We start from the raw sequence: 1,136,868 nt of genomic DNA on the forward strand, positions 1-1,136,868 counted from the left end.
CTCAAGTTCAGAAAATTGCAATTCAAGTTCAGAAAATTACAATTCGAGTTCAGAATTTCCAATTAAAGTTCAGAAAATTCCAATTCAAGTTAAGAAATTCCAATTCAAATTCAGAAAATTACAATTCAAGTTCAGAATATTCATTTCTAGTTCGGAAAATTACAATTCAAGTACAGAAAATTACAATTCAAGTTCAGAAAATTTCATTTCCAGTTCAGAAAATAACAATTCAAGTTCGGGAATAAAAAAATAGGTCAATTAGTCTTTTCCTAGGACGTGCCTGAACAAAATGGTAGAGTTCGTTTGATATAAAGCGATTAGAGCGGCTTGTGTTGCATGATCACGTGCGACTCGTCCCGAACACGCCCCAGACTAATCGCATTTTTCGGAGAGTTGCGTCGAAGAACAACACAAATTAACTTTTTTCATAAACTTTCACTAATCTCACTTTTAATATACATACATGAAGTACGTACATATATTTTTGTACAAAAAAGCAGTGAAACTGAATTATTGATAAAAATGTAAGCATATTTTAAAAAATATTTGTAAAGTATTATCACACACTGTAATACTCACAGACAATGCCGCTAAATATTTTTTAGGCGCATTCAAGCGAGCACACAACCAGGTCTTAATGCCATTTTTCATTGCATTCTCGTTTGTGCTTTACACATCTACACCTACTTGATCCTATGCAGAAGTCTTTTGGTGCTGCTCGTAGCCTTTGTCGTTCTTTATGAAGATCCGCTCAACCATCATCAACATCGCACACATGTGCTCAACAAAACGCTTACGGTGTGCAAATATGCGTTGCGTCTTATTGTGGCGTACGCGTCGAGACACATCAAGTATATGAAAAATTAATTCATCTTTCTTGAGGATTCTGCCTAATTTACTTTTTTCTTATCTTCAGTTCTAATTTTTACTTCCTATTATACTACATTTTGTTGGTGAGCATGAGAATAGCACAAACTCGTACAAAGTTTTACTCAATGCGTTTGCGAAATTATTTTGTTTCCAATCTTTAATCGGCCTGTCAGCTCGCAGGAGTAGGGGTGTTATATTTTTGTAGTAGATCTTTTTAATGAAGTTCTTGTAATCGATTTGTCTTTTGTAATTCAACATACACTTTTGATGCTAAAGTCTGTCGAAGGCGTGTTGAAGAACAAACAAATGTGTATGAATTTATTTTGAAAAAAATTTACATGTGTTTTGTTCACATGTTCCTTAATTAATAGGATAAGACTTAAGGAAAAATATGCAGCTTTTTTTTTTAAACGCAGCAAAAACTCTTTTCATTTAGCGAAGAGCCTGATACGCATACAAAAGGTTACTGTACGGTATAGCTGTTTTAACAATGTATAGGGCTACAGCGTTTTCGAAACGATAGCCGGGATAGGACACTGGTAGTTCGTTGAACTAGCAATTGACCTCGACAGGGACAAATAGGCAATCAAAACCTACACGTTTTGCGGAACATCACTCTCATAGCTTTACTCATATAGTGAAGTGCACAAACTGTTAGTTAATGTGGACATCAATATACTTTTCGGATTGGTGGGCTGGTACAATACAGCATACCCCTATTAGGCACCTGCCTTAAGCATAACCATCTCCTGGGTAAATAATGAAACATTTTTGTAAGAGGGGCTCAAACACATATAAAACTAAGACAGACCGTCAGCCTGAGTTGCACAATGCCGGCAGATTTTCGAATGCAAACGCCATTCTTTTGTATTGGTAAATTCTTACAAGAAAAAGAACATAAAATTCACTTCAAATATGTTCACTGCTTAATTCATTGTGAATAGACAATAAAATTACAAATATAATGGGTCAGCTGATTTTTTATTGACTATCGCTGTCTCATTCTGTATCTCTTTCTATCACCCGCTGAAGATAGCCGGCTCTATGCGCCACCATATTAAACGCCCTGTCAAAACGCTGCCAAAGGGGTTAAACGTAGCCACATTGAACTTCCTGCCAGGCAGTTGACGGATAAGATATCACACTTATTTTATCCACAATGGCTTAATTAACAAGCGAAAACTGAGTGAATGTTTCTTTGTTGTCATTGTTGCACTCACACGACATGCAGGTAAACGCCGAATATTGTTCGGAAGGTCTAAAAAGTTGCCCTAGACCAGTGCTCTTCAAAACTAAAATTATCACTGTGTTAGTAAGAGTGTTGTTATCGTAGTCGTTGACCAACGAGCAACGAAGTAAGATGAATGCACGCATTCTTTGCTAACATGCTTTGATATACTATTTAATCGAAAAAACCTTAGAAATATTGTCTGGACATCAAAATAAGAATCTTAAGTTGCGAACGCATTCACATAATAAAACAATGCCATTGCAAATAAGATTCAATAATAAAAGTTTTTATGCCAGAGCAAAGAAAACTTAATCCAATACAAATTCAATATTGTTAAAAACAAAAAAAGTTTCTGGAAGACAAAGAGAAGAATTAAGAAACAAAAAGCTAGAAGCGTATTACATTGTCGCCGGTGTCGCTAAACATGAATTCTTATCGAAACATGTCTTACGATTTCCGTACATATATACATATGTATGTAGTAAGTAAAATTCCAACAGAATATTGAATATAAAAACTTATAGTAACAAATAAAGCAAATAAACATGGAGTAATATAAAAAAGCATGAAAAACAATAATCATAAGAAATATAGTAAAGTATTTGCAGACATAAAATAAATGAAATGAAAATATAGTCGATAATAATAAGAGACCTAAGAAAAAACTATGAATTGTGGGATGCAAAACTTCAAAACAATGCACAAATAAGAAGAAAATAAAAATAAGTAAATTAAAAAACTTATTGATTCCAACTAAGAAGACACCTTACGAACTAAAACGCCAAGAAAATACATGGAAGTACAGCACGAAATAAACAAACAAACAAACACACAATCAATGAAATGAAGACACAAAACTTCGAAAAACTTCAATGAAGTGAACAGTCGCATAAGAAAAAAAAACCACAAATATAAGGCAGAAGATGCGATACAAAAATTGAAAAAACTCAGCTAAGAAAAGCTTCCAAAGAAACATACGAAAAAAAGATTGAGAAGAAAAAAAAGACAAAAGAAATCTGACAACTTGTGTCAATAAATTATGAGAAACAAATCGCAGACCATACAAACACACTCAGCGCACGTCGATATGGCCAGTTTGCTTACAGCTTGGCTGACGGCTACCTCACACCCTCAGTACATATAATCCATATTCATCTCCATCCATCCATTTAAAGAGTACATATGTTTTTACACGATATATTTGTACTTTGTTGAGCCATTGTATGATTTGCCACCGATTATGTTAAACTCTTCTTCACACCAAACTTGCTTCAAGCCAAAAAATCACATTTCGGTCTGGTGATTCTTTACTTTTAACTGTCTGCTTGATGCGGTGCTTGTAAGCTGTCAGTTAAATTTGCAGACCTCTTACATATATTTTTTTTAGTTTTGGTAGATGAGGTGGTGTTTTTATTGAATATTTTTACACTTTTGTATAGATTATTTATTGGTACCTTAACTGGCATTCCGCCATTTTCTTTTAGGTTTTAATTTGTTCAATTAGCTGCGTTATTTAAAACTGGCCTTCAAAAAGTGTTATTAAGCTATTCAACTTTAGTAGTTTCTCATCTGAATGAATGATTATGCGCTTTTCAGCCTAGAAAAGGACATGCCGGGTTAAGCGCCAAATACACGACACGAACATTTCCGCGAACATTCCGCAATCTTGTTCGCAGCTTTGGCCATAAACCATACGAACTTTTGGCCGAACATTAGTTCTTTTTCAGACAGCGATGAATACGGACAACAATTGTGCTGCAGCAATATTGCTCGCTGTGGCAATTAAGCGTAAAAAAAAGAAGAAGATCGCAAAAAAAGAATTTGGTGCAAAGAATGGTTTAAAAAACGAGCAGTTCTTGGACAAAGTGAGCTTATTAAGGAACTGGAACTCAAGTCACAAAATGATTTTAAAAATTACGTTCGTATGAGCAAGGTAACATTTGACCAACTTTTACAAAAAATTTTACCACTCATAACGAAACGGGATACAATAATGGGAGACTACTTATTTTTTTTATAACTGTATCCTTTGTGGCATCAGGATCTACTTCTTTTAATTTTTCGATTAAAGTCGCATAATCATTATTCTTTTTAATTCTATTACAATAATCTTTGCTTTTTACTTGCCACAATGATGGCAAAGATTTATACATTTCAATAAATTCACTCAGAAATTTTTTATTGTTCATTTTACTTTTCCGCGCACGTCTGTTCCGTTCAGAAATTACTACGATTATGAGCTATTTCGCCATACACGCACGAACAGTTGGCGCAAATGTTCGCCAAAAATTAAAATATTTTGATTTTTGGCGAACATTTGCGCGAACTGGAAAACACCACCATACACGACAGAAAAGGTCGCAGAAACATGACATAACGGGAATGTTCTCGGAAATGTTCGTGTCGTGTATTTGGCGCTTTAGTGAAGTAAATTCAGGAGCGTCACGAAAATGCCTATGGTATGAAATTTTTAGATTCAATGTGGTCATTTTAAATATTTCCCGGCAAAGGAGTGTCAACAAAAACAACAACAACTGTGCTATGATGTCGCTATCGTGATTAAAATTTTTTTTAGTTATCGACTTGTTGTCAATATGGTCTTTAAAAAATGTATAGATCTGTCATCGAAAAATTATCGATTTGCTATCAAAAATATATCGCTTTTTAATGAAAAATTATAAATTTTTAGGTTTCCATTGTGGACACAACTCTTTGGGAAACAGGAAATCGATAATACTGACTCTTTTTCAGAGGTTCGGATCTCGAATCGATCAAAAGTTGATGATGAAAAAAATGGGAACTTCAAGAAATCAATACCAATGGAACCCTAACGTACTATTTTTCAGGCAGTAATCCATGCAATGGAAAGCTGCAGTGGAGAATGTCTACGGAGAGGTTTATCAACAAGGAGCATTCTCATTATGTCGGACAACCAGGCAGCCGTACGTGCCTTGCAGTCTTTCACAACTACTTCTAAGCTAGTCGATGCATGCATTTGAGTCCTAATTAATCTGGGAGCTTAAAGCAAAGTTTTGTTAGGATAGGTTCTAGGGCATACGGCATATGAAGGTAGAGAAGGGTTCTGTAGCAGCATTAAATGATCCACCATTCGAAACAATAAATAACTGGGGAAAAATGAAATGCTAAACAAACAGTTTCTGTTGAAGACCCAGAAACCTGGGCATCTCAACAGTCATCTGATTGATGAGGTTATACCGCCCAGGGGCTTAAGGAGTCATCTCCGTAAGCATTATGAGGAAATACGGTACCTGAGGACACAGTCGTATGAAGCAAAAAAGCACAAGCAGGTCCTCAATGATATCCACAAACAGGCGTCGGACCTCTACGCCGGGAATTGCCCAGCGAATCCGGTACTTAAAGAAAAATACCCAGAACTAGCAGATGAGGACCCCACCCTCCCTGGGTCACTCTAGCTCAACTTCGATCTGGGTACTGTTACCTATCCAGAATCAACCCCGACCTACAAAATGTATGTCCTTACAATGTATCCCCACATGACACCAACCATCTCTTCAATTTTAATATGGATCCAACGCCTCTAACACCCCTGTCATTATGGTCCACCCCAGTTTAAACAGCAAGTTTCCTTGGAATCGCGTTAGAGGACATTGATGACTATTTGTGATTGGTCGCACGTATTGGATGGGGCGAAGCACTGCTACAACAACAAAAACAACAAAAACATAAATAACTGGGAACCAAAGCAGTTTATAGAACACTGGATTTAATGCCTACTCCGAAGGCAGACCAAATTGTTTGTACATCCGGCAACAAGAGTATGAACCAAATTCATTAATTTTAGCAGAGAGGACGTACAAACCCTATACTGGGTACTATCTGGGGCACTGTGGTCTTTGACATTGAGACGAATATTAGCAACACTAAGGGATACTATCATCTCTAAGCCGAAGCTAAGCAGTGACTTGTATGCACATCATTAAATCAATCATTATGTCTACCCATATGTCCATACGAGCAGGGGAGAAGAGACGCACAAACACATGCATATATCTTATCTGAGATGCTCCCAAAAGTAGTATAAACGAAGTAATTATATAGCTGATAACTAACTAGTAAATTCTAGAAATAGAAGCGCCTAGAAGTATGCGAACGAGAAATCACAGGGTATGAAAAGCAGCAACAGTAGAGGCACGACAATCGGTTTGATTTAAGCACGCTATCTGTCGAGCAATAGAAGTGTTATTTTGAAAGTAGTCTAATAAAGACCATTTTGCATTATCGAATATAGGAGTTATTTATTCAACAGTTTAGTGATTCGAACGTTAGTAGAAGGTTGCAAATAAGCGGAATTGCAGTAAAATCGTTACAATATCATAAAAGTAAGTTAAATCGGTCCACATTCGCGTCGCTCTGGTTAGGCGGGGACTCTGATCTAGTTGGCGTGACTTTTAATCCCTTCGTGATATGGAGTAAAAAACCTGAAGAGGTACTTAAATACATTAAAAGCCTCCACATAGGCAATAGGGTGCAAAACTTTCCGCAAAAGATCAAAATAAAGGTCGCAAAGCATCCCAGCCTAATAATAAAAATAACAATAACTTCTCGTTACAATGGTGCAAGATTGAACACTACCATTCAACCATATATCACTGCACACACCATAAAGATCCTCCTATAAAACTTAGAACATCCTAAAATTGATGAAGTCGCAAATTATGACAGGATTCAATTTTAATGTACAATTTTATAGCCGTTTTGTCGTTGTTGTTATACACGCAAAAGTAATTATAAGAAACGGTTCTACTTTAAGTATGATGCGTTATTCTTGCCGTTGTCTTATATTATTAATGATGTTTTTTTACGATTTTTAGCGTGTCAAGTGAACATAACTCATTTTGTACATAAAACAGCAACAATAACGAATTGGACAGGAATTGCATGCAAAAACAAACCAACACAAAGAAGCATTAAACTATGTTGTGTGTGTGTGCCTAAAAACTTAAGGCAGATTTGTGGTTAATCAAGCACACTTAGTTGGATGTGTATAGAAGCGGACTGCAAACAGAGGAAACCGTATGCGCTGCGCATGCGCAGTGAATGGACTTAGGCAATACATTTTTGGCGTTGTCCGTTGATTCTTCAACTTTAGCACTTTTGCAGCTTATTATCATGCTGGCGTTGTAAAGGTTTCACAAATATTGACTTTTTCTTATTTTAACTTTTTTAATTTCCTGCCAGCCTACGCAATTTTGGCTGGTAGATGTTAGTTTGGCTTGACGTTATTGACGAAAAAAATTATTAAAGGATCATGGAGAGAACAAACGAAATAAATACATTTTATACCTACATGCACACTTATTTGTACCCACATCAAGCTGTTTTGAATGCGCAGCGGCAAATGTTTTTTATAATTTTTTGCCTTTCATGTCCATGAAAATAATAAAATTCTTGCAGTGCAGCAAACATATAAATTCTTCAAGTCAAGATTAACAATTTTGACACTAAATTTTTAGGTATTTTACAGTATGTATGGTATGACCGATAAGTATTGCATAGAGCTGCAATCTTAAAGACGGGTACTTTACCGAGTCATTCGTTATGTACCATAAAAACCCGAAACAATTTTCTGAATTAAACAAATTTTTGTAGTAAAATAATAGCATAGAAATTAAAACTTGGCAGAATTTGTGTTATATCATGCTAAGTCATATTATGTTTTGTGAAATTTTTTGTTATACCATTAAATATCGTACTATGATTGATTGTTATTTGTCAAGTATCAATTTATACCTCACTATGGGGCACCGAGTTTTGCTATGTTAATTTATGTCAAATATTATTATTAAGTTTAGTTATTTAAAGTTATGTTCAATTACGTTTATTTGATCTTAGATAAGCTTGTGTTATTATATCATGTTTTCATATGTAGTGTAACTAGTGTATAGTATCTTTATAATATGTTATGTTAGGTTATGCTATTTTATGTTATTCATGTTACCGTTTTTGTACATATTTGTTATACCATCCTTTGCTTTGTTATATATATATTGTTTTTTCACAATCGAGCTTAAGATAACGTTACAAAACTTAAACTGGCATAACATTACTTAACCTAGGTAACCCTAAAAGTTACTCAGCCGACAACTTTTGGTGTTTTTTGGAAATGTCTGCTTAAAGCCGCTATAGAAAAAGACTCTGATACTTAAAAAAAAAAAAAATTTTTTTTATTATTTTAGAGGTGTCCTATATTAGGATATTAGGAATATAAGGGATAAAAACATATTTTTATTTATTGGAATGGAAGTTTACAAAATACTTGGTATGTACTCCAATATTGCATTTTACACATCCTGTAGTGGTTTTTGATGGCAATATTCATATCGGGTTTGTTTTTCCTGTGGCTCTACAAGATGATCCATCTCGCCTTCTTTTGAGCAACTTGCATGGACTTCTTGGTAGCTTGATTATTTTCGATGGGTAGTCAGCAGCATGACAGCCACTGCACGCCTAAAGCTTAGTTGGTCAAAACTTCCGCCCCATTCGCGATGTATGATCCAAGCGTTTTGGAATGCATTTCCTTAACAGTAGCATTTTCCATAAATTTCTTATTTAGTAGGTGAAATAAGGGCCTCACTTTTGCAAACTTATCGTCGGGGTCTAAAATGTAATTATCACTTACATGACAATTGCAGAAAATGTGATCAAATCTGTCTAGGGATATGGCTTCTGATACTAGTGAGTTGCGAGTATCCCTTGAGTTTTCCCAGTATAACTTGCGTCTTGGTACTTGCAAGTATCCGCTGATAATCATTACTCCCAAGAAAGATTTGAACTCGGTTGTACTGATATTTCCGGAACTATTATTTTTTTGAGCGTACTTGGTCCTTTTGTTAACAAAAAGATCAATAACTTCATCATCAAAGAATTTTGAAAATATAGACAATGGGCTCTTCAGAGCGGTAGCGCATTCATGGCTTTCAAATTCTGTTTCGGTCAAAATCAAATCCTGCTTCAGCCACTTAAATGTCTTTTTATTTTTCACTTGCTTTCTGTTCAGGGTTGTTTTGTTTCTTTTTTGAAGGTCGTTTAACGGTATATTATCGTCCAACCCATTGGATGAGCTTTCAGTCCCGACTGCACTAAATTTTATTTCTGCTGGCGCTTGCAGTTGGGCAGATGGAAAACTATTTACGTCAAAAGCTCCCCAGGACCAGAATCTTCTTCAGTAATAATGCCGTTTGCATTAACTGGAGGAAACAAAATCACTTCATCGATGCCGCCAGTGCTTTCTGCACCATCTCGCAACAAACAAGAACCTCATGAAGCGAGAGACCTCTGCAAAAAAATAGTTCTTGTAGACACCTATCTTCCTAATGTCCTATATGTAGGACACTAACTTTTGCTCACTTTTACTCCTAACTAACTTTCAATGTATTTAACTATAATTTTACACATTTCAAATTTCTCTATAATTTTTTAATTAAAATAAAATTATTGTCACATTTTATCATATAAATTTTAACTCACTTTTGAAATCGTATGTTATAATTTTACATTTTTCAAAATTAGTAATTTTCTGAATAAAACAATGAGCACTTCTCTCACTGAGGGACTGTAAGCACTTACTAACGCTGTTGCGCAATTTCTACTGCATGCAAAAATACATTCCCGTTATTTCCTGGCCATGGGGTGCGTGAGTCGACATGAAATTGGTGTCCTACATATAGGAAATTAGGGTTATCTGGGTTAACATTCCAAATTTTGAACAGAAAAAAGCATAGCTTATACTTTCTTGGATTAATAAAGCTTAAAACTTAGCTTCAGTTAGATCAACTCGGCTAAACTTAACTAAAAGTTAATCTATTTCCTGCCACCAACTCCCGTTTATTTTGCTTAATCATAATCGCACCATCAGAGTAATTGCTCTTTTCTTTCTTTTCAACTCCTTATTTTTTTCTAATCGTGTTTCGCTGTGTCTTCTCTGCTCCCGTTATTTTTTCTTCTTCCTTCTTATCTTTCTACTCCTAATTAAACTTTTGTTCCCCTGATCCTGGCTGCCGTCATAGTGTGTTGGTAGCGAACTCCGCCTACCATACAGAAAGTCCTAAACTGAAGTCCCGTGCAAAGCACCATCAAAAAAATATTGTAGCGAATTTACTTGCAAACTCCTCTTATTTGCAATCTTCTGCCAAGTTCGAATCACTAAACTGTTGAATAAATAACTCCAATCTTGAATAATGGAAAAACGGCCTTTATTAAAGTACTTCAGAATAACACTCAAACTTTGCAACGAATAGCTTGCTTAATAACCAAGCTGATTGATAGCTCAAATGAAAGTCTACTATTGCCCGCCAGATTGCGTGCTTAATCAATAACTGCTTGATAGCTCAAATGAAACTGAATTCTAGCGCCTCTATATTTGCTGCCTTTTATACTCTCTGATTTCAACGTTCGCATCTTCTAGTCGCTTCCAGAATCTACTAGTTGCAATCAGCTCTCAAACTTCTCAGCTGTAACTACAATTGCACGATTTTATAGCTTCTCTCATTGCATACTTTCAGGAGTATCTCAGATATATACATGTGTTTGTGCATTGACTCTCCGCTGCTCGTATACGTACATGGTACATATATGTAGACGCAATTATTGTTTCGTTTATGTAGATACATAATGATTGAATTATTGATGTGAATTCACGTCACTGCTTAGCATCGGCCTAGAGATAGCAGCACCCCTTTGTTTTGCTTATATTCGCAACAATATAAAACAGTTTTTCTAATCAGGGTTGCCCCTCGGCTGTGGTTTGGAAAGCATTGCGAGCGTTTTTCTGCCATGGAAAGTTTCTTAGTGCACCGCCAATTCATAGACAAAATTAAAAAGGAGCTCGACGTAAATTGGAAAAGAAACTCAGCCTTGATCTGCTTGGAGATAATTCGCCACAGTTACCTTTTGTCCGGGTTTGGTTTATATTCACTCACTGTTTCTTTTTCGCGCTGCCTTTTAAAAGAATCAACGTAGTATTTCATCGCTTAATATCAATATACCAAACAACCCATTTCCCTTTGAACTGCATGCAAGAAAACCGAATTCTGTAAATACTCATTACTACAACTCACAGCTTCAGAAACTCCATTGTGTACGCGCAGCCGCCGCAAATGTCAGTTGGTTTAGGTCAAGCTGCCTGCCAGTTGGGCAGTCGTCGTCATCGACGTCGGCAAGCTTAAAAAGCAATTAAGTCGTTTATTATTGTGGCTGTTGTTACTTTTGATTTTTTTACCTTTTTTTGCGCCAACATGAATTCAAATACTCACAAGTTTTCATCATCACATAAGAAGCTCATCCTTCACTCTTTTTGCTATTCCAATTCTCATACCGCATTCTGTCTCTTTGAAATGAATTTTTCTAAGAAATCATGAAGCTCATTTTTACGCTGCTTTCGTTTTGTATTGATAAAATTTTAATGCATTTTTTTATTCTTAAATTTTTATAATTTATTTATTACATTTTGCTTAACATTTTTTTCTTTAGCCAGCGTCTTTTTATTTCGCAAATTTCCATACTCGCATATTCGAGTAAATTAAAACCGTTCACGTTTGTCCGCTTCGCATTGTTGTCTACTTTACGAGCATTTTGCAACAAGTTTTATGCCCGCCAAAGTCGATTTATGCCAAATTGGCAATTAATATTATTCTTCGTAAACTGCGTTGTTTTTTTTTTTTTGCATATTGCTTGTCTTAAATGGCTGCGTGCCTTGAGTGTATGATAGTTTATTGTGAATCATTTTTATAAGGAAATACCTCAGCTTGGTTTTTTCCCAAGTTATAGCTTATTTTTTTATAGATTTGTTTATTGTCTCCATTGATTTATTTTGGTATTGACATTCTACGATATATGTATGTATCTCTGGAGAAATCTTGGAGTTGCCTACAAAAATTGCGTTTACTCTAGGATGAGTCCGGTATGACTCGCAAAGGAAGCCAGTTTTGGTCTCTTTATATGATTTCGAGTAGTCTTTTTTGTTTGAGCACGTCATTTGGAGGTACGATTTGTACCTTTGATACGCTATAAATGATGAGTGATGATTATGATGATAGAAATACTCAGCGTTAATAAACGGTACCTCATAAGCAACAACCCATGAATGAATAAGTGATTTTGATATATAGTTATAACTCATTAACAATTTGAAGGTAGCAGCAAAATTTCTGCGTCATATTTATGCCGCTTGATTCGCTCTGAGCTATATTCCGTATGAGGCAGGGAAACTCAGTCATACGAGTAATAACTACATACGGATCAGTCTTTCAATCTTCGTACTCAAGGCCCTGGAGAAGATAGTAAACAACTTTCTGACTGCAGCTATTTATAGCAACCTCATATATAGCTATAAACATGTGTAGATCAAAGATAAATCTACGGATACCACGCTTCAAAACCTCACTTCTATTGTTCAGATATTCTTGGTTGAAAAGGCTTATTATCTTGAGAACCTCGACGCTGCTAACAACGCTCTAACGACTCCGATGGATCAACTTCATCTGATAAAACACGCTATGTGTGAGGGGTGAACTTCAGGGTTCTGTTCTTTCCCCGCTTCTCTTGTGGAATTGTAGCATATGCTGATGACCTCCCTATTGCTGACAGAGGCAAATTCCCTCAAAATTTGTGTTGCCTTATGCAGGTAATAGTAGGAGTTTCCTTATGGGACTCCCGATGCGGGCTCAGTGTCAATTCCGATCGAGTGGAGCTTGTCTTATACACTATACAGTAAAAAATACCAACCTCTTAACCTATAGTAACTAAATGATGTGCGCCTTAATCTGGCTGATAAGGACCAGCGTAATTCTTAACCAAAACTTGAATTCGAAGAATCTCCTCACTCAGTGTAAGAAGAAAGCGTATATTTCATCATTCACGTGTAAAAGAGTCATTGGCAAAAAATGGGTACTAACTCCCATTATATGCAGATGCGATTATTAGACCCATATTGCATTATGCTGTAGTCGTATAGTAGACAGTCCTAAGGAAAGAGTCAAACATAAATTTTGCTGGGAAAAGTGCACAGATAGTCGGAAGTGGTTCTCTAAGTACAACGTTAAGCGAGGCTTTTGATATTATTCTTGATACCCTTTCTTGAATCCAGCAGTAGATTGAGCAGCGGCAACGCCCGCCCTACGTTTTAGATTACTTGATTATTGTGGTATCTTCCAGGCAGAAGTATTAGCTATAATGGAAGCCGCGGCAGGCAAGCAGCTTTGCTCAGTCAATTCTGAGCTAACACTGAACTTTTACCTATTTCATCAAAATATGTAACAACAGAATTGTTTACAACCGACATGGGTCCCAGTACACAGGGTCATAGAAACTTTATTGCAGATGAACTTGTTAGGCAGGTCAAGACAAGGGAATTTCTTTCTGGGAAAAAACGATAACTTTTACCATCAGCCATATGCAAGGCAATGTTTAAGGAGTACATCTAACGTAAGGTCAACGATATATGGCTACGAACCGCAGGGTGTCGGACATATCACAAAAAAAAAACCAAACCAAAATGGAATCCTAAGAGATTGCGCCACTTTTTCACCTAAGTAGGGACTAAATTTTTTAACTTGGAGGAGTACTAACTGGGCACTGCCTTATTGGTCGGCATTCAGAAAGGCTAGAAGTTATCTATCGTCGATCCTGTATGAGTTGTAAAGATGACAAAAAGGAAGAAACGATGAATCACCTCATTCAATCAATGCCTTGTATAGCAGACAATTTTCTAGGTAAGACACGACAAGGAAGATTCTTCCTAATAATGAACGCTTAGATATGTTTATCCTTTGACAGATGCAAGCTAATGCTTAAAAAGTACATATATCATCAAGCTCACAATAGATGGCTACATACACCAGGATGTCAGACATCTAAGCAAACCTGGCGAAAACGGGATCTTGGAAGATCGCGTCACATTTTCTATCTAAGTAGGGATTAAATTTCCACAAATATAGGAGTAAAAATTGGGCATGGCCTTTTTGGTTGGCATGCATAAAGGCTTGGTGTTGCCTGCCGTGCTTGCTGTAAGAGTTATAAAAAAGGCTAAGAATCACCTCATGTGCAACTGCCTGGCATTAAGTGGACCCAGACAGTGCTGCCTGGGAGCTACCTTTCAAGATAATCTACGTAGGAGTATGCCATGAAAGACTTTATTAGGTTCCCCAAAGATCTCGAAGAGGAGAGGCCCGCGGAACTCAGTTAAACATAATCTATTTAACCGAGTTATGCAAAAATTTCTACGAATACAAAATCCTGTAGAACACATTGTTTCCGACTGTAAGTATACGTAAATATTCAGTGTTCGTAAATGGGCCAACAGATGTGTTTTATAGGCGTGATATGTGGAGATACAAGTAGAAGCAGTTTAAAGCAATAGTACACTGAATTTTTAAGGAGCTGCATAAAGGCAGTGTTATCCTTGTCCTGGTATTTTCTTAAGTTGCTTAAAACCGTGTTTAAAAAAAAGTAAGGACATAAGTCAAGCTGATCATGCTTAATAAAGTAGTTTGTCCTTTTCTGTCTTTAAAGTATATTTAGCCTAACGGTAAACGGATTCTTTCCAATAATAACAAAAAACATAATTTGCAGCCTGCTTTCAAGTAGCCCTACAACAAATTAACCCGCAATGTCAATATTGATTGAGTATACACTAAGGTTTCACCCCCTGTCAACAGTTTATCTTTCGAAAAATAAAATGTCACTTATGTTGTGTTAAAAGGTATTTAATTTTGATGTCATTAAAATAAGTGTTTTAAAATTCAATATTCGCTGAAGGAAAAACAAAAGATTAATCAGAAAATACAATAAAAAAAAAAAAAAAGAAAATAAAAGGCATCGAATATTAAATGGACACAAGGACAACACACAAACACACATACAAAGATTTAAAATTATAAAAAAAATAAAAAATAATAACGTGCTTTGGACGAACAACAAGGTTAGGGCGGGTCGACTATTCTTAAAAAATGTTTTGCTTTAAATAATGTTTATCGCTTTCATGCTTAGTTTTATCGCTAAAGTCACCCAGTATATCTTAATTGGTGCTAGAGCTCTGCATGTTTTGGCAATTTGAAATATGTGTGTCAGATTACACATTTGGAAACTTGCAAGCAGCTTTAAAATAGGATCCACACTAATCCTTCTGCACGTACAGAAATGAGAGAGTTTTAAAAATATCAACGATGTGCCACCGTGGTGTGATGGTAGCGCGCTCCGCCTACCACACCGAATGCCCTGGGTTCATATCCCGGGCAAAGCAACATCAAAATTTTAGAAATAAGTGTTTTCAATTAGAAGACAATTTTTCTAAGCGGGGTCGCCCCTCGGCAAGCACTCCGAGTGTATTTCTGCCATGAAAAGCTCTCAGTGAAAACTCATCTGCCTCGCAGATGCCGTTCGGAGTCGGCAGAAAACAAGTAGTTCCCATCCCGCCAATTTGTAGGAAAAACTAAAAAAGGAGCACGACGCAAATTGGAAGAGAAGCTCGGCCTAAAATCTCTTCGGACGTTATCGTGCCTTACATCTTTTTTGTATATGTGTGTTCATATTTGGGTCTTTCTGTGTATATTTGTGACGAATATGATAGTGGTGTTGTTGTTATTGCGTGCTTTTGTAACAGCACTTACACAAACACACATACTTTCCAACATACATATACATATACATAGTTACAAAGAAATTTACCCACCGGACAACTTCAAAAGTCACCTGTGGTGCCATCAAATGGACGGTGCTGTAGAGAACGACCACAGTTGTGGGCATAGCTACTTTGGCCACCAGCTTAGAGTGTGGTATCCACATACACACAAACATATACATATTTATCTTTAGTTAAAAATTAAAGAAGGTGGTGGTAGTATGTGTGTATTTTGATCTTCCCTCCTGCAGGTAGTGTTGTCCTAAGGATGATGAAAATGGTTTGCTTTTTACTCGTCGAATGGAAAAATGGTAAAAGCTAAATTGCTACGTTCAAGCAGAACATCAAAGGCGAAAAGCGCAAACAATAGGGGGGATGAAAGCCAAAAGTGGACTCAACAGCTGACCAATTTAACTGACTGCATGAAATCACAATGGTGGCGAAAAAATTATTTGGTAAATTATTACATTGTATGAATTTTTGATATCTGATATTTTTGTATGGAAAAGCTCTTTTATTCCTCCCAATGTTCCTTTGAACTCGAAGGTAGTTCTTCCATAAATTTAATTGTAAATTTGGAAAAAAAGAGCATATTTTAAGGGGTTTCAATTTTGTTAACACCTAAAACTATATCAACTGATTTCAGAGCTCAAAAGGACATAGAAATACATCAGTGAAGCACACGTAAAATAGGGCCCTGTCATATACTTTCCAAAGAACTTTCTTAGGCCAGAAAACATAGGGGATTCCAAAACGAATTACATTTGCCTCTTGGTATATGAAAAGTATATATTATGTTTTTTTTGCCTTTCACAGCTCGTTTTACGAATAAATTTAGCCCTTGTGTCGATTTCAAACCTTGCTCTCGATTTCGAAAGAAGCGTTCGCCAAAAATTTACGAAAATACTATTTTAGCCTAAAATTATGCAATATAAGCAACAATCTTCTTATATTTTCATACCAATTCTGTCGAGTCAAACAGCATAGCTGTTTTATAGCCGATAAAGCAGCTTGTTGCTTGTTCTCAGGCGCACCGGAGAGTTGACTTTTTAGAGCGCATGCAGAGAATTTTTACCATAATTATTGTGTATCAAATTGTCGGTCTGAGTTAGCATTTGGCTCATTTTTGACTCGGTTATAAAGGCTGCCCCCAGTGCTGTGTTTAATGTGGAAACTCAAAGTATTGCATAGCCATTCGTGAATTAGCGCATTCTTATTGTTTTGGAGCATGGCTGAAGGCAGCCCATACAGTTCTTGTAGTATGACTGAAGGAAGCCCATACAGTTCTTGTAGTTGTGCGGGTGCTTCGCTTTTGAAGGCAGCATTTCCATAGGGACCGCTAAGTTAGTTAAACGGTAAGGTTGGAGAAGCGGTTAGTTCAAAGGACCGAGACCTCAAACTCTCTTTCAGACTAACTGATCATTGCAATTTCTTTCAGGCAGACGTATCAGCTATCATGAAAACCGCCGCTGTGATAGGAAACCACACTATTGGAAAGAAAATATTTGTATTTAGCGAGAGCATAGAAACTTTCAAATCTTTAGCTCCTACTCATTCAATTCTCAACTAACACTCAAATTTCGTCGGTCTCTTAAGGATGTGGCCCAGCAAAACCGTGCACCCCTCACATGAGTTCAGGAACGCAGGCACACTGAGGGAAATTATATTGTAAAACGAACTTTCTAGGCAAAGCACGACCAAGCAGATCCTTCCAGACAGGTACATGCAAGGTAATGCCTGAAAATTCAACCCAACAATAAACGGCTAAAGCCTCAGGGTAACGGACTTCTAAAAAAACTTGGCCAAAATGAGATTTTAAGAGATCCCGTCATGTTTACAACCAAGTAGATATCACAGTTCCACACTTGTAGGAATACTATCTGTGCATTGCTCTATCGTCAATTCAGTAGGAGTTGTAAGGATGATAAAGAGTAGAAAATAATGAATCATCTCATGTGCAACTGCCCGGCGTTAAAATGTAACCTTAATCAGGGCCTCGAAATGGCTCGAAGAAGAGAGGAAATGGTATCTCTTTCTGTTATTAAAACGAGCCTCTAGACATTGGCCTATGTGTGCCTCTGCGGCAGCTGCATTTACCCAACCTATCCAACTTTTCTCGATTTATATGACTTACTTATATTCTGGAAATGAGCTAAATCGGACCAAATGTACGGGTATTTTAAAAACGTGAATCTGTGCGCCCTTAGCGGAATATTTTCTCTTTTGTTTTGTTACCACGTTCTGAAACTTTTTTCAAAATTTAAATCTGAATCTCTTTTTCAGTTTGTTCGTGTACTTCGGGTAACACCATTGACACTTCAACCAACCTATATGAGGTGAGTTCAAGGTAAGAGCTTCCGCTAAGGCATTGTTTCTAGGAGGATTTGCATAGTATATATGGTGTATTCCATCCCATTTCAACCAATTTTGAACCCGACCCCTTTAGAATTGGCTGAAAGTTTTTCTTCTTTTTCTAGCTTACGAAAGACGTTTTTCAGAATTTTTTCAAATTTTTTCATCCAACTCAAAAAAAGTTATGAATTTTAAAAAAAACACCGTTTTTGTTTTCAAAATGCTATAACTTTTTCAAAAATTGACCGTTTGGGATCTTTTTTTTTTTAAATTTGTTTTTAAATGTACTTTTCGGAAAGAATACAAACAATTTTTAAAGTTTTTTTTTAATTTTTCAATTTTTCGAGATTTTTCGAATTTCGCCATTTTTTTTTTCTCATAAAATACTTCAATCAACACTCCACTAATCCCAGAGTGGGTCGATTTTTTTTTATATTTTTTTTTTATAAATTTTATTTATTTTTAAAATTTTTTTTTTATCAATTTTATTTATATAACAAAAAAATGTAAGAAAACGATTTTTAAGTATTCTTTTCTTTATATACTATGATAATCTACGATTAAAATAACCAGGATTAATGACTGAAAGCGAAAGCGAGTCATTTTAATCGTAGATTACCATAATCTATAAAGAAAAGAATACTTAAAAATCATTTTCTTACACTTTTTGTTATACAAATAAAATTGATAAAAAAAAAATTTTATTTTTGAAAATTTTTTTCAATTAAAAAAAAAATATAAAAAAAAACCGGCCCACTCCGGGATTAGTGGGGCTGTTTGCAGAATTGATTGAAGTTTTTCATGAGCAAAAAAAAAAATAAAAAAATGGCGAAATTCGAAAAATCTCGAAAAACTGAAAAATTAAAAAAAAAACTTTAAAAATTTTTTTGTATTTTTTCCGAAAAGTACATTTAAAAACAAATGTAAAAAAAAAAAAGATCCCAAACGGTAAATTTTTGAAAAATTTATAACATTTTGAAAACAAAAACGGTGTTTTTTTTAAAATTCATAACTTTTTTTGAGTCGGATGAAAAAATTTAAAAAAATTCTGAAAAAACTCTTTCGTAAGCTAGGAAAAGAAGAAAAACTTTCAGCCAATTCTAAAGGGGTCCGGGTTCAAAATTGGTCGAAATGGGATGGAATACCCCCTATATAATCCAGAGCCTGCTAGTCCACTGCTGGGAAAATGTTCCTATAGACTGATTGATTTAATCTTTTCCGTCACTTGAGCCCGGGTCATTCGGTTTTTAAGCCCTATCTTGAAATAATGACAGTATCGAAATATGATAGGTATATTTTATTCGCCAACGCTGTGTGACCGTACAAGCCAGCATGTGCTGAACTTAGTGTCTGATTGGAAATGGTAAGGGATTTTCGTTGGAAGGTTGACCGACTAAATGGGTGAGTGACTTGCTTTCATGTACGTTTTTTTCTCTTCCAAAATATCGAGTGTTGTCGCTGTTTATATGCTAGGGTGGGGCTAAAAGCAAAATATTGTTAAAAATTTCACCTCTTTATTTTAATATTTAGAGCTTCCATACCGCAACTTCAGTGTTTCTATACCATTTGCATTCGAAATTGTTTGCAAAAAGTGTACCAGAACTGCTAACCTTAGTATCCAACTCAAAAGCTTTAAATATACTTTTAGAAAACTGAACGGTCTACATAAAAGGTTTATGCAGGATTTTATGCTACGCTGAAAGAAAAAGACTGGTAAAATCAACCGAAATACGGGTCTATTCAACAGAAATTTCGGTAAATTTTTATCCATCGCAATAAGATGTTGAATCAACTGCACGCAAATCCTTGATTCGTAATTGACCGTTTCAGTAGTCAAATTAACAAAAAAAGTTGTTGCGACAGCTTTGTACGAAAGTACCAATAGCTATCATCCGGTGGCAAAATCCTGAGCCAGATAAATAATTTTGCATGTAAATGCAACAACAACGATTTGAGCCAGATAAATCCAGATAGAAGTCTGGTTCAATTTGTGAGCCAGATAATTTGTTAATTACTTCTTTTTAGGTTGGCAACGCGGCCTTTAATATACCTATTTTTTCAAAAATATATGTCGCTGCTTAGTCTTTCGCTGTATAAGTTAAATGAAAAACAGCGGCGACATCTGCCTATCACATTTCACGTGTGCGAAAATTTCACGACATCTGCTTCTCAAGTCTCTCAATGATCCAGAGAATTCCCGTGAGAATTGAGCGTAAGCCGGAGCTGTAAAACTCACTGAAAGACGGCATATGTAGCGGCATTTGCAAGGCAGATGAGTTTTCACTGAGATCTTTTCATAGCTGAAATACACTCGGAGTGCTCGCTGAACAGTGCCGAGGGGCGACCCCGCTTAGGAAAATTTTCTTCTAATTAAAAATTTCAAAAATTTTTTTATGTTGCTTTGCCCGGGGTGTGAACCCAGTGTCTTCGGTGTGGTAGGCGGAGCATTCTACCATCCACGGCGGCCGCCATATACATACGTAAATATGTGCATACATATAGTACAAAGCATACATAAGTACAAAGTAGAGAGCGCAGTGAGCGTAAAATTCTCTTTGAAATTTGCTCATGTATTGACTGTTGATCGCCGTTGAAATGACCTGTAAGATCAGTTGTGTTAACAGAAAAATCAGTTAGATTGATTAGGAATCTGTCAATTTTACAAAATTTTGTTAACTTAGGAGCGACAATTTCTCTTCTGTTGAAATAACTAAACTAATTTGTTCGCTTGACAAAGAACTCGGTCGAATTAACCATAATTCAATCAATTTCACCGAATCTCCGTTAATCAAGAACAACAGAACCGATATGTTGATTTTACTAGCACCATTTCTTTCAGTGTAAGTTGACTCATTTAGTAGCTATTCGAGGTTAAAGTTCAACTTAAAATTGTATGTGATTTTCCTTAAGGTATGCATTTTTAGTTGCCCTGAACGATACTATCACTATCCAAAACGAAACATATATTTATTTTTGGCCCACCCTAGTATATTCCCAAAGTGACTGCATTCTTTCAAAAGGTGCTGCTCCTATCCTTCCCTTGTGTTTTTTTTTTGCAATTTTCATACCCGTTTTAACTGTTCTATACACATCTTGTTTATATTTGTGCAGTTTATGCATTAAGCACAAAATTTAATAAAGTATTTTCAACTTCATATATATTTTTGCATACATTTAGGGGTTGCGTATATGTGTTGCTTTACTCAATAAACTGCACTTTACAATTTATAAATTTCCGCTTTACCAATGCAATCCCCCACCGAATCTTTTTACGGTTGCAATTAATCAGTGTTTATGTATGTTTTATAGCTGCATATAACTCTCACTCCTACGTGGCGCCCTTATTCACTAACGCCTGATTGTATGCAAGGCGAAATGCAAAATAGCCTGCAATTGGACAAAGTTCGTGTGGTTTGAGTTTTGAAAAAGTATTGAATTATATGCGCAACGTTGTCCATTTCTAAGCGCTGTGTAAATATAAATAAATTATTGCTAACAGTTAATAGCCAAAGCAACTGTAGGTATAGATACATATACACACGAAAACGTACACATATGTACATATCTAGCTGAATTTGCAGGGTTACATAACTCCTGTAGTTTATTGTCTCTGCATTGCATTTACATTTTCGTATGCCATTTTAATGCAATTTTTCGTCGTATTTGCATTCTATCAGCCACTCATTCCGTTTTACTTGTATGAATTCTTGGTGTTTATTACAACAAATGCGTTAATTTATTTAGCATTTACAGGTTATAAATTTTATTTGATGTACTTACTCGAACTACTAAATAGCAGCTCCTGTCTGGCAGCCGTTTGTTGTCTGGTTATCAGATGAAGTGGTGGCAGTGTAATTTTGCTTAAGGGTTTGTTAACAACTCGGCTCTATAAAGGGCACTATTTGCACTCAATAAATGCCGCCCAAGTACTTTTTGCATTGCTATGAAGTACGCACGTGTACGTATGAACTCATTTGATAGCTTGAAATTGACTTCGAACTTTCATTACGAGTGGACCGGATAATTAGCTTTTGTTCAAAGGGGGCGTTAAATTAAATTTCCATATCGTAAATTAACCCTTACTTCGCGGAGACTTCGAAGATTATGTGTTTGATACTAACAAGCAGTAGTAAGGAAAGCATTCAAGAACAGAAGTGCAATCAATGAGTCCCTAGCGCGAAGGCGTTGAAATTGAATTTTGATTTTAGTGAGCTTTCTAGTACGAGATTTTTGTCAGTAATGTATGATTTGAACATTTAATGACTGGTTTTATTTTTTTTAATGTGAGGTTAGTACGCTAAAATTTCTCTAATACAAAACAAATGTGTGTTTCAGGGATTTAAAAGAGAAAATAATTTAAGTGCCTACAAAATATCTTAGTTTATAAAATCATCAGCGCCGAAGAGGATACCAGTGGTTTGGCATATAGTACTGGGAAGCATAGACGCTTAATGCCTGGAAGAAAGTTATTAATATAAATGGAAATTTGGCAAGAAGGACCCTTGGAAATCGCAACCCTCAAAAAGACACCGAGTAAGAAAATATGAAGTGCTCTTAGGTTGGGTTAGGTTGAACTGGCCGGTCCATGAGGACCCTACATAGACTGAATGAGCCCTATTAAGGCCAGGACCTATGTTATAAAATAGCTCCGGCTCTTGGCAAATACTATAAGCTTCCTACGACCTAAGCCACATGCTGCTTCTAGATTTCATAGCTGCATCACTCCAAAACGCCGGAGTATTAACCTTGCAAGCGCAGGGCACGAGCACAAAAGTGCGCGATCGTTTCCTTCTCCACTTCCCACATCTGCTGTCATGGAGCAAGGCTAGGCAGTGTCCAGTCAGAATACCCTTCATGAGTCTACATTCCTCCCTTTTTAATGATAGAAGCAACTTCTTCGACACTTTACAGCCCAGCGCTTGGACCCACGCCTTTTCCGCTTGGCCGATCATACGCAACCCGCGCCTTCTCTTAATCTCACCTAATCTAATTGGAAATACAACCGAAATCGGTTTTTATTGTAACTAAGCTATTTCAAATTTGATGTTGAAATGTTATTGGTAATAATTTCTGCCTTGAGAATATCTATAATTCCTTTCAATGTCCTTTTGAGTACATAAACCCATCATCAGTTAAGAGTAGAGGAATTCTCTTAGAAAGTCTTGAAACAAAAATTTAATTCAGCATTTTACACTTTTTAACTCAAGTACATCGAGTTTAAAACCTTAACATGTAAATTCATATGGTATGTACACTTTTGAGTAAAATGCAGCACAAAAACACACATACACATACATTCGTACGCCTTTGTATACTATTTCATCAGGAAAATCAAAACTTTTGCAAGCAATACTGCATTTCCTTTAACAAGCTTCCATTGCCGCTTGCCTGCTTTATTTCTTTTTTTGCATACGTAAAAGAAAACTACAAAAACAACAACCGCAGTTAAGAGCAAAACCAACAAGCCACACTAAAAGTAAATAAACACGAGGACTGCTGCTGCCGCTGTTGCGTCTAGAAGCGGCAGTTTATTCCATCAAGGCAGTGTACTTATACGGTCCTATTCATCCACCTTACACCTTGCAAAGTTTTTTCTCAAAGTAAAAGAGCACCCAATATGCCAGCACCTCAACTCGAGCGCACTTCTGCAGAATCCTTTCGCCTTTGGGTCACGTATGACACACGACACACACTCTGCATGCAGTCGCTGCTTGCTGTCCCACCGTCCTGCTGCCTACTGCTATATGATTTCTTTGTTAAGCTCACCATCCTCTTGGACACAGTTGCTGTTATGTTTGTACACTGTTGTTGTTTACTTTACTCTTCAAAGCTCCCCACCATTGTTGCGGCTGCCGCAACAAACACGTAAATTAATCTGACAAGTGATACTTTTGGCCTGAAGCGGGAAGCTTGCTATCTGCTGCCTACTGTTTTCGGACTGCTTACCCGCCTGTCTGGTTTGCTTTTCATTCCTTTAACTTTTCGGACAACTCACACGTCAGAATTGAGCGCGGAGCAATTATGTGATGGCTGGCCAACAAAAACCTTAACTTTCATCTGATTGCAACAGTAGCTATGTGTATGTATGTGACTGTCTATGTGCTACTAGAAAAAAAAGGAGTGGTGCCCAGTAGCAATAAAATGAAAGCGTCACAGACAACAGCTAAAGAGTCACTGGGTGACATTACGCCATTTTGATGGGTCTTAGTAGCATAGGTTTTGTTATGTCCATCACCTCTGTAAAGAATCACTACATGAGTTACATTGCAAAGAGCAAAATTTTTCACAATACAGCGTGTGTGTGTGTGTGTGTATGCTTAGGATGGCATACACCGCCATGCAAATTAGGATGGCACACACATTTGCAAAGGATGAGAAAAGGTAATTAAAAAGTAGAGTATGTGGAACGATGGAGTTTTCAAGGGTAGTTTTATATGGAGCAGAATTGGAAAGGAAGTTTTATTTAAATAAATTATTAATTAAACTGACAAGGGTTCAGTGTTAGTTAAGTAAATTTCGTTTGGGGTATAAATGAATGATCTCCTCTATTAAGAGTGTTTTCTGTGAGGGTAGGGAAACAAAAAACCCCCCAAAACATATGAGCTGATGAAAATACTAAAGCAGTTGGAAGCCCGATTTATCTGCTTCAAATATAGTTTACCTTCAACTAGTTTTAAATATAAGCAGCATTAGGATGTATAAGGGTGTGCAAGACTCCTTTTATGAAATATAATATTTAACTTTTCATTACTCATTCAGATGGACGATGGTTATCTTGGTCGAAATCAGACAACAAATCGAGGCAAATAATTAAAATTAGTGAAGGAAAGGAAAGGACAGGAAAGAAAGGGAACGGAAAAGAAAAGAAAGGCTAAGAAAAAAGGAAATGAAAAGAAAGGAAGGGAAAATAGAGAACAGAGAAAAGGGAAAGGAAAGGAGGGGAAACAATAGGATCGAAACCGAAATCTAAGCCATTACCAGTTTGCTATCGATGGGTTATCGGTTTGCTATTAATGTATTATTATGAATATATTAGCGAGTTACAGACTTATTCTTCAAGTGTTACCAATTTTGTATCAAAATTTTATAGATTTGTTGTCGAAAAATTATAGATTTCCTGAAAAAGGTATCAATTTGATACTAAAAGTAATCGTTTTTTAATCGAAGTCTTACTAATTTGTTGTCGACGTGTTATCGATATAATAAGCCAAAAGGAAACCAATACGAAGTCGATAACTTGACCATAACAATCCGATAACTCAAGTATAATAATTCAGTGCACATAATAAGGCGATTAAAAGACGACAGCTAGTCGGTATCGCTTGTTATAGACCAGAAGCCGACGAAACTTTTCTAAAACAGACCGTAAAAGGTCGTATATCTTTCAGGGTCTCATCGCCAAATACAGTGCGCTATTTGATCGCCAACGCGGTTCTTTTTCGATGATCTCAGATAGAGCGCAGATGTTATCTGACCTGGTAGGCTCTTGTGAAATTCCTGTAAGTCTGATGCGCAGCAGTACCGCCTTGTTCTTGCAAGAAACTGGACAGGTAAACATAATTGGTCGGACAATGCCACCTTGCCTTAATCCATGCAGCTGTTAGGGGTAAGTGAGACTAAAGAAGCCCAGAGGGTATGCCAACGAAAAACGTTGTCGCATTGTGTGCAGTTTGCACATTAGCAAAGAAAGTAATAAACCGAACATACATCCTCCACATGCTGATAACTTTTGCAGTGAAAACTTGTTATTAAAGATCATTATTGGAGCATTTTCAAAATATTTGGTTGAACTCCACTGCAGGAGTCCAGGCTGTAAGCCCAGCCTCAGTTACTATTTCCATTTTTGGACGCTTGGGTTTTTCTTAGCATTTTCTGCCTGCCTCACTACAACAGATCAATCTAGCTTTTTACAAATGTCATGGTGGGAAAGGAGCACACTTTTTCAAACTGTAGCTACAATTCAATATAGTTAAACATTGTACGTGCCGAAGGGGTAATAAAGTACCCCAATGGGGCTAAGAATATTTCCATGGTGAGGCATGCTTTCGTAAGAGATGACTTAACGCCACAGATCCGCAGGTTCGAGGGGTCGAAAACTCGTTTCCTTTGTACGCGGGTAAGTAGCAGAAAGCTTTAGCATCAAAGCTTATCAGATTCATATATGACAATGTAATGCTAACTGGCGAAACTATTGTAGATATTCGGGGAATATTTTTGTCCATATCCCTTCAGCTTCAAGAAATGTGGTCGCGGCTGCAACAATAACAATTCAATATATCGACTGCAAGTATGCTGGTGGCTTTTAAACTTCTTCAGTTAATTTCCGTTCCAAAAGGGAAGGAAGGGGACAATAACTGTCCACAAAGCAAAACAACGAATGGCATAAGTGATACACACGAATACATAGTTACACCATATACTTCAAACACCAACCATTTAACCCTCCTCGGTAAAACCAATTTACTTTTCGGCCACCGCGCGCTTGTGGCAGTCTAAAACTGTCCACGATTTTCAAGGCACTGTATGCCGTTATCCCTTTAGCTCAAATGCATAGTTATGAACCATGAACCAGTATGAGGCTTAACCGCATTAACTTTTACCATACCCACTAATATCCTTATTGCAAGCATAGTTTTAGGCGCTGCAGGTTGCATTGCAACACATTTGCCATATCGTCCTCCACTCGCTGCATGATCCAATAATATCCGATTATATTTGCTGCTGCAGAGCGCAAAGCCCAAATACTGATGATGATAGTGCTGCAACCTTATTATTGTTGTTGCTTTAAAATTGTGGTCATCGCCAAAAAATACCAACACAGTGCAGAGTGGCAGCCAAAAAGGAATCATCTCATGTGACGGCAGTTGACCGCTGGTGTTGTGACGGTCACAGCTGCAATGCTTGCCACTTGCTTGTGACGGGAAGAGTTGAGCAAATGAAGGAGATTTGCTGTAACTAACCATTTTTCGGTGGCATTCATCCTTTAGCGTTTACATACATAAAAATTGGTTGTGTGATGGTGTGCACTATTGCGTATGAGTAATTATTTGGGGTTTCTTCCTTATTCGTTTTAACTACTTTTTCATTTTGTTGTATGTATGTTTAGGCAAATTTTGTTGGGCTAAGCAATTACGCAACTTACTCTTACACTTACACTTGCATATATTTAAATATGTATATATATATATATATGTGTGTGCTTGTGCGTTTTGTATATATTCTTTTTAAGGCTGTCTTGTTAGTTAGGAAAATTTATATCACAGCCACTCAGCCTTGTCCGTTCTCAGCCATTGCCGGCTGCCAGCAAATTCAGTCGTGCGTTGCAGTGTAGTTTATTGGTTTTCATGTTTCATGGTCCCCGAAAAATGTCTCTAGCCACTTTTATCTCCAACAATTTGTCTAAACGTTAAGTAAGTGTGGCTTTTGCGTCATTTGCTTATATGAATTTACCCGAGAGATTCATTTTCTTTTCTCTACGGTTTGACGTCTCTTGATAATATGTAGTTGAGTAGAATTAGAAACTAACTGACCTTCGTGACAGTTTGGTTGTGGCATTTACGAAAATTAATTGCTTTAAAAGGGCGAAATTAAGGAAGGTTGAAGAATTTGCTTTAAGCGTATGTATGTGTGAAAGCTTTCACATAATTTATATGTACCTCCTAAGTTTGGAAGTTTTAAAGTATATGTCGAGAATATTATATAAACATTGCATTTTGTCTAAGACTCTGAACCCACCTAGTATTAGAGAAACTGATAAAATGTTTATGACGTGATGAACTTGAATGTTCGACAAGGTCATATTTCAAGGCGTACAAACTCAATACTTGAGGATGCTAAATCCACCTAACACATATCAACTTAAGGAGTATCACTTCATGGGTAGTACCTAAAATCTCATGGCCACTAATAGGATGCCGGCTGCCATTCAAGTTGGCTATCAGCCAACATAAATCCGAAAAAGTTAGACTACCCATTTATAAAAATCGCTTTCCTTGATTTCCTCGATTTAAATATCTGAAATATTATCAGGTGCGCCTAAAAGCATGCATTAATTTGCGCGATGTCTTCTACAAGAAGGATACGTCACAAGGTGATGCATACTTTCAGGAGGCTTGACCGCATGCTTTTCTCCATTTTCCTTTTCGTCTCTGCCCACGACTTCCGTTTGCGTCTATGTCTCCATTTTCGCCATATCTTCGTCATAATTAGTATTTAAATAATTACAATTAGCACCACCATCCTCATATTTATTACATTCATAGCTACCCTTCTAATTTCTTGCCCTTCTGCCGCCTCTTCTTACTATTTTTTTCTTCCTTTTACTTTTAACGTTCCTTTAGTTTAGTTTTCTAACCCCTCACATTTCTATTCAATTAAGTTAATCTTTAGTTTCCTTCGCTCCTTTTTCCTTCCTATAGTTGTCCGACATTATTGTCTGATTTGGTTTATGTTCACTCAATGAGGTTCCTTTAGTACACTTTCATGCCATTGAAACAAGTCGATTCCCACTATCTGCCAACAATGATTTAGTTAAATGAAAAGTGCCTTCATTAACTTAAATTTTGTAGAATATTTGCTCTATATCATATGTCATCACTGTTCCCTTGACATGATTACCATGCATACATTCCATTTACGAAGTTGATTTTGCATTCACAAAGTCCAAAAGCGTTGCATATTAAATTTATCTAAACTGTGTCTCATTTCTTGTTTCATATATAGAGTTGTATATATGTGTTACACTGATGCACGTACATATGTAAAATATAAATACGCTTTTAAATGTATCGAAAAATTCGCACATATATACAAACTCCATCGGCCAATTAATGCTAATAAAATTCTCATTTGCCCGTCGCATAGCCCCAATGAAATGTCACAACAAATTGCTTACCGTCTATGCAAATTGAGTTGGACTGATTTAATGGGTCAACTAAGTTAACTCGTTTGCTTGTGCTTAACCTAATTGTTGTTGCTGTATAAATTTCTCTCTGCAGGCTTTTATTAGAGTTTTAGGCCATTTTTTATATTGTGCTGATTTTTTCTAGATAGCTCAGCTTCAATTTCACTTTATGTGGCATAAATATTTAATTGTGAAAACTTGTGAGTGCTAAGTAGCGAGAATTGGATATAATGCAAATATTGCCAAAGCCTTAACTGTTGCGAGTTCTGCGAGTTCATATTTTAATTTCAATAATTTGGTTATGATTTTACTTAGAACGTTTTGCTAGAAAACGTCCCAGCGCAGCAATAGTTCATAATATGTTTCAGAAATGCGCTATATCAGTTCAAAATGTATGATTTTTGCTCACCTATAGTATTTTTTGAAAAAGGGTCGAAAAGCTCAAACCGTAAGCAACACAGATTGGAAAATAAAAAATTCTTCTTCCATCTTGCCAAAAGCTAAAAGTCCATTGATGAATTTCTGTCTTGGAGCCAAATATTTTGGTATAAATTTAGGCACTTATTTAAGGTGGAAAAGGAAAATGGCGGCTACATAAAAAAATGGATTGGCAATGCATAAAAACTCTAAAAAAGTCTGTAAAGAACTGGAAACTGTCGCCTTTTAAGCCACGATATATAAAAAAAAAAATGCAAGGTGCGATAGCCTTCGAAAAGATTTAAGGCCCAGCTTTTTCTCCAACCTGAGTCGTGCTCCTTTTATTTTTTCCTACTAATTGTTGGGACGTGACCTATATGTTTTATGCGGTCTACGAACGGCATCTGCAAGGCAGATGAATTTTCACAGAGAAACCCTTAATGGCAGGGATACACGCAAAGTATTTGCCAAACGATTTTCGAGGGACAACCCTGCTTAGAAACACTTATCTCTAATTGAAAATACTTGTTTCTAAATATTTGGATATTGGATTGGGTATTGAACACAGGATCCTTGGCGTGATAGGCGAAGCACGCTATCACCACACCACGGCACCCGAGCTGGTCTATAATTACAACTGCAAAATAAGATAATCAGATAAACCACGATACATTTTGGTAGATTTGCAGTGATGTTTTATACATATTTGTGAAGGCAGCCAACTCTAAGCTGTTGCGATTAGCTCGCTCTTTACTAGCACGCAACGGAATGACATGATTTTTATTACTTGGGGTTATGTCACTTCCAATGGTAATTTATAGGCTCCTTATGGAAGAAATTTTTCGAAATGGGTACTGTTGTTTTTATAACGTTAAAGACATTCCCTGAAGGTTGTGTGCAGTGTTTTCGATGTTGATGGCCATCTGCCGGATATAGCTCCTCTACGTTCCCATAAAAAGCATCATTATGGTACAAACGCAACCATTGCGGGAGCGATTTAATATAACCTCCTCTAGGTCATCCCGTCCCCACCACCTAGTTCCATGAGGAACTTGTGGCTGATATATATTTTAAGCCACTCAGACCGTTGCTGTTCCTAAGATGGTTATGTATGCTTACTTTTTATTCGGCAATTTTTTGTGATAAATCTTTATAAAAGAGCACAACAACACTTATGTAAATAAAACATTTTTACCAGCCATAACAAAGAAGTTGGAAACAATGTTCGGCCAAGAGCAATTTATCCTAGTTGGATGGAGAAATAATTCCATTAAATAGGATTGTTTCAAAATGGAAGTACGCTATATTGTTCAATGCTTTTGAATCAAAATTACTCCTTTTCCCACTAATTTTTTCTCTTAGCTTAGAGTAAATGCGGGTAATGTGGTATACCTATTTTATTTTCCTTTGTAAAATCAGTAATTTGCATGCAATTTCAATGAAATTTGGTTAATAGGATACTACAAGGATTACAAACAAAATAAGCAAGAAGCAATAGTTTTACAGTTGAAATGTTAAGAGATATTTTAAAATATATCTTTAAAGTCATAAATCAGCTCTTGGAAAAATTGGCGGTTAATATGGTATAGTATGCCACAATACCCGCACATCGTACCCTTAGATAATAAGAAATCAGTTTTACATTGAAAAGCAACAATTTATTTCAAAAACTGAAAAACTAAAAACGAAATGTTTTTAAACCTTAAAAAATCGTGTTAGTTTTTAGTTAAATTCAATTAATTAAGCCTGTCAGATAACTATTAAGGAACGCAAATAAAAATTTTAGTTCATTTCAAAAATTTAAAATTAAATAAGCTGGACTGTTTCAGAAAAGTATCATAGACTTATTTACATGAAACAAAAAGAAAAATAGCACTACGGTTGGGAATACATTTTTCATGGGCCCAAATTTGCTCGCACTGTAGGCAAGATATCCATGGCCAAATAATAGCATCATCTCCAAAAACTTTTCGGCAATAGTTGCATGAGGTTTCTTTTGTTGGTGGAATGTTTGGAAACTCTTCACTACCACTTGAGTCTGCAAACGATATAGCAGAATTGCTTTTTTATTGTATTTTTTAGCAGGTTGATTAACTGAGGCCTTCCGCTTTTTGTTAATCGTAGCAATGCTTTGTTGCAAACTATTTTTATAAGGTATGTGAAAGCACTACTGATATTCCGGTTTCGTCCACGTTCCAAATACGAGTTGGAGAGAAATTATGTTTTATGTATTCTTTTTCAAGTAGCTAGAAAAATGTTGCCACATTTTCCGGAGAAAACCCGCGCACATGGTCGGCGCTTGTACCAGTTGGCTTTCGAAAGCTTAAAATGTTTCGATGTCGGTTGCAAAAGCCTTTTAGCCAATCCTTACCAGCACACTCTTTCATGACAGACAATTTATTGTGAATATTGTTCTTTATCGCAATTTGATAGCCCAAAGATCTGAAATCTGCACGTGTTAGTCCCGAACACTTCGCTTCCATCTCTAACAAATATTTCACCAAGTCTACCTCAATTGCTGCAGTTGAAATTGCAGCCCGCCCCAGTTTATTTCCAATAATTCATCGATGGGTTTCTCACTTCTTGACATGCGCTGCAAAGTAGTATGAGGGACATTGAACGTTTTGGAAGCCAAAAGAATACCCATTTCTCCTTTCCTTACTTTTTGTATAGCTTTTTTCATATCCTCTGATCTCCGTTTTCGTATTTCACCTTTTTTCGACATGTTTGTGATCGGAAGGGTTATTTGGTATACTATACCACTTTACCCGCCTTTACCTATACCACAATAGCCGACATCGAGTTGTATCATATCATTTTTAAATAAATAATTAAACACAAATATATGCAATATATTGCATTAACAGTTCAATAATTCAATACTCACACACTACTTAACGATTAACGAATGTAGTTTAAAATTTTTAAAGTTTTTGTAAAAAATCGTTTTATCTGATCAAGAAAAAAAGTCAACCGCACAACCACGCACATTCATTACAACTAACTCACAACAATGCCTACAAAGCACGAGTACAATCATGCTTTGCTTTTATTCTGAGAACGCCGAGCTATTTCGATAGGTCCCGTTACATTCACACTTATAGTTTCCGAGAAAAGCTGGTGTACCACATTACCCGCCTATACCACAATACCCGCACTTACTCTATCATAATTGTAAGAAATTTATTTTTTTGTGTCACCATTGTGCGAATATTTGTGAACATATTTTTTATGATAAATTCAATCATTCATTACATCGTAGCCATTATTATTGTCTTCTCGTGTATTACTTGTATAGCTTCTAGCTTTTAAGCCATGTATGTGCATTCGACATGTGGCGTCACGCCTTTGGCTACAAATATCGTTTTAATTCTTTACCAAATCTTTGGTCTAAATAAATTTGCTGTTATTGTTGGCTTCTTGACGAAATGTCATATGTAAATTTATAAATGGCAAGTTACGCTTATTGATTAACACATCACGTAGCTGGTTTTGTCTGCATTGTTAGCACGAAACGTTTCAGAGTCACTCGTTTGCTTATTATTTCATTGTATCCATTAATGAGTTGTTGCATTACGCAGAATAACAACAATGAAAAGAGGCATAAGCTAAAATAAAATTAAAAGCATATGTATATTGAGAAAAGCAACAACAGGAGCTGTTGTCAATTAAGTACATGAGTGCCAAAACAAAATGAAGAGAAACATACAAAAATAACATCGAAGGAGAATCATCACAACGGGAATTTTATGTATAAAGATGAAACGAAAAAAACAAGTAAGGAAGGCTAAGTTCGGATGTAACCGAACATTACATACTCAGTTGAGAGCTGTGGAGACAAATTAAGGGGAAATCACCATGTTGTAAAAGGAACCTAGGGTAACCCTGGAATGTGTTTGAATGACAAGTGTATCAAATGGAAGGTATTAAAGAGTATTTTAAGACGAAGTGGGCCATAGTTCTATAGATGGACGCCATTTAGGGATATCGCCATAAAGGTGGACCAGGGGTGACTATAGAATTTGTTTGTACGATATGGGTATCAACTAAAATATGTTAATGATAATTTTAAAAGGGAGTGGGCCTAAGTTCTATAGGTGGACGCCTTTTCGAGATACCGCCATAAAGGTGGACCAGGGGTGACTCTAGAATTTATTTTGTACGATATGGGTATCAAATGAAAGGTATTAATGAGTATTTTAAAAGACCTTGGGCCTAAGTTCTATAAATGGACGCCTTTTCGAGATATCGCCATAAAGATGGACCAGGGGTGAGTCTAGAATTTGTTTGTACAATATGGGTATCAAATGAAAGGTGCTAATGAGTATTTTAAAAGGGTGTGGGCCTTAGTTCTATAGGTGGACGCCTTTTCGAGATATCGCCATAAAGGTGGACCAGGGGTGACTATAGAATTTGTTTGTACGATATGGGTATCAAATGAAAGGTGTTAATGAGTATCTTAAAAGGGCGTGGGTCTTAGTTCTATAGATGGACGCCTTTTCGAGATATCTCCATAAAGGTAGACCAGGGGTGACTCTAGAATTTGTTTGTACGATATGGGTATCAAATGACAGGTGTTAATGAGTATTTTAAAAGGGAGTGGGCCTTAGTTCTATAGGTGGATGCCTTTTCGAGATATCGCCATAAAGGTGGGCCAGGGGTGACTCCAGAATTTTTCTGTACGATATGGGAATCAAATGAAAGGTTTTAATGAGTATTTTAAAAGGGAGTGGGCCTTTGTTCTATGGGTGGACGCCTTTTCGAGATATCTCCATAAAGGTAGACCAGGGGTGACTCTAGAATTTGTTTGTACGATATGGGTATCAAATGAAAGGTGTTAATGAGTATTTTAAAAGGGAGTGGGCCTTAGTTCTACAGATGGACGCCTTTTCGAGATATCTCCATAAAGGTAGGCCAGGGGTGACTCTAGAATTTGTTTGTACGATATGGGTATCAAATGAAAGGTGCTAATGAGTATTTTAAAAGGGTGTGGGCCTTAGTTCTATAGGTGGACGCCTTTTCGAGATATCGCCATAAAGGTGGACCAGGGGTGACTCTAGAATTTGTTTGTACGATATGGGTATCAAATGAAAGGTGTTAATGAGTATCTTAAAAGGGCGTGGGTCTTAGTTCTATAGGTGGACGCCTTTTCGAGATATCTCCATAAAGGTAGGCCAGGGGTGACTCTAGAATTTGTTTGTACGATATGGGTATCAAACGAAAGGTGCTAATAAGTATTTTAAAAGGGTGTAGGCCTTAGTTCTATAGGTGGGCGCCTTTTCGAGATATCGCCATAAAGGTGGACCAGGGGTGACTCTAGAATTTGTTTGTACGATATGGGTATCAAATGAAAGGTGTTAATGAGTATTTTAAAAGGGCGTGGGCATTAGTTCTATAGGTGGACGCCTTTTCGAGATATCGACATAAAGGTGGACCAGGGGTAACTCTAGAATTTGTATATACGATTTGGGTATCAAATGAAAGGTGTTAATGAGTATTTTAAAAGGGAGTGGGCCTTAGTTCTATAGGTGGATACCTTTTCGAGATATCGCCATAAAGGTGGGCCAGGGGTTACTTTACAATTTTTTTGTACGATATGGGTATCAAATGAAAGGTGTTAATGAGTATTTTAAAAGGGCGTGGTCCTTAGTTCTATAGGTAGACACCTTTTCGAGATATCGACATAAAGGTGGACCAGGGGTGACTCTAGAATTTGTTTGTACGATATGGGTATCAAATGAAAGGTGTTAATGAGTATTTTAAAAAGGAATGGGCCTTAGTTCTATATGTGGACGCCTTTTCGAGATATCGCCATAAGCGTGGACAAGGGGTGACTCTAGAATGTCTTTGTATGATATGGGTATCAAATTAAGGTATTAATGAGGGTTTTAAAAGGGAGTGGCCCTTAGTTGTATATGTGAAGGCGTTTTCGATATGTCTACCAAAATGTGGACCAGGGTGATCCAGAACATCATCTGTCGCGTACCGCTTACTTATTTATATATGTAATGCCACGTACAGTATTCCTTCCAAGATTCCAAGGGCTTTTGATTTCGCCCTGCAAAACTTTTTCATTTTCTTCTACTTAATATGGTAGGTGTCACACCCATTTTACCAAGTTTTTTTCTAAAGTTATATTTTGCGTCAATAGACCAATACAATTACCACTTTTCATCCCTTTTTTCGTATTTGGTATATAATTATGGCATTTTTTTAATTTTTCGTAATTTTCGATATCGAAAAAGTGGGCGTGGTCATAGACGGCTTTCGGCCAGTTTTTACACCAATACAAAGTGAGTTCAGATAAGTACGTGAACTGAGTTTAGTAAAGATATATTGATTTTTGCTCAAGTTATCGTTTTAACGGCCGAGCGCAAGGACAGACGGTCGACTGTGTATAAAAACTGGGCGTGGCTTCAACCGATTTCGCCCTTTTTCACAGGAAAAAGTTATCGTCCTAGGGTCTAAGCCTCTACCAAATTTCACAAGGATTGGTAAATTTTTGTTCGACTTATGGCATTAAAAGCATCCTAGACAAATTAAATGAAAAAGGGCGGAGCCACGCCCATTTAGAAATTTTGTTTTATTTTTGTATTTTGTTGCACCATATCGTTAGTGGAATTGAATGTTGGCATAATTTACTTATATGCTGTAAAGATATTAACTTTTCTTTTAAAATTTGAATTAAAAAAAATTTTTTTTTAAGAAGTGGGCGTGGTCGTTCTCCGATTTTGCTAATTTTTATTGAGCAGACATATAGTAATAAGAGTAACGTTCCTGCCAAATTTCATCATGATACCTTCAACGACTGCCAAATTACAGCTTGCAAAACTACTAAATTACCTTCATTTAAAAGTGGGCGGTGCCACGCCCATTGTCCAAAATTTTACAAGTTTTCTATTCTGCGTCATAAGCTCAACTCACCTACCAAGTTTCATAGCTTAATCCGTATTTGGTAATGAATTATCGCACTTTTTCGATTTTTCGAAATTTTCGATATCGAAAAAGTGGGCGTGGTTAATGTCCGATATCGTTCATTTTAATAGCGATCTGAGATGAGTGCCCAGGAACCTACATACCAAATTTCATCAAGATACCTCAAAATTTACTCAAGTTATCGTGTTAACGGAAAGACGGACGGACGGACGTACGGACGGACGGACATTGCTCAATCGAATTTTTTTTCGATACTGATAATTTTGATATATGGAAGTCTATATCTATCTCGATTCCTTTATACCTGTACAACCAACCGTTATGCAATCAAAGTTAATATACTCTGTGAGCTCTGCTCAACTGAGTATAAAAATAGGTTAAGTCCGCAATCAGATATGCAGAAAAATATCAGCACATTCATGGCGAAGAAAACTAATTATGTAATCCAATATGGCGATTACACATGTCTCCAAAAATCCGCTTTCAAATCGGATGGGAGTCTTTTTTTTTCAAATATTTTTTGCATTCGTTCAAAGCTAACACTGTTTTCTGTCACATTGCGTAATTTACCGTTTCTTTGCCCTACCTTTCATGTTGACATCCGTTATTTATCAAGGGTCCCACTAAGAAGTATTAAGACTTGTTTAACTGCATTTGTATATGTACATACACACACATACGTTTTAGCACGTTCGCGAATATTTATTGCCTTCCTGATAACCCGATTTGATCTTGCAAAATGATTAATTGTTCTACGATCATAAGTTTTAAAGTGTTTCACGTACCTATTTTTTTCGAAATGAATCATGGCACTTAAATTTGCAATATAAAAGCTTTAAATCAACTCCAATACGAGAAAGGGTATTTCAATTATTTTTTAAACTTGTCTTTCGGTATGTTATGTGTTTACACTCTGTGTAAGGTTTTATATGAAAGCTGAAAGTTTAATTTGATCCTCTTTTGATGATGCCCCACAAGCTCCTCTTCGCGATCTGATGCGGGTTCACTGCTACCTCTAACTATTTCAAACTACTACACCACTTTGAAGTTGAAACGCTGATATATGTAAACTAAAGGCAATACGCACTCATAAGTTGCATAATTCATTAATACTTTTGTTTTCAGTTAAGCTGTTTAATATTTCTTATTTGTATGAAATTGTTTGAGTTTATTTGATATGTGTCGCATAGTGCGATATCACGTTATACGAGACATGATGTCATGTGAAATCAAATAATCTGTTCAAATTGATTTCTAGCTTGCTCTTTTGAAGTAGACCTTATCTGGTATGAATCACATGTGACGTGCTATTTAAACATATTTCAATTTCTACGCGCTGTGATGTCATGTGCATTCCCTTGACCTGTTCAATTTGATTTGATGTGTTTTGACATGAAGTAGTGTTTATTTGATGTCAATTGCATATGACGTGATATATAAACCTAATTCAATTTATATGTGTTGTGATAGATTGTAAACTCCCGTGGCCTATTAATATTTATGGATATGAAGTAGAGGTTATTTTATATGAGTCGCTGTTTGGATGTGATATCATGTGCATTCACATGACCTATTACAATTGATTTAATATTTTTCAATATGAAGTAGAGTTTATTTGTTATGAATCGCGTATCATGTGACACATAAACCTATTCAACTTTTTAGATGAGATGATGGCATGTGAATAACCTAAATTTATTTGATATTTTTTTATATGAAGTAGAGTGATGTAATTTCAGTTTATTTGAAGCGATCTGACTGATATTTTGTGAAAGGAAAGTGTATTGATTTGCAATAAATAAGATTTTGTGTAATGCGATATGTTATTATATGATATTTATGATGTGACATATTACAATTTTAAATGTAGTAAAAATTACTTAATTTGTGATTTGGTTGAAATTTTTTTGATGTCATATGTTATACGATCTGTGATCGAAATAAAGTTTTTAAATCGCAATAGCTCTGAAATGGTTCATCAGATCCAAAACTTGTTACCATTTTTTTGAATCTCTTGACAGTTTCATAATTATCGTTTGAGTGAAATTGATTTACGATGCTTGATCGTATAACACGATCTTGTTCGTTATAGTGTGATATTATATGAGCTTAAACTTGAAACTGAGTTGAGTGAAATTTTTTATTTAATATTCTTGGGAGATGAGCTGCCTTATATTTATTTAATGTGATCAGGTTATTTTATTACCGTTGGTTGAGATGATTTTTGGGCATTGATGTGATGTAGTGCGCTATGATGTGATGGATGTGATAAGAAAAGGCATTTTCTGTTACGATGTGACTAATCTGAAGTAATGGATTTAATATTGTGTGGAAGTAAATAACAGGGTTTAATTTTAATAAGATATGAAAACTCTCAAGCTTAATAGATTTAATTTAATTTTTATATGATGTGATCTGGCAAGATGAGATAATTGTGAAGTTATTAAGACTTTATAAAGTGTGAAAGTTAGAAAATTGTTAAATCCTTAAAAGCTTATGTGTGGTTCATATTTTTCAGGTTTTTGGTTTCAAAATATATACATATAACATATACATTTTTATTTTCTGTTGCTAATTTACTTTTATTAACTAAAGAGTAATCAAAGCAGATTATTTCGAAAAATATAACATCACATGAAAATAATATAACCAAATCACTTAAAATATTAATTAATTCACTCTCACCACACTAGCTCAAGTTAAACCACATAATGTCAACCCAAATCACTAAAAAAATCATGCTAACACAAATCCAAGTCAATAGCATACGCTTTTTTAACATAGAATGTTAAAAATTAACAGCTTGTACGCCCTATCGGACAACACACCCACACGTACAGTTGTTACCTTTGAACGCAGAAAGCTTGCGCTCGATCGTTAACTAGCATTTAACAGTCAACAGCTTTTGTAAGCTCTTGTAGAGGCTTAGTAGATGGATACATACTTTTAGGCTCACCTTCATAAGATCGTTAATTTTGTAGTGAAAAAAAATGTAAGCAGAGACTTTTGATGTTTAAAATTAGAAATTTTAGAACTGTAGATGGATTATTGAATGAAAGAGAGATTGCACTTATGAGCAAATGGATTTTTTGAATTAATGATAGTTACGTTAGAAGAATTGATTTTATCGGTCTAATGGCGTTTTCTATTCTCTACCCTGTTACTTTTTTCGGTTCTCTCAGAAGTATATGTGTTAGTTTCTCGAAGTATTTTCATCAGATAAAGAAAGAAAACACTATTACCTACAACCTAAGCCATTTTGCAAAACACCAAGTAACCCCATTCAAAAGTGAGTGTAACACCAGTGTAACACTTTTTCCAGAAAAGCAAACGCCTTAAGTCACTGAAGAAAAGGTGAATACTATTCGCCAAACACAAATGCTTCCCAATAACTCCAGAAGTTATGCGTTATTTTACAGTTGCCTCAAGTTATTTGATTCTCCCGAAATACTGTCAAGTGCAAAATTCAAAAATCATTCCCAAATGGCAAAACAACGGAAATGAATTGGCGATTGTGTGCACACAGCAATGAAAACGCACAAATGTATGTCTTTAAAACTAACTAACCATATGAGTGTCCATGACAGCTGTCAAGCAGCAAAGCATTACACAAATGCTCAAGAATGAACTCACTGGTGGCGCAGTAAATGCAGAGATCTTGTAAGCCGGTAAAACCTATGTAAATTTGTATGTATTACGATAGCAAGACCGTTTTCGGTTTGTACAAAATTTCAAGGAAATGACAGGAAACTGTGCAGTATTTGGACTAAGTATGTATAATCTTACGTATGTGAACGGCTATTGTATGCATATATGTATGTATGTAGCGTCGAGGGAAGGAGCTTTGTATGTAATAGGGATTTCTTCATACATATCCACATTTGATATATATGCCTGACTATGTGTACGTATGTGTACTAAAGTACATATTTTTAGATTACGGCTGCTTTGTTCGTCACCTAAGTAGGTATTGCAGACAATGTCACCATTTATAAATATAAACACATGCATATACATTAGGGCGGGTCGATTTGTGGGGAGGCAAAAAAATCGCCCATTGCTCTGTGAAAATCATATTCTAGGGATCAAAATAAGAAACTTTGCCGAAGGAAACATTTATGGTGAACCCCCAGGTGGTTCCAGGGGGTGTGCCACTGGCATCGGTGGGTCGGGCCTCCAAAGTTAGTGGGGTCGGTCATACATTTGGACTCGATTGGAGCACTCCAAATGGGTCAAAGTGGGATTTTTCAAAATTTGCCCCTACCCAAAAGTTCGACCCAAATTGCGGGGGGGGGGGGGGGGGGGGGGGACATCAGAATTCGTTTTAGAGGTATGGTTCCTTCGGCAAAGTTTCTTATTTTGATCCCTAGAATACGATTTTCACAGAGCAATGAGCGATTTTTAAATCGATCCGCCCTAATATACATACATACATATACATTTTATGTAAATATCCAACTACTTGTTTATAATAGCATCTGCATAAACAAACAAGCAGCGCTGAATTTGAAGCTAGCATTGTGTAAATGTCTTTAACGCCAAATATGTTGACAAGCTAAGCGCGTCTGACATGATTTCCTTGACAGTGTTGCCAAAGTTAGCGGTAAGTAGCTTTGGGCTTGCAAAAATCGAAAAACCAATACATATAAAGTAAGCTGTCGGATGTTGGCTGTCGGCTGTTGGTGTGACAATGCGTATATATAACTAAAAGGATATTTTGGATATTTACTCTATGAAAATTTGGCAGTGCAAATATGTTCGCACAAACATGCATTTTTCCCTTAGAGAAACGCACAAAAATATTCTCAACAAAATCATTGACACTCGCTGAGGCTTACATGGCGTATGAGTAATTTGAATGGCTGTCCTTTGCCTGTCGAATTGTCTTTGAAATGCAAAGATGTAACTCACTTATTTTAAGACGTCTACAATGACATATTTCGTACATAATAATCTTTATTATATTTCTATTAGTTTTAAGACACTGGCACATAGTTAAAACGAAAACGTATTCCCACTTCTTTTGTGAACAATTTTGAAGTAATGTGAATGAAAGATGGCTCTCCGGCTAAGAGAGATTTTTGAACGGAACCCGCCTATGGAAGCAGAGGAACAGTGCGGACCCCACTCTGTTGGAATGACCAGGTGGAAAACGATTTAAACTCCATTGGTATGACCAGTTGGCAGAGTGAAGAAGCGACTGGTGCGCCTTGTTGGACGGCTATAACCGTTTAAATGGTTAAGCGCAAATTAAGTAAGTACACTCAGAGAAAAACCGTTCTAAAACGAACGAAACGCGTTCAAAATTAAGAACATTCGTTGGCAAAAGTCTGTTAAGTACGTTTTTTCTTAACTCGTGACCGATGGGCTTGTTTTAAGAACAGTTTTTCCAAGCACACCGTTCGTATTTTATGACCAGTTTGGTATTGATGTGCGAAACTTCTTCTCATTTCAAACACTGCTTGGGCTTGATTTAAGATTTTTCGTTCTGACGCTTCGAGAACGATTTAACTAAAGCTAAAAAAATAGAATATAAAAAAATTGTTTTAAAAAACTTCAGAATTTGACGGTGATCGAACTCGCGCCACACGATCGCAACCGCAACATCCTAGCCGCTGGGCCACTACAAATGCTTGATAGCTTATGCCAAATATTGCATTTAACACTGTAGTGCACACGAATTGTACGGTTTCTTTATTCTTGAACTTAATTTAAAAACATTGTGCTTAATTTAAGAACATATTTCTCATTAATAGAACATTTGTTCATATTTTAAGACCAACTGTTCTCTTCTCAAGAGCATGGTTGTCAGTTCAAGAACAAGGTTATTGTTTTGAGAACAGGTCGTTCGTTTTTCAAGAACAAAAAAGTAAGAACATGAAAAACTTGAATTGATTCCGATGGTGCTGCATTTTGAACGGCGTTTTTCTATGAGTGTAAGTAATACAGCTTAAGGAACAACATCACAGGTCGCAAAGGGAGTCTTCTAAGAAATACATTTGCAAGATAATTGGTGCACTTTAAATTTGTGTATGGTTTTTTGTAATGAACAAAAGCGTAGCGGATATATCACAGAAACATCTATCTCGAAAACCAGAAAAGCAATTCTTACACCGGATTCAGATTCAACGTACCAAAGACATTTAGAAAAGTATTGGGCCATTTCTGGGTCTAAAATTTGTCTGTCGGTGTTATTTGAGAGTATTCTTTGAGAGTATTCTTTTTGCAAAGCCATAAAATGTTTCGCCCTTTTAGGAATCATTCAGTCTAAGTCTTTATTGACCGGTCATCTCATTCTAGCCGCCCCTATAAGTATGCAGCATTATTTAGTTTTCGTTTTTTTATAAGAATCAGCAAATTACACGCAAACATATTTACATTACCTGTAAAGATGGGTACCGGTCGTTATATGTAACATTTGTTTTTTATTATTTGATCTAAAAGAGAATTACATACAAACAAAGATTCAAGTGGCGCTAATAAAAGCGCCTCAAAAAAACTTTCTTAGAAATCATATCACGTAATTGCCAACAAGTCTTGAATTTACCGTATCTTACAAAAAAAAAAAAAAAATACTGTGCCCTGTTTCTTCATAACTCATACACATATATTTTATACACACACGCAAAGCTTTTCATCTTTTTACACATTTATGTGAATCAAATTTCATAAGCTTAGGAATGTCTAAAAGAAAATATGGCAGAATTTTATTTATGGTAACATATGTAAATTGAACATACAAAGTCAAATAGTTATGCCTGTTTCCAACACATACAAATGCTTGTATTTACATACGAAATTCTGCGTTAGTATGTAAGCTGTTTGAGTCTCTTTGTAGAGAGCATCTTTCACTGTGAGGCTTATTTTTCTTTCTTTCTCCTTATTTTATTTCTTTTTTTTCTCTTTTCTTTTATTCTTGCGGTCAATCGTGTTATTTATGTTTATTGCAAATTAAATTTATCTGCCAATGAATTATGTTGTTTTCCAATTGGTTTGGCATAACCGTGCATACCAACATGTCTCACTAGCAAGCTTACTCTACTAAAAATTATTCATCCCCATTTTCCAAAATTTTTTTAAATCATCCATTTCCATATTCCGCGCTGTACGCCTTTTCCCCTTTATGGAAATTTTCATTGCCTTTACAGAAAAAAAAAATAAAACATATGCATTTTTCTTTAGACCTTGACCACATTTTATATATCTACACATACATACGTATACATATACATCTATACATACTACGCTCTATTTATATTCGAAAACTCCTTTGTGTTGATCTTCTTGTCTTTCTGGCATTTAAATCATTATGCTTCGCCTACGCTTTGTGGTATTTTGTATGTTACTAAGTATTTATGTTTTTGTATGCTTTTGACGCCTGATTAATCATAAAAGGGACGAATTTTATGTGCTATTTAAATTTACGATAAACTGAACATTTTCTTTAAAGTGAATTATTTTATGGTACAAAACAATCCCATTTGAAATTTATGGCTTCATTTTTGGTTGCCCTATAAATGGGTTAACGAAAATTTAGTTCTTGTAATTTACATCTCACACATCATCCCTATTCCTTGCTCCTCATGCCGGTAAGCTTTTTATTACTTTGAGAAAAAAGGTGAGCATGGTGGGTATGTACATATGGGTCCCGTTATACAGTAAGTTGTTTTTGTTCAATGCAAAAATCATAAATATTTACATATATAAGGTGAACCGAAATTACGTTTAAATACTTCGCCCATATATTCCAGGGACCTGGACGAACAAAAGGATAGGTTAGGATGGGTGAGTTGGCCGGTCAATCAATCGACTGAATTATTTGTAAGAATAACTCCGTTCTCTTTGCAAATACAAGAAGTCTTGTATGCCGCCCCTAGAAGTAGAAGCCTTGACCTTTCGAGCGCAAGATACGAGCATAGAACGTGCTTAACTATTTCTTCCTGCAGCTCGCACTTCCTATATCTACTGTTAGTGACAAGACCTAACTCATGAGCATATGACGATAGAAGTCACTGTCTAGTTAGCATGTCCATCGTGAACATTAGGTCTCATCTCTTTACAGATATAACCAACTTTGTCAGTCTAACGTTCTTAATCATATGCAGCCCCTGTCTCCTTTTTGTTTTTCCCAAATGGATCAGGAGGTCTACCGTAAATTAATCGAGTGCTTAATAACTCGTCGTCTTTTTTATTTCCTATATGAGCGGGAACCCAGTACAGATGTATGCGTGATGAACTGTGAGAGGTTATAACTTTGATCGATCTGACTATCAATATATATATTGGCCCGACTTCAGCTTGAACACGCTTCCTCCAGAATTTTTGCTGTTTTCTTCAATACTACACTTTCAACAAACGTCAATGGCAACTGTTATTTAAGCATTTCTTTCTAAACCTTATGGGAAGCAGCCTAGCCTTGTTTTGTGAATGGTACTCCGATGACATAAGAAGATATCCCGTGGCAGTTCTGAACGTGGTTTCTTACTTTCCAGGACACTGCCCTGTGGCGGGATCAAATAGATTTTATTGCACTGAGTGATGATGAATGCGAGTCCATCCCCATGTAACTCCATCATTGAGGGTGATCGACTTCGCCGGTGCTGGAAACATGACCATATGCAGCACAAGGCTAAAGCATAACAACATACATCAAGCCAAATAAAATATATAAATTTAGTTTTGTTTATAAATAAGGCAATTTTAGTGACTTCTTATGACATACCATCTAAGTTTTCTAAGCTCCATGAATCGTATGAAAGTATGTATAGAAATTTCGTGTTTATAAATGGGTGCACGTACCTAGAAATAAAAAATTTTTAATTGTTTAATTTTAAGTATCTATTTATTTGTTTATCGTTAAAAAAAATTAATGCTTAATAATGACTTAACTTATTAAATATTATTACATAACTATTGGATTATTATTATTAGAGCTTATAGGGCTTACGGACATAGTTTAATCGTTTTGCTTCGAAACAGTCAAATCTATGAACCTCTACAAAGTGGATAACACATGCAACCATACTCACGCACATAGTTGCCTGCAGTTATGGTCGCTTGCGAACTTTTTGACATACGTATTTTCCAAATTGCGGTCACTTCATTAACATCTAAGAGTAGAAGTGTGAGTATGAACCTGAGGCAACACAAGGCGAAAGGAAAGGAATGTATGGTAAACGAATAACAAGGAAAAAAAGGGAATGAAAGGAAAGGTTAAGTTTGTAATAGGTATTACATTAACGAGGTATAGATGAGTTATCGATTTGTTATCGAAGCATTATTAATTTGTTTTGATTGTGACGAGTTAGAGGTCTAGTATCGAAAATAGAGCAATTTTTAGTCGAAAAGTTATCGATTATTTGTCAAAAAATTGTCGATATGTTATCGAAATATCATCGATTTTTTATATATAAGTTACAATGTGTTAGCTAAAATGTATCGCTTTTTTATCAAAAAGTAATCGATTTGTTTACGAAAAGTGGTCGAATTATTATCCAATAGTTATAGATTTATTTATTTATGAAAAAGCTATCGATTCGTTATCGAAAGTCTATAGATTTACTCTCGGATTTTATTCAATTTGTTATCGATTTACTAACGACGACTCGTTGTTTAGTTTTGATACACACACCAATAAAGATTCAATATAAAGTCGTTGACGATAACAAAATCTATCGATATTTTGACGAAAAAATTATGTTTACACATCGAACTTCAAGAGTATTTGGTGCTCGCGCCTTTGTTTTATTTTTCACATTTGATCCCAAAGTTTTGAAATATATTTATAAGCACGATTGCATTATAAACCGTTTTGCAAATTTTATTTTTTCGATTATAAGCTTGAGTAAAAATCAACATTTTCAAATATTTTCACGCACAAACGCATATTTTGCTAAAAGCTTCATTAACTCACACAAACTGCGGTCATATCAAATTACACAAACACTACCTACATCACGTCTATTTCAGACCTGATGATGTATTCGTGCGTCGGTAGAAAAAGTCAACTTCATCATTTGTCCTTACACACGTGTTGACAAAATGACTTTCTCATTTTATGTTCCATGTCATTTCAAGTGAGCTTGCCACATGTTGGACTAAGTCAAACCACAGAGACAACGCATAATTCATAGCTAAGAATTTATACGAAAATATGAGCTTACAGCTATGCATAACTGTGTGCAAGCATATATTAGTAATACTGACTTAGATCTGTAGAGCTGATGAACACATAATTATCCTTAGTGCTCATTCAACTAAAAAATATTTAAAAAAGGTGTTGCTCTCTGGGGCTTATATTTTTTATAATTAAGTGAAATTTTCAATATAAAATGCTATTCACTTTTGAATTGTATTAATTTTGTTATCGCTTTCTACGTATGCATTGAAGCAGCAAAATCAATTCAAACATTTCCATTGACGCTCATCGAAGCATACTCTTAGGCGCTTTGAAAGTTAAGGGAACAGCTTTTTGCAATAGTTATTTTCGTTTGAGTTTCAAAAAAATAAAAAAAAAAAATAAATGTAAGGCGCGATAACCTCCGAAGAGATCTAAGGCCGAGCTTCTCTTCCAATTTGCGTCGTGCTCCTCTTGATTTTTCCCTACAAATTGGCCGGACGGGACCTACATGTTTTATGCCGACTCCGAACGGCATCTGCAAAGCAGATGAGTTTTCACTGAGAGCTTTTCATGGCAGAAATACAATCGGAGCGCTTGCCAGACACTGCCGAGGGGCGACCCCGCTTAGAAAAAATTTCTTCTAATTGAAAAATCTTATTTCTAAAATTTTGATGTTGCTTTGCCGGGGAGTTGAACCCAGGGCATACGGTGTGATAGGCGGAGCACGCTACCATCACACCACGGTGGCCGCCGTTTGAGTTTAAGAGCGGATTTTGTGAGATAAAATATTTGCTTTTCATCCTTTTGTTTTGGTGAGCTCAGAGTCCCTTAGATTGTTTATAATCCAGCAATTCCGGTTTCAAAAGGAAGTTCTTTGTAAAATGTATAAAAGTAGTACTTTCTAAGAAAAGTAAAAGAGTTACCGTTTTTTATCTCCTTCAAACTACTACTTTCATGCATAGTCAGCATGGCACATTGCACAAACACATTGTAGCTTAACGGACCATTATATAGCTGATGGCGCATCGGTTTGGGTTCCGGCTTGGTTGCTACACTATTTCGACTATTGTTGCAAGTTTTCGCTTAATCTGTTTCTAGTCATCTTCAAACATAAATACAGATTTTATGAAGTTTTTCAGTTCAGTTTTAATTTCAGTGGCGTTTTGATTACTGCTTTCGTTTCCTTTCAAGTTCATTTTCAGTTACGGTATCAGCATCAACTTCGAACTCAGTTCTCAGGTTTGTTTCAGTTTCAAGTTCCATTTCATTGTGGTTCCTTTCCTATTATAGTTTCAGTTTCAGTTGCGATTTTATACCGTTGTCGCATCCGATTTCAATGTTGGTGCCGAACCCGGTTCCATAGGAGAAACTTTACGTTTCGCTTTCAGTTTAGTTTCGTTATTGGTTCGATTCAAGGTTGATTTTTAGGTTCAATAGCTTTCTATTCTTTGCTGTTAGATGCAACTTATGCGACTTCTCAAGCGGTTGGTGTATGTTTCAATTCCTCGATATCAGTTTCAGTTTCAGTTGCGATTTTATACCGTTGTCACATCTGATTTCAGTGCTGGTGCCGAACCCGGTTCCATAGGAGAAACTTTACGTTTCGCTTTCAGTTTAGTTTCGTTATTGGTTCGATTCAAGGTTGATTTTTAGGTTCAATAGCTTTCTATTCTTTGCTGTTAGATGCAACTTATGCGACTTCTCAAGCGGTTGGTGTATGTTTCAATTCCTCGATATCAGTTTCCGTTCAAGTTTTGAATCCGGTTTTCGTAGCAGCTATATTTGGTTTCGCTTTTAGTGCCGTTTCTATAGCAGTTCGGCCTTAATCTTCTTAGAAGTCTTGCGCCAACTTGTGGCCTTACATTTCTTTGTAGTTTTTTATCTCTAGTTTCTTCTCTGAAGTGGTAAAGCCTATCTATCGCTAACTAAGCCAGCTAATGAATTAATAATTCCCAACTTATTTTAATATCATCTAAGTTCTTGTTCAGCAGGTTTAATCGATGAATTTCCATAATATTTCGTTTTGCTTTCATTTCTTATCTCTTATCTTGTTACTAATTGTAACTACAGAGTTTCGGTAGATAAGAAATATTATTATTTTTTTTTTTTTTCTTAAAAGTAAACCACAATTAACAACCGAAGTGAAAATTTACTACGTAATAAATAGCCAGTTATGGACAGTGTTGACAACAAAACGCAAAACTTAGCGTTAGGCCCGGTTTTTCAGTACTAGTTCAACTCTGTTTGTCAGTTAAACTACGCTTAAACTTATTCTGCAGTTTTTCAGTCTAGTTTAACTAAAGTTTAAGCTGAGCTGAAACGGCCGATTTGGCAGGGTTAAACTCCAGTTAATCTATCAGTTATTTGCGTCCGTTCAAAATGGCGTCGACTATACCCAACAAGCATTTGGGCTTAAGTACCATTACAGCTCATGTTGATAACTACCCTTCAAAAAACGCGAGTACTCTATAAATAATGTAAAGAATACTCCTTTGGGAGTATAGGACTGCTCTAAATCTAATCTGTATTCATACCAAAAATGTGCTCCAATTAATATTGCGATGCCCTAGGAGAGGAGTAGGTGATCCCACTCTCGCTTTGTTTGTGAGTATTCCATAGAGTACATACGTGAGAGTACTTTCCAAAGTACTTTCACTGTAGTACTCCATGGAGCACCCACTGAGGATCATATGACAAAGTACTAAAGAGGAATTGTGTCGGAAAGAATTATCGAAGTGAACTTAATTTAAAATGAAAGTAAATGAAGAGGGGCAATACAACTTTTATATTTTATACTATGAATATTCTTATGTTATTTAGCATTTGCGTGAATAAAGAAACTAATATTTCTCTATACATACTATAGTATGTATACATAAAACCAGTGTGCTGTTGCATTTTATCAGAGTTGCCAAAGTCAAATTTTATTATTAGTTATTTGCATGCAATATTTTACTTTTGGCAACTCTGTTCGATCGTCATCGTGTCGTGATCACTGCCGTTAAAAAACGAGCAATGATTGGCTGATGGTGGTCCGCAAACGCTTTGCAAAGGAGTATTGTTAGAGTACTCCAACATGAAGAAAATGGAACACGTAATCCAACAATTTTTGCAGGGTAGGCATACCTCTAAAAGCTAAAGAGTTGTACACAGTTGTACACAGAAAGAGGGAATTTTTTATAAAGCAAAAAATGTTATTATTTAAGTTGTAAACATTTAATTAACAGCATATGGTTTACTTATTGGACTCAAATGTAAGATTCCATACTACAGTATCTTCACGAAAATAAAACGAAATATATATAGTTTATTTTTATTACGCTTCATTACTTCTATCAACCAGGTGTTTATTTCTCACAATGAACAGCTGCTGGTTTTGGTGGTACCACTTTGGAGATTTTTTTCAGCTCCAACCCAACTCAATATCCAATGTAGGATATCAACTGGAGAAATGTGTTGAATATTCATTTGAGAACTTTACATTTCCCAAAATCTCTCTTCAAAATGCTAGTGACGTTGGTGATCAACTTGAGAACTATAAATTTTACAAAATTTCTCAAACGCTGGATAGTGATTGGAGAATGAAGTTGGATATAAACTCGAAAACTATCTGGTTTAAGAATAATTAAATAATGAAGTTAGATATCACTTCCGGCACTAGATATATATTTCCCTGGAGAATCTTTTTCCCATGTTTGTTGGGTAAACGAAATCCAGCTGATGCCATATCTACAAATTATCTAGATAATAAAAAGACCAATGTTGCAGCCCAAAAGCGGCCTTAAACTGTGACTGAAAAACTGCTCAGAAGTTTGACTGGAGTTTAAATTTGATTAGAGTTTAAGCAAACTTAGTTTAAACTTAGCTTAACCAACTAGTGAAAAACCGGGCCTTAGTATATGGGTAAGTGAACATGTTTGGGCGTAGGGATGTACGCAATAGTTTATATTGCTCAAGCACCAAGCATGTCACCTAGCGTAGCGCTATTTCTCTAAATGCAGCAACTACAAAAGCAATGATAAAAGTCGGGCAACCCCCGTTTAACTCAAGTGAGCATGACTGGTAAAGACAGACGAGTTTTAAAATATTATTTTATTTTTCTTGCTTTATTTTTGCAATTCCATTGCTTTAAATTTGTTATCAAAACCAACGAGGAATTCGAAGAAATTGCGAAATTACAATTTATTTAATTTTTGTTATATTTTGTAGTGGGAAAAAAATTTGATAATATAATTCTTTTGATATATCTAGCTATAAATAAATATATTTTTAGGTGAAATACCAAATAATTCACATTCCTTTGAAAATAAATTTTTATCAACTGACAACATTCACCCACTCACCTGTACTTTGCACTCAACGCTTATAAGTACTTAGGTCGTTAAACCAATAAGAATGTGATATGGCGTATCAGAAGAAATATGAAGGCACCTAAAAATCGCGATTACTAGCTGAAATGCCTCACACGCTCTTCCTACGAAAATGTTATGAAATGTTTGTATAGTTGAGGAGAATTCTTCGCATTTCTTTAGATATCTGTTAGTCTATATAAATGTATGTCGGTGCAATGGGTACGATATCCTAATTGCAGTTAGCGCAAATAGCTATGCCATTAGAATTGTACAGAACTACATAATAACAACCAAATCTGTGCGATCTAGACATGGAAAAGGAATGCCAATCAATGAGTGGTGGTTAAGCCAACATTAACATCGGGAGCTAAGCTAACCCTTGCACTATTTGAATTGGTTGCCCTTTTCATCGCGATGAATAGAGACGAAAATACGGAAGTCATTATCATGCATACATAGTTTAATATGAATATTGGCAGGCAAGGTGTATATTTATATTTCTTAATGCAATTCGTCAACCAAAGGGATGATTAGGAAGCCTCGGGCAACATAGAAGCTGCTTATTGATCAGTGTAACTTTCAGTGCTTTTATTAGGAGTACAAACATCAGAGCTATCTATTATCCGGCGCATTGTTGCCGCAGAAGACCATTCTAAGAAATTTGTATTTTTTTTGAAAAGCTATTTTGTTTAGTTGTTACTTTTGATGAATACTTACACCGCTTACTCTTACTTTTATTTACTCTTGTACTTCTAAATCTATCCTTATACCTCTGTCTGTCTGCTTTATCTGTCCATTTCCCTCTTCCTTTACTCTCCCCTGCCTCCTCCACAATCCCTGTATTCACCGCATCGGTTCTGCCTCCGCCTTTTCATGTCCCTCTCTTCGTCACTGTCCCCGTCCCTTTTCAATCTACTTTTCGCTTCCCTCACCCCGCTAAATTAACCACTTCCTCTACCCTCTCCATCACTTATCATAAATATAACTTTTTTACAATAAATCGGTCCCTCTCCCACGCATTCCGAACAATGAACCACATCTTAAAAAATATTTTATCGAACCGGTCGTTCCTGGTTGATTTCCTATAGAACAGGCATATAAATATTGGCCTAGGCTACTTAAGTACGAAGTTGCAACCGAATCAAATCATAAATAATAGTTCTTTTTTTATAGAGTGACATTTGCGCCACTTCACGAACAAATATCCTTTAGAATAAAGATATAAGGCATGAACTTTCGAGCAAATCGCATCAAACGTTTTGCAGTAGTCTGGAATTATTAGGAAAATATGCGTGTGATCTACTCTGTGACGCACGTTAGTGCCCCGAAAATCCCAAACACACACATTTCAGATATCGTTTGCTGAAGCTATCCTAACAAAAACGCTTGAGTTCGTTCTCTCGCCACCCACTCCGTAAAATGTAAATTCGTTGCCGGCAACTGTCTGTGTGAAGAGCCATATTGGCTGTTGTGCTAAATGAGCATAAAGAAGAGGAGGTTGGAGCACAGTATGTTGTTCGTCTAGTTTCTCCCCGCATTAACAATTGCATGGCTAGAAGTTTAGGTAGAACTTGACGCTGTTGTAAAATTAAACCACCAGTTAAACATGTTTTTGTTAAAATAACTATTGCAAAATACCTCTATGTAAATCTTGGGCAGATATGTATCACTATAAGACTTGAATTAGGTATATCGGTGCAGTATATTGGCTGTTTTGCTTGAAGGGTGTAAGGGCTCTTAGTTTTATATATAATAAAAAGGAAAATATAAAGATTAACTGGTCGGCCCAACCGACAAAGCTCAACCCCACGATCAAAAACCAGGACCTATGTTATAAAATAACTCCGGCCTCTTGGCAAATACTAGAAGGTCCTTTTCAGGACCTATGCCTCTTACTACTTCTATATCTAACAGATGTATCACTCCTAATAGCTTGAGAGTTGGCCTTGCAAGCGCAGGGCACGTGCACAAAACGTGCTCGATCGTTTCCTCCTCCAACCCGCACTTTCAACATCTACCGTCACTAACCAAGCCTAATTTAAAAGCATGTGACGCCAGAAGGCAGTTTACAGTCAGAATACCCGTCATAAGTCTACAGTCCTCTCTTTTTAATGATAGAAGCAAATTGTTAGTCGAACGTTGCAAGACCAACACATAATCTACGACATTTTACAGCTCCGCACAAGGGCATTGCTTGGCATTCATTATGTATGTCTAGATCACGCTATTAGAGTTGCAATACATAAACAAGTCAAACCTAAGTATCGCGACTTAGACGTTACTACACCTTTAGTTCGTTGAATCACTACATTATTATACAAGATGCTTTATTTTACACAAATACACTGCTAGTACTTACTTAGCACACCATGCTTGATCTTAGACGCAGCCTTCTGCAACCGTAACCATCTATCCCATGCAAAACAATTTTGTTAAGCTCAAAATAATAACCGTTACTTCATGCTGCCAATTAATAAATTACTTGTCAATTCAATTTTGTAATCATTCACCTTGTGTTAGAAACTTTAGCTTAAAAGTGAATTTGAAAGTCACATCTAAACTAGTTTCCCGAACTTTTGCGCCCTTTCCACAGATGACTTGTCCACTTTTGTGTTAAACAAATTACCAACCGCTGCGACCTATTCATTCATTGACTAGCCATGCAAAAAAAAAAAACAAAAACAAATTCAATTTCATTTGATATATGCCAACTTTCATTAATTCAATAGTCCAATAGCTAACTTAACACTGACATTTGCCAACTTTGTAGAGAGGCGCTGTTTGAAATAGGTAGATTTCTCTCACTTCATCTGCCATATTTCACTCGTTCTTATGGAAACGTTTATGAATAAATAAGTCAATGAATGAGGAAAATGCTAACCTCGCAATGCCTTTTGTGGTTAGAAACTTTTACAAATAAACATAGAAATTGCAATATTCTACAAAACTCAAATCTTTATAGGAATTTGTTGGTATAGGTACACGAGTACCTTTCGCATATATCATGGGCACTCATACACATACATATGGACAAATATAAATGCTAGGGTGAAGCGAAATGATGTATTTTATGGGTGAACGTCTTTACCCATGGATGATGGCCCTCAGATTTTCACACGTAACCACATTTGCAAACATCTGATTCACTTTTCACGCATGCATGTTTGTTCATATGAGCGCAATCATACATTAAATCAGCTAATTGAAGTGAACAACACTAGAACAACGAAATTGACGCATAAGGGAATGAAAAGGAAAAGTTATTTTAAAGAAGATAAAACAGAAGAATTGGATTAAGAACAAGGGGGTAATTACGAAGATAATGATGGTGTCGATGCGATAGTTAACGTTTTAAAAAATTTATTTTCAAACTTCTCAGATTAACTTAAGGACTATTCTCGGGACTATTTTTTGTCACATCAATGTTAGTTCAGCATTATTTTGTGATCACTACGAAGTTCGGTGAACGCTTACTAGATCTATTTAGAACTATCACAGGATCGTTTTGTGACTACTTTGGGATATTACTGGCTCAATTAGAGGACTATTTTCTACATTTTTCGAAAGAGTTTCGGAATCATGTCAGAACTATTTCCGAATTATGTTTTATAAAGCATTTGATTACATTCGGTACAATTTCGGAATTGGTTTAGAAAATTTTGTTTGATTGCTTTCAGAACCTTTTGAGTGTTATTTCATGGATCAAGTTAGAACTATTTCAGGATAATTTCGCCATAGTGTTCAGCTGTAATATAAGAATATTTTAGCATCATTTTGTAACCGATTTCAGAATTACGGAACTACTTCGAATTTTTTACTAAATTGTTTCGACACTATTGCATAATTTTCTCCGGTACCTTTTTTTGATGCTTTTGGAATCATTTCCGAGCTCATCTCGATGGTTTTGCTTTTGTTTTTGTTTTTGCCGAGTCTTTGAGGATCATTTTGGGTTCATTTCGGGATAGTGCCGGACTATTTTAGCATCACTACGGGATTGTTTTTAGGATAAGTTCTGGACTACTTTGGTATCGGAACCGGATCACTTTAGGAATATTTCCGAGTTTTCATTGGAATGGCGAGATCATGACGGAAATATTTCATGACTATTTTTGTATTGTTTCAGTAATTTTCGGAATAATTTTGGATTTAATTATGTATGATTTTGAAGTTTGTTTAGCGAACGTTTTCGGAGTGTTTTTTAAACCATTGGCGATTGTTTTAAAGATCCATTAAGTAATGTTTTCGGATAACTTGTTGTAGTTTGCAATATTGAAATATTTCAGAGAAATTTCAAGCTTAATTTCGGAACAGATTCTATATTGTTTTTGAGATCTTTTTGACAGTTTTCGAAATAATTTTTTTTGGAATTTTTCCTGAATATTTTTTTAAATCATTTTGGGAATATTTATTGATCGGTTAGTTCTCCAGGCAAATTTCGGAATTGTGTTAGAAATAATTTCTAAGCTATGCCGGATAACTGACGGATCATTTTGGAATAGTTTTATTATTGCCGTTTGAAATTGGTGTCATTATTTACTGGAACATATCGGGATATTTTTCTAAATCAATACTGGATTTTTTAAGGATAATTACAGAACTTATAAGAAGGTATTGTTGCTGAATTATTTTGGAACTCATCTGAAGTTTTTTTCGGTACTGTTTCGAGATAGAAGCTGTTCGGGACTTTTACAAATCTATCAAAGTGATTGTGGAAGCAATTTGTGTTGGTTTCAGAATATTTTCAGGTAATTTTTTGCAATTGTGAAAATTGAATTGCGGAAAATGTGTAGCTCAATATGGGACTACTACAGCACAGTACCGGTACTTTTTTAGAACTAAGTTCTGAACTACTTCGTAATCATGGCGATGTCATTTTGTTATTATTTCGCAGTTTTCTTCGGGACTGTTTCACAATCATTTAAGAATTCTTCTCGGAACTGTTTTTGGTAATTTTCGGAATGCCTTTGGAATAATTTTGGCACAGTTTTCTGGATCGCGTAATGACTATTTCGAAAGGATTTCGGGATATCTTCATAAATCAAGCATTTGATAACCAAGCTAATTTCCCAAAATATTTCCATTAAACAAAAAAAAAAATGTTTTTCTTTATTTCGCTCATTCCTCATATTCACATTACATCTTGTAAATCTACCTAGAGCTATGTATACTTGTATATTGAGAAATGTTAGCATTAAAAAACAGTTGCATACTGCTGTTCGTATACCTTTGTTGAAAAATTCTAACTTTCTAAACTAGTGCGTATGTTCCACCTTGAGTTTGCTATCGTCTTTATTGGTTGCCTCATATGGTTGTTGTTTTTGTTGTGACTAGAGTGATTTTATTATTCCATTCAACAATGGTACAATGCATGCTTCAATTATCGTATTTCATGATTCGTTAATTTCACATTCTTTAAAAAAAAAATACAAGTAAGGACGGGACTATCTTCGGCTGTGCCGAAGACTTCATACCTTTCATGAATGGGGCTGAACAGTAATCTTATCCCATTCGTAGTCTCCAAATAATGCGCTGTATAAGATGAGAAATATGTAGTGAACAGATGACCTAAATGATTTTAAGATAAATATAAAAAAATGGCAAAAAACCCCCTTATCTGAACGATCGGCTGTATGGGATATATATTATATACAGATCCGATCGAAATGCTTTTTACAGGAAATCTTCCATGAGATATTAGAATATATATCACCAAGTTTCACGCTTTTATATTGGAAACTAAGGGAGAAATGGCCAAAAATCTTTCTATCTGAACGACCGGTTGTATGTGATAGGTATATACTATATACATATAGATCCGATCAAAGTTGGTTTTTTCATGAAATCATCTATGATATATTGGAATTAATATCACCAAGTTTAACGTTTTTATATTGGAAATTAAGGGAGAAATGGCTAAAAAATTTTCTATCTGAACGATCAGTTGTATGGGATATATATTATATATAGCTCCGATCGAAATGAATTTTCATGAAATCTTCTATGATATATTAAAATATATATCACCAAGTTTCACGTTTTTATATTGGAAATTAAGGGAGAAATTGCCAAAAATCTTTCTATCTGAACGATCGGTTGTATGGGATATAACTATATATAGCTACGATCAAAGTGATTTTTTCAGAAAATCTTCTATGATATATTGAAATATATATCACAGAATTTTACGTTTATACTTTCTAAATTAAGGGAGAAATGGCCAAAAATCTTTCTATCTGAACGGTCGGTTGTATGGGATATATATTATATATAGCTCCGATCGAAATGAATTTTCATGAAATCTTCTATGATATATTAAAATATATATCACCAAGTTTCACGCTTTTATATTGGAAACTAAGGGAGAAATGGCCAAAAATCTTTCTACCTGAACGACCGGTTGTATGTGATAGGTATATACTATATACATATAGATCCGATCAAAGTTGGTTTTTTCATGAAATCATCTATGATATATTGGAATTAATATCACCAAGTTTAACGTTTTTATATTGGAAATTAAGGGAGAAATGGCTAAAAAATTTTCTATCTGAACGATCAGTTGTATGGGATATATATTATATATAGCTCCGATCGAAATGAATTTTCATGAAATCTTCTATGATATATTAAAATATATATCACCAAGTTTCACGTTTTTATATTGGAAATTAAGGGAGAAATTGCCAAAAATCTTTCTATCTGAACGATCGGTTGTATGGGATATAACTACATATAGCTCCGATCAAAGTGATTTTTTCAGGATATCTTCTATGATATATTAGAATATATATCACCGAGTTTCACGTTTATACTTTCTAAATTGCGGCAGGAATGACCAAAATCGTCTTATCTGAACGATCGGTTGTATTTTGATATATATGTTATAGTGGTCCGATCCTACCGGATCCGACAAATGTCTAATATAATACAAAAATACATCCTTGTGCCAAATTTGATTGAAATATCTCAAAATTTGAGGGACTAGTTTGGGTTCAAACCGACAGACGGACGGACGGACAGACGGACATGGCTATATCAACTCAATTCGTCGCCCTGATCAATTCGGTATACTTAATGGTGAGTCTATCTTCCATATTTCTCAACGTTACAAACATCGGACCAAAGTTAATATACCATTTCATGTTCATGAAAGGTATAAAAATAACGCGGGTATAGTATGTATGGAACTTAAACACAAATCTATGTATATGGGGCATTCTATTGGAAATCGACCAGTGATGGAAGTCAATCATTGAAGATTGGAATGAATAAGGATCAAACCCCTTTTTAACACCCTCATATTAGCTTCATTTGTATCTTTGTATGTTTGTTACTTTTTTATACAAAATTATAAAAATAAAAAATATAAATGTTACGTATACGCACTGGTAGCTGTTTTTATATGTGATACGGATATGTTTGGACGTAATTCGTTGGTCTTATATAAAACAACGTGCTTATTTTCAATAGAAAATGAAACCACGCTAACAACATATAATATTTATTTCAATGCTTTTAAAATTTTCATAAATTTTCAAGTTTCCAGTTTATAGCAAACTCGGGAAGCAAAAGAAAAGCCTATACTGAATTACGAAAATATGAGCAGGAAGACTTTGGAGAATTTATGACTGCTGTGCGTTGTGCTCCAGTTAATGGTCTTAATATGGATGATTGTGGTCTTTTCAAAAATTGTTGACATTTTTATATACAAAACCCTATATTTTTTGTCAGTGTATCTTAGTTGATGATTTGGCATTAACTTGCCCCCTAACAACATAGTACATCGATTCGACGACATTAAAGTCAACAAGGATAAAATGAGAAAATTTTAGTTCTATGCCTATGTAAAGTAAAGTGCTTTATTGCTCTTGAGACATTTACATATACATACACGTTTATACATGCACACACAGATACATTCTCACACTGATATATTTACCTAAGGCTGTATTAAAATTTGCACAATATTTGATTGAGTTGTGTAGGCAATTTTTTTCCCTGATTTCCTGAATGTTGGCATAGAGACAATAACAAATCATACGACTCTACAACAAGGTCTCTCTATGTAACACATGAGCGCACATATACATATATACAAAGAGATTTACTTGAACGCACATGCACCAGTAAATACGAATACAATCAATACAATTGATTCAATAAAAGTGTATTGCTACAACTTGCATGTTTTGGGTGATTTGAATTCATTTTATTGTTGTTTGAAGTTAGATGAGCCGTTGAGAAAGCGGTTCACTTAAGAGCTTGAAGGATGTAGTAGATGACAAGTTGTGTTCAAAAATGCGTTGACATATCGGGGATCAAACACAGTGCTGTTGTAAGTGATACAGTGACGTTTTCTAAACACACTCGGTGGCAAATATTCGGAAGCACTGCTCTAAATATGGGGCTTTAACAAAACTTTCCTTATCAGTAAATTTATATGTACCGCTTGCTTTTTTCCGCTCTCTTTATACTTACAAAAGAAAATTTAAAAGTTCTTAAAGGGATGCCTATACTTACCTCCTATATACAAATAGAACAACATTCTCTTTCATAACATCAAGTTTCTAACTAAGATTTAATGGGAAACTTAACAAAATTCTCTGAAAATCTTGCGTTTGTTTGGTTTGAATACTATTTGGCTTGCAGATTCAGATAATCTATGCGAATCAATTTATCACATAAATACTCGTAATATTATTATACTATAGACTTATTATTGATAGTGATTTATTATCGTCGAGTTATCGTTTGTTATCAGCTTCCTATTGCTGAGTCAATGGCTTCTTATTAGTTTCTTATCTTGCCTAAGAACGGGGTACAGATATGTCATCGATTTTATGTCGAACTTTTAAAGCTATCTGTTTTGTATCAAACCGATGAGACGCCGATGACCTATTAGTAAAACTCCGATAAGAAAGCGATATCTTTTTGATATCAAATTTAATAACTTTTCGATAATATATCGATATCTTCTCAGAAAAATGTCTAAAATGATCCGATAACGACTTAAAATTTTTCAATTTACAGACGTTAACTTCTCGATTATGAACCGCTAACCTTTTGATAAATATTTTATAATAATAAGTCAATAAATTTTTGATATAAATTTGATAACATGTCGATAAAAAATCGATAACTCGGCGATAACCATCGTTATCAATAGCAAATTTATAACACTTCAATAACAAATCGATAATTCGTTTAATGTTTTTATACACTCAGAGAAAAACACCGTTCTAAAATCCAGCACCACCGGTCTGAAGTGAAGCTCTTCATGTTCTTACTTTTTGTTCTTGAAAAAAGAACGACTCGTTCTTAAAAAACAACCTTGTTCTTGAACTGACACCATTTTCTTGAAAAGAGAACGGCTGTTCTTATTATGAACAAATGTTCTATTAATGAGAACGAATGTTCTTAAGTTAAATACAATGTTCTTAAATCAAGTTCAAGCAAAAAGAAACGGTACAATTCGTGTGCACTACAATGTTAAGTACAACATTTGGCACGAGCTACCAAGCAGTTGTAGTGGCCCAGCCGCTATGATGTTGCGGTTGCGATCATGTGGCGCGAGTTCGATCACCCTTAAGACCCCATTACTGATACTTAGCATAGACTTGACTTGATTTGGCGTAAACTTGGCAACTTAGCCACGATTACACTCCACTTAGTGCATACAATCTGGCACCATAATCAATAAATGTCAATTTGTATGACAAAATGTCAAAATGAAATGGAAACAAACAAATGGCATCTCAAAATGTAAACGTCACTTAGAACTTACATAGAAAATCAAAATTCAACAGACTTCTAAGTCAAGTTAAGTGTTGCTAAGTTTTGAGTAATCAGTAACATGCAATGTTTATTTAACAGTACTGTAAGTGACAGTTCTCAAGCCAAGTCAAGTGTATGCTAAGTATCAGTAATGGGGCCTTTAAACTCTGAATATTTTAAAACAGTTCTTTTATGTTCTATTTTTTTAACTCTTATTTTTCGTTCAGTTCCATTTACATATGCACAGGTAATTCTCAAACTTGTTATGAAATGTTTTAAGTATAACTTTATGCAGATTACGTCTTCAAATAGGAATAATTTCTCAATAAGAGAAATTAAACTTTTGAATTTTAATAAAAAAATTTTTGTTACAATTTTTTATTTATGAAAAAAAAATTATTATTAATGAAAAATAAATGGGTACCTATCGAAAAAAATACTTTCCCCTCCCATAAAAGTTCTTGAATTGAGACCGAAAAATGTTAAATCGACTAGAAAAATTTCTCGAAGCGTGAGAACGAAAAATCTTAAATCAAGCCCAAGTAGTACTTCAAATGAGCACAGAAGTTTCACACATCAATACCAAACTGGTCATAAAATACAAACGGTGTGCTTGGAGAAACTGTTCTTAAAACAAGCCCATCGGTCACGAGTTAAGAAAAAAAACGTACTTAACAGACTTTTGTCAACGAATGTTCTTAATTTAGAACTTGTTTCGTTCTTTTTTATAACGATTTTTTCTCTTAGTGTACCAAAAAGCTGTATAGATACCAATTCGGCTTTTACCTTGAAAACGATACGTAAAATCATAACTGCATACTAGGAGAAATGCATAGCATACATACACGGCATAGCATACAGACTTCAGAATAGGCGACTTCCTATTATGCGACTTCTTTGACCTGTGTCTGATAAGAGTATGTTGTATCTATTGTCAAATGTTACGAGTAAAGCTATATGATTCGGCAAGAATAGCAATAAAATCTAAACGTTTCCTCTACCAAATCTCGCTAGTAGACACTTAAAAGCTGAAATATGAAAGCTAATTAGGTGCTATTCTTGTCGTCTATTAACTTTAATACCACAATTATGTGTACGTGTTACCGACCCTATGTGTACTTTCAGTAGTCGTACGCGTGAGAAGACCTTATAAAGCTGATTTTCGTTTATCAGGAACACCCTGTTTGAGGGACTTGACGTGTATAGTAGCATTGCTTTCAGTGTCCAGATGTGTTCGGCATAGAATCGAATTCAACAGAAGAACTTAACGTTTTTACAATCCTTTTATTAAATTTGTTTCTTTATTTCTTTTTATTGCTTTTTTAAGCTGAGTCGCCTTTTTTTGACCTTCATAAATGTTTTATAATTTCTTTCGCATTTAACTTACATTTATCTGCTTAAATATATAACATTGAAATAAACATATACATATTTACAACAATAAATTTTCCACAGAAGAAAAAAAACTTACTCATGTAATTTAGTGTAATCTATATAAATATTGTAAATGAATATGAATGTGTACATAATTTATTTAAATTTATTTATTCGTACTGATTGATCGCTTTATTGATAATGATATCTATATTAGCTAAAGTATGAGAGTGTGTGTGTATGTGGGGGCTTAAATAGCAAATGCAGAATACTTGTCGGTTATAGATACAATAAACTTAAATAAGTTTACTAAATAGTACATATCTACAAATATACAAACAATCTCACTTAAGTTTAAACGCTATGAAGCTGAGCTTCAGCAGCTGCCTCATTATTACAATATTGTCTAGTAAATTTTGTTACATATATATACATATGTGGATACTAATTTATGTACAATCATATACAATTTTACATTCATAGATGCATGTAGGCGCATATAGTGACTGACGATAAAAATGGGACAGCATGTGTTTTTTTTTTACAATTTTCATCATGCTACTATAATCTTTTTTTTTACTTTTTATTATTATTTTTATTTTCATTTTACTGTGATGGAAAAAGTCATGTAACTTTTCATAAAAGTATATATTTGCTTCTTTCCTTTTTCTTTATTATATATTTTTTTTAAGAATCCAATAACATATTTCGCTATGGTGCCAGAAAAAATTTCGATTTGAAACATTTTGTAATTTTTTAAAATTTTTTTTTTTTCAAAAATTAGTTTAAATTTTTTTTTTTTATGTAAATTTTGTGATTTTTAGCAGATTTCCCCAATTTAAAATGTTTTCATTCAGAAAAACATTTTATGATTTTATTAAACTATTTGATTAGGTAAAAAAAAACTTTTGATTTGAAAAATTTTAATTTTTTTTTTTTTGAATTAAATTAAAACAATTTTTTTGTGTAAATTTTTTGAATTGTTAGCTAATTTTTCTAAAATTTAGAAGTTTTGATTGAGAAAAGATTTTTATTATTTTACGAACTTACGGAAAAACAAAAATTTTTTTTTAAACTTTTTTCAAAATATAAAAAAAAAAAAAAAAAAACATTTCAAATGTTTTATAATATGTTTTATGCCGTAATTATAGTTTTTTTAAATTCACAAACTTTGATATGGAGAAATATTTTTTTTTCTAATTTTTGTCAATGAATAGAGTGTAAGGTTAATGACTTTTTTAAAAAAAGGTTAAACTTTAAAATTTGAAATACAATAATTTAAATTTAAAATAAATACATGAATTTTTAAAAATTGTATGTATTTTTTAGTCTTTTTTAAATTTTTGATCAAAATACAATGAAATTTTCGCATTTTGGAATTTATTAAAATCGTTTAGATTAAATCAACCCAGATTTCATTTTAGCTACAGAATAAACTATATTATTGTTAAAGCTTTCTGATATTATTATTATTTTTAATAAAAAATGCCCTTTACAGGATTCTGTCTCTAAAATTTGGATTTCGTCAAATTTAATTTACTTCATAATGATGTTTTTATATAATAAACTGTAATACATAAGAACTGTGATTTTTTTCGACTATTTATTATTTTAAAATTTTAATGAGCTCAAGGCCGGTTTTAAATAAAACAAATGAATATGTTTTTGTTTTATTATATTTTCACTCAATATTTCGAATTCAGTCTGAATTCACCATAAGGAGCTCTTCTTTTAATCACAGTTGAAGAAATCCTGATGATGAATTCAGACTGAATTCGAAATATTGAGTGAAAACAAATTAAAACAAAAACATATTCGTTTATTTTATTTAAAACCGGCCTTTGAGCTCATTAAAATTTTTACAGTTAATATTAATAGCCAAAAACATTCTACATCGACTGTTTATTTTTATTATTTTGAATGCATTGCTGCAAGATTAGATTTTCTTAATTTTTGTTTATCTAAAGATGTAAAAACTATAATTTATGATAAATTTGCTCATACAATTTTTAGATTTTAAGCTTTGCTAGATTTCATTTTGCTAAGAAAGAGTTTTTTTATTTTAGATTTAAAAAAAAAAAATTTAAAAAAAAGATATGTTTTTTCCTGTTAAGCATCGCAGAAACATATCTTAATAAAATTTTTTTTTTCGTAAATTTTTGTTTCAGTTCAAAAAAGTTTTTTTAAAAAAATTTCTTGAAAAGATTTAAAAAAAAAAGAAAAATATTCAAAGAATTAGCAAAGTATTTTTTTTTTTTTGTTAAGATAAAAAATTTATAAAAAAGGTAACGTATATTTAAATGGTTTTCTTTAATAACTTTTTTAATTTCTAAAATTTTCACGAAAAAAAAATTGTTAGCTTCAATTAACATGCAATGATTTTTGTTACAAAGTTAAGTGAATTTTTTTATTACTAAAAAACAAAATTGCGATTAAATTGGGAGGAAGTTCAGTATCCCATTTTCGTTGCAAGCTACTGCAAAAGCACATACATATTTCCTTTTTAACAAAGTCGTACATTTCTTTGCTCATATTAACGCTGCCGTTGAACGTTAACGCTTTTTTATTTATTTGCTGCTGCTGCTTTAACTGATATCGTTGTTGTTATTGCTGCTGCTTATAAACTAATTTTTAATTTTTTTTTTACAATTTCATTGCTGATATATTTGTTCCTTATTCCTTATTGGCGGCCATCGTGGTGTGATGATAGCGTGCTCCGCCTACCACACCGTATGCCCTGAGTTCACACCCCGGGCAAGCAACATCAAAATTTTAGAAATAAGGTTTTTCAATTTGAAGAAAATTTTTCTAAGATGGGTCGCCCCTCGGCAGTGTTTGGCAAGCGCTCCGAGTGTATTTCTGCCATGAAAAGCTCTCAGTGAAAACTCATCTGCTTTGCAGATGCCGTTCGGAGTCGGCATAAAACATGTAGGTCGCGTCGGGCCAATTTGTAGGGAAAATCAAGAGGAGCACGACGCAAAGTGGAAGAGAAGCTCGGCCTAAAATCTCTTCGGAGGTTGTCGCGTCTTACATTTATTTTATTTATTTATTCCTTATTGCTTTTGTTGTCGTCATTTTCTTTGTATTTTTGTTTGTTTTTTTTTTTTTGATTAGTTGATATTTTGCTATTTGTTGTTATTGTGCGCTACAGTCAGAGGCGAACAAACTCCAACTTGTGCTTAGATGTAATTACATACATATAAATTTTTACACATATTTCTATTGTATTTGTTGGCTTTTGAGCTACTATTGTCGGTGACTCATTCACGTCTAATCGCCATTTGTTGTTGCTTTCATGCATGCGGCATGCAACTAAAAGCACGCGCGCCATCAGCAGCAACTACCGCGTATTGTTGTGCGATCACGCTTAGTAATGTTGCCATATTGAGCCAATCCTAGATATTTGGTAATTCGTAAGGCGACCGCTGAGTTTCAATTGGTTTCTGATGTTTTTTTGGAATTTCTGCCACATTTTGTTGCACAACAATGTGGGTAACGTTTTTTGAGTTTTATTTTGTTGCTTTGCCGAAAATTGTATATGGCTTTAGCTATTTGATATTAATTTGCGTCTTGACTATACATCTTATGTGTGGTTTTGTACTTTAAGCTTTTATCTATCGCCATTTGAATGTGGCGTTCAAGGGCGTGCTACTATAGGAGTGTTGTTTATGGGAAATGATTTTCTAAATTCCCACGAATTTCGTAGCGTCTATCCTATACTGCAGATTTTTATTACCTATGCTATATTAAAGGGGTACAAAGACCCTCTTAAGTAGAGAATTTTTGTCAGGACTTTTAAATTTTGTAGATTATTTTTCAAGCAGCGTTAGGCAATTTTTAATGAGCTCGCCTTAGTTCTTATATAATTTTTTATACCAACGCTTCCCTTTATTATAATTTATTCTTTGCGCCCCTCTTATTCACCATTTCAAGCGCCTGCACTGTATGTACGTTTTATAACTTTTGCATATCACACTATAACTATACATAATTGACACCATGTGATGTGTTTACAGATTTGTTCCGCCGCTGATTTCGCTTCAATACTCCTGTCTCACCCAAAACGAACGCACGCACGCACGTTACACCTCTCTCCACAACTTCATCAGCGTGCCGCAACGCTTTCTTCCAGCAATTACGTTGGCAACACAACGGCCTGCAGCTTCCATTCACATTCTGTGCCATTCACAATACCGCCGCGTTCAATCATATGCTCTTTAACCACTTGTTCATGCAACGCTTGCTTCTTTTCGTGCTCTTCATGTGTTTGTGGTAATAATTGTTGCTGCTGATGCAGATTACTGACACTACCGCTCGCAGCTACAAGCAACATGCGACTGCGCGCATCAAGCGACGCCAGATGATGTTGCGATGATGTCAGGTGTTGATGTTGCTTTCCGACTTTGTATACTTGCGGCGCATGCTTTTTATGTTTTGATGGTAATGACGCTTCCGCAAATGTATGACGCAGCATGCGTCCCACATAGACCGCTGTCAATATAGCATATAACGCACCAAGTAGCGCGCCCGCTAGCACATCCGACCAATGATGCCAATAATCACGCACGCGACTTAATGCAATATAGCATGCCACCAGCAATAAAAGTAACTGTAAAATGTGACGTAATACGCGCGTTGTACCACGTCCACGCCATACCGCATGCAAGTAGAAGCAAAGCAGTAACATCGCATAAAATGAGAGCGATGAATGCGCGCTTGGAAAGGATACATGTAGTTCGCGCAATTGACGCGCGCTCAAATTCCGATTCGAACAATAGTAATGTTCAACATAAACGCCACCGCCTACCAGCTGTTGGTAGGCGCTTTCACAGGAGCTACCGTCTGCTAAGCGCGGTTGGCAAGCGGTGTAGAAATGCGGGCGTAAGCGCCCAACAACATTTTTCGCCAATTCGGTTGTTAGATATGTAGCGATGAAACCAAAACTGAAGGTAGCTAAATTGCGCGCTAAATTTATAATGTATTTTCGTAGGCGGAAACACTTGCAAATGCGCATGATTTCAACGACGCTTATGAAGAGCATTGGCAGCAGTAGCGTGTAGATGAGGAGCATGGGTATGGTGATGGTGCAATCGCGGTAGGGATAGCGCAATGAGAGATCGGCGCAAAAGAAGCCGCGTTGAAAGGCGCGCATGTTGGCGTAATGTGGATGTGTAGAGTTATGTTTGTGAATGATGATGCAGTGATCGTGACAGCTTATCGTGATACGCGCGTCTACTGCTAGACGCCTTCCTTGGTTATATGAGATGTTTAGTCTGGAAAATGTTTTCTTGTTTTGCTAATTTTTTTTTGTCCTTTGTTTAAAGTCTATATTCGCACACAATTTTTTGTTTATTTAATTGTCAAAATAAATCACGAATTATGCTTTGATATTCGTTTATTGTAAGCACTGATTTAACGCTATGATTATTTATTTCTTGGCAAATTGCAGTCTCGTGTTATCAGTATTATATTACTAAAAGATATTATAAATTCTCAATCAAGTTAAGTTTTAAAAACGTGAGTCCATGGTTTAACTATATTGTTGGCTCATCTCTACAGAAACAACATAACTTTACAGGTGCATTTACTAAAAGAATAACTTAAAGAGATGTGAAACTATTTTTTTATAAAAAATTACCACCACGGCAATAAATAATTGTCAGTGTGTTCGTTACATTTTGAGTTTGACATCTCCTTTTGACAATCCCTATACCAGTGAAATGAAAAAATTAAAATCAGCTGATGAGATGAGCCAACCATATAATTGAGCCATGTGTAGGTCTTTGAATTTAGAATACTAGGTAGCCCAAATGAAAGGAAATCAAATGCTTATTATATTTTTGTATTGGTACAATTAGTTAAAAAAAACTCTTTCTATTATATGTTTAGCAATAGCTGCTTAAAACTTAAATTTTGATTTCGAACTTTTGCCATTTTGTTTTAACGAAAAAAGAGAATATTTGAAAGCAATATTTTTTTGATTCGCTTTGTTTTGTTTGTTTTTCCGACAGGGAGATAACTGATGTATATTGCAACGATTTTACATCATCCCTTGTCAAATTTGGTTTGAAGACAAAGCAGTTTCGGCCTTGTGTCATCTTCAGTATCATTTTTCGTTCAGAGAGCACAGATGGAAATGTTTTCAGTCGAAGATATTTACACAAAATAGACCTAACAAGATTACACCATACAATCTCTAACACGTTTACAGAGGGCACTATTCTACCTGACAATGTAGACAAGCACTGGGAGCAAATTCGTCACTCTCTACGCACCAACGCTGTGCGCAACAAGGACATCCAGGGAAATGGAAGAAACAAGAAAATTCGCATTGCCTACGAAAAATAGGAACGCTGCTAACAGAAACATGCTGCGTACGAGATCATTGTAGTGACTCGAAGAAAGAAGACTTGCCCGAAGTTAGGCGTTTAAAAAGTGAGTCAAAACATCGTTGACTTATGTCCGATCCACAAGAGAGGAGATCACGACAATCGCACTTACTTCCACTCAATCAGCCTGCTTAATACCGCGTATAAGGTTTCATCTAGTGTATTCAAACGTAAAGTCAACAAACTGATTGGAACGTATCAATGCTGTTCCCGATCTGCTTAATCTACTACTAACCGAATTTTCACGTTTCAGTGATTTATGGTGATCACTCACTGCCCAAGTAGCTTTTGATAGCTCTAAGAGCAGTTGGGTTTTCAACCGAGCAACACCATTAGCTCTTGAAGGGTTGGGAGCTATTCGAAACAAAATGAGGCTTCAGAAAAAGTGATTTTCTATGGCGTGTTTTTGTTAGCCTTAAATGGAGAGCCAATTTTAGCAGATCTAAACCGCTATGGCAAAACCCATTAGATCTTGTTTATATTAAAAAGAAACGATTGATTCATATCTTCTTTTGTTTTTCCTTCAGTCTGCTCTCAACAGAGTTTAAATAATTTAAAAATTTGTTAAGCTAATTTCTTTAGTTGGGAGAGAGTTCTAAAATTTACATTCACTTGGACCACCCTGTATCTATTTTCTTGGTTTAGTGACTTTATTGCGTTGCACATTTTTTTAGTTATTTTTAATTTTTTATCCTGATTAAAATTTTAAGTTTTCTTCTTTTTCTCATTTTTATTTTATTTTATTTCTTTCAATACAAACACTTTTCCAAAATAACTGTATGTTTTCATTAAAATAGAAGTAAAATTAATATACTACAAATTTATTTTACTCATTATGCATCTTCACATAATATTTCCGCAATAATCTTTAATTAGTCCTTTTTAGATATCCTCCTTTGATACCTCAACACCAAACAAACACATAACAAAAGCGCACATTTCCTCCATACAAATTAATACCTATTGTTATTATTTTTTAAAAGCGCGCTTCGATTTTTGACCGCTCTGCTAATCGCACTATTTGCGTTTACTTGCTCGATTGTTAAATCACACGCTTTTTGTTGTATTTTTTGATTTATTTTTGTCTTATTCATTATTTATATTTTGCACGCCAAAAGATCATCATACGCGCGCGCTGATGCTCAGCAAGTGACTGCTGCCTGTCAAAGCATTTTACTGGCGATCTAGCCACTGACTAGAGCCACAACAGCTAGCAATCGTATGCGACTTCACACCATACGCTTTTGTGTTGGGCTGACTGCGCCTTTGACGTCTCCGCAACTGTCGGCACTTTACTAAGCGCAGCGCAGCGCTGCGCGAAACAGCTAACCACAATAAACATGCCGCAAAGTCTTCGCGCAGCACTCAAACAAAACGATGAAATTATTTGAAAAAAAAAACCGCTACTGTATTGGTATCAAAACAAACTGCAAAAATAAGAAAATATAAACAATATTACAATACAATTGAAACTATGTATTGATATCAAAACAAGCCAAACACTTTGAATATTGTTGTTGTGGTTTTTGCTTTGTAATGGCACACAATCACTCTCCACTTTTCTTTCACTTTTTTCCTTGACACTCAGCAAGAACTTTTGCATTAATGATATTAAATTTCAAATAGCTGACGCTGAATGTCGCTCTTCTTATCAAGACGCGTATGCGCGATCGCGCGCTCCTACTTCTGTCAACGCTTAATGTGACTGCCAACTGGTACACGCCGCGAATCATTGCGTCGACGCTTAAGTTGCTGAAGATCTTGACGTTGACTGTGACTCTTGCACGACTTTCAAATAAATGTGAACAAGAAACTTTATAGCAATATTGATGTACTTATGTTTGTTTATTTGTCACAATGTATTGGCGCGTAGATAACGTAGAATGTATACACACATATTTATTTAAGCGCTCTTAAACACATGTATGTTAGTATGTATGTGCGTATAAATTATGTATGGACGCGCGCACCTACATCGTCGTGAGAAATGCGTTGCGCTGTCAAGTGGGCGGGCCAACAAGCGCACCTTTTTACTGCGCTTTTCAAAATATTGAGAATAATTGAAGCTTACGTAAATAACGAGATAAGAGCTGGGCAGCAAGTTTGACAGCGGTGTTGAAAAATATATGACCGCTTTGATTTTTTATTAATAGAAACCATTTTTGCTTGGGCTGTTTGACTAATTTTTGGTTCGCACGAGAAAAAGTGTGATATTTATCTGTAGACTTTTTCACTTCACTTATCCATTACGCTTAACTCAGTCCCACCATTTTCTCACCCAAGCACGGTTTGAATTCCGACCTAAGTGAAAAGGTTGGCCACTCCGTTGTACAACCCACCACTTCCTTATCTGCCCCTGATGCGAAGAGGTTAGTCTTCTGTACTAATTCGCCTACTAAAAACCGCCCACATCCCGGTTTCACCGCGTAATGCAGATGCGCCATCTAGAGTTGATAATTTTTTTAGAAACATAACTTATTGTGTTACAAACACATGGATTGCATTTGAACCAATATGCATCACAGATCTACTTTACAATATCTGGACACCAAACATTTTTTTGATAGTACTTGTCTGGTACCAGGGGAAAGTTCATGAAAATAGCGCCTAAAGCGCTAACGGCCTTTCGGGTGGGCAGCACAGCAACCAATCAGCATTTTTGAATAATGACCTAAATCAAATAAGAAACTTGGCTTTAATATCAGGTAGAATGGGCGCCACCTAGCGATAACTTATATTTGGCTTCCAAGCGACTCACTCAACTTTAAGTCGAACTAATTCGGTAGAAAATTACATGTGCAAGAGTGAGATTGGCTATTTACGATTTTATTTCGTGTTTATAGTTCTTAAGAAGTTAGGGACGGTATTACAGGTGGAAATTGACATCTTCGAACTCCTAACTCTTGGTGCTGTGTCAATAGAGCTAAGTTTTTTTTTCTTTTTTGAAGCGCATGTCTTCAAATAAGTGAAAAAATTTATTTTGTTTAATGCATTCTTCACACGCGTCGCCTCCATTTGCCTATTCCGGTTGATACCGAAATCTTTTACGAGCATTTAACAATTTTTATTAAATACATCGTTATCAATTTTGTCAGAATTTTAATGTGAATTTTATGTACAACTTTTATGGTTTTTTTTTTATTAACACTTAAACTTTTAAGTGTCCGCGCACGCTTACAGGTGCATTTACAGTGTGAATGCATAAATTTCGTCGCGTAGCAGATGCGCAAGTAAGTAAGCGCGTTTGAGGAAGCAGTTTGAGTCTTAATTATAGAGATCAATCCGAGAATTTAAAGTGTGGGTTCGTTTTTAATCACAGCACAATGCGATTGTTTAAATTTCAAGTTTTTTATGCTAATGACATACTTAGATTATTAAACTAAAATAGGATGCTTTACAAGTACAGTATCTTCTTTGTAGAAGATATTGAGTACGAGTTTTCAGCAGTCACTGTATCATAAGGCATTAAGTGCCTGACGTACCTCAAAGAGATCTGAAGCACAAAACCCATAGAGGTTTGTAAAAATATTGTGAAATTCGAATGGACTTCAAAAAAAGGAAAAGCGTAGAACCGAAAATGGCACTACGCTTTCAAAACTCGCTCTTCAACAAATGCGTACATTTTTTTTTTCAGTCTGTCTGCAGACGGTGATACATTAAGCTGCGAGGAGAGAAAAAGAGAAGAAATTGGTGTTATGGCTGAATACTTCTTTCAAGTACTATAATATTACACCGATCCTGAATTGTTTTCAAAAAATGTGAGAGACTTGCTAGATTTGAATCCAGCTATTTCAGCTAATACTATACTGATTGTACTAGAGCAGGAATTAAATTATTAAGTTTCCAAATTTTTACTACTACTATTTTTACTATTTTTTGCTACTATTTTTATTTTTTTTTTTTGCTATTACTTCTAATAAACTTTTACTAATATTTCCAATTATATATCTATTATTTTTGCTTATATTTATTTGACTAAAATTTTTTAAAACTATTATTTTTTACTACTCCTTAAAATACTACTATTTTTTACTACTCCTTAAAATACTACTATTTTTGGTACTAATGCCACTATTTCAGACAGTTCAGCCAATTTTTTTTTTTAATATTTCCAGTTATATTTTTCTGAATACTAGTTTTTTCCTCTTTTTTCTAGTAATATTTATTATTTTTTCTAATACTTCCACTATTTCAGACAGGTCAACCCATTTTTTTTTTAATATTTCCAGTTATATCTTTTGCTACTATTTTTCTGACTACTATTTTTTAATACTACTATTATTGCCACTATTTTTATAGTAATATTTATAATTTTTTCAATAATCTACACCTGCTCTACTACACAATTTGCTACTATTTTTATACTCAGTTAAGCAGAGCTCACAGAGTATATTAAGTTTGATTGGATAACGGTTGGTTGTACATATATAAAGGAATCGAGATAGATATAGACTTCCATATATCAAAATAATCAGGATCGAAAAAAAATTTGATTGAGCCATGTCCGTCCGTCCGTCCATCCGTCCGTCCATTAACACGATAACTTGAGTAAATTTTGAGGTATCTTGATGAAATTTGGTATGTAGGTTCCTGAGCACTCATCTCAGATCGCTATTTAAAATGAAAGACATCGGACTATAACCACGCACACTTTTTCGATATCGAAAATTTCGAAAAACCGAAAAAGTGCGATAATTCATTACAAAAGACAGATAAAGCGACGAAACTTGCTAGATGAGTTGAACTTATGACGCAAAATAGAAAATTAGTAAAATTTTGGACAATGGGCGTGGCACCGCCCACTTTTAAAAGAAGGTAATTTAAAACTTTTGCAAGCTGTAATTTGGCAGTCGTTGAAGATATCATAAAGAAATTTGGCAGGAACGTTACTCCTATTACTATATGTACGCTTTATATTAAATTAGCAAAATCGGAGAAGGACCACGCCCACTTTAAAAAACAAATTTTTTAAAGTAAAATTTTAACAAAAAATTTAATATCTTTACAGTATATAAGTAAATTATGTCAACATTCAACTCCAGTAATGATGTGGTGCAACAAAATACAAAATAAAAGAAAATTTCAAAATGGGTGTGGCTCCGCCCTTTTTCATTTAATTTGTCTAGGATACGATTTTTAATAATCGGGGATTGCCCATATTGCTTTTTTTTTTTTTTTTTTTTTTTATTTAAATGTATGACAACATTTATTTGAAGCAATTTTTTAATTTTATAATTTATTTAATAATTTGGGAAAAATTTACACAACGTGACATCAGGACGGACAAGGCGACAGCTGTTTCGATTATACCTTGTAAATCTCTTCAAAGCCTTTTCTCCCGGGAGTGGGAGTCGAACTCGCACCCCTACGATAGTTGAAATGGTTGTAAACGCATTCAGCTACGTCATGCCTGTTGTGAAGTCTTTCCCAATTGCCTTCTTTTTGCATATTTTAATCTTTTACACATTGCATACTTCGTATGCAATTATGTGTTAAAGCTATGCTTGGTACGGCGGTTTTCAAAGAAACTTTGGTTTTGTTGCTGTTTTCGTTCTATTTATAGAACTACAACGAATTAACCAATTTTGTCTGTTTGTATGATTTTTAATAATCGGGGATTGCCCATATTGCTTTTTTTTTTTTTTTTTTTTTTTTAAATGTATGACAACATTTATTTGAAGCAATTTTTTAATTTTATAATTTATTTAATAATTTGGGAAAAATTTACACAACGTGACATCAGGACGGACAAGGCGACAGCTGTTTCGATTATACCTTGTAAATCTCTTCAAAGCCTTTTCTCCCGGGAGTGGGAGTCGAACTCGCACCCCTACGATAGTTGAAATGGTTGTAAACGCATTCAGCTACGTCATGCCTGTTGTGAAGTCTTTCCCAATTGCCTTCTTTTTGCATATTTTAATCTTTTACACATTGCATACTTCGTATGCAATTATGTGTTAAAGCTATGCTTGGTACGGCGGTTTTCAAAGAAACTTTGGTTTTGTTGCTGTTTTCGTTCTATTTATAGAACTACAAGGAATTAACCAATTTTGTCTGTTTGTATGATTTTTAATAATCGGGGATTGCCCATATTGCTTTTTTTTTTTTTTTTTTTTTTTTTTTTTTAAATGTATGACAACATTTATTTGAAGCAATTTTTTAATTTTATAATTTATTTAATAATTTGGGAAAAATCCCGGGAGAAAAGGCTTTGAAGAGATTTACAAGGTATAATCGAAACAGCTGTCGCCTTGTCCGTCCTGATGTCTAGGATACTTTTAACGCCATAAGTCGAACAAAAATTAACCAATCATTTTGAAATTTGGTAGGGGCATAGATTTTATGACGTTAACTGTTTTCTGTGAAAAGGGGAGGAATCGGTTGATGCTACGCCCAGTTTTTATACACAGTCGTCCGTCTGTCCTTCCGAATGGCCGTTAACACGATAACTTCAGCAAAAATCGACATATCTTTAATGAACTTAGTTCACGTGGTTACTTGAACTCACTTTATCTTGGTATGAAAAATGAACGAAATCCGACTATGACCACGCCCACTTTTTCGATATCGAAAATTACGAAAAATGAAAAAAATGCTATAATTCTATACCAAATACGAAAAAAGGGATGAAACATGGCAAGGTAATTAGATTGTTTTATTGACGCGAAATATAACTTTAGAAAAAACTTTATAAAATAGTTGTGACACCCACCATATTAAGTAGAAGAAAATGAAAAAGTTCTGCAGGGCGAAATAAAAAACCCTTAAAATCTTGGCAGGTATAACATATATAAATAAATTAGCGGTATCCAACAGATAATGTTCTAGGTCACCCTGGTACACATTTTGGTCGATATCTGGAAAACGCCTTCACATATACAACTACCACCACTCCCTTTTAAAACTCTCATTAATACTTTTAATTTGATACCCATATCGTACAAACTCATTCTAGAGTCACCCCTGGTCCACCTTTATGGCGATATCTCGAAGAGGCGTCCACCTATAGAATAAGCCCCACGCCCTTTTAAAATACTCATTAACACCTTTCATTTGATATCCATATCGTACAAACATATTCTAAAGTCACCCCTGGTCCACCTTTATGGCGATATCTCGAAAAGGCGAACACTTATAGAACGAAGGCCCACTCCCTTTTAAAAATACTCATTAACACCTTTCATTTGATACCCATATCACACAAACAAAGTCTAGAGTCACCCCTGGTCCACCTCTATTGCGATACCTCGAAAAGGCGTCCACCTATAGAACTAAGGCCCACTCCTTTTTAAAATACTCATTAACTCCTTTTGTTTGATACCCATATTGCACAAACGAATTCTAGAGTCACCCCTGGCCCACCTTTATGGCGATATCCCGAAACGGCGTCCACCTATGGAACTAAGGATTACTCCCTTTTAAAAAACTCATTAACACTTTTCTTTTGATACCCATATTGTACAAACAAATTCTAGGGTCACCCCTGGTCCGCCTTTATGGCGATATCTCGAAACGGCGTCCACCTATGGAACTAAGGATTACTCCCTTTTAAAATACTCATTAACACCTATCTTTTGATACACATATTGTACAAACAAATTCTAGGGTCACCCCTGGTCCGCCTTTATGGTGATATCACGAAAATGCGACCACCTATACATCAACCACCACTCCCTTTTAAAACCCTCATTAATACCTTTAATTTGATACCCATATCGTACAAACACATTCTAGAGTCACCCCTGGTCCACCTTTGTGGCGATATTTCGAAACGGCGTCCACCTATAGAACTAAGGCCCACTCCCTTTTAAAATACTCATTAACACCTTTCGTTTGATGCCCACATTGTACAAACAAATTCTAGGGTCACCCCTGGCCACCTTTATGGCGATATCTCGAAACGGCGTCCACCTATGGAACTAAGGATTATTCCCTTTTAAAATACTCATTAACACCTATCTTTTGATACACATATTGTACAAACAAATTCTAGGGTCACCCCTGGTCCGCCTTTATGGTGATATCACGAAAATGCGACCGCCTATACATCAACCACCACTCCCTTTTAAAACCCTCATTAATACCTTTAATTTGATACCCATATCGTACAAACACATTCTAGAGTCACCCCTGGTCCACCTTTGTGGCGATATTCCGAAACGGCGTCGACCTATAGAACTAAGGCCCACTCCCTTTTAAAATACTCATTAGCACCTTTCGTTTGATGCCCACATTGTACAAACAAATTCTAGGGTCACCCCTGGCCACCTTTATGGCGATATCTCGAAACGGCGTCCACCTATGGAACTAAGGATTACTCCCTTTTAAAATACTCATTAACATCTTTCATTTGATACCCATATCGTACAAACGCATTCTAGAGTCAACCCTGATCCACCTTTATGGCTATATCCCTAAATGGCGTCCACCTGTAGAACTATGGCCCACTCCCTCATAAAATACCTTTAATGCCTTTCATTTGATACGCATGTCATACAAACACATTCCAGGGTTTTCCTCGGTTCATTTTCCTACATGGTTATTTTCCCTTATGTTGTCACCATAGCTCCCAACTGAGTATGTAATGTTCGGTTACACCCGAACTTAACCTTCCTTACTTGTTGCTACTACTTTTCTGATTACTATTTTTCAATGCTTTTGTTTTTTACTAGATACTCCTATTTTTTACTACTACTATTTTTGGTACTACTTCCACTATTTCAGACAGGTCATCCCAATATTTTTTTTAATATTTCCAGTTATATTTCTACCATGGGTTCACGCCCGGGTAAAGCAACATCAAAATTTTAGAAATAACCTTTTTTAATTAGAAGAAAAATTGGAGGTTATCGCGCATTACATTTATATTTTTTTTTTTATTTATTTCTACCATTTTTTGCTACTATTTTTCTGACTACTATTTTCTAATACCACTATTTTTATACTGAGTTGAGCAGAGCTCACAGAGTATATTAACTTTGATTGGATAACGGTTGGTTGTACAGGTATAAAGTAATCGAGATAGATATAGACTTCCATATATCAAAATCATCAGTACCGAAAAAAAATTTGATTGAGCCATGTCCGTCCGTCCGTCTGTCCGTTAAAACGATAACTTAAGTAAATTTTGAGGTATCTTGATGAAATTTGGTATGTAGGTTCCTGCGCACTCATCTCAGATCGCTATTTAAAATGCATGATATCGGACTATAACCGGGCACACTTTTTCGATATCGAAAATTTCGAAAAACCGAAAAAGTGCGATAATTCATTACCAAAGACGGATAAAGCGACGAAACTTAGTGAGTTGATCTTATGACGCAGAATATAAAATTAGTAAAATTTTGCACAATGGGCGTGGCACCGCCCACTTTTAAAAGATGTAATTTAAAAGTTTCGCAAGCTGTAATTTGGCAGTCGTTGAAGATATCATTATGAAATTTGGCAGAAACGTTACTCCTATTACCTTATCTATGCTTAACAAAAATTAGCAAAATCGGAGAAATTTTTTTAAAGTAAAATTTTAACAAAATATGTAATATCTTTACAGTATATAAGTAAATTATGTCAACATTCGAATCCAGTAATGATATGGTGCAATAAAATACTAAAATAAAAGAAAATTTCAAAATTGGTGTGGCTCCGCCCTTTTTCATTTAATTTGTTTAGGATACTTTTAATGCCATAAGTCGAACAAAAATTTACCAATCTTTGTGAAATTTGGTAGGGGCTTGGATTCTAGGACGATAACCGTTTTCTGTAAAAAAGGGCGAAATCGGTTGAAGCCACGCCCAGTTTTTATACACAGTCGACCGTCTGTCCTTCCGCTCGGCCGTTAACACGATAACTTGAGCAAAAATCGATGTATCTTTACTAAACTCAGTTCACGTACTTATCTGAACTCACTTTGTATTGGTGTAAAAAATGGCCGAAATCCAACTATGACCACGCCCACTTTTTCGATATCGAAAATTACGAAAAATGAATAAAATGCCATAATTATATACCAAATACAAAAAAAGGGATGAAACATGGTATTTGTATTGGTCTGTTGACGCAAAATATAACTTTAGAAAAAAACTTGGTATAATGGGTGTGACACCTACCATATTAAGTAGAAGAAAAAGAAAAAGTTCGGCAGAGCGAAATCAAAAGCCCTTGGAATCTTGGCAGGAATACTGTTCGTGGTATTATATAAATAAATAAACTAGCGGTATCCAACAGATGATGTTCTGGGTCACCCTGGTCCACATTTTGGTCGATATCTGGAAAACGACTTCACATATACAACTACCGCCACTCCCTTTTAAAAGCCTCATTAATACCTTTAATTTGATACCCATATCGTACAAACACATTGTAGAGTCACCCCTGGTCCACCGTTATTGCGATATCTCGAAAGGGCGTCCACCTATAGAACTAAGGTCCACGCCCTTTTAAAATACTCATTGACACCTTTCATCTGATACCCATATCGTACAAAGAAATTCTAGAGTCACACTGGTCCACCTTTATGGCGATACCTCGAAAAGGCGTCCACCTATAGAACTAAGGCCCACTCCCTGTTAAAATACTCATTAACCCCTTTCGTTTGATACCCATATTGTACAAACGCATTCTTGAGTCACCAGCGATATCCCTAAATGGCGTCCACCCGCAGAACTGTGGCCTACTCCCCCTTAAAATGCTCTTTAATACCTTCCATTTGATACACATGTCATACAAACACATTCCAGGGTTACCCTAGGTTCATTTTCCTACATGGTGATTTTACCTTATTTTGTCTCCATAGCTCTCAGCTGAGTATGTAATGTTCGGTTACACCCGAACTTAGCCTTCCTTACCTGTTACTACTATTTTTAGTAATATTTATAATTTTTTCAATAATCTACACCTGCTCTACTACACATTTTACTACTATTTTTTTAAACTATATTTCTTAACCTTTTTAAAATGTCTGATACTTCCTATACCTACTACCATTGACCATAACACATTTACCTTACATTAAATTTGCAATTCAAAACAAAAAAAAAAGCGCTCATGGATTTACAGCAACCTGCTTACATCGACAAAAGCAATTATTTTCGAGCATATCAACGTTAAACCAAACTGATTATAAAAAAAAAAAATATTACATGTGTTTTAAATAATTACGTGACGATAAGCGAAATAAGAAAATAAATGAAAATGTGTGACGTTAAATGAAGTGAACGAACTGCGCAAATCTTAACAAAAAAAATCAATAAATAAAAAAACAATAGGAACAACAATTTAAACAAAAGCATTGCAAAACGTTACATTCAAATTTAGTTGATTTGAAAACTAAGAACAATTTCTTAACACAAAAATAATAACTTTACTGACGAATAATGAAAAAGTAATGCTGCAATAAGCATGCACAACTCACAAATTCACAATCAATTGACGTGCATTCTTATCTTTTTGGTGTAAGAGCACATGTTTACAAACCAAAGTACATATGTTTTTTGCTTTAAGAAAGCAAGAATTCTGTATTAGAATTGACCGCAGCACGAGCCATGACATATTTGTATCAACATATGTACGAATATTAGTACTTATTTATTGTGTATTTGTATGCATGAAAGTTAGGGTGGCCGACAGTAAACTAGAGTTGGAATTACAAAGCACGAAATATTTTTTTAAACACCTACTCTTGACCGCACTGCCACGTAAACTCAAAATCCCAATTACATTTCCCTCTTCTACACATCGTCCACCTCAATTTCTTATAAATGGAGCTTCTAAACCGGATATTGGATATTTGCTGCAAATTATTTCGGATATATAGCGATTTTTTTAAATTTTAAATTTTTCGTAATAGGAGGCGTGGCACTACCCACTTTTCCAAAGTTCTTTTCAAAATAATGTATTGAGTACAAACAGACTCGCATTTCTGGCAAAAGGAAATTTAAATCGCCCGAGGGCGTAGCTCCAGCCACTTTTCCAAATATGGTTATCAATAAAAAAAGTAGAAAGGTACAAGGCGCGAATATCCACTAGAAAATTTAGGCCGGTCTTATCTTCGAACTTGAGTTGTACTCTATTTCAATTTTGCTTACAAATTGGCGGGATGAGACTTAAATGCTCTGAGTGTTTGCAAACCATTACCGGCAACTCTTTGAAACCGCCGTACCCACTCAATATCCATATGAGGTAGAAGTGTAGTTTTCCGTGCTTGTGCTCATACCAATTCGCTATATGCATATCGAATGGGAAGGTCAAGCGCCTTTTACTTTGTTCATGACCTTGCGCTTTTCTTGGTATATCCAGGTGGTCGCTCGATTTTAATGTCATGCAGATCGACAATTTCACTTGACAGCGGATCTACTGGAATTTACCGAGATAAGACAAGGATCGTGTCGTCGGATAACGTTCAATAAGTACTATCTGCATGTTCGTATAGCGGTAAGCAGGCTCCTAATTTTATCACTTTAATGAGTCAGTTACGATCTTTGCCTCACTGGTGCTGCGTATATTATTATCGAGTTGCCTACCTTGGACAATAGCTGATGGATAGCTTCACCTAGGCCGCTAAATAGGGCTCTTCCTACTTTAGAAACTTTCTCTTTCACCGCCCTAAACGGCTCCTTAAAATTTAATTTTAAGTCAAATTATACTACCAAACATTTCAAGTAAGGCTTTGAATTTATTTGATAGTCTCCTTTAGTTAGAGCTAACCCACCCACAGTCCGCTTTGAGCTCATAAAACCGACTTCTGTCTTATTGCTGGCCATCTCCAGCCCTATATTCACCAGCAATTCCTTTATTCTTCTTACGGCATCATTGCATCTCTTGACCACTAATACGAAGAAAATATCATCTACGTAGCCGACAATTTGCGTACCTGCGGGAAGATCCACTTGTAGCACACCGTCATTCATTGAAATACAAAGCAGAGGTCCTAGAGCAGATCCCTGCCGGACGCTACCAGTGATATTGCGCTTTCTTCGTCCCTCATTCGTATCGAAGGGGAGTACTCTGTTTCTAAAGTATTTGCATCCAGTTCGCAATGTTAAAACATCCAAAATTGCACAGTGCTTCCGTTTATTTTGAGCTCAGGTTACGGTTTCACTCGCTGTATTGAAAAGGGTTTTTATTGCATATATCGTACATCTTGATTTTCGAAAAACAAACTGGCTACTTGACAAGCCCCCTGGACAATCGATCCTATTGAATCTAACATACAAAGTGGCCTGTATGAGGATTGCGGGTAGTGGAGCATACCAGGTTTCAGCAAATGTACATGACTTACTGTCCTCTAAATATTGCTCTGACACTTACTCTTACTCCGACTCTTACTTACTCTAACTCTTACTCCAGATCTAACTCGAACTTCAACTCTAACTTCAAATCTCACTTAACTCTAGCTCTTACTCTAATTCTAACTTTAACTCTGGCTCTAACTCTTACTTCAACTCTCATTCAAACTCTAACTCTTACTCCAATTCTAAATTCAACTCTAACTATACCTCTAGTTATAACTCGAACTCCAGCCCTAACTCTAACTCTAATCCTAACTCAAACCCTAACTATAGCTCTAACGCGAAATCTTATTCTAACTCTATTTCCATGTTGCTAAAAATTAAAAAAGTAATGAATTAAAATTTTTCCGAGACCCTCTTAAGGTAAGCTTAAAATTTTGGAGCTTTTTTTTTACTTTTTTGACTCAGTCTAATGTATATCAATAATTAGAAGGAAGCATATCTAAGGTTTCTGGTTTTCTTTGATATCAAATATGCTTATCTTATAGCTAGTAATATGATATTGCAACAAACGCACATACATACATACACCAACACAAGCCAAATGCAATTATTTATTATACCTTTCATGAACATGAAATGGTATATTAACTTTGGTCCGATGTTTGTAACGTTGAGAAATATAGAACGTAGAATCACCATTAAGTATACCGAATTGATCAGGGCGACGAACTGAGTTGATATAGCCATGTCCGTCTGTCCGTCCGTCCGTCTGTCTGTTTGAACGCAAACTAGTCCCTCAAATTTTGAGATATCTCAATGAAATTTGGCACAAGGATATATTTTTGTATTATATTAGACATTTGTAGGATCTGGTAGGATCGGACCACTATAACATATATCTCCCACACAACCGATCGTTCAGATAAGACGATTTTGGTCATTCCTGCCGCAATTTAGAAAGTATAAACGTGAAACTCGGTGAAATGTATCCTAATATATCATAGAAGATATCCTGAAAAAATCACTTTGATCGGAGCTATATATAGTATATATCCCATACAACCGATCGTTCAGATAGAAAGGTTTTTGGCAATTTCTCCCTTAACTTCCAATATAAAAACGTTAAACATTACGATATTTATGCTAATATATCATAGAAGATTTCCTGAAAAAATCACTTTGATCGGAGCTATATGTATATAGTATATACCTATCCCATACAACCGATCGTTCAGAGAGAAAGATTTTTGGCCATTTGTCCCTTAGTTTCCAATATAAAAGCGTGAAACTTGGTGATATATATTCTAATATATCATAGAAGATTTCCTGTAAAAATAATTTCGATCGGAGCTATATATAATATATATCCCATACAACCGATCGTTGAGATAAAGGGGTTTTTTGCCATTTTTATACTCAGTTGAGCAGAGCTCTCAGAGTATATTAACTTTGATTGAATAACGGTTGGTTGTACAGGTATAAAGGAATCGAGATAGATATAGACTTCCATATATCAAAATCATCAGTATCGAAAAAAAAATTCGATTGAGCCATGTCCGTCCGTCCGTCTGTCCGTTAACACGATAACTTGAGGAAATTTTGAGGTATCTTGATGAAATTTGGTATGTAGGTTCCTGGACACTCATCTCAGATCGCTATTTAAAATGAACGATATCGGACAATAAACACGCCCACTTTTTCGATATCGAAAATTTCGAAAAATAGAAAAAGTGCGATAATTCATTACCAAATACGGATTAAGCGATGAAACTTGGTAGGTGAGTTGAACTTATGACGCAGAATAGAAAACTAGTAAAATTTTGGACAACGGGCGTGGCACCGCCCACTTTTAAAAGAAGGTAATTTAGAAGTTTTGCAAGCTGTAATTTGGCAGTCGTTGAAGATATCATGATGAAATTTGGCAGGAACGTTACTCTTATTACTATATATCTGCTTAATGAAAATTTCCAAAATCGGAGAACGAACACGCCCACTTTTTAAAAAAAATTTTTTTTTAATTCAAATTTTAAAAGAAAAGTTAATATCTTTACAGCATATAAGTAAATTATGTCAACATTCAACTCCAGTAATGGTATGTTGCAACAAAATACAAAAATAAAAGAAAATTTCAGAATGGGCGTGGCTCCGCCCTTTTTCATTTAATTTGTCTAGGATAATTTTAATGCCATAAGTCGAACAAAAATTTACCAATCCTTGTGAAATTTGGTAGAGGCTTAGATTCTGGGACGATAACTGTTTTCTGTGAAAAAGGGCGAAATCGGTTGAAGCCGCGCCCGGTTTTTATACACAGTCGGATGTCTGTCCTTCCGCTCGGCCGTTAACACGATAACTTGAGCAAAAATCGATATATCTTTACTAAACTCAGTTCACGTACTTATCTGAACTCACTTTGTATTGGTGTAAAAAATGGCCGAAATCCGACTATGACCACGCCCACTTTTTCGATATCGAAAATTACGAAAAATTAAAAAAATGCCATAATTATATACCAAATACGAAAAAAGGGATGAAACATGATAACTGTATTAGTCTATTGACGCAAAATATATCTTTAGAAAAAAAACTTGGTAGAATGGGTGTGACACCTACCATATTAAGTAGAAGAAAATGAAAAAGTTTTGCAGGGCGAAATCAAAAGCCCTTGGAATCTTGGAAGGAATAGTGTTCGTGGTATTACATATATAAATAAATTAGCGGTACTCGACAGATGGTGTTTTGGATCACCCTGGTCCACATTTTGGTCGATATCTCGAAAACGCCTTCACATATTCAACTAAGGGCCACTCCCTTTTAAAACCCTCATTAATACCTTTAATTTGATACCCATATCGTACAAACACATTCTAGAGTCACCCCTGGTCCACATGTAGAACTAAGGCCCACTCCTTTTTAAAATACTCATTAACACCTTTCATTTGATACCCATATCGTGCAAACAAATTCTAGAGTCACCCCTGGTCCACCTTTATGGCGATATCTTGAAAAGGCGTCCACCTATAGAACTAAGACCCACGCCCTTTTAAAATACTCATTAACACCTTTCATTTGATACCCATATTGTACAAACGCATTCTAGAGTCACCCCTGGTCCACGTTTACGGGGATATCCCGAAAAGGCGTCCACCCATAGAACTAAGGCCCACTACCTTTTAAAATACTCATTAGAACCTTTCGTTTGATACCCATATTGTACAAACGCATTCTAGAGTCACCCCTGGTCCACCTTTATGCCGATATCTCGAAAAGGCGACCACATATAGAACTAAGGCCCACTCCTTTTTAAAATACTCATTAACACCTTTCATTTGATACCCATATCGTACAAACAAATTCTAGAGTCACCCCTGGTCCACCTTTATGGCGATATCTTGAAAAGGCGTCCACCTATAGAACTAAGGCCCACGCCCTTTTAAAATACTCATTAACACCTTTCATTTGATACCCATATCGTACAAACAAATTCTAGAGTCACCCCTGGTCCACCTTTATGGCGATATCTTGAAAAGGCGTCCACCTATAGAACTAAGGCCCATGCCCTTTTAAAATACTCATTAACACCTTTCATTTGATACCCATATCGTACAAACAATTTCTAGAGTCAGTCCTGGTCCACCTTTATGGTGATATCCCGAAATGGCGTCCATCTATAGAACTATGGTCCACTTGCATTTGATACACATGTCATACAAACACATTCCAGGGTTACCCTAGTTTCTTTTTACAACATGTTGATTTTCACTTACTTTGTCTCCACAGCTCTCAACTGAGTATGTAATGTTCGTTTACACCCGAACTTAGCCTTCCTTACTTGTTTATTTTATATTTATCTTAAAAATCGTTTAGGTATGTACACCTGTTCACTATATATTTCTTATCTTATACATCCGATTATTTGGAGATTATGAACGGGATAAGATTATTGTTCAGCCCCATTCCTGAAAGGTATGAAATCTTCGGCACAGCCGAAGACAGTCCCGTCCTTACTTGTTTTATCTTAATGTCGACATCGCAAAGGTCTCTTGAGGCATATGATCACTTGGGATCGCTTAATTTCAAGATCAATCTAATTTCGTAAAATTTATTCTACTAAATTCTCTATTCCAATAATATGCCATGGCTTGTATGTTCATTAGGAGGCGTTTTTTCGTTAAGCAGTTTTAGTATGGAACCACATACACCAGATAGAGGATGAATACAAAATGATAAGTACTATGTAATATTCATACAACATATGTATGAAACTGAATTATTTCGTTATATGTATGTATATTAAATGACAGTCTCGCATAGATCCCCTTTTCGGTTCTGTTCGATTTAACTTTCTGTCGCTGACGTTTAACTTTTATGGCGCTGATGTTTAATGGTGCACAAATCCAAATGGTGACATTGCGGTCACAGAAAATCTTATATTTGCTTATTTTTTGTTATTTCTTGATAGAGATCTATCGCCCTCAATGGCACGAGTAATGAGTGTCAACGAGAAGTAATATAACAAGTGCACATGTGTATACAAATGGGCCTCCTCACACCACAATAGCGCGCAATCGATCCGACCGCAACCTAGAAAATATGAAACTATGTATATAAGGGTTGGGGAATTTCAGGCTTATTTTACTATTGGAATAGTTTATTTTAACTTAGTGGACGTCACACGCTTACTGGTATAACTGGTATAACTGGTATATGGGGTGTGATAAGAATACTTTCTGAGCCCATCGCCTTCATCCCTTCACATGAATTGACACAGAAGTTAAATTTTTTTGGGGCGTACTATGCTTTGAAGTTACTATATCTGAAGCTCCACTTAGAAAGTTCAATCAATTTGCTTACGGCATAATCCAGTATTTATCAAACAGCACTGGAAAAGAGATTTTGTACAGTATAAGGCGTACTGCTTTGGCTGTAACTGAGCTGGTTTGTCGGGTCGTCTTTTTGAGGTTGGACAGGTCGCACTTCAGTTCCGAATTCAAAGTGTAGTTGGTGTCAGAATGCAACAGATGGGCGGCGGTATGATAGCGGGCATGCAACGGATGGAGTATTGGGACAGAAATGGCTGGGTATCAGTGGGCAACCAATAACTGAAGTTAGGCGACGGAGGTCGTAACAGCAGTGGGCCGAATGGAGCCTCGACTTTAATGGGCAGGTTACGAAAATTGATGGTTGGTCTTCGCCGTGGCGGCTTCTCTCAAGGGGTAAGTTCCCTGTAAAGAGACAAAAGCGGCTAATCCTATGAAGCTGGCTTTCTTGATGGACACCATCAAAATTACACTCTAAAGGGAAGCGCAGTTGTAGCAGCTGAACACTGTAAGCCAACCAATAAACGGAAGATGGACGTTCACCCTACAGGCAGACCGGTACCCTCCTGTGATCACGAGTCAATATACGGCCAGATCGTAAGCTATTAAGGAGATCTCGATGGCCATCTGGGGTATACTACTGCGAAGTAATTCAGGAGGAGCAGTTATAAGTTGGTCTGCAGGGATACGGTAGCACTAGGCGTGGTCCGCTATACTCTCAAAAAACTCATGAAACAATTCCCTTCCTGAAAAATGTAAGTCACAGTAGAAGATTATATTCATGAGCTCATTTTCGTTCATCTCGCCGCGTAAGGGTGGTATGAGCTATCACCCTCTCTCTCGCGTTATTGTTGCAGTTTTTCTTTAATCCTCTTAGAATTCAGTTTCCTTGTAGTCCGTTGCGTCTTCGCCCAATTCTAGAGTTGATTTACTGCTTGGCTTATGTTAGGTAGAGTGGTAGTTACTCTGGCAGAGTAGCTCACTTCGAAAATAATAAGGTCTCTTGAGATACCACATAAGATAACTGTAACGTGGGCTATAGTGTTTTAAAGAAAAGTTGTTTAGCAATGATGTAGTTTCGAACAAGACCGATCTTGATCCCCTGCAAGTCCTCAGGAGGCCTTGTGAGCAGAGACCGAAACACTTTTGTCTAGTTTTGGCCATGGTTCCACCTCGTCATCCTTTATATAGCTGCAGCAAGAGGGGGTTTTCAGTATCTTGGGGCGTAGCGCATGGGCTTCAATTGGGCAATGACCTCTAAAATCCCAAGCACTACTGACAGATAAGCCTTGGTGAATCCAATCATTTCAGCCGACTGCTTTGCTATTTACACGCCTCTATTAGCCACTTCTTTTCAAGAAGTAAAATCCAGTTTTCGTATTTGTATTATTTTGAACCGAATTGCTAGTTGTTCTAGAGAGTGCACAGTTATTTGCATATGCGTGTTTGCTGGGGCGCCAGCGAAGGTCTGATTTTCAATTAACTTGGGTAACTTTTATAATTGGTGTCGCTCAAAGGCAATGGTTTGAGCAAACTTCCATAAAATGTTGACTCCTGTCATAATAAAATCCCAGCAAACAACTTCTAGCCTCAAATAATAGAGGCCGTTCTGAGTCAGCGAAAACATGTAGTTCCGCCAATGTGAAAAGAAAAACTGAAAATCAACTACCCAAAGATTGTTAAGTAAGCTCTGCATAAATTTTCTCGGTGATACTTGTATTTCCCCAAATTATAATTATTATTAGCAATGTACACGTTGGTCATCCCTCAATATTTTGACTTAAATTTTTTCCAATGAATTTCGCCATTTTTTATGGAACTCCCCGGTATAATGTTTATTATAAGTTTCTTGTTCATAAAATCCTCGATTCGTAGCTTTAATTTAATTTAAGTGTTGTTCTCGCTTACATCAATTTAAGATTGTCACAAAATAAAAAACAAAAAAATAAAAACAAAAACAATTGAACAAAAATCCAAATTCATCAGCTTGTACAGCTTATCCACATAACGCATTAGTAGTTGTTGTTGTGCTCGTTTCTTTTTGGCTCATTATTTATGGTTAGTGGCTCTGTGAAGTATTGCATTTAGTGTTTGCCCGAGCTGCAATTGTGCATTACATACAAATATACATAATAGTGCCAGTCTATGGAAAAAGAAACATATCCATAAATTTATTTTTCTCGTATGTAGAAACTTACATATTTATATACAATTCATGTGTCCATTTCTACATTTATCCGCATCTCCAAAGTGTGAGTAGGTTTGTCAATATTGACCTTTTCACTTCAAAAACACTCAGCGGCGTCGCCGTTGGCTTTGAAACAATCACGCTTTGTACATTAAATTGACGATTGCAGTAGCGCAGGCGCATGCGCGCAGCATTGGTTAAAGTTAGCAATGGCGTCGACGTCAGCGTCTACGCCAGCGAGACTTGAGCGCATTTGAGTAGATTTCCATTTTTGTATGTCTAAAATGTATGAAAAAAGCCCATATGCATATGGAAAGGCTCTAGTACCTTTTTGTTCACTCACTCACATTCAAGCATACTTATTTCTTTTCCATATCCGTTAGTGCAGTGACATTTTGACTTTTCCATCTCATTTCAGATACGCGCTAAATTTGCTAATGCATTTATACATTGCTTAGCTGATATTGTGTGAATACCTGAGTTGCTGTTGTTATTGCGGCGCATGTTGTATTATCATAAGTTGTTGTAATAGTTTGCTTAAGTACTTAGCAAGAGTGTGTATATGTAACACTCACACGTACATGTATCATTGCATTAACCGCTTCTGAATCTACTTTGGCGTATGTGTGCGTGTTTGTCAATTGACAATCAATCAAATGAGTAAATAAAAATGAAAAAACACATTCACTCATAAGCAAGGAAATTAGTAGAAAAATAACAAAAAATATTGCTTTTATCTGTTTTGTTGACAATTCTCATTTTCAGGCTTTAGGAGTTAAGTAAAAGATGGTATTGCAGCTGAAAGGAATCGATTGATTGATTGCGAGAGGTGCTAAACACCGAATGCAATCAGCCCGAATTTGTATACGATTTTTTTTTTTTTTTTTTGAAATATCACGTTTTGCACTCACGTACCTAGAAGGTGGTTGAAGAAAATTGTAGCGCCTTCTCCAATTAGCAAAGGGCAGGTAACCAAATATTTCGTGCAATTAAAGCTTTTGCATATTTTTAGGCATTTTGATTGAGTCATTAAAAAAATGTTGAACAATATTCTAAATGCATGCAGCAGAAGGCAATTGTCAAAGACTGGACCAGGGCCTGTTGCCATTATCGTGCAAATAGCTTCGATATGTGAAATTTAAAAAAAGTGGGGACCCGACACCAGCTGTGGCATCCCTTATTTAATTCACCTCGGTTTTGATGTTACATTTCTCAACTGCACCAATGCCTGCCGACTACACAAATAATTTGCAGTCCATCTTTTTACACTAGAAGGAAAGGTGGGCCCTTTCAAGTCTTGTAGTAATATGTTGTGATTGGCAGTGGCAAAAGCTTTTGATGGGTCTAGCGCTACGAGTACTGTTCAAAGGAGGGGCTCTTGATTCAGTCCAATTTATCTGTGTGGTGATAGAGTTTAGCACGGTGGTGATGCTATGTACTTCTTCAATTATGTACTTTGACTGCCACGCCTTCTTCCTGACCAAGAACGCTTAGGTATGCCCCTTGCTACATACAAGCTAATGCTAAAAAAGACCACATCCACCGTCAAGCCGACGAAATATGGTTACAAACCCCAAGCTTTCGGCCATCGAAGGAAACCTGGCCAAAATTGGACCTTAAAAGATCCCGTCACGTGTAAAACGCAGCATTTTCTGGGTGCTCCTTTTCTAGATAATTTTAGCCAAGTTATGGAGAATGACATCAAGGACTTGGTACCCTTTATCAGGTGACCAAAAGGTTCCAAGAGGAAAGGTAATGGTGTATTTTCGTGGCATCACAACAGGTCTACTTTCACTGATCTAAGTGTGCTCTCGGGAAGCTACTTCACCCCAACCTAAGCTAAGACCACGTCTCTATTTTTATTGTTTTAAATACAAAAAATAGAAAAAATATATTTTGCGAATGCGAACCTCCTAAGCCAAAATGTAAGTAACTTCGGAAAAGAGATAAATAAATTTTTTGTTGTGGTTTTATTCCACAAAAAATTGGGCTGGTCTAGCGCTCAGAAAAAGAATTATTTCGCTCTCTAGTGTAATTATTCGCTTAATTTTTCAGCATATTTTTGATATGACTTATGTTCAAAACTCATTGAAATTTCGCTAAATTGAATTCCCGTTTTAGGATCATTATTATTATCATTAGCAACAACAAATTCGTTTTGTTGTCTTGATAAATGTAATTGAGCGTTGCTGTTGTAACAATAACTGTAATTTGAATTGCTTAAGGAATGTCTACAGCAACAATGGGACATACATTTTCTTTCTCTCTCGCTTAATATAACCGTCTCTACTTTTCTTGCCATAAAACACCCCCATCACTACTAAAGGGGGTAAAGAATTCTGACTGGACAGAAATTGTATTCAATTATCAAATGTAATTAAATAATTTTAACAACTGAAATGTCGGCTGCAACATTTCTGTCATTGTCGCTGCTGCTGCTGCTCTGAATTGCGCTGCTGCAGCAGTTCGCTTCAATTAACGAGCTGCCATGGCCCAGGGATATTAATAGCCGTGTTTTTTAACACGCGCGTATACGTTTCGTTTGCGCGTGTTAAAAAACGCCTATCTTCGCTTAGATAATGCTTAGGAGACCCATCTAGCGGCTGTGGTAAAACAACTAGCTACAGCAACAGGGTGTAGCGAAAAGCGGAGACGCAACGCTCTGATGGCCATAGGGTATAACATATAGCTGAATCAGTTGCGATGAATTGTGGACACACATATAATACATAGAATTAGTGTACAGGGTGAAACAAAGACACATATTTCAGTTACATCTGAGTATAATGCGTATTGAAATTTAGTAGGACAAAATTTATGCGCAGCAATTTCAGAGGTGTATTTATAGTTTGTCTCTTAGCAGTCAATATAAAGTTTAAGCGTAAACGGATATACGCGTGTTAAAAAACACGGCTAATGTTGCTCATCGCTATTGTTGTATTCATTGCTTGCCACTTATTGCTGCTGATAAGGTAAAGTTGATAGAAATGTGCGTGTTTGAACATTTCCCCATTGCCGATTCACATTAAAATGCCAATGGGATTAATGCGCCTGGTCGCGAAGGTGGCGGCATAACTAAATAATTGAGCAGCAATAGTTTGGTGAAGGACACAGCGTGTGGGGGTAGGAGGGGAAGTCTATTGTGTATTTTGATTATGTAAGTAATTTTCGTAAGCATTGACTTTGTAGCTCAATTAAATGCATTGCCTTTTTTTATTTACTTTACTTAGCTATCAACTAAGTGACGGCTAAAGTAGGTCGAAAAATTTTAGTTTATTGAATTTTCCAGCATTTTCAAGGCTACCTATAAACCTCTAGGCACTCGGTTTTATTTTTTTTGTTTACCTGTCAAGATAATTTCCTCGTCCAATTCATAAATAAGCTGCCGCTGCCATTGGCAATCGCTGACATTTGATATGAATGAGAAAAAAGTTTTAAAATAATCACCCTCCAATAGCGGCTTAATGCTAAATGATGATAATAAGTAAGTAGGCATTCAAGTGCACAATTTTTTGAAACGTCGACAATAAATTTATGCCACAGGCTAATGAGTTTGAATTAAGCGCATTTACAATGACGGGATGTATAATAGAGCCGTTGTAAGAGAATTTTTTTAGATAAATCTCTTTTTTTTGTTTTGATGTAAAAAATATGTATACAAAATTTTGAATTTCTTATGCTTATTTTTTGTTTTCATAAAACTATCAATAAACAATTTTTTAAATAAAAGAAAAAAAAATGTATTAAAAAATTTTTTATAACAAAAATGCTTAAAAATTCAAACTGTAATGTAGTTTTAAATACTAAATAAAAAAAATTGTCACATACTTTATTTTTTTATCATAAAAACATCAATGTATACAGAATCTTGATTGTTATTTTGCTTAATTTATGTTTTTATAAAATTATCAAAAAAAATTTTTTTTTCGTTAAAAGGTAAGTAAATAATTAAAAAAACTATTAACAAAATAATAATAAAAAATTGTAATAGCTTTAGTAAACGAATTTATTAGAGAATTTAGTATTGGAACTGTTTTTTAATTAACCCGCACGAATTTTTATAGTATTATGTAGTTTTTTAACATTTTAATTTTTTAATTTTTCTATAACGAAAATTTATGTTTTTCCTTATATTTCTTTTAGTTAGACATTATGTTTTTTATAATTTTTTAGTATTTTTGTTTTAATTATAATATTTTTATTAAAACTATCTAAAAAATCGTTATATATTACTAAATGTTTAAGAAAAGAATTTAATATTGAAACCATTTTTTCTTTAATCGACATTAACTATATCTTAGCTATTTTTTTTTTTTTGCAGATGTTTTAATAAGCTTTTATTAGTTTTGATATCTTTTTAGCATTTTTGTTCTATTTACGATTTTTTTTTTTTATTGAAATTTTTTTTTAAATTTTTCTATAATAAAAACTTGACTTAAATAAGAAACTGACGAACGTTAATTCTACTTAACATTTAATTTGAAAAAATTTTTTATATTCAAACTATAAGTAGAATTTATGTTTGTTATAATTTTTTCGCATTTTTAATGTATACAGTGAAATTCCCCATTACGGACAGTCCTTATAACCGGACAGCTCCAATATCCGAACAGATTTTGGGCAAACAGGTTTTTCATTCATTTTTTCATACAAATATCATCCTAATAAACGAACACTCTAATAACCGGACGCGGACAAAGTATTTCAAACCATTTTCATAAAAAAATTTCTCATAACCGGACAAAATTCAAAAATATCACAAGCAAGCTTGGTTGTTCATTATAAAAATGAAATAGGTGATTCCCCTTTTAACATGCTTGCACACATTCCAGCCGTGTGTTTCAAATAAAGGAAAGTTTTCCATTAAGTTGTTGTCAGTTGCATGCGAATGGTTGCGTTCAAAGTTCGTAATAATATGGCGCCGAAAAAGAAGGTACTTTCTATTAAAGAAGAAATGGAAGTTATTAATGTTTTCGAAAAAGATAAATTATCAGTACATGGAGTTGCAAAAAGGTAAAGTATAGTGAGCCCAAAAACATAGTGATAGTAGGTACACGTTTCTTTTGCTTTGAAAGGTTCAATATTGGCAAAACACAAGCTACTGAAATCAATAACAATAAAGAACAAATTCGTTATAAATGGGAATCTGGAGTTAATCTTCATCAAAAGCGAAGTTTTCTTAAAGAAGGTGGCTCTGAAATAGATAAGATGTGTTTTAATTGGCGCGCTAAGGCTAGAAGCCAAACATTCCGATTTCTGGTCCCATTTTGAAAGCAAGGCAATTGAAATTGCAGGCGAACTGGGCGCACCTAATTTTAATGCTTCAGATGAATGCTTATACAAGTGGCAAATAAGGAATAATGTTACTTTCAAATGCGTATCTGGTGAAGCTGCAGATGTAAACCAGGATGGTGTCGAATAGTTTAGGACAAAACTGCCATCTCTGTTGACCGGTTACAAGCCTCAAGACATTTACAACGCAGATGAAAGTCGCTTTTTCTTTCGTGCCTTACCTGACAAAACCCTCGCTCTTAAATGCGAAAGATGCGGTAAACTATAAAAGGAAAGACTCACAATTTTGTTCTGTGCTAACATGGCTTGAGATAAGGAGTGCAATGCACAATGTACTTAATCGATACCTGTATATGTATTTTGGCGGCCACCGTGGTGGTACATTTGGCGGCCACCGTGGTGTGATGGTAGCGTGCTCCGCCTATCACACCGTATGCCCTGGGTTCAACTCCCGGGCAAAGCAACATCAAAAATTTTAGAAATAAGGTTTTTCAATTAGAAGAAAATTTTTCTAAGCGGGGTCGCCCCTCGGCAGTGTTTGGCAAGCGCTCCGGGTGTATTTCTGCCATAAAAAGCTCTCAGTGAAAACTCATCTGCCTTGCAGATGCCGTTCGGAGTCGGCATAAAACATGTAGGTCCCGTCCGGCCAATTTGTAGGGAAAATCAAGAGGAGCACGACGCAAATTGGAAGAGAAGCTCGGCCTTAGATCTCTTCGGAGGTTATCGCGCCTTACATTTATTTATTTTTTTTTGTATATGTATTTATATGTAATACTAGAGTATGCAAATATTCGTTACTTCCAAAAATGTCTTAGATAAACTATGTACAATATAATTTATATGCGTGGTATATATTTTGTGACTTCATCCCTTATAAGCGGACATCTCCCATAGCCGGACAAAAACACTGCGACGGTGAGTGTCCGGTTATAAGGAATTTCACTATATAATTTTTTTAATACGTTTTTTTTTTTTTTTTTGTAATAATCTTTTTTGATATTTTCATTGTGATAAAAAACAACAACTCAACAATATTAGGTTCTACTTAAAATTTTGTTTTTAAAATTTTTATAAAAGCAAATTTTAAGTGGAAGTTGCGTTTTCTATAATCTTTAGCATTTTTATTCTGTTTATAATTTTGTAATAACATTTCTTTATTTTTATAAAACTAAAACCCGCTGAGCGGGTTGTGCGCTGGGCTTGGGACCCGCCACGTAAAACCATACTCCAATGAAATATAACAACAAGCCTCGGATAAATACACTCTCTATTGATGACGACCATGGCAAACGTTTGAAGGACAATGAATTGAGGGCATGCACCTGGAACGTCCGCTCCCTGAATGGGATTGGTGCAGATGCCCGGCTGGTTGATGTCCTCGTCAAAGCAAAATCTGACATCACCGCCATCCAAGAAATGCGTTGGACGAAGCAAGGAAGAAAGAAGATCAAAAATTGTAACATATATTGGAGTGGCCATGCGAATAAGCGCAGTTTCGGCGTCGGATTCGTGGTGGGAGAGAGACTTTGTCGCCAAGTGCTGGCGTTCACGCCTGTGGACGAGCGTCTCGCCGCTATTCGAATAAAAGCAAAATTTTTTAATATATCATTCATCTGCGCCCATGCGCCGACAGAGGAGAAAGACGATGAGGTGAAAGACACTTTTTATGAACAATTAGAACGCACATACGAGCGCTGCCCCCGTCATGATATAAAAGTCGTGCTTGGCGACTTTAACGCCAGGGTGGGCAAAGAAGGTGTTTTTGGCCCTACAGTCGGAAAGTTCAGCCTACACAATGAAACTTCTCCTAACGGGCTGAGGCTGATTGACTTTGCCGGTGCTCGAAACATGGTCATATCAAGCACGAGGTTCATGCATAAAAAGATACATCAAGCTACATGGCTGTCTCCTGATCGAAATACTCGCAATCAGATCGATCACGTTGTGATAGACGGACGGCATGCCTCCAGTGTTTTAGATGTGCGAACGATCCGAGGACCTAACATCGATTCGGACCATTATCTCGTTGCAGCCAAAATACGCACCCGCCTCAACGCGGCTAAAAACAAGGAACAAAAAACACAAGGAAAGCTAGACGTCGAAAAGCTTCAATCACAACAGACTGCCAATGATTTCGCAACTCGACTCTCACACCTGCTCTCTGAGGGCACAACTCATCCTGAAGGAATACAGGAGCAGTGGGAGCATATCTCCAAAGCACTTCATACTGCCGCCGAGGAAAAAATTGGTTACCGGCGGCCACGAAAAAACAACTGGTATGATGAAGAATGCCGCGTTGCAACCGAAAGAAAAGACGCTGCCTATAGGGCTACGTTAAAAGCAAGCGCGACTAGAGGAGTGTGTGAACGCTATCGTGAGTTGAAAAGGGAAGCGAGACGCCTTTTCAGGAAGAAAAAAGCAGAAGCAGAAAGGCGTGAGTGCGAGGAGCTTGAGCTGCTAGCCACCAGGAATAACGCCCGAAAATTCTACCAAAAAATACGGCGACAGACGGAAGGTTTTAAGACCGGGGCAAACTCCTGTAGGAATGAAAACGGCGACCTTGTAACTGATGTCCAGAGAGTGCTTAGATTATGGAGGGAACACTTCTCTGCTCTCCTAAATGGAGGCAGCAATTCACCGCGCAGAGATGAAGAACCCGATCCCGCAATCGATGATGATGGAATATATGTCCCCCCGCCCGATTATGACGAAGTTAGAATAGCAATAACCAGATTGAAAAACAACAAGGCCGTGGGCGCTGATGGATTGCCTGCGGAGCTATTCAAGTTCGGCGGCGAGGAGTTGGTAAGGCGCATGCAGCAGCTTCTTAGCAAAATATGGGCGGACGAAAACATGCCCGACGGTTGGAATCTAAGTGTTCTTTGCCCAGTCCACAAGAAGGGGGATACTGCAAAATGCACCAACTATCGTGGAATCAGCCTTCTTAGTATCGCATATAAGGTCCTTTCAAGTGTATTGTGCGAAAGATTGAAGCCCACCGTGAACCGGCTGATTGGACCTTATCAGTGCGGCTTCAGACCTGGTAAATCTACCATCGACCAGATTTTCACAATGCGCCAAATCTTGGAAAAAACCCGTGAAAAGAGAATCGACACACATCACCTCTTCGTCGACTTTAAAGCCGCCTTCGACAGCACGAAAAGGAGCTGCCTATATGCCGCTATGTCTGAATTTGGTTTCCCCGCAAAACTTATACGGCTGTGCAAAATGACGTTGAGCAACACCATCAGCTCAGTCAGAATTGGGAAGGACCTCTCCGAGCCGTTCGAAACTAAACGAGGTTTCAGACAGGGTGACCCCCTATCGTGCGATTTCTTTAATTTGATGCTGGAGAAAATTATACTAGCTGCAGAACTTAACCGCACTGGAACAATATACTATAAAAGCGTGCAATTACTGGCATATGCTGATGACATTGATATCATCGGCCTAAACACCCGCGCTGTTAGTTCTGCTTACTCCAAGCTGGAAAAAGAAGCGGTAAAGATGGGTTTGATGGTGAATGAGGACAAAACGAAGTACCTGCTGTCATCGAGCAAAGAGTCAGCGCATATGCGCCTTGGCAACCACGCTACTGTTGGCAGCCATAATTTCGAAATAGTAAAAGACTTCGTTTATTTGGGAACCAGCATCAACATTAGCAACAACATCAGCAATGAAATCCAGCGAAGAATCAATCTTGCCAATAAATGCTACTTTGGACTAGGTAGGCAATTGAAAAGTAAAGTCCTCTCTCGGCGAACGAAAATCATACTCTACAAGTCTCTCATCGTACCCGTCCTGCTATATGGGGCAGAAGCATGGACCATGACAACAGCAGATGAAGCGGCTTTGGGAGTGTTCGAGAGAAAAGTTCTTCGTAAGATTTATGGACCTCTACGCGTTGGCGATGGCGAGTACCGAAGAAGATTTAATGATGAGCTGTACGAGCTATACGCAGACATCAACATAGTCCAGCGAATTAAAACGCAGCGGCTGCGCTGGCTAGGCCATGTTATGCGAATGAAAGATGATGCTCCGGCCAAGAAAGTGTTTCTATCGGAACCCGCCTATGGAAGCAGAGGTAGAGGGCGGCCCCCACTCCGTTGGAAGGACCAGGTGGAAAACGATTTAAACTCCCTTGGTGTGACCAATTGGCGCCGGTTGGCGGAGCGAAGGAGCGACTGGCGCGCCTTGTTGGACGGCCATAACCGTTTAGACGGTTAAGCGCCAATTAAGTAAGTAAGTAAGTAAGTAAGTAAGTAAAACAAGAACTAGACGAAGGTATATTCTATATATATATATATTTTTTTTTTTAAATTTTAATAGCACACATTTTTAGAAGAATTTAAGCATGCTACAATTTTTTTAGCAATTATATTACATTTAGAAACGCAACAAACGTAAATTCTACTTAAAATTTTATTTTATAAAAATGTTAAAAATAAAACTTTAAGTAGAATTCACGTTTGTAAATTTTATAAAAATGCTAAAAATACAATTTACGTTTTTTAAGTTGAGGTTTTCATGATGACATAAAAAAAATATGTATAAATAGATCAAAAAGATATGTTAAAAACTATTAAAAATATTTTTTTCATGAATTTTTTTTTTCATGCAAGAAAAGATTTATAAAATTTTTAACTTGTCACGCAATGTCTCTATAATATTTTCCTCCGCTGTATTTGTGAGCTCGCAAAAAAAATTTGAACAAAAAGTGGGCCACACAAACTGCAGCAAATTACTTAAAGTTGTATAAAGATCATATACATATATGCAGATACGTGAAAAGTAATACACAAACATACATATATATATATGTATCTACTTATATCCAAAGTATGAATACAAGTTCTCCAATATCTTACTGAAAGCATCCAACGGCCAATGACCACTTTGTTGTGCGGCTTAAAAGCTAGCTTGCCGCCTACGCCAGATAAGCGCTTAAAAATATTTATAAACAAAAGTGCCAATGAACAAGTGCGCGAATGTTGTTTTTTTTTGGTCTCCAACGCTTATTGCTCTTCTTTTTTTCGCTATTACTTTTTCTACATTATTCGTGACGCTTGAATGACTGTGACAGCTCTCAATCGTTTTGCTAAAAGTTCTGATATGTCATATAATGAAAAGCTTTTGTCACAGAAACATCTCTATTGAATGATTGGTGTTTGGTGTTTGAATGACCCAGTAGGAAATAAAAAAGTGCTAATGCAAAAGCTGCATACAATTTTTGTGAGAAACTTTTATAATTCAAGAGATGTTGGTAGAATGCTGTTCTAAGTAGAATGAAAAGATTCGGCTAAACCTACGGGGTTCCTTAACCAATTATTCAGCGAACTGGAAAATCGATTCAACAATACAAGTCCGACTACTCACTCAAAAAAGCTATGGTTAAAAAATTTTTTTCTCTCCAACTATCGAGTCTGTGAGTTTAAGTCACCTTTTACGAGCGACAGGCCTACAGCGGGAATATTCTGAGGCCCTTAAACCGCTGGAGTATAAGTTCCGGTAATCAGGTTTCGTTTAGAGCAGAAAATCCAAATTTAGGTCCTTTGATGTTTTTGAATTTTTTGCATGTAGCGCTATTAATATTTATTCAAGAATACTTTTAGGACGTTCAATTTAGCCACGGGAACACGGTAAAATCCCACTGGAACGATTCAGACCAGTACTATAAGATATGCCAGCAGTCAACTCCTGGGTACACATACTAGGGTGCCTGTTATTGTCAAACTTTTTTCGCGAATCGCCCCTTTAATTTTTATTTAAGATTCAAAACGAATTATCAAACAAACATTTCGTATTATTAGTTCCTTAAACCATGCCACAAATGCGAGAATTTTTCACATAAAATTTTGTGGGCGTTTGCATTAGAAAAAACCTAGAGTACTAATACTCAACAATCAAAAGACGTATCATGAACCTAGTAAAAAATCATACGAAGGCAGATATTAAAAATTTTAATTCTCTCGATAGCTTGTGCAAAAACCAATCGCACATTTTAAATAAATAATAGTAAATAATAATAAAATAAATATTATGTAAATTTCTTTATAGTTTTAACAATTCAGTTTTCAGAGTAAATATCCAATATGTGTCGAATGGAAAAATTTGGTAGATATCGGTCACCCTAGTGCGTAAGTGCTATCAAATAAAAAGGTTAGCTGTAAAAAATCTTCCACAAAAAACCGGAATCAATAGAGTCGCTATGTATATCCGAAATTTATATAGATAAGATCAGGATTATAACGGGATATGGATAAGTGTTCATTGGAATTCAGATTTAAGTTTCATCAAACGTTTCAAAGAAAAGAGATGGTGCATTTTTTATACTTTTGACCCTTCTAGTGGCTTCGTGAAAGAGTACAAATCGTTCTCAATCAAACGTAAAAAGTTCAAATGAGGAATATTTCATGACCGTTGTCCTTGCTTTGAGAAAGCGGTTTTCAAGCACACATTCAAGGCTTGACATGTGAACATTTTGAGCTTATTCCAAGACCGTTTAAATTATGATTTGTTGTTGTTGTTATGTTAGCGATAAAGACAATCACCGAAGGCTTTGGGGAGTGTTATCGATGTTCAAGATACTTTGCCGGATATGGAACCGATACGTTCCAGTAACTAGCACAACAATTTGTTGTCATATCAACATTATACTTGTATTGAGAACGGTTTGTCTTCAAGTTAAGAAAGTTTTGTGTTGGTATTGGGAATGGCTACAATTGAAGATTTCTGGTTTGATTTGCGTTTACTTCAAGAACGTTTTTCGTTTGTATTGAGGGTTTGGCTTTAATTTAAAAACGTTTTGTGCTTGCATTGAGAAAGGTTTCCGTTCACTTCAACAATGTTTTGCGCTTATATTAAGAACGTTTTTGATTAAGAATGATTTTCGCTCTGTTCAGGAAGATTGGTATTGTATTATGTTGACTATATGGCATCGGTTTCTGTAGACTGCCTGTAGTTAAACGAACTAAATGATCTCGCATATTACTCTTTTATTACCAGTATGAATTATAAGATCAGCTTTCTTCACCAGCATTGCTTGCATATAAGCCTTTGGTATGCCTCATATAGGAACCCGCTAATTATAAGAATGTTACACATATCTCTCTTATCAGTCCAATGTAGATAAAGAAAGTAAAAATTTTATCAAAGTATGTGAAGATAAATGGTGTCATAGCAAGCGCTATATAAAAACCTCTACTTGATCTTTCTAAGGTGCAGAGACTGTTAGATTCTCGACACACTCTGAAGTTAGTTAAGTGATCTATTTGGGACTAGTTCGATTATAGTGCCTAAGTTTATTTGCAAACTAGTATGTTTCGCACATAGTTTGGTGCTTCACTGCAGGGGTGCTACAAACATTTTTATTGAAATACATATCTATGTATAAGTGACTATATGTAAATCATAAATGTATAAAGAGATATCGAAAGAAAATCTGCTTAATTTATGTCACTTGTTTTAATAATGAAGAAATCCGTTTGTTTATCCGTACGAATATACATATATATCAGTATAAGTGTTTAATTATGAAACGTTTTCATATATGCAACTTAGTAATAATGGGCATTGACCTCTTTTTTGTACACTTTTTTCTTTTTTTCAAATAAACAGAGTATTGCAATGTCATGCACAGGAAATCACAATTGATTGTACCGATAAATTGGAGCTGATTATGACTGTGGCCTTTAAACAAATAATTGGTATCTTTTGTATTGACTTAATTTTGTTGATTATTAAATAATGAATATGTTATTGTGTAAACGAAAGATAGTTAAGTAAAAGCATGCAATTATGATTCTTTCGAAACTTTTTTAATTTTTGAACAACACAAAGAGTTTAACTATTTGTCATTATTCATTCGCAAGTTTAACTTTTATATCATTGAATACTATTTGAAGTTGATAATTTTGCTTTTATATTTCTGTTATTGCAACACAAAATTTATTTTTAGAACAAAGGCTTTTAAAATAGATAGTGTATTAATATTAGTCACTTGTTTTGTTTACACTCGTTATAAATCAGTTGTCAATTAAAGAATTGACTTTGTTTGACGCTGACTCACATTAAATCCTCATGGTATCCCTATTCGAGCTGAGATTCATTCTGTTAATATTTCACTCATGATCAGCATGTGATGGACCAGCGAATGGCTGCTTACCATAATTGAAAAAAAAAAACTGTTACAAGCTGTTACCTGTACCGTTCTATGGCTGGATTTAGTCTCACAGTTTTACCCGTTCAAGGCAAGATTATAAGTAAAATTTGTAGTTGAAGTAAAAAAGGAACAGAGTTACGCTTCGCTGTTTTGTTTACTTAGAATTGTTGTTAAACAGCGAATAATAATATGGATACTACTGCCACTATCTATAATCATGATTATCGTTACTATCTCAGACATATCATACCTAGGAAATTATTTATCTAATCTATCAATTTCACAGGCAAAACTGTCTACCAATGGTACATCTATCATGTTTTCGAAGCTTCATATAACAAAATATAAGATGTTAAACTATCCTAAGCGATCATAGAATACGACTTTTAAGAGGCAGGTATGCCAGTCCAAAGAGGCGACTAATATATCCAAATGATTCAAGAAATTGTGTAGCGCACCCCTTTCAAATGGGAGCCAAGGCAATTCATAGCTTCTCCAACCCAATTGCCAACCTCACCTACCCGTGCGAATCCTGTTTCTTTAGCAGCCGAAGCTCTGGCGACCCCATTTTTTCATGGAGCTAGAGGGTCATTTCTGAGAAGATCTGCCTTATACCTTAATTGTTCTTGTTGAAGGAACATACCGGAACTATATCCGTCAAAGAACCATCAACATCGATAACAGTCACAACAGTACAACAACAACCAACTATATAGCATAAGGACACTGAACTTAAAATGACTTAATGCTAGGATTCCTCTACTCTGAGAAAATTAAGTTTTGTGTTTCAGTATTTATTGCATTAGCTGAAATCACTATCCAAAAGTTTCAATATCATGACCACTGTGCAAGGCAATGCTTATTTAATTTTAAATTTTATTATATTTTTTTCATGCACACGTTTTTTTCTTAAAATTTTTGCAAACAAACACTTGGCAAGTCATACAAGTAGTACTTCCGAAATACAATGCTTGTTTATTGTTGTTGCTTTGTTATTTGTTGTAAACGCTTGCACTGCTATTATTGAAATTCTCTTGAAATTTAAAGCTGTTATATGAAATTAAAACAGGTAAACGAAATAAACACAAACAATTGTTACCCAGCTGAGTGAATGTTCATTTATATGCAACGAATGACTAGTCTATAGGGGAATATAACTGTTCCATAGCTTAAGTAAATTTCTCTCAACTTAATATATGTATGCCAGTTCGAAAACGCCCTATCTCAAAACTTTATTCAAAAGATCAGAATTTGGATAATGAATGCGCTATCTTGGAATTTTTTACATAAAAACACTATGATACCTTAAATTGTATTGAATTTATGCTCAGACAGAGTGCGTCTTTGTAACAAATTTCGAAACATGGCGTAAATTTTTAGATATATTATTGAAATTTTGTTTGGCACTCTATATTTAAAATATGCGAAATTGGAATTTTTTATCGAAAAGTTATCGATTTGTGTTTAAAAATGTACACACTTATTATCGAAATCTGTTGGTCATTATCGAATAGTTATTGACATGTTATCAAAAGGTTATCGATTTGTTGTCAAGAGGTTATATAAAAGTTATCGATATCATATCGAAGTGTTATAAATTTGTTAAAAGCATTTTATTGATTTTTTAGCGATGCCTCATTGGTTTGTTATGCAAAAGTTTCTGATAAAGCTGTAATATAATATCGATGACACATCTGTAAACCGTCGATAAAAAAGCGGTAACTCGAAGATGTAATTGGACATCGATAATAGGCCAGTATTAGTTGTTACCGATTAGAAGCCGAAAAAGCTCTTCTTAAAAAGCCGAAAATATTTGCTTCTGAAAAATTAGCTATGTGTTGGTTTAACTCCAACATCTGCATGGGAATAGCTTAGTTATCTAGAGCTACACCTGTATGTTTATTGAACTTAAGTAACCTGAAAAGGTTGCGCCGCAGAAATATTGACTAGTCAACAAAGCAAAACGTAAAATCATAGGCATGGATTGTAGGCAAGGCCTCTGCAACCGTCCAAATAACAACAGCGGTAAATGGCTATCGTTTACATAGAAGTCCTGGCTGAGGCAATAATAGCATTCATCATCATCAGCACTAATTGGTGTTTAACCGCCTTAGCGGTTATGGCCGTTTCGTAACAAGTCACGCCAGCTGTCCTTATTTCGCGATAACTGACGCCACTTGATAGCACCAAAGAGGTCAAGTATTCCTCCACTTGCCTCTCCCATTTAAGTGGAGATCTCCCCCTTCCTCTGATTTCAAGCTGCGGTGTAGACTCAAATACTTTCTTGGCTGGAACGTCTTTGTCCCTTCGGATAACATGACTATCCAGCGAAGCCTTGGGGTTTTTATTTGCTACACTATCATTATCACCACCTTCGATACTAACCGTAGGCACCTCGGATAGCACCTAAAATATTACGGAGAACTTTTCTCTCCAACACTCCGAGAGCCATCTCATTTCCTCTTGACACCGTCCATGATTTCAAGCCATACATCTGAGCAGGTATGATGAGCGACTTGTAGAACGTGATTTTTGTTCATCGAGAGAGGCTTTACTTTTTAATTGCAAGACAAGGACATTGGGGCAATACTTTACTTTAGAACTATGTAAGTAGTGAAAATGGAGCATCGCGCAGACTAGTTTTTTTATTTAATAACTTTATGGTTTCATATGCTGGGTTAATTCACATTTTGAAAAAATCAAGGTATTGGATGTTGTATGTATTCAATCGTGAAGATCGCCAGCTACTATTACGTAAGCATCTTTTAGCGGGAGGCGGGATATCTCAGAACCGTGAAAGATCTGAAAGTCATATACCATAGGCATTTGTAAGAATACGTGCTCAATGTACATATGGACGTACCTGCATATGTATATATTTGTGTATATTCTACTATGCATGCTTTAAATTGCGATAACAATTTGAAAATTAATCAAAAAGTAAGCAAATTTTTGACAGAAATTTAGAAGAATGTGTTCTTTTGAGCAATATGTTAAATTAAAATATAAACGAGAAATAAGTACTTAAACAAATATTTATAAATAAAATAAAATTAATCGATGACCCAGAAAATTGATATGTGGGTTAAGGCTAAAGGGATTAAGGTTAGCACTAGTTATATTTATGGGCTGCTTAATTTTTCCATTTATTAGTCCTATTGTAGATGCTTTGATGTTTTCCGCATTTGATGTCGCAAAATCTTTTGAAAAGCATTTGTTGCAATAGTAAAACGTTACAAGATCAGTAGCGCAACTTTTTACGATAAATACATCAAACAATATTAGCTATAGGACATTTCATTCTTATTATGTGCGATTAATAACCTAATGCTATCTTTAAACGGTTTTATTTAGCTTGACTTGATAGAGAATGAGAAAAAAACTCCGATAGGTGGCGCATGGATCGAAATATTTAAAAAAATCGTATTTGCGGTCCGATTTGGTTCATAATTGGATCACATAATACACACGTGAATAGAAAGCGACCTATGAAAAAATCGCCACTAGGTGGCACAAGGATTGAGATATTCAAAAAAGTCGTATTTGTAGTCCGATTTGGCTCATATTTGGAACATATAATACATACATGAATAGAAAACGGCCTGTGAAAGAATCGCCGCCAGGTAGCGCAAGGATAGAGATATTAAAAATAGTCGTATTTGTGGTCCGATTTGGTCCATATTTGGAACACATATTACATACATGAATAGAAAGCGACATATGAAAAAAATCGCCGCCAGGTGGCGCAGGATTGAGATATTAAAAATAGTCGTATTTGTGGTCCGATTGCGCTCATATTTGGAACAATTATTACATACAGTCCTGTAGAGGTAACATCAAAATACTTTGGAGTTCGAGGAGGGACAAGCACACGTGGCGCAGAGTCGAGTAACGTCTTTGGAAGGATTATGTATTGAAGACTTAGATCGTAACAAATTGTCAGGAAAGAGTCCTTGTAATAATGAGACACTAAATGAACTTAATATAATGAGAAATAATAGGCAATTAAATAAGACTAAAAACTTGAAAATAAAATAATTAAAAAAAAAAAATGTTAAGTTAAACGGTTTTATTGAAAACAATATTTACATGAAATAATAATAATACTAAAAGCTAGAAAATAATTAGGTAGGTCCTAGGTGCTAGTCATCACACTCCTCATCAATCTAGGGCGTTGATCAGACAATGAAATAAAAGCGTTGGCCGCGTCATATTTCTATTGATAGTGATAAGTAAGACCAACTTAACCTTAACCAGGTTATGCTACGGCCCACATTTTTAGAAATTTCACGCACTCAACGCTTTTATTTAATTGTCTGATCAACGCCCTAGATTGATGAGGAGTGTGATGACTAGGACCTACCTAATTATTTTATTTTTATAATTATTGTTTTCAATAAAACCGTTTAACGTAAACATTTTTTTTATTATTTTATTTATCATGAAAACCTTTCGTGACGAAACATCGTTGTGAATATAGCATAAACCAGCTCATTTCTGGGTCTAAAATTTGTGTGTCTGCGTAATCATTGTCTCCCACATCACAGATCTAGCTGCCGAAATTTCATGAATCGTTGTTCCCTTGCATAAGCCATTAGAAAAAAATCTTTATTTGCATGAAATGTAAATAGATTGCTGTAAAAATATTATGGATGGATATTGATAGTTGCATAGAGTTTTAAGATAAGAGTTTAAAAATATTATAGAATAACTCTCAGCAATTTTTAACACACCTGGCCCTTTCTGTCCCTACTCTGGAGTTTTTGGCTATTGCCTCTGTACTGTGCTCCGCTCTAAAACCCCAAGAACTCCATACTAGAGCCTTGCAAATGCTACTACTTTTTAAGTTTACGGCTCTTCAGAGCTGCAGCAGTAGCAGGGCATACTTTTCGTTGCTACTGCCATTCTGTACTAGCAAACACCAACACTGGTTCCGACAAAAGATTAAGATTGAAACCAAAAAAGTACTCTTTTAAAATATCTCATCCTTTAAATGTTTCTCTGTCATGAGGCAAACTTTCCGCCATATATGCAAATGTTCACTTGAACGAAGGAACACTGCACAAGCGCAATATTTGCTCATGTCCAAATACTCGTAAGCATGCCGTGACTTCTGTCATTGGTTTGTGAATTTCGTACGTTCGTTAACAAACAGTAAGCAACTAAGAACAATAATTGCAAACAAAGTAGATACTACATTTATTTATTTTGCAGGTGAGCGCAAACAAACGAAAAACAGTTGACAAGTAAGTAAACATAAGCGGCCTTAATGCCCGAACTGTTGCAGATAGCACGATCGTAATGATCAGTTTAGCGTTGTAAAAGAATGAGTTAGCAGAAGTAAAACTCGTTTGTAACATTCTTTTGTTTCTTTAACAAAACAACACATTGATATTCATCAACACGAGCGAAAGAACTCTCTCTGGTGGTATGGATTTTGGTTAAATGGTGAAGAGTTCAAATAGCCAGCAGGAATGAGAGAAATTGTATACAAATGGAGCAGGTAAGTATGTGGTAGGAGTGGCAGTAAAAAGTGTTGCAGAACAGCTGACTGTGCTTTATTTGGCCACATTTAAATATGCTTTTTAGCGCTGTAAGTGGGTACAAAGACTAACCACAACAACAAAATAACTTGTTTTTATAACTTTTTTTTTAATGTTGTACTTGATTTTCTTTTGTTGTTGTTATTGAATTTATTTTTATTTCATTGGCTCGTCAACTGCAGCATAGTTTGCCTAAAAGCAAAACTAACAAAAATTACCTGAAATAATAACAACAATAAAGATACGTATACAGATATATAAGCGCGAATTAAAGTTTATGTTATATACCCCGCTGTAGATTTTTACAATCTGAAATTTTTGCCGATTTTAAAATCATAGAAATCCTTAGATGAGTTATCAGCACAAAAAAGCTACAAAATAAATGGTCATCTCCCAGTTTTTTCTCCTCCCGCTATATGACCCTTACACCAGCAGCCCAATGACACCCTTTATTTCAAATAATCCAACTTTTAAACTTCCATGTTGATGGATTTACAGTACCAACTAATACATACCGTAAGGTCTTGGGGATGACCTTCGATAGTTTTTCACTTACAAACGCAATCCTCAACCTCTGAGGGATTACTTTACAAATATGAATACATATTACCTATATCATCAACATCGAAAACAATAAATCATCTAACCACCAACTCATATTTCTCTCAATTTATCGGAAAAAGGAACAAACTATGGGCACCTTAAAGAACGTACGGAGAGTCTGATATCCTATCTTCAAATTCATCGATCATGCTAAGGCTCGCCTCATATCAGCAGAAAAAATTAAAATATTTCCGAACTACCCAGTTAAAAATGCAACAATAGCGACAATGATTTTATCCCTTAATCCGCGAGATCCATCAACATAAAATATCCCAACGGAAAGAGTCCATAAGCAAATACAGTCTCATTGCTGGTGTGGATATTCTGTGGTCACCCGTGAAGTCCCTGCCAAATGCACAAAAATATGGTGAACAACCATCGATCTCTTTTAGCCAATTGTCCCTGTCGGATCCAGCTCCCTTTAACGCTTTCTTTTGATAATTTGTTATGTGTCAAGGGTCAAGGACAGATAGCGACTCAGCAAATAGGCGCACAAAACAATGTTGCGCCCATTGCCGTTAAAACCACAGATGTTTTCCGAAGCCTTCGAAAAGGTCAAAGGCAATAAATTTGTTGGTCCCAAAGCAATGCACATAGTTGTTAAAAAACCTGGTCGATGAGGAATTATGCCACCTTAACCCTTTTTTACCCTTTGCACTTTTTTTAACATTCCTGAAAATGGAAAAAGACAAGAGTACTACCGCTGCTTAAACCTGATAACACAATTAATCGGTTGAAGCGATATCTCTTTCTTAGCTATAAGCCAATATCTACACTTCCACCCACTGAGCTTTCTTATTACCGAAATATTCCCTGCTCCACTAAGTTCTTTACTCGTATACATAGCCGCAACAAAACTTTGAAGTCATACATATCATGCCTGGCATACCCAGCACTCAGAACTTCCACGGTTCGTCTTTCTATGATATCTGAGCAGCAGTTTCACAGTAACACGGAAATGCTGAATATTAAAGAGGATATACGCTGAACACGTAGTTTCTCCTGAAACATTCCAGCCGACAAGATGTTTGGTGCAACTCTGCTAGGCAAATAAGCAGCAGTCTGCGAAATCACTATGACAATATCAATATATAAAGGAGAAGCATTAACGGGACAGTAAATTCTTCAAAACCTAGTCGGTAGACTCCCTGTTCGATTCACCCAGTGGGTTTCAACAACAAGAGCAAAATGTTAAACAATTGCAAGAGATGAAAGCGGACTTCCCGGACGTGGGTCAGTAGTGTCACATGCGACTTCTCTGTGTTAATCATAGCTAGCTTGTCCAAATTATGCTATCCAAATAATACACAGCCACTGGAATTTAGTTAAGCGCTGCAAACAAGTGAGCTTAACTTAACAACTGAGCTGACTCCTTTCAACATTTCGTGTATAAGGTCACAACAAACACAGTTTCTAACGTTAGAGAAATATTGTAATTTTACATTAGAATTCTAATGTAGTTCTCTAATGCATTTCGAATCGAAAACTAGGTTAGAATTCGAATGTGAAACGATTCGAATAACACTAGAAATGCGATGTTATGATTACTGTCAGAGTTATCGATTATTTACACGACATGATCACTCATCCTTAGTGTTATACCAACAAAATAAAAATAGTGAAAAGTTGTGCTGAGATATTTTATAAGCTGTGAAATAAGTTTTTTTTTATTTACATAAAAATAGTAAGTGAAAATGAATAAAAAAAAATTAAAAAGGAAAAGCGAGCAAATTATTGAAGTGCTATGGCATGAAGAAAACGCTTCCTCATCGGCACCTCAAACCAACGCTGAGCCCAATCCTGAGGGAATAACTGGAAGTGAAAACTTAGGGACAATACATTGTATTGAAAACTGTGAAACATACGATAGTGATACAGATGACAATGAATCAGAGGAGGAAGATATAGACTTGAGACAAGACTTGTCCGACTGGGCCGTCGACTTCAATATATCGAGTGCTGCGATTGACGCTTTATTGAAAATTTTGGGGAAACGCATTTCAGGACTTCCTTTATGCTCTAGGACCCTCAAGAATACGCCAAAAGAATCAAAAAGAGTACAAATGGGTTCGGGTGAATATATTCACTATGGAGTTAAAAAATCGTTAATGGATTTCTTGCACAAGAATGACTTTCGTGATATTCGCTTGGATTTAAACATTAACATTGACGGACCTCCTTTGGCCAAGAGTTCTAGTTTAAAAATATGGCCAATTTTAGTTAATATAAACGGGTCAGATGATGTTAGGGTTATTGGATCTTATTGCGGTGACAGCAAATCAGCGAGTGCGAACAACTTTCTAAGTAATTTTATTGATGAATTACATTGTTTAATGGAAAATAGATTACTCTTTAACTAAAAGCATTACACTGTGACTTGCCAAGCCTTTATTCTTGGTATTAAAAGTCATTCGGAGTATTCCTGTTGCCCTAAATGTACTCAAAAACGGGAGTCAAAAAATCATAAAATGGTGTTTATTAAAGAAAACTGTTCCCTCGAACTGATTCGGACTTCCGAGCGCGTTTAGATAAAGGGCATCGTGTTATTTCAGAGCCAACCGTGATTGAAAAACTTCCAATAGATATTGTGAAAAGCTTTGGTTTGGACTATATGCACATAGTCTGTCTTGGAGTTACTAAAACTTTATTGATGGCTTGGTTAAGGAAACGTAATATACGCTATTCACTATCAAATCAACAAATACAGTTAATAAACTCAAGATTGCGGTGCTTATATAGCCAAGTGCCAAACGAATTTTCTAGACGTCCACGATCCCTGAAAGAACTTGAACGATTCAAATCCACTGAATTGAGGACATTCTTACTTTACACAGGAATTTTTTTATTGAAAGATATTTTGGACCCATCTATATCTATATCTAGCCATTTCTCCTTTTTGCTCAAAGCACTAGAATACTATTAAATAAAGATCACTGTATTAAATACAATGAATGCGCTAGCCATATGTTGGGTAAATTTATAGAACTTCTACTCGAGTATTATGATAGTGATTTTCCAACCTTCAATTTGCATTGCTTAACCCATTTGTCAAGTGATACTTTGCATTTTGGACCTCTGGAAACTTTTAGTGCCTTTAAGTTCGAAAATTATTTATCAAAATTGAAACGAAAAATTCGGAAGCATAACAATGTCGCTGCACATGTGTATAATCGTATAGTGGAAGAAAGCATGTGTTCAAAAATAAAACAAGCCCAGTAATAGAGCTGAAAAAGGGGAGTTTTATAAATGGCTCACTCTCATATATAAAATCTTCATCATTTGACTTTTCGCGTAAGGAACCTGAAAATTTTTACATTGTTTGTGGGAAGTTTTATAAAATAGAGGCTATTAACCAAAACGCCATCCTTTTAGGGAAAGAAGTATTAAATTTAGACGATTTTTTGAGGCACCTATACGATCTGTAAGTCTAAATATAAAATCAACCAGTAATTTGCAGTTTTCAAACGCTATGGTTCAACATAACTTAAAAGAAGTTTCAGGAAAAGTAATAAAGTTTAATTTTTATGACAGCGACCTCCATTTTTTTGCAACTTTTCTTCATTAATTTACACATACATATGTATAAACGTTTAGCTGCAAATTCTTTAAATTAAAACTTACTGATTGAAAGAACGTATATTTTTCAAACAAACAGACGAAGACAGACAATGAATTTCAACAGATTTTTTGAAAGCGTCACAGATGACAGCCCCATAACAAAAAATGGTAAACATTTTTAAATCAATAAAGTATTCGAAGTAATAAACAATTTTGATATTTTTTTGTTTAACCAGATCTTGAAGAGTTCGGAAAAAAAATATTGGACCATATAAAAGCATCGGAGTAAAAAATACTCAAAGTTAAAACAGGACCTACAGTTGTTTAATATATCAGTAACTAATATGTCTTTATTTTACAGAAATGCATCATAATGAAAAATCTGTGAAGAGGACTATGACTCGCATCTTACAGGAGACGAAGTAGAGAACAAACCATAGCCAAAAGCGTCGGAGCGATCTTTTGTTGAAAACTCCTTGCGATGATTTGGAAAAGTTTCAAAACTTTGAAAAGGAAGTGCAGGACCATGGCAGCAAATAAGAAAACCTGGTAATATATTAATACTTAATGGCGTACATATATGAAAAATTTATTTTCAATAGTGCTTTGTAAAAATAAGCGTAATATTTGCATATAATGTAACTATGTTTTTATCTACATTATAAGTTTTCCAAAAATGTATATTTTCAGAAAGATAAATTATTCACCGTAATGGCTCACAATGCCGAAAAGTTCGTTAGAAATGCATGGCGGAAAATATTGACAGACGGTGTTGCTCAGCAGCTAAGTTGGAAAGGGACAAACGAAAAAAGGCCGTAAGAGCATTCAGTGTGACGTCCGCCTTAAAAAGTATAATACTACCAATTGTGAAATACCTTAAGCACTAATTATTTGTTTTTGTGTTTAGGTACATTTTCGTCCAAGTTCCCGCACTCGACAGATTCAGATTTCGAGCGAACTTCGATAGCATTCTTTCAGCACGCCAAGAGACGCTTCACCAAGAAAAAGTGTTATAAATAAAATAAAAAAGCAAACACACAGGAATAGGGCCAATTAAAAGTCTGAAATTATTGAAGTTTAAGTTTTAAGTAGGATTTTGAATTATTTTTATTTTATTTTTTATTGTGAAATGTGCAAATGTACCTTTAATCACTGTTTTGTATCTGTGCAACGAATATATTCAAGTTTTAAGTACGGTTTTAATTTATTGTAATAGAAAGTCTTTGAAATATGTTCAAAAAGTACCTTTAATCTGAAAACACTCAATTTACCTGTTTTATATGTCTGCAACGAATACATTTAATTTTTAAGTACGGTTTTAATTTATAATAATATATAGAAAAACCCTTTCAAATATTTTCATTCTTAACACATAAGCTTGTAACCAAAATTAGTATTTGATAAAATAAAACAATGAAAATTTCGCTGATTTTAAATAACTGAAACTAATTGCGCTTCACTTCAAAATTCTCATTAGAAACCCATTAGGAATGGACGTTAGAATTCGATTAGAAATCTAACCCTTTTCTCGATATCGAGAACGAAGTCCCTTTTTGTAGGAATGCTATAATTCGCGACAGTTTCGCAAATCGTCCTATAACTTTCTACCTTAGAGACATACATTAGAATTCGATTCGTCTTCTAATCGTTTTCTAACCTAAATGTTTGTTGGGGTGGACCACTTAACCAGCACTTCATGTCAGCACTTCATGCTGTACCGAATTTACTGAAATTCCGTTTATTCTAAACCTTCTGCTAACGTTCGAAGCACTAAACTGTTGAATAAATAACTCCAATATTGAATAATGTAAAAATGGCCTTTATTAAAGTACTTCACACACAAGTACTTGAACCAAACTGATTGTCGCGCCTCTACTGTTGCGGCCTTTTATACTCTGTAATTCCTCGTTTGCATACTTCTAGGCTCTTCCAGAATTTACTTAGTTACTGCTATATAATTATAACCACAGATGCAAGTGTATAGCTTCTCATATGCGCGTGTATTTGTGAGCGACACTTCTACTTTTGGGAGCATCTCATATAAGATATCTGCATGTGTTTGTCCGTCTCTTCTCCGCTGCGTGTACGTACATATGTGTAGACATAATTATTGATCTATTGATGTGCATACAAGTCACTGCTTAGCATCGATTAGAGATGACAGTACCCCTTAGTGTTGCTAATATTCGTATCAATAAGAAGCGCTCATTCTCAATCGCTGTCGATGAAAGGGACAAAGAAATCAATGTCGATATTTATATTAATACAGCTGGGTATAAACACACTCCAACATAACAACAATGGCAACACGAAAAAAATTCACCGACAATAACAATAACCATAATGAAGCACCGAGACCTGCTGCCTCGTACTATGGCAACCGGTGTTGGTTTTAAGTTAGCAGCGCTGATTTTGCATTCGTACTTACGTTCATTCCAAAAGATTAGTCAGTTTCGAAGCGTGGTCTGAGCTCGTTGTATAGTGCGGCATAATTAATAAATGATAATACCGGTAGCCTGTACAATGGTAGTTAATAAGCAAGTTCTTTGTATAGTGCAAGTATCTATGGACAGTTTGTGCATTGGCACAGTTGAATGCAGCTGCTGAGCACTGGCATTGGAGATTTTTTTTTGAATATTTTTTTATTCAATATTTTTCAAGTGCAATTGGTGGCATGAAGAAATGCGATATTATCCAACTGGTGAGCAGAAGATATTAGCGGAATTATTTTAATGTATACAAAGAGTCAGTGCTGTATGAAAAAATCAAACATAAGCTAAACAAGGTGACTAAAGCAGCTGGCACTCTTTGCCTTAGATAAAAAAAAAATCTGATAAAAAAGTACAAACTTATTTATCAATTTGCTGAAAGAAAACCATAACAAATTTGTGACAAACATAAAGTTAGCAGCTAGTATTTTGTAGAAGTGCTCGGAAATACATAAAGAAAAATCAGTTTGTATATTGAAATGGCTATTTTGACTTCACTGCCAATCTCAAAATATATCAAGCAACAAAATTATCGAAAAAGCACTGAAAAGAAAAAAGTCTACAAAGTCTACAAGAACTAAAAAACGAACAAAAACCTGCCAAACAAATTTCAAGCATATGCAAATACACGAAAATCAGTGAAACTACTAAAATAAAACTCTACACAAAAATCTCCAAAACTTTAAATCTGCTCAAGTGCATAAATACAGCTTAATAAGTTTTTCTGAGGTGTTTTAAAATATATAAAAGCTTCGTAATAGTATATACTAAAAAATATACTACGAAAAATCTACAAAACGTGTTGATACCAGCAAATTGCTGTATAAAAAACTACAATCAAATATTTTAATAAACCAACCAAACGAAAAAGTCTAGTCAATTTCAAACTATTTTCAAATTTAACAAAAACACTACACCAAAATGTCTGCTGTAGCAATATTACGCCAATTCATCGATATTCTCTTATTTGTGCTGCTTGCATCCGTCTTCTTCGGCCTGTTGCTGTGGGTGCCACCACAAAGGCGTGGTTTCTTTTGTGGTGATGAATCCATGATGTATCCTTACAATGAAATACAAACCATCAGCATACCCACATTGGCTGTCATAGTGTTCAGCGCATCAACTATTATCATATTTTTCGTCGAAATCTTTCGTCAAATGCCACAGCAACGTATTGGTAAGAAGCATGCGCATGCGCAACAAGATGACAATAATGCATCCTGTCATTGCGGACATCGTTGGCGTAATATAATTGTACAATATGGTAATTTTTTGGTGGGAATTATTATGACGCTCATCGCAACGGAAATACCAAAACGTACTATTGGTCGTCCACGTCCATTTTTTTTTAGTATTTGTAAGCCACGTTTACTCGATGGCACCACTTGTGAGCTAGAACGCAATCAAGGTATATACATACAAGAATACACATGCGATAATGATGTTAGCGCATATATGTTGAAAGATATGACAATGTCCTTTCCGAGTGCACATTCGGCGATAGCATTTTTTACAATGGTATATCTATCATTTTATTTGCAAGTTGCGCTTAGCACACGTGGCTCTAAACTATTGAAGCATATACTGCAATTTGGTTTGGTAATGATTGCATTATTTATTGCGATGTCACGCATTATGGATCATCGTCATCATTGGTCTGATGTATTGGGTGGTATTACAATTGGTACGCTATTTGCTTGGCTGGTGGCGCGATACATTGCCAAATTCTTTGATGACCGTAGCTCAACATCATCGGCATCATCTTTGTTGGCAGCGAAAATGTTGGCTCATTCAAGTGTAGCGTCTGCGTCTGCGCATTCAACGGCGCCTGGTTTGCCTGCATACACTTTTGGCAGTCTGCCTTATTTGCAACATCACGGACCGAATCATGCCGCTTACGGTCAGACATATCACAATTATGGATATGTGCCGTAATTGGGGAGGGTGGCCAGAGTGTAGTATGTAGTACCAAAAGAGAAGTAGGTGGAGCATTGAAGTAAATTGCATGAATGCGAACAACAGTGAAAAAGGTAAACTTCGTTTGAGCAGCTTATTTGCAGTGAAAGCCGTTGCAATTTCAATTTTTTTTTTTTCGTAATTGTTGTTTAGGTTTATTTTGTCTTAATTTATTGTTTAAATTTATGCTTGCTACGCACGCATGTGGTGTGTTTTTTGAAAGAAAAGAGAAACGTTTTAAGTTATTTTTAAGTTGAATGATTTTGTTGTTGTATTCAATAATGCAATTGAATGGAAAATGTGTTTAGTTATTTTAGGTATATTTGAAACTACATAAACACGTAAAATTAGTTGTAAGTATGTATAATTATAGGTTCGATCGAGAGAGTGTTGAGCAAAATCAAAAAAGAAAATTTTTTTTTCATTAAGATTGTGTGGAAGGCCACCCACCGTTTGAACGGTTAAGCGCCAATAAGTAAGTAAGATTGGTAAAGAGTTGCACAATTTCAAACTCGCAAAGAAAGCTTCACAAAAAATTTCAACCAAGCAATAAAACACAAACCAAATGTGCAGTTTGTGCTAGCACGCTATTTTTTTGCAGGTTTTGGAGACTTTTGTTCTTTTTCTGAAATATAAAACTATTTTTGCTATACCCGGCGTATGTTGCAATGCCCGAGATCGAATGAATGTTGCGTTATTTTTTCTGTTTTGTTTGTTGATAATTTAGTTTGTTGTTCTGTAAATTGAATTTGTACGCTTATTTGGCGAAATTTTCGTTTAAAACATTTTATTATAGTGTTGTTATTATTGTTCATTTTATTATTGTACACAATATTTTTGGTTTTTTCGTTCGGGGCAAAGATAAACAAATTTTTTGGCGTTCCAAGTCTAGAGCAAGCAACATATAGTTGGCTAAGGGAAAAGCACGGACCCTATAAATTTAATCCTGCAACAGTAAGCGATTGTCCTTGTGCTTTGTTGATTGTAATTGCAAAAGCAAGGCGTAGAGGAAACTGTAAGAGCTTAAAATTGAATGGCAAATCTGTACGAATCATTGGGACATGTGTAATGAGCACATCGTCACTTTCGCTTTTACCGCTGATGGTTGTTGCTTGGATTACATCCGGCATTAATTTCTTAACGCAAAATCTGGTTCCATTGCACAATTTTGGTGGGTCTAAATTCCGAAGAAGCATGATTAGTGAGCCAATTTTCAAAGTTAATATATGCGCAGGCATTCCAGGTGGTTCTAAAAAGTTTAAAAATTCAATTGGATAATTCACAATTTGATCTTCATCTGTAACTGTGTCGATCGATTTATATTTCGCCACTTCACCAGGAATTTGGTTTTGAATGCGATCATTGATTTTGTTAACATTATCATTTTTGGGAGCTAAGATTGCTCGTTCGCATAGCCAAAAAAGACTTAAATTTAAAATTCTTTATTCTGAAATATGAAAAACCTTCATCTTGATCGAAGGAACCTATAGCTGAATTTTTTGTGATGATTGAAGTGTGGGAAATACGTTTCCATAGGGACACGCACACAGAATTTGATTTTTATAGAATATGTAAATATACTGAAGCTATCAAATTTTTTTTTAACGGCGGCAGATTACTAAACGTCCAAAAGAAATAACAGCCAAACTCAACAATGCAGTCAAACTTTAGGTGTTAAAATAACCTAAGTTTGTAGGGCAGCCATAGTTCTGAAAAATCCCATTTGTAGGAAAGGTGCCACGCCCCTTTTTCCCTAATTCCTCATTTTACTGGAGGTGTAAGGACTTAGCATCGTATAGCTCCTTGCCAATTTTCATTATCCTACCATTACTACATCCAGAGATACGTGGTATGATATATTCCATTTGTATGGGAGTTGCCACGCCCCCTTTTTCTAGTTCCACATTTCCATGGTGGGGTTAGGGATTGACCTCATATAACTGCTTACTGAACTTCAATGTTCTGGTATATATAACTTCAGAGTTATGCAGTACCAAAGATTCCATTTGTATGGGAGGTGCCATGCCCCTTTTATATATCGAAATTATTTTTAGCCTAAAACCTTCGTGTTGATCGAGGGAGCCTATATCCAGAATTTGGTGATGATTGAAGTGTGGGAAATACGTTTCCATAGGTGACGCACACACAGAATTTGGTTTTTATATATATAGATCAAATTTAATAATTTTAAAACGCTCAAAATTCTCTCTTTGCAAAAATTTGCATAATTTAAAACTCTCCAAAGAACTCTACATAAGGAAAATATCTATGAAAGCGTAAAAAAATCCTAAGGATTTTGCAGTTTTTGCAAGTAAGCAAGTTATTTGAGTTTGGAGATTTTTTTGGAGACTTTTATATGTTTTCTGTTTTAAGGATGTTAGTATGTTTTCTAAAGTATTTAAGCACTAATTTTATGAAAAATGTCAAAATAGTCGGTAATCTAAACAGCTATGTATAAGCTTTAAGAGAATGGTCTTGTTATATTTGTTTCCGAAAAAGAAAAACAAAAAACAGTTAAAGACGGAATATTAACCCACTAATCCGACACAAATTGATCATTATATCGAGTAACAAAAAATCAAAAGTCTATAGAGCATTTGAATGTAAAGGACCTTTGTCGCACTGAGAACACTCTCAACTTCTTAAACCACTGAAATTATGCATTACATAAAACTCTACAAAAAACTCTCCACAGTTAAATTGTCAATTAAAGTTTTTAAAACTTACAAAAATAATTTTGCCTATAGAAAATAAAAAGTTTTGAAAGTTTGGAGACTTTTTTGGAGACTTAAAATTTTATATTTTTACATCAATAAAAACTATAAAATACATTTCATTCAATCATTATTACTGTTACTATAAGCATCTTTTGTACAAAATACAAATACATAAAGATCGAATTTTGAGTTAGCAATATCGAACATTTACAAACATACATGTAGATATTATCAAAAAAAAAAAAAATTCCTATCATTTCTGTTGCTTTTGCTGCTTTTATTATAAAATAGTTTAAACAATTATTAACTAGCTTAAAGATTTATATATTCAAGCATACATATATTTATATGTCTACATATTTGTTTTCATATTCCTATATAACGCATACCTAGATTAATAGGGCTAACTCAAAAATCTAAAATTTCGAAGTTATGAGTAGCTTCGGGCTCTCCAATTCAATACGTACCGAACTGTTTACTTGGTTTACTTATACTTTCTCTAATTAGAGAGGAAAGTCCTTGTAAAAACTAAAAACTGTTTTGGCTCATATGGACGAGGCAATCGGTTTTTCGCATTTTCTGAACATTGCGATTTTTAGAGTTTATCGGTGTTGTGATCTAGCTGTGCGATATGTAAGTCAATACATACACTCAATAGTTATGTAAGAAAAATCTATTCAATATATTGGAGTACGTAAAAAAAAATGTGGGATAGGCGCGTACAATTATGTTTGTTTAGTTCAAAGCAAACAACAACATTTTTCAGATCGCGGGTTCGAATCGAGCTCAAGGCCTAACAATAATTTTTTATCATTATTATTGTTATGATAAATTTTTTCTTAATTGAAAAAATTTTTAAATTAGAATAGAAGAAAGAAAAAATTTTAGACAACTGCCAAAGCTCGTTGTATAGATCCATTTCGGGAACTGCTAAATTCCTTCATCGGCAACGTTTAGGCGCCGCTGCTATAACCATTCAGCCATCACAGCGGTTTTTTGTTTGTCTTCATTAATCCTACTTCTATTCTGGTTCGTGCCAATTGATATTCACAACACTGCGACATCTGTTGCAGAATGGATGTGAAAATTGGACTTGTTTGATGGCAATGCTGCCATAGTGCCATATTTTATTGACACTTTTTCCCCGTGCTCTGGGATGTATTAACAATTTTTGTTGTTATATCGGCCTACTGATTTGTAAGATCGCGGGTTCGAATCGAGCTCAAGGCCTAACAATAATTTTTTATCATTATTATTGTTATGATAAATTTTTTCTTAATTGAAAAAATTTTTAAATTAGAATAGAAGAAAGAAAAAATTTTAGACAACTGCCAAAGCTCGTTGTATAGATCCATTTCGGGAACTGCTAAATTCCTTCATCGGCAACGTTTAGGCGCCGCTGCTATAACCATTCAGCCATCACAGCGGTTTTTTGTTTGTCTTCATTAATCCTACTTCTATTCTGGTTCGTGCCAATTGATATTCACAACACTGCGACATCTGTTGCAGAATGGATGTGAAAATTGGACTTGTTTGATGGCAATGCTGCCATAGTGTCATATTTTATTGACACTTTTTCCACGTGCTCAATTGACTTAAAATTTTATATTTTTACATCAATAAAAACTATAAAATACATTTCATTCAATCATTATTACTGTTACTATAAGCATCTTTTGTACAAAATATAAATACATAAAGATCGAATTTTGAGTTAGCAATGTCGAACATTTACAAACATAGATGTAGATATTATCAAAAAAAAAAAAAAGATTCCTAACATTTCTGTTGCTTTTGCTGCTTTTATTATAAAATAGTTTAAACAATTACTAACTAGCTTAAATATTTATATATTCAAGCATACATATATTTATATATCTACATATTTGTTTTCATATTCCTATATAACGCATACCTAGATTAATAGGGCTAACTCAAAAATCTAAAATTTCGAAGTTATGAGTAGCTTCGGGCTCTCCAATTCAATACGTACCGAACTGTTTACTTGGGTTACTTATACTTTCTCTAATTAGAGAGGAAAGTCCTTGTAAAAACTAAAAACTGTTTTGGCTCATATGGACGAGGCAATCGGTTTTTCGCATTTTCTGAACATTGCGGTTTTTAGAGTTGATCGGTGTTGTGATCTAGCTGTGCGATATGTGAGTCAATACATACACTCAATAGTTATGTAAGAAAAATCTATTCAATATATTGGAGTAGGTAAAAAAAAATGTGGGATAGGCGCGTTCTGCCTTCACGCTTTAATTACGTTTGTAGAATGCCGACTGTAACAGCTTTAATGAAAATAAAATAAAAAGAACAATTATGTTTGTTTAATTCAAAGCAAACAACAACATTTTTCTTTTATGTAGTGTTTAAGTTTTAATTGAAAATGGCTAAAGTTTCAACAAACTCAACAGGTGTTTCAAATATGGTAACGTACACTTCCCACAAATTGGTATAATTATTTAAAGTTAACGCAAAAAATGGCTTGTAATAACTATGCCATCGCAAAACTTTTACTTTACCTGTAATATGTGTATAAATACTTTCTAATTTTCAGTTGGCTTAAGTGTATTTATTTAGTCGTTGAAGCCTGTACATAGGTAGGTATATATGTACTTACAATATTTAGTTTTTTAAACAAATTTCAAATATTAGGAACCTCCTATTCAATACCTACCCTACAGAGAAAATTAAACGCAGTTATACAAAACTAATCGTTATTGTCGAATGCAGAGCGGGGAAGTTGGTTGCCACACGTCCGAGCTATAAACATATAAATTAGTCAATCATAGTCAGACACTACTTCAGAACCACCTACAACCGATATAGTGAAAAAGGGATTCAAAAGGACTTTATAAAGGGAGGCAAATGCCATTTCGTGGTACATTAAGATTAGAACTATTACCATCTCTTAATGTGATAGCTTTGCGCTAGTTCGAAACTAGTTTGATTCGCTGTAGCACGTTCTTATATTATTTACATAGCTGATTTCTTTATCCGTTTGTTCGTGTGCTTTCAGTAAATTGTTAAATCAATTTGCACCAAAGCGTAATTTGCATGCATAAACAATATCAATGATTAAGTTACTTATATTCTGTTACTTTTGTTAAATTTTTATAAATCATTTTCAACAATTGTGCAAATAAAAATAATTTTTAATTTTAAACCAGCTTATATAACCTTGACTTGTATGTTTGAATGTATGTTATTCTCCTTTTTTATAATAATAAAAAAAAATAATAATAATAAAAAAATGTACGTATGCATACCGGTATTCGTTGTTGTTGTTGTTGTTGTTGTAGCGATAAAGAAAATCGAGGGTTTTGGTACAGAGCATCTCGGAAACGACCTAATATGACCACATTGAAAATTCTAGGCATCCCGCCCCCACCCCTAGCACCATGAGGAACTTGAGGTCGAAAGAGAATATTTTATTTTCAACTTTCTAAGGAAGATACCGCATTACTACGAAGTGAATATTTTATTGTCATTTTGGAGGGCTAAAGAGACTGTATTACTCCGGAGAGAATAATTTATTGTCAACTTCAGCGGATAAGATAGCTCCATTGCGTATACGTTATTGTCAACTTTCCCAAAAGTAAGCTCCCTGGAATGCGAGGTAAAACTAGAGTCCCCACAATTCGACCAATACGGGAGAGTGCAATGCCAGGAGATGAGAGGTTGCGCAAGTGATACACCGCGAACATTACTTTTTTTCGAATATTATATCACTCATGGTTTATTAGTGAGCCATGGTATAATGGTCGCCTTTTATATGTATATGTATAACCATAACGCGAAAATATTCTAACCGCCAACCAGCAAGGGGACATTCAACCGAATTGAGCGGTGGGAAGTTTTTGAAACAAATTCTAAGATTGGACGTTTTTGAGAAATCGTGTAAAGATAGAGCGTTTCCGAGCTAGCAGCCGAGATAGGTCCATCAAAATATTTATACCATATAAATAATAAATAGTTTTATGTATGACTCACAGGTTTCAGTACTATTGAGAAAGATTCTCGAACTTATGTGTTGTTGAGAAACACAACTTGAGTTCTAGCAAGACTTAAGCCTAAGCGGTGAATTATGTATAAAGAAACCAGTCATTTTTTTTCGTGTGAACCGAAATTCCTATCATATAAGAGCATTCAATCACTGCATTGAGTGACAGTAAACCTGAATGTCTTTATGAAATTTTTGATATTATATAGTGGTGACTGTCAATGTGAATGACTCCGAAGCAAAGTGTCAAGGCGTCATACAAAATCTGGCCTTAAAATTGTATTGGGCAATTACAATCATATAACGAATAGTTCCGGTTTCTGTTAAATAAATTTTGTTCCGGAATTCATTGCTTCTAGCCTCTATAATATGGATTTATTTTGATGATAAGAGTTTTAGCGTGCAATTTTCCCATACTTCTAGTTTTATTGGAAGAACTTTATTTTCGTTACTTAAATAATGTACGTCGTATATGTTTTATTACTCGTATTAAACGTTTTTACTTTTGTCTTTTCATGTAATACAATTTTTAAATATAGCCACAGACAGCGTAAAGCTTCCTTTAATGAAGTGAAATACCAAATTTATAATCCAAACCTAAGCAGTTGGGCCGCTACTCTTACTGAAAAGAATACTGAATGCAAGTGGCAGAATATTAAATGAATATTGTTTTAGTATGACTTACCTAATTTCTTTTAATTGAAACTAATTCATAAGTGACTACTTAAATAATAACAATAAAGGCAAATCTATGTTGTTGGTAATTAAAGAATTTATTCTCAGAAATTTAAATGAAGCAGAAAATGGTTATATAAGCAATAAACGGGGACATACAGTATTAATAGTTTTACACTCATAGAAAAACGCCGTTCTAAAATCCAGCACCACCGGACTCAATTCAAGCTTTTCATGTTCTTACTTTTTTGTTTTTGTAAAACGAACGACCTGTTCTCAAAACAATAACCTTTTTCTTGAACTGACAACCATGTTCTAGAAAAGAGAACGGCTGGTCTTAAAATATGAACAAATGTTCTATTAATGAGAACGATGTTCTTAAATTAAGCACAATGTTTTTAAATTAAGTTCAAGAAAAAAGAAACGGTACAATTCGTGTGCACTACAGTGTTAAATACAACATTTGGCCTAAGCTATGAAGCAGTTGTAGTGGCCCAGCGGCTATGATGTTGCGGTTGCGATCGTGTGGCGCGAGTTCGATCATCGTCAAATTCTGAAGTTTTTTAAAACAATCTTTTTACATTCTATTTTTTTAGCTCTTATTTTCCGTTAAGTTCCATTAAGGTAATTCTCAAACTTGTTATGTTAGGTTAGGTTGCACCGGCCGGTCTATGAGGACCTCACATAGACTGATTGAGCCCGTAGTGTTACCAGAAGTTTGTTTTAACGACCAAACTGAAAAACCCTATCAAAAACCAGGACCTATGTTATAAAATAACTTCGTCCTCTGGCAAATACTAGAAGCTTCCTAGGACTTAAGCCACTTGCTGTTTCTAGATCTGACAGCTGGAGTCTATGACTGGCAAGTGCAGGGCATGAGCACAGAACGCGCTCGATCCTATCCTCCTCCAACCCGCACTTCCTACATCTGCCTAATTTTAAGGCATGTGACGCCAGAAGGCAGTATCCAGTCAGAATACCCGTCATGAGTCTACAGTCCTCTCTTTCTAATGATAGAAGCAACTTTGTTAGTCTAAGGTTGTAAGACCTATACATAATCTTCGGAACTTTACAGCCCCGCGTTTGAATCTACACCTTTTCCGCTTGGTCGATCATGTGCAGCCCTCGCCTTTGCTTAATCTCGCCCATTCTAATTGGGATGTCTACAAATCAAGCTTTAAGGGATGCTCCCTTTTTAGCTAGTTCGGCCACTTTTTCATTCCCATCTATTCCCATATGCCCTGGACCCAATATAGATGTATGTATGTTATGAAATGTTTTAAATATATATTCAGATTGCATTATGAAATAAGAAAAAATTCCCGATAAGAGAAATATATTGTTACGAATATTAGAAACACTAAGGGGTACTTCCATCTCTAAGCCGATGCTAAGCAGTGATTGTATACACATCCATAAATCAATCATTATGTATCTACATAAACGAATCAATCATTATGTCTACACATATGTACGTACACGGAGAAGCAACGTACAAACATATGCAGATATCTTATCTGAAATGCTCCCAAAAGTATGCAATTGTAATTGTGGAAGTGTCGCTCACAAATACACGCGCATATGAGAGCTACACACGTGCATCTGTAGTTATAATTATATACCAGTAACTAAGTGAATTCTGGAAGCGCCTAGAAGATGCAACGAGGAAATCACACAGTATAAAAGCAGCAACAGTAGAGGCGCGAATATCAGTTTGAGTTAAGTACGCTATCTGTCGGGCAATAGTAGTGTTATTGTACTTTAATAAAGGTCATTTTGCATTATTGAAAAGTGGAGTTTTTTATTCTACAGTTTAGTGATTCGAACCTTAGTAGAAGATTTGAAATAAGCGGAATTGCAGTAATTGGTTACAATATGAAAAAATGCATATTATGCGTTTTTTTCACTCCTTTTGGCGTTTAATAATAGTTTTTTTGCTATTAATTCTTATTAATAACAAAAAAATTATTTATTAATAAAAAATAAATAAATAAGGGGGTAATAATTAAAAAATTACCTTCCTCCCACCAATGGTCAAGCACAAACCGTTCTTGAATTGAGACCGAAAAATGTTAAATCGACCCCAAATCGTTCTCAAAGCGTGAGAACGAAATCTTAAATCAAGCCCAAGCAGTGCTTGAAATGAGCACAGAAGTTTGACACATTAATACCAAACTGGTCATAAAATACGAACGGTGTGCTTGGAAAAACTGTTCTTAAAACAAGCCCATCGGTCACGAGTTAAGAAAAAACGAACTTAACAGACTTTTGTCAACGAATGTTCTTAATTTTGAACTTGTTTCGTTCGTTTTAGAACGATTTTTTCTCTGAGTGTTGTTAATATTGAGCATCTTATATCTATCTATAAAGGCTCTGCCTACTCCTCCGGAGAATTCACTAAAAAATATTCGAAATTTAAGAATTCATGAGCTTAACACCGGCTTATAATAATTGAATTTCAATTATTATGTTTTCTATGAGAAACTGAAAAGAATGAAACATTTACTGGCATATTGCTATGGAACCATTTTGAAAACCGCCAACGTAATCATCATCAGGCAATTTTGTAATGTTGTCAAAGGTTTCACTGGGATTCGAACCGTGAATCACATGGTGGAACTGCAGTAGCCTTTAACCAAACGAACCAAATTTCTTTTCATGGTTTTTTTTATTTTTTGTTTGTTGGTTTTCCTCATTTTGGACAAAAAAAAAAACATTTGTTTCCCGCACGAGTAGCCACCTCCCAATATAATGTTAAGCAATTTAAATTTTTCATTTGGAATACGGCAGAAGGAGCATAATTATGTGGAAGATGATAATGAATAAAAATACTCAAACGGTCATTTTATGACTAATAATTGGCCAATGTAACTCTTCGTCTTAATTGGATAACTTTAACCCAAATAAGATTTTTTTTAAATTTTAATGGTTGTTTTAGGCGATTTCTTACTTACTTACAAACATACATAGATTCTTCGTAGTTTTAATGGGATGGGTTGTCCGCGGGATGAATTGTCCGGAAATAGCAGATGCAACTTTTATCAAATTCGGTCAATTCTTTTTTTTTCCAGTTTTCGGTAACTAAAATAAAAGCTTCCATTAAATTTGTAGCTTTAGCTGTGCAAACCAATTGGAAAACAATTTTTCAAAAAATTCGAGAAAATTTTTGAACTTGTAAATACCAAGTTCAAAAATTATAGCAGGGCATACGCAATGGAGTTTTTCTTTTTTCATTAACTATAATTTTAGAAAAAACTTTTAGGAATTTCGTAACTGAAACTGTGCAAAATTATCTCAAAAACAAAATTTAGATTGAGTACACATTGTTAATTAATGCAATCATATTTTTAAGTTTTCGAACTAGGCTCTAATAGTCGTAATAAACGAAATAAAAAAATAAAAACAATTCGAATATTCGTTGAAATTTAAAAAAATTTTCGCACTTTTTTTATTTCATTTTTTTTTTTATAGTTCAGCAAAGTATAGGGCACGTATCATTTATACGATCACGGATGAAAACTATTTATAAAAATTGTAATAAAACATTAATTTAAAAGTCCAAATGATCCCAAGAAAACAAATTCCATTCATCTGACTATCCATTTCAAAGCTATTTTGATTTGAAAAATTGATTTCGATCACGAATCGTATAACACAATACGAGCCCGGTTGTAGATCATGAAAATATGCGTATTAATTTTTGAAATTTTTTTAGGAGTGTGTTTTATATTTTTTTTTCATACGTAGGGTGCATAGCTTTTTTTTTTATATGTAAGAAATTTGTACAACCTTTGGACAAGAGACCTATAACTTGAATTGTCACTTGAATTGTCTAACCAAAATTGATTGGGTCACAAATCTGCACACTAAAAAAAATCAGAAAAATCAAATTAAAGAGTTTGAAATTTTCGTAAAATTTTAAATTGTTTAGAAACGTTTTTGATGTTAGTTTACATAGCACATTCTTCCTAAAATTATCGTAAGTAATAAAAGAAGAATTTGGCTGACGAAATTTGATAAAATTTGCCCACTGCTTTTTCGTGGTCGCGGCTATATGTAAAAACAAGCGTTAATGCTTTGGCTGCATATAATTATACACGCAAATAAATTGATCATAAACACTCACTTCCATATACATATTTAATTGTCACAGGTCAGTACCGCAACTTCGAGTTTAAGTACATTTTGATAACAAAACTGGATATACTCAATTAAAGAGAAATCAACATTTAAGTGCGTCATAAAATTAAATACAACAAAGCGCGCTGAGAACGTAAGCTATAAATAAAGAAAAGCACGTTATTCAATTGGAATCTCCAGCAATTTAGACCCACTTCCATTGTATTACTTGCCTGAATCTGAATTTAATTAGCATAATCTGCTTACCGCTTGTTTCTCATCATATATCTGGAATTTCGGGGAATTCATTTACCTATATCTTTTCTGTATGACATCAAAATGATTCATGTTTTTGGAAATTGATTGAAGAAATCACCTTCATGACTTTTGCTTATTTGTCTGCTAGGATCACCCATACTTCCCAAACACACACACAAATGTATGTTATTAGGGCGTTTGAGAAATTTATTTTAGCTTTTCTTTAAAAGCGCGTAAAAGTTTCGTTTTGCTCAACAAGTAATTAATTGCCCTGCAATTCGATAGGTCATCAGTGAATACGACGTCTTCCCCCCTCCCCTCACATACACTCTCTTGCTTTTTCCTCACGATAGATACCGCTTCACCCTGTGTGAAATGTAACCCTATGTGGTCATCGGGCTAAGATGAGCCATTTCTAAAACAAAGTAGGTGATAGGGCGTTCTTTAGCCAAAATATCATACAACGTTTTACAAAAGTTTATATATAAGTTTATAGATACAACTTTAATAAAATCTCGATGGGCTATCTGCAACCCATCTATAAGAAGTCGTTAAAAACTAAAAATGAGCCGATGACTCGGCGATGACAAGCCAATAACATACCGTTACCGATAGGAAGCCAATAATAAACCATGTTTTTTGTTGTTGTAAACACCCCCGAAGGTTTTGGGCAGATTTATCGATGATTATAATCCTTTGCTGGATAGAAATCTGGTACATTCAGGTAACAAGCACCATTAGTTCGATGAAGAACTTGGGGGTTACCACAGCTTCAGCTGTTAAGAAAACAGGACCCGCCACGGGCAGGTGGGGTTTATAATTGGGTTTGAGAAGCTAAAAAATTACTCTGGCATACCCTTGAAAGTTTAGCGATACACAACAATTTGAATCATTTGGGTATTAAAGTCGCCTTTTACGGCAGGCATACCTGCCGCGAGTATATTCTAAGCACCTCAATCCGCTAAGGGTAACAATGACTTATCGGTATCGGTTGTTACCGATCCGACGAAGTCCATCTCAAAAAGCGCGAAATTATTTGTTTCTCGTAAATTTATCAGCGAACTTGTTTTGTACATGGTACCCACGTTTTTTTTTTCTGAAACGCCCTAATGTAAAGTTTGAGTAAATATTTCAATACGTATGCACTTTTTAAGTATTTTCATGCAAAAAATTGTGTTCAGATGAATTGACGCTGATGCTGCAAGATTAACAAAATGAGGTTTGGGAAACTCGAAATTGTGAAATTCCATAAATTGCGTCTACGTGCTGATGAGGTCGAACAATGAATTTGCAAAAAAAAAACATTCTATACGAATGAAGAAATGTTTCCAACTAAAGTATGTATGTTCCACAAATAAGTCTTAAAATTATAATTAGTTGCAATTTTTTTATATTTAATTGTGCTTGAAAAAATTGCTCACATGCGCACAATTAAAATTTCATCAGATTATTTTCCCATAGTTCATCAAACGTCGGAATTTCAACAAAAACCACAGCATTCTTACGCTTATAACTTCTTCGCTGGTTATTAAATTTATTTAACACCAAACAATGCAAAGATCTTTTAGAGTTGCGTAAGACAACATAAAAATTGCTGTATGCAAATTAATTCATGAGACATCGCTGGCGCAATAAAAAGCTAAGATTGATGAGCACAATAAGTTTGTGAAAAAATATATAAATATACAAAATAAAATAAAATAAGTAAGGAAGGTTAAGTTCGGGTGTAACCGAACATTACATACTCAGTTGAGAGCTATGGTGGCAACATAAGGGAAAATAACCATGTAGGAAAATGAACCGAGGGTAACCCTGGAATGTGTTTGTATGACATGTGTATCAAATGAAAGGTATTAAAGAGTATTTTAAGAGGGAGTGGGCCATAGTTCTATAGGTGGACGCCATTTAGGGATATCGCCATAAAGGTGGATCAGGGTTGACTCTAGAATTTGTTTGTACAATATGGGTATCAAAAGAAAGGGGTTAATGAATATTTTAAAAGGGAGTGGGCCTTATTTCTATAGGTGGACTCCTTTTCGAGATATCGCCATAAAGGTGGACCAGCTGTAACTCTAGAATGCGTTTGTACAATATGGGTATCAAATGAAAGGGGTTAATGAATATTTTAAAAGGGAGTGGGCCTTAGTTCTATAGGTGGACGCCTTTTCGAGATATCGCCATAAAGGTGGACCAGCGGTGACTCTAGAATGCGCTTGTACAATATGGGTATCAAACGAAAGGTGTTAATTAGTATTTCAAAAGGGCGTGGGGTTTAGTTCTATAGGTGGACGCCTTTTCGAGATATCGCCATAAAGGTGGACCAGCTGTGACTCTAGAATGCGTTTGTACAATATGGGTATCAAATGAAAGGGGTTAATGAATATTTTAAAAGGGAGTGGGCCTTAGTTCTTTAGGTGGACGCCTTTTCGAGATATCGCCATAAAGGTGGACCAGCGGTGACTCTAGAATGCGTTTGTACAATATGGGTATCAAACGAAAGGTGTTAATTAGTATTTCAAAAGGGCGTGGGGTTTAGTTCTATAGGTGGACGCCTTTTCGAGATATCGCCATAAAGGTGGACCAGCTGTGACTCTAGAATGCGTTTGTACGATATGGGTATCAAATGAAAGAGGTTAATGAGTATTTTAAAAGGGAGTGATCCTTATTTCCATAGGTGGACGCTGTTTCGAGATACCGCCATAAAGGTGGACCAGGGGTGACCCTAGAATTTGTTTGTACGACATGGGTATCAAATGGAAAGGGTTAATAAACTTTTTCAAAGGGAGTGGGCCTTAGTTCTATAGGTGGACGTCTTTTCGAGATATCGCCATAAGGATGGACCAGGCGTGACTCTAGAATGCGTTTGTACAATATGGGTATCAAACGAAAGGTGTTAATGAGTATTTCAAAAGGGCGTGGGGCTTAGTTCTACAGGTGGACGCCTTTTCGAGATATCGCCATAAAGGTGGACTAGGGGTGACTCTAGAATGTGTTTGTACGATATGGGTATCAAATTAAAGGTATTAATGAAGGTTTTAAAAGGGAGTGGTGGTAGTTGTATATGTGGTCGCCTTTTCGAGATATCGCCATAAAGGTGGACTAGGGGTGACTCTAGAAGGCGTTTGTACAATATGGGTATCAAACGAAAGGTGTTAATGAGTATTTGAAAAGGGTGTGGGGCTTAGTTCTATAAGTCGACGCCTTTTCGAGATATCGCCATAAAGGTGGACCAGGGGTGACTAGAATGTGTTTGTACAATATGGGTATCAAATTAAAGGTATTAATGAGGGTTTTAAAAGGGAGTAGTTGTAGTTGTATAGATGGTCGCCTTTTCGAGATATCGGCATAAAGGTGGACCAGGGGTGAATCTAGAATGCGTTTGTACAATATGTGTATCAAACGAAAGGTGTTAATGAGTATTTTAAAAGGTCGTAGGGCTTAGTTCTATAGGTGGATGCTCTTTCGAGATATCGCCATAATGGTGGACCAGGGGTGACTTTAGAATGTGTTTGTACAATATGGCTATCAAACGAAAGGTGTTAATGAGTATTTTAAAAGGGCGTGGGGCTTAGTTCTATAGGTGGATGCCTTTTCGAGATATGTGTTTGTACGATATGGGTATCAAATTAAAGGTATTAATGAGGGTTTTAAAAGGGAGTCTTGGTAGTTGTATAGGTGGTCACCTTTTCGAGATATTTGGCATAAAGGTGGACCAGGGGTGACTCTAGAATTCGTTTGTACAATATGGGTATCAAACGAAAGGTGTTAATGAGTATTTTAAAAGGGAGTGGGCCTTAGTTCTATAGGTGGAAGCCTTTTCGAGATATCGCAATAAAGGTGGACCAGGGGTGACTCTAGAATGTGTTTGTACGACATGGGTATCAAATTAAGGCATTAATGAGGGTTTTAAAAGGGAGTGGTGGTAGTTGTATATGTGAAGGCGTTTTCCAGATATCGACCAAAATGTGGACCAGGGTGACCCAGAACGTTTTTAAATTACCTTCTTTCAAAAGTGGGCGGTGCCACGTCCATTGTCCAAAATTTTACTAATTTTCTATTCTGCCTCATAAGTTCAACTCACCTACCAAGTTTCATTGCTTTATTGGTCTTTGGTAATGAATTATCGCACTTTTTCAGTTTTTCGAAATTTTCGATATCGAAAAAGTGGGCGTGGTTATAGTCCGATATTGTTCATTTTAAATAGCGATCTGAGATGAGTGCTCAGGAACATACATACCAAATTTCATCAAGATACCTCAAAATTTACTCATGTTATCGTGTTAACGGACGGATGGACATGGTTCAATCAAATTTTTTTCCGATCCTGATGATTTTGATATATGGAAGTCTATATCTATCTCGATTCTTTTTATAAATGTACAACCAACCGTTATCCAATCAAAGTTAATATACTCTGTGAGCTCTGCTCAACTGAGTATAATAAAACTAAAAAATTCAAAATTAACATTTGTAATAGCACAATAGATACCTACATAGACATTTGTTTTCCTCCAACTTAACTTCAATTTTACGCGCATGCGCAGCTGTTGGCAAGAACTTAGCTTGCTTTAGTCGTAGTCTACCTTGTTTGTCCAGCACGTGCATATCTTTGGCGCTCAATCTTACAAACTTTCCAAACCACATTCCTCTGTTGGTTATTCTTATTTATGACCATGCGCATGTGTGTGTTTCCTTTTGTCATTCATATTTTACATATCCATTAAGTTGGAGTTTCTTTCAGTTCTTATATGGGAAATTGTATGTTACTATTGTTAGCACTGTAGATTAGGGTACATTTTAGGTAAATGGATTAGCATAATATTTAAATACTCATTTGCATTTGTCGCATATGAGAGAAGAAGGTAAAAAATTATGTAGATAATGACCCTATAGGTACAGATCCTCATATATTACTCCACAATCCATAAAAAGCAAGGCGCGAATAAGGGCCCTTTGAACCATGAAATAAAATAGACAAAAGATCATGCCTGGTGATTTTAACGCCAGTGTGGTTCAAAAAATAATCTTTGGATCTACAAACGTAAAATTTAGTCTATAAGAGCAACATTTTTCCAAAACATCCAACATCTGATTGACTTCGGAAAGACCAGAATTATGGTTACCTGTAGTAGGTTCCTGCGGATTATGAGGGCTTAGAATATATCCGCGTTAGGTATGCCTGTCGTACAAAGCGAATGAAATTCATATCCCGTTCCTACGTTGTGCGTTAGGTGTATTTGAAAACGCTTTACAATGAAACATAAGAAAAACAAGCCTCAGATAAGAACTTTTTTCATTAATGACAAGGATTAAAACTGGTTAGTTGCTTGGTGCAACGCAAACTCAATGCCGCTGAACCTCAATAAATGTAAATTCATATGCCTCTCTCGAAGATCTTTGCCAGCATCCTTTTACATAATTAATAATTTTTGTCTTGTATCAGTAAAGTATTTTGCTGACTTGGGAGTCACGATGGAAGCTTAACTTAGTTTCAACCTTCATATTATGGCTACTGTCAATAGGGCTAGAAGCGTTCTATCATTCCTTTCATATCCTTATGTAACTAAGCCCTTTTTACCACTTTAGTTAGACCGATACAAGAATACAGATCAATAGTCTGGAATCCGCGATATCAAGTTCATGCAGATAGGCTTGAGTAAATACAGAAGCAATTTTTACTTTTCTCTTTAAGGAATTTTCGTATAATCTTCCACCTTATACTAGACGGTTAAAGCTTATCGATCTTCTAACTCTCGCAAGTCCTAGAGAAATGCTAGGCGTATTATTCATGGCTAAACTACTGAATGGACTGATTTCTAGCACCTTTCTTTTGAACGAAGTAAACTTCAATGTCCCATCACGAGCGTCAAGGCATTACAACCCTCTTCTTTTGAGGAAGTGCAGAAGACATTTCGAACCTTTAGGTATTTGCGTCATGATTTTAACCCTCATTCGAACTCATTTGATATAACGGTTTCACTTTTTGCTATAAAGAAAACTGTCCTATCCTATCTTAACTTGTAAAAAAATAAAAAAATCTTTATACAAAATGTTCACTTATTTAACAATGTAGTATATGTATTATTTCCAACTGTTATGTATAATACTCAGCTGAGGACTTTTATTCAGTATCTGAGTAGTTTAGATCTCGACGCTTAACAAACCTTCGCCTATCGACAACTCGGCCAAAAACAAAATCCGTGCGTTATGCTAATGCGCCCCTCGTGTCGGTTGGGCGGGCTTTGGAGGGTATTTATCGGTTGGGTTTATTATTATTATAAAAAGTACGGCAAACGTTTAACGAAGTATGATTTTAAAGACTATTGTTGAGCGAAGGCGCTCCACAAGCCAATTTTCCTGCTGGGTCACTTCCAGTTAAATAGTTTTGATTTAATTTTAAGAGTATCACATACCAAAATACACTTTAGTTAACATGAACAAGTTAATGGCTGAGAATATTATTTACAGGGGAGTGTTTTTAACCGAATGTTGTTGTTTTAGTGACATTTAAACGTAATTTTTTATTATTTTAGTGGAAAAGGCAATTCAATTATTTTTGGATCGGTGAGTATTGCATATGATTGCCGTTGTAAAATTACTATGCGCTTTACAGCGTTTTTGTTATTTTTCGTTTTTGGAGCTTTTGTTGTTATGCATTGTTGGCGTTTTATTGTTTCTAGTTCTGATGTTGTAGCACATGTAGCAAGTATTGTTACAGCAGCTTCGATGCCAGGTATTTGTATTAAATTTTAGGTAAAACCAACAACAAAGTATTGCTTTTATTTGATTTTTATTGTATTTTTATAATTATAATAATTTTACTGTAGCTATACGTTTTTGTTGTTGATTTCGTTAGATTTTAGTGTGTCTAAATTTTAATTAGTTTTTGTTTTTATTCCACTTTGTCAACAAAACCTACAAAATTTGTTGCTAGAAATCTATTAAAATTCAATGCAATATTCATATGTAAATTTAGTTTTCAAAAAATGTCCAACATCTGAAATCAACACAGCATTCTTACAAATGTCGACAAGTTCGTTACTTCAGTCTTCGTGTTCGCTTCGACGCGTTTAGCACACTCAGCGCGTATTTAGCGAAATAAGCAAAGCATTGTAAACAAATGAGTTGAATTAATTGAACTAAACAACAACGAAAAGTAAATAAATTACGCGCGAAAAAAAACTGAGAAAACAAAACGACAAAACAAGCTAATCAGTCGCGCAGACATTTCGCATTCTATAAATCAACAACACGCGCTCGCCACTTTCACACCGAGTTCACCTACAAACATTCTACGTACACAGCCCACCTACAAGTGCGCCGCCCTCCCTTCCTCTTACGCTTGCCAAATACCACGCGCATCAACCATGGTTTGCAAAACGCCGAGTTCGCGACTTTTGCTTCGTCTCATAATTGATGTCGTGATTTTAATTGCGCTCTGTTGCGTAGCGTTAATTGCGCTCCCCAAATTGTTACCCACGACACACCGCGGCTTCTTTTGCTCCGACACGTCAATACGTTTCCCTTATACCGCTTCGCTGCTAAGTCGCGTACATATCACAATTGCTGTAATTGCTTTACCCACCGCTGTCATGCTGATCGTGGAATTGTTGTGGGCGGCGGTGCGCGCGACGCGCAAACCCACAAGTGGTGCACCAGTGGTTAAACACGCCAAAGTACAACAATTTGTTTTTGTAGGTATTAGCATACCAAACTTTGTGAGCGAATGTTATAAAATTGTTGGCATTTACTTCTTTGGTTTGATGCTTGTCTTAATAGCGACGCGCACCATGAAGAGCTATGTTGGGCGCTTGCGTCCCTACTTATTTGACGTGTGTCAACCGCAGCTTCTGGAAACACTCGGTGGCGGTTTGGCTTGTGATTATAATGCGGCGCATGCGCAAAATGTGACAGGTTATATAGAAGATTATGAATGCCACGAATTGGCGGCATCTACTGAATTGTTAACAATGGCGCGTCAATCGTTTCCCAGCGGTTTTGTTGCCACTGTCGCTTATGCTATGTGTTTTGTGATATTTTATTTGCAAGCGCGAGTGAGCGGTGGCTTTTTGAAAGCGTTGAGAATTTTGCTACAATTTAGCTGCTTTATTTTGGCTATCTTGGTGGCAATTGAGCGTTACTACACGTACAGTAATCATAGTTCTGACATACTTGCTGGCGCTGTTTTGGGTTTCTTGAATGCTGCATTTGTGACGCACTCAGTGGCTGATTTATTCAAAGGGATGCCCCCCAAGAGACGGAAGATGCGCGATGAAAGCACGCGCATTTATGGTCATTACGGAGTTAGTCGAGTCGCGCGATGTTATTGAAATAAAATAATAATATGTAGTCTTAAATTAAGTAATTCTAGTAAAATGTTAAAATATATCAAATTGGCTTTTTATTTTTTTTTACGTTACCCCAGCATTGGTTTTTGGTTGGTTGTTGTTGCGACTCCTCTTTGACTCCAAACAAAGCTTAAGCGCCGATTTGGCATCACAGCTCTTGAATTAACCAATGAACAATAGTAAAAGAAAACTGTGAATGTTCAAGAGCCTTGCGAATCCTGTTCACCTACATCCATCCCATTGAGCTTCTTATATTTGAGAAGCTCGCCAGGCCTTGTATGCTTGTGTTCTGGAAGGCTCCCGTTAGAATTTTCTTCTGTTTCGTCAGTGTGCTGGATAGTCACACAGTTACTGCTCTATCATTTCCTCTGCCCTTCGAAGACTTCAGCTGTGCGATGAGGTATCATGTACAGTTACCGGTGTGCATCGCAACAAATTTAAATATATATCTATTTTATTCACCTTTGTAACTGCTTAGGATCATATTTGGTTGCAAATGCTTCACCGACCCAGAAATGATTTTTGATGAATCCAAAGGGTGCCGGGAGCTCACTCGCTTCTGCGATATCAAAATGTGATACACTTCGTAATTACGCACCGCCCATCTCGTTTCCCTGCTTCTTAAATCATCGATCGTATATCTTTGGGGTCAGGCAGAGGCTATTTCCGTGACCACTTTTGGATCGTTTCTGAACTGTTTGGGTAATTTTTGGATCATTTACAGACTGCGTTGTAGAACTGTTGGGTTCATTCCTATAAATTTTTAATGATATATCGATATGTATTTTTTTCCATAACAAATCAAAAACTTTTCAATAACGTTTTCTTAACAAATCAATAACTTTTCGAAAACAAATCGAAACCGTCTCAATACAATTTTTATACATTATTAATAAGAAGTTGATAATTCGATACATTTTCGATAACAATTCGATAACTTTTTTACAACAATTCGATATTTTATCGATAACTTTTTGATAACTCGTCTGTACTGTTTTCGTTTCCCTTCTTTTTTTCGATTCCCTTTATTTTCTTTAAATGAAAGTTATGTTATCCGTTATCTGTAGGCAAACACAAATGTACATATGTATGTACGTAGTTGATATTTTTTATACTCAGCGTGCTTTGCACACAGAGTATATTAACTTTGATTGGATAACGGTTGGTTGTACAGCTATAAAGGAATCGATATAGATATAGACTTCCATATATCAAAATCATCAGGATCGAAAATTTGATTAAGCCATGTCCGTCCGTCCGTCCGTGCGTGCGTCTGTCCGTTAACCGGATAACTTGAGTAAATATTGATATATCTTCACCAAATTTGGTATACGAGCGTATATGGACACAGAATAGATTGGTGTTGAAAATGAGCGAAATGGGATCATAACCACGACCACTTTTTATATATATAACATTTTGGAAAACACAAAAAACCTGATTATTTAGTAAATAATACACCTAGAATGTTGAAATTTGACGAGTGGACGATATTGAGACTCTTCATAAAAACATGGAAACATTTTTTAAAATGGGAGTGGCACCGCCCACTTGTAAAATCAATTTTACAAATATTATGAATTATAAATCAAAAATCGTTAAACCTATCGTAACAAAATTCGGCAGAGTTGTTTCCTTTACTATAAGGTATTCTTTGAAGAAAAATTAACGAAATCGGTTAAAGACCACCCCACTTTTATATAAAAGATTTTTAAAAGGGTCGTAGACGAAAATAATAAGCTATATCTTAGCGAAAAAGAGCTTTGTATCAACAGAATTTTACTTTCTAAAGCGAATTATAACATTAAATTGGAAAACACTAAAATTTTTGAAAATGGGTGTGGCACCGCCCCTTTATGACTAAGCAATTTTCTATGTTACGGGAGCCATAACTCGAAGAAAAATTAACGGATCATAATAAAATTGGGTACACAAATTTTCCCTATAGCAGGAAATATTTCTAGGAAAAATGGACGAGATCGGTTAAAGATCACGGCAACTTAGATATAAAACAAGTTTAAAAGGGTCGTAGACTAGCATAATAAGCTATAACTTAGCAAAAAATAGTTTTGAATCAATGATATTTTACTTATGAAGTTTTAATGTAAGAGGAAATGGGGAGACATTTTTCTTTTAAACGGACGGTGCCACGTGTTATGTAGAAAAGTAATTTATTTGAAATGAAATGTGTAATTGAAGCTCACGCTGGGTATAAAATGTTCGGTTACAACCTAACTTAGCCACCTTTACTTGTTAGTAATAAGTTGTTCTCGTTTACTGACTATTCCTTTTTGTTGTGCATGCAAATCGGTTGTTCTCTGCGAGAAACTGAAACAGCAGTGCCGAACAGTTATTCAAAGAGTAGTCATTAAATATTGATTTTGATAAAAAAAACTTACTGTATGCTTATGTAGGACATTGCTAGTAAAGAACAAGTAAGAACGGGACTGTCTTCGGCTGTGCCGAAGATTTCATACCTTTCATGAATGGGGCTGAACAATAATCTTATCCCGTTCGTAATCTCCGAATAATCGGATGTATAAGATAAGAAATATATAGTGAACAGATCTGCATACCTTAACGATTTTTAAGATAAATTTAAAATAAAAAACAGGTAGGTACTTTGTGTGAGGATGCAAAGTTTCTGGTTTTTTGTGGTCTGGGTGTAAAAACTATGACTGCGAATCACGTATTTCAACAATATATGACGTAAACGTAACTATTTGATGAAATTTGATGAATTTTGAAGCTTCTAGCCGTAAAAAGGGGGCAAAAATTGAGTTCATATGGGGTATATAATATATATACCACCGATCTCTATGATTCTTTCAGACAACAATATATGCTATACACGTAAGCATTTGGTGAAACTTTGAAGCTTCGAGCTGTTAAAATGGGAAGAAATTGCGCAAAGTTTCTTATCTGAACAATCGGTTGTATGGGATATATACTATATATACCACCGGTATCTATGATTTTCTCAGATAACAATATATGCTATATACGTAAGCATTTAGTGAAATTTGAACATATCTAAACAATTTTTAAGATAAATATAAAATAAAAAATAGGTAGGTAATCTGTGTGAGGATGCAAAGCTTCACGTTTTTTGTGGTCTGCATGTAAAAACTATGACTGCGAATCACGTATTTCAAAAATATATGACGTAAACGTAACTATTTGATGAAATTTGATGAATTTTGAAGCTTCTAGCCGTAAAAAAGGGGCAAAAATGACAGTTTATATGAAGTATATAATATATATACTACCGATCTCTATGATTTTTTCAGACAACAATATATGCTATATACGTAAGCATATGGTGAAATTTGAAGCGTCTAGCTGTTAAAAAGGGGCAGAAATTGCGCAAAGTTTCTTAGCTGAACAATCGGTTGTATGAGATATATACTATATATACCATTGATCTCAATGATTTTTTCAGACAACAATATATGCTATACACGTAAGCATTTGGTGAAAGTTGAAGCTTCTAGCTGTTAAAATGGGGAAGAAATTGCGCAAAGTTTCTTATCTGAACAATCGGTTGTATGGGATATATACTATATATACCACCGGTATCTATGATTTTCTCAGATAACAATATATGCTATACACTTAAGCATTTAGTGAAATTTGAACATATCTAAACAATTTTTAAGATAAATATAAAATAAAAAATAGGTAGGTAATCTGTGTGAGGATGCAAAGCTGCAACTTTTTGCATATGCTGTATGCTATATATGTAAGCAATCGGTGAAATTTGAAGCTTATAGCTGTTAAAATGGGGTAGAAATTGCGAAAAGTTTCTTATCTGAACAATCGGTTGTATGAGATATATACTATATATACCACCGGTATCTATGATTTTCTCAGATAACAATATATGCTATACACTTAAGCATTTAGTGAAATTTGAACATATCTAAACAATTTTTAAGATAAATATAAAATAAAAAATAGGTAGGTAATCTGTGTGAGGATGCAAAGCTGCAACTTTTTGCATATGCTGTATGCTATATATGTAAGCAATCGGTGAAATTTGAAGCTTATAGCTGTTAAAAAGGGGCAGAAATTGCGCAAAGTTTCTTAGCTGAACAATCGGTTGTATGAGATATATACTATATATACCATTGATCTCAATGATTTTTTCAGACAACAATATATGCTATACACGTAAGCATTTAGTGAAATTTGAACATATCTAAACGATTTTTAAGATAAATATAAAATAAACAAGTAAGAACGGGACTGTCTTCGGCTGTGCCGAAGATTTCATACCTTTCATGAATGGGGCTGAACAATAATCTTATCCCGTTCGTAATCTCCGAATAATCGGATGTATAAGATAAGAAATATATAGTGAACAGATCTGCATACCTTAACGATTTTTAAGATAAATTTAAAATAAAAAACAGGTAGGTACTTTGTGTGAGGATGCAAAGTTTCTGGTTTTTTGTGGTCTGGGTGTAAAAACTATGACTGCGAATCACGTATTTCAACAATATATGACGTAAACGTAACTATTTGATGAAATTTGATGAATTTTGAAGCTTCTAGCCGTAAAAAGGGGGCAAAAATTGAGTTCATATGGGGTATATAATATATATACCACCGATCTCTATGATTCTTTCAGACAACAATATATGCTATACACGTAAGCATTTGGTGAAAATTTGAAGCTTCGAGCTGTTAAAATGGGAAGAAATTGCGCAAAGTTTCTTATCTGAACAATCGGTTGTATGGGATATATACTATATATACCACCGGTATCTATGATTTTCTCAGACAACAATATATGCTATACACTTAAGCATTTAGTGAAATTTGAACATATCTAAACAATTTTTAAGATAAATATAAAATAAAAAATAGGTAGGTAATCTGTGTGAGGATGCAAAGCTGCAACTTTTTGCATATGCTGTATGCTATATATGTAAGCAATCGGTGAAATTTGAAGCTTATAGCTGTTAAAATGGGGTAGAAATTGCGAAAAGTTTCTTATCTGAACAATCGGTTGTATGAGATATATACTATATATACAACCGATCTCTATGATTTTTTGAGACAACAATATATGCTATATATGTAAGCAATCGGTGAAATTTGAAGCTTATAGCTGTTAAAATGGGGTAGAAATTGCGAAAAGTTTCTTATCTGAACAATCGGTTGTATGAGATATATACTATATATACAACCGATCTCTATGATTTTTTGAGACAACAATATATGCTATATACGTAAGCAATCGGTGAAATTTGAAGCTTATAGCTGTTAAAATGGGGTAGAAATTGCGAAAAGTTTCTTATCTGAACAATCGGTTGTATGAGATATATACTATATATACAACCGATCTCTATGATTTTTTGAGACAACAATATATGCTATATACGTAAGTATTCGGTGAAATTTGAAGCTTCTAGCTGTTAAAATGGGGCTAAAATTTGCGAATATATATATATATATATATACTATATATATATACTATATATACCACCATATATATACTATATATACCACCGATCTTTATGATTTTTTCAGACAACAATAAATGCTATATACCTAAGCATTCGTTGAAATTTGAAGCCTCTAGCTCTTAAAATGGGGCAGTAATTACGAAAAGTTCCTTATCTGAAAAATCGGTTGTGGGGGATATATACTATATATACGACCGATCTCATAAATTTTTTCAGGCAACAATATGTGCAATATACGAAAGTATATGGTGAAGTTTGAAGCTTCAATCTGTTAAATTGGGTAAGATATTACAAAAACCCTCTTTTTCTGAAAAATCGGTTGTATGGAGGATATATGCTATAGTGGTCCGATCCGGTCGGTTCCGACAAATGTCTAATCGGACACCCAAATACACCCGCTCACCAAATTTTATCAAGATATTTCAAAAATTGAGGGACTAGTTTGCAAACAGACAGACGGACAGACGGACAGACGGACAGACGGACATGGCTAAATCAACTCAGCTCTTCAACCTGATTATTTCGGTATACTTAATGGTGGGTCTATCTATTTTCCTTTAAGGACTTACAATTTTCGGTTTCGTGACGAAATTAATATACCATTTCATTTTCATGAAAGGTATAAAAATGATCCAACAAATGTTGCGAGCATTTACAAATTAAGACGGGATCATTGTGACCGACGGTACTGTACATATATAAATGTATATATGTGTATGGCTTTGTGTTTGTAACTTGATAAGTTTTTTACTTATAAATAGCATCTACGAAAGATATGGTTCAATGCCAAAGTTTCACCAGACGCCCACTTGAGATAAATGTGTCAAGTGAGAATATTATATACCGATCGAAAGAAAACAAAAGCTATCTCAGTGCTTGAAGTGAGCGAGCTTTTATTGAATTAAAATTTGTCCAGGAGTGCATTTTCCGTATGTATGATCGTTTATAGTACTTCCAATAGGTATGTATGTCAAGCATTTGAAGCAAATGGCGAGCTTAAAATCCACAAGTTCTTGGTATATAAAATAAATAAACTGTATCATGACGGAACGATACAAGGTGGCAGCATGGTGACATACCTACAAACATAAATAAAAATTCAATGTATTTTGTTTTTGTAAATTCGATGGACAAATGTCAAAATCGTACTGCGCCAAAAGTTGATGTATCAAATCAAATAAAAAAAGGGTATGATCAGCTGTCCCATGCTGCCACCTTGTATCGTTCCGCCATGAACTGTATTAAGAAAAAGTGCCCAAAATTCAAAAGTCAAACTGTAGATTTAAATAAAAACAATTATGTGGCGACATGCTTTGTATGCATTTTTCCAGCAACAAAGAACAGCAGTTAAATTAAACTATCTATGGCAGAAGGGAAGCAATTGTGGAAGATGTGATGTAAAGAGGATAAAATTACAAAACCTAAATTGGTTAATGCACCCGCACTGACTTGGAGCTGACAAGTGTTCGCACGCTTTTTGCGATCGAGACTTCTTAGGTCTATCAAATAAAAATAGCTCCTCGTTTATAAGTGCTCTTAAGTACTTCACTTAATTTGACTCTAAAGTTGATCTCTTGATTAAAACAGCTTACACCCATCCCTCAATCATGCATTTTTGGCGGTTTCATTAATGCATTGTTGCAACAGCGCCAGTTAAATTAAGAGGAAGTAGATTCGACAGTTACAAGTTTGCATGGCATATATGTATCTGTGGGGTCGTATAAAAAAATGGTTTAAGTTGATAAGCGGAACAAAACCTATTTTGACTTATTCTTAGAAAGTATACATAAGCTAGAAGCATATTTTCATATACCACGGCATAAGCGCTAAAAATCAGAGGTCTTGAAAACGCGTATAATTAAATGGACCTCAAAGAGGTTTCAAGAAACACAGAAACTTCTAAGGTTAAGTCTGAGTCGACATAAGCTATTATGTTTTATAATGACATAAAGTGCAAGAATTGTAAAGCTAAGAGGGTGACAATTAAGAAAAGTTACTTTCAAGTTTTTTTTATGTCATACTACGTCGGAAGTATATACCAAAATGAATGTCATTATTTCCAGACGTCCCTCCAAATTAATTTTGTTTTTTTGTTGTGGTGCGTTACATAAAAATTATGTATTGTTTCCGAAAAACTATAAATGAGTGATGCAATGCTTTTCTCGGAGATCAACTAATATATGTATAGTTACCCACAGAGTTGTAGTTTTTGCAGCGCATCTAGTGAATTACAGCTACGAACATGAAAATAGCAGTGAGTATGTTTATACAATTTCATCAATTCAATCCTTCTTTATTTAGTTTTGATAATTTGTGAGAAAACTTCAATGAATATTGTAACTAAGATTATGCAAACCAACTACAAAAAGGTTTTCGAAAAAAAAATCGAAAATTGGACAAAATTTTATTTAGAGCATTTGCAATTTTTTCGATATAACAAAATCTGAAACACGAATATTTAACTATATTTTCAAACATTTGATTCAGAATTTTCTAAATTTCTTTCAGTATGCAGTTTTGTAGTCCAATCAATTTTGGTCTGACAAAGCTATAGGTCTCTCAAAATTCATATGGATTTTTTAAAAATTTTTCTCCCGAAGTGTGTTTTATATTTGCTTAAACACCCTTCCGAGAAAAGATTGCCAAAAATCTATGCGAATTTCCTATAGAGACCTAAGATCTATAACTTCTATTTTATTAGACAAAAATTGATTGGGCTACGAATCTGCATGCTCAAAAAAATTCAACTCCAAATAAAAAGTTTGAAGTTTTCGTAAGATTTTATAAAATTTTTCGAAAACATGTGTTACGACATAGCAACTTCAGCAATTTTGAAAGATAATGAAATATTTTAGTAGGCGATGTGAATTGAAAAATAATTGGTTGCTATTGAAAATATCATTTTGTTAATATTCATTACGTTTAACTCTGAATTAATTTTATATAATGAAATGGATTGCAATTAAATATTTAGATATATTAAACTCTAGCAGAGTACCCGACCTCGTTCGGGTATAAATAAAAGCACTACTATATAGACTAATATATTAGACTAATCCCAACCCCCATTTGTATGGGAGATGCCACGCCCCTTTTTCGCTATCCCCAATTTTTTCCGAGGGTGTAGGGATTAGTCTTATATACCTCCTCACCTAATTTCAGTCGTCTATCTTTAATACTTTCAGATATATTGACTAAGAAAAATTCCAGTCGTATGGAAGGTGCCACGCCTCCATGTCGAAAACTTTTTTTATATAGCCTACCATAGATTGACGCACTCAGGGTATGTCATGGCAAAATTTCGTTCGATTCCATTCTGCGGTTTAGGCTGCAAGTCCAAACATACATACAGACATACTTTCACAAATATGTAGTAGAAGATACTAATTAAAATAATTAACAAGCTCCTTTTAAAAGAAATACTAGTTTCTTTAACACATGTTTGAGGTTGCGTTGCATAGTTTATTACAAAGACTACGCTTACCGTTATGTTTACACTTTATTCATACATTCAATTTTATAAAAATTGCCAGTGCTTTTTTTGCGTGCTCTGCTGTAGGAACAACTTATGCGCTTTTTGTGTTGTTTACTATACAATTTTTTATTGGATTCAATTTACTGTTGCTATTATTACACGAAACTCGGCTCATTGCCTGTTTTCGGGTGGGTGGGTGGTTGGCTGATTGAATACGCTTAGCAACTGATGGCTATAGAACTAAGCTTGATATGTAAATGAGTAAATCTTATTGTAAATTGGCATCTCAACAGCTAAGGTGGCAAAGTTATTGATTAACTGATTGCTGTATATCGTCAAATAACATATTTAAAGGCGTATGTTAAATTTTCCGAATTTTGAGAATTTGCCTAAAGCGTGACATAACCAAATATCAGCTGATCAGACCAACCTTATGGAAATCTATGTATTTGATTCTTGGTGCTTTGGCATAGAAAGGATCAAATTCCAGCATCTCTTAGGCTGAGGCAGCAAGTACTGAACCCCGTAGCAAAAAATTTAGTATCTTATTGTTTAAGACAGGTGACATACATATAGCCAAAAACTGATTTCCGGCCAAATATGCATGGAGGCTCACCGGACATCTCAAAATATATAGGTTTTTATTTTTAATCAATTTTATGTTATTTATTATAATTTAATTTCTTTATCAGTTTCTTCAAAATAAATAATTACTATGCATAAAATAAATAATCGCTTTCACGCCACTTAATATTGCATTTTACTGATTAAGTACTACACAAAGTTTAAATAGCATACAATTTTCACTTTTCGAATTTTCATTTAATTGAAATAAACCAAAGCATTTACAATGTAAGTCTATCACATACACGCATGCGCAATTAAATTTTCTCGCTATAGATATGCTAAGACTAAATTAAGATATTAGACCGACTCAGACATTTTTCTTTCTTACAGTCTAACAGATGGGCATTTCGACCTTACGCTTTTTTGAAAGAGTGGTCAAAACCAAAAATTTTATGTTCAGAACCACCACTAAACTAGTCAAAGGGGCAATTAAGGCGCGTCAATCGCTTCTTTGCTAACTGGCTCCACTTGCTAACACCAAGGAAATTTAAATCCTTTTCCACCTCGTCCTACCAGCGGAGTTGGAATCGCTCTCTACCCCTGCTTCTGTAGACGGGTTCCGATAAGGATACTTTCTTAGCCGGAGCGTGGTCTTTCATCCGCTTGGTAAGATATTGTCAGTGTTCAAGCTTCTGTACCATAGGATGATAACATAAAGTTAAAAGTGTCAGTTGAAAGCATTGCGCAGGAACAGAAATAGAACGAGTGCCGCCTCTTACTTTGATAGTTTACCGTTAGTGTATCCCAACAATAAAAAAGTAGCCGCTTCCGTAAAAATTTCAGATTCAAATAAAGTGCACGGAACCGAAAAAACCCGGCTATTAAAAATAATCCGGTATGAAATGAGTACCTAGTTTCGAAAGAGAACCTGGCTCTAAAAAATTACCCGGCTTCGAAAAAGTACCCGGATCACAAATAGTATCCGTCAAAAAACTGTCCAGATTCGAAAAAGGATCAGGTATTAAAAAATTTCCCGGGCCCGTAGAAGCATTCTGCTGTAAAAATGTACCCAGAACCAAAAAAGTAGCCGGTTTTGAAAGGTATATGGATAGGAAAAGTATTCGATTTTAAAAAGGACCCGCGTCTGAGAACGTAACCGGTTATAAAAAACTATTCGGATCTAACACAGTACTCGTTTATAATTTTAGCTCTTTTTGAATGTTCGTATTATAGATAAGTATAAAACTGGCAAAAAACTTTAGTCACTTTCTCGGTATAACGCCTATGGTTACCGTTACTTTTTAAAACGGTCTAATATATATGTTATATATGTAATAAATGCTCATGCAGACATACTATTTAAATAAATAGTAGCTAATATTTTTTTTTATTATTGAAGAGAGTACACATTTTTACGCATGCAAACACCTTGTTGGCTGTTTTAGATCTGCCCGTTTTAAGCTTTTACTGATTTTGCTTTTCACGCTCAACGGCGTCGGATAAGTTTACCATTTTACATGGCTATTTGTTTTTATCAAATGGTTGCTATATGCAGCTGTTATTGTTATATTTTTTATAACTCCTATCTCATTTTTCTTAAGATACGCTCCAATACCCACAAGTACGTAGCACTTCATCAATTTAAATTTTATTGCTTAACAATTTGTTGGAAAAATTTTATTTGGTTAAACTTTTTTTGACTCATCCTGCAGTTTTTATTAATCTCCTTTTCCTGGTTTGTGCTTTGCAGTCCCCACTAAGCCACTACTTATAATTGTAGTTGTTTTAAATTAGCAAGCGTTGGGCCAAGATTGTTAGCTTGGTTTTTGTAATAAGTAAGGATTAATCGGCTGGAAGGTTTTCAAATTTTTTCCGATTTTCGAACTGCTCAACTCATTAATTTTTAGTTCATGCAAATTCAGAGTTATTATGTTGATGGCTATGACATCATCCATTATCAATCCATCAAAAATTTCACAAAGTTAAAAACATGGTATAAACAAGTAAGGAAGGTTAAGTTCGGGTGTAACCGAACATTACATACTCAGTTGAGAGCTATGGTGGCAACATAAGGGAAAATAACCATGTAGGAAAATGAACCGAGGGTAACCCTGGAATGTGTTTGTATGACATGTGTATCAAATGAAAGGTGTTAATGAGTATTTTAAGAGGGCGTGGGCCTTAGTTCTATATGTGGACGCCTTTTCGAGATATCGCCATAAAGGTGGACCAGGGGTGACTCTAGAATTTGTTTGTACTATAAGGGTATCAAATCAAAGGTGTTAATGAGTATTTTAAAAGGGAGTGATCCTTATTTCCATAGGTGGACGCCTTTTCGTGATATCGCCATAAAGGGGACCAGGGTAACTCTAGAATGCGTTTGTACTATATGGGTATCAAATGAAAGGTGTTAATGAGTATTTTAAGAGGGCGTGGGCCCTAGTTCTATATGTGGACGCATTTTCGAGATATCGCCATAAACGTGGACCAGGGGTGACTTTACAATTTGTTTGTACTATATGGGTATCAAATGAAAGGTGTTAATGAGTATTTTAAAAGGGAGTGGGCCTTAGTTCTATATGTGGACGCCTTTTCGAGATATCGCCTTAAAGGTGGACCAGGGGTGACTCTAGAATTTGTTTGTACTATATGGGTATCAAATGAAAGGTGTTAATGAGTATTTTAAAAGGGAGTGATCCTTATTTCCATAGGTGGACGCCTTTTCGTGATACGCCATAAAGGGGACCAGGGGTGACTCTAGAATGCGTTTGTACTATATGGGTATCAAATGAAAGGTATTAATGACTATTTTAAGAGGGCGTGGGCCCTAGTTCTATATGTGGACGCATTTTCGAGATATCGCCATAAAGGTGGACCAGGGGTGACTTTACAATTTGTTTGTACTATATGGGTATCAAATGAAAGGTGTTAATGAGTATTTTAAAAGGGAGTGGGCCTTAGTTCTATATGTGGACGCCTTTTCGAGATATCGCCTTAAAGGTGGACCAGGGGTGACTCTAGAATTTGTTTGTACGATATGGGTATTAAATGAAAGGTGTTAATGAGTATTTTAAAAGGGAGTGGGCCTTAGTTCTATATGTGGACGCCTTTTCGAGATATCGCCATAAAGGTGGACCAGGGGTGACTCTAGAATTTGTTTGTACTATATGGGTATCAAATGAAAGGTGTTAATGAGTATTTTAAAAGGGAGTGGGCCTTAGTTCTATATGTGGACGCCTTTTCGAGATATCGCCATAAAGGTGGACCAAGGGTGACTCTAGAATTTGTTTGTACGATACGGGTTTCAAATGAGAGGTGTTAATGAGTATTTTAAAAGGGAGTGGGCCTTAGTTCTATATGTGGACGCCTTTTCGAGATATCGCCATAAAGGTGACCCAGGGGTGACTCTAGAATTTGTTTGTACTATATGGGTATCAAATGAAAGGTGTTAATGAGTATTTTAAGATGGCGTGGGCCTTAGTTCTATATGTGGACGCCTTTTCGAGATATCGCCATAAAGGTGGACCATGGCTGACTCTAGAATTCGTTTGTACTATATGGGTATCAAATGAAAGGTGTTAATGAGTATTTTAAAAGAGCGTGGGCCTTAGTTCTACATGTGGACGCCTTTTCGAGATATCGCCATAAAGGTGGACCAGTGGTGACTCTAGAATTTGTTTGTACGATATGGGTATCAAATGAAAGGTGTTAATGAGTATTTTAAAAGGGAGTGGGCCTTAGTTCTATCTGTGGACGCCTTTTCGAGATATCGCCATAAAGGTGGACGAGGGGTGACTCTAGAATTTGTTTGTACTATATGGGTATCAAATGAAAGGTGTTAATGAGTATTTTAAAAAGGAGTGGGCCTTAGTTCTATGGGTGGACGCCTTTTCGGGATATCGCCATAAACGTGGACCAGGGGTGACTCTAGAATGCGTTTGTACAATATGGTTATCAAATGAAAGGTGTTAATGAGTATTTTAAAAGGGCGTGGGCCTTAGTTCTATAGGTGGACGCCTTTTCGAGATATCGTTATAAAAGTGGACCAGGGTTGACTCTAGTATGCGTTTGTACAATATGGGTATCAAACGAAAGGTGTTAATAAGTGTTTTAAAAGGGAGTGTGCCTTAGTTCTATGGGTGGACGCCTTTCGGGATATCGCTATAAACGTGGACCAGGGGTGACTCTAGAATGCGTTTGTACAATATGGGTATCAAATGAAAGGCGTTAATGAGTATTTTAAAAGGGGGTTGGGCCTTAGTTCTATAGGTGGACGCCTTTTCGAGATATCGCCATAAAGGTGGACCAGGGGTGACTCTAGAATTCGTTTGTACGATATGGGTTTCAAATGAGAGGTGTTAATGAGTATTTTAAAAGAGCGTGGGCCTTAGTTCTATAGGTGGACGCCTTTTCGAGATATCGCCATAAGGTGGACCAGGGGTGACTCTAGAATTTGTTTGTACGATATGGGTATCAAATGAAAGGGGTTAATGAGTATTTTAAAAGGGAGTGGGCCTTAGTTCCATAGGTGGATGCCTTTTCGAGATATCGCCATAAAGGTGGGCCAGGGGTGACTCTAGAATTTTTTTGTACGATATGGGTATCAAATGAAAGGTCTTAATGAGTATTTTAAAAAGGAGTGGGCCTTAGTTCTATATGTGGACGCCTTTTCGAGATATCGCCATAAACGTGGACCAGGGGTGACTCTAGAATGTGTTTGTACGATATGGGTATCAAATTAAAGGTATTAATGAGGGTTTAAAAGGGAGTGGCCCGTAGTTGTATATGTGAAGGCGATTTGCAGATATCAACCAAAATGTGGACCAGGGTGATCCAGAACTTCATCTGTTGGGTACCGCTAATTTATTTATATGTGTAATACCACAAAGAGTATTCCTTCCAAGATTCCAAGGGCTTTTGATTTCGCCCTGCAAAACTTTTTCATTTTCTTCTACTTAATATGGTAGGTGTCACACCCATTATACCAAGTTTTTTTCTAAAGTTATATTTTGCGTCAACAGACCAATACAAATACCATGTTTCATCCCTTTTTTTGTATTTGGTATATAATATGGCATTTTTTCATTTTTCGTAATTTTCGATATCGAAAAATTGGGCGTGGTCATAGTCGGATGTCGGCCACTTTTTACACCAATACAAAGTGAGTTCAGATAAGTACGTGAACTGAGTTTAGTAAAGATATATCGATTTTTGCTCAAGTTATCGTGTTAAAGGCCGAGCGGAAGGACAGACGGTCGACTGTGTATAAAAACCAGGCGCGGCTTCAACCGATTTCGCCCTTTTTCACTGAAAACAGTTATCGTCCTAGAATCTAAACCTCTACCAAATTTCACAAGGATTGGTAATTTTTTGTTCGACTTATGGCATTAAAAGTATCCTAGACAAATTAAATGAAAAAGGGCGGAGCCACGCCCATTTTGAAATTTTCTTTTATTTTTGTATTTTGTTGCACCATATAATTACTGGAGTTGAATGTTGGCATAATTTACTTATATACTGTAAAGATATTAACTTTTCTTTTAAAATTTGAATTTAAAAAAAAAGTTTTTAAAAAGTGGGCGTGGTCGTTCTCCGATTTTGCTAATTTCTAGTAAGCAGACATACAGTAATAACAGTAACGTTCCTGCCAAATTTCATCATGATATCTTCAACGACTGCCAAATAACAGCTCGCAAAACTTCTAAATTACCTTCTTTTAAAAGTGGGCGGTGCCACGCCCGTTGTCCAAAATTTTACCATTTTTCTATTCTGCGTCATAAGATCAACTAACTTACCAAGTTTCATCGCTTAATCCGTATTTGGTAATGAATTATCGCACTTTTTCCATTTTTCGAAATTTTCGAATTTTTTTTTCGATACTGATGATTTTGATAAATGGAAGTCTATATCTATCTCGATTCCTTTATACCTGTACAACCAACCGTTATCCAATCAAAGTTAATATACTCTGTGAGCTCTGCTCAACTGAGTATAAAAAGAAGGTAGTTCCACTCAAAATTTTTTGACGTATTTGGGGATTTTTGAAGTTTCGTAATGTTTGTTGTTTTGATAGAAGCGTTGCCATACCGTTACTGTTCAAGGCGAAATTGTGGTTTTTCGGCATGGAAATTTCCTTCAGGATGAAAACGCAATGATCATCTGAGACAATAATAATATGCTTTAGCACGATTTATGTGCTTCATATCTATTGAGAATCTAATAAAACATGCAACTTTATTGAAAAATTGTGGATAACGACTTATACTGTTTTCACACCGAAACTTAATGATCTCATTTCACCTGCTAATGAGATCGTAAATTTTTTGCTTTCACACAGAAGTAACTGCTCGATTAGTATGAAGGATGAGACAGACAATCATGGCGGAACGATACAAGGTGGGAGCATGGTGACATACCTACAAACAAAAAAAATTCCATGTACTTGTAAATTCGATGGACAAATGTCAAAATCGTACTGCGCCGGTAGTTGATGTATCAAATCAAATAAAAAAGTTATAATCAGCTGTTCGATGCAGCCACCTTGTATCGTTCCGCCATGCAGACAATGACATTTGCTTTGACAAATGACATTTTTAAGCACTGAACACACCAAAAACTAAGAAGCGGAAACGGAAGTGGAACGCTGCCGACAGAGTTGCATAGTGCTTTTGACTTCATTAGGCATTCGATTAGCTTCTAATGAAATAATAATAGATTCGAAATTTGTAGGGAAGATTGAGCTCAATAAGCGCCTTAATTTAGAAAATTGCCTTTATTATTCAATAAGCCGTCTGTGTGAAAATAGTATTATACCTTTATGGCAGCTTGACCTCTAGACAGAAAAAATACACGAAAAATCCTTTTGTTCAAGCATGGCCCTATTACCATGCCTCTACAGTGGATATTTCTCAAGGTGTACCTCCACCAAAAGTGTACCTCCAAAGTCTGCAGTGAGTGGTATGTGTTTAATTTTTTACGTTTGTGGGACGCCACATCCATGTCAATGCTAAAATGGCACAGAATGTGTACAGGCGGGGCTGACCCTAACGGACAAAAGAACTCTCATAACTAGTGGTAACCTGTAGAGCTACAGGGCATATTGACTTGTAACCAGTGGCGGATCTAGGGGGGGAGGCTATGGGGGCTAAAGCCCCCCTCCGTTCGAACTAAGTCATTACGTGCAAGGTTGAGGTATCATACGTGGACGTAACGGCATACTGAGGACACATAGTATGGTTTTAAATTTTTTATGCCAAAAATTGTCTAATGTGAATATTTTTACCGAATGCATCTCGCATTTTTAACAGAAATTGAATTAAACTCACTTTCTTATGGTTAGGAAACTCTGAAAGATGAAACAAGTGGCATAGAGGGCTCTACTCGTTAAAAACTTAACAGCATATTGTCAGCCCCGTCCTTACTTGTTATAATTCTATTTATATTTTTTAATAATAAAAATACGCAGTAAGCAGTAATTACTTTGTTCCGCCAAATATAAGAAAAAACTTAACGCCGGCACATATGGCTCGTCTTGTCATCGAAACGACATTTCATCACTTTCATCGCTTTCTTCATTTTCGAAGTTTTCTGCTGTTGCTGGCACTTGTTTTTTATTAAATATCTGATAAAAAAATTCTTTTGTGGCGTTGTATTCAAAATATTTCCTTACCTTTTCATTTCTACGTTGTGTAAGTGATGACACTTGATAATCGATTAATGTTTTATTATCAGCTGATTACCAAGCTGCCACATCATCATAACGAGAAAAATAAAATAAAATTCGAAGTCATTTGATACATACATTACAAATTTCACAATCCGAGTTGCCCAAATAGATTTGGAGCCAAAAAAGGGCAAACATTTCAAAGAGAGCAAAAAAGGGTAGGGAATAAATTTGAAAGTGAAAAAATTTCAAGCCCCCCCCAGTACCAAATCCTAGATCCGCCACTGCTTGTAGCCAATTTATCACCATTCAATTTTATAAAAATTGTGTTTAAGTATGCTAAACTCTTTAGAAATTTCCGTTTCGTTTTATAAGGACCTCCTTTGGGCAATCAATTGACAAAAGTGTATGTTTTGTCAACATTTACTGAGCAAACATACGGACACTTAAGAAGGCTATATTCCCTTGCTTTGTATACTTCGACCAATGTTTCCTTCACCAAAGCAATTTTCGGGAGCACGAAAAACTTACTAAAAACCTTCTTTTCTAGGCTAATATTTCGTATTAAAATATTTCCAACGTATTTTTTTTAAATTTAAAATAACTATGAAAGTAATTTAGTCGTATCCATCAAAATTAGAAAAATTCGTAACATTTTTCAATCTGGTAACTTGTTTTTGGTGAAACTGTCTTTGTCCCGCAAAAGTCAAGTGGCTAACGTCACACTAAATGGAACGACCTCCATTTTTTTATCATGGTTCAAAATTCCCGTTCAGGCAACAGCACACAAAATAAATATTAATTCAATTTTTTATATCATTGAATTATTTAATTTAATTGATTATCAGTGCTGTCGGTATGGACGTGATTCGAGCAGTTGTTTTTTTCTGTTGTAACACAATAACTAGGGCTGCGTTGTTTGGCAGGTTGAAAAGGTCGTTATTCCACCCGTCCAAATCATTGTTATTAATCATTTAAGTGATAAAAACATGCTTTTTAATTAGGAAGAGCGAGTCAGATTTATTAAAATTATTACAGTGGTGCTGCAGTCATACACTTGAACTACTAAACAGAAAGTGTTGGATTATTTTTAGCCTGCCCCCGTTCGTAAAATTTGATAAAAAAACTTACCAAACTTATTTGGTGTTTTTTATTATTTATTTTATTGTAAATCTGGACAAGTAATTTCCTAAAAAATTTTAACTATTTTCTTTTCTTGATCATAGGTATAGTCTTTTTGCAAATGGAGAAAATTTTATGAAAAGAAATTTACTGCGATAGCTCGTGTTTGTAAATATTAGCCGTGTTTTTTAAACGCATATACGTTTCGTTTGCGCGTGAAAAAAACGCCTATCCTCGCTCAGAAAATGCTTAGGAGACCCATCTAGCGGCAGTGGTTAAACAACTAGCAACTATCACAGGGTGTACCGAAAAGCGGAGACACAACCCTCTGTTGTATTTCTGTGTATAACATATAGCTGAATCAGTTGTGATAAATAGTGGACGCGGATAGAATATATAGAATTAGTGCAGAGGGTGAAACATGGACACATATTTCAGTTACATCTGAGTATAATGCGTATTGAAATTTAGTAGTACTAATTTTATGCGTAGCAATTTCAGAGGTGTATTTAAAGTTTGTCGCTTAGCAGTCCATATAAAGTTTAAGCGTAAACGTATATAGACGTGAAAAAAAAACAGCTATTTTGTGGAATATAAATCAAGTATTCTTGATTGAAGAGAAAATGTTGCTCAAATAAATGGAAAGTTGCATACAAAAATTAAAATGTTCCTCATTTTCGGTAAGCGGTTTTTTCTGAGTGCGTAGGTTGGCACTACCCTTTTTAGTATGATTTGTTTGGTTTAAGCTTTTCTAAATATATTCTATCTACTTTCTATACTCAATATCCTTTAGACCAGCAGCGGGAAGCAGGTAACTAACTGTGAGCAATATATTTATCCAACATAATTGTTTTCCTCATTTAAGGATATTTGTCTTAAAGGTCATAACTTATCCCACCGATATTCATGTCTCAAATGTATTTCATATGGGCTCGAGAATAACCCAAGCCACTACCAAAAATTGTTTATAGACCCATTAATTACTCCTCTCCACGGAAATCTTTAGTAAAAGGCGAAAGATTTATTCGACAACTGAAGAGAAGTTAAGGTAAAGTTGAAAAGAAAAAATGTATACTTTAAGTTAAACTAGTTTTAAAGTAGTTGAGAATTTCAAAGATATGAAGAAAGAATTTAAAACTCAGAAAAACAACGATATAGAGACACGCCAAGTCAAAACAATCAGTTTCTTTTGTTCGAGCAGTAGCAGCACAAGGAGGGATGAAGGCAAGTTGTGCGTTGATAATGTTTTGTTGTGCAAAAATCTACTTCTTGCGAAATACTTTTGGGATAGCAATTGTTTTGTCGTTCACTTTAAAATTTGCTTAGTTTTACACAGTTTCATGTGGCGATCACTTTTCTTGGTTGCTTAGGGTATTTCTGGCAAAATTCTTCCATGCTGGTATTTGAGAGTATTTTTTTATACTCAGTGTGTTTTGCACACAGAGTATATTATTTTTGATTGGATTGACGGTTGGTTGTAAAGGAATCGAGATAGATATAGACTTCCATATATCAAAATCATCAGTATCGAAAACAAATTTGATTGAGCCATGTCCGTCCGTCCGTCCGCCGGTTAACGCGATAACTTGAGTAAATATTGAGATATATTCACCAAATTTGGTACACGAGCATATTTGGACGCAGAATAGATTGGTATTGAAAATGAGCAAAATAGGATGATAACCACATCCACTTTATATATATATAACATTTTGGAAAACACAAAAACCCTGATTATTTAGTAAATAATGCACCTAGAATGTTGAAATTTAACATGTGGACTGGTATTGAGACTCTTGATGAAAAATTGAAAACAATTTTTAAAATGGGTGTGGCACCGCCCACTTGTGGTAAAATCAATTTTACAAATATTATTAATCATAAATCAAAAATCGTCAAACCTATCGTAACAAAATTCTGCAGAGAGGTTTCCTTTACTACAAGGAATGCTTTGATGAAAAATTAAAGAAATCAGTTAAGGACCACGCCCACTTTTATATACAAGATTTTTAAAAGGGTCGTGGAAGAATAAAATAAGCTATATCTTTGCAAACAAGAGCTTTATATCAATGGTATTTCATTTTCCAAGTGGATTTATAACAGTCAAGAGGAAAAACTTCAAATATTAATAAATGGGCATGGCACCGCCCCTTTTATGACTAAGCAATTTTCTATGTTTCGGGAGCCATAACTCGAACGGATCGTAATAAAATTGGGTACACAAATTTTCCCTAAATCAGGAAATATTTTTAGAAAAATTGGACAAGATCGGTTGAAGACCATGCCCACTTTTATATAAAAGATTTTTAAAAGGGTCGTAGACGAAAATAATAAGCTATATCTTAGCGAAAAAAGCTCTGTATCAATAGAATTTTACTTTCTAAATTGAATTATAACATTAAATTGGAAAACACTAAATTTTTTGAAAATGGTTGTGGCACCGCCTCTTTTTTGTCTAAGCATTTTCAATGTTTCGGGAGCCATAACTCTAAGAAAAATTTACATATCGTAACAAAATTGGGTACACATATTTTCCTTATAGCAGAAAATATTTCTAGTAAAAATGTACGGGATCGGTAAGGACCAAGGCAATTTGAAAAAGTCGTAGATTAGAATAATAAGCTATAACGTAGCAAAAAATAGTTTTAAATCAATGATATGTCACTCAGCAAGTTTTATTGTAAGAGGAAAAGGGGAGATATTTTTTTAAACGGCCGGTGCCATGTGTAATGTAGAAAAGTAATTTATCTGAAAAGAAATGCACAATTGAAGCTCACGCTGAGTATATAAGGTTCGGTTACACCCGAACTTAAACACCTTTAATTGTTTAAATATCACTTTTTCTTCAATTCTATTTGAGTTTTCCGGTAACTGAGGCTAGTAGAGAAGTACGAATATTGAAGTGATCTTTATTCAAGGAGCTGCTTTGTGAGTTGACCTTTGGGTACTAGTGGCAGCTCCCTTCTTTTTAGATTGTTAAATCTCCATCAGCAACAACAAAAAAAACTAATAATCAGTAGTATCATCACGGTTTCAAAATTTTATTTAATAAAACTACACTTATTCATTCAATTTAAGGTCGAGTTCATTGTTTTAATATAATTAACCAAAAAGCTTAAGCTGCCCACATTCCATACAATATTTGATATATGTATAAACACCCATGCGCTTCAAAAAATTTAACTCTTTGCCTACAATGGAGCAGCTGTGATGGGCATTTTCCATACACATAGAAATGTGACTATCATACAAATGCAAGTAGACTTGCTCTCCAGCTTACCCAACATAAAATTTTAATTAAATAAGGCTTACTTAAAGCTTATGCAGGTCTGAAGCCGCACGAAAAAAATTCAATCAGCCGGTTTTCACTTAAATCTTTTACACAACGGCTGTTACGCTATACATTCATTTTAATTTTTACACTTCACCCTACAAAAATATCCAAATGAAAGCCAGATTCATAAAGGGGGACATGTTACTATTGACTTTAAGCTACATGAAACTGCACCTCGATTTTCAGATGAGTAAGTTAATGTCTATAATTCCACTTCCCTTAAAAGTAGTAAGATTATACTTAATTCCAAAGGCAAAAATTACATATAAACGTTTCCGCTTTTTTTGCCTGATATAATTTTTATTCAGATACACTTCACTAATCTTTTTGATGAAACGGAGCTTTGCATTCATAGCACTTTTCGATACAAAAATTTGCTTCGTTATTGTTAAGCGAGTTAAGACTGGGTGGTGACTCCGTGCTGACAACGTAGCGGGCTGGATACAGAGCTATATCGAAGAAGTCGGCGCAGAATTGGTGTAAATATTATAGATCGGTGCAGAGGTTGTATATGCTGAGCCGAATCTGTGCCGGTTCTGCGGCGATGCAGCGTCGTTTCTGTGCTGATACTGCGTCGATTCTGCGTTTTCACTGCTTCGATTCTGCATTTACACTGCACAGAATCATGCCAAAACTGCACTGTAACTGCGTCGATTCTACGCCAACTGCGCCGATACTGTGCTGATACTGCGCCGAATCTGTACTAATAATGCGTCGATTTTGCAGATTCTGCGCGGATTAGTGCATCAACTCTGTGCCAATCTGCGGCCCACTCAATTTTCTCTATCGGTTTCATTCTGCCTTAAATCTATCCCCTTTTGCTTCTACTCTTCCTGCTATTGTTCTTATCTAAGTTTTACTGTAACTATTACTCTTAATTCTTTTTCTAAGCGGGGTCGCCCCTCGGCAGTATTTGGCAAGCACTCTGAGTGTATTTCTGCCATGAAAAGCTCTCAGTGAAAACTCATCTGCCTCACTGATGCCGTTCGGAGTCGGCATAATACAAGTAGGTCCCGTCCCGCCAATTTGTAGGAAAATTTAGAAAGGAGCACGGTTCAAATTGGAAGAGAAGCTCGGCCTAAAATCTCTTCGGAGGTTATCGCGCCTTACATTTGTAATTTTTTTTTTTTTACTCCTAATGTTATTTTGCTCTTGCTGGCAATCTCTTCTCACTCTCTCTCTTATTTTTGTTCACTTTACTTTTCCAAATTTCCTCCAATTCCTCTACAAAAAAAAAATAATGACCAAACGCTACCGAATGTAACTAACCTACAGGACATGCGTGCTAGTTCCTCCACTGAGATATTTTAAGTGAGCTGCCGCAAGTCATATCCCATAGACCAGGCATGCTTAACGAACGAAACGATATCATTTCGTTACGATAATCAACGCTAATAAACGGAACGAAGTCACTTCGTTTCGTTTATTAACGTTAAGATCGTCAAATTAACGTTAAGGCATGCTTAACGAACGAAACGATATCAATTAACGTTAATTTGACGATCTTAAGTCACTTCGTTTCGTTTATTAGCGTTGATTATCGTAACGAAATGATATCGTTTCGTTCGTTAAGCATGCCTGCCATAGACACGTCTCTCGTAACGGGTATATCTGAAAGTAGCCAAAAAGCTCATTTAGTTAAAGAAAAGATGGAGTAAAGTCAAAAACTGTCTGCTTCGTTAGACCGAAAAAAAATAATAAATTGACATTAAGCGTGAATTTCTTTATAATCATCATTGGCCTCAATTGGCACTTAAATGCATTAGTTATTTTTTACCTTAACTGATGTCAGTTGTCAGCAATTAAACAGGCTAAAGTGCTTCCCCATATAGCCTCTCTCTCCTATCTTAGCGGATGTCTCCCTTTACTCTGCTTCCATATATGAGTGTCTAGGCTTTGGGCTTTTATTTTTTGCATCAACTTCACATTTGCATAAAACCCATGTAACTCGTCATTAAAACTACTTGCATGGACGCCTTTAGCATCAAGGGCAGGGAATTAAATGTTGCGAAGAACTAATTTGCAAAGTCATAACATTTTCGGCCTCTGGCTTATTTACATATTGCTATGCCGGTAACACTTGCATTTTTTATTAAAGTCAGAGAGCTAACGTCGATATAGAGAGAAACTCCTAATGAAAGCGAGATGTATGTATGTAGTTTAAACTTACATATGTATGTATATTCGCATTTACGTAGCGATACGGATATGAGATCGTTAGGTTAACTGATTTACTGTTCTTATAAGTCTATCAAATTTTATATTGTTTAGTTTTAAAGTGATTACTCAACAAACGGTTTGTTTGAACAGAATCTCGGAAACATACAGTTTTATATAGCTTATAAATGGTATGATAGTATAATGTTAAAGAGCGCGACATCTATCGTTTCTGGTGATAGCTATGCTTTAACGAAAGAGTTGATTGCATTGTGATTGTCAAATTAAGTAATAACCAGTTTTATTTTGGGAAGCAAATTGTTTTGATTTATTTTTATTATGTAAACACATTTGCTCACGGTATGGGAGAGTCCTGAATGTAAGCGTAAGCGTAGGTTTTGTAGGTGGTATGCTATATGAGGAATATGTGTAGAATGTAAATGCAGGTATGGGGTATTCGTATACGGTATGGAGTGCTAGAGAATATGTAAGCCTAAGTGTACTGTTTGGTGTTGGAATACTGTATGAAGTACTACGGAGAGAATGTAAACATAAGTCATTTCACAACAATGTACATGGCGGAACGATACAAGGGGCAGCATGATGACATACCTACAAACATAAAGAGAAATTCCATGTACTTTGTTTTTGTAAATTCGATGGACCAATGTCAAAATCGTACTGCGTCGGAAGTTGATGTATCAAATCAAATAAAAAAAGTTTATAATCAGCTGTCCCATGCTGCCACCTTGTATCGCTCCGCCATGACAATGTAGGGCAATTTAGGACAATGTATATGGAGGAGTTGATATGAGTTAAATAAACCTATAAATAAATGTCTTTTAGAATACACACAATTATTATATATGCAAGTGCGCGAAGGGACTTATATACTTCAGGTTTGTTGTAAATAAACAATCACAATGTAAGGTTGGTTATGAAACAGATACCTATAAAAGTTCAATATAAACTCAATGACACATATGTTACCCATCGATGACAAGCCGATAAGAAACCAATAAGAAGACGTTGACAAGCTGATAACAAATATGCAACTCGACTATAATAACTCGATATCAATGATAAACCGATAATAAAAGAATAACTTGTCAGTATCGGTTGTAACGATAAGCAGCAAAGGAAACTCTTCTCAAAAAGTCATAAAATATTTGGGTTTGAAAATTTTGCCTATGTTGTGTCTTAACTTCAACCCTAGGCGAAATCTAGCTCAATAATGTATATTACTTTTCACCTTCTGTTACTGAAATTTTCAGCAAGTGTTTCTATTTTTCTAAGTCTTGCTGTAATATACTCAGTTTACTCTTGCACATGGTTCAATTATATGGTTGGCTCATCTCATCAGCTGATTATATTTATTTCATTGCATGGTCGATGAAACCAACACATTAGCAACATTTTCTTACACATAGAAAAACCGATAAGTTTTATGTTTCCATTCCATACCATTCGCACAAACACCAATACACAGCTTTTGACAATTTTAAGCCTTTCACCCCTGAGTTTTTTTCGAAATAAGACGGTGTTTTCATCATTACGACAGCTAATCCTGTAATATGGCTAAAATATAAGATGTTTGGCATACCTGAATCCTTACCTATATAATCCCAATAACATTTATAGGTGGGCCGAATAAGTCCCAATAATACCAAAAGGCTCAAAAATGTACACATCTAAAGGTATAAACAAATATTGGGATATTATTATCCCACACAAATGCATTATTGGGATTATATGTCCCAATGCAGTTATAAATATAAAAAACTTACCTTTTTCATTATAATTTCTTTCCAATTTTGAAGGAATACTGATGAAATTTCGCGACATATCTGTACAAAATATTGCGTAACGGGAAATTTGATGTCAATAATGACGGAATGCGGTTACTGATCATCAAAGAAGGCTACAAGGTTTTATTGGGCACATTTCAATGCGTAATGGGATAAAAATTAAAAGGTACACACATATTTGAAGTTTGCTGGGACGTATTGTCCCAGTAGGAGCCAAAGGGTTAACAGACATATTTTGTTATTGTACAGATGAGTCAACAATATAGTTGAACCATGCTCTTGCATTAGCTTTTCCTGCTCACCTTTAAGTTCATACCGTACGATTTTTACATACATATATTGACCGCTCAGAGAAAATTTCTCATTTATTTTTATAAAAGCTCTGTTAATAAGCAAAAGAGAAAATATTTTTGCACATAGGTATGTATATGTTTTTCTACATGTATATACAAATATTAACTGTTTCCTTGATAATGATAATAAAAAATGAAAAGTGTGTGAGTAAAAAAAAGCGTAGAAGTGTAGATTTTAACGATCGTTTGACAATCGCCAGAGTGGGTGGGGCAGAACTATAACAATGAGTTGTGTTGTCATGTGCGTACTAAGGCTATGACAGGTGTAGGTAAGGCGCCACGCGACAAACAACTGATGACACTGATGATTATTTTGTTTATTGGCGCAATTTTTTATTTCTTGATCTGTTGTTGAGGCATGGTGTTTTGAATAACACTTTTATTTCCATTACAGCCCATCATTAGATTATAGTTAGTTTAATGGCATTTTTATTTATTTATTTATAATTAATTTATTATAATTACACGATGCAGAGTTATAAACTATTTTTATTCAAACACTCATTTATTGATGTTCTAATTTAATAAAGATTTTATTGAGTACATTTACGTAGCTTTTATTTACTTTAGCTTATCTTTTGTTGGTTTTCATTAAATTAAATTACAATATTTCCTAAGGGTTTGCACTCTTTAACCTTGTCAGTGACGCTATCTATGAACGTATCAGATTCAAGACGTAAACCAGGATGTAATGGGTAATTAGCTGGACCGCCATATGCAAAGTCTACAGTTGAAGCTCAGTGCGAGATTTAATTAAAATGAAGTTTCTTCACACGAGTCATCATAACATCAGTCAAATATGTGCAAAAAATTGTATATCGGCCTAGTAGTCGCCATAGTTTATGACTCGTTTTATGATGATTCCATTACCTAATATGGCAGGTACTGTGTCGAAAAACTACCTGAGGTTTGTTGTGACGTAAGCCGCCAGACATAAAAAAAAATTCATAAAAAGAAATCTGGGTCGCTTAAAATTTTGGATAGGCGAAGAGACCAAGCTTAACGGAAACACTTCGTACGGAAAATTTCGCGCTCTTGATGAACATATAAGTTCATTGCATGTAGGGTTATATTCTTTTGTTGTTTACTTCACAAATTTCAAAGTTATAGCGATTTCCAAAAGGAGTTTACTTCTGGTCAACCCGATACTATTGAAACATACAGCTATATTTTACGGCTTATAAGGACCTTAAATGCATAGTTTTTTAACTTAGATTTTAATGCAATATTATAAGCGCCATAAGTCAGTTAGTTTTTTGCATATTTTGGATTGCACTATTAATAATTTTTCTATCAGATATCGTTATACGTCGCTGGCCTACAATCTCGTCAACTATAAGGTTAGATAAGGGGATCTTCCTTAAATAATTGTTATTAACTTTCTGATCAATTATTAGGTACGAAGCTCGCTGGAAACAAAACTCAATGCGGAGCCTATGCCTTCTCTCACTATTCGGTCTTTACAGCTTGTGTTTGTCAAACAATGGAATGTGTTCCCATTGCTCCACTATCTCATTTAGCGCCGGCTTCGCCATCTTAGGTTAGTTATTTATCTGTATTTATCGAAATTTTCATTTTATTTCTACTATCGCTTGTCAGTTAAATGCAATACATATGTAAGTCACCTGTTTTTTTTTGATTTTCGTGAATTTAGATTTTTGACATTTGTACTACAAAACATTCACAATTATCGATAATACTGGGATTTACCTAATCGCCGTTGCTGCCAGAGTTGTTAAGAGAATAAAGAGGAAAAAACGGCGGTTATCTGCAACTGCACAGCATTAAGTGGCATAAGGCAGCGCTTTCTGCCATCTCCCTTGCTGGATAGTACGCGCAGATAGTGAAGTATGACATCATTTCATAAAAATATTTTAAGAATGGCGTCTTTTTGTGGTACCATAACGAACCTTACTGGCATAAATGAGCCCTCGGGCAGCCACTTTAATAGTACTTAACCTACCTATCTGAAGGATTACTTACCGACCATTCATTCCATTGTACTCGATATCAGTCCTTTATTCATTCAAAGAGATATGAGAAAGAGGTGGCGGAAAGAAAGGTCTAGATAAAAAGCAAAGTGTTTTCCACGTTTTTAAGAATAGGTGAGGAGGCGAGGATTAATTAACCTTCCTATACTCGCGCCAATTATTGTAACATCTATACTCGCGCACGGTCTCACAGACCGATAGTACATACCCCCTACAATATATTTTTACATACCTTTTTTTTTTTTAATATTATAATTATTTAAAAATATAGGGAATAATGAACCAAATAGTGTGCATAGTACTTCATTTATTAACTATTTTATAGACTTTCAGTCTATCACAAATCAGTCTTCAAATTTGAGATATTTTTCTTAAGTAATAGGAAAACAAAAATAAAATCTGAACTTCTTCTTAAAAACAAAATAAACTTCTTAATAGTAATAAAAAACATATCAAAGTATATATTTATCTATGTTTGGCTTAGTTTTGAGCCTCACCATAAGAATCAGGGTATACTCGTGTCGGTCTCACGGACCGATTGGCTCCAAATGCTACAACACGTACGCTTCGCACGAACGCACCGAGTGCACTAAAACGAAGTAAAGAGCCTATTACTCATACTTAGCATAGACTTGACTTGACGTGAGAACTGTCACTTACAGTTCTTTTAAATTAACATTGCATGTTACTGATTACTCAAAACTTCTACTTGACGTTTACATTTTGAAATGCCATTTGTTTGTTTCCACTTCATTTTGACATTTTGTCATGCAAATTGATATGTGCTGATTGTTTTAAGCATCTTTACACTCATAAATTAATTTTAGTACTCAAAATTAACTTTGTTTAAAACCACCACTTTTTGTAGCAAATATTTCACAATAAAATGACAGCTGGAAAACAGTTGATTATGATGCCAGATTGTATGCGCTAAGTGAAGTATAATCGTGGCTAAGTTGCCAAGTTTACGCCAAGTCAAGTCAAGTCTATGCTAAGTATCAGTAATGGGCCCTTAAGCCACAAATCCGACAGCTAGCATAGAGCTCGGCTTCTCCAGATTTTCGTGCATAAAAATAATTACGAAAATGTGTTTCGTTGGTCTCAGAGACCAATGCGCGGGTATAGGAAGGTTAAGCACGCTTTGTGATTTTTGTCATATGACTAGACCATTTTATTATTAAGTTTGGTTCGATTATCGAAAGAGATAGAGATAAGGGTTGGACACAAAAATTAATATACCGAAATGAGTTGATTTAGCCATGTCCATCTATCATCATTTCTTACTAATTTTATGAGCCAAGGGCTTGAACTTTTACCATATGTTTAAATATATGGTAAGGTCAGTTGCATATTAGGCCGAAACATACATAAATCACTGAGTTCCTTGTCATAAATTGATAGAAAGTAACGAAAAGACCGATGAGTTGGCAAATGAGGTTACAATACTCACTGAATCGATGGTAGATGACCAAATCCGTTTGGCATAAATCGAAAGGGGACAAAAGTTGCATATCTGCACAGTTTCTAGGATCTTGTGTAAGTCGTACGACGTTAGCCCAACAAAGTTGCGCATACCTCTAAAGAGAGAATATATATTTTATGTGAAGTCTTTATTACCGGCCAGTTCAACCTAACCTAACTTTTGTATTGTGTCATGTAAAATAAATATTTTGCAAGCCTTATCATAGCTTCATCTTACAATATTATCTTATAAAGTAATCTAGGCATATTTGTAGAGTAGTGCACTAAAAGAAATAACCGACCAAATTTTTGATTTTCTTATAACACTTGGTTTAGGTAAATTTTTAAACTATGGAATATATTCTATATTTATTCATATCGAGAAATGTTTTTTAGAATATAAAAACAAAATGCTCCTGCTCGTCGAACAAAACCTATTTTGAATTTTACAGTGTGATCTTTGGCAAATGATCGACAATTCCGCAAGTTTTGCAAGCGCCCATGGTGGAACGATACATCAACTTCCGTCGCAGTACGATTTTGACATTTGTCCATCGAATTTACAAAAACAAAGTACATGGGATTTTTATTTATGTTTGTAGGTATGTCACCATGCTGCCACCTTTTATCGTTCCGCTATGCAAGCGACTGAGTCAGAAGTATTCAAAGGTCATTTAAACTAACCGGCGAAGCGTCATTTAGTCACCCACTAACTATTGAGAGCACATATGTACAATTAAGTAAATTATATATATATATGTACGTATATGTAATACTTATGCACAGTCGCTCTGAATCTCACAAAACGCCAAATCCCAGATCATTAAGATAATAAAAAAAGTAAAGGTGTCTAAGTTCGGGTGTAACCGAAGATTATATACTCAGCGTGAGCTTCGATTGTACATTTCATTTCAGATAAATTACTTTTCTACATAACACGTGGCACCACCGTTTAAAAGAAAAATGTTTCCCCATTTCTCCTTACAGTAAAACTTGATAAGTGAAATATATTAATTCAAAACTATTTTTTGCTAAGTTATAGCTTATTATTCTAGTCTACGACCCTTTTAAACTTGTTTTTTTTATCTAATTTGCCTTGTTCTTTAACTGATCCCGTCCATTTTTACTAGAAATATTTCCTGCTATAAGGAAAACATGTGACACAATTTCAATACGATATGTTAATTTTTCTTCGAGTTATGGCTCCCGAAACATAGAAAATTGCTTGGTAATAAAAGGGGCGGTGCCACGCCCATTTTTTTTAATTTGAAGTTTTTCCTATTTATTGTTATAAATCCACATGAAATACCATTGATATAAAGCTCTTTTTTGGAAAGATATAGCTTATTTTATTCGTCGACGACCCTTTTAAAAATCGTTTATATTAAAGTGGGCGTGGTCCTTAACCGATTTCGTAAATTTTTCTTCAAAGCATTCCTTATAGTAGAGGAAACCTCTGCCGAATTTTGTTACGATAGGTTTAACCATTTTTGATTTATGATTAATAATATTTGTAAAATTGATTTTATCACTAGTGGGCGGTGCCACGCCCATTTTAAAAATGGTTTTATAATTTTTATCAAGTCTCAATATCAGTCCACATGTCAAATTTCAACACTCTAAGTATATTATTTACTAAATAATCAAGTTTTTTGAGTTTTCCAAAATGTTATATATATAAAAAGTGGGCGTGGTTATCATCCGATTTAGCTCATTTTCAATACCAGATAAGCTCGTGTACCAAATTTCGAGAAGATGTTTCAATATTTACTCAAGTTTTCGTGTTAACGGGCAGACGGACCGACGGACCGACGGACATGGCTCAATCAAATTTTTTTTCGATACTGACGATTTTGATATATGAAAGTCTATATCTATCTCGATTCCTTTATACCTGTACAACCAACCGTTATCCAATCAAAGTTAATATACTCTGTGTGCAAAGCACGCTGAGTATAAAAACGCAGGCGGGTAGAAATATTGAACGTATACGGGTTAATCATGCGACAGTTAATATTTGTGATCGTAGTTAACATCATCACAACCCAGACGGTTTGAATGTGAATGAAAATTAAATTCAAAGAGCTAATGCAGTAGAATAGAGTCAGCAAAATATGGGTATGCATAATTGTGTGGCAATAAAGACTTTTGACTTATTTATTTAGTGGGGTAGCTGTGTTTGTATACGTTTTGTTATTGTATTTGGGGAGCGCTAGCGGCAAAAACAGTTAGTTGTAAACATAGTGAATTCAAAATAAATTACTTAATGGCAAGGCAAAAAGTGTTCAGTCACCAACGACCCTGCGACGCGCATTGCTGATTGCACAGAGATTACGCGATTTATTAAACATGAAAAAAGATACAATTAAATAAAGTTTTATAATTAATAAAAATAGTAAAATAAATAAACAAAATTTAAAGCTACAAAAAGTTACGTACAACTAATAATCAGCATATCAAATAAATTTAAACAGCTCAGGAAAAAATTAAATAAAACAGGATCCAGGAACAGTATAAAACCTAGAATTTATGTGAAACTAGCCTTCCAGACGCACACCTTTTCAACAGCCAGCTACATAGTCGTCACCACAAAAGCAATCTATACAAACATGAAAGATCATCAGTTCACATCAGAAGATCGTCGTTTATTACATCGCATCTTGCTTGATTTCATAATTGCAGTGGTGCTCTTTATACCCATCATTGTTTGTGAATTCGTCATCGAACCATATCAACGTGGTTTCTTCTGTAGTGATGAAACGATACGTTATCCTTTTCATGAAAATACCATGTCTATACTATGTGTCGCCTTATTAGTCATTATAATACCAATCGTTATAGTGATCACTGTTGAATATACGCGCTACTATCGTTGTAGTCGTATAAACAAAACATGCTTGCTTTTTGGACGTAAAGTACCAATTTGGCTTGCGGAATTTTTCAAGCATGCAAGCTACTTGATATTTGGTGGTCTACTCACCTACAATGCGACAGAGGTGGGCAAATATACTATAGGACGTTTGCGTCCACATTTCATAAGTGTATGCCAGCCACAGTTGGCGGACGGTAGTACGTGCGACGCACCTCAAAATATACATCGTTATGTGGAGGCCTACACATGTGTGGGCATTGGATATACGCCGAATGATTTGCGAGAAGCACGCATTTCTTTTCCCAGCGGTCATTCGTGTATGATATTTTATACAATGTTGTATCTTATAATATATCTACAGCATAAATTCACTTGGCGTGGTTCAAAGTTTTCGCGTTATTTTCTACAATTTGCATTGTTGATGTTGGCTTGGTTTACGGCGCTTTCGCGTATTATGGACAACTATCATCATTGGTCTGATGTGTTGTGTGGTTGTGTGCTCGGCATAGTCGGTGCGCTAATAACAACTACTTTCATTGTAAAAGATTTTTGCACACCATTTTTGGAGCGTGTGCATGTAAATCTACCACGTCAGGATACGAGCACCACTTTGGATGAGATGACAGCAACAATGCGAGCATATACGCAGTCAAACGGTGTTGGTGGAGATTCACCACTGAATGGCGAAAGTCTGAGTGGTGATAGTGCGGCGCCTAGTTTAAGCAATTATCAGTATTGTACAAAGGTGTCAGGTGTGTAGTGATAAAAATAGATCCTAAATAAAAAAATGTTTCGTGTAGTATTCAAGATGAGTCAATGCCAAATGTACATATGTAGCTATACTTAGAGGTTGGAGTGTGATGCGTACGCTCACACGTACATATGTATATGCTTGTAAGAGGCTGAAACATGGAAGCGGAGTATAATAGAACGACTGAATTTAGCGCAATATTTCTCCGAGGAGATTTAGGGCAGATTTTGTAAAATTTTTTGAAGTAGAGTTTTTAAAATCGATTATTCTACTAATCGACTTGTCGATTATTAATAGACTTGAAAATATTGAGAGTGTTCGTAAAGTGATGAAGATTGCTCCGGAAACTGTAGTTAAATGACTCAAGTGAGTGTGAAGAGCTTCCAAGTTAACTGACAACAGTTAAGAAAAATTGAGAAAAGTTTTAAATAATATCAGCTGTTTTTAGAATACTTAGAACAACTGTTTAAAAGAGTGGGAACAGTTTTAACAACGCCGAGAATAGCTTTTGAAACCCAAGGCATACCAGTAATAGACATTTGGAAAAGTCGAAAACTGCCAAGATTTTGGTTAAACTGATCAAAATAAAAACAACAACAACACCAAAAAGCGCCAGAGATATTGCCTTAAATGTAAATGTTTTTCAAAAAGCTGCTAAGAAAATTGTTTAGTTGAAACTTTCTATTTTAGAATTCTTTTTGAACTTCTTCAAGCTCCATTTCTCAATAAATTACGCCTATGTCAGCTTTCAGTTGGAAATGCTCAGTTTCCCGGTCGTGTTTTAGACAAATTTTCTGAGAAAGAGTGTTCTCATTTCGAATTTAGAGATACTGTGTTCCTCATTCTAAGATAAGTTTATCCGTCGATTTATTGATGGCAGAGAAAAAATAATTGTATACAACGGGCTTGGTTACTGGGACATGTTTGTGACTTTAACACCTTCATTAGCTAGCTTTTCGGGAGCTGAGTCTGTATGTATTGTCTTTTTATTGCTATTACCTTAATATATAATTGGGTACATCTGTATACTATTATTTTTTATTCCAAACTATTTGGAATATTTTCAGGCGCGTTCAACAGAACTTGATTTGTAACACTGGGTTATAAGCAGTGCCTAGTAACCATCGCCATGTGCAAATTTTGTAATTTTGCTTTAATATCAATTACCAACAAATTTTATCACGCAATGTGAGTTTGTTTTCCTTAATAAATTAATCAAAAAAATTATTATTATATACATATAAAATGCTTACAGCTGTTCTTTATAAAAAGAGTTTAAAACACCCACCGAATTTGCAAACTTTATAAATATTTTAAAACACAAAAGATGCTGTTTTTGTTGCCCTGTAAAAATAGCTGAATCACATTATTCTCCTTTTAAAATTTTATTAACCTCCGAATTTTTTTATTTAAATATTGAATGTGTAGTATTTTCATCGCCTTGATTTTGATATTTTATTAATATTCTTTTAAATGTTACTTGAGTAAACATTGTAGAGGCCAGCGAAAATATATTTGAGAAATAGCCAAATATATTTCAGAACAAACGAAAATATTAATAAAATATTTTTTTGAAATATGTTGCAGTTTTTCGCAAAATATAGATTTGCCCTTTTTCTTGGTCCATTTTCCCTATTCTCATTTACCTCCGCTCTTTTTTAAAATTCCTTTTCTCAAGTAAAGTTAGTTTAGTTGTGATGTCCTAGCATTTCTTGACATTAGAGATCTAATAAAGAAGTTATAAGAAAAACGGATTTCTCTCTTTTTACAGGGTGCCGAAAGCTCCGAATTTCGTGCGAGGTGAACACTTAATGTTAATTTATATTTATAGCGTTAATTTACTTATTAAGCAGAATTTTAATCAAATGATTAGAGTAAATAAATATATAGTACTTTAGTAATATATTTTAGTATTTATTGTAATTACTAGTTATACTCAGCGTGCTTTGCACACAGAGTATATTAACTTTGATTGGATAACGGTTGGTTGCAAAGGTATAAAAGAATCGAGATAGATATAGACTTCCATATATGAAAATCATCAGTATGGAAAGAAAATTTGGTTCAGCCATGTCCGTCCGTCCGCCTCTCCGTCTGTCCGTTAACACGATAACTTGAATAAATATTGAGATACCTTCACCAAATTTGGTATACGAGGTTATCTGGACCCATAATAGATTGGTATTGAAAATGGGCGAAATCGGATGATAACCATGCCCACTTTTTATATATATAACATTTTGGAAAACACAAAAAACCTGATTATTTAGTAAATAGTACACCTAGAATGTTGAAGTTTGACGTGTGTAATGATATTGACACTCTTGATATAAATTTGGAAAAAAATTTTAAAATGGGCGTGGCACCGCCCACTTGTGATAAAATCAATTTTACAAATATTATTAATCATAAATCAAAAATCGTTAGACCTATCGTAACAAAATTCGGCAGAAAGTTTGCCTTTACTATAAGGACTGCTTAAGAAAAATTTACGAAATTGGTTAAGGACCACGCCCACTTTTATATAAAAGATTTTTAAAAGGGTCGTGGACGAATGAAATAAGCTATATCTTTGCAAAAAAGTGCTGTATATCAATATTATTTCATTTCCCAAGTGGATTTATATCAATAAATAGGAACAACTTGAAATTTAAAAAAATGGGCGTGGCACCGCCCCTTTTATGACTAAGCAATTTTCTATGTTTCGGGAGCCATAACTCGAAGAAAAATTTACATATCGTAACAAAATTGGGTACACATATTTGCCTTATAGCAGGATTTCTAGGAAAAATGGACGGGATCGGTTACAGACCATGGCAACGTAGGTATAAAACAAGTTTAAGAGGGTCGTAGGCTAAAATAGTAAGCTATAACTTAGCAAAAAATAGTTTTGAATCAATGATATTTCACTTATAAAGTTTTATTGTAAGAGGAAATGGGAAGACATTTTTTTTTTAAACGGGCGGTGCCACGTGTTATTTAGAAAACTAAATCACGCTGAGTATATAATGTTCGGTTGCACCCGAACTTAGACACCTTTACTTGTTTTTATATGTAAATAAATGTCATTAAATAAAAAAAAATTATAGCTAAGCCTTTTTCAAGCAAACACGAAAACAGCAATAGCAGGTTTTTATAAAATTTTTTCAATAAAATTTCTCTTATTATATTTTCAATATTTAAAAAAAAACCTCATCATTTTTCTAACTGAAAAGAGTGGAGTGTAGAATCATGACGGGTGTTCTCACTGGACAATGCCTTCTGGCGTCGCATGCTTTTGAATTAGGCTTAGTCAGTGAACGCATATGTACGAAGTGCGGGATGGAGGAGGAAACAATCGAGTACGTTTTGTGCTCCTGCCCTGCGATTGCCAGGCTAGGACTCCAGCTATTAGGAGTGAGCCTGCTGTCCGATCTAGAAGTAACAAGTGGCATAGGTCCTAGAAAGCTTCTAGTATTTGCCAAGAGGACGGAGTTAGTTTATGACATAAGTCCTGGTTTTTGATAAGGGTTTTCAGTTTGGTCGTTAAATAAACTTTGGTAACACTACGGACTCATTCAGTCTATGTGAGGTCCTACAGCTTTTCATGACAGAAATACACTCGTAGTGTTTGCCAAACTGGAGTGAGCCTGCTTAGAAACACTTTTTTCTAATTGAAAAAACTTGTTTCAAAGCTTTGATGTTGCTTTGCCCGGGACTTGAAGCCAGTGCCTTCTCTGTGGTGGGTGGCGCACGCTACCACCACTTCATGGCGGTCGCTTCAAAGTTATTGTACTCTCAAAATTCTTACTGATGTTTGACAATTTTTATACTCAGTTGAGCAGAGCTCACAGAGTATATTAAGTTGGATTGGATAACGGTTGGTTGTACAGGTATAAAGGAATCGAGATAGATATAGACTTCCATATATCAAAATCATCAGGATCGAAAAAAAATTTGATTGAGCCATGTCCGTCCGTCTGTTAACACGATAACTTGAGTAAATTTTGAGGTATCTTGATGAAATTTGGTATTTAGGTTCCTGAGCACACATCTCAGATCGCTATTTAAAATGAACGATATCGGACTATAACCACGGCCACTTTTTCGATATCGAAAATTGCGAAAAATTAAAAAAAAATCATAATTCTATACCAAATACGAAAAAAGGGATGAAACATGGTAATTGGATTGGTTTATTGACGCGAAACATAACTTTAGAAAAAACTTTGTAAAATGGTTGTGACACCTACCATAGTAAGTAGAAGAAAATGGAAAAGTTCTGCAGGGCGAAATAGAAAACCCTTGAAATCTTGGCAGGAATACGGCTTGTGGTATTACATATATAAATAAATTAGCGGTACCCGACAGATGATGTTCTGGATGAGCCTAGTCCACATTTTGGTCGATGTCTCGAAAATGCCTTCACATATACAATAAGGGCCACTCCCTTTTAAAACCCTCATTAACGCCTTTAATTTAATACCCATATCGTACAAACAAATTCTAGAGTCAACCCTGATCCACCTGTATGGCGATATCCCTAAATAGCGTCCACCTATAGAACTATGGCCCACTCCCTCATAAAATACTTTTTAATGCCTTTCATTTGATACACATGTCATACAAACACATTCCAGGGTTTCCCTCGGTTCATTTTCCTACATAGTTATTTTCCCTTATGTTGCCACCATAGCTCTCAACTGAGTATGTAATGTTCGGTTACACCCGAACTTAACCGTCCTTACTTGTTCTACTTAAGGGTGTGTAATATTTCTTCATATGATGTGTGCGTGGCTTTATTTTTTATATGGAAGAAAAGCTGAAACACTCGTCGGAGCAAAAAATTTTGAAAAATCATTGCGTATCTCCAGAGATATATAACTTTTACTTGTTAATATTGTTTATACTACAAAGCTTTTTCTTAAATTATCGAAAATAAAAAAAAAGATAAAAATTTAATTGCCGAGATTCGTCGAAGGATGGGACATAACAGAAACCATAACTAACGGGGTTTGTTAAAAGAAGATTTCTCTCCTGCCTTTCGGCACTCTCATGTACAATTCTTAACTCTTGTGTTCTTACAGGGAAGCTGGTCAACTAGGCGACTGATAAGGTTGCAGGTGCGTTGGTGAAATAACAAACATAAACTGATAAGATTAAAAAATGTATATACTCGCATATTTCTCTAGCTGAATATCACGTTTAAAGTATTTTTCTAAATACCTTTGATTCATATCAGCTGATATTTCTTTATTAGTGCTTCTGCGCCATATCATGGCGATAGGGGACTTTATTCATCAGCTATTTTCTGATAGTGTTTTTCAGTTTGGTCGTTGAGCAAAGTTCTGCGGTCTTCACGGACCAGTCGGTTCAACCTAACCCTGCCTCGCTGATTATTAATTATTTGATTTATTTTAATTGTTTGATTAATTTTAGCTTATTTGTATTTAATTGATGGTTTTTAATTCAAAATAATAACTACGTTTTTCTAGCTATTTTTGATTATTATTTTTTTAATAGCCAATAATCAAGATAATTTTTAGGAATTTTTTCTTTTATTAATTATTATTTGTTAGGTTATATGAAAAAAAAGTGATTCATTAAATAATTTCATTATTGGAAATTTATCTGGTTTAAGTTTATTTATTCAAATAGGCAATAAACGTTTTTTGCCCTTTCAAAATGCTAATTGTCTTTTAAAGACTCTTAATTTTATAAAATTTTTTCAGCGTCTTTGCAGAGTCACCGCCCTCAGGCCGCATTAATCAGATAAGAAGGCAAATTTTAGTGAAATACGAGTCCGTAAATTTGTTAGACCTTAGTCATTTGTAAACAAATTACAAACATATGTATTTGTACTCGGATTCAACTGATCACTAAAGAATATGAAAACATAGATACTTATTATCGTTCTCTGGCAAACCGCCTAATCAAAGACCATTAAGATAATAATTCAGATGCATTAAATGCTCTGTACGAATGTGGGTTAATCATGCGACAGCCAAAATTTGTGATCGCAGTAACTTCGGAAGCAGAATGAGAATATACATTGTTAGCAAAGAGGCAATTGAGTTGATAGAGCAAGGCAAAGAGTCGCCAGAATACGAGTAAGCATAATTGCGCGGCAATGAAAGCTGTGACAAAATTTGCCTGGTTACTTTGTAGTGTTGTGTATATTTTTGTTATTATCTTTTTTGGAAATTTACAGCGTCATCAGAAGCAAACGTAGTAGTTATTCTGAAATAAATTACTTAGTATTAACGCCAGAGCGTTCAGTCATCAGTAACCACCCTGCTACGCGCATCGCTGAGGAACTGGTTCGCTAAAAAAAAAAAAAAAAAAAAATACGAACGAATTGTAGTGAAAAATTTTGTTTTTTAATCAGTAGCGGCGGTTTTAAAATTGGCTTAACACATAAAGAGCAAATAATAAAATACAAATAAAGAAGCTCAATTTTAAAATAGCACAAAGAAGAGTACGAGTTTATTAATAACCACATCCACTACAACTAAGAAAAAGATAGCAATCTACGATCAACAGTTCAAGAACTTTGCCCTTCCGCCGTAAGTAGTTGTCAACAATTAGCGCATTAGCTTGGGAGACACGCCAACACTCACTCTTTCGATATAACACATACCACTAAAAATAAATGCAAACCACAACCATGAAAGACCAACAGATCTCGTCAGAGGATCGTCGTTTAATACATCGCATCTTGCTTGATTTCATCATTTTAACGCTACTCTGCATGCCGCTTATTATTTGCGAATACATCATAGAACCCTTTCGTCGTGGTTTCTTCTGTAGTGATGAGACGATACGTTATCCTTTTCGTGACAATACCATTACATTAATTATGCTCGCATTATTCGTTACGCTTCTGCCAGCTATAATAGTAATTACTGTTGAATATACGCATTACTATCGTTGTGGTCGTACGAAGGACACGCTCTTGCTTTTTGGTAGAAATGTACCAGTATGGATTGTGGAATTTTTTAAACACGCAAGCTATTATCTTTTTGGTGCTCTACTCACATTTAATGCTACAGAGTTGGGCAAATTTACTATAGGACGTTTGCGTCCACATTTCATAAGTGTTTGTCAACCACAGTTGGCAGATGGTAGTACATGTGATGCGCCGCAAAATCTGTATCGCTACGTGGAGGACTATTCATGTGCCGGTGTTGGCTATACGCGCGATGATGTGCGTCAGGCGCGCCTTTCTTTTCCCAGCGGTCATTCTAGCTTGTCTTTCTATGCTATGATTTTCCTTATAATATATTTGCAATATAAATTCACCTGGCGTGGTTCAAGATTTTCACGTTATTTTTTGCAATTTTCGCTGCTTATGTTGGCTTGGTTTACAGCGCTATCGCGTGTCATCGACAATTGGCATCACTGGTCGGATGTGTTATGTGGTTCGCTTTTGGGTATTCTGGGTGCTGTGATTACAGCAATTTTCATTAATAAAGATTTTCGCACACCATTGTTACAGTGTTTGAATGCTAATTTACCGCATCAGAATAGCACAAATCTGAAAGACAGTATGGCAACTTTGCCTTCATTTACGCAAAGACATGAAGTTGCTTGAGAGTTGCCATGAATCAAATAACAATAGTTCCCTCATCTGGCAAGGTTCAATGTATTGGAAGCCGAGAATATTGCAATTACAAGAGTGATACTTTAAATTTAATGCTAAACGTTGCTCAATACAAAAATTTAATTAATTTTTCAAAAATAAAAAATAAAAAAATTGCTGAAAACAGTTGTAGAATTTACACAAAATGAAAAATATCTACATTGTCAGAAAACAAAATTTTTACTTGGTGATAATTGTTTACCGAGAGCCACAGTGGATAAGACAATTGTGATAACTTCAGCATCGACGTCAAAATTACAAATATAATGGATCATCTGATTTTTTATTGACTATCGCTGTCTCATTCTGTATATCTTTCTATCACCCGCCAAAGATAGCCGGCCCTATGCGCAGCTATATTGAACACCCTTTCAAAACGCTTAAAAGTAGCCATATTGAACATCCTGTCAGGTAGTTGACAGATAAGATATCACACTTGTTTTATCCACAATACCGAGAACAGTCACAAAAATAAGAAAAGCTTGTCAATAAATTTTTTTCATTTAAAGAATTTGTTGTAGATCTCTCTGCAGACCAATTTAGCAGCTCAAAGTAATTTTACAAATAATAAAATCGTGTTTAATATTAAAGAAAAGATTTTTGAGAATATTAAATAAGCGCACGAATTTTTGAAACTAAGATTCTGTGGCTAAAATATTTGTTAAATAAATATTTTAATACACTGAGAATAGTTTTAAAATGATTAGGAAAAGCTAAAAGAGTTGAAAATAGTTTATAACAGTTTTTAAGAGCTATATTGTTAAGCAAAGGAACGGTTTTGAAGAAATTGAAAAACATACCTAAAATAGTGAAAGGTGATTTCAAAATATTTAGAATAGAAAAAAAAAGAAGAAAGAAAGGTAAACATAAAGTAATGAGACAAGTTAAGAAAAATTGAGGATATGAACTGAATACGAAAATGGTGTCGACGCGTAAAAAATATAAAAAAAAAATTGTGAGAAAAAAAATTTACTTTATTAAAAATTTAAAAAAAAAATTCCAACAATTAAAAACATGAGCACAGTATACAAAGGCTATAAAAGGGTGAGACATATATATGTGAGAGATTTGACAAAAAAAAAAATTGAAAACTGCGAATTATTGAAACAGATTTCATGTTAATTAATTTGGAAGTCTGAATATTTATTTGTGTATAAATAAGCGAGTTTTAATTTGCTAGAGGAAACTGGTTCGATGTTGTGTACCTCTAATTTTAAGTTTAATTGCTTATATGCGAAAACACCTAAAAGTTAATTATCAACAGATATGCGCAAAAGTAAAGAAGTAAACTGAGTTAACTCATTATGAGGCAGAAATATTTTAGTATTTATATTTCACGAAAAAAAGTTTTAAATTGCCAAAAGTCATTGTAATTGATATAAGAAAATGTGTATTATTAATATAAGTATTTTTGATAAAAAGTATTTTTTGCGTTTTTAGCAATATTTAATTTCTATGAATATCTACAGCAGCGCACAAAAAAATAACAGTTAGAATTTTTATCAAATTTCCTTAATTAAATATTCACTTTTTTCGTTTTTTATGAAATATCTTTTATAAATTTTGCAATTGAAACTATTCAAGCTAATTGCAAACGCGTTTTTGAAGAAGTTCGAAAACTTAAGAAAAATGCGAAATTTTTATTTATAGATTTTTGAATATTCCTGCAGTATGCAGTTGTAGCTCAATAAATTCTAGTCTAGCAAAATTTCTTCCACATAAAAAAATACAAAACAAAGCCATTCGTCCTAAGTATTGACAATAAGATCTTTCGCAAAAAAATTTACAAAAATCTACGCAAGTTTTATGAGCCCTAAAACTTGTACTTTATTAGTTTAAAATCAATTGAGCTACACAAAAAAAGGTAGAAAATAAAAAGTTCAAAATTTTCGTAAAATTTTCTCGAATTTTGGTTTTTTCCCCTTTGGTTTGCATAGTTCTAGTTATACTATTTATAGAAGTTTTTTCTTAAAATATAGAAAAAATAATAATTACGAAACCCCTGACTGCTTTTCCCCATTTGCTGTAGTAAATATAAGTACAGAAAGTTTTGTAAGCACTTGAAAAAATTATTGATTAATTTAAGCATTTCTAAAAATTTTTGTACACATGTTCCTTAAAAGGTGATATGTTTATTAAGTTGATTTTATTCTTATAACAAAAAAATTAATTAATTATTATTTGACAAATTGTTTATTAAATAAATTTTGAAAAAAGTATATTTTCTAATTTTTCTAAATAAATAATAGTCGCCAAATTTGTATGGTTTAATTACATGGCCATTAATGGGTTAAGATATTGCACTGCTACTAACTAAAGTAGATCTCGCGATTCTTTTGTAAAGAATTTTGAAAATCTAGCTTAATTGTGAACTAATAATCCCTAATGGGTCAGTGCTACATACTCGTACATGAACTGTTGTTTCAATTTCAAGTGAACTAAAAATTGTTTCACGAGTTCCGCAATGAGACAAAAATAATATAGTCACTACTCTCAGTAGACATAAATATTGATAATTTATAACGTAAAAATAGCTATAAAAAAGATAATTAACATTCAAGCCTGGCCTATGTACGTACGTTAGGGTGTTTCAATTTCTGCCGAAAATTTGTTTTTCATACATGAATATTTTCACCTAGGACAAAGCACCTGAAAGTGTCTCACGCTAATGTAAATACGTAGGTGATCACTGTTCAGTAAGCAATCATTATTTGTTTTACATATTTGCTAAAAAGGTGTTGCTTTGTTGAGTCATTCTTTTTTGCAATTCAGACTATTGTTTTGCCCAGGTACAAATTCCAAGTACTTTGTTTTTGTAAATCGATGGACTAAAGGGCTTGGCAAAGTTGACATATTCATAACGCCATAGTCATAACTATATTTTTACTTATCCATATGGATTGGCATCAGTTATTGGCGCGTTAACCTAAAAATCGTAAAATTTTCATAAAAATGACGAAAACACAAAAAACTTTAAGGCCGCTGTACAGTGACATTTTTCACACATATGCGTTTAACACAAGCTTATGCATTCCAATAACATCGCCACAATCAACCAAGATGTTGCGTTTCTAAATATGAAGGAACTTCATAATTGGCAATTGAAGTTTATTACGCCTTGCCCATTCACATACAATATTTTGCGAAGCACTGTTGTAAACATTCTCCCTATACAACAAAAATACTTGCTAACATATTTTGTGTCGTATGTGTGTTATATTGCAGTGGGAAAATTAATTTCACTTGCAAAGTGTGCCAACACCTTTATCCAAAGCAAATGTCAAATTCTTCTTCTCATGATTTGCTTGGAATCAAATTTGTGAGTTGGCTACTTCTTAATCACCCCTATTACGGTTGTCAACGTATCGTATCGTCATCGACATCACGTCGTATCAACATCAATGTCACGTCAATGCATAATTGGTATTTACTAAGACAATTTATTGATGTCGACGTGATATTGATAAAACTACGATCCTTATATTTTTGACTGTTGTGTATTTACAATTTGTGTTGAGTTAATTTTTTGTTTAGTGAACAATTTGTGGATCTAAATAATACACACAAGGAATTTGTTTACGAACTTTAGATGATTTTGTAGATGAATGCATTTCTCTTTAGTACACCATTAGCAACTCCTCTACCTTCCAGAGCGTGGTGGACTAATGGAAAATTTAATCGATTTCGGGAAGGGTATCAGAATACCCAAATTGACCACGGTATTAATAATCCGAAAGCGGAAGTACAAAATCCTTGAAATTTCACAAAAACCTTTTAATGAACCACTTGAAAGCTTGCAACTGTTTTTTTTTTTTTTTGAAATATTTCCTAACGCAAGTCAAATTTTTATATTCCGCCTTCGGATTATTAAAATCGGGGTCAATACGTGTCTTTTGATACCTCTCCTGAGTTTTTTGGACGTGTTTTAGCAGCCGACCGCTGCCCTAGAACATTACCACAATTCTATTAAACTGACTGTTGCTGGTTATTTTGACTATTTTCTGAAATTGAATAAAAAATTAATAAACAAGGAGCATAAAAAGCATAAAAAAGTTAATTTTTTGAATTTTTAATAGTTAAATTCTTTACTGTCGCGCTTGTGTCACCAAAAAACTGTGTCGACAAATTTTGCGTCGCGTCACGTCAACACAACTTCAACATGTTTTAGCCAATACCAAAAAAGGTCCACCCGTCAATAGTTATCGACGTTGACAACGCCGATACCAATTCATGAGCGTCGACACTAATTTTCTCACTATTGACAACCGTAATAGGGGTAAAAATGAGTAGGCGCCAGTATCGCTCATCTACCGTTCTCCATAAAAATACGTGCAATCTACTCATAATGCATAAGCTTATGTTAAACTCATCTATATGAAAAACTGCTTATGTATCGGAGCTATTAGTTTCCATATTCCACAAATAACAAAAGGTAATAAATAAATATACCAACTCAAATATTTTTAAGTTATGGTTATGGCTATGACCAATTACATTGGATACAGTGGGTTTCCCCGGCAGTCACCTGTTCCTGATTCCGCCATGAGCCTACCCTTTCGAAACAAATTTCATCATTATTTTGTTAACCTTGTATATTTATTTGAGAATTGGGCTAAAATTCCGACTGTACTGCAATGTCGGAACAACCCATGACAGAGTTGGAGCAAGCCCCTAGACACTCCGTCTATTTCCAAAAATCAGTTTAACATTTCTTGTTCCCCGATGGAGAATCTATCAGATGTTAAGCTGATAAGAACAGATACTACACTTGATCTAAGCCAAAAGGCCGAGAAGCGATAACTACAAACAGCCAAAGTGTGAATAAATCAACGTAATTGTACATAAAGTAGTTGAGAATTGAAAGAAATAAAAGTATAACAAAGAATTTTTAACACAAAGAGCTGAACAGAAGAAATTTAGTGGTGTGCAAACGTATTTTATACGTTCCCTCAAATGAACGTAATAAATACGTTTCTGCAAGCAAGCGTATTGTAGACGTATTTTGAACGGCACATACAAATATATGCATTGCAAGAACAACCCTACCTGTGACATGTTTCTGTGTATATTATGATTGCCGTTGCCACTCAAGAAAATTTTTAGCGCAAAAGTTTTCATCAAACCGTACTTTTGTAAAATATTACAAATTTTTATATTTTCTAGTAAGCTTTAAAATTTTAAATTAATCAACCCCCAATAACTTTTTTAGGAGCGTCTACTTATAAAAAATTGTAACAGATCAATAAAAGATATTTCAAAATAATTGATAGGGAATCTTTATTAAAGCCCTTGAATCCAAATCGATAGTTTTTCGAATATAATTGTGCAATATGGTTGACCTGCTGATGGAAGATTTAACAAAAATGTGTAAGTTTTAATAAATCTCAACTCGCTCCGAGATATAGGCCAAAGTGCAGTTGGGGGTTACCCTGAAAGTTTTTCTTCGATATGGGTATCAAACGAAAGTTGTCACAATATTTCCAGATGCACATTTTATGTGAGAGTTTAAATAAGTTGTTCTTCAAAACCGTCAGGGTTTAGATTCCAAGAAGAACTACTTTGTAGCCATACCAGCTAATCAATTTAAGATTATTCTTTCAATGCAGCAACTTATTTTTGCATTTTTCGGTAACTCCACAACAATACTTGATTGTATCACCGAGCTATACCGACGCCTATAAATTATAGTACTTCGGAAAAAATTTAAAAGAGAAGAGGTAGTTTACGTAATGGAACACATATTAAATGGACATATGTATGTAGCTTCGAAATATTGTCATAGAAGTAAAAGTTCTAAAAAGATGTCGATTTTTTAAATGTACCACCAAATAGAATTTATAAGTGGCAACACTAAGGTATGCACATGTTGCTTGCTCTGAAACTTGAATTTCGGTGACGTCATAACTATCGCAGTTGTTAGACGCATTATTAATATGCAGTATTTGGTATTAATGTGGGTGTTTTTAGGTAGACTGTTACTCTGTAGGAATCCAGTTGATTTGTGATCTCTTAACTGAGGGGAAACATTATAATAAACGTGCAGTCCCTCAAATAGCTAAGTTTAACTTCTCTTCAATTATATCGTAATATTTCAAAACGCTATCATAAATAACGTTTGTTGTTTACGTAAGTCAAATAAGTGTTTTGATCCCCCCACACTTATTCATCAAGATATTATAAGAATATGTTAATAAAAAAATATGTCTCTCATTAGCGTATCTACTATTACTCAAGTTGCTTCAGGTTTTACTGAAAACCTTTTAATTTTAAGATGTGAGGGTATTTTTATTATTAGGCCTCGATGCACCGCGACCTCTAATAAGATCTCTTATACTTGACCTTTCAACCTAGTACTGTATGTGGGGGATTTAATGTACTTAAGAACAGGCGTTTCTTCCCCAAGTTCACAAAAGCGAAATAGTTGTGTATCGGACAATTTAAACTTATGGCGTTTTCTTTTCTGGAAAAAATGTTGCCCCATGTTACACTCTAAAATCTTAAATATTGAAGTAGATCATCTAGCGCTATGCAAAATGGCTCTTATTGCAGGTAATAAGCCTCCATTTCTTATTCAATGGAAATTAATTTGTGAGAGGAACTCAGCTACTCACGAGAAAGGTGATAAGGACCAATAGGTCAACATTATTTTCTCAGAAGAAATCACCATAAGAGACTTGATGATATCGCATACTACAGTGTCCGATACAACACTAAAAAATTAAGCAACGAGAAGCCTGTGACGGAGCTCTTATGTTGTGTTAAATGAAGCCCCTTACAAGGAATTATTAGAAGAGAGATAAGATGCATAAATAAGAAGAAGTAAGGTACCAACAAGAGTTTGTGTGGATGCGACAACGGACTACATTTCGCCCATACTGGACTTTGAATCTTAAGGCGAAGTTTTCGTCGCGCCGATATAATATGGTAAGCAACAACAACACAGGGCAACAACTTACCCTGCACAGATCGGTCTAGTATTCAGTGAGAGTTCGCAGGTACTCTCTGCTAAGATTGGAGTTTGGCTGAGAGTATAACCAAGTTGGTCTGTCTTTGCACTGGGCATTCACTCTAGTATTGTCTTAACTATGTATTTGTTTCCCAGTTACTCATGGTTTCCTTGGGTATGCTATGTGCCCATGTGAGTTCACAAATGCCGCTGTATCACCTATCAGACTACCTACTACCCGTTCTTATGTAAATGTCCTTGATTCCCGTGAAACAATCCTAACAAAACCTTTTTTGGCTCTCAGAACATTTGGGGCTCCAATGAATTCATCCACGAGCTTAAAAGTAGTTGTGCAAGTCTGCAAGGCTTTCAAGACCAGGAAATCTGAATTCGCGGATAAGCCTTTTCGTGGTCGGCATTTGCATACTTGCTAACAATACTAATGAGTTAATAGCAGGTCTTTCGATTATGTGCACTGATTTATTATTACAAATGTTGACAACATCGGCCTGAACAGTCGCGCCCTAAATTCTGCTTACATCAAAATGAAAACAGAAGCGGAAAGATGGCTTTGATTGTGAATGAGAATAGAATGAAGTAACTGCTGTCGTCAACCAAAGAGTCAGCTCATTTGCGTTTTGGCATAATTTTGAAATAGTAATAGTATTGGAAAAACGAAAACCATGCTCCACAAGTACCAGTCCTGCTATATATGTACATATACTGCAGAAGCATGGACGATGACAGCATCAGATGAAGCTGCTCTGGAAGTGTTCGAGAGAAAAGATTTGCGGATCTCTACGCATTGGCGGCGGCGAATACTGATAAAGGTTTAATGATAAGCTACACGAGCTTTACGCAGATATTAACATAGCCCAGCGAATTAACAGGCAGCGGCTACGATGGCTAGGACATGTTATGCGAATGAAAGATGATGCTAAAGGTTAGAAAGCATTTTTATCGGAACTTGTCTATGGAAGCAGAGGAACAGTGCGGGCAAAGAGCCATGTGGGTACCTGGTGTAGCACATATGTATATCCAAAATTTTACAATGAGAATAAAAACAAAAGAACTTATAAAACAAGGGACACCTTAATTTATTTAGTTATAATTGCAGATACAAAGTTAGCTCTACATATACCACTTGTACTAGCACATAATAAAATCTATTTGACGGGATTCAAGGGGTTGTGTAGCGCAATATATAGCTTCTCCAACCTAATTGTCAACCTCACCTTCCCGTTTCACTAACAGACGAGGCTCTGGCGACCCCAAGCTCCTCATGGAACTTGGGGGTGGGGAGGGAGGGATGGCCTGAAGGTTTAATGTGGCCATATAAATCGTTCCGAGATGGTCGGGCCAGCACCTTAATGGTGCTGTGTTACCGGAGCGTATCGGATCTGTATCCGACAAAGGACCATCACATCGATAACACTCCCCAAAGCCTTCGGGGAGTAACCTAATCGCTACAACAACAACAACAACAACAAAATCTATTTGACAGTTCAACATGCAATTATTCATTTTCAGTTGTCTTACTTCATTAACACGCTCTATTGTCGAAAAAAAAGGAAATAATGAAGTTGGTTGTATGCATTTCTAAAGACTCCTGTGGTTTGCACTATAACCCCGAATGTGTGATTATATTTGTATACACACATCATACATACCTACATACAAAATGTTATTATGCACATATCACTCCACATCACTTTATTTCGTTTACCAAGCGTCCAATCCAATTCAATTTCGTATTCAATTCAATTAGAAATTGATTTATTATTGCGGACAACCACCAGCAGTGTTGGTGGGTTTACGAGCAACAACAATACTATGCAATCGTTCAAGTACAATTGGTATATATACATGTGCAGATTAGGGTGGCCCTTAGTTTCCAAAGTGTTCCGATTCTGGATCTGACCCCCCTAGAAATATGCGAATAGCCTAAAAACTAGAATATGCAAAGTTTTAGGTCAATCGAAAAAGGGTTAGAGGTGGCGCAAAGAGCATGAAGTCCTGAAAAATGGCTAATCTTTACAATTTCTTAAATTTGGGCAACCCTACTTCATTTGTTATGGGTGAAACGTAATTTATCGTGTTATTAGTAAGTTCTAAAGATATTTGGATTTCAAATAAATCTAAAACAACAAAAATTGGTCAAATAATAATAAAGTTATAAAATAAATTATGCCTTAAACAAGGTGTCATTACTTCAAGAATATGTATATAATGAGTATACGTAAATGAGTTTGTTTCAAATTTATTTATTATAAATTTTTTTGAAAATACATTTTTAAAACATATACATATATCTTGTGAAACTTTAGCTGACACGTATATAATATGATATTATTTCCAAGGATCTAATTAATGATGATTTATTATGTGATACAAATTGTTTTTTGTAATCAGTTACAACTTGTAATAAATATTGTTTTTCTTGTTCTTCATTTGTAAGTATTCTAATATATTCTTCCATAAGCTTTACTCCCCGTTCTGCTGTGTAGTTAACTACCTTTATATTTATAATAGTATCCTTAGCTTTTTTATATGTTCCTGTATCCCTCCAGAATATCGGATCTACCTCCAGAAATTGAGATGATGTCCCAAACCGACCAAAAACATCAATTGTATTTCCAGTTACAAAATCACGTAGTTCTTTTTGTATAAATTTATTGATTTCACTGGGCCTTAACTACTCGTTAACTACTTTTATATTTATAACAGTATCCTTAGCTTTTTTATAGGTTCCTGTATCCCCCCAGCATAGTGGATCTAACTCCAGAAATTGAGATGATATCCCAAGCCGACCAAAAAAATCAATTGTATTTCCAGTTACAAAATCATGTAGTTCTTTTTCTATGAATTTATTGATTTCACTAGGCCTTAAGTGTAACCTCTTTAAATTTTCTGTTTTCTTGTCGCAGTTGTCTATGCTTTTGATTTTTCCACAATCTTTTTCTTCATGGTACAAGAGACCTCATCATCGAACAATGTCAGTGCGATACATTCTTCAGATGGTTACAAAACTTTTTTAATGCAATGTCAGATATTTTTTTATTAGCATTTCTGTATTTATAAATTTCTTTAATAAAAGATAAGTCTTGAAGATGTGCTCTATGAGGATTGGTACAGTAAAACCAAAGCTTAACATAGAATTGTATAATAAACGCGCATATACTTGCTATCGAATTCTCTTCATACTCCGTTAGTTTAAACTGTTCACAAAATAAATAGATTTTTAAACAATACAATCCTTTAGACATCCACCGAGTATGATGAGTGGGCTTTGGTGTACGAAACTTTATGCCATCACTTGCTCCTAGACATATAGACGTTAATTCCAATAATTCCTCATCCAGTCATCTCTTACTATTTTGTTTTTCCAATATTCCTTAGAGGGTTTTTTAAAATAGTATCTTTGCCATTGCTTAAAAGTAATTTCACTTCGTTATTTTGTAGCAAATCTCTAAAACTATTTTTGTCGATGTTTTTGCAATTTTCTTCAAATAACCGAAATAACTGAACGTCCTTACTAGTATTTACTGGAAAATAACTCTCAGCAGAACATCATAAATATGATGACGGCAAGGTAGATAAAAAAATTTTTTTTTGTGTATAAAAAAGTTTATTTGAGCGTTTTTTACCCGAGTACCACGATTCACTGATAAACACATTTGCACAGAATTAATTTACTTTTCATATTTGTTTGTCGAAAGCAATATATTTTGCCCTGTAACTCTGTTATTGATCGCCCATTTTTGAAGATTGTGGCCATTTTAGAAAAGTAAGAAAATACAGATCTTATTACGGTATGGAAAAGCAGTAAATTATCGTAGGGTTTAGAAATATGGAAGCCTGAAACACGAAATTGTAAAGCCCTTTGCGCCAACTCTAAATCTTTTTCGATTAGCCTAAAACTTTGTGTATATTCGTTTTTGAGTTATTCGCATATCTTGAAGGGGTGAGATCAAGAATCCAAGCACTTTTTTCCCTTCATAAAACGAAGGGCCACCCTAGTGCACATATGTAACTTTTATATTAGCAATTTCATACAATCAGCAGGTAAGAGTGTAAATTAGAAGAAACACCAGCTGGATGTTGAAAATATTACTTTGCGCATGCGTTTGTGCCAAGTAGAGCGCTTTGGTTTAAATCAATATTGTTGGTTGTCCCTATCTGAAGAGCAACGGGTGTCCACTAGTTGCACTAATTATTTATTAAGATGCTTTATGTGAGATGAGTTTAATGCGTATGTATAAATTATTTCTGCCTAATTTTGTTGTGGATTAACATTAGGAACGGGCATAGTAGAGGCCAATTGAGTTAACCACAATTGTACATTCATATGTAGAATGCCTAATTAAGGAGATAATTTCGAAATTTATTTTTCGGTATTTAGATTTTAGTTTAGGTTGAGTTTAACTGGCCTTCGAGTGATTATGTTCAAATGGCTGCCACCACAAAAACATTTTTGCCACATTGAAAACTCTAAATATTCGAGAGCGATATTTTGCACATTTACTGAGTATCGTGAGTATCGCTGCAATATTTCATACCTACAAACGAAGCACAAGTTTCTTATACAGGTAAATCAGGTAAATAAAAATTAGTTGAAGCAAATTTGGGTCCATTTAACAATGAGATCTGTCTCACTAGCCATTCGCAGCATTAGAAGGATTTATGAATTCATATTAGGGAGGTCCTTATAAATCAACTTATCTATGGAGACTGAAAAACTAAAACTGATTTTTTCTATTTCTAATTTCCAAAACCTATAATACTATATTTGGCTATATCACATTTTCCATGTGTCAAAAAAATGACAATGTTCATAGGCACATACAATGTCTAACGTTTGTAATTATTTGGTGACAGATGCCGCGATGCTATTCAAATAATATGACAAAAACGGAATAGAAGTGGAATTTAAAACAGTGAACAAACTACCGCTGTGATGACCGTATGGTGAGCACAACGGAGCCTTATGGCCGAGCCACAATGAACTTTTTCATAAATCAATGCAATCTTATGCATGAAGAGTAGATTGCATGTATCGAGTGACACTAGTGCCATCTGAAACACAAAAGTTGGCAATCTTTAATTTTTGATTCATGTAAGGCATAAGAAGAATACTTCCACATTTGCTTTGGTTATGGATGCTTTCACACTTTACAAGTGAAATTATTTTTCTTTGATATTTCCTTTTAACATTTTTCACAGTTAAAAAGTTCAATTTAACGAATGAATAGGACATAAAATATATATGCAATTTGTGTGCTATGACTTTAAAACTGTGCAGATTGCTTTGCTGTTGTTTCCCATATCAAATGTTTGTAAAAAAATATAATTCAGCAGCCTATGTATATCGGGCGTGCTAAGTTATTTTAAAACTTTAGAGAATTTTCGTAACAAAGTGTAAGAAAAAAAAACAACGAAAAACGGGGTGGGTAGGTGAGACAGCGAAAAACTCATTTACTTTATTTATAAGCACCATTCTAATATACAAATATATGTACGCAATAAATGAATTTAATTCAAGGTCATTTGAAAATATATGCACTGTTGTTTTCAGGTAAAAGTGTAATCCATTCACTCAGAGAAGTTTAGTTGTTTATTCTGCACTAGTTTCTTTATGCTTAGTCCTTAAGTATTCAATTCTCAACAATTTCATATGTCCTTCAGTAGAAATAAATAAAATTTTAGTGTTTGAAGTTAACACTTCTCGGCCTTTTGGCTTAGATGAAGTGTACTCCATGTTCGTGTCAGCTTAACATCTGACAGATTCTCCATCGGGGAACAGGAAATGTTAAACTGGTTTTTGGAAATAGACGGAGTGTTTTAAGGGCTTGCCCCACCTCTGTCATGGCTTGGTCTGGCATAACAATACAGTCGGAACTTTAGCCCAATTTTTGAAAATAAATAACGAATTTTTAAATTTATTTAGTTTAAAGTTCTAGTCAAACAGCTGTTGATGAGGGTATACCCTAGGGATTGCGATCTTGGAATCCCGGTCTGTTTAAAGTCTTAAAAATCCTGGGATAATAGTATTGTTACGAATATTAGCAAAACTGAGGAGTGCTGCCATCTCCAGGCCGATGCTAAGCAGTGACGTGAATTCACATCAATAATTCAATCATTATGTATCTCCATAAACGAATCAATAATTGCGTCTACACATATGTACACATTCCGACGAGCAACATTTACATACAAGGCAGCGAGAGATGAGATGTCACACCGATGAATTTACTTATACGCTTATGTGTGTGCGGGAGACTGGAGAACTACAAACACATGCATATATCTTATCTGAGTTGTCACAAGAGGGAGCAATAATTTGTGCACGTAGTTGTGGCTGGCGATTTTGTAGCCGAAGCAACTAGTAAGTTCTGGAAATCGAAGAGCCTAGAAGTATGCAGCGTAAACTATAAAAGCGGGGCAAGCGAGTAAGAAGTAATTCAGTTTGAGGTGAGCTATCAATCAGCTTGATTATTAAGCCAGCGAGTAGCAAAGTATAAGTGTTATTGTGAAGTACTTTAATAAAGGCCATTTTTCCATTATTCAATATTGGAGTTATTTATTCAACAGTTAGTGATTCGAACTTAGCAGAGGATTGCAAATAAGAGGATTTGCAGCAAATTCGTTACAGTATTTATAATCACGGAATTGTTGAAAATAGCATTTTGATATCCATTTGATAGGAAAGCAAGCAACACTGGGTATAAAAAAAACAGGGCAAGCTTTTCGTAATGGTTTATAACGATTGGGGGTAAAAGAAAAAAATAGCAAGATTTTCGCCAATGGTTTGGGTGGGCATATTTGGTGTCCCTTCTAGAACGTTTTTTTAAAGACAAGTTTACCTGAAATTACCAGATATTTGACTTTAACCTAGGGAATAGTAAATAATTTAAAATTTGTTCCACATATATTTCCCTTTTGAGAGCAAAATAAGCAACACTGGGGATAAAAATAAAGTGGCCAGATTTTCGTAATGGCTTCTAAAGATTTTCCAAATAGGTCTAGGCTTTTCAAATATACGCATTTAAGATAGCAAAAAACACATTCTTCTGTTTTATCACAAGCCGACAAAAATCCAAATAAATTTTGTAATCAGACACAAGACTACACTTTCTTAAATTGACGTAAATAACGCAAACCAATCTGAAAAAACCAATCGAATTCACAATACACGTTTAATGAAAAATGGATTTCAAATAAAATTTCCACAAAATTTCTGTTGCCCAGCGTAATTCTTATGCGTTTACAACACTGTTTGTATATTATTAGTATAGTATTATATTTACAAACGTAGATACATGTATGTTGCAATTTTTGTCAAAAACCATAAGGAAATCCAAACAGGCTGGGACAATCCCGTGGTTGAACTTTTAGACCGAAAATCCCGGGAAGCAAAAAATCCTGAAAATCGTCATCCCTAATATACAGCCATCCATCATCAACTTTTCGTTTTCCGAAATCTGTGTTGAATATGTGAAGGTCTGTGAAACAGCATAAATGGGACCAGAAGACTGAAATGCTCGGCCTCACGCTGACAAAACCGTTGGATACATCATAGAATTATGCTGGCCGACTTTTACTTACGAATTTCAAAGAAGCGCCTCTTTAAGGCTTCTAATATCTAATTGATATACACTTTTAAGGTCTTTAGAGGTACATATTTAACACATCAAAAATCCATAAATATTGATTAGTTCCTTCAATAATTTATAAATTTCTTTCATAGACACATAATTTTCGCTTATTAGTCGCAGCTATTTACATGAACCTTCTTAGAACTCACTTAAAAAATGCTGTGTCATTATAACATTTTCTAAATAATTTTTCAGTCTCATAAGCAGCAGCTTATAATCACATAGTGATAATTCGTCAGACTATAGCAAAAACTAAAATAGTTCACTTTATTAGTTTTTTTATAAAAATACGGAAAGATGTGTCATACATTGCGAAATGAGTCATATGGGTTGAGATTCCTTGTTTTGATTGCTTAAGCCTATTCAAATTAATGAGCTATAATAATCACTTCAATGGCATATCGCAGTTAGGTAGAAATGTTTGTTTGTGCATACTTGAAATATTTGTTATATGACGCTGATTTTAAAAGTTTTTTATGTCGAAAAATATTCATGTAGTATCATCTTTAAGAGTGATTCAAATATGATAGAGAATCACATGAAAATACTAAGCATTTAAATTTGTTTTAAAAATTTTGCTACTAAAATTGGCTTTGAAGTTAATTTCTTTCTTCGCAACTTTATTGCTTTTTATGAGTTTGTTGTCTGATTGTTAAAGAAAGGGTAGGCGAACGTAACCGTAACCATACAATCCAATGCGATTTTACTATTGGCCAGATCGTTTCACGAATTTTATGATAAATAAAATAAAATAAATTAAATATAAAGCACGATACCTTTCGAAGAGGTTTTAAGCCGAGTTTTTCTTCCAGGTTGCCAAAGCAATTTATAGCTGCTTTAACCCAAGGTTGACAACCTCATATACACGTGGCGAGTTCTGTTTCTTCAGCAAGCGAAACTCTGGTGACCACAAGTTCCTCGTGGAACTAGGCGGTGCAGGCGGTATGGGCTAGAAAGTTTAAGCTGGTCATGTTTAATGGTTCCCGAGATAATCGAGCGTGTACCTTAATGGTGCTTGTTACCGAAACATACCGAATCTATATCCGTCAAAAGACCATCAGCATCGATATCACTTCTCAAAACCTTTAGAGACTGACTTAATCGCTACAACAACAGTCAGTTGAGTGCACACTAGCGCAAAAATTGGTTCAGGACCCTGCGATGATTTTGCCAAATATGTTTGATTTGAAAAAGGCTCACTATTCTATAAAACTATATTTTTAGTGATACTGATGTATTGAATCACCAGTACCCCATCAACTAGCTTTTTGAGTACTTGGTTACGGTACCTAATCACATATGACTTTCCCGCTGTGTATTGTGGGTTTTTTTTTATCTGCTCTTATTAATTTTGCTAAAAAAAAAAAAGCTTTAAGTTGTGCATGTTTTCAATATATCTATGGTCATAAGCACTAATTGCCTAAGTCTCATGTAAAACGATAGGACGTAGGTGGCTTTTCCTGTGGTCACAGATATATTGGCAGTCTTTCCACTAAATTTTGAGACTGTTGACCTTTCAAATAAATATTTACCAGACGGTCATTAATTCTATCGTGATAGTAATAATATGAATCGGATGGTAGGAAGATGCATTTTCTATTTGCAATAGAAACAACAATAAACCTCAGAAAAAGGAAACTCTTGAGCCAAGTAGTGAAATGGCGTTTGCTCGCCGTTTTCTATATGGCTCTTGGATATCACTTTCTGAAATAAGGTGTTCCTCGCTCCTCTGAGCGCTTGGTGTCACTAACGGACTAGACAGACGTCAACACCCGACAAGAGGGTGTGTTAGCCGAGAAATTGCTTAACTGTTTCGATGCGCACCCGAAGTGGGCACTTAATCCAGACATTGCAACAACCGGCCAAATATAAATTGGATAAAACTCAAAACCCAAAAAACAAAATCTAGATGAAACTTTTATATTTTAAAAATCTTACCCAATCCGAAATATTTATAAGCATACCTGCAATTAAAAGAAAAAAATCATAATTAGATCAATAGTTTTATAAAAAATTTATGAGTAACAAGTAAGAGAGGCTAAAGGCATGCCAACTGAACTTTATATATAGCCAGCTGTGCGCTCTAATGTATTTTTTTCGATCTTGGTATTGGAAACTTAGCTAAATATTTACTAAGTTTTTATTCAAAAACAATGCTTATGACAAACTTTGCTAGTTTTGGTCGATTTGTGTGCGATTTCGAAGATGATCCAAAAAAGCGACGTGTTCACGCCACCTTTTCCCAAATTTTTAATGTGTGGTACTTTGTTACACCATACCACCATTGAGTGAAATAATAGTATAATCTAGTTTTATAAAAATTGTAAGTGGGCGTGGTCGTCAACCGATTTTATTATTTTCCCAAAGTACATATATTATAGCAGGGATAACCAACATGCCAAATTTCAACATTATATCATGACGTTCTACTTATTTACGGCTTGCGAAACTTTTAAATTTTCTTCTTTTCAATGTTAATGCCACGGCAATTTTCCAAAATTTTACCAAATTTCGATTTGTCGCAATACAGTAATTAAAGTGTCAAATTTCACCACTTTATCGGTCTTTGGTGAAGAAGTATGGCGTTTTATCTATTTTTCAAAATTTTCGATATCGAAAAAGTGGGCGTGGTTACCGTTCGATTTCGAATATTTTTAATACCGTACAAAATTTCGAACTTTTTGTTTAGAGTTTTCTGACTTTTTATTCAGTACGCATTTTTGTAGCCCAATCAGTTCGTGTCATAGAGTAAAAGTTATAAAATTTTCAAAATTCGCATTAGTTAAAAAAAAAATGTCTGAAGGATGCTTTATTTATTTTTTCCCCACAAGAATGTATCTATTTATATTGAAGATAATGTGAAACACCCTCCGTAAAAAAATTTTCAAAAATTGAAACGAACTTGTGCTCAGGGTAAATTTGATTGGACTACAAAACTGCATACTGGAAAAAATTCGGAAACTATAAATAGTAAGTTCGAAATGTTGTTTTCGTAAACGTTTATGAAAATATTGGTTTACATAGTTTGAGTTACAAAATTCATGTAGGTCTTTTCTTAAATTATCAAACATAATATTGACAAAATTTAATCGAAGTCCACACTGCTATTTGCGTGTTCGCAACTGTACATTTCATGCTACTATAAATACCCATAAAAATTAGATGGAGGCAATGAGTTTCATAGAAAAAAAAATCAATTCAATAACGCCTTCGATAACACTCTCTATATACAATTTGTTATTCGCCTATTTATCTTGATTCATCTAGAATAACCTGGGGCTAATTTAAATTCACCTCACGCTGCGATAAAATATATTTCACTGTATTTAACTTTCTCAAACAAATTTTGCACATCATCAATTCAATTAGCTGACGATGGAGATGATGTTGAAGGCAATGATGGTGACGATATTCCTGACGCACTTTGCTTTGCATAATAAACAACAACAACAATATTAGCGTCATTAGATTGAATGCAATATCATTTGCATTACTGACTATATTAAGTAAGTAAAATGTGATGTTTCGAACGCAACATGCGGCTAAAGTATCTAACTAAAGCAACAACACGGCAAGCGAAAAAAAGTGCATTCATCAACAAGAAATGATATGTAAAATGGAAAAGGTAGAAGAAAATGGTAAACAAAATTGGCAGTCAAGATTGAAATAAATGAAAGATGAAAAGTGCGAAAATAAGCAGAGGCAGCGATAACAACAAAACAGTGAAACCAACATCAATAGCGCTGCGTCGATAAGAAAAGTTGCAAAGTGCGAGTTGCAGGCTGCAGCTGCCAATTTCCAAAAACAAATTGACTTATGCACAGGACGATACTGCGCTTTGGATGGCGATGATGATAACTATAATGATCATAAGGTCGACCGTATAAAATAAGATTCATTGCTATTGAATTGACAGCAGCTTGAAGTAGATGAAGCACCAAAATAAAAAAAAATAAAAACAACAACCAAGAAAATGATAAAATCAGAAATCACGCCAAAAGACACGAAACAAATATGCAAGGTGCGCAAACAAAAAATATATAAAAAGTCGAAAAGCGAATAAGGCTAGCGAGTGAACAAGAGACCTTGGCTAGCTTTTTTAGGTGGGATTATTGGCGTGGAAAATGAGGCGACAAAAATGCACGCGAATCCAATTTGCAGCAAAGAGCTGTGCTTATTAGATTTCTTTTCTTTCACAACAGCTATAGGATTAACAAAGCAAGAATTATTTTGAAGAAGCTACAAAAAATTGTGTCCAAATTTATTTAAGAGTAAATAGCCAATCTAAAAAATAAAAATACAAATTCGTGATTAAGTGTTAGAGAGTGCATTTGACTTTGATATTGGCTTAAAAATTTGAATTTTTTCGAGGTAATAAACCAATTTGTAGGAAAACAAGTAAAGGTGTCTAAGTTCGGGTGTAACCGAACATTATATACTCAGCGTGAGCTTCAATTGTACATTTCATTTCAGATAAATTACATAACACGTGGCACGGCCCGTTAAAAAAAAAATGTCTCCCCATTTCCTCTTACAGTAAAACTTGGTAAGTGAAATATCATTGATTCAAAACTATTTTTTGCTAAGTTATAGCTTATTGTTCTACTCTACGACTCTTTTAAACTTGTTTTATATCTAAGTTTCCGTGGTCTTTAACCGATCCCGTCCATCTTTACTAGAAATATTTTCTGCTATAAGGAAAATATATGTACACAATTTCATTACGATCCGTACATTTTTCTTCGAGTTATGGCTCCCGAAACATAGAAAATTGCTTAGTCATAAAAGGGGCGGTGCCACACCTATTTTCAAAAATTTTAGTTTTTTCCAATTTAATGTTATAGTTCAATTAAGAAAGTAAAATTCTATTAATACAAAGCTCTTTTTCGCTAAGATATAGCTTATTATTTTCGTCTACGACCCTTTTAAAAATCTTTTATATAAAAGTGGGCGTGGTCTTTAGCCGATCTCGTCCATTTTTTCTAGAAATATTTCCTGCTATTGGGAATATTTGTGTACCCAATTTTATTACGACCCGTTAATTTTTCTTCGAGTTATGGCTCCCGAATCATAGAAAATTGCTTAGTCATAAAAGGGCGGTGCCACACCCACTTTTTTAAATTTAAAGTTTTTCCTATTTATTGTTATAAATCCACTTGGGAAATGAAATACCATTTATATAAAGCCCTTTTTATGCAAAGATATAGCTTATTTTATTCGTCCAGGACCCTTTTAAAAATCTTTTATATAAAAGTAAGCGTGGTCCTCAACCGATTTCGTTAATTCTTTTCAAACCATTCCTTATTGTAAAGGCAACCTCTCTGCTGAATTTTGTTACAATAGGTTTAACGGTTCTTGGTTTATGATTAATAATATTTGTAAAATTAATTTTATCACAAGTAAGCGGTGCCACGCCCATTTTTAAAAATGTTTCCAAATTTTTATGAAGAGTCTAAATATCAGTCCACATGTCAAGTTTTAAAATTATAGGTGTATTATTTACTAAAATATTAGGTTTTTGTGTTTTCCAAAATTTTATATATAAAAAAAGTGGGCGTGCTTATTATCCGATCGCGCTCATTTTCAATACCAAAATATTGGATTAGAATATTAGGAAGGTCAGCCAAAACAAACTGCCTCTGTGAAGGAATCAATATGCGTTGCTGTCAGAAAAATCCATGGAGAAGGATATTAATAGCCTCAAGAAAATGTTGAAAAAGTTTTGGAGTTTTAAAGTTCAGCCCTCTGCACTTTCATCGACATCCCAAGGGCTTGCAATAACACAACATATCAAAGCTATCGAATAATATCAGGGATATATTGATAAGATGATTGTTATTAGCACGGTCGCAAGAAAAAGTGCACGTTAAAACATGATGTGAATAGAGGATTCTGCCACATTCCCGCCCACAAGAAAGGTTTTCCAGAGCACAATTGCTAATAACAAAACGCCTTGGTGAGCTAAATAAGTTCGGTTAGTAGGATTTTCTTGACTAACTCAAAGCCCTTATGTTATTGTGAAGATTTACAGGGAATCCTCAATTTCCATACAGCCTGCCTCATTTGGTTCACAAGAACTGATTCGGGTAAAGAGGTCGGCATAGCAGCGGCCCGGGAAGCCGCTATGCCTAGCGATAGACTTAACAGTCGTTTACGGCATAGTCAACCATGGTCCGCTACTGTGACACATTGAAGGCTATGTCCTTCCCCTCATTACCGTTAACGTAAAAAGTATCTATGCACAGAAGGATTAATCGAAGGTTGCCACAGAGTGATGTTCCCTTCCCTCTTGTGTTTAATTTCTCCATATTGAAGCACCCTCCTCCAAACACTGCAGTCCTTTTGTTTCGTATGCTTATGACTGCACGACAAAAGCCAATGAGCGCAGACCCTTCAATAGATTAGGATTACGTGTAGCATAATTGAACATCATGTAGTGCTGAACAGCCAGTTCTGTTAAAATACAAGACTCTTGAGCATCCAAAAAGACAACTGATCGCTGTGGTCCCGCCTCCTTAAGAGTACATCTTCATAAGCACTATTAGGAGACTCGCTATTCAAAACCTCAGCTTTAAAAAGAGCATGAGAATTTCCTCTGCTTCATCCACACAAGGCCGGTAAAGTCTTGTGCCCAGTTATACCTCATTTACAGAGGTAAATATCCAATTCTTGCAAAAAAGAGTTCATTGAATAAAGAAGAAGAAGATGCAGGTGGTATATTTCATCAATTTATATTTCTAAGTAACCAGCAAAAAAAAAAACGTTCTTGTTCTAACGTATGTTTTCGTTTATCTAGTAATAATATGTCGTCGTTATACAATAGAATATCTAAAAAGAGGAAGTACATTCGTTTCAAGCTGAAGGTAAATCTAATAAAGCTGTTACGTAGTAGCAAACTAAGTTCATATTCAACACACCGATCTCGAGACGATGGGAAATCGGAAAGCACCTATTCCAACTCTAAGAGGAAAGCTGACCGAGTGACAGGTTATGAACCGACTTAAATCTTGGTGTTCCTAGAACATTTCGAAAAGCGACAGTCCTTAGGTGGATTTTTGATCCTTTTTTAGTTCGTTGTACTGCGGTTACTAAACCAGACTATGAAACCTTTCCTTAAGGCATTGTTGAGAAGCACCGAACCTTAATGCAGCTTCAGACACTGCAAGTAACTACTTTTTGTAGAAAGAGAGGTAAATATGGGGTATTCCATCCCATTTCGAACAATTTTGAACCCGACCCATTTAGAATTGGCTGAAAGTTTTTCTTCTTTTTCTAGCTTACGAAAGACGTTTTTCAGAATTTTTTAAAATTTTTTCATCCAACTCAAAAAAAGTTATGAATTTAAAAAAAAACTCCGTTTTTGTTTTCAAAATGCTATAACTTTTTCAAAAATTGACAGTTAGGGATCTTTTTTGTTTTAAAAAATTTGTTTTTAAATGTACTTTTCGGAAAAAATACAAAAAAAAGTTTAAAGTTTTTTTATTTTTCAGTTTTCAGTTTTTCGAGATTTTTCGAATTTCGCCATTTTTTTTTCTCATATAAAACTTCAATCAATTCTGCAATCATCCCCACTAATCCCGGAGTGAGCCGATATTTTTTGTTTTTTTTTTTTTTATTTAATTGAAAAAAGAAATCTTTAATTTTTTTGTATTTTTTCCGAAAAGTACATTTAAAAACAAATTAAAAAAAAAAAAAAGATCCCAAACGGTAAATTTTTGAAAAAGTTATAGCATTTTGAAAACAAAAACGGTGTCCAACTCAAAATAAGTTTTGAATTTAAAAAAAAAAAAACGGTGTTTTTCAAAATGCTATAACTTTTTCAAAAATTGTCCGTTTGGGATCTTTTTTTAAATTTGTTTTTAAATGTACTTTTAGGAAAAAATACAAAAAATTTTTAAAGATTTTTTTTTTTTCAATTAAATAAAAAAAAAAACAAAAAATATCGGCTCACTCCGGGATTAGTGGGGATGATTGCAGAATTGATTGAAGTTTTATATGAAAAAAAAAAAATGGCGAAATTCGAAAAATCTCGAAAAACTGAAAAATTACAAAAAAAAACTTTAAAATTTTTTTTTTGTATTTTTTCCGAAAAGTACATTTAAAAACAAATTTAAAAAAAAAGATCCCAAACGGTCAATTTTTGAAATAGTTATAGCATTTTGAAAACAAAAACGGTATTTTTTTTAAAAATTCATAACTTTTTTTGAGTTGGATGAAAAAATTTGAAAAAATTCTGAAAAACGTCTTTCGTAAGCTAGAAAAAGAAGAAAAACTTTCAGCCAATTCTAAAGGGGTCGGGTTCAAAATTGGTCGAAATGGGATGGAATACCCCATATTTAGAACACATGGATGCTAATAATATCTTAATGACAGCTTAGCCATCGCGCAGTTAAAAATTGCGTTTTAATCTCATTCCTATATCTTATAAGTATACCTAAGTCTTATCCTCTACCAGCCTGCATTCACAATCCAACACGCTAATGTATCAGCCCGCTTCGCTTTAAATTGTTGAAGTCTAACTAATGATGTTGCTAAATGGATATTTATTGCACTTGTTCTGTGCAATGATTGCAAGGTGGCAGTTAACGATGACGATGACAACAAAAGTCAGCAAAAAGCCATAAAGTGCAAAAATTGCACGCAACAACACCAACAACAACAAGGGTGGATGCTATGTAAAGTAAATCAAAAACGTTTTGTACATAAACTCAGCAAATGATGAAGAGGGTCAGCTGCTCCTGTTGCTACTGCCTCTCATGTGATGCTGCAGTAAAAAAAGTCACTTGGCGCCGGACAGTGCCAAAGATAATTGTGCTGAATAGTGGCAAAATAGCCTGCAAACACGAATTGTATGTAATTCCAGGAGCAATACAACGACAAGTGTAGCAATCAAGTAGCTGCATGCCATGCTATTCGAATCTAACTTCGAGAAAATTTCGCTTGTTCATTCATCTTTTGTCACGTGAAAAACGGAAGTCATGTTGAAGCTGCGTGTTGCATGTCAATGTGTAACATTGTAGGTATGTATGTAGTAACTTTTGGTTTAATCCAATGTGTGTGTATGTATATCTGCCTCCTAAGGTGGCATTTAAGGACTCACACCATGCAGGAAATTAGTGTTGGCTTAGTGGAAGTGACACAAAGACAGAGCGTACTGGTAATTGATAAAAATTTATAGCATGATAGAGAATTAAGTAAATCACCTTGCTAATAATTGAAATAGCCGGATATTACATGCAGGAAATTTTAGATTAAATTAAATACTGTGTGCTTTCGTGATCATTATTTTCCTAACCTTTTTTTTTGCAGGACAACGAGAAGATCCCCGATAATTTTGGATTTGTAAATGTTTTGCTTACAGCATAGGGAAATCCAGAATGCAAGCCTAAGAAAAAAAGGAAAGGAGTGTAGAGGAAAGCAAAATTTAAAAGCCAAACCGAAAAGAAATCGGACAGTGTGTTATCAATTTTTTATCGAAGTATCGACGGTTTGTTATCGAATAAAAGTTGTATGTATATGCATGTATAGTAAAGTTTATAGCTGAGTTACCAATTTTGTATCGACGAGTTATCAGTTTTTTATCGTTTTATTATCAAAAAGTGATCGAAAAAATATCGATATGATATTAAGAAGTTATAAATTTGTTATCGATAAGTGTGATGAATTGCTAACCCCATCCAGGGTGCTATACGGACCGTGACTATTAAACGATTCGCAGCCAGGGAATATCTTCGGCTGTATTCCAATGGCACCTTCCCGATACCGGACCGCTGGGGAAGTTAATATGCCTTACCACAGTAATATTAGAAAATTTAGCATACCTTAGCGGGTAGGTGGTCGTTCGACCAAGGAAAGGTAGTCAATAACTTATGCTAATAAGGAGTCGCAATCCAAGAGTCAAAGAGCTCCGTGATGAAAGGGCAGGCGAGATCAAACGGAGAAGTAGAATGGAGAAGGGTGCGGTACCTTGCAGTGGTCGACCGAACAGATCTGGAAAGTGGGGTCAGTTCAAGAGTCTTGCAGTGAGGCACCTCCGGTACTGCAACCGGTGTGAGGATATATAAGCATCGAGCGGCAGGAGGAAAATGCAATGTTTGGACCTAGTTCCAGACCCGCGAGGTAGGCCAGCCGCATAGACAAGGCAAGTGGGTCTAAAGCTGTAAGACGGAAAGACTACAATAGCTAGGTTGCAAATACCAAGAAAACAACAACCTCGAAAGCTGTAAGTGAGAGAGACTCCAGCTTTCTATGAGGGGCTGAAGGGTGATAACATTAAGACATCGGCTGCTGCCGCGACGATAAGAGTTCTGGCAAAGCAATCAGTGATTGTGGCGCTGGTGGGTCATTCCAATCCTTTCGGACAGATATCGTAGGGCGGAGATCTGTAGAAAGCGAGGGTATCACTTTGATTCCTAAAGTTATGAGGGAAAACCCACGTAAGTCTCTTCAAAACTTCGATTCGTTGGGGTGACAAAACGGCGAAAAGATGAAGGAAGTTGCTCCAAACCTCCAAAGAGAGAGTAGGAATACGCCTATTCAGGTGATGGATAGAGTGTATGGATACCATGTGTGATGAAGTCAAAGGGTACGCTGGGCCTTTTGCAAAGTCAGACTCTTAATATGCTGACACAGCATTGGAAGTTATGTAACGTATCTAGTCCTACGGAGGAGGGTCAACATAACATCTCCCAAAAAACAAGCAGAAGAAAGATGTGCATCCACGAAGCTTGGCAAAATGTCCTGGGTCACAGGAAAAATTTATCTGCGACTGAGGAGAGAAAGTCACAAGGATAGCAATCCTAACCCGCTAGAGGTGAGCAAGGTTGTAAATGACCGCGGAAACCTTATAAAAAGAGATGCAGGCGTCACGATGAAGGTATTAAATAGAGACAAAACCTGAATGAAGTTTTACAAAGAAACCCACAATACAGCATATACGCCAAGGGGAAAAGAAGTCCATTGGATAACAATCGTAACATACAAGAAGGCGGGCTACACTCGTGAGGATCTCAAAATCCTTTAAACAAAAAGCAACACGATTTGGGAGGCGTAACAAGAAAGCTGTTAGAGGGTGGGGGAGAAAAAAGCGCAATGCGAGTCTTAAGATTAACCTACAACACAATTGGTGTTGAGCGAACATCTCATAACCATTGAGGAGGGTTCGTATGCAACGATGCTGGTACAGAAGCCATGGCTCTAAAGTATTTGGATTTCGGGTAAGTATATGAAACATGGTTTCTCTTGTTAGTGATCAAATAATACCACCAATCAAATTTGCTTATATGCTACCCTAATGTATTGGCGGCCACCAAATTGAATTTGATTACTCTTAGCGGTACCATGCCCTTGCGACAAAAGATATCGATAGTACATCTCAAAGCTTTTTAGAAATCTTAGAATTCTGTATGATGCCAAGAAATAGTGCTGATTGACCGACTGCATTATGGGCTAGCTTCAGTATGAATAAAAAAAAAAAGACGTAGCTCTCTATTCGCTTCAGACTATGAACGACGAAGAGCGAAGATACAGAGATGGTAGCCGAAAGAGTTAAGAACATACAGAATCGGCGGTACCTCTCCTATAACAAGGCGGACGCTTAGAGGTATCTTATAACTGCGTTGCCTTATGGGATCACTCAATTGTCGCTGCATGGGTAGACTCATTCAGTGTATTGCAACTTCGTCGAATTTCAAGACTTTTTTTGGTTATTTTGCACAAGTGAAGAAGAAAAAAGTTTCCGCTTGAATTTCATTTTACAGTATCCTTTCCCAGGCACTTTCTACGTGATTTAATTAATAAATCGGAAAGCTTGCCAAAGCAACGTACTTTGCCATCACACTACAGCTTTACCTTAATTAATTGGACCCACTACCACCTGCAATTTTCTGGGCACTCGTGCATGCTTCACTTCACTTTCCTTTCACCACAACAGCCTGCTTGAGAGCAAAGGTGAAAGTTTGCTTAAATCAGGCCAAATTGATATGCGCTTCACTTTCTCCAGTTTTTCACACATCAATACGCACCTTGTTAGGGAAAACTGCTTCCCTTACTTTTTATTGTTTTATTTTAGTAAACTTTTTTTGTAATTTATTTTTTTACTTTTGTTAGCAATTAATTAACGCATCTAAGACGCAGCTGACATTTACTGCCATCATTTAGTAAATTGTGCACTAATTTATCACACATCTGACCCAAAGAATGAAGAATGAAGCAGCCCTAACGGCAGAAATATGCAAGCGCAGCACCACACTACATGGGGAGAGAGCAAAGAAAGAAAGAGGGATTGAAAATGAGGTACAAATAAGACCTAAGCTAACCGCAATTTGCCTGCCACTTCAGAAGGTGTAAAAGGTGCAAATTAATCATAATAACAAGAAAACCGAAAAAAGGACGTAACCAAAAGTAAAACCAAAGTAAACACAGACTAAAAAGTGTAAATGCGGGCGTTGTAAGGTGCTGGCGTTGGCCTCACTATGTACGAGATTGCTGGGTCGCGTGAGACCTGGAATACATATTTACTTACGCAAAAGAATATGATCCAATTAAGTTAAAGTAAACACAAAAACAAACAAACACAGGTAAAGCTGTGAGCGTAGCTTGAGAGATGGCTGAGCATGCAGCTGGCGCCATCAATAGCGACAAGTAGCTCCTTGAAGATAGCAAAATCTGAGATGTTGATAAGGGTGTCACCAGCAAAAGGTAGCAACAATTGGTGTAGAAAATATAAGCGAATAGCAAAGGGAATAATCTGAGAATGGAAATAATGAAAGAAAGAAAAACGCAAAAAATAAATAAAAACATAAACATAAGAAAACGGCGGCCACCGTGGTGTGATGGTAGCGTGCTCCGCCTACCACACCTTATGCGCTGGGTTCACACCCTGGGCAAAGCACCATCAAAATTTTAGAACTAAGGTTTTTCAATTAGAAGAAAATTTTTCTAAGCGGGGTCTCCCCTCGGCAGTGTTTGGCAAGCGCTCCGGGTGTATTTCTGCCATGAAAAGCTCTCAGTAAAAACTCATTTGCCTTGCAGATGCCGTTCGGAGTCGGCATAAAACATGTAGGTCCCGGTCGGGCCAATTTGTAGGGAAAATCAAGAGGAGCACGACGCAAATTGGAAGAGAAGCTCGGCCTTAGATCTCTTCGGAGGTTATCGCGCCTTACATTTATTTTATTTATATATGGTGAGGATAGTAGGCGGCGCGAAAACTGACAGCATCAGGTGTGGCAAGCTTATGGACTCTAAATTGTTGCAAGTTTGCGTTTGGGTCATAAGGTAGGCGCGGACGCAGGTGAAAAGGTTGTTGAGCAAATTAGGCCAAATATAAATAAATGTTGAAATTAATAAATACGAGTCTAGCGTACATTTTTTTGGCGAATAAGAGTTTGGATGCGCATTGAACTGCACATTTAATACTTTTGTGAAGCCAATAATAACCTATGCTTCCTTAGCTTAGTAGCCGAAGACCATGCAAAGGACAACAATAGAAAATTTATGCAAACTGAAGTTTGTGGAAGAGTATGTCTACGAAGGGGCTTGTCCTCTTGCCCTAAAGTCTAACACAATTATTTCTAAGCTAGTAGATGAAGGTAATGATCATGCGGGGGCAAACATGAGCTAAACTGGGTGCTATAGCAGCATTTTATGGTCCAGAGCCCTTCTGTGGACTCACAAGGGTACATCCTAGGAAAATCATAAGTAACTGGGGAAAAAAGCAGTTCAGACAACACTTTACTAAATGCCTAGGGCAAAGAGAGGCCAAATTTTTTATGCTCCCTACAACGAGAGTATCCAAACTCATTAGAGGACCTCCCACAAGGTACTATACGGCACATTGTATATAACCTAAATAAGCTTAATCTATCTGACACACAAATCTGTTGATTTTGTGAGCTGGGGAATTAAACGCCAGCTCACTTTCTCTGCGAGTGCGTTGCTCTCCCATCTAGATGACGGGACCTCTAATCCCTTCGTGATATGGAGTAAAAAGCCTGAAGTTGTGAAGCATAAAAGATCTAAATAAAGGTCGCAGTGGCTCGAGCCCCAGTGATAATATACATATGTGACCTGGAATCATGAAACGACCTTATTGTGCGAAAATACCGTTCTTCGCTTTTTGAGGGATTCTTATAGGAAATTTAAAGGTCTTTCCAATGGAATAACCCTAACAAATCGCATTTAAAGCAAATCGGACCACAAATACGATTTTTTGAAATATTTCGATCCATGCGCCACCTATCGGAGTTTTTTTCTTATTATTGCATTGTCATCGGGTTCTGAACTATACTCCAAGTGTGAAGCTTGTAGCTTTTCGGGAAGTTAATTAATCTTTAATTACAAAATACGTTCACAACGGCCAGCCGCTACACAGATTCAAGTTAAACAAAAACTTTAAACGCGTTTTTCTCGAAAACTTGTTTTCACACAATAAGGTCGTTTCATAATTCCAGGTCACATATATTAAAAAGGATAAATGTTTGTATGCAGCTTATGGACTCCAAAGTCACTGCGCTAATCTTATTAGCTTCATAGCAACCCGGAGAGTGTTCCTGTAAAGTTTTTCTGCGAAGTGGACTAGGGAACGATCTATTCGAACAAATTCTATTCACTGCTCGATTTGCCTGAAATGTATATAGGTAGCCCTTAGCCTAGATTAGTATTTACGACAACTTTCGTTGGAAAACGGACCGGAACCGACTGGTACTAAGACTGGGATTGGGACTGGGACTGGGACTGGGACTGGGACTGGGACTGGGACTGGGACTGGGACTGGGACTGGGACTGGGACTGGGACTGGGACTGGGACTGGGACTGGGACTGGGACTGGAACTGGGACTGGGTTTGGGCCTGGGACTGGGACTGGGACTGGGAGTGTGACTGGAACTGGGACTGGGAATAAGGGATGGAAAACGATAAGAAGAACTAGAAGGAAGGATAAGAAAAAGAGACTGAGATAGAGATAGAGGTAGACGAAGATACAGAGATAGGCATGACGGAGCGGGAAAGAAGTAGGAAAAAAGACGTAGATGGAGGAAGAGACGCAGAGGGAGAAGGAGGGAGGAGTGAATAAGAGGATAAGGATAAAGGGGAGAGAGGGGGAATGAAAATAAAAGGTAAAAACTTCTTAAAAGTTATGCAGATAAACCAAAGTTAGTGCAGAACAATGTCTGCCGGGTCTGCTAGTAATAATAATAATCAGATAAAAAATAAGTCCCTTTCAGTAAAACCCTTTTTCGTTTCTACCTAACTTGTAGCCAAATCAAATAATTTTCTCAGTCCTTCTCTTACAGCAAGAACATAACTTGATTAGCGTATTTTCAAATAATATCAAGCAAACACAACTTAAAATCTATAATACTCATACTACGCCAGATCCCATTAGCAAATTTTCAAAAACACACACACATGCATACCTTTACATTTAACCATTCAATGCCATTGCTAACTTCAGTTGCCACTTATGAATTTTTAAGTATGTAAATGAGAGAGTTAATGCTTCTACCAACCAAAGAACGATGGAGCAAAAATATATATTTTCACGCTTGTAAAATTGTTCCATGTAGTATGTATGTATGTGAGTATATTTATAAGTATTCATAACAAGCGCAAATCGCGAAAAGTCTGTAAGTGCAAAAAAGACAAAAAAAAGCATCTGAAATGCTGTAAATTTTAAGTGAATGAAAAATTTACATTTTGCCAATTTCCAGCTGTCTGAGTGGGTTGGTCAGGCTAATGGCGGCCGTATAGCGTCTGCTGGGAGTTCCGGCTTGAATAATAGAGGCTAATAACTCACACATATACTGAGTGTAAATACATACATGCATACTTAGATGACCGCCAAATAGATAGCTGCAGAGCATATGTGCTGATGAATACCAAACACATACACCCATAAAACTGTGCACACACACACACATCTTTGCACTGAAGGTTCGAAAAAGCAGCGTAATGGAACTACAATCAGAAGAAAAAAAAAACAAAACCAACAATAACAGCAAAATGTTTTCGTTTTGCTAACACCAAATGCAATTTCCTAATTTTTCGCATGGGACGCTCACAACAACACTGCACTCACCACCTTGCCTGTAACACATCCGTCCATACGTATCCTTTTGCTTTACTAGTATATACATATATCACATATACTAACTAATCAACCGCTTTCCTATCCGCACCAATGCTTCCACTACAGCATAGCCTGCAGCGCCCAAAACTAACGCTAGCTCCTGCTGCGACCGCGTACGTTGCAATTTGCCATATTGTTGCTTTGTTATTTAGCGTTTGAACGTCTCCTTGTTGCATGTTGCAATACTAACAACGACCAGCAAAACTGACCAAAAATCATTGCCAATGGCGTGTCGTTTATTTGCAGTAGCACTACTTGTCCATCGTCAAATTGAAAGCCAAGTTAGTCTTGCTCACAAGGGTGTATACTGAAGAAGGGATAAAGGCACTGCTTAGATTTCATTGCAAATCAAAAAGGCATCTTGAAGCAGAGTTTGCCTTCTAAAAATATTCAGAGGAAAAGTTAAGTCATCTCGATGTAGTTAAGAGCTGCATCTTCTTAAAAGGTAAAAATGGAAATTTTTAAGCTGAAAAAAGAGGCAGGAACGCCTAAAGTGATGTGCTGAAGATCTATGTGTGTGAAATCGGCAGGGCGAAAAGACCAGCACGGAAACATTTCGGTGGAGAAGTGGTTCAGCCACACAGAAGTGGTTTAGCCACACAGGGAAGTTAACGAAATTTCTACCCGTTGGAGATATAGCCCAGGGAATAATGAAGGCAAAATACGTAAAAAGGTTACGAAGCAGCGAAACATACCGCGAGGCACTTTTCGACGCACATTTCCAATCGGGAGACTAAAGGGTAGAGGCAGTAGCAGTACTCATACTTCTATCACATAGCGGGTAGTGCTAGGCTTGGTAGCTTATCTTAATAGCGTTAGCGTTAAAGATTTTTTATAAATTTAAATTAACAGCCCCTTATGGTTTATTCTATTCCATACTAGAAATCACGTGTAGATCGACCGTTTATTAAGACAACATTTGACAGGTGGATGCGACTGAGTCATCTATCTACTCTTGAAGAAGTTCGCGTTTTTTACCTAAGATAAAAAATACCAGTTAACTGTACCCAAAAGGTGACAGACCCATTAGGTAAGCATCATTTGTAATTAACACAGCATGAATATAACAAAGACAAGTCGACGCGGCATTTAACAATATCCCGGAAGGGGCGATAAAAAAGAGCCTCATCATCATTGGAGTGCTTCTAACCTTCGCAAGCCGGAGCACCTGCATGTGAAATTGAAGGAAACTTACTTCGTAATGGGGTATACAAACACTTTTTTTAACGCTTCTAATTAAAAAAAATCTGCCTACGCCTCTGTCAACTCATATCAACAAATACACGCAAAAAAGCAAAAGCCGCCTATTCACTGTTTGCACTCCAACTGATTGCACAGACAATTTGCAAAACAGCGAAATAAAATTCTTAACAAACTATTACAACAACATGCGCCAAAATTTCCCACAACGGAACCACAGTAACACGCTGGCTCTACTTCACATATTTTGGCATATATGTGTGAATATATGTGCAACTCGCACACATTTGCTAAGCCGTCAACGAATAACGAGTAACAACAAAACCTATAAACGAAACAGGATGGTAGCAAAAAGCACCGCCTTTTCAATATTAATGACCACCACTGGGCAATGAAAAAGTATACCAACAACTATCAGTTGCACAGTAAAATGCAACATTGCAAACGACAGCGGCAACGGCAATGGCAATGTGAATTTGAATTAGAATCAGAAATTGCAGAACAGGGCCATGGTCAGTATAGTTATTACAACAATTCACTGACTGACCGGCTGCGAACGGATACACATATTAGACGGTATGAGAAAAACGAAAGTTTGTGGTACCCCAATGAATAAGAAGTATTTTTAAAAGGTGGATAAGAAAAACAGTGCAGGAATCGAAGGTAGAAATTTTTAAATTTTCGTTTAATTATCTTAAAAAAAACGGTCCCCAAAGTAACAATGCAAAATATTTAAACAACAGACTCGAAGTGCTGAAGTTGTGAATAAAAATTGTAAAACGGGTTACTATAGTAATTATTCAATCATTATTCTTTTCCACTTGAAATTCACTCTTAGTATAGTTACATATAGCACAATGTACGAAGAAATTTTATTTTTTGATACGGTTAAATGCTCCAATACCAATTCAAATATATACACCTAAAAATATGACTCTGATTGTTGAAGAATTGTGGTGCGGGCGTGAAATGCTGTAATTTCTGAATTTATGTGCGGTAATAGCGGCTGCTTCCTACGCTTGGAGCGTAACTGTTTCGTATTCTCTCACTTTGTTCTTCCACAAAAACTAGCTTCCGCGTTGTTGTGCTAGCAGCTACCAAATTTGTAAACTTGCCAACTACTTTTATGGTAGGTCAGAAATTGTGTAAAAATGTAGTGATGCACAGTGTTTAAGACTCGATAATCAATGGAAAATTTCCTATGCGTTTACACTCTCTGGCTTATTCGGGATACCTTTCCGGAGACTAAGTTACAACAAATCTATATGAAATACTAATAACATGAAGTAAATCCGTGGTTTCTCAGATATATGATAAACCTTTTTGTTCTAGCATATTTAGAACTCCAAATTAAAGAAGTTCTTGGCAAAGCGTGTGTTGGGCAGACAGTCATGCCAGCTTTCGAATTTCATGCCATAGGAAAATCGGATAAATTGCTTAAAAGAAGTGTGCATCTTCAGTGACCAACCAAGACATTTTTATGGACATCCAATGTGACTAGTATTGTTATTTTATAAAATTGTACAGGACTTCTCCTTTTCCCTCTTAAAAGTTTTCTTTTCCTTGTTTTTGTTTTTTTTTTTGCAGTCGACTTTAATTTCGCTTTTATTTCTTCTATTTAGTTATTTTTTGGGTTTTTTTTCATTGTTTTTTGCCTGCGATATGGACACGAAAGGCTCCAAAATGGACACAGATAAGGTAGACTTATGAGAAAAGTTTAGAAATATACTGTTGGAACATGGAAGATATCTCCTTTGCAGCTACTAAGAAAAAGTTGAAGGTCTTAATGAGTTTTATCGATTTTGGTGGTTCTTGGCCGGGTACAGATTCGGTACGTTCCGGCGAATAGCACAATTCAAACTTCTAGGTCATCCATCCCTACTGCCATGAAAAACTTTGGGTCGCCAAAGCCTCGCCAGCTAAATAAGCGTGATTCGCGATGGATAGGTGAGGTTGCCACTTGGGTTGGAGAAGCTACAAGAGTCGCTGGAAACCCCTTGAAAGCTTACGCAACTCGACCTCTTGAATCCAAATGCCTAACTGAATGGTATTGCGGTCTTACGCTTTTCTGAAACTGGGAAGACTAAAATATTGAATGTAGCATTGGCTGTCATAGAGACTGCTGAGTGAAACAGAAAACGCTTACTCCAAGACATAGTTCTCTTTTAGCTATAGTTTCAGATTTCACTTAAAACAAAAAAAAAAAACAAGTAAGGAAGGCCAAGTTCGGGTGTAACCGAACATTACATACTCAGTTGAGAGCTATGGAGACAAAATAAGGAAAAACCATCACGTAGGAAATTGAACCTAGGGTAACCCTGGAATGTGGTTGTATGACATGTGTATCAAATGGAAGGTATTAAAGAGTATTTTAAGAGAGAGTTGGCATTAGGTCTATAGGTGGACGCCTTTTCGAGATATCGCCATTAGGGTGGGCCAGGGGTGACTCTAGAATGTGTTTGTACGATATGGGCATCAAATGAAAGGTGGTAATGAGTATTTTAAAAGGGAGTAATCCTTAGTTCTATAGGTGGACGCCTTTTCGAGATATCTCCATAAAGGTGGACCAAGGGTGAATCTAGAATGTTTGTACGATATGGGTATCAAACGAAAGGTGTTACTGAGCATTTTGAGAGGGAGTGGGCATTAGGTCTATAGGTGGACGCCTTTTCGAGATATCGCCATTAGGGTGGGCCAGGGGTGACTCTAGAATGTTTGTACGATATGGGTATCAAACGAAAGGTGTTACTGAGCATTTTAAGAGGGAGTGGGCATTAGGTCTATAGGTGGACGCCTTTTCGAGATATCGCCATTAGGGTGGGCCAGGGGTGACTCTAGAATGTTTGTACGATATGGGTATCAAACGAAAGGTGTTACTGAGCATTTTAAGAGGGAGTGGGCATTAGGTCTATAGGTGGACGCCTTTTCGAGATATCGCCATTAGGGTGGGCCAGGGGTGACTCTAGAATGTTTGTACGATATGGGTATCAAACGAAAGGTGTTACTGAGCATTTTAAGACGGAGTGGACATTAGGTCTATAGGTGGACGCCTTTTCGAGATATTGCCATTAGGGTGGGCCAGGGGTGACTCTAGAATGTTTGTACGATATGGGTATCAAACGAAAGGTGTTACTGAGCATTTTAAGAGGGAGTGGGCATTAGGTCTATAGGTGGACGCCTTTTCGAGATATCGCCATTAGGGTGGGCCAGGGGTGACTCTAGAATGTGTTTGTACGATATGGATATCAAATTAAAGGTATTAATGAGGGTTTTAAAAGCGAGTGGCCCCTAATTGTATATGTGAAGGCGTTCTCGCGATATCGACCAAAATGTGTATCAGGTGATCCAGAAAATCATCTGTCGGGTACTGCTAATTTATTTATATATGCAATACCACTAACAGTATTCCTGCCAAGATTCCAAGGGCTGTTGATTTCGCCTTGTAGAACTTTTTCATTTTCTTCTACTTAATATGGTAGGTGTCACACCCATTTTACAAAGTTTTTTCCAAAGTTATATTTTACGTTAATAAACCAATCCAGTTACCATGTTTCATCCCTTTTTTCGTATTTGGTATAGAATTATGGCATTTTTTTCATTTTTCGTAATTTTCGATATCGATAAAGTGGGCGTGGTTATGGTCGGATTTCGGCCATTTTTTATACCAAGATAAAGTGAGTTCAGATAAGTACGTGGGCTAAGTTTAGTAAAGATATATCGGTTTTTGCTCAAGTTATTGTGTTAACGGCCGAGCGGAAGGACAGATGGTGGACTGTGTATAAAAACTGGGCGTGACTTCCACAGATTTCGTCCAATTTCACAGCGAACAGTTACCGTCATATAATCTATGCCCCTACCAAATTTGAGAAGGATTGGTAAATTTTTGTTCGACTTATGACATTAAAAGTATTCTAGACAAACTAAATGAAAATGGGCGGAGCCACGCCCATTTTGAAATTTTCTTTCATTTTTGTATTTTGTTGCATCATATCATTACTGGAGTTGAATTTTGACTTAATTTACTTATATACAGTAAAGATATTAAATTTTTTGTTAAAATTTGAATTAAACAAATTTTTTTTTTTAAAAAGTGGGCGTGCTCTTCATCCAATTTTGCTAATTTTTATTTAGCACATATATAGTAATAGTAGTAACGTTCATGCCAAATTTCATCATGATATCTTCAACGACTGCCAAATTACAGCTTGCAAAACTTTTAAATTACCTTCTTGTAAAAGTGGGCGGTGCCACGCCCATTGTCCAAACTCTTACTAATTTTCTATTCTGCGTCATAACGTCAACCCATCTACCAAGTTTCATCGCTTTAGCCGCTTTTGGCAATGTATTATCGCATTTTTTCGGTTTTTCGAAATTTTCGATATCGAAAAAGTGGGCGTGGTTATAGTCCGATATCGTTCATTTTAAATAGCGATCTGAGATGAGTGCCCAGGAATCTACATACCAAATTTCGTCAAGATACCTCAAAATTTACTCAAGTTATCGTGTTAACGGACGGACGGACGGACATGGCTCAATCAAATTTGTTTTCGATACTGATGATTTTGATATATGGAAGTCTATATCTATCTCGATTCCTTTATACCTGTACAACCAACCGTTATCCAATCAAAGTTAATATACTCTGTGAGCTCTGCTCAACTGAGTATAAAAAAAACAAACAACATCTCGGTGACATCGATACCAGCAGCGTTATGTCCTTATTCTTTTAAAAGCCGCTATGTCACCAACACAAGGTAGGCACGGATTTCGCATAATCGATGGCTGGTTAAGGCAATACTTTGAACTGCCATTACCACGAAATTCGATGAAGTTATTGAATAATTTTTGCCTATTTTTCATCTATACTGTCCCCACGAAAGCTTTTGTGGGCTTTTTCATGCAAAATTGTCCCAATTTTGGAGCCATTGGGTAGTACATATATTCCTTTCCAATCATGTGTAGTGACGAAACCCCTTTGTTAGAGCTATATTATGAATCAAAAATTATTGATATGTAAAGCGCCTGAAACTATGCAGCATTTCCTAGTCTCTATGCTTTTTTCTTTACCGAAATTGCATACTTTTAGGCGTACGTTATATTTTTTTGAATAGAAACAGTTTTTTTTTTTTAATTTATATCTAATTAGATCCTAAGATAAAACACTGTATCCTGACCAGAAAATGTCTGTGACTCTTTGTATAACTTACAACGCAGATATCGCAGCCAAAAAGAAGAAGAACATATCAAGATATGAAACACTTCGCTTCAGCCGAAACTGGATATAGCAGTTGCTGCAACAGGAAAAGCTTACTGGCACTTATTGGTCATGGTTATATTTAAAGGGTGTTTTTTTTTGTTGTAATTTTGGAGGAATATTTTCTAGCAAAAGCGATAGCGCCAAAAAATAGGCAACAAATTGGCGAACTTGGCTCAAGTATGGTAGTGGCGAGTTCCTGTAGCTAAATTCTGTTGCAATTTGAAAACAAAAGCATAGTTAAAAGCAATAGTTGCCAGCTTAGCACATAGTGGAGTCATTTGCGCGTCAATACTGCTACGCGAACACCTAATGTATGGGCGTATGTGTGAGTATGTGCAAGTTTGTGTGTTTCAATTGCATTTCCTTTTTCGCGCGACGCTCAGTGATGTGCTGCTATACGCGTTGGAGTGTTAGGGATATATTCATTGTGAGCTATTTGTGTATATGGCGTGGAATCTAGTGATTGGTAACAATTCACGCTACTGGAAGTGCGTCATATTTTTGGCCATTCAGCTTAAGAGCAATGCGTCAAACTCGTTTCCAGCCCAATTTATTGGTTTTTTGCTCTTTGCTAGCGTTGCAGTTTTTCAAATGATTGGGTGTGTTTGCTTAAAGCGTGGGGTGTTCCTGCATTTTAGTATGCACGCCGGAAGTACATTTTACCAATTTCACTCTGATGCCAGCAACTCGGCAAAATTTTTGCCTAGAATATTGCAGCGGAGATTTGAAGTTGTTGTTTGAAGATTGTGGGTTTTGAAGTCGAAAGTAAAGTATCTTTAGACTGAAATATTTGTGGTTTTCCATTTCGCGAATATATAAGGCAGCGCAATGCAGTTTTTGGCTGTGAATTGAAAGCGTATTATCAGCGAGGCGGGCAGCATATTTATGGCTTTTGAGTCTCTTGATTAGGATGGCTTTAAAATTGACGCCGATTTTGCGGAGGAATACGCTTGTATTTTAGATAGTGTTAACACTTTAAAGTAGCTTATTCCTACTGTACACTTGGAAAAAATCGTTTTAAGGGACCTCTTCTAATGAGAGTTAAAAAACGTAGAAATTGTTTAACAATATAACCTGTCATTTAATTTGATATTATCCTGAAAGTATGAAATGATAAGTGTACCTGATAATCATGCCGATCACAGTAGTTTCTGTCTCAATAACATTTGGTGAATAAAATGCTTTTGTGGAAATTTCAGAAATCACCATCCTTCAGTCAGAGTTTCATGATATCTAAAAATGATTGATGTATGTAGCGCTTAATATTATGCAATATTTACTAATCTGTATGTTTGGATCCTACAAAACATTGCACATTTTAAGGCGTACACTTTATTTTCTAAGATTGCTTGAAAGAATCAGGGAACTGGTCATGCATAAAATTCCATTTCCAAAATCTGCAGGAATTCAAATTAAATACAGCTTTTTCTGTTCATGATTTGAAAATTAAGGACGAAGGACAAGACGAAGTATAAGACAAATGTTGAAAATATGTTTACCCAGAGATCGAACTGCTTTCGCAAAGGTTTAAAGTTAAAACAACATTTTTAATCAAAAAGTGTGCCAAAGGAATTGGTTCTTGTAACGCTTTAGTACGTTTCCGTAATATATAAGTTGCTTAAATTTAATGGTATTATATAATGTCTGCCTATAAGAATGCAATGAATATTAATGTCCCTTCATTTTGAGTTTTGGCACTTTATTCCCCTGATGTATGCTTTTAGGTGTTTTTGATATAATTTGACATATTTTCCAAATAGCGCTTTAAAATCATTAATTGCACCATTAGAGCAATTAAAATTTAATTACCAGGCGACTAGTTCCACTTAAGGAAGAAACCTTTTGAAATATATAAGTTCATCTTATTATATGCGCCTAAAGGTTTGAGATATTTAAAGCTCCTCATTTGGCATGATTTCAGGCGCAGTTGCCCTCCTGTGGGCAGCCTCAGACCTCATGAGGTGTATTGTATTAACTTACTTACTTACTACTGTTATTAACTATTTATTTTATTTTTACACCTAAATGTAGGTACTTGGCTACTTTATAGTCTAGAAGTTTAATGCTCAAAAAATATAATCTATGGTTTTTTTTCCAGCAAAATATTTTGGAAAAAGTCACACATACATGCAATTTTCAAACACATACGAATGTTCATATAAAGATATATTCGAAGTAGAATCTTATACGTTTTCATACAAACATATCCATATATGTACTGCATTCTCAAATAGTCAAGATTATACATTCCATTGTTTAAAACATAATAGCTCACATCATGCCATACCCCATTCACATCATTCCACATCACATCAATATGCTATCTCAATTTAACTCTCGCTCAATTTACTAACAGGTGATGTGCTCTATCCAATTTCAAATTCCATACCAACGACTTTGTACAAACATTCCAATTGGATTTTATTTGTGCCGTTGCACTCAATGGTGAATGTTTGGTCATAAGGGTTTTCCGCTTTACTGGTAGCTATGAAATAATGTTCTTGTGTTCAGCTGCCAGTCATTTCTAGCTTGCTTTTAGTTCCTTGATTTCTCATAACGCTATTAAGTCAAATGCATGTTGGTTGTGCATTGTACTTATCCTTTGCAAAAATTGAGGGTTTTTTTTCGTTTTGGTTTCTTTTATTTCTTACATGTTGTTTGGTCAATTGTCGTAGAGAGAGCAATTTTTTGTGGCTGCTTCATTGCATATTTGGAAATGCAAATAGTTGATTGCTGTATGTGTGTACGTATTCTTATCATTCTTTGACTATCATTTGATGTAGTATGGGGATTAATGGTCAGGTGTGCAGTCTGAAAAATCGCTTTTAATCATAATACTCTTGAGCGTATATCTGCAGACATTTATGAGATGATGCTTTCTTATTTTAATACTAAAAACCGTAATCTACAATCACATGTGTTAACATAGTATACATTTATTTATTTAAATCAGGTAATTTATAATAAAGTCACTTCACTCTAAACTACTGTAAACATATTGTTTGAGATATAGTTACATGAAATTATATCAGATCCAATTAAAAACTCAAAAAAATGGAACAATATATTTATCACACTGTGACGATGTTAGGGTATTTCTGCTTATTTGCAACCTTCTGCTAAAGTTCGTATCGCTAAATTGTTGAATAAATAACTCCAATATTCAATAATGCAAAATGGTCTTTATTAGACTACCTTGAAAGTACTTCACAAGAACACTTATACTTCGCAACCAATAGCGTGCTCAAATCAAAACAGATTCCTCGACTACTCAGCTTGCGCCCTTTTATACTCTCTGCTGCTTCATTCGCATATTTCTACTACAGTCTAGACGTTTCGCCTACGAGAACTGCTGTATATATCTCTTACTTAGCTGTATATATGTATATTTGTAGTTTATGCGTTTCTCATAACCATATGCATGTGTATGTGTAGCAACTTTCGGCTACAAGTGTGTGCGCGTAATATCTCTTCGTGCCTTATATATATGGTGGTAAATGATGATTGATGTACTTGTGTACACAGTGTGGCTCGCTTCAATGTTTTTGGTTTGGGAGTTTATTACTAGTGATGGTAATATTCGCCACAATACTAATTCATGTAAAAATGCATAAAAGCAAAGATAACATAGCGAAATCTTATAACTACACATCACTCGATATCAAAACACATCACGTCATATGAAACCAAATTAATTCTGTTAAATTTATATTATTTTATCTATTCATTTAATCCGCATACATATCCCTCATCGAAAAAATATATTAGATATCACATGACATCGCACAAAATTACTTACTTATTTCATGATATCATATCGCATCGAAACATATATTTGAAATGATATGACATCTCACGAAAGCACTTTACGTACTGTATATCACAGATAGTATATCGCATCATATTAGAATCGGCCTCATCCCAACATAACCAAATCAATCCATATGATATCAGCACAGCATACAATTTTTAAAATATACATATCATGTTGAAAATTATCAGTTATCAACTGATACTGCGCAGGCTACTATTTAAGTTTGTATGATATCCGAACACATCATAATACAAACGATGAATACCAGAAAAAAGTCGAGCTATTCACAACCCTGTCCGTTTAATTAATTTTATCATTAGAATTACAAAAGTACCAGGCGCTTATAAATTCGAATGTATTAAACATTTGCATGTTTCATAGAACGCGTCTCAGGTCACATTGGCCTCAACATCTTGGCAGTCATCCTTGAAGCATTCAATTGAGCTTAAAAACTATTGACCTTCGCTTCTGTTTTTACCTGTCAATCGCTTTGTCGTGATCCTCTAACCATTCCTCTACCATTCTTTCTCCTCTTTATCCCGCTTTATTCATCCACCTCTTTTAAAACCATAATGAATAATATTCATTCCTGTTGAAATATCAGGAGGTGGGTGAAGGACGTTGGAGCCGTGTGTAGAAGTCCACGAAAGTGGGGGAAAGCTTCTGACCGCCATTCACCTGGGAATGGCCTGAGCGATTATTTTGCATGCGGTGGGATCAAGCGGCTTGCTATATAGGCGTGCAAATAATATTTTTATCCTCGCTGAGCGGGATGTGCGCTGGGCTTGGGGCCGGACACGTCACGCCACATTCCAATGGAAAGCTACAACAAGCCTCGGAACCTACTGTCATCGAACAAAGAGTCAGCGCATATGTTCCTTGGCAACCACGCACCTGTTGGCTGCCATAACTTCGAAATAGTAAACGACTTTGTTTATTTGGGAACCAGCCTTAACACTAAAAACAACATCAGGTCTGAGATCTAGAGAATAATCACTTTTACAAATAAATGCCACCTTGGACTAGGTAAGCAATTGAAAACGAAAGTCCTCTCTCGTCAAACAAAAATAATGCTCTACAAGTCACTTATCGTGCCCGTCCTGCTATATGGTTCAGAAGCATGAATTATGATAACAACAGATGACGCGGTTTTGGGAGTGTTCGAGAAAACAAGTTCTTCGAAAAATTTATGGACCTCTACGTGTTGGCGATGGCGAGTACCGAAGAAGACTTAATGATGCGCTGTACGAACTTTACACAGACATCAACATAGTGCAACGAATTAAAACGAAGCGGCTACTCTGGCTAGGTCATGTTATGCTAAGAAAGTATTTTTATCGGATACTGTCTATGGAAGCAGAGGAAGAGGGCGGTCCCCACTTCGCTGGAAGGATCAGGTAGAAAATAATTTAAATTCATTTGGTGTTACCAATTGGCGCCAGTTTGCAGAGCAAAGACACGACTGGCACGCGTTGTTGGACAGCTATAACCGTTTAAACTCTTAAGCGCTAATTAAGTAAATAAGTAAGTTACAATATCACGTGATAACATATGACAGTGCAGTATATCATATCATCACATCGTCCTTAAATTACATCATATCACATCCAATCAAATTATTTTTGGCAAGATCGTATTAACACCTCCCAAAACTGTTCAAAGCAAAATGATGTTCTTTTTCACACCTATATTTTATAATAAATAAAATCATGTCTCCTCATAATAACATCACCTATTATTATTTTAGAATACAGCACATGACATTATATCATATCACACATAAAACACATTACCATACATAAAATGAAATAATTATAACCCCTTCTTTTTATGTCACTGCAAATAATATAAAAAGTTTCACAACTAATTTAAATAATAAAAACATATCATGCTGTTTCCACTTACGTCGTTCCCGCAAAGTGACATCACATCATTTGAGAGGACTGTATAGCATTTGTTTTAAATATTTATTAAAACCTTTGCAATTGAGTAATATTTTGTGCGACTTTGTATTTGCTTATAATCCCCAAAGTATGCATAAAATAAATACAAGCAGTTTCTGAGTTTTAAAAAATAATAACTTCAACATGAGACGAAATGTATATTAACAGTAATATGTTTTATTTCGAAATTTAGCTGGACTAACCACATTGGTCGACAAACAGGTGCACGTACAATACACACACAATATATGAGTACAAAATGTGTACTTAAAGGCAGAGACACATAAAATTTAACCCATTTAATTTAAAAATAAATGGCAAAAAAGCACTCATCATTATTTTTATATGTAAGTGCAGCAAAATCAGTATGTGCGATTCAATATGAACTCACGTAAATCTACATTTAACATAAATATATAATATTTGCATATATGTGTGTATGCGCGGAACGCTGGTGATGTGCAACCGAGCAGAAATTCAAAATGACATTTCAAAGGCAAACCAAAAATATTTCGTGCATGTTTTTAATGAGCGCAGTCAGCCGACCGCCATATTGTTGTAGTGGCAGTAGCAGCCGAGAAGAGGCAACAGGCAACACACAGTATGCGTCTAACAAATACAGAAAAAAATGCTAACAGAAAAAAAGAACGCTTTTAGCTTTTGTGGGGTTTGGTTAGGTCATTCGTTTGCATAACCGCAAAATAGCGCAGCCAACAAAATTTGCATGTGTGAACGATGCATATTTTCAGGCGCAGCAATGTGCGCGACATCTCATTAACAATTAGCGTGGCGTGACTTAGGGTAGAGCGCTCCGAGTAACGGCAATATACATATATAGCATAATAAATAAAAATAAAAGAAAAAGTTAAATGTTGACCAGAAAAAGCGGGTGTGTATGCATATAACCCAGCAAATATTCACATATGTGTGCGTGTATGTGCAGGTCGAAGCAAACCAACGATGCTGCATGCAGTTCTGATGTCAAAGGACATAAATTCAAATCGTTTAGTCGCTTTAAATGAAGTTGATGACCGGCTGCTAGTTATTACCGCATGTAATATGCTACACACATATATGTGTATGTGTCGCACATTTAAACACAAATGCAATTGTATGTATGTGTTTATATATGACCCGCAGTTGCAATATATTCGCCGAAGCATTAACAGCGCAATAATGATTAAGTGTGGCCATTTTAATAGGCAGTCAACGAAGCGCTGTATATTGCACTGCTACACAAAAATGCACGCAAACACATGTATGCGAACTCAACACATACGCATGCAGTTTTCCCAATTGAAAATAAATATTTTAGTCTATTTACAGGCGCAGCCAACATTGTATGCCGGTTTTCATTCAGAAATTGCTTAGTTTTATTTTTGATAACATTTTTTGTTGTCGTGCTCACTAATTTTAAAATACTTTTTTTTTAATCTACATAAATACTTTCCGAGAAAAATTTGAGTGAAATTGAATATTTTTTAATCAAACGGGTAAATGTATTTGATTAAATTTTACTAAATTATATTAAAAAATGCGCTATTGAGTGTGCCTTAGTGCCTAAATGGTAGTCTGCGCTTACAAATAAGAATGCTCTCAGAAAAAAATGTTTGTATAAAGAACTTTAAGAGCCTCCGAAGGGAAAGAAGGAAATGCGCCGTGAAGTATGCAACATTTTTGAATGTTCTATTTTATTTGTAAATAGTAATAACTAATCTCTTTATAGGGAAATAAGTTCAAAAGGAGCATGAATAAAATAAATGTTTTATATTTCCAGCCGCAAATTATTTGTGGTATTCTCCTGTCTCAGTAAATACTTTCGGCGATTATTTCGAGATATTAACTTGCTTATTTGAAAATTATTAGAATCGAAAAACTTTTGATTGAAACATGTTCGTTCGTTAGGGAGAACGTAAATACCCTAATTCAAAATAAAAAATTTGGTATCTTTACAAAAATTGGTATACTAGCTTATCTCGACCCAGAATGCATTGGTATTGAGAATGGGCGAAATCGAATTTCGTTATCAAACATTTAAAGAAAATATAAAAACTTGTGTGGCTTAAATCAAAGTAAAAATATCAGTCCTAACTTGATACGTGTATTGTTCTCGCCATTATATATACAAGGTGTATATATACACATTATGAAAATGAACAAAATCTATTGGCGGCATGGTTGCCTTAAAGGAAAAATATATATTTCGAAATTTAGAACAATAGCAAAATGCAATAATTCATTGCCAAATAACGGTAAAGTGGTGAAACGTGAAATTTGAGTTGAGTTTATGACATTGGGCGTGGCACCGCCTACGTTTTGAAGGAGAGAAATTAATCGAACAAGAGATGAAAATCTCGAAAGAAATATAAATTCCGCCGAAAAGTAGGCTATGTTTATGGCATAGGAAGTTTTTCTGGTACATTAAAGCGCTTTACTGCGAATATTTTGAAAAAGGTTTTCACGATAGCCTTCGACTTACCGTTTTTGATCTTAATAATTTAATGAACAAGGTATTGAACAGCGTAAACAACAGTGTACGAGCAGTGTAGTTATTAGGTTGAAACTACTGCGCCTAAAAGCATACTCCTCAATTCATAAAGTATACAAATAATCCATTACCTTTCCCGAGGGGAGTTCTATAACTATTTTACTAACATTTTTTTAATTTTTTCTTTAATCTTATCTTTTTTAAGCTCTTTGCAACAAAACGAATACTTAGTAAGGATTTAAGCTCTCAAGTGTTAAAAACCAACGCAGTTAAAAGGCACATGAAATGAAAATGAGAATAATCAACATTGACAGCAGAGTCATCAATTTTTATGGTTGACCAATGGGTCTGAGTAAGGTATGTATGCATACGAAGGCAGTAAAATGTATAGCCCAACAGCTTTTATAGAGAGATAGCAAAGATAGCTAAAATTGAGTATCGTTATCCAACTGTACATAAGCTACCAGGCCACAATGCGGTCATAAACAATTTTACATTTTGCTGCGCAGCGCTTTATAATGAATATGATGCGCTTGTGATATCAAGTTGAAGGTGGATATGATAACGAAGTGATATGATGACGCTACAGTATTAACGAAAGAAAACTTTGATATTAAGGAGTATTAATTTTTCCAGTTGATGATCGGCTACTAATATATAATGAGGTAACATTCAATGTCCCTCATACGTCGCATGTGCTATGTTTTAATCAAATTTTATATTGGAAGGTATGGAAAGATATTTAGAACTTACGATTTTACAACAAAAACGAGACTCTTGTGAATAGCCTTAATGAAATTACTACTGAATGTGCTCATATTTTTGGCTTTAACAACAAATTTCAGGAACTTTATTTTCAATGCATACTTTCAGGCGTTAAACAAAAATGTTTGTCAAAATATTCTGATATATTAAAAAAAAATTGGTAGTATTTAACGACTTTTGAATTTTTCATGCCTTGTTCTGGAAAAATGAAAATTTACCAAGAACAAAAATTTTATGTGTTTACAACAAAAGTTGGGACGGAACACTTTTTGGATATGACACATTTTATTTCTTACGCATATTTTGAGGTGTTAGAACAAAATTGTTGCCAAAATAGTTCAATGTAATGATTGGCAGGGAGGTTCATATACATATTTAGCAGGCGGGGCTCTGGCGACCCCATGTTTCTCATAGAACAAGGGGAGGGTGGAAGTGTGGCCTATGAGGTTCAATTTGATCATATTAAATCGTTCCGGAGATACTTAGTCGAATACCTCAATGTTGCTTGTTACCGGGACGTAACGGATCTCCACTCAGCAAAGGAACATCAACATCAATAACACTGCCAAAATCTTAGTGGATTGTTTTTATCGCCACAAAACAACAACAACAACAGTGGTTGAAAAAGAATCGAAAATATTTGACAACGTGTATTTCGAAAAAAAGATCAATATTGATACACAAGGTCTTTAAATTGAGCGCTTTTCTTTTCAGATACTGTTATTCAATTAAATTTCAATCCGCCTCAAAATGCTGCCTCAACATTTCTCACTGCTTCAAATATAGCGGTGAAAACTTTAAATCTACAACAAGAAAACTGGCATCGAAATCTCAAAAAAATTATAAAACTGGTGAAAGGAATATAACGCATAATCATCAGTTTTAACGATGATGTCCTTCACAGGGACATGAACCTTTCACATAGATGAAGCAAGCCGTTAAAAGCGATGCTAACGAACAATGCGAAACGATAAAAATTCAACGAAAAACAACAACAACAATGAAAAAGCAAAAATGCCTATAAAAACAATAACAATACATAGAATAATCCAATAACGTTTGTTGTTTTTGTAAAGCATATTAAAATTTGTTGCTAAGCCAACAGGAAAAGGCCAACAGACAATGATGAGACAATGAAGGTGGCTCATCTCTTGCACATTATGATGAAGCAACAACTGCCAAAACAGCCAAGTGTGGCAAATGTGTTTTAAAGCTGTTAGTATTGTTGAACAGTGTACTAAGTAATGTTGTTGTATAGTGCTTTTGTTGTTGGTTTGGCTTTATCGTCGTTGTCATTTGTGCGTATGAATGAATGAAGGAATGAATGAATGAGCGACTGAATGACAGCAATTATCGAAGTCAACGGAGCTGAAAACGTTGCAACCAGCAGACGGTAGCACTGCTCTATGGTAGAAACAACAACACAAACACAAAAAAAAACTAGATGGAGTGGAAGTATTGTATGAAGCTGTATGAGGCGGTAAGGGATGGAGGTAAAAGTGAGCCTAGCAGTGACATTAACGCACAGATATATAAACCAATAAACGTAAATTGATGTACACACACACAGACCTATATGGAATACACACACTGCCACATTGGCACACCAATAAGGCCTTTGAACAATGAAAATTCATGACTGCGTGAATGGACGATGGACGCTGCTTTGCGCGTTGAAAGCTTGTCATATTTCGTTCTTGGTGCGTTCGTTTGATTGTCTGCTGACACGAGTGTCCAACGGCATATTAGGGCTATAGGATATTAAACGCAGATGCGTATGCGGACACTTTCATGTACAAAAAATAGGAAAAAAAAAAGGAATAAAACAACTTCTAAAACCCAACTGCTAAACAGGAGGAAGCTTAACAGGCAAACATTGTTACAAGCGCAGCCGCCAAATTCTCACAGTACTGACTTGAACCTGCACGAAAAGTGCTTCCCAATAAAAAAAAAAAACTATGAATTAGAAAACTGGCACTATCGGATACTTGGTAGTTTAAGTGCCAAATGGCTCAGCAGAACTAAAAGAGCAATTGACGTTACCTCAATGAGTTCGCGTTAAGTGGGAAGCTGAAAATAAGTCGATTAAAGGTTTTACTTCGTACGTGGCCTTAAATGCTGCAGGCAACAGATTTGTGATTGGAAAAGTCGGTATTTTGTAAAAATAAGAAGGCAGCAAGAGGTAAAACAATAACAAGAATTCTCTAGGCAGTGCATGCGACTGAGTAAGGATGGATAGATAACCAGCAAGGGCCATTCAGAAATATTTAGTTAAGTTATTGTCTTGACTCTTTGTTCGCCAGTGACCACAAAGTGGAGAACAAAATGTTGCTGCATGGAGTTATGTGATCGGCAAACTAGTAAAGAGAGGAGTGCTACAATTTTCTGGTTGGCTCCATAAAGCTGCGGAAACAAAGCAACATTTTCTTCTGTTATCTTTATGTGAAAATAATGGGATGGATGGAAAAAAGGTTGGAAAAGTGGATAGTGGGAAGGAGGAGATAGGGAAGCGAAGTTCAGGGAAGCGATGAGTAGGGACGGAAAGAAGGAAAGAACGGGGAACGGTGCGGCGGGAAGGATGGGACGGGAAGGGAAATGAAGGGAAGGGAAGGATGGCATGATAATGCGAAGACAAGGGATTGGAAAGGAAGGAAAGCCAAGAAAAATGGAAGAGAGAAAAGAAGATGGGGAGGAAAAATATATCTTATTGGTTAAGAGAAAATAAAAGAAATGCGATATAAAAGGAAGGACAAAAATACACAGATAAACTTAAAAAGAAGAAAACTTGGAAAAGGATAATAAATTAAAGAAGAAAAATTTCCAAAGCATATAAGAAAACTTGAAAAAGTTAAAAATAGAAGAACCGATAATAATAAAAGTGGAGCAGCGAAGGGTAATGTAGATTGGCAAAAAGGTAAAAGAAAGAGAAGCGAGAACAGACAAAAATGGTAACAAATTTAAAAGGCGAAGGAAAAGATGGAACAGAGGAGCAAAAGGTAAGAGAAGCGGGGTAACGAAGAAGTACAAGGCAAATGTGTAGGGAAAGTAGGGGCGAAAGAAAAAAAGAAAAGTAATTTGGAAATTATGATGATGAAGTGGATAAAATTGGAACGAAAAAAGACAGAAAAGTGTAAAATAATAATGAAACGCAAAATCGGGAAATGAAAAAATGAAAAACGCTGAAGCAAGGAAACGAATTCCTTAAGCGCGTGGAATGAAAAGCCATAATATGAGAAAATTGGGAGCATAAAAAGGAGAAACAGGAACAAAGTTTAAAAAAGAGGAATAAAAGAAAAAGTAAACGGTAAGGTACATTTTTAGAAAAAATTAAATAAACAAAAAACATGGAAAACGTGTTAGGATAAGTAGAGGTAAAAATAGAAGAGAGTGGTACAAAAAAGAATAAATGAGAGAAGAACAGTAAATAATAAGAGAGGAAAAAGTTAAGCTTAAATCAGGAGGAAGCACAATAGGTAAAAGATAGTGGAAGAAGAATGGTAATAAAAATAAAACGTGAAGAACGAAAAGTAGACTGAGATTAAGCTAAAATGAAAGATAAGTTGAATCGAGAAAGATAACAGGGAATTGCTGACTTCTGATGGAGCTATAACCCTAACGGAACCTCAAACGCCTTTATACTGAAACACTCAACACATGACTGCCTCCGCAATTTCTTCAAACCCCTTACCATTTCTTTATATTTATTACAGTTTCTTTGCCAATTTCATTTTCATATGGCTATCTGCACATTTGATAGCCACTCCATATCAATCAAAATTCTATCACAGTCATATATCGATAACGATTCCGCACAGCAACAGTCAATATCCAATAAAATTTCGGCCAAAACGACGCAATAATTTTGCAGCCAAAAATTGTTATGAAAGATCAAAAAATCCTTCACCAAGCCAACTGCGTTGAGTAGTTGATGGGTATGTTAAAAGAGAATAAAGAAATACAAATAAAAATTATTGCCAAGTACTAAAAGCAACAAACAAAAATAAACACAATTCAGATAAAATGCAAAAATAAATTTCACAAAAATATTATTTGCAGAGGGGGCACAAAAATTCAAATGAAGATTGGCTCCAATAGCATCATCTAACCTCAATTAACAATCGAAACGCAAACAAGCAAAACAGTTAACGAAAATCCCCAAATGTATGCTTCAGTTTTATGTGATTTTGATATGCGGAAATGGTAATATATGAGAAGATGTTGATTGTGAAAGAGTAAAATGTAAAAAACCCTGAAAGTAAAGAGGTAGCGAAAAACTAAAACTGACGGTAGCGAGCGAAGCATACAATAAAATCTAAAATTATCATTACGAAATTCGTAATTTGCGATACCCTTCAGCAGAAAGACTAGCGTAATCTCCCGTTAAAAGAAGGCTTAAGGTACTTTTTTTTTGCACTAGGTAACTGGATGTTTAAAAACTAAAACTACTAAGTCAAGCTTAGTTATTATTTCCATGATCCTAGGAGCTTAATTATGAGCCTATTAGAAAGACCGATTCTACTCCTTCTGGTAATGTTGTGAGGCTAGGTAAGATTCGCATCAGATGGGTCGTCGCTGTTCAGTAAAATAAAAGCGGTGATATTAGCTTGCAATTACTTCGCGAGCATCATAAAGTTAAGAGCAAGACAGACATCAATCTCGGATATTTCCTTTGGAGGGTCGCATACGTCCCGAGGTATTTTCCCTTGTCCTAGCTAAGTATTTGAAAATTAAATGATTGAATGTTTTTACAGCTGTCCGTTGTCCAATACAGATAAGCATCATGTTCCATCAATACTGGAGCTTGAATTTTATGAGTTTGTTATTAATTTACATAATAATGAGTGCGGTTTGAACTATAGTCGCTGCGATTTTGTCTTAATAAATAGTTTGATTTCCAATTTTGACTGGCAACACCTTTTTAATGGGCGTAATCTCAAGGATTGTTTTGCGTTATTTAAAAACAATGTGTCAGAAATAGTAAATAATTATATCCCGCGTTTTCCCAAAAGAGTGTATAAGTTGCCTTGGTACACCAGGAATCTAAAGAGACTTAAAAACTTACGTAATAAATTTCATAAGCTCTTCAAAGAATCTGGTAGCCCACAGTAAAAGCAACTATATTTAAGGTATGCCAAAGAGTTTAATTGCCTTGACAAATTTTTATATAAGCAATATATTCATAATTTTAAATCGAACCCAAAATCGTTTCATTCGCTCCAAGCGCTCATCTTCGGCAGTTCCCGTGTCTGTGTCGTACCAAGGTAAGAATTCCACATCGCCTTTCGACAGAGTTAATTATTTTGCTGAATTTTTTAAGGTGAATTTCGTGAGTGATGAGCCACTGAATGACAACGGTGATATGTTCAATAATATACCGTCTTATCTCAACTTGTGCTCATTAGTTCTTGATATTGATGACGTTACTTTGGGTATTAAAGCTATCAAAAATTCAAAGCAATGCGATTATCAACAATTTTCATCTTTCTTTTTGAAGCAATGTGCGGTTTCTGTTGCGGAACCTATAATGTATTTATTTAATTTATCACTAAATTCTGGCATTTTTTTGGATGAATGGAAAATTTCGTACATTCAACCAATTCATAAGAGTGGCAATAAAAATGAAGTTTCAAATTATCGTCCAATCTCTAAATTTCCTCTTATATCTAAATTGTTTGAGAAAATTGTTATGGCTAAAATATCATTCATGGTTAATCCTTCTCTAAGTTCTTGTCAACATGGTTTTGTTTTAGGACGTTCCACAGTGTCCAATCTCACTGTATTTTCTAATTATTGCATTTCATCATTCACGGATGGCTGTCAAGTTGATTGTATTTATACTGATTTAGCCAAAGCTTTTGACAGAGTATCGCACTGCGTACTATGGGTAAGATAGAGAGATGGGGATTTAATTCCTCATTTCTACAATGTATAAGTTCATACTTATCCAATAGAGTCAATTTCGTCGTTATTGACCGTGTGGAGTCAGCACCTTATGTGGCTACATCGGGCGTACCTCAGGGAAGCATCCTAGGTCCACTCTTTTTCATTATGTTTTTCAATGACGTAAGTGCTTGTTTTAGACAATGTCGTCACCTCATGTATGCTGATGATTTAAAAATATTTTTGAAAATTAAAAAAAAGTCTGATGTTTCCATTCTTCAAACTGAACTCAATGATTTTAATGCTTCGTGCTGTAGAAATAAGTTCACGCTCAACGTCAATAAATGTTACAGTGTTACGTATTCTAAATTAGGAAATATAGTGACTTCGACTTATCTTGTTTCTGATACAGCTCTAGTTGGGGTAAGTAAAATAAGGGATTTGATTCATCATTCACATTTACTGAACATCTAAATTTCATAATTCCCAAAGCTTACGCCTTATTGGCATTTATTAAAAGAAACGGCTCCGAATTAAGGACCCATATACTAAGAAGCTGTTGTATAATGCGTTCGTTAGATCTAGGCTTGAATATGTTTCCATCATATGGAGTCCTCACTATGAGGTTCATAATATGAGGATTGAACGTGTTCAGAAAACTTTTATGAAGTACTGTTTATCTGATTTAAAATTCGACCAGCCCCTTCCTCTTTATTCTCCAAGGTGTAAGTTAATTAACTTTCATTCCCTGGAAAGTAGGAGGGTAATATCCACAATGATATTGTTAATGGCGTAATCGATTGTCCAATAATTCTTGAATCTTTGAACTTCCATGTTCCACAACGTAATTTGCGTCAACATTATATGTTTGCTCTTGAGAATTTTAAGTATAATTATGAGCTGAATGGACCAATCACACGCGCTCTAATTTTAATCAACTCAATTAATCATAAACATAGTATTGATTTTTCTTTATCGCGGCAATGCTTTAAAAATATGCTCTTTTCTGCCTTAAGTTAAGTGGTTCTTTATTATATATAAGTATATGAATTGTTATGTAATCTAGTCTGTAGGATTATCTGTATATCATAGACTAAATAAATAAATACATAAATTGTGCACAGGATTGCTAACTCAGCTGTGGCAGCCCGTGGCAATAAGTCATGACGCATGAACTTCCATTGAGCATATGGACTTTCGAATATCCAAATAGCTCTACAGAGCGCTCGCAGTAAGCAACTGGCCAGAAAAGCTGCGCTACTTGGCAAGAAGCGTTGTCAGAACAGTGCTTGCTTCAGACTCACCTTCTCGGAAGCATAGGGAAGTAGCCAGTGGAATCTTTAAGTCTCTTCTGGCAGCAATAATCAGTTTGTAAGAACTTGCTTGCGTTCGTAGATAAGCGTGGCAGTTGCTAGAGATATTCTAAGGCTATGGTACCCGCGATTTACCTCCGAGAAAATTTGAGCGAAGCTTCGCTTCCAATTTGCGTCGTGTTCCCTTTAATTTTTTTTACAAATTAGTGAGGTGGGATTTACTCCAAACGCCATATGCAAGGCCTATGAATTTTCACTAAGAATCTTTTATTAGCAAAAGTACATTCACAGCGCTTGCAAATCACTGCTGAAGGGCTACGCCGCTAAGAAAACTTTTTTCTAATTGAAAAAACTTGTTTTCTAAATTTTCGATATTGTTTAGCTGTGATCAATGCTAGTGGGTCTAGCAATCTCTGGTCATCCTCGAGTTCACGGTGGCAGAGCTAAACGCTTTGATAACCCGCTTGACCACCGGGGCCAATAATATTTCTCCTACAGAGTTTAAGAGGCAAATATCGTCTCATCTACCTCATCCTTTATGGCGGCGACGCCAATTAGAGGTGCAATAATTGGGCAGCCTAAATTTGTGAGTGACACCGAGCTTATCGTGGAGCACTCCTTTGCGTTTGGCGCCAGTTAAGATGTTGGACGCTGCATACTGCTGAATTCTATAGAAGGGAATTGACTTGACAATTATATCAAATATGCAATGTCACTCTATGGTAGCACAAGTTTACCAAAACGTACCTAGCGCAGCCTATATTAATGTTCGTAAAATTAAATTGCTCTAAAGGATAAACCTAACGTACTTCAGCTCAACATCCGCGATATACTGCTCCAATTGAAAAAGGTCAGAATTCAGGAGTATTCGATAATAAATCTACGGCTGATCTATATCTCAGAGTTAACAAATCGATAACTCAGCAATAACAATTCGTTAACTCTTCTATAGTAAATTGATGGCAAGCCTTAAATTGCTGTCTGATTCCGTTTATCACATCAAAAATTATTTTTCGCGATTTATCTTGCAAATAATCTTCCAATTTTAAGATGCATGACCAGCTTTTGGTTCTCCGTTGCAGTGTAGTGCTAACAGACTTAAGAAAGTAAGATAATTTATGTTTGCTTATAATCGCTGTGCTGAACTTATGACTTTTTTAATGAATTCCCATAAAGTTTTGCTAAATTAATATTTTTAATGTGGGTAAAATATTAAACAAAATTATGAGGCCATTTAATTCACCCCAGTAAGTTTTTCCCCCGATTTTATATATTTTTTTGTCTGATCCCTTCCGCTTTTCAACCGTCATACGATTTTTTCACTGTCATAGCGCTCTGTATCACCTTCCTCCCTACTTGATATTTCACTTGAAATTGTGTATTTAATTATTTTAAAATTTCTAACTTTGCGGTCATTTTGACGCGCAAAACCCCAAAATTAAAACCACTTTATTTTATGAAGTTTACTAATTTTGAAAATATTCCACTTTAAAACTGAAGTACTACAAACAAACACAAAGACGTACGAGTTCAAAAAAGTCAATGCAGCATATTTTTTAGGCATGCAACTAAATAACAAATTAATTTCATTGGAAACATACATACAAAGGATGCAACATATTGCTCCATTAGGTTAATTAATTAAGTGAAGGCCTGCACAAAAAATCTATACAAAAAGGACGAACTCGAACAAACAAACAGCGACTGCATTTAAAAAATAAAATTTTCAAAATAAGCACTAAAAAATGTAGTTTAAGGGAATACTGAGAATGGGCAGAAGGAATAACAAAAAATTGTGAAAAAAATTGCTTGTCATTTTGAAAACATGTTGAAGCTTGAAACCTTGGCATATTTGCACTCACGAGAGATTGAAAAATATTTAAATAAAATTGAGCGTAATGCAGTCTGTGCCGCTAGTGTTAGTGACGTAGCTATTTTGCTCACGTCAGCACTTCATTAAAGGATAAAATGCAAAAGTATACAAAACAAGTAAGGAAGGTTAAGTTCGGGTGTAATCGAACATTATATACTCAGTTGAGAGCTATGGTGACAACATAAGGGAAAATAACAATGTAGGAAAATGAACCGAGGGAAACCCTGGAATGTGTTTGTATGACATGTGTATCAAATGAAAGGCATTAAAGAGTATTTTATGAGGGAGTGGGCCATAGTTCTATAGGTGGACGCCATTTAGGGATATAGCCATAAAGGTGGATCAGGGTTGACTCTAGAATGCGTTTGAACGATATGGGTATCAAAAGAAAGGTGTTAATGAGTATTTTAAAAGGGAGTAATCCTTAGTTCCATAGGTGGACGCCGTTTCGAGATATCGCCATAAAGGTGGGACAGGGGTGACTCTAGAATTCTTTTGCGCAATATGGGTATCAAACGAAAGGAGTTAATGAGTATTTTAAAAGGGAGTGGGCCTTAATTCTATAGGTGGACGCCTTTTCGAGGTATCGCAATAAAGGTGGACCAGGGGTGACTCTAGACTTTGTTTGTCCGATATGGGTATCAAATGAAAGGTGTTAATGAGAAGTTTAAAAAGGGAGTGGGCCTTCGTTCTATAGGTGTTCGCCTTTTCGAGATATCGCCATAAAGGTGGACCAGGGGTGACTCTAGAATGTGTTTGTACGATATGGGTATCAAATTAAAGGTATTAATGAGGGTTTTAAAAGGGAGTGGTGGTTGTTGTATAGGTGGTCGCCTTTTCGAGATATCGCCATAAAGGTGGACCAGGGGTGACTCTAGAATGTGTTTGTACGATATGGGTATCAAATTAAAGGTATTAATGAGGGTTTTAAAAGGGAGTGGTGGTTGTTGTATAGGTGGTCGCCTTTTCGAGATATCGCCATAAAGGTGGACCAGGGGTGACCCTAGAATTCGTTTGTGCAATATGGGTATCAAACGAAAGGAGTTAATGAGTATTTTAAGAGGGAGTCGGCCTTTCTGGACCAGGGGTGACTCTAGACTTTGTTTGTACGATATGGGTATCAAATGAAAGGTGTTAATGAGTATTTTTAAAAGGGAGTGGGCCTTCGTTTTATAGGTGTTCGCCTTTTCGAAATATCGCCATAAAGGTGGACCAGGGGTGACTATAGAATGAGTTTGTACGATATGGGTATCAAATTAAAGGTATTAATGAGAGTTTTAAAAGGGAGTGGTGGTAGTTGTATATGTGAAGGCGTTTTCCAAATATCGACAAAAATGTGGACCAGGGTGACCCAGAACATCATCTGTTGGATACCGCAAATTTATTTATATATGTAGTACCTGCCAAGATTTTAAGGGTTTTTTATTTCGCCCTGCAGAACTTTTTCATTTTCTTCTACTTAATATGGTAGGTGTCACAACCATTTTATAAAGTTTTTTCTAAAGTTATATTTCGCGTCAATAAAACAATCCAATTACCATGTTTCATCCCTTTTTTCGTATTTGGTAAAAAATTATGGCATTTTTTTCATTTTTCGTAATTTTCGATATCGAAAAAGTGGGCGTGGTCATAGTCGGATTTCGTTCATTTTTCATACCAAGATAAAGTGAGTTCAAGTAAGCACGTGAACTAAGTTCATTAAAGATATGCCGATTTTTGCTCAAGTTATCGTGTTAAGAGCCATGCGGAAGGACAGGCGGACGACTGTGTATAAAAACTGGGCGTGGCTTCAACCGACTTCGCCCATTTTCACAGAAAACAGTTAACGTCATAAAATCTATGCCCCTACCAAATTTCAAAAGGATTGGTTAACCAACCGTTATCCAATCAAACTTAAAATACTCTGTGAGCTCTGCTCAACTGAGTATAAAAAGGGGGAGAACTCGGCATGGTGCAAATGAAAAAAATTCAGAAAGACAGCTAATAAGGATTTAGAAGCTTTGCTGAATTGCGCGTTTATTTAAAAATTTAGTTGATTGACAGCTCAAATCAAGGCAATATTTTTGACAATAAAGCTTAGTTGAGCTAATTTAATTTACACATTTTACATAAAAAAATTATTATTTATATTTAAACTGGTAACCAGTATTAGTAGTTAGTGGTTTCATATAATGGAAGAGATCTTCCTTAAAAGGTATTTTTTCCAACACAATTTGTTGAATAAGAATTTCTAAATTTTGTAAAAATTTTAGTTTCTACCATGGCGGAGCGATACAAGGTGGCAGCATGAGACACCTGATTATAAACTTTTGATTTGATTCATAAACTTCCGGCGTAGTACGATTTTGACATTTGTCCATCGAATTTACAAAAACAAAGTACATGGAATTTTTATTTATGTTTGCAGGCGTGTCACCATGCTGCCACCTAGTATCGTTCCGCCATGATTTCTACTTTTTCAATCAAGAATACTTGATTCACATGATAGGCCCATTTTGTGTATACGATCACTTATAGAAAACCATTTTCACTCAAACAATAAATACGAAACTGTCAAACCATTTTCTGAAATGATTATAACTTGGGGATCTAATATGTTACTAATCCGATTCATCATTTTAGAGCTATTTCAATATAAAAACTTGATCTCGATCACGGATCGTAAGGCACGAAAAGGACCCTGTTCACTCAGTGCACCATATCATCTATATTTGTTCGGTTGCTCTGCAGGCGTCCGAGGAGTATCAGCTGCAGATCGTTTTATTCTGGAATCTGGTATGGTCGTTCCCTTAGTTTGGTGTGTGTGGATGATACATTTCGACCTCATCAGTAGTGGCCGTCAAACTGGAACACATTACAAACAGAATCAGGTAAACGTGCTAAAAACGAGTCCTTAAGATTTCCTGAGAAAGCACCAGTTCCCATTACGCAATTAAGTAACCATATCTTTGAACAAGCTGCTCATCATAGCTGTCCTGATGTATTAGACAGAATAGTGGATGCCGTTAAGAGAAGTTGAAAGATTTAGGATGAGCGGTAAGAGTTTTACGCATGAATTTAGTACAACGAATGGACTACGTTGACTAGAAAATATTTCCACTGAGTTGGAAGTAGCAGGAGCAGGAGAAGAAAATAGGGCGTGACTTGGTACGCAACGGCCCAAATCGCTTAGGCCTTCAAACGTATTATTGATGAATTACGTTGAGCGCTGCCTCACTCAGGTTTTGCATTGCGAAGCATTTTCCGTCCTATAATTGTCGTGTCGAATACGGTCGAAACTAAGGTAATTTGGTGGCCACTCAAGGTCCATAACTAGGACTTCAGTCATGACAGTGCCCTTCATTGTTGTAGTTTGCTGTTGATTGCGAAGGTTGGCTTCCCAAATAATCCGGATCTTGCAGAACAGTTTAATCATAATGTTACTCACCGCTGGGGAGGAAGCCACTCTTATCTACGTAAAAGGCTGTCTTTTTTTGCGTTTCGGTTGTGATTCGTCTTACTGCCACAGATGTGCTTGGTTGCTTTGACTTTTTTGTTAACTAGAAGCTAGTGCGAAAATAGTAAATAATTAGTTAGCGTGTGTTAGCGTATGATTATAATTTTCTGCAGGGTCGTTATTGTGGTTGCTACTGCAACGTTGCATGACCTTACAACTGATTAACGACTGACTTGTTTTAGTCAACTCAAAGTCAGCTGCTTTCCGGCATTCTGTCAAATAGTCAACTCAAAGTAAGCTTTTTTACAAATTGAAGATTTCCTTCTGAGAGTCCCTTAAAAAAGAAATATCCGCCGAATTCATGCCTACTGCTGCAGAAGGCCAAGCCTATGTTAAAAGCTTTCCATTTCGGCCATCTTAAATAAAATTAAGAGAATGTAGGCATTTAAAAAATACTTCGTTGTCCTCGTTTGATGCTTAGTTCGGCATGAGTTTACATGTACCCACAGTCCATTTGACGTATACCCTTTCAAGTGAACAAATTTTTGTCACTTTACTGCGCAATGTTTTAATCTAAATCCCAGTGGACAATTTTGGGAGATTTTATCTTATTGTGTCTCAAGTGGACATCAACGCGCTCAACAAAATGAAAGACACTTGGCTAAATAATCATAATGTTTATACGAAGCAAATACAAAATTGTCAAAGTTTATGCGTCCATGCGATAAGAGAGAAAACTTATCAACAAATTATCAACATTTATGACCTAAACGGTTCAGCCAAAAACGGGCACAACAGCCTAAGCTGAGTTTGGTTAGGGAGATTAGTTAGATTTGCCAAATATACAAACGGCTTCCAGCACAAAACAATAATCTGCAAAAACCATAGTAGAAGGAAAAACCGCTAAGGTTTCACAGGAAAATTTAATACAAAATATTGAAGGGTTTAGTAAAAATACCAACAACAACATTAAATAATCCGTAGTGGATGGACACCAAAAACATAACCGCATATTTCGTTTAAATCCTATTTAGACGCTAAGCCTTCATTTAGAGTTTATTAATTTCGCTCTTTTATCCAAATACTCACAAACGCCCAGACGAACAGTACGTCAAATCGTTGAGAGAATATGACCAAAAAATAGCGCTTTTATCATACGCCACTACGGCATACCAATGGGAATACCAAGCGGTCGTCGCCATACACCGACAATGGATTTAGTTATGTGCCTTTGACATTTAATTTGTTGTTTTTTTCTTGTTCAGCTGTCGCGCCGTGCAATGCTGCCTCAATCGAAAGGAAAGCTAGCAAACATAACGAAACGCGCACATGAAATTTTTGCTAAAATTATGAAAGGATGAGAAAAAAAGGTTGAAACGCTGACATTTGCTTGGTTGGTTGGTAAGTTTGTTGATGTGAAACGGTATGGATTCATAATATGAAAATTTAATAATAATTTTTGCACAGCTTTTCTATGCTTACTCACAGAATTGGCTTCTAGTGTTAGTGGTGTGCTGTTCAAGGTATTTAAATAACCGGTTTTATTGTTTGTTATCGAAGTAGTAATAGTTTGTTACCGATGAGTCATCGATTTTTTATCGACGGGTAATCGGTTGTTAATGTGTTATCGACGAGGCATAAACGAGTTACCAATTATTTAAGGAAGTGATGTAAATATGCTATCGATAACAAGGCTATCGGTGAATGTATGAGCGGATGAAAAAGCAATAAATCTATATATGTGACCCGGTCTATGAAAAGGTGGCTTATGACTCAAAAAAGAAATTGCGAGAAACAGCTGTTAAAGATAAACAATGCATTTCTTCAGGACGTTTGTTCTCTTCTTCTTTTTTTGGGTCATAAGCCACCTTTTTATAGACCGGGTCACATATATGAAAATCAAATTCTGTGTGTGTTTGTGTTCCTTATGGAAATGTATTTGCCACACTTCGATCATCACCAAATTTTGCCTGTATGTTCCTTCGATTAAAACGAATGTTTCTCATTTTCAGGACTAAGAATTATACATATTTTTTTTTTTTTTCAATTTAACCTGCACCACTAGGTGGTGCGACAAATTTTGTATGTCAACAAAAGTTACGTCATGTACGTAATTAAGTGCAGAAGTTTTGTCTGGTCATAGCACTGAATTCACAAAAAGTTAAAGCGCCGGCACTGAGCGATTTAAAACTTTTTATTAAATTTAAGCATTCCATTGTAAAAATAGCAGCCTATATGAGATGATAGACCAAAATTGTGCTAAAAATATTTTAACTAAGTTATGAGATTTTGAGTATGAATTGTGTGTGACAAAATAAAATTTGAAAAATAAAGCAAAGAATGCTAAATTAGAGGAATGAGGGATCTAAGAAAAAATGAGAGAGGTAGAGGGGTGTAAAAAAAGAAGAGGGAGAGATAAGAAAATTATAAAGGGTAAGAATGAGAGAAATTGGGATATACATCTTGAAGAAGATCAATAAAATCATGTATATTGGGACGATTTTCCGTCATCCCTTGTCAAATTTGATTTTGAGGCAAACCGGTTTCGGCGTTGTGCCATCATCAGTGTCGATTTTTGTTCCAAAAGATTTAACTATGACATATACAAAAACCCAACGGCCACCGACATAATAATACACAATACCTCAAATCACCCCAACAGCATAAAAATGCAGCATTAAGGCACTTGGTGCATAGACTTGAAAGAACACCTCTTACACAAGAGGCATATAAGAACTTGAGGTCACATATAATATTGCTGCAAACAACGGATATAAAAAAGCACTAATAGATAAGCTCAGAAGGACAAATGGAGAACCAAAAAGAAATAATGAAAAGAAAATAATAACTGGGCTACTATGACATATACTGGAAAAGCAACATATAAATTGGCAAACTTCTTTAAAAAATACAACACTAACACAGCATTCAAAACAACGAACAATCTAGGGCGAAAACTAAGAATTAACACTAACTCAGAGGATCCGTTTAGCAGCTGCGGCGTATACAAGCTTACCTACGGATGCCAGTATAGTTACATAGGACAAACAGGACGGCAAATAAGAACGAGGTTCAGAAAACATATAAGAGATTACAACAAAAAGTACGGAATCCAAACATTATACCCGAGTCTAACTTCGTGAATCACTTGGTTCAGAATGAATGTTCCTCAGCACACATCAATAAAACAGTTAGGGTTTCTCACATACAAGCAAAATGCCGACGTCTCAACGTACTCGAAAACATGAAAATCTACAAACAGAAAACATTCGACGGTAGAATAATAAACGAACAGATAAAAACAATTTTAGACACAATATTCGAGCCTTTAAAACTTGTTTACAAGAAACAAAGTAATCACACAGGTACAACAGACAAACACGCAACCAGAAATAAACACAAAACAATTAACACAATAAAACAAAAAACCCACAAAGAAGGTCAAACGACAAAAATCACGGATTTTTACCTACCCCAGTCAGCCACACAAATCGATTAGTAAACCACCCTCGGTTCTGAATGAACACACAGCACAGAGAACTAAAATCGACACTGATGATGGCACAACGCCGAAACCGGTTTTTCTCAAACCCAAATTTGACAAGGGATGACGGAAAATCGTTCCAATATACATCATTTAACCACTCTGTCGGAAAATCAATGAAACAAAATAAGTCATCAATAAAATCTTATATACTGATTGCTTGACTTTGAGTAACGGGAAGGAATGCGTTAAAATACACCTTCTTATTTAGATTAGTATCTGCCCAACCCGAGCAACGCCGGGTACCCTGCTAGTTTATTTGTAAGAACCATTCCAACTTAAGGGCCATTCGTATACAAATAACGATAATCTAAATAACCGGGTTCTCGCTTATGTGCATCACACAAAAGTACTTATACCCTATCAAATCAGTGAGGATGAGTGAAAGTGAGCCAGTGACATTGTAGGATTTCCCCTTAGAGTTAAGAGCGACAATGCGATGACTACAATTTGTTTTCGCTTGCACGCATACATGTACATACATATGAATGTGTAAGTATGGTTATCAAGAGGCTTAGCTTTTCTTGCCTTTTTGCATATTCATACAAATACATGGCAAAAATATATCAATATGCATTAGGATATGTATTCGTGTACAAGTATATTTACATATGTGTGGTTATTGATTTTCATTGCTGCTGGATTTATTTTGAATATTTAATAAAAAGAACTTAAGCGGCTTCTTAGTCATGAGAATGATTGGAATGTATATGCACAAAGCAATCATGGATATTGTGAATGTAAAGCTGCAAGTAAAGAGGTGTGTGTGTCAGGCATGCAGATCTGCGGTTGTTCTGTGTAATAATTGTAGTTATAATCAACTCCTTCTACCTGCGTCAGTGCAATCAATTTGCGTTTATACTTGAACGCTTACGACTACATACGCACTTATGTATATAAACATGATTCACATTCAATGGAATATTAATATTTATGACTACAATCTTGCTTGCCTTTACGCAAATTAAAGCGCTTAGGGACTCTGCGTATTTTACTCCTTTAATCAATGCTATCATAATAAGATGTAAAATCCTCAAAAATATAGCTTAAAAAAGGTTTTTAATCGCCTTTTAGTAAAATGTTTTTATTATTTTTATATAATTACTTTATTTTTGCTTTTGTCAGCCTTCCAAATCACTTCAAATGTTCAAGCTCTTATGGCCAAATATTAAGCAAGAAATATTTTAAGGATTAAAAATTAATTAAAAGGAAGTTTTCGGTTGGCGTGGGAGGGTAAAGTGCTTATGTCGTTAATTTTGAAATGTCTAGTTCCCTTAGCTTTTTCTTTTTTTCAGTTTCTGTTGGCTTAACAGTTTATTTTGGCTTATGCAAATTAGCTTAGATATGAAATTTTGTAAACTTTTTATCACTAAAAAAAATTGTTGAGTTGCTGGACCGACAGAAAGAAATGGTGAAATCCCCCGAGTTACGATTCAATTTAACCGAGTTTTTAATTTTTATCCAACTCAAATAGCAAACAAATTTTATTCTAAAATGACCATTTCAACCGTCAAATTAACAAAAAAAAAAAAATAAAATTCGTCTCACGCAAGCCATAGCTCTGTTTACTTAACACTTGTTACTGACGCCCTCAGAATACCACTGAAAATTATTAAAATAAAATAGTTGAGGCAATATTAAAATAGCAGTTAAGACTGTTGTTGTGATAGAGATTTCTATGGCTATAAAAAAAGTAGTGAGTGTCGTGAGGGTATGTTTCTCTTTAAAATTAGTTTTTGTATTTGGATAATTTTGACAGTTTTCGCTGTTAAAATTACAAATTAAACTTGTTGTTATAACAAAAAATAAAATTCGTCTCACACAAGCCATAGCTCTGTTTACTTAACACTTGTTACTGACGCCCTCAGAATACCACTGAAAATTATTAAAATAAAATAGTTGAGGCAATATTAAAATAGCAGTTAAGACTGTTGTTGTGATAGAGATTTCTATGGCTATAAAAAAAGTAGTGAGTGTCGTGAGGGTATGTTTCTCTTTAAAATTAGTTTTTGTATTTGGATAATTTTGACAGTTTTCGCTGTTAAAATTACAAATTAAACTTGTTGTTATAACAAAAAAAAAAAAAATAGAAACACTTTTTCTCTTGTAAAAAACTCAGTTGAATTATAAATGCCTGTTAAATCAATGATAAAAAACACGATATGTTGATTTTACTAGTGTCATTTACTGCTTTAATATTAAATCACTTCCATATTTTCCTCTAAAACTCAGAACAAAAGTGGGAAGTCTTGCAGTCGGGTTTCAAGTAGCGGAGTAACAGTATTGCAACTTTGAACATAGTTCTGAAACAGATTTCCGTTCAATACGGTGAAAGAGAACTTTCGCTAGGTGGAACACGGATAAAGACATTTCAAAAACTTTTAAATTTTGCGGTTTAAAGTAGCTTCCCAAAAATCTAGAAGCGCGGATATTTGAACATAACATAGAACACAATGATAGTGCAATATATATGAAACAAAATGTTTTTCTAAAACAGGGAAATCTTACATTCGATTTTAAAGTACTTTTCTATTGAGCTACAAATTCGAAACCAAAGTCTTGGTTGAGTTAATCGAGCATATAGAGGAGACCAAACTTTTGCGAGGTAACAGGCCGATATAGTTATAAATTTCATACGAAATTTGAAATATTATGATCTATTTTAAAGTGGCTGTATAGTACTTGAGATTTGAGGTTTGAAAAATATTACAGTAGCCAAAGTGTTTGCAATACCTTTCACAAAAAAATTCCACCTGGGGGCGCGTGGATCAAATTAGTTGAAATAATCCTACGAAATGGGGTACGCATTTTATAAATATTTAAGGCACTTCCCATTGAGGTACACGCAAAAACAATTAACAGGTAGTTCGAAACACCAAGAAAAAAGATAATAAATTATCGCTAGGTGGCCCAAATTTTTTTTACGACAATTGGAATACTGAGATCCATTCTAAACTGGCTTTAAAATACATATAAGAGATTTGAAATTTTAAAAATATTTCAGAGGTCTAAGTGTGTGCAATAGCTATCACGAAGGAACTCCGCTAGAGGGCGCACTGATCGAGATACGGAGAATAAGGAATCTCTCAATCAATTTCTAGGAGACTTTTAATAGAGCAATAAACTCGTAAACTTACTTTCAGCTCAGAGCACCAGTAAAATGGAACAAATGTACAATAAATTTCCGCTAGGTTGCGAAAGGGTCGAGATAACTATATAACCTCGCAACTGATTTTTATGTGGCTTCATAGTAGGTGCTTGAGACTTGATATTTTAAACAATTTGCAGAGGCCAAAGTGTGTACAATACCTAGCACAAAAAGTTCCACATGAAGACTCAAATATTGAGGCAATCCGAAAATCGTACGGAACGGTGAGATTCTAGCGATCAGTTTTTGGGAGATTTCGCAATGAACAATAAATTTGAAACCCCACACACAGTTCGATGTACCGAGGGAATGGAAAAAAATAAGAACAAATTCTCGTTATGTGGCGCATCAATCGAAATAGCTATAGAATTTACGAAAGATGTGGATTTTTGAGATCGGGCTGCAAGTTACTTCCCTCAGAGCTAAAGATTCGAATTTTCAATGGTCTTTCAGAGGCTCAGGCCAGTGTAATTTGTACAGCAAAAGGTTGTGCTAGTCGAGATATTTAGAGAAATCGCCAGGAACTGAAGATTATTCTTATAAATTAGTATTAGACTTTACAAAGAACTTCCTTAATATAGAAGACAAGAGCAATCATTGACAAGCTTGCTCATAGAAAGCGGAAATGAGAGAAAAACTGCACCTGTCCCAGAATCGCGAAGCAAGCTAGCCATAATGACATGACCTGCAACTCAACGTTTGAGAAAACTCTGAAGGAAATCGAGAAGTTTCCCGAACTGTGGCATTAATAGATTGCAATAATCTCAATGCGGCGGCCGCCGTGGTGTGATGGTAGCATGCTCCGCCTACCACAGCGAATGGGTTCACACCCCGGGCAAAGCAACATCAAAATTTTAGAAATAAGGGCTGCACCTAAGCGTGGGGCAGTTGGTGGCGAGCAGTTTAATGTGAGTTATAAGGGAGTAATTTGATGTGATTGCAGGCGTATGAGTCGTCGCACAGTGGATGACATACCCGATTTAAACGCTTGGGGTTGCGGGTTCAAAGCCCACTGCAACCAAGCATTTTTTTAAATTTATTATTATTTTTATTATTATTTTAATGGAATGTATTTTATTTTTAATTTTATTTATGATGTATTTAAAACACGGGAAGATGCAAAGCATCGGTACACCTTTATTTATTTAATTTGGGGCGAGGATAGGGAACTCTGAGGTTTCGCTCTAATGAGCCACCTCATCTTCTATTTGAAGACCCCTCTAAAAATGTGATATGGAGGCGAGCACGGGGCTCCGAGGTATTGGCACCCCATTTTCTACTAGAAAAACCTCTATTTATTTAATTTGGGGCGAGCATAGGGAACTCTGAGGTTTCGCTCTAAGGAGCCACCTCATCTTCTATTTGAAGACCCCTTTCAAAATGTGATATGGAGGCGAGCACTGCGCTCTGAGGTATTGGCACCCCATCTTCTACTCGAAGAACCTCGATTTTAAATTAAAAACTAAAACTATGTCTTTTCATAAGCCGGATGAGAATTTCAGCGCTTATGAAACAAACGAAAGAAAAAAACTCATAGTTTCAGTCGCTTAAACACAATTAGAAGAAAAATTTTCTAAGCGGGGTCTCCCCTCTGCAGTGTTTGGCAAGCTCTCCGAGTATATTTCTACCATGAAAAACTCTCAGTGAAAACTCATTTGCGTTGCAGATGCCGTTCGGAGTCGGCATAAAACGAGTAAAATCTCTTCGGAGGTCATTGCGCCTTACATGTATTTATTTTATTAATCTCAATGCGCATATGTATATCGCAAGTCAAAGATCCGTAGAAAGCGAGCTGATAATATTACGATCAAAATTATGCATAATGAGTACTGGCCTTCCAAACAGCGGGATGTTACAACAGGCTGAAGTTGATGGGCTGCACCTAAAGCGTGACCTAAGAGTGACTGAAGAGAGTTGATGCAGTTTATCATAGACAAGAAGTCGTATGACTTTAGATGGTGGACATACCGCTGATGTCCACCAAACCAAAGGCCAAGGTTTGAATGCCATGTGAAGTGAAGCCGGAGGACGAGCAAATAAGCGAATGTGTGGAAGCGGGCAGAGAGCCCAATGGTTCCATTGTTAAAACTTCAAAATCAAAAAAAATTTTTATTATTATTTAATAAATGTATTTAAATGTATACCATTTTTTATATTATTTTCATTTTCATTTTGTTTATATTTCTTCATAAATCAATCACTAATTAAATCCTGCCTTTAATTTAAAACTATAATCTTATTTCCACTCGCTTTGAGTTTACTCCCTGAAGTTAATTGAGTTTACACAACTTTCAACCATTTAAAATTGTTAAGAGAGCATATCCAGCACATACATACATACATACATACAAACAAATATCCATAGCCTTTGTTCTCTTATTTTAGCTTTTATTACTTTTTCCCTAGCGACTTTTGCATGCACTTTGTGGTAGCGAGATTATTTTGTTGGCGTTTTTTTTTTCTCTGTATGATTTTCATCTCTTTACAATTGCATTGAAAAGTTCACCAGTTCGCGTTTATTTATTAAATTTATTTTAAAACTTTACTAGTTGCATAAAATAATAAAATACAACAAACCAACAACATAACATAAACTCGTACAAAGTGCACGCGCACTCAACGTCCATCCATCGACGGAGCAAAAGTCAAGTGTTTTTAGCGGCCATTCATTTCTCTGCTCGTTTTTTTTTTGTTTGCTTATTTGCTTTTATGTTGGCCGCCATTTTTATGCCACATTCACCGCAAAATTCACATCAGCATCAGCGTATGCGCCTAAAAGCAGGCTAGCAGCTTCATTGCTATGAGCTTGTTTGCTGATGTTTATATGTGTTTGTGTGTATGAATTTGATTCACTGTGTATCGAATTTCACATAATCGTATATATGTATAGAATTTTTTGTATGTTAAACTTGATTCCTTTATGGTCTTTTTGGACCTAGCCACTCAGCTTAATTTTTGTTTGCCTAAGTGTAATACAATAACAAATCTTTGTTAACTCGTATATATGTACATATGTTCATATATATATATATGTATGTTTATATAACTTTAATTGGACATCAATTCGCGGCATTTTTGGAGCAATTTGTGTATTGGAGTTCGGAAATAACAGTTCCCGGAGAATTTTATCATCCAGTTTCGTGTAGATATTCTATTTTGATTGAGTTACAAAGACAAAGATCACATTTATACTATTAAAAAGATGATATCCTAAATTTACTGAAGGTGTTTTTGCTCGCCCCACAAATCGCTCAGCATCGAGACAAGAGAAATTGCCCTTAGAGTGTTGGAAAGAAAAGTTCTCCGGAAGAGTTACGGTCTTTTCCTTGGTGCAGACGACGAGTATCCAATGAGGTTTAATCATAGGCTGTATGGGCTTTATGCAGACACTAGTGGACCCGGCGAATATTTTTCTGTCCTTAATTTGGTTTGGCTGCATGGCTTTAATAAGTTCTTACCTCTTACCATCTGCTAATTTTCTTTATCCTTTTATTCATTTCTCTTTCCGCATCTCTTTCTCTCTCTTCGTCTTTGCCAATGCTTCTTTTATCTTTAGCTCTCACTCCTTCTCTATTCCCAATTCATCTATGCCTATCTCTCTGTCTTCGTCCAACTCTATCTCTATCTCTTTCTCAGTCTCTTTCTCCTTCCCTCGTGTTCCTTTTATTCTTCTTTATCCTTTATTGCCAGTCCCAGTCCCAATCTCAGTTACAGAGGTTTTCATGTAATTTTGAATGCTGTTTCTTATAAACAAGAAATTTTGAAATTTCATCTATGCCTATCTCTCTATCTTCGTCCAACTCTATCTCTATCTCGTTCTCACTCTCTTTCTCCTTCTCTCGTATTCCTTTTACTCTTCATTCTCTCTCTTCCTTATTGCCAGTCCCAGTCCCAGTCTCAGTTCCAGTTCCAAATGGTTTCATCTATTTGTGAATTCTGTTTCTTATAAACAAAACAATGTTGCCTAAAAATACCCCAGTAACAGTTTTGGTGTATGAGAAATAGATAAGATCCGATTCTCTGCTCCTACTCAACATGCCCACTAAATTTCATGAGAACCGGTCGTTGCAAAATAGTTCAACCACAAACACTGAGACAGGAGGATTGTATATTTAAGATAAAGATAATGCAGCGAACAAAACACAAGGGCTGTGCTGGCTAGGTCATGTTATATGAATGGACAAAGACGCTAAAGCCAAGAAATCAGTTCAGTCGACACCGCAGTTTGGAAGCAGAGGATGGAGGAGATCTCCACTGAGTTAGGAGAGGCACTTGGAGATGGCCTCCTTTAAAGAGTACCATGGACGTAGAGTTATTGCGAAACAGGGATCACTAGCATGAATTTACGACGAAGATATTTTTACATTTGATATAAATCTCAAAATAATGCGAAAATATTTGTTTATTCACTGCTATTCCATTCAGAGTATAACAACGAAATCTTCGTCTGGTTTCTCTCAATAGAGCAGACATATAAAGACAGACTTAAAAATAAAACAAAAAATAGATAAAGTGTCTGAAAGTTGTTGCCCTTCCCGTACTCACAAGGCGAAAGGGAATACGGTCTGCAACATCTCCTTAAGCTATCGTTCTTTTCTACGAACACACATAGCAAGTCAAGATATTTACACGAGCAGACCATGAACAATGGTAAGTCGTCTTAATAAGTAATCGTTTTATAGTATGTACTTAGCTAAGGTCGAAAACTGAAAATAAATGCCAACGATTTGTCGCGTACCAACTATGGGATACGCCACACCTGAATGCAAGAGGACCATTTGTCATAGCTTGTATATGTTCATAGTGTCGCTTTATTGCAGCATACGTTTAGGCTCAAATTGCCTATTGTTATTGTGGAGGCTGTTTTATTGTAACGCTTCAATTAAAAAATTAAATAAACATGAATCCGCCGTGGATGTCTGCGGCCTCAAAGTCAGTGCGGGACTTAAAACAGCATATAAAATCATACAATTTTCTCCGGTCCACGTCAAGTGTGTATTTCATCGGGAGGTGGGTTGGGGACACGTTGCAGTACTACCTAAGTCGCACGGCCTTGAATTAGCTGGGGCTGAAAACCATATACGTATTCGGCGGTTTATTCTCCCCTATGTTAATTACCGATGTATATATGTCGATTTGTATTTTCTTTCTTAAAAAAATATCTAGAGCTAATTTTTTGGACAAATATTAATTGAATTGTATCAAGGCACCAGTGAAAAAGTGACGTCTCGTGTGATACCTATTTCGTGAATAATTCTACACACTTACTTCACTCCCTCAAATAAAAGCAAATTAATTAATCAAATCAAGAAAGCACTTCAAAAGCATATCACTAAATGTATCTTTATCCAACTAAACATATGAGCACGTATTTGTTAAAAATAAATACACAAATTATTTATAACATTAAATATACTTATTTACATTTACATAAATAAACATAAACGCATACATACATATGTATGTACATACAAATACTAGGTAAGCATACTTGGAAATAATTTTTGATATTGGGGGATTGGCAGCTTATTTTTGCATATTATCTAAATAAACATAAGTGGGTATGTATGTATGTTTTGTGTCACGTACATTCCTTGGCACTTTATCAGAGATTAACAAATGAATTATTTATGATAAGCATTACCACATCCACTGGCAGCAGTGAAAGCAGAAAAAGCGCTCTGGAATGCAAAAAAAGAAAAAAATTCGAAAACAATGCTAAAAGCAGCTAAGTTGGCACACAGGAATGCATGTAATAGTATTGTGGTAATATGTGTCGCCACCTTTGGGAGCAACGTCATGCATAAGGTATGTATGCAGAGTATTTGTCAAGCTTTTACAGGCATATGTACTTGTGTTTGTCAATTTATGCAGATAACATTTTTTGAAATTTTTTTTCTCGAAGCTACATACGTATATACATTCATCGCAAATAAAAAACCAAACTACTCAGTGCACATACCAGTAAAAAAAAAAAAAAACTGTCTGAACATCCAAAAAAGTTTAAACGTACATTCCTAGAATTTTGCTATTAAAATCTTTATCTTCGGAATTGAAAAGCAGAGAAATCAGAGTCAGTACTAGGGTCCCATATAAGCTGCAACAAGCAACAAAAAGTCATTAGAGTTTTGTGATTTCGATAAAATTCGTTCCTATAAATTAGTTTTTTTCAAATGTTCAATTTGGCGACAGGCCGCCAGCTTAAGCGTGTGGTATCTTGGGTCACTTCAGAAAGTGTACATCTTTTTTTTCGAAAGCCTCAAAGTAAGGGTGTGATGTTAACCGCGCTAAGCTCTATACCGTTTAAGAACCATTTCTCCCCGATACTATCGTCAAGTTTTCCGTCAGAAGGTCTGTGGCGCACCATGCTCTATGCTTTTCGTGGTCAAGTTACACTAAACTTTCAAAGTCGCACGGTATAGTATTAAACAGAGTTGGAACCCGCATACGTATACGCCGCACTATGATAAAATTACATGTAGAATGTAGAAATAGTTACAGTTTAACGCCAATATGCATTTGCGTCTGACACTCACATAAATATGGTATCAAAAATTTATTTAAAATGTATTTATATAGATATATTGATATTTTATATAGCATACATAAATCTCACATACTACCGGGTTTTTGCATGACAGGGTTTTCGTCATTTCTTCCCCATTTTAACTTCTAGAAGGTTTCGGAGGCCTACACATTTGGCATACGTTACTAAAAAATCTTCAAAATCGGTCAAACATATACTAGCTGACCCTTTGTTCTGACCCCACTTTTGTCTACAGGAAAAACTTTTAAGAAGTATTTACCTCTTACTCTCCCACCCACTCTATCCCGCATTTGCTTGTCCTTTTATTCACTTGTCCTTGCACCTTTCTCTTTCTCTGCGTCTCTTTCTCCTTCTTCGTCCTTGCTTTCCCTTATTTTCTCCCTAGCTTTCTCTCCTTCTCCCTCCCCCCTCCATCTAACCCTATCCTCAATCTTCCCAGTCTCTTTCACCTTCCCTTTTTTTCTTCACTCTAGTTCTTCTTACTTTTCCCCATCCTTTATTCCCAGTCCCAGTTTCATTAACAGCCCCAGCCCAAGTCCAAGTCCAATAAACTTAAAAAATGTCTTTAAAATACTTCATTAACCAGTTGAGAATTTATGCGCACACATTGGCTAATGAAACAAACGTAGCATACTTTTAGGTGCAGTTTTATAAAAATGCTACAGGATGGGTAAAATTTTTGCAACGTTACAACCTGCTTTGCAAAATTCAAAATCATCTTAGCATTGTGAATCTGTAATAAATTTTAAAAATTTTGAGTATTTGTATATGCCGGCGTATTCACACCAACAACCACAAAATTTGGCTTCAGAGAATCAAGTAGTTGTGCAGCCCAGCCCTTTTAAGAGGGTACCAGCGTAATTTGCAACTTTCAAAATTTTTCTTTAATAGGCAGGCGAGGCTTTGGCGATCCCAAAATCCTCACTAAGGGCGCGGAGGGTTGGATTTCCTAGAAGCTTTAAGGTAATTATATCAATCCCGAATAAAAATTGTTAAAATTCGACGAAACTTTCCTAATGGCCTCTAATCGCTACCCAGCCAAAATTTTTGGAAAATTTTAATCAAAAATATTTAAATATCATACCCCAAGATGATTAAAAACGTTCAAATTTAAAAGCATTTTCTTTTCGAAAATTAACGTATCGTGCGTCGGGAGAAAAATGTACCATAAATGTGATTATTCTTGAATAATCATTTATGATTCCTATTTCGAAACGCTTTTTATACATATTTGATATCATTGTAAAATTGAGCTTTAATAGTTTTAGAGTAATATTTGACGGCTTTTCACAGTCATTTTCTGATCATATTCGTGAACATATTTCAATCGTTTTGGTTGAGATTTTTGAATCATTTTTGAATGCGATTATGATGCATTTATTCTTCATATCTCATTCAAAATAGGCTACTACATAGTAATCTTACATCATCAGGGGAAGAGAGTATGCGGAAGTGAGCTATTTGAACCAGAGGTCACTCGCAAACAAACTTGACCGATACACACCCGTGACTAAAACATCCAATATCAGCAATTACCGTCTACATCTTAAAATATGGATACGATACGGGATGTTGAACCCGTATCCAGGTATGTCAAGATAGATTCACTTACCTGGGGTTCAAATAGCTCACAACCTATGTATTGTCCAATCATTATGTATTTTCTGGGAAGCTGAAGGGGAGAAATGGTTGGAGAAATCTTCGTTCACGAGCAGCATACCATTATTTTTGTCTTGAAGAATATCTTTTGCATAAATAATAAAATTTTTATATATTTTTTCTTATCTTCATGATTGAAAAAATATGTGTATGTGAAAAAAATAAATTTTTAATGAAAAGTAAAATTTCAACAGGTATAATATTCATTATTTAGTCAACAAATATATTCATAAAATATTCAGAAAGCTGAATGAAAAATGATTATACATTTTTGATCACCTAAAGTAAGCACATTTGATTCAAATATTTTTCCAAAATGTGATTGAAAAACTATATTCAGTTTTTGATCATCAAAGGTAAGCATATTTGATTATACTTTTTGCTGGTTTTTATGAAATATAAAATTTAGTCATTAAAGGATTTCAAAAATGATTCCAAAAAGTGATCGAAAAAAGCTTTTTAGTTTTTCATCATCAAAAGTATTCATATTTGGTTATTTCTTTTGTTCAATTGTACGATAACTCATTACTTAGTGAGAAAGAGTAATCAAATTGTATTGATATGTAGGGAAATTCAAAATTGAATCACCTAAATGCTGAGTGGGTACAAGAAGAAAAATATCAAGATATCGACATATCCAGCAAACTAAACAAACAAATGGAATTTAACTAAACAGCTGCAACAATAACAAAAAACGAACACTAAAAGTACAAGTAAGCCCAAAAACAGTGCAGAGTTATCATTTGGGGGTATGTCACAAGCTTACAGATGTGCCACGTCATGCATATTGTGAGCTGTCAACTATGTAACCGTTAGCAAAAAAAAAAATAGGCAAAAAATTTTGCGTTACGTATACGCCCCGCGTACACTGAAATGCCATGAATAAACGAGAAAGGCGCGGAATTGCAGTGAGAAAGTAAGCAAAAGATGTGGCTTAGAGCTACAGCAGATGGGCGTTGTGTCGCACCCAATGTTTCGAGCAACCACCACAACCATCTGCAGCCTATGAATAAATATGAAAAAACAATAAAAATAAACATTGCCTAAAGCAAATTACAGAAGTGTGCGTTTTTATTAAATATTTATTGCCGACATTTCTTCTTTGCGAATTATTGTTTTTTTACACATTTCCTTCTTTTTACTTTCACTTATGTAAGTATGTAATATGTACATCATACTGTTGGCGTAACTAAATTTTCGTTTTCTATGGCGTTGCTGGAGATGATGGAGTTTAAAGGTCGCCCGCTTAGAAATCATAAAATAGCGTCATCTGCAAATGATTTATATTCTTATGATATATTTGACAGAATTTATGCATATCTTGGTAACTGAAAAAAAGTCACCGGTGCGAATAAATGGTCATTCGTGCGTATATGCATTAGGGTGGGGCACAAAAAAAATTGCGTCTGAATGATATCGAAATTCTGAAGGCCGATTAGCAAAACTGCAGCTTTGACTTACTAAATTCCCAAAAAGGGCTTTGGTTTCACTTGAAATACATCAAAAATTTGAAAATTTACTTTTGATGTGAAAGAACCTAAATGCAATGAGCCTCGGTGCAGTTGTTAAAGCTATGTTCTTCGCTACAGGTGGAGCGTGCAGAATGGCATACACTGCAGCCATCGGTAGCAGATCAATTTGTTTTCGAAACACAACTCAATAACTCTTTGATAAGAAATCGATAGCTCGTCTATAGCAAATCGATACCTTTTCAGTAACAAATCGATATCTTTCCAATAACGAATAGACCACGTGCTGGTTACACATTGATAATACTTTGGTAACAAATCAATAACTTTTTGATAACATACCAATAGCTTTTCGATGAATATTGGCTAAATTTGCGATAATAAATCGAAAGTTTCTTGCTGAAAACCGATAACTTTCCGATTAAAAACCGATAACCTGACGTTAAAAACTCAATAACTCATCGATATGCTCTATTATCGGGAGTAAATTTATAGCACATCGATTTTAAATCGATGACTCTTCTATACTTCCTCGAAAACGCCTTTTAAACTAAATTGATAACTCGTTGATTAGAAATGGATAACACGCCCATAATTGGTCGATAACAAAGAAATGGTCAGCGATAACAAATATTTTATATCATATCAACATTACCACGTTCATTGTTCCCACACTACGCTACAGTGTAGAGACTGCATTTACGCTTATATTCTGTATTCCCTAGCACAGCATACCGACACCAATTCAGGGCTCCCGTAATGCGAAGTGTTGACAGTCTTCATGAGGGAGTACCACGAGTGTGAACTTATTGCAATTCCAAAATGTTTACCCTGACCCGGCCCATAGGGTCATATTCAACCCAAATAATAAACGTGCTAGTAGGAGAGGACATCCTTGCATAAAAAATAAAGAACGCTTTCCTTCTGCTTGCATACTTTTCTCTATTTTACACCATTTGAATGCCTCCACCCTGTCGAACTACTTAGTATTTATATTCTTTTGGTTAGTTATGGCATCTTGTCCATTGCACTGCTCTAATGGCGGGGTACTGATTTTAATTTCATTTGCAAAACGTGCATGAATTTCAATCATGTCCTTTGCTTGCAGCCTTAATTTATTGGGCGTTGAAGTGTGAGGCTAGAAATACTTACTGTCAGGGAATAGACAAATGCAAAGAAGACAGGGGGGTAACAAAGAATTAGCGGCAGTAATAGAGGGAAGATTTGAATGAGTTTGAGGTAAAATCAGAGTAATTTATGCACACTAATTGAAGCCAAATATTCAATATTAAGAAGAGCGTTTTTTGACAACTAACTAATTCAAGCCCTCAGTGGGTAACGGGGTTGGAATATTCCCGCGGCATGCATGCCTGTCTTAAGAGGCGCCTTGAATGCACACACCCGAGGGTTTGAGGTAACAAAAAAATTTGCTTAGGTAATTCTTGAATCTACTTACATATAATGATACGCGCCTAGGGCCTGCAGCCAAGAAGGAGTATTATCATATTTTCTATGGCATCAAATGGTTATAACTCCTTGCTGGGTAAATTGATAGAATTGCCTATATAGTCATTGCTTGGTGAAATAAGTCTGAAATAATATTGTTTACTAGGCTGTAAAACATATCACCTTTCAAGTCACGACGCAAAAATGAGATGCGATTCAAACTGCCACGGGAGATTTAATATCTCGACGTTCGTTTGAATGATAGTGGAAAAACAGTCGATCGCGAAGAAGCATACAGCCAAAATCTCAAGCAACTGTGGACAAAATGTGGATTGATCGTTCACTGGTACTATAACTTGGCCGTAAGACCTATCTTATTCTATGGTATTACGGTTTGGTGAGCGGAATTTAAGAGTAACTGCAAGGTGTTCACAATGACAGTGTTAATACTCTGGAAGTATAGCTTTCACTAATTTCAATAGACAATAGATAGAATAATTAATTTATAATTTTACGTCTACAATATTCATACTACACTGAATTCCACTGGAGCAAAAAGGTTATCAATTGAAATACCAAAGAAGCATGAATTTGAAAATATATCTTTTCTAAGCCCAGAATTTATGAACGTTTCAGCGTATGGCTAATGAAAATGTGGAAAGTGGTAAGTAGCGGTTACCCATTATGTCTCCTATTCTGCTTACGTTTACGGGTGCCAAGCCTCGTCTTTAAGTCATATACAAAGGCCATAAAAGGGAAGATGTTTGACGCAGATGAATGAGATATAAAAAATTTTGGATTTAAGGTCTCCTTTCTACCACATATCCAATACCAAAACTGCGCTTATTTTAACGGCCGCTCCAGTAAATATCAAAAGTTTTAATAGATGTTTAGTGCTTGCCCAGCGGATACCGGGCCGCAAGTGATCGGAAGTAGTGATGTGTTTGAACCGCATGCAAAAAAAAAAACAAATTGGCCTTTTCTTGGTGAATAGCGATCCCCACATAAGTGGACATACGGATCCATGCTTTCATTACCGTTCCCGAACTTTGAATTTCTAAAAAATTGATTATAATGGACTTGAGTAAATTTGACTGAAATAACAAAATTTCAATGATACTAACATAAAACAAGTAAGGAAGGTTAAGTTCGGGTGTAACCGAACATTACATACTCAGCTGAGAGCTTTGGAGATAAAATAAGGGAAAATCACAATGTAGGAAAATGAACCTAGGGTAAACCTGGAATGTGTTTGTATGACATTGGTATCAAATGGAAGGTATTGAAGAGTATTTTAAAAGGGAGTGGGCCATAGTTCAATACGTAGACGCCATTTCGGGATATCGCCATATAAGTGGACCAGGGTGACTCTAGAATGCGTTTGTATGATATGGGTATCAAATGAAAGGTGTTAATGATTATTTAAAAGGAAGTGGGCCTTAGTTCTATAGGTGGAAGCATTTTCAAGATATCGCAATAAGGGTGGATCAGAGGTGTTTTTACGATATGGGTATCAAATTATAGGTATTAATGAGGGTTTTAAAAGGGAGTGGCCCTTAGTGGAATATATGAAGGCGTTTTAGAGATATTGACAAAAATGTGGACCAGAGTGACCCAGAACATCATCCGTCGGGTATCGCTAATTTATTTATATAGGTAATACTACGAACAGTATTACGGCCAAGATTCGAAGGGCTTTTGATTTCGCCCTGCAGAACTTTTTTATTTTCTTCTACTTTATGTGGTAGGTGTAACATCCATTTTACAAAGTTTTTTTCTAAAGTTATATTTTTCGTCAATAAACCAATCCAATTACCATGTTTCATCCCTTTTTTCATATTTGGCATAGAATTATGGTATTTTTTTAATTTTTCGTAATTTTCAATATCGAAAAAGTGGGCGTGGTCATAGTCGGATTTCAGCCATTTTTTTTTACCAAGATAAAGCTAGTCCAGAGAAGTATGTGAACTAAGTTTAGTAAAGATATATCGGTTTTTGCTCAAGTTATCGTGTTAACGGCCAAGCGGAAGGACAGACGGTCGACTGTGTATAAAAACTGGGCGTGGCTTTAACCGATTTCTCCCATTTTCACAGAAAAAAGTTATCGTCATAGAATCTATGCCCCTATCAAATTTCCCAACGAGTGGGAAATTTTTGTTCGACTTATGTCATTAAAAGTATCCTAGACAAATTAAATAAAAAAGGGCGTAGGCACGCCCATTTTGAAATTTTCTTTTATTTTTGTATTTTGTTGCATCATATCATTACTGGAGTTAAATGTTGACATAATTTACTTATATTCTGTAAAGATATTACATTTTTTGTTAAAATTTGACTTTTAAAAATTTTTTTTTGAAAAGTGGGCGTGTTCGTAATCCTATTTCGCTTTGTTACACATATAGTAATAGGAGTTACGTTCCTGCCAAATTTCATCATGATATCTTCAACGATTGCCAAATTACTGCCAAAAAAATTTTAAATTACCTTCTTTTAAAAGTGGGCGGTGTCACGCCCATTATCCAAAATTTGACTAGCTTTCTATTCTGCGTCATAAGTTCAACGCACCTACCAAGTTTCCTCGCTTTATCCGTCTATGGTAATGAATTATCGCACTTTTTCGGGTTTTCGAAATATTCGATATCGAAATAGTGGGCGTGGTTATAGTCCGATTTCGTTCATTTTAAATAGCGATCTGATATGAGTGCCCAGGAACCTACATACCAAATTTCACCAAAATACCTCAAAATTTACTCAAGTTATCGTGTTAACGGACAGACGGACGGAAGGACATGGCTAAATGAATTTCTTTTTTCACCCAGATCATTTTGATATATAGAAGTCTTTATCTATTTCGATTAGTTTATGCCTTTACGGATTACCGTGCGAACAAAATTAATATACTCTGTGAGCTTTGCTCAGCTGAGTATAATTAACATGCATTAATGCACTGGAACTTCTGTCACTGAATACACACTTACAGGTTTCATTATCACAATGGAATAGTGCTCTGAGAAGCCGCTTCTTTGAAATTAGTCTGTCATTGATACCAAACGTCACGTAATATCTATGATAACTCCCTTTTTTCATTTAAAAATTGTGGTTAGCTTTATTATAATTCGCTATCTAATGCAATTATTTCGCTCATTTGAAAGCCTTTCTGTTCGTCTTCGTCGTATTCCTCACTACATCTTAGAGCCAAAGATTCCTAACACTTTCGCATGCCTTTTTTCTTCAGCTTCAATTGTCCAGTTGCAGCAAGTTTAATTAATTTCCATCTTTACATCCGTTTCGGCCAGGAAAAACATATTTATAACGAAATTGAAAATGTCTATTGCCGGAATTTACTATGCGAGCGGTGTGCGGGTGTCTCTTCATGCAATACTCGCAATTAGATATGTAAGTTCAAGCACACCAACAACATTCACTGGTTGACAATAACGTCGCATGCTTCCAATTTTCATGCTCGCGACTTTTTTGTTTCGCTTATTTGTTCTCTTTTCACTGTAAAACTATTAAGCTTTGATTATTTGCATGCAGTTTACAAATGAGGCAGTAATATGCAGAGAAGCGGCAAAAAAACAGCTCTAAGGAACAAAAAAAAAATTGATTTGAAAATCCTCTCGTAATTTTTATCCTTTCACATACTTTTGTCACGTTTTCGCCTAGCTTTACAACACAATTGCATGCCAGAGTGAATTCCTTTCTTTTCGTTTTTTTTATTTTTTTTTTTTGTGCCACAGGCCATACATTTCTTAAAGGATATTCACGCAGTCAGTTTTAATGGCATTGAATGTGAAGGCAAAAAAAAAAAAAATAAAAAAAAAAAACGTTGAATGAATGGCGAGGCGGAAACTTTGCTTTACTTTCCTTTCAATTACTACGTGAGAATTTTCTCATTAGCAAAATTTAATGAAATGTTTGTTTGTCACCAACAACAACAAGATTTAATGTCTCCTTGGCAATGCTGCATTGAGTTGGTTTGTGCATTTTCTTTTATTCTTTTAATATACGTGGCTTGTCTTCTTTATGTTTTCCATTTCAAAATGAATTAGCGCCAGATAAAAGAAAGTGAATAATTCTATTTTTTTTTGGATAGAGGGTATCAGGGGTTTCTTTAAAAGGTAGCCGGAAGGGAAATTCTAAATTAATTTAGTAGCGGTTCACCCGTTCTTCCATTTTGTGTGCAGCGTGTTGATTGCTTCTAATTAGATTTGAATGTTCATTAATTATAATGAATAAATAATTATTGAACAAAACCTTCAACGCTGTCAGAAATATCCTCTTCGCATGCTGGTGAAAATTTAACCGATAGCTGCACGCAATAGAGTTTACAGCTCTTTTTTCCTATTTATATGCGAAATGAAAATTAATGCATATATCGAAGCTACCACGCCTCTTTTTCGAAATAAGCGGAGCCCTGAAGGCAACTTCAAACGTATAATTGCGAGACAACCTCAGGTTTGAATGAACTAGCCGTTCAATAAAGACCTCATAGATTGAATTTCTACATATTGTTACCAAATGGAAAAACCCGAATAAGGTACAAGAACTTACGCTATCGAATAACTCCATTCCCTTGACAAATACTCGAAGTTTTTACAGCCCGACGCTTCTGTCCACGCCTTTTCAGCTTGATGGATCATAGGCAAGTCCTGAATTGGGATGTCTATCGTGGAGTCATCGAGTGCTGCACTCTCCTTCCAACTCATCGGCATTTTCGTTACCGAAGTTCAGGCATGGGACCATGTAGCCCTTTATTAGATGGCGCTATACTGCTATGGCCATGTCGGATTAGTTCCGTTTTGCTAATCATTGATAATCTACATACCACCTCCATTTTTTTGGTATGCGCACTTCTTTGTGTGGCTGCCCACCAAAGAAACAAGTCCATAGTAAAGTATAGGCTTCAAAATCACCAAAAATAACCAATAAGAGAGTTTGGTCGAGAGCCCCTACGTGCATCTTAACATTCATTTGCAGGCATACAGTTCTTTGAAAGCTTTCTTGTCTCTCTATTCCACGTGAAGCTTCCACGACAACTCATTACATAGCTTAATTCCTAGATATTTTGTACTGTATTTTTCTTGTAGGATTGATGAGATGGCCTTATTTGACATTGAGTGCAAAAACTATACAAATGTGAATAGCAGTACCTCTGAAAAGTGATTTATGGCCTTTTTATTCTCATCAGAAATGCTTTAAATATAACATGCAGCCACATATCTTAGTCTTGCTTTTTCAGCTTCGCTTGGTTTTGACTCAAAAATTTCCGACACTATACTGCAAATAGCTGACTAGCTTAAAAGTAGGCAGCTGCTTATAATGGGCAATAATTTTCCAAATTTGTAGGTTCTCTTTTCATTTCGGCGATAGAAAACGATTTCGTTATTAATACACAAATGAAAAATGCAACGAAAACAACACGGAAAGTAGAAATGAGGTAAGTATAAAAAAAAAAAACATAATGTAGCACGTTAAAGGTCATGAAGATGTGCAGACCTTAGTCATTGTATGCAACAGTAACAAGAAGGAATCGAGAAGTTTGAAATATCCTGCAAACAAAAACTATCATTTCGTAAAAAAACTGGCCCTGCTATTCGCCACGTCTTTTATGCGTTTTTAGGCAATTCGTAAAAAGTATTAAGTAGCAAAAATTTTCTTAGATGCAGCTAGAATCACAAGCATAAGATATAACCACAAGCACTCCACTACTCTAGCAGCTGACTACATTTTTACGAGGTGTTGGCATTAAAAAGCAAACGCCACCAACGTGCAACATTGCTGCAAGGCCAAGTAAAAAAACACTTGCTAGCCTGATTGGGAGTTTGTAGCAACAAAAAAATTAAAACTCATATTATGGTTGATATAATATATGAGCGTACATATGTATCTACATTATTGTTTTGCCCTACCAATGTTGCAACTAGCTCTGGTGGCAGGTGTTGCACTACAATTCATGACAAGAAACACGAAAAATCAACATAAAAAAAAGCTAAATATAATACAACACAAAGAAGCAAACGCAATCATCCCAACTTGCCACACGTGCCACAAACAATACACCATCATAAATACAAACACATACACGTATAAAGTAGAAAAGCAAATGCGCTGCAATCATAACCTTTGTTAGTACAAAAAAAAAAATGCAAAAAAGAAAATATTAATTCAGAACATTCAAATGTGGCAAGCGGCTGTTGCTGCCACACAGAACTCGGCGCCGCTTGCAGGATGCTTAGCCATTCTTATTTGCTTCATCCTTAGCGTAGACTTTTTGCCGCACATAATTTTTCTGCTGCGCCATTTTGACTCGTTGTTGTTGCTGCTGCAGTCTAAGCACCTTTTGTTGTTTAAATTATGCATGAGCCTGCTGCTGTTGCACCTCGTTTGCGTATAAGGGAGATACTAAATATAACTGTAAATTCTACCACACAACCCACATTTGTGCAGCAAAATTAAATTTTCTATTCATTATGAGCTACGAAGTGGCATTTGTAGCCATTTAGATATGCTACATATGGGGTATTCCATTCCATTTCGACCAATTTTGAACCCGACCCCTATAGAATTGGCTGAAAGTTCTTCTTCTTTTTCTAGCTTACGAAAGACGTTTTTCAGAATTTTTTCAAATTTTTTCATCCAACTCAAAAAAAGTTATAAATTTAAAAAAAAACATTGTTTTTGTTTTCAAAATGCTATATTCTTTTCAAAAATTGACCGTTTGGGATATTTTTTTTTTAAATTTGTTTTTAAATGTACTTTTCGGAAAAAGTACAAAAAATTTTTAAAGTTTTTTTTTTTTGTAATTTTTCAGTTTTTCGAGATTTTTCGAATTTCGCCATTTTTTTTCTCATAAAAAATTTCAATCAATTCTGCAATCATTCCCACTAATTTTTTGTATTTTTTCGAAAAGTACCTTTAAAAACAAACTTTTAAAAAAAAAAAGATCCCAAACGGTCAATTTTTGAAAAGGTTATAGCATTTTGAAAACAAAAACGGTCTCCAACTCAAAATAAGTTATGAATTAAAAAAAAAAACGGTGTTTTTTTCAAAATACTATAACTTTTTCAAAAATTTACCGTTTGGGATCTTTTTTTTTTAAATTTGTTTATTTTAAATGTACTTTTCCGAAAAATACAAAAAAATTTTTAAAGTTTTTTTTTTTTCAATTAAATAAAAAAATCGGCTCACTCCGGGATTGGTGGGGATGATTGCAGACTTGATTGAAGTTTTTTATAAGAAAAAAAAAAAATGGCGAAATTCGAAAAATCTCGAAAAACTAAAAAATTACAAAAAAAAAAACTTGAAAAATTTTTTTGTATTTTTTCCGAAAAGTACATTCAAAAAAAATATCCCAAACGGTAAATTTTTGAAAAAGTTATAGCATTTTGAAAACAAAAACGGTGTTTTTTTTTAAATTTATAACTTTTTTTGAGTTGGATGAAAAAATTTGAAAAAATTCTGAAAAACGTCTTTCGTAAGCTAGAAAAAGAAGAAAAACTTTCAGCCAATTCTAAAGGGGTGGGGTTCAAAATTGGTCGAAATGGGATGGAATACCCCATATATTTCCAAGATATTTGCTGCATTTCGCTGTTGCTACATACACAACCTCACATGCGCATGCATTGAAAGTTTATATAAGTAGGGATCGTACGTTGCATGGTTATACATCGAAATTTACTATTTTGGTATAGTTTTTATCTTATCTGAAGCTGACCCCCAATTTTCTACATGGCAATCACAAACCCAAATAAAATAAGCTGATTATTTTTTTGCGTATATAAACTTTAATATTGCATACTTTCAGGAGTACATAAAAGTTGTGTGTTTTCATTTCAGTTTTATTGATGGTTTTTTTCGGAAATCAGGAACCGCCTCTGCCAGGTCATGCCTTACATTGAAGTTGACTTAAATCTCCGTTACACAGTCTGGAGAACGATGGAATCTGGAGACATAAATTTTTCCTTTCTGAACTAAAACCAACAAAGTTTTTATTTGCTTGTAAAATGATTGAAGACCGATTTTCGACGGATAAAGGGACTCAGAATACACCCGCGCCTGTCGGAAGAGGCGACTTAAATACCCGAATCATTCAAGGGGTTGTGTAACGCAACTTTATCAATGGGATGCCAGCGCAACTTATAGATTCTTCAACCTCACCCACCCGTGGCGAGTGCTGTCTCTTAATCTACCGAGGCTCTGGCGAGTCTGAATTCCTCATGTAATTATCGGGTGGAGGACGGGATGGCTTAGAGGGTTCAATGCGGTCATATTAAACTATATCCGATATGGTCGGGTGCTTGTTACGTATCGTGAACGTATCGGATATATATCTGACAAATGACTATCAACATCGATCACACTCGCTTCAAACCTTCGGATAGTACCTTAGTACCTTTATCGCTGCAACAACAACAACAACCGTTTTTCGAAAATGCTTACACTTTTCATTAGATTCGTTAAGATATCAACAAGCTCTAGGGATTACAAGAATCTCTTCACTTCTGTGATATGAAGAAGCAAGGTAATTCTTCTTGGCCCATATATACATATATCTCTTCATAACTTTCTGCGACATTGCTTTTTCGTGTTATCGATGTGTCTGCAATTTTTATTCGACGCACTATTGCCAACAAATGCTACTTTGAAGAATTAAAGTCCTCTCTCAGCTAACGGCCTAAAATTATACTTCAAATTGTAGACAATATAGCCAACCTGGTGAAGTTTAAATAACGCTCCTTAAATCGGAAAGAAAGCCTTTCAAACACACAAAACTAAATTTTTAAAGAAAAATGATTGTCGTTTTGTTGCAAAACTAAGTGTCGTGGAGGAAGGGTGTAGTTAAAACGCGTCATTAGCACTTTTAGGTATTAGTATCTCGAAAACCAGAGCCAATTCAAAAATTCTGACGTCACACCGAAGGTTTGTTGAAAATTATAGACTTATTTTTGGTAAAAAATTTGACGGGCCGTATTATTAGCCAAATTTGGCAAAGCTGTCATTACACAGCAAACATAGTACATATTGTAGCATGCTTTTGGGCGGTTCAAATCAAAATATCAAAAATGTTTAAAATTGGATAAATGGCTTGTCATAAGTGGCTTTGTTCTTTGATCATTGCAAAAGACATAATTAGAGTACGAGCGTAAGGTGATGAAAAGACTTAGAAGGTTTCTAAGGAAGCTAGACTCGGTATTCTGCTTAAATTGCTTTAAATTGCAATCCTTGAAGCTTTCTTTATATAAGTAAAAATATTTCTGAAGAAGATATACAAATCTTGACGTAAATACAACACAAACTAACAGATGTTGCAACAGACTTTAACCAGCACACCTCAAACTTTTTAGAGCTGCCCTTAGATGTGACAATAAAAATAAGAATATAATACAGAAGTGCATGCAGCTGACGCAACAAAAATTTGAGAGTTTTAAAATATAATAAGTGAAGTGTTGAAGGAAAAAAAAAAACGGATATATAGAGAAAAAAATTTGAAGCGAAGGGCTTAAAATATGATGGGTGCATGCAGCAGTACGTAGAAATAAAAAAAAAAAACACAAAAATGCTGCGCCCTTTTTAATAACAACTTTTTTCTAAACTATTAAATATTATAAAGTTGACACGAGTTAGGGTAAGCGCAAATATTTTCTGCAAACAAATAATAAAAATCCAATTTTACATTTAATCACGCGCAGCGCACGTTGGGTTTTGCGTTAGGGGTTTTGTGTGCATGGATGAGAAAAGACTGTCTGAATGGATTTACCAGCTAAATGCTGCAGAAAGAACGCAAGCAGCTGAAAACGGAAGGAAGGTAGAACAAAAAGGAAGGAGAGCATAGCGTGACTATAGCCAGCTGTTGTCAGCGAAATTCTGTGTTAAAAAATATTATATGTTGTTGTTATTGTTGTCTGCTTAACACTCCTTGAATATTCTCAACTTGTCAAACACTCATGGTGCATGTAAAAAACTGCAGAAAATCTTACGGAAATTTTTAAATACGACAAAACTGTTTGCTATAAGAAAAAAATGAGCATGTTGTAAATAAAAAATAATAATAACAAATTCTATGCACCCTAAAACGCTAGAAAATGTGGTGACATGCAAAAGTGCAACGAACAAGGGCGTTTAGCACTGCTTTGTCAGCGATTTAGTGCATTTGAACCCTCTTGAAAGTAGCAATAATAATAACAACAATTTACGTTCTTTACGTTTAAGTACGTCTGCATACATCCCTCTTCTTTTTAATTCTTAGTGCAATATGCAAAAATATATAAAACGAGTAGTTATGTTTCCACATAATCATAATTTATGTATATTGAAACATATGCAAGCGAAACGATATAAATTATTGGTTATGAATATGACGGTGATTTTTCATAAACTAGACAGTCATAAGTTATTGGGAATTAACAGGGAATGTGAGTCAATTTCTACTTGGCCCTAAATACGCAATATGGCGTCCTTCTTCCTTTTCTTTCTTTGATATGTGCCCAAGAAAGAAACTTTTGGAACGGGGAATACTCTGTTATTCATACTCAGATGGCCCAGTCAGCATCAGCTTCAGTAGAAGAGACCGGCAGCGGGTTTGCTAGCCTTACTGTAGGCCAAGCAGTACACATTCTTCGCAATGTGCACGAATTGGCTTGGCTTATAGGTATGCAGCGGACGGATTGTTTCAGGGTGCATAGTGTTGAAGATTTCACCTACGGCGTGACGGCAGCAGCTGTCAAAATGATCACGGTGAGCAGTAGGAGTATGGGGACAGCAATAACTGGGCAAGTGGCAAGGAGGCTCTCAGTATGACAACTGTCGGTTCTCTTTCTATTCAATTGAAATTTTTTTCTAAGTAAGCAGAAAAAATTTTAAAGCTTTAGAAAAACAAAAAAACACCCAAAATATGCGCCTTAAATCAAGCTATTATAAAATAACTCTCTCTATGCTCTCGAACGCACTCTTCGAATATTTTAGTAAGGGCTGCTCTTGTTACAGTCCAACGGTTTGTTTACGATGGAAGGGCCACCGTATTGTACTGGCAGCATTCTTAACTACTACGCCGAAGGTCTTGGGTTAAAGTTCCGAGAAATGCCACTTCAAATTCATTACAAAAAATTTTTCTAAGCGAGGGGCGACTCGCAAGTCATTTTAAAAATAATCCGGGTGTTTTTCTTCCATGAACAGCTTCTCACCAAAAATTCATTTGCCTTGCAGATACCATTCAAGGTTGGCCTGTCCCGCAAATTATTGGGAAAATTAAGAAGCATCACGTTGCATACAAAGGACAAGTTCAGCCTAAATGCCTTCGGAGGTATATTGTGACTTGTTTTTAATTTTAAAATTTCTTTGAAGATTGTCGCGCCTTGTAGACATTTTATTTAAATCGATGTCAACTATAACTGCTTTACTCGCAAACTTCCATGATTTTGAGATATGTTCATAAAACCATTTTTGACGCTATATCAATAAAAAACTCGATTCACAATGCTTCTAACAAAGAAAATATGTCGCAGAGCTTTTTAAATCAGTAGGTGCTTCTACGATTAGAATGCTATTTCGCATATATCAATATGCTAGATCGGACAAGTCTCGTTTAAGTAAATTATTCTTAACTGTTCTAACATTTTTAGCTATCACAGTTTAGCCACGAATTTGGAGGTAGGATGCGGTAGAGAAGGCCAACAATTTTACAGACCCTGCTGCTTAGGCCGGATGATTTCTGACACGTGTAAACTTTAGTAAAATTGCATACTTTTAGGCCCTACTTCGCGAGTGCATAGAATTTTTTATACTCAGCTGGGCAGAACTCACAGAGTATTTTAATTTTGTTCGCATAAAGGCACCCGGTAACGGCATAAACTAATCAAGATAGATATAGACTTCTATATATTAAAATGATCTGGGCGAAAAAAAGAAATTCTTTAAGCCATGTCCGTCGGCCCGTCCGTCCGTCTGTCCCTAAACGCGATAACTTGAGTAAATTTTGAGGTATCTTAATGAAATTTAATATGTAAGTTCCTGGGCACTCATCTCAGATCTCTTTTTAAAATGAACGAAATCGAACTATAACCACGCCCACTTTTCCTATATCGAAAATTTTGAAAAACCGAAACAGCGCGACCTTATGACGCAGAATAGAAAATTAGTAAAAGTTTGGACAATGGGCGTGGCATCGCTCACTTTTAAAAAAAGATGACGAACACACCCACTTTAAAAAAAAATTTTTTTGAGTCAAATTTTAACAAAAAATTAAAATCTTTACAGTATATAAGTAAATTATGTCAACATTCAACTCCAGTAATGATATAGTGCAACAAAATAAAAAAATAAATGAAAATTTCAAAATGGGCGTGGCTCCGCTCTTTTTCATTTAATTTGTCTAGAATACTTTTAATGCCATAAGTCGAACAAAAATTTACCAATCGTTGGGAAATTTGGTAGCGTCATAGATTCTATGACAGTAACTGCTTTCTGTGAAAATGGGCGATATTGGTTCAAGCCACACCCAGTTTTTATACGCAGTCGGCCGTATGTCCTTCCGCTCGGCCCTTAACATGATAACTGGAGCAAAAATCGATATACCTCTATTAAACTTATTTCACGTATTTATCTGAACTCACTTTATCTTGGTATTAAAAATGGGCGAAATTCGACTATTAAACTTATTTCACGTATTTATCTGAACTCACTTTATCTTGGTATTAAAAATGGGCGAAATTCGACTATAACCACGGCCACTTTTTCGATATCGAAAAATTCGAAAGATGAAAAAAATGCCATAATTCTAGGCCAAATACGAAAAAAGGAATGAAACATAGGGATTGGATTGGTATTTTGGCGCAAAATATGACTTTAGAAAAAACTTTGTAAAATGGGTGTGACCCCCACCATATTAAGTAGAAGAAAACGAAAAAGTTCTGCAGGACGAAAACAAAAGCCCTTGGAATCATCGCAGGAATACTGTTCATTGTATTACATGTATAAATAAATTAGTGGTACCCGACAGATGAAAACACCTCCACATAAACAACTAAGTGTCACTTCCTTTTAATACCCTCATTAGTACCTTTAATTTGATACCCGTATCGTACAAACACATTATAGTGTCACCCCTGGTCCACCTTTATGGCGATATCTCGAAAAAGCTTCTACCTATAGAAATACGGCCCACTCCCTTTTAGAACACTCTTTAATACTTTACATTTTATACCCATGTAATACGAACACACTCCATGGTTACCCTAGGTCCATTTTCCTACATGGTGATTTTCCATTATTTTGTCTCCAAAGCTCTCAGCTGAGTATGTAATGTTCGGTTACACCCGAACTTAGCCTTCCTTACTTGATTAATGTATGAGAGTAACTAAGAATTTCAAACCAATCAGCAAGTTTCACAAACTTTTTTTGGCTTCTGCATGCAATTTTATTTGCATTTTAAAACCTATTTTGCTTTCACGAAAGCGCTCCTAACAACATTGCTTTAAATTTTTTACTCTTTATCGCTGTAGAAAATTAGTTCATTCAAAGTTCATTAGTTTCATGGTTTCATTTAAACTTTTTAAACGCAAAAATGTTCTTCAAACAATATTAAGCTAAATTTTGGTAAATTAAAATTGCAGCATTTAATAAATTGTTTTGCTTTTATATTAACTTTCAAGTGATTTGTTGTTGCGACTTTAATATGTGTAACAATTTGGTAAGAGAAATGAAAAAGCAAACGACAAACTGACATCATGTAAGTGTATTAAAATTATGTCCTGCAGATATTTTGAAGCATGTACATGCATACATACATACATACTAGTTTTTTCATAGTAAAAAGTTATATATGGAGACAGGATAGACATGAGTGCAACAAAAAAGATGAAGAGCTTTACCAAGCACACTCTTGCAATGCTAGATTTAGTATACGTTGGTCTAAGTATAAACCCAACCAAAATGTGGTAAGTTTTCGTAAGGAATAAGAGCTACAACGAAAGGGTTATTGTTCCGATAAACGATTAACTTTACACTATTTTTATTTACATTACGTTGTCGTTGTTATAGCGATAAAGATACTCCCCATAGGTTATGTGTAACAAAAACACCATTAAGAATCAAGCCCGACCATATCGATAACAGGTAAATATTACCATTTTGAAACTTTCAGGCCATCCCGTCCCCACACACCAGTTTTAAAAAGATACTTGGGGTCGCAACAGCCCCGAATGCTGAAGCAAGACGACTCGTCACGGGTAGGTCGGGTTGACAATTGGGTTGGCGGATCTAGTACTTGCGCTGACAATTCCTTGAAAGGGCTGCACTATACAGCGCTTAGCCTTCTAACCCGCTGGGAAGCGAGTTTCTTATAATAAACACAGATTTAAATTAAATAGCCGAACAGCCAAAAAATAAGCTTTATTCCCAGAGAGAGAGAGAGAGAGAGAGAGATAGAGGGAGTGAGGGAGAGTGGGAGAGCGAGAGAAGCTGAGACTTTTGTGGAAAATACTACCACTAAGTTCCTTATTCCAAGCACTTTGATCAAATATTATAAGCCTTAACTAAGGCGTTAATTTTTTTCGAGCATCAGAATGCTCGTTAAAGTTCTAACATGCCACTCCTTCTTTTGGTACTTTAATAAAATGTCATACTAAATTGTTCAACCAACGGCCACTTTTTGTGCTCCTGGATTTTGAATTTAACTTTTTGTTTTTTTGTTTGATGCAATTATACATACATGCCGACAGCTTATCTAAAGATAGTGTGGCGCGTCCACAAAACACAAACCACAAATGGCTTCTAGGCGCTCTTGAACTAAAATCAGTAAAGGTGAACACCGCTTGGTTAGTTATACAATTTTTATGCATAAATTTGCAAATTCACAATGCATGCGTGGCTGTGTATTTATGTAGGCATGTGTGTGTGTGTACGTGGGCATAAACTTAGCAAAATTTATAAAAGGCATGAATGTATTCATGAAGTATATGACAAAAGTCTCCAGCGACATTGTCGACGATGACAACGAATCGACATTGAATGTAAAAGTAAGCATATATGTATGTATGTATGCTTGAGTGTATGTATAAATGTTAAGAGATGAATTAAAGCGGTAATTTGTGGTAAGTAAGGTGTGAGACACCTGAGGGAATATGACTGGAATAAGTTGAATGAGTAGTACCATACAAATTTATACACACAAAAAAAAAAAAACAAAGTTGTGTAAAGCTTAAAGACATCGCGTTGATGAATATATTAATACTTATTCGGAATTGCCGAAAATTCTACAAAAAATCAGATCTGCGTCTAAAAGTATGAATTGTTTAGCTTAAAAAATATGAGAAATTATGGTGGTTGAAAAAATTTTAAAAAGTGAAGACAGGGAAATGAGCTCATACTTTTCGTAAGGTCTTCGGTACGCTTAATCTGAATATCGAATATTTTTTGTTATTTTTGTACTTATTTGCGATATAATCTTACATAAAGATACGAAAATCGCGTTTTTCCTGCCTTTAATATACCATTTTGCTACAAAAACTAATTTCTGTCGAAATTACACATACCGTTCTAAAAAACATTTCATCCACAAATGCCGCTCTATTTTTCCCAGTCATTCCAAGCAAAAATTTGATATAGAAGATTTTGTGCACTACGTTCTTGATAGCAGCAAATTAAAGCAATATATGTGGCATACTTTCGGGCAGACTTTCTTATATTGCCCTAGGAAATATGTAGCAGATGGGGTAGTTAATATATTTTTTTTTAAATTTAAATATTTAGTTTTTAGTTTAATATAACCCGCTGAGGGGCATCTATTAAGTGATTATCGTGCATGAAATTAGCCTTCAAATTTGTGAATAAATTTTTCGTGGAGAAAATATCGCAAACTGAATACAGTTCAAAGTATATTACGTCAAATTGCAAAGGGAGCCTTCAAAAAAACAAAAAAACTACATTGTCAAGGAAAATATTTGCTCTTTAAAATTGTATAGTAAATATACCAGTAAACAGGTGTTTAACACTTTCACGTACAAATATCTCGAAAACGAAAACCAATTTTAAAAACTTGACCCTGGATTCAGGTTAAATGTATCGAAGACCCATAGCAAAGTATAATCTTGTTCGTAGGTCTAAAACTTGTCGGCTTTTGTTATCTGCCTATTTCGGCAGATTGACTTATGTTGCATACTTTAAGGCGATTTTGACATTATTTGGTATTATATTTAGTTGAGGGATTTATAGTTGTTTGAAGGTGGTCTCTTAAAATCAAACATTTGAAAGATACGACAAATAAATTTAGTTCCTGTTGGTTGGTTAGTGAGTGTCACACAGGGGTTAATGTTCAGATTTCCTTATGAACGCATTTTTTGTATCTGTTACCTAAAATTGTAGAATGCTATAGTCAATGATTTCATAAACAACATTTTTATTTCGATTGGAGACGGTTAAGGAGCGGCCTTCGCATGGGGAATTGTCACACAAATAGGCACATATCTGGCGATGCTGGTATGGCAACAATACGAGACACCGTTCATCATAGATACGTCTTTGATCATCCTTTAGTCTTATTTCTCTCTTTAGCACAAAACACTGTGCTACAGCAATTTGAAGACGCAATAACAATAACTCAGAATGAAAGGCAGAGCTCTATGTATATGGTAATATCTCGAAACTGTTATTTGGTCACTTTTCATGCTATGATCATATCAAGTTAACAGTATTTTGACTCGCTGATTTAAGAAAAAGCAGAAAAAATGGCTTATTTTCATATGGGATAGAGATACCTGTTTAGGCTTAATAGCAAAAGAGCAATGTTCTACAAACAATTTGATTTAAAATATCGCTAAGAGAGCATCCTTACCCAGACAAAATCTTTGTAAAGAGAATGTGGAAACCCACAAAAATTAAAAAAGAAATAATCCGCCTTGAAGTATTTAACAATTGTTTGTGCTTTTAATACTCACGGGGCAAACCTAACAGAGTATTTTATTTATTTTAATTAGCATTTGACAAATTAGTTTAGCGTTTATTAAAACATTAGTTAACCTTTGGCGAAAAAAAGGTCAATACGCGAAGGATTAAGAAATACGTTGCACATTTTTAGGCGCAAGTTTCTCTTTTTAGTTTAGTCACAAATTTTATACTAGTAATTCGTCTGAGAGCATCTTTAGTGATATTTTCTCGGCGAATATTTCTTTTTAAAACATTATACTTTTTGGAGACCTCCGTAATATAATCTCAATGACCATGGAATGCGAAGGAGTTTTAAAGTTCACCGTAATAGATTTAGGTGTCTCGTCTGGAGTAAGATATATTTAGGCCCCACATAATTACTCCCACATATTGCACTGTTTTATTACTGAACATGTTATTTTATCCTTGCTTGTCATATAAAATTGTGTCCAGTGTATATACAAGTTTGACTCCTCCCACTAGGGCACACAAACATACACACAACTACACACCTCAAATACACCGCTGACTTAATTTACCCTTTACCTTAACGCAAATTTTTAGTGTCATTGCAATGTTGTTAAATCTCATGGCTGTTACTGCTGCTATTTCTAGTCAGCAACAAATGCTGTTGTTGTCATTTTCTATATTTGTATCTCAGTATATTTTACTGTCGTTTTTTGCATAGCTGCAATTGCATTGACATTCAATTCCCAATACGTCCAGCATAATGGGCGTCTACGGTTGCAAGAACTGACAGCACGCAGCATATAGGAAGGTTGCTGCCACCATATTGCCTCTTGTTGCGTGCTTGTTTAGGCCGTTGGGTATAAACATACATACATATATAAAATCATGTCAATGTAAATGTATGTGCATATGCATATGAGTTTGTGCGCTTATGTGGGCGTTTTTGATAATGTTTATTTAGATTTTGTTGCCAATTGCTGACATTGCAGCAATGATAAGTGGCAGTAAAAGCAGCTTGAGCAGCAATTGCAGTAAATGCATTGGCAGATTTGTTGCTGCTTTTTGTTGGTGTTTTATTCAAGTTGCATAAAAGGAAGAAAACACACAACATACACTGCAGAATTGTGCATGTAACACACGCACACACACAAACATATAACTGCATTTGCTATTCCATACACACGTAAGCACATTCAAATGTCCCATATGACAGCAACATGCCATATAAGCTTTGCCATTACACACACATCCCCTTGTTGCTGTATCGAACAATTTCTCTCCACTGTCAGTCCTTTTGTAAGTGCCTTACTATTTTTTGTTGGCTCTAAGCCACGTCACTTGTTTTCGACAATTTCTGGTAAATTTTTGGTCATTTTAATTTAAAATTGTCAGCTGGGTTTGCTATTTGGATAATATGCACAACACAATACAACATTAGCATGTATGTTCGTATGTATGTATGCATATGTCTTATGAAAATTTTGGCAGCCCAGCATGGCCTGCTTGGCACGACCAGCGTGTTGAGGCTTGGCCTCGCTTCATTTGGCTCAAAGCACTTCCACTTGTGAGCATGCAATGCAATGAATACACCTTGTCATTGCATTTCAACTTAGCATTTGCAATTGATAAGTATCTTGAATAAAATTGTCAATTATTTGCAGGACTTAGTTTTGTTATTGTAGGAATTACATATATTTTGAGCGTGACTGCTGTTAAGTGTTTCTTTGTTTAGCACAGATATAAAAGATGACCTTTTCTTGCCTTTGTAGTAGTAGTAGATGACCCTTCTTTTCCCCCAGTAAAATTCGCTGGACTGACTGCTCTATCGCTATGTTTAGCGGGGTTACATCGAGGAAAGCTTCTAGCTCTATTACTGGGTATGTACACGTGGCCTCCGTGTTGCATACCGACTCGAGTCGTTGAAGTTTTGTCAGCGCTTGCCTCATTGTCAATCGAATAGTTCTCAATGCCAGGGCTATCGTGCCATGGGTTATCATGCGTTTTACTCTCATGGTGTACATGCATCTCGGGAAATATGCGCTAAAGCCCCACGATTTGCCTGCTAGAGCATATCAACAAAGACTTCGTGGCCATGAATAAGTGTTGCTTCCATAGACGCTTGGAGCTAAAGGTGATGGAAGTACTTTACTTCCATTCCATAATCTAGTGCCAGGCCATCTATTGTTAAAGTTCTTAGGGTTGGTGGGACTCTGCTTCTAATGAAAGGGATAATGGCTGTCTTCGATGGGTTGATGTTAAGCCTCACACTGGCGCAATATCTCTTTGTTATGTCTAAGCGTAAGCAAGGTGTTGTAGAAGCTCAATGTCGAGGGGAAATTGAAGAAGGTCTCGATGGCACTGTATGCATCTAAAAGAGTACTGGAGGGTTCCTCGGGTTTATCGCCCTTTCTCTATAGTAGAGTATTTACAGCAATTGTAATGCCTATCTTATACAAGGCCTTGGTTGGCGGACAGCCACACAAAAAATTAAATATATAAAATTAGTAGGTCCCGCAAATTTGTAGGAAAAATTAAAAAGCACACGACGCAAATTGGAAGAGAAGCTCGGCCTAAAATCTCTTCGGAGGTTATCCCACCTTATATTTAGTTCTTTATTTATTTATGCAGGCAATACTTAGAATTACGGAAGCCACGGAAACAACTCCCAATGACTGCACTGTATGCCATTCTGCATAACATACCTGTAGATCTGGTGGAAAAGAAAATAGCGGTTACAACTGCAAAGAAACTCAGTGCCTCGGGGCAACTTGGGCGCAGACCATTTTGCCATAGTAGTACAGCGTCATCAATAACAGGACAAAACGGACTACCTTATTCCTTATCTGCGCTTCGAAGGGACTCCTAGAGCCACAATAGAGGTGAATGGTTGGTGCAAGGTTGCCCGAAAGGCAGACGAGGCGATACACGTCTACACCGATAGCTCGAAAGTACTGGAAGGTATAGAGTATGGGGTATACTGCGCTTATCCAGAAGTAAACCGATCTTATAACCTATCAGATCACTGTTTCATTTTTCAGGCGGAATTAGTAGCCGTAACCAAAGCAGTATTAACACTAGGATAAAATAGCTTAAACCCCAGTCGTGTCAACTTTTATATTAGCAGTCAAGTACACAGCATTTAAAAATGTATTGGAGTGTAAGAAGTTCCTGGAGAAAATTGGGATAGGCAGAAGCATACATTTATGTTGGGTCCCAGGTCACATGAGAATATATGGGAATGAAAATGCTAATGAAGAAGCTAAAAATTGTGTACTCCTCGAAGCTTGCTCTGTATACATCCCAATTTGATTGAGTGAGATTAAGATAAGGTGAGAGTTGCATATGATTGAAAAGCGTGGACCAAAGTGCGGGGCTGTTAAGTGTCGAAGATCATGTTTAAGTCTTAAAACCATGGACTAACAAAGTTACTTCTATCATGAAAACAAAAAAAAGGACTGTAGACACGTGACAGTTATTCTGACTAGCCATTGCCTTCTGGCGTCAGATGCCTTTAAGCTAGGCTTGGACAGTGATTGTAGATATGGAAAGTGCGGGTTGGAGGAGGACACGATGGATCACGTTTTATACTCATGCTATGCGCTTTTCAAGCTATGACTATAGCTATAGTTTTGACAAATTTTGAAGCAGCAAACAGCATAGGTCCTAGAAAGCTTTTAGTTTTGTCAAGAGCACAAAATATTTTATAACTTGAGTTTGGTTTTTGATTGGGTTTTTCAGTTTGGTCGTTAAACAAACATCTTGTTATACTATGGACTCATTCAGTCTATGTGAGGTCTTCACGGAACTGCCATTACAAATTCACAAGGGAACATAACCCTGGAAGCTCCATTTATTTCATTGATTAATGACATGGAATATAAAAAAACAGCACAGAGCAAAATACATTTGCTGTAAAGCTACTTTGTTATCTATATCTAGATAAGTTCCTACCTTTCCATTTACCAGCAAATTAAGAAAATCTATCTACGGTATTATTAATATAAATTAAAATTCATTAAATCCACCCAAAACACTTGAAAACACAAATAAAACAACAAAACCAAAGCTCATTTAAATCTCAAGAACATTGTAATTTTAAATCTTTATACACTTTAATTTGTGTCAAAAGTGTCTTAAGAATAAAATCGTGTTTCTTGTGAATGAAAACCAAATAACGACGCGAGTTTATATACAATTAAGAAAGGAGAATTGCAGCAGTAACACAAATACAAACATTAACCAACACAATGACAACAAAGGTATACGAAATGAAAAACTAATTTTCGTATATAACAAAAAGCTTTTATTGTTAAACTGTTTTTTGTGTTCTTTTTTATACTCAGTTGAGCAGAGCTCACAGAGTATATTAAGTTTGATTGGATAACGGTTGGTTGTACATATATAAAGGAATCGAGATAGATATAGACTTCCATATATCAAAATAATCAGGATCGAAAAAAAATTTGATTGAGCCATGTCCGTCCGTCCGTCCGTCCGTCCGTCCGTCCGTCCGTTAACACGATAACTTGAGTAAATTTTGAGGTATCTTGATGAAATTTGGTATGTAGGTTCCTGAGCACTCATCTCAGATCGCTATTTAAAATGAACGATATCGGACTATAACCACGCCCACTTTTTCGATATCGAAAATATCGAAAAACCGAAAAAGTGCGATAATTCATTACAAAAGACCGATAAAGCGACGAAACTTGGTAGATGAGTTGAACTTATGATGCAAAATAGAAAATTAGTAAAATTTTGGACAAACTAATTTAAAATTTTTGCAAGTTGTAATTTGGCAGTCTTTGAAGATATCATGATGAAATTTGGCAGGAACGTTACTTTTATTACTATATGTACGCTTAATAAAAATTAGCAAAATCGGAGAAGGACCACGCCCACTTTTAAAAAAAATGTTTTTTAAAAGTAAAATTTTAACAAAAAATTTAATATCTTTACAGTATATAAGTAAATTATGTCAAGAATCAACTCCAGTAATGATATGGTGCAACAAAATACAAAAATAAAAGAAAATTTAAAAATGGGCGTGGCTCCGCCCTTTTTCATTTAATTTGTCTAGGATACTTTTAACGCCATAAGTCGAACAAAAATTAACCAATCCTTTTGAAATTTGGTAGGGGCATAGATTTTATGGCGTTAACTGTTTTCTGTGAAAATGGGCGAAATCGGTTGATGCCACGCCCAGTTTTTATACACAGTCGTCCGTCTGTCCTTCCGCATGGCCGTTAACACGATAACTTGATCAAAAATCGATATATCTTTACTAAACTCAGTTCACGTACTTATCTGAACTCACTTTATCTTGGTATGAAAAATGAACGAAATCCGACTATGACCACGCCCACTTTTTCCATATCGAAAATTACGAAAAATGAAAAAAATGCCATAATTCTATACCAAATACGAAAAAAGGGATGCAATATGGTAAGGTAATTGGATTGTTTTATTGACGCGAAATATAACTTTAGAAAAAACTTTATAAAATGATTGTGACACCTGCCATATTAAGTAGAAGAAAATGAAAAAGTTCTGCAGGGCGAAATAAAAAACCCTTAAAATCTTGGCAGGTATTACATATATAAATAAATTAGCGGTATCCAACAGATGATGTTCTGGGTCACCCTGGTCCACATTTTGGTCGATATCTGGAAAACGCCTTCACATATAAAACTACCACCACTCCCTTTTAAAACTCTCATTAATACCTTTAATTTGATACCCATATCGTACAAACTCATTCTAGAGTCACCCCTGGTCCACCTTTATGGCGATATTTCGAAAAGGCGAACACCTATAGAACAAGGGCCCACTCCCTTTTAAAAATACTCATTAACACCTTTCATTTGATACCCATATCGTACAAACAAAGTCTAGAGTCACCCCTGGTCCAGAAAGGCCCACTCCCTCTTAAAATACTCATTAACTCCTTTCGTTTGATACCCATATTGCACAAACGAATTCTAGGGTCACCCCTGGTCCACCTTTATGGCGATATCTCGAAACGGCGTTCACCTATGGAACTAAGGATTACTCCCTTTTAAAATACTCATTAACACCTTTCATTTGATACCCATATCGTACAAACGCATTCTAGAGTCACACCTGGTCCATCTTTATGGCGATATCTCGAAAAGGCGTCCACCTATAGAACTAAGGCCCACTCCCTCTTAAAATACTCATTAACTCCTTTCGTTTGATACCAATATTGCACAAACGAATTCTAGAGTCACCCCTGGTCCACCTTTATGGCGATATCTCGAAAAGGCGAACACCTATAAAACGAAGGCCCACTCCCTTTTAAAAATACTCATTAACACCTTTCATTTGATACCCATATCGTACAAACAAAGTCTAGAGTCACCCCTGGTCCACCTTTATTGCGATACCTCGAAAATGCGTCCACCTATAGAACTAAGGCCCACTCCCTCTTAAAATACTCATTAACTCCTTTCGTTTGATACCCATATCGTACAAACGCATTCTAGAGTCACCCCTGGTCCATCTTTACGGCGATATCTCGAAAAGGCGTCCATCTATAGTACTTAGGTCTACTTACTTACTTACTTAATTGGCGCTTAACCGTCTAAACGGTTATGGCCGTCCAACAAGGCGCGCCAGTCGCTCCTTCGCTCCGCCAACCGGCGCCAATTGGTCACACCAAGGGAGTTTAAATCGTTTTCCACCTGGTCCTTCCAACGGAGTGGGGGCCGCCCTCTACCTCTGCTTCCATAGGCGGGTTCCGATAGAAACACTTTCCTGGCCGGAGCATCATCTTTCATTCGCATAACATGGCCTAGCCAGCGCAGCCGCTGCGTTTTAATTCGCTGGACTATGTTGATGTCTGCGTATAGCTCGTACAGCTCATCATTAAATCTTCTTCGGTACTCGCCATCGCCAACGCGTAGAGGTCCATAAATCTTTCGAAGAACTTTTCTCTCGAACACTCCCAAAGCCGCTTCATCTGCTGTTGTCATGGTCCATGCTTCTGCCCCATATAGCAGGACGGGTACGATAAGTGACTTGTAGAGTATGATTTTCGTTCGCCGAGAGAGGACTTTACTTTTCAATTGCCTACCTAGTCCAAAGTAGCATTTATTGGCAAGATTGATTCTTCGCTGGATTTCAGTGCTGATGTTGTTGCTAATGTTGATGCTGGTTCCCAAATAAACGAAGTCTTTTACTATTTCGAAATTATGGCTGCCAACAGTAGCGTGGTTGCCAAGGCGCATATGCGCTGACTCTTTGCTCGATGACAGCAGGTACTTCGTTTTGTCCTCATTCACCATCAAACCCATCTTTACCGCTTCTTTTTCCAGCTTGGAGTAAGCAGAACTAACAGCGCGGGTGTTTAGGCCGATGATATCATCGGCCTAAACTTAGGTCTACGCCCTTTTAAAATACTCATTAATACCTTTCATTTGATACCCATATCGTACAAACGCATTCTAGAGTCAACCCTGATCCACCTTTATGGCTATATCTCTAAATGGCGTCCACCTATAGAACTATGGCCCACTCCCTCATAAAATACTCTTTAATGCCTTTCATTTGATACACATGTCATACAAACACATTCCAGGGTCTCCCTCGGTTCATTTTCCTACATGGTTATTTTCCCTTATGTTGTCACCATAGCTCCTAACTGAGTATGTAATGTTCGGTTACACCCGAACTTAACCTTCCTTACTTGTTTTGTTTTGTATTTGTTGTATGTCTTTGCAATTGACAGCGCTAGCAGTTTGTGAGCTAACCGTAACAAATCGCATTTAAATTTACCCACCTGGTGGATAAAACGAAAATGCGTACGAGTAGGATTCGGCAGCGAAAAATAAAATGTATTGCTATACGATGCACTGTGGGATATTTTGAAGAAAAAAAAATTTATAAAATTTTAAATCAATTTTTTTACGCTTGTTCCCGACACAGCAGCCGCCGTGGTGTGGTAGTAGCGTGCTCTGCCTACTACACCGAAGGTCCTGGTGTCAAGTACCGGACAAGGCAACATCGAAAATTAACAAAAAATTTGTTCAATTAGAAACGAGTACTTCCGGGGGAGGGGGTCGGAAAACACCCCGAGTGTATTTCTGCCATGAAAAGCTTCTCAGTGAAAATCCATCTGCCTTGCAGATGCCGTTCAGAGTCGGCATAAACATGTAGGTCCCATCCCCGCAAATTTGTAGGAAAAATTTTAAGAAGCACGACGCAAAGTTGGGGAGAAGCTTGGCCTTAAATCTCTTCGGAGGCTAAACAAGCCAAGTATTTATTATTATTTTTTTTTTCGTTATTGGCGCAAAAGAACTTATTTTAGTAACAAGTTTTTTGGGAACTTTATTTTATTTACAAAAGAAGTTGCGAAATTATCAAGGACAATTTTCATCAAAGGACGCCATAAAATTCTTCTTTTTTATGTTTCCGATAATTTAGCAATAATTTTTACCTTTTTATCTGAGGCTTCGCAAAATTAGAACAAAATTTTTGGAAAAAATTGAAAACTTAACTAAAATTTCGAAATTTTTATTTTAGAGTTTCCAGAAATTTTATAAGTATGCAATTTTGTAGCTCGATAAGTTTTAGTTTGACAAAATGCAAATTAAAAGTCTGTCAACATTCGAATTGATTTTTCACAAATTTTTTTCTGAAGGGTGGTTTATCGGGCCTGTTCTGGATTTGTGTTCTGAATATCGATTCCGACCAGACTTGGTCGATTTGAAAAGTTTTGCCTCTGAGTAGTCGGAATCGAAAGTAATTAGCCTATTAAGCACAGATAATTACATTATTTTTCCCACAAATAAGTTTTGTTAAATTATTCATTTTATTTGGAAGATTTATAACAACTTTTTGATGGACTATTTGTTTATTTAGTATAACAAATCTTAATTTGAAAATTCCTATCAAAAATTTTCCAAGGTAAACAAAGCGATTTTGGTCGAAAGGAAACCGACGTGTTCTCAATTTCGATCGATCGATTTTTGCGTTTTTTATGCACAATTGCACGTCTTCTTGCCTCTGCATTTCCGAAAACCATTGGTGCTGTTAATTTGTTAAAATTTTTGCACAATTTTAATTTAACTAAAAACAAAATAAATAAAAACAGCTGTTTCGCTTGATTATCGACTCGAAATGAAAACGATTCGAAATCGACTTCGAATCGATTTGTTTCAATCGCAATTGAAAACACCAAAAAGAAATCGACTCGGAATCAGCCTCGTTTTACTTTTCAAAACGAGTTGGAATTCAGAACAGGCCTGTATATTTCCATCTATTCGAGGAGCGCATTACTTTATGTTTTATAAGAAAGATGAGATAAAAAGCCATTGGGGAAAAAAATCGTCAGAAATCAATGTGAATTTCGAGGACCTATTACGTGCGCTTTGTCTTCTTTCACCCACTTCCTCTAATAATCCCTTTACTGTATTTTTATAGCTCTCTATATCTTCCTCTCCCGCTTAATATCCCAGTTTTATAGTTCTCTCTATATCTTTTAATCTCCCACGCACTCACACCCTCGCTTCTATCTCTGTCTCTCTTCCTTCCCTACATATCTTATTTTTCTTTACTCTACGCCTCTCTGTACCCGAATCATCATGATAAAAAGGCTAATTTTTTTGTACAGTTGATAAGCAGACCCGCTAGAAGTAGTTCTGCCGAAACTTTGGTCTGCCTGCATGAATTTTGTATCTCTTACCCTCCCTTCCTCTCTGTCTCACCCTCCGTTTTATTCGCTTCTCCCTCTCCTTTTCTCACTCTTTTTGTCTCTTTCTGCCTCTGCGTCTTTTTCTATCCCTTTTCCTATCTCTCTATCCCTCGCTCCTTCTCACTCCTCTCCTTCCTCTATATCTATCTGTATATCTTAATCTAAATCCATCTTTTGCCATCCGTTTGCTCTAAAAAAGATTCTGGGAATCCGATTCCCAAAAGTGAAGTATACACGTAAGCGAATTAAGAAAAATCGCACCATAAAATAGATGCTTATGTACAAATCGGTCCTTTGTCCTTGTGTCCCAAGAATCTAAAAATCAAAGTGAGAAGCTATTAATGTACGTAATCGCACCCTAAATAAGATTTTACAGAATTGGTCGGTCTCTAAACCAGCTTTAGAATAAAACTCAACAGGAACACCTTAACACAAAATGTGCCTCGCTTTGAAGATGATGTTCAGGGGTCATAAGAAGACATCCCACGGCAGTTCTGAGTGCTGCATTTTGTCAGGCCTGCAGTCTTTACCGGTGTGTTTTTTAGACTAGACTACCAGACTGGCCATCGATTTATAAGCTGTTGGATGCGTTTCTTTATCTTTTCCCTAATGGCTCCCGGTAATCGACTTAACAACTTTTTTGTACTTTTGATACACCTTGTGTTACCTGGTAATATCACGGTCCAAACCCGCGGTCACTATGTTTTCGACGTGGAGGGACGTTCTCGGCGATGGTATTAGGCTACCGACTCGCAACTTTAAGACACATCCTCTCTGCTCTGCAACTGGTAAGCTTTCTATCACTCTTTCATTGCTGTTTTGTTTTCTGTGGCACTGCTAAGCACAAGCTCAACAAAATCACCTCTTCTTTTTTGCGTTTTATTTTTCACATTCAAAATTTTCCATTCACTGAGTTAATTTATTTGCTAAAACATTTGAACAAAATGTTTCACAGTGGAAAATTTATTTTCTTAAATTTTCTCCGCCTTCATACCACAGAGTCTGAAACTTAGGCTGTTAGGCTGTCAAGCATTTCTGTTCTTGGTATTTTGTGGCAATGCTTTTTGTTGTTGTTATGTAGCACGAGGTAGCAGCTAAAATGTTGCAAGGTGTTGTTGGCGGTTAACTTCACGCGTAAGCGTAAATTTTAATTTTAATTTTATTCGCGGCAATAATAAAATAAATTCATTCTTGCACGCGTCATAAAAACAGGGCGTTTGGTCATATGGCAGAAGTATGGTATGTATATACCTATGTATGTATGTATTATGTTAAGGTGTTGGAATAAGCGCGCATTTAGTTTACGTTTAAAGGTAGATTACAAGTATTTGTAGTGTTGTTAGTTAGAAAATAAATTGTGTTTACGAAAAATATATATTTCATGAAAACACGCTTTTGTTGTTGGGGTGGTAGTACCAGGCGCTTGACTTTTGACTGCTTAGATTAAACAGTTATATAGATACAATGTTTATGATACATAGACATATACATGTATGAGTGGCTTGTGAGTGTGTGAAGCTTGTGTTCATGCAGGGCTTGTGTTTCTCTTCCCCTGTTATTTTGATATCATTTCTTTTTTGTTGTTTCTCTTTACAATTAAAAGTACGAATTATTTATGTTTTCTCATTTGTTTAGCGTGAAGCTATTTATATTGTTATTATTATTGTTGCGTTTTTGTTATTACGCGACATGCAAATGTCACAATAGTAGTAAGCCATTTGTTAACATAATATTCACATGAAGTAGTGTAGAAGAATAAGGGTCGTTGAATCGGTTTTTTGATGGTTGAAGATATCTACTGATAAAACTTCCAATCCCACAATAAAAAAGGAAGAAAGGGAGGTCTACTTGAGTATTTGCTTTCCAACGTCGACATTTACTTCTTCTCCTTCTTGTAGCAATTTTCAGTCCATCGAACAGGTGCGATCGCTCAAAAGTTGTGATCGATATTTTCCGAGGAAAGTCCAAGCAAACTTGCAGTTTCAATAGAGTTGGACCAAAGAAACGTAGTTGTTAGATGTGTAGGTTCCACTTTTATTAACGGACAAACTGAAAAACCCTCTCAGAACTTAGAACCAATGTCATGAAATATATCCGTCCTACTGGAAAATACTAGAAGCGTTCTAGGACATATGCGCCACTTTCTGCTTCAAGATCTGATAGCCGTATTAATCCTGGGGTCTAAGCCTTGCAAACGCAAGAATAACTTTGTTAGTCTAGAGGTGTAACACCTAAAAATTATGGAGGTTGAATGTCTGTTTATGTTAATCTGCTTCAATCGATTGCGTTTCTGTGTACCGAATCTCGTCTTAGGGGCCTTTTCAATCGGCCGAGAGTCATTCTTCTAGATTTGTAATTGAATGCAATAAAGCACTGTATATCAGAGATATTACTGAAAATCACGCCACGAAAAATCCAAAAGTAGGACGAAAAAGCATCGGACAAGAAATTTGCGTAAAACAAGCACCTACCATTGTGCTTCTGTAATAAAAAGCTTGGCCACAGCATATCATGTTCTGATTTACTGTGCTTATGTCTCATTGATTCGATCGGTTTTTTTGACCCAGCGGCTCAGCTAAGAACAAAACACTATCTCAGTGTAGCATACGGGAATAGGGGTCGACTACCTACAAATGATTTGAGATTCAATTCTCAAGCCAAAACTTCGTAGCTCAAAATGCTGGAGCGAAAAAAGTTGATCAGATAATATATAAGCAAACATGTTGTAACATCAGACTAATGGGCCTCTTCGAAATTCTATAGACTTGTGCTTTCACTCGGGACACCATAATGAGCCACCGTGAACAGGTGTGAGTAAATTTTCCTTTTTAGTAAAGTTTCCAAACAACAGACGGTAGTTCCATGTTCATCGAACAGCTTATTGTAAATTTCCCCAGTCACAATGAATAATATGAGTCGACAGCTGCTTCTTCCCATCTAGATGACTTTAAAGTAGGAAGTTTACCATGGCCATAGTACAGGTTTACAAGTATGATATGTATGAGAAGGAAACAATTCCTTTCTATTTCTAACACACTGCCGTTTGACACTTCGGTCAGTGTCAAACTATTGTGGAACTCAGTGGAACCTGCGTGGAACATGCGTTTTACACTGAACGAAGTGACAAAATTACTGGGATTGCTGTCGTGAAAAGTGACGCAGGGAAACAAAAAAGGAGCGGAATATTAGATATGGGTTGGTGTGATGGTAAATTTTTTTGAACGAATTTAGTATGAAAATGTAGTCTACTACAGAAAATTATACATGTCTTGAATTGGGGTATCTGAGGACGCGTAGTTATTCCAGTATTAAGAATACAAACACGGATGCTAAGTTTTTCTACTCGTTCAAAAGTTCTCCGCGAAAAACAGTTTGAAACCGAGGTCGACTGCAATAACCCGTCCAAAAATGTGGAATGAGAAATGAAAAGAGGTGTTTTGTCCTGTTATCAATATTCCAAAGGCAAAAAAGTATTCGAATTACTGGAAGCGAGACAAAAACGCGTCTATTAATATCTCCCCCGACGGTTTTGGTTGTGTTTTAGCAATCATCCCCGGTAATAAACTATCATAATTTGTTAATTAAAATTGTCCAAAACATATGGATTTTAGAGGGAGATATAATTAAGTGCTCGTTTGAAAGTAAATAAGGATATTTGTTTGTAATTTAACGACAAAATTTTACGCAGTTTTCGTTAGTAGCTACTACACTTTACTTGGACCTAAGAAGTACAACAATGCCAAATAGCATCCACAAAAAAAAAACGAACAAAAGCAAGCATTTTATGAAGTGAGCGTGGCTGTGTACGTGCTGCTACATATCGTACTTGTAGACCTGTACTATGACCATGGCAAAATAGCACAGGGCCCTGTTGTGAATCCTTCAAATGGCCTTACTGATAGTTTTTCTGATTTGAAAAAAAAAAAAGAAATTTTTCAAAAATTCAAACTTGGGCATAGTTACCATAAAACATAATTTCGGTATATTCAAGGTTGTTTCAAAGTAAAAAAAATGTTTCAGAAAATTGTCAGTGGGGGTGTTTCAGTGTTCTCTGACCTCGATTATGTACACTGATTTTGATTACTCTCATATAACTTTGGGCAGTTTATACAACTTTTGATAGCTCAAAACACGCAGCATTAGAAAAATGTACCGCGTCTTAAAAAAGTGCTCTCTTAATCGTAGCCATTTGTTATATTTACGAAGTTTATGTAAAAAAATATAAAGCGCTACATTTGAGTGGTTGTTATATTTATTACTCCAACACTGATTAAAAAGCGCATTTATATTCTTTAGTCCACCATGTGCAATTGTCATTACAAGTAAATTTATTCTCCTACCAACGCCACGTAGTACATTTAACGTTCTGCCCCAGCACATTTCTGAAAGCATTTGTCATTTTCATTTAACCGCTGCGATGGCTAATTTTTCAGCTCCTGACGTTGCGTTGCTTGTTTTTTGTATTCTCAACTTAACATTATTTTTTTTAAGCCTAAACAGCCGTGTAAGCATTTATTCCAGTTACTTCTATTTGTTGCTGTTGTTTTTGTGTCATTATAATATTGTTGTTTCGTTGTTACTCAGCATGTTTTTTATGTTTTTATTTTAAATTGCACTTTTGCGTCCAATTAATTTTTTTTTGTGTTTCTCCCTTAACAAAAGGTGACTTTTTTTTAATTTCATTTACTGCACTAATACCTCTTTTCAATTGCATTTTCCTACTCGCTCTTTCCTTTGCCAACTCGAAATGTTTATATTCCCCCTGGTTGCCTGTTTTTTATACGTTCCGCTTACGCATTATGTTAGCTTGTACTCTGATTTGTCGTTTTTATTGTTGTTACTTAACTTGTTTACTTAGATTGCTGTTTATTTTTTTGTATCATCTCATTTATTGCATCTGCTGAGGTTGTTTTTCCTGTTTAGCCGTTACTGTTAAGTTTAGGTTTTTTAAATTTACCTATATACATATGTTTGTATGTACGTTTAAGTGTATCTAAAACTAAATTGTTTTTGAAACGTTTAGCAGCATCGGTCTCCGGGGTAACATTTCTGCCATCATTTCCTTGTAAGGGTTGATCTTTATGTCTATTTTTTCATTTCTGATAATGTTTCTTAGTTATTAGACGCATTCCTACTACTGAGTGGTATATGATATTACCTTGAATACTGTTTTGCGAAACATATGACAAGAATCGTATGCGGAAAAATGGTATAGCCCCATAGCGCTGGTAATAGAAATGAAAACTTATACATGCAATTTTATTGCAGACTGAGGAAAGTCGATTTCGCAGAAAAATTAATTAATTTTGTAGTCTTAAAAGTTTAACCAGGGTATAAGTACGTGATAACAAGAAGACTGTTCAAATTGGGATCTCTATAAAATGCAATGAAAAACCATGCACCACCCTGCAACAATTGTTGGATCCTGTGGTGCACTGGAGTACTTACCATTATACTCCACTGTAATGCATCAATGGAACAACTCATGTTTCTACACGAACATATTGTAAGCCGATCATTGCTCGTTTGTAACGATTGTAATTACTACACAATATTTATTGGACTGTGGGTACTCCATGGATTACTCTGATGTAATGCGGAGCTGGAGTATATGGTCCAGTCCTAGGACATATCAATGTTAATTGGACCATATTTTTGTATGAATTGTGGTTATTTTTGGAGCACTTGGTTGGTCTGTAGCGAGTACTCCATACATGCTTGCATGGAGTACTCGCGCTTTTTGCAGGGCAGCGAATCTATAAAAGAAAAAATGCGCCTAAAATCACTCATTTCTTAATACTAACAAAAAAAGCTGGCAGCATGAAGAATATGTTACTAAACTTAGCCTACTTTTAGGCGCACAAGTTGTCTATAGTATTTTGTATGTCAGTTTTTAATTTTAATGCTTGAGAAGCTGAATTAATTGTGATAATAAATTGCTTAGACACAACTTAACATTATGTTCCGTTCAATAGTTCAATTGCTTTTCATTCAAAGTGAACATGGTAAATTTTAAATTTGATTTTATAATAATTACGCAACATTTTCAATCTCTCTAAAATGGAAATCATCATCGAAAAACCATGCACCACCATAATCTATAAAAGAAAAATGAGCCTGAACCTCTCTTCTATTACGACTAATATAAAAAGGCAGCATGAAGAAAATTGAACTAAACTTGGCATAATTTTAGGCGCACAAGCTGTCTATAGTATTTTTTATGTCAGATTTTAATTTTAAAGCTTAAGAAACTGAAAAACAATTGAATTGTGATAATAAATTGCTTAGACATACCTTAACATTATATTCAGTTCAAAAGTTCAATTGTTTTCATTCAAAGTGATTATTGTAAATTTGAAATTTGATTTTATAATTGTGCAATACTTTCAAAGCAAATCAGGTAGAAATAAATTAGCAAACATATTTTACAGCAGATACCCGATTTCTGCTACGTGCTCGAAGTAGAAAGTACAAAAAATTTATAGCAAATTTACCAGGAATGAGGCAGACAGACAATGAACTGGTTGTTACTGATAATCGTTGGTGTATAAATAAATGGCTGAATAAAGAAAAAAAAGTTGGTAAGTTTATACATTTGTGTGTACTAATATGAAGCGTTCTAAACTTTTTTTCATGATTACGATTGAGTGAAATTCGCACTTTTTTATAGAGTTCAACAGTGAATGCGCCTTAAAGCGCACAACAATTTTCTATCAAAGTGCTTAGCGCCCTATGTATGAGAACTGCCAAAGGTAGCATTATTTAAAAACTTCTCACTTTTCGTTCAACCAAATCAAGTAAATTCAAAATGGATTGTAAAATTGCTTTAAATATAAAGTTGTTTACAGGCGGTCAGATTAAAGCAACGTCGTTTACAGCTACGTCTGCTGGCTGAAAGTGTGGCACGTCGCAAATTTACGAAGACAACACAACTGTCTACAATATTTTTTTTAACTTTTTTGTAGAAGAATGGGTTTACATTTGGCGGGCTACCCTTACTCTGATTGGCTACTGGCACGTATATTGCTGAGGCATTTGTAAGTATCGCTGTTTTTATTGTTGTTATATTTCTTAAGTTTTGCAAGCAAATTTCTAAGAAATATTATGTTTAACACGAAAATCTACTTGAAAATATTTAAATCTAAAGTCTGGCAGTTCAATTTAATACAAATAAAAAGAGGTAGTGGTAGTGAGACGGTAAAATAGGTGTGAAGGCGGGGAACAAGAGTATAAATGAAAGAGCGACGGATGAGAGCAGAAGAGCACAAAAAAAGGAAGGAGAGGGGAGCGAGGTGTGATAAGGATGGAATATAAAACGAAGAAACAAAGTATAAAATGCGAAAAGGAGAAACGGAAAAGAAATCCGAAAGCAAGAATAATTTAAAGGGAACGGAAAATAAAATGATGATGGGAAAGTCGGAAGTGAAAGGTATGAAAAAGAAAGTAGCAGTGGAAATGAGCTGAAGAAGGAAAAGAAGAAAGTAAAAAAATATAGAGACTGAGGACATCATTATTAATAACGATAAATTATTGGCTGTTGCGTAACAAATAAATCCAGTCATCCCTGTTTTCAGCTAACTTACGCCAATTGGGAGCACCAAGGGAGGTCAAGTCTTGCTTCACCTGTCTCCTCTAGCTCAGTAGAAATTTCCCTCCTCCTCTGCTTCACAATATGGGTGTCAATGGAAACACTTTATTGGCCGGAGTTACTACCTACCTAGAATGACTTAGCCAAAGAAGCCTTTGGAAGATTTTTCGATACATTATGTGCATAGCCTCGTGAAGCTCACATAATTTATCACTATACCCCCATCGATACTCTCCGTCGGCATTAAAGACAGAAAGATAAATCTCCCGGAGAACATTTCGTTCAAACAATCCAAAGAACACCTCAGCTTCTCTCAAGAAAGGTATGATGAGCGCACTTTAGAGCGTGCGAACGAGGATATTAGTCGGATTTTTCATATTAGGAATGGGAGAGTGGTATAAGATATGGACAATGTACAAAACAGCTAGGAGATGATGAATGAACGTAAATGAAAGGGAGAGTGGTACGTTGAAAAATACACAAAAATACTAATACACAAGAGCCTCAGTTAAGGCAGAGCAGAGCTTGCAGGGTCCGCTGGTTTCTTTTATATATAAACAAGAAGTTATGTTTGTGTTTTAGACTAAACAGCCCATGCCCTTCGAAACTACTTATTTACTTTTGCTCGAAATTCGAGCTACGCGATAGCTTCATGAAAACACTAATAATACTCTTTTACTTAATGCTTCAATATTCTTTTTCTAAAAAGTCCAACAGAGATACACATATTCGAAACAAGGTGTCTAAGTTCGGGTATAACCGAATATTATATACTCAGCGTGAGCTTAAATTGTACATTTCATTTCAGATAAATTACTTTTCTACATAACACGTGGCACCACCCGTTTAAAAAAAAAACGTCTCCCCATTTCCTCTTACAATAAAAATTGATAAGTGAAATATCATTGATTCAAAACTATTTTTTGCTAAGATATAGCTTATTGTTTTAGTCTACGACCCTTTTAAATTTGTTTTATATCTACGTTGCCATGGTCTGTAACTGATCCCGTCCGTTTTTATTATAAATATTTTCTGTTGCAAGGAAAATATGTGTACACAATTTTAATACGATATGTTAATTTTTCTGCGAGTTATGGCTCAAGAAACATAGACAATTGCTTAGTCATAAAAGTAGCGGTGCCACGCCCATTTTCAAAAATTTTTGTGTTTTCCAATTAATTGTTATAATTCAATTTAGATTGTATAATTCTATTGACACAAAGCTCTTTTTCGCTAAGATATAGCTTATTAATTCGTCCACGACCCTTTTAAAAATATTTATATAAAAGTGGGCGTGGTCCTTAACCGATCTCAAAGTATTCCTTATAGTAAAGGCAACCTCTCTGCCGAATTTTGTTATGATAGATTTAACGGTTTTTGATTTATGATTAGTAATATTTCTAAAATTGATTTTATAACAAGTGGGCGGGCCACGCCCATATTCAACTATTTTTCAAGTTTTTATCAAGGGTCTCGATATCAGTCCACATGTCAAATTTCAACGTTCTAGGTGTATTATTTACTAAATAATCAGGTTTTTGTGTTTTCTAAAATGTTATATATATAAAAAGTGGGCTTTGTTATCATCCGATCATTTTCGATGCCAATCTATTACGGGTACAGACAAGGTCGTGTACCAAATTTGGTGAAGATATCTCAATATTTACTCAAGTTATCGTGTTTTTTTCGATACTGATGATTTTGATATATGGAAATATATATCTATCACGATTTCTTTATACCTGTGCAACCAACCGTTATCCAATCAAATGTAATATAATCTGTCTGCAAAGCACGCTGAGTATAAAAAAGTGATAATCGGAATTGCTAGAAATCAGAACAGAAAAGAAGATGGTTATGTCAAGAGAGGAAGAGAGAGATATAGAGAATGAGAGGGAAGAGACGGAAACAAAAGAAAGGGAGAAAAGTAGGGAATAGGAGATATTCAAAAAAAAAAATGTATTATTGGCATTGTTAGAAATCGAAAAATAAACGGAGAAAGTCATGCTGGAAGAGATATAAGGCGACATAGAGAGATAGGGGAAGAGAGAGATAGAGAGGGAAAGAAAGAAAGGAAAAGAGAGAAGAAGGGGAGTATAAAACAAGAAAAAAAGTGGATACAGATTATTATATTCAAAAAATATTTGATATTCGAATTGTTAGAAATTGGAAAAGAAGCCGGGAGAGTCATTTGGGGAAAAAGAGAGACGAAGGGAGAAAAAGGGAGAGCTAGACGGGGTAGGAAAATGTCACGTATATGTAAAGAGAAAGAGGAAATTTGATTTAGGAAAATTTCTTTAAACTTATTGAGATAATTGAAAGTATCGGCTCATTTTTTGAATATGTTAGAGGCAACTTAGCGGTATGTGTACGCAAATATTCGCCAGATTTAAAACCTGCAGTTTTTCTTATATTTTTTTCTCAGTAATATTTTTGCGAACTAAAAAACTAAAAAATATTTTAACTCACCAAATTTTCAAAACAAGCGAAGTATCTGAATTGGAAACCCTTCATGTTAACGCAAAGAGGATATTAAAGTTGGCTTACCTGAAAGCAAGAATTAAAAAAAAGTAAATTTGAATAAAATTTAATAAAATCTATGTAGTAAAACTTTTTGTCGAAAATTCACTTGTAAATTTATTGCGAATAAAAATTTTATTCAGTAAGCTGTTTTTTTATCATAAAATCTCTTCAACTCACATTCACTCTAAGCTCAGATGTTATAAAAATTTTACTATAAAAAAAGAATAAAATACAACAAAGATTTCTATACAACAAACTTTCTAATGAATCCTAGCAAAAAGCAATTTGCTGGAAAATCGTCGAGCTGTTGCAAAAATGTCAGTTTGTTCTCTTTAAGCTAAATAATCACGTTTGCACATATGTACATATATGAATATACAATGTCTACATATATATATTGTATATATATCTTAGTATATCTACATGAAGTTGTGTGTATTATATAACCATATAAAATAAAATGTATGTGAATTTTGTGTTTATTGCAAACGCACAAAATTTAATTTTAAATTTTCTCGTGACATTCTAAGGACGAAAAATTAATAAAAGAAAATGTGCAGTTAGCTTGTCTATATATTTGTAAGAGCTAAAAGAAAGTAGACTAGAGAGCATTTTAAAGCTAAATGAGGAATACAAAGCAAATTAGACTCAATTTAATTTTCCAGCCCAGTTAATTTGTAGGGTTGACTGCGTTTGCTGCCAAATTGCGCTGTGCCTTGACATGCAGTGTTGCCTGCCAAATGTTTGCCACACTTTTTCTAACCACCACATTGACTTTTTACTTGCATTGCCTCATTTGGTTTAATGGTACATACTATTACTACTTGCTTTTCGTAGTCTATAACCGGCTATATGTACTACATTCGTAAAAACGCGGGTACTTCATTGTATAGCAACTCACTTGCAGCACAATTCTATCTTACCCTAGGATTCAGGCTTGATTTTATGAGGCACAGATTTTGACGTCTGTTTTCTTGCTGCACTCATGCGTAGAAATTGATTTAATCACAGCAATTAAGCTAAGAAAAGTATATTAAAATGTCCTACTTAATATCAGAATAATTTTCTCAGCACCTATTTTAAATACATATACAGCAGCGCATACGAAAATAGCAGGGGATATTTCAAGGGTCCATTCTAGGTTCACTGCTTTTTAGTGTATTTATAAAAGATATATTTTTAGCCTGTCGGCATGTAAGTATGCACGCATATGCTGATGACGTTCAGCTGTACCTATCTTATCGTTTTAATAATATTAATGCAATAACGGTAAAGCTGAATGAGGATTTACTAGCTATATCACGATGGTCTACACGAACTGGCCTTCAACTTAACTCAAATAAGTCGTATGTCTTACCAGTTTTCAAAAATAAAATAAATCTTATTAGTATTCCTAATATTAATTTAAACAACAACTCTCTTGAAATAGTTGAAAAAATCACCAACTTGGGCTTCGTTATTAACACAAATTTAAGTTGTGTAAACCACATAAGTTCAGCTGTAGGCAAAGTGTATGTTACTCTACGTAACCTGAGGCAGTCAGCACCATTTACTCCAATTCATATTCGAAAGAGGCTTGCCCGTCAAATTATTTTGCCTAATCTAACCTACTCTGAACTAGTATATAGCAAGCTTAACTCTCAGTCGGCCCATAAAGTTGATATTGCATTTAATGAAATTACGCCTTATGTATATGGAATACGTAGGTTTGACCACATATCTGCATGGAGAACATCGCTACTGGGATGTGACATCCCTGCTTATTTAAAAGCCAGAAACTGTATATTTCTATTTCGTTTAATGTATACGAAGACTTCAAATTATCTTTGTGAAAAACTTATCTTTCCACAATCAGAGCGCTGCCTTAACCTCATGTTGCCATATTTTAACCTTAAGAACTCTAGTAGAATGTTTTTCATCAATGCTGTTAGAATTTGGAATTCAATATCTGCTGGCATAAAAAGCAAATTGAATGGAAGTAATTTCAAGGATGTCTTATATAAATACCTTTTCACAAATTTAACCATTTAATAATGACTTTTTACTTATCTTTTGTTACGTGTTTTAATATACCTATTGATTGATTTAATTTAATTTATCGTTAATTTATCGTCAACTATTTTTTAACAATTTTCTGGATCTGAGTGTTATTTTTCTGTTGTGCAAAACGAGATGTAAATCTTACAGTACTAATATTTTAGAAATAAAATTGAATTGAATTGAATTGAAAAAAAAAATCCAAAAATTTTGAAATTCAGAAACACGTCCCAGTAGCCATCGTCTTGTGAAAGATTTATAATTTTTCTGCAATATCATAAAACTCAGAAAACTTTTATAAAAAATTCGAAATTTTTAAAACAATTTTTCGAATTTTTGAACCCTTTGAAGCCCCTTTAAAGGTTGATTCGCTTAGTTCAAGTAACGAAATTCCCAGATCTTGTTTAAGCTATCTTAAACAAAAAACGAAATTTGATAAAAATTTTTACTGCTTTTTTCAAGCTCTTTGCTGTCAATAATATATCAAAAACAGTAATATAAGTAATATCTAAAAACATTTTTAATACATTTTATAACCCAGTTTACAACGTTTACTGCTTTGCATTTTTAATTACTATGTGCGTCGTTTTTTTTTTTTTTTTTGTTGTTGCTGTAGCAATTTCCAACCAAATAATAATTAGTTATGTTTTTTAGGTTGTATATTCTGAGCTTTCAGTTATGGTTAGAAAATTTTAAATTTGTTAGTGAAAACCTAATTTAACGAGTTATTGCTCCTGGTTTCTGTGGCTTATGCGCTATGCTCTATGTTTTTTTTTTTTTTTTAATTTTTTGATATATATGCTTTAGTGGCTTTTTACTTAATGCTACAGGATGCAAATCGCATAGTTTGCAAATATTTTTGATAAGAAAAATAAAATAATAAACAGTCAAAAATAGTAGGCCAAACCATTAGTTAAGGAATAATCAAACTTTGAAGAGAGCTAATGCGATATGCATGGCTAAAATATTAGTTGACAAAGGCAATATACATATTATGTTTTACGGTCTGTGATCGAACACATTTTTAAAATCACAATAGCTCGGAAATAGTGAATCGGATTAATGACATATGTGAACTAACGACAAAAAGTACACGTTAGATCCAACATACAGGACAAACGAATTCGACTAAACGCAGTAGAGTTTTAAATAAAGATGTCCACCCCTGAGGATGCCAAGGAGTTTTGCGAAACGTCGGTTTTATAAGTGAAGTTTTATCTTGCACTATTTAAATATATAACCATACAAGCCTATAATAATTTTGAATTTAATAAAATCAAATTGGTCAGCAAAAATCGCTTACGCAGTACAGTTGATTTACGACTCACATAATCACATATCTTGCCACTAGAGAACGAGTTTACGAGTCACGGTTTTATATATTGTAGGATTATGTCTTGTTAGCGCTAGAAAAGTCGATAGAATAAGGCGCAAAATAATTGCAATACAAATACTAAAGAATTGATAAAAGTGATGAGATATTTGAATACACGTGAGTTACTTGGCTTATTTATTAGGGTCAGAGTTGTAATGAATATAACTGCTGAAGTATGTATTAATAAATGAATGAAACATAAAAAACGTTTTAAAATAAAAGGTGACGCGAATGCTAAAAATCAAAATAAAAGGCCAAAGAAGAAAATGGTGTGAGTAAAGGTGTGTATGTAAATTAGTGCTAATAAAAACTACGGTGTGTTGAAACAACGTTTGCAGTTTGCTGTAAAAAAAAAAAAAAAACAGTAAGGAAGGCTAAACTAGGGTGTAACCGAACATTACATACTCAGCTGAGAGCTTTGGAGACAACATAAGGCAAAATAACCATGTAGGAAAATGAACCTAGGGTAACCCTGGAATGTGTTTGTATGACATGGGCATCAAATGAAAGGCGTTAATGAGTATTTTAAAAGGGGGCGGGCCTTAGTTCTATAGGTGGACGCCTTTTCGAGATATCGCCATAAAGGTGTAGCAGGGGTGACTATAATGTGTTTGTACGATGTGGGTATCAAATTAAAGGCATTAATGAGGGTTTTAAAAGGGAGTGGTGGTAGTTGTATATGTGAAGGCGTTTTCGAGATATCGACCAAAATGTGGACCAGGGTGACCACTCATTTATTTATATATGTAATACCACAAACTGTATTCCTGCCATGATTCCAAGGGCTTTCAATTTCGCCCTGCAGACCTTTTTCATTTTCTTCTACTTAATATGGTAGGTGTCACACCCATTTTACAAAGTTTTTTCCAAAGTTATATTTTGCGTCAAAAAACCAATCCAATCACCACTTTTCATCCCTTTTTTCGTATTTAGTATAGAATTATGGCATTTTTTTCATTTTTCGAAATTTTCGAAAAGTAAAGATATATCGATTTTTGCTCAACTTATCGTATTAGCGGCCGAGCGGAAGGACGGACGGTTGACTGTGTATAAAAACTGGGCATAGCTTCAACCGATTTCGCCCATTTTCACAGAAAACAGTTTTCGTCATAGGACTTATGCCTATACCAAATTTCACAAGCATTGGTAAATTTTTGTTCGACTTATGGCATTAAAAGTGTTCTAGACGAATTAAAGGAAAAAGGGCGGTGCCACGTTTGAAATTTTCTTTTATTTTTGTATTTTGTTGCACCAAATCATTACTTGAGTTGAATGTTGACATACGTTACTTATATACTGTAAAGATATTCAATTTTTTGTTAAAATTTGACTTAAACATTTTTTTTAGAAGTGGGCGTGTTCTTCGTCCGATTTTGCTAATTTTTTTTTAGCGCACATATAGTAATAGGAGTATCATTGCTGCCAAATTTCATCACGATATCTTCAACGACTGCCAAATTACAGCTTGCAAAACTTTTAAATTACCTTCCTTTAAAAGTGGGCGGTGCCACGCCCACTGTTTAAGATTTTACTAATTTTCTATTCTGCGTCATAAGGTCAACCCATCTGCCAAGTTTCATCGCTTTAGCCGTCTTGGGTAATGAAGTAGCGCACTTTTTCGTTTTTTCGAAATTTTCGATATCGAAAAAGTGGGCGTGGTTATGGCCCGATTTCTTTCATTTTATACTACGATCTGAGATGAGTGCCCAGGAAGTTATATACCAAATTTCATTAAGATACCTCAAAATTTACTCAAGTTATCGTGTTTACGGACGGACGGACAGACGGACGGATATGGCTAAATGAATTTCTCTTTTCGCTCAGATCATTTTGATATGTAGAAGTATATATCTATCTCGATTAGTTTATGCCGTTACGGATTACCGTTATGCGAACAAAATTAATATACTCGGTGAGCTCTGCTCAGCTGAGTATAAAAAAACGCAGTTAAAGAAATACGAAAATGAGATTCGTACAAATTAGAATGCATGTAAGTATGCATATAAAAATATTCACAAAAAACAAATACGGTCCGGCTTTTGTAGCCTTTCATATATACGAAAGCACTCAGCGTCAATTTTTTAGATGCGATTCAAGTATGTGGGAATTTTTATGTGCGTTCATAGATATGTATGTTAATATTTTTTTTAATTTTATTTTATTTAAGAGTTAATGAATATGCATACATTCGCTCAATTTGATTTATTTATAATTTTTTTATTGCAGTGCATACAAATATTTACTTGGCCTAGTACTGCTAGGTAAGTATAAAAAAAAAAGGAGCTGCTTTTAGGCGCGTTATGGTCGATTTTGGGTTCGAAGGTTGTGTCGGTTTAATGCTTTACGCACTCAATCATGCTTGTTGCAATGCATAGTTTGCATAAGTAAAATGTGAAATAAAAAAATATACTTATATACAGTTGCGAACACAAAACTAGCAGTGGATATTTTTGGCAAATTTCATCAAATCAATTTTTTATTTTTATTTCCGATAAATTAAGAAAAATATTTTATGAACTTTATAATGCAAATCAATCCCAAAAATGTTTCGAAAATTTTCGAAAATTCGAGAAGAAATTTTTGTATTTTTAAAATATTTCTTTTTCAGCCCAATCTTTTTTATATGAACAAAGTTCAAGTTATACGTCTCTACAAACTCAGATTGATTTTTGACAATTTTTCCCATATAAAAAAAAAGACTGTGCGTCATTTCTTATGGAAGAAAATAAAAAAAAAAAAGAAAAGGAATAGCAATGCGAATTTTTTGGATATTTATTGCAAGTATTTTGTTGGAATAAAATTTATTGGGCTACCGGACATACTCAAAAAAATTCTGAAAATTCTAAATACATTTTTTTTTTTACAATTTTCGAATTATTTAAGTTCTTTCCATATAAAGTAATACAAATTTTCAAATTTTGCAAATTCTCAAATTTTCAAAATTTTTCGAAATAAAATATTCGAAATTTTCACGCAGACTTTTGGAATATTCGAAATTTTTGGAAACGTTTTTGGTAACGGTTGTGAACCGAAAAATTGCATTGACATTTTTTAAAATTTTTTTAAATACATTATGTTCGATACTGAAAAGATAAAATTTAATAATTAGTGTAACTGACGCTATGCAAACCAGTCTCAAAAACGTTTTCGAAAATTTTCGAAAACTTAAAAAGTCTGCATTAAAAACACGAACTTTTTATTTCGATTTAATAGAATTATTTTGAATATGCAGTTTTATAGCAAAGTGCAAATTATAAGTTTTTGCAAGTTCGCATTATTTTTCGACAATTTTTGTCTTTTGGATTTTCTTCTATCCTTGGTAAAGAAGGAAATTTGAAAGAAAGCACAAAAAAAAATTTCAGTACGAGTTTTTATAGATTTATAGCTTGTTGGATTATTTTTGATTGGGGTACAAGATTGCATATTTAAAAAAAATCCAAAATATTCTCAATCAAAAAATCGAGAATCTTCGAAACATCCATGCAAATTCGAGATTTTTATGCAGACTCTTCCAATATTCGAAATTTTTCGAAATAGTTTCTGGTATTGTTTGCATAGCGTTCAACTTATCGAAAAAATCTTAATTTAATTTGCAAAATTTTTTTAAAATTAGCGCTGAAATTTTCGTGTTCGCAGCTATATATGTGAAAAATTCAAAGCTTATTCTATTATGTTTATGTATATGTAGTATTATTTTGTGTACAAATAGCACTTTTCAATCCATTTTGTCATATTTCACATACAATTCGCTTTCACGTAATTCTGAATTTATTCCTCATTGCTTCCCTTTTCTCTAGCTTAAATCACTTTTTACGTACCAACACTCGATTTATTAACTTTTCTTTTTTTACCCAAAATATTACTCAATTTTTTTAACTCATTCTCTTTGCTACAACCTTATTTGCATTTCTACCTCAACTTCTTTGTTTACTTCCTTCCAAGTCATTTGCAACTTTTTACTTGCGCATCTGCTTGTCTCGGAAAGTGCTCCGAAAAAAACGTCGCATGCAAAGCAAAAAATATAGAAAAGAAAATGAAAATTGTCAACATTATCATACCACTGATGTATTAAGGGTCCAACTAAATCCCAGCTCATTCACAATGCATGCATTAAACCTCTAGTAGATTTCCCTGCATTTCATATCGCTTTCTTCGCCCCTGAATAGGGATGTCTTGCGCATTGTAAAGTGGCACTCATTGGCACTTTTTTTTTGTATACCTAAGTCCTTCCCAATTCCTTTTATCCCTAAAATAAATAATTTACCCTCTGTCGTTAACACTGCTTTCACGCTGTCGTAGGTTGCATGTATAGATATGTGTTTGTAAATCTATACAGATGTATGTGTGTGTAGTTTGAGAAAGTAGAGTTTGTGTGCATTTATTCTTTTTCTCGTTTTTTATTTTGGTTTGCTTAGTATATTGTTGGAGTGTTCTGGTGTGATTTTTTAATAGAGTTCTTCAAGTGGCACTTTCGTTTGTCTTTGCATAAAACTTGGCGCATTAAAAGTGGTAAGGAAATTAAACTTTAAGTGCAAAGTTGTTTTTTCTTTGTTTGCTTTTTTGTAAGGCGGTTCTTTTGGAATTCAATTTGATATTTGAATAATTTAAAGAGCATATTTTTTCAGAGCTTTAATTTGAGGTACAATTAAAGTTGATTGAGCGACTATACCATCGTATATAGTTCAAAGCCTTGATGCTGAGTCTGGGCGTGCTTATAAATGGACGTCGATCTAATTTATGTTTTATTTTACCACAAACAAACCCCTTTCGGTATAAAACTGAAAAAAAAAATTTGTATAAGACCACACTTATTCGGATATGTTTATTGAAAAATGTAAGATATCACTAAGTTTATAAAGAAATGAGGTCAAAGTTAAGGATAAGGTCCAGCTACACTTGCATAAGGCAGGAAGTGATAGAACGCCCACATACCTTGCACGAGTTATATATAGGTTTAGTGTAGGAAGAGGGCCTTGTCAAAAAGTGCCATATCTTTCGATAAATTTCCGTTAAAAATGTTTTACTGACAAATCGATAAATATTCGACCAATTTTCGATAACACATCGACACAGCGATAGGTTTTTGCTAACGAAGTTATAATGGTTTTATAATAAGTTGATAACATTTTGGCAGCAAGCCGAAAAATTTTCCTTAACAAATCAATAACTTTTTTGAAACAAATCTAGCGACTATATTGAATTAATTTCAGCTTGGATGTCTATATAAAAGTTAACGCGGCTGCAGTTGTGATATTTTGATAACAAAGCGAAAAATAACAAATCGATCACTTTTTCATACAGAATCGATTATTTTTTGATGTCAAACCGCATTTTTTCGATAAATAGTCGCATACATATGATAACTTTTTGATAACAATCTGACAATAGCAAATCTATAACCTATGGATAGCATATCAATTTTCGATCACACTCTGCTTATATATCGATAGTTTTTGATAACAAAGCGATTACTTTTTAATAACAAATTTATAATTATTCGATAAATAATCGATAGCATACTGATAACTTTTTGATACTAAATGGATACACTTTTGATAATAAATCGTTAGCCTTTTAATAACATATCGATAACTTGTTTATAGAAAATCGATTGCTCTTCAATAGTAAATCTATAAATTTTTATGATGACAAATTCATAATATCTTGATAACAAGGCATTTAACGATAAAAACCTATGATCCCTCTATATATCAGCCACCAGATCACATTATTGGTTCTGTAGTAATTTTTCAAGGTCTTGAACTTTTTTCCTCCTCTAAGGCGTCTTCTAGTTCTTTATCCCTTATGTTTTATTCTCAGCACTCGTACTCATCTGCATTTAATTTTGAACTTGTTCACAACTCTAATTTCACAGCTAGAGATGAAGTTAACTAATCTGTTAAAAGAAACATTAGCGAAAAAAATTTGGTAAATGATTTCGAGCACGCGATATCACGAGCAACCACATGAAAGCTAAAACGCAAAGACAAAATATAATATAAACGAAATTGATGACTTGGGCATGGTTAATGCAACATGTCGTGTTGCATGCGCGCGTGTGCTCTAATAACAAGGCAGGTATCGTAACGCCAATGGTGGCAATGCGGGTGCAAACAAAACGCCACACGTCAGATGCTAAAAAGGATAAAATACGGACAAGAAAAAAAAAAAAAAAAGATGAAGGGAGATAAAAAATAGAGGGAAGATGTAAGTGGTGTTTAAAACAAAAAAAAAAAGAACCGACAAAATAAAATATAACAAGGCTACATAAAACATGCCAATTTGATACAATTGGGTATATATTCAATACATAAGAGAATAGAGTTCAAACGATAGCGTAGCAAAACAGCATTTGCTAGTAATCAAGCCAAAATTGAGCTGCAATAAAGCAGAAGCGGTAAAGTCATTTCACCAAATGAATGTCTTCATTTTTACGATGCACACATACATAAACATATGCTCAGATATACAGACACCTCGGTTGATACTGTTAGTATATTCTATATATCCACAATATAATACAACAGGCAATCATCCTTTTTACTTGATATCTCCAGGGACGTTTTAGTATCATTGCCAATCCTACACATGCGACTCATTTGAGAGTTTGAGTGCTGGAAATCTTGTTTTAATTTTCGATCATTAAACCTGCATCATGCCCTTCTTCTCTTGTGTTGCCGTGCACGTGGTAAGCGACTTTACGCTCTCATCATCGTCAACACGTTTTGGCAGCAAGCAACAATCGGGTTATTCACTGGTAGCTGCAAATAATTTTTATAGACACACAAACACACATGCAGTGGCGTAACCTTGTTTCTCACGTAGGTTTAGAGGAGCAGCGAGCATTAGAGCGGATGTTCATAATATCTTACCGGTTATGGATCCCGTTTATATCGGTTCTGATACGTTTGATTCTTGCCTGCCTGTTTTGGCAAGAACTTGACATGACTTTCTTAAACGTTCAATCAGCTTATTAGTGGATAAAGAAGATGCTGGGTAGTTGTGTATTGGTCTTGAAAACCTCTTGAATAATGTCATAGTATACAGATTTGTGAAGAGCAATCTTTTGTTTTTAAAGCGAATTTTATTTTCATTCCGAACTATATTAAAACCCAGATGGAAAAAGGAAAGATCTGCTAAATACTTTCGGGACCGCTGCAAGCAGTGACTCTTTTTTCAACGGATATGCATGCTGGTTATTTGAGGAACTCGCGGATCTTATATTTTCCTCTTAATATAATCCATATTATCCAAATCTGCAATTGTTCTCAAAAGTCGAGCAACACAGGTTTAGACTGCCAAGTAACTTAAATGCTCTTTCTGGGGGTACTGTCAGACCATTTATATCAGCTCAGGTTGTTATGTCACATTTTTCGAGATCCCTTTATAGGGAATAATGCTCGATTGTGGAAAAGATCTACTATAAAACAAGATGTTTCATTTTCCTTTGTTGATTTTCTACCAGGGTAGATAATTGATGTATATTGGACCAACTTTCAGTGAAGCCTTGATCAGTTTAGCTTTGAGGCAGTCCGCCTTCAGTGTTATGCAAACATCAATGCCATTTTGCGCGTTTAGTTTCGTCAAAACATTTATAACTACAACGGATTTTCGGCAAAGGACCATCAACATTAATAATACTCCACAAAACCTTCGGAGAGAGTATTTATTGTTAACACAACAACAACATGAGTTCTTGGCAGAATGTGTACATTCAACTCTTTGAAGATGGCTATGCAATTGAAAAGAGAACTGGAGATGGGCTTAACCTGAAGCATCTAGGTGTAAATTAGTCTTATCAACCTCCTGCTTTAAGAATCTTTCAGGCGAAGGTTTACACAATAAGGAGTGCTGCTAGGCTACTTTCTGTAGGAATTTTGCCTCTCTAGCATCCAAGGAGTATCCTCATGCTTCTTTTTTTTTTGGTACCCAACACAGCAATATCGAATTGAACGATTTCGCAGATGATATGACCAGAGAGGTTTCCGAAATAGTTATAAATGGTGCAAATTGCTTCATACAACCGGCACTAGGTTATTTTTTGATGAAGGTGAAGGAATAAGCTCTTAGTGAAATGAGTTTTCTGTGAATACATTGCGGTGATTGTGGGGATTAAGGGTCCTTGTGGCCATGCTCGTATAGAAAAGGAACGAACTTAATTCTTAAGCTATGTTAATCTGCGGTACTTTCGTGCATCAGCACAGGTCACACCGCTATTTCATCTATTTTTGGACGATGCCTTGTACCTTCATCTGTAGAAGCTGTCGGGAAAACGACTTTGCGACTAAAATTTCTAGGTGCACGGGTTTTGACAGTCTGGCGTGGTAAGGGAAGAAAGATCTTTCGCTACTACCTAAGTTCATATGGGAAAGCAACCGGTTTCGGAAGACTATAAGTTGCCTAAAGGACTTTAGAAGCATTAGCTTTGAAAAAAGTGCAATATTATGCGTGACTCCCTAAATTTGTTGCACATTCATTTTCTTATTGATGTGATGTAAGAGAAAGTGATCGAGGCTGGAGGATGATTTAAAGTATTATTTTTTAAGATAGAATTACAAAACTGGAACACGATTGCAATTTGTATAAAAAGAATCATGATTGGCTGCTATTTTTAAAACGCGATACTGTCCCCCGACCTATCATAATTAGATATCATTCCAAACTTTTTGATTTCGTGTAATGTTTAAGATGAAAGGCAGATATTTGTTTCACCGTGGACGGGGACATGAACCCCCTCTTTGACTTTCATATCTACATATACAAGTTCATCGGAAAATTCATATTTTGTTAGTGTGCATGCCACAAGTTAATTCGACACCGATTTTTGCTGAAAGGGGGCATTTATGTTGCAAGTTGCCGTCATTGGCAATATATATATACACACATACATATATGCAAGTATATACCCATTGTCTATGTATATATGTGTGTTTGTACGATGTGACTTTCCAACGCTTATTGTATTGCCGCCAGAAATCACCGCGGCAATGAACTATTCACGTGTAAAAAGTGTATGCAGTAAATGGGAGAAAAAAACAACAAAAAAAAAACAGTGGCAATAACCACTCTTGCAACTAAAACAACACTACACAGCTACGACTGTATTGGTGTGGTTTTTGGTTTTTGGTTGTCATTTTGAGACTGTTGCTTGCGCCAATCGCTCGGAGTATTTCAACTGGTTAATTCAGCTAAAGGGGTAGAATCTGTCCTCACGCCTGTCTGGCTTTGTCGACCACTGCAGTCACTGTCATTGCTACTCGTTATAATTGCATTGTAATATGAATATAGTTGCTCGTTTACTTCCGCTCCTTAATTTCTTAATCCCTTTTTATGCATTCGTTTTTAAAGCATCATCAACACTGTGCTAGTTATTCACAAGATCAGCCAGCTTGTTTGCCTGAGTTTACGATTTAATTTCCAATCCCTTTTTACCACCATATATTTCAGTTGTGTGTTATTGTTGTTGGCACTCATGTAAGTCACCCCTTTTTTGGTGCTCTTATTGCAATCTGTGCATAGTGAAACCCTCTTTTCCTGTTGTTCCTTTTGCATTTAAGCTTCATACATTCAACATATTTGTTGCTTTGTTTTTATATGTCAGGTACTGTTTATTTATGTGTCTGCTTCAATTATGAAGAGAAAACTAGTTAAGGGACAGTGGGACATTTAAAAATGTTGACGAGTAAAATATCTCGCTAAATAATGGAAGAAATTGTTATGTGGTATCGGTGGTTATCGGGGACTCAAAGGACTTTTTTGTAGAGCATTTAAAGATTTGTGTAGCGTAAATTTATTAAAGGGATTGCCTTTGCAATCAAAGCATCTTTAACTCAATTGTCAGCCTCACCTTCCCGTGGCAAAGTCTGTTTATTTATTAGGCGAGGTTCTGCGACCGGAAGTTCCTCTCGGAAGGAGGGAGTTGGATAACCTAGACAGTTCAACGTGGTCATCTCAAATCTTTCCGTAGACCGTTGTGCTGGTACCTAAATGATGCTATTTTCCGGAACGTACCCGATCTGTATACAAAACATTCGGGGAGTCTCATTAGCGCTATAAGAAGAAGCAGCAAATATTGGTATGAAGTCGATAAACTATCGCCAGAGAATATTGGATCTTCTTCTTTTAGAAAGAAATTTAAAACAGTTATCGGAAGTGACGGTTATGTTTTGAGAGGCTATTGAACAGGCAATGAAACAGCGAAGCAAAAGAGCTTGTTCTATTCAAAGTATCTTCGACGATAACTTCAGCTTAGTTTTGAATCAGAAGTACATAGATATTTTTGTAAGTAACCAGGAAAGCTTGGTCCAAAATTGTTTCCTATCCATTATGCGTAGACACGTCAGTGCGATTGGATACTGAGTACATATTACTGGGAGAAAATCCTTCCTTGTATGTAGTGATCGCGTAAATTCCAATTGAAAACTTGAGCTTGCAGATATTGGACCCAGCGTTCCAGAAACATTTGACACACTAACTTTTGCTTCAACCAATGGTAGTAGCGTTCGGGAAGTTGATGGCTTATAATAAGTTAAGTTTCATATTTTTTTGGACCTGAAAACAATCCCACAAATGGCGAAAAGCGGAAGAAGTTGTTCTCTGTGACCACACCGCTCTAAACACTCCCAAGCTTTTCCTTCTTTTGATGTCAGAGCATCATCTGTATAAGCAAGCCTTTTTATATTGATGTTGTCCAGGTATCTTGGTGCTTTCTTCAAATATCTAAGTAAATTTAGCATCCGATTTTTAAGCTCCCCCAACGGCCGAGAATATTTGTATTACGGCTGATATTAGAGCAAAGATTTCCTAATCTGATTTATTTGATTGTAGTAGTAGTAGTAGTAGTAGTGATTTATTTATTTTCTTTCAACTAGTAATTACAAAAGTAAAGCAAAATAAATTAAAATTATAAATATATAAAAATAAAAAAAGATACTAGACAATAACAATACATGTTGTGTGTCTTAATATCACTTATAGCTAAACAACTCATTTAGGAAAATTCGTTGACAATAAGTTCTCTATATCTAAGGCAATTTCTTATATAAACAAAGAGTTACTTATAGTTATAGCCCCCAAGGATATTTACTACCTTTTTCAGATCTACAATTTTCTCACCAAAGAAATTTAACCGCATGTCTTTATATATAGGACATATCCCAATGAAATGATAGGTGTTTTCAGCTACACATAAATTGCACACAGAACAGTGTTCGGAAAAACCAATTTTAAAACATCGAGCTTTAAGATTTAGCAAGCCCTCCCTTGCTCGGAAATTCAGACTACGCAGAATAACCATCGTTAAAATAGGTAGAGTACACAGGGAGCAAGTCGGGGTAAAGATCATGTGACGACTGAAAAGAACTATCGGCATATTCTGCAAACTCTTTTTGAATCAATTTCTCTAGTAAAATTGGTACGCTCATATTAAGCGATGCAGAAGAAAAGTCAGACAGAGGCACCATGTCGACACTTTCGTAGACGTTTCACCACTTTATGACCCAGTACGACCGTCGTCTCACTGTCTCCTCTGCTACAACTCGGGGTAGTCTGTTTGCTGTTAAACCCAAACAGCGCAATATAAAGCATGTGAAGGCGTAAGGTGTGACTGAATAGCGACAATTAACCTGATTCAAGGTGTAACATATAGTTTGGTGTATTAGCTGGTAAAAAAATTCACTTTTTTAAAAAGAAGCGAAGAAGTTTCTCTACGCATTCAAACTTATCAACACCCCAGATTTGCACACCATAAAACATAATGGACCTACATGCTGCCTCGAAAATTTTCATCTTATTTGAGATACAACTGCGAGGGTTATTTATGTATTTTGACCAGGTAGCATTTATCGCTGTTTTAACCTCAGCTAGTTTTGCCTCGAGGTGCTTTGTAAAAGATAGTTTGTAATTCAAGAGAACTCACATCCTCAATAACATCGCTATCATAAGACCAACGAAAAGAAGGACACCTGCTACATTCCCTGAACACTAATATTTTAGATTTGGCCAGATAAACTCTCAAAACCCATTGCGTACGATACACGTAAAGTTCATTTATCATTCTCTGTAAGACAGGAGCAGAGTCTGCTAAAACAATGATATCGTCGGCGTACATAAGTACTTTTACTGTTGTGTCAGCAACCTTTACACCGCCGGTGAGACTACCACTTAAATCGTTGATGTATAATGAAAACAGAGTTGGACTCAACAAACAACCTCGCCGTACACCATGGTTAACAGTAAACGGATCTGAAAGCACTCCATACAACCATAGCTGACTGGCTGTCTTTTCATAAATGGAGCACAAACCCTATATAATGTGGCTGGAGAGGCCGCGCTGGGCTAACTGATAAAAAGGCATATTGCGTGTAAAAAAACTTGAAAAATCAAGAAAAAAATCGAATGCTTTCTTCATCGCACCAAAGTTTAACTGAACTATACTAGTTAAATTAAACAAATTGTCCATTGTGGAATAGCCTTTACGAAAACCTGCCTGGAGTTCAGAAATTATATTATTAGAATCAAGCATTGATGCGGCTCAAAAGCAGATTTATTTGATTGTGTCAACAGAATTTGATCGTCTTGAAACATTCTCAATCGATTTCCGACAGTATTTTATATCCTACCTGGGTTTTCACTATTGATCCCTAAAAGAATGTTATACAAGTTATCAGATAGTAGAAGGATACCGTCGAAGGCTGTAATAGTATTCAACTAGAGGAATATCCAGTGGATCGATAGTTGATGAGTTAGTCTCACACATGTTTTATTTGCATAAGATTTTTGGGTGCAATATCTTTAGATTCACCCAATCACGTTTCTTCTGGTAGAAGATTTTTATCTAGTGATTTTTATATCCATATATTTTCGAATGCAAAGTCAACATCGTGCCTCCAGACTCTTTACTAAGTGAAAACAGACGTACTTAAGAAAAAGGTATGATAAACAATTGAAGAAGTTGATGCTCAACGCCAATGAAATGCTTGCAAGTGATCACTTGTATTGCGTTTTGTCTCTCATGTGCTTTTTGATCGCTATTACAGTAGGAGCAAATATGTGCTTGGTAAGTATTGTGTTGCGGAGAGAATGTGAATACTTCTGATCAGCGGTAGGCACCATTACATGTACACGGCTACTGAGTTGAGAATATGTTAGTATACGCGAACGCGTAACGAGCACGAAAGCAAGGTCAGTGATTTACTAAGTTTGATTTCAATGCTTTTACAGTGAGCACTTGTTACACGCACTCTGTGTTAGTGTGTTTTAAGTGCGCATGCGATACTTACTTGCTGTACGATCATCGAAACCAAACGAAATAAGTTGTTGTTGATTTTATTTATTTATTTCAATGTAATCCTTACAGACTATGATACAAAGTAAAATTAGGAAACACATATTTGAAAAATAATGCAGGATACTTAGAAATCAGAGTTTAAAATATTTAACAGTTTCGCTTTTGGAGCACAAAAGTGTAGATTTACAACAGTACTGACAGAGTTAAACTCACGGAGAGCACGAGCGGTGGGAGCATTACTGGAATTGTCACAATAAAATGGATAAAAACTACGAAGACTCCTCCAAGGAATATTCAATCGAATCCTGACGAAGTACTCATTGAAATCTCGCTTATGTTGTTGTGTTGTAACGACAAGATTGCTCACCCGAAGGCTTTGGGGAGTGTTATCGATATGATAGTCCTTTGCCGGATACATATATGGTTCCATAGCGGTTGCAAAGTTCACGCCCACCCCTGATAACTTGTGATTATGCTACTGAAAGCGGCATTGCAAAGCATAAAATATCGATATTGAGTATCTGAAACAGAGATGCCCTAAAGAGCTTCATAGAGTATCGGCATTTTTTCCGACGTTCGACTGCTTACAATTCAAGCGACTGTGACAGCTTTCTGAGACTCAGCAGATCAAGCTTGTATTTCAAGCAGTAAATATCTCATGTGTAAACTTTACGCTCAAGCTTTTAAACCATTATTCTCTTTGCACATGGATAATACTACAAGAAATTGTGCGTTTTTATTCGAAGCAATGCTGGCTTCGTGCACCAAGAGACTAAAGTAACGATGTAATAGTGCACCTTAACAAAATTCGTATCCCTCGTCGGATGAGGTTCAATTTTACTACAATAACAAAAAAAAACATAAGAGAGGAAATCGAAATAATGATCTGATTTTTACATAATCGCAATTCATATCCCTCATCAGAAGAGGCTTAGTTTTACTACAGTAAAAACAACAAATAATTGAAGAGCAAATCGAATTCGACTTTATTTGTTTTTTAAAACAATCATTTAATTATTCTGAATATTTCCAAATTTATTTTCTTTCGTTATCACTTTGTTCCACAGTAGTCGCCAATATCATGGGTCAACTGACTCTTAATTAGTTTTAAATCGATTTCCCGACCATGCAAGACTCTATTCAACTGGCTTTGAATATATCTATGGAATACGCCCAACGTCACATACTAAGTTTGTGCACGGTAACTAAGCGAGTAAAATTACAATAACTATGCCAATAACAATGACACCCGCAAAAAGGATTAGCAAATACTAATCTAAATGGTGGCCAAGAAGATTCAGGGATTGGGAAAGCAAGCTTTTGCTAACTGTTGCTAGTGCTGCGCATATACAGCAGCGTGCACGAAAATAGCAGAGAAAATTTTGAAAAACTTTCCTTAATAAAGTGCTTCATTTCTAATTTTTGGTAATTGAAAAAAAAAAAAAATATATATATATATATATTAATTATATATTTGTAAATGAATATGCAAAGGAATCTAAAGAACCCTTTCAAAAAAATTTGCAAATTCGAGAATGTTTTACGAAAATTTTATTTAGTATTTTCTGAAATTGTAGCCTAATCAATTTTGGACAAAAAACTACAAGTTATAGGTGTTTGAAAACTATAATAAAAACGAAATTTTTTTTGGAAGGCTGCTTGAGATTTTCTTCCATATAAAACATTTAACTACGCGACCTTCGCATGAAAGAAAATATAAAGCACAATTCGAAAAAAAAAAAAAATCAAAAAAAAACTGCAAGTTTTCAGGGACTTCCTTTACTTGCACTTTTCTGTTTAAAACTGAATGGGCTACAAAATTGCATACCCAATAATACTCAGAATATTCTTAATGAAAAGCTCGGAATTTTCCTAAAGATTTATCGAAATTTCGAATTATTTCGAAAACGTTTTTAAAATTTGTTTGCATGGTTTTAGTAAAAAAATTAGTCGAAATTTGTACTAAAAGTATTAAATATAAAAAATAAAATAATTAAAAAAAAATGTTTAAGTTAAACGGTTTTATTGAAAACCATACTTACGTGATGTAGTAATAATACTAAAAGCTAGATAATCATTAGGTAGGTCCTAGGCACCAGTCATCACACTTTCCACCAATCTAGGACGTTGATAAGAAAATTAAATAAAAGCGTTGGACGCGTGAAATTCCTAAAAATGTGATTACGGTTCAGTTGGTCTTATATATGACTATCAATAGAAATATACGCGCCCAACGCTTTTATTTAATTGTCTGATCAACGCCCTAGATTGATGAAGAGTGTGATGACTAGTACCTAGGACCTACCTAATTATTTTCTAGCTTTTAGTATTATTACTACATCATGTAAGTATTGTTTTCAATAAAACCGTTTAACTTAAAATTTTTTTAAATTATTTTATTTTCAAGTTTTTAGTCTTTATTTAATTCCCTATTATTGCTCAATCTACTTAGTTCATTTAGAGACTCATTACTGCAAGGACTTTTCTGACAATTCCTCAATACATAATCCTTCCAAAGACTTTGCTCGACTCAGCGCCACGTATGCTTGTCCCTCCTCCAACTCCAAGATATTTTGATGTCATTTCTACCAGACTGTGTGTAATATTTGTTCCAAATATGAGCCAAATCGGACATCATAAGTCGCTTTCTATTCACGTATGTATTATGTGTTCCAAATATGGACCAAATCGGACCACAAATACGACTTTTTGGAATATATCGATCTTTGCGCCACCTAGCGGCGATTTTTTCATAAGTCGCTTTCTATTCACGTATGTATTATGTGTTCCAAATATGAGCCAAATCGGCACACAAATACGATTTTTATGAATATCTCGATCCTTGCACCACCTAGCGGCGATTTTTTTATAGGTTGCTTTCTTTTCTCGTATTTATTATGTGTTCCAAATATGAGCCAAATCGGACCACAAATACAATTTTTGTGAATATCTCTATCCTTGCACCACTTATCGGCGATTTTTTCCATAGGACGCTTTATAATCTTGTATGTATTATGTGTTCCAAATATGAGCCAAATCGGACCACAAATACGATTTTTGCGAATATCTCGATCCTTGCGCCACCTAGCGGCGACTTTTTCATAGGTCACTTTCTATTCTTGCATGTATTATGGGTTCAAAATATGAGCCAAATCGGACCACAAATACGATTTTTGTGAATAACTCGATCCCTGCGCCACCTAGCGGTGATTTTTTTCATAGGTCGCTTTCTATTCTCTTATTTATTATGTGTTCCAAATATGAGCCAAATCACCACAAATACGATTTTTGTGAATAACTCGATCCTTGCGCCACCTAGCGGCGATTTTTTTCATAGGTCGCTTTCTATTCTCTTATTTATTATGTGTTCCAAATATAAGCCAAATCGTACCACAAATACGATTTTTGTGAATATCTCGATCCTTGCGCCACCTAGCGGAATTTTTTTCTTATTATTTCATTGTCATCGGGTTCTGAACTATATTCCAAGTTTCAAGCTTGTAGCTTATCGGGAAGTTACTTAAGTTTCAATTACAAAATTCGTGCCAGCCATCTAACCAGCCAGTCTGTCAAGTCAACCTAAATAAAATCGTTTAAAAAAGGAGAATTTTGAGAAAAAAAAATTGGTACTGTTATTTTCGTATTCACTGCTGAATGTGCATGTGCCATAAAGGTAAACAGGATTTGATATAATATTTAACGGTAAAGCAAAAACACATTGTTTGTTTGTGTATGTTTTAGTGAAATATTCACACGCTTTGCATGCGCTTCGCTCTTAACAACTTAAAAATACTTTCGTTAAACAACAAAGTATATTATTTACGCACGTATATGTGTGTGTGTTTAGTTGTTGCTTACTTATCGCCAGACGTTCGTGAGACTTTACGATCGGCTCGCTTCTTGCCACATGTGCACCAAACACACTTCATCTCACGCGGTGAATTAGTGTTTTAAGTAAAAATAAGTATCCTTTTTTATATGTACATTCTCACACATACCCACATACATATGCACGTTTTATGTGTAGACATAAAGGGTGGCGCTAAGCTGAGTGGGAAAGAAATAATCTTCCTTATGCTGTTGTTCGAAAATAAAAAAAATGCTAATATAATTTTGGCTGTTAAGCTGGCGGTAGCGAATATATATAAGCAGGTGCTGTTTCCTAGGGGTGCCGAAAGTTATACTAAAATAATTCGATTTGGTAATTTTTATTATTTTTTTATGGTGGCGCAAGTGTTTGCCTTTGCGGGTGTTTTATCAAATTTTATGTTGCGATTTATTGGTACTTCTCGAGTTTTTTCTTCTTTTCTTGCTTTAATAAACAAACTTTGATATTTTTTGGTACGTTGCGGGTCTGCCTTCGCTTTTGCAATATAGATTTGATTAAAGCTCAATCGATGTTGAATATAAATGTCTGGCACGTAGTGGCGTTTCAGTTGTTTATGGACTTGGGTTTTTTGTTACTTTAGATTTAATTTATCAATTTTTCCAAAATCGGAAACTAACGTGCGATAAAAAGTAAACGAAGTTTTTCTATGCTTTTAAACGTAATGCAGAAGATTGATATTGGTTTCAGATATATTTTAGTGTGACCCCTGGACTCAGCGAATTTAATTGAAGAGTAAGCACCGCTGACATATCATTCATATCCAAGTGGCTTTCCGAGCAATAGCCCACCACTACATGAAGTCTTATAGAGAATTGTGCGATAGTACAAGCGTTTGTGTTTTTTGTATAGGGAGAAGCTCGGCCTTGGATCTCTTCGGAGGTTATCGTGCCTTACATTTACTTTTTTTATTTTTTATATTTTGTCTATCAGAACTGTCTTAAGTTAGGTTGGGTAGACGCTACCTCGGCAAGGAAAGCTCACCTGGACAATGGCGACGTAAGGAATAACGACTTAAATAATCGTTGCGTGCCAATGATATGCTTTCGATTACTACCTACAGCGACCCTGGGAAAGTATTTTAAAGATCACAGTGAATCGAGATAGAAATACTTTTGTTTAACTCTGGCTAAAGGAGGGCATTCAAGCTTGTAGTGGGGCGATGATTCTACCATCTTCATTCTGCAGAAAAAGAGGGTTTCCAGTAGTTTGAAACATAGGAAACATTTACGTAAGCGCTATGATAGGACCTGGTACCAAACCAAAACTGAATTGTAGAACCTACCGCTCTAACAGCAACCATATTGAAACTGCTAATAACTGTGCTATGGCCATAGCATTGAACACCATCCCATCCAACGCACTCTAAGTCGCTGCGACTTTCGTTTGGAGGACGCTTTAGTGATTGGTCACCTTAAAATTGCGGTTTACATCGAGGTCCTGACCAGGAAATCTCTCCAATCTTCTATCCGCTTTCGAGACACCAGTGATACCAATCACTGCTGTCCATAGCACCACCACGTTTTTGTACTACTCGCTGTATTAAGTGCGTCCCACCAGACCTCTACCTCATCGAGAGAGATCGGCTTAACCCTTTCCGAGATTTCCCAGGTCTAAACTATTGCCCCACTGCATCAGTGCGAGGCAATCGTTGCCTCCCTATCCCCTTTTTCAACCTCCACAGCCTCCTTTCCAAAACAGTACCTAAATATTTAAACCAAGCAGAACGTAGCAACGCCGTTCTCCAAATCCAGATTCTTCTGTAAGCGGAGCTATTTTCATTCATACTTAAATGAATCAATTCCATTTTCCAAAGTTGACTCACAGACCACATGACTTAGTTCACCTAGTCACTGAGTCAAGATAAATAAAAAAAACAGGGCGTGATTGACCTCCCAGGAGATTTAGAGCGAACTTCTCTTCCAATTCGGGTCAAGCTCCTTTAAAATTTGTCCCCTGGAACTTGCGTAGGCATCCTTAGAGACCACTGCTTTCTTGCTATACCGAAAACTTGTTTACTACCACAACCCTAAGAAGAGGAGGGAACACCCTATTGTGGAATGCCTCTGTATACTTTCTCTCTTTTCAGGCGCCAAACGAGTGTTGGAATCTTTAAAAGCTTATAGGAAATCGTAAGACACTCCGCTGCTCTTCACTCGTTGGCCCTCATTGACGTTTAATGTTTCGGGGTCGTATGAGCTCGACGGTAAGACAAAATATTGTTACACACCTTAATTAAGGAAAAGCTGTGTGGAAAAAAATACAGATATACGTATGTTGAGATATTTTGATATTTTACTAAAAATTCAAAAAAAAAAAAAAAAAAAAAAAAAAAACAGCCTGAAAGTATGCCGCAAAAAGTAATAGTAAAATTGAAACCCTGAAACAGCAGGCTTTACCCCACACAACTACCTTTTATCAGTTCCAACTAGTTAGTATGAGTAGCTGCTAGTTGCGTCAGAAAATAAAACAATTCTTTACACAACTTTTCACATATCCACACCTTAGCTCAGTCACTCAGTGCTCTATGCTTACCGAATGTAGCGCTATCGATAGCTGCATGTGCGGTTTATTCATCAAATTTATCTTTTATTTGGCTTTGCCTCTTCGATTACATTCAATTGTACTCCATTTTGCGCCAATTTTGTTCTTTCCCTATTTTTACTTTTTTATAGATTTACGTAGTTCTGGTAAATATTCATGGCAATATTTCATTTGTATCTTTTTTACCATCTACTCGCCCACCTCTTTGTCTACGCACCAGCGGTACTGCTTCTCGCTTTTAGTTAACAAATTCCACAAAGTGCTTTGCTTTTTATACCATATATATCAAATGTGCGCTGGGATTTTGGCTGAGTAACCCAAATTTTATTTCATTTGATTCATATTCGTTTTAATTTTGTTGTTGTTCTTTTGCGGCTTATGTTTTTTCGTAGCATGCTTTTAGGGTGTGCGTGCAGCAGCAAGCCTTGCTGGGAATATTTTGATTGAATTTTTTATTAAATGTTTTTTTTTGATAGTGTCAATGATGGCAAATCGCTGTTGCATGTCGAGAACATAAAAAGTTGCAAGAATGAAATAAAATCCTCGCCTATAAAACTGTTAATTAAGTTGATAGGCTGGGTGCGGTGTTTTATTTCCAGTGGACTACTCTCTATGGCATTGGAATTCGATTTCATTCGATTGAGAGGCAGTATGTATGTATGATTTTTTTTCTTGCTGTCTCTTAAGCCAATGGAAATAGTTGTGAGTAATGGCGCAATTTTCGCTGCGCATACATTTTGGCGCATATGCACGGCAAGGCGTTTGGGCGTTGTTAGTTCTTTTTTGTTATGCGCGTGCTTGGAACTTAAACCAACTCAAATCAATTAATTTTCTATATAAAAAAGGAAGTTTAAAGCAAAAATAAGCGCGGTACTATATTTTTTTAATATTTGTTTTGGCCGATGCTGCCTCAAATTTTATGGTGCCATCAACTTACTGGAAATATATATCAGTTAGGATTTCAAAGCCCAGAGCAAAAACAAAAAGTAATAAGTAAGCCACATTTTACATAACAACGATATTTGCTTCGCGCTGAGGAACGAAAAATGGCGAAACAGAATTTTTATAACAGAAAAGCTGTTATAGAAATTTCTATTTAACAAGTAAGAAAAGCTAAGTTTGGGTGTAACCGCATATTACATACTCAGCTGAGAGCTTTGGAGACAAAATTGTCTTTTTCATGGATACATACAAATGATAATACTAAAAAGTGGAGCAACTTACTTTTGCTATCTTTTTTTTTAAATACTAAGATTTGGTTAAATTTGAACGCACTTCTTTATTTACTGTATCTTCGACGACTGCCAAATTACAGCTTGAAAAACTTTTAAATTACCTTTTTTTTAAATGTGGGCGGTGCCACGCCCCATTGTTTTTACAAATTTTATTTTCTGCATCATAAGGTCAACCCACCTACCAAGTTTCATCGCTTTATCCGTCTTTGGTAATGAATTATCGCACTTTTTCGGTTTTTCGAAATTTTCGATATCGATTTAATATATCGAAGTCTATATCTATCTCGATTAGTTTATGCCGTTACGGGGTACCGTTATGCGAACAAAATTAATATACTCTGTGAGCTCTGCTCAGCTGAGTATAAAAATGGTGCGCCTGAAAGCATGCTACATATAGTAAATAACTTTTTGCACGGATAATGTACTACCGAAATGAATCGGTTGGATGCTTCGATAGTTCATAAAGGCTTTTGAAAGAAAGAGATTTAAGCGAGTCATAATATATGTATATAATATAGAAGTCTCATGTACAGCAACGGCATGGTGGTAGTGCGCTTTCGTTACCACCAAAGGTTTTGCAAAATGGGATCGCCTCTAATTTGAGATGGCAGAGACGTTTTGAAGTTGGAACTAAAGCTGTGGGCTTAATCAATTCATAGAAAAAAATAAAAGTTGTTGACCGCAATTTTGGATAAATTTTTCTAGAATTATTACGCGACAAACATTTGTTTCATTGTTATTTCAAAAAAGGCAGAGTTTATGGGAGCAAATTTATTCAAATAAGAAACAAACTCAACCAACAACAGGCTTCTCTGGCAGAATCTGTCGAGTTGAGGAAGAGTTAGTTTACCTCGCATGATTTTTCGACAGTCTGGGAGAGGTTATGAAAGTATATCTTTCGCCCTTACTTAAGTTCGTTGGATAAGGCAAGCGGTTCAATGGGGACTATTAGAATTGCAATGTGAGCCAAACATACATAACGTTTTATGCTCAACTCAACTCCCGACGAAGTATTTGGCGGTACTGCGGAGGGAAATGGTAGTTAAACGATAGGTGACTTAGTCAGTTAAAATACCAACCGGACTTTAAAACTTTCAATACTTCCTTTACTAAAATTAAAAAAAAGAGGCATTTTCATACAAAAATAAATTTTTGTTTTTGTTTCACTCTCCTTATGGTGTCAAAAAGTAATACAATCAGTGACAGCTCGGTGCGGCGGATACATGCTACAGACGTATTAAGTATATGTGAGGTTCTTAAGGACCGACCAGTTCAAATTTAACAGATGCCCCACATAACATATATTTCTAACAAATGCTTACTCCGATTTCATAAACTTCCGTTATACATTTCGATGAAAATAGGTCAAATAATTGAATTTCAAGGTTCTTGCTTAGCAAAAATTCATAAATTGTTGTAGGAATATACAATTGGAAAATATACGGTTCATGAAAGAAATAAATGCAGTCTTTTGCTCACTTCTTTCTTGGTTATTTTAGTTATATAAAACCAGATTAATTGATTCAACAAAATACAGTTTTGCCATCAAAATTCTTCAGCTAATGCACAAAAGTCATCAAATTCTTGGTTCAACTTCGGTTGTTGCTTATTACGATTAGAAATTTCAGCTACCACCTGCCCGAATTCCAGCAGTTTTCTTCTTTAAAGAAACGCACAGCTCGTACGCCTAAAAGTATGCTATAAAAGTGCCATGCACACATCTTCTTGCCTGTAAACATTCTTGAAAATCATCAAAAGTGACCCAAATTCTACACTCATTGCTAGCAGCTTGACGCAGCCTTGTGGATTTATAATTGCAACAAAGCATCACCCAACTTTGTTGTTGTACCCATACATTGATAATAGTTCTACAAGCATGTTGCACAGGTATGTATTGGGTAATTGAGGCCACATATTTTTCAAGTGCGTTTCATAAAATCGCTAATTTGAAAAGTCATAAATTAGGTCGCTGCATTGTTTGTTTGTTTTGTACATGGCAGGGTCTCTGCATCAGTAAAAATTCGTTTTATTTAAATTTTTTCTCTTTCATGGCTTAGGCTTTCATTTTCTATCTAGCACAATTTATAGCTTTAACTACTGCCAACCACATCTTTTTATTTAAAAAAATTTTTTTTCGTTTATCGCTCTGCTGAATTTGGTAATAAGTGAATACAAAAAATAGGACTAACAACAGAAAAAAACTAAATATAAGCCAAAAGACAGAAAATTGTAGTGTTGCATTCAAAACACCAACAGTTTGCACACACACAAACCACTGAATCCGGTATTTCAATTCTGACTTCCTGTACGTTCCCTTTTCATACTTTTATTTTTATTATTTTTTTTTTAATTACATATTTTATTTTATTTTGATGTTGTTGTGTTTGTTATTGTGCACCTCTCACAATATAAAATAGTCAAAGTCGTTGCAAGTGAACCATTGCAATAAAATTGAGTGCCACTAGGTGAACATACAACTACAATAAAAATTACGAAAAATTGCTGTACAAAAAAAAAATTTAGATTTGTGAAAGCTTATAACTGCAATTACAACAACAGCGACAAATCTGCCAATGCCATAACGAGCACAAACTGTAAATAATGGTAGAAATTGTAAAACCTGTTAACCAGAAATCACAAACATAAATCACACAAAGCAAGGCCGTGTTTACGTTGAATGTGTTCAGAGAGAGGTAGTGCACGGTGGAGCGAAAACGTAATGAAACTTGTGAAATTGAACTTAAACGCAGAACAGTTACCGAAATACTGGCTGAGCCTTAGGAAGAAATGCCGATGAATACTGGTATTGTAAGCATAGAAAGATGTAAAAATAGAGAAACAGATAGAAAGAGATATTGAGATATATATGAAGGAAGAGATAAAGCTGACGATAGAGGTGCAGATAAGGAGGAGGAGAGATAATGATTTGGAGATTGATGCAGAGATAAAGATTAAAAGCAGAAATATAGATTGATATTGAGATAGTGAGAGAAACAAGGATAGAGATAAACATAAGGATAGAGATGGATATAGAGATAGAGATAGAGAAAGAAAAAGCCATAGATAGAGATGGAAGTGGAGCTATAGAAAATATGACTATGGAGTTGGAGATGAGCATATTGATTGAGATAGATATTAAAATACATATATCGACAGAGATAGGGATATTATCTTATATATAAAAAATCTATGTGCGTGTATGTGTACTTGGGGTGTCTAAAGTACTCAATCGATCTTGGAAAAATCTCAGCATAGTTGAGCTGGTATACTGGTTGATATACAATTTTTTCGAAAAGTAGCACCCTCACGCAACACTACGGACTAAATCAGTCTATGTGAGGTGCTCATGCACCGGCCAGTTCAACCTACCTAGCACCCTCACGCTCCAGCTAAAATCAATTGAATTAGAAACAAGGATAGAGATAAGCATAAGGATAGAGATGGATACAGAGACATAAAAGAAAAAGCGATAGATAGAGATAAAGGTAGAGATGGAAATGGAAATGGAGCTATAGAAAGTATGGCTATGGAGTTGGAGATAAAGATATTGATTGAGATAGATATTAAAATACATATATCGACAGAGATAGGGATATTATCTTATATATAAAAATCTATGTGTGTGTATGTGTACTTGGGGTGTATAAAGTACTCATACGATCTTCACAAAATCTCAGCCTAGTTGAGCTGGTATACTGGTTGATATACACATTTTTCGAAAAGTCGCCACGCCTCGTCCCAGGTAAACTAAATTGAATTTTGCCAAAAATATAAGTCTGTTTGGATTAAAGGATTGATATTTTAATGTGTCAAAGAAATGCTCAGAGACTTAGCTTTTTAGCTAACTATTTCACTTTCAAAACCGTAGCTTCAAAAGTTTCAGAAGAGCTTTTAGAGCTGGTTGGTGGAATCTTAGTTTTCAAACACTTTATATATTGTAACGAATTTTGTGAAATTCCTCTTATTTGCAACCTTTTACTAACGTTCGAATCACTAAACTGTTGAATAAATAACTCCACTATTCAACAATACAAAATGGCCTTTATTCAAGTACTTCATAATACTGCTACTTCTCGACAGATAGGTGCTTAAATCAAACTCATTGGTAGTGCCTCAACTGTTGCCACTTTTGTACTCTGTGATTTCTCGTTCGCATACTTCTAGGTGCTTCCATTTCTAGAACTTACTTCTCGTTTACAAGCTATAATTTGTTCAGCTATATCTACAGATTCACGATTTTATAGCTTCTCACATGGCCGATGCGCGTGTATATGTGAGCTATACTTGCACAAATGATTGCATACTTTTTGGAGTATCGCAGATATATGCATCTGTTTGTGCGTTACTCTCCGCTGCTTGTATGGACATGTGGGTAGACATAATGATTGATTTGTTGATGTGCATACAAGTCACTGCTTAGCTTAGAGATGACAGTATCCCTTAGTGTTGCCAATATTCGTCACAATATATATTATATTAGCGATATGATGGATTGTGCTTGAATGTGATGTGATATAATCAGATACAAATTTTATATCATTGATTTATTGCTTAAGAACGGTACACTGTGATATTAGGTAATTTTCTGTGAGTAGTCTGATTCAACATCTTGCAACGAGACGGCATCTGATGTGATGTTTTTTATTTAAAAATCGTATGATATTTTTTGCGTGTTGTGCTGTGATATCGTTTGAAGTCATGCGATGTGATGTTATGATATTGAGCATTTCTTGATGCGATGTGTTGCGTTTAGTGCTTGTATTAATAAAATATTTTTACTCATTCGTTCATTTTCTTGTGAAAGGTAATTTGTCCGTGATGTAAGTTTTGCGGAATCTGATATAATGTAAACTAATCGTTGCGCGGTGACTTATATTCTATGATTGCAGGTCTTTATTTTTAGAGAAATGGCGTTTGAGAGGGCAGGATAAGAGAAATTTGGTAATATGAATATGGAACTTTATTAAAGAACTTTTCACAAACACTCTTCCACTCAAGTCACTGTGCAACAGCAATTCCGTTTAAATGTAAGCTGCACATTTTTTTAGAATCCATAAACTTGTATGAGATTTTATTTGCAGGTGTTTGCCTTTATATGTAAGCGAGAAATATATATTATGATATGCAATACAAAGGCACACTCGTATGTGCGCCAGTTAAATATACACTTGGTTGCATGCATTCAATGCTGAATGCATTCGTATGTGCAACGGTATGGAGGTGCGGAACTTCAGTTGTTTGTTATTTGGTGTTGAGAAAAAAAAAAGAAAAAGAAAGAAAGCAAAAAATGTTGCTCATACGCAGTGATGAGCAAAAAATATGCACGCATGGATTATTACAGTGCTGAAAGAGGTTGAGTTGTTGTAAAAAAAAAAACAAATATATAATAGATTGAAAAGGCACAAAAAATATATAAGTTAAATGAAAAAGATTGCAACTAAATGGAAATGTCAATAAACTGTGTAGGCAACACAAAAATCAAGCAGGTGTGAAGTGCAGCACATTAGTTGTGCGCTGTGAAATTGAGATATATATCCTTTTTATGTTTTGATTTACAAGTTTTGGCTGGCAAAAGTATGCATGTGTTGCTGTTGTTGCTGCAGCAGGTGAAATGCATTTGCAAATGATTTATGACTGCCGGCAGGAAAGTGAAAATAATTGCACAAAAGAGTGTTACCTACAAGCAAATTTGAAATATGGATCGTTTTCTGCGCTTTAGTTTTAGGATATGAAGCATTTTTCTTTTTACCCTTGCTTGGTTGCTGTGCTGCCCGGCCGAAGAGACCATACCTAACTAGCGCTCTATGCTTGATTTTGATGTACATTCTGCTCGAACTAATTGCATAATGTACACTCTGTAATTACTAAAATTATTTGGTTAAACCAATAAAACTTCTGATGTCCTCCATGAAGCATTTTGACATCGGCTCTAGGTCGGTCAGCAGAAAACTTCCTACAGTTCGGAACCTCAAGCTAACAAGGGATGGGCACTCGAAGAGGAAATGCGTGACTTTTTTTTTTACAACCGTCCGCATTATAGCTCCTGAACCTATAGTTCCTGGCCTGATGGTGGATCCCCAATATTGCTTTTCTAGACGTATTAAGTAGAGACTCAGTTTTGCCGGATTTTGTTTGTTCATCCGATTTCTTATTGCGGTCAATTTTATAGTGACCGGATTTGAATGAGCGTGATGGGCGCATGTTTATTGCCTCTCTTAACGCCCTCTTACAGTTTTCGACAGCCTAGATTCACCATAGGTATATGAGCGCTGTTTGGCTATCCCAGTGTAAACGTATCTCACGGTCGATTACCTGATTCTCTTAGAGCCAAAGGCTTGCCCTCTCTACACCTAGTATCTCTGATTGGAGGATACTGACTGAATATGGAAGAGAGATGGATATTGCGATATTTAAGACCCCACGCCAACACTGCAACCCATTTTTAACCCGTCGGCGTAGATTGAGGTTACGCACTCTTTGTAAATTTTGTTGGCTCACCTATCCGTTTTTAAGGGAAACCTCACCTTGGAATTATAGTCACAGTTCAATGTAGTTGATAGGTGATCTTCGGTTGCATCCACATGAGGGAGCATTCTTCGGATACCGCTGTGGTCATACAGCTTATCGTTCCAGCTTTTAGACTCCCAAAGTTTCATGGCTGAGCTGTTACCTCCCGTATGCCGCTCTCTTTACCTTGTTTAGTTTCTTAAGGTTTTATTATTTGTCCAGTGGTGGCCACTACACAAAAGCTTCGTATGCGAAGATGTCTCTTAGACCGCTGTGTACCGCACATCATAAGCTTTGGCCCTTGACTCTAGTTCCTGCAAACCTTCCTCTTACACGAGTAATATGCAATGTATGCCCTCTATACTCTTCTCCGAATTTGACTTTTCTTGGCTTGCTGTCTTCCCGATGCCAAGGCCTGTCTTTCTTGTGTTGATATTGAGGCCGTTTTCTGCCGCCCAGTTGTATAGGATTACTCTTAACGTCGAGCGCAAAGACCCTGAAACTGCGACTTATACATATGCCACTATCATTGCTACGTTTTTATCGAACACAAGTGGTATTTCATTCAGTGCTATAATCCAAAGTAGTGGGGAAAGAACCGAACCTGAAATATTCCGCTATCTACATTTCTGAACATTGTTACCGACCCCAAGAAAAATTCTGTCTGCAAGAATGCTTCTGTTTTCCAGCATTGCTGCGTAAATCTGCCAGCGTTGGGCAGGATGGCAACTTTTCTTTTCCTCCAACTTTGTGGAATATAGGTTAGAGTGATACTAGCTCTCTAGACCTTTTCTAGCCAGAGTAACCATTGATTACCTAGCTTTTGAGGCATCACTGGGACGAGGCCATTCAGGCCTGCCAAATTTGAATGGTGGCAAGATGTTCATTGCGAATCTTGTCTTTGCCCTGAATTTTATTCCTCATATCCAATAAAGACTCTGAAGGCAAAGAATTCACGCAGGGAGGTTCTTTTACTCGTGTGTGATCGCATACTGGAAAGTTCGTCCAAGCTTCGTCCTCTCCTCTTACTTTTAATAAACACATGACACTTATGCTATCCACATTCTTATTGTGCAAATATTGTAAGTTTAAACAACAAATATATTGCGCAATATTTAGCTTGATAAAGCTTAATCATAGAAAAAATGTTACTTCCCTGGCGTAAATTTACTTGACAGATGGCAAAAATATTTAAAATTAAAAAAATAATTTTCAGTTTTTCAGCTTTTCATCAAAAATAAAATTATCAAAGACCCAACTACACCGCATTTTGCGCAATGCAAGCATTTGAAGTCTTTTACTTACAAACTCAAACCGTTGTGAATTATTTGTACATTTTGGTGATATGCATTTTGCCATTTTTGTGGTTCGGCGATTGCAAAAAGACAATGTCGCTATTATTCAAAAAAATCATTTTACCAAATTTCAAAGAGTATGATATTCAAGTCGAGTTTCCAGGAAATCTGCAGATGTTGTTGATTACTTTGGGAATTCTTATCTACTATTGGCATCGCTGCTGGCGTCTACGCTTGCAAGAAGCGCGCTGCGATATGATAAAAGCAGAATCAACTTTTACCGAGACGCACGAACTGCATCAGCTGAAATTGAAATTATTGCAAGCAGTTGATAAAATTACAAGGGAGAAAATATTGGAACCAGCCGCAGCGTATGAAAGCAGTTTGGGAAAACAAGTCAAACGAACAATTTATACAATGAAGGAAGAGAGTTGAGAAGCGGGATGTGAAAGAAGATAAAGGAATATGAATGGAGAATTTAGTTTGAAATTCAGTACTTCCATAATTGAGAAGAATATATTTTAGTTTACTTAAAAACACAACAATTAATTGTATATAAGATGTCTGAAGGTACGTAATAAGATGAATCTTGTGGACTGGTTTAACGCTCACTGCGAGAGTGAGGCCACTAAAACCTTACCACCCACGGCCGCATTTGACATTATTTTGTCTACGGATGAGCGCTACGTGAATTCCATGACAACTGTTATGCTAATAGGCTAAGCATCCCACTTCGTTTTCTGTGAAGTATTTGCCTCATATATCTGGGGATCGTATTCCAACTGTCACTTCGACAAGTTCTGCTATATATGAAATTGTTAAGATAACCTTTCCAAGTGTCTCTTATACCCGCCCTCTTTGTTAAGTGAATTGCTGGAATTCGAAAAAGGTGTGTCATATATCATATATATTCTTGCAGTACAGCATGTTCAGCCTTTGACATTTTGTGGAGGTATTTACAAAAAGTAACTGCGTCCGGTTAAAAAGTTGATTGAGGGTTTAGTACAGAAAAAGACCTCTTCCACACTTTTCTGCAGTACTAATGCTCCACTGCTGCTTTCAACGGATCGCTTCTTGCCGCACTTGCATGGCAATAACATCTCTACAACGACCACTACAGCGTAAGTGGAGATCGTGCGGAATGCGAGCATTGGACCGAGTTGAGTGTGGCTCCGTGTGAACCGTATAACAGTACAGAATCTAGCTCCGGATGCATCGTGCATCGACCTCCTGTGTTTAACATAAATCTACTCAGATTCGTTAAAGAATGCGTAGCCCTTTCGAAGGCCACTCCAATGTGCTCCGAAAAGGTCAACCGTGCCAGCTGAAGACCGACATCAGCCATCAATATTTTAACTCTGCTTATGACCTGATTTAATTTAAACTGTGTCAGCTCGCGGCTTCGAGCTTTTAAGGTAGCTGCCACATCGTTTTCGAAGGCAAGAAGGAATGTTCTTTCTGGCATGTGCAGTCGAAGAACACTGAACTGCACGGTCTTTTATCTGCACCTTTTTTCGGTCGTGTCTGAATTATAATTTAGGTACCGGCCTCTTAGGTTATTCTTCAGAAATTCTCTCAGGTATTGAGATACCCTGAAATAGCGTGCTAATGCCGAAAGAATGTCTTCCCACCTATTTCGCTCGGTTTTATGTTGCACGGGGCTATTTTGCGCTCTTCGAGAAATGGTTCCACTTGCGGTTTTCTTCACTGAAGCACCCATACTCTGTGCGCGGTAGGCTGGAAAAGAGAATGTCCACAATGAGCCTCATGTTGTTATCGTCCATAATCTGGTTCTGTGGCCGGAATTTTTTCTTTTTATTTATTCTATTTCCTAAAGATTTCGATCCATTCCCTTGTAAAGCGCTTTATAATTTCAAAGTTGCTTAATGGCACAGCTTTCTTCGTTCTTTTTTTACCTAACTTCAAATGAAATAACTTGAAATTACTTTACTTGACTTGACTCTACTTAGCTAGAATAGACTCGACTTGACTTGGAATGACCTGACTTCACCTAACATGACCCGATTTGACTTGACTTGACTTGACTTGGCAGTTACTTGCCAAAAGAGGCATTGAGTGAATCGATTTCGCATGTTTTACGCTGAAAATAGCATAGGTCTCACGTAGGTCCACTTATTAAGCGATTACTTGGAAGCGTCAGCCTGAATATATAAAAATGGAAACTTCATTAAGATGAGAAGAGCTTTAGATTTCATAGATAGGGCAGAGTTGCGTTAACGTTTGTGGTCTGCATGATATATATATATATATATATATTAGTTTCGAGAGGTACCACAATTTTTCTGAGGGAAAGGAATTTGACCTTAGATTAACAAGAAGCGGTGTCTCGTACTGATCTGAGGGGAAGGAATAGTAAAACCTGCCTCTACGCTCTTCCCAAATGTGCATAAGGAGTGATTTGAGTGGGTAAGTAATATGTTCCATAAGGCAGAAGAAAGTAATTGGGTATTTGTTTCCACTGGGTTTTCTTAAATAGTTTGAAAGGCAACAGTAAGAAGGCCCGGACATTTTAGTAAAACGGCTAGGTAGAGCAGTGGGGAAAACACGTATTGAATTTTTGCTCAGAGAGGGAACTTTTGAAACCAATTCTGAGATAAAGCATTCTTTAGCCGTATTTCGAAAAGGGTATTTCTAGGACAAATTTTATAATAGGCCACTTTTCAAAAGTTGTCTTGGTTGGAATGATTTCAAAACGGTAGCCAAGATAGGATATATTATATATATATATATATAAATTTTGTTAGCTGACCTAATCATGTGAAAACGACTTCATAGCTTAAAAGGACATCAAACGGAAATGTGAAGCTTCTCAAGGCCAAAATAATGACGTATCAATTTTAAAAATCGAACGCCAAAAAACCAAGTTACAACGAAAAATCCTTTTCGGCTGTATTCCGAAGGATCAAAAAAAATTTAAAAAAAATTTCCGAAACCCTCTCAACAGAATCTTCAAATTTAGGGGCGGACATTAGCTACTTTTTGTTTTTGTGTGGGGACCAACCCAGTCTAAATTACACCATTGAAGGTCATATTTCGCGAAGGCAATTGAACTTGTAGGCAGAAGTAAAACAGTCCGCTTTGTATAAGCAGATGACCGCGAATCCTTAAGAAATATTTTGCATAAAATTCTTTCGGTTGACTTCAGTTGGCAATTGAAAGATAGCTCTAAGGAATAAAGACAATAGAAAATGTGGTACCTGACTACAAGGTAACTCATTATGAGAGTATCTGGAAATTGTGTCTAAGCTGCATTCTTCTGATGCCCGGTTTGTATTCTCCAGAGCAGAAAACATTTAAAGATGTAGTACCTCACTCTAATTGTTATTTTTTTTTTACCTCACTCTAAGGAAGGCTGGTTTTTGTGGGAAATCTTATCAAATTTTGTGGAGTATGTATGGACATCAGTGCAGTGTCTTATATTAAAGTGCAAAAAGCAATGTATTTGGGTAGCATTTTTAATTGGAAACACAAATACATAACAACAGAATACAACAACCAATGTATTACAGCTACATATAAATGCACAAGGGCTAAAATTAGGAACATACTTGACAAAGACAACCAATAGCTACACCCTCCATCTCTAAAATTCTACTATCTATGGCCACCTAGTATTTCCATATGCTTATTTATGTAGGTATGTTGGTATGTTCATATATAAACATGCATCGCAGCTGCAACGGCAACACATAGTTTGTGGCAAGCTCTATATTCAATGTTGTTGCATGATGCTGCTTTTTCGTTTTGTTTCTATTTTCATAAGCAATTTCCTCTGACACACAAATTTTGTGATAACAAAAGCAATTAGTAGAAAAACAAGTGCAATAACTATGAAAATAGCAACAACAATGAGCAACAGCAAATAGCATTGAGTATGTCAATAATAACAAAAACAAATGCATGCAACACTTGGTGGCATAAATACTTGAACTTGTTTTTAGAGTATGCCAGCAACATCTGTGTGTTATATATTTTATCTTATTGCAAATTGCAAAACTGAACTTAGCTAAGATAAGCATTTTTAATTTTAATATGAATTTAATTGTTGCATATGTTTGTTAAATGGAAACTCATATTATATTGAAAACAAAATGGAAAAGCACAGTAAAATTAAGTCAGCGTAAAAATAATAGAAAAATAATGGAAGGTTTCAATGTGAATAAACTTTTTTTGATTTATATAAGCTGGTCATGCTCTACAGGCCGCTCATCCCACGTGTAATGCTGTATGGCTCTGTATCATAGACGGACTCGAGAGAAGATGAGATGGATATTGAAGTGTTCAAAGAAAAGTAGTAAATGCCGACGGCAAGCATCGAAAGAAGTATAATGATGAGCTTTATTGAGGAAGGCAGCTGGATGAAGACTTCACCTCCCTTGGTGCTCAAAATCAGCGTAAGTTGTCGTGAAGCATTGATACCTGGCGTGACTTGTTACGAAATTGCCAAATTCGCTTTGGTAGTTAGGTGAATTAAAAAAGTGGCGTGCATAGAAAAAAAAAAACAAAAAAAAAAAAAAAAAATACAAGAATAAGCCAAGGCGAATTCAGTACCAGGTGTTGTTATCTCAACAGCTTATCGTTTCTTCTTGATCATTTTTCATACAGCGCCTTGTAATTTAATATGTAAGTTAATCGGAATCAATGAAAATATTCTTTTGTACTTGGCATTCTTGTGCACGGCGAATTGATTGAGTTCGCTTTGCCACCTGGATTTGCCTTGGGATAGACGTTAAACGATGATAATGTCAAAGAATACTTTTTCACGATGCATGACTCAACTATATGGTTGCATCATCTCATCACCTGATTTAATTTTTTTCAATTCACTGGAGTAGAGATTGTCAAAAGGAGATGGCAAACTAAAAATGAAACCAACTCATTGGCAACATTTTTCTACAACACACAAAAACTGCTAAATTTTATGTTTTCACTCCATTCCATTCGCCTAACACCAACACGCAGATTTTGACAATCTGAACAAAAACAATGTTGTTGCTATTAAGTTGAGCTATGGTCACGAAGAAGGCGAAAATTCTTTAAAATAAAATAACTAAAAAAATTGTTTAAGTTAAACGGTTTTATTGAAAACAATACTTACATGAAGTAATAATAATACTAAAAGCTAGAAAATAATTAGGTAGGTCCTAGGTACTAGTCATCACACTCCTTATCAATCTATGGCGTTGATCAGACAATTAAATAAAAGTATTGGGCGCGTAAAATTTCTAAAAATGTGAGGCGCAGCATAACCTGATTAAGGTTCAGTTGGTCTTACTTATGACTATCAATAGAAATTTGACGCGACCAACGCCTTTATTTAATTGTCTGATCAACGCCCTAGACTCACGGGGAGTGTGATGACTAGTACCTAGGACCTACCTAATTATTTTCTAGCTTTTAGTATTTTTATTACTTCATGTAAGTATTGTTTTCGCCTCCTAGCGGCGATTTTTTTCCATTTGTCTCTTTCTATTCTTGTATGTACTATGTGTTCCAAATATGAGCCAAATCGAATATCATAGGCCGCTTTTTATTCATGTATGTATTTTGTGTTCCAAATATGAGCCAATCGGACGACAAATACGATTTTTGTGAATATCTCGATCCTTGCGCCACCTAGTGGCGATGTTTTTTATAGGTCGCTTTCTATTCTTGTATGTATTGTGTGTTACAAATATGAGCCAAATCGGACCACAAATACGATTTTTGTGAATATATCGATCCTAGCGCCACCTAGCGGCAATTTTTATCTTGTTATTGCATTGTCATCGGGTTCTGAATTATATTAAAAGTTTCAAGCTTGCAGCTTATCGGGAAGTTACTTAAATTTCAGTTACAAAAGAAGTGCTGTCCAACCAGCCTGTCCAGTCAACCTAAATAAAACCGTTTAAAAATCGCATCGCCTTCTAATTCCATTCATTGGAGCTTTCTCAATACCGGGCAGATTAAGGAAGTAATGGTGGACTTATCGCAGTAATGGGCGTTATCGTCTTTCCCCTTGTATTTTATATTAGATCGCTGTGCACGCTTTTTGGGGCATTTGGTCGTACGATTGATTTAAATAACTTAGAATGAAGATGAGAAAAAGGAGCAGAGCTGCTAGCCCGGGAAGATAAAAATGCTACAAGGCATGCGTGGGACTAAGCGGGCTATAGTAGCGGAAAGTCAGCGAGCTCTATGAAGAGACAGAAGGCTAAATTGAGCGTAGAAGGTTAAAAGATCGAAGGCAGTTCGCTGAGTTTTGCTGCGGGAAACACTCGGTACTGCAACGGGTAGTGATCCGTTAAAGGAGACAATCCTGTTGTAAGGAAATGGGAAGGCCGTGAGGAAGGCTAGCGATGTTGACATGATATGTACATAAGTATTAATCTTTAAAGGCTGCAACTCAGAAAGGTTTTTTGGGATAGGAAACGTTAAGACTTTGACTTTTGACCAGAGTGTGAGTTACGCGGCGAAGCAGTCTCTGACTGTGGTGCTGATTGATCATAGCAAGCCCTTCGAACATATGGCTGCCCAAAGTTTCAGTTCTGTAAACATTTCTGTTTTACATGGAGCTGCCTATATGACCATAAATTCAAATGAAGAAAGGTAATAAAGTCAATTAAAAGTGTGACCATTTTAAATGGTCCCAAATCCAATTTATCTTATGGCAAGTGAAGTGGTCATAGCTTCGATGGACTTTATGCCCACTGACCTTATGCCACGCTATCAAAATATCTATTTCCAATTAAAGTTGACTATATGTGCGCCTGTCAGAATGGGATAGAAGGTAGAGAAAAGTCCGACGAGTGGGCAAAGCACCCGATGAATCGACGCTAGGCGCCACATTCCGCTTGTGAGAAAACAAAATCGGATAGGAGTTGTCTATTATCCATCAAGCAGAGAAGTGCGTGATGGAAAAATTTCCAAGATCCAGTTCAAATCGTACGATAAAATTTAGCCTTACCAAGTTGATCATATTTTAAGAGAGAAGGCTTCGGGCTCTTGGCTGAACACTGCTGCTTTCTGGCGGCACATGCATATATATCAGGCCACTCTAGTAGCAGCAGATGTAGGAAATGCAGCCTGCACGAAGAAAGGGCTGAGCAGTCTTTGTGTTCGTGTCCTGCGCTCGAGAGGTCAATTCTGCAGATACTAGAGATGACAAAGTGGCAAGATTTTCAAAACTTTAACTATTTACTAAGACGACGAAGTTATTTTCTAACATAAGTTTTGGCATCTAATTGGGGGGTTTTCTGTTTAGTCGTCAAACAAACTATGGTAATACAATGAACAATTTCCATCTATTTGAGGGCTTTGTTGACCGACCGGTGCAAGCTTAGCTAATCCAGTCACCAAAACAGTGGAAATTGGGAGGTGGTCATGGCAAAAAGTCGACGAAGAAATTAAGATCGACTATGAGATTTTATAATATTGGTCAAGATCTTTCAGCAATCTCAAAATTTTTTCAAAATGCCCTTACACTTGTTAACAAAATAAAAAAACGACCTGCGTTTTTGTTCAGATTTATCTGTGAGTGTGTACTTCGGGTGTCAGTTGCAAATTTGGACCCCTTTTAGTGGTACTCTTTCTAATTTTGATGTATATTGGAACGATTTTCCGTCATCCCTTGTCAAATTTGGTTTTGAGATAAACCGGATTCAGCATTGTGCCATTATCAGTGTCGATTTTCGTTCTCTTTCTAATTTTGGGAAAACTTGATGATTTTGGAGTCGACAATGGTTTCTGTAAGTTATTAGAATCTCTTAATTTTTTAGGTGTTCGAAATATAACATAACACATCTAATGTCTTAATATCGTATGTTATATGTGACCGGGTCTATGAAAAGGTGGCTTATGACTCAAAAAAGAAATTGCGAGAAGCAGCTGATAAAGATAAACAATGCATTTCTTCAGGACGGTTGTGCGCTTCTTCTTTTTTTTTGAGTCATAAGCCATCTTTTCATAGACCGGGTCACATATGAAGTCACTAATTAGTGAAATTACTTTAGGTGCAATTGTTGTTTAAATAATAAGTACTTTTTTATCAAATTATGTATATACTTCTCTTAATATTTTATACATAAAACACGAGTTTAACTTTTCTAGATATTTACTTTCATTGGGATAAATGAGGATAAAAGATCAGTTTTATGTTATATTTCTTTCTTAAATTCTCGTTTCCTTCCAATTTTCTTCGTTACTTTCCCTTCACTTTAATCTTTCACTTTCTTGAAATTAATCAATGTAATTAAAAATCCTTTGAAGGTTTTTGTAATGAATTAAATTTCATTTCATTTCAAAGTGAGAAGTACAGAAAGCGCAGAGCGACTAAGGAAGCGATAAGCTTACCCACATATGCAATAGATATGTATGTATATACTCGCTATTGATACGTATTTCAATATATGTGCCATTGTATGTATGCACTCGCTCACTCTTTAACTTAAGAAAGTGTAGAAGAATGATCATATACAATCTACACTTCAACTGAGTGAAGGCATTTAATCTCGTGGTGCCGTAGATATGTAACGTGTGTATTACGCGAACGTTCTTGTTCTCATACATACATACATACATGCATATTAGGCCAGGTCGATTTGTGGGGAAGCAAAAAAATCGCCCATTGCTCTGTGAAAATCATTTCTAGGAATCAAAATAAGAAACTTTGCCGAAGGAACCATACCTCTAAAACGAATTCTGATGTCCCCCCCCCCCCCCCTTTGGGTCGTAGGGTAAATTTTGAAAAATCCCACTTTAAAATGCCCATGTTTTTTCTTTTTGGAGTGTATTTTTCTCTTTAGAAATTTATTTAGTCAGAACATATGTGAATGAAAAAATGAATTTAACTCAGTAATAGAAAAGAAATTAAAAAAACTTATTAGAAATTAGCGTTTTTACAACCCTCTTTTAAAACCAAGGCATTACTGTGATGCATTTGCATGTCGTAAACATAGTTGTGTGGGTGTTTTATTCAATCGTTTTAAAAAATGAAGGTATCAGTGTGACACAATTGCAGATCGTAAAATTACTTGTGTTGTTTTTTTAAGCCACCACAAGACACAGCAGGTAGAATTGTAATTGCCCCTACCCAAAAGTTCGACTCAAAAGGGGGGACATCAGAATTCGTTTTAGGGGTATGGTTCCTTCGGCAAAGTTTCTTATTTTGATCCCTAGAATACGATTTTCACAGAGCAATCAGCGTTTTTTAAATCGACCCGCCCTAATGCATATTGATTACTCATACGCCATAGTGCTTCGTTAGCTCAATTGCCGCTGTTAGCCGCTACATTCACAACTGAAATGTGAAACTTTGAAACAAGTTTTTGTTCCAAAAGTTTTCTTAAGAAGCAGACTCAAATGTAAGTATGTAGATAAGGTATGCATAGTTTGGGCTCAGCGTTACATCGTTTGGCTACTACTTTTCTTTCACTCTTTTAGCAATTGTGCAGAATTACAATCAATTTTGTTACTTTTTTGCTTTCTGAAGAAACTTTCACTATTGTTACTTGTTTTCATCTAAATTGCGTTTTTCACACACGTCTGCGATGCTTTCGGCTACACGTTTTTCGTTTAACTTTTGTAAAGAAATTCCAAACTTGCTATTCCTTCAAGTGACTCTATTGATTTGCGTTCCGATACAATTTTATTTCAAAAGTTTTAGTATAGTCAAAAATATTGAATTTGTTTTAAAACTCTCAATCTCACTGATAATCCCCTACATACTTCATGTATCCAATTTCTATCCTGATTCACTGAAAAATCCGTTTTGGTCCATTCTTGAATGAAACCTCCATAGCGAAATGCTGTTTCTTCAGAAAAAATACGAGCAGATACTACAGGAGACCTCATAGAATTGTAGCAACAGCAACAGGTGGATGGAATTTAAAAAAAAAGGTAAGAAGACTGAGGCCAAAGGTAAACGATCAACTTCCTCGCGGTAGCAATAAAAATGTATGAGTATTTTAAGAGCCACTTTTTGGGCCAGAAGGTATGTATGGCAATCTTTATCTTTATCAGGTATTTTTGAAGATCCTCCGAATAGCTATACAGGAGCCATGGCACAAAATAGCATCAGTTCGTAAAGTACCAATGGTATTGTCTTATTCCAATCTGGGTATCACTTACGTGTTCTAGGTCTGATTACTCTTTCGCTCATCATTGATGAAGTCTATAACTAGTTAAAAAAAAAAAGTTTTTTTCATCCAGAAAAAAAGTGTTTGTAATCGGGGTCACACCTCGGTACTGATTTGGAAAACACTCCGAGCGTATTTATGCCATGAAAAGCTACTCAGTGAAAATTCATCCGCCTTGCAGATGCTGTTTGAAGTCGGCGAAAAACATGCAGGTCCCGTCTCGCCAGTTTTTAGGGAAAAATAAAAGGAGCATGATGTATATTGAAAGAAAAGCTTGGCCGTAATCTCCTCGCATGTAAATCGAGCCACGTATTTACTTATTTTTTATATCCAGTGAGCACAATATACAAAAAGAGAGCATGCTCAATCGTTTTCTCACACAACGCGTACTTTCCATGTATATCGGTCACTAGTTACGAGGGGTAAGTCAATAGCATGTAACTTCGGAAGGCAGTGCCAAGTTATTAGATCCACCACGAGTTTAGTGAGACCTCTTTTTAGTGATAAGAATAACTTTGCTAGTCTATTGTTAAAAGATTTTTGCATAACCTTTGACACTTATTGGGATCGTGTTGGAATATATGCCTTTTCTACTTAGTTCTTGGTGTGCAACTCTTGCCTCCTTTTCATTCCGCCAATGTGATTGGATGTATAATGTATCAGCTAGGAGGCTTGAACCTTTTTTTGTAGGCTAGTCCCCTTTTTCATTTTCGTCTTCTTCGTTAAGTCCGGGAACCATTGTACGTTTCTCCCTATTCTAATTCCTTAAATGTGTTCTGAATACTCGCATGCAGTTTTGCTGGTTTGCCGTGCGAGAGTTCGCCTCAATAGCTGCTTGGACATACAAGTTGAAGTGGCTATATGTAGCTCTGCATCAGTATTTCTTCTCCGTTTTTCGGAGTTTTATGTCAAATGAAGTTCACATCGAGTATGGTGTGAAGACACTCTGCTAAAATCTGTTGCAGCTCTTGAAGCCACAACCACTGTAACCTTCATAGGAACGCTGAACTTATACCTTATGAGACGCTGCCTAGATGACTAAGAATAAACATACAGCAAATGGGGGTTTCAGTATTCCCACCAACCTTGTCTTCACCCATTGTAAAACAGTTGATGTGTATTGTTGGTTTTAATAAGTGTATGTAGTTGGTGGCTCGGTTCACGGATGGATAATGAATGGCTAGCAAAGTCAAAGGGAGGTGGAAATATTCTGTGAAGGTTACCTCTGAGGTTAGCTTGCCTACGCATGGCTTTGTTTGCGGTAGTGCTCTTACAGATAAGCAATGTATAAGTTTACTTCCTCCGGTCGATTTTGCTTAGGTTAGAAACATCTAGGTCCTGAGGCATACCAAAAGCTTTGATTATTTTCACGTGGATCTGTTACACGGAATGCGTGCTTGGCATGTGCCAGTCAAAAGAGAATGGCGATACCGGACTTGAACTAAAAGTGGTATTTGATGAACTAATATTTTCATTACTTTGGGTTTAATAAACTCGTGAGAGAAAATTTTGTATATATGTATAACTTAAAAATTTTAGCACGATATTACATTACCCTAAAAAATCTTTGAGGAAGCTACAACATATACCGAAACGCGTAAGAGGATAAAGGAAAATTTAGTTTTACTTAACCACCTTCGACCAACTTTATGCATAATTCGATGTTTGTATAGAAAGTAAAAGTTAATCGCTCTCGGTTTTATATTGTCTTCCGAAGACTTGCTTAAGGGCGGCGTAGTTCTTATATGGTGTTATGTAAATATATCTTACGTCATTATCGTTGTATCGCAGCAAAGCTTTATGTTATTTAAGTGAATCCCTGCTAAAAAGGGGAAGCTGTCATTGAGCTTAATCCTACTTTAGGCCTTTCAATTTTATTGAAAGATTTCCCTATTGAATTTATAGCATTTACTGTTGATTTAGCGCATTGTTTGTTATATTGAAAAGTGGGTAACTTCCTACCTTTTTACAGGAATCCCTGTACACGTAACTGTAGTGTCTGCATATATATATATATATATATATATATATATATATATATATATATATACATATATTTACCATTGCACGCCAGTAAGTCTGCTTTGCTTTTACGCTATTCACGCATGTACAGCTTATCGCTCTAACGCGCCTTGAATAAATAATCAGCTTGCGTCATTGTGTGAAATTTTGAAGTATTGCATTGAAATTGGGATTTTTTGCGAAGGAAAATTCGCAGAAGGGGAGTAGTGTGGACAGAAAGGGTGTAGGTTTCCTTGATTTCTATACGCAAACTTGTACGTACGTTTGTATATATCTACACTAGGATGGGCCCAAATATTTTTTCTTTTGATAGGAGTGATTTGCCGACCCGGACAAAGAATATACGTTATCTTCTCCCAATACCGGGCACCATTTAGCGGCGGTTCTGTGTAGTGGTCGCCCCTTCCAATTGCTAAAGCGAGCGTTTGTACGGGCTCGTGAGCATATCGAAGATAGTTCCTTGATAAAGACTTAGCTACGAGTAATCCTAAATTTTGCAACCGCTTCGGGGACGAAAAGTCTCCTAAAGTCAAAAGGGAGCAAACAGCTGAACCCGATTAGCTTGTTTTTATAAGAAGGGGAATGGCTAACGCCCTAGCCCAAGAATTCGGGGCGAGGTAGCCGGAAAAACAAGAACAACACCTCTAAATCTGGGAAGCACTGCGAAGATGGAGTCCTAAGTACTAAAGGCAATATATTACAAAAGCTGCAATAGAGAAAGCATAAAAAGTATAGACACAAATTTTAGTAAGCTAAAGGAAGGTAACTCTGAGACTCCGGTTATCACCGAAAAGAAGATGGCCCAGCAACGCCAACGAACAGATATCTACCAAAACGTTGGAGATCCGTAGAAGGCGAGCTGATTTGTATCATGATCAAAATTATGCATTTGATTCATTTTGGGCGAATAGTCTTCAAAACGGCTGGTTTGTATCATGAGGTAAAACTGATGACCTGCACCAAAAACGCGACTTTAGAATGGCTGCTTCTGAAAGTGATGGCTAGGCCACTGATCATCACTTTACGAAATGCCGAGGTTTAGATTCCCGTGTGGTGAAGTCGGAGATACGCTAAATATGCTGAAGGCTCAACCCCGGTTATACAAACACGGGATTGAAAAGTGTTTTTTTTTTACGTCGACCCACGGACAGTGACCAGCACCACATCCTCAAAATTAATAAGGAAGCGGAGGATGTAATGCATGCACACCTGGGAAGAATGTCTTGCGGCACTGGCAGTATTGTATTTCACAAGAGTCCTCACCCACAGTCAGCCAGCCACGTAACAATGCCGTCCAACTTGGGGTCCACATTCACCAAATTGAAGTTACGATTCTCATTTTCTACCGACTCAAAGCTTAAAAATAGCATAATCTTATTTTGACAGCCTTTTCACTTTAAACACATAAAACATCTGCATTGTTTCTCACGATTTTTTTTTTCGCTCTCCTTTGTTTGTCATGCCTAAAATACGCAAATGATCAATGCAAATCGGCTTAAAATTGTCGCAAATCTTAAACACATTTCCAGCAGCTACGCAAGAAATCTACAGGAAAAGAAAAATGCATACCCTTCTCTCCTTTCAATAGATATGTATATGTGTACATACATGCTGCTAAGTAATTCTGACATTGTGAGCACTTCGAATTCCCTTTCTTGAGGAATAGCTCAATATTTTACTATGACTCGGCAAACTTTTTATACTCAGCTAGGCAGAGCTCACAGAGTATATTAATTTTGTTCACATAAGGGTACCCGGTAACGGCATAAACTAATCGAGATAGATATGAACTTCTATATATCAAAATGATCTGGGCGAAAAAAGAAATTATTTAGCCATGTTCGTCCGTGCGTCCGTCTGTCCGTAAACACGATAACTTGAGTAAATTTTGAGGTATCTTAATGAAATTTGGTAAGTAGGTTCTTGGGCACACATCTCAGATCGCTATTTAAAATGAACGATATCGGACTACAACCACGCCCACTTTTTCGATATCGAAAATTTCGAAAAACCGAAAAAGTGCGATAATTCATTGTATATGTATATGTGTACATACATGCTGCTAAGTAATTCTGACATTGTGAGCACTTCGAATTCCCTTTCTTGAGGAATAGCTCAATATTTTACTATGACTCGGCAAACTTTTTATACTCAGCTAGGCAGAGCTCACAGAGTATATTAATTTTGTTCACATAAGGGTACCCGGTAACGGCATAAACTAATCGAGATAGATATGAACTTCTATATATCGAAATGATCTGGGCGAAAAAAGAAATTATTTAGCCATGTTCGTCCGTGCGTCCGTCTGTCCGTAAACACGATAACTTGAGTAAATTTTAAGGTATCTTAATGAAATTTGGTAAGTAGGTTCTTGGGCACACATCTCAGATCGCTATTTAAAATGAACGATATCGGACTACAACCACGCCCACTTTTTCGATATCGAAAATTTCGAAAAACCGAAAAAGTGCGATAATTCATTCCCAAAGACGGATAAAGCGATGAAACTTGGTAGGTGGGTTGACCTTATGACGTAGAATAGAAAATTAGTAAAATTTTGGACAATGAGCGTGGCTACGCCCACTTATAAAAGAAGGTAATTTCAAAGTTTTGCAAGCTGTAATTTGGCAGCTGAGTATGTAATGTTCGGTTACACCCGAACTTATCCTGTGTGTATTTTTTATAAATTTTTTTTTTCGTATTTTGACAAGTGGGCACTCATTAAAATTTGATGATGCACTTTTGCATACTTTTAGGCATGGTTAGCAATATTAACAAGCGATGCTTATAAGACGTGACATGTGAGCGTGAGCAGATGACACAGCTGTTACGTAAGAAGGATGTTTTATTGGATATCGATGGTAAGGGTGTAAAACCTGAAAAATTACTCTGAGATTGAAATGTAATGGAATCGAAATGCATGCATTTTTCAGCCACGAAATCATACAAAGTGCTTTTCTTGCAATTTTAAACCGTTTTTCAGATCGCATTTTGTTATTCTACTACAAGACTTACGTTCCCATTGTAGCGTTGCGTATCACCGCTGCAGACTAGGATGCCAATGAAGGCAGTTGCTAAAATGACGCAAAAAAAAAAAAACGAAAATAGGGAGAAACAAATGTTTGTCTGCAAATTTTATGTAATAAGAAATTAAGTCTTTCTTCGACGGTTTTATTCCTTTGCAAAAATTGGTAAGAGGGAAACATGTATCAGAGATTTGCCATCAACAGTCTCCCTTTTGAAGTTTTCTTAAGAATTATTTAAATGCATCTTTCTTCGTTGTCATGTCACTTTTTCTGCGCTGTGCCGGCTTCAGCGCAATTCTTCCAAAAGATTCAATGAGGATGGTACCAAATATTGCAATGACAATAAAACGTTGTGGGAAACTGAACAAAGTACAGTTCAGGGCGGAACTGTAATCAGCTCTTAAAAAAGGCCTCATACCTTTAGTGGATGAAGCTGAACAATAATCTGATGAAGGTGGCGTTCTTCAACCGAAAACGGAGAGAGTGCGTCTTTTAGACAGTTCTGAAATCGGGCATTATTCAAATGTTTTCTAAAATAGGAAGTTTTTGAAACGGTAGCCGAGAAGTTGACATATTGGCATCACAACAAATTTCAAGTATGTAGCTGTTCAAATTGGGAAGCCATGAAAAAGTCCCAGCCGTATGATCAAATCCGATAGAATTTGTTCTACTTTCTCTATCTATCCATCTCCTCTGTCTAACCCTTTTCCACTCTTATTTCGTCTCCTTTTTGCATTTTCAAGTGAACCTTGAATGGCGCATTTAATTTCCCTATACCTTTTATTTTTTCGTAAATCTTCCCGCTTTTTCTCTTACTCTTTCCGTTCTTGTTCTTATCAAAATCTAACTCCCACTATTACTCTAAATCTTATGCCTATTGCTAATCTTCCCATTACCCGTATTGTTACTTTTGCTTCCACCTCCAACTTTTCTTTTGTTCTCTTTACTTTTTCGACTTCCCTCCGATTTCTCCCCAACTTCCTCTACGCTTTGTTTTTATTTCGTCTTTTTTCTGTTCTGCTTTCTTTCATGCACCCGTTTCCAATGTGAAGAGTATACTATTCCAACAATTTTCTCTACCCTCTACTTTAAAACTCATAGCCTGATTCTGAGGGCCATTAAATTTGTACTACTGACTTTATCTGTCTGGTTTTATTGCGTCTTGACAACTCACCAAAGTTTCCGCAGCTGATCAAACCAAAAGTAGGATAAAAGTGTTATTTGTGCTCAGTCGTTTCGCCTTCTCAAAACAGAAAGAGCTTTAGCTAAGTATTGCTAAAAATGTAAGGCCCAGGAGGATTGCCTCTTCGAAGACTAAACGCATGATATGCTTTAATGAAATAAGTAAGCAACACATGCTGCCAAAGTGAAGTTTGCCGAAGCAAAGTTTTAATACCACTGTAAGCACTGACGAAGCGCCTACAGAAATAGTCAAGGCAAATCCATACCAGGTGGTGGCAAGCGAATTCAACCAATTCGCAGTGCAGAAGAATGCCAAGTCAAAAGAAAAAGTTCATTGATTCCGATTAACTGAAATGTTGTAGTAAAAGGCGTTGTATGGAAAATAATCAAGAAGAAGCAATCAGCTGTTGGGATAACAACACCTGGTACTGAATTCGCCTTAGAGTCTTTGTTGAAGCTTGAATACAACTGTACGCATGGTGCCTATCAAAGCATTTCCTGTCTCAAAACTTTCTTTCTATAAAGGTATTATGCGTGGTACAGAAGCAATAATTCTAATTTAAAGGCTACTTTCAAACTGCATCATACATACTCAATAATACGAGTTTTTTGCAACTCTGGCGTCTTCATCTCAGCTGCAACATGAACACTATACATCTCCAACAAAAACACACCCTAACTTGTTTTATAGCTTACATAAATTTTTCCTACACAATCCTTTAGGCGTAGTGATTACACCTTTCAATTGTGTGAATAAAGCAAACGCTTCCACCATTTATTTATTATAAATTACTTCGTTATTACACAATACAAACAAGTTCCTTTTTAAAGCATATACAAAAACTCTGCCACAATTAAAAATGCACTCACATGCACTAAGAAGATGTAACAATTGCCTGGTGTATTTGTGAACTCAGCGCTTGAATGAGCGCTACATTGCTCTTTTATAGGAAGCAGATAATCCCAACACTTTTGTTCTAAGAGGCACATAAAATCCTTAGTGCCATGATTATTTGCTTCTGGGTTCCATGACCAGCAATCATTTGAAGTTACAGCACTATTTATGCAGCTATCTTTAGATACCGTATCACATGCAGCATATGCATCCAGCATTGGTTTTGGTTGCGCTGATATATCACATCTCTTTGGTAGCACCTTTTGTTTGACCAAATCAAAAAGATACGCACCATCTATTTCCACGCCCAACCATTTGGTAAAAATTTTGCTCCTTTCCTCTTGGCTGGCTGTTTTTGGGTTGTATTGCTGCGCTCGTGCTATGGCTATGTAGAAACACAGATATAGCATGTAAATGTAATACATTTGCGTTGTTCACACTTATATTTCTATTTCTGTTTTAATACGTGGCTAACTTTTTAATTTTGTTTATTAAAATAAGTTTAATGCTAATATTTTAGCGCCGCTGACTTTAAAAAATAATTATTTAAAATGCACAGTAAAAACAAATGAAAAAAAAAAAATTTCTTACAAATGTCAAATTTGTGGGGCATGTTCGTAAAGGTGAATATAAAAGTATTCTGGAAATTAATTTACAACTTTATTCTGTCTCGCGGTGTCTGTTAATATTATACAAAGTTCTAAATATTCTTACTACTATGAAAGATTCAATGAAAACTGAACTATAATAATTGTCATTCGTACCAAGACAGCATATGGAACTTGTCTATGTATATAAAATAGTATGTATGTATGTATGTATGTATGTATGTTTGTATGTTTGTATGTTTGTATGAGGCTTATGGACTTCGAAACTACTACGCCGATTTTATTCAAATTTTCAGGATAACTTAGTAGGAACCCGGAGAGTGTTTGTGAAAAGTTTTTTTTTTCCGGGAAGTGGACCAGGGTCCGATTTATTCTAAACTATCTTATATATGGCTCGATTTGCCTGAAATTTGGTATGTAGGTAGCGTTATATCTAGAATAAAATGTCGGATAATTTTTCTTCCGGGAAGTGGACCAGGATACATATTGGTGACTAGGGTCTCAAGATATAGGCCAAAACGTGGACCCGGGCACCCCTAAAATGTGTTTATACAATATGGTTATCAAATGAAAGCTGTTGATGAGTGCTTTAGTACAGGGTAGATTTCATACCTATCGGTGACTAGGGTCTCGAGATATAGACCAAAACAGCGTGATAACCAAGTACTCACAGTTCAAAGAACGTCTAGAAAACTATTACCATACCGAATAGGGGTTGAAGCTATACCACTACAGAGGTAACTTGGCCAGAAACAAATAACTTTTGGCTTTTTCGGCTACCTTTTAACGGTAGCAGCCAATACCGATATATTGCTGTGTTATTATCGGTTTATTATCGTTAGCAGTAAAGTAATCGGTTATAAATAAGCTGTTACCATGTTATTGGCTTCTTTTTTGGTTTCTTATCGACTTGTTATCAAACACTCTGCAGGGAAATCTCTAGTTCTGAACTAGGGCATTTTTTAGCGCATTCAGAACTATTACTAGTTTGCCCTTAGTCTCTTTTATATATTGCCAAATCAGTTCCGCCAATTCCGAACTATGAAAAATCTTGCTAATATTCTCGTTCCTAATCGGTGCGACCGCCGTGGTGGGATGGTAGCGTGCTCCGCCATTCATACCAAAGATCCTGGGTTCACATCCCGGGCAAAGCAACATCAAAATTTAAAAACAAGTTATTTCAATTAGAAGAAAATCTTTCTAAGCGGTGTTGCCCCTCTGCAGTGTTTAGCAAGTACTCCGAGTGTATTTCTGCCATGAAATGGTCTCAGTGAAAACTCATCTGCCTTGCAGATGCCGTTCGGAGTTGGCATAAACAAGTAGATCCCGCCCCGCCAATTTGTAGGAAAAATTAAAAGGAACGCGACGCAAATTGGAAGAGAAGCTAGGCCTTAAGTATATTTTTATAATCGGTGCTTAAGGTCTAGTTCTGAACCAGAAATTTGTATTATTAGTTACTAACTTCCCTACAGGGTAACTACAGATGTGTCATTGATTTTATTATAATATCGGTAACTGTCTCATTATAAACCGATGAGTCGTCGATAGTAAATTAATTAAACGACGATTACCAACCGGTGAACCAGTCCATAAGAAAGTCATAACATTATATCAAATCGATATATTTTTGACAACTATTTTCAATAACAAATCGTTAACTGGTAACGCTCCGATAACAAATCGATAATTCTTCGATAAGTAAGTCGATAACTTGTCGATATATATCGACAGCTTCATGATAAATAAGCGAAAACTTTAGGTTAGAAAATTGATAACATTGAACATCTTTCAAAAGTACTTGGTACTTGCACTTCTTTGTTTCTTTAGTGAGTTGGTGTGAAAAATACTTGCATGCAATAAAGGCAATTTGTTTATTTTATGCATTTTGCGTTTGTTTATATTGTTTTCACTCACAAAAACTACTGTATCACATTTATATTTCCTGCTTTAAATTTGGTTGCCAATTCCTCTTTCAGAAGTTTGTCAGAAGCCTTAAAGGATCAGTGGGGGATCTTTTTTGATAAAAAACACTTATTTAAAGAACCAATATTTCGCCGATAATTATTCGACAAATCGTTCAAATCAATTCTTGAACAGTCCGATATCAAACCGATTCGTAAAAAATCGATAAAAGATTTGCTGTAAAAACTTTTCGATAAAAAATTGATAAGTCATTGATATGGGTTCGGGTGGACATAAACTTATAGTTCACCATTAGAATTTTCAGATTTATCATACTTCGATAAAAACGCCCATAAACCGTAGAAAGCAAGCTGATAACTCGTGGAAACCACATTTCATCGAGAACCACCCTTTAACATTTCGACAAAAAGTCTACGTGCGGTTTCGTTTTCGGCGTCGATTTTTTTCTCGTCTTTCTTTACCCCTCCACTCTTTTTTTGTTCGCAAGGTTAATATAACTATAATTGGATAACGGCAGTACACGAAGCATAAAGGAATCGAGGTGGATATAAACCTTCTTGTATAAAAGTTATCAGGCTCGAAATGGATTTTGATTGAATCATATCACCTTACATGTTTGTGCATTAATACGGTAACTTCAGCAAACATTTACATATCTTTACGAAATTTGTTATAATAAATTATCTAAACTCGGAATAAATTGGTATTGAAAAATCAGTGACCGATAATGTGATGAAACTTGATGTGTGAGTTGACTTTATGACAGAAAATAGAAATTTGGTAAATCTTTGGAAAATATGCGCAGTATCGCCCACATTTACAAGAAGAAAATTCAAAATCAGTTTTGTAAAGCACATTACACCTTTTAATAAAGTTGTACGCATAACTTTTGATATTGAACAAAAGTCGTATATACTTAACGAGATTTGGTAAGAATATTGCTTCTGTTGTATACTATCTCAGCTCTCATATCATTTGATGTTTGTAATATTTCTGCTTTGTAATATCTCGCATCCCTAATAAATATAAATGAGAGCATACAGCTGGGTATTAAATTTTCGGTTTCTCCCGAACTTAGACTTTCTTTCTTCCTTTTTCTTAAATTTCAGTAATAATGTATTCATTTGACGTGTATATAAACAAAACATATTCATCCCAACAGAGGTGGTCAAGTTATCACCAAGAAGTTGCGTGTTCGACAAGCGAACAAAATTTTGAACATTTTCAGCGCATTTGTTTTATAACGATGCGATTCTCTTCATACAATTCCTACACAGGTATGTATTTGAATATAAATGTAACGAGCATGAGTTGAAACTAAAGTATTTTACTGCAATATCCTGTCAATTAATACGCAAGCATCCACCCAAATATACGGGAGCTCAAGATATTGCTATGCAATTATGGCAATCTACTATAAGAACTAGATACTTTTTCGTATAAAGATTCACACACATAGAAGTATGCAAATAATACACTAGATAGTGAAGCTTCTTAAGTTACAAGCAACAAGACGCTCTTTCTGACATTTTGTATCGTTTTGCTTTAACAATTGTGTGCAAGAAAGTCGCAATTTAATTGTATATGGTAAAAGCTACTATGTTTTGTTTATCAAGTATATCACCAACCGGGGATAAAACATGTAATCATGATAAATATCAGAAGTGTATATATATGTTTCAATGTATATTGGATGCAAAAGAGAGCAATGTAACAGCGCCAGCCGCCAGCTTATATGGTTTATTATGCATACCAAGCAGCTGCAGTAGCTAAGGTCCTCAATGCCAGTGTCAATGACGTTGTTATACTTTTACTAAACATTTTTCATATTTTGCATTTTTTGTAAGATTTCAAGCTTTTCTTGGTGGCACAAAGCAAATCTTTTCGCCAGACGCTATTTGCTTAAAATTATAGTGTTAGAAAAAGAAAGAGTACTTTTACCTACCAGCTTCACTTTAAAGGAAGCTTTGGTTTAACTAAGCCAGCATGACGTTACTAAATATGCATTACTTAAAAATTGCCAAGTTTTTTATAACTTAAAATAAAAATTTAAGAAGAATAAATTAATATAATAAGGAAAACCTAGTTGTATATTACATAAGATGCCCTTCTCACATCCTGAGTCATGTGAAATCTAATACGAATACGCTAGCCATTCACTTCACATTTTTTTTTTTTTTCAAAAGCTTGTGATGAGAATTGAAGAACTTCGGATTGTAGTTCGTCGTTATTGCATCGAAAGCATTTGAGAAACCACTTAAAATTGTAGGAAAAAAGACTTTAGAATTGCTTTTATTCACACTCAATATATTCTAAGTACTTGCATCTGCACTGAAAGAAATGGTGCTAGTAAAATCAACAAATCGGTTCTGTTGTTCTTGACTTAACGGAGATTCGGTGAAATTGATCGAATCACGGTTAATTCGACGGAGTTCTATGTCAAACGAACAAATTAGTTTAGTCATTTCAAAAGAAGAGAAATTGTCGCTCTTAAGTTAACAAAATTCTGTAAAATTGACAGATTCCTGGTCAATCTAATTGATTTTTCTGTTAACACAACTGATCTCACTGGCTCAACAATGATGAACAGTCAACAGGAGCAAATTTCACAGAGAATTTTACGCTCACTGCGCTACCTACTTTGTACTTATGACGATGGTGCCACTTGTTAAAAAAAAATACCAAAATAAGAAAACCATCAAATCGAAAAAACACACAAAATGGAAAAACAATAAAAAAATTGTTTTTCAGTTATCAATACAAAACGAAAAAACCCTTTTTTGAATTTACTGTGCAAAAACTTATGAGATACCGGGGCACCTATTTATCGGGTACAATTTTGCAATTTCACGCGAACGAGTCTAATAAGATAATAAAAAACATTCTTTGTTAATGTTGATGTTTCCGACAACATAAAAGTTTGAGTTGTTTTGGAATCGTTTCAACTTAAAGTGTTACGAAAATTAAACTTGCCGAATTACATATCAAGTTATTCCAGTGGTGAATTACCTTCCCGCGATTTGATTCTTTACTTTTCTATAACTTACAAGTTCTCTATTTAAAATGTTATGTCAAACATTTATACTACAAGTTTTGTTCGAAACAATCAAGTGTGGCAACTACATGCGAGAGAAGAAATTGAAAATGAGCTGAGCTGCAACCGAAAGAATTGAGAATCAGTTTTGTGACTATTATTTTCATTTCTATTTGCAAAGCGAAGTTCAAAACTATAAATTAAATAAATTCTAAAATATAAAATTTGGTGAAAGTGCGTTTAATAAAACAAAACAATAAAGTGAATAATGTTTAATGTGTGCCAGCATATTTGATGTAAGCCCAATTGACGTTCGGTTAGTAAGTGCCACCGTGGTGTGATGGTAGCATGCTCCGGCTGCCAAACCGTATGCCCTGGGTGTGCACCCCGGGCAAAGCAACATCAAAATTTTAGAAATAAGGTTTTTCAGTTAGAAGAAATTTTCTCAAAGCGGGGTCGCTCCTCAGCAGTGTTTGGCAATCGCTCCGAGTGTATTTCTGCCATGAAAAGCTATCAGCGAAAACTTATCTGCCTCGCAGATGCCGTTCGGAGTCGGCATAAAACATGTAGGTCCCGTCCGGCCAATTTGTAGGGAAAATCATAGGAGCACTACGCAAATTGGGAGAGAAGCTCGGCCTTAGATCTCTTCGGAGGTTATCGCGCCTTACATTTATTTATTTATATGGCAACATAGGTACTTTCGTACAAAGCTGCCGCAACAACTTTTTTTGTTCATTTGACTACTAAAACGGTCAATTACGAATCAAAGATTTGTACGCAGTTGATTCAACGTCTTGTTGCGATGGATAAAAATTAATAGAAATTTCGGTTGAATTGACCCGTATTTCGGTTGATTTTAGCACTCTTTTTCTGTCAGTGTATACATACTTACATATATGCATTTGCATGTATGTAAGTATAATTAAGTGTTTATGAGCAGCGTAAAACATTAAAAATAAAATACCACCAACCTAAAATGTTGAGGTAAGGAATATCTCTTCTAATTTTTGCATACAAATATGCACATAAGTACCCACCAGAAAATCGTGCAAGAAATGCACCATCCTAGGAAAAAGCTGCATATCTGTATAGTACGCAGAAGAAGGGAGGATATGATGAAGCATTGTTTAGTTTGTTATTAATTCCCATAATAGTAAAACACTATGGTCTCTCTGAGTGTATGAAGTTCCGCATGGATCGGCCACATCAACCCGTATTGGTAAGATAGAAAATCCACTAATATATTATGCTTCCGAAATTTCTTTTTTCAGATTACTTAGTCAATCGTATAGGCTTTTAAATGAGTCGTTTTCGATCCTTAGAAGTATTTCGAGTAAAATTTTAGGTAATCCAAGAGTCCATTTCTCTTTTGATTGTGACCCATTTTGGAACTATATGGGGCTATTTTCGTGATGACATTTGGGAACATTTTGATCTTAAATCAAATGTGTTTTGGGATTATTTACTATTCCCCAATCTTTTTAATGGAAGTTTCGAAACAATAATTCATTTTACGATATTTGTCGGAATTACCTTGCGATTATTTCTCAATTGTGTCGAAGATTTGTTTTGAGCCCGTTTGTAGAAACATGGAACAACAGAAGAAAACTCTACGATAGTGAAACATTGGGTACTATAATGGTAGGCTCGGTAGGGGGCTTTTCACTTTTCTTCAATAATGTTTTTTAAAACCATTTGATTTTATGTTTACATTCCGGAAATTTTTAATGAATTTGAGACGTATTCGCAATAATTTCTCTTATTAAATTATTGCAATTTTATTATGTTGGAAAAACTGTAAAGAATTAAACATACTGGCTGATATTATAGCCATTTCGAACCTGTCGTGTCTTTGCATTTTTTTATTTTATCCATTTCGTTGCAATTGTTTTACTTTTTCTTAAAAATAGCTACATATAATTCAAAGTAACTAATCCAGACTGTACCCAAAAAAGACTATAAGTGATAATTTATAACCCATTTAAGATAAACGATTTCAGTCGCAAACCACTATATTTAGGGATAAATCGCACGATTTTATGCAGGGTATATATATACACTATTACACGTACATATGTCTGCATGACAAGTGCCACTATAAAAAGTCAATGCCGTTGAGTGCTACTATTTGCCAAACCAACAACAAAAATAAAGCAAATGCATTTAAATGTGCAAAAGATTTAGCTAAATATGTAAATGATACAAACGGCCATTTGGAATGCGTTGAAAATGTAAAAAATGCCAAAGAATATACAAACAAAGAGTGAGAATTTTAAGCAGATATAGAATATGTATGTAAATGTTTGTTAAAAAGAAGAAGCATAGTAAAAATTCAAAGGATGAGCATACTTTTGTAAATGTGATACAAGCATATGTAAATGCAAATTTATACGCGCATGTGTGTGTGTGCGCGTAGCTTTCTAGCTGTTACTAAGTTCAAAAGAGAGGTGCCAATACAAAGCAAAACTAACAACAAAGTGCTAATGCTAAAGAGTTATCTATGAATGCGATATTTATGTATGTATGTGCAGGCAATCGCGTCTTTTTAAAGTGCATATGCTAAATAAATAAGATGTAGAGAACAAATAAAAGGGGAAAAATTAAAAAAAAATTGCATATAAATTCTAACAATTGAATGCGAGTAAAAGAAATAGTAGGATTTAGAACTTGGTGCCAATACTAATAAGAGCCCTTTATGTAGCAAGTATAAAGGTGCAGTTGATGGCGTTATATGCGCTCTCGTCTGCTGGTTGGTTTGAAAATACTAAATCGTAAAGGTAAGCTGATCTTAACTTTACGTTCAAGGAAGGTCTGATTTAGAACTTTTCACGCGGCGTAAAGTTACTGTATTTGCATAGAAAAACTGGGCTTGTTTTGAAATAAAATCTTAGGTAGGGCATTCTTCAACCGAATCCTTAGCTTAATTGTTCAAAAAAATAATGTTTAAGGAGGAGGAAGATTTTGATAAAGGCTGTTTTTGAAACATTTGCTGACTTAGGGCATATTTTAACTGCTAGTGCGGCTAGGATGCTATCAAAACACACTGTGATGAAAAGGTAGTAGAAACAGAGCGCCATAAAGATAAAAATAAGGCCTGATAACGAAGAAGCTCTTCAAAAATATCTTACTTTATCCTTTTATTCCAATTCTATAAAGAACTACAAAAAGAAAAACTATGTCCAGTTTCTGAGTCTATATTACTTGTTTTGTTTCTCTGTTGATTAAAATTTGACAGATTTGCCTCACTATCAGACCTCACTATCTATCCGTTGAAATAAAACAACAGAAAATTGGGTAAACTTCAGAATTTTACATTGTTACCTATGTATCATGACCGACCACCGAATCATACAAAAGAGCTGTCATAGCCAGTAAAACGGAGCTCGAGGTACATCGGATGTACGATATTGTGATCAAACCGATTATTTTCTATGGCATTCTGGCCTGGTGTAAAGATAATTAGATACTACTTCCAAGGTCGAATGGCTGAAGCAATGCAGCGATTGGCGACTGACATTTGGCGACATGTTAAATCTGTACCCGTTTGATATCGTGAGCAAATGCTCACAGCTCGGACGGCCATCGTGACGCGGAATAAAATCTTGCGAATGCAGGCACTACAGCATTCTGATTCTGGACAGGTTGGTGGGAAATATCTGGGGACACTTTCTCTTTTGAGTCAGAAAAACATCATTGTTGAGGTTTTGATGGAAAGCCTTTGTTCAATTGAAAGACATATTCTTCTTCATGGGATCGTCTTCCACTGAACCTTACAGCATTTTAAGAAAATTTGTTCAAGATTCATTTCAATTCTAGACACTTCCACTTGGTTCAAACCTAAGTATTTGTGATTCGTAAAGCTTTTAGCTACTATGACTTTTCATTGTCGGTATATAAAACAACAACTTCAGCCTTTCTCATATAAACGCACATACATATATTTTTCTAACAACGACTACTACCGCTGCTCATACTCAAGGCAGATCTTTTAATGCGCATTTGGCAATAAAAGTAATTTACAGCAACAAATACAAATGAAGTTGCATCGTTTTCGTTGTTGTACAAGTAACTATAAAAGTGAGCTTTACTAAAATTTTGCTACTTTCTGTTTATGTGATAAGTTATAACTGCTTCTATGTAGTAAGCTTGAAAGTATATGTAAATGTGTTTGTGTGCGTTATTTAATGTTTTCAAAGTAAATATGCGATAAAATATGATTATGTTGGGCAGTTAAGACTAGACAATGGGTATTTAATCTGTGCCGCACTAAACTATTGTTAAGAACAATATGTAATAGATTAATTAAGGTGGCTGAGTTTTAGATAGACTTCTTCTTTTGTGTAAGTACTGCAGTGAAATGCATGAAAACAACATGCCCTTATGTTAATAAGGAGGTCGAGAGAGGGAGCCCGGAGTGGCAAGTCAGGGATGCCAAAGTGCTTTAAGCGATGCGTCTGACTTCAGCGAAAGTAGTGGAGAGTTGCCGGGAGCTATGATGGATAGGCAGATGAAAAAAAACAAACGGAGTAGGATACGGAGCAGAGGAAGTAAGTGAGCGCTCTCGACCCGGATCTAAAAAGTGAGGCGGTTGAAGTAGGTAGAAGTCGGTTCAAGGGTTTTGCTACGAGAAACCCTCGGTTATGCACTCGTACGCGGAGGCACAAGTTTGAGGCGGCATAACTATGAGGTAACGCCTCTCTTCAAGAGGCAGAATGGACTTTGTTCAATTCGCGAGGCAGGCCAGCTAAGTAAACAAGACTTGTGGATATAGGGCTGTAGGTTAGATGAACCCTAAAAGCTGCAAGTTGTTGAGAAGAAATGAAAATATGTTATATGCCAGCAATGGATGTAGAAGGAGGAGATAAGCAAAATAGAGGTACGTAACACTAAGACCCCGGCTGCCCCCGAAAGGATGAGTAATGTGCCGAAGCGGACAGTTACAGACAGATGACTCAGAACCCAGATGTGCTGACACAAAATTGAAAGGTTGTTACTGTAATTCGGCTAAAAGAGGAGTGTAAGCACTGCGTCTTGCAAATAAACAAGCAGGCGGAGCTTGGCAAAGTATCCTTGGGTACAGGAAAAATTTATATACGACGCGAAAAAATAGGGTCCAAGATGAACAGTCCTAACACGCCGAAAGAGTGCGAAAAGACCCTTGAAAGCCTTAAAACAAGGAGATAGGAGGAGGATGAAAACGTTACGACGAATGTGTTATAAGAGAACAAACAGCAAAAAGATGCTGCGGGTTTTACAAAGGAATATCCAACACAGCACGTGCGACTCGAGGAGAAGGATAACAACAGCAACATGCAACAAGCGGCCAAAGTTGAAAAGAACCACGAAAACCTTACACCGCAAGAGAAAGGTTAGTGGAAGAGGTAGGGCACAAAGGACTGCTAGACATAGGTATGGATGCAAATACGCACCACAATATGTCTGGCGAGGGTGTTACAAATAATAGAGGCGAGTCTCCATTTTGTTACATAATGAAAAGCGATTTGAAATAGCTAACATTTAAAGTGTTCCTAAATATGTCAGTCCAATAGCTAGCAATGTTTTTGATAACATATTAAGTTACGAACGTGAAACACCAAGGTATGATTGGAGGGTCTTTGATACGTCTATTTTCTCAGACCATATGTATATGAGATTCAGCAACCTCGCTTATAGGGTAGAGAGGAAAACAACCTTAAGAAACCGCAGGTCAACGAACTGGGTCAAATTCCAGTAAAACTGAGTAACATAACTGGAGAACCCAAAGAGTATACCACTATATATGGACTGGATAACTCAGATAACTTCATATTAAAAACGCTTGCGACTGCGGTAAAATGAGCTTGTCTCATTAGAAGATTCAGAGAAAAAGCAAAGATTTTGTATGAATATTTTCATTTTTTTGTATAGCTTGTATCAACCTGAATAAGTTCAAGACGCTAAATGATGGGCAGTTGATCTACGACTCACACAATCAAAATCCTTGCCGATATAACACTGAGTTTGCGCTCGTTTGTAGTGTTGAGAAGGAAATTTTGAAACTTAATTCTTAAATTTATCAGAAACGTTAGCCAACTTTTTATTTTAAGAAGTTATCTTTTTAGAGCGCTTTATGAAAAATTTTTGCAAAAAAAAAATTGAAGCCCAATACGTTTGGTAGTGGCCGAGATTACCCGTTTCTAAAATTTGAGACTTTGATTGATAATATTTGAAAAGATATGTAAGTGCATTAGGGCGGGTCAAATTGTATGGGGAAAAACTTCAGGTGCACATCTATTTTCTGAATCTATGGGTCATACTGAGTAATATTGTCCATGGAACCATAGGTCTGAAATGAATTTCGAGCCTCCCTAACCAAGTGAGAAAATGTTGATATACTGTATAATATTGCCCATGGGCCATAGGTCTGAAATGAATTTCGAGCCTAAATTTTATATCAAAATTTTCCAACTTGATTAGGGAGGATCGAAATTCATTTCAGACCTATGGTCACATAGGAAATATTACTCAGTATGAGCCATAGATTCAGAAACTGGATGTGCCTTTTCAACAAAGGGCATATTTCGTGTTTAAGCAGACTGTATGAATGAGACATCAGTTCAGTAATAGATTTCTACCAAAACTAGTGCTGCTTTTGATTCATAGGTTTTAATTGAACTTGTATTTTAGTCAGTCTGAGTGCCATAAATAATTCGAAAGTATATGTCACGATATGTGTATGAGTATTGTGAATAAAAAATATAGTTTAGTGTCTAGAATCATTGCAAATTTCGAGTACTGTTGAATTATTAGATTACCTGGCTACTCGCGTGTGCCTGGCTTATTTGTAATCGAAAAATCGAATAAAAAAAGACTATACAAAATAAAGCCAGCTCCAAGTGAAGTAACTACGCATTTACATAGTAGATCTAATAAGTAAGACATATTATCCTTGCATACTACTACTTGTCAACTTTTGTATAGCCTTTGGTAAATCCTTGAAATATCTTAATGTTTGCCACATTTAGTAGTGGCCGAGATTACCCGTTTCTAAAATTTGAGACTTTGATAATATTTGAAAAGATATGTAAGTGCATTAGGGCGGGTCAAATTGTATGGGGAAAAAACTTCAGGTGCACATCTAGTTTCTGAATCTATGGGTCATACTGAGTAATATTGTCCATGGAACCATAGGTCTGAAATGAATTTCGAGCCTCCCTAACGAAGTGAGAAAATTTTGATATACTGTGTAATATTGCCCATGGGCCATAGGTCTGAAATGAATTTCGAGCCTCCCTAATCAAGTGAGAAAATTTTGATATACTGTATAATATTGCCCATGGGCCATAGGTCTGAAATGAATTTCGAGCCTCCCTAATCAAGTGAGAAAATTTTGATATACTGAGTAATATTGCCCATGGGACCATAGGTCTGAAATGAATTTCGAGCCTAAATTTTATATCAAAATTTTCCAACTTGATTAGGGAGGATCGAAATTCATTTCAGACCTATGGTCACATAGGAAATATTACTCAGTATGAGCCATAGATTCAGAAACTGGATGTGCCTTTTCAACAAAGGGCATATTTCGTGTTTAAGCAGACTGTATGAATGAGACATCAGTTCAGTAATAGATTTCTACCAAAACTAGTGCTGCTTTTGATTCATAGGTTTTAATTGAACTTGTATTTTAGTCAGTCTGAGTGCCATAAATAATTCGAAAGTATATGTCACGATATGTGTATGAGTATTGTGAATAAAAAATATAGTTTAGTGTCTAGAATCATTGCAAATTTCGAGTACTGTTGAATTATTAGATTACCTGGCTACTCGCGTGTGCCTGGCTTATTTGTAATCGAAAAATCGAATAAAAAAAGACTATACAAAATAAAGCCAGCTCCAAGTGAAGTAACTACGCATTTACATAGTAGATCTAATAAGTAAGACATATTATCCTTGCATACTACTACTTGTCAACTTTTGTATAGCCTTTGGTAAATCCTTGAAATATCTTAATGTTTGCCACATTTATCTCATTCGCTCCATTTACATTTGACAAAAAAGTGCGCTTACAAAAGCTCTGTGTTAGCTACATGCCACTTCACCTTTTATACTTCCGCCATTTTCACTTAACTATTTATTTTTTTTATGTATCTACTTTCTTATCGCTTTTCTTTATTTTTACTACTTCGCATAGATAAGATTTGCCTGCATTTGCTTTATAAAATGCTTGCGGTTGTATTTAATTCAACTTTTAGCGTAACTCTCGTACTCTTACCGCACGCAATTGCGCCTGCCTAAATGTATGCAATGTTAAAATGCACACTTATTCATTTTTTTTTTCTTGCTATTGTTGTTGCTGTTTTGTACCACAATATCAAATGCCATGAAGACATTAATGCTAACTACTCTTCGCTTTTTTGTCAGGCATTAAGACTTTCTTGTTTGCGCACTCATGCATAAGTGTTAGTGCGTTTTTGCGTATGTGTGTCGTTGCTCTTACATTATTTAAATAAATTGTAGCCTACTTCGTGGCGTTTGTAGCATTGAGAGAGCGTGGATGCAAAGTGCTTGCATACATTTAGTAAATAAGTAGATCTTTGTGTGTTTTGTCTGCAACTTTAAATCTTATTTGAATTATTGTCGCAAAATGCATGACACTTACTACAACAAAACGACAACAAAAACAAAAAAGTATGCAGAAGAAACAGTTATAATAAATAACGGCAAATAACAAAAGTAAGTTTTGTGCCCTTTAGAAGCTCTATATACATACTCAAATCGTTATATACTTGATAGGCGCTTGAGTGTGTTTTTTTATTATTATTTCAAATTACCTCACAGCAAGCAGGTGTAAAAAACGACACTGTTTTTGTATTTGTTTCTGCTATTACATTTGTTGCATTTTAATTCGTATCTTTTGCAGTGCTTTTTGTTTGCTTGTTTGACGTTTATAGTTTCCATTTGTTCCACTAAATGTATATTTGTCTCCCTCTTACTTACACTCTGTACGTTTTTGTAATGCATTATGTTTGCGTTTGTATTTTATATGCGCTCATGAGCTTTTGTTGCATATTTTATGGCGCTTGCACTTTGTAACGTGTCTTTATTTTATTTCGCTTTTTTTCTTCCCCTACATGGCCATTGCGCATTTAACTGCCGCATTGTAAGTTCAACTCGTAATTTACTATTTATTGTTTCCTTTCCGGTCAACATGCGTATGTATGAGGTATGCCAACACACATGCAAAGGCACAATACTAACGAATATTTATGTATGAATTCCGCTGCTATCATTGCAGTCATAACAGGTGTGCATAAAATGGCTGTAATTTCAAATTCAAACTAGTCTTGCAACGATCACCCCATCATGTGAGCAAAGGGTACTAGTCCGATAAAGCTTACAAAAGAGAATACCTTACCCACTAGGGGCCTCGCCCTTCCTACGATGTCATCAACTTATGTGGCGTTTCACGTTAGGTCTTCTTAATCGAAAACCGCCACATGTGGCAATGAAAGGAGACTTACAGAGCTTAATTTTAGTTCACCGAGGAAAGGCTTGTAATTTGTATAAATTTCACAGTCTAGAAGCATTTGTTTCCAGTCAATTTCTAGCATCAATTGCAATATAAACGCCATCTGACGAAATAAAAGTTAGGCTTGATAAGTTCCTTGCGCTGGATTTGATAACAATGTTTAAAATATACACGGTGAACATTGTTGCCCGGCCGTATTAAGATTTCAGCTCTCAATATTTACACCTAGGAACAATGAGCACGCCAGCGCTCTTAGTGCATTCGACTTCATTCTTAAAAACACCAGCTGCTGTGCGCCAATTTCAGTGCAATAACATTTTAAAAAAAATCGCTAAATTTGTGATAACGTATCGATAATAAATCGATATATTTTCGATAAAAGGGCGATAAATTTAGGCAACACACTCATGATGTTGTTATGGATAGAAAATTTATAACTCTTCGATATCAAATTGATAGCACGTTTTGTCTTGCCTTATTTTGGTGTCTGATTTCGCGCAAATAAACTCCACCATATAAATTATTTCCACATTAAACTACAGTGTAGTGACTACATTTACGATTACATTCTCTATTCCTCCATATCGTGAGCAAAAACTTTAAATTATTGGCGTTTGTATATGAGCAAAAAAGCTTCTTAAGGAAACATCACAGAAAATTTCTCTTAAGCCACAAAGAGCCAAAGCAAAATTAAACCATTAAAATTACACAGGCCGACAAAATTTAAGCAACATTCAGACCCTGAAATCAGGCTATATATTTCGAAAGGTTTACTGAATCCAAATCTGAGCTCAAAATTGCTCTATCAGCTGTGGTTTTCGAGATATCCTAACCCAAACGTGCAAAAAACACCGTTTTTGCCCATATTTGAGGTTATGTAGACTTGCAGATGTTTTTTTTCGCCAAAACCTAAGGACGGCGTCTTAAAATATGACTCTTCTTCTTTCAAACGGCTTTAAGTTTGCTCATATAAAATTTTTTTCGCTGAGATACCGCATATTGAAATTTTCATGTTTCTAAGTTTTCCTACACTTAAAAATCGATTGAGATAACCTAGACATGATAAAGTCGATTACTAATTTTCTTAAATTGAGTATTTTTTAAATTTGGCTCACACCATAAGTGTGATAACTCACCACACCCCTAACTATCTAACCCTCGGGTACCAAGTCACACACCGCCCTAACCCCTAGAAACCACCCCTATCATACCGCAAGCAGGCTAACCCACTTAACCCTGGGGACAGCGTTTAGTCGCATATTTTTCTTGAAATAAGTTTTATTTTTCTTGATGTCCACTTAATTCCTACTGCAACAACTCCCACGTATCTCCTAATCCCTAGAAACCATCCCTACCACATGAAACATGAACATTTCAAAATGCTTTATCTCATAAAAAAAAATGATATTTGAGCAAACGCAACACCATTTGAAAGAAGAAGACTTGTACTTAAAGAGAACGTCCTTTAATTTTGGTGAAAGAAAACATCTGCAAGGCTACATAACCTGAAATATGGGCAAAAACGGTGCTTTTTGCACTTTTAGGTTAACATATCGCGAAAACCAGAGCTGACAGAGCAATTTTGAGGCCAGATTTCGATTCATCGCATCAAAATCCTTCGAAAATATATAGTATACTGGGTCTGAGATGCTGTCGGCCTGTGTTATTAGTATCTGCTAAAGATAATGCAATTATTTCAAGCTTGAAGCAGCTCTTTACGAAACACCAAAAACAAATTGCTTTTTGGCCCAGTTTGGTGGTTTATTACTTCCGTGAATGAAAAAAAAAATATTTAAAAAATCGGAAAGCATTAACATAAAAGCTTCCCTTTAAACTCGCCCTCTATTTTTATTTATTGGATCATAGGTGGGTAAGCGTAAATTTTTTTGCAGCTATCGTTTAGTTATATTGAATCGACAACGGAAATGGAACAAAAACAAACAAAAAAAGAAAAAAAGCTAAAGCAGTTCACTCATTTCCATTGCACAGAAAATAATAGCTCAAGTATTTAACAGATATGTATGCAGATGTGTAGGTGTGTTAAAAAAAGTTTTTCCAACTAAGCCAGTAGTTAAAAACACAAAATTTTACAGCAAAACAACGCGTTTTTTCAAGAATTTTCGAAGCAAAAAATTGCTTACTAAAATGGAAAAAACTGCCGGGAAACAACCTAAAATTATTTGGCGCAACGTTGCGAAGCTCCAAACTATTTATGCCAGTGGTGACTCGAGAGCTTCAGAAAACTATTCGGCGTTCACCTACATGTCGTATGAGCTCAACGACAGAGTTTATTTGCACAAACATTTCATATGTAAACACATACTACTTCAAAAAAAGTAGCGCTTGTATTCAAAGCTTTGCCGGCATAGTGCAATACAGATTAAGCATATATGTATGTGTTTAGTAGTAAGCCAACTTCAAATGCATTGCTGCACTCTCTAGCAACTGCAAGTATTTTTCTTTTCGCTCTTTTTTTTTGCAATAATTCGTTATCGCTTTTAAAATGTTTTCTTTATTTTACGCCGATGCATTTTTTTTCTAACTTTTCGCTGTTTATCAATGTCACTTGGGGGAAAGGAAAGCCCAGCTGTGGGCTCAAGTCTATAAATTTTGCATATCTCTGTATATTTTTTACACTTCTTTGTTTGCTCACTAATACCAGTAGGCTTTTTTTCAACATACATATGAATATCTGAATATGTGCGTATTGTATTTTAAGGAGGAAATGCAATTGTAATCGGCCAATCGGTTTAGGTACAGCGCACGCAAATGTTGACCTAATTTTTTAAGTGCGCGAAAAAAATGAAATGGTGGTTGTTACGAAAAACAAAAAAATAGGAGTTGTTTTTTTGTTTGTGTGTTTGAGTATAACTTGGCGGGACGTTCAGGTGGGCACCATAATGCTAGCTTTCATATTCAGTACAGCTGTCAGCCAAGTTCTTACTCAATCGAAAAATGTGGCAGTGGCAAGTTAAGGTGCTTAAAATATTTACGCGGAATGCATTCTTTTAGCAAATGATGATCAAAATAGACTTTTCGAAAGATTTGTGGTATGCGGCAGAATAGCTATTACTAGCAGGTTGAGTAACACTCTCTTTGAAGTAATAGAAACACCAAAAAACCCTCAAAAAAAAAAAAAAAAAAAAACAATAAAAAAACCGCCGATCAAAAGAAAGTCTGTGTCTCCTAGTTCCTAGTTGCCTCCTCTTTGCCAAGTAACGAGTTCCAACAAAAAATGTGTTTCTCAGTAAACAGTATCTAAGAGATAGAAAGTTTGATGAGAAAATATATTTTTTTTCTGTTACTACACTTTTTTTTTTTTAATTATAATTATTCTCCCTCTTTCGTCTTTTTATACTTAGCTGAGCAGAGCAAAGAGAGCATATTAATTTTGTTCGCGTAACGGTAGTCCTAACGGCAAAAACTAATCGAGATAGATATAGACTTCTGTATATCAAAATGATCTGGGCAAAAAAGAAATTAATTTAGCCATGTCCGTCCATCAGTCCGTCCGTCCGTAAACACGATAACTTGAGTAAAATTTGAAGTATCTTGATGAAATTTGGTATGTAGGTTCCTGGGCGCATCATCCTACATGAACGAAATCAGACTACAACTACGCCCAATTTTCGATATCGAAAATTTCGAAAAACCGAAAAAGTGCGATAATTCATAACCAAAGACGGATAAGGCGATGAAACTTAGTAGGTGCATTGACCTCAAAAAATTTTTTTAAGTCAAATTTTAACAAAAAATTGAATATCTTTACAGTATATAAGTAAATTATGTCAACGTTCAACTCCAGTAATGATATGGTGCAAGAAAATACGAAAATAAAAGAAAATTTCAAAATGGGCGTGGCTCCACCCTTTTTCATTTAATTTGTCTAGAATACCTTTAATGCCATAAGTCGAACAAAAATTTACCAATCCTTGTGAAATTTGGTAGGGGCATAGATCCTATGACGATAACCGTTTTATGTGAAAATTGGCAAAATTAGTTAAAGCCGCGCCCAGTTTTTATACACAGTCGACCTTATGTCTTTCCGCTCGGCCGTTAATACGATAACTTGAGCAAAAATCGCCATATCTTTACTAAACTTAGTTTACGTACTTATTCGAACTCACCTTATCTTGGTATAAAAAATGGCCGAAATCCGACTATGACCACGCCCACTTTGTCGATATCGAAAATTAAGAAAAATGAAAAAAATGCCATAATTCTATACCAAATATGAAAAATGGATGAAACATGGTAATTGGATTGGTTTATTGACGCAAAACATAACTTTAGAAAAAACTTTGTGAAATGCGTGTAACATCTACCATATTAAGTAGAAGGAAATGAAAAATTTCTGCAGGGCGAAATCAAAAGCCCTTCGAATCTTGGCAGGAATGCTGTTCGTGGTATTAAATAAATAAAAATAAATGTAAGGCGCGATAACCTCCGAAGAGATCTAAAGCCGAGCTTCTCTTCCAATTTGCGTCATGCTCCTCTTGATTTTTCCCTACAAATTGGCCGGACGGGACCTACATGTTTTATGCCGACTCCGAACGGCATCTGCAAGGCAGATGAGTTTTCACTGAGAGCTTTTCATGGCAGAAATACAATCGGAGCGCTTGCCAGACACTGCCGAGGGGCGACCCCGCTTAGAAAAATTTTCTTCTAATTGAAAAATCTTATTTCTAAAATTTTGATGTTGCTTTGCCCGGGAGTTGAACCCAGGGCATACGGTGTGATAGGCGGAGCACGCTACCATCACACCACGGTGGCCGCGGTGGTATTATATATATAAATAAATAAGCGGTACCCGACTGATGATGTTCTGGGCCACCCTGGTCCACATTTTTGTCGATATCTCGAAAACGCCTTCACATATACAACTAAGGGTCACTTCCTTTTAAAACTCTCATTCATACCTTTAATTTGATACCCATATAGTACAAGCAAATTCTAGAGTCACCCCTGGTCCACCTTAATGGCCATATCCCGCAAACACGTCCACCTATAGAGCTAAGGCCCACGCCCTTTTAAAATACTCACTAACACCTTTCATTTGATACACATATCTTACAAACAAATTCCAGAGTCACCTTTATAGCGATATCACGAAAAGGCGTACGCCTATAGAACTAAGGCCCACGCCCTTTTAAAATACTCACTAACACCTTTCATTTGACACCAATATCGTACAAATAAGTTCTAGAGTCAGCACTGGTCCACCTTTATGGCGATATCCCTAAATGGCGTCCACCCATAGAACTATGGGTTACTCCCTCTTAAAATACTCTTTAATACCTTCCATTTGATACACATGTCATACAAACACATTCCAGGGTTACCCTAGGTTCATTTTCCTACATGGCGTTCTTCCCTTATTTTGTCTCCAAAGCTCTCAGCTGAGTATGTAATGTTCGGTTACACCCGAACTTAGCCTTCCTTACTTGTTTTTTATATTTTTAATTTTTTTTTGCTTTTTCCTTATTTTAGTTTTCTTAACTTTTTTTCTTTTTTATTATTTATTTTTCTGTTCTTAAGTATTTTTGCTTTCTTTTTTTATATTTTTTATGTTTGGTTTCGTTTTATTTATGACTTCGTTTCATTTAGGTTTTATTTTATTATATTTTTTATTTTTTTCCTTTTTTCTTATTTTCATTTTTTTAACTTATTTTGTTTGTTATAATTTATTTTTTCTGTTCTTAAATATTTTTGCTTTCTTTTTTATATATTTTTTATGTTTGTTTTTGTTTTATTTATGGCTTCGTTTCATTTAGGTTTTATTTTTTTTATATTTTTCCTTTTTCCTTATTTTCATTTTTTTAACTTATTTTGTTTCTTATAATTTACTTTTTCTGTTCTTAAATATTTTTGCTTTCTTTTTTATATATTTTTTATGTTTGTTTTTGTTTTATTTATGGCTTCGTTTCATTTAGGTTTTATTTTTTTTATTTTTTTCCTTTTTTCTTATTTTCATTTTTTTAACTTATTTTGTTTCTTATAATTTATTTTTTCTGTTCTTAAATATTTTTGCTTTCTTTTTTATATATTTTTTATGTTTGTTTTTGTTTTATTGATGGCTTCGTTTCATTTAGGTTTTATTTTTTTTATTTTTTTCCTTTTTCCTTATTTTCATTTTTTTAATTTATTTTGTTTCTTATAATTTATTTTTTCTGTTCTTAAATATTTTTGCTTTCTTTTTTATATATTTTTTATGTTTGTTTTTGTTTTATTTATGGCTTCGTTTCATTTAGGATTTATTTTTTTTATTTTTTTCCTTTTTTCTTATTTTCATTTTTTTAACTTATTTTGTTTGTTATAATTTATTTTTTCTGTTCTTAAATATTTTTGCTTCCTTTTTTATATATTTTTTATGTTTGTTTTTGTTTTATTTATGGCTTCGTTTCATTTAGGTTTTATTTTTTTTTTATATTTTTCCTTTTTCCTTATTTTCATTTTTTTAACTTATTTTGTTTCTTATAATTTATTTTTTCTGTTCTTAAATATTTTTGCTTTCTTTTTTATATATTTTTTATGTTTTATTTATGACTTCATTTCATTTAGTTTTTATTTTTTTTATATTTTTCTTTTTTCCTTATTTTCGTTTTCTTAACTTGTATGTTTTTTATAATTTATGCTTTCTGTTCTTGAATATGTTTTTCATTTTGTTTTTATTTATAGATATATATTAAAGATATATATTTTAATTGTTTTTCATTTTATTTTTCCTTTTTTTCCTATTTGATGTTTTTTTTTCATTTCGTTTTAATTTGGTATTTCTTTTAAATTTTTTCGTTTTATTTTTTTTTTTCTTATTTTATATTTTTTTATTTTCATTTTCCTTTTTATTTTTCTTATCATTTCCATTTTTTATTTTTATCTGTTTCCTTTTATATTTTTTTCTTAAATTTTCTTTTTACTTTTTCTCTTTTTTCCTTTGTGTTTCTAATATTCTCTTTTTCTGCCTTTTATCTAATTTATGCGTTCTCTTTCTCGTTGATCTCTATATTATTATTTTTTCCTTATCGCCTTACATCTACTATTTTTTTACCATTCTTATCTCATAATTTTGCCAACATTTTTTTTAGCTATTTTTGTATGTTTTTCGAATTTTTTGTGTCTTTCTTCTGTTTTCTGCTACTTTTTGTATTATATTTCTTTCACCTCCTCTCTCTTTTTCTTATAACCACTTCTCTTCTCCTTCGTTCCCAGTTTTCCTTCTTTTTATGCTATTCTATTTCATTATAAATTCTTTTCTCTCCAGTGCACAAGAAAAAGATAAGTGATGTAAGTTGTATCCTCAAATGATTGAGTGACCATGAATTTTTTTACACCAAAGCCAAGTCGCGGAAATCTGTGGAACTAAGAATATCTGTCTTCAGACCAGTGAAAAAAGTCATTCATAATCATCTGGACAAGAGCAAATCTAAAAAAAAAGCACTAAAATTGCGGCTTACTACTGAAAAAAAAGATCCAAATTTCGTCTAAAGCATATTTCCGTATCGGAAATGTTCACATTCGATTTATTACATTTAAGGTTTATTTTGTGAAAAAAAAAAATTTCTTAACATCTATTTCTACCAAGTTGCCACTCAAATCAATCAGCCTTGATACGCGCAGATGTTTTCGAAAATACGTTAATAAGGTACATTATTGAAAAAAAATTTTATATTTTTGATTTGTCAGGCAAACAAATATAATAAACCAGCGAATTTTTACAGAAGTATATATATGTTTTCAATTTGCTTGGTAAAAAAAACTCATTTAAAAAATGTTGAGATGCAGCTGCTTTTCCAAAAAAAAATTGCTTATAATAATACAAATTTTGTTCTGCCTGTCAGTCATTCTTTGTGTCAATCAAAGGAAAAACAGGCTATAATGCGCAAAGCTTGAATATAAGTTGTAGTGTATGAACATATTTGATTCAGCTGAGTTGATGTCGATCCAATGTCATTTTTTTGACGACTTACAATATAAAAGTGTATTATTAATACATATGTATGAATGTATGCAAGTAAGTGCCATACGTGTATATCTGCATTTCAAAGGGAGCGTGCATCCAATCACACCCACATATATACATCACATTATAATCATGCTTTCATTCTTTTTATTTCACTTATAAACTGCTCTTACATTTTTGTGTAATTTTTTTTTTTTTTTTTTTTTTTGCATTTGTGTCTTATTCATGTATTTAATACAATTTATTATAATGCAATCAATTCGCATGTCGAAGTGGGAATTTATGTTGGTTGTGTGCTCGTCGAGTGTTGAGTTCGTCTACAAAAAAGGTGCCCGTGTGTAACGTCACAAAAGGTAAATCAGCAAACACATAAAACGTATGATGTGAGAAAATGAAAAAATTTGACAAAGAATAAAGGGAAAGAAAGGATTTCATTGCATTGAAATTGAAAGTAAACTCCGTTGGGCCATTCAACCGTGCGCCAGGGCGTATACGTAAATTTTTGTTCGTGCTGTGCGCTTTCAAGCATTCATTTTGTTAGATGTGTGCGAGTAACTTAATTTGGCGGAATTATTTGTTGCTGTCAACCATACTGTTGTATGTTGTATTGATGCACATAATTATGCACAAATGGTTTTGTGCTTTTTGTTTTTTCTTTGTAATAAGAATACTTTTAGTAAGGAAGAGAATTGATTGAATCGTTCTTTTTTTTGTAAAATCTTTCCTAATTATTGTGCCTTGCTTTCTTATCGCGTCTGTTATCGGAATTAAATTTTACAATATTTTTATTATACGTTTCATGAACATGAAATGGTATATTAACTTTGGGCCGATGTTTGTAACGTTGAGAAATATAGAAGATAGACTCACCATTAAGTATACCGAATTGATCAGGGCGACGAACTGAGTTGATATAGCCATGTCCGTCCGTCTGTCCGTCTGTCTGTCTGTTTGAATGCAAACTAGTCCCTCAAATTTTGAGATATCTCAATGAAATTTGGCACAGGGATGTATTTTTGTATTATATTAGACATTTGTCGGATCCGGTAGGATTGGACCACTATAACATATATCACCCATACAACCGATCGTTCAGATAAAACGATTTTGGTCATTCCTGCCACAATTTAGAAAGTATAAACGTGAAACTCGGTGACATACATTCTAATATAGCATAGAAGATGTCCTGAAAAAATCACTTTGATCGGAGCTATATATAGTTATATCCGATACAACCGATCGTTCAGATAGAAAGATTTTTGGCCATTTCTCCTTTAATTTAGAAAGTATAAACGTGAAACTTGGTGATATATAATTTTAATATATCATAGAAGATTTTCTGAAAAAATCACTTTGATCGGAGCTATATATAGTATTTATCCCATACAACCGATCGTTCAGATAGAAAGATTTTTGGCAATTTCTCCCTTAATTTCCAATATAAAAACTTTCAACTTGGTGATATTTATTCTAATATATCATGGCAGATTTCATGAAAAAATCATTTCGATCGGAGCTATATATAATATATATCCCATACAACCGATCTTTCAGATAGAAAGATTTTTAGCCATTTCTCCCTTAATTTGCAATATTAAAACGTTAAACTTGGTGTTATTTATTCTAGTATATCATAGAAGATTTCCTGAAAAAATTACTATGATCGGAGCTATATGTATATAGCATATACCTATCCCATGCAACCGATCGTTCAGATAAAAAGATTTTTGGCCATTTCTTCCTTAGTTTCCAATATAAAAACGTGAAACTTGGCGATATATATTCTAATATATCATAGAATATTTCCTGTAAAAATAATTTCGATCGGAGATTTATATAATATATATCCCATACAACCGATCGTTCAGATAAGGGGGTTTTTTGCCATTCTTTAATTTATATTTATCTTAAAAATCTTTTAGGTATGTACATCTGTTCGCTATATATTTATTATCTTATAAATCCCAATATTTGGAGATTATGAACGGGATAAGTTTATTGTTCAGCCCCATTCATGAAAGGTATGAATTCTTCGGCACAGCCGAAGACAGTCCCGTCCTTACTTGTTTTTTATTGATTTTGTGTCTTTCTTTTTCCCTATTTTTTCTTTATCTTTACTCCGTCGACTTATCGTGCATTGCTTATAGTTTACTAGTGAGCATCATGGTTTTAATCTGTCCTCATGATGGCTTTGATCTTGGTATCGCTATAGAATACGTCTTTTGCTTTGGCTTTGTGTGAAGATCACACTTGAGTCATTGTACGCATTTCTACTACTTTTAAATACATAATTACAAAATCTCCAAAAAAACTGAGAACCGATTCCATCGATTGTCTACATTTTTCGATTTGTACTTCATTTGCACTTGTTTACAATATTTACATTTTTATCCGAATTTTGTATTAAGTCAATTGGGATTTTTTTTGTTATTTTACGCATTACCCGAAAATTGGCACAAAAAAAAATGTTTCCGATCTACATCCTAGTACTCTTCGGAGTGTTCCGTAGTCCAGTACTGATTCATAGCGCCAAACATTGTACGCATTGCGAGTGCGTACATGGCAAGCAAGCGCATTCACCTATTATGATAAATGTCGCGAAACGACAGGAAATCACAGTGAAAGGACCTTCGTGCTCTCCCCGCTCGGTGACGTATACTTGGAAAGCTATAAACCATGAAGGAGGTATGTGGATGATTTTCTCTCATGATTCAATCACTTGAATCATGATTTTTTCTTTAATAAAATTCTTTGGACAAGCAGAACACAAACTGTTTCTTATTCCACTTTTAAGGGCTATTATATGACTTGGGAACTACAACTGTACCACGTGTCACGTGGCATCCTTATAAAGTTGCTGTGAGACTACAAGATGAGCACAAAAACAATCGTCTTATAGTAACTAAGAGTGATGGTTCAACCACAGGACGGTGTGTGGTAAGTACTTCCAGCTATTGTCCCATAGTTAGTACTGTGCGAATAACTGTAAATAAAATTAATTATTTAATCAACCAATTGCGTGAGTAATGCTCCCTTCAATTATTAAAAAGTAGAATTCATCAACTAATAGATCAATTGAAAATTTAGTGCTTAACTAATTTTACTTACAGTCAATTTTAAATTATTTCTTGACTAAATGAAAATAAATGCAAGGCGTGATAATTTTCGAAGAGATTTTAGTCCTAGCTTTTCTTCCAATTTGCGTCGTACTCCCTTTAGTTTTTCCTAAAAATTGGCGGAACGGGACCTTCATGTTTTATGCGGGCTCTGAACGGCATTTGCATGCAAGGCAGATGAATTTTCACTGAGAGGGTTTTCAGAAATACACTCGGCGTGTTTGTCAAATCACTGCCAAGGGGCGGCCCTGCTTAGAAAGACGGTTTCATAATTGAAAAAACTTGAACCCGCGTTCTTCGGGCAGGTGGAGCATGCACGCTACTACCAAACCACAATTAGTTTGAACTATTTGAAAGATTTTCTTGCATTAAAGTATTTAATTTAATTTACGATAAATTTAAAATTATTTCTTCGTTTGTTTGAATTATGATCAAAGAATTGAAAGAAAATTTAAACAATCGCTTCATGATTAATCAAATTTAATTTGTTACTTTAACTGATAATAAACATGTTTAATTCCTAAGCTGATTCAGGCCTACTTAATATTGTTTTAAACTTTTTTTTAGTCTTTAGAATCTTATTGCATTTAAGTAAAAAAGATTGATATATGTAAAAAAATCACAAAAAGATAAAAAAGTTATTGGAGTTTTTGGATTTAATGGATGAATTTTGACTAATCGCTTGAACGAGAAAGTTGAATAAGCAATTATTCAGCTAATAAATTACATGATTAATCGAAATTGTGATTAAATAGTACAAAGTGTCACTTGAATAGATTTGAATATGCTTTTTTAAAAATTACTCAAGCTGCTCCCATAAACCCGTGTTAAGCATAGATATTGCAGTTATGTGTTTAACAATTTATTCAAAACGTGATTAATTAAGAAGTCGACTAACCAATTAATTTTTGTAACGATTAATAAAAAAAATTATATCTCATGTAAACTTTTCCTATATTGATTGGAAATTGAAACTAATCGATTATTTGAGATTATGATTGATTTAATGATTAATTAAAATGGTTAATAAATATTTTAAGTGGTGAATTAACTATTTTTGTGAATATGAAAAGATTTCTTGATTAAATTTAATATTCCCCTTCCTTATAGTGTTTGTTAATACTGAATAATGTAATGGATATTTTTGCTCCTAATATAAATCATAATATTAATTACAACAAAAATACAAAACAAATCGAATTGACCTTTTCATTTACAATCTTTTGTTTTTTAACTACTTTTCAGTGTCACATCGACTTTGTTTATTTACGCTTATACGCTCATATTGATGGTTCACGAATAATGCGCGTAGGTGTACGACAAAAGTTAACAATAAGCGGTACGGAAAGTTTTGATTACATGCTACCTTCGCAACAACAACAACTTACTTATCGCTGGGAATGTAAACCCGACAAACGGGACTTAAACTCGAAGTACTGCGAAGCTGGAAAAACATTTGCTACATGTAAGTAATGGCATAATGAAGTTACAACAACAGATGTGGAAAAGTGAAGAGTGTATTTGAAAACACACACACACAATTCTCTAAACAACCGGTAGTAGACAAGTTTGTTGTTGTAGTTGTGCTCTATGAGCATAAAAAAAGAAGTATAGGGAGAAATATGTATTTTATTTTCTCCCAGCATAAACGGTTTCAAACTAAACAAATGGTTTTGTTGAAAATGCTATTACAAAATACGCCTATGAGAATGTTGTTCCAAGACTGAAATTAGCAAAATGGGCTCATTGGATCAGCTGTTTTACTCGAAGGAAATTGGGAATTTTAATATTTTATATTTCGTTAGCTCCTCGAAATAAACATTTTTTAATTAAAGCTGCTATCAAAAAATAACTCTTTGTTATTTTCGGGTGGACATATGTCATTTCGAGACATGAGTTAGGAAAATCGGTTCAGTGTATAGGTTGTTTTGCACGAAGGCAGTTAGTAATTTTATGCATAGTAGATAAAAGATGAAGATAAGCCATTAAGAACATGCGATTTTATCATGTTCATCGACCTAAAGCAGCCAAAATACAGCTAATTTTCTGATATATTAATATTTGTAACAAATTTTCATTTATTTTATTTTTTACTATTAATGCATATAAAATTTTAGCTCCAACAATAACAGTTGATGGCAGCCAACTCGTGGTAAACGGTCAATATAAGTTTACATTGTATGTAAATTCACCACTAACGGGTATGGAATCCAGCGACAGCATTTATATACATTGTTCATGGGGTTCAAAAATACCGTTAATATTACTTTGCTTCGAAAATTGTTGGGAATTGCTATTCAATAGAGGCGTTGCCATACATATGGGTGTCGATTGTTTTACCGAATGTGGCACTAAACGGGAATTCGTATTTAAAATAAATAATGAAGTTAAAGAGAGAAATACAAATGGACATTTCCGATTTATGCCGCCAGATGTACCTGAATTCAATGTAACCTTCATACTAACAGCGGATGGCGTAGAAAGCGATAGTTATACTACTTTTGAACGCAATGATCCACCTGCAAATGGATTATGTAAAGTTGAACCGACAAGTGGCATACCTGGTGATACGCTTTTTAAAGCCTCATGTCAAGATTGGCAAGATAAGCAATTACCGTTGCGTTATACGCTAAAGGCAGAAAAGTTAGTTATCGATCAAACAAGTGATCCGAATTGGGAAGTATATGTGCCACAAGTGAGTGAATTAACATTTGTTATATGCGATCGTTTAAGAGCGTGTACGAAAACCAAAGTTTCTGTAACGCTTACGGAAGTGAAGATCCCAAAAGGATTGCAGGAGATTATAGAGTATATGAAAAAACCTGGAAATGATATAAAAAACTTGTTAATTGGTGGTGAATTGGGGCGTGCTGTTGTGAAAGCAATATTAATGATGAAAGATCAAGGCATAGAAGTCGATAAATATATAGTTGAACAATTTCATGATTTTGAAGCGAAGAATGCAGTCGATATACTGCAGTTGGGCACAATTATAAATCAGTTATTATCATCTTTAGGTAATATCACAAGCGTAGATACCGAAACATTTTTGGAGCTATTAGATAAAATGTGTGATGGTTTCAAAGAAACAAAAGAGAGTGGTGAAATAAAAGATATACAATTAGATGAACTACACGATTTGACTGAAGAAATTATTGAACTCGTATCCAAATTAACCACACACGCAGAAACATTCGGTGATACGCAATCAACTTTATGGGAGTTTGAAGCTGGTATGATACAAGTAGCTAACGAACGCGGTAAGGTGACGCCACGTATGGCACACTTGATTGAACATTACGGCAAATATGGCAAGTTAAATGATACAATCTTGACGCCAATCAATATACGCATGCATGCGCTTTGCAAAACGCTCGAGTTGTTACATTATGTTGGTTTTGCAAGTAGTTTTCGTATACATAAAGGTGATGCGACTTTCAAAATTGAAACTGACTTAGTAAAAATGACAACAATGGGCATAGATACGCAAAACACTATATGGTTGGTTTCTCCCGATCTAAAAACTACTGCTATATTAACAAAACAGATGTTGCAAAATATGCAAAATCAACTAGGTGGTGCAGATATGACAGCACAAGTGATTTCTTTTAAGGACAATCCATTCTGGTGGTTTCCCACTGAACACCCTATAACAACAGCGGTCTTTTATTTTAGCTCATTTAGTAAAGAAGAGCGATCTATTGAAGAAACACACATCAATGTACCAATTAGGTTGAATATGCTACAAAAGCGCACTGCCAAGCAACCACCGTTAATACAGGGCGCTGTTGACGACAGCATGGAAATGCCCATTTATAGAATACGCACTCCAGCAGGTGCTGCAGTTATTATCAATTTCATTACAGTTATGGTGGATATGGATGTTTTGGTGAAATGTCAAAATATGCCAAAATTGAGCGAGGTGCGCGATGGTGATATGCGCGTGATGCGCGAGAGCCTCACACAGGATGGCATACAATATTCAGATCATAATCATGCGCATAATGAGAATTGGTGTTATGTCGCCTTAATAGCTAGTGCAGATGCAAATGTACGGCAACTATCAAAATATACATTCACTGTTGAAATCTATGAATGTCTCACATGGAATACAAATTTAGATAATCCCACATGGCGCACAGATGGTTGCGAAAGCATACACGAAGGTGAGAATATCACATGCAACTGTTATCATATGTCAGTATTTGCCGGACGCTCATATTATAGCACAGCTGAAGAGGTGGTGCGTGATCGTAATGTTAAAGATCAGCTCGATGTTAATTGGTATTTAGTCGCTTTCTATATATTAATTGTATTTATTTTTATTTGGCTTCTACTGCGCGCTTATGATGATATGTGCAGTGCAGGCGCTGAAAAGTTGTTAACAGAAATGACTGAAAATGAAAAGCAGCGTCCACGTACGATTGCTCTACATATAACAACGGGCCCGCATTGGACTGCAGCGAGCTCGGCGAATGTTACAGTGACGGTGCCCGCAATGATATTTCAACGCTCTTACGCAATCGCACAAAATCCTGAAAAACCACTGTTAAAACCAAATACCACATGCGTGCTGGAATTACCAATACGCGCTAGCGATCTCTCAAATCCACCAAAAATCTTGATCAGTCGAAATGATAGCGGTCGTTATCCTTCATGGTATTGTGAATCGATAACGATTGTTAATTTGGAAAATGGCGAAAAGTGGCATTGTACAGTGCGCAAATGGATTGGCACTAAACCAGTTGAGGTGCAGCCAGATAAAGAGCATGCAGCGCCGACAAATCTTACAAATGCTGAAAAGAAGCAGCTGCGTAAAGAGAAATGGCAAAAAATTAAGGCACACTATCATGACTTTTTTGTATGCTGGTTTCTATTTCAGCCGCTTTACGGTCCACATCAGTATGGCGTGGTCGTGGTGGATCGCTTTGTGCGTAGCTGCATTTGGATTGCTAAATTTGCGGTTATTATTTTGTTAGTGTTTTTATGGTTAGGTGCTACTACACTGGATAATTATGAAGCTGAGCGTTACGTATATGAGTTTATAATAGACATCATTGACTGCAAATTCGTGTTATTTGTAATAGGCTGCTATTTTGCTACATTATTGGTTGAGCTGTTAATGCTTTTGATTGCTTTTCCCGAATGTATTTTTAAATGCAAAAAGTCGCCCAAAAATGACGCAAGATCACCGAAGCCGAAAAAACGCATATTCAAGAAGTTTATTTACAAGGACAAAAGAGCATCGAGTGCCACAGTGCCAGTTACGCAACCTAAAAATAAAGTGTCAGCTACTACAGAAGAAAATGAAATAGCAGCTCGCTCAGATCAAAATAGAGTATTAGGTCTCCCCAATGAAAATAGCGCGGCAGCTTCTCAGGAACAAAATGACGTGTCGGCTCCACGGGATGTTGATGAAGTATCAGATAGCACTTAATGTTGAGTTTGTATACCATTGCTTTTGCCATATACCATTAAAAAATTACCATATCTTCATATGTGATAGCTGCAATTCGGACTTTCCTTTTAGTTTGCTGATTAAGCTTTTACTGGAGCTCAGTGTATGATAAAACATAAACATAAACAACAAATAAATACGTTAGCCAAATAAAAGAAAGGACGTTGATTTATGACTCACACAGTTGGACCTTTTGCCGCTAGAACAAGTTCGTAGCAATACTGTGCTTAGTTTAAAAATATTTCAAATTAAATTCTTTAATATTTTGAAAATGGATGGGCTTATTTGTATTTTAAGTAGCTACACATATTTTTAGATCTTAATAAAAGAAATTTTTTAAAGAAACTGAAGGCGTTCGGTAGTGTCCGGTTGAGACTTCGTATTTTTTTGATGAAAGCTACAGTTTCTTTTCGGTAGGTACTCGGTACTCTCGATCTATTTTGGCAGCGTATACCGATGTTTTTTTACTTTTGCGATGTACTCGAAACCGTTGTGCTGCCCACGTCGTGCCAAATTACGTGAGCAAAAAATGGAGACACAAGAGAGATAAGTGTTTATTTTGAATCATAGCTCATTTACAGAAAAATTCGGGTCTGCTGTTTTTACGGTGCAGTCATCGGCGTAGGAGGCTATGGTGATTCCATGAAAACGGCATGGTGGAATCACCAGGTGAAGTAAATAAAAATAGATAGAAGATGTACACTATCTGAAACGGTAGGGATGTATTTTCAACGGTCAGAGGGTAAAATGGTTACCCGCTTTGGAAAAGTAGGAGTAGAAAAACAAATGCCCTGCTGCGAAAGCCATTACAGACTGTTTTTTTTTCAGCATATCAGTGCAACCTAATGCCAATACAAAAGGAATACATAGGACCAGTGCGAACTTATATTACTTTAGGGATAGAATAAAATTAAAAACTTAAACTGCGATGAGTAGTAAAATTCAATAATGCGTCTAAAGTAAACCGACCTCAACTTCAACTGCAGTCGAAGCTTTTATCGAAAAACCGGACATAAGTCCATTACATAGTTGAACTGTAGGAACTTTGCGCCCTTAAATGGGTTTCGGGTTTGATGAAAAGTTTTACAGTCACACTTGGAAGTGATCGTAATACTTTTAAATGTGTTTCGATCTCTAAAACTCCATTGTTCTTTCCATCTGCTCTGTTGATTTGACATTGAGAGTCGGAAGTAAAACATATGAACTTCTAATGTATCATACAAACTTGATCAGAAGATCTCCCATAAGATCGTGACATTTAATTCATGATGTATTACTAATGTTTCCAAGTTATTATTTACTAAAATATGTCAGAGGAAATAATAGGAGTGGGCCTAGAACCAGAAGGTGCTAATTCGAGCGAGCCGGATTCATATATTCTAAATTACAATCCATAACTGTAACATTCCTCTTATCTTAGTGGTCTAATTTTTAGGCCAAAACAACAATAGTGAGTCACAAATTTTTGTAATTGTATTTAGAAACCCATTGTTTTAGCGAAGTGTTTACATAAAAAAGGTGTAATACGACAGTTTTGGTGATCTTGCACATTTCTCGAAAGTCTTCAGTAGCGCTGCACAGGCGAAAATCCTTGTTGGATATGACGCGAATTCAAATAGTTTGTTTTAACAAAGACCTGTTTCAAATTTTTTGGAACAAATTAAACATACTTATATGATGGAAACATCAATAATATGAACGCAATAGTTAAGCACGACCTTACTTATGGAAGGCCACACCAAAGATACCCAAATATGAATCTCTGTAATTAAATCCGGTAAAGTTCCATCGATATTCACCTACTGGTTTAGATGAAAAAAAGTACTAAAACTACCATATTTTACCCCTGAAAAATGCAAAAAAAAAAAACAACACTTTTTCGGGGACAACATTGGTGAAAAATTTTCAGATAGCCGAATGACAGAACAAAGAAGAATTTAGAGCGAGACAATTGACGGCTTACTTCACCTGGTTATTCCACCATGGAAAACGGTGTGTAGATACATATATGTAGATAGAAATTTCAGATTTTAGTAAATAAAAAGGGTTAATCTTTATTCGCGAAAAGGAGGACTTTCTTTCATATAAAAAAATGACGTTGGAAAATTTGTAACGCTCTTTCTCTGCTATGAGGTGCATGGTGCTTTAGAGTGCAGCAAATAGCAAAATAAAACTACAAACGATTTGATATTTGTAGCGGAACGGTAAAGTTGGACGCCCGTTGCCTCCCATGGTAATATCGATTCGGCCACTCCTGGAAGGTTTAAATAACTACCTCAATGTCATTTCTGCGTGGTTTCAGAAATCCGGGGGTCAAATTGGGATGGTTCTAGTGACTGTTTTAAGAGTCCCCATGAGGACGGTATTCGGGTCTATTTCGGAATCACTTAGAGACCGTTGTGCGGTTCTGCCGGAGTCATTACGAGGTCAATTTGAAGACATTTCCTGGAGGTATTGGGGAATATTTTCGGGTTTATTCGTGATCATTTAGGGATCACTTCGGGTAATTCGGAATTGGTTTAAAGACTACTGCGGGATCGTTTTGAGGCTATTTTGAGATAATCTGGGAACTATTTTGTGGTTCTTCCGGGCTGATTTCGAGATCAAATTGTGGTCATTTAGTCATGATTTTGCGGACTTTTTTGGGGTCCTTCCGAGGCTATTGTTAATAAAAATTAGTTCGGAATAATTTCGAAATTGTTTTCGCGACGCTTTTAGAGTCAACCTATGGGGACTTTTTCATGGTGCTTCCTAGGTAATTTCGGGTTTAATTTTGTGATAACTTCTTGGTCTATTTGTAGTTCTTTTCGGAATGATGTTCTTTAAATTTTAAAGAGATCAAAAGTGATATAAATCGCATGATCATCTGTGACTAATGTCAGATGAATCTCGAAATAAACGCCGGTTTTGCAAGAAAGTACCCTTCAATATATGTACATACGTATGTATTTGTGCGCATTAAATTACAAAATCGGTAAAAACTACAAATTAAACTAATAACAAGCGGAAATTTCGTATATATGTACATATATGTAAGTACGTTTACTAATTAACTTTTTGAAATCCTTTGAGTTATTGTAAGTTATAGTAAATGCTTTTGATACGATTGGTGCTCTTGACTAAAACTCATTATTAATGATAGTTAACAAACGTAGAGAATAAGGCGTGTCATAGAAATAAGTGTGGGTTTTTAGAGCATGGTTGATGCTCGCATTTCAAGGACTTTCTAAGATATTTAAACAGATGGAATTAACACGAATTTATGTGCATCCTTATTTATGTTCAAACATATAATTACATGCATACGAGTACTTACATAAGTAAATAAATTGATCTAAACTATGCGCGAATTAATTGAGAACATGCATTTTGAGGCTCTACAAATATTACTTAGAAAAGGTAAGTGAGTGATTCAAATTGTCTTTTAATTTGTGCAGATATGTCTAACATAAGAGGAGACTAAAATACTAAATTGATTTCAAAGAAATGCCAGTGTTCGGCCTGAGTGCGTCTGGAACCGGCAGTGGGTAGGCGCACACGGGTCGATCTCGGGTTGATAGTGCTCTCGAAAGAAATAAATAAAAACACAAGAGGAATTCCTCGTTATAAAATAATACTTTAATTTAGAGTGATGGGAATATATACAGTGTTGATACAATATTACCTTGGCGCTTTAAGTGACGATGGTGATCCTTGCGATGTGTGCTGGTTGGCGGTCGATCGAAAAAGAGACCGGTTGTGCCGTTGAGGACAACCGCTAAGCCGCGAAAAGGTCCTCTGGTATTAAGGAGGGGAAAAAAGCCACACACACAACAGCCCCCACATATACGTGCATGGGTGCTGACAACCTGCACACACACATGCATGCGTATGAAACGCATGCATGTGCATGCATGCACACAAATGCGGCGTGGGTGTGGGTGGCTGGAAATCTTATTAAAACGTTAGGGAGGGGCGCCGTCAATCAAGTAAAAGTTAGGCCTTGGGCCTAAACATGCCGCCCCCCTTGCGGTACGCAACATCACAGTCCGCCAAGGATCACCGACCGTGAAGAAGAGAAGAAAAAAAATAAAAACTTATAGCTAATTATATCTAACTTAACATAAACGCTGTTTAGTCCGCCGGCTTGGCGGCACGCAAGATGGTTTGCGCAATGGGTGAGCTTGGTTGCTGATGCCTCTGTCATTCGGCACTTTTCCCGTTATGATTCAAGGCCTAAGCCAGGCTTGCCTAGAGCTAGGGATAGCGAAAAGGAGTAAGAAGATATACGTGTTCATATTTCTTGCCGTTAATTACAAATTCATTGGAAATTCTATGCTTGTGAATTTTGTAAGAAGAAAATTTAATAAAAAATAGCTTATTATAATGATACAAGATTTTAAACGCATACCTCCATTGTGAATTCATACAAGTGGCGAAGGTTTGATAGAAATGTTCACAATAGTAAACAGCTTCGAGCACCTGTTCAATCGTTGTCCGATTACCTAAATCATTAGCTCACCAGTGGTATATTGCTTTATTTACATATTTTAAAATGCCTGCGTAGCTGGTGGCTTGAATTTAATCTATAAACTTGATTTTAGAAATGAATATTAATATGTAGTCTGATTTTCGGTAGACAAATTTAAAAGAAAGCTGATTTGAAACAAATGTACAATTCATGGCACTTCAATTTAATAACGGCGAACACAAGAAAGAGAAACCTTTCTTCCATTCTCTGGCCCTTCGCGACAGCCGTTCTCCCTGTCAGCTATGATTTGACACGTAGGCATGGCAATGGAGTGGATCGACCGCCAACCAGCACACATCGCAAGGATCACCATCGTCACTTAAAGCGCCAAGGTAATATTGTATCAACACTGTATATATTCCCATCACTCTAAATTAAAGTATTATTTTATAACGAGGAATTCCTCTTGTGTTTTTATTTATTTCTTTCGAGAGCACTATCAACCCGAGATCGACCCGTGTGCGCCTACCCACTGCCGGTTCCAGACGCACTCAGGCCGAACATTGGTCCTTCGAAGGACCACAATGTTCGGCCTGAGTGCGTCTGGAACCGGCAGTGGGTAGGCGCACACGGGTCGATCTCGGGTTGATAGTGCTCTCGAAAGAAATAAATAAAAACACAAGAGGTAAATTTGTTTATGAAATAAATGTAGCAAATGATCACAATAAATAATAATTTTCCGACTAACATGCCGAAATCGGATATTTTTGCGGCAGTATTTTTGGTACATTGGAAAATTGTTGTTGTGATTAGACGTTTTGGTGCCTGTTTGTCGGTATTTCACACTCACGATTCAGGAAAAAGTGAGTGTCGTATAGGAATAAGCAATATACATAGGTATATACAAATGTACATGTAATTTTGTCTTGTTTACGAGTTTTAAAGTGTCATTTCCTTGAAATGCGCGTTATTTTGTTTTATAATAAATTATTAAGTGTTTGGGACAAATAAGGACTATAGCTTTTGTTTTCTTGGTAAAAAATCTACCAACTACTACTATTTACATTTTTTTTGTGTCTACCCACATTTTCCTCTTAAAAAGTCCGGGTACTGGTAGATATTTACTAGCAGCAGAGACAAAAAAGTTGTGCACATTCCTACACACCCGTGTATAGAATGTGAATTCCTCTGAATTGAAGCAAACGGGACTAATCGAAAGATTTCTTCCGTTGGTTCATTCTTTAACTTTTTACACATGATGGAGTGCAGTTGTTAAATTTCGTAGTGTTAAACAATCATGAGTTTATATTCATGAGTTTAAATATTTAGAGCCAAATTTTAGGCTCAAAATGAATTCAATGCATGTCGGAGTTATGTTAATATATTAAGTGATCCCGCAACTAAAGAGGGGATTTGATACCAAATTTTGTACAACTGGCTCAAGATGATCAGGACTCTGTCTGTTTATTGGCAGTAGAAGCATATGTTAGCATTGCACAGTTGCTGCCGCAAGAAGATGTCGAGCATTTTGCTTTGACAACATTGCCAATGTGCCGGCGATTCCCCTTGGCGCGTACGATATATGGTTGCAGAGAAATTTGTTGATTTACTAAAAGCTGTTGGTCCGGAGATAACACGTGTGGATTTGGTACCCGCTTTTCAGTATTTGCTGAAGGATGCCGAAGCCGAAGTAATGGCAGCGGTCGCAACAAAGGTAAAAGATTTGTTCGCCACTTTAGATGAATCTAACCAAATGCAAATTATTATGAGCTTAATATTACCATATGTGCGTGAGTTAGTATCTGATCCTTCCTCATGTAAAGTCAGCTTTGGCGTCAGGTATTATGGGATTGAGTCCTATGTTAGGCGCATACAGTACTGTCGAACATCTTTTACCACTATTTCTTCTTCAGCTGACGGATGAATGCCCTAAAGTTCGATTAAACATTATTTCAAGTCTTGACTGGGTTAACGACGTCATAGGGATTCAACAACTTTCACAGTCATTATTACCAGCCAATGTTGAACTAGCTGAAGATTCTAAGTGACGAGTGCGTTTAGCAATTATCGAATACATGCCCGCATTGGCAGGTCAATTAGGTCAAGAATTTTTTCATCAAAAGCTGCTCGGTTTATGTATGGGTTGGTTGAATGATCATGTGTATGCTATACGTGAAGCAGCTACTCTAAATGTGAAGAAGCTAGTTGAACAATTTGGTGCCCAATGGGCTGAGTAAGCAATTATTATTATGTGGTTTTGGTTATGTCACGCAATAAAAATTAGTTACACCGTATGACTTGTCTTTTCTGTTTAAATATGTTTGTGGCACAAACATTACCACTAAGTTGCTTTTACCAACAGTTCTTCTATTGGCTACAGATCCCGTTGCGAGTGTACATTTTAATGTTGCCAAGACTTTACAGAAAATTTCGCCGTTCCCGGAAGCTAGTGTCATCGACTCGCAAGTAAGACCCACTCTTGAGAGACTAAATTCAGATCCAGACGTTGATGTAAAACATTTCGCTTCAGAAGCTATTGCGGGTATAGCAGCAGCGTAATCACTTAAGAATCCAACATTTTCATTTCGACCTTTTTATCATTTTCTAATTTAGCGGAAGTAAAAAATGGCAAGGAATAAAGTTTAAAGCCGCACAAGAGCTAAGTGAACATTTCGAATTGATAAATACAAAACCCTTCATATCCAGCATTTTTAGAACTTGCACTCAACGTATTTATACGGGTACTGCAAGATGGTGAGCCTCAGTTCATTTAGGAAAATAGTTCTCAGCATGTACGAAAGCTTATTTTGGACATGATTCATAGATTACCTATAAGTGAAAGTTTACGCCATGTTAAGCCCATAATTTCAGTAATGCTAAAAATTTTAAGAAATGATAACGAGGAAAACGTTTTGGTTAGTTTAAGGATTATAATTGAATTGCTTAAACATTTTCGGCCGTCATGCAATCCAGAGGTACAGCATTTCCTTTTGTATGCAAAAGAATTTTTAATTTAACTTGGTGGAGAAATTAGAGAAAACTAAAAAGTAAAATGTTGTTGATTTCTGCACGTTTAGCTTCATCTGTGGCGCGTGGTTTACCAAAAGGCAGCTACACAGGTCTCCTGCAAGGCCGCATACCCAGCTGCTGCATTAGCTGCACGTAAACTTCATGTCTCGCCCACTCAACGCAGTGCTGAGATCTCTTCCCTATTGGAGGAACGCATCTCGGGCGTTGCACCTAAAGCGGATTTGGAGGAAACCGGCCGCGTGTTGAGCATTGGTGATGGTATTGCTCGCGTCATGGTTTAAACAATATTCAAGCCGATGAGATGGTGGAATTTTCTTCCGGCTTAAAGGGCAGGGCCTTGAATTTGGAACCCGATAACGTCGGTGTTATAGTGTTTGGTAATGATAGGTTGATCAAGCAAGGTGATATTGTCAAGCGTACCGGCGCTATTGTGGATGTGCCAGTAGGCGATGAAATTCTAGGACGTGTCGTCGATGCTTTGGGTAATGCCATTGATGGTAAGGGACCCATCAACACAAAGGACCGTTTCCGTGTTGGTATTAAGGCCCCTGGTATCATTCCACGTGTATCTGTGCGCGAAACTATGCAGACTGGTATCAAGGCCGTAGATTCCTGGGTGCCAATTGGGCGTGGTCAACGTGAATTGATCATCGGTGACAGACAGACTGGTAAAACGGCTTTGGCCATTGACACCATCATCAACCAGAAGCGCTTCAACGATGGCCAAGATGAAAGCAAGAAATTGTACTGTATCTACGTTGCTATTGGTCAGAAGCGATCAACTGTCGCTCGGATCGTAAAACGTTTAACCGATTCGGGTGCTATGGGATACTCCATCATTGTATCAGCCACTGCCTCTGATGCTGCACCTCTACAGTATTTGGCTCCCTACTCTGGCTGTGCCATGGGTGAATATTTCCCTGACAAGGGCAAGCACGCTTTAATCATCTATGATGATTTGTCAAAACAGGCGGTTGCCTACCGTCAAATGTCTCTGTTATTGCGTCGTCCACCAGGTCGTGAAGCCTACCCTGGTGATGTGTTTTACTTGCACTCACGTCTATTGGAGCGTGCTGCTAAGATGTCGCGCGCTATGGGTGGTGGTTCGTTGACCGCCCTGCCCGTCATTGAGACACAGGCTGGTGATGTGTCTGCCTACATTCCAACCAATGTCATTTCCATCACTGACGGTCAGATCTTCTTGGAGACCGAGTCGTTCGACAAGGGTATTCGTCCAGCCGTTAACGTTGGTTTGTCTGTATCGCGTGTCGGCTCAGCTGCCCGGACAAAAGCTATGAAACAAGTGGCTGGTTCCATGAAATTGGAATTGGCTCAATATCGTGAGGTAGCTGCTTTCGCTCAATTCGGCTCTGATTTGGATGCTGCTACTCAACAATTGTTGAATCGTGGTGTACGTTTGACTGAATTGTTAAAACAAGGTCAATATGTGCCCATGTCCATTGAAGGTCAGGTTGCTGTCATCTACTGCGGTTTACGCGGTCATTTGGACAAAATGGATCCCGCTAAGATCACCAAGTTCGAGAAAGGATTCTTGCAACACGTTAAGACCAACGAACAAGCACTGCTCGACCAAATTGCGAAAGATGGTCAAATCTCTGAAGCCTCTGACGCCAAACTTAAGGATATTGTCAGCAAATTCTTGTCGACTTTCCAGGGTTAAGTTAATTTTAAAGATACATGGCTAAGTTCTACACTATTCATGGCTAGAAACGCAAAAAAAAATTAATAAAGAGATCGCGTCACAACTTACAATAAATTATATACACTATTGACATAAAGATACAAGTAAACAAGAAAATGCAAAGGAAAAAATCGAAATAAAATAATTATAAAAACAGTAAAAACATACCATTCATCTTTCCTTTCTATATAAACATGCAACTCCTAGTATATAAATTTAATTAGACTCAGTTCATAAAGTGAATGCGTAGAATGTCGTTCGCCTGTAGGGCTCTATAAAGGGTGTAGCACGCTTCGAAAGCTTAGTGCTAAATATGTGCACATTTGATTCATTTAACGAGAGCGCCCAAAAAAAGTTGGTGTTTTATATGCTGCACAAATTCAGCGCAAGGCTGTGTATTAATGCTTGTTTCGATTTTCGACAACTATTGAACAAATATTGTACTAAAAATACTAAATTAGGTAATGCAGTGACTAAACGCGTTATTATGAAACGAAGAAATAATAAATTAAGGTGAGATTAAGTCAAAAAGCTTCCCCAGTGGGTGCTCTATGTACAATTTTATAAAGAAGAAATGCAGCAAAGCAAGACATAGTTTTTTTTTGTTGACTTGAATTTTTTTTGTAAATTAAAATTAAAGATAAACGTTAGTATCATTTCTTGAATTTTTCATTATACATAGTTCCTCGTAGTGAATCAAAAGTCTCACAACTCTCAATGGGTTAATAAACTTAAAAAGCGAGAGTCAGCCCAGGGTATGTAGTAGGATAAGGCCTCTTGACACGACACTACATATACTATTAAATTCATATGTCAGCCTTACTGCATGTCGGCTTGGAAATGAGGCAGATGAATTGCATACATATTTAAAATGGCATGGTATTTACAATATTCCCTTAATTCGATTCACCATTTAGGAGTGCTTGCGGTTTACGAAATGGATTTCGGCCCTAGCTACCATAAAATGATTTTAAGGGTGTTACTATTCTTGAGACGAAATCCCAAGTTCATACCCTTGCCTTTAGACTGCATGTGATATGATGGAGTATGATAAGGTTTGTGAGGTAATGTATACCTCCTATCATTCGCTTTCTGTGCAGTGCTAATGGAGGAATTATGTATAAATATGTAGGTGAATATATATGTATATGCATGTCGGGACCATGCATCTGTTGCACTTAGTTGTTGGGTTCTGTCGGCCTCGCGCCTTGGCCAAGTGCAGATGCATTATGAGGCAGATCAGGGGTCTGCGTTAGGATTGTTGGATGGCCTCGTTTCGGGTGAACGAGTGAAATTTGCGTTGACCATTTTTGAAATTTGTTTAAATTTAATGGGCCGAATGCCTTGGTTTTCTGTGGCAGATGGGTTCTTCTTCTGCGGTAGGCTTCTGGTGTCAACGCTCGGGGTGAGCGAGTGAATTGGGGTTTGATTTTGAAAATGAAAAATAATTGTTTGGTGGCAGATGGGGCGCTGGGGTTTTGGACATCACTTTTTCTCGACGGAACTCTTCCGTCTTTCTGTGAAGAGGGGGGGGGGGGGGGGGGGGGGTTGTGGATTTGCGATAGAAAGTTCGTTTTGGAACGGAGGGCGAGGAACGGTGGGATGGTTACGAGGAGCTCTTGGCCTTCTCGCAATCCATCTCCGCCGTTGGAAGAAGGATCAGTTTGACCAAAGGTCGTCTGACTTGACCCTTCTCTGTTATGAGGTCAACTACGCGAACTCGGTTATCTTCGCCGGGGTGTACGTTGACGACTCGACCTAACCTCCATTTGTTGGGAGATAAGTTGTCCTCTTTGAGGACAGCGAGGTCTCCCACTTGTATGTTTTGTTTGGGATGCTTCCACTTCACACGTTTTTGAAGTTCGGATAGATATTCCACCTTCCATCGTTTGCAGAAAGTGTGATGGAGGGCTTTGAGTTTCTGCCATCGATTGATCATCGAGGCAGAACTCTCACTGGCATCTGGTTCTGGTGGAGCCAGCAGGTGGCTGCCGGTTATGAAATGTCCTGGGGTTAGTGGTTCCAGATCCGTTGGGTCGTTTGACCCTGGACTAAGAGGGCGCGAATTGAGGCACGCCTCAATGCGGCACAAAAGTGTTTGGAACTCCTCCATAGTATACTTATGGGGAGACGCGACCTTTTTGAAGTGGCTTTTGAAGCTCTTCACTCCCGCCTCCCACAAGCCGCCCATATGTGGCGCGCCGGCGGGAATAAAATGCCAAGTTAATGATTGATGGCTATACCTCGAGACTGTTTTGTCTCGGCTTTCTGCCAGGAAGGCTTTGAATTCCGATCGTAGAGATCTGGAAGCTCCGACAAAGTTTGTACCATTGTCGGAGTAGATGTTCTTCGGACATCCTCTTCTCGCGATAAAACGCGAGAAGGCTGCGAGAAAGCATGGGGTGCTGAGGTCACTAGTGGCCTCTAAGTGAATGGCCTTAGTGGAGAAACAGACAAAAAGGCATACGTAGCCTTTTGACAGTCGAAATCCTCTACCGCGGTAGCTTTTGATGTCGAAAGGCCCCGCAAAGTCTACCCCGGTATTGGTGAACGCGCGGGTAAAAGTAGTCCGTTCGCAGGGAAGGGTACCCATAAGTTGGGACTGTGCCTGCTTTCGATGAATAATGCAGGTTTTGCAATTGTGGATGACGGCTCTGATCATGGTCTTGACATTCGGTATCCAGTATTGGGTTCGGATGAGACGGAGCATGAGCTGGTTCTCGCCATGAAGGGAGTCATGATGAGCCATCATAACTGTAAGGCGAGACAGTCTACAATTGTACGGCAAGATGATCGGATGACGCTCGTTGTATGACATGTCTTTTGACGCCCCTAGACGCCCCCCTGTTCTAATAATATCATCTTTGTCGATATATGGATTTAGGGACAGTATTTCACTCTTGCGATCGATAGGTTCCCTATTTTTTAATTTTAAATATTCTGTCCCGTAAAATTGTTTCTGGCAGACTCGTATTAATGCTTGAGTCGTTGCCTTAATCTCATCGGCTGAGATTATACACGACCTTTCGTGGAACATTGCTTTAGTTTTTGGGTGAGTTCGTTTATAAAATCTCCTAACATAGGAAAGAACCTTTAAAGCCCTGGGTAAATTTGAAAAACGGTCGAGAATATCTACATGATCTACCCTTGTCGTGGCATATGTTTGTGCCCTCTTCTCCTCAACGGACGTTTTGTATTCGGTCTCTTGTGCTGGCCAGTGGGAATTGTCTTCTTGCAGCCAAGAAGGTCCCTGCCACCACAACGAATTGTTGGTCAACTCTGATGCAAGTAGTCCTCTGCTTCCTAGATCCGCTGGATTAGATTCCGAGTCCACGTGAAGCCAGTCCTTGCTACCGACCATATCGATGATCTTAGTGATTCGGTGTGCGACGAAGGTTGACCAGGAACAGGGCGGCTTTCTTATCCAAGCGAGTACGATGGTTGAATCCGTCCAGAGGTGAACTTTTGCTGGCCCCAAATGAATGTTTCGGAATATTGATTCCATGATTTCTGCGAGCAGCACGGCGCCGCAAAGTTCTAAACGTGGTAGTGAGATGGTTTTCACTGGGGCTACTCGGGTTTTGGCTAGCAAGAGATTTGTGAAAATTGTATCGTCCCTTTTTACGCGCATGTATATAGCTGCTGCATATGCCTTTTCCGATGCATCGCAAAAACCATGTATTTCGATGTCGTCCTCGGGCGTAAAATTTACCCATCGCGGTATCCTAATGTTATCTATTTCGTTATAGTGTTGGGTGAAATTTTCCCACCGTTCTAAGGTAGTTGGGGAGACAGGTTCGTCCCACCCGGTGCCCTCTAACCAGATATGCTGCATTAGTATTTTTGCCACTATGACCACTGGTGCAAGCCAGCCTAAAGGGTCGAAAAGTTTGGCTATAGCGGATAGGATTACGCGTTTGGTGATGTTCTCGCCACTCTCTAAAGCTCCTGCGGTGAAGTAAAACATGTCTGAATGCGCGTTCCATCGTATTCCGAGTGCCTTCACCGAGCTAGCCTCTTCAAACGCTAGGAAGTCCTCGCTGAGCAGATCCGTTTTGGGGATGTCCTGAAGGATTTCCTCACAATTTGATGTCCACTTGCGCAATGGAAAGCCAGCTGAGTGTAATGCTTCGCGAATCTCGTTTCTTGCTTTGATGGTTGACGCTATTGTATGTCCTCCAGGTAAAACGTCGTCGACATACATACTTTCTCGTAATATACCCGATGCTATTGGGTGCGTATTTTCTACATCATCAGCCAATTGTAGAAGTGACCGTATCGCGAGGTAGGGGGCGCAGTTTACACCAAATGTGACAGTCTTTAGTTCGTAAAGACTGATGGGTTCGTTGGGGGATGTTCGATGGACAATTCTTTGAAATTTGGCGTGATTATCGGTCACCCAAATCTGCCTATACATCTTTTCTATGTCGCTATTAAAGACAAAGCGGTACAGTCTCCAACGTAGAATTAAAATAGGCAAGTCTGCTTGGAGTACTGGCCCTGGGTGGAGTATGTCGTTTAGACTAATGCCATTTGCTGTAGGACTTGACGCGTTGAAGACGACGCGCACCTTGGTGGTGGTACTTTCCGCCTTTACAACGGCGTGGTGGGGCAGGAAATAATTATCCGAATCGTCGGATGGTACATTATTTTTAATTTTTCTCATATGTCCAAGCGTTTCGTATTCGGATAACACCCGAACATACTCTTTCCCTAACTCTTGGTTTTTCAGTAATCGCCCCTCATTTCTGAAGAATTGTGAACATGCGCGCTTTAGAGACGGTCCTAATGCAATCTTCTCAGGGTAATCCTGCCTGAATGGTAGCGAGACTGTATATCTTCCACTTTCATCACGTTTTGTTGTGTCCTTAAATAATTGTTCACAATACCTTTCCTTCTCCAACCCAATTGTCAACCTCACCCATGGAACAAGGGGATGGCGGCGGAATGTCCTGAAAAGTTCAATATGGACACATTAAACCATTCCCGAGGTGATCGGATTTATGATTAATTAATAGCGATGTACATTATACAATTTTATTAAAAAAAAAATTATATCGCAATAAATTAAATAATGGCTTAGTGAATACTTACACGAGCTTAGCCCGCTCCGTCAGCTTGTCCTTTATATTAATAAAATGGTTAGTTGACATAGCTTGCGGCAGGTGCTCTAGCAGTGGTACAAACTTCTAGCAGCTCACTACTCAAGTGAACTTAAGTGAGAAAGCATCAACCTAGCAAGAAATTTCGACATAATCAATCGGTTTAAAGAATTGCCTGTGTATTACACTGTGCATTTTACAGGTTGCCTTCATTGCATCACCTCCATCATATATATTCGGTGGCGAGGGCAAACATATCCTTGTGTGCCATAAAATGTGCAGGCATTGGTAGCATAACTCTAAAACACTTTGCACTGTCGCCCATTAGAGGACATATACTACGCTGCCTAAAAAAGTCGCATAGACGAGACGAGTCAAATAAGTAAGCTTTTTTTAAGAACGAAAACAACGATCTGTTAACCGATGTTTAGAAATGGCTTCGAATATGTAGGAATCCCTATTTGCTCTCCTAAATTTGGGCATCCACGAAAGCCACACACAAAGCTGTTAAAAACGTCAAATTCCATTAAAAAATTCCAAAAATATTCAAATAAGAAACCATCGAAATTGCATATATGCAGAAGCCAAAATATAGCCCTCGAACTTTTAGGTGAACTTTTGAAATCCACCGGCCTTTAACTTAAGGTCATGCAACATCTAACACTAAAACTCTAAGCACTCGATGAAATATAACGCAGAGATGGTTTAAATTTAAGTAAAAAAAAATCGAAAAAACCAAACAAAAAAATTTGTCTTATATTCAACTACCTGAAAGATTATGCTTTTATCTGCTTGAAGTTTGCTAAGAAGTTTTGCTATAATCTGCATAAAACGAAATTATTTTCCGGAACGACAGCGATGGTTGAAAGTAAAAAGCAGTGAGCATTGATAATATAAGCGACTTTTTACCTTTATTTTGAGTTTGGTTCAGTCAAGCATTTGTAGCTGCACCGCCTACCAAGCGCTCCGGTGAATGTGAAGCAAAGAATTGTGGCACATTTTGATGAACTGCATGCTATTCGTAAGGTAGGCACATCTATGCCATTATACTAACCTAACCTGACCTTATCCAGCCCTTACAATAACTCTTCTAAGGATATTAATAGCCACAACAACAGCAAAACTACAGAAGCTTGTGAGAGTAGACGCCATTCAAATCAGCACACTCTGCCTTACCTTGTTAATACCATACGAGAATTACTTCCTTCAAGTCTTTGTAGCTGCCAACCTCTTTGTGAGGCTTTGCTGCATTTGTTGTTGGCTATTCATAAGTTAAGTCGCGTAATCGATTGAAATCGACGCCAACATAGGCAAACAATAAAAAGTTTGTGTGTTCGTGTCTGTCTGTGCTGTTTTCCAGTCTGCTTGCTTCTTGTCATTCATCACCCCTCAACAGCTATATCCGAGCACTATTCTTGTTCGTAGCATTTCAACCTTTTGTGCTGGCAATATTTGCTGTCGATTGTTGTGTTGAAATTGAGATTTATTGCACAAATTTAAATAATAATGCGCATTTTTCTCATGCTTTTTTCTGGCTATCTCGCAAGTTTGAATGGCATCTTCATAATCTGCTCAATCTCAACATTTTTTAATCGCGTCTAACTTTCTGCTACCGTCTGTGCATAATAAGCGCATGCGATAATCTTGCTTTTTAGTAAATTTTTATTAACCTTTATATGTTCTTAAGGTTAAGTGTGACCCACTGAAAGTCGATACCGAATTATAAAATTATTTTTAATATTATCTACTTATAAGCAAAAGAGACAACAGCAGCGAACAGAAAAATTACAGTGAGAATAAAAATGTCTTAGGAATGTAAAAATAGCTGTGTTTTTTTACATCCATAGACGTTTCCGCTTAAACTTTATATGGACTGCTTTAAATACACCTCTGAAATTGCTGCGCATAAAATTTGTACTATTAAATTTCAATACGCTTTATACTGAGATGTAACTGAAATATGTGTCTATGTATCACCTCTTAAAATGGTGCGTGCCCATTATTCATCGCAACTGGTTCAGCTATATGTTATACATTAATGCCACCAGAGGTTTGTGTTGCCGATTTTAGGTACACCCTGTTCTGTAGCTAGTTATTTAACCACTGCCGCTAGATGGGTCTCCTAAGCCTTATCTAAGCGAGGACAAGCGTTTTTTTACGCGCAAACGTAAACGTACACGACTAATATATTAAGCATCGAACACAGAAATAGCAGTTTTAAATTTTATCAAACATCATATATTTCAACATGGACACATCCAGCCAACGTGAGGTCTTCATTGACCGGCAGTCCAACTCGTTTTTTCTTTTTTCTTTTCAATATTTTAGGAAAAAATTCCTAAAAATTTTGTAACATAAACCATGCAAACAAATCTCACAAACTTTTTCGAAAAATATCAGAAAAATTGGGAAAATTTTACAAAAATTTCCATTTTCGATTTTCTGAATTTTTTTGAGTATGAAGTTTTGTACCCCAATCTAACAAAATGCAAGTGGAGGTCTCTTAAAATTCTAACTGCTTTTTGACAATTTTATTCCGAGGGGTCCTTAAGACTTTCCTCCATACAAAGTGTGACACATTTTCTTTTTTATATGGAAGAAGGTCTGGGTTTTTCAGAAAAAATTATCAAAAATTGATAACGATTTTGTGAGACATATTAATAACTTTGGCGGCCACCGTGGTGTGATGGTAGCGTGCTCCGCCTACCACACCGAATGCCCTGGGTTCACACCCCGGGCAAAGCAACATCAAAATTTTAGAAATAAGGATTTTCTATTAGAAGAAAATATTTCTAAGCGGGGTCGGCAGTGTTTGGCAGGCACTAAGAGTGTATTTCTGCCATGAAATACTCCCAGTGAGAACTCATCTGCCTCGCAGATGCCGTTCGGGGTCAGCATAAAACAAGTAGGTCCCGTCCCGCCAATTTGTAGGGAAAATTAAAAAGGACGACACAAATTGGAAGAGAAGCTCGGGCTTAAATCTCTTCGGAGGTTATGACGCCTTACATTTATTTATTTTATTTTATTAATAACTTGTACTTAGTTAAACTAAAATTGATTGATTTAATCGAATATTCGAAATTTTGTTTAATTTTTTTTTCGAAAACATTTTTGAGATTTCATAGTTAATTTACAAAATGCATGGAAGTTGTTTCTTAAATTACCGAAAAAATTAGAGACTTTAATTGACAAATTTCTAAACATTTGGAAGTTTTGTAAAAATTTGTTTGCAACTTTAAAATTTTTTCAAAAATGTTTTTTTCTCAAAGCATCGAAAATAAAATTAAATATATTTTATTTGACTAAATCATGCAAGCTTCGATTATTTGTTAAATTTTTTTCGAAATTGCCTTTGAGTTGCAAAATTCATGAACATTTTTTGTTTTTAAATGAAATAATGAAAATATTTTATAATTTTTTCGAAAACGTTCTTGAGATTTCATATCGTTGTTACAAAATTTATGGAAGTTTTTTCTCAAAATATCAAAAAAAAAACAGTCTCTAATTGACAGATTTCTAAAAATTTCGAAATTTTGCAAAAAAATGTTTGCAATTTTGAACTTTTTCAAAAACGTTTTTCCTTAAAATAGCGAATATAAAAAAAAATATATATTTTAATTGACCAAATCCTAAAAAGTTCGATTAATTGTTAATTTTTTTTAGCATTTTCGAAATTGGTTTTGAGGTTGCATATTTTAGTAACAAAAATTCATGGAAGTTTTGTTTTTGAATGAAATTTCAAAAAAAGATTTTAGTTGACAAAACTTTTACATAAATGTTCGAAATTTTGCTAGATTTTTCAAAAACATTTTTAACATTGTTCAATTACAAAATTCATGGAAGTTTTTCTTTAAACATCGAAAATAAAAAACGGAAGACTTTAATTGAAAAATTCTAAAAAAAAGAGCTTTCCCTTGCTATTTTTCTGTTGGCTGCTGTATGTAAGATTTCGACGATCAAATGTTAAAGGCTTTTTTAGGTCAATGACGACCCATTAAGATTTAAAGCGGTATTTTCCTCGTATGTGAATGGCCTATATTTTTGAACACTTGATCTAAGGTAACATATTTAAAAGATTTGTAAATGTATAGGTTTTTCCTCACGCCGTCTTTGGCTCACAATTGACGCAACACATGCGCAATTGTTTCTCAAATGGAAGTAAATGCTAGTTATTATAGTATTATTATAAAGCATTCTCTTTACTGCGATGAGTACGAAAAGCTTTACCCCGAAACATTTTGAATATCTCATAAAGGTTAACCAATGCCAAGAGTATTTATATTATTTCCTTACTTCACTTCATCCGTCTATATTGTAAATAAACGACAATAGTTGATTTGTTGAATGGCCAAGTTTATAGCGTCTCCAGGTGATTGGCTCACCTTTGCATTTATTAGCTTCTTGTTATAATTTCGCAGTATCTACTACAAATTGTGTATAAATTTGTGTTCTTTTCTGCAACTTTTGTCTTGCGAATAAGCTTTTTTCAAGTTGGCTACAACTTTTCTATTGACTATTTTTGCATAAAGGGTATATTCATTATTGAGGATTTATTCTATAGCTGCATAAATGCTTGACAATTGCTTATTAAAGACTTATTGAGTATCCTTTTTCATAAAATGATTCCTTTGATTTATCCAGCGCATAACAAGATCTAAGTGTAATTGCTTGCATTGATAATTGATATCCTGTACAATTTATTTCTTAAGTTACATACTCCTGAATGAATAATGTTGCATACTTTAAGGAATTCGATGTGGTTATACTAATAATAGTGTAATCCGACGACGGCCGTGATGTGATGGTAGCGTACTCCACCTAGCCGGGAAAAGCAACATCAAAACTTTAGAATATTTTTCTAAGCAGGGTCGCCCCTCGGCAGTGTTTGGTAAGACCTCCGGGTATATAATTCTTATATGAAAAGCTCCCAGTGAAGGCTTATCTGCTTTACATGTGCCATTCAGAGTCGGCATAACACAAGTGGGTTCCGGCCGAGTCATCGGCTTATTCTTGGTTCCTTATCGGCGTCATGTCGACAGGTTTGAGATCATCATCGATTTTATATTGAAGTTTTATCGGTAACTGCTTCATAACGAACACCCGAAACGTCGACTACAAATCGATTATACGCCGGTATACCCACCATATCCGGTAACTCTTCCGAAAGAACTGGATTGCTTTTCGACATCAAATCGATAACTTTTGGGTAGTAAATAGATAACTTTTCGATAGAAAATCTATAAGTTTTTCACGAAAAATCTATAACACGCCGCTAATAAATTGGTAAAAATCCGAAAACAAAACGATAACTAAAAAAAAAATTGATAGATCTTCATTATTATATTCATAATTTTCGATAGATAATCAATAAGTTTTGGATAGTTTAATCAAAGCTTTCCGACAACAAATCGTTAACACGCCTATAGCAATGAGAACACTATGCTACCAAATCAATAACGAATAAATATCTTATTGATAACGTTTCGATTTAAGGTATCACATCGGTAAGTGGTGGTTAATAATCGATAACTTTTTTTATCGATAGCAGTATTAAAAAAATACACTAAAAAATCGACACATCCGAAAAACCTTTTGAATTGCGCATAAAATCACGTATAGTATACGCCTTAGATCAAGCAGGAAGACCCTAACCCACGCACCAGTGAGAAGACATGAAAACAGGCACAGTGGCTAAGCAGGTTGTGGCAAAGAGGGTAAAAAATGAACTATGAGGCGCATGGACGGCGAAGCCCATAACAGGTATTGAGGAATGAAGCACCAGAAGTTTTGGCAAGGTAAATAACTTCTACCTCTATCGCAGACGAGGAACACCACCCTGAAAATCGGATAATTTGGTCCACGGACGGGCGGCAGCAATTATGTGGCTTTAGGCTATACCTTGTCAACAACACACCAAACAAGTAAGGAAGGTTAAGTTCGGGTGTAACCGAACATTACATACTCAGTTGAGAGCTATGGTGACAACATAAGGGAAAATAACTATGTAGGAAAATGAACCGAGGGAAACCCTGGAATGTGTTTGTATGACATGTGTATCAAATGAAAGGCATTAAAGAGTATTTTATGAGGGAGTGGGCCATAGTTCTATAAATGGATGCCATTTAGGGATATAGCCATAAAGGTGGATCAGGGTTGACTCTAGAATGCGTTTGTACGATATGGGTATCAAATGAAAGGTGTAAATGAGTATTTTAAAAGGGCGTGGGGCTTAGTTCTATAGGTGGACGCCTTTTCGAGATATCGCCATAAAGGTGGACCAGGGGTGACCCTAGAATTTGTTTGTACGATATGGGTATCAAATGAAAGGTGTTAATGAGTATTTTAAAAGGGAGTAATCCATAGTTCCATAGGTGGACGCCGTTTCGAGATATCGCCATAAAGGTGGACCAGAGGTGACCCTAGAATTTGTTTGTACAATATGGGTATCAAAAGAAAGGTGTTAATGAGTATTTTAAAAGGGAGTAATCCTTAGTTCCATAGGTGGACGCCGTTTCGAGATATCGCCATAAAGGTGAACCAGGGGTGACCCTAGAATTTGTTTGTACAATATGGGCATCAAACGAAAGGTGTTAATGAGTATTTTAAAAGGGAGTGGGACTTAGTTCTATAGGTGGACGCCGTTTCAAAATATCGCCATAAAGGTGGACCAGGGGTGACTCTAGAACGTGTTTGTACGATATGGGTATCAAATTAAAGGTATTAATGAGGGTTTTAAAAGGGAGTGGTGGTTGTTGTATAGGTGGTCGCATTTTCGAGATATCGCCACAAAGGTGGACCAGGGGTGACCCTAGAATTTTTTTGTACAACATGGGTATCAAATGAAAGGTTTTAGTGAGTATTTTTAAAAGGGAGTGGGCCTTCGTTCTATAGGTGTTCGCCTTTTCGTGATATCGCCATAAAGGTGGACCAGGGGTGACTTTAGAATATGTTTGTACGATATGGGTATCAAATGAAAGGTGTAAATGAGTATTTTAAAAGGGCGTGGGGCTTAGTTCTATAGGTGGACGCCTTTTTGAGATATCGCCATAAAGGTGGACCAGGGGTGACTCTAGAATGAGTTTGTACGATATGGGTATCAAATTAAAGGTATTAGTGAGAGTTTTAAAAGGGAGTGGTGGTAGTTGTATATGTGAAGGCGTTTTCCAGATATCGACCAAAATGTGACCCAGAACATCATCTGTTGGATACCGCTAATTTATTTATATATGTAATACCTGCCAAGATTTTAAGCGTTTTTTATTTCGCCCTGCAGAACTTTTTCATTTTCTTCTACCTAATATGGTAGGTGTCACAACCATTTTATAAAGTTTTTTCTAAAGTTATATTTCGCGTCAATAAAACAATCCAATTACCTTACCATGTTTCATCCCTTTTTTCGTATTTGGTATAGAATTATGGCATTTTTTTCATTTTTCGTAATTTTCGATATCGAAAAAGTGGGCGTGGTCATAGTCGGATTTCGTTCATTTTTCATACCAAGATAAAGTGAGTTCAAGTAAGCACGTGAACTAAGCTCATTAAAGATATGTCGATTTTTGCTCAAGTTATCGGGTTAACGGTCATGCGGAAAGACAGACGGACGACTGTGTATAAAAATTGGGCGTGGCATCAACCGATTTCGCCCATTTTCACAGAAAACAGTTAACGTCATAAAATCTATGCCCTACCAAATTTTAAAAGGATTGGTAAATTTTTGTTCGACTTATGGCGCTAAAAGTATCGTAGACAAATTAAATGAAAAAGGGCGGAGCCACGCCCATTTTGAAATTTTCTTTTATTTTTGTATTTTGTTGCACCATATCATTACCGGAGTTGAATGTTGACATAATTTACTTAGATACTGTAAAGATATTAACTTTTCTTTTAAAATTTGAATTAAAAAATTTTTTTTTTTTAAAAGTGGGCGTGGTCGTTCTTCGATTTTGCTAATTTTTATTAAGCAGACATACAGTAATAAGCGTAATGTTTCTGCCAAATTTCATCATGATATCTTCAACGACTGCCAAATTACAGCTTGCAAAACTTTTAAATTACCTTCTTTTAAAAGTGGGCGGTGCCACGCCCATTGTCCAAAATTTTACTAGTTTTCTATTCTGCGGCATAAGATAAACTCATCTACCAAGTTTCGTCGCTTTACCTGTATTTTGTAATGAATTATCGCACTTTTTCGGTTTTTCGAAATTTTCGATATCGAAAAAGTGGGCGTGGTTATAGTCCGATATCGTTCATTTTAAATGGCGATCTGAGATGAGTGCTCAGGAACCTACATACCAAATTTCATCAAGATACCTCAAAATTTACTGAAGTTATCGTGTTAACGGGCGGACGGACGGACGGACGGACGGACGGACGGACATGGCTCAATCAAATTTTTTTTCGATCCTGATTATTTTGATATATGGAAGTCTATATCTATCTCGATTCCTTTATATATGGACAACCAACCGTTATCCAATCAAACTTAATATACTCTGTGAGCTCTGCTCAACTGAGTATAAAAACAAACCGATAGCTCGGCGATAACAAACCACATCTGTAATATTAACTTTACTAAGTACTTTGTGTGGTATAGTGCAGTGACAATACTCACGATTACATTCTGGAATGCGCCATACAGTGAGTAAGGATGTTCAAAGATCAAAAATTGTGCCAATCACTAACACATTCGCAATCTTACTAAATGCAGTTGAACTCCTCTTAGTCATATAAACACAATTCCAATAACACCTTATACTAAAATATGTTGCATAAGCCAATGAGATTGCACAATAAGATTGTTTGGGTCTTTAAAGATAAATATTTGTACATAAAATTGGCAATATTGACCGACTAAATGCAAAATACTGACAAACACAATTACATACGAATTTAACAGACACACCTACTAAGCAACAACACTAAAAATTTGCATATCTAAAAGTTAAGTTGATGTGAGTAACACTTATACAACTAAGGCCAACTTGCAACTTGCAACAGCAGTAAACATTTATTTCCTGTTGTTAATTGCAATTTTCTTCTAAACATTTTCCTAAAAGCGTTTTACAGGATAAATAAACAAGGTACAAGTCATTTGGAACTTAGAACTTAGTGCAATGCAAACTTAAACACACGAAAGTGGATTTCTCTTCCCAAAAAGTGGCAGGCACCTTGCTTGTATGTATGTGTTTGTATGTGTGTATACCAATGTGTTTATGGGGTATTCCATCCCATTTCGACCAATTTTGAATCCGATCCCTTTAGAATTGGCTGAAAGTTTTTCTTGTTTTTCTAGCTTACGAAAGACGTTTTTCGGAAGTTTTTCAAATTTTTTCAACCAACTCAAAAAAAGTTATGAATTTTTAAAAAAACACCGTTTTTGTTTTCAAAATGCTATAACTCTTTCAAAAATTGACCGTTTGGGATCTATTTTTTTTTTTTTTTAATTTGTTTTTAAATGTACTTTTCGGAAAACATTCAAAAAAATGTTTAAAATTTTTTTTTTGTAATTTTTCAGTTTTTCGTGATTTTTCGAATTTCTCACTTTTTTTTTGTTTTTTTTTTTTCTCATAAAAAACTTCAATCAATTCTGCAATCATCCCCACTAATCCCGGAGTGGGCCGAGAATTTTTTTTTTTATTTAATTGAAAAAAAAAAACTTTAAAATTTTTTTTTTTGTATTTTTTTCGAAAAGTACATTTAAAAACATATTAAAAAAAAAAATGATCCCAAACGGTCAGTTTTTGAAAAAGTTATAGCATTTAGAAAAAAAAAAACACGGTTTTCCAACTCAAAATAAGTTTTAAATATTTTGAAAAAAACGGTGTTTTTTCCAAAATGCTATAACTTTTTCAAAAATTGACCGTTTGGGATCATTTTTTTTTTTTTTTTTAATATGGTTTTAAATGTACTTTTCGAAAAAAATCCAAAAAAATTTTAAAGTTTTTTTTTCAATTAAATAAAAAAAAAAAAATTCTCGGCCCACTCCGGGATTAGTGGGGATGATTGCAGAATTGATTGAAGTTTTTTATGAGAAAAAAAGGGCAAAATTCGAAAAATCTCGAAAAACTGAAAAATTACAAAAAAAAACTTTAAAAATGTTTTTGAATTTTTCCGAAAAGTATATTTAAATACAAATTTAAAAAAAAAAGACCCCAAACGATCAATTTTTGAAAAAATTGTAGCATTTTGAAAACAAAAACGGTGTTTTTTTTAAAAATTCATAACTTATTTTGAGTTGGATGAAAAAATTTGAAAAACTTCTGAAAAATATCTTTCGTAAGCTAGAAAAAGAAGAAAAACTTTCAGCCAATTCTAAAGGGGTCGGGTTCAAAATTGGTCGAAATGGGATGGAATACCCCTTATATAGCCTAAGTGTTTGTCTGCCACTGATTGAAAAATGACTTTTAGCTGATTGAGGCTATTTATAATAGTACCACTTATGTAAACTATGTAGAGTAGTTAGTTGGTACAAATAAGAGAGAATATTTGGCGCCTGAAGGTTAGAATATTTATTTGCACCTTTTGATAGATTAGTAGATATGACCTCTTGTATTTAAAATTAAAAGTGTCTTACTAGCATAACATAATTTTTGTTGTTGTTGTTGTAGCGATAAGGACACTCCGCGAAGGCCTTGGGGAGTGTTATCGATGTTGATGGTAATTTGCCAGATGCAGATCAGGACGTTCTGGTAGCAAGCACCATAAAGGTACTAGTCCGACCATCTCGGGAACGATTTGGTATGACCACATGAAACCCTCTAAGTCATGTCGCCCTCCCACCCCCTAGAGCCATCAGGAGTTCGGGGTCGCCAGAGCATCGGCAGTTAATGATACGGGGTTCGCCGCGGGTAGGTTAGGTTGGCAATTGGGTTGGAGAAGCTATATATTGCGCTGGCAACTCCTTGAGAGGGTTGCGCTACACAACCCCTTGAATCAATTTGGTATTTTAGTCGCCTCTTACGAGAGGCATACGTACTGCGGTACATTCTAAGCCCCCTAACACGCTTGGAGGAGCAAAACCGGCGTTTGATTAGGAACTACTTGCATAACTTTCTGATAATGATAACCTTTTTTTATACTCAGCTATGCTTGGAAAGCCTAGACCCAGTGTAATGGGAAACTCTTCCTGTGAAATAAAATTTCAATAGTGCACTATGTACGATAAAAAGAATCCTAGAAGGTTTTGAGAAATTTTGCCGATGTTGATAGTTGGTTTGCTCCCGAAGAGAGTACCATTAAAGCACAGTCATATGACCACATTCAACCTCCCAGGTCATCGAAAACTCTACATAGGTGTGGAACTTCGTATCGCAATTTCCGTGGAATTTGTCGAAGTTTTTGGAAAAAATTTTTCCAATTTCGGTTAAAAAAATGTATATAACGATAAAAGTGCCAAAATTTACAAACTAAAAAAATTTGCAGAAATTTCATAAAAATTGCTACTGCTATTTTTCTACTCGCTGCTGTGTATACATACAACTTACATAAACATGTAGTACAATACATACTTCATTTAATAGATTTAAAGATGTCGGCTTGAGGAACAAAAGGCAAAAAATCACTCTTTAATAGAAACAAAATAGTTGGAAAAAATTCTTTAAAGTAATTATCTAAACCATTGTGTCGCTCTAAATCTTTAGAGCCTAAAATCTACACATTTTGTACGTTTGTATTTATACATACTTATGTATTAATCTGTTTGTATATGTGCTCATTTCTATTTACAACTTAAAAATTTGTTGTATTTAAAGCGAGCATGTGAAGGGTATGTCTCGGGCGCTTTTTGTGTTTCGTTCTTGAAGCCTGTAATTTATTTCTTGTTTTGATTGAAATATTGCCTACACTGCATTTCTAGACTTTATAAATAGAAGCTTAAATGCTTACAAATACAAAGTACTTATTTAAATACGCTAATATGCGTATGTGTGTGTGATTTTATTCCAAATGGGTTGGTGTAAGGTTACCTTACTATAATATATGTATGCATAATATTAAAGGGCTCGGAAAATAGTTACAGCCTTTGAGGCATAAATATTATGTAAGAAGTATGAAATGTGTATGTTGCTGTTGTTGTGCTTGTTGTAGCGACAAAGACACTCCCCGAAAGTTTGGGATCAGATCAAGGTGGAAACATATTGAGTGGAGCCTTCGCAGTACGCGACACTATCTCTGTGACAAAGGCGCTCTCCGAACGTTGGCTCCCAACAGACTCCTTGAGAGCCTACCTGTATTTCTCAGATTACACAATTATAAGTAGGCGTTTATCATCGTAGTGTTTTATATAGTAATTTATGACATATTAGCATCAAATTCGTCTTTCAAGTGTACGACAGTTCTATGTTAGCTAACTGCGTCGATAATCTCCCAAATTTACTGTAAAGTCTACTTCAGTTAGGTGGTGGTTTCCAAATGGAGTTCAGATATGCATCTTTTACCTGTGCCGCATGATTGGGATATCTCACTTTGCTTTTGGGATTGCAGTGTTATATTCAAACTTAGTTCAAAATAATTTGAAATCTCTTTGTTATGAGCTTTAATTCGATATCAACTAATCGCATGTTTGCGGAACCCCATTCAGGTTTGTTTTTCGAATAATACCATGATATACAGTTAGGTCTATGACATGGTGCATTTCATCCTACGTTTATAGTGTAGTTCTTGGAAACCTTATCACCTATTAACTGGTTTTTTAGTACTTTACAGTTACTCAATACTAGGTTTTTTAATTTCTACTTAATACTCTCAGCAACCGCTACAAGAAGAACGGAAAATGGCAAACGCACATTTATAAACCTTAATATAAAATACATTTTCTCAAAGGCAATACTTCTAGGGTCCCTATATGTGGTCTGATGAGTTGCCTGCAGCCAGTCAGTCATTCATGTTTGATATCAGATACACTCTACTTTGCCACATGTCTACAGAACAAAATAAGTTTTGAGCCTAAAAATATGCAATAAGAACTATATACAATAAAAAAAAAAAACTTGTAGCCAACCTAACTGGTAATGAAACGTTTTTGATGTCTGGAGCATAGTCTACTAAAATTTATAGTTTAATAGGCGGCCGACGAGCTGTCACACAAGAATAAGACAAGCAAAAATGTATATATACGTGCAGGCATATAATAGACTAAAAGCAAGTCAAAGTTTAACTACTCTACGCCGCAACATATGCAATATAATATATATGTATTTATGCCTATAGTTAAGAAAAGCGTTTAGAAATGTTAAACTAAACAAGCTTTTGGCAAATGAAGGGAAGAGGAGTGAGAGCTAACTCTGCATGTTGCCAACATGGAAATTGCAAAATTGTTACAGATTATTAATGTGCGGAAGCAATACAGAAGTCTATACTTTACTTGCTCAAGTGCTCAAGTGCGTGGCAAGTGTGGCAAGTTCAAGTAACTTATGTAAAACTACATAGACATTGCGCTTTGTTTGCATGTGACACTTGATGCGTGCAACAAAACGTTGCAATATATTTTGTATAGGCTTGAAGGTGAAGGGCAATCTATTCCGCTGGCTAAAACAGTGACAGCGCCTAAATGTAGGCATCAACAAGACGACATAAGCAACAATTTAGATATATTTTTTAAATGCTTATAAGCATAGCTTATATTGTTTAAACATCGCTAAGGTGTGAGTGGCAGCGCAATTTGTAGTGCAGAAATATGAGAATATTTTATGTTAAAATGAAGAAGGGTAAATATCGGGTAAGGCGCTGATATGCTGCAGTAAAGGGATTGAATAATGGAACATTTATATTTGCGCAATATCATTCCAGCAGGAATGTATATTTTTTTTCTTTGTTTTTATTTTTATTTTTTTATTTTACTCTGTCATTCAAGCAACCGGAAATTGAGCAAAATAAAAGACCCTCAGAAAAATATTGCATACTTTTAGGGCGCACATGTCAAAGGTGATTTGGGGACAAGTGTATATTCTAAACCGTTGAAAGCAGGTTAAAACCGTTTTATCTTCAGCTAAATGGGTATCAACTAGGCAAATGATGGATGTTATACGATTAGGCATACTTTTATACATTAATGTAAACAAATATGCTGGGTTTTGTAAGATATGGTAAATATTTGAATGCTTTAATACACACATCCTTTTGATCTTTTTGGTTTTATTTTCTTTTTTTACGTTATTTGGAATCAGCGGGGGTTTCCTTGAAAGAACAATGTTTTTTTATCGCTTTTTATTTAGCACAACTTTAGGCATGTGAACAAACTAAATATTACTTGAGAGTTAACAGGAAAGGTTGATATTTGGTATAAAATTTCACATTTCTTTATTTAGTTTTTTTATACTGAAATTAAAAAAGGCCAAAATAGCAAACAACACCTCTTTGGAAAAAACTTTTAACTGAATTTTGACGTTAAAATTAATCGTAAGTAAAATTTTGACATAGTCTTCCGCATTCCTGGCCTATCCCATAACGTTGGGTCCAGTTTAACCATAATTAAGTTTTGTTTTTTTTAATATTTTGGTTTCGATAGCTATCAAAGTTTCTTTTCACATATTTTCTCGTTTATAATCAGACTATTAACACCTGCTATAAAAATGAAGCAAACTGTGTTCCGCGTATGAATTTCTATACATTTCGAACCGTGTGCTCCTTGACGGATTTTTTCCGATTTATAATACTTTATGAACCACCCCTCAAGCATACTGAAAATTTTAAGTACATAGACCAACGGAGAAATATGCCCCTTTGTGGAACTATTTTTTTGAAAAGGTGATCTTATTCTTGCTCTTTTGTAGCGATAAGGAGATTACGCGAAGATTTTGGGGACCAACATGAGGACCATAAACCCTTTGACTTATAAATATAAAATGAAAAGCATTTTGAAGCAACTAACCGCGTTATCGCAAAAATGAATTAATATGACCACGTTGACCCTTATAGGTCATCCAAACCCCTACTTGCGTTAAGAGCGCGCGAGGTATCGCCTGCTAAATAAACGGCGGGTAGGTGAGGTTGGCAATTGGATAGGAGAAGCTACAAATCGCGCTGGAGGTCCCTTGAATCTCTAGACTAAGTAATCAAAATGGCTACGCTAAGTTCTACTAAAGATAGGAAAGTTATTCAATACCTTTTCACGTAAGTCTTATTCTTCTTGGCAGAGAGAGGTAAATTGTATCCGTAAAGATGTAGAGCACATAAAACAAATAAATGCAAGGCGCGACAGTCTCAGAAAAGTTTTAATGCTGAGCTCTTCCAATTTGCGGCGTGCTCTTTTTAATTTTTTCTTAAAATTGGCGGGACCAAACCATGTTTCACACAAGGCAGATGAGTCTTAACTAAGAAGCTTGACATTGCTTTCTGGCGTCACATGCATGAAGTGCGAGCGGCAGGAAGAAAAGGTTGACCACATTGTGTGTTCTTGTCCTGCGCACACGAGGTCAAGGCTCCAGCTACTAGGGGCGGTTAAGTTGCCAGTTACCCAAACAGGAATTAAGCTTGGTCCCAGAAAACTTCTAGTATTTGCCAAGAGGACGGAGTTATTAACAACATAATTACTGGTATCTAATTAAGGGTTTTCCGTTTGGCCCTCAAGTAATTTATGGTAGAAAATGGTCACGGTATATCTAAGTGAGATCTTTAATTTTCCGTCAGTTCAACCTAAACTAACCTATTAGCATGTGTGCCCATACATAGCATATTATACTCCTCCACCAAAAAGGAGAAATTAAATTTCCGATCTTATATTTTATTATTTTCGAAAATTTTCGAAATTCCCCGAAATTCATGATCAATATTTTTTCACACTCATTCATATGTAGAATATCCCTATCACCATAATTTAGCCATTTGGAGTGAATTTATCAATAATTTTACTCACAACCAAGGCACTTCCTTGCTATAGAAGCACGGATGTATGTGTAGTAAATTTCTACATTCACGTGCACATAAATAATTGGCTACATGGTTTTAACCCTTTTTGCGGCGTATGTGCTTAACTGGCTTGGCAAAGTAGACAAGAAGCGAATTGCTGGCCATGCATATTCAAAATGTTTTATTAGTACATATCTACGTATATACATATGTAGTATGTTTGCGGCTATACGGATGAGCATATGGAAAGATTTTATATTTAAAAAAAAATGTTTCCACAGTATGATAGGCTTTGGCCAGTTAGCATCATAAATTCCATTTAACTGCGTAGCGCTTTATAATTTAGCTCACTTATGACTTTCCTGTATATACATATGTATGTACATTAACCTGTGTCGCTTTGTATGGACGAAAGTTAACCGATATCGCACCATCGATTTTTTGATAGGATTTTAGGAAAAACTTTTATTACGCATACCAAAAAAAAAAAAAATATTCGAGCCTGGGAAAAGAAATGCCGAAAGGGTAAATTTTTCGACCAAACCACTCCCCAAAAAATAAAAAATTGTTTTTTTATACTCAGTTGAGCAGAGCTCACAGAATATATTAACTTTGATTGGATAACGGTTGGTTGTACAGGTATAAAGGAATCGATATCAAAATCATCAGTATCGAAAAAAAATTTGATTAAGCCATGTCCGTCCGTCCGTCCGTCTGTCCGTTAACACAATAACTTGAGTAAATTTTGAGATATCTTGACGAAATTTGGTATGTAGATTCCTGGGCGCTCATCTCAGATCGCTATTTAAAATGAACGATATCGGACTATAACCACGCCTACTTTTTCGATATCGAAAATTTCGAAAAATCGTAAATTGCGATAATTCATTACCAACGAGGGATAGAGCGATGAAACTTGGTAGGTGCGTTGAACTTATGACGCAAAATAGAAAATAAGTAAAATTTTGGACAATGGGCGTGGCACCGCCCACTTTTAAAAGAAGGTAATTTAGAAGTTTTGCAAGCTGTAATTTGGCAGTCGTTCAAGATATCATGAAGAAATTTGGCAGGCACGTTACTCCTATTACTATACGTATGCTTTAAAAAAATTTGAAAAATCGGAGAACGACCGCGCCCACTTAAAAAAATTGTTTTTTTAATGCAATTTTTACAAAAAATTTAATATCTTTACAGTATACAAGTAAATTATGTCAACATTCAACACCAGTAATGATATGGTGCAACAAAATACAAAACTAAAAGAAAATTTCAAAATGTGCGTGGCTCCGCCCTTTTTCATTTAATTTATCTAGGATACTTTTAATGCCATAAGTCGAACAAAAGTTTACCAATCCTTGCGAAATTTGGTAGAGGCTTAGATTCTAGGACGATAACTGTTTTCTGTGAAAAAGGGCGAAATCGGTTGAAGCCGCGCCAAGTTTTTATACACAGTCGACCGTCTGTCCTTCCGCTCGGCCGTTAACACGATAACTTGAGCAAAAATCGATATATCTTTACTAAACTCAGTTCACGTACTTATCTGAACTCACTTTGTATTGGTGAAAAAAATGGCCGAAATCCGACTATGACCACGCCCACTTTTTCGATATCGAAAATTACGAAAAATGAAAAAAATGCCATAATTATATACCAAATACGAAAAAAGGGATGAAACATGGTAATTTTATTGGTCTATTAACGCAAAATATAACTTTAGAAAAAAACTTGGTAAAATGGGTGTGACACCTACCATATTAAGTGGAAGAAAATGAAAAAGTTTTGCAGGCGAAATCAAAAGCCCTTGGAATCTTGGAAGGAATACTGTTCGTGGTATTACATATATAAATAAATTAGCTGTACCCGACAGATGATGTTCTGGATCACCCTGGTCCACATTTTGGTCGATATCTCGAAAACGCCTTCACATATACAACTAAGGGCCACTCCCTTTTAAAACCCTCATTAATACCATTAATTTGATACCCATATCGTACAAACACATTCTAGAGTCACCCCTGGTCCCCGTTTATGGCGATATCTCGAAAAGGCGTCCACATATAGAACTAAGGCCTACACCTTTTTAAAATACTCATTAACACCTTTCATTTGATACCCATATCGTACAAAGAAATTCTAGATTCACCCCTGGTCCACCTTTATGGCGATATTTCGCAAAGGCGTACACCTGTAGAACTAAGGCCCACGTCCTTTTAAAATGCTCATTAACACCTTTCATTTGATACACATATCGTACAAACAAATTCTAGAGTCACCCCTGGTCCACCTTTATGGTGATATTTCGAAAAGGCGTCCACCTATAGAACTAAGGCCCAATCCCTTTTAAAACCCTCATTAATACCTTTAATTTGATACCCATATCGTACAAACACATTCAAGAGTCACCCCTGGTCCACGTTTATGGCGATATCTCGAAAAGGTGTCCACATATAGAACTGAGGCTAACACCTTTTTAAAATACTCATTAACACCTTTCATTTGATACCCATATCGTACAAACAAATTCTAGAGTCACTCCTGGTCCACCTTTATGGCGATATTTCGAAAAGGCGTCCACCTATAGAACTAAGGCCCACGCCCTTTTTAAATAATCAATAACACCTTTCATTTGATACCCATATCGTACAAACAAACTCTAGAGTCACCCCTGGTCCACGTTTATGGCGATATCTCGAAAAGGCGTCCACATATAGAACTAAAGCCCACACCTTTTTGAAATACTCATTAACACCTTTTATTTGGTACCCTTATAGTACAAACAAATTCTAGAGTCACCCCTGGTCCACCTTTATGGCGATATCTCGAAAAGGCGTCCACATATAGAACTAAGGCCCACGCCCTCTTCAAATACTCATTAATACCTTTCGTTTGACACCCATAGTGTACAAACGCATTCTAGAGTCACCCCTGGTCCCCTTTATGGCGATATCACGAAACGGCGTCCACCTATGGAAATAAGGATCACTCCCCCTTAAATACTCTTTAATACCTTTCATTTGATACACATGTCATACAAACACATTCCAGGGTTACCCTCGTTTCATTTTCCTACATGGTTATTTTCCCTTATGTTGCCACCATAGTTCTCAACTGAGTATGTAATGTTCGGTTAAACCCGAACTTAACCTTCCTTACTTGTTTCAAATACTGTTATCGCAAACGTTTTTACAACAGTTTTTTTGAAAAAAAAAATTTTTTTTTTGTGTTTTGGGAAGTGCTTTGATCGATAAATTGACCCTTTCGCCATTTTTTATGCAGGCTCGAAAATTATTTTTTTGGGTACGCGTAGTGGAACTTTTTTCCTGAGCCGAAATCCTATCGAAAAATCAATGGCGCGATATCGGTTAATAAATCGACCCAGTCCAATGTACATATACAAATGATGCATTGGTATAATTGTAAATGTGTTAAAACTTTTATTAGTCCTGCACTCACGCTCAGTTGTTCTCAAATTGCTCTTATTCGTATTTTTTTTTTTCTGAGCAATAAACTTACTTACATTCCTCCCAGACTGCACCAGTCAATTCACCGTTATGCATCTCCGCATTTAAAAACTCTCCCCAAATGCTGTAACTTTAAGCCTCTCGCCCCCTTTCTATAAATTTTCATTTCGACAGCGCCATATGTTAATAGTTATATGTAATTTATACCTAACGTGTAAAAAGTAGAAAATATTTTCATACAAAGTTTAAAATTAAAGAAATCGCAATTGATAAACCAAATGCAGTATGAGTACAATCACGGAACTCTAATGCTTTTTTGATCAAGGAAGTGCCATTTTGATGACACCGGTGCACTATTTTGGTTGGCAGTTTTCTTTGGCCTCTACTACGAATGAGGCGGAGGTATGGAAGTAATTTTTAAATGGAGTTCTATAGATTTGTAAATTATATTAGAGTAGCCACCGCAGGCATCAAATGCGTTAAAATTCCCAAACTAAACCGTCAACTTGAGGTTTACTAACAAATACTCCGGCACTCTAATCGCTGCCCCATTATCAGAATGACCTTCTCCAGTCCTAATTCTGTGATTTCATCTTATATCTGCTTTCAGTAATCTGCATTCTTTCGTTTTCATATTAAATTATCTGCATTCATATTGTGGCAAATATTATCAATCCCGGCACATCACTATGCGGTAGTAAATAAATGCCACACAAACCACAACAGCAATGTAAGCAGATGAGACAAAGCACACTTGTGCACAGCAGTTAAGAGCGTAGACGTAGTACACAGACACATGTACACAGCAACAAAGAGGGCAGACGACATTACTCAGCTCATATATACACATATACATACGGATAGAAGACAACAGTGAATATGAGATGAAGCCATATGAGATAAGTAAATAAACAATAAACCGAAAAGGCTATTCACGAAAGGCCTAGACCCTAGGAGATATAAGCGAGCGAGGCGACAGAAACTATACAAGAGGCGCTGTCTGGGAAAGAATCCTTCAGTTTGATTTGAATACGTTATAAGTGATGTACGAGAATAAATTGAGTTGTGAAATTCCAATGCCATAGTAGTGCTGTAAATAAAGAGCATGTTATAAACATAACAATTGAGATTATTTATTCCACAGTTCAGTAATTTGGATGATAACAGAATTTAACAGAATTACCGAGAATTTTTTAAGATTCGTTACAATATTCACAAAATCACTAGAACTGCATGTATGCTGGGTATAAAAACCGCTTACAGTTGTTCACCTAGCCTCAAACTTTTCCACAATTGCTCTCCCTTACATTTTTCATGTGCTACCCACATTCTACTTGTTCCATTCAACAATTTTTATTATTAAGATAATTTATTTCAATCGTAAATTATTGCAAAATACATTAAAAACTTTAATGTTTGAATATTTTTCAGTCTTTCATTTTGTATTTTTTCACGTCTGCTTTTTTTTGTATTTTTGTGCCGCTTAAATCTGTTGAATGGTATTTTCGCATTAAATTAAGTTATAAGCCCACATATGTATAATGGTGATTGTATGAATTGAGGGAGAAGGGTGCAACTATATGTAGGAGTGAACGCTTGCAGGCTTAACGGTAAATATTGGTACGCACTAAATAATGCGATGTTCTTAGAAAACTAAAAGTTGTCTTATGAATAATCTAACACGAATTTGGAAAGTATGAGAGCGATTATTGGATTTTGTTTATGAATATGAAGAATTGTTTATATCCAAAAAATGTTTCGTCCTGTATTGACCCGATTGTTTCCGAAATCAATATCATATATTTTAAACCTTCAACTTAACTGAAGTCGCAAAATACATATGATCTCTTACTTGAACTCAAATATAATGAGAGGCTTGCCGACCATTAGTGGTAGTGAAAAAAGAGAGAGGTCAACCTAAACAAACTCCCACTATGTAGGAATAAATTTACCAATCAGTCAGAAAAGTCAACGGAGACGGCTGTTCGCAGTCTCTCGAAAAAAAATTTTAAAGCCTTTGGAGTCTAAAAATATAGCCCTCTGGCTTTCGATAACACGGTACATAAATCCATCTAAGAAGTTATGATTGGCTGGGATATAAGCCCAAAAAGCATTCGCTGGGTGATGAGCCTTGAGATGTGAGGTGGTGAGCATTGAGCTGTGAGGCACATCCGACTCAATTCTGATCACAAGGGGATGCTCTCAAAGTGGCGGCAGTCTCTTCTGTCTTGTGGATCCTAGTTATATATGACCCACTTTCGTTACTGAAATCCAATGGATTTGACTTAGAAATCTGTATCACAGAGATGCATGAGGAAAACAATATCCAATCGCATGCAACAAGCTCTGCGCATCATTCAAAGATGGTGTGATACCAAAGGACTATCAATTTAAGTAAATATGTCCTAGTGTTCTAGTTACCAGAAGAAGAAAACTGTTCATTCCAGAACCCTCTTTAGATGGCGCCGTAATCAGATTTTCAATGGAAGTAAACTACTACAGGTAACACTAGATAGAACACTTACTTGAAATTATCACCTTAGTGAAGCAAGAAGTGCCTTCTCAAAGGGTTCAAAGGCGCAATTCATAGCTTCCGCAACCCAATTGCCAACCTCACCTACGCGAGGCTCTGCATCCAATCGTCCCCCTAGATGGGCGGGCTATTACCTTATTGGTTCTTTTTACCGGAACGTACCGCATCTATATCCGCAAAAGTAAAAATAACATCCATAACGCTCCCTAGAACCTTTGGAGGATGTCCTTATTGCTACAACAACAACAACAGCCTTCAAACAAAAAATAGAGGCCAATGAAGACAAAAGTCACACCTGCTTCCTTAATTTTACATTATTGGTTAATTATTTATATTTTTTATAACGAGAACAACGTAAATCAATTATAAAACTAAACCGCCAACAACAAAAGCATAGCTTTGGTGAAAGCTAACATACTAAGTTGTTACTGCCCAAAGCATAAACTAACAAAAAAAAAGGCAGTTGGGTAGCGCAACAAAAAAAGCATGGGTTTGACCGAATGTGTTTGTAACACTTCAACCATCGCTGGTTTGCGGGTTAGTATACCACTCCCGGGAGAAAAGACTATGAAGAATTTAACAAGGTATAATCGAAACTGCTATCGCCCTCGTTCTTTCTATTTTCCAATTACAAGGTATAATCGAAACAGCTGTCGCCTTGTCCTGATGTCACGTTTTTTTAATTTTTTTCCCAAATTATTAAATAAAATATTAAAAAAAAAATTAAAGTTTGCTCTAAAATATGTTCAAATTTAACCACCAAAACCATAATGAGAATTTTTCTTCCGGAACTTAATAATTTTTTATGTATTTTTTCGCATCTGTACAGTTTTTTGTAGAATTATAAAACTGCTATCGGATTTTCAGTTTTTTTTCGGCTGGAAAATTATTTGTTTACACAGAAACAAAACTTGCTTGACACTAAACATAATAATTTTTTTTATATTATTTTAACGCACACAATTTTACAATTTTTATAGCACTTTCTTTATATTTTATTTTTGGTCGCTAATGAGCGGTCGGCCATAAAAACTATTTTTTTTTTTTTTGATATTCAAAACAAAATTTGTTGCAGCATTTTTTATATATATACATATATGTATATATATATATATTTTTTTTTTGTTATAAAAATTATTATTTACGCACAGGTATTTATTTAACTGGAAAATAATTAATTATTATTTAAATTAAAACAAGCTAGGAAAACTCAAATTAAATTTCTGACAAAGAGGCATATTAAATGCGTTGTTTTGCGAAGTAATAGGGCTAGGATAAACAACAACACAAAAATAATAATAACACAAACAAATAACAAATGTATGTTTTTGCAGCGTTTTATTGCGATGCGCATACATTAAATAATAGCAACAACAATGCAAGCAAAAATGTTGACTACGCACAGATTTCGAGCGAGCTTCAATAAAACAGATACCAGAGAGTGCATTTAACGGCTAATCAAAAAAAAAAAAAAGCTATTCGGTTTATGACGAAAAACAACCTATAGGCAAGAAAAAGGGGGCTTTCTACATAGTGAAATATGTTTATTTTTAAATTTTCTCTATCTCGGACGGTTCTACGTCTCACTCATACATTTTTGGGAACATGCAGGGACCAATTTTATATTACTTCTACACTACTCGGAGATCATTTGGAGACTTTTTTGTAGATAAATTTGGCAATCTATTAGGAAGCATTTTTGGTTTACTTGCACCATTATTTCTAGGTAATTTCACGATTATATTGGAACTATTTTGAGATCATTATAGAATCATCTTGGGGCCATTTTGAAATATTTATGGGGATATTAAAGATACCGATATATCATTTTCGTACTATTTTCAAGTTTTCATAAATTTGTCGGCTTTTTATCGACGACAATTGGTCTCATAGAGATCCCGATTTGTTATAAAAAAGATTGAAATGGTATCGAAAATATATGGATTTTCAATCGAGAAAAATCAAAAAAATACTTGTTATCGGAAAATATAGATTTTTTTGTTAACAAGTTATGGAAAAGTTTTTTTTTACAAAAATTATTTTTTGGATAAGAGCTCTATATTTTTTTAAAAACAAATCGATATTTTGTCCATAAGTCAACCATAATTAATTTTATAACAAATCGATAAATTTTCGATGCTAATTCTAGTACTCTTCGATAGAAAACCGGTACTTCAACGATAACGCTTGCTACGCATAACAACTTCATAACCCTCGATAGCAAACTCTACTTTAACTCGCCGATAAATTTGAATTTTGTCAATGATTGTTTGTTTTAGTTCATTGATCAATCTCTTTATTTTGCTTGTAAAACGGTCGATCTCTTTAAGCAACTGAAAACTAGCACTACCTACATTGTAAAATTATTTAAAAAGTAGTCATTAAATAAATGTTTTAATTGAAAATATTGTGTTCTGGAACTGTTATTTGCGATCTCTTAAACACAAAAAAGCATAAGTGCACAGCTTAAATTAACAACTGTGACGAGAATTGCATTTAATTAATGAGATTTTAGTTTTGTTGTATTTGAACTCATATTTTGTCCCATCTTTTATTAATAACATTTCTCACATTTTTCCTATTTTGTAGTCATGGTTTTTTTTTTAGTTTTTATTTATTTAATTGTTGCTAAAATTACTGCTGAAGTAAGCATGCAAAAAATTTTTTTTTATTTTAAATTTGCGAAAATTACGAGCTGCGCTAGTTTTTCAAATTAAATCAGTAAAATGCAATCAGCGCAAAAGTCATAAATTTAATGTTACTAAGTTATATTAAATTAATATTATTAATATATTTTTTTTTCATTTTGTTTTATTGGAATTAAAATTTGTCATAGAAATTGATTTTTCATGTTAATTCGTAAATGCTCATTATTGTCGCACAAGTACAATTTTTTTTTTAATATTTTAAACTACCATAAATATTATTTTAAATAATTATTGTTTAACCTACATTTGTTCAAATCTTCCATTAACAATTTTTGCAACAAGTCGTACAGTTAGTACACATCAATGTAGTCGCCGCTGCAATGAAAGGCCTCAGTTTTGGACGGTTTCAATCGGCAAGCGGAACCGTGTCACACCAAAACCCGCCCGAAACTAAGACCTCGCAAGAGCTTTTTTAATTATTTTTTATTTAAGCTATTTAGTACGCTTATATTTCACTTCACTTTGTATGTAAATAAAAAAATGTTACTTATACACAACAGTACCCGTATTTTCAGGTGATACACATATTTTTGCGTGTAGTTGAATGCTTTTTAGTAAAACAACACGCTAATTTGTATTTAAAAACAAAGAAGTGTTCCAAACGAGATCGTTTTATTAACGCAAAAAATGTAAATAAAGAGTTATGTAAATCAAAAAAATATGTTATAGAAACAATAAAGTTTTGAGTACGTTTCGGAAGCGTTTTAAGAAAGAAAAAATAAACAGTTGTATTTGTATACTATATGTAAAGTAGAGTTTCTACAAATATTTTTTTAAATAGAATTTTACCTCTGCTGACACCATTTCTTATATAAGGTCTGTAGCTTACCTGAAAAAAAAAAGAAAAATTTTATTAAAAAAAAAAAAATGTAAAAAATATGAAAAAAACCTGAACAATAATCTTATCCCGTTCGTAATCTTCAATTAATCGGATGTATAAAATAAGAAATATATAGTGAAAAGATCTACATACCTAAACGATTTTTAAGATAAATATAAAATAAAAAATGGCAAAAAACACCCTTATCTGAACGATCGGTTGTATGGGATATATATTATATATAGCTCGGATCGAAATGATTTTTACAGGAAATCTTCTATGATATATTAGAATATTTCACCAAGATTCACGTTTTTATATTCGAAACTAAGGGAGAAATGGCCAAAAATCTTTCTATCTGAACGATCGGTTGTATGGGATATATACTATATATAGCTCCGATCAAAGTGATTTTTTCAGAAAATGTTCTATGATATATTAAAATATATATCACCAAGTTTCACGTTTATACTTTCTAAATTAAGGGAGAAATGGCCAAAAAATGTTCTATATGAACGATCGGTTGTATGGGATATATATATATATAGAAATAATTTTTTCATAAAATCTTCTATAATATATTAGAATAAATATCACCAAGTTCAACGTTTTTATATTGGAAATTATGGGAGAAATTGCCAAAAATCTTTCTATCTGAACGATCGGTTGTATGGGATATATACTATATATAGCTCCGATCAAAGTGATTTTTTCAGAAAATGTTCTATGATATATTAAAATATATATCACCAAGTTTCACTTTTATACTTTCTAAATTAAGGGAGAAATGGCCAAAAAATGTTCTATATGAACGATCGGTTGTATGGGATATATATATATATAGAAATAATTTTTTCATAAAATCTTCTATAATATATTAGAATAAATATCACCAAGTTCAATGTTTTTATATTGGAAATTAAGGGAGAAATTACCAAAAATCTTTCTATCTGACCGATCGGTTGTATGGGATATATACTATATATAGCTTCGATTAAAGTGATTTTTTCAGGATATCTTCTAAGATATATTAGAATAAATATCACCGAGTTTCACGTTTATACTTTCTAAATTGCGGCAGGAATAACGAAAATCGTGTTATCTGAACGATCGGTTGTATGGGAGATATATGTTATAGTGGGACCGATCCTACCGGATCCGACAAATGTCTAATATAATACAAAAATACATCCTTGTGCCAAATTTCATTGAGATATCTCAAAATTGAGGGACTAGTTTGCGTTCAAACAAACAGACGGACGGACAGGCGGACGGATAGACGGACTTGGCTATATCAACTCAGTTCGTCACCCTGATCAATTCGGTATACTTAATGGTGAGTCTATTTTCTATATTTCTCATCGTTACAAACATCGGACCAAAGTTAATATACCATTTCATGTTCATGAAAGGTATAAAAATATTTAAGGCGCGATAGTCTCCGAAGAGATTTAAGGCCGAGCTTCTTTCTCTCTTCTAATATGCGTCGTGCTCTTTTTAATTTATCCTAAAAATTGACGGGACGCGATCTACTTGTTTTATGCCGACTGCGAACGGCATCTGCAAGGCAGATGAATGTTCACAGAGAAACTTTTCATGGCGAAAATGCACTCGAAGTGCTTACCAAACACTGCCGAGTGGTGCCTCCGCTTAGAAAAATTTATTTCTAATTGAGAAAACTAGTTTTTAAAAAATGTTTGATATTGCTTTGCCCGAGGCGTAAACCCGGGATCTTCGGTGTGGTAGACGGAGTACGCTAACATTACACCACGACGGCAATTTTTAAACCCATACTTGACTACGGGGTCCTAGTTTGGTGAACAGACACACAAAAAAGTACGTGTAAAAATTACCCCGACAGCAGCACTGCATGCCATTCTGCACATCTCGTCTGCAGACCTTATAACTAAAAGTATAGCGCTAGCAACTGCAACAAGGTTTGAAGAGATATTGGGTCTACAATAGAACTGTAGGATTGCCGCCAGTGTGCGGAAATGGCAGATCAGTCTATACAGGTGTATACCGATGGTTCCAAATCTGCGGAAGGTGTCTGGGTCTACTTGTCACTAGGTCGATTCCAAAACGAGACTGCACTGCATCACTGCAGTGTCTTCTAAGCACTGCGTTGCCTATTCTAAGCTAATAGAAGGTAACAAAAAAGGCCAATGAGTGCCGAATGAGGTTAGAGGACTCGAATAATCGAAGGTAGAAGTCCCAATATCTATGGGAGAAATCAGAACAAGTGAATTGCATTTGATCCTTCAAACAGGAAAGGCGTGAACAGAGCCACGGGGCTGCAAAATGTCTAAAATCATCTGTAAGTCCTACTACGTTAGACTCACAAAGTTGCCCATTTGTCTAAAGATAGTAGACAGTAAACATAGATGATCGGCATATTAACTGGACACTGTCTTCTGGTATCAAATGGTTGAGCACATTCTGTGGTTTTTTCCCTGCGCTTGCGAGGTCAAAGCTCCAGTTACATGGGGCAGCAGAGTCGCCAGATCTCGATGCAGCAATTAAGCAAGGGCCTAGAAAACTTCTTTAGGCGAAGATATGCTATAACATATGTAAGTTCAAGCACCTAATTTCGTTTTGTGTTTCGTCATCAAATAAATTATGATAGGTCTAGGTAGGGAAAAATTCAGTCTTCATTTGCCGGCCAGCTCAACCTTAGCAACTATTTGAAGACATTATTGGACAGTTCTGTTTTACTTATGTCTTAAAAATTTTATATTTCATTTTTGCTTCCCGCTTTAAATCTCACTAGTCATGCGATAACAAATAAATAATTTTTCAAAGTTTTGCCTCAATTTACTTCCATCAAAGCGCACAACCCTCATCATCGTCTTAAATATGTAATTTGCAACCACGTGATCAATATGTCAACAACAAGAAATTTACTTAAAAAACAAAAAACAAAGGAAAACAAACAACTTTCCCAGCCAACTCGTTACTTAATGGTTTGCCAACTTGTTGGCCATTTTAATTATAAACTTGTAGCCGGAAATTGTACACAAATAACTCAGAATAAACCGCGTCGAGGGAGAAATTATGAATTGTGGTCGCCTGTGCTGATAGCATAGGTGGCGCAGACGAACTTGTCGTTTTCGATAAACAAGAAGGAAAGTTGGTGGTCATGACGGAAATCAAGGCTGACGTGTGAATAGAGAAAGAAACAAGTAAGGAAGGTTAAGTTCGGGTGTAACCGAACATTACATACTCAGTTGAGAGCTATGGAGACAAAATAAGGAAAATCACCATGTAGGAAAATGAACCTAGGGTAACCCTGGAATGTGGTTGTATGACATGTGTATCAAATGGAAGGTATTAAAGAGTATTTTAAGAGAGAGTAGGCCATAGTTCTATGGATGGACGCCATTTAGGGATATAGCCATAAAGGTGGACCAGGGGTGACCCTAGAATTTGTTTGTACAATATAGGTATCAAAAGAAAGGTGTTGAGTGTTTTAAAAGGGAGTGATGCTTAGTTCCACAGGTGGACGCCGTTTCGAGATATCGCCATAAAGGTGGACCAGGTGTGACCCTAGAATTTGTTTGTACGATATGGGTATAAAATTAAAGGTATTAATGAGGGTTTTAAAATAGAGTGGTGGTAGTTGTATAAATGGTCGCCTTTTGGAGATATAGCCATAAAGGTGGATCAGGTTGACTCTAGAGTGCGTTTGTACGATATGGGTATCAAATGAAAGGTGTTAATGAGTATTTTAAAAGGGAGTAATCCTTAGTTCCAAAGGTGGACGCCGTTTCGAGATATCGCCATAAAGGTGGACCAGGGGTGACCCTAGAATTTGTTTGTACGATATGGGTATCAAATTAAAGGTATTAAGGAGGGTTTTAAAAGGGAGTGGTGGTAGTTGTATAGGTGGTCGCCTTTTCGAGATATCGCCATAAAGGTGGACCAGGGGTGACTCTAGAATGCGTTTGTACGATATGGGTATCAAATGAAAGGTGTTAATGAGTATTTTAAAAGGGAGTAATCCTTAGTTCCACAGGTAGACGCCGTTTCGAGATATCGCCACAAAGGTGGACCAGGTGTAACCCTAGAATTTGTTTGTACAATATAGGTATCAAAAGAAAGGTGTTAATGAGTATTTTAAAAGGGAGTGATGCTTAGTTCCACAGGTGGACGCCGTTTCGAGATATCGACATAAAGGTGGACCAGGTGTGACCCTAGAATGCGTTTGTAAAATATGGGTATCAAACGAAAGATGCTAATGAGTATTTTAAAAGGGAGTAATCCTTAGTTCCATAGGTAGACGCCGTTTCGAGATATCGCCATAAAGGTGGACCAGGGGTGACCCTAGAATTTGTTTGTACAATATGGGTATCAAAAGAAAGGTGCTAATGAGTATTTGAAAAGGGAGTGATGCTTAGTTCCAGAGGTGGACACCGTTTCGAGATATCGCCATAAAGGTGGACCAGGTGTGACCCTAGAATTTGTTTGTACGATATGGGTATCAAATTAAAGGTATTAATGAGGGTTTTAAAAGGGAGAGGTGGTAGTTGTATAGGTGGTCGCCTTTTGGAGATATCGCCATAAAGGTGAACCAGGTGTGACTCTAGAATGCGTTTGTACGATATGGGTATCAAATGAAAGGTGTTAATGAGTATTTTAAAAGGGAGTTATCCTTAGTTCCATAGGTGGACGCAGTTTCGAGATATCGCCATAAAGGTGGACCAGGGGTGACCCTAGAATTTGTTTGTACAATATGGGTATCAAAAGAAAGGTGTTAATGAGTATTTTAAAAGGGAGTAATCCTTAGTTCCATAGGTGGACGCCGTTTCGAGATATCGCCACAAAGGTGAACCAGGGATGACCCTAGAATTTGTTTGTACAATATGGGCATCAAACGAATGGTGTTAATGAGTATTTTAAAAGGGAGTGGGCCTTAGTTCTATAGGTGGACGCCGTTTCGAAATATCGCCATAAAGGTGGACCATGGGTGACTCTAGAATGTGTTTGTACGATATGGGTATCAAATTAAAGGTATTAATGAGGGTTTTAAAAGGGAGTGGTGGTTGTTGCATAGGTGGTCGCCTTTTCGAGATATCGCCATAAAGGTGGACTAGGGTGACTCTAGAATGCGTTTGTACGATATGGGTATCAAATGAAAGGTGTTAAAGAGTATTTTATGAGGGAGTGGGCCATAGTTCTATAGGTGGACGCCATTTAGGGATATAGCCATAAAGGTGGATCAGGGTTGACTCTAGAATGCGTTTGTACGATATGGGTATCAAATGAAAGGTGTTAATGAGTATTTTAAAAGGGAGTAATCCTTAGTTCCATAGGTGGACGCCGTTTCGAGATACCGCCATAAAGGTGGACCAGGGGTGACCCTAGAATTTGTTTGTACAATATGGGTATCAAAAGAAAGGTGTTAATGGGTATTTTAAAAGGGAGTAATCCTTAGTTCCATAGGTGGACGCCGTTTGGAGATATCGCCATAAAGGTGGACCAGGGGTGACCCTAGAATTTGTTTGTACAATATGGGTATCAAAAGAAAGGTGTTAATGAGTATTTTAAAAGGGAGTGGGCCTTAGTTCTATAGGTGGACGCCGTTTCGAAATATCGCCATAAAGGTGGACCAGGGTGACTCTAGAATGTGTTTGTACGATATGGGTATCAAATTAAAGGTATTAATGAGAGTTTTAAAAGGGAGTTGTGGTAGTTGTATATGTGAAGGCGTTTTCCAGATCGCGACCAAAATGTGGACCAGGGTGACACAGAACATCATCTGTTGGATACCGCTAATTTATTTATATATGTAATACCTGCCAAGATTTTAAGGGTTTTTATTTCGCCCTGCGGAACTTTTTCATTTTCTTCTACTTAATATGGTAGGTGTCACAACCATTTTATAAAGTTTTTTCTAAAGTTATATTTCGTGTCAATAAACCAATCCAATTTTTTTTTTAAATTATCTTCTTTTAAAAGTGGGCGGTGCGATGCCCATTGTCCAAAATTTTACTAATTTTCTATTCTGCGTCATAAATTCAACTCATCTACCAAGTTTCGTCGCTTTATCTGTCTTTGGTAATGAATTATCGCACTTTTTCGGTTTTACGAAATTTTCGATATCGAAAAAGTGGGCGTGGTTATAGTCCGATATTGTTCATTTTAAATAGTGATCTGAGATGAGTGCTCAGGAACCTACATACCAAATTTCATCAAGTTACCTCAAAATTTACTCAAGTTATCGTGTTAACGGCCATGCGGAAGGACAGACGGACGACTGTGTATAAAAACTGGGCGTGGCATCAACCGATTTCGCCCGTTTTCGCAGAAAACAGTTAATATCATAAAATTTATACCCCTACCAAATTTCAAAAGGATTGGTTAATTTTTTTCGACTTATGGCGTTAAAAGTATCCTAGACAAATTGAATGAAAAAGGGCGGAGCCACGCCCATTTTGAAATTTTCTTTTATTTTTGTATTTTGTTGCACCATGTCATTACTGGAGTTGAATGTTGACATAATTTACTTATATACTGTAAAGATATTAAATTTTTTGTTAAAATTTTACTTTAAAAAAAATTTTTTTTTAAAAGTGGGCGTGGTCCTTCTCCGATTTTGCTAATTTTTATTAGGCGTACATATAGTAATAGCAGTAACGTCCCTGCCAAATTTCATCATGATATCTTCAACGACTGACAAATTACAGCTTGCAAAAATTATAAGTTACCTTCTTTTAAAAGTGGGCGGTGCCACGCCCATTGTCCAAAATTTTACTAATTTTCTATTCTGAGTCATAAGTTCAACTCATCTACCAAGTTTCGTCGCTTTATCTGTCTTTGGTAATGAATTATCGCACGTTTTCTATTTTACGAAATTTTCGATATCGAAAAAGTGGGCGTGGTTATAGTCCGATATCGTTCATTTTAAATAGCGATCTGAGATGAGTGCTCAGGAACCTACGTGCCAAATTTCATCAAGTTACCTCAAAATTTACTCAAGTTATCGTGTTAACGGGCGGACGGACGGACGGACGGACGGACATGGCTCAATCAAATTTTTTTTCGATCCTGATTATTTTGATATATGGAAGTCTATATCTATCTCGATTCCTTTATATATGTACAACCAACCGTTATCCAATCAAACTTAATATACTCTGTGAGCTCTGCTCAACTGAGTATAAAAAGGCAAATCGATGGGAGAGCGGAAGAAATTTTCAGCAGAAAAGTGAAGCTATTAGCAGAAAGGAAAGGGCTGCCTCAGCTTCTGCTGTAACTAACGTGCCTTCAATATTTCAACTGGCAACATTTTATTGAGTTGCCAACCAAAATAGTGTTCTTAAACAAAAACAAATAAAAAGCACTACAAACAAAAATACGTAAACTAATATAACGACAATATTCTTATAGAGCGACGAAAGCAAAGCGGCTGTCGGCTGACTTTGAGACCAAACACCTCACTTGCTTAGCTTACGAAGTATCGTCTTAATAGGGAAACGGAGCACGACGCAACGTTCGAAAAGATTGCACCAACAATCAGCAACTTCACGTCCTTTGTAGTTTACTTGCATGCAACCGTTATTTTGTTGTTTATTATACAAAAATTTCTCATATCCCCCTAAAACTCCAAACATAAAAAAAACATTCTGTGATTACAAAGTTGACAGCATAAAGCGGCGAATGACAGCCAAAGTCGTCACTTGCTGGCCTGGCTAGATGGCTATTGGTGCGTTAGTTGGCTTCTTGTATGAAAACTTTTAAACACAAGACAAGGTGTGTTAGACGTGCTGGTGTGCTGGTAGTGGAATGCATGTGTATGAATAGTTACAGTGCTGTGTTATAAAATGGCAGCTACAAATTTTGAAGACTTTGAACTAGCTAGTTCAAGTTTAAGAAAATAGTCCCGCAGCTGATTAAATCCCACAATGTTATGTAGAAGAAAATGAGGAAGGGTATACGCTTTTATTAGTTGTTTGATTTAGTGCAAGACGTTAGTCTAATAAATACTGAGAATCGGTAAGTTAGTAAATACATCAAATATACAAATATTAAAGAAGAACTGCGGGCAACCTTGAAAAATTTCATTTTCAAGACTTCCACAATTGCACATTTCATTTCGGATAAATTACTTTTCTACATACGAGTAACACGTGGCACCGCCCGTTTAAAAAAATCTATCCCCATTTCCTCTTACATAAGTGAATTATCATTGATTCAAAACTAATTAAAATAAAATAATAAAAATTTGTTAAGTTACAGCTTATTATTCTAGCTTGCGACACTTTTAAACTTTTTGTTATCTCTAAGTTGCCGTGGTCTTTAACCGATCACGTCCATTTTTTCCCGAAATATTTTCTACTCTAAGAAAATATGTGTACCCAATTTTATTACGATCCGTTAATTTTTCTTCTAGTTATGGCTCCCGAAACATAGCAAATTGTTTAGTTATAAAAGCGGCGGTGCCACACCCATTTTCAAAAATTTTATTTTCCAATTTAATGTTATAATTCAATTTAAAAAGGAAAATTCTATTGATACAAAACTCTTTTTCGCTAAGATATAGCTCAATATTTTCGCCCACGACCATTTTAAAAATCTTTTATATAAAAGTGGGCGTGGTCCTTAACCGATTTCGTTAATTTTTCTTCAAATAGTAAAGGCAACCTCTCCGCCTAATTTTGTTACGATAGGTTTACCGATTTTTGATTTATGATTAATAATATTTGTAAAATTGATTTTATCGCAAGTCGGCGGTGCCGCGCCCACTTTAAAAAATTTATTTAAACTTATAACAAGAGTTTCAATATCAGCAAGCACGTCAAATTTCAACATTCTAGGTGTATTATTCAATAAATAATCAGGTTTTTTGTGTTTTCCAAAATTTTATATACATAAAAAGTGGGCGTGGTTGTCATCCGATTTTGCTCATTTTCAATGCCAATCTATTCTGGGTACAGGTAAGCTCATGTACCAAATTTGGTGCAGATACCTCAATATTTACTCAAGTTATATTGTTGACGGGCAGACGGACGGACAGACAGACGGACAACAGGCGGTCATGGCTCAATCAAATTTTTTTCCGATAATGATGATTTTAATATATGGAAGTCTATATCTATCTCGATTCCTTTATACCTGTACAACCAACCTTTATCCAATCAAATTTAATATACTCTGTGTGCAAAGCACGCTGGGTATAAAAAGGAGTGAAAAGCTCGTCGACACACAAAAGGTATCAAGCATGAATTGATGTTTACGATACTCTGTCCACACCAACTTCCGCGAAGCCAATAACTGTTATAAAGTTATATCAAGAATCGTTTGCAAATATGGAATATCATTATATTCTATTTGCTCAGCACTGTAGATGCCTCCATTTGCTATGTGGTATATTGTGGCCAACCACCATTTACGTCATTTTCAAGTGCAAGTTGCTGACATGCAACAATCAAATATACGTCGATGACTACCCACTGCCCTCAGCTAAACTTCTCTCCTTTGCTGGTTTAGATCGTAAACTTTTTCTAGTGCTAATTTCCAGTGCTTAAAAGCGAATGAAGATGCAGAGAAACGACACAGGCTAAACATCGTAAAATTGTTGCGCTTGATGTTGTTAATAAGTCTGAAGTCATCAAGGAAATTAATTAAAAATTATTAATAAGGGATACGTATTACCGTCGTCTCACAGTGCAAAAGTCGGCAATCAAAATACATACAAAAAAACAAAAAAAAAAAAAAAAAAAACAAAATACGCGCAAAATAACAACAGCGCAATGAGGTCCTAGAAATAAAGTTGTAGTAGTTAAGTAATGCTGACTGTTGTGGACAGTCATAAAAGCTGCAAATACCGCTATAATAACCGACTTTCTACATACATATATACGAGTTGCAAGTACGAGTACTTGTTGAGAAATGTTAGTAAAGTTTTAACGGTTTCGCCCCCTCCTCTAACTGCGCTGTGGAATTATTAGCTTTTTTTTATGTTTTTTTATGCTTCGTTGGCAGTTTTTAGTTTTTGAACATTGTAGAACTATTTGCAAAGTTCTGATGGAATGCGCGGAAATGAAGAAAAATCAAAGTCATAAAGTGCTAAACGTAGCAATCATTTGGTTCGTGTAGTTGGGGTTCGGGCAAGTAGACGCTGAAGTATTGCAAAATAGGCAAACAAGGAACTACTAACTATGCTTCTATAATGACAGGAAGTGCAAAAGTTATAGAGGTAAAATTGCGTAGCGAAATGCTGTTGCTGAGATTTTACCCAGTTAACGATGTTAGTGAGTTTACTAAGAATTTCTTTAATTTTTGTCGTTTTAACAAGACCAGGCTCAAGTTACCACGAGCAAAAATGGCAGATGTTGCCCCAACTGAAAAATTATGAAAGTTATTAAAACCCCATCTTTAGCTTCTAATGAGTTCTCGACTAGATGAAGCCAAATTACTTTATAATTTTATTTGTTAGAGGTGTGTTATCGACGAGTTATATACCAGATATCGATTTCTATCGACGATTTATCGGAGTTTTATCGATTTGTTACCGAAAAATTATCTACGTATTATTTCGTTTAAAGGTAAAGTTTCGACTTTTTTTTCTATATTTTATCAAAAAGTTAACGATTTTTTATTCAAAAGTTGCTGTCGGAGCGCTAGCAATTTGTTGCCGGCGTGCTATCGATTATCAATTTTTTCTTGAAATTTTCCGAGATGTTATCAATAATTTTGCGATTAGTTGTAGAGAAGTTATTAATTTACTATCGAAAATTTTATCGATATGTTATCAAAAAATTATCGATTTAACAGTTTTATATCGGCAAGTTACAGATTTGTGCCCACAAAGTTATCGATATAATTACGGCTTACTATCGCAAAGTTGTCGATTATTTATTGAATATTAGTCATTAGTTATCAAAACTTTTTCGAAAAGTTATCGATATATGAAAACAAGGCGCGATATCCTCCAAAAAGAGACTTAAGGCCGAGCTTCTTCTCCAATTTTCGTCATGTTCCTCTAAATTTTGCCGAATCCGAACGGCATTTTAAAGGCATATGGGTTTTCACTGAGACGCCTTTATGTATCGATTCCTTTCCAAAAAGTTATCGATTTTTTGTCAAAAATTTTTGTGTCGGTATCGAAAGAAATCAATATATATTTGTAATCCGTCGATAAAAAACCGATAAGAAACCAAAAAGAAGCTGAAGAAACTCAACGATAGCAACTCGGTATTGCATACAAAATAATAACTGTGGATTTCGGTTGTTATCGGTTACAATCTGATGAAACTCATCTCACAGAGCCCAAATTTATTTGTTTCTGATAAGGTTGCCTCTATTTGGCGAGGCACCTTCAAGGTAAGCTATTCTTAGACCCGTGCCCCACAAGTCATTGAACAGATTGTCTTAGCACACAGAAGTAAATTACCTACATTAAAAGGAAGTTCTTAGTACCTTGATAAGCCTAAATACGCCAATTTTTGAGCTTTAAGCTACGTTAGTTTAAACTTGAAACGAGGTTATTTTATTCCTAGAGTGGGAATAAGCTTGTCCCTCTAAAATTTGAATATTACTAGAGATCTTTCTTCAGATAGTAAAAATTATCTCAATAAATAAGTCTTAAGAATATGTGAACTATTTAGAAAACTCTAACGTGCTACTTCAAAGACCCATATATAGCTCTTTTTGCTCACTTGGTTATTATGGACGCTTATGTGATCACCCTTATATGTATACTTTATACATATGTACGTTCATACTTATGCATACTTAACTTAATATGTTTGTATAAACTACAACCATTAAATTTTCAATTGCTTTTTTCTACTCTGGTAGCTCTCCTGCTGTTTTTGCTGTCAGTTTTAAATAACAGAAATATCAAAGGAAAATGCTAACAGTTGATACTGATTGCCAATGTCAACGTCGATATGTTAATGTCAATGTCCGTAAGTTGACTAGGGCAGCGGTAACGCTTCTCGTTATAAAATGAAAATGAAAAAGGCTGAAGTAAGTATTTTAAGAAAGTAAGTAATTTTCAAGTTTGTAAAATATGCCATCGTAAGTAAGACCTATTTCGGTATATGTTTCAGTCGTACCCAAAACCCACGTTATCAGGTTCATTGCTCTGTAAAAAATTTAAAAAAATAATCAAAAATTAATCCTTCTCTTTGCTTTGCAGAGCTTGCCCTGAGCTCCAGAGAGAAGTTTTCTTCATTTTCTAATCGTCTAAAACTTGTACACCCACTTAATATATAACAAGTAAGGAAGGCTAAGTTCGGGTGTAACCGAACATTACATACTCAGTTGAGGGCTGTGGAGACAAAGTAAGGGAAAATCACCATGTAGTAAAAAGAACCTAGGGTAAGCCTGGAATGTGTTTGTATGACATGTGTATCAAATGGAAGGTATTAAAGAGTATTTTAAGAGGAAGTGGGCCATAGTTCTATAGATGGACGCCATTTAGGGATATCGCCATAAAGGTGGACCAGGCCTGACTCTAGAATTTGTTTGTACGATATGGGTATCAAATTAAAGGTGTTAATGAGTATTTTAAAAGCGAGTAGGCCTTAGTTATATAGGTGGACGCCTTTTCGAGATATAGCCATAAAGGTGGGCCAGGGGTTACTCTAGAATTTGTTTTTACGATATCGGTATCAAATGAAAGGTGTTAATGAGTATTTTAAAAGGGAGTGGGCCTTAGTTCTATAGGTGGACGCCTTTTCAAAATATCGACCAAAATGTGGACCAAGGTGATCCAGAACATCATCTGTCGGGTACCGCTAATTTATTTATATATGTAATACCACTAACAATATTCCTTCCAAGATTCCAAGGGCTTTTGATTTCGCTCTGCAAAACTTTTTCATTTTCTTCTACTTAATATGGTAGGTGTTACACCCATTTTACAAAGTTTTTTTCTAAAGTTATATTTTGCGTCAATAGACCAATCAAATTACCATGTTTCATCCCTTTTTTCGTATTTGGTATATAATTATGGCATTTTTTTCATTTTTCGTAATTTTCGATATCGAAAAAGTGGGCGTGGTCATAGTCGGATTTCGGCCATTTTTTACACCAACACAAAGTGAGTTCAGATAAGTACGTGAACTGAGTTTAGTAAAGATATATCGATTTTTGCTCAAGTTATCGTGTTAACGGCCGAGCGGAAGGACAGACGGCCGACTGTGTATAAAAACTGGGCGTGGCTTCAGCCGATTTCGCCCTTTTTCACAGAAAACAGTTACCGTCCTAGAATCTAAGCCGCCACCAAATTTCACAAGGATTGGTAAATTTTTGTTCGACTTATGGCATTAAAAGTATTCTAGACAAATTAAATGAAAAAGGGCGGAGCCACGCCCATTTTGAAATTTTCTTTTATTTTTGTATTTTGTTGCACCATATCATTACTGGAGTTGAATGTTGACATAATTTACTTATATACTGTAAAGATATTAACTTTTCTTTTAAAATTTGAATTTAAAAAAAAATTTTTTAAAAAGTGGGTGTGGTCGTACTCCTGCCAAATTTCATCATGATATCTTCAACGACTGCCATATTACAGCTTGCAAAACTTCTAAATTACCTTCTTTTAAAAGTGGGCGGTGCCACGCCCATTGTCCAAAATTTTACTAGTTTTCTATTCTGCGTCATAAGTTCAACTCACCTACCAAGTTTCATTGCTTAATCGGTATTTGGTAATGAATTATCGCACTTTCTCGATTTTTCGAAATTTTCGATATCGAAAAAGTGGGCGTGGTTATTGTCCGATATCGTTCATTTTAAATAGCGATCTGAGATGAGTGCCCAGGAACCTACATACCAAATTTCATCAAGATACCTCAAAATTTACTCAAGTTATCGTGTTAACGGACAGACGGCCGGACGGACGGACATGGCTCAATCGAATTTTTTTTCGATACTAATGATGTTGATATATGGAAGTCTATATCTATCTCGATTCCTTTATACCTGTACAACCAACCGTTATCCAATCAAAGTTAATATACTCTGTGAGCTCTGCTCAACTGAGTATAAAAAAAACCCATAGAAATGCTTGGTGTATTGTTTATTGCGAAAAAAAACCAGAGGCATAGTTGACAGTCGTGTTTTGCTTAGTGCGATTATGTTCAACGTTCGCTCCAGGTCATCTAGACATTTTAAATCACTTTTCCTAGGCAAGTGTGGATCTTGCAGGAACCTTATCGCTGTTTTTATCTGGATTTCAAAACTCATTTTGATACTTCAGATTCGCTCTTTCTTATTGAAATTGTTGCCTTAAATAACGAAGGGTAATAATTTGGGCGGGTGGCTTCGAAATGCGTCGTTTCCAACCTCCACCGCAGTACAATCATAATTGTTGTCTGATAGTTTGACATCTTTTGTTCGAAATCATCAAACTATGAGAAAGGGATGAAAGCTATCATTTTGAACCTATCAACAAACTTTTACTAAAGTGCTGGACGTCCCAGCCATCCCCATCATAAAATAATGTGTTTTTTCTACTACGACAAAAGGATGATCGATTGAAAAGTATTCATGTTTAACCTGTCAACAAGAGTTATATCTATCTAGCCTGAACGTTTTAATCAATCTGTAGATGAAAATAAGATATTTTCGATATTGGTATCAAACTTAAGGTCCAAGTATTGTTGGTATTCGATCGTTTTAATATAGGAAAGGCTTGTGAGAGAAAAGTTTTCCTATATATCTTCTGGCTGGACAAGGTGGCATACCCGATAAGGTTAAAAAAAAAAAAAAATAAATGTAAGGCGCGATAACCTCCGAAGAGATCTAAGGCCGAGCTTCTCTTCCAATTTGCGTCGTGCTCCTCTTTATTTTTCCCTACAAATTGGCCGGACGGGACCTACATGTTTTATGCCGACTCCGAACGGCAACTGCAAGGCAGATGAGTTTTCACTGAGAGCTTTTCATAGCAGAAATACAATCGGAGCGCTTGCCAGACACTGCCGAGGGGCGACCCCGCTTAGAAAAATTTTCTTCTAATTGAAAAATCTTATTTCTAAAATTTTGATGTTGCTTTGCCCGGGAGTTGAACCCAGGGCATACGGTGTGATAGGCGGAGCACGCTACCATCACACCACGGTGGCCGCCATATAAGGTTAGCTTTCCATAAAAATACACCTCGAATGAATATAGCTTTATTTGATACTAACAAACGCTTTCTCGCTTCAAATTCATAACGTTCATCTCCTTCAACTTCAATCTATCTGCCTCTTATTTTTTATGTAGCTTTGCTCTTGCTGCTCTTCTCATTTTTACTCTCAGCGTTCTTTTTCGTTTTCTTTTTCTTCCTTTTCATTTCCCTAGAACTCTGTTCCATAAAACTCTGACTAGTTTTCTTTCGCAATATTTCGGTTGTTTCTTTTTTGTTCCCCTTTTTTATTTTTCATTTCCTCTCCTCCTCGATTTCTCTATATCTTCAACTATGCCCTCTTCCATTTTCCACTCTTCTGCTGCTCCAATGCCTTTTGCATTTTTCTTAGCTTCCCGGTCCTCTTTCTCTTCATATCGCTGTCGGCCATTTCTCGCTCGCTTTCCCAATTTTACCCATCACTTCATATATCTCTGGTCTTTCTCACCGACCCCTTTTATTACAGTATTAAATCGTTACATTAAAAAGTTGTTTGCAGGGCAGTCGTGCTGGTAATTGAAGGTCTTAGTAGCTCAGCGCACCGATTTTATAGTCAGCGAAAAACTGGGTCCTGAACAACACTCCGCAAAATCTGCGCCTAATATTTTGTTTAGAAACTAACACCAAAAACGCCAAAAATTTTATTTACTGAAAACATAGTTCAAATTTTCAAAGCATACACAAAATATAACTTTTCGCTGAAAATAAAATGCAGTTCAAACTTTAACACATTAGACGCCATTTTGTTTGTGAATTCGGCAACCTTTGCTTTAAAGTGCAGAAATTTTCTGCATTCTGACTATCCCTTTTATCGTTGTTGTTGTATTCTACGGTGCAGATTGCAACATTTGCAAGTGCGAAAAACGAACGCGGCAAAAGTTTAACGCAACGGAAGTGCAACTTTTTGGAAAGCTTTCGCTGCCTGCAGCCATATTTATATTTGATTTCTGCCTTGCTTTTATTGTTGTATGCCCCAAAAGCGTTATTGCCGCTTGACTAATTTCGTTGCACTGCCTGGTGCTTCGCTGTTTACAGTTTCAATGATTTTACGGTGTTCAAGCAAACTTTTCATACTCAATGCAGTCTTTATTCGGCGCAGTTAATGTTGCGTAGCTAAATTAGTTTACCTTTGATACAAAAACTTGCAGTTGGATATTTTATAATTTTCAGTTGTTGTTGTTTTGTTTAATGCTTATTCTAATTTTTCCAAACAGACTTTGAAGGACCTAATAACCCACCATATTCGTCTGCTTGCTAGAGCAAATCATCAGCAAAGGAGTTCACTGCAGCTGCTACAAACTTTATTATTTGTTATTTTCACGCTTTCAGTGGACACTCCCATCAAAAACAGTCTTACTTTAGTTTTACAAACAATGAGCCGAAGAAGAGAGGTTTTAGAAAAAATGGAAACCTAGTTCTGTTCTCAGTTATGCGAGACCGAGACACCGCGCAAGTAGATTTAAGTACCCATCCGAGGCTTTTTCCGTGAAAACAAATATGAGATATTGTTGCATGAGGAAAGATGAGGAGCGATGCAACTCAATGGATTAAACCGATCTATTTTGCATTTTTCCTTATTAAGTTCTTTCTATGACCAACATAATTACCGTGCTATGGTAAAATAGCGACTTTGTGCAATCTATTTCTCATTTGAAACAAGTAAGTAAGTGTCTAAGTTCGGTTGTAACCGAACATTATATACTCAGCGTGAGATTCAATTGTACATTTCATTTCAGATAAATTACTTTTCTACAGAACACGTGGCACCGCTCGTTTAAAAAAAACGTCTCCCCATTTCCTCTTACAATAAAACTTGATAAGTGAAATATCATTGATTCAAAACTATTTCTTGCTAAGTTATAGCTTATTATTCTAGTCTACGACCCTTTTAAACTTGTGTTATATCTAAGTTGCCGTGGTCTTTAACCTATCCCGTCCATTTCTACTAGAAATATTTTCTGCTATAAGGAAAATATGAGTACACAATTTCACTACGATATGTAAATTTTTCTTCGAGTTATGGCTCCCGAAACATAGAAAATTGCTTAGTCGTAAAAGGGGCGGTGCCACACCCATTTTCAAAAATTTAAGTATTTTCCAATTTAATGTTATAATTCAACTTAGAAAGTAAAATTTTATTGATACAAAGCTCTTTTTCACTAAGATATAGCTAATTATTTTCATCCACGACCCTTTTAAAAATCTTTTATATAAAAGTGGGCGTGGTGCTTCACCGGTTTCGTAAATTTTTCTTCAGCATTCCTTATAGTAAAGGCAACCTTTCTGCTGAATTTTGTTACGATAGGTATAACGATTTTTTATTTATGGTTAATAATATTTGTAAAATTGATTTTATCACAAGTGGGCGGTGCCACGCCCATTTCAAACATTTTTTTTTTTTATTTTTATCAAGTCTCAATATCAGTCCACACGTTAAATTTCAAAATTCTAGGTGTACTATTTACGAAATAATCAGGTTTTTTGTGTTTTCCAAAATGTTATATATATAAAAAGTGGGCGTGGTTATCATACGATAGCGTTCGTTTTCAATACCAATCTATCTATTCTGGGTCCAGATAAGCTCTTGTACCAAATTTGGTGAAGATATCTCAATATTTACTCAAGCTATCGTGCTAACGGACGGACGGACGGACGGACATGGCTCAATCAAATTTTTTTTTCGATACTGATAATTTTGATATATGGAAGTCTATATCTATCTCGATTCCTTTATACCTGTACAACCAACCGTTATCCAATCAAAATTAATATACTCTCTGTGCAAAGCACGCTGAGTATAAAAAGTGTGCCAGTACTAGCAACCTTTTGAGCGCTGCTTGACAGAGTGAACTATAACATACTTGGGATTTTTGTACAGAAGCCATCAACAGTCTACCATATTGCACAGAGCAAAAGTCACAAGAGTATAATATAGTTGACGTAAGTTTTCGATAATGGTTCCCAGAATGATGGTATGGTAAAATTTAATCTCGTTTCAGGATAGAACTGGATTCAGTTCAACTGCATAACAGCTCCCTTAGAGTTTATCGCACTAGTCTGTCGGGAGAAAGTAGAACATAACCTCCAAAGCTTCTATAGCGAAGTGCCCCTGCAGCAGCCGTAGATACGAGCACTCACTAGTTGTATTCAAGAATCTCTAAAGGTAGTCTGACGAAACTTGCATTTTCAATAGGGTTGTACCAGGAACATAAGGATGTTAGAGGCATTGATTCAACATTGATTTCGAAAAAATTGTTGGTGTCTTACGAGGACATATTAAAAGCGGGACATACAATATGTATGTCGAGGTTGATTCTGCATAAGTATTACAGTATCCAGACCGAAATTCAGTTTTAGTGACGCGCGCCTCCCTGGTGACCCTGATTTCCTCAACTGTGAGTTTAATTTATTTGTCTCTAACAACAAGGTTTATCGGGAAGTCTTTGGTATAGTGGTCCGACGCCTTTTTATGAATGTTTCTGTGTGCCTTGTCATGCTCCTCTTTTTCAAACGGCTGACGCCTCGTTTCACTGCGTAGGTATTCTGCTGCCATAAGAAGGCACCACGCGGCAGTTCTGAGCTCGATGTTTTGACAGGCCTGAAGTTTTCTCCAGTGCGTTATTCGGAAAAAATGTTGATCACATTACAAGCGGGACATACAATATGTATGTCGAGGTTGATTCTGCATAAGTAAGAGTTTAAGCTGTTATAGTATTCAGATCGAAATTGAGCTTTAGTGACGGGCGCTTCCCTGGAGAGGTTGCTTTCCTCAATTGCGAGTTTAGGTTATTTGTCTCTAAGAGCGGGGTCTACCGGGCAATCTCTGGCATAGTGGTTCGAAGCCTTTTTATGAATGTTTCTGTGTGTCTTGTCATGCTCCTCATTTTCAAACGGCTGACATCTCATCTCACTGTGTAGGTGATGGTATGCTGACATAAGAAAACATCGCGCGGCAGTTCTGAGCTCGATGTTTTGACAGGCCTGAATTTTTCTCCAGTCCGTTACTCGGGAAAATGTTGATCACTGAACGAACTTCACAGCGAGTATTTGTGGATGTAAGACAGTCGGTAGCGTATTGCCATCGATGTAGATATCCGGTATGCCGACATTTATGTATGTTGTATTAGTACCGTTCTTTCCTACCTCACCGAATGTGTAGGGCTCAAGTCGCGGAAAAATTCACTATCAGAAACTTTTAAAAAATGTTTTTCTACACAAGGTCGCGTTTTGATGGTGGTTTGGCAAATAGTCCGACTGTATTTCTGCCAAGAAAAGATTTTTGGCAAAATTGGCCTGAATTAAAAATGATAAAACGTTCGAACTCGGCTTAAAACATGTACGTCCAGTCCCCCCAATTTGTGGAAAAAATTGAAAAGGAGCACTACGTGAGTTGGAGTAGAATATCGCCCTAAAGTCACCTCAAAGTTAAATTGCGCTTAGTATTCATTCATTCATTTCGTGAGCATATTTTCCGAGGAAAAAATTTTCTGTGATTTTGGAGAAGGTTAATTAAAATTGACCACACTAAGTGGTTTCATATAGCAATGTTAACAGCAGAGAGTTTTTTCTTGAAAAATAGCTAAGTGGTGCACAGCAAGTGCAACCAACTGCGGTTGAACATCAAGTATTTATTTTCGCATACCACATACGACATACTCACAAACATAAACTTAATTATAAGTACGTTTACATTAACATATGCCTATAATAACGGAAAAATTATGTGTACTTACATATAGATATACATTTATATTTACGTATGCATGTATGAGTTTTAAACTTTCATAAAGCTTGAAATAATTATTTCCGACAAGCACTAATTAAACAAACAATTCAATATAACAAAAGGCAAATGCACGAGTGCTGCAACAACAACAAAAAAACAGGAATTTACATTATACCATTGCCGTCATCATCAGCAAAGTAAACGCTGCCACGCGGCTGTGCTCAATGCCAAACACCACCAATGTTAATCTGCAAATTTCACAAAAGCTCAACATATGAATCATCCCATACTCTAACATATTTGCTCACACTCTTCTGCTACTCTCTTCTTCATCATGTTAGCGAAGAAAAATATATAATAATTTGTGCATTTCTCAGCACAACTTCCAAAAAGTTGATCCCCGCATTTGGTGTAACGAGCGAACGATTGGTTACGTAGTCAAGCGGAAGTTGCGCGCGCTTTTTGCTCGTCCGCTCACACGCCCGTACGCCTGTATATATGCAAACAAATCGTCATGCATACGTTCGCGCAAATGCCTTACAAATATGTATTTGTGTGTGTGCCTGCTCACACACACGCTTGCAATAACAATGGCATTTGTATTAGCTTTCGCTTTAGCAGGTACTAGATGAGCGCACGTAGTGCTGAGTTGAGTACCGAAAATCCACTTGAAATCTAAAGTAATCTAATACCGTTGCGGTTGGAAATTTATTTGTAGGATATCACATACTTATGTATATATTTACACATCATACATTAGATTAAAATAAATAAATAAATGTAAGGCGCGATAACCTCCGAAGAGATCTAAGGCCGAGCTTCTCTTCCAATTTGCGTCGTGCTCCTTTTAATTTATCGTAAAAATTTGCGGGACGGGACCTACTTGTTTTATGCCGACTCCGCACGGCATCTACAAGGCTGATGAGTTTTCGCAGAGAGCTTTTCATGGCAGAAATACACTCGGAGTGCTTGCCAAACACTGCCGAGGGGCGACCCCATATAGAAAAATTTTCTTCTAATTGAAAAAATTTGTTTCTAAAGTTTTTGATGTTGCTTTTCCCGAGGCGTGAACCCAGGATCTTCGGTGTGGGAGGCGGAACACGCTACCATCACACCACGGCGCCGCCATACATTAGATTACAAGTGTATATTAAAAACTCTCTATGTGGCGGCCGCCGTGGTGTGCTTGTAGCGTGCTCCGCCTGTCACACCGAAGATCTTGCGTTCAACTCCTGGGCAAAGCAGTAACAAAAATTTTTAAACAAGTTGTTTTTTAATAGGAATAAAGTTTTTCTAAGCAAGGTCGCCTCTCGGCAGTGAATTGGCAAATACTTCGTGTGTATTTCTGCCATGAGAAGCAGCTCAGTGAAAACTCATCTGCCCTGCCGTTGCTGTACGAAGTCGACGTAAGACAGACAGGTCCCGTGTAGGAAAAGGCCTTATTTCTCTTTGGAGGCATTCGCGCGTTGTGTTTTTGTTTATAGAAAAAGGAATATTTATTGTGTTCGCGAATTGATTCTCAAACAAAAAGATTTTGAACCAAGACCAACAGAGATGTACATTGCATTTTCAGTGATATGAGTAAATGTCTGGGCTGTTGTTGTTGTTGTAGCTATAAGGACACACCCCGGAAGCCTTGGGGAGTGTTACCGATGTTGATGGTCCTTTTCCGGATGCAGATCCGGTACATTCTGATAACAAGAACAATAAATTTACTAGCCCAATCATCTCGGGAACGATTTGGTATGAGCACATGAAAATGTCTAGGCCATACCGCTCTCACACCCCCTAGAACCATCAGGAGTTCGGAGTCGCCAGAGCCTCGGCTGTTAATGAAACAGGATTCACCACGGGTAGGTGATGTTGACAATTGGGTTGGAGAAGCTATATATTGCGCTGGCAACCTCTTGAATCAATTTTAGTCGCCTCTTACGACAGGTATACCTACTGCGAGTATATTATAAGTCCCCTAACCCCCTGGGGGAATAAGTCTAAGCTCATTTAATATGGTTAATGAGTTACAAATATTCGTTACTTCTGCATTGGAAAGGCACACAGGCTTAGGTTTAGCTGATGAAGTCAAGGAAATATTTTGGGCTGCTTGTTATCATGATCTTTTTGGACTTCTAGTCATAGATGGTCAGATGAAATCCGGTACACGGATCAAAGAAGAATTCTTTAAAATAGTTGCCGTAACTGCGGAATATTGGACGATAGGTAATCATGTCACAATTCAGAGCCACTGAGAAAAAGTCAAACTTCCAGTCAAAGAACCAATAAGGATCTTTTGAATCGTATCTTGAAAAGCGTTTAATTTTTTGTTTGATTAACAAAAAAACAATATCTTCTAAAAGTTTTTAGCGTCTTCCTTGCAATGATCGTAACAAACTTTTCAAAAACGTCGTCTGAACTCTTGCTTTGACGTGGTGTAGCACTTGTAAAAAAGAAAAACACTCTTACAGACTACGCTAGTAGTGCTGCCAGAGTGATACTCCTTAGTCGGATAATTTTCTGGATTATTTCACTGCTTATCACACACTAACTTGTGAATGTTCTTTTGCAATCGTATGTTGTTATCATTAAAATATTTAGGTGTTGTCCAGCATGCCCTTTTCCTTAGCATAAATGCTTTCTTTCAAGTGTACTTACCCAACCTCAACTCACTAACTTCCTAGATACATATTATATTAAAACCGAGCCGGAGCCGTGCGCATCTTGCGCATCAAATATAAAAGTCTCATATCAAATGTCAACAGAAATAAGCTGTTCTGTAAATCAAACATCTATAAACTTACATGCGCTTGCCCTGACATCTGGCGAATTTTAGCAACTGCCGGTAATGCAGTGTTAGTTCTATTCAAATATTCACAATAGTGCCATGGTACAAATAGATTTCTTTGTGTGATCACAATCGTTTATTTTTATCAAATTATTTTAATAAAATATAGCTAAACAAAAGCACTACGACCAATAATGTCCAAAGCTCGCTAATAGCACGAATCCCCATCTTTACAACAAAAGCTTTATTTATAGATTTGGATTCCAAATAAGAGCGAAAAAGGGATCTGCACATATAAAGAGCAATTAGAAATCTTTATATATAAAAATCACGTGTCACATTGTTTGTCCGCGATGGACTCCTAAACTACTGAACCGATTTTGAACTTTTTTCGCACCCCGTGTGTAGTTTGATCTAACTTTAAATATGGGATAAGTTATATCTCAGTTTATAGTCGCAATATTATTTAATAGCTAATTTTTTTATATGTTTATACGTAATAATAAAATGTTACGTATACGCACCAGCACTCATATTTTCAGGTGGTGCGGATATACTTCCGTGTAATTGATTGGTGTTTAATTAAACAACGTGCTTATCAATAAAAAATATTATAGCGAATGATATCAAGTATAGCACATCACCAGGCCCGTTTAGAGGGGGGGGGGGGGGGGGGTTTACCCCAGGACCCCGGGTTGCTGAGGGGACCCGCGATTTAGAAGTACTAATTTAATTCAGAAGAGTCTTTAGTTGTTCCATGTGCAATTTTTAAGACGAATTTCAAAAGCAACGAATATCTGCATTTCGTTTTAATATTATAGTGAAGTGTGAAAAGAACATACATATATATGTTTGCTGGATAGGAGCTGCTTCGGCCGATAGATTAATAAAGAAAAAACCAAAAGTTTTCACTTTTTCCCTCTATGCATTTCGGCGCTTTCGCGTCATCATCAGGAAGGTTTACATTTATTTAAAAAAAAAAAACATAAACATGAAAACACAAAATGAAATGTAAGAATACAGTACAATCAATAGACATAAAGATTAACATTTAGAACTTTACTCACATTAATTTGATTAATTTTTTAATTACAAAAACATCACATATATATACATATAGTTATTTATATTATTATTTGTTTACATGTTTCATCACAGCTGTGTAAGCGCTATTTGTGTTGTCCATGTTTTCCTTAAAATTCATTACGTTTGTGAGTTGCTGTTGAAACCGGAGACTTTCCAGTGTCATCCGTCTTTTTCTCTTCTCTCAACATCAAAAATCCTAGCGTTCGCAAAATCAGCTGTGTGTTCGTTTTCGATCAGTTGTTGAGAAAGCGCTGTTGTTGTTTTGTTGTTTTTCACGTCCATTTGTTTTTGTTCGTATAGTCTCGGAGAGTAATATATTATAACGCTGGGTAACTAGGGTCTCGGGATATAGGCCAAAACGTGGACCCGGAATGTGTGGGTAATATGGATATCAAACAGCTGTTGCTGAGAGCTCTAAAGTAATTTTCATTGTGATATTCGAATTAGTCGCATCAACCTGGCAAAACCGATAAATATGCATGCGAAGCCGAAATAGAGACATGAATTAATAATACCCACATACCCATTTACATATAGGCCAAGTTTAGGGCAGAACAACGTCTGCCGGGTCTGCTAGTAATATAAAAGACGTTTGAATTGTGTAGGCTAACATAAATCGTCTTCTAACGTTCATTATTGCCGACGTCTTATTGATGAAAGAAACATTTTCAACTAAATCACATTTCATCGTCAACAATGCTTTTGATCCCATATTCGTCTACTTCAATTGTATTTCCACGTATGCATTTTTTTTATAACATTTTTATGCACCATTAAATGGTTTTAATATGAAAACTTCACACGAAGCGGTACTCCACAAATTTTAATTTATTGCTGGCAATTAAAAGTTGGCAATTTATAAATGATTACACCAACAATTATAACAACAACATTTAGTACAAAAAAGCAATAACAATATTGCTATTATTAATGAGTTTGTGGTGAGGCATGTTGTAGCTTTTGTATGTGTTATTGTTGTAGTTGTCGATAGGTATGTTCTTTTGGATTTCGAATTAGCCCGGAGTTATTCACATAAAATAATTCAAGTGCGAATTTTTTTCATATATGCTGGGCAGCCCAAAAGTCACTGATAATTCAATTCAATTCAATTCAATTCAATTTTATTTCTAAAATATTAGTACAGTAATATTTACATCTCTTTTTGCACAACAGAAAAGCAACACTCAGATCCAGAAATAAGTTAAAAACAGTTTACGATAAATTAACGATAAATTAAATTAAATCAATCAATAAGTATATTAAAACACCTAACAAAAAATAAATACACAGTACATTATGTAAATGGTTCAATTTGTGAAAAAGTATTTATATAGGACATCCGTGAAGTTCGTATTCGTTCAATTTGCTTTTTATTCTAGCAGGTATTGAATTCCAAGTTCTAACAGCATTGATGAAAAACATTCTAGTAGAGTTCTTAAGGTTAATATATTGCAACATGAGGTTAAGACAGCGCTCTGATTGTGGAAAGTTAAGTTTTTCATAAAGATAATTTGGAATCTTCGTATACATTAAACGAAATAGAAATATACAGTTTCTGGCTTTTAAATAGGCAGCGATGTCACATCCCCGTAGCGATGTTCTCCATGCAGGTATGTGGTCAAACCTACGTATTCCATATACATAAGGCGTAATTTCATTAAATGCAATATCAACTTTATGGGCCGACTGAGAGTCAAGCTTGCTATATACTAGTTCAGAGTAGGTTAGGCAAAATAATTTGACGGGCAAGCCTCTTTCGAATATGAATTTGAGTAAATGGTGCTGACTGCCTTAGGTTCTGTAGAGTAACATACACTTTGCCTACAACTGAACTTATGTGGTTTACACAACTTAAATTTGTGTTAAAAACGAAGCCCAAGTTGGTGATTTTTTCAACTATTTCAAGAGAGTTGTGGTTTAAATTAATATTAGGAATACTAATAAGATTTATTTTATTTTTGAAAACTGGTAAGACATACGACTTATTTGAGTTAAGTTGAAGGCCATTTCGTATAGACCATCGTGATATAGCTAGTAAATCCTCATTCAGCTTTACCACTATTGCATTAATATTATCAAAACGTCCAGATAGGTACAGCTGAACGTCATCAGCCTATGCATGCACACGTACATGCCGACAGGCTAAAAATATATCGTTTATAAATACACTAAAAAGCAGAGGACCTAGAATGGACCCTTGAGAAACGCCACAAGTTATGGTTTTGATCGTTGATGACACTTCGGCAATCTTGACTCTTTGACACCTATCCGTAATGGTCACAGACCCCTTCTGTACTTGTGAATAAAAAAATAATAATAATAAATAAAGAGGTTAAGAGTCCAAACGCTTTTTTATTTATTTTTAAAATGTTAGGAAATTTACGCCGGCGTTTTTCCTAAATGTACACATATATATATATATATATATATATATGAACTAGTGTACACCGCAGACTTTGTTCTGCCCGAAAATTGCCTTGCCTGCAATTAAAAATTTACGCCCTGTCCCTCTTCACTCTCTTTCCCTTTCTTTTCTACTCTATCTTCCTTCCTTATAGTTCTTGTCCATCCCATTACTAATCCCACACCTACTCCTACTTTCGCTAAAATTCGCATTCCCGTTCCTATTTCCAGTCTAGTCCCACTCCAACTAAAACTCCCACTCCCATTCCCATTCCCTCTTCCTCTTTCACTTCATTTTCCTCACATATGGTATTTCTGTACCAATTGTTCCAATTATTGAATGCCTTCTTCACCTTGCCGACCGATTTTTATATCTTTGTTTGTCTAAACGTTTACTAACCTATATGAAAGTGACGCAATTTTTAAAATCTTTTTCACTTTTATGAAAAGGATTCAGATAGATAATTGAGCTGCTCTCTTGCCACATAATATTCCTCCCTGCGATGTTATTACTCTACCTGTAAACAGAGGCATTTGTCATATTGTAGCTTCTGCACAAAAAAAAATTTTACTTCTTAATTCTTCCTCCTCTCCTTATTTGATTCCTGTCTTTCCGTCGTATCTTCTTCCTTTTAACTTCTCAATATTCCTTTCTTCATCTCTTTTCTTGAACACGCTTCCAGTCCTTCTCATCTTTCTTTCAAGTTTTTTCATTTTTATCTCCCTTTTCTACTCACACTTTCTTTTTTCTACCTAACCCTCTCTTCTCTTCAACCCTCTTTCAATTTCCCCTCCGATCTATAAATTAACTCTTTCGAAAGGCTGCTGGCAATACATTTCAAACAAATTGCAGCAAAAATTAGATTTTTGGATAAGGTCGATTACTGGTCCAGTTTCCGGAAAGAAGAGTTTTTCAAATATTATCTTTGTAAATGAAAAGCCCGTTACCGAATTTCTGACTGTATTGTGAATTTGAAGCACGCTCGAAGCTCCTTGAACAAACACACAAATTTTTCATCAAGATCTGTCCGGCCGTTTAGGAGGAGCTCAGTGACAAACCTCTGTACAAAAGTTCAAGTGACTCGCACCATGAATAGAATTTTTTTTCGAAAAGTTCGGCTACTGATTTCCTTCCCCAGTTTCTCAAATACTGAGATTGATAAAAAAACGCCCCGAACATACTCGGGTAACAGCGGGCTATTTCATGCAGCAATAAGAACGCACCGACTTACATCATTATTACTCGTCAAAGTATTGTATAATTTGTTCTTTTGGTTGTTGCTATTGCTGTCAACATTGTGGCATTGGCTGCTACTAATTAACAACGATTTCAAAACAATTCAACACAATGTCACATCTGAGTAATGACGTACATATGTATGTATGTTCATTTGTCGCACGATATGTCACGCCTTGCAAGAAACTTAACAAAATAGGGAGTGAAATTTGCAACAAATGAGATTTATGTGGAAGAAAGAAGATATTTGTGTGTGTATGCAAGTGATATTGAAACGGAAGAAGTGCAACTATGAAAAATACAAGCACTTTGAGGGATTGGCAAGGCCCCCTACGTCATGTCTGCCTGAGAGTGAAGAGATCACGCGCTCCAGTACACAGTTTTTTATAATCCGCTATTGTTTGGATCAAATATGTTGCTAAGAAATTGTTTGTCTTTATAGTTAGCGACCGCCTTTTAGCTTCTCACAACCTCGCCGTCGCTTTAAAATTCATTATATGAAATTTTAGCGTTGCATCCTTTCAAATCGTTCACCGCCAGTGAACATAAATGTAATGTCAAATCTAAAAACGAATTAATTATGCATTTATGCCATTGCAATATGTTGCATACAATATTGTGGCGACAACAATAACAACACTGCACATAAATACAAAATTGTGTATGTTGCATACAACATCAACTGTCAAATTCAACATGAACAATATACCGCACGCACCGCAACACACAGCAAGTGCAAAAGTACACACACACTTGATGAAATACAATACAACCCAGTCAGGAATATAATAGTCCATCTAAACTGAGAAGGCTCACTTTGGTTAAGGAATGGTAATTTATGATACAAAATTTGCTACTCGTGACACAGAAGAAAACGGGGTTAAGGTTAATAGAGTTGAGGGTTAGTTCACTAAGGAGGAAGAGGGGGAGGTAATGGACAAGGACAAGGTAAGATATGGAGAGAGGAAGAGTAAGAGGGATGGTGGAAAAAGAGGGAGAGAGTTAGGAACAGGGAAAAAAGGTGGCACAAAGGAAGAGGAAATTGAAAAGGGAAGGGAACAGGGAAAGGCAGAATGTGAATGAGTGGGCGGGGGAAAGGAGATAGTACGAGGACAGGGATAGGGAAGAGTGGGGGGGGGGGGATATGTAGAGGAGTAGAAAAAGTCGAGTATGAAGTAGAGGAAGATGGAGAGGGAGCAGGAAAATGAGAGTAAGAGGGAAAGAGCGAGAGAAAGAGATGGAAAGGTGGAGAGAGCGAAGGCCAAAAGGATGGGAATTAGAAGTAACTTTACAAATAGAAAACGTATTGGAATATAAGAAGAATAGCAATATAAATAAAAATCTAAATAGGGATATCAAAATAGGAATATAAATACATAAGTACGGAAGCAGGCCACAAGACTTATACAAATAGCAAAGAGAAGTTTCAGCCCAGCGTTTGCTAAGCTAACGCGAGGCGCACCTGGCCAAAAGCGGTGAACAAGTGGCTACCGGAACCTCAAAGTTATAACCGACAAATACCACGCAGAAAAAGATATCAGCCTCAAAATTGTCAAGGAGCTCCTTATGAAACCCAGGAAGATACCAATGTACTTGAGGTAGAGCAATTCCTCACAGCGCTCAACTTCACGGTGGTAGAGCTTAGCGCTTTGATAGCCGCCTGACTAACTGAGTAGGCGCTAAATCACCTAACAGTTACAGCGGCGGATAGCATTCCATCTGCAGCATCCTTTATAGCTGCGACCTTTTCTCGGATAAAAAAAACCGGGCTGATTGTGAAGCCTAAGTTTCCGGCTAACAATGATCTTTTCGCAGAATGCTTCACTCCCAACTCTCCCATATAGCCTGCCTCCATCCAAGAACAAGTTCGCCAGCCTTCCGTACGATACTAGTTCCCAACACCATTCATCCGTTGAGGAATTATAACTGATGAATATGGTATCAAGAGCGGAAGCCGGTGCACAGTAGTCTGCTTTGCGAGCGATGAAGTTAGAATTGGTCAGAATGCTGGATAGCTTTTTATTCACAATCTTTTATCCCGTATACCCATCGCCTATCACTGCACTGCTTTCAAGCTTTGGACAGAAGTGTTTAGTGCTCTCCGCCAGATAAGAACGCCATAGAAGAGAATCGATTTGACCTCTATATCGTACAGCCAATATAGAGCCCTTGGAAAGAGCCGTTCAGAGCTTACTGTCCTTCAATAGAAGTAAAAGGAAACCAAAGTTATCCTAGCTTGCTGCCAAGAATAATCTCAAAGTACTTGGCCCTGTCAGACAGCACAAGCGGTATTCCCCCAACATAGAGTGGTATAAATACGGCAATCTAGTAGCATCGCTTAAACAGAATGAGACCTATTTTGCTAGAGTTGACAACTAACTCGCATGATTTGTACCACCCATGTTACCCTGAAAACGTTCTTCAGTATATTCAAAAATTTACCGCTGATTAGAATTGCCCGTACATCGACATTAGCCATTATTTGGCTGCTCCTACCCTAAAAGTCGTGATGTATGCTGTTAGTTACCGCGAGCCGAAGCAGAAGAGCGAAAATACTCCCCTGTGGGGTGCCCTTTCTCACTTTTCTATGAAGAGGAACTCAGTAAATCTCGATTGTCTGCTGCCCGCCACAACAACCATGCGCGCTATCGGCACAAAATATCTTCACGAAATTTACTGGAAATGTGGCGCAGCAAAGCAGATGAGATATAACCATATTTTCGATCGCATTTGTATATTTCAGCTTAACTAACTTCCTGGCTGGGAACTCACGAATTAGTTCGAACAAGTACAGAGTAGCAAATGCACTTTGAATGCAGCTGTTTTTTGTTGTTGTTGTATGCATTTCTTACAATTGCTATGTTGACGCTGACGATGAATGACGATGAAGAATACGATGTTTTGTGGGACTACTCACATACGTACATATCTAGATTGTCTTGTTATATTAAAGAGCGTGTGTGTGTGTGTGCGGTTAAAGGTGAGCAACCTACTGGGAATAGGCCCATTTGACGCATATTAATTTTGAAATTTTACGCAATGTTACAACATACGCACAGTCTAACAAACATATGCATACATTCGCATATATTTACATGAAACACAAGAGTGATATAATTGTTGCGAACAAGCGTTTTCGGTATTTGAATGGTATTAAGGAGCTGATTTGTGTTAAGGTTCAGTTGAAAGTTTTAGAACATTGTAGCATTGCATGAAGCTTGAAACTGCTTAAACACTTATGTGTGCATGTGTGTATGTGTGCCCTGAGATACCCTGCAAAAAATGCGATTAGTCTATGATGCAAACGGGATGAGTCGCAAAGGAATATGCTACTATAGCCAGTTCTGATCTCTTTATATGAGTTGAAGTGATCCCTTTTGTTTGAGCATGTCCTGTGGAGAGACCAATTGTACTTGTTTGTGCCTGAATGGAACTGGTCCTCCTTATACTCCTACGTGTACTGTCGAATAGATACTTTTTGTACTGTTCGATACTTCCTCTTTGTACTCCTTTGGGTACTGTTCGACACGCCCTCTTTGTACCCCTGCGGGTAATTTCGGACAGATCCTCTTTGTTCTTACGGATTTTAAAATTTTTTAAACTCTACTACAATATTCTTGATTTTTTATACTCAGAGTGATTTGCACACAGAGTATACTAACTTTGATTGGGTAACGGTTGGTTGCACAGGTTTAAAGGAATCGAGATAGATATAGACTTATATATCAAAATCATCAGTATCGAAAAAAAATGTTATTGAGCCATGTCCGTCCGTGCGTCGGTTCGTCCATCTGTCCGTTAACACGATAACTTGAGTAAATATTGAGATATCTTCACCAAATTTGGTACACGAGCTTATATGGATCCAGAATAGATTGGTATTGAAAAGCAAAATCGGATGATAACCACGCCCACTTTTATATATATAACATTTTGGAAAACACAAAAAAACTGATTATTTAGTAAATAATACACCTAGAATGTTGAAATTTGATGTGTGGACTGATATTGAGACTCTTAATAAAAATTTGAAAAAATGTTTTAAAATGGGCGTGGCACCGCCCACTTGTGATAAAATAAATTTTACAAATATTATTAATCATAAACCATATTATTAATCATTAACCATAAACCTATCGTAACAAAATTCGGCAGGGAGGTTGCCTTTACTATAAGGAATGCTTTGAAGAAAATTTTACGAAATCGGTTAAGGACCACGCCCACTTTTATATAAAAGAACTTTAAAAGGGTCGTGGACGAATAAAACAAAGTATATTTTTACAAAAGAGAGCTTCATATCAATGGTATTTCATTTCCCAAGTGGATTTCTAACAATAAATAGGAAAAGCTTCAAATTTTAAAAAATGGGCGTGGCACCGCCCATTTTATGACTAAGCAATTTTCTATGTTTCGGGAGCCATAACTCGAAGAAAAATTAACGGATCGTAATCAAATTTGACACAAAAATTTCCCATATAGCAGGAAATACTTCTAAAAAAAATGGACGATATCGCTTAAAGACCACGCCCACTTTTATATAAAATATTTTTAAAAGGGTCGTAGACGAAAATGATAAGCTATATCTTAGCGAAAAAGAGCTTTGTATCAATAGAATTTTACTTTCTAAATTGAATTATAACATTAAATTGGAAAAAACTAAAATTTTTGAAAATGGGTGTGGCACCGCCCATTTTATGGCTAAGAAATTTTATATGTTTCGGGAGCCATAACTCGAAGAAAAATTAACGGATCGTAATGAAATTGTGTACACATATTTTCCTTATAGCAGAAAATATTTCTGGTAAAACTTGACGGGATCGGTTAAAGACCACGGCAACTTAGATATAAAACAAGTTTAAAAGGGTCGGAGACTAGAATAATAAGCTATAACTTAGCAAGAAATAGTTTTGAATCAATGATATTTCACTTATCAAGTTTTTTTGTAAGAGGAAATGGGGAGACATTTTTTTTTAACGGGCATGTTATGTAGAAAAGTGATTTATATGGAATGAAATGTACAATTGAAGCTCACGCTGAGTATATAATGTTCGGTTACACCCGAACTTAGACACCTTTACTTGTTTCATATTAGTGTTGTAGAATATTAAAAACAAAACAAATATTACGACAATGGAACATATGGTCCTAGTATTTTAGGTTCGGTAAAGAGCTCCGCATTTTTCTTAAATAATTCTATTCAATCAAATTTAATCTTTTTTTTATTAATTTCATTGCTGTTTGTTTTTCTCAATTGGCTACATAAATTTCAAACTGATTGATGCCAAATATACCCAAAAGAGACTAGAGGGGATCAATTATATCCCAATGTGGACAAAAGAGATCAATCGGCCACTCAATCTTGAGATAAGACTCGAAAAATTACTGCCCAATCTAGGAAACAAAGATTTTGTAAAACGATCGTGAACTCGTCCGCTCTTTCGAATTCACTGGGTGTGAGCTGGAAGTACTATAGCTCCAGCTGTCACTCAAATGTCCTCATATGTTAAAAAGGCATCGGAAATTGTTGTTTGTACTTTATTTTATAATTAACCTTGCACGCCATTAGCCCATTTACCTCGACCCCAACATTAAGTAAACAAGTATGACTCAACTGACATTTAGGACAAACTAATGAGATTGTTGTGAGAGATGAGCTGGACTATCTTGTTCAATGAATCAATAGCTGACTTAATGTGCCACAAGGGGAGACATTTTGCACGAATTGCAATTTGCAGTGTATGTGTGGCACTAGTGCGTGTGTATTGTGCGCACTAGTGTGCTGTTTGCACATATTCAAGCAGGCGATGTAAACAGAAATGAAATATGAGCTCAGGAAATGCTCTAGAGTTTCTAGATTTCAATAAGAGGGAGTTGATTCTTCGATGTTGAAAGATATATGCATCTTGTAAGATATCAGCATACAGGTCGGTACTTCGTTATATTTTCTTTACATAAGTGGCACAAAATCAAATATAGGGGGAAAAAGTCCGGTTGGAAGAGGAAATATATTGAGACCTAAGTTTTCCACGTCAAAAATTATATGCAAACCATACATGTAAATTTTAGAGATCTTTTCGAAAGAAACTCGTTTACAAATTCGAATATTTAAGGGGTCTCGTCTTCTTCGATTGTATTCCGGTATTGTTTTCGGAATTACTTAGCGACCGTTTGGGGGCTATTTTGGTACTATTTATTAATTATTATTGGGATTATTTCAGGACTAATTATTTATTATATCGGGCCTAGAAGGTTCAATCGCTCCCGAGATGGTCGTGTTAGTACCTTAATGGGCCCTGTTCCCGGAACGTACCGGATTTTTATGCGGAAACGTCCATTAAAATCGATAACGCTCCCCAAAAAATTTTGGGCTGCTATTATCGCTACAAAAACAAAAGCAACAATATATGGGTTACTTTAGTTTTATGATTTGGGTATTAATTCGGGACTATTTCACGATTATTCCGGCATTATTTATTTATTATATCGGGACCATTTTGCAACTATTTTCCTATTTTTTTTAAACCATTTTGGTAATTTTTAAGGTTATTTTTTTTTTTGATTATTTAAAGACCACATCCGCCCAATTTCGGGACTACTATGGAATTTTATGTGACCATGCGTTCTCTTGCCCTCAATTCGGAATAACCTCGTTAACAAATTCTGATACTTGCGGGGTTATATTTCGTCTACTACGGGAACATTTCGGTTTTGTTTTCGAGATTACTTGCAGACGTTTCGGAACTATATCGGTGCTACTAATAAATTCTATCTAGACCATTTCGTAACAATTTGGTATTATCTCTGGGTTATTTGGAGACCATTCCGAGCCTATTTCGTGACTACTTATGTATTTTTTAGGACCATCTTGGTACTAATGCTGGAATAATTCAAGCCATTTCCGAACCACATTGACCCATTGTCGGTACAATGTGGTAAATACCTTAGGGCTATTCGAGATAACTTCGCTATTATTTAAAAAAATTTCCCTTGGCTTTTTATGGTATTTTATCGATAACATTTGATACTCACGATTTATAGGTTTTTATAGACAATTTTATGAAGCTTTTGTGGTTTCGTCACCGACAAGGTTTTGGTCACCACGGGTTTGGCGATCGTTTGTTATCGCCGTATTATGGGCTTGCTATTGACAACAGCCCACATCTTGTATGTCATCGACCTGATGTCCATTTTTAAGCGACGAATTATCGGTATGTTATCAATAGCAATCGTTACCGATGAATTGTCTGTTTGTTTTTAGTTTCGTGTTAGCTTGTTATCGACGTTATTCCGACTCGTAATCCATTACAACTGATATTTACTTGCTATCGATGCGCTTTCGTTTTACTATCTCTCTGATAACGATCTCGTATCAACGACTTATCAATTTACTATCGACAAAAACTGTTTTCGATGAATTATCAGTTTGTTATTAGTTTTCAGCGATATCAATTTTTTTACTAAAGGGCCTTTAAAGCACTTAAGTTGGTCGCTTGAATATGTATGTGTATGTAGGTGTGTGTGTGTTGTTTATATTCACTTCGACCACTGTATTTGTTCAAATTGTTATTACAATTTTGTTTCTATGTGTATGTTTTAACTAATGCTCTAGGTCGCCTGTTTGCTTGTTTGTCGTTCTTGTTGTTGTTCTTGAGATTTGTCTTTGTTAGTAGATGATTAATAGCCAAAAGTTACAAATGCAACGCCCTATTGAATAGTACTTTACACGAATTTACACATCACAACCACACCAAACCACCTGCATTTGACTTTCTTACAACAAAATTTCAAAATGCATATCTAATCAATGACAAGAACACTATCTACAAGTGAAAGAAGGTGCAATAGCTTGGAAATTGTTGTGCTATATGTATGTATGTAGATGAACTTGTATTTGGTTTTCAAAGTTTAGAACGGTATTCATTAGCAACATTAACAACATTGAATACATAGTTGTTGTTGTCACTGAACTCGGTTGCATCAACAGTGAAATCACCAGTACTGACGTATGGCTCTATAGTGTTGCGATAAGTTCGAGGTAAGAACTTCAATCTCTTCAGCCTACAGCAATTTAGCGCGCTGAGTGCGTTTGTGCCACCACAGCCTGTCGCACCTACCCCACGATAGACATGCACATATTAAGTACGTCAGCACAAACCGCACAGAGTCTCATGGAATATGGGTGCTGGAAGAATATTTCGAAAGGACATAGCAGCCATGAGTGTCACTTCATTTATTTGTGTCCCCTAACTACTAAATACATATTTATTTTTTTAAGGTCATTTTAACATTTTTGGAGTAAATATTTAGTGAGAGTATTTTGGAGGTGGTAAGCAACACGCTTTTCTGTGGCACATTCTGGAAAAGCCAACTTTGGTTTTTCTTTGGGGTACTCTTTTGCACTTTGTATTATGCGAATGGCTTAATGTTTGATCAGCATCCAGCGGATGGGCAAGTTGGCTTCAATTGATCGAGGTCAAGCCAATTCACTACCATCTTTCCACTCGTTCATTTATTGACATTTCTGAACTATTACTAACTTAATTGGCGCTTATCCGTATAACGGGTATGGCCGAACAACAAGGCGTGCCAGTCCCTTCTTCTCTGCAAAATGGGGCGCCCTTTTCCACTGCTACCGTAGGCGGAGTTCGATAAGAATATATTTCTTGTACGGATCATCATCTTTCATTCACATAACATGGCCTAGGTAGCGTAGCCGCTGTTTTAATTTACGGGACTATGTTGATATATGCGTAAAGCTCGTATGGCTCATCATTAAATCTTCTTCGGCACTCTCGGTCGCCAACGCGTGGAGGTTCATAAATATTTTGAAGAACTTTTCTATCGTTACTCCTAAAGCCGCCTCATGCGATGTTGTCATGGTACATGCTTCTGCACTATATAGCAGGAGGGGTAAAATAAGTGACTTGCAGAGCATGATTTTCGTTTGCGGGAGACGACTTTACTTTTCAATTGCCTACATAGTCAAAAGTAGTTTTTATTGGCAAGAGCCATTCTTTGCTGTATTTCTAAGCTGACAATTTTTACAACATTTAAGAATTCGCATGATAGGCGGTCACCATTTTTAAAACCTCGTTCGTTTTCTAACGTTTCGGAGAGGTCCTTCCCAGTTTCGACTGTTAGTGTTGCTCAAAATCATATTGTAAAGCTGAATAAATATTGCAGGTAAACTAAATTTAGACATAGCGGTATAGAGGCAGCTCATTTTCATGCTGTCGAAGACGGCTTTAAAATCGACGAAACCGTGACGTGCGTCACTGCTTTTTTCACAGGTTTTCCTATAAACGTTTGTCGATGTAGTCATCAAGAAAGGACTTTTTCCTTATCCGAGGCTTGATTGATTTTTTTATTGGGGTCTGATCTTACATGGGGGTCTCAAACCCAGCGTAAAACTTGCTCCGCTGAGATGAGGCGTTTATAATATACCTTTATATAGCGAGCCGTTCGATTCAATACAGACGCTCGCTTGCAACCGCACCTTATGGTGATCAGAAGCAGCTGATGAAGTCTCCGAGCTAGCCTTTAAACCGATTATGACGGAGGGGCCTAGCTAAGTTGTCGCCTTCTCTCACATTTGTTCACCACTAAACAGATATTCAGTGGTTATCCAGAGGACACTTGGACTCAAGCGGAACGGCGGCCAGTAGCTTTCACCACATACGCGGATTTCTACATACGGCTTCACCCTCCAGACAGACGATAGAGTAAACAAAAACTGAAGCCAGTTAAGGAATCTTTTTATAGCTGAATATTTTTTGCCACCAATTTTCGATGTAGCTCCAGACTTGTATTTAATGAATTTACCTGCACACGTAGAAAATAATTTCTAAAATTGTGCACAATTTAATCGTCCGTACGTGCAAAAAGTCGCAGAAACGGCAAATTGGCGATAAAAATTGACGCTAAATACCAGCACAACGGTGGTGCGGCTCATTACACTAACGCCAAACGAGACCAAATGTGGGTGCCATAAACGCAGTCGCTTCGTGAACATGCGATATCTGCGAGGCCAAGAATACAAGAACTGCAAAGTTGATGCAACAACGATGCAAAATTATGCAAGATTTGTGCGCGGAGGAACTTGGTAAGCATTTTTTTTTAGTTCCACCTCTTTTTATGGCATTTAGTCGGTTTGCAATTTTTACGCCGACAATGCGTTGAGTTATTTGCAAGGCGTGTCGATCGCTGAACAGAGCAAAATTCACTGCTAACGCAAAATTACTTCTGACTTGAAATAAAAAAATTTTAAAAATTGTGTAACAGAAACTCAAACTAAATAAATAAATGCACACTGTGACAAGGCAAGCAACGAAAGATGACGCCAACCAACGTCTTGTCGCTGTTCCTTGCAGCCTACTTTGGAGTCGTTTTCCAATGATTTAGCTACATGCTGGCGTAACATAAATCATACAAACATGCAGAGGATGCAACATGGCGCAGCAGCTTGCAACATTGCCTTAAAGCAGTGGTGCACAACACTGGCAGTGCTTCAAATGCAAACGCAATTTCTTTTGTTGTAGTATGTGTATTAACCTGGGTCGATTTGTATGGACGAAAGTTAACCAATATCGGGCCAGCGATTTTTCGATAGAATTTGGGCTAAGGAAAAAAAGTTCAACTACGCATACCCAAAAAAAAAAAATTTTCGAGCCTGCGAATAAAAAATGATATTGTTGCGGAGCTGGCAACACTGTTCACCACCTTCATTTGTTTTCGTTTGTTTAATTGCAACAACGAAAAAAGCGACAATAGTACCGACGTGTTTTCCGCGAATAACTTTTAAACGAGATACAAAATATAGTTTCTGCTTTCGGATTCTGAATCTGGACGCAAATCCGCGTATTTTGATACTGCTATCGACATGTGCGACCCGAATTTTAAGTGCACGACTTAAGTTGAAATTTTACTAAAAAGTTTATATTTCATAAACTAAGAGTTTCTTAGAGCTGTGGATGATAATTTTGTGATTTTTAGGACCCCCTCTTCCCCTACAAATCAACAAAAGTTTGAAAATCGTGGCACCTTATTCAAAATATTCCCCAGCCCAAACCCTATCGAAAAATCGATGGCGCGATATCGGTTAATAAATCGACCCAGTCTAATGTGTATACATTGCGAATGTTTAAGCATATAATTCACCCATGTGATGTTTACTGCTTGAGACGCAAGCTAAAACTGATTGACTGATTGCATGTTTTACCAAATTTGTGCCGCTGGGCTCACACGGCATGTAGGTGAACGCCGAGTAGTTTTTCGAAGCTCTACAAAGGTCTAGAGTGCACCACTGCATTGAAGTAAAGAAATATATTTTTGCCAGTTTTGTTGCGACAGTTTTAATTTTGTTTGTGTATGCGTGCTCCCTACGCGTATGAATATGTGGCACGTTAATGTTAAATGAGAGGCTGCGCCAATTTGGACACGTTTGTCACACGGAGGTTGCATGCAACTAATCACTTACATGTTGCTGGTATTTTAATATATTTTTTGTATGTTCTTATTTTTAATGTTTTTATAACATCGTTAGCATTGGTTTGTTTGGTATTATTGTTGTTCATGCCTATTTGTGTGTTATTGTTTTTGTCGTTCTTTTTCCCGTTGTTTTTGTTGGTAATGATGGCAGCAAGTGCATGGAAAATAAATAATGCACATTTAAATGTCACATTTTGAGGCTGAACGCAGCGACATATTTTCAACATGACAGCTATAAATTTTGATTTGCGATTTAGGGTGTTAATGCGTTGCACAAAGAGCAGCGCCCAAAAAAAGCAGTGGAACTTTTTCAAATTTAGCCAATTAAGCTCTATGCTTTCGAAATTTCAAGAAAAAACATTTTTGAATATCATAATTGAAATTTGCAACAAATTCCAAATTGGTTTTTGAAAAAGCTCGATAACTCAAAAGAGTATTACGAGTATAATATCCTTTTTACTTAACTTAACATCACCAACCCTTATGGGGTTGCCACGAGGGACTAACTACCCAGGAGAGGGGAGCAATAGTGCGACAAGGGATTATCAAAGCATGCACATATTGCTGCTACCAAGCAATGCGCCAACACCCGTTAATATCAACCAACCTGGGAATATCAACCAAACAGGATCGATACCAGTAAAGTGCATATTATGGTACACTGGAAACAAGATAAGGAATATAAGGCTACAGGGCTGATTATAGTAGCATTCTACCACATGACATGTTCCCAGAATGGCTGTAAGCTCAGTTTATATATACTTCAGAGAAGCGTTTGTCTTGCATTTTAATGCAAGATCCTACAAGGACTTGTGTCAACCATAGCGTGGCCGCCCTGCTCGGAAAGGTAACCACGAGCAATGTGTTTTTCTTAAAGGAACTTTACAATGAGACGAAAGCAGCGCAGCGAAAAATTTAAGATTTTTTTGAGCTACAGCCGGGCGTTTACACAGAAAGTGCTTAAAACTCGCTTTAGATTAACGTTTTTGCAAATTGTACAGATATCATTATGCGGAATACCAATCATTTTCGCAGGCGTTCCAACAGCCCAATGACCGCTGTAGAGCGCTATAAGTTTGTGGATAAAAGCCCTTTGTCTAGTTAGTATAATACTTCTTTCATTGTAGTCTGGCCGTGTAACCCTTGATATTGCACAGCTCGTGCAGCTCCTTCAGTCTAGGTGAGCTTTATTGAAGTAAAAATTTTGAATTTTCACCTTGGCTGCGCCTAGGAATATGTCTACTTCGACGCAGATTACTTTTTCATTTTTCGGGAGTTCCTACTTGCCAGCTGATTACTCATAATTTCTTTTAATTTTGCTATGACCCGAAACCCAGAATGGCACCATGTAGGCATAGCGGTAGTCCGCTAAAGTAATACCGGCGCTCCACTGGAGTACCCATCTTGTTTAAAAAACCCGCTATCGTCGCTATCGCAAACTTGTATCGTGGATATGTAGCACCGTGGCCGCTGTAGAAAGCGGTAGTTAATGTGTCATTTCTTAATAATAGATAGATTGAGGAGAAGGCTTTACGCATCCTTGCTCCTCTTACCACAGCGTCTATCTAAATGGCAAGGTCAGTTTATGCTGAAGCAATGATACTTACCACATGGTCATTCAGCGAAGTCGTTACATCCGCAGACGCCGACGCCAACTCTATGTACTGATGCAGTGGAGAAGCATATCCTTGTATTTCCTTTGTCTAAAGTATTATTGGCTGCTGGTAGTAAACTGTTTAATTATCTATTGCCTGCTGCAAGTTTCCCAGGTGGCCTGTGTTTTCTGTGCTGGTTTATTGTTGTTTCTAATAATAGTTACGTAAACCGATATGCCCCCAAAGAGATTACGACCGAGCTTTCCTCCCAACTTGTGGCGTACTGCCATTTTTTTTTCCTGCAACCCGATGGAGTTACATGTTAAAGGCCGAATCCAAATTGCTTCTTCATTGGCAGGTAATTTTCTGAGATGCTTTTCATTGCCGAAATACACTCCAAAGGCTTGCCGAATTACAGGGGTGACCCATTCTAGGAAATAGTTCTCAAGTATTTTGATGACAGTGGTTTCGTCCATTAAGTCAAGGAACATTCTATAGCAGGTCGCTAATTTTTAAAGTTTTTGCAACGTTGTTTCTTAATTAGCTATACAAATTTATATATATTCGTTGTAATTTCTTTTAACGTAGGTTCGTTTGCAGTCGTTGATTCATCTCACTGCTCTCCGCCACAACCATTCCCACGAACAACGTTAAGGTCACAAATCATTACAACACTTCATTGTTGCTTTTTCTTGCTGTGCACTGGAAGTTGGCTGTATTAAGTCACACTTTTGCGTTGTTTTTTTTTTTCGAATCCAATTTTCCCGCCCACGTTTTCACGTGGATCTTCTACATCAGCAGCATAGCCAAAAGTCAATTTATGTACACACAAATACACACACAAATCGTACAACGAAAGACCGAAACGTAGGACTTGCACCACTTACACCAAGCGCAGCAGAACAATAAATTAATAAAACGTGAAATTTCTCATTTTAATATTTATGCGTTTAAGACGAGCCAGTAATGCTGGTGGTGAGGTAAGGACGTAGTAATTGTATTCACTGAATGGATAGCAAACGGAAAATTGAGATTTAAGAGAAAAATCTAGCAGTCTGTGTGAATCGCGCCAAACTTAGCAGTTGTGGCGTCCGTTAATTTATTTTAAAAGGCTAACTAAAGCCTATTCGAATAAGCAGCAAAAATAGAAGTAAGGATCTCCCTTACCCCCATATATGTACGAGAAGTGGAGCAACAGGGTTTGGTGAACCACTTGACTTTATGCTGCAAGCACACTTGTATCAAAAAATGACCACTGAATTGGTTTACTGCAAGATATCTCGTCAGCTTATATATTAGTTTGGAAAAGCCACTAAGCGCCTTTATTTTCAAACATTTGAGCTAGACAGTTATACAAAGTTTAACTAGGAATATTTCTATACTTAATCCATGCAACAAAGGATGCCCTTGTTTCTTTCTGTACTTGCAGAAGTAAATCACCATAGAAACTCTTTCTTGGCTGAAGCAAAAGAAAAATTATTTCAATAAAAAATTTTGTGTCGTCGATAATGACTTGGGGTCCAAAACCTTTCGCATACTACTCCAAGAACCGTCTTAACTGATTTGAACTCGGCAAAAACATTCTGCTTGAAAATTGTTTTATTAAAATTTGTGCTGGAACTTCGAAGCTCGTAACATTTCAATAAGAGACGTTTCGATGTATATGTAAGTTTAAATCTCTGTGTGCGTGCATTTCAACATTTGTCTCTTTTTTAAATGATGAATTCGTTGCTTTTTTGCTTTGGCACCCTTCATCGCCGCTGCTGCAGAGAAAATATTCAAATTTAGTTGGAAAATTATTTTCCAACAGCTGCAGTGGAAGCCAAAAGTAGCAGCTGGCCAGCGGACTTACGAAGTAATAGAGAGACGCTACAATAAAACTGCAGCAATTCTAAATTCGACTAGCAATCACGTGTGACGGTAAATAAGAGATGAAAATATTGTACAATTAGAAAGAAGCAGCTGGCTAAACATTTTGCTAAATGAAACTGGGGCCAAAAAAAAAAAAATTAAGGATTCGACAACTCAAAACAAAGATGCTTGAAACACAGCTTAGATATAAAAATAAAATTGAAGTGAAATATTTATTGTAACCGGAGTACGAACAGAACTGGTACGGGACTGAAAATTGATGCAAGGATTGCCGATAGAACTCGAAGCAAAGTTAGTACAGAAAGAAAGAACGAACACACAAAACCGAAATGAAACTAAAATCTAGAAGTGTAAAGCGAATCGAAACTGTCATATTAAGCAAATTCAGATTTGAAACTGAAACAGGAAACTAAACAGAAACGGGAAAATGGAACTGACGAAACTGAAACGGGAAACGAAACTGAAATCTGTGCTGAAACCATGACCAACAATAAACAGCCATGGTGCAGAACTGAAAAAAAACAACTAAAATTTAAATGAAAGACTCTGGAATTAGCAGCGAAACCGAAACCGGATTCATAATCAAACTGAAAGCGAAACTGAAATCGAAATTGAAATCGGAGCCGAAACTGAAACCACTGAAGCCGGACCAAAACTGAAAGTAAGACGAGATCTGAAACTGAGCCCGCAACTTCAACTGAAAATTTAAAGGAAAGCAAAATGGAAAAAAATAATGGAAAGGAAACGATATTGGAACCGCCACTGGAACCATAACCAAACTTGGTCCAGAACTGAAAATGAAAACCAAAATTTGAATGAAATTATACTGAAATCAGCAGCGAAACCGCAACCGGATACATAATCAAACGAAAGCGAAATTGAAATCGAAACGGAGCCAAAACTGAAACCACTGAAACCGGACCAAAATTAAAAGTAAGAAAAGTGCTGAAACTGAGCCCGAAACTAAAACTGAAACATAAAAGGAAAGCAAAACTGAAACCGAAAAAAACTCGAAACTGACACAGGATATAAAACTTGTTGAAAAACTATAACAGAAACTGCAAACGAAATCGAAACTGAAACCGTAGAAGTAAGCACATACATATACTGAAAACGAAACTGAAATTGAAATCGAAACTGCTACATTAAGCACTTATAAACTGAAACCATAACCGAGAACGAAACAAGAATCGTAACATTAACCTACACTTTGAAACCAAAAAGTTAACGGTACCGGAAGCGAAACTGCAATCAAAATTGAAAGTCAAATCGGCATCGAAACAAAGCAGAAAATTAAAATGCAAGAGAGGGGAAACTATAATCGAATAGAATCAGTAACCGAAATGGAAACAGGAACCACTGCCAAAACTCGAAACTCATTGGATGGTTCCAAATTAACTGAAAGAGGGGGTCTGTTGTTTTCTGTGTCGATCCAGAAATAAATATACTCTACAGGCTTCCAGATCACAGCAGTGTCTCTTAAACGAAAAGTATAGCTGCGACGGAAGCAGCAGACATTCTGGAGGAAAGGTGCTTAAGTTATTCATAGTCATTCGGCGATCAAGGCAATATTCTCACACAGAACTGCATCAAGAAATAACCTGCAATAAAAAGAAGCATTTGAGAGACTTCGTTTAGGTCGGACCATACATAAATACTGGGTTCACGATCAATTAGGGATAGAAGATAACGAAACGGCCTATGAGTTGGCAAAGGAGGATGAATGCTATTATATGATCTTTCAAGCAGAAAAGGCGTGAACAGAAGCGCGGGGCTGCACTTACGCAGTTGCTAATATTTCAAAAAAGAAAAGACTTGAAGCTCTTAATGGGCATACTAACTGCAGACTGCCTTCTGGCGTCACATGTTTATAAAGTTGCACACAAATTTTAAACAAACCCTCTAAATCGATTCTTCTTAGAATATGCTGTACTATAGCTGATCCCCACAGGAAATGTTAAAGTGTATAGGACATCTAATTGTGGTTCGAGTCTAGATTCAGTGAACAACTTGAACTTAGCTCAGCTTTGAGAAAGCTGGCGGACCTGGCCGAAGTTCTGCAAAACTTTCAAGGAATTAGGTCACTTAACCCTAGAAAGATAAAGTTAGTTTTTAACCTAGAAAATAACGTACGTCTGAGAGACGTGTTCAAGTTTAAGGACCCTAAAGACATAAACTTATATATTTTTTTTGTTTTTTTTTAATCCTTTACTTGATTATATTCACTTATTTTAAATGTTTTTTAAAGAAAAATATTGCTTTTTTAATATATTAAAAATTAAGTTTGACTTATCTTGGGCTTGTCCTTACAAAAATCAGTCATTTTCGAAGGACCTCAGTTTATAGCAAAACAATTAAAATAAAATAAATTTTTTTGTACTTCAATTGTATGACTTAACTCTTTTAAATTATACTTAGATAATATTAGCTAAAATTACCATTTTAGTCAAAAATTACATATAAAATTTGTAGTCTCCAAAAAGAAACGATACGTCTCTTATACGTATTTTTAAAAACAGTCGTTTATATTTCAGCAATCAAAAAAGTTACTACTGAAAAACACCCCCCACTGACAAGCTGGTAATGGTAGCTGAGAAAACTGGGAATAAGAATGTTCTCTCTTTACAATTGTGGGAGACTGAGAGCAAAAATAACAGACGTACGTTATCTCACTAGGGTTAAAAGAGAAGATGTATAACATTAACAGGGGACCGCACTCTTAACGACTTGAAGAAAGATGGAAAGTAGTTTGCTGAAAATGCAAAAGGGAGAGAAAGTCTAGGAGCTGGACAGGATTCAGAGATGCCGATAGAAACCTCAACTCCTCCTTCTTTCTGGACTATCATAGGTGAAAAGTATTATCTCCAAAGTGGGTAGACTTTTACATGCATATGATTGGGGCATGTATGCCTTACCAAATAAATATAGTTCAATTGTGAATTGATTGAAATTTTTGTATGTCTTACCAATACAAGAAAATTAGCATTTCGTGCGGACCATTATGGATGGCAAAATTATTTGTTCCAGCGAAGCGCGTGCAGCATAATCACCTAAAAACGTACACACACATACTCATTGACACAAACTTCCTAATGTGCAATTAACGACGTGTGCGTATGGGTGTGGCGATTTAATCTGCAAGGAAAAGTTCATTTTCCTGTTAAAGCGATTGCATGCCTGCACAATTAAACGCATAACAAGCGTTACTAATAACCTCAGAGACCAGCGATGACCAGCGATAGACGAGACAAAATTTAATGACCAACACATATACAAACACATGCACACACGCAAATTTAAGCTAACGAGAGGTGAGGGATTATTTGGAGCTGCTGATGTCCTTACAAACCTTTGACAAATCGAATGACCAACACTCAGAGCTAGTAAAATGTTGAAAATTAGTTTCGCACGTCGCACATTAAAAGGAAAATACACACATGCATACAGTGTTTACCAAATTGGTATGTATAGCGCATATACATATACATATATAGCTGTTTGTGGATGTATTCCTTATTAACATTTGAACAATGAAATGCACGATATTGATGCATCATTACATTAATATTATCCTTGGAATCGCATCAACATGGTGAGGTGATAATATAGTGATGAGTTATATAGCATTAACAACTACAATATGTAATACAAATTATCTGGTTTTCTATGCAACAACAATGAATGTGATTAACTTTGCGCTATGTGGCATATGAGCGCTTGAACTTCCATGGAAAGAAGGTGTTTAATATCGATATCGACAAAATAAATTTCCACTGAAGTGCTCTGTGTAAGAGTCAGCTTGTTTTCAAAAGCAAATTTTCACACTAATTTTATTTAAACAATATTATGAGGCAGATATGAACGGGAAAGTAGAAAAGGAGCAAATTTCGAACCTTATTATAAACCTTGTATTCAACTGCCGGGTTTATGGACTAACTCAGCTCAAGCTGTGGCTTATGCAAAGAATGATCAGTGCCACCAGTTATATCAGGAATAATTAGGTTTCACTATCCTCCTGAGGCAATAAGGCCCCGAATAGTTTTAAGCTGAGATACGCTCTTAATTGAGTATACTCAGCTTTAAGGTCCAAGTTATAATTTTATATTAAGCTTGGCCTGAAGTAACAGTTTTAATACCTCCAGGACTACGTCAATTTCAAATTTGTTGGAACAGAGCCGCCTCTTGGATGCATGAGGATACAAAAATGTTAAAAAATAATTACATTAAAAAAAGCTATTTGTATGATTGTTCGCTATGAAACAAACATTTAGATAGGCGCTCAGTGAGTGCATTCCACCACCTAATATACAAACAAGGCAAAGTATATGAAACAGTGAAAAACGCCAGCAGCCTTGTTTGGAGGTGGCGTCATATAATGACAAACTAACATCCCCACACCGAGTCGTAAATGCTCAGAAGTAAGCAGTAAAAAAAATGGGAAGAAACAGTTGCAAATGGCATGAGTTATGAAAGAAGGAGTAATTCCATGTACAAACCAATGAAATCCAAAGGTTTATCGATGGGAAATGGATCTTTGACAACTCACGTTTGTAAAATGTCGTTATAAATATTGAAGGTGGCAGAATAGAAAATAGCGGTTGGAAGCTTGTTTAATCTATAGTTCGCTTAGCTTACCTTAGATAGAGCAAAGAAATCTAAATCAGAGCATAGATATTTCGGTGTTGTAGGCGGAGCACGCTACAAACAGACCTTGGCTGCCGCCGTTATTAACACGAAACACTTCTTGTTTGCAATTAAACTTTTAAGATATTTACCTTCGTTGTTCAAAATAAAATAAGGTTATATAATTTTTAACATAACAAAAACTGTTTTAAAAAAATAATATTTTCCAAAAAATAAACAGCTTGAGTGTTTGTTCGATGCAAGCCAAACGTTCAGAAACGGGTTCAGCGAGAAAATTGAAACACATTACATACAAACGAGATGATTAAGATCAAAAGGTGGAAAAGACCAGTATACCGCGAGCATTTTGGCTGGCCCATTTGGTTTCGGCTTCACATACATATTTATGCAATAAAATCGATAAACGTCGCATAGACATATCATTGAAACAAAGTCAAAGGATTTAGAACAAAATTTATATCATTACAGGTTTAAATGTATATAAACATATCTTTGTGTACTTGGGAAGGTTCGAGGCTCCAAAATATTTCATGCCCATTTGTAAGCTGAGACAAAATTATGACTAAGTCCTCCAACAAAACTCAGCCGATTTCGTTTAAATCTCCAATATAGCTGCTAGACACCAATAATGCTTTCGTGCCAATTTTTTTCTTCAGGCAGTGCAACAGCAAAAGCGAATTTCCAAAATATCGTATCAAGAATGCGACAGGGTACATTTGTATTTTCTTGCCTGGGTTACAAGGTAGTAACGACACTTTTTTCCGGATAGTAGAGAACGATCTATGCAAAAATAAATAAATAAAATTATGATGGGACTTTTTTGCAGTACCTCCGATAATATTTTTAGAAAACCAATTGCTGGATATTTGAAAAGAGGAAACGGATGAAAGGAAAATACGCAAAGGAGATAGAGAAAAACAGAAGAGGGATAGAGTTAAATGAAGATGGAAAGATAGGGAGAGAGGAGAAGAGCGAAAGTACGGAGCTTAAGCGAAAAAAGAAGAGAGCAAGGGAGCGAAAAATACGTAGAAGAGAAGGAGACGTAGATAGCGGGAAAGGAAGGTGCGGGAAATAGACGAAGAGAATTGAAAAGGGAAAGAGAATTAGGCAGAGGGGAAAGGGAGAGAGTAACAGAGTTAAAGATAGGGGCGGCGCTACGAGAAAAAAACCTTTTAAAAGTGAGGAGGATGAAACGAATTTAAGACAGAACGACATCAGCCGCGGCTGCTAATACTCAATAAAGCGAATGTCACTTCGAATTTTCATACAATGTTGCAACTATGCTGGAGTTCATTAAGAGAGAAGAAGATCGACATACCGCAGCAGCAGCAATTCAAACAGTCAGTGTGGGAAATTAGCTTTTGAGCAACACATATTTTTGACCTCGAACAACATTCAAGTCTTTTATCACATACTTATATTGTTTCGGTTTTGTATTTTGTGCCATCTCAGTCATCATCTAGTTGGTCTATACCTGTTACTTTGCTTTCTCTTTACTTATCTTCCTCTTTTAACGACCTTCTGATTCGAATATTTTCTTTCGAATAGCCTTCTCGCTTGTTGGGAGAAATTCAAAATTGTGATCTTACTGATTTTAGAAAGCGTGATATTTTGCTACATTCCTCCACTTCGCCCATCGTTATCTTTTTCAACCAATGTTCTGCATATACATATTTAATTTTTTCTTGCTCTTTCTCTCTCTGCGCCTCATGCCTTAGTTAAGATTTTGACCGGCACAATTCGGTATAGCATCGTAGTTAAACCAAAATACCGCGGAACAACCGCTTGAGCTTATAGCAGACAAAGTGGCATAGTAAAAGGAAGCGAGTAAACATCAATAACGATGCCTCTATTGTTTAAAGGAAATCAGAAGCGGCTCTAATGCCATAAACATAATCAAGCATTGGTTCACCTCTGCATATATACACGCATACACACTTACATATATATAAACTTGTACACTAAAATTCGCCTACTCACACTTCCTGCTTTAGCATAATGCTTCAATTTCCGTTTACCCTCGAAGATTTAGTCAATTGGAAGCGTAGCAAACAGAAAACGGATTGTGAGTATAACAAAAGCAACAAAAATACATACATGCACATGCATTTAAGTCAATGTTGTCACAAAAGCATAAACGTACGCAAGCACACAAACAATATCCACCACCCACCCTTGATGCAGAATATGTGCTTATGTGTGTGGGTTCGCCCAGATATAAAGCCCAGCAATATGACAAAAGAAAAGTGAAATGAAATGGACGTAAAAGTCAACATGAATTTGTGTTATTTAAACAGCGCAATAGCAACACACAGACTAACAACATTAAGGAAACTCAAACATAAAACTATCTAAAATGTAAGCGAAAACTAACAATGACTAGCATCTAAATGTGTGTGTTAGACGGTAGTGGAAAAAAAGTTCACTGTACTATCCTCGCCCAATCCTTAGTCTTAGGTAGAGAGCTATATGGATGGGTGCAAGTTGTTGTTGTTATTTTAGCGATTCTGAATATCACACCTTCTTGGCTGCCCATTCGAAAACGCACTCCAGAATATTAAAACAACACCCTACCTGAGAATTTTGTTCAAATATCAAGTATTTGTGGTCATGAGCAATAATTGTCCTATCTTTTTACATAAGACTTAGGCGATTATAGCTTGTGACTACAGAATTATTGAGTTCTTCAACAGATAGCATATTTAAAAAAAACATGAGATTGCCTTTTTTAAATAGAACTCTGAAGTAAGTATATGGGGTATTCCATCCCATTTCGACCAATTTTGAACCAGACCCCTTTAGAATTGACTGAAAGTTTTTCTTCTTTTCTAGCTTACGAAAGACGTTTTTCAGAAGTTTTTCAAATTTTTTCATCCAACTCAAAAAAAGTTATGAATTTAAAAAAAAACACCGTTTTTTTCAACTTATTTAAAACTTATTTTGAGTTAGAAAACGGCTTTTTTCAAAATGCTATAACTTTTTCAAAAATTGACCGTTTGGGATAACTTTTTTTTTTTTTTAATATGTTGTTAAATGTGGCTTTCGGAAAAAATAAAAAAAATTTTAAAGTTTGCCTTTTCAATTAAATAAAAAAAAAAAAAAAATTCTCGGCCCACTCCGGAATTAGTGGGGATGATTGCAGAACTTTTTATGAGAAAAAAAGGGCGAAATTCGAAAAATCTCGAAAAACTGAAAAATTACAAAAAAAAAAAAACTTTAAAAATTTTTTTGAATTTATTCCGAAAAGTACATTTAAAAACAAATTTAAATTTTTGAAAAAGTTATAGCATTTTGAAAACAAAAACGGTGTTTTTTTAAAAATTCATCTTTTTTTGAGTCGGATGAAAAAATTTGAAAAACTTCTGAAAAACGTCTTTCGTAAGCTAGAAAAAGAAGAAAAACTTTCAGCCAATTCTAAAGGGGTCGGGTTCAAAATTGGTCGAAATGGGATGGAATATCCCATATACAGTGTAAAGATCAAAGTGTAAACTCTCGCTAGGAGTGAAACTTTTTCTTTTGCGATACACCCTTATTTGGTAATTTGTGACCAACCTCAGCATCCCTCTTTCTTTTGTCGTTTTGCTTCGACGAAATTTCGCTTGAAGATGCCATCAAACAAGTCATTCGTCTTGAGACTGCGAAGGGTGGTAGACAATGCTTGGTTGTGGCGTCGTGTTAGCTGCGGCACGTAATGAAATTGCATTCAATTAAGCATTACACATGCCAATGCACGTTGGACAAGACTACGTTAGCCATCTACCCAAACTCTGCAGTACACGAACAGCCTCATGCATTCATGTTTATATAGTAAATCAGCTTATAGCAGAGTTGTTGGGAGTGGAAATGGCTAGGTTGTAGAAATTTTTGAAGGCGAAATGCTTTTGAAGACGATTAAATATCGCATTGAAGAGTATACACAATAGTAATGATGAATGGTTATTGGAGTGGGTAATAAAGAAGGAAAAATGTTCGACAAAGAAAATTATATAGCAAGAAATTACGTTGCGAAATTACAAAGGAAGTCATTCATATGTGACCACGTATATCAAAACAATTTGGGACTTCTTCTAGCGACTCAAGTTTGTGAAAGTCTGAAATATGAACAGTTTTTGTCAGTCTCACCCCTTTAGACGGTTACCATAATCACCGCTATAACCCTGCTTCGAAACTGCGACTTCGGCTGAAATACTTTCTTGGCCCTAGCATCTTCGTCTAATCGCATAACATGACCTAGCCAGCGTAGTCTTTGGTTTATTACTCGCCGCAATGTCTTCACATCTGCGCAAAGCTTATACAGCTCATCATTATATCTCCTTCGATAGTCGCCGTAGCACAGTGGCATTTTTGCATGATTTAGACGCGAAAAATTAATAACTCACTGAAAAATTATTGTATTTGATTCAAACCAAGTGTATATGTTTGTATGCCTTACCCCCCTTCAGTGAGGATAGGCAAAGGGGTGAGGGTGGTTGGGGGTGGGGGTAGACCCCCCTCCAAAAAAATTTTATTTACCCCAAACAAAAACTTTCTTATAGCCTTATTTTGTTATTTTGTTCACAATTGAACATACCTATATTGAAATTTCTTATCTACTTCAAACCATGAAGCAAACTTTTCAAGAAAATTAATTTTGGTGTAATTCTCTTGAATCCATCTAATACAAAGTTTGATAAAAAAATTTGAAGTTTATGGCAGCATTCATCATAAAATCCCTTATCTATATTTACTCCCTCCCTAAAACAGTACACACGTGGTCTAAAACGGTTCGTTCGTTTTGCTTTTAGCCACGTTCTGCAACCCACACCTCATACAACTCCCTCTTTGTGATCGTCATTATATTAAAAGGGGGACCTACGGGGATGAAGACTCATTTGAGTTATATACAATAATATTGAATTATTGTAGAAATTCAAAAATTATTGTGGTACAGGGTGGTTCAAACTTTTGGCAGGCTTTTCTTTTCACGGTTTTATAAATTTTCAGCACAAAAATAATACACATTAAAAAACTCATAATTTCATAAAAAATACTCAACAAAAAACTTCTGAACACTTGCAAAATAATACAATTACGTGTAGGTTTTAAATAACCAAAAAATATTTTAGCTTTTTGTTTCACGACAAAGTTTTATTTAATTTTAAGCCACGCGTTATTCACTTCTGTAAATTGTACTACTTAGCGCGTCATCAACAACTCACAGTTTGACAGCAGATTATTCAATGAAGAAAAATAATTATAAGAAATGATAATTACCGTTGTATGCTGTGGGCATTTTAAAAACAAACTGCATTCAAATTTCAAAAAAGAAAAAAAAAAGATGACTTGAAAATTTTTACTTTTTCGCATCTAAACCAAGCAAAAATTCCACTGTGCGTAGGCACCACGGATAAGACCATAAATTTTCCGGAAAACTTTTCTCTCGAATACTTCAACAGCCATTTCATTTTCTCTCGACACCGTCCCTTATTCCGAACCATATATTAGGACAGATATGAAGAGCGACTTGATTAGATTACACTGTGATTTTTGTCATCGAGAAGGACTTGATCATTAGTAAACAAGTTTCACTATATCATAAGAGTCACACTCAATCCATAGTATATGCCACTGTCAGTAATTAAAGTGATATGAAGAGTTCGAGTATTATAGTTTGTCCAAGAGAGACCTCAACTAAGCAATGGAGCATTATGTTGCATATAGAACGCAAAACTTTCCAGAACTTAAGTAAATTGCAATAACAACGCTGCTACCCTTGAAAAGTAAACTAAAGCCTTCAATTTAAGATTTATGTAAATTCTTTCAGATTTATCACTATCATAAATCTAGTGAGGTCACTTCGTCAACTTTTAGCTCTCGCTGCGCCAAGAAGCATAGAGACCCTGAGTAGTAGAGCAAGTATATGTGACATAGTTAAATTTAAATTGATTGCTCGGTCACGTGTCAATCTTTTCGCTTGGTCATGATGATGATGATGCTGCCATAACAAATACATACGTAGATACCTTAAAGGTGGTTGCACGAGCCGCCTCCTCCAATAACACGTACTACTTGAGTATGACGTTTGGTACGTGGTAAAGAAAATAGGGCTAGCTTAGAATTTTGAAAATTTAAAAAGGAAACTTTCTTGAATGTTTTAAAATTTATATGAACGTTGTAAGAAAAGATTGTTGTTGTTGAATTGTGGTTTTGTGGATACGTACTATTTTCTTAAAGAAGTTTGAGGTGTAAATATCGTAAGAAAAGGATGATATACATGTTTTGGGATATAATATAGCAAAAACGCTTTTGTATTTTTAAGCAAGCTGAAATATCCTAAACAAAATTTTTAAGTTCCTGAACGGAAAAAGGTAGTCCGGTCAAGCCAGCATGCGATTTTCTCTCTTAATATAAAGCTTACTAAAGAAAGTATTAGAAGATTGAGCAGTATGTACGAATTGAAATGACGCAGGAGATGCTGATACAAATTGAGATGGCCTCTCTGCCTAAGCGATTTTCGAGCGTTTCGTGACAAGTCATACCAGCTATCCCTATTACGCGATAAACTACGCCAATTGGGACCAGCAAGGCAGGTTAATTCTACTTCCATTTTCTTCCCCAACTCTGTGGGGACCTCCTTTTCTTCTGCTTCCTCTTGCTTGAACGTCCGAGCCAGCGAAACCTTAGAGCTTCTATTCACTGCACTATCTGTGTTAAGCTCATCACAAATCTACTTCGACGCTTGCCGTCGGCATTACGGACAGAACCATAAATCTTCCGGAAAACTTTTATCTCAAATACTTAAAGAACCGTCCCATCTTCTCTCGACACCCTGCTTTATTTACAGTCATAGATCACGAAAGATGTGATGAGCGACTTGTAGAGCGTGATAAGGGGCACATAAAGATATGGATAAAAGGGAAGATTACTATGTTGCAGTTCAATAATAAGACGAATATGAATATGAGTAAGCAAATGTAAACATTTTACAGTTTCTAAGGATCTAGGTATCTTTTTCATGAAAAATGCCGGAAAATGCAAAGAAACTTTCAGCATCACATGTTTAAGTGTTTACCATTCCCTAAATTTTTAGAAGCTGATATTGAACTTTATATTTCGGTTGGCAAAATTTTGAGACTTCTAAGTATACTCATATCCAAGAAATTTTCAGACCAGTCAGCTGTAGATCCTTTCTTCTGCTTCAGAGAGAGTCAGCTCGTGTCCATGACAGACAATAACCTGAGGATATGGCAGAAGATACCTTATATGGAACAGTGTTCCCAGGCTCACTATAGAGCTGTCGCCTATGAAGGTTTCAGTTATTTAAACATTCCTTAATATATTTTATTACGTTTTTTAAAGAAATCGTAACCCTGGAAACTTTTACCTCAGTTTGTATCTAAGTGCGACAAGTACCATATTATTATTATTAATAGGTCTGGAAGCACTGCGACCTTTGTGCAGATCTATTGTACAAGACCTTTCGGCCTAATTTTATAACTGGAGGCTCTTGATATATCTAAGTACCTCTTCAGGCTTTTTACTCCATATCACATAGGGATTAAGAGTCCCACCACCTAGATGGGATAGACTCTGCCTAGCTAGAGCGACGCATTCGCAGATAATGTGAACCGGCATTTCATCATCCAGCTCACAGAAACGACAAATTTGGGTATCAGATAGATTTAGTTTACTTAGGTGATATCGTAGACCGCAATGTCCCGTGTAGTACCCAGTAAGAGTTCTTAGGTCCTCCCTGCTTAGGTTAATGTCTTTGGCTGATACTTTCGTTGCCGGAAGTATAAAGAGTTTGGCCTGCCTTTGCCCTGGGCATTCAATCCAGTGACAATTACCATATGTTTTAAGGCGACTTTTAAGAAAATCTCCTTTTCTATCCCCTGCCACCATTCTTCACTCCTGCCAACATTTGTTTTATCCTGCCTCTTTTCTCTTCGTTTATTACCTCCCTTTATCTTTCAACTTCCTTTCACCTATATTTACACTATCTACTGAGCATCTAACTCTGGTTACACTTCTCTTAGTCCCTCACTCTCACGGATTTACACGGGCACATATGTATTTTATAAAAAGACACCGAAAACGGTCCGTCCTGCATCTGGTTACCTCTAATTACATTTTGTATATGTCTCTAGAAAAATTTGGATATAAAACTTGGAAGCCCCATCGCTTACTAAAGCAAATTCTAGTGTTACTCAGTTCACAGTTTAGGTGATATCTATAAAACCCTAATTTTAGCAATTTTTTTAATCCAAAAAATATTTGCAGTATTTCGCTAATTATATATATTTTTTCTCTTAATAAAATATTTTCAGTTACACTGCATGTATATTAGACTGGGTCGCTTTATTAACCGATATCGCGTCATCGATTTTTCGAGAGGATTTGGGAAAAAAAGTTCCACTACACATACCCAAAAAAAAAAAAAATAGTAGTATTTTTTTTTTTCTGGGTATGCGTAGTGGAACTTTTTTTTTCTGAGCCCAAATCCTATCCAAAAATCGATGGCACGATATCGGTTAACTTTCGTCCATACAAATCGACACAGATTAATGTATACGCCAGTGCCACGGTCATTGTCACGTAGCATGACAAAATGCCAAAGTGCCTTCGAGCCAGTGCTGCCAATAAAGTTATCATACGTAAGAGAGCAACAAAAATTTAGTGCATATCTCCATTGGTACATAAATATGTGCTGAAACTTTACACACACAAATATCAAAGCGGATACATGTATGTGTGTATTTATGTTAGAACTCATTCAGTAGCACAATTTAAAATTGCACGCTCGCATCAAAATCACTCAACCTTTAAATTGGCAATGTAATGTCAACGCTGTAGTGTGTCCCCAATGAGCCTCGACGGCTCAAAATGCCAGCAGCACATCTCGTGGCCTCTCACACCCAAATCACTTACACTCACACCTATGTTGTACGCTTACTGAGCAATTGTTGTAGAAAAAAGTAGCAATAATATGTGATAGCAGAATTCACATTTTCGTCTGAGTTTGTGTGTGTGTGTGTGTGTGTGTGTGTGTGTGTGTGGATATAAACCCTGTAAAGAAGTTAGTCTAGTTTTGGACTAGAGATAGTGCCACAGGTTCGACTGTAAGCAAAAGTTGCATCCAATGTTATGGGAAAAATTCACCAACATAGTAAATATCTTTAAGGCCTTTTATCTCGGGAAGACGTTTCGAACCCGCGCTCTTGAGATGATCGATTTGTTAACAAACAGATTTTACCAAAGTCACATGTTGTTGCTGTACAACTTTTTCCTGTTATTGTTGTTATTTTTGTTGTAGCGATAAGGATGGTGCCCGAAGGCCTTGGGGAGTGTAATCGATGTTGATGGTCCTTTGCCGGATGCAGATCCGGTACGTTCCGGTACAAGCACCATAGAGGTACTAGCCCAACCATCACGGGAACTATTTGGTATAACGTTCTAGGCCCCACCCCCTAGATCCGTAAGGAGTACGGGGTCGCCAGAGCTTCGGCTGTTAATGAAACAGGATTCGCAACTAGTATGTGAGGTTGACAATTGGATTGGAGAAGCTATATATAGTCGCCTCTTACGACAGGCATACCTACCGCGGGTATATTCTAAGCCCACTAACTCGCTGGGGGACGACTTCTTCCTAAAAGCCTTCGGCCAAATTTTTAAATTAAAAATTTTCCGAAGTAATTAGTTAACCAGATTAAAACTGAAAAGTTTATATCTTGTTCCACGCTATAGAAAGCATAATGCCATAGAAGAGATTACTAACCAACTTGTCTACTTGAATACCGTGTAGACGTTATGCAAGTCAGTACTAACAATTTTCCCTACAAGGTGCTCTAAATATGTGTGTGAGTGAGTGTCCTTAGCCGTTTTGTTCGTTTGTGCACCATAATTGGAGTATGACTAACGGTTGTTGAGTATGTTAACTTACGCCATTCGCAATCAGACAATTGGTGTAAATGTTGTTCTACTTGCTTTTGTTGTTTTCGTAAGTCGTCCTATTCCTAATAACCTGGTCGTCCGTAATGTTGCCATGGCGCGTACGTGTAATATATTTTGTAGCCCCTTTTTTGTATTCCTTTGTATAAATGCACCGTTACAATTTCATTTGTTAACTCAACTGATAGCGATAGAAAATTTTATTTGCACTCACACATACAAATGCAGTTATATATTGACATAATACCCAAGAAGAAATTAAATATATATACACATATTCGCTACAAAGGAACTACAATTTTTGAATTTTCGAAAAATAAATTATTTGTCATCTTAATTGTAAAAAAGTAGCTAAAATATTGCTAATGCTCATTTTAGGATTTGTCATCTAGCGTTTTCGAGCGTAGGACTCGAAGCAGAGTTGATGCTGTTCGTTCGCGTCATATGTTTTTGCTTACCCACTTTCGAACCGTGTGCGTTTTGTTTATGTAAGTAATTTGTTTACATTGTAAATTGTTTGATAATTTGCCCTATTTAAATAATAACATTATACATTGAGTTAACATTAAATTGAAAAATACACGCAACCATGAACACTAACGCAACACTGGTTGTACAAAGACGGCCAGCGCTGTATGCAACAGCTTCTGATGACTTTAGTGTGTATTGTTGCTTCGTTTACTCATCATTCAGTATATTGAATCACACATTATGCATCCAATATTTTAATATTACCAGCCTACCACACAGACGTTGTACTGACCTATTTTTGAAAACTGACCTCTCGAATAGATTTTTCTTCAAATTCTTCCTATTCCTGTCTCTTCCTTTATGCCTTTATCTCCACTCTGTTCTAAATCTAAGTCACTTATGCTATCTATATACTAAATATTGTCTACCTCTTTCAAATAATTAAGTAGGCACCGCTAGTTCGGTTACATTCGCACTTCCACGCCCTCTACCTCTCCCATACCCATTTTAACGTATAAGATATATTATAAATACAAAAAAAAACATAAAATTCGCGCCCGAAGTTGTAAATGCAGTAAGTTTGCAAACAAACGAAGAATTACAGCAGATGGAGGTATTTGGACGAAAAATAGCCTGTATTGCTACTCTTTTCGTACATTTTTTCGAAGAAGGCTTTATTTTTTCTAATGCAAAAATGCACATTTTTTTGTGGCACATTTTGTATGGAAAATGCGAAAATAAATGCGGCTTTTTGAGCAAAATTCTCAATGCCGACTTGTTATTAAACTACTGAATGTGATATAACAGTTTATATTATAGGAGTTTTTAAGGAATGATTTTGATATTTTGAATATATGAGTACACAAAAACCATAAGGAATCATAGAATAAAATATGAAATTTTATTCAAAATCAGTTTAATTTTTTTTTTTTAAAGTTACGCAGATTTCCTACAGGTAATTTAGCACTCATTCCCGTTACTGTTTTGCGCTAGAACGTACGCACATTGGCGAATACTTCGCTTCACTGATTTGCAGCTTGGTGAACAAATTAACGTTTAACAAGTTCTTTGAACTCTAAATGTTACCCTGTTGTATATAGTTATCAAAAAATTTTAAATCTTACTTATATAAGACTTATGATGATTTAATAAGAATGTTCACCATTTAAAATAATATGCAAGGAGTATTCAGAACTAGTTTTTAAAGTGTACCTGATTTCAGTACATCATTAGAAACAGTTAGATCTCTATGACAACTTCGTTTTGAAAAGTTTAAAATGTGTGCTAATTATCTAGGCATTTTCAGAATGCTTATTGTGCTAGGCGATATTTTGGAAACAAAGCCATTGTACGGATTTAAACATTTTAATATTTTGTTTACTTGACACAAACTAGTGATAGATTTCAAAAAAAATTATGAATGTCGTTTTTATTTCAAAATTTTTCGCTAATCAAATCAGAACTTTACATATAGTATCGTAGGGAACATGTGATATAACTACCAAATGATATCACTATCATATGATATCACAATCATGTGACATCACAAGCACACATATATTCTCTCTCCAAATCCAGCTTACGTTCTAAAAAGAAACGACATCTTATATCTTGGGGATCAGGAATACTAACGCTAGATTATAGTTAATAAGAAGATTATATAACTAGAATATTCTCAAACCTCTGACGTTGGAGGATGACTCGGAAACACTGTAGACATATAGCGTGCTTTACTAATCGAAAAAATACAAAATACTATTGCGAACTTCAAGAAATTATCGATAATTCTGCGCGTTATATTATGGTTCGAATCACTGAAAGTTGTATAAATAAATTCAAATATTCTGTGTATAAAATCCTATTTAATTTCAACACTACTATGGTAGTGGTATTTCACAATGTATTCGTGTTAAGTTAGGTTAGGTCGAACTGGTTCGTCCATGAGGACCTCACATAGACTGAAAGAGTATGTCGTGTTACCAGAAGTTTGTTTTAACGACCAAACTGAAAAACGCTATCAAAAACCAGGTCCTATGTCATAAAATAACTCCGTCTTCTTGGCAAATACTAAGAGGTTTCTAGGACTTAAGCAACTGTATTCGCGTACTTCACTTAAAAAGATAAATTAAATAATTGAAATCAAACGGAATTACGTTTTCCTAGACTGCGCTGCTTATAGTGTCACGAGGCAACGCCAATATCTCCCAGGGTATAAGTTTTCCGCAAATAGCCTTCTCGGTTAATTGCTTATTTACTTTACACATATTTTTGCATCTCATATACACTGTTATTTTTTGAGTATGTGTATGTGGAATATACGTGATTTATGTCGCCTACTCTCTTTGTTGCTATTTATTTGTGTGTGTGTACTGTCGTCATTGCTCTTAGCTGCTGTATACATGTGTGAGGAGCTATTTATTATTTGTATTGGACCGCATGCGAAAAGGATTTGCGCTCCATTTAATGATTATTGTAGAAGCTGCGGCAACGAAGAAGAGCCCGAAACTGTTAGTCATCTACTCTGTGAATGTCCAGAGCTCGGCAGAAGAAGGCAAATTTTAATGGGCAAGATGTTTCTCGTCGATCTGACTGATATAGCTGAGGTCAATACACGACGCTTAGTTAGCTTCACAAACTCAACGAAGTGTTTCGATTACGAGGGTAGGAACAAATCCGTGTGGTTTCACAATGGGCCTATAAAGGCCGCTCCGATGTGACCGGCTGCTACTTGATCCTAACCTAACCTATTTATTATTTCATCTGCTGTTGTGGTTGGGAAGCATTAATTTACTATCGGAATAGTGATTTGTCGGAACTGCTAATATTCACCGCAATGTTGTTCTCCAAACGTACTCATGTGCATTCTCTAACGAAATTCTAGTGTGAGTTTAATTTGCACAAGTTCTCTTATCATTATCGACTTCGATTCGAGTATTCACTAATCAAGGTAGGGGTTAGTTATCTTGCGCAAATTAAAAAAACCTCTCTAACATTTTACACTGTACTTGCTGGGATAAAACATAAATAAATAAATAAATAAATGTAAGACGCGATAACCTCCGAAGAGATCTAAGGCCGAGCTTCTCTTCCAATTTGCGTCGTGATCCTCTTCATTTTCCCTACAAATTGGCCGGACGGGACCTACATGTTTTATGCCAACTCCGAACGGCATCTGCAGATGAGTTTTCACTGAGAGCTTTTCATGGCAGAGATACACCCGCAGCGCTTGACAAACACTGCCGAGGGGCGACCCCGCTTAGAAAAATTTTCTTCTAATTTAAAAACCTTATTTCTAAAATTTTGATGTTGCTTTGCCCGGGGTGCGAACCCAGGGCATACGGTGTGGTAGGCGGAGCACGCTACCATCACACCACGGTGGCCGCCCAGACATATATAAGGTCTTATATTAAACAGAAGTATCGTATTGTACTGCCTATCTGTAGGAGCTTTCCATAAAACGGAGCCAACATGTTTTCCGTAGCGTATGTGGAAACAATGTACGTAGTAGAGTTGACATGAGAGAAATCAGACGGCAAATCAGTTAATGGAAAGTAACGAAGGCAGGAAAACTATTCGGAGATGTTTACAGACAATGTGAAATAAGAAAAAGAAGCAAAGGTAAAGAAGATGAAACAGAAAAAGTGAAGAAAGAAAAAAAAGTTGGATAGCAATATGGATAATGAACCGAATAATAAATACGTTTCCGAAGTTTTTGCGGTTTTTATCGCCGAATAATACACATGTTACCGATTTCTTTCCGAACGGTTATAAGTGTGCTATCCATGACAAAGATTATGGCCGATAACAAAGGTTATCGAAGGGCTATAGATTTTTTATCAACGAAATGTAGGTTTGCTATCGAAAAGCTATCGATTTGTTATTTACTATAGAAAATTTATCTACAAGTCATCAATTTGTAATCAATTTTTTAATGGTTCGTCATCAATTTTTTATCGTTTTGCTATCGGGGCTCATCGATTTCTTTTTGAAAACTTGTCGGCTTGTTATCTTAAATTTATTGATTTGTTATTTGAGTGTTACAAATTTGTTATCGGCGTATTATCGATGACTCATCGGTTTGTTTGAGACAGATACCAATACAACTTTAACTGCTCGAGGCTATAAAAACCATAAAGACGCCAATGAGTTGGCGATAACAAGCCGATAGCACTTCGGTTAAAAATCGACTATAATTTCGTTTTCGATACTAACTCGTCGGTAACAACCAATACCGATAATGAGACTATGAAGGTCTTTTCAAATATCCCAAAATTATTTGTCTCTGGTAAATGCACCTTTGCTGTGGGTAACTTCACTACCTGGGCGAGGTCTATTCGATCACAAGTACATGGTACTGACGCCTTGTCTTTCACATACTTATACCTACATATTTCTGCATAAAATAGGTGTACAGTTTTTGCTAAATACCTGTCACTGGAATTTAAAAATTATCTATGAGCGAACTTGAAAATAGACTCAACAAGTACAGCACAAACAGACTAACGAAGTAACTAAGAACCTTTATTAATTTTCAGTAGACAAAGTACAAAGCTGAACAGAAGTTGCTATAAAAAGCAAACAAAGAATAAAACGACGATTATAAATTGAAAAACTGACTGCTGCAATGAATTAAATATTTGCGTATTTTCCTGTTTTAATGCTTTTCTACGATTTCACCGCATTTATTTATGTTTATTACTATTTTTGTATTAAGTACTTAGCTCTACCGCCAACATTGCAAATCCAAAAGTAAACTAATAATGTGCTATCTACAAACCCTACAGAAAAACAGGCGATGATAATGAGTGAGTGCGCATAGCTGTATTTAAACGGCTGGTAAAATGATAGAATAGGATCGCCACACGGAACAGAAATGTTTATACACAGAAGGTAACCGTGCAACCAAGCAACCGTCGCACTTGAAAGCATTTTAAGCTGAAGCAAAATATGCATTTATGCGGTTGAGTGCCATAGAAAATATAGCAACAAAATAAATAAAACGCAAGGAACTGGGTAGGAGACGAGATGTCGGCACTTATGACCGTACATACTTATAGCCCCCCTGAAAATATTGCCTTAAAACATGATATTAAATGATGATATCAAAAGTGTCGTAAGAGCTTTCTAAGCGGGGTTGCCCCTCGGCAGTGTTTGGCAAGCAATATAAAGTTAATACTGCACCTATAGTTTTGAAACAGTGCAAATCTTGGGGATTTCCGATTATTCTATGTCTTAGTTATCGTTCGAACCACTGAACTGTCGAATACAAAGTTTGGTATACGAAGAATCTTTACTTATTGCACGACTATGTCAGCAGAACTTCACAATGTAGGTATTCGCGTAGTTCACTTATGACGTGTTGAAATCAAACCGATTAACCATCACTTAAGCTGACCTACTTTAAAGCTCTCAGTTGCTTCATGAACCTATTTCTCCCAGAGTCTAGACCTTTCGTGGATAGCCTTCTCGATTAGTTGCCTATTTACGTCTCTCAAATGCTACGTCTCAAATTCGCCGTTGTCTTGTGTATATGTACGAGTAACGTAGTCTGCGCTCTTTGCTGTGCATTTGTATCAAATGTCGTCTACGCTCTTAGCTGCTGTGCTCATGTGTGCGTAGCTATTTATTGCCTCATCTGCTTAAGTTGCTGCTCTGCTGCATTTTTTTATTATGGGCATAGTGACGTGTCGAAACTGCTAATATTCGCAACATAACTTGACAATTTTTCTTTACATTTTCCAGTTAAGCAATCCTGTGCGAAATTATGCATTCAGTTGATGGTTCTATTCTCAAAAGCATTAAGTCGATTCTAATCTTACTCATTTTACATTCGTGCCTCCGTACCAGCTTCCTTGCATATTTGCAATTTCTAATAAATGTGTTGTTTTCAATATTTGTATGGCTGTAAACACTTAAACAAGTTGCTGTTGCAAGCATTTACTGCTTGTGGGTATTACTGTTTTAATTGCTGCAATATGCAGAGATTATTTGAAGTTGTTAGCGAGGCAACTTTTATTAAACTGTTATACAAAGCGTAAGCATACCATTATCGTTGGATGTGGATTGATCTTAGCAAAAAACTGACATTTGCCTTTCTTTTTTCAGCAAGAAAATATAACGATGTAGTTCCCTGAAAGACCAGAACAACTTCAGCCAAGCCCGTGCAATAAGTCGAGGCTTATCGCAGCGCTCCTATGCGTTGGACTGTTGTGGGGGCGATTCGATTCTTCTAGTATTTCTATTGTCCACCCAGATTTCTTCACCGTATTGGAGTAAAGAATCTGAGGGTGACACAAACAGCTTCCTTTTACATGGCTTGCCATTAATCTACTCAAAATTCACTATTGTGTTCGCACCGCTTTCGCTGGCTCTTCGGCAAGTGAGCTTACAATCTATCCTCACGTCCAAAAATTTCCTTGCAGTGTGTATTTCTTCTTGCCTCGCTTAATGACAGCACCGAGAGCGTTTCTCGCTCCTTTGAATGTTTTCGACTTTTCTAGAGCCTTAGGCCTGCCATATGTGTGAGTTGCTAGCTTTCGCATCCCGTGCCATATTTTCCGTAGCTACGTTATCCCTACCAGTATACCTGCTTTTTATCTCTCCAAAATCCAAAGACAGCGCATAGTTTTGAAACAATATCTTTCGTCGCACTGCACCTGTTGCTTATCCCTCGGGTATCCGCCAGAAACGACGCAAAGAACATGGCATGGTCAACTCTGAATCCGTCCTTAACGCTGATGTGGAATTTTCACCTGACCAGGATCATTAAGGTCTTCTATGATTCTCTATACAGGAGCGACCGACAGCAGGTTACCTGAAACTAATGTTTAATTGAGAATCGAGTATGCAAACCGCGTCCGTCGGTATGTTGCGGGCGTGCCAGTGCTGAGCATGTTCAGATCGAGCCTGGCTGCCATATCAAGGACTAACTTTTTAGGAGTTTTTGTCTGTGGCATTCCACATTCGACGGCACTTAAGTTGAAGTCTCCCGCCACAATCAGATTAACAGTTAGGTCGCTTAGGTCGTCTTCAATAAGTCCAAGCTTGTCCCTGAACTTTTGGGTAGGCTCATTCGGGAACAAATAGCGCTTTACTAATGTCGCATTATTCGTAGTTACTCAGACGTACCCTTGCCCTGCAGCGCGGTTTACAATATTGGCGTTAGCATCCGCCATGCTGATAATTTCTAGCTCTACATGGCTTGCTGATGATAATATATATGGCTTTATGGTCAAGGACCAACTGCTGTAGTAGCTCATCAGCAAGCCTGGAGTTTGGAATTTACTGAATTTTCTGGAGTATGCAGTTTTGTAACCGAAAAAAGTTCGAAATATTCATTAAATTATCTCACATTTTTGGAAACTTTTTTTTAGATTGGTTGACATAGTTGCAGTCTTAAAATCCAGGAGTTCTTGTTTCGATCAATCCAAATTGGCAGCACCAAAAACTTCACTCAAAACGATTTATTCTCTGTTTACAAAATGTAATTTGTATCCTGCTGTCATTGACATATTTCTTGTCATCAAAAAAATATTGTTAACTGTTCAATAGCAATCAGTACCATACAAAATCCACTCGATTTCATCAAGTTAATCATCCATCCATATAGAGCTTTGGCATGTGCACCGTCGACGGAAATGCGCAGGACTTCCGGCGCTATTAAGTTTCCATAGTATGTTACGTTTGTATGTGTAAGTAGGTATATTTATGGCATATGTATGGTGACTTTGATATGTAAGTACTAGTATGTGTGTGATAGTTATTGGATTTATACATGGAGGAAAATTATAACCAGCTCAATTTTAAATAACTTTTCCGGGAAATTTTTTAAAAATTTTATGTCAGAATTATTAAGAAACAAGACTTTAAAATGAAAGTTAAGACACCCTCTTAAGTTTAGGGACCAATTAATATTTTTTCATATTGCGTATTTTTATTCTAGATTTGGGGAGATTTATTCAGAAAATTGCATTTGCCTGGCAATTGCTTATTTTAAAATAATTTTCTGAAAAAAAAAAAAATGTTTATGCAAATCTCAGAACAAAAAAAAAAATAATCGGTCGTGCTGTTGTTACTTATTGCTGTCTAGTGGCAGCTTGCCCAGCTACTCTCACAAATCTGCAATAAATACAACAACATAAACATGCTTTACAGCAATAAGAGTGCGATACAAACGCTTACGTTGCTAATATTGTTTTAATTATGCGCTACGAAATGAAAATAAACATAGAAAAAACATTGGGATAATCCCTGAAAATTGCGGAAACAGCGCGTCAAGGCGAAAAATTAAATACAAAGCTGAGTTTATAAATGTTAAGATGTATTAAAGCGGGTTGAATTATTTTAACATATACGCGGAGAACGTTCTGACCAACTTTGCTTAAGCACCTATTTATCTAAATGTAATTTGAGATGAGTCAGTTCCAATGGGAGTCTGGTGTGTTGGTGATATACAAGTTTCACTCGAATAGTTTTGTCCATAGATTTGTTTAAAGGCCAAAAGTCTCAGAAATGAAATCAGTCTTAAAATTATAACGCAAAGAAAGAATTTTTGATCTCCACAAATCGATCTGCTCTAATACCGTATATATATATATGCCTGTATGCATTTAGCATGTGTATATATAAAAGTACACACATGAGAGTACTTATCTGCTTGCGTAAAATTAAAGTATGCATATGTATTGGTAAGTACGTTTGCTTGCGTGTTTTTTTTTATGTTTCTATGTCTCTATAAACATCATAAGAATGACCAATAAAAGCTCCGCAATGCAAAATTTGCAGTAACGATTAACTGACACAAAAGCAGCAATTTAGTTGTTGGTGGAAGGATTTTTTACTCATTTATTTTGTTCTCGTTTTTTTTTTCTTCCATCCCCTTTTTACACCTTCTCTGCTGTATTTGCAGTTGTTCATTACCAACTAAGCTGTGTTTATTATTTTCGTAGTAGATGTGGGAATTTTTTGGTTTGCTGGTCTGTATACATATAGGAGTACTAGCAGGCGTTGCTCGGGTTGGGCAGATACTAATCTAAATAAGTAATATAATATATATAAGTAATATAATTTATAATTTCCTTATCTCTCCCTCTTCTTTTTTACACCCACTACCTCTCCTTCTTTTTTCTTAGATCCCTCATTCTTCTAATTTACCATTCTTTGCTTTATAATTCAATATCTCATAACTTAATCAAAATAAGTATTTTAGCTGCACAATTTTCGCCTATCATCTCATATATACAGCTATTTTTACAATGAAATGCTTAAATTAATAAAAACTTTTAAATCACTCAATGCAATCGCTTTAACTTTTTGTGAATTCAATACTATGACCAAACAAAAGTTTTGTACTTAAGTACGTACGTGGCGTATGAGTAACTTTTGCTGACATACAAAATTTGTCGCACCACCCAGTGTCGCCCGTAAAATTGAAAAAAAAATTTTAATTTAAATTCTTAGTTCTGAAATATGAAACATTTTCGTCTTGATTGGAGGAACCTAAAACCAAAATTTGTGATGATTGAAGTGTGTGAAATACATTTCCTTAGGGAACGCACACACACACAGAATTTGATTTTTATACATAGGAGTATATGAGGATCATAGGAGTTTTATTGTTGGGATATATATCACAAAGCTGTAAGTTAGAATCGCCTAAGATTGAAAGATTTTGTCAAATTTTTAGCAATTTGCGTTCAGGCCGCTCAGTAAAGACTTCACATATACTGAGCAAATCCATTGTGTTACCAGAATTGGCTTCACGACCAAGCGGAAAACCCCCAATTAAGTAGCAGGACTTATGTTGTAGAATAACTCCATCCTCTTGGAAAAATCTCGACATTTTCTTGGACCAAGCTTAATTGCTGCTTCCAGATTCGGCAACTCTGTCTCCCCTAGTAGCTTCTGGCCATGCCTTCCCTACTTGCTGAATCATATGCAACATTTCTCTCCTTTTGATTTCTCCTAAGCGCTTTGGGACATCTATCGTCGATTCATCGAAAGCTGTTCCCTCCTTTGCCAGCTTATATGCGTTTTCGTTACTTTATTTTCTTGTATTACGTGTTGCCCAGCATATTGATTCCTTTATATTATATACTAGTTTAATATCAGACCTTATTTCACTACATCTTTTAGTTTTCACCTGAGGTACTTGTAAGTATTCATTATTACATTTAATTAAAAACTTTAAGCATTTCTATCGGGGGAAAAAACCGGTATAAATAATTTATTCAAGACGACGCTGCAAAACAATGGTGGTATAAAGACATAAATGGAAAAACAAACTAACGACAAAATGAACAAACTAAAATAGTAACAACGCAAACCATTTAACAACTAACAACAGCAATAATAAAAGTGAATTGTACGAATATAAATTAAAATAGTAAAAAAAAAAAACAAAACATACAGCAACAATAGCAATTAAATGCGACCTACAGAAAGCAAGTAAACTAAAGCTGTGCTGTGAAAACGCTGTAAGTCAGGGACCGATAAATTTAAAATTTGTTTCTTTGATGGTTTATTCTGCGCGTTGAAGTAGCTCTTAGAAGGAACCTTATAGCTAGCCTAATTTTTCTATGAAAAACCGCCCTATTGTACCTTAAATGTATTGATCAGGCCGAGCACTTGGACCCTTAGATTCTGGCTAACTCCTTTGAAAACCACCGAGCTAACTCCTTTGAAAAACACCGATTTGGGCTAAAATCTAAAGAATATTTCTCGGTCTTAAGAATATTTCACTAACTTTTTGACAATTACAAGCGCATGCAATGGTTCATAAAACAAACGAAAGAACAACATTCATAGTTTAAGTCACTTAAACAAAGCTAAAGAACGATTATTGTGGGGCGCTGATACCACCCTGCGAAGAAGGCAGTAATAGGTAATAGTAATGTGAGAGCAATAGAGTGTAAGTAGTGAGAAACAAAAGTATTGCGCCTTGAGGTATGCTAACAACCTGTCCGCCAACCCAGGTGGCAACTAGTAATTACAACCATAATGGGAAAGAGGAAATGGAAAAAAAAACTTAAAACTTCGCGAATATTTATAATAGTATAAAATAAGACATAAAATATAAGCAATAACAATAAACTATGTGAATGTTGAATTAGAAATTGAGTGAAAAATTTGGATGACGACTGGCGCAAAATATTCAACGATTTTAGTGCAAAACTACAAGCAGTAGAAAAGAGAATTTTCTTGCAAAATTTGCATTGAGCAAACAAAAGGTAAAGGAATAAGCAGAAAATAAATAAATAGCAAAAGAAGAAACACAGCATTTGCAATACTAAATGCATCAACACTCTACGACTGTGTGACTGTTTGGCCATTGACTGTCGTCGAACAAACCCACAAACTGCAGCACAAAAAAAAAAACCATATAAATATTTACATATTTATATTGACGACAAATATGACGGTAGTGACAGCAAAAGTATGCCAATTAATTGAATGACATTTTAAACTATTTGCAATATTTATGCAGCCAATTGGTCTTAAAACGTGCCACAAAATGTGGCAAGAGTAAGAATCAAAATTATTTATATACATAACAATATGTTCGGCGGTGTAGCTCAGGAATGCTGACAGGCGACAGGATTGTGGGATTTTATTGGTTTCAAGTTATTGTGGTTTTTCTACTCGTAAAGGGCGGGAATGAGGAGGCACTACGAAGGAGTTTTCGAAACAATTATGGAACTAATTTTTTAATTAAATCTAAATGGCATACGTTCAATGTCGTATTATTTATTGACTGTATTTTATGTACAGAAAAAACACACAAAAAAGTTTTTTCTTTAAGAACTAGCTGCCCAAGTCTGAGAGGCCATGACTACTGGCATTCGTTTTTGCACACAATCTTCGGTATGCCTTAGACCTTAATGTAAAATGTCCACATTCATTATGTTTCAGTTCTCTCCGGCCTTATTAGATACATTTTCGTAGGAGATTCGCAATTGTGTTGCAAAGAGAAAACACTTTTGAAACCAGACTCTGTGCAGTAATAACTCGGGCAGAGAAAATCTTCATACTTTAGGTTTTATAAGGATAATAGAAAGTACTGAGTAATCAGTGTAAGATATGGAATTGTACAAACATTTTGAACACAAGAAGTTAAGCCAGGGTACACTTGTCAAGCACGGCGAAGAAGTTGTTCTGTTCAGTCGACGGATGGTTTGGTTTTGGTTTTCGCTTTGACGTAGTCTTTGGGGTGTTATTTAAATGATATGTCTAAGTCGGAAGTAGATCTGATACAATCTGGTAACTGGTTCTCGAAAAAACTACTACTGTTTTCGGGATAATTTCGAAAATCATTCGGGGTTGATTTTCGGTTTGGGTAAGAATCATTTCGGCTTAGTTCGCAGCCTTCAGTATGTTTTCTAAAAAAATTTCGGGACTATTTTTGAGTTCGTTTCGGAGCTATTCTGAAAGTATAAACAAATCAATTTAGTATTGGTTATGGACAATTTCCGAACTGTTTCAATATTATTATGAAACTATCGATTAGAAAACATTGCATGACTGCATCTTATGAGTTGTACAGTTTTTATATGTATGCGCGCGGTACTGTCTAATGCCGCTTACATGTATCACGTATATGTACCGGGACCACTGGATGTTACCGCTTATCATGCATCTCCTCATTAGGCTCGCAAAGTATCGCGAGATGTGGAAAAGTTTTATAGCCCATTCATTTGCAGATTGCCAATCGCCCAGAGCACACACTAAAAACACCTCCATACTGACCTCGAAACCAAGCGCCTTCATCTGGTCAGCTAGATGGGGCTGGTATTTTTCTAGCTTCTGCTATCGAGCATTCTGGAACGGCCACGTCAATCAGGCTGATGCGCAGAATAACTCCGTCACTTATAAGAATATGAGGTCTTAGCCTGCCAGCAGTACCCTCTACTGTTCGGTTTACCCTCACGTTACCGTTTACCCGTTTACGGCACATCTCCGACCAGTCCTGACCAGTCTGTCTTGGACGTTGTTGTGTCGCCGTTGCTGAGCTAAGGAGCGCAATGTTTAAGTAAACAGCGCAGTGTCTCCAAGTCTCTTAGGCATGCTCGGTGTATAAAGTACCTGTGGTAGAAGCGGTTGAATATCCAGATCGGAAGAAGTAATTAGATACTAGGGTTATCATCGCCACTTCACGACTTACGATTGGTACAGTTTACTTAGCAAAGTCCCCTCGTAGTAGTACGTGACACACCGTCTCAGCGACGAGATGATGCGCTTGGCATACTTCGGCTCCACAACGTTGATACCCATTTGTTTACCACACTGGATTCAGAGTTCGGACTATGGTGAGGACCACGTCCAACGTAGCTTTATTTTGCTGTTAGTTAGTTGATACCGTCCGCAATTTTGTCCAGTATTTCGTAACGCTGTTTGAGCGTGGCACGTCGTACTTGCTGAACATGTAACTCGCCATATTCATGTGGCATGCTAGGTTCCTTTGCCTTATAGCTCAGCATCTTGTATGCAGGGGCTACGGTGAGCAGGTCCTTCAGGTCAAGCAGAGGTAGCAACTTTCCTCCACCTTTGTAGGGTGGCAGAAAGACCAACTCGGGAATAACACGCTTAGGCAGATTCATCCACAGCTTGGCTGTCTTCCTCCAAGGCGTGGCACTAAGAAAGTTGCTTTAGCGTCTACCTTCTGCCACTGTGCCAGCCCCAGGTGGTACGGAGATCACTGAAGTCTGTCTAATCTGAAAACCAATGGATGTTCCAAGTTGGTCGTAATATTGTCCTGGTATCCATGCACGAACAGGTTGACCCTGAGGTAGAAAGTTCGTAGCAGTTGCGTCGTTGCTCCTCCTTGCTATGTGGAGCGTTCCGCATTTGGCTGTATTGCCCAATGGCTTTCGCACCTTTTTCAGCGGCTCCCAGCAGAGTGTTCGTGATTAGTACCCTATTGGCAGCATATGCCAAGGGCGTTTCCCAGTTGGTGTTGAAGCCCTTTTTGAGCCACCGAGCGAATGACAGCCTCCAGAATCAGCTCGAACACAATAGGAGCTAAAAGCATTTTAAACCTTGCAGTGAATCAGCTACATCCTCAATCGTTTGTAAATTAAATCGATTATTTACTTATTTCAATCAATTTTAGTTTCATTTCGTAATCTGCAAAATAAACAAAAAGTTACCAGCAGCCCCATTTAGTAAATGTAAATTTGTTTAAAGCACTAAAATTTTATGACTCAACTTACAAAAGCAAAAATATCCTCATATAATCTACAGACTGCTTTGCTCATAAACACTTGCACCCCAATATTGACACTTAGTCATTGGGAATATGAACCCAACACCAACTGCATATAGCAAGAAACAGGGTGACATTGTCACAGCGCCGTCGAAGTGAATCAATGAATTGTCAAAATATAACAAATTCTTTTGTGCCCCACTTACTGCTTCTCTTTCTTATATTTATTTACTTATTTTTTTGCAGCTCACATAATATTTACTTATGTTCGTGTGAGTGTCTGTATTTTGCCTTCATCATCAATTAGGCATAGATTCCTAAGGAAATTCATCAATAAATCATATAAAGTCATCAAAAAAAGCCAAGGGAGAGCCCAATTGCACACATGTCTAAAATCTTATGTATATGAAGGTATCTATGGAATCGTGCTTTTGTAGGCAATATTTTTATAAACATCTAGGCATTACATTTATAAATAAATAAGGAAAGTAAAATAAAAATACCCGCAGCAATTTTCCGGTTTCAATGTAATATTTTGTGAAACTTCTTTGATCATCGAACAGACAGGCGGATATCGATGACGAAATGTTAGATAACACATACATATGCATATATATACTGTTATAGGTATGAAGGTGAGCAAGAAGAGCGCTGTACGATAGAACATGTTTAGAGCTGGGCGCGATTAGTGGGTGTGACGTGTGCACTTTTTTTGCAGGTAGTGTTGAGTTTTAGCAGCAATCAAAAACTCGACTGGTATAGCAAAAATGTCATTTGTTTTCCATGGTTGTATATGTGCGTAGGGTATGTTGATGTTTGTAGCCAACACAAAGCGTCTTATATAAGCATGTGAGAATGAATATGACTAAAATATTAGATGTGCTCGGGGTCGGCAGCATTTCGGAGAATACATCTTTGAAGAAAGAAATAATTAAAGTAGATTGAACTTTCCAATTTTGTGTTCCGCCAGTAGAAGGTAAGAGCTCATGGATTATATAATTAAACTTATAGCGTTTTCTTTTATGGCTAAAGTGCTACGCTTTTTGTACGCCGCGGAAGGGTTGTTGTTCTATTCTAAAAAACAGGCAACGCCTTTACGGGGTATTTCGTTTTTTGTGAAAATTGTTGCCTGCTCGCAGCGCAAAAGCGTTACACTTTTACCCTGTAAAAAATGTCGGTGTGGCAGTGCAACTCTGTGAAACTCTAAATTCGGCCTTAAGTTCCACATATACTCTGTTAATATAAGAGAATATGGTGAGTTGAAATGTACTTTGTATGCACTATTTATGGGGCAGGAGTAACTCTATTAACGCTTTACCCTTTACTTAGGCAACAATTTATTTCAGAAGAGAAAACGCTATTAGTTAACCAAAGAAAGATGTTTAACAAATTCAGTTTTTACATTTTAACAAAAAACGTCATGAATACCAAGTACCCGTAAAGTACGTATGACTAAACAATTAATGTATTTTAATTAAACAAAGCTGTCTTGGGGGTTGAAGTTAAACCACGAATGAGGTTACTTTACCAGATCAAATAATATCGTGCTTTCTGAAAAGAGCTTCGTCGATCTCTTATCAGAAAAAATGTATACCAACATTTTTTATTATCAGCTTATTATCGATAGCGAAGTATTATGGTTGAAATTTCGGTTTTTTATTGGCTTGTTGTCGGCGAGTCATCGCCTTCTTACTGGTTTGCTCTCGGCCTGCTATCGACGGCTTACAGATATGTATTTGATTTTATATTTAAATCGTTATACGTATCTGTTACATTAGACACCCATGAGTCGGCGATAACGAATCGATAAAACACCGATAACTAATTGATAATACTAAGATAATAAATCGATAACTTTTCTATATAAAATCGATAATTTTTTGACAGAGCATCATTAACTTTTTGATAAATAAATATAATTCGATAATATTCTGAAAAAAATCGATTTTTATAAAACATCGATAATTTTTTGATAAAAAATGTTAGCTTTTTGATAAAATACTGATAATTTTCGGTTAAAAATGTCCAACTTTTTGATAATAACCCGATAACTTTTGGATGGCATAGCGATAACCCTTTTGATAGCAAATCGATAATTATTTGTTAGCAAATTGCTAGTTTTACGATAGCAGTTCAATATTGCTTGATTAAAATAGATGTTTTTTTGATTAAGAGTTCAAATTTTTTTTGTGATATCAAATCGATAAATTTTCGATAGCAAACGGACATTTTTTGATAGTAAATTGATAACTTTTGGATATTATACCAAAAAATTGTTGAGAACAAATCGATACATTTTTGATAACAAATTGAGAATGTTCCGATAAGAGATCGATGAGATTTGGCTAAAAATCGATAACCGACATGCTATTTCAAAACATCGGTAACTCATTTATATCCCAGTTATAGATAGCAAATTTATAACACTTTCGATAACAAATCGATAAATCGTGTTCTATAAATCGATAAAACATCGTAATGGAATGGATGGCATATCTTTAACCAGTCGATAATAAACTAAAAACATTTCGTTAATAAATTGATAGCGCGCAGTCCGGTTTCGGTTCTGGCTACTTACAGTACTTGCACATTGCGCCACAGTGTAATTATAACACTTACGGCTTACATTCTGTATTTCTCCATAGAGTATACCAATCGCATACACTACGCCTTACACTAACCTCATATATTCCCCTATGCGTTATCATTCTGTATTCCCTCGTAACGTAAGCAAAGCTGTTTACACATCAAAAAATTCGTCGGCATAGTACTGAAATACTCACTTTGGAGCATATAAGCACAATGAGTGCTCGCTGGAAATGGAAGGACAGTTTACGGATTGGTCGCGATCGATCTCGAAATGGTCATATCATCTTTCAGAAAACTTCAAAATTTCGTTAAGTTTGGTTAGAGTAGAACAATCTAGCCTTATTCAGTGATTTTTGAGAGCTTTTTATGCCCACTTGATGGGAGGGTTTTGAGTTTGCCTATTGACTATAACATAATTTTTTCCATTTTGAAAGCGAAGCACTAAGGTTACATACAAAGGAATTACGAATATACTGGTATGGCCTCAACTTACGAAGGGCAGAAATGCCGTAAAGAGGTTCGCAGAGATTCCCAAACTCACTCAGCGTATATATCGCATGCAGTAATTCTACGGTCAAGTATTATTCACCATTCACTTCGTACAGACATACTACTACAAAATATATTGCGGCTTACCCGAAGTTTTGCTGGCTTCGTGCAGCAATCTAGATCTAAAGTAACATTGAAGCCACGTCTCGCATCTAAGCGAACATTATAACGATCGCCAAACCGATATTTCTAATTAGTTGTTCTGACTCTGTTATAATAATTTACAATCAATAAAGGACTGATCTCGAATTTTAATTAAATTGTTTAATATTTCTTCAAAAAAAATCAGCAATTTTTCTTGTTTTACAAAGTGAAATTTCACCCTAACAAATCACAAAGTACGAATCAAATGAATTGCGCACCAAATCAAATGCCATCGAAGGCCAAAAACGAACAAAAAGTTTATAATCGTGTTCAACCAAGTACAGAAAAATAAAAAAACTGCATTTTCATTGTCTATTCATAGCAAATAAATTTCAAATTGTCCAATGCCTTTGATTGCAACCAGAGCGAATAAGCAGCAGAAGAGGTAGAATAAGAACCAGGTCAGCTGTTTAATATGAAGGAAAACAATAAAAATTATCAGAAGACAAAGAGCAAGCACAGAAAAACAAAACAACATAGCTTACTTACACACACACATACATACAAAATAAATAATCTCATATAGGTATATATGTATGAACAACTTATGGCTAAAAGCATACAAAAAAGTGAACTGCAATAGCAACAATAAACAGATGAATGACCAAAAAATTAATATAACAAAATCAAGAAAGTAATATTGGTGCAGCAACAGCAGCATCCTTGCAACACGAATGTTGCACGATGATTTGTGGTTTGAGCGTTGTTGTTTTTGATGCAGCGATAGAGGAGGATGCGGGGTTACACTCCTTTTTGGTTGAAACGAGAAATTGAAAACCATTGTCGCAGCAATAAATTTATTGTTGTCTTAACAAAAGTTCATTATTTCAGTACAGTTCGGGATAATAAATACAACAACAGCAAAAACGGCAGATTGAACACAAGGAACAAGCATTTTACAACAAATGTATACACAGCAACAATAGCAACCGGGAGGAGCGCAACAAATTTGAAATAAAGCAACGCGAAACGTGTAAGTCAATATGTATACATTGCACAGTGGGACAATTGCCCCAGATGATCATTATCTTGCAACAAATCGTGCGACGCAACCGTATAGGAAGGTCAGACTTTCCCATATAACCCCCTATCGCTTTACAGTTAAACTTTGGGCTTTTACAGCCGCTTGCCTTTCGGTGGTGATGTTGAATTTCTGACTGTATAAGCACTGGGCAGCATCTCCTATACCACATCCTTAACAGCAACTTAAACTTGTGGAATTAGCCCTAGTGAGAAAGCCCATAGATCATGTAAAGAAGCCTGATCAACAACCGGGCCGCAGCCACCTTGCCTGCAATATCCTTGGTATGTATATTAGGCATGATATTCAATGCCAAGGTAGGCGTTGTTCAAAGCGCGCCGCTAAAACCAACCGGCGCTGAACCTTATACTAACACTAACGTTTTGGTAATACTCGCCATGTTAAATGTGCCTCATCAAACCATAGAGCAAGATCAGCTTGACTTCTAGTTAATTAAGCCAGTGTACTCTCCTTCGCGTGAGTTCCTATCTCTTATCGACGGCCCCTCTGTAGCTGTAAAATGCAACCGAGGCCTTCCTGTTCCTATACTCGACATTGGCCTCCCAACAAAGTTATCCTGTCAAATAATATCCCCAAATACTGAGAGTACCAACGATGTTTCTTCAATCGAGGGTGTGCGCAAAGCAGAGATTTTGATTTGCCATTCACTTAAATCAGCCCACCTAGCCACTTATTACTGATATACCTAAAATATCACGCAGCTTGTCCAGAAATTTACTCCTGATAATAAGTGTCAGGTCATACCCTCCTGCCTGTATAGATCAGTAAGCAGCTTTAATATTTTAAGAGAAACGATGAGAGAATGATTAGTCTGAACTCCACAGGTATTATGTGACGGCTCTTGTCGATCTTTGGAACAAAAGTAACGCTGAACTTGTTCCAAGAGGCGTCTACTGTGCGGCCAGTTTACTCCAATTAACCTGACCTAACTTTTCAAAAATGAAAAGGGGTTTCTCTCAAAAACTTAACGTTTTCATTCTGCCGTCCTGCCATTCTGCATCGCACGGTGTATTAAAACAATAACTGTGTGTGTATTTTGGGTGCCCTAAGAAGAAATATGGACTACAACATTGGAAAGCATATACATACATAGCTAGCAGGGGTTGAGCTGCCACTTTTGTCGTTGCTGGTGCTATAGCTCGTGCACTCAATAACGACAATTGAAAATCTTTTTAAGTAATTTTAGCACGTAATCTTCGCCATTATTGTTTAAGCGTAATTTTAGCAAATGTTCATCGGGCAATACAAAATGCAGCTGCAAGACATGAGTGTGCATTGGATGTATAGGAGTGAGTGGTAAGAGGGTGCTGGTGCAGTTTAATGACAGTTATAATGTTCGTAATGGTCGCGAGTGACAAAAGCCAAAAACTCTATGTAGGAAATTCAAAGGAGCTCAAAGGTATTTTAAGATGAGAAAGCTGAAAACTTAAGCAGCATACGTGATTTATTTTCATCGCAAAATTTCCCACTGACTTCAAATCTTTACCACTCGCTATAAATCGCAGCTGGCCACAGTCACCGAGTAAACTAGACAGGCGGCAGTCGATTACAATAAAAACACAATAGCTTGTAATATTCTTAATAGCATATGCACGAGAGTATTGTTCTAGAAAAAGTTCATTAAAATTGTTGTTTTTTTAAGAGGCGTATGTTTTTAATTCATTTCGAAGAGTTGATAAATATTTGTTTTGGCACTTGAGCTTATCGGTTATAAGTTGAAGTGTTTAAATGTAGCTTTATATTTGTGTGGTTGTGAGTGTGTTACTTATATTAGTATGTGTATTTTTTTTTTATTCATAAGAACGTGCTTACTCAGCTTCAAGCGATTTTCATTAATTTATCTGCCCTACTAGATCAAGTTCGTGGCCAGACTCTTAAAAATAAGTATTTGGCAATGAGATATGCTTGACGGACGTAAGATATATTTGGAAATCAATGTTCACCTCTTAATATGTTGGTGTGTCCCTATTTTATATGCTGCCATTGATTAATCGGAAGACAATAAAATCGCGTAAACTGTTTGAAATCACTTGCAACCTAAGTAAAAGCATAGCAAAGTTATTTTAAAATAAAGGTCCGAGCTTCCTGCAGGGTGAGAATAATGCTTACTGTTATTTTCTAACACATCAAGATCGTAGTATATGACCAAGTCGCTACTACTGTGGATTGTGTTGCCGAAAGTGAACTTGAGGCTTCAGTACTGCCCTCCCCAAACCCGGATGCTATAATCAGAGTTGTTGCAGTGGACTTTCTTTATAGCTACTTAACGCTCAAACAATCCTCCCTTATATTCAAGATGTCACGCGATTCCTTCCATACTATCTGGACTGCGGTCAGAGGTTTCCGGCCGTATTTTTACACAGCTTTCCATATACTCGCTCTTTTCCCTCTCCTTTTAATTCAAGGTCGATTTAACGTTTCTTCCATGGGCTCTTCAAGGATGTCGGTCCGAGCTTTTGCTCATGGGGATGGAGCTACGAAAGTGGCTCAGTTAGTCAGAGCCCATAGTGGCGATTTGCTGCCTAAACTATGCAGAGGCTCAAGCAAGTACATCCAAGTTAGATGTCAGAGGAAGATAAAGCCTTGCTAGTAAGAGCTTCATAAATTCTCCCCTCTAGCTAAGAGCGCGAAGTAGGGATAAGCAAAAAGCGCAAGGGCACCCACCTGGGCCAATGTGTCATTGCCTTAAAATGCAGCGTTCTCAAGAAAATTTCGCTTGTGATATAGACGTCTTGCTGCACACATTGAAATGCCTGTACCAAACCAGTCAAAACCTCTACTGAAGTGCTAAAAACTATTGAACTATTGAACAGTTTCGATATATCTGTGCGAAATCTACGAGGAGGATTTCAGAAACATCCCAGACCTGTATCCGTTATTCGTGCTGCCGGTTGGTGTGTCCCTATTTTATTTGCGGCCATTGATTAATCAGAAGACAATAAAATCGCGTAAACTGCATTTACAAATAGTATGTTCGCTACGATGAGCGTTTAGCTACGCTTTATAAAAAATTCATTTCACCGACGAGTATGCCATGGCCTGGGAAGTTTGAACGGCAAACCTTAAGCTACCCACCAAAATTTGTAGGGTGGATAAAGATATTGAGGTCAGCGCTCAGTCAGTGTGAGAATAGTGCTTACAGTCCTCGGTATCGAAGAATGTGGTGGAGTCACAAGATAACTCTTTTACTTCAACATTTTGCGGATTCAGTAGAACGGCGAACTGGTAGAAGAGGATCTGACAAAATATGCATTGGATGAACTGCACAAGATCTTGCATGAACCCACAGCATCCGCAAACATGGGAGGTGCGAATGGGGAATTTGGAAATGCCTTATGTGGAATGGGTGATATCCGAATCCACCTCAACCTATTTGTTTTTCAGTATTTGTAATCTCGCAAATACCACCTAGAATAAGCCAGAGCAGTCTCTTATATTTGCTGGGCGGTTTGGTTGCATTGCCATTTCCTGGAGTCTGGAATGGAGAAAATAACGAATGACATAACACTTTTATGTACCTACCAAACGCGAAGAGGTAGTAGAAAAAGATAACTTTGTCACTGACCTCTAATAGACAAGATTTAGGCTTCCGGAAGTTTCCATTGATTATTGCTGCTGACGATAACTCTCGTAATACAAGAAACCAACGAACGAGGTTATTGTCTTTTTCTTGAAACTGCTCAATTATCTCGTTAGCAAACCTGCTTGTCTCACCGCAAAGAGAAAAGAAGTTTTTGATCAATGTGCTGCGCTCGGCACTCTTATCGAATCTCCTTTTTGATTTCAAATTTCCTTACGAAAGAGATGAGTAGATTGGTTCACTTTCAAAGATTGGTTATGGTTACAATAAAGGTAACGATTACGGTTACGGTATGGTTAACCTTTAAGGTAACGGTTACGTAAACGGTAACATTTTAATTTTAAGGTTACGGTTGCTATTACGGTTACAGTAACGGTTACTGTTGTCGTTACATTTAAGGCTACATTAAATGTTACAGTTACGGTAATTGTTATGGTTACGGTTACTTAAAAGTTACAGTTACGGTAACAGTTTCGGTTACAGTTACGGTTGCGGTAGCGAACAAGGTTACGGTTATGGTAACTGTTACGGTTACGGCAACGACCAAGGTTATGTATATGGCAACTATTACATCTATGGTAGCGACCAAGGTTACGGTTATGGTAACTGTTACGGCGACGGCCAAGGTTATGTCTACGGTCATCGTTACGCTTACAGTTTTGCCTGGATCACTCCTTGCTATATCCTGTGTACCATATGATATACGCCACTATGCAGGCCTTTTACACTTTCGACCTCAAAAACTTCAGCTGCATCTTTTTACTAATATTTATGTAAATATGTGTATCATATCTATGTCATATTAAATCACTTCAAAACTTTTTGGCAATGAAATATAAAAATTTTTAGCTCATTTATTTTCTAATATCTTTACTGCTTGTTAGTTGGCTCATTTGTGGGTATATTACAGCTCATTTTGACAGTTTGACTTTACTGTAAACTAAGTTTGCCTTTTTTCTCCTTTTCCATCTTTTTCTTTAAGCTTAAATAGTTTTCTTATGCGAGTATTATAATCAGTCCAGCTACCGCATTTTTAATATGCCAAATGTGATTTTTCTTGGCAAAGTTGCCTTTACTTCTCGCACTGAACTCGTTCCCAAATTTCAAATTTTTTTTCCCCATCCTTACTTCACTATGCAATTCACTGCTCGCCAACGCGCTGCAACTTTATAATTTTGTTTTTTTAAGTTTTTTGTGGAATTAGGAAAACTTTTTGTTTTATCACGTCCACTGCCTAACGCTCTTAGTTATACTTCTCATTGCTAAGCCAAATAGTATTCATATATACAAATGGCTTAACTACGATTCTGTAATATGCGCCAATTCTCGGTGTAAATATGTACATATGTATGTAGGTAGTTCTCAGGATGAGTCAAATCACAAGCGACCACAGCAAATCAAGGAATGAGTTTGTGTACTATGCACCACTGCCCATACTGCGCCCCAGCTGATACTCAGAATACCGTTAGTGTTCATATAATGCTGCTCTATTGTATAGTCTTTAGGAAATTTGCTGCCAGTAGCAGTGATACAACATTCAGCATTCGGTATTCTATAGCGCTGACACGCCTGGCGACGTTTGTTGAAAGTTGATTTCATTTAGTTGGGTTGCGTCAAGCGAAAGCTGCACAGTGGGAAGTTTTCAATAATAATTTTATCAAAGTCAAATCAAGATGTAACTGGTTGAGAAGTTACATTACGGGAACACAGTATAATAAAAAAATGGTAGCCCGTTATTTAAACAACATATTTGACTATTTGCGACAAAATTATTGAAAAACAGCGCATTCCTTGACAATTCGAACAAGCCAAGAAACTCAACAGCCAATTGGTAATTTCCAAATTTTTGTTGTAAATGATTTTTTAAAAGTTATTTTCTTGAAATTATTTTCGAAAAAGATTTTGAAAACCTAAAAATTAAACAATAACTTAAAAATTACACTTCTTCAAGATTTTCTTAATCGAAGTTCGATAATAAAAACGAGGTTTTTATAAAATGTTTCAAAACACATACGGAAATTTTGAAAAATTTTAAAATTTTTTTGTAAATTTTTTTTTATCTATAGATAACGTATTTTTTCAAACACATTCAAAATTTTACTTAACTTATTTGCTAATTTGAACCAATTTTTTTTTTTAATATTTCGAAAAATGTTTTGAAAACTTATTAGAATAATTTTTAAAATTTACATTTTTATAATTCAATAATAAGTTTTGAAAAATTACCAAATTTTTTTGTTATAGGATTTTTAATAGCTAAGAATTGTTTTAAACACATGAAAACCATTTCATATATGTACATATTTGGCAATATAAGAAAAAATTACTTGTAAAAAATATTTTCGAAAAAATTTTTTTTAATTAAAAAAAATGTATTATTTCAAAATCACATTCCTTGAAGATTTTCGTTACTCAGCTACGATAATAAAAACAAAAATGTCAATTTTGAACATTTTTTTTTTAATTCTAGCGAGATATTTACCAGAAATATTTTGCTTAAGTTTCATGATTTCGATCGGAAAAATTAAAAATATCGAATAAATTTTTTTAGCTTTTTTTCCACAATTTGATAAAAGGGTATTGTAACGAATTTACTTCAAATCCTCTTATTTGCAATCTTCTGCTAAGTTCGAATCACTAAACTGTTGAATAAATAACTTCAATATTGAATAATGGAAAAATGGCCTTTATTAAAGTACTTCACAATAACAATTTTACTTTGCAACTAGCTTGCTTAATAACCAAACTGACTGATAGCTTAAATGAAACTGATTTCTCGCCTCCACTGTTGTCGCCCTTTTATACTGTCCGACCTTCTCGTTGCATATTTCTAGGCTTTTCTAATTCCAGAACTTACTAGTTAGTTATAAATTTCTCAGTTACAACTACAGATGTATAATTTTTATAGCTTCTCTCATGCCCCACTCGCTTGTATGTGTGAGCGACACTTCCACACTTACAATTGCATACCTTTAGGAGCACCTCAGATAAGATATCTGCATGTGTCTGTGCGTTGCCTCTCCGCTGCGTGTACGTGTATGTGTAGACACAATGATTGAATTATTGATATGAATTCACGTCACTACCCAGCATCGGCTTAGAGATGGCAGTACCCCTTAGTGTTGCTAATATTCGTAACAGTATCTTAAACTTTCCAAATATTTCAATATTTTTCAAATTTTATAATATATTCTAAGACCATTTGAAGAATTTCTGCTAGAAATATATCTGTGTTTGGAATATTTAGTTTTAGAACAAATTCATTCAAAATAACCCACTGTCTATTTGTACTTTCATATACAGCAGCGACCAGAAGAATTGACCTGTTTTGGTGATTTTCTGACAGGATGGATAAGTGATGTACATTGGAACGATTTTCGATCATCCCTTGTCAAATTTGGTTTTAAGACAAACCGGTTTCGACGTTGTGCCACCATCAGTGTCGATTTTCGTTCTGATCTGTTGTTGTCGTTTGTCCTGTATTTATTGTTCGTAGGTACATGAGCAGGTATTGTCAAAATTGACCAGAAAAATTGCACTGACAAATTTTCTTAACTAAATTCCTTCGTGTTTCTTTTTTTTTTAAGTTTGCATGAAGTTTGTAACTAAAACTATAAAACCCAATCTCAAAGCGCTTTCGAAAAAATTCCAATATACGAATGATATTTACGCAAATTTTGAACTCTTCAATTAGAGTTTTATGAACTTATTTGAGTTTGCAGTTTTGTAGCCCAATCAATTTCAGTCTAACAGCGTACAAGTTGTAGATCTCACAAAAAGCACATTGGTTTTTGACAATTTTTATCCGAAGAGTATTTTATATTTCAATCCATACAAAGTGTGAAAATCTGTTTTATAAGGAAAAAAATGGAAACACCCTGCGGAAAAATATAGTAAAAATCAATGAGAATTTGGAGATACCCACAACTTGTACTTTGTGGGACTAAAATTGATTGGCCTACAAGACTTTATACCAAAAACACTCAAAGAACTCAAACTCAAAAGCTCGAAATATTCGAAAATTTTTCTCGAATTTACGAATTTTCTCGAAAACGTTTGCGGGATCAATTAACATATTTTCTGTTACAAAATTCGAAAAAATAATGTAACTGCCATTTTTCTGCTCGCTGATGTATTTGTAAATGTGCGTGTGCAAGTATGTAATCAAAGTAGAAATGGTCGCGGGCATTATGCCGCACTGCTGCACTTTATGGTCATCACGTTTCGGCATTGATATTCTTAACTGGTACTATACCAAAGTTAAGTTCTGTGAATGAAGTTTTTTTCTAGCTTTTCTTTATAACGTTGCTGCAACAACTTTCAAAAATCGTCTACATCAACACAGGAGCTGATGTAGAATAGCGCGCCAAGCTGGCGTGTGCATTGCCATAGCATAGTTTCAGGCGCACATGCGACACACGATTACTTTGCCAACGTAACTTTGACATTTTTCTTTTGCCACAATAAAACCAGAGATATTTATCTGAAACTTGTGGTATGAGAAATCTTTTTGAAAGAAAAAAATTCCATAACTTTTAGCTCACAACTAAATATAAATCGTTTATTTTTGTTTTGTTGCTGCTTGCAAGTTGATATTGTACATTGTGGTTGTTGTTGTTTTGATTCGGTTTGCTAAGTTCATTTTGCTCTCAATTTAGCTACGTGAGCTTTGTATGTGCTGTATATATATAACTATTTTCTCATCCATATTTTGCTGTTTTTTCTAAGTACACATAACAATATATGTATGTATGAAGGTAGCTGTATTCATAAATTTTTATTTTTGCTTTGGTCTTTAATTTCTTTCTTCTCCTTCATCATAAAAAGCTTTTGGCATGACGTATCCTGCTAGTTTGTCTACTATTTCCAGTCTTGTCCGCAGCAAGTTTTAGCCTTTATCACTTTGTCTCCAGCTTCTTCAATTTTACTTTTATTTCAGCTCATATCTCAGCTGATTGTTTACTATTTATTTCCTTCCTTTTGTTTTCTTATGGCTCTCTTTCTTCCCCCACTCACTATCGTTAACTTTCGCAGTTTTGCTCTTATTATTTTCTACTTCAATTACTTCATCCGTTTATTTGCTTTATTTATTTACGTCTTTTACTCACTTTTGAAAATTGTATAACACATCGGCAAAAAATTTTCTTTTCTAACATAACCTTAGGCGTTTTGTGTTTTCATAATGTAAACTTTACTCACTCTGCCTGGCCCATTCAAGCCAACTTTGATGTTTATTTTTGAAATTACATTTTCAAGTTATACATACGTCTTTACAAAAACTCACTCTGAGATATACAAAGCATACGTATATGATTACTTTGACCGTAAAACCCTTTCCATAGCTGCATCGCTAAAGCATAGTATTAGGCGCATTGAATAGCTCGCGGTTATATGTGCAGAATTTATTGAAGTGAAAACGAAAATTGTTTAAGCAAACAATTACAAACACATCCCTGATATTTTAATAATTTGTTTTAGGTTTTTCTTTATTTGCTCAAACGGCTTAAAAGTTTAATTTTATAAAATAAACCCTTTTTAGTTGAAAGGAAATTCGCAACAAACAAAGTTTTTGAAAATATTTCAATAGGCAAGGCAGAGTATTTTCAAGTGATTTGCAATTTGTATTCACATACGCTCTATTTGGAAAGAATATTGTTTCCATGTGGCTAAGGAATCAACTAAAACTCCAAAAATATTATGTGCGCCTGAAAGTATGCTCACGTCATCACCAGATTTATGACTTGTCTTTTCTAGTTCTAGTCAATTTTACTAGTATCATCGTGTTCTTGCAAATAAGCACGACTTAATTGAAGAGAAAACGAACACACTAACCGCTCCTTGGCGGTGGTTTGATAAGCCATTAGAGTTTCTGCCTCAAACATTAACTCTGTAAAATTCATCTGCCTTAACAGATGCCGCTACAACTCACTGATGTGCCAATTTTTAGGAAAAATTAGAAAGCTTGGCACTTCAAATTGGAAGTAGAAGTCGGTCTGTCTATTTTCGGTGTTTTAGCGCGCCCAAAAAAGAGGGAAAAGATACAGCTAGTTAGAAGAAAGAAGCATGATCCCGATATACCCAAGAGCGGGAGAATTGATTGCGATGTATGATGGAAAATATCACATCATAGGCTTCATTGAAAGCTACACACGTGCATCTGTAGTTATAATTATATACCAGTAACTAAGTAAATTCTGGAAGCGCCTAGAAGATGCAACGAGGAAATCACACAGTATAAAAGCAGCAACAGTAGAGGCGCAAGTTTCAGTTTAATTTAAGCGTTACATCTGTCGAGTAGTAGCAGTGTTATTTTTGAAAGTACTTTAATAAAGGCGATTTTGCATTATTAAATATTGGAGTTATTTATTCAACAGTTTAGTGATTCGAACTTAGCAGAAGGTTGCAAATGATAGGATTTGTAGTAAGTTCGTAACAATTGGTGTCAGAAGAGGAATTGTTGAATAAATTCCGAGTGCAACAAGGACATGGCAAAGTTAAGTGAATTAAGGATCCAGCAATTGAAAAAGGAGTTGGAGAACCGTGGACTGAATACAACCGTCAATAAGATCGAACTTCAGGCACCGCTACGAGAGCTAATGGAGTCGCAAGGGACTTGATTTTTGCTGCAATATCTGCTCAAACATCGACAATGGCATCCCAACTGGAAGAACAAAAGACAAATATAACAACTCAACTGGAAGAACAAAACACAAATATAATATCTCAACTGGCAAAACAAAAGACATATATGATATCCCAAATGGAATCAAAGGAAACGTGTATATACGAAATGTCTTCGCAAATGTCATCTCAGCTGGAATCGCAGAAGAACCGAATAACAGCGAAGATTGAAGCACAAGTGGCACGAATATCCGAAATTTTGGCGCAAATTTCAGCACAGATATCATCGCAGATCTCTGCTCAACTGGAAGAGCTAGAAGAACATATTTCCTCGAAGTTGGAGGCGCAAGATGCAAAAATTTTACAGTTTGAAGAAAAAATCGAGGCCGAGGTGGATGCTTTGAGAAGACGTATCGAGCACTTGCAATTAAATCGCCCAGCAGTTTCAAGGAGTAACCCAAAGGTAATAACACCATCCTTAGACGGTTCTGTTCCTTTCCAGGTCTTTAAGCTACAATTTGAGAAGACCGCAACAGTGAACAACTGGAATGCTAAAGATAAAGTTGCTGCACTCTTCGTAGCATTCAAAGGACCAGCTGCCAAAATCTTACAGACTATTCCAGAGCACGAACGGAACAGTTATGACTCATTGATGGCTGCTGTAGAACGACGGTACGGAAGCGAACACAGGAAACAGATATATCAAATAGAATTGCAAAACCGTTACCAAAAAGCTAATGAGACTTTGCAAGAGTTTGCTTCGGATGTTGAAAGGTTGGCTCATTTGGCAAATGCGGACGCACCCGTAGCATACAACGAGAGGATAAAAATCCAGAGTTTTGTAAATGGCATACGGGACGTGGAAACCAAGCGAGCTACATACGCAAGCCCAAATCCAACATTCGCAGAAACGTTGTCACAAGCTCTGATTCAGGAAACAGCGTCGCTTCTGTGTAAGCCAGTTTTCAAAGCACGCCGTGTGGAAGTAGAAAGGCCAGAGTGGGTAGACGCAATATTGAAGGCACTGAAAGGATCGCAAAGGTGGAGTGAAAGAGTTATCAAATGCTTCAAATGCGAGAAGCCCGGTCACATTGCATGTCATTGCGATCTTGGTCTTAATAGTTCCAACAATGTGGGTGGCGGTAAACGTAAAGCTGGAGGAGATGAGCAAGAGCGTGTCAGATGTAAAGAACGAAAACTTGTCCCAGCTATTGAATGTCCTGTGATATCTGTGTCGCAAATTGGAAGAAAATCACACAGTCTTGCCGTCAAAGGAAAGCTGGATGGCAATGAGCGTGTACAGGAGAGTAAACCCGTTACCTGGAGCAAGGTTGCATACGGTCACTGGAGTATAACCAAGTCCAAGGAGAAGTGGTATGTGAGGTATTAATTGGAAAGGTCATGGTTCTACCCAAATTCATTGTGGCGGAGATTATTGATGAAGTCATATTGGGAGTGGACTTCTTAGTTAATCATGACATAAGGATCGATATGCGGAGAAAGATTATGCGCTCTAAGAACCAGGATACACCACTTAACTTTAGTTTGGAGACAGGGTTCAGCAGTGACCGGGTACTGGTGGAGAAGACTCGACAAAGACCACGAAAGTCAAAGGTAAAGGTTGATGGATCGAATGGGCCAAATAAAGCGAAATCAAAAGTACCTGCGAGAGAAACACTGGCATTGACAAACGCTAATGGGCGCACAAAAACGAAGGGACGAATTTCCCAGAAAGAATGAGAGGGTAGTTCCAAGCAAGGGCGCACTACTGCTGTGAAACGTGGGAACGATACTGATTATGCGAAGCCAATCCGTCAAGCGCAAGCTCTACGAAATAGTTAATTGGGCAAAGAACAGAAGGTGAGGGAACGGCCCAGGGTAATGAGTAGTAATATGAAGCACAGGTGGGACAAGAACTTTAATTCGGAAGGTTTCTTGGAGGGAGATTTGGTACTGCTATACAACCCTCACCAGCGGAAAGGTGTTCCTTCCAAATATCGGTGCAGTTGGGAAGGCCCGTACAGAGTTTTGAAGAGGAACAGTGATGTCATCTACCGCATACAAACAATTGGGAAACCACGAAATAGAAGGGTGGTTCATTTGGAGAGGCCAGCAGCGGTTAGATCGAGAGATTTGTCTGATCGGGACGATCAGACTTAGGTGGAGGGCAGTGTTACGAATATTAGCAATACTAAGGGGTACTATCATCTCTAAGCCGATGCTAAAAGTGACTTGTATGCACATCCATAAATCAATCATTATGTATCTACATAAACGAATCAATCATTATGTCTACACAAATGTACGTACACGCAGCGGAGAAGCAACGCACAAATACATGCAGATATCTTACCTGAGATGCTCCCAAAAGTATGCAATTGTAATTGTGGAAGTGTTGCTCACAAATACACGCGCATATATAAGCTACACACTTGCATCTGTAGTTATAATTATATACCAGTAACTAAGTAAATTCTGGAAGCGCCTAGAAGATGCAACGAGGAAATCACACAGTATAAAAGCAGCAACAGTAGAGGCGCAAGTTTCAGTTTAATTTAAGCGTTCCATTTGTCGAGTAGTAGGAGTGTTATTTTGGAAAGTATTTTAATAAAGGCCATTTTGCATTATTAAATATTGGAGTTATTTATTCAACAGTTTATTGATTCGAAATTAGCAGAAGGTTGCAAATAAGAGGACTTGCAGTAAATTCGTAACAATATTAATGTTCTACGTTATTAAAATTCGATCCATGCCGGCTGTAGCGCTTCCCGTTATAGTAAGATATTACCGAACTCAGAATAAATATATGCTGCATCGATTTTCAGGGCTTTACAGGAAATTATTGACGCTGACGAGGAGAACAATGCTTTTCTTTACTGTGCGCAGCTTACATTAATACAAAAACATTGCATATCATTAGGCGCACTGAATAAGTTGCAAAACCCACGTTCATAGTTTTCTTATTATGAATTTTCTTTCAGCACCTACTGAAGGATTTAAGATTTATACACTTTTCTACTTGTCATATTCTTACAAGGACAAACGTAAATTAATTTTTAATCTATTCATTTGCCGCCTTGGTAATTATCCTTAACTATCTCATTGTCAGAGGAAAATGAATTAAAAATAGCGCACAGCCGTTACAAGGCCTGAAATGGCAAATCAGGTGATTAGATAGAATGGCAAACGTAGAGGAAAGTGACTAATGCAATGAAACTCAACATAGGAGGGTTAGAAGAATAATTACAGACGCAGTATTCAGAAATATGCAAGCTCTTTGGATATAACAAATTTACAAACATATGAATGTATGTATGTATTAGGGTCGTCGCAAAAACATAATTTTCTACGAGTCTCACTCCTGCTCTTTGACAGCACGAGTAAACCGGACCGAATCAGGATCAGTAGGAGCATATCTCTTAAGCACTTCTTACCGCCACCGAGGAAAAAATTGGTGTCCGCAACTACGGATAACCAAATGATGCCAGGAAGAATGCGACGTAGCAACCGAAAAATAAGACACTACTCACAGGGCTAGATTTAAAGCGAGCGCAACAAGAATAGTGTTTGAACTCTACCACAAATATAAGTGTTTTTTGTACCGTTCACATAAAGGGAGCTCTCGCAAACTGCGCCAACTATCGCGGAATTTGCCTTCTTAGTATCGCTTATAAGGTCCTGTCAAGCGTATTGTGCGGATCGGCTGTTTGGAACTTATCAGAGCGGCCTCAGTTCTGGTAAATCTACCATCGCCCAAATTTTCACTATGCGCAAAATCTTGGAAAATCCCCAGCGAAAAACGAATTGACACACATCTCCTTTTCGTCGATTTTAATGTCGCGTTAGACAGCATGAAAAAGAGCTTCTTATAGCCGCTATGTCCGAATTTGGTTTCTCTTCCTTGCGGAGTTATACAAGGTTTTGGACATGGCAACCACCTTATCATCCGATTTCTTTAATTTGATGCTGGAAAAACAATACAAGCTGCAGAACTTAATCAGTCTGTAAACATTTTGTATTAGAGCGTGCAAGAAAGTATTTTTATCGGAACGCGTCACAGTGCAGAAGCGACTAGAGCGTCTTGTTGGACGGCGTAACCGTTAAAACTGTTGAGCGCCAATTGAGTAATTAAAATTAAGAACAAATTTTGTTTGTCGGCCTACCCTAGTTTTTATGCAAGTAAATCTTAGTGGTCATTAGTTCACCACTTGTGGTTCGTGTGAGTGTTGCAAAGTGAAGTTTCGTAAGAGTAAAAGGAAACCGCTTCAAACTCCAGTGTCATGCTATGCCATACCCGTAATCAGTTTATTGGATAATGCGCACTACTGCGCTGATATATTAGCTTCGATTGACGCCTACAAGATCACACTTTCGAATGGCCTTTGCTGTGCGTACTGCAAAGCTGCCAACTTAACGATATGGCCTGGTAATTACCCTCATTCTTAGCCAGAAAATTACAAAAAAGCTATACCACTTCATTCACACTCCTCTGAGGAATTAAACTTCAAACACTGCTCTCTCATATTTTCACCATTTACTCTTTCACTTTTCCAGTTAAGCGCTTCATGGTATGCTACACCAAAGCTAAATGAAACTGATGCCTCTAGCATTGTCATTTTATGTGTGTACGTACGTATATGTGTATTTGTAGGTGTTCTGGGTGTTGTAATAGCAGCAAGAAGTCAACTGAGCGTCTTTTTGTTTCATTCGTGAATGCTTTGCAGGCTCATTACACCGTGCAACAGAAAATCTTAGCATAGCTGTACTCAGTTTATAACCGCTTGGTCCGCCGTGCACAGATATTCATTCAGACTTTTCAATCAGAGCTGGCACGCTAATCTCTTTGAACCTGAGGAGTTTAATCTCCCGGCTATTTTTTCACAGCGAAATAGGTAATTTAGCTAGAGCTCATAGTATATTAGGTTGAGAAATCGTACATGAAACTTTTTCACACTTCCACATGTATGAATGTTATTCTTCGTGTAGGAGTGAGAAGCTTCTCCTAAGGAGTTTCATCATTGTTGGTGGTCCTTTAAAGTATTTTGATTCAGTACGTTGCGGAAATTGGCACCAACAGAGAAATAATTTGACCATCTCGGGAATTACTTGCTGTAACAGCGTTAAACCTTCTCATTCAACAATCCGTAAGGAGCATGAAGTCGGCTGAGCCCCGCTTGCTAAGTGAGAAGGATTCGCCATGGGGAGATGAGGTTGAAATTTGGTATGAAGATGCTATATTGGGCTAGTAACCCCTAAACAATTATTGCGCTACACAACCCCCTGAGTCACCATGTTTTCAAATCATAGTCCTTGGTTTATTTGGTTTAAAAAAATTAAAGAGTAGTGTCAGCCAAAACATACTTTGAACTTTTAGTCCCAACAAGAGAACTTTAACGTGGAAGGTTCTGGATCATAATCTTCCCTTATTTATGCATTACAGAAGCGCTGTTATTTGGATGGAACAGTTATCTTGAAAACATATGAAGTGCACACCTTCAATTACCTTTTATTTCTCAATCGAAAAGGCAAGGCATTGCAACTGGCGGAATTTCATATAAAAAGGCGTGAGTACCAATTATTCATGAAGGCTAATATGTAAACATACAGATGTATGTACTAATCTATATAAGTTAAATGGAGCTCGCCCCCTGGAGTTGAAGTTTAATCACAGCACAGGAAACAATTCCAAAGACAAATATTTTTGATTGTTTTGAGAAGACTTTCGTCGGTTATTTATCTGTAACAATTGACACCGAAAAGTAACTGTTTTATTATGGTCTAATTTTGACCAGCGTATTATTGTCGTCGAGTTATCGAGTTTGTTATCGCCTAGGTATCACCTACTTATTGGTTTTTTATCGGCTTGTTGAAGCCGAGTTCAATAACAAATAAACCGTTAGCTTTTTCATAACAAATCGACAACACTCCGATAACCAATCTAAAACAAATCGGCTACATTTTGGTAACGTATCGATACCTTTTATATAGTATATCGATAACGTTTCGATAACAAATCGATATACTTTCCATAAGAAATCGATAACTTTTTCATAACTAGGCAATACATTTTCAATAACAAATCGATAACACTGCGATAATAAATTGGTAACACCCTGGTGGCAAACCAATAACTCTTCGACAGGAAATCGGTAACTTTTTATTAACATATCGATAACTTCTTAAGCTATTTTTAATAAAAAATCGAAAAATTGTCGATGCCAAATCGATAATCTTACGATGACACATAGGTTACATTTCGATGACAAATCAATAGCTGTTCGATAATAAATAGATAAAATAACGATAAAAAATGGCAATACTCCGACAGAAAATGGATAACAGATAACTTTTCGATAGTAAATCGATAACTTTCGAATACCCGTGCTATAGCTCGTCGGTAAAAGGTCGATAGCTCATTGATCACACCTTATGCTTTCATACAGGAATCCGGCATATCATGAGCAAATATCATTACACATAAAAAATACATGTTAAAAATAGTTTCGCTATAAGTGCTGTACAGTGTATAAGCTTCCTACTAACTATATTTTAGTGCTGGCTCTGTCTGTACCAATTTTTGTATATGTGTATGTCTGCCTTTGTTCACTTCATTTGCAACTGTTGCCATCTATCTACCTACTAGTACTCGTTACTCCCAGAGGGCACTTAATTTTTCAAATGTGAGCTGCTCACCCACAACATGGTAGCAAATTTCTCACCTGTGCAGCATCAGTGTGCCAAAAGAAAAAGGAGAGATCACTGCGATAGCACTCGCGCTGCTACTGTTACTATTGCTCTTACTTTTGTTGTTGCTTTGTCACTTGTTACTTTTGCTGTTTTTGTCACTTCCGTAATGGCAACATCTTGTGTCATAGTTTTAATATCAATGTATGTTTGTGCTTGTGTGCGCACGTCTCGTTGTGTGTTTGTGTATGTGTACAACTTTTTGTGTGCTTCATGTAATTTGTCTCTCAAGTAATTAGTAAGATTTAAATTGGATTTTTCACTTGTGCCAAAACACCCAACCCAAACAATTTCACTGCTAACTGCCACTATATCTTTCTATAGCGCCTTTTCTTACTTAAACTTTTTCAGTATACGTCGTTTAATGTCATCTTAATTGCATGCGTGTATAGTTAAACAAACACAGGTATATATCACACACTTATAATTACTTATATCAAGGTAAATATCTTGGCTCAGACAACTTTCATCTCAGCTTCGTATTCCCAGCAATTATTTTCATTTTATTTGAAACATATTTTCAGGCGTTCATCCCACTCCCAATCTGCCTACTTTCGTCTGCATTGTTAAGTATGCACTAAGTGCTTGTCTAACTTGTGTCTAAGCGTTTCAATTAATTTTCATATACTCATATAACACGCAACGATATGTTGACTGCGTATGTATAAGTGTATGTATATATGTTACTATGTTTTACAATCATTGTCATTGTCGCCATTTATTTCCTATTTACGACCCATTTTTATGGGACGCTTTCTCTTTAGCGTTATGTCATGGTGCTTTTTGATTTTTTGCATTTTTTTCTGCAGCAGTTTAACTTTAATTACTACACGTTGGCATTGACTAACTGTTGCTGCTTTTAAATTGGCATCATTATCATTATTACTTTGGTGTAATAATTGCACGTCGCGCTTTTTTTGTAGCTTCATAGAATAGTCTCTGTAAAATTTTTATTAAAATTGTGAAAATTGTTTGTATGTACGTACTCGGGCGCTTAAGCTTTTTTAAACGGATTCGTGCGATAAAATTTAATGTATGAGATCATTTGATGTTTTCTATGATAATGGGTGATATGATGGTGATATGCACAAACCTGAAAAAAAAGAAAAAAAACTTATATTTAACCTATAGTTATTGGGTAATTCTAATACAAAACCTCTGTTCGAGCTTTCATTGAAACTCCCTCTTTTAAAAACAAATCATCAAGAAATAATGCTTTAATAAAAGATTCTCAGTTTAAATGGGAAATAATTAGGTCGCACACCGTCTTGTAGTGTAACATATGTGATCGTAAGTTTGGGCTGCATATAATATGCACTGAAAACGCCCAGAAAAAGTGCCCAAGCTGTTGCGGCCTCTATTTCGAAATTAATCCGAAAAACAATTTAAAAGACCCAGCAGTAGCGCTTTATTGGTCTCGAAAGCTATCCCTAAGCAATTTCGAAATTACTCCGACAACTATTCTGAAATAGTCCAGAAATTACCCAAAATTATCCCTTTAATAGTTCCAAGGTAATCATAGAATAATTCTGAATTAGTCCCCGAAGCAGCATTAAAATAACCTCAAAAATATTCCAAAATCCGGATATGATCTCGAAATAGTCGTTGAATTAAGAAAAGTAATTCAAAAAAGTCCTGAGAGAGTCTTGGATTGGTCTCTAGAAAGTCCTTAGAAAACCCCGAAAATAATGAAAAATATGAAAATTATACCGCAAAATTACTGTAGAGAATGATTGAAATTATTTCGGTAAATAATATTGATTTAATAGTGAACGAATCCATAAATGGTGCTCAAATTATTCAAAATGAAGTTGCAGTTAACGCCATCAAAAAAAAAAAAAAACTAAAAAAATAAATAAATAAAATAAAATTAGACTGAATCAGCAGCTCCACCATAGAACAGTACTTGTAGCGCTAGAATTATGAAAATATTTTGATACCGTAAACTACAGCTCGTTACTGCAAGACTTGAAAGGGTCCGCCCTTCCACCCATTCTAAAAAGGTGGAAAACCAATTATCTGTGCGGTCAGCAGGCATTTGTCTAGTTCCGGAACGTAACATCAAAACCCAGAAGAATTAAAAAGAGTGCCACAAGGTGCTGTTCTATCCCCACCTCTGTTGAACTTTTACGAATTTGAAGCTCACTTCCCTAACAGAAGTAGTTATCATTATACTTTACGTAGATGACTGCACGATAAGGGTAACAGATCCCGGTTTATCAATTGTTAAGTTATGCAATAAAATCGACGACTATCTCCAATATGGGTGCGGAACCTAAAAGAAAAACCCTAGAGGAAACTGCAGGCCTATAAAAACATAGCGCTAAGAACTGCCACAAGATGTCTTCTTATGTCACCAGAACAGAATATACACGGTGAGAGGAGAATACTACCTATAAAGAGAAATGAAGAGCTGTACAAAATGGTATTCACTCAGAGACTTGACATCCCAACGGACATCTGATTGAAGAGGCCCCAACTCCCAGAAACTTAAGAAGCCATCTGAGAAGGAGCATGAACAGTACATCAGAGACATTCACAAAAAGTCTTCAAAGACAAATGCCCCAAATTGAGAAGAGCAACCTGCCCAGAGAGACCCACGCCATTTTAGCTGAACTTCAAACTGGACATTGTAAACGATAACTCTTACTAATCTAGAACCAACGCCTACATACCTAGTGCATATCCTGCTGGCAACGTGGAAACGCATTACGCCAACGCCTCTAACACTCTTATCTTGTTGGTCTAATCTTTATGACTATTTGGGAATGCTCACACCTACTGGATGAAGGGAACCACTGCTACAACTACTACAGTAATGCAGAAAAAATCAGTTGGTCACTGAAGCTTTAAGGGACCAGTTTTAAAGGTAAAACCTTCTTACACCTCGCTAATAAGCCTGTCACTAAAAATTTTAATTTATTCTTGTATCATGATTATTCATAAAAAACAAAAAAAAAATTATTATCACGTGCAAATGCACTAAATCTAGCAGATTCTAGATGAGTAACAAACATTGTATGAAGTAATTTTGCGTCAAAAGAAATGTGGGTTATACAATCAAAAGATTGAAAACCCTTGAGCTTAAATTCACCAATACACAAGCAGATGGTAGAGTTAAAAGTGAATCAGTTCAAATATGTTGCATCATTGCATTGAGCTTCACAATAGAGTGATGTAGCAATTTGGAGAAACTGAATGAGATGTTAAAACGAAAAATAATGCACACATTACAAATCAAAATTTAACAGGGTTATTCAAAATTTTATTTCAAAATTTGGACGTGTGATCCTAGTGCCAAGAAAAACAAAATATATGAGAAGAGTTTTTTGAGTTTTATATTACTTTTTGGAGATATAGAGGCTCAAAGGGCTCAACCTAACGGCTCCTTGTCATTCATCACATGTCGGTCGTTTGCGAGCGTACTGTTCATCGTAGAAAGATCAGAAATTGCACATTGAAAACGTATTGATTTCCTTATAGTTTTCAAAGCTTAATATTTATGCGATGATGATAAAGAAATATCAAAAAAAGAATGTTTTGGTAAGAATATCAAAAATGAACAAAAATTTATTTAATTTTGGACATCGTTTTGTGAAGAGATTCAAAAAGTATGGAGGACCATACCTTTATAAAGTGTCATATCTGATCTTTTAATGATGAAAAATGTGCTCACAATAGACTAAAGCGTCAAGAGTCAGAACAGATCTCTCAAAAGAGGAAATGAAACTCAAACATTTTACTGGATTTTTTTGGTAATCTTGATTGCAGGAATACGTGGGCGAAGAATTGAAGTCCAATTCTGGATCACCCTGTATAAAGAAACTAAGCAAAAAATATTAGAATACGTCTACACAATGTACACAAAATTTGCTGGTGTTACCATAGAGATAAAACAAAGTCATCACGTAAGCGCATTTTATGGGGTCCAACTAAACATGCGGGCATGTGAGCACGTACAAAATACATATATACACACATACAAGTATGAAAACTTGTAATTTTATTTTCAAACCTTAAATATTCAAGAAGAAGTAGTCAAAGAAACATTTTGACAAAATGCTATAGCATTAAAAAATTAAAAAAAATGTTGACATTATGACGAACACCATTCCAGAAAAGGCGGATATAGTCTTGTTTAATACAAGGTATAAGGTCACGAATTGGTGTAGGCGTTTTGATTTTGCTGGAGAAACTTTGCACAAAATATCCACTAAGCATTTCATTAAGTTGTCGTTGACGGTCAGTCAAAGTAGTAGAAAAAGAGTGAAGACTGCCTCAACGGCATTTAATGCATGCAAACGAAAGCTTTGGTGTACGTGAGGTCTATCGCCCCCCCCTCTTTAATTGTATATTTACAGCGATTATATCGCTTATCCTGTACTGTGGAGTCCTTGTTTGGTGGGCAGCCGCAAAAAAAACAAAACGTGCGATATGTAGGCTATCAATGCTTAGCATAACGGGAGCACTGAGAAAAACCACAACGGCTGCACAAATTTCAATATTTTCAATTCGTAAACTCCTCTGTAATTTTAGACGGCTGTCCAGCGGGTTAGGGGGCTTAGAATATAACCGCGGTAGGTATGGCTGTCGTAAAAGGTGCATAAAATACCAAATTGATTCGAGGGGTTGTGTAGCGCAACCCATTCAAGGGATCTAGGGTGTGGGAGGGTGGTATGTCCTAGAAAGTTGCATGTGGTCATACCAAACCGTTCCCGAGATGTTCGGGCTAGTACCTTTATGGTGCTTGTTGCCGGAACGTATCGGATATGCCTCCGGAAAAGCACCATCAACATCGATAACACTCCCCAAGGCCTTCGGGGAGTTTCCTTATCGCTACAACAACAACACCAACGGCCGCACTGTATGCCATTCTGCACATTTCGCCTGTAGACTTGGTGGCGAAGAACACAGCGTTTACAACTGCAACGAGGCGCAGTGCTTTGAGCGCAAACCATACGCTCATAGAAGCATAGCGTCATTAATTACTGAACAACTTAATTCTACAAGTTGCAGAAAAATAGCTCAAAATTTAGCCGCATCAATTTTTACATCAACTGCAAAAAGCAAAGCAGGATTTTATGCTAAAATCTCCAAAATCACATCATCTAAAAGTGTGCTTTAGTGTGGGCCATCCCTGAAAAGAATAGCAAAAAGGAGAAATAAACATCTATATTGAGCCCCAAAGCACATGGGAACACATGGGAGTGAAAAAGCAGATGGCTTAAAAAAAAAAGAAATTTAGTAGGCGAATTCGCTAAAAACTGACGCTGCTATTTTCGTGCTTGCGGCTGTATAAACACATATCTGTATATAAAAAACAGGCAACTGGGTTTTGAATTTTGCAAAAGACAAAAAATGAAAAGCAAGAATTTCTCATAAAATACTTTTCTTGGCAAAGTTCAAAAAGTTATAACCAATACGAATGAAGTGGAAAAACGATTGCCTTTTGTGTTCCAATAAGCGCGTGTGTTTGTGTGTGTAACCATTACACCAACAATGTATCTTTCCCAAGCGGCATCATAAAATTGACAAGTGACACTTCATTGCAGTTAAGTCTATTTGTTCTGTGTGTGCGCGCTATTACAATCACTTGCTTCTTGTCGTATATAGGAATAACAAATTCACATTTTCCCTCAAGATTGCGAGTTTGCGATTGGACGCTGCCAACTGTCAAATGGACCAAGTGGAGCGTAATGAATTGTAACATGACTTGTAATACACGTTTAACAGCAAACAATTTGTGCAATTGCATACATTTGTGTACAAACATGTATAAACATGTATGAACATGCATGAGTTTGTAAGTAATTCGCAACAAATTGGATGCAACTAAGTAATCTGCGGCATATATTGGCTTCGCAAATAACTGAATGTAGCCGGAGGAGTTTTGTTTTGCGACATATGCCATATGACACAACTGACGCATTGTTTTCTTGTGCCAAATTTTATTTGTTGTTTATTTATTTATTTTTTTTTCGAAAAATGTTTTGCCAAATGTTTTGCCAATATTCCAAGATAATTGCTAACATATAGGTTAGTTAAGATGTGAAGCTAAATCTTTTGGATGCTATTAAATCTGGTTATGCAGCAAATAATAATAATAACCCTTAAGTAAGTTTGGGTAAGCTAAGGTGCGTGAGAGTGACCTGTGGTTATACCTGCAAGTATTCTCACTGCAGATTTGTTTAGCTTCGGACAGAAGCCAGTTGCTTTCTTTCCCAAACATGGCAATTTGGACCTTGGGACCTCGCATTCGTCCCGGTTGGTTCACAGAATGTCCGTTGCCTTTGTCACATATTCCTTGAATTTCCTCAGGAGATAACCCAGCGGTGGTCGTTCGGGGACCTGCACCTCGCCTATATCCATTTCGGAACCTTTTCTGAATTCTCATCAGCAATTTTTTTTTCTTCAATATTGCTAAGCCATGTAGCCCAGCAAAGGGGGACATATGGACGCACGCGAGGATCGACAACCAACGCCTCAAACCCCCTCTCATTATGGTCCACCCCTGTTGAAACAGCAAGATTCCTAGAACTCCCGTTAGAGGACATTGATGACAATTTGTGATTGGTCGTACCCATTGGATGGGGTGAATCACTGCTACAACAACAACAACAACAGAATCGATAGCTCCACACAATATCCGACTATATCACGTGAGATTCAAATGCCTTTAAGGCAGCCTGACTGTTTACAAAGATCGTTACAGTGATGTCTGGGACCGTTCTAACCTTGAGCAGTCTGGCTGCTCTCCTCACTGAATAGACCTATACCTGCAACCCAAGGCCTGAGTCAAGGAGTCAGCACGATTGATTTACCTGCAGATGTTTGAGTAATTCGAGCTCCAGCTCCCTTTTTAATTTTTTTTTGATACATGAACGTCAGTTCAAAGCAGCTTACTTAGCAACATTTTGCCAGTTTATGAGATATTTTCATACGTTGAAAATGTTAAAATATATTTAACTGAATTATGCAAAACTACATCAGCAGTCACAACGATAACAATTCCTTTTAGAATAACACTGAATGAAATTGATTATTCGAATATAATAAGGGCTTGCAAACGCGCCAAAGAACAAAAGCATTGCAGTAGCTTGGGAAGCAAGTAAAGCTGCTAAAACAACTGATTAATATAAAATTCAATGGCATATGCCAACGACATCGATTGTTTAATTTACATATATACATACACGTATATACGGTTTACGTTTAGCATGGGAGCACTCGTCCGTTAGCTTTTTCGGCAACTTCATTAATGACATTCTATAGCAGCGTTTACGTTTCACGTTAAGCGCGCCACAGTACATAGTCCGTCGCGTACTTGTACTTGAATAATGATTTTAGGCGTAAACTGTATTATATCTTTGTATTTGTGCTTATTGTAATTTGGCCAAAATGCGTTTGCATATGTGAGAACATATCTGTTTTTAACCTCAAAACATTTATGTTTGCATAGTAGAACAGTTCTACATATAAGTACAAAATATTTGTTGTGAGCCTTATGGTTTCAGCCTAGATATATGCAACATCCGGATAGTTAATAGACCACCCGCCGGCATAAACTGCATTTGTGTAGAGTCAGTTAGTCGGTGCCAATTAACATTCAATACAGTTATGCCGAAAACAAGTCTTGTTCAAAACAAAATAACACAATAGTAAAAGAAAGCAATTTTAGAAAGCTTTGAAAAATATACCCATTATGAGCGAGGTAGTTTTTGCCTACAACAATGTAAAACAATATATTAAGAGTTGGAATGACTCCAACTTAAAATAATTACTTAAATTCATTCATTAAACTGAAAAAACCTTAGGTAACCGAGTTTCAATCTCCTTTTCTTTACTTAGTGCTGCTGTTACTATTAAAAGTTTAATTATATTAATAAGACAGGCCAAAAAGTTTTGAAGAAGCACAGACCCAGAAATGTGTTTATATTTTTCTTCGCTTCGTTTAATCCAAATATTGAAGCAGGTTATTTATTCGGGTTCTTGTTATCGAGATACTCTGCGTACTTGAACGCTGCGAACAAAAGCAAAATATGTAGCACACTTTCAGGCAGACTTCCTTATATCGGATTTGGAGTTGTGTAGCAGAGAGAGAGAGAGAGAGAGAGAGAGAGAGAGAGAGAGATAGATAGAGAGAGAGAAAGAGAAAGATAAAGAGAGAGTACTCGATAAAATGCCTTTAAATTTGAATATTTTAATATAATTATATCTGAAGCTGAAACCGCCTACATGCAATTTTAAAGTGACAAATGTGCCTAAAAGTAGACTTCGAATTAGTGAAAATATTTTGTATGGAGAAAATATCGGAAACTTCAAAAAGTTTGAAGATCACTATCTCTAATAGCAGAGCTTGACAAGCTAAGTTTTCTAATGAAATAGTTGCACTTTAAATTTTTTTTAATAAAAAGAGATTTTTGTGACGAAAAAGATTTTTTTTTTTTTGAATTTTTAGGTACAATATCGTCGAAATTTGAACCAGTTCGCAAATTCTGAAATTGGATTTAGACTAAACAGGCCTTTGGGAAAGCATTGGCTGATTTCTGTGTCTAAAATTTAACGGCATTTGTAATTTAATGAAAATGTGCGAAGTTAGCACCGTGGGTAAGATCACTCAACTGTGAAGTAGAGCACCTGGAATAATTTTATTATAAACCTAAATCTTGAGTGACGAGTTCGTAGACTATTTTCTTCTCTAAAATGTGAATAAAAAGCATCTTTTGATTAAGAAAGCATGTTGCATTTAAAACTACCTTGAAAAGATATATATGCCTCTAAGTGTAGCATACTTTCTGGCGCATATTATATAACCATATACATACTTTCAGCAATCATCAGCTTATATTTGCAGTTTTAAAGGTAGCAGTAATATATTGTAGTAATTTACATTAAAAGTCGTATTAATATTATTAAAGCTCACTAAAAGTACATCAAAATAGTTGTTTCGGCTTAACTCAGGCAATTCTAGCTATGTTGGTAAAATGTCGCTACCAAGCAAAATGACATGTGGCGTAGTACACAACAAGGTGTAAAGAGAATTGCGGCCCTACATGAATAACAAATAAAATGACCGGGAATCAGTGATGCGCAGAAGCGAGCTCACTTAGCCATAGGAATGTTTAACATGAAGCCTTTTGCTTTTCAGGTTCAGATGCGGCGAAATTCAGTGTAAATAGATGAAAGCTTGAGCCATGTAAAGTGGGTTAGGATAACGAAAAACGCGATTTTAAATCTTTAGGGGAACAGCAGATCAGTGAATGATGAGTATATACTTCCACATAAGTACTTAAAAAATGAGTACAAAGTACAAGGTACAAGTACAACAGTGTAATAATGCTTAATACAAACTGATAATATATGTCTTCATGCGATATATAAAATAAAGTTTTAGTTGAAATAAACTTAATTGAAATCTAGTTACCTACCAAAACTGAAACAGTTAAAATACCCAGGTAAACTTTAAACGGGATTCACGAAACCCGAAATTTTTTTAACCCACATGTGATCAACACTAATGCCCCAAATGTTCTACTATACTCGTATAGCTTAACTACTTTTACAAACGCTTTCATATCGACACAAACATTAAATTTTAGCCTCTGCTATTCATATTGTTGTTTATGCGTAGATATATGCAAATGTGCATAGAAATGGGCAATATATATGTAATTTAGTACGTATTTTACTGCAGTTAATAATTTAGACACAAATGATCCAGGGTTATTATCATGTGACGCTGATGCGCTATTGTGATGCGGTAGCTGTTGTGCGGTGTTTGTAAACATATAAACATATATATATATATATTAGAGTGGGTCGATTTAAAAATCGCTCATTGCTCTGTGAAAATCGTATTCTAGGGATCAAAATAAGAAACTTTGCCGAAGGAACCATACCTCTAAAACGAATTTTGATGTCCCCCCATTTGGGTCGAACTTTTGGGTAGGGGCAATTTCAATTCTACCTGCTGTGTCTTCTGGTGGCTTAAAAAAAAAATAACACAAGCAATTTTACGATCTGCAATTGTCTCACAGTAATACCTTAATTTTTTAAAACGGTTGAACAAAAAAACCCACACAACTATGTTTAAGACATGCAAATGTATCACAGTGATGCCTTGGTTTTAAAAGGGGGTTGTAAAAACGCTAATTTCTAATAATTTTTTTAAATTTATTTTCTATTACTAAGTTAAATTCATTTTTTCATTTACATATGTTCTGACTAAATAAATTTCTAAAGAGAAAAATAAACTCCAAAAAGAAAAAACATAGGCATTTCAAAGTGGAATTTTTGAAAATTTGCCCCTACGACCCAAAGGGGGGGACATCAGAATTCGTTGTAGAGGTATGGTTCCTTCCGCAAAGTTTCTTATTTTGATCCCTAGAATATGATTTCCATAGAGCAATGGGCGATTTTTTTGCCTCCCCACAAATCGACCCGGCCTAATATATATATTAGAGTGGTTGATTTGTATGAACGAAAGTTAACCGATATCGCGCCATCGATTTTTCGATAGGATTTGGGCTCAGGATAAAAAGTTCCACTACGCATACCCAAGAAAATAATTTTCGAGCCTGCAAAATTGAATTTTAAAAATTCTTGTAAATCTCAATTTACCATCGTCTTTAGCACATGAATTCACTTGGGACTACGCCAATTGTAACGAAATAAAAAATACATAAAAAATGATTTGGAGCCTTGAAAATGAAAAATCGAAAAAGTCGATAAAATTTCGCAGGGTCGAAAATTATTTTTTTGGGTATGCGTAGTGGAACTTTTTTTCCTGAACCCAAATCCTATCGAAAACTCGATGGCGCTATATCGGTCAATCAATCGACCCACCATAATATACATATCTAGGCCAAACGCAATAGATAGCTTTGAACTGCATAGTTATTTTATAACTTTAAACGAGCAATTCCTGTGTATTTGTATATTTGTATGTGTGTAGAGCCGAACGATCTCGGGAACGGCTCAACCGATTTAAATGAAATTTGGCACAGAGATAACGTATCACCTTCTAAGATATTCTACCTAGGTGTTTCTACTCAGAATTTTCACAAGGTTGCCACCTATTCGAAATTAAAAAAAAAATTATATGAGATATGCCGATATGGGTATCAAACGGAAGGTATTTCACTCCGCATTACAATAGGGATATTTTTGAGTAGGGTTGCCATTTAGGGTTGCCAGCTATTCGAAATTAAAAAAAGTTGCATGAGATACGCCGATATGGGTATCAAACGAAAGGCATTTTACTCCGCATTACAATAAGGACATTTTTGATTGCCACCTACATTTAGGGTTGCCACCTATTCGAAATTAAAAAATATTGCATTAGATATGACGATATGGGTATCAAACGAAAGGTATTTCACTCCGCATTACAATAGGGACATTTTTGAGTAGGGATGCCATTTAGGGTTGGGGTAGTTAGACGAAATACTTACTCATATTCTATTAAAGCTTTAAAGGAGAACAATAAAGTTAAAAATCTTCGTAAAAAAATTTTACACATGATTCGACTGAATTGTCTTATTTTCAAACACGCTAATAAAATTGAAATGAAATATCAAGGCACCGTGGCAAATTCTAGCAAAATATATTTAAATGCATATTTTTGGCAAATATGAAATGAATAATTGCAATTTCTCACAGATTACTATTAGAAAGATTTCTCACCGTAGCAAAAAGATATCCCAACAAGGTAATTTTCTACCGTTGAACACTAGAGGCATATGTTCAATTTGAAAACGACATCTAACCATTTAACTACTTACCAACAGATGGCACTTAGGGAAGTAAGTTGATATTTAATTAAACTAACTGATAGTTGTCATTCGTGAAATTTACAAGTTTTTGGAATGTAATAAAATTGTGAAACTTTCATAGTGTATAACTAAAAAATGTTGGAAATTAATAATTCGGCGCATGAAGATACTCGACCTAAATATCTTAGTTCTCGATTTCACTAATTGTCATAACAATCCCTTATACTATAGGCTGGAATTACCCATTTCAAATTTTTTATTCCAGTTCATTTTACGATTAGTGTTTGATATGTTTTTGAAATCTATTATTAAGCAAATCAAATATTGGTAAGTAAAAATATATATTATATAAGTACATAAAAAAAAAGTAGAGTTTGATTAATTATGATATGTAAAACAAAGTATGTTATGCGGCATACTCGAAGATTGCCGAGCAAATCTCGGTCGCCCTGGTACTGTCATTAAATTAGCAAATTTCAGTTTAGGATTTCTGCGCATATTTTAGGTGATTACACAAATTCGGGCGTACTAAATTTTGTTAAGTTTAGGAAGTTATAAAGATAATCAATTTGGACTTAAACCGGAAGCAAACGAACACAAGCAGATCCTTAGTGAACTCCACAAACAGGCGTCGCACCTTTATGCCGGGAATTGCCCGGTGAATCCAGTACTCAAAGAAAAGTACCCAAAACTTGCGGAAGAGAAACGCGAGACACTCTAGCCCAATTTCGTTCTGGATACTGTAACAGGTTAAACTCTTACCTATTCAGAATCAACCCCGACATACAAAATGTATGCCCCGCTTGCAATGTGTCACCACATGGCACCAACCATCTCTTTAATTATAATGTGGAACCAACGCCACTAACTCCCCTTTCATTATGGTCCACCCCTGTTGAAACAGCAAGTTTCCTTGGACTCCCGTTAGAGGATATTGATGACAATTTGTGATCGGTCGCAACTATTAGGTGGGGCGAAGCACTTTTACAACAACAACTTAAACCTTAAAATGCTCCACCTTAGGGCTCAGTCTCCACAGTAACTTTGTGAAAAAGAAATACGTATCGGGGCATTGCGCTGCCACAACGTCCGAGAGATAATTCCCTTATGTGTTCGAAACTCTCAGGTTTCTTTTAAGAATAGATTAAGGCTTAAATAAGTCATAATTATGCGAGTGCGGAGTTTGTATTCTTACATCTTAACAAGAAACAATAACTAACTTTAAGGGCCATTTTCATCAGCTGAAGTTAAGTTAGATTTTACCTGAAGGATGGTAGTCTATCAGATAGCTTCATTTGATATTTTCGTTTTTACTAACATAGGGTGACCAACCCCCGGCTAACTCGTTAATTGTGATTAGCTGTTTGAACAAATCGCGAAAATTAGTTGTGAATATCTACAAAAAACTAGCCAAATAGCTACTTTTGTTTACATTTTTCCTTGGACTTAACTGGGGCACGAAACTTCAGTAACGTCACTAACTGAAGATGTTAAAAACGGCCCTTAGTTAAGTCCTCAAAGTCATCTATTACCTATTTAAATGTCATACAGCGTGGCCATGGAAACCACTGTAACTGACAAATTAAAAAATCATGCCGTTCTAGATGCTGATTTTTGAACATTGTTATTTTTTTTAAACTGTGAAAAAAAAATTAACTTAAAGCTTTCCTCTCAATCATCCCGATGTGATTTCATGCGTCGCAAATAAAGGTCATCGCTTCTTGGCTTCTAGTTAAATTTCATGCTTTGCAAATCGGGAAAGTTTTTAAGTACATCAGTTGAGAGGAGCTTAGCTTTTTTTTTTCAGCCGTTGCCATACAAAAGTAGTAAGATACTTCAAAGAAAATAAACAGATGTTATCTCGTAGCTAGCTACTTTTCTTGCTAGGCACTTTATTAGAGTGTGAAAACATAAACTCTTAATTTTGTTTTCGATTTTATTTTGTTAACTCAAACATTTTTTCGAAAAAAATTAGAAAATTCGAGAAAATGCTGAATTTTTTACTTTGAGTTCTGTTTTTGAATATGCACTTTTGTAGCCCAATCAATTTTTGTCTACACAGCAGAAGGTTTAGGTTTCGCACATTTCGTATTCGTTTTTGACAATTTTTTTTCCGAAGGTTGTTTCAAATTTTCTTTATTATATGATCTGAAACACCTTTCGGAAAAATATTTCGAAAATCAGTGCAAATCTTTGAGAGCTATTGATTTTGCTACAAAAGTGCTAACTTAAAAAAATAAAAATCAGAGGACTTCAAATAAAAAGTGCGAAATTTTCGTAAACTTTTCCCGAATTTTTGTGGTTTTCCGCAAGCATTTTTGTGATTAGTTTGCATAGTTTCAGTTACAAAATTCATGGAATTTTTTTCTAAAAAAAAAAAAAACAAGTAAGGAAGGCTAAGTTCGGTGTAACCGAACATTACATACTCAGTTGAGAGCTATGGAGACAAAAGGGACAAGGGAAAATCACCATGTAGGAAGATAAAACTCGGGTAACCCTGGAATGTGTTTATATGACATGTGTATCAATTGGAAGGTATTAAGGAGTATTTTAAGAGGGAGTGGGCCATAGTAGGTGGACGCCATTTAGGGATATCGCCATAATGGTGGACCAGGGCTGACTCTAGAATTTGTTTGTACGATATGGGTATCAAATGAAAGGTGTTAATGAGTATTTTAAAAGGACGTGGACCTTAGTACTATAGGTGGACGCCTTTTCGAGATATCGCCATAAAGGTGTGTGTACGATATGAGTGTCAAAATAAAGGTATTAATGAGGGTTTTAAAAGGGAGTGGTGGTAATTGCATATGTGAGGGCGTTTTCGAGATATCGACCAAATTGTGGAACAGGGTGACCCGTACCATCACCTGTCGGGTACGGCTAATTTATTTATATATGTAATACCACGAACAGTATTCCTTCCAAGATTCCAAGAGCTTTTGATTTCGCCCTGAAAACTTTTTCATTTTGTTCTACTTAATATGGTAGGTGTCACACCCATTTTACAAAGTTTGTTTCTAAAGTTATATTTTGCGTCAATAAACCAATCCTATTACCATGTTTCATTCCTTTTTTCATATTTGGTATAGAATTATGGCATTTTTTTCATTTTTCGTAATTTCGATATCGAAAAAGTGGGCGTGGTGATTTCGGCCATTTTCTATACCAATACAAAGTGAGTCAGGTAATTACGTGAACTGAGTTTAGTAAAGATATATCGATTTTTGCTCAAATTATCATATTAAAGGCCGAGCGGAAGGACAGACGGACGACTGTGTAAAAAAACTGGGCGTGGCTTCAACCGATTTCGCCCTTTTTCACAGAAAACAATTATCGTCCTGGAGTCTAAGCCCCTACCAAATTTCACAAGGATTGGTAAATTTTTGTTCGACTTATGGCATTAAAAGTGTCCTAGACAAATTAAATGAAAAAGGGCGGAGCCACGCTCATTTTGAAAATTTCTTTTATTTTTGTATTTTGTTGCACCATATAATTACTGGAGTTGAATGTTGACATAATTTACTTATATACTGTAAAGATTTAAAATTTTTTGTTAAAATTTGACTTTTTTTTAAGTGGGCGTGGTCGATTTTGCTAATTTTTATTATGTATATATTTAGTAATGGGAGTAACGTTCCTGCCAAATTTCATCATAATATCTTCAAGGACTGCCAAATTAAAGCTTGCAAAACTTCTAAATTACCTTCTTTTAAAAGGAGCGATGCCACGCCCATTGTCCAAAATTTTACTAGTATTCTATTTTGCGTGATAATTTCGACTCACCTACCAAGTTTCACCGCTTTATCCGTCTTTGGTAATGAATTATCGCACTTTTTCGATTTTTCGAAATTTTCGATATAGAAAAAGTGGGCGTGCTTATAGTCCGATACCGTTCATTTCAAATAGCGATCTGAGATGAGTGCCCAGGAACCTACATACCAAATTTTATCAAGATAGCTCAAAATTTACTCAAGTTATCGTGTTAACGGACGGACGGACGGACGGAAATTTTTTTTCGATACTGATGATTTTGATATATGGAAGTCTATATCTATCTCGATTCCTTTATACCTGTACAACCAAACGTTATCCAATCAAAGTCAACTGAGTATAATTACGAAAATTGATCGACCAAAGTGCTTTTTTATGTTCGCTGCCGTACCTTCCAGCATTAATTTGCATGTCGACAGTTTCATGGGGGTTTTGTTCGCCCTTGTTGTCTAATATAATTTCTCTCCCAACAGGAAACTCGCCTAATAAACAAGAACAGTCGAAACGCTCTCAGCAACTCCAAAGCTGATCACTGTTTCAGAAGTCTCATTAGTTAAACATTGCTTGAGTCAAAAACGTACCTGGTTAGTGAAAGTAAACGTCCAGTCCACTCATGTTGATTTCTTAATACGAAAGCAAGGCGAGTTTACGTCTTTCCACCAATATACATACATATATTCAACAATTCAATACCAACCAATTGTCATTTACAAATCATATAAGCAGTGATTAATTAACCATAATTCAGTATATTTTGTGCCCGGTTATACATTTGGATTGTTGACGACGCCTTTTGGTACATCGTAAATATCACATCACGCATACGACATTAAATACAACAAATATAAATTAATATATACAAACACAGATGAAAGTTATCAGTAGCACTTTAGCTGCAAATTATATTTAGGCATTACTTCAATTACAACAACAACATCAGCACTTACATACACTACGATTATTATGTACCGCTATTGTTATTAAGCACTCTGTGTGTGTATGCATATAGCTTTTAGTTGCCTTTACAGTTGCAGCATATGTGTCCCTCGGTTGTCAATCATGTCACACAATCTAAATGACTAAACAGCAGGGAAGTTGCCACATTCAACAAACCAACCAAAGAATCAAACAACATAGCACTAAGGCAACAAGCAATGCAATAGAATATATTAAATCATTGTTGCAAAATATTTAGGTTCCTTTTTGCTGTTGTTGCTTTTAAAATTGCTATTATTGTACTACATACATTCACCCATTTATATATAACGTATTGTAAATTATTGCGTATCAGCAACTGTATTTGGGTTGTTGTTATGCAAATTTGCATGCAGTTTTCCTCCTTATCCAACTTTCATTTCCCATCTGCAACATGACGTCTGTCGTTTACTACCTTCTTTTGAACAAATCGCGTTTGATTTGTATATCATCTGCAATCCTTTCAGCATTTACCCATTACCTTTACTCATAATTTATCATCTACACTTCAGTTGGCATTGCATTCAATGTTTGTTATGTGTTGTGCGGTTACTGTTGTTGTTTTTATTTTTATTGTTTTTGTTGCAACTAGCAGTATATTATCTTTATTGCACATTATCAATGTTGTTGTTGTAGTAATTTTGATTGCATTGAGCTGAACGTGTACCGGTAGCACTGGTGCTACCGGCTCTGTATATATCTTGGTGCTATTGTTGTTGCTTTTGCTTGTGCGCGTCAGCATTTATGACATATTGTCATGCATATTATAAATACAGAAAATTGCATTGACATGAGTCAATGTCACCACCATCTCAACCCAAACTGCTATTTTTATTCCCTGCAGTGTTGTGTTAAACTTTTAAAAACATACAAATTTACAACAACCATTTTCTGAGTGATATGTAACTAGTATGATAGGGAATAGGTTTTAGGAATGGTTTTATTTCACTGAGAGAGACTAAATTGGAAATTTCGGTTTTCTACTCCGTTTTCTAATTTTTATTCGGGTTTAATTTTAAGTTGCAAAAATGCTTTGAAATAAAACAAAAAATAAAACCAGTTAGGAATAAACTACATACAGGGTGTATGTGCCTACATGGTGATCAAAAGGAATAGAAACAAAAAGCCAACTCTGAGAGACCAATTGTACAGCGAACAACGGGACATTCATATGGCTGAGCAGCCAAAGGCATATGCCTTTGCACTGATATGAATGTTGGAGATTCGAGTTCAATGCTCAGCTCCCGAAAAGTTAATATCAATATCTAAAACCAAAAATTTTAATAGTTTTAAAAATAGAAACTTGTATGCACTTCTGTACTTAAAGGGAGAAAAGACAGGCAGAATAGAAAAAAACAATTCACGCGTTGAAATATGTAACATATTTTTATTTTTCATACTCGTATTTTGGTTTCTTCAAAGGCGATTTCACCACATCTTATTACTAAGAAATAAGGGGAGCGATGATTGGGCATATTTTAATCCTCCTCCCAAGGCAGTGACTCTCGAACCGCCACACCCAGCATAATTTTTGCACTCCTCCGCCTACATCTTAACACCTCTTATGGTAGTGTGCGATAAGCGCAGGAGGGATGTGTATAACGAAAGTCGGTACACCTATGGGACGCGGGTTTTCTAAGAAGTGCTGGTTCTGGCCATATACCGATGATTGAATGGCCGTTAGACACATATAAGATATGCGCTAAACTAACATACCAGCAACAATTGTATGAAACAAAAAGCTGACTAAAAAGAGTATACAAAATTATCGCATACTTTTAGCTGACATTTTCCTTATTTCTTTTCTGTGGTCCACCGTGTTGGTTGAACAAAAATTTTCTCTTATGAAATTATCTGGAAAATAATTTTGGAGAACGCTTCCTCTTCTAGCTAACGCATAAACGCAATTTTGTCTTAACTTTTTAAAAAACGCGCATAAAAAATAGGAATGGTAATTTTTATCAAATTTCGCCGGCTCAACTCTTCTACTTTATTTTCGATATTTTAGGAATTAACTTTTATGAATTTTGTAACTTAAACAACCAGAACTATCTCAAAAACGTTTTCAAACAAATTTTTAAAATAAAGAACAAAGTACAATTTAAAGGCCTCTTAAAGTCCAGATTGAATTTTAACAATTTTTCATATAATATTGTGGCGAATATTAGCATCACTATGCTGTTGGTAAATAATCATAACAGTAAAGACAGCAAGCAGCCAAACTTATGTACATGCACACACATAACCAGCAGCTCGAAATGAAGAGATATCTCACATACACGCATGTAGTCATCAGCTAAGTACAGAATTTGTACTCACACGTACACACGCATATATATAGCTAAATTACCAAGCAGGAGATACAACAGTTCTAGAAGGAGCTTAGGAGAAATATGCTGACAAGGCAGTGAAAGTATAGAAGCAGCGCAAGCTGAGGAATGACGAAACAGTTTGATTTAGACACGCTTTTGTGAAGTACGTGATATTGAAGTATAATTGTACTACTCCCAAAGTAGTCTAAATAAAGACCATTTGAATATTTGAGTTATTTATTCGACAGTTCAGCGATCAAACATTAGCAGTAGGTGCATTAATTATTAGAAATCCCCAGAATTTATTACAATTTTTTCGAACTCTCGAACTTTTTTGAAAAAGGTATTTGTTAGGCGAAATTTGATAAAACTTGCCACTGATTTTTGTGTTCGAATTTCGATTCGTTGAGTATTTCCATTAGAAACTTTATCTATATGGGTTTGGGTCACTCATTTTGAGTTGGAGCTAGTGCGCCCTAAAACTGCTATTGCACTGTGGTTCACTTTATGCAAATCTACCCCGCACTCCCAATTCGGTGACTAGTTCCGTTGGGAACTCACATTGTTGGGGATTTGAATCACTCCTTGGTTTCAATGTAGGTAAGCGATGCACTTATATGTGTGCATGCCATTTAGTGTAAGTGTATTTGAGTTTTATTAATGCCTTGGTGCAAATTAGACAATAAATAGTAAGCACATTTATTACAACAAATTATTACATATGCGTGCGTTGTTGTTTGCTGTTTGTTTTTTTTTTTTTTTTTTTTTGTATTGTAGACATTATAGACTAGTTTGCTGCATGCACCAACGAGTTCGCAACTCGAATTCGATATTTGTCACCTGCAGCAGGTGTCGCTTTCGCTAGAAGTATACAACGCATGAAAGCTCAATTCAGAGAGCGGTATATACACAAGAGTTTTGCTTACTTTTAAGGTATTTCGTGAAAGCTTAAGTTAAATCTTCCCTTTTTGATGCTTTTATATAAATTTTATTGCTATCGATCGATTTGTGCTACTTTAAGTATCTATCTATTTAAGAAAAAGTATAGCTCAGCCTAAAAAACTCATTATACGTTATGCGCCAAGAAATATGCTACTATTTTTTTTTTCCTTTTTTGTTTACCATACCATTTAACCTCTATTTGAACCAATAGTGCATATTGTAATTGACATTTGAACATTTGGTAAACGCATTACAGCTGACGTTGTACAAATAAACTTAGCACACATTTTAATTGAAAAATTATTATTTCAATATTTGCATTTAGTAAACATTTTTTCTTTTCTATATCAAGTAAGTATAAATCTACAAATGTGTGTTAGTATTCAAATAAGCAGAACCACCCTCAATCAATCAGTCAGTCAATTATACAGTCAGCCAGCCATCACAAATGTATTCCTTTTATGCCAGCATATTTACTTGTATGTTGTTGTTTGTATGTTTACTGGCAAATGTTGTATATGCCTCAAATGTTATTTAGATATTTTATTTGTTTATTACTTTGTGGCTATTTTGCTGTTGGCTTATTTATATTTACCTATTCAATCAGAGGAAATACGTTTTGCGACTTCTCGTATTTTATTTATTTAATTTACAAGGGTTAAGTGGTGGTTATTAATTTATGTGTGAATGTGTGTGTATGTGTTGAGGTATAAATGGTTATATGTGTTTATCCAATGATTATTTCATTGAGTTTAAGAGAATTACTTAATTCGATATTTTTAAGATTTTTGGTTTAATCTACATTTTTTCTTTTAAAATTTCAAGCATCTAATTTCAACAATATTAACTGCCCAGAATGCCTTGTAGTAATATAAATATGTTTTTTAGCTCATGGAATTAATTAATAATATCGTTTAACTACAGCAACAAAAAAAAAGAGCAGTCGCATTTTTTTTCAAATTCGTCAATTGTAACCTTTTTTTTGATAACGCGGGTCAACACAATAAAATCATTAAACTCTTCAGTAGTATGAAATGATGTTTTGGTTGTTCTGGTGTCGGTAAAAACTCCTTAACGGCATTGCTTTTATAAGAACAAAGAGATTCCCCACTTCTCTGCGATAATTTTTTCGGTGGCTCTGGTACTGGTCGTGTCAGATCGTGTGCGACTGGAGCATAAGAAGATTCAAGGTCAGGATATTCGGTAGCCTTTTTTTTCGTGGTTACCCCTACGTCTTTTACTCAGATTCACTATACAAAAGTAGCAGTCTTTAACGTGGTCTTTTGGTTCTCGCCAGATTCTTGGAAATTCAGAAAATCATGAAATTAACTTTAGGACAAAGAAAAAATTTTTATTTGTAGAGTCGTGTAATTTATGGCAAAAACTGCATGAATTCTGTAACTGAAACTGTGCAAACAAAACTCAAAACCGTTTTCGAAAAAATTCGAACATTCGAAAAAGCTTATGAAAATTTCAATCACTTTACTCAGATTTCCCAAAACATTGGTTTTCGACAAATTATCTTCTTCAAGGGTGTTTCAGATTTTCCTCCACACAAAGTGCAAACATTTTTTTTATATGGAAGAAAATCTCAGACACCCTTTAAAAAAAAGTCCTAAAACCAATGTGAGTTTTGAGAGACCTAAAATTGGTACATGGCGGTAGTCATGAAGTGGTAGTAGCGTGCTCCGCCTACCATAGCGTAGGTTCTGGTTTCAAGGACCGGGCAAAGAAACCACAAAAATTGTTTAAAAAAGTTGAAAAGTTGTTAAATTAGTTTTTAAGTTTTCCTAAGCTGGTTCACCCCTCAGCAGTACATCCAATTTATAGGTAAAATTATCCTGGGTCTTAAGCTCCACGTAGGTAGGTTGAGACGGCGTGCTTTGAAGTTTCCTGCACTTCCATTCGGAGACATATTTGTCCATTATGTGTGCCCTCAGTGAGTGCCGAGTGGGGGAAAATTTGTCGCAATAACATTACTTCCTAGTGGTTCTCAATCAACCATTTGCTTTCTTAGAAGAACCTAAGTAGGAGAAAAAGATACGTTTGTTCGTTTTCTGTTGCTGGGTCTTTCACTTTCATCATAGTGCCGGTCGACCCACATCGAACATAGCGGTAATGGTAGCCTTTGGTCTATAATTAAATTAAATTATTCTATACATTTCTACCGCGACTTGATATATCGAAAGTTTAAGAGCCCAATTAGTGCCTTCTTATTCAGTATATACATTTTTTCTTTTTGTTATTGATATAAGCAAAAAACCACAAATCTATACACGCCGCAGTTTCCTAAGGCATGTTTCTGAATTTTACGTTTTCATCAGCTAGCCTTTCGGATGTTGAGGCAGGTGCCTCTATCCACTCAACCATTTGAATGTGGGGATGCATGCTTAGTAATTTGTATAAAACTTTTTCCTGTGTTGCTGATATTCGTTTCATAATAACTTTGGTGCGTATATACTATATGTTTTGATTGCCAAACTGTGTCGAATATTTTTCGGCACGTTCAGCAGAACTTGTTCAGTCTCACACTCGTTTATAGTTTTGTCAGTAAGCCAGAGGTACATATGTCTTATATGACACTAGTTTTATTTAAGACTTCAAGAAGTGACCTCCCTTGATCCCTTTACGTTTTAGAGGGCCTTATTTTGAAAAGGCCTTCAATAACTAATCGCCTCTGCCACTCTTCAAACTGCTCCTGTAGATCACGTAATCACAGTCTCACAATCCTAGGTGGGCAACAAGCCAAACACGCATACCACAGATTTTCATATTTGTGGAATATAAGCATCCCCGAAACCCCAAAAAAATTTGCTACTGATTATTATGCCACTTTGGCCGTTATGCTTGTTGTTCTCGTTGCACAAATGCCCACTAGCGATGAAATTAGTGTCAAATTATACGACACGCGTGTAAATTTTCAGTGAACAACGCACAACACAATTGCCAGAGGCGCCTTCTTTCACTCTCAAGCCATTGCGTTGTAAAGCCATCGTCATTGTTCACATTTGAAATTATGAGCAAAATTTTGCATAAATAAAAAAATGTTCTTTTTTTTTAAGACAGATTATAAGTGTAGGTAATATATTCATGAAGAAACGCAGAAAAAATATTGCGATGGTGCTTTAGTTCCTTAGCAATGAAATGTAAAATGTGTACATTCATAGGGTTCGTTATGCTTCCTTGTATGTGGCGCATCTTTCATGCAGCGCTGTTCCGCTTTCGCGTTGATGAGCTGAAATGTATTATGTGAGCGCCAGTTGGCCTTGGGGTATCATAACTTTGTGTCATATAGCACATGCTGTTATGTATTCTATATAATATCTACCAATACATGCATCTTTTGTGTAAAAATTTGCATTTAGTTTTATTTGCATACATATGTATATACGTATGCTTTAATTCTACTTATCTATCCTGTAAATAAGTATACATTTTTGGGTGTTCCCTCTTAAACTACTTTTGTAGCCCTTTTTGTTACTATTTTGTCACGCAAGCTCAAAATTAAATTTTTTCGCAATATTCTAACGCTAAACATACATTTTACGCAAATTTGGTTTCTCGCCTTTTTCCTGGTGCGTAAAGCTCTAAGGTAATTCTGTGCAGCATAGATACTCATGTAATAGCTTGAATTGGCCGGTGCGTGAGGACCTCACATAGAACGATTGAGTCTTTAGTGATTCTAGAAGTTAGTTTATTGACCGAACTAGAAAACCCCATAAAAAACAGGACCCATGTTCCAAAATAGCTCCATACTCTTGGCAGATAATAGAAACTTTCTAGGATTTGTACCACTTGCTGTTTCTAGACCTGATACCTGTAACATGCCCTATACCTGGAGTTTTAGCCTGGAAACCGCATTGTTTGAGCAAAAAACGTGCTTGATCATTTCTTCTATCAACTCGCACTTCCTACATCTGATATCACTAACTAGGCCTTATTTAAAAGCATGTGCCATTAGAAGGCAATGTCTAGTCAGAAAAGCCGCCCTGAGCTTATAGGTCCTTTTTTAATAATAAGAGTCACTTTGTTTATTTAAGGTTAAGGGTCTACACATTCACTTTTTGGCCCATGCTTGGGTTCACGCCTTTCTCGATTGGTTCATCGTGTGCAACTCTCGACTTCTCCTTATCTCGCCAATCTAATTTTGACATCTATGGAGCAAGCTTCCGTCCAGTAATTGATGACGCTATATTTACTACTGTGGTGGTATGATCTGTACTCAAGCTGCCCGAGGCGCCGAGCCTCGTTACAGTTGTTTACACTATGTCCTCTGCCACACCAGGTGTAGAGATAAATCTGCAGAATGAGGTTATTTTCAGGGTACCTGTAATGCTAAGCATTATAACCTGCATATCCTTTCTAATATTTTAAGGTACGTTATTTTTGTGTGGCTGTCTACCAAATGAGGTCTCCGTAGTATAGAGTAGGCTTTACAATAGCTTTAAATACCTGTCAGCATTCTTTACTATATAAAGTGGCGTCGATGCCTTCTTCACTGTCTACTCCACGTCCCAAGTCAACGCAAGCCCTTGACTGTGGACATTAATATATTTTACCCATTTTTTACTTTAGCAATAAAGTTTAGCTCAGCTCATAAACCGACTTGAACTAAAAGTTTCGAACAGACAATACAACGCAACTCCGACAAGAAACACCAGAATCTGTAGTGAGAAGTGGTACTATGTTCCATAGGCGTCACAACCGTTTGCCAAAAATGCCATAAAAAAGAGCAAGAAGTTATGCTTTAGGGAACTGTTGGATAATGTCGACCTAGATCCTTGGGGATCAGCCTACAGAACGTTGACGCCCAAAGTTAAAGGACCGATATCGCAGCAACCTACGTGCCCGATGCTGATGAATATTATTGTTGAAACACTTTTCCCGGCGCAATATCTCTGGACTTATCCAAGCGAAAATCTAGAAAGTACGGAAATTCCGCAAATTACAGAGCAAGAGGTGCTGGACGCTGCAAAAAGAGTTGCTGATAACAAATCCCCAGGACCCGACTAAGTACCAAACATAGCCCTTAAAACCGCGATTACAACTAGGGCTACATTATTTACTGATCTTTTTAATACCTGTATGCAAGAAGGCATGTTCCCTCGCCCGTGGAAACGACAAAGACTTGTCCTATTGCTGAAACGTGGTAAACAGCCGGACCAACCATCCTCATATAGGCCACTTTGTATGCTGGATTCCCTAGGGAAGATATTCGAGCGTAAAATTCGTGAGCGCCTACAGCTGACTCTAGAAAGACCAGGTGGCTTATCGAATAGTAAATATGGATTTCGCAAATCAAGATCCACCGTAGATGCAATACGAACAGTTATCAATATAGCTAGAGAAGCTATTTCTGGAGGCCAAAATAAAAGGAAGTTCTGTGCACTGATTATGTTGGACATCAAGAATGCTTTTAACACTGCGAACTGGATGCAGATAATGGCAGCGCTGCAAAGCTTCGGCACTCCAGCTTACTTTCGCAGAATTATAGGTAGCTATCTTAAAGACAGAGTACTTCTTTTTGACACGGATCAAGGAGCAAAAGAGTACAAAATCACAGGAGGTGTCCCACAGGGATCTGTTCTCGGTCCAACGCTTTGGAATGTAATGTATGACGGGTCGATAAAGATTGATCTACCAGAAAACACGCAAATTGTGGGATATGCTGATGATATTACAGTGGTAGTAGTGGCCAAGAAACTGGACCTGCCTCAAGCATTATGTAATGACACCGTAGCAAGAATAAAGGAATGGCTGACCAATACGGGACTGGAGTTGGCTAGCCAAAAGACGGAAGTGGTATTAGTAAGCTCCAAACGGTCGGCGAACGAGTTAGTCTTAACTGTCGGGGATCACCAAATCACCTCAAAGGATTCCTTAAAATACTTAGAAGTGCACATTGACTCTAAGTTAACTTTCAAAGCACTTCAGAGCGGTGGGGGAGAAAATTACCAAAGTTAGTGGATCACTTATGCGAATAATGCCTAACATTGGTGGTCCGAGCGAAGCTACACGTCAGCTATTGTCCACAGTAACCAGCTCAATAATATTATACGCAGCACCAGTGTGGTATGGATCTAAACAGACCCATCAAAAATATATATTAGCAGCGTACCGACTTGCTTCTTTAAGAATAGCAAGTGCTTATCGGACGGTGTCCGACGACGCGATCCTGGTTCTAACCCGGAAAATCCCAGTGAACTTACTGGCAAGCGAAATGGCCGATCTGTATAACACTAATACCGAGCAACCATCTGAAGAAGACAAGAAATGAGCAAGGATACAAACAATAGCTAAGTGGCAGGAACGGTGGGAGGCCTCGAGTAAAGGGCGTTGGACTTTCAGACTAGTTTGGAACGTAGCTCAATGGAATGAGCGGAAGCACGGCGAACTGAACTACCATCTCACGCAGATAATGAGTGGACATGGCGGTTTCAAAAAGTATTTATGGAAGCTTAGGATAGAGGAAGATCTCATTGCCCAATGTGTAACACGGAGTTAGAAAATGCAGAACACGTCATGTTCCGCTGCCCCCGTTTCCACGAAGAAAGACTCACCTTGCATGGAGTCTTTGGGGAGGAACCTACCACGAGAAATTTAGTATCACATATGTGCAACAGTGCTGGACTGCAGTGAGCAAAATGGCATTTATAGTAATGACACGCCTGAAGGATGCTGAGAGGGAGCGCAGAGAAATGCGCATGCGAACAGTGGCGATTAAATGGGCACTCAGAGCAAATAGCGGGAACCTGGACGCAGGGAAAACAGTAGGCTCTTAAAAAATGAGAAATATGGAACGCCACCCTGAAGTAATGCGAAAGTGGTGCCCGGGTATGCGACGGTTCCAGAGCGGGGTTGTTTTTTAGTCTATGGACACACGGTTTTTCAGCCTCCCCGCAAAAAAAAAAAAAAAAAAAAAAAACGGTTTGCTAAACGAGTAGTAGCTCTTTAAGGAAGACCTCCCGTTTCTCTTAAATTAAAAATCACAAAAGATTTGCTCTCAAATTAAATTAAAATAAGTGCTCAACTTTAGAGAATAAAAACGCTTGTAGGTTGTCATTGAGCTGTTTAGTTGTATTTAACGCTCGATACTATATGCGTATCAATGTGTGCGTACTTATAGCCAAAATAGGAGTAGAGACAAAATACTACTAAAAAAAAACTGATAACTAATGCAACTCAAGAAATATGGGAACAGGAAACTAAGAGTTTCTTCTCAATATCTTCAAAAGTAAAGGTAACTAAAGCAACTGAACAAACGATAAAGGAAGCTAAAATATTTGAGCAACAATAGCATTATTGTTATAACAATTGTACTTTTGTCAACTCACTCTTTTTTTTGCCTTCGATTAATTTTGTTTGAGAGCATTTGACGCAACAGAACACAAGACGTTTCCAAAAGCTAAAGCTGAAGTCTTTCAGTTGCCAGCAAAAACGTCAATCTAATTGAAATTCTAGACAAAATCTTCCGCAAATTACCATCATTGACAAAAATCTCTAATCCCAAGCCATGCATGAGCTAAAGCAATAGCAACACAAACAACACAAAACATAACAAAGAAAAGATTGTGAGAAAGTCAAGACGTTGAGAGGTGGTTCCCACAGGTGCGCCTTGCGCTTAGTTGCGCAACAACAGCAACAAGAAAATGAAGAAGCTGCTTGCTGCACCTGTCGATTGCTAAGTGATTTGTGCAGTATTCGTAGTAGGAGCAAGTGCGCTTGTGGTTGGGCGGGTGCGAATGTGTTGGGTTATGTGTTTTGTGGTACATAAAACCGGATACGGAAGCCAGTAGAGCATCAGCAGCAGCAGCAGCAGCAATATAACGAAATCCTCGACGATTGACAGCAAAGAAATCAAGTAAAAAAGGAACAACATGATAAGCAATGAAGAGCGTAATAACGCAAAAAGGTAGCAAAATAGCAAGCACCAAAAACAACAAATCAATGTGGTTGGGTGTACTTTGAGAAATAAATTTTCATGCGGTTTTTGCTGTTGCTCATCATTTTGTGGTTTGCTACGCGATTTAAAATACGCCAATTGCGTACAAAAAGTATTTAACTTTACAAGAGGATTTGAGTTTTTGTGCAGGAAGAGTAGCTTGAGCTCCACATTATAAGTATTTGAAGGAAAGTTTTTAGTTTTTGATTTTAGTGGATTATGACTTTATTATTGACACTGAAATTGAGTTGTCTTTAAGTAGAGAATATTATCGTGGCCAGAAACAGAATAGTAGAGAACGGTGAAGATTCTGTGATTTGAATATCTAGTACTTTAATATACTCATAAAAATTTAGTTGCTTTTACAATTTAAGTTGTATACAACAGTTAATGAATAAGTACAAAAAAAAAACAAATAATAATAATAATCTATAAAAAATGTTTACATATAAATTGAATTGTTATAAGAAAACAAAATAGTATACCGAAAATTTTGTTTTGGAAATCCATTGTACTAAAAACAAATTTTTTTTTTTTTTGAAAATATTTTACGAAAAAAAATCAAACAAGATATTAGCAACAATAAGCTACAATAGTATTATTCTAACCACTAAGGAACTAGTACTTAGTACTCTATAGAGAATAAAGTATTACAGATGGTACTAAAGCACTTAAAAACCAATTAAAAATGTTCTCAATTTGTCGTCTATTCAAAGTACTAAAATGTAAGTACTACAAAAATCTGATGTGAAAAAATTGGTAAATATATGCATTAAAATTAAGGTACAAAAAAATCCCTTAAAGTATTCTTAGAGTACTACAATTTTTAAATAAATATGAAGTGCTTATTGTTGGAAAAAAATAAAATATATTTCATAGCAAAAATATTTTTTTTATATTTATACCTAAGGCTTAAACCAATGCTGATGGGTTGCGAATACGGCATTTCATTTAGCACTGTTTCGAAATACAATGTTTTCATCAATAATAAATGAATTTGTTCAAATTATAAGTTTATAAGCACGATGAGAAAATATTGTAGATGTATGAAAAGCTCTGTTAGTGGTTTCTGATAACCGTATTTCATTAAACTTTTTCTATATTTAATACTAATTGTGAAGCATTTGATGCAATTCAAAATAATAATTAGAAAACTATACTTCTAACTTAACTACAGAAGACTGGAAGAACTTGCAAAACGCTTTAAATTTTTCAAAATTATAAATTCTGATTAAAGTACTAAAACCTTCGTATAAAAATCGAGTGAGTACCATAAAAAAAAATTTATATCAGGTTAAGGACTTGTATTGATGTTTTTTGAAAATGTATTTGCATTAAATAACGACTTGAAATATAACTGAAAACTTAGTTTTAGTAATTTTTTTTTTTTTCAAATATATTTTAAAACCTTTCGCTGTACAGCTGTGCGGGAAATTAAATTACTTTGGTCATTTATTACTAAAGTTTAGTAGAAATAATGTAGAGATAATAAAGTAGAGATTAAAGCCATTACCTGGAGCAAGGTTGCATACGGTCACAGGCGAGTATAACAAAGTCCAGGGAGAAGTGATATGCGAAGTCTTAATTGGGAAGGTCATGGTTCTACACAAATTCATTGTGGCAGAAATTGTTGATGAAGCCATATTGGGAATGGACTTCTTGGTTGACCATGATATCAAGATCGATATGCAGAGAAGGGTGACGCGTTATGAGAACCAGGATGTACCGCTTAACTTCAGTTTGGAAAAAGGGTTGAGCAGTAAGCGAGTGCTGGTGGAGGAGATTCGACAGAGACCACGAAAGTCAAGGAAAGTAGATCGAACAAAGGTTGATGGAACAAATGGGCCAAACAAATCAAAACCGATGGTACCTGTGAGAGAAACACTGGCATTGAAAAGTACTAAAAAATGTTGGATTAATTAAAGCCTTCTAAAAAGCGCTATGATGGAAATGTATTATCACAGTTTTAAAAACTGCCCTCTATGAAAAAATGATTAAAGTACTGGATTTCATTGTACATACGTAATAAGACTAAAAAAAAAAAAACAAGTAAGGAAGGCTAAGTTTGGGTGTAACCGAACATTACATACTCAGTTGGGAGCTATGGAGACAAAATAAGGAAAATCACCATGTAGGAAAATGAACCTAGGGTAACCCTGGAATGTGGTTGTATGACATGTGTATCAAATGGAAGGTGTTACTGAGATTTTAAGAGGGAGTGGGCATTAGGTCTATAGGTTGACGCCTTTTCGAGATGTCGCCATTAGGGTGGGCCAGGGATGACTCTAGAATGTTTGTACGATATGAGTATCAAACGAAAGGTATTACTGAGCATTTTAAAAGGGAGTGGGCATTAGGTCTATAGGTGGACGCCTTTTCGAAATATCGCCATTAGGGTGGGCCAGGGGTGACTCTAGAATGTGTTTGTACGATATGGGTATCAAATGAAAGGTGGTAATGAGTACTTTAAAAGGGAGTAATCCTTAGTTCTATAGGTGGAAGCCTTTTCGAGATATCGCCATAAAGGTGGACCAAGGGTGACTCTAGAATGTTTTTACGATATGGGTATCAAACGAAAGGTGTTTCTGAGCATTTTAAGAGGGAGTGGGCATTAGGTCTATAGGTGGACGCCTTTTCGAGATATTGCCATTAGGGTGGGCCAGGGGTGATTCTAGAATGTGTTTGTACGATATGGGTATCAAACGAAAGGTGTTACTGAGCATTTTAAGAGGGAGTGGGCATTAGGTCTATAGGTGGACGCCTTTTCGAGATATCGCCATAAAGGTGGACCAAGGGTGACTCTAGAATGTTTGTACGATATGAGTATCAAACGAAAGGTGTTACTGAGCATTTTAAGAGGGAGTGGGCATTAGGTCTATAGGTGGACACCTTTTCGAGATATCGCCATTAGGATGGGCCAGGGGTGACTCTAGAATGTTTGTACGATATGGGTATCAAACGAAAGGTGTTACCGAGCATTTTAGGAGGGAGTGGGCATTAGGTCTATAGGTGGACGCCTTTTCGAGATATCGCCATTAGGGTATTAGGGTGGGCCAGGGGTGACTCTAGAATGTTTGTTCGATATGGGTAAATAACGAAAGGTGTTACTGAGCATTTTAAGAGGGAGAGGGCATTAGGTCTATAGGTGGACGCCTTTTCGAGATATCGCCATTAAGGTGGGCCAGGGGTGACTCTAGAATGTTTGTGCGATATGGGTAAATAACGAAAGGTGTTACTGAGCATTTTAAGAGGGAGTGGGCATTAGGTCTATAGGTGGACGCCTTTTCGAGATATCGCCATTAGGGTGGGCCAGGGGTGACTCTAGAATGTTTGTACGATATGGGTAAATAACGAAAGGTGTTACTGAGCATTTTAATAGGGAGTGGGCATTAGGTCTATAGGTGGACACCTTTTTGAGATATCGCCATTAGGGTGGGCCAGGGGTGACTCTAGAATGTTTGTGCGATATAGGTAAATAACGAAAGGTGTTACTGAGCATTTTAAGAGGGAGTGGGCATTAGGTCTATAGGTGGACGCCTTTTCGAGATATCGCCATTAGGGTGGGCCAGGGGTGACTCTAGAATGTGTTTGTACGATATGGATATCAAATTAAATGTATTAATGAGGATTTTAAAAGCGAGTGGCCCTTAGATGTATATGTGAAGGCGTTTTCGCGATATCGACCAAAATGTGGACCAGGTGATCCAGAAAATCATCTGTCGGGTACTGCTAATTTACTTATATATGCAATACCACTAACAGTATTCCTGCCAAGATTCCAAACGCTGTTGATTTCGCCTTGTAGAACTTTTTCATTTTCTTCTACTTAATATGGTAGGTGTCACACCCATTTTACAAAGTTTTTTCCAAAGTTATATTTTGCGTCAATAAACTAATCCAATTACCATGTTTCATCTCTTTTTTCGTATTTGATATAGAATTATGGCATTTTTTTCATTTTTCGTAATTTCCATATCGATAAAGTGGGCGTGGTTATGGTTGGATTTCGGCCATTTTTAATACCAAGATAAAGTGAGTTCAGATAAGTACGTGGACTAAGTTTAATAAAGATATATCGGTTTTTGCTCAAGTTATTGTGTTAACGGCCGAGCGGAAGGCCGGACGGTGGACTGTGTATAAAACCTGGGCGTGGCTTCTACCGATTTCGCCCATTTTCATAGAAAACAGTTACCGTCATAGAATCTATGCCCCTACCAAATTTAAGAAGGATTGGTAAATTTTTGTTCGACTTATGGCATTAAAAGTATTCTAGACAAACTAAATGAAAATGGGAGGAGCCACGCCCATTTTGAAATTTTCTTTTATTTTTGTATTTTGTTGCATCATATCATTACTGGAGTTGAATTTTGACCTAATTTACTTATATACAGTAAATTTATTAAATTTTTTGTTAAAATTTGAATTTAAAAAAAAATTTTTTTAAAAAGTGGGCGTGTTCTTCATCCAATTTTACTAATTTTTATTTAGCACATATACAGTAATAGTAGTAACGTTCCTGCCAAATTTTATCATGATATCTTCAACGACTGCCAAATTACAGCTTGCAAAACTTTTAAATTACCTTCTTGTAAAAGTGGGCGGTGCCACGCCCATTGTCCAAAATCTTACTAACTTTCTATTGCGTCTTAGCGTCAACCCATCTACCAATCTTCATCGCTTTATCCGCCTTTGGCAATTAATTATCGCATTTTTTCGGTTTTTCGAAATTTTCGATATCGAAAAAATGGGCGTGGTTATAGTCCGATATCGTTCATTTTAAATAGCGATCTGAGATGAGTGCCCAGGAATCTACATACCAAATTTCATCAAGATACCTCAAAATTTACTCAAGTTATCGTGTTAACGGACAGACGGACGGACGGACGGACATGGCTCAATCAAATTTTTTTTCGATACTGATGATTTTGATATATGGAAGTCTATATCTATCTCGATTCCTTTATACCTGTACAACCAACCGTTATCAAATCAAAGTTAATATACTCTGTGAGCTCTGCTCAACTGAGTATAAAAATGTACTATAAATAAATTTTAGCTTGAGTGCTAAAACATATACATATATATACAATTTCACTTAAAATACAAGCGTACTAAAAATGTCTTATCTTTTTTTATTACTTAAAGTTTATAAAGTAAAAACAGAAACGAAGACACTAGACCATTGTTAACCAATTGCAAATACCCAAATGTGTTACTAAAATTGATACTAATTTATCATTGACTGAAATTCTTCGATATCGTTTATACTTAAACTAATTTAGAAAAGTGATTTCTAGTACACATGTATTTTAAGTAAAATAGGATTCGTTTTTAGTATCAAAGTCAAAAATTTATTATTAGTACGACTTTTTTTATTATGTAGTAACAAAATTAATAATAATTTTTCATTGATTTATGTTGTTTTAGTGTCTTCGCTGTTATCTAACATTTCTAACACCAAGTTATCTTACACTATTCCACGTTATTGATGTTCCGAAGCAAACGCTGTTTTTTTTTAAATTTTTTATAATCAAATTTTCATGCTTAGCATTCCAAATGAGTTTTACAGAGCATTCAATGGACTACGTGCGGGGGTATGAAAGCAACCTGTCGCCTTTTGAAAATCGCAATTTTATTACAACGAAATTTCTGGTTTTGCCTTATTAAGCTGAGTGCGTGCGGAAGTTGCCACTGTCATTGCCAACGTGACAACAACAACAATAAAGAAAACAACAACAACATAAGGAGCTGTATTAGTGAACAACAACAAAAGTCTACAAATATTTCTATTGTCATTGTCGAATTGGCGGTTAGCGCTGCACAGAATAAAGCGAAAAATACGATATTGCAGCACACGACAATTTTGGTGTAAGCATTACTAAGTTGCAAGTAAAATTCTGTTTTCTTATTTACTTTACTTTAATACTTCTTATATTATCGCTACACATCTTCTGTATACCACACACTGTTGCCATGCGATTGTTGGGCGCTTGTTTTTGTCACTGCTTCGATTTCACCGCTTAGTACACCTCAAGGATTTCAATTTTCCTTTTCAATTTTCTCTCCCTCATAATATGGCGTTTTTCCTTTGTGGCATGGCTCATGGCGTTGCTTATGTTGCAATGTCAATTTTAAGCTGTATTTTTCAGTTGCATTTCAGGCTTTAGGTTTTTTTATATTTTATTTTGCTGCTATTGCTGCTTCTATGCTTTAGCACATCTCCCCCGCTCTCATTTTTTCCCTTAATTTAATCAACTGAAAGCGCATTTTCAGCTTTTCCTGCTTCCAATTTCTTTTACTTCAAAGTCTTTTTGTTCACATTTTTTCTCTATTATTCTGAAAAGGTCCTTTGCCTTATCGCTTCTTCTTTTATTTTTTTATCGCTTGCACACTTTCTCACATTTATAACACTTCTTGTGCTGCACAGTGGCGTATCTCAGTTGATGTTTTCTTCCAGCTGCAGCAATTCAATTTGGTTCAACACACTTTCCTCATTTTAAGGTATCCACAGTCTCGTGGATCATAGAATTGATGTTCACCCGGTATCAGTATCGCTTGTGTCTTATAGTCTTTTTCCCCTGTATCACTCCCCATACCAAGCAAGCTATGCGCCTTTCCGCTCTGTGTCACAGGCAGCGTATCAAATGCAGCACTTTCAGGTTGCATTTTTTCTCTTATAAACAATAATTACATTTCGTTTCGATTTGCCGTTATTTTTATGTCTTCTTTAGCTCATTTTCTCTGTGCTTTAAATGTTGGAAAGGAAAATCTAGCACAAAATGTTGTTAGGAGTTTGTAATATTAAATTTTCTACATTTGCACATACATATGGATTTTTATTATTTTTTTTGGGCAAACCTTATTAAATAACAAGTAAGGAAGGTTAAGTTCGGGTGTAACATTACATACTCAGTTGAGAGCTATGGTGAGAGCATAAGGGAAAATAACCATGTAGGAAAATGAACCGAGGGAAACCCTGGAATGTGTTTGTATGACATGCGTATCAAATGAAAGGCATTAAAGAGTATTTTATGAGGGAGTGGGCCATAGTTCTATAGGTGGACGCCATTTAGGGATATAGCCATAAAGGTGGATCAGGGTTGACTCTAGAATGCGTTTGTACGATATGGGTATCAAATGAAAGGTGTTAATGAGTATTTTAAAAGGGAGTAATCCTTAGTTCCATAGGTGGACGCCGTTTCGAGATATCATCATAAAGGTGGACCAGGGGTGACCCTAGAATTTGTTTGTACAATATGGGCATCAAACGAATGGTGTTAATGAGTATTTTAAAAGGGAGTGGGCCTTAGTTCTATAGGTGGATGCCGTTTCGAAATATCGCCATAAAGGTGGACCAGGGGTGACTCTAGAATGCGTTTGTACGATATGGGTATCAAATGAAAGGTGTTAATGAGTATTTTAAAAGGGAGTAATCCTTAGTTCCATAGGTGGACGCCGTTTCGAGATATCGCCACAAAGGTGGACCAGGGGCGACCCTAGAATTTGTTTGTACAATATGGGCATCAAACGAATGGTGTTAATGAGTATTTTAAAAGGGAGTGGGCCTTAGTTCTATAGGTGGATGCCGTTTCGAAATATCGCCATAAAGGTGGACCAGGGGTGACTCTAGAATGCGTTTGTACGATATGGGTATCAAATGAAAGGTGTTAATGAGTATTTTAAAAGGGAGTGGGCCTTAGTTCCATAGGTGGACGCCGTTTCGAGATATCGTCATAAAGGTGGACCAGGGGTGACCCTAGAATTTGTTTGCACAATATGGGCATCAAACGAATGGTGTTAATGAGTATTTTAAAAGGGAGTGGGCCTTAGTTCTATAGGTGGTCGCCTTTTCGAAATATCGCCATAAATGTGGACCAGGGGTGACTCTAGAATGCGTTTGTACGATATGGATATCAAATTAAAGGTATTAATGAGTATTTTAAAAGGGAGTAATCCTTAGTTCCATAGGTGGACGCCGTTTCGATATATCGCCATAAAGGTGAACCAGGGGTGACTATAATGCGTTTGTACGATATGGGTATCAAATGAAAGGTGTTAATGAGTATTTTAAAAGGGAGTAATCCTTAGTTCCATAGGTGGACGCCGTTTTGAGATATCGCCACAAAGGTGGACCAGGGGCGACCCTAGAATTTGTTTGTACAATATGGGCATCAAACGAATGGTGTTAATGAGTATTTTAAAAGGGAGTGGACCTTAGTTCTATAGGTGGATGCCGTTTCGAAATATCGCCATAAAGGTGGACCAGGGGTGACTCTAGAATGCGTTTGTACGATATGGGTATCAAATGAAAGGTGTTAATGAGTATTTTAAAAGGGAGTGGGCCTTAGTTCCATAGGTGGACGCCGTTTCGAGATATCGTCATAAAGGTGGACCAGGGGTGACCCTAGAATTTGTTTGTACAATATGGGCATCAAACGAATGGTGTTAATGAGTATTTTAAAAGGGAGTGGGCCTTAGTTCTATAGGTGGATGCCGTTTCGAAATATCGCCATAAAGGTGGACCAGGGGTGACTCTAGAATGCGTTTGTACGATATGAGTATCAAATGAAAGGTGTTAATGAGTATTTTAAAAGGGAGTAATACTTAGTTCCATAGGTGGACGCCGTTTCGAGATATCGCCACAAAGGTGGACCAGGGGCGACCCTAGAATTTGTTTGTACAATATGGGCATCAAACGAATGGTGTTAATGAGTATTTTAAAAGGGAGTGGGCCTTAGTTCTATAGGTGGATGCCGTTTCGAAATATCGCCATAAAGGTGGACCAGGGGTGACTCTAGAATGCGTTTGTACGATATGGGTATCAAATGAAAGGTGTTAATGAGTATTTTAAAAGGGAGTGGGCCTTAGTTCCATAGTTGGACGCCGTTTCGAGATATCGTCATAAAGGTGGACCAGGGGTGACCCTAGAATTTGTTTGCACAATATGGGCATCAAACGAAAGGTGATAATGAGTATTTTAAAAGGGAGTGGGCCTTAGTTCTATAAGTGGACGCCGTTTCGAAATATCGCCATAAAGGTGGACCAGGGGTGACTCTAGAATGTGTTTGTACGATATGGGTATCAAATGAAAGGTGTTAATGAGTATTTTAAAAGGGAGTAATCCTTAGTTCCATAGGTGGACGCCGTTTCGAGATATCGCCACAAAGGTGGACCAGGGGCGACCCTAGAATTTGTTTGCACAATATGGGCATCAAACGAAAGGAGTTAATGAGTATTTTAAAAGGGAGTGGGCCCTAGTTCTATAGGTGGACGCCTTTTCGAGGTATCGCAATAAAGGTGGACCAGGGGTGACTCTAGACTTTGTTTGCACGATATGGGTATCAAATGAAAGGTGTTAATGCGTATTTTTAAAAGGGAGTGGGCCTTAGTTCTATAGGTGGACGCCTTTTCGAGATATCGCCATAAAGGTGGACCAGGGGTGACTCTAGAATGAGTTTGTACGATATGGGTATCAAATTAAAGGTTATAATGAGAGTTTTAAAAGGGAGTGGTGGTAGTTGTATATGTGAAGGCGTTTTCCAGATATCGACCAAAATGTGGACCAGGGTGACCCAGAACATCATCTGCTGGATACCGCTAATTTTTTTATATATATAATACCTGCCAAGATTTTAAGTGTTTTTTATTTCGCCCAGCAGAACTTTTTCATTTTCTTCTACTTAATATGGTAGGTGTCACAACCATTTTCTAAAGTTTTTTCTAAAGTTATATTTCGCGTCAATAAAACAATCCAATTACCTTACCATGTTTCATCCCTTTTTTCGTATTTGGTATAGAATTATGGCATTTTTTTCATTTTTCGCAATTTTCGATATCGAAAAAGTGGGCGTGGTCATAGTCGGATTTCGTTCATTTTTCATACCAAGGTAAAGTGGGTTCAGATAAATACGTGAACTGAGTTTAGTAAAGATGTATCGATTTTTGCTCAAGTTATCGTGTTAACGGCCATGCGGAAGGACAGACGGAAGACTGTGTATAAAAACTGGGCGTGGCATCAACCGATTTCGCCCATTTTCACAGAAAACAGTTAGCGCCATAAAATCTATTCCCATACCAAATTTCAAAAGGATTGGTTAATTTTTGTTCGATTTATGGCATTAAAAGTATCCTAGACAAATTAAATGAAAAAGGGCGGAGCCACGCCCATTTTTAAATTTTCTTTTATTTTTGTATTTTGTTGCACCATATCATTACTGGAGTTGAATCTTGACATAATTTACTTATATACTGTAAAGATATTAAATTTTTTGTTAAAATTTTACTTTAAAAAAAAATTTTTTTTTAAAAGTGGGCGTGGTCCTTCTCCGATTTTGCTAATTTTTATTAAGCGTACATGCAGTAATAAGAGTAACGTTCCTGTCAAATTTCATCGTGATATCTTCAACGACTGCCAAATTACAGCTTGCAAAAATTTTAAATTACCTTCTTTAAAAAGTGGGCGGTGCCACGCCCATTGTCCAAAATTTTACTAATTTTATATTTTTCGTCATAAGTTCAACTCATCTACCAAGTTTCGTCGCTTTATCGGTCTTTTGTAATGAATTATCGCACTTTTTCGGTTTTTCGAAATTTTCGATATCGAAAAAGTGGGCGTGGTTATAGTCCGATATCGTTCATTTTAAATAGCGATCTGAGATGAGTGCTCAGGAACATACATACCAAATTTCATCAAGATACCTCAAAATTTACTCAAGTTATCGTGTTAACGGACGGACGGACGGACGGACGGACGGACGGACGGACATGGCTCAATCAAATTTTTTTTCGATCCTGATTATTTTGATATATGGAAGTCTATATCTATCTCGATTCTTTTATATATGTACAACCAACCGTTATCCAATCAAACTTAATATACTCTGTGAGCTCTGCTCAACTGAGTATGAAAAATTTTGTTTGAATTAAAAAAAAGTAGTACTACTATAACAGTACGAATTTTTTTTGAAGGAAAGAAAAGAAGGCATTAGGGTTAATGGGTTAGTAATTAACTGCAGGACTTTTTCCAATCGAAAACAAATTTCAGTTGATATAAATTCATAAAAAAGTGGATTCGTAATAAAACTTAGTACAAATCTTTTTAGAAAAACTTCCATCAAACTAACAAGTATAAAAAAGCTTACTTGAAATTATAAACAAAAAATTAATAGATAATTGGTGCGATATACCTACGAAGAGATTTAGGCCGAGCTTCTTTCCTAGTTTGCGTTGTGCCCCCTTTTAATGTTCCCTGAAAATAGGCGGGACGGAACCAACGTGTTTTATGCTGATCACGCACCACACCACGGCGGCCATGTTCATATTTGTTGTCTTGTAGATTGAGTTTTTAGGACACAATATCTCTACACCACAGCGGCCACTATGCTTATAACTATATTAGCTCCTAAAATCGTAGAAATGTTGAGTACTAATTTGGTCTAAAGCAGATGTCGGAGCGACTGTGAAATTATAAACAAAATTTTAAGTTTTATCGAGAGAAATAACTCAAAGCAGAGCAGTAGTTAACAAACTGCTAAGTGAGAATGGTCGCTGCAAGATTATGTGCAATAAATTCTTCTGCAATAAAGAATCAGTATGTACAGACGAACAACGGTCACACTTGCTCCTAAATTCGTCTGATACCCAACATTTTTTATTAAATGGTTTTGAAATATGTTGGGGATAAGCTTGAGATAATTTTAAGATAATTTTGTACCTATGACCATTCCATTGTGGTTATTTTAGGGCAATTTCCGGATTATTTCATTACTATTTCTGAATAAACTTCTGGATTATCTTTGGTATATGATTCGGGCTGTTTCAACACTATCTAAGTGTTAATTTTGGTACTATTTCGAGATATTTCTGGGTCATGAAGGGGCCTTATATGTATCATTTACATATTATATCCGCATGTTATCTGCGTTTTATGGGCTGTTTCGGGCTAGTATGGCACAAGCAAACAACCACCAAGTGATATTACCCGCTGTTCGACTGTGTGCTTTTACTACTGTATGTTATTGAATCAGCGTGCAGAGACAGATTGATACTCATGCATTTATTGGTTTTAGAATATATTCAGGATTATTCCGTCAACATTGTGTGACTATCTTGGTTTCTTCAGGGTTTTTTCCCCGGTTGTTTCAAGGCTATTTCGAGATATGTAGTTTTGTTTTTTTTTTTACTAATTTGAGTTAATTTCCAGATTGTTTTTGAGGTTGCATCTGCGCTCTTTCGGCGACATTTTGGAGATAATTAGCGGACCCATTCGTAAATTTTTTGGAGATCGTCAATGGTTTGCACTATCTACATTTTCTATGCTGTTTTGGAATAGTTTTTAGTGTAATATAGAATCCTTTATGGAGTCAATCTATACACAAGTGCATACTAAAGCGCAGTTTTAGCAACACTGGTTCATGTGACTAAAATAACTTCTTAAAAAAGCTTACTATTTATATTTTGTAATTTCGAACTACTCACCGCGATATTGGACAAAATTACAACGGATGAATTTATATTATTTGATTTAAAGTTGAGCTTACCTGAAAAACGAAAGAAATATACGATTAATAATAGCCAACACAGAATTTTAAGATGATATTAACTTAAGCTATTATAATTTCTGACCACAGAATTTTCAGTATTACGGATGGGTGACATCGAAGTCAAAGTAAATATTAATTTTAAATTAAATCGTGTCCTTTAGCGCTACTTATTTATAACGTCTGTCATCACAGTGTTAATATGTATTTGAAATGACTTTTTCATGCACCCTTTTATGCAACATTAAAAAAATGCAGTATACCACGACCGTGACGTTGTTGTCGACACAATTCATCACTTAATTGAGTTGGTAAACTGAAGTTGTACAACCTCTTACACCCCCTCTCCAAATCACACTATTTATTTTTATCTGTAGTACATATCAATTTATATACAACAAAAACTTCTTTGTTTAAGTATCAACGGCGTCAGTAATCCCATAATGAACAACAGTTATGATGCATGCATTGCATTTTAAATGTTCCACTGTCAATGCTGACAACGCAATGTGTCAGTTGAAATGTTGCTTAAACTTGCATCTTTCTCGACCCTAAATCTGTAAGCAAGTAAGAAGCCGCACATAAAGGATGAAGTAAACAATATGAACAAAAAAAAGAAAATGCAACGCAATGCTCATTCACTGGTCACGCTCAACTGCCAATTGTGTGCTACCATAACTTGCAACACGATGCATTGTGGCAGCACGTCTACCAGAGCAATCGGCAATCAGTCGTACTTCCTTGCATACAAACACTCATACACACAATGGCACGCAGAAGTGCAAATTTGCAAATTTATTTACATTTCTCTATGTACATCAGTTTGTATGTACGGTTGATTTCTTATTTACATTCACTCAAGAAATTTCGTTCTTCTTTGCATTTCGATTGTGTATATAGTAGCAGTGATGCACAACTTTGGCAGCAGTTTCTAAATAAACACAGCATAGTTGACTGAGTTGAGTCTGGGACAGAGCTGAATTTAAGAGCTTTGGAAAACTTTTTATATGTAATGTGTACCGGAGATCTGAGCTGCCTGGAGTGAAGGAGAAACATGTTTCACTGCACGATGCTCACACCTGACTTGTAAATGGAAGTCAGCAGCTCCTATAAACAACATTGTGCATATCAACTCACCGGGAGATTTTTTAAGCCAAGTAGCATTCCATTCAGACAAATTTTAGTAAAATTAATTTTTTCTTGGTACTTTCCAACTAAACAAACCCAAGGTCACTACTTCTCAGCTGATGTGAAACGGTTTTGTTAAACTTAAAAGTTGTCTCTGTTCTGGCATGCCGTTTCTATTTTTATACCCGATCTGATGTTATAGATGAGTATAACACAAGAAGCTCCATTTTTGTTTGAATAGAAGATTGAACAAGAAGCAAGATCCAATTAATTCCAAATCTTCTGGTATAAAAGTTGATACGCTGCTACACCAATCCGCTTCTAAATTACAAAAGCTCAGTGTGTCATCAACAAAAGAGGATTTGCTGAATTTCTCTCATTTTTCAAATTGCAATTTCTTTGATAAGCATCCTTTATTTAAGATTTCAGCTCTATAGTTTAATTATGGATAGCTTTCTTTCGATATCGAGACCTATTTAACAATATAACATCCTGTCATCTTATAAGGATAGGGCAATTTTTAACCGCTATGACTGTTTTTTTTTTTTTTCAGGAAATTGATGGTGAGAAATGAATCAAGTGTTATGAGACAGTCATCGTGTTGCACAACGCCATTCTTTCTGTTGTTTTCCTACGCAGAAAATGTGGTCTGAAGCACAAACATCAAAACATATGCAAAACTAAATATCAGATTATCACTGCTGTTAAAAAGTACATCACATCACTTATGTATAGATCACATGATCATTCCTGCAAATATATACGAATTGATATCACTAATTGTGTTGAAAAAAAGTCAAGATACTGAAAATGGGACTGCTAGTGGAAACAGGAGACTGAAAATAAAAATAAGCTGAAGATGGATGAAGAATATCAAAAATGGTAGTAAAGATAGAGATAATGGAGGAACGAAGACTGTAGGAAAAGAGTAGGAAGAAAGACTGAAGATGATTAAGGAGATTTCAGATGGAATAGAAGTGACATATAATGAGAAACGGAGACTAAATATACCTAGATATGGACAAAGTATTACCAAAATTAGAGTAAAGATAAGGAAAATAGTCTTAATATGGACAAATGAGATTGAAGATAGGACAAAAGAGACAGATGATGGAGAAGCAGAAGCTGAAGAAAAGGAAGATGGAGAAAATTATGCGAAAGTATGGAAGAAGAAGAAGAAAATTAGCGTATTACAAGGAGACTCTTCAGTCCGAATAAATAGTAGTAAAAAGAAGCAATATTGAAGAGTAGACTAAAAGTGTGAAAGAGTGAATACGCCAAAACTGGATTTGCTTTAAATCAAAATAAGCAGCGTTCGAAGGAAAAATATTTCCGTGATAACTAGTTCCCTTCAAAAAAAAAAAAAAAAAAATACTATCTGCCCAACCGTAAGGCAATTACTTTGATTCTCGCTTACTATTAATTTCACAAAGAAGAGAGGACATTTTAATGCATAAGAAAAATTATTTTGAGTTTCATAATTTTATTCAAGGTAAGTGGGAATTGAGAGCAAACGCTTACAGATGCATAAACCTTATTTGCATAATTATCTATCGCAGGCAGTCACTCTGCGAATTTTACATATTCAAGTAGCATTCAACCATAACCCATACTTTGCTCGTATATATTTTACAAGTAATTAGCATTAATTTCGCTAAGTGATAATCCCATGCTTATGCATAATAGTGAATTGGCGTTGTATGCCGGTGCAATGTTCAACTGGAGTGCCAACTTCGTAAGACCATTGGGCTTTGATGCCGACAAGTGCGCCAACATGCATTACAGTAGCTCGAATTACATTAAAATTTGGTATGGGCAATAAGTCGTACATCGATTGCTGCACTTTGTTAAAAGCAAATTATTGCTATTGCCCTTCAAACATGCAGTTGCTGCTGATATTTAACTGAAGTTAATAAAGTTATTTGCATTTTATATTAGGAAGTGCAGCCGAATACAGACATACCAACACAAACGTATAACTGCGTATTGTATGGATATGAAAACTAGTTGTGTTGGCATTTTCTGTGGGTGGCAAACTGATACTGGTTGGGCCAACACATCAAGCTCGCTTATGAAGTGACCAAACTATGTATGTATGCGTGTTGATATGACTGCGCTTTTTCTTTTTGGTAGCCACGTTTCTGCGTGAGTCAGTCGTTGAGTGAAAATTGCTTTTAATTCATTTATAATTTCTTAATAACAGGCAAATATATTTTATGCACTTTGAGAGAAAAGCGCAGCAGTTACACATTTAAATACATACTGTCCGTACATACAGTACTTACATATGTTAACATGCTTTGCAAATGAGATAAGTATATTTATGCTTAACAATGTAATTGTTGTAATTTTACTTGTATGGTAATTACTTATATATCCTACAAAATTAATTTGAAAGTTGCAATTGAATATGCGATCGAGTGATATTTCGACCGAGTAAATTGTATGGCAAAGGCAAAATATAATAACAATGATACGTACAAAAATATTCGGATGATCGATTTTGGCGAAGATTTGAAAATATTAAGGCATATTGCATGATATAAAGAATTTTTATGAAATTCCAATCACATGATTTCATTGTTCAATATCACATCACATTCTAAGTAGCTTTTGACTCGAAGTCAAGTGGCATCACCTTTGTAACCTTTGTTCACAACACCGTTTTTCGAAATTACGTACATTGCAGTTCTCTGTATAATATATGGAAGGGCGACATCACTAAAAAAGTATTTGCACGAAAAACAGAGGAAGTCTACCCTTTTAAATAAGCCATGTATGTGTGCAGTGAATGTGATTGAGATATGTTCTCTGCTTCTTCTGTACAATGTTATATTTTTTGGTTACTGGTTTTTTTTTCTGAACGAAGCTTACAATAAGTTTGGGCTTCCATCCGGAGCTTAGGGAGATGTGAAAAGCAACCCCAGTACAATTGTCAACCTCACCTATGCGGAGCGAATCTTGTTTCTAGCATGCGAAGCTTTGGCATCCCCTCACTTCTGATGGAACTAGGAGATGAGAAGGCTGATTCAGGATCAGGAGGTACATTGTGGTTGTATTAAAAAATTACCGAAATGGTCGATCTTGTACCATAATGATCCTTGTTACCGAAACGTACCGGTTGTTTATCCCACAAAGGACTAATAATATCGCTAACACTTCCCCTAACTTTTGGGGATCAGTAAACATCAGTAAACAAGCCTCGATATCCCAACATTTTTGCTTCTATGCTATTATCTTTCATATGTGATTTGAAATTTCACGTTAAGTTACTTTACATCATATTTTATTATAAAAAATAACATCACACGAAATATAATCGCATGACATCACATCACTACGCAACATACGAAATCACCTTCACATTATATCATATTGTTATGCATTCATGTATATGCAATCTTGCAAAATTCGCTTCACATAATATATTACTGTATATTATCACATCATATTCCATATCATCGCATGACATCACATCAGTACACATCACACGAAATCACATCATATCGGTGCATAACTTTAAAATATATTTTTACCACGTGACATTTGTCAGAACGAGTTGTGATCAATCTCACATCAGTATCTTATTATCTATTTAAGATCATATCGCGCAACATATAACCCCATCACACTAGATCAAATCATATTATATCAAAAAACCCCTTAAGGGCCATAATCGATAGAAAAACAACGACAACAACAACAATACACTTAACATGGCTACTCCATAACTTAAACGTAACGGAAATCACTTATTACATCACCACAGTATCAGGCACATAGCGTCAACTAAGTGACATCACATAGTATTATTTTATATCATCATTCTTTTTATGGTATCTTGATACCACGTGACATTTTTGATCAAACCGAGATCATACGTGAAATTTTTAAAATGGAGTTGCTATCGTATCACATCAGGTTGCTTAACATAATATCTTATAATATAAAACCACATATATCATCAAATCAAATCAAAACGCATCTCGTGTCATATCGAACCGCACTATAAGAGAGTGTCCCTAAGGTTACAGCACGGCAAGAGAAATCCCAACAAAGTTTTCCCGTAACATGAAAAGAATAGCATACAAATCATCAATGACATCAGCACTTTATCAGTCACATCGCATCAACAAAAATCAATTCATAACACATCATAATATTGAAAAATACATTTTAAATAAATTGCGACACTTAATTTGACACAAAACAGCGAAGCATTAATATACTAGGCTCAGCGTTGAAAATATGAAATGGCATAATTGGCTGTAGAGAATCACTATGTTAGTAAAGCATTCTAGCTAAAGTTTTATATCATTTATTTAATCTTACTTTTCAAAACTCATTACAATTTATTTATTTATTATTCATTCAGTCTAAAAAGTACAGGCTTTCTTACAGACTAGTTAAAAATAGAAAAGAGTTCAAGCTTAAACTTATATAAGCTATTATTAAAATTAAGAACACTGCTATATCGATTTGCTAGATGTATAGTCTTGGATATAGGCTCATTCATAGCATAGTTCGTTCTATGAGTTGCTTCGATAAATAGTCTATTATTCCGTAGATAACGCGGAGGAACATACGGAATGAATAAGTTGGATATGTCGGAACAGCTGATGTTAGAGTTTATAACATTATAGGCAAAGGTGAGTGAGAAACGAGCTCTTCTGTCACACAAAGCCTGCAGACCGAGCAATTTCCGCCTGCTAATGTAAGATGGGAGACCATCGGGCCAATGAAGCAAACGCAGTGCAATTTTTGTAAAAATTTTTTGAACTCTCAATTTTGTGCGAGTTAGCTTCATAAAATGGATTCCATATTATTGAGCAGTATTCCAGACGACTTCTTACCAATGAGGTATAAAGTGCCTTCAACGTCATAGGGTCCTTAAAATCTTTTGTTTTACGTGTAATAAGTCCAGCCATTGCAAAAGACTTCGTGACAATGAAATCAATGTGACTTGAAAAGGAAAGGTTAGGATCAAAAATCACACCCACATCTTTAATTTCATGACAGCGATTCAGAGGTCTGTCATTTAGTTTATAATTAAAATATGATGTGGTTGTCTTTTTAGAATATTTTGTTTGTGTTTAGGAGCAAGTTATTGTTTGAGCACCATTCGGCAAAAGAATTGAGATCGGATTGTAAGTTTAAGTGGTCGGAAGTATGAAGGACTCTTAGAAAAAGCTTGACGTCGTCTGCAAACATTAGGCATTTAGCGAACTTGAATTGCTGAGGGAGATCATTGACAAAAATTAGGAATAGTAAAGGACCGCAATGGGTACCCTGAGGGATTCCTGACTAGGCTTTGATAAGCAAGGATGATCTATAGGCTCCAATTGACAAATTTTAACAGGTTACCATTGATACCATACATAGCCAGCTTGTGTGTATAGAATGATCGACCTTGTCAAACGCTTTAGAGAAGTCCGTATAAATAATATCAAGTTGCTCTTGGCTCTCAAAAGCACCTACAATTTGATTGGTGACTAAAGCTAAATTAGTGGAAGTGGGCCTTCTAGGAAAGAATCCATGCTGGCACTCAACTATAGCATTACCGATGTATTCGAATAGTTTACCATTCAATATATGATCGAATACTTTTGCCAAAATACTCTGCTTAACAATCATATATCATTGCGGCTACCAGATTTATATACGGGATTTATGGAGCATAATTTCCATGAGTCTAAAAAACTTCCATTGCTCAGGCATTCTCGAAAGAGAAGCGCCATAGGCTCTGTAATGATGTTCGAACATATTTTAAAGAAAAACGGAGAAAAAAACTCAATATCTGATTTTGTGCTACTTGGCAGATTAGAGATCGACAGAAGAACATCCAGAGTGAAATACCGGAATTGGTGAAGAGGTAAACTTTGAATATACTTTCTGAAATAATTTGGCAAACAAATTTCATGTATCTTGCGTATTGCTGGAGACTTCGTCATCATACTCCATGGTCATGGGGAAGCCATTAGTCTGTCTCTTGGAATTTATAACCGACCAAAAACTAGACGGATTTGTTTTTAATTTCGATTCAAGTTTAATCATATATTGCTTGAACAAAAACTTATTAAGACAATCAAATTGCCTTTTCAGTGTAATGTAATTAAGTCGATAAGAGCTATTTCTATATCTTTTGAAGGCTTTATTTTTTCTATTTTTAATATTATTAAGTTTTGCATTATACCAGGGTGGTATCTTACTATAACTATTACGTTTGAAAGGTACGAAACTCGAAATGGCTGATAAAATTATTTCTTTGAAAATTCCGTAAGAAGACAGTGGCTCATTGGAGGAGTTCAAGAAAATCCAATCAGTGGCTAAGAAAAACTGATTTATAGCCACGAGGTCGGCCTTAAAATAGTTTTACTCCAACTTAGATTTAGCCTGTTTTTTATCAAAATTATAAAACTCGAAATTTAACACAATTCATGAAAATCCAAAACAAACAATACTAAAGTATGGCAATCACTTAAGCTTTAATAGCACTCTTTTAAGTTTTGCGATCACATACATATATGAACGTAAACACCGAAAATCAACACTTATAAACACAAAAGCCGACTATAATACGTTCTTGTGGGTGCTAACTTGACTTTTGGCTACAATTAGTTGAAGGGTGTGTCTGTCAAACAAACTGGTCACACCTGTTTTTCATGCTCACCCAAAATACATACACACATGAATACAAAAATTCCCATTGGGATCAAATCGATAGTAGGAAATCGTATAGCAAATGCCGTGCCAATTAAAATTGTAATTAAATCTAAATGCATTTTGACAAATCCTTTGAGAAAATTGCGTAATTATTTTAATTGTTTGATGTCAAAAGGTTAATTCTATGTTATAAATAGATAGCTAGATTACGAAGAAGAATGAGTTATGAGCAGGTAAGGTTTTGCATGTTTGTATGTTGATATGTAAGGAAAGTTATGACAATAGTTTTATTCTAATTGGTGACACATTGCGTATGAGTGATGTGTAGTTTATGAGGGATTTTATGGTTGTGTGGAGAGATTTTCATGCGAATACACAAATTAAAAGCTGTAATTATAATTAAAAGAGTAAAAACGTTTTGTGTGTAGGTGTGTTTTGCTCTTGTGTAAATTGTAATGTTTATGTGACTTTGGCTGCAATTCAGTTTTATATGAAATTTATTGAAAGAGTTTAGCTGTGATATCTCATGGAAGGAGCAAGAATCACGTTGCTCTCTTAGTAAGTAGCATTAAGTCAGCAGGAGCTTACTTACTAACTTAATTAGCGATTAACCATTTAAACGGTTATGGCTGTACAACAAGTCCAGTCCGTTCTTCGCTAGGCTAATTAGCGGCAATTGGCCGCACCAACGGCATTTTAGTTGCTTTCGACCAGGTCCTTCCAGCGGAGTGACGAGCGGTCCTCTTCCTCTGCTTCTTGTCTTTCATGATTTAGCCAGCATTAGCCGCTGTGTTTTAATTCGTTGAACTATGTTTGTATCTACATAAACTTTGTACAGCGCATTATTAAATCTTCTTCGGTATTCGCTATCGTTCACGCGTAGAAGTCCACACATTTTCCGAAGAAGTTTTCTCTCGCCACCTCATCTGATATTGTCCATGATTCTCCACCATATATCAGGACGGGTACGATAAGTCATGAGTGATTCTTCGCCGGGTTTCTTCAATAAAAATGTTGTCTGTGCTAATGTTGGCACGCGCTTTACTGGGCTCTCTGTGTGATATTAAGAAGGCTGATTCTGCGATAGTTGGTGTAGTTTGCATGATTCTGCTTCTTGTGGCAAAGAACACTTTTATTTCAATCTTCGGGCATGCACTCGTTCGACCTTAAGTTGCAAAGAAGTTGATGCATGCACCTCTGCTAACTCCTCGCCGCCTTATTTGAATAGATACGCAGGAAACCTATCAGCGCCCACAGTCTTGCTGTTCTTTGATATGGTGACTGATATTCTTACTTTGCCATAGTCGGGTGATGGGAACGTTTATTCCATCATCGTCGATTGCGGACCCGGGTATATAACCTTCCTTGGACGTTTCAACGCTCTCCTCATTTAGGAACAAGAAATAAGCGTTTCCTGCAGAATCTAGCACCTGGACATCAGTTACAAGGTCACTACTCTTATTTTTATAGGGTTTTACGCCGAGCTTAAAATCTTCTGATTTCTTGGTAAAGTTTGTGAGCTTTATACTGGGTGGCTTTTAATTCACGCTCTTCTCACTCATGAAACTCGCTTTTAATGTAGCTTTATAGGCAGTGTCCTCTCCTACAGTCACAAAGTGACATTTTTCATCGTACCAGTTGCTTTCCCTGATCCCCGGGTAAGGTGCTTGTATTGCTTAATTAAAGCTTAAAATTTTATTTAAATTATTTTCGGCGTAATAGTACTTTGCATTCAAAGAGTTTTGCTCCTACACTTCCTAGTGTTGACTTGTGCTCTCAGAGAGCAAGTGTGAGAGTCGTGTTTCGAAATCAATGGCAGTCTATAGTACAGTTGTACAGTAGCGTTACTCTGCTCTCAGAGTATAATAACATCTAAAACTGATGTACCTAATTCAAGCAAAACTATCACAAGCTTTCTTATCTTCTCGATATTAATGAAATTAATTAATTACACATCTGCGTTGCGGCCCAAAAAGTTAATAATAAAAGGTTTCCTCTGCTTAACAAAAACAAAATTCAATAAGACACAAATGTGCACTCATCTTTTTAGATTATACGGAAATAACTTAAATATCTCATCATTTCTATATCCTAAATACATATATATATATAGTGCGTCTTTCCACCTGCCCAACTTAATTTAGCTCTTGGGTATTTACATTTACGCTAAGTTATGTTCAACCTTTGGTAATATCTTTAACCACAAACAAATCTCATAACATCTTTTCAAGCATGCACTACATTTATGTGCTTATTTAGGTCGTTTTATTATCAGCTGCTGCTTAACCTCTCACTCATACAAATTTCTTTGCTCCTTTTTCACTAATTTATCATGTTTATTTTATTTGGCATATGTTACGCGCCCATTTGGTTAGATTGGGTTAATTCTGGTTAAATGCTTCTTGGTATATCCTTAGGTTTCTCCTTTTGATACCGCGTTCATACATACATGTCTCTATAGGTTTCTTTAATTTAAATTCATATATCATTTTGATCCTCAATTTTGCCTTTTCAGCTACAATTGATTGCGCCTAATTACACAAAGGCGAATGTTTTCTCAATCAATATTTGCTCTTGCAATGCTACATACATAGTTTTGGTCAATAATATAGATTATATAAAAAAATAATCAAAGTCTGGGCTCTAACTTCGTTTAAAAAATTACATTCTTACATTTAGCTCAAGAAGTATAACTACACATATAAGAAGAAAAAAAAAATAGCCCATAAATTTCTTAAATATTAAGGAACTAAATTTTTTTAGACTGCTACTAGCGAATGCAAATTCATTGCCATAGCGGCTGGAAGTGTGATTGTGTGAGTCGTAAATCGACTACCGTTATTTTATTCAGCTTGCACGCGAGTGGCGTATGGGATTAAGGCTATTAGTTAAAATGCTTGCCATTTAATTTTGCTTAATAAACAGACTTTTCCTATAGATTAGATTATCCTGAAATAAGGTCAAATTTGGGGAATTGTTGTGTTTTCTCCAACATTATACATTACAACTGCAGGCAATTTCTTACCTTACCTTGAAATATATCTTAAAGCTTAACATTAAATACTCGAAATTTACTTAAGGTGTTGTTTAGTCGCAACTCAATTAGCTCGTACAAGGTATATATATATATAGTACGTGTGATGTTTTCATGTATGAAATTAGAATATTTGGGCGCTTCCATGCTCATTAACAATTTAATTGCATTCCATTAATTTATCACATGCAGTAATATACATAAATTCTATGCTAAAAGAGCGTAGCTTACAATATATGAATGGATGTAAGTTTGTTAACGATAATAATATGTACGAGGAATTTAGCTGGAGGTGATATTAAAATGTAAATACGATATGAGTAAATAGCGCAGCGCTCGAGGCGTATAATTAATATGTATGTATGCAGGTATGTAAAAGCGACAGAGTGAATACCTGCGTTAGCTTGCGAGTGCTTCATGTGCATACACCGAAAGAAAAAGACTGGTAAAATCAACCGAAATACGGGTCAATTCAACCGAAATTTCTGTCAATTTTTATCCATCGCAACAAGATGTTGAATCAACTGCGCACAAGTCGTTGATTCGTAATTGACCGTTTTAGTAGTCAAATGAACTTAAAAAAGTTGTTGCGACAGCTTTGTACGAAAGTACATATATTGCCATATAAATAAATAAATGTAAGGCGCGATAACCTCCGAAGAGATATAAGGCCGAGCTTCTCTTCCAATTCGCGTAGTGCTCCTATGATTTTCCCTACAAATTGGCCGGACGGAACCTACATGTTTTATGCCGACTCCGAACGGCATCTGCGAGGCAGATAAGTTTTCACTGATAGCTTTTCATGGCAGAAATACACTCGGAGCGCTTGCAAAACACTGCTGAGGAGCGACCCCGCTTAGAGAAAATTTCTTCTAATTGAAAAACCTTATTTCTAAAATTTTGATGTTGCTTTTCCCGGGGTGCGCACCCAGGGCAAACGGTGTGGCAGGCGGAGCATGCTACCATCACACCACGGTGGCACTTACTAACCGAACGTCAGTTGGGCTTACATAAAATATGCTGGCACACATTAAACATTATACACTTTATTATTTTGTTTTATTAAAAGCACTTTCACTAAATTTTATATTTTATAATTTATTTAATTTATAGTTTTGAACTTCGCTTTGCAAATAGAAATACAAATAGTAGTCACAAAACTGATTCTGAATTCTTTCAGTTGCAGCTGAGCTCATTCTCAATTTCTTCTCTCGCATGTAGTTGCCACACTTGATTGTTTCTAACAAGACTTGTAGTATAAATGTTTGACGTAACATTTTAAAAAGAGAACTTGTAAGTTATAGAAAAGTAAAGAATCAAATCGCAGGAAGGTAGTTCACCACTGGAGTAACTTTACATGTAATTCGACAAGTTTAATTTTCGTAACACTTTCAGTTGAAACGATTCCAAAACAACTCAAACTTTTACTTTGTCGGAAACATCAACATTAAAAAAGGATTTTATTATCTTATTAGATTCATTCGCGTGAAAATTCATAAAAACTTGAACAAAATGTTACTAACTTTGGAAAAATCCTGTTTGTTCAAGCAAAACTTTTGCAACAAGAAGGCACAATTTTGCATTTCGCTTGGACGAGAAGTTACAAAATTGTACCGATAGATAGGTGTCCCGGTATCTCTTAATTTTTTTTACAGTAAATTCGAAAAAGGGTTTTTTCGTTTTGAATTGATAACTGAAAATCTGGTTTTTTGTTGCTTTCCCATTTTGTGTGTTTTTTCGATTTGGTGGTTTTCTTATTTTGGTATTTTTTTAAGCAAGTGGCACCATCGTCATAAGTACAAAGTAGAGAGCACAGTGAGTGTAAAATTCTCTTTGAAATTGCTCATGTATTGACTGCTGATCGATGTTGTAATTACCAGTGAGATCAGTTGTGTTAACAGAAAGATCATTAGATTGACCAGGAGTCTGTCAATTTTACAGAATTTTGTTAACATAAGAGCGACAATTTCTCTTCTGTTGAAATGTCTAAACTAATTTGTTCGTTTGACAAAGAACTCGGTCGAATTAACCGTAATTCGTTCAATTTCAATTGGGTTAAGTCAAGAAGAACAGAACCGATTTGTTGCTTTTACTAGCACTATTTCTTTCAGTGTACAGGATGTAAATACTTATGTAAAAATTTTATGGAAAAAATAAACTTCCATGCATTTGAAATTTTTTTAGGATTACTCAAATTAAATATTTTAGATCATTTCAAATTAAAAAAAATCTTTGCTTTAAATGATAAGGAATTTAAGGTACTCAAACATTTATAATTTTTCTTTTTATTTAAGCTGTTTTAGCTTGCTTTCCATTTAATACTTGCTCCAAGAAAATTTTGATCCATCACCAGTATTTGCCAAGTAATTGAAAACTTTCGCTACTATTAATTTAGTTTACTCATTATCCTAATTATGGCAAACGTCCATCAAAGCTATTCAAAAAATAAAAAAAACAAAAAAACGAACGACAAGAAGGGCATTTACTGAAGAAATATGTGCGCGTTAAACTATACATATATTGTTATTGTTGTTGCTGCTTTAAACTACAAACTGCTGGCACATGGAAAAATCTGTATCAGCTTCTTTTACATATTTTACTATGAACTACTTTAACTCGTGTTAGCCTCATTACCTCTACTCTTCTTGCTCATAGCCAGTGGTTGTCGCGGATACAACCTAATTATGCACAAATTTAATTAACACCAAAAGTTAAGATAATTGTTATTGCTGATTTTCAATTAAAAACTTATTTCATATATGACTTTATGCGTATTGCTTGCTCTTTTGAATGATTGATTTTAGGACCTTTTTAATTAAAAATATATTTTTTAAGCCAGCACTAATCATCTGAATGATTCGAAACATAGTTATAATTATTTATGTTTAGTTAATTTTTTTTTCTTTTTTTTTTTTTTTTTGTACTGAAAATAAACTCATTTTCAGTGTGAATTGTGAACAGCGAGAAAGCATTGCTAATAACGCACTGCTGAATATCTAATATAACTTATCGACGTTTTGTTGAACGCGCCTGAAAATATTCCACATAGTTTGAATTAAAGACTAATTGTGTATGAAAGAAATAGCAACAAAAAAGGCAATACATACTTGGAAACGAATTACAAAGCATGCGGCATGACATTCATTTGGCTGAGTGGGTAAAGGCATTAGCCGACACACCAGTATGATGTATAAATGTTGGATATTTCGAGCTCAAAAACTCAGCTACAGAAAAACTAGCTGATGAAGAAGCGAAACATGTTCTAGTAAGCACCGCCACGTGTAAACTTTGCAATTTGTTTTTAATATTGATAAGGCTCTTAAAAATGAAGTTTGCAAGGATTTTTATTATATTTCAATTTCAATTACATTGTCGTAGTCCACAATTTCTTCATAACCCAAAAATAGCTTCAATAATATTTCAGTAGGTATATACCGAAAGTAGTATTAGTGCCTAACTTCAACACATTACATTAAGTTTGGCTAAGGTGGTAATTTTTTGACGATCACAGGTATCTACATACACTACAGAACTGAATCCGTGAGAATTTTTATTGGGCTTAGGACATGAGTTTCGTGGAATGCTTTTGCGCCCTATATAAAATAAAGTAATGTAATGTTGACTTGCAATGTTTAGATACAAACCCGCGGAGGTCGAACAAATTTTGACACTACCAACAATGCACAAACTCTCTCTTCACAGGTCAGCCTTGATTCGTCCTTAAAACTCGAGTCCTTCAGCTTATTTACTAGAGCTTGTTAACTATATTTCTTAATATTTCTAGTGGAAAGGGTAATCCTTTAGTTTGTGAAGAAAGCTGTGCATTGAAGTGATAGAATCCATTTTTATACCTAGCGTGTACTTGTACACAAGGGTATTATAAGTTTGATTGGGGTTAACGGTTGAATTAAAGTTGAGATAACTTTACCAAATCTGGTGTGCTGGCGCCTAAAAGCATTCTGCTTTTTTTATACGTACCTATCAGTGCTAGGCCAAATAAATATTTGTATGCGCTGAAATAAAAAAAAAATAAAAAATAGAGGAAAAGTATGCATATTCATTAACTCTTAAATAAAATAAAATAAAGTAAAAAAATATTGACACATCTATGAACGCACTTTAAAATTCACACATACTTTTATCACATCTAAAAAATTAACGCTGAGTGCTTTCGTATATACGAAAGGCTACAAAAGCTGGACATCATTTGTTTTTTTGTGCATATTTTTATATACATACATACATTCTAATTTGTTTCCATTTCATTTTCGTGTTTCTTTAACTGGTTTTTTTTTTTTCTTTTTTTTTACAGCAAATTGTAAAAGTTTTTTAACACACCGTAGTTTTCGTTACATACATGCCTTTACTTACACCATTTTCATCTTTGACCTTTTACTTTTAGCATTCGCGTCACCGTTTATTTGGACACGTTTTTTATGTTTCGTTCATTTATTCATACATGCTTCAGCAGTTATATTCAATACAACCCTGATCCTCATAAATGACCCAAGTAACGCACGGGTACGCAAATATCTCATCTCTTTTATCAATTCTTTCTTGTATTGCAATAATTTTGCGCCTTATTCTACTGACTTTTCGAGTCCCGACAAGACATAATCCTGCACTTGATAAAAACGTAACAAGACACAATGCAGACAGCACAAAATGCAGCTATAAATACAGTCCGAAATGCAAAATCTTCACAACTATAAGTGTTGGAACAATTCAGATGCATTTACTTTGATTTCTACGTATTCTAAATCCTTTATGAAAAAAATTACATCATCCATTTTTGAAATATTGTAAAGTTGATTTTTAAAACTGGTTACACTACGTACAGCATAGCGATTGTAAACTCGTGCTGTAGCGGCAAGATATGTGAATGTGTGAGTCGTAACTCAACTGCCCTGCGTTTATTCGAATTTTTTTATCGTGTGTGTTGTTGATTGCATTTCACCTGTTTAAGTATTGTACCTACTAAAGAAAAAAATTTAAGAGAAAGGGCGGTTTGAAACAATGGTTAAATTTTTTCCAATGCAAATCATACATGTTCATTCAGATCAATTTTAAAAAACCTGGGCTCGTATTACATATAACAGCCAGTGACTGAAAACCTTTTTCACTCAAATAATTACCACGCAACTGTCAAACTGTTTCTAAAAATTACAAAAAATTATGAATCTCACGTATACTATTTGACGCTACTTCACATTTGTCATTAATCTGATTCACCATTTAGGAGCTATTGTGATTTTAAAAATGTGTTCGATCACAGATCGTAAAGGGTAATATGTGCATTGCCTTTGTTAGTTAATATTTTAGCCATGCAAATCACCTTAGCTATCTTCAAAATTTGATTAGTTCTTAACTAATGTGTTTGGCCTACCAGTTTTGATTGTTTTTTTTTTTTATCAAAAATATTTGCAAAACTAGGCCAACGGCAGTCTGTGGCATTGAGTAAAAAGTAACTAAAGCACATATATCAAAAAATTAAACAAAATTTACATAAACCATAGAGCATAAGCCACAGAAATCAGGAGCATAAACTCGTTAAATTAGGTTTTCACTAACGAATTTAAAATTTTCCAACCATAACTGAAAGCTCAAAATATACAACCCAAAAAAAACACAATTAACAACAGCGCCTATAATATTTGGTTGGAAATTGCTACAGCAACAACAACAAAAATGACGCACCAACTAATTAAAAAGTCAACATTTTTGTCAAAGTTCGCCTGTTAAACTCTTCTCTATTTCTAGGAATTTCGTTACTGGAACTATGCAAATCAACCTTAAAAGAGTTTTCAAAAAGTTCAAAAATTCGAAAAATTGTTTTAGAAATTCCGAATTTTTATATAAACTTGAATTTAATTATACTGGGTATCGATATCGAAAATTTCGAAAAATGCAAAAAAATACGATAGTCCGTTACCAAAGAGGGATAAAATAACCAAATTGTGAGTTGACTTTATGCCAAGAAACAGAAATTTGGAAACATTTTTTTTACAAGGGCGTGGCACCTCAAACATTTGGAAGAAGAAAATTTGCATGTATTTCAAGCCGTAATTTAAAATAAGTTGATGGTATCGTGTTGAAATTTGGCATTTCGAAAAATGGAAAACAAAGCGATAATGCATTACAAAGACCGATAAAATTACGAAATTTTATGTGATTTTATGATTTTACGCCGAGGAAAAGAATTTTGGTAAAATTTTGGGAAATGGGCGTGACACCGCACACGTTTGTAAGGAGAAAATTTGAAAGCTTGGCAAGCCTACACGGAAGCCATTGAAGATATAATGTTGAAATTTGGTAATTTTCGTAACTATTTTATATTATAGCCCAACTAATTCATAACACCCTTATTAAAAAACAAAAGCAAAGCACGCACAAATACACACTTCTGCAAATTAAGTAAATTATCTAAAAATATCTTCAGCTTAACACAAAAGCCTCTAGCAATGGTCAACACAATGATTAGCATACAGTAAAACTCATTTAAACCAACAGAGTTGCCTCAGTAATATTTTATAAATTGCAATTTAGGCAAAACAATTGTATTTCGACAACTGCATAAAACAAAAATAACTGCATCTAAGCATATATTAAATTATAAATTACATAAATTATAGTGCATTGCAAATTTATTAATGTAAAACTAGAATATCCTACAAACTAATACAACATGTGTTATCATATTGAATCAGCTGCATAAAGTAACGCTGGGTATGTCTCTGAAAAGTTAAAATTGTACTTTATTTACTTATACCATGTTCGCACTTAAGTAAGATAACATACGTTTACTAAGCAAAACAAATAAGTTTAAGCTAGGTTAGGTTATGTTAAGAGAGCGTTAAGCCGTTACCCGGCACGTTCCTCCAACGATGTTACTTCTTAGTGGTCCTCAATGAACTATTTGCTTTCTCTGATCAACCTAAGTAGGAGTGAGAGAACCACTTCTCTAACCTCTGCCGCATTGTCGGAAATCCATGCGACCAGAAATCTGAGTTTGCAGTCCTGGAAAATGGCAGATAAAGGGATGTATCGACTTCTCTTCCTCCTCCTCCTGACAGCTTCTGCAGAGGAAGCTTGTTGACATGCGCCGCCGTTGCAGCATTGGTGCAATAGCGCAATGACCTCTGGTAGGCGTAAGTAATCTCACTGCAGATTTGTTTAGCTTGAGAAGGAGGCTAGAACTTTTATATTCAAACACGGCTACAAAGCCCTTGAGACCTTGCAATCACCCCGGCTGCTCGACAGCAAGTCCGTTGGCTTAATGTCAAATTCCTCGGTTTTCTTTAGGAGATAATCCATTGTTCGTATGAAGTTGTCCGCCTCGCATTTATCCATTTCGTAACCTTTTCTGACCATCTTATCTGCAACTTTATTCCCTTCAATATCGCTGTACCCTGAACTCAGCGAAGGAAGACATTTAGGTACATTATGTACTCCAGCGTCAACACCTCTGTACGATATCCAAATTTATCAAGTTTGATTCTAATGCCCTTGTCTTTCGACAAAAATCGTTAAGTTGATGTTTGGCACTGTACTGTCATGGAGCAGTCTCTCTATGACATAGACCTCCACCTATATGCAGATGCTTTGTATAAATACCAACATCAAGTCCCTTTTTGCATTTTTGAGCCGTCTGTGTAGATTGTAATGTTTATTTCATTGTCTAAGCCTTCCTCTTAGTCCTACCTTTAAGAATATCTTATTTTCTGCACTTGGGAGTTGGAAACCGAAGTAAATTGGTCGGTGTCAAACGTTGGGGCATTTCTGACTCCGCATAATGCCCCCTTGTCATGTAATTTTACATCTTTCTGTGCCCCACGGCCAATCCCTGCTCGAACACTTGTAGAGGCATTAAGTAAAAAATTACGTTGGGCCCTTACTGAGGTGCGTTGCTCACTGCGCCAGAATATCCATGCATGCTAGGATTTAAATCTCCGCAACCCTACGTTGCTACTGTGCTGTATGTACCTGCCATAGATAATATAAGTGAAAGTTCCCAGTTTCTTTCGAAAACCCTTTTGCAGGTGTAGTAAGCTGTCAGAGCTTTTCAGGCTTTAAAGAAATTTACCATAGTGTCGCTTAGCTTAAATAAGTTAAAGAAGGAGACTTTTGTTTTTCTTGTGAACAGGACAAGCTCCGTTTTTGTAGGATTTACCTACAGCCAGATTGGCACTGCCCATCGCGAAATGCCGCAAAGTAACGAGCTCGCTAATCGTTAACAGCAATTTACCTGTGATCAGAATCACTAGGTCCTCAGCGTATGCGACTAGCCTCGATCCTTCTGTCCTAAAAATTTCTAAAATTTCCTTTTTTAACAATATCAAAATTAGTGGCGATAACACGCCGCCCTAAAATGTGTCTTTGGTAGTCATTTTACTAGCTGAACTAGCTCCTAAAGTAGCATAAAATCGATTCATGCAACACATATAGTTTTAGCACAAATGGGGTTTACACCGAGATTGCACAAGTTTTAGTGGCACACAATGTAAACATGCTATAAGTCACACAGAAACTCATACGCATAATAGAAAAGAGAAATATACTATGAGGGACAACAACAAACACCATTTTTATACTCAGTTGAGCAGATCTCACAGAGTATATTACCTTTGATTGGATAACAGTTGGTTGTACAGTAGGGCGAGTCGAGATAAAAATCGCTCATTGCTCTGTGAAAATCGTATTCTAGGGATCAAAATAAGAAACTTTGCCGAAGGAAACATACCTCTAAAACGAATTATTATGTCCCCCCTTTGGGTCGAACTTTTGGGTAGGGGAATTTCAGTTCTACCTGCTGTGTCTTGTGGTGGCTTAAAAAAAACAATACAAGCAATTTTACGATCTGCAATTGTGTCACAGTGATACCTTCATTTATTAAAACGGTTGAATAAAAAACCCACAAAACTATGTTTACGACATGCAAATGCATCACAGCGATGCCTTGGTTTTAAAAGGGTTGTAAAAACGCTAATTTCTAATAAATTTTTTTAATTTGTTTTCTATTACTAAGTTAAATTCATTTTTTCATTTACATATGTTCTGACTAAATAAATTTCTAAAGAGAAAAATAAACTCCAAAAAGAAAGAACATAGGCATTTCAAAGTGGGATTTTTCAAAATTTGCCCCTACGACCCAAAGGAGGGGGGGGGGGGGGGCATCAGAATTCGTTCGGTTCCTTTGGCAAAGTTTCTTATTTTGATCCCTAGAATATGATTTTCACAGAGCAATGGGCGATTTTTTTGCCTCCCCACAAATCGACCCGGCCTATTGAACAGGTATAAAGGAGTCGAGATAGATATAGACTTCCATATATCAAAATCATCAGGATCGAAAAAAAAATTGATTGAGCCATGTCCGTCCGTCCGTCCGTCCGTTAACACGATAATTTGAGTAAATTTTGAGGCATCTTGATGAAATTTGTTATGTAGGTTCCTGAACACTCATCTCAGGTCGCTATTTAAAATGAACGATATCGGACCATAACCACGCCCACTTTTTCGATATCGAAAATTTCGAAAAACAGAAAAAATGCAATAATTCATTACCAAAGACGGATAAAGCGATGGAGCTTGGTAGGTGAGTTGAACTTATGACGCAGAATAGAAAATTAGTAAAATTTTGGGCAATGGGCGTGGCATCGCCCACTTTTAAAAGAAGATAATTTAAAATTTTGCAAGCTGTAATTTGGCAGTCGTTGAAGATATCATGATGAAATTAGGTAGGAACGTTACTCCTATTACTGTATGTATGTTTAAAAAAAATTAGCAAAATCGGAGAACGACCACGCCCACTTAAAAAAAAATTTTTTTTAAGTAAAATGTTAACAAAAAATTTAGTATCTTTACAGTATATAAGTAAATTATGTCAAAATTCAACTCCAGTAATGATATGGTGCAACAAAATACAAAAATAAAATAAATCGGTTGGAGCCACGCCCAGTTTTTATACACAGTTGACCGTCTGTCCTTCCGCTCGGCCCTTAACACGATAACTTGAGCAAAAATCGATATATCTTTACTAAACTCAGTTCACGTACTTATCTGAACTCACTTTGAACTGGTATAAAAAATGGCCGAAATCCGATTATGACCACGCATACTTTTTCGATATCGAAAATTACGGAAAATGAAAAATATGCCATAATTCTATACCAAATACGAAAAAAGGGATGAAACATGGTAATTGGATTGGTTTATTGACGCAAAATATAATTTTAGAAAAAAACTTTGTAAAATGGATGTGACACCTACCATATTAAGTAGAAGAAAATGAAAAAGTTCTGCAGGGCGAAATAAAAAACCCTTGAAATCTTGGCAGGAATACTGTTCGTGGTATAATATATATAAATAAATTAGCGGTATTCAACAGATGATGTTCTGGTTCACCCTGGTCCACATTTTGGTCGTTATCTGGAAAACGCCTTCACATATACAACTACCACCACTCCTTTTTAAAACTCTCATTAATACCTTTAATTTGATACCCATATCGTGCAAACAAATTCTAGAGTCACCCCTGGTCCACCTTTATGGCGATATCTCGAAAAGGGGTCCACCTATAGAACTAAGCCCCACGCCCTTTTAAGATACTCATTAACACCTTTCGTTTGATACCCATATTGTACGAACGCATTCTGGAGTCAACCCTGATCCACCTTTATGACGATATCCCTAAATGGCGTCCATCTATAGAAATATGGCTCACTCCCTCATAAAATACTCTTTAATGACTTTCATTTGATACTCATGTCATAAAAAAATATTCCAGGGTTACCCTCGGTTCATTTTCCTACATGTTTATTTTGCCTTATGTTGTCACCACAGCTCTCAACTGAGTATGTAATGTTCAGTTACACCCGAACTTAACCTTCCTTACTTGTTTTAATTAACCTAAACACTGTAAATGCATACAAAATATTGTTTATCAAACGAGTAACTATCAATAAATTTATGTATTTACAACAACAAAAATCTCTGTAGACTTACACATAAAATATATGTAAGGCATACAAAAGAGGCATTATGTATATATGTATGTATTTGTTTAGATTTCTATGCATTTATGTATGTTATCGACAGGCAAGTAAACAAAACACAAAACTGGACACAATTATGCATACACATACGTACATACTAACTAAGCAAACAAACAAATAGACTGACCAATAAACGAATAAATAAATAGACATGTACATACATATTTGCACACTTACTAACAATAATGAACGCTGTAAGGAGGGGGATATGGAAAGCTATGGCTCATTTGCAGACTTATCTTGAAAATATATATTCAGTCCGTAGCCACATATAAATCGAGTTTATCTGCTATTATTTAATGCTAAATTCAACAAGTTAGCATTCGTAACAAGCTATTTTCCTGTTATGTACATATAAGCTAATATTTAATTAGTTTTATTGTAAATGTGACTAACAAAATGGACGATATTGCTTTATTTCGGAAAAGTTAAATTTTAAGAAAGAGTCTAAGTGAAGAAATTGAAGGAGAAATGTCAACTTTATGAAAAATAAGAACGTTGTTACATTAAAAACCAACCAATTACACCCAAACATATGGTTACTACCTAAAACGAATGGTACCGGTGCGCATAATTAATATTTTATTTAAATTTTTAATTTTTTTTTTTTTTTTTTCAAAATAATTATTTATTTTTATTTATTTACTCGTAGACCCGGCAGACGTTGTTATACCCTTAATTTGGTCTATCCGCATATATTTTAGTAAGCTTTTTCCGTCTAACTATGCCCTTCCCACCTCTTCACATTTCCTAATCCTTTTATTCACTCCACCCTCCGCCTTTTTCGCTTCATCTATCTATCTTCGTCTCATTCTATCTCTTTCCTCCTTCTCTCTTTTCTCCTCTCTCAAGTTCTTCTCATTCTTCCCCATCCCTTATTGCCAGTCCCAGAGGGTGGTATGTATTTTGTTCCAGTCCCAGCCCCACTCCGAGTCTCAGTCCCAGTCCTAGTCCTAATCCCAATCCCAGTCCGTCTCTGATTTTCTTCCTGGAAAAAAGGATCGTAAATACTAATATAGACAAATTTTTATACCAAATTTCAGGCAAATCGAAATGGACGTATGTAAATATGGATGTGGATATTATTAATGCATGTCTTTATTTCCGCTACGCATGCATATCTATCAGTTTTGCCAGGTTGATGCGGCTAAATCGAATATCACAATGAAAATTCCAAAACCTTCGGGGAGTAACTAATCGCTACAACAACAACAACAACAACAACAATGAAAATTACTTTAAAGCTCTCAGCATACAGCTATAATTTCATATCCATATTACACACACATTCTGGGGGTATCCGGGTCCACGTTTTGGCCTATATCTCGAGACCCTAGTCACCAATAGGTACGAAAACTACCCTGAACAAAAGTACTCATCGACAGCTTCAATTTGATACCCATAATGTAAAAACACTGTCTAGGCGTTAAGGGGACCACGTTTTGGCCTATATCTCGAGACCCTAGTCATCCAGGGGTATGAAAATTACCCTCAACTAAAGCACTCACCAACAGCTTTCATTTGTAATCCATATTCTATAAACACATTCTAGGGGTACCCAGGTCCACGTTTTGGCATATAACTCGAGACCCTAGTCATCAACAGCTTTCATTTGAAATCAATATTTTATAAACACATTCTAGGGGTACCTAGGTCCACGTTTTGGACTTTATCTCGAGATCTTAGTCATCAACAGCTTTCATTTGTAATCCATATTCTATAAACACATTCTAGGGGTACCCAGGGCCACGTTTTGGCCTATATCTCGAGATCTTAGTCATCAACAGCTTTCATTTGTAATCCATATTCTAGGGGTGCCCAGGGCCACGTTTTGGCCTATATCTCGAGACCCTAGTCGCCCAGGAGTATCGGACCTGTTCCTAAACTATTCTCAAGACTCGATGAAAAAGTTTGTATAATGGTTTAGCTATATTGATGTATAGTTTTTGATCCTATAATCCTCACACAAACGGGCATTCATTTTCATATATATAGAATTACTGCGGCTTGAAGCCTAATTCAAGATACAATTAGCACTATTCTATCTTATAGGTAAAGTTTTATAAAGTTCGTATAATTTTGTCTTAAAAACTAGGATTTCGTTGCAGTTTTTAATATGCAATGGGAGCTCGTTGTAGCCCTTTAGGCCTTTGTAAAAAATGTTTTGCTTATCCCTTTCTGTTCGAAACAATGGCAGTTAATATCACACCGTGAATATGAGCAGGTTTACGAAAATGCTTGAAAGAAAATGAAAAATTTAATAGGAAAGCAAATTAAGTAATTAAAGAAACGATGGTCTGTGAAGGACCTCCAACATGGAACAGCGGACGAGGAGTATTCTTATCGCTACAAGAATAAGAAGAAAGTCTTAAGCTAACTGAACAAAAGCCAAGATGCATTATGGGGTTCTAACGGTTTTATTGAAAATAATATTCCTGACAATTTGCTACAATCTACGCCCTCAATACATAATCCTTCTAAAGACCTCACTCCACTCAGCGCCACGTGTGCTCGATCGACCTTCCTCTAAAGTATTTTGATGTCACTCCAACCGTGCTGTATGTAATATTTGTTTCAAATATGAGCCAAATCGGACCACAAATACAATTTTTTTTTAATATTTCGATCCATGCGCCACCTACCGGAGTTTTTTTCTTATTATTGTATTGTCGTCGGGTTCTGAACTATATTCCAAGTTTCAGGCGTACAGCTTATCGGGAAGTTACTTAAGTTTTAATTACAAAATTCGTAAACAACCGCCGGCCGTCCGCTACACAGAGTGAAGCTAAAAAAAACCTTTCAAAACCCTTTGCAATCTGCACAAATGGCGTCATTATAAAAGCTAACGAGAGATAGTATGGAATTTTCTTCGAATTAGCCGTATAATTCTCATGAACATAATAGAACTAAAATTTTATAAATGTTTATGAAAATAAAACGTTAAGCGACCTCAGCAGATGCCTTTCAGAAACCGCTTATTTGTGTGAATAAAAAGAAAAAATAGCGGCACACCACAAATTGAAAATGAAGCTCGGCCTTAATATCGTCGTATTTATGTAGCGACAAGTTACTATTCTTTTGTTAAGTTGTTCATTTAAAAAAAAAAAAACTACTCAAAGGCAATCTCCTATGATCTTGAAAAAAAATTTCATTGATGTAGGCAAGGAACTCATGGTTATGATGACATTTGCGATTATTTGAATAATCAGTTGCAAACTATTTATCTTATTCACATCACTTCTGAAAGTTTGCAAAAAAGCAGGTCTTGTGATAAAGGATGGCAAGACGATGTACCTGATGTTATCCAAGAAAGAATTGTTCGAGAAAAAAATGGTACGGAAAATGTATGCTGTTGTAAGCGATGCCGACGGCTAATATCGAAGGAGGTATGATGTATGAGTTTTGGGCAGAAATTAAGATATTGCACCGAATAAAAGCCAAAAGGCTACGCTGGCTAGGTCATGTTGAGCAAATGGACTCTTCCTAAGTTAAAGGAGACAGGTGAAGAAAAACTTTCATTGGCGCTCAAAATCGGCGTCAGTTATTGAGAAACTGGGATAGCTGGCGTCACTTGGAATGGCCAAAATCACTTAGGCGGTTAAGCGTCAATTAATGGCGAAGTAAGGATGTCCTCCAAACGTTTGTTTTTTTTTGATTCAATCATGCCAAAACGAAATTTAATGAAACTGGGACAACCACATCTTTGGTTTTTGACATTATAACGGTGCAGGATTGAATTGCGGTTACATGAACTGTTAGCGATTTACGGTAACAAAACGTTTACTATTAAAAATTTGGCTATATCTATAAAAATAATTTTTTTGTTGATACTCACGAAACTAAGTTCTATCCTTAGATTCATCAGCAACAAAATCACGTGCAATCAAATGACATTTTATTGTCAATCTAGATACATACATTTCATTTAGATAAAAAAGTATGAAGGAAAATCCTTGTGAGATCAAAAAATTATTGAATGCCAAATTTTAAGCATCATTACGTGCTACCAAAGAACTTTGCGAATGTACACAAAATGGAAAACGTGAACAACAATGAACGGCTAACAAGAGCAAAGACAAGAAAAGTTGAATAATAGTTTCCAAGGATAGTAAAATATTGGCTATAAAACTTTTGAGTTTTATTTATTTGTAGTATGTTTGTATGTAACAAAATGTATGTAAACCAAAACTAATAACAATAATTGAAATTGTGTGGCTTTTTGATGTTTCGGACTTTGAAGCGAAGTTTGAATACAAAGTTCAACGATAATCAAACACTAGCTGTATATATGAACACAAGGTAAACACAAATGTAAAGGCGAAGGAGAACTGTGAGCGGAAAAAATTTGAAACGAAACAGTGAATAATAAAAAGAGTTTAGAAAAAGTTGTGTTGTCTCAGTTCAAAAGTGCTGTAAGCAAGATTTGCAACAGAGCAGAATAGTGAATTCATATTATAAGCTTAAAGTGAATATGTGCCATGTAAGGCTTAACCTCACGGTGTCAAACACACCGATCTTATTGTGTGATCAGCTATCCAACTTTCGTTCGCAGTTAGATGTTCCCAGCCAAGCACTTCAGTGCCAATCGTTGGTAACAAATTAGCTTGCAATCGGATGTACATCCATTTTATGAATAATAGCAACCAGTGAGTTGCAATACCCATTCGCCGCATTATGTTTTCATCCTTTCATAATCACAATTACAATTAAGGGATGTTATTATAACCTTTTCGTCACATCGAATGAAAATTTCCATACGCGTCTATGTTATAAAGTCTTAGCTTCTAATAACATTTATACTAGATCCGATGCGACCGACCAGCATAGCCTAATGCAGTTTCAGAAATTTAAAAAAAAAGAAAAGTGAGCACAAACTCTACTCTTTTAATTATCAATTGTCATCCAAAAACAATAGGCAACCGCTTTGCGATGTGACATACCGATATGACTACTCCGAAGACAATACTATTTTGTCAACTTCAGAGGAGGAAAAAGGGCATAGCTCCATTGAATATGCTTTTTTGTCACCTTCCTCAAGATTAAACTTCTCTCGCATTTGCGGCGAATGGTGCGGGTACCATCTACACACTAAAAAAAATCTGAACAGTGAACGCTGTTGACATGACAGAGATTTCAAAATGGTGAGTGCGTGTGAGTAATTTTATCTTTAAAATTGAAGCTTTGATGTTTATTGTTAGTTTTATAGAATATTGTTAGCTTGAAAAGTGAAAAAGACATCTTATGTAGTGTCTGTGAATTCTATACACCTCCACCGGATGCCCGCAACTAAGTCTCCTGAAGTAGCTTGTACAAACTAGACCGGGGTTAAAACAGGCTTATAACATGTAAATAATCTCCCTTATTTTAACCTGCTTCGACGTCATCAAAAATTGCGAAGACAGCGCTATAATGATCTCAAGGAAGACTGTTAAGAAAAAATTATCTCTGCTAGTGGATTGGATGCTGGGTGTAAAGTTGGGTAAAGCCTCTGAGAAGTGCGTAGAAGATCGGTATATTCAAGTTATCTGAAAACAAGCAAGGAAGGCTAAGTTCGGGTGTAGCCGAACATTACATACTCAGTTGAGAGCTGTGGAGACAAAGTAATGGAAAATCACCATGTTGTAAAAGGAACCTAGGGTAACCCTGGAATGTGTTTGTATGACCTGTGTATCAAATGAAAGGTGTTAATGAGTATTTTAAGAGGGCGTGGGCCTTAGTTCTATATGTGGACGCCTTTTCGAGATATCGCCATAAAGATGGGCCAGGGGTGACTCTAGAATTTGTTTGTACTCTAAGGGTATCAAATGAAAGGTGTTAATAAGTATTTTAAAAGGGAGTGGGGCTTAGTTCTATAGGTGGACGCCTTTTCGGAATATCGTTATAAAAGTGGACCAGGGTTGACTCTAGAATTCGTTTGTACAATATGGGTATCAAACGAAAGGTGTTAATAAGTATTTTAAAAGGGAGTGGACCTTAGTTCTATGGGTGGACACCTTTTCGGGATATCGCCATAAACGTGGACCAGGGGTGACTCTAGAATGCGTTTGTACAATATGGGTATCAAATGAAAGGTGTTAATGAGTATTTTAAAAAGGAGTGGGCCTTAGTTCTATATGTGGACACCTTTTCGAGATATCGCCATAAAGGTGGACCAGGGGTGACTATAGAATGTGTTTGTACGATATGGGTATCAAATTAAAGGTATTAATGAGAGTTTTAAAAGGGAGTGGCCCTTAGTTGCATATGTGAAGGCGTTTTCGAGATATCGACCAAAATGTGGACCAGGGTGATCCAGAACATAATCTGTCGGGTACCGCTAATTTATTTATATATGTAGTACCACGAACAGTATTCCTTCCAAGATTCCAAGGGCTTTTGATTTCGCCCTGCAAAACTTTTTCCTTTTCTTCTACTTAATATGGTAGGTGTCACACCACATTTCATTTCTACCAAATTTCACAAGGATTGGCAAATTTTTGTTCGACTTATGGCATTAAAAGTATCTTAGAGAAATTAAATGAAAAAGGGCGGAGCCACGCCCATTTTGAAATTTTCTTTTATTTTTGTATTTTGTTGCACCATATCATTACTGGAGTTGAATATTGACATAATTCACTTATATACTGTAAAGATATTAACTTTTCTTTTCAAATTTGAATTAAAAAAAATTTTTTTTTAAAAAGTAGGCGTGGTCGTTCTCCGATTTTGCTAATTTTTATTAAGCAGACATATAGTAATAAGAGTAACGTTCCTGCCAAATTTCATCATGATATCGTCAACGACTGCCAAATTACAGCTTGCAAAACTTTTAAATTACCTTCTTTTAAAAGTGGGCGGTGCCACGCCCATTGTCCAAAATTTTACTATTTTTATCCGTATTTGGTAATGAATTATCGCGCTTTTTCGATTTTTCGAAATTTTCGATATCGAAAAATTGGGCGTGGTTATTGTCCGATATCGTTCATTTTAAATAGCTACCTGAGATGAGTGCCCAGGAACCTACATACCAAATTTCATCAAGATACCTCAAAATTTACTCAAGTTATCGTGTTAACGGGCAGACGGACGGACGGACGGACGGACGGACATGGCTCAATCGAATTTTTTTTCGATACTGATGATTTTGATATATGGAAGTCTATATCTATCTCGATTTCTTTATACCTGTACAACCAACCGTTATCCAATCAAAGTTAATATACTCTGTGAGCTATGCTCAACTGAGTATAAATATAGAGCTGCATCACTCTGTCGGATGTCCGGAGCGATTTGGGATAGTTATTATCTGGGTCACACAGCATCCATATAAGCCGTCGCACTGATTTTAAAGAATCTTTTCTTCAACAAATAGGCTTAAAAACTGCTAGACAAACGCTTTGCCGAATATCCAGCCTTTTCAGCACAAAGTGAATAGTCGGAGCTCAGCTGAAACAATTTCGTTCACTAGTGCCTATTTATACATGCTGATTGACGCGATCGTGGCTTAGGCTATGCGCTTTAATAAATGAGCAAGCTCCTCTTACAGCAACCTCATACACAATGAAAAGGTGGTGTAATCGAGTGACTTAATGCTTATCCATTCATATTTTTGCCGAAAATGGAAATGCCGCGCTCTCGAATTCCTAGCAGTAAGCAAAAATGCAAAGCCATACAATTTTTAATTTTATGAGCTTACTTTATGATGCACATTTGACCCGAATTCATCTATATAGCTTTCGAACTACACTAAGCTTTCCCTCAACACCACATAAAAGGCAAAATTTAGTTCAAAACATTAAATTAAATAAAACTTGTTAATACTGATCGAAAAAGCTATTATTTTAAAACTTTTTTCTTGTTCTTCTTTTTCTACTTCTATCCTTTATTTGTGGCAAATGCAACAAACTAACTAACTTAGGAGTGACAATTTTTCACCTTTCCCACACACACACACACACATATATTCTCGCACGCACTCAATCTACTATCCATGTGCACTACTTTCACATAACTCTCTAGTATTCGATTGCTTTGTAAACAGGTAGATACTCGAAAAATTGTGCGCTTCTATCTCCCAAAAATTTGTCCAACTACGCACTTACATACTTAGCTACGTACTTATGCACATTCATGTCACATTATTCGAATTTAAATTAATTGAAAAACTTTTTTGTGGCAAACTTTTGCTCAAGTAAAACCACTAACACTAACATACATTTGATTATTAGATAGATGAGCGGGTGCATGAATGGAGCGTGGGTGAGAGTAGGTAGGTGAATTCTATTGTTGCATACTCTTCGTATGTGGAATTTCTTTTAGCGTCTGTGAGTATGTGCATTAGAAGTGTGTGCCAAAAAGCACAAATAAGAGTGAATGTGTGTGTGTGTGTGACGCTTCGAGTACATTTGTGAAGTAATGAAAACACATTAAAATTTGAATTTAAATTTGAATTTGCATTTGCAAATGAATTTCAATGCGCAAAACAGGCATTAGAATTATGCCGTCGCTGTCACAGAAGCAAAGGAGCAATGTCCTGTCATTTAGCTTTGAAGTTAGTTAGCGGTAAGAGCAAAAAAAGTATAAAAAATAAGAACGTAAATAAAAAGTGAAAATAAATATGCCATTGAAGTGCTTTTAACATTTAATGTGGAAACTTTTTCACAAAGGTACAAGCTTGAATTAATTTTTAACACACCTATACACATGGCATCATTTTTTTTTTTACTTTTTGCCATTTGTTTCCTTTCTTTTTTATACCCAGCACTTCGCCTGAATTTGTTTTGTAACGACCAGAACATACAACTTATATAAAAGCCCTCCTATGTATGTAAAAATTCGACTAAAACATGCCAGCTCGTTTGCTTATATGAGATCAAACATTTATGCAGTATATGTCGCCTTGCTTCGTTGCAAGTTAATCAACGACTAAAACCTTACCACTACGATTATTTGACTCCTACCAACAGAGCCACAGTTTAAATTTTGATGACTACTGGTTTGGAGGGCAAAGAAACCACAGTTTGTTACTAAGTTCCTTGACATAAATTATTGTTGGAGTCCCCGTATGCTAAGTTGACATATAAGACTGTGTTCCAATAGTACGCCAAACTAATAGACTTATAACTTTATTAATGATCACATTTCTGATGGCAAGATTAATCACAGATGCACTCATGTTCAGTGTCAGTCAGTGAAATGAATGCATGTTCCTATATCACACGAGTTTTAGTTTATATAGTTAAAAGTGAATCACTGCATTATACATAATTTGCACTTAAGGTTCGTTTATTAGGAACTCAACTGTATTATATTTAAATTATAGCCACTATTTCGCAAAAAAAAGTCAGTCAGAACAGTACGTGAGCGCCAGCAATTGTGGAAGTAGTTAAGCTGCACAAAAATGGCTTCAGGTCATGTCATTCTAAAGATAGGATATGCCACAAAAAAAGACAGTTTCACCTTTGATATCACCCGGTTTTTTGTATCGCCCGAGCTTGAAAGGAGGCCGAAGCATAAAATACAACTAACATATACTCTTGTCGACGTCATCACGCTTTCACCAGTGACCCATCCATAAACCTTTGCTCTCAAGTTTATAAAAAATTTCTACAGTATATAAGCAATATCTTTGTCAATGGCTGCCAACAAAAATGTTGGAATTCCCCTTTAATGTGACACTCTTTGAAAAATACTGTAGGTTTTGTAGGAACATCGCTCTAAGACCTACCTCATGCTCGCTGTTTGTGATGCTTAATTATTATATTAATCGGGAGATGAAAACGCTCAGTGCTAAGTTGCCACAAACCAGCCAGGTTATATCAGCGGGCACATAACAGGAAGACGTATGTACATAAGGTCCAATTTCGATCAAGATATTGTAAGAGGCGGTACTCCTCCTTAACCAAGCTTCCATATCTATTTGACTAAATTGACATTAATAAGTCTTTCTGATATTTGTGGACGTTTACATCTTTTAAAATGAAACCATTGAAAGGATGAAAGAGGTCTCATGTTTGGGAATAAATCTTTGTTTAAGATATTTTTTATAGTATGGTATAAAATGTAGAGGTTGAAGTGGTTTGCGGTTACCTTGTGGTGATAGGATACCCTGAACATTTAATATATAAATATTTATTCGATATTGCACGAAATTGATTAAAGCAATCCCAGGTTCGGTTGTTGCTCAGAGTATTTTCCAAAAATGCTACTTAAACTCACCGCCGGGTATATGATATCAGATTCTTCCAGAACTCAGTACATCATACTTTTTTCTGTATTAAATTTTTTTTTTTTCACTTTATTAGTGACCAAACAAACTGAAATTGATGCGAGTTTATGTTGAAGTTTATTCTTACTTGTGATGTTTTTCTTTTTTTTTCTCAAAGACATAAAACGAAAAGAGCAATAAAAAGTTAAAACGAGCTGACAAAAAAAAGTCTGCGTATACAAAGAAAACCTTAAAATTTACCTTCAATTGCTGGGTAAATGAGAGGATTTTTTTTAAGAAAATGTGAAAAGTTTCGTTGTAAAACTTTAGCCAAGTAACGAAATGCTAAATGAGTTTAAAGCAATAACTGTCGTTTAGAAAATTGCCTTCAAACTCACCTGTAACTACTTATGCATACATATGTATATAAGCTGTGTATAAGGGCGCGGACATACAGAATGTTGATTAGAATAAACTAGCTGATTCAAGATTTTATTGAGAAATTATGTCGACAAGTTTGCTTCCAAAGTCTTTTAGAAGATCAGTAAAAAATTTTAATATTGGGAGTATCTGCTTAATGCATTCTTATTTCGTTATTTTATTAAAATATCTAATCTTAATCCGAAAAACCATAAAAGTTGATGATTGTTTATCCAAATTAAGTGATAATTGGCTAGATTATTGTGGTACCTAACTAGAAATCGTTGCTCAAGGTATAGGGCAAAACAAAATAGTTTCCCTGATGCTGATGGTGATTGTGGTATTGACGAAATGGAGTTAGACCTAGGAAGAGAGAGTACGATGGCGAAGTTACAGACGAGTACAGTTACAGTTTTGCTCACGGTAACTACAGTTTGCGTTGTCTTTCCTATCTCTACGGTAAAGGCAATTGATATCGGTACGGTTAGGTTCAAGGTAAGCGTTAAGCCGACTGCTGCTTTTGCGATTAAGGTTGCGGTTACAGTTACAGTATAGTGAATACGTGGATTGCTATTTGTATTTTGAGCCTTGGCAATACTAATTGTTTGCCGGCGCCATCTGACATTTTCAATTGAAAGTTTCACGTTTTTAAGCATAACCTTCTTCAGAAAATTTTGACATTTGAGCACAACTTGTGTTGTTTACAGTAACTTAAAACTTGTATCTCAGCGAAAAAATGGAATTAACTCGTAACCATTTTCATGCGATGATTTTTTACGACTTTCGACGTAGATTATCAAGACAGGAGTGCTTTGAACAACTTACATCCACTTTTGGTGATGAAGCCCCATCCTTTGCCTCTACGAAACGCTGGTATAACGAATTCCATCGTGGCCGCCATTCACTCAGGGACGAAAGTCGTGAAGGTAGTCCAAAATCAGTTGTTGTGCAACAAAACATTGACGCTGTGCGCGAACTTATATTGCAAGATCGTCATACGACTTATCGTGGGATTGAGGCATCCCTGGGCATTAGTATTGTAATATAGCTTATAGCTGGTAACTAAGTAGTAAATTCTAGAAGAAGAAACGCCTAGAAGTATGCGAACCAGGAAACCGAAGAGTATAAAAGCAGCGCAAGCTGAGGCACGAGCAATCAGTTTGATTTAAGCACGCTATCAGTTGCGAAGTATAAGTGTTATTGTGAAGTATTTTTAAAGTAGTCTAATAAAGACCATTTTGCATTATTGGATATTGGAGTAATTTATTCAACAGTTTAGCGATACGAACGTAAGCAGAAAATTGCAAATAAGCGGAATTTCGCAAAATTCGTTACAGTATGACGAGCATCAGTAAGATATTGCATGAACGTTTAGCTGTGAAAAAATTTTTTTCGCTTTGGATCCCGCCTAATTTGACAAAAGCTCAATCCACAATACCTCAATCGTAGTGGAAAAAGTGCTACAAAAATTGGTTTAAACGTATGCAAAAGTGTATTGATTATCATGGAGAATACTTTGAAACACAATAAAGCCATTTTCGATAATAAATTACTGTCTTTTCATTATTAGGCTCAAAATATAAATAGCAACCCTCGTATTACATTTGCAGTAACGGCTACAGCAACGGCACAGAAACTATTACGTTTACAGTAACTGCTACAATTAAGGGTGCAGCTACGGCTTCAGTTTCGATTATAGTTATGGTAGCAGATATGGCTTAAGGTACGATTACAGCTACTTTTACATTCACGATTACAGTTCCGGTTACGGTTATGGTTACAGCTACGTTTACAAGTACGATCATAGTTAAAGTTATAGTTGCGATTACAAATACGGTTAGAGATAAGGTAACAGATAAGGTAACAACAGTTTCATTTACAGTCACGGCTAGATATATATGTAGTTACAGATACGGTTTGAGTTCCGTTGAAAGCTATAACTACTTTTCAAGTTACAGTTACTCTCGCTATCTCGGTTACAGTTTCCATTTGAGTTTCGGTTACAGTTTTGGTTAAAGTTACAGTTACAATTACAATTTAAGTAACATTTACAACTTGCGCAATAGTAATGTTAAAAGTGACGCCAAAAATTGCACCCAACAGTTACGCTGACTGTTGCAGTTACGAATATGGTTACGCTCACGCCGGCAGTTGCACTAAATAATTTTTCATCATTTGATTTACAGCTGATTTTTTCGGATCAACATAGCAGTGCACTCTACTTCGATTAGGGTCAACCTCTGTTAACGCCTTTATCGTTAGTCTCAGGCGCGCTTAGTGGTCGTTGCGGTACATTATTGCCGCATTTGTGGGTGCCACTTGTATAGGCGTTTCGCAGGAAATACTTGGTCAGGCGCATTTGGAAACTTTTTTTTTTTCAACAAACTTAATTTTTGCTTTTCTTACAACTTTTTATTTGTTGAATATTATTACCTTTCGTTTGCTATCAACTTTATAGCTCGTTGCTAAGTCTCATTGTTCGCGCTATCAACTACCCATAGACTTTTTTCTTGTACGAAAGTTTCATCAATAACCATTAGAACATCCAAGGTAATCGCAAACTTTTCAGCCTAACGTAAATAACCACATAAAAAAAAAATTTTATGGCGCTTTATCCTCAACGCTTATTGCTCTGTATCCTTCTTTCATTGCTAGCTTAGCCGCATTTTATTACTAATTTTTATGCGCATTTCAGCTTGTGCCACCTTGGTGACATGACAATTGTTGTGCTTTGAGTGAAGCAGGGAAGAAAAAGCTTTTTTCTCGTACAATTGCAAAATCCCGCCGTTCATTGAATTCAAAAGTTGTGAGGTATTCTTTTTTATTTTCCTCTCTTCTTTGTTGATTGATTTTTGTTGCAATTGTTGTCTCAGATTAGCTACAAAAGCTTAGAAGTTTCCGCAAGAATTTTCAATTATTGAAAATTCTTTAGATGCCTTTGTTGTTGTTTTAGAAAATTATTTATTTCATTCAAAAGCAATACAGTTTCTGTTAGCTTCGAACTTGAGTAGGATCCTTTGATTTAAGTTTTGTTTAATTTCTTATTTTGTGTGGTTTGATATAATATATTTCTTAAATTCAGCTTTATCGCGCGTTTTTCATCTTGTGATTTCGGTTTAACGTTTTTAACAAAAACAAAAATAATAATAACAATCTCAACAAACTTCCATTTAAAACAAAGATTGTAGAAAATCCGACACCAAGCTTAAAGTAAAACAAAAAATAAAAATTTTTGGCGCAATTAATCTTCGAGAAGATGTAGGCCGAGCCTCTTCTCCAACTCGCATCATGATTCTTTTTATTTTCCCTAAAAACTAGCGGAACGGAAACTACATGTCTTATGCCGTATCCGAACCACAGCTGCAAGAGACAATTTTCATGGCAAAAAAAGACTCGCGGTGTTCCACAAATAATTGCCAACCCGGCTTAGAAAACGTTTAAACTTTAAATTAAAATAGATTGGATTAAAAAGGCAAGGCTAGGTAAGGACAAGAGGGCCTGCCTCGAAATTTCCCACACTTCCACTCGAAGACATCTTTGTCCATTTTGAGTGCTCACAGTGGGTGCGGCACATTGGTCCAATCAGATTACTTCTTAGTGGTTCTTAACGAACCTTTTGATTTTTTTTGATGAACCAAAGAAGATGTGAAAGAACCAATTTCCCAACCCCTGCCAGGCTACCGAAAAACCGTGCCCCAAGAAATCTGAGTCGTCTTGTTTGTAGTCCTAGATATCGGCAAATAAAGTGGTGAACCGAATCCTGATTCTGACAGCTTTTACAGAGGAAGTTTGTTGGTATGGGCCACCGTCGAAGCATTAGCGCAATAGCGCATTGACCTGTGATGACACCCGTAAATACTCTTTCTGTAGATTTGTTCAGCTTAGGAAGAAGTTGCTTTCCTATACAGGCATATGGCCACATGGATTTTAAGACATCTCAGTCATCAAGGTTGTTCCACAGCAAGTTCGTTGCCCTTATCTCATATTTCTCGATTTTCCTCAGAAGATAACCCGGCGGTGGTCGTAAGGAACTGTTCAATAATTGTGTCCATTTCTGAACCTTTCTTAGACATCTCATCTTCAAAATTAATTCCCTTCAATATAACTTTGAACTAGGCTCCAGTAGAGGGGAAATGCCGGCAAGCCTTGATAACTCAGCATGATATTCAACTTTATAACTTGGATTGTAATGCTTTTAAGTCAGCCTGTCAGTCGACAAAGATTATTACTTTGATGTCTGCCAACTTACTATCCTTGAACAGACTGGCTGAGAGTCGGTACGATTGATTTACCTGTAGGTACGTTGAGTACATTCTAGCTGCAGTTCCCTTTTCCATTTTTAATCCGTGTCCGAATTCCTGTCAAAAGGCCATTTACAGATATATTATGCTACCAGATCCCTTTTTGATCTCACCTTAATTTTTTCAGCTAAATTTGGAGCCAAGATATTTTGCTTCAGATAAGATATTTTTCTTTGTGCTGTTTAGCCTCAGCGATAACACGGCCCTTGGGTGTGCCTCTGGTAGCCATTTTACGAACTGACCCAGCTCCTGCAGTTGCGTTGGTGACCACACTCCTGAGCATAGAATCGATTCATGCAACTGCAAAGTCTTGGGTTCAATTGGATTCTTGTTTTTCTTGTATTAACGATAAAAGCACACCCCCAAGGTTTTGGGGAGCACTATCGATGTTGTTGGACCTTTGCCGGATATAGATCGGGTACGTTCCGGTAACAAGCACCATTAAGGTACCAGCCCAACTATCTTGGGAACGATTAATATGGCCACATTAAACCATCTAGGCCATCCCGCCCTCCACCTCTTAGTTCCATGAGAAGCTCTACAGATGGCCTTCTTAATGTTGAGCAATTAAGCGAATTCAAGAGACTCGAAATAAAAAGTTGGATATTTTTCTAAAATTTTATAGAATTATAAAAATTTTTCAACAACACTTCTTAGACCGGTTTGTATAGTTCCAGTCACAAATTTCATGGAATTTTTTTTAATGAGAGAAAATAGAAAAAGAACAGCTTAATTGACGAAATTTAGATAAAAACTGCCCACTGCTCTTTTCACATTCGCTACTGTATCTTCACTCGGCACAACATTGTGTTAACTTTATGCTACAATAGCTCGCCCAAATTGCAGTTCTAGCCACATAGTTAGCTAGGTTAGATTTCACTAACCTTATGCAGACATCAAAAATGAGCATGGGTCATTTATGCCACCAACTGTGAAATGTGATGACCCATATATATGTGCTGGCTTGTCCAGTAAGCGAGAATAACTACACAACAGAAAAAAAAATAAATACATTTCGAAAAGGTCCGTAGTGAAACATAAATCATTGAAACTGACATTTCCACATTTTGCCATTTATTTGTTTGTTTTTGTAGGTGTAAGTATGAGTGTATGCAGCCTTCAATTTAGAAGCTATGCGTATGTATATAGATTTTCGAAACAATTTCCTTAACCCGAAATAACCCACGATTACCATATGGTAACGCGAAAGGTGTCGCTATATTTCCACGAATTAAATCTAAACTGCACAACAAATTTACAAATGAATAACGCTATTTTATACAGAATATCCGCGACTTTCCACAAAACCAAGCTTTGGGCAGTCTGGGTTCAAATAGTGAAGCTATCGGCCGTCAAATATAAGTGAGAAAAAGAAAAGTTGAAAATTCCCCTTTTTCAATATGGCACGTCTGTAAGTATGCGATTATTGTAATATTTTTTTAAGAACATTTAAATAAAACTACAAAAGTCGGTAACTAATGAAATAAGTTATTATATTTAAGTTAGTTTTTTGCTGGGATTATTTAATTTCTAGTTAATTTGTACATTTTATTTAACGCGTTACCATATGGTTACCGTGGGTCTGCTAGGGTACATGTTTTTTTTCGTATTTCATGGGATTTTCTATGCTAGGGTACAGTTTTCTACGCATTTCAATGGCTTCTCTGTGCCTTTTTGTAAATTTATCTGATATAATCTGCAGAATTTTTTAAATACTACAACTTTCAGAGGTTTATCGTTGCAACAAATACTTTATTACTTTTTAGATATACCTACCACTCTTTATATCGAGGCTGCTGTAGACGGAAACATATCTGGCGAAGATGATGCTGAAGATGATTATGCTGGAATCTCTAATAACGTATGCCCCGCTTAGCTAAAAGACGGCTGTGAAGTAGTAAATGCTAGTGGACTGCATTTTGCTTATCCGCTCTTTGCTTATCTCAATTCATGTGGATATAATGCTATGGGAACAGTTCGTGAAAATATAAAATCAGCAAGCTGTTCACTGGTGCATAAAAAAGGCTTCAAGTCAATGGAATGAGGTTACTTGCAATCAATTGAGATGAAAAGTAATGACATATGTTTGGTGAAATGGAAAGATAACAATGTTGTGTGCATGTTATCTACCAGCTTCGGTGAAAATCCGAATTCAATGGTAAATCGTTATTCGAAGGTAAGGGAGCCCTGTCCTTGTGCGATCACGGAATACATTCAAATATATGTGCGGAGTAGACGGATTCGATCAAATCTTGGCGCAATATCGCACCGCAAACAGGGAAAAAATGGTGGTCAAGCATTTTTACCTGGCTGTTAGATGCCTGTATTAAAAATGCTTGGCAGCTTTATCGGAAAGTGCAATCGACAATGTCTCAATTAGATGACCCGATGACTCTTCGTTTTAATCAGAGCGGATATATTGTAGTACCGTCGAATCGTAGCTGTTGTTCCTGTAAAAGATCCATAGTTAACGGACGAACAGCATGTATGAAATGCATCGTAGGACTTTGTTTTAAGTGTTTTGCAAGTTACCATACCAAACCATGATTTCAACCACCTATATTTTAGTTCAGAAAATGTCTTTCTATTATATTTTTATAAACTTATTCTTTCCTTATTTACGGTTTCATAAAAATGTTCAAAAACTTTTATTATTTGCGAAATAAAATTAAAAAAACCATGTCCGAAATAGTTTTTTCTTTCATCAAAAACCTGTACCCTAGACGACCCAGGACTACCATGTGGTAACGCTAGTTTTCTGGATCTTCCCGAAAAGCGTAACAGTGGATTAAAAAATGGACATCATTTTCGTGTTCAGGAGGTGAAAATCTATAAGACAGCTTCTTTTCAACTAAATACAAGACAAAAAAGTTATGGGAACTACACGGTTAAGCATCACTCCAAAACTACAGAGTCTGTGAAGAACTGGTTAACTGGTTATGAATTTAAAGATGCGCGTAAGGAAGCTCAAACTACAAACCGAAAAAAACTACGGAAATCGAAATCAGCAATAAGTGTTGTGTGTTTTACAAGGTTGAGTTTAAGGAAAAGGAGATGACTACGAAAGTTTGAAATATAAAAGCAAAATAGTCGGTTTACGTAAATACGGTATGGAATAGGAGTGCGCTATGTGCCAATAAATGGGGCTAGTTGACAGAAATGAATGTATGTATGAACGTATGCATTTTGCAAAAAAAAAAAACGATATGTTCGTATGTAAGTGTATGAAAGGGCACTCCCAACTGACCCAAATAAATCATTTAGCAATTGGATGTATGTATGTATGTACGTAACATTTAGCCACAACTTCTATACACACACAGAGCTAAATCGTTTTCGGCCAACATTATGTGTGTATGTAGCTTAGTACGAGCTTTTGTTTGCGTAACTCTCATATTTTTTGTTGCTGTAATGCTGTGTTATAGCTCAATTATCTAGAAAATAAACGCTAGAACGGCCTGAAAAAGTTATAAAGCAGAATAAAATCCGTAATATTTAGGATTTGCTCTTGATTCACTAAAAGCTGTGCTATTTTTATTCGCACAGTGGAACGAAATTTAAAAAAAAAATCAAAAATGTTGTAACTGAATTCACGCAATTTTATATGGCCATCGGAATACAATAGAAATTAGTCTGTGAATTTCGCAGAAAAAAAACAAATTCTTGGCGCGATTTACTTTCGAGGAGATTAAGGCCCGAGTTTCTCTTGCAATTTGGGCTGTGTTCTGTTTAAATTTTTACTAAAAATTTGCGCGACAAGGCTCAAATGTCTTATGCCGACGTTCGTTATGGAAGGCGGAAGACGCTACCCCACACCACGGAAGCCGCCCTGAATTTCTCTGAGATCTTAGAAATAATTTATTGCCTTTTCAATAAAGGAAATCAGTCAACAAGGATCAGCGCGTAAAAAAATCAAGGATTTTCTTTATAATTTTAGTATTTCATATCATGCGTGCTATGGACAAGGGCAGCTAAGTTGCGATTGTGGTTTTTTGTTGTGCTTGATTCTTAACTTAGCATGAACACGAAGCTCCATCCATTCTGTCTACGCACATCATGTGTACTTGTTTGGCTAGCTTCTGTTAGGAGTATTATTATTTTCGAAAGACAATTTAACGCAAATTTTTGACGAGCGGATATTTGCATCATCATCACTGTTTCTCATCAGCTAGACCTAAGATCCAATGTGTGCTTGTCAAAACTTCCAACTTCAAAAAATGATCTAGTTTTTTGCCATTGGCGATGACTATGTAGTTCATTGTTTTAGTTATACCTTCATATTTTCCAAATAATTTTCTACATCTGCTCAAGCGCTTGTCTTTATATCCAGAAGGTTTGGCTCAGCATTGTGTGATAATGAAGCACCAATCAGAAATGTAGATATCAGCACAAAGCTCACAACATCCTCCATTGCAACATCCTCCGTTGTATGTACTTTTCGTCCGCCCTACAAATGCACACATAGGCTGGGGATCCAAGTGAGACCTTAATAAGCCAGAGAACGAAAAGCCACCTAATATTCTTTGGAAATTGTGTTCGCACGGATATTCATGTTGAGGCAAGAAAAGTCGTAGTGCCTCTTGGTAGGCATCTGAAGACGACTGTAGACGAGTCAGTAACTACATTATTCCAGGTATTTGGCACGAGTACTTAAGCTCAAGGTAAGCGGTACGTAATCTTTGAAGCTACGGCTGCCGCGTCGTTTGCTAGTTCGTACCGTAGTATAGGAGAGGGAAAATTAAACTGACAAGGCAAAATCTAGATGAGTTTGAAATTCGATTTCGAAACTTTTAATGATGATACGTGTAACAAGAATAATTGCTTGGTTACAACCATGGAGATCAGATTTGTGCAATAAATATATATATATAAGTGTAATATATTTAGGAAGTATTATGACAAACATTGAGTTCTAAAAGTTTAATTTTCGAACTAAACGAAAGACTGTGCTTATTGTTCAATAGTTTACCTTCTAATTCTAAATTACTGACTTCAAACCACTGTGCACAACTTCTGCTCTCATTTGGTTACGCATACGCACCGTTGGCCTTATATTTGTTTACGCACCGCTAGCTCTGCCTAGCTGAAGAGCAAACGTACCTAGTATACACCTACATATCAGGAGGTGGACACTCATACATATGCAGAGTATGTCTTGTTTTTCTACGCTTATAACACTTTCATACAAATTATGCTTAAATTTGTGAACTGAGCCATGTAGGACATATAATTTATGTCCAACCAATGCAACCATAATGGCCAATATAATGACCAGGATATGGTTTGTGGTCGTCTAAGGCATAAAAAATGAAATAAAATTACTGAAATAATAGAAAAGTATATATGAAAATAAAACAATGAAAACCATTGAATGGCTGTTAGTGACTAGTATCTGATAGCTAGCAGTAGGTCAGAAGTGCGAAACTCATGTTATGGACAGTCCTATAGGCAGGCGGGGTGCATGTAGCGCTACTCGTTTTGACGGTAATGAAGTTAAATGTGCGTTGAAAATAGCGTTGAGGGATTAGCATTGGAAGGAATAAATGGAAAGGAAAAGGAATGTATGCAAAAAGTGAACTGGAATTAACCAATTTACATAGTCATGGGATTAGGCATTTATTCGAGCTTATGGTGTTAAAATAACAGCTGAGGTATAGCTAGATAAAGAATGTGTGTGGAGCAAGAATAGCTGGCAATGATTTAGCAAACTTGACGCCAATTGGATAAAACAAAAGATATGAAGTACAATGAAAAGATGCAAGCGAACATGATGGAGCATTGAAACAGAACAGGGTGAATAGGAATGATATGAAATGAAATCTAACAAAACGAGCTAAGTTCACTACTAAGCAATCACAAATTAGCGGTGTAGGTATAAAAGACGATGGTATTCAAGGAAACAGGGTTGGAAGAAATAGATAAAAGTTTAAATAAGAAGAAGTGAAAAATTTAAGACTGTACATTTTTGTGTGCCCCAACAAGAAAGGCCTGATAAATCTGAAGGAGACGTTGAAACAGAAATTTAAACAGGATCCTAAAGAGGAACATGAAGAGAAAACGCAATAGCACGGGAAAAGAGTGAAAAGAGGAGTAAAACTTAACAAACAGAAAGTTAGAACAAAAATATGAAGCATTTTTTTAGTATTTACCTAAAGAATAGGAAAACAATGCAATTGATGACGTTAAAAGAATAGAAAACGAACACTAAAAACAAAAAAATATAAGGCGATGAAACCGGAAGAGGAAACGTAATAGAAAGCAAGACGGAATCGGAATTAAAATAAAAAGTGAAACGGTAACAGGAACAGACACTTTTTCAGCAAACATTAGTCAGAACCCTTTTTTCAGAAAGACAAAATTCTGAAGCCAAAACTCAGAAGTCAAATTTCAGAAGTCAAAATTCAGAGAGTAATCAAAATACAGAAAAAAATTTAAATTTTTCTCCAAATTCAGAAACGTTTATTTATTTGGAAGGTATTATGTATAAAGAAAAAGTAGTACAGTCTAAAATTTTGAATTGTGTGCAATAGGAAGCATGTAATTAATTAAATCATTTTCGCGTTCATCTTTTTCAAATGAATTTACAATACTAAACAAACGCTGGTCGAAGCATTTATATTTTTCTTGCGTTTTCGATATGTCTCACCTCCAGCTGAAAATTGCTTAGTTTTGTTTCTGTTATTGCCTGTTCGTTTTTTTATTCTATTTACGAAATTAAATATGTTAGGGTGTGTTGCAAATGCATTTCGATTTGCGTTGTGCCACCCTTCGTAAGAATTATTTGTTCGGGCTTCACCCAATTTTGAAATATTATACATATTCCATAATTCGATGGGATATAACGACTTCTTCCGACGTTGCAGTGTTCCAGGAAGTGGCTATCCAATATAAGTTATCTCGAAATGATTAAATAAGTTTTGTATTTCGGAATTGTATTCCTTTTCTTCGTTATCCACATAAAATTCCAGTTCACATATAAATCCGAATGCATCTATCACCATTTCCTCTGGAACAAATGCAAGTGCTAATAAATATTTCAAGTTCATCGCGGAAATTGAACATTTTTTATAAATCGTTTGCAACCCTAATGATTGGATATGTCTCCAATGTTTCTGGAAAAGTGGATAAAAACATCCATGAACCAATGCTTCGGGAAACGAGTTCTTTACTGAATTATTTGCCGCCTTTCTAATAAAGTCTTCATTATGATATTATATGTTTCTTGTTTTTTGTTACATATTAGTACATATACCAAGGGAACTATTAAACTATTTAAACCTCCTGCAAATAATAGAATTTCAAAGAATCGAGAATTGTATTCAAATATATACATATAAATGAAACACTTGACATGCAATGTGTAAAATTGTTTTCCATCTATTGTTTTTATAAACTCATTTTCAAGAACGAGTTCTTTGAGATTATTAGGATTTTTCGGAATGAAATTTAAGGCACGTGTTCGCCTGACGGTGCGCATCATTTGATCGACTGAAGGGAGAATCTGTCTAACAGCTGTATTTGCATTTCATATAATATGTCCTACAACATCTCTCGAGGTACTACACTCTTCAGCATCCTTTCGTTTTAAGTCTTTTGACAATCGATAACAATCCACTTTTCTAGCGCCTGGTGCATGTAAATGTATGCCTGTTATCTTCATGTTGTCATTATTATCACCTGGTTCCACGTTGTTATATCGAATTAATCTGGCACCACAATTCGATTAACGTTTTTTACTAAAACATATTCACGAATTGAAAAAACTTCCAATTTTGTGAATTAGAATAAAGTTCTTACTTGCTACAGAAAAAATAATCTGTTTAATTATACGACCTATCGAATGTATATTCAAATCCATCTAAGAAAATATTAGGATGTTTGTTCTTATGACTTATAATGCTGTCCAATCTGATAATACGTGTTAACTAATTTTAAATCACATTGATGTGAATTCGAGCTCGTAGTAAAGAAATGTCGTAATGGTTCGATTATGAGAAAAATATGAAAAAATAATTGTTCTCGAAAACGGTAAAATAGAGTAGATGAGATTTATTAGAAGACGAATTAAGAAAAATCTATTTGCTTTGCCCTCGTCTTCTCCACACACAATAGCTTGCGTATCAAGGCCCATATATTTACAAAGTCGCCTGTTTTAGTAGTGACAACAGCCGCTTTTTTTTTTGCTAGAGGAAATAAAACGCTAGGTATATTAGCGAATTGCATAGAAAGCAACGAAACAAAGTAAGCTAGTTCAGTTGGCTAAGCGGTTTGGTTGAGTGTCAAAAACGTACTGTTCCAGAAGTAGAAATGTCAACGCAGCTGAAAAAAAAAACGTAACAATTAGCTGATAAACTTCCACCTTTAGGGCTCCGCTATGATGAAACTGTTTACCTAGTTGAAGCGTTTTTTCAAGCTCGTACAAGCTTTACATACGTACAATAATGAATGGAAAGCAATGGTAAACAAATTTTATGCACTGATAAAATTAAACACTGGGGGGAGTGCAGGCTAAAATCGAGTAAATGTTTACATACATTCTTACGTATGCATGCAAGAATGCATATCCATATGGGTATGAAAAATTACAAAAACACGAAAAAGTGATGACAAAAAAATAAAGTCAGTGATCATACATTAAAAATGGATTAGTACTTTATACTTAAAATATATCAAAAATGAAAAACCAAACATTTAAGTAATCAGAAGGCAGAAAGACATTTAAAACTTAAAATTTGGAAAATAGCCAGACGGCTGAAAAAAAATTCAGAAGTCAAAATTTAGACAGTAATCACACAGCAAAAAAAACATAAAATTTTTGCGCAAAATTTAATGTTTTTTTGCTGTCTGATTACTTTCTGAATTTTGACTTCTGCAATTTGACTTCTGAATTTTGACTTCTGAATTTTGACTTCTGAAATTTGACTTCTGAAATTTGACTCCTGAAAATTGACTTCTGCAATTTTGATTTCTGCATTTTTGTTTCTGAGTTGTGACTTCTGAATTTTTGCTGTCTGAAAAAAGAGTTCTGACTAATGTTTTCTGAAAAAATGTGTTTCTGAATTTTTGTTTTCTGAATTTATGGGGGAACCACGTGAGACATAATCGGTTTGAGAAATTAAGGTAAAGGTTGCAGTTGAAACAGAAGAAACTAAGGGCATAGCCTGAAAAGCAAACAAAAATAGAAGGAAATGGGGCTAAAATCAAGAGCCAATATACTATAGGAGGGGAGTAAACCGACATCTGGGAACAAGGGGACAGAGAGATTAAGAAAAAGAAGAAAAAGGGGAAAAGCTTAGAACGAACAATGATTGGAAAAGCAAGGGAACTAAGATCAAAACAGAAATAGAGAAAGAAACGGATTAAAATTGAAAGCAAACTGAGACTGAAGTAAAAATTGGAATCACAACAACAGAACAAAAAGGGAAATATTAGTCTTTACGAGGCAGAAGTGAGACAAGACAGCTAACAGAGGGGGAATGAAATTAAGAAATATGAAACGGAAAAAATAGAAATAAAACGAAACTAAAGCCAAACAAATTTATAGTGGATACATAAGCTGTAGCTGGAAAATAAACAACTGAAAAAGTTATGTAGAGCGAAAAATAAAACGCATCCAGAACCAAAAACGGAACGTGATCAGACAAAGAAAAAAAGTGACAGCTTTAGCATTAACGAACTTTTACCAGAAAATTTACAAGACAATGAACACTATTAGGAACCAAGCTGAAACAAATATAGAAAACAGGATCAGAAAATTTGCACTAGAAATACAAGAACAAAAAGAGAGGTGGAAACAGGAATTGTAACTAGGTGGCCGCCATGGGCAAAGCAACATCAAACATTTGTAAAGAAGCATAAAACAAGTGAGTCCCGTCCCGTCAATTTGTAGGAAAAATTAAAAAGGGGCGCGACGCCAAAACCCTGAGATCTCTTTGGAGCTTATCGCGCCATTTATTTTATTTTCAACCAAATAAAAGGCGGAAAAACTATGGGGAGTAAAGGAAAATAAACAGAAGTCTTAGCAAAACTAAAAACAGGAACAAATAGAAAAAGAAAACGGAACCAGAACTACTAGAACCGAAACGTGATGAGCTGTTTAGACCCTGCGGAAGGCACTCTTCGAATACCCTTCTAAAAAAAATTTCTCTGAATCGAACTACTTCAGAGAATTTCTAACTAAATTGAAAGGAACTAGGAAGGGCAGAAAGACAGAAATCCTAAAGCTATAGCTATATTCTACAGTATTTTGTTAAGCGTATTTTAAATTTTCTAAGAGAACATAATCAGCGTTTAGGCTAATCACATTTTTTAAATCACAAAATTTTGTTATACGCTTTAAGACGAAGCTATGGCAAACAAATAATTTGTAAAAGTGGCATAATCTTCTACTAACCAATGTACAAACAACTTAGTAAATGAGTAAAGAAAAAGTTCAAAATATGGGTAAACAAATAACAAAATATCGCCAATGGCATCTTCAGTGACCCGCAAATCCGTCATTTATCCTCACAAACAAATATACTTTTCCCTTGTCAAATTTTTTGCTTATTCTTCTACCCGCTTGGGTGTGTGTACCGTTAAAACAAGATTTATGCAAATCGGAAGCTAACATTAATCAAACTTTTTTCTAAGTTATACGTTAACTGAAGCGCTACATTCAAGCTTTACTCATTCTTGTATGCTGCTAGCAGCAGTTGAGTATGAATGTGTTTTTTCATACTTCAATTGGTTGTAAATTTAGACACTTGAATGCTAGCAGGTCCAGCTTCTAATGTGAAGCAGTAGAAAAAATATTTAATGAAATTGAAGTTGCTACGAATTTATGTTTTCCCTTAAGCCAAACCTCAGAGCAGACTTCCATCTCTTTCTTCTAAGTAATCTCAAGCCCAAAATCATAAATTAGCGCGTCACATACGTCAAAAAGTGAAATTTTCCAAGTTACCAAGCAGCTGAGTGTAGTTAACTAGGAAAAAACTGTATACGAAAGTCAAACGATGAACAAACGAAGTTATTTAAATTCGTGCTGAGTGTGTTGACATGATTCTTTCTGCTCTTAAGTTTTATTTATTTCGTTTGTCAAAAATGACAGCGCGTTCAAACAAAAGTGACACAGGATCGCGAAAAGGAAAAGCGTAACTCAAAGACCTTTATGGAGACATAATTAAGCTTTAACTGATGACGTATGTTGATATACGTATAGAGAATATCGTTTTAATTTCAACTTATCCAATACGCTTACTCATTCTTTGGCTAGTTGTTAGCTGTTCTACCATGCTGGCGAGCATTGTGGATAAAACAGGTATGATATCATATCCGTCAACTGCCTGACAGGATGTCAAGCGTTTTGGCAGCGTTTTGACAGGATGTTCAATATGGCGCCATATAGGCCGGGCTATCTTCAGCGGGTGTTAGAAAGGGATACAAAATGAGACCACGATAGTCAATTAAAAATCAGGTGATCGGTTCTATTTGTAAATTTTAAAGTCTATGCATAAGTTATCACACTTGTCTTATCCACAATGTTGGCGAGACCGGGTTCAAGTAGCGCTCTTCTTTGTTGCTTGCAAATGGCGCCTAGAGCTCTACTTGAGCGCTGAAAAAATAAGCTAGCAAGTTTATTAATTTCCTGTACATTGAGCAAGTTTTTCCTTGACTCATTTTGTTAGTTCAATAAACCTTTTGATGCCATTTATAGCGCATTTTGATACCTCTGTTTGACCCTTGTATTTTGCTTAGCTTTATAATCTTGTATTGCCGCCACACTAACGCTCCATGCGATAGGATGGGCCTTAAGGCTGCTGTATAAAGCCACATCGTTCGTTCTGGTATTTGGCCCCAGTTTTGCCATTATTACCCCACAGGAGTTATAGCCGATGTCCGTTTTCACTACTCTTGTTTAGATATTGTACTTCCAGTTTAGCTTGTTGCCTATTTGAACTCTAAGGTATTTGACACCAGTTGATATTGTGAGCTCTGTGTCAGTTGGTGAAGGCAGGCAAAACTCTTCTTTAAAACTTTGTAGAATTTTATATTAATAAACTAAATTTCAATTTTTAATTTCCATTCCCAAACACTTTCTTGAATTTCCTTTCTTAATCTACTTTCCAAAATGTTTGAGATGTAATCAAAAAAGGTTTGTTTGGAAATGGATTAGCAAAACTTTTGCCAATGCAATTAATATCAATAAAATTACAATTTATTACTCAATAAACACTTTTCACATAATCCTTTGTTTTCTTTATTTAAAAACCAAATGCAAACAAAATAAACGAAATGAGTAAAGAAAATTTTATACACCTACATCGTTATCTGCTACAAGCATTGATAAGCTAAGCGTAACCAACTTTAATAGAAAAGCTTAAGTAAACATAAATAGAAAACGTAATAACTATAGACATATATAAATCGGAATGTATTGTTATAGAGAAGACAAAAACAACACACCAGCTTTGCAAACATGTTTATCCAAAGAATACCAAGTCATTGAAGAAAATTTTAAGTAAACTATAAAAGGAACTTGTTTCAGTGATTATAGAACTTGATGGTGAAATAAAATAATTAAAAAAAAAACAATAATTGAATGAAGAAATAATAATACTAAAAGCTAGAAAATAATTAGGTAGGTCCTAGGTACTAGTCATCACAATCCTCATCATTATAGGGCATTGATCAGACAATTAAATAAAAGCGTTGGACGTGTGAAATTTCTAAAAATGTGACTAGGGTTCAGTTGGTCTTATATATGACTATCAATAGAAATTTAGGCGTCCAACGCTTTTATTTAATTGTCTGATCAACGCCCTAGATTGACGAGGAGTGTGATGACTAGTACCTAGGACCTACCTAATTATTTTCTAGCTTTTAGTATTATTATTATTTCCTGTAAGTATTGTTTTCAATAAAACCGTTTAACCTAAAATTTTTTTTTAATTATTTTATTTTCAAGTTTTTAGTCTATATTTAATTCCCTATTATTCCTAAATCTATTTAGTTCATTTAGAGACTCATTACTGCAAGGCCTTTCCTGACAATTTGTTACAATCTAATTCCTCAATACATAATCCTTCCAAAGACTTTACTCGACTCTCCGCAACGTATGCTTGGCCCTCCCCCTACTCCAAGATATTTTGATGTCATTTCTACCAGACTGTATGTAATATTTGTTTTGACATCATAGGTCGCTTTCAATTCATGTATGTATTATGTGTTCCATATATGGACCAAATCGGACCACAAATACGATTTTTGTGAATATCTCGATCCTTGCACCACCTATCGGCGAATTTTTTCTATAGGTCGCTTTCTATCCTTGTATGTATTATGTGTTCCAAATATGAGTCAAATCGGACCACAAATACGATTTTTGTGAATATCTCGATCCTTGCGCCACCTAGCTGTGACTTTTTTCACAGGTCGCTTTCTGTTCTTGTATGTATTATGTGTTCCAAATATGAGCCAAATCGGACCACAAAAAACGATTTTTGTAAGTATCTCGATCCTTGCGACACCTACCGGCGATTTTTTTCATAAGTCGCTTTCTGTTCTTGTATGTATTACGTGTTCCAAATATGAGCCAAATCGGGCCACAAATACGATTTTTGTGAATATCCCGATCTTTGCGCCACCTAGCGGCAATTTGTTCCTATTATTGCATTGTCATCGGGTTCTGAACTATATTCCAAGTTTCAAGCTTATAGCTTATCGGCAAGTTACTTAAATTTCAATTACAAAATTCGTGCCAGCCATCCAACCAACCAGCCTGTCAAGTCAACCTAGATAAAACCGTTTAATTAAAAATGAATGTAGTATGATGAAATGACTGCCAATTAAAAGCCGGTGCCTGAGTTGGAAGTAGTGATGGTACTTAGTTTATACTAAAGGAATTCTGAACTTCTCGATAATGGAATTTATACCTTTAAGGAGTCCGTTAGTGCTCTCTTTGTAAGAATTTTGTACTGTTTTTTGACCTTTTCTTAATGTTTGATAAAGGTATACTCCGAAATAAGTTGAGATATCTCAAGTTTGCCTCGGAAATTTTTCGAGAGGGGTTTAATGATTTATTCGGGGCCATTTCGAAACTATTTTATTTCAAAATAATAAAACGGACCATTTTGGAATTATTTCGGAAACCGTTTCTGATCAAGTTTGAAATTTTTTAGAGACCCTTTCGGGAATATTCAATGGCTCTAAACGAATTCAATATCTTATCAGATAGGTGCGATCGTGCTGGAAATATCTGGTCTATCTTGAGGTTGCGTAAAATTATTTAATTGTTAATATAATCGAGGCCAGAAGGGAAGGCTTTAGTTTCGTAAATAACTTTACTGCTTCCCACCCGATCATGAAAAGCTTTAGTGACTTTTTAAATTTAGAGGCAATCTTTATAATAATTCGGAAATCGATATTTTTTTCTTTTATTTTATCATTTTTTGTACCAAAGTTGCTTATGTCACATTTTAGCGCTGTCGTCTGGCTAGACGAACATATTTTTAAGCCTGCAAGACCTCGTAGCTTGTATTCATTTCAAAATTTATCAATAGAAATTCAAACTTATTCCTGATTAATCACAGTGTGCGACGAGTTTTCTTCAAATTTTAAATAAAAATTCAAATATTTGTGGATAACGTTCAAAGTGCCAAATTTCGTCTGGCCAGACGACAACGATAAGATGTGTTAAATTTATTCACCGCTAATCGGAGGGTTATTATTATCAACAACTGATTCGAATATGGAGAGCTGTAAGGAGTACTGCTAGAAACCTGTGGTTAGCTCCCTTATATATAAGCCTCTACTCAGCTAATAAAAAGCTGGGATGACATAATCTCGTGCGTGGTTATCCAAAAGTGGATAGCAAGCGGTCTCCTAAAATTATTGGGCTCACCAAGGCTCATATATCAGTAGTGTTTGGAGTTCCAACGGGTTACAGTGTAATGGGAGTCCATGCGGTGCGTCTCAACATACAGGAAACCCCCTTTTTTACAATAAAAGGCAAGCTTTTAAGCAATGGATGCAAATGTCGAGATTTGCAGAGTATCGTTGATATCAATGAGACGACTAACGATTTGGAGCAGGGAAGGCTTGCAACACAAAAATTAAGATACGGTGGCAAGAAATAGCATTTGCCTATGTAGATCAAGTCTGCGTAATTTTTACTATTACCCTAAATGTTGTCATAATCTGTTTTCCATTTTTTCTGTTACGATTTTCGTTTATTCCTATTTAATTTCAAAATCTTAGCCTTATTCTTACTTTTACTCTCACTCCCCCTCTTCTTTACGTTCGCTTCTCCTCTTATCCCTCCAACTTCCGCTCTTGTTCCTTCTACCTTTTTTTTTTGCTTTTGCAAGGTGTAGCTCTTACCGAACATTTATTTGCATACAAAACTAAGAATAAAATATAGAGCATTCCCCATTTCTCTACCGATATCTTCCGCTGTCCCACCCTGTCTTTGTTCCATTCTTTTTATCGCCCCTCTGCGTATTTTCAATACTCTTAATCGATCCACTCGCATTATCTACATATCACTTGTATAAGAGTTTCCCTTCTTTTCCTACCCTTCCTGGTTTTGCTTTTAATTTTGTCTTAATCTCACTATTACTCTCAATCTTACCTTGACCTTATCCCTATTAAATCTCACTTATTCGTACTTTTTTACTCTCACCCCTTATCTTCTTGTTGTTACTGCAGCCATAAGGATACTCACCGAAGGCATTGGGGAGTTTTACCGATGTTTATGGTCTTTTGCCGGATGCAGATCCGGTACATTCCGGTAACAAGCGCCATTAAGGTACTAGCCCGACTATCTCGGGAACGTTTTGGTGTGACCACATGAAACCTTCTAAGCCATCCCGCCTTCTAGATCGGCTGTTAAAGAAACAGGATTCGCCAAGGGTAGATGAGGTTGACAATTGGGTTGGAGAAGCTATATATTGCGCTGGCAACCCCTTGAAAGGTTTGCGCTGCAAAACCCCTTGAATCAATTTTGTATTTTAGTTGCCTTTTATGACAGGCATACCTGCCGCGGGTATATTCTAAGCCCCCTAATCCACTGGGATTCTTCTACTCGTTCACTTCTTCGTTTATCTTCTCTCTTATTACTCCAACTTCCGCGCTTTTTTCTCGGTACATTTTGGTTTTTTTCGTTCTATCTCTCAATTTATCTTTCCTTTCCTTTTAATTTATCTTTTCTCACGTGGATCTATATCGAATTCAAATGTTTTCTGCAAGGCGGCGGTTTTACTAGTATCAATAGTGTTTACTCTAACCTATCTTAAATGGAAGAGAGTTAGAACCGCATCCTTCATATTAACAAGGAGACAGAAAGAAGACGTAGTCACAGTGCCCCAAATTTTGGAAATGTAACATATAAATTGCACAGAGTCTTAAAGTTGCGAAGAGAAAGAGGAAAAGTTTGAGAAAAAATTTTTTATGTATTAAAGGAAAGAGAACTGTTCAGATTACGCTTTTCATTAGATATTTATGTGGTATTTGAATTGCATTTCAATCAGTTCACATTTTGTAACAGCTCTGAAAACATTCAATACTCTGGTATTAATAACTGAGTAAAAATTTCCTATAAAAAATTTAAAACTACCAAAACAAAATTTTGTTCAGGTGGCAGCCCTTTTTCATCATTTGATAAATCCTTTAACTAAAAACTAATACAGTTAATGTCAAAAAAGTCAAAGTGGAATTACCTTGTTTTGTTATGTCATATTCGGGAGCATTTCGCAAAGATTACAATTTAAAGGTATTTTCGACGAACTGCACCAACTAAACTTTAATTTAAGCATAGTTTTGGAAACTTCAAAATAAAACACTTTCACACAACATTTCTTATTTTATCACTTTATTAAACACTTTTTCACTTATTATTTTTCATGCATGCAAAACTGCCATCTACTTACAAACTACCTGCATAAGTGCTTTTTTACCGACCACCTGTTCAAGTACATTGAGCGAACGATTTTGCATCGGCTATCACGAATCGTCGGTACGAAGAAAAAGTATTTAAACAAAGTGTTTATCACAGCAGCATTGTATGATGATTAGGGCGGGTCGATTTAAAAATCGCTCATTGCTCTGTGAAAATCGTATTCTAGGGACCAAAATAAGAAACTTTGCCGAAGGAACCATAACTCTAACACGAATTCTGATGTCCCCCCCCCCCCCCCCCCCCAGGTAGGAGCAAATTTTGAAAACTCCCACTTTGACCCATTTAGAGTGCTCCAATCGAGTCCAAATGTATGACCGACCCCCACTAACTTTGAAGGCCCGACCCACCGATGCCAGTGGCACACCCCCTGGAACCCCATGGGGGTTCACCATACAAACATTTCAAAAAATCGCCGGTTTGCACTTTACATGAAAAAATCAGCTAAATGGCTATGTTTTTTCTTTATTTTTATTTATTTAGTTATAATAATATTTACTATTTATTTATAATAATATCTATTTTTTCTCTTAAGAAGTTTATTTAGTCAGAACATACGTAAATGAAAAAAATAATTTAAGTGAGTTATAGAAAAGAAACTAAAAAAAAATATCGTTTGAAGTCTTTTTTACTTTCAAGTCTGTGCAATTTCGCACGGCTCTCTAATGTCGTCGCCATAACAGCCTCTACATTTTCCGGTATAGCCCGTTTGGAAACGCTAGCTAGCAATTGAACATGTCGTTCCGTTCCTTGTATGTGTGATGGAATTTTTGGATCATTAAACGGTGGATCATCTTGATTTAAATATTCTTTCAATGTATCGTACGGAATGCTCCGCGTGAATGGTGGTCCAAATACGATATTTATATCATTAAAATTGATCATTTCCGTATAACTTGTGCAATTAAAGTTTATATCTGGTTTTTTATAAACTCTAAGTTCCATTGGCTCGTCAACATCGGTTCGATAGCGTAGAATTTTCTTGATGGCACAGTCGCGCTTTTCTTTGCTATCATCAAACAAAATTGATAACAATATATTTTTTGAATGCGCATAATATGAATTATCTTTAATTACTTGATTGACAATTTTGCGTAAGCGAGGTTCTAGAAATCTTGACCAACCAATGGGTGTTGTTTCTTCTCTTGATTTGCTCTTGATACTTATCAAGCAATTTATTGAATTTATTAAACACACTTTTTTCAGCATTATTTCCATACCAAGTTTTTCCCAAATTCCAATCAACTTATCTTGTACTTGAATAGTGAATGATTTAAGGGAAAACTTTTTTGTTCTGTTTTAGCACGTTCGCTTAAGTAAAAATAATATCCCATCATATCCAGATGGGTTGGTAAATTAAGATCAGTTAAATCAGTAGACACACCAAAAATAGTAACATCATGCTTGGGTATATGACTCATTGGGTTTTCGATAGTTGTTGATGTAGTTGCTTTATCTTGCGGTGTAGAGGATGGTGGATTCATTGTAAACTTTTTGATTTGGAATGGTCACTTCACTTATTATTTTTTAAATATTTTTTTATCTGAAATTAGCACTTCACACTTTGAGTTCTTCACAACGACTTAATGCATTCACAAAAACTGTTGCGTTATATATGGTCTACGAGACGAGGTAATAAGAATGAAATGGTAATTTCAATTCTACCTGCTGTGTCTTGTGGTGGCTTAAAAAAAACAACACAAGCAATTTTACGATCTACAATTGTGTCACAGTGATACCTTCATTTTTTAAAACGGTTGAATAAAAAACCCACACAACTATGTTTTCGACATGGAAATACATCACAGTGATGCATTGGTTTTAAAAGGATTGTAAAAACGCTAATTTCTAATAATTTTTTTTAATTTCTTTTCTATTACTAAGTTAAATTCATTTTTTCATTTACATATGTTCTGACTAAATAAATTTCTAAAGAGAAAAATAAGCTCCAAAAGAAAAAACATAGGCATTTCGCTGATTTTTTCATGTAAAGTGCAAAACCGGCGATTTTTTTAAATATTTGTATCGTGAACCCCCAGGGGGGGTTCCAGGGGGGGTGTGCCACTGGCATCGGTGGGTTGGGCCTCCAAAGTTAGTGGAGGTCGGTCATACATTTGGATTCGATTGGAGCACTCTAAATGGGTCAAAGTGGGATTTTTCAAAATTTACCCCTACATGGGGGGGGGGGGGGGTACATCAGAATTCGGTTTTATAGGTATGGTCAAAGTTTCTTATTTTGATCCCTAGAATATGATTTTCACAGAGCAATGGGCGATTTTTTTGCTTCCCCACAAATCGACCCGCTCCAATGATGTTTGATTTGTGCGTGTATGCACACGACTATCGGCGTGTATGTATGTCACTGCAATGAGTGCTGTATTTTTATGTATGTAGGAATGTTTGCTTGTTATTTGAAGGCAATTCAGGTATACATACCGCTGTGTTTACTTATATACATATGTAGTCAAGAAATATTGATAGGCTTTGAAACATTAAAGAAACAGAAAAAGAAATTTATGTTGCGGTTGGAATATATGTACCTTAATATTGAAACAATAGGGGGATATAATACAATGATTCAGCAAAGAGTTACATCCAAAAGTTTTCACAAAAATTGTACACGACAATATGTAAATTTTTCTTCATTGCTTTTAATACCCTATCGAGTGAGTTCCCTCCAGGAGACATAGCTTACTTTCGGTATCCCATGTTTAACTAAGTGTCTGTTCACCCCTTGTCCTATGATCAAATCAAATCAAATATCTTATTATCCTCCTCTTACCATTAGCGACGGCTTGGAAAAAAATGAGATTATGATCTATATCTCCAAATCATTCGAAAAATAGTAGCACTCACTTCGCTTGAAGTGAACTCTCTTGAAGTTGCTCTAAGTCTGGTTGGTTTCTTTGCTGCTCGTCGGCGATGCCTGGCCAAGTAGCGTTCTAGGCCATATCGTTGCACTTTCTCCTGAACCTTATTGGCTATCAAGTATATTAAATTACTATACGATGAGCCGGTTTTTGGTCTTACCATTTTGTTAATTCAACAAACCTGTTCTGTACCTGATATTTGCCAGGGCTAGACATTTGCATAGAAAATGGGTGACCGTTTCCTTACAATATTCTTGGTTGCAATTCCTGCACTTGTAGTGGAAGGGGATTCCCATTTTCTGTCCAAATGGCCAATTTTCTGTAATTGTGGCTTTCATCCCAGTTGTTTCACCGCGACTGCCTAAGTGATATCAAACGATGCACTGGCTTTTGTCAGATAATATAAGTAGTAAATCCAACGTCATGACCACTGTTTGGCTGCTTGAGGAGATGCAGACCTATCGACCGTTTACAGAATTCCATAATAGGCCTTCTCTATTCCTACTAGCTCTGCTTTAAAGATATTAGCAGAGTTTGGGAGACTGATTGAGTGTGCGAATTCACGATATACGGGGGAGACCCTGCACCAACTCCGCAATCTATTTTGGATACGTCAGTGAATAGTAGGCTGACACCTCAATTACATACCATATCGGCTGACCAATCCTTTCTCGAAGGTATACTCACCTTAACTTTCTTGACAAAGTTTAACTTAGGCGAAAGATAATCTATTGACGAATCTGCATAGGGAAGCCTTCTTAGGATACCGCTGTGGCCATACCGCTTCTCGTCCTGTATCTAGATACCCTGGGTCTAGACGCGTCTGTTGGATACGACCTTAGAGCTCTTGTTACCCCTACCCAGGCAGCCCGTTGTGCTTTGTTTAGGTATTTAATGTTGTATGGCCAACACATTGGCGCTCCGCACGATAGCTTGAGCCTTGTGATTTCTTTGTAAAGCCACAATGTAACGTTTGGTCTTGGGCCCTAGTTTCGGCTAACTATTGTCTTAGACGAGTAGTAGGCGTGTAATTTTCTTTCAATATTGAATATGAAGTTTAGCTTGTTGTCTATGTCGACTTCAATTTACTTAACCCTACTAGAGGGCCAGTGCTCTGTGCCACTTGGTCAAGGCTGACAAAGTTGAGGTATTTTGGTTCTTTTGTTGAAGTGTATCAGTTCAATCTTACTTGGATCAACATTAAGGCCGCTGGATGCCGCTCGATGCCGCCCAGGTATGAAGCCTCCTAAGTGCGCCTTGTAGGATACCACTTTACATTGTGCGTACAACTCCTTTGACTGCAATAAGAACATCGTCCACATATGCTACTGCCTTAACGCCATCCTTATAAAGCTGGGGTAGTATCACATACAATGCTACAACCCACAGTAGTGAGGAGAGAACACTATCCTACATTGATTGCGTCCAACCGCATATGTGGTTATATACTCCAGCTCTTTTGAGGGCTTTGACTATAGTGGTTTCTACATTATTGAGACAGCTAGGATGTAATGTTCGTAGTGAAGTGACCTGCTTTTTATATAAGCATACTAGCGTTTGGCCGTCTCTCCAGGATAACAGGATTATTGTTCGGCAGTTTTTGGCTTATTCGTGCGTTCGTTTGAAACCCTTGGGCAAACAGATTACACTTGTTTCATTCCAGCTTTGTCAAATATAGGTCATGGTGATACACACTCTATACACCCTTTCCAGATAGAGGAGCATTGGGTCGCCTGACTTTCAAAGCATCACCGGGATAACGCCATCTAAGCCAAAGGATGCTAATTGGGAAAAACTGTTGACTGCGAAATTTATTTCATTACTGTCGATTATCTTGAGTCTATGTATCTAAGTCTTCTACTGAGTTCTTATACTCCTATTTGCTTGCTGTCTGGTTGTCTGCTTGTCCAGCTGTTGTATTCGATGCTACTGTATTTGCAAAAGCACAACAATAACAAACACAACGGCAACACAATCAATGACTATGCAACAAACTGAAAATAACTCAAAGTTTGCTGCTCACAATGCTCTGTCAACCAGATGCCAAGCGCAAATAAAAAAGGAAAAAAAAAAAAAACGATATACAAAACCAAAGCAAATAAAGTTGTCTCAAATCCAACCAATTCCGAAGTAAAAAAAATGTTTGTAGCGATACCTGCAGAAATATTGCTGAAGCTAGAAAGGGTACACAGTTGTAGAGAGGAAATAAATGTTGAAGGAGTTACTAACAGAGAAAAAACAAAACTATAACAAAAATACAAGAGACCAACTCTTTTAATATGAATATGTGTATGCACACATTGCTATGGCGCGCACCTACGCTCCTTTTCGCTGTTGCATGCAACACACCGCCATGTGGCAGAAACATGTCAGATTGCTCAACTCAACTTAGCCAACGGCCTAAACTCATGACTCGTTTAGCTGATGGACACCGAGAGACAGTGTCATTTGTTATGGTGGTAATGATTCTCGGAGCAAAGTAACACCGCGTTGCCAGTTGGCTGATTGTAACAAGAAAGGTATGTCACTTGTTGGCGCTTGCTTTGTAACTAAATGACAAAGGAATCGCAAATTTTTTTGTTTTGTTTGTGGCTGCGTGTTAATTACTAAAGGATGCCAGAGGATGACAACAAACAAAAAAAACACGGTAGTCTGCAGAAACAAACTTTGTACTGAGTGAATGTCTGTGCAGAGACATTGGAGTTTGTGTTGGTTAGCCTGTGAGGTTCTGGCCAGTGTGCTTTAGGCCCTGCTTTCATGTTGCAATATATCATTTATTAAACGATTCAGCGTATGCATTTGCGTATGTAATAGTACTTTTTTTTTTTCTACTGCAGTTTTGTTTTTTATTGTTTACTCAGCTAACCGTCATCGACTTCACCTTCGCCTGCAAGGTGATGGCTTGGCATTGTCCTTGGCATCCTTTCAGCTAACAATTCTTTGTTGCAAAACATAATTCAACGCATTTTTTTAAACCAACAGTTAACGGGTAAACAAAGTTAATTATGCATAAGTGACGCGTTGCCATATGTCTCGTTAAATTTATTTCTCTTTATCCTACTATTGTTTTAAGGTATGCAACTTCCTTTATTTTTAGTGTACATATCACATTTCATTTTTTTTAAATTAGGAAGCAAACTTATGTTTCTGGCTTCATATAATGTATTCACATACGGACTTGTATATATTTATACAAAACCTTATAAACCTTTTGCCGGATGTAATGACGCATCATTCTGACTCTAAGCAGCTTCCTTTCTTCAGATATTCCAGTTTCGATATTCATCCATTAGCTACACAGGCAGATGAACACAGCTAAGTTAAGCTAGGTTGCACTGACCGTTCCTTGAGGATCTCACATAGACTGAATGAGTCTGTAGTATTATCAAAAGTTTGTTTAATAGCCAAACTGGAAAACCCCTTATCAAAAACCAGGACCTATATTATAAAATATTTCTGTCCTCTTTTCAAATACTAGAAGCTTTCTAGGACCTATGCTATTTGTTGCTTCCAGACTCTGTTGCTGCGAGGGTTATAAAAGCTGGTGTCTTCGCCTTGCGAGCGCAGGACACGAGCACAAAACGCAATTGACCTTTTCCATATCCAATTCGCACATTCTTCATCTGCTATTACTGACCAAGCCCAATTTACAACTATGTAATGTTAGATGGCAGTGTCCGTTCAAAATATCCATCATAAACTTACTTACTAAGTTACTTAACTGACCTTAACCATTTAAATGGTTATGGTCGTCGAGCAAGGCGTTAATTAGTAACATTATGAGAACTTAAATCGTTTTGCCAGGTCCTTCCAGCGGTGTGGAGCCGGCTTCTTTCACTGCTTCAGTAGACGGAATTCGGTATTAATATTTCGTAGCCGGAACATAATCTTCAATTCGCATAACATGGCATAGCAAGCGTAGCCGCTGTATTGATATCTGCATCATGAGCCTACAGTCCCCTCTCTTCAATGATAGGAGTAACTTTGTTAGTGTAAAGTTTGAAGACCTGCACATGATTATCGCCACTTTGCTACCCCGTGCTTGGTGAGACGCCTTTCCTGCTTAGTTGATAGTGTGAAGGTCTCGCCTTTTTTTGAACTCGCCCAATCAGACTGGAACATCTGCGGCACAAACCTCGATCGATGCGCCCTGTTTAGCTAGCTCATCCGCTTTTTCATTTTCATCTATTCTCGTATTCCCAGGAGCCAAATACAGCTGTATTATTCTGCCTATTCCGACATGTTTGTTTCTGCCTACTCCGACTCTAACACGCTTTTAGATGTTGTGCTAAGAGATATTATAGCCCTAATTGCTTCTTGTCTATCGATTAACGCTGCTGAAATTAAGCTATTTTCTTCCAGTGTTTCTACTGCTGTGCGACTACGGCTACTAGGTAGGTAGGTAGGTAGATATGTGAAATGGCTGCGACCCTGGTCGCCTAAGTAGCTATTTAAAGCCGTTTTGATGCCATGTAACTCGTCCAAAAACCTACGGAATGTTACGGTCAATGTATTACAACCAGCCAGAGTTGTTGATAAAATTAAGAATATTCGGGATTGCTATCGCAGATAACCTTCTGAGGTCTTCTAGAAACGGGGTTCCAAGGAACCTTAGCCGGGCTCTAGCTAGAGGCAGGCATTTACACATAAAGTGTTCTACTGTCTCCCTGGCATTTGGATGTTTGCAGCTTTTGCAGTATTCGTTATACGGTATGCCCATCTTTTCCGCATGCGTACCTACTTCCCAATGACCGGTGCAGACTGCTATCAGTTTGCGTGTGTTACGGCTACTACTTCCACTTGAAAAGCACTACACTTATCAGTGCAGTACCTACTCCTTTCATTACTATGGAGTTGATGTACACGTGTATCGCCTCGTCTGCCATTGCTTTCTAAAAAAATCCACCTGCATCGTGGCTTCAAGAGACCCATCGGAGCATAGTTAGTGAACAAGGTACTCTGTTAGACGAATATTTGATGATGCTGAACTACTATGACCGTAGGGTCAGCGCTCAAGCTGTCCCGAGGCACAGGTTCTCCTTGCAACTATTAGCGCTATGTTATGCGGAACCAGATATACAGGTGGCATTTTTTGAGGTTCGTTCTTTTTTGATTGGCTTTCCACTAAACAAGTACTCCTTAGTATGGGAAGAGCTTTAAAATCGCTGCAAATATCCCATGAGAGAGGGCGAAAGACTCCATATACAACCCAGCATTCTTTGTCAATACAAAAATTGCCGTCGAGGCCTTCTTTACTCTCTCAACCACGTTGTGTTTCCACGAAAACTTACTGCCTCAAATGGTTCCTGGATATTTGGTACAAGGTTTCTAATGCAGGGCCACAATCCCTAGATGGATAGATAATTAATTGAGGATCACACTGCGACCATTGGTCTATTGTGCAATTGTCACAATCTCTAGCCTAGACCTAGACCCTCTAGAAACTTTGTACCTCCTAGTTAGAAAAAATCTTTTCCGTATTATCCGTGTTCGCTCTCAACCCGACATTAGATGCCCAGATATGTAAACTTTGAAGCGCCCGATCCATCCAAGCGTTAGGACATCTGCAACGTCATTTACGAACGCCAAAAGTTTGACATCCCCTACTGCTCAAGCGAGTCGGTTGATGACCAGCGTCCAAACCCGTGTTAGCCGTGCCCTCCGGAGTGCATCTTTCCACCGATTTTGTCGATTCATGCAGGCAAAATTCCTGCAATTCAACATGCTTCCGATCCATCTGGTTAGGAATGGAAGTACTTCAATGCACTTAAAACTCTGCACGCCTATGACATCCGCACTTTGCGCTTTTTTTCTTCCATTAGCCTCTTGCTCTCTCTCGGTATTCTAAGACTGATAATACTTAAAAAAATTGTCTTTCTTGGTACGTTGAGGTGTATAATATTTGAAATATAGGGGCTTTGAAAATTAATAATTAGAGCTATACGATAATCGGTGAAAACTGACGCGTTTCCATGGAATGCTCTATTACGAAATTAGTATTTATAAGTATATAACCCTCATGATTCAATCACAAGAGGCTTGCTCGACAGACACATTTTTTGACAATTGCAGCCATTTTGCTAACAAATCGAATTGACATCCGTTAACTGTGTTGTTTCTTTACGATTTTTCGAAAAATATTAGTTTAACACCGGCTTATAATAAATGAATTTCAATTATTATGTTTTTTCTAAGAGAAACTGAAAAGAAAGAAACATTTACTGGCATGTTGCGATGGAACATTTCGAAAACCGCCAACGTAATCATCATCAGGCAATTTTGTAATGTTATCAAAGGTTTCACCGGGATTCGAACCGTGAATCACATGGTGAAACTGCAGTAGCCTTTAACCACTAGGCCATCCTGCTGGTATTTGTTTGCATGCTTAATTCAGGTTTTCTCATTTCTACACTAACAACACAATTGAGACATTTTGTCTCTATATTGATTTGTGTGCCATGTAGATTTGTTTTTGTAAAGTTCTTCTTCGTTGAGAATGAGAAGCTTTGTCAACTCGGGCTCAGTTATACATATTTACGTATGTTTGTTTAATGGTGTGGTCATTTTATACTTATATTTAAGAACTCATGAGCTTAACACCGGCTTATAATAATTGAATTTCAATTATTATGTTTTTTTCTGTTGTTAGTGTAGAAATGAGAAAACCTGAATTAAGCATGCAAACAAATACCAGCAGGATGGCCTAGTGGTTAAAGGCTACTGCAGTTTCACCATGTGATTCACGGTTCGAATCCCGGTGAAACCTTTGATAACATTACAAAATTGCCTGATGATGATTACGTTGGCGGTTTTCGAAATGTTCCATCGCAATATGCCAGTAAGTGTTTCTTTATTTTCAGTTTCTCTTAGAAAAAAACATAATAATTGAAATTCATTTATTATAAGCCGGTGTTAAGCTCATGAATTCTTAAATATCGTATAAACTGACCACACCATTAAACAAACATACGAAAAATATTAGTAGTAGAAATAGGAAGCAATCAGTTTATAAACACCCGATAAGTACTGAACTGCATAATTCCTTAGTACATTTATTTTAATTTTATGATGAATTTATTAACTTTGCCATGATCTATTAGTATGGCTGAACATAGGTTTTATGAAAAGTACGGACACCAAGAAATCGTGCACTCTCGTAAACCTATGAACATACGAAACCTAAACCACTTCAAAATTCATCGTTCAACGTCAAAAACTCGACTAGTAAATTGATTCAAGTAAAAATGATATTAGTAAATAATGAAGATGTCATAACGAAATGTACTCATTGAGCATGTTAACTTATTCATTCCGTATGTTCGGAACATTCGTCTCCATTGAAGAATTTGGGGAATCGATTTATATTTTGAATATTATGTATATTCGGACCTAGTGAGGTAGTATTAAACGAACGTGTTGCGAATATTCTAAATTAACGGTTTAGCCGGAACACTTCCATGAATACTTAACGTAAAGGAGCTTTCCGAAATTTCAGAATAAAAAGGTGAATACTTCCTGTGTAGCAGGACCACATAAAAGCTGAACTCTTCTGTCAAAGTCAAGACCGGAATTGAAAGTTCTAAGACAATAAGCCATTTTCTTTTATTTTTTTATGTCAGACCATGTCGGATGCCTTTTCAATATCGTCCTATCTCAAAATATTTTTCAAAAACTTCCCATTTCATGATTTGTCACAAAAACACCATATATTAGAATTAGATTGAAGAACGCCTCAGAATGCTCTAACTCCCTCTTATGTCAAAATGCATTGAACTTATGCTCATATAGGGAGTTTTTGAAACAAATTTTGATATAGCGTATTTTTGAATAAAATCCTAAACCAAAAAATTTATTCTCACTACTAATATACTACTAAAGGTATTATTCTACTACAATTTTCGCTAAAGGTGATTGAATTATTACCCGATTGATGCAATTGGTTTATTTTCTCTAATTCATTAAACCATTGGAAATAGTTCAACTAATTCCCATTAGATAATTGAAATTTTTATTCTAATGGTAAATCTAATTGCAATTAGTTGCCATTAGCAAAAAAAATTGGGTTACCTTTACAATTAGAAATCTAATTGACTTCTGCAAATGCAATTAGATTTCAATTAGATCGAATTAGATTCAATTATTTATATTTATTTACATCATTATTCGTTCACTTCAAAAATTGTTTGAAAAAAATTTATTTTTATCAAAATAATTGATTCTAATTCGAGCTAATTGAATATCTAATTGCATTAGCAGAAGTCAATTAGATTTCTAATTGTAAAGGTAAACCATTTTTTTTTTGCTAATGGCAACTAATTGCAATTAGATTTACCATTAGAATAAAAATTTCAATTATCTGATGGGAATTAGGTGAACTATTTCTAATTGTTTAATGAATTAGAGAATTTCGCAAATGAAGGTTAATTAGCAATCATTAGCACTATCTAATCATTATACTCAGTTGAGCAGAGCTCACAGAGTATATTAAGTTTGATTGGATAACGGTTGGTTGTACATATATAAAGGAATCGAGATAGATATAGACTTCCATATATCAAAATAATCAGGATCGAAAAAAAAATTGATTGAGCCATGTCCGTCCGTCCGTCCTTCCGTCCGTCCGTCCGTCCGTCTGTCCGTTAACACGATAACTTGAGTAAATTTTGAGGTATCTTGATGAAATTTGGCACGAAGGTTCCTGAGCACTCATCTCAGATCGTTATTTAAAATGAACGATATCGGACTATAACCACGCCCACTTTTTCGATATCGAAAATTTCGAAAAACCGAAAAAGTGCGATAATTCATTACAAAAGACCGATAAAGCGACGAAACTTGGTAGATGAGTTGAACTTATGACGCAAAATAGAAAATTAGTAAAATTTTGGACAATGGGCGTGGCACCGCCCACTTTTTAAAGAAGGTAATTTAAAAATTTTGCAAGCTGTAATTTGGCAGTCGTTGAAGATATCATGATGAAATTTGGCAGGAACGTTACTCTTATTACTGTATGTACGCTTAATAAAAATTAGCAAAATCGGAGAAGGACCACGCCCACTTTAAAAAAAAATTTTTTTTAAAGTAAAATTTTAACAAAAAATTTAATATCTTTACAGTATATAAGTAAATTATGTCAAGATTCAAATCCAGTAATGATATGGTGCAACAAAATACAAAAATAAAAGAAAATTTAAAAATGGGCGTGGCTCCTCCCTTTTTCATTTAATTTGTCTAGGTTACTTTTAATGCCATAAGTCGAACAAAAATTAACCAATCCTTTTGAAATTTGGTAGGGGCATAGATTTTATGGCGTTAACTGTTTTCTGTGAAAATGGGCAAATTCGGTTGATGCCACGCCCAGTTTTTATACACAGTCGTTCGTCTGTCCTTCCGCATGGCCGTTAACACGATAACTTGAGCAAAAATCGATATATCTTTACTAAACTCAGTTCACGTACTTATCTGAACCCACTTTATCTTGGTATGAAAAATGAGCGAAATCCGACTATGACCACGCCCACTTTTTCGATATCGAAAATTGCGAAAAATGAAAAAAAAATGCCATAATTCTATACCAAATACGAAAAAAGGGATGAAACATGGTAAGGTAATTGGATTGTTTTATTGACTCGAAATATAACTTTAGAAAAAACTTTATAAAATGGTTGTGACACCTACCATATTAAGTAGAAGAAAATGAAAAAGTTCTGCAGGGCGAAATAAAAAACCCTTAAAATCTTGGCAGGTATTACATATATAAATAAATTAGCGGTATCCAACAGCTGATGTTCTGGGTCACCCTGGTCCACATTTTGGTCGATATCTGGAAAACGCCTTCACATAAACAACTACCACCACTCCCTTTTAAAACTCTCATTAATACCTTTAATTTGATACCCATATCGTACAAACTCATTCTAGAGTCACCCCTTGTCCACCTTATTGGCGATATTTCGAAAAGGCGAACACCTATAAAACGAAGGCCCACTCCCTTTTAAAAATACTCATTAACACCTTTCATTTGATACCCATATCGTACAAATGCATTCTAGAGTCACACCTGGTCCATCTTTATGGCGATACCTCGAAAAGGGGTCCACCTATAGAACTAATCCCCACGCCCTTTTAAAATGCTCATTAACACCTTTCATTTGATACCCATATCATACAAACAATTTCTAAAGTCACCCCTGGTTCACCTTTATGGCGATATCTCGAAAAGGCGAACACCTATAAAACGAAGGCCCACTCCCTTTTAAAAATACTCATTAACACCTTTCATTTGATACCCATATCGTACAAACAGAGTCTAGAGTCACCCCTGGTCCACCTTTATTGCGATACCTCGAAAATGCGTCCACCATTAGAACTAAGGCCCACTCCCTCTTAAAATACTCATTAACTCCTTTCGTTTGATACCCATATTGCACAAACGAATTCTAGAGTCACCCCTGGTCCACCTTTATGGCGATATCTCGAAAATGCGTCCACCATTAGAACTAAGGCCCACTCCCTCTTAAAATACTCATTAACTCCTTTCATTTGATACCCATATCATACAAACAAATTCTAAAGTCACCCCTGGTCCACCTTTATGGCGATATCTCGAAAAGGCGAACACCTATAAAACGAAGGCCCACTCCCTTTTAAAAATACTCATTAACACCTTTCATTTGATGCCCATATTGTGCAAACAAATTCTAGGGTCACCCCTGGTCCACCTTTATGGCGATATCTCGAAACGGCGTCCACCTATGGAACTAAGGATTACTCCCTTTTAAAATGCTCATTAACACCTTTCATTTGATACCCATATCGTACAAACGCTTTCTAGAGTCACCTCTGGTCCATCTTTACGGCAATATCTCGAAAAGGCGTCCATCTATAGGACTTAGGTCCACGCCCTTTTAAAATACTCATTAATACCTTTCATTTGATACCCATATCGTACAAACGCATTATAGAGTCAACCCTGATCCACCTTTATGGCGATATCCCTAAATAGCGTCCATCTATAGAACTATGGTCCACTTCCATTTGATACAAATGTCATACAAACACATTCCAGGGTTTCCCTCGGTTCATTTTCCTACATGGTTATTTTCCCTTACTTTGTATCCACAGCTCTCAACTGAGTATGTAATGTTCGGTTACACCCGAACTTAACCTTCCTTACTTGTTACTTAATATCTATGATTGAATCGTGTATAACCCTTACGAAGGATTGAATTCTACAAATAAAATAATTTTATATGTAACTACATAATGAATAACTCTCGGAAATTCATCGATACATGCAACAAATATGAGTACATAAATCATCTTTATATCAGTAGGTGTAAATATAGTAAACGACTCTTACACATGTAAGTACATATGTATATGTTTTGTATGTTTATTGCGCATCTGTGCTTCAGTATTAATATTACACATCACTTTTTAATACGCTTACTTTAATCGAGCGCATAACAACTACAGCAATTAAAAGCAAACCATAACGAAAGTAAGTACAGCAAAAACAACAAGGACTCAAAAAAGCAAAAAAACAAAAATAAAAGCCACAGCAATCATACAAGCCGTGTGCAGAGAGGAGGCTGCAATTGGAGTGACTTTGGTTTGGCTTAAATGATTTGAGTGAATGAATGAAAGGGGTCAAGTGAGCAAACGGCACTGTACACAACGGAAGGATTGACGATAAAAAGCAATCGATTTATTTGCAATCACATTAAATGCAATACTGCCAATCCTGCTACTATTTCACTGGCGGCAAAGTCAACCAAGCAATACCGCAACATCACCAAAACAAAATGGCAGGCAACACCGAGTGAGGCAGGAATGAAATAGCACAAGCTTGTGAATGGAAGACAAGCAAGCAAAACGAGGTGAAGCCAACTAAAGCAAAGCAAAACAAAGTGTGGCAAGTGATAAGTGGCAAGTGGCAAGTGATGTTCAAGTGCCATGAGCATGGGGCATGCAATATTGGGTCATTTGCAAAAGCAAATGCAATAGCAGCAAAAAACAAGTAAGGAAGGCTAAGTTCGGGTGTAACCGAACATTACATACTCAGTTGAGAGCTATGGAGACAAAATAAGGAAAATCACCATGTAGGAAAATGAACCTAGGGTAACCTTGGAATGTGGTTGTATGACATGTGTATCAAATGGAAGGTATTAAAGAGTATTTTAAGAGAGAGTAGGCCATAGTTCTATGGATGGACGCCATTTAGGAATATCGCCATAAAGGTGGAACAGGGCTGACTCTAGAATTTGTTTGTACGATATGGGTATCAAATGAAAGGTGTTACTGAGCATTTTAAGAGGGAGTGGGCCTTAGGTCTATCAGTGGACGCCCTTTCGAGATATCGCCATTAAGGTGGACCAGGGGTGACTCTAGAATGTGTTTGTACGATATGGGTATCAAATGAAAGGTGGTAATGAGTATTTTAAAAGGGAATGGGCTTTAGTTCTATAGGTGAACGCCTTTTCGAGAAATCGCCATAAAGGTGGACCAGGGGTGACTCTAGAATATGTTTGTACGATATGGGTATCAAAGGAAAGCTGTTAATGAGTATTTTGAAAAGGAGTGATCCTTAGTCCATAGGTGGCCGCCGTTTCGAGATATCGCCATAAAGGTGGACCAGGGGTGTCTCTAGAATGTGTTTGTACGATATGGGAATCAAATGAAAGGTGTTACTGAGCATTTTAAGAGGGAGTGGGCATTAGGTCTATAGGTGGACGTCTTTTCGAGATATCGCCATTAGTGTGGGCCAGGGGTGACTCTAGAATGTTTGTACGATATGGGTATAAAACGAAAAGTGTTACTGAGCATTTTAAGAGGGAGTGGGCAATAGGTCTATAGGTGGACGCCGAAATGTCGCCATTAGGGTGGGCCAGGGGTGACTCTAGAATGTGTTTGTATGATATGGGTATCAAATGAAAGATGGTAATGAGTATCTTAAAAGGGAGTAATCCTTAGTTCTATAGGTGGACGCCTTTTCGATATATCGCCATAAAGGTGGACCAAGGGTGACTCTAGAATGTTTGTACGATATGGGTATCAAACGAAAGGTGTTACTGAGCATTTTAAGAGGGAGTGGGCATTAGGTCTATAGGTGGACGCCTTTTCGAGATATTGCCATTAGGGTGGGCCAGGGGTGACTCTAGAATGTTTGTACGATATGGGTATAAAACGAAAAGTGTTACTGAGCATTTTAAGAGGGAGTGGGCAATAGGTCTATAGGTGGACGCCGAAATGTCGCCATTAGGGTGGGCCAGGGGTGACTCTAGAATGTGTTTGTATGATATGGGTATCAAATGAAAGATGGTAATGAGTATCTTAAAAGGGAGTAATCCTTAGTTCTATAGGTGGACGCCTTTTCGATATATCGCCATAAAGGTGGACCAAGGGTGACTCTAGAATGTTTGTACGATATGGGTATCAAACGAAAGGTGTTACTGAGCATTTTAAGAGGGAGTGGGCATTAGGTCTATAGGTGGACGTCTTTTCGAGATATCGCCATTAGTGTGGGCCAGGGGTGACTCTATAATGTTTGTGCGATATGGGTATCAAACGAAAGGTGTTACTGAGCATTTTAAGAGGAAGTGGGCATTAGGTCTATAGGTGGACGCCTTTTCGAGATATCGCCATTAGGGTGGGCCAGGGGTGACTCTAGAATGTGTTTGTACGATATGGGTATCAAATGAAAGGTGGTAATGAGTATTTTAAAAGGGAGTAATCCTTAGTTCTATATGTGGACGCCTTTTCGAGATATCGCCATAAAGGTGGACCAAGGGTGACTCTAGAATGTTTGTACGATATGGGTATCAAACGAAAGGTGTTACTGAGCATTTTAAGAGGGAGTGGGCATTAGGTCTATAGGTGGACGCCTTTTCGAGATATCGCCATAAAGGTGGACCAAGGGTGACTCTAGAATGTTTGTACGATATGGGTATCAAACGAAAGGTGTGACTGAGCATTTTAAGAGGGAGTGGGCATTAGGTCTATAGGGGACGCCTTTTCGAGATATCGCCATTAGGGTGGGCCAGGGGGACTCTAGAATGTATGTACGATATGGGTATCAAACGAAATGTGTTACTGAGCATTTTAAGAGGGAGTGGGCGTTAGGTCTATAGGTGGCCTTTTCGAGACATCGCCAATAGGGTGGGCCAGGGGTGACTCTAGAATGTTTGTACGATATGGGTATCAAACGAAAGGTGTTACTGAGCATTTTAAGAGGGAGTGGACATTAGGTCTATAGGTGGACGCCTTTTCGAGATATCGCCATTAGGGTGGGCCAGAGGTGACTCTAGAATGTTTGTACGATATGGGTATCAAACGAAAGGTGTTACTGAGCATTTTAAGAGGGAGTGGGCATTAGGTCTATAGGTGGACGCCTTTTCGAGATATCGCCATTAGGGTGGGCCAGGGGTGACTCTAGAATGTGTTTGTACGATATGGATATCAAATTAAAGGTATTAATGAGGGTTTTAAAAGCGAGTGGCCCTTAGATGTATATGTGAAGGTGTTCTCGCGATATCGACCAAAATGTGGACCAGGTGATCCAGAAAATCATCTGTCGGGTACTGCTAATTTATTTATATATGCAATACCACTAACAGTATTCCTGCCAAGATTCCAAGGGCTGTTGATTTTGCCTTGTAGAACTTTTTCATTTTCTTCTACTTAATATGGTAGGTGTCACACCCATTTTACAAAATTTTTTCCAAAGTTATATTTTGCGTCAATAAACCAATCCAGTTACCATGTTTCATCCCTTTTTTCGTATTTGGTATAGAATTATGGCATTTTTTTAATTTTTCGTAATTTTCGATATCGATAAAGTGGGCGTGGTTATGGTCGGATTTCGGCTATTTTTTATACCGAGATAAAGTGAGTTCAGATAAGTAGGTGGGATAAGTTTAGTAAAGATATATCGGTTTTTGCTCAAGTTATTGTGTTAACAGCCGAGCGGAAGGACAGACGGTGGACTGTGTATAAAAACTGGGCGTGGCTTCCACCGATTTCGGCCATTTTCACAGAGAACAGTTACCGTCATAGAATCTAAAACCTACCAAATTTGAGAAGGATTGGTAAATTTTTGTTCGACTTATGGCATTAAAAGTATTCTAGACAAACTAAATGAAAATGAACGGAGCCACGCCCATTTTGAAATTTTCTTTTATTTTTGTATTTTGTTGCATCATATCATTACAGGAGTTGAATTTTGACTTAATTTACTTATATACAGTAAAGATATTAAATTTTTTGTTAAAATTTGAATTAAAAAAATTTTTTTTTTAAAAAGTGGGCGTGTTCTTCATCCAATTTTGCTAATTTTTATTTAGCACATATATAGTAATAGTAGCAGCGTTCCTGCCAAATTTCATCATGATACCTTCAACGACTGCCAAATTACAGCTTGCAAAACTTTTAAATTACCTTCTTGTAAAAGTGGGCGGTGCCACGCCCATTGTCCAAAATCTTACTAATTTTCTATTCTGCGTCATAACGTCAACCCATCTGCCAAGTTTCATCGCTTTAATTGCCTTTGGCAATGAATTATCGCATTTTTTCCGTTTTTCGAAATTTTCGATATCGAAAAAGTGGGCGTGGTTATAGTCCGATATCGTTCAGTTTAAATAGCGATCTGAGATGAGTGCCCAGGAATCTACATACCAAATTTCATCAAAGATAGCTCAAAATTTACTCAAGTTATCGTGTTAACGGACGGACGGACGGACGGACGGACGGACGGACGGACGGACGGACGGACATGGCTCAATCAAATTTTTTTTCGATCCTGATTATTTTGATATATGGAAGTCTATATCTATCTCGATTCCTTTATATATGTACAACCAACCGTTATCCAATCAAACTTAATATACTCTGTGAGCTCTGCTCAACTGAGTATAAAAAAAAACATAAACACGAAAATGGCTTCAACGTTGTATTAAACAGCAACGCTTTGCATGAATGATGGCATTAATAGTTGCATGCCACCAATACAAAAAAACAGTGTGTTTGTGTGTGTGATTTTTCAAAAGGAAATGAAAAGCGTCGAGTAAAGCTGTCTCAACAAATTATTGAAGCATTTTTCATTAATTCTGTTATTGCTTTGCGTTTTGCTTTACACATGCGCTGCTTTTTTTTGGTGTTAAGGGAGAGGCGCGCGCATATAAAAAAAAACTACAAATAAACATATTTAACTTGCTCATTTTATATTTATTTAATGATGATTATGTTCTTTTTGTTGGCTTTGATGTTGAATATTTAAACAGTCAAGGCCGTTAGCATCAATGTTGTAAACGCAGAGCAAAAACAAAGAATGCAAAGAAATAGTGCAGTGATGCACAACGTCAGCAGACCTTCGAATGCAAATGCAAGTTTTTTTTAGTAGTAGTATGTGTTTGTAGTACAAACTAAGTCTGAATCTCTGAGGTTGCATTCACACTATATACATATAGGTAAAGGGCGAATAGATTTCGAAAGCTCTCGAGTGCACCACTGAAATAGTAGCAATAAACGCAAATAAATTTTAACTCAAAAAAGTAAACAGCAGACAAATAACATTATATGGTTAAGGAAAATATACAAAAATAAAAATTAAAAAGTATTTTAAATGCACACATGCAACCGCTTGTGAATGCGAAATTTAATGCAACATTATAGGATGTGGTCGCCATTCATCATTGTATTTTATACCTTAAAATATAAAAATCACGTGTCACTATGTTTGTTCCCGATAGACTCCTAAACTACTAAACCGATTTTGAATTTGTTTTGCACCCCGTGTGTAGTTCGATTTACCTTGAAATATTGGATAGGTTATATTTCAGTTTAAAGTCGCAATATTATTTTATTGCAAATTTTTTTATTTGTTTATACGTAATAATAAAATTTTACGTATACGCACCGGCACTCGCATTTTCAGGTTGTGCGGATATGCTTTTGCGTAATTGGTTGGTGTTTAATTAAACAACGTGCTTATCAATATGAAATATTATAGCGAATGATATCAAGTATAGCACATCACCAGGCCCGCTGAGAAGGTGGGGGGGAGAGATTAGCCCCGGGCCCGGGGTTTCAGAGGGGGCCCGCGTTTTAGAGGTACTATGACATTTTTTTAAATTCAGGAGAGTCTTTAGTTGTTCCATGTGCAATTTTTAAGCCGACTTTCAAAAGCAACGAAAATCTGCAATTCGTTTTAATATTATAGTGAAGTGTGAAAAATAAAAATCTATATATATAAAAACAAAGACTAAAATGTGTGTTAGTTGGTCGCCGGTGTTTGAAGAGATGCGTTGGTCGTTATTGTTCAAACTTTCACACAAGTTGCGTAACCTCACGCGGTGGTTACTACATAGGCTTGGTTGCGATCGACACACAAGGTCTCGAGATATAGGCCGAAACGTGGAGCCGAGTACCCCTAGAATGTGTTTATAGAATATGGATATCAAATGAAAGCTGTTGATGAGTACTTTAGTACAGAGTAATATATTATACAGAGACGGACTGGGACTGGGATTAGGACTAGGACTGGGACTGAGACTTGGAGTGGGACTGGGACTGGGACTGGATTAAAATAAATACATACCGCACTCTGAGACAGGCAATAAGGGATGCAGAAGAATGAGAAGAAATTGAGAGAAGAGAAAAGAGAGAAGGAGATTGAGAAAGAGATAGAATGAGACGAAGATGGAGATAGATGAAGCGAAAAAGGCGGAAGGGGAGTGAATAAAAGGATTAAGAAAAAGTGGAGAGGAGGGAAGGGCAGGGTCAGACGGAAAAAGCTTATTAAAATGTATGCAGATAGGCCAAATTTAGGGCAGAACAACGTCTGCCTGGTCTTGTAGTATGTATATAAATATATACATTTAGTATGTTACATATAGTTCGTTAATTATGATGCTCGATGATGCATGTAAACTAGCGCGGATATATTAAAAACAATAAGAATCTTTGTAGCAAGTACACCGAAGCCAAAATGAAGCTACGTTGGTCAGGTTTGGACTGAAGAATTGGCCATAAAAATATGCAATCTTCTTCTGCGTACCAATTATAGAAATGATCTTGTTTTGGCTAGATTGCTGTATTGAATAACAATTAAAATTACAGTGAATTATTAGCTGAAGCTGTTAAAATTTCACAAATGCGCAGCATTTAAAATCCAGGAGAATGGCTTTAGTGCAAGGACGAGGAAAGAAAATTTTGAAGTTATATATTTCGATATCATCAACACAAAATGGTCTTTATTGGGACTACTTTGAGAATAGTACATACAATATTACGCAATTCACATAAGCGTGGTTTAATCAAACTGATTACTGATTCCTCAGCCTGCGCTGCTTTTATACTCTCGCTTTTCTCGTTCGCCCATTTCTCCTAAGGTCTAGTCATTTCGCGTAAATGTGTTCGAGAACAGTTGTATCTCATGCTTAGTTACTAAGCTATATACATGTATATTTGCAGTTTATGCTTTTCTTCTAGCCATATGCGTGTGTATATTTGAGTATAAAATTCTGCTCTTAATAGCTGATGACTACATATGTGTATGTGAGATATTCTTCGTCGCCTTCTATGTGTATATGTACATAAGTGTGGCTTGCTCTATTTTTGTGATTATTTACTAACGCTACCAGCTTTTCTAAGGGAAGTGAAGAAGTAGCTTTTTGGTTTCAATCATGGAAGATAGAAATTCTGTTGCGTCCTATCTCATAATTCTTTACTCTTTATTAAGATCTGATATATTTATACTCAGTTGAGCAGAGCTCACAGCGTATATTAAGTTTGATTGGATAACGGTTGGTTGTACATATATAAAGGAATCGAGATAGATATAGACTTCCATATATCAAAATAATCAGGATCGAAAAAAAATTTGATTGAGCCATGTCCGTCCGTCCGTCCGTCCGTTAACACGATAACTTGAGTAAATTTTGAGGTATCTTGATGAAATTTGGTATGTAGGTTCCTGAGCACTCATCTCAGATCGCCATTTAAAATGAACGATATCGGACTGTAACCACGCCCACTTTTTCGATATCGAAAATTTCGAAAAACCGAAAAAGTGCGATAATTCATTACAGAAGACAGCTAAAGCGACGAAACTTGGTAGATGAGTTGAACTTATGACACAAAATAGAAAATTAGTAAAATTTTGGACAATGGGCGTGGCACCACCCACTTTTAAAAGAAGGTAATTTAAAACTTTTGCAAGCTGTAATTTGGCAGTCGTTGAAGATATCATGATGAAATTTGGCAGGAACTTTACCCCTATTACTATATGTACGCTTAATAAAAATTAGCAAAATCGGAGAAGGACCACGCCCACTTAAAAAAAAAAAATTTTTTTTTAAGTAAAATTTTAACAAAAAATTTAATATCTTTACAGTATATAAGTAAATTATGTCAACATTCAACTCCAGTAATGATATGGTGCACAAAAATACAAAAATAAAAGAAAATTTCAAAATGGGCGTGGCTCCGCCCTTTTTCATTTAATTTGTCTAGGATACTTTTAATGCCATAAGTCGAACAAAAATTTACCAATCCTTGTGAAATTTGGTAGAGTTTTAGATTCTAGGACGATAACTGTTTTCTGTGAAAAAGGGCGAAATCGGTTGAAGCCACGCCCAGTTTTTGTACACAGTCGTCCGTCTGTCCTTCCGCATGGCCGTTAACACGATAACTTGAGCAAAAATCGACATATCTTTAATGAACTTAGTTCACGTGCTTACCTGAACTCACTTTATCTTGGTATGAAAAATGAACGAAATCCGACTATGACCACGCCCACTTTATAGATATCGAAAATTACGAAAAATTAAAAAATGCCATAATTCTATACCAAATACGAAAAAAGGGATGAAACATGGTAAGGTAATTGGATTATTTTATTGACGCGAAATATAACTTTAGAAAAAACTTTATAAAGTGGTTGTGACACCTACCATATTAAGTAGAAGAAAATGAAAAAGTTCTGCAGGGCGAAATAAAAAAACCTTAAAATCTTGACAGGTATTACATATATAAATAAATTAGCGGTATCTAACAGCTGATGTTCTGGGTCACCCTGGTCCACATTTTGGTCGATATCTGGAAAACGCCTTCACATAAACAACTACCACCACTCCCTTTTAAAACTCTCATTAATACCTTTAATTTGATATCCATATCGTACAAACTCATTCTAGAGTCACCCCTGGTCCACCTTTATGGCGATATCTCGAAAAGGCGTCCACCTATAGAACTAAGCCCCACGCCCTTTTAAAATACTCATTAACACCTTTCATTTGATACCCATATCGTACAAACATATTCTAAAGTCACCCCTGGTCCACCTTTATGGCGATATCTCGAAAAGGCGAACACCTATAGAACGAAGGCCCACTCCTTTTTAAAAATACTCATTATCACCTTTCATTTGATACCCATATCGTACAAACACATTCTAGAGTCACCCCTGGTCCACCTTTATTCCGATACCTCGAAAAGGCGTTCACCTATAGAACTAAGGCCCACTCCCTTTTAAAATACTCATTAACACCTTTCGTTTGATAGCCATATTTCACAAACGAATTCTAGAGTCACCCCTGGCCCACCTTTATGGCGATATCTCGAAACGGCGTCCACCTATGGAACTAAGGATTACTCCCTTTTAAAATACTCATTAACACCTTACTTTTGATACCCATATTGTACGAACAAATTCTAGGGTCGCCCCTGCTCCACCTTTATGGCGATATCTCGAAACGGCGTCCACCTATAGAACTAAGGATTACTCCCTTTTAAAATACTCATTAACACCTTTCATTTGATACCCAAAATTACAAACAAATTCTAGGGTCACCCCTGGTCCACCTTTATGGCGATATCTCGACAATGCGACCACCTATACAACAACCACCACTCCCTTTTAAAACCCTCATTAATACCTTTAATTTGATACCCATATCGTACAAACACATTCTAGAGTCACCCCTGGTCCACCTTTATGGCGATATCTCGAAAAGGCGGCCACCTATGGAACTAAGGATTACTCCCTTTTAAAATACTCATTAACACATTTCTTTTGATACCCATATCGTACAAACGCATTCTAGTGTCAACCCTGATCCACCTTTATGGCTATATCCCTAAATGGCGTACACCTATAGAACTATGGCCCACTCCCTCATAAAATACTCTTTAATGCCTTTCATTTGATACACATGTCATACAAACACATTCCAGGGTTTCCCTCGGTTCATTTTCCTACATGGTTATTTTCCCTTATGTTGTCACCATAGCTCTCAACTGAGTAGGTAATGTTCGGTTACACCCGAACTTAACCTTTCTTACTTGTTTATAGTAAAAAATATCTTTGTATCACTAATTATTGTTTGTGTTTAAAATAGTTGTATCGTTGAATTCTTTATTCATGTTTATCATTTAAATTATACCTTTTTCTTATAATGCGCCGCAAAAGCATTTTAAAAAAGGCTAATACGGAATGGAGGTAATGACATTTCCACTGCTCGTAAAATAAGCATTTAATGTCATTATCTATTTTCTAATTTAATTATTAATTTTAATAAGAAAATAAAGAAAACAAACAAACAAACAAACATAGTGATGCTAATATTAGCCACAATATTAACAGGAGTCGGCTGCCGTGGTGTGGTGGTAGCGTGCGCCGCCCACCATACCGAAGATCTTGGGTTCAAGTTCCGGGCAAAGTAACATCGACAATTTAGTTTAGTAGTAGTTTTTTTTAATTGGAAAAAAGTTTGTATAAGCGGGGTCGCCCCTCGGCAGTAATTTGACAAACATTCCGAGTATATTTCTGCCATGAAAAGCTTCTCAGTGATGGCCCCTTGCTTTGCAGATGCCGTTCGAAGTCGGCATAAAACGTGTAGGTCCCGCCACGACATAAAAAAACGTGCTTATCTAACCAAAAAAACCACCGCCAGCAGACAAATATTAATATGATTTGCGGGGCTGCAATACATGGTCAACTTCACAGGTAATAAAGCGAATTTTTACACACCTTCCGTAAATCCTCATATCTTATCGAATGGACTAGAAAGTACATTAAGGTGCCACGCATACATGCGGAAGTAATACAAAAAAAAAAAACAATAGATTTCTGTTAAAAAATAATTTACTTAAAAGTATGTTATAAGTAGCAGGAAGCTTTACCGTGCTCGTACGTAAAATAAATTTAAAACATTTTTATAGGGTTTCTATCTACTTCCAGTTTCCACCTTTTTCTTTGTCTCTCACCCTTTGCTCGTTTCGACAAAGAAAACGCATTAGGCTCTCTCTTCTGCTCTCCTACTCATTCTTTTTCGTCTTTACTTTATGCCTCGAAATAGGTGCGATTCCTAACAACCTCTCATCGATTTGCTCTAACGGAAACCCTTGGAAATTTCATTTTTTCAATATGGATGCTTGAAGACTTCGGCGCTAAATTTCTTAGTACTTAACACGAACTGTTGGTTCAGCATTTCGCTCACCTTCTTTATAGGCAGTATTCCGGACTCACTGTGTATATTCTGTTCCAAGGTAATAAGGAGAAATCTCGTGGAAATTCCAAGTGCAGCGTTTAATAGGTCTGTAGCTTTCTCCAATATCTGCCTTCATGCTCAATTTGCTTTGAAGGTAGCTATGAGCGTTTTTTTGTCTATGCTACAAGCGCTTCCAGTAACGGACATCTCTGAACTTATGGTGCAGTTGCAAGAGCACGCTTGCCAAAATGTAAGTCTTTATCAAACCTCACACCTAGAATTTTTTGCTTCTAAACAGTCCGTAGCCATCAACGCGAATATCTAACTGCCGACATTTGCCACATCATTGATACTATCAAGTTAAAGGCGAAAAACTGGAAAGGACACTGGTGGGTACAAGTCTTGCAGTAACATGACCAACCTGAATCTAAAGCTTTTGACAAGTCTAGCGCAACGAGAACTATCCTGTGGTATGGTTTTTGGCTTAGTTGGCAATTTATTTGCCTGATTATGGCATAAAACGCGGTGGTGGTACCATGTAAATTTTGCCCTGCTCCAACTTTGGACCAACCTTTTTGTCTTCACTCTCTTCCTTCCATCTTTAAATTCCTTTCCTGTTCCTCTCCTCATTTCCTCTTATACATATATTCTTTCATTTCCTTGCCCTCGACCCATTCACATTGTCTTTCATATACCTCCCTACTCCCTATCTTTTAACGCTCCATTTACCTAGATTTATACCCTCATCTCCAACCGCCTCTTTCTTTGCCTTTACATCTATGTCGATCACACTATACATAAGATCTTTTGGAAAAGGTCGATCCTTGATCAATTTTGGCACTCGCACAAAACAACATACGCAGAAAAACTCAAAAAATGCTTATTAAAAACTTAAAATTTTTTTAAAGATTCGTGTTCTGAAATCGGATTTTCGTAAATTTTGCGTAAGATCTTGAACTTTAGTTTATGTTACATGTTTGTACATGTATTTATGAAAAAAATTGCTAAAATGATTTTTCTTAAGTAAAACCAGTTGAAAACTACAGTCCTCGTGCCAATACAGTTTTCGCTGAGTGTACGTATGTAGTTATCTCAATTTTTTAAAAGCTCTGTATTACCTCATAACGCGCTTTTGATTTCTGAAGTAATTTCAAGCCAAATGAGAGCATGACTATGTGGGCTCAAAAAACCATCAAAACGAATAATAAGACATAAGAGGGAGGTTTAGAGCTTCAAGTTCAAAATGACATATAATTCATTAAAATCGAATATCAAGTAAAAAATTAAAAAAAAATTTATTTTTCTCCTTGAACTTTGAAGTAATTAAAAATTGTAGAAGTTTGGAATATCTTGCAAAATTTTGTACAACTGAATTCTTAAAGAATAATCTCTTTTAAAAATACATACAAAATCCACATTTTTACCATATACGAACGCATTTGAATAAAACTTCCTTCAAGAAAACTCACTTACTACTTTTTTTGCCATTAGATAGCCCATTTTGCATTTTACGATACACGAAATCTCCTAAATGACATATTTTATTACCCTCGATATGAATTTTGAGTGAAAATGGAGCGCACAACCAAACCGCAAAGCAAAGCTTTGAAGAAAAAAAGGCAAAGAGCACTAACTGCATAATTGTTGTGAGACTAGAAAGTTGGAGAATATAGAAGATATTGTAACGATTTTTACTTGCAAATCCTCTTATTTGCCCTCTTGCTAGGATCGTATCGCTAAACTGTTGAATAAATAACTCCAATATTGAATAACGGAAAAATGGCCTTTATTAAAATACTTCACAATAACACTCAAACTGTGCAACGAATAGCTTAATAACCAAACTGATATCTTAAAGGAAACTGACTTTCAAAATAATAGTGCTATTGCTCGCTAGATATCGTCTTACTCGTAACTGCTTGACAATTCAAATCAAACTGAATTACTTCTTACTCGCTGGCGCCGCTTTTATAGTTTACGCTGCATACTTCTAGGCTCTTCGATTTCCAGAACTTACTAGTTGTTTCGGCTACAAAATCGTCAGCCACAACTACGTGCACAAATTATTGCTCACTCTTGTCACAACTCAGATAAGATATATGCATGGGTTTGTGCATTGCCGCTCCGCTGCTCGTATACGTACATATGTGTAGACGCAATTATTTATTCGTTTATGTAGATACATTAAGATTGAATTATTGATGTGAATGTTTGTAGTTTACAGTCTCTCGCGCGCACATAGGCATATAAGTAAATGCATCTGTGTGTGACATCTCTCTGGGCTGCCTTATATATGTGTATACTTGATTTGATTATTAACGTAAATACTGCTTGGCATGGCCTTAGCATCGCCTTAGTGATGGGATAATTTAGTGATGCTAATATCCGTGACACTGCCCTCCACCTAAGTCTGATCGTCCCGATCAGACAAATCTCTCGATCTAAACGTTGCTAGCCTTTCCAAATGGACCACCTTCATTTTGGTTCGTGGTTTACCGATGGTTTGTATGCGGTACACTACATCGTTGATCCGTTTTACAACTTTGTATGGACCTTCCCAGTTACACTGCAATTTTGGGGACAAACCTTTTTTTCGTTGTGGGTTGTATAGCAGCACCAAATCTCCTTCCTGAAACCCTTCCGAATTAATTGCTTTATCGTACCTTGCTTTCATTTTGTCACTCATAATCTTTGCTCGTTGCCTTACCAGATCGTGTATCTCTCTCAGCTCTTCTTCTAAGACATCAGTGGATTTCTTGACATTCCTCTCCGCATCGGCATCTATCCCATACTTCAAATCAGCTGGCAGTCGAAGGTCATTGCCAAAAATTACCTTTGCGGGAGTTTGGCCCGTTGTGTCATGTACTGCCGATCGGTAGGCCATCAAGAATAATGATATGTGTGTATCCCAGTCCTTATGGTACTTGTCGACTACTTTCCTTAAATGCTCCTCCAATGTTCTATTGAAATGTTCCACCATACCATCGGACTGAGGATGCAATGCAGTTGTCCGTGTTTTTCGAATGCCCAACTTCTTGCACAGTTCTTGGAACACAGCTGATTCAAAATTCCTGCCTTGGTCAGAATGTAACTCCATTGGTACACCATACCTTGCAACCCATTCGTTTTTAACCACTTCTGCTACTGTTTCTGCTTCTTGGTTTGGGATTGGGTATACCTCTGGCCATTTACTGAAATAATCCATAACCACCAGTACGTATTTGTTTCCGCGGTTGCTAGTAGGAAATGGACCTGCGACATCCATGGCGATCCTTTCAAATGGTGCACCTGAAATATACTGCTTCATCTGGCCACGACTTCGGGTTTTGGGCCCTTTCGCTCTGTTGCATACCTCGCAATTGGCAATCCACTCGGTGACCGACTGACGGCAACCAACCCAATAGAATCTCTGCTTAATTTTCTCGAGTGTCTTCGTGATTCCAAGATGGCCTCCACTTGGACCATTGTGCAACTCGCTGAGCACGTCAGGAATCCTCTTTCTGGGAACAACTATAAGTTTCTTCTTGCATTGACCATCCTCACTCTCCCATACTCGATGCAAGCAACCGGATATCAATTCCAAACTGTTCCACTGTGCCCAATATGACTTCGCAATGGGACTCTCTGCTGACATATCCTCTCTGCTTGGTCTTTCGTTTCGTTCGAGCCCTTGCATAACATGTGACAGATCTGTATCTTCTAGCTGACACTTTCTTAGTTGTTCCTTGTCCCATTCATCCGTACACGTTATAGTCATTAGCCGGACATCTATAATGTCTTCTTTAGCCTCGGCCTTTGAACAGTGCTTGCATTCCAAACTACATGGCCTTCGTGACATTGCATCGGCATTTCCATGGGTACTACCTTTTCGATGCTCAATGGAAAAGTCATAGCTTTGAAGTCGCTCGATCCACCGTGCCAATTGTCCTTCCGGATTACGGAACTGCAGAAGCCATTTCAATGCTGCGTGATCTGTCCTGACATGGAATCGCTGGCCGTAGAGGTATTTGTGAAAATGTTTAATGCACTCTACCAATGCCAACAGCTCTCTCCGCGTAACACAGTAGTTCCTCTCTGGTTTTCGAATCGAACGGCTGTAATATGCAACTACCTTCTCCTGTCCATCGACCAGTTGTGATAAAACGCCTCCTATAGCATATCCACTTGCATCTGTATCTAGAATAAATGTTGCTCCTGGAATCGGATATGCTAACATTGGGGCAGTGCACAAACGCTCCTTCAATGTTTGGAAAGCCACTTCTTGCTCCTTCTTCCATTCAAAAGCTTTGTTTTTTCTTGTAAGCTCATGGAGGCTATGGGCTACGCTGGAAAAATTTGGTACAAATCGGCGGTAATATGTGCACAGCCCAAGAAAACTTCTCAATTCATGTAGGTTCTGTGGTCTTGGCCAATCCTGTACAGCCTCTATTTTTTCGTTCGCAGTGCAGATGCCCTCTGTCGTTACCTTGTGACCCAAATAATTGACTTCCTTTTTAAACAGCGCACACTTTTTGGGACTTAACTTCAGACCAGCGCCAGCTATTCTCTGGAAAACTTCCTCCAAGTTCTTAAGATGTTCATCAAAGTTCTTGCCCAATACGATGATGTCGTCCAGGTACACCAAGCATGTTTTCCAATGTAGTCCTTTCAGTACCTGGTCCATGAGTCTCTCAAAAGTAGCTGGTGCATCACAAAGTCCAAAAGGCATCACTGTAAATTGCCAAAGACCATCACCGACACTGAAGGCTGTTTTCTCTTTATCTTCCTCCTTCACCTCCACTTGCCAGTAGCCGCTTTTCAAGTCCAGCGTGGAAAACCATTTCGTACCAGATAGCGAGTCCAGAGTGTCGTCAATTCTTGGCAATGGGTAGCTATCCTTTTTCGTTACGTCATTCAACTTCCGGTAGTCCACGCAAAACCTCATTTTTCCATCCTTCTTTTTTACAAGTACTACCGGTGAGCTCCATGGACTAGCTGATGGTTCGATGACGCCGCTGTCGTTCATTTCTTGAATGATTTGACTCACAACTTCCCGCTTCGCCAGTGGAACACTACGTGGAGCTTGACGGATCGGTCTCGCATCTCCAGTGTCAATTTGATGTTTCACAACGTTGGTGCGGCCTGGTTTAGAATCATCCTGGTCAAATATGTTCGCGTACTTTAGGAGCAGTTGTTTTGCCTTACTCTGATATGCTTCCTCTAGCCCCTGCATCCATGCCGTGATGTCATTTGAAAGATCAGTATTACTAGCTGAAACGTGTTCCTGGAGCTGTTCACAGTTAATAACCACTTCAGCCTCTTGGCATCTTCCCAAAATAGCTCCTTTAGTCAGTTTGAGTGGTGACTTGAACTCATTGAGTACCCTTACCGGAATACGTCCATCTTGTTTTGTCATAGCCAGGGTTTTTCCTACAAGAATGTTCAGTGCTGATTTATTTGCTGCTTCGACAACCCACAATTTGTTTGTCCCACAATCTCCATCTACCTTTGCCCAGATGACTGCTTCTGATTTTGGTGGTATTTGCTGACTCTCTTCCACCAGCACTCGTTTACTGCTGTAGCCTCTCTCGTAGCCGAAATTAAGTGGCACATCCATGTTCTTATATCGCATCGTCTTGCTTTGCATATCGATCTTGATGCCTTGGTTGATTAAGAAGTCCACTCCAATTATGATTTCATCAACAATACCTGCCACTATAAAATTGTGAAGTACCGTGACGTTCCCAATTGCTACTTCACATTCTACTTCTCCAATTACCTGGGTTTCCTCTCCCGTGGCTGTACGTAATCTTGCTCCAAGCAATGGTCTTATCTTCTTGTTGACTAAATCCGCTCGAATGATGGAATGAGATGCACCCGTATCTACAGTCAGTAACCGTTCCTTTCCGTCCACATGTCCTCCAACAGTAAGATTGCTTGACCTTCTTCCAATTTGCGAGATAGAGATTATGGGGCATTCAATTGAGGGAGCCAGCTGTCGCCCCTTGCGGCTGACTCGCTTTAGTTTAACGATTGAGTGGATTTGGAGATTTGCTCGTCTCCTTCAGCTCTGCGTTTACGGCCACCCACATTGTTGGAACTATTGGAATTGCTACTGCAATGACGTGCAATGTGACCTGGGTTACCGCACTTGAAACATTTCATAACTCCGGCATTTTTCTGTTGTGATCCCTTCAGAGCTTCCAAAATTGTATCTACCCACTCCGGCCTTTCTACTTCCACACGATGAGCTTTGTATGCTGGTTTACTCAATAATGACGCCGTTTCCTGGGTCAATGCATGGGATACCGTTTCAGAAAATGTTTGCTTTGGGTTCGCGTATGTGGCTCGCTTCGTTTCGACGTCCCGTATGCCATTTATAAAGCTCTGAATCTTCACTCTTTCCGTGTATTCTACGGGTGCATCCGCATTTGCAAGATGAGCCAATCTTTCAATGTCCGAAGCAAACTCCTGCAAAGTCTCGTTAGCTTTTTGGTAGCGGTTTTGCAATTCTATTTGAAATATCTGTTTCCTGTGTTCGCTTCCGTATCGCCGTTCTACAGCAGCCATCAATGCGTCATAACTGTTCCGTTCGTACTCTGGAATAGTCTGTAAGATTTCCGCGGCAGGCCCTTTCAGTGCCACGAACAGAGCTGCAACTTTATCTTCAGCATTCCATTGGTTCACTGCTGCGGTCTTCTCAAACTGTAGCTTAAAGACCTGAAAAGGAACAGAACCGTCAAAGGATGGTGTCTTTACCTTTGGATTACTCGTTGAAACTGCTGGGCGATTTAGTTGCAACTGCTCGATACGTCCTCTCAAAGCATCCACCTCGGCCTCGATTTTATCCTGTCGACCACTGAAGCCTTCATGAAACTGGGTTAGTTTTTCTTCCATATGCGCTTCCAGTTTAGATGATATACGGACTTCCTGCTCTTCTAGTTGTGTGGAGATCTGAGATGATATCTGTTCTGAAATTTGTGAAATACGCGTTTCTTGTGCTTCAATTTTCGATGTTATTTCTGACGACATTTCTGCAATACGTGTCTTCTGTTCTTCCATCATGGATGTTATATCTGTCTTTTGCGATTCCAGTTGAGAAGCCACTGTCGATGTTTGAGCAGATATTGCAGCCAAAATCATGTTCAAGTCTGTGCTCGTAACTGTCTGCGATGTTTCGTTTTTCTCTTCAATTTTTGTTACTTCCTCGCCATCAAGATGAAAGTCATACTCTTCCACATCAATTCCTTCCGCTTCCATTGCCTCTCGTAGCCGTGCCTGAAGTTCAAGTTTAACGCCGCTTGTATTCAATCCACGGCTCTCCAACTCCTTCTTTAGTTGCTGGATCTTCAATTCACTGAACTTTGCCATGTCCTTGTTGTCCTCCGGAATTTATTCAACAATTCCTCTTCTGACACCAATTGTAACGATTTTTACTTGCAAATCCTCTTATTTGCCCTCTTGCTAGGATCGTATCGCTAAACTGTTGAATAAATAACTCCAATATTGAATAACGGAAAAATGGCCTTTATTAAAATACTTCACAATAACACTCAAACTGTGCAACGAATAGCTTAATAACCAAACTGATATCTTAAAGGAAACTGACTTTCAAAATAATAGTGCTATTGCTCGCTAGATATCGTCTTACTCGTAACTGCTTGACAATTCAAATCAAACTGAATTACTTCTTACTCGCTGGCGCCGCTTTTATAGTTTACGCTGCATACTTCTAGGCTCTTCGATTTCCAGAACTTACTAGTTGTTTCGGCTACAAAATCGTCAGCCACAACTACGTGCACAAATTATTGCTCACTCTTGTCACAACTCAGATAAGATATATGCATGGGTTTGTGCATTGCCGCTCCGCTGCTCGTATACGTACATATGTGTAGACGCAATTATTTATTCGTTTATGTAGATACATTAAGATTGAATTATTGATGTGAATGTTTGTAGTTTACAGTCTCTCGCGCGCACATAGGCATATAAGTAAATGCATCTGTGTGTGACATCTCTCTGGGCTGCCTTATATATGTGTATACTTGATTTGATTATTAACGTAAATACTGCTTGGCATGGCCTTAGCATCGCCTTAGTGATGGGATAATTTAGTGATGCTAATATCCGTGACAATATGAAGAGCTATAAAACGTTTGGTCAGACAAATAGTTTGAAAAAGTTATGAAAATAGGTTGTTAATATGCATGACCATATTCCAGCCCAGCAGACGCAACGGACCAGACAATACGAGTACAGGGCAATAATGAGTGAATGAATGGACAATATCAGATAGCACGTCGCGATTGCTGCTGATAACGGGACGAACAGGGAAAATGTATGTGGACGTTTATGCTGCCATTACTTGTATAGGAGCACATATGTGTATGTATGTGTTTTGTGTAAAAACTTTATAAGGAAATATTATTAAGTAATTTTGAATAATGGAAGTTAAACAGTTGGATGTAACATCAGACGAAAATTGCTTATGGCAGTTGTTAGGTAATTGAGATGAGCTTTGAGTATTTTGGCAGATATGTATGATGTATGTTGATGTGCCAATAATGTAGCAGTATGGAATTTTATTGCTATTATATTTCAAGATATTATATATTCGAATTCTTTTGTTGAACGAGATGCAAGTATTCTCATATACTTTAATTGTAGGGTCACTATGATTTACCGTTTGAACAAATACGAGAACGTCACTCTGGGTGAGGTCAACAGAAAGCAAGCCTAGGCTCTAGTGTCGAACCTAAACGTGAGCAGCTTACTAAGGAAACTGAAAATTATTGATTTCCTAGCAATCACAACAACCTTAGAAATAAACATACTCAAACTAACCACTGCAGGAGGCATTGAACTTCAAGCAGCATTGCTGAACTTTTAACCAATGCGGCGAAGATTGCAAGGGTTCTATACACCAGACGATTCATAATACCTACCTTTCTTTAATATTTTCCTATCTATCAAACAGCAATTTTTAAAAAGAGGGAGTCTCAAACTTTCGCCAAATCTTCGACCTTATCTTGGAAAGAAAACTAAACTGGCAAAAAACATGTCAGGTGCACGGCTAAAACTGCCATTCACGCTTCTAGCGCTGCCTAGGATAACATTTGAGGTCTATAGCGAAACATAATGCACTGGCTGTAGAGCGCGTTTACTACACCCCTCTTATTGATTGACATCATTGCTTTGTGGTCGGTCCCCGAAAGATGCAGCATAATCAGCAGGATTACAAGAATGCAGCTATCAGCCGCAATTCGTATATCATGCTACATCTTAAAGCTTAAAGGATTTGGAAGTTATGCTCATCCCCTGAAATGCAGGGTTGATACAGACTTCTTATAAATTAATGCATACAGATAGCACCGAAATTGGGGAAACCCAAAAGAGTTAAAAAAAATATGATCAATGGCAAACATTTTCACAGTTGTGTAATATTAATCTAGACGATTCGGAGAGAAACTGAAAATCGGGTAATGGGCAACAAAATTAAAGGATCGCAAGTGTTCAGAGGTGCAAAAAATCAGATCTTCGCCCATAAATTACGATTTCGGGCGTGTGAGAGGAAAATCTTGCATGCAGTCATTCGTATCCTCGGTATCTATTACAATAATGGCACAATTTCCCAGGTATATTTTGGTGTCGCACGGTGTAATAGAGCAAAATTCTGAATTTTATTTCTTTATCAGCTTACTTTTTCGGGTGCATCAATTTAAAATCGAGATCACCTGCACTCATGTTAGTGTTGAATACCCCGCTGCCGCTTTAAAATTTGTCTCTAAGTATTGCCTTTTTTGGTAATCCTTTTATACACAGTTTGGTACATATGTATGTATTATTTGTTTTTTAGTCTTAAATCGTGTGGAATATTTTTAAATTAATTCAACCGAACTTGATCGGTTACGTTTCTTAAATTATTGAAAATAAGAAAAACAAGTAAGGAATGCTAAGTTCAGGTGCGACCGAACATTACATATTCAGCTGAGAGCTTTGGAGACAAAATAAAGGAAAATCACCATTTAGCAAAATGAACCTAGGGTAACCCTGGAATATGTTTGTATGACATGTGTATCAAATGGAAGGTATTGAAGAGTATTTTAAGAGGGATAGTTCTATGGGTGGACACCAGGGATATCGCCATGAAGGTGGACTAGGGCTGACTCTAGAATTTGTTTGTACAATATGGGTATCAAATGAAAGAAGTTAATGAGTATTTTAAAAAGCCGTAGGCCTTAGTTGTATATGTGAAGGCGTTTAAGAGATATCGACCAAAATGTGGACCATGGTGACCCAGAACGTCATATCTCGGGTACCGCTAATTTATTTATATATGTAATACCAAGAACAGTATGCCTGTCATGATTCCAAGGGCTTTTGATTTCGCCCTGCAGAAATTTTTCATTTTCTTCTACTTAATATGGTAGGTGTCACACCCATTTTACCAAGTTTTTTTCTAAAGTTATATTTTGCGTCAATAAACCAATCCAATAACCATATCTCATCCCTTTTTTCGTATTTGGCATAGAATTATGGCATTTTTTCCTTTTCGTAATTTTCGATATCGAAAAATGGGAGTGGTCATATTCGGATTTCGCCCATTTTTAATACCAAGATAAAGTGAGTTCAGATAAGTACGTGGGCTAAGTTTAGTAAAGATATATCGATTTTTGCTCAAGTTATCGTGTTAACGGCCGAGCGGAAGGACAGACGGTCGGCTGTTTATAAAAACTGGGCGTGGCTTCAACCAATTTCGCCCATTTTCACAGAAAACAGGTTCTGTCAGAGAAGCTGTGCCCTTCATAAGGATGGGTAAATGTTTGTTCGACTTATGGCATTAAAAGTATTCTAGACAAATTAAATGAAAAAGGGCGGAGCCAAGCCCATTTAGAAATTTTCTTTTATTTTTGTATTTTGTTGCACCATATCATTATTGGAGTTGGATGTTGACATAATTTACTTATATACTGTAAAGATATTAAATTTTTTGTTAAAATTTTACTTTAAAAAAATTTTTTTTAAGTGGGCGTGGTCGTTCTCCGATTTTGCTAATTTTTATTTAGCACGCATATAGTAATAGGAGTAACGTGCCTACCAATTTTCATCATGATATCTTCAACGACTGCCAAATTACAGCTTGCAAAACTTTTAAATTAGCTTCTTTTAAAAGTGGGTGGTGCAACGTCCACTGTCCAAAATTTTATAAGTTTTCTATTCTGGGTCATATGGTCAACCCACCTACCAAGTTTCATCGCTCTGTCCATCTTTCGTAATGAATTATCGCACTTTTTCGGTTTTTCGAAATTTTCGATATCGAAAAAGTGGTTGTGGTTATAGTCCGATATCGTTTATGTTAAATAGCGATCTGAGATGAGTGCCCAGGAACCTACATACCAAATTTCGTCAAGATACCTCAAAATTTACTCAAGTTATCGTGTTAATGGACAGACGGACATGGCTCAATAAATTTTTTTTTCGATACTGATGATTTTGATGTATGGAAGTCTATATCTATATCGATTTCCTTATACCTGTACAATCAACCCTTTTTCAATCAAAGTTAATATACTCTGTGTGCAAAGGACGCTGAGTATAAAAAGCATTAAATTCGCAAAGTTTGCAGAAAATTGCCATTTTTATATTTGTCTACCTTGCTGTAGGTTTATAAAACTCTTAAAGTTGAAATTTTCGAAATGTTTTTTTTTTTAAAAGCTTCTTTTATTTTTAAGTATAAGGTGGTGAATATTTTTCTGCTGCAAAATATCAATTTAAAACTTCATTTGCTTTAACCAAATTGACGTCCAAACATATAAAACGAGCTTAAATCATATATACGTCTGCAAAACTGTATTTAAGTATAAGTATAAGCAGAGAAATGAATGTATGTACAGTGAAACTCCTCCTAACGGACATCTATGTTAGGTGGATACCTTATAGCGTTTTCTTTTAGTGTTACGCTTTTTGTACGCCGCGCAAGGGTTGTAAATATATTTTGTTCTGTTCTAAAAAGCAGTTAACGCCTTTACTGGGTATTTCGCTCTTTTGTGAAAATTGTTGCCTGCTCGCAACGCAAAAGCGTTACACTTTTACCCTGCATAACTCTGCTAAGCTAGCTGATCGTGACAATTTATTTTCGTAACTTTACGTATTTTTATGCGAAAAAATTGAAATGAAGGAAATATTTAATTGCTTATGAATTTTTATTATCATTGACAGCGCGTTTGTGAAAATCAACTAATACACGGGATAGCCATTTATGTTCTTAGTATGCACTATAAATGCTGAAATTTTTCTGGGGTAGGAGTAACTCTATTATGGCGTTACCATTTACTTAGGCAACAATCTATTTCAGAAAAGAAAACGCTATAAGTTTTCCGTACAGTTTTTCATGCGCTAAGTTTTATGTGCAATTTAAAAAAGAAATTTCTCTCCGTTGGGGGGATACTCTCCTGGCCGGACACGGACAGTTATTTGCTATAAAATAGGATGAAAACAGTCTACTGAGTGAACACGAAACTCTTATCGGCGGAGTGAGAGAATTAATATCAGTTTATACATTTGAAAAAAGTCTCACTGGCTGCGGTTATATGTATTTGCCAAACGCAACAAAATGTGGGCTCATCGTATAAAACCAAATTTCCGTAAAATAAATATGTACTCAAGCTTACGAAGTTTCATATTTAGTTTCGCTTTTATTTAATGAAATGTAAGGCTTAGGGATTGCCTGAATTTAAGTTAGGTTGAACACGTCCATCTTTATGGACTTCACGTAAACTGAGTGTGTTCATAGAGCTACCAGAAGGTTACTCGATTACCAAACTGAAAACCACCTCAAGAAACAACATTATGAAATAACGACTTCCATTTGGTGGTCAACTGGGACCCATCCCACAAACGGCTTCTTGAACTGAAAATTTGATTTGAGGTGCTTTTGACAACTTGCAGCCTTACGCTTGGTTTCGCAATTTTCTTACTTAGTTGAACACGTGCAACTTTTGGCTACTTTCTTAGTTCATCCGCCTTTTCGTTACGATCTATGTTATGACAGCAGAGGTAAAAGTGCAATCGAGCACGTTTTGTGCTCATGCCCTGCGCCCGCAAGGCTAAGAATACAGTTGTACACTCAGAGAAAAACGCCGTTCTAAAATCCAGCACCACCGGACTCATTTCAAGCTTTTCATGTTCTTACTTTTTTGTTCTTGAAAACCGAACGACCTGTTCTCAAAACAACAACCTTGTTCTTGAACTGACAACCATTTTCTTGAAAACAGAACGGCTGGTCTTAAAATATGAACATATGTTCTAGTAATGAGAACAATGTTCTTAAATTAAGAACAAAGTTCTTAAATTAAGTTCAAGAAAAAAGAAACGGTATAATTCGTGTGCACTAAAATGTTAAATACAACATTTGGCACAATCTATCAAGCAGTTGTAGTGGCTCAGCGGCTACGATGTTGCGGTTGTAATCGTGTGGCTCGAGTTCGATCAGCGCCAAACTTTGAAGTTTTTTAAAACAATTTTTTTATATTCTATTTTTTTAACTCTTATTTTTCGTTCAGTTCCACTCATATATGTACAGCTAATTCTCAAACTTGTTATGAAATGTTTTAAGTATATATTCAGATTGCATCAATAAAATGAACAATTTCTCAATAAGAGAAAGACATGAAAAAATGCATATTATGCGTTTTTTTCATCTTTTGGTCTTTAATAATAGCTTTTTTGTTATCAATATTTTTTATTAATTACAAAAAAATTATTATTAATAAAAATAAATAAATATGAGTACTAATTGGAAAAATCACCTTCCCTCTCCATCCCCCCACCCCCTCCAACAAAGATCAAGAACAAAGCGTTCTTGAATTGAGACCGAAAAATTTTAAATCGACCACAAATCGTTCTCGAAGCGCGAGAACGAAAATTCTTAAATCAAGCCCAAGTATTGCTTGAAATGAGCACTGAAGGTTCACACATCAATACCAAAGTGGTCATAAAATACGAACGGTGTGCTTGGAAAAACTGTTCTTAAAACAAGCCCATCGGTCACGAGTTAAGAAAAAACGTAGTTAGCAGACTTTTGTCAACGAATGTTCTTAATGTTGAACTTGTTTCGTTCGTTTTAGAACGATTTTTTCTCTGAGTGTAAGAAGTGTCGAATCTATCAGATGTAGAAGCAGCACGTGGCATACATAGGTGCTAGAAAGCTTCTAGTATTTGCCAAAAGAACAGATATTTTATAACTCTAGTCCAGATTTTTGACAGATTTTTTTCAGTTTGTTCGTTAAGCAAACATTTGTTAACACTATGAATCCATTCAGCTTATGTGAGGTTCTCACGGACCAGCCAGTTCAACCTAATATATGCCCCTGTGACCAGGGCCCTGTACGAATTTTTCCGAGAGCTTATTTGCACTCTAGCACACATCTAGTTGTTGTGCTATGCGAGATTATCGCTCACCGCCTCGTTGTCAATACAAAAGTTTGCGCGACTGCAGTAAGTGCAGTTTTTTTCAGTATCTCTGCCAGTTTGTACTAACTTGTTATCACCAGATTAACAAAATATGCCATTGATAATCCAAGAAGGGTGATACTGCAAAATGCACCAACTATCGTGGAATCAGCCTTCTTAATAATGCATATAAAGTCCTTTCAAGTGTATTGTGCGAAAGATTGTAGCCCACCATGAACCGGCTGATTGGACCTTATCAGTGCGGCTTCAGACCTGGTAAATCTACCATCGACCAGATTTTCACAATGCGCCAAATCTTGGGAAAAAACTCGTGAAAAGAGAATCGACACACATCACCTCTTCATCGACTTTAAAGCCGCCTTCGACAGCACGAAAAGTAGCTGCCTATATGCCGCTATGTCTGAATTTGGTTTCCCCGCAAAACATACACGGCTGTGCACAATGACGTTGAGCAACATCATCAGCTCAGTCAGAATTGGGATGGACCTCTCCGAGCCGTTAGAAACTAAATGAGGTTTCAGACAGGGTGACCCCTATCGTGCGATTTCTTTAATTTGATGCTGGAGAAAATTATACTAGCTGCAGAACTTAACCGGACTGAAACAATATACTATAAAAGCGTGCAATTACTGGCATATGCTGATGACATTGATATCGTCGGCCTAAACACCCGCGCTGTTAGTTCTGCTTACTCCAAACTGGAAAAAGAAGCGGTAAAGCTGGGTTTGATGGTGAATGAGGACAAAACGAAGTACCTGTTGTCATCGAGCAAAGAGTCAGCGCATATGCGCCTTGGCAACCACGCCAGTGTTGGCAGCCATAATTTCGAAATAGTAAAAGACTTCGTTTATTTGGGAACCAGCATCAACACTAGCATCAACATCAGCATCCAGAATCAATCTTGCCAATAAATGCTACTTTGGACTAGGTAGGCAATTGAAAAGTAAAGTCCTCTCTCGGCGAACGAAAATCATACTCCAAAAGTCACTTATCGTACCCGTCCTGCTATATGGGGCAGAGGCATGGACCATGACAACAGCAGATGAAGCGGCTTTGGGAGTGTTCGAGAGAAAAGTTCTTCGAAAGATTTATGGACCTCTACGCGTTGGCGATGGCAAGTACCAAAGAAAATTTAATGATGAGCTGTACGAGCTTTACGCAGACATCAACATAGTCCAGCGAATTAAAACGCAGCGGCTACGCTGGCTAGGCCATGTTATGCGAATGAAAGATTATGCTCCGGCCAAGAAAGTGTTTCTGTCGGAACCCGCCTATGGAAACAGAGGTAGAGGGCGGCCCCCACTCCGTTGGAAGGACCAGGTGGAAAACGATTTAAACTCCCTTGGTGTGACCAATTGGCGCCGGTTGGCGGAGCGAAGGAGCGACTGGCGCGCCTTGTTGGACGGCCATAACCGTTTAGACGGTTAAGCGCCAATTAAGTAAGTAAGTAAGTCCAAGGCTTCGCAACCGAAGCACGAGCTTATATAATTTTTAGAACAGAATAATATAAAGATGTTTCTTTAAAGAATCTGATTGCGAGTAAAAAACCTTTGAAGTAATTTCAAAAAAAATTTAACATAGCTGTCCAACCAAGCGAGGTTTCACTGTGTGTTAACTTAAAAATTGTCAACATAGCCATGACTTGGAAATACTTCTTCTATTATACTCAACGTACCAGCAAGGAATTCAATAGATTGCAATAAATGAATATTTTACAATTCAGCTGATTTAAGCAACTTTACGCCTAAACGAACACCCAGTGTATATAAAGCATATGTATTTTATAGCAATAGCAAAAAACAAAAACAAAAACAAAAAAATATATATATTTTCTTCCAAATATGTATGGATATGGATACAAGCAAAGCGTATCATAAATGAATGGAAGAGAGAATTTATTTTATTTTAAACCAGATAAAACGAAGTTGCACACATATGCACACACAAACACAAATGCACATGATACATACATACACATGAATCCATAAGTAAGTTTATGCTTATAAGTAAGTTTGTGCGTATGAATTTTGTTAGAAGAATGAAATATAGTTTGCCATGAAAATGCGTATAAATGTCATATTCTTATAAGTAAATATGAGGATAAATATAAGCGTTGATTGTTTTAACGCAAGCCTTCTATTGAAACTTGCATATAATTTTTATGTCTCCATATGAATCTAAGCTTTATCCACATTTTATGGCTTCATATAAGATTGGCGGCTGCCGTGGTGTGATGGTAGCGTGCTCCGCTTACCACACCGAATGTTCTGGGTTCACACCCCAGGCAAAGCAACATCAAAATTTTAGAAATAAGGCTTTTCAATTAGAAGAAAATTTTTCTAAGCGGGTCGCCCCTCGGCAGTGTTTGGCAAGCGCTCCGGGTGTATTTCTGCCATGAAAAGCTCTCAGTGAAAACTCATCTGCCTCGCAGATGCCGTTCGGAGTCGGCATAAAACATGTAGGTCCCGTCCGGCCAATTTGTAGGAAAAATTAAAAAGGAGCACGACTCAAATTGGAAGAGAAGCTCGGCCGAAAATCTCTTCGGAGATTATCGCGCCTTACATTTATTTATTTATTTTTTTAGAAGATTGGGATAAAGCGATCATGATCAAGTTGATGATTTTCGGAGCATAGGAAAATAAAACTTACTTCGTCTTGAAAATTTCTTAGCTTTTGCTATGGTAATTGAAAAAGAATACGTGTGCATAGGAGATCATAATGGGGAGGTCGTGCGAATTTCGAAAATAATACTTTCAATATTAATTTCTATATTTTAAACATTTGATTTCAAAAGGGGAAATTTGTTTATAAAATGTTTTCTTAAATGAATTTGAATTTTACTGCAAATAAATAAATTGACTGGTCACACGAAGAAACATAAAAAACGTCGTGAGTATCAAATACTCTTGCCATCACAGAGGTGATCGTCTAGAAAACTAATACTTTAAAGTTAATTAGTTCTCGCCCAGTGGTTGAAGTTAAACCACCACAGAGGTCACTTTAGCATAAACAAACCGTTTCTGGCTTTTTGAAAAGAGTTTCGACAACTTATTAACGGTTGCTGTAGTGTTAACAGCTTCGCTCCATTCAATGGGTGCAACCACTCAAAAATTGTTATCAAAGTCCCATAACGAGAGTCCAAGGACAATAGCAGTTTCAACAAGGGTGGATCATAGGGAACACTTAGATTCCACATTACAATTGAAAAGATGATTGGTGTCATGTGGGAACACTTCGCATGCAGGACATACCTTAACTATATTGCAGTTGATTCGGGACAAGTAAGAGTTTACCCTGTTAACGGGTGACTCGTGTCTCCCTTAGGAGTATGCTTTCATCTTCTGCAAGAGCAGGATAGTGCATATTGATAACGGACATCACCGAGCGCGTGCTGGCAAAGGCGTTTACCGAGTCTATGTGGATTTTGCCTAGGTCCTTCTTATGTTCGTCTGCATCAAACGGCTGTTTTGGAAGGTGCCCGATCTCATCATAATGCTTATGAAGATGTTACCTTAACCCTATTGGAGGCGGGCCAAATCAATCTGCAAAATTTACGTGTATGTGTTTTTAAAACCAGGTAACCAAACTGGTGACGCGTAGCCCAATAGAGGCCGCCCAATTGCTTTGTACGTGATAAGCAACATTGCTTTATCTTTTCCCCAAGTGCTGCCGGCTAGCGAATTGAGAATTTTGTTGCGGCTTTTTACACAATTTCGGTGGCATGTGCCTTGAAGGTGAGAGTATTATCGAACGTTACTTCTAAGATCTTTGGGTGACTGACACTCGGTAGCGTCACACCATCGACGAGAACGTCCCATGTTTGCATTACCTGTTACTTTCACGCGTAAACTGAGTGGCTGTGGGTTTGGTCGGTAAAAATGCCAGGTTGCGTGAGATGAAGAACATAGAAAGACTGGGGAGATAGCTGTTTTTATAAATTCCCTTTGCGATTACGTGTAGTCGTCAGCGTAGGAAATGTTAATTTCTCCTTCTGATGGGGATGGGATCTTTGATATATAGAAATTAAACAGATGCGGAGGAAGGACACCACACCGTTGTATTGCTTGTTTAATTCTCCTAGGCTATGAGTTGTCATTTTAGTATTAAACCGACGTTTTCCGTCTGTTCAGATATTTTGCGGTCCATCCTTTAAGACATGGGGGAAGGGGTGAAACTTCTATGTTTTGGAATAGCTTGCGTGTTGACTGTGTCAAAAGCTTTTGACAAGTCGAGTGTCACCATCACCAACTTATGATGGGGCTTTTCTTTATTCCGATATTACGAAGAATCACTCTTACCAATAAATGCTACTTTGGAGTAGGCAGACAATTGAAAAGTAAAGTCCTCTCTCGGCAAACGAAAATCATGCTCTACAAGTCTCTTATCGTACCCGTCCTGCTATATGGCGAGTCATCGGCTTATTGTGGTCTTTTTGTCAGCTTTCTATCGACTTGCTACATATATGTTTAAGTTTTGTCGAAATCTGTTTCATAACAAGTCGATGAGTCGCTGAGTTGGGAGAGGTCTCCCTTGGTGCTCCCAATTAGCGTCAGTTGTCGCGAAACAGGGATGACTAGCGTGACTTGTTACGAAACGGTCAAAATCGCTTAGGCAGTTAAACGCCAATAAATGACAATGATGAACTAAGAAAAGACGCATACAAATTATCAGAAAATATTCAAAATATAGCTCATAGTCAACAATTTTACTCACTTCAATAGCATTAAAAAAAATATTTTTTTGTTCTTAAAAAATTTCAATATGTTGAAAGGTTCGCCATAGTACAGATCTACAAGTAGGATATGTAGCAGCACGCACATACACAGCCACGCTCAGCTGATAAAATGCTTGTTCTTGTTGGTTTTTTTTTTTGTGGATGCTATTTGGCACTGTTGTACTTCTTACGTCCAAGAAAAGTGTAGTAGCTGCTAACAAAAACTGCGCAAAATTTTTATGGTAAAATTACAAAGAAATATCCTTACTTACTTTCCAACGAGCACTTAATTACATCTCTCTTTAAAATCCATATGTTTTGGACAATTTTAATTAACAGATTGTGATACTTTATTACCGGGGACGATTGCTAAAACACGACCAAAACCGTCGGGGGAGGTATTAATAGACGCGTTTTTTGCCTCGCTTCCAATAATTCGAATACCTTTTCGCCTTTTGACTATTGATAACAGGACAAAACACGTCTTTTCATTTCTCTTTCCACATTTTTGGACGGCTTATTGCAATCGACCTCGGTTTCAAACTGTTTTTCGCGGAGAACTTTTGAGTGGGTAAAAAAACCTAGCACCCGTGTTTGTATTCTTAATACTGGAATAACTACGCGTCCTTAGATACCCCAATTCAAGACTTTTGTATAATTTTCTGTACTACCCATTTAGGTGTACTACATTTTCATACTAAATTCGTTCAAAGAAATTTACCATCACAACAACCCATTTCTGATATTCCGCTCCTTTTTTTGTTTCCCTGCGTCACTTTCCACGACAGCAACACCGGTAATTTTGACACTTCGTTCAGTGTCAAACGCATGTTCCACGCAGGTTCCACTGAGTTCCACAATAGTTTGACACGGACCGAAGTGTCAAACGGCAGTGTGTTAGAAAGAGAAAGGAATTGTTTCCTTCTCATACATGTCATACTTGTAAACCTGTACTATGAGGTTCGCTGAAATAAAAAACAAAACGATCTACATTTATACGAAATGTGTTATAATTCTAAATAAAAATGTGAATTTTCTATTTGCCTTTTATTCCCAAGTGTACTATTGTCCTCATTGTTGTTGTAGCTATACGAGCTACTTAACGCTCATATCGTTTGTTTCCAAAGTTGAAATGTGGAATGCTGAATGATATGCAAATATATATATACTTAGATATATGTATATTCATGTATAAATTGTCAGGAATGAGGCATGTCGTTAGGTGCTAAAATGTTAAAGGCGGTAATAGCAGAAGGGTTAAGGATAAATCATTCAATTTACATATATGTATATGTGGGTAATTCATTAAGGCAAGAATTTGAATATACATACATGGGCCTGGGTAAAACGTTGGTGAGAAGGAACTCCGACACATTAAGATGGCTTGAAATCAAAAGGTATAATAAAGTCGTTAACAAAGCTATTGGGCTTTGGTAAATGCATCGGTAAATAAAATTATTGAAATATATTTTGGCATTTTTGTATTTTTTAGAATTGAAACAGTAAGCTAATGAATAGAAAGATGAAGTTTATCAAGCGCTTAATTCATTGGAAATAATTTTTACCAAACTGAGGCTGCAACCAAGCTTAGTAAATGCCTCCGCTTTCATATAGTAAGCAGCTTACTACAAGCCAAACGCCTGCGTGCACAATAGGTCTGAACATAAGATATGATTTTGTTAAATGACGTTGAACAATACCATCCGCTTAATCGGTGTTCCGAAACAACTCACCTGGCCATTCAAACCCAAATAAGGCTTCAAGAAAAGTGACTCCGATTCTTTTTATGGAACAGTAGTCCCACAATTTTACAATACCTAAAAAGCAAACGTCCAGTTGCTGGCGCATGATCATCATTTTTCCTTCATTTGACATAACAAAACACAGAAGAAGTACAGAAAAATGTTGTTCCTGCGATATAGCGAGACAAAAAAAAAAAATCTTGCAACTATCAAAGGAAGAATTGGCGCATTCCAGATTTGGTAGCACTAACATTGTTGGAAGATATAAAATCAATTCGTACCATGAAAGTCTTCGTCTATCTGGGAACAAGCATCAACAGCGAAAATGATGTTAGCCAAGAAATCAAAGGAAGAATAAAGCTTACAAACTCTATATTGAACTGAGTTTGCAATTGAAAAGTAATATTTTAATCTCGAGGAACAAAAATCATTATCTTTAAATCTATTATCGTGCCTTTCCTAAATATGGCACGGAATTATGAACGATGTCGGTGGAGCATTGAATGGCATTTGCAGTATTCAAAATAAGAGCTCTTCGTAAGTTTTTTGTTTTTCCGTGATGAATGTGGTGTATATTGAAAGAGTTTTAACATCACCTGCATAAGCTTGGGATTGAGGCTGAATTGCCTTATGTTTGACTTTAATTCTTGTCACACATTGGCTGGAAGGGACTTTATTCTATGCCAACACCGAATGACATCTGGAGGCAGACGAATTTTACCTCAGAAGCTTTTCAAGGCAGAAAAACCCATAGAGTGTTTGTCAAATCACTGCTGGGGGACGACCCTCCTAATAATTTCTTTTTCTATTTGAAAAAGCATTTTCTAAAGATATGGGCTACAAAATTTACTGAGTAAAACATCTGATAAATATTACAACCAGTTCGAGGTGTTTATTAAACCAAAAATATTTGAAATCCAGATTTTCCAATAAGTGACTTCCGACGGATCTTAAAGTCGTACTAGCTAGAGGTGGGCAATTAATGAGAAAATGCTTAACAGTCTCTCTTGCACTTAAGTCTTTGGTCAATATATATACTATGCATCTTTTCTGCATGCGTGCCTAGAGCTCTAGAACGGTGCAGGCTGCTATAACTTTACGGGTGTCGGCCCTAGATCTACCTTTTAGGCTTATTTTGCTCGTTTTATTGTAGTCTGCCGGTTTAGCCCTTGAAATTGCTGGTTATTCCCTCATATGCTTCCGCTGAGCCCCTAAGTGACAGCTCATCAACTATTTTAGTTCCTTTGGCCCGCCCATGTCAATAAATCCAGATAATGAATATTTTCAGATAATGCATGTCCATACTAGCTCTGAGCTAGTATATGGTGTGTAGCGTGAAGGCGCTTTCACAAAAGATGGATACTTCGCCAGTTATGTTCCGGACCTCGATTTTTTTTGCAGGGCTGCCAAATAGCGAGGACATCTGCTTGAAAAACATAACAGTATAGCGGTAATTTGAAAGGCCTCTAGCGAACAGATTCCAACACCCACACTTGATTAGTATGCCGTTATTATCTGGAACCGTTACCCTCTTCCAATCATTCTTATTTGGAATGATAGTGCTAATATCGCTAGCAAACTGTAATTTGCGGGGTAGTAATCTATTTCGTAGTTAAAAGTTCAAAACTGATGTAAATTGAGGATACTACTATGCCTTTTGTGAATATAATTTCTGCATACAGGATCGCTGAGTCTCAGTGCGCCATGTGCCGACGAGGCTGAAGTACTACTCTTTGGAAATTTTTTAAACGCCACCTCTCACATTGTTCATATACATATATATCCATATTTAATCTTTTAGAATTCATCACTTCTACTCACCTTTAGGACAATCAATTCCATGGTACATTTATCCGTGCTGTGACATTTATCTGCCATCCATACGCAACTAAGCCCAACAAATAAATTTTCGGCTTCGTTGCATTTGGTTTCCTGTTTTTAACGCTACTCTCTTTACACTTTAACAACTGATTTCACCGTTATCAATAATGTTGATGATGTATGCACTTTTTGTTGTTATTGATAATACTACCGATTGACAGTTAAACTTGGCTTGTCAGCACACACACACACACGTAAATATTTTGTTGTGAAAGTAAGCGCATTGACAGAAAGTTACATGCTGCTGGGGGCGCGCCAATGGCCGATGGCGATAATGCACGTCAAAAAGCTGCAACAACTACACTAGCAACATCAAAACAAACAACAATCATGCAAGCATATCAACCATTTAAGGATAGTGTTAGCGGCTTTCTGTTATATGTAACACAACTTCGTATACCGTTAGTTGCAGCACCACCACCTATTGGCAGCAACAATCAAACAAGTCGTATAGCTTAAAACTGTATTGTTGGGCTTCAAGTGGCAACTTGCATACACCACGTATGTATGTTTGTACTCATATTTGTGTGCGTGTGTGTATGTATGCGTATGCAACAACAAATAGTAGTTTAGCAGCTGCCTAACACATTTTGCCGACGGCAAGAATTGTGTTTGTGTTGTTACAGCCGCTGTTGATATGTTTTTTGTTGCTTTTATTTGTGTTAGGTGTTGCGTCCTCTCAAAATTTTGTTGGTCGAAAATTGTTCAACAACATAAATTGCTACTGTGTTTTATTGGTTGCTGTTGTGCACAACAACTAGTTCAGTGTTGCTGACATGCAATTGCTTTGAGCGATAAGCGTTTTTATTGTGTTAGTTTTTTTGTAGGTGCGACAGTTGATGGAGCATTGATACCATAATGTTGTTGTTGCTCATTATTTTTATTGCAAATATTATTTTGGCTTTTGATGCTGTAGTTGTTTCTTTTCGCTGCTCATTTTTAACGCGCTTATTTAAGCTTCAATTGTATGTTTGTGTGTATGCAGCTCTCCTGTTTTATATCAAATATTAAAAAAATGTTACGTATACGCGTTGGTACCCACCTTTACCTGTGGTACGGATATGTTTGCATGAAATTAATTAAAAAAAATAATAATAATAAATGTAAGGCGCGGTAACCTCCGAAGAGATCTAAAGCCGAGCTTCTCTTCCAATTTGGGTCGTGCTCCTCTTGATTTTCCCTACAAATTGGCCGGACGGGACCTTCATGTTTTATGCCGACTCCGAACGGCATCTGCAAGGCAGATGAGTTTTCAATGAGAGCTTTTCGTGGCAGAAATACACTCGGAGTGCTTGCCAAACACTGCCGAGGGCGCCCCCGCTTAAAAAAATTTTCTTCTAATTGAAAAATCTTATTTCTAAAATTTTGATGTTGCTTTGTCCGGGGTGTGAACCCAGGGCATACGGTGTGGTAGGCGGAGCACGCTACCATCACACCACGGTGGCCGCCAACATTAATGTAGTTTTGTAATTGATTGGTTTTTAAAAAAACTAAATAAATTAATTTAATTTAATAAAAAAACGTGCTTGTTATATTTCATTTACGAATTTACTTTTGATTGTTTGCTATTCACAATTTTTTGTTTCTTATTTCTACTATACTGAGCAATAGAAATTTTGTTCCGGCGTAGCTATGGAACTTTTCCTAAAATTGACAGGTAGGTAGGTGAGTAGGTATAATGGCTGCACCCAAGGATACTCAAGTAGCTAATGAAAAGCCGTCTTGATGCCATAAAACTCATTTGAGCCTACTGGGTGCCACATCGGATATGTATTCCAAGCAGTCTGAGTCGTTTATAAAATCAAAAATATTTGCAATACCTTTTTGCGATAATCTACCAAATTTTCCAAAAATGTACTTCCGAAGGTTCTTAAACGTGGTCTAGCTAGAGCCAGGTATTTACGCAGAAAATGCTCAACATCCTCTTTCGCAATTAAGCCTTTACATTTTCTGCAGTGGTCATTACGCGGAATATCAATCTTTTCTGAATGCGGTCTTAAAGCAGAGCACTATACACTATAAGTTTACGGGTGTCAGCCCGCGGTCTTTCTAGTAGACTCCACTTCCTACTTTATTTGTAGTCTGACCTTGTAGCTCTTTACTAGTTGCTTGTATACCTCTACTGACTTTGAGATGGTGTATGGTGCAGCTAGCGCTTTTATTGCTGATTGGATGTCAGAAAAGACAAATACTTTGCTATGTTTTAGAACTCTAGTGATTCGCACGCCGGCCAAATCTCGAGGGCTTCGGCTTGCTACACACAACAGATTGATGGCATTTTAGATTATTTGGAAATCTCTAAGAAAAGCGAAAATATTGCACCCCTCATAACTCCAAATGATATTGTTATCATCGCCCTCAAACTGCAGTTTGCGGGGATAATAATGAGAACCAGGTAGTAGCAACAAATTTAATGAGATTGTGCTCAGTTACTATTGCTGCGGTGTATGTTTTGTTTTGAACCGCGAAATGATGCTGTAAGATCAGCTAAATAATAGCACGATCCGAAAATTGTATACCCAAAAGTGAGCTTATACTTCTCTAAAGGCATACGGTATGCTTATTTGGAATCCGGTGTCAGAGTTTTATAATATAAATAAATTAAATTGGTTTTCGAGATATTTGTACCTGAGAGCGTCAAAAATGCATTTTCCGCTTTATTCGCATCGTCCTTAAGTAGCCAAAATTTCTTTTTATTGCAAAACAATATACTAAATTTTAAATTGTGATTAGGTTAGGTTAGGTTGGGGAAGCTCACTTGGACAACATGACGGTCCGTTGTGATACCACATATAATAAACTAAACTAACGGTGACGTAGATATAACTACTTAGAGAATCGTTGGGTAGCAACGATAAAGTTCCGAATGATCCCGATCTCAACCTTGGATAGCTCCTCGGGAGATCCAAGTGAGTCACGACCGAAATACTTTCGCCTAGTTCTGGCAAAAGCTGGGCAGTCAAGCATAAAGTGATTTGGTGATTCCACCTCATCATCCTCCATACAGCTGCAGCAGGATGGAGTTTCCAATATATTGAGACGTACCGCATGGATACCCATAGGACAGTGCCCTGTCAAAACCCCAATGACCATTGATAGGTGAGTAAATTGTGATTATTTACTTGAAAATGAAGTTCTCTTTTCGGTTATAGATATTGTATTAGGCTTGCGGTATATTTGCCATACAACATTTTTTCACTAATTTCAAATCTACTTTTAGGCACGTTGGTCACATAATAACAGCATGCTCAACTCTTAACTCAATTCAAGAAAATCTGCCTGAAAGTATGCTACTCGTATAGCTTTTGTTCGCAGCGATAACGGAAGCAGAATAGAATATCGTAAAAATGAATATATCGCAAAAAAAAATGCAGGAAAATTTAGACGGCGGCCACCGTGGTGTTATGGTAGCGTGCTCCGCCTACCATACCGTATGCTGCCTTGGATTCACACCCCAGGCAAAGAAATATCAAAATTTTAGAAATAAGGTTTTTCAATTAGAAGAAAATTTTTCTAAGAGGGGTCGGACATCGGCAGTGTTTGGCAAGCGCTCAAAGTGTATTTCTGTCATGAAAAGCTCTCAGTGAAAACTCATCTGCCTTGCAGATGCCGTTTGGAGTCGGCATAAAACACGTAGGTCCCGTCCGGCCAATTTGTAGGGAAAATCAAGAGGAGTATGACGAAAACTGGAAGAGAAGTTCGGCGTTAGATCTCTTCGGAGGTTATCGCGCCTTTTATATATATTTTTTTTTTTTTTTTTTTTATGTAAAAAGATTTTGTTTTTTGAAGGTGTATGCAAGTTTTTAATTAAAATTGGTTTTCGTGGCAGAATAACATATGGACGGTAGTCGAAAATCATGACTTCAGTCAAAATGAAAAAAATGATTGGGTATTCAGATAAAGCGGACCTAAGGCCTTGCTAAAAGTAAAAGCTCATTCCTAGATCTAAACTTTTTTCATATTTTTTCGGCCTGTGTGATATCTATACTATCATATTACAAACCAATTCCACTGCTATTGCTATTGAAAACAATTTCTACTTTCAAGTGTAAATTTCAGCCATTAATAAATCTGTTATAGTTGGAGAACTACTTCTTGTTTTATCAAGATTAAACATGGATGACAGGAAATCGTAAGGCACATGTAAAACTTGTTAACTATAAGGCAACGAAAAATTTGCATTTATGTTTAAGTGAATTATAAAAATTTTCATTTGTTTATACAAAATTTACTTTAACTTGAAAAAACTTTAATTTAATTTCAAACAAGTTTAATACAACTTAAAAACACTTTAATGTACGCCAACACAGCACGACTTACATATATCATGCCTTTTTCTTATTTTATTTCCTTAACAGAACATTTAACAAGAGTTTAACTTTGCTCTAAAATATGAATTAAATTTTTTTAATAACATTATTAAAGATTTATTTTTATTAACATTATTTGCGCCTGCCGCAGTGGTACCTTATTCCAATACAGCTACGGATTTATCGACAGTTATCGTTTGCAGGGAAACACAGCTGTTCTGTTCCACACACACACACACATGAGCACTGGAAACACATATAAACACATGCACGTGCACATATTTGTCTCTACGCAAAAAAACAATGCTTGAGTTCAACAACAACAAAATTTTTGATAATTTTCAGTTTCCAAACAATTTTATTTTTATTTTTCAAACATATTTTACTTTTTCACAACCGCCACGTTTACATTGAACGCACACTTACACACGCATACACACGAACGACAAAATATTGCATTTGCGCCTAAATGTAGGCAAGCGACCATATCGGCACACTGGATGGCTTGTTGTTTGGCTTGTAGCTTGATTGCTTTTGGTATGGTAGAGCGTAGAAGCGCAAAAATTGCCAGATGAAGAAGAATAAGAATACAAGCAACAGCAAAGTAGCAGCGGCAGCGAAAGCAGAGCTAGCAGACAGCAAAGCAGAAATAAATGTAGTAATAGCAGACACAAACTAAGCGACGTCTGATGGTAGCGCAACAGCATAAGCACAGACAAATATATGAAAGTAAGCAGCAAACAAATGTTGAATAAACTGACTATCTTTTAATGCACACATACATACACAAACACGCATTTGTATGTCAGCAAAAACACGATTGCCATTACGTTAAGCTTATCGGGTGAAAAGGATGCGCAGCATACGACGCAACGACGGTGGCGTACAATTCAAATAAAATGCGACCAGCATGAAAAACCAACGACAACATAATACATTTGAAGTAGCAATAACAACAACAACATGAATACTCTTACACATTGCGTGAGATAAAAGAACGAATGAGAACATTTTCGCTGGCTAAATGCAAACTCAGCAACAGAGTGTAAGTGTTTATCTGTGTATATGCGCGTGTATGTGTAATTTGATATTGTAATAGTAATATCACCGACGGCAATTCAGCTCATTGCTGCGCTTCGTGAATAATCTATTTGCTTCACAAGTACCTAACGGCTTTTACAACTCGGCAGTGCAAGCCGCAGCGGTAGCAGCACAGCAACGGCGCAGCATTTATGTGGCAGTTCTGCTTTTAGCCAACCTGGCATACGCAATTGAGCAGCAAATAACTGCTTGCTAGTCAGCACAGTGCATATGCGACTAAAGCTGTTAGTAGTCAGCATTCGGCTGGCAGCGCCGTTAGCTGCATTTCAGCAGTCGCTTGTTGCAGCTGTTGCCGCTGTTTGATGTTGCCATTTAGCGCATCGCTCGTTAGCCCAGTCGTCTCGTTTATTATGGCCGTTTCATTGCCATCGTTATTGTCGATATTTTTATAGTATGCTACGAGTGCACAAGTTTCGTTTAGGTAAACTTTGCTCGTTGTCATTTTTATTGCTCCCACTACTAAGCAGTGAGGTTAGTTGCAGCATTCTGTTGAAGTTTCGTCCCAAACAGATTTCTGTAAAGATGAATGTATATGCTAACAGCTTAATAAAAGAAACTAAAGGTAACAGGTATTAACTTCAGTCAAATTTGAATCGAAAACATTATTTTAATACAACAGTCAAACAAAAAGTATGCAAAACTCCATACGACGAAAAAATATTTGCTAAGGCATAATGTGATGACTGCAAACTTGAATGAACGAATAAGCTGGAAATAATTGAAAACTACTAATGCGGGAAATTATCTAAACTGAATACCACTCCGACATTTCCATTGCATTTCCGCTATGCCTACATATACAAAACTCCAGGACTGGTAGAGCCAGAGCGTATGTTGCATTTCACAGTAATAAAAAATCATCTTACATTTTAAGCAAAGACTACCTGGTCTCGTGTCTGCGGAGCTGAACGAATTTATAGCCCTAATAGGAATGCGATATTACTCTACACAATAACAGCAACAAATACGAACCAATGAAAGGGTTAGGCTCAGATGAAGTAAGATCATAAAGTAGCGCAAACTTTTCTTTAAAATTTGTTGCCCAAGGATTGAATTCGAAACTTAAACAACGAGCTGTTTGGATAAGATAAAAATAAGACGCTAGTTACAAGTTATGAAGACATATTTTAAATCCAGAAATGAGTCAATACTTTTCTGAAGCCCTTCGGTGCGATGGTTCTGAATACGGAGACATCTTTTTATACTCAGCGTGCTTTGCACACAGAGTATATTAACTTTGATTGGATAACGGTTGGATGTACAGGTATAAAGGAATCGAGATAGATATAGACTTCCATATATCAAAATCATCAGTATCGAAAAAAAATTTGATTAAGCCATGTCCGTCCTCCGTCCGTTAGCACGATAATTGAGTAAATATTGAGATATCTTCACCAAATTTGGTATACTAGCTTATCTGGACTCAGAATAGATTGGTGTTGAAAATGAGCGAAATCGGATGATAACCACGTCCACTTTTTATATGTATAACATTTTGGAAAACACAAAAAACCTGATAATTTAGTAAATAATACACCTAGATTGTTGAAATTTGACGTGTGGACTGACACGAAGACTCTTGATAAAAATTTGGATAAATTTTTCAAAATGGGCGTGGCACCACCCACTTATGATAAAATCAATTTTACAAATATTATTAATCATAAACCAAAAATAGGCAAACCTATCGTAACAAAATTCGGCAGAGAGGTTGCCTTTACTATAAGGAATGACTTGAAGAAAAATTAACGAAATCGGTTAAGTACCACGCCCACTTTTAAATAAAAGATTTTAAAAAGGGTCGTGGACGAATAAAATAAGCTATATCTTTGCAAAAAACAGCTTTATATTATTTATAACAATAAATAGGAAAAACTTCAAAATTAAAAAAATGGGCGTGGTACCGCCCCTTTTATGCCTAAGAAAATTGTAAATTTTTACGGAGCCATAACTCGAAGAAAAATTAACGGATCTTAATAAAATTGGGAACACAAATTTTCCCTATAGCAGGAAATATTTCTAGGAAAAATGGGCGCGATCGGTCAAAGACCACGCCCATTTTTATATAAAAGATTTTTGAAAGGGTCGTAGACAAAAATAATAAGCTATATCTTAGCAAAAAAGAGCTTGATGTCAATAGAATTTTACTTTCTTAATTGAATTATAACATTAAATTGGAAAACATTAAAATTTTTGAAAATGGGTGTTTCACCGACCCTTTTATGACTAAGCAATTTTCTATGTTTCGGGAGCCATAACTCGAAGAAAAATTAACATATCGTAATGAAATTTTGTACACATATTTTCCTTATACCAGAAAATATTTCTAGTAAAAATGGACGGGATCGGTTAAAGAGCACGGCAACTTAGGTATAAAACAAGTTCAAAGGGTCGTAGACTAGAATAATAAGCTTGAACTTAGCAAAAAATAGCTTTGAATCAATGATATTTCACTTATCAAGTTTAATTGTAAGAGGAAATGGAGAGGCATTTTTTTTAAACGGGCGGTGCCACGTGTTATGTAGAAAAGGAATTTATCTGAAATGAAATGTACAATTGAAGCTCACGCTGAGTATATAATGTTCGGTTACACCCGAACTGAGACACCTTTACTTGTTTTTATATTCCATATTTTGAGTCTTCAGATACTGCCTTTTAATGGGTGCTATTAGGCTTACGATATATTCTTCGTAAAAAAATGTTTGCAAACTTGACGTCTACTTTTAGGCACGGTCTTTAAAAATCTCCATGTAGACTGCTTTAGCAAACAATGCATTGCTAAAATAAATTATTATCGAACTGATAAAACTCGTCAAAAGAATTTATATCTACTTTTTCAACTGCCACACAACTCCGAACATAATAAAAAAGAAATCTGCCTGAAAGTGTGCTACAAAAATTGCGTCTATTTGCAGCAAACAGCACTACAAAAACGTATTTATCACAGCCAGGACAAATTATGCGTCGTTTGTAAAGGAACTGATTGCATTTTAGCGTGTATTTGTACCTTTAGGGAACTGTTTCACAAAAATCAGAAAGACATTAAAAAATCTGACTCAAAAACAAAAAAGGATTTTTACTCACCACTGTAAGAAAAGATCTGATTTCACCTTTCAACTGTTCTAAAAATCGAGCTTGAGTTCTGCAGTTCCTTGGACAGCTGCACTATTACATACACTATGCAATTCTAGAAGCTCAAAAATCGAGCTTGAGTTCTGCAGTTCCTTGGACAGCTGCATTATTACATACACTATGCAATTCTAGAAGCTCAAAAACCAAAAGTCTTCAACATTGCTTATTTCCCTAGTGAGCCGCTGAATTATCTTACATTGTAAAATTGGATATAACGAAAAAGTAACAAGAAACTTAGCACACCTCCCACTGATCCCGCACCCACAAGTGTGACTGGCAATGTTAGGTGCCTTATATTTTTAGGCGCATAGCCGGAAAAAACCTTTTTATTATTATAAGCTTACAAATTTCATGTAAGTTTTATGTAGACACCTAGTGGAGCTTAATAATAACTTAAGGGTTACACAAAGCTTTTCAGTGAGCTTAAAAGCTCTGTTGAGATAGGGGTTGACCGTTATTGCTCCTCTAAGCGTAAACATGCTAGGGGATGTATTTTTCAAGTATTTTGCATTTGAATTCCTGAGGGTTATTTTTTTTTTTGTATTTCACTGATACAGTTAGAAATTATAACAACAACAAAAATCAAGCTCCAAACGCATTAGAGTGTAATAAGCATATAGCAATAAGTTGGCGTCGCAAATCTTTTCGCTGAATATACAGCTTTATGTTTAGTTTCCCAAGGAAAACAGCAACATTTCTTTTCTACCTATTTAAAAAAAAATATAGATTTACAGTACAGATTAATCCGTTTATCTCACAAAAATTTTTTAAGCCTACTCAATACTCCACGTTTTCATTTTATGCAGCCGTGTGAAAGCTGCAAATTTATCTACTAGATAAATATTTGTTTAACGAAAGTGCCGTTACCCCTGATGTTAACAAACTTCAAAATGAACGAATGTTTTCCAGCCGCTATGACTGTAAACAGTTTAACAGACAATAAGAAGCTGTAAAGTAACGTTGATGTTATTTTTAGCATTACTGTTAATATGTCTTTTAACACAAAAATTTAGCTAAATATTATCTCAACAAGAAAAGATAAACTGAACGAAAGTTCGGAATGTTAATTTTTCGTCCACTCTCATGCACTCACGCGCTCAGCGCATTTAGCGCTCATGTTTATGTAAGCTCTCCCTACCCTACCCGTTTCTGCCTTGTAAGTTAATCCTTCTCCCGCTTACTAGCAGCCGCTTCTGTTTATCCCGTTTTTACTTCACATATATTTTGTGTTGGAATTTGCAAGAAGACGTTTTTCGTCGTTTACAGTAATGCAATGCGACCATTTACTTGCAGCATTTAATCAAGCTGTAGGGAATTTTTAGGTAGATACTATTGCAGGAGAGCAGATACCATTATAGGAGTTTATGGGTGCCTCTGTGTTGGCATCTGTCTAATGTAAGCTTAAATTGCTGCAATATTACAGCGAGGGTAATAGTTTTAGGAGCTTTTGTTATGCAGTTTTAGTGTTGGAAAGCTCAAAGAAATTTCAAATGGTACCCTAATATGTTGCTGCTAAAATATAGCTTGTAATATTCAGACATTAAAAAAGGTCTGGGAAACTCTGATGCAAGGGTACGACTTAAAATAAATTTTTAGTCAACATTTTTTCTTTTTTTTTAATCTCCATATCAAGGAAGTTTTAGTAAATGTTCCAATATTAATCAAATAAATTAAGATTTCATGAAAACTATACAAATATTTAGTTTCTTCTGGCACATACTCAAGCGCTGTTGAAAACCTAAAAACATTCCCGGCAATTTGGGTTTAATAACATAGAGCATATATGAGCCAAATTGTGTAAAAAAGGAATAGCAGAAATAAAAGTAATACTTTGGGGTAAATTACAAAGCTTGCAGTCGGGCTTTCAAATGGCTGAGTGGATAGAGGTTTCTGCCTCAACAATAGTATGATTGTAGGTGAACTCGAGTTCGAAACTCATCACCCGAAAAGCTAGCTAATGAATAAGTGAAATTCAAAAACATGCCCTGTTCCGTGTGCGAATATTATATTTTTCTCTGATGCCAAAAACGTATTTTCATTCTAAATTCTTTTCCTACTGCTATCGCAATTTCTACTCCCGGCACAATTTTTGTTCCCGTTTTTATTCCTTTTCCTATTGTTATTCCTATTTCTATTCTAATTCATTTTCCTATTCTTATTGCTATTCCTATTCTTATTCCTGTACCTATCCATATTCTAATTCCTATTTTTATTACTACTCCTACTCCTATTTCTGTTCCGGTTCCTAGAATAGGAATAGGATTATTCTTATTTCTATTCTTATTCTGATATTTTTTTCTATTCTTATTAATAATCCTATTCCTATTTCTATTCCTTTACTTACACCTTTTCTCATTGATATTCCATCTCCATTCTTTTTTTTTATTTTTATTGCTGTTTTTATTCCTATTCCTACTCCTATTCCTATTCCTACTCCTATTCCTATTAACATTCATATTCTCACGAACTCATTCGGTCTACGTGAGGTCCTCATGGACCGGCCAGTTCTACCTCCTATACCTTTTCCTTTTCCTATACGTACTCCTATTCCTGTTCCTAATCCTTTTCCTGTTCTGGTTACATTTCTCCCCCTATACTTTCCGCAATTGTTTTTTTTTTATTCATATTCCTCTTCTATTTCCTATTCTTGTTCCTACTCCTACCCTTATTCCTATTCCGATATAACATGTCGATTATTTTCTAAAGAAAATTTATAATATTTCGATAAATTTTCGTGAAAAAATGAAATTAATCGATAACAAATGTATAACACTTGGTAATTAAATCGATATCGTCTAGTCTCGTTGAAAACACGCTGATAGAAAAGCGATAATATATGGAAAACAAGCGATAACTCGTCCATAAAAGCAGTTATCGATAACAAGCCGTTAATACTTCCATAAAAAATCGCTATCACGCCGTGTGTTTTCGCTTCCGGTTACGTTTTCGATTTTTCTTGCTCTCCTTTCTTTTCCTGTCCTTGCACATATTACGCCTATACTTCCCTTACTTTTAGATTCCCGCATATCATCGCTAAAGATGCTTCCACAGCAATAAAAATGATTATGCATTCATATATTTTGCTTTTGTAAGATCCACATGGACCAGAAGGTCCATCAGAGCTTTAAGTAAAAAACCCGACATCCTGAATTCAGCATATTCTTCCACATTCTATTACAAACAAACGGCAGTAAGTTACATTTCTGTTCTCACACATTCACAGCATCACGTATAAATATTTTACGACGTCCTTCAGTCATTTATTTTTATTGCAATATTTGCTCACTCAACGTTTATGATGATCATTTAAAGCCATTTTTATGGCCAACGCCACTTATTGCTCGAATCTCACAAACGAATTTGCAAGTGTGTATAAATAAGTAAGTATGCAAGCATATTTGCTAGGTGTTCAGTGGTGTAGTTACAAATTTGCTTAGAGGGGATATATTATAAATAAGTTACATATTAAGGTAAAGAAAATGGTGAACTATATTTAGAGAAAGTAACTTGTGTGCCAATTTGCATACTGCGTGAGATACTACAGAATGTGTAAGCGTTGGTGCAACGTGTGGTATTGGTATGCTGCACAGAATGTAAGCGTAAATGTAGTCGCTACGCGTGGGAAAGCAAAAGAAAGGAAAGGATTGGAAAGGAAAAAAATATCAATTAGTTACTGACTTTACATCGATGAGTTATTCGTTGGTGTTGTAGGAAAAGTATCGATTTGTTATCAAAAATCGACATGTTACCAAATATTTGTCGACATTTTATCGATTCGTTATCAGAATGTTACCAATTTGTATTGTCGCAATGTTATCGATTTGGTATCAAAAAACGTATATGCGTTCGAACAGTACGCGATTTATTATCGAACAATTATCAATTATTTATCGAAAAATTATCGACGATTTATCGAAATGTTATCGATATTCTATTAAAAAGTTATTGATTTGTTATGGGATTGTGAACATTTTGTTATCGGCACGTAAGCGATTAATTTTAAAAGTTATTGATCTCTTACCGCAGTATAACCAATTGTTATCGTACTATCGATTTGCTCTAGACGACTCATCAGTTAGTTATGAAACAGATACCGATAAAACTTCAACATAAAATCGATTATACATCTGTATTCCGTAAGGAACAAGCCGATAAAACTTTTCTAGATGTCCACCTGTATGTTTATAAATCGACTTTACGAGTACTGAGTGTCACTCGCGCCCTTATTGTTTTCACTTTATGCTATTTAAAGTGATTCCACACCCATCCACTTCTGTCCCTTCCTTCATATAAACTTAAAATAAACTTTAAAAAAACATTAAACTATTTACATAGTTCATCCCAGCATCGATTATGCGACAAATAGCTTAGGCCCCCCTAATTGCGCCTACATTGATGTTCCACCTCTGTGATTGTATAATGAAAATAACATACGCAACATACTTTGGAGCACTTACATATGCTGGAACGCGCCTTAAATTATGCTAACCCCTCTCTGCTATTTACGCACACACATTCGTTTATACAAACAAATGTGCAATAAAAAGTGCTCATCTTCCTGCTGCTTCTTGTAAGCAAACATTTTGTCTTTGTTTTGACTTTCTGAAGTATTCTGCCAATTGCTACAACAACAATAGATATAGAGACGAGCAAGCTCCAAGCCAGTTCTGTTATCCTTTAGTATTTTTATACTCAGTTGAGCAGAGCTCACAGAGTATATTAACTTTGATTGGATAACGGTTGGTTGTACAGGTATAAAGGAATCGAAATAGATATAGACTTCCATATATCAAAATCATCAAGATCGAAAAAAATTTGATTGACCATATCCGTCCGTCCGGTAACACGATAACTTGAGTAAATTTTGTGGTATCTTGATGAAATTCGTATGTAGGTTCCTGAGCACCCATCTCAGATCGCTGTTTAAAAAGAACGATATTGGACTATAACCACGCCCACTTTTTCGATATCGAAAATTTCGAAAAACCGAAAAAGTGCGATAATTCATTACCAAAGACGCGTAAAGCGATGAAACTTGGTAGGTGAGTTCAACTTATGACGCAGAATAGAAAATTAGTAAAATTTTGGACAACAGGCGTGGCACCGCCCACTTTTAAAAGAAGGTAATTTAAAAGCTTTGCAAGCTCTAATTTGGCAGTCGTTGAAGATATCATGATGAAATTTTGCAGGAACTTTACTCCTATTACTATATGTATAAAAATAGAAATTAGCAAAATCGGGAGCAAACACGCCCACTTTTAAAAAAAATTTATTTAAAGTCAAATTTAAACAAAAAATCTAAAATCTTTACAGTATATAAGTAAATTATGTCAAGGTTCAGCTCCAGTAATGATACGGTGCAACAAAATACTAAAATAAAAGAAAATTTCAAAATGGGCGTGGCTCCGCCCTTTTTCATTTAATTTGTCTAGGACACTTTTAATGCCATAAGTCGAACAAACATTTACCAATGCTTGTGAAATTTGGTAGGGGCTTAGATTCTAGGACGATAACAGTTTTCTGTGAAGAAGGGCGAAATCGGTTGAAGCCATGCACAGTTTTTATAAACAGTCGGCCGGCTGTCCTTCCGGTCGGCCGTTAACACGATAACTTGAGCAAAAATCGATATATCTTTACTAAACTGAGTTCACGTACTTATCTGAACTCACTTTGCATTGGTATAAAAAATGGCCGAAATCCGACTTAGAACACGCCCTCTTTTTCGATATCGAAAATTACGAAAAATGAAAAAAATGCCATAATTCTATACCAAATACGAAAAAGGGATGAAACATGGTAATTGGATTGGTTTATTAACGTAAAATATAACTTTAGAAAAAAATTTGGTAAAATGGGTGTGACACCTACCATATTAAGTAGACGAAAATGAAAAAGTTCTGCAAGGCGAAATAAAAAAAACCTTTGAAATCTTGGCAGGAATACTGTTCGTGATATTACATATATAAATAAATTAGCGGTATCCAACAGATGATGTTCTGGGTCGGTCCACATTTTGGTCGATATTTGGAAAACGCCTTCACATATACAACTACCACCACCTTCCTTCTAAAACCCTCATTAATACCTTTAATTTGATACCCATATCGTACAAACACATTCTAGAGTCACACCTGGTCCACCTTTATGGCGATGTCTAGAAAAGGCGTCCACCTATAGAACTAAGCGCTACGCCCTTTTAAAATACTCCTTAACACCTTTCATTTGATACCCATATCGTACAAACATATTCTAGAGTCACCCCTGGTCCACCTTTATGGCGATATCTCGAAAAGGCGTCCACCTATAGAACTAAGGCCCACTATCTTTTAAAATACTCATTAAAACCTTTCATTTGATACCCATATCGTACAAACAAATTCTAGAGTCACCCCTGGTCCACCCTTTATGACGATATCTCGAAAAGGTGTCCACCTATAGAGTTAAGGCCCACGCCCTTCTAAAATACTCACTAACACCTTTCACTAGAACCCATATTGTACAAACGCATTCTAGAGTCACCCCTGGTCCACGTTTATGGCGATATCTCGAAAAGGCGACCACCTATAGAACGAGGGCCGACTCCCTTTTAAAAATACTCATTAACACCTTTCATTTGATACCCATATCGTACAAACAAAGTCTAGAGTCACCCCTGGTCCACCTTTATTGCGATACCTCGAAAAGGCATCCACTTATAGAACTAAGGCCCACTCCCTTTTAAAATACTCATTAACACCTTTCGTTTGGTACCCATATTGTACAAACGTACTCTAGAGTCACCCCTGGTCCACCTATATGGCGATATTTCGAAACGCCTTCCACCTATAGGACTAAGGCCCACTCCCTTTTAAAATATTCATTAGCACCTTTCGTTTGCTACCCATATTGTACAAACGCATACTAGAGTCACCCCTGGTCCACCTTTATGGCGATATCTCGAAAAGGCGACCACCTATACAGCTACCACCACTCCCTTTTAAAACCCTCATTAATACCTTTAATTAGATATCGATATCGTTACAAACAAATTCTAGGGTCACCCCTGGTCCACTTTTATGGCGATATCTCGAAACGGCATCCACCTATGGAACTAGGGATCACTACCTTTTAAAATACTCATTAACACCTTTCTTTTGATACCCATATTGTACAAACAAATTCTAGGGTCACCCCTGGTCCACCTTTATGAAGATATCTCGAAACGGCGTCCATCTATGGAACTAAGGATTACTCCCTTTTAAATACTCATTAGCTCCTTTCATTTGATACCCATATCGTACAAACAAATTCTAGAGTCAACCCTGATCCACCTTTATGGCAATATCCCTAAATGGCGTCCACCTAGAGAACTATGGCCCACTCCCTCATAAAATACTCTTCAATGCCTCTCATTTGATACACATGTCATACAAACACATTCCAGGGTTTCCCTCGGTTCATTTTCCTACATTGTTATTTTCCCTTATGTTGTCACCATAGCTCTCAACTGAGTATGTAATGTTCGGTTACACCCGACCTTAACCTTCCTTACTTGTTTTTTTATAAATTGCACCTCATTAAACTGCTGCCCCTTTTATAGTCTACCTCGTTATCACCATCGTTCATTTGCTCATGTGACCCATTCTAGCAAATTGTATCCTTTTCTACACCTTCTAAGTATTTGACATTTGTATAGTTAATATTTGTTAGTGTATTTAACAAAGTATATACCTACATAGGTATCATACATATGTGAACTGGTTATGTACATATATACAGTAGTGTGGCCCTGACTGACATCTCCAAATTATCCAACAGCTCATTTGTGAGCATCTGCTCGTTTTGGAATGTCCATAAATATGTTGAATGAAAGGTGTAAAATTACGATATGTCGGTATTTGCTTTTATTAGAATTTCTTTGCTTTTAGTTGTGTTGGTAAATATATAACTTTACATAGTTTTTTGTGTGAAGAACAAGTTTGATTTTTATTTATATAAAATTTCTTTTTCTTGTTTTTCTTCATCTAAATACGATGAAATTTTGCAAGCAAAAGTTATGAGGTCAATATTGTTGCATAACTGATATTTTTATTCTTGAAAGGAACTGTGATCTACCGATCCCCTTGTTTTCCCTCACGGGAGCGATGTGATGGAGTCGTAGATCGGTATGACTGTTATATGAATCGCGAATGCTGCACAAACTCAAAATAATGGTCATTGAGTGGAACTATTCCTCCTTCAGATGAGAGAAGGTCTCACTCGCCCATATAGTTAAACCCTATAAACCTTTTGCATTTAAATATTTAAACTTTAAGATATTCTTGGGCTGCATTATATCCAGTTGCTACTGTTACATATTAATTCAAATCAGATTGTTAGTACATAATAAGCCAAAAATGGAAACCCATTTATTTAACCTTCGTAAGGTGTCGGTGTTAAATTTGACCCATTTCGAGAAACATTTTTTGCACATATTTACGATTTTTCCAGCTCTAGTACTTTTTACAAAATTGGCTCAAATTTTACTCATATTAATCAAATGACTTTGGTTTTTCTAAACAGAATTCCTTGCCTTTTAATAAATCATTCCAGTTTATAGACTTAATTCAATACCATAAAATTGCTAGTGATGTCAAATGTGACCTTAAGAACTTTATTCGCGTTATTTTAAAATACGTGTGAAAGTTAAAGACCTTTTTAGTATTTAGTTTTTTGTTATTGTTAGTAACTCCAAGGATACAAACTCACGATTGAAAGTCCGCTTATAAAATAAGCAGAAAAAAATAGAACTTTCTATGGCCTTTCATTTCATTCGCTTTGCTGTCGCTTGTACTTATAAGTTCAACTTTCAAATACATGCACTCCCTTAAATAGCATAAACTATCCATTCTATCTACATTCGTAAACAAGTCATAAAAACATGGCCGTCTTCTAGGCGCAATAGCTTTTTTGTAAGTTTCATATATGTAAGCGTATGCTGCGCGCTCATAAATGGCAAACAAATAAGATAAAAATTACACTAACTTTTTAGCCACTTAGATGGGCATGACTGCTTCAAGGAATATCGCTAAAGTGAGCAACTTAAATGACGACAACAAGTCTATAGAAGTTTTTCAAGCGAATTGTGCTACGATCGCAGGCTTATGGCAGAATTGTAAATTGCCAATAAATGACGGCTTAATAAAAATGCAATAAATTTTGATTTCAAGCAAAGAGCAGAAGTGAAAGAGGAGGAATATAACGGCGATATTTTTTTAAGGTAACAGGAAGTGAATGCACATTAAGCTCAGCGAAAGACGTTGCTTTATGTGTGTGCCCTACTGAAGGGAAGCAAAAAATTTCTATAAAAAAAAATATATATATAAAAAATTTTAAAAATTTGTATTCCCTTAAATGAATTTTGCTTAATTAACATAAACTTATTTTGAATAAAACAAAATTTCTGACAGTGAACTAACATGAGAACAGCATTGCACATGAATTAACTTGCAATAACCTAAGGATATTCACAATTAAATAACATACAAACCTACACTTACCTACACTTACACTACACTTTTCAAGTATGCTTTTTGTAAGTTATTTAAGTACTTGAATGCTCAGATGTTGTTTACGTAATGAACTTGTGTAAGTTACGATAAAATATCACAAACATGGATTTGAATACAGCTAAAAAAAAAATTTAAATTATTAATCCATACCTTAATATTTCTATTAATTTATTAAACTAAAAGCTTTTAAAATATGAATGTAAGGTACAAAACATTTTTTGTATACCTTTCATGAACATGGAATGGTATATTAATTTTGGTCCGCTGTTTGTAACGTAGAGAAATATAGAAGATAGACTCACCATTAAGCATACCGAATTAATCAGGGCGACGAACTGAGTTGATATAGCCATGTCCGCCTGTCCGTCCGTCTGTCCACTTGAACGCAAACTAGTCCCTCAAATTTTGAGATATCTCAATGAAATTTGGCACAAGGATGCATTTTTGTATTATATTAGACATTTGCCGGATCCAGTACGATCGGACCACTATAACATATATCACCCATACAACCGATCGTTCAGATAAGACTATTTTGGTCATTCCTGGCGCAATTTAGAAAGTATAAACGTGAAACTCGGTGATATATATTTTAAAATATAATAGAAGATTTTCTGAAAAAATCACTTTAATCGGAGCTATATATAGTATATATCCCCTACAACAGATCGTTCAGATAGAAAGTTTTTGACAATTTCTCCCTTCATTTGCAATATAAAAACGTTAAACTTGGTGATATATATACCCTAATATATCATAGAAAATTTCCTGTAAAAATTATTTCAATCAGAGCTATATATAATATATATCCCATACAATCGATCGTTCAGATAGAAAGATTTTTGGCAATTTCTGCCTTAATTTCCAATATAAAAACGTTTAACTTGGTGATATTTATTCGAATATTTCATAGAAGATTTCCTGTAAAAATCATTTCGATCGGAGCTATATATAATATATATCCCATACAACCGATCGTTCAGATAAGGGGGTTTTATTTTTTTTAATTTTATATTTATCTTAAAAATCGTTTAGGTATGTACACCTGTTCACTATATATTTTATATCTTATACAGCCGATTATTTGGAGATTACGAACGGGATAAGATTATTGTTCAGCCCAATTCTTGAAAGGTATGAAGTCTTCGGCACAGCCGAAGACAGTTCCGTCCTTACTTGTTTTTTTAATTTATATCATAGAAAATTTACAAAATTTGCACACGGCCAATTATTACTAGCACATGTTTTTGAGTTTTAATCCTTCACCAGCTAGATTTTCGGGAGCTGAGTTTTGAACTCGAGTTTATCTGCATTCATACTGGTGTTGTGTCTGCTCACTTACCTACTCTGCCGGCTTGGAACGGCATCTGCAAGGTAGATGAGTTTTCACTGAGAGCTTTTCATGAGAGAAATACACTCGGAGTGCTTGCCAAACACTGCGGAGGGGCGACCCCACTTAGAAAAATTGTCTTGTAATTGAAAAAACTTGTTTCTAAAATTTTGATGTTGCTTTGGGCGGGGCGTGAACCCAGGATTTTCGGTGTGGTAGGCGAGCACGTTACCATCACACCACGGCGGCCGCGAAAAAAAAAATAGAAGTAAATAAAACACATTTCTGACTTCTGTTTGTTTTTTTTTTTTTTAATTCAAGTTTCTTTATAAAACTTTCAAAGGACGTTAGTAGAAAATTTAAACCGATGTTGAAAGTTTTGAATAAAATTCCATTAGTCTACATAGAGAAAAAACTTATGTAGCAAGACCCCTATGCAAGAGTTTTTCCTTTCACATCGCGATACAGAGGTTTTTGGCAGTAAAACAACCATTTCACGAAGCTCTAATGCTGAACTTCGGAGGTACATCAGAAGGCAGCCATATTATATGTCTTTGATTTTAACCCATGTATATTACCATGAGGTTGGCATATGGCATCGCGCGATGGCCATATTGGTACTTGACTGTAACGTTTAGTAGAAGGCATATACCGTTAAATACACCGCCATTTTTAGCTGGGCATTATAAAGATCTTGATTTCGGGACAAAAAATGGAACAATGCATTCATAGATCCTCAGATTAAAAAGAAAACTACGTAGGATGTCACGGGCTGATACCTTCTACATTTCATTCAAATCAGTACAGCCATTTTCGAGCGTTTATGAAAATTTATAGTAAAATCCAAACTTAAAAGATTTCCTTTTTTCTTAACACCGTTCGTGCCGTCGTTCGGCGTACTAACATCATCCATTCCACATACTAACTTCTGTAAGGTGAGACTGATCGAAAAGTTTTCATTTCGAATTTACCTTCATTCCACCACTGTATGTTTTGAGGCTTAGGTTTCCATTCCACTTAATTTTTATCGTTCACCCTGCTCAAGTGGCTGGGAAGCACGAGTTTTCAGTCCACAACATACTTTTAGGCTTTTAACCGATGGAATTTTATAAAATTTACTTCCCATAGATCGCGTTTTGTTGTTTTAATAAAATGTAACAGATTTGTAGAAACAGAAACACTGATGAATTGCCAGAATCTACTATATACACCACAATTTTGAAAAAACAAGTAACTTTCGGAATTATCATTCGTGCATTTATAGGATTTTTGTAAGAACAACAACTAAAAAGTAGAAACAAATAACGAAGACCAACATACTTTTGCATGCAACAATTCGATAATTTCGACAGTGTTGGTTTTTAAGTCGCATTCATATTTTATGGACCTGTGTTTGTCGTTTTATGCAAAAAATTATGAATTATTACAGAAATATTGCAAAAGAGTGATATGGTCAACAGCAAAGCAAAAATTGCATATTGGTCAGAACTCTATATCATACGCTTGTATGCACCCAGTGGTGAACGCAGGTAGTACTGAACAACTGAGTTGACAAGTTTTTGAGTTCATCAGTAGTAAGTTGAATACCGAATTTACGTGAGATTTTCGACAAGATGGCCAGAAGAGAATTGGGATAAGGCATGACCTGGCTGAATGCGTTTATAACACTTCAACCATCGTAGGAGTGCGGTTTTAAATCCCATTCACGGGAGAAAAGGCTTTGAAGAGATTTACAAGGTATAATCTAAAAAGCTGTCGCCTTGTCCGTCATGATGACACGTTATTTAAATCTTTTCCAAATTATTAAATAACTTATAAAATTAAAAATTGCTTCAAATATTTGGGTTCATAGATTTAAAGCAATAAGGGCAATCCCCGCTTGAACTTATACAAATAGACAACAGATTAATTCGTTGTAGTTCTATAAATAGAACAAAAGCAACAACACCAAGTTTCTTTGAAACTGACTTACCAACGCAAAACTTTACCACATAATGACATACGAAGTATGTACTGTGCATAAAGAAAATATGCAAAAAAGGCAATTGGGATAAGGTTTACAACAACTAAGGCATGACGTGGCGGAATGCTTTGTAACACTTCAACCATCGCAGGAGTGCGGGTTCAAATCCCACTCCCGGAGGAAAAGGCTTTGAAGATATTTACAATGTATAATCGAAACAGCTGTCGCCTTGTCCGTCCTGATGTCACGTTGTTTAAATATTTCCCAAATTACTAAATAAATACGAGTTCAATATCCACGCTTTTTAATACGTTTTCTTCGACCTAGAGCAAGCTTAGTTTCCAAAACTAATACCGAAACAAAAATCCAAGGTTACAATGAAATATGTCTTTTTATTATAGTTGAACTAAAATTGTTGTTTATTTTAAGGTATTTATGAACCTTTTGGAGCAATTCTTTATGGCACTGTGCTAGCATTCGTTTTATTGTCATTGTATTATGATTTCTTTAATATCCTGCAGCGAATACGAATAGTTCCGAACTAACGCAGACCTACTTCATTAGGAGACGGTACTAGTTCTGTCACCTCGCACTGCTTTCAACTAACATCTTTAGCATGGTCATGCTCTACGAAATGGCCTCTGCAGACGTTTGAAAGCCCTTTTAATTCGTTTAGTTGTATAACTGTTCCGAAATAGCCGCAGCCTTTGATAAAACAATTTGGAAAAATATAGTTAAGTCTTCAGAGCTTTTGGCACTAGTGTGGCTACCAACTGTTCCGCTCTGCATCCATTTAGCACCAGTTCGGAGGTAGTCATTAAACCTTGATGCATCATGCATTACTGTCTTCAATTTGATTTGCAGGGTACACATTAAATATTTGAATATACACACGTTTTTTCCATCTTTCTTCCTCCAACAATTTCATTTCACTTTCCCCAGACAATATCCATAGTTGCATTCGCTGCGTTTTTCAATCTCTTCTTTGTATTTCTTTTTCTTTTTAATTTTTTTAGGCAGCCTGAATATGGGGTATCCCATCCCATTTCGACCAATTTTGAACCCGACCCCTTTAGAATTGGCTGAAAGTTTTTCTTCTTTTTCTAGCTTACGAAGGACGTTTTTCAGAATATTTTCTAATTTTTTCATCCAACTCAAAAAAAGTTATGAATTTAAAAAAAACACCGTTTTTGTTTTCAATATGCTATAACTTTTTCAAAAATTGACCGCTTGGCATCTTTTTTTTTAAATTTGTTTTTAAATGTACTCTTCGGAAAAAATACAAAAAAAATTTTGAAGTTTTTTTTATTAATTTTTTAGTTTTTCGAGATATTTCGAATTTCGCCATTTTTTTTTCTCATAAAAAACTTCAATCAATTCTGTAATCATCCCCACTAATCCCGGAGTGGGCCGATTTTTTTTATATTTTTTTTTTTTTTATTTAATTGAAAAAAAAATTTCCAAAAATAAAAATTTTTTTATCAATTTTATTTATATAACAAAGAAATGTAAGAAAATGATTTTTAAGTATTTTTTCTTTATATATTATGGTAATCTATGATTAAAATAACCAGGATTAATGACTGACATAGTAAACATGTAAGTTTTTTAAAAATAATGTAACAAATTATGAATTTATTTATACTTAAAAATCATTTTCTTACATTTTTTTGTTATATAAATAAAATTGATAAAAAAAATTTTAATTTTTGAAATTTTTTTTTCAATTAAATAAAAAAAATATAAAAAAAAAATCGGCCCACTCCGGGATTAGTGGGGATGATTGCAGAATTGATTGAAGTTTTTTATGAGAAAAAAAATGGCGAAATTCGAAAAATCTCGAAAAATGAAAAATTAAAAAAAACTTTAAAATTTTTTTTGTATTTTTCCGAAAAGTATATTTAAAAACAAATATTAAAAAAAAAAGATCCCAAACGGTCAATTTTTGAAAAAGTTATAGCATTTTGAAAACAAAAGCAGAGTTTTTTAAAAATTCATAACTTTTTTTGAGTTGGATGAAAAAATTTGAAAAAATTCTGAAAAACGTCTTTCGTAAGCTAGAAAAAGAAGAAAAAATTTCAGCCAATTCTAAAGGGCTAGGGTTCAAAATTGATCGAAATGGGATGGAATACCCCATATATAGGTCAACTTTCACATTTGTCACAATCCCTGTAACAAATTTTTTATTTTACGCTATTTTCGGGACTTTTTTGTTGATTTGAGATATAAACTATCTCGGTACCATTTTTCAATCGTTTCGGGAATATTTCCGAAAGAATTACCTTACTATTTCGCGATCGACTCAAGGCTATTTTCGAATAATGCCGCGACTATTTTCAAGCTAAGCTCGGGAATATGGGAAGCATTTATATACTATTTATATATCGAGGTTCTTAAGAAGATTTTTCAGTTTGGCAGTCAAATAAACTTTTACTCAATTTACGCCGATAAGAGGTTCCTGTTCGCTCAATCGATGTTACTCGTCCAATTAAAAAAGAGTGTCTACCTAAATGTGAACAAAAATTGTTCTTAAAACTTGGTCGATAAAAACATCTGCGGCCATGGGAGGTGTCTGCCTTATAGAGGTAACCGTTGAAGAGGTTTATCTGTATTCAGAAAATTTTATTCAGTATTCAAATAGGCTCATATTTAGAGCATTTCCATTTACGTACAGCATAATATCAATAAAATGTTATCCTCAAATTCAAACATACACGATATATGCAAAAACAAAAAAAAAAAAAAAAAACACAATTTGATTGTGCCATACTAATTTTATTAAATAGGGATATTAACAGGAAGAGAAATTTTAAACAAAAAGTCTACGCATACAGTATTACTTAATTCTCTAATGTGAGAATGTATGTACATGCGTGAGCCTATAAAGGATTGATCGCATATCCTTGAATGGACTGCAAATAAAAACAGAAGGATAAGCACACTACGGTATTTATTAGCAGCAGAGGAAAGCTTATGAAAAAGGCAAATGAGCGTTAGTTTGACTTATGTGCAAATAAAGAATGGTAGCATTATTCTGTTGTACCCTTTCTATCGAAACAATGCAATAAAAAAAAAAAATAAATAAATAAAGAAAAAAACAACAAAATTGGCTTTACTGATGTCCAGTTACAGTGCAAAAGCTGTCAATTGTTTAGACGGGCTACACGAACAACATAAAAATATATAAAACAAAATGGGCAGCGTGAGTAGGGAGAATTAACAATAAAAGGCATAAATGCTTGGAAAAAGGGCAACCCCTGGAAAAAATATATGCGATTGAGCCAACAAGTGAGGCGTGCAATTGGATATATGTAAACATGACCTTTAGATAAGTATATGTATATATACATCTTTATATATATAAATACATATTAGGGAACACAATAGTTATAGGCCTTTATTCAGACAGGTTGAATAAATATATTTAATCAAATTACAACAACAGCGTTGGTATGGCGTACACATATAGCATTACAAAAACTTTTGTGCATATAAAAATAAATAAAACGAGGAAAGAAATAAATTCGAACAGACTTTTCTAAATAAGCAATTGCAACGTAGATAAACAAATCCAAATACGCTGACTTATCGCAGTTGACCCATCAGACTTTTTCGCATTTTAACTAAACACTAAAAGCATTTGGCTGGAGTATTCGGAAATGCTTGAAGGGTTATTGCACAGAATTTAGATTTAAGGCGTGCGATAAATGTTTTTGTTTTGTTATTTGTTTTTACTTTGAATTATATGGAATTGAAATATTGTATATTGATTTGCACAAATTATGTCTTGTTGTTATAAAAGTACCCCTTTTCTGTTTCTTATTTACAACAAACTATTAGCATTAGCTTTGTCCACTCTAATGTTAATCTTATTTGTTTCAATCGACCGTAGCTCGACCAAGCAAACTTGCAGTACAGAGCAACTTTCTACTGATTTATTTTACCCTTCATCAAACTAATAACTTATGTCAAAATATGTGATAAGTAATCCTCTTTAGTCGTATTGTCAATACTTTGCTGCGTCTTGCGTTGACCCTTTTGCTTTGTCAAACTGCAAAAAGAAAGTTTGTTAGTTACTTTCAAGAGACAAAAGATTATGAACTCCTTGAGAAATGTACAACTGGCAAATTTTTGATAATTTCCTGGCATATTTTGTTTTTTTTTTTCTTGTTTTGTAAGAGGGGAACATATGCCACATTATTTCGTGCTTACATTGAACTTAGAAGACATTTGTCCTGAAACTTACTTTTTAGTTACTTGTATATCATACTGTATTCATGACTCACTCACACTGGAACGACTGGACAGATTTTCGCGAAGTTTAAAAAAAGGGGACGGACCCACGTACCTGGAAAAAGAAACTTTTAAATTTGCTATATGTAAATATCTTTGCCCACGGTATGGTGGAATCCAGAATGTCATATCACGTAGTCAATACGCTAGAGCGAACAATATACGTGGTAGAGATATGAGAAAAATGAGGCAATGAGAGGTAAGGTGTATTATCAATTTGTCATCTAAGCGTTAACGGTTAGTTTTCGACGGGTTATCGGTTTGTTATAGGTGTGTTAACGACTAGTTATAGACGAGATATCGATGGGATATCGAAGTGTTATAGATTTTCTGACGCCAAAAAGTTACGGTTTGTTATCAAAAAGTTTTCGATTTACTATAAGAAAGTCATATGTTATCAAAAAATTATAGATTTTTTATCAAAAAACTTAAAGATTATTATTTATCTAAATTTAATCATCATGTTTTCATAAAGTTACTGATTTTTATCGAAAAGTTTTCGGACCTTATCGAAAAATTATCGATTTGTTTTCAAAAAATTATCGGTTTGATATCGATATTATCGTCGTGTTACCAATTTTTTATAAGCGTGTTACCGACTTGTTATCGACGACTGATGTTATAAAGCAGATACTAATAACGCTAAGCTATAAAATCGATGATATATCTACATCGCGTCAATAATGGGCCGACCAGAAACCAATAGAATAGCTGAGTGATAATAAACAAACTATAACACAATACCTAGTTGCCATCGTTTATTACCGATAAAAAGCCGAAGAATAGAAGATAAGAAGCTCTTCTCAAAACCCCAAAGTTATTGTGTTCTGGTTCTGTTTAGCTTCAACCTTTCAGCGGGCTCTAAATTACTTTAAAACATCGGTTTTCTAGACGTACACCTGTATGTTTAAATATCGAACTTCACGAACTCCTCACACTCACGCTTTTTTTTATTTGTGAAAACTCGGGTTTTATATATCGAGGTCTTCAAAGTTTTTGGGAAGGGAGCAAGGCTTTAATTTATTTTGGTTTTTTGTCAAATTTTAATGGGATTTTCTTTGGGGTATTTTGAGGATGCGTTGCTATAATTTCAAGATCTTTAAAGAACGCGTTTGGAACTTTTTCCGAATCACATTGGGAATATTTTAAGAATCTTTAGGGAATTATTTTACAATAATTTCGGGACTTTTTATACTTGATTTAACCGGTACCATTTTGCGAACGTTCTGGACTATTTCCGAAAGAATTTCCGTACTATTTCGCGATCAACTCGAGGCTATTTTCGAATAATGCCGGGAATATTTTCAAGCTTATCTCGGGAATTCATGGGGAGCATTTATGGTTAACACAATTTTTTGGATATTATTTTGAACATATTTTCGTAGTTTATCGTTTTTAAGTTTAAATCATTTCAGGAGTGTTTTAGAGTCGATTTGGGATAATTTCGGTTATAGTTAATGGATTGTTTTCGGTCAAGTTTCACGAATGACTGATATTTGTGTTCAGAATAGTTTCTGAATTGTGTTATTTATCAACTCGTAGATACTTCGGAATAGTTTCCAATATATGTCAGTATCAGTTTAAGATCATTTATGGTCCGTATAGGGCATATTTTAATTTTCTTACAAATTTTTGTGAGACGGAACAACTGCCGAAGTTCAACTCCGCCAAAAAAAGCTTTTTTATTATATATTTTAATGTTGCTTTAATCGGTGCAGTAGGCGACCACGGTATATTCCAATGTATACAAAAATCCTAAATGATCCATTAAAGTACGGATGTTCGGTGAACGCGTATTAGTGCCGACAAGTCTCTCTACGCTTTTTCGATGCAAATTTTATAAGTGTTAACGCGCTCTCCTGTGCTTTTGCAACTCGATTCGAAACAATTGTAGATTATATACATTAACTGTAAAAAAAAAAATCCATTTCTTTATACTTCACTACCTCAGTTAAGCTGTCCACACGGCCTATTCGCTCATCTACTTGTATTTTTGAAAAACCATGAAACACCATCGAGCGTAGCTAAATACACAAGCTGAGCCAAATAACCTGCAACCTAAACGAATTCAACTAAGCTCAATACAAATTCGATACGCAAAAATAAATAGTAAACATGTATTGGATTTTCGTAAAATATTTCCTTGGACATTCACTTTCATATTAAAGGTGGGGGGTACTCGCATATCGAATTGTGTACGTTGGACGGTCGCTCTCTCTAATCAATTGATTGCGTTTTCATGCGTATTGTTCAAATTGCGCGCAAGAGCAACAAAAGCATACATACATTTAACAACAACAAACATGCAATCATAAAAGGGGGACAAGAAGGAGCAACAATAAAGCTCTTATATTCAAAAGAATGAACACTAAACGTAAATTGCAAATCCTCCATGTCCTCGCATCCGTCGGATAACTTGTAAATAAATAGATATTTCCTGTGTGACCAAGCAATGTCCTTTAGGTTTTGTTTATTTATTTCATTGTGTTTGTGTGTGTATTTTATAGAGCACTTTTCCGCTGAGATTCTCAATTAGGATAATCTTAAATGGCAATGTTAATATTAGCAATAAGAAAATTCGTTGCGCCCATTTTCACTGAAAGCGACAAATGAAAACTTTTTAGTAGCATGAAAGATGAAGGGAGTGGACAATTTCATATAGAATATGTTTATGAGCGCATGCTAAATGTGTAAACTCTTATGCCTACATATATACATACATAAATTCAATATACAATAACTATTGACAAATTATGCCATACAAACAAAAACCAAAGGGATGTGCTCAGCTCTATGAGGTCGGTGCAGTTCATTTGCTCCCCAAAAGTTGAGTATATTATACTGTCTATTTTTATTTGAAATATGTTTGTCCGTCTGGCTTTTGACCCAAAGTCTATATTTACTCTGTCTGTTTCTATTTGTGCGCGTTAGTTACAGTGTTATCTCAGTATTTGCATTTCTTTGTAAATTAAGAAAATTTTGCAAATATATTCCTTTTTCACCTCCTCGACAGGGTTACTTATATAGCGATTTGATGTGATGTCGTGCATCCCCTTTAAAGGATATACATATATGAGTGCATAAGGACAATGAGACTTCAATGAAGAACTCATGATTGTGCAACAATTTCGTGGCTATGTATTATTACGGGTCGGTTCCCTGCAAAAAATCGTGCGATATATCCCTAAAGAGAGCGGTCTGCGATTGATCCCTTTTGTCCACATGGGCGTATAACTGATCACCTATAGTTCCTTTTGGGTATATTTGGCAACAGTCAGTTTGAAATTTATGGCGCCAATTGAAAAAAAAAAAACAAAAAACAATAAAAACAAACAGCAACGAAATTAATAAAATAAAAAGATTTAATGTGATTTAGTAGCATTATTTAAGAAAATACGGAGCTCTATACCGAACCCAAAATACTAGGACCATATGTTCCCTTATCGTAATATTTGTTTTCTTTTTTTATTATTCTACAACACCAATAAGAAAAAAATTAAGAATATTGTATAAGAGTTTAAAAAAAGTATATAGTCCGTAAAAAATGTCGTACGGGTTGAAAGAGGACTTGTCCGACAGTACCCATAGGCGAGCAAAAGAGGCTTGTGTGACTCTGACTGTAGAGGCACAAGGAGCATATGCCCGACATTACCCGTATGGATAAAAAAATGTCTGTCGGATACTGCCCATAGGGGTACAAAGAGGAAGTGTCGAATAGTACAGAAAAGATCTGTCCGACAGTATCCGTAGTGGTAAAAAGAGTGTGTGTCGAACAATATCCAAAGGGGTAAAAAGAGGAAGTGTCGAACAGTACCCGTAGGGGTATAAAGAGGACCAGTCCGACACAATCCATTCAGGAATAAACAGGTAAAATTGAACTCTCCAGAGAATATGCTCAAACAAAAGGTACCACTCCAATCCATATAAAGAGATCAGAACTGGCATTAGTCGCATACTCCTTTGCGACTCATCCCGGATTCATCCTAGACTACTCGTATTTTTTGCGGGGTTGTTTACTGTGTCGATCCAGAAATAAGAAGATCCTGCACTCTGCTAGACTACTGCAGCGTCTTTCATGTGGAAATTATAGCCGCAAAGATAGCAGTAGAAATTCTGGAAGAAGCGTGCTTAAGATACAATCACCTCAAAAATATAAATTGGTAGTCAGGCGGCGAACAAGGCAATAACCCAACACAGTACTTCATCAAGAAGAGTTTTTGGAATGTAACAAGTAAGGACGGGACTTTCTTCGGCAGTGCCGAAGACTTCATACCTTTCATGAATGGGGCTGAACAATAATTTTATCCCGTTCGTAATCTCCAAATAAGCGGATGCATAAGATAAGAAATATATAGTGAACAGATGTACATACCTAAACGATTTTTAAGATAAATATAAAATGAAAAATGGCAAAAAACACCCTTATCTGAATGATCGGTTGTATGGGATATTATATTATATATAGCTCCGATCGAAATGATTTTTACAGGAAATCTTCTATGATATATTAGAATAAACATCACCAAGTTTAACGTTTTTATATTGGAAATTAAGGCAGAAATTGCCAAAAATCTTTCTATCTGAACGATCGGTTGTATGGGATATATACTATATATAGCTCCGATCAAAGTGATTTTTTCCGAAAATCTTCCATGATAGATTAAAATATATATCACCGAGTTTCACGTTTATACTTTCTAAATTGCGGCAGGAATGCCCAAAATCGTCTTATTTGAACGATCGGTTGTATGGAAGATATATGTTATAGTGGGCCGATCCTACCGGATTCGAAAAATGTCTAATATAATACAAGAACACATCCTTGTGCCAAATTTCATTGAGATATCTCAAAATTTGAGGGACTAGTTTGCGTTCAAACACACAGACGAACGGACGGACAGACGGACATGGCTATATCAACTCAGTTCGTCGCCATGATCAATTCGGTATACTTAATGGTGAGTCTATCTTCTATATTTCTCAACTTTAGAAACATCGGACCAAAGTTTATATATGTTCATGAAAGGTATTTCATGTTCAGGAAAGGTATAAAAAAGCATTGAAAAAACTTTGCTCAGGCCGAACCATACACTGGGTTCATGGCCATAAGGGGAATGTAGGTAATTAGGGGCAGTAGAGTTCACAGATCTCGAGGCAGCTATTAAGCTTGGTCCTAGAAAACTTCTAGTATTTGCCAAGATGACGGAGTTGTTTTCAAACAAATTCTGGTAACGCTATGGACATATTCACTCTATGTGTGGTCTGTAGTGACCAGCCAGTGCAACCTAACCTGACGGTGTAACCGCCTAGGGAATTTAGAAGAAATTTCATAAATAAATATGGTATCAATTTTTAAACTTTCCAGCTAGGTATTTAAACTGATGTTGATTGACGAGGTTGCCACCAATTTAAAATATTTTAAAAGTATATAGCTGTGAAAAAGATTGGCCCAGACCCCAGCGGGTTATGGGGCTTAGAATAAACCCGCGGTAGGTATGCGTGTCGTAAGAGGCGACTAGAATAGCAAACTGATTCAAGGCGTTGCCAGCGCAATATATAGCTTCTCCAACCCAATTGTCAACCTCACCTACCCGTGGCGAATCCTCTTTCATTAACATCCGAGGTTCTGGCGACCCCGAACTCCTGATGGATCTATGGGGTGAAAGGGCGGGATGTCCTAAAAGGTTTCTTGTGGGCATACCAAAACGTTCCCGAGATGGTCGGGCTAGTATCTGTATGGTGCTTGGTAAAGGATCGTAACGTATCTGCATCCGGTAAGGGACCATCAACATCGCTAACACTCTCCAAGGCCTTCGGGGAGTGTCCTTATCGCTACAGCAACAACATTGGCCATCTAGAGTTGGTGTTATTGCATATATTTCCTTGTATATTCACTACTACTTCGGAAATAGCGCTGTGGATGAAGTTTCGTACATATATCTTTTATGTAGATTTTATCACTGATGACTTCTTTCTAAGGCAACTTCAACTTGAATTTTGATGAAAATTAAACACATCGCGCCTACTTAACGAAATCTGCATAAATACTCAGAAAACGGTACGGAAAAAAATTAACTGAGTTAAAGCAGAAAAAAAAACTTATAAAATCGCGGACACTCCAAAGTATACTTGCGACTTTTTTCATCCACGATAGGATACAGAAGCGATTAAGTCTGTTGTCCAGCTATGATAACAAATTAAATAAAACATTTATTCATAAAGCACTTAATTTATAATGCAAAAGGGGAATGAGCAAATTAAAAAAATATTCGCAGAAATAAAATGGAATCAGCGCCATAATTTGCCATACTCGACATAATTTAATGTTGCAAAAATTAGAAACGACAACAATAAAAATAGTGAAAGTAGAAAAAGTACAACAAAATACAAAATAACAGTAGCGCAGGTAGCAAAGTGTTGTAAGAATTGAAATCAATGTTGTTGCTCACTAAAAAAAATCCTTGGCATCTAAGCCTTGTGCGGAAATAGCCAAGTAGCCAACCAACGCTGGCATTAACAACAAATCACACGACTGGGGGCTCACAATCACACGCCTGACAAAGGCTAGTATATGCCAAAGAGATTTTCTATAAAATGTGGCCAAGTGCAATTGCCCCATTGCGGCAGCCAGCTGTGGCAGCAAAAGCAAAATCAACGGTGATGTTGTTGATGATGCGCTAGCGACTTTTGAGGATGTTCTGAAGCAACAGTGAAATAAAAATTTCAACATAAATACTGAAGGAGGAGCGCGGGATACTGGCATTAACTAAGGATAAACTATGTTTGTAAGCCAGCAGCTGTGTGCAGTTAAACAAGCAACATGATAGCATAATAAAAGAAAAAAAAACCATACGAAAGAGAATGAAAGCGCTTGCAAGAAAAGATGCAACAAGCGTTGATAAAGTCAAGATGCTCTAGCCCACGGAAGGAGGTTAAGATGTTACGGAGCATAAGAAAAAATATTTGAGCAAACACATGCATCCACACATTTGAGCTCATACTTTATATAACAGCTTGTTGTAATAACGCGTTGAGACATTCGAGTCACACATTGACTGCCTTATGGTTGGTTGGCTGCTTGTGGCTTGCAATAAACTTAAATCACGATTAAAAGTGTGATTATCCTTGCGGCGTGCAACAAATCGCCTGTGTTGCAACATACAACGACTGCTCGCTGTTCCATGCACAAGTTGATACAAACGAATATTCATGGATGATAGCAGGCTCAATTGTTTGTGTTGGTAACTGGATTATGCCGCCTATGAAATGTGAAAAAATGTTTTTATAAGTATTTTTCTTTTCTCTTCGAAATTCCACTTTCCGACAATGTCTTCATAAAAACATATCTGATATTGAGCCAGTATAGGCCTTGATGCATACTGAAATGTCCAGCATTGGAATATGTCTTTGAAAACATTGTTTTTAAATTGTATTTTTTGGATTCGGAACCTGATGTAGTTCCAAATGAGCCAGTTTCTTTTTTTATTACTAGCGGAAAGTAAATAAATCAGGCAGTCAGTGGTCAAGGGTTTCACCTCCATTATTCAGCAATCGAGTGAACTTTTTGTCATACTTTACTAAGATACAAAAATGAAAGATACGAGCTCTTGTCCCTAGATTAAAATTCATCTTTTATATTAATTTTTTACTAAGCAAGATCTAATATTTCTGAGTTCAGGAGGCTGTCGAGAAAGGATTTTCAAAGAAACTTCATTTCACTACAACAGTACGATGAACAGTCATGCAGCAGCTGCTCTACCGTTTCGTCTTCCCCTACAAGATGATAGATGATACACAATTCTCTCGCCTATTCCGCATGTTTGCGGTGAGTGCGGCAACTTCTCTGTATATATCCCCTTTATAGATCTAAACAACGCGAAGTATGCTCTTAGAATATCTACAGAACTGCAAACATTTTCTATTGTTGGTAAATCTGCAAGTTCCTCATTCGTTTCAACAACATGAGCCGATCCTGGGCATGCTAGCTCATCGGTCATTTCGTTGGCCCATGACCAACACTCTACACTGACCAAGCAGACTTGATGTTATCATCTCTGACCCGACAACCTAGGAAGCTACCTGGCTATCATGGATTCAAGATTCATCCGCTAAAACTTAGATGTCAAGTCTCTGAGTGAGATGTCGATCTTAGTATTTTTTCACGTAGGAAAGAGGATAGTTTGTATCGGAGACTTTTGTAGAACATATGCTGTGCCCGTATCTACGTCCCTTGAAGAGGACCAACTCCCTAAACCTAGGGCCATCTTAAGATGATAGAGTAGAATACGGCTGTGCCCGTATCTACGTCCCTTCCAGAAGAGCCATTTCCAAAACCTAGGGTCATATTAAGATGACGTTTCTTTGATGAATGCCTAGTGCAGGAAGGATAGTGCATATCACGTTTTTAATCTTTGATAGGCATGTATGAATCACCCGTGTCATAGCGCAACAAACAGATTGTTGAAATTTCACTGGCATATTTTATCTTTAGCGCCTTTCAGCTAACCAGTGCTCCGTATATTGAAGCCGGTCAAATAACCGCCTTGTACGTCCTTGTTGTGGGATCTGACTACATACCCAACTGTTTACCCAGCACTCTTTTGTAGGCAAACATTAATTAGTAAGCTTGTTTGACCCTATGATCTATCTTCAGTCTGCACATTAACTTAGGTCTCAGAGGCAATCCAAAGTATTTGGCCCTGACACAAAGCCTTGGCACGTCAAAATTTGAGATTTTCATCCTGATTTTGAAGTACACTAGTTCTGTCTTGAAGGGAATACCCTAAGTACTACAATCTTCTCCCAGCTGCCTTCGTGATCTCTGCATGATACCGCTTCAAATTTTTTAGTCAAAATTTTCATTGCAGCGATAAATTTTCAGATGTAACTGATTTGTCAAACAAAGTTGTATATAACGGCCAAAAGTCGTTAGGAAGTTTCTAAGATATTTTTCCTTGCAATCCCCAAAGGCCGCGAATATTAACAAACAATATAAAATAAATAGAGTTTTAAATTTTATTTTAAATAAACTTAGTTATTTGCAAAAATTAACTAAAAACGTTTTTTTTTTTCAATTCCGCCGAGTTTTTTAAATTGGAATTAATGAAACGATCTATTTAAGATCAAAGTTCACTGTTATAGTTCATGGTTTTCAAAATAGTCCTAAATTTACTAAAATCTAAACAAATTGCTTACCTTTGTTATGACTGGTGAAAGTAGTATTTTCTGCTTCTAAGACGTTACTTAATTGTTGTTGCTGCTGTAGTTGTAATTGCTGATGTTGTTGTTGTTGTTGATGCTGAAGTTCGTTTGAGGCAGTTGGCGGGTAATCGTATTGATTGGTGCCACTATTTCCTACACCACCAGCACCAGCAACACCAACACTAGCAATAGACTTAAACAAAAATTGTTGTTGTTGCTGTTGTTGTAAGCGATGTGTTTGCTGTTGTGCTACTGATGTTGGTGCAGATGGTGGTATATAGGGATTATTGTAAATGTTACGCACGTCACTTTGATTATGTTGTTGTTGCTGCTGCTGTGTGTGCGTATTAAAACCGTTCACCGTAAAATGACGCGATTTGCCTGCGAAAAGAGAGAAAAATTTCGATGAAAATTTGTATGTTTTTTTATGCCTTGCTTAAAATTAAATGTGTTTTCTTTTATAGGTAGCCATTTTAGCATAAATATTTCGAGAACTAGACTCAACACTGAAGATGGCACAACGTCAAAACCAGTTTGATTATAAAAAACATTGAAAAGGAGTGAAGGGAACGAATGATAAGAAGTCAAAACCGAAGCCGGTTGGCGGGTATCCTATCGACGAGTTATCGATTGATTCTAGGAGTGTTATCGGAGAGGTATTGAAGACTTCTCGATTGTTTATTGAAGTAATATAAAGTTGTTATCGATAACAAAGGTAAACTTAGAATTTTCGATAGATTATCTAAAAGCTATCGGTTAATAATCGAAAAATTATCGACTCTATTTCGAAAAGTTATCAATGCGCTATTGGAAAGTTATAAATTTGCAATCAAAGTATTAATAGATTCTTAAAGGCGTGCTCTTATTTGGTCATCGATAAGCTATTGATGTTTTATGAAAACCTTATCGTTTTTCTTTAAAAGAATGTTTTGATTTATTATTAAAAAGTTAGCGATTTGGTTTAGAAAAGTTATCGATTTGTTATTGACACTTTATCGTTTTTTTATCAAATATAATACATTATAAAAAAATTAGCAGCTTGATATGGGAGTGTTACAAATTCGTTACCGGCATGTTGTCGTTTTGTTATCGAAAAGCTATCGATTTTCTATGAAAAGTTATAGATATGTTTCCAAGAAGATATTAATTTGCTTTTGATTATTTACTGAAAAGTTTTAGACATGTTTTCAAGAAGATATTAATTTGCTATTGGAGTGTTACCAAGTCGTTATTTACTATCGAAAATGGCTCGGTTTTTTATGGATAAATTCTCGATTTTTTATAAGGGTTTATATCGATTTGCTATCAAAACTTGTCGATGTATTTTAAAAAATTGTCGATTTAGTATTGAAATTTTATCGAGTTTTTATCGAAAAGTTATCGACATATTATAAAAAATATATATAGGTTTGTTATCGAAAAGCTTTCGATTTGACTTCGAAAAGTTATTTATGTCTTATCGGAGTATTGGCAATTTGTAGTCGACGATTCATCGGTTTGTTATGCAACAGATACGGATAAGTCATTAGTACAAAATCGATAACAGTCCTGTACCCCGTCGATAACAAGCAAAGAATAATCCGATAACTCGCTAATAATAATTCGATATCAATAACTAGCGGATAGTGGTTATTACAGATAAGCAGACAGAGAAGCTCTTCTCAAAAAACCCGATTGGATGACACTGCTTTTACTGACTAACTATTTTGGTGCGTAAGAAATATTTCGATTGCCGTACATATGCAAATATCGTATAAGTAAATTAACAACAAGTTTTGGTAACAAAATAACTATTAAACAAAAGAATAAAACAAAATTATTCATACTTATGCCCTAGTAATAAAATAAAATGAGGGTTTTTCGAAAATGATGACACGGTAGATGTGATAATGATGCTTTTAATATTTGCCTCCCTTTTCTGGCTCAAAAAGAAACAAAAACAATAACCATAGACAATAACACTAACAAACTCATACTAAACAAGTAAGGAAGGTTAAGTTCGGGTGTAACCGAACATTACATACTCAGTTGAGAGCTATGGTGACAACATAAGGGAAAATAACCATGTAGGAAAATGAACCGAGGGAAACCCTGGAATGTGTTTGTATGACATGTGTATGAAATGGAAGGTATTAAAGAGTATTTTATGAGGGAGTGGGCCATAGTTCTATAGGTGGACGCCATTTAGGGATATAGCCATAAAGGTGGATCAGGGTTGACTCTAGAATGCGTTTGTACGATATGGGTATCAAATGAAAGGTGTTAATGAGTATTTTAAAAGGGAGTAATCCTTAGTTCCATAGGTGGACGCCGTTTCGAGATATCGCCACCAAGGTGGACCAGGGGTGACCCTAGAATTTGTCTGTACAATATGGGCATCAAACGAATGGCGTTAATGAGTATTTTAAAAGGGAGTGGGCCTTAGTTCTATAGGTAGACGCCGTTTCGAAATATCGCCATAAAGGTGGATCAGGGTTGACTCTAGAATGCGTTTGTACGATATGGGTATCAAATTAAAGGTATAAATGAGGGTTTTAAAAGGGAGTGGTGGTTGTTGTATAGGTGGTCGCCTTTTCGAGATATCGCCATAAAGGTGGACCAGGGGTGACTCTAGAATGCGTTTGTACGATATGGGTATCAAAAGAAAGGTGTTAATGAGTATTTTAAAAGCGAGTAATCCTTAGTTCCATACGTGGACGCCGTTTCGAAATATCGGCATAAAGGTGGATCAGGGGTGACTCTAGAATGTGCTTATATGATATGGGTATCAAATTAAAGGTATTAATTAGGGTTTAAAAAAGGGAGTGGTGGTTGTTGTATAGGTAGTCGCATTTTCGAGATATCGCCATGAAGGTTGACCAGTGGTGATCCTAGAATTTGTTTGTACAATATGGGTATCAAAAGAAAGGTGTTAATGAGTATTTCAAAAGGGAGTAATCCTTAGTTCCATAGGTGGACGCCGTTTCGAGATATCGCCATAAAGGTGGAGCAGGGGTGACCCTAGAATTTGTTTGTACAATATGGGTATCAAAAGAAAGGTGTTAATGAGTATTTTAAAAGGGAGTAATCCTTAGTTCCATAGGTGGACGCCGTTCGAAGAAACCACCATAAAGGTGGACCAGGGGTGACTCTAGAATTCGTTTGTGCAATATGGGTATCAAACGAAAGGTGTTAATGAGTATTTTAAAAGGGAGGGGGCCTTAGTTCTATATGTGGACGCCTTTTCGAGGTATCGCAATAAAGGTGAACCAGGGGTGACTCTAGACTTTATTGTACGATATGGGTATCAAATGAAAGGTGTTAATGAGTATTTTTAAAAGGGACTGGGCCTTCGTTCTATAGGTGTTCGCCCTTTCGAGATATCGCCATAAAGGTGGACCAGGGGTGACTTTAGAATATGTTTGTACGATATGGGTATCAAATGAAAGGTGTTAATGAGTATTTTAAAAGGGCGTGGGGCTTAGTTCTATAGGTGGACGCCTTTTCGAGATATGGCCATAAAGGTGGACCAGGGGTGACTCTAGAATGAGTTTGTACGATATAGGTATCAAATTAAAGGTATTAATGAGAGTTTTAAAAGGGAGTGGTGGTAGTTGTATATGTGAAGACGTTTTCCAGATATCGACCAAAATGTGGACCAGGGTGACCCAGAACATCATCTGTTGGATACCGCAAATTTATTTATATATGTAATACCTGTCAAGATTTTAAGGGTTTTTTATTTCGCCCTGCAGAACTTTTTCATTTTCTTCTACTTAATATGGTAGGTGTCACAACCATTTTATAAAGTTTTTTCTAAAGTTATATTTGCGTCAATAAACCAATCCAATTACCTCACCATGTTTCATCCCTTTTTTCGTATTTGGTTTAGAATTATGGCATTTTTTCATTTTTCGTAATTTTCGAAATCGAAAAAGTGGGCGTGGTCATTGTCGGATTTTGTTCATTTTTCATACCAAGATAAAGTGAGTTCAAGTAAGTACGTGAACTAAGTTCATTAAAGATATGTCGATTTTTGCTCAAGTTATCGTGTTAATGGCCATGCGGAAGGACAGACGAACGACTGTGTATAAAAACTGGTCGTGGCATCAACCGATTTCGCCTGTTTTCACAGAAAACAGTTAGCATCATAAAGTCTATGCCCCTACCAAATTTCAAAAGGATTGGTTAATTTTTGTTCGACTTATGGCGTTAAAAGTATCCTAGACAAATTAAATGAAAAAGGGCGGAGCCACGCCCATTTTGAAATTTTATTTTATTTTTGTGTTTTGTTGCACCATATCATTACTGGAGTTGAATGTTGACATAATTTACTTATATACTGTAAAGATATTAAATTTTTTGTAAAAATTTAACTTTAAAAAAAAATTTTTTTTAAAAGTGGGCGTGGTCCTTCTCCGATTTTGCTAATTTTTATTAGGCGTACATATAGTAAAAGGAGTAACGTTCCTGCCAAATTTCATCATGATATCTTCAACGACTGACAAATTACAGCTTGCAAAATTTTAAATTACTTTCTTTTAAAAGTGGGCGGTGCCGCGCCCGTAGTCCAAAATTTTACTAATTTTCTATTCTGCGTCATAAATTCAACTCATTTACCAAGTTTCGTCGCTTTATCTGTATTTGGTAATGAATTATCGCACTTTATCGGTTTTTCGAAATTTTCGATATCGAAAAAGTGGGCGTGGTTATAGTCCGATATCGTTCATTTTAAATAGCGATCTGAGATGAGTGCTCAGGAACCTACATACCAAATTTCATCAAGATACCTCAAAATTTACTCAAGTTATCGTGTTAACGGACGGACGGACGGACATGGCTCAATCAAATTTTTTTTCGATCCTGATTATTTTGATATATGGAAGTCTATATCTATCTCGATTCGTTTATATATGTACAACCAACCGTTATCCAATCAAACTTAATATACTCTGTGAGCTCTGCTCAACTGAGTACAAAAATAATAAGCATAAAAAGTATCCAACAACCCACGCCAGAGATCGACCCAACAAATAGACAACTCATCAACATATTAGATTGAATCCTTTTTAGCGTTACTTTATCACAACTTTTTCCCACTAATACCAACAAAAGATAACTAACACATGTGTATGTATATAACGCCTTTTAAAATTAACGCTTTTGTTATTTTTGCATATTAATTATGCTTATGCAATAGACTGAAGTTTATGCTGGTGTATGAACATTTTAAGTTATGCATAGTTATGTACATACATAAGTGCTGCATGATGATGAGTTGGAGCTCATGATGGGTGTAAAACATCAACACATCGTTTACATTTTTAATTTGCAAATAAACAAAAAAAAATATATATACTTGTTGTACATTACTGCACGTGCAATGATTTTTTCCACCCCAACAAAAGAATGTTACATAATTATTTTAAAGGGCAGTTAGCGAATATGCGGTGATGTAAATTGGATGAGCCAACAATGAATTTTCGTTAATAAGGAGACGTCATTGAAAAGTTTGAGTAGAATTTAAATTTGAATTTACACCAATTTATTTGGCTGAGATATGTCCAAAAAAATTTGGGGCTACACTTTTTCATATTATATGAATAAGCAAAATTAGCTCAGTACTGGAGTTTGTGTTTTTGGACTTTGTTCGAAAACCATTATTGTAAAAGCTTTCAGAGTATCCATGCTGCTCAAATTTTTCCAAAGATTTAATATATTTCAGATACGTTCTTGTACTAGCAGTTGGGGAATCATTTTAAAGCCTACACATACCTAAGGATACACTTAACTGGGTGGGCCCCCAATCCGAAATAAAATAGTTGAAAACCCGCTCCTAAATTTAAAGCTTATGTTGACGGGGTGTCGAAGTCATGTGCTAGTTTTTTGGGGGAATAAACGATCTGTGTTCGCAATTGAAAGTAGTTTGAAATGGACGTGGGCATACAAATTTGGAAAGGTGATGCCGCGGAAGCCTTTCAATCCGCAGAAGTAGTTAGGCAGAAATCGTATAGTAAAGACAATAGCTCGGGTTGGAGACGAGGTATTTAAAAGCGATGCAAATAGCGAACTCGGAGTGTAATAAATCGGAATATTAAGGGTAAATATTAAAATCGGGAACATAAAGAAAAAAACAACAATCATGCAACAATAAAGCAAAAAAAAAAAAATATTTTAAGAAGCTGAAGTAGATGCTTCCCATTTATAAGCGGAACGGATTAAAGCCATGTGCTTTGTAGCTTTCCGAAACCGTTTTCTAGACGAAAACGTATGAAAGCAAATATCCTGGTTAATAGCAAACAAAAACCACCGCAAGTACATATATCAACACCACCATTAATTTGAGTTTAACGGCTTAAGCGATTTTGGCCGATCCGTAATAAGCCACGTCAGCTATACCTGTTTCTCGATGCCCTACGGCAAATGGAAGTACCAAGGGAGATAAGCTCTTTCTCTACCTGCTTCTCCCGACTCAGATGAGGTACGCCCCTTCCACTGCCTCCAAATTCCGGTATCAATTGAAATACTTTCTTGGCAGAAGCGTGCTTGTCCAGTTGCATACCATGACCTAGCCTGCGAAGCTTTTGGGCTTTTGTTCGCTGCAATATCTTCATATATCGTAGATTCGAACATGATATAGCTGTTTCTGTCTGCATAGTAAGGTTTATAACCTTTGAATAACAATTATTATGATTTGGCGTGATATACCTCCTAGCTTTTCATCAAATTCATGGAGTTCTGCATCTACAAGTCAAATGAATTCTTGCTGAGAAATTTTTAATAAAGACAAATTCGTAGCAAACTTCTGATCCTTTCTGAAAATATGTGAAAAAATATGGAAGGAGAAGTTGTAGAATTTCGTATTGTTAATATGAAATGTTACTTATTGTATAAGGAACAATATCACCTTAGGAACCACAGCTTCAGGATTCTGTACACGTAGACAAAGGACACCTTGAGAGCTCTCTAACAATTTAGAAATCAACTAGAAGTGCTGGAATGTAAGTTTGCGAAGAAAAATTCATCTGTGTGATGTAAACTTGTGGAAAATAGTTTACTTACCTTGTTACAAATATGATGTGTGTTGTATAGTGTAATAGGCGAAAGGTTGTATTAGAAAGGACATTTTGCTGAATCTCAGCGTGTGCTTATTGGGGCGAGAAGTCATTTAGGATAAATAATAGCATGAAATTGCGCCGAACAATGGACTAGTGCCAACTCATAAAAATTTGAAAATAGATAATATGCGCACAAAAGAACTAAACTAATAAATAAAAAAAGGTAACAGTGAAAACTTCCAACTAAAGTACCCTATTAAATAAGAAGAAAGAAAAAAGGCACAAGAAAAGACTGCTAAATATTGGGGCGAGTTTGAAACACAGGGCCATTCAAATGTACAGCAGTATGTGAAAGTAAACCAAAAACAAAAAAAAAAAAAAAAAAAACCTGCAAAAATGTTAAAAAACTATAAACGAAAATGAAAATTGCTTGATTTAGTGCGGAAATTGAAAATCCCATAACACCCTATAAAAGGGTAATAAACGCATATATATAGACACAACCTTTAAATAACACAATTACGAAGGATACATAAATCTAGCGAGCTTAACATAAATTTCACTACATTTTGTTAGCATATCCCCAGGCGTATTTAACGCCATGTGTGACCGCTCGCATTTGCTTAACCTTTTGTCAACTATTTTCGCACATTTCTTTTGTCACTTTTTTTAACAATTCAATAGGGCATTTATTTTGCAAAAAAGGGTTTAAATGTCTTGGCTTTGCGGCCTTTAAATGTCATATAAATATATCTAAAGAAAGAAATATTAAATAAAGCAAAAGATGAGATGATAATATAATTTGCGAAAATTCGTAATTTGCATTGACCTTTTTTAAATTTCAAAGGAAAGCGTAAATGGTACACAAAATTCTGTACTTACATATTAAATAAGTTGTTCATAGCTCTAGAATCGCTGTAAAGCATGGTTTAAATTTGCAATTGTTGGAAAATCTTGGAAATTGTTCAATAGTCATACAAATGAGCTCATTGCTGTGGTTGAAAAAGTCAAAGAGGAAATTCTATTTGATTTCTTCCGCATACGACTTACAATTATATAAAACGGTAACAAAAACAGCCTAAGTTTGAAGCAAAAATATCCACGTATTATTTAATTCCACTTCATATGTAGCCTCCCTTCTTACGCAGTAGCTGGTATGATAAATCTACGAGGAACTTAAGCCCCAGCATTTTGTCCAATTTGTGGTGTGCTGATTTTAATTTTCCTATATGTTTTATATCTAATTTTGCATTTGCAAAGCAGATGATTTTTTAATGATTTTGATTAAGAAGTTTTCCGAGACAAAAATTCAAGAAGGGTATGACAAACCAATGCCGAGAGCCACCCTGTTTGATGTCAAGATTTCCCGTCACTTTAGACCAGCCTTCATCGATTCGGGCTTAAGAGTATACTGTGGTAGAAAAATTCCACGCGATATCAATAGCTTTCTTGTATGAGAACAATGCGGTTTAACAATTCGATATTCGCACTGCTGTAAAAAGTCACTCCCGAGTAGTCTAGACTTGTGGAGCACAATGCCAACAGAACTTCAAATACATGCTTAAAATTTATGGTATTATTATGTGTATATTAGAGAATTTTGTACAAAATTTGAGCATGCATATGAAATGTTTACTGCCTAAAGTATAAGCGAAAACTGATTCACTGCTTGCTCTGCTGACTCCCAGTCGCTGCTTTAGGTGAATACCGATTGAATTTTGGACGCTCGCGTAGTTTTTTTGGATATATCTGATCTAAAGCATTGATCGTCAAAACTCTTCCAGTCAATATGAGATAGTATTGGTTCATTACATAAAAAATTAATGTTTTTGGGGTATTGAATGCCTTCATGAAATAAAAAATAACAAATTTGTAAATCAACTGCTCCCGCCACGACTATCGTGTTAAGTATGTGTAAAAAGGCGATAGTGTTCGGAAGGCCAAACGTCGTATGTTGCCCAGATAAGCAGATCATAACCAGGACTTCCCGATATTTTTTCTGTTAATAGATTAATGTCAGGATTGCGCAACAAATTTGTGTTGCATGAAATCCGGTATTTTTAACTTTCATGTGCAATGGAATAGTTTTTTCTTCGACCTAACCATGAGATTTGATATTCTGGACCAATGTCTATTATTGACAGTGCAGCCTATACTAGGCTACTGAGACTTTGACGATAGCACAAATAGCGTCTGAGTAACCAACCAACGTATGAACATCCATCTCTATGAGACACAATATTATGTAAACAGCCACGATTCTACATAACAAAACGCAGTCTAATAATCATGTTTCCATCTACATCTGCGTTAATCTTCAGTGAGTAGGCTGCTTATGAATTCGTAGACTCGTTAAGGTCGAATTCATTGATTTCATAATTAAAATCACGTTACTCTTGTTGTTTAATTTAAACGACAAAAACACTACCCGAAGCTTTCTTGGGAAATGTTATCGGTATTGATGGAATTTTTTTTTTTTTATAATATATATCACATACGTTGTGATCATTTCTACCATTAAGGTACTAGAGCGAACAACTCGGTAACGATTTGATGTGACCACGTTGAACCTTCGAGAAAACTAACTACGCAGAATAATCACTGCTATCACAATGTGGGAACTGATTTTTTTGTACATGCTACGTCCTGCAGCTGCATAACCGCTGAAACTTTTCATATTTTTTGTATCCGCCGTGCGGTGTTACAGTGCGCCAGTTGCTAGATTCCGAAGCATATCAGATGCTTTGAAGTCGTTCAGCGTGATTCCGCACGTATGTTGTTCAATTTTTATTCTCTTTTTGACATGTAAACATCACTTTTGGAAAACCCGCAAGGTAAGCGTAGTTTTTGGAAGTGTTCAATTGACAATTGAATATCCAATTAAAAAGTTATCGATTATTTATCAAAAATGTATCGTTATGTTTTGAGAAACTATAGAAAAATAAAAATGAAATAAAACATGTTAAGAACTTCCTTTATATAAATGGACAAAAGTCAGCGAAAAATGTCTCCTCATATAAAGACATATTCTTACTAAACTTTGATTTTGAAAATTTGAAATAGAAATTGCAAAAATATAATAATAATAATATTAATTGGATTGGAAAGTTGGAAAGGAGATATTATAAGTCAACCAATTGCGCTCCACCTTTATATTTTTATTTCTCATAAATATTTTTGCAATTTATATGTCAAAATTTAAAAATCAAAGTTTATCAAGAATATGTCTTTATATAAGCAGACATTTTTCGCTGATTTTTGTCCATTTATATAAAGGAAGTGCTTAAAATTTTTTTATTTTATTTTTATTTCCTCCTTTTCTTACATTTTCTCGGTGTCTTAACATATCTGTTAAGTTTTACGCTTGTAGTTCAATGAGAACTTACATAAAAATCAATCCCGACATTTCCTCCGTTCCGTTTGATTTTTCTAAATATCTCAGTCCGTGCGCCCCTAGGGAAGCTTTTTGTATTGTCTCATCGACTGTCATCGACCTCTGAATTAAGCTCTAAATTTTTAGCCTCTAGCTCGTCGAGAAGTTACTTAAAACCCGGTTTCAAATTTCCAATTTATTATCTAATTTTTTCAATCTGTGCGCCACCTAACGAATCTTTTTGTATCGTGTCATCGGCGTCATCAACCTCTGAATTAAGTTTGAAATTTTAAGTCTCTAGCTCATCGAGAAGTTACTTAAAAGCTGGTTTGAAAATTTCCAAATTCTTATCTAATTATTTCGATCCATGCCCCACCTAACGGATTTTTATCCTTTTGTTTCATTGTCACGGTGTCCTAACCTATGTGTAAAGTTTCACGTTTGTAGCTCAATGAGAAGTTCCTTAAAATCGATTGCAACATTTGTACGAAAAGCGGACAAACATTCAACCAACCTAATATAAAGGAAGTAATAATATCCATTTATTATCATAGTGTTACCAATTTTTTATCGGTGTATTATCCATTTGTTATCGAAAATGTATCGAATTGCTATCAAAAGGTTATATATTTTATATCAAAATGCTATACATTTTTCCCTTGCCTTGTTATCGGCATTTTATCGATTTTTATCGACAACTCATAGGGTTATTATGAAGGATATATCGAAAAAGCTTTAAGTAAAATAATTAAAATAAAATAAATTACGTATCACAAGCCGATAAAAACAAAAAAGAAGCCAAAGACACGTCGATAATAAGCCGATAAAAAACCGATAACTCGACAATAATCGTGCGCTATCAAAAATATCTCGATAAAATAAAACCATGACTTATCAGTATCGATTGTTACGGATAAGGAGACGACGAAGCTGTTTTCAAAAAGCCCGAAATTATTTATTTTTGGTAAAGTTTCTTCCGCTGACTTAACTTCAACCTCTAGGTGGGATCTAGTTAGCTTAACAACATTAGTTTTCTAGATATGGACCTATATCTTCACGCATCCAGCTTGGTACTCACGCCTCAAGCTACAAATATTTGACAAAAGAAACAAAATTACATTTATTTGTACTTTTTTAGAACGCAATATTTTGCCACGCTAAACAAATATAAGCTAGAAGAACCAATTTCCCTTTACAAAGCACAACAAAGCCACCAGCCGCAGTAGGCACCCCGATTTATTACGCTCCACTACGCACAATCAGTGCGTATGCTTATGTAATTTAAACGCATTGTATGTGAACAAATGCTATTTGAATTTTTTTCTATCTGATTTTATTCACACAATAGTACTTTTCTTCTTCATCATCTGTTTTATTTCTTTTATTTTTTACTACTTTATTGTTTGCTCGAATTAATTCTGCATGTCAATGCGACATTTTGGATTTGAAGAGTCGCACTCAACAGTCGGTAATTTATCTTTCAACTTGACTTAATTTGCAGCCGTATTGAAAAAACCGCAAAGTTAAATAACAAAAACAAAAACGAAAATAATTCAAGAGGGGTGCATGAATGCACAAACGTTTACTAAGATACGTATGTGAGAGTGTTTGTATGTCCTTGATACATAAATGCATTCATTTGTCCTTGTATGTCCTGCCGTCAATCGATCGGCTTGACTGATTGCAATTGTGATGAATTAATGCGACCAAATATTTGCGATTGGTTTGACATGTTTAACAATAAAAGTATGAATGCATGCTCGAGGTGGGCTATGTTTTTGTGTGTGTGTGTGCCTCAAAGTATATGCGACGCAAAGTTGCATGCCACTTGGGATGTATGTGGGAATTTTCGCTGCTTTAGTTTGTTGTTTTATTGAGTACATTTAAGCTGTGGAAAAATTTTCATTACAATTATTATTTTGACATAAAAAAATTGATGGTTGCATTTGTGCAATAAGCGAACCACTTCAATTTCTGTGTGTGTGGGTGTGTGTGTGTGTGTGTGTGTGTGTGTGTGTGTGTGTGTGTGTGTGTGTGTGTGTGTGTATGTACGCTCTCGTTACAACAATCATATCAAGCAACCCTTCGACGGCCTATATTTGTGACAGCCGTTTTTTTTTTTTTTTGTTCAAATCTATTTTATGCAGCTTTTGTGAGCGTATTTTTCATTGAATGAAATTTCATTAAAACGAAAGTCACCACAAAAATTGCAAACGTGTCCGATTGTAATCGATATGCAGTCGTAGAAGAAGAAGGGCACAGTAGCAGCGCACGCTTTTGTGCTATCTTCGGCTTACATTAGAAAAAAAAAAAAAAATACACAAACAAGACTTTATTTGTATTAAAGCGCATTGTATAGTTGATGAAATTCAAAATCGACGTAAATTGAAAACGTACGCACGCGTTCGCAAATTTTCTTTTGTTACAGATTTGAATGTAGAAAGATAAAAATTGAGTTCTTCATGGTTCGCTTTGAAACCGAAGTTATATAGCCAGTATAAGAAGTTTGTATATATTTTTTTAAATCCAGCACTCGGTACTTAACCTATTGTGATCCTGGTAAAATTTTCTTAAAAAATTACAGAAATAACTAATAATTGACACAAAATATCCAAACACTTATACCAATCGCGCCTAAAACTATGCAGTTTTCGGAAGTACGACACTCACCTTAGAAATATACAAATAAATGTTGCAGAATTTTAAGCGTTCTTCCGATATAATTTCAATACCTGTGCAGACCGTTCGTTATACAAAATATATAATTTTTAAACTATTCTTTCGTTCGGTTGTTTCATAAGCGAAGTGCTCTCCCAACGGCCTCAATGTAGAGTTTAAATCTATTTCTTGTCTTGTTGTTGTTGTTGTTGTAGCGATAAGGTTGCTCCCCGAAGGCTTTGGGGAGTGTTATCGGTGTGATGGTCCTTTGCCGGATACAGATCTGGTACGCTCCGGTACCACAGCACCATTAAGGTGCTAGCCCGACCATCTCGGGAACGATTTATGTGGCCACATTAAACCTTCAGGCCATCCCCTCCCTCCCCACCCCCAAGTTCCATGAGGAGCTTGGGGTCGCCAGAGCCTCGTCTGTTAGTGAAACAGGATTCGCCCCGGATAGGTGAGGTTGACAATTGGGTTTGGAGAAGCTATATATTGCGCTGGCAACCTGAAGGGTTGCGCTACACACCCCTTGAATCTGGTATTTTAGTCGCCTCTTACGACAGGCATACCTACCGCGGGTATATTCTGACCCCCTTACCCGCTGGGGGTATTTCTTGTCTTAGTACTACTTCGTTGGTGGCGCACCGGATCAATGTTGTTTCTAGTACAATATTAGAAAAATTAGCTTGATCGATTCGAACTAGTGATTTTAACTGGGTTTCAAAACGTATCCGGATTCGAAAAATTACCCGATTCAAAAGGAAAAGTACACTGATTCTAAAAACCACCCTGTTTTAAAAAGAACCAGGATTCGAGAAGGTAATCAGTTGTACAAAAGTACCCGGAAGCGAAAAAGTACCTGGTTCTAAGAATGTACTCGATTCAGAAAAGTACTCGGATCCCAAAAACCAGCCTGTTTTAAAAATGCACCTTGATCCAAAAACGGTAACCGCTTCTTAAAAAGTACCGGGATCCAAAAAAGTAGCCGGATCTTGGAAAGCACCCGGTCCTAAAAAGCCCAAATCTAGATTCGCTTTGATCACATATAAAAAATTGCATCAAAAAGGGTTCAGTCGTTTAGGAAGAGTTCAGTGACAAAAACACTTATACAAGAAATATATGTACTAATATATTAGGACAAGCGCGATTTCACACCGATAAGGCCTATTTTTGTGAAAACCTCTCTCGAGGTACCTATGAATATTTATATGTATTTAAGTTATAACAAAAAACCATATTACAGATGGGTAAATGGATGGATGAAAGGGCTAGCTGTTAATTTTCTTTCGTTTGAGGCTACCGATCAAGAACTAAGATGAACTTTTTGGTTGGGATCGATCATGTATGATGGAGGGAACAAATAATTATTAAGCTTAACTGTTGATTAAATTCACAGCGCTATTGGGTATATAAAGTTAATGAGTATCAAAAGCATTCATCAAAGTGTTAAATCCAAAGCTTTTTGCCACTTCACCTGCTGTTGTTTTAGATGTCGGTTGCATTGGCCTTTCACGCTGTTTAAAATCTTCATACAAGCTTAAATTCTATATCAATTTCTATGCTTCTACTACGCTTTATACTGAAACCGTCAGTCAGCGAGTCATTCAGTCAATCACTTCCGTTACATACACAAAAAATAGTTGGCTAGATATTTCAGTGGCAGCCACAATTCGCATTCTTGATTATTGCTATAGCTTTTCGTGTCAATTGCGGCGGCGAGTGCTGCTTCTAGCACATAAGCGGCAACTTTTCAACCACCAACTAGCGCTACATATAAGCAAAAGCATTGGTGAAGCCATCGTCACACTCATTTTCAACTTCAAACTGATTGTCATCAAAAAGCATCTGTTTGGCGTTTCTTAACAACCGCAATGCTAAGAGTGACAGCGCTGTTAACCATTCCCGCACCATATCAAATACTATCTCCCAATGACCTCCGCTGCCTGCTTCATTCGCGCTGAAGTATTCTTCTTATATACTCCTTACTTATACGCTGTAAGTACTCACCGAAGTATTTGTGCAGTTCGGTTGAGAATTTCGCTGATATTCCAGCCACTCACGCTTCTAGTCACGAGATTTTGCATATTTATTACTAGTACTGCTGCTGTTAGTATTTCTATTTCATGTTCTATGTATTTCCATTATTACCGCACTACCATCCCATTGCTCAAGCTGCGAATGCTTTTAGTATTGTGAATTTCAAATGCAAGAACATCTGTTCAAGTAGCATGCTAATGCGCAATTTTCTCTTAACCCAAACTCTCTTGTCATACCAAACCACACCAATTCCTTTAAAGTTGTCGTAAGTGATATTTTTTTTATCATTTGTTTCATTTCATTTTTGTCAGCCGCTTTGTTTCTTCTCCTGGTGGTCTTAATTTCAAATATTTTGTATACGAAATACAACCATCTGTTGAAGCAGCTCAGCAACGGGTGGCATCTGAGTAATCCGTTCTATCATTAGTCGTTTGGTGCAAAGTTTGTGTTCGTTCAGCAGTTTTATTCGACTGGTGTTTTTATGTTGGCACCCTTTCTTTTTTCCGGCTTTGCAACTCATCAATAGCAAAAAGGTGTTCTATTGAATAAAGTTTATTGGGCTTCTACTATGTTCGTATACAAATAAAAAATAAAAGAAGTATGTCCTATTGATGACATTTGCAGATGAGCTTGGAAGTTTAATTAAAGTTTGTGCTAAATAGACAGATTTGCGTGAATAGAATTCAAGGTGTGAAAAAATTATGATGTTCTGGTCTATTCAAGAAAAAAAAACAAACTTCTTTTCAAGTTTCTGCTTTGAAAAGAAGTACTGTCTATTCAGAATTATACTATTGATCATCGTGTTTAGGATCAACTTAAACTTACAATCTTATGTCCCTAGAACATCAACACAGTGAGCTGAGAATACTGCCAACAGATATCTGATTAGAGAGCCTAACAGTAGCATATAAAGGAATCTCACAACTAAAAATGCAGCCGTATGAGAAGAAAGAGCATGAAAAAGCCCTCATATGCATTCATGAAAAGAAGTTGGCCTACTATGCCAGGGACTTCCAAGTGAGCTCCGTGCCTGAAAACATATTTCCTAAACTCGCATTAGAGGACATCAACCTCCTCAGGGGGACTTGCGTCACTCTAGCTCAACTTCGAACTAGACCATGAGTCTCCACAAACTTAAAGTGATTGTGATATGGAATGCAGATCTCTGGTCTAGATACTGTAATTGGTTAAACGTTTACTTATCCAGAATCAACCCCGACATACCAAATGTATGTTCCGCTTGTAATGTGTACTCACATGACACGAACTATCTTTTCAATCGCAATGTGGCACAAACGCCTCTAACACCCTTATCTCTGTTTTCTTCATCCGTGCTGAAATTGCAAGTTTCCTCGGACTCCCATTAGAGAACATTGATGAAAAGAAGTTAGTGGTTTAACATATTGGATGCGGCAAAGCACTGCTACAACCACAAAAAAACTTACAATCCTTGAATTCTTTGTTAGGCCCATGGCTATAAACAACCCAAAATATGTTTCAAGAAAAAATTAACTTGAATATTATTGGTGTTTGTTGTATTGTGTTCTATTTTTACCCTGTATAGATAAAAAATGGAAGCATCAACAGCCAGATTTGCACTTCTTTTACAAAACATGGTGATTGGGCATAATATTTTCGTAAATTTGTGCCTCGATAGGACGACTATTTCGTGTTAGAAACCACATCCTACAAATCAAACGAAGAGATAACATGCTAAGTATATTTTGATAATAAAAAATGAGGTGTTGTTTTTTCGAGTCTGATCCCCCGGGTCGAGGAAAGGTCCTGCTTCATTTACAAATGAACACATTTAAACTTGGATTTATTGAGTCCGAACCACATGCGTGGTATGGGCGGAGTGATGGCGAGGCGAGCGACAGATGACTATGTTAAGAAGGTAAGCGAAGAGTGACATCACCAAACGTGGACTTTCGCTCGAGTATTGGCAAGAAACACACAGTTCAAATAAATCTGGTGCTGTTGCGAAATGCTTTTTTAAAAAACTAATATTTGCTTTTAGGTATGCCACAATCACGAAAAGATTTCATTTAAATCCTGAACCGGCTCAATTATGGTAATGGCCGGTATGTGACAGAGAGGCCTGAGCCCCAATTTTGTGCATGCTTTTAGGCTAAAGCTAGAATTAGAAGCCGGATAAAAAGTAAAATAAAAATTTATTGGATATATGAACGGAGCAATGCGAAATTCGCTGCATTGAACTGCATGTCAAATTAACCAACAATTAAGAGCTAAATATAAACAAAAAACTTGCATAGAAAAATCTAGTTCTAGTGAAAAATCAATAAAAAAAATTATAAATGGAAAATCATTCAGTATCAAATCAACACCGCCACACCCTCACCGGTCGACAAACACTTCCTACAGATTTTATTGACAACTGGCACAGTGGAGCGCTGCATATATAGTCTAGACGTGATTAGAAATCGCCATTGTTTTGTTTTATTCACAAATATGTTAGTACGAATGCTTGAACTCGAAACTACTGAACAATTTGATCTCGTTTTGCGGTTAAATGAGTTAAAACAAAAAATTCATTTTCCAATGCAGTAAATCAGATTTGCATCCTCATATATATACATGTATGTTAAGCTGGGTCGATTTATTAACCTATATCGCGTCATCGATTTTTCGATAGGCCTTGCGCTCAGGAAAAAAAAGTTCCACTAAGCATACCCAAAAAAATTATTTTCCAGCCTGCAAAATTTGAGTTTTTTGACTTTTATTCTTTGATTTTTAAGGTTTTTTCATGACCTACTTAAAAAATTTTCATTTGATTTTAAAATTTTCCTGTATACCCTGTCCGACTCAAAATTGTCCGCTAAAAACTTTGGCGATAACAGTTTTTTTTAGAAAAAAACATATATTTTTTGGGTTTTGAGGAGCATTTTGGTGAAAAAATGTATTTTTTCGCCATTTTTTAAGGGTTTCTTCAGAAACGTGCAAAAGAGTTGCCGACGAAAATTAATTTGACTCATAGTTCCTGTCCCACTTAGAATTATGCGATAAAAATTCTGCCATTAACAGTTTTAAAAAAAAATCATTTTTTTGGTTTTTGTGACTTCTTTTGGTCGAAATCGATTTTTTTCATTTTCAAAGCTCCAAATCATTTTTTATGTATATGTTTCCGTCAGACCCACAAATAAGTATACCAAAATGATCAGGGGACGAGTTAAGTTGATTTAGCCTTGTTCGTTTGTCCGTCCGTCCGTCCGTCTGTCCGTCTGTCCGTTTGTTTGAACGCAAACTAGTGCCTCAATTTTTGAGATATCTGGATAAAATTTGGTAAGCAAGGCATATTTTGATTGGGGATTTGACATTTGTCGGAATCGACCGAATCGGACCACTATAGCATATACCTCCCATACAACCGATTGTTCAATAAGAGGGTTTTCGCCATTTCTTCCCCATTTCTGTCTCATTTTAACAGCTAGCAACATCAAATTTTACCACAAGCTAACGTATTGGGCATAGATGGTTGTCTGAAAAATTCGTCAAGATCGCACATATTTTTGTCGAAATCGATTTTTAGTCCCAAGTAAATTCATGCGCTAAAGACGGTGGTGATAAGTGCAGTTTTTAAAAAAAAAATTGTGAGGCAGAAATGGGGCAGAAATGGCGAAAACCCTCTTATTGAACAATCGGTTGTATGCGAGGTAAAATAAATTTTTTCACCAAAACAGTCCTCAAAGCCCAAAAAATATATTTTTTTTTTTCAAAAACTGTTACCGCCAAAGTTTTTAGCGGACAATTTTGAGTTGGACAGGGTATACATGAAAATTTTAAAATCAAATGAAAAATTTTTAGGTAGGTCATGAAGAAAACCTTAAAAAACAAAGAAAAAAAGTCAAAAAACTCAAATTTTCGAAAATTATGTTTTTTGGGTATGCAAATTGGAACTTTTTTTCCTGAGCCCAAAATCTATCGAAAAATCGATGGCGCGATATGGGTTAACTTTCGTCCATGCAAATCAGCCCAGCTTAATGTATGTTCTTATGTATGTATGCATGTACGTTGATGGTTATGATCCTTTTGCGCTGCGGTAAAGTGGAAAATCGACAAAAGGATTATATGAAGTACACAATGACTCAGTTATTACTGATCCTCTAACCAGAATGGAAAGTTGAGTATAGCAGCAATCAGCATATAGGTTTACTTTAACATTGTTATTGTAGTTTTTGTTGTTTTATCATAATTGAGACACGATTCGTTTTGGCATTCAAGTGGAGGTGACTAATCCGTTTGTATTTCATAGGTCCAATTAGAGTTGAGAGGATTTAATAGCAAAAAATGATGGCCGATATTGCGGGGATTTGATATACTTTATGTTATTGTTGTTCCTGTTATTTTTTACTTCATACAATTTTTGGAAGAACTGGAAAGTGAATATACGATAACAGTGCTTACCTTATACAAACACTTTGTAGTATTTTTTTAGTGAACTTATAGCAAAAAAACTTTGCGCAAGGGGATTTCCTTCTTTCCATATATAGCGGACCACTTTTAATATTCTCCCCCATCTGGCGCACCTACTTGTTTTATGTCAACTCAGAACGATGGCTGTCCAGATCCGAAATACAATCAGAATGTTTTCCAAGCAACTCTCAAAAGGTGGCATTGATTAGAATAACCTGTTCATGTATTTTGATGTGGCTTTTACCAGGACTTGAACATAGTGCCTCGGCATGGTAGGCTAGCATGCTACCTCCATATTAAGGCGGCCATAAGTTCTCTCCTTCAGATTAGATCTCCTCTTCTCTCCAACCTAAGGTTATAAGATTTCTCTAACATAGCATTTATTTTGCGCCCTCTAAAATAATATCGACTTGATCACCATCGACAGCACACGGTGCAAAGAAATTTATAAATCCGATATGCGTCGGAAATATATGAAAAATATTGTGGCGAATGTTGACATCATTATGCTGTTAGTAAATAATCGCAACAACAAAACACAGCAAACAGCGACACTGATGTTCAACGAAGAACATTCCACACACATAACCAGTAGCTCGAATTGAAGAAATATCTCACATACACATATGTAGCCGTCAGCTAAGAGAAGAAGACGTTGAAGTAGATACTTACACACACACACTCATGTGACTATTAGAAACTCATAAACTACAAATATACATGTATATAGCTGGTCACCGAGCATGAGATACAACTGTTCGCGAAATTACCACGCCTTAGGAGAAATGCGAACGAGGCAACATAGAGTATAAAAGCAGCGCAAGCTGAGTAATAACTATTCAGTTTGATCTAAACACGCTTTTGTGAAGTACGTGATATTGAAGTATAATTGTACAACTCCCAAAGTAGTCTACATAAAACTTTTGCAATACTGTATATTGGAGTTATTTATTCGACATTTCAGCGATACGAACGTTAGCAGAAGGTGCATAATAACTAGAATTTCCCTAAATTTGCTACAATATGAGCCCCAAAAATATTATCCTATAAGAGTCTTGTATGACTACGTTATCATGAAAATTATGAGCCGTTTGTTTCATATTGGCTTCATATCCATTTGAAGAAACCTCAACTTTTCATTGGATCCCAGAAGTGTAAGCACCCGAAACATTTTCTGGTGGGTTTTCAAAGAATTAGTGTCTCCTCTATATATCGTTTATATGGATATCGTCCATTTTAAATTCAGGGATTTCATCCAAAAATTCTGCTAAGACAATTTACCCAAACAACATTTTGAATATGCTTCCCTATTTTAGCAAAGTTCAATATCCTTATCCAAATGTCAAAAAGAGGAAATTCAAAATCAAAAGGGGCAATGTATGTAGAGACTTTAAAGGTTCATAAATGGCTTCGATTTGGCGGCCACCGTGGTGTGATGGTAGCGTGCTTCGTCTACCACACCGTATGCCCTGGGTTCATACCCCGGGCAAAGCAACGTCAAAATTTTATAAATAAGGTTTTTCAATTAGAAGAAAATTTTTATAAGCGGGGTCGCCCCTCGGCAGTGTTTGGCAAGCACTCCGAGTGTATTTCTTCCATGAAAAGCTCTCAGTGAAAACTCATCTGCCTTGCAGATGCTGTTCAGTGTCGGCATAAAACATGTAGGTCCCGTCCGGCCAATTTGTAGGGAAAATCAAGAGGAGCACGACGCAGATTGGAAGAGAAGCTCGGCCTTAGATCTCTTCGGAGGTTATCGCACCTTACATTTATTTATTTATTTTTAAATGAGTTCGAAAGAGTTCTAAATGGAGCACGTTCTGAGTCAAATATGTGCCGAAAGTGATCGCCAATATGTGTCATATATTAGTTATATTCAGGGTCATATCGCATAAGAAAATAGGCTCATATTGGACGACCATAACAAGAAGGGATTATAATTTATATAAGACTCCTATATGAGACTCCTATGAGAGCGTAAACGCTCCCATTTTAGATTCCTTATTGAATATTTTATGACTAGGAATGTTTGCTGTGTTAATTCTTTCTTTATACATATTTTCTTGGCAATTCTGCTTTCAGTAGTCTACTAGCTTGCCTTCGTTTACTTATTTCTTAATAGCAACATAATTAATAAAAATCACATTAAGTTTTGCACAAATTTACACTCAAATTTTTATTTTCTGAAATGCAGTTAAAAGTATATCTGCAATTGGAGTACGGCTGTCCGATAACGTCTATATACGAAAACAGCCTATAGCCATAAAAAATAATTAACATTTAATTGCAATTTTTCCAGAAAATTTTTCTTTTGTTAAAAGTTTTTCAACGACTCTTCATTTACAATATGCAAGTTTAAAACACAAAAAAATATTTGGCAATGTTAGCAATAAATTCAACATTCAAATGCGCTAATCAACCAATCAAATTAATTTGGCAATGAAAAAGTTTTTGTGCTTAATTTGCTTTAAAAAAAGTTTTCAAGTGCTTTCATGAAGATATAAAAACATAAATACTTAGACTACCTGTGCTTTTGCATTTCTTATACTTTCGAATTTACTAAAAGGCAATTCAATTGCTTCCTTACTGCTCCCTTAGCTGTTGGAACAATAGCATTAATAACATGTATTCAAATTTGTATGTAAATTTGAGCCTTGGGGAGACACTCAATTGAAACACGCGTGCGACTAACAAAACAAGCCTAACTAGCAAGCGCTATGCTAAGGTGTGCCTTTTCTACATTCAAATTGAGAGTAAATGTTAAATAATGGTTCGATTTTGATTGTTATTTTTTTTTTTTTTTTTTTGGAAGTAAGGTTTTTGAGGTTTGAAACGGAGTGGTGAATTTGGATTAATATTTCCCCAACTCATTTGCTTTTATGAAGCGAAGTTCTTTCAATGATCGTTGAAAATGAAGTAAGTATAGGCTGAAGTTTTATTGTATATATCTACTCATCTATACTGCTCAGTGAACCTAACAACGTTTCCCTCTGTGCATGCTATGCAAGTAGAGAAAGAGAAAGATGGATGGAAGTGGTGGGAAGGCTGTTGTACCGGAAGAAGACGGGAGGCATAACAGAAATAGAAAAGGGCAAGATGAAGCAACCGCGGGGAGAGTACGTAAAAGACGAGAGGAAGAGAGGAAGAGTGAGAAATGGAAATGTTTTATAATCCGGTAACCAAATTCTCAACTCGACAACGTCTGGTGGATCTGCCAGCTCAGTACGTTTCTAATATATTTAATTTTAATTTAGGGGTTATATGGTAAAGAAAGCAGACGTTTGTATTCTAGCTAGTTTGAAAAGTATAATGACAGCGACCCAGGTCACCCAAGTAGCCAATTAAAAGCTCTTTTTCATGACATTCAACTCGTATGAACCTAGTAATTGATACATCGGATATATATACCAAGTCCGAGTAGTTTATAAACTCAATAGTATTTGGCATCCCAATTTTCGATAATCTATCCAGATTTTGTAAAAAGGAGCTTTAGAAAGATCTTAGAGGTATTCTAGCTAGAGCACAGAAAGTGCTCAACATTACCAGCGTAGGGTAAGTTTATGTGCTCCAGGTATTAGGGGTTGTAAAGGGAACTTAATGCAGAAATATGTGAAAACTAATTTAAGTCCAATTTAACACATCTAGGCTCTGTAAACCGAATAGAAATATCTATTATAAGGTCAGACTCTAAGAACTCCTAAGCTACTCCATTCAGAGAGCACGGGCTTGGATAAATAAAAAAATAAGAATTATTTTACCTCGGAGGAGATTTGGGCAAAGCGTTTCTTTCAAATTGCGCCGTGCTTATTTACAATTTTTTCTACGAATTTATTGGACGGAACCCACATGTGATATGGCGAATTGGAACTAAAGCTGAAAAGCAAATGACTTATTCACCGAGAAGCTTTTCATAGAAGAAATATGCTCAAACTCAAAATATGCTCAAACTCCACTCAGAAAACTTTTTTTCCTTTCATGAACATGAAATGGTATATTAACTTTGGTCCGATGTTTGTAACGTTGAGAAATATAGAAGATATAATCACCATTAAGTATAAGGCGACGAACTGAGTTGATATAGCCATGTCCGTCTGTCCTTCCGTCTGTCTGTTTTAACGCAAACTAGTCCCCCAAATTTTGAAATATCTCAATGAAATTTGGCACAAGGATGTATTTTTGTATTATATTAGACATTTGTCGGATCCGATAGGATCTGACCACTATACCATATATCTCTCATACAACCGATCATTCAGATAAGACGATTTTGGTCATTCCAGCCGCAATTGAGAAAGTATAAACGTGAAACTCGGTGATATATATTTTAATATATCATATAAGATTTCATGCAAAAATCACTTTGATCGGAGCTATATATAGTATATATCCCATACAACCAATCGTTCAGATAGAAAGATTTTTGGCAATTTCTCCCTTAATTTCCAAAATAAAAACGTTTAACTTGGTGATATTTATTCAAATATTTCATAGAAGATTTCCTGTAAAAATCATTTCGATCGGAGCTATATATAATATATATCCCATACAACCGATCGTTCAGATAAGGGGGTTTTTGCCATTTTTTATTTTATTTTTATCTTAAAAATCGTTTAGGTATGTACATACATCTATCTGTTCATTATATATTTCTTATCTTATATATCTGATTATTTGGAGATTACGAACGGGATAAGATTATTGTTCAGCCCCATTCATGAAAGGTATGAAGTCTTCGGCACAGACAATCCCGTCCTTACTTGTTTCTAATTGAAAACAACTCTCTCTAAATTTTGATATTGCTTTCCCCGTGAATTGAACCCGGAACCTTCGGTTTAGTAAGTGGAATACGCTACCACCAGACCACCGGCTTCAAACTCAAAACTACGCATCTAACAGTGACTAAATTACTTTAGTAGACTCGAAGTTTTCTCCATGGAAAGGCGCCCATCTTCACCAGTCTCATCATTAATTGTGGAAAATCAAAAAAAAAAAAAAAAAAAAAAAAAAATAATTTTGTGCTGATGACAAATTGTCATTAACAGTATAACTCATTAGTGTCCATAAAATAAAAAAGTGAAGTTTTACAGAGGTTCATTAAAACAGAAAGAATACACAAAGTTATATATATAAATTTAGGCGTAAAAATCATCATCATGTCATATGTCATTGCAACAGCTGTACAACATCAAAATTCAGTAAAGTTATAAAATATGGGAAAAGTATTAACAATTTCATGCTGAGCAGGATGCGGCGTAGGATATGAGTTTGAGCTTACACATATGCTTTCATTTGTATGCGTTTTTGTGTATATGTTTGCTAAGGATATCGGATCACATAACTCATATCGTTGGCGAAAATTATCGAAGGTGCTAAAAACCGCATCATAAAAATACCAAATAAAAATAATGACTAACTTCCGTTATCCGATATAAGGAGAGCGAGAAAGAATGTATTTTACAGGGGTGGTAATGGGCAGCAGCGGGTAAAACAGATTCGCAAATCATTAAGGGACTTGCATGTGAAGGATATGCGTGCAAAGTTGTGTAATTTTTTGGTCAGATATATTTTATTTTACTTTTTATTGCTTTTTTTTTTTTTGCTATACTTTTATTGATGTAAACTTTTTCTGTTCACTCTGCGGCTGTGTAATGTCAAATCAAGCCTTTACTACCCGCTGAGTATTGGGACGGGAGAATAATTTGATGATGACCATCACTGCCAAAGGCGTCCACCGGGGAGAAAAGGGGGGTCACTGACCCATACTTAATCATCTTTCATCATACCTTCTCTGTTGTGTGACTCGGAATAGTGGACAGCATAGACAGAAGATCGGACTGCGCTTAAAGTGTTCTAGAGAAAAGTTCTTCCGCATATGTATGGCAGCGAGTCTTATGATAAGCTAAACGATTTTGACCGAACCTAAGCAGCGGCGAAAGACCAGTTTTGCCTACATCCACCAGATCATCAAAAAACAGTGTGCATTCCTGGGCATCGGCAGAGGAAGAGATAAATCGAGTTCGTTTCTGCAGAGCTAGCTTTGTCGTATATTCCCACTTAGGTTCTTGTTTTTCTTCAAATGAGGAGAAACCTTGTTTCTTTCTTATAGAAACCTAACCGTAAGGACTTAAAGGCCCACAAAAATTTCGTTTCTCAATAGCAACTTCATTGCTGCATAGTGTATTACAGTACTTCCTCCAGGATAAAACTCTGTGGTGGTCATACTGAGCTATCCACATCGTTTTATTCTTAACTGGCCATCACACTGAGGACGCCGATGGGGCTGGAACCTACTGTACAACGTCCTCTTTTATCAAGCTGTATTCTAGTGCTCTTAATACAGTTTGATCCTCAGCAATTATAATTGCTTTTCTCAGCTTATACTGACCTATAGGGTGGAAGATACTGCAAGAGCCGCGCAACCAAACAGACCGACTCACCGGCAGATTCTTCGAGTTGAGTCGGTTCCTATTTCCCGTTACCACTTTTGAGTTTTCTGTGTAGACTGTAATGTCCCTATCATTGTCTAGGCGCTCATCACATACCTCCTTCGATGGATACCTTATGCACTGCAACTGGCATTCAATAGTGGCTACTGAGATGATCCTACTGCTTCAGTAAACGTTCGCTTGCAGTTCATATTATTTTTTTTATTTGGTATGAGACGGGAAAAAATCGGAGCATTCATCTCTTTGAGAACCAGCATTAACGAGGAAAACAATGTCAGCTGAGAAATCAATAGGAGAATACATCTTGCCAACAATTATTTCTTTAGACAAAGTAAGCAATTGAAAAAAAGTCCTCTCGCGACGCACAAAAACATGCTCTACAAAACTTTCCTGCTGTTTGGCTCGGAATAATTTACGGTGTCGAGAGAATAAGAGATGGCTCTTGGAGTGTTCGAACGAAAAGTTATCCGGAAGGCGTATGCCGATGGCGTGTATCGAAGAAGGTATAATGATGAGCTGTATGAGCTCCATGCAGGTACAAAGAACCGCAGCGAAAATGCTTCGCTGGCTAGGTCATTTTACGCGAATGGACGAAGACGTTCCACCCAAGAAGGTATTTCAGTCGGCAATGCATTGAAGAGTTTTGATCCTAAATATTCCTGAAGCCATACCATTATAGGGAGACAACAGTCCCTCATTTTTTTCAAAAGCATCTCTTTTGGTATTACAAACTTTCCGAAAGTTGCCTTTGAAAATAGGGCCGGCGAAATACAGAGCTGAATAGTCCTCGCACATAAAATTCTTAGGTGTTGTTTAACAAAAAATTTCTTGGAACTCATATATATTGTCTATACAAATTCAAACCCTCTCCTTGATTTAATAATTGCTACACCCCTGACCAGGGTCTATGCATTGTATTCATCGTGATTAACAACACCATGCAACATGCCGTGCGGCACGACGGGGTGTTGACAGTCCAATGACAATTCAAACGCAATAATTACGCACCATTTCAATCGTATTCACATAATTTTTTTTTTTCCCACATACTCGTATTTGAAACAATGTCAACTACGTTCGCTGATTGAGTTGCTGCTGACTCGTTACTATATTTATTTCTAATGTTGCGCTGATTGTAACTTTCATGTAACAAAGACGCACGCATGATGCTGGTACAGTGAGTGGGGTGAGTATGTGAATGGTTGCTCAATAAGCAAACAGCACATGACAGGGGTTGCTGCTCTTCTGTTGGTTTAGTTTTAATGAACCCTCAAATATAATGCAGCTCCTTTTCAACATCCAAGCCTGCACGGCATCTCTGCCATGCCGCATTATGTTGCAACAACGCAGCAGCCATTCGAGTAGACACCCTACAAGAGAACCCAGCGCGCGTTCCTGTCGTTCAATTGCGCAAAAATTATCGTGTCTCCCTACACCGCGCCATCAACCAACCTTTCAATAGCCCATCCCAGCCTGCTTGTCTTCCTGCCTGTTATCCTGCCTATTTCCTTAAAATACAGAACTGCTGTTCCTGTTACAATTTCAGTGCTTTTACTTTGCTGGTAGCCCGCTGCTGTTTCCATTGTACTAGTAAGACTGGATTTCATCCACTCACCCTGCGTGTATTTGGCTTGTGCTTAGCCGCTGTTTGTGAACAAGTTTATCATTATTTGTATGATATTTTTTCACCGCTTCAGTTTTGTTAGTTTTTATACTCAGTTGAGCAGAGCTCACAGAGTATATTAAGTTTGATTGGATAACGGTTGGTTGTACATATATAAAGGAATCGAGATAGATATAGACTTCCATATATCAAAATAATCAGGATCGAAAAAAAATTTGATTGAGCCATGTCCGTCCGTCCGTCCGTCCGTCCGTCCGTCCGTTAACACGATAACTTGAGTAAATTTTGAGGTATCTTGATGAAATTTGGTATGTAGGTTCCTGAGCAGTCATCTCAGATCGGTATTTAAAATGAACGATATCGGACTATAACCACGCCCACTTTTTCGATATCGAAAATTTCGAAAAACCGAAAAAATGCGATAATTCATTGCCAAAGGCGGTTAAAGCGATGAAACTTGGTAGATCGGTTGACGTTATGACGCAGAATAGAAAACTAGTAAGATTTTGGACAATGGGCGCTGCACCGCCCACTTTTACAAGAAGGCAATTTAAAAGTTTTGCAAGCTGTAATTTGGCAGTCGTTGAAGATATCATGATGAAATTTGGCAGGAACGTTACTACTATTACTATATATGTGCTAAATAAAAATTAGCTAAATTGGATGAAGGACACGCCCACTTTTTAAAAAAAAATTTTTTTAAATTCAAATTTTAGCAAAAAAGTTAATATCTTTACTGTATATAAGTAAATTAAGTCAAAATTCAATTCCAGTAATGATATGATGCAACAAAATCCAAAAATAAAAGAAAATTTCAAAATGGGCGTGGCTCCGCCCATTTTCATTTAGTTTGTCTAGAATACTTTTAATGCCATAAGTCGAACAAAAATTTACCAATCCTTCTCAAATTTGGTAGGAACATAGATTCTGTGACGGTAACTGTTCTCCGTGAAAATGGGCGAAATCGGTGGAAGCCACGCCCAGTTTTTATACACAGTCCACCGTCTGTCCTTCCGCTCGGCCGTTAACACAATAACTTGAGCAAAAACCGATATATCTTTACTAAACTTAGCCCACGTACTTATCTGAACTCACTTTATCTTGGTATAAAAAATGGCCGAAATCCGACCATAACCACGCCCACTTTATCGATATCGAAAATTACGAAAAATGAAAAAAAATTCCATAATTCTATACCAACTACGAAAAAAGGGATGAAACATGGTAACTGGATTGGTTTATTGACGCAAAATATAACTTTGGAAAAAACTTTGTAAAATGGGTGTGACACCTACCATATTAAGTAGAAGAAAATGAAAAAGTTCTACAAGGCGAAATCAACAGCCCTTGGAATCTTGGCAGGAATACTGTTAGTGGTATTGCATATATAAATAAATTAGCAGTACCCGACAGATGATTTTCTGGATCACCAGGTCCACATTTTGGTCGATATCGCGAGAACGCCTTCACATATACATCTAAGGGCCACTCGCTTTTAAAACCCTCATTAATACTTTTAATTTGATATCCATATCGTACAAACACATTCTAGAATCACCCTGGCCCACCCTAATGGCGATATCTCGAAAAGGCGTCCACCTATAGACCTAATGCCCACTCCCTCTTAAAATGCTCAGTAACACCTTTCGTTTGATACCCATATCGTACAAACATTCTAGAGTCACCCCTGGCCCACCCTAATGGCGATATCTCGAAAAGGCGACCACCTATATACCTAATGTCCACTCCCTCTTAAAATGCTCAGTAACACCTTTCGTTTGATACCCATATCGTACAAACATTCTACAGTCACCCCTGGCCCACCCTAATGGCGATATCTCGAAAAGGCGCCCACCTATAGACCTAATGCCCACTTCCTCTTAAAATGCTCAGTAACACCTTTCGTTTGATACCCATATCGTACAAACATTCTAGAGTCACCCCTGGCCCACCCTAATGGCGATATCTCGAAAAGGCGTCCACATATAGACCTAATGCCCACTCCCTCTTAAAATGCTCAGTAACACCTTTCGTTTGATACCCATATCGTACAAACATTCTAGAGTCATCCTTGGTCCACCTTTATAACGATATCTGGAAAAGGCGTCCACCTATAGAACTAAGGATTACTCCCTTTTAAAATACTCATTACCACCTTTCATTTGATACCCATATCGTACAAACACATTCTAGAGTCACCCTGGCCCACCCTAATGGCGATATCTCGAAAAGGCGTCCACCTATAGACCTAATGCCCACTCCCTCTTAAAATGCTCAGTAACACCTTTCGTTTGATACCCATATCGTACAAACATTCTAGAGTCACCCCTGGCCCACCCTAATGGCGATATCTCGAAAAGGCGTCCACCTATAGACCTAATGCCCACTCCCTCTTAAAATGCTCAGTAACACCTTTCGTTTGATATCCATATCGTACAAACATTCTAGAGTCACCCTTGGTCCACCTTTATGGCGATATCTCGAAAAGGCGTCCACCTATAGAACTATGGATTACTCCCTTTTAAAATACTCATTACCACCTTTCATTTGGTACCCATATCGTACAAAAACATTCTAGAGTCACCCCTGGCCGACCCTAATGGCGATATCTCGAAAACGCGTCCACCTATAGACCTAATGCCCACTCCCTCTTAAAATGCTCAGTAACACCTTTCGTTTGATACCCATATCGTACAAACATTCTAGAGTCACCCCTGGCCCACCCTAATGGCGATATCTCGAAAAGGCGTCCACCTATAGACCTAATGCCCACTCCCTCTTAAAATGATCAGTAACACCTTTCGTTTGATACCCATATCGTACAAACACATTCTAGAGTCACCCCTGGCCGACCCTAATGGCGATATCTCGAAAAGGCGTCCACCTATAGACCTAATGCCCACTCCCTCTTAAAATGATCAGTAACACCTTTCGTTTGATACCCATATCGTACAAACACATTCTAGAGTCACCCCTGGCCGACCCTAATGGCGATATCTCGAAAAGGCGTCCACCTATAGACCTAATGCCCACTCCCTCTTAAAATGCTCAGTAACACCTTTCGTTTGATACCCATATCGTACAAACATTCTAGAGTCACCCCTGGCCCACCCTAATGGCGACATTTCGAAAAGCCGTGCACCTATAGACCTAATGCCCACTCCCTCTTAAAATGCTCAGTAACACCTTTCATTTGATTCCCATATCGTACAACTAGAGACACCCCTGGTCCACCTTTATGGCGATATCTCGAAACGGCGTCCACCTATGGAACTAAGGATCACTGCTTTTCAAAATACTCATTAACAGCTTTCATTTGATACCCATATCGTACAAACATATTCTAGAGTCACCCCTGGTCCACCTTTATGGCGATTTCTCGAAAAGGCGTTCACCTATAGAACTAAAGCCCATTCCCTTTTAAAATACTCATTATCACCTTTCATTTGATACCCATATCGTACAAACAAATTCTAGAGTCAGCCCTGGTCCAACTTTATGGCGATATCCCTAAATCCCATAGAACTATGGCCTACTCTCTCTTAAAATACTCTTTAATACCTTCCATTTGATACACATGTCATACAACCACATTCCAGGGTTTCCCTAGGTTCATTTTCCTACATGGTGATTTTCCTTATTTTGTCTCCATAGCCCTGGTCCACCTTTATGGCGATATCCCTAAATCCCATAGAACTATGGCCTAATCTCTCTTAAAATACTCTTTAATACCTTCCATTTGATACACATGTCATACAACCACATTCCAGGGTTACCCTAGGTTCATTTTCCTACATGGTGATTTTCCTTATTTTGTCTCCATAGCTCTCAACTGAGTATGTAATGTTCGGTTACACCCGAACTTAGCCTTCCTTACTTGTTTTCTTTTGGCTTTATTTTTATTTTTGTTTATTATTAGCTTGATTTCTTGCAAAACAACAACAAACTCATCATATTACATACAAATGCACACGCGTTCTCTTGATATCCGACTGCGCTGCGCCGTTTGCCATTGTCTGACATTTCAACTGTTTTTGTTGTTTTTTTTTCAATGCGTGTGTAATGAGTAGAATATGTCAAATGTCGTTTAGAGTTTCGCCTTTACTTTTGCCGTCAAGCTTTTGTTTCGTACCAGCAGTGCTTCACCAGAAATGACAGTTGCAGTGTGAATAATTAGTTGTGTGTGAGGAAATGAAGTACACGGCAAAATTTTTTCTTTATTTAAAAGGAGCTCCAGATAGAGGAGTCTAACGTCCAAACACAAATATGTTCCATGCAGTTTGGTTAAGGCTAGATTATTGCTAAGAAAACATACAATTCAAACACGATAAACTGCAAAAACGCTAGAAGGTCAATTGACGTTATGACCACATCAAATCGCCATAAGATCAATTGGTCTTATGACCGCTTGTATTGTTCTTAAAGTCAGTTAATTTTATGACCTTTCCTAATTTGACTTTATACTCATTTCGGAAATTTCCGTTTGACCTTATGACCATCTCGAGAATATGCAGCAATTTAAAATCAGCACAAAATCAAATAACTTCAGCAGAATTGGTTAGACGTCTAGTCGAATATATTCTTTTCATTTCAAAGGAGTCCTTAAATAGATTTTATGGCCATATGAAGTGGTCATAAGGTCATTTGACGCTATGGCCGTTGACCTTATGTCACTCTCCATATTTTGTATATGTCATAAGGGACAAAATGACTCAAAACTATTTTGATAGAACTAGGCGCTTAAAGTTTGATATTAGTTTTGAAAGTATTTCTTTTGTTTACCCGTATAAAACCAAATTCACGGAGGTAGCACCAACAAATGATGATGATAAGACCTTTGGAGTTAAGAATGTTAACCTAGAGAAAGAAAAGCAGAAAATTGCCAGTGAAAGGTGAAAGACACCTTATCCGTAAACTAACCGGAGCTCGTGTCTTTACCTTTTGAGATACCAAAACTTCTCTGTTAAATAGTTTCAGTACTTAAAGATAACTAGACCTTAGTCTTAGCGCTGAAATTCATAGGAAAGTAAAACTTGTAGGACGTTTGCTTCTGTATATAAAACGCTTTCGTTCCATTCATGTTACCAACATCACTTCACAAGTCTGGGAACTCAGACAACTAAAACTACTTTTCGCATATTGAGACAATTTGACTTAACTTCAGACAAAGTTTTGGCTTCTTTGAGGCCATACGCGGTATATGCATAACTCTATAGAACATGGTGCTGAGCATAGCTCCAGCTTCGTTGAAAAAAATGTATGAAAGAATATAGATCCCAAGTGCGTGTTATCAAATTATGTTAAAAAGCGTGTCAGCGGTCTGGTATCAACGGGAATGTTATCGATCTTATCAAAGAGTTATCGGTTTGTTATAGGAGTGTTATCGATGAGGTATAGATAAGTTATCGATTTGTTATCAAAGTTTTAAAACTTTGTTTTTATAGAAGCTATAGGCAGCGTGCACCGCTTACCACACCGAAGATCCCGGGTTCACGCCCCGCAAATAACATCTACTCACGTAGCATATGGAAGATTGATTAAAGTATAAGTCACTACAAAGAGACATTTTCGACTCCTTTTGACGGCTCAAAACTGTTTCATCAATTCTGCGATCAAAAGAAGACTCTAAATCGACTCCCTCTTATGAGTGAAATATGATTTATTGAAAAAGCAACAACAAAATGTAAAGCGTTCACAAATTGATCACATTGGGGATCGAAATATGATTGAGTAAACAATTTTGTCTGCTTTACATTTTGTTGTTGCTTGTCAATTTCGAGTCTTCTTTTGATCGCAAAAGCTTTAAAACACACTTAAAAGTTTTCCCACAAGACTCATAAATGATGGTAAATATGACTCGAAAAATACTGATTAGAAATATGGGTTATAAGAGACTACCAAGTGTAGTCGCGCGTAGGGTACCATTTTCTCCCGACGAGGGAGTCTTTTCTGATCAGAAAGTTAGCACATATATGCTTATTTTGATCATGCTGGAGACTCGAAAAAGACTCTAATATGATTGATTTTTGAGAAGATTTTTCTACGCGGGGTTGCCCATCGGCAGTGTTTGGCAAGCACTCCGAGTGTATTTCTGCCATGAAAAGCTTCTCAGTGAAAACTCATTGGAAGGGAAGCCCGGCTTAGAGTCTCTTCGGAGGTTATCGACTCTTAATTTTTGTTCTTTATCGAAGTTATCCATTTACTATCGAAAATTCATCAATTAACTATATATCAAAATTACTGCTTATATTAACAAAAAAAATCGACTTGTTATCGAAAATTTATGGATTTACTATCGGAAAGTTATCGATAATTAATTAAAAAGGTCTGGATATGTTATCATAAGGCTATCGAATATAATCGATTTGTTACAAAAATTTCAAATGATCAGCTTTTTATCTGAGTACTACCAATTTGTTATCGATGACTCACCGGCTTGATATGAAGCAGATACCGATAAAACTTCAATATGAAATCTTTGAATCATCCCGGTTAGAAGCCGATGACTTAGTGATAATAAGCCGCTAATCCGACGATTATTCGCTTTTGATAATAAGCCGATAGTAACTTGTCTGTATGTGTTGTTATTTCAAATATCCCAAAATTATTTGTTTCTGCTAAAGGGGCACTTTTTTGACGTTGGAAGTACTTAAGTCCAAAAATTATATCTGAGTTGAGTTTTTTGTAAATTTTTTCTCAGTGTTCTCAACCATTTCCGAATTTAAATAATGTTAAGCACGTAAATCAATTCCACCGTTTTCTGACTTATTACGTACCTTGTCTTTGGCACCCTTGTGATTCATATTTGATTTGAATAAAACTTTGCAATGAAACTTATTTGTTACAAAATAATATGGACATGGAATTGTTTTGTTTTCTTTCTCAATCATTTGAATTTATGGTTGAACATTTTTCCAACTTAACATTTGCCTATTATTCGCTTCGTGTGTTGCAAATAATTGCGTTTTAATTTGAGACATTTCAGACGCAATAGAAAATGAATTTGCAGAGGTACTTTGAACAATCAAACAGTTTTCTGGCTCAGCATTTTCATTTGAAAATGGCGGCAGAGCTAACGTTTTTTCTCAGTAGTATTGACTTTAGGAAAATTTACGTGCGCTCGAAGACGCGCTCGTCCGTGTACCTTCTGTAATTGTGTTCTTGGACGGATATCATGAATTTGGATAGAAATGTGCCTAAGCATAATAATTGTCATTAACATAGACTTGATTATTGTTTTTGTGTGAGAACATTTTAAAAAAAATTGATTAGGTGCAATTATTCGATCCTATATGCGGCGGATATTGCAGTCATGACAGCTGCGGACCCATCTCAGACAAAGCAAACTATTTCTGTCTCGAAAACTAAGTCGTCTGTAAGTTTCGTTTCTTACATGCCCTCTAATGAATGGTGAAGAAAGAGATTGACGAAGGGTAGAACTAATTATGGATGAACCGGAGTTGGACGGGAAAGTTAGAAGAAACCAGCAAGCGGAAGCTCCCAAAGCACCTGTGGTGTACTTCTGTACAGACTCAGCTAAGCAATTGTTGGGCGTACACTACAGATTGCATACTAGAGAGATACTTTTGGAAGAAAATTTAAAGCAAGTGCTCTTCTGAAGTTAGAGGAGGTTTACAAGGGCTCATCCATCAATGGGGTTTTGATGGGCCACTGTCCAACTTGAGTCCATGCAAAACTTCTAAGCATACTCGAAATATTATTTTCCTCAAAGTGCCAAGAGTAAGATGAGGTGGAATCAACGAATCATTTCATGTTTTACTACCCAAGTTTTGACAACAATAGGCTAGAGTATTTCAGTCTTTGCTCAACCGTATTCTTGGAGAACGTATTTTCTGTCGAGATTGGTTTTATTGAAAAGTATATTGTGCCAAAGAAACGATTGTCTTAGTATCCTTATTTTGCAACGCCGGTATGCTATATGGTATCTTACGAGCTTCTCTTCCAATTTGCGTCGTGCTCCTCTTATTTTTACCTACAAATTGGCTGGATGGGACCTACTTGTTTTATGCCGACCCCGAAATGCATCTACAAGGCAGATGAGTTTTCACTGAGAGCTTTTCATGACAGAAATACACTCGGAGTGCGTGCCAAACACTGCGGAGGGGCGACACCGCTAAGAAAAATTTTCTTCTTATTGAAAAAACTTGTTTCTAAAATTTTTAATGTAGCTTTGCCCGTGCCGTGAACCTAGGATCTCCGGTGTGGTAGGCGGAGCACGCTGCCATCACACCACGGCGGCCGTCTAAGATACCTCTTATAAAATATATGACAGCAAAATCGGCTAGAGGCGATGAAAATTAACTAAACCAAAATTTCCTTAGAGACGAAAGTGGCGCCATCACTATGCGAAATTTTGGAAGCGACCCCAAATTCCACAAAGTACTAAGGGGTTAGGGGAGCGGACTGAATAATAAGGTTCAACTTGGTCATATTAGAACGAACGTTGCCGAGATGGTCGGGCTTGTAATTTAATGGGGTATATTTTCAGAACGTACCGGATCTATACAGTAGCACCAACATCGATACCACTCCCCAAAATCTACGAGTAATGTTTTTATCGCGATAAGAGGAAGTAGAGGATGAGCGCATTTGATGAAGAATGTTTTGTCAAACTCACGGGGTATTGGTATAAAATTTTTCTAGAATAGACAAATTCAGTCAGTAGAAAGTCATAAATTCATCTTTGCCTTCATGTTGATACAATGAAAAATGTACGCCAAACTCAAGCCAACTTAACCCAAGCTAAAGCGTTGAGGCAACTGCCTATCTAAGTCAAAGAATGACCGCTTCTTTACTGCAGTATAAGTTGAAGATTGGAATATTTGAAAGACAATCAAATAGAGCTCCAATACCCAAGTGTGGCTCGCACAAAATTCAACGGTATTCTTTAAAACTTGCAACATATTTCCTTTATCCACATTTCCTTCTATTGTTTTATGGCAACTTATCTCACTCTCTGTGCTAACTTTTGACTTTCCTCTAGATATTCTATTTTACTCTATACACTTTGCGTTTTTACTCCTTACTTTTCCTACGTTTTTGCATAATTTTTTTACTATTTTTTTCTCTTTTAGTGTTTTTTGTGGAACCAGTTTCGTTTTAAAATTATTGCAGCAACGCAGGCGGAAATTGGATGACCCAGGTTGCACCTCACAGTAAGTTGTCAAATTTTCCCTTTCGTGCTTAACCGAACGTTTGCTTTAATTGGCTTAACAGCTACGATTTTTTTTATACAATTTTTTTTATTTTTTGTGCTTTATCTTTTGTACTAGTACTAAATTTATATCTATATCTTCAGTTTTTTGTTCTATTTGCGTATAAAAATATATTTAGATGAACTTGAACTGTTGACTTTGTATTAAAAAAAAAAAACACTTAACGCGATTTATAGCCAAGAAAACTTGGGCCGATCTTTTCTTCCAATTTGCGTTGTGCTCCTGAACGGAGAAGTTGCACTACCAGCCCTAAACTAAGGTCACTAATGGCCTCACTATGATTCCCTAGATGGTTAGTATCTTTTACCTAGCAGCTACTGTGGATCGAACAACTTCATGGAATCTTTAAATTTAACTACCGGCCTTCATTGGAATTTGGATATCTCTGCAAGATCATTTGAAAAAAGGTTAAGGGAGGGTCGCCAGCATTCTTCTATTTGGTGCCGAACATTGGTTCACCAGATGCTGCACGCTTTCCTCATCCTCAAAACATCTGCACCTGCGATAATAACCGCATATTCGTGCGAATTCAGTACCTTTTAAAAAGCTAGCAAGAACGATAACGCTGATTAATTCAAGGTCAAAAAAATATTAGCGCATCCTTTATCATAACAAGAAAACAAGCCATGATGACTCGCTTGTAAGTAGCACTGACCAGAGCATATATATGGTACTTATAGTGTACGTGTTCAAATGTAATTTAAAAGAGATCAAAGATATACTTTCAGAATCATTTCAGGGGAGGATAGGGCGGTAGTACTTTAATATCCCATACGTCTGAGCCTTCCCACTGATATATTTTTGGCACTTAGTTGCCGACTTTGACAAACGATTTATTGGCCGGGAAGGTGAAAGGGAAGTCTCGGCCTTGGCCAGGTAAATGTATTGGTAAATGCATTAATGGCAACCTGTTGCCTGATTGCCCATTCTTTCCGTGTGGTGTACACTGTGTAATTCTTTATGAAAAGGGGACTAGTAGCGCAATAAGCAGTGAGGACTGGTATTGAGAGTATGGCATTCGTGCACAAATATATTCCTTCATAATCTCTACTGTATATTTTTCTAATTCGCAGGGTTGCTGTATGCTCCTCGCTACCAAATCCAGTTGTAATAGATGCAGCAGTGATGACAAGAGAGTCGCTTTTGTATAGCTTCCAAATCCTATGGGATTTTTGTAAGATTATGAGGTTTGTGGCTTTCGTAAATGCCGCCCAGACACCATTCAGTATGATTGGGCGTAAAATGGCCATACAGGTCCAATAAACCACTTTTGGAGAAACACCCCAAAATAAACGAACTGCGCTTTTACAGAGAACAGCGCAGTTATTGCTCTCCTTATTCGATCTGCTATATTGTCACTTTAGACTAGTTTTCTATCTAACCAGAACGGCTCTCAGGTACTAGACTTTATCGCCAAAGGTCAAGCTTGCGCCGCTAATATTGGATGGTTTAAGCTTAGATGTTTTGTACTTTCTTGTTAAGAGGCCCAGCTCAGTTTCAGTGCTGGCATTATGTTCACTTTATAAACTTGAATATTTTTTCTTTTACGGGCTACGCAGCTCCAATGTTAGTTTTGGTTAAAACTTTTTTCGCGGGTTAACAAACTTCTGACAGCACTATGGACAAATTGCCCCTTTGTGGGGCCATTACGCACCTGCCAGTTCAAACTTACCTATCTACTCGCAGCAGGATTCCACATCCAATGGGGTATCAAAACGCACCAGTGCCAAGCACACAAAACTGGTAAACTCAGCAGTTTATTGCTGCTATCTTTGCTTCAGGGTATTATACACCTTACACACATTTATACACATTTTTTCAATGGTTATCCCACATTTCGCTTTATCCCAACTCCGCCAATTTTTTCTTTAATATATATTAATTTCCTTTTTTTCGCATATTTTTCCGCTTTGCTTGCGTTCGACTTACAGTTGACATCCGTTTTTCTTAACAAAGTAATTATGCCCATCATGAATCATAACTCACTAATTCGCTCATTATTTAAGCTCAGTCGTATGTCGACTTAGATAAATTCTATTTTTACATGCTGTCAACGAATGTCGTTAGATTAGCTTAATTGCTGCTAAATGGCTTATTTATCGTTTGATGAAGTAAGTTGTTGTAAAATACTGAAATTAATGCGTTGGCATAGTTAAGGGTTTTCTAATAACTTTGTTGATTTGTAGTTAAATTATTGTCTGGATATTGGAAATAGTTTTCCAAAAATGTGGGCTAAAGTATCTCCAATAATATTTTTAAAATATTCAGAGCGAATTCTCTAATGGCAGCTTTAAAAGCTTTCACAGCAACTGGCTTATTTTGTTTTGTTGATTTTCCGACAAGGTTGATAAATGATGTATATTGGAGCGATTTTCCGTCATCCCTTGTCAAATTTGGTTTCGGGACAAACCGATTTCGGCGTTGTGCTATCATCAGTGTCGATTTTCGTTCTGATCTGTTGTTGTCGTTTATGTTGTATTTATAGCTTCCAGTTACACGAGCAGCTAATGTCAAAATGGATGTTTGTGGATATTTATGTGTATTTACTGTATGTTCATTCAGAACCGAGGGTGGTTTTTACTGATCGATTTGTGTGATTGACTGAGGCAGGTAAAAGTCAGTAGTTCTAGTCGTTTTACCTTCTGTTGGGTTTTTGTTATGGTGCGCTTATTGTTTTGTGTTTATTTGTTGTTGTGTGTTTGTTTGGCTGTTGTATTATTTTGTTTCTTGTAAATAAGCTTTAGAGACTCAAATATTGTGTCAGAAGTTGTGTTATACGTTCGTTTATTATTCTACCGTCTAATGTTTTCTGTTTGTAGATTTCCATGTTTTCGGCCTTTTGCTTGTATTTGAAGTACCCTAACTGTTTTGTTGACGTTTGCTGGGGAACATTTATTTTTGACCATGTGATTCGCGAATTTGGACTCTGGTATAGTGTTTGGGTTCCGTGTTTTTTGCTGTAATCTGTAGTGTGTTCTCTGAACCTTGTTTTATTTGCTGTCCTGTTAAATTAGTTACAGTTAGTTAAATTAAAAAATCAGCCCACCTACTTCCGAAATATTTAAAAACTTGTATTTTTTACACTACGCACTGCTATGAACGAATGCAAATTCAGTGCTGTAGTGAAAAGCCTTCATGTGTGTTGTTTAAGCTCAAAATAATTTCTCTATAGTTTCAATGCTTCTTAACTATTCCAGTAGTAAGGAGCTTAATACCAAAGTGAAAAATAAAGTTACTTCGTAAAATTTACATGCCGCCCCTATATATTATTTATTTTTGAAATCGATGTTTTTATGAAAGCAAAGATAAGATATAAAGTATATTTGTCACTCCATCAAACAAGCCAGCTAACCAAGTAGAGCTGTTTTATGCGCTTCTAAAAGTTGGTTCCGTTTTGAATGTTGTTGTTGTTGTTGTTGCAGTGCTTCGCCCCATCCAATAGGAGCGACCGATCAGAAACTGTCATCATCGTTAGATGATAACGGGAGTCCAGGGAAACTTGCTCTTTCAACAGGGGTGGACCATAAAGTGAGGGATGTTAGAGTCGTTGGTTCCACATTACAATTGAAGGGATGGTTGGTGTCATGTGGGGACACATTGCAAGCAGAGCATACATTCTGTATATAGGTAAGAATTTAACCTGTTACAGTATCTAGATCAAAGTTGAGCTAGGGTGACTCGCGTTTTCCTGGGGAGTGTGCTTTCCTCTTCGGCAAGTTTTGGGTACTGTTCTTTGAGTAGTAGATTCACCGGGAAATTCCTGGCATAAATATCCGACGTATGTTTGTGGAGTTCGCCGAGGACCTGCTTGTGTTTTTTTGCTTCGTACGGCTGAGCTCTCAGGTGCAGTATTTCCAAGTAGTGCTTACGGAGATGACTCCTTAAGCCGCTGCGCGGTGTTGGCTCATCAATCAGATGTCTGTTGGGATGCCCAGGTTTCTGGATATGCAACAGGAACTCTTTGGCTAGCAACCCATTTCTCTCCCTGATGTGGAGTATTCTCGTCTCATTCTTTTTTGAATCTGAGTCTAATGTAATTGACTTAAGTTGATTTAATTCAAGTATATACTCACGGATAACATATACTTCTACAGGAACCTGGTGGTGTGCATAACTTAAAAATGTCAGCTCCTTATTAACCTAGGTGTGCGATATAATCTTTTTAGCTGAAGGTATGAGAGTCCTTTCAAAACTTTAATCAGGCCAAAAATCCTTTTCAATTTTGCCTTTCAAAAGGTTTAATCACACCGAAGATCCTTACCGATTTTGCCTTCCAAATCTGTATTCGGACCGAAGATTTTCTGAATGCATTTCTTATTCACTGAAAAACTTGGTTTAATTTTGACATCCCAAGTTCCGCCAAAAAAAGCTTTATAGATACGTTTGTATAGGGTAATGATAGAGAACTACTAGCTTTCCTAATTGCATCGCATATGACCAGTTATCGGAAACTGCTGCCATTGTATGAGCGCAAGAAAGACTCGCTTTTGATTCCCTTAGGGTAAACAACAACAAGAGATTCCAGTCATTGCTTTGAATATCTAAAAGAATGAACTTTGGCTTAAGCATCATTTACCAGCACAACAAACACAGCCCACTTACTTTCGAAAATATTTTTGGAATATTTAGTCATAATAATCACATAAGTCATACACTGACAGCAAAATTTTCATTATAAGTAATTACGATAAACATATTTTGCTTAAGTAAACGTTTAATCTACCAACTTGTCTTTTATCAAATATATTTTCAAGTATGTGAAGTAGTAGAGAAGTGGAACTAACCCAAATACATACTTAGTAATACACAAAGCCAATACTTCTCACGCATTCAAGTGACTTTGGGGAGCCCCAAAGGGAGAGCTAGCAAACAAACACACACACAAACATACATATGAACCACGTGTAAGGTGAGCGGCATTCAACATTTGCAACATTTTCATTTCCGTTACCGTTACAATTTTATTTTTATATTTCTTATTACGTTATCAAATAATGAATATCAAATGTAATGCTTATCATTTATTTGCAAAGTAAACCAAAATTCATGGTAGGAGAATAATTCTGTAAGTGAGAGCTTAAGCTAAGTGGAAGAGGAAAAGTGGTGGGAGACGAAGGGACAAAAATTTCCCAGAATTATAGCATAGAAAGCAGGCAGATGGCAAATGGTAATGACTGGGGTAGTAAATAAAGTTAAGTACATATTTATCGGCTGGTAGAGATGGTATTTATAGTGGCTGGGGAGGCGCTTGTTGGATGAAGGCACTTCATATTATAATTTTGACTTAATTTTAATTTTCATTTGCTTACAGAGCTGTTTTTATTTTAGATATACGACTGCACTCAACGATTGCGTTGAGTTGGTTTAAGTCAAATATGGCCAAAACACATACAACTTCAATAAAAAAGTCGCTCAAGTGCTTTGTGCAGAGAGCAGCGTAAGGAAAATGAACAGCTCAGTTGCTAAACAAGTAAGGGATGTAAAAACAGTGAAAAGTTCTGAAAAACATCAATCAAATAGCAGATTCCAAGTCAAGTGTGCAGGTTTGTGTTAAATGTGACAATTCCTCCAAATTTGGAAGAACAAGGTGACTTATTACTATGAATTTTCAGGCGCAGCGACTCTTAACCGTGATTGTGACTTAGCAGTGATCGGAGAGCAATTCGGTCATGCCTTGGTTATTCTTCTTCGCGTAAAAATTTATTCCCTAGTTGGTTGACACTAAATATTGGGCTGCTTGTAAATCACCGTCTCACTTTCCGGTGATAATTGTTCCTGTGACGAGAGCTACTACTGGGTATGCGATTATGATTATTGTAAATGCTGCTGTGCTGTGGTTACAGTCAGTCAGTTATGGTGGACTTAATCGCACAATTCTAGCTAGGTTAGGTTAAGGGCGAGCATGGGAATTTCCCACATTTTCAATCGGATACTATTTTTTTAATTGCGAAAGGCCTGAGTGCCGGTTTGCGGCACATTCGCCCAACCAAATTATTTCCTAGTGGTCCCCAATGAATCACTCCGATGTACGTTAGTTGGGTGAGGGATTCAATTTCCCAACCCCTGCCCGACTACCGAAAAACGGTGCACCCAGAAATTTGATTCGTCTTATTTGCAGTTCTGGACATCGGCAGAGAAAGCGATGAATCGACTCCTTTATCTCCTCATACTGACAATTTCTGCAGAGGGAGCTTATTGCTATCCATTACTATTGGAGCATCGCTGCAATAGCGCAATGACCTGTAATGACAGCCGTAAGAACTCACACTGCATATTTGTTTAGCTCAAGAATGAAGATAGCTGATTTTCTATTCAAACATGGTCATCAGGATTTTGATATCTGGCAATCGAACCGGCTGGTCCGTTGCACTAATTTTATGTCCCTAAAATTTTCTCAAAAGATAACCCAGCTATGGTCGTACGTAGCTATCTGTATATTCGGTATACGTTTTGAGCTTAACAAGTTTGCGTTGTCTGTTATATACAGGTCAAGAAGTGTCTCTAATATTTAAAGAATAAAAGAGGGGCAGCACTTTGGGATGTAGTACTTGGCGTTAGTTTCCCTGACTCAGGAATGAATGACACTCGTACACTTCCATAGGCTTCGGGATCATAAACATATTGTAGGCATATGTAAAGATACTTCTCGCAAGCGGCTTGCTTTATGGCAGCACTTCACCCGGTCGCGCAGATTTGAAAGGTTAGATTGATTTGATAGACCATAGTTTTCCGGGTCTCCGATATTTGTGACCCTTCTTTCCGGAGAATAAGCTCTGTTTGCTGGCGTAGTCATGCTCCGTGCATCTGTGCATTGTGGAAAGTATGTCTTTATAAAAACCTCTTTATGCTACTTGAGTTTACACTTGATCTCGATAATATTTTGCACAATATTGCTCCCATGATTCCTATTGAACTTCCTAATGCAGTTTTTGTATTATCTGAAGCTGTAATTTCACCTTTGTTTCTTGATGATATCGTAGCTTTATTCCAAACTCGATTGTAGAGCGAACTTGCAAATGTGTCATTGGATGAACCATGCAATTCTGATTGAAACTAAAGGTATGAATGCAACCTCGCCGAGCCCCTCATTCTTTGGTCGAAAATGAACACGTCATAGTTGAACAGAAAAACATTGCACGTGTGCTTTTGAAACGGCCAGCTTTGGTTTAGCAGAAGAATCATTGAATGGGGCAAAGAAGCAAAATATTGGAAAGGCGATGACGGAAGCTGGCAGGATAATTTTTTCTTCAATGCAATAAGGTTCGAGTATTTTTTTTTAAGGTAACGAAAAAATACTGCTAGCTGTGGATAGGTATAAGTATGAACTCACAAAAAATATATAAGCTTATTTTTTATAGACTGCAAGAAAATCGTCTAAAGAATATGCTTAACTTGTGCGAGACAGTAGCTGGGGTCGAAATAAAGAACAAAAAAAGAAACAAGAGTAAAAATAAATAAGAAAAAATATATATAAAAATTTAAAAAGAAAAAAGAAGAAACAGAATATTTTAGCAAGTTTTAGCGTCAAAAAGGTGGTTACACCGCGTGCGAGCAACCGATGGTAAAACAAGACGACTAGCGGAAACCCTTAAGCTCTGGCTAAAACGATAAGCGAAGTATTTGAATTTTTAATAAAACTTTGCGCGCCAAGTGGCGAAGGAATTGAATAAACTTTGAGTGAGTAGAAGGAGAGGTGTTACATGAATCGTCAGAGACAAGGTTTGTGTGAGTAAGGGAGGCAGGGCAAAGTGTGCACTGCGAAGTTGGTCATATTTTCACGCCGCCACATTCACAGTTGTTGCGACATAACACGAAAACAATGTTTTAAAGGCGTTGACAAACACTTTCGCCACACTCTTTTCAAAAACGACAGATAACAAAACTCAACGCTGATGATTATTGCTATCGGTACTTAGATGCGACGCGAATCATACAGCACAAATATACGCTTTGATTCATTTCGCATTAAAATACAGCAGCCAATGCAAATTATTCAAATTCATTTTATTTTCGCCTGACCAAATTGTGGTGCGATATGTTGCAGGGATCTTAGTACAAAAGCTTGTACGTTCAAAGCTCGACAATGAACTGATATGAGGGGTGTACGTCGAAGAAGTGAAGCGCGCACAGAAAAGTTGATAGGAACATCGTATATATATATGTATTAGGCCGGGTCGATTTGTGGGGAGGCAAAAAAATCACCCATTGCTCTATCAAAATCATATTTTAGGGATCAAAATAAGAAACTTTGCCGAAGGAACCATAACCCCAACACGAATTCTGATGTCCCCCCCCCCCCCCCTTGGGTGGTAGGGGCAAATTTTGAAAAATCCCATTTTTGAAATGCCTATGTTTTTTCTTTTTGGAGTTTATTTTTCTCTTTAGAAATTTATTTAGTCAGAACATGTGTGAATGAAAAAATGAATTTAACTTAGTAATAGAAAAGAAATAAAAAAAAAATTATTAGAAATTAGCGTTTTTACAACCCCTTTTAAAACCAAGGCATCACTGTGATGCATTTGCATGTCGTAAACATACACCCCTATTATGAATTTTCATACGATAGACGATAAACGCTTGCTAGCGTATCGTAAAAAATCAGCTTTCATATTGCGATTTCCACACGCCCGATAGATGCACTATTGTGAATGACAGCAGAGTTTTGTTTACAAATTTTTGTGAATATATACGAAACAGATAGCAAAACAAAACGTAAATACTAACAATTCAATTGTCTTGTACGTAAAAGTGGCAAACATTTTTAAAAGCTGTAATAATAAAATATTTTCTACTACCTATATATGTTGCCTTTTATAAAAACTCAAATGAACAAATTGACGAAACTTGCATAGAGCCATAGAAAAAAGAAAATTGAGAGATGCTTCCAATCTTCTTGAAATGAACTCTACACTGTAAGCACTCGACATACTAAGAGTAAAAAAAGTTTAATAAACAAAATAGATTTCAGTGTATGTGTTAACAGAGGTAGAAGCATAGCGGAACGATACAAGGTGGCAGCATGGAGACATACCTACAAACATAAATAAAAATTTCATGTACTTTGTTTTTGTAAATTCGATGGACAAATGACAAAATCGTACTGCGCCGTATTTTGATGTATCAAATCAAAAAAGCTTAAAATCAGCTGTCCCATCCTGCCACCTTGCGCCATGGGTAGAAGGCAGTTTGCGCGCCCATAAAAATAGGTCATCCATTTCAAATATTTTGAAGGTTTGTGCCACTTTAAGGCTTCTTGCCCAGGTTGTTGCAACAGAGTGTTGGGAATGAGGCTTTAGTTGGGTCCTTTGGATTTTGTAATAATTTTATATTTACTTTTATTTAAATAGCTTCCAACGTATCGTGCAAAAATTTATCAACGATGGCTAGCGTAGAAAATTGTACAGTTGATGCGATAGTTAGCGTATGGCAATACCACGATAAACGATAAACGCTAACGATCGGGTTTCACACGCTAGCATTTATTTCATAATATGGTATAACAGATTGCAAGCGTTTATCGTGTATCGTATGAGTTCATAATAGGGGTGATAGTTGTGTGGGTTTTTTATTCAACCGTTTTAAAAAATTAGGGTATCACTGTGACACAATTGCAGATCGTAAAATTGCTTGTGTTGTTGTTTTAAGCCACCACAAGACACAACAGGTAGAACTGAAATTGCCCCTACACAAAAGTTCGACCCAAAGGGGGGGGGGGGGGGGGGGGGACATCAAAATTCGTTTTAGAGGTATGGTTCCTTCGGCAAAGTTTCTTATTTTGATCCCTAGAATACGATTTTCACAGAGCAATGAGCGATTTTTAAATCGACCCGCCCTAATATGTATGTATACCTACTCGCTCGAGCAAGTGTAGTTGTACAGCTTAGAGCAAGAACGCAGTCACAGCGGTTCAACGATTCATCTAATCTTGCCCGCATTCACACTTCAACCAAACCGGCACATCATTCAACGCGCTCACTCATCCGCTTCCCGCCGCACGTACCGTTAGTCGTTGCGGTTTAATTTGGCGCTTTAAATAAAATCTGCAAAAGCACTGAAACTTTTTCCGGTAGCGAAAGTTCTCCTCCCTCTTCCTCGTACCTAGAGCGCCTATTTTCCATTTATGTATTTCTTCGTCTTTTCATTTTTGTCTACCCCAACCTTAATCTGTCTTATAGCCATTTGATTTGTCTGAATCGCATAATATTAGCAAACACAATTAGAATTGGAAAGATATTCAAATTAAGTTTTATTTCTTTCCATTACATTTGGTTAGGGTCTTTACCTTTCTTTTTGGTTTTTTTCTTTTTTGGTTGTTGGTTATAACATGAATTTCGCCACAAGCGTCATACAAATCGCTTTTTCGTGTTACCATCACTGTGGGTAGCTTAGCGTATACTTGTGTTCAAATAATTGCTGTAAGTGTGTGTGTGTGTGTGCGCCAAGAATTGCAGATTTTTATTTGATTTTCTCAGTGTCAGTTTGATTGGCGTTTTCTTGATTAGCGCTATTGATCTATTTGTCTTTCTTTTTTCTCGACCAGCATAAAAATGCTCTTCGTTTGGTTTACAATGAGCGAAAACTCAGCTAGTGGTGGGTAGTGCCGCAAATTTCTTCACGATGATATCATGAAGCCACGGCGGTTATTCATTCGAATTTTTGCATTTACGTCTATTTCTATATTGTTGCTTTTGTTTTAGTGTTTCGCTATCTTTCGTATTTCTCTTTTGAAGACACACCATTGGCAGTGATATTAAATCGCAACTCAAAAGAGAACTAATGTCAATTGACTTTAAGTCGATTTGGCATTGTTTTGTGTCGTCCAAGCAAAGGGAAGTTTGAGTGAAAAGACTGAGTCGCTTAAGGGTTTTTAGATCTCTATTTAATTAAACCTAAGGCGCAATTGAAGACGTATTTACAAGCGTAGAAATAACAAAGCTAGGTAATTTTAAATCCAAGCGTGTTTTCCTGCTCGCAACCTTAGTCGCAAGATACGCTTTCAACTGCGCGATATGTGTAGACATTCCAGCCGCCATAGAGCACCGATTCTTAATACCACAGCGCGTTTTCAGAGGAGACCGCAGTGATCGCATCCCTATATATCAAACCCCAGAGGGTCTTTCTACCATGAATGGCACATGCGAAGCAGCACAGGGATGAATCCTTGGTCCTGACTTATGGCCAAATGTAATGGAATTTTCAATACTGAAATGCCTAAAGATTTATTCATTTCAGTCCGAAGCACACTTAGAGCGTAATCAAGTCATTAGACTCGCGCGGACTCCAGTTTCCAGCAGAGAAAACAGAGTTAACACTCTTAACAAAAAAGCATATACCGCTAGAAGTTTGCTTTGAAACCTTCCCAGGAAATATAACATCAATGAAGGTAGTCAACTATTATGGAGTAAGGTTAGACTCCCGACCAACATGTTAGGCGCAAATTTGATATGCGACAAATCAGGAATTTAAACAAATATCGTTGCTAAGCAGGCTGATGACAAACATCTTAGGACCAACTGAAAGTAACAGGAAACTGCTGATAGACATCACCCTATCCACGTTACTCTAAGGCTCGGAACTGTGGGCAAACACACTTCGTTAGAAGAATCGTTGTAAACATCTAACAGTTGTACAGCGAACAGAAGCTCTGAGAGCAGCCTCCGCTTATCCCACTATATTAGGACCAGCCGTACAAGTAATTAGCGGAACGATTTCAAGCGACCTACTAGAATTATAAAGAAGAAGGTGATAAGAAGAAAATGTGATTAAGAGAGCATGTAAGTTTTTAGCGCTGGAAAGAAAAGGTTATGAGAAACAAAAAAGTAGACGGATCCAGAGCGCATGAAAGTCGTTAGCAAAGAGAGTAGGTTGGGGCAAGAACTTTGGAAATATGAAAAGCGAGGACAGCGAAACTAATTACAGGTGTAGTGCACCAGAAGATTTTGCGAGGTAAATTACTACGCTACTTAAAAGCTTTTCAGGCACCGGTACTTCAAAAGATATTTGCACAGGATAAAAAAACCGAAGATCTTTAGTACGTTTACGGCGATGCAGAGAAGACGATACTGAACCCACATTCTTCAAATGCTCGCGTTGAAGTTGAAACCGACAATATCTCGACCAAAGAGTCAGCCAAATCACAGTTGATATTGTTACAGTAAAAATTATACAATGGGCGGTCCAGAAGAGTGGCAAGAAATTGGAAATTTCGTAGAAACCACACTCAGAGCAGAAAAGCGAGACTTAGACTTAGTAACAATAGAAGGCTCTTAAAAAACGAGAGATATGGAACGCCACGCTGAAGTTATAAGAAGGCGGTCCCGAGGTGGGAGCTGGTTCTAAATGGAGTAGTTTTTAGCGAACTATCGGATCTCGGCAGCAACATGAAATACTTAAGAAAAACATTTTCGTAAATATATATTTGTAGTAAGAATATCTTTTAGTTCGTATGGCTTTCCAAAAACGTTCACATTTAGTGGCTGCCTAAAACTGCTGTTCATATTGCTTTTTGGTACAGATACAAGCTTTTATCTTTGACATAGTCATACATATTTATACAAATCTAAGTATGTGTTAATTTATTTGCACATACAAACAAACATAATTACATAACAATTTTCATCAACATCCTTATCATATTTATGTACAAATGTATGGATACATATTATATGAATCCTTCAGCTAGTTTGTGTGAATGTGGGCGTTTGACTGTGTTGGTGTTGATTGCATGGTATTTTATGTGTCATACATTAAAATTGAATAAAAAATCAATTTTACTTCTAGCCTAATTTGATTGCTTTTTTGCCTTTCGCTTTTGCCACGAGTTTATAACTTATCGAGCTTAGAAGCTAACGTGGCTGTAGAGCAATACAAATTGATTGATATTTACGAAATTTACATATAAACACTGACAGTAGGCAAAATAGATAATTTATTGAGTTTTGTTACTTTGGTATAAGAATAGTTATAATCTCTGAACTAAGTAAAGAGAAATACATGTCATCGATTTTCCTTCAAGATCAAAGTGTCAAAGATTTTAATTCATACGCAAAGCCTTGTACACAAATCACAGAATAGCCGAATTGATAAGCGCAAAATACATAATTCAGCTAGGACCAAATCTTAATCCTACATAGTACCGACAAGATCCAATCCGGACATAATATCCGTACCAGACCATCGATCGAAGTGAAAATGCGCCAAATGTCGGTTGAAATTTGGAAAACGCCTTATCTGGGAATTTCTTTCAAAAGCACCTACGCCAGAGTTTGTTTCAAAAACACCATATATAAAGATGGGTATAAACACTGAGAGAGCCCTGGAATAAAAGATGTATCCCTTAGAAGTGTTCTTAGAGACTGTCGGGGCATTCTGCAATGCGCTTCAAAGGGCGATCTGAATGGTCTTAATTTCATCGATGTGCATACAGCCATAAACAAATGAATCAACTGTTTGGTAAATTTCAGAAAGATTACTCCACAATGAGGGTTGTATAAGATCAAGAAATCAGTGGACAGGGGCACGCCGCAGCACGGAGTGTCATCACCACTAATTTGGTTGAAGGTTCTTAGCCAGTTAGACGACGGAACCGCCATATTTAGGGCATACGCAGATGATGTTGCAGTTACCATAAGTGGAAATTACCTTCGAACAATTACCTCTTTTATGGATCGGGCGCTTGGAGACATACATGCCTGGGCATTTAATGTCAGGTATACAGCCAACCACCGGAGAGGACTGATATGGTCTTTCTTACACAAATTGAATCAGGCCTAAGCTTGGAGGGGGCCCTGCAGAAGAAACCCTGTGAAATACCTAGAAATCATTCTAGGCAGCAAATTATAATGGAAACTCAACGTGGAGGAGGAGAAAGAAGAAGACCTCGATGGCCCTTTATGCACGTGAAAGAATGCTGGGGTGTAAATGGGGTCTATCGCCCCCTCTTTCTCATTGACTACCTACAGCGATTGTAATGTCTATCCTATTTTACGGAGTCTTTTTTGGTGTACAGCCACATAAAAAACGTACAAAAAAATTAGCGGAGTATAATAGCTTGCAATACTTAGCAATACGGGAACTTTGAAAACAATCAGAACTGTTACACTGTAAGCCATTCCGCACATTCCCCAGACTAGTGTAGACTCGTCCTCAGCGGTATATTGCTATGATGTGAAAAAAAGAGAACCTATAAATTGCCAGGTCATTGTAGTGTTTTTTAAGCAGAAGAAGTAGCCACAACCAACCAATGCAGTAGTAATCCTGTAAGAAAAAGGCTTAAGCTGCAGTCGCAGCAACTACTATATCCACACCCAAAAAGCAAATAAGACAGTAATCACGCATATCGTAACATCTAGAGTATAAGCAGTCCTAGATAGCGAAAGCAGGTGTAGGAAGACTCAAGCTGTTAGGAGTAGCACAGTTACTTGATCCAGAAGCAAAAAGTAGCATAGGTAGCAGGCTTCTGGTATTTGCCAAGTAGACGGAGTTATTATATAACATAGTTCTTGGTTTTTGACATGGTTTTTCTGTTTGTTCGTTAAGCAAACTTCTTCTTATATTATTGACTCATTCAGTCTATGTGAGGCTCTCATGGACCGACCAGTTCAACCTAACCTAACCTCCCTGCGATAATGCCAGACATTTTTTGCAGCTAAAAGGCTTAGGAATATCTCTGCTGAAAAAATTGGAAGGTCTGAATCTACGTTGAGATGTTAAGTTTTTCTATTATTGTGGGTGTCGCTCTTTTTAGGTAATCACAGAAATGCTTCTCAGAATATTTTTCTCCATCCGTCGGCGCACGTTGTCATAAATAAACGAAACAAGTGTTGAAAATATTCGATTTGATTTGGATTTCGATAAGATGCTCATTCACAGACGTATACGGCAGAAGCTGATCGCGTTCCTTCTCTTAAGCCGCTTATAGTAAGGGTTTACTATGCCAGAACATACATTTTAAGGCCCTCGGCTATATTATCTTCAATGTTAGCCTTGCATGATTTCTTTTGCTTTCAATGTGTACATAAAAAATTTAATTTTTGTACATAAGTTTTTATTTTGTGCTTATAAGAGCATTACCATTTGACCAAAACTTAGGCTTTTCTTCCCTTTTTATTGATTTTATTACTACAAGTTTGCAGAAGTTTGCGTTCTTTGAGCCAAAACTCTAACTTAGAAGTACCATGAACAGTTCAGCATTTTGTGGGTCTTTTTTTAATCTCCCCTATAAATTGAAAGGAAATTAAACATCAAGTGTCACTATTATTGGCGATTATTGAAGTTCGTTTTTGTTGTGCTGCTATTTTCCAACATCACTTGTACTGGCAACTTTGTATATGCCAATGTCATTTAGGTAAAAACCGCTCAAAGATTGGCTAGAGGCAAATTATTATGCGATAATAATATTACTCTGAACTCTATTGCACTGAAATGCCACGGAGCAAGCAACAAAAACAAGCACAACAACAACAATGCATACTTGTAGAAGCGAATACCAATAGCGTCAACCATTACCAATAAACGTCTAACCAAGCAAACAGCGAAATAATGGCCATTTCGATAGCTACAGCAACCTAATGTTAGCTTACTAATACCCTGCGAGGCTCTACCTCACACACAACGAGGAGTGTTCAAAAAGTATCGCGAATTTTGAATTTTCGCGGGTTACGTATATTCCAATTTCGATTTTTTGTGGCGTTATGTTGGTACTCATGTCTCTCACTTATGCCGCCAAAGTCGGCCATTTTGAATGTTCACTTAATTGTTGACAGCTGCTTTGCTTGCACGTGTTTTGGCTCGTCCTCGACTTTTACTCAAAGATCAAAGAACCTGTATCAATATTGACTGTGGCATACAGAGACGCTACATTGGACCGAAGAAACCTCTATCGGTGATGAACGACGAAGAGCGTGCCGGACGCCCGAGCACTTCAACAACAGTCGAAAAAATTGATGAAGTGAAGAAAATGGTATTGGCCAATGGTCGAATTACCGTTAGAGAAGTTGCTGAGGAACTGGACATATTGATTGGCTCATGCCATTCAATTTTTATTAATGATTTGTACATGAGACGGGTCGCCGCGAAATTCCTACCAAAATAACTCAATTTTAATGCGACTTTTTGGCCAAAAGCAATACACTAATGATGCCGCAGCCACAATATTCCCCAGATCTGCCCCCCCCTGTGGCTTTTTCTTGTTCCATAAACTGAAGAGGCCCATGAAAGGACGACGCTACGCTACGATTGACGAGATAAAGACGGCAACGAAGGAGGATCTGAACAAGATAAAAAAAATGATTTTTTGAAGTGCTTCGAAGATCGGAAAAATCGTTGGCACAAGTGTATAATATCTCATGGGGATTACTTTGAAGGGGACAAAATAGATATTCATAAATAAATAAATAATTTAAAAAAAAAAACACAAACTTCGCGATACTTTTTGAACACACCTCGTATTCTGTTTTCTCTTTCAAACCTTTTGTACCGCTTCATCATCACCACAAATAGTAGGTTATTGAAATATTGATTGGAATAAAAAATTCATTTGCATTGCTTCAGGTTCGGTTATTACCTCAAATTGGGTCACAATTTTTTTTACATTTTCTCTATTTTGGCATAGAAATGAATATCACAAAAAAAAAAAAAAATACTAAAAAGAATTTGTAAAATAGCTATTGTTACATAACTAGTGCAATTGAACTGTAAAGCATTCTTCAAACATTTATTAGCAATAACTTTTGTTGTTGCATTTGTAATTGATTGCGTCCGATCGTCTTATCGAGTGCTGTCGGATATTGGATTATGACAAATTTTATTACAAAGCGAAATAAAATTGAATTATTTGTATTTTGGGCACACTACCAATTGGTACAGAAATGATTTGCTACTTTGAAAATTTATGCTCTCTTTTTTTTTTTTGTTGTATCCTTATTAGATTTGTATGCTGACCAATTTATTTTGGATAGCAGTGAACTTTTGATTGGCTGAATAACGCAGAGTTGATTTACCGTAAACAATTGCGGCTGCTTGTAAGATTGAATTGGGTGACATTTAACAATCAAGTGGAAGTGGAATTGGAATTCATTGACCTGAGTGTATTGTACTAGTAAAAAGGGGTTTTAATTGCCACTGGTTTGTTAGCGCATTTCCCTGCGCTCCCTTTTAGCGTACATCAGTCGTATCAGAACTAGAAAGGCCATTTTGCTCACAACAGTGCAACAACCTATGTGTCAGCACATTAGGAGAACTTAACTCCTTATGGAAAGTTCCGCACCAAAAACTCTATGTACATAAATCGAAGGCAATGTAACATTGCGTATACTACGTTTTCTAGGCGGGATAGTGTAGACGGCAAGGATCCTCTTCAGGAAGGGCGGAAATGCGATTTAAACGCATCATTCCGAACTAGTTTATGTTAGAGTGGCTGCCTCCGCTGTCCGAGCGGAGACTCACGTAGGCCGTTGTGGCCCGTTGTGCTACCACGCGGGGGGCCCCTATTTCCTGTTACCCTACTTTCGAAGAAGAAGAAAGTTTAGAACCCAGTGAGGCTAAACCAGCGCTTTTGCCTAATGAAACACAAGATGTCGTTTGGGTTTATAGATTCAAGCTCCGCAAGGCACCCAAAAGAGTGTCTGTGGAGGGATTGGTACCTGGTTTTTGACAGTGCGGGACAGTGGCACAGATAGTGCTCAACGCTTTCTATCTCCTCCTCGCCCCTACAGCTGCGGCAGAAGTCATTTATCTGCAGGCCCATATAGGCACCGTGAGTGCCCATGAGACAGTGACCTGTAAGAAGGCCCACTAGTGGGCTTATAGAGATACGGTTTAACAATATCACCGATCGCGATCTCTTTTCATCCAACGTAGGCCAGATTTGCTTGGATATACTACATGTAGGTTCCCTCGCCCACCTGGCGTTTGCCTGATCCGTGAAAAGAGATCGCAGGTGGTATTTGCAAGTATTTAGAGGAGGGCTGGCCCAACCAGCGGAGGTTATAGTTTGCAAGTTGGTGCCTTCCCTAGCTAGCTCATCCGCAGCGCAGTTTCCTGTGATGTCACAGTGGCCAGGAACCCATATTATGCTTAGGTTGCAATCTTCAGCTAGTTTGTTGAGGGTTTCTCTGCACTTCAATGCCACTAGTGACGAGGTGTTACTGAATTTCAGGGATTTTATGGCAGCTTGGCTGTCAGAGAAAAGTGAAATAGAATTGGTTACCTGCAGGTTAGCAAGATATCGGGCTGCTTCCCAGATAGCTATGAGTTTAGCCTGAAAAACACTGCAGTGATCGGGTAGGCGAAAGCTCTCGCTTAGATTGAGCTTCTGCGAGAATATTCCGCTGCCGACTCTGTTGTTTAGTTCAGAGCCATCTGTAAAAACGGAGATTTCGTGTGATCCCAGCTCCACGCCGTTTGCCAACTCGTTCCTCTCTGGGATTCTTGTGGAAAATTTGTTGTCCCAGCAAGCGGTCGATGTTGTATGGTCCAATTTCAAGAAGGTTTCGGGGACTTGCTTCAGGATCCGGGTGTGACCAAACCTGCAGTCCCTCCATGGTTCGATAACTTTGAGCCTTGCCGCGTTGCAGGAGGCACATTATCTACCATACAGATCAGTTGGGAGAAGGAATAATATGGTTTCAAGAGGTTTGGTAGGAGTGGGGGGAAGGGCACCGCTGGTGAGCATTGCCGCCATCCTCTGCACTCTCGTTACTTTACTCCTGTTAGATTCGATATCGAGTGCCGTCCATCATACGGTGACGGCGTAGAAGAGTATGGGTCTCACCACTGCCGTATAGATCCAATGGACTTTTCCGATTGCCGAATTACAAGCGTAGAGAGCCATTGTGGTTTTCCTGGATCGTTCCTACACATTTCGCTTCTAGTCAAGCTTCCTGTCTAGAATAACTCCGAGATATTTAACCTCGGTAGAGAGTTTGATTTCCTTCCCGTTTAGGGACGGGAGGGTAAATTCCGGTATACTGCGTTTGCGGGTAAAAAGCACTATCTCAGTTTCTTCACTGCTGATGCTGAGTCCGCATTCCATAGACAAAGTGTTTGTTAGATTAAGAGCATTTTGCAAGAGTTCGCCAAGCACCGGAAGGTGTTTTCCGGTAACTGTCAAGGCTATGTCGTCGGCATATGCAATGACTTGGCATCCGGTGGGCTGTAGTATAGATAACAGAGCGTTCACCGTCAGGTTCCATAGTACAGGAGAAAGAACGCCCCCCTGGGGATTCCTCTGTTGGTATACCTTATTAACGATGAGCTGCCCAGCTCAGAGGTAATGATTCTCTTGTTTAGAAGGAGCTCGACGAATTACACAAGAGGCTCTTCCACCCCTAGTGAACGTAGATATTTTGTGGCCGCTGCTGGGAGAACGTTGTTGAAGGCTCCTTCTATGTCGAGAAAGATACCCAGCGTAAATTCTTTATAGGCAAGACCCTTCTCTATCTTTGTAGTGATAGCATGTAGAGCTGTCCCTACGGATTTGCCCTTAGAGTAGGCGTGTTGGTTGTTGGAGAATAGTGCCTTATTTGCCGATCGTCTAATGTAGGCGTCCAGCAATCGTTCTAGAACTTTTAGGAGGAAGGAGGTCAGACTTATTGGTCTGAAATCCTTTGGACTGTTGCCCGATATCCTGCCTCCTTTGGTTATGAAGACTACCTTTGCCTTGGTCCATTCTGTGGGGATATAGACCAGGTTGAGGCAAGCCTTGTAGATTTTAGCTAGCAACGGGCTTACAAGATCGCTTGCAGCTTGCAATTCAGCGGGAAATATTCCATCCGTTCACGGAGATTGAAGGGTATAAAGGACTTGATTGCCCAGATAACTCCTTTTTCGCTTACAATGTGGTCCAGGGGTAGAAATGGCCCTGGGTTGGATTGCGTGTTTAAGATGTATGGTTGAGATATACAGCCTGGAAAGTGAGTGCGGATCAGGGTTTCCAGAATTTCCGTACTAGAAGTGGCCCATTCTCCGCTCGTTGTGCGAATGCAGCTTGGAGGTATGGGGTTTTTGGAGAGGACTTTTCGTAGGCGATTGGCCTCTGAGACTTCTTCGATGTCATTGGTGAAGTTCTTCCAGGAGTCCCTTTTGGCCTTCTGGATTAACTTCTTAAAAGATTTTAAGGCATCCCTATAATGGGACCAGATTCCCGTGCGCTTAGCCTCGTTAAAGAGTTTCCTGTGCTCGGAGATTTCTTGGTTCCACCAATAGGGCTTCTTTTACCCCTCACCTTAATCTCCGGGCAGGCTACTGTGAAGGCAGCGTTACAAGATTTGGTGATAAGATATACTGCTTCTTCTATTTTTGACGATGAGTCTAGCTCACCGAGAGAAGCAAATATTGTGTCTAAAGGAGGCGCTTCATCAGTTGTTTGCGGTTGGCTCGGCCTACCGTGAGAAGCGTTCGTTAGGAGAGTAGAGGATAGGACTTTTTTATAAAGGTCCCAATCCGTACGTCTCCTATTCCTGTAAGCCACCCTAGGCGGTGTACCCAAGAGCAGAACTAAAGATGAAGAACTTTTCTCGACTCCTCCCAGCGCATATGCTACTTATGTAACTTTTTTTGATGATCTAGATCTCCCATTTCACATGATTTAGTAGAAATTGTCCGGATAATACAAGGATGCGCCGTCGGACTTTATACAAGAATTACTTGCTTTCGCTATATCCTTAAGTCGTTAGGATGCTAAGATACGTTTTTATTGGCGAGTAACTTCGACCGAACTTCCGATGTTAGACATTATTCACATAAGATCCTCTTAAACTTTAGCAAGTTTCTCTCCTACTAGTCTGAAGTGGTCCTTTCAAGTAAATTTTCAGTCAACGTTTACTCCAGATCAAGTAGATCTATCAATTTGCTTGGTTAAAACCGGTGGTTCGTACTAACTTATCAGCAGTAGCCTTGAACCTGCCAAAAAAATACTGTATAACTACTAGCCATCTCCAGTCCTACAGGCGTTGGCCATTCAGATGCAGGTTAACTATTTTTATGCTTATATCGATTTTTGTCTATTAAGTTCTCTTTCTCTATCGCTAATTCTATCTCCTTTTCGATCCACAATAAAAGGTTGCGCCATATTTTGAGGTGCATACACCCGGTGAACAAAACTCAAAAGAGGCTCGAGTATTGATTGGCTTTTGTCTGTATGACGCGTACTAACTCCAGTTTTTTTTTAACTATTTTAATTCTAATCCTGGATGTGAAAACTGCATTGAATTTTCCTATGTGTATGTCCAATAATATCCTTTTTTCAGCTCATCGCTTCAAATTTCATTTCAGATTCAGAAAGCGAACTTCATTTTAACTTTCCCCCACTTTTTGAAGCACTTTAGCCATTATTAAAAAATTCACGTTTAGCATCTTTTTATATCTCATATAAAGTTCTCTAACCATTTCTCAGACGCTATCCTAACATCTTAATAAAGGTTATTGGAAGCCCTTTTCGTAGCAATCTCTACATTCGGTCATGCGTAAGATCTTCCACAGACATCTTGCATATACCGTTAAATAAGAGAGTTAAAGTTAATGCTTGTATGACCAATCGATTTCAAAATATCTACAACTATATATTATGGCTTAATCAAATCATACTTACTGCTGTTGTTGTACAACAAATAAAGTACTAGTAGATATTACAATATTATTCCAGTGCATTTAGTAAAGTGTTTACGACAGTTCATAGATATAATACAACGAATATGAGAACGAGTGCGTGTCAGTACATTCACACAAAGTGCCGAATTTGTTGAATATCGAATAAAAATGAATGCAGTAAATAAAAAAAAAAATTTTAAAAATCAACCAAAGTAGCTCTGCAAACGGCAGACGACACAAAAGCGAACGACAATAGAAAGAAAATTACTTTCTTCTAACGCAACGCGTGCATGAGATGCAAGCACGAGTGTCTTCCTCTTTGCAGCACGACGATGCAACGTTCATAGATGCGAAATTTTTAAAGAAAAAATTGCAAAAGTAGGAAGGAGTAAGGGCGAGATTTTGGACAAGAATATGGTCGCCTGGTCGCATCTAACATGTGGGAGTACGAGTGTATGTATAACAAGGGCTCGCAGGCTGTGGGTTTACAGTGCGCCTCAAAAGCGACGGCACCATCAATAAAACAAATAATTAAACAAAAAAAATGTTTAAGTGTAGAAAACAGTATACGTTACAAAACTCCATTCTTTTTTTATGTGGTTGAACTGGGCTAGGCAAGGACCCCGCAGGAGCAAAACGAGTCCATACTGTTTCGGGCTTTATTGTTTAAAACTTTTCTCTACCTCTTCAAAAACAACCCAACTTCGATATTGATTATATTGGGGCTAAAGTTTGTATTATCAAAGAAGCTTTTCTTTATTTAGCGCCACGACTACACATTAAAATTATGTGAAACAAGTAAAGGTGTCTAATGTCGGGTGTAACCGAATATTATATACCCAGCGTGCGCTTCAATTGTACATTTCATTTTCTACATAACACGTGGCACCGCCCGTTAAAAAAATGTCTCCCCATTTCCTCTTACAATAAAACTCGATAAGTGAAATATCATTAATTCAAAACTCTTTTTTGCTAAGTAATAGCTTATTATTTTAATCTACGACCCTTTTTAAACTTGTTTTGTATCTAAGTTGCCGTGGTCTTTAACCGATCCCGTCCATTTTTACTACAAATATTTTCTGCTATAAGGAATTACGATATGTTAATTTTTCTGCGAGTTATGGCTCCCGAAACATAGAAAATTGCTTAGTCATAAAAGGGGCGGTGCCACACCCAAACATTTTTGTGTTTCCTAATTTAATGTTATAATTCAATTTAGAAAGTAAGATTCTATTGACACATAGCTCTTTTTCGCTAAGATATAGCTTATTATTTTCATCCATGACCCTTTTAAAAATCTTTTATATAAAAGTGGGCGTGGTCTTTAAGCGATCTCGTCCATTTTTCCTAGAACTATTTCCTATTATAGGGAAAATTCGTGTACCCAATTTTATTACGATCCGTTAATTTTTCTTCGAGTTATGGCTCACGGTGCCACACCCATTCTTTTTTTCCTATTTGTTGTTAAAAATCCACTTGGAAAATGAAATACCATTGATATAAAGCTATTTTTTGCAAAGATATAGCTTACCTTATTCATCCACGACCCTTTTAAAAATCTTTTATATAAAAGTGGGCGTGGTCCTTAACCGATTTCGTTAATTTATCTTCAAAGCATTCACTATAGTAAAGGCAACCTCTCTGCCGAATTTTGTTACGATAGGTTTAGCGATTTTTGACTTATGGTTAATAATATTTGTAAAATTTATTTTATCACAAGTGGTCGATGCCACGCCCATTTAAAAAATAATGTTTCCAAATTTTTGTTAGAGTCTCAGTATCAGACCACACGTCAAATTTAAACATTCTATATGTATTATTTACTAAATTACCAGGTTTTTTGTGTTTTCCAAAATTTTATATATATAACAAGTTGGCGTGGTTATCATCCGATTTCGCTCATTTTCAATACCAATCTATTCTGGGTCCAGGTAAGCTAGTGTACCAAATTTGGTGAAGATATCTTAATATTTACCCTAGTTATCGTGCTAACGGATGGACGGACGGACATGGCTCAATCAAATTTTTTTCGATACTGATGATTTTGATATATACAAGTCTATATCTATCTCGATTCCTTTATACCTGTACAACCAACCGTTATCCAATCAAAGTTGATATACACTGTGTGCAAAACACGCTGAATATAAAAAAAAACTAGAACAATATTGAAAAGTTACGCAAACAATTTTCTGGCGCCTAAAAGTAAGCTATCATTAGGCATTTGAGCAAAGAGCATGCGCAGATTAGTTGTTCACGCGCAGCCAATAGCGAGCCGATAGCACTTCACTCTTTTTTTAGTGTGAGTAATAAATTATTAGAATTCTCTACTGCTTCATAATCTTTCACACTAAAAGGCATAGCTTTTCTTTTTGCCTTTCAATACCGCAAGATCCATTGAATGCATTCTACTACTCTTAGGGCAAGCAGTCAGACCCAGAAGGCTAATGAGCATAGAATATACCTAGCTAATGGGCATAGAATATACCCTACGTATGCGTAGGCATCCACATATATGAATGTTCGCAGGCCGGATAAATTATTCCCGCAGAGATCGGGCTAATGAAGGTGCCAGTACCAGAGTATACCGGATTCATATACGAAAAAGCAGTGCCCACTTCGGTAATACTCACATAAATCTTTGTTGTAGGAACAACAATAACAGCGAATGTACCCACTGTCCTACAGAACTATACGCCGCCCTCAAAGATGATTTTATTATTGCGCAGTCTATTTTCACCAACCCTCGGTGAGTACAGCTTTACACGCATAGGAGTTATCTCATGGTTTAAGATTAAAGGGGTTACAGCGAATTTTCGTATTTTATAGTCATGGAATCATCACTAATTAGAAATCTTTAACACCATCTGTTCTTGGAATCTTTCTATGTACTCCGACATGGGACATGTAAGGGCTTTGACATTTTTACAGGATACATTTTTTCCCGAAGTTGGTCCACGGAGAAGATGGAGAAGAACTAGAACAACATATGACTGGGCACGGTATAAGATTGGCCGTAACACAGCAAACGTAATTATAAAAAATGCAAGGAGAGTGTATTGCGATGCCAAACTTAGTCCGTCGTTACCGACAAGGGAACTCTGGAGCAATTTGAAAAGGCTGAATGTTCATGGTGAAGCACAGGAGGAATGTAAAATAGACCCCAATGTACTGAACAATTACTTCGCAAGTGCCACTAGAGATATGCCCATTCCCCCTCCTCAGATATTTGTAGATAACCTTAGCACAAATGAAAATTTTCAATTTGAAGGAGTAACCGAGTTGAGGTGTTAAAATCCCTCAAATCAAATGCTATAGGCAATGATGGGATATCTCTTAAGTTTGTGAAGCTAGCATTGCCGTTTATTATAGGAACTCTGACTCATATAATAAATCACACCTTCACAACTGCGATTTTCCCAACGGAATGGAAAAAAGCTGTCATAATACCTATTCAAAAAAAGAGGAATGCCACGAGCCCAAGTGATTATAGACCGATAAGCATACTGCCAACTTTTTCGAAAGTGTGTGAATCCTTAATGGCAATACAAATTTCTGCTTTTGTAAAACGGAATAAACTGCTTTCCCCATTGCAATCTGGATTTCGGCCTAAACACAACTGTTCTACAGCTATGATAAAAATAATGAACGACATAAGGATGGAGTTCGACAAAGGACATCTTACACTCCTTTGCCTTTTAGACTTTTCGAAAGCATTTGGTTTAGTGAATCATGATATTCTTTGCAAAAAGCTCAAGTATTTTTTCGGGTTTTCTGATAGTGCTCTAAACCTTATGGTTAGCTACCTTGATGGAAGAACTCAGAAAGTGGCCTGCAGCTCTACGTCCTCTATGTCTAGTATCGTTACCTCTGGTGTACCGCAAAGATCTGTTCTTGGTCCCCTTTATTTAGTCTATTTGTCAATGATGTATTCTCTGTATGCCAGCATGTACAGGTTCACGCCTATGCTGACGATATACAACTGTATTTGTCCAGTCGTGTCGGTCTTGTTGAAGATTTGTGCTATAAAATTAATTGTGATCTGTCATCTATTTCACAATGGGCTACTGTTAATTGCCTTTGTTTGAATGTTGTGCGTAGTCATATGTGTTGCCTATAAGTAGCAGTGTAGTGCATGTAGAAGATATCCCAAAGTTGTATATTGGTAACGCTGATTTAGTAATTACTGGAAAGGTTAAAAATTTGGGATTTGTTGTAAACTCTACGATGACTTGCTCAGACCATATAAACAAAGTTGTAAGCAAAGTGTAAATTGCTCTACGTAGATAACGAATTTCCGCTTCATTTACGCCTCTTGAGATGAGAAAGAAACTGGCACTTCAACTAATTCTACCCCACATCACCTATTCTGAGCTTGTATATAGTAAGCTAGATTCTGGTTCGTCGCGCAAAATTGATGTTGCGTTTAACAATGTTACGCGTTACGTCTACGGACTCAATAGATATGATCACATCACTGCATGGAAGACCAAAATTCTGGGGTGTACTATTTCCAACTATCTTGCTGCTAGAAATTGTACGTTCATGTATAAGCTTTTAGAATATAAAGCTCCGGAATACCTTTACGTTAAATTAATACTAACAAGATCCAGAAGGCATCAAACTCTGATAATCCCTAAATATAAATACCTGTCCTCTTCACGGCTTTTCTTCGTTAATGCTGCTAGGCTCTGGAATTCAATTCCAGAAGATGTCAAATCTGTTATGGGTAGATGTAACTACAGAAGGGTAATTCACAATTATTTTATTTCTACAGTGTGAAAGTGATTGCGATCTGACTTGCTCTATGCATATTTCATTCCTCTATTTTTCCTTTTACTAAATTTTTCAAATTCTAACTTTAAAATTACAAATATAATATTAATATTAAATCAGTTTTTAATTTAAAATACTACGTTTATGTTGTAAGTTACTTGCGAATTGTAATAGACCTAAGATTTAAAATTTTGTTTTTTTTTTTTTTTTTTTTTGAATTTCCAATTTCGTATTGTACTTTAAAAGACTTAGTCTTACATGTACGCCCACACATTCTAAATAAATAAAATAAATAAATAAAATTTCATTGTGAAGTTCTTCTATCGTTGTAGTGTTGTAAATAAAGAACATTTTGCTACAATGAATATTTGAGTTATTTGTTCTATAGTTCAGCAACTCGAATGATAACAGAAGGTGCAGTATAATCAAGAATATCTTAAAATTCGTAACAGTAGCAAGACTTCTTACAACTCTAACTCTGCACAAATATTTTGGTAGAATTTTTTAACATTAGAAAATTACGAGCTAAATGCTTCTAATTTTTTTATTACACACTGTATATAAATTACAAAATAAAATTCAGAATAGAATTATAAGAATAGTATTATTGGTTCATAATCGAAATGTCACATACTCTTTGTTTTTTTTTTTTAATAAGTTTAAATTTCAAAGTCTCCTACATAGTAACCCCCACTGTCTATGCAATATTCTCGGAGCACTTACGCCACACAATATTTCGGCATAATTTTCTACTGCCATTTTATTTTACCGATATTTATATTTCAACATTGTAAAAGTTTTTCGTTTTTCTATTTGTCTTTATAACTTAAATTCAACGCAAAAGACGCTGGCAACCGCATCTACCAAGATGTTGAGGGAGAAGGCAATGCTGAACGTTTGCATTATTTGATGATGCTTTGCGCGATTTTTTCGCACTTGAGTGGATGATTTTTATTAGTTGAATTCCTTTGGTTTCACTTTAACTTAACAAACAAAGAGTGCCTGACGAAAGCAACGAAAGGAAGAGACGAGCAAAATGCAGTCGAAATTTTGGTATTTTCTTTCCTGTGAGATGCTGTTGGCTGAGGCTTTGCCTTTGAAGCACATTGAAAAGTTTCATATAAGAATATGTATGTGCGGAATACCGACGTTTTTCCATTTGAATCACATAAGTGAAGATTTTAAAGTTTTGTTGTCGCTATCATTTTATCAAAAAATTTGGTTTTATGTCAATGATTTTTCGAAAAATATACTAAATTTTCTCTTACAGCAACACCCATTAAGTGAGCTTTCAAATTTCTAATAATATTTGCACAACGACCAAACAAACAGCAGTTTGTATTTCAATTTTAGTTTAACAAAAAAGGTTTGTTTTTCAAAATGCTCATTTATTTTTGACTTAGTTAAGGTTAGTTGGCCGGTCCGTTAAAAAGCCTCTCATAGACTGAATGAGTCCACATTGTCAAAAAAACCTAGGACATATATTATAAAATAACTATGTTATCTTGGCAAATACTAGAAGCTTTTCATGATCCATGGCACTTGCTTCTTCCAGATGTGACAGCTGCGTTACTTCTTATAGCTGTCTTAGTCTGCAAACTCAGGGCACAAGCACAAAACGTGCTCGATAGTTTCCTCCTCGAACCCGTGCTTCGTTCACCTGCTATCACAGACCAAGCTTATTTAAAGGCATGTGACACCAGAAGGTAGGAAAGATATTAAAATTTTCTATCACACAAAAAATATGTTGCTTACACTTTTTATGGAGTAAAATCTGAAAATCTAAAAAAAATTGCTAAAAATCAGCGAATTCGAGAGAGCTGCAACTAGTACTTTTTACTACTTCGCCGCTTCATGTTCCTCTTGCACACCTAAACCAGTTTGAATGAACATAAGCTTTTTTTCGTCCACAAGACGCCGCCTGCGGTTGCGGCGTCTTTTTGATTTGCTCCCTGCCGGCCTTTGCAGTCAAACGTCCCACTATCTGCTGCTTTATGTCGTCACCCCTCCTGGCCACTTTTCATTTTCTTCACTTTGCACAGCCGTCTTTGCTTTGCTTTTGGATTTTGTTTGTAGTTTCGTCGTTAAACAAACAATGAATTCTTAAGCGTTGTTGGTGCTTTTTTATTATTTTCGAATTTCGGCAACAAAATAGTTTTCTAGCATTTTGCACTCGTTGCAATTTTGAAGTTTTCTTTAAGTATTGAAAATTACTAAGAGCATCATCAGTATTAAGTTGTTGTGTCTGTAGCACGATGGCAATGTTCTTTATTTGTTCTCCGCTTTGTTTGTCTATATTTGTTTTGGCAGTCTTTCACCAAATACTATTTATTGCCTAATTTAGTAGATTTTCTTCTTTGGCAGACATTGCTTTCGTTGATTTGATTTATTGGCAAGTTATTTTAAAGGTGATGTACTTTCAAGATATTATGAGAATTTAAATTTATATATTCATGAAGAAATGCACTATAATTAGTCGGTTTGGAAAAGATTTGAACTCACCGTACCCAACAGACTTTGTTCTGCCTGAAATTTTTTTTCAGATTTTTCAAAAGTGAGCCTACCTGCCCCTTCTTATTTTCTGTCCCACTCTCTACTACTTTATTCTTCATTTTTTTTTCTTATTATTGTCCATATCTTATTCCATTATCTTCCTACTGCTTCCCCAAACCATTCCCAATCTAACTAACGCTCCCACTCTCACTTCCACTCATACTTTAACTTCCACTCTCATTCTTTTTCCCACTAACACTCACCTCAATTTGGTCATTTATGGAATCTCTATGCCAAATATGGAAGACCTGCTTCAGCTAAACGCCCGGTTTCAATATCTTTATTTTTATTAATCACTACGAAACTATATGAAACTAACGCGGTACATGAAACTATCCCATTCATCTTTACCTAAAAGATACAGAGAGATAATTGAGACGTTCTCCTGCCCGATAATATTCCTCTCTGCGATGTATCTACTTCCTGAGTAAACACAGGCATTTGTCGTTTCTCAGCTTCTGAAAAAAAAAATTTTTATATTTTTTCCTCTCCCTCCTCCTCTCCATGTTTGATCAATTTGTCTCCTCCGTATCTTTCCCCTTTCACTTTCTCATATTTTCTTCCTTCTAGTCCCAATTAATTCCTCCCCTTCTCCCACCATTCAATTTTTCTCCGTCTCCAATTCCCATTTTAATCTTTCATATCCCTTTTTCTCCTTTTCAGCCAATGGTTTTTTCGACTTCCTCCCCTTTCCTCCTGGCTCTTCTTCTCAACCACCACTCCTTGTTAAAACCCACATTAATACGTCCTATTATTTTCAGTTTCTCAAGCATTAGATTGGTTGCAGCAGTACCATTGTATTGAATTTCAAGAAAAGCGCACTATAATTCGATTTTTTTGAAGTTTTGCTGCACCTTCCGAAAAAAGGCTTCTCAAATAATAAGACACTTATGCCCCAGAACCGAATTTATATCAATCCGCACAAAAAAATAAAAGTGTTTAATAGAGGCTGGACCATGATCCTCTTCCAATAATAAGCTTGTCCAGGAAGTACCCCTACATCCTCGAATCCTCTTAAACGCACACACACGCTTTTATCAAAAAGGGTTAAGCCGTTTAGAAAGAGTTCAGTCAAGAACACCCGTACAAAAGAAACATATATATTAAGATTAAAAAAAACAATTATTGGCATGACATAAAATATGGTATGACATGAAAAATATGGCATAATCTAGTATACTATATTAAAAAATCAAATTTTTTAACCTATTTTGATCCAAAACGTTCAGGGTATTGATTTTGTATTTTATATCTTAACATAGTTGATGGCTTGCCACGGAATATTGCACACATGTTTTGTTAGCATTAACATAAAAGGAAAGAAGCAATTTTGATTTAATTGGCGATTGTCTTTTGCTTTTTCGTAAAACTATTCTCTGTTAGAATTGAATTGAAATATTTCGAGGCTTATATTTTTTTATAATTAGAAAATTCCAAGAATTCACAGCCCGCTTATTGGACCTACCTACTTTATAATCGGCCAACAGTATTTTTATTTTATGTACATTAGAAACTTTTAAGGCTATTAGCTCTTTTAAAACCTAATATCAAATGCTTCCAAATACTCCTTCCATCTTCAACCACAGTAAGGCTATCATTTTGGTATTTTTATGGTAGCACAAAAATTAAATCTCATTCCACACCTGAACGGCAATTTAACCGTCTATGCTCAAGTATCACTTTATCAGGTTATTAAAAGGGCTTACATGCGAGCGTACTTGACTTGAGGTGTTGATGGCACGGCGAAAGATGGTATACCAATAAAATTTTGTTTAATAATTTCTTAATCTCGTAGCTTTTGAAAAGGGTTAAGATCATACTTAAGTATGTATGTTCACTAGGCTGTCCCTCTTTTTATACCTTTCATGAACATGAAATGGTATATTAACTTTGGTCCGATGTTTGTAACGTTGAGAAATATAGAAGATAGACTCACCATCAAGTATACCGTATTGATCAGGGCGGCGAACTGAGTTGATATAGCCATGTTCGTCTGTCCGTCCGTCCGTATGTCCGTCCGTCCGCCTGTCTGTTTGAACGCAAACTAGTCCCTCAAATTTTGAGATATCTCAATGAAATGTGGAACAAAGATGTATTTTTTTATTATATTAGACATTTGCCGGATCCGGTAGGATCGGAACACTATAACATATATCTCCCGTACAACCGATCGTTCAGATAAGACGATTTTGGTCATTCCTGCCGCAATTTAGAAAGTATAAAATTGAAACTCGGTGATATATATTTTAATATATCATAGAAGATTTCCTGTCAAAATTATTTCGATGGGAGCTATATATAAATATCTCTCCTACAAACGATCTTTCAGATAAGAGGGTTTTTTCCATTTTTTTTTTTTTTTATATCTATCTTAAAATCGTTTAGGTATGTACATCTGTTCACTATATATTTCTTATCTTATACAGCGCATTATTTGGAGATTACAAACGGGTTAAGATTATTGTTCAGCCCCATTCATGAAAGGTATGAAGTCTTCGGTACAGCCGAAGACAGTCCCGTCCTTACTTGTTTTGTGTTGTTGTAGTGCAGACAGTTTCTTAACAATTGACAAATGACAGAAACTTAAATAAATCAAAGTCGACACACTCAAAGAATTTATAAGGACTTGGTGAAAAAACCTCAGTATTGATAAAATAGGCAAATATCATGCCAAAATTAAAGTACCAACTCATCAACATCAGTATGACCAGAAGCAGTTGGACAGCGCGCCCGGCAAAGCCTAAATCCATTATGGCGTATCCACCTATCTCTAACCCTCAGAGTGACGACTCGTTGCATTAAACGGAAAGATCGTGGAGATAACCGATTACATGAGTAAAAATAATATCCTTTAGCCCCAATTAAAGATATGAAGCTAACAGCCATATCGAGATCCGAACTTGCAATGGCAATAACATCCATAAGAAGATCGCGTCAGGTGTAAGGGTGAATGCTTAGCTTTAATCACCCATCACATCGTGAAATACAGTCCATTTCAACCCAAAATTAGTCACAGGAACAAAACATTTGAGAGTCAAGGCATAACTATCCGGTCAGATGATGTTAACCTAGAAACGATCAACTTCCCAGAGATTTCCAACGTCAGCGCAGGACATAAAAACTGCGCTGAATGGCAGCCGATGCTTACGTTAGCATCTGGCTACTGTTGCCCATACCCCAACAAACAAATTTCGTTACGTCTGTAAGGCGGATTAATTTCAATGAAGGATATTGGGATGACTATAAAACTTTCACAAATATATATTTCGCTGCTTCCCTTCCCGACAGATGTCCGGCAAGGCAAGCGGACGTCTACAAAAACATCATTTCAGCTTCGCCACACTTCGTTCCGGCCTATAGAATACCTTAAGTCATACCACACTTCCCGGCCGAAGCTGCAACCCTAGCAAGAGAACTTCACCTAGCAAAATAGCTCGACCCTAGAAAGACTCACATTAGCAATCTCAACTTGAGTATTATGCGGCTGACAAATGAACACAAATGAACTCTCTGCTGGTGTCGCTAAATTGCTGTCAGCTGTTAAATCATTGACTAACACGACAAAATGCAATGATAAAATAACCATCACCTTTGGCGATAAAACGCTCTGTCAGACTCAAGTAAATGCGCAAAAGGATGTGCCGCCCATTACCATTACTCCCATAGAGGTTGAAGAAGCCACTTGAAAGGTCAAGTCCTCTTAATGAATATCCCCAGACACTAAAGCCATACCAATCCCGAGACACCTGGGCGATGAGAGAGTAAGCTACCTGACGTACATTTTCGAAAAAAAAATACACTTTTGAAAAACGTGCAGCCTAATATGCGTACGAATATTTTTCCTATATATCCACCGAAGTGGCAATTGGTGTTAGCAAGGATACATCTTAGTTTTATAAAACGCTTATGCACGCATTTTCTCGTTTTAAATGTTTCAATTTAATTTTGCACATTCGAATTAATTTAACAAGCATTCGTTGATACTTGCATTTTCGTTTGCTCAAACGTTTAAGTGCGTACACTCACGGCAAAAATATTGGCACAAGGCTTTTTGTACATTTTATCTACTTCTGCTTAGGACAAATAATTTACGTATAATGTATACATATAATTTTGTTGTTATTGATATTAAAGAAAAGTTACATAATTAGTACACGGCTATGGTTACGAGGACATGTTACTGAATTTCACCTTTTTATCTTCTAGCTTTTCGGCAGTTGAGTTTTTAACTCGAAATCTCTTGCACTCTTAGTGGTATAAAGGCAGATGGGTGGTGTACTTCCAGCCATATGAACGGCCCGATGCACACTTTGTAACTTGACTCTAAATATTGCTTATACCTTTAGTCAAAGCAAATTTTGTAGAATATTTTCAGGCGCGTTCAATAGAACTAGGTTAATAATTAGATTTTTATCAGTGCGTTATAAATAATGCTTCGGCTGTTTACTATTATATCAATATTATTTATATGTTTTTAAACAGCGACATCAATAAAAACAAGTAAGGAAGGCTAAGTTCGGGTGTAACCGAACATTACATACTCAGTTGAGAGCCGTGGAGACAAAATAGGGAAAATCACCATGTAGTAAAAAGAACCTAGGGTAACCTTGCAATGTGTTTGTATAACATGTGTATCAAATAGAAGGTATTAAAGAGTATTTTAAGAGTGAGTGGGCCATAGTTCTATAGATGGACGCCATTTAGGGATATCGCCATAAAGGTGGACCAGGGCTGACTCTAGAATTAGTTTGTACGATATGGGTATCAAATGAAAGGTGTTAATGAGTATTTTAAAAGGGAGTGGGCCATAGTTCTATAGATGGACGCCATTTAGGGATATCGCCAAAAAGGTGGACCAGGGCTAACTCTAGAATTAGTTTGTACGATATGGGTATCAAATGAAAGGTGTTAATGAGTATTTTAAAAGGGAGTGGGCCTAAGTTCTATAGGTGGACGCCTTTTCGAGATATCGCCATAAAGGTGGACCAAGGGTGACTCTAGAATTAGTTTGTACGATATTGGTATCAAATGAAAGGTTTTAATGAGTATTTTAAAAGGGCGTGGGCCTAAGTTCTATTGGTGGACGCCTTTTCGAGATATCGCCATAAAGATGGACCAGGGGTGACTCTAGAATTTGTTTGTACGATATGGGTATCAAATGAAAGGTGTTAAAGAGTATTTTAAAAGGGCGTGGGCCTTAGTTCTATAGGTGCACGCCTTTTCGAGATATCACCATAAAGGTGGACCAGGGGTGACTCTAGAATTTGTTTGTACGATATGGGTATCAAATGAAAGGTGTTAAAGAGTATTTTAAAAGGGCGTGGGCCTTAGTTCTATAGGTGCACGCCTTTTCGAGATATCACCATAAAGGTGGACCAGGGGTGACTCTAGAATTTGTTTGTACGATATGGGTATCAAATGAAAGGTGTTAAAGAGTATTTTAAAAGGGCGTGGGCCTTAGTTCTATAGGTGCACGCCTTTTCGAGATATCACCATAAAGGTGGACCAGGGGTGACTCTAGAATTTGTTTGTACGATATGGGTATCAAACGAAAGGTGTTAATAAGTATTTTAAAAGGGAGTGGGGCATAGTTCTATGAGTGGACGCCTTTTCGGGATATCGCCATAAACGTGGACCAGGGGTGACTCTAGAATTTCTTTGTACGATATGGGTATCGAATGAAAGGTGTTAATGATTATTTTAAAATGGCGTGGGCCTTAGTTCTATAGGTGGACGCCTTTTCGAGATATCGCCATAAAGGTGGACCAGGGGTGGCCCTAGAATTTGTTTGTACGATATGGGTATCAAATGAAAGGTGTTAATGAGTATTTTAAAAGGCCGTGGGCCTTAGTTCTATAGGTGGACGCTTTTTCGAGATATCGCCATAAAGGTGGACCAGGGGTGACTCTAGAATTTTTTTGTACGATATGGGTATCAAATGAAAGGTGTTAATGAGTATTTTAAAAGGGAGTGGGCCTTAGTCCTATAAGTGGACGCCTTTTCGAGATATCGTCATAAACGTGGACCAGGGGTAACTCTAGAAAGGGAGTGGCCTATATATATATATATATGTATATGTGAAGGCGTTTTCGAGATATCGACCAAAATGTGGACCAGGGTGATCCATAACATCATCTGTCGGGTACCGCTAATTTAATTATATATGTAATACTACGAACAGTATTCCTTCCGAGATTCCAAGGGCTTTTGATTTCGCCCTGCAAAACTTTTTCATTTCTTCTACTTAATATGGTAAGTGTCACACCCATTTTACAAAGTTTTTTTCTAAAGCTATATTTTGCGTCAATAGACCAATCCAATTGTCATGTTTCATCCCTTTTTTCGTATTTGGTATATAATTATGGCATTTTTTTCATTTTTCGTAATTTTCGATATTGAAAAAGTGGGCGTGGTCATAGTCGGACTTCGGCCATTTTTTACACCAATACAAAGTGAGTTCAAGTAAGTACGTGAACTGAGTTTAGTAAAGATATATCGATTTTTGCTCAAGTTATCGTGTTAACGGCCGAGCAGAAGGACAGACGGTCGACTGAGTATAAAAACTGGGCGTGGCTTCAATCGATTTCGCTCTTTTTCACAGAAAACAGTTACCGTCCTAGAATCTAAGCCTCCACCAAATTTCACAAGGATTGATAAATTTTTGTTCGACTAATGACATTAAATGTGTCCTTGACAAATTAAACGAAAAATGGCGGAGCCACGCCCATTTTGAGTTTTTCGTATATTTTTGCATTTGGTTGCACCATATCATTACTGGAGTTAAATGTTTACATAATTTACTTATATACTGTAAAGATATTAACTTTTCTTTTAAAATTTTACTTAAAAAATTTTTTTTTAAAAAGCGGGCGTGTTCGTTGTCCGATTTTGCTAATTTTTATTAAGCGTACATATAGTAATAAGGGTAACGTTCCTGCCAAATTTCATCATGACATCTTCAACGACTGCCAAATTACAGCTTGCAAAACTTCTAAATTACCTTTCTTTAAAAGTGGGCGGTGCCACGCCCATTGTCCAAAATTTTACTATTTTTCTATTCTGCATCATAAGTTCAAGTCACCTAACAAGTTTAATCGCTTTGTCCGTCTTTGTTAATGAATATCGCACTTTTTCCGTTGTTCGAAATTTTCGATATCGAAAAAGTGGGCGTGGTTATAGTCCGATATCGTTCATTTTAAATAGCGATCTGAGATAAGTGCCTAGGAACCTACGTACCAAATTTTATCAAGATATCTCAAAATTTACTCAAGTTATCGTGTTAACGGCAGACGGACGGACGGACGGACGGACATGGCTCATCGAATTTTTTTTCGTTACTGATGATTTTGATATATGGAAGTCTATATCTATCTCGATTCCTTTATACCTGAACAACCAACCGTTATCCAATCAAAGTTAATATACTCTGTGAGCTCTGCTCAACTGAGTATAATAATTGAGGCCATTATTTTTTATAAAATCTGTATAAATAAGTAATAAAGTCAATATAAACTAAGGTTAAAAAATTCGAGTCTGAGGCACGAATTTTCAGTTAAAATTTAAAACTCTTAGAATTTCTGAATAAACAGTTTTGTAGCTTTTTTGAATTTTAATATCTATTAGTGTTAATCTTAATCCACTTATTAATTTTCTTGAGCTTAACATTATTTTGCTTATAAAAAAATTATGTTGCAAAGTTTGTATGCAAGAAAATGCTCAACTCAGTTGGGAAAAAGTAATTATAAATTGCCACAAATCAGTAAATTTTTTAAAGAGATTAAGATTAGCACTTTCTCACCCTGAAATTCAATGATTTATATGCATACTAAGAAAAGTCTTAAAATTGTAAGTGAAAATTTTAAAATTTAACTAAAGATTCGTGTGTTGAACTCGAATTTCTTGAACTTTAGTTTATATTGATTTTATTATATATTTGTACATGTTTTATGTAATAAACTCAATTTAAACTAAATTTCAAGAACTTTCGCAAAATTCTCGAAAGCTCAAATTTAAAACAATTGAACTCTGTACAAACTTTTAAACGTATTTTTTGTTTTTTTATAAGGACGAAAATGCTCAGCTCAGTTGAAAAAAAATTAGCAGGAAACAGGAAATTTTCTCAGAAGATTAAGACTAACACTTTGAAAAATTCAATTATCAATAAAACTGCATATTCAGAAGATTTCTGGAAAATATTAGTGAAAGTTATAAAATTATATTGAATATTCGTGGTACGTGCTCGAATTTTCGCGATTTTTGTATAAAAATTTGAACTTTAGTTTATATTGATTTTATTATATATTTGTACATGGTTTTATAAAAAATTGCTAAAAACTATTTCTTTAAGCAAATTTAGTGAAAAATGCTAGAAGTTCGTATGCAAATATTTTTCCGTGAGTGTACATACTTAAACTTGCTATTTTGTTAGCTGCTTCTTCTTGCTGTTGGTTGGCTTAACCCTCTCAATATAGACGCTTGGCTTTTTCGAAAGGCATATTTAATTAAATTTTAGCTTGATTGCTTTTAAAATGCTTCACGCAATACTTATACAAACCTACATACATACGAATATGTAGAAAAACGCAACCATACATAAGTACGCATGTGTTTGTATGTAGCTGTAAGCTAAACTCCTTTTACTAGTTTGTACCCTTTTTATTCTACCGTTCGGTTACTTTGTATCGTATTTAGTGGCCTTTTTGGTAAGTAAGCCACTAACTTGGCATATTCGGTATTTATAGTTATTGTGGTTTGCTTTGTTGTGTAACAAAATTATATAAATGCAAGAGATAAAACTAACGTTACGTAGATATGAATATGTACGTATTTGCCACATAAAAATTTTAACTTCTTATTAGTCTCTTCCTACCAAACTTTCGTTTTTCTTTTATGGGTGCAATCAAGTCTTATCTTTTTATACCTTTCATGAACACGAAATGGTATATTAACTTTGGTCCGATGTTTGTAACGTTGAGAAATATAGAAGATAGACTCACCATTATGTATGCCGAATTGATCAGAGCGACGAACTGAGTTGATATAGCCATGTCCGTCTGTCCATCCGTCTGTCTGTTTGAACGCAAACTAGTTCCTCAAATTTTGAAATATTTCAATGAAATTTGGCACAAGGATGTATTTTTGAATTATATTAGACATTTGTCGGATCCGATCGCACAGATAGAAAGATTTTTAGCCATTTCTCCCTTAATTTCCAATATAAAAACGTGAAAGTTGGTGATATATATTCTAATATATCATAGAAGATTTCCTGTAAAAATAATTTCGATCGGAGCTATATATAATATATATCCCATGCAACCGATCGTTCAGATAAGGGGGTTTTTTGCCATTTTTTATTTTATGTTTATCTTAAAAATTGTTAAGGTATATACATCTGTTCACTCTATATTTCTTATCTTATGCATCCGATTATTAGGAGATTACGAACGGCATAAGATTATTGTTCAGCCCCATTCATGAAAGGTATGAAGTCTTGGGCACAGCCGGAGACAGTCCCAACCTTACTTGTTTTATTTAACTGTGCTATTTATTCTACTTTCTAATTTTGTTTTCTTTTAAATTTACATTACATTTCCTATATTATTTTTCCCCATTTAGTGTCCACCACCTCTGTTTGCATTTTATTTGTTTCATAGATGTTCTCAAGTTATTTTGAATTGGTTAAGGTGGCTTTTTAATTAATTTTCTGTTTTTAGATTGTGATTTTATTAGTTGAAATAAATTTTTATGAATTTGTCTGAAGCCACGGCTTAGAAGCTATGGAAACGTTATATGGAATTTTAATGTATATTTTGCCTACCTTTTGTATGCCTCTCCAAGTTTGGATCTTTGATGCCTGAAAAAGAAAAAAAAATTATTTTAAGATATTTACAGTTTTTAATGAACAATTTTAGTATTTTGTTTAAGTAAATACGTATGCTGCAGTATTTTAGGATTTACAGCTCTTCAATATAGATACTGAGAACAGGAATAGGAGTGGGTAGGCAGTAGGAGTAGGAGTGGAAGGGAGAGTGGGTATGGGAGTGGGAGTAGAGTGTGAGTAACAATGGGAGTGGAAATAGGAGTGGGTGGGGAGTAATAGTGTTAGTGAGAGTGAGCGCGGCTATGGGAGTGGGAATTGGATATGGAGTAGGAGTGATAGTGGAGGTGCAAACGAGCGTGTTAATGATAGTGCGATAGGAGTGGGAATGAAATTGGTTGTGGGAGTGGAAGCGCGATTACGAGTGGGAATGTGACGCCAAGAGAATAGCAAAGGAATATGAAAGAAGAACGAAAGACAGAAAATATGTGGTAGGAGAAAAAAATGGCAAGAAGGGAAAGAAACATCTCTCAAATATAGGCAATCCAATCATCGGCTAGCAAAACATCTCATGGGATGTTAGCTATACAAAAATTGTATTTCAATTTCTTCCCCGCAGAGAAAACGGCAGGCAGTCAGGTAATGCGTCAGTTTCGCACTAGAGGCTAAAGATCTACAACCGAATTGATATTTAAATATAAGCTGCAGGGTGGGACAGCCGGTAGCCAAACATTGTACCAACAGCGCTTAGTCTGAGCTCTCTGTACTTATATAATTAATCAAAGGCTTCGACTACTTTAAAGCCACTTATGACTGACATAGCACATTCATGCTCAAAAGGTATGAAAAGGGGGGCGATTGCAAATTTGGAGGACATAACAATACTAAAAGTGTCTACAAAGTACAAAGTAACTATAATGCAAGGGAACAAAATTAAAACAAGTACCCTGTCTTAGTTTTGCATTAGTGAGGGACTTTTGTGATTCACTGCAGGGTTATAATTTCATATATGAGTTAATATATAAAATTTTCGAAATATATTCAAGTTAAATAAACAGTACTGGGTATATCCTTTAACTGATTAAAACTTTTCAGGAGTGAGAGGCAGAGAAGGGAGAGCAGTGGAAATTTTAAAAGTTGTATGGAAAATTAGAGTGGTTGGGGGAAATAAAATATGAGGGAGCAAAAAGAGAAGTGTGAACTGAATGGAGGCAGTAGTATGTGGAATGTGATGTGGGAAAGAGTAAAGGAGGAATTAGGAGAGGGAGAAAAGCAGGTTAAGTAGTTCAAAGTTCGCAGAGATTAAAGTGACTTATAGATGAACAAAAAGTAGTATTTAGATAAATAAATTCATCTTTGTAAATAAGCTATCCCAACTTTAAGACAGTGCAGTTCCTGTCTCGGACGATGCGCCTTTCCTAGATGCGGTCTTTTTTTGCACAGTATTACCCAGAGGCTGTCCATTCGGACGATGCATACCTTGAAATAATAAACATCTACTTGCCCTCTATTACTTGCTGCTTCAGTGGCTACTGCTCTGACATCAGTGCTCTACTCACTGATTTTAGGTGATTTCAAGGTCCATCACAAACTGTGACATTCCAACCTGAAAGCAACCAGTAGGGGAGAGATGTTGGCGAAACAAATAGGTGACGTGACGTTTTACACGGTGAGCGGGGACGTACCCAAGCGCGTGTAAGAAAATTGTCATAGCTCGTGAGACATTTGCATCGTCAGTGCAGGACTCATTAAATGCGTCAGTTGGTAGTTGCTTCTCACCCTAGACTCCGAATACCTGCCGATATTCCTCTCGCTAGAACGATAAACTGATTTCATACATTTCAATGCCGCACTTTGACTAATTTCAAAAAAGCTAAGTGAGCTGACTTTACATATAATATGATTTTTGCAGCGTCTTTCAATCTGTGTCAGTTGGCTTTACTTCCGCCGAAGGAATTCCGCGAGTCCGGCCAAATTTGACAATCGAGGCTGCAACCTTAGCAGTCATTGGTGAACTCCAAAACGCGGACATGAACTTGCGCATCAGACAGCTTGTGTATAGTTTCAAAGAGGCGTAATGGAAGAAGCTTCCTTTCGGTAGGACGTAGTGCGCTCTTCGGTTGACAAATCTAAACGGCAGGTGAGCAGACGAGCACATAGACAAAACTACAGTGCGTATCCCATTATCAACAGTGGCTGAAGAAGCTATCAAACATTAAAAACCAGCAGTTCCAGGTGCTTAAAGGTAGGCACTGAGGGTTCCAGTAATATGACGCTTGTACCCAACTTTTCTCAGTACAGCTTGGTCATCCCAGAAAAATTGGAAATGGACAGCGTGGTATCGCCGGCGAGGTGAGCCTGAGAAACCAGCATACCAATGAGCTTCGAATCATCCGATATCTCTCCTGATGTCAAATTTCTCGCAAGCTTCTATCCCTCGACTTCTCACAATTTTTCTTTTTATTTATTCAGGAAACGAACCAAAATTAAGTTACATATTAATATTCTTCTGGCTGCATAAAATATTATCATTCCAGCTAAAGTCAAACAGTTAAGGTAGCTGTCTACGACAAGGTGCTTTTTAAGGTCGGGAACTTATACTGAGCAATTAAGAAGGTCCTAGTTCTAGCTTGAAATATAATTTAAATAATTCGAGCTGTATTTTGTTTCTGTATTGTAACGAATATTAGCAACACTGACAGATACTATCATCTCTAAGGCGATGCTAAGCAGTGACTTGTATGCACATCAATAGAACAATCATTATTTCTACAATTATGTACGTACGCGCAGCAGAGAAGAGACGCACAAACACATGCAGATATCTTATCTGAGATGCTCCCAAAAGTATGCAATTATTATTGTGGAAGTGCTGCTTACAAATACACGTGCATATGAGAAGCTATACACGTGCATCTGTAGTTATAATTTTACAGCAGTAACTAAGTAAATTCTAGAAGCGCCTAGAAGATGGAACGAGGAAATCACAGAGTATAAAAGGCAGCAACAGTAGAGGCGCTACAATCAGTTTGGTTTAAGCAAGCTATTGGTTGCAAAGTATAAGTGTTGTGAAGAAACAGGAATAAGCGGAATTTCGGTAAATTCGTTACAGTATTAAAAAAAAAATTTAATGATGCCACAAATCAGGCAAATTAATTTTCCAGTTTTTAGTTGGCAGCTCGAACTATTCAAAAGATTGTAATTTTTCAGCAAAGTAGTTGAGCAACGAACGAGTTTCGAACTACGAGCTACTTGAACTGCGTGATATCCGGGTATCTGGGATATGCTAGTTGGTGTATATAACCACAAGGTTTTGTGTTAAAAAAAAAAACAAGCTTTCATTCAAATATATTCATCTTTTCCATCTACGAAGAATTTTTCAAAGTTTTTTTCTTTAATAAAATAAGACAATTTTTTTTTTTTTGAAAAAAGCTTAAAAAACTGCGCAAAATAAAAAAAGGGAATAAGATTTTTAAACAAAAACAAAATAACATACCGCCTCACACGATTAAACTCAACTAAATGTGACAGACTAACTTTTTAGCGGAAGCACAAGCCTGAACAGCTTGAACGGAAAAGCAACATGCCTTTAAACCTTTTTGTGTCCATTCCATCCTTTTTTGCGCTTCTTCGTTTTTTCTGCCTTTTATTATAGCAGCTTCAGGAACAACTTCATTAGCAACATGCCAATATTTAGTAACACTGGCTAATTTGCATTTTAATTTTTGTGACAACAATTGCTGCCACAGCATCAGCAGCGCCGCCCACTTTACCCCGCTCCACTCATTCCGCACAGTTCGAATTAACTTTTTTGCTTTCAAAGCTTAGGTAAAGCCTTATAGTACGGCAATCCTGACTTTTGCGCATCGTTACGCTTTTCTACATTTCTCATTTTTATTTTCTTTTTCTTGTTTTGGATTTTGTTGTTTGTAAATAAAATTTTGCGCGTCCATATTTTATGCGCTCATGAATGCGCAACAACAGGAGCTGAGGCTGGGATGCTTTTCAGTTGTAGCTACTGAGGTTGTAGAGTCGCCAGCCAAGCATTTACACTGTCGCAGGTTTGTTGCTTTCTCAGTCTGCTGCCTCGATATTTTTGTTTCATCCACATTGTTGTTGTTATATTTCCGTATTTGTTTTTATTGCATAAAAATGGTATTGTTTTTTCATTGTTGTTGTTATGGCAGTTATTGTTTTGTTGTTGCTGTAGAAAACTTCGTTAACGAATAAAACTGAAAGGCATAATTTTTGCCTACAACAACAATTATTTAGTTGTAAAATTTTTCGTTGAAGCTTAACTGTGACAATGCGATAGAAGATGGATGTTGTCACACTTGAGTTGAGCAAGATCTGTAAGCGATTTTTTGAAAAAAATTAGGCAAAATATTTAAAGCAGGGTTTAAGTTTAAAGATATGCCCAACAAAGAAATTGTTGAGATCTGCGAAACATTGAAGCCGATATAAAAATCCTTACGGAATCGGCTTAAACTAAAACTGTTTGATATGTGTTGGGAATTCCTTTAATGGGAAATAAATAATGTAAGCGTAAATGCAGTCACTACGCTGTAGCGTAATCTGGGAACATTGTAAATAGTAGATTTCATATGAGCGAAACCAGACAACAGATGAAGAATCAAACGTTGTAGATGATATAAAAGAGAGAGAAAGTGAAACAACAAAGGAAAAAAATTAAGTTAATGTTAAGACAAGTAACGACGGGATTGTCTTCGGCTGTGCCGAAGACTTTATACCTTTCATTAATGGGGCTGAACAATAATCATATCCCGTTCGTAATCTGCTTACTCCAAGCTGGAAAAAGAAGCGGTAAAGATGGGTTTGATGGTGAATGAGGACAAAACGAAGTACCTGCTGTCATCGAGCAAAGAGTCAGCGCATATGCGCCTTGGCAACCACGCTACTGTTGGCAGCCATAATTTCGAAATAGTAAAAGACTTCGTTTATTTGGGAACCAGCATCAACATTAGCAACAACATCAGCACTGAAATCCAGCGAAGAATCAATCTTGCCAATAAATGCTACTTTGGACTAGGTAGGCAATTGAAAAGTAAAGTCCTCTCTCGGCGAACGAAAATCATACTCTACAAGTCACTTATCGTACCCGTCCTGCTATATGGGGCAGAAGCATGGACCATGACAACAGCAGATGAAGCGGCTTTGGGAGTGTTCGAGAGAAGAGTTCTTCGAAAGATTTATTGACCTCTACGCGTTGGCGATGGCGAGTACCGAAGAAGATTTAATGATGAGCTGTACGAGCTATACGCAGACATCAACATAGTCCAGCGAATTAAAACGCAGCGGCTGCGCTGGCTAGGCCATGTTATGCGAATGAAAGATGATGCTCCGGCCAAGAAAGTGTTTCTATCGGAACCCGCCTATGGAAGCAGAGGTAGAGGGCGGCCCCCACTCCGTTGGAAGGACCAGGTGGAAAACGATTTAAACTCCCTTGGTGTGACCAATTGGCGCCGGTTGGCGGAGCGAAGGAGCGACTGGCGCGCCTTGTTGGACGGCCATAACCGTTTAGACGGTTAAGCGCCAATTAAGTAAGTAAGTAAGTAATAAAATAAAAAATAGGTAGGTACTTTGTGTGAGGATGCAAAGCTTCACGTTTTTTGTGGTCTGCATGTAAAACTATGACTACGAATCAGGTACTTCAAAAACATATGACGTAAACGTAACTATTTGATGAAATTTGATGAATTTTGAAGCTTCTAGCCGTAAGAAAGGGGCAAAAATGAGAGTTTATATGGGGAATATAATATATATACCACCAATCTCTATGATTTTTTCAGAAAACAATATATGCTATATAAGTAAGCATTTGGTGAATTTTGAAGCTTCTAGCTGTTAAAACGGGGCAGAAATTGCGCAAAGTTTCTTATCGGAACAATCGGTTGTATGAGATATATACTATGTATACCACCGATCTCAATCATTTTTTCAGACATCAATATATGCTATACGCGTAGGAATTTGGTGAAATTTGAAGCTTCTGTCTATTAAAATGGGGCTGAAATTGCAAAAAAAAAAATATATATATATTAGGGCGGGTCGATTTAAAAATCGCTCATTGCTCTGTGAAAATCGTATTCTAGGGATCAAAATAAGAAACCTTGCCGAAGGAACCATACCTCTAGAACGAATTCTGATGTCCCCCCCTTTGGGTCGAATTTTTGGGTAGGGGTAATTTCAATTCTACCTGTTGTGTCTTGTGGTGGCCTAAAAAAACAACACAAGCAATTTTACGATCTGCAATTGTGTCGCAGTGATACCTTCATTTTTTAAAACGGTTGAATAAAAAACACCCACACCACTATGTTTACGACATGCAAATGCATCACAGTGGTGCCTTGGTTTTAAAAGGGGGTTGTAAAAACGATAATTTCTAATAATTTTTTTTATTTTCTTTTCTATTACTAAGTTAAATTCATTTTTTCATTTACATATGTTCTGACTAAATAAATTTCTAAAGAGAAAAATAAAATCCAAAAGAAAAAACATAGGCATTTCAAAGTGGGATTTTTCAAAATTTGCCCCTTCGACCCAAAGGGGGGGACATCAGAATTCGTTTTAGAGGTATAGTTCCTTCGGCAAGGTTTCTTATTTTGATCCGTAGAATATGATTTTCACAGTGCAATGGGCGATTTTGTTGCCTCCCCACAAATCGACCCGTCCTAATATCTATATATATATACTATATATACCATCATATATATATTATATATATCACCGATCTCTATGATTTTTTTTATACAACAATATATTCTATATACGTAAGCAATTGGTGAAATTTGAAGTTTCTAGCTGTTAAAATGGGTCTGAAATTGCGAAAATATATATATACTATATATACCACCATATATATACTATATATACCACCGATCTTTATGATTTTTTAGACAACAATATATGCTATATACGTAAGCATTCGTTGAAATTTTATTCCTCTAGCTCTTAAAATAGGGCAGTAATTACGAAAAGTTTCTTATCTGAACAATCGGTTGTAGGGGATATATACTATATATACGACCTATCTCATCAAGTTTTTCGGGCAACAATATGTGCAATATACCACAGTATATGGTGAAGTTTGAAGCTTCAATCTGTTAAATTGAGGAAGATATAACAAAAATCCCCTTTTTCTGAAAAATCGGTTGTATGGAGGATATATGCTATAGTGGTCCGATCCGGCCTGTTCCGACAAATGTCTAATTGGACACCCAAGTACATCCGCTCACCAAATTTTATCAAGATATCTCAAAAATTGAGGGACTAGTTTGCATACAAACAGACAGACGGACATTGCTAAATCAACACAGCTCTTCATCCTGATTATTTCGGTATACTTAATGGTGGGTCTATCTATTTTCTTTCAAGGACTTACAATTTTGGATTTCGTGACGAAATTAATATACCAATTCATTTTCATGAAAGGCATAAAGATGACGAAACAGCAGAGAAGGAGAAAGAAACAGCAGAGAAACAGAAAGAAACAGAGAAGTGTAATAGCAATGTCCATAAGTATAAAGATCATATTATAAATATGGTCATCATTACAGTTGCAACGTGAAGAAAAGGAAAATCAAAGAAAGATGGGAATAAAGGTAAAGGAAAAGAGGACAAATAATAATGCGAGAGGAAAGGAAAATTGGAGGCCAAAAGCGAAGCCCTAACCGAAAGCAGATAGCATCTTGTAAATATGCTATTGAAGTACTTACATTTTTTCTATCGATGGCTTATCGGTTTTTTATCGATGGGATTTGGATTTGCTATTCATTTCTTATCCAAGAATAATCGGTTTGTAATCGCTGGGATTATCACGAGGTATCGATTGGTTATGAAAGTGCCATAAACTTGCTATCGACGACAAGGGTTATCAATGAGTAACAAACTTTTTACCGCCGAGTTCACAAAAGTTATCGATTTACAATGGAAAAGTTGTCGGCTTTTTATAGAAAAGTTGCCAATGTGTTATCAACAATATATCGAAAATGTATCGATGTTAAGAAAATTAATGATTTTTTTCTAAAAACGATCGATCTAATACCAAAAATTTATCCGTTTTTTAATGAAAAGCTATAGATTTGTTATCGGAAAAATAAAGATATGGTATTGAAAATGTATCGACTTGTTATCGAAAATTAATAGATTTTTATCAAAAGTATATTGATTCGTTATAGAAAAGTAATTGATTTTTTATCTAAATTTCAACCATGTGTTTTCCAAAATATATCGATTTATTATCGAAAAGTTATAGATTTGTTATCAAAATATTATCGATTTATCGCGATGTTTCCACTTTTTGTCGGCGTTTTACCGATTTGTTGTCGTTGACTCATCGGTTGCTTATGCAAGGTACCGATGGAACTTCAATATAAAATGTATAAAAGAAAAGCAACTCGTCAATAGGCAGCCGATAAGAAATCAATAAAAAGTCGATAACTCGGCGATAATAAGACGATAACAAAGATAACTTCACTATAATTTTGCATTTGATAAAAAGCGTATAATAGAACAATAGATTGCCGGTATCGGTTGTTACGGCTAAGAAGCCGATGAAGCTGTTCCCAAATTTTCCAAAATGATTTGCTTCTGGTAAAATTACCGCTATTGTAGTTTAACTTCAACCCCTGGACGAGCTCTGGTTTAATTGAGGACATTTATTTTCTACACGTACACCTGTTTGCTGACACAGCGAACTTTACGAGTACTTCGACTACTGAATGGAATATTACACTACCTCGGCTTCCGCTTTGAAATGCCCTATTTCAGAAAATGTTTGCATAACGCCTTTTTCCGATTTTTTTTCATTAAAATACAAACTAATATTGAAATGTTTCAGATTTCAGCGAGCTCAGATAGGGCGTTTTTGAGGTAAGGCATTCTTCAAGCGAATTCTGAGATAGGGTGTTTTTAAACGTTTTCTGAGATAGGGTGATATTAAACTCAGAAGTCGTATTTGTACTCACGCCTTTTTTGACAAAAGACTTTCTCTCAGACAGCGATTTCTCGATCTCTACGTTCAATGCCGGAGAGGATCTCAGCAGATTCGCCGAACGTTACTTTTTGAAACAAACCTGAATGTTTTAGAAGCTTTACTTCCTTCCTTGCGTACTTGGTTATATTATTTCTTTCAAGTCGACCACTTTCTTTGACTGAAATCATAAAATCTGTCTCGTATTTGAATAAATTTATTAACTTTGACTATCTTTGACTTCTTCTTCCTAACAGGTAATTAATAATACTTATTCCATCTCAATACGACTGCCTCTATTCACAGGGAGTCTGTTGGAGCCACATCACTTGAGATGGAAGTATTTTCTTCATAATCTTTGTTTTCATCTTGATAATGATGCCTGTGACTATCAGCAAAAGAACTACAGAGCACAAATGTTTACGAAAATAAAAATTGTTAAATTGTATAAAGTACTTTCATCCCATTCATACCCAAATTTGTTTGCCATCTTTCTTACCACACCAATCGTATGGTTACTGTCAGTCTCACCAATTAAATTCCAGTTATCTCTAACTTGCGCCAACAATTACTCGTACTCTTAGACAATTGTATTTGTGTATTTCACTTACTAGTTGTTTGGATATAAGCATAGTCCATCCTATTCTAGATGCCTGTATAACACACACACACTTCCACCAACATTCAAATACCGCACACATCGTTAGCAAATGTCCCGCATAATATATGACCTCGGCTTAAAGGTGATTTTAATTATACGAAATTAATTTGGATTAGCATTTGATAGGCAACCACGAAACCAACAAAGTAAGCGCGCATATACTAAATACGAGTGTCTGTGTATGTGTGTATATGAGCTTTTGTTCGATAATGGCTATTAAGGTAGATATATGTACGTTTCGAGGGAAGCACTAATCATTAAAAGAAATATGTAAGTTTTTGTGTGTAAATATTGGATAGTAGTGGTTTTGGCGTTATTATACATGGCAGTGATAAATGAGCGTCCACTTTAAGTGTAAACACACAAATATTATCGAATGACAAATATTTGAAATCCTAAGTGTAGTTTAGTGGATTAAAATCGGTACTTGCGTTCAACGATTCTGACTGTGAGGTGGAAATTTACTAAGATTTCAAATAAGGAAGGAAGACGGATGATAGCCTTGCTTCTTTCCGCATGGCTCTCGGAAGAGGACACCCAACTAAAGGCGTCATAGTGTAATTTATAAACGCAATCAAGGAAGCCGTGATAGTGTTTTACCGTGCACCTTAGACATCTAGAATGCTTTTCACTTAGGTGGACATGCTTTAAGCATTAGAATGTCACTTTAGGGTAACATTAACCTAGAAATTCCGAGGCACTACCTGAGAGACCGGTATCCAACGAATGAAACCACCTATGCTCAAACTAAAATGAGTGTAACAGAAGGCGCAGCTCAGAATTCGGTACTAGGTCCCGATCTTTGGAAAATGACTAACGACAGTTCTCTTTGATTTGACATGCCAGAAACTACACTCCCCGTTTCTTTTGCAGACAACAGCTGCAGGCAGCTGCCATATTAGCACGAATCTGCAAGTTGGCACAGCATAAACTCACCTGATTACGGTCTTAAAATGACAGCAGCAAAAGAGAAAAGATCGCCATCCTTACGTAGATGCGGATCCCAACTATAATTAACATGCTGACTGAGGACCAGCAAATAGAAATATGCATTAAAACGAAATACCTAGGAGTGAAGCTAGACAGTACACTCAGCTTCTCGAAGCACATGTAAGGAATGCGCGAATATGCGGCAAATAAAATAACGAATCTGAATAGATAAATGGCAAACATGGACGATATAAAGACATGCGTGAAGATACTGCCTCAAACGGCTTCAGATATTATACCCTTATACGGTTCAGATATCGATACGGTCCAAAAGCGCCGAGCCACCGTCTGCTATCCGCATGGTCTCGGCCGAAGCTATTCTGGTCGTTGCGAGAAACATGCGGGTATTCCTTCCCGTTAAGAAAAGATACGATAGAGAAAGGGAGGCGTGTGATAACTTTGTAGTCACACAGGTGCGAGAAGTGTCGATCTGAAGTAGACTGCAACACTTCAAAAGCAGCACCGCACGAAAGTGGACCATATATTAGCTCCACAGCTGAACCCATGGCTAGAGCAATCACATGGATAGGTTGACATTTATTTGATTAAATTGATCTTGGTTAATACCACAGGAATTATTAGGTGAAAATCCCGATCTGCCTGTACTGCGGAAATTGCTTGATGTTCGTCACAGCGTTTTTGCATGCGAACACCTCGTCCAAAAACAAACGAGGCAAGAAGCGATACTCTGCAACTTAACCCCGAAGAGTTTCATCAAAAAAATGACCAAATAAAGCGCCAGATGGGAACAGACGGTATTCAGGAGAGGCATATATTTCTCAGGATACAAGAAAATAGCTGACCGGCGAATTAGCGTGAGAGTGGCCCTGGAGTGCACGTAGAGCGCACCCGAACACGAATTTATGGTAATGGTTACGGTAACAATTACTTCAAAGAAGAGGGGAGTCCTTCTCTCGCCTACTTCCGCGAAACTCCAAAAAATCATATCGAGAGTTTAAGTAGCGAATTTGTTCTTACACTATCAAACTTGCATTTTGAGTTCCCGTTTAGAGGCCCGCTTAAAAGCGCCCAAGATAATACTCAGGAGGAAGCAGTGTGCTATAAGACAGCTTTGAATGAACTCAAAATCGCCACCTCATATGAAATGTTAAAGAGATGCATTATATCAATGGTTCCATTTTCAATACCATCGTCTGTTTCTCAACGAATATGCACAAAAACAGATTTGAATCGAGTAGCTTAGTTGACTGCTTTTGACCAAACAATCTCACCGTAGAGACCTTTTCCATAAATGAATAAATATACATATATATAGTCAATCTTCGTGTCTAATGAGCTTAAATATGATACTCGTTCAAATATAGTCCAAGTAATTTTGCTGTATAATTTAAGAAAGCATTGTGGTAAGATCTATCTTAAAATAAACTTTCCCTTACTTTCACAAAGCTCACAGATAAATCCAATGAAAATTGCAATTACTCGATATTTACTTCAGACGCGCGTAACGCTATTCCTTCAACTCCATTTACTCCAATGCGCAGCAAAGTAATCTTAAAAAGGAACAAAAACAAGAACTGAGCGTAGGTGGCAGCATCAATGGCAAAACATGAACCAAAACCAAATTACAATCACATAATTTCTGTAGCAATAAATTGATTCGGTACGCGCGAGTAGCCACAAATGGATTTTTCTGCAAAAGGTGAGTCGTGGACAGACGCAAGCGAGATACTCTGATATTGGGGTGCAAGGAACAGGATAAACAAGGAATAAATTGTATGGCATAGTGAACTGAAAGAAATAAAAAAAATTTACAAAATTGAAGCCCGTGTAGCTGGCGTTACTGCAGCGGAAATTGTTAAGCATGAAATTGGTTTGTGTTTTTTGTTGGTAGTGGAAGATGAACCCTTAGGTTTGTTGTTGTTTATTGTTGTCGATTGTAAGTTTGTAAGGAGAGTGTGTGCACCTATTTTGGGGTATGGTTCCTGTAGTAAGTGTTGCATAAAGTTGGTTGCAATTTCACGCACTTGACACTTGCATGTGGACATTTTTTTCTGAAAAAAAAAAATGAGAAAGTATTGCAATTTTAATTTATAAGGTTTTTAAAACAACTTAAACTCTCGACATATTCTTTTATATACTACGAAGTTGTTCTTGGAAAGGGAACTAGCTAAGCGTGTGGCAATTGAGGGCGAGCAGTTTATATGAGTTATAAGGGAGTAATTTGATGCGCTTGTAGGCGTATGAGTCGTGGCACAGTGGATGACGTACCCGACTCACACGTTTGGGGTTGCGGGTTCAAAGCCCACTGCAAGCAAGCATTTTTTAAGTTTATTATCTTTTTTTATTTTATAAATTATTATTTTAATGAACTGTATGTTATTTTACTTAGAGATAGGTCACTATGTACCTGTTACACCTTGTATTTATTCATTGGAGGCGAGCACTGGGGCCTCCAAGGTATTGGCTGCAGGATGGGATTGGGATAAAAAATTTAGAGTATGTCTTTAGAATATTTCACTAACAAGTTGAGAATTATAAGCACACTCAATGGCTAATGAAACAAACGAAAGAAAACAAAGTCATAGTTTTAGTTGCTTAAACAGGAACTACTAACTTTATAAAGCCTATAAAAATAAAAAATAACTACATCGTTAAACCAGCTGAAAAGAATACCCTTATTGGCGGATGAAATGAAAAATTAGTAACAGAGTAGTGTGTTTTACAAAAGAAGGGTTAAAGTAACACTTAAAAGTTTAAACCATCATATTACTTCAGAGAACTGGTATTGAAAAATATTAGTCTTTTAAGGGTAATGTGCAGTATAAGAAACATAACCATTCCAGCCTGTAACATTCATTTCAACCTCCGCCTAATCGATTGCAAATTGTATCTCTTCCGGAGTACCACCCGAAGCTTCAAAGCTAACATACGAATTTTGCGTTTCGAATCTAAAGCTGAAAAGATACAATACAAAGTGGCGAAAAAGTTGCCGGGTTTTTTCTGGAATAAAAACATACTGAACAAAGAGGTAAAATTGATAGAAAGCAACTCTTTGGATGATGATGGGATGAAAATAAGAAAGTACTGGCTCACTCTACAATAAATTCCATAGCTGAAGTAATAGAAGCGGTCTAGAAAATCGAGTTCTTTTACCACAGCCAAGTTGAACGACGTGCTCGAGTCCTTAGAGGGGATGATAGGTTTCTAATGTCATGAAAAGATGACGTAGACAGATTTCGCTGAAACAAATGAGCTGCCTAGCTTTGAAAAACTCAAGTTATGTACAGCGTAAACAAATATATGCCCTATTACGTACTTCAGTTGACGATAGCGAAGCTTTCAAAAGCTTTATGCGCACTCTAGCGCATACGAGATGTAGCTTAAAACCATGTATAAAAACGGTGGTCGCATCTGACACGAATACGTTTGCACACCGCAGAACTTTCGGCGGTTGCACTGAGTTGCAGAAAGTACCACACCATTTCCACGTAGGCTCAACTCAGTTGGGTATTTAAACTGTGTCAGCATATTGCACATTTTTCACAGAAGCTATAATATCATTGCAGAAACCATATTTTCATAGAGGAAAGAAAATGGGCGCACCAAAGGGGTCAACTTGATTATGGATATATACATCCTGGATGGTAAATTGGTGACAGCATTCCTTTAGAAGCTATAAGGCAGTCGAAAGTTTAGCTTTCTCAACAAACGCAGTGTCTTCCAAGCGAAAATTGCTGATTCCAAGGATGTGAGGGATGAGATGCCAACCAGTGTGTCATATGTTATGGAGCGGTCGACGATGGCATGTAATGTTGTTTTTGTTGTAGCATGTAATCGCTTTAAGTCCTTCCGAACTGCTTTTCTATAAAAATTATATTGGATCTAGAGCATGGCGTCGATGCCAGTAGGAAAATTGGAGCGCAGCTATACTGACACCACCTCGTGCCATGTTTGGAGATCATTCGGTAAGTTGTGAATGCTAGCGGAACTATTAGGGTTCACTAAGGCACATCTTTACATGGTGATTGGAATATTAACATTTGAAATGTACCTATTTGACATGATGTGGTGCGATTTAGTATTCTGAGCAACCCCAGCTGTGTTCGTTGTATGGAAGATGACGCGAATGAGTTTGTTTGAACTTTTAAAAATCCCCAGAAAAAATACTGAATGTCGATGAGTACACAAATAAGCTGTTCCTTAGCGGAACAACGACCACTCAGAACAACAACAAAGCAAACAAACTAAACTACATCTCTCCACTAATACTATGTTCAAACAGAAAAATAAATTGAGGAAATTTCGATTTGAATTAAGTGCTGTTCATACAACTCGATTTAGCTTACACAATAGTAATTTAATAGCTGGTTGGCTCATCTCTACAGCAAGAACATACCTTTGTTCAGACTCTCAAAGTGAACACGCACATTATTAGGCGAATGAAATGGAATGAAAACATAAAACTTTGAAATTTTTGTGTGTTGTAAGAAAATATGTTCAATGTTTGGTTTCATTTTTATTTTGCCATCTTCTTTTGACAATCCCTACTCCAGTGAAATGAAAGACATAAAATCAGCTGATTAGATGAGCCAACCATATAGTTCAGCCATGCGTAACTGACGTTTAAGTATACTCAATAAACACACTTTACAATGTTGCATTTGCAGTTTGAAACAATTTATTACGCAATTTTTTTAAATTGGCAATTTATTATTACAATTTATTATATGACAAATTCGGTAATAAATTGCCCAAATAGTATAAATTGCCAATTTGGTGTGTATTTGAACCTAGTATAAGGCAAAGGTAGTATGCCACTCATACGCCGTGTCGTTCTTGATTTGGTTAAGTACGAAATATCTACATAAGGAGTATTATTCGAAAAAATTATTTAAAATAGAGAATAGAACTAAAAAATTCCACTAAAACAACAAACTAAAGCCTCTTCTCAATGCACTAGATATAATTTCAATTTCTTGCCTATTATTGCACCCAGGAAAAAATGCCTTCCGGATGCCGATTATGTGCATATAAATTTTCTCTCCTTTTGGACTTTTATTAATACTAATCTTTCTCTTCCGCCCGTACTGCAAAACTTGCATACTTTCTCTAACAACATATTGCGACAGCAAGCATATGGAGGAATAATTTTTACAAAACGGAAATGAGTTTGAACTTTCAAGTTTTGCAAAACTTTCTAAATTTTAACTAACAATTTTACATAATCATTGGGGTCACCATTAGAAAAGAAAGGAAACAAAATAAACAACAATATCCTTGCAACTGCCTCAGATAAGTAAATCTCAAGTAAATAATAAAATACGCTGCGCCATTGGCAGTATTCAAGCGAAAAATCTACGCCTCCTTCTTTGTTACCAACAACACAACGAACGAGGGCAAAGCTTGTATAAGCAGTGAGGGTAATAACAAAACAGCTTTTGCAATTGTTAAGTCAACTTCCGGACTGGCTGTCAGGCGGTTCGCAACAACTGCCAATTTTTTCTCAAACCAATGCTTTTTCGCAGAAATAAAATAAATAAAACAACAAAGCCGCTGTCGGCGCAAGTCAGGCGAGTTCAAAAACAATTCTAACCTTTTAAAACCCATAGCTTTTAGCGCAAGTTTTTTGCACTTCCTTCCTCGTTTTCGTTTCACCGTTTCATTTTCCTTCCATCCTTCAGCAAGTTTGCTACTTCGTTTTGCTAGTTTGTTATTTGCTTGTTAGGCGCTATTATTATTTCTTTATGCCAACCAAACCAACACTTTCAATTAACAAAATACAATAATGCACTAATACATACATAGCTACAGTAAAAATGAGTGAGTGGACTAAAAGTAAAGTAAATTTAGGTAAAAACAATGCTTGCAATGCAGCGTAGACAAAATTTTTTTAAAAAACTTGAGCAGGAAGGAAGCGGGCTGCGAGACGATAAGATTGCTGTGCAAAAACGTTGTGAAAAGATGAAAGGCGGCGAGCAATCTTGAATGCTAGAAAAGCATGAAATTGCTCACGAGCCCAGAAATCGGTCACTAATAAACTGCATTTGTAGCACACGACATACTTGGAAGACACCAACCGACACTTTTTGCCTATGTCAAAGTACCTTAGGTTGATAAAATGCTTAGAAACCCATTTTAAGTAGGTTTACTGAAATTTATCAAGCTTAGAAGCAACTGCTTGTTAAGTATCTCTTCGCGCTCTTATGAAAGTAGAAATTTCACCATTACGAGTTATGGAATTTCGGCCTGCATCTTTCGCCAATTGGTGCTAAGTTGACTTGGCGAATATACTGGCAATGAATTACACAAAATTGGCGGGCCAATTTGTCTCTTTCCGAAGTGCTTACAGACTCTAATGGAACTTTGTGCATTGGTCGCAATTTCAAATGCAAATGTGTTGAAGCTAAGATTGTAGTTGTTGATGCTCTACAGAACTTAGCATTTTACGATCAACGTGGATGTGCGATGAGAGCGTCAGAGTAAAACCTAATAGGAGAATGATTGGCCCGTCAAAATAACCGAGCCTTCTTTTACATGAATAAAGTGCCGTCGAGGCCTTCTTCACTATATCCACACGTTGCGTTTCCCCGACAAATTGCTGCCAAGAATGATTCCTTCTTATTTTGTTCAAAGTTTCTTCTGCAAGGTCATCTCTTCTTGCTGATTCGGGAGATTATACCTCTTTGTAAACAGCACCACATCTGTATTTTGGAATATGTGGAGGCAAGCGAAAGTGGGGGTTAAGAATACCACTATGAAGTACAGCTATTTAATTCCTCTTTCTGTCATGGACGGGCGAGTATTATTCCACGACTTTATGTAGGATGCCGTGGTGCATAATGACAGATCGAGCATCAAAAACTCCGTCCGGTGGTGTTGGTTTTATTGAGCCGGATGGTTTGTCATATAGGCATGAAGCGCCGGAGTGGTGTTTTGGTGGTTATATTTTTCGTGAATGGCAAAGCTGGAGAAGGACAGACTGACTGAAATCCTACGTCAAATATCACACTCCCTCATCGGTGTGATACTTAAATGTGGACATTATTGTGCTGTATAAGCCTGCTGATTTTCCGAGGTGTGTGACGTACGTAGTCGCAAGGTTAATGGGCTCAATGCTGAGTAGGTGTACCCGTTTTTTCATCTTCTTCTTGTTGCAATAACGAGACTTCCCGAAAGTTTTGGAAAGTTAAATCAAAGGAAAATAGCACCATTAAAGTACCAACCGGGTCATTTCGGAACTAGTTTTAACCTTTCGAGTCATCCAAATAATATCTAGAAGCAGCAAGCAGCATATGTCCTAGAAAGTTTCTTGTAATTTCCTTGAGGATGCAGATATTTTCATTACGTAAGCCCTGGTAGCTGATAGAGTTTTTCAGTTTGGCCGTTGAGCAAACTTCAGGGAATACTATGGACTCACTCAGTCTGTGCGAGGTCTTTACGGACCTGCCAGATTAAACCCAGCATTACCATCCTAAGGCAAGTTTAACGCCGTACGTTTCTTAACCAATCGTTTTTACAAAAACTTTGTAGCAGCAATTTACAAGTATGCATTTTTGTACCCTTGAGAAATTAGGTCTGCTGAAAACATCTTTTATTTAAGCATTTTCATTACAATACAACAGCTACTCTGTATGTCACGTAAACTTCTTTCTCCTGGTCTCTCACCTTTCTTCACTTAAAATCAACCAATATCAAACAGAGATTGAACATAAGGTCAGTGTCAACAATTTATTGACTTTCAATGTACAGCAATGCAAATAACCTTAAATTGAAACAATAAAGTTAGTAGGAGCAGACAGCAATTGCCATTGCAGCAACAACAATTTATTGAATTAATTAAAACGACAACTGCAACTGCAATGCAACTTCTGTCTGCTACAAACAGCGGGGGAACTAGGCTGCTTTATATACATACATAGGTACATATAAAGGTGATATTGGTGGAATTGGCTGGAAGTTCAACACAACCAGATACAACTATGAGATGTGGGAAAATATATAACTGTGAAATTATTTGTGTGTATGTCAGATTGGGTCGAGGAAAAAAAAGTTCCACTACTCATACTCCAAATAATAATTTTCGAGAATGCGAAATTTCATTTTTTTTTTTACTTTTTTCGACTTTGCAAGGTTTTTTTCATGACCTAATAACAAATTTGCATTTGATTGTAAAATTTTCATGCATACCCTGTCCGACCCGAAAATGTCCGCTAAAAACGTTGTTGATAACGGTTTTAATTTCTTTTCTATTACTAAGTTAAATTCATTTTTTCATTTACATATGTTCTGACTAAATAAATTTCTAAAGAGAAAAATAAACTCCAAAAAGAAAAAACATAGGCATTTCAAAGTGGGATTTTTCAAAATTTGCCCCTACGACTCAAAGGGGGGGGACATCAGAATTCGTTTTAGAGGTATGGTTCCTTCGGCAAAGTTTCTTATTTTGATCCCTAGAATATGATTTTCACAGAGCAATGGGCGATTTTTTTGCCTCCCCACAAATCGACCCGGCCTAATGTATATATTTATTGATCAGTAGATGCAGTGGGTAAGACGAAATATTGAAGGCCAAAGGTGTTGTATATTGTTAATCGGAGGCATAGCATTTTGCCATTTTCGTTGATAATACTGCATATTGAATATAGGCAACAATAATTGCATTACAAAACCTGAAAATACATACATATATATGTAAGTTTCGAAATTAATTTTTGCTAAGCGAATTAAATTACCAATTTTTGTGGAATGACTTAATTGCATCATGTTGCAGTGTTAATAAATTTGAACTTGCTGCAAGCTATTTGGTTGTTATTTAGCAACAGAGCAGCCATGGTGTTTGTCTGCAAACGGACTTTGTGCAGGTCATTTTCCTCAGACATACCTATAGTCTCGCACGTCTAAGTTATTTTTTATTCGCGTTCAAAGATCAAGATAGCTGACAAAGTCTTTGTCAAAGTTGCCACAAATCTGGAAGAGATAAAACTTTGATGTTCTTGAAATTATTATTCCTATATAAAACTTCACTTATCATTCTTACATTTTAAATCACCACCATTAGTCCCCATATGGTTTTATTACACCAGAAATGAAAATTCCATGTAAATCTTTAGCAACATATTGCATCAATATGTAAAAATTTAATAAAATATTCGGGGAAATGTGGAATAGTGTCAGATGTAGAAACATTGGAACTTCCAAGTGTTAGTACGAAATGTTGCTTATTTTGTAAAGAACAATATCGTCTAAGGCACTTAATCCAAGACACTTCAGGATTTCGTTCACCTAAGCGATAGACATATTGTGACCAGTCCAACCTACTAATTCAAATTTAAAACAAACTAAAAGTATTGAAATATAAGATTTTTCAATTAAAGTTATCTTGTGATTCCACCTTTAAGAAAAAGTAGCATGGTTAATTTCGTTCACCTAAGCGATAGACATATTGTGACCAGTCCAACCTACTAATTCAAATTTAAAACAAACTAAAAGTATTGAAATATAAGATTTTTCAATTAAAGTTATCTTGTGATTCCACCTTTAAGAAAAAGTAGCATGGTTAATTTGTTTCAAATTCCTATTGCACAGTGTAATTTTGATATTTTGCTTACGGCTATAGGGTTCTGAATAAGAAGAAACTTAAACTGCTACCGGACTGCGAGTAATTGATCTATTTGAAATGCTAATGACTTTTTATCAATAACAACCGTTATTGATGAGTTCAATTATTATAAATTTATTTTCAATGTGTTATCGGTGTGTAATCGACAAGATTTAGATGAGTTACTGATTTCTTTTAATGTACTTAATTTGCTATGGACAATGAACTTTATCGACAAAATATCGGATTTTGTCGAAAAATATCGTAAAATTGTCATATTGTTATTAATAATTTATCAATCTTTTATCGAAAACATCGATCTGTTATAGTAAAAATTTAGATTTTTTATGGAAAATTTATCGATTTTTTACCGGTGTTATCGACGAATTACGAGCTTGTTACAGTAGTGTTATATTTTTGTAATCGACATATTATCAGTTTAGTATCCAAATTATTATTTAGGAGTTAGCGGTTTCTTATCAAAGTGTTCTCTGTGTGTAATTGTTAATTATTGGTTTACTATCGTATACGATCCTATGCGAATCCCGAAGCAGTCCGAAAACTAATACCGAAAACATGTATCATTGCCTGTTTCGAACATTTCCATACATAATTCAACTCGGTGAGATACATTATCGTTCGAAATCAACGAAACAGTGCACTTGATCACAGAGTATTGCAATGCTCATTTTGCATCTCCTGTCCTATTTCTCGACTAAAGGAAATTCTGAAGCAAATGTATAGTTCTCATATTTCTTTGCGCCTTTAATTGACAGTATCTATACAGCAAAACTTGGAGGCCAGCGGGCTACGCAAGGCTTTTCCAGAAACCCAACTGCGCCAAGATATATTTAGAAACCCAATAGCTGATGGGCGTTATCCAGCCGCGAAATGTTGCAAGATTTAATGAGTGCGCATTTTTCCAGTTTCATCAAAGAAAAACCAACAGCCGGCAGCCCTGCGGTCAACTACCACTCCATTGGGCACTTAGTCACCCCTCAAAATGTCGGATGAGTCACCAAATCCTTCGACTACTTTAAATATCCTGAACCTTATAATTTCACATAGAACTACAACTGCCAAATCATCCTATCTCTATTCAGGGAACCATGCGATGAAACTTTCATCAAACAAGATTATACCTTCCTCCTAATAACCAATTTTCTATCAGAGTCTGCAGGAGTTTTTACGAACAGGCAGTAGTATTTGCTGAAAATATCATTCGATCTCGTCAGGTATCAGGCTAGCGAGCTATTGCAGCATCTTTCAAGCGGATCTGACAGCCAGATTGTAGGTACTATTGATGGATACTATCAATTAACCTTCTTCATAGCTTTTAGTTCTGCGTGAAAGAAGCTCTAATAGATCTATAGACTAATACTTGAGCAGAGGGTTTGATCTTTTGAGTAGATGAAAATCTCGCATCGGTTGCTTTTTACTCTGAAAGTTAAGCAGCGATCAAAGCTAAGCAAAACAGGAGCACTTCTAAAAAGGTTCCAATAGATTGCAAACAATCGCTAAACGCAATAGCCTTTCGATGGACTACACAGTAGTGATATGGGTACAGAGTCAAAGTGTTCTACCTAGGAGCTATTTTTCTGATGAGCTAACGAGGAAAGCCGCTTAAGAGATTGGAGTAATTCCGTCGAAAGCCACTTAAGAGACTGGAGTAATTCAGTCGCATTCATCGTTCCTTCTCCTGCCAGGTACAAGCATTTTCCTATGGCTGCATTTCACAGCTTGTACACATATTTTTCGTCTTTAGCTCACAATACTTGTTGACCAAAAGTCAACGAAACGAGATTTCAACAACTAAATAAATAAATACAATAAATAAATAAATGAAAATACAAAATTAACCTGAAACAATGCAGCAGCTTGGAAACACAAATACTAACATGCATAAATCAACATAGAGAGGAAATATACGTAAATTTGCATACATACGTATAAACATAAATGTGTATTTGCATCACAATAAATAAATGTGCACAAACAATAAAAACAAAAACAAGAAAAATAGTGAACATGTACGACAAGATATGTTGCATGCAACAAATGCCAATGCTGCTGTACTTACAACACGTATAACAAAGCAACTTAACATACAAAATTCTCACAAGTCAACAAATAGGACAATACAAAAACAATAACAGCAATATTAAAGAAGTGCAACAAAACACATGCTGCCTGCCCTGCATGTAAAATGACAAATAAATAAAGAATCTACGAGAAGTACGAACAGTTGATAGTTTGTAAATGCAGTGGTTAGGAGCAACAAAAAAATAAGTTATGTAGTTAAGTGTTACATGCTAGCTTGCAACATGACTTGCACATCATGACTTGCTTGTTGTTGCTACATCAAATGCGCATGCACACATAACATCGTTTGGTCGCTCTTGCGCATTGCACGCATATTGGGAAAGCTTGTTGCAAAATGTGGAAAATATTTGCAAGATGATTTGTTGCTGATTTTTTTCTTCTGTGTTACTTAAGTTGATTTTCAAATCACTTGGGGGTGTGAAATTTCGCAAAGTTTTGAATGACAGCGAAAACTTTGCGGAAATCAGGTCAACAGGTGACTTTTGTTTTGTTAAGTGTGGAATTATGAAAGTGATGCTGCTTTTTTTCGAAAGCGAATGACTTTTTATTGCTTCTGGTAGTTATTTGTGTAAAACTTTTGCAAAAGTGAAAGGTCTGCAATAGATATAAAAGCACAAATATAATTCCAAATACAACAGACCAGTCTGCCGTTGAAATGGTATGAAGAAAAGAAAATTTGTAACCTCGTTCAGCAAAAAAAAACATGTTCTAACTTTTAGACTAAAGCGGGGCCTCAGCGTTTTTTTTTGTTTTTTTTTCATTCAACTAAAGGTGGGCAGGTCACAATTGCGTGAGTAAGGGGTTTATAACATTTTGCAGCGAATTGATATGTATCCTTTATTCTTGGCCATTTTCGGACTACTTCGGAAATGTTTCGGGAATATTTTGTGATAACTTCAGGAACACCTCGGGACTATTTTAATGATCATTTCGAACCAAATTCGCTACAACTGTGTGGTAATTTCAGAATGACTTCTGGATTATCTTCGGAATAATTTTGATACTATTTCGGGACTAATTTGTGATGACTCCAGAGTCACTTCGGGATTATTATGGGATGATTTCGAAAGTGTTCCGAAAATATTTCAAAACTGTTATAGGATTGCTTTGAGATCGTTTTTTAATAATTTCGACTCTATTTCTGGACCAAAAATTCGAAAGTTTAAGTAAACCCTAATACGTTTTTTCCGGGAAGTCTCTAGTAGACCTGTTGCGAAACAGTGTTACTTGTGTTGCGATATTCGCGGATAATTTTTCGGCGGAAAGTTTTTGCCAAGAAAAATTGTTGGGTAAACTTAAATGGGGGGATGCAACGGATTAGAGAGAGAGAAAGAAAAACAAAAAAGGGAGGTATACTGGCTGGAAGAGGAAGATGCAGAGGAAGAGATATAGAAAAAAACTATGTTTTTTACATCCGGTGGAATAAACTTAACCTTAAATAAGCAATTTTACGAACTCGCGAGCTTATTATTTGCTCCCCTGCACTTATCTGTTTCATACGTTTCTGGCTCTAGCCACGCAATAGCCAATTTATTTTGCACTAACAAGAGAATATGTCCCGTTCATGCTGTTTTCCAAATAATTTTTTTAAACGAACTTAGCGGGGAAAAGGTTTTTGGTGGAAAGGGCCAATATATATTCTCAAGCTGCTGTGTTTTTTTTACAGTTCACATGTTTATACAATCTTTCAATAATTCGATAATTTCTGGAGCACTTAAGATCAATTCAGAAAACCTATTTTGATCACATTTTTAGAACGACACGACGAATACATTTAAAAAAAATACCGCCCACGTTTTGTTTGACTGTAGGTTAGATTTCATAAAAGTTATGGTCTCTCAAACGAAGTTTTAAAATTGCTGTAGCGCTTCTCCTTCAGAAGACCTCTTCAGCAACTCAGTGAAATCCCCCTTGGTCGGACAATCACCGTCAGACAACCTTAGTCTATCCAAAGGCGGTGTCAACTCAATGGAACAGCAAATGTTCTCTACTTAATTTTTCTTCAATTAGTTAATAGATTTAGTACTTATAACCTAATATTTTAAAGACATATTTTTATATTACTCTGTTCTAAAAATTGTGTAAGCACAGGCTTGGGTTCTCTCAAAGTCTCTACAAAGTTGGTCGGGCGTGGCTAGGTCGCCCAAATGTCGAAGGATAGGACACATGATACGAAATTGGAACAAAACTAATGGGACCAGACTTGGCAGAGATACTGAAAAAAACTGCGTAAACTGCACTCAGATAAACTTTTGTATTCAAGATCAGGCGGTCATTGGGGCGATAATCTTGCACAGCACAACAGCCCGAACAAAATTTTCAAGTCTAGTAGCCGCTAGTGGGATGGGCCTTAGATAGCTTCAAGTGAACGTAATTATTTCATAACATGGTTCTCACATTGGCCGTTCAATAAGATTCTGGTAACTCTGTGGACACACTAAGTTTATGTGAAGTCCTTAAGGATCGGCTATTTCAATCTAACATATAAAATGAATAAATACAAAGCGCCATGGCCTCCGAAGAGATTTTAGGCCGAGCTTTTCCTCCGCACGACGTAAAGCTCCTTTTAATTATTCCTATAAATTAGCATCTGCAAGGCAGATGAGTTTTCACTGAAAAGTTGTTCATGTCAGAAATACACGGAGAATGTGTGCCAAACATTTTCGAAGGGCGAACCCGATTGGAAAAACTTTTTTTCCAGGACCCTCGGTGTGGTAGGCGGAGCAAGATTCCACCACATTACGGCGGGTGGCTTCAGGCAATCTTGAAGCCTTACCTTTGATTCACATAAATATCTTACGCAAAATTCGATCTATTTATTTGGAAAATATATATACGCATTCTTCCAAGAGAGGAATTTGATGGATTTATTATGAAAACAGGTGGCTCCAACAATTGGCTCGCGTTCGCTTAGTGGAGGATTTTCATCCTATTTTTAAAAACAAACAACTATCCGCGTCTGGCCAAAAGAGTATTCACCTTACACAGGGAAGTTCGTTCTAAAAATTTTACCCAAAACTTGTTGCTTGAAAAAGTGTCCCGCCAATAGAGGTCTCCATAAGGAGGGGTTTCTCAATTATTAATTAAATTTTTATAAACAATTTTTGTTGTTATATCGGCCTACTGATTTGTAGGATCGCGGGTTCGAATCGAGCTCAAGGCCTAACAATAATTTTTAACATTATTATTGTTATGATAAATTGTTTCTTAATTGAAAAAAAAATTTTTTTTTAAATTAGAATAGAAGAAAAAAAAATTTAGACAACTGCCAAAGCTCGTTGTATAGATCCATTTCGGGAACTGATAAATTCCTTCATCGGCAACGTTTAATTTGGGATACTTGAGTTCCACTAAGCCAAAGGTCGCTCTTCAACATTAGCAGCAAGTTTTTAAAATGAACGAGGAACGGGATGAGTCGCTAAGTAAATTGTTTTCAAATGAATTGATTTTACATGTCATTTTGACATGAAAAAAACTCAATTAGTTTACATACTTACGCATAAATATTGTGTCTATTGAATGTTTATATACTTATATATATCTATGTATGTATGTTTGTACACTTTGTTTGAATGAGCCATTGAAATGTTGATTGAACATGCTGAGTGATGCGTGGGTGCGTCTAGGCCATATCAAATTCTCTACATATAAAGGGATTCATTACATTGATGCGCACAAACATAGAGAGCTACGCAATTAGATTTACAAATGTTGAATAAAAGCTCACATATTAACACAACCATAGCATATGTACAAGTGTACATGTAAGGATGCGTATGCATACAGGCACTCACTGCTGATGTTGGTGTGAAAAGCCGCAACAGCGAAATTCCATTGGAGATCAGCGGAACGGATGAAGTGCTTTTCAAGTGGCCAACTCACACTCTGTTGACGTACGCTTGACTACAGCAAGTGACAAATCCGAAAATACGCTTTAACATACAACAAAGTTGTTGCATTGTTGGTGTTGTTGTTATTTTGGTTGATTGCCGATTTCAAGTGACATTGCTTGTTGTAATTGCGGCTGTAAATGGGCGGTAAAGCGAAGGGAATTTACTTGTAGTTGAAATTTTTAGGTTTGAGCAAATTTTTGTTGCTACTATTTCAACATGTATCGAGTATGTAGCATGCCGTTTATATAATAAATAAGTAAAGCGCGTATGTAGTGAAGCTGCAAAAAACAGAAGCGGGTAATGGGCAATGGTCGTTTCATGTTTTGTGCGAGCGCTTGGCGATTGAGTGCACGTAACAATTTACAGCGACGATTTTGAAAATCAATTAACAACATCAAACAGCTGCGCTATTGCAACAATGAAAATTGTCAATTTGTTTGTTTTTTTATTGTTGCTGTAACTTTTGTTAATGGACTACAACAAGCATAGAGTTTGTGGTGATGCGGGAAGCGAACATTTGCTGATGTCGATAATGATGTACGCCAATGAATAGAACGACAAATACAGCCGCCAATTTCAGCGCACAATACAGTGTAAGGCAAAAACAACAAAAATAAGAAGAAACATACATACATATTTACAAATTAAGGTGTATGCGTTCAAAGCCAATAAATACAATAAAAACTGGACATGACAAAAAACTATTTGAAATGCGCAAGGGTCGATGAATTTCGCTAGCATTGCAATTCTTTACCACTTTTCACTGTTGTTGTTTTCGTTTTTTCGCATTCATGCTGCACTTTAGCAAAAATGAGACGTGCGCAAATTGCAAATGTAAATCAAATAGAACATCAAAAGTACAAAGCGCACTTATATAAACAAAAACAAAAGCGGTATTTAACTTCGCTACAGCAGCAAGCAGAAAAATATCAGTATAAATTTAGAAATATCAATTATCAATCAATCAAATATCATTTTCAACAAAATTTTTTTACTATCGAAAATTTAGGAAAAACTTACATATATTTTATAACTGAAAGTATGCAAAAAATATCGAAAAAGTATTCGGGAAAAATCGAATATTCGAAAAAATTTTACGAACATTTCTCACTTTTTTTAGAGCTTTCGAACTTTTTTTTTGAGTATGCAGTTTTGTAGCGCAAATAATTTTAGTCACATAAAGTGCATAGTATGGGTCTCTCAGAACTGGCATTAATTTTTAACAATATTTTTCCGAAAAGTGTTTTAGATTTTCTTTCGTAAAAAATAGTTATGCGCTTTGGGTATGGAAGAAAATATGGAAGACCCCCCAAAAAAGAAATTTTCCTAATTCGACACGAATTTTTAGAGAAATTCAGAGGGCTCCAATAAAAATTTCGAAATTTTCTGCAATTTTCGAAACTTTTCCGAAAACGTTTTTGGGGCTGAAATTCATGGGCTCCAAAACTGACGTGCGCTATTCAAGAAAATTCAGACGACTTCCACAAAAATTTCGAAACATTTTCTCCAATTTTCGATCTTTTTCGAAATCGGTTTTGGGGCTAAAATTCATGGGCTCCAAACCTGTAATCTGACGAAAATTCAGAGGGATGAAAATCTATTGGACTACAAAACTGCATACTCAAGAAAATTCAGAGAAATTCCACAAAAAGTTCAAAATTTTTCTTAAATTTTCTCCAATTTTCGTTCTATTTCGAAAACGGGCTAAAATTCATGGGCTTTAAACCTGCAAGCTGAAGAAAATTCATAGGGAAGAAAATCTATTGGACTACAAAACTGCATACTCCAAAAAAAATTTCGAAGTTTTGGTAAATTTTCGAATTTTTCGTAAAATTTGCACGAATTTTTTAATTCTTTCGAAATCGTTTTTGAGATTAGAAAACTTCATACTCAAGGAAATTCAGGGGCCCACAATTAAATAATTAGAAATGTTAGTAAACTTTTTCAAGCTTTCGAAATTTTTTCGAAAATTTTTTTGAGATTCTGCATCGTTTTAGTTACAAAATTGATAGAAGACTTTTCTGAGGAAATCCAGAATTACGAGAGGGATCTAATTACGAAATTTTATAAAAACTTTCGCCGCTCTTTTTCTGCGTGCTACTGTATATACCAACAAAGATAAGTATTTATATTCATTGTAAGCCAGTTGTTGCACCCGTTTCTCCGTTAGTCGTTGGCGATTGCACCCGAAAGCTGCTGCATTTTACATTTGTATCAATTTAAATAGATTACAAAAATACAAACAAAATCCCTGGTGGGTTGTTCGAGCAAAAAAGTTATCACTAGTAAAATATTTAAATATGAAGCTCGGAAACAATTAAGTAGAAACACTAATATTCTATAAATCAGCTTCCATAAGGTTTTTTTTTTTTTTTTTGATAAAAACTAGCTTTAGACCCAAAATATCGTCGCAGCAATGTCTAAGCTTTTCTTAGAACAATCCCAAATTGATTAAAAAAAAAGTCCGAAATAGTTGCGCAATTCCCAAAGTATTACTAAATCCCGGTAATAAACACTAATCTTGAAAACAGTCCCCAAATGATCCAAAAATAATTCCGAAATAATCACGAATCGGTTCTTAAAACAATCCTGAAATAGTTCCCAAAGTATTGCAATAAGATATTTTTTTGATCCTGAAATATTATCATAACTATCAACAAATAATAAATTATAATTATATAAACAAACAGAGATAGTTTCGAAATAATCCGGAAAAAATTCATAAATGTTACCGAAACTAACTCAAGAGAGTTTTTTAAGGAACAAAGTAGTTCCAAAAAGGATGCGAAAATACAACCTGAATTGTGCCCAAACTACAGAATTTTGCTCTGCTTCAATTGAAGGTGGATGCCACTGCCCATTTTTCTAAAATTCCTAGTTTAAATAGAGCAAGAATTACAAAAGTATCAGTAACATATCAGGTCAGGTGAAAGTTGTAAAAAAATCGCAAACCCATATTGCAACTACGTGATGCAATGGCTCCTATGCTCAGAATCTCATGGAACATATAGGTGTCCATTTTATATAGCACTTTTTGCGAAATTTGAAGACGGAAAAACGGTAGATAGTATTCCACCTTGGGATCATACCCCACAATGTTTTAGGCAGAAATCTATGCAATTGAAGAATGTCTACGGATAGATTTATCCCCATTATATAAGACAGCTAGGCAGCCTGGTATGCCTGATAGTCTTACATAACTGTTTTTAAACAAAAAGCTAGGTTTTTTAGACCCAGGCATCCTGAGAATCAGTGACATGAAGGTATTGAAAAGGCGGATTACATAGCCAGTAGCATTTTATGACCCAGAGCCATCCTGTGGACACACAAAAGCATAAATAACTGTGTAACAAAGGAGTTCACACAACACAACACAACACCAGATTAACTGTGTTCTAGGATATCACCTAAGTAAGTTAAACCTATCCGACATACAAATCTGTCGCTTTTGTGAGCCGGCAGAAAAAACGCTTGTTCATTGCCTAGCATTTCATTCCCTAGCATTGATTCCAGTCAATATACTTAGAAGCGATTGTTAGTAATGATGAAACGGGATCGTAGTTAAAACTGCATCGAAATTGGATACGCAATGCAAAAGGTTTCCACCTAGCTTCAGTTTAGAAAGAGCGAAAAACGTACTGCATACGCCATACCCTTCATACTCCCTACCTGCAATTAAACACATTTTTCCTCTTTTTTTACCGAATACTAGAGGTATTAGTAAATAGAGTTCGGTAAGTAATAAATTGGGAAGCCCAGAGGCTCTAATAACTGTGAAGCTTAAGTTTTTTGAGTTGACTCCCTATTGATATAACTGTGCCATATGTGTACCACTAAAAGTAGTAAAATTAGTAAAGGTTAATTCCTCTACTGCCAGTTTATGATAAAACGTTGCAAATTAGGATAATTTTATCTGATCTTGTATGAATGTCTATGTCCTCGATTAAGCTGAAACGGCGGAGTAAACATTCGAAAAAAGTAACAGTTTTAAATACAAAATGGCAACAAAAGGAGGTACGATAATTTTTTAAAGTTTCATATTTCATAGAAATTTAATTATATACAAAAGTTTTCTTTAGTGGGAAAGAGTTCCTTGGTCCACTGGTTTTTTATTTATCTCGCCTGTTCCCTGTGTGTATCACATTCTGATAAATTAATTTTACTAGATTTATTCATAAAATTTATTGCGACTATATTTATTAACAGCAAACACAGCTGACAATTATCAAATCAATTGGTGTCAAAATGTTTAAGCTTGAACAAATCTACGTATTAAAACTAATTTAAATTTCAAACTTCAACTTGTAGAAATTAAAACATACATATTAACGTGATTTTAATGTAGAGTGATTGATGGATTGATATGTAACAGTAGAACAAATAAACAAACAAAACCAACAAAGTTTAGCTATCGAAAGTACTTAATATCTATTATCAACAACTATTTAATTATTTACATATATAAAATGTTGCAACTTAATGAACAAAATATGTTTTTGGAAGTGATACAAAAAGACATGAAATACATTTTCATTGTATATATATAAGTACTTCGCATACACTGTGCTTATGTACCTAAACTCATACACACACTTTATCATATCACCGTTAATATTCAGCACAAATCAGGATATATTATGTCCTTTAATGAAAGCCAAGTTCTCTGTATTTAACTCGTTCTAAAGTTAATACTTTGCCTTTCATAAACTAACTTATACAAATATGCTTGTACACAAGTGCACCCACACACACACACACAAACCTAGTGATTTTACCACTCAAAATTGTATTTGCATTATATGCTAAATAAGTTTTATGAGTGTCACATCGAGTGGCATATGAAACATGACAGTTGCATTAATTTTGTACTTGTTGAAATTGTAGTAGTCGTTAGAGCATACACTATTCCGGGATCAAAAGCACAAGGCAATGAACCCAAATCATGGGATCACCGCTTCGATACGGCGAGCAAATGTTCTTCTATTTTCATTCAAGAAAGATTTGAACCGTGTAAATTTCTGTTTGAAACGCTCTTCTGCAAACACTAAAGAGCGCAACAATTTTAATAAAATTAATCTCAAGAATCGGGATTGCGAAAAATGATTCAGGATTCATTGCACCAATATGTTTATGGCTATGTACGCTTTCTATAAATCAGTGACCACCGAAAAATGTGCAACTTATATATAGATGATTTCGTTTGATAGAAAGGTTTACCACATCATACTATTTTGTTGATTCCAAATATTAGACCCCGAAAAGAGCCTATACGAATGCGGTGTTGGGATTCTGGTTTTCGGAATATTTATACCTGCGAGTGCTAGAAAAAAAAATTTGAAGGTTCAACTATTTTCCATAATCATGTCGTTTTATTTTTATGGAAGTATCTTCTCGTGTTGTAGGATATTGTTCTGTGTATTAGGCTTACGATTTTTCCCCTATACAACACTTTATTACAAATTTGAAGTCTACTTTTAGGCGATTTAGTTACTTACTAACTGCATATAAGAAAATTCAGCACACCATTCATATTAGAAACAACATTATAATAATTTAACAAAAAAACAAGTAAGGACGGACTGTCTTCGGCTATGCCGAAGACTTCATACCTTTCATGAATGGGGCTGAACAATAATCTTATCCCGTTCGTAATCTCCGAATAATCGGATGTATAAGATAAGAAATATCTAGTGAACAGATTTACATACCTAAACGATTTTTAAGATAAATATAAAATAAACAAGTAAGGAAGGCTAAGTTCGGGTGTAACCGAACATTACATACTCAGTTGAGAGCTATGGAGACAAAATAAGGAAAATCACCATGTAGGAAAATGAACCTAGGGTAACCTTGGAATGTGGTTGTATGACATGTGTATCAAATGGAAGGTATTAAAGAGTATTTTAAGAGAGAGTAGGCCATAGTTCTATGGATGGACGCCATTTAGGAATATCGCCATAAAGGTGGACCAGGGCTGACTCTAGAATTTGTTTGTACGATATGGGTATCAAATGAAAGGTGTTACTGAGCATTTTAAGAGGGAGTGGGCCTTAGGTCTATCGGTGGACGCCCTTTCGAGATATCGCCATTAAGGTGGACCAGGGGTGACTCTAGAATGTGTTTGTAGGATATGGGTATCAAATGAAAGGTGGAAATGAGTATTTTAAAAGGGAATGGGCTTTAGTTCTATAGGTGAACGCCTTTTCGAGAAATCGCCATAAAGGTGGACCAGGGGTGACTCTAGAATATGTTTGTACGATATGGGTATCAAAGGAAAGCTGTTAATGAGTATTTTGAAAAGGAGTGATCCTTAGTCCATAGGTGGCCGCCGTTTCGAGATATCGCCATAAAGGTGGACCAGGGGTGTCTCTAGAATGTGTTTGTACGATATGGGAATCAAATGAAAGGTGTTACTGAGCATTTTAAGAGGGAGTGGGCATTAGGTCTATAGGTGGACGCCTTTTCGAGATATTGCCATTAGGGTGGGCCAGGGGTGACTCTAGAATGTTTGTACGATATGGGTATAAAACGAAAAGTGTTACTGAGCATTTTAAGAGGGAGTGGGCAATAGGTCTATAGGTGGACGCCTTTTCGAAATGTCGCCATTAGGGTGGGCCAGGGGTGACTCTAGAATGTGTTTGTATGATATGGGTATCAAATGAAAGATGGTAATGAGTATCTTAAAAGGGAGTAATCCTTAGTTCTATAGGTGGACGCCTTTTCGATATATCGCCATAAAGGTGGACCAAGGGTGATCCTAGAATGTTTGTACGATATGGGTATCAAACGAAAGGTGTTACTGAGCATTTTAAGAGGGAGTGGGCATTAGGTCTATAAGTGGACGCCTTTTCGAGATATCGTCATTAGGGTGGGCCAGGGGTGACTCTAGAATGTGTTTGTACGATATGGGTATCAAACGAAAGGTGTTACTGAGCATTTTAAGAGGGAGTGGGCATTAGGTCTATAGGTGGACGTCTTTTCGAGATATCGCCATTAGTGTGCGCCAGGGGTGACTCTATAATGTTTGTGCGATATGGGTATCAAACGAAAGGTGTTACTGAGCATTTTAAGAGGGAGTGGGCATTAGGTCTATAGGTGGACGCCTTTTCGAGATATCGCCATTAGGGTGGGCCAGGGGTGACTCTAGAATGTGTTTGTACGATATGGGTATCAAATGAAAGGTGGTAATGAGTATTTTAAAAGGGAGTAATCCTTAGTTCTATATGTGGACGCCTTTTCGAGATATCGCCATAAAGGTGGACCAAGGGTGACTCTAGAATGTTTGTACGATATGGGTATCAAACGAAAGGTGTTACTGAGCATTTTAAGAGGGAGTGGGCATTAGGTCTATAGGTGGACGCCTTTTCGAGATATCGCCATAAAGGTGGACCAAGGGTGACTCTAGAATGTTTGTACGATATGGGTATCAAACGAAAGGTGTGACTGAGCATTTTAAGAGGGAGTGGGCATTAGGTCTATAGGTGGACGCCTTTTCGAGATATCGCCATTAGGGTGGGCCAGGGGGACTCTAGAATGTTTGTAAGATATGGGTATCAAACGAAATGTGTTACTGAGAATTTTAAGAGGGAGTGGGCATTAGGTCTATAGGTGGCCTTTTCGATACATCGCCAATAGGGTGGGCCAGGGGTGACTCTAGAATGTTTGTACGATATTGGTATCAAACGAAAGGTGTTACTGAGCATTTTAAGAGGGAGTGGACATTAGGTCTATAGGTGGACGCCTTTTCGAGATATCGCCATTAGGGTGGGCCAGAGGTGACTCTAGAATGTTTGTACGATATGGGTATCAAACGAAAGGTGTTACTGAGCATTTTAAGAGGGAGTGGGCATTAGGTCTATAGGTGGACGCCTTTTCGAGATATCGCCATTAGGGTGGGCCAGGGGTGACTCTAGAATGTGTTTGTACGATATGGATATCAAATTAAAGGTATTAATGAGGGTTTTAAAAGCGAGTGGCCCTAAGATGTATATGTGAAGGTGTTCTCGCGATATCGACCTAAATGTGGACCAGGTGATCCAGAAAATCATCTGTCGGGTACTGCTAATTTATTTATATATGCAATACCACTAACAGTATTCCTGCCAAGATTCCAAGGGCTGTTGATTTTGCCTTGTAGAACTTTTTCATTTTCTTCTACTTAATATGGTAGGTGTCACACCCATTTTACAAAATTTTTTCCAAAGTTATATTTTGCGTCAATAAACCAATCCAGTTACCATGTTTCATCCCTTTTTTCGTATTTGGTATAGAGTTATGGCATTTTTTTCATTTTTCGTAATTTTCGATATCGATAAAGTGGGCGTGGTTATGGTCGGATTTCGGCTATTTTTTATACCGAGATAAAGTGAGTTCAGATAAGTAGGTGGGCTAAGTTTAGTAAAGATATATCGGTTTTTGCTCAAGTTATTGTGTTATCAGCCGAGCGGAAGGACAGACGGTGGACTGTGTATAAAAACTGGGCTTGGCTTCCACCGATTTCGGCCATTTTCACAGAGAACAGTTACCGTCATAGAATCTATGTACCTACCAAATTTGAGAAGGATTGGTAAATTTTTGTTCGACTTATGGCATTAAAAGTATTCTAGACAAACTAAATGAAAATGGGCGGAGCCACTCCCATTTTGAAATTTTCTTTTATTTTTGTATTTTTTGCATCATATCATTACAGGAGTTGAATTTTGACTTAATTTACTTATATACAGTAAAGATATTAAATTTTTTGTTAAAATTTGAATTTAAAAATTTTTTTTTTAAAAAGTGGGCGTGTTCTTCATCCAATTTTGCTAATTTTTATTTAGCACATATATAGTAATAGTAGCAGCGTTCCTGCCAAATTTCATCATGATATCTTCAACGACTGCCAAATTACAGCTTGCAAAACTTTTAAATTACCTTCTTGTAAAAGTGGGCGGCGCCACGCCCATTGTCCAAAATCTTACTAATTTTCTATTCTGCGTCATAACGTCAACCCATCTGCCGAGTTTCATCGCTTTAATTGCCTTTGGCAATGAATTATCGCATTTTTTCGGTTTTTCGAAATTTTCGATATCGAAAAAGTGGGCGTGGTTATAGTCCGATATCGTTCATTTTAAATAGCGATCTGAGATGAGTGCCCAGGAATCTACATACCAAATTTCATCAAGATAGCTCAAAATTTACTCAAGTTGTCGTGTTAACGGGCGGACGGACGGACGGACGGACGGACATGGCTCAATCAAATTTTTTTTCGATCCTGATTATTTTGATATATGGAAGTCTATATCTATCTCGATTCCTTTATATATGTACAACCAACCGTTATCCAATCAAACTTAATATACTCTGTAAGCTCTGCTCAACTGAGTATAAAAACAGGTAGGTACTTTGTGTGAGGATGCAAAGCTTCACGTTTTTTGTGACCTGCATGTAAAAAGTATGACTACGAATCACGTATTTCAAAAATATATGACGTAAACGTAACTATTTGATGAAATTTATTGAATTTTGAAGCTTCTAGCCGTAAAAAAGGGGCAAAAATGAAAGTTTATATGAAGTATATAATATATATACCACCGATCTCTATGATTTTTCAGACAACAATATATGCTATATACGTAAGCATTTTGTGAAATTTGAAGCTTCTAGCTGTTAAAAAGGGGGCAGAAATTGCGCAAAGTTTCTTATCTGAACAATCGGTTGTATGAGATATATACTATATATACCACCGATCTCAATGATTTTTTCAGACATCAATATATGCTATACACGTAAGCATTTGGTGAAATTGGAAGCTTATAGCTGTTAAAATGGGGTAGAAATTGCGAAAAGTTTCTTATCTGAACAATCGGTTGTATGAGATATATACTATATATACAACCGATCTCTATGACTTTTTCAGACAACAATATATGCTATATACGTAAGCAATCGGTGAAATTTGAAGCTTATAGGTGTTAAAATGGGGTAGAGATTGCGAAAAGTTTCTTATCTGAACAATCGGTTGTATGAGATATATACTATATATACAACCGATCTCAACGATTTTTTCAGAAAACAATATATGCTATATACGTAAGCAATCGGTGAGATTTGAAGCTTATAGATGTTAAAATGGGGTAGAAATTGCGAAAATCGAATTATCTGAACAATCGGTTGTATGAGCTATATACTATATATACAACCGATCTCTATGATTTTTTCAGACAACAATATATGCTATATACGTAAGTACTCGATGAAATTTGAAGCTTCTAGCTGTTAAAATGGGGCTAAAATTTGCGAAAATATATATATATATATATATATATATATACTATATATATATACCATATATACCACCATATATATACTATATATACCACCGATCTTTATGATTTTTTCAGACAACAATATATGCTATATACGTAAGCATTCGTTGAAATTTGAAGCCTCTAGCTCTTAAAATAGGGCAGTAATTACGAAAAGTTCCTTATCTGAACAATCGGTTGTGGGGGATATATACTATATATACGACCGATCTCATAAATTTCTTCAGGCAACAATACGTGCAATATACGAAAGTATATGGTGAAGTTTGAAGCTTCAATCTGTTAAATTGGGTAAGATATTACAAAAATCCTCTTTTTCTTAAAAATCGGTTGTATGGCGGATATATGCTATAGTGGTCCGATCCGGTCGTTTCCAACAAATGTCTAATCGGACACCCAAATACACCCGCTCACCAAATTTTATCAAGATATCTCAAAAATTGAGGGACTAGTTTGCATACAAACAGACAGACGGACAGACGGACATGGCTAAATCAACTCAGCTCTTCAACCTGATTATTTCGGTTTACTTAATGGTGGGTCTATCTATTTTCCTTTAAGGACTTACAATTTTCGGTTTCGTGACGAAATTAATATACCATTTCATTTTCATGAAAGGTATAAAAAGATATTGAATATAAAGGGAATCAATGACATATCGTAAATGACATAGTGCAATGGTCTTCAAATTGTAAGTCGCAACCCTTTTTGTAAAGAAGATGCATACTGCTTACCAAATCCTTGCCGCTGTATTTGACCCTAGAAAGATAACGTTATTTTTTACCCTAGAAATACAACGTACTTCTGAGAGACGTGTTCAAATTTAAGGACCCTAAAGATATAAAAAACAACTGACATTTTTAAACTATACTTAAAAAATATTAGCTAAAATTACCATTTTAGGCAAAAATTACATATAAAATTTGTAGTCACGTAAAAGATAACGATACGTCTCTTATACGTATTTTTGAAAAACAATCGTATATATTTACGCAAACAAAAAAGTTACTACGGAGAAGCACCCGCATTGACAAGCTGGTAATTTTAGCTGAGAAAACTGAGAATGAGAATGTTCTCTCTTTACGATTGTGGGAGACTGGGAGCAAACTTAAAACGGCTTACGTCTCCCATACGTGCGTTATCTAACTAGGGTTAAGTAGCTTCGCAGGTAGTCCAACAGCACCCATGGCTTTGTTCTTCTTTGATCTGGTAATTGTTATTCTTACTGCTTCATAATCTTGTGGATGACATTAATTCCTTCATTGGGGTCCTGGTTCGTCATCCGTGGGCGGTATATCTTTCTCTCCATTTAGGAGGGCAGAGGAGTGTAACACCCATAATATAGGTACTCTCTCGACATCGGTTAGGAGGCCGTCGTTTTCGTTTTTACAAAAGTTTGCCCCGGACTAAAAACCGTCCGTCTGTCGTCGAATTGCAGCATTTCCACATCTATCTTTCCTTTTGTTTTTTGATTCGCTGCGCAACCAGCCAGTTTGACATTGACAAGATAGTTGACCGAGCCCATCGACTCCATCATATCCATCACAACTTCAGCGGATTCGATCAGCCTCAGCCCATGAGGGAGGACGCTTTTAGGATGGACGGTAACCCTACGTTACATTACTGCCATGCAATCAATCTATATTGCTGTCATATTCTTTATAACTTACAATCATTTACTCGATTTTTTGTTAACTACATATTATGTATGTGCTTATATGTATGTATGTATATTAGGGCGGGTCAATTTAAAAATCGCTCATTGCTCTGTGAAATTCTAGGGATCAAAATAAGAAACTTTGCCGAAGGAACCATACCTCTAAAATGAATTCTGATGTCCCCCATTTGGGTCGAACTTTTGGGTAAGGGCAATTTCAATTCTACCTGCTGTGTCTTGTGGTGGCTTAAAAAAACAACACAAGCAATTTTACGATCTGCAATTGTGTCACAGTGATACCTTCATTTTTTAAAACGGTTGAATAAAAAACCCACACAAATATGTTTACGGCATGCAAATGCATCACAGTGATGCCTTGGTTTTAAAAGGGGGTTGTAAAAACGCTAATTTCTAATAATATTTTTTAATTTCTTTTCTATTACTAAGTTAAATTCATTTTTTCATTTACATATGTTCTGACTAAATAAATTTCTAAAGAGAGAAATAAACTCCAAAAAGAAAAAACATAGGCATTTCAAAGTGGGATTTTTCAAAATTTGCCCCTACGACCCAAAGGGGCGACATCAGATTTCGTTTTAGAGGTATGGTTCCTTCGGCAAAGTTTCTTATTTTGATCCCTAGAATATGATTTTCACAGAGCAATGGGCGATTTTTTTGTCTCCCCACAAATCGACCCGGCCTAATGTATATATATGCACTCATATTTTTGCACTTGTGTGTAAGCATTTTGAACAGTAATTTTGTAATATTGTATTGTTGCATTAAAATGTTGCAATTATTTACTCTCAATACAGTTACTTCACAACTTTTGACAACCAGGTTAAAGCGCAGTTTTATAAATGTATGTTCATGTATGTTATTGTGAACTAATTTTCGTAACATTTGATGCAATTCGTATAGCAAAGTATTTGAAAGGTAATAAATCTGTTAAAATCCATACTTCATTTAATATTTCGTTGTTCATTTAGCGTACATAGGCATTGATTTAAATTTAATGAAAATATCAAGTTTAAGTGGAAGTTTATGCTTTTGTGACATGTCTATAAATTTAATTACGTCAAATAATTTTCTCGATGAAGTCAAGAATAAAATATCAATTTCTTTCAATTTAAGCAGCTGCATATCAATTTAGTTAAAAACGAAGTAATGTGAAGTACTAGTGCTTTGTGCATATCTACGTTGGAGTGGGAAAGGGCGACAGGAATAGCGGTTATACCTAAACCATGGCTGCTTTCATCACCACATACACCATACATTTGTAACGGCCAGGGACAAGCGGTTAGGAGAAGCTGTGCTGAAGCAGTGATCCCTTGCTATTGTTTGATCAACTGTTTGTTTCTCGCTGTCTATTGCTTAGCTGGCCTGTGTTTGTTGTGATGGTTTATTTGAGAATGGTTTTAGGCGCATGTGGGGCTACATTGAAGGTTAGACTCATACAAACTTTCCGTAACTATCTCCCGTTTTCGATTTAAGCTACACGGTTCGTCCCTTCCTTGGAAAAACTATCCCAAAAAAGGGTTTCAAGCTGTGTGAAGCTAGCACACCGAAATGGGAATGTTGCCATAAAATAATGTAGTTCATTCGCGCATTTTTAGCCCCGGATAGCCCACCCTTGAAAAAAAATCATCGAAAAAAGTTTTTCAAGCTATGTGCAGCTGGCGATCCGAGGTAGAAACAATGTGGTTCGGATGCCCAGAGTTAACACAGATAGCACAACGTGGAAAAAAGTTGTAGTAAAAAAATGTTCGAGTATAACAACCCAAACAAAAATATGTTAAATTATTCATTTCCTACTCTGACTCGTTTGGCCAAGGGTATGCCTAGGATAATGCACCCTTTTTTCGTTGGCCCTTACTTATGAAAATAATTGAAAAATTCCCCCTTTTCAAATGTATAGCGACGGAGAAAATATTATCCAAACCGTGCAAAATAAAGAAAGGCAAGAAATCGAAAGAAACAATTTCACGGTATTGATACAAGAATACATGAAAAAGAGTACACACTCATTTCTTGACAAATTCATGTGCGAGACTTTACATTCTACAAAAAAGTTTCTCAAAAACAACAAACAAATTCTGATACTCAATGCGGATAAGGGCAATGTCACTGTAGCGATGGAGAAAAATGATTATACGAGGAAAATGCAAATTATTGTGAACAATATTTCTGATTACAGGGTCCTAAAAGGAGATCCCACAACAAAGCTACAGGACAAAAACAATGAATTAGTAATGAAAATGTTTAAAAATGGCCACATAGAAGAAAAAGAAAAGAATTTCCTAATTTCCAAAGTTGCAAATCCTCCCAGGATTTATGGTTTACCAAAAATCCATAAAGATGGCATACCGTTGCGCCCGATTTGCTCATCCATCGGGTCCCCTTCCTATAACTTGTGTAAATATGTAGTCCGTATACTTAAACATATTACAAAATCTTCGAAATACAATGTCAAAGATTCCACAGAGTTCAAAGAAAAAGTTAAAGACACATACATTTACGATGATGAGAGTTTGGTGTCGTTTGACGTGGTTTCTTTGTTTCCCAGCATTCCCGTGGATGCGGCTATCGACATCATTGCCTCCAGGTGGACTGACATTAAAGAGCACACATGTTTAACTAAAGAATTATTCATGAACATATTAAAATTTTGCGTGAGGGACAATAGATATTTTAAATACAACGACAAAATTTACGAACAACGATCAGGTATGCCAATGGGATCTCCAGCCTCCCCAGTGATAGCTGACATTGTTTTAGATGAACTGCTAACAAGATTCGAGATGGAATCAAAAAGCAAACCCCGATTGCTAACCAAATACGTTGACGACTTATTTGCCATCGTCAAAACGAGCGAAATGGAAAACATGCTTAAACTACTTAATACATATTACAAATCCATACGATTTACTATGGAAGTGGAGAAAAACAACAGACTTCCCTACCTTGACACATTAATAATTAAAAATAATAATAAGTTATACATTGATTGGTATAAAAAACAAACAGCTTCGGGTAGACTTATCAATTATAATTCCAAACACGCACCCAACACTATTTTGAACACAGCGAAAAATTTTATAAGAAGGGTTCTTAACATAAGTGATAAGATGTTTCACAACAAAAACATAGCCATAATTAGAAAAACCCTGGAACAAAATTCTTTTCCCAGGTCCCATATAAACAAACTGATTCACAAACATCACACAGCGAACGCCAATAATAATACAAACGAGAAAGGTGATAAAATTTATAAATCAATGACATATATCCCGGGAGTGTCTGAAAGAATCAAGGTTTCAAATTTATATGACAAAGAGAAATATGAAATCGCGTTTACTTACAACAACACTCTACGACCAATTTATAGTAATTTAAAGGACAAAATACCAAATCATGAGAAATCCAACGTGGTGTACAAAATTCCATGCAACGGCGACGGGTCCCACGTATGCGAACAAGTATATGTAGGGACAACTAAACTTAAACTAAAGACGAGGCTTTCCGCCCACAAATCGAATATTAAATTGAGAAATAATAATCCAGAAAACAAGACAGCATTGGCTGCGCATTGCAAAGACACGGGACACTATCCAGATTTTGAAAACGTAACCATTCTGGAACATGAAAAACATTATAATAAGCGCTTCATTTTAGAAACCTTACACATTTTGAACACCCCTAATGATATAAAAATGAATTTTAAATCAGATGTAGACCATTGTGCACAAACCTACAGAAATTTGGTCTTAAAACAACAACATCACGCTGCTGTCAGTTAAGCACACTCACTAAACTTAAGCTGGACCAATAACTCTAGCAATGCTGAGAGCATAACATACATTAAATACGTACATACATATATATATATATATTTTTATTTTTTGTTGACACATTTTTTATTGTATACATATGTTTTTTGTTTACACTTGCGGTACATGAAATTGTTTATATTCGCGGGAGTTTTTGATTTATCTTTATTTATATTTTTCGCTCTTTTGTTTTTACTAAAATTATGTTGTCATAATTTCTGTTTAGTCGATCATACATATCAATATGTGTAAGTCGTATTTTTGCTACGGAAATGTATGTTTAAAAATGTTAATTGTTTTCTTTTCGTAGATTCTTGATGATGACTTCAGATTGAAGTCGAAATATCGAAAAATAAATATATTTTGAATACTACTAAAAAAGAAGTTTTATTCAATAATCTGGCCTAAAGCTCAATCAAAATTATCAAATAATTGTCGTAAAAAAATTGTTTACAATTAAAACCGCCAAAATTAAAAAAAGACATAATGATCATTTTTACACAGTGGTTTATTTGATAAATATTAACTCAGGATGGTAACGAAAAAGAGGGTTACCCCTTAAATCAAAGAAAAATGTTATTTTTGGAGTCAAATGAAATATTATAAATTTTTCTTTTACTACGTCACTTCCACTTATATTTAATTCACTTTAGGGTATTTCCAAATCAAGACAACCTGTCGGCGTGATATATGTTGTTCGAAATTTTTCGCTTAACGCCCCGATTCTAGTGTGGTAACAACATTCTTCACCACGGTAACGAAATCATGTGGCAACTTTTACACCCTTTTGTTATTCTACCTGCGAAAGTAACCGGATATTTTTTAACCACAAATTAGGTGGTTACATCGAAATAACCACACAACAGCTGTTGTTCAGAAAAGGGAAAAACTGAAAAATAAAGAATTTTAAGCGCAAATAAGTAAAGATAATAGTAGAAAAGTGTTGCCTCATGCTATACATATTTGTTTACATTATGTACTTTCACAGAATAAATTACATTATACCTATGTAGAAACTTATCATGCATAATATATATATACACATCGTCCCGTTTATTCTTTAACCTCGTATCTACAAGTGAGACATTTTCGGTAAAGTGAACACGGTTGCCACACCATGTTTTCATTTGGGACCAAAATTCATCGAAAAAAGAACCAAATTTTTGTTTTATTTTATTAGTATAAAATACAAAATTTTAGGATATTTCTATATAAAATTTGACTAAACATAGTGAAGGCTTTCCTTTAGTTCAAGCTGTATAAACAAATATATGTGCACGCAACCAAAAATGGTACTATATTTTGAAATAGGATGAGTCTATATCTTTCACCAACCAAACGTTGTGAACCTAGTTTTGGTCACAAAGCTCTTGGTTCTAGCATTATTTTGTTGATTGTAATGAAATAAAATGTATGGTGCAGTTGGGTTTTAGTAAGAAACGGTTCAAAATTTGCTTTCTGGTGTTTCCGAACTATATATGTGTAAAACTCAGTAAATCATAAATGAAACTAGGCAATTTTGTTAGTGCTATTTTTATAGATGCTTACCTTTTCTCTTAGCGTTTAAACTTAATATCAGATTCAGTAAGTGTGAGTTTTGATCCCAGGACTCACAGATTCTGCTAGCACCTACGGGAATAATTTTATACAAAACATTTCTTCCGACATCAAATCTCCTTTGCGTTTGCTTCCTTCTGTCTTCGAGTTAAAATATTTCTTGTGCGAAGATACTTAGTTTTCAATTACTTTGCATGGCTTAACACCACAATAGTCCTGGAATTCCTTGAACTCATTGAGCTGGGCGAGAAAGATTTAAATATCAAAGTTCCAAACGAGAAGTAATGCATCGAATTTCTTTATATAAGTTTTGAAAGTGTTAGGCTCACGACAGAGTGCTCGCTATAAGCTATGCTAGGCGAGAAGAAATTTTTATTTTCATATATTTTACAAGGTATCAAACACGTAACCGATCGAAATATATAGCCGTTATTAATACTATTATAAAACGAAAGTTTTTTTGATTAGTCGGTTATTTCTTCAACAATTAACGACAATGTGTTTGCCAACACTTTTCTTTTTAATGCCTGGCATAAAATATATCCTAGGTGAAATGTTATTGTTCTGTTACATTTTATTGACTGAGCAATTTTTTATGGTGAGAGTTCCATTGAATTAAATTCAAAATTATATGGGGGCTAACGAAAGTGTGGCGAATTTTTGGGCAATATTGTGAATTTTTACCTGAGCGAAAAGAGATAAAAGTACCAATCGTGGCTACTACCTGAAAAGGACCAAAATTGAAGAAAACGGATCAGTGGACCAAATAGGGTTGGAAGGGACCATTTTTGCTCCAAATGGACCAAAGTGGCAACCATGAAAGCGAAGAAAACTACCACTCAAATTTCTCCACAGACACTGATGAATTTCTTGGTGATGACAGCGTTACCACTTGGGCCAGATTCGTGAATAAAAGAACTGGTAACGATATTCGGTTACATAATGTTCTGGGAACTATTTTACCGGTAACGCTCAGAATCGAGGCGTAAAGCAATAATTTCTTCTTTCAAGTGCACGATTTTGCGAATTTTTCGAAAACTTTTTCGAAGTTCGTTCTAGGGTAGAGAAAGTTATAAAATTCGGTCGAAATAACAGCCACTGTTAATATCAGTTGATTTCGTCCGGTAACAAAACATACTAGTTACTTAACATTGCATACTTTCAGGCTCATATGGATACTTCCGGAATATCCAGATAGCGTTTTGACTGGAATGGGCTCACAACATTTTTGTACAAATCTTTGCTCGCATTATAAGAACGCCTTTTTTCACAGAAAACAGCTAAAAATGGACGCAAATTCATTAAAATAATTTTTACACCAACACTAATACAAACATATTCTGTAGTTTCGCATACTTACAGGTAATGCAATACCAATAAACTTGTACATCAACGAAAATATTTCAAACGATCTCACGAACATATTTTTAGGAAGCAAGTTGCAATTAATGGATGCATTAAGTGTGACAAGCAGTGGGGGCTAAAATATTTGCGTAGGATATGTTGAGTCGTATTTTATGGTAAACATGACTTGACAACATACCTTAGCCAAATATGCGAACAAATATGTAAGCAACAACAAAACTAAGCAAACAAAAGCTATAACAAACAACGAATAGTTCAACATTTGCCAAGTGTGCCAAGCTTGGAATGTGTACTAATGAGAATGAAGATAGAGAAATCGGTGAAGGGTACAAAACACCAACGCGAGCTAAATTAAAATGTATAAGTAGATGTGTAAAGGTAACATTACATTCACGCATACATACATTTATAGCAATGTTGCAGCTATAACTGTCTGTTGTACTGCCAGTTAACTTGTCTATCGCATGCCCTCTTAAAATTGACGCACGTTGGTAACTATTTTTTGAGCATGAAATTGAACGACCCTGCAAATCGAACTTTGCACTTTGTATGGCAAACGTATAACCGGTAACGGATAATTACAACAGCTTTCACTAATATGAAAAAAGCAAACAACAGAAAAATTGGTAGGCAACCAAAATAACCTCAACATTATATGTAGGCAACGTGACGAGCTGATGCGCTCTTACAACAAACAACAACAACAACGACAACAACAACAATTTGTAAGTACATGCAACATTGGCAGCAAGCAACTTTTCGTAGTTGCAACACATTGGCAAATATAAAATGTTCATTTAAATTATGTTAACCTCAAAAATGGTAGCAAGCCACACAAACACACACATGCAAGGCTATTAGTGTAAGCACATGCATACTTTGCAAAACCATAAACCAGCTACGCTACCTACACACGCTCGCTTTGTAAGTCATCCTTCTTGTTGGTTCGGTTCGTCCATTCCCACTGGTCTCATTTACAATGTTGCATGTTCGTTTGACGTTGGTATATTGCATATAAATATAAACTATATTTGTATTCACATCCATATATGTATGTAGAAGTAAAATCCAGCTGGTTTGTAGTTACTTGTATTACATAATATATTTCCTTTTCACTTGCTGAACTGAGCTTCCATACCTGTCTTCCAACTTGGCAAAAAAGGTGGTACCATTTAGCAAATTTGCTGCATTTAGTGAGTTAAGCATTGCTCATAGCACCACACCTATGAGCTCTTTTGCTTTATAACTTTTGTGGCTGGCTGACGTATGCTTATACATCTTTGAAATATACAGCAACGTAGGTTTTTTGAATCACTCTCCTTATAAAGCTGAAAGCCTAAGCCAATTTATCCGAGATTGCCGTTCAGCGACTGCCGGACTGTATGTGTAGTGGGTGGACTTAATCAACCAAAGCTTCCCGACTCAAGTGTTGCGAGAACTAATGTCAAAGTATTTTGGACTTTTTTTGTAAAATGGGCTCGCAACACAGCACTGTTTTTGCAAGCATTTCAAGTATAGTTATGTAATGCACGGCTACTTGGCACACCATATTTAGGATCATAAGCTCAACTCTCATAAGCTCGGAGAAGTACAGCGCCAAAATGTATTTTATTACTAATCGCTGATTGAGCGTTCGAAGATATTTTAGGAGTTATCTTTTCTTCGTGAGACATGCATCAGAGCCCAGCTCTTTTTCTCTTTCAATGCCTTTCATCGCAACATCTCCCGTGTAGAAATCGGAAAGATATACGAGTAAATGTATTTTTGGCACGCGTGTGGGTATAAATAAAGTATCCGCACGCGCTATATCCAGAAACCATACCTCTAAATGAGATCACTGGCTACTGTATCTGTCCCGTATTGAACCAGCCCGCTTCAAGCGTTATGGCGCCACTTTGTTGTTTGGAGGTATACCTGTTTGTTTCCCGCTAATATCTTCCACTTTGCTGACGTATTCAGATTCGCGAGAATAATATCTCTATTCCATGTTTATAATGTGTTATGACTGTTTCCTTTGGCACTAATCCTGCTGAGTCGCAACATATCCTCTGCCCTATTTTTATACTCAGTTCAGCAGAGCTCACAGTGTATATTAACTTTGATTGGATAACGGTTGGTTGTACAGGTATAAAGGAATCGAGATAGATATAGACTTCCATATATCAAAATCATCAGTATCGAAAAAAAATTCGATTTAGCCATGTCCGTCCGTCCGTCTGTCCGTTAACACGATAACTTGAGTAAATTTTGAGGTATCTTGATGAAATTTGGTATGTAGGTTCCTAGGCATTCATCTCAGATCGCTATTTAAAATGAACGAAATCGGACAATAACCACGCCCACTTTTTCGATATCGAAAATTTCGAAAAATTGAAAAAGTGCGATAATTCATTACCAAATACGGATTAAGCGATGAGACTTGGTAGGTGAGTTGAGCTTATGACGCAGAATAGAAAACTAGTAAAGTTTTGGACAATGGGCGTGGCACCGCCCACTTTTAAAAGAAGGTAATTTAGAAGTTTTGCAAGCTGTAATTTGGCAGTCGTTGAAGATATCATGCTGAAATTTGGCAGGAACGTTACTCTTATTACTATATGTCTGCTTAATAAAAATTAGCAAAATCCGAGAACGACCACGCCCACTTTTTAAAAAAAAATTTTTTTTAATTCAAATTTTAAAAGAAAAGTTAATATCTTTACAGTATATAAGTAAATTATGTCAACATTCAAATCCAGTAATGATATGGTGCAACCAAATACAAAAATAAAAGAAAATTTCAAAATGGGCGTGGCTCCGCCCTTTTTCATTTAATTTGTCTAGGATACTTTTAATGCAATAAGTCGAACAAAAATTTACCAATCCTTGTGAAATTTGGAAGAGGCTTAGATTCTAGGACGATAACTATTTTCTGTGAAAAAGGGCGAAATCGGTTGAAGCCACGCCCAGTTTTTATACACAGTCCACCGTCTATCCTTCCGCTCGGCCTTTAACACGATAACTTGAGCAAAAATCGATATATCTTTAATAAACTCAGTTCACGTACTTATCTGAACAAACTTTGTATTGGTGTAAAAAATGGCCGAAATCCGACTATGACCACGCCCACTTTTTCGAATTCGAAAATTACGAAAAATGAAAAAATGCCATAATTATATACCAAATACGAAAAAAGGGATGAAACATGGTAATTGTATTGGTCTATTGACGCAAAATATAACTTTAGAAAAAAACTTGGCAAAATGGGTGTGACACCTACCATATTAAGTAGAAGAAAATGAAAAAGTTTTGCAGGGCGAAATCAAAAGCCCTAGGAATCTTGGAAGGAATACTGTTCGTGGTATTACATATATAAATAAATTAGCGGTACCCGACAGATGATGTTCTGGATCACCCTGGTCCACATTTTGGTCGATATCGCGAAAAAGCCTTCACATATAGAACTAAGGCCCACTCCTTTTTAAAATACTCATTAACACTTTTCATTTGATACCCATATCGGACAAAAAATTCTAGAGTCACCCCTGGTCCACGTTTATGGCGGTATCTTGAAAAGGCGTCCACCTATAGAACTAAGGGCCACGCCCTTTTAAAATACTCATTAACACCTTTCATTTGATACCCATATCGTACAAACAAATTTTAGAGTCACCCCTGGTCCACCTTTATGGCGATATTTCGAGAAGGCGTCCACCTATAGAACTAAGGCCTACGCCCTTTTAAAATACTCATTAACACCTTTCATTTGATACCCATAACGTACAAACAAATTCTAGAGTCACCCCTGGTCCACGTTTATGCCGATATCTCGAAAAGGCATCCACCTATAGAACTAGGGCTCACGCCCTTTTAAAATACTCATTAACACCTTTCATTTGATACCCATACGTACAAACAAATTCTACAGTCACCCCTGGTCCACGTTTATGCCGATATCTCGAAAAGGCATCCACCTATAGAACTAGGGCTCACGCCCTTTTAAAATACTCATTAACACCTTTCATTTGATACCCATATCGTACAAATAAATTCTAGAGTCACCCCTGGTCCACCTTTATGGCGATATCTCGAAAAGGCGTCCACCTATAGAACTACGGCCCACGCCCTTTTAAAATACTCATTAACACCTTTCATTTGATACCCATATCGACAAACAAATTCTAGAGTCACCCCTGGTCCACGTTTATGGCGATATCTCGAAAAGGCTTCCACATGTAGAACTAAGGCCCACTCCTTTTTAAAATACTCATTAACACCTTTCATTTGATACCCATATCGTACAAAAAATTCTAGAGTCACCCCTGGTCCACGTTTATGGCAATATCTTGAAAAGGCGTCCACCTATAGAACTAAGGGCCACGCCCTTTTAAAATACTCATTAACACCTTTCATTTGATACCCATATCGTACAAAAAATTCTACAGTCACCCCTGGTCCACGTTTATGGCGATATCTTGAAAAGGCGTCCACCTATAGAACTAAGGCCCACGCCCTTTTAAAATACTCATTAACACCTTTCATTTGATACCTATATCGTACAAACACATTCTAGGGTCACCCCTGGTCCACGTTTATGGCAATATCTTGAAAAGGTGTCCACCTATAGAACTAAGGGCCACGCCCTTTTAAAATACTCATTAACACCTTTCATTTAATACCCATATCGTACAAACACATTCTAGGGTCACCCCTGGTCCACGTTTATGGCGATATCTCGAAAAGGCGTCCACATATAGAACTAAGGCCCACTCCCTTTTAAAACACTTATTAACACCTTTCGTTTGATACCCATATCGTACAAAATAAATTCTAGAGGCACCCCTGGTCCACCTTTATGGCGATATCTCGAAAAGGCGTCCACCTATAGAACTTAGGCCCACTCCCTTTTAAAATTATCATTAACACATTTCATTTGATACTCATATCGTACAAACAAACTCTAGAGTCAGGCCTGGTCCACCTTTATGGCGCTAGCCCTAAATGGCGTCCATCTATAGAACTCCCTCTTAAAATACTCTTTAATACCTTCCATTTGATACACATGTCATACAAACACATTCCAGGGTTACCCTAGGTTCTTTTTACAACATGGTGATTTTTCCTTACTTTGTCTCCACAGCTCTCAACTGAGTATGTAATGTTCGGTTACACCCGAACTTAGCCTTCCTTACTTGTTCATATGAAGATTGAAGCGTTGTTTTTCTTCTTCTTTTGTAAGCAATCAATTATTACTGTCGGTATTATTGACCTTTTACCGGATGTTCTTCGCGTTCTTTTCAGAATTTAAAACCAATTAGGTATTATTCCGACCACCTCGGGAATGGTTTGAAATTAGCTTATCAAATCTTCCAGGTCTGTGGACTTCAGGCATACCTACCGCGCCAGTACGCTATGCCTCTTAGTACGCTGAGTGTGGGATAGTGAAGAAGAACGAAAAATAGTTGGCAATCTTTCATGGCCTTTCATTTCAGCACTCTATATACTAATAACATACGCTTGTTTAAATCAGTACCAGTAGCCTACATAGTATTAAATATGAGGAAAAATATACGTCCACTCCAGGAGCATGTTTTGCCTTACCGAAGTTACCTTTTCTCTCCAAAGGTGGCCCTGTATTTAGAAAGCTCCATTGGTGAGTAGCAGAAAATACTCCTGGCAAATTAATTCAGGAGAAACAGTCCGAACATTGCACTGGATTGAAAGAGTTAGAAGATCTTGAACACGGACATTCCGTCGCCTCCCTGTAAGGCCGAACGGCAAAATATGCAGGCTCCCCTTAGCCGCATTGAAGTGAGGGAAGTTGGGAGAACATTCAGGTGATTTCTCGCACTTCCAGTTAATCACTATCCTTCCTCAGTCTCCCCCAGTGGATTAGGGGGCTTAGAATATACCCAGCAGAAGGTATACCTAAGAAGCGAAATTGATTCAAGGGATTGTGTTGTTGCGCAACCTTTCTAGCTTCTCCAACCCAACGGTCAACCGCACTTATTCGTGGTGAATCCTGCTTCTTTAGCAGCCGAGGCACTGGTGACCCCAAGCTATAACCGGCAAAGGGCCATCAACATCGATAACATTCCCCAAAACCTTCGGAGATCGCCCTTTTCGCTATAACATCAACAACAATAATCCTCTCAAGGAAGATACAAGATGCAAGAGTTTTGGTATATAATATGACTAACTGTACTTAGAAGTCTTTACCATATTTTTTGAGGAATCCGTGTCGATCAAAAAGGTCACTTTTAAAAACTTTCAATAAAATTCCTGTAATCGTTAGCTTTCATCAATCAAAAGTACGATTACAGTAGTCGTGAAGCAAAGAAAAGCAGCGAAGACGGAAGCTCAAAGGGAGCCTAATCCATCCTCTGGTCATAAACTAGAGCTACGGTATACATAGCATGTCCTTGCGATTAGCAAATTGGGCTGATATACGAGCGTTTTCTCATACACATTTACATAATAGAACTTTTGTGTTTTTTTTATCAACAATTCAATAACTGCTTTTATTCATTGAATGAATAAATTTCGCTGTCATTTAGAATTTCAAGTTCACTTAGAAATGATACCACAATGGCAAATGAAAAAAAATTAATTAAAATTGTTTTTCCCCAGCCAATGCTTCCAATCAGCACGACGCAGCAAGTGACAGAATCAGAAATTAGACAATCAACATAAATTCTAAAACAACAACTTTTTTTGCATACTTAATCAAGATTCAATGAAAATCCAAAGATTAAAAATTAATGAAGGAAACTTTTTATCGCTATTGTGGTTACACCTTATAAATATTCCGCTTCGTATAATTCTGGACTTTTTTTTTTTTCGTATCTATTAAGCCTGTCTCATAATGCGACATAATTAGCACATTTTTAGGTGCTGAGAAATGGGCAGGGCCTGGTTGCTTGAGAGTGATAGGTGAGAGAAAAGTTAAACTGGAAATATTGCTACTATTTTTTCTATGCATTTTTTTTGAATATGCAGTTTTCTAGCTCAATCAATTTTAGCCTTACAAGTTATTGGCCTCTCAAAATTCACATTGCTTTTTTTGATAATTTTTTCATCTCTCAGCTCACAAAAACGACAGATCTGTGTATCGGATAGCCTAGGCTGATTGAGGTGTCATCGTATAATACAGTGTCTCATCTAGAAATCTTAGGTCCTTTCTGCTTAATTTGTTGTTGTTGTTGTTGTTGTAGCAGTGCTTCGCCCCACCTAACAGCTGCGACCGATCAAAAATTGTCATCAATATCCTCTAACGGGAGTCCAAGGAAACTTGCTGTTTCAACAGGGGTGGACCATAAGGCCTGTAGCTTCTTCCAGTGGGTAATTTTTAGGCTTGGCGACCATATGGGGGACGCGTAGTATGCAATCGGCTTGCTTCGTAAGTGGTAATGAGCGTTTTTTGTCTTTTCCCCAAGTACTGTCAGCAAGGGATTTAAGTATTTTGTTACGGCTCTGGATTTTCGGTACAATTGCGGCTGCATGCTCACCAAAATGTAGATCCTGATCAAAAGTCACACCCAATATTTTGGGCTGTAGGACAGTCGGTAGCGTAGTGCCATCGACGTGGATGTTCAAAATGGTCGACATTTGGGCGTCCATGTTGCATATAAAGTCGCGGAGGATTTATTCGGTGATAATGCCAGGTTTCGCGAGGCGAAAAAACTGAAGAGATCAGGGAGGTAGCCGTTTTTTCTGTTGCAAAGCTCATCGATCTGAGGGCCTGGGCCTGTTTCCATTATTGTGCAGTTATCGGCGTAGGAAACGATAGTAGCTCCTTCTGGTGGCGAAGGTCGCTTAGATATGTAGAAACTAAACAAAATTGGGGATAGCACACCACCCCGTGGCACCCCTTGTTTGATTCTTCTTGGTTTTGATGTTTCATTTCTAAATTGTAACGATGCCTGCCGATATTAATGAGGTTTTATTTGTCCTGGGATTTCAATGTAGTGTTTTATGAACTGCATTGTTTTCCAGTGACTAATGGTTTTCCAAATTTCCGTATTTCCATCGTTAAATTTTGATGCATCCGTGAACCAAAATCTGAGTCAGGGCCGGTATATGGATTCCCAGTTTTTCAAGTGGTTCTGTCCACAATGAACACTTCAAAATTCCTTGCTGTTCTGAGCACAACCGACATTGCGTCAGTTAGTTGAAATCTTGGACTCTCTATAAATTTTCCTATTTTTTCCCTATGATCTGTAACGATTCCGATCTTTTGCTCAAAAATGCTTTGAAGTCTTAGCTCAACGTGGAATAAAGAAGAGAGGTGTTCCCACTAAGGCACTAAGTGCATCAGCGGGGATGCTTTCATCGCAGCCGCAAATTTAAAACTGGTCGATACAGTTTGTTTAAATTTGCTTTTGCTGTCCTTTACGTGGTTTTCGGCCACCAAACTGAGGAAGCCTGGGAGACTATTGACTTCGCAACAATATCAGATGTCCAGTATACTATTTTTCAAGAAAGCTCCGATGAAGAAAGCTGCCACAGATTCGAATGCAGGCAAAGAAAGCTGTTGTAGTTGTAGCGACAAGGACACTCCCCAAACGTTTTGGATCAGATACTGTTTCCGCTTGCATTCCTAGGATGCAGTTTACTAAGTCATCAACAAGGATTAACTAAAGACCAAATTATTATAACGGATTAAGTAGATTGAAAAAGGTAATGTTGTTTAGGGTAAATGCGATGGTTGTTTCGTTGCTTCCCCATTGGGTGCTCCCCTATTTTGCAATTCTTCTGAGACTCAACAAAATGTTTAACTTCAGAAATATTAATAAGTAGCATTTCTGTTCAATAAATAAATCAAGCAAATCGAATTAAGCTATTTATATTAACAATTCATAACTTTTGCATGAAGCATTTTTCCAAGTGACTAACTGATTTGTATGCATAAATACCAATAGGAGGAGGAACCACTCCTGCACAGACACTTAAGCCAGTATTATTAATAGAAGAAACACCGCAAATGAATGAAAATAAAAATAAACGAAAAGACATAAATAAATAATATGGCATGGGTTACGAAGTGTTACAAACATTCCAATAAATAGACACTTCAAAACAGTTGCCCCTTGGCCCCCAATACTTGACACTTAAAGGCAAAAGGTTTTAGCAAGAAATTTAATATAAAAAAGTAGGCGTTAAAAGCAGAAGGGTGGCACAAATGACGCAAAACATGGCATCACACAACAAACGCAAGGACACATAAACATGCGACGACACACTTTTTGAATTACAACAACAAAACTGTAGCGTGCGATGTGCTGTTGATATGATTGAGGGGAAGAGGCAGAGGAGGATATCATATTGAATTTCATATTTATTTATAAACAACAAATATTTAACAGCAGCAGTGTGACAGAGTGAAGTATTGAATGCAGAAGGAAAGAATGCGTATATGGGGTTAGAAAAAAATAGTAGCACACTTTCAGGCGCTAAAGCCAAGTAGTACAAAATGAAAAGCTAACATTTGATAGCAAGGCAATTGATTTGAAGCGAGTGATGGCAACATGTTGAATTGACAGTGCAATAGTTTGACAAACACATATACACTCACATATATATGTAAGCATCGCTTATATAGTGTCAGTTAATGCGTGTTAGCAGTGTAAAAACACAACAACGCAAGTGGAATCGTTGCTACATTGTGTAGAAGAATTGGTGCGGGGCAGGGAAGTAAAGCAAACGTATCAACGTAAGCAAAAACTGATTTACAAGCAATTGACACCCTTTTACGATTTGATATTTTTAATGTTTGCTAACATACTGCGTGGAAATCTTAAGCCATACGGGTAATTTCGATAAACAACAACAACAACAACATCGATAAGGATAGTAAATCCGATTATATGCAATATTTATATGAATAACCACTCAATTGTAAATTATTTGCATATTTATTATATAAAATATTGGCGATTTCGGAAAGATGTCACGTGAGGGTGATCAAGATTGTTGGGGGTAGTTTTGCATATGTATGTCATGAGGTACGCATAGAGATGTGTGTGTAATGAGGAACAGTTTTAAATTCGATTTGCAATATTTGTAAAGGCAAAATGAGGGTAATAGCGGTAGAGAATTATGTGTATGGCTGAAATCAAAATTAGCGAAAAGCGTTAACGATTTTCTTGAAAAAATTAAAAAAAAAGGTAAATTTACTTACTTTCTAGCGCTTAATCATTTCGAATGTTGCGGACGTTTAACAAGAAACGCTAGACGCTTCTTCGCTGTAATAAGTGGGCGAAAGTTGCCAGCACCATAGAAATTTGAATAGGGTTCTCCCTGAAATTTCCAGCGGTGTGACGGCCGCCCTCCTCCTCTTCTCCTGTAGACGAATTTCTATAAAAATACTTTCTTATCCGGAGCATAATTTTCCATACGCATAATATTGCCTAGCAAGCAAAGCCGCTGTGTTTTAATTCGCTAGACTATGTTGATGCCTGCATACAGCTCGTACAGCTCATCATTACGTCTTAAATAAATAAGAAATAAACGAAGTCTTTTACGTTTTTGAAATTTTGGTTGCCAACATTTGCGTGCTTGCCAACGCACAAATGCACTGACTCCTTGCTTTATTTCCGCAGCCAAATTTGCCCTCATTCATCAACAAATCTATCTTTTCCCCTTTTTTCTACTTTGGTGTATTGTTCCAGAGCTTTTAAATTCCATAGCTTGTACTATTTTATCCAACATCAAATTAAAAAAAAAGATGATAAAAAAATTTTAAGGACTACCTTTATATAAATGGACCAAAAAATAGAAGGCAATTTTTCCTTTAATACAGACATAATCTTGTTGAATTTTGATTAAAAAACTTTAACAATAGCTCTTGTAAAAGAATTTTGGGATTTAAAACTATAAAAGTGGAGCGCAATCTTTTAATTTTAGGCAAACCATGTACTTGGACTTAACTAATTGATTATTTAAAATTTAAGCACACGCTCTACCTTTACAATTTTATATCCCAAAATCCCCAAAAAAGTTTTTTAGTCAAAATTCAAAAAGATTATGTCTGTATTAAAGGAAAACTTGCCTTCTATTTTTTGGTCCATTTATATATTTTTTTATCATCTTTTTATTTTCACTTTTTTAGTTTTGCCTACAAAAGGGCATTTGGAAATTTGGGTTCTGACTCACGGCCCAAGTTTCAGATCTCTAGCTCACCGGGAAGTTACTTAAAATCGATCGCAAGATTCCCCTAGTTTTTCAAAGATTTGTAGTTATCTCAATTAGCGCACCATCTAGCGGAATTTTGTTTGCTGCAGATTGTATGGTCACCAAGCCTCGAACAGTGTGCCAAGTTTCAAGTCTCTAGGTGACCGGGAAGTTAGTTAAAAGTCGATCGCAAAATTTCCATTTTTAAATTGTCTGTATATCTCGATCCGTGCGCCACCTAGCGGATTTTTTTTTCACTTGCATTGTAATGTCTCCCAGATCTGAACTATGCTCTAAGTATCAAGTGTCTAGCTCAACGGGAAGTTAACGAAAAAGACTTTTCCGTGGGACAAACATTCGCATGGAAATGAGGGGACAAACATGAAAGCGACTTAATATAAAGGTATATATAAAAAATTGCACAATAGGAGGTAACCCTGTCTGAAACCTCGTTTAGTTTCGAACGACTCTCTGAAGTCCTTCCCAATTCTGACTAAGCAGATGTTGTTGCCCAACGCCATTTTACAAAGCCGTTTACGTTTTTAAATCAAATGAGGACATGGCGATATATAGGCAGCTCCTTCTCGTGCGAAGCGGTGATGTGTGTCAATTCTTTTTCCGCGGGTTTTTACAAGATTTGTAGCATAGTTAAAATCTGGTCGATATTGGATTTACCAGGTCTGAAGTCGCACTGATAAGTTCCAATCCGCCGATACACGTTGGGCTTCAATATTTCGCAGAATATACTCCAAAAAGCAAAAACATAGGCATTTCAAAGTTGGATTTTTCAAAATTTGCCCCTACGACCCAAACATCAAAATTCGTTTTAGAGGTATGGTTCCTTCGGCAAGTTTTCTTATTTTGATCCCTAGAATATGATTTTCACAGAGCAATGGGCGATTTTTTTGCCTCCCCACAAATCGACCCGGCCTACTCTGCATCCATCAATGACCGCGGCCTTGTTGTTTTTTAATCTGGTTATTGTTATGCTGATTCCTTCATAATCAGGTAGTGGGGAGGACATTTTTTCCATTATCGTCTATTGCGGAATCGGGTTCATCATATGAGAGTAGAGAGGTGTTCCTTGCATAAAAGCTAAGTACTTTTTGAACATCAGCTACAAGCTTGCCGATTACATTCTTACAGGAGTTCTCCCCGGATTCAAAACCTTCCGTCTGTCGCTGAATTTGTTGGCAAAATTTCCTTATGACTTCATGCTTGCTCATTTTTTTCTTCCTACAAAAGCATCTCGCTACTATTTTCAACTCGCGGTAGCGTTCCCACACCCTTCTTGTTGCGCTCGCTTTTAAGGTAGCCCTCGCGTCTTTTCTTTTAGTGGCAACGCGGTGTTCTTCATCGTACCAGTTATTTTTCCGGTGTTGCCTATAACAAATTTGTTTCTCAGCGATGGTACTAAGTGCTTTAGGGATATGCTCGCACTGCTCCTGCATTCCGTCGTGTTTTGTCTCAGAACGCACGTGTGAGAGTCAACTTGCGAAATCATTGGCAATTTTTTGCTATTGCAGACTCCCGAAATCTGGGTACTACCCAAGACTTTTTGTTATCACGTCATTTATTTTACTTGAAATCTCATAAGTAGTCAAATGCAATAATTGAAAATCGCATAAAATTCTTATCTCTTAGAGAAAACCTTAATCAAATCATAATCAGCTTTCTGAACCTAAGCGCACATCGGTTTGGTTTCATATTTCAAGGGATTTATGTAAAAAATTCAAAAAACAATATTCTGATTTATGAAAGAAATTGAAAAAAAAAATAAATAAAAAATATACCCGGCTAACAGCATGTTCGCATGCAATGCCAATTATGAAAGTAAACACACGTGTGTAGCAGAACTTTTTTCTTTTTTGATTCAATCGGCTACATAAAAGATCAAGCAAGCGCATTTCCACCCTTTTTTCCTCAAATGGCATCAACAAGGCCAATTTGGAATAGAGTACTACATATTTGCAATGGCAACTCATAAACATTGACAATTTTGTAAATCTGCACAATCTGCTTAGCTTTTTATCAAATGAAATGTGATGCCAATGCATTTGTAAAGGCAAAAAAATATCAAATATTGAAATACTCGAGAGGTAAGGCGATTGGCTTATAAGCTGTGTTTATGATTAAAATCTCAAACGTCGGAACTTGAACTCCTTCCTTCCGGCCATTGCCAATCGAACAAGCAAAATGTGAAATATTTCCTGCTGTACAATGCCGTCAAATTGACAGCTTAGAAATGTCAGTGGCGTATGGCGGTCGACTGTGTGCGATGACACGCGTGATATTTTATATGAGATAAGCTCAAGCACATAACGAAATGAAGGTAAAACAAGCGAGGATATAGTGAAAGAAAGTGAATGATTATTGATGCCTTTGTAAACAAATTATTTGATATAAAAAAGAAGATAAAGGAAGTGGTGGGAAAAAATGGTGAGTAGTTGAGTAAGGAATCTGGAGAACTCAAGGGATATTTTCCAACGTCTGCACAGTGAAATAAATTACGCTGATTTCGAGCGGAAATTGCTACATTTTATAAATTTTTTTTTTTTCAACAACGTTGATTATTTATCCCAATTCCGCTTGTCCATACAGATAAACCATTTGACTTGACATAACACATTTCATAAAGCCACTAAGATTGGCCAATAATCCAATACGCACATTTCATACGCAATTCGAGTATACAATTGTACAATAAGCTTTAATCAATCTGGCGTACGTAGAGACAAAAACAAAATCAATGTTGCTCAATAGAGCGTTTCCTATAGAAGCGTGTTGCTCTCACTTATTGCATGCGCTGATTGACAACGATTGACAGTCGACGGGCTCACTAGCACTCGAGATGATCTCTGTGGCTGATAAGCCACTGGTGGTTGAATTTTGGATTTATTTTTGGCGATAATTGAAAGGTGATTGACAGTTACCGGAATCACGTAGTATTGTTGCATGTGCTGCAACATAGTTAATAGTGATTTAGCATTAGCACTGGGGTTGCTCGAAAGAGAGAGGCTATGTGAAGCATCATGGTAACATGTTTGGAGTTGGACTTTTATATTTTGTTTTTTTTCAATTCTTCTGATATTTATATGAGATATTTATTCCATAAGTCAATGCGAGTCAATTGGAGGCAGTCGTGCAATTGTTGAGTATTCCTTTGATTTATTTATGCTCATGAAATTCTTTAAATAGCTCATCAAAAAAGGTATTGGCAAATATGGTACCTAGTCTGTAGAAATCATTTAGAAAGACCCATGTTGCTATCACCATTTGAAAAAAAAAAAAATAATTATAATTTTCTTATGGAACAGTGACATAAACTTTTCGCGAGGGCTAGGAAAAGCTAAGTTATTTTGGGCCAATTTCAGTTCATCCGTTAAGACACAAATGGATTCCGACATTGTGCCAATTTCAATGCTCTTTAAAGCCGCTTCTAACCAGAGGAGGTCTTCCGTCTCCGTTTCTTGCAAAAGCGGGTGGGGATTGATTTCTTGGTTGGATCGTCTGAACCATAAGGCATAACATGAGCTAGTCAGAGAAGCTTTTAAGGGTTCATTCACTGCAATATCTTCATATCTGCGTAAAGCTCATACAACTGAAGCCTCGTTCGATACTTGCCATCGGCATCACGGACAGGACCATAAATCTGCCGGAGAACTTCTCTCTCAAATACTCCAAGATCTGCCACGAATTCTCTTTACATCGTACATGATTCCAAGCCATACATCAAGACAGCTAAGATGAGCCATTTGAAGAGCGTGGTTTATGTTCGTCGAGTGCGGGCGAGTACATATAAAGGAATCGAGATAGATATAGACTTCCATATATCAAAATAATCAGGATCGAAAAAAAATTTGATTGAGCCATGTCCGTCCGTCCGTCCACCCTTGGTACGCAGGTTCCAGAGTACTCATCTCAGATCGCTATTTAAAATGAACGATATCGGACTATAACCACGCCCATTTTTTCGATTCGAAAATTTCGAAAAACCGAAAAAGTGCGATAATTCATTACAAAAGACAGATAAAGCGACGAAACTTGGTAGGTGAGTTGAACTTATGACGCAGAATAGAAAATTAGTAAAATTGTGGACAATGGGCGTGGCACCGCCCACTTTTAGAAGAAGGTAATTTAAAATTTTGCAAGCTGTAATTTGGCAGTCGTTGAAGATATCATGATGAAATTTGGCAGGAACGTTACTCCTATTACTGTATGTACGCTTAATAAAAATTAGCAAAATCGGAGAAGACCACGCCCACTTTTAAAAAAAAATTTTTTTTTAAGTAAAATTTTAACAAAAAATTTAATATCTTTACAGTATATAAGTAAATTATGTCAACATTCAACTCCAGTAATGATATGGTGCAACAAAATACAAAAATAAAAGAAAATTTAAAAATGGGCGTGGCTCCGCCCTTTTTCATTTAATTTGTCTAGGACACTTTTAACGCCATAAGTCGAACAAAAATTAACCAATCCTTTTGAAATTTGGTAGGCGCATAGATTTTATGACGTTAACTGTTTTCTGTGAAAACGGGCGACATCGGTCGATGCCACGCCCAGTTTTTATACACAGTCATCCGTCTGTCCTTCCGCATGGCCGATACACGATAACTTGAGCAAAAATCGACATATCATTAATGAACCTAGTTCACGTGCTTACTTGAACTCACTTTATCTTGGTATGAAAAATGAACGAAATCCGACTGTGACCACGCCCACTTTTTCGATATCGAAAATTACGAAAAATGAAAAAATTGCCATATTTCTATACCAAATACGAAAAAAGGGATGAAACATGGTAAGGTACTTGTATTGTTTTATTGACGCGAAATATAACTTTAGAAAAAACTTTATAAAATGGTTGTGACACCTACCATATTAAGTAGAAGAAAATGAAAAACTTCTGCAGGGCGAAATAAAAAACCCTTGAAATCTTTGCAGGTATTACATATATAAATAAATTAGCGGTATCCAACAGATGATGTTCTGGGTCACCCTGGTCCACATTTTGGTCGATATCTGGAAAACGCCTTCACAACAACCACCTCTCCCTTTAAAAACTCTCATTAGTACCTTTAATTTGATACCCATATCGCACAAACTCATTCTAGAGTCACCCCTGGTCCACCTTTATGGCGATATCGCGAAATGGCGTCCACCTATAGAACTAAGCCCTACGCCCTTTTAAAATACTCATTAACACCTTTCATTTGATACCCATATTGCATAAACAAATTCTAGGGTCACCCCTGGTTCACATTTATGGCGATATCTCGAAAATGCGACCACCTATACAACAACCACCACTCCCTTTTAAAACCCTCATTAATACCTTTAATTTGATACCCATATTGTACAAACAAATTCCAGGGTCACCCCTGGTCCACCTTTATGGCGATATCTCGATACGGCGTCCACCTGTGCGACTAAGGATTACTCCCTTTTAAAATACTCATTAACACCTTTGATTTGATACACATATCGTACAAACGCATCTAGAGTCAACCCTGATCCACCTTTATGGCTATATCCCTAAATGGCGTCCACCTATACAACTATGGCCCACTCCCCCATAAAATACACTGTAATACCTTTCATTTGATACATATGTCATACAAACACATTCCAGGGTTACCTCGGTTCATTTGCCTACATGGTTATTTTCCCTTATGTTGTCACCATAGCTCTCAACTGAGTATGTAATGTTCGCTTACACCCGAACTTAACCTTCCTTACTTGTTTACTTTCGTGTTTGAACAGCTCGGAAGATAAGCCTTCGTTATTCGGCGCCTTGTTTTGCTTAAACCGGGATAGTCAGGTGGTGGAATATATATATATTCCGTCATCAGCGATTCGCGTATCGGGTTCGTCTTCCCCTGGCTGTCTAGCAATGAAGAGAAGTGCTCTCTTTAAAACTTAAGCACGCTCTGAATAACAGTAACAGGATCGTCACTGTCTGTTTTACAGGAATCTGCCACGGGCTTGAAATCTTTCGTCCACCACCGATTTTTTAATCATCTGTAGCTCCTCACACTCACGCCGTTCTGCCTCACGTATTTTTTTCAACTACGCATATATCGTCTTTCTCATCGTCTCAATATTTCTCCAGCTTATCCTTGTGCCCCTGCATGCACAGTGGCGTGTGCGTATCGCTGTTGCCACGATGAGTACATCAACCAATCGAAACATCTCGACATGTGTGCCCCTCCTGACGTAGTTAGCACATTCCAGGTCGTGAGTAAAAATTCTATTCTATGGTTGTTACATGTTTTCATTACTAAGTGTTTCTACTTGTTCTCAGGTCTCAATCTTTGCACACCCACTTGGAACGGTATTTTGATTAAGGTTGCCTTGTCCTACAAGCGGGTATATTTTAAGCCTCCTATTCCACAGCTGTTCAACCTAGAGCTATTCTGATTAATGCCTTCAAATAAAAGATATGTTTTTTCCCTTTCATGAAAATGGAATGGTATATTCAATTTTATTTGAATCACGAAATAATAGAGGCTTGAAGGAGAAAAGATATACCCTTCAATTACCATAAACCGAAGTGATTAGGATGACGGTCTGAATTGATTTAGCGATGTCCGTCTGACTGTCTGAATGCACACTATTCCTTAATTTTTTTTAGGTATTTTGATGAAATTTGGTTAGCGGGTATAGTTTTTGGTGTCCGATTAAATATTTGTCGAAATCAACGGGATCGGTTCACTTTATAATATATCTTCCATTCAACTAATTTTTCCATAAGAGGATTTGTTTCATATCTTCCCCATATTAGCTGGCATACAGCGCAGCTTAAAACAGTCGCGTCCTTACATCTTAAAGAAAATACCTTAGTATTCTGTTCAAATTACATTACAGAAAAATAAATTTAAAACATCTTTTGATAAGGAATGCAAGATACAAAAGTAATTAAGCTTAACGCACGTTTCAACAATTGACAGAAACCAGAAAAAGTCGTGCCACCCTCAAAAATCATACTGTTTCCACAATTTTTTTTTGTTTAATGCATTCATTTTTATAAATTTTTTTTTTTCTAGGTGAGTCACAACCAAAAGAAGAGCGCTCCTACTTTTAAATATTCAAAATATTTCACCTGCCAAAAGTTCTACTACGCCCCAATTTTTTATATATTTTTTTTCATCTCACCACCCACCCTGTTTGTACTCTTCGCCTGCAGCAGCTAAATTGCACCAAAATCACGCGCTTATCTACCAAACCCACGCAATTATCAGGCGCAAGTGGCTGACGAGTACTAAATCACTTTCTCATCTTCTCAAAACACAAAAAAATTTACTGAACGCTTAGAGCGTTTGTGGGGGAGCGCCAAGCTCTTATAAAACAAATTGAAATACCTTAAAGCTTTTAATTGTATGTACTTACGATTGCGAGTAAGTAAAATTGTTATATTGAAGATACTGATTCTTAGCGGCATTCAAAATTCTTACATTTGTTGATATCCAATTCCAATCGATTTCACATCTCAAAACGACTCCGTTCAAAATTTGTGTGTAAATGTAGTTGTAAAAAATGTCTGCTACCAAATTTTATGCGAATTTTAATTGCTACCAAAAGTCATGCTTTCAAATTGACATAGATAAGAAATTTCAAAGCAAAAACAGTGGTGCACACTAGTGGCTTTTCGTAGCTACTGCGCTTGAGCGAGTGTTGATCAGCTAATTGATATACTGTACCAATCTTATGCGCATATTTCAAATAGAAATAGCTTTCCCTTCTTATGCATATATACTTAGTTGGTAGCTACTAAAAAAATGTATGCAATATCCCAACACTGCTGTGCGCCACTGTCGTAGAAACCGTAATAATAGAAGCAGGCTTCCAACGCCCACTTTATCTGCTCAGCGTACAAAGCCTTCGAGACATTCGCTTTAGTTCCATTGAGTGCATTTATGCTTATCAATTGACACTTTGAATGTTGGCATTTGTATAATTTCGTTTTCAAATCTGCGCCTCCAATCGATTGTAATGAACTGTCAAATTGTGTGCGTCTGTTAACTGTGGCTGTGCCGCAAGCACGCTTTTGTGCGTGTGAGGCTGTGAAGTTGGCTGTCATTTTGCAAACATTTTAATTGTATACTGATAAGAACATTATTTGTTTAATGTAAGCAGTGGAGTATTTACTGTTAGCCATATCTTTTTTTAATGATGTGAAATAATAGGCACAGGCAATAAAGTTGGAAACAATTTGGTGAATGCCTTAAACTGTTGTATTGAGATAATAACAGCAAACTAGATTCTGCATTAGAAACGAACTGAGAAACACAATAACTGAGAGAACGCCACAAAAACTCTCTATTTTTACAAATATAATAATTGCGATATGGGGCATTCTTGAAACAATATCTAGAACAGAATAATTAAGTTGGAATTTAACTGGAGTATGTACATCTTTCAGCTAGCTTCATTTGATATTTTTGTTATTACAAATACAGGGTGACCAACCCCCACTTCACTCAATGATTGTGAATATTTCGAAAAGCAAATCGCTAAACTGTATTGTAAATACACGAAAACCGGCAAAACAGCTGACATTTTTTTACACTTTTTCCTTGCACTCAGCTGACAGGAACTGAAAAAACGAACATTTCGATAACTTATAGATAAGTGATGAAATGAAGATGATGAAAACGGTCATTCGCTGTATATATCAAACTTTCTTAAATAAGTTTTTAAATATGAATTTCCTTAATCATAATTTTTAAAAATTAGGCTTGCCTGGTGGAGATGAATTTAAGAAAACCATATACTCGTATAGAACCAATTGCATTGGAATAGAAACCATCTATGTTTTAAAAATAAACGAGAGGTCCCACTTCAGTGGAAGGAAGAAGCAAATAATAGATACTCCAGTCGCTGACAGGTGGAATAAAGTAAAAGGAATAAGACGGTCAATATGGGACAGATTCGGAATAGCTGCTCATATTTTTCTTGGGTATGTTCACTCAGGTTTTCAAATAAATTAGTAATATATGATTAAACCCAATCGATGAAGCGTTAACTTTTTCAATATATCCGTCTACCTCTCCGCTGTCTCATATATCTCTTCCGCTCTTCCGTAAACTTTCCCCGTTTTCCTCTTACTCTTCCATCTCTCTTCCTCTCTTCCTTAATCCTCACTCTCCCACTATTAGTCTTAAATTTATCCTCATATTATTTTTTATCTTCCTGCTTACCCTTTATTCGGTTAGGGTTATATTCATTCATGTATCTCTCAGATGACCTCGTTATCCTAGTCAGAGACAAATTTCTGGGCACCCTGCGCGATGTTCTGCAGGGCTACCTGGATACTGTGACTAGGTAGGCTGAATCATGTGGATTGGCGGTCAACCCGGAAAAAACGGAATTGGTTCTTTTTGCAAGGAGATATAAGATTCCCAATTTCAGAACTCCCTCGATTGGAGGGGTACCGTTGGTACTTTCTGATAGGGTTAAATATTTGGGGATTGTTTTGCACAAGAAACTGTCCTGGAGACCCAATGTGGAAGATAGCGCCAGGAAGGCGGCGGTTGCCTTATACTGCTGCAGGGGGGCTATCGGAAAAATATGGGGACTCTCGCCAGGAGGAGTACACTGGCTTTATGAGATGGTGGTCAAACCGGTTCTGCTCTATGGGGTACTGGTCTGGTGGAAAGCACTGGACACGGCGAGCAACTCCAAAATATTAGTGGCAGTGCAACGGATGGCGAAGTTTAAGTTGGCTGATCTCTGCGGTGTATTCCAAGCGGAAGTTGCTGCGATTAAGGATGCGGTAAATGAAATGCTATCTAGTGCTACTACAACTACAGTGCGATCGAGGGTTGTCTGAGAGTGCCTGACCTCGCTTGCGATTGCATCGAATTATTTTAAAATTAAGATTATCTGGGTCACGGGCCATATTGATTTCCCGGGTAGCAGTCAAGCGGATTTTTTTTAGCCTACATCAGTACAACTGAACCGGATGAAGATAGCTGTAGGAATTTCGGGATTCCGCTGACCACCAGAGGATTGCTTCTCCATAGCTGGGGCTCGAGTCAGCTCAGCAAACGTTGGGATGGCAGGAGGTCTGCTGAAATAATTGGGTTCACTAAGGCTCACTTGGATCTCCCGAGGGTTTATCCAAAGTTGAGATCGGTATCATTCGGAGCTTTTTCGTTGCTACCCAATCTCTAAGTAGCTATATCTACATTACCGTTTTTTTATTGCATGTGGTATCACAACGGACTTTCATGTTGTCCAAGTGAGCTCCCCTTATTAGGGCAGCTATCACCTAACCTAACCTAACCCACCTTTTATTTGTACCTTTCTTCAAACCATTACTCATTTTTACTTTTACCCTCTCTTCCCTCTTCCAGCAGTTCTAATTTCTCTTTACTTTCGTGATTTCCCGCTAAGTTTTTGTACATTTTCTTTCCTTGTTTCTTTTCGCCCTGTTCCTTTTTGTTTTTTTCTTTTCTCTTTACAATCAAAACCTCTGTAGGTGAGTGCTCTGAAAAGATCAAACAACTCAACGCAACGCAGTTTCAGTTCTAGTGAGGGAGAGAAGAACTATATCTATAGAGATTACGTGAATTCTTTCGTCTAGGCTCGCTTAGAAGTTTTCTTTAACCAAAGCAAAGTTAAAAATGTAGCACTAAACGACTTTTTTAGTACTGTCCTTTATTTTTATGTTGGCTTGCTTTCAGTCTCAATGTTCAGTCTTTATAACGCGATATGTCAACAAGGAAAAAAATCAAAAAAATTGCTTTTATATAGGAAGGCCTTTATAAAGCTGAAGTGACTAGGTGGAAGTAAAGAAATGACAAGACGACCAGCGTCAGCATCGAAAGATCAATACTAATATATTAAGTTTAATATGTACCTCGCCGTGTATGTATGTATCATATATTAAAGCAAGGCCAAAGTTCAACATCCGCATTATGTCAAGTTTGTAAAATTGAAAGTCTAGCTGGAATTCAGACATGGAAGTCTATACAAATGTATACGCATATGTACAAAAGTAGGTATAATATTAATATATATTTTACAAGCAGGACCTCCATTTTCGCTGCATGGACAGTCTATATCACTTTAAGATGTGATATCATTACATCACTTGACACCACCAACGCATTCATGCAGGTCGCCTTGTTTATCTTATAAGTTTTCTTCTTTCTTAGCTCAAATGATAATGTTAAAGTTTTACAACTTAAGTCGTCAAAGTCAAATACACTCTTGGGAAATTACAAATGCATTCAGGGCAAAAGCGTACAACTATAAAAGGTAATACGTTTACGCAAGTGTTTGTGTGTTAGGTGAAACTTTTGATGAGCGTATGTCGAGTCAATTGGCTAGCCGTATGTTTAGACGCACTTTTCATGGGGGATATAAATATGAAAGGAACAATAGCAAACGAGCGCTGTGTTGCAAGTTAATGAGCATCGCTTTGTAGCTACTAAGAAAACCCAACGAGTAGCAAGTCACACAATCACCAACAAAGCGGCTAGCTGACAAGGGTTTGTAAATTGATATGAAGAATATTTTAAGATAGGTTTGCGCGGCTATAATTTAGTTGTATACTTCATACCATACCTATACTATATAACTACACCTACAAGTAGTCATTTTACTATGCTTTAAGCTACGTATACGACTCTGATGTTGTCTGCCTAGTTTTGACCATCACTTCCTTCCTTTCACATATCTTTTGTTAAAATCGAATTGACTTAAGCATTCACAAAGCTTCGGGGTAGTATTAGTGTGATACATTTAACTTAAGCTTCCATAATCCTGCCCTATTTACCTTTATTCGTTATTTCTCACTTTTTATACTCAGTTGAGCAGAGCTCACAGAGTATATTAACTTTGATTGCATAACGGTTGGTTGTACAGGTATAAAGGAATCGAGATAGATATAGACTTCCATATATCAAAATCATCAGTATCGAAAAAAAATTCGATTGAGCCGTGTCCGTCCGTCCGTCCGTCCGTCTGCCCGTTAACACGATAACTTGAGTGAATTTTGAGGTATCTTGATGAAATTTGGTATGTAGGTTCCTGGGCACTCATCTCAGATCGCTATTTAAAATGAACGATATCGGACAATAACCACGCCCACTTTTTCGATATCGAAAATTTCGAAAAATCGAAAAAGTGCGATAATTCATTACCAAATACGCATTAAGTGATGAAACTTGGTAGGTGAGTTGAGCTTATGACGTAGAATAGAAAACTAGTAAAATTTTGGACAATGGGCGTGGCACCGCCCACTTTTAAATGAAGGTAATTTAGAAGTTTTGCAAGCTGTAATTTGGCAGTCGTTGAAGATATCATGATGAAATTTTGCAGGAACGTTACTCTTATTACTTTATGTCTGCTCAATAAAAATTAGCAAAATCGAAGAACGACCACGCCCACTTTTAAAAAATTTTTTTTTAAATTCAAATTTTAAAAGAAAATTTAATATCTTTACAGCATATAAGTAAATTATGCCAACATTCAACTCCAGTAATGATATGGTGCAACAAAATACAAAAATAAAAGAAAATTTCAAAATGGGCGTGGCTCCGCCCTTTTTCATTTAATTTGTCTAGGATGCTTTTAATGCCATAAGTCGAACAAAAATTAACCAATCCTTGTGAAATTTTGTAGAGGCTTAGCTCCTAGAACGATAACTATTTTCTGTGAAAAAGGGCGAAATCGGTTGAAGCCATACCCAGTATTTATACACAGTCGACCGACTGTCCTTCCGCTCGGGCGTTAACACGATAACTTGAGCAAAAATCGATATATCTTTACTAAATTCAGTTCACGTACTTATCTGAACTCACTTTGTATTGGTGTAAAAAATGGCCGAAATCCGACTATGACCACGCCCACTTTTTCGCTATCGAAAATTACGAAAAATGAAAAAAATGCAATAATTATATACCAAATACAAAAAAAGGAATGAAACATGGTAATTTTATTGGTCTATTGACGCAAAATATAACTTTAGAAAAAAACTTGGTAAAATGGGTGTGACACCTACCATATTAAGTAGAAGAAAATGAAAAAGTTTTGCAGGGCGAAATCAAACGCCCTTGGAATCTTGAAAGGAATACTGTACGTGGTATTACATATATAAATAAATTAGCGGTACCCGACAGATGATGTTCTGGATCACCCTGGTCCACATTTTGGCAGATATCTCGAAAACGCCTTCACATATACAATAAGGGCCACTCCCTTTTAAAACCCTCATTAATACCTTTAATTTGATACCCATACCGTACAAGCACATTCTAAAGTCACCCCTGGTCCACGTTTATGGCGATATCTCGAAAAGGCGTCCACATATAGAACTAAGACCCACGCCCTTTTAAAACACTTATTACACTTTTCATTTGACACCCATATTGTACAAACGCATTCTAGAGTCAACCCAGGTCCACTTTTACAACGATATTCCGAAATGCGTCCACCTATAGAACTTAGGCCCACTCCCTTTTAAAATACTCATTAACACCTTTCATTTGATACCCATATAGTACAAACAAATTCTAGAGTCACCCCTGGTACACGTTTATGGCGATACCCCGAAAAGGCGTCCTTATATATAACTATGGCCCACGCCCTCTTAAAATACTCATTAACACCTTTCATTTGATACTCATATGGTACAAACAAATTCTCGAGTCAGGCCTGGTCCACCTTTATGGCGATATCCCTAAATGGCGTCCATCTATAGATCTATGGCCCACTTCCTCTTAAAATACTCTTTAATACCTTCCATTTGATACACATGTCATACAAACACATTCCAGGGTTACCCTAGGTTCCTTTTACAACATGGTGATTTCCCTTACTTTGTCTCCACAGCTCTCAACTGAGTATGTAATGTTCGGTTACACCCGAACTTAGCCTTCCTTACTTGTTAAGTATCATTTTCATTTATTAATAACCAGCACTTTATTTGAGTTGTTGTAGTATGAAAGCTTTGAAATTGCTAGCATTAGCATAAATAAATTTTTATATGTGTCTGCTGGCAAATGCTGCCTCTACTTAACCTCACTATTTGACTTGTCCATTTTATGTTGCATTAAAGGTGTAAATATCGCTAATAATATTTTAGTGCCTTATGAAAAAACGAGCATAATATTTTGTGGCAACGTTATTAGTTGTTAAAGTTTGCAAACTCCTTGGCAGGGATTTTATGAAATTTAGTAAAAGATCTTAAAGGAAAGTAAAGCTTTGGGTCCGTTTTCTTTGGTAAAGGGAACAAGTCGTTAAAAATTATTTTAATGAAAAAGTTCAGACCTTCATAGAAGGCACAGCACATATGAAGCTATATGGTGGTTTAAGTATCCTATTGTACTCGTTAAAAAAAACTGGGTTTGGTTAGGTTGGGTCTTGCTGCCCAGTAAAGGGACGGCTCATTTTACCACCTTTTTGGTCAGATCGATGTGTGGCCACTATAAAGTTACGGACGAGGCAAACCCCGACCATGAAGCTGCCCTCAAGAAAGTCAAATACGACCCGACCGAGATAGTAACGACTAGCCCTGGTAAAGTGTGGAAAAGTGAGCATAAAATGACTGGATGATTGCACTTCATCGTCTTCCATATAGCTTACATTATCCATGAGTCGCACCGCATGAACTACCATTGGGTAGTACTCTATCAGCACTGCAATTGTAATGGATAGATGCATTTTGGTAAGCCGAAATAACTCCGTCGAACTCCTGCAGTCAATAGTTGGACTTGAAGCACACCTATTGCAGAGAGCAACATCGAAAACCTCTACTGATTGCCACATTTAGTTCGTCAGTGCCTACTGGAGCCAAGAGATAAGCATGAGAGCTAAAAGGGATATCCTTATGCACTAGCATCCAGGCAGTTTTTATCCAAAAATAAATCCATGCCACTGTAAGTGAAATCCAGCAATATACACTGCCCTCAAATAAACAGTGCAGTGCTAGGCGGTTAATAACCGCACGAATCTAATTGAATTAGGTAGAAGTCATACCGGAATCCCCTCTACCGGAGAAAAATTTCAGTAATCGGTCGATATAAATTTTTGTCTGACAACGTGCCAGTTGCTCGCAATACTCCCCGCTCACGCTTTCACTCAACTTGGATGCATCCACAAGCAGGTTCACCAGGTCACTCCCACAAATTATTTTTCACAACAGTTCTTCCTTGAAGAAATATATGTGTGGTGAGTATGGCAACAGAGGCGGAAGCAGTCACTGCTCTGTTTTACCAGAAATGAAGTCGAATGGTGTCATAATGTTGGGGTACCAGTAAAATACTAGGTTACATCGCGCACGTCGTAGCTTTATTGCTACCGAAGATACGGTCATTTTCACTACGATATTAACCGAATGAAAATTAAGCATTGAAATTATTGTCAGTTAAGATGTGTTCAGCAGGGCTCAACTCTTTCGAAGGGTTGATTAACGCAATAAAAGGCTTTATAGCTTCACAACGTCAGTAGCAAAATTTTCAACTGCACCTACACATTGAATTAAGAACTGGTCATTTAAATGGCGTAGAAAGTTCAATATGGTCAGACTAAATCGTTCCAGGGATGGTAGGCCTTATACCTTAATCCGGCAAAGGGACATACAAATAACGATAACCTCCCCAAAATCTTCGTAGAATGTGTGTTAATCGCTACAATAACAACAACAACACAAGTCCATTTTTTAGTACTGACCGGCAAATTCCATAGCAGAGGATCAGCTTTACCAGCCTTACGAGAGCTCTTATCGTCTGTTCATTACCATCTCTACCACATCACAAGTATATCGAAGTCTTCTTAGATTTCCTTATACATTAAGCTTCTTTGGCAGCTTGTGCCCAAGGATTGTCTCAACTGAGGGTATTTATAATTCATTAAATCTCTCCTAAAAGAAAACAGTACCATTTTACTAAGCATGATAGATAATGAACATTGTTCATACAAATATTCCTCAATAAGCTCTGTCAGGTCGTAAGCATAAGCCATAAGCAGCCCTCTCTAATTTTTAGGTTCTCAGGTAGGTCGGTAACAACAATAGTCCAAAGAAAGGAATACAAACATTGCACTCGATGGCAAGAATGAAATATTTGCCGTAGAGTAACGCTTCCATCAATTTAACAATAAACCAAAGAGTTATTTCTGTACTCCTGCCCCTACAAAGGGCTCTTAAACAGTCTTGCTTCTTACGTGTGAAATGAAGCATGTGTTCCAGCGTCCTTTACGGGCACACAGATAAGCTGATTCGTCTTAGATATTTTAGAGAACCTATGGGGACAAAGGTTAGTTGTGAATGAGAGTCGAGCAGTTTCAGCAAATCTCTAAAGATCTCCCAGGTAGAAATACGGGAGTAAGCCTCAACCCCCGCGACTTTTAGGGTTCGAAAGAGATTGCTAATTCAAGTTGAATTTCCCCAAAGGGAATGATTACCGTTCCTTTCGAGAAGGCGATTTAAAAACAACCATTTCTACTACTAGAGCACTTGGTCCGATGGTAGTTTATATTATATTAAAAAATAAATAAATGTAAGGCGCGATAATCTCCGAAGAGATCTAAGGCCGAGCTACTCTTCCAATTTGGGTCGTACTCCTCTTGCTTTTCCCTACAAATTGACCGGACGGGACCTACATGTTTTATGCCGACTCCGAACGGCAACTGCAAGGCAGATGAGTTTCCACTTAGAGCTTTTCATGGCAGAAATACACTCGGAGCGCTTGCCAAAAACTGCCGAGGGGCGACCCCGCTTAGAAAAATTGTCTTCTAATTGAAAAACCTTATTTCTAAAATGTTGATGTTGCTTTGCCCGGGGTGTGAACCCAGGGCATACGGTGTGGTAGGCGGGGCACGCTACCATCACACCACGGTGGCCGCCCCAAAATTATAGAATACTCATGTAAAATTACTATTGTGAGGGCCTGAAGTTACAGTAGTTTGAATATCCTGATTTTTTATTCACTCGTTTCCAAGTGCTCAATCTTCTCAAATGAATTTTACCCTAAACAACTTCATTCAACCCCATAGATATCATTCGAATAATTAATTGATGTTAAATCCAAAAGTGATTACTACTTAACATTTTTTTCTCACTAACTCAAATTATTTGTATTTATTTTTCCCCATACTTTCTTTTATTGCCACGCATTTCTCTCTTCACTGCCTCTGGCCAGTACCAAACATTCTATCACCTCCATTTGCCTACACAATTTTGGCAAGAAAATAAATGAGTGCATTTAACATGAAGAGTCATTACAATCATTAATTTGCATGTGGCGACATAGTGCGACAACGTGAATAACGGTACCACTTCAAAACTTCAAATTGACGTCCCACAGTGACATCGCTCAGTCACGCGGCCATTAGTGTCACTTCCGTTTCTATGTAAGACCACAATTTGCTATGCTGGCCCAGACGTCTGTCCATGTGGATATGCGCTAGAAAGCTCGCTACGCATAAAAATCAGGGTTGTTTAACATGTAACAAAATCACAACCATTGTATACAAACTTGTTGTTGTTGTACATGTTACATTTTTAATTAGATGCATTTGCAGGAAGATAGAAATATGTATCAAAGCTGGGGCGTGTGGGGTGGCATGAATCATGGCGAATGAATTTTAAAAGTTAATGATGAAATAACCCCAAAAGTAAGTTTAGTCTTTAGTACATATATAAATTGCCCAAAATAGAAGTAAATCTGCCTCAGCACAGCTGAGAGAGATCACTATATATACCCAGCTGTGGATCTTAGCACTGCGCAGCAGGAACTAATTTTTCAAACCGTTTACAAAACGTTGTGAAAATCTTTGCAAATAAAAAAATTAAAAAAAAAAAAATTTTAAGTTAAACGGTTTTGTGGAAAACAATATTTACATGAAATAATAATAATACTTAAAGCTATAAAATAATTAGGTAGGTCCTAGGTACTAGTCATTGGGCGTTGATCAGACAATTAAATGAAAGCGGTGGGCACGTGAAATTTATAAAAATGTAAGGCGTAGCATAACCTGATTAAGGTTCAGTTCGTCTTATATATGACTTTCAATAGAAATTTTACGCGTCCAACGCTTTTATTTAATTGTTTGATCAACGCCCTAGATTGATGAGGAGTGTGATGGCTAGTACCTAGGACCTACCTAATTATTATAATTAATCGAAAACAATATTTACATGAAATAATAATAATACTAAAAGCTATAAATTTAGTATTATTATTATTTCATGTAAATATTGTTTTCGATAAAACCGTTTAACTAAAATTTTTTTTTTAATTATTTTTTTTTTCAAGTTTTTAGTCTTTATGTAATTGCTTATTATTTCTCATTCTATTTAGTTCATTTAGTGACTCATTATTACAAGGACTCTTTCCTGGCAATTTGTTACAATCTAAGTCCTCAATACATAATCCTTCCAAAGACTTTACTCGACTCTGCGCCACGTATGCTTGTCCCTCCTCCAACTACGAAATATTTTGATGTCACTTCTACCGGACTGTATGTAATATGTGTTCCAAATATGCGCCAAATCGGACCACAAATACGATTTTTGTGAATATCTCGATCCTTGCGCCACCTATCGGCGACTCTTATTCATAGTTCGCTTTCTATTTTTGTATGTATTATGTGTTCCAAATATGAGCCAAATCGGACGACAAATACGATTTTTGTGAATATCTCGATCCTCGCGCCACCTAGCGGCGATTTTTTCCATAAGTCGCTTTCTATTCATGTATGTATTATTTGTTCCAAATATGAGTCAAATCGGACCACAAATACGATTTTTGTGAATATATCGATCCTTGCCCCACCTATCGGCGAGTCTTATTCATAGTTCGCTTTCTATTTTTGTATGTATTATGTGTTCCAAATATGAGCCAAATCGGAACACAAATACGATTTTTGTGAATATCTCGATCCTCGCGCCACCTAGTGGCGATTTTTTCCATAAGTCGCTTTCTATTCTTGTTTGTATTATGTGTTCCAAATATGAGCCAAATCGGACCAAAAATACGATTTTTGTGAATATCTCGATCCTTGCTCCACCTAGCGGCGAATTTTTTCATAAGTCGCTTTCTATTCTTGTATGTATTATGTGTTGCAAATATGAGCCAAATCGGACCACAAATACGAAAATACGATTTTGGTGAATATCTCGATCCTTGCGCCACCTACCGGCGATTTTTTTTCTTATTATTACATTGTCATTGGGTTCTGAACTATTATCGGGAAGATACTTGAATTTCAATTACAAAAAAGAGCTGTCCAGCCTGTCAAGTCAACCTAAATAAAACCGTTCCAAAAAAAGGCCCTAGGCAGCATCTATTTAATCAAAGTAGGTATCCATGGGTCAAAGAACTGAGGTATTTTACTATTTTCGATAAGACGTTCAAAGTGTTAATAATGAAGGTATGGTTGTTCTGGTTGTAGCTGCAAAAACACTTTTTGAAGGACCATCGGTTCTGTGGATTTTAATCGCATGTAAAGATGTTTACCGCGGGAACATTCTAAGCCCCTGAACACGCTGAGGCGAATGCAGGTATGATCTTTTATTGAATTTAGGTATAGTTGTTGTATTTGTGTAAAATTAACAATGCTTAACCATTCCTGTAGTCCCATTCCAATTAATCAGCCGATCTGTGAACGACAGCAGCTTACGCATAGTACTTATAAAATGGCCTCTGTAGAAAAGGAAGTGTAAGACCACGCCAAGAGCCCTAGAAAGTTTGTTTTCAGAGCCCTCCTTCTGCATGTAGACTACTATCTCATTTGAGGTACTCCCTTGATAACCCGAGCTCCGCGAGATTGATTTGTTTAATAACATGGATAACAAACAAATTGTCCAATTATTTGCCAAGTTGGCCTATGATTGTAAATACGAAAGCTTTTGTCTATACAACTATGCCCTACAATATATTTTAAAGCCCCAAAATATAGTATAAATCCCTGAAATTGTCAACTGAAAAAAATAAAGCAGGCTACTGTAACCCAAAGACGACTTTAAAGTCAATATAAGAGCAATAAACCCCAATATATCATCATGATCTCTCGGTTTGGATTAAGCTAGTACAGCCCCTGAACAAACCAAGATAATTGAGCTGAGAACCGTCGCTTCCTTTGTCTTTATGTTTTAGTGCAAACACTTCCTTTTGTCTTTATATAACCACAAATCTTATGTCAGGTAGGCTCTGGAATCCACTTTAGAGTTGTCTCGATAAACTTGGGCCCGCCAAAATGAAAACCGAATTAGGTTTCTCGTTCCAATCCAAATCGCCTCTTATTGGCTCCATTGATCTGGAAATAACCGAGATAATATCTGCCGGGAGCTCACTGCGAAAGCATGGAAAGCCCAACGAATAACTTTTGTCAGGAGGAGATAGTAAATGGTTAATCATTTCCTCAGCTAAAGCCCGTCTCTAGCCAAGACACACATGTAACGTCCGTACAAGTAGTTTATCGGCTGTTTTGCGCAACTTGGTTTGTTTGAAATTGAATACATCTTGCGCTACATTAGATGTACATATTGGTTCAACGTCTCGCATATTTAAATAGTAAAGCCACTAGCTCATTCGGAGTCTTCATAATTGGCCAGCTAATCTTAGTATACATCACTTCGTTGCCATTGTAAAAATCTTACCTATCATTGGACATTGTATAAAAAGCTTCGATAAATTAACAGGAAGCCCAATAGTGAATAAACTCCTTCCTTTAAAAGGCTGGGGCCAACAACGACGAGTTTCTGCACCACTATAAACCTGATCATCAGAGACGGAAAACCATCGCCAGGCAGTTTCGAAAAGAATGCGGCAAAATGCGGATAGTATCCCTGCCATCCGCGTGAAGTAACTAGATTACTATCCATTGAAATACCTTTCAGGTAGATGATTATTTAACCGTAGAGTCAGGTGAAGATCCAATTTTGAGCACATAAAAGCTGGTTTCGCTGTCCCTTAGCCAATACTTTTACTCGCATGTAATCCCCTCCATAAATTTTAGAGTTTCTAGCTCCCAAGATATTTCAGGACACGTGGGAGAGCTTCAGCGCCTTAAGTGCATATTTGAATTGAAGCTGACTAGGTGTAGGGACTTCGAACTTCACAAATTTTGGCATAAGCAATCCAACCTGCTTTTGCAAGAACGCTGCCAAGGTAATACCACTAGGGATTCTCCGAATATAAAGAGCTATATAAGAAATTTAAGTCAGTCTATATTCCGAACTGCATATCGTTTCACCACGATAAATAGCCGCTTAATCGGTAATTGCTTTGACTGTGGAAGAATTGCCGTCTTTTCACCCCAAAAATTATCTAATATATGGCTGGTGCTTCGGAGATTGCAGCTGGTTATAAAATTAGGAGAAATCTATCCTGTGCTTATTATACGTGCATTTTAATTGAGGTTGTTGTTGTTGTTACATTTCTATATCTTTAAGAAATTTTAATTTATTTGTTTGTTGTTTTTCAATTTGTTAAATGAGCCGCACACATGTTTCCTTTTTTTTCATATCCGCATATCCTTACGAGTTGTTTTGTGAACCCATAAATTGTGAGCTGCAAACAAAAACAAACCCCAAACTCAAGAGCTGTGAATTTAAATTTAGATTTCTATTTGCTTGCCTTATGATCTCATATTCTTGCGCTATTCCTATGCTCTCCTTAAACTTATTGTTATTACAAGCTTGAGGCTATTCTCAAAAGTTATTTACCCACGCACGCCTTCTTCGATTATGTTTTTTGACGCTTGGCGTTTCTGCTCAAGCATTCCAGTTGTAATAAATGTTACACGCTTAGATTTGACAACCAAAACCGCCGCAAAAGCAGTATTTGTCAATGAGTGTGAAGTTTATTGTTGGCGTTGGCGTCAAATTCGACTGTGGTTTTGGTGTTTGTTTTTGTTTAATTATGGCTGCAAATAATTGACAGTACCAAAAACTTTTTTATTCGTAAATGAATGTGGTATGCAAATACTTGTTTGTCTATATATGAATGTTTGTTTATATTTATATGTAGCAAACGCATTTAGAGCGAGTGATTTATTTACGTATTATGTATGTGCATATTAGAGGCTTAATTATGGAGTGTTGTTAGTCCTTTTTATAATGAACTTTGACACTTTTTTGTGAATGATTATTCTCAATGAAAAGGGTAGTTCAAAAGCCGCAAGGATTTTACGAATTGTGGTGAAAGGATGCTGACTCAAACGAGTAGTTAAATTTTAGCTTTAAAGAAGTTCGTATTGTTACAGCTCTTTGTCTCATGAGAGGTATGTCAAACTTATTGAATGAAAAAGGTAAGCTTCATTGCTAGTAGATACTTTTTGAAGTCGTTGCATTTACGATCAAAATATAGTATAAAAATATTATTTAATTAAATTAAACAAGTAGGGAAGGCTAACTTCGGGTGTAACCGAACATTACATATTCAGCTGAGAGCTATGGAGACAAAATAAGGGAAAATCACCATGTAGGAAAATGAACCTAGGGTAACCCTGGAATGTGTTTGTATGAAATGTGTATCAAATGGAAGGTATTAAAGAGTATTTTAAGAGGGAGTGGGCCATAGTTCTATAGGTGGACGCCTTTTCGAAATATCGTCATAAAGGTGGACCAGGGGTGACTCTAAAATTTGTTTGAACGATATGGGTATCAAATGAAAGGTGTTAACGAATATTTTAAAAGGGAGTGGGCCTTAGTTCTACAGGTAGACGCCTTTTCGAGATATCGCCATAAAGGTGGACCAGGGGTGACTCTAGAAAGCGTTTGTACAATATGGACATCAAATTAAAGGTATTAATAAGAATTTTAAAAGAGAGTGGTGGTAGTTGTATATGTGAAGGCGTTTTCGAGATATCGACCAAAATGTGGACCAGGGGTACCTCTAATTTATTTATATATGTAATACCACGAACAGTATTCCTGCCATGATTCCAAGAGCTTTTGATTTCGCCCTGCAGAACTTTTCATTCTTCTACTTAATATGGTTGGTGTCACAGCCATTTTACAAGTTTTTTTTCTAAAGTTATATTTTGCGTCAATAAACTAATCCAATTACCATGTTTCATCCCTTTTTTCGTATTTGGTATAGAATTATGGCATCTTTCGTAATTTTCGAAATCGAAAAAGTGGGCGTGGTCATAGTCGGATTTCGGCCATTTTTTATATCAATATAAAGTGAGCTCAGATAAGTACGTGAACTGAGTTTAGTAAAGATATATCGATTTTTGCTCAAGTTATCGTGTTAGCGGCCGAGCGGAAGGACAGACGGTGGACTGTGTATAACAACATCGCTTTTGCTCCACTAGAGATTTTTGTTATCTCTTAAGTTTTCTTTTTGAATCCTGCCAAACTTGTTGCCTATTCTAGGAATATCCCAAAACCCTCTCTATGCTCAACTGCTTTCTTTATATATTTTCTTTACTTTTAATGTTTGTAACTGCTAATGGTAATTTATATCCGCCAACACTGCGCTTCGCTCCAAATCCAATTATAATAGCGCTTATCAAAAATAAGTTTTTACACAGTTCACCTATACGCTTTATCATTGCTTTCAGCACAGTTCATTTCCTCTCAATATTTTGACATCAATGTACTGCCAAACTTGGTAAATATTTTTCTTCTTTTTTTTTTCAATTTCATCAATATAGCAATTTAATCCATACAATCAGTTCACTGAATAACCATTTATCTTTGGTGTTGCCTTGAATTGGCTTTGCTGTTGGAGCAAGTAAATATGAACTTTGATATAGCTTCATTTTTGTGATTTTCTTTACTTGAGCCTTTTATGATCTGCTGTTATAAAGACACATTTGCCAAAAGTTTAATTGAAAGTGAAATTAGTTATCGTGGATTATTTATTATTTACTGTGAGGGTTACTTGGTGGTTGTATGCCAAAATGATTTGATTTAAGAAAATGTTGAGTGTGAGAGGTTGTTGTTGTTGTGCAGAATACAATGTGTCTTAATTAAGAGGAAGTTAGATATTGAGACATTTAAAAGAGCTAATGATTAGGTGTTTTTCATAAGCATATAATTCCTGAAAAGTGAGAATACAAGTACGATAAAATAATGCTTTGATTTCGAAATACCCTGAAAGGAAAATCTTTAATTCAAACTGGTGCGCCTCTAGTGCATGCAACGCCACTACTAGTTTGCCTTCCATCTCTTTAAGATGATTTCGACTGGTGAATTTAGCATGGCTATGTCGTAGGCCGTGAAAATTGTCCCTTTTTTGTTGTTCCGAACCAGATACATATTTCCACTTTAGAACTAATTGTTTTTTGCCACTATTTCGATAGTTCCGAACTAGTGTACATATTTATAGTTAAGATCTAGTCCTTTTGCTCATTCTTTGGGGTTATTTCTCAACTGGGCCGAAATTCTACTTACATCTTTTGTTGTTGTTGTTGTTGTAGCAGTGCTTCGTTCCATCCAATAGGTCTGACCAATCCCAAATTGTCATCAATGTCCTCTAACGGGAGTCCGAGGAAACTTGCTGTTTCAACAGGGGTGAGTATGACCGTCCTAAAAATATTCTTTTCCGGCAAAAGCAGCAAAAGCATTTCTCAGGTCCGGTGTCAGGAGACGGACCCGGATTGGTTTCGATACCTGTCTGGAGCAGGAGAGTATAGAGCAGTCCCGCTGCGAGGAGCTGCTGGGGGGATGACAATTTGTTGGAAGACATAACGAATTAAATGGGGTTACACTGAAATGACAGCCCTTGGCCGGGAAAAATCCCGAGTCGCTCCGGTACATAGAACCAACTGCCTTGGGAAGCGGCCATGAATTGCTGAAGCACTGGGAGACAATTGCTGCCTAAATGATTACTATTAAAATTATTTTTATGGGATGGATATAGTAAGCAGCTTCGAAAATCTCCTGCATAATTAGCCTAAACTTCTATGATATTCTTTTACCGGCTATCATATTTCAATTCTTGGTACTCCGAAATTTAAGGCCCGGTTTTTCATTAGTTGGTTAAGCTAAGGTTAAACTAAGTTTGCTTAAGGTCTAATCACATTTAAACTTCAGTTAAACTACTGAACAGTTTTTCAGTTAAAGTTTTAGATCACCTTTGGCGTAAGCTTTGTTGTATGGCAACATTTGTTTTTTATAATCTAGATAATTTGTAGATATGGCAACAGCTAGATTTTGTTTACCCAACTAACATATCTATTTCCGGAAGTGATATCCAACATCATTTTTTAATTATTCTTAAATCAGATAGTTCTCTGATTGATATTCAACTTCATTCCCCAATCACTACCCACCCTTTGAGATATTTTGTAAAATTTAGAGTTCTCGAGTTGATCTCCAACATTACTATCATTATCAAATTATTGTCCAACCTTTGATTTTGGGAAATATGCTGTTTTCAAATTAATACCCAACACATTTCTTTAGTTGATGGCCTACATTGGATATCGAGTTGAGGTGGACTTGAAAAAAAATCTCCAAAATGGTACCACCAAAACCAGCAGCTGTGTATTATGAGCAATAAACACCTGGTTGGTAGCATTAAAGAAGCTTAATTAATCAAAAATAAATTATGTATATTTTATTATATTTTCCTGAAAATACTGTAGTATGGAATCTTACATTTGAGTCCAGGTAGAGAACCACAAGTTAGGAATTAAATTTTTTCAACTTAATAGCATTTTTTGCTTTATAAAAAATTCCCTCTTTTGCTGAGTACGCTATGATTCTCGAGTTGAGCCACTGTTTCAAAACAACTCTTGAGATTTTAGAAGTATGCCCGGTTATCAACATGAGCTCTAGCGGTATTCAAACCTAAATGCTTAGTGGGTATATTCGACGCCATTTCGAACGAACGCAAATAACTGAGTTTAACCCTGCCAGATCGACCGCTTAAGCTCAGCTTAAACTTCAGTTAAAGTATACTGAAAAACTGCAGAATAAGTTAAAGCGTAGTCTAACTGACAGACTGAGTTGAAATTTTACTGAAAACCGAGCCAGCAGTCTGGCAGCTGAAGCATAAGGAAGTATGAAATTTGTCAGTAGCGGATAAGAAGATTTTGTGCCAAAAGGCGAATAGTAAATTTAAGAGTTTGGCTTAAAGACGTACAATAAGAGAAATTGGTATACAATACTTTTTATACCTTTCATGAACATGAAATGGTATATTAACTTTGGTCCGATGTTTGTAACGTTGAGAAATATAGAATATAGACTCACCATTAAGTATACCGAATTGATCAGGGCGACGAACTGAGTTGATATAGCCATGTCCGTCTGTCTGTTTGAACGCAAACTAGTCCCTCAAATTTTGAGATATCTCAATAAAATTTGGCACAAGGATGTATTTTTGTATTATATTAGACATTTGTCGGATCCGGTAGGATCGGACCACTATAACATATATCTCCCATACAATCGATCGTTCAGATAAGACGATTTTGGTCATTCCTGCCGCAATTTAGAAAGCATAAACGTGAAACTCGGTGGTATATATTCTAATACATCATAGAAGATTTTCTAAAAAAATCACTTTGATCGGAGCTATATATAGTATATATCCCATACAACCGATCGTTCAGATAGAAAGATTTTTGGCCATTTCTCCCTTAATTTACAAAGTATAAACATGAAACTCGGTGATATATATTTTAATATATCATAGAAGATTTTCTAAAAAAATCACTTTGATCGGACCTATATATAGTATATATCCCATACAACCGATCGTTCAGATAGAAAGATTTTTGGCAATTTCTCTCTTAATTTCCAATATAAAAACGTTAAACTTGGTGATATTTAATCTAATATGTCATAGAAGATTTCCTGTAAAAATCATTTCGATCGGAGCTATATATAATATATATCCCGTACACCCGATCGTTCAGATAAGGGGGTTTTTTGCCATTTTTTATTTTATATTTATCTTAAAAATCATTTAGGTATGTACATGTGTTCACTATATATTTCTTATCTTATACATCCGATTATTTGGAGATTATGAACGGGATAAGATTATTGTTCAGCCCCATGCATGAAAGGTATTAAGTCCTTACTTGTTATCTTTATCTTTTTCCCATATCTCTTGTTTTATATATATAATTATGCAAAAGACCTCATATTGCCTACTTTAAACTATAAATTGTCAAGTTTAATCCGCATTAAGTTGAAGAAGCAAATATGATATGCAGCGCTTAAATCGCACAGCGACATTTTTCTCAATTAAAGCTCAAATCCATTTTTCAACAATTTTCACACATTCACATGCAATTAACTCTTTGAATCCATTATAAATAGTACGAGTTTAACTTTAATGATTTAAATACCACCGCATTTAACGCTGGTTGTTGCAGCACCTCACCACTCCACCCTCCACAAATTTTTTATTGTACTACTTATTAAAGCAACTGACCACAGCAAACCATAAAGTTGTATTGAGAGATGGCAATTCGATTTACTATACTGCAATGTCAGCAGCGCCAATAAACAAAGCATATTAAGCGTAATATGAAAATGAGTTAAATCAATATTTGAAAATAAATTTAAAATTTACGAAAAACCATTAAAGTCAAACAATAAAACGAATACAAATAAATTCATTTGTATAGGCTCATTAGCCCATGACGCTAAAAATATACTGACACTATTCCATGGAAAATGAAAATTTTTCCACACACTGAAAAAGCGAATAAAATAGTTTTTCTACTTTAACTTCTATAATTGCAATGAGCATTTTTCAAAGTTATCAAAATAAGTATTAAAATTGCGAGTCGAAATGTATGTGCAAGGTCTTTTTTACGAGTACTTAACCAACAACCATTTGGTGGGTCCCTTAGTTTGTACCAACTTTTGCTACTGAGTACTTCTAAGTTCAAAAAACGATCAAAGGATCCTATTAAGGAAGGAGATTAATTGTACAAGATGGGGGAGAAGAAGTTAAGGACGAGGTGAAAAAATAGTTAATTGTCTGATCAATGCCATAGATTGCTGAGGAGTGTGATGACTAGTACCTAGGACCTACCTAATTATTTTCTAGCTTTTAGTATTATTATTATTTCATGTAAGAATTGTTTTCAATGAAACCGTTTAACTTAAAATTTTTTTTTAATTATTTTATTTTCAAGCGTTTAGTCTTTATTTAATTGCCTATTATTCCTCAATCTATTAAGTTCATTTAGTGACTGCAAGGACTTTCCTGACAATTTGTTACAATCTAATTCCTCAATACATAATCCTTCTAAAGACTTTACTCGACTCTGCACCACGTATGCTTGTCCCTCCTCCAACTCCAAGATATTTTGATGTCATTTCTACCGGACTGTATGTAATATTTGTTTGGACATTATAGGTCGCTTTCTATTCATGTATGTATTATGTGTTCCAAATATGGAACAAATCGGACCACAAATACGAATTTTTTGAATATCTCGATCTTTGCGCCACCTAGCGGCGATTTTTTCATAGGTCGCTTTCTATTCTCGTATGTATTATATGTTCCAAATATGAGCCAAATCGGACCACAAATAAGATTTTTGTGAATATGTCGATCCTTGCGCCACCTAGCGACGATTTTTTTCATAGGTCGCTTTCTATTCTTGTATGTATTATGTCTTGCAAATATGACCCAAATCGGACCACAAATACGATTTATGTGAATATCTCGATTCTTGCGCCACCTAGCGGCGATTTTTTTTCTTATTATTGCATTGTCATCGGGTTCTGAACAATATTCCAAGTTTCAACCTTGTAGTTTATTGGGAAGTTACTTAGATTTCAATTACAAAATTCGTGCCAGCCAGCCAACCAGCCTGTAAAATCAAGCTAAATAAAACCGCTTAAAAAAAGGAAAAAATTGGAAGGGCAAACGAAGAGGGCTAACAAAAATTTGGTCTAGGAAAGGGAGAGAAAGAAGAATATAAAAAAAAATAAGAGCAGAATAAAAGCAAGAGTAAAACTACCGAAGTACGAAAACTCAAAGCAGCAAACCAATGGGTGAAAAATATCAAAAATAAAGTAAGCAAAGTGTAGAAGAAATAATGTATAATTTATGCGTGTGTTCAAATGAAAATCTAAAATAAAATAAACAAATAATAGTAAAAAAGTTCAAATAAACCGATTTTGCATGAGGGCTGTTTATAACATGCTTATATCAGCTTCGGCGGCTGCCGTGGTTTGGTGGGATCATGTTCTGCCTACTACACCGAAGGTACTAGGTTCAAGTCCCGGACAAAGAAATATCAATGATTTAGAAAAATGTTTTTGTCAGCGGGGTTGTGCCTTAATTGCCGTTTGTCAAACAATCCGCCTATGCTTCTGTTATGAGAAGCTTCTTCGCGAAAATTTATCTTCCCTACAGCTGCTGTTTAGAGTCGACATAAAAAATAAAGGCCCTGTCAAACCAATTTGTAGGAAAATTTAAAAAGGAGCACGACACGAATTGGAAGAGGAGTTTGGCCTAAATCTCCTCGGTGGTGAATCAAACCAAGTATTTTTTTATAGTACAGCCTAATGTATACCCATTAAACACCCATAGATACGTAGGTACACACTGCATAGGCTAGCACTTACATAGATATGCATATGTATGCGTGCTTAAGTTGAACAAAAAGCAATCATTAACAATTACAATAATCCACTTGAAGCGCATATTGACTGTCATGTGCCAATAATAACAATAACAATATTAAAGTGCGCCTATTGCTGCTATGGCGGACAAAAAAAGGAAATCGACATATTTCTGCATTTAATAGCGTAGGGACAAACATCATTAATTTAAACGAATTGCAATTGCCGCCAACGTCAATAAGATCAGTAAGTACCAACAACAAATTATCAGGCATATAATATAGCACCAACAGTCACACACACACACATCTGCAGACATATAGCAGCCTCCACATATACCTCATGCCTCACATTCTTATAATTTTGTATAATTCATTTCAACGATTTTGGATTGAATTGTGAAATATTTTGATTGCATTAAATATTATTAATGTTATTGTCGGTATTTCTGCTGCTGCTATTGCCTACCGATTATTTGTTGTAATTGTTGCCATTACCATTAGCACTCTTGTTCTACCTGCTGTTGCTTTTGTGTCATTCATTGCCTATTGGGTCGCCTGTCTGTCAATTTGCTATTACACGTCGCCCATTTGCTGCAATGAACAAATGTCGCTTAATTAAATTTTATTCAGGTGAAATTTAAATAAATGTCGCTATAATTAATATTATCGTTGATATTTTTCCAATAGGTGTACATTTATGAATGATGCAATATTGCTGAAAACATAGGTCGACTCGAGGAATTAAACTGAGCTAGCGGGAATTTAAAAGGGAAAGCTTAATGTTTTTGAGGCTACATTTATCAAAATAAGTATGACCATACTTATGCGAAAAAAAATCTTTATCGAAGGTACGTTTTCTGTGATGACGAACGGAGTAGTGTTTGCAGAGGTTATTGGAGATTGTTTCTAAGGTGAGGGCCGTTGGTTTTCAAAATGAGTTGATTTTAGAGCGATGAGTAAATTCTAGAGCGATCAGCTTTTCCCGAAATCAGACTAAGGTACTAGGACCTTCTAGTGATTATACTTTTGTTTACCCTTACTTGTCACCTCCTACGGAATGCTTTTAATTTGCTGTGGTCACAGCCAAGGGCCGTCATAGTTATCTGACGAATCATGGCCGCAATAGCTGCGTGGTACTATAAAACATGTTGGGCGAAAACGGTTGGCGACGGCTGAATGATAGCGATTCTACGAACCTATTAATGACGGTGGTAGAGCGTCGAAGTACTAATAGTTGTTTCGGAGAGGAGGTGCAGTACACAAGTCGGTAATGAGCGGTGGCTTACGAAAAGGAATTATACTCGTCGGCTAGGTCGGTAGGAGGATTTGTCTGGTCAGGCAGTGCTATTTTAGAAATCATTACCATCTCCATCCCTCTGTTACTTGTAGACCCATTGGATACCGCTCTGATATCATGATGTGAACTCCACCGTTTGCACTAGCTGAGCATAGTTAGGGTCTAAACCATATTCACGATGAGTTGGTAAAGAGCATTGCCGATATATGCCCTTCTCATAGTCCAATACTCGGAACTCGCAGTTTACGAAAGCAGACTTTCCATGATGACGCGCGCCATACTGGCTGAACTTCAATTTGGATACTGTAATAGGTTAAACTCTTACTTATACAGAATTAACCCCATTTATACAAAATCTTTTAGCTGCATATAATGTGTCTCCACCTGACACCAACCATCTTTTCGATTGCAATATGGAAAACGCCTCTAACGCACATGTCTCTTTGGTACAACCCTGTTCAAACTACAAGATTCCTTATATTTCCCTACAGAGGAAGAAGAAGAAGAAGAAGAAGAAGAAAAAGATACAGACGCTCCATTAAAAGAGGTGTACAGACTCTACCTTCACCAACTGTAGCACAAAAGATAGACATTGAAAATAATAAAACTGAAAATGTATGATGTTTGGGTCATCAAAAGTAATTGATTTTATTTAGAAATTGTTTTTACTTTTATACTAAATATTCATACTATATTCTATCTATTTACACTAATACTTACAAACAAAAGTGTACATATTTCCTGTATGCGGAGTCAGCATATTGGAATGACCTACTTAGGTACATGAGTACATATGTATGTGTATGGACAAAGTCTATCAGTCAGCATGACTAACTGACCGATATAAATAAATATGTGCATTCAGTGCAGAAGTCCATCCTTAGCAACTGGACATTTGGGTTATTAATATTTTGTTACGTGTGTGGTCCGCATGTGTGTAAATATGTAATGAACAATTGAATGCTGTGAAAGTGGAACTAAACGTACTGGCAGGGTGTTCAAGGCGGTGTTTGATAGTATTTTGGAAGCCGCGCATACGGGCGGCTATCATGTAGGAGGAATATAATGAGAAGTACAATGCTACCAAGATTGTTACTGTAAAGAACAGGTGATAGTGGTTTATTGTTATTTTTACGTCTTGTCTAATACACAATATGCGTCATCCGTCTTAAACACATCTCTCACTCAACTGAGAAACTAATGCGCACTCCGATTTTAAAATCTGCGAAACCTTTTTTTATGTAATAAATATTGTCCATTTAAATGCAAACAGTTATAACGCGATGGCGAATTATAAAGCATATTTCAAAATTCAGTGAATGTTAAGCAGCGCTACTTTGCATTAGTATGGTTTTAGGCGCAGGTGAAGTAACAGTGGAGGTCGCACTATTGTAACACAATCTTAGAACTTTCATGCTGTGATTTGAGTCAAATATGAGCAAGTTATAAAAATGTGAAATGGACACAAAGAAATATTTGTTTACTTAGCAAACAACTTTAAGTAAGCCAGTAAGAAGAGTTGCAGGTTGTTTATACCATGCCACTGCACTTTGTATAAAAAAATTTAAGCTGCACTTAAAAAACTTCGTGATATACCAAATTATGAAATTTTGTTTTAAAATTTTCCTCAATAAAGATCATTCCTCAAAAATACATTTATTTACGATAGATAATGAGCTTGCTATTTCCACAAATTTACATATATATCTTCTGATCTTTGCTTATCAACTTTTCTTTCACAATATATTATTATATCTAATTACTCTTTCTACACAAAAAATAATCTAACAAAGTTATAAAAAAGAATTGTACGTAAAAGCAATTTGCCTAAAGCTACTCAACTCAAACCATCAATAAAATATAGAAAAAGATTGCAGTCTGAACTCATTTACGTTACAATATCATTGCGGCGCACAAAAATAGGCAATCACAATTTTATTCATTTACTTATATTTACGTTCAGCCCTCCCAAAAACTTCATAAGTAATCGTACGTGTGCAGCCGCACAAACTTCTTACCCTTGCAAAAGAGATAAACAAAAAATTCTTTTGCTTTAGATACGCTTATATCTCAGCCCAGAAGTACGGAAGGCTGTTTATAAATTTGCCATCATCATTTTCTTTTCTTTGTCTTTCAATATGTCTTTATCTGTAAGTTTCGACAATTGCAGCATCGTTTGAAAGGATTTCGAGGGAGTGAATTGGTAACATGATGAAACGGCCGTTTGTTTCAAAACTTTTCCAATTTTCCCCTTTTTAACGTAAATTGCCATTCAATATGGTTAAATGTTGCTTGGAGTAGCATGCGCCTTAAGGTATGCCACATATTTATAGATGTATTTTGTATAGATGCTGTCTCAGACATTGTTTTTCTACTTCACTTGATTTTGTCGCATACTGAATTTCATTTACGTGTCTTTGCTATTTCCTTATTTATTTATTTTCTAAATGTATTAGGTCTTCTTTTTTTGTGCTAAAATGAAATAAATGTGAAAAAATCCGAACATTCTTTTTCAGCCAATATCGTAAATAAGCAATCTGAATGTCATACGTGCGTATGAGTTTTTGCACATATCACGTGCGTACAAACGTTTATATGACTTGTAACTAGCTTGAGGCTTTGGCTCTTCTTTTGTTTTTTATCTGTTTTGTATGCGTTTTGCTTTCTCCAGTATCCCTTTTAGTAAAGAGTTTTGCAAATTCGTAATGATTTTATTAGAATTACTGTAATTTGTCGTTAACGATGTCTACTTTTAGGCTCAATTGACAGTAGGTAGTACTCATTCCATAGATAATTATTTAATTTATATAATATTATGTATGCATACGTGTTTGACTTAAACTCAATCTTTTTGGAAATAATTTGACAAAGTTTTGGTATGAAGATTTTATTTAGGAGTGTATTTGAAAATTTGTATTCTTAATTCAAAGTAAGTAAACTTCGCTAAATGGTTAAATGCAAACAATTTAGGCCATCCTTTGGATATCAAATCTTTGTTTTGATCATCTCACGCACGAGGTTTTGCGCCTTAAAGCATGCAGTATTTTGAAGCCTGTTGAGTGAGTTAGCTGTGGATTAAAACCTGCCCACACGGCAGTTAATTTTGTTGTCCAATGGTGTTTCTCTATTCATTCGTCATTCGTTTGACGGTATCAAAATATTTTATTGTGTTTGTTTGTGCGTTTGCTTCAGAATTTCTGTCGGATTTCTATCAAGTTTTGATACAATTTAGAGAAATAATCGAACTTATAGTTATTTGGACACGATTGCTCAATTTCAAAATTTTGATTAAAATTCGTCGTAGTTTGACAATTAGTTCGAAATGAGAGCGTGAACTAACAAGAAGATGTTCCATGTCGACATTTTATTGACTAGAGCGAACAGAATTGCATGAATGTTATTATTGCATACTTTAATGAGCATTTTCCAATCTTTTCGGGGATAAAGCATAGCTAAATATAAAAGATTTACACAGGAAGATAATAATAACTGTTGAATGTTAATGTCAATGTTTTTGGCAGAGTATGAATTTAAATTATTTTATAAAATATCTTCAGTCTTTAATGAATAAGCCAATGCCACTAACACTTAGTGGCCATTCAAGGATATCCTGATACCATTTTCGAAGTTTTTTTTTTAACCGCAGGACCTCTTGACTCAGGTGGAAAGTAAAACCTTTACGGCTTGTTACCGTAGTTTATATTGGATCAATCTGTGTACCCTTTGTATAATGGCATTAAGCTGTATAGCGCGAGATCACCCTGTGTACACTGACTACAAATTGTGTAAATCGAGATCACCCTCTGTAGAGTGATTTTAAATCAGGGCTGTTCAACACTGTAAGACTAATATGATCGTAGTGGTTTAGTCGGTGCTCAACGAGCAACGAAGCAATACGAATGCTTTACCGCTTGTTCAACGGTGACCAACACATTCAATGAACGAAATAGCAATCCTATGTAAACCCAATTTTCACAATTCTTCTATGAAATGACGACTCGTGCCAGATAGATTTGACAAGCTCTTCGACCTCTTCGTATCAAACTGAACTAATAAATCAGAAGTTAAATTGAAACTTATGTAAAAATTCAGAGAACACGATATGTAGTCTTCCATTACGTTCACTCCAAGAAGCCTGTTCAGCTACCGCATGGACGCTACTATTTCTTTTCTCAATAGCCACACTCTCTCAAAATTGTAGCTTTACTCTTCAACATCCATCAGTTCATTATTTAGCATTACAATTGAACAATCTGGTGAGCATCATCTAATTTTTATTGTTGCCTCAGCCTAGACGATTCGCTTTACCTAGTTGACATTTTTATACTCAGTTTAGCAGAGCTCACAGAGTATATTAACTTTGATTGGATAACGGTTGGTTGTACAGGTATAAAGGAATCGAGATAGATATAGACTTCCATATATCAAAATCATCAGTATCGAAAAAAAATTTGATTAAGCCATGTGCGTCCGTCCGTCCGTCCGTCCGTCCGTTAACACGATAACTTGAGTCAATTTTGAGGTATCTTGATCAAATTTGGTATGTAGGTTCCTGTGCACTCATCTCAGATCGCTATTTAAAATGAACGATATCGGACTATAACCACGCCCACTTTTTCGATATCGAAAATTTCTAAAAACCGAAAAATTGCGATAATTCATTACGAAAGAGAGATAAAGCCACGAAACTTGGTAGGTGAGTTGAACTTATGACGCAGAATAGAACATTAGTAAAATTTTGGACAATGGGCGTGGCACCGCCCACTTTTAAAAGAAGGTAATTTAAAAGTTTTGCAAGCTGTAATTTGGCAGTCGTTGAAGATATCATGATGAAATTTGGCAGGAACGTTACTCCTATTACTATATGTCCACTTAATAAAAATTTGCAAAATCGGAGAAGGACCACGCCCACTTTTAAAAAATTTTTTTTTTTTAAGTAAAATTTTAACAAATAATTTAATATCTTTACAGTATATAAGTCAACATTCAACTCCAGTAATAATATAGTGCAACAAAATACAAAAATAAAAGAAAATTTCAAAATGGGCGTGGCTCCGCCCTTTTTCATTTGATTTGTCTAGGATACATTTAATGCCATAAGTCGAACAAAAATTTACCAATCCTTGTGAAATTTGGTAGCGGCTTAGATTCTTGGACGATAACTGTTTTCTGTGAAAAAGGGCGAAATCGGTTGAAGCCACGCCCAGTTTTTATACACAGTCGACCGTCTGTCCTTCCGCTCGGCCATTAACACGATAACTTGAGCAAAAATCGATATATCTTTACTAAACTCAGTTCACATAATTATCTGAACTCACTTTCTATAGGTATACAAAATGGCCGAAATCTGACTATGACCACGCCCACTTTTTCGATATCTAAAATTACGAAAAATGAAAAAAGGGCCATAATTCTATACCAAATACGAAAAAAGGGTTGAAATATTGGATTGGTTTATTGACGCAAAATATAACTTTAGAAAAAAACTTTGTAAAATAGGTGTGACACCTACCATATTAAGTAAAAGAAAATGAAAAAGTTCTGCAGGGCGAAATCAAAAGCCCTTGGAATCATGGCAGGAATACTGTTCGTAGTAGTGCATATATAAATAAATTAGCGGTACCCGACAGATGATGTTCTGGGTCACCCTGGTCCCCATTTTGGTCGATATCTCGAAAACGCCTTCACATATACAACTACCAACACTCCCTTTTAAAATTTTTATTAATACCTTTAATTTAACACCCATATTGTACAAACACATTATAGAGTCACCCCTGGTCCACCTTTATGGCGATATATCGAAAAGGCGTCCACCTATAGAACTAAGGCCCGCTCCCTTTTAAAACATCCCTGGTCCACCTTTATGGCGATATCTCGAAAAGGTGTCCACCCATAGAACTAAGGCCCACTCCCTTTTAAAATACTCATTAACACCTTTTATTTGGTACCCATATCGTACAAACTAATTTTAGAGTCACCCCTGGTCCACCTTTATAACGATATCCCGAAAAGGCCTCCACCTATAGAACTAAGGCCCACTCCCTTTTAAAATACTCATTATCACCTTTCGTTTGATACCCATAATGTACAAACAAATTCTAGAGTCACCCCTGGTCCACCTTTATGGCAATATCTCAAAAAGGCGTCAACCCATAGATTTAAGGCCCACTCCCTTTTAAAACATCCCTGGTCCACCTTTATGGCGATATCTCGAAAAGGTATCCACCCATAGAACTAAGGCCCACTCCCTTTTAAAATACTCATTAACACCTTTTATTTGGTACCCATATCGTACAAACTAATTTTAGAGTCACCCCTGGTCCACCTTTATAACGATATCCCGAAAAGGCCTCCACCTATAGAACTAAAGCCAACTCCCTTTTAAAATACTCATTAACACCTTTCATTTGATACCCATATCGTACAAACAAATTCTAGAGTCACCCCTGGTCCACCTTTATGGCAATATCTCAAAAAGGCGTCAACCCATAAATTTAAGGCCCACTCCCTTTTAAAACATCCCTGATCCACCTTTATGGCGATATCTCGAAAAGGTGTCCACCCATAGAACTAAGGCCCACTCCCTTTTAAAATACTCATTAACACCTTTTATTTGGTACCCATATCGTACAAACTAATTTTAGAGTCACCCCTGGTCCACCTTTATGGCGATATATCGAAAAGGCGTCCACCTATAGAACTAAGGCCCGCTCCCTTTTAAAACATCCCTGGTCCACCTTTATGGCGATATCTCGAAAAGGTGTCCACCCATAGAACTAAGGCCCACTCCCTTTTAAAATACTCATTAACACCTTTTATTTGGTACCCATATCGTACAAACTAATTTTAGAGTCACCCCTGGTCCACCTTTATAACGATATCCCGAAAAGGCCTCCACCTATAGAACTAAAGCCCACTCCCTTTTAAAATACTCATTAACACCTTTCATTTGATACCCATATCGTACAAACAAATTCTAGAGTCACCCCTGGTCCACCTTTATGGCAATATCTCAAAAAGGCGTCAACCCATAGATTTAAGGCACACTCCCTTTTAACACATCCCTAGTCCACCTTTATGGCGATATCTCGAAAAGATGTCCACCCATAGAACTAAGGCCCACTCCCTTTTAAAATACTCATTAACACCTTTTATTTGGTACCCATATCGTACAAACTAATTTTAGAGTCACCCCTGGTCCACCTTTATAACGATATCCCGAAAAGGCCTCCACCTATAGAACTAAGGCCCACTCCGTTTTAAAATACTCATTAACACCTTTCATTTGATACCCAAATCGTACAAACAAATTCTAGAGTCAGCCCTGGTCCACCTTTATGGCGATATCTCGAAAAGGCGTCCACCTATAGAACTAAGCCCCACTCCCTTTTAAAATACCCATTAACACCTTTCATTTGATATCCAAATCGTACAAACAAATTCTAGAGTCAGCCCTGGTCCACCTTTATGGCGATATCTCGAAAAGGTGTCCACTTATAGAACTATGGCCCACTCCCTCTTAAAATACTCTTTAATACCTTCCATTTGATACGCATGTCATACAAACACATTCCAGGGTTACCCGAGGTTCATTTTCCTACATGGTGATTTTCCCTTATTTTGTCTCCATAGCTCTCAACTGAGTATGTAATGTTCGGTTACACCCGAACTTAGCCTTCCTTACTTGTTTATTTGTGACTTCTAGAGATCTACCCACAATCGTATCAACATTGCGATATGCTCTCAGTTTCGAGTGAAATGTAAGCCTTTTCTTAAGTCTTTTAGTCGGAGATTTTCGCAATTCCTAGATATCGAACTAAACTCAACCCCTTAAAAAAATCTTTCTTGTGTGCGCTTGCAAAAATTGAAGTAAATCAAGAGGAAAACGAAAATTACGTGGGTCATCGTGCGTTGGTTTTTAATAGACAAAATAATCTCAGTAAAATTGGATGTGAGTAAATAGTAAAATAACAAAAACATACACAAAAGTCTAGATAACATTAGTTTTGGATGGAAAAGAAAATGCAATCAACCAAATAAAATCTGCACAAAAATAAGAAATAATTCTTTAAAGAAGAAAAATTAAAAAGGAAGCGCATAGCAAAACTGACGGCATAAAAGCAATAAAAAAAATATGCGATGAAAAGATGTAAGATAAAAGACTTAGGAAGTCAATATACAAACTAACTACATAATCATAACATAGAAAAAACAACAAAACATAGGCAAGGATACACTTAAAATAAGGAAAGTTAACAGCTATAACGCTATGTAACTTACAACAGCAATGAAATGAAGTTGTTATAGCTTTTTGGTAAATCTGGTGATAAATAACACAAATCCAGTACAAAGATGATTGAACAAATTCAACTCCAGCTTAGTCATACGCCCATTGAATTAGTGAAAGCACTTTTTTCCAGCAGCCTTCTTCACTGATTTGTACTAGCTTTTGAGGTTTCAGTTAGTTGGGGTGCGTTGTCTCAAAGGATTTGCTCCCATGCAAACTAATGAAGTTGTATGATTCAGCATTTTGTTGGTGTAAAACGTGTGTGCGTATATGTGCTGAATGAGTTGTTAGTAGTGTCCTTTCGTATATCTTTTGTATTCACTATTCGTTTACTCGTGCATTTTTTTTTTTTTTTTTTGTCATATGTGTAGCATACAAATTTTTCGACAACTTAAACTCATCATCATCGTAGAAAGTTTACAAAATAGATAAAGCAGTCAGAGTAACGAAAATACATTAAGTTGTTACATTACTTGTTAAATAGTCAAAATGTAAGGGTGCCGTTTAGTGGGCTTTTGCGCAGTTATCCTTAAAATTAATTGTGGATTAATGTTGTGTGTTGATTGGAATTTCATTAAGTTCATGGGATTGAAGGGTACTATATACGTAAAAAACTTTACAAACTTTGTAAAATGAATAAGACTACATATACTGTACAGATAAGTAAAATCCAATGACGTATAACTTTACAAAACTTTGTTTTTAAATAGAATATGTATCGTAACGAGTATTTAAGACTATGCTGAGACTGTTGTTGTTATTGACTCTAAGGATGTACCATAAAATCTGATGAGAACGATGTATGTTATTATTTTGTACAAACCTCGTTAGCCCATTATCCTTTATTTGGTGCACACATGATATGAACGTCTCTCTCACATGAGGTGGGAAATAAACTTATCTAGCACGGAAATATCTTATGTGCGAACCTAGTAAACCAATTAGTACCAAATTATTACCAGAAAAACGATGGTAACCTACAAGCCTTTCGAAGAAGCCTGCCTCTTAGGTGGTAGTCTATAATGACCAATCCTTGTATTGTGAGCTTCATTAATTGATCTTCAGGGACAAGTAGATGACTGACAAACCATATTAAATATCAACACAATCAGTTGTTATATTGACTCCGAACACATATGCACACACGATACTGCCCTTGGCCTTTATTACCGCCAGCCTTAGATCCATGAGAGTGAAAGGAGAGAGAAATGGGGCGAGTGATCGAGTTGAAAGCGCAGGAAACAGCTCTCAAAATAGCGCTGCAAGTTCAGAGAGTAGCGGCTGAGATCTCCAAAGAACGGTGGCTACGGTCGATACATCTTATTTCAAGAGGAACGCCCTCTGAAGCTTACGCAGGGTGGTAAGGTGGTTCTTCTGTAGCTCAAAATTGATGAAACACGATTTGACCTTAAAGAAGTATCGGTAGATTAGCGACGCCACATTTCTGTGGCTACCAAATAGTGGATGGGGAGACTCATTTCTTCCCTCAGTGGCGTACCTCAGTCATCCTTTACATTTGACTTGGCATTTCGTTCAGACACGGAGGGAGAGAGGTGCTCCTGGGGCACCCTGGGTGGAATTTCAGTGCTCCATGCCACGCGTATTGTTTTTGACTGGTAAGAATAATTTCTCCTCTCAGATTTCCTTGTTCCTAGCATTCTTGAGTCGTAAACTTAGGCCTCCCTTTGCATTTGGCACGTCATTTCAATCAGTGGCGAGGAAGAGAGGTCAGCACCTCGGCCACGCCGGGTTGAAATGGCCGCGTCCTATGCTACGCCTATTGGTATTTACTTACCAGTCTCATTACTCATATCAGAGTACTTCGAATAGACTGCCAGCGTTGCTTAGTATTATACTTAGTTCACTCTTTGCTTTCACTTGATATTGTAATCAGGGAGTGGGAGAGAGAGCTGCTCCTAAGCTACCCTAGGTAGAGTTTCCGCATCCTATATTACGCACACAAGTATTCATCAGGGAGGTTCGCCGTCTTCTACATCGAAGGATTTTAGCAAAGCAAACGGTTCCCATATGTGAGGGAGTTTCATCATTGAGACGTGGCATTTTTCCATGTTACATCCTTAATATACTTCGTGATTTCTGGACTTCGAGTCCCTCCATCATGTTCTTACTTGGGAAGTTAAGATCCTCGAGCTCAGTAATTTTACATATAACAAATTTTGGTTCTGCTCCTCTATTTTCTCTTACATCATTCTTTTTTTGTTTCATTCTTTGTTAAAGTAAAAATATCGATTTCGATTTCATAGGAAAATGCTTATTAAACAGTTCAAGCGGGGCGTAACAAAAATTAATTATTCCAAACTTATTTGTTAAATATTTAGTAAACTTTTTATACCTCATAAAGCCATAACATATAAACTTAATTGCAACCAAGGCAACCAGCACACAAAAATTTTCACATTTACATATGTTCCACTCTGTCTCGCTCGGAGCTTACAAAGTGGGCATGTTTTAGCACCAACGGTGCATAAAATCGTACATGAATTAGTACTTTTTACAGCTATTCATAAGCTTAGCTCCCTCCTCCGTACCAGCAAGTATATTTTTCGCTTATGTTCTTAGTCCTTAGTCAAAAAACACAATTTTCATACACTGCCTTTGTATTTGCCTTTTTTCCTGTGCGAAATTCACACTCATAATTGCGTTTAACTAAGCGTAAAAATTATAAGCAAATTAATTTACAACAAAGTCTGAGTTGTTGCAAAACAATGCAACCAACAAAGTTTATTTTTTTTTTTTACTTTTGTAGGAAGCGACTTACAACAGCGTTTGTAACTTTTCAACGCTGGAGTATGCATGTATATAAAAGGGGGCACAGTAAGCCCTCGTTGACGGCAATAATTTTCAAAAAAACTTAGTCCGTAACTTTTAAGTATCATAAGAAATGCTGCCTCTTTAAGCATATCTTTATTCAAAACGAATTCCTATATTAAGTACTACCTTCGATCCGCCAATGGCGCCATTAAAGTGGGAAAGATATCAACTCAACATCATCACAAAATATTGTAATATTAACATCTATGAAGCAGTTAAATCTGACAAACGGCTTTCGCCGTGGTGTGATAGTATTGTTCTCTGCCTGTCTTGGGTTCCAGTCCTCGGCTAACCGACATCAAAAAATAAGAAAAATAATTTTTCAATTAGAAATTATCTTGATAGATCCATACAATTTACAGATTTTCAAATAACCTATGGGATCAGCTAAAAAAAAGCACGTTAATTTAACAAAAACCAACCAATTATACGCAAATATATCCGTACCATCCAAAATACGGGTACCGGAGTACATACGTAACTTTTAACATTTAACATTTATTCATTAAATTTTTTGCGGACGATCATTAATATTGATTGAAAAGTATGGAAAAATGCTACTAAGCACTTAATAAGTATTTTATAAGAAATATGCAACGTAATATAAATTAAAAATCAACCCATGCTTCCGTTCTTTAATAATCCTGCGAAAAATGCAAGTAGCCGTAAGAGAAATAAGCGACTGTAGCCTGTTTTTATCTCCACATGATGTTGTAGTGATCCCTTTGTTTGAGCATGTCCTAAGAAGAGGCCAATGGTACTTATTTTTACCCAGACGAGTAGTGTCGGACTGCTTCACTTTAAAACCCTACGGGTACTGACGGACAGGTCCTTTTTCTACTTTCCTTAATGCCCTTATGAGTACTGATCGATAGCTCCTCTTTGTATCACTTCGGTTACTATAAGGCCGATCTTCCTCGTATATATTTTTCGTCTCCTATGACAATATCTTAAATCATGTAGACAGAATAAAAGAATTAATGCAAATAGAATAAAGTACATCTGTGATTCTCCTGCTTGGCTAGAATCATCACAGCCGTTTAAAATGACAAAGATTGCGGTTTTCACCAAAATATATCATCTGAAACGAGAATTTTTCATACTTTAATCAAGTTTTTTAAATAATACTATACAAACATGTCCATCAACAATTGTCAAAGAAACTGCTCAAAATTTGTTTGATTTCATTTTCCGAGGTCATTCTGTACATACATATATGACTGTGTGTACTGGATATTTTCTTGTACTTAAATATACATGTCTGTACTAGTATATGCCTCTAATATTTTTCAGTACTAGATTATATAGAGTTTATCGCCATGTCGTCACCAAAAGCTAATTCTCCAAATGCAAGCTAAGCGAGAAAAGCGTAGATAAAGGTGTTTGCCTGAGAGAGCTGCAAATAGTAGATATGTCTGTAAATATTTTAGACAAAAACCCATTTTATTTCAGAACGTGTTTTAAATATTTATGTGAAGGTTGAAGAAAAAATGAACTAAGTTTATATTTTAACTTAAAGGAATTTAATGGATTCCAATCTGAGTACTAATCACTGCTTTTGAAGAAATTGCACTAAGCTTAAAATTATAGAAGCCTCACATTTTTATTCGAAAAGCATCATAAGACTGCAGCATGTTCATGCAACATGTTGCAAGTGACTAACTTAGCATTCCAGCCTCTCGGATAGAACATAACATTAAGATAAGGGATCAAATCCTTAAAGTGCTAACTTTCTTTAACAGAACCATTAACGTATGAACATGCGCAGGAAATTTTTTTTTTTTGCGACTTTGCAGAAAATGTTAAACTCACATACCCGTGGCGAATCCTGTTTTTTTAGCATCCGAGGTTCTGACGACCCCAAGTTCTTCATGGAACTAGAGGGTTTGGGACGGAATGGCATATAAGGTTCAATGTGGTCATATTTAGTCATGTAGATGGTCGGGCTTGTACCTTAATGGTGCTTATTACCGAAACGTACCAGATCTGTATCCGGAAAAGGACCACCAACATCGAAAACACTTCCCACAAACTTCGGTGAATGTTTATTTCGCTACAATAACAACAATTCTACAGCAAAAAAAAAAACTAGCTTGCCTCTGCTCTCTGAGATTAAACTGGCTGGTTCATGGTGAGGTAGTTTTACTAAAAAATAAAAAAAATAAAAAAAAACTTTTATAAAAATTTTATTTTCAAAACGCAACTTTTAACATTATTATATTGTATGAATTAAATTAACATTTTTATTGCACCGAAAGAAATACCACTTAATAAATAAGGTTTATTGTTCTTGTTGTTACAGACACTTTGAATATTGATGGCATATTGGATGATTTTACCGGGTTTTTTTTTTTTTTTTTTTTTTTTTGTTAAGAGAACAACTATTTTTAGTAATTCCAACAGAAGAGTAACTGTTAGTCTCAATTAAAAATGATCTGTGAGGATGACGAATTCTCAAGCAATTGACCTGATAACTGATAACAGAGAACAACTCTCAATATAATTTGAATGCATCATCTACTTTTTACCAGAAACTTTCAGAAATCTATGTCATAGCAACAGCCTTCACCGATAATATAATTTTGGCTGAGATCTGTTATTTTAACAGTTTTCATTGGTAATCTTAGGGTAGTTAGTAAAACAGAGGTATGTTACTCGTACGAGTATAATGAAAATTTTAGTTGTTTATTTGACTCTTTATACAGTCAACTCATAAAATAAAAATTTACGGAAAGTTGGGTTGAATTGACCCATAACTCGGTTGAATTTACCAGCTTTTTTCTTTCAGTGTGTCTCACATTTCTGAAGAAATGCTGTGCTGTTAAACATAAGCTCAACCATGCATTTATGCGTCCTAAATGCAAATAAAATATATTTCATATTATCATAGGTTAGGTTAGGTTGAACTGGCCGGTCCATGAGGACCTCATATAGACTGATTGAGTCCGTAGTGTTACCAGAAGTTTGTTTTAACGACCAAGCTGAAAACCCTATCAAAATCAGGACCTATGTTATAAAATAACTCCGTCCTCTTGGCAAATACTAGAAGCTTCCTCGGACTTAAGCCACTTTCTGCTTTTAGATCTGTCAGCTGTATCACTCCTAATAGCTGGAGTCTTAGCCTGGCAAGTTCAAGGCAAGAGCACAGAACATGCTCGATCGTTTCCTCCTCCAACTCGCACTTCCTACATCTGCTATCACTGACCAAGCCTAATTTAAAGGCATGTGACGCCAGAAGGCAGTGTCCAGTCAGAATACCCGTCATGAGTCTACAGTCCTCTCTCTTTATTGACAGAAGCAACTGTGTTAGTCTAAGGTTGTAAGACCTACACATAATCTTCGACACTTTACAGCTCCGCGCTTGAACCCACGCCTTTTCTGCTTGGTGGATCATGTGCACCTCTCATCTTCGCTTAATCTCGCCCAATCTAATTGGGACGTCTACGGAGCAAGCTTCAAGGGATGCGCCCTTTTTAGCTAGTTCGTCCGATTTTTTAATTCCCATCTATTCCCATATGCCCTGGGACCCAATATAGATGTATGCTTCTCCCTGTCCCGATGCTCTCCAGAGACTGCTTACACTCTAACACGCATTTAGATGATGTGCTATGCGAGATTATTGCTATATTATCATAATATTCGCAAAATTTAAATTATGAACCTAAATAAATTGAGCTTCTCGCTTAATTGAAATATAAATTAATGAAACGCATCACCCCCCCCCCCCCCCTCCCCCCATCCCACCACCCTCCTCCACCACCGCTTACGACAATCAATCATAAAACAAATTACCGTAGCAAGTGCTTAATATAATCTTACCACACCAAATACACTCAATGTAGGGAAATATTTTCATTTAAACTATTTCCAAAAATTGTTGCATAAATCTTAAGCCTCTGATGATGACCAACAATGGTTGGTCAAACCAAAAATTGATGACGCACAAATATGTAGTAAGCCAAATTATCGCCATAGATGTGAGTGCTCAGTCTTTGTATTGCTGAGCTATGTTAATATGGCAGCAACGAGGATATTGGAAAGTGACTAGGAAAATTGTACAAGTAATTTTCTCCATTATTTTTAACGCAACACTCACATCGTAGTTACATAGAGCATGTAAAAATATTACATGTGTGCCTGTTTTCTTTAACACAGCTGCAGCTGATTTTATGAGGTAAACAATACAGAAAATGCAGTAAAATAAGCTTTGGGTATATACATAGGTGTACTGTGGGTAATTTTGGAAAGAAATCTTCTTCAAGTGAAATACCACCGCACTGATGAAAATTCCAGAATGCAGTTTTGTTTCTAATACCTTTTTAAGATATAGTGCAGAAGATTCAAGAGAGGATATAAACAGCAGCATTCAAGTAGAGTATGTCCATCCGTTAAATTTATTACGTTATAAGTCCAAAATATTTTCAAGATATTTTTAAAGTGTAAGTTGACCATTCTGAAAGAGTGTTTGCGTACATTTAAGTACTTCGCAATTCAGTCAAACAAACTGATAATAAGTTATCAAAGATTCATAAAACTCAACACGATTTGAAAAATTTTAAAACCAGAAATCTATGCGAAATTTCTAAAAAAGGAATTTGCTCGTAAATTTTGTGATTTACTTTGGTGATCATAAAAAGAGGTGTTCTAATTATGGATTTGGAAAAAAAAAATCCATTACATTCGCATAACATCGATAAATTTCTGCCATATACTTTTAATAAAATCGATAAATTGATACTAAAATTTAGGCCATTTCCCACAGAAATCCGGATATAAAATTGAATACGTAGCAGAAGGGAAATAAACTATAGGACGGGGCAAAAAAAAAACATGATCCTACTTCCAAATGCAACTATTTGCACATGTTCGGAATGCGAACGAATTTCCTTCTGTAATTATCGCATATGTGCATGCGACGGGATTTCTGAACGCGTTCCAAACGATATTATTTCGATTAATTCGAATAGCAATGGAATGATTATTTTTGAAAAAAATTTATGAACTACCCATCGAATGGCTACATAATATATCTGTATTGTGAAATTTAGACTTTTGTCTGGACGAGGCCACTATGGAAAGTGTCTGGCAGTGGGACTAGGCACTTCTAATATCGTAACGCAAACAATGTGTGAAAATCAGCTTTTTAGAATGGCTAGTAAGATGTCTTGCATGATATCTGCTAAATCCACTATGACTCAAGCTGCGTAGTACACCAACATTCCTACTTCAGTTGAAAGTGTCCTCTGACAGAGATGGCAAAATAGGGAAACACAAGACAAGGAAAAGGAAACATAAGACAAGGAAAGAAATCTAATTAAAATTGAGTCTCGATAAGTTATCGGTTTATTATCGACGTATATTGGGCTGGCTCTTCATTTCTCATAGTCAAGTAATCGACCTGTAAAATGTGTGTTCTCAATGAGGTATAGATCATTTATTGATCGAAATCTCATAAATTTTCTATATATGACAAACCTTAAAGAGTTATAGATTTTTCATCGGGGAGTTGTCGATATATTATCAAAAATTTATCTATATATAAATACCAAATTTCAATTTCTTACTTATATTAAAGTTATTCATATTTTAAAAGAAATGTATCTATTTTATATCGAAAATTTGGCGATTTGTTGTATAATTATTATCAAAAAAGTATCGATTTAATATCCTAAATTTATCAGTTTTTATGGATAAACTGTCAGTTTGTTATCTAGAATTCAGAAATTTGTTGTCGAGAATTATCGACTTAGTATCAAAAAGTTATCTACTTAATATCTGAGTGTTGCTTATTTGTTAACGACGTGCTATCGATTTGTTATGGAAATTTTCAATATATTATGGATTGAACAGCTGTAACCCGTCGATAACAAGCCGCAAGGAAACCAATAAGAAACATAAGACTCGTCGATAGCAAGCGAATTACGAACCAATAAGAGGACGTTCATTATTCGCTATAGATAGTAAGTCGATAATAAAAATAAATTATCAGTGTATTGTTGTTACCGATAAGTAGCTGGCGAAGCTCTTCAATAAACGGCGTAAATATTTGCTTTGGTAATTTACCTCTATTTGTAGTTCAACTTCAACCACTAGGTGCGCTGTCATTAGCTTAAAAAAATCTAATTTCCCAGGCGTATGTTTACACGTCGAACTAGACAACTACCTGCTAATTACACCTTTTTGTATTAGCCTTTGTGAGGTTCCACCTAGAAAGACCCCTAACTCGAATGCTGTTGATTTAGCACAACGAGTAGGTATATTAGGTTGTATGCGTTAGCTTTCCCATGATCACCCGTATACGGTACAATTACTGTCGAATGAAAATGCTCGTAACTCAAAAGGTTATTGAGATATCGATCTCCAGTTTTTATCAATTTTGATAACGAACTCTTATTTGTAAAAATTGGTTTTTACTGAGTTAAGGGTCTTTTTTCGCGGAGCGTCGCATAAGAGCCACAATTACGCCCCCCTTTTACAGACAGTGTTTAATTCAAAATATTGGCTTTTCATAAATTTAATACTCCAAGCAAATATATTTGACCTGTACAGAATTCAAAACAGCCCACAGTGCACCACACCTCGAAACAAGCTAATATGCTACGTGTGTAAGTACTCATGTAAAAGCGCTTAAATTTAGCGAATGCACAAACCAATTTAACACCAAACTCTCTAAAGTACAACAGCACACATCATTTGGTAGCTATAAAATTGCTACAAAGTTACGTTAGTTGCAGCAGCAGATTCTGGTTACAGCCAGAGCTAGTTAAAATTGGATGATAGCCGCATGCATGGTTTTGCCTTTTTAATTGGTCAATCGGCCGTTCAGCTGCAGGCTCAGTTGCAACCTAAAACTTTTTCATACTCGACAGTTAGTAGGGCGATTTAGCTTACTCTTATCCTGTTCATGTAGTGGTTTTGCGTACTCATATGCTGGTGTTGGAGCTCGTGTAAATTTTTAATTATACATTAATTGAAACCATTGCGTATGCGTAAGCCTACGAAATTTTTACAATTTTTCAACACATGCAATATGCAAGAAAACAACAACAATAATTGCAATAAGGTAATACGCTTGTGGTCAATACAAATTTATGTGTTTATAAAGCATTTTTTTGCGGTATGGCTTAAATGGTGCAGTATGAGCTTAGCTGTGTTAGAAAATATTATCAACTGTACGAAATATTAGAGTCACACTGCTGTAAAGAACAATGTACATATTGTAACTAATTATGGATAGTTCCTGGTAATTATACACCTTCTACTAACGCTCGAATCGCTGAACCGTTGAATAAATATCTCCAATTTTCAGTATTCCAAAACGGTGTTTATTTAGACTACTTTGGAAGTAGTATTTCACAATTTAACTTCACGGCTAATAGCGTCTTTAAATCAAACTGAATCGTTATTCTTCAGCTTGCGCTGCTTTTATACTCTCTGTTGCCTCGCTCACATATTTCACCTAAGGTCTAGACGTGTAACCTTCTACATTAGTTGTAACTCCTGCTTTGTTATTTAGTTATATGCGTCTGTATGTGTGAGTAACAACTCTAAGCTGATGGCTACATGTGTGTATGTGAGATATCTCATCACTTCTAGCTGCTGGTTATGTGTGTGCATGTACATAAATTTAGCTGCTTACTGTATTTGTTTTTGTAATTATTTAGTAACAGCATTGTGATGATAATATTCGCCACAATATAATAAAATCCTATCGAAAAATGATAATTTGCATGGAGGAAAAATTTTGCAGAAATTTAGTTATCACTCAATGTTGGTACATAGATTATCGTTTATACGAGAGCGACCAATGCTAGTTCTCTTTTAATCAAACAATATCTTAAGTTTAACTCAATCGATACATTAATCAACTTATTAGCGCTGCCTAGTAGGTCAAAAATGTGCCGTAAATTCTGTCTTCTATGGATACAATAAGTAGGTAAGAAACATATTTATTAGTCAAATGAGGACAAGACAAAGTAATTGCTTTCATCCAAGCCAAAATAGGCGTACTCAATCCTTGGTAGCCACGTATCTATTGACGGATAAAAATTATGTCAAGGACTGGGTCTCTTGAAGAACCAGCTTTAACAGCGAAAACATGTGAATATCTCTTTCCAACAAGTGCTACCTTGGAATGCGTAGGCATTTGAAAAGAAAAGTCCCAAAGTATTCGCTCCTTGGAAGCCCCATATCTGTTGACGGATATAAATTCTGTCAAGGACTGTGTCTCTTGAATAACCAGCATAAAAAGCTAAAACAGTTGAATAGAACTTTCCAACAAGTGCTAACTTGGACTGCGTAGGTATTTGAAAAGAAAAGTCCCAAAGTCATGATGAACGATGTCGAGAGAAGATGAGATTTCCCTTCGAGTGTTCGACGAAAAGTTCTCCGAAGATTTATAGTCCTGTCGGTGATACCGATGGTGGGTATCGAAGTAAAATTGTGACTTGCATGAGCTTCACACATATATGAAGTTTAACGAATGAAAGCCCCAAGGCTTCGCGTGCTAGGTCATGCTATGCGAATGGGCGAAGGCGCAACGGTGAAGAAAGCGTTTCTTTTTACACACATATTTCGATGCAGCGGAAGGAGAAGACCTCTACTGAGTTTGTACAGGTTGATGGAGGAAGATTCGATCTTTCTTGGTGCTCCGAATCGGAGTCGTTTGTCGCGAAACAGGGATAGCATACCTGACTTCTTCCTAACCGACCAAATCGCTTATGGACCTTGAGTGCAGATATATTTAATTTCCATTATAAGTTCGGTACCTTTCTGTGGCATGATTTTAAAGGTGGTTTCGGTGAGTTTTAAGCACAGATGTATTTATTTACCTAAAATATTATCATTATTTAGGCTTTTACTTCAATTGCAAAGCTGCTAGCAAGCTAATTAAATTGACGAAGCGCATTTTTAATTGCTGTAAAATTATAGAACCTGAAACATGATTTTATTTAATTCTCTCAAAAATAAAAAAATATATAATTTTTTTAGTTTTAGGGCTTTGGACTAAAAAATAAAACTGTATAGCTTCAGAAGAAATAACTGAATTCAAAAATCAAAACAAAAAACTTTAAAAGTTGAACAGTTTGAAGAGCGCTAATTTGTTTGTTTGTTCAGCCTCGCTTAATGAGAAACCTTGAACCGTAAAAATATTATTTTAAGCAAAAAATAAACTCAATGCAATATAAGTGTGCTGCGGAAATATAAAACAAAACAAAAAATTATAACAATTTATGCATAAATAAAGTGCTATAGTATTTATGTATTGCAGCGCAGGAAGTGGCAATAAAATATTCGTATATATGTAGTTGTGTGACAAAACGCAATCTGTTAAGCACTGACTTTTACAACAATTTTTTCGCATTTTATAGTTTTTTGTTCACACTTTGCATCCAACCTTCATAACGAAAATTTTACGAACTCAAAACTTGGTGAATATGTGGCAAGGGTCGGCACTTATATTGACATATTAATTCGTTATGCCATATTGGGCATCAGTCGCTATAAGCTATTGTTGTTGAAATTATTTTTTATTTTTTTTTTCTATTTATTTTTTATAGTACCGTAGTTGTTGTTGTCACGCCGTCGCATTGCATTTCACTGATTTAACAAGAGATTTTTACCAACGAAAAAGCACTATAAAGGCATATCTACTCCATATTGTAATGTTCCCTTTATTTTTTTTTTAACTGTTATGCCATATTTACATTATGCAGTCAAATGTGACAGACTGTAAATTGAGCAGTTGTTTGCTGAACGGAAAATATTAAAATTCAATATAAATAATAAAAGTTTTAAAATAAAAGTAAAAAAAGAAATATATTATTTGACTTAAATCCCGGAAAAAATAACAATGCAATTCGCGCTGGTTTGGCTTGTTAACATAAAAGCGAATGCTAGAAAATTTAATAATTGCAATGAAAGTGTTGCAAAGAAATTGCATAGAAGTATTACGTGTCATGTTGTTATAAATAAAGGGGCAACACAATTTGCTATGACAAGTTTCGTTACTCTTATGTTAATATCATATTGTATGAAAAGATTTTAAGCTAAGCTTCTCTTCCAAGTTGGCAGAACGGAACCTACATGTTTTATGCCGACTCTTAGCGGCATTTGCAAGGCAGATGAGTTTTCACTGAGAAGCTTTTAATGGCAGAGATACACTCGAAATGTTTGCCGAGCCACTTTCGAGGGATGACCTCGCTTATAAGGGCTTTTTTATAATTGAAAATACAATTTCTAAATTTTCGATGTTGCTTTGACCGGGCGTGGTAGGCGCAGTACTTTATCACCACTCCATAGTGGCTTTTTGGTCTCGTTCCTAATATGCTTTTATTCGAATTCGATTTTGTATCACTTTCGTCTCATTCTTGGTGTAGTCTTCAGTTTTATTGGATTTTCCGTTTTTCGTTATTCATATTAATTTTTTATTTCAAAAATCAATTTGTTTATTTTCATTTCATAAAATTAATTTTTTTTAATTTTAATTTCATCTAATTTTATTTTATTTTATTTTATTTTATTTCAATTTATATTATCTTTTAAATTATCGAATTTGATCTTGTATCACTTTCGTCTCGTTCTTGGTGTAGTCTTCAGTTTTATTGGATTTTCCGTTTTTCGATATTCATATTAATTTTTTATTTCAAAAATCAATTTGTTTATTTTCATTTCATAAAATTAATTTTTTTAATTTTAATTTCATCTAATTTTATTTTATTTTAATATTTTGTTTTTAGGCTATTTGACCTATTGTGGGTTCCAGTAAGAAATAAAAAGATGGTAATCTATATTGGGGACCACAAAGCGAAATCTAAGCGTACGACTAAGAGAACACGAAGCTGACATACAGAAGAAAAAGAACAACACTGCGTTATCACAACACATAACATCAACTGGACATACAGCTAATCTCGCGAATACCACAATAATAGACAAAAACAAAAGAGGAAAATTCCGATACACGTTAGAGAGCCTCCGAATAATGCAAAAAAGGGAAATCACGATAAACAAGAAGGAGGATACAGAAGCGATTGCAGCAAGCTATCTTTTATGTTTATAATATTTTTATGTTTAGTATGACTATGATACCCATTGTAAGTGGTACCAAAAAATTTTTAGAGTTAGGAAAAAAAAATATCATGTGAGTGATGTTAATTTTTGTTTACGTGTATATATGTATGTGCATCCTTTTTGTACCTTAATTAGTATTAGCTTAGCTAAAATTGTTGTTTTGTGACACTTTATTGTTGTTGATGTAAATAATTTCAAAAATTGTGACCAAAAAACTAATGTAATTATTTCTTATGTTTTATTGTTGAAAATAAATAGACTTCGCCCCTGAAGAAGCTACGACGGCTAGCGAAACGTAGGGCCGCAACAGTGGAATAATTACCATCTTTTTATTTCTTACTGGAACCCACAATAGGTCAAATAGCCTAAAAACAAAATATTAAAATTTATTAAAATTGACCGGAATAACCCTAATATTTATTTTATTTTATTTTATTTCAATTTATATTATCTTTTAAATATTATTTTATTTTATTTTACTTTATTGTATTTTGGTTTTATTTTGCTTTATTTAATTTTATTTAATTTATCTTATATAATTATTTTATTTCATTTCTTTTTTTTTTCTTTTTTTTCATATTTTTATATTTGGTGTTATTCTGTTTCGCTTCATTCCATTTTAATTCACGAGTTTGATATATTTAGTTCATTAGTTTATATCGTTCAATAATTTCGTTCATTCATTTTTTTCGTTCGTTTCATTCATGCGTTTTATTCATTGATTTATTTCATTCATTTAGTTTCATTTCATTAAGTATCATTTTATTGCATTCATTTATTTCAATTTATTCATTCGTATTATTGACCCATTTCATTCCTTTATATCATATATTCATTTCGTAGTTCTGTTCTAATATAATAACTTTATTATTTCATTTACATTACATTCCTTTATTAAATTCATTTATTATATTCAATTTATTTCATTCTTCGCTTCTTTAATTGATTTTACTTTCATTTGATTATTCATATTTAATTTTTCGAAATTTTTTCGAATTCTAAAAGATTTCGTTTTACTACGTTGCTAACTTTGTTAGACCTATAAAACTGGTATACCTCATAGATCCTCAAAACTTTTACTTTACTAGTTCTTGTCTGAAGTAACTTGTCATGCCTAAGAATGGCTCACGTTTTTTGAATGTCAATCACTAACCTCATATATATCATAACATCATGTATCTATACATATTAATTCTATGATCAGTAAAAGTCTATAAAAAAGTTTAGTCCTGCTTTAGTTAGCGCTCTGTTCACTTCACTAAACTAGCTGTGTAAGCTTCTTGTCAAAAACTAACATGTACAAGTCTAATTATTTTCAAATAATCATATAAAGGTTTATTCCAGAGCAACCAAATTATGAAGATGTATAATTTTACAAAATTAATTGAAGCTCCAAAGAGACTTTCTCGGGGTTTGGTTTAAAAACCACCAACTACAATTTTTTTTATCATTTTTTTTTTTAAATCATTTAATTTCTTTTGTTAAAAGAAGTACTTACCCTTTTGGTAATTCATATTTCATAAGCTGATATTTCAGTACATTAATGAAAAATATTTTTGTTAAACCGAAGTATTCGAAACAGATTTTCACACACACTTAACACCAAGTATATTCATCCAATGAGATTCACTAGTATTACAGTTTTGTTTTTTTTTTTTTTCGTAACTGAAAAAAAAGATAAAAGTTTTCATTAAAAATGTATTATTGTCAAGTAACTAAAAACTATTAAGTAGAGTCAAAGCTAACGTTAAGAATTTTATTTATATCTATAATAAATTCAAAGCTATGATATAACTTTTGAACATAATAAAAGTAAATGCACCTTATCAGTAATTTTTTCCTCATAAAAATCGTCTATTTCTATTCCCACCAGTGTAAAACTGCAAACATGAAAATAGCGGTGTAAATTTTTATATATTTTATATATATTTATTTATTTTTTTCTTATAATTCAGGAAAAATATCTCATACAGCGTGGCGCTTAATCTAAGGAAATCAGTTTCAAAAATGGTTTTAGAAAATTTGAGAAGTCTCCATCAAAATTTTGAACTTTTTGTTTGAAGTTTTCAGAAATTTTTGGGGATGCAGTTTTGTATCCCAACCAATTTTAACTTCTATATTAATTATATGTCTCTCGAAGTTCGGATTGAGTTTTGACCATATTTTTTTTCAAACAAAATTCAGATTTTCATTCATGTGAAGGACGCTGAGCGTTTTTTATTATTTGTAGAAGGAAATTTGTTTGCGATATTTTAAGAATATTCCCCCACCAATTTATTCCATGAATTTGAAGCGAGGAACAATAGGACACATTAAAAGTAAGGACAATAGCAAACAAACAACAAAACTAGCAAAAACCAGATTTATAAACAACAAAGCCGCTGGCGCTGGTCGAACAAGTGCATGCCTGGCAATTTGAGTAGAAGGGTCCTTTCTCCAGAGAAAGGAGATGCTGCAGATCGTGCTAACCATCCCGTTCTTAGTATTGCATATAATCAAGCGTTTTGGCCGAAAGATTGAAGTCCACCGTGAATTGGCTGATTGGGCCGTTTTAGGGTGGTTCTAGACGTGGCTAATCTACTATCGACCGTATTTTCCCCATGCGCCAAATCTTGGAAAGGAGCTGCTGTGCAAAATGACTTTGAGCAACACGTTCAGCTCAGCCAAAATTAGGCAAGACCTCTCCGAGCCGTTTGAAGCTAAACGAAATTTTAGACAGGATGCCTCGTTAGTACGGGTTCTTTAATTTGACGGTATAGAAAATAATTCAAGCTGCAGAACTTAATTGCTCTAACATTTCTGGAATTCACTGACAGTGATGATTTGGCGGTTTTTGAAATGATAGCACCGCAATATGCCAGTAAATGTTTCCTTCTTTCCAATGTATTAATAAACAAAAATAGTAATTGAAGAACAATTTTCCCAAGTTGGAGCTGCCACGCTTATTTCTGAGGAAAGGAAAGATTCGCTACAATCAATGTCGCTGAATGTTTGAGGGAGCGATAGAAATAAAGGAGATATAATAAAATATAAATGATTTGAGGGAAAACATGAATTTGGAGAGGGGTGGATAAAGCGATAGGGATGAAGTTGTCCGATGTATCTCTCAGCAATACGAGGAAAATGTTACATTGTTCGCTTAAATTATCGAGTTTTCGAAATTTAAGCGGGACGAATAAAACAAAAGTGCAGGTGAGGATAGGAAAACGCGGAAAGAAAGAGAAGGAGAGAGTCAAGAAGGGAGAGTGATAGGAGAAAAGAGACGAATGGAACTAAAGGGAGTGAGGAAATGAAGAAGAAAAGCGTGGGTGACAAGTGTAAGCTTCGGCGAAGAATCAAATGTTCTACTGCTAAAAGGGAAAATACAATATATAAATACAAGATTTGGTAAAATTTTTTTTAAACCGCACATGATATAAAGATAATAATTTTTTAAAAGCAAATATATATGAAACCCCTTAATAAAACTTCTATTTAAATTTTAAGTTTACTAGAAGTTAAATTTCAAATTAATCTCAGATTCTTTTCCCTTACTTTGCGCCTGCACTCACTCCATTTCTTATTATAGCAATCAACAAAATTTACAGTTCAAAATCAAAAACACTTTTCACTGTCTTATGTAACAGCAAATCAAAATGTCTTAACTGTTTTGCGAACTAATTTTCCTACTTAAGTTGCATGTTTATGTTCAACCTCGTTGATTTCCTCCGCTCGCTCTTTTACTATCAACTTACTTACACTTTAGTGTTATTTAATTTGACAGCATATAAAATTAATTCCTACCACCAAGCAAATTATTACAGTAGTTAAATGCTTGCATGCCTAAAATTATATTTTCGAAGAGTTGTTTGTGTTGTTGTTAGATTGTGCAACTTTTGTATAAATTCTTACGAATTTGGCATGGATTAATGCAATTGCAAGATCTTTATTAAGCGCCAGACAAAAAGGCAAATACACTTTTTGTTATGTAAATTAAGGTGCTAAACAAACAAAACTATTCAAATAAACTTAACATTATTAAGGAAAATCAAGAATTTGTATGGCGTAGGCGAGGAGTTTTGAGATTGGAGTACTTTGTTGTAATTACTTCCTTCTTATGGTAGGTGAGAGTAGGTATGGAATGCGTAGCAGGGGTAGACTTTGTTTACACTCTTGAAAGAAGGACAAAGGTTTTTTCCTTATTTTCTTATAGAAAGATTAGCAAAGAATCTCAACTCTTGTTATATTTCGTAGCTCGACTCGAGAGGAAAAGTTAATTTATTCCTTTCTTAGCCGAACAAGAAAAGTTATAGATTTCTAGAGTATCCGCAGCTCAGTAACTCACTTACTGTTTTACCACTATAGCTGCCTAGCAGAAAATGTGGTGAATCGATTTTGCAAATTTATTAAGACGCTAAAATGAAAAATCGGCTCAATGTCACAGCAATAACCACAAGATTCATAAGCATTTGGTTTAGAGCTAGAAAAACTAACAAAGCAACTAAACACACACAAACAAAAGATAAATAAATGCCAACAAAGTTAGAACAGTGCGCTATAGATTCACTACATGCTCAAATGTTTCACGTAAGTATGTATGTAAGTGCACTTAAACCCAAGTCTGAAAATATTTTGACTACTCAACGCACAAGAAGCATGAAGAGTTTATAAAAATAACATCATCAAACAGCTCTAAAGCAAGCTATTCCAAAGCTCCTACAACAGCAACAACTCCTCTGAGGAGCCACCTTAGCAAATGCAAACAAACAACTCTATTGCAAGTAAAGAGTCGAAAAGTCAACCACCTGCCGTCAACCAAAAGTGACAAAGTCTGACATTCTACACACTCATTCGCTTATTTTTCCCACCAATTCTCCCTGTTGCTCATCCTAAAAAAAGCTTGACTTTGAATTTGCCGCTCTGATGTTGTTGACATTGTTGGCATTTGTCGTTACAAACTTAATTAATGTTATGCTTCTAAGCACTTGGGTTGCATACACTATAAAAGAAGCAAGTACTAGAATAATCACGGTATGAAGAACAAGCACAAGCGTTAGCAATAGCATTCACAATACTTTACCTGTCACCGAGTGACAGTTGGTGAGTGTAAATGAGTATGATGCGTATGCTGTACTCAGTTTCAGGCAGCTTATTCCCATAACTGCCACCGCTGGTGTGCAGCTCTGCCCCTCGCTGTCACAATCAGCTGACGTTTGGTTTTTGTCGTGCACTCGTTGTGACTCGTTTCAACTCGCTAACTGGATTAACCCCATTTTTGCATGTGTTATGCATGCGCTTGCATTTCATTACGCCTAGTAATGTAATGGGTATGTGTGAGCAATCAGAATTTGTGTAGGTATGCCAGTGACCACTTTGACCACGCATACAATATTTTTCTCATTGGGTAGTAGGGATGCATAATTAGCGATTGCCAAACTAATAAAAAATTTAAAAATTCTTTCTAACTTTCAGATTTGACTCTTTTATTCATTACATATTATGCAGATTTGAGGGAGAGTGACATAAGTCAATGGCCATAACATAAATTGATCTTATAACCACTCCAAGGAGCCACGCAGTTTTCTAAATTTTTAACCGCTCCGCTTTTGCTTGTATATTCCGCTCCAATCAAAGTGAAACATTGGGGTTACTACTAGCAAATATTCAACTTAACTCCAAACCATTCCTACGGAAGTTTTTTGTTTTTGCGCTGATCTTAAATTGCTATGTATGGTTATGGTCTTTTCACCAAAATGCTCACTAAGTCAAACGGATATTTCCTAAACGGCCATAAAGGCAAATTAAGAAAGAGATTAAAGTCAGACCTTAGACCATTTTATCTGATAGTCATTTGAAGAGGTCAAAACATAAATTGACTTTGTGGCCGTAGACATTATGTCACTCCACCCAGGCTTAATACTCATCTGTGAATGATTTCTCAATTCAGTGCTTTCTATGCCAAAACGGGTAGGAAGATTTTTGTTCTCACAGCAACAAAAAGAGCGAATAATAGCGCAATTTTTTTTTTTTTTTTTGCATTCAAATCCTAGTGCTCTGTAATTGAGCTAGTTATTTTTAACTAGCGCTATTATGTTACTGACGCAAGGCCTTGTTAATCGATAACAAAAAGGAGAAGAAAAGATCATGCGTAACTCTCGGGGCTATAAAATAAGCAAGTGATATTTCTGATGGATATATTTCTCAAAATGATGAAAACATCTGGCATTGCCAGCTGAGACGCTCACCAAAGATATGTATGTTTGTCTAAAACTATTGAGTTTCTGACTTATTTTAAATATTGAACATGAAAATTGTAGTGAAAATTTTTGGCAAATATCATCAGTCATATTTTTATATGTTTCATTTAAGACAGTTTAAGAAACAAACCTCATGCATTATGTAACTAAAAACATTCGAAACAATCTCCACAGTATTTTCGAAAATTCGAAAAATTTTGAATTCTCTATTTAAGATTCTAAAATTATATCTGAGTATGCAGTTTTCTAGACCAATCAAAACTACAGATTATAGTCTGACAAAGTGCAAAGTCTCTCTATTTCTTCCTAAAGGGTGTTTAAGATTTTCTTCTACATCAAAAATAAAACCATACGGCCTTCGTATGGATACAACTTATACTTTGCTAGAATAAAACTTATTGAGCTACAAAACTGCATATTTAAAAAAAATTCTGACTATAGAAATTTAAAAAAAGGATAATATATTTGATGAAGTTTGCTAAAAAATGCAGTTGTTTCCTTGTTGTTCGCAGCTGTGCGTAAAATTGTGGTATTGTTGCTGATGTAGTAGCGAAAACGCTTTACCGCTATTGATGGTACAGAACTAAGATGCCAAAACGCGGTCTGGCAAAGTCCCTCCTGCTAACTAATTAAACGTTTTCAAGCTTTTTCTTAAATGATTTGTGGATCTCTTAAGATTCCTTATAACGCCTGATAAGATGAGAAACTTTAAAGCTACATAAGTACTCTTGTGAACTGGATGTCAGCGCAATAACGTGACGCACTGCAGTGTTAGTCTTATACATACACATACAAATAGATTCTGTATAAAACAAATATCTGACTTGATTGCAAAATCGCAAAGTTAGCATAATCCTTGGTCTTCATTCTCATCTGTCTAGTTTGAATCACAAAAGCAATGTTACATATATATGTATGAATATATGCACATCATCACAGTTTCTGGGCGTATAATTTGATTTGTCTTCCCAAATTAGTGTCAGTAATGGCGTATCAATCAGTAGATGTCTTCACCAACAATAAATGTGGTTTAATCACTTTGAGACTTTGGAGGATGTGATGATAAATCAGTGGGCATTTTTAAATACTTTAGGGTGGAAAGATTTAAGAAACAATTTTTTATATAAATTATATGTGAACCAACAGAATCTACTCCCCGATTGCCTGGTTATCTAAGATGAAGCTTTCGTTAAGTAAAAAGCTAATTCTTTATATTTCAGATGTGCGATGCCAATTTGTGAAAAGATTGAAGAAAGGCTTCTCAATGAGATTGTTTTACTACCGAAACGACTTCTATTATGTTCAGCTTCTCACAGGAATGACCAGGCACAATACAGTTCGTACCGTTTCACTCTTTCAATTGTTTAGTCATTTTTATTTTTGCTATACAACCATGTGGCTGCAGTTGCATAAAATACAATCAAACTTAATTTTATCTATTTATTTTTAAACTTGTTTCAACAAAGTTTTATGAAACAATTATTAAGAAGAAATACAGTTTTTCATTTTCAAATGTCAAGGACGGTGCAAAAAATTTTAAACAGGTTATTGAAGTTAATTAAATGGTATTTGTATCAGACTACTTTGGTTTGAAATAAATTCGGAGCGTACCGCTCTCAAGTTTAAGATATCGTTGAACAGATCTCGGAGCAAAGTGGGGGCTACTTTCTACTTCTGCTTTGTGGGCGGGTCCCGTTAAGATACTTCCTTGCGCGGAGCATCACCTCTCCTTCGCAAAACATTGTATAGCCATCATAGCCACTGCGTTTTATTTTGTATAGGTCTATCGAAAGCTCATACATCTAATCACAAATCCTTCTTCGGCCCTCGACATCGTTAACGCGTAAAGATCAGCAAATTTTTCAAAGAACTTTTCTTTCGAACACTCCCAGAGCCGCCTCATCAGATATTGTCAGTTCTTACGCTTCTACGCCATATATCAGAGCGGGTACGATAAGTGACTTCGAGGCTGACGTTGTTGTTAATACTGGTTCCCAAACAAACAAAGTCTTTTCTTATTTCAAAATTATGCCTGCTAACAATGGTGTGGTTACCAAGACGCGACTGCGCTTATCCTTTGATTGGTGACAGCAGGTCCAGATGGTTTTATCTTCATTCACCATCAAACTCATGTTTTCCGCTTACTGTTTTTTAATCTGGTTATTGCTATTCCAACTTCATCATAATAGGGTGGAGGAACTATAATTCCATCAGCGCCGATTACGGAATAAAGTTTATAATCTTCCCCGAGCGGTGCAACGCTATCTCCATTTAGAAGGACAGAGAGGTATTTCTCTCATTGTCTAAATACTATCTGGACATCGGGTATATGTTCGGCGTTTTCGTTCTTGAAAAAGTACTCTGTCGGTTCAAAAAAGTTCCTGGTTCTAAAAAGCAACCGGCTCAAAAATTAACCCGATTTGAAAAATCAATACGGTTCTAAAAAATTATCCTGTTAAAAAATTATACGATTTCAAAAGGGTACCCGGCTTAGAAGTTCCAGGATGCGATAAAGTGCCCGGTATAAATAAAATTTTCCGGCTGCAAAAAAGGAACCAGCTCTTTAAAACAAGCGGATCTAAAAAGTACCAGGTCCTAAACAAGTACCCACATCAAAAAAGTACCCGTTTTTTTTTAAATACATGGATTCGTAAATTTATCAGGTTTTTAAAAAGTAACTGGAGCCAAAAAATTACCCGGATCCAAAAAGTACCGGGATCTTGAAAAATACTAAGTATCTTAACAGTAGTCGTATTCGTGGTTGTTAAAAAGCTTTCCTGGTACACCTTGTCGCATAAGCAATTTTTATATGGCATTCTGTTTCAGTAGTGCCGCAAATTTTTGCTCAAAGTTTTGTTCTTCCTCCTCGATTCTTAATGCTTTTAACCATTTGAACTTTAAAATAAAACACATTTCAATATTCGAAATCATAACAGTGCTGTTAGTGCATGATTAAGTTGAGTATTCGATTCAACTCTGTCTCAGATTAACTTATAAAAATTTCCAGCTCCACACGTTTTTGAAGGCTCGCTTAAATATGTTTTTTAGTATACTAATTTCGCACAAATTTCGAGTTTTTCTCTGATAACTATATTGACAATTTTTTTTATACTCAACTGAGCAGAGCTCACAGAGTATATTAATTTTGTTCGCATAACGGTACCCCGTAACGCCATAAATTAATCGAGATAGATATAGACTTCTATATATCAAAATGATCTGGGCGAAAAAAGAAATTAATTAAGCGATGTCCGTCCGTCCTTAAACATGATAACTTGAGCAAATTTTGAGGTGTCTTAATGAAATTTGGTATGTATGTTCCTGGGCACTCGTCTCAGATCTCTATTTAAAATTAACGAAATCCGACTATAACCACTCCCACTTTTTCGATATCGAAAATTTCGAAAAACCGAAAAAGTGCGATAATTCATTACCAAAGACGGATAAAGTGATGAAACTACGTAGGTGGGTTGACCTTATGACGCAGAATAGAAAATTAGAAAAATTTTGGACAATGGGCGTGGCAGAAGGTAGTTTAAAAATTTTGCAAGCTGTAATTTGGCAGTCGTCAAGGTATCGTGATGAAATTTGAACATTTTTCGCCAAAGCTCTCAGCTGAGTATGTAGTGTTCGGTTACACCCGAACTTAGCCTTCCTTACTTGTTTTTTTTTTTTTTTTGTTGCTTGTAAAAGTCAACGCTGAAACTTGTTTTCAACAAACTTTGTACTTTTACATTTGTATAACAGTCATTGTTTGTTGCGTCCAGCCAGTTGCCTGCTACAACCCCTCCTCAGTCACTCTCATTTTATCGACTACCACGTAGACGACATACGAGTATGTCAAAGTTTTTAATTTGTAGCAACGCAAAAGCGGCAGTTAATTGCTCAGAAAAAAATGTTGTTAAAACTTTTTAATATTTGTCAAATTGCTGTAAGATTTTTTTACAACTTTTTGCGTTGCTGTTATTGTTTCTCGAATTTATATACTGAGCTATTTGCTTTTGGTTTCATACATTCAATGCTCTACCACATTCAGCAAGATGTTTGTAAATAGAGTATAAAAATATAAATAAAATAAAATAAAATAAATAGAGATAAAAAAACCTGGAAATAAAAAGCAAATATTATAAGAATACCACTTGAGTATATCAAAATATGTTAGAGTTTCCAAAAAGTTACAGAAAAGTTTGCGAAAATTCAGCAGTCATTTGGAATTTTCTGCCACGTAATTGCGCTCTAAATTCTTTATCCAGCAAAATTCGAAAAACCAAAACGTTGTAAGGTAGAAATTCATAGAATTTCATACTGAGTGTTAATTTAGCGAATATTTTTATAAAAACAGAAAAAGGCGCCTTAAGCATGCTACACTTAGAAATTTATTGCAATTACAAAATTAGTTTACTCAGTTAGACCAAAGATATTGTTCTTGTTCTTATTATTATTATTATTGCGTCATTCATTTGTGCCTTCACTTTCACTTCCAATTTGGAAGCATATTTTTGTATACTATGCAGAAGCTTTGGCTTATACAAAAATATGTCATGTCAGCATGAAATAAAAAAGTATCTCATTTTCACATAATTTGTTCCACGCATTTGACACGCTTTTGGATGTTGTCATCGTTGCAATCAACACATTTTTTCCATCATTATACCAGCAACTTTTGTTATGCTTCGATTACAACATAACAACATAATAATTTACACAATGAAAAAAAAAATTTAAGAATAACTGTTATAGCTCAATTTTTATGCAAAAAGTGAATCAGGACAAAAGTCGACTTCCTTATCCACGCTCAGCAAACGTCTTAGCTTATATTATGCCTCACACCAACTTTGTGAGAAAAAGCAGTAGTCGTTGTGAATCGAAAAGTAATCAATCATTTCTGTGTAGAAGACACAAAAATCGAAAAAAAACTGCTCAGGCAAAACTGACTATAGAGAATGTGAAAGTAAAAGTTGTAACGAATTTTCATAATGAATATCAAATAAATGAAGTTATTTGTACAAGAAATAGGATGGCAGGAATTGCGGAACTAGAATTTTGTAAGCAAACCCGAACGCTATTGTGTTTTTGTGTAGAGAATTTAATGTAGCGCACATTTAGGCGCACACAATTTTTTTACATTAAATGGAGCTGTTGTAAGGCTCGAGTCAAAAAGAAAGTTGCTAAATACGGTCCTCAAATCTCAAGCCCATGGTGAAAGGATCTGGTAAAGCAATTTTCTATTTCGTCTGATCCTTGCAAATAAGGCCTATATTTTTTTTTATTTTTTGAAATTTCGTTATGTTTGTAGTTAGCGAAGAATCACGCTTACCAAAAAATGCTACTTTGCATTACGTCGGCAATTGAAAAGTAAAGTCCTCTCTGGGTAAACGAAAATCATTCGCTACAAATGACTAACTGTACCCTTTTGCTGTATAGTGCCGAAGCATGGACAGTGACAACATCAAAAGAGGCAGCTCTGGAAGTGTTCGATAGAAAAGGTCCTCAAAAGATAAAGGGAACTCGCTTGCGTTGCCGTACGTCAAGTCCCGCATTTAATGAGCTTTATGCAGGCTTCCCTGGCTAGGCCATGTTATGAGAATGTAATATGATGCTAGGGCATAATTGATGCTTTGTTATAAATCTTAAATAAATTTTCGATAACAAATCGTTAATATTTTCCTGATAAATTGATAATTTTTATAGTAAAATCGATAACTTATCTGGTACAAATGGAAAGATTTTTTGTAAAATATCTAAAACTTTTCGACAAATATCCCATATTTTTTAGATAGCGAATCGATAATTTTGACAGCATATCGATAAGTTTTTTTTTTAATAACAAATCTATACATTTTTTCTTTTTTCTACTTTCCGTTTCTTTGCTTTCCTTGCCATGCCTTTAGTCGCTCACTGACTTTGCTCATATCAATGCTCATATTCCACCTTCCACGCAGGCTTATCAAAACAGTTAGCCTAAAAGTATGCAACGACTGCATTTTAAACCCAACTCTTTAGTATTCGTAAACCTTTTATGAAAATATCTGTCAACTTCCATTTGAACAAATAAACAATTACTTTATTAAAATATATATAAGAAAAGGGAATTAAAAATAGCAGCATTTCTTCCTTTAAAATCTAACAAAGAAGAAAAGGTGTGAAAGTAAAAGACAAAACAAGGTTAAACTAGCTTAAAGACAAGAAATAAGTTGCAAAGTCGGCCATTACATAGAAAATATAAATGACGTTATTAACTGGTTAAAAGATTTGAAGAACAACAAACGCATAGTAAGATATAATAACAATAAAATTTTATATTGAGTAAAAGATGCAAGCAAAAGTGGGAAAGCAACAGGTGAAAGTTTATCATTAAAAGTGAATGTGCAGCTACTTAAGATTAACTTGAGGCACTAGATATTCATAGCTTATATTTTTTGCACCTTTAGCACAAATTTGTTCCATTTTTCACAGCAATTCGTTTTTATAACATTGACTACATGATAGCTCGCTAGTTTGAATTTTTACCCCTAATTAACAGCGCACATGGCAAACAAAAAATTACCGATCCAGTTGAACATATCGGATCCTACTTCACAACTCATAATGTGACCACCACGGCGGGACGGTCGTGAAAATGCTTGAACAAACGCCCTTCAAGGTATCATTTTGTCTAGACGTCATGACTATCTTTCAATAACACAGGCCGACAAATTTAAGACCCAGAAATGAAGCTATACTATTTCAAAGGCTTTGAATCTGAATACGGTGTGAAAGTTTTTGAATTGATTCTGGTTTTCAAGATATCTGTACCTGAAAATGATAAAAATACGCATTTTTGCCATACTCGTTGCGCTTTTTCGTTATGAAAAATTCATTTTATTAAAAAGCTACATAGCAAACTTGGTAGTTCAACTATTTTAATTAAAAAACTAGGTTTAATTTTTGGAAGGCTTCATTTTCGAGTGTAGTTATTGTGCTTAAAGTATATTAGGTTTACAATATTTTCTCCATAAAATGTTGCTTATACAAATTCGAAGCCTACTTTTAGGCACGTTAGTCAACCAATAACAGCATGTAGGCGGGTCCAGCAAATCATGTGTATTCGAAATGAAAGGTTATTGAAATAATGAAACAAAACATTTGAGTTAATATACATTTTTTCGACAACTCCATTTTCTACACAACTCCAATCCAATTTAAGAAAATCTACCTGAAAGTATGCTACATATATTTCTTTTTTTTGCAGCGATCAACGACGGAGAGTACTAAATGTAATATTTGTACTTTAATATAAGAATATCTCGAAAAAATAACCAAGAATAAAAATCTGATTCGGTACTCAGATTTATCGAACCGAAGACCTTTAGAAAACTATTACCTAATTTCTGTCATGACTAACTTTCAATGACACAGGCCGACAAATTTAAGACTAAGAAATGAATCCATACTATTTTAAAGGCTTTGAATCTGAATCCGGTGTGGGAGTTTTTAAATTGGTTCTGGCTGTCGAGATATTTGTACATGAAAATGATGAAAACACGCTTTTTTGCTATATTCACAGCGCTTTTTCGTCATAAAAATTGGTTTTTTGAAAAACTACATAGTAAACTTCGTAGTTTAACTATTTTCATAGAAGAACTAGATTTAATTTTTGGAAGAATTCATTTTCGATTGGAGTTATTGTTCTTTGAAGTTATTAGGTTTACAAAACTTTCTCCATAAAATTTTATTTAAACAAATTCAAGGCATATATTCAGGCACGTTAGTCCACCAATAACCTACCATAATTCTGCGTTGGCCATATACAAGAACCCTGTTAATCAGTAAGTTGATGCAATATATGTGATTGTTCAAGAACGGATTGTTCAGAAATTCTTTGCCCATCTCCTGAAATCAATTAAGAACAGTTATTGTTACTACAAAGTAAGTGCTTACTACTCGCATAGGTCTCTTATTCAGTTTACGTTCTATTGCCTACAACAAAGTTGTAAACGTTAACACACGGAACAAAACCTCAAAGTTCACGAAGTCTTCCCTTTTTAAATCACTTTTCAAAACTTAAAAATTGTGCATTCTAATTTAACAATAACTTTAACTGAGTGACAGTTTTTGTTGCATTTTTAACGCATTTACGATTGTTGCATCTCCGCCACGATTTTCGAGTGCGTACGTGTGGCGCTCAGTGATGCAGTGATTTCGTTTATTTGCTTGGCAAACTCTTATCTGCTTTGGTGTCCTTCACTCAAATGTTGGTATATTTTAACCACCCAATGCTTTTCTTTTGTCCGTCGTTTACTTCCTTTTGTGGCTTTAGACGAATACGCGCATCACTTTTGTTATTGTTACCATTTAAGTTTGTTTCTTCTGTTCTTTTATAAATTTTTCGTCGGAGCGTTTGTTTGCTCGTTGCACTTAATGTAATTAATTTTAATTAAAATACCGCTATATAACGGTTTCAAAACTTCATTTCATCCAACAACGCTGCCTACATACTTATTTCCTTGTCAGTCGGCTTTTGTTTGCAAAACAAAAAAAAACTTTCAAACAAAACGAAAAGAAGCAAGAATTAAATAAAAAACACTCGCATGAGCCAGCAGAAAAAATCAACGTTAATGAGTTAGTTTTTGCTGGTATTTTAACCGCACGCCTCTACAGTTAAAATGATGCATTTACACACATCAACCTTACCTCAATTCATATAGCAATCATCCATTTGTAGCAAAATGTGGGAACCTTTTGATGCCATCTCACCCTGCAGCACGTTAATCTTACAAAAACAAACCAAAGCTGCCTATTTTCCCCCAGTAGCCTGTTCCTATTTGTTTGTTTTAACAATCCCATAGTCTCTTTCACATTCTCCTTCTATTTTTATACCCTTTTCCGATATTTTTTCTCAACGCATATAAACCAGCTGCTCCTAAATGTATGCTACGTATTTTATGCAACGTCTGACAGACAACCGTTCGTCTAACTTTGTACTTGTTGGTGTAGTCTGCTATCCGGCTGACGACCTCCTACAGTAGAAATATATAAATTTTTTTAGATTTCTTTTCATTTGTTGTATTTCCTCTTTTCTTTCATCATTTCCCTCACAAGGTTGCGGTAGGTCGGTCTACAAGCTGTTAAGGGTTAACTTGCAACACAAAGCCCGCAGTAGCAACACGTTGCCAGGAACCGCCAACACAAGCTGGGCTTTTCATAATACAATTATAAGATACATATATACTAACGATCTATGAAAAATATCCACCCTCTTTACACATTAGCCCTTCCGCGGCAAATGCGCGTACAACTCAAGCTCCTTCCGTATCTCGTTTGCCACGAATAGGCGTAGTCTAGTTTCGCGTCTCTTATCATTAATTTGCTGAAATGTGTTGTTGTATTTCCATTTGCTAAACTCACATAGCAAAAAATACATTTATCTTTTTCTATTTATTTACATGTTACTGTTCAAAAACAACTATTTTTAAGTATTTTGTAAATATTGTCTCAAACTGTTCAACGCACTAATTGCAAATTCATTTCCACAGCAAAAAAGTGAATGTGAATAAAAATGCAAACTAAAATATAATAAAAAGGATTATTAGTATATATAAAAACAAACAATTTCATATGAAGGCCAATTGAACGGTTTGAATGCGACCGAATTTCCCTATACATAAGTTTAGATACAGAAATTTAATATGTGAATTTTTAAGTGCGGTTAAAAGCGCTTGAAAAAAGTGCTGAAGGCTGGCGGATTAATTATACACAAATTTTTTTTTAGAAATAATCTAGAGGAACCAGAGCTAAACTTAAAACAAGTATCACTACATTTTCAATAAAGTTGCTTTACCAAGTACGAGGTTGGTGTTGTTGTAGAAGTGCGATCACTCACATATTTTCATCAATACCCCCAACGGGAGTTCGAGGAAACTTGCTATTTTCTCGGGGTTGTACCAAAGAGATAAAGTTGTTAGAAGAATTGGTTCCTTATTGCAATTTAAAAGATAGTTGATGTCATATGGGGACACGTTACAAGCAGAACATAAGCATAGGGTATGTCAGGGTAAGTCCTGCATAAATAAGAGTTTAACCTATTATAGTATCCAGATAGAAGTTGAGCTGGAATGACGCGTATCTCACTAGAAGGTTTGCTTTCCTCAACTATGGGTTTAAGTTTATGTCATTGAGAACGAGGTTCAATGGGAAATTGTTGACTTAATAATTTCACGACTTCTGGTCAATGTTTCTGATGGAGTTTTTGTGCTTTTTTTTCATAGACTGAGTTTTTATACATTTCATGAAAATGAAATGGTATATTAATTTCGTCACGAAACCCAAAATTGTAAGTCCTTAAATGAAAATAGATAGACCCACCATTATGTATACCGAAATAATCAGGTTGAAGAGCTGAGTTGATTTAGCCAAGTCCGTCTGTCCGTCTGTCGGTTTGTATGCAAACTAGTCCCTCAATTTTTGAGATAGCTTGATAAAATTAGGTGAGCGGGTGTATTTGGGTGTCCGATTAGACATTTGTCGGAACCGGCCGAATCGGACCACTATAGCATATATCCTCCATACAACCGATTTTTCAGAAAAAGAGGATTTTTGTAATATCTTACTCAATTTAACAGATTGAAGCTTCAAACTTCACCATAAACTTTCGTATATTGCGCGTATTGTTGCCTGAAAAAATTGATGAGATCGGTTGTATATATAGTATATATCCCCCACAACCGATTGTTCAGATAAGAAACTTTTCGTAATTGCTGCCCTATTTTAAGATCTAGAGGCTTCAAATTTCAACGAATGCTTACGTATATAGCATATATTGTTGTCTGAAAAAATCATACAGATCGGTGGTATATATAGTATATATATATATTTTCGCAATTTTAGCATCATTTTAACAGCGAGAAGCTTCAAATTTCACCGAATGCTTACGTGTATAGTATGTATTGTTGTCTGAAAAAATCATTGAGATCGGTGGTATACATAGTATATATCTCATACAACCGATTTTTCAGATAAGAATCTTTGCGCAATTTCTGCCCCATTTTTAAAGCTATAAGCTTCAAATTTCACCGATTGCTTACGTATATAGTATATATTGTTGTGTCAAAAAATCATAGAGATCGGTGATATATATAATATATATGATGGTATATATAATATATATATATAGTATATATATATATTTTTTTTTTGCGATTTCGGCCCCATTTGAACAGCTAGAAGCTTCAAATTTCACCAAATGCTTACGTATGTAGCATATATTGATGTCTGAAAAAATCATTGAGATCGTTGGTATACATAGTATATATCTCATACAACCGATTGTTCAGATAAGAAACTTTGCGCATTTTCTGCCCCATTTTAACAGCTATAAGCTTCAAATTTTACCGATTGCCTACGTATATAGTATATATTGTTGTGTCAAAAAATCATAGAGATCGGTAATATATATAATATATATATGATGGTATATATAGTATATATATAGTATATAATATTTTTTTTTGCGATTTCGGCCCCATTTGAACAGCTAGAAGCTTCAAATTTCGACAAATACTTACGTGTATAGCATATATTGATGTCTGAAAAAATCATTGAGACCGGTGGTATACATAGTATATATCTCATACAACCGATTGTTCAGATAAGAAACTTTGCGCAATTTCTGCCCCATTTTAACAGCTATAAGCTTCAAATTTCACCGATTGCTTACGTATATAGTATATATTGTTGTGTCAAAAAATCATAGAGATCGGTGATATATATAATTTATATATGATGGTATATATAGTATATATATATAATATATATATATATTTTTTTTGCGATTTCGGCCCCATTTGAACAGCTAGAAGCTTACGCGTATAACATATATTGATGTCTGAAAAAATCATTGAGACCGGTGGTATACATAGTATATAATATCTCATACAACCGATTGTTCAGATAAGAAACTTTGCGCAATTTCTTCCCCATTTTAACAGCTATAAGCTTCAAATTTCACCGATTGCTTACGCATATAGTATATATTGTTGTGTCAAAAAATCATAGAGATCGGTGATATATATAATATATATATGATGGTATATATAGTATATATATATAATATATATATATTTTTTTTTTTGCGATTTCGGCCCAATTTGAACAGCTAGAAGCTTCAAATTTCACCAAATGCTTACGTATATAGCATATATTGTTGTCTGAAAAAATCATAGAGATCGATGGTATATATATTATATAGTTCATATAAACTGTCATTTTTGCCTCTTTTTTACGGATAGAAGCTTCAAAATTCATAAAATTTCATCAAATAGTTACGTTTACGTCATATATTGTTGAAATACGTTATTCGTAGTCATAGTTTTTACACGCAGAAAAACCTGAAACTTTGCATCCTACCTAGCTATTTTTATACTCAGTTGAGCAGAGCTCACAGAGTATATTAAGTTTGATTGGATAACGGTTGGTTGTACATATATAAAGGAATCGAGATAGATATAGACTTCCATATATCAAAATAATCAGGATCGAAAAAAAATTTGATTGAGCCATGTCCGTCCGTCCGTCCGTCCGTCCGTCCGTTAACACGATAACTTGAGTAAATTTTGAGGTATTTTGATGAAATTTGGTATGTAGGTTCCTGAGCACTCATCTCAGATCGCTATTTAAAATGAACGATATCGGACTATAACCACGCCCACTTTTTCGATATCGAAAATTTCGAAAAACCGAAAAAATGCGATAATTCATTGCCAAAGGCGGTTAAAGCGATGAAACTTGGTAGATCGGTTGACGTTATGACGCAGAATAGAAAATTAGTAAGATTTTGGACAATGGGCGTGGCACCGCCCACTTTTACAAGAAGGTAATTTAAAAGTTTTGCACGCTGTAATTTGGCAGTCGTTGAAGATATCATGATGAAATTTGGCAGGAACGTTACTACTATTACTATATATGCGCTAAATAAAAATTAGCAAAATTGGATGAAGAACACGCCCACTTTTTAAAAAAAAATTTTTTTAAATTCAAATTTTAACAAAAAATTTAATATCTTTACTATATATAAGTAAATTAAGTCAAAATTCAACTCCAGTAATGATATGATGCAACAAAATACAAAAATAAAAGAAAATTTCAAAATGGGTGTGGCTCCGCCCATTTTCATTTAGTTTGTCTAGAATACTTTTAATGCCATAAGTCGAATAAAAATTTACCAATCATTCTCAAATTTGGTAGGAGCCTAGATTCTGTGACGGTAACTGTTCTCTGTGAAAATGGGCGAAATCGGTGGAAGCCACGCCCAGTTTTTATACACAGTCCACCGTCTGTCCTTCCGCTCGACCGTTAACACAATAACTTGAGCAAAAACCGATATATCTTTACTAAACTTAGCCCACGTACTTATCTGAACTCACTTTATCTTGGCATACAAAATGGCCGAAATCCGACCATAACCACGCCCACTTTATCGATATCGAAAATTACGAAAAATGAAAAAATGCCATAATTCTATACCAACTACGAAAAAAGGGATGAAACATGGTAACTGGATTGGTTTATTGACGCAAAATATAACTTTGGAAAAAACTTTGTAAAATGGGTGTGACACCTACCATATTAAGTAGAAGAAAATGAAAAAGTTCTACAAGGCGAAATCAACAGCCCTTGGAATCTTGGCAGGAATACTGTTAGTGGTATTGCATATATAAATAAATTAGCAGTACCCGACAGATGATTTTCTGGAGCACCTGGTCCACATTTTGGTCGATATCGCGAAAACGCCTTCACATATACATCTAAGGGCCACTCGCTTTTAAAACCCTCATTAATACTTTTAATTTGATATCCATATCGTACAAACACATTCTAGAGTCACCCTGGCCCACCCTAATGGCGATATCTCGAAAAGGCGTCCACCTATAGACCTAATGCCCACTCCCTCTTAAAATGCTCAGTAACACCTTTCGTTTGATACCCATATCGTACAAACATTCTAGAGTCACCCTTGGTCCACCTTTATGGCGATATCTCGAAAAGGCGTCCACCTATAGAACTAAGGATTACTCCCTTTTAAAATACTCATTACCACCTTTCATTTGATACCCATATCGTACAAAAACATTCTAGAGTCACCCCTGGCCCACCCTAATGGCGATATCTCGAAAAGGCATCCACCTATAGACCTAATGCCCACTCCCTCTTAAATGCTCAGTAACACCTTTCGTTTGATACCCATATCGTACAAACATTCTAGAGTCACCCCTGGCCCACCCTAATGGCGATATCTCGAAAAGGCGTCCACCTATAGACCTAATGCCCACTCCCTCTTAAAATGCTCAGTAACACCTTTCGTTTGATACCCATATCGTACAAGCACATTCTAGAGTCACCCCTGGCCCACCCTAATGACGATATCTCGAAAAGGCGTCCACCTATAGACCTAATGCCCACTCCCTCTTAAAATGCTCAGTAACACTTTTCGTTTGATACCCATATCGTACAAACATTCTACAGTCACCCCTGGCCCTCCCTAATGGCGATATCTCGGAAAGGCGTCCACCTATATACCTAATGTCCACTCCCTCTCAAAATGCTCAGTAACACCTTTCGTTTGATACCCATATCGTACAAACATTTTAGAGTCACCCCTGGCCCACCCTAATGGCGATATCTCGAAAAGGCGTCCACCTATAGACCTAATGCCCACTCCCTCTTAAAATGCTCAGTAACACCTTTCGTTTGATACCCATATCGTACAAACATTCTAGAGTCACCCTTGGTCCACCTTTATGGCGATATCTCGAAAAGGCGTCCACCTATAGAACTAAGGATTACTCCCTTTTAAAATACTCATTACCACCTTTCATTTGATACCCATATCGTACAAAAACATTCTAGAGTCACCCCTGGCCCACCCTAATGGCGATATCTCGAAAAGGCGTCCATCTATAGACCTAATGCCCACTCCCTCTTAAATGCTCAGTAACACCTTTCGTTTGATACCCATATCGTACAAACATTCTAGAGTCACCCCTGGCCCACCCTAATGGCGATATCTCGAAAAGGCGTCCACCTATAGACCTAATGCCCACTCCCTCTTAAAATGCTCAGTAACACCTTTCGTTTGATACCCATATCGTACAAGCACATTCTAGAGTCACCCCTGGCCCACCCTAATGACGATATCTCGAAAAGGCGTCCACCTATAGACCTCATGCCCACTCCCTCTTAAAATGCTCATAAGCACCTTTCGTTTGATACCCATATCGTACAAACATTCTAGGGTCACCCTTGGTCCACCTTTATGGCGATATCTCGAAAAGGCGTCCACCTATAGAACTAAGGATTACTCCCTTTTAAAATACTCATTACCATCTTTCATTTGATACCCATATCATACAAACACATTCTAGAGTCACCCCTGGCCCACCCTAATGGCGACATTTCAAAAAGGCGTCCACCTATAGAACTAAGGATTACTCCCTTTTAAAATACTCATTACCACCTTTCATTTGATACCCATATCGTACAAAAACCTTCTAGAGTCACCCCTGGCCCACCCTAATGGCGATATCTCGAAAAGGCGTCCACCTATAGACCTAATGCCCTCTCCCTCTTAAAATGCTCAGTAACACCTTTCATTTGATTCCCATATCGTACAACTAGAGACACCCCTGGTCCACCTTTATGGCGATATCTCGAAACGGCGTCCACCTATGGAACTAAGGATCACTCCTTTTCAAAATACTCATTAACAGCTTTCATTTGATACCCATATCGTACAAACATATTCTAGAGTCACCCCTGGTCCACCTTTATGGCGATTTCTCGAAAAGGCGTTCACCTATAGAACTAAAGCCCATTCCCTTTTAAAATACTCATTATCACCTTTCATTTGATACCCATATCGTACAAACACATTCTAAAGTCAGCCCTGGTCCACCTTTATGGCGATATCCCTAAATGGCGTCCATCCATAGAACTATGGCCTACTCTCTCTTAAAATACTCTTTAATACCTTCCATTTGATACACATGCCATACAACCACATTCCAGGGTTACCCTAGGTTCATTTTCCTACATGGTGATTTTCCTTATTTTGTCTCCATAGCTCTCAACTGAGTATGTAATGTTCGGTTACACCCGAACTCAGCCTTCCTTACTTGTTTATTTTATATTTATCTTAAAAATCGTTTAGGTATGTAGATCTGTTCACTATATATTTCTTATTTTATACATCCGATTATTCGGAGATTACGAATGGGATAAGATTATTGTTCAGCCCCATTCATGAAAGGTATGAAGTCTTCGGCACAGCCGAAGACAGTCCCGTCCTTACTTGTTTCATAGTGCTTACGGAGATGGCTTCTTAAGTTCCATTGAGGCTGTGCATTTCCCAGGTTTCTGGGTGTTTAGCAGAAACTGTTCAGCTATTTATTTTTTCCGTTATAGGGAGCATTCTCACCTTATTGTGTAGATGATATTCTGGAGAGTTTGAAGATATATAGTGGCAGTTTTGAGCGAAGTGTGTTGAAAGGCATGCTGTTCCTTTCAGTGTGTTTCTTTTAAGCTAGGCAACCATATTGAAGCGCGTAGCATACAAGCAACCGGCTTATTGTATAATAATTAGCTATGAGCTTTTCTTTAGCTTTGCAAGGGATCTTAGGATTTTGTTACAGCTTTGATATTTAGTACAATCGCTGTTGCCAAATTTCGCGAGGTGAAAAATATGCAGTCACAGCAAAGTACGAAAAACTAGCTTCTATAAGTGGGGTAGCTCCCCGGCAGTAATTTGACAAACACTCCTAGTTTATTTCTGCGACGAAACCCTTCTCAATGAAAATTCACGTAGTTTGTAGCTCCCTTCCGGCCAAATTCTAGGGAGTATGACGCAAATTGAAAGGTTAGCTTGGCCTTATTCTCCTCGGAGGTGAATCAAGTCAGAACGAAACATTTTTTTATCTCCTCGTTTGCAGTATAAGCGGCAATCCAAATTTCCAGCTTTTCGCATTCTATGGATACCCGAAGTTAGCTCGATTAAAACTTCGATAAGGAGATTCACCAGACACTTACTGGGAAAACAGTGCGGTACGCGAAAGCAACTCACAGTCTTCTTTTTTGTTGCTCTAGATGAGAGCGGTCGGTACTTCCGAAGTTTGTTTGCATCCGCGCAATTTTGGCACTGCAAAAGAGTGAAAAATCCTGGGCTAATGAGAGCAGCATCTCTCTACAAAGTTTTCAACCGTCTGTATTTTTCCATTAATTAACTCAGACTGGCTTAATTGTACGTATCTCTTCAATGTATACTAGACCCAGATATTTCGTTGAGATTTTGTTTTCAGAGGAAAGAGCATCGAAAACCTTTAATCCCCTAGCATCTTAATAATATTCTTTTCCTATACCTTGGCCAAGCATTCTACAGGGAAGTGGTCTGAACACACGGCTTTATCTCACTTGAAGTCGAGGTGCCTTTTTATATATGCTTATCCCCAAACATCATAATAATAAGAAGAGGGATCCGCCTATTCATGACAATGACGATATTCGTTTTTTGTTGTTGTCAGCTGAAAATCTTGACTAGCTATTAATCCCTTTACGCTACGCATGACCTGGTTTAGCTTAAGTTGTGCCATCTTACAGTTTCGTGCTATTTTGACAGCGACCACTTCGTCTGCGCACGATAGGATAAAAAAGCTTCCTGGAATGTCCAATTAAGGTAGACTGTTGTAAGAAAAATTCAATGTATCAGAGCCTAATGCTAAATTCTTCGCTTTTCTCCACCTGTAACTTGCACCTCCCTTTGGCCTTCAGTCCTTTCGTACGTTAAACACTGGCCTCACAGATTTACCCTCATGATATCTGGCATAGGTTTAGGTACTTTCATAGAGCTCGAGATGTATGGTCTTACGTTGCGTTCTTCATGGATAGCGTGACTATCCCATTCGGTAGGTTTGGTGGTAAACAGAAATTCGAATATATTTCACCCCTTAAGCCCATGGGCGGTGTTGGCTCATCAATCAGATATCTATTGGGATGCCCATTCAACAGAAACTGCTTGGTTAGCATTTTATTTCTCACCCTAATGGGGAGTATTGTCGCCTCATTATTTAGATGGTGTCCTGGGGACATAAGAAGACAACCCGTGTCGGTTCTGAGGGCAGTATTTTGGCAGGCCTGTAGCCTTTTCCAGTGAGTCGTCTTTAGGCTTGGCGACCATATCTTGGACGCGTAGCATGCAGTCGGCTGGCCAATTGCTTTGTAAATGGTAATGAGCGTTTATTTATCTTTTTCCCAAGTACTGCCAGCAAGAGATTTGAGGATTTTATTACGGCTCTGTATTTTCGGTACAATTGCGGCTGCATGCTTACCAAAATATAGATCCTGATCAAACGTCACACCCAAGATTTTGGGGTGTAAGACAGTCGGTAGCGTAGTGCCACTGACCATGTTGAAAAATCCTCTCCCGCTCTGCGGCACGCTTCCGACTTTTCCCAGGCCTAAGGCCAAACGCACAGGGCTTCACATCATATGGCATATTTATACCATCGATATTCTCCTAATCTGGTATATCCGCGAAATCTTATTAATATAAAGAATGGACAATGCTTAAATAGATTCCTAAAATCCCTGAATATTGCATTAAATTTCTATTAAAATAAATCTTTTCATATTCCACCGTAATTTTGATTATAACTATAAGGTTTGTAATCATAAAAGTGCTTACCATCCCCCAGTTTCTCAAGCAATATCACAACATATGCGCAACAAGTATGTACACCTAACTATTTTGGTTGCATAAAGAATTCAAATTTCTTATTTGTGAATTTATCTAAATTTTCGATTACCATAATCCCATCCTCACAATTATGGAATGAACATCTAATTTTCTATTCAATAGAATTAATATTTTACAAAAAATATTACTATATGCTGATGTGATGTGGCATGATTGGTATATGTATTGGTTTCAAGATAGCTAAATAGAATTGTCAAAATGGACTTGGCACAAATTGTATTTGATTCTCACACACATATCCATACATAAATCTATTTAAAAGGGAATACAACTCAAACTCTTTAACAGTCCATTTACAGGTTGCAACAGTTTACATTTCGAAAGTTCAAAAGGTTTACACAAATCATTATTTTATGTGCTAACATTTCACTATGTCTATGTGTGTGTGCAAAAGCAACACATCAAAAAGCCAAGTCATACAAAATCGTAGAAGCGACATCACGATTATGTTTATGTAGTGATGGGTTGGATGCTTTCTCTCGAAAAGGACTTGAACTAGCAACTGCGGCTACCCAGTCAGGTGGTCAATCATATCTAACCGAACATATTTACACACAGCTCTATGAGCTCTTTTAGCCATTTAGGAGATGAATGTGTTGATGTAGCGATAAGTACACAAAAAAAGAATCTTTAGTGCCCTTAGTTATGAATGCATTAATAAAATCTCATATCGACAAATCCATTACGATTATTACGCTTACGATGAGAGTGGCTTCATAGAGAAAGGTAGCGGAAGCTGAAATGTAGATACAGTTTTTTTTATACCTTTGAAATATAGTGGAAGAAGGAGTGCTTACAGCGCTCTGCAGTATTTGAAATTGTGTGGGTTAAGTAGTATAAAATTATATATATATATAGTAGGGCGGGTCAAATTGTATGGGGAAAAAACTTCAGGTGCACATCCAGTTTCAGAATCTATGGGTCATACTGAGTAATATTGTCGATGGGACCAGAGGTCTGAAATGAATTTCGAGCCTCCCTAATTTTGTTAGAAAATTTTATATCCCAATCCGAATCCAAATTTGACATTTATTTTCATGTATTTTAATTGTGAGAGCCGCTATTCGGATTGGGATATAAAATTTTCTAACAAAATCAGGGAGACTCGAAAATCATTTCAGACCTATGGTCCCATGGACAATATTACTCAGTATGATCCATAGATTCAGAAACTGGATGCGGCTTTTCAACAACAAATTTCACACACCCTAATGTATAGGCATGTAATATGTGGGATTCACCTTATATAAATAAGATATTATATAATATAATGTAAACCCAATTCCTAGGGTGAACTTTGTTAAATTTGATTCAAGAAATTATTCTATTTAAAAGGAAATAATTAAGCATATAATTTGAACTTATATCCGCAATCTTTTTACAGTGGCCTTACAACTGTGTTTGTTAAAAGAAAACTCTACCTTAGAGCTTGCTTCGCAAGTGTCTTATAGTAGCATATCTTTAACGCATTTTGAGCTGAAGTAAGGTATTTGAGAAATAATGATCTTAATTCAGATTCCGTTTACCCATCATCACTAATTAGTGCTTTACGCCAGATATCCCTGCCCTGCAGAAGCTGACGTCATTTAGGAGTACCAAAGGAGTTCAAGTCTTCCTCACCCTGCCCCTCTCAAATCGTCGAACATCTTTCCCTTTCTGTCTGATCCATCCGCCGAAGCCTATTGGCGTGTATTCTTTGCACTAAGTTCCTTAGATAGCTCATCATTAAATCGCATCATTATTCCTCCTTCCATAGACCACAAATCATATAGAGAATTTTTCTCTCGAATTCCCGAAAGCCATCTCATCTTTTCTCGCACCGCATACATAGACGAAGCTTTTCACAATCTCGAATTTACATCCGTCCACTATGATAGCAGATAGTATGTCTCGACTTATTTTACTGCAAGAGACACTTTTTTATTCTTTATCAAATTCATAAAAATCAGAATTTACGGCGCCTTTGTGAAGACCAATGATATTAATATTATCGGCATACGTCAGCAATATACGGTCTTATAATATATTTTACCATTACGGTTTAGTTCTGCTGCTACAAGTACATTCTACAGAAGAAATCGCAAGAAAGGAAGTCGCCTTGTATGAGGCCTCGTTTGGTTTCGATTGGTTTTGGAGCTCTTTTTCATCCTTATGGAGCTTGTGGTGATGATCGACACGACTTGGCAAAGCCTTATTAATTGCAGGGAACTTAAGCTCAGACACAGCAGCGCCTTCCGCACTGTCAAACGTTGCTTCTAAATGGACAACAATATGGAGAGTGCCGATTCTCTTATAGTGAGTCTTCTCCATGATCTGGTATACAGTGAAGATATAGTCGAAAGAAGAATTACCAGAACTAAATCTGCAGTGGTATTACCCAGCCAGTTTATATACTTTGGGGTTTTTTCCTTCAAAAAGTACGCTAGATAGAGCCTTGTATGCTTTATTAGGCAGGCTTAATCCGCGGTAATTGGCGTGATTTGTGGGATCGCCTTTCTTGTGAACTGTACAAAGCACTCTTAAACTCCAATCTGGAGGCATGAGAACATATGCATATGTGTTGATCAATGCTCTTTACCCACTCTTTGCCTTCGTGGTTGAATAGCTCGGCGAACAGGTCCTTGGTACTTGGTGCCTTGTCACTCTTTAGCCGGGAAATTGCTGTTCTCGCTTATTTATAGTCAGACACCAGAACATATTTTCCGCTACCGGCAATTCTGGTATCGGACTCGTCTACTCCATTGCTAGCTAACAATAAGGAGAAGTCTTTCCTCCACAACTTAAGCACACATTGTGCGTCAGTTACCAGGTCATCGTTATCATTCTTGCAGGAATCTGCCCCGATCTTGAAACCTTTGTTCTTTCGTTGAGTTTTTGGTAAAATTTTTGGGTATTTTCCTATAAGCCAGCACTTGAAACTTCTCGCACTCACGCCTTTCTGCCACACGTTATTTTTTCTTGTGTAGAGGGCTCTCTTCCTTCTACGCTTCAGGATAAACCTTTCAAAATGTAGGGTTGTGAGCAGCGGGGTGACGAAATGTGAGAGAAATATACTACCGCTGCTAGGTCAAATCGTCAGGTCGAAGATTGCTTGCAATGAGCAGACGTGAGAGTCGAATTGAGAAATCTGTTAGGACGATTTTAAAACTGCGGAAGGGTTATTTTTTCAAATACTTATTTCAAGATACGCCGTTTTTGAACTGGCAGCAACCCTGCTTTTAAATAAATATTATGTAACATCGTGACAATATTTTTCAGGGATTACTAAGCCATATGGTATATTATACTTACAACACAAATAGTATATGATTATCATTGAACAACAATTTTGTATAAACTGGACTTGTATACATAAAATATTCAAACTTGAATAAACTTCAGTGTTGTAATAATTTGTTCCTTTTGGGTACATTTTCTCCTTATTTTTCATTTCCTCATTTTATTTTTCGATTTTCTAGTCCTTCCCTTTTTCTTTACGTAACCGAGGCTAGCGTTATCAGAGGTCTACCATTACTCTTGATTTTTGTTTCACTATTTCTTTTCTAACTGATATTCGTTTGTTTTGGATCTATCTCTTTCTTTTTCTTTCTCGTATTATCGCTTTTATTTTATTTTTCTTTTTCATCTTCTTCGGTTTCTTAGATTCTCAACTCTTTTTCTTCTCTTTTTCTTCTCTTTTTACTTCCTTTTGTTGCTGAATCGTAAATGCCTTCTTTGTCATTTAAAAATCTGAGTACTCCAGTTTTGGATTACCTTAGTACGAATGCAACCTTTTGCGAATGTGTAGTAGCAACATTAGAACTTTAACTTTTCAATATAATAAAAAGCCTTGCCACCTTACCCGAAAAAAACATAAAACTGTCTATGATACGCTAAAATGTTGCCTGAAAAAAATATTCTGTGTGGAAACTCGCGAATATAAATATTTACGTAATAAATTAAATTTATTGAAATGTGTTGTGAAGGCAAGTAATGTATGCTAAATTATATGTACGCAGTTTATATACCCAACAAAAAATGTCGTAAGTGGTATCACGAAACCAGGAGTGGGAGCGATTATCAACTGAAAGGCAATTTTTGCAATTTCTTCAATTAAACTGTTTTTTGTAAGACTTGCCACTTAGGCTCTATTAAAAAATTTGTACATTTAACTTCTGCAAGAAAGATGAACTGTGCCTGACCAACATCGGGTTTTCTTTAATTTATGCTATCGTGAGGTTGGGTTGAACTGGCCGGATTGGTCAGGACCAGAAATAGACTGAATGAGTCTATAGAGCTACCAGATGTTTCTTTAGCAACCAAACTTCAGTTCAGTTAGAAAACCCGTCAAACGCATACAGTCCTCCCTGATAGGAGTACCTTCGCAAATCTTAGGTAGTAAGACCTACAATGACCTCGACGCCTTTCCCGCTTGGTTTCGCTCAATATAAATGGCTCGTCTACGCGGCAAGCATCGAAGGATGTCTCTTTTTATTTATTTCAAAGTAAATCTAGGACAAATTTAAATATCCTTACAGACTATTTAAAATTTATTAGCTTAAATATTATCTACCATATCGAGTCATTTAGTATAAGTTTAAACTTTGATTTATTTACTGAAAAATCAATTTCCCTGGCATTAGTAAGAAGATTGAATTCCTTAAATGCCCTAGCAATAAGCGAATTAGCAAAATATGTCGTTCTGGCCTTATCCAATAAAAAAATATCATGATTTCGAAGTGTTCTAGCTGGAATATTGAAGCGAATACGCTCCAAAAGAAACGGAGAGTCAATCGTTCCCCCTATCAAATCATAAATAAATATCAGCGCTAGAATAGATCTTCTACTATCCAGGGGCTTTAGTCTTATAAGTAGACATCTATAGTAGTAAGATGGTAAAGGATCCTGAAAACGTAATGACCGGATCCCAAAACGCAAACATTTTTTCAGGATCATTTCAAGTCGCTGTATATGACAAGCGTGGTATGGTCTCCAAACGAAGGAAGCATATTCCAGTTTAGACCATACAAGCGATGTATATAGTAGCTTTAACGTATATGGATCATGGAAGTCCAAGCTAAAGCGGCGAATGAACCAAAGCATTGAATATGACTTAGCAATAACACAGTTAAGTTGACTCTGAAAGAGAAATTTAGCATCGAAGACAACTCCAATATCTAATATTACATCAACAGTTTTCAAAACAGAAAGACCGATGTGATACGAGGTGTTAATACCATTACGGGATTTTGAAAATGAGATGTGGAAACACTTATTAATATTTAAATGTAAGCATTTCCTACTACACCAATCTAATACTCTGTCAAAATCTGACTGCAGCCGTAGGGAATCTGCCTGATTTGTGACTGATGTAAAAATTTTCAAATCATCTGCGTACAACAAAAAATTCGAGTAAATGAAGCAATGATGTATGTCATTAATAAAAATTACGAATAGGAGAGGTCCTAGGACACTTCCTTGAAGAACACCAGAGGTCGCGGTAAAAGAACGTCAACCACAACAGTACAATTCCGATCCGCCAGATAAGACTTCACCCATGCTAGAATATTGGAGTGAAATCCCAGATCAGCAAGTTTTAAAAGTAGTAATTTATGGCTAACTTTATCGAAAGTCTTAGAAAAATCAGTGTAGATGGTATCTACTTGTGCTCTATTATTAAAGACAGAGAGACAATATTCAGTAAAAACAGCAAGATTAGTCACAGTCGACCTACCGGACATAAAACCATGCTGGTTGGTTGAAATAATACTTTTTACCGCAAACGATATCTTTTCCTTAATTATAATCTCGAAAAGTTTCGATATTGTGGAAAGTTTTGATATTGGGCGGTAGTTGGCAATATTGCTCTTTTTGCCACTTTTGAAAATAGGAGTAATGGAAGTTACTTTACAGGCATTAATAAAATCTCCCCGCTTTAGAGATTTATTGAAAATTAATAAAGTCGGATAAGCAATTGCAACAGTATTTTTTAGCAAAAATGAACACAGTCCATCCACATCAGATTGGTTTGAGGACTTTAACACCGGAATTCCCCGAATAACATCATCAAGTGATATGGAAAGTTCACCAAAATTTATTTGAGTATTAACATCAGTATGCTCAACCACATCAGGCAAAACAGTATCAGACACAAAGTTAGAGCTGAAGAAATCTACAAAAAGATTGACGGCATCAGTAAGAGAGTATGCACAGGTTTCATTATAAAAAACATGAGATGGGATGCTAGAGCATGACTTTTTAGCTCTAACGTAGCGCCAGAAAGATTTCGGATTCGACTTAATGTCGTATTCAAATTTCTCAACATATTTTTTATGAAGCCGATTCCTTAGGGATTTAAATTGCTTTGATTATTATACATATTTTCCCTTTTTAGCCACCAGATGCGCTTTTTCATTCCCATCTATTCTCATATGCCCTGGGACCTAAAATAGATGTATGCTTCTCTCTAACCCGATTCTTTACACTCTTACAATGCCAACATAAAGTTATATTTTCTATAGCTCTCATATGTCTGCGAAATATTTTACACAGTTTTGAGCAGCACTAATTTTTATTATTTAGAACAACAAAGAACCTTTTGTACGTCTATATATCTCTCTGTTAATTCAAAAAGCGCAAGTGTCTACATTTTCCTTTCAACTGCAGTGATGCACAACAAACATATTTAAAAACAAGTAAGGAAGGTTAAGTTCGGGTGTAACCGAACATTACATACTCAGTTGAGAGCCATGGCGACAACATAAGGGAAAATAACCATGTAGGAAAATGAACCGAGGAAATCCTGGAATATGTTTGATATGACATGTGTATCAAATGAAAGGCATTAAAGAGCATTTTATGAGGGAGTGGGCCATAGTTCTATAGGTGGACGCCATTTAGGGATATAGCCATAAAGGTGGATCAGGGTTGACTCTAGAATGCGTTTGTACGATATGGGTATCAAATTAAAGGTATTAATGAGGGTTTTAAAAGAGAGTGGTGTGACCAGGGGTGACTCTAGAATTTGTTTGTACAATATGGGTATCAAAAGAAAGGTGTTAATGAGTATTTTAAAATGGAGTAATCCTTAGTTCCATAGGTGGACGCCGTTTCGAGATATCGCCATAAAGGTGGGCCAGGTGTGACTCTAGAATTCGTTTGTGCAATATGAGTATCAAACGAAAGGAGTTAATGAGTATTTTTAAAGGGAGTGGGCCTTAGTTCTATAGGTGGACGCCTTTTCGAGGTATCGCAATAAAGGTGGACCAGGGGTGACTCTAGACTTTGTTAGTACGATATGGGTATCAAATGAAAGGTGTTAATGAGTATTTTTAAAAGGGAGTGGTCCTTAGTTCTATAGGTGTTCGCCTTTTCGAGATATCGCCATAAAGGTGGACCAGGGGTGACTTTAGAATATGTTTGTACGATATGGGTATCAAATGAAAGGTGTTAATGAGTATATTAAAAGGGAGTGGGCCTTAGTTCTATAGGTGGACGCCGTTTCGAAATATCGCCATAAAGGTGGACCAGGGGTGACTCTAGAACGTGTTTGTACTATATGGGTATCAAAAGAAAGGTGTTAATGAGTATTTTAAAAGGGAGTAATCCTTAGTCCCATAGGTGGACGCCGTTTCGATATATCGCCATAAAGGTGGACCAGGGGTGACTCTAGACTTTGTTAGTACGATATGGGTATCAAATGAAAGGTGTTAATGAGTATTTTTAAAAGGGAGTGGGCCTTAGTTCTATAGGTGTTCGCCTTTTCGAGATATCGCCATAAAGGTGGACCAGGGGTGACTTTAGAATATGTTTGTACGATATGGGTATCAAATGAAAGGTGTTAATGAGTATTTTAAAAGGGAGTGGGCCTTAGTTCTATAGGTGGACGCCGTTTCGAAATATCGCCATAAAGGTGGACCAGGGGTGACTCTAGAACGTGTTTGTACTATATGGGTATCAAAAGAAAGGTGTTAATGAGTATTTTAAAAGGGAGTAATCCTTAGTCCCATAGGTGGACGCCGTTTCGATATATCGCCATAAAGGTGGACCAGGGGTGACTCTAGAATGCGTTTGTACGATATAGGTATCAAATGAAAGGTGTTAATGAGTATTTTAAAAGGGAGTAATTCTTAGTTCCATAGGTGGACGCCGTTTCGAGATATCGCCCTAAAGGTGGACCAGGGGTGACTCTAGAATGCGTTTGTACGATATGGGTATCAAATGAAAGGTGTTAATGAGTATTTTAAAAGGGAGTAATCCTTAGTCCCATAGGTGGACGCCGTTTCGATATATCGCCATAAAGGTGGACCAGGGGTGACCCTATAATTTGTTTGTACAATATGGGCATCAAACGAAAGGTGTTAATGAGTATTTTAAAATGGAGTGGGCCTTAGTTCTATAGGTGGACGCCGTTTCCAAACATCGCCATAAAGGTGGACCAGGGGTGACTCTAGAATGTGTTTGTACGATATGGGTATCAAATTAAAAGTATTAATGAGGGTTTTAAAAGGGAGTGGTTGTTGTATAGGTGGTCGCATTTTCGAAATATCGCCATAAAGGTGGACCAGGGGTGACTCTAGAATTTGTTTGTGCAATATGGGTATCAAACGAAAGGAGTTAATGAGTATTTTAAAATGGAGTGGGCCTTAGTTCTATAGGTGGACGCCGTTTCCAAACATCGCCATAAAGGTGGACCAGGGGTGACTCTAGAATGTGTTTGTACGATATGGGTATCAAATTAAAGGTATTAATGAGGGTTTTAAAAGGGAGTGGTGTGACCAGGGGTGACTCTAGAATTTGTTTGTACAATATGGGTATCAAAAGAAAGGTGTTAATGAGTATTTTAAAATGGAGTAATCCTTAGTTCCATAGGTGGACGCCGTTTCGATATATCGCCATAAAGGTGGACCAGGGGTGACTCTAGAATGCGTTTGTACGATATAGGTATCAAATGAAAGGTGTTAATGAGTATTTTAAAAGGGAGTAATCCTTAGTTCCATAGGTGGACGCCGTTTCGAGATATCGCCCTAAAGGTGGACCAGGGGTGACTCTAGAACTTTTGTGTACGATATGGGCATCAAACGAAAGGTGTTAATGAGTATTTTAAAATGGAGTGGGCCTTAGTTCTATAGGTGGACGCCGTTTCCAAACATCGCCATAAAGGTGGACCAGGGGTGACTCTAGAATGTGTTTGTACGATATGGGTATCAAATTAAAAGTATTAATGAGGGTTTTAAAAGGGAGTGGTTGTTGTATAGGTGGTCGCATTTTCGAAATATCGCCATAAAGGTGGACCAGGGGTGACCCTATAATTTGTTTGTACAATATGGGCATCAAACGAAAGGTGTTAATGAGTATTTTAAAATGGAGTGGGCCTTAGTTCTATAGGTGGACGCCGTTTCCAAACATCGCCATAAAGGTGGACCAGGGGTGACTCTAGAATGTGTTTGTACGATATGGGTATCAAATTAAAAGTATTAATGAGGGTTTTAAAAGGGAGTGGTTGTTGTATAGGTGGTCGCATTTTCGAAATATCGCCATAAAGGTGGACCAGGGGTGACTCTAGAACGTGTTTGTACTATATGGGTATCAAAAGAAAGGTGTTAATGAGTATTTTAAAAGGGAGTAATCCTTAGTCCCATAGGTGGACGCCGTTTCGATATATCGCCATAAAGGTGGACCAGGGGTGACTCTAGAATGCGTTTGTACGATATAGGTATCAAATGAAAGGTGTTAATGAGTATTTTAAAAGGGAGTAATCCTTAGTTCCATAGGTGGACGCCGTTTCGAGATATCGCCCTAAAGGTGGACCAGGGGTGACTCTAGAATGCGTTTGTACGATATGGGTATCAAATGAAAGGTGTTAATGAGTATTTTAAAAGGGAGTAATCCTTAGTCCCATAGGTGGACGCCGTTTCGATATATCGCCATAAAGGTGGACCAGGGGTGACCCTATAATTTGTTTGTACAATATGGGCATCAAACGAAAGGTGTTAATGAGTATTTTAAAATGGAGTGGGCCTTAGTTCTATAGGTGGACGCCGTTTCCAAACATCGCCATAAAGGTGGACCAGGGGTGACTCTAGAATGTGTTTGTACGATATGGGTATCAAATTAAAGGTATTAATGAGGGTTTTAAAAGGGAGTGGTTGTTGTATAGGTGGTCGCATTTTCGAAATATCGCCATAAAGGTGGACCAGGGGTGACTCTAGAATTTGTTTGTGCAATATGGGTATCAAACGAAAGGAGTTAATGAGTATTTTAAAAGGGAGTGGGCCTTCGTTAATAGGTGTTCGACTTTTCGAAATACCGCCATAAAGGTGGAACAGGGGTGACTTTAGAATAATGTTTGTACGATATGGGTATCAAATAAAAGGTGTTAATGAGTATTTTGAAAGGTTGTGGGCCTTAGTTCTTTAGGTGGACGCCGTTTCGAAATATCGCCATAAAGGTGGACCAGGGGTGACTCTAGAATGTGTTTGTACGATATGGGTATCAAAAGAAAGGTGTTAATAACTATTTTAAAAGGGAGTAATCCTTAGTCCCATAGGTGGACGCCGTTTCGAGATATCGCCATAAAGGTGGACCAGGGGTGACCCTATAATTTGTTTGTACAATATGGGCATCAAACGAAAGGTGATAATGAGTATTTTAAAATGGAGTGGGCCTTAGTTCTATAGGTGGACGCCGTTTCGAAACATCGCCATAAAGGTGGACCAGGGGTGACTCTAGAATGTGTTTGTACGATATGGGTATCAAATTAAAGGTATTAATGAGGGTTTTAAAAGGGAGTGGTGTGACCAGGGGTGACTCTAGAATTTGTTTGTACAATATGGGTATCAAAAGAAAGGTGTTAATGAGTATTTTAAAATGGAGTAATCCTTAGTTCCATAGGTGGACGCCGTTTCGAGATATCGCCATAAAGGTGGGCCAGGTGTGACTCTAGAATTCGTTTGTGCAATATGAGTATCAAACGAAAGGAGTTAATGAGTATTTTTAAAGGGAGTGGGCCTTAGTTCTATAGGTGGACGCCTTTTCGAGGTATCGCAATAAAGGTGGACCAGGGGTGACTCTAGACTTTGTTAGTACGATATGGGTATCAAATGAAAGGTGTTAATGAGTATTTTTAAAAGGGAGTGGGCCTTAGTTCTATAGGTGGACGCCGTTTCGAAATATCGCCATAAAGGTGGACCAGGGGTGACTTTAGAATATGTTTGTACGATATGGGTATCAAATTAAAGGTATTAATGAGGGTTTTAAAAGGGAGTGGCCCTTAGTTGTATATGTGAAGGCGTTTTCCAGATATCGCCATAAAGGTGGACCAGGGGTGACTTTAGAATATGTTTGTACGATATGGGTATCAAATGAAAGGTGTTAATGAGTATTTTAAAAGGGAGTGGGCCTTAGTTCTATAGGTGGACGCCGTTTCGAAATATCGCCATAAAGGTGGACCAGGGGTGACTCTAGAACGTGTTTGTACTATATGGGTATCAAAAGAAAGGTGTTAATGAGTATTTTAAAAGGGAGTAATCCTTAGTTCCATAGGTGGACGCCGTTTCGAGATATCGCCATAAAGGTGGACCAGGGGTGACTATAGAATGTGTTTGTACGATATGGGTATCAAATTAAAGGTATTAATGAGAGTTTTAAAAGGGAGTGGTGGTTGTTGTATAGGTGGTCGTATTTTCGAAATATCGCCATAAAGGTGGACCAGGGGTGACTCTAGAATTTGTTTGTACAATATGGGTATCAAAAGAAAGGTGTTAATGAGTATTTTAAAAGGGAGTAATCCTTAGTTCTATAGGTGGACGCCTTTTCGAGATATCGCCATAAAGGTGGACCAGGGGTGACTTTAGAATATGTTTGTACGATATGGGTATCAAATTAAAGGTATTAATGAGGGTTTTAAAAGGGAGTGGCCCTTAGTTGTATATGTGAAGGCGTTTTCCAGATATCGACCAAAATGTGGACCAGGGTGACCCAGAACATCATCTGTTGGATACCGCTAATTTATTTATATATGTAATACCTGCCAAGATTTAAGGGTTTTTTATTTCGCCCTGCAGAACTTTTTCAGTTTCTTCTACTTAATATGGTAGGTGTCACAACCAATTTATAAAGTTTTTGCTAAAGTTATATTCGCTTCAATAAAACAATCCAATTACCTTACCATGTTTCATCCCTTTTTTCGTATTTGGTATAGAATTATGGCATTTTTTTCATTTATCGTAATTTTCGATATCGAAAAAGTGGGCGTGGTCATAGTCGGATTTCGTTCATTTTTCATACCAAGATAAAGTGAGTTCAAGTAAGCACGTGAACTAAGTTCATTAAAGATATGTCGATTTTTGCTCAAGTTATCGTGTTAACGGCCATGCGGAAGGACAAGCGGACGACTGTGTATAAAAACTGGGCGTGGCATCAACCGATTTCGCCTATTTTCACAGAAAAGAGTTATCGTCATAAAATCTATGCCCCTGTCAAATTTCAAAAGGATTGGTTAATTTTTTTTCGACTTATGGCGTTAAAAGTATCCTAGACAAATTAAATGAAAAAGGGCGGAGCCACGCCCATTTTGAAATTTTCTTTTATTTTTGCATTTTCTTGCACTATATCATTACTGGAGTTGAATGTTGACATAATTAACTTATATACTGTAAAGATATTAAATTTTTTGTTAAAATTTTACTTTAAAAAAAATTTTTTTTTTAAAGTGGGCGTGGTCCTTCTCCGATTTTGCTAATTTTTATTAAGCGTACATATAGTAATAGGAGTAACGTTCCTGCCAAATTTCATCATGATATCTTCAACGACTGCCAAATTACAGCTTGCAAAACTTCTAAATTACCTTCTTTTAAAAGTGGGCGGTGCCACGCCCATTGTCCAAAATTTTACTAATTTTCTATTCTGCGTCATAAGTTCAACTCATCTACCAAGTTTCGTCGCTTTGTCTCTCTTTTGTAATGAATTATCGCAATTTTTCGGTTTTTCGAAATTTTCGATATCGAAAAAGTGGGCGTGGTTATAGTCCGATATCGTTCATTTTAAATAGCGATCTGAGATGAGTGCTCAGGAACCTACATACCAAATTTCATCCAGATACCTCAAAATTTACTCAAGTTATCGTGTTAACGGACGGACGGACATGGCTCAATCAAATTTTTTTTCGATCCTGATTATTTTGATATATGGAAGTCTATATCTATCTCGATTCCTTTATATATGTACAACCAACCGTTATCCAATCAAACTTAATATACTCTGTGAGCTCTGCCCAACTGAGTATAAATATTTGAGCAACGAAAAAGGACTAAGGTGGCGTTAACGACCTTTTTAGGGCAAAAAGAGCAGATATGTAAAGGTGCGCACGACCACAATTTCGGTGTTAAATAAAAAAAAAATTTGCATAAACACACACAGGTATGCACATATCGACTTTTTGTATAACTTTGCAACGAGACAATGAGCAAACAATTAACGCTTGACTGATTAGATGATTGACTAACTAGATTGGAATTTCATTTTTTTTTTTTTTTTTTTTTTTGGAAGTTTTAGTTTAGTTACTATATATTTATGTTTTATGATGAAAATTATGTTCAGTTTAACAGCATCAATTAAAAGGTAGTAATCAATGTAATAGGAACGTTTTATAAGAGTAAAGCATTTACAAACCTGCAGATTTGTTAGTTATGAACATATTTTTAAGCTGCACACTTTCTCAAGGTAAAATTTTTTAATCAATTATTTCAATTTATAACTAACGAAATTAATATGTGTCAAAGCTCCTAGCAGGCAGCCGACATGAATAAGGACTTCTTATCAACAGAAGAGGCTTTTTTCCAACAACCGGAAAAGGCAACCCCATCAGGTAACAATTGCCTTGATGATTGAGGTTCATCGATTTTGGCGGCGCTCGAAGTCGGGTCATATGTAGTACGAGGTTCCTGCATAAAATTATTAAAGCCTGTGAAACCAAATTGATCACGTCCTGATTGATGGCAGGATATGGGCTAATTTCCTTGATGTACGCACGTGTGTACGAATTCCAGATATCAAGTCAAGATGTTACAAGAAAAGTTTGCCGTTGGGCTATTCGACCCTCCCGTCTCCATGCAAATTTTTACCTTAAATTGCAACTGAACTGTAGAAGCACACTTCTCCCTAAAGACGTACTGCCTATGGAACAATTGAAATCAATCTAAAAATCAAACGAAGAGCCACTCTTATCAACAAGTGTTATTTTGATTAAAGTATGTAATAATATAGTAAAGTTTGTTAAAATTATGTGGCTGAGCCGCTTCGGAGATGTCATCTACGCCATTCTGCCTCATATGAGGGTTCCGAGATATCGGTGTAATGCGTGCCGTCTCTATTGGGTGGCTTTGAGCTGCATTCCCGGAGCCTTCGCAAAACCGGCCACCAAGAGAAGTATTGCTGGCCTTATCACTGTAGAGGGCGCTACTGTAGCGAGTGTTTTTCTTCCACATATTTAATACAAGACCGATGAGTCCGCCCTTAGAGCAGGTGATAATATGACTAAGATGAACAACTCAATATGAGTATGAGCAAGAAAGAACGGAGTTGCAAGCCTATAAACAAACAAGCGCTAAAAATTATGCGAACGGACCCGGATTGCGAAGAAAATGAGAGTCAGTGAGCTCTCTGATGGACGGAGGACTAATCCAAACGGAGAAGTGGAATGAAGAAGGTTACGGAAAAGAGCATTCTCGCACAGTACCATGAAACACTAGGAATTACCCAACGCTTGGGAGGAGTAGTCGATGCAACATACATGATGAATGTGCACTTAGAATGGTTTCCGTGAGGCGGTAAAGTTGGTTGACGTTAAAGGTGGAAGGCAATTAGAGAATCTCGCTGCGAGAAACTTTCAGTACAGCAACCGATAAGGCAACCGTTACGAGGACGAAGAAGCTTCGGGCAGAAGACAGCAAGCCTGCTTTCAACAGTTACAGGGTCGCGAGAAAAGCCAGCCCCATAAATAATAAAAGTGAGTTTTAAGCTGTAGGGCAGATGGACTCCAATAGCTTTATAGCAACTAGCTCGAAGGCAGCAAGTCATATGGAGGATGTGAAAAGTGACGATTTGCCAACAACGTGTGAGGAAGCGGTTGTAAGCCAAAGCGAGGTATAATTTAAGCTCCGGCTTTCTCGGTGGGGCACAACTGAGGTAATACTGTATTTTACTGTGTTTCGAAAGGATGAGAGGTATGGCTAGGCAGTCACAAGCATCTGCCAAAAGAAGATCTGTAGAAAGAGGGCGTAGTAGCTTAATGCTCAAAATTATACGGAAAGAAGCAAGTAAGTCGCTTTCAACCTATCATTCGGCAGGATTATACAATAGTGTGAAGATGATGGCGTGCGACAACATCGCGAGCCAGTGATGGCAAGGGGAAATTGTTGCAAATCTCAAAACGCTTGTAAATCAAGCTACGTCAGAGATATCAGATTTAGGAAGTGTGGGTTGGATATGGAATTGATCAAGCTCAACCTGTGCTTCTTTTTCTTCTTGTTGCAAAAATGGCACTCCCTGAGGGTTTTGGAGAGCGTTGTCGGTGTTAATTGTCTTTTTCCGGATATGGATTCGGTACTTTCTGGTAGCAATAACCATTATGGTACTAGGCCGAATATCCCGGGAACGATATCGTATGACCACATTGAAACTTCTGAACCATGCTGTCCCCCCCCCCCCCTCCCCTCTCTCTCCATGGCATCGCCTAATAAATATTAGTATGACACATTCACATTTGTAGCAGGATTCGCCACGGGTAGGTGAGGTTGACAATTTGGTTGGGGAAGTTGTGAAGCTATAAAGTTTTATATTGCGCTTCACCTTCTACTATGCACTCTGCAGGCTAAGGCTCGAGCTATGAAGCAGCAAGTAGTGTGGGTCTTAGAAAGCATCTTTACGGATTTATATTCCTTGCTTTTAATAGGGTTTTTCAATTTCGTAGTTTTGCAAACTTCTGGTAACTCTATGGACTCATCCAGTCTATGTGAGGTCCTCCTGCACTGACTACTTCAATTTTACCTCGGTAATACGAGTTTAAGAAATATAATTTAACTGAATTAATTTGTTGTGCATCGTAACCAATAAATTTCCGTTTTAAGTCAGCTCAAATAACTCATGTGTAAGTTGCCACATCCTGATAAAAATCATACATAACGGAACTCATTAAATTGTCAATTGTACAGCTAGTAAACGCCCATACAATTTCAAATGCACCAACATGCACACACACATACATATGTGTTTGTACATCCGACTTTTTCCTTCTACCAAAATGTGTTAGCTGCCAGCGAACGTCTGATTTGACAATAACGGCATCTTTACCAGGTCCACGTAGCGCATTGACGACTTTTGCGACTTTAGAAACCTGTCAAAATGTCTGTCATCGGCATAAGTGCAACTTTTTCGTATTCATTTCATACGCCAGCCAACATTTACGGCTACACATACGCAATTTGTCAACAGTCACACAAATCTACGTTTTCAATCAGTGGGTGATTTTTACAAACAAAAAACTGAGTATGTAATGCGTTACAAAGGATATCACTGATATGCTGCTCGCAACAAGCGAATAGTGCAGAGTATTTACTGCGTCTGTCTTACCATTCAATTTACTTCTTTCTAACTGACAAGTTCATATGTCTTATGACTTCCGCAGCGCTAAGTCAAGTCAAGTCACAAACCCCAAGCCAAGTTAAGTCGAAGCAGCGTCTCAGTGTGTGAGATGTTGTTGTTTGTGATAATGATGTTTGTGTCGGGTGTGAATGTGTGGAATAATCCAAAACACTATTTACTCATACACATACACAGATTAGCGCGTTTAATATCATATGATTTGGCTTGTCTGCACAAACTTCACATGATCACTACAACCACAATTTTTCTCAATTCCCAATCCATTTTTTTTTTTGCACCGGTATCGTTTTGCCTGTCTGTATGGCGCTAGTGCAGCTTACAACAAATCACTCTCGTAATTGGCGTAAAGCCATATCTCAATGATATCACTCGTTGTTTTTTTGTTGTATTATTTTTAGTGAAATTTTTTTTTTTTTTGTTGCGGTTTCTAGAAGTCGCGTCGTTCACTTTTTTGTTGCGGGTTTTTGTTTGTGGTTCGTTTTTTCCCTTTAGGGTGTTGTCGGTATTAAGCCAATTGATTTCCTAACTTTTGTCCTGGACGAGTTTGTTGTTTTTTGAAGCCAAAAATTAAAAAACAAAATTGATATTTTTTTTTATAATAAAACGTGCTTTCTCTTGCATATATAGCTAATATCTTTTCAGATGTCTGCAGATATTTATCATCTATGACAATTTATTAATTGAAGTTATCGGTCAATTGCAGTAGTTATTTATTTAGGTGAAAACATAAAGCGAAAGGAGACACCAAAAACCTTTTCAGTTTAATCAAGCAAATTCTTAATGCCATGTGCAGGGTTTAGGTTCAGTACAAGTAGCTGATTCCAAGTTGCATGAAAGTATATCTCAGTTCTAAATTTTTCTCTACAATCCAAAATTACACCCTCAATTGCTCAATACGCTCAATACCTTTCTCTCGTAAGGTTCATAAGCCAAAAAAGGAAATGTTTTAAGTGGTCATTAAATAAATTTAAAAAGGTCAATTGCATCTATGACGGTTAGAAGTGTTGACGATTGACCATATTTCCATTCTAAGTGGTCATAGGTTCAATTGACGTTATGGCCATTGACCCTTTGTCACACCAAGACAATATCAGCAACGACTTTTTCTAAAAACAAATTTAAAACTTCAGGTTTTTACGACCTATATGGTACGCCTTCAAGTTGTTGTTGTTGTTGTTATTGTAGCGACAAAGCCGAAGGTTCTGAGGAGTTATATAGATATTGATGGACCTTTGCCGAATGTAGATTCGCTAGTTTCCGGTAACAAACACCATTAGGGTAAAAGCCCGTTCATCTCGGGAACGATTTAGTATGACAACCTTGAACTTATACGTAATACCTCCAAATTTTCTGATCTCTATACAATCAAACTTTTATATACCTCGTTTATAAGGTTGCATATTGAATACGCTGTATTTATTTGGAGGCCTTTTACCCAGTTAGCCATAAATAGAATCGAGAGGATACAGAACATGTTTCTTAAGTATGCTCTTCGTCCATTAAACTTCGCAAAATCCATGCCATCCTATTCTTCTCGGCTTATGCTCTTAGAGCTCAAGTCTCTTGAAGGTCGACGATATATACTCTGTTTAACTTTTGTATACAATGTGATTAAGGGTATTATTGACTGTCCTGATCTGTTGGAAAGGATTCGCTTTAATGTTCCTCAACGACTTCTTCGCAATTTCTTTCCTTTCTATGGAGATAATTTCGGAACAAATTACGCTAGTCATGCTCCTGTTAATCGCGCTACTTGTGAGTTCAATATACTGAGTAAAAAGTCCAAGAGCCGATTTTTTGATAATTTTGAATTCCGCTTTTTAAGCTGTATAGCTTTATGTAATGTAGTCTATAAGAATTTTTTGTCCACTAACTTATTAATAATAATAATAATAAATAATAATAATAATAGTAATAATAATAACTTTCTTGGCTAACCCGCCCCCCCCCCCCCCTAGTTCCATGAAAAACTTGGCGTAGCCAGAGTCCCGATTGTTAAAGAAAATGGACTCGCCATGGATGGGTGAGGTTGACCATTGGATTCGAGAAGCTTTGAATTGCGCTACACAACCTCTTGAGTTATATCAGCGATTTAGTGACCTCTACAGATACGCACACCGATCGCTGGTATACTCTAAGTGCACTAATGTGCTGGGGTTGCCTTTTTTTATAATTATACAAATTTAAATATGATATGCTTTTGATTTACGATCAGCTAAAATTTTAAATTTTCTTCGCCTTAATATGGGTGCTGCCACACGTGTTTTCCAAAACTTAACCATATTTCTATTTTTAGTCGTACAGTCAGCTTATATATAAATTTTTATCACTTTGTGCGTCGTTGGTAATGACTTATCGCATTTTCTTCAATTTTCGATATCGAAAAAGTGGACGCAAATATCAGTATATTTCTGTTGTTTTCAATACCACTCTAATCTGGGTGCAGATAAATCAGTATGCCTGTATTTTTCTCGATTCCTCTATGTCCCAAACGAGAGCCGTAATCCAGGAAATATTTAAGTACCCATGCGTTCAAGGACACGCTGGTCATAAGAAGCCGTGTGCTCAAAGGAAAAATTAGTCGATTTTTTAAAGGAATGTTACCAAATTTCTGTTGGCATGTTGTTGAGTTATTGTCGAAGACTCATTGGCTTGTTATGAAACAGATACCGATTAAACTTCAAAATCAAGTCGTTTAAAGAACAGTCGCACATCGATAACAAACCGATAACATAAAGATAACTTCGCTTAGGCGTATTAACATGAAACTTGAGTTATTTATATAAAATTAAATTAGTAAAAGTAAAAATTTTACCCTTATTTTTCTCAAAAATCCAATACCATTCTTGCTTTTTCTTTTAACAATCCAGTGAAATGAACACAACAGCAATTAATCGAGCTATCATCAGCTTGGCTTAAATAAGCTTGTATGTGCAAGTACAAATTTCAATCTCAACACAAAACAAACTTCAAGTAAATCAACTGCAGTTAACGAATTATAGCACGCTTAGCAACTAAACCTAAGCCATAGTCAGGAAGTAACCAGCCAATATTTCCACTAGCTTAAATATGACAATGGTACACTCAAATAGTAAATAACAATACGCTGACTTGCAACTTAACGACTGTTTTTTGTTGGTAATGAAATAATTTCTTGTAACGAGTTAATTTTTCATAGACATCACACGAAACTGTACGAACTATATATAAATGCCACAGCGATAGTAGAAAGACAAAGAATAAATGGTTAAGCAGTCATAAGATAGTTGTTGAAGCATACCTGCAGGCGCACAAAGTATATTTCAAATATGTACTCATTTGCACATGCATGTGTATGTGTGTATGACGTTGCATGCTTGCAAAAGTACAGAACATACGTAGTTGCTGCGTAAAAAGACTACTCACCGCAGCATAACGGATACATTTCAATGTAATCAAAGACGAATGCAATGCTCCACACATCCATTTGCATTTAATGGGCAACGAGTGGCATGACTTTCCTTTACATACTTAGGTATGTAAATATGTATGGCTGTGGTATGAAATGGTCGAATGCTTTGAAAGTGGTAAGGAAAATGTATTTACTTTGCTATGAAATGTAATGCGCTGTAATGTAATGAAATGAAATGCATGTTAAATAGACAAATCTATTTGTTTCTCGTTTTAGCTTTTTTCTTTTTGATAAAAGCGAGAGTTTTTGCGTTGTATTTAGATTACGAATATGCATGCATATATACACGAGAATGGCAGTCTTTATCTGTTATTTTTCTTTGCGTCACTCGTTATGAAGCTTTTTTGAATGAAAAAGATTTGTAAATAACGATACTAAAAAAAAAATATTCTACCAAACATACATAATTCACATGCAATAATATGAATATAAAACGGAAGTGGCGCTTATTCAATGTTGCATACATTTCTGTGATATATGTAGGCAACATTTATAATTTTTCAACAGAAATTTGTTAGATAATTTAAAAATCTTAAATTTTCGAGAGAAGTGTCAGATATAAGAAATGTCAGATATAAGGTTAAATTTCATCGTGGCCGTCTACGCGTTTCTGCGTTTCACGTATTCATCAGGAAGTCTGCTAAATATTTCAGCAGAGCCTTTGTTTGCTGATTTTAACATAAAAACCCGAGAATATGAGATACAGCAACGAGCAATAAATATACAAATAATCGAGTTCGCTGTTCGTGAAAAGTGTATACTCTAAGAGAAATACCCGAATGAAACAACTAAGAATATAAAAGTTGCGCAAGCGAAGCAATAGTCAATCAGTTTGGTTTTATCACCCTAAAAGTGAAGTACGCGAATACATTAAATTGTGCAGATCTACTACCATAGTACTGCTATCAACAAAGAGCACCCCCAACGGGTTAGGGGGTCAGAATATACCCGCGGTAGGTATGCCTGTCGTAAGAGGTGACTAAAATACCAGATTCAAGGGGCTATGTAGCGCAACCCTTTAGGTTGCCAGCGCAATATACAGCTTCTCCAAACCCATTTTTCAACCTCACCTATCCGCGGCAAATCCTGTTTCACTAACAGATGAGGCTCTGGTGACCCCAAGCTCCTCATGAAACTTGGGTGTGGGAAGGGAGGGATGGCCTGAAGGTTTAATGTGGCCATATAAATCGTTCCCGAGATGGTCGGGCTAGCACCTTAATGGTGCTGTGTTAGCGGAGCGTACCGGATCTGTATCCGGCAAAGGACCATCACATCGATAAGACTCCCCAAGGCCTTCGGGAAGCAACCTTATCGCTACAACAACAACAACAGCATATTTTCATTTTGCATTAATTTGCATTAATTTATTCGACTGAATATTAATTATAATCCTTCTAAACCAACGCTTACCTTGATCATAGAGCAATATTCCTTATGTTTCACTGACAACAACTTTGATTAAAGCAGGTATTTTTGAGTAATTTCACGTGGTGCTCGAATTTTAAAAATTGGAACAAACTTCAGAGCAAGTTGAAAATGTAACACAAGGGAAAAATCTTCGCTATTTTGCATTGGGGCCGTGCTATTTAAACAGTTGTTCTAAATTTGGGAAATTTTTGTGGTCGATATTTTAGTTACCAGAGCCCTAAATTTTGACCATTTAAGATATTTGAAGTATTGCGATAAGGTTTTACGTAACATCGCGATATACCTAAGACTCGATATCGTAAAAGCTTACTCCAACGGGCGCACTAGTCGTTATTTAAAAACCATTTCGGAGAATATTGCTATACATTTATATGCTAAATTCCGTTCAGGCCCAAAACATCGAAATGGCCTGGAACATAGTGTTAGTGCAAAGAATAGAAAAAATTAAACGTTATGTGTGCACGTATTCGTATGAGACTCTTCATAATGCCTTAGAGTTTAAACCCTTTTAAGGCTTTTTAATGTATGCTCATCTTTGCTCACGGTATGGTGGAATCTAGAATGTATGCGTAAGCGTAGTTTTTGGAAGTAGTATGCTGAAAAGTATTGTGGCGAATGTTAGCATTTGATACCCATATCGTACAAACAAATTCTAGAGTCAACCCTGATCCACCTTTATGGCATCACTATGCTGTAAGCAAATAATCAGAACAACAAAAAAACAAAAGCAAGCATTCACACTTATGTACAAGGCAACGAAGAATATTCCACATACATAACCAGCAGCTTGGAGTGAAGAAATTATCTCACATACACATATGTAGTCATCAGCTAAGAGCAGAAATTGTTACTCACACATACACACGCATATAGTTAAATAACCAAGTATGAGATACAACTGTTCCAGATGTTCATGGAAAGTCTAAACCTTAGGATAAATAGGTGAACGAGTCTAGCTGAGAGTATAAAAACAGCGCGATACACAAACGATAGCAAACGATAGCCCATCAGTTTGATTTAAACACGCTATTAGTTGCCAAGTATAACTGTGAAGTACTACTCCCAAAGTAGTCTAAATAAAGACTCTTTTGTAATACCGAATATTGGAGTAATTTATTCGACAGTTCAGCGATTCCCCAAAATTCTATACAGTATGAAAGTATAGTGTGGTACCGGCCGCTATATGGGTGAATAGAGAATGTAAGCAAAGGGTAAGTTTTGGCGTAGTGTCTTGAGTTGGTACGTTTTATACAGGTAGGTATGTGTAGTCACTAAATTGTGGCCCAATGTGTGAACAATGTATATGATAAATTTGATATGAGCAAAATAGACGGCAAGTTAAGGTAACTGGTGCGTGTTATCAATCTGTTAGCGGAGTGCTAACGGTTTGTTATCTATGGGGAATCTGTCTGTTAACGATTTGCTATCTGCAGGTTATGGACACGTTATCCATTTCTTATCGACGAGCTATCAGTTTTTTATATCGATGAGTTATAGATGAGTTTTGATCGAACTGTTATACATCTGCTATCGATAATAAAGGTTTACATTGAACTACCGATTTTGCTTCGATGAGTTATCGGTTTGTTATTTCAGAGTTATCGATTTTATATCTAAATGATCAAATTTTTTTTATCGGAATGTTATCGATAATCTCTAAATTACCACTTCTCTATTGAAAATTAATCGATTTGTTATCGAAAATGCTTTGAAAATTTATCGATTTGTAATTAAAATTTATCAATTTGTAATCGAAAAGTTATCGACTTTTCATCTGAGCATTACAAAATTGTTAATGGTGTGTTATTGCTTTGTTTTCAACGAATCGGCGCTTTTTGATGAAACAGATGCCGATAGAACTTCAATATAAAATCGCTGACAAATTTGTAACCCACTTTTCAACCAGCCGATAAGAGACCACCAAAAATCTGATCACTCGGCGATAACACTTATTTTTGGTGTTGATTATATTGGATGCCAATATACCACCGAATTTTTATTTATTTGTTTCACAACTCGTTGACAAAAGAATATGACTTATTTATTTTTTACCAACACTACTAATACACCAAAGCAGCCTTGGAACATTGTATATCCCCACCAATAATGCGTCCTATTTATTCATTATTTTACAAGTTCGTCCTCACTATCTTGGTGCTTGCATTCATTTGCGGCTTTCTCAGCTTTCTTGCTAGCGCTTCCTAGCCAACAACAAACTGTTTCCTTCATCAACATCTTAAGTAGTACATACTTACTACACAGAGGTAGAAAGAGGTCTTTGAGAAAGTGTTTGTGCTTTGTGCATGTCCACTCCACCAACATTCCTCGCTTTTACTTGCCATCACTTTTTGCTGACGTCTTCTGTTCCCCTTTTGTATGTATTGTATATGCTTTTATAATTCGACTTGTTTAGGTTTATTGCCTTCACTTCGCATTGCATTTCTCTCACTAATCGCGCTTTCTTAGGCACTCAAACGATATTTCCTACGAGTTATTGCCACTTACATACATAGATACCTTATTTTCGTTGTTGTTCTCTATGTAGTAATATAATTCTCGTTATAGTGAATATAGCTGTTTTCAACCACGTTTTTAGTTAAGTTTTAAAATCGCCACCTTTTTTGCGCACCGCTGTCAAAATACCAAATCAAGACCAGACATCAGGGCAATCAAGGTGAAGAAGTCAGTTGGTTGTGGCACACAAAAAGCATTCAATTTTTGAATTTTGCTTTGTATGTGGCGTCAAATGAAGTGGAATTACATAAATGAATGGAAAATTTCTTGTGGTGGGCATAAGTCAAGTGGTTGAAATTTTTATTTCAATGCGTGAAGTAACCAAGAGGTTTGTCTTAGAACTCTTAGAACTGAGATAGTAATTCACCCTCTGCAAAAGTTTTTTGAAGCTTTTTTGGACGTGGTGTGATTGAAAGTTTGTTCAAGCAGCTGAATCCATCTAGTGTAACCTTTAACAAACCTGCATTCTAATTACTTGCTTCTTTTTTATAAACATGTGAAGTTTTAAAATTGTACATGAATTTAAGAAAAAATTTAAGAATATTTCAATTTACTTCATTTGAGTGAGTGCAGCAGCTCAGTTTGTCCTTCGATCAAACTTTTGGTAACCCTATGGGTTCAAGCAGAGAACTTTAACCTTACCTAACCTAACCAAAAACGCGTTATTCTGCCATAATATATTATTTCATTACGAAAACTTCCTTTCAGTATAAAACAACATATTTTATTTAAAAGTGTGACCTTTTGCCTCAAAAACACCGTCTTAGTTTTAACAGACCTATTTTTCAACTCAAGGTATTGTTCTTTAAAGTGTATTAGGTTTGCAATATTTTCTCCATTCAAAAATTGTTTTCCAACTTGAAGTCTACTTTAAGGCGCGTTAGTCACGTAATGTCTACAAATAGCTGGATTCATCAATAAAATAATAACAAAATAATAATAATAAAACTTCTAAATTAAAAGGAATTTTAAAGAAGTAGTCGATCTGATATACCACTCCAAATGTAAAATACAAAGTGCCTAAAAGTATACTACAAACACTAATATTGTTTGCAATAGTCAAAATTGTAGAGTACAGAAACATCTAGAGAAAATTTTAAAAAAAATTTTACGGCTCTTACAAGCGAAATTGCTATGTTTTCATAGAGCGTATGTAGTGAAAATTACCTTTGCGGCGAAACCTATATTCACTTTCTCAGCTTTCATACGGTTGCTAGTACATATAGCAATGAGTTTCGATGTTCTTTACTAACTTTATCTTAGCCAAACTGCCGACTAAAAAAGCCCTTTCACCCAAGATGCTCGGCACTTTCCTGGTTCAGAGTCATTCAAATACCCTCATTTGATCACTAACTCTGACGTTGTAAATTGTGCAGAGTTTGCCTAACGGAATATACCGGATCTGTATGTAGTTTCTGAAAGTCTTTTCTCAAGGCTACTTCTGAGTATAAAGAGACAATACTAAGGCCGTCAAAGAAGTAGCCTGTAAAAAACCTGTATACATTTTTTAGCAAAACAATTTCATTGCCTCTTAATTGTAAAATTGTTTTCAAACAAGCAGTGTAAAAATCCACTCTTGGCGGGAACTACTTTAATATTTAAAAACTCGTCTAATTCTAACACTTTGCCTCTAAAAGTTGTAAACGTAGGTCCGAATTTGGTTCTCGCCATATTTTGTAGCATACATTTAGGCTTATTTAACCTATTATTGATATGGTTTTATTCGAAGGGAATTTCAGTTTTTCTTTAATAAATCTGCTATTAAATTCAACTTTTCTCTTGGAAACATTCAAATATTTGCACATTCCCATGTTATGCATCACTTCTTTTTCTTTTGTACTGTCCTCGGGTCGCATTTTACTGACATTAAATAACGGTATGTGGCGTTGGTTTTTGAGTAATCATCAGCTAATAATTTATGGAACATTTGCGCTATAAAATAAAATAAAAAATGTGCAAGACAATTTGATTTTAGAGAACAGTGTTCAATTTATGAACAATTTTTGAGTCAAAATTATATATATTTCAGATTGCAATATCTTCGTACACATCACTGTTTAGCATGATACTTAATAACTGAAGACGAAAAGTCTGCAAAATTTAGCGGAGCCTGAAAATTTATTCGAGTTTCAATTTTAAATTAAATTTATAAGTTTAAGGCGGTAATACAATTAATCTTCTTGCTTAGTATTTAGAACTTTCTAAATGATGTGTCACACAAATGTATCGTTAAACAGCTACATATGTTGCATACTTTTAGGCACAATTTTAAGAAATCTATTTAAAGGGCGTATGCTGCATACTTTTAGGCACAATTTTAGGAAATTTATTTAACGGGCGAGTTAAAATGGGAGGATAGGACACAAGATACTTGATTTTATTCTGAAAAGTTTATGGTTCACATTACTTTATAATATATTTTTAAGGAACACCTGAGATAGAAGATATTTATTGCAGCAGTCGCAGCACACAGTAAATGCAAGCATGGTGAAAAAATTAAAACCACAAAATGTTCACTACCACCTGGCGTTGCAACAAATCATCAAACCTGCGTCATGGTGTTGCATGATTTACATCAAAATGGCATAATGGACGTATGGCAAATTTTTGGTTGCCACATTTGATGATGGAAATAAATTTATGGTATTTATCAAATATATACATACAAACACATTTATGATAGAGCGTAGTTCCGGAGCAATGACTCTACCAATGTTATTAGTTAGAAAATAGCTGAAAATTTTTAGAGATGTGAATGAAACATTTTCGTGCGATCGGAGGCATATCTGACAATTGCAGTATTTCAACGGAAGTCCTTTCACTTTGAAACCTATAGTAGCTTGTGATATTAGATAAAGTAGTTTTAAAAAGAATCAGGTGATAAACGAAAAATATTCCATTGGTCAAACGGTCACTTTGTGGCATAGAAATTAAAGGTAGTTTATTCTGCAATTTTTTTTTTTCTTTTTTGAAATTCTTTTACGTATACCTGTAATATGAAACTCTATGCTCTGATATAAACTAAAATAATCTGTTCGACTTTTGATGCCTTTGTATTAGGGCGGGTCGATTTAAAAATCGCTCATTGCTCTGTGAAAATCGTATTCTAGGGATCAAAATAAAAAACTTTGCCGAAGAAACCATACCTCTAAAACGAATTCTGGTATCCCCCAATTTGGGTCGAACTTTTGGGTAGGGGCAAATTTTGAAAAATCCCACTTTGACCCGTTTAGAGTGCTCCAATCGAGTCCAAATGTATGACCGACCCCCACTAACTTTGGAGGCCCGACCCGCCGATGCCAGTGGCACACCCCCTTGAACCCCCTGGGGGTTCACCATACATATATAGTACCTTTTGCATTTCTACATCAACTTCGGTGGATACCCCACTTGATTTTTAACCCTCCGATAGATTGTGGCGTCTGGCCAGACGTGGCTCTATTTTCGTGAATAACTAACTGCTACCCACCCGATCATGAAAAGCTTTAGTGACTTTTTAGTTTAGAGGCGGTCTTTATAATAATTCTGAAATAGATATTTTTTTAATTTTATCTTTTTTTTTTTCAAACTTGCTTATGTCACATTTTTTAAGACCTCATAGTTCGTATTCATATCAAAATTTATCAATAAAAATTCAAACATATTTCTGTGTAATCACAGTGTGCGACGAGTTTTCTTCAAAATTTAAATAAAAATTCAAATATTTGTGGATAAAGTTCAAAGCGTCAAATTTCGTCTGGCCAGACGACAACGCTAAGATGTGTTGAATTTATTCACCGCTAATCGGGGGGTTAAGCAACTTTTCAAATTGAAATAAAGACTTGAGACTTAACAAGCGCGACGGCCTCGCCGGCTAGGTCATGTTATGCGAATTGATGAAGACAGCCCGGCCAAGGAAGTTTTGCAGTCGACAGCACAGCTTGGGAACAGGGGCAGGGGGAGAGTTTCAATGAGTTGGAAGAGGCAGTTGCAGGAAGAGTTGACCTCCCTCGGTGCTCCCAATTTTGTGTCAGTTATAGCGTAATATGTATATCTGGCGTAACTTGATACGAAATGTCTAAAATGATGATGACTTAATAAGCACATTTTTTTTTTATTTAAAACTAACCAATTACACGGAAACATATCCGTAACACTGGAAAAGACGGGTACCAGTGCGTATAGGTAACACTTTTTTTATTATTTTTTATGAAAATTACTTACAAAGATTCAAGTGAAGCTATTAAATGTGGGTAAAATTATATATTTGAAACCAGAACATTTAGATAAATCGTCGAAAATTTTAGAAGATTCAAACTATCTTTAATTATCTTCCTGCTCTTTGCAGGCTTTGGAACTTTCTTTGTCGGACCAGCCCTCATTCTATCCTTGCGGGAATTCATGCCAGTTATATCATTTTTTTAAACTTCATTACATTTTAAACTTTTTTCATATGGCTATTGCAGAAAAATAAAGAATATTAAGCAAATAATACGATAGTGGAACATATGTGATATCTGAAAAAGAGTATGGATCCTTTAGTGCTGTAGTCGAATTCTTTAGAAAACTCGTATTTAGGGCACGGTGTGGATTGTATTCAAATCACGATAGCGTCATAGAGAACAGAATATTTTTAAAGTCAATAAAATATTTTGATGACAAAACTCTTTGAAACTATGCTTATCAATTGAGCCAAACCAACAAACAATTTGTCCCTGAAGAAGGAAGTTGTTAATATCAGAATCATGTACCGATTTACATAAGGAAAAAATGTCTCGTACCGATTTAAAATAAGCGAAATCGGATAAGGAACACTTCCACTTTTTACATATATAACATCTTGAAAAATACAAAAACCTCATTATTTCGGAAACATCACTCGGATTCTCCCCTAATCTAATTTTATTTTTACACAAAAGTACGAAAATCACGTTGTATGTATCTAAACCGTAATTTGGCCATGAAAATTAATTTTTAAATCTATATATGTACACCGTTAGAAATCATTTTCCTCGTAAATATTTTTAAACTTTTACCGTTATTTTCTGCGCAAACAAGTAATGTGTGTAGCATACTTTCGGGCAGATTTGTTTGTATTGGGTCTGGAGTTCCTTACCTGATAGAGTAAACGAAATTATTCTTTTTAACTTAGATGTTTCGTTTTATTGATTTAATTAAATTTTATATTAAACTTGTATAGTTTGCGGAACCCGCCTGCATAAAGTTATTAAGAGACTAACGTGCCTAAAAGTAGGTTTCAAATTTATGACGAAATTCTGTATGAAAAACGTGTTCTTTAAGTGCTTCAAGTACAAATATCTCGAAAAGATGAATTAAAAAACTCTGAACCGGGTTCAGATTCAACGAACTAAGGAACATTAGAAAAGTATTGGCTAATAATTATGTGGGTCAAAAAATTTTCGAGCTATGTAATCGAATTTAGTGTCCATTATCCCTCGCTATTAAAGCGAAGGCCAAAGTTCAGTTAATTTAAAAATAATTACCGTCACCCTTAGAATGCCAATGAAAATTGTTAAAATAACATATTTTCCGCAACATAAGAAAAGTAGCCCCTGGATATAAATTTCGCTTTTGAATTAATTGTTGCATTTTCATAATATGGACAATTGCTCGCTGTTGAAATTACCAATGAAATTGGTTCTTTTAACAGACAAATCAATAATTTTAAATCTGTAATTTTAAAATAATATTTCTAACTTGATAACAAGAATGTGTTTGTGCTCTATACTAAAAACTTGTTTGAATTAATTATAAATAATACGATTAATTTTGGCGGCCACCGTGGTGTGATGGTGACGTGCTCCGCCTACCACACCGTATGCCCTGGGTTCACATCCCGGGCAAAGCAACATCAAAATTTTAGAAATAAGGTTTTTAAATTAGAAGAAAATTTTTCTAAGCGGGGTCGCCCCTCGGCAGTGTTTGGCAAGCGCTCCGGGTGTATTTCTGCCATGAAAAGCTCTCAGTGAAAACTTGTCTGCCTTGCAGATGCCGTTCGTAGTCAGCATAAAACATGTAGGTCCCGTCCGGCCAATTTGTAGGGAAAATCAAGAGGAGCACGACGCAAATTGGAAGAGAAGCTCGGCCTTAGATCTCTTCGGAGGTTATCGCGCCTTACATTTATTTATTTTATTTTAATACGGTTAATTTTACAAATTAAACTGATTCTTTAATTTTACAACCGTAATTTCTTTTAATGTAAGAAGTGGTTATGACCTAAATTTATTTAACGTAAAGAAATGGAAAGAAATAAAGTGTGCCTTTAATATGATAATACTTACTAACGCTTTCGTAAGTTTGTTTGTTTGTAAACCTCCATAGCACTTTGTCGTAACACTCACATATATATTTATTTATATCCAAATTACATCCATTTTATTCATACTCTTAACCCATTTTCCTAAGATTGAACTTATACGCAACTTCCCACTGAGCAAGCGTGTAAATTGTCAAATTGTCAGCATCGCCTAAAGAATTTCAATTAAATTTAATTTATGGCTATGAAAAATGCTTAATTTTGTCACTGCCGTAAAGAAGCCTTTACCCTAGTTGAGTAATTTCCGAAGTTACTTCATAAATTTGTTTTTTATGTGCAACGAAAGTGATTCTTTAATTTTTGATAAAGCAGCGCTTTTAAACTTTTGCGCCCTGAAGTGTGCTAAGTTTTAATAAAAAAAAAACGCAACTTGCATGTGTTCCAAAAAACAGTGAGCTCGTTAAGCTAGGCAAATTCTTACAGTAACTAAGTGTGTAAGTACTTATAAGTAGATGAATGTCAAAAGTATTTGTTAATTTTTGTTTCCCCTATCCACATTTGGGTAGTTGAACAATTTAATAGCTGCTTTAGTATTAGTAGGTAACATTTTCCTGGCATCTTTGTTTTAGCACACATTCGCATTTTTAGTGTTTACGCTCCTTTTTTTGTTTTGTTTGCTGCTTTTGTCGGCGTCTAGCAATGCAAGCAGCGGAAGTGATTCGATGTAATTTGCCTTTGTGTAATCAACTCCTTTGTAGGAGAATTTATAAGTTGCACTTCACCTCCCCTATGCGCTGCTAAGTATAACTTTTAGTGCTTAAAATTGGCTTTGGTTGTATTTCACTGTGTGATTCTTGTCTAGTTGCCAGGAATAAAGTTTGAGTATGCTAGCATGATTTCAGGCATTTTAAAAGCCTTAAAGCTTTAAATACCTCAGAGTAGTTGAAAATTCGTTAAAATGTACTGCAAAACGTAGCATACTTTTATGAATCATACAAGTTATTGCATATTTTCAGGGACCTGAATGAAAAACAAATAAAAAAATTGTCAAATACTCGGCGCGATTTAATACCGAGAAGATTTGAGCCGAGCTTTCAACTTGCGTCGTACACCTCTCTTTTTAAATTTTCTCTATAATTTGGCGGGATGGATTATTCATTAGACTGGGTCGATTTATTAAGCGATATCGCGCCATCGATTTTTCGATAGGATTTGGGCTTAGGAAAAAAGTTCCACTACGCATGCCCAAAAAAATAATTTTTCAGCCTGCAAAATTTTAACGATTTTTTCGATTTTGTATGCCTTTTTTCATTTTCAAGCCTCCAAGTCATTTTTTATGTATTTTTTTCGTGTCAATTGGCAAATGCAAAATTGGTAAATGTAGTTTTTTGAAAACAAAATTTCTTTTATGAAGATTTAGAAGAATTTTGGTCGAAAAATCGACTTTTTTTGCAGGCTCGAAAATTATTTTTTTGGGTATGCGTAGTGGAACTTTTTTCCTGAGCCCAAATCCTATCGAAAAATCGATGGCGCGATATAGGTTAACTTTCGTCCATACAAATCGACCCAGGTTAATATACATGTTTTCGTTCCGAGCGGTACTATGAGGCAGATGCATTTTCATTGAGTTTTGGTAACAGTAATACAGTCGGTGTATATGACAGAACAATGCCGCGGAGCGTCCTCGCCTAAAAAAACGTTTTTTTAAATATTTACTGTTGCTTTACTTGACTTGAACTCAAAACCTTTGGTGTGGCAGGCAGGCAAGCAGGTTTTTGTTACCTTCGTAACGTTAGCCGGTCGTTCTTTTCTCGTTTTATTGTTAATGTGAATCAGTAAGATTAAACAGATTTGCGCGCTTTTTATGTTGTCAGCATGTAACCTCTGCTTACAATTCCTTGAGGCCAAGGAGCGGTAATATTGGGATGCTGATTGATCATAACAATCAATCTGAAACAAAAGTTATAGATCTGTTTAAAGAGAGCTTATAAGGGATCAACATGATGGACCGAGTAACTTTATAAAGAGTAATTATCTACTTGACGGGTTGGTAATATGGCATAAATTTGATGGCGTGCAACAATATCTCTGGAGATTATTAGAGGAAGTTGTTCTTAACCTCCAAAGGCAAGAGAAAAACGCACGAATTGAAGTAGTGAATAGAAGCACAGCCGAATGATACCAAAGACATAGGTATGGATCTCATGCGTATTGAAATCGGAGATTGCTCTGTGCCGTCTATGGCTCTATGGGATATACCCAGTAATGGAAGATATGTACTACTGAAGCGCAGACAGAATTCATGTACTTCCAGAAAGAGAAATGACAAGGACAACAATCATGGCACGTTATAAGCGTACTAAGGTGCAAGCAAGCTCGTAAATCAAAAAGGCAAGATAAAGACATTGATGACACAGCAAATTTTCGGAGGGGGATATACAGCATAAGACTGCTGCTCTCAAATAACCCTTCACTACAGTAGAATGTTGTCGTCGAGTCGAATCTTCCTATTTTTTGGCGGTGATCCAGCAACTCATAGCTCCCTTACAGAGGAAAGGCTTAGAGGCTCAGGGCGAGCGAATTAGTTTTTACTGCACAAAATCGGAGGATAAGATGAAAGCTGCAGATAAAATGAGGAAATAGCTATAGTTCCTATCTAGACTATTGAAAAGACCTCGGACTGATGATAGTCTAGCGAAAACATGTGCAGACATTCATCCTGGCCACCTGCTCTATGGCTTCTATTGCTTAGACATCACTAGGATTGCTTATGCTGGTGGTGGAATTAAAAAGGAGCAAAGGACAGTTGGTTAGAGGATAGCGGGGAGTTTTTATTTTGTAACTTGTGCATCGCCAAATCGTTCCGACGTATGCCGGTCCAACGCCACGTAATATGCTTGATATCACGTTGAGTGCTTAACGTGATATATCAAGGTATAACTTGAACTTTGGCACCCCCTTAGAGATGATATGGATGGGAGGATACTTAAGAAAGCTTACCGCTGCGATCTGTGGTAAATTTCAGAAACATTCAGAAACTGAAGAAATTAAACTTTCTGCACTGTGGTTACTCACTCGATACTCTCCGCTGAGCCCATACGTACCAGCTCATCAATCATCTCATGCCTTTCATTTTCCCTATAACAGAGATAATGGATATTTCATAACAAAGATGATGTATATTTCTAGAGTCACGGTCAAGAGTTAGATCAAATTCCAGTCCCTACATCGGAGTTTGTTTTAGAGCCATCGATGTGGATTTATATGCCGTTAAATAAACCGCAAAAATAAAATTAATTAAAATTCTCTGCTTTAAATATTCATATTTTTGCATTCTACGTTGATTCCATTAAGAGTATTTTATCTCAGACCTTTCTAAATGAAATTTGCCAAATTAAATACCAACAAAAATTCTTAGAAAATAACATAATAGAAATGAATATCATAACCTTAATTGCTTTTCCATATGAAAAAGTCAAAATAATCTGCAAAAGAACCAAAGCTTAAGCTTGAAAGATTAGAGTGAGTACAGCTCCCTTAATACAAATAAAAAAATCCTTAGCAGCTCCAGCATACAAAAACATAAAAACCAAAATATAATCAAACACAAATTCTTTGCTTTCGTCCATCTGAAGCAGACTTATAATATTCGCAGAAACTCATTAATAAATCATTGCTCACAATTGCTGCTTAACTTTCATTTTTGCAGGTGAAGGTAAAACCAAAAAAAATTTGGAAAATACTTCTTGCCAACAACTATCCAAGAAATTTCACCACCCGCAGCAGGCATTCGCTTAAATACCAGCTCTGCTGCTGATAGACGCCACAAGAACACGACAATTGACAGCCCAATTTATTGCGGCTTCAACACTTATAATAAAAAGCGATTTCCATAACCTCAGGTGGGCAGACAATGAGACAGACGGACAGGCAGATAGAAGCACAGGCAGTCGCATAATCATCAAGTTTTCAACGCATCAACTTCACTTCATTCGCCGATTAAGAAGTTGAAAGAGAATGAAGAGACGATAGAGTCGTATAGATGGTGAATTTTTGTTCTACATTGTCAACTATGCATAACAAAACTTTTAATACGGTACTTATGGAGTTTGTTGTGTGTTGTAAACATACAATAAAGTCCATGAAATCCACTTAATTTCAAACTCAGACCAATTTTCGTAGCAACTTATGCACTCGTCAACGCAAAGTTTGGGACATACGCATTTTTGTGGCTTATCTGTCAGCAATTTCGATCTCCTTCTCATTATTACTCATACATATCAAAGCAAAGCAATATATATACGTATATATATATCTTAATATATAAAAAACACGTATCACACAATTGAGGCCAATGGACTCCTAAACTACTGAACCGATTTTGAATTTGTTTTGCACCCCGTGTGTAGTTTGATCTAACTGGAAATATAGGATAGGTGACTGGGTGACTAGGGTCTTGAGATATTGGCAAAAACGTGGACCCACCCTAGAGTGTGTTTATAGAATATGGATATCAAATGAAAGCTGTTGATTTGTGCTTTAGTAGAGGGTAATTTTCATACCCCTGGGTGACTCGGGTCTCGAGATGTAGGCCAAAACGTGGACCCGGGTAGCCCTAGAATATGTTTATAGAATATGGATATCGAATAAAAGCTGTGGATGAGTGCTTTAGTAGAGGGTAATTTTGATACCCCTGGGTGACTAAGGTCTCGAGATATAGGCCAAAGCGTGGACCCGGGTACCCCTAGAGTGTGTTTATAGAATATGGATATCAAATGAAAGCTGTTGATGAGTGCTTTAGTAGAGGGTAATTTTCATACCCCTGGGTGGCTCGGGTCTATAGGCCAAAAAGTGGACCCGGGTACCCCTAGAATGTGTTTATAGAATATTGATATCAAATGAAAGCTGTTGATGTGTGCTTTAGTAGAGGGTAATTTTCATACCCCTGGGTGACTAGGGTCTCGAGGTAAAGGCCAAAACGTGGACCCGCGTACCCCTAGAATGTGTTTATAGAATGTGGATATCAAATGAATGCTGTTGATGAGTGCTTTATTAGAGGGTCATTTTCATACCCCTGGGTGACTAGGGTCTCGACATATAGGCCAAAACGTGGACCCGGGTAGCCCTAGAATATGTTTATAGAATATGGATATCAAATAAAAGCTGTGGATGAGTGCTTTAGTAGAGGGTAATTTTGATACCCCTGGGTGACTAAGGTCTCGAGATATAGGCCAAAGCGTGGACCCGGGTACCCCTAGAGTGTGTTTATAGAATATGGATATCAAATGAAAGCTGTTGATTTGTGCTTTAGTAGAGGGTAATTTTCATACCCCTGGGTGACTCGGGTCTCGAGATGTAGGCCAAAACGTGGACCTGGGTACCCCTAGAATGTGTTTATAGAATGTGGATATCAGATGAATGCTGTTGATGAGTGCTTTCTTAGAGGGTCATTTTCATACCCCTGGGTGACTAGGGTCTCGAGATATAGGCCAAAACGTGGACCCGGTTACCTCTAGAATATGTTTATAGAATATGGATATCAAATAAAAGCTGTGGATGAGTGCTTTGGCAGAGGGTAATTTTAATACCCCTGGGTGACTAGGATCTCGAGCTATAGGCCAAAAAGTGGACCCAGGTACCCCTAGAATGTGTTTATAGAATATTGATATCAAGCGAAAGCTGTTCATGAGTGCTTTAGTACAGAGTAATATATTATCCAGAGACGGACTGGGACTGGGATTAGGACTAGGACTGGGACTGAGACTCGGAGTGGGACTGGGACTGGGACTGGGATAAAATACATACCACCTTCTGGGACAGGCAATAAGGGATGCAGAAGAATGAGAAGAAATTGAGAGAAGAGAAAAGAGCAAAGAGAGAAGGAGAAGGAGATTGAGAAAGAGGTAGAATGAGACGAAGATGGAGATAGATGAAGCGAAAAAGACGGAGGGTGGAGTGAATAAAAGGATTAGGAAAAAGTGAAGAGGGGGGGGGGGGGGGGGGGGGGGGGGGGGAGGAGGGCGAGTCAGACGGAAAAAGCTTATTAAAATGTATGCAGGACTGGCCAAATTTAGGGCAGGACAACGCCTGCCGGGTCTTCTAGTATATATATAGATATACAGTGACCTTTTATGAAATAGGACCAGGCACTTTCAGAATCCTCTAAATGCGAAAATCTCAGCAACCGGTTGGTTTAAATTCTTTTATTTTATTAGGTAGGCAAGAAAAATGTATGGATAGAATTTTGATTCGTTGCTTACTTATATAAATCTCACACTGTAATCTTCAGAATTCAAAATTCACTGCATTATCGTACGGTCGCTGTGTCAGAATTTCTTACTTTAAATCGTGTCTTGTGACGTGATGCTTTGAGTTTTCATGAAAAGAAATGAGTATTTGGTCTGGGTTTAGCAGGGACGCATTGTTTTCTTGTCTCTCAAGTTACACTAAATTGATTGCATACTGATTCTTTATCTTGCTTGCGTTTCTAGCGGAGCAGTAAAGATTATTCTTATTGTCCGACTAAGGGCGTATCCCAGCCAATTCCTTTCAACCAATTTATGGTGTCATTCAAAGCTCAGCAATCACAAGTTGTTGGGATTTTAAGCAGCAAAAAAGGTAACTAATTTCTCTTGGCTCTATTCTAAGTCACTTCTATAGCAGGACACTTCAACATATTTAAAATTTTACAGGTAATTGTTTTGACTTTATAGATTGAATTGAAAGCGCATTTTGAAGCCTACAAATTTACCTTTTCAAACTATCAGTTACAGATATTTGAATGCATAGGTTCCATATTTTTATTTACTTATAACATTTTGATAAGAAGTGGCTCATTTTCAAGAAACGTCACTGTTTATATATATTATGTACTCGCAACCATGAGCCTTGTCATCAATTGCTCATTATTCGAGGTCTTTAACGCTGAATATTGGAAAATTTACGCGCAAACTTTCTTAAGGCTTTTATTGTACAAACTTTTTTGCTGTAGACCTGCTACTGGCAAAGTTGGAGTGGCAAATTAATGCAAAAATATGTAAATTTTTTTTTTTTTTTTTATTGAGAAAATATTGGAATTAAAAGTAGAATACTGTAAATGTGTACATTGACATATTTGTCTTTAAGGTGATAGATGAGGCTGGCAATTAGTGAGAGTTACTTCAAATGCCAATAATATTATCGGTAGATATGTTTTAAATGAATTTTTAAAGCTTTACCCGGCATTAACTTCAATCCCACTGTTACTCAAAATTCTATGAAACGCACAAATTCAGGATTTCGTTGAAAGTTACCTCGATAAATTGAGGTTAAAATGGATTAGCCAGACAGATTTCATCAACATAAATTTAAAACATTTTAATAAAAACATTAACAGCGAGGAACGGGTGACGTAAATAAACTATAAAATGTTTTTGAATCTACAAATTTTTATTTTATTCATATGTTTGTTGTGCACTGTCCTCTTTTTCAAAAGTATTGTACCTATATTTATCCAACTTATCAATGTAGTTAGTCTTGTAACGGTTGAAAAAATTGCCATTAGCGGGGGATGATACCTATATATAAAATTCTAGAAAACAGTGCTAAAAAAGTCACAAATTGACCTCGATATAGGCGCAAAATGATAACACAAAAAATCTCGAAATAATTAGGAAATAATCCCGATATGACGTGCTGACCGTTGAGTCAAAAATGTCATGTTTCGCAATAATGTTTTTCTAAAACTGACTATCTTAAATCTCGTTTTAAAGATGCCTTCTTTCAGAATTTGTTTCATAAATGCTCTAATTAATGGCAAAATATAACAAGTGTATGCTCAGTTTAGGGCGCTTTTGAAATAAATTCTAAAATAGTGAAATTTCAAGGGGATTTTTTTGCGAAAAGATGTTGTTGACAGTCCAAAAACTAACCGACTACCCAACCAAAATCATCAGGAAATAGTTTTAAAATCTCTTCGAAATAGTACAACACTTTCTTAAAATAATGGAAACGATATCAAAGCAATACCGAAATGATCCCGTATTAGCTCAAAAGTCAATCTCAAAATGACATTGAACTATTCCCGATTCGTAAATTATCTCGAACTCATTCCAAAATATATCCGTTATGAACTCGGTACAGTCACGTAGTGATCTCATTGGTATGCAGCTGGCACAGCCCACTTTTGCAAAAAATTTTACACTTCAATATATATGAACTAATTGCGTAGACGCCAGGTTATATGGCCCAAATAAGCATAACCTATCTAGCTAAAAAACATCCACAGGTTCTTTCAGACTATGGGCTAGATGTGCTCTACGACTTTTCAAACTCCATCCTATCATTCCACGGATGCGGAACTCGTCGTTTTCAAAAAAATTATAGCCAGTCAATCGTCTCATAGCACCGGCTAAATTAGTGGCAAGCGAAGAGTCGTGCTTACCAGAAATTACTACTCAAAATGATCTCACGACGATAAGACGACATTCTATACGACTCTCTCTTAATACCTGTATTGATAAATGGGTCGGAAGTATGGACGGTATCGAAAGAAGATAGCTTGAGGGAGATTCTGCAAGGCAAATAGTCAAGCTTTTGTTTGTACTTCAAGTAGTAAATACGAAAGATATGTCAGATTTATGCTTAAGCATTCTGCTTGTACATACATAACTTACTTACTTACTTACTTAATTGGCACTTAATTGGCACGTTTAAACGGTTATGACCATCCAAAAAGGGGCGCCAATCGCTTCCTCTCTCTGCCAACAGGCACCAATTGGTCACACTATGGGAGCTTAAATCGTTTTCCACCTGGTCCTTCCAGTGGCGGTCGCCCTCTACATCTGATTCCATAGGCGGTTTCCGATATAAACACTTTCTTGGCAGGATCGTCATGTTTCATTCGCATAACATGGCATAGCCAGCACAGCCGCGACAATAACTGTTACATTTGTGAGTAGTGCACCTCTGAACTGCCTACAAAATATCATTAATCATGTTCTGTTCTCACTGTAGATGCTTGTTTCAAGCAAAGTGCCTAATTAACAATTTAAATAATATATAATGACGCATTTCAATTAAATAAAATTGGAAATTTAATTGCTTTTGTGGTTGTATATATGTATGACACATACACATATTCGAATGCAAACATATAGATATCTATGTACCAATACAGATTGCTGTAGCTATTTGGGTGCAACACCGCATTTGTTGGCAAGTGTCAATTTGATATGTTGGTAGGTGCGATGTGCTCAACAAAAAAATTTTACACATACTTACAAATCGCAGACTAAGCGTGAAAATCAGTTAAGTTTATTTATTAGCAAAACTACTTTGCTGACATAATTTAATAAAACATAAAATTTCGCGACAAATAAATAAATTCTAGGCTATTAACAAAGTAAACCAAGTTAGTTTAAAGTTAGTTCTTGGCATTTTTAATATAAAATTAAAACAAATTTTGATTTGCCAATCAAAATTATATATTATTGAGTTAGCAGGTTTTCACTTTAAGCGGACAATAAAAAAATTCCGTTTAACAGCACAAAATTTACATGAACTGATTATTTGTTTTTGTTCAACTCCATCATTCTCGCAAATCATAGCAGAAAACTTATTTTTTTATTGTTGTTGTAACTATTGGCTTCGTTGCATCAGGGTTAATTTTTATACTCAGTTGAGCATAGCTCACAGAGTATATTAAGTTTGATTGGATAACGGTTGGTTGTACATATATAAAGGAATCGAGATAGATATAGACTTCCATATATCAAAATAATCAGGATCGAAAAAAAATTTGATTGAGCCATGTCCGTCCGTCCGTCCGTCCGTTAACACGATAACTTGAGTAAATTTTGAGGTATCTTGATGAAATTTGGTATGTAGGTTCCGGAGCACTTATCTCAGATCGCTATTTAAAATGAACGATATCGGACTATAACCACGCCCACTTTTTCGATATCGAAAATTTCGAAAAACCGAAAAAGTGCGATAATTCATTACAAAAGACAGATAAAGCGACGAAACTTGGTAGATGGGTTGACGTTATGACGCAGAATAGAAAATTAGTAAGATTTTGGACAATGGGCGTGGCACCGCCCACTTTTACAAGAAGGTAATTTAAAAGTTTTGCAAGCTGTAATTTGGCAGTCGTTGATGATATCATATTGAAATTTGGCAGGAACGTTACTACTATTACTCTACATGTGCTAAATAAAAATTAGCAAAATTGGATGAAGAACACGCTCACTTTTTAAAAAAAAATTTTTTTAAATTCAAATTTTAACAAAAAATATAATATCTTTACTTTATATAAGTAAATTAAGTCAAAATTCAACTCCAGTAATGATATGATGCAACAAAATACAAAAATAAAAGAAAATTTCAAAATGGGCGTGGCTCCGCCCATTTTCATTTAGTTTGTCTAGAATACTTTTATTGCCATAAGTCGAACAAAAATTTACCAATCCTTCTCAAATTTGGTAGGAGCATAGATTCTATGACGGTAACTATTCTCTGTGAAAATGGGCGAAATCGGTGGAAGCCACGCCCAGTTTTTATACACAGTCCACCGTCTGTCCTTCCGCTCGGCCGTTAACACAATAACTTGATCAAAATCCGATATATCTTTACTAAACTTAGCCCACGTACTTACCTGAACTCACTTTTTCTTGGAAAAAAAAATGGGCGAAATCTGACCATAACCACGCCCACTTTATCGATATCGAAAATTACGAAAAATGAAAAAAATGCCATAATTCTATACCAAATACGAAAAAAGGGATGAAACATGGTGACTGGATTGGTTTATTGACGCAAAATATAACTTTGGAAAAAACTTTGTAAAATGGGTGTGACACCTACCATATTAAGTAGAAGAAAATGAAAAAGTTCTACAAGGCGAAATCAACAGCCCTTGGAATCTTGGCAGGAATACTGTTAGTGGTATTGCATATATAAATAAATTAGCAGTACCCGACAGATGATTTTCTGGATCACCTGGTCCACATTTTGGCCGATATCGCGAGAACGCCTTCACATATACATCTAAGGGCCACTCGCTTTTAAAACCCCCATTAATACCTTTAATTTGATATCCATATCGTACAAACACATACCAGAGTCACCCCTGTCCCACCCTAATGGCGATATCTCGAAAAGGCGTCCACCTATAGACCTAATGCCCACTCCCTCTTAAAATGCTCAGTAACACCTTTCGTTTGATACCCATATCGTACAAACATTCTAGAGTCACCCCTGGCCCACCCTAATGGCGATATCTCGAAAAGGCGTCCACCTATAGACCTAGTGTCCACTCCCTCTTAAAATGCTCAGTAACACCTTTCGTTTGATACCCATATCGTACAAACATTCTAGAGTCACCCCTGGCCCACCCTAATGGCGATATCTCGAAAAGGCGTCCACCTATAGACCTAATGCCCACTCCCTCTTAAAATGCTCAGTAACACCTTTCGTTTGATACCCATATCGTACAAACATTCTAGAGTCACACCTGGCCCTCCCTAATGGCGATATTTCGAAAAGGCGTCCACCTATAGAACTAAGGATTACTCCCTTTTAAAATACTCATTACCACCTTTCATTTGATACCCATATCGTACAAACACATTCTAGAGTCACCCTGGCCCACCCTAATGGCGATATCTCGAAAAGGCGTCCACCTATAGACCTAATGTCCACTCCCTCTTAAAATGCTCAGTAACACCTCTCGTTTGATACCCATATCGTACAAACATTCTAGAGTCACCCCTGGCCCACCCTAATGGCGATATCTCGAAAAGGCGTCCACCTATAGACCTAATGTCCACTCCCTCTTAAAATGCTCAGTAACACCTTTCGTTTGATACCCATATCGTACAAACATTCTAGAGTCACCCCTGTCCCACCCTAATGGCGATATCTCGAAAAGGCGTCCACCTATAGACCTAATGCCCACTCCCTCTTAAAATGCTCAGTAACACCTTTCGTTTGATACCCATATCGTACAAACATTCTAGAGTCCCACCTGGCCCACCCTAATGGCGATATCTCGAAAAGGCGTCCACCTATAGAACTAAGGATTACTCCCTTTTAAAATACTCATTACCACCTTTCATTTGATACCCATATCGTACAAACACATTCTGGAGTCACCCTGGCCCACCCTAATGGCGATATCTTGAAAAGGCGTCCACCTATAGACCTAATGCCCACTCCCTCTTAAAATGCTCAGTAACACCTTTCGTTTGATACCCATACCGTACAAACATTCTAGAGTCACCCTTGGTCCACCTTTATGGCGATATCTCGAAAAGGCGTCCACCTATAGAACTAAGGATTACTCCCTTTTAAAATACTCATTACCACCTTTCATTTGATACCCATATCGTACAAACACATTCTAGAGTCACCCTGGCCCATCCTAATGGCGATATCTCGAAAAGGCGTCCACCTATAGACCTAATGCCCACTCCCTCTTAAAATGCTCAGTAACACCTTTCGTTTGATACCCATATCGTACAAACATTCTAGAGTCACCCTTGGTCCACCTTTATGGCGATATCTCGAAAAGGCGTCCACCTATGGAACTAAGGATCACTCCTTTTCAAAATACTCATTAACAGCTTTCATTTGATACCCATATCGTACAAACATTCTAGAGTCACCCCTGGTCCACCTTTATGGCGATTTCTCGAAAAGGCGTTCACCTATAGAACTAAAGCCCATTCCCTTTTAAAATACTCATTACCACCTTTCATTTGATACCCATATCGTACAAACACATTATAGAATCACCCCTGGTCCACTTTAATGGGGACATCTCGAAAAGGCGTCCACCGATAGACCTAAGGCCCACTCCCTCTTAAAATGCTCAGTAACACCTTTCATTTGATACCCATATCGTACAAACAAATTCTAGAGTCAGCCCTGGTCCACCTTTATGGCGATATCCCTAAATGGCGTTCATCCATAGAACTATGGCCTACTCTCTCTTAAAATACTCTTTAATACCTTTCATTTGATAAACATGTTATACAACCACATTCCAGGGTTACCCCAGATTGATTTTCCTTATTTTGTCTCCGTAGCTCTCAACTGAGTATGTTATGTTCGGTTACACCCGAACTTAGCCTTCCTTACTTGTTGCTATTGTTGCCTGCCACCAACATTCGAGTTTGGTATTTTAATTATTTGTGGCTAAACTTATTTAAATATTTATTTAGCCAATTAAAGGAAATTATGCCTCAGTTAAAATGTTCCATTTTGGCTATTTTGTCCGGTAAACGATTAATCAACTTAAATTTATTTGAATCAAAAATAGCTAATTTTAGTACTGAAACCTGCTCTAGGCCTAGAAATGCAACAAATGGAAAAAGGATTTCGTAAGACGGCGCACGCTGAGATAAAAATGAAAAATTTTCAACATTTGTTAGGTCCTTGGGATCAGGATTTGAGTATTGTCCCGGCGAGTTAGAGATTTAAAATTTAAGATCTGGTTTCCAGACCAATGACAGTGCTATATTATTATTATTATTTATTCCGTACTCCATTAGGAGCTTAAAGATTCAACAAAAGTTTTCCAATTATCTCTATTTCGTGCTATTTGTCTTAATTTGTTAAACGATTTCCCAGTTTCCTGAAGAACCGTTCTCCTCCAAGTCATCTTTGGTCGGCCCCTGCATCGTGTCCCTTGAGGATTCCAGGTTAAGGCAGCATGTGCAACATCTGGCTTTCGTAATGCGTGGCCTATCCAGCGATATTTAGGCTTCCATATTTCAATATGTACACTGGTTTGATGGTCAGCCTCCACAACTCTTCGTTCGATATCGTTCTAGGCCACCATATCTGCATTATATTTCTCAAGCAGCGGTTAATGAAGAATTGTAGCTTGGCTTTAGTTTCAGCAGTTACGAGCCAAGTTTCCGAGCCATACAACAAAACAGACTTCACACATGCGTTAAAACAGTGTTATATATCTCGCCGAAATTTCCCCTGTGTAGGTTACATATGTCGAAATATTAAGAAAACTTTGTTGGTTGGCGCACGGATCTAGACTCTTATTGACCACATACTTAAAACCAGTGGAGTACAAAGCCAGCAGAGCTTACGTCTCTAAATTCAGGGAGGCTCCCGTTAAAAGTTTTCCATGGAACTTCATTCACCTCAGCAATGAAATATTGGAAACTAGACATGAGACTTTGTTATTCAATCGCTTCCGAGCCGCATGAAGTCGAATTTTTAATTTTCTGGCGAATTCTGAAAATAGTCTGAATAAATCCTTTTTATTCATCTTAAAAGTGGTTCGGAATCGTATTTCATTATACAACAACCATATCGTCGTTCCCATGGAAGACTAGCAACACGGTTCATGTTCGCATAGAAATCAATCACGGTTCGTTATTTGCGTGGAAGTCTGTTGTTAGCGTACAAGTCTTCCACGCGAACAGCGACCTATGATAGTTTTCCGCGAAGAACCGAAAAGTGTTAGTCTTCCAAAGAAGCGACGGTATGATCTTAGAAAATTTGTGTATACACATACTATTCGATCCATTATTAGTATCGTCAAACCAGTGCTAGACATCGCCCTTGTTTAGAGCCAGAGTTTGATTTTGCGGCACAGAGAGTCACCCAGGGCCAGTTAATCCACCATATCGATTGCGTGTACGCTTCGTGTATGCTTCGACACGCAAATGAGTTAAACGCAATCAGAAATCGGCAAAGTTTTGGCCTACACTCTACACTGGCTTGCGGTATTTTATCCCCTCAGATGACGAAGAGTGGATGGCTCTAATAAAAAGATTGCTATACTCTATCGGCACGCTCGCTTTTCTCTTTTTTAGGACGTCATGTCTTGTCTTTATGCATACACTTATTTCTCTGCATAGAATCACCGATCTCGTCAGCCCATAGCCCATATATCAGCATGACTAGATAATCTCTGCAAAATTGACCCCATTATTTTGCAGTTGACGTGATATGTTATCAAAAACATAAAGCCAGAGCAGTGGCAAGAAAAGTCAGCGCGCACGAATGTTTTGTAACTACATAAGCTCCAAGAAGAGCCGACTTGATCAGTTTCACAATAAAATCTTGAAAACCGGATGCATAGGGCATATTTTCTATTGCTTCCAACAGAATATTGTAATCACAGAGCATAGAGAGTAAGGTGTTTGTTCCCGAAGGAGCTCCTCGTCACCTTATGAGCCGCTACATGCTCCGCAGTCGTTATTGGTCAGCCCTTGTTGTAAGCATGTTGGACTTTCCACAGTCTCAAAGTATGCAAAATATTACGACTGTGGATTTTGCAGTAATTTTAAAATAAAAGAACTTAAAACCGATCTGAAGCTCTTAACTTTTCAAAGCCTTTTAGATAATCTTTCTATTTAAGGTTAAATTGATGTTTCTCAAGTTTGGGGGAACATGATTTCCACAAATACAATTGAGACGCCTATGAAAAGGACAAAGGCGATAATATGTATTGCTATCTTCCTAATTGGTCAAGGTTTTATTGACTTATTCAACCAAAACTCAATTATAACTCTTAGGTTTTTTCTGATTGAGATTTCTCAATGCTAAAATGCAAACATTTCATCTTAAATTTTTTGCCGAACCTATTCATTTTTAAAAAGTACGTTGTTTACACCTAAACATATTCGTTCCACTAGAGCAGTCGCGTACCGGTGGGTATACGTAACATTTTCCTTACTATGTGGTATAAAAGAGGGTTAGAGTCAGCTTGAACCATTTTTCTTAGTGGTATTGCATTTTTCGGCATCTGATACATATTCGCTACACTTATTTAACCCATTTAGGACCAATTTAAGTGCTACCATTTTCGACATAATAATAGTAATTACTGATGCGTAAGTACTAAATATCATAAACTGTCTGAGTCATTTTCATGCCTTCATGTTGTTGTAATTGCCTACGCAATCATGTGGCCATCCCATGTCAGACAAATAAGTACATATAGATTGTTACGTACTTAAACTAACATTTATGTTTCATTTCCTATTGCTCCAATATCTTTTTACTGCGACATATCAATTCGTTTATCGAACGCATTTCGTTCGTTCAGTTTAATCGCCTTTTCGTCCTTGATCATGCATAGGATGCTAATTTGATAATGCCACCATTTAGTGGAGCGCTAAAAGTGACTATAATCAAAGCAACAAGAGCAACACAGCTTAGTGCAACAAAATCGATATACACGCACACAAACATATACTTTTGTACATTTATGTCCTACAAATACTTGACCAGCAACGATTGTGGTGGTGACCTATGCGCATCGCAAACCAATGCAATTGTCAATGAAGTTCACTTTTAGTTTACCGTACAGCGAAAGCTTCTTATGTCGCCCAATTGCCAATGATGCTGAACTTTTTTGGCTCACAATTGGACATATACCTTTACATGCATGCATTCACATATAGATGCACTCTATACACATTCGTTCAATCAAGTCGATGTAACTACAAACCGTTGCATACTTTACTTCATATTCCTTTAGCTTTGCAAATTCGCATGCAATACACATTCGGTAAACTGTTATCACGTTCAACACGAGTGGATTTACAGACAAGTAGTAAGTACTCGTATGTTATGTAGTATGCATCATTTACCGCTTGCTCCCTCTGCACATCCCTTCTACAACATAGGTACCTTATCATTGCCAAGCCTATGGTTTCAAAATGTTAATGCCTTGTTGCTTGCCACTTTTGTCTGAATACGAGTTCGAGTAATGTGTTGATTTCATATTCAATGCATGTTGCAATGTTGCATGCATACTAATTTATATGTTATTGTGTATATGTCTTACTGCCTGTGTGGTAATAACAAGTACAGCTGTACTGCATACAGATTTAACAATTTTTTTTTTTTGTTCATCTAGTGAATACCCCCATTACAAGCGCCTATTAAGTCATTAAGTGATTTAAAAATTTGTATACTAAAAGTTTTGTAAATGAAAATTAAATTATTTAGTTGTGAAAATTATGCACGTAACGCAATACATACATATGCATGTACGTTTGTGGTTATGCTTATTGAAACTTACATTCGAGTTGTATTATAAAGATATTTTAGTTTACACATTTAATCCCATTACTACTTTTAAAACGCTCCTGAATAACAAGGTAGACTAAAAATTCAACTCAACAATAACAAATAAGGAAGACAAACAAAAAAAATTAGTAAAAAGTTTTATTGAATGGTAAATGTCGATTTTAAAATTGCATTCCCTGCCCTATAATAGGGCAACTTTAATGCCGAAAAGATTTTAGAACTTTCAGTAGACATTTTTTTTTTACATACAAAGAAGGATGTATGTTTGTATGCAGCTTATGGACTCCGAAACCACTCCCTTGATTTAATAACAAATTTGCTTCAAGGGTAATCGAAGAGTGTTCCTATGAAATTGCCTCCCGGAAAGTGGACCAGGGACCCGTCTATTCGAATAATTCTATTCAAGTTCGAATTTCCTGAAATTCGGCTTATAGGTAGCCCTCTGCCCAGATTAGTATTTGCGACAATTTTTCCGGAAAATAACTAGGGACCGACTGGGAATGGGACTGGGATTGGGACTAGGATTGGGATTAGGACTGGGACTGGGACTGGAATTGGGACCGGGACTGGGATTAGAATTGGGACTGGGACTGAGACTGAGACGGAGACTGGGACTGGGACTAGGACTGGGACTGGGACTGGGACTGGGACTGGGACAGAATAAGAGCTAGAGAGTAGAGAAAGGGGGAAGGAGAAAGATACTGAGAAAGAGTTAGACCAAGATTAAGAGAAAGGGATATATAGGGCGGAAAAGAAGTGAGGTAAAACGCGGAGAGAGAAAAATAAACGGATAGAAAGAGAAAGGCACAGGGAGGAGTGAACAAAAGGTCAAGGAAAAGGGGGAGAGAGGGAGAGTGAAAAGAAAAACTTCTTAAAACTTAGGAAGATAGAACCAAGATAGGGCAGAACTACGTCTGCCTTGTCTGCTAGTATGTAGGTATATATCTCAAATTAAATCTCTTTAGTGCATACACATTAGTATATTTACAAATCCCACTCAAAGCAAGTTTGCACGTACAATTCACAGCGAACATATACAGATGAATATTCGCCCCGTGACTTTTGTGTCACATTTAATTCAAATTGCACTCTAATCATTTTTTCATAACGCGCTTAAATTCCGATAGGACTCTGTCATTTTCTATATTAGCTCTTCATGAAAACATCTGGAGATTGAAATACAGTGAGGACTTTATTAATGTAAAGTTTCTCACAAAATAATGATAGATTTATAATTTCGGCAGTCAATTAATTCGGCAATAAAGTATAATTTTTTAAACTCTTCGAAATCTCAAGCGATCTGACAAAGTATGAAAGTTTGTACTAAAATCCAAAAATATATTCCGAGCAACACAAAAATTATATAAAAACAGATAAAACAAGTAAGGAAGGCTAAGTTCGGGTGTAACCGAACATAACATACTCAGTTGAGAGCTATGGAGACAAAATAAGGAAAATCAATCTAGGGTAACCCTGGAATATGGTTGTATAACATGTGTATCAAATGAAAGGTATTAAAGAGTATTTTAAGAGAGAGTAGGCCATAGTTCTATGGATGAACGCCATTTAGGGATATCGCCATAAAGGTGGACCAGGGGTGTCTCTAGAATGTGTTTGTACGATATGGGAATCAAATGAAAGGTGTTACTGAGCATTTTAAGAGGGAGTGGGCATTAGGTCTATACGTGGACGCCTTTTCGAGATATCGCCATTAGGGTGGGCCAGGGGTGACTCTAGAATGTTTGTACGGTATGGGTATCAAACGAAAGGTGTTACTGAGCATTTTAAGAGGGAGTGGGCATGAGGTCTATAGGTGGACGCCTTTTCGAGATATCGTCATTAGGGTGGGCCAGGGGTGACTCTAGAATGTGTTTGTACGATATGTGCATCAAACGAAAGGTGTTACTGAGCATTTTAAGAGGGAGTGGGCATTAGGTCTATAGGTGGACGCCCTTTCGAGATATCGCCATTAGGGTGGGCCAGGGGTGACTCTAGAATGTTTGTACGATATGGGTATCAAACGAAAGGTGTTACTGAGCATTTTAAGAGGGAGTGGGCATTAGGTCTATAGGTGGACGCCTTTTCGAGATATCGCCATTAGGGTGGGCCAGGGGTGACTCTAGAATGTGTTTGTACGATATGGGTGTCAAATGAAAGGTGATAAGGAGTATTTTAAAAGGGAGTAATCCTTAGTTCTATAGGTGGACGCCTTTTCGAGATATCGCCATAAAGGTGGACCAAGGGTGACTCTAGAATGTTTGTACGATATGGGTATCAAACGAAAGGTGTTACCGAGCATTTTAAGAGGGAGTGGGCATTAGGTCTATAGGTGGACGCCTTTTCGAGATATCGCCATTAGGGTGGGCCAGGGTGACTCTAGAATGTGTTTGTACGATATGGGTATCAAATGAAAGGTGGTAATGAGTATTTTAAAAGGGAGTAATCCTTAGTTCTATAGGTGGACGCCTTTTCGAGATATCGCCATAAAGGTGGACCAAGGGTGACTCTAGAATGTTTGTACGGTATGGGTATCAAACGAAAGGTGTTACTGAGCATTTTAAGAGGGAGTGGGCATTAGGTCTATAGGTGGACGCCTTTTCGAGATATCGCCATTAGGGTGGGCCAGGGTGACTCTAGAATGTGTTTGTACGATATGGGTATCAAATGAAAGGTGGTAATGAGTATTTTAAAAGGGAGTAATCCTTAGTTCTATAGGTGGACGCCTTTTCGAGATATCGCCATAAAGGTGGACCAAGGGTGACTCTAGAATGTTTGTACGGTATGGGTATCAAACGAAAGGTGTTACTGAGCATTTTAAGAGGGAGTGGGCATTAGGTCTATAGGTGGACGCCTTTTCGAGATATCGCCATTAGGGTGGGCCAGGGTGACTCTAGAATGTGTTTGTACGATATGGGTATCAAATGAAAGGTGGTAATGAGTATTTTAAAAGGGAGTAATCCTTAGTTCTATAGGTGGACGCCTTTTCGAGATATCGCCATTAGGGTGGGACAGGTGTGACTCTAGAATGTTTGTACGATATGGGTATCAAACGAAAGGTGTTACTGAGCATTTTAAGAGGGAGTGGGCATTAGGTCTATAGGTGGACGCCTTTTCGAGATATCGCCATTAGGGTGGGACAGGGGTGACTCTAGAATGTTTGTACGATATGGGTATCAAACGAAAGGTGTTACTGAGCATTTTAAGAGGGAGTGGACATTAGGTCTATAGGTGGACGCCTTTTCGAGATATCGCCATTAGGGTGGGCCAGGGGTGACTCTAGAATGTTTGTACGATATGGGTATCAAACGAAAGGTGTTACTGAGCATTTTAAGAGGGAGTGGACATTAGGTCTATAGGTGGACGCCTTTTCGAGATATCGCCATTAGGGTGGGCCAGGGTGACTCTAGAATGTGTTTGTACGATATGGGTATCAAATGAAAGGTGGTAATGAGTATTTTAAAAGGGAGTAATCCTTAGTTCTATAGGTGGACGCCTTTTCGAAATATCGCCATTAGGGTGGGCCAGGTGTGACTCTAGAATGTTTGTACGATATGGGTATCAAACGAAAGGTGTTACTGAGCATTTTAAGAGGGAGTGGGCATTAGGTCTATAGGTGGACGCCTTTTCGAGATATCGCCATTAGGGTGGGCCAGGGGTGAATCTAGAATGTTTGTACGATATGGGTATCAAACGAAAGGTGTTACTGAGCATTTTAAGAGGGAGTGGACACTAGGTCTATAGGTGGACGCCTTTTCGAGATATCGCCATTAGGGTGGGCCAGGGGTGACTCTAGAATGTTTGTACGATATGGGTATCAAACGAAAGGTGTTACTGAGCATTTTAAGAGGGAGTGGGCATTAGGTCTATAGGTGGACGCCTTTTCGATATATCGCCGTTAGGGTGGGACAGGGGTGACTCTGGTATGTGTTTGTACGATATGGATATCAAATTAAAGGTATTAATGAGGGTTTTAAAAGCGAGTGGCCCTTAGATGTATATGTGAAGGTGTTCTCGCGATATCGACCAAAATGTGGACCAGGTGATCCAGAAAATCATCTGTCGGGTACTGCTAATTTATTTATATATGCAATACCACTAACAGTATTCCTGCCAAGATTCCAAGGGCTGTTGATTTCGCCTTGTAGAACTTTTTCATTTTCTTCTACTTAATATGGTAGGTGTCACACCCATTTTACAAAGTTTTTTCCAAAGTTATATTTTGCGTCAATAAACCAATCCAGTCACCATGTTTCATCCCTTTTTTCGTATTTGGTATAGAATTATGGCATTTTTTTGATTTTTCGTAATTTTCGATATCGATAAAGTGGGCGTGGTTATGGTCAGATTTCGCCCATTTTTTATACCAAGAAAAAGTGAGTTCAGGTAAGTACGTGGGCTAAGTTTAGTAAAGATATATCGGATTTTGCTCAAGTTATTGTGTTAACGGCCGAGCGGAAGGACAGACGGTGGACTGTGTATAAAAACTGGGCGTGGTTTCCACCGATTTCGCCCATTTTCACAGAGAACAGTTGCCGTCATAGAATCTATGCTCCTACTAAATTTGAGAAGGATTGGTAAATTTTTGTTCGACTTATGGCAATAAAAGTATTCTAGACAAACTAAATGAAAATGGGCGGAGCCACGTCCATTTTGAAATTTTCTTTTATTTTTGTATTTTGTTGCATCATATCATTACTGGAGTTGAATTTTGACTTAATTTACTTATATACAGTAAAGATATTATATTTTTTGTTAAAATTTGAATTAAAAAAAATTTTTTTTTAAAAAGTGAGCGTGTTCTTCATCCAATTTTGCTAATTTTTATTTAGCACATGTAGAGTAATAGTAGTAACGTTCCTGCCAAATTTCAATATGATATCTTCAACGACTGCCAAATTACAGCTTGCAAAACTTTTAAATTACCTTCTTGTAAAAGTGGGCGGTGGCACGCCCATTGTCCAAAATCTTACTAATTTTCTATTCTGCGTCATAACGTCAACACATCTACCAAGTTTCGTCGCTTTATCTGTCTTTTGTAATGAATTATCGCACTTTTTCGGTTTTTCGAAATTTTCGATATCGAAAAAGTGGGCGTGGTTATAGTCCGATATCGTTCATTTTAAATAGCGATCTGAGATGAGTGCTCCGGAACCTACATACCAAATTTCATCAAGATACCTCAAAATTTACTCAAGTTATCGTGTTAACGGACGTACGGACGGACGGACGGACGGACGGACGGACGGACATGGCTCAATCAAATTTTTTTTCGATCCTGATTATTTTGATATATGGAAGTCTATATCTATCTCGATTCCTTTATATATGTACAACCAACCGTTATCCAATCAAACTTAATATACTCTGTGAGCTATGCTCAACTGAGTATAAAAAGCAAAAAGTAAATAAATGCCGTTACAACTAACAAATAAATTTCAATGTTAACAAATGAAATAAAAATCCTGTGTTTTAACTACAACACTTAACCTCCGAAAAAAATTGCGCCTGAAAAATATCGAAATTATACGTGGAAAAACTTTTTGTTGGCAATACTTGAAGCGGAAAATGTGCCTGATTCCGAACGGTTTTACACTCAACCGGATGGGTGCAAGTGAACGAGCCAACGGTCAAGCGAGTAAAAAGGCGCTGAACTGAAGCGCGCAATTCCTCTCGCTACACAGACAGACTGGTTTATTGAGTGAAACAAGGGTCAGTTTTAGCGCATAACTGCATACATGCTAAAGTGTATGAAGATGCATATGCGTATGTAAAAGTGTTTACGCTGACTGAACTTTGTGATAGATGTACGCATATGTGTGTGTATAATCGAGTTGTATATGTATGAGGTAAAGCGTTTAACTCTCATGCCATATAAAGTTTAATGAGCCGCAATTAATCGTACACGACAGCCAACGACACTATAAAAGCATTAACGATACTTGAATGAAAATGTGTGTATATGTGTATGTGTTTGTGCGGTAGGGTGGTAGTATGTAGACACTTTTATTTATTTGTACGTACATATGCATACATAAATTTTGTATAAGAGTGTGAGTTCATACTTTCGCTATTAAAGTAAGCCCAAAACATGGATAAATTCATACACTCGTTAATTGTTATTGGACAACTGAGTAGTCTCGAACGCTGTTGTTTCGGATTTTTTACTTTTTTATGAGGTATACATAACTACGTATGCTCTACAGATTTCGTATATTTGTATGTACTCATATATAATATATTGGTTGAGATTTCATTACTAATGCGCAAAACTGCCTAATAGCAATATTTCTTTTTTTTTTGTATACTAAATCTCTATGTCAGTCACATACATATATATGTAGGCATATAGTATCAAACAGAAAAATAGCAGTGAAAATTTTTATGAAATTTCGTAATTAAAATTCTTCTTTTTTCGATATTTAAAAAAACTGTTCAAAGGAATTTCAAAAACATTTTCGAAAAAAATTCGAAAATTCGAGGAAGTTTTTTTTAAGTTCTCAAAAATTTTTTGAGTATGCAGTTTTTTAGCCGAATCAATTTAAATCTCACAAAGTACAAGTTATAGGTCTCTCAAGATACGCACTGATTTTTAACAATTTTTTTCCCGAAGAACGTTGGAATTTTCTTCCATATTAAAGAAAAAGTGTTGAAAATTTTTACAATATTTTCTCCAATTTTCTTACAAAAATAGTAATTGAAGTTTTTTTTTTTTCATATCTAAAATAAAAAAATATATTCTACTGACGAAATTTGATAAAAATTTCCATTGTAATTTTTGGTTCACTGTTTTATAACCACTCCTCATTTTTTTTTTTTTTTCAAATTTGTGGTGTACAAGTTTTACAAGACAAAGAAATAAGGATAGTCTTCTTAATAATACCTTCAGTGATTCATTCATGTTTATCAAATCAATTAAATACACTGTCGGAAAACCTCATATTTTTCCAGATGCCAGTCTGAAATTTAAGCAGCCTATTTATTTTGGCGTCTTTTAGACGCAGGTCCCCGCAATTAAGGATGTTGCAAGTGGGATGCTACCTGCCGCTTAAACTAGAGGGAATGTTATATTTGCTCAAAAACATAGGGGCTATAGGGTCGTTCAAGCCCTATAAGTCTCCGGGCCCGGATGGAATCATTCCTGCGCAGCTTCAAAGGTCTTTGGGGATTTCCTGCCGCTGGTTGGCCATCATATATACTAACTGCCTCAGGCTTAACTATATCCCGAAGTCATGGCACACGGTTAGGGTTATTTTCATTCCGAAGGCCGGCAGAAGCTCTCATGTATCACCTAAGGATTTCAGGCCAATCAGTCTCTCGTCGTTTCTTCTTAAGACGTTTGAGCGGTTGATTGACCTGTACCTACGGGAAAGGATACCTCGGGGGTTACTGTCGGCTTCACAACATGCGTACTGCAAGGGCAGATCGATGGAAACGGCTCTCCATTCGATTGTAAAGCAAATAGAGGGGTCCCTAGAACACAAAGAGTATGCTCTGGGTGCCTTTCTAGACATCGAGGGAGCTTTTAACAATGTCTTACCGGGGTCAATCGAAAGAGCTCTGGTGGGTTTAGGAGTCGAGGCGGCTCTGGTTGAATTTATTAGCAAACTTCTATGCGGCAGAATTGTCGCAGCGGAGTGGGGAGGGGCCATAATTAAGAGGAAGGTGTGCAGGGGCACGCCACAGGGGGGTGTCCTATCTCCTCTCCTCTGGGTTGTGGTAGTCAACGAGCTTCTTGTGGAGCTGGAAGCCAATGGTTGTCGGGTGGTTGCCTATGCAGATGACCTCGCTATCCTAGTCAGAGGCAAATTTCTGGGCGCCCTGCGCGATGTTCTTCAGGGCTACCTGGATACTGTGGCTAGGTGGGCTGATTCATGTGGATTGGCGGTCAACCCGGGAAAAACGGAATTGGTCCTTTTCACAAGAAGATATAAGGTGCCCGATTTCAGAACTCCCTCGATTGGAGGGGTACCGTTGGTACTTTCTGATAGGGTTAAATATTTGGGGATTGTTTTGGACAAGAAACTGTCCTGGAGACCCAATGTGGAAGATCGGGCCAGGAAGGCCGCCATTGCCTTGTACTGCTGCAGAGGAGCTATCGGAAAGAGATGGTGACTCTCGCCAAGAATAGTACACTGGCTTTATGAGATGGTGGTCAAACCGATTCTGCTATATGGGGTGCTGGTCTGGTGGAAAGCACTGGACACGGCGAGCACCTCCAAAATGTTAGTGTCAGTGCAACAGAGGGCGCTGATCGGTATCAGTGGCGCTCTCAGAATAACGCCTACCTTGGCACTGAACGTCATGCTGAACATATACCCAGTAGATATTGCGGGAAAGGCGGCCGCGGCAAGGTCGTTGGTCAGGCTTCGTGATATGGGATATAGACTTTCTGACCGCGGACACTCTAGCCTTCTTACCAGTTTCGACTTCATCCCAGACAGAACGGACTACTGTATGCCGATAACAGCTCCCTATACAACCTTCACCCCAGGAATTATCTGGGGCATGGGACCGGTTAACTTGTTCACGGATGGGTCAAAGCTGGATGGAAAGGTTGGTGGGGGGGTCTTTTGTCAAGAGCTAAATTTAAGCCGCAAGTTTAAGTTGGCTGATCACTGCAGTGTATTCCAAGCGGAAATTGCTGCGATTAGGGATGCGGTGGATGGAATGCTATCCAGTGCTACCACGGTTAGGGAATTTAACATCTACTCTGATAGCCAATCGGCTATCAAGGCCTTGAGCTCAACTACAGTGCGATCGAGGGTGGTCTGGGAGTGCCTGACCTCGCTTGCGATTGCATCGAATTATTTTACAATTAAGATTATCTGGGTCCCGGGCCATAGTGATATCCCGGGTAACTGTCAAGCGGATCTCTTAGCCCGCATCGGTACAACTGAACCGGATGAAGATGGCTGTAGGGACTTCGGGATCCCGCTGGCCACCTGTGGATTGCTCCTCCATAGCTGGGCCTCGAATCAGCTCAGCAAACGTTGGGCGGATACCACGTCTTGCAGGGTAGCAAGATCTTTCTGGCCGAAAGTGGATGGCAGGAGGTCTGCTGAAATAATTGGGTTCACTAAGGCTCACCTATCAATGGTCATTGGGGTTTTGACAGGGCACTGTCCCATGGGTATCCATGCGGTACGTCTCAATATACTGGAAACTCCATCCTGCTGCAGCTGTATGGAGGATGATGAGGTGGAATCACCAAATCACTTTATGCTTGATTGTCCAGCTTTTGCCAGAATTAGGCGAAAGTACTTCGGTCGCGACTCACTTGGATCTCCCGAGGATATATCCAAAGTTGAGATCGGTATTATTCGGAGCTTTATCGTTGCTACCCAACGATTCTCTAAGTAGCTGGATCTAGGTCACCGTTATTTTTGGTGTATGTGGTATCACAACGGACCTTCGTGTTGTCCAAGTGAGCTATCCTTATCAGGGCAGCTACCACCTAACCTATCCTATCATGTATTCGCTTGAAATTTTTTTCAATTTCCGACGTCTATGAAAAAAATTTCCTCTTAGGTGCATTATATTACATTAAACGAAATCTCATTTGTAATTTCAACTTTTGTGTGCTTTTAATATGATACATAAGATCAAACCAAACAAATCACATACGTGCATACTTACTTAAACGTATTAAGATTAAATAATAAGAAAACATATTGGCATATACATAAGTACGTAGGCATATACATTTTTCTTCGGTGCTTTTTACTTACCCTTTGCATTCAACCCTCCTCATTTTGCTTTCCTTAATCATTAAATATATTTTGAAATGCTTTTTGCATCATGGTCATGACCATCATCCTTCACAGCAGCAGCAGAACCGGCATCAGTAGCATCTTCAGCAGCAGCGAACGCATCATTCATTGTCAGTCTGCGACCTAGCCGGAAGTTATCGATAAATGTCCCGTTTTATTGCAAATTTATTGCATTTTTATACTGACATTATGTTGTCTTAATATACTTTTACATATAGTTGGAGATTGGTTGTTATACCATTTTCTGGTTTTTATTTATGTATGTCGCTTTCGATCTGAATAATTAAACAGATTCAACATTTTGGTTTTGTTGGTAAATTGTGGGAGTTTGAGTTATTTGGAAACGTAATACATATACGTAGGTATTAAATATTTCCATCCCTTGTAGTCAGCATTATTGTACAAAATACCAAAAATATTTCTAGGGCTCCAGGAAAATATTTATTAATTGTTCTGCTACGTCGTGCTGCTGAATGCGCTTCCTGAATAAAAGAAGCTAAGCCAATGTCTCGAAAAAAAGTTGTATCTTTTTCGCTATCAAATTTTTCGTGCGAATTTTGAACATATGTTTTATTTATTTATATTTTATTTATAATTGAGAAAATTAAAACTGATATATATTCTATTTATATTTATTATATCTTATTGTAGTTTTTCCGAGCTTTAATCTAATCTAATCTAATATATATTATAAATGGGAAAGTTTGGATGTTAAGATGTTTGGATGTTTGGATGTTTAGATGTTTGGATGTTTGGATGTTTGGATGTTTGGATGTTTGGATGTTTGGATGTTTGTCCAGACGTTTGTCTTTGTGACTCAATAACGCAAGAACGGCTGGACCGATTTGGATGAAATTTTGCACACATATAGCCAATAGTCTAGAAGGATCTACTAGCTATATATTTTTCAAAATGGGCGTGGTCCCCGCCCCCTAGGAACAGTTATAATTTAATTATTATATCTTTTCGTATTTGCGACTGAATCACGCCAGAATGGCTACACGGATTTTGATGAAATTTGGGACACAGACAGTAGTCTACTAGCGAAATTTTTTTCGAACATGGAAAGAGGGGTGGGGGTCCCACGACCCTTCGAGAAATTATTTTTCATAGTTTTTACACATTATAACTTTACGTATACTGGCCTTCACCAATATCACAGACTCAAGGGGTCAAATAAGTCGAGGGCTTACAAAGTAAGCAGTGACACCCTCCGCCCGCCCCCCTTTATCTCCCCCTCTGGTGTAAAATCCATAAATTGTTATAACTCAATCTAAATTTTCTCCTAAATCAATAGTTTTTGGTATCTGGTACATACAGAACGAGATCTAGCCAATTTTGGAGGAACGATCAGTGGTCCTCTCCTCTACTCCCGCCATCCGCCCTCCATCAATTGTTTTTATTAGCACGCTTTTATTAGCTTTACCTGTATGTTTCTATGTAACTTTTTATTCGCTCCAATGCGCCTGCTGCCTTATTAACATGGTTTTATAATTAGTTTCACCTTATTTGTAATCCCGTAAGGGTCATATCGAGACCCTCCGGGATCATTTCTGGATGGTTTTCGGGATCGGTCCGGGATTACGCCGGGGTAATTTCGGGACTTTTTCGGGACTATTTCGGGATCATTTTGGGACCCTTCCGGGATCATTTCTGTATAGTTTTCGGGATCCGTCCGGGATCCCGTCGGGGTTATTTTGGGACATTTTCGGGACTATTCCGGAATCATTTCGGGACTATTTCGCGATCATTTGGGGACCCTTCCGGCATCATTTCTGGATGGTTTTCGGGATCCGTCCGGGATCCCGTCGGGGTACTTTCGGGATCATTTGCGTACCTTCGAGAGATAAATTCTTGATGGTTTCCGGGATCATTACGGGACTTTTTCGGGGTCAGTTTGGGTCCTTTCCGTAATCATTCATGGATGGTTTTAGGGATGCGTCCGGGATCCCGTCGGCGTCATTTTGGGACTTTTGCGGGATTATTTGGGGTCTCTTCCGGCATCATTTCTGGATGGTTTACGGGATCCGTCCGGGATCCCGTCGGCGTCATTTTGGGACTTTTGCGGGATCATTTGGGGTCTCTTCCGGCATCATTTCTGGATGGTTTACGGGATCCGTCCGGGATCCTGTCGCGGTCATTTTGGGACTTTTGCGGGATCATTTGGGGTCTCTTCCGGCATCATCTCTGGATGGTTTACGGGATCCGTCCGGGATCCTGTCGGGGTCATTTTGGGACTTTTGCGGGATCATTTGGGGTCTCTTCCGGCATCATTTCTGGATGGTTTACGGGATCCGTCCGGGATCCTGTCGCGGTCATTTTGGGACTTTTGCGGGATCATTTGGGGTCTCCTCCGGCATCATTTCTGGATGGCTTACGGGATCCGTCCGGTACCCTGTCGGGGTCATTTTGGGACTTTAGCGGGATCATTTGGGGTCTCCTCCGGCATCATTTCTGGATGGTTTACGGGATCCGTCCGAGATCCTGTCGGGGTCATTTTGGGACTTTTGCGGGTTCATTTGGGGTCTTTCCCCGCATCATTTCTGGATGGTTTTCGGGATCCGTCCGGGATCCTGTCGGGGTCATTTTGGGACTTTTACGGGATCATTTGGGGTCTCTTCCGACATCATTTCTGGATGGTTTACGGGATCCGTCCGGGATCCTGTCGGGGTCATTTTGGGACTTTTGCGGGATCATTTGGGGTCTCTTCCGGCATCATTTCTGGATGGTTTACGGGATCCGTCCGGGACCCTGTCGGGGTCATTTTGGGTATTTAGCGGGATCATTTGGGGTCTCCTTCGGCATCATTTCTGGATGGTTTTCGGAATCCGTCCGCGATCCCGCCAGGGTCATTTCGGGACTATTTCGGGATAATTTGGGGTACCTGCCGGCATCATTTCTGGATGGTTTACGGTATCCGTCCGGGATCCCGTCGGTGTCATTTCGGGACCATTTGGGGTCCATTCCGGCATCATTTCTGGATGGTTTTCGGGATACGTCCGGGATCCTGTCGGGGTCATTTTGGGACTTTTGCGGGATCATTTGGGGTCTCTTCCGGCATCATTTCTGGATGGTTTACGGGATCCGTCCGGGATCCTGTCGGGGTCATTTTGGGACTTTTGCGGGATCATTTGGGGTCTCTCCCGGCATCATTTCTGAATGGTTTTCGGGATCCGTCCGGGATCCTGTCGGGGTCATTTTGGGACTTTTGCGGGATCATTTGGGGTCTCTTCCGGCATCATTTCTGGATGGTTTACGAGATCCTTCCGGGATCCTGTCGGAGTCATTTTGGGACTTTTGCGAGATCATTTGGAGTCTCTTCCGGCATCATTTCTGAATGGTTTACGGGATCCGTCCGGGACCCTGTCGGGGTCATTTTGGGACTTTAGCGGGATCATTTGGGGTCTCCTCCGGCATCATTTCTGGATGGTTTTCGGGATCCGTCCGGGATCCTGTCGGGGTCATTTTGGGACCTTTGCGGGATCATTTGGGGTCTCTTCCGGCATCATTTCTAGATGGTTTTCGGGATCCATCCGGGATCCCGTCGGAGTCATTTCGGAACTTTTTATCGACTAATACAGGATCATTTGGGGACCCTTTCGGCATCATTTCTGGATAGTTTTAGGGATCCGTTCGGGATCCCGACGTGGTCATATCGGGACCATTTGGGGTACCTACCGGCATCATTTCTGGATGGTTTACGGGATCCTTCCGGGACCCTGTCGGGGTCATTTTGGGACTTTAGCGGGATCATTTGGGCTCTCCTCCGGCATCATTTCTGGATGGTTTCCGGATCCGTCCGGGATTCCGTCGGCGTAATTTCGGGACTATTAGGGGGTTATTTGGGGACCTTTCCGGCAGCATTTCTGGATAGTTTTAGGGATCCGTGCGTGATCCCGACGGGGTCATATCGGGACCATTTGGGGTACCTACCGCCATCATTTCTGGTTGGTTTTCGGGATCCGTCCGGGATCCCGTCGGGATCATTTCGGGACTATTTCGGGATTATTTGGGTACCTACCTTCATCATTTCTGGATGAAGGGTCATTTCGGGACTATTTCGGGATCATTTGGGGTACCTAGATGGATAGTTTTCGGGATTCGTCCGGGATCCCGTCTGGATCATTTCGGGACTATTTTTCAGGACTATTTCATTTCGGGACTATTTCGGGATCATTTGGGTACCTACCTTCATCATTTCTGGATGAAGGGTCATTTCGGGACTATTTCGGGATCATTTGGGGTACCTAGATGGATAGTTTTCGGGATTCATCCGGGATCCCGTCTGGATCATTTCAGGACTTTTTCGGGTTCATTTGGGGTATCTTCCGGCCACTTTTCTAGATGGTTTTCGGTATTCGTCCGGGATACCGTCAGGGTAATTTCGGGACTATTTGGGGATAACTTGGGAACCTTTCCGGCATCATTTCTGGATAGGTTCCGGGATCCTTCGGGGATCCCGTCAGGGTCATTTCGGAACCCGCGACTAATGCGGGATCATTTGGGGACCCTTTCGCCATCATTTCCGGATGGTTTTCGTGATCCGTCCGGGATACCGTCAGGGTAATTTCGGGACTATTTGGGGATAACTTGGGAACCTTTCCGGCATCATTTCTGGATAGTTTCCGGGATCCGTCTGGAATCCTGTCAGGATCATTTCGGAACTATAAGGGGATCATTTCATTTTTCATCTTTCTTTAAGGGGATAATTTCACCTTCCAGCATCATTTCTGTATACTTTTGGGGATCCGTCCGGGATCCCGACGGGGTCATTTCTGGCCTATTTCGGGATCATTGTGGGGTACCAACCGGCATCATTTCTGGATGGTCCGGGTTCCGTCCGGGATCCCATCGGGGGAATTTCGGGAATTTTTCGGGATCATTTGGGGTCCCTTCCGGCATCATTTCTGGATCGTTTTCGGGATCCGTCCGAGATACCGTCGGGTTTATTTTTTTACTTTTTCGGGAAAATGTCAGGGAGTTTCGAGACTGTTCTTGGATCATTTGGGGATCCTTCAGGGATAATTTCTGGATGATTTTCGGGATCCCGTCGGGGTAATTTCGGGACTTTTTCACGACTATTTCGGGGTCAGTTGCCCTTAAAGATCATTTCTGGGTGGTTTTCGGGATCCGTCCGGGATCCCGTCAGGGTTATTTCGCGCCTTTTCGGGACTATTTCGGGATCATTTTGGAACCCTTCCGGGATAATTTCTCTATGATTTTCGGGATCTGTTCGGGATCCCTTCGTAGTTTTTTCGCGACTTTATCTGGGATAAATTGCGGACCCTTTAGAGATCAATTCTGGATGGTTTTCGGTATCGGTCTGGGATCCCCTCAAGGTCATTTCGGGACTTTTTCGGGACTATTTCGGAATCATTTTGGGACCCCTCCGGCATAATTTCTGGGTGATTTTCGGGATCTGTCCGGGATCCCGACGGAGTTTTTTCGGGACTTTCTCCGGACTATTTCTGGATTATTTGTGGACGTTTCAGAGCCCAGTTCTGGATGATTTTCGGGATCTGTCCGGGATCCCGTCAGAGTTATTTCGGGGTAATTTTGGGACCCTTCCAGGATAATTTCTTCATGATTTTCGGGATGGGTCTGAGTTTTTCGTGACTTTCGGGACTATTTCGGGATCATTTGCGGAACCTTCAGAGATCAATTCTGGATGGTTTTTGGACTTTTCCGGGATCATTTGGGGATCCCTCCAGAGTCATTTCTGGATGGTTTTCGGGATCCCGTCAGGATCATTTCGGTCCTTTTTCGTGACTACTATTTCGGAATCATTTTGGGACTCCTCCGGGATATATTCTGGGCGATTTTCGGGATTTGTCCGGGATCCCGTCAGAGTTTTTTCGGGACTTTTTCGGACTATATCGGGATCATTTGCGGACCGTTCAGGAATCAAATCTGGATGGTTTTCGGGATCCGTCCGGGATCCCGTCAGGGTCATTTCGGGACTTTTCGTGACTACTTCGGGATTATTTTGGGACCATTCCGGCATCAATTCTGGATAGTTTTCGAGATTTGTTCAGGATCCCGTCGGCATCATTTCGTGACTATTTGGTGTCATTTAGGGACACTTCCGGGATCATTTTAGGTCTCTTCGAAACCGGTAATTCAGCACACATGGCCGTGGATTTACGGCAAATTATTCGTAATTAAAATTCGGTATGTTTTATCTTTAATATATCACAGCTTTTTCGTTCTATTTTTAAATGAATCCTGTAACGAACTATTACAACTATAATTAAAATTTTTGTAATATTTTAACCAACTAAATACCCGAAAAAGCAACACTGCTTTCATTTAAAAACTTCTTTTTGGTTTTAGCTAATTGTAGTTTCACTCCTTTGTTCTATGAGTAGTAATTCTTTCACCCCTGTCATATCAATTAATTTAACTTAGAAACAAAATATATTTTTTTTAATTCGAAAAAAGTGTATTGTACTATTCATGTAAGCGTGCCCATCAACTCAGTTAGTTCTTTTTTTTACTGTATTAAAAAATAAAATACATTGACAGAAACATTTTTTAAACAGACAACTTGATAAGCAGGCTAACGTGAATAGCACATATATTTTATTTTCTCCTTGCGGACGGGGCCGCGGGTAAAGGCTAGTTAACAATAAAACAAAGAAACGTCTTGAAACATTTTTTTTTTTTTAAATCTTGAGCAAATCTCAAAATTAAAACTTAAGAAATTTTTATTTATGGAAAACATTGAGGTAGATATATATTTAATGTAACCTAAAAATTTTATGAATGTTTGTAAGTATTACCTTTTCACATTCTAAATAATAAACCTCAAAAAAATTGTTCTTACAAAATTTTTTATTAAATTGCAAACATTTTTATAATTTTTTTTTATGTATTTTTTTTTTTTTTTATTGTCTAGAACGAATGGAAAAGCTCGAACAATTTTTCTTATAATAATTTTAACTGAATTTTAAGCATTTCATAATTTTTTTGGATGTGGTTTTCGTCCATGATATTATTTTACTGTCTAGAATTAAAAAACAAAAAATGGGAAAAAATAAATTAAAACAAGTAAGAAAGGATAAGTTCGGGTGTAACCGAACACTACATACTCAGTTGAGAGCTATGGAGACAAAATAAGGGAAAATCACCATGTAGGAAAATGAACCTAGGGTAACCCTGGAATGTGTTTGTATGACATGTGTATCAAATGGAAGGTATTAAAGAGTATTTAAAGAGGGAGTGGGCCATAGTTATATAGGTGGACGCCGTTTCGGGATATCGTTATAAAGGTGGACCAGGGTTGACTCTAGAATGCGTTTGTACAATATGAGTATCAAACGAAAAGTGTTAATGAGTATTTTAAAAGGGAGTGGGCCTCAGTTCTATGGGTGGACGCCTTTTCGAGATATCGCCATAGAGGTGGACCAGGGGTGACTCTAGAATTTGTTTGTACGATATGGGTATCAAATGTTAATGAGTATTTTAAAAGGGAGTGGGCCTTAGTTCTATAGGCGGACGCCTTTTCGAGATATCGCCCTAAAAGTGGACCAGGGGTGACTCTATAATGTGTTTGTATGGAATGGGTATCAAATTAAAGGTATTAGTGAGGGTTTTAGAAGGGAGTGGCCCTTAGTTATATATGTGAAGGCGTTTTCGAGATATCGACCTAAATGTGGACAAGGGTGACCCAGAACATCATCTGCCGGATACTGCTAATTTATTTATATATGTAATACCAAGAACAGTATTCCTGCCATGATTCCAAGGGCTTTTGATTTCGCCCTGCAGAACTTTTTCATTTTCTTCTACTTAATATGATAGATGTCACACCCATTTTACCAAGTTTTTTTTCTAAAGTTATATTTTGCGCCAATAAACCAATCCAATTACAGTGTTTCATCCTTTTTTCGTATTTGGTATAGAATTATGGCATTTTTTTTCATTTTTCGTAATTTTCGATATCGAAAAAGTGGGCGTGGTCATAGTCGGATTTCGGCCATTTATTATACCAATACAAAGTGAGTTCACATAATTCCGTGAACTGATTTTAGCAAAGATATATCGATTTTTGCTCAAGTTATCGTGTTAACGGCCGAGCGGAAGGACAGACGGTCGACTGTGTATAAAAACTGGACGTGACTTCAACTGATTTCGCCCTTTTTCACAGTTGAGCAGAGCTCACAGAGTATATTAACTTTGATTGGATAACGGTTGGATGTACATGTATAAAGGAATCGAGATAGATATAGACGATATATACTTCCATATATCAAAATCATCAGTATCGAAAAAAATTTTTATTGAGCCATGTACGTCCGTCCGTCCGTTAACACGATGACTAGAGTAAATTTTGAGGTATCTTGATGAAATTTGGTATGTAGGTTCCTGGGCACTCATCTCAGATTCCTATTTAAAATGAACGATATGGGACTATAACCACGCCCACTTTTTCGATATCGAAAATTTCGAAAAATCGAAAAAGTGCGATAATTCATTACCAAAGACGGATAAACCGATGAAAGGTGGGTTGAACGTATGACGCAGAATAGAAAATTTGTAAAATTTTGGACAGTGGGATTGGCACCGCCCACTTTTAAAAGAAGGTAATTTAGAAGTTTTGCAAGCTGTAATTTGGCAGTCGTTGAAGATATCATGATGAAATTTGGCAGGAACGTTACTGCTATCTCTAAATGTATGCTTAATAAAAATTAGCAAAATCGGAAGACGACCACGCCCACTTAAAAAAAAAAATTTGTAAGTAAAATTTAAAAAAAAAAGTTAATATCTTTACAGCATATAAGTAAATTATGTCAAAATTCAACTCCAGTAATGATATGGAGCAACAAACTACAAAAATAAAAGACATTTTCAAAATGGGCGTGGTTCCGCTCTTCTTCATTTAATTTGTCTAGGATACTTTTAGTGCCATAAGTCGAACAAAAATTTACCAATCCTTGTGAAATTTGGTAGGGGCTAAAATTCTAGGACGATAAGGGTTTTCTGTGAAATAGGGCGAAATCGGTTGAAGCTACGCCCAGTTTTTATACACAGTTGACCGTCTGTCCTTCCGCTCGGCCGTTCACACGATAACTTGAGCAAAAATCGATATATCTTTACTAAACTCAGTTCACGTAATTATCTGAACTCACTTTGTATTTGTATAAAAAATGGCCGAAATCCGATTATGTCCACGCCCACTTTTTCGATATCGAAAATTACGAAAAATGAAAAAAAATGCCATAATACTATACCAAATACGAAAAAACGGATGAAACATGGTAAGAGCATGTCATTGTTTTTGTTTTTAGTGCTTGGATGCTTTGTTTTTTTGGACAATTCAGCCTGCATTGATTTTGCACTCCCATCAGATTTATTGTCTTTGTTGTTATTGGTTGACTTCTTTGTTTTTTGAGTCAATTATTATCATCTTTTTGTAAAGAACCAACACGAGTTGATTTTTGCCCATTGGCAAAAGCAGCAACAACACTATGCACATTCTTTAGTTCCAATGATGAAGTAGAGTTTTCTGAGTTTTTATCAACAATCGAAGATTTTAGAGAGCGAACTTCGGCAAATAGAGCATCTTGCTTTTGCGAAAGTTTAATGTTATCGTCTTTTAACGCATTCATTGCAGTGAGAATGAGAGCATTTTCAGCGCGTAACGCCTCAATATTTTTAGAAAAGTCAAGCAAAAGTAGTTGTTGGTTACTTATATTTTCACTAGTGGTGGGATTATTTTCGAATTATATCCGAATAAACGTTATTCGAATAAACGAATAAATTTATTCGTTTCAAATAATCCGAATAATATTTATTCGGATTTTTTATTCGTTTATTCGGATAGTACTATCCGGATAGTACTATCCGGATAGTGCGCACTATCCGGATACTTCGAATAGTAAAATAAAAGACATTGCGTTTATGTTACGCTCATCGCTTTTGCAGATGAGCATGCACATATATTTATACGTACATACATTTATGTGTGTATAGATGCATATATGCAAATATTTTTGTTTGTTTGGGGTTGTTTTGTTAATATTCATTTATTTAGTTACATATATTTACGTAACCAAAGTTGTGCTCGAGGCTTAAGCTAGAAATAGTTATCGGGGTCGTTTACAACTGTACTGATCATAGAACTTTGTTTATTAGTAAACAGGTGTGGAAATGGTAATATGGTAGGGATTGTTGTTTCCCATATACATACATATATACATATGTATGTATGTAAGTTGTATGGAAAATTTTTGTTTTGATATCTTTTGGTTTGTATAAACATCTAATTGGTCACCATTAAAAAGATAAGTTTACATGTCATTGCCAACATTTTTTGCGAAGTCTGATGGATCAAAAGTTATTTAAATTAGATTCAAAGGAATCTGCAAGAATACAACATGTACATATGTTAGAATATGCTTATATGCACATTTGGGTTTTTATATTACAGCGTTTAACGCGTTCAAAGACAGTCAAAATTTTAAGATCGCAAAAACAGACAGACAGCCGTTTTTGAAACTAGTCACTAATTCCACTAGAATTTTGTTACGTTTAAAATGGATTGCTGCAAACTTTATTTTAGGAAATTTTTTTCCAAAATTTTCATTAAGTTAACATTGACCTTAAATAACTTTTGATCCATCAGACTTCGCAAACAATTTTGACAATGACATGTAAACTTATGTTTTTAATGGTGACCAATTAGATGTTTATACAAACCAAAAGATATCAAAACAAAAATTTTCCATACAACTTACATACATACATATGTATATATGTATGTATATGGGAAACAACAATCCCTACCATATTACCATTTCCACACCTGTTTACTAATAAACAAAGTTCTATGATCAGTACAGTTGTAAACGACCCCGATAACTATTTCTAGCTTAAGCCTCGAGCACAACTTTGGTTACGCAAATATATGTAACTAAATAAATGAATATTAACAAAGCAACCCCAAACAAACAAAAATTTTGCATATATGTATCTATACACACATAAATATATGTACGTATAAATATATGTGCATGCTCATCTGCACAAGCGATGAGCGTAACATAAACGCAATGTCTTTTATTTTACTATTCGAAGTATCCGGATAGTGCGCACTATCCGGATAGTACTATCCGGATAGTACTATCCGAATAAACGAATAAAAAATCCGAATAAATATTATTCGGATTACGAATATCTGGCGGATAAAAGAGTTTATTATTCGGATAATTTTTATTCGGATAGTCCCACCCCTAATTTTCACTTGCACTCATATTGTTACCGATACTGTTTACGGCACTAGAGAGAGAGACAACATACTTTCGGCTGACCACGATCAACCTTTTGACCACAAGCACACGGCATAGTAAAAAATTTAATGATAAGCAAATATTAGTTATTTTTGCATTTATCATTTGTAGATAAATTATAGTATGTATATACTTTGGAACAAGATTCCAGTCACCAACTAAAATCATTTATAAATTGAGGATTAAATGATCATTCCCAGATCCACTTTGGAAAAAAACATAAAGATAACCAGGAATACACACAAAAACTGCGGAGCAAAAATAAACACGTCCGCACCGATCGAACTTTCTTTCGTTGAAATTGGCGATATCCCTAAATGGCGTCCACCTATAGAAATACCCTTTATACCTTCCATTTGATACCCTTGTCATACAAACACATTCCAGTGTTACCCTAGGTTAATTTTCCTACATGGTGATTTTCCCTTACTTTGTCTCCATAGCTCTCAACTGAGTATGTAATGTTCGGTTACACCCGAACTTAGCCTTCCTTACTTGTTTTTTTTTTTTCAATTCAAAACTTTCATAAAATAAATACTATTGTCTTAAGAATATTTCAATTATATAAAAAAATACCAGAAATGTTGCATATTATTAATTAAAAAAAAAAAAACAATTGTATAACTTTACATCCATATTTTATGTTAAAACTTTGCAAACGTTTTTACACATTCAGTTATAAAACCAATTTTAAAATTTTTTTATAATAATAATATATTATTAATTTTTTTTGCTCCTAAAAAATGTGTCTTTAAGAAAAAATATTTATTTTATGAGACTATGGGCTTCTTTCTGTATTGTGGACCATAGCTCAGGCGAACGATTCTCATCCAAACGATTTCGTTCAGCACTGGTATTCTCTATCATTTTCGTTCGGCCTTATCTTTCTTACTTTATGTCAACCAGAAATGTGAAAGCAAGTGTTAAATGATATGTTGCCATAGTTTAACGTGCAAATACACTAGCAATTCGTCTCTTAGGCGAAACGAACGTTCGTTTCGTAATAGAGAATTATGCCCTAAAATTTGCATAAAAGCCGTGCATGCTTTCTTAGTTCTTTAGCAAAAAAATACTTTTGAAATACTTTTTTTTTTTTTTTTTTTTTTTTTTGCGAATTTTCAACAGATGTGAGTACATCTTTCATACATACTTTAAAAAAATTTATTTTCCAAACAAACTGAAGAATTTTTCTTTCCGTTATACATTTTCTGGAAAACAAACTGCTTCCGACTCGATTTTAGACAAAGTAAGGCTAAGATTAAATTTCTAAGAACTGTAAAATTTTTTAAAATAAAAATGCCTATTAAATAATGTTTAACATTTGTCTTTTGTAACCTTTCCTATCCTAACTTAACTTTGCTTTTTTTCTAGATTAAATATATATACATAGATATAGTTTTTTCTTTCAATTTATAAGGAAAGTAGTTTCGAGGATTTTATTTTACACCGGTAAGACTAAGATTTTATTTTAAGAGTAAATTTTTTTATAACAAACAATCCTCTTAAAACATTGACTTGTTTCAAATTTTTCTATAATTTAATAGAATAGTGAGTTTTTTTCTGAAATAGTTTCACTCTATTTAAAAAGATGGATTTGGAAACAAATTTACTTTTTATTGAGTAGGAGCAACAACGAAAGTTCCACTCCCGGGATAAAGGGCTTTGAAGAGATTTTCAAGGTATAATCGAAAAGCTTTTGCCTTGTTCGTTCTGATGTCGAGTTGTTTAAATTTTTTCAAAAACATGGAATAGAATAAATTTTTTTTTTTTTTGATTTGAAAACAGGATAGTTAAAATTTTTTCAGAAATATGATCACAATATAAATTTTTTTTTTTTTTTTTTTTTTTTTTTTTGTGGAAAAATGCTCAATATTTTATTATTTGTTGACAAATAAAAATTAAAAAAAACAACTTTAAAAAAGATCGAAACTAATTTCAATAAGTATTACTTGTGACATGAGTGAGTTATCCCACTCGATGATCCCACTCGTCTGAAAATTCAGTTCAATTAGATTGAAATGGTCGGGTCTCCCGGTGTGGACCTCACATTGACCGAATGAGTGCATAAGTGTGTTTGTTTAACGGCCAAACTGAAAATCTCTATCAAAAACTAGGACTTGTATTATAGAAGAGCTCTGTCATCTTGGATAATACTAGATCCTTTGTCATTTGATGCTTCTAGATCTGATAGCTGTATCACTCCTGATAATATAACAATAAAACTCAGTAAAAAAAAAATTATTTTTTTTTTTTTGTTTTAACCATAAACAAACAAAAAATTCCGAGCGAGTAACTACTTCCATAATTTTACAAATTATATATTCTCGCTTATATAAGTTGTATACATTAAAAAACAAATATCTATAAATTTGTATTATTAAAAAAAGTTATTTCTAATTGTTTCTAAAAATTCTCGTTAGGCACAATTAGAGCATTAATTTACAACTGGACTCAAAACAATAAAAACTCAATTTACAAACGATAAAAACCCGTCAAAAATCACAAAATTTCTATAAATATAACAACAACAAAAAAATATAAAACTCGAGTAGAGTTAGAAAACTGTCGTTATGATTTCATACAACAAAATATTTCTAGGGTAAGAGGGTAGAGAGCTACAGACTTTGAACCCAACTTGTACAAATTGACTTTTCAACGCGCAACTATCGCCGCTACATTTTACGCATTCACAGTTATGAAGCATAAATGTAGCATTCATATGCAATCAACGATTTTCACAGCAGCCGCAATGTGCCAAAGGGCAAGTCTGGCTGAAAAAAAGTTTAAATCTGAATGTGCTGGGTATATGATTGCATACACTGAAAGAAATGGTGCTAGTAAAGTCAACAAATCGGTTCTGTTGTTCTTGACTTAACAAAGATTCGGTGAAATTGATCGAATTATGGTTAATTCGACCGAGTTTTTTGCAAACGAACAAATTAGTTTAGTCAGTTCAACAGAAGAGAAATTGTCGCTCTTAAGTTAACAAAATTCTGTAAAATTGACAGATTCCTGGTCAATCTAACTGATTTTTCTGTTAACACAACTTATCTCACTGGTAATTTCAACAGCGATCAACAGTCAATACATGAGCAAATTTCAAAGAGAATTTTATGCTCACTGCGCCCTCTACTTTGTGCTTTTGACGATGGTGCCACTTGTTTAAAAAAAATTACCAAAATAAGAAAACCACCAAATCGAAAAAAACACACACAAAATGGGAAAACAACAAAAAACTTGTTTGTCATTTATCAATACATAACGAAAAACCCTTTCTTGAATTTTCTGTGCAAAAAATTATGAGATACCGGGACACCTATTTATCGGGTACAATTTTGCAACTTCTCCTCCAAGCGAAATGCAAAATTGCGCCCTCTTGTGGCAAAAACTCTGTTTGAACGAACAGGATTTTTCCAAATTAGGAACATTTTGTTCAAGTTTTAACGAATTTATAATAATAATAAAAAACATCCTTTTTAATGTTGATGTTCCGACAACATAAAAGTTTGAGTTGTTTTGGAATCGTTTCAACAAGTGTGGCAACTACATTCGAGAGAAGAAATTGAGAATGAGCTGTTTTGTGACTTTTTTTTTTTCATTTCTAATTGCAAAGCGAAGTTCAAAACTGTATATTAAATAAATTATAAAATATAAAATTTGGTGAAAGTGCGTTTAATAAAACAAAATAGTAAAGTGTATAATGTTTATTGTGTGCCAGCATATTTGATGCAAGCCCAATTGACGTTCGGTTAGTAAGTGCTACCGTGGTGTGATGGTAGCGTGTTCCGCCTGCCACACCGAATGCCCTGGGTTCGCACCCCGGGCAAAGCAATATCAAAATTGTAGAAATAAGGTCTTTCAATTAGAAGACAATTTTCTAAGCGGCGCCGCCCCTCGGCAGTGTTTGACAAGCGCTCCGAGTGTATTTCTGCCATGAAAAGCTCTCAGTGAAAACTCATCTGCCTTGCTGATGCCGTTCGGAGTCGGCATAAAACATGTAGATCCCGTCCGGCCAATTTGTAGGTAAAATCAAGAGGAGCACGACGCAAATTGGAAGAGAAGCTCGACCTTAAATCTCTTCGGAGGCTATCGCGCCTTACATTTATTTATTATTATTTTTTTTTTTTTTTTGTCGCAACAACTTTTTTGTTGATTTGACTACTAAAACAGTCAATTACGAATCAACGATTTGTGCGCAGTTGATTCAACATCTTGTTGCGATGGATAAAAATTGACAGAAACTTCGGTTGAATTGACCCGTATTTCGGTTGATTTTACCAGTCTTTTTCTTTCAGTGTACGAATGCGTCAAATATGGCGGCAGATGTTGCGCGAAAGTTGAGGTGAAGTGTGGCAGTAATAATTGACGCTGTTATGATTAAAACTGTTGGTTTATTTCTCGATTTTTTGCAGCTGTTTTGTTATTCCATTTTTTTTTTTACTACCAATCATTGTTGTAATTGCATGTGTTGAATGTGTTGTGTCAAGGTTCATGTAACAGCCGCGACGCGAATGCTGATGATCGAACGATGTTTTTAATAGGCGTTTGTTTATTTTAATATTTTCTTTATGCGTTTATGAACAATTAAAAAAGAAATTGTATAAAAAAAAATTTCATGCACAAAAATTAAAAAGAAAAGGATAAGAAAAATTATCAAAATATTTCGCGCCTGTTTTAAACGGTTTACAATTTTATATTTTTGGCTTTTCCACTGCCATAAAGCCAGAGGTCAGCTGACGGCTAACGAGTATGCAAATAACAGTATGAGCAAACTTTTAGTTTTTGTAGCGTGGAGTTGTGTATGCATACGTCAGCAAATGGCCAGCCAGTGTCACAGTGAACCTACATTCCATGAGAAGTACAAACAGCTACCGTTTATACTAGCAAATCGTATTGCAGCACACATTGCCTTGCATTAAAGCCAGGTGTTAGTGGCGCGCCATTTTGCTGCGGGGCTTTAGACAACCAAAATGCATAAAGGTTGCTTCATCATGCATACTACAACAACAAACGTTGATTGTAGGTATAATACATATACACTCAGTCATTTAGTCATGATTGTTGTTATTGCATTGTGTCGTTGTACGCTATGGTCATGTGGGTAAAAAATAATTGCGCTTAATCGGATTTAAGGATTTGCGTATGAGCGTTTATTTTTCTTACAGCCAAGCAGTTATCGAGCACAATTAAACCGACTTCCTGTAGAATATCTAGGTACTTGCACACATACATACGACACCGTAAAATAACACATATTTTAATAAAAGCAAACAAACGCATATAGATGATGGCAATATTCGGCTAGTCCAAATATTGAGACTCTATCCCTGTCTGATTTTGTTTGCCTTTTATTGGCGCACTTTAATTGGTATTTCAAAGAGGAGGTCAGTAGGTGCACTTTTTCTTATTTTTTATACTGATGCATTCGGAACCCAATATAGCTTTTGAATTTTTTATTCATAAATTGCGATGGAATAATTTCAGATTTCTTTAAATTCACGAAGCACATGAAGCTGTGAAAAAGGTGAATTAAACAATTTGTACCGACCTTGAAAGAATTTAAATTGAAACTAATAAATATGTGTCAAAGCTTTGAAGGACTATTTTTCTATTGCTTGGATTTGCTGTTTTTTAACACGCTTATATAAGCTAGCGGCCGCCGTGGTGTGGTTGTAGCGTGCTCTGCCTACCACAACGAAGATCCTGAGCTCAAGTCCGGGGCAAATAAACGTCAAAAGTTAAGAAACAAGTTTTTCAAAATAGAAACAAATTTTTCTAAGCGGGGTCGCCCTTCATCAGTGATTTAGCAAACACTTCGAGTATATTGCTGCTCTGAAAAGCTTTTCAGTGCCTTGCAGATGCCGTTCGGAGTCGGCGTAAAACTTGTAGGGCCCGTCCAGCCAATTTGTAGGAAAAAATTGAAGGAGCACGACGCAAATTGGAAGAGATGCTGAGCCTAAATTTTCTTTGGAGATATCGCGTCGTATATCTTATAACTTTAAACGAGCAATTCTTGTATATTTGTATAGCCGAACGATCTCGGGAACGGCTCAACCGATTTAAACGAAACCTGGCACAGAGATAATGTATCACCTTCTAAGGCTTTCTACCTAGGTGTTGCCACTCAGAATGTTTCACAAGGTTGCCACCTTTTCGAAATTAAAAAAAAAAATTGCATGAGATATGCCGATATGGGTACCAAACGAAAGGTATTTCACTCCGCATTACAATAGGGTCATTTTTGAGTAGGGTTGCCATTTAGGGTTGCCACCTATTCGAAATTAAAAAAAATTTGCCTGAGATATGCCGGTATGGGTATCAAACGAAGGGTATTTCACTCCGCATTAAAATAGGGACATTTTTGAGTAGGGTTACCATTTAGGGTTTCCACCTATTCGAAATTTAAAAACAATTGCATGAGATATGCCGATATGGGTATCAAACGAAAACTATTTCACTCCGCATTACAATGGGGTAATTTTTGATTAGGGTTGCCACCTATTCGAAATTTAAAAAAAATTGCATGAGATATGCCGATATGGATATCAAACGAAAGGTATTTCACTCCGCATTACAATAGGGACATTTTTGAGTAGGGTTGCCATTTAGGGTTGGGGTAGTTAGACGAAATAGTACTCTACTTACTCATATCCTATTAAAGCTTTAAAGGAGAACATTAAAGTTAAAAATCTTCGTAAAAAGATCTTACACATAATTCGACTTAATTTTCTTAATTTCACACACGCTAATAAAATTTAAATGCAATATCAAGGCACCTTGGAAAATTCTAGCAAAATATATTTAAATGCATATTTTTGGCAAATATGAAATGAATAATTTTAATTTCTCACAGATTACTATTAGAAATATTTCTCACCATAGCAAAAAGATATATCACCATGGTAATTTGCTAACGTTGAACACTAGAGGCATATGTTCAATTTGAAAACGACATCTGACCATTTAACTACTTACCAACAGATAGCGCTTAGGGAAGTAAGTTGACATTTAATTAAACTAACTGATAGTTGTCATTCGCGAAATTTAGATATTTTTGGGATGTATTAAAATTGTGAGACTTTCATAGCGTTAACTAAAAAATTTTTGAAATTAATAATTCGGCGCATGAATATACTTGAGAAACGTTGCCAGCACAACGAAACGTTGCCGAGCAAAGCTCGGTCGTCCAGGTACTTTCTGTTTATATTAGCTTGAGTTGTTTGTTTGTGTTTTTATATTAAACTCTTTTGTTTACCATATGTATATTAAAAAAAAATTGTACATATACGGATCGGTAACCGTCCTTTCTGGTGGGTCGCATAAATTATGTGTTATTGGTTGGATTTTAATAAAACAGCTTGCTTATTATTTTCTTAATTCAAAATTTTTTAAATTTTATAAAAACAATCGCTCTTATCTGCATCCTGATCTAAATTCTGATATGAAAATCGAAGATAAATATCTGGTTAACGACCACGTTTACACATTCATCTTAATAAATCGTCAATAGATAATATAAGTGTTTGCATATGTTCCATCCCTGGGAGTTAGACAATTTTCTGTCACATTTTCGCGTTTCTCTTTTATTTTGTGTTTCTAAACACAGAGTATACACTCTAGAAGTGCAATTTTGACTATAAAAAAAAAATAATTACCGATAGTAATATAATTAACGATAAGGAGGTAAATACAAAAATGAAGATAATCTCGTTATATGTAAACTGTTTTTTTATTTTTAGTTAGAAAAAAAGAGATTATTGCTGGATTTTCCTAAATTGTAAAATTATTTTTCTACTGCTGTTTTAGTTCTTCTACTCTCTATTCTTTCTTTTTCCCACCACTTTGACCATACTCCTCTTCCGCCATTGCCGCCGTATATCTTTCCTCCTCCTCTTCTTGGTTAGTGTATTTCTGTATCGCTACGCCTCTTTCTCATCATCGAGATAGAGTGTTCACTCAGGCAAGAAAGGAGGATCTGCAAAGTCTTCAACAAAAAGGCTCTTGACTGGAATTTTGACTACACAATAGCTTCTGGCATCACACCCTGCATGAGAAAATGGTCTAATACATTCTGTGCTCACATGCTGCGTACGCCACAGTAAGACGTCAGATTTAGGAATGACAAGATACTAGATCTATAAGCAGAAAGTAGGATGGTTTCTAGTATTTTGCAAGTGGAAGTAGTCATTTTGTAGCGCAGTTCCTAGTTTTTGATAAGGCTTGCTAGTTTGATGTATATTGGAACGAATTTCCGTCATCCCTTGTCAAATTTGGTTTTGAGACAAACCGGTTTCGGCGTTGTGCCATCATCAGTGTCGATTTTCGTTCTGATCTGTTGTTGTCATTTGTCCTGTATTTATAGTTCGTAGGTATATGAGCAGGTATTGTCAAATTGATGCTTGTGTATATTTAGTTATGTGTATGTGCTGTGTGTTCGTTCAGAACCGAGGGTGGTTTACTAATCGATTTGCGTGGCTGACTGGGGTAGGTAGAAATCTGTGATTTTAGTCGTTTGACCTTCTTTGTCGGTTTTTTGTTTTGGTGTGTTAATTGTTTTGTGTTTGTTTGTTGTTGTGTGTTTGTCTGTTGTACCTGTGTGATTAAGTCGTTTCCTGTAAACAAGTTTTAAAGGCTCGAATATTGTGTCAGAAATTGTGTTTATCTGTTCGTTTATTATTCTACCGTCGAATGTTTTCTGTTTGTAGATTTCCATGTTTTCGAGTACGTTGAGACGTCGTCCATTTTCTTGTATGTGAAGAACCCTAACTGTTTTATTGATGTTTGCTGGGGAACATTCATTCTCGACCATGTGATTCGCGAAGTTAGACTCGGGTATAATGTTTGGATTCCGTATTTTTTTGTTGTAATCTCTAATATGTTCTCTGAACCTCGTTCTTATTTGCCGTCCTGTTTATCCTATGTAACTATGCTGGCATCCGCAGGTAAGCTTGTGTACGCCGTGGCTGCTAAACGGATCCTCTGAGTTAATGTTAGTTCTTAGTTTTCGCCCTAGATTGTTCGATGTTTTGAATGCTGTGTTAATGTTGTATTTTTTAAAGAAGTTTTCCAATTTATATGTTGCTTTTCCAGTATATGTCATAGTCGTCCAGCTATTATTTTACTTTTCATTATTTCTTTTTGGTTCTCCATTTTTCCTTCTGAACTTATCTACTAGTGCTTTTTTATATCCGTTGTTTGCAGCGATATTATATATGACCTCAAGTTCTCTCTTATATGCCTCTTGTGTAAGAGGTGTTCTTTCAAGTCTATGTACCAAGTGCCTTAGTGCTGCATTTTTATGATGTTGAGGGTGATTTGAGGTATTGTGTATTATTGTGTCGGTGGCCGTTGACTTTCTATATATGTCATAGTTAAATCTTTTGGCTTCTTTATCAATATTTATCGTGAGGTCTAGATAGTTGATTCCTCCGTCTTTTTCGGTTTCCATTGTAAATTTTATATTGCCGTGCTGTTTGTTGAGGTATTCTAGTACGAGCTCTTCGTTATTAGTAGTTAAAACGCATATTATGTCATCCACGTATCTAGCATAAAATGACACGCCTAATTTGGACTTCAGCTCCTGTATGTACTTTTCTTCCAGATTTTGCATGAACACTTCCATAAGGATTGCTGATGTGGGGCTTCCCATTCCAAAACCGTTTATTTGTCTATATATTTTATTGTTGAATTTAAAATAGTTTTGACGTAAAGTGGTTCTTAGCGTATTTGTGATTTTCATACTTTTCACTTTGTTTTTTGTGTTATGAACTATTGTTGAGCTAACTATGTCCAAAGTCTCCGATAGTGGTATAGATGGGTATAAATCTTTTATGTCAAAAGATACCAATTTGCTGTTTCTTGTTAGCTCTACGGTCTCGAGTCTCTCTATTAGTTCTGTTGTGGTAGCTATTGCATATTCGTTCCTTAGCTCCAGAGTATCTATCAATATCGTTTTTAAATATTTGGACAGTTTGTAACATGGTGCTGATTTGAAATTAATGATGGGCCTCATTGGCGTGTCCGGCTTGTGGATTTTTGGTAGCGCAACCAGTGGAGGAGCCGAAGGGTTCATTTGGACCAATCTATGTGCCATGTTAGAATCTACTATATTTGTTGCATTTTTTATAGCAACTTTGATTTGTTTTTGGTATTCATCTGTGGGATCCTCTCTCATTCTACGACATTTCATTTCCTCTATGAGATCCTCGGTTTTGGATATATATTGCTCTTTTTCGATTAGCACAGTGGTGTTTCCTTTGTCCGCTTTCGTTGTGACAATATTGTTTTTCCTTAGTTTATGCCGTAGATTCTTTATTGTTTTCTCCTCTGCATTCGGTTTTTGTCCTTCTTGTGCTTTCGGTCGTTTAATAAACTTCCTGTAAAACTATGGACAAATTTCGTTTATCTGAGGTTCTCATGGACCGGCCAGTTCAACACAACCTAAGCTTACACATATATATCAGTTTAAGCATTTTTCTCTAGCTCTTTCACTCTTTCTTTTACTATTTATCTATCTTGTTTAGTCATTTTCTAACTCGTTCTCCATTCTCAAGTCTCAGGATTCTCATTTCAGTGTTTTGTCACCTATTGAGATTTTTGTTTCGAGATTGAGGTTGTTGAAGATCTGGTGAGTTCCTGTTTTGAGTTAAAAATATACAAAGAACATGCTTCCTAAATAAAAAATTCTGGCCGAAATCAAATAAAAGTTCAAGATAGGATATAAAGTGCTGGCGATAAAGAAGAAGCAACAGCCGATGCTGTAATATGAAGCTATGCAATTATGAAAAACTAAGCTTTCCGTTATTTATTTATTTATTTAAAACACTAAAACTTCCTTCATTAAAGTTCTTTCAAATATAGTTTGTGTAAATAAAAAAATAGTTGAAGTTGTAAACCAATAAAGATGGGATATTTCCAGAAATAAAGAACGCATAAAACAAGCAGCCCAACAGCAAAGGACAACAATAAACAAATAATCACAACAATAACAAAAATGTCCCTAAAAATCAAAAGGTTCGAGCAACAGAGTTGTTTCAATGGTCAATTATAAAGAAAAAAAAATAAAAGAAAAAAATGTTAAGCACTTCCTTTATATAAATGGACAAAAGTCAGCGAAAAATGTCTCCTTTTCTTACATTTTCTCCGTGTTTTAACCTATCTGTTATGTTTTACGCTTGTAGCTTCCTCCGTTCCATTTGATTTTTGAAAATATCTCAGTCCGTGCGCCCCCTAGCAAAACTTTTTGTATTGTGTCATCGGCTGTCATTGACCTCTGAATTAAGTTTGAAATTTCAAGTCTCTAGCTCATCGAGAAGTTACCTAAAATCCGGTTTAGAATTTCCAAATTATTATCTAATTTTATCGATGCGTGCGCCACCTAACGGAATTTTTTTCTACTTTTGTTCCTTCGTCACGGCATCTTAACATGTCTCTGAGGTTTCATGTTTGTAGCTCAAAGATAAGTTTCTTTAAAATCGCTCTCAAAGCACCAAATTTTCAAATTCTTATCTAAATATGTCGATCCAGGCGCCACTTAACGGAATTTTTTTCTCATTTTCTTAAATTTTCTCGGCGTCTTATCCTATCTGTGAAGTTTTACAGTTGTAGCTCAATGAGAACTTGCATAAAAATCAATCCCAAAATTCCCTCCGTTTCGTATGATTTTTCTAAATATCTCATCCCATGCGCTCCCTAGCGAATTTTTTTGTAACGTGTCATCGGCTGTCATCGACCTCTGAATTAAGTTTGAAATTTTAAGTTTCTAACTCATCGAGAAGTTACTTAAAAACTGGTTTGAAAATTTTCAAATTCTTATCTAATTATTTCGATCCGTGCACCAACTAACGGATTTTTTTCTTTTTTTTGCATTTTCGCGTTATTCTAATCAACGTGTAAGATTTCACGTTTGCAGCTCAATGAGAAGTTACTTTAAAATCGATTGCAAGATTTGTATGAAAAGCGGACAAACATTCAAACGACCTAATATAAAGGAAGTAAAATATAAAAGTTCTGGCAAAATACAATCAAAACATTGATATTTGATTTTAAGCAACGTTGAAGAACTGCGTATCAAAACGGCAAATTGCAAATGCAATAACAGTCAAAACAAAGGCGAATGCAGAAAAGAAATGCAAAATAACAAACCCAACAAAAACAAAGGATTTTATATAAAAAAAGAGACGTATTGATGACTGCAATTTTGCAACGACAATTTCGATGGCTCAATATTGAGGTTTACACGCAGCTAACGCTGATAGCACGAAAAATAAAAAAATATTTTTTCTATTTTGTTACTTTTTTTAATGATTGTTATCACTTGCATTTGTTTGTGCTTACTTGTTTCGACGATAAAAAAAAAAGAATGCAAAACAGCATTGCAACATTTTTTAAACATTTTCTGCATATTTTCAATACAATTCGATGACTGACGTTGTTTATGCGAAGCGCCCCCACATTGCATAATGTGAGTGGCATTACAAATGGCCTCAATGCATTTTTCAAAAGTGCATCAACAACCATTATGTGAATAAAAAATAATAATAACAAGTAAGGAAGGCTAAAATCGGGTGCAACCGAACATTACATATTTACTGAGAGCTTTGGAGATAAAATAAGGGAAAATCACCATGTAGGAAAATGAACCTAGGGTAACCCTGGAATGTGTTTGTATGACATGGGTATCAAATGAAAGGCGGTCATGAGTATTTTAAAAGGAAGTGGCCCTTAGTTGTATAGGTGGACGCCTTTTCGAGATATCGCTATAAAGGTGGACCAGGGGTGACTCTAGAATGTGTTTGTACGATATGGGTATCAAATTGAAGGTATTAATGAGAGCTTTTGAAGGGAGTGGCCTTTAGTTGTATATGTGAAAGCCTTTCGAGGTATCGACAAAAATGTGGATCAGGGTGACCCAGAACATCGTCTGTCGGGTACCGCTATTTTATTTATATATGTAATACCACGAATAGTATTCCATAATTCCAAGTGCTTTTGATTTCGCCCTGCAGAACTTTTTCATTTTCTTCTACTTAATAAGTGTCACACCCATTTTACAAAGCTTTTTCTAAAGTTATATATTGCTTCAAAAACCAATCAAATCACCATGTTTCATCACTTTTTTTGTATTTGGTATAGACCTGTTTTAATACCAATATAAACTGAGTACAGATAAGTAAGTGAACTAAGTTTAGTAAAGATATATCGATTTTTGCTCAAGTTATCGTGTTAACGGCCAAGCGGAAGGACAGACGGTCGACTGTGTATAAAAACATGGCACGGATTTCAACCGATTTCACCCATTTCACAAAAGCTATAAAAGCTACGCCCCTACCAAATTTCAAAAGGATTGGTAAATTTTTGTTCGACTTATGACATTAAAAGTATTCTAGACAAATTAAATTAAAAAGGGCGGAGCCACGCCCATTTTGGAATTTTCTTTTATTTTAGTGTTTTGTTGCACCATATCGTTATTTGAGTTGAATGTTAACATAATTTACTTTTATACTGTAAAGATACTAAATTTTTTGTTAAAATTTTCCTTTAAAATAATTTTTTTTAAAAAGTAGGCGTGTTCGTCTAGCGCTTTTTCTAATTTTTATTAAGCACATATATAGTAATAGTAGTAACCTTCATGCCAAATTTCATCATGATATCTTCAACTATTGCCAAATTACAGCTTGCAAACTTTTAAATTATCTTCTTTTAAAAGTGGGCGGTGCCACGCCCATTGTACAAAATGTTACTAATTTTCTATCCTGCGTCATAAGGTTAACCCATCTACCAAGCTTCATCGCTTTATCTGTATTTGGTAATGAATTATCGCACTTTTTCGGTTTTTTTCGAAATTTTCGATATCGAAAAAATGGGCGTGGTTATGGTTCGGTTTCATTCATTTTAGACAGCGATCTGAGATGAGTTCCCAGGAACTTGCATACCAAATTTCATTTAGATACCTCAAAATTTACTCAAGTTATCGTGTTTACGGACGGACGGACGGACGGACTTGGCTAAATGAATTTCTTTTTTTGCCCAGATAATTCTATATCTGTCTCAATTAGTATATACCGTTACGGATTATCGTTATGCAAACAAAATTAATATACTCTGTAAGCTCTGCTCAGCTGAGTATAATAACAGAATAAGCGCGCATTACGAAATGTTTTGCACTTGAAGTTTTGCACAGTGAGTAACCAACTGAAATAGATGCGTAAACCTGGCGTAGGTTTCTGAAAGTAAAAAATATAAAAACGCCGCATGAAATGGATGTCTATTGTAGTTTTGCATCTAAACCGTAAATATTGAGAAAAAATGTAAATTTTGTTTTTGACGCATTGCGAAATTTTTTCAATACAAAATTTCAATACTAGCGTAGCATATCTGCATACTAGCATATTTTAAGGTTTTTGAGCAAACTTAAATAATTCACAGAAATCATCAATATTTCTTTCTCTTACAATTATTGAGAAAGCAAATGAATGTAGTGCTTTGGATAAATCCCTATTTCAAACATCTCGACAACCGACAGCAGCAGAATCTCGCAATGGGTAAAGGGTCTTAAAATACTTCCGCGATAGGCATGCCTGTGGTAACAGACATTTAGAGTCCATACGACTATAAAGTTCCGCTTGGTCATACCAAATTTTTCGCAAGTTGGTCAGACTTTTACCTCAACGGTGCTAACATGCAACATGTATCGGGGAAATATTCGGAAAAGAACCATCATCATAAATAAACTCAAAATTTCCGCAGTATATCTTTACCGCTACTAGAGGAAGAAGAAAGGGTAACTGGCGGATACTTTTAATCACCACAAACAAAATTTTTAAAGAAATTTTTATATAGAAAAATATTTTTTATACACTCAAACAAAAAACAAAAATCCTTAAAATATGGAAGCTATTAAAATAGGAAAAACTAAAGTAATTTTCGCTAGTTCTAGATATCGTAGGATTATTAATTTGTTGACTTTCTATAAAGTTGTCCGACTTACACAACCCACATATTTAAAAAGAACAAGTAAGAACGGGACTGTCTTCGGCTGTGCCGAAGACTTCATACCTTTCATGAATGGGGCTGAACAATAATCTTATCCCGTTCGTAATCTCCGAATAATCGGATGTATAAGATAAGAAATATATAGTGAACAGATCTACATACCTTAACGATTTTTAAGATAAATATAAAATAAAAAACGGGTAGGTACTTTGTGTGAGGATGCAAAGTTTCAGGTTTTTTGTGGTCTGCGTGTAAAAACTATGACTACGAATCAGTATTTAAAAAATATATGACGAAAACGTAACTATTTGATCAAATTTGACGAATTTTGAAGATTCTAGCCGTAAAAAAGGGGTCAAAATGACAGTTTATATGAAGTATATAATATATATACGACCGATCTCTATGATTTTTTCAGACAACAATATATGCTATATACGTAAGCATTTTGTGAAATTTGAAGCTTCTAACTGTTAAAATGGGGCAGAAATTGCGCAAAGTTTCTTATCTGAACAATCGGTTGTATGAGATATATACTATGTGTACCACCGATCTCAATGATTTTTTCAGACATCAATATATGCTATACACGTAAGCAGTTGGTGAAATTTGAAGCTTCTAGCTGTTAAAATGGGGCCGAAATCGTAAAAAAAATATATATATACTATATATATATACTATATATACCATCTATTATATATTATATATATCACCGATCTCTATGATTTTTTGACACAACAATACATACTATATACGTAAGCAATCGGTGAAATTTGAAGCTTATAACTGTTAAAATGGGGAAAAAATTGCGCAAAGTTTCTTATCTGAACAATCGGTTGTATGGGATATATACTATATATACCACCGGTATCTATGATTTTCTCAGACAACAATATATGCTATACACGTAAGCATTTGGTGAAATTTGAACATATCTAAACGATTTTTAAGATAAATATAAAATAAAAAATAGGTAGGTAATCTGTGTGAGGATGCAAAGCTTCACGTTTTTTGTGGTCTGCATGTAAAAACTATGGCTACGAATCACGTATTTCAAAAATATATGACGTAAACGTAACTATGTGATGAAATTTGATGAATCTTGAAGCTTCTAGCCGTAAAAAAGGGGTCAATATGACAGTTTATATGAAGTATATAATATATATACCACCGATCTCTATGATTTTTTCAGACAACAATATATGCTATATACGAAAGCATTTTGTGAAATTTGAAGCTTCTAACTGTTAAAACGGCGCAGAAATTGCGCAAACTTTCTTATCTGAACAATCGGTTGTATGAGATATATACTATGTATGTCACCGATCTCAATGATTTTTTCAGACATCAATATATGTTATACACGTAAGCAGTTGGTGAAATTTGAAGCTTCTAGCTGTTAAAATGGGGCCGAAATCGTAAAAAAAATATATATATACTATATATATATATACTATATATACCATCATATATATATTATATATATCACCGATCTCTATGATTTTGTGACACAACAATACATACTATATACGTAAGCAATCGGTGAAATTTGAAGCTTATAACTGTTAAAATGGGGAAAAAATTGCGCAAAGTTTCTTATCTGAACAATCGGTTGTATGGGATATATACTATATATACCACCGGTATCTATGATTTTCTCAGACAACAATATATGCTATACACGTAAGCATTTGGTGAAATTTGAACATATCTAAACGATTTTTAAGATAAATATAAAATAAAAAATAGGTAGGTAATCTGTGTGAGGATGCAAAGCTTCACGTTTTTTGTGGTCTGCATGTAAAAACTATGGCTACGAATCACGTATTTCAAAAATATATGACGTAAACGTAACTATGTGATGAAATTTGATGAATCTTGAAGCTTCTAGCCGTAAAAAAGGGGTCAATATGACAGTTTATATGAAGTATATAATATATATACCACCGATCTCTATGATTTTTTCAGACAACAATATATGCTATATACGAAAGCATTTTGTGAAATTTGAAGCTTCTAACTGTTAAAACGGGGCAGAAATTGCGCAAACTTTCTTATCTGAACAATCGGTTGTATGAGATATATACTATGTATGTCACCGATCTCAATGATTTTTTCAGACATCAATATATGCTATACACGTAAGCAGTTGGTGAAATTTGAAGCTTCTAGCTGTTAAAATGGGGTAGAAATTGCGAAAAGTTTCTTATCTGAACAATCGGTTGTATGAGATATATACTATATATAGAACCGATCTCTATGATTTTTTGAGACAACAATATATGCTATATACGTAAGCAATCAGTGAAATTTGAAGCTTATAGCTGTTAAAATGGGGTAGAAATTGCGAAAAGTTTCTTATCTGAACAATCGGTTGTATGAGATATATACTATATATACAACCGATCTCTATGATTTTTTCAGACAACAATATATGCTATATACGTAAGCAATCGGTGAAATTTGAAGCTTATAGCTGTTAAAATGGGGTAGAAATTGCGAAAAGTTTCTTATCTGAACAATCGGTTGTATGAGATATATACTATATATACAACCGATCTCTATGATTTTTTCAGACAACAATATATGCTATATAAGTAAATATTCGGTGAAATTTGAAGCTTCTAGCTATTAAAATGGGGCTAAAATTTGCGAAAATATATATATATATACTATATATATATGCTATATATACCACCATATATATACTATATATACCACCGATCTTTATGATTTTTTCAGACAACAATATATGCTATATACGTAAGCATTCGCTGAAATTTGAAGCCTCTAGCTCTTAAAATAGGGCAGTAATTACGAAAAGTTCCTTATCTGAACAATCGGTTGTGGGGGATATATACTATATATACGACCGATCTCATAAATTTTTTCAGGCAACAATATGTTCAATATACGAAAGTATATGGTGAAGTTTGAAGCTTCAATCTGTTAAATTGGGTAAGATATTACAAAAATCCTCTTTTTCTGAAAAATCGGTCGTATGGAGGATATATGCTATAGTGGTCCGATCCGGTCGGTTCCGACAAATGTCTAATCGGACACCCAAATACACCTGCTCACCAAATTTTATCAAGATATCTCAAAAATTGAGGGACTAGTTTGCATACAAACAGACAGACGGACAGACGGACAGACGGACAGACGGACATGGCTAAAACAACTCAGCTCTTCAACCTGATTATTTCGGTATACTTAATGGTGGGTCTATCTATTTTCCTTTAAGGACTTACAATTTTCGGTTTCGTGACGAACTTAATATACCATTTCATTTTCATGAAAGGTATAAAAATAGGTAGGTAATCTGTGTGAGGATGCAAAGCTTCACGTTTTTTGTGGTCTGCATGTAAAAACTATGGCTACGAATCACGTATTTCAAAAATATATGACGTAAACGTAACTATGTGATGAAATTTGATGAATCTTGAAGCTTCTAGCCGTAAAAAAGGGGTCAATATGACAGTTTATATGAAGTATATAATATATATACCACCGATCTCTATGATTTTTTCAGACAACAATATATGCTATATACGAAAGCATTTTGTGAAATTTGAAGCTTCTAACTGTTAAAACGGGGCAGAAATTGCGCAAACTTTCTTATCTGAACAATCGGTTGTATGAGATATATACTATGTATGTCACCGATCTCAATGATTTTTTCAGACATCAATATATGCTATACACGTAAGCAGTTGGTGAAATTTGAAGCTTCTAGCTGTTAAAATGGGGTAGAAATTGCGAAAAGTTTCTTATCTGAACAATCGGTTGTATGAGATATATACTATATATAGAACCGATCTCTATGATTTTTTGAGACAACAATATATGCTATATACGTAAGCAATCAGTGAAATTTGAAGCTTATAGCTGTTAAAATGGGGTAGAAATTGCGAAAAGTTTCTTATCTGAACAATCGGTTGTATGAGATATATACTATATATACAACCGATCTCTATGATTTTTTCAGACAACAATATATGCTATATACGTAAGCAATCGGTGAAATTTGAAGCTTATAGCTGTTAAAATGGGGTAGAAATTGCGAAAAGTTTCTTATCTGAACAATCGGTTGTATGAGATATATACTATATATACAACCGATCTCTATGATTTTTTCAGACAACAATATATGCTATATAAGTAAATATTCGGTGAAATTTGAAGCTTCTAGCTATTAAAATGGGGCTAAAATTTGCGAAAATATATATATATATACTATATATATATGCTATATATACCACCATATATATACTATATATACCACCGATCTTTATGATTTTTTCAGACAACAATATATGCTATATACGTAAGCATTCGCTGAAATTTGAAGCCTCTAGCTCTTAAAATAGGGCAGTAATTACGAAAAGTTCCTTATCTGAACAATCGGTTGTGGGGGATATATACTATATATACGACCGATCTCATAAATTTTTTCAGGCAACAATATGTTCAATATACGAAAGTATATGGTGAAGTTTGAAGCTTCAATCTGTTAAATTGGGTAAGATATTACAAAAATCCTCTTTTTCTGAAAAATCGGTCGTATGGAGGATATATGCTATAGTGGTCCGATCCGGTCGGTTCCGACAAATGTCTAATCGGACACCCAAATACACCTGCTCACCAAATTTTATCAAGATATCTCAAAAATTGAGGGACTAGTTTGCATACAAACAGACAGACGGACAGACGGACAGACGGACAGACGGACAGACGGACATGGCTAAAACAACTCAGCTCTTCAACCTGATTATTTCGGTATACTTAATGGTGGGTCTATCTATTTTCCTTTAAGGACTTACAATTTTCGGTTTCGTGACGAACTTAATATACCATTTCATTTTCATGAAAGGTATAAAAATCGTATTTTTTTGCTCCAATTTTTGATAAATAATTTTTTTTATATTGCAGAATTGCAAGTTATTTTTTAAACACAGAGTAAATTTAACATGAAGGGTTGAAGTCGTACATCTTTGAAAAAATTTTTAAATGAACTTTGTGTTAAAAAGATAACTTGCTATTCTGCAAGTGCGCCTAACAACTCCTGAGCTGAACGCTGGTTATTAACGTAGGTAACACTATGGACCTATTCACTCTGTGCGAAATCCTCACAAGCCACACAGTTCAACCAATCATTATTTTTGTTCATTAGGAAAAACTGAAAAGAACGAAACATGTTCTGGCATTATATAGTCCCCTCTATTTTTAGAAAATTTATATAAAAATCAAAAATTAAAAAAAAAAAAAAATAACTGAAAAATCAAATCGCTTTTTGGAACACGTAATTCAAATTTTTGTTTAGTTTTTACGCATTAAAAATTAAAACTGAAAACACTTTCACTATAGAACGGAGTTCGACCTCCAGAACTTAGGCCCAACTGGTACAATAACAATTCAACCCAATAAAAAAAAAAATATTTATTAGGTCAGGTTAGGTTGAACTGGCTGATGGACTTCACATAGACCGAATGAGCGCACAATGTTATATCAAATTTGCTCAACGACCAAACTAATTAACCCTATAAGAAAACAGAACTTATTTTATAAAATAATTTCGTCCAAATATCCTAGAAACTTTCTGGGACAAATACTAGAAACTTTCTACGACCTCTTATATTTGCTGCTTTCAGATCTGAAATCTGTGCCACTCCTTACAACCTGCACATTATCTTCGACACTTTGCGGCCACACCCCTTTCTGTTTGGTTGATAATGTGCAGCTGTTGTATTTTTTAATCTCGCCCAATCTGACTGAACCCTATGCATTTTATTTATTTACTAGAAGACCTGGCAGACGTTGTCCTGCCCTAAATTTGGTGTATGTGCATACATTTTATTAAGCTTTTTCCGCCTGACTCTGCCCTCCCCCTTCTTCACTTTTTCCCTAATCCTTTTACTTACTCTTCCCTCCGTCTTTTTCGTTTCATCTATGCCATCTTCGTCTCATTCTATTCCTTTATCAATCTCCTTCTCCTTCTCTCTTTTCTCTTCTCTCAATTTCTTCTCATTCTTCTGCATCCCTTATTGCCTGTCCCAGAGGGTGGTATGTGTTTTATTCTAGTCCCAGTCCCAGTCCCACTCCGAGTCTCAGTACCAGTCCTAGTCCTAATCCCAGTCCCAGCCCGTCTCTGGATAATATATTAATCTGTACTAAAGCACTCATCAACAGCTTTCATTTGTTTTCCATATTCTATAAACACATTCTAGGGGTACTCGGGTTCACGTTTCGGCCTATATCTAGAGACCCTGTACTTCGATCGCAACCTATGCAATAACCACCGCGTGAGGTTTACGCAACTTGTGTTAAAGTTGAACAAAATCGACCAACGCATCTCTTCAAACACCGGCGACCAACTAACACACATTTTAGCCTTTTTTATATATATATTGATTTTTATTTTTCACATTTCACTATAATATTAAAACGAAATGCAAATTTTTGTTGCTTTTGAAATTCGGCTTAAAAATTACACATGGAACAAATAAACACTCTCCTGAATTAAAAAAAAATTCACAGTACCTCTAAATCGCGGGCCTTCTCAGAAACCCCCCACCCTCTCGGCGGGCCTGGTGATGTGCTATACTTGATATCATTCGCTATAATATTATTTATTGATAGGCACGTTGTTTAATTAAACACCAACCAATTACACGGAAGTATATCCCCACCCCTGAAAATGTGAGTGCCGGTGCGTATACGTAAGATTTTATTATTACATATAAACATATAAAACAATGGCAATAAAATAATATTGCGACTATAAACTGAGACATAACCTATCCTGTCTTTCAAGCTAGATCAAACTACACGCGGGGTGCTAAACATATTCAAAATCGGTTCAGCAGTTTAGGAGTCCATTTGCACCAAACATAGTGACACCTGATTTTTATATTTTAAGACGGTAAAAAAATAAAAACTTTAGTACCAATGAAGCTTCCACTATATTCCGTTGGCACAAATTTTCCAGGGGCTCCTTACAATTCTCCCATACAAAATTATTAAAAGAAGCACTTTCCCATTGTTTCTGAGACGTCAGAAAAAGTTCAGAGCTTCTTTATTGTTCCGAGCATGAGGACACAAAGTAGTGGGCCTACACTCAGCGTTGTTTGGATCGAAGCTAAGAGTGCTTTAAATCAAGACAACTTTTTTCGTTAATGAAACACTCGTATGCTACATTTTAGCTGGTTTCAAGACGTACACAGAACGAAAATTTGTATCGCCCGAACCCCTCGCAAAGTACAAGACTCGGTCTACAAAGCAGGAAGTTTTGGAAAATTGATCGTGCCCGCCCCAAACAACAGTACTTGGTCATGTATAGAAAATGTTTTGTGGTATTCTGACTTCGGAATTTTGTGTGCCGAAATATTTTAATACACCTCAAAATACACTGAGAAGCCATTAGAATCTTGATATAGTCATAATTATGCATCTAGGTTGTATGTTATCGGAAAATATTATGTAATAATTTCGTCGTATTTCGATAGTAAATATGAAATTGCTAGCTTTTGCTGTCCTGACAACAGCTGTGTTTATTTTTCGCGCATATACATATGCGCTTATGCTTTATATAGACTGTCAAGTTATCTGTACTTATGAAATTGGTGAGCATAAATAAGTCATAAAAAGTGTTGGTATCCAGAATTATCCACTTTCAAATTAGGTACGCGTTGTACACTATGACCGAAAAAATGTGTGTCTTAATTATTTCTCCATACATTACTATTATGTATAATTCCGATAAGCATTTTTTTAGTCGTAAGCGCAGATGTATATGCGCATAAAAAAACACAGCTAATACTTCTAAAATTGTTCTATTAAATTTGTCTTCGTTTTGCAAAATATCACTTTGGATAGTTAAGAGAACGATGCAAAATCGGCCATATAAAGAGCAATTCTATATATTTGCCTACATTCACCTATAACTGGATTGTTAAATCTTATATAATTAAACGAATTTAGAACAGAACTGTATCAGAATAAAAAAGTATAAGAAACCATTCATTATATAAAGAATTATCACACATAAACTTTCAGTCAAAAAAAAAATTCGCTTGATTTGAAACTACATTTTAATGTTCTGAAAAAAAAGAAAAAAGTAAAGACTTGTGGAGAGTTTCAACCTGAATCCAAGCACGAAACTTGAGCAAGACATAGGAAGTGAAATATTTGCGAAGGAAGTGAAAATATTGCGTACTATAATAATAATGATTTTAAATATCACTAACATAAAATAAAAGCATATACATGTTTCCAATTCACTTTTTTTAATGAATAAATTTAAAACTTGTTTTTAAATGCCATAATATTTTTGAAAATTTTATAGTTATCAATAAGTTAGTGTAAATTTGTTTTTTATATTGAGGTGCTCGTTCATCATATGGAAGTGCTTTTGCTTTGCACTTACATATGAAAATTAAAAATTGAATTTTTTTTTTTATTTGAAGTGTCAATTTATTTCTGTGCATATGAATCAGTACAAAACAAAAACAAGAGTGCTATAAGTGTATAGCGGTTGAGCAGCTCTGATCATGATATTTCCTACAATTTTTATATAACACTTAATATATATGGGATATTCCATCCCATTCCGACCAATTTTGAACCCGACCCCTTTAGAATTGGCTGAAAGTTTTTCTTCTTTTTCTAGCTTACGAAAGACGTTCGTTTTTTCGAATTTCGCCCTTTTTTTCTCATAAAAAACTTCAATCAATTCTGCAATCATCCCCACTAATCACGGAGTGGGTCGATAATTTTTTTTTTTTTTATTTAATTGATAAAAAAAAAAAACTTTAAAATTTTTTTTTGTATTTTTTCCGAAAAGTACATTTAAATACATATTAAAAAAAAAAATTATGATCCCAAACGGTCAATTTTTGAAAAAGGTATAGCATTTTGAAAAAACGCCGTTTTTTTCAAAATATTTAAAACTTATTTTGAGTTGAAAAACGGTGTTTTTTTCAAAATGCTATAACTTTTTCGTAAATTGACCGTTTGGGATCATTTTTTTTGTTAATATGTTTTTAAATGTACTTTTCGGAAAAAATGCAAAAAAAATTTTAAAGTTTTTTTTTTTTCAATTAAATAAAAAAAAAAGAATAAAAATTCTCGGCCCACTCCGGGATTAGTGGGGATGATTGCAGAATTGATTGAAGTTTTTTATGAGAAAAAAAAGGGCGGCATTCGAAAAATCTCGAAAAACTTAAATTACAAAAAAAAGCTTTAAAAATTTTTTTGAATTTTTTCCGAAAAGTACATTTAAAAACATATTTAAAAAAAAAAAGATCCCAAACGGTCAATTTTTGAAAAAGTTATAGCACTTTGAAAACAAAAACGGTGTTTTTTTTAAAATTCATAACTTTTTTTGAGTTGGATGAAAAAATTTGTAAAACTTCTGAAAAACGTCTTTCGTAAGCTAGAAAAAGAAGAAAAACTTTCAGCCAATTCTAAAGGGGTCGGGTTCAAAATTGGTCGAAATGGGATGGAATACCCCATATATTTTCTTAGCATAACTCTGCTTGTCTGCAGTGCATGAAGGAATGGCTTTGTAAAAAAAAAATACTCACCGTTAGCTGTTTTTTCGCACTTGCTCTTTTCACTAAAACTCGTCAGCAATTTATATATATATTTTTTTTTTTTTTTTTAATCCAGTAAAATTTGCAAGCTTGCTTTACACAAAACTTATTTTTTCTGCTAATACGATTTTTAACTTCACTTTACTTGTTTTATTTGTATATTCACATTTTACAATAACAATAGCTTTTTATGCTTAATTAATTAATTGATTTATTGCATGCGATAAAATTTCGCGATGAAGTGGCATTTACTTTTTGCTCATTTGTTATTGGAAATGCAAGCTAAATGGAAATATCAGTTTTTTTTGTTGAGTTAAATGAAATTTAAATGTTGTTGGTAAGTTCATATAATATAAATTGAAGCTGTTTTTTTTTTATTTATTTTCACAAGCTTTAAAATATTTATTTTTCTATAGTTGTAATATTATTATGTTAGCTCGTTTTTTGTTGGCCGTTTTATTCCTGCATTGCACGTTTATTAAATAATAAATTGTCTCTTTTCAAATTAAATGCAATTATTATCGAACGTTATACCAACATATCCTTGCTTTATTGTGATATTTGCTTGTCGTCTTTTTCTTGCATAAACTCGCCCTCTTTGCAGTTACTTTCAGGCAAATTGTTGCTCATACGCCACGTACCACGCGAATCGCGTTCTAGTTACTTATTTTATGTGGTTTTCTTTTGCTTTGCCCGTTGCTACTTTTGTTGCTGTATTCGGGGCTTATGTGCACGTGTCTGGTATTGTCTGTCTTGTTAGCTGCCTGTTTATTTCTACGTTAGTACCACAAGACTTCGCCGTATTAAACTGTTTTTTGTAGAAAATACTTATTTCGCTTTCTCAAAAGAGACAATGTTTGAGTGCAAATGTATGAGTGCGTGTATAAATATTTATCAAATCAAACTCTTGACTTCGCCGCGCTCTTTTTATGCTTGATTTCTGGTAAAATTGCTTTGGTGTGTAACAAATGTCTTAGTTATGATTTGGCAAGCGCTGTAAACGTCTTATGTTGAAGCGGCGGCAAAATCGAAAACCATTTCTAGCGTAACGCGTGAGTTAAATTTACGTAAATGTTTGCTAGTTGATGAGATGTTTACGCATTTTTCATAAAATGTTTAATATTTCACATATTTAAGTATCTCACTTAAACTTTATTTTGATTTTGCTTAAGATAGCCTAAAAGTATGCAATGTAATTTGAAAAGTGTTTCATTTGTTTTTCAACTTAATTTGCAGTTATAATAGCATTATCAAAAAATTTCGAGTTTATTAATTATTCTTTTCCAACTCAGCCACAATTTACACACTATGTATTTATATATATATATATGTGTTTTTGTGTGTCTGTGTACTAGCGTGCTGTTCACAACCGTTAAACTTTAAGCGAGCGAGTTTAGTTTACTCTCAGTGTGTTTTTGTGTGTTAAACTATTAGATATATAAATTTTTCTCTTACATTTAGCAAATGATATGATTTAGTATATTAAACTTACTCAAATTTTGTATACGGAAAATTTCTTTTCAATTAAATGTACTTTTTAATTTTTATATTTTTTTTTTTTTTTTTTTTTTTTTGTTAGGCGCTATTTTTCAAAAATTTCAACATTTGTTTTCATGTGAGTAAATTAGTATTTGCTTGTAAAACATTGTTCTGTTGCAGTTATTAGTTTCGAAGTCAGTTTATTATTTTAAAATTATTTGTATGTGCAGCATACTTTTAGGATTGTTGTTTTAAAGTGTTGAGTCTTATATAAAAATTTCAGCGTTTGCTTTTCTGTTGCAGTTATTCAAAAATATATTCAATATGCGCTTCTTTGAAATGCGAAGAAGTATGCAAAAACGCAGTATGCATTAACACTTTTTTATTTTGTTTTATATAAGGAGCAATTTCAGCCAATTTAATCAGTCTCAATCTGTTAGAAACAATATATTATATATCAGCCTCAAAGTAGGCAAAGCACTTCTTTCTCCGCTGAATATTTGTTATAACGATTGTAAATAATGTGGAGCTTTTTGATACAAAATTTTGAATTATTTCTCAAACAAATTTTTCTCACACTTTTTTACAGTTTTTTTTTACAATCTATTTTGATCATATAGCAGTTTTTGCCTGACGTTTGAAAAATAAATTGTGGTCCAACTTTTTTAATATTAGCTGATAATTCTAAACAAAATTCAGATACTGTTCTGTTATATAAAATTCAGCTATTTTCTACAGCGTAAGTAGTTATTTGATAAAATTTTTTATGTACATTTTTTTCTTTTTTTTTTAATGCAGTGTTTTGCTTTTAGATATGTCTTGCTCCTAGAAGAATCCAATTTAAAATTGATTATCAAATAATGATAGTCCTTTCGCACGTAACTAATTTGCTTGCTTCAAAAAAATGTCTAAGTATTTTTCGAATTTTCTCAGCTCATAAAAGTATGCAAGAATTTTATAGAATTTGAAAAAAACGTAGCTTCAGGATTTTTAACCAAGCTCTTTAAGATCATACTTTGCAATAAATTACTGAGTTTCACGCATCTCCAAAAATATTCTATTTCAAAAATTTTGATAAAAAAAGCACACATTTGCATAAATAGAATGCAAAATGCGCCATCTACCGACCGTTAATCGTACATAACCAACCATACATCGGAAATTTTAAGTTGACTTAGGTCGGGAACGCGTTTTCGGACATTGATAAGTTCACAATAGAAAAAGTCAATAAAACAGCATTTTCTAAAAATGTGCAAACTTTATTTGCTACGTAACAAATTTTTTGTGAAGTGTCTACGTAAATTTTTCAATAAATTCGCGTCCGAATTCTTTAACTCTCTTATTGCAATTTCACATAAGACAATTGCATGTCAACACTAACACGCTTGCATACACCGTCACTATACGCTGCAGCAACAGAAAATTGTCGTCCTTTCGTAACCGTAATTCGCGTTAAACTGATCCTTTCAATTCCGAAAAATTGCAATGGCTTTTTAGTTTCACTACATCGGCTGCCAATGCCAAAACGGCCAGCAGTCGAGTCGGGTCGTGTGGCGGCACCACCATATCACACCGCCTACCAGCCGGCTTTTGCTATGTTACGTTGTAGTATTTTGCCGCTGAACTGTTATGTTGCATCGTTTGAACGAACCTCTCAAACGAGCCTTTGTTTTCTTGTATGCCGCTACCATATAAATACGAAGTGAACTTCATAATGCACAAAACACACAACCGTGCATGTGAGGTCTGATGCACGAAGATGCTAGCAACAACAAAACTTACACAAAGTGCAACACTAATAATAAAAATATATTTATATCAATAGCTAAGAACATTACAACAATGAAAGGCAAATGTTTCGGCTTTGATTTCGACCAACTAACTAGCATTGTTTGCCAAAAACAAGAAGAGGAGTTAACAGAAACTATTGAAATGAAATTTTTAAAACAAGCAACTTAATGTTCGTAACATATCAAAGCAAATGTTAAAACAGCTGAGAAGAAAGCGAATTGGGTATTAAAGCTAGCCTAATCAAGTTGGATTCGTTGGTCTCATGCAACGTAAGTGTGTATGTAAGCGTGGATAACAACTGCCTATTACAGCTTATATTTACGCATAAATATGTACGCAATGGTAAACTAGCCTAAAGGGGTATGACTACTAAAGACACATGTGCTAACTAAATGTGATGCCATCTGTCTGCGAAGTTGTATACTGTAAGGCGTACGACTATGGATTACCTATTGAGTAATCTCTTTGGTTTTGTTGAAGTATTTTAATTAATGCTATAACTCCACCTAAATTATTAGGAGTTGATCGTAAGTTGCATAAGCAAATAAAAAATATCATTCTGGTTTAATGTGAATGGGAGTCACTAATGGATTTGCGGGAATAAAATTGTCTCGAAATTAATGTAGAAATAAAAAAGTTAGTTGAATGATCCAAGAAAAAGTCATACAAAACGTCGCAGCCCAAAATCACTTCATTATATGCAGTGCGCGTTTTATTTATCCTGTCGACAGTTTTAAAAGGCGGTCAACAGACCCACTAAAATATGTCGCTCCGTCAGCGTCACCCGATTTGTTTATAGCCAAGAAACGGCTGACTACGATGTAAAATGTTTTCCAATTCCAATATTTCTTTCTCTTTTTTAACCTCTCTCCACAAAATTCACATATTTCTTATCAATTTCTACTCTGCTCAAAATCAATTATCGCCTAAAAGTATGCTACCATTTACCAATTGGGTATGCACAAACAGCTGTTCCCATTGCATTACATCAGACCTGTTGCTCGTAGTTCGCTTCAAACTTCGCCGTATGCAATACTCAATTTCTATTATATACAAATCAACAAGTTTTCAATCAGCAATGTTTTGGCGAATTTGAAGTCAGAGCGAGAGTAAAGCAAACCAAATCACTGCTTCGAGGCGAAGCTGAAAAAATACAAGGTTTTCTTATATATGTATATATATTAATAATAGATATGTGAAGAAAAACATTACTCTTTCAAGTTAGTTTCTAAAATATAAAATATCAAGAAAAAAATTACAAACTATCTATTGTTATGTGTACACATATTAAAAAGTAAGGGTGATATCTTATTTATCTAGTTTCATCAGTTTATCAGTACTCCTTTAAAAAGCTATTCCACTTTTCCATACTTCGAAATTGTCGATGCTATCGTCGCTTATAGCAGCAACACTGTGCTACAACAATTCTGGGTGCAGTAACTCCAACTGAGAATGAGAGACCCATATGTATTTAGTAAAAACTCGAATTATTTTGCATTCTTTGGTCAAATTTTCTTTGCTGTGACCATTTTAAATTTGCAATATTTTGTCTCACTGAGAATAGGTGGAAGACCACTGAGACGGAAAATGGGAAATTTGCGCCTAAAGGTATGCAACACATTTTTTAACTTTAGTGTAAGGCAGCTGCCGTAGTGTGTTGGCCTTACTGACCAATATCCCCGTCTCAAACTGCGGGATAGTCAATAATAAAATACGTTAAAAAACGTTTTTAAAACGGAATTACCGATCGAAGCACTCCGAATTTGCCATAAAAATCTTCTCAGCAAATTAATATGCTTTAGTAGAGGCCGTCCGGAGTCGGCTTAAAATATGATGGAAATAATTAAAATCAGGCTTTTTAATTTGGCTCAACCTACTACGAGGTTGAACTGGCCGGTCAATAAAGACCTCATATAGATGGAATGTTTCCATATTGTCAATTTACTACTAACTCAGCTAACTTTTATTTTTAAGCTTCCAAAAACTTCTTCTTTAGCATGAAATATATTTCCAAAAAAATGCAAAAATTCAGCTAAAGTTTGCCAAAGATGTTTTCATTTTCTGTCGTTAATTTCTTAATTTTTTTATAAAACGGGATATCTTTGCCAAACTTTAGCTTAATCTTTGCATTTTTTTGGAAATATATTTCATGCTAAAAATAAAAGTTAGCTGAGTTAGTAGTAAGTTGACAATATGGAAACATTCCATCTATATGTGGTCTTTGTTGACCGGCCAGTTCAACCTAGTTGTAGGTTGAGCCAAACTAATCTTTAAAAATAACTGAACTTTAAACACTCCACGTCACCAACTACCAAATACATGCAAGCCTTCCACGTAACCTTCAGTATGTCGAAATTTTAATTCGCTGTAAGGAGAAAAGTGCAAATATGCTCTCAGTTTGAGTGTTGAAATGAGAGCACTTTGTATACGTGCATACATGTAAGTATGTATGTAGCTACGCATACAATAATAAAAGTCTACATACCGGAAAAGCTAAGAGCTTTTAAAGCAGTGGCTGCAAAAGCTTACGGAAGTGGGTTGGTGGAGTGTGAATGGAAGGAGTTGTAGTTAGAGGGAGTTGGAAGAAATCGAGTTCGTACAAAGTAATCGTTTATTAAAAATTATAGTGTCAAGCTTATATTTAATTTCACAATGATTATTATAATAAAAATAACGATGATTTTAAATATGGTAGATAGAAGTAAATAGCGCAACCAAAATAATTTCATATGAATAGAAGAAAAAATTCCATACAAAAGAAGTAAAAATGGAAGAGTGGATTCAGTCATTCGAAAAGCTTTATACTGTTTCTCTTAACAAAGTTTTACGAAGACTTTCCGCTGATTACACGTGGAGCTATGCGAATCCTGTCAACTAATCTCCATAAGTACCTACAATTTGATTCATCTTAGTTATAGACTACATTCTTTTTCAATTTATAAATAGGGCGGGCAGTGCTATGCCCCCATAAGAACTGATTTTACTTTACTTTAACTCCGAGTCTATCAGAGCTAAATTAACTTTTTTAAGATACTTCTGTCCGGTTGATGAGGCTGAATGATGTCAAAGTCGAAAATTTGGATCAGTGGCTCTATGTACGAAGCAAATTTATAAAGTGTGGAAAATGAGGATACTTAAAATCAGAGAAAGAATTGGGGCTCCAGGAGTTAAAAGGATAAGGAAAACCTTTGAAAATAAAAGTCCAGCATTTGGACAAGAGTGGGCATATATTTTGTGTTTTTTAGAAAATATAGTCTGCGATTGCTGGAAAAAAATTTTAAATGAATTATATACCTAATACTAGCAATAAGGATTATCTAAATAAGAAAGATGAGTGGAAGGGAAAAAAGTGCAAGGGAGCAAAAAATACAGAGAGAAAACGCGCAAAGGGTGTGGAAATTGGGAACTACAAGAGAAAACTTGTTGAAGGGGGAAGAAAAGTGAGAGCCAGGTGGAACGGAAGACGGAGGGGGTGAAAACTGATACGGGGAAATGGGGTAGAATTAAAAAGAACATTAAGCGAAGAGGCACTGAGCGATGCCAAGGGAGATGAAGAAGATGGAGAAAGCGAAGGAAAGGGTATAAGTAGAAACAAGAGTGATACTACAAAGAAAAGGGGTTACAGTTAATTTATGAAAATTTAAATACGTACATGCTAAATGAGGGTGAGATTATTTTTTCCTTATAATAAAGGAAAAATTAATATCTAAAGAAAAAACTTTAAGAGGAAATGAATCGAAAAATAACTCAGTGGCGAAAAACTATTTAAAGAATATGAAAAAACCATCGTGAAAATGTCAATAATGTTCACAAAGGCATACAAAATTTGTTTAGCTTGGATTCCCTAGTTATTACAAAATACTCTAAAAAATTAACAGTTTTCTTTGTTTTGCAAAAATTTTGATGAAGAAACTATTTCTCATAAAATTTTCAAAAATTTGAAAAAATTTTTTTAAAACAAAGTATTTTTAAAAAAAGCTTGTATCTTTCTTTAATGAAATCAAATTCGAAATCAAAGTTAGTTAATATTTTTTTCGTTGAAGCCCTATTCACCACTTTGTGCATTTTCAATTTACACTAATTAAAATCACATTTTCTGTTGTAATTGTCGCACCTGTCTTTGGTATTCACTGCCCTATTGATACCAATTCAAAGCTCATATGGAAGCAATCAATGTCACCACCAGCTACAATGTTACTCTAGCTACCCCACATCGCTACCAATATTCAATATTAAAAAACTGGCAATACAAAAACACTAACGCTTTTACTCACTCACTCCACAAAGAAAACATGTATACTCTCTTTTTTACTATTCCATTCACTTACTCATTCTTTTACCACACAGTTGAATGCACATCTCCAATACAAACAACTCCATGCGACCTACACTCCATTGAGCACATTGCTCACCTGCCATATATTGGCAGACAAACACATAATTTTTGTTTGTGTATAGCTTTTAAGCACCCACTTAACCCACTAACAAAATTAAAGAGGAGAAAGAGTGATAGCTACAGGTTTTCGTGTGACAGTGATAGCCACACATAACCTGGAAGTCACTGTTGTAGCCACTTGCACTTTAATGGCTGCTTATGCTCCAATCGCTTTATCTCTTTCGCTCTAGTGTGCTTTCCACCATTGCCTCCCGCTATGATTAACATGCGCAACAAAGGCTCCCCTGTTAAAACTGTTTCAACCAATCAATTACATGTTTTTGTGGTTTGAGTGCGTCAACATTACGCCAATCAGCACATCACATATTTCCAGGCGCATTTTATCTATGACAGCCGGTCCTCATTGCAATGACATTGCATTGATGTTATCTGTGCAGCAAACATGCATTGCCGACGGTAAAAGCGACCACTGGCCATTAGAAATTTAATATGATTTTATAATATCACTTACATTTTGCCTAATTTTAGGCGCAAGCAATGTTTAACGTATAGGTAAAGCACCTGAATGATATATGCGTGATTATTTGGTTCGGCTTCGGATTCCAGTATGCATTGACTCGTGCTTTCCAGTGATTTCACACGGACAGTTGGATGTATGCATGTATTTTTGGCATGCATTACAATGTTTATTCTTGTTTATTTGTGTGCATGAGTGTATGTGTGTATGTGCGTATTTTGAAGTGTTGGCCCGTTGTATTTGCTTTAAGGGTGCCGCCCAAACACTATAATGCAGGCGATACATTACATTTCAGCTAACATAAATATGTAACAAAGTGTGTGTGTGCCCATGTATTTTAAGTGTTGCCTATTTTTGGGGGCATTCTGTTGGTCTGCCATGAAAAGGGTTGCAAGGTTCACACCTTTCTTCTACCTTCCAGTTTGAATGCATATATATTCATATTGCATTCTGAAGACAAGGTGACAAATATCATTCCAACGCCTAAAAGTATGTTCATTTGACTCACGTTTTTGCGTCTGCCTTTTTTTCCTGCATTCACATTATTGCACCTATTCAAAATTATTCTGGCGTACCTTTATTTGGTTTGTCGCCTTTGGGCTGTAAAATTCATTGCAACATGGCCTAATGCCTCGTTGCGTAGTTTTTCATTTCGTTTCTTATTCCCCTCGTGCTTCTAAAGCTAACTTACAAGCTTCAATGCCTTGCCTGCATGTATGAATTGCGTAGTTTAGGCTAACATTTAAACACGCACTAATACACAGATTCATGTATATATTTATTACATACTTTACTCTGCCCATTTTGTAGGCCTTTGGCTTCAGTTACATTTGCCATGTCTTTCATCGTTATGTGTTCTCTTACATTTGCTTCTTGCTTCTTGCTTCTCTGGTCATAGTTGCTATGGCGAATGTTATCTTTAGCTTGCAATGAAATTGAGGGTAATTGGGGTTTTGCAATATTTCTGTTGTGTTACATATTTTTGCATTCCCCTGTTTGCCTTCGTTTCTCTGTCAGCTTTCTATGTTTCTATGCTGATTGCTGGCGCATTTCAATCTTGAGTTGATCACCTTGTTTATTTGGGGTCAACATCAGCTGAATCAACATCTGCATTAGTTACAGCCATATGCTACCATCAGCTGGCTTATCTGCAGTCCGGTAACTTCTATTTAGTTCATCACATTTATGTTTGTATTTATATAGATGTGTTTACCTTAATAGGCGTTACCGATGCCATTCCCATGCCTTTGCGTTTCTATGCAGTTTCGTCCAGTGAATTGTAAGAATTTGTTGCAAATACCATTACATCTAATTCGTTGAAAATTTGAATTTATATGCATGAAGGCAGGTCAAGATATATATCAGGGTGGCCCAAAAAAGGTTTTTCCGAAAATATTGCCATTTTCGATTTACCATGAGTCAGTGCAGAGTATTTCCATTTGTATAGGAAACTAGCAGGGTACCCGGCGTTGCTCGGTATATAAGATTTTATTGATCTTCTTCAAAATTTATCTCCCAATTTTTCTCATTCTTGCCCTTTATAATTTCCTTATCTCTCCCTCTTCTTTTTTTAAACCTTTACCTCTCTCCTTTTTTTCTTAGATCCCTCATTCCTCTAATTTATCATTATTTGCTTTATTTTTAAAACTTTATTTTGTCACACACAATTCATACTCAAAATCTCATAACTTAATCAAAATATTTTAGCTGCACATTTTTTGGCAATCATCTCATATAGACAGCTATTTTTTCAATGGAATGCTTAAATTTAATGAAAACTTTTAAGTCACTCAAGGCAATCGCTTTAACTTTTTGTCAATTCAATGCTATGACCAAACAAAAATTCTGCACTTAAGTACGTACATGGCGTATGTGTAACTTTTGCTGACATACAAAATTTGTCGCACCACTCAGTGGCGCACGTGAAATTGAAAAAAAAATTATTTAAAATTCTTAGTTCTGAAATATGAAAAGGCTCTGTCTTAATCGAAGGAACCTATCGCCAAAATTTGGCGACGATTAAAATGTGTGCAATACGTTTCCATAAGGAACATACACACACAAAAAGAATTTGATTTTTATATATATAGCAAAATATGAGCAAATATAATCCACCGATTGCGTACAGTTTTTCGAAAGAAATTTTTTTGTTTAACGTTTCATTTTTGTTGATGTATGTGGATGTACTGCTCACTATTCAAGAAGATTTGGATTTATTTTCATCTATTTAACGCCAATTTTACTGCACTTTACAAAATTAAACAGTTATTAAGAGCATGACAAAGTCCTCAACTCACCGACAAGGTATGATCCCGACCAGACGCAATACAGAAAAATTTCCTCTAGAAAATTACCAAAGGCAAACAGCGTAAGCATTGCTAATATTGCATTGTCATGAATCCAATGTCACTGAGCAAGTTCTGTTGAGCGAGCCTAAAAATATTCCCTGTAATTGAGTTAAAAAAACATAGAGTATTTATGTACCAAATCCTGTTTAAGGGAATAGCTACAACAACTATACTTAGCGACAAATTACAAAATGCCTAGCGTGACATTCAAATGACTGAGTAGATAGAGGTATCTACCTGAAAACCAGTACGAATGCAGTGGAACTCAAGTTCAAAACACATCACCCGAAAAGCTAACCGATGAGGTAGTGAAATTCAGAAATGTATTCTAGTAACTAGCGCCGTGAGTGGATTTCGTAATTTTTCTCTTATATCAATAATAAGAAAACAGCTTAATTTAAATGCGGCTTAAAAATAGCTCTTAGGTGCCTATATTTTTGGGTATACTAAACTTATGGCCACTATACCAGAAGAAAAATATATATTTTTTTTTTACCCACCTTATCATACACGCTGGTACACTTCAAAGTTCATTGGCAAGATTAGCTATGCATTCATTCGATAAGAAAATCTTCATTAATTCAAAGCTTTCACTTATTTTATTTACAAGTTTATTCGATTAACTGTGGAATATTTCAAACTGTGTACACATAATTTTACAAATATATCAGCTTCACATTTCGATATGTGCAATACATTTTGCAAGGAAAATATACAAATCTCTACGTTATCTTAATTCACTATAGTTTCAGTTTAACAAGTTTCAATATAACTTAAGAGAAATTTTAAAACTTGTGTTTACTATTTATGAGACTTCGTTTAATATAAAAAATTCTTGAAATTTATACAAAGGATCTGTTTTAGAGAAATTACCAAAACGTCTATAGTATGGTATTTTCGAAGGCCCTGGGTTTTACTCCACAGCAAATCAATATAAAAAGTTTAGAAAAAACATCTTTCAACAAAAAAATCTTCTTAAATTACTTACTTACTTACTTAATTGGCGCTTAACTGTCTAAACGGTCATGGCCATCCAACAAGGCGCGCCAGTCGCTCCTTCGCTCCGCCAACCGGCGGCAATTGGTCACACCAAGGGAGTATAAATCGTTTTCCACCTGGTCCTTCCAACGGAGTGGAGGCCGCCCTCTACCTCTGCTTCCATAGGCGGGTTCCGATAGAAACACTTTCTTGGCCGGAGCATCATCTTTCATTCGCATAACATGGCCTAGCCAGCGCAGCCGCTGCGTTTTAATTCGCTGGACTATGTCGATGTCTGCGTATAGCTCGTACAGTTCATCATTAAATCTTCTTCGGTACTCGCCATCACCAACGCGTAGAGGTCTATAAATCTTTCGAAGAATTTTTCTCTCGAACACTCCCAAAGACGCTGCATCTGCTGTTGTCATGGTCCATGCTTCTGCCCCATATAGCAGGACGGGTACGATAAGTGACTTGTAGAGTATGATTTTCGTTCGCCGAGAGAGGGCTTTACTTTTCAATTGCCTACCTAGTCCAAAGTAGCATTATTAATTAGCAAATTATCGACTATAAAAAAGAAGATTTAAACTGAAGAAATTTGATAAAAATTGCGAGTGCTATTTTTTGTGTCCGTTGGCCAAAAACGTATCTATCATTTTTCAAATAGATGGCTGCCATCGGAGAAAACGGATTACTTTATAAGAAGACTTGGGAAATAACAAATAAAAAAATCCATAAAAATTACAAATACGTCTCTTCGAAATCTGCTCAGAATATTTAGGAGAAGGTTTTGGAAGATTTCGGTGAAAAGCTCTAACTACTCAGGCCATAAATCTGGTGAAATTTCCAAATGTAACTTATTTCCGATGTATCTGTTTTATAATAATATATGTATATACAATTCATTACTTACTTATTTAATTGGCGCTTAACCGCTTAAACGCTTACTTTACATATCGCTGGAGAATTAAAAAATTAGCTTAATTTTCAGCCAAAATAAAAAAATGTATAAAATAAGAAAAAAAAATATTTTAAGGTCTCCAGTTAAAAAAAATCCAAGATATTGTCTAGGCATGAAGTTTTCTGAAATTATAAGAACCTAAAGAAGTCTTAAAGTGATCCTGAAATTGTTCCAAATTGAAAAATATCTGAAATAGTCTTGAAGTGAATTTGAAAATAATCCAGTACTGATCCTCAAACGGTCCTAAACTTGTATCGAACTAGTTTCGAAATGATCCGTAATATAATCGTGAAGAGTTCTTGAAGTCATCCCGAAATAGTGCCGTTAGGTGTGGAAAAAGCTGACAATTAGCTACAAATTATTAGATATACAACTTCATCCCCCCTTTAGTGAATGTCACGATGTGTTCACTTTAATTTAATGATTTGGTATATTGTCTTCTTATGGGAAAAAAAAGCTAGAGTCCGGTTTTATTATTTGAATCGATGTGTCCTTGTTTGAGTGGGAAAAAACGGTAAGTCCCATATTTACTGCCCTCTTTTTCTTTTACCGCACTTTTACGAATATGTTTATAAGTTAAAATAAATCCTGTTTTTACCACCAAACGTTCACACAATTAAATGTATGCGGTATCAATACTAGTTTTGCAATTCTTATTGACATCCCGTTATTAATATTAGAAAAAACTATGCAAATAGCAACATACGAGAAATGGCAATTTAGTTTCGAGAATTCTTCAATAAAAAACAAACAAAAATTAAATTTCAGAAAAAAAACCGACCTGCTAACTGACGATTCAGACGGTTTTCTCATGTTATAGCTTCTTGGATCTCCTGTATACCGCCATGATGAGTTCTCTTGAGGTGCGACAATATCAGGGCGCAATATCGGGGCTATAGGGTGACCGAGGCCACGTTGGGATGTTTTTTTGTTTGTCAAAAACTTTGGCATAACGAACCAGGATTGTTACAGTGCATTTTAGTGAAGCAATATCCAGCCATCTTTGGCGAAATCGTACACAGCCTCTCCAAAACTTGAACATAGAACTTTTCAGTCACTGTCGGGCTAACGGGAACATATTCACAAATGTAGCCATGGATATCGAAAGAAAAGCAATCGCCACTGTCTGCAGATGTAACGCTTTCATTTGGCCACTTCCAAACCTTTTCCACCACTCTTGACTTTTTTTCGCGTCTCAGAGCCTTAATAAATTATTCAAGTCTTTTTTCCAGTGACCATTTATTCAGTTTCACTTAAAATTTAATCACAACACGTTGCTTGTAATGTTACGTCATGTTGCTTAAAATGTGGGCTCAAAAATTTACTTGCATAAAATATACATAAAACACAAACCAAACGCGCTATCTACTTCAACTTTGAACTTTAGCTGAAATGAAAATCCCCCTCTATGAGACAGGTAATGGCGAATGAAGAAGTGTTGCCAGTTTTTAAATTACAACTAAATTTCCTGTTAAAACTGAATTTTTTCCCCGATATTTTGATGCTATGCCGAGTGATCGAGCCATTGTGAGTTCATACATGTGGCGAATGTTTGATAAAAACGTTCAAAATAGCAAACAGCCGCGATCACCTGTTCAATCGCTGTTCGGTTACTGAAATCATTTGCTCAATAGTGTTTTTCAAACATTTTTGTAGACGACTGGTATTTTGCATTATTTACAAATTTTAAAATGCTTGCTTTACGGGCTGCTCAAATTTAGTCTATCAACTGGATTTTAGAAATGAATATTAATATGTAAACTGATTTTCTGTATACGCATTTTAAAGAAAAGCTCATTTGAAACACATATGGGCATTTCATGGCAGGTAAGCGCGAGCAAAAAACAAACCTTTATTTCATTCTCTGGCCATTCGCGACAGCCGTTCTCCCTGTCAGCAATTATTTGACAGGTAGGTATGGCAATGGAGGAATAGAAAGATTCTTCACTTGTATGAATTCACAATGGATCGAGCACTGTGCTTACGAGGCAGAGTATAGGTGATCGCATTAAAAAGTTTAAGAAACTTTTTATAAGAATGGGGGATTTTTCCACAGTAATTGCATTTCTTGCGAAAACTATGAAAGTATAAATCAGTGAACGTTTCACATGAAGAAATGTTGGCGAACATTATACTCATTCCTTCCTACAAACTTGCATCAAATTCCTTAAATTTCTATAACGCAGATAGCTTTAAAAACAGAAACTTGATTAAGGATTTAGCAGAGAAACGTCAATGCTGACATTTATTTACAACCAAAGCTGCCAACCACATACTTATTTATTCTAGAGGATATGTACTTACCTAAGCATACATAAAACCTGTATTTACTAAGTCAAGTTGTGCATATGTGACATGTACCCTTTAACATGCCACAATTCATTTTTAGGACAATTCAAATGCAACATCATAGCCTACAAAAACAAAGAAGGAAAAAAGTAAAAAAACAAGAAAGTACTTGGAGGCAGAGAAAATAGGGAGTAAATAAAAAAGTGTATAGAAAAAGGAGAAGCAGAAGGATTTTTTTAGAGCAAACATACCGGCGCTTACTACATTCAGCCTAAATGTATATATGTATGATTCTATGCATTTAATCCGTTTTTCTTTATTTACTTATCGCAACCAGGAATAACACGTAACATCAAATGTAAATATGAGCTCACAAGCATGCAAAAGGATAAAGCAAGGAATGAATGCATGAAGGAATGAATGACTGAATGACTAAGCCAAATATGGAAGATAGAACTGCATAGAAATATTTTCACAAGCACATGTTTTTTGCATACAATCACGCATGTATGCATGTATATGTATGACTCTAAATTTTGCTAGTACGTAGGCTCAAACGTGCAACTAAATACTTGAATAAATGCATATATTGAGGGCAGCAAATGTCTCCAGACAGTTAACAAAACCAAACTAGCAAATAGCAGAAAAAAAGGCAAAAAACGACTCTTTCAAAGCACTGCCACACTAAGGTGAAAATAAGTTAAGAAGCATTGCAGCGAAGTAGATAACAGACAGCAGCATAGAAGTCAAAACCCAAAGCAAAGGAAAACTACTTTTTCTGTGTGTGTGAGGGCATTAGAGCCTAAGAAAGCGCATTTATCAACGAAAAGGCTGCATAACGAAGACATTTATATCGAAAATCGCAGTATATATGGGGTATTCCATCCCATTTCGACCAATTTTGAACCCGACCTCTTTAGAATTGGCTTAAAGTTTTTCTTCTTTTTCCAGCTTACGAAAGACGTTTTTCAGAATTTTTTCAAATTTTTTCATCCAACTCAAAAAAAGTTATGAATTTAAAAAAAAAAACAGCGTTTTTGTTTTCAAAATGCTATAACTTTTTCAAAAATTGACCGATTGGGATCTTTTTTTTTAATTTGTTTTTAAATGTACTTTTCGGAAAAAAATACAAAACCCGACCCCTCTAGAATTGGCTGAAAGTTTTTCTTGTTTTTCTAGCTTACGAAAGACGTTTTTCAGAATTTTTTCTAATTTTTTCATCCAACTCAAAAAAAGTTATGAATATTAAAAAAACACCGTTTTTGTTTTCAAAATGCTCTAACTTTTTCAAAAATTGACCGTTTGGGATCTTTTTTTTTTTTAATTTGTTTTTAAATGTACTTTTCGGAAAAAATACAAAAAAATGTTTAAAGTTTTTTTTTTTTAATTTTTCAGTTTTTCGATATATTTCGAATTTCGCCATTTTTGTTTTTCTCATAAAAAACTTCAATCAATTCTGCAATCATCCCCACTAATCCCGGAGTGGGCCGATTTTTTTTTATTTAATTGAAAAAAAAATTTTCAAAAATAAAAATAACAAGTAAGGAAGGTTAAGTTCGGGTGTAACCGAACATTACATACTCAGTTGAGAGCTTTGGTGACAACATAAGGGAAAATAACCATGTAGGAAAATGAACCGAGGGAAACCCTGGAATGTGTTTGTATGACATGTGTATCAAATGAAAGGCATTAAAGAGTATTTTATGAGGGAGTGGGCCATAGTTCTATAGGTGGACGCCATTTAGGGATATAGCCATAAAGGTGGATCGGGGTTGACTCTAGAATGCGTTTGTAGGATATGGGTATCAAATGAAAGGTATTAATGAGTATTTAAAAGGGCGTGGACCTAAGTAATATAGATGGACGCCGTTTCGAGATATCGCCATAAAGCTGGACCAGGGTGACCCTAGAATTTGTTTGCACAATATGGGCATCAAACGAAAGGTATTAATGAGTATTTTAAAAGGGAGTGGGCCTTAGTTCTATAGGTGGACGCCGTTTCGAGATATCGCCATAAAGGTGGGCCAGGGGTGACTCTAGAATTCGTTTGTGCAATATGGGTATCAAACGAAAGGAGTTAATGAGTATTTTAAGAGGGAGAGGGCCTTAGTTCTATAGGTGGACGCATTGTCGAGGTATCGCAATAAAGGTGGACCAGGGGTGACTCTAGACTTTGTTTATACGATATGGGTATCAAATGAAAGGTGTTAATGATTATTTTAAAAGGGCGTGGGGCTTAGTTCTATAGGTGGACCCCTTTTCGAGATATCGCCATAAAGGTGGACCAGGGGTGACTCTAGAATTCGTTTGTGCAATATGGGTATCAAACGAAAGGAGTTAATGAGTATTTTAAGAGGGAGTGGGCCTTAGTTCTATAGGTGGACGCCTTTTCGAGATATCGCCATAAAGATGGACCAGGTGTGACTCTAGAATGCGTTTGTACGATATGGGTATCAAATGAAAGGTGTTAATGAGTATTTTAAAAGGGAGTAATCCTTAGTTCCATAGGTGGACGCCGTTTCGAGATATCGCCATAAAGGTGGACCAGGGGTGACCCGAGAATTCGTTTGTACAATATGGGTATCAAACGAAAGGAGTTAATGAGTATTTTAAGAGGTAGTGGGCCTTTCTGGACCAGGGGTGACTCTAGACTTTGTTTGTTGAAGGCGTTTTCCAGATATCGACCAAAATGTGGACCAGGGTGACCCAGAACATCATCTGTTGGATACCGCTAATTTATTTATATATGTAATACCTGCCAAGATTTTAAGGGTTTTTTATTTCGCCCTGCAGAACTTTTTCATTTTCTTCTACTTAATATGGTAGGTGTCACAATCATTTTATAAAGTTTTTTCTAAAGTTATATTTCGCGTCAATAAAACAATCCAATTACCTTACCATATTTCATCCCTTTTTTCGTATTTGGTATAGAATTATGGCATTTTTTTAACTTTTCGTAATTTTCGATATGGAAAAAGTGGGCGTGGTCATATTCGGATTTCGTTCATTTTTCATACCAAGATAAAGTGAGTTCAGATAAGTACGTGAACTGAGTTTAGTAAAGATATATCGATTTTTGCTCAAGTTATCGTGTTAACGGCCATGCGGAAGGACAGACGGACGACTGTGTATAAAAACTGGGCGTGGCATCAACCGATTTCGCCCATTTTCACAGAAAACAGTTAACGCCATAAAATCTATGCCCCTACAAAAAGGATTGGTTAATTTTTGTTCGACTTATGGCGTTAAAAGTATCCTAGACAAATTAAATGAAAAAGGGCGGAGCCACGCCCATTTTTAAATTTTCTTTTATTTTTGTATTTTGTTGCACCATATCATTACTGGAGTTGAATCTTGACATACTTTACTTATATACTGTAAAGATATTAAATTTTTTGTTAAAATTTTACTTTTAAAAAAATTTTTTTTTAAAAGTGGGCGTGGTCCTTCTCCGATTTTGCTAATTTTTATTAAGCGTACAGATAGTAATAAGAGTAACGTTCCTGCCAAATTTCATTATGATATCTTCAACGACTGCCAAACTACAGCTTGCAAAAGTTTTAAATTACCTTCTTTTAAAAGTGGGCGGTGCCACGCCCATTGTCCAAAATCTTACTAATTTTCTATTTTGCGTCATAAGTTCAACTCATCTACCAAGTTTCGTCGCTTTATCGGTCTTTTGTAATGAATTATCGCACTTTTTCGGTTTTTCGAAATTTTCGATATCGAAAAAGTGGGCGTGGTTATAGTCCGATATCGTTCATTTTAAATAGCGATCTGAGATGAGTGCTCAGGAACCTACATACCAAATTTCATCAAGATACCTCAAAATTTACTCAAGTTATCGTGTTAACGGACGGACGGACGGACGGACGGACATGGCTCAATCAAATTTTTTTTCGATCCTGATTATTTTGATATATGGAAGTCTATATCTATCTCGATTCCTTTATATATGTACAACCAACCGTTATCCAATCAAACTTAATATACTCTGTGAGCTCTGCTCAACTGAGTATAAAAATTTTTTTTTATTAATTTTATTTATATAACAAAAAAATGTAAGAAAATGATTTTTAAGTATTATTTTCTTTATATATTATGGTTTATATATGGTTTATATATTATGTTTACTTTGTCAGTCATTAATCCTGGTTATTTTAATGGTAGATTACCATAATATATAAAGAAAAGAATACTTTAAAATCATTTTCTTACAATTTTTTGTAATGTAAATGAAATTGATAAAAAAAAGTTTTATTTTTGAAATTTTTTTTTCAATTAAATAAAAAAAAATATTAAAAAAAATCGGCCCACTCCGGGATTAGTGGGGATAATTGCAGAATTGATTGAAGTTTTTTATGAGAAAACAAAAATGGCGAAATTCGAAAAATCTCGAAAAACTGAAAAATTAAAAAAAAAACTTTAAACATTTTTTTGTATTTTTTCCGAAAAGTACATTTAAAAACAAATTTAAAAAAAAAAAGATTCCAAACGGTCAACTTTGAAAAAGTTATAGCATTTTGAAAACAAAAACGGTGTTTTTTTTTAAATTCATAACTTTTTTTGAGTTGGATGAAAAAATTCTGAAAAACGTCTTTCGTAAGCTAGAAAAACAAGAAAAACTTTCAGCCAATTCTAAAGGGGTCGGGTTCAAAATTGGTCGAAATGGGATGGAATATCCCATATGTATAAAATATACATGTTTACGCAAACATAAAAAACCTATCTAACGGTACACATATATTTAAGTTTCTCAACGCATTTTTTGGCTTTGCGAACTGGCCAACAAGCGAATGCAATCGGAATAGCAATTGCCAAGCGCCATATTTGTGTACCTCACCTAACCACGTAACTACTCTGCACTTCTTCCAGTAAACATTTGTACGCGTATTGGTTGAGATTGTCAATGTTAGCGGCAGGCCTCCATACATTTTTTTGTTTTGTTCCTTTTTTTGGGAATTCGCAGGAAGCCAAAGTCACATTATTTGGCTGTTGTATGCCTTTTGCGTGTTTTTGCACTGTAATCGTCAGGAATGACTGTCGCACTATTTACATTTAGTCGAGCATACACCAATGTATGTGTATATTTTCGATTGTTTATTGAATAGCAGCATGAGAGCATACTAATACCAAATCAGCTGTAAAAGGGTGCTGCATCAGGAGTCTATAAGAAAAAGAGAAGCGTGTTAAAAAATTTGTTTCGAAACCCAGTTTAAATCGCTGTACATATCCAAAGAGAGATAGCTACAGACAACACGTACTGTACACCACAGCACTTTTTTACGTGCATAAAGTGCTGACGAGTTCTTCTTCACTCACTCCCCTACGTTGAGCTTCGACCACAACTTCCTGTCTAGAATTATTCCTAGATATTTGGGGAAGTGTCTCTCCTACAGTGTCACACCTCCTAGCTTAGGCCTTTACCAATTCGACACCTTATACCTCCTATTAAACAATACCATAACTATCATCTTCGCGTTGGCGCTCGATCCGACAAAAAGTTACTCAGGTATGTATATCACGAAGTTCCAGTAAACATCGAAGAACTTATTGTCACAAGGCACTTTCCCTTATGATAACTGCAGCATTATCTGCATACGCCTTAAGTTCGACTGATCTCACATCGAATCGCCTGAGCAATTTGTTTATGACCATCGGCCATAGCAGTGGTAATAATTCCCGGCAGCATGCCACTGTCCACCAATTCTGTGGCGAAGTAATCATCCTGCAATGAAGCATGCAGCCGATCCATCTGGTTAGGGCTGAATGAACTTCAATGTACTAAGATCCTCCATGATCACCTGTTTAGAGGCGTTGTTGGCCCGGCAAAGTCAATTTCAACAATTGCTTCAAATTAATTTGTAATATACTAACTTACTTACATAATTAGCTTTTAACCATTTAAAAAAGTATTATGGCCGTCCAACAAGTTCATCAGTTTCTTCTTCGTTGGGTTAACGGGCGTCAATTTGGCATGCAAAGTGAATTAATATCGTTTTCCACCCTGTCCTTCTAGCGGAGTGGAGGCCGCCCTCCTTCTCTTCTTCCATAGGCGGGTTCCGTTCATGCGTTATTTCGCTAACACATGGCCTAGCCAGCGTAGTCGCTGTATTTTAATTTGCTGGACTATGTTGGTGTTCGCATAACGCTCGTACAGCTCATCATTAAGTCTTCTTCGCTACTCGTTTTCGCCGCTGCGTAAAGGCCCATGGATCTTTCGAAAAACTTTTCTTTCGAAGACCCCAAGAACCGCCTCATCTGATGATATCATGGTCCATGCTATTCACGTCATATAGTAAGACGGGTACGATAAGTGACTCTCTTTTTCCGAGAGTGGCATGGTTGCAAAGTCGGAAATGATCTAACTCTTTACTTGATGACAGCAATTACTACAATGTCGTCAGCGTCCCAATAATTGCACGTTCTTATGGAATATCTATACAGAGCAGTTAAGTTCTGCACCTAATATAATATTCTCCAGCAACAGGTCATCCTGTCTGAAAGCTCGCTTAGTTTCGAACGGCTCAGAAAGGTCCTTCCCAATTCTGACTTAGCCGATAGCATTGCTCAACGACATTTTGCACAGCTGCATAAGTTTTGCAGGAAAACCAAATTCAGACATAGCGACGTACAGGCAACTCCTTTGCGGCTGTGAGCTCGACGAAAAGATGATTTGTGTAAATTCTGTTTTTGCTATTTTTTTAAGCTCGCCATCTCAAGGCTCGAGCTATTGGGCCGGTAGAAGTGCTGAGAGTTGACAGAGATCTCGGGGCAGCAATTAAGTCAGGTCCTAAAAAACTTCTAGTATTTGCCAAGGGTACGGAGTTATTCTACAACAAAAGTCTTGGCAATTGATTGGGGTTCCCTGTTTGGTCGTCAGACTTATTCTGGTAACACTATGAAGATATTCATTTAATGTGAGGTCTTTATTGACAGGCCAGTTCAACCTTACCTGGCGAAAATCAGGTTGTAGGTGGATTTACCAGGTCCAAAGCCGCACTGATAAAATCAAATCAGCCGATTCATTGCGGGCTTCAATCGTACGTACAATACGCTTGATAGGACCTTACATGCGATATTAAGAAGGCTGATTTCGCGATATCAGTCGCAGCTTGCGGGTTCCCCCTTTTTGTGGACTGAACAACAAATTCGATCCCTTATCTTTTAACACGATACGGCCCCTATTCTAACACCCTTTACGAGAACTAAAACTTTAGCACAAATAAAATCAAGTAAGTATGTTGTTGCTATTACAATTTTTGTGTGCACCCTTCATACCTCACATACGTGTTCCACTCATCAATTCAAAGCTTACATATCCCATTCAATTGTTGGACAACTGAACTGTTTTTGGGGTATGTCTATCGTTTGAGTAAATCGCATTTGGTCGCCTACTTGACCAAACCGAAATCAACTAATCGCTTGTCTGAATAGCGGAAAAGCACAAAAACGGTACAGAAAATGCTTATATATTGAAAAAATATATCTACAAGTTTTGATTTTTTTTTTTCTGTTACAATTCTTTTTTTTTTTTTTTTGTTTTTTCATTACATTGGAATTGTTTTGTTATTGCACGTTGTCGAGTGAACGTTCCATCTGCAATGTAAACACAGACACGTTGCGAATGAGCGCCTACAGCGTAAAAGCCTACAAAAATGTTGCAGCTCTATTTGTGGTTTTTCCGGTTTTGATTTCATGCATTTTTTCAACTCACTTTGTATGCGCACTCGTTTCTCTATTTATCATTGAGGAAAAGCTTAGCCAAACTGCAACAATCTTTCAATCTATCTCTTTTCATTTTTTTAGTCGGATATGCATCTTGGCTTTGATTTTGGCATTGACTTAGGGCTTAGCCTTGTCAATTTCTTGTATCTTCTCAAATCCTTACTTTGCGCTCTTCGCTCAGACAGAAAACTTGTGTTTCTTTTTCATTTCGTTATTTTGCGGAATGCGTTTAAAAAATGTTAAAAATGAAGTGCGCTAATTTAAAAATAATGACCAAACAAAAGTCATAACTCAGAGTTAAACCAGCTTCCTTTTGCTTCTACAAAACACAGAAACTTTAAAGGAAAAGGTTTAGGAAGGGGTTTAAATTAAAGCTGGTTATCATAGAGAAATAAGAATGTCGTCGCCACATTGGTAAAATCTGTTAACAGGGCTCACTCAAAACTACTTTTTCATGGGAAAAGGAGAGAATTCTGCATCATGGCTTATGTACAGAATAGATAAAAATTACACCAAATAAAACCTTCGTTATTACACAAACAAAAATATGCAAATACATGTATTTTCAATACGTTTTGAAATTTTCAAGGTTCCCCGATATATTTTACTTTGAGGTATTTTTGTAAATCAGCATAGGATCAAACTTGTTAAGTGTATGCCCTTATCCAAGCAATCTCCGCTAGAATATATAGTGTATGCTGCTAGTTCTCGTCCATTGAATCAAAAATGCCATCCTTCAACTTCCCGTAATCTCATTATCATTGTTTACTGGTGCTTATCCAACTAAGCTCTTTTAGTCATATCAGCTATCCCTGTTTCACGATAAATGGACCCAATTGGGAACATCAAGGGAGTTTAAGTCTTTCTCCACCTACCTCTCCAAACTCAGTGGAGATTTCGTCTTTCTGTGGCGGCGCGTTCTCCTTAGTTCCCATGACGTAGCCTAGTCAGCGAATCATTTGGGGTTTAATTAGTTACATTAACGTCATATCTGCGTAAGGCTCATACAGCTCATCATTATACCTCTTTCGATATTCGTCGTCGGTAAAACTTCAGAAAATTTCCACCACCTAGGGCATCGCTATATTAAATTGCCAAGTTGAAAGCATTTAAAAGAGACAGAGTACGAAATAATGTTGGTTCTGAATGCACTAAAAGGTTACCAATTTTTCATTACAGATAACCTTCCCTACGGGGTTTGTCACAGAATTGCTAAAAAATAAATTGTACATTCTATAATATTATCAAAATTTTTAGATTCAATTACTAAGCCGCTAATTGATTACGATTATTGCAATTAAAAGCGGACAGCGAAAAAAATAATTTTTATATTTTGTAAAAAAGCTTGAAATATTCTAAATTAACTATGAAGAGCCGAAAAATATAGACAAATGAACAGAATTTCAAAAAAAAAAGGCAATTTTCACAGTACATCATTAAGAATGCATTAAGTTTATGATTAGTCAATTGCGCTAATTGGCGTAGATAATTTGGCTACATTTAAGCAGTTAAAAATTATTTTATTTATTATTTTATACCTTTTATGAAAATAAAATGGTATATTAAGTTTGTCACGAATTTGAAAATTGTTAAGCCTTAAAGGAGACGCACATTAACTATACTGAATTAATCAGATTGACAACCTAGTACGATTTCGCAATATCCGTCTGTCCGTTTGAACGCAAACTAGTCGCAAAATTGTTGACCTATCTTGATAAAATTTTGTCAGCGGGTATATTTTGGTGACGGATGAAACATTTTTCGGAACCGACCGAATCGAAATAATAAACATATTACACCGCTTTTTCAGAAAAGAGCTTTTTCCTGAAAAAATCGCATAGATCGAGATCGATATTATATATAGCATATATTGTATACAACCGTTTGTTCGGATAAAGAGCATTCCGTCGTTTCTGCCCTTATTTTAACAGCGATTTGATGAAGTATACATCGTGTATTGGTTAGATAAGTGATTCATTGTCATAGCTATCTTATTCGGACCTCAAGAATTAGAAACTTTGTACGGATCTATTTTTATACGGTTTTATTTAGCTTGACTGTGTAGCAAACGGAGTTTTGTTATTGCAATTTATGTAATTTTGTTGCATAGAGAGCTGCTTCGGCCAGTTTTTGGTAATAAAACAAAAATTTATTGTTTTTTCATAAATACGCGTTTCGATGCGACAGCGCCATCCTCAGGGTATTCTCTTTTTATTAACAATAAACATGAAAGTAGTAATTAGTTATAAACACACTTAACCATTTTCTCTCAATATAATATTTTTTCTTTGCGTGTTGACTCACCATGTAATGGTATTTTAAATGAAATAATTTTAAGTAACTTGCCGATAAGCTACAAGATTGAAACTTGGAATATAGCTCGCAATCCAATGCAATAATAAAAAAAACCCAATAGGTGGCGCATGGATCGAAATATTTCAATAATTGTATTTGTGGTCCGATTTGGCTCATGTTTGAAACACATTTGAATATAAAGCGACATATGAAAAAATTCGCCGCCAGGTGGCTCAAGGATCGCGATAGTCAAAAAAATCATATTTGAGGTCCGATATGACTCATATTTGGAACACATATTACATACACGAATGGAAAGTAGCCGCTAGGTGGCGCAATTATCGAGATATTCAATAAAATCATATTTGGGTTCCGATTTGGCTCATATTTAGGAAACACACATATATGATATACAGAAATAGAAACCGCTTTAGTAAAAAAAAGTCACGCTAGGTGCTGCAAGAATTGTTATATTCAAATAAGGTAATTAAATTTAACTTAAAATTTTTTAAATTATTTTATTTTAATATATGTTTATCGAAAATATTACCCAAGTATGTACTTCTATTCTATGTATATTGCACATCTTTTATAGACGATTATTCGGATATTACGAATAAAGTAAGATTATCTCTCAGCTCCATTCATGAAAGATATGAAGTGTTCGGCACAGGCGACCACAGTTCCGTCCTTACTTTTTAAACAATTTAAATAACAAATCGAACAAACTTAATAAACTGTATTGTGATACCGACGATGAAGGTTGTTACATTTTTACTATATTTTCTTGAGCTAGCACTATTTCCAAAATTCACATATGCGGTGAGTATCTCGGAGCCTACCATATTCAACTAATTCACTCATAACTCTAATTACTTCTTCCTTCTCGCCAGGCATCTAAAGTTACTGTGACCGCTGTTTACCACCGTTCTAATCCACGTTTTTTCACAAATTTTTCTATGAAAGTCAAAAATGGTGCACTTTACGGTGATTATCATGTCATAAAAGATATGAATTCAGGCCTGCGTTGTCATTTGGATTTTCAATTTCGTATCGCCGATTCCAAAACATATCAATCACTATTTGCATTTGATGTAGATTTATGTCGCACAATAATTTCATTTAAGAATAGTTTATTCAAAAGTTGGTACACAAATTTGTTAAAATATAGCAACCTCATAGAAAATTGTCCATTCGATCGAGGTCATTATTACATAAAGAACTGGACGTTGGTGCCCCAAATGATACCAAAATATTTATACGCTGGAGATTATAAAGTTCGTGATGTTGCTTATTTTGGTCAAAACAAAAAGAAAGGCATGATATTTGTTGCGGATGTTGAAATTTACGTTCAAATAAAGTGAGACTAGAAAAGGTTTGAGGAATCTACAATTTAAGTGTTTGTTTTATTATATATTCAATAATTTGGTAAAAAATCTAAACAACGTGTCATCAGGATTGACAAAACGAAAGCAATTTCTGTAGTAACTTGTAAATGTCTTCAAAACCTTTTCTCCCTGGAGTGGGATTTGAACCGGGCCTCGTTCCAAAGTGGATTTGTAGACAAACAGTCTCGAACAAAGTCACGTCATGACATAATGCAACTTAATCCCAATTGCCCCCTTTAAATTTTAAAGCAACTTCTACTTGGTCATGTATACACAAATTTTAGCTATATTGACATTAAACAACATTACGGGTTCCTTTAGTGTTCTACGATAGATATTTACCTCACTATCTGTGAGGCCATAGCAGTGTATCGCCATGAAATAAAGGGCGTACAGAATGCATATTCCCGTGACTTAGCATTGAGAGGAAAGTAGAGCTGGAGGTTTAACGCAGGGGTGCAGAAATAGTAGAAAAAATATGCACGTATACAATGATGGTTCGAAATTAATGAAAGGGGTCAGGTCTATTTCGATCCAGAAATAAATAGATCCTACAGGCTGCCTGATGACTGCAGCGTCATTCAGGCGGGAATTGTAGCCATCATGAGATGAGCAGAAATTCTGAGGGAGCGTGCTTAAGCTGCAATTGCTTGATATATAGGCAATAATCTCAAACAGTGCTTCGTCAAAAAGTGTCATGGAATGCAGAGAAACTTTGGAGAGATTTTGCTTGGGCCGGACCATACATCTAAATGCGTTCCTGATCATAAAGATGTAGAACGTAAGGAAAAAGCCGACGGGCTGGCCTAACCCCAGCGGGTAAGGTGGGTTAGAATATACTTGCGGTAGGTATGCCTGTCGTAAGAGGCGACTTAAATACTAAATAGATCCAAGGGATTTTGTAGCGCAGCCCATTCAGGTTGCCAGCGCAATATATAACTTCTCCAAGCCCAATTGTCAACCTCACCTTTCCTTGGCAAATCCTGTTTCATTTACAATCGAGGATCTGGCGACCCCGAGATCCTCATGGATCTTGGGGGTGGGAAGATGGTATGGCGTGTGAGGTCGCATGTGGTTATACCAAATCGTTCCCGAGATGGTAGGGCTTGATACGGGAACGTAGCGGATCTGCATCCGGCAAAGAACCATCAAACTCGATAACACTCCCCAAAGCCTTCGGGGAGTGTCCTTATCGCTACAACAACAAGAACAACGAGTTGGCAACGGCGTATGCTGCACTTGAGTATTGACGTTAGACGTCCTAATCCATTTGGGAGAAACCAAAAGTAGACAGAAGTTTCATATAATCCAACAAGGAGGAAAGGTGTGAACAGAAGTACAAGGCTGCAACATTTCTAAGTTCATGTGCATGTCCCACGACGTTAGATCGACAAAGTTGCTTATGTCTTAAAATAAAGAATAACTAAGGCTCACGCTAGGCATACCAGCCAGAGATTGCCTTCTGGCGTCACATGTATATATGTAAGTTAGGCCTTGGTAATAACAGCATGTGTAGAAAGTGCAAGCTACAGCAAGAAACAGTTGTGCTCGTTCTGTGTACGTGTCATGCGCTCGCGAGGTCAAGGCTTCAGCTAAGAGGCAAACCAATTGGATCATCAATTTCATCGCGCTCTTCCGAAGATACACTGTCTGGGCCATCGGGACTTGCGGCAACAGAATCCCAGTTCGGAATAACAGAAAATGAAATCGGGTCAGCTGAACCAGATATCGAATTTGAAAGCAGCAGTGAATTAAAAATATCTACTATAAAACGGATTGCCAACAAATCTAACTGGAAAAAACACGTAAGTAAAGTTCAAAGAAATTCCGGAAAAATCTTATAAAACTGTGAAAGGAGTTATGAAGCCAGCTAAAACTCTTAATGCACTTGAATGTCCATGTCCGCTAAAATGTCATCAGCATTTCAGTGAGAATAATTTACGAAGTATTTTTGAAAATTTTTAGAAAATTGGTGATCATGATTTGCAAAATATTTATTTATATGGACAAATTGCAGTAATTGAAACAAGAATATCTTATAAGAGGTCTATTGGCGAAAGCCGAAGATCTAGTAAACGAATTTACAAACTTCCTGGAGTAGATAATGTTGGAATGCATGTCTACAAAAGATATTTTGAGCAGATCTTACAAATAACTGATCATTCAGAAGTCATTCATGTATATCTGGAATGAGGAAATAGCTTCACGTTGCCTACAAGAAATAGGGTCTTGCATTATACAGTACGTGAAAGCCAATGTCAAATGTAAGAACTTAATAATGTATAGTGATCAATGCGGTGGGCAAAACCGGAACATAAGATTAAGCACTATTTGCAAATACATGGTCAATAATTCGACCTTCCCAATGGAACAGATAGACCACAAGTTTTTAGTATCTGGCCACTCATTCCTACCATGCGATCAAGATTTTGGTCTCATTGAAAAGGAAAAAAAAAATATTATAAGGACCCGCGATATTATAAGGACATTTTTACGCCTGATGATTGGAATCGTGTAATCCTCAGAGCAAAAAAAAAAAAAAGAGAACCATTTCACTTGGTAAATATGACGGCAGATGATACTACAAGCATATCTTTAATGGAGAAAGTAGTGACAAATAGAAAAATCTCCGCAGACACAAGACTTCAAAAGTTGAATGGCTTGAGATTCAGTGGCTTCGTTTCCAAAATGTGAAGTCATTTATAATTCAATACAAATATTCAAATGACATAGAAGTTTTATTTCAATAAATTGATATTTCAAAGAGGAACTCCAGCAAGTTCGTAGATTTGGAATTGGAACCGCTTTATCCTAGAGAAAGATTCATTGAAGCTGCAAAGTTTAAGGATTTACAGGAACTCAAAGAGTTCATAACTCCCATAAAGCAAGCTTTTTATAATAAATTTAAAACAAATGCGAGGGCCGAAAACGAAGATATTCAGGAAGAGCACGAGTAATAATTATTATTAATTTGTACTATTTGAAACGCTAAAAATTATTATTTTTATTTATCTGAAGAAATTTTGTATGTTTTAATTAATGGAGCCAAAATGGCCTAATACTGTTTTCACACAGAAACTTAATGATCACATTTCACGTTCTAATGAAATCGTAAATTTTTTCCTTTCACACAGAAGTAACTGCTCGATTAGTATGAAGGATGAGACAGACAATCATGGCGGAACGATACAAGGTGGCAGCATGATGACATACCTACAAACATAAAAAAATTCCATGTACTTGTAAATTCGATGGACAAATGTCAAAATCGTACTGCGCCGGTAGTTGATGTATCAAATCAAATAAAAAAAGTTATAATCAGCTGTTCGATGCGGCCACCTTGTATCGTTCCGCCATGTAGACAATGACATTTACTTTGACAAATGACATTTTTAAGCACTGAACACACCAAAAACTAAGAAGTGGAACGCTGCCAACAGAGTTGCATTGTGCTTTTGACTTCATTAGGCATTCTATTAGCTACTAATGAAATAATTATAGATTCGAATTTTCTAGGGAAGATTGAGCTCAATAAGCGTCTTAATGTAGAAAACTGCCTTTATTATTCAATAAACCGTCTGTGTGAAAACAGTATAACCCTCAGTTCCTATCAATATATTTTTCTAAATGTATTCCAAAATGGCCTAAGCCACTTTAATTTTTGTATTAACTGTTTAAAACAGTTTTTACATAAGTTAATTAACACCTAATGATTAACCTAAAATAAATATTACAACTAATCTTTATTTACGATTAATAAAAATAAATAAAAATATTTTAAAAATTTATTTTCTTTTAACTTCGGTATCCTCAGAACCATTTTTTTGGTGCTGAGCGCCTCATATATAAATGGAAATACTGATTTTTAAGGAGTCCGCTTTTAATGCGTTCAAAGCTCAATATCCTGTTAAAAATTTAGTTTTTCTTTGCAATGAATTTATCAATTACTTTGTGCACTCAAATTTTGCCTTTTTCGCAAAATTCGTTTAAAGCAAAATCTAGCAATTGCATCATCAAACCTATCAAGCTATACATTTTACTCGGAAGTATTTAAAGGTTTCAAATTTCACCTTAACAAGCAACGCTTCCTTAACGATTTGCACAAAATAAAAGCATTTAATTTTATTTCACGACATTCAACAGGTGCACTCACAGCTTAAGTCCCCAATTTGTTGCGCTAAGGACCACCAACTATGCGCTATTAATACGTGGCAGTATTACCTGCAAAACACACAAAACATATCGACTTGCATAGACCAGCAGCCTGCATTACGCTATTCAAACTTTGCTTCATTTCCTTAAGGGACATTATTTTTCACTTCCAATTGAGTGCAGCATCGCACGTGCATTTCACATAAATAAATTAATGAAGAAGTTGAACGCACGACTTGTCGGTGAGCAAGTTACTGTGTGTGGGTGTGTGTGTGTGTGTATTAGGGCGGGTCGATATAAAAATCGCTCATTGCAAATAAGAAACTTTGCCGAAGGTACCATACCTCTAAAACGAATTCTGGTGTCCCCCAATTTGGGTCGAACTTTTGGGAAATGGTAACTTCAATTCTACCTGCTGTATCTTGTGGTGGCTTAAACAAATCAACAAGCAATTTTACGATCTGCAATTGTGTCACAGTGATACCTTCACCTACGACATGCAAATGCATCACAGTGATGCCTTGGTTTTAAAAGGGTTGTAAAAACGCTAATTTCTAATAATTTTTTAAAATTTCTTTTCTATTACTAAGTTAAATTCATTTTTTCATTTACATATGTTCTGACTAAATAAATTTCTAAAGAGAAAAATAAACTCCAAAAAGAAAAAACATAGGCATTTCAAAGTGGGATTTTTCAAAATTTGCCCCTACCCAAAAGTTCGACCCAAATTGGGAGACACCAGAATTCTTTTTAGAGGTATGGTTCCTTCGGCAAAGTTTCTTATTTTGATCCCCAGAATATGATTTTCACAGAGCAATGGGCGATTTTTTTGCCTCCCCACAAATCGACCCGCCCTAGTGTGTATGCTTGTGTGCCAGCGGAAGTAGTATTGCTTTAAGTAGTCGCCAAAAGCGTGATTTTTTGTTACGTACACGACATAGTGCGATATAAGTCAAGGGAAGACGTGCAACTCAGGCAACAGCAAAGAGGACATTGGCGATATAAATTTAATATTAAGAAAACTTTGTTTTCGTTTCGTTACAGAAGGCTTGTGCAACACGACAAAAAATCGTTTGTTTTTCTTGCAACACTTTTCTTTTGCCGATTGCTTAGCAATTTATACCTTCCGTTAATAGTTTTTGTTGTTAGTTTTACTTTTCTTCTTCTTTCGTCTTGCCACTTACTTTAAACTTTGGCTGCACAAATCCATTCAATTTCGATTGCGCGTGCTGTCATTGCTATTGCAGTTTTTGTCTTTGTACAACCAACTTTGCCATCACCATTGTGTGTGAACAATCAGCATGTTGCCGTTTACGTAATGCCGGATGTCATCAACTCGAGTGTCTCATTGCTGATGATGCGCTGCTCGTATGTATGGAGTTGTGTGTTGCTTTATACTCGCAATTGTTCTTGTTGTTTTAAATAGTTATAAATATTGCTGCAATCATTGTGATTCTATTGTACATTTGTATTTATTTTAGCATTTTTTTCTTTTATGCTATTGAACTATCATTACATATCCGTTTGCTTTCCTTTTCTTTGTAGCGCAATTGCGAAATTATTGCAAAATGTATTGAAGCAAAAATGATGGCACACCAGTCTACTATAGATCCTGCAGTTATTTTTACACATACTTGCATGCAATATCACAGCAGTGTCATCTCCTTTTGTCGCAGCTTTTGTTAAGAATTTACCCATTAGACAGACTACGCAGTGTAACAGCAGGAAACGTTAGTTTAGTATCTTCGGCGTCAATAAGAAAATTGTTTGGAATAAACCATATAAATTAACAGAAGCGAAAGTGCTTGGAGCCTTTACGAGCTTGAGGAACTGTAGAAATAAATCATGGGATTTGATTGGGGGCCATGTACTTTCGCGTGGTTCTACAACTACTTTAGAGTTTGTGGTGTTATCTTGGGAATAATGCTCTAAAGTCGAGAGCAATCGCCCAAAAATTCATTGCTCAACTATTTCAAAGGAAACCTCCAACGAACTAAAGTTATTTCATCTTTCGATATGTTACGCAAAAAAAGTTTTCTTTAAATTCTTTCTATTCTGTCTGCATACAATGACAGTTGTTAGCTTGACCATATTGTTATCTTTTTACTGGAATATGGTGGCGAATTTAAAGACTCTCTCCGGTATGACATACGAAGTAAGGCTTCAATAACACTTAGCTCCAATTTTGTTTGCGATAAAAGTTCCTGCGTGCGGTAGTTGTGTTTAATCTAGAGCAATCTCACAACAGCATTAGTTTCTGGAACGGCTCTGTATATGTCGGATAGCTGTTTCCGCTGTGGAGTGCTCAGTATGACTAGCTCCCCTGTATGTGCACAATACGCTCATTGGTGAATTTATGCAATTTTTGGCCGTATGATTTTCGAAACCGAATTCCAAACACGCTCCTTTAACCTCACTTTTGCTAGTACTAGTTTCGTAACTTAAGAACGACCTAATCGATTCGAGCTTTTCTGCTACAAAGTAACTTTCTGGCGACGTCTGAAGGGATTCTAATTGTCCCTGTTTATGTTCCGATTTGGCTTCGAGGTCTGTAAACTGCGAATTAAGTGCCTACAAAGTCTGGACGTACGCTGGTGTTTCGTCTAAGACTGCGAATTACGCAAAACAACTCCTAAGTCAGCGACTTAATGTTCGCACAATAACTCCGCCGGTTGGGCCAGCCCTCTTCTAAACACTTGCAAACACTATCTGCGATCTCTTTTCACGGATCAGGCAAACACCAGATGGGCCAAGGAACCTACATGTAGTACATCCAAGCAAATCTGGCCTAAGCTGGATGAAAAGAGATCGCAATCGCTGATATTGTTAAGCCGTATCTCTATAAGCCTACTAGTGGGCCTTCTTACAGGTCACTGTCTCATGGGCACTCATGGTGCCTATATGGGCCTGCAGACAAATGATTTCTGCTGCAGCTGTAGGGACGAGGAAGAGATAGAAAGCGTAGAGCACTATCTGTGCCACTGTCCCGCACTGTCAAAAACCAGGTACCAATGCCTCCACAGAGACTCCTTTGGGTGCCTTGCGGAGCAATCTATAAACCCAAACAACATCTTGCGTTTCATTAGGCAAACGCGCTGGTTTATCCTCACTGGGGTCTAAACTTTCTTCTTCTAAGAAAGTAGGGTAACAGGAAATAGGGGCCCCCGGCGTGGTACCACAACGAGCCACAACGGTCTACGTGAGTCACCGCTCGGACAGCGGAGGCAGCCACTTTAACCTAACCTAACCTAATGTTCGCTTTACTTATTAGGTCGTGTCCCTCCACTGCTTGTTGCTTTTCGGTGTAGCCATATGAGTGCTTGGTGAGTCGGAAGAGCAAATCACCTTTTGCAGCCTTGCAGATTTTGCGCGTCATCATTTTTAACTTTTGTAAAGTCCCTTTGAATCTCACTGCCGTCGGGTGCGGTTAGTTTATGTTTGGCTTCCTTCAGCTTTTGAACTTTCAGCCAGTCCTCTCTGTGGTTTGGTAATTCACCATTCGAAACCTTTTTTGCTTTTGCACTGAAGCGTTTGATACTGACCTTTGACCGTCGGTCTTTTTTCCATCTTTTTATACAGATTGCGTACTTCCAGGAGCATATTCCCTCCTGCTGTTGTTGAGATCCTTCTAGGTTTTGCATATTAACGGAACCCTTTGAGACGGATTCGTGGCACTTCACATTTTACTGCCTTTTAAATCTTTTACTGCTTCATGTTGGATATCGAAATTGTTTTAACTATGTCTTTTATGCCTTCTCTAATGACACGGTTTCCTTTTCTCATGATTCGCTTGAGTTCTACCATTAGCTTGATGCTGCTGGTTGTTTTGATCCACCAAATAATAAAATAGAACATCCGCGCCTTGTGCGCCGCCTTCGGTACCAAATCAGTAAGTTTGCAATTCACTCTTTGTCTACGCATAAGGATATCAAAGTAGTAAAGTATAAATAGCAGTTTCATTATCAATATAAACAGTTATAAAAAAAAAAATATTCTACCAACTATTTTGATTATTTCAACATTTGATCAACGTCTTTCATATCAGCGATTCTTATAAGTATTAGTAAATATACAAGCCAAGTAAAATATAAGCACTTTTATCCTTCAACTTCTGCAACAAAAATGTGTAGCAACAACTGAGCTACCCGCCGTACTATAATTTTCTTACCTTTCCGTCTGCAATGAGCACTGCATGTACTCACATCCCTAAAAGAAGAGCGTTCAGAGCAGGAAAATCATCATCAGTTTACAACAACATTATCGTTGATATTGACATTGCCGGCGTGCAATCAATTGCATCGCACGTTGAAGATGCTGAAGATGCTGACAATAATGGCGACAATGACGCAATGATGTTGGTGCTGAATTACCAGCAGCAATAATCGTTATTAATGCGGCAATGCGCATCCGTCTGACGAGATAAAACGGGTGGAAATTGAAATTAACGAGAAGAAAGATGCCATATTACAAAAGTGCAAAAAAAAAGTTCAAACATCTATATTTGCTTAAGCTTTTGAAAAATATTTAGGAAACCGCATTTTAAGGTATTTATTTAGAAATCAGCCTAATAATTTTTGTATTTAGAAATATATAGGGACACTACCTTAAGTCTAACGGAAGCCATCATAGCGCCGTAAGAGCAGTTGTAATCCGCACGGCTGCACACCATGAACCGCAGAGCTCCCTTTGCTGAATTAAAGTCATACGACTTCTTCTTCTTATACTTGTCACCTTCGGCATCAATGCGACAAATGCAGCATGTGTTACATATGGAATACGAGATGGAACATGCGCTTCAAGCAAGAATTTTTATTATACTCAGCTGAGCAGAGCTCACAGGGTATATTAACGTTGTTCGCATAATGCTAATCCGTAACAGCATAAGCTAATCGAGATAAATATAGACTTCTATATATCAAAATGATCTGGGTGCAAAAATAAATTCATTTAGCCATGTCCGTCCGTCTGTCCGTCCGTCTCTAAACACGATAACTTGAGTAAATTTTGAGGTATCTTGATGAAATTTGCCATGTAGGTTCCTGGGTGCTCATCTCAGATCGTTATTTAAAATGAACGAAATCGGACTACAAACACGCCCACTTTTTCGATATCGAAAATTTCGAAAAACCGAAAAAGTGCGATAATTCATTACCAAAGACGGATAAAGCGATGAAACTTGGTAGGTGCGTTGACCATATGACGCAAAATAGAAAATTAGAAAAATGTTGGACAATGGGCGTGGCACCGCTCACTTTTAAAAGAAGGTAATTTAAAAGTTTTGCAAGCTGTAATTTGGCAGTCGTTGAAGATATCATGATGAAATTTGGTAGGCACGTTACTCTTATTACTATATGTCTGCTTAATAAAAATTAGCAAAATCGGAGAACGACCACGCCCACTTTTAAAAAAAATTTTTTTTAATTCAAATTTTAAAAGAAAAGTAAATATCTTTACAGTATATAAGTAAATTATGTCAACATTCAACTTCAGTAATGATATGGTGCAACAAAATACAAAAATAAAAGAAAATTTCAAAATGGGTGTGGCTCCGCCCTTTTTCATTTAATTCATATAGAATACTTTGATTGCCATAAGCCGAACAAAAATTTACCAATCCTTGGTAGGGACATAGATTCTATGACGATAACTATTTTCTGTGAAAATGGGCGAAATCGGTTGAAGCCACGTCCAAGGTTTATACACAGTCGACCGTCTGTCCTTCCGCTCGGCCGTTAACACGATAACTTTCGCAAAAAACGATATATCTTAACTAAACTTAGTTCACGTACTTATCTGAAATCACTTTATCTTGGTATAAAATTCGACTATGACCACGCCTACTTTTCCGATATCGAAAGTTACGAAAAATGAAAAAAAAAAATGCCATAACTCTGTACCAAATATGAAAAAAAGGAGAAAGGGGGTGATTGGTTTGGTTTTTTGACGCACAGTATACATAACCTTGGAAAAAACTTTGTAAAATGGGTATGAAACCTACCATATTAAGTAGAAGAAAATGAAAAAGTTTTGCAAGCCGAAATCAAAAGCCCTTGGAATCTTGGCAGGAATACTGTTCGTGGTATGACATATATAAATAAATTAGCGGTATCCGGCAGAAGATGTTCTGGGTCACCCTGGTCCACCCTTATTCCGATATCTCGAAAAGGCGTCCACCTATAGAACTAAGGCCTACTACGTTTTAAATAATCATTAACACCTTTCAATTGATACACATGTCATACAAACACATTCCAGGGTTACCCTAGGTTCATTTTGCTAAATGGTGATTTTCCCTTATTTTGTCTCCAAAGCTCTCAGCTGAGTATGTAATGTTCGGTTACACCCGAACTTAGCTTTCCTTACTTGTTTCTTTTTTTTTGGTTTTTTGTTAAGAAAAATTATTTAGGTTAAATAAGAGTACATACTGTACTAAAATATGTGTATACTTACATGCGTAGATGTGTTGCTTACATTGTAGACATGCTTCTGGTAAAAAAGTTATAAATGTGTTTATAAGATGAGCAACCACGCCCTTAGGAGACAAGTACTGAAAAATAAATAAATGGTGTTCCCCTCAGGAGGAAAGCAATACATGTAAATTTTAAAAAATGTATGCATATATTCTTGGTGATTGAAGGATTAGTTTATGCAAGAATAATCTACCGAAGAATGACATTTTTGCAAGAGGTGCTAAAATATGAAACATTTTTGCACTCGTCCATCTCATCCAGATATGAGAGCTCCCGGACCAAAAAATTTCTATTGCTTTATTAGAAAGAGGTTACAATAAATTTTGTATTTTTGGCCCCACGATCAGAAGGTTCAGTTTTCTCAATGAAACTTCCCCTAATGGACTGAGGCTAATCGTTTTAGCCGAAGCTTGAAACATAGCATATCCCCAGCTACAGATTTAATCATAACAAAATTTCATCAAACTACATGGCTGTTCTCCGATCGAAATATATATGACCAGATCGACCACGTCGTGAGGGATGGTTGGCGTGAATCCAGTTTTTTAAACGCACGCACGTCTCTGCGCCGCTAATATAAAAAATAAACGCAAGGCGCGATAACCTCGGAAAAGATTTTAGGGCGAGCTTCTCTTCCAATTTTCGTCATGCTCCTTAAAATTTCGCGCCATCGACTTTTCGATAGGATTTGGGCTCAGGATAATAATTTTCGAGCCTGCGAAATTTCATTTTTTTTACTGATTTTCGACATTGATTATTAAGGTTTTTTTCATGACCTACTAAAAAAAATTTTCATTTGATTGTAAAATTTTCATGTATACCCTGTCCGAACCAAAAATGTCCGCTACAAACGTTGGCGATAACAGTTTTTTGAAAAAAAAAAACAGGGTACACATATGCAAATTTTTTTAGTAGGTCATGAAAAAACCTTAAAAATCAAAGTCGAAAAAAGTAAAAAAAATTAAATCTCGCAGCCTCGAAAATTATTTTTTTGGGTATGCGTAGAGAACTTTCTTTTCCTGAGCCCAAATCCTATCGAAAAATCGATGGCGCGATATCGGTTAACTTTCGTCCATACAAATCGACCCACGCTAATGTTTTATTCCGACTCCGAACAGCATTCGCCAAGCAGTTGAATTTTCACTGAGAAGGTTTTCATGACACAATAGGAGTGCTTTCCAAATCACTGTCGAGGGGCAATCCCGCTTAGAAACACTTTTCTCTAATTGAAAAAAAAAATGTTTTTCAAAATTTTCGATTTTTCTTTGCCAGGGCTTGAACACAGGATCTTCGGTATGGTAGGCGGAGCAGGTTCTTGAGTTATGACATCATTGAAGAAAATGAGTGGCGTACATACTTACATGAGAAGTTTGGTCGTTAAAACAAACTTCTGGTAACACTACGGACTCAATCAGTCTATGTGAGGTCCTCATGGACCGGCCAGTTCAACCTACCTACCTACCTACATGAGAACTATTAGCACTTTTTGAGCACCGTGTACTTTTTTAGAACCGAGTAGGTTGCAGATACAAATAAAATAAATGTATGGCGCGATAACCTCCAAAGAGATTTTAGGCCGAGCTTCTCTTCCAATGTGCGTCGTGCTTCTCTTGAGTTTCCCTACAAATTGGCCGGACGGGACCTACGTATTTTATGCCGACTCCGAACGGCATCTGCAAGGCAGATAAGTTTTCACTGACAGCTTTTCATGGCAGAAATACACCCGGAGCGCTTGCCAAACACTGCCGAGGGGCGACCCCCCTTAGAAAAATTTTCTTCTAAAAACCTTATTTCTAAAATTTTGATGTTGCTTCTTTTAAAACCATGTACTTATTCAGAACCGGATACTTTTTAGAACCGATAATTTTTTCGGAACCGGAGAATTTTCGGATGCGAGCTCTTTTTCATATCCAGGCACTCTTTCAGAACTAGGCTCTTCTTTGGATTCGCGTACATATGTAGAATTGGGTATTTTTTCGTATACGGGTACTTTTTTAAAACCGCATAATTTTCGGATCCAGATAGTTTTCAAAACTTTTCATAACTGGGGTCATTTTGGCTCCGTGTGCTTCTTTGGAATCGGGTATCTTTAGATCGGATATAAGAACCTTTTCAGAACAGAAAACTACTTTAAATACGGTTACATTTTAGTAGCGGGATTTACTAACAGCAATAAGCCACTAGTCCAAAGGAGAGTTAAATACTTACAAGCATACATAAAAGCGAAGCTTATATAAACATATACCTGATACTCCCTTAATGCTTAGGAGAGTATACATCCGGTTTCAGCTACAGCAAGATATCATGCCTAATATTTCTTTCTGCAATCCGCTCATTCTGCTATAAGATCTATAGCGAATTTAAAAGTTTGCGCGCTTAGCACGAGCCTACTGTTATCTCTTATCTTGCGTCATAAGTGTGGTACATAATCTTTTGAGGCTTGGTTAATCATATGAAATTCTTGCCTGTATTGTTTTAAGTCCTTCAACGTGATTGGGACGTCTACCGTGCATGTTGCAAGTTTTGCGCCGTCGTTTTGCCAGTGTATCTGCCCTTTCGTGACAATATCAAGTGCTGAATCGACATTTTAAAATTTGTTTTACTAATGCTTACTTACTTACTTAATTGGCGCTTAACCGTCTAAACGGTTATAGCCGTCCAACAAAGTGCGCCAGTCGCTCCTTCGCTCCGCCAACCGGCGCCAATTGGTCACACCAATTAATTCGCTGGACTATGTTGACGTCTGCGTATAGCCCGTACAGCTCATCATCGCCATCGCCAACGCGTAGAGGTCCATAAATCTTTCGACGAACTTTTCTCTCGAACACTCCCAAAGCCGCTTCATCTGCTGTTGTAATGGTCCATGCTTCTGCCCCATATAGCAGGACGGGTACGATAAGTGACTTGTAGAGTATGATTTTCGTTCGCCGAGAGAGGACTTCACTTTTCAATTGCCTACCTAGTCCAAAGTAGCATTTATTGGCAAGATTGATTCTTCGCTCGATTTCAGTGCTGATTTTGTTGCTAGTGTTGATGCTGGTTCCCAAATAAACGAAGTCTTTTACTATTTCGAAATTATCGCTGCCAATAGTAGCGTGGTTGCCAAGGCGCGTATGCGCTGACTCTTTGCGCGATGACAGCAGGTTAAGTTCCGCAGCTAGTATAATTTTCTCCAGCATCAAATTAAAGAAATCGCACGATAGGGGGTCACCCTGTCTGAAACCTCGTTTGGTTTGGAATGGCTCGGAAAGGCCTTCCCAACTCTGACTGAGCTGATGGTGTTGCTCAACGTCATTTTGCACAGCCGTATAAGTTGTGCGGGGAAACAAAATTCAGACATAGCGGCATATAGGCAGCTCCTTTTCGTGCTGTCGAAGGTGGCTTTAAAGTCGACGAAGAGGTGATGTGTGTCGATTCACTTTTCACGGTTTTTTTCCAAGATTTGGCGCATTGTGAAAATCTGGTCGGTGGTAGATTTACCAGGTCTGAAGCCACACTGATAAGGTCCAATCAGCCGGTTCACGGTGGGCTTCAATCTTTCACACAATACACTTGAAAGGACCTTATATGCATTATTAAGAAGGCTGATTCCACGATAGTTGGTGCATTTTGCAGTATCCCCCTTCTTGTGGACTGTGCAAAGAACACTTAGATTTCAATCGTCGGGCATGCATTCGTACGTCCATATTTGGCTAAGAAGCTGCTGCATGCGCTTTACCAACTCCTCGCCGCCAAACTTGAATAGCTCCGCAGGCAATCCATCAGCGCCCACGGCCTTGTTGTTTTTCAATCTGGTTATTGCTATTCTAACTGCGTCATAATCGGGCGGGAGACATATATTCCATCATCATCGATTGCGGAATCCGGTTCATAATCTCTGCGCGGTGAATCGCTGCCTCCATTTAGGAGAGCAGAAAAGTGTTCCCTCCATAATCTACGCACTCTCTGGACATCAGTTACAAGGTCGCCGTTTTCGTTCCTACAGAAATGCTACAACTCAGAATATACTTCAAAATTTCCAAAGTATCTGACGGAAAATACAAATCGTTAAAAAGTTCTAAGAAATTTTTCAGAATTTGGCTTTAAACGCAGCACCGAAATCTGCCAAAAGATTTCCTTTCGGCTAAAAGTTTTTTTGTTTGAAATGTGATAGCGTTTTAGCATTGCCATAAGTGTTCATTATATTATTTGCCAGTACCCAAGAATTTTCAAAAAACTGGAAACGAATTCTCATTCGTATCAAAATTTTCTGCAAGTACGCCATTACATTCGCAATTGGCAAAATATCGCCATTCGATTGGCCTTGAAAACCATTTTTTGTCATTTGGTGTACGAACACCCACTGGGTGTTTTAATTTCCTTGATTTTTGCCTGATTGATAATCTACAATAAAGCCAACCCAGAATTATAAAAAATGTCAACAACAAAGCTCAGCTTTACTCATTTAAGCTCAGCTTTACTCATTTAAGCTCAGCTGCGAAGTTTCTTGTAGAATATCTTATCATCAAAAATATTTCTTTTCTGCGATTTGGCATTGTATTCGTTGTAAAACTTTCCTTCAAACAATTATTTCGGGTAAAACTCGGCAATGAATTCTCATTCATATAAAACAGTGATGCAAATACGCCTGCTTTACGCCATTTCTTAAAAAGTAACAAAGTTGGAGTAAACTTAAAAATCAGTTGTTATAATTTGGCTTATGTGCACTCATTTGGTCTTTCTTCTCTTGTTTGATAAATTTTTAAAATGATCACGAAATTTCTCATTTATTTCAGCACCCAAACATTTTTTTCTATTACGGCAGCAATTCCGTTGTAAAATTTTTTTACCTTACAAATAGCCAGATACGTTCCGATCGGCCATAAACTGCGCCACGAAATTCGCCATGGCCGGAAAATGTGCCTTTGAATTTGGCAGTGAACTATTGTTCATATAAAATTAATGACAATTTTGCTCTAAGATAAGAAAAGGTTTAATTTTTTGTAATTTGGTTTATTGGTCACTGAATTTATATAAAAAAATCGTTGAATTCGGGTAAAACCTATACAGACATTTTGAAGGATATCGCTAACTGTACAATCGTTTTTCTCATAGCCTAATGCAACAAAGTTATAAAGCCTTCAATTATCAGTCTGTAAGGCTAAGTGTAACCACCATAATCAACATTTAATGTGAACATGATATTAGTTGAATTCATTTTTAATATTAAACCTTGTACTTATTTAATGCAGGCTTGTAAACCCTAAAATTTTATCTTCTCTCATAATAAGGTCCAGTGTTTATCTTTCCATATAAAAAAAGTGCACAATGCCGATTCAAACATAAGCACATCAATTAAGTTGACACAAGCTCACAGTTTTTTCCTTCTTCGCGTTACGCCTTTTTTGCTGGCCCCAATTTATTTTTATCTCCCATGGCGATAATTACAACACATCGCAAACCAGCGGCGTATATATTGTCCACCCAGCTACTACAAACATACATACATACATACAACGCCGCATACAAGTAAGCCAATAAGGAATTCATATGCACTTTAAGTAAATGTTATGCTCGCAATTACTTCTGCGTTAACCATAATCGCCTCGGGCGCAGTTCGCATTCATACATAAATGCTCGCTTGTAATTGCCGTCAATTCATTGTGTCGATAGTAATTCAACAATGATTTTATGCCAAGTAATTGCTGGGGAGGACGATAGAATGGGAAAATTGTTGCACCATGGGAGGGCACAAGTTGCGATATTTTAGTAAAAAAATACGTTCGTACGTGCTCTTCTTAGTATAAAATTTGTGTGTAGGAAAATACTTTCTTACTTAGTTGATGTTAAATCACATTTATTGTTAACTTTTGTTGAGTATAAAATTTATGAAAAGCGCATTAAGTTATGATTTAGTAGGGCCACGAGATTTACTGATAATTACTTAAACGCTGGTTTTTGGTGTGACATAAAAATGGCAGACAAAATAAAGTTGGAGTTTAAAAAAATAAAAAAATTGAGTAAGTCATGCAAGTTGGCAAAGATAAAAATCGCAAAGAAAGAAGAAGAAAAATGTGGTAAACTCCATAACATAATTAAAATCGAGACATGGCGGCTGAATTGTGCGCCGCACCAATATACTTTACCAGTGCACAGTGGCGTATTTAAAAATAAAATTGTCTAAAATTTAGGTGCTTACAACTCAACACCCTACTTCTAGCTTTTGATAATAAGTTTTAGAAGAAGTTCTGTAATCTGTTCATCTTGTCGTGGAAGCAGGAAGAGTATACCCTTACTGAAACCTAATAAAATAACACTAAGTAATTTTGGGAGGGTTCCGATTATTTTGCACCCTCTGTTAACGTTCGCATCGCTGAACTGTCGAATAAATAACTCCAATATTCAGTAATGCAAAATGGTCTTTATTTAGACTACTTTGGGAGTACAATTATACTTCAATACCATACACTACAAAAGAGTGTTTTAATCAAAACCATTCCTGATTCCTCAGCTTGCGCTGCTTTTATACTCTCGGTTATCTCGTTCGCCAATTCTCCTATGTTCTAGTCGTTTCACGAACCTTTGTTCCAGAACAGCTGCACCTCATGTTTGGTTAGCAGCTATATATATATATATATATGTATATTTGTAGCTTATGCTTTTCTTCTAGCCAGATGCGTGTGTGTGTGTCAGTATCAACTTCTGCTCTTTGCTGTTGATTACATATGTGAGATATTCTTCGTCGCCTTCTATGTAAGTTTGCCTGCTTGTTGTCTTTGTCATTGTGATTATTTACTAACAGCATAGTGACGCTAATATTTTCCACAATATAGAATGGATTTCTCCCTTAGATCTAGATGTAATAAACACTAAGATCAATTCCTGGCAAGCCTTGAAATGAATGGTCCTCAAGTCAAAACTTCGAAGCTGTTCCAAAAGGAGACTCTTCTCCGAAACTCACACAACAATGAATACAGATATCTTAAGAGGTGAAAAGCTTAATAACAGCCTAAGGATAGTTGAATTTAGAAACATGACCTATTACATATCGATGTCCATGGAACTATGCTAACGACCGTCCAGTTCCCTAAAATATAAAGCGCTACCTTTGATAATAATTTCACCTTCCACCGGCAAAGAGTTTTCGATTTTTTATCAAAAAGTTATGGATTTAGTATGTGTAATCGACGCGTTATCAATTAATTATCGAAAAGTTATTAAGTGGTTATCGAAAATGCATCGATTAGTTATCAGTAAATATCGACTTGTTATCAAAAACTGATCGATTTTTATAGCAAATTTATTGATTTGTTATTGAAGAGTTATTGATGTGATATTAAAAACTTGTGCTTTTGTTATCGAAAAGACAGCTCACTCGGTACTTGTGTTAGCACATACTCCCGCGGCTACACTGGTTTCCAGCTCTCAACGAAGCGCTCTGTGGCAACGCTTTATTTATGTACCAAGCACACATCGATCTTGTACATTTACTGCAATAAGCCGAATATATATCGACCAAGATATATTTACTAAACCTCGCAAACGCTGACCAACTGAGTGTCATGTGACTGGATATTATTATTATTATTACTCCATAGCTTACAAAGGTGGGGCTGTTTTTTATATTTTATTTGCCCTCAAAGAGCAGTATCATGTCAACACTCAAATAACGATGGATAGCTGCACCTGATACTAGTAGATAGTAAAACCGTATAGCTTCGATGAACGTTTGGAGTCGACAGCTGGCCAGATTCACTGTAAGAGGTAGTGTCAGTCCAAAACTTGCTTGGCTGGATCGGAACCCAACTGTACTGAAGCAGCGAACAAGTGGCCAGCGGGTCCCCAAAGTGTTCACTGACACACAATTTTGGTTCATAAGCGCGGGCTATTGGCAAGAAGTCAGTCTGGTAGTCGCCATGGATATCCCTCCCAGAATTTCCAGTTGACACCGACCTCTCACCAGAATATTCTCTCCACCGAGCATTCCATTCACGCTGGATCCTTCTCTGAAAAGGCTCACCATATTACATTGAAGTCTTTCAGATTTCTGGAGAATCCGCTTTGCCCATTTTGCCACGATATCATTCGGTTATAAGTTCGGCACCTGCATTGTTTGCCAGTAGAGATGATGATAGTTGCTGCTATAAAAATTTGTGGCAGTGATATTTTTCATATTCCTGGTATGTCCTTAGCGACTGTGAGTCACAGTGATCGGCATGTGAACAATAAGCGGCTCCTACACTTCTTAGAGTTTCTTGGGAAGGGAAAGGCTGTTACATCAGTATACCGTGTAAAGAAACCTGAATAATAAAATGTATGGTTATATGAAGTTCATATATTCCGGTCCGACACTGCATTGCACTCAGGATTTTGGCTGAAGTGGAAGTCATCTTAATTGCCTTTCCGACATAGTTCAACACATTTATGTTTGGGTTAGGCTCAGCTAATGATTTCATTGACAATATTTGAGCTTATTTCATTACTGAACCCTAAGTTCTTATGAACTTCCAATATACATCTTATGAACTCCTTTTATTGGATTTGTAATTTGAGTCATATTTGTTCGAAACATTCCACAGTGCGACGCACCAAGTCGCCTACAATTGGTATTAACATTAGACCAACCGCAATGATAAATGAAAGGATTCATACAAAAATGGTTGTAGCTGCTGCAACCCGAGCAGATTGGTATGAAATAGCCAATGGCAAACTAAATATGAGTTACTACTTCGTTGGCTGCAGCTTATAAGAGAAAATAGAACAAAGTGAAGAAAATAATAATAAAAATTGTGCCTGCAACAGTTGCACCAAAGCAAATCTTAATTATAAATCTAAGGAAGCGCTACAACATGCAGAAAAAATCAAGGTGATGCATGGAGTACGGAGCAGGATAGGAGAGGCAGAGAAATATGATTTAATAGAAAGGTCTGCAACAACTGCTATGCCTTAGTAATACCGCATGGTAAAAATAAAATAAAATAAAAAAAAGAATAAAATTTATTTTAATAATAAAATATAAAAAATAGCTCCAGCAAATATCCGTTAAAAATTGCCACGCAGCCACAATGTGGAGAGCTGTTAAGCTCGCATACAAACACACTCTCTCATATACTCCGCAATGCATTTGTATAAAAAAACTCCAACAACCGCTGCCCGGAAGTTGCCAGACTTTTGCAGATGCACAGGAAAATGAGCGCTGCAGCCCAACCAACTCGTAGAAAAAATGCTAGCCACAGCAGTCACTACAAAAAAAAATTTGGAGACATATATGCAAGCTGGGTATATATGCACACAATTGAGCAATAAAAACGCACTATAAATAAACATTAAGACAAGCAGTACAGTGCCAAAAAACTGAATGAGAACAACGGTAGCAGAGTGGTAGAAAGAGCACTTGGATCGAAACCTCAGAGGTAAACTATACATATTCGTCAACCTGATACTGTCGTTCCTTCACATTTATGTTCAAACCTCAACTTTGAAACTGAGCTAGCCCAACTGTTGGAAGTAGAGACAATATGGCCACCGTGGTGTAATGATAGGGCTTCCGACTGAGGACAGAAATCTGTCTCCTAGCCAGCAGGATTGAATCTGCGGAAGTTCGTTACATCGCCCAAATTTAAAGATCTGTTACTGTGGGAAACATGTGAAAATTAATCGCCATGGATTGACGAATAGCTGAATAATAATTGCTAACCCTTAGGTTTTTTCGGTACCGTCTACCGACTTTTTCCGAAATAATTCTAGACTTTGCCACCAAAGACCTCAGGTAGTCCCAGAAACGCAAAGTTAAACACGAAATAGTTCTGTATATGGCTCGATAAGAATCTCGGCAACTAGAAGTCGTCTATAAATTATCGTCACCCTAAAACAATCTGGAAATAATCAAAAAAATCTCTAGATACACCCGCCGTAGTCCCACAATATTTTTGCGTTAGATTCGCTGTTATACGAAAAACCATTCCGAAATTAATTTGAAAAGTTCTTGAAATTACCACAAAGTATGTCTGAATAGTGAGCTTGAAAAAAATTCCTACGCTACCCGAAGCTACAGCTGTAAATTTATTCTGAAATAGTGCAGATATCACCTCGAATATCATAAGGAAATAATGCTGTAATAGCCCAGATCGCTCAAGGAAACATCAGGAGCAATCCGAATGTGATCCCGGAAACCATCCCGAATTGATCCTGACATGCTCTCCAAATAATCTCGGAAGGGTACCGAAATAGTTGCAAATTTATCTCGAAAACAAATTCGAAAAAGCCAAATGATTCCGAAATAGTTCGTAAATGATCCCGAAGCCATCCCGAAATGATCCTGAGTTGATCTTTCAATGACCTCAGAAGTGCCCCGATACATTTCCTAAGGGATCGCCAATACAACTCTGAAATGATCTCGAATTAACAAAAGCAGGATTCCGAAATAGACTGAATATGATCCCGAAAACCATACGCATTTATTCTGAAATGAGTTTAAATTATTCCGAAAAGCCCGTCAAATGAGCATCCCGATAGGATCTAGAAGTAGTCACGAAATCATCCCAATGTGAACTCGAAAAGAACTCCGTAATGAGCTGTAATCAGTCTCAAAATACCGAAATATCTCTTGAATCAGAGCTTCACGCGAACTATATCCTTGTGCTTCTTTCTTACGTACAGCTAACTTCCGTAAAAGCTAAATTCGTATGCCATTTTATTTCACAACACTGTAAACATCCATATATATGTAGCAGTGGAACTCAATGCTATTACAACAGCCTGCCAACTTCATTTGCTCAGCACATCACCTCACCACTGCTGCGCTGTTGCTGCTACTTTTGCTGTTAAGCTATAAAAATTGTGACAGCACATGGCCGCAGGATATTTAAATACTTCACTTTGACTTTTCCTTGCGACAAAAAATTTTCGTTTTTAATTTTTGCTAGCCAATTGTTTTTTTTTCTCTCTACTCCAACCATTTCCTCTAGCTTTGTTGCATTTTTTTTTTGTTAGTTGCCTTACCATTGTCACTGCTACCGCAACTCTACTGCTGTACCGTCACATACATACATACATATATCCGTATAAACTTACAATGAAGTACGTGCATAGATCGTCTCTATCATTTTTCCGTCCTACCAACAGCCTGTAGTAATAAGTTAGTCTTTTATACATTTACTCATTTCATTTTACACTCTCGAGTAGTCGCTTACATGTGGCGAAATTATGACATTTTTCAGCGCAAAGTTTAGCAGCAGTTGTGCGGCTGCCACAAACCGCCATCACACAATCGTCCAACCATGTGGACTAGTCGTCACAGTATGCTTTTTGAATTATTGTTCAACATTATCACATTCAAAGGGACATTTACATAAACACGCTTACAAACACACTCACACATTCACACTCAATTATATTGGCGTAAAAAGATGAAAAAATGCTTTTCTAGAGCAAATGCTAATTGCCCGTCCGATAATATCAAGCTTCGAATTGAATGGAGTGGGATTTAAATGACAAGGAAATGCGGTAGAGATATTTTTTGATACTTAGTGAACAATGAGAGGTATACACAGTGGTAAATGACGGTATGAGGAAATACAAAATATAAACGCAAGAAAAGTGTAAGCGCAAGCGTGGCCTTTGGAAATGGTATGCCATATACCAAAATGTAGGCGTAGTTGTAGTTACTACACTGTCGCGCAATGAGGGAACATGGTAAGGTTAGCATGAGATAAACGGCTTGTTATCGACGGGTTTTAGGCGTTTTATACATTTTTTATCGACGGACCATCAGTTTGTTTAAGTTGTGTTATCGACAAGACATAGACGATGTATCGATTTGTTATCGAAGTGTTATAAATTTTCTATTGTTACCAAAGGTAATCGATGGCCTATCGACTTTTTATAGTCGAGTTATCGGTATGTTATCGTCAATTTTACGATTTATTATCGAAACTTATCGACTAACTATCAATATTCATTGATTTGCTAGCGAAAACTTATAGATTTGTTACCAGAGTGTTAACAGTTTATTTTTGGCGTGTTAGAGATATGTTTTTATTGTTATTAAAAATTATCGATTTGTTATCTGAAAGTTTTTGACTTGTTGTCGCAAAGTGTCCAGTTGTTTATCGAAAAAGGTATCGATACTTTAGCAACGTATTTTCAAATTGATATCTAAAAGTTATAGATTTGTTACCAGAGTGCTAACAATTTAGTTTTGGCGTGTTAGAGATATGTTTTTATTGTTATTAAAAGTTATCGATTTGTTATCAAACATTTTTTGACCTGCTGTCGAAAAGTTACCAATTGTTTATCGAAAAATGTATCGATACTTTAGCAACAAAATTTCGAATTAATAACTAAAAGTTATAGATTTGTTATCGCAGTGCCAGCCATTTGTTATCGACGCCTGATAACAGTCCTAAAAAGCTCTACTCAAATAGCCCGCAATTATTTGTATCTGGTAAAGGTAACTATGTTAAACTTCAACCCCTACCCGAACTCTCGTTAACTTAATGACATTGGTTTGCTGGATTTACATTTAATCATTTAGATTAGAACGGGTCATACTCTATCAACACGCCTGCCGGGTTGGTCCACGAGTCACTCAACTTGTTGTTAGGCTTCCGTAGAACCACAAGATTGGGTCCAATGCTTTTTTTTTAATTCTGTGTTGCCGGCAAATATCAATGACATCAACTGGCTACTCACCTACTATTTTTAACTCAGTGTGGGTCTCTCCTTCTACTGCTGCCTAAATCGGGTACCGATGGGTATCTTTTGCGTTTATTTTTGCCTATATATACGCTAAGCACCTCCGTGTTTAGATCTCACTCATAGCATTCATGATTCAGAGGTAGGCATGGTCTTTGTCTGTTTAAAAAGGACTATAGTACTTCTTGCTAAGTCCAACATAGCAGTAAGTCACAAACCTATTTTAGGGCATTACATTACGCACAACCGACCTACCTCCGACTGTCTTCGCTCCTTGCTAAGGACAGGTAATTTAAGGAATACACCAACATAAACCTAAATATTCTTATTAAATTCGCTTCCGGTAGCTGCTTTTGAAAAAATGTGTATGTAGTCATTTTTTAAAAGCAGGCTAGGTTAGGTTAGTATACGAAGGCAAGAGAAGCTCACTTGGACTAGTTGAAGATAATTTTGAAGACGTCACGAATCGCTGCATAATAACGATCGGGATACATTTGCCTAGTTCTGACAAACCCTGGAAAGTCAAATACAAAGTGACTAAGCCTAGCACGTCCGCCAAATAGCTTTCATTTGCACAACACTTGACCAAAGGTCTTCGATTGTAAGTGTGGGTGTACACTTTTCGAAGTATAGTAGAACTAGTACGCATGCTATTCACCTATTCAGCTCAATGCAGCTTTTGAATGTGGTTAGCATCGAGCGTGTGACAGACAATCCTGCAAGCCGCCTTTCCATACATCGTTTACCTATCTTTAAGCTCGTCAGTTAGTCTATTTCCGTAGTTGAGTGCTTTTCCCATCACAGTTCGGTTTCCTCGTAAGAAATGCGTTGAAACCTGCACACAAAAGTTCGTCCTGCCCAATATTAAGTCGAAGTTGATAATAATTGTTGTTGTGTGCCCGTTTCATGAAACTGCATCATCGCGGACAATGCATTCGCCCTGTACTGTGTAATATAATAAAGTCGAAATTGTTAAGATTATTGGAGTAACCGATGTTAGAGAGTACACATCCCATACCTAAGTAACAACCTGTGGTGCGTAAGTTCGACCAGACCAGAACAAGAAGAATATTGCATTAGCTAGCATCTCGTAAAAACAATTTAAGTAGAACACTTGGAGAGAGGACCCAGATTTAAGCGATGGGCCCTGTAACTGTATAATACAACAGAGCTTTGATAGCCATAATGTGACATTTGGGTTAATAAAAAAGCTTCCTATGCTTCTTGCAACTACTTAAGGTATAATATCATAGTTTGGCATGTCTGCACAATTTTTGTCAGTCCATATATTGCGAGAACTCTGTTGTACATAAATTTGCTATCGAATTGAGCCGCAGCAACTTCGACGTCTATGCCAACCAGCAATCTTTTGAAGACGTTTGGTAAGACATTGTATAACGCTCCTTCCATCTCAAGTAAGACACGTTTTTGAACTCAAAACAATAAAAAAGCAAAAAAAAATCAAGAATACTCAACAGATACGGAAACTTACAACAGATACTTTCCAGAAACACTCCAAGCTGCAGCGGAGTTCTAGGAAACACTAACTAGACTTTCAAAATGGAGTAAAAAAGGTAACAAAGCTCTTAATGGCTTAGTATCATCTATTTTTCTTAACATAATAGGGCCATTCTCTCAGTGGCTTTTGAAATGGATATGATCTTCAAAAAATCAACCAAAAAATTTTCGCAGTGTAGTATATCAACTTACAATGGTTAATAAAGAATTGTAAATTGTTAGCCAACTTTATGACACAACGAAAGCACAAATACGAAGTTGAAGGGAAAAGGGAATAAGAGCAAAAGTACCGCAAATAAATCGCGAAGATCGTGCGAAAAACCGCAAATTACTTAAAAGTTGCTGCAGTTGTATTGATTGCTGGGGTAGACGAGTGGTATGCGGCATGCGGCATATGGCATGGGACAAGTTGCATTTCGCAAACAACTTTATGCCAATTTATGGGCGCGGGCATCAACAATCGACATTTGCATTAAAGTTTTTTGAAACGAGAGAGCTTAATTTATTATCAAGACATGATGTAAAAAGGCAGAGAAGATAAGAATAATATTTTAGCGACACAATAAAGGCTATAAAAATGTAAAACTTAACTTAAGACTGAGGCTAAACATGAATAGAGCAGTAATAAAAAAACGAACTAAGTTTACAAAAAAAAATTTTGTTACAAAGAAATGTTGAAAAAACACCTCACCTTCGTTTTTTGAGACAATCGAAAGATTATGACAATAATCGAAGGCAAATTTTTATTTACAACTTTTATGCGAGGAAAAAATTAATTTTTTTTTAAGTACTAAAAATGCTTAATGAGTGTTCTTGCTTTGCTGGTTGCTTTGGTGCAGTTTTATCAAATTTTTTCTTGTCATGCCGTTTAATTCTCAGACTCATGCTTTTATCGAACTTTTTTCCCTCAGCTGGTCTGTCGTTTGTTATGAAAAAATGTGCGTAAGTTTTCAGTTTATAAATTTTTTATTATAACAAATTTTACGCTTATTAACAATTACAATTACTTTTAATGTGGTGCTAAAGCAAAAAGTGCAAAATACAGACTGCGCATAATTACGCTAATTTGCGGCAATGGAGTGTAAACTTTATTACATGCAAAAAAAAAAAATATTTTTATGTATATCACATTAGATTGATCTCAGAAAAACTGAATTGGGAACCGGAGACTATAGAGTATGGAGATCTAAAACTTGACTGTACTTACCCCTTCGCAAATTCGCAATTGTTTTATGGAATGCAGATACTTTCTATAGAGAAAAGCTTTTGAAAAACACATATGTGATCCGGCCTATGAAAAGGTCGCTCATGACTCAAAAAGAAAAAAGAAAACTGCTAGGAAACTGAAGAAATGCATTGTTTATCTTCAACAGCTGTTTCTCGCAATTTCTTTTTTTTAGTCATAAGCCACCTTTCATAGGCCGGGATACATTTCGCTATAACTTCTAAAACTATCCACGCTACTAACTGAACTCGAAATGGGCGTAAACTCTAATGAAGATGCGCTGAAAGCTTCTAAAATTTGTCACAAGTTATTAGGACCAATTGTACAAGTAATCTCCTGATATATTCCCAAAGATCAATTAGTTGTGAAAACGAGAAAACCAGGGTTATCAAAAGAACAGACGGATAAGAGACCTTCGAAATTCATAGAAAGCAAGAAAGAACTATTTATGTTGAGGAACGGCGAGGGTGATAACTGTTACACAATTCAAGGTAATGAACAGGAAAACTATAAATCACACTTGCAGTAACAAAAAAAATCTAGTGCACGGTGGCCTGGTTTCGAACTGACGTGCCCTGTATTTCATTAGCTTGTCCTATCTACTGAGCTATCAAATCTGCGTGAGAAAACATATCATAACACTTTATACTGTGGCGAATGCTAGCATCGCTATGCTGTAAGTAAATAACAAAAAAAACAGCAAGCAGCCACACTTATGCTCATGTACACATTAAAGCAAGCAGCCAACCTTATGTACAGGGCAATTCCATACACATAATCAGCAGCTTGAAGCAGAGAGATTATTTCACATACATATGTAGCCGGCAACTAAGAGCAGAAGTTATTACTCACACATACACACGCATGTGGCTAGAAGAAAATCAGAAACTACAGATATACATGTACATACATAGCTAACTAACCAAGAATGAGATACAACTGTTCTGAAAGGCATGTTTGTCTAGACCTTAAGAGAAATATGCGAACGAGGCAACAGAGAGTATAAAAGCAGCGCAAGCTGAGGAATAATAATCAGTTTGATTTAAAAACGCTACTAGTGAAGTATAATTGTACCAACCCTAAAGTAGTCTGAATAAAGACCATTTTGCAGTACTGAATATTGGAGTTATTTACACGACAGTTCAGCGATTCGAACTTTAGCAGAAAGTGCATAATTATCAGAAATTCCCAAAATTCGTTACAATATGTACAACAAAATGTTTTGAAAAAGAATCTATAACTTGCAGCGCTACTTTTTATATTTTTATCTTCAAATTTATACTCTTGGGGTTTGTTTTACCACCAGACGTGTAAGCAAGGTTTTATTTTTTGGTTTTAACTTTTTGGGTTTTTTTTAACAATTTGGAGATTTTAGGCTATTGTCCAATAATGTTTTAAATTTAAACCGAATAAAATTATAAAACAGAGTATTAAATTGAGAGGTTTTGAATTAAGGTAAAAACAGTATAAACAAGTAAGGAAGTCTAATTTCAGGTGAACCCGAACATTACGTACGCAGCTGTACACTAGAATTGCTGTTGTTGTTTGTTTTGTGTGCTTAATAGTGTTACAAGGTTGCGCAATAATACATATACATATGATTCTATTCTGAACTAATTTTTCTTCGAGTTATGGCTCCCGAAACATAGACAATTGCTTAGCCATAAAAGGGGCGGTGTCACGCCCATTTTTTAAAATTTGAAGTTTTTATACCCAGTTGAGCAGAGCTCACAGAGTATATTAACTTTGATTGGATAACGGTTGATTGTACAGGTATAAAAGAATCGAGATAGATATAGCTTTCTATATATCAAAATCATCAGTGTCAAAAAAAAAAAAATTTGATTGAGCCATGTCCGTCCGTCCGTCTGTCCCTTAACACGATAACTTGAGTAAATTTTGAGGTACCTTGGCGGCCACAGTGGTGTGATGGTAGCGTGCTCCGCCTACCACACCGTATGCCCTGGGTTCACACCCCGGGCAAACCAATATCAAAATTTTAGAAATAAAGTTTTTCAATTAGAAGAAAATTTTTCTAAGCGGGGTCGCCCCTCGGAAGTGTTTAGCAAGCGCTCCGGGTGTATTTCTGCCATGAAAAGCTATCAGTGAAAACTCATTTTCCTTGCAGATGCTGTTCGGAATCGGCATAAAACATGTAGGTCCCATCCGGCCAATTTGTAGGGAAAATCAATAGGAGCACGACGCAAATTGGAAGAGAAGCTCGGCCTAAAATCTCTTCGGAGGTTATCGCGCCTTACATTTATTTTTTTTTTATCTTCATGAAATTTGGTATGTAGGTTCCAGGGCACTCATCTCAGATCGCTATTTAAAATGAGCGATATCGGACTATAACCACGCCCACTTTTTCGATATCGTAAACTTCGAAAAACCGAAAAAGTGCTATAATTCATTACCAAAGACGGATAAAGCGATAAAACTTGATAAGTGAGTTGAGCTTTTGACGCAGAATATAAAATTAGTAAAATTTTGGACAATGGGCGTGGCACCGCCCACTTATAAAAGAAGGCAATTTAAAATCTTTGCAAGCTGTAATTTGGCAGTCGTTGAAGATATTATGATGAAATTTGGCAGGAACGTTACTCCTATTACTATATGTATGCTTAATAAAAATTAGCAAAATCGGAGTACGACCACGCCCACTTTTAAAAAAAATTTTTTTAAGTCAAATTTTAGCAAAAAATTTAATATCTTTACAGTATATAAGTAAATTATGTCAACATTCAACCCCAGTAATGATATGGTGCAACAAAATACAAAACTAAAAGAAATTTTCAAAATGGGTGTGGCTCCGCCCTTTTTCATTTAATTTTTCTAGGATAACTTTAATGCCATAAGTCGAACAAAAATTTACCAATCCTTTTGAAATTTGGTAGGGGCTTAGCCTCTAGGACGATAACGGTTTTCTGTGAAAAAGGGCGAAATCGGTTGAAGCCAATCCCAGTTTTTATACACAGTCGCCCGTCTGTCCTTCCGCTCGGCCGCTAACACGATAACTTGAGAAAAAATCGATATATCTTTACTAAACTCAGCTCACGTACTTATCTGAACTCACTTTGTATTGGTGTGAAAAATGGCTGAAATCCGAATATGACCACGCCCACTTTTTCGATATCGAAAGCTACGAAAAATGAAAAAAATGCCATAATTCTATACCAAATACGAAAAGAGGAATGAAAGATGGTAATTGGATTGGTTTATCAACGCAAAATATAACTTTAGAAAAAAACTTTGCGAAATGGGTGTGACACCTACCATATTAAGTAGAAGAAAATGAAAATGTCTGCAGGGCGAAATCAAAAGCCCTTGGAATCATGGCAGGAATACTGTTCGTGGTATTATATATATAAATAAATTAGCGGTATCCAACAGATGATGTTCGGAGTCACCCTGGTCCACATTTTGTTCAATATCTCGAAAACGCCTTCACATATACAACTGCCACCCCTCCTTTTAAAATACTCATTAACACATTTCATGTGATACCCATATCGTACAAACAAATTCTAGAGTCACCCCTGGTCCACCTTTATGGCGTCCACCTATAGAACTAAGGCCCGCGCCATTTTAAAATACTCATTAACACCTTTCATTTGATACCCATATCGTAGAAACAAATTCTAGAGTCACCCCTGGTCCACCTTTATGGCGATATCTCGAAAAGGCGTCCACCTATAAAACTAAGGCCCAATCGCTTTTAAAATACTCATTAACACTTCTCATTTGATACCCATATCGAATACCCTTTATGGCGATATCTCGAAACGGCGTCCACCTATCGAACTAAGGATTACTCCCTTTTAAAATACTCATTAATACCTTTCATTTGATACCCATATCGTACAAACGCATTCTGGAGTCAACCCTGATCCACCTTTATGGCTATATCCCTAAATGGCGTCCACCTATATAACTATGGCCCACTCCCTCATAAAATACTCTTTAATGCCTTTCATTTGATACACATATCATACAAACACATTCCAGGGTTACCCTAGGTTCATTTTCCTACATGATGATTTTCCCTTATTTTGTCTCCATAGCTCTCAGCTGAGTATGTAATATTCGGTTACACCCGAACTTTGCCTTCCTTACTTGTTCTTCTTTATTGTTATAAATCCACTTGGGAAATGAAATACCATTGATATAAAGCTCTTTTTTGCAAAAATATAGCTTATTTTATCCATACACGACCCTTTTAAAAATATTTTATATAAAAGTGGGCGTGGTCCTTAACCGATTTCGTTAATTTTTCTTCAAAGCATTCCTTATAGTAGAGGCAACTTCTGCCGAATTTTGTTACGATAGGTTTAACGATTTTGGAGTTATGATTAATAATATTTGTAAAATTGATTTTATCACAAGTGGGCGGTGCCACGCCCATTTTAAATTTTTTTTTCAAATTTCTATCAAGAGTCTCAATATCAGTCCACACGTCAAATCTCAACATTCTAGGTGTATTAATTACTCAATAATCAGGTTTTTTGTGTTTTCCAAAATGTTATATATATAAAATGTGGGCATGGTTATCATCCGATTCATCGCTCATTTTCAATGCCAATATACACTCGGTCCAGATAACCACGTGTACCTAATTTTGTGAAGATATCTCGATATTTACTTAAGTTATCGTGTTAACGGACAGACGGACGGACGCACATACGGACGGGCATGGCTCAATCAAAATTTGTTTCGATATTGATAATTTTGATATCTCGATTCCTTTATACCTGTACAACCAACCGTTATCCAATCAAGGTTATAATACCCTGTGTACAAGTACAGCTTGGTATAAAAACACAATTAATGATGCCAAGGCTAAAACAGAAAAAATTGCTACTGCAATATTAAGATCAATGATGCATAAACAAGTACAGCAGAAGCATCCAAATTGCCATTCTACATTGCCATTCCAGGCCATTTGCTTTTATAACGCCAATGCATGCGGCCATTTGTAGCAAAGTTAAGCCATCCATATGAAAGCTGACATATTTGAAAGTCAAATTTGGGCAGCAGTGAGGCTTTTAAAAATCACCAAAATATGCCTGTTGGCTGCAACAAAAAAAAAAAAAAAATAAATCAAAAATAATAATAAAATAACGCTCATTACGAAAAATCTGAATTTCAACAGCTAAATGTTACATAAATTTACTGTAGGTGTGAAATGTAGAACAATCATTGAAGTATACATACAAACCTCCGTGCATGTGCTCCTATGCTGCTGGGCACTTGGAGAATAATCACCGCCATGAGCGTAATAAATGCGAACAATGACAGAATTGATTGGCCAATTACGGCGGCTGATTATGCGCAACGACACAACGCACAGCTGCAACGCAGTCGACTGTTGGAAGAGCAGTGCGTCATCAACATTGGCAGCAACGATATAACACACGCTTCGTTGGTTTCCAAATGCAATTAGACGAATATACCGAATAAACAAATGGCTAAGGTGATTAGTGTGACGGGTAATATTGTTGAGTAGTGAGGGGACTACGCTCATACTAATTTATTTCAGCTTTGAAAATTGTTGTAAAAATTAGCTAAAATAAACATTTCAACGTAAAGTGATATTCCTATACAAGAAGTAAGCGCCTATTTCGAACTCTCGATCGAGAGCATAGGGAGTACCAAAAAAAGACCACAAAATCATCCTCTTTTTGCCATCAGTGATTGCAATGGGAGGTTTGGTTGTTGTTGTAGCATACAACATACTCGTGACTAGGGTATACATTATGTTAATTGAAACTGTGTTCGATATACTAAGGTACCCCGAAGCGGAGTTTGTTCATGTGGGGGGATGAAGAAAAATCGAAATGCGATATGAAGGATCATATAACCAATACTTGCAGGAATATTTCCGCAGTTAGGCTTTTGGAACAAAAGTGGCCGTTGTTTGCCAGACATTTATGCTCTACGCTGTATTACTAGAACACTAGGTGATACCATGACTGCATGCATTCGATTTAAGTTGAACCTGTCGAACTTCCAGGGGCATCTCAACTGGATATGAAAATTCCATCCTGCTCAATTGCTGAAATAAGATACTTATTATTATTTGTGTGAAGTTTTTCCTGTACGAACTCATTGACGAACATACTGACGTTTTTTCATGGAATAGTAGGAATATCTTATAGGAGGAATAGTAGGCCTTAAAATGTTCTTAAAGAACCGGCGAAATTTGATAGCAGAATATGAAACCTGCGAGAAGATTTAGACCGAGGTTCTCTGTCAATTTGCGTCGTGCTACTTTTAACCTTCCGTGAGATAGGCAGAGCACGCTACCACAACAGCTTATTAATACTACTACCGGGTATGGAAGTTGGTATTCCGATGACATAAGGTGATAAGGTAGGGTTTTTGGAAGGCTGAAGTATAAATTAGTAAGTCAAACACTAATCACTGAATGAAATAAGTATTTATGAATTTAGATCGACTACACACACACGGCTGGAGGTGTTCGGAGGATAACACCTTTCCATTCAAAAAGAAAGGGAAATGAGAAGGCAGAAGCCAGAAGCCTGGCTTATGAATGTGTAGGAAATGGTGCTCAACTACGAGCGTTCGACCTAAGAAAATTATCTTACTATAGCATTATCGATTGCAGCAATAAAAGCCGTTGATCATCTACAAAAACAATTGCGAGGATACAATCTACTGCAAGCTCACTCGATGGACACCACCCCCTCCTCTTTCACTTAACTGAATGGCGAAATAAAGGTTACGGCTCATCATCCTCATAACGCTAAAGCTGGCCAGTGACATGAGATAACCGGTTTTACTCAATTTTCCGGAGGGAGAAGTGGTATTCCTTGAGAGAATCCATTCCTTCCGAAGCACGTGCCAAGATTGAAGTACCCAAAACAAGTATGCTCCTTCTATTTGTCGATCTTTGTGTCATGTTAGAAAAACACAATGTTAATCTGGCTCTTCAGTGAATCGCCTTTGGCTCTTGGTCCTCAGCTGTTAGTTGCTGCCCGTTTCCCAGTTTGTCAGTGTTTGTCGTGGTGTTTGGCGTAAGTTAAATTATAACATTTTTTATATGAGGTTCCACCAGCAGAGATATCACAACTTCATTACACCAAAACTTAGCCGTCGAAAAAACAAAAATGTCACTAAATAATGCATTTTTCTATCAAACTTGAATTTTTTCGTCACGACAACGAAAATAAATGCAGTCGCATTTTCATTTCGACTTCAGTTTTTTTCTCATTTCAGCTGACACATTCTGCTCATTTGTTTTCAAAGACAGAAATGTATCCCAAAAAAGTTGGTCGACAGCATACATAACTAACCGCAACTAAGTAAGTCTAAGAAAACTTATTTGCACAGTTAACAAATGCATCTTTATTGTTGTAGAAACACATCATCACATGCGCGCGAGGCTGCCTATATTTGGCGCCTGTTGTTGCATACGAAAATTTTCTTGCATTTTAATCACCATTCAAATCAGCGAAATCGTCATCATTACTCGTTGTAACTTGGGAATGTTGAGTAGGTGGTTGGGTGTATAATTGAGCATCACCTGTAGCTACCAAGTTTTGTCTCCCATCAAATGGCTGCCACCAACAAGCGCAGCTTCCTAAAGCTTCCAATTTGAAGAAGTTGAAAGAATTTCTATTACTTACTTTTTGTTTCCATCGGCCTATAACTTCTTCATTTGCATTGTTTTTGCTTCTTTTTCTTGGCATTCTCATTGTCAAAGTGTCATTTGCCTACGGAATTTTAAGTTGCAGTTGAAAATGATGAAAACGGAAACTTGCTTCTTTGAATTACTTAACGAGTAACGAATTGCAGTTTTGCAATTTTACTTTACTAGAATTTATTTTGCGAAAGTATTTGCATGCAAGCTTTTTACATGGCAGTGGAAAATGTGTTGCAACATCGAAATTTGTAAGAGAATTTTACTTCAAATAGAATAACACTACTCCTACTGTCCTCTGAAAATACATTCCAAAAAACCGATAAGAAGTCTGATCCGATTAGAGCAGAGAGCACAGACGTGAAAATGTGTGATAAGCCAAAGGGAAGTAATATCAAGACTCCGACTCTCTGGGAGAGACAAAAAGGAGGTATCAATGAGACTCTGGGTATTACTGATAGGATGATGGCTGTTTGAAGGCCGATAAAATATGAACGTGAGGCGGTACAAACCGCGTAAGCAGCTTCCACAATACTACACGCTTTATGTATGTAGTTAGAGGGAATCTCTCTTCGCGTCCAAACAAAATACACAAGCGCGCGATTTGTTGTTGTGTATAGAGTGCAACTCCACACGGTAACAAATTCCAAGCTATGGATATAGCGTGATGAATCCAGATAATGTGCTACGCTTTACTAAGGGTAAGAACACGAATAAACCTGCACAGAATTGGAAGGTACTTTGTGTATCTCGGGACACCGAAGCAAGTCAGCACGATGATGTCTAAATAAACAAGTTGACGCGCTGCAAAATTAGGGAAATATTCCTGGGGCACCGGCAGAATTTTTCTGCGCCTCAGGAGGTAAATCCCAGCGACTTCGTAGACGTTACAAAAAGATGGTTTAGGAGGGATAAACAGCAGAATGGTTCTACGGTCTTACATATGAAACTTCTATACAGTAAAGTGTCTTCGAGCGAACTCCTCCTAAGCCTGCAAGTTTATTTTAACATGGCATTGATTTAGGGGCTATCGGGGAATAAGGTGTCACCAGGCGTGAATACGGCATTTACTACGCAAAATTAAAAGGCAGGGTGCGAGCTGCAATTATGGTAAAGAAACAGCTAAGCTCATACTTTACTACACTACTTAGTGGTGGTTGTCGAGCGAAAGAATGAACTGGCAATTAACCTAGTATCTGGGTTCGTATACCATAGTTCGGAGACACCACTCGGATACCTCAACTGGCTTAGTAGGAAGTAGAATTCCGCAAAACAACGAACGGTCATGGGCGAAGAGGATAACGAATCCTTTTTTCTCTTTAAAAGTCCGGGTACCGAATAAAACTGGAAAGTTTGAGAAGTCAGACAGCTGAAAATTCGATGTTTAACGGAGGTTGACCAATGGCAAGGAATATGACAAATGGACAATTTTTTTTACCTGGGATTCTCCATCATTTAATAGGATGCAATGTATCGCCGAGTTATCGGTTTGTTATAGGCCTATTTGTTATCGACGGATTTGTCACCAGTGCTTTATATAAGTTTTGTTGCTTTTCTGTTCCATGGCAAGCAGATTATGAAACAGTAACAGTCCAATAACAAATCATTCATCTTTGGATAAAAAAGCAATCATTTTTCGATAACAACAAATATGTTACACTCCGATAATATATCGTTTACTTTTCGATAGAAAACCCATAAATTATTGAAAATTTATCGATAACATGTCAATGAATAATTGATATCTTTTTTATATAAGGTCAGTTACTTTTCCATAAGAAAGCGATAATAATATGATAACACTCATTCGTCGAAAAGCGTTGTAATCGATAACTAGTTTATAACATCTTAAAACTTATCTCGTCGCTGATTCACCGCTAACAAAGAATCTATATCCCGTTGGTAACTCATCGATAGCCAGACGTTAACACTTCGATAGCAAAGTAATAACACGCCATTCGATTTCGGTTTGCGGCTGCGGTTTGACTTCTAATGTTCCCTTTGCTCTCTCCCTCAATTAATTTTTTTTTTCTTCCCTTCTGGTCCTTTTCATTCTTGCCTTTACTTGGCTTCGCAAACGTTATGATAACCACAAGCAGAGTTATTATTATTCACATCACTATCGGCGTGGTTAATAAACTGCTATTTTTCTTCATTCACTTATACTGCGCTTACCCTTACACTTACCTTAGGCTTAGACAGAAATGAACCAATAGAGGTGAAAAACTTCGTGGAAGATAGACAGAAGAAAGGAAAGCAAGTATCCAAAAGAAGGTTAGCAAAAGAGCAGCGACAATGTCTCATTATACTTATAATTTTCCTAATTACTTTCTTACTTAAACGGTTATGGCCGTCCAACAAGGCGCTAGTCGCTCCTTCTCTCCGCCAACCGGGGCCAAATGGTCACACCAAGAGAGTTTAAATATTTTCAAGTAGCTCTACTTTTCTCTGTTATCCCTCTCACCTACTCATTATTACTCTCTAGCTATCGCTCTCACTATGTCGCTTAGGGTAGATAGATTTGTATGTACGAAAGGTAACCGATATCGCGCCATCGATTTTTCGATAGCATTTGGGCTCAGGAAAAATAAAGTTCCACTACGCATACCCAAAAAAGTATTTTCGAGCCTGTGGAAAAAATGACGAAAGGGTAATTTCTTCGATCAAAACACTCCCCAAAAACCAAAAAAAAAATTTTTTTTTTTTCAAAAAACTGTCGTAAAACGTTGGCGATAAAAATATCGGCATTTTTGGGCATGCGTATATATAAAAATTTAATATCAATTAGCACACAGCACAAAAGTCAATTAAAACATAAGCTTTGTCTCGGACTACTAACATTTTATCACCCAGTGTGAGCCATAACAATTTAGATGGGCAATGAAAATGACACAACCAATCAGCCATTCAAGCGATGCATGGATGTGATAAGGCAGTTAAGCCCAGGCACATGCAAATAAGTACGATTACATGTAGTCATGCATACAACAAAAAATAAGGGAAAAATACACCCTAGTGTATAACGATATCCCAACTGCAAGTCATGAACACTCAACACATTAAGTACATATCCGACTACTTGAGCAACCATGCAGGTCAACGTAAATTTTATTGGTCATATTTTCATAAGCATACACGTGCTTACTTAGCTATATGAACTGAAGGCATTACCATATATAAATTAAGTAAGCGAGTATTAGCTAGTTGTTGGCATTTGACAGCTAAGCGCTAGTTTAGTTGTTAATCACGCTCTTCTGCTATTGTTGCTGCTGCTATTTCAACTTTAATAACACCACGTCACTGATTGCCAATCGAGGCAGTCAACCAGCCGTTCAGCCAAGCATTCATCTAGTCATTGTTTATATTGAAATTGTTGTTAAAGTTGAAGCGGAAACTTTGAAAGCCTGTCACTGTCAATGTAACGCTATATTAATCGCGTTAATGATGAAACTGAATCAGCATTTTAATCGAGCGTATTGGCGTTGGGATATGATGCTGTTATCTATGTATGTACGTATAAGCATAGACACACGCACACATGCACATAAATTTATTGAAGGATATGCATAGATGCGCTTAAAGAGTGAAATATTTGCTGACTGTTGTGTTTGAAAAGTTGTGGCGCACGATTTGGGGGCACACAGGGGATCAGGGCGGAATTTGTACTCACTAAAATGTCAAAATTAAGTAGAAAGTGCAAAGCGCAACTGAAGAAGGTTTGGTGAGTAATTGATGACACTACAAAAATTAATGGTGATTATTACATCAAAGCTTGTTTATGTGTAAATTTCGTTGCCCACGGTATGAAGAAACCCACAATGTAAGCCTTGTGTTTTACTTATTCAATTCTGCAAGATTGCAGCTGTCATAGGGTCGTAGGGGAGAACGTTCAACTCATATTAAAATCAGGTAGATATGGCAGGAGTGCATCTGAGGAACTTTCTAAGAAAGTACGACCCCAAGAACTAAGCTGAGATGAGAGAGCTCATTGTTCACATTGCGCTTGTTTTGCATTTTAAGATATTGTGGAAAATATTAGCACCGTTATGCCGTTAGTATATAATCACAATAACAAAAAGCAAGCAGTCAAACTTACATAGACGAGGAATATCTCACATACACACATGTAGTTATCAGCTAAGAGCAGAAGTTGATACTTACACATACACACGCAAATGGCTAGTAGAAAAGCATAAACTATATGTGGGGTATTCCATCCCATTTCGACCAATTTTGAACCCGACCCCTTTAGAATCGGCTCAAAGTTTTTCTTCTTTTTCTAGCTTACGAAATACGTTTTTCAGAATTTTTTCAAATTTTTTCATCCAACTCAAAAAAAGTTATGAATTTTTAGAAAAAACCCCGTTTTTGTTTTCAAAATGATATAAATTTTTCAAAAATTGACCGTTTGAGATCGTTTTTTTTTTTTAATTTGTTTTTAAATGTACTTTTCGGAAAAAATACAAAAAAATTTTTAAAGTTTTTTTTTTTTAATTTTTAAGATTTTCGAGATTTTTCGAATTTTGCCATTTTTTTTTTGTTTTTTCTCATAAAAAACTTCAATCAATTCTGCAATCATCCCCACTAATCCCGGAGTGGGCCGATTTTTTTTTTTTTATTTTTTTTTATTTAATTGAAAAAAAAAATTTTCAAAAATAAGAATTTTTTTTATCAATTTTATTTATATAACAAAAAAATGTAAGAAAATGATTTTTAAGTATTCTTTTCTTTATATATTATGGTAATCTACGAAAAACTTACATGTTTACTATATCAGTCATTAATCCTGGTTATTTTAATCGTAGATTACCAATATATATAAAAAAATAATACTTAAAAATCATTTTCTTACATTTTTTTGTTATATAAATAAAATTGATAAAAAAAATTTTTATTTTTGAAAATTTTTTTTCAATTAAATAAAAAAAATATATAAAAAATCGGCCCCCTCCGGGATTAGTGGGGATGATTGCAGAATTGATTGAAGTTTTTTATGAGAAAAAAAAATGGCGAAATTCGAAAAATCTCGAAAAACTTAAAAATTAAAAAAAAAAACTTTAAAAATTTTTTTGTATTTTTTCCGAAAAGTACACTTAAAAACCAAAAAAAAGATCCCAAACGGTCAATTTTTGAAAAAGTTATATCGTTTTGAAAACAAAAACGGTGTTTTTTTTAAATACATAACTTTTTTTGAGTTGGATGAAAAAATTAGAAAAAATTCTGAAAAACGTCTTTCGTAAGCTAGAAAAAGAAGAAAAACTTTCAGCCAATTCTAAAGGGGTCGGGTTCAAAATTGGTCGAAATGGGATGAAATACCCCATATACATGTACATAGCTGGTAACCAAGCATGAGATAAAACTGTTCTCGAGAAATCCGAGACTATAAAAGCAGCGCAAGTTGAGGAATCAGTAATCAGTTTGATTTAAACACGCTTTCGTGAAGTACGTTATAAAGTAATATAATTGTACGACTCCCAAAGTAGACTAAATAAATATCATATTGCAATGCTGAATATTGGAGTTATTTATTCGACAGTTCAGCGATTCGAACATTAGCAGAAGGTGCATAATTATCAGAAATCCCCATAATTCGTTACAATATATATACAATACAACTTGAAAGAGAGCCATGTTTATTTATAAATCCGTATTCACTCTCTACAATTATTAGTCAGTCTCATTGATAAGATTGGATAATTTGAACACTTTAGATCAATCAAAAAAACGGTGATATCGAATTCCTGCACGAGCTGCAAATTCTTTCATTCTATCCTGTTTATTTATATTCGTATTCCACATAATCTTCATTGAACATCACTGCCAGTATTTGTGTATTTTCTTCTTCCCTCAAGCATGCAATATTTTTTAAAAAAATTCTTTTAGTGCCAATCAGCCACAAATTTATTTATGAGATTGCAGTTTTCAACCACTTCAAAAAATTAGTCGTGTTAATAAGTTAAAACAACCAAAGTCTGATATATGAAGCACATGAACGCGCTGCTGCCAAAAAAAACTTTATCACAGCGCGGCGCTTAAGTTATGTAATAATAATGTATTATATACGCAGAGGTTCGTGTGGATGTTTATCTTACTGTGATGTCAATAAAGCAGACTTAAGCAACTTAGTATTGCAAAATCATTATTAATAGCGACACTTAAATTTAGGAGCATGAAGAGCTCTACTGATTTTAAATTTTTTAGGCGATTAGAGCGAACTACCTTACTTAAGTTGTATTTATGGCGATAAGGCCAGCCAGGGTATGAGTCGCGATTTAGTTTACCTAATATTTGTGAATAGCTAACAAAAATTAACGACGCACCATTCAATAAACATTATCCACTTTTATATCACTAGTTTAACCACTTATTTCTTGATAGCACCAAAATCGTTAGCCAGAAAAGAGTTGCATACGAGTAGTAATTGCAACATTTGCACGCATACAAATTTATTTATAAATATGACATTGGAAGTGGACAAACTTCAGATTTCGCCACCAGGTATCCCCTTTCTACAAAGTCATACACATATACTCATAAATGCTCCTACATATATGTGAATACACTCACAAAATTTGCCTTCAGTGCCTATCACAGCTGTCCATAGCGTTGGGACACACTCACTTGGTATTTGGTTTTACTCAAGCTGTTGCAATATTACACCCTTAGCTGGGTTTTCCATGGTTGCCAGTCACTTACTTGTTCCACTGATTCCACGCAGGGGCCAGCCTGCCTTGTTGTCATTTTCGTTATTGTTGATGTTGCAAAAAGCCAATTTTCGCTAGCAATAATTCAGTGTCAAAGTCAAATGGCGCGGTCATATTTATAGAAACGAAACATCAAAGGTAGACGAGTCAAAATGTATAGACCTCGAATTTAGATTATGAATGGCAAATAACGAAGTAGGTAGCGGAAAAAAATGACACGTTTAAGGTGGTTTTGTAACCATTCCTTCTATTCCATATGCAGACTGTCGCACATATTCACTTATTTTTTATACAATCTGCTACAAATAACAAAAAAAAAACATTTTAAAGCTTACAACTAACTAAACTCTACTACACTTAAATTAAAATCCACTTGAAATTTCTTCAACTCAATTCGTATCAGTGCAGTGTGCTCGTATAAAAGTTTTCTGATTTCGTTTAAATAAAAACGAAAAACTTTTTCGCCGATACCAAAACTTGCATTAGTCGGCTGTCAAAAGTGCTGAATTGTGTTTGCTTTGCACAGACGAACTTATGATGTACGAGGTGTGATCATACGATACGGCCAACTAAAAAACGAGCTGGTTTTTTTCAGACAATAAACTAGTTTTAGCGAAATTTTATTGGATTGTACGAAAATATTAACAAGTTTTCGAAAGTTCATAATAGACTGCGAAGTTGATGTCCCACATACTTCTACTGATTAAAAGAACAAGTTTTTAAGATCAAACATAGAAGCTTAAAGTCTGATGTCGCAGGACAGCAGCTTTCTGCAATGCGACGAGAGTTTAAGATTTTTTGCCTCATATACATGTGCACTAAGGAAGGAGCTAAAGTTTATTGATATTCATCACGGCAAGGGTAGCTCACTTGAAGAACATAAAGGTTGTGATACCATACTACATAACCGTGGCAAAAGCCATAGCTAATTCGAGAATAGTTTTAGACCCTAATTAGTTTCGAATAAGACCGATATCAACTTGAATCAGTCCTTCGGTGATCCTAGTAAGCGGTGACAGAAAATCTTTCACCACATTCTGCCAAAAGCTAAAGAGTCAAGCAAGAAGTGTCTCGGTGATTCCACCTCCTCATAATACATGCAATTGCAGAAGAGGGGCAGTATGTTGAAGCGTACCTCATGGACTTTCATTCTTCAGCGATCCGTCAAAACCCCCACTACTAGTTGAAGGTGCAGCTTGGTGAACTCACTAATTTCAGCAGGCCACCTGCCATCCATGTCCGACCACAAGGATTAAGTTACTCGAAAGTAAGTAGTGTCTATCTATAGTGAAACAGATCGCAGATGGCCAGGGGTACTTCGTATTCTCTACAGCAATCTACATACGGTTCAATTGCGCACTAGGACAGCCAAGAATACTGCTTTGACATGGAACCCACATGCGCTTAATTTTGAAATCATTCAAAGCTACCTCAACGGAAGTCAAGCATTCACATACCATCCTTGAGATGGTTAATGCTCTAACCATAGTAGCACTGTATTCCATTTCCCGCCCCATTAATATCAGCAGACGGTTCAGTGATCGGGCAACTTAAACATGGGGCTTACAAAGAGCCTTAGAACGGCGCTTTGGAATACAGCAGCTTTATATCAACGTAGAACAATTTAGTGACTCTGGAGCAGTTTATAACCAAGCGAATGATTACGTTTAGTGAACATTTCGGCATGCTTCATCAAATCGCATCCCAATCGTGGGGAATACTAGCTGAAGACTCACTTGGTACGCATGCAACGAGTGTCAGGAGTTCCAGATTGGTATATGGGATATCTCAACACATACCAAAGCCTCAATAATCCTACACTACATGGTAGGAATAAATGGAAAACGGAGTTTAAACGATCAGGACTTTATCCGCCGTATTGAAGGCTAGGCGTAAATTTTGATTTCATTCAGAGTTAAGTAGAATGTCAGTAACTTTGAAGCATTCCCTATACTTAGATGATCGGTGGAGCAGTAGATCAATGGCTTCCCCTTAAACCCTTTCACGAGAAGAGATCGCGAGCGCTAAATGGATTCAAGTGGTTGTGTAGCATTACCCTTTCAAGGTGTTACCAGCGCAATTGATTGATCCTGCAACCCAATTGTCACCCTCACTTACTAGAGGAAGGTGTTGCTTAGATTACCCTGAAGATTGACATATCAATTCGTTTCCGCGTTGGTCGGGCTAGTACCTTAGTGATGCTTTTTTCCAGAAGGTACCTGATTAATATCCGAAAAAGGACCATCAATATCGATTATACCGAAAACCTTTGGGAAGTATACTTATTGTTACTAGAAGAAGATGAAAAAGAAGACGCAGAAGGAGTAAAAGGGGAACACGAAGAAGAAAAGGAAAGAGGATTAGCATGCAACACTCCGGTATGAATAACACGAGCGAATTAGTGAAGAAATACTAAGGACAGTATATCACAGAAAGGGAAGAGCAAAGACGGGTTACCTCAATGTAATAATTTGAAACTTCGATGTAAAATAGTCATCAAAGAAGTACGGAAGCAGATCGGTTTTCAGCAGCAACAGATTTACCACTTTAAATGCCATCAGCAGCAGAAAGTCCGAGCGTAGAATCAAGAGCCGACTGTTGCAATTTAGATGGTTACTTATTTATTCAATAGGAGGCCTTACACTGGCGGTGAGAGATGGAAGAAAAAACGCTGCTCATACGTAAGCTTAAAAAACTATTGTCAAAGTAAATACTTGGCCTTTTGGTATGCCATCGCCGCTCTACTAACACCATTCTCCGTATTTTATTAGCGCTCCTCGTAAAAACATACTACGTTTCAAAAAACTTGAAGAACGTTAAATATATAAGTGCAGCTAGCAAAGCGCATATAAAATTTTTTGTGAATGTAGATTGCAAGAACCGACCAATTTTATTCATATCCCTCACACCGCTTTTTAGCGTTTACAGCACGCGAACTCTATTTGTTATGTTGCTTTTACTATCTGAGCTTTTTTAACAATATTTTTTTACTCTCATTTTACAAGTCAAACTTAAATACTTTTGTCAATATTATCAAAAGCATCTTTTAACTTCTTAGCAACTCTGCTCACACTCCGCACGTAGCTGCTAAGGCATTCTTTGCATGCTGCCTTGTCTTCCGCGAATCCTTGTGTTTCAACCACATTTTTATTGCTACTCGTAGAAATGTGTTTGTGTGTGTGTTCATGCATTCAAATGCACTATAAATAAATAAATAAAGTTTAAGCTTACGCGCTGTTTGAAAAGTGTTGCATAACAAAAATAAAGAAATATTTAAAAAGTATTGATGCAAACTAAATGCAGTCAGTCGCAGGCAGCCGCAATCGCAATCGCAATCAACTGCGAGTGCCACATAATCCATGGCAAGAAAAATTGTCAATGAGTTTGAACAGCTTTAGCTTATTCAATACAAGCGAAAAAAGTGCAAGATACGGCTTGTAAAAATGAATCAACATGCGGCAAAATGGTTTAACAGCAACTCAGCATATGTTACACGAATTGCAGTAGAACTGAATATATTGTATTTAACTTCCATTTTGGTTGAATATGACAATATAAGCACAAAAAATTTTTTCAACTAAAATTCTTCGCATTTAAGCCTCAATTACTCATAAGAGTTAGCCTTCACCGGCCTATCTAGCATCGACGCCTTACCATCAACCTTGCACTGCTGATATTTTCGGTCGTCACCCACCAACTTTAACCAAAACCCAATCACTAGGTCACTATTCATCACCCTCTGCCGCGCAGAGTTAAAAATTATGGAAAATGCTATAGTCAGTAATTTACTCTCGTGATTAATAATGGACCGATGCCATTTGCTCTACGTGATAGGATAAATTATAGTGGATAAATACAAGATTTTAAAAGCAGAACAAAGGAATCATCAAAGTTTACTTAGTGACTACTTTTCCTTCACCAATTTCAAAAACGCGTTATGAAAGGGAAGTGAGATTGAGCGGTAACGCGACATATACATTATCGTGTTACCCCACCGATCATTTACATTGCAGCAACTGATCACTCACAGATTTAATGGGAAGCTTCCAGATTTAACCGTTTCACGTATCCCCTATTTCATCCGTTATTTTGGCATGAGGAGCTTCTTCATCCATTTATAAGTCTTTTTATCTTCAGATAGCCTTTGTACCGTGAACTCGTTTAACATTCCACGCTTTCAAGGATAAGAGTGGCAATAAAAATTTTATTCGTTGCTTTATTCAGACTAATTTTTTTTCATTGATTTTCCGAAATGGTTGCTAATAGATGTATATTGGAACGATTTTCTGTCATCTTCTGTCAAATTTGGTTTGAAGCCTAAACAGATTCGGCGTTGTGCCATCTCCAGTAACATTTTTCGTTGTTTTGTATTAAATTCATATTTTTGTGACGAAAAAGCGTAGTAAAAATTGCAGAAAACCATAATTGTGTACCTGGCAATTATCTCGAAAACCATAACAAAATTTTGAATTCGGGCACCGTATTTAGATTCAATATACCGCAGGCGTTAAAAAGGTTTGAGATCTTTCCCGGGTCTAAAATGTATCTAGCAAACTTTGGATATCATCCTTTTGTACAGAGGACAACTTGCGAATCCCGCGGGAGCACGTGATCTGTGACTGCGACTCAACAGTGGTAAAGGAGAAATTCTTCCGCGAAAATTACTGAATCTTTCAAATATACTTCTACAAGACAACACTTAACAAGCAAAACCCTCTAGAAATAAATATGTTATGCAAATTTATTTTGTGACTTGCTATTTTAACAGAGGCATTCTTTTTAGTATATGCCTCAGCACCAAGCAATGTAGCGAATATTAGCAATTTTGTTTCCTCACTCTGCCGCTAGTAAATAAATGCTATGCAACAATGACTGCGAAGCAAGTAGGTGAATTTAAAACAGCCACACATACATGTAAATGGCAGCAAAGAGCGCAGGCGACATTACGCAAATATGTATACAGCAATAAAGAGCGTAAAACAACAGATAAGTAGTATATAGCCAAAGCAAATATGAGATACAAAATCGAGAATTAAATAAGCAACTGTTCAAAAAGCCTGTACGTGAAAAATTCAGGCCCTTGGAGAAAATAGTGGTGAGCCAACTGAGAGTAAAAAAGCAGCGCAATCCAAGTCATAGTCAATCCTTTTGATTTTAACAACAATAAGTGAAGCACGCTAACACATTAAATTGCAAACATCCACTACAATAGTAGTGTTGTCAATAAAGATAACTTTATATACAGAACATTTAAGTTTATTTATTCAACAGTTTAGTGATTCGAACGATAACAAAATTCACAGAATAATGAGAGTTCCTTGAGATTCACTACAGCATATATCACACAGCTAGATCAAAACAGCGAACTACTCAAAAATTCGCAATGTTCAAAAAAACGCACAGGAAACCGACTGGAGGTGCTCATATGGACCAATGAAATGTTTAGTATTTACAAAAGTCGTTTCTCGCTGATAAGTGGACGACCAAAGGTACGCTATACTTTAAAATTTTAGATTTTTGAGTTATCTAATTATTGATCTTTGTGTGCAAAAGGTACGCATTACTTTAAAATTTCTGGAACAGTCGAGCTCGAGACTGGTATACCGTACAAATTATTGAAAATCTTTTCACCGGCGATCAAAGCATTTGTGCCGACCGCGAAGTAATATTCACATTTCCACGTATTTTACTAAACGTTTGTTAAACTGAAAAACTTCAGTGAATGGGACTTAAGACGCCAAGCTTCCAAACGACTACCGGCTAACAATTTCTTTTCAAATAGAATGAAAATAGAAACTGCCTCTCGTTATCTACCTATTGATCTATGTGTGCGATGTGTATTACCCTCCCAACTGAATAAACAAATCAACACTGCTTTGGAACGATATTAGGTCATACGAGCAGGGTCATTTTCTTTTCTATCTCCATAGTTTTGCAGCCTATATAAAATTTATATTATTTTGAAATTTTAAACAAAGCTCAGAGTGAAGTTTCGAGAAAGTTGTGAAGAAGTGTTTCCTTTTTTTAACAATTGAACTTAAGCGGATTAACTTGAGACAGTTACGTCATATTAACAAACTTCCTTATAAAACTAGTTGAAATGAGTGCATATGAAAAATGAAAATTGTGTGATGAAATATTTCTTGCCTACGAATGAAATTTATTTTTTCGTTTTTGCAAGATGAAACAGCCCCTTGGTTATAAACACCAAATAAAAGGTTTGAATGGAACAGTCGAGCTCGAGACTGGTATACCGTACAAATTATTGAAAATCTTTTCACCGGCGATCAAAGCATTTGTGCCGACCACGAAGTAATATTCACATTTCTACGTATTTTATTAAACGTTTATTAAACTGAAACACTTCAGTGAATTGGACTTAAGGCGTCAAATTTCCAGGCCACTGCCGGCTAACAATTTCTTTATAAATAGAATGAAAATAGTAACTGCCACTCGTTGGTAGCAGGAAACAACAAAACAAATGTAAGCAACGAACGTTATCTCAGACAAAACGCGCCAATTAAATATCACTCGCATCGTTGACAGCGATAAAAGCAACAATTTCCGGATTAAAGTTAGGAAATAAGTATGTGTGTACCTAGTAAGGTGATACAAGCTCAGTTATGATGAAACGTATGTATGTACTTTAATTTGTTCGAACATCAAGAAATACAGGGCTACATCCATATGTTGTAGTGCAATCTAACAGAGATGAAAATCATTTCATTTGCAACGCCTAAGCAATTGAAGAGACCAAATGACTAGCATCAAAGTATATTTAAGTAAGGTGGTACTATATTTCCACATGAGGCATTCCATTTCAAATCGGAAAAGAACGTGACAACTTGGACTCATTTTTCGAAAATATGTGAGCTCCAGTACTCGTGAAGTTCCATATACGTAGGCAATAGCGCTCGTCAAGTTGTAGAAGTCAAACCACAACAGATGCAATTTCATCAGAAACAAATACTTATTTTCGGGGTTGTTGAGTAGTCCTTCATCTGGTTCCTATCTGTTTCATTCCATAACGAAAAGTATTAATTTTATTATATGATTATTATAGACAGGGAATTATTATGGTCAAGTTATTGATTTGTTATCGCCTTCTTATCGTCGTGTCTTTAACTACTTATTGGTTCCTTATCGGACTGTGATAGCCATGGTGCAGACGGGTTATCGTATTTATAGTGAAGTTTTATCAAAACAAACCCATGCGTGGTAGATAACAAATCGATAACACCACGATAACAAATAGGTAAAGTTATGATACCAAATCGATAATTTTCGATATCAAATTTTCAAATTTTTGATAACAATTCGATATTTTTTCAATAAATTTTGGGTAACATATATATAACTTTTCAAATATAGATCGATAAATTTTAAATGCCATATCGATAACTTTTTTAACAAATAGATAACTTGTCTATAAAATAGCATAACAATAACTTTTTGCATATAATCAATAACTTTTGAATAAATAATCGATTGCATTTCGATAACAAATCGATCACAAGAAAGTAGTAACCCACCAACTTTTCAACCGCCAATAATAAATTTCCAAAAAGATCTGATCAAATTTGTAACAATTTCAAATATCATGTTTCAATAATTTTGGGATTTGCCAAGGAATAACCCAAAAAGCATTTGAAACCAGAATAAGAGCTTAACGAGCCGTGAAATCTACAACACTCACACAAATAAATATACCTGCATCTGCCACTGATCAGTGAAACAGGTTTGTGTGTGTAAATGAATGTGCGCTTACCTGCGAGCTTAATCGGATGTGGCGGCAATTGCAATTGGCATCGAGTCGAGTGCGAGTATGGCATTCGCGCAAGACAAGCGTGTAAATGATATAAATTGAATTTAATAAAATTGTTAAAATCGTAATATATACAGCACATAGCTGCAAATTCTACACGACACAGGGCATGTACGCTCATCAGAGCTAAACGGCATTCCTGGCGTGCAGGTAAGCTGAAAATTGCTGTCAGGCATTCGTTATTTGCTTGTTGTGTTTTTGTAGTTACTGCCTCAGCTGCCAACTTTTACTAACTATTTGTGCATACTTCAAGTATTATGCTAGCACCAGCAGCAGCAGCAGGAAATCTATTTTATTTGTTAGCCAACCATTTTGAAGATGAGTCGGAAATCCTCGCAAACGTCTAATGGAAGTTGGTAGCGAAAATAGTACGCAATTACCACGTTACAAACGTTTGACTCTTTCAGCCTGCTATTCACTATTGCGTATATTTGTAAGTATTTCACAGTTGATTGTATGTTTTTATGATAGAAGTTAGGTTGTAATACAAAGGCATTTGGAATTCTATGCCGCGTTTAATTTGCAATAATAATTTGTTAAGAAACTGGGTGGACGTTGAAATGAAGAAAAGTATGTAGCCAGTTTCTTTAATATATAGGCAGACTTTTTTCCAGTTTTATCTTTCTCATTTAAGATCGGCTTTCAGACAGAAGTAATTCCTGTATTTTATCTTATATTGTAGATCAGGTTGAGTAGTTAAAGACATAGAATTGCATACTTCTTTGGCACGATATTCCCTCGAGGTTAAAACAGGCCGAGATACTTGTAAACTGCCTTCTTTTTTTTGCCTTCTTTTTTTGCTTTGTGTCCCACTTTCCAAGGTTTATAAATTTCTTTTGAGGAGGTTTGCATGGCACAAACTTCCTCAGAAATTATGCCAAAACAATATCTCATCTATGTATACCATAATCTGTATAAAAAAAGTCTTTGCAACAGGCATTAGCTTATTATGACTTACTTATCTTTATAAACCCTCCATAAATGATTCCTGTGCAATATATTTTTTTTCCAAGTACGAAACCCCCAATTCTGCTGACTATTGGCATAGTTAGAGCAAACATTTCTTCATACCGAAACTCTATAATGCTAGTATACTGCTTAGTGTCCAGAATGAGACTTTATCCTTTTGTACATTTAGCAACATACTACCGCTATGTAGAAAATTTTCCGTAGTAAATAAATCCATTAACTTAATCTCAAAAACATTATGACCAGGTTTATAAATTAGTTTCTTTTCTTATGGTTCCTGGTTCAGGAAAATTGTGGTATAGCGTGTAACTCAAGGTAACTTTTGTAAGTGTTAAAGGCATATATCAGTTGAGACACTCGAGGGTTGTAGAGGGAAAAATATATCTTGATTGTGGATGCAGAAAAGGGGATCAAACGGATAACGAAAATTTCCTTTGGTTAAATCCAATTTAGTCAGCATCAGGATCGATCGAATTTTGATCAAATATATTTTTTTTGACTGGAAGAAAATCCGAAACACTCTTCGGTGAAAAATTGTCACAAATCATAGTAATTTTTGAGAGACCTATAAATTAAATTTTTATATACAATATATTGAGCTAGAAGACTGCATACTCAAAAAAATTTAGAGACCTCCAAACAATTGAAATTTTCATAAATTTGCCTCATTAATATAGAGAAAAATTACATAGTTTACAAACGGTGATGGTTACTACGACATGTCTCTGAATTTCACTTCATCATCAACTAGCTTTTCGGGAGCTGAGTATTGAACTCGAAATCTCCAACATGCATACTTTATACTAGTGTAAATGCAGATGCCTTTATCTGCTGCTCGCTTTGCAATTTGTCTATAAGTATTGCCTTTTTGTCGCTATTCTTGTGTACGCCATTAGTTTCATACTAATTTTATATATGTTTTTAATCCTAATTGTGTGGAATACTTATATGCGCGCTATCGAAAGCTTAGTAACACTGGGTTTATAGCAGTGCTTTTATAAGCCGTACTTCCGCTGTTCACTATTATATCAATATTAATATCTGTATTTAATAAGCGAGACATGCTCATATTTCTTTATACAATCATTTTTATACCCAGCTGTACTTGTACACAGGCTATTAAAACTTTGATTGGATAACGGTTGGTTGTACAGATATAAATGAATCCAGATAGATATAGGCTTCCATATATCAAAATCATCAGTATCGAAAAAATATTTGATTGAGCCATGTCCGTCCGTCGCTCCGTCCGTCCGTCCGTCCGTCTGTCCGTTAATACGATAAATTGAGTAAGTATTGAGATATCTTCACCAAATTTGGTGCACGAGCTTACCTGGACCCAGAATAGATCGGTGTTGAAAACTAGCGAAATCGGATGATAACCACGCCCACTTTTTATATATATAACATTTTGGAAATCACAAAAAACTTGATTATTTAGTAAATAGTACACCTAGAATGTTGGAATTTAACGTGTGAACTGACATTGAGACTCTTGATAAAAATTTGAAAAAAAAAATTTTTTATGGGCGTGATACCTCCCTTTTTATGACTAAGCAAATTTCCATGTTTCCGGAGCCATAACTGGAAGAAAAATTAGTTCATAATAGAACCATATCTATATGTATTATTGCGCAGCCTTGTAACACTATTAAGCGCACAAAACAAACAACAACAGCATTTCAAGTGTACAGCTGGGTATGTAATGTTCGGTTTCACCCGAACTTAGACTTCCTTACTTGCTGTTATTGATATTAGAGAAAAATTTCAACGTATGTAAGTAGTAACCATCGCCGTTTGTAAGCTTTGTAATTTTTTCCTAATATCAATAACCAAAATAATTGTATAAAGCAATATGAGCATGTATCGCTAATTAAAAAAAGATTTCAAATTTTTCTTCGAATGGTTTGCAAAGTTTCAGTTACAAAAACACAGGATTTTTTTTAAATGTTTTTTTTTTTTAAATATCAAAAATAAAATTGGCGGAACTTAATTGAAAAAATTTGGAAAAATATTCACTGCCATTTCTCTGTCCGCTGCTATGGTCCTTCAGAGATGGCAGCACAACAAAAATTTCATTGGGATTTGCTACATCTTCAAAGAACTTTATCTCAAATTTTAGAATTTTTCCGAAAATGGGTTTGAGAATGGCTGGCAAAGTTTCAGTTACAAAAACACAGAACTTTTTTTTAGTTTATTTTTTTTTTTAAATATCAAAAATAAAATTGGCGGAACTTAATTGACAAAATTTGGAAAAATATTCACTGCCATTTCTCCGTCCGCTGCTATAGTCCTTCAGAGATGGCAGCGCAGAAAAATGTCATTGGATTTACTACATCTTCCAAGAACTTTAAGTATATCATATCTTTGAAAATGGAGAGCAAAAGCACCAGTGAAGGTGGTCAACCATCATCAATTTATTAAATTGTTTTTCGCTAAAATAACAATTCTATGACGTCAACAATTTAAGGTATGGAGGCACATATTTTTATCTTCACAACACTAATAAAAAATCAGGTATCTTTTTTACCACCATTCAACATTCAAAAACTAATTTTTGCCTGCTCAGCCAATTGAAAAGGGTATTTATTCATTAATTTTACAACAATACACTGCGCACCAGCCGGCTGACAGTTTTCTGTTTAAGAAAGCTGTAATTGTCATAAACTCTTCTTCTTACTCACCTACACATTTATCTTTTTAATCAAGCAATATTTCAAACCCAATTCTTGGGTCTATTTTATGACTTCTTTTACTACGCATTCTTACTAAATATTTGCCTTCTTTAACCTTCACTAAAGTGAGTTGGCTTAACACCTCATCAGTGTCATTTATATCTTTAATAATTTCAAAAATATCTTTTTATTATGTTTTTGCACTGTCTTGCACTTACAACGATATTTTCAGAATATTACGTTGTCACCTAAATATTATATTCATTTGTGGGACCACGTATGTATGTACTTAATTTAGTACACCAACACATAGGAAATTTCAATCATGCACATTGGCTGATGCTCACTCTACCCTTACCCAAGCTATACCTCAGCTGTTGCTTACAATTTCCAATTTCTTCATTAAAAAGGAAATCCTCGCATTGTTTCTGCGTAAATTAGAAAAGAAGCTTTGATAAAGTTCTTAGGTAGGTGAGAAATTCCTGAGGATGAAATTTTAATACAAACGAAAATTATTTAAATGGATTAATATTGACACGCTTATATAATATTGTTACGAATATTAGCAACACTAAGCGGTACTGCCATCTCTAAGCCGATGCTGGGCAGTGACGTGAATTCGCATCAATAATTCAATCATTGTGTCTACACATACACGTACACGCAGCGGAGAGGCAACGCACAGACACATGCAGATATCTTATCTGAGGGCTCCTAAAGGTATGCAATTGTAATTGTGGAAGTGTCGCTCAGTAGAAGCGAGAAGTCAGTTTCATTTTAGCTATCAATCAGTTTGGTTTTTAAGCAAGCTAGTTGCAAAGTATAAGTGATATTGTGAAGTACTTTAATAAAGGCCATTTTTCCACTATTCAATATTGGAGTTATTTAATCAACAGTTTAGTGATTCGAACTTAGCAGAAGGGCAAATAAGAGGATTTGCAAGTAAAATCGTTAGAATTGGTGTCAGAAGAGGAATTGTTGAATAAATTCCGAAAATTGGGAACACAACTTGGACATGCCAAAGTTGAGTGAATTGACGATCCAGCAACTGAAGGAGGCGTTTGGAAGTCCGTGGAGTGGCTACTTTTGGCGATAAATCCCAGCTACAAAAACGACTAAGTGTAGCTATGGTATTTGAAGGAATCTACAATGCTGAGGAGTATGACTTTCATTATGATAGCGACAAAACAACAACAAAAATGGAAGAAAAAAACGAAACACCGCAGACAGTGACGAACACAATATCTGTACAAACATCGACAATGGCATCTCAGCTGGAGCCACAGGAGGCACGCATTTCAGAAATGGCGTCGCAAATGTCGTCTCAATTGGAAGAACAAAAGACATATATGTCATCTCAGCTGGAAGCGCAAGAGGCACGTATATCTGGAATGTCGACAAAAATTTCGGAACAGGTTTCATCGCAGCTCTTTGCGAAACTGGAAGAGCAGGATGCAAAAATTTTACAACTCGAGGACAAAATTGATGCCGAGATAGAAGCGTTGAAAGGTCTTATGCAACAGTTGCAACTAAATCGCCCAGCTGTTCCAGCGAGCAATCCGAAGGTAAAAACTCCATCTTTTGACGGCTCTTTGCTTTCGAGGTATTCAAGCTTCAATTTGAGAAGACGTCAGCAGTGAATAACTGGAATGCTGAAGATAAACTGGCTGCTCTATTCGTAGCATTGAAGGGGCCAGCAGCCGAATTCCCACAGACGATTCCCGAAGGAGAGCGGAACAACTATGAAGCATTGATGGCCGCTGTCGAGAGACGTTATGGAAGCGAGCATAGAAACAGATATACCAAATTGAGTTGCAAAACCGTTACCAAAAAGCAATTGAGATATTAAAAGAGTTTGCTTCGGATGTTGAACGGTTGGCTCATTTGGCAAATGCGGACGCACCCGTGGAGTACACCGAGAGGGTAAAAATCCAGAGTTTTATAAATGGCATACGGGACGTAGAAACGAAGCGAGCGACATATGCAAACCCAAAACCCACATTTGCAGAAACGGTATCCCATGCACTGACTCAGGAAATAGCGTCACTTTTGAGTAAGCCCGCATACAAATCTCATCGCGTGGAAGCAGAAAGGCCAGATTGGGTAGACACAATTTTGTAAGCACTGAAGGGGTTACAACAGAAAAATGCCGGAGTTATGAAGTATTTCAAGTGCGGTGACCCAAGTCACATTGTACGCCATTGCAGCACCGGTCCTGGTAGTTCCAACTTGGGTGGCCGTAAACGCAAAACGGGAGGAGATGAGCAACAGCGTGCCAGATGTAAAAATCGAGAGCTAGCTCCAGCTGTTGAATGTCCTGTGATAACTATCTCGCAAATTGGAAGAAAATCGAGTAGTCTTAACGTCAGAGGAAATGTGGATGGCGAAGAGCGTATACTGACTGTCGATACGTGCGCATCTCATTCCTTGATCCGATCTGATTTGGTCAACAGAATAGTAAAGACATTACCTGGAGCAAGATTGCGTACGATTACTTGAGAGTATAACCATGTGCAGGGAGAAGTGGTATGTGAAGTCTTAATTGGGGAGGTCATGGTTCTACACAAATTCTTTGCGGCAGAGATCGTTGATGAAGTCATATTGAGAGTGGATTTCTTAGTTGACTATGACATCAGGATCGATATTCAGAGGATTATGCAGTATAAGAATCAGGATGTGCCACTTAGCTTCAGTTTGGAAAAAGGGTTCAGCAGTAAGCGAGTGCTGGTGGAGGAGATTCGACTGAGACCACGAAAGTCAAGGAAATTAGATCGAGCAAAGGTTGATGGAACAAATGGACCAAACAAATCAAAACCGAAGGTACCTGTGAGAGAAACACTGGCACTAAAATGTCCTAACGGACGCACTAAAACGACTGAAAGAATTTTTCATCAAGAATGCAAGGGTGGTTTCAAGCCAGCGCGCACTACTATTGTGAAACGTCAAGACGATACTGATGATGCAAAGCCAATCCGTCAAGCGCAAGCTCTACGAAGTAGTTCAATGGCCAAACAACATAGTGTGAGGGAACGGCCCAGGGTAATGAGTAGTAAGATCAGACACTGGCATGACAAGAACTTTAATTCGGAAGGTTTCTTGGCGGGAGATTTGGTACTGTTATACAACCCTCACCGGCGGAAAGGTGTTCCATCCAAGATTCGGTGCCGCATAAAGTTGTGAAGAAGATCAGTGATACCATCTACCGCATACAAACCATTGGGAAACGACGGAGTAGAAGAGTGGTACATTTGGAGATATTAGCGGCGTTTAGATTGGGAGATTTGTCTGACCGGGACTATTAGACTTAGTTGGAGGGCAGTGTTACGAATATAAGCAACACTAAGGGGTACTTCCATCTCTAAGCCGATGCTGGGCAGTGACGTGAATTCACATCAATAATTCAATCATTGTGTCTACACATACACGTACACGCAGCGGAGAGGCAACGCACAGACACATGCAGATATCTTATCTGAGGTGCTCCTAAAGGTATGCAATTGTAATTGTGGAAGTGTCGCTCACACATATAAGCGCATGGGGTATGAGAGAAGCTATAAAAATTGTACATCTATAGTTGTAGCTGAGAAATTTATAACTAACTAGTAAGTTCTAGAATTTGAAAAGCCTAGAAATATGCAACAAGGAAATCGGACAGTATAAAAGAACGGCAACAGTAGAAGCGAGAAGTCAGTTTCATTTGAGCTATCAATCAGTTTGGTTTTTAAGCAAGCTAGTTGCAAAGTATAAGTGTTATTGTGAAGTACTTTAATAAAGGCCATTTTTCCATTATTCAATATTGGAGTTATTTAATCAACAGTTTAGTGATTCGAACTTAGCAGAAGGGCAAATAAGAGGATTTGCAAGTAAATTCGTAACAATATTATGTAGCTTTACTTTTTTTATACTCAGCTGAGCAGAGCTCACAGACTATATTAACTTTGTTCGCATAACGGTAATCCGTAACGGCATAAACTAATCGAGATAGATATAGACTTCTATATATCAAAATGATCTGGGCGAAAAAAGAAATTTATTTAGCCATGCCCGTCCGTCCGTCCGTCCGCCCGTAAACACGATAATTTGAGTAAATTTCGAGGTATCTTGATGAAATTTGGTATGTAGGTTCCTGTACACTTATCTCAGATCGCTATTTAAAATGAACGATATCGGACTACAACCACGCCCACTTTTTCGATATCGAAAATTTCGGAAAACCGAAAAATGCGATAATTCATTGCCAAACACGGATAAAACGATGAAGCTTGGTAGGTGAGTTGAACTTATGACGTAGAATAGAAAATTAGTAAAATCTTGGACAACGGGCGTGGCACGGCCCACTTTTGAAAGAAGGTAATTTGAAAGTTTTTCAAGCTGTAATTTGGAAGTCGTTGAAGATATCATGATGAAGTTTGGCAAGATCGTTACTCCTGCTCCTATATATGAGCTAAATAAAAATTAGCAAAGTCGGATGACGTACACGCCCACCTTTTAAAAAAAATTTTTTTTGAAGTAAAATTTTAACAAAAAATGTAATATCTTTACAGTATATAAGTAAATTATGTCAATATTCAACTCCGGTAATTATATAGTGCAACAAAATACAAAAATAAAAGAAATAAAAAGGGATGAAATATTGTAATTGGATTGGTTTTTTGATACCAAATATAACTTTAGAAAAAACTTTGTAAAATGGGTGTGGAACCTTCCATATTAAGTAGAATAAAATGAAAAAGTTCTGCAGGGCTAAATCAAAAGCCCTTGGAATCTTGGAAGGAATACTGTTCGTGGTATTATATATATTTAAAAAAATTAGCGGTACCCGACAGATGATGTTCTGGGTTACCCTGGTGCACATTTTGGTCTATATCTCGAAAACGCTTTCACATGTACAACTGAGGGCCACTCCCTTTTAAACCCCTCATTAATACCTTTAATTTGATACCCATATCATAGAAACACATCCTAGAGTCATCCCTGGTCCACCTTTATGGCGATATCACGAAAAGGCGTCCACCTATAGAACTAGGGCCTACTCCCTTTAAAAATACTCATTAACACCTTCCATTTGATTCCAATATCGTAAAAACACTTTCTAGAGTCACCCCTGGTCCACCTTGCGTACGGATTTGCTTGCGTGTAATTGGTTAAGGCTTATTTTAATTAAACTTTCGATAGCTTTTTCATGTTCTGCAGAACAGTAAAGAAAACTGGAGAGATAATAAGAATCTTTAAAAATATTTTTTTCAGTATGATTAGCTATTTGGCCGACGTCTTTGCTTTTAAGTATGATGTTTTAAGATAATACTCTCCAATTAAAATTTTCAACATAAAGGCATGACAACAATTGTTACTAGAAATAAATAAACTTCATTCACTTTGAATTCTTCTCATCAACATTTTTACTCTTATCAACACTTCCAGTTCAATACTTTAGATTCACCTCTATCCTCACCCATATCCTCTTCAATTGCTATTTGTCAACCAAAAATTCCTTTGAGAAATTTACCAGCTGCCTAGTTCAACTGAATTCAACTCTCATAATCGAATTAAATTCAATTAAATTTAGTAAGGATGTAAAAAGTAGCAAATAAAGCAGCATTCGCGCAGTAAGTGTCAAGAAGATTTGAGTAGTAAGTTAGTTGAAAATTGTAACAATTATTCGCAAATACCTCAGCACATGCTTACAAACTACGTTTAGTCGTTTTAGGTGTTACATCTGATACATTTGAGCACTTTGAGCTATGAAAATTCATTGGAATATTTTGCTGATACTAGTTGAGCATTGTTTATGTGTTCAATCATCACCTGCTGTTGAATGCCTGTTTTCTCTACTTCTTCATTCCAAACCAAGCTTTCCTTGTATGCTTTCGAAACAAATTCCTGACTGACGCCACGTGTCGTCATGTGGCATGTGTGAAAACATTTTTGATTCATAAAAAATTTAAACAGTTCAAAGTGTTTTACGCTGCAGCGCAGACAGACAACACTTTTTGCAAGTTACTTTTGTCTTTATATGCGGCGGTGATGTGGTTTTTTTTTTATTCTTTTTCTATAAAATTGTTTGGGTGTTCATTGAAAAGTATTTTCCACGTGTCAAAATTTGCTAGCTTCAAAGCATATTTGCAACAGTGTCGGTTTAAGAAATCGTTTGATTTACTTAGCTAAAGCATTGCACACTTTTAAAAATCAAATTTAAAATAGTTAGAGTAACAGTTTTACAAACTAGACTCGCTTGAATAGAGATATAGGGCTATTGTGATACTTGCATAAGGCTAACTTCAGCTTAAATAAATATTTCGTTGAGTTTATGAAATCCGAACGAAAGTATTTACTTTGTCACAACAAGGAGCGTCCCGATCTCAAACCTTTAGTCGTTAACTTAACAAACTTTGCGGCTTCAACATAGGGACAAACTCACCTAATTACTTTTTGATGTATCTACTCCTTGACTCATACAATATGAAAGGTTAAGGAAAAAGGAGTTCCGTATTCTAACCTATCATGTAAAGTTGAGGTATTTCGAAATAAATTGCCAATCTGTCAAAATCTAATTTCACTCATTCAAATTATAGAGTGTGATTAACGGGAAATTATCAGTTATAAAATACTCCGCGGACTAACGATGTCGCTCGAAAGTATTGTCAGGCAATTACTTGACTTTCTGTATATTTTCAAAGATTTATCTGTCTATGGAGTTGCTTTATCAAGGGTTGAAATTGAAAAGACTCAAGCTGCTTTTTACGAGCGCTAAAAACAAGACATCGTATGGAGATCTCCCACTCTTTTGAAAAAGAAAAATGATGCTAGTCTCTTGAACTTAAAGTACCTTTTCTGATGAGTAGTCTTTTTTCTTCTGGTCGTCCCACTGTACCAAGTATTTCTTAAGCGAAGTTTTCTTCATAGTGATCTCACTAGAAAACATGATAACTAATGCGTGCTCGCCTTCCACACCGAAGGATCTGGGTTCGAATGCGGGGGAACATCACCAAAATACTTTAGAAAAAAACGTTTCTAAGAGGGATTGCCATTCGGCAGTGGTTGGTCAGATCACTGAGTGTATTTTTGCCATGGGAACCTTCTCGCCTAAAATTCGTCTACCTAGCAGATGCTGTTCTGTAATGTTAGCCAAATTTTTCTGAAAAATTAAAAACTAGACCGACAGAAGAGAATTTCGGCCTTAATTTTGTCTAAGATATATGGAGTTTATTTTTCGTTATTTTTTTTAGTCCCAAGAGACGCACGTAAAACTTTTGATAGTGCGCATCTAAAGACACCAGGTAGCATGACCTCTGGCGTACTCAAGACTGGACTCTCGCTGGGAAGACACATTCTTTTACTGTCATTGTATTTGAGCGGGTAAAAGCGTAAAAAGAAAATATATAGTGAAATGGGAGCTAGAGACTTCACAAACTCAGTACACCTTTCTGAGTCAACTAATATTTTCCAAACACAAATACTACACGGTCCGCTGCCGTCCGTCTGTAAAGTGAATGATGAGTGATGAATAAATTGAACGTTACTGCAGTCATTCCATTCTCTTGGTATTTGCCTTACAACAATACTGGCAGGAAAGTATAGAGGGTCGTCCTGTCAGCTACCCGGTCATGATGTGAACGTCGCCAAATAAGTCCACGCACAAAATAGACATTAATTCGCCTTCTTGAAGTCTGAACTGCTAAGACATACAGCTTTTACTCCAGCGGACAAGTACAGCACCGACAACGGGTTCTGTAAAGGTTTGGCAAATTCTTTTGTCATCTACCGTAGCGCAAACGACGTCATACAATTTAACTGAACAAATGGGGTATATTAATAACGTGGTTTGTATGGAGGCTCGTGCAACAAAGATTCGGTATATTCTTTGTCATATTTCGTTCATTGTACGATCAAAATATAGTTCAACGAACAAATATAGCAGAAAGAGAAATTAGTCTACCTAGAGAGGTAGACTGATCTTCAGACCGTAAATTATTACCGCCTGAGCTGATTTTACGTACGACAGTAAATATTCTTTCTAATTCTCGACGCATGATTTCTATGAGTTCATTTGTATCCTCTGAATTGCTGTGAAAAAATAAGAATTCGTGTGAATACTAGAATACCATATCTGATCTCCCGTCCCAGCTTATCTAAATATATTTATTTAGTATATAATACAACTTGAATGGTGAACCAATGCAGTCACTTCATTTATTTTCTTGTAATACAATTAAGAATTTTTAATTGTGCGGTTTACCAGAAAAACACATTCGAAATGATAGTGCAGACGAGCAGCAGCCGCATATTTTCACAGTTTCAACCGCAAAAACGCAGCCACCCAAAAGTAGTGAGAGCAAAAGGCAACAAAAAATGGAAAACATGCAAACAAGGTGTGGCAAAGGAGTTTTGAGAATTGAAAATGAGATGCAATAGCAAATTGTACTAGATATCTTAAAAAAAAAGCGAACAAAGAAATGTATTGCTATGCAAAATTAATAAACTACAACGCTTACTGCTGCATTATAAACAATTGTGGGACAAAACTTTTGGCACAAGAACATACAAATTTTGAAATTTATATACTCACACATACTACGTATAGATCTAATAAGATAGCCTTAGCAATGCGCTAGAGACATTTGGACGATGCAAGATAAAATGAAATGCGACAACAACGAAACAAAGGCATACGCTGCACAGTAATTAAGCTGGTGTGAGAAGGGTACAAAGTGTTGGGGGTGTAAGTTTGTGAATATGTTTTTTGAAGAAAATATGTTTAAATTATTGTGTGCGCTTTCATTTGTGTCCGTTGAAAAGCAATGCACAACAACACACAAGCAAACAATGTTGAGCACGCGAGTGACTGTGTGGAGGTAACTCATACGCCATGGTGTACGCTCAGACGAATTTTGCATATGTGACTTGTAGTAAGCGAACACAAAACACATTTTGTGGCCAACATTAGTTGTGCATGCATACAAACAAAAGCTTGTTTAAAAACAATAAATACAACAAAAATTCATTATATATAAATAAGGAAGCGTTGGTGGTTGCACGTTAAGAAAACAATAGCAGCCGAAAACAAAAGCACATAAAATGTCGCCAAATTAGACATAAGACAACCACAATGCAACGACTTGTACAATAGTAAGTAGTTTCCATATACACTTGGGGATATACTTATACACTGTAGCACTCAAGTGCCAACTCTTAATGTGTGAAAATGCTTTGTATGTAATGCAAATATGTGGTAATATTATCGTATGAAATAACGCATTTGGTTTTCTCTTATTGCAATATTTTACGAAATTTAATAAAGCTCTGCAGTTTTTATATACTTCCCGAAATTACTCAAATTGTGTTTCATCATTTTAATAGAAGATTTCCAAGGTCGTACGACATCCCAGCAGAGGTAACTAAATAAATTTCAAAAATCCTCCCTGAAGTCGTGCTGGATGATTATTTCATAACTCATGGCAGCAGCAACTAATGTTAATTAGCAAGTATAAGAAGGAACCAAACTTGCCACCAGCATACCGACCATTATGCATCCTCTATACAGCCTGAAATTTTTGGAAAGGCTCCCTTATTCACATATTGGAGCAGCCATAGGACAAACGGAACCTATCAACTTATACAAACTAGCGTTTAAGTAGCGCAACAAGTAGAGACCAAATTCAGATGAATTGCCCTCCTTCCAGCCTTAGATGTAAGAAAAGCTTTAAAAATCGCATTATTAAAATGTCTGTAGGGTCATATCAAAGGAGATTTATGTCACACATCAAAAGGCGAATGTAGCTTCTGATATATATCATCATATAAACGCTAAGTTACTGTTCCTTACTGTGGGCAAAATTACTTCAAGCTTAATTGGTATAATCGCTGTATGCTCCTTCCCTCAATGCATAGAACAGCAGCGTACAGATCAGCTTCTGCTAATGACATCGTATTAGGAACAGCCGTTTAAGGGACCTCCAGAACAATCTCAGCCCAAATATAAGCGTTGGAAGCTAAAAGCTCGAACAGATCGAGAACGCATGAAAACCGTGAGCCTACAAAGTCGGAGCGACGGCGACAAAGCCGATCGGAAAATTTAAGAGAAGGCAGGTGGACAACGTTCCTAATGAATTATGTTGAAGCCTGAACCAGTAGAAGCCTTGGTGGGGTAAACTAAGTACAACGTTTACCAAATGGCATCAGGATAGTGGTACTTTCAAAAATATTTATATACAAGAGAAAATGTGTGAGATCGGAAGTTAGTAAATAGCGATCTACATATGCACATCCCATGCAATAATGTTGCAACGAAAATATTCTGATATTCAGAACTCTTTTTTTATATGTAGAGAACGTGCTTGCAGAGCAAAAAAGCGGGACCATGACGCATAAACAGTGGCAATTTCTTAGAAATATATAGGACGCTTCCCAAAGCAATACATAGCCGATTTCGATCGGTTTCAAAAGGGGTAAGTTTTTTCTCCGCGCGAATACAGGGAGTGTGACCTCATAATTATGGTGCCTTTAGAAAAACGTAATTAATGATTGAGAAAAATTCACAAATGTTTCATTTTTTAAACTATCATGGCATCCGCCGTGGTGTGGTGGAAGCATACTCCGCCTACCACAACGAAGATGTTGGCTTCAACTCCCGTGCAAAGTAGCATTGAAATGTAGTAATTTTCTAAGCGTATACGCTTCTCGGAAGTAATTTGGCAAACACTTCGAGTGTATTTCTGCAATGAAAAGCTGCTCAGTGAAATCTCATCGGCATTGCAGATGCCATTCGGAGTCGGCGTTAAACATGTAGATTCCGTCCAGTCAATTTGTAGGAAAGATCAAAAGCAGCACGAAGCAAATTGGATGAAAAGTTTGAACTAAATCTCTTTAGAGGTATATTGCGCTTTGTATTTTTTATTGCAGTTTTTGTTTCAATTCGACCATTCAATCCTTGGCCCAGCCTGCGTACTCTTACCCCGGCACAATTGAAGACATCACTTTAGTTGCATAGAAAAGCAATAGCTAATTCCAAGTCCAGCCGAGTTGTCTTGTTTCCAACTTCAGCCGTCAGACCGCTATAGTCAACGATACATTCTTTCACCATCAATGAGGACTTTGATTTCCAACCCAGAAACCGTTGCTAACCTATAAAAGAAACCATGTAAATGGAAGGTGTATGCAAATGAAAGTTTCTATCAGGCCGCCCAATAGAGTGGCCACTTGTATCGATCTGAGGACGCTTTAGGAATAATATATTCTATCGTATCACTTATAAAAATAAAAACAGTTCTAAGCCACTTTTTTCATTATAATCCTTTACTAAGCTTGTCTCTCAAACTCAAGGGGACTTAAATTTATAAATATTTCTTCTATCCTTACCTTTCCCCCACTTAAACCATTCTCTCCAATTTTCATTCTGCTTTTATCAGATAATTTTCAATGTAAATTTAACAAATAGCAAGAAGTAAAATAACCAAGAAGAATGAATGCGATGTTGAAATATTTTAAAGTCTTATACAAAACATACATATGACGAACATAAGTAGTTACCGACCTATTTATTAGTTTGTCAAAGACTTTGAAATACACATAAAAATCATACACAAAACTTAATATTTTAGTTCAGGCTAAGGAAAAAACATGCAAACTTTGGACAAGCAAAAAAGCACAAATCAAGAATGTCCTTAACGATGTTAATTTACAAGTCGAATAAAGTCGTAAGCGAATGTATAATTCCAATGCAAGTAGGAATATCACTTTTCTGTATTTTTTTTACTACAAAAACAAATTCATATCTAAGTAAATAAAGACAGTCGAACACAAGTTGCTTATATACATACATTTCGCCCGCTTTGTGCCACAACTTTAATTAAAATATTAAAATTGTAAATTCTTTTACTTTGCTTCACTTAACTCAGCATATATGTATGTGTGTGCTTGTGAGTATGTGCTTATGCAGAATATTGCACATAGCCTACATACTTTGTGTGTGTGTTGAAAATTGAAATTGTAATTTTTAATTAGTACTTTAATTTAGTCATTAAGATAAGCTTTTTTGGCAAATAAAATCCAACGAAATTTAGCTGGTAATTTGAGTGAGTTTTTATTCTTTGTAATTTTTTTTTAAGAGTTTCTTCAAAAGAACTGCAGGGGTTTGCTAATGTATGACAACACTTGAGAGTTTGTTAATATTTTGCAAATTAAAACTAGCCCTTGTTACCTGAATTTCAGCTCAAAGTAATATATGCTGAAAGTTTTTCAATTATTATTTTCATTAAAATAAAGTGGATTTTTTAAAGAAAGCTATTTGAATATTTTGTTTTTTAAGATTCTATTGTAAATACTTGTTAAAAGGGAATGCTACGTTTTAAATAAGATTTTATTAGATTTTACTTTACGTTTTTTATTTAGAACGAAATATTTATTTTTGCTGCAATATTGCCCTTTCGCAAAGCCTCTCTCATTTCCAGTTGAGGCAAAATTTTATAAATTTCATTTCTTTTGCGAGCACAGAACCTGGGGCACCCGCCAAAAGTTAGAAAAGTGATCCAGGACTTATCTTAGGAAATATTCCCGACATGGGGCCAAAAGGGCATGATCTGCAGTCGAAATACAACCTTAACTTGTCGTAAAGAACCCTAAATAGCTCGGGAAGAAACTCTTTTTGATTCAAGCTTCGATTCGAGCTCAAGGCTAGAACAATAATTTTTTTCTAATGATAATTATTGTTATTTTTTAATTTTTCTAAATTTGAAATATTGTATTTTGTTTTTGGAATAGTAAGTAGAAAATTTTTCAGACAACCTGCCATAGCTGCACAGATAAATCCATTTCGAAGGGTGCTAAGCCTTCATCATCAGTACGCTTTAGGCACGCTGCGCTTACCCTTTAGCTATACAGCGGTGGTTTGTTTGACTGGCAAATTTGCTACTTCTATTCCTTTTATTGTTTATTTTATCCTTTTACTTCTATTCATTTTATTGTTGTATATTGTCAATTACTTTTTTTCACATTCCCAAGTGCTCATGGTTTATTAACTACTTACTATTCCAAAAACAAAATGCAATTTTTCAAATTTAGAACAATTAAAAAATAACAATAATTATCATTAGAAAAAAAATTATTGTTCTAGCCTTGAGCTCGAATCCAACCTTGAATCATTTATTAATAGGCCGATAAAAACAAAAACAATTGAAACTCTTTTTGGTTCAGCAAAAGTTTCGAATTAACTCTTCTTCCCAACCAATACCTTTCAAATTTTGTAAGACTCCTATCCCTGCATCCAATATCTCTCTAAAACCCATATTATATAGAAATAATTTTAAGGCCATATGGGCCCCATTTCTGTCTACGAGATGAAGAAATTACATGTAGCAAGTGTCTTTTTTTTTCACGCCACTGAAACTTGGTGTACCAAATTGTATTCAAATCGGCTGAGTAATTTTGGAGATAGAAATGAATACATTAAGGAATATATATTATGTTTCTATTGAAACACTGGACAAAGTACTTTTTGAAACCCAAATAGGTGGATAATTGGAATAATATAATTTTTTATTTATTTTTTTTTTTCAAGCAGCTAGTACCCTCGTAAAGACATCCTTTGTGGTAGCGCCTGCGCATGAAGCCTTAGAATTTACTATATTTCCCATGCACTAAATTGTGTCCAAATTGGCTAATCATTTTCCGAGATAGGAAGGGATATACGAAGAATATATATATAACAAGATTAGGTGGTACCCCGAAGCGGTAAACCTACTTAAAAATATTTTAATCTTCCTTCCCTATCTCCTGTTTAAGCTCTTTGGCTTCATCTTTCTCTCTCTTCTCCGCTCATCCATCCGTCATAATTTTCAACTGTTCGTATTTCTGTTTCCTTTTTAATATCGTCTTACCTTGCCATTCACTTTTACTAAGCTTTCTCTTCTTTTTTGTATCGCTATCCTGTTTTTTGTTAGCGGCCACCGTGGTGTGATGGTAGCGTGCTCCGCCTATCACACCGTATGCCCTAGGTTCAACTCCCGGGCAAAGCAACATCAAAATTTTAGAAATAAGATTTTTCAATTAGAAGAAAATTTTTCTAAGCGGGGTCGCCCCTCGGCAGTGTCTGGCAAGCGCTCCGATTGTATTTCTGCCATGAAAAGCTCTCAGTGAAAACTAATCTGCCTTGCAGATGCCGTTCGGAGTCGGCATAAAACATGTAGGTCCCATCCGGCCAATATGTAGGGAAAATCAAGAGGAGCATGATGCAAATTGGAAGAGAAGCTCGGCCTTAGATCTCTCCGGAAGTTATCGCGCCGTACATTTATTTCTTTTTTTTTTTTATCCTGTTTTTTGCAACGGGTTGGTGACACAGGATATATCTTTGTGAGTCACGGGCACTCCAGAAGAACGGTAATTAATATGGGACACAAGTCCGGTGGACGTGTTTATGGATAGATCCAGAGTAGACGGCGAAGTTTGAAGTAGACTATCCTGCTATAAGCTAGGTCTTAACCGAAAATTTAGTCCACCCGAAAACATCAGCGTCTTTCAGGCGGAAGTTGTTGTTGTTGTTGTACCGATTAGTTACTCCCCGAAGGTTTTGGGGAGTGTTATCGATGTGATGGTCCTTTGTCGGATACAGATCCGATACGCTCCGGTAAGGTGCTGGCCCGACCATCTCGGGAACGATTTATATGGCCACATTAAACCTTCAGGCCATCCCTCCCTCCCCACCCCCAAGTTCCATGAGGAGCTTGGGGTCGCCAGAGCCTCGTCTGTTAGTGAAACGGGATTCGCCGCTCGAAGGTGAGGTTGACAATTGGGTTGGAGAAGCTATATATTGCGCTACACAACCCCTTGAATCCCTTCAGGCGGAAGTCGCTACTATTAGTATTGAATTACATATATATTAGGATAATCAGGCGGATATCAAGGCGCTAAGCTACGCCTCGGTGTAGTCGAAGAATTTGAGGGATTTCTTTATCACACTTTCGTTAGCATCTAACTACTTTCCGATACAAATTATATGTGTGTCCAGGTATATGGATATCCCTGGCAATTTTCAGGATGTTCTCTCTTGTCGATATCTTTTTGTCATGTTTTTAACTCCAAGCGCTGGGGGAAGCTATTAAAGCTTACAAATGCTCACGTACCCATAATTTTTGATGAATAAGACGGAGGACGACGTCAGTTGTCAAGCATTTTCGCACGACGTGTTCAAATATCCGGAGAAAATTTCCAAAATCGATTCGACTATTCTCTTTATTGTTGCAACGCAGCGATTCGGTAAAAAAATGGAAGCCAGTTGCAACAACAGAATATTTGGAAACAAAACGGACCAACATAAAAGTATCTAAGTGAGCTCTTTTTTTACTGCATAGCTGTCACCCAATCTAACTTAACCTACTAGCTCTTCTTTAATCCATTCCTCTCAGCATTTAGTTATCTTTTGTGTCCTATTTATAGCAAAGGACTATCAACATCTATGAAACTCCCCAAAACCTTCTTAAAGAAGAAGATGAATAAGATCACTGCTGTGAAATAGTATAATTGTGGAAGCATTAAGCGGAATATGCCGTTAGTACAAGTGCTCTTTAAAACAACAACTTTTGGAAAAAGAGGTGCTATCATCATCAATTGCCTTCGGACTAATGTGGTTAAAACCTAATCAAAGTTTTTATACATTATAATTATTTTTAATATATTTCGTGGCACTTCAAATTGTAATTTGTGGTTTAATTTGGACACAATGAATTACCACATATACCGCTAGTTCATTAATATTTATAAAATTTGCTAGAACAGCGAAAAATTTCGCTGAAGCTACAAAATAGGGCTCACTTTGGAAGGTAGCCTGAGGGGCATACGAAAAATTACATGGCAAAGTAGCCAAAGTAGGTGCATGCGGGGGTGTGGCGATTTACAAACAAAAGGTTCAAATGAATTTATCACCGCAATACAATTTCGCTATCACAGCAAATTTTGAGTACAGAGAAGCAAAACAAAAGAGAAAAATCGAAATCTGAAAAAGAGGCAAAAAATCATTTAATGTAAACTATAGCAGAACAAACTAAAAGTAATGCTTAAAATATTATAAAATAAAAAAAAACACAGAATTAAAATTCATTGTTCAAAGTGAATCAGTTGCTCACACTCATTGTAGAAACTTTTGCTGATCAGCTAGCCACAATCGAGAAAAAATACGGAGCAAATGGGAGACCAGCGCATGGTGTACTCGTAGGTGCTTGTGGTGCATCTTCCTTAAATTTCGTTTTTTCTCAATTGCCGTTGATTACTGCCCAAATGATGATGATGTTGATTTTAATGGTGCTGGTGTTGACTCTTATGTTCGTTTTGTTGTACCATGTGTTATTGTTGTTGGTAGCAACACCACATGCAGCAGACATTCACCATACACTTGATTGATTTCATTCGACGTGCTACTTTCGCTTTGCACACACTTACTGCCATGAACAGTAGGTATCACGGCAAATGGTCCGTGAGGCCACAATGGAATTGGCAACGTGAAAAGTACAAGCTCTTTAGTAATTTTTTATAAAAGCAAATTTGTTGAATTAAAAATTAAATTTTGTAGAGTACAGTCAAAAAAGACAAATAATAATTCGGAGTCGGCATAAAACAAGTAGGTCCCGTCCCGCCAATTTGTAGTGAAATTAAAAAAGGAGTACGATGCAAATTGGAAGAAAAGCTCAGCCTAAAATCTCTTCGGAGGTTATTGCGTCTTAATTTTATTTTATTTATTTAAATTCCTTTGATGGTTTAAAAGTTTAAGATTGTAACCTGAAGACGGATCAGACCGCTGGTGCACTCATTAAACTTACAATTTGATGGTATCAGTAACGAACCGTTAAGTCTTTGTCCCTTGAGGTGTGATATTCTTTGGTTTCGAGCGGTTTGATCACATGATCTGCTATGGCACTTAAGAGTGGTGACTGAGGTGAGGTACCCATAAGTACAGCACTGGACAAAAACAAGTACTGGCTGGTTTTGAAATTTTTATTTATAACAAAAGTGACGGCGAATTCTTTTTGTTATTTTACTAGTGTAAGGGTTTATAATTTTTCCTTGAATCGAGAAATTGTTTTGTCCGGAATTCGTTTGGAATATTTTTACTAAGCTCTTCTGATCAAATACACATGGACTTAGAACTTTTTCGTGATAAGCGTTCTAGAAAAATTACTTTTATAAATCCCACACATTTAAACTGCGACCTGTTTTGTGAAAGGCTGGAAGAATTGTTTCCTTGAAATGATTTCAGCAAATTGAAAGTCAGACAAAGGTACTATTGACAATCTGTTGGAGAAATTTACTCTAGTCCTCAACTCTAACGTCTACGTCGTCGCGCTGGACGAATGCTCTTGTCGCCCTTAAATATTTAAGTAACAGGTTTTTCAGCAAGGCCAGGATTATTAAACTATTCTCGCACTAGGAGATAAGTTCCTTGAGTGAAAACAGGAGATCCGAGGGAAAATTCTGGAAAATTACATCCGGGAAAGTAAAATATTGTGAGCATCCGATACTAAAGCAACTAATTAAAGATGTACAATGTTTTGTAATTTGGGTAAATTTCAACTCATTCCAAAGGCGACAAAGACTTTCACATGTCTCGGAAAGGCTTGAGGTAAAACAATTTGTTTTCGTTCGATTTAGAATCGGCAGCCGTGGAAAAACTCAATAGAATTTATTTTTGCCACTTCTTCACTTTAAAAGAGTTGTATATTCTAGAAAATTTTAGCAAGTCACATTTCTCTGCCACCAGCAAGTAAATGCTGCACAATAACAACAGTAATGAAAGCAGACGAAATTACAAAAAAAAAATTTAAATAATATCGCTACATCAGATTACATACACACATACTTGTTATAGCCACAGCGGATATGAGACACATTAGAGCAAGATCTAAGTAAGCAACTATTCGGGAAGGCTGTTCGCTATAATTTTAGACCCAGAGAGAAAATTATGACGAAGCAACTAAGTTGTATATAAGTAGCGAAATTTAAGCAATCAACAGCCAGTTTGATGTTAACACATTTTAAGAGTGAATTAAGCGATTACTTAAAATTTTGAAGTTTTTGTACACCTGATGTGGTAAATAAGGAACGTTTTGTTGTACAGCATACTTGGGTTTATTTATTTGACAGTTCAGCAAGTCGAACAGAAAAATCAGAAAAGGCTAAAGAGAATTTCATATAACTCGTCATTATAAATAAAATCTTCAGTTGTTATCGAAAAGGCTCTGTTCAGGTTTGAAATTGGCGAATTAATTCTTTAAATATTAAATCACAGACTGAATACGAAAAAGAAATATTTTTAATTATTTCGCTTTTTTTTCAAAATTTTCTGTTTTCTCAATACGCCTCCTCATATATTTTTCTTACACTATTTCTTCCATTCCATGAATGAAGCCTTATACTGCTTTCTTCTCCTACTGGCACTCTCTCTGTCCCCTTTATTTATCACTGCTTATCTTATTGCGATTCTTATACCTTTCATGAACATGAAATGGTATATTAACTTTGGTCCGATGTTTGTAACGTTGAGAAATATTGAAGATAGACTCACCATTAAGTATACCGAATTGATTAGGGCGACGAACTGAGTTGATATAGCCATCTCCGTCTGTCCGTCCGTCTGTCTGTTTAAACGCAAACTAGTCCCTCAAATTTTGTGATATCTCAATGAAATTTGGCACAAGGATGTATTTTTGTATTATATTAGACATTTGTCGGATCCGGTAGGATCGGACCACTATAACATATATCTCCCATACAACCGATCGTTCAGATAAGACGATTTTGGTCATTCCTGCCGAAATTTAGAAAGTATAAACGTGAAACTCGGTGGTATATATTCTAATACATCATAGAAGATTTTCTGAAAAAATCACTTTGATCGGAGCTATATATAGTATATATCCCATACAACCGATCGTTCAGATAGAAAGATTTTTGGCCATTTCTCCCTTATTTTCCAATATAAAAACGTTAAACTTGGTGATACTTATTCTAATATATCATAGAAGATTTCACGAAAAAATCATTTGGATCGGAGGTATATATAATATATCCCTTACAACTGATCGTTCAGATAGAAAGATTTTTAGCCATTTCTCCCTTAATTTCCAATATAAAAACGTTAAACTTGGTGATATTTATTCTAATACATCATAGAAGATTTCCTGAAAAGATCACTTTGATCGGAGCTATATGTGTATAGTATATACCTATCCCATACAACCGATAGTTCAGATAGAAAGATTTTTGGCCATTTCTCCCTTAGTTTCCAATATAGAAACGTGAAACTTGGTGGTATATATTCTAATATGTCATAGAAGATTTCCTGTAAAAATCATTTCGATCGGAGCTATATATAATATATATCCCATACACCCGATCGTTCAGATAAGGAGGTTTTTGCCATTTTTTATTTTATATTTATCTTAAAAATCGTTTAGGTATGTATATGTGTTCACCAGAGATCTGCTTTCAGTACTAATAAAATTAGTGCACTTAGTCATGAGCCAAAAAATTGTGTCTAAATGTGTACTTAGTCAAGTACAGACAAATACTATGAGTGATTAGCACATAAAATAGAAAACACAAACAAGTGCCCCGTAACACATATGTCTCATACATATATGACATTGTTGAGTATAAACTGATGTCATAGTCGCTTTAGCTCTATAGCACTTTGATTTCGTGTGTATACTTCGTTTATCATCGGTTTTACTTTGGCGCTGTACTCAGTTTAGTTTCGTGTACATCGTTGTGTTGCTAGCGTCAGAAGACTGATATGACTTTATTCATTTTATTGTACTGTTGGTTTTACTTTTTTCCATTAGTGTTTTCGTATAACACAGTGGACTTTCTTGCTCAATAAGTCAATTGAGTACTGAACTACTTCGTGGCTTATGAGCGGTTATTCATTTTACGAAGCATGACTATGTAAATGTGTCTTAGTGGATATAAGTGCTTCATATTTTTTGTTTGCATACGCACTAATACTCATTTTTTGGTTAGTCCACTAATAACCTTAAAAGATGAATAATTGCAGCTCACTGGTGTTCACTATATATTTCTTATCTTATACATCCGATTATTTGGAGATTATGAACGGGATAAGATTATTGTTCAGCCCCATTCATGAAAGGTATGAAGTCTTCGGCACAGCCGAAGACATTCCCGTCCTTACTTGTTTTAAATAAATTGGTTTTTGATAAAATTCCCGAAAAAACCAGTATAAAGGTAGATCTGAGCAAAATCCGACCAAAGTGTAAAAATTTCAAATTTCACAGAAAAATGTTGCCAAATAAAAGCACCAAGGAATTTGTCGAGGTGAATGCATTCCACATTTTAAAACACTAAATTTTAGTATACTTCTTACTTTTATTAGAAGTGCAGACTTTTAATGTTAGTTAAGGAACTGGAAAAAATACTGAAAGCTTCAAAACAAAATTTCCAATTTGGCCTAAGACACACTGTAGCATGAAATCCAACCATGTCCGAACATTTGAATGTGTATGCTGAAATCAAAATATCAGAAATCAGCAAAAATCATTGGAAAACTAATGAAAAGCGCCACCAACAGAGATAAATGGCAAGCATAACAATGAACAATAGCGAAGACGAAAAAAATATATAAAATAGTTTGGCAGCAAAAAAAAATAGTGTTCGAGAAATAACCAAAGTGAAGTGAAGAGTGTGAGCTAATTGTGCTTAACGGCAATTGCCATGTAAAATGTGACTATAATAAGAGAATCACAGCAAAAAAAAGGGATCTAATTGCTTAGAAAAAAATTTGCAAAAGAATTGCGCCTAATTGCGGAAGTAATGCTCGGGAGAATTAGTTTCAGACAATTCACATGCATTTTGTTTGTATGCTGAATACTGTAACGGCTGCGAGGATAAAATAAGAATCTTAGTTGCAAGAAAAGAGCTATACAATAACGCCTACATACATGCAAGTGGTATGCCCACCATGTTATCTGCACAGTGAGCTCTTTTACCTTAAAAACAAAAAAAAAAATCAATTGTGAGAGCTGGACCCACACACTTTTATAGCTCCGGTCCTGTATGCAGTTGAATGGTGCGCTTATTGTTTTCCTTTTTCTACTCTTCCCATACCTTTGCCGTAAATCTGTAGACGCGCATAGTCTCACTCACTTTTACTTGCTTTAGGGTGCACTCATAACACTCAATAAACTCTGACCACCACTCCATTAAGTTAGCTTATGTATGCTCTTCCCATTTACTTCTTTTCCTTCCCTTTCTCTTTCCTTTCCCTTACACCTTGATACAACGCATCTCTCCCTCAACTTCCTTTTTTAACTTTATCAAAACTTTTATTGTTAGCAATTTTCCTCAATCCTTCTTTTTGTGTAAATGGCGTAAAAATGCAATTAGCTGCAACGCTGACCCACGAACGCGCATATGAATGAGTCTGACTGCAAATCAGGATTAATGAATTAACATGGCTAAATGAGTTTGAACAATACATAATTGCGCTAGCGAAACCATGCGCTTCTCTCTCCTTCTCACTATTTCCTCAAGTGTTCCGTTGAGTTGTACGTTTTTATCGAAACTCGTAAAACGTTCTAGTTTCAAACGCAGTCTCCAACAAATAACGCTTTCCTACAAAAACAACAACAACAAGTTTTACATTTTACAGCTCTTCACTACATAATTTTTGTTTCTGTTTCTCTTTTTTACTCACAAATCTCATTCTGTTTTTATTGCTTAATTTTTTGCTTCTTATTATTTTTATTAAATTGCTGGTAAAAGTTTTGAAGGCCTAATGAGTGTAGCGAGCGAGTTAGGTCTTTGTTGAAGTTTTTAAAGTTTCTGATAGCAGAAGTTTCACACAAAAGTTGGTGTTTCAGCTTTTTTTAAACTTCTGGCCAATGCTGTTTATTAAAATTTATACTTTTTCTAGCTATTCTGCGAAATTACTTTCAAGTTCATGTTTTGTAATTAACTCTTAAATATTTGGCGGCTAAGCTTATTGAGACAAAGCACGTGTTTCAAGGCAAACTTTTGCAATCAAAAGTCTAATAAATGTAATTAAGCTTTATGGTCTCATACAAGCGATCGAAAGATTTAAAATTGATCCACAGTAGGCATGGCATGCTTGTCGTAAAAGGCGACTGAAATCTATACTCCTTGCTGTTGTTATGCGCTAGGCTTAGGACCTGCTATGTAAAAACGCCTTTCAATACGACATTAAAATACCAAGCCTTGAATAAGATCTCTTTTTTCCGATGACGACTTGGCGAACGTGTACCTGGAATATACGAGCTCTTTTAGAAAAAGCTACCGATGCCCGAATGTTTCAGTAGATGTCCTCGTTAAGGCAAAGGCCAACCTCTCTGCCATACAGGAAACATGATGAATGCAAGACAGAAGACGATAATGCCTTGGGATGTCTACTGCAATGGTCATATGAACAAATGAGCGATTCGGTGCCAAGGTGTTTGTTTTGTGGTTGGAAAAAAACTTCGATTCGAGGTGAGGTTTTTAAACATAACACATAACTCCTTCTATAAGAAACTAGCAACGATTTACGATGGCTGCTCCCACCATGATGTTAAATTCATGCTAGACAACTTTAGCTCCAGGATTAGCACGGAAAGGGTCTTTGGTCCTTCAGTCCAAAAAATAGAGCATCCGCTATATAACACCTCAGAACTCGTTGGGGCTCATTGATCTCGGTGCGGCTCGAAACATAGTCATCTGTACTACCAGCTTCCAACATAAAAGGATAAAGCAAACTATATGGTTATCCCCTTATCAACACGAAACCTATATGAATACGACGTGCGCGATGGCAGGCATGGTTACCGTGTCCGGGAAGTGTGCACTCGACGAGGTCCAAATATTGAGTTGGAGTATTTCCTTGTAGCAGCTGTGATAACTACCCGCCGCTATCTATCCAAGCGCGCAGTGACACAAGTAAAGTTTTTCCCCGAAAATCAGTTCGAGGCACACAGCTGATGTTTACTCCCTACGGCTCCTTCATATTCTAACTGAGATCCATCTTCGACTTTGCGATGCAGCTGAGTAGTGCGTACATATTTTTCTCTCATTAACATCCCAGCTGATGGAAATATTTACCAAAAGTTCTACCAAAATATCCAGCGGATAACAAACGGTCTTAAGACAAGGGCAGATTCCTGCAGATGTGAAGGGATCTCCTTTCCTCCTTGCAAGCTATCCAGGTGGAAACGAGCGAGAAAGACGGAGGCGATGATTTGCCAAAGAGCATGCATATATTCCTAGGTAATTTTAGTGTACCCTGCCTGCTTAGTATTGCATAAATGTGTCTTGAAAGCGTACCGTGCGACTGAAGCTTGAAGTCAACGAACTGATTGGAACACATCAGTGTGGCCTCAGGTTTTGTAAATCTTATGTCGACCAGATTTTCACGAAACGCTGTATCCTCTCCAAGCCATTCTAACCTAAATGAGGCGAAAGACAAAACCTTTCAAACGATTTCTTCAACTTAATGCTAGAGGATATGATTCTACCAACAGTACAAAACCGCGATGATACAATCATTTCTGTGAAAGACTTCATATATTTGGAACCAGCATTAACAGCGGAAACAATGCCAGCTTCGAAATCAGAGGAAAATGAGTTCTGGACAACGAGTGCGATTATGTGCTAAAAAGGCAATTGAGGAGGAAAATCCTAGACGAACAAAAGTCACTATCTACATGCCAGTCGCCCAACATACCTGCCGCGATTTTATGGCTAGGAATCATGGACGGTGTCTAGAGGAGATAAAATGGCCCTTGGAGTGTTCGAGAGAAAAATTCATCTGAAGATTTTTGGTCCTGTCCGTGATGGCGACGGCGAGTATTGAAGTATCTATGATGAGCTTTCCGCAGATACGAAGACATTGCAGTGAATAAAAGCACAACGGCATCCTACACTGGGTTTTGTTATGCGAATGGACGAAGGCACTCCGGATAAAAAAGTATTTCGATGGACACCCCTATTTGGAAGCAGAAATAAAATAATTAAAAAAAATTTTTTTAAGTTAAATGGTTTTATTGAAAACAATGCTTAGATGAAGTAATAATAATACGAAAAGCTAGAAAATAATTGGGTAGGTGCTAGGTACTAGTCATCACACTCCTCATCAATCTAGGGCATTGATCAGACAATTTAATAAAAGCGTTGGACGCGTGAAATTTCTAAAAATGTGACTGATTAAGGTTCAGTTAGTTTTACTTATGACTATCAGTAGAAATATGACGCGTCCAGCGCTTTTATTTAATTGTCTGATCAACGTCCTAGACTCACGGGGAGTGTGATGACTAGTACCTAGGACCTACCTAATTATTTTCTTGCTTTTAGTATTATTATTACTTCATGTACGTATTGTTTTCAATAAAACCGTTTAACTTTAAAAATTTTTTTTAATTATTTTATTTTCAAGTTTTTAGTCTTTATTTAATTGCCTATTATTTCTCATTCTATTTAGTTCATTTAGTGACTCATTATTACAAGGACTCTTTCCTGACAATTTGTTACAACCTAAGTCCTCAATACATAATCCTTCCAAAGACTTTACTCGACTCTGCGCCACGTATGTTTATCCCTCCTCCAACTCCAAAATATTTTGATGTCACTTCTACCGGACTGTATGCAATATTTGTTCCAAATATGATCCAAATCGGTCCACAAATACGATTTTTGCGAATATCTCGAACCATGCGCCACTTAGCGGCGATTTTTTTTTTTCATAGGTCGCTTTCTATACTTGTATGTATTATGTGTTCCAAATATGAGACAATTCGGGCCAAAAAATACGATTTTTGCGAATATCTCGGCCCATGCGCCACCTAGAGCCGATTTTTTTTTCACAGGTCGATTTCTATTCTTGTATGTATTAAGTGTTCCAAATATGAGCCAATTCGGGCCACAAATACGATTTTTGCGAATATCTCGGCCCATGCGCCACCTAGAGCCGATTTTTTTCTTATTATTGCATTGTCATCGGGTTCTGAACTATATTCCAAGTTTCATGCTTGTAGCTTATCGGGAATTTACTTAAATTTCAATTACAAGATTCGTTCACAGCAGCCGTGCAGCCGTGCAGGCGGCCATGCGGCCAGTCAACTCAAGCTAAATAAAACGGTTTAAAAAGGGCGACGTACATCAAGCTGGAAGGTAAAAATGGATTTGATCTTCCTTGGTACTCTCAGTTGGCGTAACGTATTGCGAAAAAATCAAACAACTCGTAAAGAAACGGCCGAATTTTCTTGTGCTATGAAGCGCCAATCTATAACTACTTCGTTCGTATAGAATTGAAGAGATGTGCCCCGTAAACTAAAAAGACATAACTTGCTTTCAATAAAGAAAAAGCCCTAATGAAAACATCCGCAAACAAAATTTATAAAGGTAAAGAAAATATAATGAGATATTGATTTGAAGTTTGCGATAAACGCTCATTTAATTCATAAGCTAAGTTGTAAGTAATTGAAATCTTTGCAAGCAGCAGAGCATTTTAAGTGAAGTGTGCAGAGATACAAATCAGATAGAAAGCTGTCAAGCACGAATGGTACACGAATAAGAATATGTAAATATTCTTAATAGATTCTTGTATATGTATATTAGGGCAGGTCGATTTGTGGGGAGGCAAAAAATTGCCCATTGCTCTGTGAAAATCATATTCTAGGGATCAAAATAAGAAACTTTGCCTAAGGAATCATACCTCTAAAACGAATTATGTCCCCCCTCCCCTCGCCAGTGGCACACGCCATGGAACCCCCCTGGGGGTTCACCATAAATGTTTGTATGGTGAACCCCCAGGGGGGTTCCAGGGGTGTGCCATTGACATCGGTGGGTCGGGCCTCCAAAGTTAGTGGGGGTCGGTCATCCATTTGTACTCGATTGGAGCACTCTAAATAGGTCAAAGTGGGATTTTTCAAAATTTTCCCCTACCCAAAAGTTCGACCGAAATTGGGGGGGGGGGGGGGGGGGGGGGGGGGGGGGGCATCAGTATTCGTTTTAGAGGTATGGTTCCTTCGGCAAAGTTTCTTATTTTGATCCCTAGAATACGATTTTCACAGAGCAAGGAGCGATTTTTAAATCGACCCGCCCTAATGTACATATTTTTATAGAAATTCATATGGCATCGAGGGCATATGCCGGTTGCATTTAAAGCAAAGCATTCAATATTTATATTTTTTTTCTTTTCATACAACATAAAGGTTTCTGTCGCTTAGCAAAAACTCAACCAAAAGACATGCGACTTCAACTTCAAAGAAAAATCAACGTTTGTTTGCATGTGGTTGTTATTATTATTGGTGTGTTTGTAAACGCCCCTTCTGTTATGCGGATCGCAATTTGAATTCGTATTTCAATTCGTATGCGCACTCACCTATTTCTTTGGTTGAGCAGCAAAATTTTTGTTACCAAGATTTTGGAACACACCAAAATGCAGTTAAGCGTAAATAAGCGCACCTGCGTTACGCTGTGGTTAAAGCCCCCCTTATATACTTCTTGCTGGGCAGCAAACTAAGCATACAATAAGTACATATTTGCAAATCTTTTCTTTCTTCATTCATACGCTTACCATCCTCCAATCTCTTTAGCAGCTCGTTTTGACAAAATGTGCCCTCTTTTCCAAGCACTTGAGCAACTGCTACCTTGCTTTTGTTGTAAATACGTTGTATTTGTGTATTCACGGGTACGTCTGTATCATCAAAGTGGGCGTTCAAATATGCAGCAGAGCACAAATGGCATGTGGCATACCGCGTGCGTCTTGACTCGATTTATCAAAAAGTGCATTGAAGCGCGCGACAAAACGATAAACACATTTCGTTTTTGTAATCATTTTGACGGCCACCGTGGTGTGATGGTAGCGTGCTCCGCCTATCACACCGTATGCCCTGGGTTCAACTCCCGGGCAAAGCAACATCAACATTTTAGAAATAAGATTTTTCAATTAGAAGAAAATTTTTCTAAGCGGGGTCGCCCCTCGGCAGTGTTTGGCAAGCACTCCGGGTGTATTTCTGCCATGAAAAGCTCTCAGTGAAAACTCATCTGCTTTGCAGATGCCGTTCGGAGTCGGCATAAAACATGTAGGTCCCGTTCGGCCAATTTGTAGGGAAAATCAAGAGGAGCACGACGCAAATTGGAAGAGAAGCTCGGCCTTAGATCTCTTCGGAGGTTATCGCGCCTTACATTTATTTTTTTTTTAATCATTTTGACTTTTATGCAGATAAATGTCAATTTTTCGAGTATTCAATCTTCAAGGGTGTTTCTACTTGAAAAGAAAAATGCCAAAGAAAATTTGCTTTGATGAAAACCAGCAGGAGTTTTGTTGGCGATATAATCTTGTAAGGGGGTATAAAATAGGAATGACATTGTAGACATATCAAATTGATTTTAGAAAATATTGTAAACGTTTGCGAAACTAAATTGCGTGCGGTTTTTAAATTTGTATTCAAGTGAAAGCTTATGGCGAAAAAAACTCATTTTTTCTATGGAAAAAGACAAATACGTAAGTTGGTTGGTTGGTGGGTTAGAGTGGTGAGTCCCGATTGGCTCTAATTAGCGCTCATGCACCGTTCTGATACCACAACTTCACGACTTAACCAATGAAGGGGTGTCGTAAGAAGACTAGTAAACATTTTCAAGCGCCTCAAAGAAACTCGTCCCCCTATATCTATTCCGTGGAGTTTATAAATTTGAGATGCTCTCCCGGCCTAACATCCTTGAATTCTGGGAGGCTTTCGAAAAAGGGCTTTCTAAGAAATTTTATTCTGCTTCGACAGAGTGCTGGGCTTTTGCACAGCAGACGCTCAACCGTAAAAATACGTAAGTAGTAATGAACATTAAGTGTTTTGGGAACTATGCGGTATTCAAATATATTTAGACAATTCACACGAGTGTCGTATTCGTTGTAAAGTTTGAAATGGGTAATTTTTTTTTTCATACATTTAAAAAGTTTTTGTTTAAAATTTTTTTTCATTCACTACTTCACTAAAAATTTTAAACAAAATTTTCTAATTCGTAATCACTAAACTTGTAGACGATTTATTTTAAGGTTTTCTGATGTATTTTATTCAAGTTTGACATAGATATAACGTTTCTTCTGCTTTTTATTACAACTCAAACCGCTGTGGCCATCTGCAGTGCCAGGTTCTAGCATAAACAGATAATCAAACCTACTTGACTGTCTCCTAATCGAAGAGCATGAAGCCAAATTGTTCACGTCGTGATCGACAGCATAATTTGTTCGAAATATCCACATGTGAAGTTAGGCTAGGAAACATTGACTGAATGAGTCCACAGTGCCACCAGATGTTTATTTAATGTCCAAACCCTGAAAACCCCTATCAAAAAGCAGGACCTTTGCTATAAAATAACTGTATTCCTGGTAAATACTGGAAGCTTTCTAGGATCTGTGCCACTCGCTACTTCTAGATTTGACATATGTACCACTCCTTATAGGTGGAATTATAGGTTTCAAGCGCGCAAAAACAACTGGTACCTGGAGGAGTATTGCTCTACCTCGAAAAAAGGGTCGCAATCATAGGGCCTATTTAGAAGGAAAGACATTGTGTATGTGAGGAGCTTCAGATGCTGAGAGATAGAAATGAAATAGTTCAAAAATATCCGCCGGATGACGGAAGGTTTAAAAACTAGGGCAGGTTTCAGGAATTATAATGGCGACCTGGTAGCTAACGTATAGAGTGTGCTTAAGTTGTGGAAGGAATAGCTATCCTCGTTGCTAGTTAGCGAAAAGGAAGACGAACCCGGTGCCATTACCACGGATAAAGAAAGCACGTTCTCGAGTGTTAAATGGGTGTATGACGTTATGAGAATATCAATATCAATAGGCGCAAAGTGGGTGAAGAGCATGCATCAGCTTCTATTAAAAGAATTGACGGTCTAGCGCATGCCACCAGATTGAAATTTGAGTATGATCTAAACAATACACAAGAAAGGTCATTCCGCAAACCACGCTGATTGCCGCGGTATCGTCCTGCTTAATATCAAGTATAAGATTAAACATTGGGTACTGTGCGAAAGAATGAAAGGCGAAGTCAATGAGCTTATAGGACCTTACCAGAGGGACTGCTAGCCTAACAAATCTTCTCTCGTCCAGAATTTACGATACCCCCCCACGACCATATATTTATCGATTTCCTGTCATCCTTGGACAGTGCGAAAAAGGTACTTTCGTGCTGCTATATCTTTTGCCTGATGAAGTCGAGAAATACCACCGGCTCTGTAATGGTTAGAAAGGACCAACTAGAGCGACTCGAAGCCAAACCAGGGTTCAGAAAAGGTGAATTTGCCTTGAAAAGGCCTTGCAGATGCCGTTCGGAGTCGGCATAACATATTTAGGTCCCATTCCGCCTATTTGTAGGAAAAATAAAAAGGAGCACGACGCAAATTGCAAGAGAAGCTCGGCCGAAAATCTCTTCGGAGGTTATCGCGCCTTGCATTTATTTTATTTTATTTATTTAATGTTGGAGAAAATAGTTCTACACTGAAACGAAAAAGTGCATGTACACTAAGAAAGATCATACGCAAATTTCTTAAATTTTAAGAAGAAATCGGAGTGAATTTGTATGAAATTTTTCTTAACAAAACAAATACGTTTTTGGTTCAGTGTATCAGCAGAACTAAGCTGGCATATGCCGATGATGTTGACACCCTCTACAAGTCGCTTATCATAGCTGTCCTGATATATGACCCGGAATCATGGACGGTGTCGAAATAAGATGAGATGGCCCTTAGAGCATATGGAAGAAAACATCTGTGGAAGACTTATGCAACCGTACCGTAATTCCAGCCAATGATGAGTATCGAAGGAGATATAACACTTAGCAGACTTTGCTTTACGCAGCTATGAGTTATTGTAAGGAACAAAAGCCCAAAAGCATCGCAGGCTAGCAAAGGGACAAAGTTTATTCGTCCAAGAAAATACTAAAAACCCTTTTTAGAAGGGTTTAAATGTAAAGATCAAATTTGAGTTGGGAGATTCAGGCGCATAAAGAATTGAGGTTCCTTGTTGCTTATAACTGCGTCTGCTATCGAGAAACAGGGATGGTTAAAGACCAAAATCGCCAGGGCGGTTGAACGCCAATTTATGATGATGAAGACGATGTTATTTAGGCACTTAATTTGCAGCGCTCTATAAATTTCACATCTATGGCGACAGTGTCATTAAGCCAACAGAGCCAAAATTTTATCACTTTTATTAATCAATTATACACATCAAGAATTGGGGGACTCAGCAGCAAAGAAGACATGGCCTTCCATTTGGATTTTTTTTTAAGGTATTGTTCTTTTATTTTTGCAACCCTCATTTTTCATTAACGAAATTTGATTTTTCTCTCTCTTTTCCTCTCTTCATCCACTGCCTCTCAATGACGTACCTTCCTGATTTATTCCATTAAAAAAGCGAAAAATGTTGGTTTACTTCATGAATGGGCCCTTATCTGTACTCCTTGCTCTCCAACTCATTGTGTCTGACATGGAAGAAGTCAGCCTACTCTCCTTCGCCAAACAGTTTTTCACATCGATGGTTTTTTCCTTTCATCCATTGCAATTTCATAAAACGTATTGTAACGAATTTACTTGCAAATCCTCATATTTGCAATCCTCTGCTAAGTTCGAATCACTAAACTGTTGAATAAATAACTCTAATTTGTAATAATGCAAAATGGCCTTTTTAAAGTACTTCACAATTACCCTCAAACTGTGCAACGAATAGCTTGCTTAATAACCAAACTGATTGATAGCTCAAATGAAACTCTAGTATTCAAAATAATACTGCTCTTGCTCGCTAGATAGCGTCTTAGTCGAAACTGCTTGACAACTCAAATCAAACTGAATTCCAGCGCCTCTACATTTGTTGCCTATTATACTCCCTGATTTCAACGTTCGCATCTTCTAGGCGATTCCAGAATCCACTAGCCCATCAGCTCTCAAACTTCTCAGCTGTAACTACAATTGAACGATTTTATAGCTTCTCTCATTGCATACTTTCAGGAGTATCTCAGATATATGCATGTGTTTGTGCATTGACTCTCCGATGCTCGTATACGTTCATGGTACATATGTGTAGACGCAATTATTGGTTCGTTTATGTAGATACATAATGATTGTTCTATTCAAAAATTTCAGAAATAAGATTTTTCAATTAGAAGAAATTTTTCTAAGCGGGGTCGCCCCTCGGCAGTGTCTGGCAAGCGCTCCGATTGTATTTCTGCCATGAAAAGCTCTCAGTGAAAACTAATCTGCCTTGCAGATGCCGTTCGGAGTCGGCATAAAACATGTAGGTCCCGTCCGGCCAATTTGTAGGAAAAAATCAAGAGGAGCACGACGCAAATTGGAAGAGAAGCTCGGCCTTAGATCTCTTCGGAGGTTATCGTGCCTTACATTTATTTTTTTTAATGATTGTTCTATGGATGTGAATTCACGTCACTGCTTAGCATCGGATTAGAGATAGCAGCACCCCTTAGTTTTGCTAATATTCGTAACAGTATTTAAGGCAACACTAGTTTGTTTTTTCTTCAGCGTTTTTATATCTTAGTCAATTTAGATGTGATATTTTTTATTATTTCTTTGAATGAAGTTTCAAAGAGTTAGTAGTAAATGTATTTTATGTAGAAATATTAAATTAATTTAACCAAAATGTACATATAATTGCAACGAAAATCTACGGTTAACCACGTAACTGGATTTTCCTTACCCTCGGTTTTGTTTAAATTTGTGCATTTTTTGCCTGAACCTTTTCTAAATAAATTACCATAATTTAAGTCGATAAAATTTTGCTTCACTGATTTAAAAGAAATTTATCTATGAGATTTTATCAAGTAAAAATAATTTATGCTAAAAAACAATTGAACTAAATATTGGGGTAAGACCAGCAGCAGATTGATGAATGTAAGATGAATGTGCAAATAAACTGAGGTTTCTATCATTCAATGGTCTATTGAGTTTGTTGCAATTATGGATAGTAATTTATAGATATGTATCGTTTATTTGACGCTTAGCTTTGATGACATTTGCTGAAGCAGAAGTAAATTGATAAGAAAAAGAAAATATAATAAACAGGAAGAATAAAATATATTCAAAATAGATGTATGGTTTTAGGAACAATTTGCTATCTACTGCAAATTTATAAAATCAAGGGAGGAAAAGAAATTCATGCAAGAACATGAAAATCACGAAGACAGCTAGAGCGTAAGTAATTCTTTAATATAGATGCCTAATGATGACATTTTAAAGAGTTTGATTCAATAAATATTGGTATGGATGATATACGAAGAAAGAAACTTCATTGAAATAGAAAATTTTAACAATGTCTTTTACAAAGGCCAGTTTCTTTCAGAAAACTAAATAAGGGCGTGAATATAAAATATATGAGTCATAAAGTGAAACTGAAGCAGTCAACTGGCTGACAGATAATTCTAAGCTGGAAAGGATGGCTTGTGATGTAGTTTCAATCAGAAGCTCGATGTAAGACACAAGTTCGACTATAGTCTTTATTGAGCTAAAGTAGCTGCAACCAAGTATACGGTGAGTGAGATGGCATAGAATTAATAAATTTTTAGTATTTTATTAGTTCATCTTGCACTTTAGTTGTGCTTGCAACGTACCGTAATGGATCTATATCGGGTAAATAACCATATTATATGCCCCAGAGCTCTCGGGAAGAGTCTGTATTAACTCAACAACAAAATAATTTTCTGCATCGCAAAAACTGAGTCCAAAGTCTTCAACCACAGATGCAATATGGCTTTTTGCGCAACTTTAATCGAAGCAACCTACTTCCTAGCTTTCAAGTATGGTGCAACGGCTTTATGTTTCGCTTACGTTAACGAACTGCCCCCAAAACTATTTCGGACTGCGGCTCAACATCGCGAATGCTCCTCATAAGCTCGGATATTTATTCATACCCACAAATGCATATACTCGTTTCAAATTTCTGTAGTCTAAGTAATATCTCTCAATTTCATACCACGCTCATCCAATATAATTCAATGAATCTTAACGAAAATTTGTACGGTGACGTATACTTTTAGGGGGACCTCAATTTTTAGCATCACTTCAGCAGTATCAACCAAACAGGAACTAAGTAAATCATTTCACAACCATTTGAAATTCCTACAGTCTACGTCGTCTCTCTCAATTTCTTTATGCGATCGTCAAATATCATTCGACGCATCTCATCGACAATGTGTTGCGTGAGGTATACTTTTAGGCGACATAATTTTTCAGTATCACTTGAGCAGGTTCAACCACAAAGAAACTAATAAAACCACTATACAATCACTTGAAAGGCCTATGATCTAAGTTATCTGCCTGAATTTCGTCAATTGTCCAGTATCATTCCATAGGTCTTATCGACAATTTTTGGCCTGATGTATACTTTTTGGCGACCAAACTTCTCAGCATAACTTGTGCAGGTTCAGCCATAAAGGAACCAAGTAAGTCACTTCACCACCATATAAATTTGGGCTTGGTTTTTGTTTTTGCTGCTAATTCCCTTTTTGTTGTTGTAGTTTGCCATGGCTCTCAAAAACAAATTCCTAAAAAAGCCTTTTAATTGATAACTGTTTATAGGAGTAATGTAGCGTTAAAAGTAACTGAGCGTGAAATGCATAAAAACGTTGAAAATCAGACAATTCTCGTATTTGTTATAGCCGCGGTTTTAAAGATATTCTATTAATAGATTCCTCTGCATACCTCCATTTGAAATTATTAATTTCGTTTCATTTTATCAAGGCTAGTTTTTAAATATATACACTATGGCTCCTCTGCCCGAAAAGCCTGGCAAAAATCAAAAATTGCATGACAGCGTTTGATAAACCTAATACATGTATTTAATAAAGAATTTTCCAGGGATTACGAATATATAAACAGAAAGTGATATTTTAGGAGGTAGCGTCGCACAAAGTTGATTAATTTTAAACACTTAAAAAAATTTGTGGTTTTTGTTCTTTTTTCTTGTATTAAAAATTCTTTTTTCTCTAAATAAAACTGCCTGCTACTGCTTTCTTGTATTATAACGGAAGGATAATTAATTCTAGGTTGAAGCATAATATAAAATTTGTTTTTTATAAAAGTTGTCAGATCTGCCTTTTTTTCGAAAAGCCAATTTTTATGAACTTCTTCGTAATTTGGTGGAAAATAAAAAAAGGACAAAAAAGGTCTTCGTGAAATTTGCAGTAGGTATTTTTTAAATATTCAGTTACCTGAATTCATAAGGTCTACCTGCGTCCAGCTGCGATTTCACTTTTTACATCAAATAAAGTGAAGCAACCTTGGGTATAAATACGCGCCTGAGCAGGTATAGGTAAGAAGGAGGCGAATTTAGTAAGGTCACTTTTGTTTTTGGAATTTGTTAATAAAACCAAATTATTCGGTTACAAGCTGCATAATATACCTGGAACTCATTTCCATAATTTGAGTATATAAAGCAATGTTTAATACAACGCCCAAAATCAGTCGTTTTTTGGAGAATATAGAAAAAAGTATTTTATTTAAATAAACATAAATACACCTCACATATTTTTTAGTAAGATATATTCGATGGCAAATTTTAATATGTCTCTAGAAAACTCCAAACTATTTGAGGTGTTCAAAGCTTCAAAGACAAAAGCGGAGTTTGTTGAGGCTATTATGACAGAATTACCGAATGAAGCATGCAGCAAAGAGGACGAAGACTTGAAAGCAAAATTGGCTTCCTCTACATTCCAATACAAAGAAAATGGCAAGCAGTCGGTCGTTCTACTTCAAGGTTTATAAGTAAGCATGAAAGCTGGCTAGCTGGTAAAAGTTTTTTGGACGAAGAAATGCCTAGTACATCAACTAATCGAACTAGAGGAAGACGAACAAAACCTATAGAAGAATGTTGGACATACACAAGGAAAATGCAGCTGTCAGATTATACTAGAACTATTGACACGACTCATCTTTCAGAAGCATTGGCTATCAAATATAAAAGGGATGAAGAAAACACCAAGTCACATATCATAGGAGCAGTTGCGTTAGCAAGTCCAGTGAGACTGAGAAGGATCAAAAACAGCATTCCCACACCCCCAAATGCGCTACCTAGGAGATACACTCCTGAAGAGTCTTTGGCGCTCTTTATAGATCTCGGGTTATCGAAGGATAAATATAATATATTGCGTGAGTCATTATTGAAACATAATGCTGATCTTTTCCCTGGATACAAACAAATCACTCAAGCCCAGAAAGAAGCAGTTCCTCCAAGAGCCAAAATAACCGAAGCATCAGCTGAAGTTGAGCTCCAAAACTTAATGGACTATACATCTATGCGACTTTTGAAAAGTTTTTCTGAAGAAAAGTTCAAATAACTTCCAAAAAGCCTAACATTAATAAATAAATGGGGCTGTGATGGATCATCAGGACAAAGCGCATATAGATAAAGAATAAATGTAGACTATGGAACAATTACAAATGGTAATATGTTTATGGCTTCTATTGATCCCCTCCGTTTAAAAGATGAAGCTTCAGAATATTGGAAAAATCCATGGCCGTCATCAGTTAAATTGTGCCGGCCGATATTATTTAAATATGAGAAGAAGTCTCTTCTGAACCAGTTATATCATCCATAAGGCATGTAAGATCACAAAAGGACCTTACAAATACCTTTAGATCAGTAATGAATTCCTTGTTAGATATGTTTTCAAGTGACGAAGACTACGTTAAGATTAAATAAATGATCCACCTTTTTCTATCACAACAAAAAAATTATTTAGTACTTAGTTTTGTTATTTTATTGAAAAAGAAAAGAAATCAATAAATACAAGTTTATTATTTATTATAAATGATACAGTTATTTCATTTAGTAATTATAATCATATAATTTTCGTTTCTACACCTTTTTAAAGTTTATCAAATTTTAAGATGAGTTTTAAAGCACCCTTTATGTATATTCATTTTAAGGCTTAGGGTTTGGCTATCAGAAGAGTAATAAATTTTTACAGAAATCAATAAAATTGGTAAAGCGGCTATTAAGATAAAGCTGTTTATCATAAGTGGGCATTGCTAAAAAATTTATTAGTTGTTCATCTTTGGCTCAAATACAATAATATTGAACAACTTTTAATAATTTTTCTTAGTTAAGTATTAATAAAATATTTGGTTTTTGAATTTTTCAAAACGATGCAATCTGACAAAGGTATTCTTTAAAGGTATCTCGATTACCGTATCATCGTTGGTACAACAAGAACTTTAATTTGAGCTTAATCCTTATTTATTTAAGAGCAGGAACAAAAATAGACGAGAGACTGTTGTTGCTCTCGCTTAAAAAAAATTCACTCAAAATACTCTTAGAGTATATCCGGGCTAAAACAACTTATATCCAAAGTGTGCTAAGGCACAGCACATTAGTAGCAATTTTTTTGACTAAGCAGGTAAAACGATATCACAACAACAAAATCTCTCTCTTAACCAATTCTCAAAATGTTTGCATGACTGAATTGATTTAAAGTTTATATTCCATTTTCTTTTTCTGTCTCCAACTATAAACAACTTGAGCACTTTTCAAATTAAATTAAGAAAAATTTATTAGTAAGACAATAACAAAGCGACCGTTCCCTTGATTATACTCATACATTTAATTCGCTTGTAAATGATACCGAAAGCATAAAGCCAAAATGACATTAAATATAACAAGAAGTTGGCAGCGGCAAAACTTTCTCATCTCGTGTACCAACTCGTTCATGTTTACACCAAACAACCAACTCGACCACAACCCCAACTTATTAATAAAAAATGAGGTATGTAAGACGTAACAAGCAACAACAATAAACGCGCTGCTATATCATTAAATGTCGACTGCAACAACAAGAACAGCCTAATAGCGAAGGCTTTATAGAACCAGCGTGAATGTAACAAAGTACATAATGAAATAATTTCCATTGTTAAAATGATAACAATTTATCAAGCAGACACTTTTAGCGGCACTTTCATGATGTTCATACTTAGCAAATGTTTTTGCTACAAGTATAATAGCAAGAACAAAAACCTGACTTCGGAGGCTGTTAACGTCTTTTTTCTGGTTTTGTTTTTTTTTTTTTAATGTTTTTCTATTTGTCTTTTAAGCCAACACTACGCCGCTGGTATGATATCTCTGCTATGCAACTGCTGAGGTTGTGACTTTACTGCGCACATTTTGTAATATTCACAACTGGCAAAAACCAATTTGTTATCAGTGCGACAAAAATTCATAGCAAAACAAGTAAGGACGGGACTGTTTTCGGATGTACCGAAGACTTCATACCTTTCATGAATGGGGCTGAACAATAATCTTATCTCGTTCGTAATCTCCAAATAATCGGATTTATAAGATAAGAAATATATAGTGAACAGATGTATATACCTAAACGATTTTTAAGATAAATATAAAATGAAAAATGGCAAAACCCCTTATCTGAACGGTCGGTTGTACGGGATATATACTATATATAGCTCCGATCAAAGTGATTTTTTCAGAAAATCTTTTATGATATATTAAAAAATATATCATCGAGTTTCACGTTTATACTTTCTAAATTTCGGCAGGAATGACCAAAATCGTCTTATCTGAGCGATCGGTTGTAAGGGAGATATATGTTATAGTGGTCCGATCCTACCGTATCCGACAAATGTCTAACATAATACAAAAATATATCCTTGTGCCAAATTTCATTGAGATATCTCAAAATTTTAGGGACTAGTTTGCATTCAAACAGACAGACGGACGGACAAACGGACATGGCTATATCAACTCAGTTCGTCGCCCTGATCAATTCGGTATACTTAATGGTGAGTCTTTCTTCTATATTTCGCAACGTTACAAACATCGGACCAAAGTTAATATACCATTTCATATTCATGAAAGGTATAAAAAAGCAATAACAATAACACAATGAAAGCTTTTTCTTTGCTCTTGTGTGAGTATTAAATGCGTTTGGTGCTCGCGCGTAGACGTTTGACGTTTGTAGACGTTTGTAGTTATTTGCTGTTGTTGTTGATATTTGTTATGCTTAATGTTGTTGCTGCAAGCGTTTTAATAATGTTTTTATTATTCTTACACAAATACAAGCAAAATTGGTATGTAAGTTCATGCCTGATGTCTTAGGAAATTTTTGTGGTACTACATTGCGTATGCGGAATTTCACGCTTGTTAACTTTTTGTCAGCCTACAATGATAGTTTGTTAAAGCGCTACTGCATTCGTATTGTTATTTTACACAATTTTTTATTGTTTCTATCTTGACTTATTTGCCTTGTTAAGCTTTTGTTTGTAAATTTTCTTTTTGTAATTTTAGTGCGCTTATTTCTTTGTTGTACGTATTCTAATAATTTATTGTGTTTGTTCGCTCACGGAGGCCTTGCGGGCTTTGCAAACAAACAGTGTTACAGGAAGTGATTATCATTGTTGTCATTTGAAAATACCATACTTCATGTATATTCGAGCTCTGCTCACGCATAGGCAGTGCATGAAGTCATCTAATAAATGATATTTACAAAAATAATTCACTGTGAAATCGTTCACAATTTCTTATATGAAAGGCTGAATATTAGGCTGCCTAAGGAAAATATTTTGATCACGGACAAGATTCTATTAGGTTTTTATACTCAGCGTGCTTTGCACACAGAGTATATTAACTTTGATTGGATAACGATTGGTTGTACAGGTGTAAAGGAATCGAGATAGAAATATAAAACCCTCAGTATCGAAAAAAAATTTGATTGAGATATGTCTGTCCATCCGTTCGTCCGTTAGCACTATAACTTGAGTAAACACTGAGATATCGTCACCAAATTTGGTACACTAGCTTATCTGGAACCAAAATAGATTGGTGTTGAAAATGAGCGAAATTTTGGAAAACACAAAAAACCTGATAATTTAGTAAATAATACATCTAGAATGTTGAAATTTGACAAGTGGACTGATATTGAGACTCTTGATAAAAATTTTGAAAACATTTTTAAAATGGGCGTGGCCCTGCCCACTTCTGATAAAATCAATTTTACAAATATTATTAATTATAAATCAAAAATCGTTAAACCTATCGTAACAAAATTCGGCACAGAGGTTGCCTTTACTATAAGGAATGCTTTGAAGAAAAATTAAGGAAATCGGTTAAAGACCACGCCCACTTAAAGATTTGGAAAAGGGGCGTGGACGAATAAAATAAGCTATATCTTTGCAAAAAAAATAGCTTTATATCAATGGTATTTCATTTCCCAAGTTGATTTATAACAATAAATAGGAAAAACTTCAAATTTTAAAAAATGGGCGTGGCACCGCCCCTTTTATGACTAAGCAATTTTCTATGTTTCGGGAGCCATAACTCGAAGAAAAATTAACGGATCGTAATTAAGTTGCGTACAAAAGTTTTCCCTATAGCAGAAAATATTTCTAGTAGAAATGGACGGGATCGGTTAAAGACCACGGCAACTTTTATACAAAACAAGTTTAAAAGGGTCGTAGACTAGAATAATAAGCTATAACTTAGCAAAAAATAATATAAATGGTATTTCACTTATCAAGTTTCATTGTAAGAGAAAATGGGGAGACATTTTTTTTTAACGGGCGGTGCCACGTTTTATGTAGAAAAGTAATTTATCTGAAATGAAATGTACAATTGAGGCTCACGCTGAGTATATAATGTTCGGTTGCACCCGAACTTAGACACCCTTACTTGTTGATAGATATTTTTAGATACATGCGTCCCATAAAATAAGTACTATGCAGTTCTTTAAAGCGGGTGGTGCCTAGATCTTTTGGGAACATTTTTTTCAAAAAGATATGCACTAAAAAGTATTTTAATTGCTGATGTAAAGAAAAGAAGTAAGCATTGAACTGTCTTCGGCTATGCCGAGAATCTCTTAAATTTCATGAATAGAGCAGAACGATAATATGATGAAATTTTAAAAATTCATAATATCTGTGCATCAGTATTATAGGGTATATAATATATATGTACGACAGAACTTGACGAATTTTTCAGACACCTATTCATGTTATGACGAAAATTACTCTTATCTGAACAATCGGATATATGGGAGATATATGCTATAGTGGTCCGATCCGGTCTGTTCCGAAAATAGTTAATCGGGCACCTAGATATAGCTGTTCATATAATTTTACTAAGAAATCAAAAATTACGGAAATAGCTTGCGTTTAAATAGACTGACGGCCGTTGCTCAATCAACCCAGCTGGTCTCTTATTCATTAAGGACATACAGTTCCGAAATTCCGATCAAACTTAATATACCATTTCATTTTCATGAAAGGTATAAGGAGTAATAGACACAAGGGAAGTGTGAGGAACAATGAAGAGGGAAAAACGAGGGAAAAAATAGGAACGTAGAGGGTTCAGCGTAGTCTTATAAAATAATTCCCGAGATGGTCGGTCTAGTACCTTAACGGTGCTATATTTCGGAGCGTACCAGATTAATATCTGGCAAGTATATATGGCCATCAGCAGATCAATATCTGGCAGGGATAAAGCTTCCCAAAAACCTTAATGGAGCGGTAAAGAGGAAGGAGGAAAGTCGAAAAGAAAGAGATTACGTAAAGGAACTGGTATTGGAAAATAAGAAAATTAGGTAATCGGAATGCTAATAGGGAGAGTGAAGGAAAAAGGAGGAGGATAGAAATATAAAGGTAATGGAAAAGGCACCGGGAAAATAGTGAGCGATGGAGAAAAACAAAAAGGGAAGGACTAGAATGAGAGTAAAAAATTTTAATATGAACGGCACAGGAAGGAGAAAGAAGGAGAATTGGAAAGGGAGAAGGTTACGTAAAAGAGCTAGGATTGGTAGAGGAAAGTTCAGGTGATGGGTTTAGATGTCGCAAATCGGGAGGGAGAAGGATAGGAAAGAGAAAGTGAATATAAAATAAGAAGAAATGGTAAAAATAAGAGTCAGAGTAGTATAAAAGGAAGCTTGTACTAAAGCGAGAGTACTAGAGAGAGAGGAAATGCAAGGTTAGATATAGAAGCAAAGGAAAGAAACGAAAGGAAGCAGTAGAAAGCAAAGAGGAGGGCGAAGTAAAGAAAAAATTAGTTGAAAGGCAAAGAGAAGAGTGAGAGCAAATATTATAACTGCATAGAGAAGGAAAAGTTTTTTGTCAATTCGCGGAAGTGTTTGTTAGATGGTTGCGCTCGAGACCTCACGTGATTTGAATTTGTCAATATAGTAGTTATTTATTTATAATTTTTTTTTTTTTTTTTTTTTTTTTTTTTGCTGTATGGCTAAGCTTTGCTATTGTTCGGTGGAATCCTGTGATTTTGTCCCGAACAGCTAAAAATAATCAAAAACTTTATTCTTAGATATGGGAAAGGGGTAAATACCCAAATGGTAAATACCCGGTAAATTGGTTATATATGGTATAAATGGGTAAGTACCCAAATATTTACCCAAAATAAGGGTAAAAATAATCTTTTGGATAATATGGGAAACAAATACACAAATTCAATAAAAAAAAAGTACCAAATTTATCCTATATTGGTGGGTTATCCATTACGCTATCGGTTGAATTAGTTTTAATCTCTAATCCATATTTAGCCAATAGTGCATGCCGTTACAAAAATTTAAGTTTACCCAGTAAACATTTTAAGACAAAAAAGAGTCGGAAAAATATCTAAATTGGAGGGTCTACAGTCGGTATGCGCTCATTGGGGAGGTCGAAACTAATGTATTAGCATTCTTGTAATGGTCGTCCTATATGAGCCTATTAACGTACATATATCATTTGAGCCTAAATAAGTGTCCGAACGTGGCCTATTTGTTAGGTATCGTCAGCGCTTATTGGGGGGCATATACATATAGTTCGACACACAGAATAGCAAGGGTAACAATAATGTACAAATGTAATTCGTATTAAAATGAAAAATTGTCGTAAAACAAAGTTTCAATATTTGTTCAAACTCGCTTTAACTAACATAAATATTTTAAAAATTATAATTTTTGCATGCTAGGTTAGGAGCTTTTAGGCCATTAAATTAAAGGCAAAAATTAAATTTTCTTTGACCCTCCTACGCGTTTCGACACTTTTCTGATTCCTACATTGCCCACTTATTTTGTACTCGTTTCGGATTCTTAAATTATGAGCGTCATGAGCGTGTTTGAAGGGTAGCTTTGTTTGCATAACTATGTGTACCCTATAAAAATTCTCGAAGCGCTTACAGTTCTGGAGTTCAATATGTGTCCGAAATACGTGAAAAATATCAGCTTCAAAAATGCTACCACCTAAGAGCCTTTTATGACACCAATTTGATGAAATTATGTACAAACGAAAAATATTAAAATCAGTAAACAAGGCAGCCCCGGAATAAAAACTCAGAAATTGTTCTGCGAAAATTTATTCTAAATAAATAATTCACCTAATACTTATTTCATTTCTATGTTATCCTCATGGGAGTTTTATCACAACAATTTTCTCCCCTATGTTTTCCGCTTCGGATATATGTCAAAAATTCTGCCTAAAAGCCATCAAGTGTGTCATTAAAGAACTCCAAATTAGCAGCATATGACGCCAGAAAGGCTCATATATGTTATCGGAAGGAGGCCTGTATAAAACTTATTTTAGAGGCAAAATATAAGCGTCATAGAAGTCATATAGCATTCGCTTCAGGCTCCTAAATGAGCTAATAGTGCAAACGTACCAAAGCTTGGACTCCTTCCAGACTAATTGTTGACTCCGGGTGTTTGCTGGGTTGTTTGTTTAAAACCAAAACTAGATTTTTTTAATTTCAAATGACGTATAATTGCCGAATTTTAATTCCAAGCAGCCTCAATTCAAATGAATTTTAAATACCCAAAAAAAGATACAAAAAAGGAATATTCCGGATATTCTCCTTGTATTTACCCATAAAAATGGTAAATACCCGGTAGAATTCCAACTCTATTTATACTCCATTTTCTGCATTTCGTCCGAACTTTAAATTTTTCTTGCCTGCTCACTTTAGTTGGCAAAGTAAAGATGGCTGGAACTGGGAGACTCCACTGCTAATTGACGCCTGCTATAAATCGGAAAATACTTCAGAAAATGTTCTTAAAAAGTCTTCAGTTTCAATTATAGATTTTAACAGCTGTAATCCGACAATAGCTGAACCTTACGCTAAAAAATAGACTTGCAGTCAGTAGGACCACACAGTATTTGTTTTTTTTTTTCGTATACTAATATGTGTTACATATCACATCCACGAGCTCTTCCTTTCCAGAAGCCAAAAGAAATTTATTAAGTAATAAATTGAAAATACACTGCAGTATCATTACTTTATAGCCATAGCAGCAGAAACCGAATATCCGCACAATCAAAACTCAACACCAAAACAAGTTTTCACACATCCACTTATATACATATAAAAATCTTAAACATTGATGCCACAAAAAGAACAACCTTAATGAGAATATACAAAATACACATAACCATAACATCAACCAATGTCCGGCATCAACATCACCTCAGCGACTACAGTTGCATGAACAACGCTCCTTTAACGCTTAACTCACTCGAAAGCATTAATTGGCATATAATTTGGCTATTATCTGGTGACGCATCGTTCAACCATGAGGCCAACAACGTAGTTGGGTGTTAAGCGCATTCGCAGCAGCTGCAAATTGTTGTGGCGTGAGAGGTAAGTGGCTGATAGGAACTTGTAGAGGTATTGGAAGCTTCCGCAGCTGCTTGGCCCACGGCCAGACTGTAGTCAACCCAAAGAATTACGAGACGATAAATCGCTGACGCTTGTGAATAAATACCACATTGACAGAGAAAAAGGAGTTGTTGGTATGAAAAAAATTGGAACTGAAAGTACTTAATTGTTGGAAAGTTGAAGTAAATTGACTAATTTGCAGCATGTAGAGAAAATTGGCTGACTTCAATAAATTTCTACCTAAATCGATATAAATATTGAGATGAACAAATTTAAGGAAGAGATTTTACTCATACGCAGCAATAACACATTTTTGATTAAGTCAATTATATATAATTTTTAAACAAAGCTCCCTCCCTCTCACCTGTCACGCTAGCTTCCTTGTTAACTCTTTCTATTTTGGAAAAAATAGGTAATATTATAATCACTAGAAACTCCCAAGTTGCAGCTTTTTGCATTTGCACCAGTCAACTGACAATTAATATTCAAATTTATTGACCTGAGTGCATGCATTATCGGCTGGCAAAACCTCACAGGAATCAAGCAAACCCAAAAAAAAAGTTGCATACTTTAGGGATGAAAGCAGAGGAACAAGAGCAGCAGATATACACACGTGCCAGGGACTGCAGTATGCTGATTGCATGCAATTGTACAGCTGCAAATGTAATATGACATTGCAGGTGTGTGTATTCGCATTAGGGTGGAGTAAAAATAAATACTTTTAGCTTAGTGGAATTGACTATCTACCAACGCCATAATGTAGGGTCATGAACAACCAGATAAGTCAAGGAAAACAGTACTTGTGTTATTTTTCCTCTCGAAACACAGTCCTTGTCCCTCATCCAGTCCCTGCCCCAGCGCCTACAAAATAATATTCTTAGTATGGCTCAAGGAATCAAACCTCAAATAAATCACGCTGTTCAAGTCTCTGATATATGGCTCGGAATAATGGCAAGAAATAATTTTTACGGGCACCCCTATTTAGCAGCTGAAACAGACTGGTCTCCATCTCATGATATAGACAACAAGGCTACGGCGATAACAATATCCTTATAAAAGGAATAATCTCGACATTTGCTCATACTTTTCCATATCGCAAAGGACACAAATAGACAAGAGGTATAACAAAGCAGGTTTGACTTTGCACGAACATCCGGCAATGATTAACGATAGGATATTTTATGACAAAGCTATTGACACTGCCGGTATACTACTCTCTACGTTGGTTGTTTTCCAATAATTAAATATACATTTGAAAAAGAAAAGTTGAAGTTTTTCAAATTCGCGCATACAGTAAAACGTTGGAGGATCATACATCTAACCAAAGGTTGCAGTGAACATCTAATAAAACCAACTCCACCCCTTTATTCATGAAACAAAATTTATTGCATCCCACCCTAATGAAGCGCATGTATGTATATTCATATGTGCTGTGCTGTAAAATTTGCCAGCTCAAACGTACAAAATTCATAACATCGAGGCATTGTCGCTCTGACATTACTCGACCGTGAACATGCTACATACGTGATGGCGCTTTGGGGAAATATTTCAACACGCACAATCACACATGCGTCGAGATAAAATACTTGCTCTTATATAATATTCATATACATTGGCATGCATAAATTTCTTCGCCCACACAACACTCGCACATTCAAATGTGCACTTAATTATTTGCATATGCCAAGGCGTATGGCCATGCTTAACTGGCATTTTGTCGACATAAACACTCAAAATCACATAATTTATGAGCGAAACACGTGCACTTATAATTGTTAATGATGATTAGATTCAATTTAAGGCATCAATAGAGTTGCCTCCGAGGTTGCTGTCATTGCTGGATTTCATTTGATGCATACTAAAATGTGAGTTTGTATCTATTTACCCAACAGACATTGCACGGCTGTTCTTAAACAATTCCTTAATAAATTCTACGTAGTTCCCATGCAAAGCATGAACCTTTTATTATTTCCTTCGACGTGTGGAAATCCAGAATACCTAAGGTGAGTGTAAGTGTGGGCGTAGTTCTTGGAAGTGGTATGCTATATGAGGGAATACAGAAAGAAAGTGGGTCATACACAATGTAAGCGCAAGTGTAGAAACAATGTTCGAAGTAGAGTTCATATAAGCGAAATCAAATAGCTATGGGCAAGGCAATACAAGGAAATAAAAGGGAACGTAAAAGAAGAGAGAGGGAAAGGATAAGAGAAGCAAGGAGAGGTGTGGAAAGGAAAGTAGAGGTAAAGGAAATGAAAGGAAAGGAAAGGAAAGGAAAGGAAAGGAAAGGAAAGGAAAGGAAAGGAAAGGAAAGGAAAGGAAAGAAAAGGAAAGGAAAGGAAAAAAAAGGTAAGGAAGGAAAAGGAATGAAAAAGGGAAAAGAAAAGGAAAGGAATGGAAAGGGAAAGTAAAGTAAGAGAAGGTAAAGCAGAGCAAAGGAAAAGAATGGAGAGGGCGATGAAATATCGGCATGTTATCGCCAGTTTGAAAGCACGTTACTCGTTTTATAGCGAGCTGTTATCGGTTTTTATAGGTGTTTTATCGAAGGGCACCTGATAGTCCCGACTTTCAGAATCTCGACATAACAAAGTCCCGAAAAGACAGTATCCCGACAGTATAGTATTCCGAATAGGAAAAATCTTGACAACTTCAAGTCCCGACAAGACACATTTCAGACAAATTTACTGAAATTTCGTTATTATTGAAAGTCATTTTTTTAAGGCGCAGGCGAAGGCTACGCAGAAAGCGCTTCTGCTCAGAAGTACTATAAATTGCGTAGCCGGTGTTGTATCGGGTAAGTGTTATTATTTTGAAGCGTGACCGAAAGCGACCTACGTAAAAAGTTGTTTCGCAGCCAAAACACAGTAGAACGCTTAGCCGTTGTTGGATTGGATTAGTGTTGCTGTGCAGAGAAAACAGAAACAACTGAAATAATAGAAAAAAACCGAAGATGTGTTGTTTTTATGACATCATGTGTGATTTCCCAATTTACATGTTGTAGAAATTATTTCCGCTATTTTATCGAAAAGTTATGCATTTATGTTTCGATAATATATCGAAATTTTATCAAAAAACTATCGATTTTCTATTGAAAAGTTATCGATTTTTTACGGACAGGTTATCGATCATTTACCGAAAAGTTTTAGATATGTTATGTAAAAGTCACGAATTTAAATTTAAAAGGGTTATCGATGTGTAATCGAAAAATTTCCAATTATTTTTCGAAAAGTTATCAAGGGTGTGGATTAGTTATTAAAAAGTTTTCGGTTTTAAATCAAAAAGTTACCGATTTTTTATCGAAAAGTTACGGAAATTTAAGTTTGTTATCGAAAATTTCGCAGTATTTATCGAAAATTTATCGAAATAATATCATAAAGTAATGGATTCGATATATGATTTTTATCGATAATTTATCGATTATTTATAGAAAATGTATCGATATGTTATCATTTCATATCGAAGATTTGTTATCGTACAACTATCGATATTCCATCAACATTTCTCGATTGTTTATTGAAAAGTAATCGATTTGCTATTTAAAAGTTATCGGTTTCCTATCGAACCGTTGTCGAAGCAGAAACCGATAAGACTTCACTATAAAACCGACGATCTGTAACGCGTCGATAACAAGCCAGTAAGAAATTCTCATTGATGACTCAGCGATAACAAAAAGACAGCTCGACGACAGCAGCTCGCTATCGATACTATAATAGTAACAATAATAAATAGTTATTTCGAGTAGTTTGTTTCAAGGAATAGGATCCCATCTGCTATTGTAAATCCGTTAAAGTTGGAAAACACCGTCCTCCTCTTCAGGTATTTGACCAGTCGTGCACCATGCACATTGATATTGAAGCTGAGCTAAACTCTTTCGCATGGCCTGGTTTTAATGCTTAGGTCAGATTTTCAAAATGAAGATATAGATGAATGAGATATTGATGTCAAAAAATAAATTGACATGCAAGAAATTTCTGGTAAAAACAAAGTATCTGCTATTACTGCTGTTACTCATAAAATATACGAGCCGTATTTGAGTAAAATTTTTAAAGGCAAAGGGCATTGGTGCGTAGCAAAAGTGGTACAAATAATCACTTCAAGTTGTATTGGATTTGCAAAGCACATTGTGGAACCCATAACAACCTATAAAGCCTTGCCTAAATTCAAGCAAAAATACCAAAAAAGCGTCGTCACTACGAGTATGCACACATTCGGCAACTAGGCAAACAAGCAAAAATTTCATTTTCCCTCAATTCCCTTGTCGAATATGTATTGGTGTGGAGGCTGAAGCTTTTGTAAATCTATGTATGCATATGTGTGCTGATCCAAGTTGCATATGAGAGTGCAGTAGTACAGTTTCCACCCTTTTCTATGATCCAAATGCCAAAATGTTTATTTCGCTGTTTTTCTTTTTTTTTAGACCTCGTCGTCGAGGTTAACTTGAACAACTCAGCATTTTTGTTGCCACTTAAATGGAATTAGTGGTGGCCACTGTGGTGGTATTGATGGTTTATAGAAGCATGTGATCAGATATGTGTGTAGAGAGAAGGGGTCTGATTTGTATTGACCTGATATTATGCACTTATGTTGCACATACGCACTCGCACAAACAACAACATGCGTTTATATGAGAAAAACACTTGAATTAAGTGCTGCTGCCTGCAATTCCCGGTAAATGCAACTAAGTTTTGCGCCAATATTGGAAAATTTCCACTGCTCTTACTGCACATTGTTCGTTATTGCTGGCACAGCGCTTCAGTGCACTCACTGCAATATTATTGTGCTACCATATTGTATTTGCACTCTCAGCTTCAATCTTGCTACACACAATACTTTTATTTAATAATATTTTTTTAATTTCTTTAATTTTTTTTTAAGATTGCACATTCGTTTAGTTGAGCTGCTGCAATGCGCTAGTCAGACACTTGCAGCAATTTCCCAAAATTTTACAATGCATATTATTGGTTAGTGTGTGTGTGTGCCGTTTAGTGCTTAGGTCAGCAAAGGATTTGGTGGAGTAACGGTTATTGCAAGTTAACAAATTTTGTTATATTCTGAGCAATATTGAAATTTGATTTTACAATACTTTTTCGATTATTTCGGTTATGAATGCTGAAATCAAGTTACATTTTTGTATTCTCTTTTATATGTTCGGAAGTCACAGTGGAATTATGTAGAACATATTATTGCAAACAATTAAAGAGATTGTAAGCGTATTGTAACTTCGCAAACAATGATCATCTTTAGTGTTCAAAAGTCTCTGGAGAGAATAGGGACAGGGAGAAGCATACATCTATATTGGGTCCCAGGGCATATGGGAATAGATGGGAATGAAAAAGCGGATGAACTATGAACTAGCTAAAAAGGACGCATCCCTTGAAGCTTGCTCCGTAGACGTCCCAATTAGACTGTGCGAGATTAAGCAAAAGCGATAGGTGCACATGATCGACCAAGCGGGAAAGGCGTGGGTTCAAACGCGGGGCTGTAAAGTGTCGAAGATTATGTGTAGGTCTTACAACCTTAGACTAACACAGTTGCTTCTATCATTTAAAAGAGAAGACTGTAGACTCATGACGGGTATTCTGACTGGACACTGCCTTCTGCCGTCACATGCCTTTAAATTAGGCTTGGTCAGAGATAGCAGATGTAGGAAGTGCGGGTTGGAGGGAGAAACGATCGAGCACGTTCTGTGCTCGTGTCCTGCACTTGCCAGGCTAAGACTCCAGCTATTAGGAGTGATACAGCTGTCAGATCTAGACGCAGCAAGTGGCTTAGGTCCTAGGAAGCTTCTAGTATTTGTCAAGAGGACGGAGTTATTTTATAAAATAGGTCCTGCTTTTTGATAGGGTTTTTCAGTTTGGTTATTAAAACAAACTTCTGGTAACACTACGGACTCAGTCAGTCTATGTGAGGTCCTCGTGGACCGGCCAGCTCAACCTAACCTAGTGTTCAAAAATTATTGCTACGACCAAACTCTTTTATATGATTGTTCTCAAGATTTTTGCAAACATTATATGATCTGATGTCGAAGTCGTTACAGCGATTTCCAAATAATTAATAAAATCCTAATCAAAATCATATTCACAAATATTCTCGTATGCATTCCGTGCTGTAACATCATATGATCATAAGATCAGATCGACGTATCTCAACTGTTTATACCTGGTCATATATGACTCGATATGTGTTAATAATGTGTTACTAATCTACTTTTCTATGATGTAATTCGACCGAATTGCGAGCAAATTTTGTCATAAATATACTCATTTACATTCTGTGATATGACATCATATGATTATAAGATCATATAGCCATTTCATCTCATATCACAGAATGTAAATGAGTATATTTATGATTAGATAATATTCATAATATCACAATGATAAACAATGTGATCAGATAAGAACCTATCGGCGTATATCATCTTGCGTTAAATATTTTACTTGAAGTTTGGTCAATTGAGATCATGCACATCACATCATATCAACGAAAATATCAGACGATATCAGCTGAAATCGCGTCATATATGAATGATCGCCGGTAATAAGGATCATCATATAAACTAAGACACATCGATTCATACAAAAAAACAGGAACTCTTCATTTTTTTAGGGGGGTAAAATTTAATCAATTAAAAACACCTTTATGAGATTCTTTCGCAATAATAAGCTAGTTTAAAACTGTAGCTAGAAAAATCGGTCCAGCAGAAGGCCCGTTTCACTCAGTCAGGTACAGAGACTTTTAATATCATATGTGGAGTAAAGAAGTAATCAGCATAAATTTTGTCACTCAAACAAACGAAAAATAGCATGATTTCTATTAATAAATCTCTAACTACAGTAAAAGTAGTCAACTACATTTTTTCATACAACAAATACTATCAATATAAAAGCACAGAATCGTAACTCCTGCTATAGTTATTAATGCAGATGTGAACAAGTTTTGAATACACTTCCTTCAAGTGCACATAATTTTATTTAAATATTATGTAAGCTTTTATTATGCACTCTGCACCTCAGACTACTATATATACGTAACTATGAAGATTTATAGAAAAAAAAGGGGGAAAAAAGTAAAAAAGAAGGCCAGATATGAGCTTAAACGCATGCTAAAGTTGCCTCACTACTACTCACGTGACTTGAGTGGATGGCGCACTCGAAAACCCGCTCAGCACCACATACGATATAGGAGCATAGAAATCATGGATATATTTACACACAACCGAAAGTTGATTCAAAATTTTCAATATCTTTGGTTTTTTATTTTTCAATTCTTCTCAATATTTTTGCACCGTTGTTAATTTCATGCATGAATGGACACATTTACTGATGAAAGATTGAATGATCGAAAGAAGGAATATATTGAAGTAAGTACTAGAGGTTGAGCTCATATGAAGTTATGCCTATAAGTAGGCAACGTATGTTACATAGCGAACAAAATACATTTTATATGCAGCTCGCGCAAAGCAACAACAACAATTGCGCTTATAAACCTTGATGGCTATATTTTCCTAAAAAAATCTAAATTTTTCTTTCTATACAGCAGACAACTTCCTTCCAACCTTCTTGCGTATCTTCACATTCACTACGCTGGAAATTGCCTACAATAACTTATTTTTTGTTTGTGTGCATTCTTGTAGATTTTTGTAGCAATCTTTTTGGCGCTTTGCCAAATCGAAAAAAGAAATATTTGTATGAGACACTATTTAATTTTGAAAAGAGATTGCATTGTAAGCCAATAATATACTCATATTTAGTTATTTGCTCTAGTACTTTGAATGGCTGATGTAATCATTTGGTCGGCTGATTGTTGTAAGGTCAGGTGAGTTGATTTTCGTTTGCCCAAAGGTTATGTATTTAACTGATTGTAATGATCGATTTGTTAATGCATTTGGGTGGACAGAAAAAAAAAACGTATTGAAGTTAGTTTGCTCAGGATGTTTATCTTTACAGGTGTCTTTCGGATGAAGTCAGGAGATTAGTGTTCAATTCCGGGACTAAAACGGAATTGAACACTAAAGACGAAACTTTACCGAAATTGGTTTCTTTTCAATCAGAAATTGATATGAAATGATGGTAAATCGCTCCAAAGTAGATCTTAACATTAGCGTGTCGGAAAAATCAACAAAAATAGAATAAGAAACGCTTCAACACCGAAGAATACATAACAGAAAGGAAAGGCATCCAACATACCGTAACTATTAGTACCTGACGCATTAACCAGGGAATTAATTTATCTTTGGGCACTCACTTAGGTTACAAATCAGAAAAGTCCAGTGATAATCATTGGGTGTTCAAAACTGGGTTTGTAAAACTTTTTTTTTTTGAAATTATATGATGGGACAATTAGTAGTTTTACTTGCTTTCTTGGCTATGTCCCATTCTTCGCTTAACGGCTTCATACTCTTAGAAAATTTACCTGGCACTTCTGACTAGGAAGATTCACGGCCTACTCTATAAACTATAACCAGTTCTAAAGGCCTAAAGAGCCGCTTTCGGAGATGTAATACTTTATATGCCTTCTACTTAATGAAAAATCTGAATGAAGAATTCTTGCTAAGTTCGGTAGACAAATAAATATGGAGCTGGATGGGAGTGTTGTCAAGGTGGTGGCTTCCAAGCAGAAAATTGTGAAAAACGAAGTGTCGACCTTTTAGTGAGCTATTAAGTTTTTTTTTTAATAATTAGGTTGCCGCAGCTGTTATCAAAGACTTCCCGGTGTTTCAAGTTCCGGATACTTGGAGCCTCAATATGCAGTTTTCTCAATAAATAATTCTCTAGCTCGCGCATTGTGTATCAGGTTCAGAACCTCTCGACGATTGACAAATAAAAGAACAAGACAAAAGCTTGGAAATCTTGTCCTAGTGGTGGGGATCATTATTTTTGTATTCTCATTCAGCCAGCTTCCATAGTAATCCATCCCTGCATGATCACACATTTATCACTCACGTAGGCATCAACTTTAAGCCCATTTCTACTTGCCTGATGGAGTAAGCTTTCTGCAACGTAAGGCTGGAACAACGTTGGCAGAACAGCACATTTTCCACAGTTATGTTATTCCCTTCGGCCGCCGTGGTGTGATGGTAGCGTGCTCCGCCTACCACACCGTATGCCCTGGGTTCGCACCGCGGGCAAAGCAACATCAAAATTTTAGAAACAAGTTTTTTTTCAATTTGAAGAAAATTTTTCTAAGCTGGGTCGCCCCTCGCAGTGTTTGGCAAGCACTCCGAGTGTATTCCTGCCATGAAAAGATCTCAGCGAAAACTCATCTACCTTGCAGATGCCGTTCGGTGTCGGCATAAAAACAAGTAGGTCCTGTCCCACCAATTTGTAGGAAAAATTAAAAAGCAGCACGACGCAAATTGGAAGAGAAGCTCGGCCTAAAATCTCTTCGGAGGTTATCACGCCTTACATTTATTTTATTTATATGCTATTCCCTTATTCTGATCCCAATATGTCCAAGAATACAATATTTTTGACTGTAGTTGAAGTCGTAGTATTACCTTCTTTTGCTTGTCTTCTTCTTTCAAATGGCGCCTCCTTATTCTTCAGCTCGAAGCTTCTTCCTTCTCGTACCGTTTGCAACACCGGGAGTTTCTCGAGGTTCAACTCTTGAACTGCCTTCAGTCTACTCATGGGCTCTCTTCTTCTCACTGATCCGTAACCTCCTCCACTCTACTTCTCGGTGCATACTCACTTGCCGTTTAATCAATCTCCGCTACTTTCGTTGCTGGCGTTTTTGTATTCCCTGCTTTGCGTTTCTCCGGTCCGGTCCGGTATAAGGGAAGCTCCGTTGAAATATATACTCCCTGGCCCCAAAATCATCCAAAATGAAACATTCTTGTTAATATTGTTTCCCTTTTGCCTTTAAATAATTTAAAGAGTTCCAATAATAGCCCTTCAATCCGGGCACAACTAACTTCAAAATACTTTAGAGCAAAGTTTTTTAAACAAGACCATCCCTCGGCAGTACTTTGGCAAGTCACCAAGCCATTTGGTTTTCTTATTTTAAAATTGAATATATACTTTTATAAATGCATACATCGAAGTCATTGGCCTTTCTTTAGGATTGGTCATTTTTTAGATAAACTTAATAAAGACGACAAAACTAGAGTATGCTTATGCAGCTGCTAAATGCAGCTTAAATAGCCATTGCATGACATTATTTAGGACTCCTAGCAGTCGTCAGGCATATCCAATTTTACAACAACAATGCATTGTGGTTACTGGACATTTCAGGGTCAATTTACTGTAACAACGAAACAATTCGGCTTAGTTAATTGAACGTGACAGGTTTGTGTTTGGGGCTAGCATGCACCTTGAAACCCTTAATAGCTGTATGTAAGTCTTTTGTTGTGGCTTTGAATGCAAATGTGTTAGTGAGTTACATAAGCAGTTTAGTCTAGGAAGCGTATTAAGATATCTTAAGTGTAAGATAAATGCTGCTGTGTTTTATTACCTTTGAGCCAAAAATTCACAATAAAGTAATTTTGGAATTTGGCAAATGAGAAAACTTTTTCATATTCTTATTTTTTTTTTTTTCACCCCCACAACCACCTCAATTCCGAAACAGATCAATCAGTGCGCAAACGAGCGTAAAAATTGCATTGCCATTGATGCTCGCAACAACAAAAACAGCAATAAAATCTGCAAAAATTTCAAGCTGCATTGAGCTTAATTATTATTTGGCTTTTGTAATGCAATTATAAAATCAAAAGCTTGCACTCATACGAGCGAATAACTTCCTATGTATAAATGTGTGCAGGTATGTATGTTTGTATGAGTACATATGTGCTCATTCGGTGTTAAATTCTGCTGCATCTGCATATTTCACACTGGCAATCAACCAATCATCCCGTTGCTTGTTTGTTGTCTCGTATTGAAATGGCTGGCTGGCTAGCTTTGGTCAGTTGGTGGACACATTGTGAGCCACGTGGCCAACATCATGGTTCAACTGATGGTTGTTGTTGAACAATTTGCCAACGTTGTTAGTGTTGGTGCAACGATTGTGTCAAGCGATGCGTGTAAATGTGAATATTCATGAGTGTACACTGTAAGAAATTTTTTCACAGTTTTAAGTTAGACTTTAAAAGGTTCCCTCCAAGCCTTACGAAATTTCTTATGAAGAAGCTCAGTCAGTATTTTGAAATTATAGTAGTATCTTTAGAAAGCCACTTCCTCGTTATTTTCTATAATACAGGACACTTTTTTTAGATTTCGTGAGGCACGCGCCAACACAAAATTTGCCGAAGAAAGTTACTTTTCTTGATGGCAGTGAATGGGTAGTAAAATTGGGTAGCCAAGCGGTCGCTAACAAATGTGAGCACTGACTCAGCGAAAGTATACCTCAGAGTTACCGCTTAGATTGGTGAATGGTTCCTGTGAGCCAGTAACGACCGTTTAACAAATCAATGGGCTTTATAAAGGTGGACAATATATTGGTGAATGCTTCCAAGTTCCAAGTAGATGAGAAGATAATTGAAAGAATCGTGTTTTTTCGGGGCCTGCTCCTACACGAACAGCCTACACTCAACGTTTGAATTCGGGTAGTTATTGGGTCGTAGGTAGTGCTCTTTCCCAGTCTCTCAGCACATCAAAAATAGTTGGTCACTAACAGGAATATTTACCGTGAGTGCAGGGTTTGTGCGGGGTTATGGGAGTAAGTTTTGTAGTAAGGCTTACCTTACCAAACAGCGCCCTTCGATACTTTTATTATATTACAAAGGTTATTGATAAAGTAACACGCTCAATATGCGGACCCTCTGCGGACTGATGCGGGAAATCTTAATAACACTGAAAGGCTGCCATACAGCGCCCTGCGACCTAGTACGGTGCTTGAAAGTACGTAAGCGATATGCTACTCCTTCCAACTATATAGAGTTTAGAACACGGGCCAATAATCAGAAAGGTTATAAACGAAGGTTCTAACCCTCACAATGCTTCACGGCAAAATAAAAGAAGTTTCCTCATCAACTGCGTAGTATAGATTTTCCACTGCAGATGCGCTATTAGACGTCAGAACGATAGTCGAGAAAGACGAGGGAACACGCCTCAAAGCAACAAACAAAAATCTGCAACAAGACAACGAGAAGCAAGAAATCGACATCGCTTCAATGCAAAGCTGAGAAGGCTGCTAGGGCTCTACCTAACCCACCGCAAATCTTTCGGGATATTGCCAGTGCAACGTATAGCTACTTCAACGAATTTTCAATCTCACCATATAAGATAAGGCTCTGGTGACACCTAGTTCCTCACGGAAACCCCTCCGGCTGATCTAAAAGGTTCAAAGTGGTTAATGGTGCCGTTTTTCGAAATGAAGAATGAAAAAAGGACGAAGAAGACTTCCGTAAATATCTACGTACAGAAAGTACTGGCCGAAAATGACCTTTTGCAGAAACTATATTTAGGATGATGTTAAGAACTAAAACGTCGCCTACCTATATTACCAAAAATAGAGCTGAAATGTCTTAATTCTAGTGAAGCTAAGATTATATTTCATAGTCGGAGAAATCAATCTTGCAATGAACAGTCTACTTTGTACTAAACCAATTTTTTTAAGACTCAAAGAGGTAAAAGTAAAAATTATTTTCAGTGTAACCTTGAAACAAGCAAACAATTTGCTACCACAGCAAAATTCATTGCATACGTCAGTAATTTAGCTATTAAAACTGCACTGTGTGCAAGCGCTGAGCTCACACCTCAACAACAGCACAAGAGAACCCCATTTACCTTCTCTGCTTATAGCAGAGTCTTACCATACTCCATCTTCTAAGTACAAAAACATAACAGCACACACGACTATATGCAATATTTTAAGCAGGAAACGAGTTTTGCCACTTGCGGTGTGGCATGTTTTGCCTCTTGTTAAACCCATCGAGCTGCTCAATAGCCTCACTAAAGTTAGCGTTTCACCTTTTCAATCGTTTTGACGTTTTTCTCCCCCACACCAACAAAATGCATTTTACTACGCACTCCAAGAGCTTAAAACGGAAACGGATGCTGTCGTTTGGTCAACGCATTAAATTGCGACTCAAACCATACCAACTAATCTCTACGAAACTTCATAGCTTCGCAATCAGCACGCATCATCATCATACCAATATCACTACTCAACAAATTTGTATCAACTTTAGTCTCCAAGAATTAGATATGCCTTTCCTAAAGTAAAATTTTCTCCTGATTCCGAATATGACTTCCATATTCCTGTGGCAGATCTAGTTTGCGAGATATCGGTGAAAATATGAAAATTCCCATTTTTGCAGAACACTACTTCATATAGGTAGGGCAAAAATTTGTAGTTTTCACTTTTCCGTTTTAAGCTTTTGAATTGTACATTATACTAATTCCCGTAAACATTTCTTGCCTTCACCTCCTTTCAGCATCTTCAGTAGTTAGTTAGTTAGTTATTTATTTATTGCGGCTAAAAGCCTAATTCAGGATACAAATAGTACTATTCTATCTTATAGGTAGAGTTTTACAAAATTCATATAATTTTGTTTTAAAAACTAAGATTTCATTGCAGTTTTTAATTTCCAATGGGAGCTCGTTGTAACCCTTTCGGCCTTTGTTTTGCTTATCTATTTCTGTTCGAAAAAATGGCAATTAAAAATTATTTCTATTTCTAGTATTTGTATTGTGTGTTTGCTCCACTAGAACTACGTTACTACTTAAATATTCAGGTACATTCCCATGTTTTATATTAAATATCAATTTCATGGTATGAAAATAAATTTTTTGCTTGACACTCAACCAGTTCAACTTTTTTAACATATCAGCAGTTCTAGCATCTCTACGTTTTTTTAAGAATAAACCTCATACATCTATTTTGAAGCTTTTGTAGCTTATCAATTTCTTTGTCTGCTATTATGAATAATATCGATGGGCAATACACAAAATGTGGTTCAATAATAGATTTACAAATAATTATTTTATATTTTTCTTGTATATACTTGGTAGATCTCTGCACAACACCAATCTTTTTCGCGACTTTCCCAACTGTGTAGTTTATATGTTCTTCAAATTTAAGTTTGTTATCAATTATTATCCCTAAATATTTTATGCTATTAACTTTTTGTATGGTTTCGTTATTTATTTTTTTTAGCCCACTTAAGTCCTCATTATTGATATTTTTTCTTGTTATGACCATATATTTGGTTTTGTTTATATTAAGCTTTATATATTTATATTATTATATATGTATATTAAGCTTCTTTATATTTCGTATAAATTGTTGAGATCATTTTGCATTTTTAATACCGCAGTAGTAATATTATTATCACTGATCATAAGTAATGCATCATCCGCAAATAGTTTGATATCACAGTCTTGTATCGCATTAACTATATCATTTATATATATTAGGAACAATATTGGTGCTAGACCGAGCCTTGTGGGAAACCTACGGGCACTTCCAATACATCAGATATTGCTGTTTTTATAACTGTTCGCTGTTTCCTATGTTTTAAATAACTGCGGAACCAAGCAAGCTCTATGTGTTTAATACCAATTTGTTGAAGTTTTTTGATAAGGATTTCTCTATCTACCGTTTCGAAAACTCTTTTAAGGTCAAGAAAGACAGCAACCATCACCTACTTATTACTTAGATCATCTTTCACTCCGATATCACAAAGTTAAGAGCTGTTTCACACGAATGTTTTTCCTAAAACCCGACTGTTGATTGACAAGTATTTTGTTTGAGTATAGATATTTTACCAACTGATTCTTAACATTAACTTCATTAGCGTCACTTGGTATGGTGTTTATGGGTCTAAGCTCTTCTGGCTGTATTGTCTTTTTAATTTGTTCAACTGGAATCACCGTTGACATTTTCCACTTTTCTGGTACAATACCATCTTCCAAACTGCTAATAATTATTTGGGCATAGAAAAACTCTGTATACGCTATAGAGTCCTTCATTACGCCATCCGACAGAATGTTCCTGCCACTTATTTTGTATTAAAATTCTTGCAAGATTTTTATAAATTCCTTAGTCGTTATTTTAGGAAACTTAAATTCAGAATTGGCTTGACTACCGCTGAGTGCTATATCGAAATATTTTATATTGTTATTTATTTCTATCAGACTATTTATAAAAAATTTGTTAAGGCCATTTGCCAAGGCAGTTTGGCCACTATGCCAAAAATCGTTGAAAAAAAAATTTTTGAGAAAAAAAAGAAATTTTTTACAAAATTTCAGATTTAACCACTTTAAAATCGGAAAAATTCTATGGACGAAAAAAAATGTGCCCTCCTATGTTGTAGGTAATTCAATTACGAAAATCAGACGTGCCATTGAGACTATAGCCCCGTTAACTTGCAAACGTCTATCCTACAATTTTTTATAGAGACAATTTTTATTCAAACTATGTTTTTATTTTTTATAACGTTTTATTATAGACATATGTTTGCACGTTAAACTGTATTCAATTGAGTAATATGAGTATAAATCAGCAATTCAGTAAAAAACAATAACGACAACAACATTAAATACATACATATCTACATCTAAAAAAAGTCAAATTGAGCGATTTTACCGTGGTGGTCAGTAGTGAGGGACGTGGGTACTTTTAACTACCCGTTTATAATTTTCTGGGTTTGTCTTCCGTATTATTTTCCAGCAATAATCTCCCATCATTTCTTCATTCCAAAAACCTTGGTAACGCTTTTCAAAAATCATGAGGTCTTGGTGAAACCTTTCACCCTGTTCATCACTTTCAGCACCTATGTTTGCGGGAAGATTATCCAAATGTGAATGCAAAAAATGCATTTTGAGGGACATGTTGCATTTCATAGCACTGTAGTTTTTCAACAAGGCTTTGCCCATCTCTCTATAGTTGGGATCTTTGTTGTTGCCAAGAACTCCACTAACGACTTGCTTAAAGCCGTCCCAAGCCGCTGCTTCTACTGATGATAAATGATTCGCAAAATTTTCGTCTTTCAGCAACTTTCGAATTTGCGGACCAACAAATATACCTTCTTTTAATTTGGCTTCAGTTATTTTAGGGAAAAATTTCGTACTGGAAGGATGGCGCGTCCTTATTTAAAGCCTTTACAAAATTTTTCATTAATCCTAATTTGATGTGAAGTGCTGTCAAAATAACTCGTTCGGGATTTACTAAAGGCGGGTTTGCGATATTGAAGGCACCTGGTTCGTACTCAGCTCTTGGTGGCCAGTTTTCCTGAATGTAAGGGGTTTCTCTAGCGCGACTGTCCCAAAGACAGAGAAAACAGCAATATTTAGTGAAATCTCCATGAAGTCCGAGAATTATAGCTATAACCTGGGATGTATTTCATATACTATTTATTTTAAATTGTACCACCGAAACTGCTTACTTTTAAGTCCGCACAAATTTTGCAATTAAACTGTTTTTATTGAATGAGCTCAAGTAAATTGGATATGCTTAAATAAGTTTCTTCAGTATTCTCAGAATGTGCCACTGGTATTAACGGTAACGAATTTCCTTTACGGATAAATGCTGCTTTTGAACTATGCTTTGAACTGTCTATAAACAAGCGCCAATCATCCACTTTATTTTCTAATTTTAGTGCTTCAAAGAAACCTTGAGCATCATTGCAGTAGCAAATATTTTCACTTTTAGTAAAAAAGAAGAGAAAGTCTTATGTCTATTCCGAAATTTGGAAGTACTTGTCGAAGGGCGCAGGCTGCCCATTGCTGCAAACGAGATCCTAGAACTTCGCTATCAAATTTCGATAATTTCAAATCTCTGGCCAAGTTAAGTTCGGCTTGTGAGACTCGATGTGGAACCTCTCCTTCTTGTTCACTCTCTGAATTATCTGCTTCGGAGTCACTTTCGCTTGAGGCTTCAAAACTTATAGGCAGCCTAGGTATGGGTAAGGCATGGTCATGTAATTTTGGTTTTTTGGCTGATGCCACATTTGAATAACTTATTAATTTCCTCTTTTTTCTCGTTTTACCTTTAAGGTTTATCACGCAAAAATAGCGTTGGTCGTGGTTAAAGGGTTCAGTCCACATCATTGGAACACCAAACTTCATGTTATGACCTTTACCCGATACCCATCTCAGTAAAGCTAATCTACAGGAGGCGCAAATAAAATGAGGTGCCCAAGATTTATCGAGATTTTTTACACGGAAACCGAAATAATGAAAGTATGCTTCTTTGACAGAATTAGTTATTTTCAGAGCTAAGTTTCCGAAAATATAATGTCCGCAAATAAAGCAAAAATCATCCGGATTATTTTTACATTTTAAATCTCTTTTACAACAAGCAATTTCGTAAACACATCTACCGATATAGTATGTATAAATTTGCACTACAATTTGCAAAACAAAATTTACAACAAACAGTAGAGACAATTGAATATTTGATGTATTTTTAAATTTATTAGACCCTAAGGTAGAGTGACCAAATTAATTGTCTCGCCAATTTTATCAAAGTAATACTAAAATTTTAGGATAGACGCTTGCAAGTTAACCGGGCTATAGTCTCAACGGCACGTCCGATTGCTCCACTGGTATGCTTAAAATTTTCGTAGTTAAATTACCTACAACATACGAGGGCTAACTTTTTTTCGTCCATAGAATTTTTCCGACTTTAAAGTGGTTAAATCTGAAATTTTGTAAACAATTTCTTTTTTTTCTCAAAATTTTTTCAACGTTTTTTGGCATAGTGGCCAAACTACTGAAGATTCTGAAAGGAGGTGAAGGCAAAAAATGTTTATGGGAATTAGTATAATGTATATTTTAACAGTTTAACACGAAAAAATTAAAACTACAAATCTTTACCCTACCTATATGAAGTAGTGTTCTGCAAAAATGGGAATTTTCATATTTTCGCCGATATCTCGGAAACTAGATCTGCCACAGGAAAATGGAAGTCATATTCGCAATCAGGAGAAAATTTTACTTTAGGAAAGGTTTATTTTATTTTTGGAGATTTATTTTGTCGAGTAGTGTATCAGGAAAGGCATTTGCAATATTGCAACAAGCTCCATTACCATCGACACATATGTTACATTACACTGTTACATCTCATATACGTCAAGTAAGTACGTTTATGTCAACGCAGTGTGTGTGTATATGTATGTTTCAGTGTAGATGTGATATTTTTCATGCACCAGCAATATTTTGCATGTGTTTTTGCATACAGCTTTGCACGCTGAAGCGTAAAATTAATCGTGACGACTCTACGGTCGCGCGCCCAACTACTATCACATCAATAGATAGCAAATTGGGAGAGAATAAAATGCATCCAGCACAATGTTAAAAAGGCATTGTTTTGATATTTACGTGTCGTCTAGTGCTGAGTCAGGTAAATAATTACTTGTGATATATGAGGGTGAGTTTGAGATGAACGGTATGAGAGGGTGACCTGCCTCTGCTTTTCTGTACAGAATTTGTTGAACTTTCTATTTCTCAAATTAGAAAATACGTTGACCTTCTTCGTGCAAGAACTCCAAATGTGTTGGTCCAATATTATCCAAAACGATTTATTAACCTAAGCTTCCACCCTGATCTTCAACTCCTTTATAAGGTTAAATAGGTTGGCGGCCAACCTGTCTCAATTAAAGAGCGGCTGACTTGAAAACTATAACGACCCTTGACGATACCACATCATCTGGCGATAATGCTGGCTCCCTATTATTTATCGCTTCGCCCGATGTACCTCGATCTAAATGATAAATATCCGAAACTTGCAGTAGAGGAAAATAGTATCCCTAGGGAGATGCGCATCACTCTGACACAGCTTCGATTTCGATACTGTGGAAGGTTTAACTCTATGTAGGGTTTTCTCACATGACACCAGCCATCTTTTACATTGCTTCTACAGAAACCACCCCCACCCCACTTCACAAACTACCGATTTGGACCCGTTTGTGCGCCTGTTAATCCGTCCACTGCCGAAATACGTTGCCTTCTATATAGCTCTACCGAGGGAATCAATGAGTTTAAGTTTGAACAGGATCAAAGTAGTCTGTCTTATATGGGATAAAGTCGTTGCTTTTAAGAATTTTGGAAGTCTTTAAGACTCCCGAAGTGATAAAGCTTATAGCCCACACCATGATGCCTACATCGCAATGAGTTTATTTCGCTGAACGCTGCCTACGACGTGTGTATGCACATGTTCTTCTCGATTGTGACCCCTTTCCTCTCGGCCGTGACTGTTCTGTAACTCAGAAGTTTGCAAATGACTTCAACCAGAGGAACTTCAGTTCCTAATAAATGCAGGGCACCAGGCTGGACACTTAAAGCTATCCTTGGATGTCTAGAAGCCACCAGGAAATTTTGTATGCTCTATGGATGCTTAAATTAACTAAACAATCGGTTCCGTTCATCTTCCCTTACAATAAGCATACTGCGATGCCGTCAATAACCACCGAAAGCCTGTCGAGTATTTATCAAACAATTGCGCACTCCAACGTTTTGAGAGCAATAGACTAGACGTATCTAAACTCCTCTGAAAGTTTAGAAGCGTGTTTCTTTGTAGTTACAAAAACAACAATTTCACCGACCTCCAGTATGAATATAGCACTGACTATGTTCCAAGACTTCGGTGCGTAAGAGTTTTTTCTGTTACTCCTTTTGTATCTCCCATGAAATTTCAAGTTACTTTATAAATGTTAATATAAAGCCCAGTCCAAAAAGCATACCGGTTATTAGCTCGTAAAATAAACACAATACCAACGTCCGAACAAAGAAAAATATTTTCTATTCATTTGCTAAGATTGGACTGCTCATTGAAAGCAATTTCTGGCTTAATCAGACTAATGAAAAAATTGCACAGATAGAAAAACTAATAAAACGCCAAAGTCTAGGCAATTTTCGAATAAGTAATTCTAAGACTACTCACAAGCAAAAACTGAACCCGAATCAAGCGTTGATTACTTCCTATAAATTAATATGACAATATATTTTCACGGCTACTAAACGGATGATGAAAGCAAATAACAAAAGGATAAACGCCATGAATACCACAAAATCAGGCATCCTGACGAGCACGAGGGACAGAAGAAAATGAAGATGAAGTGGTAAGGAAAGTAATAAAAGCAGAAGTGGTAATCGTAAAGGTAATATATTTTGCTACAGACATTAACAAATGAGAAAGGAGTGGAGCTGAAAGTTTGGTGCGAGATTTGACCAAGAAATTGGTGCTGGCGCCATGGCAGTAGATATATATATGCCTTTAAGAAAGTGGAAGTGCAGTGTCGCTGAAATTACCTTTCATTTTCTCATCAAAAACCACTTGAATAGCGTAACGTAGCCTAGATGGATGAATGCGTATGTAAAAGAGGAGGATGAGGCTGGTAAATGAAATAAGACGTTATAAACGAGTTGTGTTTGGCTGTCTGTAAGTAGCTAAGCGCTGCAGTTAACGGCTGGTACACATTACAACAGTGTTGCCGGTTGTACGAATTTCGCTGCTATTTAGTATTTTAGAAATATCAACAATTTTTGGTATTGGTTGGTATTAAAAAAAAGAGGAAAATCTAGAAATTAGACGAGTTAACGATTTGTTATCGAAGTGTGATAAATTCGCTATAGAAAAATATTAACTTGTTATCGAAATATAATAGTAAAGTTATCGAAAATTGTCGATTGTCTATGGAAAATTTAAAGATTTTGTACGGAAATTAAACGTTATTTTATAAAGAAGTTATTTTATTGCTATCGGAATATTATCGATTTGCAATGGGAGTGTTGTCGATTTTTAATCGATTTATTATCGAAAAAAATTTCAATTTGTTACCAAAATGCTATCGCTTTGACAGCGAAAAGTTAGAATTGTTATCGACGACTCAACCGCTTGCTATGAAACAGATACCGAAAAGACTCATCTGTAATCCGTCGGTAACAAAGCTTAGTAGAAACCAATAAGAATCCGATAACAAAGCCAAAAATGAACCGACAACTTGACGAAAATAATTCGGCATATCTTATAAGCCATTAATTAAACAACTGCTTGTCGGTATAATTTGTAGCCGATAAAATCTGACGAAGCTCTTCCTTGAAAACCCGAAATTATATATTTCTTGTTAGGCTATCTTTGTTGTAGTTTAACTTTAGGTCCTGGACGAACTCTGGCCAACTTAAAAACATTAGTTTTCTAGCAGCATTGAACATCACGAGTACATTGTACATCACCCCTGTTTTTTGGCAGAAACTGGGAACAAAGCAGTAGCATGTTTAATCGATTAACGATATCTCTCATTTGAAGACTTTATAAATAGTCACAAGAAAATTCAAAATTATTTGAAAGAAAAAAAACAGTCTGGCATCATACTACAGCAAACCAGCATACGGCGGCACTGCAGCATTTAAGACTAACTTGCGCTTCCGCTTTTGCAGCTGTTTCCGACAGCAACTGCCAACCACTGACTTTTGTTGCTATTAGTTAGCACGAAGATGTGCTGTCGCCTTTGACTTTTGCCGTATACAAAGTCTGGGCCAATGAATGGGATGCTGCACAGCTGAGCTGCTTCGTTCGTTTATTATTTGGATTTTCGTGCTTTTTTCGCTTTTATGCTTCATTTTTTTTTTTTTTTGGTCACCTCACTTAGTACTAATGACTTACCATTCTCTTTGACTTTTCTTAAGAATTTAGTAGATTTTCTTATTATCTGCCAGCAGCAACAATTTTCCAACCATTAAATACTCATTCTAGCTTATTCATGAAGCAATGAAAGCGAAATGTTGCTACGGCGGCATTTCAGCAGCATAAAATTAAAGTGTTAAAGCCAATTTGTGTGTTTTTGACAGTAGGCTGTCTATTGTTTTCAAATTTTATTTTTTTTAGTATTGCTACTAAATCGGTGCAAATGTTTTCTTTATGAAAAATTCAGCGCAAAAAAGATCATATGAATAATTGTTCAGAAATAATGCCTAAGGACCACTTTCAGTTATTTTGTTGCAGCTTTTTAGGACCCGGCTTATTTTGCACCACTAAAGCTCAAGAATGATCAATTTCTCTCTGGAAAGAAAGAGCGAGATTTTAACTGGAAAATTAGTTACAAATTTATCAATTCTCACCGAAACATTCCTTGTCCTGACGTATTTATAAATTAAAACATTACGGCTTTTTGAAGCTTTGTGGCTCGTTTTCCCGAGATAGCCCATAAAGGATAGCCCAGTTTGTTAACTCGCCGTGGAAGAAAAATTTTCAAGTTGGAAACACCTCAATACAAAAAATGCAAAAAAAATTGTTTCTCGTTGTGTTTCGTTTGCCTAAAGTTAGCCGGGAAAGCTCAGCCTTTTTATACTCAGTTGAGCAGAGCTCACAGAGTTTGATTGGATAACGGTTGGTTGTACATATATAAAGGAATCGAGATAGATATAGACTTCCATATATCAAAATAATCAGGATCGAAAAAAAATTCGATTAAGCCATGTCCGTCCGTCCGTCCGTCCGTTAACACGATAACTTGAGTAAATTTTGAGGTAACTTGATGAAATTTGGTATGTAGGTTCCTGAGCACTCATCTCAGATCGCTATTTAAAATGAAAGATATCGGACTATAACCACGCCCACTTTTTCGATATCGAAAATTTCGAAAAACCGAAAAAGTGCGATAATTCATTACCAAAGACAGATAAAACGACGAAACTTCGTAGATGAGTTGAATTTATGACGCAGAATAGAAAATTAGTAAAATTTTGGACAACGGGCGTGGCACCGCCCACTTTTAAAAGAAGGCAATTTAAAATTTTGCAAGCTGTAATTTGTCAGTCGTTGAAGATATCAGGATGAAGTTTGGCAGGGACGTTACCCCTATTAATATATGTATGCCCAATAAAAATTAGCAAAATCGGAGAAGGACCACGCCCACTTTAAAAAAAAAATTTTAACAAAAAAATTAATATCTTTACAGTATATAAGTAAATTATGTCAACATTCAACTCCAGTAATGATATGGTGCAACAAAATACAAAAATAAAAGAAAATTTCAAAATGGGCGTGGCTCCGCCCTTTTTCATTTAATTTGTCTAGGATACTTTTAACGCCATAAGTCGAACAAAAATTAACCAATCCTTTTGAAATTTGGTAGGGGCATAGATTTTATGACGCTAACTGTTTTCTGTGAAAATGGGCGAAATCGGTTATGCCACGCCCAGTTTTTATACACAGTCTTTCGTCTGTCCTTCCGCATGGCCGTTAACACGATAACTTGAGCAAAAATCGACATATCTTTAATGAACTTAGTTCACGTACTTACTTGAACTCACTTTATCTTGGTATGAAAAATGAACGAAATCCGATAATGACCACGCCCAATTTTTCGATATCGAAAATTACGAAAAATGAAAAAAATGCCATAATTCTATACCAAATACGAAAAAAGGGATGAAACATGGTGAGGTAATTGGATTGGTTTATTGACGCGAAATATAACTTTAGAAAAAACTTTATAAAATGGTTGTGACACCTACCATATTAAGTAGAAGAAAATGAAAAAGTTCTGCAGGGCGAAATAAAAAACCCTTAAAATCTTGGCAGGTATTACATATATAAATAAATTAACGGTATCCAACAGATGATGTTCTGGGTCACCCTGGTCCACATTTTGGTCGATATCTGGAAAACGCCTTCACATATATAACTACCACCACTCCCTTTTAAAACTCTCATCAAAAACTTTAATTTGATACCCATATCGTACAAACACATTCTAGGGTCACCCCTGGTCCACCTTTATGGCGATATTTCGAAACGGCGTCCACCTATAGAACTAAGGCCCACTCCCTTTTAAAACCCTCATTAATACCTTTAATTTGATACCCATATGGTACAAACAAATTCTAGGGTCACACCTGGTCCACCTTTATGGCGATATCTCGAAACGGCGTCCACCTGTGGAACTAAGCATCACTCCCTTTTAAAATACTCATTAATACCTTTCTTTTGATATCCATATTGTACAAACAAATTCTAAGGTCACCCCTGGTCCACCTTTATGGCGATATCTCGAAACGGCGTCCACCTATGGAACTAAGGATTACTCCCTTTTAAAATACTCATTAACATCTTTCGTTTGATACCCATATTGTACAAACGCATTCTAGGGTCACACCTGGTCCACCTTTATGGCGATATCTCGAAACGGCGTCCACCTGTGGAACTAAGCATCACTCCCTTTTAAAATACTCATTAACACCTTTCTTTTGATACCCATATTGTACAAACAAATTCTAGTGTCACCCCTGGTCCACCTTTGTGGCGATATCTCGAAACGGCGTCCACCTGTGGAACTAAGCATCACTCCCTTTTAAAATACTCATTAATACCTTTCTTTTGATACCCATATCGTACAAACAAATTCTGGGGTCACCCCTGGTCCATCTTTATGGCGATATCTCGAAACGGCGTCCACCTATGGAACTAAGCATTACTCCTTTTTAAAATACTCATTAACACCTTTCTTTTGATACCCATATTGTACAAACGCATTCTAGAGTCACCCCTGTTCCACCTTTATGGCGATATCTCGAAAAGGCGACCACCTATACAACTACCACCACTCCCTTTTAAAACCCTCCTTAATACCTTTAATTTGATACACATATCGTACAAACAAATTCTAGGGTCACACCTGGTCCACCTTTATGGCGATATCTCGAAACGGTGACCACCTGTGGAACTAAGCATCACTCGCTTTTAAAATACTCATTAACACCTTTCTTTTGATACCCATATTGTACAAACAAATTCTAGGGTCACCCCTGGTCCACCTTTATGGCGATATCTCGAAACGACGTCCACCTATGGAACTAAGCATTACTCCTTTTTAAAATACTCATTAACACCTTTCTTTTGATACCCATATTGTACAAACAAATTCTAGAGTCAACCCTGATCCACCTTTATGGCTATATCCCTAAATGGCGTCCACCTATAGAACTATGGCCCACTCCTTCATAAAATACTCTTTAATGCCTTTCATTTGATACACATGTCATACAAACACATTCCAGGGTTTCCCTCGGTTCATTTTCCTACATGGTTATTTTCCCTTATGTTGTCACCATAGCTCTCAACTGAGTATGTAATGTTCGGTTACACCCGAACTTAACCTTTCTTACTTGTTTCCGCTAGTTTTGTGTTTTTTTTTTTGTTGTTGTAGCAGTGCTTCGCCCCACCTAATAAGCGCGACCGATCACAAATTGTCATTAATATCCTCTAACGGGAGTCCAAGGAAACTTGCTATTTCAACAGGGGTGGACCATAATGAAAGGGTTGTTAGAGGCGTTGGTTCCACATTACAATTAAAGAGATGGTTGGTGTCATGCGGGGACACATTGCAAGCAGGGCATACATTTTGTATATCGGGGTTGGTTCTAGATAGGTAAGAGTTTAGCGTGTTACAGTATCCAGAACGAAGTTGAGCTAAAGTGACTCGCGTTTCCCTGGGGAGTATGCGTTCCTCTTCCGCAAGTTTTGGGCACTGTTCTTTGAGTACTGGATTCAACGGGAAATTCCTGGCATAAAGGTCCGACGCCTGTTTGTGGAGTTCACTGAGGACATGCTTTGGTTTTTTTGCTTCATACGGCTGAGTTCTCAGGTGACGTATTTCGTCATAATGCTTACGGAGATGATTCCTTAAGCCACTAGGCGGCTCATCAATCAGATGTCTGTTGGTATGCCCAGGTTTCTGGGTATTAAACAGAAACTGTTTGGTTAGCATCTTATTTCTCTCCCTGATGGGGAGTATTCTCGCCTCATTATATATATGGTGTTCTGGGGACATAGGAAGACAGCCCGTGGCGGTTCTGAGAGCAGTATTTTGACAGGTCTGTAGCTTCTTCCAGTGAGTAGTTCTTAGGCTTTGCGACCACATAGGGAACGCGTAGCATGCAATCGGCTGGCCAATTGCTTTGTATGTGGTAATGAGCGTTTCTTTGTCTTTTCCCCAAGTACTGTCAGCAAGGGATTTGAGGATTTTATTACGGCTCTGGATTTTCGGTACAATTGCGGCTGCATGCTGACCAAAATGTAGATCCTGATCAAACGTCACACCCAAGATTTTTGGGTGTAGGATAGTCGGTAGCGTAGTGCCATCGACGTGGATGTTCAAAATGGTCGACATTTGGGACGTCCATATTGTAAATAAGGTCGCGGAAGATTTAGTCGGTGATAATGCCAGGCTTCGTGATTGTTTTGTCATTGTGATTCGTTTGCCTAAGGCTAGTGCAGGATAGCCCCCTCTATCTTGATTGGCAAAAAATTATCGTGAAAAAAGCCCCCAAAATCAAAACAATACACAATTTTCGTTTTCCAACTGTGGCTCATTTGCGTAAAGTCTGCCCCCCCCCCTTTTTTTCGATATTCGTTTCATGGAAAAAAGCTATCATAAAAAGCATGTAAGAAAGTCTAAGTTCGGGTGAAACCGAACATTACATACCCAGCTTTGCACTTAAGTAGGTCAGAATTAATTTGTTAAGGTTACGGCTTTAGGAAAAGTTATCGTGGTCTTTAACTGATTTTGATTAACTTTTAGCAAGGATAGCGTCTCTGCTAAATGTCATATCTTTAATGGCGTTTGATTTACGGTTTATTAAACTTCCAAATTTTCTTCTTCTAAATGTGGGTGGTGCGACCAGAGAGGATAAATATAATAAGAGCCGTCACTCGTTATTTTTTAGGCATTTACTCGATGTAAACTGTGAGGTAGTCGCTACTTTTGTTTTATGAGGGACATTGGAAATGTATAGAAGACATTTATAAACATCTCGCCCAGAAAAAAAGTAGCCACTACGTCATAGTTTACATCGAGTAAATGCCTAAAAAATAACGAGTGACGGCTCTTATTATATTTATCCTCTTTGGTCGCACCACCCACATTTAGAAGAAGAAAATTTGGAAGTTTAATAAACCGTAAATCAAACGCCATTAAAGATATGACATTTAGCAGAGACGCCAATCCACCTACCAAATTTCATTCGCTTAGCCGTATGCGTTTTGAATTATCTCGTTTCTTCCATTTTTCCAAACTTTCGATATCGAAAAAGTGGGCTTGCTAATCGTCCGATTTCGCCGATTTTGGTGAATTTATCTCGATACTTGCTCAAATTATCGGGTTAACGGACGGACGTACATGGCTTAATAATTATTTTTTTTCGATATTGATTATTTCGATATATCTAGATCATAACTATTTCGATTCCTTTTTACCTGTACAACCAACCGTTATCCAATCAAAGCAATAACACCCTGTATAAAAGTACAGCTGGGTACAAAAAATTTATTTGAAAACCCCCTTAAATGAACAAAATTAAAATGATTATTTTGATCAAATAACAGATTATAAAATTAATTTATTCCTTTCGCTGGGACAAATCAGCAAATACTCTTTTCAGAGCCAGAATTTTATTGCTGGCACCAACTGAATTTTTGTGCGAAAAATATCTAGAAATTGCGATTATTGTTACGGCTTCTCTCTTCGCACAAATTTTGTTTCTCCATATTTGTTTGTTTGTGTGACTTTCCCTCCGATTTTTATAAACTTCCAATGAGAATAAGAAATTTAATAGGGTTCTTTAAATTTTGTATGGACTTTTTCTTAGTTCGGCGAGTAGTTCGAGGCCAGACGACGAATGGGAGAGTGAACTTACAAAGAGCGGATCAGTGTAGACTTTAGCTATGACAAAAAATATATTTGAAGGATCATCGGAGAAAATTTAGTATTATATTTAATCCGCAGTTTAAAAAAATCTTACAGATTAGTTGCACATGATATTTAAAGCTGAGCAGAATGAAGATGTTTATGTATGTAGATAAGATTTGACAAAGAATTTACAAAACTAGTAGATTAAGTTTAAAAAAATTTTTTAGTTACTTTGAAATTATAATTAATTTTTGCTAATGTCGGAATGGATGGTAAGCCGAGCATCAAGCGAAAGCTGAAAAGGATTACTATCAAGTTCATTCCCTTCTTATTTTAATTGTGACTTCTTGAACTGCCGATTTAAGAAAATATAATTATTTATAAAAATTATTCTTGCTTATGTTGTCGGAATGGACGGGATTTCAAGCAACACAAGATCATAATGAAGTGATCGAGTATGGAAAGTACATACAACAATCCATTAATATGTTGTTGCTATTAGTATAGAGTTATTCGGGCCTGTTCTGGATTTCGTTTCCGACCAATTTATTCGGAGTCGAAATGGATTGGTGTTCTGAATATCGATTCCGACCAGACTTGGTCGATTTGAAAAGTTTTGCTTCTGAGCAGTCGGAATCGAAAGTAATTAGCCTATTAAGCACAGATAATTACATTATTTTCCCATAAATAAGTTTTGTTAAATTATTCATCTTATTTGGAAGATTTATAACAACTTTTTGCTGGACTATTTGTTTATTTAGTATAACAAATCTTAATTTGAAAATTCCTATCAAAAATTTTCCAAGCTAAACAAAGCGATTCTGGTCGAAAGGAAACCGATGTGTTCGCAATTTCGATCGATCGATTTTTGCGATTTTTATGCACAATTGCACGTGTTCTTGCCTCTACATTTCCCAAAACCATTGGTGCTGGCATTTTGTTCCATTTCTTGCACAATTTTAATTTAATTAAATCCAAAATAAATAAAAACAGCTGTTTCGCTTGATTATCGACTCGAAATGAAAACGATTCGAAATCGACTTCGAATCGATTTGTTTCAATCGGAATGGAGAACACCAAAAAGAAATCGACTCGGAATCAGCCTCGTTTTACTTTTCAAAGCGAGTCGGACTTCAGAACAGGCCTGATTATTGATACTTTCGTAAAGAGCGTGATCTCGATATCAGCAGACTACAACTTTCAAACAGCAATTACCCTTGCGCTGCATGGGAGGCTGAAAAGGACGCATTTCTAAGCCATCCACACTAAGAATTTGTTTTTAATTATTTATGCCAGTAGGTATGGGCTTTTTAAATATACAGCAGCATCGCTTCTTAGGTTGATATATCTTTAAAATTTTGCGAAATTGTGCGAAACAACGAACACTCTAATATTAGAATAATTTTGAATTTGTTGGGCAACTGCTTGCGCCGGATATTTGCAGTTAATTGCAACAATTCAAGTTAAGTTAAAGTAATTGCTCGCCGCAAAATTATTGCAAGTGCAAAGCAAAATTGCACTAATAATTTTATGCTTTAAATAAACATTCATTTCTTAGCACATTAACGCCTCTCTAAATGTTTCAAATTTATCAGTGTTATCAAAGACATTTAAAAAATTACTGAGGCACACATTTTTTTTTTTTTTTTTGTGCGCAATTTGTGACAACGCTATATCGCGACACACACTTAAGTCGATTGAGTAAAATTTATTACGTACACTATAAATAAACTAAATAACCATTTATGCCTTAATATTCGTTTTTTCGCATTGTGACATGCAACATTTTGACATTAGCTGCCAAGAAATGCATATTTTAACATGATAGTTTATGTTTGTATGGGGGCGCTAGAAATTTACACACTCAGAGATAAAAGATGGTAAATGTTGAAAAAACCGTAGTAAAATATTACTATTATCGTGTAAAAAAAACTAAAATACTTGCAACGTTGCAATTACTTGTTTTGTGTTATGTGTATGTATATGTTTGTGCTTCTGTATATGTCCAATATTGCAAAATTTCTAAAGTGCAATAAATTCATCATGTGTGCAGTGAAACATGCTGTTGTGCATTCACAAACTAAATACATACACAGTTACAAATGCACATATGCACCAATACATTCACGCGCTCTTTGCTCTTCATTTTAGTGTAATATTTTAGCTGCTTGCTACGGAAAATTCGTAACTTGACTCTTACATTTTGGTTGGTGGCTCGTCGGCTTTTTGATGCTTTGTAAAGTTGTTGCGGTTTCGCTGCTGGTTGTTGTAGTTGTTTGGTTGTGGGTACACAAGTGTTGCCAATAAATTTGTTGCATATTTCTTATCCTGCCTACTTTGTTATAATTATTTTATGAAAGCTTTTGCACTCTTTTTGTTTTACTGAAAAATTTATAGCTAAAATATTTTTTTTGGTACTAGCGCTATTTAAGATTACTGCATATACAGCAGAGAGCACGAAAATTGCAGTGGTTGTAGCTCTCATATTAGGCAATTAAGCTCTCCTTTTATACGATATTTTAGGAAAAAACGTTCATGAATTTTGTGACTGAAACTATGCAAGCCAATCTCAAAAACTATTTCGAAAAAAATATAAAAATTCGAGAAATTTTTATGAAAACTTCAAACTTTTCATTAAGAATTTTCTGAATGTTTTTACTTATTTACGTAAATAATTGGCGCTTAACCTTTTAAACTATTATGGACGTCCAACAAAGCGCGTCATTTGTTTCTTCTCTGGGTTAACTGGCGCCAATCGGTCCCACCAAGGGAATTTAAATCGGTTTCAACCTGATTCTTCCAGCGGAGTGTGGTGCACCTTATTTCTCTGCTTCCATAGCCGCGTTCCGATAAAAATACTTTCTTAGACGGATCATAATTTTTCATTCGCATAACATGGCCTAGCCAGCGTAGCTGCTATGTTCCAATTCGCTGGACTATGTTGATGTCTGCGTAAAGCTTGTTCAGCTCATCGTTAAATCTTCTTCTGTATTCGCCTTCGCCAAAGCTTAGAGGACCGTAAATCTTTCGGGGAACTTTTCTCTCCTAGAGTCGCGTCATCTGATATTGTCATGGTCCATACTTTTGCTTGCCATAGCAGGACGGGTACGAGGAGTGACTTTTGAAGCATGTTTTCGTTTGGCGAGAGAGCACTTTAATTTTCAATTGCCTATCTAGTCTAAAGAAGCAATAATTGGCCAAAGTTATTTTGCAATGGATTACAGAGCTGATGTTGTTGTTTGTGTTAATGCTGGGTCCCAAACAAACGAAGTGTTTTACTATTTTGAAAGTATTAGATGCAAACAGTGGCGTGGTTGCCAAGACGCAAATGCATTAACTGTTTGTTCGATGGCAGTATATACTTCGCTTTTCCCTCATTCACCATCAAATCCATCTTTTTCGCTTCTTTTTCCAGTTTGGGGTAAGCAGAACGTACGACACGTGTGTTCAGGCAGATGGCATCAATGTCGCCAGAAATTGCAGGCTTTTATTAAATATTGTTCCAGAGCGCTTAAGTCCTGCAGGAAGCCTTCGGAAAAAAATTGTCAAAAATCAGTTCGAGTTTTGAGTGGCCTATGTCCTGTAATTCGTTACACTAAAATTTATTGCTCTAAAAACTTGCCTACCCAAAAAAATTTAGAAAAACGTTCGAAATTTTCGTACTATTTTCGAATTTTTTCCGAAATGTTTCTTTTCCACTCTAGTTTCCATTTAAATATTTCCATAAAAATTTATTAAAGCTTTAATCATAGAGAAAATTCAAATGAAAGCGCCTATGTATGTGTGAATGTTGGTGTGTGGTATAGCAACCCTTTTGTAACTTGTACTCGCACATTTCGCCCACAATCGAATCGAAGTCAAACCGAGAGTTGGCAAACAACAAAAATCACCTGCAGCATATTTGTAGCAATGAAAAATCGCTTAATGACACCATTCACACTCGTCAATGTACGCTAGCCGTGGGCATAATTGTAGCTAAAACGACTGCTGTACATACACATAGTCATACGTAAATATGTGCATATAAGTTTTCATATCGCGTTTTTTTTTTTAATCTATTTAGCATAGCAGCATTGACGTGCGCAAAAGCAAAGCTGAACAAATAAGACCAAAAGCATGTATAGTTAAAATTAAAAATAACAAAAACCACAGCGGCTTAAAAAGGGCATCAAAAAAGGAGTAAAACAAATTATGTTGAATGCATATGTAGGTGTTCAGCCGACGCATTGGTTTCAAGTATTCCTTTCCATCACGGTATTCCACCAGT

At 36.2% G+C, this 1,136,868-nt stretch overlaps 6 protein-coding genes, 3 non-coding genes and 2 pseudogenes across 27 annotated transcripts; 7 read left to right on the plus strand and 4 right to left on the minus strand.

Moving 5' to 3' along the window:
* Window positions 1-63,801: 63,801 nt before the first annotated feature.
* Window positions 63,802-70,115, minus strand: LOC137254618 (putative phosphatidate phosphatase). Of its 6 annotated transcripts, none has more exons than XM_067792424.1 (2): window positions 69,336-70,115; window positions 63,802-67,459 (listed from the first exon to the last, which is right to left on the minus strand). In XM_067792424.1, the coding sequence occupies exon 2, from the start codon at window positions 67,136-67,138 to the stop codon at window positions 66,122-66,124; it is 1,017 nt and encodes a 338-aa protein (XP_067648525.1). In that variant the 5' UTR covers window positions 67,139-67,459; window positions 69,336-70,115; the 3' UTR covers window positions 63,802-66,121. The 6 variants fall into 6 exon arrangements, with proteins under 6 accessions (XP_067648525.1, XP_067648527.1, XP_067648524.1 ...); XM_067792426.1 differs by having other exon boundaries at window positions 69,279-70,115; XM_067792423.1 differs by having other exon boundaries at window positions 69,206-70,115.
* A 44,115-nt stretch (window positions 70,116-114,230) lies between these two features.
* On the plus strand, window positions 114,231-121,282 carry LOC137254012 (putative phosphatidate phosphatase). Its single transcript, XM_067791669.1, has one exon. The coding sequence runs from the start codon at window positions 115,177-115,179 to the stop codon at window positions 116,188-116,190; it is 1,014 nt and encodes a 337-aa protein (XP_067647770.1). The 5' UTR covers window positions 114,231-115,176; the 3' UTR covers window positions 116,191-121,282.
* Window positions 121,283-135,058: 13,776 nt separating this feature from the next.
* LOC137252337 (putative phosphatidate phosphatase) lies at window positions 135,059-136,354 on the plus strand. Its single transcript, XM_067787884.1, has one exon. The coding sequence runs from the start codon at window positions 135,357-135,359 to the stop codon at window positions 136,317-136,319; it is 963 nt and encodes a 320-aa protein (XP_067643985.1). The 5' UTR covers window positions 135,059-135,356; the 3' UTR covers window positions 136,320-136,354.
* Window positions 136,355-155,571: 19,217 nt separating this feature from the next.
* On the minus strand, window positions 155,572-155,690 carry LOC137234077 (U5 spliceosomal RNA). The gene has a single exon (XR_010947680.1). It is a non-coding gene; the product is annotated as a U5 spliceosomal RNA (small nuclear RNA).
* A 4,558-nt stretch (window positions 155,691-160,248) lies between these two features.
* Window positions 160,249-177,906, plus strand: LOC137252722 (putative phosphatidate phosphatase). 11 transcript variants are annotated; one of them, XR_010953656.1, is made up of 8 exons: window positions 160,249-160,320; window positions 161,950-162,103; window positions 162,187-162,357; window positions 163,588-163,630; window positions 163,688-163,830; window positions 163,945-164,138; window positions 166,139-166,274; window positions 166,345-167,408. XR_010953656.1 is itself a non-coding variant. In XM_067788782.1 (7 exons), the coding sequence occupies exon 7, from the start codon at window positions 175,997-175,999 to the stop codon at window positions 176,936-176,938; it is 942 nt and encodes a 313-aa protein (XP_067644883.1). In that variant the 5' UTR covers window positions 160,249-160,320; window positions 161,950-162,103; window positions 162,187-162,357; window positions 163,588-163,630; window positions 163,688-163,830; window positions 163,945-164,138; window positions 175,077-175,996; the 3' UTR covers window positions 176,939-177,906. The 11 variants fall into 11 exon arrangements, 8 of the variants coding, with proteins under 8 accessions (XP_067644883.1, XP_067644885.1, XP_067644887.1 ...); XR_010953655.1 differs by lacking the exons at window positions 166,139-166,274; window positions 166,345-167,408 and adding an exon at window positions 171,137-171,268; XM_067788782.1 differs by lacking the exons at window positions 166,139-166,274; window positions 166,345-167,408 and adding an exon at window positions 175,077-177,906.
* A 3,682-nt stretch (window positions 177,907-181,588) lies between these two features.
* Window positions 181,589-181,784, minus strand: LOC137234064 (U2 spliceosomal RNA). Its single transcript, XR_010947668.1, has one exon. It is a non-coding gene; the product is annotated as a U2 spliceosomal RNA (small nuclear RNA).
* A 7,865-nt stretch (window positions 181,785-189,649) lies between these two features.
* LOC137234069 (U2 spliceosomal RNA) lies at window positions 189,650-189,846 on the plus strand. Its single transcript, XR_010947673.1, has one exon. It is a non-coding gene; the product is annotated as a U2 spliceosomal RNA (small nuclear RNA).
* Window positions 189,847-192,249: 2,403 nt separating this feature from the next.
* LOC137252723 (ecdysone-induced protein 74EF) lies at window positions 192,250-867,000 on the minus strand. 4 transcript variants are annotated; one of them, XM_067788790.1, is made up of 4 exons: window positions 866,846-867,000; window positions 756,277-756,312; window positions 680,689-681,075; window positions 192,250-193,551 (listed from the first exon to the last, which is right to left on the minus strand). In XM_067788790.1, the coding sequence occupies exons 1-4, from the start codon at window positions 866,859-866,861 to the stop codon at window positions 193,493-193,495; spliced, it is 498 nt and encodes a 165-aa protein (XP_067644891.1). In that variant the 5' UTR covers window positions 866,862-867,000; the 3' UTR covers window positions 192,250-193,492. The 4 variants fall into 4 exon arrangements, with proteins under 4 accessions (XP_067644891.1, XP_067644893.1, XP_067644892.1 ...); XM_067788792.1 differs by lacking the exon at window positions 192,250-193,551 and adding an exon at window positions 290,158-290,235; XM_067788791.1 differs by lacking the exon at window positions 192,250-193,551 and adding an exon at window positions 410,620-410,907.
* LOC137252680 (polycystin family receptor for egg jelly-like) lies at window positions 347,313-371,228 on the plus strand. Its single transcript, XM_067788728.1, has 6 exons — window positions 347,313-347,435; window positions 350,437-350,572; window positions 365,163-365,360; window positions 365,470-365,612; window positions 367,037-367,256; window positions 367,909-371,228. The coding sequence occupies exons 1-6, from the start codon at window positions 347,313-347,315 to the stop codon at window positions 371,226-371,228; spliced, it is 4,140 nt and encodes a 1,379-aa protein (XP_067644829.1).
* Window positions 376,448-378,258, plus strand: LOC137252683 (serine/threonine-protein phosphatase PP2A 65 kDa regulatory subunit-like; annotated as a pseudogene).
* Window positions 378,752-380,435, plus strand: LOC137251638 (ATP synthase subunit alpha, mitochondrial-like; annotated as a pseudogene).
* Window positions 867,001-1,136,868: the final 269,868 nt, after the last annotated feature.

Source organism: Eurosta solidaginis, chromosome 5, assembly GCF_040869045.1.
Source record: "Eurosta solidaginis isolate ZX-2024a chromosome 5, ASM4086904v1, whole genome shotgun sequence".
Classification (NCBI taxonomy): Eukaryota; Metazoa; Arthropoda; class Insecta; order Diptera; family Tephritidae; genus Eurosta; species Eurosta solidaginis.

Bases quoted from the DNA above. Each gene is read 5' to 3' on its own strand.
- LOC137254618 (XM_067792424.1), bottom strand. From the start codon at position 67,138: ATGCGCGCCTTTCAACGCGGCTTCTTTTGCGCCGATCTCTCATTGCGC.
- LOC137254012 (XM_067791669.1), top strand. From the start codon at position 115,177: ATGTCTGCTGTAGCAATATTACGCCAATTCATCGATATTCTCTTATTT.
- LOC137252337 (XM_067787884.1), top strand. From the start codon at position 135,357: ATGGTTTGCAAAACGCCGAGTTCGCGACTTTTGCTTCGTCTCATAATT.
- LOC137252722 (XM_067788780.1), top strand. From the start codon at position 168,352: ATGAAAGATCATCAGTTCACATCAGAAGATCGTCGTTTATTACATCGC. The intron at 169,367-175,076 runs GTGTGTAGTGAT...AAATTTTTTCAG, and splicing joins GTATTGTACAAAGGTGTCAG to CGTCTTTGCAGAGTCACCGC.
- LOC137252680 (XM_067788728.1), top strand. From the start codon at position 347,313: ATGCCGTTGAGTGCTACTATTTGCCAAACCAACAACAAAAATAAAGCA. The intron at 350,573-365,162 runs GTTAGTGGAAGA...TCTACATCCTAG, and splicing joins CCTTACACCGCAAGAGAAAG to TACTCTTCGGAGTGTTCCGT. The intron at 367,257-367,908 runs GTAAGTAATGGC...ATAAAATTTTAG, and splicing joins TGGAAAAACATTTGCTACAT to CTCCAACAATAACAGTTGAT.
- LOC137252723 (XM_067788789.1), bottom strand. The intron at 681,076-756,276 runs GTAGGCAAAATA...CTCTTTTCGCAG, and splicing joins CTTGGAGAGGCATACAAAAG to GCAAATCGCGTCATTTTACG. The intron at 543,971-680,688 runs GTAAGCAATTTG...TTCGTTTTTCAG, and splicing joins TTTCACCAGTCATAACAAAG to GTAAGCTCAACTTTAAATCA.